This window comes from Pinus tabuliformis, chromosome 5_2 (genome assembly GCF_031772625.1).
Source record: "Pinus tabuliformis cultivar Carrire ecotype Pingquan chromosome 5_2, CPIR1, whole genome shotgun sequence".
In the NCBI taxonomy this organism is placed as follows: domain Eukaryota; kingdom Viridiplantae; phylum Streptophyta; class Pinopsida; order Pinales; family Pinaceae; genus Pinus; species Pinus tabuliformis.
The window spans coordinates 1143945328-1145098760 of NC_142306.1; the positions used below are offsets into that span (position 1 = coordinate 1143945328).

Here is a 1153433-nt window from a genome sequence, read left to right on the forward strand (position 1 = left end):
CACGTTCATTATAATGGTTCAACATAGATTCATGGCTTTCCTGTTCATTTACTAAAGTGGCTTCCTATTTTCTGTTCATTTTCTCAGTGGTTACGGTTTCATTATAGTAGTGCAGGGAGGATTGGTTGTGTTTCAGTTTGTTCCATTTATGCTTTCATTTAATCAGTAGGTTGGCAAAGAAAAGATCCATCAGGATGCTCATAGGTGTCTCGACCTCACCTCCTCCCTCTGGGACTATGATGTGAGGAAGAAACCCTGCAACAACCCAAAAAACACAGGGTTTTGGTTTTCACAGAGGGTTTGTCATTTAATCCAAGCACTGAAGTCATTTCATATTGCTCTATTCCTCTAATGGTCATCTTCTCATTCGCTCTCTTTCTGTCATCAGACCTCACTCGCATACCCCTTTCATTCTCCTATAGCATGAAAAGCTCAGTGGAATTTGTTCACCCACATTCAAAAGGTTTTTAACCGTCAATTTCCTTTCACACGCAAAACCCACCAATCACTGCCCAGTCCACTTTTCGTGTTTGACTTTCTGCCTTTTAAATCCCCATTGTCGATCTGCCTTGTCAGATCTTACGGTAATCATGCACCTGCTCGGTCACCTCTCCGCCGTAGATCTACTTCACTAGATTCGACGGCCTTTGTGCCATATCACGTGGATTTCTGTCCAAACATTATCGGGCTGAGAGCACGTGAGATGGGCAGTTTCCTCGTGCTATGTGTCTGTCCGGGAGGCTAGTCGAGTGAATTTTCAAAATACAACTTATGGTTTTGAGGGCATGCAAGATACAACTTACTGCCCTCCAAACCCACTCGTCATTTCCGCATGTTTCATTTCGCAATCCAACCTCCACTATCGATCTTCCCTGCTAGATCTGATGGCTGTCACATCACCCAATCACTTTATCGCCTTGAACTCTCCACCGTCAATCTGTCTCTTGATCCGACAGCTGTCACTTCACCTAATCACCAACTGGCTTGGCCAATCTCCATCCTTCATCTGCTAATCGCCTCCGTGATATGATCCCAGCCATCCATCCTGTTAGTCCACCATGTCCTCCCATTTGCCTACGTACCCTCCTACTGTCTGATCTCGATTGTTCATTTACCTTTCACCTGCCTAATCCAAAGGTCCTCATGCACTATTTCTCATTACATCCTCCTTTCACCATTTTTTACCTCTGACCACTTCTTTCGCTTATACATAGACTTAGCCTAATTCCATTTCTAACCCCTTTGTCTAGTTTTGCTACTTTACTCCTACAAATTAGATAGTTAGCATTAGATTAGTGTTGCTTAGCAATTCTGCTTAGTCTAGTTTTTTTCATGATTAATTAGGTTATGGTGATTTAGTTTTGCATGTTGTTTTCTTCATTTCTACAGTAGATTAGCTCTCCCCTAGACTAGGTTTTCTCTCCTTCCATCAAAATCAAGCTTCTTCTGACCCTATAGAAGTATGGCTTGGAACCCCTGGGGTCTCTTGCTAGATGAGCAGTGACAACAAGCAGTACCTTCACTCCTACTTGTGTATATAGCACAGTCACCTCCAAGTTTGTACAAACCCTAGGTTGATAAGTAAAGCTGGTAGCCCTGGGAGTTGCAGCATTCTTGCTGCAATACCTAGGCTCATCACTTTTTTGCACCATTCCCGGGGAGGTGTCAGAGTAGTAGTGATTACTATTCTTTTCTTCTATTTTCTAGTTTCCAACTTCCATTAGTTTATTTCTGCAAAAGTAATCTAGTTTCTTTCTTTCATTGTCATTTATCTACTTTCCTTTCCATTTTGCAAGTTAATCTAGTTTCATCCAACAATTTCAATTCAGCAAGTAGTTTCCTTTTGTTAGTAGTTTTCATTCCATCAACAATCTCATTCTGCAAGCAGTTTTCTTTCTGTCAGTAGTCTTCCATTCAACAATTTCAATTCAGCAAGTAGTTTCCATTCTGTTAGTTGTTTTTCATTTAATCAACAATTTCCTTTCTACAATTACTTTCCAGCTTTCAAGAAAAATCTCACAAAAACCCAAAAACATTTCCTTTCATGCCTCATAGGATTAGGGATACTTTAGGAAAATTCTTGCCAAACACCCCCACCTCATCCAACAGTCAACCTTCTTTCTTCTTCATTGACGGTGAATTGGAAGCCCCTTTGGTTGAGCAACTTGACATATTTGAAGAACCTATAGGGGAAGAAGAAGAGGAATAACGCATTCCTACTGAACCAATGGCTGAACACTTAAGTGACAAAGGAGATAGAGGGAGAAGTGTGGGTGTCGTCCCCATTAGGGAAACCAATGGGGACACTAAAATGAAGAACATAAGCCCCTCTGCTCTACCTCATTTCCATGGCTTGACCACAGAGGACCCTGACACTTTCCTATTTGAGTTTGTTGTTGTCTGCCAAACCTATGACTACACAGATGATGAGCAGAAGTTGAAATTGTTTCCATCTACCCTCAAGGAGGCAACATTGTGTTGGTTCATGGGTTTACCTGGAGATAGCATAACAACTTGGGCTCAGATGCAACAGGCCTTTAACAACAAATATAGGGATTACTGTAGGTCAAAGGACACTAAAGATGAAATTTTCAGGATGACCATAGGCCATGATGAATCCCTAGAAGACTACGAAGAGAGATTCCAGCTCAGTTACAAAAGGGCCAGGTGCACACTTGACCCTGAGTCACTGAAGCTGGTCTTGCTTAGAGGAGTGAGGGAGGATATCCTAAACACCTTACATATGTTATCAGGAGGAGATATTTACCAAATACTCTATGAGGACATCAATACTATCTTTAGAAACCATTCTAGGGCATCCAGAAACAAGGGTAGAAGTAGTCAACCTATGGCTAGTACATCATCCTCCAACTCATCCATCAAGGGTGAAATTGGAAATATGTTGGAGGACTTCAAAAGTGAGTTGTTGCAAACCCTTGCCTTACAATTGGATACCATGAATATAAGAAGAAAGCAAGAGGAAGCGAAGAGAGCCCTGGCCATCTTCTATCCTAGGTGCACTAGAAGGCATCCTAGGAATGAATGCCCATTAAACCCTGATGAGATTTTCTCAGTCTGTGAAGAAAACCGCTCCACATACAAGTGCCCTTCCTTGCCTGAACTCAAAGTTGTGTATCAGGGAGATGAAGGGATCACTGAGTAGCTTTGCTATATTAACCAAAGGAGACCTCCTATGCCTAGACCATACCAACAGGGTATGAAATTATCATCCCATGCATATCACAAACCCAACCAAAACAAAACTACACCTTCTTGGGGACACCCTACCAATCCTTCCTAGTCTACACCCCCTCCTTGGTTCTATGCATCTCAATATCATTCCCAGCCACCCAACTAGTCATTTCAACTTTACAATTAGCCACAACATTAGTGGAATACCCCACCCTAGGGGTGGAGGCCCCAATTCAACAATGTTCCAGCTCTATTGCATCCATCAACTACCCAACCGCAACTCTTGCACTCTGCTCCACCTAGGCAACCCCAAATACCTGCCCAGCCAAATCCAAACCCAAACAATAGGCAAGCCCCATAACACATACAGTGGAGAGACATCATACCTAGCTTATGTTATTGAAATTCAGGAGATCAACCTGAGATCTGGGAGAATTCTACCAGATTACCAACCTCCCTCTCCACATAAAGAGGTTGAGGAAAAAGGAGAGGAAATCAACCTTAAAGAAAATCCACCCTTTCCTGAAAGATTAGCCCAACCACACCAGCCTACCCCAGAAGAAACTGAACTTCTGGAAGAATTGGAGAACCTATGTGTAAAGATTCCCCTTCTCCAGGAAATCAAAGATGTGCCTATTTACAATAAACTGATTAAGGAGAAGTGCTTTAAGAATCCAGGAAGAAGAAAAAGGGATGCCCCTACCATTAATGTCATTGGGCAGTTATCTGACTTAATGTTGGGGTAGGCAATATGTCCAAAATACTTAGACCCTAGAAGCCCTATAGTTGATGTCCACATCAATGGCACCATTGTCCCACACACTCTGATTGATCTTGGGGCTATCATTAATGTGATGACCAAGGACACCATGCTCAAGCTTAACCTCCAAGGGTCATTAAGGAAGACCACAACAGTGCTGCAACTTGCAGACTGTTCCACAGTCACCCCTGAGGGAATTATGGAGGATATGATGGTCTCCATTCATTCCTGGGAGTACCCAGCAGATTTCCAAGTTCTTCAACCCAAGGCTAAGCTTACCAGTTACCCTCTCATCCTTAGGATTCCATGGTTGGGCATAGTTGATGCCTACATCAGCTGCAAATTTTGGAATATGACCATTAAGAATGGGCATATGTCCAAACAATTAGTCCTATACCCTCCTGCTCAACCCTCCCAATAACATGACTTACCTTTATGGTTGGAGGAGGTGGAAGAAGATGAGCTTTATTCTGCAAAACTTTATACTTTGGAAGCCATCATAGGAGGAGGACAGCAAGATGAGGATGATTTAATTGAACACCTGCTCCAAAGTCCAACTCCTAGTTCATTACCCCTAGAAGAAGAAGTAAAAGAAACATTGAACAGTCATCAAATTGACTTATGCTTGGCCGATTCCAACCCACTCCGAGTCAAAACCATAGAATTTGGGCCAGAGAAAACCTTGAAGATTAATCCATCTCTCTCTACTTCAGAGGAGGAACAACTATGCAACTTGTTGAGGGAGAACCTAGAAGCCTTTGCTTGGAACTACAAGGAAATGAAGGGAGTACACCCCTCGGTGTGTACTCACCACATATACATCAAGGAAGGTTGCAAGCCAGTCAGGCAACCACAAAGGAGAATGAATCTAGCCCTCAAAGACATAGTCAAAGAAGAACTATAGAAACTGTTAGATGCAGGGTTCATTTACCCTATCTCTGACAGTGAGTGGGTCTCTCCTTTAGTGTTAGTGCCCAAGAAAAATGGGAAGTGGAGGATTTGTGTCGATTATAGGGAATTGAACAAAGCCACCAAGAAGGATCATTTTCCCTTACCCTTCATTGACCAAGTGTTAGATGGCCTGGCAGGGAAGAAGTTCTTTTCCTTCTTAGATGGATTTAGTGGGTACAACCAGATCCAAATCTTCCTATAAGACCAAGATAATACCACTTTCACATGTCCTTGGGGTACTTTTGCCTATAGGGCCCTTCCTTTTGGCTTGTGTAATGCTCTTGCCACTTTCCAAAGAATAGTCCTAAGTATTTTTGTTGAATTAGTTCATGACGCTGTGGAGATCTACATGGATGATTTTACATCTTATGGTTGTGATTTCCAAGAGGCCCTGACTAACCTAGGCAAAGTATTCTGTAAATGCATTGAGATGAACATGTCCCTTAGTTCGAAAAAATGTGAATTCTTAATGACTGAAGGGACTGTGCTAGGTCACTCAATATCTTAGCAAGGACTGCAAATGGACCAAATAAAGTAGCAATCATTCAAAGGGTCCCTCCTCCACAAAAGCAAAAACATGTTAGGAGTTTCTTAGGGCTAGCTGGATATTACAGAAATTTCTTAAAAGACTTTAGAAAGCTAGCCTCTCCTTTGTTTGGTTTATTGGCCAAAGATTCTGAATTTATATGGTCAAATAGTTGTCAAGAGGCCTTGGACATTTTAAAGGATAAGATAACCACTGCACCAATCCTTAGAGCCTAAACTGGGCCCTCCCTTTTCACATTCATGTTGATGCCTCACATAGAGCCATAGGAGCAGCCTTATGATAGATAGAAGAGAAATTGCCTTATGCCATCTACTTTACCAATAAAAAATTGTTAAAGGCTAAACTAAACTATACTATGACAGAAAAAGAACTCCTGCCTGTTGTGCATTCATTGAACAATTTTAGGCATTACATTATAGGCTATCAGAAATTTGTGCATATTGATCATTCTACAATTAAATATTTAATGAAAAACCCAAATGTAAATGCTAGAATCATCAGATGGTTACTTTTATTGCAGCAGTTTGATTTAACTATTGTTGATAAGCCTGGTAAAGAAAATGTTGTTGCTGACTTTCTGTCTAGAATGAATATACCTGCAGGTGAAGAAGGAATGGTGGATGATTAGTTCCCAGATGAGCATTTGTTTGCTATTTTAGTGCTCTCCCCATGTTTTTTTTGTATAGCAAACTATCTGGTGTTAGCACAGTTCCCACCAAACCTGCCCTCCAAAGAAAAGAGCAAGATAATTAGGAAAAGTGCCCCCTTCCCCTAGATTGGGGGAAATCTATCCAAACTTCATCCAGATCAAATCTTGAGACGATGTGTAAGGGAAGAGGAAGTCTTTGACATCCTTTTGACCTGTCATGATGGACCTTGTGGAGGCCACTTTATAGAAAAAAGGAAAACATTCAAAGAGCTGCAAGCAGGTTATTATTGGCCTACTCTTCATCGGGATGTGAAGAAGTATGTTAGTCAGTGTGATCAGTGCCAAAGGGTGGGAAAGCCGACTCCAAGGGATGAAATTCCCCTACAGCCTCAAGTGACTTTCGAGCCATTTGACAAGTGGGGAATTGACTTCATTAGACCTATCAACCCTCCTTCCAAGAAAAAATAGCACATCATTGTGTACACCGATTACTTGACTAAGTGGGTAGAAACCAAAGCAATCAAGGAAACAACAGAAGAAAAGGTAGTTGAGTTCCTAAGGGAGAACATATTCTACAAATTTGGGTACCCTAGAGAACTAGTCACAGACCAAGGCAGCCAGTTCACCTCCAACATCATTGAAGAACTGCTCAAGCATGATCAAACGTAGGACCTCCACTCCTTATCATCCATAAGCTAATGGGAAAGTGGAGGTGACCAATAGAGCACTAGAGAACATCCTAACCAAGGTAGTGAATAGCAACAAAAAGTATTGGGCTGAGAGACTAGTTGAGGCCACCTGGGCTTATAATACAACATGGAAGACCACCACTGGGTTTACACCCTATGAGCTGGTCTATGGGAAAAAGGCTTTGTTGTCCATTGAATTTGAATATAAAACATTGAGGATGGCAACCCAACTAGATCTAGATCTCATTCATGCAGAAATAGAAAGGTTGTTCCATTTGAATGGAATAGATGAATTCAGAATGCAGGCCCTCCTTCATACAGAGATAACTCAACTTTAGAGGAAGATCTCGCATGACAAGAAAATTAAGGATAAATTGTTTCAAGAAGTAGATTGGGTTTGATTATATGATTCAAGGTACAAATACTTCAAGGGAAAGCTAAGAACAAGATGGCTCAGACCATATGTGGTGGAAAGATTCCATGACAATGGTTCAGTGTGAATCAGGACTATAGATGAAGAAGCCATTCCATTGCTAGTTAATGGACACAAATTGAAATTATACAAGAGGCCTTCATCTAAACAAGAGTTCATTGACAACATCAATAAGACAGTGATGATGGTGGAGCAAGTTTCAGCTCCTCCCTCATCAGGTCACTGAAAAAGAAAGAAAAAACAGAATAAGGATTCAGGTGAAAACCTCCATGAGGCACTTGAGTCCCATATTTGGGTTGAAAACCTCCATGAGGTGACCCAAGGATGAAAAAAAAAAGGAAAGAAAAAGAAGATCCCTGGGTGAAAACCTTCCTTGAGGTGCCCAGGGCAGATATCTAGGGTGAAAACCTCTCTGAGGCAGCCTACGTGTTTCTCAAAAAAATATAATAAAAAAAAAGAAAAAAAACATAACTGTTGTTTGCAGGAGGATGAGAAATACAATCAGGGAGCAAAGAGAATATCCAAATGGGGCCTTGCCTCACATATGTTCATCTCCCCCACTCCTTACCATGCATCCCTCCATAAATTCCATTGTTTTTTTCACTTCACTACTTCAATTCAAGAGAAGATTATGTTTTCCATAGCATCACCTCATCCATTACCATCATCCCTGCCTTCACACACACTCCTACTCCCTCTATACAATAGATAGTAGAAGAGGTAGAAAGATGACCACACAGTAGCAACAACAGCATCAGATCTGCGATCAAGAAACGATCAGCAGACAGCAGAGGAGGGAGAAGAATGACCATTAGCAACACCTCTGATCTTTGACACTTGTAGTGTGGCATTAAGGCCACAGGTAAGTATCCTACTCACTCACTCATATGCATAATTTTATCAAAAGTTGTAAAGGTTAAGAGGTAGTTGGTTTGTGAGTAAAAAGGTGACCAGTTTCCTCTAAAAAGGCTATGTCCTCCAAAACCTCAGGATCCCTATAACATGGATAGTATTTAATGACTTACTAGCAGAGGATGACAACAAAACCTTCATCTATGATGTTATTCCTTCTGTCAGTAAGGAGGAGACAAAACAAGAAAAGGCAAGTACAGAGCTAGGTGGGGAGGAGATGGATACAAAAGAAACTAATACAGAGGGACATGATGAAGGAGAAAACAAAGAAACATGATGCTGAAATAGAAGAGAAAGAAGGCATTGAACAAAAAAAAAAGTAAAAAAAAAAAAGGAGAAAGAGTAGTAAGAAACAAAAGAGCTAAGAGGCCTCAGGGACAGAGAAGCAACTGAACAATCAAACCCTATGGCCCTAATCAGCATCCAATGGCAAGAAATCCTCAGCTAACACTTAGATATCTTGTTGTCCAAGGGAAAGAAAGTACACATTATGAGGATATATTTAGGTTGCTTAAGAAATGATCATATAAATGCCTTCTAAAAAAGATAATACACTACCACATAGCTTGAAGATCAAAGAATATTAGTGGGGAGAAGGAGAAAGGAAAGAAGACTGCTATAAACAAGAAGAAAAGACCACAATAGAAGCATGAGATGTTAGAGAGGCTACCAGAGCCACTAAGTTGCTCAGAGGATGAGCAACACTTTTAGTAGGGGGTGATGATGAGTCTCATCATTGAGTAATTATATGAGCCTTAATTGGCCTTAATTCACCTCCTAGCTTAGTCAAACCAACCATTCTCACAACTTATTGCATACTTTTGATTATATTTTGCTTATGAGTTGAGTTAGAGTTGCATATTTTGCTTTGTGGTCTAATGTGCATGTAATGTAGGAATAAAGGATAAACGTAAGGGAAATGCAGGGATAAAAGGTAAAATCAAAGAACCATGGTAAAAGACCTTGGTAAAAACTCAGATGAGACAAGGGAGAGGAATTACAAGAGGTAAATCCTCTTCATTTACTACCCATCCATTCGAATATCCCTCCATCAGCTAAAAGTACACACAGCCAAATCAAGAGAAATGAAAGATAGCAAAGCAAGTGGAAGTACAAGTAGCCTCCCTACTAGAAGGTAGCTGAGCTAGTGAAAGTGAAAGGACAAGTTACCATTAAGTTCGGAGCTATACCTCCCAAATTTTGAGGGAAGTTTTTGAGACTTCAGATGTATAAATAAAGAGGCTTAGGACCTCAGTTTTTTTAGTTAGTCAACTATGCTGTCACTAGCCAGTCAGTTAGCAAGTATTCAGAATTTTTGTCCAGTTGTAGACTTGTAATAGTTCTGATGTAATACAGTTTTTGATTTATAATGAAGATGAGTTTTGATTTGAGCCAGCACTGAGTTAACTCAGAGGGATGAAACTCTTGGGTTAGGGCCCAACCCTAGTAACCAAAGCTCCTCTTTATTGTATTTCTAAGTAGCATAGATTCCTGCTTTCTATTCATTTTCTTAATCAAATGCATTCTCATTACAACAACAATATAGATTCATGCTTTCTGTTCATTCACTTAAGTAGTTCATTTCCATTACAACACTAGCATAGATGCATGGTTTGATTATTCATTTGGTTAAGTAGATGCATGTTCATTATAGTGGTTCAGCATAGATTCATGGCTTTCCTATTCATTTATTGAAGTGGCTTCCTATTTTCTGTTCATTTGTTGAGTGGTTGTAGTTTCATTACAGTAGTGCAGGGTAGATTGGTTGTGTTTCAGTTTGTTCCATTTATGCTTTCATTTAATCAGTAGGTTGGCAAAGAAAAGATCCACCAGGATTCTCACAGGTTTCTCAGCCTTACCTCCTCCCTCTAGGACCATGATGTGAGGAAGAAACCCTGCAGCAACCCCAAAAACATAGGGTTTTGGTTTTCACAAAGGGTTTGTCGTTTAATCTAGGCACTGAAGTCATTTCATATTGCTCTATTCCTCTAATGGTCATTTTCTCATTCACTCTCTTTCTGTCATTAGACCTCACTCGCATACCCCTTTCATTCTCCTGTAGCATGAAAAGCTCAGCAGAAGTTGTTCATCCACGTTCAAATGGTTTTTAACCGTTGATCGCCTTTCACACGAAAAGCCCACCAATCGCTACGCAATCCACTTTTCGCATTTGACTTTCTGCCTTTTAAATCCCCATCATCAATCTACCTTGTCAAATCCGATGGTTATCGCGCACCCACTCACCAACCTACTTGGTCACCTCTTTGCCATAGATCTGCTTTGCTAGATCCGATGGCCTTCGCGCCATATCGCGTGGATTTCTGTCCGAATGTTATCGGGCTGAGAGCACGCGAGATGGGTAGTTTCCCCATGCTATGTGTCGGCCGGGGAGGCTAATCGCGTGAATTTTCAAAATACAACTTATGGTTTTGAGGGTGTGTGAGATATAGCTTACTGCCCTCCAAACCCGCTCGTCATTTCCGCACATTTCGTTTCACGCTCCAACCTCCACCATCTATCTTCCCACCATATCTGATGGTTGTTGCATCACACGATCGCTTTATCACCTTGAACTCTTCACCGTCAATCTGTCTCTTGATCTAACAGTTGTTACTTCACCCGATCGCCAACTAGCTTGGCCAATCTTTGCCGTTCATTTGTTGATCACCTCCACGATATAATCTCAGTTATCCATCCTATTAGTCCAGCATATATGCCCATTTTCCTACATACCCTCCTACTATCCGATCTCGATCGTACATTTACCCTTCGCCCGCCTGATCCAATGGTCCTCATGCGATATTGCTTATTACGTCCTCCTTTCACCATTTTGACCTCTAACCGCTTCTTATGCTTATACATAGACTTAGCCTAGTTCCATTTCTAACCCCTTTGTCTAGTTTTGCTACTTTACTCCTGCAACTTAGATAGTTAGCATTAGATTAGTGTTGCTTAGCAATTCTGATTAGTCTAGCTATTTTCATGATTAATTAGGTTATGGTGATTTAGGTTTGCATGTTGTTTTCTTCATTTTTGCAGTAGATTAGCTCTCCCCTAAGCTAGGTTTGCTCTCCTTCCATCAAAATCAAGCTTCTTCTGACCTTATAGAAGTCTGGCTTGGAACCCTTGGGGTCTCTTTCTAGATGAGTAGTGACAACAAGCAGTACCTTCACTCCTACTTATGTATATAGCACAGTCACCTCCAAAGTAAATCTGGTAGCCCTAGGAGTTGTAGTATTCTTGTTGCAATACCTAGGATCATCATTAACCAAGGATCCAAGCGAAGTGAGAAAGAAAAGTGATTAACAATGATAAAGGAAAGATAATGCATGATTCTTTTAATTTTTTTATTATTATATTTTCTTTAACATGATTGATCCAAAATATAGGTTTAATATTTTACAACCAATTATGTTTTTTATTAATTTAGATACTTTCTTAAATACAATACAATGGGATCATATTTAAGAAAGAGAGTGAGATGGAAGGGGGAATAGAGTGTGGGAGAGAGACATAGAGGTGAGAGACACAATGAGAGAGAGAAAGGAAGAGAGAGAGGAGGGGGAGAGAGGGAGGGAGAGAGATGGATTTGGAGGGGGAAAGAGAGGGAGTGACAAGGGAGAGATGAATATGGAATGAGGGAGAGAGGAGATGAGGGATGACAAAGAAGAGGAGAGGATAAAGATATGTAAAGAAGGGGAAGAGAGAGACAGGGAGACATAGATATGGAGGAGGGAGAGAGGGGGAGAGAGAGAAGGAGATAGGGAGGGAGATTGTGACAGAGTTGGAGGGTGGAGAGAGAGTGTGTGTATGATGGGGGGAGAGATGGAGGGAGGTGGGAGAGAAGGGGAGAGAGAGGAAGGAAAAAGAGAGAGGACTTGAGAGAGAGGAGAGAGAGAGGGGGGAGAAAGAGATGGAGTTGGAAGGGGAAGAAAGACATAGAGAGAGAAAGGTGGAGAGGGAGTGGAAAGGGAGAGAGAGAGAGAGAGAGAGAGAGGGAGAGAGATATGGAGAGAGAGTGTGTATGTTTTGGGGGTGAGAAGGAGAGACAATGGGAGATAGAGATATAGATGGGGCGGAGGAAGGGGTAGAAGAGAGAGGCAAAGAGAGGGAGGGAGGAAGAGGGATAGATGGGGAATATATATATATATATATATATATATATATATATAGAGAGAGAGAGAGAGAGAGAGAGAGAGAGAGAGAGCATGACATATGTTTAGGGGGTTGAGATAGAGAGACAAATAAGGAGAGATGGAGGGAGGTATAAATATAGATGGCAAGGGAAGAGAGGAAAGAAGAGAAAGATAGATAAAGTTAGGGAGAGGCAAATAGAGTGAGACAGGGGAGAGAGGGAGGGGAAGAGAGAGAAGGAGAGGGGGAGGTAGATAGACACAGAATGGAAGGTAGAGAGAGAGGGAAGAAGAAAGAGTCTCACAGAGACAAATATAGACATAGAAGTTAGATCTAGAAAGTCATGAATATTTTAGATTTTCACTAAAATAGATGTATTGATTTCAATGTAGTTGTTGATTTCTAATCCTATTTGATCACATGCACTATATGCATTGATTTCAATGTAGATGTCGATTTATAATTCTATTTAATACCTTACACTAGATGCATTAATTTCAATGTCGATGTTGATTTCTACTCCTATTTGATTGCTTGCATAGGATGCATTGGTTTTAGTGTAGATATTGATTTCTAATCCTATTTGATCGCTTGCACTAGATGCATTAATTTCAGTGTAGATGTCGATTTCTAATCATATTTAATACCATATAATAGATACATTGATTTCAGCTTAGATTTTGATTTCTACTCATATTTGATTACTTACATTAGATGCATTGGTTTCAATGTAGATATTTATTTCTACTCCTATTTGATTGCTTGCACAGGATGCATTGGTTTCAATGTAGATATTGATTTCTAATCCTATTTAATCGCTTGCACTAGATGCATTGATTTAAGTGTAGATGTTGATTTCTAATCATATTTAATACCTTACACTAGATTCATTGATTTCAACGTAGATTTTGATTTCTACTCATATTTGATTGCTTGCATTAGATGCATTGGTTCCAGTGTAGATATTGATTTCTAATCCTATTTGTTTTCGTGCACTAGATGCATTGATTTCAGTATAGTTGTTGATTTCTAATCCTATTTTATTGTTTGCACTAGATGCAATGATTTTAGTGTAGATGTTGATTTCCGAATTGATGCAACAAGATGTATGATGTACATTAATTTCAAAGTAATTAGATTAATAGTGTGCATTGATTTTAGTGTAAGCACATCTCTACCTCCTCCATCTATATCTCTATCTCCCATTGTCTCTCCTTCTCTATCTCTCTATCACAGCGCCTAAACATACACACTCTCTCTATATATCTATCTACCTCTCTCTCCCTTCCTCCCTTTTCCCTCCCCATCTCTCTCTTCTCGTTCTCTCTCCATATCTATATATATATATATATATATATATATATATATATATATATATATATATATATATATATATATATATATATCTTCCTCCATCCCTATCTTTTCCTCTCTCATCTTCCCTCTCCCCCCCTACCCATCTATATCTATCTCCCCTTGTCTCTCCTTCTCACCCCCAAAACGCACACTCTCTCTCTCAATGTAAGCACACAATAATAATTCAACCATAAATACAATACTTGAATTTTTCATTCTAAATAAAATATTTGATTCTTGAAACTATAAACTATTTATAATTGCGTACATTCTTATTATTCCCATTTTCCATCATTCAACATTGTTAATTACTTTGCATTCAAATGCAATAATAGAAAATAACTACCATTGAGAATTATTTGGGGTTTAACACTTCATAAGCCACAATGATTGACTTTGGAGAAAACTACTATTAATATTGGAGAGCAACAAAGACATGGTATGTTGTTTACTACAGTAGCTCGAGTTAAATATTTTAATGGTCTATCATTCCAACTACTCTTTTCATATGATCGATATGAGAAAATGGAAAAAATAATAGGTGTGACAATAGGAACAGTAGAAGAAGATAGTTTTAGATTGATTGCAATGAAGATTGTTTGTAATTTGACTATGTTCTTAGTATGCACATTTTCTATCTATCAAAATTGTTACATTGACACTTTGCACTCAAAATTTGTATTTCATCATTTTTCGTCATTCAAGTTACTAAGAGTCTCTCTCATCTCAACAAACTGAGGTAACTAGGCAAATTTTAAATTAAATTGACCAAATTAATCTTAGACATATTTAACATATTTAAAATGATCAAAATAATTAGATGTTCACCAAATTTTGTATGACTACAAGCGACTGAAACCAGCCTAGATCCATCTTAACATCGGATCTATCAAGAGCAGAGAGGGATCAAATCTCTTGAAGTGCAAACCTTTCCTCAAGTTTTGCACTAAAAAAATAGGTTTGCACCTCGAGAGTTTTGATCCCTCTCGGCGCTTGATAGATCCGGTATTAAGATGGATCTAGGCCGGTATTAAAAAAACATTAAAAAAAAAAACATTAAAAAAAAAACATTCAAACAAGAAAGAAAAATAAAAATTATTACGATAGAAAATAAAATAAATTTTAAATTTTAAATAAAAATTATTAAAAAAAATAAAAATATATAATCATCATAAAAAATTTACAATTTCAACCAAATAAAAAATAAAACAATTATAATTAATTTTAAAAAATTAATAATATTTTATAATTAAAAATTATTTGAAAACAATATTAAAAATTAATTAAAAAACTAAAAAAACATATAATTTCCCAAAAAATTTAAAAAAGGAAAAATAAATAAATAAAACAAATAAATAAAAGTGAATTAAATAATTAAAAACTAAGCAAATAGAAGAAAATTAAATAAAAACCAAAAAACAGTGTTTATAAAATAAATAGATAAAAATTAAAAAAATATTTAAAAGTAAATAAATAACCATTAAAAAACAAAAATTTAAAAGAAAATAGTTAAGAAAAAAATTAAATAAAATAAATATGAAAAAATAAAAAAAATAAAACAATGTAATAAAATATAAAATATAAACATTATAAAAAATACCAGAATTAAAAATATATATAAAAAAAATATAAAATATAAATATTCTAGAGAAATTAAAAAATTAAAAAGATATGAATAAATTAAAAAAAAAGAATATTTAAATAAACTTAAACTAAAAAATATTTAAATTAATTTTTTAAATGAATTAAAGTAAATTAAAAGTTAATCAAAAAATTTATTGAAATTTTGTAATTAAAAATTATTTAAAAAATTGAATTTTTGAAAATATTAAATAAAATTAAATTTTAAAAAATAAAATTAATTTTTTTTAATAAATTATAATTTCAATTTATTTAAATGAAAAAATAAAAATAAAAAATTTAAATTTAAAAAAAGAAATAAAAAATTACTTTTTTTTATTAAAATGGAAAACAAAATGGACCTTAGCTAGGGAGGGTTATAAGGGCGTCCTAGGCCCGATCGAGAGGCCTCCACCAAGCGGCCTGGATGCCAGCTTAACCAGCCCTAGGGAGGCCCTCATGCCCCAACCTGGCTGAGGGTTGTTTTTTCTTTTTAGCTATGTTGAGGTTAAGATTTTTTGGTTCAATAAGATTTCCCACCCTTCAACAAAGGTCTTAGGCTGAAACCAAGAAGAGGAATAGGATAACTCGAACAATTTTTATAGAAAAAAAAAATGTGCATACTTAGGAAATCAAAAAATTTGAAGTGTAGAAAATATGCCTTAAAAAAATGATGATTTTCAAAATTCGCATGAAAATCACAAACATTTAAAAAAAATTATCCACACTCAATATATTAGAAAAATTGAAGTGTCAAAAATAAGCCCTCTAAAAGAAAGGGTTGATGTTGCATCAACACTTGTCAAAATCAATATGAAAATCCTTAACATTTAAAAAAATGTTCATATTTGATACATAAAAAAATTTCAAGTGTTAAAAATATGCTCTAGAAAAAAGGGGTTGATGCTGCATCAACACTTTTCAAAATCAACATGAAAATCACTAACATTTAAAAAAAATGTTCATAAGAAAATTTAAAGTGCCAAAAATATGCTAAAACAAAAGTGTATTCTGAATCACCACTTTTCAAAATCGGGTGATTTTTTACTACCTCAAAATCGGTAACTATGTTTTGCGTGAGTGTTGTTTTGCTTATTCTTCATTGTTGTTGCTGTTTCAAATTATTTTAGCTTGTAGAAGTGTTGTTCTAAGTTGTCGTTTTCCTTTCACAAGTGTCGCATCAGTTTTCTTGTTTTTGCACCGATGGTCGTCATCATGGCGACTCTCCTCACGTACTTGATTTTCCTTATGTTTGTTTAGTTTCTAAACTTGATCTATGTTGATTTAATCATACTTAGACATTTTTGCACTCAATCTCACATCATCACTCACTTCTACTCGGTTTTCACACTTCCACTAGGTAGATATGCACTTAGACAAATTTTTCGTTACCCCGTTGGGTACTACACAATCCTAAGGCTCAAGCCGAGAGCTTAGCCTCTAGAATTGCGGAGTGCACAGTATTAGTAGGCCCAACTGTGCATTGCGTAGTTCAGGGCTTAGCGTGCTACCTTAGCCACTAAGACCGTGCAATGCACAGTCTCTGCCTAGGCTGAACTACGCATTGCATAGTCTCAGGATTCAGGATGCGCCCTTGGCTAATGGGACTATGTAGTGTGTGGTTCCCACAACCAGTCTTATTTGCTTGTTGATGAAAACTCTGCAATCCATCTCATTAGTTGCCCAGTTTTTTGCTTGATCATGGTTTGAAGCTAGATTTGAAAAAGTTAATTTTTGCTTGCCATGAGTGTCCTTTTTGTCCCATAGGTACCACAGTTGTGAAGCACTTCTCTCCAACAGTCATTGTTACCATGACACCAAAGAGAATTGCTTCAAAAGAGACCACAGAAAGGAGTACTGGGAAAGCAGTTGAGTAAACACTAGTAGATTTCCTAGTGTGTGCGACCACTCAACTATTTATAGAAAAGGGGTCAATACTAACATGGCAGCAAGTTAATGAAGCTCTTTTAGCAAAGAGCCTTGAGGCAGATCTAGAGGATCGACATGTTTATCTCAGTCTCTGATAGTCAAGACTACACAAGGTTACATGAAAATATCTAACCTTCCCATGTGCAGATGTCATTAGATGGATTGTTTTGCACATCGATGAGAAGACAATGACATTGACCAGTGCTAGTGGACAGAAGCTAGCTACCTTTCTGGCAGAATATTATTAGCGAATGTATCACTTGCCCGAGTGAGTGAAGCTCATGAACTCATTTTTCTATGCCACCAACATCTATGTGAATACAAGAGATAATTTTAAGGGTTGGGTGAAATAGGCATCGAAGTTTCTAAAGGCACCCACCCATTCATACAAGACAAAGTCTCTCAGGAAGGCCTACCATCTCTTGATTATCTTAGCTTGTAGGATCCATGGTCAACATAGCGCAAAGACCTTTGTTGAAGGGTGGGAAGTCTTATTGAACCAAGTTGTGAATGAGGGGAAGTCATTCAATTAGTTATATTTTTTGGATTTATAGCTGAGAGCCCATGTAGCACATGCCCAGAGTCCTCCCACGGGTGAGTAAGCAAGGTTTTATATGTATGCATATTTACTGGATGAAATATGTGCATAACATCAGTTTCTTGGAATAAATTGGACATGGACACCATGAGAAATTGTCATGCATATTTATTGCAAGCTGCTATTAGATTGCATTCATTAAGGAGTAATGGAACAACTAACTGACCATTTCATCATCCTGCTCTACAAGCTCATATTTGAATAAGAACCACCTTGCATGTCACAAGGAGAAATGGAGGCAATATCAGAGATCGTAGATTGGCATGCCTCACTAGGTGGCACCTTCCTTTGAGTGTTCAATAGAGAGAAGCCACCACATGTTTTACCAAGGTATGCCATCGACAAGCTTGTTGTGCAAGAAGTGTCATATCGTCTCACCACAGGGTTGTCAACAACTTTTCACAAGAAGAAGAATTCACCATGGCCCACTCTTCATTTGCAAATTGATTATACGAGATAAATAACTTGAAAGTCGCGAACACCAAGGGAAAGGAGACAGCGAAGTTTGCATTTAGTAATCGAGACTTTAATCCATATGTGTTGGCTTAAGGGTGCCTGGCCTAGATTCAAAGTTGTTTGTGCCAACCAACAAAACCATAACTTCTGGCCCTTTCGAAAACAACCTATAGTGCAGGCTGCAGTCTCACCTGAAGCAGTATTGGGGGATGCTAGAACCAAGTTCCTGCATCTAGGGATGTGTTATAAGTGGTTTCCAAGCTCTGATAGTTCAGATATGCCTTCACGTTGATCTATATCCTTCTAGGGCTCGTTACTGTAACTAGGGTAAACTGGTTTCTAGACCTTCGCGAAGGTCTACGATCAGTCTTTGTGGACCTTAAACAGACAACTTATCTATTTTCACGCATCAATAAATAATCCTAGATCTGACTTCATGTAGATCTATCCAATTCATTAGAAACATAGCAGAATCAACCCTTGACTTCGCAAATACAGATAATTACTTAAAGCACTCATAAATGAGACAGATTCAGTAGTTTTGTGTAGCATTCATACATTATTTCATGAAAACATAGTATTGAGCGACAAAATATAACATAAACAGAATCAAGAGAAATGCATAGTAATTCTTCAAAATCAGTCTTTATTGATCTTCAATGTTCATATTACATACTCGTCTACCCTGCGCACTCAACTGCAGGGGTCCATGCACTCAGCTGCAGAGGTACTAAGGCCTCCTGCACACTCAGCTACAAGATCATTTCCCTTCTCACCTAAGTACAAGAAGCAGAGCCTTCTTGCCTTAGCACTTGCCCCAAAAAGTATTTGTCTTGACTCTTCACTATCTAGTCTCTAAGATAATTTATCCCTAAGACTCTCTATGACCCAACTATTTATAGCTTTCTTCGATAAAATACCATGGTTTGTGGACCATGGGTGAATCTTAAAACCAACCAAAACAAGGGGCTAACACCCCTTTGACTCCTATCTACCTGTGCACTCTGCATCAACATTTCATGGAGACTTTACATCTTTTACAAAAAAGTATACAACATTTTGGTTAACTAACCCCAAAACTGACCCTGGGGACCTTATCCCAATAGGGCCCCAACATAAATATCATGGCTTGCCCTCGAGTCACTCAACTGATGCCTCGATCTTGCTGTAAAGTCCACCCAGCTCAACCTGCAACAATGCAACTTCAGCAACACTCTTCACTACAGCTTGATGTACCTCTTCAACCAATTTCTCTATGGTCGACCCCTCCACTGCTAGGCGCATTGTCCTCTGTGTCTGCTAGAGCATCTTGAGCTTTTCCTAAAGTGATAGAATAAGTTAACAAGCTTCCTCTAGCCACGACTGTAATCTGACCTTTAGCAGGGCCTCTTTTCTCTACAGTTCTTCCACATGTGTTTGGAGCTGCTTTCCCTCCTGTAACTTCACGAGGCATTGATCTGGCAACAAAGTGCATGCAATCCCTCGGACCTCATTAGATTTCCATTGTGTCTCTCGGACATCATTATTCAACTTCTACAATTTCGAGTCCTCCTGCAGATTTTTTTGTAGTTCCATAGCCGCATCAAACATTGATGAGTAGTCAATGACTGTGGTATCCAATGTGTTCATAGCATCCTTGATCGTTGCTCTACTTTGCTCCCTAACCTCTGGCGGAATCATTGGCTACAAATTCAACTGCAGCTCTACTATCTTCATCAGGAAGTCGAAGGTAACCCTACCAACCTCATCCTTTGAGGCACTTACCACAGGAACCAATTTCCTTACTTTTGCCGAGGTTTTGACATCCTCTAGGATGTTCAATTCTAGTACTAATTTGCAAGCCTGTTCTATCGTTGTCTCTAGGTTCTAGCTTTGTTGTTGCATCTCCTCCTTGGCCTTTAGTGCCTGAGTCTTCTTCGAGAACATTTGTTTATTGCTAACCTTGAATTCACTAATGACTATGAGGGCATGCTGCTCTCTGACCCTCAGCTCCTATGAAACCCCCTGATGCAGTGCATGGAGGGTCTGGAGTGGTAGCGTGGCCAAATTCAGTCCCATGTCCTTCACTGTGCTGATCACAGTGTGATCCTCATCTGATTCTACACGAACGAATCTCTCTGGCAGTGGTATAACCCTAAGATCCGAAGTCCATTCCAGCTTCGTCGCTGTGCTACTTCCTTGTTTCAAGCTCACTTGCACCCTGCTCGCTTTCTTGACGCCCGCTTGAATCCTGTTAGCCTGGATCTGCAGCTCGCACAGATCCTTTTGGATTCTCCCCAATGTTTGCATATATTGCTACTCAAATTGTTATAACACCTCAATCGTTGTATCTCAAACTTTATCACCGATCTCATCGAGATTGCCTTCCGTCAGCACCATTGGATCGATATGCATCTACTTGTCAAACTTATGCTTCTTTCTCTATCCAACTATCTACTTCATACTACGCCTCTTCAAGGTGAAAGGAGTGTGTTGCTCCTCACCACTGCCTCCTTGTGGTTCTAACAACTCCTGCTTATCTATATGTTGTGAGGTCGATTCTTCACCTCCCTTTGTATCGTGACGTTCTTCTTCTACCTGCTCCTTTTCAACGCACTCTTTTTTCCATTTGTTCTGTCTCCACAGCTGCCTTAGAAGCTTCCTTCTTCTTCTACTTAGCCAAGGCACGCGCGACCTTCTGAGCTGCACCCTTTCGCTTCTGTGCAACAGATCTCTCGGCACCTTTGCTTGTTCCCACATCAAGCCCCATGGGCTCATGCCACTTTGCTGGCCAATACCCCATGACCTCCTTCACGTCCATCTCAAATACCAAATAGGGAAACTTGTGCCATATGTGTTTTGGGTCCTTCCACACTTTGATTGGCACACTATGTAAATCGGCCTTGAACTTTGCGTAGGCCGTTAATTGCTCGAACAAGCTTGGGGACAACCTTGGCCTTTGATTAATAACCATTTGAAGGTCCATCTCCATCGAGATCTAGAAAATTTGCGACTCCTTGACTCTTGCTAAATCCTTTGTAGATCATAGCAAGGCAAACTATGCTACCTCGGGTAAATCTTCCTTGTGTGGGGGAAACTGAGTGTCCTCCGGTAATCTCCAAGCGACTAACACAATAGACAGTAACAACCGAGCATAGTGGAATGGCTTGCTCTCTTCCTGGGCTTCTCAGTAGTTCGTGAGGAAATCCTTGCATATATATTTTACCCAATTGTATTGGACACCCTTCGTGAACTGTGCTGCAAGTGACACTACCAGCATTGGAACCTCGTCCATGCAGTACTTCCTCATTATTTTGCCCACAAGAATCCGGGCAGTGAATTTCACCGCCTGGTCCTGAATGTAGTGGATAGAGTATCCGCGCAACTTCTTAACAAGGCCATACTCTGCCTTCATCTTGTCTGCCAAGTCTTTTTCCCTGGTTTTCCCTCCAAACTCTTTGGCAAGGTCCACTCCTTTATAAGGAAACTTTGTTATGTGATGTATTAACATGTTAGTTATTGGGATGGGCTCCCTAAGCCAAAGACACCCATTATGCACCAGCGCAAGGAGATGATGCACACACACCATGTTGATAGTTGAGCGATGATAATGCAGCAAGTAGAGCATGTGTAATAGCCCCGCCTACTCAACACCTTTGACCCACTTCATGGGCTCCAACTACACACCCGTCCCTTCATAATATATCTTTGTCATATATTTGTGGGTCACCAAATGTGGGAACCTCTCATGATCCACGAGGTCCCAATCCTCCATTTTCAGTACTAGAATGTGCACTAATGTAGGACCTTCAAATTCCACCTATTCTAGTAGCATGGGTGTCGAAACAGTGAATTTCCAAGAGTTTGTATCCTGGTTAACTTTGGTTCATCCCTTCTGTGGAGGGATATACTTGGGAAGTCGTGAGATGGGCTTGACCTCCTTGGCATCCAATTCTACTATACTTTGGTACTCCTCTTCTAAAATAACCACTTTCTCCAACTGTTTGTCTTTTCTCTCCTTTTGTCGCACCTCTGGGTTCTTCCTAGGTGACATTCTCACCGGCAACTGCTTCTTCTACTTCTCTTTCGTGGCTGATTGCTTCTCTTTTGTGACTGATTTCTTCGACATAGGCGACCTTGGTGCAGTAGGCACAGGGGTTGTAGCTTCCATACTTGATGACTCTTGGCCCAACGCATCGGAAACAACAGCTTCAGAACTCACGGCTTCGGTGGGGTTGGTGGTAGTCATTCACTTAATGAATATCTCTCATGTTGCTGCAATGTAGTTTGCAAACGAGGGGTGTGTCACAAACTCTTCCCATAATTCATGATTCATAAATGTAGACAGAAAAATGCCCAAACAACTCTCAAAAGGCAAAGTGTTCTTCGTTGGACCAACATACGTAATTTATAGGAAGGTTTGAACTCAAATCCGACCATCCCCCCCAAATTCTGATAATAAATGCATATTTGGCAGCAGATCTCCAAAAATTTTCGCCATAAATAGCGCCTACCTGCTCCTCTTAACTGATTTTTGGTCATCAAATCATGAATAATAACCTCAATGGCTACTTGTGAATCCACCTATGTGGAACCATCCCCAATGTCGCAGCTCATCTAGTGCAGCTTCATCTATCACACCCCTATCATCCGTCGCGCAGTCTTTCTACCACATTCTTCATCACGTCAGGTAGCATAGTTTCTAGTCCTGCAATCCCCTACAACTTCTTGGATTATAGATACTATCCTATTGCCATATAGTCATCGCTCGTGCCCCTGCCACCTCCGAGTTGGCTGGGCCGCAGGGGTGGTCGGGGAAGGAGTTGCATGCAGCTCCCTCCCCACCCATTCTCGCAGCCCAGCCGACCCGAAGGTGGTAGGGGTCGATTCCTCGAAGCGGCCCCTGCCACCCTCGAGCCGACTGGGCTGCGGAGGTGGGCGGGGAGGGAGTTTCACGTAGCTCCCTCCACGCCCACACCTGCGGCCCAACAAGCCCTGGGGTGGCAGGGGCCAATTCCTGGAATTGACCCTTACCACCCCATGGCCTTTTTCTATTTTTTTTTTCTATTTTTTTTAAATGATTTATATTCTAATGTTTCTGTTTAATATTTAGTTTTAGTTTTAAAATATTTTTTATTTTAGTGTTTTTTTAATATTATTATTATTTTTTTAATTTTAATTTTTTTTAATTTTTTTAACTTCAAAAAAATTGTTTTTTTTTGTTAATTTTTTCATTTTTCTTAAATTGTGTTTTATTTTTTAAATATTTTCCATTTTTTTTTTTTTTTTTTTTAAATTTTACGACTAATTTTTTATTCTTTTTTACATTTTATAATTTTTTTTTTGTCTTTTTTATATATTTTTCATATTTAATTTTTTTTGTCATGTTTTTTATTTTTTATTTTATGTTTTATTACTTGTATAATTTTTTGTATTTATTTTTCATTGTTTTTATTTTTTTAATATTTGTTTTCTTTTGCATTATTTTTGTGTTTTTTTTATTATCTTTTTTTGAATATTTGAAGTTTTTGATATTTTTTATTGTTTGTTTTTTTAGTTTTTTTTTTACAAGTTAATTTGGTTTTTTTTAACTTTTTTTTAATTGTTTTTTTGTTTTGTTCTTCCTTTTTATATATTTGATTTTTTTTTTTTGTCATGCTTTTTATTTATTTTATTTTTTACGTTTTATTATCAACATGAAAATCACCAACATATATATATATATATATATATATATATATATATACACACATAGCACATTAGAAAATTTAAAGTGTAAAAATTAAGCCCTCTAAACAAAAAGGGTTGACATTCCATTAGCACTTTTCAAAATCAAGATGTAAATCACTAACAAAAAAAAAAATGTTCAGACTAGATACACAAAAAAAGTTAAAGTGTAAAAAATAAGCCCTCTAAAAAAATTGTGTTGATGTTGCATCAACACTTTTCAAAATCAGCGTGAAAATCGCTAACATTTAAAAGAAAATGTTCATACTTGATACATAAAAAAAATTAAGTGCCAAAAATATGCTCCAAAAAAAATGTTTATTCTGAATCACTACTTTTCAAAATCAATTGATTTTTTGCTACCTCAAAAAAACAGGTACTAGGTCATTTTTTCATTTGATTGGCAACTATATTAACCCTGAAATTGTAGCCAGGCACATCCAAAAATCAACTAAGAAACTATACTAGGGTTTGCAGCAAAAGTATACAATTATATTAGATGACACCTGTGAAAATATAGATACACACAGAAAAATTAATGGTAAACTAACATGGAACCCCAGCGAGGGTTTGCAATATAAATGCCTGTAGTATGAAACTCAACACATGAGGATATAACATCAAAACACAATAATTGAAAATACTTAAGCATAGAACCCGAACCTAGGTTTTTAACACAAAACATCACATAATTTAATTTATGTACATAGGGACAAAAGTACTTATCTGAGAAACAAAAGCTAACTCGCTAGGAGCTCTCCATGTTCCTCCCAGTCGTAGACTATGTGGCTCAAAAACTTAGCCATAGGTCACCCCTAATTTGAGGTGGAACTCCATAGGCATTCGTAACTGAAACATCCACACATCCATGGATAGGGTTCCAACCCAATAGACATGATGCTCCAGGGCTTCAGACACCTTCCAAGCTAATTGCCAAGGTGCAAACCCAACATTTGTGCTACTCCAGGGCTCCAAGTACCCTCTATGCCATCAATCAACACTGAGTTCTCCCCAAAACTCCTTAATCGCTAGGTCATAAACAAGGCCATCAAACCCTAGGAGCACCAAGCTCTCGAAGTCAGCATTGGGGCCCAAATTATAAATAGTGTTGGCTTAGTGGGGCTTGACCTAGGTTCAGAAGTGATTTAGCCAAGCAAATCCCAGTACCACTGGCCCTTTCGGCAACAATTCGTAGAGCGCGGACTGAGGTCTCACCTGAAGTAGTATGGGAGGGTGCTAGAACCAGGTTTCCACACCTTAGGGATGTCTAATATGAGGTGATTGGTACGTGGTCCAACCTTTGCACTTACTGCGCTATGCGCACCAGCGGGCACCCCGTGCCTTGTGATATTGTCTTCACGTAGTTCTAGCCACAGCGCAACCCATGTTATTTACCCAAGTCTTCCTTAATTAGGCTCTGTTAGCTGATTACTTAGATTATTTTCATATATAAGCATTCATACAAGTCTTTATCGATCGGCCGCAGTAAATAAACAAAGTAAAAGTAATGCATAACATCAAAATACATATTCAAGAATAGATGCACAAAGTAAACTTCTCTTTATTAACATTCAATCCCAAGTACAGACCCGACTCCACCCTGCAGGGGTCCACAAACTCAACTGCAGACTCTACTAGGCCTCTGTGCACTCAACTGCAGAGCCTCTTCCTACTACTATGACCCAATACACTTCAGATTCCTCTCTATGCCCTAACCATGCCTTCGCTACTCTATATATTCTTCCTTAGCTATCTTTACACTTAGAGCCTTGCTCAATTTACATTACATTAAATTACAATATTTTAGGGCAGACAACCCTATGACTCATCCTAGACTTCGCGCTCCGTGTCCGCAATTCGTAGAGTCTTACAATACAATTGACCAAAACTTGGGCTTTGAGCCCCAAAACATGCTATGGGGGATTGCATACCCAATAGGCCCCCAACACAATCATCGTGACTCATCCCAAGTCACTCTGCTGGTGCGGCAATATTGGCATGGATCCCCTCCAACTGTTCCTGTGTTGTACGAAGGTCCGCAACGCACTATTCTACTGTCTATTGAATCTTCTCTACTCTTCCAGCTGAATGCTCACTGTCAGGGGAAAATCCTTGTCTTAAGGAATGCATCACCTTCATCTATGCAAACTTTCCTTCGATATCGGCAGTGATGAGGAATGCCTCATCAATCAAAGGCTAGACGTGCACTTTAAGTACTTCCTCTTTCTGTCGCGCGGCATCCACTTGTTCCTTCAATGCCTTCCCCTGCTGCAGCTTCGCCAACCGCTGGGTCAGGACAATTGTTTCTGCCATTCTGCACACACTGTCATACTGCACTTGAAGCTCCCACGCCTCTATTTCCAAGTGCTATATGGTGGGGTCCTCTTGTAAGGAAGTGAGGACCGCGAAGGATTCTTCCAACATCATAGTACAGTTCTGCACTGCCTGTCCTATTTCCTCCAGCCCTTTTTGGATAGCGCAAGCGCGCTATTACCTAACTTCTAGGGGCATGGATGACTACGCCTTCAATTGCAGTTCGACAATCTGAAGGTTGAGGTCCAGCTGTATCCTTGTTGCTTCCTCCTTTGCCTTGCGAAATCCACTGTCCAATCTGTGAATTCGCTCTCCTACTAGTAGATCTGCCGGGACAACCACTTCCGAGACAGTTCTATAAGCATCGTCCACCACCTGTGCCAATCCTTGGGTCTACACAACGAGTTCATCACACTGCCCGATGAGTTGTTCCATATTGATCTTTTGTTCGCTCAATACCTGTAGCACATGACCTTCTCTGGCGCGAGCTCGGCTATGACCCCATCCTGTAACTGGTACAGGGTTTCTTGCAAAAGGGCAGCCAAGTTTACACTCAACCCTTTAATCCTACCCACTGCAGCTTGGTCAACTTCGTTTACTACCGCTAACGCACCCTTGGGGAACATGAAAGTGTTGGTCACATGGACATGCAACATTTGTTCTGTCTCTGATGTACCTGTTGCGACATATGGGGCCATCATTCCTGTGTGCAAGGGCTACACCTGTAGTCCCTGTAACTGTGTTCGTAGCACCCCCAACACAATGTTCTACCCCATCATCACTTCTTAGAGCGTGTCCTTAGTGACATCGAGAACCATCTCACCAATGTCAAACAAATCACCTTCTGTAAGCGTGATTGGGTCAATGGATGTCTTAGATGCCTTCGTCTTCTTTCAAGGGACCAATTTCTCAGGGACACATGGTCTTTTCAATTGTTGCGAGGTAGTTTCCAGATCCACGCACTCTCCGTCCAAGTTGATGCCCTCAGCCTCATGCCTTGTGGACATTTCATGGCCCGCCTCTGCCTCTTTTATTGGCGATGTTTCTGCTGTCTGCGTCGCTATTGCTGCATCGACTGTCTTCTGATGTGTGGTTGTTTCTTGTTCATGGCACCTCTTTTTGGCCAGCTGAGCAATGCATAGCTTGGTGTCCTTCTTCCTTTTTTAGGTTGCGGCCTTCTCCATTCCTGCCAAATCTGGGGCATGCCACTCCGGAGGCCATGTTTCCAATGCTGTGAATATGGCATCATTTGTAGCAATAAATGGAAGCTTTGTCCATTCCTTCGCTAGATCCTTCCATGCCCGGACATGAATGTTGTCCATTTCCGCTTTAAACTTTGCAAAGCTACGAAAATTGGCATACACTATGGGAGACAATCGTGGCCTTCTATTGTTCCATATCCGGATGCTCTCCTCCATCAGCACCCAAAACACCTTGACCCCGTGAATCTGCTTTGTGTCCTTCGTGACCCAGAGTGAAGCATTCTTCACGGCCTCAGGAAGGTCTTGGTCGATAAAAGGGAACTGGCTATCTGCCGGTAGTTCACCTACTACCAGCACAATAGATAAGAGCAACCACGCGTAGTGGAAGGTCTTACCCTGTTCTTGGGCCTCCTTGCAGTTTATCAAAAATTCCTCATAGAGGAACTCAACCCAGTTGAACTGGACCCCCTCCGTGCACTACTCACCCAACGAAACCACAAGCATTGGTACTTCATTGGCACGACACTTCCGCATTAATTTGCTGGCTAGGAGCTGGGTGGCTACGCGCACACCTTTTCCCTTGATACTCGTAATTGCATAACCATGCTTCTTCTTCTCCAACTTGTACTTAGTTTTCATGGCTTCGCGAGAGCCAAATTGCTGCTTTTACTAGCTATTTCCATGGGGTCCCTTCCCTTACAGGGAAGCCGAGAAATCCTGTGAATAAGTTCCACCGTGATGGGAATCAGCTCCTCCAACCATAGATACCCATCATGCACCAGGTACAGCAGCTGCCTGATGAAGAAAATGGTGATGGGCATGTGGTGAAAGTGGGGTATCCATCATAGATGAAGTAACCCGACCCTTTCCACACCACGCAACCATTTTTTCAGTTCCAACGTGATCACTGGCCCTTCCAAATTTTTTTTTCATCAAGCTTTTCGTCGTCAGGTGCGAGAACTTCTCGCTGTCTTTGAGGTCCCAATCGTCGAACTTTAGGGTAGGCATGTGGCTAAGGGGTGGACCTTCAAAAGTAATGCCATCGGGGAGGAGCAGGGTCTAGAGTGCACTCTTCATGGCCTCCAGGTCTTTAGCCGCCCTAATTTTCCCTTTCCATGGAGGCACGTATGTGGGTAACTTTGTTGCAGAAGGCATTGGTGGGACATCCTCCTGCACATCGTTTTGTGCCTCTATTTGATCAATTAGAGCCTATAAGTCTTCCTCCTCTTCATCTGATTCAATGCTGACAACTTTTCCTTTCTCTTCCATTGACAATTTGTCGAACTGTGGGTTTCTTGGGGATACATGGACTGGTCCCATATGTAGGTTTTAACCCTGTACAAAAATTACCTACATATGAATTCTAAAACACAGAAAATAAACAATGCGAGAGCATAACACATAAAACACATATACACAGCGATTTTCCCCTAGATCCCAAAACCGAGACTACCAGCTTGATTTTTCATTATGTTCTTGTCAATGTTACAATACATAGTTATAAATGCCGAAGCATCCAATACCATGGACCTAAAACCATCGCGTCCAATACCATGGACCGAAAACCATCGCGTCCAATACCATGGAACGAAAAACCATCGCGTCCAAAAAAACATGTGCAAAAAGCATGCACAAAACCATAGGTTGGTCCGCCCAACCTAACATAGGGTCCAAAACCAAAATTTTCTAGGGCGGTACCCCAGACCCCATAAAGTGGGGTTATGGGTGCCCTTCAAACCCTGTTAACTACGTGGAAAGAATATAACACAACCCAACATTCTCTCACTTGTTGTTTTCGTTCCACTGGGGGCCACAAGAGAGATTAGTAATTTTCCCTGCCCTAAAATGCCCATTGTCTCTCTACAACAAGAGAACTTCTCAGATCTCACAGATTTTGTTAATGCATCTGCAGTATTCTTCAAAGTGTCCACCTTTACCAGCAACACCATTTTGTCTTCTATCATATCCCTCACAAAGTGATACTGAACATCAATGTGCTTTGTCTTTGAATGATATGCAGGGTTCTTTGCCAAGAAAATTGCACTCTGGCTATCACAGTCTATCCTTATAGCTTCCTGTACTAACCCCATACTTGAACATAATCTCTGCAACCAAACTGCTTCCTTGCTTGCATGAGTAGCTGCCATGTATTTTGCCTCTATAGTTGATAGTGCCACTAGAGATTGTTTCTTACTCATCCAACTAACTGTACCTCCAAATAGGTTAAACACATACCCACTTGTAGATCTTCTCTGATCCAGATCTCCAGCCCAGTCTGCATCAACAAAGACATGAATGTCCAACACTTTGTCCAATCCTAGTCTTCCTTGGTAGCACAGACTTTAATCACTAGTGCCACGCAAATACCTAAAAACCTACTTCACTGTTGTCCAACTCTCCTTTCCTGGTTTTGACATAAACCTGCTCAATACTCCCACTGCATGTGCAATGTCTGGTCTAGTACAGACCATTTCATACATCAGGCTGCTGACTGCACTTGCATATGGAACACGGGACATGTACTCTTCCTCTTCTTATGTCCTGGGACACTATTCAACAGATAACCTCACACCTACAGGAATAGGAACCTTCACTGGTTTACTATCCTACATATTAAACCTTTGCAGTATTGTCTCGACATACTTCCTCTGGTTTAACCAGAGCTTCCTCTTTTCCCAATCTCTTTTAATTTCCATGCCCAAAGTATAGTTTGCAGCACCAAGATCTTTCATGTCGAATCTGGAGGACAATTGGGTCTTCAAATTCTAAATAACTTCTTTGTCATTTCCAACCAACAACATATCATCCACATACAAGACCAGATAAATAACATGGTCACAAATTAATTTAAAATACACACAGTGATCTGCTTTGCTTCTGGTGAAGCCAAGTCCCCATATAAATGTATCAAATTTCTGATACCACATCCTTGGTGACTGTTTTAACCCATACATAGACTTCTTTAACCTACATACCAGTTATTTCTTACCCTTCACCACAAAGTCTTCAGGTTGCTTCATGTATATCTCCTCTTCCACATCCCCGTGAAGAAATGTTGTCTTCACATCCATCTGTTCTACCTCAAAATCAAAAGCAGCAGCAACAGATAAAAGTAATATAATAGAAGTTACCTTGGCAACAGGAGAAAAAATATCACCAAAATCAATTCCCGGCACCTAGGAATAACCTTTTGCTACCAACCGAGCTTTGTATTTCTCCACTTTTCCTTCTGCATTTGTCTTCTTTTTGAACACCCATTTCCTGCCAATGGGTTTCCTTCCAGTCGGCAACTCCACTAGATCCCAAGCCTCATTTTTGTGCAAAGATGCCATTTCATCAACCATGGCCTCTTTCCAGAGTTTTCCATCCTCTGAATCTACTACTTCTTTCACAGTTCTCGGATCATCGTCACTAATAGATAAAGCAAAATTTGAATAGAAAGCAGATGGAATATACCTTTCTGGCTATCTTCTTTCTCGAACTAATCTTCTCACAGCCAGAGTTTGTGGCTCTTCATCTTCTAATTCCTCCTCTATTGTAGAGTCTAATTCTTCCTCCTTTAGCTCAAACTCTATTTTCTTTGGTTCCTTTGGTTGGACTTCATGTTCAATAACATCTTTCACCTCTCTGAACACCGCATCTTGGCTGTACACAAACTTCCTTGTTACTAGGTTCCAAAGCTTATAACCCTTTAAATCATCCTTATACCCAATAAAGATGCACTTTTCAAATTTACCATCCAACTTGGTTCGTTTCTCCTTTGGAACATGTACATATGCATCACATCCAAATACCCTTATATGCGAAAGAGAGGGTTTCTTACCAGTCCATACCTCTTGTGGAGTCTTATCCTCCAACGCTGATGAAGGTGACCTGTTGACCAGGTAACATGCAGTATCCACTGCCTCTGCCCAAAATTCTTGTCCTAACTGGGCACCACTGAGCATGCTTCTTGCCCTTTCCGTCAACGTCTTGTTCATTCTTTCTGCAACTCCATTTTGCTGAGGTGTATATGGAGTAGTCTTCTGCCGTGCTATACCACACTTCTTACAGAATTCTTCAAATTCCTTGCTGCAAAACTCTCCACCATTATCTATCCTTAGCACCTTTATCTTCTTCTCTGTCTGGTTTTCCACTAGAGCCTTAAATTCTTTAAACCTGTCAAAGACTTTAGATTTCTTCTTAAGGAAATATATCCATGTATTCCTTGAGAAGTCATCGATAAATGATACATAGTACACAGACTTACCTAGTGATGGAACCTTCATAGGTCCAAACACATCACTGTGTACAAGCTCTAATATTTGTTTCGCCCTCTTACCACTAAAGGGGAAACTCACCCGATTCTACTTCCCATATACACAATTTTCACAGAAATCAAAATCTAGAGAGCTATTACTCATACCTTCTACCATACCTTTACCATGAAGTATTCGAAGGCCCTTTTCTCTAATATGTCCAAGCCTTTGATGCCACAACATGGTATTCTCTCCAGAGACCACTAGATTTTCTGCTCCACTTTCAGGAACCACAGAACTATTGCACCCATCAATAACAATGCTACCTTGCAGCTTGTATAGAGTTCCAATCCAAACTCCCCACATCAATACTAGTGCTCCCTGAACCATTTTGTAGGTATCCTTCTCGAACAATGTTTTTACACCTGCATCATCCAGCTTGCTTACAGAAATCAGATTTCTGGCTAATGCAGGAATATGTAGAACACCTGGAAGCGTTCTAACCCTTCCACCTTGCAACTTCAACTTTACTTTTCCGCAACCAATGATTCTAGCCTTCCTATCATCCCTAAAGAAGACATTACCACCATCATATTTCTCATACTCGCCGAACCACTCTCTATGGGGAGTGAAGTGAAAGGATGCACCTGCTTCAATCAACCATGCCTCATGATCTACATGTGTACTTGAAGAAGCCAAATACACATCACCACCTTCATTTGAGGTGGCTTTCGCCTCTGCAGAAGGAGCCTCATCAAATCCCTTTCCTTTGTTAGGAGCTTTAGATTTACAGTACCTTTGAAAGTGGCCTTCCTTTCCGCATTTCCAGCACACCACCTTTACAGGTTTTCCTGGAGATTTATATCTCCCTCTAGATTTAGATCTCCCACTCAATGACTTATTTTTGTTTCTGTTCTGGGACTATCCTTGTATAGACAAGGCATCACCATTCTGGCTCTCCATGTTTTTCCATCTCATCTCCTCTGTCAGCAAGGCTGAGACTATTTCATCAAACTGCAAGGCAGTTGCATTGCTACCTATTGCAATAACCAGACTATCCCACGAATATGGTAGAGAACACAACAAACTGATGCACTTATCTTCATCTGAAATTTTAATATCAACAGATGCTAACTGACTTACCACAGCATTAAATGCGTTCAGATGCTCTGTCACCAAGACTCCATCTTTCATCCTCAGGTTATACAGCTTTTCTATAGGAACAATTTATTCACTAGAGACTTAGATTGGTACAAAGTCCCTAACTTGTCTCACAAAGCCTTCGCCGTAGCTTCCGCTGATACATTCAACAATACTAAATCTGAGACACACAATCGTATTGTGCTCTTTGCCTTCCAATCCAACTTCTTCCATTCTTCATCGAACACTCCCGTTGGTTTAGTACCCGAATCTACCGCGATCCATTGATATTTATCCACCAAAAGATCCTCCATCTTGAGTTTCCACAACTCAAAACTCTAACCATTAAATTTCTCGGTCTCTATCTTTCCACTACTCACCATCTTCTTTCACCACCAGAATCGATCTCGCAGATCTCCCACTAAACAGGGTCTACCACAGGCCCGAGCGAAACCCCTCAGCAACAAAGGCATCCCCTTGAAGCATCTGCTCTGACACCAAATGTTGGTTTTAACCCAGTATAGAAATTACCTGCATACGAATTCTAAAACACAGAAAATAAACAATGCGAGAGCATAACACATAAAACACATATACACAGAGATTTTCCCCTGGATCCCAAAACCGAGACACCAGATTGATTTTTCATTATGTTCCTGTCAATGTTACAATACATATTTATACATGCCAAAGCATCCAATACCATGGACCGAAAACCATCGCGTCCAATACCATGGACCAAAAAACCATCGCGTCCAAAAAAACATGTGCGAAAATCATGCACAAAACCATAAGTGGGTCCACCCACCCTAACATAGGGTCCAAAACCAAAATTTTCTGGGGCGCTGCACTAGACCCCATAAAGTGGGGTTATGAGTGCCCTTCAAACCCTATGTTAACTACGTGGAAAGAATATAACACAACCCAACACCATAGTCTGTTTATCTTTCTTCAGCTGCGACGTCTGTGGCAATTTTGGAACTTCTGACGCAATCGCCGCATCTCCAGGCTCCTCATGGACCATATGGGGCTACGCAACCTTACCAGCGGTATGTTCGATGAATTGCACTCCTGGTCTGGTAGTAGCCGTTGTGTTTTCACGGGATCTGTTTGGTCATGTACTCAAAGGTAGTAAGAGTGCTTGGCACTCAATGCTCTGTAACTGCTCAAATCTCAAACAACCAAGTGTTGTCTCGTGGCTAGCCCTAGGGGTTTTATAGCTTCTTTTGAATTTGAATTCGACCATTCCCCCCACTCCTGAGTCATTAATGCCTTCTTAGCAGCAGATTGTCCCAAATATAGCTCTTAATTCGTATCTTAATTGCCCGCCGCCCACTCCTCTTTGTCTTAAATTGGACATCTTATCATGAATAGTGACACCAACGGTCACTTCCCAGCCTACCCGCACAATAGCATAGCCCATCTGCACGGGCGCAACGCTTGTGACATGCTGATCCTATGTGCAACTTCCTTATCACACAGCTCCCTCACAGACTCTTTTATAGTCTCGCGCTCTCTTTCAACTGCTTGGAGTGCTGAGAGTGTGCTTCCTACGACTAGTCAGGTGGTTGCACCACCTGTGCAAGACTTCAATTCACCTTCCAGCCTAGTCCGTGGGCATTCCTCATTTATATTCACGACAGTAGCGCCGCGCGTTCTCCCTTATGTGGTTTTCTCCCCTGGTTACTTTGTTTGGTAAGGTACAGTCGCAGCCATGGTAGCAGAGTTACAAATTCTCGGTGACAACCTTCTAATGCCATAGTATGGTTGTCTGTATCTTTTCTTATCATTCCTAGTTTGTCAATGAGACATGCTTGCGTGATCTCGTTTTCTAGTTTTTTGATCTCCGCGTTCATTAACATGCTTTTCCTCCTTAGTTGTACCTAATCTTTTTCGAGTTCGCAAAGTTTAAGGTTCCCTTTCCGAATGGCTTCCTGAATTTGCATATGTTTGCCCTCGCGTATCTGCATAATTCCTTCGTCCTGGTCCTCACGTACTGTCACAAATGTGGGAGCTATTGCATGAGGATTCCTTTCCTCCAAAATTATGGTTTCGACTCTGCTCCTTAGCTTCAGAATCATCTTCGTGCTCAGGTTTTTGCACATGGCCCTATAGGCCCATCAAATTGTTGGCACGCGCAGGTCCCAATCAGTTTGTCTCACCTAGTGAACCCTGTTCAGGACTCTGCATATCTTATTGAGTGCTTCTACATGGTCGTTTGTGGTGTGCATCGCCTTTCCTGCTGCTGCGTCTAGTTCCAATTTTCGATCCTGACCTTGGGGTGTGCTTGTGTGGGATGTACAACACATGTCTGTACCCATCGAGACAGATGGGCATGCAAGTTGTTTCGTCCTTGCCGACGGGTTTCTATTCAAAGTTGGGGGCTTCCAAACTATAGGTGCATCATCCTTCTACATCCACGCCAATCCTCAAAGTTTCCTTGATGTGTACCCTACCATCGTGTGGGTGTTGTGCACAGTGCCCACTTCAACGCATTGAACCACTGTTGTTCCGGTACTATGCTTTCAAAGTTGCTCAGGAATTCATCCATCACTGTTAATCCATCATATGTTGGCAGCTCTCCTGCCTCTGTTGTCACGTAACGTAGTGATCTAACCATCATGTTGGAATTCAGTGTCATCACTTCGTGCAACTGATTCTGCCATCGCTCTACTTCTTCGTCTGAATCCGAAGTGCAGGAACTTTCACTCTCCGACGAGATCCTCCCATCTACAGTCAAATTCACCCAATCTTGGTCAAGTGCACTGATCTTGTAAATACAATTGAGATCATCATCGCTTTCATCATCATGCACTGGTTCAGTGTAGTACGCTCCTTCGGCTGGGTCCAGTGGGACTACTACGCGTAACGAATTTTTCTCAAAGATCATTTTGCGCTTCTTTATATTGATGACTCTGTTCATATCGATGGCCCAGTCTATTCCTAACAGCGCGGGATAGGGATTGTTGTCATCGACAATATCTATTACTTCAAAATCCGCCTACACACTCACGCCTTCAATATCAACTGCTACCCCTTGCAACCTTCCCATGGGAAAAATCTTTTGTTGGTTTGCCATTCATAATTGAATAGGGGACCATTGTAACGCGGGCCTACCCATGCGTTCCTATGTTTTCTTTGGTAATACATTAGCGTTCGAACCTAGAACTAGGATAACCTGATCCATTTCATACTCACCAATTTGTGCAGTCAACCTCATTTCCCTTCTAGTGCGCAGTGCATGCTTCCCCAATTTCCAGACTACGCGCGGTTCTCTTGATCCCGTGCCCCTGGTAATCAACTCCTGTAGTCCTTTAACTGCATTGATGTCACGCGGTAGTTTCATGCATGTCTCCAGAAAGGTAGTGACAATTTAAGGATCCATTCCTGGCTCTAGCTGATCCTTGCTACCTGAAGTGGAGGCCTCCGAGAAGCTCTTCTTAGCTTCCATGAATGTCTCCTTTGTGCGTTCTAAGTAGGAGCCTTGCGAACCCATCTACTTTCCTCTGGCTACTTCCCCGTATCTTCTCCTGTGGTCGTACCACTTCTGAGCATCATCTTTACATTCGGGTCCTCTTTGTGTAGCTCAAACCTCATCATTTGTATATTCTGAATCGGGGGAGGCTGGAATACCCCTTTTTCGTGCATCTTTGTGATCAACGTAGGACAATCTATTGTTTCATGATCAAACTAAGCACAATACGAATAGGATATCCTCGTCAGGTTGGTACAATTGTGGGCATAGTGCCCTGGTCCTCCACAAATGTAACAAATTAATTTTCCGCAGTCCCTTCCTGGTCCCATTCCACCTCATCCTCGACCTTGCCCCTGAAATCTAGCATGCGCCATCCCCGCATCTGGGTTGAGGGCTCGTGTTTCGGTCTGCATCCTATAGGTTGGGGTCCAATCCATCATTAGCTTGTAACTACGACAAGTGCACTCATCGTGGCCTACCGACCTGCAGAAATTACAAAACAATTGTTGGGGTGTCTATGTACACTTCTGCAACAAATGACAATTATCCATCATGTGTTTCCCTCCTATCTGATAGATTATGTACCATAAAGCAGGTGCCGCACTCATCCCTGCTTGTGCCTCTAGTATCAATGGCATTGGCCCTCCTCCTGCCAAGTAGTTCGCGAACACTGGACAGTGATCCTTGTCATGGCCCTGGCCTATGCATTTTTTGCACCATACTTCCCCACGCGTCTCTGGCCGTGATGCCCTATCCTACTTCAAACTTTTCATTTCCAAACATAGATTTTGTAGTTTCACGTGGATTTGTTGAACTCCCAACCCAGGGTCTTGTATCGGGGTCTCATGTAATCTCCGTTCCATTTCCAATGCTTCTACCTGGGTGGAAAGTTTCTATTGTGACAACGTCATCCTCAAGTGCGGTGCTAGAGATGCTACAAAATAAGCACGACATTGTCCATCTATAACGTCATATTGGCTTCATGGATTGTACTCTTCAGCCATCGATCTAGATCCCAGGGAGTCTCATCCAAGAGCATCGCGATTTCTTTAAACCCGATGATTGATTGTGTTTCTGACTTTGTCCTGCTAAATTCCCTATTCAGCGCGTTCTGGATCTCTGCTATCCCTACATTCGAGTGGTCGTTAGAGTGCTTGATATACAATTTTAAGGCAAGATCCTGCAACGCACTCACTAATGTAGCATTCTTATTATTGTCATTAGTGACACCTTGTGCTTCCCATACTGCTCTTACCACAAACCAGAATTGGTCCAGATCTTCATTCCCTACCCCTCTGAATACTGGTAGTTTGATCGCGCTCACCATAATGAACCATGGAGGTGGTGGAGGTGGAGTGGGTGGATATGGAGGTGAGGGAGGTGAAGTGGGTGGCGGTGTGGGTGGAGGTGGTAACCAAGGGATGCACTGCCTTATCAGACTGACCACGCTTCTCGGAGAGACCTTCGCAAACTATTCCTCGCTCTCTCGTGAGGGTGAAATTAAGGGACTGTTTTCTAATTCTTCACTATTTTTGTAGGCCTTTCTGCTTCGCGTAGTTCCAAACATTAATGTATTCACATGACCCTTTTTTCACGCAATAGAATCTTAATCCAAGTATGCAAATATTTAATATACTTACTTCACGGTCCTTTGAGAAAGCGTTGCTCTACCTCGTTGTAATTCACGGTCGTGTCTACTGCAAACTTAGTGATAAATTCCCCTATTATCCGGTCGAGCCAATGGTCCACAGCTCGCGCGATCTTATTTTCTGATGCTTCTAGTTTGCGCAATAATTTTGGAGTCCACACTATCAGTTTTTCAAGCCTACACCTTCCCTGATTTTCGGTTAACTTCGTGATCCACTCATACAGCTCAGAAGGAAAGGATGTAAAGAGAATCTAGTGGATTTCTGTATACACGTAACACTCCAAACACTTTTCTTCAGATACTTGCAGAGTTCTATTTTCCTGTGTCGTGAACTCATGAATCTTCTTGTCCAACCACTCTTCAATTTCCTTCTTTGTTGGGTTCCAGTGGCACAACATCAAACATCCCTTATGCAGATCTCGGTCCAAGTAACAGAACCATTTGTACTACTGGCCCTTTCGGCAACAGTCCACAGAGTGCGGACTGAGGTATCACCCGAAGTAGTATGGGAGGGTGATAGAACTAGGTTTCCGCACCCTAGGGATGTCTGATATGAGGTGATTGGTACATGGTCCAACCTTTGCACTTACTATGCTACGCGCACCAGTGAGCACCCCGCGCCCTGCAATACTGTCTTCATGCAGTTCTAGCTGTAGTGCGACCCGTGTTATTTACCCAAGTCTTCCTTAATTAGGCTCTGTTAGCTTATTACTTAGATTATTTTCATATATAAGCATTCATACAAGTATTTATCAATTGTGCGCAGTAAATAAACAGAGTAAAAGTAATGCATAACATCAAAATACAGATTCAAGAATAGATGCACAGAGTAAACTTCTCTTTATTAACTTTCAATCCCAAGTACAAACCTGACTCCACCCTGCACACTCAACTGCAGGGGTCCGCACACTCAGCTGCGGACTCTACTAGGCCTCTACACACTCAGCTGCAGAGCCTCTTCCTACTACTACGACCCAGTACACTTCAGATTCCACTCTATGCTCTAACCATGCCTTCGCTATTCTATCTATTCTTCCTTAGCTATCTTTACACTTAGAGCCTCGCTCTATTTATACAATCCCATGGTCTATGGACCATGGGTAGGCCAACACAACTTTACATTAAATTACAATATTTTAGGGCGGACAACCATATGACTCATCCTAGACTTCGCGCTCCACGCCTGCAATTCACAGAGTCTTATAATACAATTGACCAAAACTTGGGCTTTGAGCCCAAAAACATGTTGCAGAGGATCCCATGCCCAATAGACCCCCAACAAAATCATTCTGACTCATCCCAAGTCACTTTATTGGTGCGGTGATATTGGCATGGAGCCCCTCCAACTGTTCATGTGTTGCACAAAGGTCCGCAGCGCACTGTTTTGCCGTCTGCCAGATCTACTCTACTCTTCTGGCTGAATGCTCACTGTCAGGGGAAAGTCCTTGTCTTAAGGCATGCATCACCTTCATCTATGTGAGTTTTCCTTCGATATCGACAGTGATGAGGAAGGCCTCATCAATCCAAGGCTGGATGTGCACTTTAAGTACTTCCTCTTCTGTCGCGCGACATCCACCTGTTCCTTCGATGCCTTTGCCTGCTGTAGCTTCGCTAGCCATTGGGTCAGGACAACTGTTTGCACCATTCCACACACACTGTCACACTGCACTTGAAGCTCCCATGCCTCTGTTTCCAGGTGTTGTATGGTTGGGTCCTCCTATAAGGAAGTGAGGACCACGAAGGATTCTTCCAACATCATAGTACAGTTCTGCACTACATGTCCTATTTCCTCCAGCCATTTTGGATAGTGCCAATGCGTTGTTACCTAACTTCCGGGGGCATGGATGACTACACCTTCAATCGCAGTTTGACAATCTGAAGGTTGAGGTCCAGCTGATCCTCGTTGCTTCCTCCTTTGCCTCGTGGAATCCACTGTCCAATCTGTGAATTCACTCTCCTAGTGGTAGATCTGCTAGGACAACCACTTCTGGGATAGTCCTATAAGCATCATGAACGACCTATGCCAGTCCTTGGGTCTACACAATGAGTTCATCATGCTGCCGGCTGACCTGTTCCATATTGATCTTTTGTTCACTCAATACTTGTAGCACACGACCTCTCTGGCATGGAGCTCAGCTATGACCCCATCCTGTAATTGGTACAGGGTTTCTCATGGAAGGGCAGCCAAGTTTACGCTCAACCCTTTAATCCTACCCACTGTAGCTTGGTCAACTTTGTTTGCTGCCACTAACGCGCCCTTGGGGAACATGAAAGTGTTGGTCACACAAACGCACAACATTTGTTCTGTCTTTGATGTACCTTCTACGACATATGGGGCCATCATTCCTGTTTGTGGGGGCTACACCTGTATTTCCTGTAACTGTGTTCGTAGCACCCCCAACACAGTGTTCTACTCCATCATTACTTCTTGGAGTGTGTCCTTATTAAACTCCCGAAATGTCTCGCCAATGTCAAAAAAATCACCTTCTGTAAGTGTGAGTGGGTCAATGGATGTCTTAGATGCCTTCATCTTCTTTCTAGGGACCAGTTTCTCAGGGACACATGGTTGTTTCAATTGTTGCGAGGTAGTTTCCAGATCCACATACTCTCTGTCCAGGTCGATGTCCTCAGCCTCATGCCTTGTGGAAATTTCATGGCCCCCCTCTGCCTCTTTTATTGGCGTTGTTTCTGTTGTCTGCGTCACTGCTACTGCATCGACCGTCTTCTAATGTGTGGCTGCTTCTTGTTCCCGGTGCCTCTTTATGTCCAGCTGTGCGATGCGTAGCTTGGTGTCCTTCTACCTTTGTTGGGTTGCGGCCTTCTCCATTCCTACCAAGTCCAGGGCGTGCCACTCTGGAGGCCATGTTTCCAATGTTGTGAAGATGGCATCATCCGTAGCAATAAATGGAAGCTTTGTCCATTCATTGGATCCTTCCATGCTCGGACATGAATGTTGTGCATGTCCAATTTAAACTCTGCAAAGCTTTGCAGAGTGGCATACACTATGGGAGACAATCGTGGCCTTTTATTGTTCCATATCTGGATGCTCGCCTCCATCAACACCTAAAACACCTTGACCGTGTGAATCCGCATTGTGTCCTTCGTGACCTAGAGCGAAGAATACTTCGCGGCCTTAGGAAGGTCCTGGTCGATAAGTGGGAACTAGCTATCTGCCGGTAGTTTGCCTGCTACCAGCACAATGGATAAGAGCAACCAAACGTAGTGGAAGGCCTTACCCTGCTCTGGGGCCTCCTTGCAGTTTATCAAAAATTCCTCACAGAGGAACTCAGCCCAATTGAACTGGACCCCCTCCACAGACTGCTTGGCCAGCGCAACCACAGGCACTAGTACTTCATCGGCACGACACTTCCCCATTAATTTGCCGGCCAGGAGCTGGGTGGCTACGCGCACGCCTTTTCCCTTGATACTCCCAATTGCATAGCCGCGCTTCTTCTTCTCCAGCTTGTACTTGGTTTTCATGGATTCCGCGATAGCCAAATCAATGTTTTTACCAGCTTTTTCTACAGGGTCCCTTGCCTTACAGGGAAGCTGAGAAATCCTGTGAATAAGTTCTGCCATGATGGGAATCGGCTCCTGTATCCATAGATACCCATCATGCACCAGGCACAGCAACTGCCTGATGATGAAAATGGTGATGGGCATGCAGTGCAAGTGGGTTATCCATCGTAGATGAAGTAACATGGCCTTCTCCACACCACGTAGCCATTTTCGCAGTTCCAATGTGATCACTGTCCCTTCCAACTTTTTTTTCATCCAGCTTTCCGTCGTCAAGTATGGGAACTTCTCGCTGTCTAGGAGGTCCTAATATTTGAACTTCAGGGTAGGCACAGGGCCGAGGGGCGGACCTTCAAAAGTAATGCCATCAGGGAGGAGCGTGGTCTGGAGTGCACTCTTCGTGGCCTTCAGGTCTTTAGATGCCCTAACTTTCCCTTTCCATGGAGGGACATACGTGGGTAACTTTGTTGCGAAAGGCATTGGTGGGACATCCTCCTCCACATCGTCTTGTGCCTCTATTTGATCAGTTAGAGCCTGTAATTCTTCCTCCTCTTCATCTGATTCAATGGTGATGGCTTTGCCTATCTCTTCCATTGACAATTTGCCAAGGTTTCTTGGGATACGCAGACTGGTCCCATAGTCTGCTTATCTTTCTTTGACCACGGCGTCCGTGGCGATTTTGTAACTTCTGACGCAACCGCTGCATCTCCGATCTCCTCATGGACCATATGGGGCTCCGTGACCTTACCAGTGGTATCTTCAATGAATTACACTCCTGGTCTGGTAGTAGTCATCGTGTTTTCACGGGATCTGTTCGGTCACGTACTCAAAGGTGGTAAGAGTGCTCGATGCTCAATGCTCTGTAACTGCTCAAATCTCAAACAACCAAGTGTTGTCTCGTGGCTAGCCTTGGGGGTTTTATAACATCTTTTGAATTTGAATTCGACCATTGCCCCCACTTCTGAGTCATTAATGCCTTCTTGGTGGTAGATCGTCCCAAATATAGCTCTTAATTTGTATCTTAATTGCCCGCCGCCCACTCCTCTTTGTCTTAAATTGGATATCTTGTCATGAACAGTGACACCAATGGTCACTTCCCATCCTACCCGCATGGTAGCGTAGCCCCCTCTACGCGGGCGCGACCCTTGTGACATGCTAATCCTATACACAACTTCCTTATCACGCAGCTCCCTCATAGACTCTTATAGTCCGACGCTCTCTTTCAACTGCTTGGAGCGTTGAGACTGTGCTCCCTACAACTAGTCAGGTGGTTGCACCACCTATGCAAGACTTCAATTCACCTTCCAGCCTATTATGTGGGCATTCCTCAATTATCTTCGCAACAGTCAGTGCTGCGTGTTCTCCCTTATGCGGTGCGCTCCCCTGGTTACTGTGTTTGGTAAGGTGTGGTCACACCCATGGTAGCAGAGTTACAAATTCTCGGTGACAACCTTCTAATGCAGTAGTATGGTTGTCTGTATCTTGTCTTGTCATTCCTAGCTTGTCGACGAGACATGCTTGCACGATCTCGTTTTCTAGTTTTTTGATCTCTGCATCCATTAACATGCTTTTCCTCCTTAGTCGTACCCGATATTCTTCAAGTTCACCAAGTTTAAGGTTCCCTCACTAAATGGCTTCCTGAATCTGCATATGTTCGCCCTCACGTAGCTACATAATTCCTTCGTCCTGGTCCTTGTGTACTATCCCAACTGTGGGAGCTATTGTGTGAGGATTCCTTTCCTCCAAAATTATGGTCTTGACTCTACTCCTCAGCTTTGGAATCATATCCACACTCAAGTTTTTGCACATGGCCCTATAGGCCCATCGAACCATTGGCACACATAGGTCCCAATTAGTTCGTCTCACCTGGTGAACCCTATTCAAGACTCCACATACCTTATTGAGTGCTTCTACGTGGAGCGTTTGTGGTGCACATCGCCTTTCCTGATGCTACATCCAGTTCTGATTTTCGATCCTGAGATTGGGGTGTGCTTGTGTGGGCTGTACAACACATTTCTGTACACATCAAGATAGGTGGGTGCACAAGTTGTTCCGTCCTTGCTGACTGGCTCCTGTTTGAAGTCGAAGGCTTCCAAATTGTAGGCACATCATCCTTCTACACCCGCTCTAGTCCTCAAAGTTTCCTTCATGTGTACCCCACCATCGTGCGGGTGTTGTGCGCAGTGCCTGCTTCAATGCATCGAACCACTGCTGTTCTGGTACTGCGCTTTCAAATTTTCTCAGGAATTCATCCACCACCATTAATCCATCATATGTCGGCAGCTCTCTTGCCTCTGTTGTCACGCAACGCAGTGATCTAACCATCATGTTGCAATTCAGCATCGTCACTTTGTGCAACTGATTCTGCCATCGCTCTACTTCTTCGTCTGAATTTGAAGTGCAAGAGCTTTCGCGCTCCCACAAGATCCTCCCCTCTGTAGTCAAATTCACCCAATCCTTGTCTCGTGCACTGATCTTTTAAATACAATCGAGATCATCATCAATTTCATCGCCGCGCACTCGTTCAGTGTAGCACGCTCCTTCAGCTGGGTCTAGTGGGACTACTACGCATAACGAATTTTTCTCGAATATCATTTTGTGCTTCTTTAGATTGATGACTCTGTTCATATCGGTGGCCCAGTCTATTCCTAACAACATGGGATAGGGATTTCTGTCATCGACAATCTCTATTACTTCAAAATCCACATGTGTGCTTGCGCCTTCAATATCAACTATTACCCCTTGCAACCTTCCCATGGGCAAAATCTTATGTTGGTTCGCCATTCGTAATTGAATAGGGGACCACTGTAACGTGGGCCTACTCATGTATTCCCATGTTTGCTTCAGTAATACATTCGCGTTCAAACCCAGATCTAGGATAACCTGATCCATTTCATACTCACCAATCTATGCAGTCAACCTCATTTCCCTTCCAGTGCGTAGTGCATGCTTCCCCAATTTCCTGACTATGCGTAGTTCTCCTGACCCCGTGCACCTGGTAATCAGCTCCTGTAGTCCTTTAACTGCCTTGATGTCACACAACAGTTTCATGCATGTCTCCAGAAAGGTAGTGAGCATTGAAAGATCCATTCCTAGCTCTGGTTGATCCTTACTACCTGAAGTGGAGGCCTCCGCAAAGCTCTTCTTAACTTCCATGAATGTCTCCTTTGCATGTTCTAAGTCAAACTCGGGTTCCTTTGTAGGAGCCTTGCGAACCCATGTACTTTCCTCTTGCTGCGTCCCCGTATCTTTTCCCATGGTCGTACCGCTTCTGAGCATCATCTTTACATTCGCGTCCTCTTCACGCAGCTCAGACCTCATCATTTGTGTATTCTGAGTGGGGGGAGGCTGGAATACCCCTTTTTCGTGCATCTTTGTGATCAACATAGGACAGTCTATTGTTTCATGATCAAACTAAGAACAATATGAATAGGATATCCTCATCAGGTTGGTACAATTGTGGGCATAGTGCCCTGGTCCTCCAAAAATGTAACAGATTAATTGTCTGCAGCCCCTTCCTGGTCCCATTCCACCTCATCCTCAACCTTGCCCCTGAAATCTAACACGCGCCATCCCCACATCTGGGTTGAGGGATCGCATTTCGGTCTGCATCCTATAGGCTGGGTTCCAATCCATCGTTAGCTTGTAACCACGGCAAGTGCGCTCATCGTGGCCTACCGACCTACAGAAATTACAAAACAATTGCTAGGGTGTCTATGTATACTTCTGCAACATATGACAATTATCCATCATGTGTTTCCCTCCTATCTGACAGATTGTGCACCATAAAGCAAGTGCCGCACTCGGCCCTACTTGTGCCTCCGGTCTCAATGGCATTGGCCCTCCTCCTGCCAAGTAGTTCGCGAACACTGGACAATGATCCTTGTCATGGCCCTGGCCTTTTCATTTTATGCACCATACTTCCCCGTGCGTCCCTGGCCATCCCAGAATTCACTAACTAATTCCTTCTCCATCCATCCTCTCATTGAATAATCAATAATGAGTAATAATCCATTTTTATAACTTCATGGAATTAACTAGCTAACTGGAACTCACTAGAGCCACGTGGGCCCCAAGGTGCACCTTTTCACCGAAAGATCTCAATTGTTGCCTTTTTCTATGGATTTGTGCCCCCTACACTCTTTTTTTGGAGTAGGCTCTACATCCAACCTTATTATTATTATTATTATTATTACTATTATTATTATTATTATTATTATTATTATTACTACATTAATCACAACTCAGGCTATAAGGCTTGACAAACCTTATAGGCTTATAAATATCAAGGCATGTTGGCCCCACAATATCATTTTATCTCACGAACCTAAATAATAGTTAATTACATTATAAATGGTGGGGTATTACACAATTAATCCCCCATCTCAGTGGAAGACCTATATTTTAGTATGCATAGATTATTCACCAAATGGATGGAGGCTAGAGCTCTTACTAGGGAAACTAAACATGTTGTTACAAAATTTGTATTTAAGGAAATATTTGCTCAATATGTAGTGACAAAATAAATAGTTACAGATGGAGTAGCACAATTTTCTTCTTGACCTATATAGGACCTTTTTAAAAAGTACATAATTCATCACCGATTCAATTCACCTTACCACCCATAGGTGAATGGGAAAGTGGAAAATACTAATAAGGTACTTGCAACTATTCTCATGAAGACTATGGCAGACCATCAAAGAGATTGGGTTGAGTGACTTCTAGAGGTATTATGGGCTTATAGAACTACTTAGAGTAATACTAAATTATTCTCTCCTTATGAGTTGGTATTTGGTAAGAGTCTTATCTTTCCCATTGAGTTCGAAGTTAAGACACTCATAACTAATTTGGAGGTCAATTTATATTTAACTGCAGCTCAGAGACATCGATTGGAACAAATGAATGAACTAGATGAGAAGTGTTTGGATTTTGTGCAATGAACATATATTATCCAGCAATAGTGTTCCAAGTGGCATGATAGGTTTATTAAGAAGAAGGTGTTTTAGAAGGGTCATTGGACTTCATTGTATGACTCCATATTCAAGGATTTCAAAGGGACGTTGTGCACTAGATGGCTAGGTCCTTATGAGGTAGAAGTATTTTTTGACAATGGGACTGTGAAATTAACAACCATAAATGAGTCTCGGACATCTTTTCTCGTTAATGGACATCTCTTAAGGTTGTATCACAAACCTACTCCAAAGATTCATTTTTCAACATTAACTCATATGCAGAAGTAGACCTTGAAGTTGTTGGAGCAAGGAAAGTTGTTCATACGCTACTAGCCACTTAATTTTTTCATGAATTCTTTTAAATAAATAAAGGAAAAAAATAGGAAAAAAACAAAATAAAAAGTATAATGGTGAAAGCCCCTCTAGGGAGCCATTGGATGATAGTGATAACTGAAAAACAACTTGTTGGTAGTCAACACACCTTTTTTCCTCTTCTGTAATAGCATCCTATACCTCTTTTATCTATAAATGTTTCATTGTTTAACTCTTTTGTTGTTATAGACTGATTGATCATAAGTTGCTACACTAATCACAAACTTGCATGCAACATCTCTTACCACTACAGTTCTCCAAATATTTGTTGATACATTTGTGCATATTTTCCAGCCACATTCTAAAACTTCATATAGTTTTACTGATAGTGACCAAAGAGATATTTATTTGTTTACCATCACAAGTTATATATGTATCTTATTTCTATAGTTGTCAGCAATAATTCCATGTTGATACACTTGAGTTTTCTTACACATTAGCTTTTCTCTCACCACATCATTCTAATGAAGGATTTTACCAATAGACATATGCCATGAATGGAATGTTGTACTACATTGGTCACGTCATCGCATTTGTATAGTCTCCACATCAACATTATGGTAAGTTGACATCAGGTACATTTCTTGTCATTTGCTTGCATTTTTTATTTTAAGGATGATATGACTCTTGTCACACGTATCAAGGACGACCATTACCATTAAGTTAGGGGTAGTGGTGACCATATTTGTCGTACAATACACCTTATCACTATTGGAATTTAGTAATTATCCATTGTATGAGACATCATATCCTTACCCTAATTCAGAAATTACTAATTATACCTTGCATTTATAGTAATAAGTCATCGTTACTCTTTCATGTTGGGTGTGTGTTATATTCTTTCCATGACTACCCCACCATCGTGACTTTCATCAAATAGATGGTGGGAAACCTGTAACCTGTAAAACAATTCCTCATCCTACGTTTGTATCAGGCCTAATCATGCTCAATGTTGAAACTTGGATCTAATACTTCTTTGTAATGTCCCCAGCCGAGCAACACTATGCACTCAAAGTCAAATTTCCCCAAATAAAAGTTCTAATAATTCAGCAGAAGCACAAAACATTGTAATATACATAAATAAACCCCTACTTATTTAATCATCATGCACAATAATTAACTATTTTAAACACAAAACCCTAAAATTGTAGCTAGGCACATCCAATAATCAACTAAGAAACTACTAGGGTTTTTAGCAAAATTATACAATTATATTGGATGACACCTCTGAAAATATAGATACACATAGAAAAATTAATGGTAAACTAACATGGAACCCCAACTAGGGTTTGCAATATAAATGCTCGTAGTATGAAACTCATCACATGAGGATAGAACATAAAAATACACAATAATTGCAAATACTTAAGCATAGAACCTGAACCTAGGTTTTTAACACAACACATCCACACATCCATTGATAAGGTTCCAACCCAATAGACACGATGCTCTAGGGCTTCAGACACATTCTAGACTAATTTATAAGGTGCCAACTGTTATAGACATTTTTGTGCCTTACAGCTCTAAGGATGAAATGTCCATAATCCAAGGGATCCAAAGTCCCTAAAAGTGTTGTTCCTACCCCTAAAGGAACAAGGTCAACCAATGACAACTTCTCCCAGAAGTTCTCCACCAAAAACTACTCAGAATCAGTCAAATCAGGATCAATTCAGAAGCTCCACTAGCTGCCTGCGTTGCAAAGCACCCAAATACACTAGCTAGGTGCGTTGCAACGCACTTGAATGAACTACCCAGGTGCGTTGAGTGGGAAATGACAAGTGGCAGATTCATTCAATGAGGTGGAAAGACAATGGAAGCTTCCAGAATCTTCTCCAATGACACTTGCCTCACTGAATTCGACTAATGATGAGTAAGAGGCTCTCAGCCTCCAAGTGGAAGCAAGAACTGACAGAGAGAAGCCACAAGTCAAAACATAAGCTGACTCATCCTCTCTGCTTACATCTATATATGGATCCCTCATCCCAGAGATCCAGAGGCTGGAATTTTGTACTTTGCAGAGAATTGTTGTTGGTTTGAAATTGAGATTAGTGCACTGGGTGATTTATGCTTTGTTGGAGGAGAGGAAGGGATTCCTTTGCTGGGAGGTAGATGCTGGATCGGGACTCACTTGGTTGTATCTCCTCTTGGACTTTCTTATCATATCAATAAAACTATTTGAGTTTCTCCTATATGCTTGTATATCAATGATGTTTTGTTATATATGCATGTTTAGCTTAAATCTGATCCTGAGCTTTTTACGAATGTATATCTGTATCTTCGTGTAGTTTCTCTCTCTTGTGATCTTGCAAGAATTTGGTGAAACTAGGCCGGTAAGGAAGCAGGGAGCTGGGAGCTACTGAAGAGAGGAGCAATTGGATCAACAAACTAGCGAAAGACACAGGTTAGTTGCATCCTTCCTCTTCATTTACATTTCGTAAAGAAGAATACTCAAGTAGTTTTCCTTGTTTGTTGCTAAGGCACTATCACACCTTAGAGTGGGATAGGGGCGTTCTGAATAGATACTTTTCCCAACAACAAATTGGCGACTCCGCTGGGGACCGTATCTAGTTAGTTTATTTGTGTTTCTATTGTTGTTCTTCTCATAAACTTAGGAGTGGCGAATCAAACTGCATTTGCCATTTACAAATTCAAAGTAGAGATCTGCTACTCTAGTCCACTCACTGGGCCTATTTATGATCTGAACAAGCTGATCCACAAATGTTCTAACTGCCCTTTGTGATAGCTCTTAGTCCTCCTTTAAATCATCCTTCTAATTGTACCTTATTGATAGCTTTTATCCGGCCAAAAACTGTAGATTAAACTGCAAACCGTGACCTAGAACCCAGAGACAATTCTCATTTCTGCTTCAGCGCAGGCTCTGTGAAGAGACTCTGCATTTCAACGCAAGTCCCAAGAGGGCTACCTGCGCTGCAATTCAGTTTCTTTGTGCAACAGGTGCACTGATCAGCCTTTGCCCTGTGCAGTTGTGGTTCTTTGCATCCTTGTGTTCAGTTTTATCTCTGTTTTTGCAGCCTGTTATCAGTCTGTATACCTATCTGAAAACCCCTTTTCTCTACCTTAATTCCACCTCGGTTGTATAAAAGAAACTCTATTTGTTTTTGTGTATTTGTTACATCATTTGCAGTTTCCCATTACAAAAGTAAACTAGTCATACTGTCGCCCTTAGATCTAGACCTGTCGTAAGTGTCGTTTTGATCTTAGGAGTGAGTTTGTTTGCTGTTCACAGTTGATTACGCTTTTACTTTTGTCTTTTGGTTTGAATTTGTGAATTTCTAGTGTCGAAACAAGTGTTTACTTCAAAATCATAAAGTGTCGTAATCGTCTTTTTGATTTCAAAAAGAAACTTGTTTGTGTTTTCACTTGAAATCGAATTCAAATTTGTACAACAACTTTCTTTTTAGGCATCAATATTAAGAAAGTGAAAACAAATACATGCATTTGTGCATTTGCATATTGATAGTTTGTATGGTTTGATTTAGGAAAAGTGCATTTACAGTGTGTTCTATGCTCTTTGAGAAAAGATTGTGTCTTTCTTTTCCCCTTGTAGCTAGGATTTTCATTGTTGAAAAGAGATAAAAGCTTGCTTATCATCTTTAGATTGCATTTAGGAATTGTATCTACATCTCGTGGTGATCCAAAAAGGAAAACTTCTAAGAAAGATCAACCTAAAATAAATTGAATGAACTTAACAACGCTTTGTAACTTAATGCACAACATAGAGGTCTAGGCTAGAGACGTGTTCCGCCGTCGTAAAACCTGGTAACTGTTGCCTCACTGATGGTTGGGTGATTCCTCCTGAGAGACAACAAGTGCCAGTACGGATTGTGCTCCCACGTACCGTCGAGTATATATTGGGAGACCCCTATAGGCATAAAACCTTTATCCATAGGAAGCCGTGTCGGGCGCCCTACTGATCGTAATGCACTGAACACAGCATTCAGGAAGATTGACCGCCCGTACCTTAAAAAGTATTCTGCAGTTTTGCGATCGGTTTGGCACACCCTCTACCTAGAACTCCAGAGCACTCCCTTTCGTTCCTTTTCAGACTCCTTAACGGAAAAGGTCCATCTGAGCACTTGTCACTTCAGGCTCATTAAAAATCGAAGGAGACTAGAGTCATGTTTTTCTTTTTCTCGACTCTTTAAAATTGAAAAAGCAAGTTGTGTCCAAGCGTCGTTAAAATTTATTTTAAACGGAATATTCATACCCTTTTTCCTGCGTTGATCTTTAGGTTGAGAAAATGGAGCCTACCAACCAAGGAATTCCCCTTGGTGGAAATCCTAGTCCCTTCTCCTCTTGGGGAGATGTTGGTGCGCCCCATATGGCCACATTGTCGCTTCCAGGACTGACAATTGGCTTGCCGGTCTGGCTCTTCTCAACCAATGTCGTTCAGAACACCACTATTCCTGAACAATCGAATCAGTAGTTAGACTAGTCCAGAGTTACCCACCAACCTTCTACCTCCTCTAATTCTTCCTCTCCTCTTTCCTCTTTGCTTGATGGGGCTGGCAAAGCCAAAAGTCAAGTTCCTAAGGAGAAGAAGGAAAAGAAGAAGAAAGAGAAGAAGAAGAAGGAGCCAAAAGCGACTGGGGGCAAACGAGTGTTGTCTAACGAAAATCCACACACTGCACTGACCAGGCCTAAATCGCCATGTGTCATTTGCAAGGGAGACCACTTTCACAGAGATTGTCCTTGCATCCCTCGGATACTAAGGGACTTGTCTCCCCGTTTGCACAATCCGGTGGCGTCAACCTCTGATAGCCATGTTGAAAGCACACCGTCAACTAGCGAAAGTGAAGTCCCAGGACAAAAAGGGAGAGCTAGATCTCCCTGTAGACTGTGCAAAGGCAACCATGCCCTCCACCGTTGTCCCTTCTTAGACGAGGCTAAAAGAGTCTTGGAAGATCGTCCAGTTTCACCATTACGACTTCCTCCTGGATATAATAAAATCTTGCCGAGTCCTTCGTTAGTTGAGAATCCAGCTGGCCCGCTCAAGTGGTCAGCTGAAGTGCCAGTCATTGAAGATGAACCAGCTAAATCCATACCCGATGAAAGTCAAAAGGTCGAGGCGGCAGTTGACCCAGTCTTGCCTTCAGAGGTTTTATCTTCGAATGATACAGTCACTGAAGAGGATAAGGATGACACCGTCCAAATTCTCTTCATCAACACAGACTCCGACGAACACGGGGGCAATCCACCCATTCCTTTATCGCAAGAAGGAAGTTCGTCAGAGCCATACCCGACCGTCTACTCGGTCCCACCACCAAGCAACCTAGTTGTATCCTTCGACTGGAACCAACTAGGCAGACCCCGTTTGCCAGCAAGCATACCATTCCAAATTATCGTCCAAATATACAGAATGGTCATGGCTGGCACCATCATTGATGAAGGGGCATCTGTGAGTATCCTTTCCTCTATTGCTTGGAAAGCGCTTGGTTCGCCATCACTTTTGCCTGAGATGAGAAATATGGCAGGCTTTGATAAAGGAACCAGTCGACCTTTAGGGATCCTCCCCAATGTGCCCATAACATTGAAAGGGAAGACCATTCAAATGAACGTGATGGTCATTCAAGGACCCTTGGATTATAACCTACTCCTTGGATGAGACTATATTTATTGCATGGGAGCCATCGTCTCCTCACTCTTTAGAGTAATGTGTTTTCCGCACGAAGTAAGAGTGGTCAAGCTCGTCGACCAGCTTTCATTTCCCGGATCACGCATCGCAAATAGTCATATACCATCCCTAAATGGTCTCTTCACGCAAGAAATGTCTCAACCCATGGTCCGTCCTCCCGATGAGCTCGAGTAATTCGGAGGGATATGACTGGAACCCAGGGGGCATGCATCCTGGTCTGCTTCGGCAGGAAAACTTTGGGTATAGGGTAGGTTTCCGCGGGAGAATATGACTAGTCTGTACCCCGTCCGTGATTGAGATAGGGGTTATTCTAGAATAATATTCTCTTGTCAAAGTTATGTGAGTTGGCGGGCATCGTCGCTCACCTTTGTTTATCTTGGTAGACATTGCCGAAGAAGTGTTTTGTTTGCTGTGTGAATAAGACAATCTTTGGGTAACCTGAAAGAGGTAGGCCTCTCTCGGTAAAACAAATGTTTTGGCGGAAGTGAAGTAGGGGTAACCTTGAAATCGTACTTTATACCTGGGGGCATGCAAACCTTTTGGAGTGCAAGCAAGGGGCGGCTATTTATTTTTTAAATTTTTAGGACCTCTAACCCTTTAAACTCATAGGATTAGTCGTTTCCGAACTTGCATAAAGAAAGGATGCGGGGCAAAGCTTTGTAAGGTGCAAGCTCCATAAAAAATGGCATCTCCAATGAGACATTCTTATCATATGACTAGATTAATCGAGCAGTTTTAGCACATAGTTCATGCTCGTTAAAAAATAAACATAAGATCGAGCAAGTGTTTCAACCCACGTTTAAGCTCGTTAAAAAATGAACTATCCTCCGGTAAATAACCGCCGTGAATGTAACATTATCAGCCATTAAAGCCTTGGTCGTGTTTGCGCCGTCACCTCCACTTTTCCATTGGCCGATCATTCACCTCCATTTGATTGTTTACCCATTTTGAGGAACAGCTGCGAAGAGTGATTTCACTAGCCATCCTTGTGACACTGCTGTGCTTGGAAAATTCCAACCCTTACCTGGAATCAGCTTCTACCCATTTTATCACTCGTTCCTCAAAAGACGAGTCTTCTTTAAGCTCTTTTCATTTGACTCGTAAAATATGAAAAGATTGCTGAGTTTTGGCCTTCTAGCTCGTTAAAGCGACCGGAAGTGCTATCCCTCCTCTAGATTTTAATCTTTTTGGACCTGAGGGATTATTGCACAAAAAGATCGAGCGCTTGTTTTGTTCGGCTCGTTAAAACTATCGAAAATTCATCCCTTCTGTATTGTTTTATACTTTTTCAGACTTAAGGGATTAGATGATGAAAAATGAATTCCAAAGTTGACTTTACATACCTTTTCAGACTCTCTAAAAATGAAAAGGACCGAGTTATCTTTTTCTTTAGACTCGTTAAAAAGATTAATAGCGACAAACTTGTCTTTAGATGAGAACGAGTTTCACTATCGCTAGGCTTGTTAAAACATAGCGATGGGTTTGCCCGAAGGGCAAATTATAGAACAAGCATATGTTATCCTCCTCAAGCTTGACAAAAATAAAGAGGTACTGGTCAACAATGACTGGGGAAAAATTGGGAAGAAACTCAAAGAACCTTTATTGGTAGCAAGTCGCTCTTGAACATGACACTTCCACTCCGTGCCTGAGTCCGGTTGGGTTGTTTCATTCACCGGTCACATCACCATGGTCTCGCCATACCATCCACCTTTGGGGTAAATGCTACCAATCCATCACATAAGTGTCGCCGATATGTTCAAGAGAAGTCATCCAGAGAAGTCAACCGTGTCCCATCCACTACCATACATTATACTTCATTCTTTCATGACCGCCACCCTGAACCATATATCATCAGATCGTTTTCACCTCCATCAAAATCATTTGCTCCGTTCCATGTCATTGATGTGGGATTCATTAAGGCCCTCCTTTGACGGATCACTTCTTGTCGACATCAGCTCATTATCCAAGAAGTTGATCTAGGAACACCCCCTTTAGTACTTTGAAGCTTGCATGCCTCAATGGCAAGTTTCTCAATTCCGGCGACAGGTATACATCAATGACCTTCGACCGAAAGATTTTGCGTGGTGTTCGACGCCAAGTCCTTTATTCACACCATGTGAATTGTACTGCAGTACCTTGAGGGTCATCATCCTTATCGGTGATTCCTCTCGCGCTTGTTAACAGTTTACATCATTGACTGGTAATCAAGCGATGTCTTTCCATGTTCGACTTCAAAACATTTCTCACATGGATCGACTTGTACTTCGAGTGAAGATCGGATGAGATTGAAGACCTCGAATCTAATTTCATCCATCCGGGCTGCGATATATATTCAGGAAAAATAAAGACATTGACATGTACACCATTGCAGAACAGATGATCATCCTACCAAAAGGATGATGATTTCATCAGAATCATCGGTCTACCATCAGACGGTTGTCTGTCCTATGTACATAAAAATGAATTTATAAAGCTGAGCATGGGAATGCCCGCCTCAGCTAGATCATGAAAACAATATGAAAATAATGTATTGTATTGTATCTTATTACAGGTCTCCTCCCAGCATTGAATGAACTTCGGATCCTCCTAATAAAGCATTTCACCCGATAAACGGCCTCAAACTTTAGGGGGCAACTGTTATAGACATTTTTGTGCCTTACAGCTCTAAGGATGAAATGTCCATAATCCAAGGGATCCAAAGTCCCTAAAAGTGTTGTTCCTGCCCCTAAAGGAACAAGGTCAACCAATGACAGCTTCTCCCAGAAGTTCTCCACCAAAAACTACTCAGAATCAGTCAAATCAGGATCAATTCAGAAGCTCCACTAGTTGCCTGCGTTGCAAAGCACCCAAATACACTAGCTAGGTGCGTTGCAATGCACTTGAATGCACTACCCAGGTGCGTTGAGCGGGAGATGACAAGTGGCAAAGTCATTCAACGAGGTGGAAAGACAATGGAAGCTTCCAGAATCTTCTCCAATGACACTTGCCTCACTGAATTCGACTAATGATGAGTAAGAGGCTCTCAGCCTCCAAGTGGAAGCAAGAATTGATAGAGAGAAGCCACAAGTCAAAACATAAGCTGACTCATCCTCTCTGCTTACATCTATATATGGATCCCTCATCCCAGAGATCCAGAGGCTGGAATTTTGTACTTTGTAGAGAATTGTTGTTGGTTTGAGATTGAGATTAGTGCATTGGGTCATTTATGCTTTGTTGGAGGAGAGGAAGGGATTCCTTTGCTGGGAGGTAGATGCTGGATCGGGACTCACTTGGTTGTATCTCCTCTTGGACTTTCTTATCATATCAATAAAACTATTTGAGTTTCTCCTATATCCTTGTATATCAATGATGTTTTGTTATATATGCATGTTTAGCTTAAATCTGATCTTGAGCTTTTTATGAATGTATATCTGTATCTTCGTGTAGTTTCTCTCTCTTGTGATCTTGCAGGAATTCGGTGAAACTGGGCCGGTAAGGAAGCAGGGAGCTAGGAGCTACTGAAGAGAGGAGCGATTGGATCAACAAACTAGCGAAAGACACAGGTTAGTTGCATCCTTTCTCTTCATTTACATTTCGTAAAGAAGAATACTCAAGTAGTTTTCCTTGTTTGTTGCTAAGGCACTATCACACCTTAGAGTGGGATAGGGGCGTTCTGAATAGATACTTTTCCCAACAACACCAACCCAACAATTGTGCTACTCCAGGGCTCCAAGCACCCTCTAAGCCATAAATCAACACCGAGTTCTCCCCAAAACGCCTTAGTCACCAGGTCATAAACAAGGCCATCAAACCCTAGGAGCACCAAGCTCCCAAAGTCAGCATTGGGGCTCCAATCATAAATAGGATGCATCCATATGGAACAATTAACTTAATAACTACACCCTAGCCAGTCTAAAGTCCAACCCTAGGACTCACTAAGAATTAGTCAGTCTGAGAATTCATCCCAAAACTCACTAACTAATTCCCTCTCCATCCATCCTCTTGTTGAATAATCAATAATGAGTAATAATCCCTTTTTATAGCTTCATAGCATTAACTAGCTAAGTGGAACGCACTAGAGCCACGTGGGCCCCAAGGAGCACCTTTTCACCAAAAGATCTCAATTATTTCCTTTTTCTATAGAGTTGTGCCCCCTACACTCTTTTCGTGGAGTAAGCTCTGCAACCAACCTTATTTTGTTGTTGTTTTTATTATTATTATTTTATTACATTAATCACAACTCAAGCTCTAAGGCCTCACAAACCTTATAGGATTATAAATATCAGGGCATGCTAGCCCCACAATATCATTTTATCTCACGAACCTAAATAATAATATTTAATTACATTATAAATGGTGGGGTATTACACAATTAATCCCCCATCTCAGTGGAAGACCTACATTTTGGTATGCATAGACTATTCACCAAATGGGTGGAGGCTAGAGCCCTTACTAGGGAAACTGAACATGATGTTACAAAATTCATATTTGAGAAAATCTTTGCTCAATATGGAGTGACAAAATAAATAGTTACAAATGGAGTAGCACAATTTTCTTCTTGACCTATATAGGACCTTTTTAAAAAGTACATAATTCATCGCCGAGTCAATTCACCTTACCACCCATAGGCGAATGGGAAAGTGGAAAGTACTAATAAGGTACTTGAAGCTATTCTCATGAAGACTATGGCAAACCATCAAAGAGATTGGGTTGAGTGACTTCTAGAGGTATTATGGCCTTATAGAACTACTTAGAGGAACACTACAGGGTTCTCTCCTTATGAGTTAGTATTTGGTAAGAGTCTTATCTTTCCCATTGATTTTGAAGTTAAGACACTCAGAATTGGTTTGGAGATTGATTTAGATTTAACAGCTTCTCAGAGACATCGATTGGAACAACTGAATGAACTAGATGAGAAGTGCTTGGATGTTGTGGAATGAACATATATTATCCAAAAATAGTGTGGCAAGTGGCATGATATATTTATTAAGAAGAAGGTGTTTCATAAGTGTCATTGGACTTCATTGTATGACTCCATATTCAACAATTTCAAAGGGAAGTTGTGCACTAGGTGGCTAGTTCCTTATGAGGTAGAAGTAGTTTTGACAATGGGACTGTGAAATTGACAACCATAAATGAGTCTCATGAATTGTTTCTCATTAATGGACATCTTCTAAGTTTGTATCACAAACCTACTCCAAAAGATTCATTTTTCAACATTAACTCATATGGAAAAGTAGACCTTGAAGTTGTTGGGGCAAGGAAAGTTGTTCCTATGCTACCAACCACTTAATTTTTTCACTATTTCTTTTACATAAATAAAAGAAGAAGAAAAAAAAAGGGAAAAAAACAAAATAAAAAAGTATAATGGTGAAAACCCCTCTAGGGTGCCATTGGATCATAGCAATAACTGAAAACAACCTGTTGGTAGTCAACACATCTTTTTTCTTCTTCTATAATAGCGTCCTTGTTGGGTTCCTAATTTGTCATTATTATTATCACTTCGTAACATCCATTTCATCCATTTCTACTATTCTTTTATCACATTATTTACCATAATTTATTATATAATTCCATTTCATAATTATTTATGCTTTTGTGGATAAGTAATATTTGTTCTCCTTTATTTTTAATAATTGATGATTATTATGCATGATTTTTCCAATGTTGGTTTATTGTTGAATGTGTTATAACATCACTCATGATTTTAGCCTCTAAGATCTCTTGCAAATTGCAAATTTGATCTTCAGCTCATAATCAAGTATTCCAACTCAGAATTTTGCTGGAATAAAATGTGACAGTTTTACAAAGGACATTTCGGGCAAATGAAGAAGAATCTTAAAAATACGAGACATGGGTTTTGTGAAGAACAAACCAAATTAGTTTCCCAATTAGAAGTTTTCAGAAATTCAGTCTAGATTGGGAGAAAAGAAAGGTTCTTCGAAGGATATATTCACATATTTTCTGTTGTGGCCATTTTCCAAATTGCCCCAATTGCAATGACCAAATTCGACTTGTTCCAGCTGAATCATGATGGAAAGATCTCTCAGATCTCATCTTGCTTATTGATATTTTGTAATCAATCTAAATTGAATGAGGAAATCATTTTGTAATCAATTTTGTTGTAAATTTCCCTTTGTTGTTTGTATATTTAAAAGACACAAATCAGGGAGAACGCATGTAAGGGGAGCAAATCAGATATTGAAGGTTTTGCTTTGAGAATGTAACATCAGACTTCTATATTTTCCTTTTTATTAATGCAATATTGATCTTCTGATTATTATCTAGCCTTCGATCCTTTCTACCACAGCCTTGATCAAGGAGTTGGGCCCACTCTCCTGATCAGGTGTTGCTGAAGTAATGTGTGCTTAGTTTCTTTTTAATTAATGTATTTTCTTCTTTTTGTTGTAATGGTTTGATGTGAATGTTTTGAATCAACTTGTTGTTACATATTAATTATTGCTTTCATTTCCATTGCTGTTACAAATTAGTTATTGTTGTCATTTCCATTTGCTGTTACAGTTGTTTATTATTTTTTTATGAACTCTCGGTCAATTCTAGGTTGTACAATTGTTACCTACATATATTTTGCGTGTTAGCCTTGCAATAACTAGTAGATCTTGAATTGATAATTAATGTGGGAAAGGGTTGAATAGCTTTATTCACCCTTGGACACAAACAGTCCTTATACCTCTTTTGTCTGTAAATGTTTCATTGTTTAACTCTTTTGTTGTTACAAACTCACTGTTCATAAGTTTCTACACTAATCACAAACTTTCATGCAACATCTCTGATCACTACAGTTCTCCAAATATTTGTTGATACAGTTGTGCATATTTTTCTAGCCACATTCTACAACTTCATATTGTTTTACTAATAGCGACAAAAGAGATATTTATTTGTTTACTATCCCAAGTTGTATATGTGTATTTTATTTCTATAGTTGTCAGCTATAATTCCATGTTGATACACTTGATTTTGCTTACACATTAGTTTTTCTCTCACCACATCATTCTAATGAAGGATTTTACCAATAGACATGTGCCATGAATGGAATGTTGTACTACATTGATCAGTCCATCACATTTGTATAGTCTCCACATCAACATTATGGTAAGTTGACATCTGGTACATTTCTTGTCATTTACTTGCATTTTTTTGTTACGAAACCATCTCACAAAAAGATAGAAAAGATAGATGAACGCCTTAGAAATAAGCCTCTTCGAGGGGGCAACCTCCTTTACATTACACAAATGAACAATTCTTGGATGATTCAAATGACAAAACCTCCTTTCTATATATATGAGTCTAAGGGGTCACAATATAAACAAGCCGACCTAATAATAATAATATAAAGGCACAAAAATAACAATAGAGTGATTTTATGGGGCACAGTGATAACAATATGGGGACAACAGGGCACAACAATATTAATAAGGAATACAACTACAATAGTAATGGGGGAATCACTAGTATTATAGCGACCCAACATGCCCCTCTCCTTCAAAAAAGTGTTTTCCTCAATGCTTGAGTAGTTCTGGATGCTTCCGTATAAAATTCTCATCTTCCCATGTGGAATCTTTAGCAGATAAGTTCTTCCACTTGATAAGATACTCTGAAATTGATCGATTTCGTAGTTGTCAAGTTCTTGTTTTTGTGACTGCTTCTGGTTCCAATATAATTTTCCCTTCCTCATCAAGTTCTGGCAATATTGTTTGAACCGGGAGCTTGTCACCTATAACCTTTTTTAAACATGAAACATGGAAAACTGGGTGTACTCGAGAAGCTGCAGGAAGCTCCAATTTGTATGCCATAGTACCAATATTTTGCAACACCTTGTACATACCATAGTACTTCGGTGATAATTTATTATCCTTCTTAGCTTGCTTGAGGGACATTTGTTTATATGGTTGTATCCGTAGGAATACCCAGTCACCTAGATCAAAACTTCTTTTGCTGCGATGTTGATCGGCCTGTTGTTTCATTCTATTATGCACCAACACGGGGTTATCCTTTAAGAGTTGGAGAACTTGTTGTTGATGCTTGATGTGATGTTCCACTACTTGAACCTTAGAATTTTCTCTTAAATATGATGTGATGGATGGTGGCTGATATCCATAAAGTGCCATAAATGGGGTCATTTGTGCTGCAGTATGGAAGGAAGTGTTATACCACCATTCAACCAGAGGCAACCATTTGACCCATTGTGTCTATTTATCAGATACAGAGCAACGAAGATATCCTTCCAAACATTTGTTTACTATCTCAATTTGCCCATCAAATTGAGGATGATAAGATGAGCTATGAGCTAACTGAGTACCAAGACAAGAAAATGATTCTGTCCAAAAATTTCCAATGAAAATGGGATCTCTGTCACTTACAATAATCTTTGGGTTTCCATGTAGCTTTTGAATTGTTCCCATAAATGCAATAGAAACTGTATTGGCTTTAAATGGATGTGATAATTGACAAAAGTGTGCATACTTGGTAAGTCTGTCAACTACCACCATGATGACACTCTTTCCTTCAGACTTGGGTAACCTATGATAAAATCCATTGAAGCCTCCTCCCAACGTTGTCTTGGAATGGATAAAGGTTGTAATAGACTTGGGATCTTAATTGTTTCAACTTTATTTTGTTGGAAAACCAAACATTCTGCCACAAAATTTTGAATATCTGATTTAAGGCCATCCCAAAAAAATTCCTTCTTAACCCTGTGGTAAGTTTTTAAAAATCTTGAGTGCCCTCCTAAGGGAGAAGTGTGAAATTCCATAAGAATATTTTGTTTGAGTTGGGAATTCTTACAAAGGTATAAGTGATCTTTGTACCATAACAAATCATTTTTCCAGCTAAATGCATCAAATGTACTGGAATCTTGTTGTAACTTTTGAATAAGTGCCCACACTTCTTCGTCATTCTTCCATTCCTCCCTTGCTTCGTTTATCCAATCTGGTTGGATAATAGAAATGGCACACAACAATGCTTCCACATCCTCATCCTTTCATGAGAGTGCATCTGCCACAATATTTTTCTTCCCTTTTTTGTAGATGATTTCAAAGTCATAACCCAACATCTTTGTGACCCATTTTTGTTGCTCTTCAAAGGATAATCTTTGTTCTAAAAAGTATTTAAGGCTATCATGATCTGTTTTTACCTTGAAGTGTCTTCCCATTAGGTAGGGTCACCATTTCTTAAGTGCATGTAGTATTTCCAACATTTCCATCTCATAGATAGCATTGTGTAAATGCTTTCCCTTGATTGGACAACTTTCAAAAGCAATGGGTCTTTCATCTTGCATTAAAACAACACCAATTCCATTTCTTGAAGCATCACATTCCACAATAAAGGTTTTTTTGAAGTCTGGTGTAGCTAAGACCGGTGCTTGGCACATTGCCTCTTTAAGATGTTTGAAGGCATTTGTTACTTCTAGAGTCCATGAAAATGCATCTTTCTTCAATAATGTTGTTAGAGGTGCTACTATTCTCCCATAATCCTTAACAAACTTGCGATAATACCCTGTCAACGCGAGAAATCCTCACAGATGCTTTATGGATGTGGGGATTTTCCATTCCTTAATGGCTTTAATTTTGCTAGGGTCTACCTTAACACCTTCATGAGATACAATATGACCCATATATTCCACCTCTTGTACTCCAAAGAAACATTTGGAGTTTTTTGCATATAATTGTTTCTCCTCCAATAGTTGTAGCACCCTGTCAACATGTTCAACATGATCCTTCCAAGACTTGCTGTATATTAGTATATCATCAAAAAATACTAACACAAATTTTCTAAGGAAGGGTTTGAAAATGGAATTCATCAAACCTTGAAATGTAGAAGGTGCATTGGTAAGGCCAAAAGGCATGACCAAAATTCATAATGACCCTCATGAGTTCTAAATGCTATTTTTGGAATGTCTTCAGTCTTCATTCTAATTTGATGATATCCTGAATGAAGATCCAACTTGGTGAAGTAAATTGATCTATGCAATTCATCCAATAATTCATCAATGACAGGAATGGGAATTTATCTTTAATAGTGATCTTGTTGAGCTCCTTATAATCTAGACACATGCGCCATGATCCATCTTTCTTGTGCACCAATACTACTGGAGCAGAGAAATAACTTTGACTAGGTTGAATTATACCAAAATCTAGCATTTATGCAACCATATGTTCAATTTCACTCTTTTGGGCATAGGGATATCTGTATGGCCTAATGTTTGGTTAACCCTTCCTAGAATCAAATGAATAGCATGATCTTGATCAAAAATAGGTGGGAGACCTTTGGGAGTCTCAAATACCTTGGAATGATTGTCCAAGACTTTTTGGAGATCTGGAGAAATAGGTGATTTCGATCTGGAAACATCTAGCGAACATAATTGTGTAATTACACCTCGTTGTTACTTTTTTAGAAGCTTTTTCATACCGTTAGAGCTGATTATCTTTCATGGTTTCCGTAAAATACCTCTTAATTCAACTTCCTTTCCTTCCGTAGAAAATTTCATGAAAAGTTCTTGAAAATTAAAAGCTATTGTACCCAAGGATTGTAGCCATTGGACTCCTAGTACAACATCAGCACCTCCCATTGGAATGGAAAGCATTGGGCTATTCAATACATATTCTCCCATGGATAGCTTGATATTATGGCACTTTCTAGAGCAATTTATGGTTCCTCCACTTGAAACCATCACTTGACACTCTGGTGCTGGATATAGGAAGCAATTCAATTCTTTTGCTATCTTACAATGAATAAAATTGTGGGTACTTCCTGAATCAATCAACACTATTACCTTTTTCTTCTTGATATGTCCTTCTATCTTGATAGTTTGACGAGTAGTAATTCCAGCCAATGCATTATAAGATATGGTTGGATTCATTTCTTCTTTATCTAGGGTTTGTTTTTGGAGTATATCCTCTTCTTTTGACATTTCTTGTTCCTTTTCTTCCTCCTCTTCACAGTCTATGTAGAATAATTTCTTCTCAGCACACTTGTGACCTTTTTTCACTTTATAGGAGCTCGATATTGAATCTAATGTATCTCTGTAATTTTGGATCATCCAGTTCTGAAATTGTGACTTGCAGTAGCCCTCTGTGTCCTATTTCCAATGCCACCAGTCTAATCGAATTTAGATTCTCCAAGAAAGTTATACACAATCTCCCAAGATAACCTGATTATATACCTTTTCAGAAGAGTGAACTTGTATGAAGTGCCACGTGTCACTGTTTTGACCTTTGGGTCTAAAAAATATACACAGGAAACTAAAGTCCGTCATCTTTTTGTAACTTCTTATGAAATTTCAATCTGATGCTCAAAACAAAAGTTATGACGATTTTCCCCAGGTCACCTGTTTGGAATGTAATTCAGGAGTCTGCAAAAAGGCCAACTTCCTCAAATCATATCTCTGCAAATATAGTGCAAAAAGCTCTGAAATTTGGATCCGAGGTTCAAAACGATTTCAGCCCAAATGGGTTTTTTTTATCATCTGAAACGTCACAGAAAAAAGTTATAGCGCAAATGCCACAATGACCTGTTTGGAGCAGTGAAACCCTAGAATCCAAAGCTTTGATACCAAATGTTATGAAACCAGCTCACAAAAAGATAGAAAAGATAGATGAACGCCTTAGAAATAAGCCTCTTCGAGGGGGAAACCTCCTTTACATTACACAAATGAAAAATTCTTGGATGATTCAAATGACATGTTATGCTCTTAACCTGCAAAGCGATACCCAAACATAGAATTTGCGAAGAAAAGATACCGAGAACACAAAATATGCGAAGAAAATATACCCAGAGCACAGAATAGCAATGATTTTATTATCCAGAGAGAAATGTTCACAGGCCTCTTCGAGGGGGCAACCTCCAATAGAGCAGAGCTCGATTACAAAACAAGACACAATGCTCCTCGCAGGGAGTCTCTATCCTTTATATATGACTCATACATGCAATACCACGAGCCAATATCGTGGATTTTATTAATACCATCTATCTAATACTACCGCCCATTTACCATCTAACTAATACTACCGCCCATTTGCAACTAACTGTGGTCCCGTCATTAATTGCGGGTTAACCACTTACAATTATTAATATGGGCTTTATTGACTTTTGACTATGACGTGATCCCATGACGTAAATAAGGGGGTTAGGGTGGGACCCTAACATGCCCTCCCCCTTAAGACTAGCCTTGTCCTCAAGGCTGAAGCTGCGGAAACTGTTGAAGAATAGCGGTTGGTTCCCAAGTTGCATCTTCCGGCGAGGTGTCTTTCCATTTGACTAGGACCTCCTTAATCACGCGGCCACGCAGGTGCTTGTCTCGTGTGTCTAGAACCTGTTCAGGTTGAAGCCAGATTGATCCTTCTTCATCCAATTCAGGTAGCATGGTTTGAACTCGGCAATTGTTCCCAATCACTTTCTTGAGGCATGATACATGGAAAACTGGGTGGATTTTTGCTGTAGGTGGCAAAGCCAGCTTGTAAGCCACTTCTCCAATGCGCTGAAGTACTTGATATGGTCCATAGAATTTTGGAGAGAGCTTTTGACAGCCCTTGTCTTTGAGTGATGTTTGCTTATATGGTTGCAGCTTCAAAAAGACCTGATCCCCTTCTTGAAATTGGCGCTCTGAGCGATGTTGGTCAGCCTGTTGCTTCATACGGTTCTGAGCTTGATGAAGATTCTCGCGCAAGTGGGTCAGCATGGTTGCACGGTGTTTTAAGAGTTGATCCACTGCTTGTACTTTGGAGCACCCCGTGAGATAAGAAGTAGGGGACGGCGGAAGTTGTCCATAGACTGCTTCATAGGGAGTCATTTTGGTGGTGGCATGATAGTTGGTGTTATACCACCATTCCACCAGAGGTAACCACTGAGCCCAAAGGTGTTGTTTTTCTGAAGTGAAACACCTAAGGTAGGTTTCTAGACATTTGTTGACGGCTTCGGTTTGACCATCTGTTTGCGGATGATATGAAGTACTGAGTTTGAGTTGAGTGCCTTGTATTCTAAAGAGCTCCTGCCAAAAATTACTGGTGAAGATTGGGTCGCGGTCGGACACAATCGAAGTGGGCATGCCATGCAATTTGAAGAATTGATCCATGAAAGTTTGAGCAACCAAAGTAGGTGTGAATGGTTGGGGCAGAGCGCAGAAATTAGCATACTTCGATAGTCGGTCCACAACCACCATGATGACTGATTTGTTCCCAGACTTTGGAAGACCTGTAATGAAATCCATGGAGACCTCCATCCAAATTGACGCTGGAATGGGCAATGGTTGTAATGTGCCTGGTGTGTTGACGGTTTCCCCCTTGTGGCATTGACAGACATCACATTCTGCTACAAAAGTAAGGATGTCTTGTTTCATGCCAGTCCAAAAAAATGATCTTCTGGTGCGAGCGTATGTCTTCTGAAAGCCCGAATGTCCTGCAATGGGAGAGGAGTGCAATTCTGCCAAAATGCGACTTTTGAGGGTGGATGTTGGTGATATGACGACTCTGTCCTTGTAGCGAAGAATATCATTCTGCCACGAGTAGCCCTTGCTGGAATTAGGATCTGCCTGTAATTGAGAAATGAGTTGGGAGAGCTCAGGATGTGAAAACCATTCCCCGCAAGCCTCTTCAATCCAGTCTGGAATGGGGAGGGATATTGCGAGCAGAGTACTTTCCTCCTCAAATTGGCGTGACAATGCATCTGCTACCCTGTTGTCTTTCCCTTTCTTGTAAATGATCTCATAATCATAACCCAGCATTTTGGCTAACCATTTATTTTGTTGGGGGGAAGATAGGCGTTGCTCCAAAAAATATTTAAGACTGTGATGATCTGTGCGGATTTGGAAACGTCGCCCCAACAAGTAAGGTCGCCAGGTCTCAACTGCATGTAAGATGGCCATCATTTCCTTCTCATAGGTAGATTGGCCCAAGTTCTTCCCACTTAGTTGTTGGCTGGTGAAGGCCAATGGTCACCCTTCCTGCATTAAGACCGCTCCAATACCTGTTCCCGAAGCATCAGATTCAATGACAAATGTTTTGGTGAAGTCTGGTAGTGCTAAGACCGGAGTGGAGCACATGGCGGTTTTGAGAGCGGTAAATGCCTGTTGTGCTTCTTCGTTCCAGAAGAAGGAATTTTTCTTGAGAAGTTGCGTCAGGGGCTTCGCTATGCGGCCATAGTTGCGGACAAATTTACGATAATAGCCTGTGAGACCCAAAAATCCTCTCAAGCTTTTCAAGGTCTTAGGTTGAGGCCATTCTTGCATTGCCTGGATCTTTTTGGGATCAACCTTGACACCTTCACAGCCCACAATGTGGCCTAAATACTCAACTTCTTCCATGCCAAATGCACACTTAGACATTTTGACAAATAGTTTATGCTTGCGGAGCAGTTGCAAGAGGATATCTACATGCTTAAGATGTGCCGCCCAAGTGCCACTATAGATGAGGATGTCATCGAAGAAGACCAGGACAAATTTTCTGAGATATGGTCTGAGGAGGTGATTCATAAGGCTCTGAAAAGTAGAGGGGGCATTACAGAGACCAAATGGCATGACCAAGAACTCATAAGGGCCTTCATGAGTTCTGAAAGCTGTCTTGGGAATGTCAACTTCCTTCATGTGAATTTGGTGGTAGCCTGAGCGAAGATCCAATTTAGTGAATAATTGAGCCCCATTGAGTTCGTCCAGCAAATCATCAACCACTGGGATGGGAAATTTATCTTTGACTGTTAACTTATTGAGGGCCCTGAAGTCTGGACACATCCGCCACTCCCCATCTTTCTTGAGGACCATGACGACTGGAGATGAGTAAGGACTAATACTAGGACGAATGACACCTGTTTCCAACAATTCCTTGATGATTTTTTCTATTTCATTCTTTTGGGTGAACGGATGTCTGTATGGCCGCACATTTGGGGGTTGGGCCCCTGGGACCAATGTGATGCTATGATCATGTTCCCCTCGCGAGGGTGGAAGTTCATGAGGTTTGTCAAAGACCGTCCGATGTTTATTCAAAATCTGTTGCATCTCAGGATGAATTGGCGAAGACATGGTATCTACTACCTGGATGGCATTAAATTGAGCTACTACTCCATGATGGCCCTTTTTTAACAATTTTTCCATACGATGCAAGCTTATGATAGAAGGGGCTCCCGCTTGTAGCCCACGGAGGGTATGTGTGTAGTCGTTCTACTTAAAACTCATATATAACTCCTGGAAATCCATTGTGATTGGCCCAAGAGTGCGGAGCCATTCCGCACCTAGGACAATGTCGCAACCCCCCATGTGTATTGCAAACATGTGGGTTTTCAATTGATAATCCCCCATTTGAATTTTGACATTTTCACAGCGACCTTCACATTTCATTGTGCCTCCATCTGCAATCTGGACTTGGAAGTTAGAAACTGCTCGGACATAACAATGTGCTGCTTCAGCGATCTTTTGGTGGATGAAATTATGGGTACTTCCACTATCAATCAAAACTATTACTGACCGATGTTTAAGAAAACCCCTGATTTTGAGAGTTTGAGGTGAAGAAATTCCTGCCAATGCATGTAGCGAAATCATTGGTTCATCAGATACCATCTCCTGTTGGTTATCTTCTTCGGTCGCCTCTGGTTCCTCAAGTGGTGGATCTTCCTTGGTGGAGCTGTAGTCAGTGGCATCTATTTGAAAAAACTTGTGCTCTTTGCATTTATGACCCGGGGAATATTTTTCATCACAGTAGTAACATAGTCCTTGCTTCCTTCTTTCAGCCATTTCTGCAGGTGACACCTTTTGAATCTTAAGTGTTTGGGTCATATTGGGAGCCTGTGAGGGACGACCTTTAGCGGTAAAGTTGGGGCGGCTGGATTGAGCTGTTAATGCCCGTTCCACCTTACGGGCTACCTGGCAAGCCTCGTTCCATGTGGGGGGGTGGTGGAGTAGAACCTGAGCTTTGATGGCTTCTTTAAGACCGCTGATAAAGCATTCCATGTAGAATTCATCTGTGAGACCCTTAGTGCGGAAGGCTAATGCTTCAAAAGCGGTAATATATTCATCCACTATACCCGTCTGTCGGAGCTTAGTGAGACGCCCAAAAAAGAGTCTTCCTGTTCAAAGCGATTTCGAAGAGCTTTGGTAAATTGGCCCCAATTCTGAAATTGTCCATTGCAACGCTGATACCATTCCTTCCATTGCCATCGTTCACTGTCCAAGTACATGGTGCCCACCATAAGCTTAGTCCCCTCATCTATGATATGATTCAATTGAAAATACTGCTCCATTTGTGCTAGCCATGCGGACGTGTGAGAACCGTCAAATTTATGCATATCCAACTTGGGAGGTCTCTGATTGGGTGGTGGATGGGTGTGCCAGACGTGAGGAGAGTGGCTAGACTCCCCCTCATGGTATTCATGACCCTTATACGCCTCCTCGTGGGCTAGCTCCTTGCCCTTGTCCTGTAGTAGGCAATCTAATCCTTTAAGATGATTTTCGATCCTTTCCACCGCAGAGTGGAGGGAGTGCACATCTTCTTCTATTTTTTCTATCCTTTCATTGGCCATTGCTTGAGCGCGAGTTTCTACCATACACCCGTCTGACGAAAATTTGGGACCGCCGAAAAAAAAATTTCACTAAGAATTGAATGGTACCACCTTGCTCAGCTCGTCGTCCTGATTCTGATGGGCTAGGTCACCAATAAGCGCCCTGGATCTCAGACCTTTTTTTTTTTTTTTTTTTTTTTTTAGAAAACTCCTAACGGAGTTTTACTCCTTTCTGATCAATACTGCAGTCGCCAAATCCTCAAAATGTCAATGCCACCAAAAGTCCTGCGAAAATTATATCCAGGTACAGGAACCCTTTCCAACTACTCCGATCTGGCGAATCTAGGAGATCTAAATGGTGGAACAACTGCTGCTGCTGATCTGGAATATCCGATCTGGTGGATCTGAGAGATCTGAATGGTGGAACAACTGCTGCTGCTGATCTGGAATAGATGATGTGTGATCCCTCGAGAGAAAGGGAACTATGGTCTTGGGGAGTGTCAGGTGCTACAGATCGCAATATACATAAGGGTCTGACAGTAGTACTCGGCCCAATGTTTCAGGGCTCTAACTAAGGAGGATCGACCGTACCCTTAGCCGTACAACCCGACTACCCTATCGTACGGGCAAGTAATCTCTCCGAGTGCTGTTCTCGGTGTACTGTAGCCACAAGACGGCCGAAGTTTTATCTATGGCGAGGTTTCAAGGGAGCTAGTGGGCTTCCTATATACCCAGAGGGTACATGGAAGACAGTCCGTGCGCGGTTCTGTCTAATGCGCTACTACTCGAAGGGGTACCCACAGGGGTTACAAGGGAGTCCAACAGACATGACCACCTCTTGTATTTCCTGCGTGCATGCCTCCCCAAATCCGCAGGTTTATGCGCTTAACGATAGATCCCGTGGTTTAAAGATGCCGGAACACGTCTCTAGCCTAAAAAAAAATTTTGCTAAAATTTGGAGATCCCACCGAGCCCTGGAAAGTGCTCTGATACCACTTGTTATGCTCTTAACCTGCAAAGCGATAACCAAACATAGAATTTGCGAAGAAAAGATACCGAGAACACAAAATATGCGAAGAAAATATACCCAGAGCACAAAATAGCAATGATTTTATTATCCAGAGAGAAATGTTCACAGGCCTCTTCGAGGGGGCAACCTCCAATAGAGCAGAGCTCGATTACAAAACAAGACACAATGCTCCTCGCAGGGAGTCTCTATCCTTTATATATGACTCATACATGCAATACCACGAGCCAATATCGTGGATTTTATTAATACCATCTATCTAATACTACTGCCCATTTACCATCTAACTAATACTACCGCCCATTTGCAACTAACTGTGGTCCCGTCATTAATTGCAGGTTAACCACTTACAATTATTAATATGGGCTTTATTGACTCCTGACTATGACGTGATCCCATGACGTAAATAAGGGGGTTAGGGTGGGACCCTAACATGACAAAACCTCCTTTCTATATATAGGAGTCTAAGGGGTCACAATATAACCAAGCCGAACTAACAATAATAATATAAAGGCACAAAAATAACAATAGAGGGATTCTATGGGGCATAGTAATAACAATATGGTGACAATAGGGGCACAACAATATTAATAAGGGATACAACTACAATAGTAATGGGGGAATCACTAGTATTATAGGGACCCAACATTTTTATTTTAAGGATGATATGACTCCTATAACACCTATCAAGGAAGACCATTACCATTAAGTTAGAGGTAGTGGTGATCGTATTTGTCATACAATACACATTATCACTACTAGAATTTAGTAGTTACTGATTAGACCTTGCATTTATAGTAATAAGTCATCATTACTCTTTCCTATTGGGTGCCTGTTATATTCTTTCCATGACTACCCCATGCATGGGGGATGGGGGGTCACAGGGGGGTAGTAGCCCCCCCTGTACGTTGCGTCGAGTGTAGCAAGGGGGGTAGCTTCCCCCCTTGTCAGGGATATACAAGGGGGTGGTAGCCCCCCTTCATTGGGTACGGGGAAGCGCCCCGGTAAAAACATTTTGGACCCTATATTAGGTGGAAGGACCTACCTATGGTTTTGTACATGGATTTCTCACATGGTTTTGGACATGATGGTTTTATGTCCATGGTATTTTGTAGATCTGGTCAAGGGAACTACAATTATGTTCTAATCCAAGGTTAATGGATCGGGGTTTATGGATGCTTCAACATGTATATATATTTATTGTAACATTTAAAGGAATATAATAAAAAATCAATCTGGCAGTCCCGGTTTTGGGATCCAGGGGAAAATCTCTATGTATATTTTTTATGTTTTATGCTCTAGCCATTGTTTATTTTATTTTTTTGTCGATTTTGCATGCAGGTAATTTTTGTATGGGGTTAAAACCTACATTTGGTATCATAGTTGTTTTGGCTTCAAGGGGACGCCTTTGCTACTGTGGGGTTTTGCTCGAGCCTGTGGAAGATCCTGTTCAGTTGGAGATCTATGGGATTGATTCATGTGGTGAAAGAAGATGGCGAGAAGTCGAAAGATAGATATCGAGAAATTTAATGGTCAGAGTTTTGAGTTATGGAAACTCAAGATGGAGGATCTGCTAGTGGATAAAGATCAGTGGATCGCGGTAGATCCAGGTTCTAAACCATTGACAATGTTAGATGAAGATTGGGCAAATTTGGATGGGAAGGCAAAGAGCACAATACGGTTGTGTGTCTCAGATTCAGTATTGTTGAATGTATCAAGGGAAGCTTCAGTGAAGGCTTTGTGGGACAAGTTAGGGACTTTGTACCAATCTAAGTCTCTGGTGAATAAATTGTTCCTACAGAAAATGTTGTATAACCTGAGGATGAAAGATGGAGACTCGGTGATAGAGCACCTGAATGCCTTTAATACTGTGGTAAGCCAATTATTATTTGTTGATATTAAAATTTTATATGAAGATAAGTGCATCACTTTGTTGTGTTCTCTACCAAAATCGTGGGATAGTCTGGTTGTTGCAATAGGTAGCAATGCAATTGCCTTGCAGTTTGATGAAATAGTATTATCCTTGTTGTCGAAGGAGATGAGACAGAAAAAATATGGAGGGCCAGAATGGTGATGCCTTGTCTGTATGAGGACGATCCCAAAACAGAAATAAAAATAAGTCCTCAAGTGGGAGATATAAATCTCCAAGAAAACAAAGGGATCTGATGATGCTCCTTCTATAGAGGAGAAAACCACCTCATATGAAGGTGGGGATATGTACTTGGCTTCTTCTTAAAGTACACATGTAGATCATGAGGCATGGTTGATTGACTCAAGTGCATCCTTTCACTTCACTCCCCATAGAGAGTGGTTCTACAAGTATGAGAAATATGATGGTGGTGATGTCTTCTTAGGGGATGACAGGAAGGCTATAAGTGTTGGCCATGTAAAATTCAAGTTTAAGTTGTAAGGTGGAAGGATTAGAACACTTCTGAGTGTTCTACATATTCCCACATTAGCCAGAAATCTGATTTCTGTAAGCAAGCTGGATGATGTAGGTGTAAAAACAATGTTCGAGAAAGATACCTGCAAGATGGTTCAGGGAGCATTGGTATTGTTGTGGGGAGTTCAGATTGGAACTTTGTACAAGATTCAGGGTAGCACTATTATTGATGGGTGCAACAATTATGTGGTTCCTGAAAGTGGAGCAAAAGATCTAGTGGTCTTCGAAGAAAATACCATGCTATGGCATCAAAGGCTTGGACATATTGGAGAGAAAGGCCTTAGAATACTTCATGGTAATGGTATGGTAGAAGGTATGTCTAATTTCTCTCTATATTTTGATTTATGTGAAAATTGTATATATGGGAAGCAAAATCGGGTGAGTTTCACCTCTGGTGCTAAGAGGGCAAAACATATATTAGAGCTTGTGCACAATGATGTATTTTGACTTGTTTCGGTTCCATCTGTTGTCATTCTGTATTTTTGAGGTTGAGGGATTAAACAAATAGGACATCATCAAAACCACATTGGAGGCTGGGATCTAGCCCTACCAGCTTCAAAGGGGTATCTCTCTGCAAAACTTAGCTATGTTTGATGTGAATTTTAGGCTAGCTATTACTGTACTGATTGTCTTTTATTGGATTTCTTGGTTGATTAAATTGTTATAATTCCATTGGGCTATGGAGTCTAAAGATTAACTGGATCTATATCACATTTTGAAGGAGTCTCACAAGGCAAGCTAGGTTTCACTAGTTGTATCTTTCATAATTTTAAATGTATTATGAAACAGAAAAAATGTAAGATTTAGTAGAAACTAAGGAACAATGAAGAATTCCTTAATTTGAATTCAGTAGAAAACATATAAATTACTAACAACCAAAATTGGGTTTTCTGTATAACATATCCTATTCGTCACAGTTTTTGTTATGTAATTAATCTTTTCAAAAATGACAGAGAAAAGAGACAATGATTAAACACATGAACAGAAGAAAAACATCACCAATTCGTACACCACATGAATCCTATGAAGAATGTCCTTGTATTATTGATGCTTCCAACAATTGGAAAATTACAATTTGCAGAGGAAATTATATTCAACAATCAAACCTTAATACTTTAAACCGTGAAGTATTTATACAAATAATTAAAAAAAAATACAAAATCGTTGTCTCAACCGACAATGCATTATTAGCATAATCCCAAACAATAAAATCGATATTTTGCAGAATGATAGGCAAGGTGGATAGTTGTAGGAAGAGGTGGCTCTGTTTTGGTGGGTTCGGTTGCTGAATCAACCTAAAACTATGCTACGCTGATGTGCTAGCTGTTAGGCTGGCTGATGTGCTGGCTAATATTTTAACTGCGTCCGAATTACTTTTAATCCAGTAAATCACATAGTTCCTCCCACCTTTTTTCATCTTGTATGGTTAATTTAATTACCCTCCGGTAAATCTCATCAACCTCAGTATATTTTGCAAATGTTTGCTTTAATGTGAAGACATGTTTTACCTCATTCTGGATATAGAAATCATTTTCCATAGTCTCTAAGAATTCTCTTGCTATCATGCTACCTTTTATACCACTGAATTTGATGTTGCTTATGGCCACTTCCTTCATCTTCATAACATAATCTTCTTTAGTAATCAGCTTATCATTAATCACATATATGCTCAAAAATCCTTTCTGAATTAATGCTTCAATCCTATTGGAAAACATGTTTACTCCCAGCTCTAGTGTTTCACATCTCTCTTCTAATTGATCAATGAAATTTCTTTTAGTCAAAGCTTTCTTGACTTCCAAGATGGTGGTAGTCCCGTCACTAATTCCTAATTCTTCAAGTTCATATTTAGTATTTGAATTTAGTAATTTGATGATATTGGAGGCTTATGTAGGCATGTATCCCAGCTTTTCCCTTACTTGAACAATTGTTTCAGTGGCCTTTTGTATCAGTTCTTTCTATTCAAAAATGATTTGGATACATGGCCAAATCTCATTCATAAAGTCTAGAATACTCATCCAAACGGTTTTCTTGGCTTGGGCCAAGGTCTAATGAATTGATGTATCCTTTTCAACCTTTTGTAACCTTTCTAGTAGCCTTTGTGACTTCTATACTTCAACTAGACAAGAAGCTTCAATTCTAGTTTTCTTCTCTTGTAGAGCTTTGAGATTCTCTTGCAATGTCTTAATTTCTTCTGACTGGAATGACATATTCTCTAGTGTATTTGTGACCTGTTCAACACTTGTAGTTTGAGTTGAAAAAGTTGTTGCAACTATTGTTCCTGTAGCTGGGAGATGAGTGATGTGTATGACATCCAAGGGGACTAAGGCCATCCTTTGACTTTGTTCTTTCTCTTTGATCATTTTCTCCTTTTCTGCCTCCATTTGTATGATCTAAGTATTCTATTCTATGATTAGCTTCATCATCTCATCCTTTTGTGTTTCATTTTCTTCAATGTCTTTAGTCAAGGGGTCCTCTGTGGTTGGAAATTTTAGCTACTTTCTCAATGTTACAATGTCCATATTTTTCTTCTTGATGATCTCCTCTGCAGCATTTAAATCCTTAGGATCATCTTGACTACCAAATATTCCAAAGATTGCTCCTATTGTACTTTTCTAAAGACAACACCTTTTCCATTTTCAACTGAGACTCAATGTTTTCATAAGAAACCTCTAGCTTTGACAGTGACATGGCAGTATTAGTTAATGTAGAGGAAATCATCTCACTAGTTCGTTTATGCATCTCCATTTGATCAATGGGATGGATATCTTTGGAGCTAAATTCAAATGTTGTACTCTTGTAATCTGCTAGTGTTTTAGGATGTGGAATCTAAGCCTCAAGGAAGGCCATCTGCATCTTTCCCTACTCTATGTCAAAAACTGATAACAATTTGCTCTATGAGCTGGAAGTCTACTTCCAACACTAATTATAGGTGTTGATATTAAGAATTTCATTCTTAAGTTTGATCACTCGATACCTGTAAAAAACACTATTTTCCTTTTCTCCTTGGACATCTTGAGAAGATCCTCTGTTTCCTTTTAACCATGTGAAATCGAAGGTCCAGTAGGAAATACAAGAAACTTGTTGCTTGAAGGTGGTGAGTCTCCAATTATGATGGCAACTTGGTCTTCTATTTCCTTTTCAGCATATTTTCTTTCTCTCTTCCTATAACTGATCCTGAAATATTTGGCCTCGCTACCTATTGTTGATGATGATCCCCCCTGTGTTCTTTTACTTTTTTTCTCCTGAGAAGTGGGAGTCTATAAATTGGAAGTACAAAACAATTGTTCTTCAGCTTCTTGCTGATTTTCATACTTTTCTATCTCAAGCCTTGAGGTATGGATATATGGAGTAGTTTTGTTTTCTACTCTCAACTTAGAAATGGTACCCCAAGGGTCATAAGACCATGAAAAACTCAAGATAAATTTCATCTCTTTAAGAATTTTGTCTGCCTCTTCTCCTACTGACCTGGTATTGCATATGAATGGGCCCACCTATGTCTTTAGTCGAAACTAGGACTTCTTTTTTGCCACACAAAGTGAATATAATTTGAATTTAACATTTGTCTGATGTATTCTAGGGAAAAAAATCCTCATGGGGAGGTATTTTGGGAGCTTATATGGTGCTAATTCACATCCATAAACTTTGATTTCTGTATAATTTTGGTATAAATACCAATCTCTAGTCTTGGCCTGATCTGTCAAATGCAAAATCCTTTTGATGTCCTCACTGATTCTGGGTTGTGCTAAGCTATTTAAAACATTCATAGCTGGGTGAACAAACTCTTCAATGAACTGTTTGTATGAGAATTATTGTTGCTCTTTCATTACTAAAGAAGTCCAAAATATCACAGGTTGTTGATTTCCCTCTTCATCTAGCTTCTGCATAGCAAAACTGAACTTGTCTGCTTGATAATAAAGAAACATATAAATTAAAATTGAAGTGTAATTAAACACCTGTTCTGTTGGAAATTTCAGAAACTGTTCATGGATGTTATTAGCCAAGAATTGACTAAAATTAAACAAAATGGATGGTTTGCTATCTGTGGAAAAGATGGAAACGAAGCCTAGAATGGGTTCATCTACCCACTAATCATAATAATAACCCAAAATGTATGAAATAATGGTTATAATATGTTTAGCCTAATCAGGGAAGATTGAGTAAGGGTATGGAGGGTTCTTCTTTGGAAATTGAGCATTTTCTCGTAAGAAGATTTCAAACATCTTGGCTCTTGTATAAAACTAGAGCTTCTAATAGAGTTGGGTGATGGATTATAATGAAAATGGGGCACTAGTTTCCACAGGGGGATCTAGCATTGTCTAGTTTATAGATTGGACAGTAATTGTAAATAGAATCTCACCAGATGGGGTCATAATGGCTCTTTGGTTGGGAATATAGCAGGATTTTCATTTCCTGGTGAATTCAAGGGCATGGAAGTTTGGAGGGAAAATATAATGAGGAATATTGGACTCGCAGAGTCTAATTTCATTTGTTTTGTTAACATGTTTGTCCTCCAGCCAACAGTAGATCTCCAAAAATTCACAGTCACACTGTGTCTCACTGGTCTTATAATCCCTATCAACTAATGGAATAGTATCTAAGTCTATGGGTGGAGGGATTAGTGGATAAACTGGGCTCTCCTGGTTCTTGCTCTTTGAAGGCATATTTAGACTAGTGGACAATTAACGGTGATGGAAGGGAAACCTTACTAGGAACAATTTGAGGTTATGAGCCGTCAGGGGAAAAAGACAGAGCACTGACAATTTGGATTTGGTTCAGCGAATGTTTTGAAATGTCCACTTTTCAGAGAGAACTTGGGAATTATGGATGACAATTTCCGTTGGAGGTTGGCGTGGGACCGTTGGAGTCGAATGATTACCCGGGAAGGAAAATTGAATGCCCAATGGTAATTCTGTCGGGAAAGCATGTAATTGGGCAATGGTTATTCAACATGGCATGACATGAGTGGTGAAGGTGTTGAGGTAAGGACATGGTCGAACAGATGAGGGGAAGGAAGTTTTTGGAGGGGGTAGAAGGCAGTAAGTGGTATCGACAGGGGGGTGAAAAATGAGGGGAAGGCACCATGTATGGATGGGGCCTGGCAGGGAAAATTTCCTTTTCGGACCCCCCTGGTGGTAAGCGTAGGATGGAGAGGGGGGCTGAAAAAAGATAAGGGTCATAAAATCATGGAGATTGGTGAATCCCGAAGCTTTGAGTGAGGCCTCTTTTTAACCATAAATGACAAATCAAACTTTGTCGATATGCGCCTTTGATTTCTTGCTTTTGAATTTAGGATAAAGATTGGAATATAAAACATGTAAAAAACGCTTTATTCCCATTGTGCATTCCTTTATAATGTCATTGAGACTTAGGGTAAAGGGCACATAAATACATTTCTAAAACCAACTATTTCTACCTACCCTTTAACTAAGCTAACATTTTTATTTTTCTAAAGGGGGTGCATTTACACTAGCAAACCCACAATTATTTTCTTTTATGAAAAATGAAAAACTACTAAATCCTATCCCTTATTTCTCCTATTGATTTATATTAAACAGTTGAATCAATGTCATTTTCTACCTAACTACTGATTTACCAAGATTAAACTGTTTATCAAATATTTATTCTCTAATCTGGTTTACAAAAATTCACAACATGTTTAATCATGATTACAATGTATGATTAAACAAATAACTAGTCATTGTGGCATTTTTAAACAAGCTGCACACAACCTTTATTCATCAATCATGAAGAAAACTATCTATCAGTAGTGGCATTTAGATTTGCAACACTTTTAGTATTATTTCTTCTTGTTTTTATTTCTTTTGATGGGGTTCAATATTTTATTGTTTTTTTTCAATGTTTTTTTTTGTTTTCCTCTTTTTTCTCTATTTATACCCTCTTTTCATTTTTCTTCTATTTTTTATTTTATTTTGAAATCATTTGCAGATTCAAAATTATTTACAATAAGAGATTTTTGAGATAAAATACTCAATCACCTTGAGATCCTATAAATTATAGGACCCTAACACCATCACTAGGTAAGTCTGTGTACTATGTATAATTTATATATGACTTCTCAAGGAATACATGGATATATTTCCTCATGGAGAAATCTAAAGTATTTAACAGGATTAAAGAATTCAAGGCTCTGGTAGAAAACCAAACAGAGAAGAAGATAAACGTGCCGAGGACAGATAATGGTGGAGAATTTTGCAAGAAGGAATTTTAAGAGTTCTGTAAGAAGTCTGGTATAGCACGGCAGAAGACTACTGCATATACACCTCAACAAAATGGAGTTGCAAAAGGAATGAACAGGACGTTGACGGAAAAGGCAAGAAGCATGCTCAATGGTGCCAAGTTAGGACAGGAATTCTGAGCCAAGCAGATGGAGACTCCAAGTTACCTGATCAACAGATCACCTTCATCAGCATTAGAAGACAAGAATCCACAAGAGGTATGGACTGGTAATAAACCCTCTCTTTCACATCTGAGGGTATTTGGATGTGATGCATATGTGCATGTTTCAAAGGAGAAAAGAACCAAGTTGGATAGTAAATCTGAAAGGTGAATCTTTATTGGATATAAGGATGGTTTAAAAGGTTATAATATTTGGAACCCAGAAACAAGGAAGGTTGTGTATAGCCATGATGTGGTGTTTAAAGAGGTGAAATATGTTATTAAACATGAATTCCTACCAAAGGAACCTAAGAAGATATAGTTTGAGCTAAATGAGGAAGAATCAAACTCTACAACATAAGAGGAATCAGTAGATGAAGAGCCAAAAACTCCAGCTGTGAGAAGATCAGTTCGAGAAAGAAGGCAACTAGAAAGGTATAGTCCATATTCTTTCTATTAAAATTTTTCTTTATCTATTATTGACGATGATCCCAGAACTATGGGGGAAGTAGTAGATTCAGAGGATGAAAAACTCTGGAAAGAGGTCATGGTTGATGAAATGGTATCTTTGCACAAAAATGAGGCTTGGGATCTGGTGGAGTTATCAGCTTGAAGGAAACCCATTGGCAACAAATGTGTGTTTAAGAAGAAGATGAATGAAAAAGGTAAGGTGGAGAAATACAAAGCTTGGTTGGTAGCAAAAGGCTATTCCCAGGTGTTGGGAATTGATTTTGGTGATATTTTTTCTCTTGTTTCCAAGGTAGTTTCTATTAGATTACTTTTATCTGTTGTTGTTTCTTTTGATTTTGAGGTAGAACAGATGGATGTGAAGACATAATTTCTTCATGGGGATCCAGAAGAAGAGATATACATGAAGCAACCTGAAGGATTTGTGGTGAAGGGTAAGAAAGAAATGGTATGCAAGTTAAAAAATTTCTTTATATGGGTTAAAACAGTCACTAAGGATGTGGTATCTGACATTTGATACATTTATATAGAGACTTGGCTTCACCAAAATTAAAGTAGATCCCTATGTATATTTTAAATTAATTGGTGATCGTATCATTTATCTGGTCTTGTATGTGGATGATATGTTGCTGGTTGGAAATGACAAAGAAATTACCGAGGATTTGAAGACCCAATTGTCCTCCAAAATTGACATGAAATATCTTTTTGTTGCAAACTATATTTTGTGCATGGAGATTAAACAAGATCAGGAAAAGAGGAAACTCTGGTTAAACTAGAGGAAGTATGTCAAGATAATAATGCAGAGGTTTAATATGCAGGATAGTAAATCTATGAAGGTTCATATTCCTATAGGTGTAAATTTATCTACTGAAGAGTGTCCGAGTACACAAGAAGAGGAAGAGGACATGTCCCATGTTCCATATGCAAGTGCAGTCGATAACCTAAAGTATGCAATGGTATGTACTAGACCAGACATTGCACATGTCGTGGGAGTATTGAGTAGGTTTATGTCAAAACTAGGGAAGGAGCATTGGATAGTAGTGAAGCGGGTTTTCAGGTATTTGTGTGGCACTAATGATTATGGTTTGTGCTACCAAGGAAGATCAAGATTGGACATATTTTTAGACATCTGTTATCACTTAGAACTAAAATTGATACATGCAACTTTCCATCCTAGCCCGATGATGAAGGTCAGTGTTAGTTTAATTTGGTTTTAATTTTTTCCTTAGAATCTGGAGTTTTGATGAGTTTTTTGAGTCAAGTTATTCTCAGCTCCCATTGGTTCCCCTCCATCTACCATTGTTCTATAGCCATTGGTTATCTTATGTCAGTCACCGTGTCTTGTTGTAATTTCGCAGCGCAATGCCAATTAGGCAGTTTCGCAGCGCAATCATAGTTAGGCAGTTTCGCAGCGTATCATGATTAGGCAGTTTCGCAGCGCATCATTAAGATTTTAAACTGACAGCGCTGCGAAATCATGGATTCGTACTTCCGCAGCGAATCTTTCCCGAAATGTCAAGTCTGTTAGGTGAGTCATAGGCCATGTCTTCTCATGTCAGCTCATGTACCCCTCTTATCACGTTTCACCACTCATTGCCACTATCACCACCACTAGATCTGTTGATACGCACGAATTATCATTCCCAAGAAAGACAACCGTGCATAAACCTTAATGATGGTCGTAAGTCTTGCATGAGTGAAAAATCTGCAAGGTTACATCTTGAAAGGTTTTAAACGGAAAAATTCAAAATTCAAGCGAGGCTGATAATCAAGCGAGGCTGAATTCAAATAGAAGCCGAATCACAATTCCAACCGGAAGCTGGTAGTCATTGTTTGTGAAGATCTGAAAGAATCAATGGAGAAAAAAGAGCACAGATCCGGTAAACCTCTAAGGACTGAACCTGAAGGCCTGGATATAACGCTGAGAAATGAAGAGGTGAAGAAAGCATTTAAAAATGCCGGGTGCTGGAAGTTTTGCAAAAAGTTACAAGGAGGACACGCACAGGTAACTAAGGAATTTGCACTTAAATTCACAGGTTTGAATTCAAAGGTAGCCATGTTAGAATTGCAGGTTTCGCCAAAAGTGATATCTACTGTAACAGAGATCCCACGAGGAAAAGAGGAATGGTTTAAAAATTTCAAATTTGACATGAATCCTTGCAAGGAGTTTTTGAAGGATGATTATGTAAATGAGGATTTAAGTAAGGCAGTGCCCATGAATTATGTCAAAGAACATTATGCTTACTTACTCACCTGCATACAGAAATATCTGACTTGTGAAGGAAGGTATAACAAGGTTTATTCTTACCATTTCAAACTCCTTTTGCACTTCACCGGGAAGGTCTCCATAGACTTACCTTTTTATCTGTTCCGTAGTTTGAGCAAGATGTGTGATAAGGTACAGCTGAGGAAAGAGGATTGTGAAACCTCTTTGTTTCATCATGGTTTAATTAAACTACTGGTTTTAGATGGGCTCCAAAAGGTAGACAGAGATTGGAATTCATTTATTTTTATGGCTGGCTTCAAAAGCCAGACTGGCCTCACTCCTCAACCTGTTAGAGATGCTACAATCGCTGAGCTCCAAACAGAAGTAAGAGCTAAAAGAGTTCCAAGGTCACAAGTAAGAAAACAAGTGAAGCCACTCGTCATCCAAGATCAACCTCAGCAATCAACTAAGGAAAAAGCTCAAGGTAAAAAGACTGTACCTGAAACAAGCACATCTGAAGTAGTCTCAAGGGTAAGAACAAGAAGTCAGATAAATAAGGAAAAAGGTAAAGCTATAGCAGTTGAAGAAAGTCCAGTGTCCAAGGCAAGTTTAAATGATTTATTACAGGCTATTGAATTCGAGCAGTCTCTACCAGTTCAAATCGAATTGATGCAGTCAGAACAAGAAAGCACCAAGAAATCCAAGGCCTCAAAAAGGCTTAAATTTGATGTGCCAGCTGAAGAATTCGTTTTTAAACCTAGAAGACCTATGACAAGGAGATTCCAGCAAGTACAGGAAGCACTGCCAAGAACAGAGGAAACAGGGGAAGAGACACAGAAAAATGCAAACAAAACAGTCATCACATCTCAAGGAGATAATATAGCAGCCATAAAGAGCCAATTAGAATCAGCTAAATATGAGATTGCCAAATTGAAGAAAGCCGCTAGAAAACATGCAGTCATACATGCAAAGTATTATAAAGCTCTATGGAAAGGGAATGAAACCCTAGAAGCCCAGTTGAATTCAGTGGTTGATGGCCATTCACAATTTCACACATGGACAGTACCAGCAATCAAAGAAGCCAAGTACATCAGAAGGATCAATATGCAACTGAGAGCTGGGAATAAGGCTATGAAGAAACAAATTGAAGATCTGAAGGCACAGCTAAGTCAGCTACCTGCTAAATAAGTTTTCATGTCAAGTAAGATTTTGTTTTAAAATTTTGACAAATTCGCTTGATTTTATCTTCCTGAGGAAATATAAATCCCTATTCGACATGTGGAAAGTCTAAAGAAGTTTTTGGCAATCAAGTACTCGGCTAATAAAGGTCTCGGGTTAAAAGCAAGCTGTTTTAAATAACTCAGCAGTTTCGTAGCGCACTACGAAACTGCTGCAAGTGATGATTTTAACGCAAATCAAGCAGTTTTGAATTATAAGCGGGAATTTTGAAAGGGAAACATCTAAAAGGCATACAAGGCATCATCTGAAGCTATCCAACAGTTAACCAGGTCAAGACACGTGGAGATAATATGCATTCGAATCCAACTTTAGATTTTTGTCATAAAGGAAGCATATTTCATATTTATCACACTTTAGGATATGTGAAACAGTTACAGTTTGCAAAAATTTTGGCTTTCACGTATGCAAACGGTGGACAGCACATCAAAGACGTGGCAGTTTGCTCCATTTTGGGGTAATTAAAAGATAAAGGATATACTTCGTTGGATCCGGACATGTTAAGGCAGACTAAAGACCGATACACAGGGACAGTTTCATATGTTTCAGGGTATTGGAAAGGATGTGTCATTAAAGATCAAACATGTAGCTTTGAACATCCATTACAGCCAAACTAAAGGGGAGCAGATGTCAAAGAACGAGGATCATTGTAATTAAAGCCATCATGCATGTAATATGGAGTTAGAGTCATAGTTGATTCAGATCTCTAAAAAAAACTCCAGTCAGCACCTTGTTGTATTTATTAGTTAGTTAAAGGGTTAATAGGTGTCATTAGAAGTAGTTTTCGAATTTCCCTCATGCTGGAGGAGGAATCTCGATCAGTTAGAATAAGAGTTCTATATATAGTTGAAACAGCAATGTAATGAGGGTTGGAAAATTTTATGATACATCTTGTATTTGGCTTATGTAAAGACTCATTTCAGTAATATAATTTTGACTTTACTTCTTAGGATTCATGAGGGATTTCTATTGTTCAGAATATGTGATCTTGTTCTTTCCATAATTTTTATAGTGGTATAGATGTATAATCACTCAGAACTCACTGAATGTGCTCTAATTTCCTGTATGCATTTATAAACTGTGGTCCTATATGAGTTATGTTCTGAATGTCTAAATGTTGAGTGCCCTGAATTCTATGTAAGGTTGAGTTCACTGTTATATTGAGGTGTTGTTGACTCCATAAGCCCAATGGATAGATGCTTAATGTTTTTCCAGCATTCATATTTTTCACAGTTGTTCTATAAGAGTTAGCCATCTTAGCTTTAATCAAAATCATTAATCCTTTAAGAGAGAGCCCTCTCAGGTTGAGGAGGCTAAGCCTCAGCCTAAAGTAGGTTGAAATAGTTACTTGAAGTCTTCCTGGTCTGCAGCCTTCCAGGGCCTGATTTTGAGATAACAACATCCATGGCTTTGTTGATGCAGACTGGGTTGGAGATGTCGGTTAGAGAATATCTACAAGTGAGTATGTGTTTAACCTATTTGGAGGTGCAGTCAGTTGGATGAGTAAGATACATTTTATAGTGGCCATTTCAACTATGGAGGCAGAATACATGGAAGCCACTCATGCAAGCAAAGAACTAGTTTGGTTGTAGAGATTGTGTTCAAGTATGGGGTTATTACAGTGAGCTATAAGGATAGACTTTGACAACCAAAGTGCAATTTTCTTAGCAAAGAACCCTGCTTATCATTAAAAGACAAAGCACATTGATGTTCAGTATCAGTTTGTGAGGGATATGGTTGAGGACAAAAAGGTGTTGCTAGTAAAGGTGGACACTTTGAAGAATACTACAGATCCATTGACAAGGTCTATGAGTACTGAAAAGTTCTCTTGGTGTAGAGAAACAATAGGTGTTGCAGGGCTGGATCAATGACTAAGCTCTCATGTGGCCCCCTGTGGAAAGAAAACAACAAGTGGGAGAATGTTGGGTGTGTGTTATATTATTTCCACGACTACCCAACGTGCAGGGGGGTCACAGGGGGGCAGTAGCCCCCCATGAACATTGCGCTGGGTGCAGCAAGGGGGTCATAGCAGGGGTGGATGTCCCCCCTATCAGTGGGTGTGCAGGGGGTGGTAGCCCCCCTGCATGGGGTCCAGGGTAGTGCCCCAGGAATTTTTTTTGGACCCTATATTAGGTGGGTGGACCTACCTATGGTTTTGTGCATGGATTTCACACATGGTTTTGGGCATGATGGTTTTATGTCCATGGTATTTTGTAGATCTGATCAAGGGAACTATGGTTATGTTCTAATCCAGGGTTAATGGATTGGGGTTTATGGATGCTTTGGCATGTATATATATGTATTGTAACATTGAAAGGAATATAATGAAAAATCAATCTGGTAGTCCCGATTTTGGGATCCAGGGGAAAATCTCTATGTATATCTGTTTTATGTTTTATGCTCTTGCCATTGTTTATTTTCTTTCTTTTTTTTAGAATTTATATGCAGGTAATTTCTGTATGGGGTTAAAACCTACACTTCCATTATTTTTAAAACTTGATGTGGCTCTTAGAAATTATTCCGAATAACCACTGAATATGGCATAAAATCCCAAAATTGTTGAAAATCTAAGCCAATTCTAGTAGACTGATACTCTTTGTCTCAGCAAAAGTTTTGCATGAGTCGAGAGTAATCCTATAATAGTTTCTGAGTAACCATGGGAGGAGCAGTAGTTCATCATGAACCTAATTACACTAGTGATTTGTTACATCATATGAAATCCCTAGACATATTACAAAATGTGGGTTGGTTAGCCTATTTTGAGAAGTTGTAGGGGTTTAATGAATAAATTGCTTTGGAATTTTCACAAGCCTTGAATGATCAAGGCTCAATGGTTAGAGAAGTCATGATTTTTATTGTAGAAGAAATCATTGCTAGGGTGACAAGTTCGCTTTAAAGAGGAATACACTGATTTTGTGGATAATTGGCAATCCCAATAGCCAAGGCTACATTTTTACAACAAGATGAGGAGGTAAGTCTTCATTCAGAAATTTATTACTTGTGAGGGGTGTTTTTGGGTTGTATATCATTACCATTTTGAGTTGCTAGCTCATCCATGCAATGGAAAGTTAATTAATATGCCCTAATAATCGTTAAAATCATTACAACATATGGCAGAAGTTTTGTGAGTAGAAAAGCATCCTAAAACTTACTTAACTAACCATGGGCTGATTAAATTGATCATGATTGACACTTTCCATTAGCAAGGAAGCACATGGACTAGGTTTATAATAGGGTTTCATGCACCAACTCCTGAGGAGGAAGAGAGTGAAACCAAAGAATAAGAGGAAAATAGTGAAGTTTAAACAATGCCAAAAGAAAGGGTTGCAGAAAAATACTTAAGGAGGTTGATTTTCAGGAGTCAGACGTTATTCCAATTGGGATTCAAGTGGAAGAATAGGATTAGGAGTTCCAAACCATTATTCCACAAGAACATATTGATGATGTTGTTGTTACACAAGAAACCATAGTTGAAGAAAATTAGTACGTAGAAAATCATTTTTCTACTCCACCTAAACCTAATAACGATGTTGTTGTTACATAAGAACCAAGAGCTAAAATAGAGAAAACTAAAATAAATCAAGTTTTTGCTCAACAATAACCTATCAACAATGTTACTACTCCACAGGAACCAGCAGTTGAGATAGTGTAGCAATAGGAGAAAGGAGATGAAGAGATATTGCAGGAAGTTTTCGAGGTTGCCACTGTAATAGCAACAGATACAAATCAATTATAATCTAAGAAGTTGTTGAAATCAACACTTTTGCTGGAAGAATTAGAGAAGTGGAAGAGATTGGAAATCTCATTGAAAAGTGAAATTATCCCTTAGAAGAAACATAAGGAGATTATTGATAATCTTAAGAGAACTTGGGTTGAAAATGTGTTGGTCCAAGACTTGTTAAAAATTGAGGAAATGAAACAAGCAATAATAAGGGTAGGAGAACTACATAAACAAGTGAAGTTGTTACAAAGAGAACAGGAGCAAATGTATGAGCTTGCAGAGAACGAAATGAGTTGTAGGGTTCCTTCTCCTTCCTACCCCTTGTATCTGCAGAAAAAAACTCTTCCTTTTTCAATTAACAACAATTACAGAACAACGACCATACACAATAAGGGAAAATGAAGCCTTTCTGTGAACTTTCTAGAAGGCTATTTTTTCTTAGCAACATATGCTTTGTGAGTTGTATCTACATGATCGTGCTTGTTTTGGGGTAGTGACCTTTAACATCACACCTTACGTTGGAGATATTGAACTAAGATCTTTTACATCATTTATGCAAAATCAAGTTGGTTGGAAGGTCACCTTTGATACTATAAAAACAAACGAGGGAGTTGTGAAACTGCTTATTCGGAATGATCCAGGGGCCTACACAGACTATTTTTATGGCTTATAATAGGATGTGGTAATATAAGACCACTACAAAGATGATGATGTAAGACAGAAATATATTTCTAGAGCATTATGTCGGTGCACTAAGATGACTATTTAAATCAATCTTAATTCCTACATTACATTGTCAACCTGGGATTCATCTGTTTATTTCAAGGATGTTGTCACTATCTGTGCAATAGAGATCAGAGGTTGTTATGTAACTAAATGAGTCTAACACTTCATCAAATCATTGCAAGAATGTATTAACAAATCCTTAATTCTCGAAGTTCAATCAAAGACAATTCAAAGAATAAATCTCAAAACATACTCAAACCATAAATCTAGATCCAATCATAACTGATTTGCAAAGGAAATGAATTTCAAGCATGTGCACTAAAAGAAACCATATCTAATGGGCTACTGTCTGATCTAGTAGATGGAAAGAAATACTACAACAATAGAACAACAAGTAACTACTTCAATCTTTAGCATAAATTGGAAATAACATCAACCAATTGTAACACTCGGCTTAATCTATGCAATTCATTAAAAGAACAACATTAAGATGTGACGTAGTTTCACCTATTCAATATGTTAAAGTAACAGCGTTTAAGGATCTATTTCAAATGCAAATGTAAACTGTAAAGAATAACTTGATTTTGTAAAAGAACAGTAATAAAGATTTGTAGAAAATAAGGAAATAATTATGACACAAAAGAGAAGCGAATCTTCTAGCGACCAGGCCCAAAGCCTCCAGAAGTTACTGTTGATAAAGCTCAAAATGCGATTAAGAGAGAATCTATGTATTTCTCATTAATTGAAATAATAAAAGTACATAATTACTGTAATGTCAAAATATGCTCTGTTTAATGCAAAGATACAATAACGGGTAAAAGTCAATATCTCTCGATCCTTTTCACCCATTGGCATCATATAGTCTAATGGAAAACTAATGGATGAAAGTGAATCCTGAGGATCAAGAGATCCTCAGGATTTTGTGGCTAAACGATCAAATTTTTGTTTGCCGAATTAGCACTTTCTTTCCTATCTTTCACTAGCCCGCACAACCAAGGAACAATTTTCTCCTAGTTTTGAATTTTTGTTCTATCGACTGAACAACAGTTTTCCAATTCTAATTTCCTTCACATAAAAACAAGAAAAATTTAGTCTTCTCGTGCTAAAAACATGCAATATGCTAATGATGAATTTGACCTAACTTTCATAGTCTTTTCTTCTAAATCATTCCCAAGAATAAAGACAAATACATAGAAGTAAGTGATTTATCAAGTAATGTAAGGGTAAAAACATACCTTTTATGTGACCCAACATACTCCCTTGCTTACCTTTTTTCATGTCCTCATGCAAGAATATGGTTAACATGCAATTATGTTAAGGAGTAGGTAGGATAGGTCTATTCTTGATATAATCGAAAACCATTTTTCTTTTTAAGCATTGCAAATGCTCGACCCTCTTGGCATTATGGCAATTCATAGTCAAAATGATACCCATCAGGCGGATACCAAATAATGAGGCTTCTATAATGGCAGCCTATCCATGTAGGGCCCATGCATAAAATAAGATTGTTGTACTTAACCAAACGAGCAGCAACAACTTTGAAATTTTTGTAACTGAACGACTCTCTGTTTTTAATGTTGTTGGTGGAAGCTATCCACCTCTATTTTGCAGCAAGTAGGGCTTCTTCTTTAATATCCTGGAAATATTCCACTCCTGCTTTTATAGTGTCTTTATGGAGAGGACCTAAAGAGGCCACAACCTTTGGTTGCTCCATAAATCGTTTATGTTGTATAAAAAGGTGTAAGGGTTGTGTAGGTTCTCCCCTAACCCAAAGATCTAATTCATGCTCCCTTTTTTGGAAAATGTTATATGCCTTAGCCCACTTAATCTGATTATAGGCAAAAGAAATGAAGGCTTGAAATTGAACATCTCCAATGAAGGGGCTAGGATTAGCATCCCTTTCGTCTTCCAGGAAAAATTTGTGTAAGTATAATTCACAGAGGAGACGCCTCACCTTTTCATCCTACTCCTGGCAACATTGAATAAAGTCTGGGGTTGATTTAAATTCGACTGGTTTACCAGCCCTGATAGCCTTAACCTTTAACAGCAAATACCTCTCAAGAAAAAACAATGCATAATTGGTAGCAGGTGACCTACAAGACAAAGCATCTGAATAAATGGAGCAGACAATTTTAATTTGCTCCATAGCTTTCTGAAGTTGACTCTGTACTTATTTTACTTTTTTCTACTCAGCTCTGAGACTAGCATAAGTCTCATCCTCTATTGTAGTCATCTCATCAAACTTCTTCAATAAATCCTTATGTGTTTGCAGGGGTACCACTTCTCTTTGATACTGTGCTAGAGTATGCTATGATTTTGCTAGTTCTTTCTGCAACTTTTGGATAGTGGCATCCTTTACCAAAGAAGTATATAGGGGTGTGTCTTCAATCTGAGCAACATTATCATAGGTTACCACCGAGTCGGTCTGAACAATTGTTTCCGTTGTATCGACTGTTCCCTATGAAATTCAGCCGTTTATTTGAGAATTTTCTGGAAAATCTATTTGAATAACAACATCCATAAAATCCACAGAAAGAGAAAAATATGTCTGAGTCTCCATCAAACGGGTGCAAATGTCTTCAGTATGAGTTTCGACGATTTCAGTATGATGCATTTCAGTTTGAATTCCAATTGAATTTACAAGGGTGTCTTCTGTTTGCATTCCAGTGGTTTGAAGGAGGTTTTCACTTTGAGTACCAATAGTTTTCAATTCCACTTTGTTCCTACAAGCCTTGCTCGCTTCTTTCAACCATTTTCTCAACTGTTTGATCTTTTTCTTCAATTTCTTATTCTCTTTTCTCAATAGATTCATCCTCACACTATCTTCTTTCTTTGCCTTCTTAGTGAGGTGTTTGATTGGAGAAGAAACAACAGTATTTGTTTCAAGCAAAGAGGGGTTATATCGTTATTAGGATCATGTTCCAATAAAACAATATCTCTTGACTAAGTTTCTGATTCAGGTCTTCTTTCTACATAAGTTTCTAGCTCAGGACTTCCATTTATAGAGGAAATTTGTCCCCGTTGTTCCTGTGAACCCTTCATATCTCTGGAGGAGGGTAAAATTTCTATATGGATAGAACTACCGACAGAGACAGACTGGCTAGGGGCTTAGTCCTAATCTTTTGGGTGTCAAGATTGACTTTCTTCTTCGAAGAGTGTCCCCAACTTTTCCAAAACTCAGACAACTTCTTCTTCATCACCTTGTGTAAAAACATTTGTGTACTTGCAGGGGGTGTATGAGATGGTCTCGCTTCCTCTATCAATTCTGTAATGTTCTGTTGTGAACTTATCCTCCTAGAACATCTTTGTTTTGTAGGGTCAGAGGCTAAAGTAGAGGTTTTCCTTTTTCATGCCCTCCCTAAGATTGTTACCTCTAAATTTTGTTGTTCATTATCTGGTTCATCAACATTCTCTACAATTTGGTCAACAACTGCCCCTGCCTGTGCATTTCCTGGGTTTTCTTCTAATGAGGGTACAACAGGGTTTACAAAATTGTCCCAGGTTAATTACTGTTGGGCTAGTTCTCGAGTGATGATGAGCTTAATTAGACCATGATGGCTAATTGTAACATGTGGGTTCTTAGATTTCCTGACTCGACTAGCAACATCATGCAGTAAAGAGTTTAAAAAGAATGGCAAATTAACTACAATCTTCTGCCTAAGTATTGCTAACAGCTTAAGGTGTCTAGACTGTACCACATCCTGTCGGCCATCGCAAGTGATATATTTCTGAACAATTGTTTCCAGTTCTCGCCATGGTTCCCTCAAAGACGCAGGCTAAATTCCCTTGCCTTTGCATATTAATTATTCACCTAAACAACTTCATCCAATTGTACATGCTTCTCAATCCATTTTATGCATTTTGTTGAAATTCCTAAGACTTCAGCTATGACCACTTCAGAGACTGCTATGGCTCTTCCTTTTACGGTTGTGTGTCCATTCTGTAAGTTTTGCAAAAAATTTAGTGCAACATCACTATGAAATCCCTGCAACCTGACCAGGTACTGTATCCACCCAATGCATTTGAGAATTGCTCGAGCTTGTTCTGTTAATTGTAATAGTGTGGGCTCATTGTGAATGGTGTTGCCCCCCATGCTTGTTGTGCTCCTGTAACAATTTCACTACTCTGCATGCAATAACCTTACTTCTATGGTTTTAGTGTTGAACAACAATGAATAAGCTGCATGCAAGAGTTTTGATCAGAATTTTTTTTTTTTTTATAAATGCAATAATAATGATCAATCAATCTGAAAATATTTTTTTATAAATACAATACTAATTAATCAGTCAAATCAGCAATTCATGGTGGAGTTGGGTAATTATATCTTGTCAAATCATCATAGCGCATAACCTTCCCCCTCCAATAAGAAAAGGGTGTCCTCGTCCTTAGAGTATGGGAAAATGAGAAGTACACATGACATCATTAATATGGCATGAAGTTGTCAGAGGAGTCTGATAGGTGGAGTGGAGCGAAATAATTAACAGTCGTACGAGTGGTTAGAGATGATCATAAAAATAATAAAGCATGTAGATATTCATTATGAGAATTGATTTACCTTTTGTGATTGATAAAGCGAAATCTAACAAGGCATGAAAAAATAATGACAGCTGGCGTCAACTAATTGGCGTCAATGTATTTTCCACAGTTATGCTGCTTTTTAGAAGTATAAACACTATTCAATGATGGTTTCTCCTTTTGGATTAATTGAATAGGAAGTACTAGCATACTAAAGAATTGGAAATATAAAATATGACTCCAATACCACAGGTAGAGCTAATGCTGACAACAGGCATCTATAGCCTCGACAGGGTTGACACTTAAACCCAAAAATGAGCTAGTATCCTCAACTTATGACTTTAGTATTATTATTATTATTATTATTTACATATTTCTGCAAAGAGACCATTGTTTTGGCATCGTAACCAAATAACCACAATGCCATTCACCAGGGCAGAACAAAGTGAACAGGTCGGCTCTTCATGATACCTCCTATCCTTAGACATATATAATCTTTGAAAGACCATTACCCTGGTGTGGTAGCCAAAATGGAAATGCAACTTGTGTTAAGTCCTTATGATCATGGTAGGTCGGCTCATAATGTGATCTGGATTTAAACAGGAACGCAACAAATTACAGAGATAACCATATACACAAAGATGCAGCGGAAATAATACTTCATTTCATTAATGGAAAATACTGAAATATGCTTACAACCAGAAATAGAAATAAACCAGCTAGGGCGATGGTAGCTTATCTCTGAGAAGAGATGTGATGGCTACATGCCTCTGAACTGTGTTACAATGAGGCTCGAAGGCCTATTTATTGTTGAGAAACAATGGAAAACCCTTAACATTCCAAAACCTAACCCTAGGAGATGAAACGCCAAACTGTGGGCCCCGTTTGGGGTAAATTGGTACATCAACTTCCCGGGGTCGTAACTTTGGCATATGATCTCCGTTTGACACATACAATAGCGCGTTAGAAAGATCTATCCGAGCACTACCATTGTTGGAACGGGCAACATCGGTCCATTCCATGGACCCATGTTGCCCTCGGATTCCCCAAAAAACGTCATTTAGGGCCTCAAAACGGCTCCGGAAGTTCAGGACCCGAAAAACTACTAAAAATAGTAAGTTGTGCTACAATTAAGGAAACTGAAAATGCTGAGAAGGACAATGGTGGGGGTCCAGGTGGACTTGGCAGGTGGCCACCAATATCCACCTGGATCATTCCTCCCCCCTTAGGAAGCAATGGTCCCCATTGCGTTGAGCTCCTCCATGAGATGAGGAAACTTTTGCTGAACTTGTTCCCTGGTGAGCCACTTGCCCTGCTAAAGGAGTTGGCCTGCTTTGACAACTTGATACAGTTGGATATTCTGTTGGCGAGTGTTCTTGATCTCTGTGTCCATGATCCGATCAGTTGCAGCTTGTTCCATGCAATCTGGATTTAATTCTGTGGGTTTGAGCTGTTCTGCAATGTCGGATGTGTCTAGCAATGGTGGAAAGTATGGCCGAAGGCGGTCCACATTGAACACTGGGTGCAGGCCAAGGAATGGGGGAATGGGGGAATGCTGAGCTCAAATGCATTGTCTCCCATAGCCTTAGTAATGGTGTAAGGACCATATCGGAGTGGTCTCAATTTCCGATAGGCTCCAGTAAGGCGTTCCTTTTGCAAATGCAACCAGACTTTGTCGCCCACCTGAAACTTGTGTGGCACCCGATGTTGATCATGCCGCTGCTTGTACTTGGCATTTGATTTCTCAAGAATGTCATGGACCTACTGGCGAATATGTTGGATGCGCTCAATGAAGCTGGTGGCCTTATCTGTTTCGGACTGGACATGAGCTGAATTCATGTGAGTAGCTGCAAGTGGCATGGCCACATCAATGGGGCATAGTGGCTGGAATCCCAAACCCACCTGAAAAGGGCTATGGCCAGCGGAGCTGTGAAGAGCTCGGTTGTAGCTATGTTGAACATAGGGGAGGCTCTCGTCCCATGTGCGTGGATGCTTTGAGTTATACATGCACAGAATGTGCACGATCATCCTATTGACAACCTCTGTCTGGCCATTAGTTTGAGGATGGAAGGCTGTGGACTTCGTGAGTTTGGTGTCCAGCATTGACCAGAGAATGTGCTGAGAAACCGACTGTCCCGATCTTAGATGATAGACTGTGGGATCCCAAAGTGCACCCACACTCATTCAAAGAAGAGTTTAGCAGTGGCTTCTACTGTGATATTCTTCTTGCAGGCCACCATAATGGCCATCTTCGAGAACCTGTCGACGACCACAAAAACATAGTCATTTCCATGCTTAGTGGAAGGAAGGCCTGACATGTAATCCATGGAGATGGATTCCCAAGGTCGACTAGGGGTAGGCAATGGGGTATAGAGGCCGTGCTTCTTAATGGTCGGTTTGGCAATGGCACAGGTAGTACATGATCTGATGTACTTCCCAACATCCTGTCAAAGATTCGGCCAATAGAAATAATTTTGCAGTACTGCCACTGTTTTCTCGACCCCGAAATGCCCAGCAGCCCGACTGTAGTGTGCTTCCCAAATCATCTTGGCACGCTCGCTTGAAGGAACACAAAGGTGACCGAGGTTGCATAATAGGGCATCCTGGAGGTGAAAATCTGCAACACGCCGACCCTCCAAGAGTGTCTGGTATGTGTGGCCGAATTCTGGGTCGCTCTTGTAGAGAAGTGGCCAATCAGAAGTCTCGTGCCCACAAGAGTTGAGCACGGTGGTTAACGCCATGATCGGTGGTCGACTGAGGCAATCTGCAACATTATTGGTGCTGCCCTTCTTATACTTGATATTCAAGTGGAACTGTTGCAGGTATGTAGACCACTTCTGATGGCGATCATTCTGCAATTTCCCTTGGGTCTGTATGAACTGCAGGGGTCAGTGGTTTGTGTGGATGACCGTTTCCTTCCCCAAAATGTAATGCTTCCATTGTCGACAGGCCTGTACAATGGAATACATCTCTTTATCATAAGTCGGGTACTTCCGAACTGTGTCTGAAAGTGTTTCACTGTGATATGCCACTGGATGTCCATGTTGAGTAAGGACTCCCCTAATAGCATAGTCAGAGGCATCTGTCTCGACCTCAAATGGTTGTTGTAAATCTGGTAACGCGAGCACTGGTGCCATGCAGAGGCGATCCTTCAACTCCATGAATGCCTTCTGTTGAGATTCAGACCAAAATAATCTTGCTTTCGCCCCTCCCTTGGTGACCTGACTCAAGGGCTAAGAAATATGAGAAAACCCCAACACAAACCTGCGGTAGAAGTTGGCAAGACCTAGAAAGCTGCGGAGCTCTGTTAGAGTGGTTGGAGAGGGCCAATCCCGAATGACTTGGACCTTGGCTGGATCGACATGCACCCCCTGTTCATCAATGATGTATCCCAGATACTGAACCTGGGTCATGCCAAAAGTGCATTTCTTCAAATTGGCACATAGCTTGTGTTGCCGCAGTGTTTGGAGAACCTGTCGGATGTGGTGGAGGTGCTCTTCCCAACTCTGGCTGAAGATCAGAATGTCATCCAAGTATACTACTACAAAGGAGTTGGTGAATGGCCGCAAGATGTCATCCATTAGCCTCATAAAGGTTGCAGGAGCATTCGTCAATCCGAAAGGCATGACCAACCATTCGAAGAGGCCCTCCTTGGATTTGAAGGCAGTCTTCCACACATCAGAGGGTTCGATTGGTACCTGGTGATATCCTGACTTCAGATCGATCTTGCTGAAATATTTCGCCCCCTTTAGTTGGTCTAGGAGGTCATCAATCCGCGGGATCGGGTACCTATTACGGACAGTGATCTTGTTCAGCGCCCGATAGTCAATACAGAGTCTCCACGTCCCATCCTTCTTCTGTACCAACACGATCGGGCTCCCACAGGGCGATGAACTCGGACGGATGTGACCTTTCTGCAGGAGCTCCTGAATCTGCCTCTTGATTTCATTGTTCTCCAGAACGGAGCGCCGATAAATCGGTCCATTGGGCAATGGCGCACCTGGGGTCAGATCGATGGAGTGCTTGACTTGACAGTGCAGAGGAACTCCTGCCGGAGAGGTGAAGATGTCCTCGTACTCCTCCACAATCTTGTCCATCTGTAGTTGTCGTGCAGAGGGACCCCGTCTGGAGGCCGCGGCCACTGTCTTCTTCTTTCCTTGAGGGCGTATCATCAGGAAAACAAATTTCCTGGTTTTGGAAATGATCTTACTGCATTGTTTTGCAGTAATCAAAGAGATGGCAGCAGGTGGTGCTACCTCTGGTATCCTGAACAACTTATTTCCCAATGTAATAATAATAGCATGGGGTCTTGATTCATACACAGCATGTCGCTTCCACAAGTATAGTTGTCCTAGTAATACATCACAAACTTCAAGGGGAGCAATGTCACACAATACCTCATCCGTGAAGGGCTTGATGTTGTATGGAAGGCGACACTGCTGGCTCACGCGAAGATCTCGTCCTTGGTGCAGCCACCCAATGGTGTATGGTTGTGGATGTGCTGTGGTCGGTAAGCCCAACCGTTTCACGACCTCTGCCGAAATGAGGTTCTTTTGACTCCCGCTATCAACAATGAACTGTATCGGGGAGCCCTTTACCCACATCTGAGAGTGGAAGAGACGCTCCTCCTCCTTTGGATCTTCGGGTTCATTTTTCTGGATCTTTGCGGTAGCAACAGTGGCGCTGGGATCTGCATCATTGATCTGCTTCCCTTTTTCATACCCCTTATCGGGTTCTGACTCAGAGTCGGAACATGCATCTGATTCTGAAACCTTTAGCTTAGCCACCAGTGACTGCTTGGCCCGACACTCACTTGTGTTGTGAGTGGAGCTCTTATGGAACTCGCACCATTTTCCAGTGTCCTTTCTCGGCTTCGCGGCGCTGTTCTTTGCTTGCAGCTTCGGTTGGTTGTCTTGGGCTATCCCGCCTTGGCTTTGTCCTTTGTTCTGTGGTTTGGGGCACCTTTCCCCTGCTTTGGATTCGCAGATCCAAAATCTCGCTTCTTTTGTTTCAACTTCTGCTCGACCTTGACGGCATATCGGTATGCTGCGCCGAGCGAGGGGATGTTTAGGAATTGTATTTCTTCCTAGATGTACTTGTGCAGGCAGCCACGATATTTGAGTATCAAATGTTGCTCTGAATCCTTGATACCCAACTTTGTGCGAAGGGTATGGAAAAGATTGGTGAACTCCGGCACGTCTTGGTCCCTTCCCTGCCGCAGCGTGGTCCACTTTATGTATTCATCCTCATAGCTTCCAACAGGGTAGTACTGCTCCTTGACGGCCTCCCGGAATGAATCCCAGGTGGGTGCGGCTGAAAATAGTGAGCCAGTACTTTCATCCTTCTACTCGCAGTAGGTTTCCCACCAGTCCTTGACGTGGGGGGCTGCTTTGAGAAGAGCAAAAACAATCTTTTCCCGACTCGAAAAATCATGAACAGAAAAATAACCCTCTAGCAGATTTAACCATTTATCTACGGCATCTGCGTCTATCTGACCCTTGAATATGGGGATTTCAAAATTAACTTGTACCTTAAAGGGTGTGGCGTTTCCAGAGTAGCTGCTGGAAGCCGATGCGTTGCTTCTGGGTAGCCGCTGAAGGATCTGGGCAAAGCTGTCCATCATCGCGTTCCGTTGTCGCTCGAGGGCTTCTTCGAGCAAGATTTTGATGGGATCTCCTACCCCCTCGTCTTTCTTCTCGTCCACCATGGGAGGCCGTCGAGATTTACGAGGCTGGTCTTGCAAAGGTTCAACCAGTTCAAGCCCTAACTCCTTATATCCCGACCTTGTTGGGGACATGCAAAGAAAAACAGAGAAAAAGCAGACCGCTCTGATACCACTGATCCAGATTTAAACAGGAATGCAACAAATTACAGAGATAACCATATACACAAAGATGCAGCGGAAATAATACTTCATTTCATTAATGGAAAATACTGAAATATGCTTACAACCAGAAATAGAAATAAACCAGCTAGGGCGATGGTAGCTTATCTCTGAGAAGAGATGTGATGGCTACATGCCTCTGAATTGTGTTACAATGAGGCTCGAATGCCTATTTATTGTTGAGAAACAATGGAAAACCCTTAACATTCCAAAACCTAACACTAGGAGATGAAACGCCAAACTGTGGGCCCCGTTTGGGGTAAATTGGTACATCAACTTCCCGGGGTCGTAACTTTGGCATATGATCTCCGTTTGACGCATACAATAGCTCGTTAGAAAGATCTATCCGAGCACTACCATTGTTGGAACGGGCAACATCGGTCCATTTCATGGACCCATGTTGCCCCTGGATTCCCCAAAAAACGTCGTTTAGGGCCTCAAAACGGCTCCGGAAGTTCAGGACCCGAAAAACTGCTAAAAATAGTAAGTTGTGCTACAATTAAGGAAACTGAAAATGCTGAGAAGGACAATGGTGGGGATCCAGGTGGACTTGGCAGGTGGCCACCAATATCCACCTGGATCATAATGAGACTTCCTATCCTCTTTGAGAAAGATTTATCCTATTTCCAATTTTACATTATAAGTTGAGGGAGGCTCACTAACTCCTTAAGAGTCAAGGATGGTGTATGAAGTAAAACAATGCCTAGAAAAGATATGCTTGCTTTCCTTGCATTGTGTCAAAAGGAACTACCATTTGAAAGTGTAAAAGAGAGAACCAACAAGATGTTGATATTGGTGGTGAATCAAATTGAGAATATATCCAAAGGAAAGACATACAACAAGTCATTTAATAGATGAACCATGTCAGATTAAAATAAAGGTAATCAGAAAACGTTAAAAGAAATCATAATGTAACCAATATGAATGCTTTTTAAAAGAGATTTCGATGCAAATTTCTAGCCAAACGGATGACTGTATAGGCGGAATGACAAGCGGTTTATCGGAAAAGAACAACAAATGTTCAATCAGGAATGGATTAGAAAATGTTCAATCGGGAATGGAACAACAAATGTTCAGTCGGGAACAGAACAAAAAATGTTCAGTCAGGAATGGAACAACAAATTTTTAGTCAGGAACAAAACATCAAATGTTAATTCGGGAATGGAACAAGAAATGTTAAATCGAGAATGGAACGACAACTGTTATTTTAAAAAAATAGCAGCCGCATGTTTGAAAGTCGGTAAAAAGGAACATCAACCGTTATTTTTGGAAGAGAACAATAGTTATCTGAAAAATGAAATAGTAGTTGTTCGTCCCAAAAGGAACAAAAACTATAAAACACACAAACTATAAAAGAAACAACAACTGTTATTTTTGGAAAGGGAATGACAATTGTCCCAAAAACGAAACAACAACTATTCAGTCCAAAGAGAACAATGACAGCAAAATCATGATAAAAGAGATGAATAAATAGTTGTTGTTCTGATGGAAAGGAACAACAAATGTTTAAACAACATTGTTTCTTAAAAAGATTCAACTCATTCATACAACAATGTTTACTCTATTCAATCATGCAAGTAAAAAAAGAAGATGGACAAATTAATAAGCTATGTTTGCAGAAAATATATACATTATTTACAATTGAAAAGGAACAATTTTCATGAAAGTAAAGTTGTCGGGTCATCACTCCCTACAGCTAAAATTTTCATAGTGGGATCACTACGTACCTGTTGGCAAAAAGACTCTTTGGTGAGTGGCTTGTGATAAAGTTGCAACCAGTGTTCGTTCACCAGAAAAGGAGAGCCAAACCCATCAATGGTAATTAGAGTTATAGTTCCATTGTTGTGTACTTCATGAATCTCATATGGGCCAAGCCACCTTGTCTACAGTTTTCTTGGAAAGTCTTGAAACCTGGAATCATAGAGGAGTGCCCAGTCTCCTCTCTAAAATGTTTTCTTCTTAATAATATTATCATGCCACTTAGCCCTTTGTTGTTGAATAATCATTGTACGTTGTAGAGCAAGTAGCCGTATTTCGTCCAATTCATTTAATTATTGAAGTCATTTCATTTGGGCCTCCATTAGATCCAGTCCCACTTCCTGGGTTGTTTTGAGAGTCTTTATTTCAAATTCGATAGGAAAAATAGGTTCCTTACCAAACACAAGTTGGTACGAGGAATAACCAGTAGTGTTTCACCAAGTTGTGCGATAGGCCCACAAGGCCTCTGGCAGTTTAGTAGCCCAGTCCCGTGATGTGTTGAAATTGTTTTAGTCAAGGTCGCCTCAAGGGCCTTGTTGGTTCTTTCAACCTGCCCGTTTGCCTGTGGGTGATATGGAGAAGTGACTTTATGTGTAATATGATGGTTCCGTAGAGTGGTTGCAAGCATATGTCTTATAAATTGTGGCCCTCCATCTATTATCACCTCCCTGGTCAAGCCATACCACACAAATAACTCAAACAAAAAATTAATTACAGTTTCTTCTGTAGCCCTTGTCAAAGCTACTACTTCTACCCACTTTGTTACATAGTCTGTAGCAACGAGTATAGAGGCTTTTTGATTTGATGGCGGATTGAATTGGCCAACAAAATCCAATGTCCAACATTCGAAAGGCTCCATTACCAACTACGGCTACAACGACATTTCATCAACTTGACCAGGACGACCCATCCTCTGATAACTATCGCAAGCCTGGACATATTTTTTTGCATCTTTAATGATAGCGGGCCAGTAATAGCCCATCCAAATTATTTTATGTCTAGTCCTATGATATGCAAAATGTCCACCAGAAGGCTCGTCACGAAAAGCTTTCATAATTTCGTAGAACTCATCTTCTCGAATACATCGTCATATCTGCATATCAGACCCTGTGTGGAAAAGATATCCACTGATCCAATAAAATTGGGCACTACGTTGGACAATCAGATTCCTTTCTTTAGTTGACAAGTGCCTTGGTAGTTTTCCTACTGCCAGATAGTTTGCCACATCTGCATACCAAGGTGCCTTTATTGCCACAACAAACAAATGTTCATCTGGAAACTAGTCATCCATTGCTGACGGATTGTTCGATTTAGGTACCTGAGATAGAAAATCTGCAACTGGATTTTCCTTCCCTGGTTGGTCCTTAATAGTAATATCAAACTCCTGCAAAAGTAACAACCAACGAGTCACCCGCCCATTAGTAATAGGTTTATTGGCTAAATATCTAATAGCGGAATGATCAATATACAGAAATAATGAATAGCCTATTATATAATGTCTAAACTTGTTTATGGCATAAATAACAACTAAAAATTCCTTTTCTGTGACTGTGTAATTGAGTTCAGCAGAAGTGAAATTTTTGCTGATATAATAAATAGCATAGGGATTTTTGTCCTCCTCCTATCTGAGAATAACGCATATTCTTGTGTCAAGTACCTTTTCTAGATTTCGCAAGCCTTGCTCAAAATCACTTCCATATGGGGTAAAGTCATCCATATAAATTTCAAGTCCTTCATTGATAAGATAAAAAAAAAAAAAAATGCTCAATATCGCCCTCTAAAATGTGGCTGGGGCATTGCATAAACCAAAGGGTAAAACTCTGTATGCAAATGTACCCCACAAGCAGGTAAACATGGTTTTGTCCTAGTCTTCAGGGGTGATCTAGATCTGATTATAGCCGTTGAAGCCATCAAGGAAGGAAAAAAAATGTTTCCCTGCTAAGGTGTCGAGAACTTGATCAATGAACAGAAGAGGGAAATGGTCCTTCTAGGTGGCTTTATTCAGTTCCCTATAGTCCACACAGATTTTCCATTTCCCATTTTTCTTGGGAACGACTACCAATGGGGAGACCCACTGGCTATCCGAGATAGGATAAATAAAATTTACATCCAGCAACTTTTGCAGTTCCTCTTTCACAATATCCCTGAGGTGAGGATTCAACTTCTCTGGGGTTTCTGACTGGTGTGAGCATAGTTCTCGATGTAGATATGATGGGTACACATTTGGGGATCTATACCTTCCATGAATGAGTATTCCCAAGAAAAAGTTTTTTTTATATTTCTGAAGTACTTGAATAAGCCTTTGTTGTTGGTGGTTGTCCAGGTTATCGTTAATGTTAAGCATTTTACCTGGTTCAATCTCAATTGGCCTGCTATTATAAATAGTGGTCGTGGGTATATGTTGATCGTTTGCATCCTTGGAGGGATATCCCTGTGCTTCATTATCAAGAATGGCTTTTAATACTTGGCATGTCAGATTATTCATGAAAACTGGCCTATTAATGAAATTGTTAATCACATCGTCCTCCATATGATTCTTAAATTCAAGAGCTTCTTCTAGTGTGAGAGGAGAGCATATGTTTTCTTCCAAGTATCTAGGTGGGTGTAACTGAGTATTTATAATAGGTATACTTGGTTTAGCTGGAGGATACAAAACAATATTCTTCACAACATTTCCTTCTATAATAGTCATGCTTCTTGCATGACATCCTATATAAGCATCTGTTTTTGCTAACCAAGGTCGACCCAATATCAAAGGATGTCCATCTAGCCTACTCCTTGGGTTAATGACTAGGAAATCCACAAGATATTCCTAGGAATCAACAGAAATAGTTACATCCTGTAAGGTTCCCTCGGGTCTGACTACTAATTTGTTGGCAAGTTCTAATAAGGTTGAGGTGGGTTCCAAAGCTGTAATGCCCAAAACCTTGTAGGTTTCAGTAGTCAGAATATTAATGGATGCTCCAAGATCTACTAATGTGTTTGGAAAGGTGCAACCTTGTATTTGAACGGTTACTACAAGATTCCCTGGGTCTTCATATTTAATCGGTTCTTGTTTACCCAGAAGCAGGTTAGATAAAGTTCCTACCACGTGCATTGTTGGTGGAGTTTTCAATTTCCTCCCAGATAAAGTTCCTACCACATGCATTGTTCATGGATTTTTCAATTTCCTCCCAAGCTTCTTCCCACATAACTCCTTAATTGTTTTTGCATAGATTGGGATGTCTTGTATGGCCTATAGGAGCAAAATATTTATACACAAATCTTTAATTCCCCTAATATATCAAAATCAGGATAGACAGTGGGTTTATATATTGCTAGTCTCTTGGGGAATGGGGGAGAAGAAATTATAATTTTATCTGAATTCTGCTGCTTGACTGTGTCTTCTCCCTGTTTTATTTCCATAGCAATCACAGTCGAAGGATTTATTTCAGGTTGTTTTTTGTTTTTAGTTTCTTTATTTTCTTCTATGGAAATAATGCACCCTAACCTTAGCCAAAGCTCATTACATTCTATTGGTTTTGTATCATTATCCGAACTCTCAAGGATTTGTACATATTGGACTGGTCTATTGTTATTAGGATTCAGATTTGGTTGAGCTGGCAATTGGGGGCGTACTGAAGGCTGAGGGTTCTAAAATGGACTAGGCAATGTGGGTTGAGGTTGAGAACCTGCTCCCATGGGTAAATTGTTCATCCCCATAGGGTGCTGCCAGTTTTGAGGCCAATTCAGGTTCTGTGAAGTGGAAACAGCCCACTGTGAAGGGTAAGGATTACTAGATGAATTTTTCCAGAAGGGGGAAAAGCATTACGAATTTGGCCAGCCAACTCCTGTGAAGGGTTGGTTTGGCTAGGGTGACATGGAATATTGTTGGGATTTCCAGGAAAAGAAAGGTGGTTGAACTTGCATGTTGTTCCAGGATTTTTTTGTTGATGGTATTGCATAGGAAAGAACAAATATGGGTATTGTGGTATACCTAAGGGTCGTGGTTTCCATTACCAACGTTGTGTCATTAAGTATGTTGGCTTTGTTCCTTCTTTAGCTTCTTTGAATACTTCTTTTAACCCAGGAAGTGATGGACACTGATCCGTGGCATGGTCCTTCGTGCATATAGAGCACGTTTGAATCATGTCCAAAGGACATTCTCTTTGGTTGTGCTTCTTTCAGAATCATGGGAAGAAGATGGCTAGCGTTTGTTCTACCTCAGATTGTCTCTTGTTTGGTGTGTAAGACATCTAACTATGTAGTTAGCATTCCTAAGATATCTGTCTTGAAATCTTCTAGGAGGTTTCTGATCTCCATTCTCGTCACACCTCCGCTGGGAGGTTTTCTTCCTCTAGTCATGGACTCTCGGCTTCCTAGCCCGATGTGTGTGCTACCTCGCGAGCACCTAATACACAATCAAAAAATAAATAAATAAATAAAAATAAAAATCATGGTCTTCTTGAGAAATGTCACCTTTCCCCATCAGATTTAAAGTTTCTACCCATTCTTCTTTCATCCCTTTTATTAAAATGGCTTTCAGGACTATTTTTGGTAATGTGGAGTGAAGGGATCTCTGCAAATTGTACTGAAATCATTCGACATATTCCTCTAGAGTTTCATTATCCTTTGCATACATTTTAAAGATTTCATCTTTTAATTCCCTAGTCCTACAATAGTCCTGATATTTAGTGAGAAAAGAAGTTTTCATGTCATCCCAGGAGTTAATGGTGCTTCCACCTAAACCCATAAACCATCGCAAAGCTGCTCCTTTTAAGGTGGAGGGGAACAATTTTAATTTTTGAGGATCGGTAGTGTAATCATAACCTTTGCATAGGATGTCAAACTCAAATAAGAAAGCATCCAGATCCTCTAAAGTCATCCCATGAGAGGTTGGGATATTTTTCAAAGGAATATATTTTATCGGCGTGTTGGCTACTGGGTCGACGATGGCATATTCCAATGTTGAGGTATGACCTTGAGGTGGTTGATTCGCCATTTGGTCAAAGATATGCCAATATTCTTCAGGGATTTCCTGGTCAGGGGGTGTTATCTAAGTGGGTGGAGCACTAACAATTCGAAGGGTCTTGTTGCACTGCTTAGATCACGGATCACAGGAGATCCTAATTCATACGGTTGTGGCTCTGCCTTAGCATTTCCACTGGTTTCTCCTCCCCTTCTCTCAAATTACATGATTTTCCATCTTGTGAAGGACTAGAGTATTGGCAATTTGGACTTTGGAAACTTTGCTTAGATCCTTTAGTCTTGCTATGGATCTCGACGTAAGTTGCAGTTGGTGATTCTGTTGCTTGAGGGATCAAAGTAGATCCCTTTCCAGATACTTTCTGGGGTCCTACTGATGCCTGAGATTCATCTTTCCAAATGATTTCGTCTATGAAGGTTGGTCTCCCAAGGCTTGCCGATCCCTGGGCTTTGGTGGTTTTTGGTAGCGCTTTCTGATCTATTGGTATCTTTTTTCCCCTAGTCATTCATTCCTACACAACCTCTATGTATCTTCTGAGAGCGGGCACTAGGAGCAAGCTTTTTGCTTGCTGTGTACGCAGGTTCTTACCTCTCGTTTTCAATACCCAATTCTCTTCAGAGACACAAATTAACTATTATCTTTGACAACCTCCCTGACAACAGTGCCAAAATGTTGGTGCACTAAGATGACTATTTAAATCAATCTTAATTCCTACATTACATTGTCAACCTGGGATTCATCTATTTATTTCAAGGATGTCATCACTATCTGTGCAATAGAGATCAGAGGTTGTTACGTAACTAAATGAGTCTAACACTTCATCAAATCATTGCAAGAATGTATTAACAAATCCTTAATTCTCAAAGTTCAATCAAAGACAATTCAAAGAATAAATATCAAAACATACTCAAACCATAAATCTAGATCCAATCATAACTAATTTGTAAAGGAAATGAATTTCAAGCATGTGCACTAAAAGAAACCATATCTAATGGGCTATTATATGATCTAGTAGATGGAAAGAAATACTACAACAATAGAACATCAAGTAACTACTTCAATCTTTAGCATAAATCAGAAAGAACATCAACCAATTGTAACACTCAGCTTAATCTATGCAATTCATTAAAAGAACAACATTTAGATGTGACGCAGTTTCACCTATTCAATATGTTAAAGTAGCAATGTTTAAGGATCTATTCAAATGCAAATGTAAACTGTAAAGAATAACTCGATTCTATAAAAGAATAGTAATAAATATTTGCAGAAAATAAGGAAATAATTATGACACAAAAGAGCAACGAATATTCTAGCGACTGGGCCTAAAGCCTCCAGAAGTTACTGCTGATAAAGCTCAGAATAAGATTAAGAGAGAATCTCTATATTTATCATTAATTGAAATAATAAATTTAGATAATTACTATAATGTCAAAATATGATATGTTTAATGAAAAGATACAATAACGAGTAAGAGTCAATATCTCTCGATCCTTTTCACCCATAAAAATCATATAGTCTAATGGAAAACTAATGGATGAAAGTGAATCTTGAGGATCAAGAGATCCTCGAGATTTTGTGGCTAAATGATCAGATTCATGTTTTTCGAATTAGCACTTTCTTTCATATCTTTCGCTACCATGCACAACCAAGGAATGGTTTTCTCCTAGTTTGGTGTTGTCATTCTATCAACTGAACAATAATTGTCCAATTCTAATTTCCTGCACATAAAAACAATCAAAAGTTAGTCTTCTCGTGCTAAAAATATGCAATATGCTCATGATTGATTTTACCTAACTTTCACAATATTTTCTTCCAAATCCTTTCCAAGAATAAATAAAAATACATAGAAGTAAGCGATTTATCAAGTAATGTAAGGGTAAAAGCATACCTTGTCTATGATCCAACACATTGTCTTAAGAGTATCAAGGGGCTGAGACTGAATGATTGAGAAGGAAGTAAGGCAATATGGGAAGCCTGTAGGGAGTAACTGAGAAATGAGGACCCCTTTTGTTTTTAAAATTGTGTACATGCACTTTCCAGAATACAATATGTTGAATGCATCAAGATACATGGGCTTGGTCGGTACATGCTTAGATTCAGGTTCCCACTTATCTGACTTCCTTTCTATAAGTATCAACATCCATATGAGGTAAAGGATAAATTATGGGAAATGGATCTATTTATATCTTGAGGAAATAGACATCCTAGTGAAGACACAATAGGGGCTTATGATATTTCAAAGCTCCATTCACAGCATGTTGTAAACCTGTTACAGAAGTCTGCATGAGGACATGCAGATGTTTAAATTGGGGGGAGATGCTGGGATGTAGAATTTTCACCTTTTATATCTATTTTACTTACCTTTTCTTACCATTTTGACTCTCGTAGCCATACCTTATCACTATGATAGTCATCATTAACTAAAGTATGTTTCCTTTCTATATGTCATCCTTATTATCTAGTTTTGCTTGTAATTTGACATAGAAGCTAACTACTTTAGACAATTTTATTAATAAATTGACAAAGGGTTGTTATAGGGTGTGTGGCTTGTTGAGGTGTTGTTACATGATTATATCTCCCAGTTTTGCCTCACCAAGAATGGATCAAAGACCTTATTGACACTATTGATACGCATTGAACTCATCGTGGACACATTGTTCTCTTATGTTTAGTAATGAATACTAATTTGGGAAGACACTCGGTCAGAGCCAATTTAACCATCGAAGGAGACATTTATGGAAAACGCAACTGGCCTTGTTAAAATAGTTAGGATTCTTAATTGAAAATTTATCATAATATTAGACAAGTTGTTACAACTTGGTTTCAACTAGGTTTATTTGTTAAAAGACAGTTATTGTATATTCTTGATTTAGATCACATGAGAATTGAGAGATTCTCATGATGATCTTGTCTTTCGAAAATAGGAATGTATTTTGTAATTATAAAATAATGTACTCTCTGCCCATGAGGCACACATAGAAGAGAATAGAGGAGGGAGTACCAGCACAATAATTATATACTTCAACTTTTCATTAACGCAATTCTCTTACCATTTGTGGCTTCATAACTTTCTTTTGAGCAGCCTATGTGCTATGTAATTTACTATCCCCTACTAGGAAGGAAGGGCCCTCCTTCTTAGCAAAGATCGGGGATTAGAGAGGTATTGTAGCAGTTTGTTTATTTAATCTAAATTATGAGTCATGTGTGATTTATTGTTACTGTTACAGCCTTGTTCATGTATCAAATAGTTTCAAAATTCTATTATTTGTTATTTTGTAACAACATAGAAACTGTATTGATCCCTTCATTGGTGTGGTGTTTATTTGATTTCTATTACAACTCTTTTGTTTTTTTTATTTTCTTAAATGGGTGTTTAAGAAATTTCTTGAGTTTTGATGGTTTCTTGGAGTGTTATTTCTTTGAATTAGCGTGATTGTGTGATAGAGTTTTATTCTACAACGTGTTTTTTTATTATCAGAAAGTTTGAGTGAGAATTGGAGTGTAACTGCAAGTGTGTTCTAATCGCTAAGAGTGACATTACAATGATTGGATTGAGTGTTATTTTCCATCTATTACTGTATTTACTTTGCGTAATAGCCTTGGAACAAAAAACCTACCCGGATTGTTGTGAGATCTAGATCAATTGTTGTAAATTAAAAGGGAAATTGATCTTCCCAACACTAATTTGCGATTGGTATAACAATTTCCTACTTGTATATGTCTTAGTAAGTCTCAGCTATTTGCTTCTCTATTAAGGCATACTCTTCCTCATTATTATGTTGTTACTTTCTTGTATTATGTTATGCAAGTTATCAATGGAGGATTGATTGTTTCTTCATTCTTTAGAAATTTTACACGTGGTCTCACATTTATTTCTCTACATTTGAAATCTAAGAGTAACACACATACATCATGGCAGTCAGTCCCATAAATTGGATGGGCCTCCTATCCCAAACTGTGTGAGGCCTAATTGGGACTTCAAATGGGGGAGACCCCCTACTATTAGCAGAACATTCCAAAACCATCAACATGTTTGTTGGGCCTTAGTTTTGATCTTATTTTTGCTCTAAGAAACTTACTAATCCATCTATTTCCCGTCCATTTTCCCTTCATTTATCCCATTTTGATGTATATTTGATATCCATTCAGGTATTTAATTTTAATTTCTCAATTTCTAAAGTTTTTATGAAAGTTTGGTTTTTAGTGCAAAATTGGCAGATTCAGAAATTCCCGTAATAGCTCTATGGTTGATATGGTTGCAGGACACTTGGGCACTAATTGAATGCATGGATGGACAGCTTGGGAACTAGGACTAAGCCAGCTATGCTTAGCTCGAACAGAACAAGCTTTATTAGGCCCATTTGGTGCTAGTCAATCATGACTAGTCATTCAGAAATCCCATAGAAATAGGGCAGTTTTGAGATTCTATAGGATTGGTCATCTTTCTTGGGATGGGAGTAATGAATTCGACTTAGATAGGTGGATGAGAGTATATGGGTTTGTTTGAGTGAATATAGATCAGTTTGTTTCATGAGACTTCTTATTTAAAGCCAAAACTTTGATGGCTTATGTATTGACTTATTATACTTTTATGCTGTGACACCTTTGGGATTGAAGAGTTAATTTGAAGACTTGTGTTATTATTATTTTTCTGTTAAATGCTATGGATGTGTGAATGAATTTAAGCTTCTTATATCACCTCTCAAGTGTGCAAGGCAAGGGTGGAGGGCCCCCATTCCAAGCTAAGTACACTTCCTTGTTAACTAGTTTTATTTCCTTGTAATTTGGTTATTGTAGAACTGGTTTTTCAGAGCTTTATTTCAGATTGCTTTATGGTTCATGCATAGTGATTGATTTCATTAGTTCTTAGCTTATTCATCACTTTATCAAGTTGGAAAAACAAGTGTTCAAGTTGAGCATCCCTTCTACTAAAATGATGAATTAAAACTAGTTTCCTTTGTTTGCATGCAAGTAGTTTCTTATTGAGATTTTGATATTGAGATGAATGAATTATGATGGAATACCTTATGTTTCTCTTAATTTAAGAGCTTCTTTCATTAATAATTTATCCATCTTAAGTTCTTGATTTTAATCTTTGATTCATTAAGTGGTAATTGAGGCAAAAGTGGACTTCTTGAGTCAAGAACCATTTCAATGTTTTTCCTCTTTTTAAACTAATTGAATTAGAGTTATAGGATGTATTACTTTCAGCTTTTGAATAACTTATCTTTCAAGGTTTGATTACATCTGATCTTCACATATAGTGAACTTGCCTCAAAGCATAAACAACCTAGATTGATAAGAAATAATTGTGTTAATTTAGGTACACAAATTAGCTCAACATTTTGGCGCCGTTGTCGGGGAGGCAAATATCAGCATAGTCAATAGAAAGATAAATTTCAAAACAACAAAAACATTAGTTACATCCCTTTTTAGTTATTTTTCTTTATGCCTTGATATAGAGATCCTCAAGGTAGATTTATTAAAAACCCCCCACAAATAGAGATAGGATCATCAAACACCCCAGTTACTGGTAATCCAATAATTGAGGAATTGGCAGAAAAACAAAGAACTGGACAAAGATTAACTTTGATTGAGAGGCAAACTTTATTAGCTTGGGAAGCAAAGCAAAAACAATCTTCAATTTCTGGAAAACAAAAAGAAATTATCAAAGGAAAACAACCTGTCTTTCCATCCATAAATCCTCCTATCTTCCAACAACCTGAAACTCCACTCAAAATTGAAACAAATCAACCAATGGCAGAAGAGGGACATGGATTTGTTATTTTCACTCCTGAACAATGAGCTGAATATGAAAGACAACAAAGAGAATGGAGAAGAAAGAGAGACGAGGAGGCAAAACAAGAAAATGATAGAAAGATAGAAAACGATCGGAAAAGACAAGAAGATGGTAATGATCAAGAGGCTACCTTTGGCCTTCCAATAGTAGACACAAGTGCAATATTAGGAGAATAAGTGAAAATGAAAAATATTCCACCTTCTGTATTGCCAAATTTTTATGGAATGTCCACGGAAGATCCTGATGCATTTATGTTTGAATTTGATATTCTATGTAGAACATATGGATACACTGATGACATTCATAAACTTCATCTTTTCCCTGCAACATTAAAAGCAGCAGCTTTGAAATGGTTTATGGGTTTAGGAGAACAAACAATAGCTTCTTAGGATGATATGAGATCATTCTTCCTTAAAAAATATCAAGCTTATTGTAGATCTAGAGATTCAAAGGAAGATGTTTTCAGAATGACACAACAAGAAAATGAAAGTTTAGAAGAATAGTTGGAAAGATTTGCATATAATCTACAAAAATCTAAACAACACTCTCTAAATCAAGAAACCATTCGAACAATCTTTCTCAAGGGTGTAAGAGATGAATACCTTGACATTTTGAATGTGATGGGTAAAGGAGACATTTCAAACCTACCATTCGAAGAAATTGTTGAGTTATGTCAAAAATATTCTAGAGGAAGACCAAAAACAGGAAGAAGAGAAGCAAGTTCAAAAGCAGCAAAGTTAGCTGCAGGAGGGATAACAAGAGCTAAAATAGGAAGCTTATTGGAAAACTTCAAAACAGACCTCTTGAGTACATTAGGGACACAAGTAGATGTGCTAAAGGCAAACAAGAAGAAAGAAGAACAAGAACAAGCTCTAGCAATCTTTTGTTCCAAATGTAGAAAGAAACATCCATTGAGAGAATGTCCTTTGGATAGTGTTCAGGTTTGTGGTCTTTGTACAGAAAATCATTCCACAGAAAATTGTCTAAGATTGAAAGAATTAAAAATGAACTCAATGGAAGAAGTGCCAGGAATAGAAGGTTTCTATTATGTAGCACCACAAAGACCATGGCAACCTAGGATGCCTCAACAAAATCAGCAACAATTCCCTCAAAAAAATTACCTCTATCCACCTCAAAATCCTTGGACCCCTCCAATGCCATGGCAAGTTTGGCCTCCACAATAATATTCACAACAACCTGCACAAGGTTGGAGAGGATATGGTTATGGAAACCAGCCACCTCAACAGTATCAACAACAATACCAGCAACAATACCAACAACCATTTGCATATCCACAATATTCACAATCCATACCATTTCAACAACAACATTCTGCATATCCACAATCCATCCCATTTCCACAGCAGAATCCACCACCGTTGTTGACCCAACCACAAAAGTTACAGCTACCCACAAATCAACCTAGACCAACTCAATTACCAGCCCAACCAATGGCAAATCCGAATAATAAGGTGGACAAATCTGCATACGTTGTAGAGGAAGCATCATGTTTTCCCACATATTCGATTCTTCCTCTTAATGATGTCCATCTAAGGTCTGGAAAAGTGCTTAAAAAGGATTCTCCTCCAATCATAGAAGAACCAACTGAACAAGGAGAATCACCTGAAACATCACAAACTGAGATACAAATTCAGAAAGGAACAAACATTACAACACAAACACCACCTTATCCTGAAAGGTTAGTGGAACAACAAAAAGAAATAACCCTTCCTGAATTTGATATTTTAGATGAGTTAAAAAATGCTTATGTAAAAATTCCTTTGTTGAAGGAAATTAAAGAAATACCAATATATGCTAAAACAATAAAGGAATTGTGCATTAAGAAATCAGGGAAAAAGAAGAAGGATCCTACTGCAATCCAAGTCATTGGTAAACTAGCAAGCCTCATGTCTACACAAACCATAGTAGAGAAATATATTGATCCTGGTATCCCTATGGTTACTATATCAATAAAAATTTCTCAATACCAAACACATTAATAGACTTGGGAGCAGCTATAAATGTAATGACAATGGAGACAATGAAAACTTTGCATTTAAACAACATTAGATCAACCTCTACAATCTTAGAACTAGCAGATAGATCTAAAGTTGTTCCTGAAGGAATATTAGAAGATATCATAGTCTCTTTGGATTCATGGGAGTATCCTGTTGACTTCCTTATCTTGCAACCAAAAACAAATTTGGGAGGACATCCTCTAATCTTAGGCAGACCATGGTTAGCTACCGCTGATGCCTTCATAGGATGCAGATCAGGAAGCATGATTATTTCACATGGAGATGAAAGGAAACACATTGCTCTTTATTCACCTGCACAATCAACTTCTTTAGAATCAGTGCTTGAAAGTCAAGAAAAACAGCAAACTAAATCAGTTTTAAGTATAAATCAATTCTTTGATTTTAGAGAAGAAGAAGAGAATGAAGACTTAATGGATCTTTTCATTTCAGAACCAAGTATTTCAGAGCAGCTTAGAGAAGTCCAATATGAAGCTGCAAGTAACCTTTTGAATCAATGATTTCAGGAAACTTGTACTGTTCAAACTTTGCGAAAATCTTTTATAGACATCTTTCCTGTAAACACAATCTCCAATCCAACAATGAAAACAATTGAGGTATATCCTGGAAAACATTTAAACATTGGAAACGAGTTGCAATCAGCACAAGAGCAAGAGGTAATTGCATTATTACATAAATATCCAAAAGCTTTTGCCTGGGATTATACTGACATGCAAGGAATCCATCCTAGCACATGTATCCACCACATATATATTGATGATCAACTTAAACCTGTAAGACAACCTCAAAGACGAATGAATCCCATGATGAAAGAAATAGTAAAAGAGGAACTGCAAAAATTGTTAAATGTTGGATTCATCTATCCTATTTCAGATAATCAATGGGTTTCTCCACTGGTTATTGTACCAAAGAAAAATGGAAAGTGGAGGGTATGTGTGGACTATCAGGAACTATACAAAGCTACACTAAAAGATCATTTTCCTCTACCATTCATTGATCAAGTGTTAGACTCATTAGCTGGAAAGAAATTTTTCTCCTTCTTGGATGGGTTTAGCGGATACAACCAGATAAGAATAGCAATAGAAGACCAAGACAAGACAACATTCACTTGCCCATGGGGAACCTATGCATATAATGTTTTGCCATTTGGTTTATGCAATGCACCTGCAACTTTTCAACAAGCAGTGCTTGCAATATTTGCTGATCTAATTCATGAATGTGTAAAGGTTTATATGGATGACTTCACAGTTTATGGAAACACATATAATGATTGCCTAAATAACCTTGAGAAAGTTCTGAAATGATGCATTGAAACAAATTTGTCATTAAGCAATGAGAAATGCTATATGATGTTGACAGAAGGAATAGTTCTGGGACACCATATTTCTGCTTCAGGAATTAAGGTGGATCCAACAAAAATCCAAGTCCTAGTTAACTTAATGCCTCCTAAAACACAAAAAGAGGTAAGAAGTTTCTTAGGCTATGCAGGCTATTATATACTATTCATTGAAAACTTCAGTAAAATAGCCCAACCTCTGTTCAAACTATTAGCAAAAGATATTGAATTTCACTAGACAAATGACTGTCAAAATGCATTTCAAATTCTGAAAGAGAAATTATCAGTTGCACCCATTCTCCGTGGGCCAAACTGGTCTTTGCCATTTCATATATCAACTGATGCATCTGATACCACGATAGGTGCCTCTCTTGGGCAGAAAGAAAACTTGTTCAATTATGCCATATACTTTATAAGCAAGAATCTAACACCTGCAGAATTGAACTACACAGTCACAGAGAAAGAAATGTTAGTTGTTATACATGCAGTAAACAAATTCAGACACTATATAATAGGATATCAAGTTTTCATTCATACAGATCATTCAGCAATCAAATACTTGATGAATAAACCCATCACCAATGGAAGAATAACAAGATGGTTACTGTTATTGCAAGAATTTAATATCACAATACAAGACCGGCCAGGCAAGGAAAATCAAGTGGCTGACTTTCTGTCCCACATACATTCACCCAACGATCCAAATCCGGTTATAGATAACTTTCCAGATGAACACCTGTTTGCCATCACAGTAAAAACACCATGGTTTGCAGACATTGCAAACTATTTATCTTCTGGAAAGTTTCCAACTCAATTCTCTAAAAAGCAAAAACGAAAAATTGTTAGAGAAAGCTCTAGGTATAGTTGGGTAAATGGTGATTTATTTTATACTGGTTCAGATCTGATAATTAGAAAATGTGTGCGAGAAGATGAAATATTAGACATTCTAAGAGCATGTCATGATGAACCATGTGGTGGTCATTTTGCAGACAAACGAACAGCATATAAGGTGTTGCAACTGGGCTATTACTGGCCATCCATCTTCAGAGACTCTAAGGCATATGTCATGCAATGTGACAGTTGCTAGAGAACAGGGAGACCAATCACATCAGATGAGATGCCGCTAAAGCCACAGGTCCTCATAGAACCATTTGAGCAATGGGCACTTGACTTTGTTGGACCTATCAATCCACCATCAAATGGAAAGAGGTACATCCTAGTATGTACCGATTATGTAACCAAATGGGCAGAGGTTAAAGCAGTGAACAGAGCAACAGAAGATACAATGGTCACCTTTCTTTTTGAATAAATCTTTGTCAAATATGGAGTACCTAAACAAATTGTCACAGATCAAGGAACACAGTTTACATCAAAGCTGGTACAAGATCTAACAGAGAAGTACAAGATCAAACACAGGAAATCTACACCATATCATCCTCAAGCGAATGGGTAGTTTGAATCAACAAATGTCCTAGAAAATATCATGACAAAAATAGTACAACTAAATAGAAAAGATTGGTCTAAAAAATTAAAAGATGCACTATGGGCCTACAGAATCACATGGAAGAATACAACTGGTTTTATTCCATACCAGTTAGTATATGGAAAAGAGGCCTTATTGCCAATAGAGTTTCAGATACAAACATACAGACTAGCAGCTGAACTAGGACTAGACCTGACAGAAGCACAACAGCAGCGGATCATGGAACTGAATCAATTGGATGAGCATCGTCAACAAGCCATAGAGCATACTACATTGGTGCAACAACAAAGAATGAAGTGGCACGACAGATATATCAAAACAAAGACATTTCACAAGGGAGACTGGGCATTACTTTTTGACTCCAAATTCAAAGACTTCAAAGCAAAGTTCACAACACACTGGCTAGGCCCATATGAAATTGACGAAATCTTTGACAATGGAGCAGTCAAGATCAGGACAATCGACCAGGACTCCACCTCATTTATAGTGAATGGACATAGGCTCAAAGTTTATAATAGGCCTATCAGTAAAGAAGCATAACAACTGATAGACGATACAGAACTGGAAATCATGGCACACCAGGCTCAGCCATCTTCCAGTCTTGTAGTTGAATATATATATATATATATATATATATATATATATATAATAAAAAAAAAAAAAAACATAAAAAAACATATAAAAAAAAAAACAAATAATTTGTTTGCTAGTGAAAACCAGGCAACTGGCACTTAGCAAACACGAATTCATAGGGGAAAACTAGGGCAACTTGGACTCTATGAATTCCTTATTCTTGTTCTAGTGTTCTCACACAATTTCAATACAGGCACTCTCCACCAACAATTGACTTGAGGACAAGTCACATCTTAAACAAGGGGGAGACTTGCATCAGATCTTTAGCTAGAAAGCTGAAGTATAGAAGGAACTTGTATTGTCAACAGAGGGACCTGAAAGACCTGCCAATGTCAAAACAACATGTACATATTCTGTAAGCAGTGCAGAGGGACCTGAAACAAAGAATCATTACAGAGGGACCTGACCAACAATTCAAGAACCAGAGCATGAAGAACAAGGAGCAGCAATAAAGTTTACCTTTTGATCCATCTACAACATCTGATCAATTGATTTCAACCCACTTGTACAGACATCATCCAGGGGTGTATATGTATAGTCATTTTGTGCTTAAAAATTAAAATTTTTCTTAGAAATTTTTAGTTTTGTTAAGTTGAAATTAGTACCTGAGGATATTCATTATCATATCCTATATTCCCTATACATACCCTATAACCCTTATACATCATATTCCATTTCATTTCCATACATATTCCCTATTTATTTCATGATCATTAACCCCATTAACCCCTAAGTATTTTTCTTTAAGAGCTTAAAAAGACCAAACTGGGACAACTTTTCAACCTGCACATACAACTCAAGCATTAGTGATGGTGATAATTTTAAATATGACCCAAGATGGTCATTTTAAAATTATAAAGATGTGCTATATAATCAAAACAAACAAAACTCATGCGCTATATGGAAATCAAAGCAAATATATACCATATCAAACTATATGCCATAGTCCAAATGGTGTGCATGCGCTATAGTCATATATATATCATAACCCAAAGCGCATATGATATAAAGTTAAAGGATATGGTATATGATATAAAGCATATGGTATATGACATAAGTTAAGGCATATGGTATAAACTTAGGAAGGGCGCATATGATATAAGGAATGGTGGACGGCCGCGCGCAAACCATATGGCACGACTGTGCATATAAGTATTGCGGCGGGGTATTGTCAAATGGTAATTGCATACACACTCATTGCAATACAAACGATGCCTGAATATCATTGCACGCATGAGGAGCACACGACGGTGGCAATAATGTTAAACGCAGCCAAAGGGTAAGTAATGAATAAAATAACATAACTAAAACGACAAACGGCCAGCACACAGGTACGGGGTCAACACCATGGCATGGCAACTGGTTGTCATTGGGCAGTGCACTGTACAAGGGTTATGCACATGCCATTCAAAATAAAACGATGATTCGGCCATCCTCATGACACAGTCAGGCGATTGGTCAAACAGGACGGCCATACCAACCACGCACTATAACACCAATGAACGAGAGGTGCACAGTACACCCATGAAACGGTCATGAATCGACCGAGTTCTTGCATTGTTTAAACCTCATTCCTCATTGCCAAATAGCTCAGAAAGATGGTGCTTGGAGCTGCAAACTAGTGAAAAGGAGGGTGAAGCGAGCTTAGGTAGATTTAAGAAGGAAAATCATCCTGGTTCTTGTTATCACTCAAGAAAAAAATTTTAAATTGTTCACCTCATTTCAATTGTTTGTCAAAGGGTTGGTGTCAATTTTGGGTCTAGTCTTTGCATCTGGTTTTAGAGTCTAAATAGTTTGAATAGGAGTCTTGTTAAGAGTATTGTTGGTATGTGTAAAGGGGTCAATTCTCTGTCTTAGACTATCATTGGTCTCACATCTCACATGGATATCATATGTCCAAACTCGTTTCAAAGCTGAAATTGTCTAGGTGATTTTGTAGCGCATAATTCATATTTTGCACTGGCTGCGCTACGAAATTGAGGATTTGTTCGAATCCATAGCCAATATTTCACAGCTGTCTCCTATGGATTCTGTGGGAATATCTGACTCGACATATCACAGTGCTGGATCTTATCATCAATATACAAATAATACTGTTGTGTTTCATTCTCAAGGTTTTTCCTATAATCCCGCTACATTGGCCGAAGTTCTGGTATCCAGTGGAGGTCAATATCCTAGCATGTTTATTGTACAGAGTTCTGCTTCCCTCCAGAAATCTGCATCTAGTGAAAATCTCACAAGGGAACATACATCAGGTTACCTAAATTTTCCGTCATCAGATTGCCAAAGAGGAGCTATACATGGTAGTATCTTTGATGAAAATCCAGAATACATCAGGCAATGGCTGCAAGAGTTGGAGAGAGAACTTTTTAGTGATATTGATGAAGCAAGTATCATTAACCCCGCTCAAAGCACATATATTGAAAGGGAATGGGCAGACACAATAGAAAACCTCCTGTATGAGGATTCCCCTATGCATTCTCTGATGGAGAGCACAACCTTGAAGGATTATTCTAATGGAAGCATAGATTATCCCAGTGTTGCAAATATCTCTGATTCATGTTCTGTTTCACAAACTAATTCTTTGCAACAAGAAGCATATGCATCAACTGGTCACCGGCAAGATAATGTTCATACAGGGAGCTCTTCCAAACAGCTGTTAGTTCAATGTGAAATTGCAATATTTGAAGGTAAAGAAGGAATGGCATCACATATAATCACAAAATTGAGAGAGACAGTCTCAATTCAAGGAGACCCAAGGGAAAGACTTGCAGCTTACATGGTGGAGGGTCTTGCTGCACGAATAGAATCTTCAGGAAACGGAATATACAAAGCTTTGAATTGTAAAGAGCCACCAAGCACTGATACTTTATCTGCCATGCAAATGTTATTTGAAGTTTGCCCATATTTCAAATTTTGTTGCATGGTGGCCAATGGTGAAATTTGTGAAGCCTTCAAGGATGAGCAGAAGGTTCATATACTAGATATGAGGTTGCATAGAGTAATGCTGCATGGATTCTTGATAAGTTTGGGGAATATGATATATGCATAGGAAAGTTAGTTTTCTGCAGTGAGGTTGAACGACATCAACGTGCACACACCCTTTGGTGACATGCATCAGAGCAGGGTAATGAGCACGCAGCACTTTAAATTGGGGATGCCTATTATCATGGATGAGGTACATATGGTTCCAGCACATATGTTTCGTAAAGTCATTAGCATTACAAAGTCTCATTGTAAACTTGGGCTTACAGCTACACTTGTCCGAGAGGATGAGCGCATTACTGATTTGAACTTCTTGATTGGGCCTAAGTTATATGAAGCCAATTGGTTGGATTTGATGGAGGGAGGAGTTCCGATGTGTGTGTCTCAGGTTGTCATAGCAATAATATTAGGGATTAAATTCGGAGCAAATGGAAACAACTCACAGTTTGAGCATTTTTATAGAGGACAAATCAGGGCGGTGCCGACGTTACACAAACTCAGAAGCTGGTCCTATATGGGAGCACTGTGGAAACAAAAAAATATGAAGGAGTTGAAGAAAATTAATGAGGATCAGTAGATGCCAAGAAAACCCGCATGCATGTGGCATATATGTATGTTTGGTGTGGAACATCAAAACATGGAGAATCTTGGTCAAATCTCTTTCAGGATTTACTGTGGAAAAAATTCTAATTGGATGAAAAGCTATTTGCGTCTTTCCTTAATCATTTGTTTAACACCCTGAGTTCCACTATTATTGAGTTTTCTGTTTCACTTAGGGAGATGGGAGAACATTACCAGTTCCCAGAGTTGCAATTAAGGAAATGCATCAGCTCCTCAACCTTTTGACACTGGCGACAGAGGTTTTTCTTTTTGAAACTTCAAGTTCAGGGGAATTTAAAGTCGTTATAGAATGGATTCAAGTTGATGCTTCTCGTGGTAAAGAACGCATTTGGAGAAGGGGGCTTATGTATTATGCTGCTATAGCCATTTTTCTGCTAAGGTTATCACCGCTTGCAGTTTCTGTTATATCATTTGGCTCATGTGTACTGATGCATATAGAGTTTACTCCAGGCTGAGTTTTTACTGCAATTGCGACTTTTCGCATACTCCAAGAACCTCTAAGATCCTTTCCTCAAATAATCACTGCAGGAGAACAAGCTGTTTTAAATAACTCAGCAGTTTCGTAGCGCGCTACGAAACTGCTGTAGGTGATGATTTTAACGCAAATCAAGCAGTTTTGAATTATAAGCGGGAATTTTGAAAGGGAAACATCTAAAAGGTATGCAAGACATCATCTGGAGCTGTAAACAGGCAATCAGATCAAGACAGGTGGATGCTTAAAAGGGTTGAATATTCAAATCCAATTTTGAATTTTTGTCGTAAAGCCCCTTTATCACAGTTCAAGATATATCAAACGGTTTGCCTGCAATAAACTTTTGCCTGCACACATGTTCATAGGAAAAGCTTACAACGCACCAAGAACGTGGCAGTCCTCTACATTTTAGGTAATTAAAGGCTGAAGGACATGTTTATGTGCATTCGAATGTTTTGAGGAAAACTAAAGCCGAGAAGCAAGGATAGTCTCCTATATTTCTGGGCAGTTAAGAAGATTCAGCATCCAAGGTCAACATGGAGCATTAAACATCCATCACAGCCACCGCCAGAAGGGAAGCAGATGTCAAAGAACGAGGATCATTGTAATTAAAGCCATCATGCATATAATATGGAGTTAGAGTCATAGTAGATTTAGAACTCTTAAAAAACTCCAGTCAGCACTTTGTTGTATTTATTAGTTAGTTAAATGGTTGATAGGTGTCATTAGAAGTAGTTTTCGAGCTCCCCTCATGCTGGAGGAGGGAGCTCGAATTAGTTAAAATAAGCACTCTATATATAGCTGAAACAGCAATGTAATGAGGGTTGGAAATTTCATGATCAGAGCTTGTATTTGGCTTATGTAAAAACACAGTTTCAGTAATATAATTTGGCTTTACTTCTCAGGATTCATGAAGGATTGTTATGTTCAGAATGTGTGATCTTATCCTTTCTTTAATGTTTTTATAGTTGTATAGATGTATAATCACTCAGAACTCACTGATTATGCTCTGATTTCCTGTATGCATTTATAAACTAAGGTTCCCTATGAGTTATGTTCTGAATATTCAAATGCTGAATGCCCTGACTTCTATGTAAAGTCAAGATCATTGTTTATTAAGGTGTTGTTGACTCCATAGGCCCAATGGATGCTTGTTTAATGTATTTCCAGCAGTCATGTTTGTCATAGTTATTCTACAAGAGTTAGCCATCTTACTTTAAATCAAAATCATTAACCCATCTAGAGAGAGCCTTCTCAGGTTGAGGAGGCTAAGCCTCAACCTAAAGTAGGTCTGAAATAGTTACTTGAAGTCTTCCTGGTCAGCAGCCTTCTAGGGCCTGATTTTGAGATAACATTTTGGTGCGTCTGTCGGGAGTCGAACATTATTCATTCCCGAAATCAATGGTTGAACTTCTGAAGGTAGCAGAAGCTCAGACATCTTTTTGAGGCTGCAAAACTACCTTGGCGACTCCACACATCAAATAACAAATTAGAAGGTAACTCCACTGCTAGAAGATCAGTAGCTTGATGAAGTTTCAAAATGAGTTCCACTGCAAGAATGAATGCCAGGTATGCTCCTATGAATCGGTCTCATATCCCTGGTTTTCCAAATCCTATGCCAAAGGTTGATTGGTTAGAGGATCTTCCAATATTCAAAGATGAAAAGAAAGATGATGCTGCTCTTCATTTGGTTAGATTTCATATGCATGTACGCAGTCTTAACGTTCATTTCCCTGAAGATTGTCTCATGAAGATGTTTATGACCACTTTAGAAGGAAAAGCATGGTCTTGGTATAAAAGTTTGGAAAATAATTCAATATATTCGCTTGCTAGTTTTCATGATGAATTCTATGAGATGTATAAAGAATGTTATCCTTCCTTATTGCTGCTTAAAGATTGCTGTAGGCATTCTTTAAGTCTTATTCAGTACTTGGAGGATTGTTATGATGATGATGAATTTATGGATGAAGAAATTTTAGAGGCTCTTCATAACAATGCATTTCAGCACCAAGAAGAAAGTATAACATCTCATGAAACGCAACATGAAGATCAGCAGGGGTTTATTTGTGAAAACCATGTTTCATCCTTTGACATGAATGAAAAGATGCAGCAGATTTGTCAGTCTTTTGATCATAAAGAATATGAAATTGATTGCAAACAGCAAGAAGAAGTACTGGAAGATAGCTTTTACGACCCTCAGGCAGAGGAAAAGGTTGGTTTTTTATGTCAAACTTCTCAGCAGCTTACAACAATAAATGATCATAAGAAAGAGGAAAATTACATTGTTTGTAGGCAGCATTCAGAAAAGCAGTTCAATAGCATATCAAAAGAATCTTGTGTGGTTGAGAATCAGCTGTCTAAAGATGTAGAATGTTATGATGATCATCAACATAACCATGTATTCTTTGATCCTATAAGTGAATATATGGACAAGCTTTGCACTCCGGTCTTTCATTTTCATTTGCATTATGAAGATCAAGTATATTATGGGTTGATTTGGTCATCTCTCTACCATGGTTATTTTGAGGTTGAATGCAGTCAAGAGCCTCCAATATCAGAGAAGACAATTGATTGGCTTTATTGGAAATATCATGTTGCTTGAGCTACAAGTGGAGCTTGCAGCTGATAGGGTAGGTAGGTAGGAAAATGCAAATAAGCTCAGAGTAGGTTGACTGAGCATCTATTTCAGTAGGTGCAGTTTGAATTCTTCTTACAAAAAATTATTCAAGGCTTGAGGAGCAGATTGGGCAGAAGTTCAAAGTTTTCTTCTAGAGGATGGATAGCGGCACTGGAGCTACAGGTTCTTAATGTACCACAAGGGCACACTATCCCTAGTGGAGCCACTGTTATCACTCAAGAATTTTTTTTTAAATTGTTCACCCCATTTCGATTGTTTGTCAAAGGGTTGGTGTCAATTTTGGGTCTAGTCTTTGCATCTGGTTTTAGAGTCTAAATAGTTTGAATAGGAGTCTTGTTAAGAGTATTGTTGGTATGTGTAAAGGGGTCAATTCTCTGTCTTAGACTATCATTGGTCTCACATCTCACATGGATATCATATGTCCAAACTCGTTTCAAAGCTGAAATTGTCTAGGTGATTTCGTAGCGCATAATTCATATTTTGCACTGGCTGCGCTACGAAATTGAGGATTTGTTCGAATCCATAGTCAATATTTCACAGCTGTCTCCTATGGATTCTGTGGGAATATCTGACTCGACATATCACAGTGCTGGATCTTATCATCAATATACAAATAATACTGTTGTGTTTCATTCTCAAGGTTTTTCCTATAATCCCGCTACATTGGCCAAAGTTCTGGTATCCAGTGGAGGTCAATATCCTAGCATGTTTATTGTACAGAGTTCTGCTTCCCTCCAGAAATCTGCATCTAGTGAAAATCTCACAGGGGAACATACATCAGGTTACCTAAATTTTCCGTCATCAGATTGAGCTATACATGGTAGTATCTTTGATGAAAATCCAGAATACATCAAGCAATGGCTACAAGAGTTGGAGAGAGAACTTATTAGTGATATTGATGAAGCAAGTATCATTGGCCCCGCTCAAAGCACATATATTGACAGGGAATGGGCAGACAAAATAGAAAACCTCCTGTATGAGGATTCCCCTATGCATTCTCCGATGGAGAGCACAACCTTGAAGGATTATTCTAATGGACGCATAGATTATCCCAGTGTTGCAAATATCTCTGATTCATGTTCTGTTTCACAAACTAATTCTTTGCAACAAGAAGCATATGCATCAACTGGTCACCGGCAAGATAATGTTCATACAGGGAGCTCTTCCAAACAGCTGTTAGTTCAATGTGAAACTGCAATATCTGAAGGTAAAGAAGGAATGGCATCACATATAATCACAAAATTGAGAGAGACAGTCTCAATTCAAGGAGACCCAAGGGAAAGACTTGCAGCTTACATGGTGGAGGGTCTTGCTGCACGAATAGAATCTTTAGGAAACGGAATATACAAAGCTTTGAATTGTAAAGAGCCACCAAGCACTGATACTTTATCTGCCATGCAAATGTTATTTGAAGTTTTCCCATATTTCAAATTTGGTTGCATGGTGGCCAATGGTGAAATTTGTGAATCCTTCAAGGATGAGCAGAAGGTTCATATACTAGATATGAGGTTGCACAGAGTAATGCTGCATGGATTCTTGATAAGTTTGGGGAATATGATATATGCATAGGAAAGTCAGTTTTCTGCAGTGAGGTTGAACGACATCAACGTGCACACACCCTTTGGTGACATGCATCAGAGCAGGGTAATGAGCACGCGGCACTTTAAATTGGGGATGCCTATTATCATGGATGAGGTACATATGGTTCCAGCACATATGTTTCGTAAAGTCATTAGCATTACAAAGTCTCATTGTAAACTTGGGCTTACAGCTACACTTGTCCGAGAGGATGAGCGCATTACTGATTTGAACTTCTTGATTGGGCCCAAGTTATATGAAGCCAATTGGTTGGATTTGATGGAGGGAGGAGTTCAGATGTTTGTGTCTCAGGTTGTCATAGCAATAATATTAGGGATTAAATTCGGAGCAAATGGAAACAACTCGCAGTTTGAGCATTTTTATAGAGGACAATCAGGGCGGTGCCGACGTTACACAAATTCAGAAGCTTGTCCTATATGGGAGCACTGTGGAAACAAAAAATATGAAGGAGTTGAAGAAAATCAATGAGGATCAGTAGATGCCAAGAAAACCCGCATGCATGTGGCATATATGTATGTTTGGTGTGGAACATCAAAACATGGAGAATCTTGGTCAAATCTCTTTCAGGATTTACTGTGGAAAAAATTCTAATTGGATGAAAAGTTGTTTGCGTCTTTCCTTAATCGTTTGTTTAACACCCTGAGTTCCACTATTATTGAGTTTTCTATTTCACTTAGGGAGATGGGAGAACATTACCAATTCCCAGAGTTGCAATTAAGGAAATGCATCAGCTCCTCAACCTTTTGACACTGGCGACAGAGGTTTTTCTTTTTGAAACTTCAAGTTCAGGGGAATTTAAAGTGGTTATAGAATGGATTCAAGTTGATGCTGCTCGTGGTAAAGAACGCATTTGGAGAAGGGGGCTTATGTATTATGCTGCTATAGCCATTTTTCTGCTGAGGTTATCACCGCTTGCAGTTTCTGTTATATCATTTGGCTCATGTGTACTGATGCATATAGAGTTTACTCCAGGCCGAGTTTTTACTGCAATTGCAACTTTTCACATACTCCAAGAACCTCTGAGATCCTTTCCTCAAATAATCACTGTAGGAGAACAAGCTGTTTTAAATAACTCAGCAGTTTCGTAGCGTGCTACGAAACTGTTGTAGGTGATGATTTTAACGCAAATCAAGCAGTTTTGAATTATAAGCGGGAATTTTGAAAGGGAAACATCTAAAAGGCATGAAAGACATCATCTGGAGCTGTAAACAGGCAATTAGATCAAGACAGGTGGATGCTTAAAAAGGTTGAATATTCAAATCCAATTTTGAATTTTTTTCGTAAAGCCCCTTTATCACAGTTCAAGATATATCAAATGGTTTGCCTGCAATAAACTTTTGCCTGCACACATGTTCATAGGAAAAGCTTACAACGCCCCAAGAATGTGGCAGTCCTCTACATTTTAGGTAATTAAAGGCTGAAGGACATGTTTCTGTGCATTCGAATGTTTTGAGGAAAACTAAAGCCGAGAAGCAAAGATAGTCTCCTATATTTCTGGGCAGTTAAGAAGATTCAACATAAGGTCAACATGGAGCATTAAACATCCATCACAGCCACCGCCAGAAGGGAAGCAAATGTCAAAGAACGAGGATCATTGTAATTAAAGCCATCATGCATATAATATGGAGTTAGAGTCATAGTAGATTTAGAACTCTTAAAAAACTCCAGTCAGCACTTTGTTGTATTTATTAGTTAGTTAAATGGTTGATAGCTGTCATTAGAAGTAGTTTTCGAGCTCCCCTCATGCTGGAGGAGGAAGCTCGAATTAGTTAGAATAAGCACTCTATATATAGCTGAAACAGCAATGTAATGAGGGTTGGAAATTTCATGATCAGAGCTTGTATTTGGCTTATGTAAAAACACAGTTTCAGTAATATAATTTGGCTTTACTTCTCAGGATTCATGAAGGATTGTTATGTTCAGAATGTGTGATCTTATCCTTTCTTTAATGTTTTTATAGTTGTATAGATGTATAATCACTCAGAACTCACTGATTGTGCTCTGATTTCCTGTATGCATTTATAAACTAAGGTTCCCTATGAGTTATGTTCTGAATATTCAAATGTTGAATGCCCTGACTTCTATGTAAAGTCAAGATCATTGTTTATTAAGGTGTTGTTGACTCCATAGGCCCAATGGATGCTTGTTTAATGTATTTCCAGCAGTCATGTTTGTCATAGTTATTCTACAAGAGTTAGTCATCTTACTTTAAATCAAAATCATTAACCCATCTAGAGAGAGCCCTCTCAGGTTGAGGAGGCTAAGCCTCAACCTAAAGTAGGTCTGAAATAGTTACTTGAAGTCTTCCTGGTCAGCATCCTTCCAGGGCCTGATTTTGAGATAACAGTTCTAACGACAAGTGATCACCAATTTTCGGGATTCAATCACGTAATGGAATAATTGTTAAGCTCGGCAAACAGTGGAGTATAAGTTGTGAACTATCTGTTATTAATGGTTACGTTACTATGCCCTTGCCACCATTCAATTGAATGGTTGAATAGGGATTTGGAGCGTCAGATATTCCTCGGCGCTCGTTGACAACAGGTAACGCCGAAACCACAACAATAAATCAGTTGATTCACTGCGTAAATCATGGCATAAACTACTAGTGAATCGCGCAGCATTTAAATGTGAACTCATTGCATGGATAACACGTTAGGGTATGGCATCATATGTGGAGTTTTAACGGCGTGCCGTGTTCACAACGAAGTCTATGAACAGAGGAGGCACCGAAATATGATTGTTATGGCGTGTTTGTGTTGCATGGCAGTATTTGTTGATTGAATTGTGCGCGCTGTTGGTTGAAATGCGCACTGCGCCTTGTTTTGATTATACACTTTGTTTTATTGCGCGTTGTTCCATTAACACTTCAACAACAGTCAATCCCTAACATATCATATGCATGAAAACGCCATATGTCTCTGTTATGAACCCTTGTTGCTGCGCGTTTTTGTTTTTGTTTTAACCGAAACAGGGGATTGAAGTTTCTAAGGGCCGAACGAGCCATGTCATGTGCGATTTTTGGTTGCCAAAGGGAGTTCATTTTCCGAGCCATTTAAAACTCAATTTAAATGCGTTTTGTTTTTTATTATTTTGTTTTGAGGCCAAGAGCATTTTGTTAGAAAATTATATATTACGGAGCAATGGAACACATAAAATATTGCAGAAATATAAACACAGAAAACGCACAAAACAAGAGAGACACAGATATACGTGGTTCACCCAGTTTGGGCTACGTCCACCCCGAACAGCCAGTCCTTCCTTTCTATTATCCAGCAAAATGAAGAGACACAACCTACAGCAAATCCACTGTAATATCCTCTGTTTTCTCTCACAGTCTCACCTATCTGTTTCTCGCTCACAGAATACACATCTATATCTCAGCCTCCAATACAATGCCCTCATACAAAGAGAGGGGTTGCCTTCTAGGGAAAAAAACCCTAAACTAAACATAAGTTCTACCGTCAGATCATCTGCCTAATGAACGGCCCAGATTGACTAGAAATTACTATACTTTTGCAAGGCAATTTTACATCTGTTTTTAGCTTCGGGGGCGCTGCCCCCTAGCCCCTGCCGGGGAACCGCTGGCCCACGGACCCCCCAACTGGGGGGGATCGGCCCCCTGGACCCCCGCAGGGGGGACAAGTCCCCCCCCGCACCCCCCCTGCGTGGAGGGGTGTACAAACTTCCTGTGGTATACATCCGGCTGAAACAAAGACCTCTGAACAATCATGCTCCACACACAACAATCTCCCACTTGGAGAATGATTGTAGAAACTCCACCGCTGCTTCATTTGTTGGACAATGACTCCTCTTTGGACCTGGCTATTTCTCATCTTCATCGTCATCCTTGAAGACCAATTGAAACTGAGCATATTCTCAGTTTCTCCCTAGTTACAACTTTTGTTAGCATATCTGCAGGATTCTGGCTAGTGTGTATCTTTTCCAGCTTCAACTCTCCATCTTCCAACACTGATCGTATGAAATGGTACTTGAGTTGTATGTGTTTAGTCCTGGAATGAAATGCTGAGTTCTTTGCAAGATGAATGGCACTTTGGCTATCACTGTATAACATGCCCATATCATGCTCCTTACCCAATTCACCCATAAACCTTTGTAACCAAATCATTTCTTTACTAGCCTCTGTAGCAGCAACATACTCTGCTTCTGTTGTTGAAAGTGCAACAACACTTTGGATTTTTGAAATCTAACTGACAGTTGTTCCACCAACAATAAATACATATCCTGTAGTGCTCCTCTTGTTATCCCTGTCACCTGCCATATCTGCATCAACATATCCCTGTAGAGAAATGTTTGCACCACCAAAGCATAATGCTTGATTTGTGGTACCTTTCAAATATCTGAGAATCCATTTCACTGCCATCCAATGTTCCTTTCCTGGATTGTTCATGTACCTGCTTACAACTCCCACTGCATGTGCAATATCAGGCCTTGTGCAGACCATTGCATACATTAAGCTTCCAACTGCTGATGCATATGGAACTTTAGACATATAATCCATGTCTTCTTCGGTCTTTGGGCACATTTCCTTACTAAGTTTGAAATGGCTAGCAAAAGGTGTACTAACTGGTTTTGCATTGTGCATATTAAATCTTTTCAACACCTTTTGTATGTACTCATTCTGAGACAATGTTAATTTGCGATTTTTCCTGTCTTTAGTGATTCTCATACCAAGGATTTGTTTTGCAGCTCCCAAATCCTTCATTGCAAATGAATTTTCCAATTTTCTTTTGAGTACATTTATTTCCTGCATGTTATATCCTGCAACAAGCATGTCATCCACATACAATAACAATATAATATAGCTGCCATCATTTTGCTTTTTCAGATAAACACAATGATCAGAGTGACATCTAGTATAACCTTGTTCAAACATAAACTTGTCAAATTTTAGATACCACTTCCTTGGAGCCTGTTTTAAGCCATACAAGCTCTTCTTCAACCTGCACACTAGTTTCTCCTTCCCTTTCACCTCATATCCTTGTGGTTGCTGCATATATATATCTTCCTCCAAATCCCCATGGAGAAAGGTTGTCTTTACATCTAACTGCTCAAGATGCAAATCTTCAGCTGCTACAAGACTTAAAATAGCTCTTATTGAAGTCATTTTAACAACAGGAGAAAATATTTCATCAAAATCAATACCTTTCTTCTGTGCAAACCCCTTCACCACAAGTCTAGCTTTGTACCTCTGTTTTCCTCCATCTTCTTCCTTCAGCCTGTAAACCCATTTATTCTTCAATGTAGTTTTTCCTGTAGGCAACCTGACTAAATCCCAAGTCTGGTTATGCATTAAGGAGTCCATCTCTTCTTCCATGGCTACCTCCCACTTCTTCTTGCTTTTAACCTGCATTGCTTCTTCATAACATTCGGGTTCACCAAAATCAGTCAACAATAAATAATATAATGAAGGAGAGTATCGTTCAGGGGGTCTACTTATCCTGGTAGATCTTCTAAGACCACTTTCAGGTGTTTGGGGTGCCTGTTGCTGTTGTGGTGGTTGCTGTTGTTGATTATTATTATTTTCAGGCACCTTTATCTTTTTAGTGATTTCATCAAGAACTGTGTATTCCTTGTTTTCTTGTTCCTGTTTCTTTTCCTGCAACTGATTCTTATACAAGACCTTTTCATTGAATATTACATCTCTTCTCCTAATGATTTTGTGATTTTCGTAATCATATAAGCGATAACCAAAATCATTAACACCATATCCAATAAAGGTACATTTCTTTGACTTTGCCTCAAGCTTTGTTCTATTTTCTTTATCAATATGGACAAAGGCCTCACAACCAAAAGGCTTTAAAAAAGAGTAGTTTACCTTTTTACCTGTCCATGCTTCCTCCGTAACACCACCATCCAAGGAACTTGAAGGCCCTCTGTTTATTAGATAAACAACAGTATCTACAGCATCTGCCCAAAACTGTAAAGGAAATCCTGCATGCAATCTCATGCACCTTGCACACTCCATGACTGTTCTGTTCATCCTTTGTGACACACCATTTTCTTGTGGTGTTCTTGGAACTGTCTTCTCTCTGCGAATTCCATGTTCTGAACAGTACCTATCAAACTCTTTGCTGCAATATTCACCTCCATTGTCTGATCTAAGACACTTCAATTTCTTTCCTGTCTCAATCTCAACCAAAGCTTTCCATTTCTTGAAAGTATCAAATACATCAGATTTATTCTTAATACAATAAATCCAAGTTTTTCTAGTTGCATCATCAATAAAAGTAACATAATAATGAGAGCCACCGAGAGATGATACCTGAGCAGGTCCCCATACATCTGTATGCACAAGCTCTAATTTTTCATTCTTCTTTTCTTTCCCAACTCTGAGAAATCTGACTCTCTTCTGTTTTCCATAAATGCAATTCTCGCAGAAGTCGAAATCAACATTCTTCAAACCTGGAAACAAATTCCTTGAGTGAAGAATCTTCATCCCCTTTTCACTCATGTGTCTAAGCCTATGATGCCATAATGCTGCATCTTCTCCTTTGGAAGTTAAAGCATTAACAGAGTTAGAAATACCATTGCATAAATACAATGTACCAACCTTTTCACCTTTTGCTATTACCAGGGCTCCTTTGGTGACCTTCCAAGCTTTATCTGTGAAAGTTGTCACACAACCTTCACCGCCTAACTACCCTATTGAAATCAGATTTTTCTTTAGATCTGGAACATGCCTTACCTCCTTTAATAGCCATTAGTTTCCATTCTGCTATTTTACAAGAACCTTACCCATTCCAACGATTTTACAGGGTTTATCATCACCCAGATGAACTTGTCCAAAATCTCCTTGAACATAGTCATGAAAGTATTTCTTATCAGGTGTGGCATGGAATGAAGCCCCTGAATCTATCACCCAGGAATCAGTAATATTTTCGAAAGAAAGAATCAAAGCATCTTGTAACACCTCACCTGTCACATTTGCTTCATGATTGTTTTCTTACTGTGCATCTCCTTCTTTTCCCTTTCGAGATCTATAGTCTTTCTTTAGGTGTCCTTTCTTTCCACATTTCTAGCACACTATCCCCGATCTGGACTTGGATCTGCCTTTCCTTGATTTACTGCGATATCCTGAGCTCTTTCCTCTTTCCATTTTTCTTCCTCTAGACTCTGCACTCAAAGCATTTCCCGATGTCTCACCGGAGCTTTTTCATCGCATTTCCTCACTAAGGATAGCACCGACAACATCATCAAACTTTAAAGTACTAGATCTAGAAACGGAGTTACTAATGCCCATTACCAAACCATTCCAACTTTCTGGTAATGAGCACAAGAATAACAGAGCTCTAACTTCATCAACAAAGTTTACCCCTACAGAACTTAACTGACTTGTAACTGTATTAAAATCATTTAAATGGTTTCCAACAGATCCACCTTCCGACATATTCATATTAAATAACCGTTTCATAAGAAATACCTTGTTTGAGGCCGAGGGTTTTCATATAGTTTCGACAACGTCTGCATCAAACCCTCTGTCGTGGTTTCCTTCGAAATGTTGGAGGCGACTGACGCAGCAAGGCACAACCGTATTGTTCCGAGTGCCTTTCTATCGAGAAGGTTCCATTCTTCGTCTTTCATACCCATCGGCATCTTTGTTTTTCCACCCAATGGTAGGTATAGATCTTTCTGATACAGATAATCTTCCATCTGCATCTTCCACAGCGAGAAGTTTTGGCCGTTAAATTTCTCGTCCCTAAACTTACCATCTTCCGCCATTGCTCCCACTCGAACCAGGAACCCTTCTTTCCTACGAGTTTATCAGCCAAATAGACCTTCGGCTCTGATACCAGTTGTTAGAAAATTATATATTACGGAGCAATGGAACACATAAAATATTGCAGAAATATAAACACAGAAAACACACAAAACAAAAGAGACACAGATATACGTGGTTCACCCAATTTGGGCTACGTCCACCCCGAACAGCCAGTCCTTCCTTTCTATTATCCAGCAAAATGAAGAGACACAACCTACAGCAAATCCGCTGTAATATCCTCTGTTTTCTCTCACAGTCTCACCTATCTGTTTCTCGCTCACAGAATACACATCTATATCTCAGCCTCCAATACAATGCCCTCATACAAAGAGAGGGGTTGCCTTCTAGGGAAAAAAAACCCCAAACTAAACATAAGTTCTACCGTCAGATCATCTGCCTAATGAACGGCCCAGATTGACTAGAAATTACTATACTTTTACAAGGCAATTTTACATCTGTTTTTAGCTTCGGGGGCGCTTCCCCCGAACCCCCGCCGGGGGACCGCTGGCCCCCGGACCCCCCAGCCGGGGGGGATCGGCCCCCCGGACCCCTGCGGGGGGGACAAGTCCCCCCCGCACCCCCCCACGTGGAGGGGTGTACAAACTTCCTAGGGTATACATCCAGCTGAAACAAAGACCTCTGAACAATCATGCTCCACACACAACACATTTTTGCAAATTTTTTATGATACAGCCGAGAGCATTTTTGCAAATTTTTTATGATGAGGCTGAGAGAATTTTGGAAATTAAAAAAAAAACTTTTATGATGAGGCCGAGAGCCATATGCATGCGCTGTAGTCAAAACACTCCTTATTTTTCTTGATTGTACATACACAGTAAAACTATGGTTTGATTTTGGCAACAGTATCAGGCGATGAGCATACATGGAACATTGTTTGCATATGTATTTTGTTTTCAAGAACAAAGATTAGCATATTGACAAGGGTATACAGGTGTTTGCTTGCTTGAAAAAGGAACTAAAATAGTGTTGCTGCAGAGAAAGAGTAAACAGAGGTTAAGGGAATCAGAGTTAAATTGTTGAGAGGAGGAAGGTAAGCTTCTTTGCTTTCAAAATTTCATTTTGAAAACGAACAATAGTTATATTATTTTGTCAAGATGAAATTAGTAACAGCAGAGGCATTCATTCACTGGTTTTCAGAAACAATGTCAGTCAGAGTAGAGCCAAAATTTCAGATAGAGAGCTGGGGGAAGGAAACTATAGAAAAACTTTACCAAGCAGGGATGATAAGCTTTTTACAAAAATTTGATGGCCACTCTGAACAAATAACCAAGGACTTTATAAATAACTTCAGTCAGGACCAGACACGGGTAGGAGATGTTATTATTCCTGTAACCCAGGAATATCTTTCCCAAGCTTTAGATCTACCCATGATAGGTGAGAAGTATTACAAAGGCCTACACTTCAAGGAGAAAGCTTGGACTTTCTTTCTTGAGAAGAACCGGAAAGGGACTTTTGATAGAACAAAAGGGATACCCAGGGAATGGTTCAATGAACCATGGGGTGAGTTGGTTTTGGTCATCCAGAAGTTTTTGACTTGTGATAGAGGATATAGCGTTGCCCACTTGTATCATGTCAGACTTCTACAGCATATTAAGGGAGAGGATAGGATTAACTTGCCTTATTTCCTATATAGGAGCCTCTTGAGAATGATTGAAACAGTAAAACATGAACACAGGCCTAAAGCAGGACAGATTTACCACCAAGGATTGATCAAAATCCTAGTTGAGTATCAGGTGAGGTCACAAGGCATAGTATGGAGAGAGTTCATGTCTAAAAATCAGTTCATTGAACAGATTAATGAAGTACATGATAAAACAGAGCAGGAAAATAGAGGATTGATGAATTCACCCTTGTATCCCAGAACAAGAGCTAAACAGCAGAATAACATGGCCATGCAGGAAAATGAAACATCTGTTATGTCTATTCCTAGAAGATTTAGGAATAAAAGTCCCATTGACTTAGACAAGGAAGTAGAAACATATTCCCCAAGACAACAAGAAGAAAATGACATTGCACAAGAAGTATTTGAGAGGGATTCTTCATATGATGATGCAGCAGTAGCATCACTAATGAAAACAACACAAGATTTTGAAAAAGAAATCAATTTGGGAAGAATCAGGGACTTAACTGACCAATTGGAAATTAGCAAAATCTTGGAGAAACAATTAAAAGAGGAAAACAAGGCAAATAAGAAAGATAATGCTAAATTGGTTAAGGCAAATGAAAAATTAAATGAAGAATTGGGGAGACTGAAATGGAAAAATGATCTACTTTCTAAGCAAGCATTTAAATGGCTAAAGGAAAAGAATATGTGGCAGGCAAAGTATGAAAAACAGAAGGTCAAAGCAGCTTTGTTTAGGGAAAGACATGACACAGGTTTGGATTGTTTGGTCAGGGCAGCACAACAAGAAGCATCTATAGGTACAACATCTACTACAGAGAGAAGAAGGTCAAAGAGGAGTAAGCAAGCATGGGGACATGCTTGATGATAAGCAAGGGAGAGATGTTGGGCCTTAGTTTTGATCTTATTTTTGCTCTAAGAAACTTACTAATCCATCTATTTCCCATCCATTTTCCCTTCATTTATCCCATTTTGATGTATATTTGATATCCATTTAGGTATTTAATTTTAATTTCTCAATTTCTAAAGTTTTTATGAAAGTTTGGTTTTTAGTGCAAAATTGGCAAATTCAGAAATTCTCGTAATAGCTCTATGGTTGATATGGTTGCAGGACACTTGGGCACGAATTGAATGCATGGATGGATAGCTTGGGAACTAGGACTAAGCCAGCTATGCTTAGTTCAAACAGAACAAGCTTTATTAGGCCCATTTGGTGCTAGTCATTCAGAAATCCCATAGAAATAGGGCAGTTTTGAGATTCTATAGGATTGGTCGTCTTTCTTGGGATGGGAGTAATGAATTCGACTTAGATAGGTGGATGAGAGTAGATGGGTTTGTTTGAGTGAATATAGATCAGTTTGTTTCATGAGACTTCTTATTTAAAACCAAAACTTTGATGGCTTATGTATTGACTTATTATACTTTTATATTGTGACACCTTTGGGATTGAAGAGTTAATTTGAAGACTTGTGTTATTATTATTTTGCTGTTCAATGCTATGGATGTGTGACTGAATTTAAGCTTCTGATATCACCTCTCAAGTGTGCAAGGCAAGGGTGGAGGGCCCCCATTCCAAGCTAAGTACACTTCCTTGTTAACTAGTTTTATTTCCTTGTAATCTGGTTATTGTAAAACTGGTTTTTCAAAGCTTTATTTCAGATTGCTTTATGGTTCATGCATAGCGATTGATTTCATTAGTTCTTAGCTTATTCATCACTTTATCAAGTTGGAAAAACAAGTGTTCAAGTTGAGCATCCCTTCTACTAAAATGATGAATTAAAACTAGTTTCCTTTGTTTGCATGCAAGTAGTTTCTTATTGAGATTTTGATATTGAGATGAATGAATTAGGATGGAATACCTTATGTGTCTCTTAAGTTAAGAGCTTCTTTCATTAATATTTTATCCATCTTAAGTTCTTGGTTTTAATCTCTGATTCATTAAGTGGTAAGTGAGGCAAAAGTGGACTTCTTGAGTCAAGAACCATTTCAATGTTTTTCCTCTTTTTAAACTAATTGAATTAGAGTTATAGAATGTATTACTTTCAGCTTTTGAATAAATTATATTTCAAGGTTTGATTACATATGATCTTCACATATAGTGAACTTGCCTCAAAGCATAAACAACCCGGATTGATAAGAAATAATTGTGTTAATTTAGGTACACAAATTAGCTCAACAATTTTCCTCAAACCATTCAATATTTGTTTTGGTTAATGTGTCAGTGGTTGGTTGGAATTCTAAGTGTGGGTTGTTTAGGCGTATGTTTTGACAAATTTATAAGTTTGGTGCAGCCACCATATATGGTGGGCTTCGCGCCCCCATTTTTGCACACAAAACACATCACCATAAATAAAATATGTTGACTCTATTTTAACAAGAATCACCTTTGGCACGCTGGTAAAGTGGTGAGTTTTTGTTCAACATGTTTAAGGGTTGATCCTTGCTGGGACTTCCGCCCTTAATAATTTTTAATTCAATTCACCAAGCCATGTATCAGTATTTTATAGGGCCATGTGGCGCCCTATGATTGGTCCACATCACGCTCAGTCAACACCTAGTCAAGCTGCATCTAGTACATCACCCTCATATGGCCTAATGATTGGGATGCCTTCTGGTAGATTGTGGGCGTACCACATGGCACCCTATGGTCCCAAATGCACATAATTTCTACAATTTGTGCCAAACTTTAGACAAGCATGTCTTCCTCATACAGACTCATATTTGTGCTTGATCTGATCCTCAACTTGTCCTGATGATGAACCACAATGGTTGGTTCGAAACACGTCGACAAATGAAATACCATGTGATTTACACCGAAAAATATTTCGTAGACTCATATTTATGTGTCATTTGTGTTGTTGGAATCATCTCGACAAGATCTATGACTTTGTGTCAATTTTGTTGAGATTTGAGGACTTTGAATTCTGGGCCTTTTTGGATCCTCTTGGATCATCTATTCTAACAAGTATCAACCTATGTTTCTTGGTCATTTTTTATTTTGAGAAACTTTTGATCACCAAGCAAAACAATGCAAGGCATTAAGGGAAAATCACGAAAATAAGTCCATTGACATTAAGAGACAAGACCAAATCAGAACTTATAATTCCTTTACTCCTCTTTCAAAGTATAGTCTAGAATGTTACAAATGCAACAATCTAAGCCATGAAGCACAAAATTTCCCACTAAAGCCAAGAGAGAGAATCTGGAGAAAGAAGTCTAAAGAATATACCCTTGAGAAATTTAGTATGGTTACGTATGCTTAAAACAAGGAAAGTTAGTGGTTTGTAGATAGTGGATTTTCTGGTCACGTGATAGGCGACCAGAAAAAATTCATCTCATTAAGAAAAGAAAAGGGTGGAAATGTGACCTTTAGATATAACAGATCTGCTAAAAGTGTTGGAACATGCACATTAAGTCTCAATAATGGAAAGGCCAAAGCACAAAATTATCTATATGTTGAAGGAATCAGACATAATATTTTGAGTGCTAGCCAAATGTGTGATCAAGGACATGATCTCATTTTTCATTCCAAATACTATGAAATAACGAGATCATTTTCAGGAAAACTAATAGGAAAAGGAGTAAGAAAAGTGAATAATGTATACATTCTTAGTGAAATTCAAGAATAAAGGTGTTACATGAGTCAATCAAATGAAATTTGGAATTGACACAAATGTTTGGGGAATGTAAGATTTGATAACTTGGTGAAGATAAAAAAAAAAAAAACTAATGCAGTAAGACATATCCCCAAAATATTAAAACTAGCAAATTCCATTTGTGTACCATGTCCATAGGGAAACAAAACTAGGACCAATTTCAAGTCAAAGGAATATTCAACATCAATGTCTCTGGAAATCATGCACACATATATGTGTGGTCCAACTAGAACTCCAACACTACAAGGAGAAAGGTACATTATGCTATTTATAGATGGTTATACTAGAGTGATTTGGGTATCTTTCCTTAAGTATAAGTCAGAAGAACTAGATTCTTTTAAAAATTTCAAAGCAAGAATTGAAAATGAAAGTGAGTTGAAGATCAAATGCTTACGATTAGATAGATGTGGACAATTTACCTCAAGAGAATTCAATGAGTTCCGTGTAAAACATGGAACCAGGGGGAAAATTTATGTTTCTAGGACTCCACAACAAAATGGAGTGGTAGAAAGAAAGAATAAATATGTACATGATACTACAAGAATGATGTTATTGGAAGCTAACTTACTTATTGAATTCTGTAAGGAGGTATTTGGGGCAGCAGTATACATCCTAAACAGCATGAATCTAGGTAAATAGTGATAAAATTCTATACAGACGATGGAAAGGAAGACCTACTTCTATGAAACACTTCAGAATATTTGGAAGAAAATGCTTTATAAAGAAAAATGAAAATTCACTAGGCAAGTTTGATTCTCACATATACAAGGGACTTTTTCTTGGCTACTCATTAAGAAGCATGGCATACAAATTATATGATAATCATCTTCGGAAGGTGGTAGAAAGAATTAATGTAAAGATAGATGAGACTCTTTCCAGAAAACAAGAATATATAATAAATGAAGAAGACCATGTCCTTACAAATTTAGAAGGTGTATGAAAATAAGAGCAAGAGATGGAATATTAAAATGAGGAACAAATTCGAACAACATCAAAGATAACGGTTAAGTTTGTATATAACTATCAGCGAGAAGACTATATTATCAGAGTTATGGACATAGGAATATGAACAAGAAGAAGGATGAAAACCACACCAAAAAAGAGTGATGTCACCTTGATATCCCAAATAAAACCAAATAATTTGACTCAAGCAAGGATCCTCACTAGATAAAAGCAATGGAAGAAGAGATGAAACAAATTTAAAATAATGGAACATGGGAACTAGTACCTCGTCCAAAGGATAAGAATGTCATAGGAACCATGTGGGTTTTCAAGAACAAAATGAATGAATATGGAAAAGTCATCAAAAACATGGAAAGATTGGTGTGCAAGGGGTATATTCAAATTGAAGGAATTGACTTTGAAGAGGCTTTCACTCCAGTTTCCAGATTATAGGCCATAAGGATGTTTTTAGCATTTGCATGTTCAAAATGGTTCAAAGTATATAAGGTGGATGTAAAGTCATCCTTTCTAAATGGTTACTTAAAAAAATAAGTATGCATGAACAACCAAAAGGGTTTGACTTGCCAAAATATGAAGACTTCATATGCAAATTGAAGAAGGCCTTGTATGGATTAAAACAAGCTCCAAGAGCTTGGTATGCTAGACTCGATAATTATCTTCAACAACAAGGGTTCAAGAAATGAGTTGCAGGAAGTAAAGTTTACATGAAGATGGATTAATAAAATCTAATAAACGCACTGGTATACATTGATGATCAAATTTGTGGGAGCAACAATAATGAAATGAGTCACAAAATTTCCCAAGAAATGTCACAAGAATTTGAAATGTGAATTATTGGAGATTTTCCTTTATTTCTTGGAATTCAAGTAACTCAAACCAATGCTTAAATGTTCATAGAACAAAAAAAGTACCTCAAGGAAATTCTTAAGCGATTTGGGATGGAAGAATGTGTTGTTGTAAGCACACCTATGATTATAGATTGCATGCTTAGTAAGGATGATGAATCTCCTATAGTGGATGCAAGTCTCTATATATCAATGATTGGAGTCCTTTTATATATGACAACTTCATGACTAGACATAATGCAATAAATTGGTATGGTGGAAAGGTTCTAGTCAGTCCCTAAGGAATCTCACATAAAATTTGTAAAACGAATATCAAATATCTAAAAGGAACCCCTAATTTTGGGCTATGGTATCCTAAGAGAAAAAAATATTACCTTAAAAACATACACCAAAGAAGACTAGGCAGGAAGCATTGATGGTCAAAAGAACACCAGTGGGAACGCATTTTTCTTAGGAGATTGTCATGTATCTTGGTTAAGCAAGAAACAATCATATATATTTCTCTCCACAGTTGAGGCCGAGTATATAGCAAAAATAGACTATTGTACAAAAATCCTATGGATGAAAGAAGCCTTGAAGGATGTCAAAATGGAAATAAATCAACATATCACCATATTTTGTGACAATCCCAGCGTAATCAGTCTCTCAAAAAACCTAGTCATGCACTAAAAAAAACATATTCCAATCAAGTACCAATTTTTGCAAGAATAGGTTGCGGGTCAGAACATCAAAATGGAATATGTTAGCACTAAGGAACATATTGCAAACATCTTCACAAAACCACTTCCTCAATAACGATTTGAATATCTCTGTCAAAAGATGGGGTTCATCTCTCTTGCATCCTAGTAGAGCATCCCTTTTCTATTGATGTCAAAGGGGGAGAATGCAAAGTCAGGGGGAGTAGCACAAATTCAGGGGGAGCAACACGATGTTAGGGGGAGTAGCATTTAACCAAAATTATAGCTTTAAGAATATTCCCATCAATAACAAAGGGGGATATTGTTGAGAAAATAATTGTTATTGATGTAAAAGGATGTCAATTTAAAGAGAAGAATAACATAGGCTTAAATGTCACTTTAAGCCCTTTCAAATGAGGTATAGCATGCCCCTTAGCTCCTCTCCATTGAGGAGAAATGTTAGGTCCCTATACTACTAGTGTAAACCCTTATTGTTATTAGTGCAACCCCCTTATTGTATTATTGTGCCCATATAGTCCCCATGTTGTTATTATTGTACCCCATAGAAGCCCACTATTGTTATTGTTGTGCCCTTACAATATTAATAATTATAATAATAATAATATCTATTTTTAAGGTTACAGCCAATCCAGACACCAAATTGGTGTATGAGACCCCCTTGTTTGTGGGACAAGGGACCCACCTCCGCGCAGCGATTTGACTGCTAAGTCTACGAAGGCATACATACTCTACCCCCCTCTAGTTTTGAACTTGTGACCTCTTAGGAGGAAACACATGCTCTTAACCATTAGGCCCACTCAAGCTGTATATATTATTGTTATGAAGGCTCTGATTGTATTGGGACCGCTTAAACTCCTATATATTGAAAGGAGGTATTGTCATTTGTATCATCCAATAATTTTTCATTTATGTAATGTAAAGGAGGTTGAACCCTCTAAGAGGTTTATTTATAAGTCATTGATATATCTTTTCTATCTTTTTGTGAGTTGGTTTCATAACATTTGGTATCAGAGCTTTAGATTTATGGTTTCACTGCTCCAAAACACGTCATCGTGGCATTTTCACTATAAGTTGATTTCTGCGACATTTTAGAAGCTACAAAAAACCCATTTGAGCCGAAATCTCGGTGATCCTCGAGTCTAAATTTCAGATCTTGTCTTACTATATTTTTGCTGATATGATCTAAGGAAGTTAGGGTTTTTGCAAGCTCAAGAATTCCATCTCAAATAGGTCATCATGGAATTTTCGCTGTAAGTGTTTTTCTATGAAGGTTAAGACGAGGAAATTAAAAACCATTTTAGCTGAAATCGTAAATAATATTGGACCTAAATTCATATTTTGTTTCGCTATATGTTCAGAGATATGGTTCAAGACATTTATGGCTTTTGCAGGCTCCTGAATTACATCCCAAACAAGTGATCTTGGGAAAATTGTCATAACTTTCTCTCTGAGTATCAGATTGAAATTTAGTAAGAAGTTAAAAAAAGATGAAAGGATATAGTTTTTTGAGCATTGTTTTCAGGTCCAAAGGTTGAAACAGTGACATGTGGCACTTCGTACAAATTCACTCTACTAAAAAAGTGTATAATCAGGTCATCTTAGGAGATTGGGCATAACTCTTTCCTGGAGAATCCAATTTCGATCAAACTGGTGGCATGGAAATAGGACTCAGAGGGATACCATAGTTTGCAATTTTAGACCTTGGAGATCTGAAATTTCAAAGTTACATCAGATTCAATATCGAGCTCCTACAAAGTGAAAAAAGGTGTGTAGTTTTTTAAAATTTTGAATAATTCTGGTTTGAAAAATTAGTTTGAAGAAATTAAAAGGTCATAATTATCATTAATTTATTCCCCGAAGAAATAAAATGGAAGCAACTAGTAAGCAACTTGAAATCTCTAGCATGACTCATGAAGAAGAGGAAGAAATGCAACATGATATATAAAAATTACGAGACTAAGTGAAACAAATTTCACTCTCACAAAAAGTAACAGAAGTTAATATGGATGGTTTAAAGAAATACGTGGAAGATAAGATGGATGTTTAAAGAAAGGAATGGAAGCTAAGATGGATGTTATGAAAGAAAACATTGAAGATTGGAAGAAGGACATGGAAAGTTGGAAGGAAGGTTTGACAAAGTTTCTACAAGAAATGTTTCCTAATGGCGAAAAGGTAGTAGAGCAAACTCAGAATGAGAAAAAAATAATTTTTAATCATGATTCAAAGAATGACAACATTGAAGATTTGAAGGAATAAGTGGAAGGTTTGAAGCAAGGTTTGACAAAATTGCTACAAGAAAGACTTCCTAATGGCAAAAAGGTAGTAGAGAAAACTCATGATGAGAACAAAAGAAATGTTAATCATGATTTCATAGACTCTAACATTGGAATAAAGACCCACCACATTCCAAATATCGATATGAGGAAGTTTGATGGCAAGGATCCCGTAACATGGATACTACAGATGGAACAATATTTTGATCTACATAATGTGCAAAACACACAAAAGGTATGCATTGCAACTTTATATTTGGAACCCAATCGGTTTGTATGGTATTGATGGCTTTGCTCCCATAAACAAATTGTCACTTGGTCAATTTTTACGAATGAAATGATAGCACATTATGAGGATACAAAGAGAAACACCTTCTTTAGCCAATTGATAAATCTCAAACAAAAGGGTTCAATGGCAGAGCACATTGAGGACTTCCAAAGAAGCAGAGGATTGATGTCTTCATTGGGAATTTAAAGGATAACATTCAACATGAGGTTCATCTTTGGGAACCTTATTTATTGGAGAAGGCATTCAAGTTGGCAAGAAAAATGGAAAGAAAAATTATGGCAACAAGTATGTTAGAATTTTAAATATTACAGATAGATGAAACACATAAAATATATTGTAGAAACATAAACACAGAAAACACATAAAACAAGAGAGACACAGATATATGTGGTCCACCCAATTTACGCTACATCCACAAAGAAATAGCCAGTCCTTCCTTTTACATTATCCACCAAACTAAAGAGATACAACCTACAACAGATCCGATGCAATTCCCTCTTCGCTCTCACACAATCTCCCCTCTCTTTCTCACTCAGAATACAGATCTACATAGACGAAATACAATTCCCTCATATATAGCAAGGGGTTGCTTTCTAGGGGAAAAAACCATAAATTAGACATAACTTATACCGTTAGATCTCCGCCTAATGAATGACCCAGATTAACTATGAAATTACAACATTTTACAAGGCAATTTTACATCTACTTTTAGCTTCAGGGGCACTGCCCCCGATCCCCCGCTGGGGGGGGGGGGGCTCCTAAATATTGTTGTCACCCCCCCCCCCCTCCTGAACCCCCCTTGCAGTGCAAATATTAGGGTGGCATTGCTGCCACATTTCGAACTAGGATCCAATGCGGTGATACCTATAAATAAAGAAGATAATCAGGCTCCACACCCTAATTATGGAAAGAAAAATTAAGGCAAAAAGTAAGCCTACCACTCACAACTATAAAGATGGAAGTGGTGTTGCCCCTAGCCTTCCACAACCTACAAGGTCGACACCACAACAATTGGAAGAAAAAAATAGCAAAAGGGATTTGTTACATTTGTGATAGCAAATACGCTAAAGGTCATAAGTGTTGGGTTGTGTTATATTCTTTCCACAACTAGCCCACATAGTTAACCGAGGGGTTAAAAGGGATTTGAGGGGTGTAGGTAACCGGTTTTGGATGCGATGGTTTTCGGTCCATGGTATTAGATGCTTTGGCATGTATAAATATGTATTGTAACATTGAAAGGAACATAATGAAAAATAAAGCTAGTAGTCCCGATTTGGGGATCCAAGGAAAAATCTCTGTGTATATGTGTTTTATGTGTTATGCTCTCACATTGTTTATTTTCTATGTTTTATAAATCGTATGCAGGTAATTTCTATACAAGGTTAAAACCCACATTTGGTATCAAAGTTGTTTTGGGTTCAAGGGGACGCCTTCGTTGCTGATGGGTTTCACTCTGGCCTATGGTAGACCCTATTCAGTGAGAAACCTGTGGGATCGATTCTGGTAGTGAAAGAATATGGCAAGCAGTGGAAAGATAGAGATTGAGAAATTTAATGGTCAAAGTTTCGAGTTGTGGAAACTCAAGATGGAGGATCTGTTGGTGGATAAAGATCAGTGGATCATAGTAGATCCGGGTACTAAACCAATGGGAGTGACTGATGAAGAATGGAAGAAGTTGGACCGGAAGGAAAAAAGCACAATATGATTGTGTGTCTCAAATTCAGTATTGCTAAATGTATCAGGGGAAGCTACGGCGAAGGCTTTGTGGGACAAGTTAGGAACTTTATACCAATCTAAGTCTCTGGTGAATAAATGCTCCTACAAAAAAAGTTGTATAACATGAGGATGAAAGATGGAGGCTTGGTGAAAAAGCATCTGAATGCGTTTAACACTGTGGTAAGTCAGTTATCATCTGTTGGTATCAAAACTTCAGATGAAGATAAGTGAATTAGTTTGTTGTGTTCTCTACCAGATTCGTGGGATAGTTTGGTTATTGCAATAGGTAGCAATGCAACTACCTTGCAGTTTCATGAAATAGTCTCACCCTTGCTGACGGAGGAGATGAGATGGAAAAACATGGAGAGCCAGAATGGCAATGCCTTGTCTGTACGAGGACGATCCCAGAACAGAAACAAAAATAATTCATCGAGTGGGAGATCTAAATCTAGAGGGAGATCTAAATCTCCAGGAAAACCTGTAAAGGTGGTGTGCTAGAAATGCGGAAAGGAAGGGCACTACAAAAGGGACTGTAAATCTAAAGCTCTTGACAAAGGAAGGGGATCTGATGATGCTCCTTCTGCAGAGGCGACAACTACCTCAGATGAAGGTGGGGATGTGTACTTGGCTTCTTCAAGTACACATGTAGATCATGAGGCATGGTTGATTGACTCAGGTGCATCCTTTCACTTCACTCCCCATAGAGAATGGTTCTGCGAGTATGAGAAATACGATGGTGGTGATGTCTTCTTAGGGGATGATAGGAAGGCTAGAATTGTTGGTCGTGGAAAAGTAAAGTTGAAATTTCAAGGTGGAAGGGTTAGAACACTTCCGGGTGTTCTACATATTCCTACATTGGCCAGAAATCTGATTTCTATAAGCAAGTTGGATGATGCAGGTGTAAAAATAGTGTTCGAGAAGGATACCTGCAAGATGTTTTGGGGAGCACTGGTATTGATGTGGGGAGTTCGGATTGGAACTCTGTACAAGCTACAAGGTAGTACTGTTGTTGATGGGTGTAACAGTTCTATGGTTCTTGAAAGTGGAGCAGAAAAGCTAGTGGTATTTGGAGAGAAGACCATGTTGTGGCATCAAAGGCTTGGACATATTGGAGAGAAGGGCCTTCGAATACTCATGGTAAAGGTATGGTAGAAGGTATGAGTAATATCTCTCCGGATTTTGATTTCTGTGAAAATTGTGTATATGGGAAGAAGAATCGGGTGAGTTTCCCCTCTGGTGGTAAGAGGGTGAAACAAATATTAGAGCTTGTGCACAGTGATGTGTTTGGACCTATGAAGGTTCCATCACTGGGTAATTCTATGTACTATGTATCATTTATAGATGAATTCTCAAGGAATACATGGATATATTTCCTTAAGAAGAAATCTAAAGTCTTTGACAGGTTTAAATAATTTAAGGCTCTGGTGGAAAACCAAACAGAGAAGGAGATAAAGGTGCTGAGGACAGATAATAGTGGAGAGTTTTGCAGTAAGGAATTTGAAGAATTTTGTAAGAAGTGTGGTATAGCACGACAGAATACTACTCCATATACACCTCAGTGAAATGGAGTTGCGGAAAGAATGAACAAGACATTGATGGAAAGGGCAAGAAACATGCTCAGTGGTGCCGGGTTAGGACAGGAATTCTGGGCAGAGCCGATGGAGACAGCATGTTACCTAGTCAATAGATCACCTTCATTAGCATTGGAGGATAAGATTCCATAAGAGGTATGGACTGGTAAGAAACCCTCTCTTTCACATCTGAGGGTATTTGGATGTGATTCATATTTACATGTTCTAAAGGAGAAACGGACCAAGTTGGATAGTAAATGTGAAAAGTGCATCTTTATTGGGTATAAGGATGGTTTAAAGGGTTATAATCTTTGGAACCCAATAATAAGGAAGGTTGTGTATAGACAAGATGTGGTGTTCATAGAGGTGAAAGATGTTATTAAACATGAAGTCCAACCAAAGGAACCTGAGGAGATGGAGTTTGAGCTAAAGGAGGAAGAATAAGACTCTACAACAGAGGAGGATTCAGAAGATGAAGAGCCACAAACTCTGGGTGTGAGAAGATTAGTTTGAGAAAGAAGGCAGCCTGAAAGGTATGGTCCATCTACTTTCTATTCAAATTTTTCTTTATCTATTACTGATGATGATCCCAAAACTATGAAGGAAGCAGTAGATTCGGAGGATGGAAAACTTTGGAAAGAGGCCATGGTTGATGAAATGGGATCTTTGCATAAAAATGAGGCTTGGGATCTAGTGGAGTTGCAAGCTAGAAGGAAACCCATTGGAAGAAAATGGGTGTTCAAGAAGAAGACAAATGCATAAGGAAAGGCGGAGAAATACAAAGCTCAATTGGTAGCAAAAGGTTATTCCCAGATGTCAGGAATTGATTTTGGTGATATTTTTTCTCCTATTGCCAAGGTAACTTCTATTAGATTACTTTTATCTGTTGTTGTTGATTTTGATTTTGAGGTAAAATAGATGGATGTGAAGACAACATTTCTTCACGGGGATCTAGAAGAGGAGATCTACATGAAGCAACTTGAAGGCTTTGTGGTGAAGGGTAAGAAAGAATTGGTATGCAAGTTAAAGAAGTCATATTATGGGTTAAAACAGTCACCAAGGATGTGGTATCAGAGATTTGATACATCTATATGGGGACTTGGCTTCACCAGAAGCAAAGCAGATCACTGTGTGTATTTTAAATTAATTGGTGACCGTGTTATTTATCTAATCTTGTATGTGGATGATATGTCACTGGCTGGAAATGAAAAATAAATTATCCAGCATTTGAAGACCCATTTGTCCTCCAAATTTGACATGAAAGATCTTGGTGCTGCAAACTATATTTTGGGCATGGAAATTAAAAGAGATCGGACAAAGAGAAAGCTCTGGTTAAACCAGAGGAAGTATGTCGAGACAATATTGCAGAGGTTTAATATGCAAGATAGTAAACCAGTGAAAGTTCCTATTCCTGTAGGTGTAAAGTTATCTGTTGAATAGTGTCCCAAGACACAAGAAGAGGAAGAGGATATGTCTCGTGTTCCATATGCAAGTGCAGTCGGTAGCCTGATGTATGCGATGGTCTATACTAGACCAGACATTGCACATGCAATGGGAGTATTGAATAGGTTTATGTCAAAACCAAGGAAGGAGCACTGGACAACAGTGAATCAGATTTTCAAGTGTTTGCGTGGCACTAATGATTATGGTTTGTGCTACCAAGGAAGACTAGGATTGGACAGAGTGTTGGATATTTGTGGCTTTGTTGATGCAAATTGGGTTGGAGATCTAGATCAGATAATATCGACAAGTGGGTATGTGTTTAACTTATTTGGAGGTGCAGTCAATTGGATGAGTAAGACAAAATTTGTAGTGGCACTATCAACTACAGAGGCAGAATACATGGCAGCCACTCATGCAAGCAAGGAAGCAGTTTGGTTGCAGAGATTGTGTTCAAGTATGGGGTTAGTACAGGGAGCTATAAGGATAGATTGTGACAGCCAAAGTGCAATTTTCTTGGAAAAGAACCCTGCATATCATTCAAAGACAAAGCACATTGATGTTCAGTATCACTTTGTGAGGGATATGATAGAAGACAAAAAGGTGTTGCTAGTAAAGGTGGACACTTTGAAGAATACTACAGATGCATTGACAAAATCTGTGAGCTCTAAGAAGTTCATTGCAGGGCTGGATAAACGATTAAGCTCTCTTGTGGCCCACTCTGGAAAGAAAACAACAAGTGGGAGAATGTTGGGTTGTGTTATATTCTTTCCACAACTAGCCCATGTAGTTAACCAAGGGGGTAGAAGGGGGGTGGAGCCCCCCCCCTTCGTTGCGCCGATTGCGTAGCAGGGGGAGTCATAGGGGCTTTGAGGGGTGCAGGTAACCCCACTCTATGGGGTCTGGGGCAGTGCCCTGAAAAATTTTGTTTTTGGACCCTATATTAGGTTGGGCAGACCTACCTATGGTTTTGTGCATGATTTTTCACAGATGGTTTTGGACGCGATGGTTTTCGGTCCATGGTTTTGAATGCGATGGTTTTCGGTCCATGGTATTGGATGCTTCGGCATGTATAAATATGTATTTATAACATTGAAAGGAATATAATGAAAAATCAAGCTGGTAGTCCCAATTTTGGGATCCAAGGGAAAATCTCTATGTATATGTGTTTTATGTGTTATGCTCTCGCATTGTTTATTTTCTGTGTTTTAGAATTTGTATGTAGGTAATTTCTGTATGGGGTTAAAACCCACAATAAGTGTGTTGAGAAGAAATCATTTTACATAGATTGTGAAGAGGAAGAAAAGGAACAAGAAACATCAAAAGAAGAGGATATACACCAAAAAAAAACCCTAGAGAAATAAGAAATGGATCTAACCATATCGTGTAATGCATTGGATGGAATTGCCACTCCTCAAACTATCAAGATAGAAGGACATATCAAGAAGAAAAACGCAATAATGTTTAGTGATTCGGGCAATGCCCATAATTTTATTCATTGTAAGATAGCCAAGGAATTAAATTGCTTCCTATATCCAGCACCAGAGTGTCAAGTGATGGTTGGTGTGGGATAGACCTTAGCCCCTACAACTCGACCTAGTTTACCTCGGACCTTGGCCCCTGCAACTCAGCCTATTTACCTCAGACTCAACTTGAAACAAGGCCTATACACACCTAGGATTCTTAGCCCTATATCTCACTCTATTGAAAATATTTTTGAGGTATATTGGAGTTATTTTTAATCACTTTTTGAAGTGCCTTGAAGACCATTTTGGAGTCGATATTTAGATCATCCTTGGATATGAGTTTGAGAGTTTCCCTTGAATATTGTTGAAGCCATTTTGAAGCATCATCTTAGTCACTTTGAAGCAGCCCTTGGAGACATTTTGAAACAACTTCTTGAAGTCTTTGGAGCAGCCCTTGAAGAGATTTAGAGCAGCCTCTTGAAGCCATCTTGGAGCAGCCTTGAAGTAGTACTTTGGAACTCTATTGGTAGAGTATTAATAATGTTTTGAAGTATATTTAAATAATATGTAAAGGCTAGATCCAGAGTGGATTGATGTTTTCATATAGACCAGGTTGGTGCCCAAATTTTCTTAAGAGGATTGGTGTCCTCATTCAAGGTTGGTGCCTTGAATAATTTGAAGTTCCTATTGTACATGTTGGAGCCTGAATTTTGTAAAAGAGGATTGATGTCCTCATCTTTGAAAAAACATTATTTAAGTTATTTTTTATTTTATTTCATGTGCTTTGGAATAACTTGTGGTTCTAATTAAGAAAAATCCTAATTCGAAAATAAACAAATGAAAGAAATATTGAATCACCCACTCTCAATATTTCCAACAATTGGAAACATTGAAAGAATAGATATCACATATGAGCATTAAAATGGGCTAGCATAACATTATGGGTAAATGAAAAGGAATTAGAAATAAGGAAATGAACACATCAAAATATGGTAAATTTTAAGACTTTTCAATTGCTACAAAGGTCATTATACAAGAAGAGACAATTGCCACAAAAGCTTCTACAAAAAATTCTATGAGTGGAGACATTTCTTTTATAGAAGTAACAACATTAGATTAATAGATAACCACTTGTAGTTCTAAATGCAAAATTTATTACAACACAGTGGTCGTTAGAACTAGTCATCATGAAAACTAGATGAAACACTATACCAATTTCTACATAAGTAATGTGTGGCATTTGAATTTTGTGCCACCAATTAATGGAATCATTCTTGGATATGGAACCCAACCCAATGTTGTGGAACTAGAATGGGTTAAATTAGAGACAAATTTTTTGGTAAAGTAAGTGTGATGATTTACTTTAATGGAAAGGTTGATGGAAGAAGCTTATGGGAATATTTTTTAATTTCAGAGCATCAACCATTTTACAAGGTGATGAGATGAAGGGAATACTAAATAAAGGCAATGATTCATTAGGAAACCAGATCACTAACAATGGAAGTGGTTGGATCCATTTGATTTATGACCCTCGAGTATAAAATTAATTGTCTATAATTAGACTAGGTGCCTTTTTCCTTTGAGTAACATCCATTAAATGGTTATGGTGGTGAATAGAGGCATCAATCATTTATGTGTAGTAGGCCAAGCTTCAAACCTTCAAATGGTAGTTGATGATAAGTTTTTAGGTTCCATAGAAGAGAGATATATGGATGAGTGACAAGTTGATAACCTCTAGAGTGTAGCTTTACTAAATGTAATGGAGGCCCAAGATCAATCTAATTAATAAAATTTGTATATTTCTATTGTGGTTTAACTTTGTGTACTTAATTATTTGATAATTATGATGTATTATATGTATTAGATTAATGCTTAGTGGTTTATGAAATTAGAGTGATTTTATTTTTCTGTGTGTTAATCTAAATTATAGGGAGGTATAGGCCTTCTACATCAAGTGGTATCAAAGAAAATTGTGGCTATGGCGGAGAGGACTGAAGAGATTGTTGTCTTAGGTTGATTAATATGTGAATGTTGGTGAGGTGGGAACCTTTGAAGAAGAGATCCTAAATTATAGTGATGAAACATAGAGGAAGATGTCACTAAAGACCCAAAATACCAAAATATGCTTAATATGCAAATGATCTTGTAGTGATGGTGAGGACAATGATAAATATAATGGATTCAATGGAGGTAGCCCAGAGTAAAGGAATTACACATGCAGTGTGGGACATTAGTGATGATGAAGTGGAATTGGAGACCACAAGAGAAGAACCTAAAAAACATTAACCTATGAACAAACATGAATATTCCACTAGACAGTTTGTCACAACATATCTACTAAAATATATTTGAAAATCTTAAATCTACACTATGAGGGTTAATTTCTCCTTAAATTTCTAGATTCCTTAATTACTTTGTTATGCTTTTCAATGCAATATATGAAATTTTAAAAATATTGAACATACTTAAATACAAACAATCATAACCATAATAATGCAATATATCATTTAGGAAACCCTTCCAAAGAAAATTCTACTAGAAGGTGAGGTTGCTTTTCTCTCTCTTTCTCTAATTGGAATTGGATGCCAAGTACAAACAAGTGAGACTTGTGTCCCGTGGGATGATACAATTAAAAAACCCTCTCTATTTTCTTTCTTTCTATCCACTCATATACTTTTATTATCTATGGAACAAAATGCACTCAAATAGAATGAAACCTTTTTCCTCCTAATGGTTTGGTTATAACATAGCCTGATAGCATATTAGTGGTTAAGTTTGATGCTTTCAACTCTTAAATAGAGTTGCAATATTGAATCTTCTAGACTCTTATTCATCATGATCACATGAATAGCCCATTTTCCATGAATAATGGGGGCTAATGTGGCATCCTTTTGTAGCATGGTGGACAAAATAGAAAGGTCAACATTTGGGTGGCATAACTTTTGCATATTAACTCCGACTGAGGCGATTCTTGCATCGTTGGAAAGGTATTTGAATGTAGGATATAATTAGGGGGTTATATGATTAAGAAATATATTCTTACGCCCCAAAATATTTTTTGATGCCTTAAAATACTTAGGGAAGGTTTCAGACCCCAATTCGCCAAACTGGGACCCAAAATAGAGATATTTTGAGGTAAAAATTGGGCCTCAAAACAAAAATGTATATAAAATAAATAAATAAATAAAAAGTAAAAAATAAAAAAATAAAAAATAAAATAAAAATAAAAAATGTAAGAACCAATATGATTCAGTATGATGATTTCGACCATGGAGGAAGATTCACCATTTTTAGAGTTAGAAAATTAAAAAGATAAATAGATAAAATAATAAATAAAAAACTATTTTTTCAACTCATATTTTCAACTTATCTCCCTACGATTTTACTCAAATTTTGAGTGAGAGCATTTGTTGGATGCAAACTTTAATTTTGCGTCCAAGCAGTACCCATGTTGCAGACTTTCAATGGACCCTACTACATGAAAAATGTGAAATACATGCAAAAACGTGACTGCAATAACAATTTTTTCATGTATTTCACATTTTTTGTGTAGTAGGGTCCATCAAAAGTATGAAACATGGGTACTCCTTGGATGAAAAATTATATTTTGCATCCAAAGAGTGCTCCCACTCGAAATTTGGATAAAATTGTAGGGATATAAGTTGAAAATACGAGTTGAAAAAGTAGTTTTTTCTTTTTCCCTTCAAAACTTGATGAGGTAATCTAATATTATTTTATTATTTCCACTATTATTTTATAATATCCCTTATGAATCCCATTATATACCTCAAAATTTCTCTAATTCCAATATAAATGGTCTTATGAGATGATTCCTCCACTTTTTCCACTTTGAAAGCATCAAAATGGATGAAAAATAATATAATGATCCAATCTAGATCAAGCACATGACAAAGAGAAAAGGAATGATTATAGTAATCAACACTATTAGAGGTAAACCTAAACTTGGTACTCCTATCTAATTTAGAATTTTAAGTCCCAAGGAATTCGATATAATGGATAGGAGAAATAGAAAATATCTTTGAATTTGAGAAAATAGGATATCTTAGGAGGGTTATGTTTGTGAGTACAAAGTTAAAAAGTCATGTTTCTTTGTGTTGGAACAAATTTTAAATGAATATAAAAATATATAGTAGAGAGAAGATTAAAATATGTAATAGGATGTTGTCAAAGTTTAAGAACAAAGTTTTTCTTATGGATTACACATTAAATCTATTGAGAAGATTGTCAAATTTAGAGCAATTAAAGATGTCAATAACTACATGGAGGAGTTTCATATAATTTCTATAAGGGTTGGGAAAAGGAGGAGAGCATGAAATCCATTCCCATGTATATGTACAACCTAAGTTATGCCATTCAATATGATTTTCATGTTTTGAAATTAGTTCTATGGGAAAGAATTATCTAGAAACCATAAGGATTGAGGAAACATTAGCAAGGAAACAACATGCCATGAGAAAAGGTCTAGGATATGGAAGAGGACAACAAAAAGAAAACAAGTGGAAGATGGTGAAAGTATCTCTAACACTATGGATCATCTTGGTCAAATAAGAACTCATGTTGATATAGGAAGAGGCCAATTAGCAAGAAGCAGAGGTAGATAAGGAAAATTTGAATGTGTTTGCTTCATATTTTGAATGCAAGACTATATGACATTTGAATATTTGGAAATTTTGAAGGATTAAATAAGAATGAGGAGAGAATTGAAATTGATAAAGAAAACTCGAAGCAGGTTGAAGTGAGGTGGTAGAGTTAAGGGCAGAGTGGGGATTTATGTGGATCATGAGGAAAATGTTGGTGTGTCCTAAAAGAGGTTGAGAAGGAATCAGAACAATGCAAGATACTCTTCTTAAATAAATGTAAGATAGAAGGTAAGTGTTGTAATTTAATAATTACTCGTAAGTATTCAAAAAAATTGGTTTATGATGAAGTTGTTCACAAATTGAAGTTGAACTGTATACCTCATTTAGAAGCATATAAAATGTCATGGTTATAAAATGGGCATAAGGTCACTATACAAGAGTTTTGATTTATTGATTTCAATATTGGGGGTTATAGTGATACCATTCTATGTGATGCTTTGCCCATAATCTTTGTAACATTTGTTGGAGAGGCCATGGGAATTTTGGTCAAAGAGTTATGCATGACAGGAGAATAAATAACTATGAGATGAAATTTAATTTTCATGAACTAAATGAAGAAGTGGAGAAGGATATTAGCATGATGTTATGTTCAATGTTGATGTATGTGAAGGAAGTGAAGCAACAAGCCCCTATGGAGCAATGGGATGAAGAAAATAAAGAGCAAGCTACGGGTGTTATAATGACATTACTTTTGAAAGAGGAACAAATGGGAGTTTATCATTCTCATAATGTTTTATGTGGTAAGCTTATAGAAAATGACGTAGAGAAAGTGAAGGATGTGGATATGAGGGAGACATCTAAAAGACAATTTATCATTCCCATAATGCTTTTATGTGGTGGTATGCTTATAGAAAATGGCATAGACAAAGTGGGGGATGTGGTCACGAGCGAGACATCTAAAGGAAAAGTTGTCAGTGAGGAGAATGTATACTTGTGCAATCCATTGAATAAGTATTGAGAATAGTACCTACGGGGTAGGTTGGGGTGGTAGTAAGCACCATTATGTGGGAGTGATGTAAGGTGGTCAATACCAATGGCCCAAAAGAAAAGGAGGTATCAGAAATCATGTGGAATAGATTTTCAAGGAATGGAAGAAACATTAAAAATGGGGTAGATGCAAAACAATGTTTGGTCAAGACACTGAAAGGCAGGTTGTGTAGGATAGTTGAATTAGTGGGTAGAGGAGGATGTCTACTTCGTATCTTTTTTTAGCCTATCTTTTGAGCAATATGCTCAAAATTTCAACCACAGGGGTTTGATGTAGGAACATCCTTGGTGCAGAGAGCTATCCTACATAGGTCATTCACTTTCAATAGTTTAGAAAGAAGATTCATAATATCTTCATACTTGCTTTTATGTTGCCACAAAAGACATAACAACAATTATTACAAAAGAAGAGATCGTTTTTACTAAAGTTATTAGCATAATCGTTATAGGAGATAATTTCTATAGAAGCTATGCAACAATTGCTACAAGTGAAGTGATCATTTCTATGGAGATAGTTACAACAATTAAAGAGATAACCTCTCATAGTTCTTACTGTGAAATTTGTTGCAAAAGTAGTTGTTTCTACAACTCGTTGTTACAGAAACTAGATGACATGTTATAACAATTTCTACATCAGAAAGTTGTGGAATTGAAATCTTATGTTGCAAATCAATGAAACCATTCTTAGTTAAACAACTCAAATTATTGTTGCAGAAGTGGAAAGGGATAAATTAAATGTAACTATCCTAATCCCTTGATTGAAAATGTATATACCTGTATATGATGAAATGCTAATAGCCAAACAATATAATATATAAATAATGTACATTAAATAACCAACCTATATCCATATTAACTCCAGATCAAATCTCTTGAGAGGGAAACATCTTTTAAAGTGAAAAGAGATTTGATTCATCTGGACACTTGGTAGCTCCGGAATTAAGAAAAATCTAGGCTCGTTTAATTTCCCTATTTAAATAGGCTATATTCCACATGAATACCACGGGTTCTCATAAACATGGAGCTCAAAAACCAGTAGCTTAACCAAGTCAAATTTATTTTAACTACCCAACAAAAATTAATAATAATAATAATATAGATTTTATTTTTTTTGAAATTATTTTTATTTTAACATAAAATTATTTTTATTTTTATTTTATTTTAATCAAATCAAAATATTTAGAACACATAACAATATCTCTACTATACTAATTGAAAAACCTCTCTTAACATAATAATATAAATACAATAAATATAAATAATAAAAAATTATAATTACAGTCAAATTATGAAAAATAAATTATATATATATATATAAATTATAGTAAATCATCATTCGGTAAAATCAATAACTCTACTTATATAAAACATCACTAAATTAAAAAGATGAAAATTAAAGAAATATTTTTCCTTTTGGTTTTATATTTAAATATATCATCAAAGAAAACATATACGATTGTAATAATGTGAAATTTAGTTTTGTAATTTTAATATATAGATATGATATAAAGTATATAAATTTATTTACATATATAAATTTTCAAGGAAATATAAATTATTGCGCTGAGAGGCGCTTTACAGTCTAGTGTATGATTGTGTCGAGAGACACTCTACAGCCAGTTTATGAGGGAAATGTTGTCACGTTATGTAATGTTACATTAAAAAATATTAAAAATATACGAGGGAGATGTTGTCAGGTAACATAACATTACATTACAAAAAAAAATATATGAAGGAGATGTTGTCACGTAACGTAACATTACATTAGAAAAAAATATTAAAAATATATATGTGTCGGCTAATATATATATTGTATATGTTGAAGATATGTGTAATGTTACTATACATGTGTCGGCTAATATATATTGTATATGTTGAAGATATGTGTAACGTTACTATACACGTGTCGGCTAATATATATTGTATATGTTGAAGATATGTGTAACATTACTATAAATGTGTCAGCTAATATATATCGTATATGTTGAAGATATGTGTAACGTTAGTATACATGTGTCGGCTAATATATATTGTATATGCTGAAGATATGAAGATATGTGTAAAGTTACTTTAAAAAAAAAATTAAAATAAATTAATTAATATGAAAAAATGTGTCGGCTAATATTAACAAACTCAATTTTGAATATATATATATATATATATATATATATATATATATAGATATATATATATATATATATATATACAACCTAAAAAGAGATCAATTAGCTTATTCAATAACAAAGAAAATTAGGTAAAGGAAGTGAATGATTCAATTGGGCATATCATGTAATAATAACTAGGTAAATTTCGTGGCGTAGGTTTTCTGTTGTGTGATTTTTGTAACAATAATAACCAGGTAAATCTATATTTTGTGGTGTTCAAGTTTTTGGTTGTGTAATTTCTCTAATACTGTAAAAATATAATCAGGTAAATTTCAGGTTTTCAGTTGTAGGAAGGTAAACTCAACATAATGGAAGGTGCTTAATAATATTACATTTTAATTAGTATTTCTCCCCACCCCTCTCCACTATTTATTAGGTGGGGTGGTTATAAATATTGGGTAACATATAATATTGTAATATTATATTTTATGTAATCAATATATTTGTAACAATTAATATAGATGTGTTCCATCTATAAATTTAATTAATAAGCAAATAAAAACTTAATATTTACAATATGACAAGATTTTTAATCATGAATATTTACCATGGATATTATTAACTTCTAAGTAGGTTTTTTTACAATACCATGGGCCAATACCCACAAGAGAAAGATAGAGAGGGAGAGGAGGGAAGAAAATTATAATACCATGGGCTACTACCATGGTTTATCAATACCATGGGTCATCTAGACTTTTGATTATTATGTTATGGATCTAGGATTTTAATTGTTACAATACCATGGGTCAATACCATGTCTTATCAATACCACATGCCCAAAAACAATAACTTATTTAAAAATAAAAATATTTACAAATATTTTATTTTAATTTAATTTTATAACATTTTTTAATTAAATCTAAGAACAAAATGGTTATAATTACTTTTGAGGTATATCTAAACCCTCTACATTCATGACTACTAACAATATTTTCATAGAGATTAAATGAAGGTTTTAATAAATTAAAAAATGAGAATGCTTTTATATATAGATATGTGAAATTTATATAATATAAATAATATTATAATGAACTAGGATAGATGCATCTTAACCAAGGGAAGTGAGAAAGCAAAGTGATTAACAATGATAGAGGAAATATAGTGCATGATTCTTTTAATTTTTTATTATTGTATTTTCTTTAACATGATTGATCCAAAATATAGGTTTAATATTTTACAACCAATTATGTTTTTTTATTAATTTAGATACTTTCTTAAATACAATACAATGGGACGATATTTAGTAAAGAGAGTGAGATGGAAGCGGAAATAGAGTGTGGGAGAGATACATAGAGGTGAGAGACACAATGAGAGAGAGAAAGGAAGAGAGAGAGGAGGGGGAGAGAGGGAGGGAGAGAGATGGATTTGGAGGGGGAAAGAGAGGGAGTGACAAGGGAGAGATGAAGATGGAATGAGGGAGAGGGGAGATGAGGGAAGAGAGAGAAAAGGAGAGGATAAAGATAGGAAAAGAAGGGGAAGAGAGAGATAGGGAGACATAGATATGGAGGGGGGGGGGAGAGAGAGAAGGAAAAAGGGAGGGAGATTGTGATAGAGTTGGAGGGTGGAGAGAGAGTGTGTGTATGATGGGAGGAGAGATGGAGGGAGGTGGGAGAGAAGGGGAGAGAGAGGAAGGAAAAAGAGAGAGGACTTGAGAGAGAGGAGAGAGAGAGGGGGAGAAAGAGATGGAGTTGGAAGGGGAAGAAAGACATAGAGAGAGAAAGGTGGAGAGGGAGTGGCAAGGGAGAGATGGAGAGAGAGAGAGAGATAGATAGATATGGAGAGAGAGTGTGTATGTTTTTTGGGTGAGAAGGAGAGACAATGGGAGATAGAGATATAGATGGGGCAGGGGAGGGGGTATAAGACAGAGGCAAAGAGAGGGAGGGATGAAGAGGGATAGATGAGAGATATAGATATAGATGGAGTGGGTAGAGAGAGAGAGAGAGAGAGAGAAGGGGAAGAGATAGAGAGGGAAAGGAAGAGGGAGAGATAGATGGATAGATAGATAGATATGGGGGGAGAGAGAGAGTGTGTGACATATGTTTAGGGGGTTGAGATAGAGAGACAAATAAGGAGAGATGGAGGGAGGTATAAATATAGATGGCAGGGGGAGAGAGGAAAGAAGAGAAAGATATAGAAAGTTAGGGAGAGGCGGATAGAGTGAGACGGGGGAGAGAGGGAGGGGAAGAGAGAGAAGGAGAGGGGGAGGTAGATAGACACAGAATGAAAGGTAGAGAGAAATGGAAGAAGAAAGAGTCTCGCAGAGACAAATACAGACATAGAAGCTAGATCTAGAAAGTCATGAATATTTTAGATTTTCACTAAAATATATGTATTGATTTTAATGTAGTTCATTTCTAATCCTATTTGATCACATGCACTATATGCACCGATTTCAACATAGATTTCAATTTATAATTCTATTTAATAACTTACACTAGATGCATTTATTTCAATGTCGATGTTGATTTCTACTCTTATTTGATTGCTTGCACAGGATGCATTGGTTTCAGTGTAGATATTGATTTCTAATCCTATTTGATTGCTTGCACTAGATGCATTGATTTTAGTGTAGATGTCGATTTCTAATCATACTTAATACCTTACACTAGATGCATTGATTTTAGCGTAGATGTTGATTTCTACTCATATTTCATTGCTTGCACTAGATGCATTGGTTTCATGTAGATATTGATTTCTACTCCTCTTTGATTTCCTGCACAAGGTGCATTGGTTTCAGAGTAGATATTGATTTCTAATGCTATTTAATCGCTTGCACTAGATGCATTGATTTCAATGTAGATGTCGATTTCTGATCATATTTAATACCTTACACTAGATGCATTGATTTCAACATAGATGTTGATTTCTACTAATATTTGATTTCTTGCATTAGATGCATTGGTTTCAATGTAGATATTGATTTCTAATCCTATTTTATTTCTTGCACTACATGCATTGATTCAGTATAGATGTTTATTTCTAATCCTATTTGATTGTTCGCACTAGATGCATTGATTTTAGTGTAGATGTTGATTTATGATTTGATGCAACAAGACATACGATGTACTTTAATTTCAAAGTGATTAGATTAATAGTGTGCATTGATCTCAGTGTGAGCACATCTTTACCTCCTCCATCTATATCTCTATCTCCCATTGTCTCTTCTTCTCTATCTCTTTATCTCAGCCCCTAAACATACACACTCTCTCTCCCTCCCTTTCCCCTCCCTCTCTCTCTCTCTCTTCCCCTTCTCTCTCTTTAACATTTATCTCTCCATATATATATCTTGATGTAGGAGCATGAGATTTAAAGACAAAAGGCTTCATTTTATACCAAAAATCCAAAAATAGTTTACAAGCAAAGGAGTGGGATCCTTTAGCTATCAATTTACAAAGTTTTCTAGATAGGAATTAAGTTAGAATATAGTTATTGAGTGATTTTCTAATTAATCCAAGTAGTTCAAACTTAGTTGAGTTTCTAGAGAAGAATATCTTTGTGTATTCTTGCATAATTGGTCAATCCCGGAGGGTGGAGTTCCTTTTAAATATCTTTTTGTATTGTTAATTTTCAGTTGGTCAGTAGAATTAGAACTCTATATGAACTGGTGTTATTGTGTTTAAATCCCTCCCTCACTGTGTGTTAAGCTAAATTGAATAATTTCAAAGTACATTGTTTTAGATTATCTAAATTCTAAATTCCTTAGTGAAAATCTAAACTTGGAGAAAGCACTGAAGTCATAGAGAAAGGAGGAAAATGTTGGATAAACTGTGAATACATCGGAGAAGCCTAGAGCCGTCCTATCGACAAAACTGTTAGATCAACGATAGTCACGTGTAAGTCAGGGTCGAGGTTTAACCCAAAAGTGGATGTGGTATTTTATTAAACTGGGTTAATAGTACAGTTGATTTGGGCCGTCTGATTAAAGGAGGAGATCGAACAGATATCACATGCAAAAGTGAACGGGGGTTAATAAAATTTTCGAACCTAATGAGTAATTCAAGTTTGGCTTAATTCCATTAAAGTCTGGACAATTGTAGTTGTCCGATGGGGAGGTCGTGATCCAACGGTGGTCGCACAGTAAAGGTCTATGGGGTTTAATTCAGATTGTGGACCAGAGGAGTTTTATCAATGGAAACGTTATTTTTTTTCGGTTCCAGTAAGTGGAGTTTCTGCTAATTTTCAGGTAGTATTAGCATTTCAGTCGTTTTTAGAGAAATAGCTAAATTTGGAGGCGGATGACTGAAACTCCAAGGGAAATTGGAGAAGAACTTCCACCTGCACTTGAGGAGATCATTTCAGGATTTGAACGATTATCCATTACACCTACACCCAGGCCACCAGTTGTGGTATCAGAGGAGCTTACTGACACTGAACAGGATCTCAAGGATCAGAAAAAGAAATCCAATATGGCCTTCAGAGTTGGAGGAAGAGGTGGTGGTCAAAGAAGAGGAAGACCAGTTGCAAATGTTGAAGTGCTGGAAGCTATGCAATAGATGCAGGCTAGATTGGAAGCAATGGAAATGGGAAGAGATACAGATGCTGGAGATGTCAGTGAACATGAAGCTAAAGCTATAAAAGAAGAGGAACCTGCAGATGTAACTCCTGAGATGAGATTCTTTAAGTCAGTATTGAGGTCCACATCTAAGCCCAGACTGGAAGTTTCAATTTATATAGGAAGCTTAAGCCCTGAGGAATTGATAGATTGGATAAATGACATGGAGAAATTCTTCAATTATGAAGAAACAGAAGAGGGAAAGAAAGTGAAGTTTGTTGTCACCAAATTGAAAGGACATGCATCACTTTGGTGGGATGGAGTGCAGGCAGAAAGAAGAAGACTTGGCAAACAACCAATTAAGAATTGGAACAGGATGGTGGCAAAATTGAAAAGTAAGTTTTTGCCAAGTGATTATCAGCAGACATTGTTTAGACAGATGCAGAATCTTAGACAGAGGTCTATGACAGTAAAGGAATACACAAAGGAATTCTACAAAGTAAGCATAAGAGCAGGACAAATCCAAGATACAGATGAGAAGGTTGCAAGATATGTAAATGGACTCAAAATGGAGATCTAAGATGAGATAAGTGTATTGTCTCCCAAAACAGTATAAGAGGCTTATCAGATGGTATTGAAGGCCGAATAAAAACTCATGAGGAAGAAATCTGCCAGAAATAGAGGTACTTTCCGAGGAAGGGGAAGTCAAGGCCGTAGAGGGATATCTACAGCACCTAGAGATGGAGCTAGCAACAGTTCAAGTTAGCATGCGCCCATAGGACATGATGCAAGTGGCATAGGGATTTTTTCTAGAGGAAGAGGAGGTAGAGGCAGAGGAAGAGAAGTCAGATGTTACATATGTAACAAGCTGGGACACAGAGCTTAAGAGTGCCCAAAAAAAATAGGAATGAATCAGAGGAATACAATTGTTGCTAAGACTGAAGAGGAAACAACAAAGATAATAGAAGAATAAAATGTACCAGAGAAAGGAGAGTCTTTGGTAGTTAACAAATTTTTACTAAAGCCAGCTAAGGAAATTGTTGAACCAACACAAAGAAAAACCTTGTTTAGGATTGTGTGCAAGGTTCAAGGGAAGTGTTGTTAGATGATAATTGATAGTGGTAGTACAGATAATTTGGTTTCCACAGAAGTGGTGGAGAAGTTGAATTTGAAAACCAAGAAACACCCAACACCTTACAAGGTGTCATGGCTTCAAAAGGGATATCAGTTAATAGTGAATGAGCAATGTGAAGTAGAGTTGCAATTGGGAAAATATAGAGACAAAATTATGTGTGATGTGATGCATGTGGATGTGTGTCACATATTGTTGGGAAGACCTTGGTAGTATGACAAAGGAGCTATGCATGATGGAAAGAGGAACACATACAAATTTAGCAAAGATGGTGTTAATCATACATTGCTGCCTATGGAGGAAGAAGATGCATCAAGGAAACCTGATCCAAAGACCCTTTTGCTGAGTGGAAAGGAGTACTTGTAGCAGATGGAAGAGGATGAGGTAAATTTTCCATTGATTTGCAAGCCCAAGGTAATAATTACTTCCACAAAAGTTTCTGATTTACTAATTGAAATTCAAGAGATTGTGGACAGATATTGTGATATCATTGTAGATGATTTTCCTGATGAATTACCACCCATTAGAAAAATCAGTCATCACATAGATTTGATTCCAGGAAGAAATCCTGAAACAGGTTTAGGAACTGTTAGACAAGGGACTGGTTAGAGAGAGTTTGAGTCCTTGTGCAGTGCCAAAAATGTTGAGCCCAAAGAAAGATGGAGGTTGGGGAATGTGCACTGATTCAAGATCAATGAATAAGATAACAATCAAGTACAGATTTCCTTTACCTAGAATTGAAGATTTGATGGATTGTTTAAGTGGGGCCAGATATTTTACAAAGTTAGACTTAAAAAGTGGTTATCATCAAATCAGAATTAGAGAGGGAGATGAGTGGAAAACTTCTTTTAAGACCAATGAAGGATTGTATGAATGGATGGTAATGCCTTTTGGGTTGTCAAATGCTCCTAGTACATTTATGAGGCTCATGAATGAAGTTTTAAAATAATTTATTAGTACATTTTTAATAGTATATCTTGATGATATATTAGTTTACAGTAAATCAAAAGAGGAACATGTGAGACATCTAAATTATGTCTTATAGAGGCTACAACAAGAGAAGTTATTGTTAAATTTAAAGAAATGTTCATTCATAAAAGAAGAGTTGGTGTATTTGGGTTTTGTTGTTTCTGCTGATGGGTTAAAGATTGATCCAGAGAAGATCAAGGCTATCATGGAGTGGCCTTCACCAAAAAGTGTCTTTGAGGTAAGAAGTTTTCATGGTCTTACTAGCTTTTATAGGAAATTCATAAAGAATTTTAGTAAGATTGATGCAGACATCCAACCAATACAAATAGTGTGCACAAATCATACACAAATTCTATTGTCCCCAGGAAATTTAACTCTCTAGGGAGTCAAATCTTCATAAAAGAATGGTTTTAGATCCTTTCATAAATCCCTATGGGGAATGATTTATTAAACCCCAATTATACTCTAACCCTTCATTAAAGAATGTCCCACATATATCCAAATCCCACTTTATGACTTTAGTCGTAGTATAACTTAACCATAAACCTTCCATCAACGCTTAATCTATTATAGCCTTTTATAATAGATATGACATAAAACACCATAAACCATACCTTTTCTGCCCATCATACAGCCTCTGCACAATTATCGACGTATGCCTTTATCAGAATCGAGATATCCCTCTTCGTGGTGATAGTACGCATGAACCCTTCCTTCTCTGATTTGCGATAATGCCAGACTTGTAAACTGCTCCCATATAACACTATCGAAAACGTTGATTGAAGCCTTTCGCCTTAAAACCCGCAGACCATACAACTATCGAAATACACACGAATAAGGGAAATACACGGAAACCCACCTAAGGCCAGACTTCAAAATAATTACACCTGCATTCATAAACTCGTCGGGTCTGCTACGCTGCTCCTTTACACTCCCAATCTCTGATCAGGGCTCCATTGCTATCACATCATCGCTATCGGCAATCCTTCTCTACTGTCACTTGACGTCCTAATATGCGATCAGCAATTTGATATCCATCGTTGATCAAGTATATGATCCAACCACGCTTCATCACATTATTGCAATCGGCATTGGCAAAGGGTTAGGTCCCAGTCCATCCATATGATACATTGTGATGCAACCGTTCGGTAATCGCTCATCGCATAGTCTTAAGGTATGTGGTCCTTCTTTCTTATAATAATTCCGCTAATGAGATAAAGTGGCTCTGCTTTGCCCAATTAGATCTGGTCCATTGATCTTACAGATCCAATGGCCGTTGCTCCTTCTCGCATCTATTCCCTCTTGTCTTGATCTCACTTCTTTTTAATAGACTCTGCGTTAAAAAAAATATTCTCTGTGACATCTTTGGATCAATGACTGGGTTTAAAGCGGCTCAAACATTGCTCTTTACACTAAGGACCCCAATTATACTTTGAACACTACGATTTATAACATCAGGGCATAAAAACAGAGAAGAATGTTTAATTTGTTCCGCAAGCAAATGTATAGAGAAAAGCAAAGGATTTCAATACAAACGGCCCATTAACACACACCCCGAATCATTTATTCAATATAGTAATATTGATAGAGTCTCGGCCCTCTGGCTTGACTACAACAATAAAAGGACCCTGTTTTATCTTGAATCCTTGCTTTCTCTTACTCGACTCTAACTTAGCTAACCTCTCTATCCTCTCTCTCACTAGCTTCTAAATTATGAAAATAAATCATATTTTATACAAGAATGGATTCATGAACCAATTTTGGTTCAGATCCAGAAATCCCTCACTCTCCCCTAAAGAATATCTTCAACTCCACTCTTTTCTAAACAAACGCTAAATCAAGCTTTCAAATTCCTCATATCCTATTCAAACCAAATAAATCTAATTGTTTGGCCTGATCTCCACACAGGGAGGATCAATCAGCCACTATGCCCTTTTCTCATATTTGACAATAAATAAAGACTCTCACACATTTACATAAATAAAATTAACTAATATCTTATCTTCCAACCCCTTGTTAGTCACAACATGTGATCATTCCATCACATTGCTGACTAGGTCTAAATGATCCTGCATCAGACTCCCAAAGTTGAAAGTTTTCATGACCTCCTGGTTATGTGTTTCTTCTGTTGATCATCCAGTATCCCAAACTTTACTTTGTAACTGGTCATCACTTTCATCATGCTACTGATTCAATTCTTCTGCGACTATCACTTTTATTCCTCCAGGTTTCCAAATCTTATTTTGTTGTTGTCCTCTTTCCTTGCTGATACAAATTCCTTTTGTTAATTTCTCGCTGTCCCTCTTTTTAACTGTCTTCATCTTCCATAAATTCTCAACTTCCTCTTTACAATTTGTTCTTAACTAAACTCCACTGACATCTTCCTGTTGTACATTCTCCCTTACCATAGAAATTATGAAATTTCTGTCCAATTCTTCTTCACCTCTGCCATTTACAAACTGTTGTTTGTACTCTACAACTTCTCTTCCACCATCATTAAAGATAATCTTTTCCTCTATGTTATTAGGTTCATCTAATAATATTTCCAGAAAAATACAAATTCCTTCATATTCAATAAGCATGTCATTTTCATATGACTTCTCCTTCCTGTATAAAACAGAATTTCCATCACCATTGTTAGTTTCAAAATAACTATGGTTTTCAATCTTCATAGATAATTCTACCATCAAATCTTTATACTGTCCTTCTGCAAAAGTTATGAAATTGTCATCAATTCTCATTCCAATACTTTCCTCTGCATTACACAGTGTTCCTTGTTCTGACACAAGACTATCATTCAACAATTCAATAGCTAGAATTTCTTAGAGCATATCATTGTGAAGTATCTTTTCATCCTCTATACTTATACCATTGCAACAAAATGATGTTATTTTATCTTTTCCTACAACATAAATAGAATTTTGGTTTTCTAAAGCTTCTTCATGGTTTACAGATTCATAAAAATAATCCACTTTAAAATCACAAAATTCCTGAACTTCTGCATCTGTCAACATCATCATATATTCCTTCACAATTTCCATAATACTTTCATTTTGATTCTCTACTAAAGATATTTCATTTTGGTTATCATCATAAACTTTCATTTGCTTATCTTCAGCTTCTTTAATCATGACAATTTCACTGTCAATACCATTATTCTCAAACTTATTAAATACATGCTCAAAATATCTTTCTATTTCAACCATGTCTTCCAGTAATCTCACTTCTTCATCAACATGCATAAGCACATTGTCCAATTGTTGTTCATCACTTGTCAAACCTGAAAACATACACAACATGTCAGTTTCAAAATTGCAAGGCTCTTCATTTGAAGCCTCAGTGATCAATTCCTCATGTTTCTCTGAACTATTGTGATAGTTCACTAAGTTATTGAGAAATTCTTCCTCAACATCTATGATTTCTTCCTCATCAAAGAAAACTTCTGGGACTGTAGCTTCTTGACTATGCTTGGCAACTTCATCATAGGTTTGTAGAATATCTTTCTGTTCTACACAATTTTTCCCAACACTCAATTTATCCAAATAAGTCAAAAATGCCTCCTCCTTTTCTATGATAAGTCTTTGATCTTTCAAAGATTTCCTTGACTTAACTTCTTCAGCTAAGTTCTTTGTGTCAGCTTTCCTTCTCTTCACTTCACAAATCTGCAATGCATCTGTTTCCTTTCCTTTTTCCATTTCCCATTGGTCTTTTATCCATGCTAAAATTCCTTCAAATATGATCCAATAAGTTTTCACTAAGAGAAGACACAACCGTTTATCCATACCTTTTAATTTCTTCCACCAATTGAAGTCTTGTAAGTCTTTATGCATCTCCTTTTATGGTTTTCTTGCCTCTACCTCTTTCACCTTTTCATACACAGGGTCAGATTCATTAGGCTGCATACCTACAATTTTACATTCATGGAAATAATTAATCCCAAAAATATGATATCCTCTTGTTTGTGAGGATGCTACCAACACATTCCTCTCATTCTGATCTGCATAGATAAGTTCTTCATCGTTATCATCACTGTCTCCTTCCCCAAGGAGAGATCCTTTCTCTGGTTCACAAATGTATTCTACTCCTTCATCCTCAACTGTTCAGAGTATTAATTTCTCAGCAAACAATTATCTAACAAGCCATTTATCTCTTTTTCCCACATAAAATCCTTGTTTCCATTTTTCTCTAATTCCTTTCAATACCAGCTTCTTCAAACGACTGAGTTCTATCTTCATCTCAACCAACTCTATTTTCCTTTCTTCTTTACTCATTCCTTTGAGTCGAACTTCTTCAGCACTCTTTTTCCTCTTCTTCTGAATTTCCTCAGTACCCCTACCATGACTAACACTAGTCAGTTCCATTTCTTCCTTTGGTGAACTTTCCTTGTTCACTAGTGAGCTGCAACCAGCCTTTTTCATCTATAACAAGTCTCCTTCATGCCTCACCAAACTTTCCTGAGTTCAGCCTTTTGGCACCTATTGGTTCTTTCCTTGAACCTTTCACTGACTAATAACTCTACCCAACACTCCTCTTGTTGGAATTGTTATCTCCTATCCACAATCGCAATTGTGGAGTTGCCTTAACAACTTCTACCAACCACAATTGGAAGTTGTTCTCATCTCCTCTTGAACACTCCTTACTCTAGGCTCTGCATCTTAAATTGCTCACTTCCTTCTTTCATTCAGTAATTTCATTTACTGTCGGGTACTGTCACCTTTACTCATCTGAGAGTTCTTCTTGCTCTATCTTCTTTAACATAGCTCATATGATATGATGCTGGTACAACTCATTCTACCTTTCAGCAATTCCACTGCTTCCACTGACCTGCACAATCTTGTCTCAAGATACATCAAAGTACCTTTCAAACCTGCAATATTTCTTCAAAGATGTCTTAAAACTAATTCCCATTCCATCAGTTAAATCTTTGCCAAAGGATTCATCTGTTCACTATTTCATTTAAAATTTCCATTCAAAATCCTTCATATAGTCAACAACTATTTCCCATTTTACTTTTCATAATGGACTCTTTAGCTTTCAAGATCAATTAAGATTAGATCTGAATTTCAATTATATTTACCAATTCATGGCAGACACTACCAATTCCTTCTGATAACCTATTTGTAAGCAAATCTTGTCTTGCTTCTACAAATTCCAAAATTCATTCCTTGTAGTGGTTTTTCTTTCAGTCCTATTAAACCTAATCTCTGTTCTCTCAATCATCAATATCATTGTCTTCAACAATACTTTAAGCAATCTTCATTCACCCTTCAATTTAACTATAAATTCTAAACCTTCCACTCCAATTTACCTTTTAAATCAAATCAATCATGCAATCAACTTACACAGAAATTTCATTTTCCTGAAAGGAAAACATCTTCTCCTTTGAAATTTCAATCCCTTGTTGCTCTTTAGAAATTCAAAACAAATCTCTGCAAAACCATCAAAATAAACATTCTTACCAGACCTTCATCAGAGATTCACTGCTTCCCCCATTCTGATATCAGTGTCCTTTGTAGTCTGATCCCCATCTGTATCGATCCACTTCCGTGCAAAGTATACATATGCTGGAATTAAAATTCAGTCTCTCAACCAATCTCTACAGAGCATTGATCTAGCTCTGATACCACAAATGATGCAGGCATCCAGCCAATACAAACAATGTGCACAGATCATGCACAAATTCTATTGTCCCCAGGAAATTTAACTCTCTAAGGAGTCAAATCTTCATAAAAGAATGGTTTCAGACCCTTTCATAAATCCCTATGGGGAATGATTTATTAAACCCCAATTATAGTCTAACCCTTCATTAAAGAATGCCGCACATATATCCAAACCCCACTTTATGACTTTGGTCATAGTAGAACTTAACCATAAACCTTCCATCAACGCTTAATCTATTATAACCTTTTATAATAGATATTACATAAAACACCATAAACCATACCTTTTCCGCCCATCATACGGCCTCTGCACAGTTATCGACGTATGCCTTTATCGCAATCGGGATATCCCTCTTCGCAGTGATAGTACGCATGAACCCTTCCTTCTCTGATTTGCGATAATGCCAGACTTGTAAACTTCTCCCATATAACACTATCGAAAATGTTGATTGAAGCCTTTCACCTTAAAACCTGTGGACCATACAACTATCAGAATACACAGGAATAAGGGAAATACATAGAAACCCACCTAAGGCCAGACTTCAAAATAATTACACCCGCATTCATAACTCCTCGGGTCTGTTGTGTTGCTCCTTTACACTCCCGATCTCCGATCGGGGCTCCATCACTATCGCATCATCGCTATCGGCAATCCTTTTCTACTGTCACTTGACGTCCCGATATGCGATCAACGATTTGATCTCCACCGTTGATCAGGTATATGATCCAACAGTCCACGCTTCATCACATTATCGCAATCGACGTTGGCAAAGGGTTAGGCCCCAGTCCATCCATATGATACATTGCGATGCAATCAATCGGCAATCGCTCATTGCATAGTCTTAAGGTCTGTGGTCCTTCTTTCTTATAACAATTCCGCTGATGCGATAAAGTGGCTCTGCTTTGCCCAATTAGATCTGGTTGTTGATCTTACAGATCCAACGGCCACTGTTCCTTCTCACATCTATTCCCTCTTGTCTCGATCTCGCTTGTTTTTAATAGACTATGCATTAAAAAGACAATTCTCTGTGATATCTTTGGATCAATGACTGGGTTTAAAGCGGCTCAAACACTGCTCTTTACACTAAGGACCCCAATTATACTTTGAACACTATGATTTATAACTTCAGGGCAAAAAAACATTGAAGAATGTTTAATTTGTTCTGCAAGCAAATATACAAAGAAAAGAAAATGATTTCAATACAAATGGCCCATTAACGCACACACTGAATCATTTATTCAATATAGTAATATTTACAGAGTCTCGGCCCTCTGGCTTGACTACAGTAATAAAAGGACCTTGTTCTATCTTGAATCCTTGCTTTCTTTTACTCGACTCTAACTTAGCTTACCTCTCTATCCTCTATCTCTCTAGCTTCTGAATTATGAAAATAAATCATATTTTATACAAGAATGGATTCATGAACCAATTTTGGTTCAGATTCAGAAATCTCTCACTCTCTCCTAAAGAATCTTTTCAACTCCACTCTTTTCTAAACAAACGCTAAATCAAGCTTTAAAATTCCTCATATCCTATTCAAACCAAATAAATCTAACTGTTTGAGCTAATCTCCACATAGAGAGGATCAATTAGCCACTATGCCCTTTTCTCATATTTGACAATAAATAAACATTCTCACACATTTAAATAAATAAAATTAACTAATCTCTTATCTTCCAACCCCTTGTTAGTCACAACATGTGATCATTTCATCACATTGCTGACTAGGTCTAAATGATCCTACATCAAAGATCAATGCTTCAATTATTGACACTATAAAGAAGGACAGACAACCATTTACATGGACTGTTGAAGCAAAAAAGAACTTCTAGCTGTTGAAGAGGAAAATCACTGAGAAACATATTTTGATTTTGCCCGATTTTAATAAACCTTTTCAAGTGAAGTGTGATGCTAGTGGAGAAGCCATTAGAGCTGTTTTATGTCAGGAAGAGAGACTTGTAGCATATTTTAGTGAAAAGATGAATGAGTCAAAGAAGAAATATTCTTCTTATGACAAGGAGTTTTATGCAGTAGTGTAGTCTTTGAAGAAGTGGAGGCATTACTTGATGTCTAAAGAGTTCATACTGTATTCAGATAACCATGCCTTACAGTACATTATGCAACAGCCAAAGCTTAACCAGAAGCATGCAAAATGGGTAGAATACCTTCAAGGTTTTAATTTTGTGTTAAAACATATAACTGGTCAATCAAACAAAGTAGCAGATGCCTTAAGTAGGAAAAGTATTTTAGTGCAAGAAAGTCAAATTCAAGTGTTGGGTTTTGATTTTCTTAAAGAATTATATGAAGAAGATCTAGATTTTAAAGAGGCATTTGAAGCTTGTAGAAACCCTGTTTTGTTAGACAGAAGCAAGTGGATGGATTATTTCTTGCAAGAGGGGCTGTTATTTAAAAGAAATCAACTATGCATACCAAATTGTTCTATGAGAGAAAATTTGATCAAGGAGAAACATAGTGGTGGACTTGGAGGACATTTTGGTGCAGACAAGACTTATGAGCAGTTGAACCAGTTTTATTTTTGGCCAAAGATGAGAGCTGAAGTGGAAAAGTATGTGAAGAATTGTAAAGTCTATCAGTATGCAAAAGAAAGGAGTCAGAACATAGGTTTGTACGTTCTATTGCCTATTTCAGATAGGACTTGGGATATGGTAAGTATGGATTTTGTTTTGGGTTTACCAAAAACTCAAAGGGGACATGATTCAATTTATGTAGTAGTTGACAGATTTTCAAAAATGGCACATTTTATTCCATGTTATAAAACCAGTGATGTTATTCATGTTGCTAACTTGTTTTTTAAGGAGATTGTACGGTTGCATGGGTTACCAAAGAGAATTGTTTCAGACAGAGATACCAGATTTGTTGGACATTTCTGGAGGACCTTGTGGAGGAAAATTGGTACTAAACTGAGTTTCAATTCTGCATATCATCCTCAAACTGATGGACAGACTGAAGTTGTGAGCAAAAGCCTGGGTAATCTTCTGAGAAGTCTTGCAGGTGAACATCCAAAAAAGTGGGATCAATATGCTGAATATGCTTATAACGATTCTCATAACATGAGTACAGGGCAGAGTCCATTCCATATAGTTTATGGAATGCACCCAAGAGGAGTATCTAAATTGAGAGATTTGGGTAAAGTTGAAATGAGGAGTGCTCAAGGAGAAGAATTTGCTTCAGAGATTCAAGCAGTACATGAACAGGTAAAACAATAGCTACAGGACAACAACATAAAGTACAAGAATAGAGCAGACTTGAAGAAAAGGGAAATAAATTTTGAGGTTGGAGATTTGGTTTTGGCACATTTAAGGAAAGAAAGATTTCCAAAAAGGGAGTATAACAAATTAAAATTCAATATTGGACCATGTAGAGTTTTAAGGAAATTTTCAGCAAATGCATATGAAATTGAATTACCCCCTCGAATTGGAATATCCCCAATTTTCAATGTTGTTGATCTGTACAGGTATGAAAAGGGACAGGCAGACGACACAACAGAAGACAAGGAAGAACAAGAGGTGGATTGGGTAAAGCAATTACCTATAACAAAGGCATTGCAACCAGAGAAGATATTGGATAAGAGAGTGTTTAAGAAAACAAGGGGACATGATTATTTTTAGTACTTGGTCAAGTGGAAGGATCAACCAATTGTTGATGCTACCTCGGTAACAGAAACCATGTTACAGAAGTTGGGTTGTTCTGTAGAAGAGCTCATGGACAGGAGCCCATGAAGCATTTTGTCCTCAGGAGCCTAATGCAGGAGAATGAGGCTTAAAGACAAAAGGCTTCATTTCATTCCAAAAATCCAACAACAGTTTACAAGCAAAGGAGTGGGATCATTTAGTTATCAATTTACAAGTTTTCTAGATAGGAATTAAGTTATAATATAGTTATTGAGTGATTTTGTAATTAATCCAAGTAGTTCAGACTTAGTTGAGTTTCTTGAGGAGAATATCAAGCAATTTAGGTAATTATCTAGGATTAGATAGATTCGATCCATAGATTGAGGATCAGATTGTTGGATGTAAAGTATTTATGTAAGTTTTGAACAATTGTAAGAGGATTTTCGCTGGATTTGAATTAGACTGTAAAAGGATTGAAATACTTTTGTATCTTTGTGTATTCTTGCATAATTGGTCAATCCCGAAGGGTGGAGTTCCTTCGAAATATCTCTGTGTATTGTTAATTTTCAGTTGGTCAGTAGAATTAGAATTCTATATGAACTGGTGTTATTGCGTTTAAGTTCCTCACTCACTGTGTGTTAAGATAAATTGAATAATTTCGAAGTACAGTGTTTTAGGTTAGCTAAATTTTGAATTCCTTAGTGAAGAGCTAAACCTGGCGGAAGCGCTAAAGTCATAGTGGAAGGAGGAAAAGGTCAGATAAATTATGAATACACTAGAGAAGCCTAGAGCCATCTGATTGATAGAACCGTTAGATCAACGATAGTCGCGTGCAAGTCAGGGTCGAGGTTTAACCCAAAATCAGACGTGATATTTTATTAAATTGGGTTAATAGTACAATTGATTTGGGCCATCTGATTAAAGGAGCGAGATCCAATGGATATCGTGTGGAAAAGTGAACAAGGGTTAATAAAATTTTCAGACGCGATGAAGAATTCAAGTGTGTCTTAATTCTGTTGAAGTCCGGACAATTGTAGTCGTTTGATGGGGAGGTCGTGATCCAACGGCAGTCGCGTAGTAAAGGTCTACGGGGTTTAATTTGGATTACGGACCCGCGAGTTTTATCAACGAAAACGTTATTTTCTTTCGGTTCCAGTAAGTGGAGTTTCTGCTAATTTTCGGGTAATATTAGCATTTCGGCTGTTTTTAGAGAAATAGCTAAATTTGGAGGTGGATGACTGAAACTCCAAGGGAAATTGGAGAAGAACTTCCACCTGCACTTGAGGAGATCGTTTCAAGATTTGAACGATTATCCATTACACCTGCACCTAGGCCACCATATCTCTTCCTCCCTCCATGTATTTGCCTCTCTTCTTCCCTCTCCCTGCCCCATCTATATCTCTATCTCCCCTTGTCTCTTCTTCTCACCCCCAAAACACACACATACTCTCTCAATGTAAGCACATAAAAATGATTCAACTATAAATACAATACTTGGATTTTCATCCTAAATAAAATGTTTGCTTACCCCAAATGTTTGCTTCTTGAAACTATAAACTATTTATAATTTGGTACATTCTTGTTATTCCCATTTTCCATCATTCAACATTGTTAATTACTTTGCATTCAAACTTGGTACATTCTTGTTATTCCCATTTTCCATCATTCAACATTGTTAATTACTTTGCATTCAAACATAGTAATAGAAAATAACTACCATTCAAAATTATTTGGGGTTTAACACTTCATAAGTCACAATGATTGACTTTGGAGAAAACTACTATTAATATTGGAGAGCAACCGAGACAAGGTATGTTATTTACTACAGTAGCTCGAGTTAAATATTTGAATGGTCTATGATTCCAACTACTCTTTTCATATGATCGATATGAGAAAATGGAAGAAAATGGAAAAAATAATAGGTGTGACAATAGGAATAGTGAAAGAAAATAGTTTCAGGATGATTGCAATGAAGATTGTTTGTAATATTGACTATATTCTTAGTACCCACATTTTCTATCTATCAAAATTGTTACATTGACACGTTGCACTCAAAATTTGTATTTCATCATTTTTCATCATTCAAGTTACTAACAGTGTCTCTCATCTCAAAAACATTGAGGTAACTAAGCAAATTTTAAATTAAATTGACTAGATTAATCTTAGACATATTTAGCATATTTAAAATGATCAAAATAATTAGATATTCAGCAAATTTTGTTTGACCACACACCACTGAAACCAGCGTAGATCCATCTTAACACCGGATCTATCAAGCTAGGAGAGGGTTCAAATCTCTCGAGGTGCAAACCTATTTTTGAGTGCAAAACTTGAGAAAAGATTTACACCTCGAGAGATTTGATCCCTCTCGAGGCTTGATAGATCCAGTATTAAAATGGATCTAAACTGGTTATTAAAATTTGCAAAACTTAAAAAATATGACATTGTGAAACCATTACCGCTGTATGAACACAATTTGTTATTTACCCAGATTGTTATAGACCTTTTTTAAATGATTAAAAAAAATCGTAACAACGTCGACCGTTAACTACTTTTTCAAAATAATAGTGATGACGTTGCGAATCCATTAACTACTTTTCAAAAATAGTCACGTGGCTTCACTTGTTAGGGATTCTAGAGTTGAATTTAGGATCGAGAATCCATCAACTACCTTTCAAAAATAGGCATGTGCCTTTACAGGGTTAAGGATTCAGACTGTATAGAATAAATAACTTTTGACTTTTTATGAGCACCATGTCTAAACTATATTTTAAATGAATACTTTATTTTGCAGTTTTTTTAATCCCCATTAAATCGAATTAAATTAAATTGTCACGACTTTTGCAATTTTAGTGTGGAAATTTTAAATCTCATAAATTAATATTTTATTTTGCGGTTTCTTTAATCCCCACATTAAATCTAGTTAAATTAAATTACCCAATTTTAGTGTGGGAATTTTAATTCTCATACTCCCTGTAAAATCCCCACATTAAAATTGCAAAATTCTTATGTTATTATATAATAATAAGTGGCATGCCACTTTTAAAATTAAAATTGCAAAATTATTAATTGATAAAACTACCGAGTCCTCATATGAGGGGAGTGTTTAATAAAAGATTTAGAAGTTAAAAAGATTTTATATATTTTTGTTTTGTTTGGAGATGTGTTTGGGTTCGATATGACAGGATGTTGTAATGTCTTATTATGTTATGTAAATATTTTCAATCACACATATATGAAAGAAGTGTTTAATAAAAAATTTAGAATTTAAAAAGATTTTATATGCTTTTGTTATATTTAGAGGCACTTTCCATTTCAGTAAGGGAAAGATGTTGTAATGCCTTTTATGTTATCTAAACATTTTGAATCGGTAAAAATAAACTCGTTGACAGTTTTGGGCTCCATGTTTTGACAATCTATGGTTTTGTCAATGGTGTGTGTATATATGTGTGTGTGTGAAACTAGACTAGATCCATCTTAACTCTAGATCTATCAAGTGCCAAGAAGGATCAAATCTTTCAATGTAACTTATCCTCAAATTTTGCACTCCAAAAGATGTTTTCACCTTGAGAGATTTGATCCCTCTAAACACTTGATAGATCTAGAGTTAAGATAGATATAGGTTTGTATATTTTAAATCATTTTATATAATGTTGGATATTCTTGGTGAAGTATCGTCAACTAACATTTGTGTTATAATCGCCTTGAGAGGCGATCTCTAGCCCAGTATGGAAAAGATGTTGACCCATGGTATTCACGTGGAATATAGCTTATTTAATGGAGGAAAGACTAGCCTAGATCTATCTTAACTATTCTACACAACTCGGTATATCTGGAGTTAAATGGATGTAGGTTGGTTTTATACTAATCAAATATAACTAATAAGATTAGGGAAATAAAAATAAGAAAATATTTAAAATATTAGAAATTAAAATATAATTTGGGAAAAATAAAAAGATAAATTTATTAATTTTTAAATTGAAAATAAAATAAATTGTTTAATTTTTTTATAAAGTTTAATGTTAATTTTATTTATGTTAATTAATGGTTTTTTATAAATTTACCAACCTAGATCCATTTAACTTCGACTTATCAAGTTTGGAGAGAGATCAAATCTCTTTGCACTCTAAAAGAAGTTTGCAACTAGCTAGATTTAATCCCTCTTGGCACTTGGTAGATCCAAATTTAAAATAAATCTAAGCTAGTTTAATTATTAATTATTAATTATAATTATTAATTTTATTTTTTTCCTTAATTTTATTTTTATTTCTATATAATTGACCTAATTCAAAATGTTTTATTAATAATTATAATTATTTTAAAATTTAAATTAATTTTTATTTTTATTTTTATGTAACTTAACTTACTTAAAATATTTAATAGAAAAATAAGACAAAACATTACATCTCTTCTATACTATACCATACTAAACTAAAATGCCCCTTTTACCTCTCAACAGAATTATAATAAATCTATCTAATAATACAATAATAATAAAAAATATTCTTTAAATATAGTTCGTAGGTTAAAAAGATACAAATAACTAACTAAATGCTCACCTTACACTTAAAAAGTATAAATAACTAATTAGATACTCCCTAAATCTCTTGGATCAAAAAGAATTCTCTCCTAAGAACAAAAGTGATAAAAAAATATAAGATTGAACTTGGTAAGAGTAATAATTAAGCAATATTCCTTAATATGTAAGATTAAGGAAAAGTTTATAATATAATACATTAAATTTATACTTTAAGAAAATTTTGAATTGTTTTATTATATAAAATATGTGATGGAGATGTTTTTTAAAATCTTAATTTTTATTTTATTTATATTAATAATAAAATAATAAATTTTAAAAAATAATTAAATTTTAAAATACAAAATTATAATGATAATGATGATTATAATAAGGGGTTGTACTAATAACAATAAGGGGTTATGAAGAAAATACTGGGATTTTGCGAAGGAGGTTAACGACTAAGCGATGAGGGTTTTGAATAAGGGGCGACAGAAGCGAGTTGGTAACTATGGAGGGGCATGGAGGAGGGAGCTCCACTCCCTCCTACAGTAAGTTTCAAACAGAAGCAAAGAGATGAGTCTGAACAATTTCTGGAAACCAACGGAGGTAGAGACAAAGACAACCGGTACTCAAAAGCCGGAAAGCAACAAATCCCTAGAAAAGGAAGGGACCCACAAGGAGGTTAGGAGGGAAACGAAATCTGGAGACAACAGTCAGAGAATGGAGAATATATCTACGATGGGACCCTGCAAGCCCAAGTCTAACATCAAACCTCGGGTGGTCTTAAATGATCCTGCACTATAGGTGCACATAGATCACATGGCAACTTATGCGATCATATGCAAGTTTATGGGTATATGGCCCACAGAGAAAGCGATGTACACTTGGATAAGAAACAACTGGAAACCGAAGGGAGAAATAAATCTACATCTTGGGTCCAAGGGTTTCTTCACAGTGGTTTTCACTAACCTAGAGGACAAAGATAGAGTTTTCAAAGGAGGACCCTACTTCTATGATGTTGCTGGCCTTTGCATGCGACCTTGGATGATGAACTTTGTTCTGGAGCGATAAACGTTCACATCAATCCTAGTATGGATTAGATTATACTCCTTACCTTTAGAATATTGGCTATCAAAATCCTTAAAAGCTATACGTAATAAATTAAGGCCTTTTATAAAGATATCAGAGGCGACTCTGCGAGGTAAATATACCTCCTTCGCCTGCATATGTGTAGAAATGGACTTATCAGGAGCACTCCCGAATGAAGTCATACCAGAAGTTTATGATGAGGAATGGGTACAAGCAGTCGACTATGAACAAATCCCATTCAGATGTCGTAAATTTCATGAACATGGGAACCTCTTCAGAGACTGCCCACTCAAAAAAAGGGAGGACAACCTGAAAACCAACACAGGAAAAGACCCTGAAGGTTTCACCAAAGTGGGAGGTAGAGGGAAAGGAGGGGGGAAAAGTACCAAAAGAAACCTAGTGAGAACAAGCTACCAAGTCATAATAGTTTCAAGATTTTAGAAGAAGAGGGGGGAAAATGGAATGAATAAGGAACCGGAGGACATTCATATAGAGAAAGAAAAAGAGGATAGCATGGAAATCATACAGGAATACAATGAACAAAAGGAGGACCCACCAAGCACTATGGAACTTGGCAGGGACCATGAGATGACCCCAAGCGAAGGAGGTATGGAGGACCAAGACCTACAGGAGATTCTCGAGAGGGAGAACCTTGAACTAGAAAAGTTTCTAGAGCAGGGAACCAACAAAGGGATTGACTCTCTGCCACAAGAGGAGTTTGACAGAGTACAACAGCTATTCCTCCGAAGGTCTCAAACAAAGGCTGCAGGAGTCAAAAGGAACTACGACAGTCAGGAGAATATAGGGGTTAAATCAATGGAGATTACATCAGGACACTCCACCAAAAACCCAGGCAAGAAAAGAGGAAGAAAGAGACAGAATGAACTTCTATCAGAGTGTGGGAAACTCATGATTAATTCAGGTAAGATGAAAGATCTCACCAGTTACTCTTTCACAAACCCATCATTATGAAGCTTACAACCTGGAACATTAGAGGACTAGGAAGTAAAAGAAAACAAAGAAATCTCAGTAACAGAATAAAAGAAGAAAAACCAGACATGGTGTTTATACAAGAAACAAAATGCTCAGTAGACAAGATCAGAGAAATACATAGCAAATGGCTTATCAAATATGAGTACCTAGAAGTCAAAGCAAATAATACAGCGGGGGGAATTCTTACTCTATGGAATCCTCATAAATTTGAGATCCTAGATGCTGAGGCATCTAGAAACCGCCTTTCAATGGCTATACAACCTTTGGGGGACAAGGATTGTTACATGATCACAAATGTCTATGGTCCTCAACTTCTTGAAGACAAACTTAGGCTCCTCACCTCTCTAGAGGAGCTGAGAGAGAGACACCCAGTAATCCCCTGGATTCTGGGAGGGGATTTTAACATGATCAGATCGCTCACAGAGAAAAAAGGAGGGACCAGAACACTTGGACGAGACTCAATTGCCTTCCAGAACTTCTTAAAAAACATGAGACTGGTGGATATGGACACAATAAATGGTACCTTCACATGGAATAACAAGAGAGGAGGAACTTCCCAAGTTGCCTTGAAATTAGACAGATTCATAATCTCGAAAGATCTCCTTCTCTATGGTCATATCATGACAGATTTTATCCTTCATTTCGGAGGCTCGGACCACTGGCCCATCTAGTTGGAAGCTTCATTTATTGGCACCCCGAGGAACAGACCTTTCAGGTTCGAAAATGTCTGGCTCACTCACCCTAAATTCATCACTAATATTGGAAAATGGTGGGCAGAAGACATGCCCACCCAAGGCACAAAAATGTTCCTCCTGCAATAGAGACTCAAACACATCAAGCTAAGGCTCAAAGAATGGAACAAAAATGAGTTTGGCAATATTTTTGAAGCCAAAAGAGAAGTGGAGAAAAAATTACAGGAAACTAATCAAATTCTCATCACAGAAGGCTTCACAGAGGAAAGGAAAATGCAAGCGGACTCTCTTCAACAAGAATGGGACAATAGATGCCAGTAGGAGGAAATCTTCTGGAGACAGAAATCAAGAGTACAATGGATTAAAGAAGGGGAGAGAAATACTAGGTTCTTTCACAAGTCTACCATGAAACACAGGGCAAATAATCGGATCACAAAACTCATAGATCCTCAAGGGAAAGAGCTAAATACTCACAAGGAAATGGAATCTATTCTGGTACAACATTTTCAAAACATAGCAGAGGAGACCATTGTAGACAGATCTCAATTCACTAAGAGCTTCACTCAGCATATTCCAAAACTGGTAACTAGGGAAGATAATTATAATCTCAACAGGCCAGTAACGGAAGAAGAGGTCAAGGAAGTAATCAAAGAGATGCACAATGGGAAAGCTCCAGGCCCGGATGGTTTCAATGTAGACTTCTTCAAAACATGTTGGGAAACTATCAAACAAGACATTCTTGATGTGGTGGAGGACTCGAGAAAATCAAGAACAGTTCTAAGAGCACTTAATGAATCCTTCATAGCATTAATCCCTAAACAGGAAAAAGCCATGACACCAGATAGATTCAGACCCATAGCTTTATGCAATGTGGTGTACAAAATCATTTCCAAAGTTATTTCTAACAGACTCAAACCTCTTCTTCCAACGCTCGTGTCAGAGGAGCAGACTGGATATGTGGAAGGTAGACAAATTCTCAATAATATCATTCAAGCTCACAAAGTGGTTCATTCCCTCAAGACCAATAAGCAAGCAAGTATGATAATACAACTGGACATAGCGAAAGCTTATGATAAGCTAAGCTGGTCTTACATCAGGGAAGTTCTTAAAGCTTATGGCTTTGACCACAACTGGATAAAGTGGGTCATGGCCCTGGTTACCACAACTAGTTGTTCAATCCTTCTTAATGGATCTCCATCTAGAACCTTCAGGCCATCGAGAAGCCTCAGGCAAGGAGATCTTCTCTCCCCATTCCTCTTCATTATCATGATGGAAGGATTGGGCAAAGCAATCAATTCAGCCGAGGAAGGAAGAATCCAGGGATTCAAACTTACTCAGAATGGGGACACATTGACTCATCAACAATTTGTGGACGACACTATGCTGCAAGGCATACCCACAATCAAGGAAGCCAAAGCTTTCAAACAAATCCTGCATGATTTCGCAATGGCTGCTGGCACTGAGGTAAGCCTCACAAAATCGAAAGTTTTATTTTTCAATACTAATATTTCTATTCAAAGAAATCTCTCCAGAATTCTCGGCTTTCAAAGAGATCATCTTCCCTCCAAATATTTGGGAATGCCTCTCACTGATAAACCTCTGAGTAAGGAAGTTTGGGAGTCAGTTACAAATAAACTGAAGGAAAAAGTCAACAACTGGACTAGCAGATCCTTGAATTTAGCAGGAAGGCTAATTCTTACAAAGGTTGTACTACAAACCATTCCAATTTTCATGTTTTCATCCCTTCCTGTCCCAATAGGAGTTTTACAGCAAATCAGGAATATCCAAAGAAACTTTCTTTGGGGTAAAGGGGAAGAGAAAAAGAAATGGGCTCTGGTAGCGTGGGACAAGCTCTGCAAACCTAAAACCCATGGTGGTTTGGGTCTCCACGACCCAGACACTCTAAGCAAAGTTTTGGGGGAAAAAATTTGGTGGAGATGGCTAAAGGAAATGAGAAACCCTTGGGCTAAGCTTTGGAAACAAAAATATGCAATGGACTGGCAGGAAAGGGACCACATTTGAATGACAAGACACAACAGGGGTTCCCATATTTGGAACAATGCTTGGGAGAACAGAGCCTTAGTTCAGAAACATGGTTTCTGGGAGATCAGCAATGGGAATCTAGCCTGGTTCTGGGAGGACAACTAGCAGCAGGAACATAACCTCTATAGAGAAGGACTGGACATCATCAAAAATGATACCATTAATAAAGGACTGAAAAGGGTAAGTGACTTTTGGGATCAGTCAAGAGACACAGGTAAATGGAGAATTTGGAAGGTACTAGATTACAGTGAAGAGACCCCTTTGAAGGCCCAAGCTAAAGTTCTTGAAGCAATTCTGGAAAAGAGGCAAATTTTGACTTCAACCTCGAATGATCTACTAAGATGGGGGAGAAACAATGAGGGCATCTTCAACCTCAAAGAAGCCAAAATAATAGTCACTGGACTTAACTATCCAAGCCCTGACAAGACTTGGAAAGACCTTTGGAACAACCCACACTAGATGAAGATCAAACTGTTCATGTGGCTGGTACAGCATAAAAAGATTCTGACTTGGGAAAATCTCAGAAAGAGAGGTTTTGTTGGTCCATCAAGATGCCAGTTATGTGGTCTGTAAGAGGAAACTATGGATCACCTTCTCAACCTCTACTCTTTCACCTCCACCTTATGGAATTGGGTGGCTTCTATCTTCAACCAAACAGTGAGGAACGAAAATGACATTACTGAAACTTTAAAGAATTGGAGGAAAGACTTCTTGGATAATGAGACAGTCAATTTAGCCTGGACTCTGATTCTAGGATTTTTGATCTGGGATGTTTGGAAAGAACGCAACAACAGGATCTTCAAAGCTAAATCTAGTTCAACACAAAGAATCATGGCTCAGATCCTAAAACAGCTCAAAGAAATAGTTAATGCCCTTCTGAAACAACCTCCTGAGAAACCCCCTAGTCAACGGGATGCTCACATTCTCGAATTGTTGGGGCTCCAGTCACATGTCCCTCAGGGCATAAAAAAGAAAGCAAGGCACATATCAGAAGGAAAAGCTTTTTGGCAACCCCCTCCCCATGGCTTTTTGAAATTCAACATAGATGGAGCCTCAAAAGGAAACCCTGGGGATGCTGGTTACGGAGGAGTCATAAGAGATGAAGAGGGAAATATAAAAGTCATCTTTCATAGTCATTTGGGGAGGGCAACTAACAATATGGCAGAACTCATGGCCATTGAGAAAGGCTTAGAAATTTTGATTGATCACAATTTACATAATACAATCATAGAGGCAGACTCGGAATTAACAATTAATTCAGTCAAAAGGATAAGCACTGACACAACACCAGACAAAGTTTCGAACCACTGGAGACTTTTGCAGGTCTATCACTGAATTCAATCTCACCTAAGAATACTTAGAACTCTTAGCTTTGTTCATGTGCATAGAGATGCCAATAGAGTTGCGAACTGGCTAGCTAATGAAGGGGTGCTATGTACAAGAGACAACAAGTGTTGCTTGTGGGAGTTGGTTCCTGCAGGACAACTATGTGAGGATTGCTACACTCTGGATCACGCAAACAAGGAGCATTATCAGTACATGAAGGGGAAATAGCCAATTGAAAATTAAGAAGATGGATGTTAAGGGTTTAACAAACAGGCGACCCAAGAATTGGTATATTTGGGTCTCGCAGATGGATGGAAGGCAGAGGAGAAAGAGTGTGAAACCAAAAGGTGGCACCAACAGCTTTGCTACAGTACAAGGTGGTTTTGCTACAGTTACAGTGGTTATCAGGTGTCCGCATTAACATAAGCAATTTTACAGAAATTCTTATGATGCCACTAACCATTCAACATGTGGCTCAAGGAGGAGAGAGAATACCGCCTTCATCGGGCGGGTATTCCTCGCTCTTCTTTCCAGCCCAATATCCTTCACAGCCATAGGATCCAGTGGTAGTAGATCTACGGCTGAGGTTTGTTGTGCTTGTTGGTGGGACCGGGATATCTTCCTTGCACGTTCCTGCTTAGGAGCAGATTAGGGAAATTTCGAGCGGAACAACTACTCGATGGTTATCTACCTTGCAGAACCGAAATATTTTCACCGCGGTCTCTATTTCCTCATCGGGTTCGCTTAATGACTTCTTGATTTCACCTGGTTTGGTTTAGAAGGTTGTTCAGTTTTGTGGGCCCTTAGCCAAGTTCTTGAGCAGTTGGCTCAAATCCCAAAGCACAGGGCACTAGTTAACTCTTTGGCATTCTGCTCCTTTGGGGGTGTTGTATTTTATGTTACCAATTTTTTTAGCTTCATATGAATAGGTCTGATTCTTGTTTCAGCAAAAGATAATGATAATGATGATGATGGTTAACGTTTATTGAGACCAATGAGGTCTATCGAAGCTTAAGAAAGAAAGAGATTAATTGGAACTCTTTAATATTTTGTTTCTATGATCAAAGGGGAGGGAAAGAAGTGTTCTTAGATCACTATAGTTTTGTTGACTAAACAAGTCAAGAAGGTTGGTAGTGTGGCAAATGTTTTCGAAATGAGAACAGACGTGAGTAAGAGTTGAGCAATCCAAGAGAAAGTGTGTTTCATCTTCAACATTCTTAGTATTGCAAAGTTGATAGATTCTTTTATCCCAAGGTGTTTTGGGACTAGACCAATGCCCGGTTTCACTTCATAGTTCATGTGATTTAGTTCTTATCTTTGCAATGCTCATTTTCTTCTTAGCACTAGTCAAGATAGGGAGATAATTTTGGTTAGAGAGAGTGGGGTTGATTGCCTACTTATAATACCTTAGCTTCCTTTTCCCCTCTAGCTCCTTATCAAATGACAATTTTTCCTTAAATTTGGAAGTAGTAGAACTTTTAATATTACCTTTATGCTCCAAGATGATATCCTCCTTTAGCCCCAAGTAATGAAGCAAATACTAGGCATCCTCATGCCAACCATGCTTGAGTTGGAGGTGGGGATTTTGGCTAGAGTTAGAAGCAATTTTGGGGAACCTCTTGGTTTCCATGTTGTAAAGCTTCTTCTTATACATTAGATAGCGAAACATAGCCATGCTTTCAATGGGGTGTAGATTTTCCTGTAGATTCATGTAATGTACTAAAACACAAGACAAGAATCTACTCTACACTTTAAACAATGAAAACCAAGAATCGATGAAAGCAATAATTGATAAGAGGAAGATAATCAAAGACACATAACACAATTGTTTCTCTGTGGAAATCCACTGCTCAAAACCCTAAATATCTATTACATTAATCGGAAATCTGAGTGACAATACAAATCTTGTTCTCACAAGAACAATTCTGCACAAGTTTGATCAACTCTCTGCCTCACAAGCCTGCACTAACCAACACTTAGCCAATTTATGTTGCCTATTGAACCTCTATTTCCTTGTGCAATTCTTTTGAGAATCAACCCATATTTAATGTGGGAAATCCTTCCTCAAAACTGTGCAATCCAATTTAGGTCCTCTTCTTGATTGCATGCATGATCTGTACAACTTGGATCACTCTACAACTGATAGTACACTGTCCCTACACTCTAGTCTCAATTGTGTCTTTCTCTGAATCGACATGCATGAGTTTTTCATGAGGTAATCTTCAGTTAGCTAGAGTAGCACTTGAGGATGCACCAGTACACCAACTCACTACTCGACCTCTACTAGTTCCGCAAATAGTTAGAACTAGTTTAACTGTCTATAACTCAGTCAAACTGAGTTATCTAATTACAACTCAAATAAACTCATCCTGGACACCTAAAATTTAGGGAGAACATATACATGACTACAAAAAGACTTCCAACTCGAAATTCCTAAGCTAATTAATTTAATTAAACTTAATTAACTATTTACAAGTTGTTATAAGAATATAATTCAATTTTAGTTCACAATTTAATTCAAGGACAAATTAAACTAGAATTTCTTCTTGTCATTTCTCAACACTTCCTCTCAACAAGAAATGGATTATGAGCTACCCAATCTTGTCTCTGTGAAACTCGAATTTACATCTTGAAAATGCCTTTGTCAAAATGTCAGCGTCTTTCTCCTCCGTGGGAACATACTCCAACAACATAATCTACCTCAATACACAATCTCTAAGATGATGATATGGGATATCAATATTCTTGGACCGATCATGAAAAAATGGATTTTCAGAGAGTTTGATACAACTCTGATTATGGATCCATTTGCTAACCAAATAAACCAACCAGGATCTTCCTCATCCAAATGGCCTAACATCCTGCCTGACTTGCAACCATGTACTCTGCCTCTGCTGAACTAAGTGCAACCAATCTTTGTTTTTTGTTGTACCAAGAAACTGTTTCTGACCCATTAATGAAGATCCCTTCTGATGTGTTCTTCCAGTCGGATGGACTCCTTGCCCAATCTACATTGGTGAAGCCTTGAAGCTTCACTCCCTTTGTCCTTCTGTACCACAATCCATACTGAGTAGTGCCCTTGAAGTATCTCAACACATGCTTTTCTTCCTTCTAATACAGCTTGGTAGGCCTAACCATCACTTGACTAAGCTAGTAAAACTAACACATATTTGGTCGTGTGTTCACCAAAGACATGAGTGAACCCACAAGCTTCCTGTAAACAGTAGCTTCCACTACTTTCCCTGAAGTAGCATCCCCTTTCCTCTAGTTACCTGTTATAGGAGTCTCCATGGGTTTTCTTCTCTCCATGTGAAACCTCCTAAGTATCTCATTGGCATACTTTCCCTGAGACACAAACAGTTCCCCATCACCCTGCCATACTTCCATGCCTAGAAAGTAATGCATGAGCCCCATGTCCTTCATCTCAAACTATCTTTCAAGGTCCTCTTTGCAAAACTTGATCAATTGATCATCATCTGTCAGAATCAAATTGTCAACATACAAAATGTTGTAGATCTAACCAAAAATATATGATAATAGAAATAACCCAAGAATAACAAGATAGATATAGATAGAAATGATTCTTTATTAATCTCAAAACCCTTAAGGTAGGGCAACACCATACATTCACTCCTTAAGGAAGGAGAGCACTCCATAAGCCATATGCATGTTCATACAATAATCCTTGACAATTCTTGATGTGGAGTCTCTAGCCTCTATATAGGCCTCATACATACAATACCATGGATCATTACCATGGTTCCCTCATACCATCAAACTAATACCATGGGCCCATTACATTATTACTAGCTACTTGTGGTCCCTTACATGATATGGGTTAACCACCTTATTTATTACTATGGCCCATCCCATTATTACATTATTACCTTGGGTACCTCCCTTGGTACCCCATATTATCCCCCCAAGGTATATAACATTCCACCCCCCTTAGCATGTTTCGTCCTCGAAACATGGGAAGAACACAAATAATAAGATCTACTCAAAAGAGTAGTCCACTGGTACCATGCATGTGCATCTAGCCATCCAAGAGAAAGATGAACCCTTGTTCTCGCTGGTGCCTCGCTCGCTTGAGATGGAAGTTGACCGTGGCAGCTCTTCTGTGTTGATGTGTAGTAGGTGGATCTTGGCGCCTTGCTATCTGTCATACGGGGGTTGTTGTCCTTGTGGCTAATTGGTTGCCATCTTGTTGGTTGTTTTCTTGCGGGGTGATGTGGGTGATGATATGTTGAAGTTTTAACCCACGGTGTCTTTTTCTTTAATTCACCCTGTTGTGCTGTCTTCTTTTCCAATATGACTTCAACCACTGAGCCCTCATCTAATGTACCTGTAACCTTTTCTGCTTCAGCCTCTGTTTGTGTTTTATTGTCGATCATCAAAGGCTCATCATCTGATATGTCAGTCCCTGGAACATCTTCTGCTTCAGCCTCCATGTACTCTACCCGTTTATTGATGGAAATATCTTGTAATGTAATTTTATTCTTTTTATACTAGAGCTTTAGGAATTTCTTCTGCATGTTAATATTGATAGTACCCACAGATTCCATCCAAGGATATCCCAAAACAACATCCATATTATCCATCTCTGAAGTATAAAAATCACCATGCAACACATACTTATCCATAGAAATCTTCAAATCCTTGTACACTTGAACATCCTTATCATCCACTTGTGTGTTTGCAATGTGTTTTGCTGAAACTTGCAATTTTTTTTCCAAATTAACATTGATAAAATTATGCTTGCAACTAGGATTTATAGACACAATGATTTTCTCCTTCTGAATCAATCCATGAACCTGCAATAAGGAGATACCAGCAGAAAATAACCCTTTAGGTTCCTTAGTTGCCTTCTTTCCTGTAAAAATAAAATCTTTGCTATGTTGTGTGGCTGTCTATGTGAGCTTATCCACAAGATTAGATTTACGGTCAAAGCGCTCTATAAGAGCTTTTTTGAAGGCGTCCCAAGTCAAAAACCTTCCATTGGAACGTTGATGCTCTTGCCACCATTGTCGTCTTTCATTGTCCAAGTACATGCTTCCCACCATAAGCTGAGTCTCATTATCATAGACGTAATCCAAGTTGAAATATTTCTCCATTTTTTCTAGCCATCTAGCTAGATGAGAGCCATCAAATTTATACAAGTCCCTCAAATTCCGATCTAGGCCCGCCATCACAAAAAAAATTGACGAAAATTTGAAATGGTCACAATTTCGTCAATATTGCTCAGAATCCCTATTATGACCTGTTTTTGGAAATGGAACAACCATTTTGCCTCTACCCATGTGATAGAAATCCTGATCTTGGCACTAGAATTTCAGATCTGCGCTGCTACTCTCCCGCCGTCACCCAAAATTTCTGCAAAAAAGAGCTGATTTTAAATCAGCGATATCTCCCTCATCCGGACTCCAATTCAACTGATTTTTTTTTTTTAAATTGGGTATTTTTTCACAAAGAATCTAGATCTATAATTATATTTTTCATATCTTGCACCAAGACATCCATATCTGTGCCACAAATTCGCCGCCCCGAAAAATTGTCTGCAACCCCATTGATTTTTAAATCAACGATATCTCCTTCATCTGGACTCCGATTCAACCGATTTGTTTATTTGAAATCGGCTATTTTTTAACAAATAATCCAGATCTACAATTAGATTTAGTAGATCTTGCACCAAAATGTACAGAACTGATCTGCAAACTCGCCACCCCTGAAATCCTGCAAAAAAATAAAAAATAAAAAAAATTCTCCTCTTTTGCCCAAGAAAGTGCTCTGATACCACTTGTTGTAGATCTAACCCAAAAATATATGATAATAGAAATAACCCAAGAATAACAAGATAGAAATAGATAGAAATGCTTTTTTATTAATCTCAAAACCCTTAAGGTAGGGAAACACCATAGATTCACTCCTTAAGGAAGGAGAGCACTCCACAAGCCATATGCATATTCATACAATAATCCTTGACAATTCTTGATGTGGAGTCTCTAGCCTCTATATAGGCCTCATACATACAATACCATGGATCATTACCATGGTTCCCTCATACCATCGAACTGATACCATGGGCCCATTACATTATTACTAGCTACTTGTGTTCCCTTACATGATATGGGTTAACCAACTTATTTATTACTATGGCCCATCCCATTATTACATTATTACCTTGGGTACCTCCCTTGGTACCCCATATTATCCCCCCTAGGTATATAACACAAAACTATGATCAACAATTTACCTTCCACCACTATGTGGTACAGGTTCATATCTGTTTCACTCTTGGTGAAGCCCAGCCCGGTGAAGTAGCTATCGATCCTGGTGTACCAAGCATGAGGTGCTTGCTTCAACCCATACAATTCCCTCTTGAGCCAGCACACATGTGACTCATGGTCAAAGGTCTCAAAACCTTCAAGTTTCTCTATGTACACCTCTTCCTCAATCGTGCCATTAAAGAAGGTTATATTTACATCCATCTTATGTATCTTCCAACCCATATGGGCTGATAGTGCCAATATAGATCTGATCAATGAGTACCTTGCAATAGGAGCAAATGTATCATCATAGTCAATCCCCTCTACTTGTGAAAAGACACAGGCCACAAACTTGGCCTTATGCTTCTCCACAAATTACCATTTGTAGCTTGCTTTACCTTGTAAATCCATCGGGAGCTCACCATTGACTTGTCCTCCAGTCTCGGGACCACATCCCAAACACTAGTATGAATTATGGAGTCATACTCCTCCACCATGGCATCAACCCAAACTAGATATTGCACTGCTTACTCAAAGGAAGATGGCTCTGTCTCAACACATCCGATCATAAGATCCATGTATCCACTGTACCTCTTAGGTGACCTCCTTTGCCTGCACTGAGATGTGGGTACTCCCACATTCTCCCGTGCATCATGCAATAACCTATCAACCTCTTTGGTCTGCTTTCTCCCATCTATGGAAGACTTTGCTTGAGTGGATGTCTCCGCTCATAGATCCTCTACATGTGGTTGCTCCACATCAATATAAGGCTCCTCAACCTTAGGAGCTAGAAGTTACTCAACCACATGTAGTTCAAGCTCCCTCTCAAGGGAAACTCACATGGCCTTCTCCTCATCAAATCTAACATCCCTACGAACCACTGTCATCCTGCTAGTCGGAAAGTACACCCGATAGTTGTGAGGTGTATCAATGTACCCCACAAATATCCCCAACTCTGTTGTCAGCTCAAGATTCTTCTGTGCATCTTTGGTCACATGGAAATATACTGATGGCCCAAAAATCCTAAAGTGACAAACATCTGGTCTCTTATCAGAATAAGCCTCCTCTGGTGTCTTCATCACAAGTATCTGATGCAGGCTACAATTCTAAAAATAAACCTCTATGTTGCATGCCTCATCCCACAAGTGTAGTGGTAGGCCCTGATCATACAACATCACTTGTTTTCCCCTAAAAATGCTTATGTTCTTCCTCTCGGCCACCCCATTATGTTGTGCGTTATGAGGTGCCATCAACTCCCATTTAATCCCTTTTTCTACAAAAAAGTTCTTATACTCATTTGAGACATACTCACCACCATTATCACTCCTCAGAGCTTTAACGTTATTGCCAGACTCTTTCTCGACCAATGCTTTAAATTCAAAAAACCTTATGAAAGTTTGATCCTTTTTCTACATGAAAAATATCCATCATTTACGAGAAAAGTTGTCAACAAATATAATATAATACCTATGTTTGGCCATGGATGCTATCGAGAATGGTCCATAGACATCTGAATGGACTCACTCTAGAATCGCCTCTGCTCGACTATCTCTGCCATGAAAAGGAAGCCTTGGTGTATTTTCCAAAAGTACACCCCTTGCATGTATCAAATTACTCAAGCGTACCTTTGGGAAGACCAGTAGAGATTTGTTGCATGATTTTCAAAGCCCCATGATGCAAGTGACCCAATCACCTGTGCCACAAATCGCCAACGTCTTGGCTCTGCACCTTATGTACTTTCGTGCTCAAAGTAGCACAATCCTCTACATCCATCTTATAGAGATTTTTAACTCAAATCCCTATCCTCTTTACTTGACCCGTGTCTATGTGTCGAAGGAACACCTTCCCTTTTGAGAAAATCACATCATAGGCTTTATCCTCAAGCACGGCGACTGATACTAAGTTCTTCTTCAACTCGGGCATATACATAACATCCCTCAAGGTGAGAGGAGCACACTGCTCCCTCTGAAAAGTAATTGTGCCCAATCGAATAGCGTTATACCTCCCGTGGTCACCCATCTCGATATGCATATGGAGATCTTTCTCCTCCAGGTCACTGAACAAATCCTTGTCACTAGTCATGAGGAATGGAACTCCACTATCAAGGTACCATACACTACCCATAATTGATGACACCATGCATGCAATGAGAGTAAATTCCAATTCGAATTGAGAGGCCAAAGCCTCACCTGCTTCTCCTCCTAAGGACTTCTTCTTGGACTTCTTGAGTGGAAAATTTGTAGCAAAATGGTCCAACTCGTGACAATGAAAGAACTTAAATTTCTTCATGTCTTTCTTCTTACCTCCATGGAAAGAATCCAATTTGGAATGGGACGCCTTCCCTTTCCCTTTCCTTGCTTTACTCACTAAGGCACATTTTTCCTCATCATCAGTCTTTGATGAGGAACCATATCTGGTGTTCCTTCTGATCTCCTCCTACATCAAATCCAACCACATTCATTCCTAATCTAGCAGCTTATCCCTTCCATCACACAATCTTGATAATTATTCCAACTCTTAGGAATGCCTAAGAGAGTTAGTCTCACCATATCATCCTCGACAATGGTTATTCCAACACTTCCAAGCTCATCACGACAGTGAGTGAACTTGGTCAAGTATTTTGGAATGGTCTCGCCTTTCTCCATCTTTATTTTTTGAAGTTTGTCTTTCAGTGCCAAGTTCCTATGGTCACTTCTATTCTGGAATAGGTCCATCAATGTTTTCCATATAAAATACGAGGTTTCCTTCCCATGGAGACTCGAGACAATGTGGTCTCAAACTCCATAAAGGGTTATCCGCCTTGCCTTCGCCACACACTTCTTCCATTTAGCCAGATTTTGTGCAACTGATGTTGCTAGCTTAGGAATGTCTAGATCAAAGAATTCCTTCAAGCCATTATCCTCTAGCACAACCTCCATTCTGTCCTTCCAGGCTATATAATTCGAGCTACCTTCCAAGGCATACTCGAGCCGCAAACTGTAGAACGCCATCTGTCGATCCTGAAGTATGTATTGCAAATTCGAATTTCACCTGTAACCCAAAACTCAAAACTTCGAAATCTCCTCTCATATATTGCCTCTAGCTTTAATACCATGTATATTTTCTTGTATATTCACAACCCATGTAATGTACTAAAACACAAGACAAGAATCTACTCTACTATTTAAACAATGGAAACCAAGAATCAATGAAAGCAATAATCGATAAGAGGAAGATAATCAAAGACACATAACACAATTGTTTCTCTTGGGAAAGACACTGCTCAAAACCTTGACTATCTATTGCATTAATCACAAATCTGAGTGATAATACAAAGTTTTTTCTCACAAGAACAATTCCGCACAAGTATGATCAACTCTCTGCCTCACAATCCCACACTAACCAACACTTAGCCAATTTATGTTTCCTGATAAGCCCCTATTTCCTTATGCAATTCGTGTGAGAATCAACCCATATTTAGTGTGGGAATCCTTCCTCAAAACCGCGAAATCCAAACTAGGTCCTCTTCCTGATTACATGCACGATCTGTACAACTTGAATCATTCTAAAACTAATAGTACACTGTCCCTGCACTGTAGTCTCAAATGGGTCTTTCTCTGAATCGACATGCATGAGTTTCTCATGAGGATATCTTTAGTTAACTGGAGTAGCAACTGAGGATGCACCAGTGCACCAACTCACTACTTGACCTCTACTAGTTCCACAAACAATTAGAACTAGTTTAACTGTCTACAACTCAATCAAACTGAGTTATCCAATTACAACTCAAATAAACTCATCTTGGACCCCTAAAATTTAGGGAGAACATATACATGACTATAGAAAGATTTCCAACTCTAAATTCCTAAGCTAATTAAGTTAATTAACCTTAATTAACTATTTACAAGTTCCTATGAGAATAGAATTTGATTTTAATTCACAATTTAATTCAAGGACAAATTAAACAGGAATTTCTTGTTTCCATTTCTCAACATGGGGGAAATGTTAGCTTTAGTCAAAAGGGTGGGATAAGGAGTATTACCTTTAATCTTGAGGTTGTAGGTTATAAATTGATTTTGGATCAGATAGATCTTCCTCCATGATTCTCTAGATAGACTGCAACCCCAAACCTCACATCCATATAAAATAATAGGGGTGACTAGAGTCTCAAAGAGGAACATTTTTTTTACTCCAAACCCAAAGATAAGTCGTCTTGCAATTATTTTCAAGCTCATAATAATCTTTCTAGTCATCAATAAACCTTTTCTCAATGCTATAATTCCAGTTGAGCTAATGATGAATACTAAATTTACCTAAATATTTGTATGACGAAACCTTATCCAAGTAATTGTTATCATAGATGAAATTTTCTTGGTTGATACTTTTGGATTTAATTATCTTGACTTTAATCTTGTCAATATTAACAATCATACCCATCTTGGAGTAGAAAGCATGGAGGATTTTAAGTTGTTTGTCAATATCCACATGGCTTCTGGCAATCATAACAATATCGTTAGCATAAAGGAGAAGAGTAATGACCATGCTAGTGAGCTTGGGGCCAACACATCTACCGGCGTCCAAATATGCTTGTATATTATCAATGTAAATTCCAAAAAGGGTAAGGGATAGGGGACACCCTTGCTTAATGTTGATATTGCATTTAATTTCTTTAGACCAACCTTCGGTGGTATTAAGCTTGGGGAAAACGTTCTTGTATAGTCGAATCACAACAACCCTTAACTCAAGAGGAACCATTATCTCTTCAAGTATTTGCCATAACTTATCCCGAGGAACCATGTTGAATTATTTTCTAAAAAAAAAAAAAAAGCAAAACAAAACAAAAACAAAAAAACAAAACAAAACAAAAACAAAAACAAAAACAAAAACAAAAACAAACAAACAAACAAACAAACAAACAAACAAACAAACAAAAAAACAAACAAAACAAAACAAAACAAAACAAACAAAAAAAACAAAAAACAAAAAAAAAAACAAAACAAAGCAAAAGAGATCAATTATACTATTGCAACATTCCTCGAAAATGATTCTAAGAGTGATAAGATGGTCAATGGTTGAGTGATGCCTTCTAAAACCATCTTGCCCTTTAGCTCTTTTACCATGGCTTTTAAGCCATACACTAATATTTTTTTCCAAAATGAGCCCATAGAGTTTGGCTAAGCTATGGCTAATTATAACGGTCCTATAATTAGAGAAAACATTTTTATCCCCACTTTTAAAGATAGGCATGATCAGGATTTGTGTACAAGGCTTAGGGAAGCCATGCTTTATTTCCAAATTGAGAAGCTTGTGAATATGAGGAATGAGGAAAGGCCTTCCCATTTTGAAACTTTCAGCTTGGTGACCTTCAATATCCCTAAATTTCCCATTAGCGAGTTTCTTAATCCTGAACTCCACGTCTTCCAGAAAGAAAATGTCCTCCGTCATAGGATTGTTTAAGATGCTTCCCATGGTGTCTGGAGAGTCATTAATATTCTTAATATAAGTATCCCAACTCTTCACGGGGATTGAATTGTTTTCTTTTGTTTAATGAACAAGTATATTACTCCAAAATTTTCTAGGCTTAGCTTTAGAAAGGTGGAGAAGATGCTCTTGTATCTTATTAATATATGACATTTTCTTCTTTTTTATAAGAGTTTTGTACATATTTTTTCAAGGTTAGCAATTTAATTATGAGTATCTCTAATCACTTTTCTGGAAATTTTACATTCATTATCGCACCAAAGGTTGGAAGTTCTATTATTATTTTTATACAACACCTTGTTAGAGAATTTGTTAATGGTAGTGGAAAGGGTTGTAGTAAAATTGGTTTAAATAAGATTAGCATTATCATTATATGTTAAGGAACCTAGGTCCCTCTAAAAATTATGTAAGAAGAGATCTATTTTACTTATGTAAAAACAAATGTGCCTTTGACTATCACAATTCTTTTATGTGGTTGGGGTGTATGTTAATATTTAGGGTTAAGGATAAGGGTCTGTGGTCGGAATCAGGGTCGTGATCATTTAGGATTTCAAAATTTATCATACAATTGAGAACATGGGTGTCTGATATCACATAATCCACAACACTATTGCCCCGACCATGATTGCAGGTCATCTAACCAGAGGTAGGCCATTTATTAATTCCATTACAAATAATAAGGTCTTGGGAAATGCAAAGCTTGATAATATGAATACCAAATAGGTTCTCAGTTGTGTCTTCAAAGTTTCTTTTGAATCTATTAGCTAGGTTACAGTCCTCATCAAGTCATAGGGGGTCAAGGTTAGAGTTATTTCTTAGGAGAGTAACTTGGTTAGTAGTGGTTCTAGCATTGAAGTCCCCAAACAAAAGGATATCACCCTCACTCCTTAGATTAGGATATCTTTTTCTAAGGCGTTGAAGGGGCAATTCTTATCCATATTTTTTTTATTATAGGAAGTAGAGTTGATAGAGGTAAAATAAAAAATTGTGAGAAAAATAGTATTGATTTTAGAATCAAAAATTTCGATCCACATATACTAATTGAAAGAGTCAAAAATGTAAAAATGATATTATCTATATAAACTATTAATATTACATCTATGTAAAATTAATTAAATTAATTAATTAAATAAACAAAATATATTTAATATAAATTATTATAGTTTTAATAAATGATAATATTCTTATAAATTAATAAATTATAAATTTAAATAAATTTCTATATGATATTATTAAATATCAAAAGAAAAAAAAATTAAAAAGAATTTGTATTCATGTTCAACCTACTTTATATAAAATTTCTATATATTATTATTAAAGTTCGAGAAAATGAAAAAGAATTTGTATTCATATTCAATGTACTTAATATCATAAATTTTACAAAATCAAAGATATAGAAAAGTAAAAAGAATTTGTATTCATGTTCAACCTACTTTACATAAAATTTCTATCTATTATTATTAAAGGTGGAAAAAAATGAAAACGAATTTGTATTCATATTCAACGTACTTTATATCATAAATTTTACAAATTCATTTTTTTTAAATGTTTTAAGATTAAAATAGAATGACCTAATTTCATTACAAAAAATTCATATGTATTTTTTTATTTTGAAAACATTCAACTTTCTCTTTAAATTGATAATATTAAAGGAATAATTATAATAAATTAAAATATGATTTATATCAAACTACGATAATATTAAAAAAATAATTCAAATAAAGCAAATTATGGTTTATATCAAATTAAGATTTATAAAATATTTGTAATATTTCATTTTTTCATTAATGATTTAATTATTGTTATATATTTTATTTTTAAATATCAAAGAGTTATAAGATTTAATCATAATTTGTGGATATTATGGTTAGAAATGAAATAATATAGGAATGGAACACATAAAATATTGTATAAAATTAACACAGAAAAGTATAAATAAGAGAGACACAGATATATGTGATTCATGTAATTTGGGCAACGTCTATAGAGAAAGAACTAGTTCTTCTTTTTATATTATCCAACAAAATGAAGCGATATAACCTACAACAAATTCATTGTAACTTCCTCCTTGCTCTCACATAGTGTCCTTTCTTCTTGTCACACAGAATAATACACAGTCGTAATACAATTCCCTCATATAAACGGAGGGTTTCCTTCTAAGGAAAAAATCCCTAGATTAACATAACTTCTACTATCATATCATTTTCCTAATGAATGACCAAGATTGACCAGAAAATTATAATATTTTACAAGGTAATTTTTCTATATTTTTTCACTTGGGGGGGGGGGGGCTAGGTGGTTGTCACCACCACCCCAGACCCCCTCGACAACAATAGTGGGGGGCAAGCCCCCCCACACCCTCGTGTCAGTGATCCAACCACGACTGAAACGAAAGCCTCTGAACAATCAGGAAGATAATCAGGCTCCACACCCAACAATTATTAACATGATTAAAATTTTTTAATAAGTTAATAGTCAAACAAAATTTGATAATTCTTAGTTCAATCTCTTCTAAACTTATAATATAGGATATATATCTTCCTTTAATATGAACAATTTATATTTATAATTTAAATAACTGGTCATGGTTTTAGATTCTCATAAGTACATTGTATTTAATTTTAAAATTAAGAAGGGTTTTTATATGTACATGTTTTATTAAAGATGTTATAAACCCTAATTTATAAAAAATAAAAATAATAATTGACATAAATAAAATGTTAAAAAAATTAATACGATTATTATTAAATAAACTAAAAATTTTAAAAAATAAATTAAATATATATTTAGGATAGATATAATAAAATATATTTATAAATATTAATTATTATTGTTAATATACTAGGGTTTGACTCAATGAACCTCAAAGCTAATTTGAAATAGATGATGTAGTCTCGCAATTAATTGTGACAAGGAGGAGGATTAAAAGAGGATATGGATATGATAGGTTTGGCACTAGGATCACTTAGGAATATATAATGTGAGGAAGTCTTCGTTCCGCTCTGTAGAGGACATCGAGCAAGGAAGGGAACCAATCCAATATAATTTTGGTGTTAAGAGCTTGCAATTGTGGGGAAGTCACTACATTATGCAATCTCTCCATGGAGAATATAGGCTCTTCATCCCACAACAATGAGCATGTTGAAATGAGCTAGCTTATGGACTAGATCTTGGCAGCAATGGAAGATCTGTTATGCTCTTTTAATCAACAAAATGATGGCAGAGGAGAGAGCACATAAAATATTTTAGCTGCTAATAAATACCAAGCTCAAGTTTGTGATAGCCCAACTTGTATTTTTTTTATTCTTCCATGTAAACATTTTTCATTTATGTGTTTGAATTTTGAAAATGTAAATGGGTTCAGTAAGGGACACAAACTCCAAGGGACTAAGGGAGGTTAATTGCTTGGGAAATTTAGTTTACTTGTTGGAGGAAGAAATTGGACTATTGGGACAACCATTGAAAGTTAGTTGTTGAGTCTTAAATGCATTGGTATTGTGTTTTAATTGGATTGGTGTTGTAAATTAAAAAAAATAAACACTGCAAGTAAAGGGCTCAACCCATACTTTCTGAACTGCACAGGATAGAAAAACAAGGAAAAAATTCAATGCATGATTGCAGTTGTGTATGCAGGGGAGAGCAGCCTTCAAGGAAAATATCGCTTGGCTAGAGAAGCAAGGAGGGCGAAGTGTGGAAAAGAGGAGAAGCACATAGGAACTGAGCATAACGGAGAGGATATTTTACACATGAAAAAGAAGAGAACGCAAGGGTTGAAAGGAAGAGGGCATGGAGAGAACATGCATGCACAGGAGAGAGAGAACGCTTGGGGAAACAAAGATCGAACTCCTGGAAAAAGAGAACATAGAGGGAGCATGGAAAAAGAAGTGGACACAAAAGGAATACATGGGAGTTCTTAAACACTCCTAGTAGAACTGAGAAGGCATGAACACACACATAAATTTTGGTAGAGTTCTTGTCATAATGTTCTCGTCATCATGATCAAGAAATACATACAAGACATTTGAGCATAACAAAGAGGAGATTATGGACTTATATGCATAGGAGAACACGAGGGAGGCTCGTTGGTGAGGAATTGACACACCTACAACAATATACAGTAGTTTTATGAGCTACAGCAGTGCAAATAAGAACTATTACACCAAAAGGAAGGTAAAGAGGAGTGTGCCTGAGTTTAATAAGTAGGGAGTGACACCTATGGCAATGTGGAGGACATTTTCTTCTTTCACCACTTCAAAAAGAAATTCACTCTTTTAGTTGAAACATAAGATCTCGATAAATTTCCTTCAGGTGAGGCTAAGTCTCAGGGTACCCTAAGGGGTTGGAGGGTGGAGAGGGAGTTATCTAGATTCCCTTGACAGCCTGAGGTAGAGATTTAGGCCTTGGATTCATGATTAAGGAAGATTTGAATACTCCATTGCTTGTTTCTCTTTTTGGTTTTGACGATGAGTTTTAGACTCCCTTTGTTGGGTAGAACTACTGTGTGGCATGTTGCCAGGGTGGAGGTAAAGCCTTTGGATTCCCTGGAGTGTGTGTGTGGCTATTGGATAGCTAAAGGGTGGAGGCAACATGCTGATGGATTCCCTTTGCATTAGTTGATTGTTGATTATTTGGTGGGTGGAGGTAGGAGGACCTCTGAAGCCCATGTTTTAGTTGGCAGATGGTGTTTATTCCCTTGAGAAAGACCATCTAAATCCTTGGAATCTGGCTCAGCCGTGAAACTTACAATTAGCTTGCCTGCAACTTGTCTATGGTTGGGTGGAGAGTTGTAGTCCCGAACCCAATTTCCCATATCCAACAAAAACTTAAGATAAGTCTTTTATGTATAACCTAGTATGAATTCTAGTTTCATTTGTGAATGAATTATTTGTTGAATGGGTTCATGATAAAACTTGGATTGCTTTTGTTTATAAGTGTAAACTGTTGATTTCAATTCATATGAGGATGTGAATGATGTGAATGAAAGATTTCATAAGATGCATGGTTTCGCACCAATATCTTGTTGCAGGGATCTATTTAATTATAATAGTGTTGAATTTGCATTGGTCAAAGTGATTGCACAATAGAGTCAATGGTCACTGTGGGATGAATTTCCATCTTGTGGTGATAGAATGTTGAATGGCTAAACAAGTTTTAGTATGGTTGCTAGTGTTCTTATTTGTCTTTAAACACTAAAGGGAAGGAGTATTGTTTCCATCCCTTGTAGTTATATATGTTATTTGCATGAGTTGTAAGCATGGTTCATATGTTACTTGGCTGAGAGGTTTGATTGAGCCTGAGAGAGAAGGTTCCAATTTTGTTATTGAGTTGTTCTAGCTCTTTGCGAATTGAGAAATAATTTCTCATGAAAATTCCATTGTTTTGGCATCATTCTATTAGGTAATTATTTTCTAAATTATGCATGCATTTCCCTGAAACCCATTGTCAATTGAGTGCTAGAACCAATGCTCAAAAATCTTGAACAATCCTAGAAAAATTATGAAGAAATCATGTCTCTAAAATGATTTTAAAATGCTAAAAAAATGAATTAAATTTAAAGTTTTGACTTGTGGGTTGGAGGTCAAGAGGTTGATCAGGAGGGCTGGACCTCAGTGTGACTCTGTCCCGACCAATGGCGAGTTGACCAGACTGTGTGGTAATGGAGGTTGGGTGATCAATGGGTTGGGGGCTCAGGGAGGTCAACAAGGTTGGGAGTTAGTGGTCGGGCCCAGGCATGGAAAAGTTATGAGTTGTAGATCAGGGCCGACCTTTGACTAGCTTGATTAACCCGTCCACGACAGTGGCAACACTGTCATGTCACCTGCGACATGGGTCATTGTGTGGCTACCACGTGGATGCCAAGATGATGTGGCAAGGTGAAAAATGGCCTATATCTAAGAGGCCATAACTCTCAATTCATAAGTCAAATTGAGGCAAAATTTATATCATTGGAATCTTCTTGACGAGATAGAGACCACGATGTTTTTTATTTGATATTTTAGGTAAGTTGGGAACATGTTATCTCTTATAAATGTCCTCTTAGATGTAGGAGAGAAATTCCTAAGGTAACCATTCAAACCAATCTTACAGATTGAAGGCTAGCCCCTTCAATCCAAAGAGGGCTCTCTCTGACAGTCTAATCACTAAATTTAGCAATTGACTATACATTCACACAATGGCTAGATCTTCAATTGATTTGTGTTGATGTAGGGTTTGGTTGAGAATGAGGGAGATAGTCCATTAGGCAATGGAGCTAACAAGATATGGTTTATGGCAGCTTACCAAGATACTGATTATTTTATCAAGATTGACAAAGGCAAGATAATGGCACATCCTAGACATGTGTCATCATTATGGCTAAAAGAGGAAAATAGGAAAACAATCCACTACAATAGGGAATATGAAATGAATCCTAAAGTAGATTTAGAAGATATGAGTGAAAATATTTGAATCTATGAGACTAAGCATCAAAATCAAGGATGAATTTTGTAACATTTATTGTCATTCAAATATTGAAAGAAATTACATTCAAATGATATTATCAAGAAGGAAACACTGAAACCTGTAGAAAATAATAAAAATATACTAATCTTGGCAAACTATAGATCAATAAAGTCTTCAACGCACAGAAAATAAATATCCTCTCATCAAAAACCAACCCTTGATCCTTCTTTTACATTTAATTTATAGTAATACTACATAGGTTTCAGATCCACAATTTGTGGAAAGTATTAATTACAATAATCCTCAAAATCCAAAAGAAAAGGATTTGAAAAACTCTTTACCCATATTTAGTAAAATGTTTTTAATAATCAAGGAGATGGTTATATCTGATCCTCAAGTCGAATTGATGAGGTGGCTCATTAATAATTTTCTATGACTTTATTTTTAGAAAAATAACTTTGGCGAATTCCTGAAAAATAGGGTCCAAATATGCATTCGTATCTTCCAAACCATGATAGTTGTTTAACAATTAAAATAGGTTTTTTTAAATCACGTAGGTCACAACCAAAAACTATTTTGTGTTTTTAAATTCGTCACCATGTGTTTGTAAACGTCGTTTGAAAACAATGGCTAAAACGGGAAAAAACAGAATTACAAAATCTAGAATAATATCCCTCAAACATGTCTCTGTAGTTTCCAAACCATGACATATGGGTAAAATATGAAAGTGGTTTTTTTAAATCAACCCATTCTCAAAAAATATTTTTTTGGTTTTTTAAAATTCACCACCACGTGCTTGGAATATACGTTTGAACAGGGTGACTAAAATAGGAAAAAACAGAGCGTTATCATTTCTTCTTATATCACTTCTCTCCTTTAGTTGGTAAATTTGTCCCCTTTGCAACTTTAGTCACTTGAAATTGCATGTCCCTAACCCTAGTTTTTCTTCCAACAAGGGAGTTGATGAAATTTGTGACACGCTATAAAAAAAATGCTAAAAACTTCTTTGTCTGCTGCAAACTAGTTTCCTAAAGATATTGGAAATGACCTTTTTACAAGAAACTGTAAAACCTTCTATAATGCTTGGAAAGTCCACCACATGTCACATCAAACTTTAACATGAGTTAAATTACTTAAAAAATGGTTTGGGCGCTTGAAATACTTCAAAGGGTGGTTAGAAACCTTTTAACTTTATATTTCATGTAGGCGCTATGAAAATATTTCATAGTGCCACCTATTTTGGTAGCGCCACCTGTTTTCGATATACTTCATTTGATTTTCTGGAAAACTTAGGTAAAACATTAGGCATGGCATAATAAACCACTTTGACATGTTCCTAACCCTTATTCCATCCTTTCACATACAATTTTAATATAGTCCAACATTTAAGCCTTCACTCTTTGAAAATGAAGTTGTCAACTAATTCTCAAAACATTTGGACCCTTTGTGAAGATACAAACCTAGTGCTAACAACTAGATCCAATGAGGATACTGTGTACCTAGGAGGCAATAAAGAACACACTGACCATGTGGTTGATCCATTGGGCGGCTCCCAACTAGTAACCCTACAACTTGTAAACTGTACCACACTGAAGTTCATGCTAAAACTACAAACTGAAAATGTACTGCTGAAAACCAAAAACTAAAACTGGAAAACAATTGCATACTGCTGAGATTGAAATCTAAAACATGTTGAAAAATTTGTTGAAACTATTGAACTTATTCAAACTGTTACCTACACTAAACTAATATCCTCCATGTTCATTCAAGTGATACGAATTTCCAATGTATCCACGAAATGAGATGGCCATTCACTGGAATGTTGCTCACACTTTCTTCGAGCAGACAAAAAATGATATAATATGGCAACTCGAAATGAAAATTGAATCCAAAACCTGAGATTATGAAGAAAACAAACTCCACCTTCACTGATGACTACAATAAACAAGTGAAAGGATCATGGAAAACATGATAATTCACCTCTTTTTGGTGAGTAAACATAGGAAAAAAATTTCATTTACAACTACTGGTTGTTCTTGCTTTATACCTTGATTCTTGACAACATTCTCAAAAAACATGGCAGTAGAATGTTCAACATTCTCATAAGAAAAAGACTCTATACGACCTAGAACATGTTCAAATATGACAACCACATCATGTGCATTAAAAACACTCTCTTGCTCATCAAACAATTCTGATCTTGCCTCATTAACCTTCAATAACTTTGTTTGAAAACTGTCATATTGACTTTCATATTAATGAGGAGAAATAAGTTATTGTACATGATTCTCTTGCGAATGTGAGAAAACACCAATATGAGCACTTTCACAATTCTAATTTTTAGTGATTTTATCATGGGACAAAGACTCAGAAAATGATTGTTTTGAAAAGGCAATTGTTTGACTATCTGCATACTCTCTGTCACATAAAATTTTACAAACCTACTACATATCTTCATCAATTTTAGGGGATGAAACATGATTGTCTACACCAAGAAGGTGATCTATTTAATTTTTAGTCAAGGGAGAAACTCTAATATGCTGAAAATTGTCCTGATTATCACGCCAGCTAGTCTCTATTGTTTCTTGTTGAGAAGAATATTCAAAAAGGACTTCTTGATTTTCCTCATCCATTAACTCCTAATCACCATATAAAGTTTGAAGGTGTTGAATGAAACTTTCAACATGCTCACCATAGTTTTTGACCAACAACAAGGAAGGATATAATTCTTTATAATGCTCAAAAAATACTGTATGAAAGTCCTTTAAATATTATAGACAAGCAGATGGAAAATTCTCATACCATGACCTCACATCTTCTTCTAGGGTAGCCATAAACATCTTCATGAGGTAGTCTTCAGGCAAGTAAACTCCTAACTTATGAATATGCAAATGAAATTTGACCAAATGTAAACCAACATCATCCCTTCCCTGATCCTTAAACTTTGGAAGATAAGTTTTCTAATCCATGCAAGGAATACGATTTGGAAAACCTGGTATATGTGCACGATTCATGAGAGCATACCTTGTCATCTTGATTAATCAGGCAACTGGATCTGCAATTATGCTATGGATTCATCGGAAAGTGGAGTCACCATTCATGTTTTGAGCTCTGGATCATTTGAAAATAGAGTTTCCATCAAATCTAAAAACTCTAGATCCTTGAAAATGGATTTGCCACGGAAAATTAACAACCAATTGCATCTAAATTCTTGTATTTCCTTAGGAATCAGATCTCATCAATAAAAATAGATTTGGGGAAGATGTACTTTCGTATCCTCCATATGGTCGCCAATATGTTATCACTTAGAAATGTCCTCTTGGTTGTAGGCGATAAATTCCTAAGGTAACCATTCAAACCAATCTTATAGATTGAAGGCTAGCCCATTCAATCCAGATGGGCTCTCTCTAATAGTCTAATCATTAAATTTAGCAATTGACTGTACATTCACACAGTGGCTAGATCTTCAGTTGAGTTGTGTTGATGTAGGGTTTGGTTGGGCATGAGGGAGATAGTCCATTTGGCAATGGAGTTAACAAGATAGGGTTTATGACAACTTCCAAGATACCTATGTCTGGTCAGGATTGACAAAGTCAAGATAGATGACGCATCCTAGACATTTGTCATCATTATAGTTGAAAGAGGAAAATAGAAAAACAACCCACTACAGTAGGGCATATGAAATGAATCCTAAAGTAGCTTTAGAAGATAGGAGTGAAAATATTTGAATCTATGAGACAAAGCATCAAAAGAAATGATGAATTCTGTAACATTTATTCTCATTCAAACATCAAAAGACATTGCATTCAAATGATAGTACAAAGAAGGAAACATTGAAACCTGTAGAAAATACAGACTAAGAGATACCAACACATGAAACTTTGTGTCACTGATAAAAAGCTATTGATCTTGGAAAATTTTAGATTAATAAAGCCTTAAACACACAAATAATAGCTATCCTTTCATAAAAAACCAACCCTCGGTCCTCCTTTTATATTTAATTTATAGAAATACTACATAAGTTTCAAATCCACAATTTGTGGAAAGTATTAATTACAATAATCCTCAAAATCCAAAAGAAATGGATCTGAAAACCTCTTGATCTAACTTTAATAAACTATTTGAAATAATCAAGGGTATGGTTATATCTGATCCCCAAGTCGAAATGATGAGATGGCTCATCAATAGTTGTCTATGAGTTTATTTTTAGAAAAATAAATCTCGTGAATTCCTGAAAAATAGGGTCCAAATATGCATTCAGAGCTTCCAAACCATGACACCTGTTGCAAAACAGAAAGATGTTTTTGTAAATAATCCCATTAGCAACAATTTTATTTTTTTTCTAAAATTCATCACTCCCTTTTTAGAAACTTAGTTTGAAAACAATGACTAAAACAAGAAAAAATAGAATTACAAAATATGGAAAAATAGGCCTTAAACATTTCTTTGTATTTTCCAAACCAGGATGTCTGGGTAAAATTAGAAAGAGGTTTTTTGAAATAAACTGGTTCCCAACAAAAACCTTTTTTGGTCTTTAAAAATTCATCATCACCTTCTTCGAATATTTGTTTGAACAGGGTGGCTAAAACAAGAAAAAACAAATTGTTATAGTTTCTTCTTAAATCACTTCTCTCCTTTAGTTGGTAAACTTGTTCCCTTTGCAACTTCTGTCACTAGAAATTCCATGTCCCTAACCCTAACTGTGCTTCCATCAAGGAAGTTGATGAAATATGCCACACACTGTAAAAAATGCTAAAAACTTCTCTGTCTGTTGTAAACTAGTTTCCTGGGTGCGCTGGAAATGGCCTTTTTACAAAAAATTGCAGTTTTTAGTGTTTAACTTTAAAGCCTTCTCTAATGCTTAGAAGGTCCACCCAATGTCGCATTAGGCTTTAACATGAGATAAATTACTTAAAAATTGGTTTGGGTGATTGAAATGCTTCAAAGGCTAGTTATAAACCTTTTAATTTTATATTTCGTGTAGGCGCTATGAAGATATTTCATAGCACCACTTGTTTTTGAATATTGATATATTCATTTGGTTGGATGCAAAACTTAGGTAAAACATTAGGCATGACATAATAAACCACTTTGACATGTTCCTAACCCTTATGCCATCCTTTTATAGAAAATTTTAATATGGTCCAGCACTTAAGCCTTCACTCTTTCTAAATGAAGTTGTCAACTAATTCTCAAAACATTTGGACCCTTTGTGAAGATACAAACATAGTGCTAATAGAACAATAAAAAAATTTAGGCCCCATTCCCATAATTGTACCTCGGGAGTTGAATCTGCATAGTTACTACCTCCTTCTAACTCTTGTTGGGTCCTTGGTTAGGAGGAGGTGTTATAGAGTTGATGCAAAGAAAAATCGACATGTTACAAGGTCAAATTAGGACTGAACTCGTAGTCATGCAATACAAATTGGTGGAGATGGAAGAAATGTATGCCATCGGAGTTCAGCTTGCATTAGCACAAGCCGAAGTTAGTGAAGATGCAATAAGGAAAAAGGGGAAGAAAGTCGAAGGTCCAGAGGAGCATGTTTGACTAATGAACTCTTGTATGAAGAAGATCCTAGAGTGGCATGTCAGTGACTTGTCAATTTATCTTCCTTGTTCTAGTTTTTCAGATGTTATGTAGATTATGTTTATATCAAGAAAACTTTTACAGAGAATACAATAAACATCTTTTTAGAATTGTAGGAAAAAATACCACAAGTATAGACTCCTTATGTTTTGGACATCATAAAGCAAAATTATAGTAAAATTAGATGAAATATATAAGGGGTTTGGTTTGAAAAACCAACTTTCTTTTTAATAGAAAATTCTTAACCGTATGTTCAAAAAATAATTAGATTATTGAAAAATAATATCATAGATTAATATTCTTATTATTTCTAATATTCTAATATAATAAAACTATATTAAAATTAATAAAAAAATAATTTTATAATATTTTGTTTTATTAAAATGAATAAGAACATAATTTTTATAATATTGTATTTATGAAAATTGAATTGATTTTTTTAACCTTTTATTTTAAAGTTCAAAAATTATAATAGTTTTTTTTAATTAATATTATTATATATGAATAGATATTTTAATCCTTCACTTCAACATATATTTGCTTGCCAATATTTTCACTTTTTAATATAATATTATAAGTTTAATTATATTAATATTATCTTTTAAATTGTCATTTTCTCCATATATATAAATTAAATATATATATATATATATAATAGTTTTTTTTATTAATATTATTATATATATGAATTGATATTTTAATCCTTCACTTCAACATATATTTGTTTACCCATATTTTCATTTTTTAATATAATATTATAGGTTTAATAATATTAATATGATCTTTTAAATTATCAGTCTCTCCATATAAAAATTAATGCTATATAATTTTTGTTTTCCCAGTGTGTACATCCCAAATATTGCTGTCAAATCATCAACCTTGTTTTTCAAAACAATCCATTATAAACTGAATAACTAACTTTCCGTACCAACAACAATAAGTTTTATATTTTTTTAATCAAAAAATTAGAATGCGTTTCCGTACCATCACCTATATGTTTTATGTTTCTTTATTTATTTTTAATGTTTTGCCAAAATGGGCCATGCCGTTTCTTTATAGTGTCAAATACCCAATCAAGTTATATTCAAGAAGTCAATTTATTAGTAGGGAAAATTGTTGGTTTTCTTTAAAATAATCATTGGCATTTATTTTTATGTATCAATGAACTTAAATAAACATAATTATAAAATGTATAGAAACAACTTCAATTTTTTTTTTGTTTTATTTGGAGTTTTTTTAATAATTAAGTAAATTATTATATTTAATTTAAAATATTGTAAAACGATTTGTATTAAATTAAACATAAATATATTTTTGTTAATTTTTAAAATAAACTGTGTATGTATGTGAAATTTCTAAAATTTGGAATGAATTTTTTTGGAAGTTGTATGGAAATATTTATATTATGAGCAATTTTTTTTTATATATTGATATTGTTTGTCTTAAAACATTATGTGGGAACTCATAAATTGATAGACTAACTATAACTAGTTCCCGTAGTTCTAAAATTAGTTAAAAATGAATATAATATATATTTGGTAACATATTAATTAAGTAGCTCATTGAGAGTTCCATGCATTAGAGTTGTTGAGCTTGACAATAGAAAACCATGTGCACATAAAGTCTAATAAGTCATATTGCTCGCCATGACTACATAGTAAAGTTAAACAAAAATTGACTAAAAAGAAACCAAGTTTCATATAGAACTGCTAGTCTAAGACAATAACTGGAGAAACTGCATTAGATTTTCCTTGAGGTATTTCTTCTGTTGGTGCGTTGATGATAGTTGGAGTGCGAGGCTACGAATCAGAGCCAGAATCAGAGTCAGAAACCACGAAGCATTCCACCTGAGTTAGTCTAGAGACTATGTCGTCCAAATTGTACCTTATGTCCTAGAGGAGCCTTTTGATCTCCTCTTGTCCTACAAATAACTGATAATGATCGACTTGCTTGTCACAGATGACCATGTGAAGAAAAGTCTCTAATTGTCTGTGCAGAGCCACTAAGTGAAGAAAGTGTAGCCTCCTTTTGTGGAATTTACCCAGGTCCGGAGTCCATCTAAAGGTGGCGCCACTAATTTCAAAATCTGAGTAATAAGCCTAGTCACCAAATTCCTTGGCTTCTAGATGAAGAATCTCATTTCTAACTTCGGGAGGGACAATATTGAAATGATATGCCACAGAATGTCAACCAAAAAGATGTCAACATCAAGAAAAAGAAGCTCTTGCCACACCAACCCTACGATTAGGTTGGCAAAGTCGAGTTGCCATAAGAACAATTGTCTGAAGCAGACTTGGCAGGGCTAGAAAAACACAGTGAAACCGATCAAATGGCCAGATACAGGGAATGTAAGCACCAACCAACTGCAATTACGACAATGTTGGAAGGATATTAGCTCAGAGCTGTAGACACTAGCGATGCAATAACAACATTAACAAGACGTCGTCAAGGATGAACTGGACATCAAAAAGTATATACCATAAACCAACAACATTCCTTTGAAAATTTTTAGGCTTGACGCAATAGGTAAGAATATTGCAGAATGACTGTTGGAGAAGTTTTACTAGACAACTATAAAAACCAAAGTGAAAACGTTCCTAGGTACCTAACACTACATACAAGGACTAGGCAACTGAATGAGATGTCTGCAGAGTCAAGAATTTGAGTGGATGCGGAAGGAAATACAATGACCAAGCCGAAGGAAGGACCTGTCGCTGTATTATGGATAGATAAAACGGAAAACATGGGCACCTACAATGAGTATATATAGTGTCAAACCCAAACCAAACATGTTAGGAAATGCATTAACCAAAGAAAGGTAACTAGGAATAATGCAAATAGTTTGACAAACCTGTCTCTAATTCGCAGAGCAGCAGTGGACATAAGTTGTAGTTAGGAGCGACGAGAAGCTGGTGTGCTGCCACAGACACAGTCCGTAAAATCCACCACCCTGAGGAGATAGCCTTGCATTTATAAAGAACCCTCACTACTTGTGAGTATAGCAGACTAAAACCAGTGTTTGAGGGGATAATCACAAAGGAGAGACAAGTGGGTGTTATGGCACACATATTAATACCTACATTAAACATTCCAAACATGTGCGCAATGCCCTGAGATACCTCCATTATCAAACTCATCTACTGGAAACTATGAACCAAGGGAATTTCAGGCAAGAACTTGCCTCCTTCCACTTGCCTCTCTTTAAAGTGATTTGGAAATTTTTTTAGGGATTGATCATATACATGGTGGGGAGGCCATGTGTAAATCCACTCCAGATAGGTGGTGACGTTTTCTCAACTTCTGAAGCTTACCTCCCGCTCAACCGCTATAAACTTGTGCATGTCAATAATGCGAGTTGGCACCCTTCCCAGCCATAAATGCACCCCCATTGGGGAGGGGTCCCAATTCTTTCCCCCTCGAACTCCAATTATCATCAGAGTTGTGGCTAGTTGCATGCACCCGGTCATATTGAAGACACCTTTGGACTTCAAGGATTACATTGAAAGGTGCATCATCTGACCATGGTTTGTCATATTGAATCCCTTGTAAGTAGTTGCCCTAGTCATTTAATACATCTCCCACCCAATTTATTTCCAACTTTGTGTGATGTGGGATAATGTATTGGAATGAAAAAATAAAGTTTTTAATACTCTTGATTACCTCCTTTAGTCTCCATCTATGGCATACCCGTTCCTTCGATTTACCGTGCAATAGTTTTTAGACATTGTATGGCAATATTGGAATCGCCATGAACTTGTAATAACTTATATCCCTCACGAGCCACTATTTTCAACCCTTTCTCTAGGCCAATGAATTATTTTATGTTGTCTGTTGAGGTACCACAATAACAAGCATAAACATGCAAGGGCTAAGAGAACTCGTCTCGAAAGATGCCTCTATATCCCGTTGGTCCTAGATTCCCCTTCAATGCTCCATCGAAACTTAGTATTTTGAAATTTTCTGGAGGAGGGGTGAACATCTTGATATCATTATGCCTCAACCTAAGAAACTTGGTGGGAGTATGGTTAAACATTTTTGTTTGTAAATACAAATTTTTAAACATATACTCCCTTGTCCCTTTATTTGACCATTCTTCCTGTGCAAAGGAAGATTAAGCTAGTGTCTCACGTATATTCTTAATTATGATATCTTTTAAACTAGCAACATTCCTTTTTTTTGTCTAAAATACTCTAAAATTTTGTTATTTCCTGAGTTTCCATAGGGCGAAGCCACAGGACAGTCTCTAGACTTATGAGGCTATCATATTGTTAAAAATTTTGTCTAAAAATTGCATTACTAGTTCTTGGATTATGCATGGTTTGGGTGCGGGACATCAAAAGATCTTCAAAATAATATCCCAAACGTTTCGTGTGAAGGGGAAAATCAAGAAAATGTGTTGTGTTGTCTCTTCTTCTTGAAATCATAGTGGACATACAACAGTCCTTTGTAACCTTTTCTTCTTAAGCGGTCCCATGTGAGGGTTCTTCCATGTGCCAACAACCAAAGGAAGAGAACTAGTTTCGACCAACACTTATTATCCCACAGTTTCCTCCACAATTTTGTATTGTCATCTATGTGAAAATAGCTAGTATTTGATATTCTTCTTTAAATTAACATAAATGTACCTGATGATTGGTGACCCCATCTGAGAATATCTTGATGCTAGGAGACCCTAATTGGTCTATTATTTAATAATTTTTGAAACTCCTTCTATGGATAACTATCATTGTTTCTAGACCAGTCTTCTCTTTCCTTCCACACTCTCCATTCTTGATTCTCCATATAGGGTTTCAAGAAGTTAGCTAATGAGTGTACCCCAAGACTTTTGGAGAGGTTTTGTATTGGTTGGAATTGTTGAAACTTTCCTAAGTGTGGATACCATTGCCAAAGTCTTCCCAAAATGTCTTTGTTTTCCCATATTTGATATCCCAAAATGCATGGCAATGAATGAGGTATTTTCCTTTAATATCCCAGTTCCATATGGGTGATCCCTTAAAGGTGCCAATAAATCTGAGTCTCTCCTCTTGATTTCAAAGAGGCAGGTATTTTTTTGCCAGATTTGTTTCCAGAATTATGATCCTCCCTAAATCCAGAGCCACCATAATTTCATAGCATATGCCTAACTAATCAAATGGGGATCTCTGAGTCCCAAACCTCCCATGCACTTCATTACAACTAATATGTCCCAACCAACTAGGGCCCACTTGCATTCTTTGGTTGTACCTCTCCACAAGAAATCACCCCATAGAGATCTAAATCGAGAGGCTATTGCGACTAGGATTAGCATGACCCCTAGTTGATAATTTAGTATGGCTTGTAACTTGACATTCCAATTGGTTATTATATGTCGAGTCCTCTCTAATTGATCTTCTTAGGAAGCAACTCTATTTTCATGGTTGACCAATGGTACTCTCAAGTACTTGGAAGGAAGATGGCCCTTTTTAAAGCCCAACATTTGAATTAACTATGTATGTAGCAGATCGGGGCAATTAAAAAGATGATTTTGGTCTTCTCTTTGTTGATCACTGTACCAGATGATTCCATGAAAATTTGTAGTATTTTCATGATTTTGTATTCCTCTTTAATTGTGGGAAACCCATAGAGAACCACATCATCAACATATTGTTCATGCAATATCGGAAAATCTAATCCATATATTCTCAGCCCATGGAGATGCCCCAAAGAACATGATGTTTGAATAATTCTTCCGAGACTTCCATTGCTAAAATGAACAAGAAAGGAGATAAGGGATATCCTTGCCTTAGACCTCTAGAGGATGAAAAGGTGTTGGAGGGAGATCCATTGATAAGTATTGAGAAGAATGTTGTGGAGACTAAGGAGGATACCCACCATATCCATTGGTTAGAGAATCCATAAGCACTGAGTACCTGGAACAAAAAATTCCAACTGATGCAATCATATGCCTTAGACAAATAGATTTTAATAAGCATACCTGGCGTCTTTATTGTTTTGAGGGAGTGAATGATTTGTTATGTTGCAATGATATCATCAACAATCTAGCAATCGTTCACAAGTCTAGTCTGGGTGGTTGAAGTAAGGGTGGGGAGGATGGGTTTTATCCTATTGACTATCACAGATGAGATAATTTTGTAAATAAAATTACAAAGTGTGATTGGGTGGAAACCATTAGGACTCATTAAATGACTAGTTTTGGGGATCAGGGTAAAAAAAGTAGCATTGAGGGCATAGTGTAAAGTCATGGTTTCATGTGATTCTTAAACTAATTCATGGATTTCCTTGCTCAATAAAATCCAACAGCTTTGAAATAAATCTGGCGTATATCCATCAGGGCTTGGTGTCTTGTTTTTCAGCATGCTCATGACTACCATCTCCCCTTCTTGAAAGGATATTTTCCTCATCAAGGCCATGTACTGGTCATTAGTTACTAGCCTAGGGATATGTTGAATTACATCACTGATAGTTGGTTGCCATTGGTAAGAGTCCTCCATGAGAAAATCCTTATAGTAGGAAATCAATTCATGTTCAATGTCTTGGGGTTGATGCTTTCTATATCCACCCTAATATATAATAGAGTATTGACATGTCGATGATGAATCATAGAATTGTGAAAGAATTTTGTATTTCCTTCACCTACTTTTAGCCATTGAATCCTTGATTTTTGCCTCCAAAACTCCTCCCATTTGCGACATTGTTCTAATTTTATGAGTGTGGTCCCTTCTTATACCAATAGTTCCTGAGATCATCCCTCAAGAATTATTCTCTGTTGGATTTCTACCATTTTATACTCCAAAAGTATCCTATCTGCCAAGATGTTACCAAAGAATTTCTTATTCCATTATTTAATTCTAATATTTAATACCTTCAACTTAAGTTGGAAAATGTGCATTTTATATGTACCTTTATATGTAACTTTGTCCACCAATTGTTTAAAATATCTACAAACATGGGATCCTGAAACCATAACTGTTCAAAGCGGAAAGGCCGGTTAGAGGGACGTTCTTTTAGATCAATTTCTAACCTAAGTGGATAATGATATGACCTAATGCATGTTGAATAAAGTTGTCATTGATGGCATCATAGTTGAATTGTTGAAACAAACCCTAGATATTGTGCAAACCATAGGAGACCGAAACCATAACTACTTGACTAGACCCTAGGTGCATGTGAATATTAATGAAATTCTAGGTGCACTTGCCATAATGAAGTGCTAACAATGATGTCATTATGATATCAGTTTTCATTGTTGAATCTAGTCATGTTAGTCATTAATGATGCCAAGCCAATAACTTTCCCTTATATGCATTGTCCAAGATTTTTTGGAGATGCTCTAAGAAAGAAGTTGCCTTATTGAAGATGCCCATGAAGACATATTGAAAAGGTACCCTAGCCTTGTTGAATGATGCTCATAATTCCCATCTGATGAAGCCCTAATATAGTAACCCTAGATGTATGAATATGTCAAAGAAGCCCTAGTCCTTGTATGCAATCCTAATGCATGAATATCACATGCACTAGCATGTCAAAATAGTGAAAACATTCTAATCCACTTGATTTTCTAATTCCATAAAATAAATTATTTAATAGGGATGTTATGAAAAAATATGCATATGATGAAATAAAAATTAAATTTCCATCATTAGAGGTCATATCTTGAAGGGAATACTATATCAGCTTATAGAAGAGATCATAAGCTTTCCAATGAGTACTCACTTGCCTCTTAATTCCTTACCATTGAAGAGAAATCAATTTTTGAAATTAGCATATGTCAAAAATTGTCAAACTATCCAAGCCGACTTGAGTAGGCTCATAACCCTTGGCAAAGAGACGTGTCCCTTCATAATATGGAAAAACCGCTATAAATATAAACCTAAATTCATCCATTCAAGATCATATTTTTCGGTAGAGACAAGACAAGAGGTAGAGAAGCAGCCGCAGCCTAGAAAAGAAAGGAAAACAAGTTTGTGAAATTATTCTTGGGTTAAATAGTCTCCCACAGGTTCAAACTAGGAGTAGAGAAGCTTCCGTAGTTTCCGTGGTAAAAGTTTTCATAGTTTCCATGGTTGAAGTTTTTGTAGTTTCCATGGTTGAAGTTATCATAGTTGTCATGGTCGCAGCTGCAGTAGTTGAAGCTTCCGTAGTTGTCGTGGTTGAAGCTACCATCGTCGAAGCTGCCATAGTTTCCATGGTCAAAGTTGTCACAACTTCCGTAGTTGTTGTGCTTGAAGCTACTGTGGTCAAAGTTGTCATAGTTTCCGTGGTCGAAGTTGTCGTAGTTACTGTTGTTGAAGATGTCATAGTCGAAGTTGTCATAATTGTCATGGTTGAAGTGTTGATTTATTGGGATTGGACAAATAGAGCTTGTTGAAGTCTTCTCTTGAGAATAGAATAGGGCATAGTTGGAGAACTTTGTGAAACAACATATTGAAGATTTGTGGAGATCGTTGAAGTCCATGATGCATTCAAGCCGTCATGGGGTGACCTTGAAGAAGTTATGTTTGGGTAACATGAAGAGTTGTGGAGACACCTTCTGAGAAGACAAATTTATCATTGATAAGCTAAGTGCTTTGGAGATCAAGGGCATTGTTGAAGGTGAAGATTATTGTCAAGGTTGGTTACAGAATATATTGGGAGCCTTGAAGAACTATTAAAATTATCTTGATGAATTGAAGCCATGGGTTGGAGCCCTCAAGAAACTAGGTCGGATCGTGAACCAGATATAGGGTTGGAGCCCTTGAGGTTGGTGCCTCAAAATTGACAAGGTTGGAGCCTTGGAAGTCCAAGTCGGTGCTTGGAAAATACAGGTTGGATCTTGGGATATTGAATATTGGTGTATCCATCTAGGGTTTGAGCCCTACATATATTGTACTTGATTTATTATAAAGAAGAAATTAATAAAAGCGTTTATTTTCATTGTTCATTTTGTGTTCTAAATATAAGTGATCTAACTGGTAAAAATAACAATTGAAAAGAAATATTGATTCACTCCCCCTCTCAGTATTTCCAACAATTGGTATCAGAGTTAGTACCTTCACTCAAAGCCTAACATCTTGAAGGTTGATCCTTAGAACACAAATGGAAAAGCCAAGGAAGAAAGCCTCCAATCCTCCTAAAGATGTCTCTTCCTCAACCATGAAAACTGAAGACAATCAAATTGGGAAGGTTCCATTGTTCAATGGAAATTTTGATGTATGGAAGGTAAGAATGAGAAATTTCTTAATGGCTTAAGGCGTTGAAGTATGGGAATCCATGATTATTGATAACACGATGAACGGAGTATCCAAGGAGTACAATGCAAAAGCAATGAAGGCAATCTTGAATGGGCTACTAGATTATATAAAGGCCAAATTGGAAAAATGTTCATCAACAAAGGGTATATGGGGAAAACTCCATAACCTTCACTCAAAAGGAGCATTAAACATGACCACTAGTCAAGAAGATGATGGAAAACAAGAAGGAAATCCATAACCCATCAAGGAAGCTGAAATAAGAATAATGACATCAAAAATTGTCAAACTGTCCAAGTCAACTTGAGTAGGCTCATAACCCTTGGAAAAGACACATGTCCATTCAGAATACAGAAAAAATGCTATAAATATAAGCCTAAATTCGTCCATTCAAGCTCATATTTTTCAGTGGAGACAAGACAAGAGGTAGGGAAGCAACCACCACCTAGAAAAGCAAGGAAGACAATTTTGTGGAATTATTCTTGGGTTAAATAGTCTCCCACAAGTTTGAGCTAGGAGAAGAGAAGTTGTCGTGGTTGAAGTTTCCATGGTCGAAGATGTCATAGTTGTCATGGTTTAAGGTACCGTAGTTGCCATGATTCTAGCTGCCATAGTTTGTTACAAATCTAACCCAAAAATATCTGATAATAGAAATAAACCCAAGATATAACAGATAGAAATAGATAGAAATGATTCACTTTATTGATCAAACCCTTAATGTAGGGCAACACCATACATTCACTCCTTAAGGAAGGAGAAAACTGCACAAGCCATATGCCTGTTCATACAATAATCCTTGACATCCCTCAATGTGGAGTCTCTAGCCTCTATATAGGCCTCATACATACAATACCATGGGTCATTACCATGGTTCCCTCAATACCATCTATCTAATACCATGGGCCCATTACATTATTACTAACTACTTGTGGTCCCTTACATGATATGGGTTAACCACCTTATTTATTACTATGGCCCATCTCATTATTACATTATTCCCTTAGGTACCTCCCTTTGTACCCCATATTATCCCCCCTAGGTATATTACATAGTTGAAGCTGCCGTAGTTGTCATGGTTGAAACTACCATGGTCGAAGTCGTCACAGCTGTCGTAGTTGTCATGTTTAAAGCTATTGTGGTCGAAGCTGCCATAGTTTCTATGGTTGAAGCTGCCGTAGTTGCCACGGTTGAAGTTGTCATAGTTTCCATGGTCGAAGATTCCGTATTTACTGTTGTTGAAGCTGCCATGGTCGAAGTTGTCATAGTTGCCGTGGTTGAAGTGTTGATTTATTGGGATTGAACAAATAGAGCTTATTGAAGTCTTCTCTTGAGAACATGATAGGGAAGAGTTGGAGAACTTTGTGAAGCAACATATTGAAGATTTGTGGAGATCATTGAATACCATGATGCATTAAAGCCATCATGGGGTGACCTTGAAGAAGTTTTGTTTGGGTGACATGAAGAGTTGTGGAAACACCTTCTGATAAGATAAAGTTGTCATTACTGAGCTAAGTGCTTTGGAGATCAAGGGCATTTTTTAAGGTGAATATTATTGTCAGGGATGGTTGCAGAATATATTGGGAGCCTTTAAGAACTATTAAACTTATCTTGATGAATTGAAGCTGTGGGTTGGATTCCTCAAGAAACCAGGTCGGAGCTTGAACCAGTTATAGGGTTGGAGCCCTTGAGGTTGGTGCCTCAAAATTGATAAGGTTGGAGCCTTGGAAGTCCAAGTTGGTGCTTGGAAAATATAGGTTGGAGCCTAGGAGATTGAATATCGGTGTCTTCATCGAGGGTTGGATCCCTACATATATTTTACTTGAGTTATTATCAAGAAGAAATTAATAAAAGAATTTATTCTCATTATTCATTTTGTGTTCTAAATATAAGTGATCTAATTGGTAAAAATAACAATTGAAAAGAAATATTGATTCACCCCCCTCTCAGTATTTCCAACAATGAAACGTAAAATAGATACTTCAAAAATAATATCCTTTCCAAGGATCTGTTCAGACAGAAGAAATATGTCCATCCGTATTGCTATCTGATGAGGAACTCCTCATCTATTATTCCAAGTGCATAAATCATTATTTGTGGGTATATATATGAGATTCATATGTTGCATAAAATCACCAAATGTTATTGATTTTTGATCTAGTAATCACACACCTCATTTGTTCTCCTGTGGTGATCTCGTGAGATAAAATTCTCCTCCAAAAATCCACATGGAGTCTTCTCCTATATCTTTGATATTCACAAGTTGTTGTAAAAAGTTAAGTTTCTCCCCCATAGAGGATGGACCATAGAATGTTGTGAGAAATACATACTCCTTAGTGCATATATAACGCAATTGACCTATAAGAGTGTTAGAGGTGGCCAAAAAAATTTGGAGTTGGACTTCATAAAGGTTCCACCAGATTTCTAGACCCCCCATCTTTCCTTTTACTTCTATCACTGTGGATTCACACCCTATCCAACAATATGATGCAACTATTGTCAACCTATCATTCATCATTTTGGTTTCTTGCAGAATCACAATTGTTGGTTTCTCCTTATGGATTCTATCCCTAATATATATTTTCTTCCCCTTGCTATTCAACCCTCGAATGTTCCATGATAGAGCTTTCATTAGGAGAAGTTGGAAGGTTTGAGTAGAGCATCCGGAAGGTAGTTACCTGACCATGATGGGATAGGAATTGTTCAATGGGTAGCACTAAGTCCTTGTGATTCTTCTTACCTTTTTTTAATCTCCTTGGTTAGATATTTAAGAAGCACATCCTTCACCTTATCCTACAAAACTTGTCCCTAAGTAGAATGTTGAGCAGATCTAAGGGGTTGTGTTGTTTTAGTTTTCCAAGACAGATATGCATTCCCATGTTGTTCACATTATTCTTTATTCAGTTACATGAGGTCTTGCACTACCCAATAATTTACCAAACTCACCAAAGTTAATTCTTCTTTGGAGAGATCTTGATATTTTTGAGTGAATAAGTGAACAACTTCATTAAATCTTGACTAGTCAAGAAAAGGATAATATTCCTCTATTTTGCGTTTTTGGGCTTATTTTTCTATTGAAGCCTCACCTGAATTGTCTATCATGTTAATATCATCTATCTTATTTTCATCTTCTTCCATGGCTTCCAGGGTAGAGAATGATTTCTTATCTTCCACCGACATGGCATTTGGAGGGTTCTGGTTCTTCTGATTGTGTTTCCTCATAGAGACCTTTGTAAACTCATCATTCCCAAGAAGAGTGCCCGCTTCCTATTACTTTCTTCACTGGGGACACTCCCTAATGAGATGGCCATGCTGATGACATAACCAACATCGAAATGGAACATGTTCATAGTCCAGTGTTTGAGTCCATATTTCACCTTGGTAATCCAACTCTATGGATTCTGGTAATGGTTGGGATATGTTCATATAAACACATAAGCGCATGAAGGACATATTTATTCAATGCCGAGTCACCTCTAAAACTTTTACAAATTTTCCAAGTGCTTATCCGATGCCTTATAGTATTTCAGGTATCCAGAAATTTATGGGAAGGGAATATAGCCTTACCCAAACCAGGGCAGCAATGAATTCCTCCTTATCCAAGTTGAAGCATGCTTCCTAGTGATGAATATATAACCCAACATTATTGTAAAAATATGATCCAACTTCAAAGATATATTCTTTGTCCTCTAAATTAGAGAATATGATTATGAAGAAACCCTTTGGGCCCAGTCTCAAGTCTACCTCCCCTTTGGGCTTCCAGTGTTGTTGAATCCATCGTTCAAGATCCCTCTTAGTTGGCCAAATTCCAATGAACTTACATATGAAAGCATGATCTCTCATCCACTTTTGATGGTCCTCTAAACATTTTGAGGGTATGATAAATCTAGGGTTTGTGGCATCTTTTGGTATATAGTGTCCTCTCAAACCTCCTTTCCATTTATCACCCAGGATTGGCACATGTGACGAACTTGAAGTAACTGTGTTTGGGTCATGAAAGTCTACTAAATGAACGTCTTTTCCTGCTAGTACTTTTCGAAAGGAGGTAGATCACCCCCTACCCCAAGGGCCATCATGAAGCGAATACCCTCTGTAAGGATAAGAGAGGAGAATGTGTGGAATCAATATAGAAGGGAATGGTGTTAGATATGAATCTTAAGACAGATGATCAGGTTTCACAGTTGAGCCCTCCTGTGAGCTCCAGAGCAGCATCGCCTTCTAACGAGCACCAAACATATCATACCCAAACGTTACAATTTGAAACATACTTGGGTGAGAGTCATACCACTAAAATCTAGACACACGAGTGAATATTCAATTCATCATAAAGAATAAAGAAACTTTAAGAATGATCACTCAAACTTTGGCACATTTTACATTCTACAAATCACATAAACATTATAAATTTGGAAACATGCATTCTCAACATGAACATGCCATTGATATTTTTATATTTTTCTCTATCAAAACAAATAATAATCAATATTATGAAATTGATACAATTTAATATTAATCTTTTGAATTTTTTATATTAATAATCATTGTAAAGTTGATATATGCAGTGAATATTTTTGTAGATATATATATATATATATATATATATATATATATATATATATATATATATTTTTGTACTTTTATAGACACGTTATGTGATGAATTAAATTTATTTGCAATGAATAGTTATGAATATTTTTATGGGAATACATCTTGTAGCATATTGATGGGAATTAATTATTTGTAGTGAATATTTGTATTGATATTCCTAGCCTACATCTTGTAGGAAATTTCTACATGAATTAAATTTATCCATTGTGAATATTTGAGGCATTGTTAACATTTATCTAGTCAGATATATACTGTGTGGTATACAAAATTACACTGGTAAGAACTCTACAACAATATATTTGGTTGCTCATAATCTAGACGTATAAATTCCTTCTATTTATTTTATTTCTATTATGCATGAGACCAAATCAAAGTGAAAGTTGTTAGCACTTATGGTATTTGCAACCCATGGTATTGGGCCCAGTGTATTGTAATGAAATATTTTTCAATAGGGGTGTGAGTAAAAAGGAAGTGCGGGTGAAAAATAAATATGAAGTGAGTGAAATGTAATATGGTTTTCATTGTTGTAACAGAAATCTACTAAACCCTTTCCCCATGGTTTTTCCCCAAATGGGGTTTTCCATGTAAATCTTATGTCCACAGTCTGAGTTAAATTTTTTAGTAAAATCTTGTGCATTGCGCGAGTTAAATATTTTATTTTTTACTTTAACTTTTTATGTTGTATTTTGTTAATATATGGTATTAGGGATGCACGTTGTGTAAGCTAGGTAGTATGGAGAGTAATATATTAAGCAACATGGAAAAGTTGAAAGGGGCCAATTTTGCCCAATGGAAATCACATGTGGATGATATTATGATTCTGAAGGATCACTATTTTCCAATCGAAGGAGTGGCAAAGAAACCCTCAATAATGATATAAGAAGCTTGGATGTCTTTGGAGAGGAAGTCCCTTGCTACAATTCGACAGTTCCTAGAAAATAGTGTCTACTTTAATGTAGTAGGTGAGAAGACAATAGAAGGGCTATGGAAGAAGTTACATGATTTGTATGAAAATAATATAGCTTCAAATAAATTCTTCTTGATGACAAAGTTATATAACTTGGAAATGAAGGGCGCTTTAGTTGTAGAGAATTTAAACGAATTTAATATAATTACCAATTAGCTTGCCTCTATCAAAATTATTCTAGATGATGAAATAAAAGCTATCTTACTTATGTGTTCCATGCTAGACATATGGGAGAATATGTAGCTTCTATGAGCACTTCAACACATACTGGGATTGTGAATATGGATGATGTTAGTATTAGTTTAGTGAACGAGGAGTTGCAATGCAAATCAATTGCGGAAAACCAAGGAGGAGAAATTCTAGCCTTAGCTTATCGTCGAAGCAAAATTGAACGAAGAAGACATGGGCGTTCAAAATCAAGAGGCAAATCAAAATCAAGAATAGGAAGACTGACGTTTTTTTTTGGTCAAGTAAGAATGGAGCTTTCTATTAACCGAACAAGTACATTACATATGTTAGAGAGTAAACCAAAATTCCTTCTGTTTACCAAAAAATGGTCCATAAACCTATCAGAAGCATTATTGGCTTTAAACCTTTAAAACTCGGAACCATTCACTCTATCGGAAAATAAGGATTACACAGGAAATACACAAAACTTGACTCGTAACCCATAAGGTCGGACTTAAAAAATAATACATCCGCGACCATAAAAAATGTCAGGTCTGCACTTCCGGTGCAACGCCCTCCCACTGCACTCACCAAACACCGATCTCCGATCAGCCTGAAAACTGCTGTCCATCTCATTCAATGATCCAACAGTTAACGTCGAATCGCAAAATCGCATATCGGCAAATCGCAATTCCAACTCCACCTCCATCCTCCGATCACTGATCAACCACTTGCATGATCAAACCTCCACCGTTGATATACCCTTCGTGGAACCAACGGTCCATGCTAATTTCTAGTGGACAAGTAGCACGAGGATTAATCGCTTGAAAAGCAGTTTCCTCTCTCCGCCTCACTGCTACGTGTCACTTGAAGAGTGGAATTGGAGGCCATCCATGAAATACCAGTTACCACTTAGACCCTACTTGAAATACCACTTGTGGTTTGAAAAACCATTTCCGCGCGAATTAATTTGTGTGCTCTTCCGCCAAGTGAATACCGTCGATCTATCCCATCAGATGGTTCTCGCTTCTTCCTCCCTACGTTGTTGATCTTCTTCTTATCAATGGGTTTTATCTTAAAACCCAGTTTCTCTACCATACTCCATTTAACACATAGACACTCATAGATAACAATATTTCATTAATCAATGTGTTGCCATTGATCCATACAGTGCTCGATGGTTGATTAAACCTGCAGCACTTCCAGAATTGGTCCTCATGCCATTGCATCCTTGGTCTTCCTCCGATGATCTCAACCTTCTACTCAAATCCAATGGAATACCAATGCCAATACAATCTTCGAACTGCTTCAAAACAACAGGAAAACAGTTTAGGCTTCCCTATCCTCCTGCCTATCTCCTGATCCTCTTCGATCCATAATGTCAATCCATTGCTCCCTATCTTTGGCAGCCTGATAGAGACAGTCCTCTAATAGTTTACCTGGGGGTAACAACTCCCAAACGTGCAGAGTGTCCCTTTCCTTATTAGTCACTCCTTCATTCGCCAAACGATTAGCTAACATGTTAGCTTTTCTTTTCACATGGACAAAGCTTATAGTTTTTAAGGTTTGCAGGGGGGTGTAGATATGGTAAAAGACTTACGATAACCTCCAGTGTTTCGACACTTTATCCGGTGATGTAACATTACATATTTTCTTGGCCGCTCTAATAATCAATTCCAAATCTACTTCAATGATGACACTATGTGAATTTGAATCCACCAAGATTTCCAAGCATTGCTCTAGGGCCATGAGTTCTGCCATGTTATTAGTAGCCTTCCCCAAGTGGCCATGAAATATCTTCCTTATTTTACCCTGTTCATCTCTTATAACACCCCCAAAACCAGCTAACCCTGGGTTGCCCTTAGAAGCTCCATCTATATTGACCTTTAAGAAACCATGTGGATGAGGCTTCCAAATATTTATATTTGCACTTGTTTGGCTCACACCCCTGATCGTGCCCTGTGGGCTTATAGATTGGAGACCCAAATGTAGTAGAATACTCGCATCTTGGGGCAGAGGAGGGTCCTTAGGAAGTGTCCTCAACAAGCTACTGATTGTGTCTTCGAGCCGCCTTAAAAGCTGGTCAATTATGTGTTGGGCCTTGGTTGCTTTGTTCTTGAAGATCTGACTACTGCACTCTTTCCAAACATTCCAGATGACAAAGCCTAGAACTAGAGTCTAAGATTTATTAATGATTTCATTCCCTAAGCAATATTTCCTCCAATTCTTCAAAGTTTTGGAGATGCTGAGTCTGTCCCTATCAGTGTACTTAAAGATTGAGGCCACCCATTCCCACACGGTGGAGGTGAAAGGGCATAGGTTGAGAAGGTGATCCATCGTCTCCTCTTGTGAGCCAAGGAAGATTGACTTATTTTCATTATAGAAGAGCAAGATATAAGAAAATGGATTTTTGGTTTTGGAAGAAGGAACACAAATCAGTCAACAAAAATAATAAATCAAGCAACACAAATGAAGGTGGGACCATTGTTGTAGCTTCTAAAAGTGATGTCTTATTTACTGTTTCAGTAGAAGAAGCATGTTTGTATACTTCTAGCAGTAGCATTGATTAGGTACTTGATTCCAGTGCTTCTCACCATGTGACCCCATGCAAAAATAATTTTTTTTACATATGAAGATGTTGATCTGGTAGAGCAAATTTAGAAAATAATCATTTTCGTAATATTGCTTGAGTGGGAGATGTCCAAATTAAGACAAAGGATGGACAAGGTATCTTGTTGAAATAGGTTAGGCATATCTGATAGATGTACATGAGATTGATCTCTATGGGATGATTGGATTATAAAGGCTGCTCCACAAGCTTTGGGAAAGGTGGATAGAAAAACACTAAAGGGTCATTGGTGTTAGTTAAAGGATTTAAGACAAGAACCTTGTTTACAATAAGGGAAACAACAAAGATATCAGATGTAGCTACTATTAAAAAAGAGGGAAACTCATTGGAGTTATGCCATAAGAGTTTGGGCCACATGAGTGAAAAGGGCCTAAAAGTTTTTGTTTGTAAAAATCTACTTCTAGGTTTGAAATCCTATGAACTTGATCTTTGTGAGAATTGTATTTATAGTAGGCAATGAGGAGTTTCTTTGATGAGAGGTGGTCATGAAATAAAAAAAAATTTATTAGAATTGATACACTATGATGTGTTTGGGCTGTTGAATGTTAAGTCTTTAGGAGGATCCCATGAGGAGCCTCATATTTTATTACATTCATAAATGATACATCTAGGAAGGTTTGGGCCTACCCTATGAAAAGTAAACATGAGATTTTTGAGATATTTCTAAAATTTCATGTTTCTATTGAAAGGGAGAATAATAAATTGCTCAAATTTGAAGACACATAATGGTGGAGAGTATTGCTCCAATGCATTCAAGAATTATTGTAATAAGTTTTGCATTAAACATGAGAAGATTGTGCCTAGTACTCTCTAAAAGAATGGTACTTCAAAAAGGATGAATCACACTATTATGGAGAAGGTGAGGAGTATGTTCTCAAATCCCATATTTGGGAAGAAGTAATGAGGAAAACTTGTTATCTCATTAATTGCTCACCTTCTATGGTCTTAGATGGTGGTATTCCTAAATAAGTTTGGACCAGTCAAAAGGTTAATTATTCTCACCTACATATTTTTGGATGTGAAACACTTATGCATATTCCCAAAGAGCATAGAACTAAATTAGATGATAAATCAAGGAAATGGGTTTTCTGGGATATGTGAATGGTGAGTTTGGTTACCATCTATGGGACCCAGTTAATCACAAAATTGTTAGAAGCAAGGATGTAATATTTAATGAATTTGAGATGTATAAAATGCCCGCAGGTGAAATGGAGGTTAAGAAAAATGTTGAAAATTTTATAGAACAATATTAAAATATCCCACCATTGGAAGAATATGGGAAACAAATTCAAGAACACGATGGAAATCAAGTGGAAAATGATGGACAAGAAGAAGAAAACTTTCCATAACCATTACAATGGATTCAAGTGGAAAACATACCACTACAGTTTGTTTGTAGGTCTACTAGGCCTCATAAACACTCACAAAGGTATCCACCCTCAAATTATATTTTGTTAACTGATGAAGGTGAACATCATTGTTTTTAGGAAGCTTGTGAAGTGGAAACTAGGAAAAGTGGAAGAAATAAGTGGAGGAAGAAATGGACTCTTTTTTGGAAAATAAAACTTGGGAGTTAGTGAAGCTTCCAAAAATAATAAATTCCCCACAAAAAAGATTAGTATACAAAATTAAATATTAGGGTGAGGATAAGAAGGAAAGATAAAAATGAAGGATGGTGGTGAAGGGTTCCCAAAAGGAAGGTATTGACTTTAAAAAACAAAATTCACCTATTGTTAAAATGTCATCCATAAGAGTTCTCCTTGGTCTTGTTGCTACTGTAGACTTGGAATTTGAACAATTATATGTGAAGACAAATTTTCTTTATGGCAAATTGAAGGAGGAAATTTAAATGGAACAATCGGAAGGATTTAAGGTAAAAGGTAAAGATAAGCTTGTCTACATGTTGAACAAGAGCCTTTATGGGATGAAAAAGGAACCTCGTTAATGGTACAATAAATTTGATTCATAATGTTGGAGAATGGCTTAAAAATAATGGAGCTTGAACATTATGTATATATTATATTAATTTTGTATGTGGATGCTATGCTAATTTTTGGAAGTGATAAGAACATGATTAATAGGTTGAAGAAAGATTTGGGCAGTTAATTTGAAATGAAAGATTTAGGTTTTACTCAACAAATATTGGGCACGAGGATTCTATTGGGCACGAGGATTATACATGACAGAAAGAAAAAAAGTTGTGGTTGTCACAAGACAAATATATTGAAAAGGTGTTAGATAGATTCAATATGAAGGATGCCAAGCTAGTTCGTACACCCCTAGCATCAAACTTCAAACATTGTGTTGATTTGTACCCTTATGATGACAAGAAGAGGATTAAATGAGTAAAGTCCCTTATTCTTCAGTAGTTGGTAGCTTGATGTATGTCATGGTATGTACCCATCTAGATATTGCACATTCAGTGGGAGTAGTGAGTAGGTTCCCTGCAAATCCAAACAAACAACATTGGCAAGAAGTCACAATGGATTTGAGGTATATTAAGGGTACTAGTAATTATTGTTTATGTTTTGGTAGTATCAATTTTGTTATCAAAGGTTACAAAGATGCAAACATGGGCAGAGATGAGGATACTAGAAATTCCACCATTGGTTATCTATGTACTCTTGTAGGTGCAGTAGTACCTTTGGAGTCTAGATTAAAGAAAATAGTAGCCCTCTCCACAATAGAGTCATAATACGTAACTTCCACAAAATCTTGAAAAAATATGTTTTGGTTGCAATGATATTTAGGAAAGTTAGGAATAAAACAAGATAAATATGTGTTGCATTGTGATAGTTAGAGTGTTATTCCCTTAGCAAAAAATCCAACATATCATTCTAAGACAAAGCACATTGATGTTCGATATCATTGGATTCGTGAAGTGTTAAATGATGGGTTGCTACAATTGGAGAAAATACACACTGCATAAAATTGAGTTAATATGTTAACAAAGACTTTACCAAGGCATAAACAAGAACTTTGTAGAACCTTGTATTGATTAATGCAAACGTGATAAAAAGGAATCTTGGGAAAGGGTTAGTAGTGAGAAGAGAAAAGAATGTCAAAAACATTCACTCAAGCTTCTATTTGGTCTCAAGTGGGAGATTATTGGATGTGACATCAAATCAAATTCAAATGTGTTAGCACCCATTGTATTTGCAACCCATGATATTGTCCCATGGTATTGGGCCCATTGTACTATAATGAAATCTTTTTAATAGGGGAGTGAGTAAAAAGGAAGCATGGGTGAAAAATAAATATGAAGCGAGTGAAATGCAATATGATTTTCATTGTTGTAATTGAAATATACTAAACCATTTCCCTATGGTTTTTCCCCAATTGGGGTTTTCTAAGTAAATCTTGTTTCCAAATTCTGAGTTAAAATTTCAGCAAAATATTGTGCACTCTTTGAGTTAAATATTTTATATTTTGGTTTAAATTTTTCTGTTGTCTTTTATTAACACTTTAATCTTATTTTTTTAATTATGAGCACTTCACTACACATTCCAAAACCTCAATCTAGAAAGGGGAGGCCTACCAAAGTCACCCTTAATAGTATTTATAACCATATTGATTCATTAAAAGAAAGAAGAGAATAAAGATAAGCAAAACATAAAATAGAACTAGCTACAATGCTTGATAGAAAAGTCAATTTGTTAGAGAATAAAATATTATGCTTTAAATTCAAATGAAAAAGATGGAAGATAGGCTACAAAAAATGGAAAATAGGAGACAACCAATGGTTGAAGAAAGCTGCACATTGAGAGATGTTTCTTAAGGGTGGTTCAGGGACACTGGGTGGTTGTACATCCACGAGAAAATCCAGGAAAATCAACCGGAAGGGATCTACCTACTGGCCAAACAAGTAGGGCCTAACCCCAAGGGTTTCGAGGATATTTGACCCCATGACCTCCCAACAGGAGAGGTACTTAGCAACAAGAACTCGATCAAATGAGATAACCCTTGGGGCTGTATTGAGAGATAAGATTAAAGAGTTAAAAGAAAAACTAAATAACAATTTGGCCCTAAGTAGTATGGAAAATAAAATAGAGATCAAACCCATCAAAGAGGAAATGCACAAGCTAATTGAGTTGGATCATGAGTAAAATAAAAGAAACTTGAATCTAATAATTGTTGGTCTAAAATACAGAAATAGGAGGACAGGTTAACAATATTAAAAGAAGAATTTAAAATAAGTCATAAATTGAAACAACTTATCTCATAGAAACAAGAAGGTTAGGAAAGTTACTTGAGCATAAAAATAGATTGATCCATGGTAGGGTAAATTGTATTGACCATAGATTTGGAATACTTAGTAAATATCCAGGTTTAAAAGGGACAAGAATATTTATAAATGAGGACCTCATTCTAGTAGACTAGGTTGAATTAAGGAAAGAGTTTCAAAAGGTAAAGAAAGCCATAAAGAAAGGAAAATGGACAATAATTATAAATAGGACAACTATTAATAAGGATAGAGATCAAGACGAGAGTAATAAATATGAATTTGGAACAATTTGAATCCTTTTACGGAATTGAAATGAATTTCCATGGCATAAAGGTCCTATGTTAAGTTGGATCCCAAGTGAATTTGATATTATTTTTTTAGTCAAAAATTTGTAGGTTTTAACCCCGTATATAAATTACCTGCATACAAATTCTAAAACACAGAAAATAAACAATGCGAGAGCATAACACATAAAACACATATACACAGAGATTTTCCCCTGGATCCCAAAACCGCGACTACCAACTTGATTTTTCATTATATTCTTTTCAATGTTACAATACATATTTATACATGCCGAAGCATAAAATACCATGGACCGAAAACCATCGTGGCAAAAACCATGGACCGAACACCATTGAGTCCAAAACCATGTGCGAAAATCATGCACAAAACCATAGGTAGGTTCGCACAACCTAACATAGGGTCCAAAACCAAAATTTTCCAGGGCACTGCCCTGGACCCCATAGAGTGGGGTTACCTGCACCCCTCAAACCCCCTGTGACTCCCCCCTCTATGCAATTGGTGCAACGAAGGGGGGGCTTTTCCCCCCTGGTTAACTACTTGGGCTAGTCATGGAAAGAATATAACACAACCCAACATTCTCCCACTTGTTGTTTTCTTTCCACAGGGGCCCACAAGAGAGGTTAGTCATTTATCTAGCCCTGCAATGCCCATTGTTTCTCTACACCAAGAGAAATTCTCATAGCTCACAGATTTTGTCATTGCATCTGCAATATTCTTCAAAGTGTCCACCTTTACCAGCAACAACTTTTTTTCTTCTATCATATCCCTCACAAAGTGATACTGAACATCAATGTGCTTTGTCTTTGAATGGTAAGCAGGGTTCTTTGCCAAGAAAATTGCACTTTGGCTATCACAGTCTATCCTTATAGCTCCCTGTACTAACCCCATACTTGAACACAATCTCTGCAACCAAACTGCTTTCTTGCTTACATGAGTGGTTGCCATGTATTCTGCCTCTGTAGTTGATAGTGCCACTACAGATTGTTTCTTACTCATCCAACTAACTGCACCTCCAAATACGTTAAGCACATATCCACTTGTAGATCTTCTCTGATCCAGAACTCTAGCCCAGTCCGCATCAACAAAGCCACGGATATCCAAAACACTATCCAATCCTAGTCTTCCTTGGTAGCACAAACCATAATCTCTAGTGCCACACAAATACTTGAAAACCCGCTTCACAGCTATCCAATACTCGTTCCCTAGTTTTGACATAAACCTGCTCAATATTCCCACTGCATGTGCAATGTCTGGTCTAGCACAGGCCATCACATACATCAGGCTACCGACTGCACTTGCATATGGAACACAAGACATATCCTCTTCCTCTTCTTGTGTCTTGGGACACTGTTCAACAGATAACTTTACACCTACAATAATAGGAACCTTCACCGGTTTACTATCCTGCATATTAAACCCCTACAATATTGTCTCGACATACTTCCTCTAGTTTAACCAGAGCTTCCTCTTTGCCCGATCTCTTTTAATTTCCATGCCAAAAATATAGTTTGCAGCACTAAGATCTTTCATGTTGAATTTGGAGGACAATTGGGTCTTCAAATCCTGGATAACTTCTTTGTCATTTCCAACCAGCAACATATCATCCACATATAAGACCAGATAAATAACACAGTCACCAATTAATTTAAAATACACATAGTGATCTACTTTGCTTCTGGTGAAGCCAAGTCCGTGTATAAATGTATCAAATTTCTGATACCACATCCTTGGTGACTGTTTTAACCCATACAGAGACTTCTTTAGCTTGCATACCAGTTCTTTCTTACCCTTCACCACAAAGCCTTTAGGTTGCTTCATGTAGATCTCTTCTTCCAAATCGTCGTGAAGAAAAGATGTCTTCACATCCATTTGTTCTACCTCAAAATCAAAAGAAGAAGCAACAGATAAAAGTAATCTAATAGAAGTTACCTTGACAACAGGAGAAAAATATCATCAAAATCAATTCTCGGCACCTAGGAATAACCTTTTGCTACCAACCGAGCTTTGTATTTCTCCACCTTTCCTTCTACCTTTGTCTTCTTCTTGAACACCCATTTGCTACCAATGGGTTTCCTTCCAGCTGACATCTCCACCAGATCGCAAGCCTCATTTTTGTGCAAATATGCCATTTCATCAACCATGGCCTCTTTCCGGAGTTTTCCATCCTCTGAATCTACTACTTCCTTCACAGTTTTGGGATCATCATCAATAATAGATAAAGCAAAATTTGAATAGAAAGCAGATGGACTATACCTTTCTGGCTACCTTATTTCTCGAACTGATCTTCTCACACTCGACGTTTGTGGCTCTTCATCTTCTGATTCCTCCTCTGCTGTAGAGTTTGATTCGTCCTCCTTTAGCTCAAACTCTATCTTCTCAGGTTCCTTTGGTTGGACTTCATGTTTAATAACATCTTTCACCTCTCTGAACACCACTTCTTGGCTGTACACAACCTTCCTTGTTACTAGTTTCCAAAGCTTATAAACCTTTAAACCATTCTTATACCCAATAAAGATGCACTTTTCAAATTTACTATCCAACTTGGTTCGTTTCTCCTTTGGAACATGTACATATGCATCACATCCAAATACCCTTAGATGTGAAAGAGAGGGTTTCTTACCAGTCCATACCTCTTGTGGAGTCTTATCCTCCAACGTTGATGAAGGTGATCTATTGACCAAGTAATATGCCGTCTCCACCGCCTCTGCCTAGAATTCTTGTCCTAACCTGGCACCACTGAGCATGCTTTTTGCCCTTTCCATCAATGTCTTGTCTGCAACTCCATTTTGCTTAGGTGTATATGGAGTAGTATTCTGCCATGCTATACCACACTTCTTACAGAATTCTTCAAATTCCTTACTGCAAAACTCTCCACCATTATCTGTCCTCAATGCCTTTATCTTCTTTTCTGTCTTGTTTTCCACCAGAGCCTTAAATTCTTTAAACCTATCAAAGAATTTAGATTTCTTCTTAAGGAAATATATCCATGTATTCCTTGAGAAGTCATCTATAAATGATACATAGTACACAAACTTACCCAGTGATGGAACCTTCACAGGTCCAAACACATCACTGTGCACAAGCTCTGATATCTGTTTCGCCCTCTTACCACCAGAGGGGAAACTCACCCAATTCTATTTCGCATATACACAATTTTCACAGAAATCAAAATCCAGAGAGCTATTACTCATACCTTCTACCATACCTTTACCATGAAGTATTCAAATTCCCTTCTCTCCTATATGTCCAAGCCTTTGATGCCATAACATGATCTTCTCTCTAGATACCACTAGATTTTCTGCTCCACTTTCAGGAACCATAGAACTGTTGCACCCAACAACAACAGTGCTACCTTGCAACTTGTACAGAGTTCCAATCTGAACTCCCCACATCAATACTAGTGCTCCCTGAACCATCTTGCAGATATCCTTCTCAAACACTATTTTTACACCTGCATCATCTAGCTTGCTTACAGAAATCGGATTTCTGGCCAATGCAGGAATATGTAGAACACCTGGAAGTGTTCTAGCCCTTCCACCTTGCAACTTCAACTTTACTTTTCTGCGACCAATGATTCTAGCCTTCTTATCATCCCCTAAGAAGACATCACCACCATCGTATTTATCATACTCGCAGAACCACTTTCTATGGGGAGTGAAGTGAAAGGATGCGCCTAAGTCAATCAACCATGCCTCATGATCTACATGTGTACTTGAAGAATCCAAGTACACATCCCCACCTTCATCTGAGGTGGTTTTTGCCTCTGCAGAAGGAGCATCATCAGATTCCTTTCCTTTGTCAAGAGATTTAGATTTACAGTCCCCTTTGTAGTGCCCTTCCTTTCCACATTTCCAACAAACCATCTTTACAGGTTTTCCTGGAGATTTAGATCTCCCTCTATATTTATATCTCCCACTTGATGACTTATTTTTGTTTCTGTTTTGGGACCGTCCTTGTACAGACAAGGCATCACCATTCTGGCTCTCCATATTTTTCCATCTCATCTCCTCCATTAGCAAGGATGAGACTATTTCATCAAACTGAAAGGCACTTACATTGCTACCTATTGTAATAACCAGACTATCCCACGAATTTGGTAGAGAACACAACAAACTAATTCACTTATCTTCATCTAAAATTTTGATATCAACAGATGATAACTGACTTACCATAGTATGAAACGCAATCAGATGCTCTGTCACTGAGTCTCCATCTTTCATCCTCAGGTTATATAGCTTTTTCCATAGGAACAATTTATTCACTAGAGACTTAGATTGGTACAAAGTCCCTAACTTGTCCCACAAAGCCTTCGTCGTAGCTTCCCTTGATACATTTAGCAACACTGAATCTGAGACACACAATCGAAGCTAAGATGAAATATATTGTTGCAGCAATAGTGTTAGCTTCCTACTCAACCTCTTTCCATTTACCATTTGGCAAGATCCTGCAACTTGCATTTATTCCACAAAGAAATGCAAATAGATGCATCAAAGGACATGCAGTCTTAATTGGATAAGAATTCTAACCATTTCTTACCAATCCATTTCAAAGGTCCCTCCTTCGTTTGCACATCAGCATCAATATGTGAATCATCCTGAACCACATTGATCATGGAATCTTTATTTCCATCCCTGCCATTTTCTTTTTCCACCTTCTCCTTCAATTTTGGTAGAAGCAGTGCTGGATTCAAAGTCCAACACCTTTCAGTAAGATTCCCTTGCTTATGGCAGTAAGTGCAACACATGTGCATCCTTTTGACAGTGTGATTTTCCTTGTCTTGTGGACCTTTGGCTGCTTGCTTCTTTTCCTTTAAAAGTTTCCTATATGTGGCCATCCTCTTCCAACATCTAGAAACATAATGGTTATCGAAACCACAAAAGGAACATGCAATTATTTTTCCATGCTTTACAAAATCAAAAGGAATGTGTTTAGAACAAAATTTATACCTACCTCTTTCACCTTTATTGCCTTCATGAGGAGGTGAAGCAAATGAAGAAGTGGCTCCCTTTGGAACACCATCACCTTCTTCAAGGCTATTAGAGTTTCCACAACTCTCTGGTTCAAGTGGGTTCTTCTAAACACCTACATCCTGCAAATGATGTTTCGAGCTATTGCATTCCTCCTAAATACAATCCTCACACTTCTCAGGTAGAGGACCTGCAATCAAACTCCTTTTTGGAATTGTTTCAATGGACTTCATGGTAGCTTTGGAACTCTCTCCATAAGACTGTCCATAGCCAAGACCCAAATACTTAGGCCTTTCCTCAACCATTATTTTCTCAACAATACCTTGTGCATGTTTGCCCAATCCTTTTCCTTCATAGCCCATCTTGGACATTAGCTAAGAATATATGCCTCTTGTATGTTTTTCAAAAGAACTAATATAAGCATTCGTAGAAGAATTTGAAGACAAACAGGAATGGTTTACCTCTTCTTCAAGTTGATACTTGTCCAAGGCTTCTTTTGTAACAAGGAGTTGTGATTCCAACTCATGCATCCTTTTCAAGTTCATATTTTCAATATGAAGTTGCCTCTCCATTTCCTACAATTTTCCAGAAAGCATCTGCTTTTCTTCCTCCACATAATTCAACTGCTCTCTAAGTATGCTTCTCTTCCTTCCATCCTCATACATTTCTCTCACCATATCCATCATGGTGGACAAATCTTGCTTCATGTCTCCATTAAAGGAACTTCGGGAGCAAGAAGTATTTGAGAACTCTTTTGTAGAATTTTTCATTTTAAAAGAACTTCAAACAAGATTATTAAAGAGCTTATTCAATAACCTCTTGTAGCAACCTTTTGTGCTTCAAGGATTGCCCTGAGGTCCTTTGGGATAGAATAATGCCTTCAGCTCCTCTTCCTTCTTGTCCTTTCTGGACTGAGCTATCAATAGCTTTCCCTTCGCCTCTGCAAACTCAAAAAATAGTCAGTTTGCAACCAAGCATATAATCAATGAGGCAATCAACCTTGACTAACCAAACACCTTTCAGACAAGCAATCTTTGCCTTGTCAATCAAGCATTCTGATACAACCTTCTTTGAAGGTGGGGTTAATTAATCTTAAGCTCTGATACCACCTGATCTAAAAATGGGGCTCTTAGGCTTCTTGTCTAACTTAAAAGAACCTCTCCCACTTCCAAATATTTGAATTTTCCCAAGTCTTAATGATTAACCAGTGTGGAATTAAGAAATGCTCGAAAATATGGGTGTATGCTTGTATTTGTTTTCAGCTGATTATTTACATTAAAATCTATTGTTTGTGCTGATATGGGAAGGTACTTAAACTGATATATAAATGCATGTAACAGTAGTTAAAGCAGTAGTAGAAACAAACACATAAGAAAACAATATAATATGGAGTTCACCCTGATATCTTGGGCTACATCTCCTTGAGCTCTAATCAACTCGATTAGGCTCTCTAGGATTATGGCAATAGTTCTTTTACAAGTTCCACACTCAACTCCAATGTTTTACACAGGAACATTGGGCTCAAAACACCATCTTATCCCTTGGCTCTTGGAGCTCTTCGGCTTTCTAGCTCTGGCTCTAGCTCTTGCTCTCACTGTGGCTCTAACTCTAGCTCTGGCTCTGTGGCTTGGGCTCTGGTTCTAGCTCTCAGCTCTTGCTTCTGGCACTCGCTCTGGCTCTTGCTCTGGCAGTTTTCTCTACGGCTCCGCCTAAAACCTCTGGTGGCTCTACCTATTACCATGAGCTCGACTCTGGTTGCTCTGCTTCCTAGTCTACTCTCCCTTTCTCTCCCTTTTTCTGCCCCCTTTTTACTCTCTGTCTGTTCATGGCTTAGAACCATTCCATTCCCCGACTGTTTGTTTCAGCTTCCGTCTCTTCGAATTGCCTACTGCTGTCCGCTTGGGATCCCCTGTTCTACGTCATCATCACTGTAACACTTCATAGAGAGGTGGCCACTTGTCTCCTCACGAACTGTGCCAGCTCTTCCTCAATGATTCAGTTTTTTCAGTTACACTGTGGAATGACTCATCCGCCAACTTAGCGGTCAAATCAAACGTCAAACTTCTCTATGCCGCGGCTTAATCCCCTATCAAATCTGGTTCCTCCATTGGGTGCAATCTTCGTTGTCAGATTTGGAGCCCCAAGATCCTGTGACATTCACTCATTTCGTGTGATTAACTTTCTCGACCGTTAGCATGTGATGAGAGGCGGTTTTCTCTCTCATCCGTTGGACACGTTTCGTGCACTAAATGGAATCACTCATTTTCATCCAAATCTGCTTACTGCTCGAGGATGCCTTCAATATACTGCCAGTCTTGGAGTGCGGGTCCTGCCTTTTGCCTTAGCACCTTCCCCACAGTTTTCCCGGCTTCCCATGTGACCGAGCACTAGGGGCCTTTCCTTCTTGAGGGGTTTTGCCCATCGCGCATCAGAAATAGCCTCCATTTTCTGATTTGAGCCTCCTAACTGCCATCTTTGCATCATGCACAGTCCCCATGGGCCAACGGTCAATGCGATTTAACCAAAGGTCCTCATTTCTCTGTGCTGGCTGCAAATTGTCATTGTTCAGAGGTTATTTCTGATAGGCTGCAACATCCATAGGACTTTAAACTTCGGTATGAGTTTTTATAGAGTTCGAGTAGCTTTAAGAGAGTTTGAGGATCCAATTTCGGATCACTATTGGTGTGATTATGCACGATCTAAGTTCTCCAAGTACTATAGGGATTACCTCAGTTGCTTCATACTCCAGCCTTGGCGGTGCCTGCGCGGTCAGGGTTTTGAACACTATTCTATATGCCCAGAGAACTGCTGGTACATGCAGGTCCTAGTCAACCCGCTTCACCTGGTGGACTGTGTTCAGTGCTTCGTGTACTTTTTCAAAAGCTTCTACATGAATATGCTTCTGCATGCTTGGCCTTACCATACTTCCTGGTCCCAAACAGAGGATTCATTCATGCCATTGTCTTGCCCGCACCTACATTTCAATCATGTCTCCTACCACGAGTACTGTGTGTATCCTTGCAAGTTTCATACCATATGCTAGTACCCACCTGGAAAGGTGGGTGCACGGGCCATTTCCTCCATCATACTTGTCTTTTAACCACACTGGAGGCTTCCTAAATCGTAGGTGCATCATCCTTCGGTAGTCATGGTAGTACTCAAAACTCTTCTAGTGCGTACCCCACCACCTTGCGGGCGTAGCGCATAGTACCCATTTCAGAGCACCTAAATGTTGTTGTTCCAGAACTTATTTTTCAAATTTGTTCAGGAAATCATCCACCTCGCCCAACCCGTCATACGTAGGTAGGTCTCTTACCTCTATTGCTACGCAGCGTAGCGACCTTGTTATCATGTCACAGTTGAGCGTGGTTACCTCGTGTAACCAGTTCTGCCATTGTTCTATCTCCTCGTTAGAATCTGAGGTGCAGGAGCTTTCGCGTTCCCAAGAGACTCGGCCATCTGTGGTTGGATTTACCCAATCTTGCTCCCGCGCAGTTATCTTGTAGATGCAGTCCAGATCGACGTCACGCACTGGTTCTGTGTAGCGTGATCCTTCTGCAAGGTCTAAAGGTACCACTATGCGCAGTGACTTTTTCTCAAATATAATCTTGTGCTTCTTTATATTTATTACCCTAATCATGTCAGTGGCCCAATCTATTCCCAATAACGCGGGATAGGTATTGTTGTCATCCACAATCTCTATCACTTTGAAACCTGCTAGCGCGTTCGCTCCTTCGATGTCTACTATGATTCCCTACAATCTCCCCATAGGTAGGATCTTTTGTTGGTTCTCCATTCGCAATTGGATAGGAGACAATTGCAGCGCAGGCCTACCCATGCGCTCCCATGTCTGCTTTGGCAGGAAATTCGTGTCTGATCTTAGATCCAGAATCACTTGATCCATCTCATATTCCCCGATCTGCACGGTCAATCTCATCTCCCTTCCTGTTCATGTCGTGTGCTTCCCGAGCTTCACGCTCGGTTCTCCTGGCGTGGTCCCAGAACATCTAGTTATGAGTTCTTGCAGCCCTTTTATAGCCTTGCTGTCGCATAGTAGCTTCATGCATGTCTCCAAGAATGTAGTGAGCATCGATGGGTCCATTTCTGGCTCAAGTCTGTCTTTACTTCCTGAAGTGGAGGCATCTGCAAAGCTCCTCTTAGCTTCCATGAATGTCTCCTTAGCGCGCTCCAAGTCAAATTATGGTTCCTTTGTTGGAGCCTTGCGAACCCAGGTACTTTCTTTGAGTTGCTTGCCTTTGTCATCCCCTAGCGTAATACCAATTTGGAGCACAATATTTACATTGGGGTCTTCCTCGCATAGCTTAGACCTCATCATTTGTAGGTTCTGAGTCGGGGGAGGCTGGAGTTCTCCTTTAACACACAACCTCGCTATCAGTGTGGGACAGTCCTCCGTCTCATGATCAAACTACGTGCAATATAAGCATGATGGTCTTGTTGGATTTGTACAATCACGGGCATAATGCCCCGACCCTCCACAATTGTAACATATCAGTTGTTTGCGACTTCTTCCTGGTCCCATTCCACCTCAACCTCGTCCACACCCCTGAAATTTGGTTCACGCCATCCTTGCATTCTAGTCAAGTGGTCGTGTTTCAGCCTGAACTCTGTAGGTAGGAGTCTGATCCATCATCAGCTCATAACTTCTACGGGTGTGCTCATTGTGGCCTACTGATCTATAGAAATTATAGAACAAATGTTGTGAATTTTGCGTATACTTCTGTAATAAATGGTAGTTATCTGTAGCATGCTTTCCTCCTATCTAACTAATCGTGCACCATAATGCAGGCACCATGCTTGGTCCTACTTGTGCCTCTAGTCTCAATGGCATTAGTCCTCCTCCCACGAGGTAATTCGCGAACACTGGGCAGTGGTCCTTGTCGTGGCCCTGGCCCTTGTACTTTACTCACCATACCTCATCGCACACTTATTGATGAGCCGTCTTATCTTTTTTCAAACTCTGCATCTCAAGGATCAAGTTTTTCAACTGTGTGTGAATATGTTAGACTCCCAGGTTAGGATCTTGTATCGGAGTCTCGTGCAATCTCATCGTGACCTCTAAAGCCTCAGCTTGAGTGGTTAGCCTTTGTTGCAACAATGCGTTCCATAGATGCAGTGTTAATGAGGCTACAAACTATTCGTGGTGTTTCTCATCTATTAATGTCATGTTCACTTCGTGAATTGTGCACTTCAGTCTTTGGTCCAACTCCCACGGGGTTTCGCCTGGTAGCATTGATATTTTTTTAAATCCAATGATTGACTGTGCCTCCGACTTTGCCCTGCTAAATTCTTTGTGTAGTGCAGTCTGGATATCCGCTATCCCCACATTCTGATTTTCATTGGAATGCTTAATGTACCATGTCAGCGCACGATCCCGTAGAGTGCTAACCAAAGTTTCCTTCCTTATATTGTCATCCGTGACACCATGTGCTTCCCATAGCTTTTATCATGAACCAAAACTGGTCTGGATCTTCATTCCCTACTCCCTTAAACACTGGTAGCTTTATCACACTGGCCATACTGCTTCGCAGTGGTGGCAGAGGTGGTATGGGAGAAGTCAGGGGTGAAGATGGTGGAACTAGTGGTGGTGTAGGTGGGGGTGGTATGCACGGAATTATCTGCCTTATCAGGTTTATCGCACTTCTTGGCAAAACCTTCACGAGCTCTTCTTCTCCCCCTCGCAGAGGTGATATCAAGGGGCTAGTTTCTAGTTCTATGCTACCTTTCTTTCTGTAGATTTTTCCACTCCGCGTAGCCCCAAACATCAATTTATTCGCGTAACCCGCTTTTCACACAGTAGAATTTTAATCCAAGTGTTCAAATATTTAACGTACTTACCTCACAGTCCCTTGAGAAAGCGTCATTATGCCTCACTATAGCTGACTAAAGTATCTACCGTGAATTTAGTGATGAATCCTCCTATGATTCGATCCAGGTAGTGATTGATAGTGTGCGCGATCTTATCTTCTGATGCTTCCAGTCTACGCACCAATTCTGGAGTCCACACAATAGGTTTGTCAAGTTTACACCTTCGTTGGCTATCTGCTAGCTCCATGATCCACTCATACAACTCAGTAGGGAAGGATGCAAAGAAAATTTCATGTATTTCTGTATATACGTAGCAATCTAACCACTCTTCCTTCGATAATTGCAAATTCCTATATTCCTACACTGCGAACTCATGAATATTTCTGTCCAACAACTCTTCAATTCCTTTCTTTGTCAGATTCCAGTGATATGACATCAGACATCTCTATGTAGATCTCGGTCCTGGAAACAAAACCATTTGTTGGCTTGTTGGGGCCTGACCTAAGTTCAGAGTTAATTAACCAAACAAATCCCGGTACTACTGGCCCTTTCGGCAACAGTCTGCGGAGCGCGGACTAAGGTCTCGCCCAAATTAATATGGGAGGGTGCTAGAACCAGTTTTTCGCACCCTGGAGATGTCTGATGAGTTCGCCTAGTCCGTGGTTTGTCCCTACGTGCAAGTTTCTTCACGCACTTTCTCATTCCTTGCGGCCTAATATACTGCCTTTGTGCAGCCCTACCCAAGGGCTCTGCGCCGTGCTCTGCATTATTACCCAAAACCTTGCTTATATTCCAATATTAGTTAATTATCTTTGCCTACTTGAGTGCTTTAAGTTATACTTAACAACATAGGACCTTCATACAGGTGCATGCAGTAAATAAACAATATATTTGCAAATCATATCAATCATGCATTAACCCAAGAACCGATACACAAAATTAATGAAAAGCTTCTCTTTATTGATTCTTTCCCCAGTTATAGACTCAACTCGCCATGCGCACTCAGCTGCAAGGGCCCACGCACTCAGCTACGGACTACTAGGCCTCTACGCACTCAGCTCCAGAGCCTTCTCCTACTCTACGACCCACAGACACACTCTACACTTTGACTCCACCACTTAGACTTCTCATTCTTCCTTCATTATTCATTAGTTTCCTTTTACACTTAGAGCCTAGCTCTACAACTAACATTACATTACAAAACTATGGTGGACAACCCTGTGACTCTATCATACTTTCGCGCCCCGCGCCTGCAATTCGCGGAGCTTTACAACAAGATTCGGTCAAAACTTGGGTTTTAAGCCCCAAAACATGCCTTGGGGGGATTCCATGTCCAAAAAATTTGATCAACTAGATAGATTTGAATGACTCAACTATACCTCTTAGATCTAGTTTCACACAACCACAACCAACAAGAAGAAAAGGTACTAAAGAAAGGAAACAAAATGGAGTAAAACCACTTTGATGAAAACAACAAAATTGAAAATTTGATTAGATCTAAATGAAAAATAATTTTTCTTATGTAGATATAAGGTAGATCTTAGCTAACACACTTAGAATAAAATAGATCTAAAAAAATGAAAGAAAGAATTAAGGGAAATACCCATAAAAAACTCAAATTTTGAATATCATCATAGTTTAAAATGTCACAAAACAATGACAATTCTATAGATTAGAAAATGTGAAATTTGAAACATTCATGAATTTTACTTTGTAATTCATTGATAAGCCATGGTAGTTAACCAACACAAGTTTAAAAGTTAAATCAAATCCAAATCTAATCATATATGAAGCAAATAAGTGTAAACTGCACCTAGATTTGGTCAAAAAACAAAAAAGAAGACTCAGAGGCCAATATAAAACCAAAGCCATAAGTTAAAGAGGAGATTGACAACACTAGGGTAGATTCCCAAGAGGAGTCACCAATTTTGTTGTAACCAAAATTACTCAGTCACAAGGAGTTGTTTTCCTATGAGCCTTGCCCATGTAAAAGTGAAATTAGACTGATCCCTAACACATGCAAACAACAATAGAAATTGCAAAGGAAGGAGCATGGGTCATACCTCTTAATCAAAGAAGAAGATGGTTGGTGTAGCTAGATTGAGGGAATACACCAAAAAAAATTTCACTCCTAGCTCCCAAATTCCAAATACCTGCACACAATCAACCAACAAGACTACCAAACATATTTCTTGCAAGATATTTCAACATGATAACAATGGAAAAAAAATGAATAACATATGATAACCAAAGGAAATAAATATAATGGGAAGGGAATTGAATTTCATTACAATAAAAAATGATACAATGATATAATGATATACCATCTAAATGAGATTTCTCCTCTCCAATCGACAATCTTGGTCTTCCCCTCTAGAAAAGGTAGTGTCAACAAAATGGTAGAATTCTCGTGCTATTTCTAATTCTCTCTTCTCCCCTTGACCTGATCAGTTTATATAGGCCTTTTTCCCTCTCCAGGAGAATTTATCTGGACACCTAGGGGTTTACGAAGTTAGGAAACTTATACATAATTTTCTCCTATCCAAATCAGTCGAGCTGGTCTCCCTGAAAATAACAAAATCTAGAAGGCTCAACAATGTTGGAATTTATGAAAGGAAAACTTGTGTCCAAAAACTCTAGTTATACACTGTGAACGAGAGGAGTGTCGCAGAATGTAAGTGTCAAACCAACAACACTATTGTAAAAGAGGCAAAATCAAGGGAAAAAGTTATGCATCAAGGTCAAGAAGACAAAGGTTCCTACAACTAACTCAATGTGAGTAAAATATACTATAACAATGAGGATTAAAGCCATGGATAGTGGAACTCTACATTTTTGTCTTGGGCTTCCATGTAGTCCTCCATAAAATAGTTCAAGAGGAAGGTCACCCATTTCATTTGTATACCCTTAATGCACTTTTCTGTTGTAGCTATTTCTCCCATGGAACATTGATCTTTTCTACATTTAATGAGTAATTTACATGCCAATGGTTGTGCAGTGAACTGCACATGGTCATAGTTTACAGAGGATTTTAAAACTCTTCATTGTCTGTGACTAGTATCATACTTTTCTTCCATATCCTTGGCAAGTTCCTTTTCATTTTTCTTGTCAAAGAGACGCTTTAGATCCTCTCTAGCCATGGTTAGTCCTGTAATTTTGGATATAAGGTGAGAATTGATTTTGACGGGATCATCTAGCCATAGAAATCTAACATGTACGCAACTTAACAAAATTTTAAAAGACATATTTACTCTAGGATTTCGACAAAAGTGTGATATTTCTAGTAAGTTTCAAAGGCTTGATTTCTCCAAACAGATGGCCTATTGATGTCGTTCACAAACTTGTGGATGCTCTAGTTGTGATATAATGTTAAAGTATTTGTCTTATGAAAATTGATGGAACTCGGTGTAGTTTGTGATTATATTTTAATTTTTATATTATATCAAGCATATTGCCTTCCATGAGGACCCTTGGTGGAATTGGGGCTATTCACAACTTGGACTTCATCTCCTTTGCCATTTTAGTTGTAGGTCTTGCAACTAGTGTTGGGGGTGGCACAATGTCAATTCCCTTTGTCTTGGGCTTCTTTGGTGTTGAGGAAGAAGTCGTGGTGTATGTATATAGTAGCTTGATACACTCCTACAATTCCTAATCTTCTGGTCTCTTGTATCTCTAGTCTAATCTCAAACTCCAGCTCAACAATTATAATTACAACACAAATGATATTGAGTTGGACGAAGAAGTATTTATTTACATTCCTTACACATCTTTCCAAATTCAATAACTTTGGGGATTTTTTCATAATCTCTTAATAACTTTGTCGATCTTGGATGGGATGGTTTTCTTGGTGGGAACTCTTTTTTATGAACCTAGCCATGATAGAGGTCATGTCATCATGATTTTAGTAAGAGTTGTTAACCTAGAATAGATTTTTCCATTAATAGATTTAATGTTGTTTTCAATAAAGGTCAATAGTGTCCAGTCCACATGGATAACACATTCTTTTTCTGGTGCCTTTTTCTATATTGTTCTAGTTCCCATTGTCATTTTTTATTTCCTCCTCAATTTTTACCTAAAAACACAAACAATGTAGTTATTTTTTCAAAAACAAATTAGATTTGAGAGTTGGGTTAGTTGTCTCTATAACACTTCAATCAACTTCCATTGACAAGTCCCTTGAGGTTCCCCTCATTCACTCTCTCTAATTGGACATGCCTTTCATCTATGAAAAACTTAATAATATATGGTCCTAGCTAATGTATTTGGAATTAATCATAGTGCTTTAGAAACTTAATATCATAAAATATCATGACATTGCAAGTATGGAACTATTTCTGCTTAATATGACGATCATACCATGCCTTTTTCTTGGTTTTCTACTTGTTCTAGTGGAAAAACGCTATGATACTATCCTCTTCTAGCTATAATAATTATGTTAGTCTTTGTTCTAATATGTTTGAATCTATCAAATTTGTTTCAACAACAATAAAAAGACTACGGATTATGAATTACATGGGCATTACTACTTCTCGCCCATATATTAATTGAAATGGTGCATGTCTTGTAAGTTTCTTTGATGTCGTTTCGTATGCCTAGACTATTATGTGAATTATTAAGTCCTAGTCATCCCTATTCATATTACAAAAATCTTTCAATGTGTTCTCAATTTTTTTATTGAAGTCCTCTATTGTGCCATTTTCCTATGGATGGTATAGAGTGATTTTCTGATGTTGCACCCTAAACTCTTCCATAAGTGCTTCAATGGTTCTACTCAAAAAATAATTTCCTTGGTCACTCATCAAAAAATTAGGACATCCAAAATGGGTGACAACATTTTCAAATAAGAACTATGTTGCAATCTTTCCACTATAATCTTTGATATGTTTTTCCTCAATCCATCGAGTTAGATAATTTGTCGCAATTATAATGAAGTGTGCTCCTCTCCTTTTCACTGTAGGGATAGTTAATCCAATGAAATATACTTCCCACTTTTTAAATGTTTTTAGTGTTACTTGTGGATGTAGCAACATTTCATCCTGACGTGATGTTTTTCCCACTCTCTAACAAACATCACAACTCTGATAGAACTCCCTTGCATCACGGTGACCTGCAGACCACCAAAGACCTATGTAGGTGTTGCCTCAACCCATCAAGTTAGATAATCTATCACACTTATAATGAAGTGTTCTCCTCTCTTTTTCAATAGAGGGCTAGTTAATCAAATGAAATATACTTCCCACTTTTCAAATCTTTTTAGTGTTACTTGTGGATGTATCAACATTTCATCCTAACGTGATGGTTTTCCCACTCTCTAACAAACATCATAACTCCGATAGAACTCTCTCACGTCACGGTGAATTGTAGGCCACAAAAGACCTATGTGCAAGATACTTTTCATGGTAACTTTCTCTTCATATTGGCTTTTGTCCACCCTTTCATGTGTCTCCATCAATAGTGGTTATGATTTCATGTTCTAATACACAAAAACATAGTATACCATCCACTCCCAACTTATATAAACAACTTGCAATCAACTAAGAACTTGTTGCCTTAACTACTTGTTGTTTCTTCTGTGTGATTGTATAGCCTTATGGTGCTATTCCCTTGATAAGGAATTGAATTATATCTACAAAGTGATCATCTATCATCTTGATGTTAAATATTTGTGCATTAGGTAAGATATCACTCAGTTTCCGTAAATCTTCACTGGAAAGTATTTGAGATAAGTAGTATAGCCCTACATTCACCCTACTTCACTTCACTATTACCTCAAAGTCATATTCCTAGAACAAAAAAATCCATTGACATGTTCTCCCCCAAATACTGGCTTGTTGATGAGGTAGCACAATCCAAAATGATCAGTATATAACTTGACATGTGATCCTCATAGGTAGTGTCTAAAATTCTACAGTGCATACACCATTACTAGTCCTTTGTGCTCATTCGTTGTGTATTTCACTCCATTGAGGATAAATTCTTACTAGAAAGGGATATTGGATGATCCATCTCAGCCTCTCCTTGTGGTTCCAATATTTCTCCCAATGCAATCAACGATGAATCTACATGTACATGAAATTCTTTATTCCAGTCAAGGAATACTAGAATTGGTGCAGTTATCAGTTTCTCCTTTAATGTGTCTAGCACCTGCTAGCATTCCTCAATCCACGAGAACATTGCGTCCTTCTTTGGCAAATTTTCCAACAACATGTTAGTATGCACATAATCATGCATAAACCTCCTATAGTACCCAATGTATCCCAATGTACCTTGTAGTTATCGAACTAAAGTAGGAGGTCAAAGATTCAAAATCATTGTGATCTTCACTATATCTAGCAACAATCCATGCTTGCATAATATGTGCCCTAGAAAAATCCCTATTGGTGAACAAAAAATGCACTTCTTTAAATTCAAGGAAATATGGAGCAATTTGCACTTGTCAAACATAAATCACAACACCTTGATGTGTTTCCTTAGTAAAAAAAAAATGGTCTAATCATCTAAATAAACCTCCAAAAATTTGTGTATGAAATCCTTAAATGTTGTGACAACAACCCAAGAGAATATTGCCATACTGTTCTTCAACCCAAAAGGCATGCTAGTATATTGATGATCCCCACTCAGTGGAAAATGTTATCTTATGGTGGTCCTTCTTACCGATTGTAATGTAGTGATACCCTAAGAAACCATATATAAAGGAGTAAGCCACATGTGCCGACATTTTCCAAAACATCATTTGTGAAAAGTGTAGGAAAAGAGTCATTAACTTAAGCATCATTCAACTTTCTCAAATCCACACAGATCTGAAACTCTCCTTTTTTATTTTGTTGCATGGCCATTGGACTAATCCACTTAGAATCATCAATTGGTTCTATTATGCCAACCTCCAAAATTCTATTGAGATCCTCCTTGACCTTCTTCTTATATATAGTATTTAGTCGATATGGTCTCTGTTGCATCAATTTGGCATTCAATTTTAATGGAATATTCATTTCCCCTAGCTCGAAAAAAAATTCCTTTCATTTCCAATAAATTATTGGCTAACAAATCTTGATATTCTTGCAATAAGTCGCAAATCTGTCTGAAAATTTACTAATTCCTATAATCACCAATTACTGTGTACTTCAATTTATCCTCCATGTCAATGTTCACCTTGCATGCCCTAACTGGGTTAGTATAATATAGCTAAATGGAGTCCCATTGTGGTCAAACTATCTCAAATTATCCCTTGGAATATGGAATGTGTATATCCCTAACATCCTCATCGTCATCAAATTATTTTTCCATATCATAACACTTCTCCTATTTCTTTGGAGTTTGACAATGTCAGTGAACCATGCAAAGTGGTACCTCCATTTCCATAGTCCTTGGTTCATACACAAATAAATTTGATTTCATGTTGCACAATGATTTCTCCATTGATGGGTTGTAAAAATCAAACTAAACTATTAGTAGTAAGTTTTCTAAATTTGTTATCCAATCCAATGTGCCATGTCGTAGCACCAACTGTGTATACCCATTTCAGGGCACAATATCTAAAGAATGTACAAAATTATTCACCCACTTAATCTATGAAATATTCTCTTCTCTCCATACTGTAATGAAATTATCTAGGTGAGTGGTCAAAGATTCCTTACTAGCATATTATTCCTTGCAATATCTTAAATCCAATCGAAATCTAATTTGCAACAAGTGCCTGCATTGTTTCCCACCAACATTCTAGAGTGGATTTTAGGGTGATGTCTAGTGTTGGTAGCCTAATATGATATGGAACATTTGTCTAAAACTCTTTAAAAAAAATATACATTAGTGTGTCCATCAAACCTAAGAGGTTCCCAAACCTCCGGGACACTCCATTGCATTGCACAAGTTACATGCACACATATCTATTTGGAAACCTCATGAACGAATTTCTACCAATTCTCCAATGCCTCATATGATTCCAACGAACAAGAATAAATACTATGCCAACTTAGAGTGACATCCACTATAGGATTAACGTAATCATTATGGTGGGTTAATGCATTGTAGATATTGTTGGGGTCCCTTCTCACATGTTTGACATAGAGTTCCCCTTCTTTAGGATCCATGGGCATGACTACTTGCAAATCTCAATTTAGATATCATTTGTATTTTATTCAAATTGATAGAAACCTAATTAAAAAAGTCCCAATCGATTCCAAACAACATCAGATAAGTATATTTATCATGTTCAATCTCAATTACTTTTAAGTAATCTGAGCTCCTAACTTTATAAATGTTGACTTTGATGTCTACTAGTCTCTCAATAGGGAACATTTTGTACTGATTTACAAGTTATAGTTGACTTGGCGACCATATGAGTTTCAACTTACCCATAAATACTCATGTCTTCTTTGGAAATATATTCATGTTAGAGCTTATATAGAATATAATGTTATCCATGTCATAATTTGTAACCCACATTAAATCAAAATTCTTTGTTTGTGTACTTCCTATGTGACATTAGCTTCACCATTCTCTAGGGTACCTTCATGGGAGCTACTTCCTTTTCCTGCACATAGTGGTAAAACCATCCTTCCGTGCAATGGAATCCAATGCAGTTTCTCCACTGCACACTCATCTTTCATTAAATACAAACAACTCATAAAGAAAACTGAATGGGGCTTACCTCCTTTGGAGTAACTTATGGTGGAATCTCATCATAAATTGGTGCCCTCCATAGCTACATTGTTGAACTCGATGTACCCGTTCGATTTGCAAGTAAATATTTCCTTTCCTCCTAATATTTATGCTTCTCTCTGACAAGATCGAACCTTGGAGGAGGTTCCATAGCCTTCTAAACCCACTGATAAGGTTTGGTTCATTCGAAACATCCAGACCTATTCTTATCCCTCCTCTCATTACTATGCACACTTGTGGGAAATTGTGTCAAACTTCAATTGTGACCATGTGCACATTTTGCCCTCATTTCTCTTGCCACTTTGCTAAAATCTGTGGGAAATATTCTGTAGCATGGTATAGCTTTCTACATTATGTGTAATTATTAGAGGGGTTCAAACAATATTGGGCCATATGTACCAATTTTTCATAATTGTAACAAATAATAGGTCCTTCACTACACCCATTACACCTTGTCCTCTTCCAAGTGGATCTTGTCCTCAAGATAGTGTATTGTAGTCTCTAGTCTGATAATTTTTTATACCACCATCACCACCTTCTATTTATAGCATGTGATAAGTATGATACATTCTTTTGTCCAATGACTCCAATATGAAGCATGAGTGAATATCATGTCTGACATAATTAAAAAATTTGTAGAAGAATGTATGCGCCAAACTTTGATATTTCTTCATCACGAGGCATGTGGTAGGAATGTGACCCCATACTTGAAAATTTTCAAACCATAGTCCTCTCCCTTGGGCTAATGGATTTTTTGCTCTCGTAGCCATGTATTCTATGACTATCAGGCACTCATTCTGGTGGTAACCTTATTTTCTTCATATGGTGCACCACAACTCCTCAAGCTTCTATTTTCCCTTCACCAAATCTTGCAACTACAAGGCCATAGAAACTAGTTATGACTACACCTATGCCATACATGCACTAATTTCTCCACCTGTAGGAATAACTTCCAATATTATTTCTATTTCCAATGCTTTAGGTTAGAGATTACCTTTTATTGTGTTAGTGGAATTCTAATGTGTGGCAACATGTTAACGGTGTTGGACCCACCAACATGTCAGGGGATCTCCCTGGTAAGAAGTCCCAATTAGACCTCAGACCATTTGGTGTAGGAGTCCCAGCAGTGGGTCGTACAGTAATCCCTTGACCATGATTTCGCACAGAGGCAAGTAAGATTTCTTTGTTGGTAGCAAGGCTGTGACAGTTGTGACAAAACAAGGAAGGTGCATGAACGGTTCTAACACACGGAGAGTGGGGTGAGTGCACCCCTTGGAAACCTATGATAGCATGGGGCTTGGAAGGGAACACATGAGCGAAGATGCTTCAAAAACTAGAAATAAAGTTAGATAACAATCCAAAGTGATGGTTAAGCCAATCAACACGTTTCAGTAAGATTCATACATACTTATACAGAATAGTCCATACATAAACAAATACATATACCATTTAGAGTAAACAAGGTAGCTGGAATACAATATGACATATGCATGAAATGTGTTGGCTCTGTTATATTAAGAAGTGAAAGTTCCAGTCATACAAAAAATCCATGTCCAACAACTAGTTCCGACAACAGAACATTATAGCCACAACCTCCTGCTCCTCCAAAGAGATATACTATCCCTGCACAGTGGAGAAGCTAAGGCTCATTACAATACTGTCCAATCTTTCTCTAAGATACTCCTATCAGAATCTTGGCTCACCAAAAGCCCATACAATGAATTATGAGGGACTATTTATAGAAAAAGGTGGGGTGGCCCTTGACATTACCCTTTTTGATAGTTCATCTACCCTCATGACTCTTCAACTACTCTATGACTGTTACATCCAACTATTGACACTTGAACTTACACTTGATAAGACATTACATTACAATGCACATGTACCCATGTGAGAAAAAATGGCTTGCGAAAACTGTGCAAGAGATCACTATGACTTGGACAACTGTTGGAAGACCAGCTCTTCAACATCCTCACTGTGGTCGACAACGGTGAACTGATGCCAAGATTAGTAGTCCACGATGGTGTTCGTGTACTCTAAGGTGATATATTTCTGGAACCTGACTCTTGCCTCCATAAAATCCGGGTACACTGCACAGGCTTCTCTGTCCAACTCGTCTGATAGCATGCGCATCCTTGTCTTGAGGGTGGCCAGACCAACAACATACTTCTGCATGGTGTCTACACTGATGGACAAGTCTCGGTTGGTGGATATGTGCATCAACTCGTCAAAGTTCGAGTCAAGCTCTAGTTGGCCCTGTGCCTTTGTCTTTTCCCGGGTCAGTGTCCCAATATATGGGATCGCATGTGCATGCACAACAACATCCATACTCTTTAATGCACATGCATGGGAAGCTTGTAGACTAGTGACGAGCTGCAGGAGCTCTTAATAGTTCTAGATCTGACTCCAGATGCGTGCCTTCAGCTCGACTGCTCTAGGCTTCATCATCTTAGGCAAGTGAATTTGGGCTCCCTTGTATCTCATCGTCCATGTTTTCATGTAATCAACAACAACATGCATGTTCAAAAATATACGTGCCTTTTAGCACATCACTGCTACCATCAATTGAGATGAACGACTACCTTATGCATGGCACCAAACTTGGAATACAATGTCTGCATGACTGTGTCAAGGGACAATACTTCATCCAGTATTTCCTTCTTCACTTCTGCTCAGGCGGATGTTGTAACCAATTTTCCTCCCTTCTTGGCCGTCTATAACTCCTTCACCATTTGCTCTTTCTCAGCTATCAGGAAGCGAACACTCAAGCTAGTGGCTTTGACATATGATTTGGTAGCATCATCCAATGTTGTTGGATGTTTTCACACGTCAAAAACGATCACTCGTTCCTCGAACTACGCATGAGATGTAAGATCATCCAGAGTCAACACTTTGCGAGATTGCACAACTCTATGTTGAGACCTATCAAATGAGATGTTGTGCATCTCCTCCTCTGGATTGTCTCCAAGGATTTCTGTGTCTCCCTGGTCGCTTGGGACTTTCTCCTCTTCTATACATGGTGACGCTGGTGGATCGACCTCTTGGTGATGAGGCATGAGGTCGATGTCTTACTCTAACTCCTATTGCTCCATATCCATATCCATCTATTCAAGTGCTTGCTCTATCTCCTGAGCGAAGTCTTGTTCCTCTGATGGTTCACCCTGTCTTCCTGATGTCAACTATTCTGATGAGTCCACTACCTGTAGGGGCACAATTTCATCCATTTGTACAAGTTGCAACCCCTGTTGTACCTATTCCTGCTATGCTTCCTTCTCCTGTCTGTGTAGCTCTTGTTCCTTCCAAAGTTTCTCCTTCAACTCATGCAACTCCTTCTCTATTTCCTCCATTCTCCATTTCTCTCTCTGCCTTTGCACATTTCTCTTGTTGTGTTGTTGCCTCTTTGCCTCTATGGCCAAATCTACTTTTTGCACAAGTGGGTATGCTTGGAACTTGCATCTTTGCTCTTCCTCCATGTGGTCGACAATCTTCCTCTTGCCTTATCGCACACTGGTATGATCACCTTTGCTACTGCTGCTGCTTCTGGTGCTCTTTGAGATGCTTCTTCACATTGCTTCACTATCCATTGCAAAGTGAGGCCGACTAGTTCATTGAGTCTGGAGGAGTTGTAACAATATCTCCATGGGTCTTCCTCCACCTAATGACATGCCCCGTGGATCCAGTTGAATGGATATTATTCATCTGCTCTGCTTCAACATCCGCATGCTTGAAACTTTGTATCTCGTATAATCTGATACACAACAGAAGAGCGGGCCAAGGTGCTTTATTATTTCGATGCAACCTAGCTGTCAATCCTGTTGAGATGTGATATGATACTTCCTGCATGACGAGCTTGTCCAAAGAAAACTTTAATATAACATGAGGAGGATTCTTCAGATTATACATTCATATGAAGGTGACGGATGGTGAGGCATACCAAACAGATTTGTTAATTAGTGCCTCCATTGTTGCCTTTGACATGTAGGGTGGATCCTGTTCAAATATCATCTTGTAAACCAGGGTGAAAAAATGATTGGAAAACTATGTGATAACTCTTCTGAAGTTGTATTCAGACAACATCTTACAATAAGTGTTCACAGTAGTCTCTGCCGGTGTCCATGCCCACTTCAAGCTTAGGAACTCCTGACGGGCACAGATTGCATCTAAGATGTAGGTAGACATGTATATTTCTACTTGCATACTTGTTGGGCATGGAATCCCCCCAAGGCATGTTTTGGGGCTCAAAGCCTGAGTTTTGACCCAATCTTGTTGTAAGACTCCATGAATTGCGGGCGCAAAGCGCGAAATGTATTATAGAGTCACAAGGTTGTCTGCCCTAGTCTTGTAATGTAATGTCGGCCTACCCATGGTCCGTAGACCATGGGATTGTATAAATAAAGTGAGGCTCTAAGTGTAAAATATAGTGAAGCATGAGATAGCGAAGTAGAAGAAAAGAGAAAGAGTCTAAGTGTCTAAGTGTGTGTTGGGTCGTAGAGTAGGAGAAGGCTTTGCAGTTGAGTGCATAGAGGCCTAGTAGTCCGCAGCTGAGTGCACATACCCCTGTAGCTGAGTGCGCAGGGTAGAGTCAAGTCTGTAATCGAAGAAGGGATTAATAAAGAAAGGTTTTGCTACCAATTAGTGTATCTATTCTTGGATTAATGCATGGTTGATGTAAATTGAAAATATACTATTTAATTAATGCGCGCACTTGTATGAATGATTTATATTTCTAAGTATAACCTAATGCATACAAGTAGGCTAAGTTAATCAACTAACAGTGGAACACTAGTGATAACTTGGGTAATAACAGTGTTCAGCCCCTGAGTAGGGCTATGCAAAGGCAACATCTCAGGCTGCGAGGTATGGGGAAGTGCACGTAGCAATGCACGCGCAAGGTCAAACTGCGGACCACTTGAACTCATCAGACATCTCCAGGGTGTGGAAACCTGGTTCTAGCACCCTCCCATACTACTTCAGGTGAGACCTCAGTTCGAGCTCCACAGAATGTTGCCGAAAGGGCCAGTAGTACCGGGATTTGTTTGGCTAAATCACCTCTGAACCTGGGTTAGGCCCCAACAAGCCAACAAATGGTTCCATTTCTGGGATCGGGATCTGCATAAGAGATGTCTAAGGTCGTGTCACTGGAATCCGACAAAGAAAGAAGTTTAAGAGTGGTTGTACAGGAAAATTCAAGAGTTCGGGATGCAGGAAAATAGGAATCCACGAATATCGGAAGAATAGTGGTTAGAGTGCTACTTATATATGGAAATCCATGAAAATTTCTTTGCATCCTTCCCCTCTGAGTTGTATGAGTGGATCACGAAGCTAGTAGACACTCAAGGAAAGTATAGGCTCGACAAACCGATTGTGTGGATTCCAGAGTTGGTGCATAGACTAGAATCATTGGAAGATAAGATTGCATGCGTTGTGGACCATTGGCTTGATCGAATTATAGGAGGGTTTATCACTGAGTTCGCGGTAGATACTTTAGTCAACTACAGTGAGGCCGAACGACGCTTCCTCAAAGGGTCGCAAGGTAAGTACGTTAAATATTTGAACACTTGGATTAAAATGCTACTGTGTGAAAAGTGGGTTATGCAAATAAATTGATGCTTGGGGCTACGCAAAGTGGGAGGATCTATAGAAATGAAGGTAGCGCAGAGATAGAAACTAGCCCCTTGATTTCGCCATGGCGAGAAAGCGAGGAAGAGCTCACGAAAGTTTCAATAAGAAGTGCGGTCAATCTGATAAGGCAACGAATTCCACACATACCAGCCCCACCTACACCACCACCAGTTTCACCATCTTCACCCCCATCTCCACCCACACCACCTCCGCCACCACCGCAGTTCAATATGGAGAGCGCAATAAAGTTGCCAGTGTTCAAAGGAGTAGGGAACAAAGATCCGAACCAATTTTGGTTCGTGGTAAAAGCTGTATGGGAAGTGCAAGGAGTCACAGATGACAACATAAAGAAGGAAACGCTAGTAAGCACGTTGCAGGATCACGCACTGACATGGTACATTAAGCATTCTAATGACAACCCAAATGGGGGGATAGCGGATATCCAAGCTGCGCTAGACAAAGAATTTAGCAGGCCAAAATCAGAGACAGTCGATTATCGGGTTTAAGGAAATCATGATGCTCCCAGGTGAACCCCCTGGGAGCTGGATCAAAGATTGAAGGGTATGATTTGTGAAGCCAACATGACCTTGACGGATGGGAAGCACCGTGCATGGTTTGTAGTGTCACTAACACCGCATCTAAGGATGACACTATCACAACAAAAGTTATCCACATAGGCCAAAGCTTTGGAGATTGCAATGAGACTGCATGAGACCCCAATACAAGATCCTAGTCTGGGAGTCCAACAAATCCACGCACAGTTAAAAAACCTGTGTCTGGAGATGCAGAGTTTGAAACAGGAGAGGACAAATTTCCCAGAAGCGTGCGAGGAGGTATGGTGCATAAAGTGCAAAGGCCAAGGACATGACAAGGACCATTGTCCAGATTTTTTGAACTACCTGGTAGGTGGAGGGCCAATGCCATTGAGACCAGAGGCACAAGCAAGACTGGGCATGGCACCTGCATTATGGTGCGCAATTTGTCAGATAGGAGGAAAGCATGCTACATATAACTCCCATCTGTCATAGAAGTATACGCAGACATCCCAACAGTTGTTCTGTAATTTCTGTAGATCAGTAGGCCATGATGAGCGCACTTGTAGAAGTTATGAACTGATGATGGATCGAACCCCTACCTATAGAGTTCAGACCAAAACGTGAGCCCTCAATCAAAATTCAGCGATGGCACACACTGGATTTTAGGTGCGTGACCATAGTCAAGGTGGAATGGGACCTGGAAGGGGTCATAGACAACTGATTTGTTACAATTGCGGAGGGCCAGGGCATTATGCCCATGATTGTACAAATCTGACGAGAGCATCATGTTTATATTGTACCCAGTTTGATCATGAGACGAAGCACTGCCCCACACTGATAGCGAGGTTGCTAGGTAAAGGAACACTCCAACCTCTACCAACTCAAAATCTGCAAATGATGAGGTCTGAGCCGCGCGAAGAGGACCCGAATGTAAACATTGTGCTCCGAAGTGGTATCACAACAGGAGATGACAAGGGCAAGCAACCCGAAGAGAGTGCTTGGGTTCGCAAGGCTCCTACAAAGGAATGAGAGTTCAATTTGGAGCGTGCGAAGGAGACATTCATGGAAGCTAAGAAGATCTTCATGGAGGCCTCCACTTTAGGTAGTAAAGACAAAATAGAATCGAATATGGACCCATCAATGCTTACTACCTTTCTGGAGACATGCATGAAGTTGCTGCGCAACAACAAGGTGGTAAATGGACTACAAGAACTCATCACTAGGTGCGTTGGGTCAGGAGAACTGCGCATAGTCTGGAATCTCAGGAAGCATACAACACGAACAAGAAGGGAGATGAGATTGATTGCACAAATCGGGGAATATGAAATGGATCAAGTGATTCTGGATTTAGGATCGAATGCAAACGTACTGCCAAAGCAGACATGGGAGCGCATGGGTAGGCCCGCGTTACAATGGCCTCCTATTCAATTGTGAATGGTGAACCAACAAAATATCCTACCAATGGGAAGATTGCAGGCATTAACAGTAGATATCGAAGGTGCGAGCGCACTTGCAAATTTCGAAGTGATAGAGATTGTTGATGACAGAAATCCCTATCATGCGCTACTAGGAATAGATTGGGCCACTGATATGAATGGAGTAATAAATCTAAAGAAGCACAAGATGATTTTTGAGAAAAAGTCACTGCACGTAGTGGTACCTTTAGACCCTACGGAAGGATCCTGCTACACAGAGACAATACGCAACGACAAGAGCGACGACGACCTAGACTGTATCTACAAGATAACTGCTCGGGAGCAGGACTAGGTGAACCCAACAACGAATGTTAGGATTTCGTGGGAGCGCAAAAGCTCCTACACATCAGATTCGGATGAAGAAATAGAATGATGGTAGAACCAGTTACACGAGGTAACCACGCTCAATTGCAACATGATGTTAAGATCACTGCGCTGCGTGACAACATAGGTAAGGGATCTACCTATGTATGACGGGTTGACAATGGTGGATGAATTCCTAAACAAATTTTAAAGAGAGGTGCCAGAACAGTAGTTGTTTGATGCTCTGAAATGGGCACTACGTGCTACGCCCGCAAGGTGGTGGGGTACGCACCAACAGAATTTTAAGGACTTGCAGGGATGCAGAAGGATGATGCGCCTATGATTTGGGAAATCGCCTCAGCTGTAGATGGAAGCCAAGTATAATGGATGAAACAACCTGCACACCTACCTCTCTAAATGGGTACAAGCGTATGGTATGCAACCTGCACGAACGCACTCCATCCTCATGATAGGAAACAGGAACAAAAAGCAAGAGTGGGAAAAATGAGGGCGCGAACAACAAAGTATGATAAGACCAAGCATGCCAAAGATTATCTGTGGGGATGTTATAGACATTTTTGTGCCTTACAGCTCTAAGCATGAAATGTCCATAAACCAAGGGCTCCTAAGTCCTTAAAAGTGTTGTTCTAACTCCTAAAGGAACAAGGTCAACAAATTACAGCTTCTCCCAGAAGTTCTCCACCAGAAACTACTCAGAATCAGTCAAATCAGGATCATTTCAGCTGCTCCACTAGCTAGCTGCATTGCAAAGCACCCAAATAAACTAGCTAGGTGCGTTGCAATGCACTTAAATGCACTACCAGGGTGCGTTGAGCGGGAAATGACAAGTGGCAGAGTCATTCCGCGAGGTGGAGAGACAATGGAAGCTTCCAGAATCTTCTCCAATGACACTTGCCTCACTGAATTCGACCAAGGATGAGTAAGAGGCTCTCAGTCTCCAAGTGGAAGCAAGAACTGACAGAGAGAAGACACTAGTCAAATCATAAGCTGACTCATCCTCCTTGCATACATCTATATATGGATCCCTCATCCAAGAGATCCAAAGGCTGGAATATTGTACATTGCAAAGAATTGTTGTTGGTTTTGAGATTGATATCAGAGTATTGGGTGATTTATGCTTTGTTGGAGGTGAAGAGGGGCTTCTCTGCTGGGAGGTTGATGTTGGATCAGGAATCATCGGTTGTAACTCCTCCTGGATCTTCTTGTTATATCAATAAAACTATTTGAGTTTCTCCTACATGCTTGTGTATCATTGATGTTTGTTACATTTGTATGTTTAGCTTAAATCTGATCCTAAGCTTTTTATGAGTATGAACCCATGTCTTTGCATAGTTTCCTTCTTCTGTGATCTTGCAGGTACTTGGTGAAGCTGGGCAAGTAAGGGAGCAGGTAGCTGGAAGCTGTCAAAGAGGAGAGAGATTGGATCAAAGGACTAGCGCAAGACACCGATTGGTTCATCCTATTTCTCTTTGTTTATAGTTCATAAAGAAGAATACAAAAGTAGTTTTCTCTGTTTGTTTCTAAGGTCACTGTCACACCTTAGTGGGATAGGGTCGTTCTGAATAGACACTTTTCTCGTTAACAAAATGGCGACTCCATTGGGGACGATCGTCTAGTTGGTTTGTTTGTGTTTCTCTTGTTGTTTGTTTCATAAACTTAGAAGTAGCGAATCAAACTGCATTTGCCATTAACAAATGCAAAGTAGACATCTGCAGCTTCAATCCATTCACTGGATCTGTTTATGATTTGAACAGCTGATTCACAAATGATCTGATTGCCCTCTGTGATAGCTCTTAGACCTCCTTTAAATCTACCCTCTGATTGTGCATTACTGATTGCTTTTACTCGGCCAAAAACCATAGATTAAACTGCAAACCGTGACCCAAAACCCAGATAGAATTCTCGTTTCTGCCCCAGCGCAGGTACTGTGAAGAGTTCCTGCATTTCAGCGCAGTTCCCGAGAGGGCAACCTGCGTTGCAATCCAGTTTCTCTGTGTAGCAGGTGCGTTGATCAACCTAGCCTTGTGCAGCTGAGGTTCTTTGCTCAATTTTTTCAGTTTTGTCTCTGATTTTTACAGCCTGTGATCAGTGTGTGTGTGTCTATTTAAAAACCCCTTTTGTTTGCTGATACTTCGCCTCAGTTGTATAAAAGAAATTGTAGATGTTTTTGTGTGTTTGTTACGTCATTTACAGTTTTCCATTGCAAAAGTAGAATAGTCGTACTGTCGTCCTTTGATTTAGATCTGTCGCAAGTGTCGATTTTGATCATAGGAGAAAGTTTATTTGCTGTTGACAGTCGATTATGCTTTTATTTTTGCCTTTGGCTTGAATTTGTGACTTTCTAGTGTCGAAACAAGTGTTTATTTCAAAATCATAAAGTGTCATAATCGTCTCTACCTTTTGATTTCGAAAAGAAGCTTGTTTGTGTTTTTCACTTGAAAGCGAATTCAGATTTGTACAACAACTTTCTTCTTAGGCATCAATATTAAGAAAGTGAAAAACAAAACACATGCATGTGCATTTGCATATTGACAGTCTGTTTGGCTTGATTTAGGAAAAGTGCATTTACAGTGTGCTCTTTGCTCTTTGCGAAAAGATTGTGTCTTTCTTTTCCCTTGTAGCTAGGATTTTCATTGCTGAAAAGAGATAAAAGTTTGTTTATCATCTTTAGACTGCATTTTAGGAATTACATCTACATCTCGTGGTGATCCCAAAAGGCAAACTTCATAAGAAAGATCAACCTAAAATAAATTCAATGAACTTAACAACGCTTTGTAACTTAACGCACAACATTTAGAGGTCTAGGCTAGAGACGTATTCCGGCGTCGTAAAGCCTGGTAACTGTTGTCCTCACTGATGGTTGGGTGATTCCTCCACTTTGAGACGATAGGTGCCATTACGGACTTGTGCTCCCACGTACCGTCGAGTATATATTGGGAGACCCCTATAGGCTTAAAACCTTTTATCCATAGGAAGCCATGTCGGCCGCCCTACTAATCGCAATGCACCGAACACAGCATTCGGGAAGATTGACTGCCGTACCGTAAAAAGTATTCTGCAGTTTTGCAATTGGTTTGGTACTCCCTCTACCTAGACCTCCAGAGCAGTCCCTTTCGTTCCTTTTCAGACTCCTTAACGGAAAAGGTCCATCTGAGCACTTGTCACTTCAGGTTCATTAAAAATCGAAGGAGACTAGAGTCATCTTTTGTTTTTTCTCGACTCTTTAAAACTGAAAAAACAAGTTGTGTCAAAGCGTGTTAAAATTTATTTTAAACGGAATATTCATCCCCTTTTCCTACGTTGATCTTTGGGTTGAGAAAATGGAGCCTACCAACCAAGGAATTCCCCTTGGTGGAAATCCTAGTCCCTTCTCCTCTTGGGGAGATGTTGGTGCGCCCCATATGGCCACATTGTCGCTTCCAGGATTGACAATTGGCTTGCCAGTATGGCTCTTCTCAACCAATGTCGTTCAGAACACCACTATTCCTGAACAATCGAATCAGCAATTAGACGAGTCTAGAGTTACCCACCAGCCTTCTACTTCCTCTAATTCTTCCTCTCCTCCTTCCTCTTCGCTTGATGGAACTGGTAAAGCTAAAAGCCAAGTTCCTAAGGAGAAGAAGGGAAAGAAGAAGAAAGAGAAAAAGAAGAAGGAGCTAAAGGCGGATGGGGGAAAACGAGTGTCGTCTAACGAAAATCCACACACAGCACCGACCAGGCCTAAATCGCCATGTGCCATTTGCAAAGGAGACCACTTTCACAGAGATTGTCCTTGCATCCCTCGGATACTAAGGGACTGGTCTCCTCGTTTGCACAATCCGGTGTCATCAACCTCTGGAGATCATGTTGAAAGCACACCGTCGACTAGTGAAAGTGAAGCCCCAGGACAAAAAGGGAAAGCTAGATTTCCTTGTAAACTGTGTGAAGGCGACCATGCCCTCCACCGTTGTCCCTTCTTAGACAAAGCTAAAAGAGTTTTGGATGATCGTCCGGTTTCACCGTTACGACTTCCTCCTGGATATAAAAAACTCTTGCCGAGTCCATCACTAGTTGAGAATCTAGCTGGCCTGCTCAAGTGGTCAGCTGAAGCGTCTATCATTGAGGATAAACCAACTGAATCCATACCAGACGAAAGTCAAAAGGTTGAGGCGGCAGTTGACCCGGTTCTGCCTTCAGAGGTTTTATCTTCGGATGATACAGTCACTGAAGAGAATAAGGATGACACCGTCCAAATTCTCTTCATCAACACAGACTTCGACGAACATGGGGGCAATCTACCCATTCCTTTACCGCAGGAAGGAAGTTCGTCAGAGCCATACCCGGCCGTCTACTCGGTCCCACCTCCAAGCAACCTAGTTGTCTCCTTCGACTGGAATTAACTAGGCAGACCCCGTTTGCCAGCAAGCATACCATTCTGAATTATCGTTCAAATATATAGAATGGTCATGGCTGGTACCATCATAGATGAGGGGGCTTCTATGAGTATCCTTTCCTCTATTGCTTGGAAAGCGCTTGGTTTGCCATCACTGTTGCCTGAGATGAGAAATCTGACAGGCTTTGATAAAGGAACCAGTCGACCTTTAGGGATCCTTCTCGATGTGCCCATAACATTGAGAAGGAAGACAGTTCGCATGAACGTCATGGTAGTTCAAGGACCCTTGGATTATAACCTACTCCTTGGACAAGACTATATTTATTGCATGGGAGCCATTGTCTCCTCACTCTTTAGAGTAATGTGTTTTCCGCACGAAGGAAGAGTGGTCAAGCTCGTGGACCAGCTTTCATTTCCCGGATCACACATAGAAAATAGTCATATACCATCCCTAAATGGTCTCTTCACGCAAGAAATGTCTCAATCCCCGGTCCGTCCTCCCGATGAGCGCAAGTAATTCGGAGGGATATGACTGAAACCCAGGGGGCATGCGTCCTGGTCTGCTTCGGCAGGAAAACTTCGGGTATAGGGTAGGTTTCCGCGGGAGAATATGACTAGTCTGTACCTCGTCTGTCAGTGGAAGAGGGGTCATTCTAGAATAAGATTCTCTTGTCAAAGTTATGTGAGTTGGCGGACGTTGTCACTCACCCTTGTTTATCTCGGTAGACATCGCCAAAGAAGTGTTGTGTTTGCACCGCGAATAGAACAATCTTTGGGTAATCTGTAAGAGGTAGGCCTCTCCTGATAGAACAAATGTTTTGTCTGCAAATTGAGGGGTAACCTTGAAACCATATTTTATACCTGGGGGCATGCAAACCTTTTGGAGTGCAAGCAAAGAGTGATTATTTATCTATTTTTTGGATTAGTCGTTTCCTAACTTGCATAAAGAAAGGATGTGGGGCAAAAATCTAAAAGTTGTCGTTTTTATATGAAACATTCTTATCATATGACTGGATTATCGAGCAGTTTTAGCACATAGTTCAAGCTCGTTAAAAAATAAACATAAGATCTAAGCAAATGTTTCCATCCGTGTTTAAGCTCGTTAAAAAATGAACTATTCCCTAGTAAATAACCACCGTGAATGAACCATTTCAGCCATTAAAGCCTTGGTCGTGTTTGCACCGTCACCTCCACTTTTCCATTGGCCGATCATTCACCTCCATTTGATTGTTTACCCATTTTGAGGAACAGCTGCGAAGAGTGATTTCACTAGCCATCCTTGTGACACTACCGTGATTGGAAAATTCCAACCCTTACTTGGAATCAGCTGCTACCCATTTTATCACTCATTCCTCAAAAGATGAGTCTTCTTTAAGCTCTTTTCAACTGACTCGTAAAATATGAAAATATTGCCGAGTTTTGGCCTTCCAGCTCGTTAAAGCGACAGGAAGTCCTATCCCTCCTCTAGATTTTAATCTTTTTGGACCTGAGGGATTATTGCACAAAAAGATCGAGCGCTTGTTTTGTTCGGCTCGTTAAAACTATTGAAAATTCATCCCTTCTGTATTGTTTTATACTTTTTCGGACCTAAGGGATTAGATGACGAAAAAGGAATTCCGGAGTTACCTTTATGTACCTTTTCAGACTCTCTAAAAATGAAAAGGACCGAGTTATCTTTGTCGTTAGACTCGTTAAAAAGATTAAATAGCGACAAACTTGTCTTTAGGCGAGAACGAGTTTCACTATCGCTAGGCTCGTTAAAACATAGCGATGGGTTTGCCCGAAGGGAAAATTATAGAACAAGCATATGTTATCCTCCTCAAGCTTGACAAAAATAAAGAGGTACTGGTCAACAATGACTGGGGAAAAATTGGGAAGAAAACTCAAAGAAACTTTGTTGGTAGCAAGTCGCTCTTGAACATGACACTTCCACTCTGTGCCTGAGTCAGGTTGGGTTGTTTCATTCACCGGACACATCACCATGGTCACGCCATACCATCCAAATTTGGGGTAAATGCTACCAATCCATCACATAAGTGTCGCCGACATGTTCAAGAGAAGTCATTCAGAGAATTCACCTATGTCCCATCCACTACCATACATTATACTTCATTCCTTCATGACCGCCATCCTGAACCATATATCATCAGATCGTTTTCACCTCCATCAAAATCATTTTCTCCGTTCCATGTCATTGATGTGGGATTCATTAAGGCCCTCCTTTGACGGATCGCTTCTTGTTGACATCAGCTCATTATCCAAGAAGTTGATCTAGGAACACCCCATTCAGTACTTTGAAGCTTGCATGCCTCAATGGCAAGTTTCTCACTTCCGGCGACAGGTATACATCAATGACCTTCGACCGAAAGATTTTGCGTGGTGTTCGACACAAAGTCCTTTATTCACACCACGTGAATTGTACTGTAGTACCTTGAGGGTCATTATCATTATCGGTGATTCCTCTCGCGCTTGTTAACAGTTTACATCATTGACTGGTAATCAAGCGATGTCTTTCCATGTTCGACTTCAAAACATTTCTCACATGGATCGACTTGTACTTCGAGTGAAGATCGGACGAGATTGAAGACCCCAGATCTAGTTTCATCCATCCGGGCTGCGATATATATTCAGGAAAATAAAGACATTGAAATGTACAACATTGCAGCACAGATAATCATCCTACCAAAAGGATGATGACTCTATCAGAATCATCAGTCTACCATCAGACGATTGTCTATCCTATGTATATGAAAATGAATTTATAAAGGTGAGCATGGGAATGCCCGCCTCAGCTAGATCATGAAAACATTATGAAGATAATGTATTGTATTATATCTTATTACAGGTCTCCTCCCAGCATTGAAAGAACTTCAGATCCTCCTAATAAAGCATTTCACCTGATAAACGGCCTCATACTTTAGGGGGCAACTGTTATAGACATTTTTGTGCCTTACAACTCTAAGCATGAAATGTCCATAAACCAAGGGCTCCTAAGTCCTTAAAAGTGTTGTTCTAACTCCTAAAGGAACAAGGTCAACAAATTACAGCTTCTCCCAGAAGTTCTCCACCAGAAACTACTCAGAATCAGTCAAATCAGGATCATTTCAGCTGCTCCACTAGCTAGCTGCGTTGCAAAGCACCCAAATAAACTAGCTAGGTGCGTTGCAACGTACTTAAATGCACTACCAGGGTGCGTTGAGCGGGAAATGACAAGTGGCAGAGTCATTCCGCGAGGTGGAGAGACAATGGAAGCTTCCAGAATCTTCTCCAATGACACTTGCCTCACTGAATTCCACCAAGGATGAGTAAGAGGCTCTCAGTCTCCAAGTGGAAGCAAGAACTGACAGAGAGAAGACACTAGTCAAATCATAAGCTGACTCATCCTCCTTGCATACATCTATATATGGATCCCTCATCCAAGAGATACACAGGCTGGAATATTGTACATTGCAAAGAATTGCTGTTGGTTTTGAGATTGATATCAGAGTATTGGGTGATTTATGCTTTGTTGGAGGTGAAGAGGGGCTTCTCTGCTGGGAGGTTGATGCTGGATCAGGAATCATCGGTTGTAACTCCTCCTGGATCTTCTTGTTATATCAATAAAACTATTTGAGTTTCTCCTACATGCTTGTGTATCATTGATGTTTGTTACATTTGTATGTTTAGCTTAAATCTGATCCTAAGCTTTTTATGAGTATGAACCCATGTCTTTGTATAGTTTCCTTCTTCTGTGATCTTGCAGGTACTTGGTGAAGCTAGGAAAGTAAGGGAGCAGGTAGCTGGAAGCTGTCAAAGAGGAGAGAGATTGGATCAAAGGACTAGCACAAGACACCGGTTGGTTCATCCTATTTCTCTTTGTTTATAGTTCATAAAGAAGAATACAAAAGTAGTTTTCTCTGTTTGTTTCTAAGGTCACTGTCACACCTTAGTGGGATAGGGTCGTTCTGAATAGACACTTTTCCCGTTAACAGGGGAAGCCTTTGACAAGGTGTGCAAAGTACTGAACGTGGTCCACCATGTGAAACACACTGACTCGGACTTGCGCGTACCAGTGGTTCTATGGGCTTATAGGACCATGTGTAAAACCCTGACCGCACAAGCACTTCTGAAGCTGAAGTATGAAGCAGGGGCTGTAATCCCTAGGGAGCATGCGAAGCTTAGTCCACACATAGCAGCACCCGTAGACACAACGGTCCACGAAGCCTTGAACGAAAAATAACACAACCACAAGAAACAAAACACATAATACTTGAGGAAGAAATCCGACGGGGAAACTTTAGACTTCGCAAACTTGAAAAAGAAAGGGTACGATTAAGGAAGAAAAGCGCTATGATGGACGCGGAGGTCAAGAAGTTGGAGGACGAGATAAAGGAAGCATTTTTCATCGAAAAACCTAGGATGGTAAGGAAAGGTGCGTACGATCATACTAACAAGTTTGAGCACTGTCGCCATGAATTGGTTAGTCTGCTGCCTTGGCTTGGACCGCATATCACCAAACTTATTGACCAGGGTAGCACGTTGCACATAGTAAAGTGTGCGATGCCGACAACAACAATGGAAGGTGGGAATTCTTCATGAACCATGATGGAGGATGGGATGGAGCTCCACATGGGTGGTGCAACCACCTGACTAGCTGCGAGAAGGATAGTCTTAGTGCTCCAGGGAGTTGAAAGGAAGCGCGGGACTATAAACTATTCTGCCCGGGAGCTGCATGCGTAGAAGCAGAGCGTCACAGGGTCTGCATCCATGCATGGAGGGCTGCGCTACCACACGAATTGGCCAGAAAGTGACCATTGAGGTCACTATTCATGATGGGATGTGAGAATTGTGGCCAAATGGAGTGGGTGGCAGGCATTTAAGACGCGATTTATGGGCAAGATTTGGGAAAATATGCTGTCAAGAAAGCATTAATGGACCAGAATTGGGGGGAACAGTCGAATTCGAATTCAAAAGGTGCTATAAAACACAAAGGGCTACCCAACAAACAACACTTGGTCATTTGATAATTGAGCGATTAAGCAAAGTACTAAGCATTGAGATCCAAGTGATACTTGAGCCCTTGATTTCATGAGTGACAAAACACAACCTAGATACGATGACCGCAACTAAGGATGGTTTGGGAATTGAAGAGGTAACTACTGGTGAGGCTGCATAGACCCCGATGGTGTAGGATGTTCTAGAAGGTGTAGGGGTTGTGGCAGAGATCCCCAAATCACCACGTACGCCAAGACGTAAGAAGGATAAACAAGAAATGGCTCTAGTACGCCTATCCCCGAGGAACCCATTGCGCAAAAAACTATCGATGGAAGAAAGGGGGAAAGATGTCACAATAGAAACAGATGAGGAAGAAGAATATTTACAAGCCTTGATCATCACAATGGAAGAAGATGAATGCATGGAGGAGGATATTCAACCTACACACTCTGCAACAAAACTACCCGCATATGTCCCTTTGCGGAAAGGGAAGACCAAAGTGCCGAAGGACCTAGACGAAACCAAGAGTTCACTCTAGACCCCGCTCCTCCCGGATGGCATTGTGTTTGAAGGCACACACCTGGGCCACGTGCCAACCATGAATTTTGAAGATTGGGACCTCGCTGACCGCGAGAAGTTCCCTCACCTAGAGACCGGGAACCTCATGAAGCAGAACAATGAGAGGGCGGTGACAACGTTAGAGCCATGGAAGTGGCTACGTAGTGTGGAAAAGGTCGGGCTGCTAAACTTATTATGGGTGCCACATTTCCATCACGTGCCCATAACCATTTTCATCATTAGGTAGCTACTTTTCTTGGTGCATGATGGGTATCTATGGATGGAGGAGCCTATCCCCGTCATGATAGACCTCATTCACTGCATTTCTCGGCTCCCCTGCAAAGGAAAGGACCCCATGACCATAGCTGAAGGAAAGGGCAGTGATTTGGCCCTCGCAGAAGCCATGAAGATGAAATACAAGCTATAGAAGAAGAAGAGGAGTTACGCCATCTACAACATCAAGGACAAAGGGGTATGCGTAGCAACCCAAATCCTAGTCGGAAAAGTTATGAGGAAGTGTCGTGCCGATGAGGTACCCGCACCGGTGGTCGCACTAGCTGAGAAGTGTGCGGAGGGGGTCCAGTTCAACTGGTCTAAATTCCTCTTCAAGGAATTTTTGAAAAATTGTCGTGAAGCCCAAGAGTGGGGCAAAAACTTCCACTATGAATGGTTGTTGTTATCCATAATGCTCGTAGCGGGGGAACTGCCGGAGGATTGTCAATTCCCTAGCATTAACAAAGAATTACCGAAGGCCATGAAGTACGCTTAGCTCTAGGCCACAAAGGACATGAAACAGATACATGACACCAAAATCTTATGGGTGCTCATGGAGATGAGCATCCGGATGTGGATCAATCGAAGGTCGCGCCTGTCACCCATAGTGTACAACAGTCTGTAGAGTTTTGCAGACTTTAAATTTTATATGCACAACATTTTTATCAAGACGTGTAAGGATCCGGTGAAGCAATGGATGAAGCTACCTTTTATAGCCACTAACGACGCAATTTTTACTGTCTTGGAGACATGGCCTCTGGAATGGTGCGCCCTAGATCTTGCAGAACTTGAGAAGGCGGTAGCGCAGAAGAAGAAGGACAATGCCAAGCTACGCATCACACAATTGGAGGCGAAAAGGCGGAAGGAAATAGCAGTAGCAGAGGTAAGGGCACCGTGCGAAGCGGCACAGAAAGCCATCGAGTAGAAGAAGGCTGCAAAAGTTATAGCAGCAACACAGGCAGCAGAGGTAGCTACTGCGAAGGAGAACAAAGGCCAAGCAACGTCCTCACATGGGCAGGAGGCAGAGGAAATAGAAACAACAGAAGAGAGCATGGACCCAGAGACTGCATCCACATAGTTAAAGTTCCCACAAACGACAGAAAGACTAGGACTAAGGAAGAAGGTCAAGGCCTCAAATTTGGCCATTGACCCGATCACCTTAACTGAAGGTGATCTGCATGACATTGGTGAGATGGTTCGCGATGTCACAAATGAGGCCCTTCAAGATTTTATGCAGGAGCACCAGACTGTGTTGGGGGCCCTCAGGGCACAGCTACAGGAGTTACAGGTGCATCCCCTTAGGTGGGTACCCTTTCCACCCACCTCACAGCAGGATCCTCGGCAGCAGAACAGATGCTGCGCACACGAATGGAAAACACAATAGTGTTACCGAAAGGGGCCCTAGTAGCAGCGAATGAGATCGATAGATTTGCGGTTAACATGATCAAAGGCCTTGGCCTTAATTTGGCTGCCCATATGTGTGAGACACTATATCTACTATAGGATGGGATAATGGCAGAGCTGCACACTGGGGACAGCTGCGCAATCCAAGTTCTCAGTGAGCAAAAGGTAAACATGGAATAGCTCAACTTGCAATGTGACGAATTAGTGTCGCAGAATCAATAGTTGGTGCAGGTGGTAGACGACACTCGCCGACGCATCCTGGAGCTGGCCATCCCAATAGATCTACTAGTAGAGGTGTGGATCCATAGGTTGGCAATGAGAGTCCACGAGGCTAGAGAATAAATGACCAAGGATCATCTGAGCTAAGTCTTCAGATTGCCGAGCTATAGTTAAAGGAACAGCCTTCCACTCCCCGGGAGGTCCGAGAATAGCACACTAGCACTATCACAACAGGATTGGAAGAAATTGGAGGTGCAGTGCAAGGCTGTACCACTTTGATGGAGCAAGCACTTGAGGTCCTCACAAATCTGTAAGAGGACCCCAACATCCAGCGCCTGGAGACAAAGATGCGAGAAATCCAGTAGAAATATGACAGTGTCTGAGGAACTGTGCAAACAGTAGTCCTCACTTAGCGGCTTGCGAGGATGCAGCAAGCTAAGGCACTGAAGGAGTAGGTGGATGCAGCGCGACATAAGGAGGCACTTCTCAAAGCGTGCTTCTAGCCGTGGATCGATGAAGCTTTGACTATCACGACAAACATCAAAGGAAAGCTCGCGCACATATGGGGGATGCACATGTTAATGTAAAGAAGCACCCTAGAAATGGAGGTCTCAGAATAGAGGATGCAACATATTCAACAAGCAGGGGCTTAGTGCGCTGCCAACATCAGCATAGTTCAAGGAAAGTTGGGGGAACTCCGCGACAAGGTCACCACACCAACCGAGTGACTCAAGGGTGAGTCACGATGTTTGTGTTGGGGGCCTCTTGGGAATGGAATCACCCCAAGGCATGTTTTGGGGCTCAAAGCCCGAGTTTTGACCCAATCTTGTTGTAAAGACTTTGTGAATTGTGGGCACAAAGTGCGAAATGTATGATAGAGTCACATGGTTTTCTGCCCTAGTCTTGTAATGTAATGTCGGCCTACCCATGGTCTGTGGATCATGAGATTGTATAAATAGAGTGAGGCTCTAAGTGTAAAAGATAGCGAAGTAGAAGCGAAGAGCAAGAGTTTAAGTGTCTAAGTGTGTCTTGGGTCGTAGAGTAGGAGAAGGCTTTGTAGTTGAGTGCGCAGAGGCCTAGTAGTCCACAGCTGAGTGCACAGACCCCTGCAGCTAAGTGCGCAGGGTGGAGTCGAGTCTGTAACTGAAGAAGAGATTAATAAAGAAAGTTTTGGTTACCAATTCATGTATCTGTTCTTGGATTAAGGAATGGTAGATGTAAATTGTAAATATACTATTTAATTAATGCATCCACTTGTATGAATAATTTATATTGCTAAGTATAACCTAACACATACAAGTAGGCTAAGTTAATCAACTAACAGTGGAACACTAGTAAGAACTTGGGTAATAACAGTGTTCAACCCCCGAGTAGGGCTACACGAAGGCAACATCTCAAGCTGTATGGTATGGAAAAGTGTGCGTAACGACGTGTTTGCAGGGTCTAACCGTGAACCACTTGAACTCATTAGACATCTCCAGGGTGCGGAAACATAGTTCTAGCACCCTCCCATACTACTTCGGGTGAGACCTCAGTCCACGCTCCGCGGACTATTGCCGAAAGGGCCAGTAGTACCAGGATTTGTTTGGCTAAATCACCTCTGAACCTGGGTCAGGCCCCAACAAGTCAATAATACCTTTGGGTGGATGTCGAGCCCTTGCTACCTGTTCCTTCAGCTAATGAGCCAACATGTCGGACCAATTGCATGCTTTGCCTTCTCTAGCCAGTTGGTTCAACGTGATCACCCAACTCTGTGGGAAGGTTTCTGTGATTTCTTGGCCATACGTTCGACATGAAAATATGACCAAGTATTGATACCCCTTTTGCAATATCTTCATCTTGTAGACCTGGTTGGGTGTCATCCTGAATTTAGCCGACTCCTTTACCCAGTTCTTGAAAATGTCTCTGGAGTTGGCATTACCGTTGGGTATGTTGAAGGGAATCTCCATGATGATCAGGGGTTTCGACATCTAATACATCTCATCATAATCATGTGCCCCAAAGGTAGCAATATTCATCCCTCTAACACTGCTCAATGTCATTGTCTCAGGATCATAGTGCGAGACGATCCAATGTATCATGTCCGCACATGGGAGCATGGGAGATCTACATGCAATCTAGTTCAAGCCATACGTGTGGATGTTCAAATAGACTTGGTGATCTTCGAGGTCTTCCCCAAATGTGACTGTAATTGCATCATTGGTCTCTTGCCATTTGAGCTTGATGTCCTTGTCTACAATCATCTTGGTATCTTCATGGATCGGTATACTTGTGGACACTCGCTCAATTGTTGCTCCAGTTGCACTTCCATCAGTGTCCTTTGATCCTGCTCTCTTGGAGGTCATTGATCCTAAACTGAAAAGATGTGGATGAACACCTGCTAGATATAGAGACAAAGTGACATTCATGGCAAGAAATCTATCAGTGAAAACCAAAGAAAACTTGAGGAGTGGCATGCAACATAACTGGGGATTGGCTGGCAAGGATTACACAATTTCTTCTAGGAGGCTGGGAGACTGGCTACCAGAACTATGCAAAAGGAAGTCTGAGCTATATGGGGAGGCTGGCTAGCTGCTGGAATTTCATAATGCACAATCCAGGCTGGCCTGCTGGTTGTTGGAACTACGCAATGCGCAATTTTAGATGGCAGTGGTTGCAGGCCCAGTGATTGCATTGCGCAATTTTCTAGGCCAACAGTCACTGTCCCTCAGAATTGCGCAATGCAAGACTAGAGGACAATCACTGGGAAGAAATGCACATTTCCTGAGGGGAAGAAAAAGCCTTCCCTCTCAGCATTGTGCAATGTTGTCTTGGTGAGGCAGAGTCCGGGCCAAGGCTGCCCAGACCTGCTGACGGGCAACTGAAAGAAAATGTAAAAGTTAATGCATAGTGATACTGAGTGTAAGCAGGATTGAATAATTGTGCATGCAAATAGTGAATGAAAGATTCATAAAATGGAACAACATGCATGTAGGTGAAGTGAGTCACCGAATCAACGATCGTTCGTGCAAAACAATTTCATGCATGCGACAACAGTGAGATGCTAACGAAAACTGAAACGGTGCTAGTACAAGCTAGTATGAATGTAATGACAGCAGGCATTCACAGAAATAGAGCAAACAACACTCACACAAGCGAACACACAAAAAGAGATAGAAATGTTGCAAAAGACAAGTTAAGGTGACTTACTCATGAATAGCTGAGATGGATATGTCGAAGGCTCCCTGATGTTCTGTGGGATGTTAGATCTCCAAGATTGATGTGAATGAGTGAGCTCTGAAGCATTGAATAAATAATTTTGAGGCTCGTGACACGCATGCCACAAATCTAGGAAAAAACGACACTTGGAGGAAAGATTCTAAAACGATATTTGCATGTAACCTCTAGCTGCTAAAAATAGCTCCCTAAAATCTAAGGATTCTTTTTGCATGTTGCCTTTTCTTATTCAAGTCAAGTTTTCTTGGTCCCAAGTGGATCAGTGAACCCAAATGCACATGCAACAATCTGCTCAACTAGGAGGAAAAAATGTGCATTTTTTGGAGGGAGCTGGGCTGGGTTCCTAGAGGGATTGCACAATTTCTGGGCAGAGCAGCTAACTACTACCCAGAATTGCGCAATTTCTGGGTTGAGCAGCCCTGCTGGGAGAAATTTTCTCAATGAACAGTGACAGGGAGATTTGCGCAATTCTGGAGCCCAGCACGCTGCGAGACATAACTGTACCATTTTTGGAGGGAAGACTCGTTTCCCTACAGAATTGCACAATTTCCTGAGGGAGCTTCTTAGCCTGTAGCTGGACCAATTCTGGTGAAACAACCTATGAGGGGGATGTAACAAGTTCTGATGCACAGGCTGGCATTCTGCAAGAAAATCACTGAATCTTGTGTACTTAACAAGGCAAGACATGTTTCTGTGAAAGGTTGGTAGGGAGGCTCTAGAACGAAGCTAAGGAAAAAATTTGGAGGGTGCTTGTTGCTGCTACAACACTTGGCGACACACTGGTAGCACTCTAGCTCTTTGAAAGGACCTTGTTCGTGGAAAGCAAGTCTAGCACCTATGGAAGTGTTTTTCAATTCTTATTTCGTCTTGGTTTCCGCATTATCTTGATTGTAAGATGTATCATCTACCAAGATCTTGGTCTATTGACACACATTCCAAGCCAATTCAACAAAGTTGTTTTGGTTGGGGTTGAGGGGTATATTGGTGCATAAGCAGTATAGTCATCAGAGTCCTAGTTTCATCTTTGGTGTTGCTCTGCTGCCAGCAGGCCTGGATAGTACCTTGTCGGAGTCACGTAGGAACACAAGCATCACTCCACTTCCAGCAAGCCTGGTCAAAACCTCGACGAAGTTACTTGCATCACCTCTCTACTTAGGAAGCCTTTCTCTTCTTTCGCCTTACTCATTTTTAATTTTGAAATTTTTCACCTTTCGTTTTTTCGTTTTTCATAATTGTGCATAGCACTTGTTCATTTCAGCAACGGAAGAGGGATCCCGACTTATTGAGAGCAGAAGAGGTTGTTCCTACAGATAATTATTTTATTATATACCTCTAATGTGCTTGTTAAGGTTTTCCCCCTCACCTTACTCTACTTTACTGAGCTAACAAGGGTTAACCTAAAAGAAACCAACTAGAGTATGTGACACTAGTTAGTGTGCAAGCATTGTGTTTTCACCAAGGTTCACTTCGAACAGTACGTATTTTCCATTGACGTATCATGGACTAAAAGTATTAAGTTCTTCACACAGATGTAGGATGACAGATAGCCAAGTAGTGATATCTAGACAAGGCCTCTTGTACTTTACCAAGCTTGTTTTGAGAGTTGATCATGGTTTCGTGTGAAACTAACCTACGAAAAAAAACAAGCAAACAAACAAAACAAAGCAAAGCAAAAGCAGACATAAACGTGAATGAAAAGTGAGTAAGAAAACAAGAAAGTAGATAAACAAGAAAATCAAATAAGAAAATAGGCATGCAAGCAAACAAACAAAAGAAAACACTACTCCTACTCCTAAGCTAACAGTGCATGGGCCTGATCATGTGAAGTGATATTTCCAATGTAGCCATTGACGCATTGGTTGACCCATGTTGGTGAAGGCTTGGTCCGAAATTGAGTTATGCAAACCAGCAAACAAGAAAGATATAACAATGAAACCAAACACACTTCATGTTTAAAAGTGTCCACATGACATAAGTGAGTGCAAGTACATGACATGTGGTCCATGGACTTGGCATAGTGTTGTGCGACAATGCGTGCAACTTTGAAGCACACGCATACTCTTGACTGTGACATGCAAGAAAATGAAAGAAACAAATACAACTTGTGTCGTGCACGTGTGCTTGCAATTTAATATTCGTCCAATGCATGAGCGATGGGTTCATGCAATTCGAGTAGAGGAAGCACGATCTATGTTTTAGATTGATCTTCAATGCATACAAATGAGTGATGAGGAGCCATGAGTGATTGAAAAATTTCCTAATCAAAAGTGAAACCAACATCAAGACAATGAGGGCCTGACATAACCATCAACTCGAGTTGAACTTCCTCGACAGTCTTGGGTGTTTTGACTTCATCGTCAGATAGATCATCATAAACATGTGGCTTCTAAAAATCAATTGCAATAGAATCATCATTGTGATCGAATATAGGAGTAAATGGATTACGATAGCCACGATCAGAAAAATCCATGATTTCATCGACATCCTCATGATCTGATAAATCAAACAAAGGGGTAGATGAGAAGCAAAAATATTCATCCTCTGTGTTTCAGGAAAAGGAAGATGAAAGATCAAGTGGATTTTCCATGAATAACTTATCCTCTCCATTGTCAGATGATGGACTGACATACGATGTGTCCTGCGAGTGATAAACAATGGGTGCATTCGTAGATGAAGATACACATGCAAAATCATGGATGGAAGGTCCACCAAAAATGTTAAGAAAGAGCAGAGGGGGCTCGGATAGAAGGGAGTCATCCTTCACCAAGTGTTGATTCTCAAACTCCCAGTCATACTCTTCATGAATGAAAACACATGTTGTTTGTGAAACACCAACTCCGTCAGTGGCTTGATCCTCGTTCACAACAAGTGTAGAGTCTGGAATGGAAGAACACAAGACAGTATCATCCAGAGGAACAACCAAGTACAAAGATGAAGTTTGTGGTACAAAATGCATACGACAACTCGATGGAATCACAACCAAATCTTCATGAAAATTAATCGAAGTGATGTTGGGAGGATGTGACAACTGAACAGATGTGTGAGCATGATCTCCCACATCACTCTGCCATGGTGGATTTTTTCGATGAGGGGACGATGGACAGTCACTTGTGATAGTGAATCTATCCATATGTGATTGCACAGATCCATCAATGAAGAATTTTGAGTGAGGCTTGAGTTCAAAATTATACTTGGGATGGGCAGATTTCTTAAGACAAAACTTGAATTTATCCCAAATATAGAAAAATTTCATCTGGCTCTTCGAAGCTTGAAACTGCAAATCACGGAAGTGCTGCCAAAAATCCATAGGCGATTCATGCAGAGCCTTCCGTTGTTGTAACAGTTTTTGGTCAAGATATTATGGATCAAAATTATAGAAAGTGTCTTCAATGAGATCACAGAAGTGCTCAAGTGAGTGCATGCTATCAGCAGGTAGGCTGCATAGCCACCGATGCAGAGATTCATGAAGTGTGTATGCAAGTAGCAAACAGGCCTATTCGTAAGAACATCCATCATCCTCGTGAATCAAGGCAAGGAAGTCATGTAAGAACTCATGCCAGGCCACTTCGCCTTCACCATCATATGTGAATGTAGACAAGAGATCAAAGAACTCCCTCGTGATGGTAACAAATTTGGCATGCGAAAAACATCATGGAGGGAGGAGAGTGCAAGACTCCATGATAGATATGCAAAGGCTCAAAACAAGATGAGAGGACACAGCTCGTCATCTGGCCCTCCTTCTAGCACTATAAATGTTGACGGTGTTGGACCCACCAACATGTCAGGGGATCTCGCCGGTAAGAAGTCCCAATTAGACATCAGACCATTTGGTGTAGGAGTCCTAGCAGTGGGTCGTATGGTAATGCCTTGACCATGATTTTGCATAGAGGCAAGTAAGATGTCCATGTTGGTAGAAAGGGTGTGACAGCTATGGAAAAACAAGGAAGGTGCATGAACAGTTCTAACACACGGAGAGTGGGTTGAGTGCGTCCCTTAGAAACCTGTGATAGCATGCAGCTTGGAAGGGAACACATGAGCAAAGATGCATCAAAAACTGGAAAGAAAATTAGCTAACAATCCAAAGTGATGGTTGAACCAATCAACACATTTTAGTAAGATTCATAATACTTATACAAAATAGCCCATACATTCATGCGTAAAAAAACATATACAAATACCATTTAGAGTAAACAAGATAGTTGGATTACAATATGACATATGCATGAAACGTGTTGGATATGTTATATTAAGAAGTGTAAGTTCCAGTCATACAATACATCCATGTCCAACCACTAGTTCTGACAGCGGAACGTTACAACCACAACTGCTTGCTCCTCCAAAGAGATATACTAACTTTGCGCAGTGGAGAAGCCAAGGCTTGTTACAATATTGTCCAAGCTTTCTCTAAGATAATCCTATTGGAATCTTGGCTTACCAAAAGCCCATACAATGAATTATGCGAGACTATTTACGGCAAAGGGTGGGGTGGCCCTTGACATTCCTGTTTATGACAGTTCATCTACCCTCATGACTCTTGATCTACTCTATGACTGTTACATCCAACTATTGACACTTGAACTTACACTTGACAAGACATTACATTACAATGCACATGTACCTGTGTGAGACAAAATGGCTTGAGTAAGCCATGCAAGATATTGGTATGACTCAGACAACTGTTGGAAGACTAGCTCTTCGTCATCCTCATGGTGGTTGACAATAGCGAACTAATGCCAAGATCTGTAGTTCACGATGGTGTCCATGTACTCTAAGGTGACATCTTTCTAGAACCCGACTCTTGCCTCCATAGCATTTGGGTACACTGCTCGGGCTCCTTTGTCCAACTCGTTTGATAGCATGCACATCTTTGTCTTGAGTGCAGCCAGACCAGCAACATACTTGTGCATGGTGTCTGCACTGATGGACAAGTATGGGCTGGTGGCTATGCGCATCAACTCGTCAAAGTACGAGTCAAGCTCTAGTCGAACCTGTGCCTTTATCTTCGCCTGGGTGAGTGTCCCAATAGATGGGATCGCATGTGCATGCACAACAACATCCATACTCTTGAATACATGTGCATGGGAAGCCTATAGACTAGTGATGAGCTGTGGGAGCTCTTCATAGTTCCAGATCTGACTTCGGATGCATGCCTTCAGCTCGACTGCTTTGGGCTTCATCATCTTAGGCAAGTGAAGCGAGGTTCCCTTGTATCTCATCATCCATTTTTGCATGTAATCAACAACACCATGCACATCCAATAAGGTACGTGCTCTTCTAGCACATGGCTGCTGCCATCCGTTGAGATGGACGACCGCCTTATGCATGGTACCAAACTTGGAATACAATGCATGCATGACTATGTCAATTGACAATACTTCATCCAGTATTTCCTTCTTCAATTCTACTCGGGCAGATGCTGGAACCAATTCTCCTCCCTGCTTGGCCGTCTGTAGCTCCTTCGCCATTCGCTCATTCTCAGCTATCAGGAAGTGAACACTTGAGCTAGTGGCTTCAACATATTCTCTGGTAGCATCAGCCAATGCTGTTGGATTTTTTCACACATCAGACACAATCACTCGTTCCTCAAACTGCGCAGGAGATGTATGATCATCCAAAGTCAACACTCTGTGAGATTGCACAACTCTATGTTCAGACTCATCGAATGAGATGTTGTGCATCTACTCCTCTAAATTGTCTCCAAGGATTTCTGTGTCTCCCTGGTCACTTGGGACTTGCTCCTCTTCTGGACACAGTGAAGCTGGTGGATTGACCTCTTGGTGATGAGGCATGAGTTTGATGTCTTGCTCTAACTCTTGTTGCTCCATATCTGTATCCATCTATTCAAGTTCTTTCTCTATCTCCTGAGCGAAGTCCTGCTCCTGCGATGGTTCACCCTATCTGCCTAATGCCAGCTATTCTGATGAGTCCACTACCTCTTCGGGTGCAGTTTCATCTGTCTATACAAGTTGTGTCCCCTATTGTAGCTGTTCCTGCTGTGCTTCCTTCTCCTGTCTACGCAACTCTTGTTCCTTCCAGAGTTGCTCCTTCAACTAATGCAACTCCTTCTTAGTTTCCTCCATTCTTTGTTTCTCTCTCTGCCTTTGCACATTTCTCTTGTCGTGTTGTTGCCTCTTTGCCTCTATGGCCAAAGAATATTTATGCACAAGTGGTTATGCTCAAAACTTGCAGCTTTTCTCTTCCTCCATGCAGTCGACAATCTTCTTCTTTCCCTTGTCGCGCACTGATATGTTCACCTCTGCTTCTTCTGGTGCTCTCTAAAATGTTGTTTCATGTTGCTTCGCTATCCATTCCACATCGAAGCTGACTGGTTCATTGACTTTGGAGGAGTTGTAACAATTTCTCCATGGGTCTTCCTCTGCCCAATGACATGCCCCGTGGATCCAGTTGAACTGTACTCTTGTGCAGTGATCTTTCACAAGACAATGTGGGTCATATGGATTGTAACTTCGGAGGTCGAATGGATACTTCTTCATCCACTTTACTTCGAAATCCACATGCTTGAAACTATGTATCTCGTATAACCCAATCCACAATCGCAGAGTGGGCCAAGGTGCCTTCTTCTTCCGGTGCAACCTAGCTATCAATCCTGCCGAGATGTGATATGACACTTCCTCCATGACGAGCTTGTCCAAGGCAAACTTCAGTAGAACATGCAGAGGCTTCTCCGCACTATACATCTATATGAAGGTGCCAGACAATGAGGTATACCAATTAGCTATGTCAATCAATGCCTCCATTACTGCCATTGACATACAGGGTGGATCTTGTTTGAATATCATCTTGTAAACTGAGATGACATGACCGGACAGCTATCTGATAACTCCTCTAAAGCTACATTCAGACAACATCTTACAATAAGTGTTCACAGCAGTCTCCGCTTGTGTCCATGCCCACTTCAAGCCCAGAAACTCCTGACGAGCACAGATTGCATCCAAGATGTAGGCGGACATGTAGATTTCTACTTGCATACCTTTCAACGGTTATCGAGCCCTTGTTACCTGTTCCTTCAGCTCATGAGCCAACATGTCAGACCAGTTGCATGCTTTCCCTTCTTTGGCCAGTTGGTCCAACGTGATCACCCAACTCTGTGGGAAGTTTTCTGTGCTTTCTTGGCCATACATTCGACATGCAAATATGACCAAGTATTGATATGCCTTCTGCAATATCTTCATCTTGTATACCTAGTTGGGTGTCATCCTGAATTTAATCGGTTCCTTCACCCATTTCTTCAAAATTTCTATGGAGTTGGCATTAATGCTAGGTATGCTGAAGGGAGTCTCCATGATGATCACGGGCTTTGACATTTGATATATATTATCATAATATTGTGCCCTAAAGGTAGCAATCTCTATCCTGCTATCACTGCTCAATGTCATCATCTCAGGATCAGTGTGCGAGATGATCCAATGTATCATGTCCGCGCAGGGGAGCACGGGATATCTGCATGCAATCCAGTACAATCCGGACTTGTGGATGTTCACATAAACTTGGTGATCTTCGAGGCCTTCCAAAAATGTGCCTACAAATGCATCATTGACCTCTTGCCATTTGAGCTTGATGTCCTTGTCCGCAATCAACTTAATATCTTCATAGATCGGTAGACTTGCGAAAACTCGCTCAACTCCTGCTCCAGTTGCACTTCCATCAATGTCCTTTGATCCTACTCTGTTGGAGGCCATTGATCCTGAAATACTAAGATGTGAACGAACACCTGCTAGATCTAGAGACAAAGTGACATGCATGGCAAGAAATTTGTCAGCAAAAACCAAAGCAAACTTGAGGAGCGACATGCAAAATACATGGGGATTGACTGGCAAGGATTGCGTAATTTATTCTAGGAGGTTGGGAGACTGGATACCAAAAGTATGAAAAAGGTAGTTTGGGTTGTCTGGGTACATTAGATGGCTACTGGAATTACGCAATGTGTAATCCAGGCTGACCTGCTAGCTTCTAGAACTGCGCAATGCATAATTTTAGCTAGCAGTGGTTGCAGGCCCAGTGACTGCATTGTGCAATTTTCTAGGCCAGCAGTCACTGTCCCTTATAATTGTGCAATGCAAGACTGGAGGACAATCACTAGGCATAAATGCACATTTCCTCAGGGGAAGACAAAGCCTTCCCTCTCAGGATTGTGTAATGTTGACTTGGTGAGGCAGAGTCCAGGCCAAGGCTACCCAGACCTGCCGATGAGCAACTGAAAGAAAATTTGAAAGTGAATGTATAGCGATACTGAGTGTAAGCAGGAGTGAATGATCGTGCATGCAAACAGTGAATGAAATATTTAGAAAACAAAACAACATGCATGTGGGTGAAGTGGGTCACCAAATCGGCAACCATTCATGCAAAACAGTTTCATGCATGCGACAACAATGAGATGCTAAAAAAAACTAAAATGGAGCTAGTACGATATAGTATGCATGTAAACGACAGTAAGCATTCACATAAATCAAGCAAGCAAAACTCACACAAGCAAAAACGCAAAAAGCGACAGAAATTTTACAAAGGACAAGTTAAGGCGACTTACCCGTGAATAGCTGAGTTGGATGTGTCGAAGGCTCCTAGATGTGTTGTGGGATGTCAAAGCTCCAAGTTCAATGTGAATGAGTGAGCTCTGAAGTGTTGAATAAATAAGTTTGAGGCTCGTGACGCGCATGCCACAAATCTAGGAAAAAGCAACTCTTGGAGGAAATATTCTAAAATGATCTTTCCATGTAACCTCCAACTGCTAAAAATAGCTCCCTAAAATCTAGGGATGATTTTTGCATGTTTCCTTTTTCTATTCTGAGAAAAAGTAGGTCATGCATGCAAGTCAAGTTTTCTTGGTCCTGGATGGATCCGGTCAACCCAGCTGCACATGCAACAATTTGCTCAGCTAGGAGGAAAAAAAATGCAAATTTCTGGGAGGGCGCTACGATGGATAGCGAGATTGATTATGCAATTTCTGGGTAGAGCAGTTGACTATTGCCCAAAATTGCGCAATTTCTGGGATGAGGAGCCCTGCTGGGAAGAATTGTGCAATTTTCTTACTGAACAGTGATAGGCAGATTTGTGCAATTCTGGAGCCTAGCAGGCTGCCAAACATAATTGATCAATTTCTAGAGGGAAGGCTAGTTGCCCTCCAGAATTACACAATTTCTTGAAGGAGTTGGTCAGCTTGGAGCTGGATCAAGTCCGAAGAAACAACCTATGAGGGGGATGCAACAAGCTCTAATGCACAGGCTGGAATTTTGCAAGAAAATCACTGAAGCTTCTGTACTTGACAAGGCAAGACATACTGTTATGAAAGGTTGGTAGGGAGGCTCCAAAAAAAAGCTAAGGCAAAATTTTGGAGGGTGGTTGTAGTCGCTACAACACAACAATCCTTCTATAAACAATTCTTGTTTCTATGTATCGAGAATTTGTAATTTCAATCTATCCAACAATACCTTGAATCATTTGTCATAGTCTCAGATATATTCATTAACATTATTCTTTATCTCCTTAATCTTTGTTATGCATTGTGCTTCATATTTTGGCTTCTGGAACTCCTTCAGTAGTACCTAATTAATATATTCTAAAGTCCTCAATTATCCTAGTGCCATTGTAGCGTTATATTTCATATACCATATTAGTGAGTGGTCTTGAAATTTGTCTCTAATTTTGCAATCTTTGTATGATTGTCTAGAATCTGTTTAACTATCAAAATTTCCTTGCATACAAACCAGTTTTGCTTAGGATCCTATGTCCTGGTTTTATGGAAAATTGGTAACCTTAATGTAGTATCAACAAAAACCATTTTCCATCATCGGGTATTTTCTTGCTCACAATTCAAATTCATTGTTAAAGGTGGGGTAACTTTTGGTGCTTCTCCTAACAATACTCTATATTCTCCTCCTATAGTGTGTAGGTTTTAACCCTGTACAGAAATTACCTGCATATGAATTCTAAAACACAAAAAATAAACAATCTGAGAGCATAACACATAAAAAACATATACACAGAGATTTCCCCTGGATCCCAAAACCGAGACTACCAGCTTGATTTTCCATTATGTTCCTTTCAATGTTACAATACATATTTATACATGCTGAAGCATCCAATACCATGGACCGAAAACCATCACGTCCAAAACCATGGACTGAAAACCATCGCATCCAAAACCATGTGTGAAAATCATGCACAAAACCATAGGTAGGTCCGCGCAATGTAATATAGGGTCCAAAAAAAAATTTCCTAGGGCTCGACCTCGAACCCCGTAGACGGGGGCTACCCGCCCCCCCTCTAACCCCTCGGTTCATTATGTGGGCTAGTCATTGAAAGAATAACACAACCCAACATAGTGTGTTCTTCTTCTTCACTACTTTCACTCCCACTATATAACTACCTTTTTTGAACTGACTTTGGTGGATGAGAAAATCTGATAAACAACAAATAATTTACCTCTGACCATCCAAGGTATGGCCAAGGCTTGGAAAATGAGGTTTAATGGATATTTTGTGCTGAACTGGTACTCTTCCTCCTCTATCTCATATTTGTTGATACTTTTTTGTGTGCTTTCCTACTATCTCCTTCATCACAATAGCTCTCTCCTTTGTCTTGGGTGGAGGTCCCTCTCCACAGCATGATGCTTCAATCCTTGTGCAAGCACTCCTCTTCTCTCTCCTCTTCACCACTCTCTACTTTCTCTTCTTCTCAGTCTTGTAGTGATATGTCTATTCTCTATTATGCACACTTTGATCCCCATGTGACATACTTATTTATAGGTATTCTATAAAAAACATGCTTTGTTGTAGTTATTTTTCCTTTACATGAACTGCATATGCAACTCATCCCACTAGATAAGGCTCTAGGTGCACTGTTCACCTTGGTCCCTCTCAATGATGACATGTGTGTCTCCACCATTTCTACACTGCATACACCACTCACACCTCTATGTCTCTTATGAGTTCTTTGCCTCCTCTCTAGATCCCATTCTTTCACCAAATTGGTCACATCTCTCATCACCTGTCTTTTTCTTGACATATTTCCTTATCTTCTCCTTTGAAACTTTGACTCTTCCATAATGCATAACTCTCTTTTTTTGCCTCTCCTTACATCCATTTTCCTTTCTCTTACTTAGGTCATCCTCTGATCAGTTCCCTTGGTGGCACAAAAATTTAATCTCTCATCTCGTCAAACTCCAACAACATCACGTCTTTTTTGCAAAGAAACATATTGATCCACATATGTAATATTTTAAAATAATGACCATGTGGTCCCAAGAAGAAATATCTTTCAACTATAGTAAGAGATTGAGTAGATTCCTCTATAAACTCAACAATGTAACCTTCCAAAACACTAGCTAGCTAGAAATCAACAGCCTTAAAGATTTTATTACTCACCGTATTCACCCTTCGCTACAGATATGGTGTCCATTCGTATGGATTTGGTATAACATAGAGTCCTCATCCCTCTGCCTATCTCTTCAACCAGAATAAAATGAAATTCAACAAAGAAAATATCATGAAAGTTAGTAAAAATATACCTCTCTGGTCATTCCTCCAGACTAATAATCAAGATGCGGGTTCCTTGACTCGAATTCCACATACTTGTGTTTTTTATTTTCCAACCATTTTTCTATTTCTTCCTTCATTGGTCTCCACATCCCCTCATCGATACTAACCTCAAGGTATCAACAATATTTTGTTGGCGCACATTGGTGACTTAGGATTTAGAGATAAGAAAACAAAACCCCCTCGCACACATGAATTTTCAACAACTATGAATAGGTGAGGTCTAGTTTGAGGTATGTTGATGGGTTCACAAGAACCTTTGAAGGATTTGTAGGGGAAAGGGGAAGCAAATATGACCTTTGGTTCCAAAAAATCCACCTCAAACTATGGTATTTTCCATATGTCACAAATATAACCATTTAAAAGTAATTACGCTCAAAATACTACATAGTGTGTGTTCCAATATTCCCAACGAATTATGACACACATTAGTTAAGTGTAAAATCATTTCATAATCAACAAGGTATTTGTTCGACATGAGTTTAATATACAAGTACAAAAATAACTCTGACATAAAATAAGGGAACATAGTTTCATTCATACACCAATACTATCATTGGCATTATGCCTCAACTACAAAATATCAACCTGATTCATTCACTAAAATCTATATAATGACTCTATAATTCATTCATTTATTCAATTGTTTATACAAGATAAATATATAGTATAACCATGACAAATCATCACAAAATCCTCGAATACTTCATACTAGAAAAAAATCATTGATACATATTGCAAAGGATATCATATGTCGAGATGGAAAAAATCATACCATCATAACATGTCATGATAGTTCATTCCATAATATGCATCCAAACCAAAATACAATTAGCAAAATGAGAACCAAAAAAAGAAGTAGTCATAAAAGCATAAGCAAGAAAACCATCAAGAAGAACAAAATATAGGAATGTTGGCAATGTAGTCTTGGCATTGATGTCAACACGGGCTTAGTACTATTTGTTATTTCATTGATGTCAACTTGATGATGGTGGATCTCATGATTTGTGGTCAGCTAGTGATGGGTTATCATTGATCTGATGCAGAGGTGTTGATTTGATGCAAATATGTTGATCCATGCAGAGGCGTTTGGCCAAATAGTCCTCCATGTTCCTAGCTTGATACAGATGTGTTGGCATGCTAATCCTCTTATGATTATTTTCTTGTTGATGCAAAGGAGTTGGAGAAGGTATGAAAGGGTTTGTAGAAGGTGTAGGAGGTTTTACAAGCTTTGGAGACACTTGTAGATGAGTTTTTGAGCTGGAAGAGATCCTAACACAAGGTAACACAGGTAACATGAAGGAAACCTACATTAAGAGCTAGGGTAACATAGGTTGTGTATGAAGTATTAATGTTAGTAACTCAGTTCCTGAAGGGAGGACACATGTTACTATTTCTGAGTGGATTTTTCTAGATTCCTTGTGCACTCCAGTGATTTAAAGTGGTAGAAACTATGGGTTTTGCTCATGGTTTTTTGTTGAATGTTCAAATTGACTTAATATCGACCTGTAATAAGTGATTTAATTGTGAATACATTGATTCTTTGAGTATTCTAGAGAATGATTCAAATAGTTTAAATAGATGAGCAAATGGATCAATTTTGGGTTACACAGTTCACTTAATGTTGAGAATAATCCCATGCAGATATTAGAGGGTGAGCTATAGTAGCATGTGCACATCTATAGGTCAATGATAGAGTTCAGAAACTAGGAAGGTGCATGAAGAGGCTAGTATTAGTGATTGAAAAGGGAGATTTGAATTTGAAGGTTATGGCAGAGTTTGGAGAGGCTATCGTTTTTTTTTATTAGTGGTAGAAAGCTTTTGATCAGAGTTTGATGTTTGAGATATAGCGCATAAAGTAGCTTCTTGGTTATATAATTGATATATTTGTATTTGCAAGGGTAGAGACTTCATTTATATGGTTGTAGCTTTGTATCTATGGTTTCTTTGTTATTTTATGGTTGAGTTGTTATAATCATAATGGTTATGTTGTTGATGGTGTTGTGTTTAGTGTGTGTATGCAGGAGGATTGTTGCATGGTTTTTCATATCCATATAATGTTGTTATGTATTGTTTGTATTTTTCAGTTAGGATTTGATTTTCCAATATGGTCGTGTATGTGAGAGCCATAGCTTGTATGTTACAGTAGAATATTGTTTAGAGTTAGATTATTGTTACACTAAAAAATGTCACCTTGACTACTTACAGTTAGTATGGCTCAAATCAACAGTCATGCTACCCTCTTAGGCAAGTCTCATGCCTCTGTTATCCATCTCAAACTCAAAGAAGAGAGAAAGTCTTGTAAAAACTATGTTTATCTCTGGGGTCGCAGGTTCTCTCTAGCCTTACCTGCGGGGACGCGGACCTTGTTCACAAAATATGCGTCCATGGACGCTCTGTATGTTAAGGGACAGGTGCGTCCCTCTGTAAAAGGCAAAATGCGCGAGTTTTATCTTGAAAAAGTTACTTGTGGTTACTTCTAGAACATTCTAGAGGTCGGTTTGATGAAATGGATGCGCCTCCAGTTGGTTCATGTATCTCTATTAAGGGGGAACTTATCCCATCAATAAGGGAGCTATCCCACCCATAGAGGGGGATGATCCCATTGATAGTGGACCTGAATAACCTCTTTACAGCACTATAAATAAAGGCATTGAGCCAGAAGGAGAGGAGGTTGGAGCTATACATTTTCTTTGGGTAAATGCTGCAGGATTTAGGTCTTCCATTAGAGCCTTTGTGAGGAGAGATTGTCTTCACTTGATTCTACTTGGGAGAGGGTGAGCTTTGTCAAAGTAGAGGAAAACCCTTGATGGACCCTGGGAGGAACTTGCACAACACCAAGGGCAGGTTGTAAGAGTTTCTTTGTTTCGTTATTAATACAAACTGGTTTATTTTTCTCAATAGCTTGTGTTAATGAGTTATTTCATGTGTTCCTTGGTCTGCATGTTGAATATATGTTTTATTATATGAAATGCAAGTGCTTGGTAATTGTTTGATTGTTTGTGGTTGCAGGAATTGACTTGAAGGAGGAGCTCATCCGGATCGTCAAGAACGGACTTCAACAACAGCGTTTTGGAATAAGGTAAGCCTAAACACTTGTAGTTTTCATGTTGTAAAAGGTGTATTTAGAGAAAGATCACTCCATTTTGTCTTGTTTGTCATTAGAATGTCTTAGACTTCTAGGAAGGTCAGTCGTGTCCGCACCCTTGACAGATTCCGTGTGACAAATTGGCGACTCCGATGGGGAATCCATTAATGAGAGAGTCTTTTCCTTTATATGAACTTTGCTTTGAGAAAATCATTTTTATTTTCTGGTTTTTGACTGTGAGAATTAGTATTTGGGTGGCTTAGCTTTAGATTTAGTTAGATTTGGTTTTTCTTCATTTTTCCAGACGGACGCACCCTCTTAGTACTGCACAGTGCGTCTTTGGACGCGCTGTTGCCGTCTGCACAGAGCGGGGCCGCACCTGTGACAACGGGTTGCTTGCGTCTTCCTGTAAAACTTAAGAAAATTCCATTTTTGCTTTTAGATTTTGTTTTTCCTTAGTGTTTTCTGCCCAGATCCTTTAGTACCCTGTCAAGAATTTTCACCTGAACTAGTTTTGTGAGCTTTGAGTGTTTTAGTGGTTTTCAACGAAGTTTAGACCTAGGGTTTGATTTTTGGGAAGGCTTTGTAGTGACTTTGATAGTAGAAAGTTGTCCAGCCTTAGATATCTCTGGTTAGTCAACCTTCTTAGAAGTCGGGCCTGTCGTAAAGTCTCCTTTTGTGAGCAACTTGCCATTTGAGTTGTTTTGGGTCAAATTTCGAATTACTTGTTTATAAAGTATTGATTTCCATTTTACAAAAAGAACAAAAAGATTAGAGTTTTGTTTTGGCTAGTTTTTGATTCTGCAATAAGCTAGTCCTTGATTTGATTGTGATCAAGTAAAACACCTTAGAAATAATCATTGTTAGTTTTGGCCTCGTTAAGATTGCTTAGAGTAAATTTGCCTTTAGTTTGCTTATGAGTGCATTTTCATAGATTTTAAGAGTTGTTAAGATTGATTTTTTGGTTACATTAGATTTACTTGTTTTATTAAAAGAAAAATACAAAAACATCTTCTTAAAAAGTCTTGTTTCAAGTAGCTTTTTGTTTTCGAAAGAAGAAAAGAGTTTTTTCGTGCATGTAAAGAGAGGTTATGTTTTTATGATTGGAAAAGAAAAACGAATTGTTTCTTTGATTGTCTTCAATTAAGAAGTTGCTTTTATAAAGATTGCATTCTCTCAACTTTTTAGTTAAGCAATTCATCGAAAAAGTAAAGTAGTGGATAAATCATTCTAGGTGCATTTTGTAGTGGTTTCGAGTCGAGTCAACACACCACTAGTTTCACTTCCATCACCTTTTGACTTAAGAAACAACCTTAAAAGTAACGCTTAAATTAAAATCAATCTAGTAATCTTTATTTTTCTAGGGCTCTGAAGCACCAACATAGCTTAGGCTAGGGTCTTGGAGTAGGTGAGTACTTAACTCTCCAAGACTACAAAACCAAACAGATAGTCTATCTTGAGTAGAACAAATCCAATTGTTTCAGTTACATTCTGGGAAAGCTCCTCTTAAAGGAGAAACACGAGCTCGTGTCCGAACCAGTGAGGGGATCATTCCTCCCTCGTTGGGAACGACGCCAGGCAGTACGTATTACAAACGGTAAACCTCGGATTAACCATTGTCGAGGAGCCAGGGGTCACTTATCGGTAAACCTTGGATTGTTGTCAAGGAGCCGGTAAGGGGATTGGAGCTTGCTACTCTGCCCTTGCGTGCTGTCGGAGTTTAGACTGTTCCCCCAGGTGTAATTGTTGTGATTGGTAACCTTAGTGGCCATAATATCTAGGATTCTACCCAAGGTGACGGTGGAGGGAAGGTCCCACTGTACCTGGAGCAGACGTCGGTTATACTCACTTGGATTTTCTGGGGGGTTCGCTTCACTTCGAGACGGTTAAAGTGGAGGAACTTGGTCCAGTCTATTCATTAAGCAGGTTGCCGGGGTAACTGTTCCACCCACTATTTCTGTACTGAATCCTGCGAGGTTGGGCCTAATCACCAACTAGCGTTTTTGGTCCGGAAGACTACTGTTTGTGTGTGGTTTGACGCTCTAGATTATTTAGGCGTGTGCTTCAAATTTGATTGGTTCTTTAGAAGACTTTAGGTGGTTTGATTTGAAATTTTTTACTTTGTTTTCGTGTGTTGTAGTTAAAATCTTTAATTGTGGCGGAATTACCGAGAAGGTCCCGTCGAATTGCGGGCCAGTCTCCTGAAGTTGTTTCTGTGGCCGAATTGTTGAGAAGATCCCGTAGACTTAGGGGATCCCCTCCTCGAGACGACCCAGGTAATTTAGAAGGGTTAAAGGTCCTTGTAACTCCTCCTAGTGGCAGTAGAGTAGGATCACCTGAAGAAGGAGAATCTTCCTTGGTAGTCCATCCAGATTACCAAAGTTTAGAAACAGGTTACAATCCCGAAGCTGTTACAGTTTCCGAGCTTGCTGGTAGTTTTTCATCTGCCAGTGAAACAGGCGAAGAACCTGAAATTTCAGAACCTGTTACTCCAACTCCTAGTGTTCCTGATTCACCAAGAATAGAAAGAATTATCACCGAAAATCTTCCTGTTGGATTAATTGCTATAGAAGAACTTGTTCCAGAGGAAGAAATAGGCGTTTCTGATTCTGAAGATCTAATTACCCTTGATCTAAGGGAGCGTGAATCCATCTTTTACAGTCCTCCTAGAAGTGAATCTTGGTACCTTGCATTAACCAATTTTTTAGACAACTCAGTAGGTTTTTCTACACCTCGTACTCCGGTTCCACCTAGAGGAATTCATTCTCCTGTAAATATGTCTGGTCAGTCATCTGTGTTTTCACAAAGTCCTGAATCATTTTTACATGGCGGTCCTTCTGTTCCTACTGGGTATCAATCACTTTCTGGTACCTTTGCGGGAGCATCTCCTCAACCTGTTGATCATGGGTTATTAGTTGGAAACAGTGGTAATGTACCATTGAGTATAGGTGAAGTTTATATGATGTCAGGTTCAACTCCCATTAACCAACCTCAAGGTGGCCAATTACCGCCTGGGGGGCAACCTTCGTTAATGCCTGGGGGGCAACCTCAAGGTACTTCATTCGTGACTGGGGGGCAACCTCAAGGGTATCAACCCCAGCCTCAATATGTACCCCAAAGTCAACCTCAGTATCAGTATCAACCTCAAGGATGGCAACCTCAAGGATGGCAACCCCAAGGGTATCAACCCCAAGGGTATCAACCTCAAGGATACCAACCTCAAGGTCAAGGTCAACCCCAGTATTCGTATTTACCTCAAGGTTATCAACCTACGGGTCAATACCCTGGTCAAGGTTATCAACCACCTCAAGGGCAATCATATGGGACTGCACCTTACAGTTATCAACCCTATCCTCAATACGGCTATGGATCTCAGTATCCTCAACCTGTTACGAGTCAATACCCTGGAATGTTAACATGGGATCCGTCACAGGGTCAACAGATGTCGCAACCAAGTATACAGTCGGTACCTCAAGCAGGACAACCTGCAGTTCCTGGTCCACCCCAGCAACCGCAACCTGTCCAGTCAAGTGTTCAGACCCCTGTAACTTCTGTAGTTACTCAGCCGCCAATTGCACCTAGTACTCCACCTCACACGGCTGCAGCAACTACCGCTTCATCTACCATGCTTACTTCTGGAGTATCGGCAGCTCCGGTTTCTACTGTCCCTGTAACCACTCCTCAGACATCTGTACCGTTGTCTGGACCCACGGTTCAAACCACAGTCCAGATGCCTGCAGGCCAACCTGGTACAAGTACGGTTGTTACTACTCAACCTCAATTTGTTCAACCTCCGTACCAGGGACAGTATCAACCTGGGCAAGCTGCCCAACAACCGGTTTACCAGTATCAACCGTATCCTGGGTACACTTATCAACCACCTCAGCAACCCCAGTACGGTCCGGTTAATCCTGGTTTTCCAGGAGGATATAATATCCCCAATGCGACTCCTGTTCCTAGTTATCCTGGATATCCTCCTCCTGGGGCTGGTATTGTGACTCAGAGTTTTAGAGATCCTAACCGGCAGTTACCATTTATTGCAACTTTAGATTTACCCGACTTGACGCGCCTAACGAACGATCCAATTCAATATCTTCCGTTCTGGCCGCCAATGCCAAATAAGTTGCCCAGCGATATACCCAAGTTCGAAGGTAAGTCTGGAGAGGATCCGTCTAATCACGTGATGACTTACCACCTCTGGTGTGCATCAAATTCCATCTCAGATGATTCCATCCGCTTACGTCTTTTCCAGCGTACACTCATTGGTCTCGCAGCCAAGTGGTACATTGAGTTACCACGGGCCTCTTTTTACAACTTTAGCCAGTTAGCTACCTCGTTCTTAACTCATTTTCAGTTACCAGTCAGATACGATAATGGTACAGAATTATTAACTTCGCTAAAACAATCGACATCCACGTACATTTCTGATCACATCCATGAGTGGAGACGTCGAAGAAGATTAGTGAAAGTTTTTATCCCGGACCAAATCTTAGCTGAATGGTTTGTCAAATCATTATTACCAAGAATTACTGAAGATGTAGCTAAGGCCGGAGTAGTTACTGAGGAGCAAGTCATTGCTCAGGCACAATACCTTGACTTAGTTTACACTCAGTCGGGTACGTTACATGAGAAAATTCCGGATCTTCCAAAGTCAAACCAAATCGCTGCTGCTCCTTCGGGATCTCATGCCGCTGATGGTATGATCGGTATCGTGACTACGAAGAGTAAGAAGAAGTCTTCCAAGGCCTCCAATACTCCAATTATCACTTTGCCTGATTCTCCGACAGGAGAGTCTTCTCCTCCTGAACTTACCGCCGACATTCACGCTGTAGAGTCATCTACGGCCAAATCCAAAAACGGTGGAAAGAAGAAAGGAAAGAAGAAGGCTAAAGCAGACAAGGCTCCAAAGGAGAAAACGGAAAAGTCGGAAACCAATGACGAAAAGCGCAAACCTCGCTATCCTTGTCTTATTTGTGAAGAAGATCATTTTACGAGAGACTGCCCTCATCGGGCCGAGGTAGTGAAAATAGTCAAAGGTTCTCCCACTCCTGCTGTGTTAAAAAATCCATTTCCAGAGCAGGAGAATAAGATGATAGGTTCTTCTTCGAATGCCAGTGAAGAACCCATTTTGATGATGTCTCATGTCAGGATTGCGACTCGATCGCAAGATTATGGTAGTAAGGCTCCTGTTGATGGTAAGGAAGCAGAATCTTCTCACTCTAACCCATCAACCTCAGCTCCTGGTTCCGATCCACTACAGATCGAAAAACCTAACCCAGACTTAGTGATTAAGCCGCCCGCCAAGGGTGTACTTCGAAGGTCTGCTTTCAATCCACATGCGAGAGCAGCCCAGAATTACAACATTGTTGAAGACTTAGCTGTTTCACCTTCAGCAATGTCGGCACTCGAAGTGCTGCAATCATGTCCAGCGCAACGAAAATTGCTTTTGTCGGCTATTGGAGCTGTCGATGTTCAGGACCCGAACCTAATGATCTTTGATCTAGAAAGTAGTACACCACGTCTCCCCCATCAAATGGCTTTCCAAATTCCAGTGATAGTCAAAAACAGGCCTATTCATCGGACTGTGATTGATGAGGGAGCTTCTACGTGTATTATGTCGATTCAATGTTGGAGATCGCTTGGTTCTCCTTCGTTGAACCAATCCCCCACCATCCTTAAGGCCTTTGATGGCCGTGGGTTCCGTCCGTTTGGTATTCTACAAGAATTGCCTATAGGGGTCGAAGGTAAAACCGTTAGTCTGGATGTGGAAGTGGTTGATGCCCCTCTAGACTACAACCTTCTTTTGGGTCGAAGTTGGTCATATGCTATGACAGCGGTCGTTTCATCGGTCTTCAGAGTCATTAAGTTTCCACATAACGGTAAGATCGTGACTATTGATCAGCTGACATACTTTTCATCCGACCCAACCTCTTTAGAAACTATCCAGCATGTTGGTAAAACGACAATCCCTTATAGGGACATTGGTGTAGGTTTAGTTAAGGATTCCGGTTTACTGGGAACTTTTCCTCTCCCTCCACTCAATGCAGACCCTTCGTTCGCAACAATTCATATGATCACGTCAGAAAACATTATTTATGATGATCCTTGGTATGTTCCCTCTGACTCTGAGCTAGACTCACTCGGTGATGTTATGCCGTTGAGTCCGTATGAGATTGCTTATGAAGCTCTTATGTCTTTTACCGACTTTCATTCAACCGACCAAATGAATGTGGTCAGTGAAGAGTCACTTTTCACCTCACCCTTAGAACGGATAACGTTTCCCGAAGAAGTGTCATCTGACGAACAACTTCGCGAAATCCTAAGTGTAGATGATCTACCATGGGAAGATCTCCATCACAGATCTTCGTTTTTACCTAAGGATGATGCATTTGAAAATGATTTTTCATCTATCTTTACCGCTGAATATGTCAAAGACGCTCAGGATCCAACGAAACATTCTGATTCAGAGCTGAATTTAGGGAATATTTCTCGTACTATTCCCATTGATATTTCAGTGAAGCCCGGAATCGAGGAGAACATTCATATAGGTGCCGCATGTACTGAAGAAGAAATCCAAACTTACAAGGCCCTATTCCAAGAATTCCGCGACGTGTTTGCCTGGTCTTACGAGGAAATGCCGGGAATTGATCCTGCCATTGTTGTTCATGAAATCAAAACCTACCCGGATGCTAAACCCATTCGGCAACGGTTGCGTCAGATTCACCCTCGAAAAGCGGCTGCGATTAAAGCAGAAGTCGAAAAGCTGTTGAAAGCAGGTTTCATTTATCCGATCCCGTTAACGGATTGGGTATCGAATATTGTTCCCGTCAATAAAAAACAAGGAACAATAAGAATCTGTATCGACTATAGGGATATCAATCGAGCTTGTCCAAAAGACAACTATCCTACGCCTTATATCGATCAAATCATTGATGATTGTGCCGGAAGTGAGATGTTTTCCTTCATGGATGGTTTCTCAGGCTATAATCAAATCAATATTCTACCTGCCGATCAACCAAAAACGGCATTCATTTGTCCATGGGGGACATTTGCTTATTGCAAATTACCTTTTGGACTTAAGAATGCCGGGGCCACTTTTCAACGGGCGATGTCTTATGCATTTCATGACATCAAGCACATTGTGCAACCCTATCTCGATGATTTGCCTGCTCATTCTTTACAACGAGCTGATCACCTTGTCCACCTACGAGCAATCTTTATGAGGTGTAGGCATTATCGAATTCGGTTGAATCCCCACAAGTGTGTTTTCTGTATAGAAACAGGTCGATTGCTGGGATTTGTTGTTTCAAAAGCCGGCATTCGCGTCGATCCCTCGAAAGTCGAGGCTATCATCAAATTGCCTCCTCCTTCGAGTTTGCGCCAACTCCAAAGTTTGCAAGGGAAAGCGAACTTTTTACGCCGATTCATCCCAAACTACGCCGAGGTCACTAAAGGTTTTACACGGTTGTTGAAACAGAACGCACAATTCTTTTGGGACGAGATTGCCCAACAATCTTTTGATGCACTAAAACACGCGTTGACCCATGCACCGTTATTGCATCCTCCCAACTACAACCAGGACTACTTCTTATACCTCGCAGCTTCGCATTCCACCATTGGAATGGTGTTAGTTCAAGAAGATGAATTCAAAGCAGAGCATGTGATATATTATCTTAGTAGAACCTTAAATCCCACTGAGTTAAAATATTCGCATGTGGAGAAATTGGCCCTGGCAGCCGTTCAAGCTGTCCAGCGTTTTCGTCACTACATTCTTCTCCGCAAGACTACAGTTATTTCGGATTGCAACCCTATGATTTATATTTTGACAAAACAACTGCTAGGGGGCAAGTACTCTAAATGGATTGTTATCCTGCAAGAGTTCGACTTGGAGTTCGAGAAGTCCAAGTCTAAGAAATCTTTAGTTTTTGCGGAATTGATGTGTGATTTCCCGAGTGCTGACACAGAGACTGTGGCAGAGGAGTCCATTGTGGACGAATCTTTGTTTCTTATTAGCACTTTAGATCCGTGGTATGGGGATATAATCATCTATCTCCAAACCCAAACCTTTCGGCCTGAAGCTTCCAAGGAAGACCGTCGAAAAATTCGGTTTCGATCCCAGCAATACAGAATTATTGGAGATACACTTTATCGCCGGGGGGCAGACTTAGTTTTTCGACGTTGTTTAACTCACGAAGAGGCTGAGAGAGTTTTGAATGATTGTCACTCTGGAGCATGTGGCGGTCATATGTCTGGGTATGCCACAGCTCAGAAGGTGTTGCGCGCTGGCTATTTCTGGCCGTCTATGTTTAAAGATTGTATCCTTGCTGTCAGAACATGCCACAACTGTCAAGTGTTTGATCGAAAGATGCGCGCTCCACCTGCTCCTCTCCACCCTATAATTGCCGCTGGTCCATTCGCCAAATGGGGCATTGACTTTATTACTTGTAACCCTCACTCGGCCGGGGGGCATGCGTATATCATCCTCGCGGTTGATTATTTTACAAAATGGGCCGAGGCGATGCCTACATTCGACGCAAGCGGCAAGACAGCTGCAGTTTTCGTATTCAATCATATCATAACTAGGTTTGGTGTCCCACAAGCAATCATTACTGACCATGGGAGCCATTTTCGAAACGTCATGATGACTGAGCTTACAAGCCAGCTTGGTTTGCGCCACGATAGCTCTACTCCTTATTATCCGCAAGCCAACGGTTTGGTTGAGTCAATCAACAAAGTTCTAGTCATCATGATTCGACGGATCATTGGTATCCATCGAACGAATTGGCATAACATGTTATTTTCGGCGCTATGGGCATATCGAACTTCAGTGAAAAATTCAACAGGTTTCACCCCTTTCCAGCTAGTTTATGGCTTAGAAGCTGTGTTACCTATTGAATGCGAAATCCCATCACTTCAAATGGCTGTCGAATTACTTCCAGCTACTTCCGAAGAGGAGAAACGGTTATTATACTTGGCTAAATTAGATGAGACTCGACGTGACGCTACTTTAGCTATCGAGACTCACGCGAAACGAATGAAAGCTCAGTACGATAAAAATGTAACCCCTCGAAGTTTTTCGGAAGGAGACCTAGTACTATTATATGATCAAGCTAACGATAAGCTAGGTGCCGGAAAATTCGTTCCCATGTGGCATGGGCCCTACATTGTAAAGCGAAAGCTAGCAAAAGGGGCTTATGAGTTAGTTGATTTTGATGGGGACTCTTTGGGTAAACCCAGAAATGGACTTTACCTAAAGAGGTATTATGCTTAAAATGATGGGTATGGAGAAATTTTTAGATAGGTTAGATTTTCTTTCTAGCTAGCAAGTGTGTTAGTTTAGTCAGTGTGCTTAGCTTAGCAAGTGTGGTTTTTCGTCATTATTCTGGCTTATCTTGGTTTTACTCTTGATATTGTAGATGTCGACGCCTCTCCAAACATACATTGGATTTGCTGATGGTGCTTGTCGTAGTACACGGAATATCTCTTCCGCAGCTTGGGTTATCTATTCGCCCTCTGACGAGTTAGTTTCTATGCATGGGGTAAGCCTCGGTCAAACAACGAATAACATTGCAGAATACAGTGCAGTGGTTGAATTATTATCCGAATCTATTTCATTTGGAATTCGACGTTTGATAGTGAGGTTAGATTCTGAACTTGTTGTATTACAGCTTAATAGAGTTTATGCCATTAGAAATCCTGTGTTATTAAGGTTGTTTTTGAGAGTGCGTCTCTTGGAACGTGAATTTGATTACATTGAATATCAACATATTCCAAGGTCTTTGAATACATTAGCAGATGCAATTGCTTCTCGAATGTTGGACAGACATTTACGATAATCATGCAAGTAAATTTAAAAACATTTCATCACATATGTTAAACAAGATAAGCCGGTAATAGTGATATATATAGATAGAAGTGTGTCAAAAAATATATACATCGTCTTCGATCATAGGTTTAAAACACCTTATGATCGGCAAAATGATAGTACAAAAAGTCAAAAATGTCACATGTGACTACAAAAGTGACTAGTCAATCACTGGTGGTGCTCTCTGTACGACACCACTGCGCGGGCTACCTTACGCAAAAATCTCCTAAACGGTCCAGGGACCGCGACTACGAAGCGCTGAAGCCTGATAGGAATGTCGTCCATAGTAGTCTCAGGTATATCTGCCGTGAGACGCTCTAGATCATGCTCCAACTCAGCTAGTACTTCTGCTGTCGCATCCTGTGGGGCCGGTACCGGTGCAGCTGGATGTAGTCTATCATAAGGCCGGAGGTTGGCTGGACGCTGTGGACCAACATCTGCATTTTGAAAGATTTACTATTAGTTTTGAGACGATATATATAAAAAATACAAAAAAATACATAACTAGAAAACTTGTGAAAATAAAAAGTACCTCTGTCGTCCCATTGTTCTCCCTGTGGAAGAACCATGTCCGGATCACCTCTGAAATCCATTCCGGCATACGGAAAATCCTGTATCACAAAAAGCTGGCCCTCTAACCAGTCAAAATAACTATCTGAGAATCGAACTACTGTCGCGCCCTCGTCAGGATGCCGGGCCATCACCGCAACCCATCGTATCAGCTTTGGCTGCTGGGGACCCAAGATATCAACAGTGAGTTGCTGAGGGATCAGCATTGGAATTCTCTCCAAGGCAAAGCTCACGACTATAGGCCCATATCCAAAAGTCTTTAGTCGTCCGTTCTTTGCCTTGGTCAGTTGGCTCTTCATATGAGCCGACACAGCTTCACACCAGTTGAAAATGGTGCCTTGGTAACAGTCAATTGCCATCCGCATTTGGGATCCGGAAGCAATGTGTAAAGCGGCCGCGCCGCAAATTCTGGTAACCGTGAACGCTATGACTTTGAGTTCCGGCAGAGTGATGTGTTTTATCTCTATGCCTTTTGAATGGTGAGCCCCAGGTGTGCACCAATTCTCGCGGAGACTATCAAGGGATTGGCCACCCGGCCTAGTCCCCGCAAGACTGAGTTGCTCACCTCTGTTTGGCAAGCCAGTGAGAAAGTATACATCCGAGGGCTCTATCTCGAGCTGGTGCCCTCCTATGTAAAAGCATTGTTCTTGTACGTTCCATCGCTCAACCAGCCATTCCAAGAATCTTACCTGGCCCCTCATGCCCGGTATGGTCCAATATTTGTATAATTCGCATGCTCTTAGGGCATCCAGGGAAGGTTGATGATTTATTGCAGCTTCATCTTCCTCTACATGCTCTCTTTCTCTCCAGTCTAACATGATTAATGCCCTGCATATCAAAAATAGCATTAGAAATTAATTTGGGAATTTTTGGTGGTTTTTTGAGAGAGTTGGGGTTTTGAAATGCGCGTTTCTCGGAGGACGCACCCCGGCTTTGTAGCACAGGGCGCCCGGACGCAGCTGGCCTGAAGGCGGGCTGCGTCTTCCGACCGTTTTCCCGTATGAGAAAAAGTCGGGGGACGCAGGTCACCCGAAGGGCACCTGCGTCCGCCGAGAGGCGCATTCCAAAACCAAAACCCCCCCAAAAAATGAAACTAAAACCTAAAAATTGATTCTAAACGGATAGAAATGCAGAGTGGGATGTGTAAAATACCTGGATGAGACGGCGTTCGATTCCAACGGTCAGATTTTCCGCAGCGACCACAGGAAGTTTCTTGTCAAAAGCTCCTTTTTCAACCTCAACAGTGAAACGGTAAAAATGACATGGTAAAAGGTCTTTTTATAGGTTTTTTGGATGAATTAGTTCATTTTTTACCATGAAAAGATGTTTTTGAATGTATTTTTGCCTATTTTAAACAGGTATGAGTAATGTGTCGCTTTTGTGCAGGACAAAGGGATTTCGAGGGAAATTGTAATTTTTCACAAACAAAATTTCAGAGTCATCTTTTAAGCCCTTTTCTGACTCCTAAAACATGAAAAGATCGCCGAGTGTTTCTTTTTCACTCGTTAAAACGGAATTAAAAGACGGTCCCCTTTTAGCTCTTTTCTGACCGCAAAATCAGGAAAAGATTGCCGGGTTTTTGTCGTTTCGAACTCGATAAGGAAATAAAACGACGTGTCCTTGATCGCTTTTTACTTTTCAGGTTAACGACACTATTATGAAAGTACTCCTTGGTCGCAAGATCAAGCGGTTCCCCCAGGTATTATTTTATACTTTTTCGGGCTTGAGGGACACAAATATACGAAAAAGTTCAACGTGGAGTCTCCTTTAGTTTTTTCAGACTCTCTAAAAATGAAAAACGCCGAGTTTCTCCTATACTGGGCTCGTTAAATTTTTACAGTAGAGGACCTGTTCAATTACAAACAGGAACGAACCACTCCTTCCTAGGGTTCGAATTTAAACTAGGTTGGACTCGTCCGAAGGATGAGCTTATAATCAAGCATATGTTATCCTCCTCAAGCTTGTTAAAAATAAAGAGGTACTTGCCAGAAATGGTGGGGGAAAAAAGAGAAGAATGAACCTATTTGTCACCTTTTGTCTCAGAAGAAACTTTATTACCGCTCTTGAACACGACACTTTTCATTCACCTGGGTTGGGAAATCTTTTACCTCACAGTTGACCAAGTCACTTTGAAAGTCTTTAACCGGGTTCCAGGGGTTAACTTTGAGTTATACGTCACCAAGCCATCTGTTGTGTCGTTATGTGTTCAAGAGGTCTGCAAGCAAAAACTTTCATCTGCAAAATACTTGTCATCCATTTGACCATCCCTGAGTCAGTCCTTACAGCAACATTTCTTCAACTTGAACAATGATTTCGTGTTGCGGGCTTGCCTGCAACGGGTCGCTTTCTATCGACATCGACACATTATCTAGAAAGATGACTTAGGAATCGACAGTACCTTGAAGTCTGCATGCATCAATGGCAGGTTTCTCGCCTTTGACGTCAGTTTACATCATTGACTTTCGATCAGAGGATTCCGTGAAGTGTTCGACATCAAAACATCTATTCACATTTCACGGGTTGTGCTTGGTACTTTGAGAACCATTGACATTACTGGTGGTTTCTCTCACGCTTGTTAACAGTTTACATCATTGACTGGTAATCAAGTGGTTTCTACCATGTTCGACATCGAATCATTTAATCACATGGTTAGAATCGTACCAATTCGGGAAGTAGAAGTGAAGACCCTGGATCTAGTTTCTACCATCCAGGCTGCGAGGAGTTTTGTATTCATTATCTATGTAGACTAATCATAAACAGATGGCTGCGTCCATACTGTGTCTACAAAAGTCTATAAAAATGATGTACTGCAAGATCATTCCTGTATCAGAATAGTTAGTCCATTAGTTAAAGTTTTGAATCTGAGTATGGGAATGCCTACCTCAGTGATGATATAATCTTATCCATGTATTTTGTGTTGAAAATTGCAGGTTCCAACCAGGCCATCCACAAGGCAATCCTTGAAATGATAAAGCGCTTCACCCTTCCTAGAATAACAAAACCCTATTCTATTCCAGGCTTCGCACTTTAGGGGGCAATCTGTTACACTAAAAAATGTCACCTTGACTACTTACAGTTAGTATGGCTCAAATCAACAGTCATGCTACCCTCTTAGGCAAGTCTCATGCCTCTGTTATCCATCTCAAACTCAAAGAAGAGAGAAAGTCTTGTAAAAACTATGTTTATCTCTGGGGTCGCAGGTTCTCTCTAGCCTTACCTGCGGGGACGCGGACCTTGTTCACAAAATATGCGTCCATGGACGCTCTGTATGTTAAGGGACAGGTGCGTCCCTCTGTAAAAGGCAAAATGCGCGAGTTTTATCTTGAAAAAGTTACTTGTGGTTACTTCTAGAACATTTTAGAGGTCGGTTTGATGAAATGGATGCGCCTCCAGTTGGTTCATGTATCTCTATTAAGGGGGAACTTATCCCATCAATAAGGGAGCTATCCCACCCATAGAGGGGGATGATCCCATTGATAGTGGACCTGAATAACCTCTTTACAGCACTATAAATAAAGGCATTGAGCCAGAAGGAGAGGAGGTTGGAGCTATACATTTTCTTTGGGTAAATGCTGCAGGATTTAGGTCTTCCATTAGAGCCTTTGTGAGGAGAGATTGTCTTCACTTGATTCTACTTGGGAGAGGGTGAGCTTTGTCAAAGTAGAGGAAAACCCTTGATGGACCCTGGGAGGAACTTGCACAACACCAAGGGCAGGTTGTAAGAGTTTCTTTGTTTCGTTATTAATACAAACTGGTTTATTTTTCTCAATAGCTTGTGTTAATGAGTTATTTCATGTGTTCCTTGGTCTGCATGTTGAATATATGTTTTATTATATGAAATGCAAGTGCTTGGTAATTGTTTGATTGTTTGTGGTTGCAGGAATTGACTTGAAGGAGGAGCTCATCCGGATCGTCAAGAACGGACTTCAACAACAGCGTTTTGGAATAAGGTAAGCCTAAACACTTGTAGTTTTCATGTTGTAAAAGGTGTATTTAGAGAAAGATCACTCCATTTTGTCTTGTTTGTCATTAGAATGTCTTAGACTTCTAGGAAGGTCAGTCGTGTCCGCACCCTTGACAGATTCCGTGTGACAATTATGGTGTGTCAATACGATGTAGATGTATTGAGAGTGTGTATGTAGGATATTTGATGTGTGGATCATAATTGTTGTGGTGTTGCAAGCGTTTTATGTATGTTGTTGATTATTTGTGATTAGATTGCTTTTTCTAGAGAGATTGTGTTAGAGACACATTATTCAATTGATGTTCTTATTGTATGTTATGAGTCCAGTGTGAAAATAATAAGAAATGAGGTTCAGGGTTGTTTTTATTTGAGGATATGGGCCTGTTGATGGCCAAAAATTACCTCATCAACATCAGGGAAGGCCACCCGATCAGAGTCCAAAATTAGACTCTTATCCGTTTACATAATGGCTCTAATTGGTTCAATGGGGTCCAGTTACCCCTTTGTTTTCCCTTTTAGCTTATGATTTATCTACTACTCTCCAACATAAATAGAGCAATCAGATTTTCCCTCTTTCTATGCACATGCAAACAATAAAATCATTAAGTTGACTCAAGGGCTCAGTTAGGCCACATCTAAAGTCTACCCCTACATAAGGGCACTTATAGAATCCATAATCAAAACTAAATGCAGATTTACTCTAATATGCAAACAAAAACTAATCTTATCTCAAATTGGAAAAGGTTAGCCTTCTCTCAATTCAAGCGAAGATGAACTAACTATCCCAGGGAAGAGGAATATTTATATGATTGAATTCATTATATAATTTTCATCAATTAAAAAAGTAGTTCATTCAATTAATGAAAGAGAAAATAAAACATGAATGTATTTAAGCAACAAATAGTTACGGCTTAGTACATTCCTATTTCAATGAATTCATATTAATTCTAATTATGTTCTACTCATCAAATATAGCTCCTATAGAACTTCAATAGCATAAAACAATCAATACGACAATAGTGTTAAATATCATAATGCCATACACTATTTAGAACAAGAATTAAAATTAATTTGTAGAAATTCTGGTAAAAAGTGATTAGTTTACATCCGAGACAATAGTGCACATGAAATGAAAATTTATTAAGATCATACCAAAATCTCTTTACAAAAATATGAATTCCTTGAATAGTTTTTGGAGAATTTGCTTACATCAGTGCAAAACAATCTTCTTTTTCAGAACTCAAAATGCTCTGTCTCTCCATAATTCAACTCACAGTACATTAGAAAAGTGCAAATGCACACCAAGTAAAATCACAGAGTTTTCCCCTAACACATCGGATTTGAAGTTTTCCCCTTACCTATAACTATAATCTCCTATACAATAGTGCTTTCAGAGCCTCTAGTTGTAGAGAAGAGGAACCCTTTTCTCATTCTCAAAACTGATATTTAATAATTACAAAAATCACTAAAATGTAGAATTGTCAAGAGTGGTTTTCTATATCCTGAATTAGAGATGAAAATTCCCCATTTTTCTCTTTGTTGGTCTCTTTCCATTGCTCCAAAATTCCTTAGATCTTAACTTCTCCAACAGATCTCCTGCTATAAACCAATCAAAACCAAAAAAATAAATTAAATTGCAAATTAGAAATCAAAAAAACAAATTCATGAAATTGAAAAATTAAAATAAATAAAATCCAAAGAAATTTCATATTATGATTGCTTCAAATGGATATGTTTAGCCTTTGAGTATCGCTGGGGAATGAATTAGCTGTCGCAGTTTTCCCAAGCCAATGAAATTTGCCCAAATCAAATTAGGAAAAACAATTTATTGATGCAAATTCATCACTTTTTCTTCTACTAAATTGTTGGGTCCTTAAATAATATTTGCTAAAATTATCATTCCCATATTATTCTTCAGAGTCTTAGCCTTCCAATGAGCTATTGTAAGCTTCATTTGGCCAAGTAACTCTTGAGATTTGCCTTTTCAAAGATGAAGTTTTAAAATTACGAGAATTTTGGAAAAATTCATGCATAGGCCAAAATTAAGCAATTTTAATTAAAAATTCTAATCTTAATTAACTCTACAATTAAAGTTGAATAGCTATTAATTAATTATAGTTATTAAATTAATTATATATAAATTAATTTAAAATTATAAAAATAATTATAATTACAAAAATTGAATTAATTAAAATACAAATTAATTTAAATTAATATAAAATAATTTAATTTAATAAAAAATATAAAATAATAAAAATGTGTGCCAAGGTGGATTGGTGGAAACTTTGCCTCATTCGAATAGTGGAGGGAGGCATAAGGTTGTAAGAAAGGCAGGTATAAGGAGAAGGGAGTGCGAGATATAACGAGATTTCAGGATTTCAGAAGGAGGAGAATTTCAAAGGTGTTATGGAGAATTTCAGAGGTGTTTTAAAATTAAGTTACAAGAAGATAACGCGTCGCGGTAAGGGAAGAGGGGTATAAAGAGGTGGAGTAATTTTGGGTGGAGAATTTCAGAGCTTTAAGAAATAGGGAGGAGAGATAAGGAGGGAGGAGAGATAAGGAGGTGAGGAAAAAATTAAATGGTATTTGAAACTCCGAGGTCATCAGCAGTGAGGGAGGAGAGGAGGGCCCTCTAGAGTGGGATCCATCACCACAACCACCATATAGTAAATCTCGACCACATGGAAAACAACAGCTACTATATAGTAAGTCTTGACCACATGAAAAACTACAACAACTATATAGTAAAGTCCCCACCATAAGAAAAACTACAACCACTTTTGTTAACGAGTTTTGGGATTTCGGAAGTTTTTTAAAATTGGAATTTGAAATAAACTTTGAGATCTGAAAAATATAATTTTAATTGTTCTATAATCTTGGTTATGGTGGTTCTACAATTAATAAAAATAAAAATTAATATTTATATTTAAAAATAATGAATTTATAAAAATTAAAATAATATACATTTTGTACATTTTTAGTCAAGGTGGTAAAAATCACTGAAACTTCAGATAAGCACCATTTGCAAACTGTGAGTCCAAATGAGATGAAATGTGAACCGATGGGAGCTAGCAAAAAATCGAACGCAATGAAGCAATTAGAAGGGAAATCTGAAGAAAACGAAAATCTCGCAAAATTGTCACACACTTAACCAATAGAAAATATTAAAGAATGATTTAACAAAAATTCCTTTAAAGGGTCCCCATTGCTATTATGAAAATAATAAATGAAAAATTGGGGGTTTGTGATTTTAAACAATGGAGACACACGAGGAAGAACCAGTTACCTCTGGTTAAAATATGATGAACTTCACTTTACCCGAAAGTTAAAAGTGAGGAATTCTATTAAATCGTCAGACAATAAACATTTCCCATGGGTCCCACATTAGTGAATCAATCCATATAAGTTCAAAAAAAACAAGTACTCAAAGAAGACTGAGTCTAAAGTCATATATCCAAATTTTGGGGAATATTTAATATTTTAAGATTACCTTGTATGAGAAATAGAAGAAGGTACAGATTGGGAGTTTTTTTATAAAGCATATATCCATCGATTGAATGGTCTCTAAAATCACTTCACTGCTAGCGAGCCTGAATAGTACCATGGAAAAGGTTTCCTTATTTCCATACAAACATGGCCCGACTGCTAGCGAGCGTCTATATCCCCGACGGGTTTTCTTGGATTTTCCATGCTTCCCCTTTTGATCGCCCTTTTGATAAACACATTTGCAAGCTATGTTTATGATGTATCTAAGTGAAAGAGGTGGGATGGTAAAATAAAATTATACTAATGGATATAATACTTACATAATGTTGGCTCGATATCCTTCCCTGTGACTGTTCATTCATAGACTTTTATAAAGTGGAGGGATGGGAGGGAATCCATTAAGTTAAACTCAAGTCAGTGGTTTCCTTGAAAATATTGACTATATCACTTAGAAAGGATACATGTTCCTCCATGAAAAATATTTAAAGCAAGAGATCATTTAGGATTCCATAAAAATATCTCGTAAAGGTAAATCAAAACCCATTGAAATAGACAGAGTAAGAATTGCCCATGTCTGCCAACCAATGTTGGGTAAGAAAAAATTCTTTCCAAATAAATCTTGGTGGTATCAACTGAAACCATAACCAATAGAAAAAAGGAAAAAGAAATCCAAACTGAAACAAAAGAAGAAAACAACATACTCCAAAAATGTCAAATGAGGAAATGAAAAATTGAAAGAAAAGCCCAAATAAAAAGTCAACCTCAACAAGACTAACTATGAAAAATATCTCAAGAAAAGAGTAAATTAAGAAAAGCATGTGTGTTTTCATCTTATGTTGATATTTTAATAAATTTATCTTGCATAGTTATAAGTAATTACACTCTCAAGTCATAAAGTGAATAGCAGTGATGGGGTAAAATTAAGCCACGTGAGAAGTTTCTACTCTTTGCAAATATTTTGGTTTCATAGGGACATCTTAACAATTTTCTAATAAAATCAATTCTTATAAAAAAAAATTGAAGACTCGGGTACTCCCCAATTTAGTTGACTTGATAAACATCATTTCTTCTCTTCCAAAACTCAAAAGAAAAAAAGAAGGAAAATGATTGTCAAATTTGAGCTGGTAGGGGTGTGGAAAAGTTCGTGAAAACCTGGAAAACAGAGTTTAAGATAAGAAAAACTAAAAACAAATTTGAAACAAAAATGTAAAGAAATGGAAAAGGATGAAAGTGGGCATATGAAACATATCATTGAAGAATATGATTAAAATTTTACCTGAGATATATTGATTTTCTCCAACAAAAGATAACCTCTTCTTTTGATTGGAATTAGAGACATGAATAAGTTGTACTCTTTGAAGTTTTCATTGGCCTAAAATTATCACTTATTAAATCTAAACTAAAGTGAGTAGTAAATCTAGAAAAATAATGTTTCATGTTCAAGGAATTGGAAATAAATAAAATTCATCAGAAATGAAAATGAAGACATGCTTCTCTATGAATTGTAGTGGCAATTGTTCTCTTTGTTTCTTCAGATTTCATATCAACTCCAAGGTTTACATAAACTTTCAAAAATCAATACCAAGCCCCAACCTATGTAACACTTATGTGTATATGGAGAAGAATTAAATCTTTTATAGGATAAATATGAAGCAGCATTACAAAAATAAGAAAATCACCAAAGAATTCAAACATAAATTTACCATGATCAATTACCTTTGTGTATTCCTTATTTTATTTACCCATTGGATGCATTACCATAGTGGCTTCTCAAGAATGCCTTGAAAAGAAAATGAGGATGTATACTAAAATATGATCAGGGTGATGATATGAACATCCAATAATGAGACAAAGACCAAAAATGTAAGCGAGCCATAGGTGATGACCTTTTCATTAGCTAGAAAGATTACCATGAAGAGTAAAAATGGGCCCAACCATACATGTGAAGATTTATGTCCAATGAAGGCACAATGATAAGATCCATGTGCACACACCATGAAGAATGTATATCCCTGAAGTCACTTAGTCATCTCGAGAAATGAATGCTTGGAAGTTTGTTGAAATTATAATTAAAAAAATACATCCAAGATCTCGAATACCGCGACAATAGGGAAGTCAGAGTAAAGATATAGAGAGGTAATCATTGATCAAAGAGGTATCCGTGCGAGCATAGTGATAGGTCATACTATCTAGTAATGAATGATTTAACTAAAATCCTGTGAGATCACTTTAAAACCATGTGAAAGGTGCCATGTAATATCTTGGGATAAAGATCTTAGAGAGAATTTAAATTAACTTACGAGATTGCAACAATCTGATATGTCAAGGTTCCGAGATCGAAAGAGGAGGAAAATAAATCTTGAGAACAACTCTCTATCCTGAGGTTCCGAGGTAAGATGAGCCTTCAGAAAAGATTTCTCGTAAATTATTTAAATAAGTTATGATAAAAATGAAGCTCGAGATTACTAGTGGATAGAAACATAACATCAGAAACTTTGATACAATAATAATTTAATATAATTATACAAGATTATGAGATAGAGGAATACATGCGAAGAAATAAAATAGACCACGTGGATCTCAGGGAGGCAAATCTCGAAATGTGTTTTCAAAATATTTTCTGATATAATTTGTTTCCGAAGTTTCGAGGTATTGAGTTCTCGAATGATAAATTATGGAAAATATTTAAGTATTTAAGATACTTCCAATATAATACAAACCTGAGTTCGCTAAGCTTGAAGGTTCGAAGTATCGAGGAAAATATCTCAGAAAGGTTATTTTCTTAAAAATGAAATGTAAAGCTGAGGACCGAAATTCTGAGATTTACCAGTTAGAGGCTCTATATCATCTTGGGAGAAATAAATGTGACTACATTGGAAGCAAGATGAACAAGTGCAATGCAATGGTTCAACACAACTTGGAAAATGCAAGATGCATAATGGGTAGAGATCAAATCATGGGCGCGAGTAATTTTACAACTTGTTGTAAGATTTTGTGCAATTTCCTTTGCTTATGGAAAATATGAACAAGAAAGAGTCGAACATTCCATTTCAACTACAAAAGGGAGAAATAAAAATGATTATTGACATGAATTTATAAGGAAAAATAAATATGAAGAGAAGCACCAATATAGAGTACAAAAATTCAGATGAAAAAGAAAATACTTCCCTGAACATGTTTGTGACATGTTTGTAACTTGGAAAGGATTAACAACTCGCTTTATTCTAATTCTAATTTAATCAAGTGTCCAAATCAAGCCATTGAATACCTGCAAAAAGAAACATAAATGAGAAGTAAAAGGAAAACAAAACTAAAATGAAAACTAAAAACGAATGAGGATGAACATGTATATGCATACACAGAAGAATCTGATTGTAGGTTTACCTTATAGATCTCTACACTCTCTAGTGTATTTTATCAAAAATTGCTTATGTTCAAAATCATCTTCTTATTAAATTTAAATTAAAATGCTAAGTAATGAGCTTTCAATTTTCATCCACTTCATATTTACATCGAGGGATAAGAGTGGTGAAAGTGAACATCTCGAAATACTTGTGAATTGGAAAACTGGCATTCTAAAAAAGTGCCAAGTTGTAGCCATTCTTTGAAACTTCACCATATATGTTTTTTTTTTAATACAAAAATATTTCCAACAATGTGATGAATCTTTGCAAAGAAAGACAATCAAGCACATCACAAGGAAATTATCATACATGGTCGAAGCAACTTCATCATGATTAGCATGCACCTTCGTATCATAATTTTCAATCATGTTAATAGAAGCTGAAGAAGATTCGCCAAAGCTTGAAATTGTCTCATATGGATTAGGAATGCAAGGAAGGGAAATTAGTTTTCTAGACCATTCTGTTAATTGAAACTCAGGAATCAATTATTTAGACTAAAATTGAAAACAAATTAATTTGAATATAATGAGAAATTCATCTAAATACTCACCTTCAAATCGTTGGAGTGTTTCAAGTTGATTGCATACTTGTTTTTAGTCATAATCCTTAAAATCATGTAGGTAGGAAATTTTAACAAACTTGTCCCAAATTAAAATGGAGGCAAATGGTAGAGATCTACGCCACTTTTTTTCCATTCCTGTCAAAGTGAGGGTAAACATCCTACACATGACACCTCATCAATATCAAAACTATTACAATTTAAAACAAATTAAAGAACGTGTTCATAAGCATAGACATTTTTCTTACCATTGAAAATCGTCTTTGACAAAACTTTTACTACTTGAGTTGGAGATGAAGCAGATGGAAGTCCAATAAAGAAACTCCAAAGTGGTCACTTAAAAGGAGCCATTGAAATAAGATAAAACCTTATATGAAATACTATTCAAAGAAACAAAATAATTATATCCCTCCTTATAAGGCCAAAAATGTTATTGGGTGAAGCCCAACTTAGCCTAGTTTTTGGAAAAGACTTCGCATTTTCTGGAGCATTGCACGCAGTGCAGCAATTTTGAATATACCATGTGGTATAAGGGCTTCGGGATAGGGAGAATCCCCTTCCTTTTGTAATAATCAATGAGGTTTAGGACCATATCTGCTTGTTTTAGGGAGTATATGGTATTTGGACCATTGTAGTGTAACAATGAAACCCTCGATGTAATAGTATATATAGGGTCAAATAATAAGAAAAGAATCACTAGTTACGATCCAAATTTATGTTATGGTTGCATTTTTGTGATCTATTGTTTTGGAAAAGAAGGCGAGACACTGCAGCTAAGTATGTAGAGGCTTGAGTTTGCAGCTGAGTGCTCAGACGGCCTGCAGCTTAGTGCATAGGTCAACGATTATTTGTTGTACAAGATTCCTAATTAAAGCAATAGTTCTTGTGGACGTAGCCCCACATTGGGGTGAACCACAGTAAAATTGGTGTCTTCATGTGTACTTGTTTATTGTCTGTTGTAGCATAGCAGTTTATTACAGTTGCACTTTATTTTAGAATAGTGATGATTTATGGCTTTATATGATATGTTTAAATGATTAATGTAATGTGGCGAAGTGATGTATGAATCCTTCAAGGCTGCAAAAATCTATTTATGCATCCTCCCATAGTCACTTCAGGTGAGATTGCGATCTACTTGCAAGTCATTGCTGAAAGGGAAAATGATTGATGGTTTTGTTGGTGCACAGTATAGATCGAAACTAGGTCATCCCACTCAAACCAACAAATGGTTCTATTGCTAGGACCGAGATATGTTTGAGGGATATGTGGATGTGGCACCCGTCAAAGAAGGGAATTCAATATTGGCTAGAATTGAAAGACAAAGAATTTACAAATCAAGAGAACAGGAACCCTCATCTAACATCTGGAGCTTGGTTACATAAGTATATTTTCATAGATCAATACAAAATTTTCTTCACAACATTTTCTGTCGAACTGTACGAATGGATATCAAGGTTGACTGAAAGAAAGACCTATTTTAAAGGTGGAGAACCTTTGGTGTGGACTCCTAAACTAATATAGTGACTCAAGAGAACTGATAATAGTATTTCAAGGGTTGTTGATTTATGGATTGATAACATCTTGGTAGGATTTATTACTGAGTTCACAGTAGACTCGATTGTTAGGATATTCTAACACATATGAAATAATTAAGGATAACTTGGCCTAGTGTATAGTTAGGTAAAGTGTGTTTCCTTAGTATGTACTTTTTGTAACTTACAATATGACGGTCACGATATGTTCTAGATATGAAGTGATTTGACGATTCATTCTCTCCTCAGTATTACCGACACTTGATTTGTGCCTTAACACCCATTTGGTCCAAGATATCTATTTAAAGAGCATGGATAGTCATTTTTTAGGTGACTGTTCATGAGAGAAGCTTATGTAAATTTTCTCTCTTTTACATTAATAAATTGCCTGAAGTGGCCACATTGGCTCAAGTCGTGGATTATTTCCCTCTTTGAGGATTTTAACCACATCAAGAATACTAGTGTACTGATCTGTGATCTGTTTCTGAACTGTATCCTTTGGTGTTCTATCTAAGGAACTTATCCTGTAAATTCTTACATGGTATCAAATCTATTCGAGGGCTGCATCTGTTGGTGATCCAAATCCGAAGCCGGTACAACTACATCCAACTATCGTTTCCTAGATCTACTAGTTCCGACCACTTTTGGGCCGAGAGGGCTCCTCTACTATGTTAGAATCACCTGTTCTAGTGAGGAACCCCTTTCGTTTCATGCAAAAAGGTTTCTGGTAGCCCTGGCTATGTCATTTTTAAGATACAGAGGCATACAATCTTTATTTGCAATTATAGTTATTTATCTCTCTGTTTATTTTGGTTTACAATCCTCTTATAAAAAAAAAAATTATTATTGGATCTATACCTTTCATTTCTGCGTATGCTCTTTGCCTCGCTACTCTGTGCGATCTAGGCAAACCAGAAACATAAAGAAAGGATTTTTCTCATGTGTATGCTCTTTTCTGTTGTGCCTTAGGGTGATCTCGGAAAATCGGAAACATTGAGGAAAATATTTAGTTTCCAGCCAAATCTAAATTTAAGGCATAAGGTTTGGATTGTTTTTGCTTGTCTATTTTTGGTTTATGTGGTTTTTTTTTATTATCTAGGCAAAAAGAGGTTTTTCAAGTAAGCACGCACACCAAAGCTTCAGTGAGGGCAAAAAAAAAAAACCCTTTCCTCCTTTCCAAATATTACTAACATTTTAAACTAGCTCACTTGGTCCAAAGTTACTCTATGAGAATATAGGTCTTGGGTTCAAGTCTTTCTTTTTGTTGAGTCACTTTTTTAAAAAGCACATGTAACTTATATTTTAAAGTTAGTTTATGTAAAAGTGTTCTCACCCATTATAAAAAGTGAGTCACTTATAATTCTAAAGTCACTTTATCTTTTATTTAAGTTAAAATTTAGTGGATAGTTCATAAAGTACCGTTGTAAAAGTGACTTTCACTTATTTATAAAAGTGAGTCACATAAAATAATATTTTTTTAAAGTAAGCTAATTAGATTAAGTTTGGAAAGGGGGGGAGGCGGGGTTTAAATATAACATTATCATTCACTTCCCAACATTCACGTAGTTCGGCGGCATCTTCAACATTTTTTCTTCAAAAACTATAACTTCTTCATCCGGAAGTTGTTTTCATAGCCGTTTTTTTAATCGGCCTAATTTTTGAGATCTTTACATTGGAACACTTAGTTTCAACATATACAACTTCAATTTATTTTAAAATGTAAATTCCATGCTTAGTTATTCTTGACAGCACCAATTACTTCCAATGGCTATCCTACATTGTGGTTTTACTTAGAAGTAAAGGTCTTTATAGAATAACCTTAGGCCAAAAGTATAAACCTAAAGATGAAGATAAGAAAACCAAATTGGAAAATAAGCAAGATCAAGCACGTGGGTTGATAGGGATGTCTATTTCTCTGGAATTTAGATTCTATATCGCAGAAATTGATACTCCAATGAAGCAATGAAACAACTCAATAACGTTTATGGAATTAAAAATGAAATTAGAGCCCATCAACTCTAAATGAGTTGCTTACATTGGACCCCAATAATTTTTCTTCATTGAAGATTTTGTTTCCAAGTTCAAGACCCTTATACTTCTCTTGAAAGGTGTTAAGGTTAAGAAAGAAGATGGTAGCCTTATCTATTCCATTCTTACTAAGTTAAGACTAGCTTACTCTATGTTTGTTTCCACCTTCCATTCTACTAGAGAAGCCTTTATTGCTCAAGGACAAGACTACAAGTCCCCCTCTTTTGATGCCTTTTTTGATTCTTTAATAAGAGAACAAGAAAAATTCTTATATCTTGGTCTTCATAATACTGGAAACTCTTCTAAGAAAGCCTTAACATCCCAACAACAATCAAGTATAAAGAATCCTAAGAAGCAACATCCTAAAAAGAATGGTCCTAAACCAAACAAGGCTCCTAAGCCATTTGTTATAGCACCATTTATCACCCTTGGTATTTCTAATGCTTGGTCTATGGCCTAGGGCAACCCCTCCTTCCAGACTTGGTCCAAATATATTAAAAACAGTGTTTTATTCCATGTACACGACTTTTCCCTGAGATAAAAGCGTGTACACGTAGGTTAGTCAATACCCAACCTGCATATATGCGTTAAAACACTTTAAAGAATTAAATTTTCTTAATAATGGGCAGAGTTCATGGGTTTTACCTGTTGATTACCTCCTATTGCCCGTGGCCCAACTATTTCCCAACTAAAAAACTAATTGAGATAAGTATAAATAGACTTCTATGGGAAGGCCTACAGGAGGAGAAGAGATAGAGTTATTATATTGAGATTATCCCTAACTGAGTTTGATGAATCCTTGTGCCTCATGCACTTCCCCAAGTTTTAGGAAACCATTGTTTCCTTGATTATAGATATTCTCCCTCTTGCTTGAGATATCATGGTGTTGGTTATGGAAGAAGATTGTTGAAGGCTGGGATAGGACAAATCCGAAGGACGGTTCCGCTTGGAGCCAGAAGAAGAAGACTCATGTGAATTCTCTTCATGTTATTTATAACTTACTTTAATAAAATAAATGTTGTCTTGTTTCTGAAATTAACTTTTTTTATGCATCAAATTATGTTATAATTCATATATGTTGGCATTATATTGTATGTGTTGTACTTGATGGAAACCCACTTGTAGCAGAACAACTCACTTGTATATGGTAACTAGATGAATCTATAGAAGATATATTAGATGTGATAGAGTGCAGATGAAAGATCACAGTATAGCAGGTAAACATCAAAGAAGTACAAATTAGTCTTCACAAAATGAAGAAAGAGAGGTATACGCAGGTTCACCATTAACTAAGCTGCATATACACACAGTTTCACTGTATACAAGTCGCGTATACGTACACACGCACTTTCACAAAAGGAAAAGTGTGTATACCTTGGAAAACTAAGTTTTTGTTCTGAAGTATTTGGTCCATGGTATTTTGATCCATGATATTGGTCCAAGGTATCTGGTCCGAGGTATTGACCCTAGGTATTTGGTCCAAGGTATTGGTCCTAAGTGGTTTTGGTCCATGGTATTGAGAAAGGCCTAAAACTATAAAAGGAGGAGAAGATCAATAAGCCAAGGTGTGCAAGTATCGAATATCTGATGAAGTGTGTGATCTAGTATGTAGGCTATTGGGTTATGGTGCATTGTTGGATCTGATCCAAGGATGAACCTTAGCGGATGATGAGGAACCAGATCTAATGATGGATCGGGATCATAAGGCATAAAATGAACTATCATTATGTGTTTTTGTTCATGATTATTCTAGATCTGAATATTGACGCAGATATTAGTCTATAAATGATATGATCTAGGTATAACTGAAGTCTAGAATAGCTGCAGAATTATGAATTAATATTTGCAGATATATATGCTGGTTGGCTATGAGAAAAGTGCGTATACACGCAGGTTCGATACATGAAAGTAGCGTATACCTTATAAAATATGTTTTAGTTGCTACTATTTGCTATTGTAGAGTTCTGGGTTCTAGTTACTGTAGTCTAGTGATAGTATTCTGAATGATCAGATTGATGGGTTGTCAAAGTTATTGATTGATTCAGTTATGGTTGGTTCAAAATGTGATTGGTTGATGCAGATATATTTGATGATTGAATTACACTTATGATGTTGTTGATGGATCCAATTTGAAAATTTATGAAACGTGGTCCCTGGAAGAAGAAAGAAGGTCGTAGCCTTTTGTAGGTTGGCACCTACGTACTAGTAAACATATCGGCTAGTACAAGAGCTAGGGGGTTGTAGCTCCCTTCCAGTAGAAGCTGGAGAATGAGAAAAGGTTGTAGCCTTCTGCAGGTAGAAGCCTACATACTGGTATAAGTATGCACCAGTACAAAAATTGTAAACAGGTTTTCTTATTATTAAAAGAAGACAGAGACGACAACAGCAGGTGGTTTTCACCCACATTAGGTTTCCATCTTATATCTTGGTGTTCATGTGTGTTGCTTATGTGTGATGCTTTATTCTGCTTTTACTGCACTTTCTAATGAATTCCTGATATACTAGTTAAAGTTCAATGCATGATAATTTGGGTAAATAAAAAGATCTCTACATATACGTTGGTTGCCTTAAGTATAGTTGCATATACACACTAGTTCACTTAGTTGGAGTAGTGTATACAAATCAGTTTTTGAAAATTAAATTATTGATCTAAAAATACTAATTCATCCCCCCTATCAGTATTATTTCCAACAATTGGTATCAGAGTAGGTCCTTCAGAAGAAGCTTGATCGCTTGAAGGAAGATCCATCATCATGAGTAATCAAGAAAGCAGGGGATCCATCAGACTGCCAATCTTTTATGGGAGCAACTTTGTTTATTAGAAGACAAGAACTATAGCCTATATTCAATCACTTGGAACAGATGTATGGGAAATCATGGAACGAGGATATACATTTCCATCAGCAATTCCTACAGATATGGCAGGTAAAAAGTAATATGAAACCAATGCCAAGGCTATCAATACATTATTGGGAAGTCTATCACAATCAGAGTTTGTCAAAGTTATGCAGCTCAAATAAGCCAAAGAAATATGGGACAAAATCATTCTAAGCTACGAAGGAGACTCCCAGGTAAAACGTGCTAAACTGCAAACTCTCAGAATTCAATATGAAACTCTTAAGATGCACAATGATGAAAGTATAACTAGTTACTTCTTACGTATAGATGAGGTTGTTAATTGCATGAAGAATCTAGGTGAAGAGATAAAGGAAGTTACGTTAGTTAGAAAGTTTTAAGATCCTTGTCTACTAAATTTGAATCAAAATTATCTGCCATAGAAGAAAAATAGGATCTACAAACTATTACTATGACACAGCTTCACGGGATCTTAACTGCCTTTGAGATGAGAAAAGGAGGCCCATCAGATATGAGAGAAGTCACATTTAAAGCTTCAATAAAAGGAAAAAAAGAAATCAATGAATCAGGACATATTTCAGAAGAAGAAGATGAAGTAAACTTTGTCAAGAAGCTTCAACGGGGTTCTAGAAGATTCAGAGGTAAACTACCTTTCAAATGTTTTGCCTGTGGTAGATTTGGTCATTATGTTGCCAAATGTCCTCATAAAGATAAATATGATAAAGGGAAATAATCTGCAAAATGGAATAGAAAACAAAGTGTCAGTAAAAAGAGCTACTATACTCATGAAGATAGCGATGGTTTATCAAATAGTGATGAAGATGAAAATAATAATGACTATAGACTTCTGATGGCTTATGAAGATGATAGTTTTTGGGATGCTTTAGATGAAGATGACCATTATGAAGAAATATCTAAACTCAAAATCTGTTTAGAAGAAGAGAATATGATTATAGATACCTTGACATACCAACTTGCTGAAAGAGAAAACACAATGAAAAACTAGAATGTGAAATTGTGGGTCTAAGAAAGGATGTTGAGAAAACAAAAGCTCTCAATATTAGATTTTCTAAAGGATCAGAAACCTTAAATGAACTTATCAAAGTGCAGCATTCTCATCTGACAAAGACAAGTCTTGGATATACTGAAGAAACTTCTCAATCACAAAAGCCGTCAACCTCCACTAAAAGCTATCTTGATGCAGCAAAGAGCAGTGAACAGTTTGACAATCGTCAGCAAAGGCATAAAGCAGATCACCAGGTAAATCAGGCTCAATTTACTTCAAGGATGAACAAAAGCCACAAACAACCTCAGGTAAATCATACTCAATTTGCTTCAAAGATGAATATCAATAGAAACTACAATCACCAGGTCAGTAGATTTGATAATCGCAGGAACTTATTTAATGGTCAATGTTTTTCATGTCATAACTTTGGACACAAAGCTGCTCAATGTGTTGCTTACAAGACCATCATGACTAGAGAAGCATGAAATCAAAGGAATGTGACAGGGATCAAGAAAAGTTCATACAATAACTTTTCTCTTCTTGAAAATGAAATAGAATGCTCAATCTGTAACAACTTCGGCCATGAAGAATCTGAGTGAAGGAGTAAATTTCGGCAAATATCTCAAGAAGAGAAAACTCCATTAAAACCCAAAATATGGAGAAATAAATAACTGCAAATAGCAAGATGTGGTATAGCCTTTTATGAAGAAGGACAAGAAAATCAATGGTACATAGATAGTGAATGCTCAAAACACATGATAGGTGACAAAGAAAAACTTCACTCATATAATGCCTCAGAAAAGGAAAAGAATGTCTCATTTGGAAACGACACTCCTGCTGTTATAAAAGGTAAATGCTCATTTGGAAACGACACTCCTGTTGTTATAAAAGGTAAATGCTCATTTGGAAACGACACTCCTGCTGTTATAAAAGGTAAATGCTCTGTTTTCTTGAAAGAAAAGGTTAAAGCTGGGAATGTTATGTATGTTGATGGTCTAAAGCATAACTTGTTAAGTGTCAGTCAAACGTGTGACAAGGGAAATGAAGTGGTATTTCGATCAAACGGATGTGTTGTTCGTGAGCTTGATACAGGAGAAACCTTGATCAAAGGTACAAGAACTCCAAACAACTTATACATACTCAAGGGAGGACAACAATAGTGCTATCTAAGCAAAAATGATGAACACTGGCTATGGCAGAGAAGATTGGGGCACCTAAGCTTTTCTCAAATAAGAAAAGCATGCAGATTCCAGGCTGTTCGTGATCTTCCTGATATTAGCATTCTTGAAAATACAATATGCAAATCATGTCAATTCGGTAAGCAAACCAAATCTCACTTCATTGAAAAGGAAGGGTCAACTAGTAAGCCTCTTAAACTTGTTCATACTGATTTATGTGGACCATTAAGGAAAAAGTCACCCCGTGGAGAAGAATACTTTATATTGTTCATTGATGATTTTTCCAGAATGTGTTGGATAGGTCTTCTAAAGCATAAAGATGAAGCATTTGAAAAATTCAAAGCCTTCAAAGCTTTGGTTGAAAATGAATCAGATTGCAAAATAAAATGCCACAAATCTGATCGAGGGGAATTTACCTCAGATGAGTTCTTTGACTTTTTTTGGAATAAAAAGGCAGTTCTCCACCACAAGGACTCCTCAACAAAATGGAGTGGTAGAAAGAATGAACAGAACTATTCAACAAATGGCTCGAGCTGTGCTAGATGAATTTGGAACTCTTGCAACCTTATGGGGTGAAGTTGCATTCGTCATCGTCACTATTCTCAACCAAGAAAATGTTTGGGTAAACAACACTAAAACTCCACATGAACTTTGGTATGGTAAGGCTCCTATTGTAAAATACTTCAAAGTTTTTGGAAGCAAATGTTACATCAAAAGGACTAATGAAAGACTTGGTAAGTTTGAACCCAAAGCAGATGAAGGTATTCTACTTGGTTACTCTTCTTGAAGTAAAGGATATAAATGTTATAATAAAAAACTTGGGAAAATTATTGAAAGTATTGATGTTGTGGTTGATGAAGCATGCAAAAATCCAAAATAGATAAAAACCGAAGATTATGACAATGAAGAAGATGAGTATTATCTTCCCACATAAAATCACACTAATTCTGAAGAAGAAACCAATGAAGCACCAGAAGAAGAGATAACGGTAGAAGAAAAGACTACGTCTAGGTATGTTTAGAAAAAACATCCAAAAACTCAAATTTTAGGGGAGAAAGAGGCAGGAGTGCAGACAAGAAGAACTATTGTAGAACCTTCAAGCTATCTAGCATGACTATCTTCCACTGAACCTCAAAATGTAAATGAAGAATGCAAAGATGAATGTTGGGTCAAGGCCATGAATGAAGAACTTGAGCAAATTGAAAAGAATAATACTTGGGAATTAGTTCCTAGACCTCATGATAAGAATATCACAGGAACTAAATGGATATTCAAAAACAAGCTGAATGAAAATGGAGAAGTTATTAGAAACAAGGCCATAATTGTTTGTAAAGGATATGCTCAACAAGAAGGTATAGATTTTGAAGAAAATTTTGCACCTGTTGCTAAACTTGAAGCCATAAGGATGTTTCTTGCTCTTTCTAGTTTTCAGAAGTTCAAATTATACCAAATGGATGTAAAATATGCCTTCCTTAATGGAGACTTAGAAGAAGAAGTGTATATTAAACAACCAGAAGCATTCATTCTTGGAAATGATGCAAAACTTATATGCAGACTCAGAAAGGCTCTCTATGGTCTAAAACAGGCTCCAAGGGCCTAGTATTACCGCCTAGAAAAATATCTCCACCAACAGGGTTTTTCTAAGGGATCAGCAAATAGAAATTTATATACAAAGATTGACACTGATAAATTGCTAATAATTGTTGTCTATGTTGATGATATCATTTTTGGTAGCAATGAAGAATCCACGAGTCAGAATTTTACTTCAGTAATGCAGCAAGAATTCGAAATGTCCTTACTTGGTGAGCTTACCTATTTTCTTGGTCTACAAGTCCAACAAAATAAAGATGGTATTTTTCTTTCACAAACCAAATATCTCAAACAGATCTTGAAAAAGTACAACATGGAAGATTGTAAACCAGTATGTACCCCAATGGTAATAGGATGTATTCTCAGCTCAAATGTGAATCAGCAGCAGAACATCAACCAACGTACAGATCCATGATTGGCAGTTTGCTTTATCTAATAAGTACCCAACCTGACATTATGCATGCAGTAGGAATAGTTGGAAGATTTGAAGCAAATCCAAATGAATCACACCTTTAGGAAGTCAAAAGGATCTTCAAATATCTTCAAGGAACATAGAACTTTGGTTTATGGTATCCTAGAGATACAGATCTTACTCTTCATGCATATACAGATGCAGGTTGGGCAGGAAGTGTTGATGACAGAAAAATAACAAGTGGTGGTGCATTCTATATGGGTTCCAGGTTAGTGTCTTGGTTCAGCAAGAAACAAAGTTCAATTGCATTATCTATAGATAAAGCAGAATATGTGGCTGTTGCATCTTGCTGCATACAACTACTTTGGATGATGAAAACATTGCAAGGTTTTCAGGTCACATGTACTCCACCCATCTCCATTCTATGTGATAATAAAAGTTCCATCAATATTTCAAAGAATCCAGTCATGCACTCCAAGACCAAGCACATACCCATCAAATATAATTTTCTACGTGAACAAATGCTTGAACAAAAGGTCAAATTGGAGTATGTTCCCTCCAAAGAATAGCTTGCTAATATATTCACTAAACCACTGCCCAGAGAGACATTTGAATATCTCAGACAGAAGTTGGGAGTAGTTGCTGCATCATCCTTCTGTTAAAATCCATTTTTTGAGAAAGGTTGTTATACGCAAGTTTCATGAAGTATAGTCGCGTACATACGCTGGTTTCTATGGGCACAGTCGCATATATGTTGGTTTGAGGAAAAGCAGTGGGCCAGACTCAGGAGAAAGGGGTCTGATATGGTTCAGTGAATTATCTGCTCTGTTTGATGATGGTTACAATTTGCTAATGACATGTGGAAATATGTTGGTTCTCATAAGTTATTAACAACTTGATGTATATCTGATTAATGATGATGCCTTGATAATTCTTCTGATATATGCAATGATAAGATCTGACAGTGAACATTTGGAACAGGTTCAAGGGGAGCATATGCTTCTAATAATGCATTGTTGGCATTATCTTAGAAGATCTTGGTACAAATCTACCTAGTTGTTTTGATTCAGGTGATTCTTTTTGATGGACATATACAGGTTGATGGTCTAGATGCTGTTCACAGATACTTATGGAGCAGATCATACATGGTGTATGATAGTTGTTGATGACTATCATGGTCTTGTTTAGACTTTTGGTCTCTATTATAAATATCATTCACTATAAAGATCATATCAAGACCCATGATGTAATAATTTGTCTCTGTCTGTTGTAGTCTTTTGATGAGTCCCTTTTGGTCATATGATGTAATTTGTACCCCCACTATGCAAGGGAAGGATGATGTAATAATTGCTATATTTCAGTCATGTATAAACAATTGGTATATCCCCACTTGGTTGGGTGGATGATTCAAGTTTGGTATATCCCCACTTGGTTGGGAGAATGGATGTATGTATGAGTCTTTGGTGATAGGGAGGTCAAACTCACTCAGTTGAGTTATAGAAGTCATGTCATTTTTGCTTGAAAATATTTGCAGACTCTGCATGTGCTCAGGGGAGCAAGGATGATACAGTACATCTCAGCATGAACAAAGGGGGAGTTCAATCAGAGAATTCAGCATGTGCCTAGGGGGAGCATGATCAATATTCAGCTATTGAAAGTCATCTTGGTCAGCCCTTTGCCCTTGATGTCAAAGGGGGAGAGTGACTTGGTATTGTTGTTGCCATCAAGTCCAAAGGGGGAGATTGTTGGCATTATAAAGTATTGTTGGAAATAATACTGAGAGGGGGGGGGGTGAATCAGTATTATCACATCAATAAAACTTTTTCATTTCCATATTCAGATTCATATATGCTACTTCCACAACTTCTTATGATTCAGTTAGTTGATCCTTAATGAGTGCATTAGAACATTATCAACCATATTAACAGTAAACAGGTGCAGTAAAATAGAACAGATCATCACACATAAGCCACACACATGAACACCATGATATAAGGTGGAAACCCAATGTGGGAGAAAACCACATGCTGCAAGTCATCTCAATCTTCTTCTTAATAAGAAAATCCTTTTACAATATTTCTGTACTGGTGCAGTTTTATACAAGTACACAGGCTTCTACCTGCAGAGAGCTACAACCCTCTCTCGTTCTCCAGTCTTTCCTGGAAGGGAGCTACAACCCCCATAGTTCTTGTACTAGCCGATCCATTTACTAGTACGCAGGCTGCTACCTGCTACAATGCTCCAAAGTTTTCAACTGCTACTGGAAGGGAGCTGCCACCCCCTTAGCTCTTGTACTCGCTAAGATACTAGTACGTAGGCGCCGGCATACAATCTTCTCTCCTCCAGGTACCACGTTTCATACATTTTCATACTCGATACTCCTGAAGCACAACACATAATCTGAAAGGCCATGTTTCATCCAATTTTCATACTGGACCCATTAATATCATTGAAGCACATAATCAATCAATCTTCTGAATCCCCCAAACACCATATCAATACATATACAAGGATAATATATGTGTTAGCACCCAGATCTAGTCCATCAGATCACATAAATATGAGTCATTATGATCCTAATCCAATATTAGTTCTCATCCATCAATACTGAAGCTAAACACAATCAACCAAACAGGATATGCAGAATACTGACACCTTTAAACTGTCATCAGAACCCATAAACAACCAGAACCACCTGTGACTTCAAATATCATAGCTCAAATTGTATACACTACTACAATGAACCAAACCTGCATACATACACGCTTACACCAAAGCCAACCCGCGTACAGATCTATAAATATTCAAACATGACTTGCAGCGATTTCAAACTTAAGTTATACCCAGTTCAGATCATTACAAGCGTCAGTATACAGATCTACAATAAGCATAATCAAATATATAGAGATAGTTCATTTCAAACCATTTGATCTCGATCTTTCCTTAGATCTTGTTCTCCATCAACCGGTGAGATCCCTCTTTAGCTCAGATCTAGATCTGCACCATAACCCAATCACAGTATTCCAGATCTAGCACTTTATCAGATATTCAATAATTCAGAAGATGCTTTGCCAAATGATCTCCTTCCTCTTTTATAGCCTTAGTCCTTTCTCAATACCATGGTCCAAAACCATAGGATCAAAAAACTGTTGGACTAATACCATGAACCAACCATGAAAGTGCGTGAGATCAACACTTTTGGATGCAATACCACGGACCAAAACCATAGGATCAAGAACTGTCGGACTAATACCATGAACTAACCATGAAAGTGCGTGAGATCAACACTTTTGGATGCAATACCACGGGCCAAAACCATAGGATCAAAAACTGTCGAACTAATACCATGAACCAACCATGAAAGTGCGTGCACTTTTTTCTTGCATGAAGGGAACTTTTCTCTGCATGAAAGTGCATAAACTTTTCTCTACATGAAATAAACTTTTCTCTGCATAAAAGTGCGTGAACATTTCTCTACATGAAATAAACTCTTCTCTGCATAAAAGTGCGTGAACTTTTCTCTACATGAAATAAACTTTTCTCTGCATAAAAGTGCGTGAACTTTTCTCTACATGGAATAAACTTTTCTCTGCATAAAAGTGCGTGAACGTTTCTCTACACGGAATAAACTTTTCTCTGCATAAAAGTGCGTGAACTTTTCTCTACATGGAATAAACTTTTCTCTACATGAAGGAAACTTTGTTGCACTATAATTTATCAAATAAATTTGCTGCACTATAATTTATCATTTGTGTGATTTGCCGTCAAGGACAACACTTGTCTCATAATGCCAACAATCTCCCCCTTTGGACTTGTCATACTGAGAATTGTCATTTGATTCCTTGTCACGTCTGATATCTCTTCCATAGATTCATCTAGATATATATATAAGTGAGTTGATCTTCTACGAGTTGGTTGCCATCAAGTACAACACATGCATCATAATGCCAACAAGTATGTGTTTATGGTAACCTGCTTGTAGCATAACAACTCACTTGTATATGGTAACTAGATGAATATACAGAAGATATATCAGATGTCACAGAGTGCAGATGAAAGATCACAGTGTAGCAGGTAAACAGCAAAGAAGTACAGATCAGTCTTCACAGAATGAAAAAAGAGAGGTATACGTAGTTTTACCATTGACCAAGCCACGTATACACGTAGGTTCACTATATACAAGTCGCGTATACGTACACATGAACTTTCACAAAAGGAAAAGTGCATATACCTTGGAAAGCTAAGTTTTTGGTCCGAAGTATTTGGTCCATGGTATTTTGATCCATGGTATTGTTCCATGGTATCTGGTCTGAGGTATTGACCCTAGGTATTTGGTCCAAGGCATTGGTCCTAAGTAGTTTTGGTCCATGGTATTGAGAAAGGCCTAAAACTATGAAAGGAGGAGAAGTTCAATAGGCCAAGGTGTGCAAGTATCGAATATCTGATGAACTGTGAGATCTAGTATGCAGGCTATTGGGTTATGGTGCATTGCTGGATTAGATCCAAGGATGAACCTTAGTGGATGATGAGGAACCAGATCTAATGATGGATCTGGATCTTAAGGCGTAAAATGAACTATCATTATGTGTTTTTTCTCATGATTATTCTAGGTCTAAATACTGACGCATATATTAGTCTGTAAATGATATGATCTGGGTATAACTGAAGTCTAGAATAGCTACAGAATTATGAATTAATATTTGCAGATGTATACGCTGGTTGGCTTTGAGAAAAGCGCATATACACGCAGGTTCGACACATGAAAGTAGCGTATACCTTATAAAATATGTTTTAGTTGATGATGTTTGCTGTTGTAGAGTTATGGGTTCTCGTTACTGTAGTCTGGTGATAATATTCTGAATGATCAGATTGATGGGTTGTCAAAGTGATTGATTGATTTGGTTGTTGTTGGTTCAAAAGGTGATTGGTTGATGCAGATATATTTGATGATTGAATTACACTTATGATGTTGTTGACGAATCCAGTCCGAAAATTTATGAAACGTGGTCCCTGGAAGAAGAAAGAAGGTCGTAGCCTTTTGTAGGTTGGCATCTATGTACTAGTAAACATATTGGCTAGTACAAGAGCTAGGACGTTGTAGCTCCCTTCTAGTAGAAGCTGTAGAACGAGAGAAGGTTGTAGCATCCTGCAGGTAGAAGCCTACGTACTGGTATAAGTCTGCACCAGTACAAAAATTGTAAATAGATTTTCTTAATATTAAAAGAAGATAGAGACGATAGCAGCCGATGGTTTTCACCCACATTGGATTTCCACCTTATATCTTGGTGTTCATGTGTGTTTCTTATGTGTGATGCTTTATTCTACTTTTATTGCACTATCTAATGAATTCCTGATATACTGGTTAAAGTTCAATGCATGATAATTTGGGTAAATCAAAAGATCTCTGCATATACGCTAGTTGCCTTAAGTACAGTTGCGTATACACGCTAGTTCACTTAACTGAAGTAGCGTATACAAATCAGTTTTTGAAAATTAAATTATTGATTTGATAATACTGATTCACCCATCTTCTCAGTATTATTTCCAACAATATATGAATGTTTTTTTGGTGTATGATCAATCATTCGTTTATATCATATAAAGTCAAATTTCGTGAATATGCTTTACTTCTATACTGCTATGTATGTTCAAATTGAATGATTTCCAGGTTTGAAGAACATCAGGAGTTGTAGAGGGTCTGAACCTTGCGGGACCTACTCGAACGAAGGAACTCTGGGTATGGTCGCTCTTACATAGTTTGTTTATATAAGCATTTTTCCTAAGTTGTATGAGTGTTTCTTGTTGCAGTTTGCTTCTTCTTTGTTGGGGTTCTAACCCAAAGCCCTACGGTACTTATTCCCGTAACACCATTTCAATCTCAAAATGCAAAATCAACTCAACAAAATGATAAGGCAACTAAAAACAAAGGGAAGAAGGCAGATAGACATTGCAACTTTTGTAATCTTAATGGCCACTTAGAATCCAAATGCTTTAAGAAGATGGAATCCTTGAAAGCAGCAATGAAGAAGCATAACATCCATTTGGAGCACTCTTCAACTTCATCCTCAGGAATAACACTTTATGCATGTGGTTGTCAAGCATCTCAATCTGGTTATGCACTAAATGTATCTTCTTCTTCTTATTCTCATGAGTGGCTCATTGATTATGGAGCTTCTTATCACATGGCCAAAAAGAAATCCTATGGTATCTTGCAGAGATGGTGTTTGTTCCACATGTGTACTCGAAAAACATCGTCGGGATAGTTTTGAAAAATGTACCTCTTGGCATGCCTCAGCCCCTTTATATCTTGTGCATAGTGATTTATGTGGTCCACTTCTAGTTGTTTCATTCTATGGCTACAAGTATTTCTTAGCTTTCATTGATGATTTCTCCAGATGCACTTAGGTATACTTCTTAAAACTCAAGAGTGAAGTCTTTAACATGTTCTTGGCCTTTAAGGCCTTGTTGACAAAAAATATGGACATCAAATTCTTAAGCTAAGATCTGATAATGGCGGAGAATATTTTAACAAAAAATTCATCAACTTTTTCATTGAGCATGGAATTCAATTGCAACATATTGTTCCATATACTCCACAACAAATGGTGTAGATGAAAGGATGAATCATACCATAAAGGAAATGACTAATTGTATGCTTCAATCTAAAGGAATTAGTCATAATTTTTGGGCAGAAGAAATTAACTGTGGAAATTACATAGTAAATCGTACTCCTACTAAGGTTTTAAAGAATATCACTCTAGAAGAAGCATGGAGTTCAATTAATCCAGATGTAAGTCACTTTCGTGTTTTTGGAAAAGTGAAGCATGGGCCCATATTCGAGATGAGAAACATAAAGCCTTAGAACCTAAGAGTGAAAAATGTATTTTTGTTGGATATTATGAAGATGTCAAAGGATATAGACTTCTTCAACCTAAATCCAAAAATGTTATCATTATAAGAGATGTAAAGTTTGCTGAAAATATATTGGCCTATGAGCCTAGTTCGGTGGATGTGTCGTCTCTCTCTATCCCTTCTACTTCTAAAAATATTTCTTCTTCAGGTGATGACAGTGAGGATGAAAATCCTCCCCCACATTCTCTGGATCCTCCTTCATCTCCTCAGCTGCAAAAATGGGTTCGTGATACTCGGGATGCAGCAGGTGCTCTTGCAGGTTATCCTATTGATCAACGTCATACACTTTCTCAGTTCGATAGAGCCTCTTCTTTACTGGCTCAAGCTTCAACGAATTATGATTCTAACACCTTTGAAGAAGCTTCAGTCCATCCAGATTAGGACACTGCTATGAATGAAGAATATCATTCCTTATTGGCAAATGATACATGGGGCCTTGTTCCTCTTCCAAAGGGAAGAAAACTTGTTAGATTCAAATGGGTTTACATAACCAAGTTTGGACTAGATGGAAAAGTTGATAAACATAAAGATCGTCTTGTTGCTAAGGTTTTTTCACAAATTGAAGGCATTGACTATACTGAAACCTTCTCCCCAGTTTCAAAAATGAACTCTATCCGCCTTTTTCTTTCCCTTGCTACCTCCTTCAAATGGGATGTCCATCAAATGGATGTTAAATCGACCTTCTTGCATGGGGACTTGCATGAAGAAATCTATATGGAAAAACCCCCTAGCTTTATACAAATAGACTCTAGCATTGTATGTTAGCTTAAGAAACCCCTTTATGGTCTCAAGCAAGCCCCTCAGTCTTGGTATGCCAAAATGGATAACTTTATTTTATATATTGGATTTTTTAGGTGTCATTCTGATAATACTGTCTACACCAAGAAAGTGGGCAAGTCTCTTATCATTCTTTTTCTTTATGTTGATGATCTTATCCTTCTTGGTAGTGATCCCAACCTTATAAACCATGTGAAGTCCATCCTTAAAAAGAAATTTGAAATGACATACTTAGGACACTTGCATTATTTTATTGGTCTCCAAGTCTTATGATCCAAAGAAGGTATTTCCCTTTCCCAGTCCAAGTATGCATGTGATCTTCTACGCCACTTTCACATGGAAAATTGTAGGTGAGCCCCTTCTCCCTTTTAGGCTGGAGTAGAACTTTCAGTCACTTATACTTCCCCCAAAGTTGATGCAACCTTATACCGTCAGCTTGTTGGAAAACTTTTGTATCTGACCCATACCTGTCCTGACCTTTCCTTTGTCGTTGGCTGTGTTGCTCGGTTTATGCAAAACCCACATGAAAGTCCTTGGAAAGAAGCTAAAATAATACTTCAATATGTTCAAGGTATAGTTCTGTTTGGGATTCAGTACAACGCAGAAGCATCTCCTCTATTGGTTGGTTTCACTGATTATGATTGGGATGGTGACCCTGATGATCGGAAGTCTATTGTAGGTTATGTCTTTACTCTTGGTTCTGGACCTATTACATGGGCTTGCAAGAAACAATGTGTCATTTATGTTTCTTCAGCAAAAGAATAATATAATGGCATTGTTGAAGCTAGTAAGGAAGCCCCGTGGCTTCATTAGATCCTCTCAGAATTTGGTTTTTAGCAGCAACATCCGACTACACTTTGGTGTGATAATCAAAGTGCCATTCAACTATGAAAATATCCAATCCAACATTAGCGTAGAAAACACATTGAACTACACATGCACTTCATCATAAAGCTCATTCATGACCATGTTCTTGAAGTACAATATTTTTCAATCGATGATCAAGTTGCATACATCTTTCCAAAGGCTCTCACAGAGGTGAAGTTTACTAAACTTCGATTTATAGTTGGAGTTCAGGAAGTTGTCACTAAGGGGGGATAGGCTCTAATGCCTCCTTCCTTCTCCTATTGTGTCATATTTGTACATCATTCAATCCTATCCCAAGTTTTTCTTCAGGGGGCATGTTAGGATATTATGACACAGAGGAAATAATTAAGTATAACTTGGTCTAGTGTATAGTAAGGTAAATTGTGTTTATTTAGTATATAATTTTTGTAACTTACAATATGATGGTCACGATATGTTCTAGACATGAAGTGATCTGACAATTCATTCTCTCCTTGATATTATCGACACTTGATCTGTGGCTTAACACCTGATTGGTCCATGATCTCTATTTAAAGAGCATGGAAGTTCATTTGTTAGGTGACCATTCATGAGAGAAGCTTATGTAAATTTTCTTTCTTTTACATTAATAAATTGCCTCGAGTGGCCGCGTTGGCTCAGGTCGTGGATTATTTCCCTCTTTGAGGGTTTTAACCACGTCAAGGATACTGGTGTACTAATCTATAATCTATTTGTAAGTAGTGTCCTTTAGTGTTCTATCTAAGAAACTTACCCTGTAAATTCCTACAACGAAGCAGAAAGACGATTCTTCAAAGGACCGCAAGGTAAGTATTTAAAGTCTTTGAAATTTTGGATTAAGATGCTTGAATGTGAAAAGGGAGTTTTACGGATGCAGTCAGATTGTTAGTTTACTTATGTTTGGAAGAAAATAGAATAAATATGACCTAGAGATCACAGTAGCGTGAAGTGGTAAGAGATATATAATATATTCTAGAAAGAGAGTTTGTGGGCAAGACCTGAAGAGCTTTGTAGAGGTTGATTATATTCCTCTTTTGAGTGAATCTGAAAATGAAAAACAAGATAGCCACCATGATAAACCCCAGGTAACTTCTTAGTTCTCACCTTCCCAGCCTAAGAGTTCACAGAAGCCAGAATCCAGTAATAGCTAGGGTGTTTTTGTCTCTCCCCCTCCCTCTCCCACTCCCCATTCTAACTCTACTGCCACTACCCCCCATCCCCTTCCCCTTACTCATCCTCCTCCCCCTCCAAGATTAAATATGGATGATAATATTAAGCTACCTGTTTTCAAAGAAACTGGATCAGAAGATCCAAAACAGTGTTTGTTTTTATGTGAAACTGTATGGACTGCAAAGTAGATCAATGATGAAAATATAAAGAAACTGAAACTCATTACGATATTACAATATAGGGAATTGACATGGTATATGAAGTATTCAAATAATCAAATCAGGACATTTGCAGATATTAAAGAAACGTTGATCAGAGAATTTAAGAAGTCGAAATCTAAGTCGCAATGCATCACTGAGTTGAAAGAAATTAAATAGAAACCTATTGAGTTTTTTTGGGAATTTGATCAGAGATTTAAGGTATTGTTGGATCAAGTGAGCTTCGACATGGCTTTGCAGTAACATCAAGAATGATTTATAGTTGCATTGTTACAGCATATCAGATTACCATTGACGCAAGAAAAGATAACAAGTCAAGCTGAAGCTCTACAAATTGCGATGAAGTTGGAAACTTCGCCTATAAGAGATACTAATGCATGTATACAACAAACTCAGAGTCAGATGGTGAACCTAACCATGCAGATACAATATATCAAGAAAAGTAAAGAAGTCAGAGAAGAAGTATGGTATACGAAGTGTAGATCGGAGGGCCATTCTAAAGAATAATGTCCTATCTGTAGAGATTACATGGCTAGTGGGGAACTGAATCCCTTAAATACAGGATCCATCCTATGGTGTGAGATATGTAAGACCAAAGGCCAAAATCACTCAAAATACTATTACCTATTACAGAAATTTGTGCAGACTCTAAGGAACCTATATTGCAAATTTTGTAAATCAGTAGGACATGATGAGAATAATTGTCGAGCTTATGAACTAATGATGGAGTGTGGTGATGAAACTTATAGAATGAAAGCAAAAGAACATGGACATGAAGGAAGTGGACAAGTTAGTGGTCGAGGAGGCTACTAAGGAAGAGGTCAAGGTGTTAGATATTGTTGGGGACATGGACAGATCATTTGCTATAATTGCATTTGGGAAGGTCATTTTGCAAGAGTTTGTAAAAACCCTACAACGACATGTAAGTACTATAAATCCTTTGACCATGTAATTGAAGAATGCCTTGTACTTATGGAAAAAATGCAATAAAAAAGGAATCAAAAGCTGACACATAATATTAAAATGATGACTGCTAAAAGGAGGACCAACAAACCTCAAATTAGTATTGTCACTAGAAGTGGAGTTGTGACCAGAAGTGATAAAGCAGATGAGAAGAAAGAATCTGAAAGTACATGGGTTAGAAATTTTTTTGAGAAAGTTCTTGTTTTTATATTCAGAAGGAAAAATAAGTATTTATGGAAGCGAAGTGATTCTTTATGGATGATGGAGCTTTGACCTCTAGTGTGCAGCCAAAGCAGAGAACTAGCTACGATGTGTCATCATCTTTGATACAGAATCAAGCTTCAACGCAGAACCGAGATTTGACACGGGATCGAGCTCCGACACAAGACCAAGATTCAACAAATCATGTAGGTATTTTAAAGTATTTTCTGCAGACTTGTATGAAATTATTAAGAGATCAAAAGGCTGTAGAAGGGCTTCAGGAGTTTATAGATTCCTATGCATCCAATGAAACACTGCAAAGTGAGATGCGCGTAGCCAATAATTTGCATAAAAAAAAAAAAGAATCGAAAGAGAGATGAGGCTTAGAGTGAAGATAGTAGTATATGAGATGGATCAAGTTATCCTGGATCTGGGATCAGATGCTAATGTCTTAATGAAGCAGGCATGTAAATGGGTAAGACGAAGCTACAATGGTCACATATCCAATTAAGGATGGAAAATCAGTAAAATATATTCCCCTTAGGAAGACTACCAAGTGTAATAGTGGACATTGAAGGAGTTTGCACTACTGCTGATTTTGAAGTAATAGAGATCATTGATAATAGTAACCCTTATCTTGCATTTGTTGGACTTGATTGGTCATTTGACAATATGGCTATAATTAATCTGAAGAAGATATAGAGGATATTTGAAGGGAATAATATGAGAGTAATTGTTCCCTTGGATCCTTCAGAAGGGGTGAGATATACAGAACCAATTAGAGAAGAATATTGCACAGCTGATATAAATAATATCTATCAAATGACAACAAAGGAACAATATTGGGTTAACCCTACTATAGAAGGAAAGTTGACTTGGGAGCATGATAGTTCTTGTACCTCAGACTCAGAAGAAGAGTTGGAAAACTGGCAGAATAGGTTGCATGAAGTATCTACAAGGCATTGTGAAAGAATTACCAAATCAATTCATTGTATGATATATGAGGTATGTAATATTCCTTCTTATGATGGCTTGGGTGATGTAAATACTTTTATTGATGATTATGAAGAACAGGTTCCATAGAATCAAAGGTTGTTAGCCTTGGATATAGCCCTAAAATCTACCCCTGCTAGATGGTGGGGTGCACACAAGAATAATATAGAAGGCTGGCAGGAATGTCGAAGATTGATGTGGATAAGGTTTGGATAGATAGATATAAAAATAAAGATAAAATATGATGATGTAACTAATCCTAGGAAGCATATCTAGCTATGCACTACAACATGGAAGTATATTCCACATCAAGAATGGGTACATGGATTCATTCATACATTAGAGAAAATCTCTAAGAATCGGTACTTAGAAACCGAGCTTTGACATGGTACAGTAAATTGTGCAAACATGGTTGATGGCTTCATATTAACATTCAACTTTGAGGATGATTGTCCATACATAGATTTGGCTCTTCAAACAGTTAAGAAGAAGATCTTTGAGGATGCAACCCCATTAACATGGAAATAACCTGATTGGGTTGTGCAAGTAGAAAATGCACTAGAATTCTATAACCTTACTATAGAAAAAGAAGAAGATCCTCGTAACATTGACATAGCATAATCAAAAGGATATCGTGATGTAACTGGACCTTATTAGAGATACCAAATATAACAAAGCCACTGAAGACTAAGAAGGTGAAAATCAGATCAGATAAGGAACCTAAGTTTGTAACAATAAGAGACTATTGGGATGAAGAGACAATCAGTAAAGTTACATAGTTACTTCATGAATACTAAGAATTGTTTCCCATGAAGTTTTCAGAGGTGAAGGTTATAATAGGAGATCTAAGAGTCATGAATATGCCCCTTAAGCCTGATGCGAAGCCAGTCAAACAAATACCTTATAGGCTCAATCCGAAGTATAAGGAGAAAGTGAAAGCAGAGCTTGATAAGATGATAACAACAGGAATTATTGAACCAATAGAAGCATTAAAATGGGTGAGTCCTATGGTAGTGCAGGAAAATAAGATTCGAGGAGAGATTAGGATCTCCATGCATCTGAGAAAGTTAAAAGATGCATGTTTACATCATCCCTTCCCTACCCCTTTCATAGATGAAATGCTAGACAATGTAGGAGGTCAGGAAGCTTACCTATTTACAAGTGGATTTTCATGTTATCATCAGATCAGGATTGCACCTAAAGATCGACATAAGACCACATTTGCTACAAAGTGGGGCTCATATCAATACAAAGTAGTGCCTTTTTTATTAAAGAATTTCCTTGCTATATTTTATAGAGTGGTGATTGCATAGTTTAAGGAATACATCCACAAGTTTTTAGAGGTATATTTTGATTATTGGAAAATATTTGGATTGTTGAGAAAACATGTTGGAAGTTTAAGAATTATGCTTGACATGTGTAGATAGTATCATATCTCTTTGAACTTAAAGAAGTGCATATTTTTTGTACCCTTCGGCATATTGTGGGGACATATTGTTTGCAAGCAAGGACTAGTGGTGGACCCTGCTAAGATTGCTATCATTGTGAAGTTTCCTCCACCTAAGATAGTAAGAAAACTTTACACTACATTGGACATACTGGGTATTATAGGAAATTCATCAAGGGGTATGCGCAAATCACTGCGCCTATGGAGAAATTGTTAAAGAAGGATGTGACTTTTCAGTGGAATGAAGAATGTCAGAAGAGCCTCGAAATATTAAAAGAAAAAAATGGTAGTTACACTTATATTAGTGTTCCCTGATTGGAATAAGGAATTCCATGTCCATGTGGATGCCTATTTTATAGCTTTGGGAGTAGTATTAGCACAACCTTGCGTAGGAGAAATTGATCATCCTATAGCTTTTTCAAGTAGAAAGTTATCTAAAGCAGAAAATAATTAGACCACTACAGAAAGGGAAGAACTAGCCATGGTATATGGTTCGCAGATGTTTAGACACTATTTAATTGGATCACACTTTAAAATGTTTACAGATCATTCTGCACTGAATTATTTGGTTAATAAGCTTGTCTCAGGAGGAAAGATTTGCAAATGGTTACTGTTATTCCAAGAATATGACTTTCAAATCATTGTTAAACCAAGAAGCCTAAATGTTGGACCTGACCATCTACAAAGATTGGAAATAGGGGAAGAATCAACCAGCATAGAGGATAATATCCCTGATGTGCAGTTATTTGCAATCAAGGTTGCAGATGACCACTTTGTAGATATCATTCAGTTTTTGACCACAAGGATGGCTCCTTCAGAATATACTACACAGAAAAAGAAAGAATTGGTGGTTAAGGAAAATGACTTTTCATTAATAGCAGGATAGTCATATAACATGGCACCATATGAAATACTATGTAGATATGTTCCTGAACATGAAAGACAAATGATTGTAGCAGAAGCTCATGGTAGAAACTAGTGGATGCTATGCAAGAAAAGCTATTGTGCAGAAGATTTTGAGAGCATAAAGATGTGAAGGAGTACTACAGAGCATGTGATATGTGTCAAAGAATAGGAAAACCTTCAAGAAGAGTTGAGATGTCATTGTTACCATAAGTTACATTGCAAGCCTTTGATAAGTGGGCTATTTATTTTGTTGGACCCATCAACCCACCTGGAAAGAGGACTGGTGTGAGGTAAATAATTATAGAAACTGATTACTTCACAAGATGGACCAAAACACAACTAGTAAGGGACTACTGCACAAATATTGTTGTGAAGTTTATTTTTGAGTATATATTGACTAGATTTAGATGTCCAAAAATTTTGATGAGTGACCAAGGTTCACACTTCCTAAATAATACTATTGAAGCATTGACATAGGAGTTCCAATTTTATCATCAAAATAGTACCCCATATCACCCCCAGGAAAATGGAACAGTAGAAGAATTTAATAATATTTTGGAGAATGCACTTACTAAGGTATGCAATGTGAACAGAGATGACTAGGACCTTAGAATCCTAGTAGTTTTGATGGGCTTATAGGACCACATGTAAAAACCTGATAGGTCAAACACCCTTTAGGTTAGTTTATGGGAAAGATGCTATGATGCCCATGGAATACATTGTGCCTAGCTTGAGGATTGGGAATTTTACAGATATGGCAAACCTTAATATAATGGAGGAAAGAATGTCACAGTTAATTGCTTTAGAAGAGGACAAATTTATAGTAGGATTCCATCAGTAGGTACAAAAAGCAAGAGAAAAGGCTTGGCATGATAGACATATTAAGCAGAAAAAGTTCCAGGTAGGAGACCTTGTTCTCCTCTATGACAGTAAGTTTATGAAATTTTCAGGAAAATTCAAGATGCATTGGTTAGGTCCCTACATTATCAAGCATATTACTGATGGAGGTGCAATTCAATTAGTGAAGTTAAATGGATAATTGATCCAAGAAAGAGTAAATGGTAGTAGGTTGAAGTTGTACAGGGACAAATATATCCCTACATCCTCACTCTAAATAAGAAAGGAGAAAATTATTAGCACCACCTGCATTTGGAAGTGGGCACTGGACTATAAACTATGCTACAGAGAGATTCAACATAGGAAGTTACTTCGCGATAGTCTAGATTGTGTTGAAGCTCGTAGGATCCATGATGTGTCGAGGTTCATCGGAAAAACAAAACCATGACTATTAAAAGGGAAAATTAACGTAAAACATGTGGAAAGTTTCATTTATGAGGACAGATTGACAAGATCTAAAGATAGATATGCAATTAATGAACACAATCTAAATACAATCTAGATAAAATATAACCTAATGATGGGGTTAGATATTCAGAATTACTATAAAAAGTCACATCCCACCCATATTTGGAACTTTACTAAATTGAGAGCTTGGGTGGTGCTATTATGAAGAAATTACAGAGAATTTCCACATGAACATCCTGTCAGTTAAAGAATTCATTCATATATTCAACGAGAAGGGCTTAGCCAAATTTATGGAGGTAGCAGTTGAAGTAGTAGTTGGTACACCCGCAACATCTGTTGAGATGCCCACAACAACATGATCACAAAAACAATGGAGATCTCCATGGAAGAAACCAACCAACGAATAGAGAATAAAGAAGAAACAAGATAAGAAACCTGTTGAAGAACCCAAGCAAGTAAGAGACGGTGAGGAAGAAGTAGAGCACACAGAGCAGATGGAAATAGATGGTGAAACATTTCCATCGCCTCTACCACCATACATTCCACCAAGAAAACCAAATGCTAAACCAGTGAAAGACTCGAAGGATGCAAAGTTTGGCACCTTCACACCCTAATTTCCAGAGGAAGTACAATTTAAAGGAGAATTACTTGGAAAAATTACGCAACTCAAGTTCGTAGACTACGATTTCAACACTAGAAGGAAATACCCACTGTTCTCACCAGACTGATATTTGAAACAAGTAAGCTACTCAGAGAGTGGAGTGAGGAGGTTATAACCACATCAGTGGGAAAATGGATTAGCACAATCATGATTGATGAACATGTTGAATGTGCTACACTTCGTCCGAAGTCCAGGGAGAACGACTTATGTGTGACATTTGCTCATGCTGGTGCACGATGGATGCTTATGGTTGGGAAATGAGATCCATATATATCTAATTTTGATACGGAGAATCACGAGACTACCATGTCAAGGGAAGAACCCCGTGGAAGAATTTGTTGGAAAATATGAGGATCGTGCCATAGCCAACAACATGAAGAAGAAGTTCGGTCTGCCAAAAGGAAAGAAGGGATATGATATAAACTCAATCAGTGCCCAGGCAGTTTGCTTCACAACACTCATATTACCTGGAAAGATCATGAGAAAGTGTCGGGATAATTAATTCCATGCAATGATAGTTTCATTAGTTGCGCAGTGCGCCAATGGAGTTCAGTACAATTGGGCCGAATACCTTTGCAAATAATTTATGGATGACTGTTGTGAGGTCTAGTAAAAAGGTACAAAATTTCATTACACTTGCCTAATTTTGATCATTTAAATGTTGTCATGGAGAGAGCTGGAGGATTCACAGTTCCCTCTGGTAGCTTCAGATGTCTATGAAGCCATGTGGTATCCCTCACAGTGGTATACCACCCAACCATCATGAGCAATGGAGAACAAGATGTTTTTCGTGTTATACCACATGGATTTTAATATATTGGTGAACCATCACCCTCTCATGTCGCCGAGCCTATATGAATAGTATAGTGCTATTGCAAAGTTCAAAGTTGATTTTCGCAAAGACTATATACAGGCCCGCAGGAATACAAAGAAGAAGAGGCATCCCCTGCCATATTTGGTAACAGAAGATGATCTCCTTGCATTGGTACAACAGTGGCCCATAGAATGGATGACTGCGCTGGAGGCAAAGGCAAAAAATAGTGTGACAGAAGAGGACACCTTTTTGCATGATGAAGCGAGGGGAAAGGACAAATATAAGGATGAGCAGGAATCAGAGGAAGAGGAGAAACATGACGAGGGTCACTGGATCCTCATGAAGGATATGAGTAGAATAAGAAATCTTAAAAGAAAGAAATAGAACAAGTTATTGCAGAAAAGAGGAAGGCACAGGGCGAAGCTACCATGAAGATAAAGAAGAAGCAGAAGGTAGACTAGACGAAGGATATCACACCAATGGTCCTTTGTTATGAAACCAGCTCACAAAAAGATAGAAAAGAGAGATCCACGCCTTAGAATTCAGCCTCTTCGAGGGGGCAACCTCCTTTACATTACATAAATGAACAATTCTTGGATGATACAAATGAAAATACCTCCTTTCTATATATAGGAGTCTAAGTGGTCCCAATACAATCAAAGCCTACATAACAATAATATTGTAGGGCACAACAGTAACAATGGTGGGCTTCTATGTTGCATAATAGTAACAATATGGGCACTACATGGGTACATCAATATAATAAGTGGGTTATACTAATAACAATAAGGGGTTACACTAGTAGTATAGGGGCCTAACATGCCCCTCTCCTTCAAAAAGCGTTGTCCTCAATGCTTGAGTAGTTCTTGATGCTTCTATATAAAATTCTTGTCCTCCCATGTGGAATATTCAGCGGGTAAGTTCTTCCACTTGATGAGATACTCTGAAATTGATCGATTTCGTAGCTGTCGGGTTCTTGTTTCTATGACTGCTCCAGGTTCCAATATGATTTTTTCTTCCTCTTCAATTTCTGGCAATATTGCTTGAATTGGGATCTTTTGCAGCTTTTGAATAAGTCGCCATACTTCTTCGTTCTTCTTCCATTCATCCGTTGCTTCGTTTATCCAATTTGGTTGGATAATATAAATAGCACAAAACAATGCTTCCACATCCTCATCCTTGAAGCGTCTTCCCATTCGGTAAGGTCGCCATTTTTTAAGTGCATATAGTATTGCCAACATTTCCTTCTCATAAATAGCTTGCTTGAGATGTAGCAGTAAAAATACCCAATCACTCACATCAAAACATTTTTCACTACAATGTTGATCTACCTGTTGTTTCATTTGATTTTGCACCAAAGTGGCGTTATCCTTTAAATGTTGGAGAACTTGCTGTTGATGCTCGATATGATCTTTCTCTACTTGAACCTTTTTCTTCTTGATATGTCCTTCTATCTTTTGAGGAGTGGTAATTTCTTCCAGTCCTTTACAAGATATGGTCGGATTCATTTCTTGATGCTCAATGTGATCTTTCACTTCTTGAACATTTTTCTTCTTGATGTGTCCTTCTATCTTGATAGTTTGAGGAGTGGTAATTTCATCCATTGAATTACAAGATATTGTTAGATTCATTTCTTCTTTCTCGATGTGATCTTTCACTTCTTGCACCTTTTTCTTCTTGATATGTCCTTCTATATTGAGAGTTTGAGGAGTGGTAATTCTTGCCAAGGCTTTACAAGATATGGTTTGATTCATTTCTTCTTTCTCTGGGGTGGTGTCCTGACGTATATCCTCTTCTTTTGATGTTTCTTGATCCTTTTCTTCCTCCTCTTCATATTCTATGTAAAATAATTTCTTCTCAGCACACCTATGACCTTTAGTGCATTTGCTATCACAATTGTAACAAAGCCCTTTTTCTCTTTTTTCTTCCAATTGTTGTGGTGTAACCCTTGTAGGTTGTGGAAGGCTGGGAGAAACAACACTTCCATCTTTATAGTTGTGAGGGTTATGCTTCCTGGCTTCCATAATTTTTCTTTCCATTATGTCACAAAGCCCTTTTACTCTTTCCAATTGTTGTGTTGTTGCTCTAAAGAAGGTGTTGCTCTTTATATCCTCATAATGTGCTATCATTTCCTCCGTGAAAATTGACCACGTAACAAGTTTTTTATGAGAACAAAGCCCTTTGTACCATAAAAATTGATCTGGTTCTAAATATGAAGATGCAATACATACCTTTTGTAACAGTTGTACACCATGTATATCAAAATATTGCTCCATCTGAAGTATCCAATTTACCGGATCCTTGCCATCAAACTTCCTCATCTTGCTTTTTCTTGATTTTAGGAGCTCTACCTTGAAACGACTGTAACTCTGTAATTTCAGATCTTTAAGTTCTGAACTTGTGACCTGTAGTAACCCTCTATGTCCTCTTTCCAATGCAACAAGTCTGATCCAAATTGGATTCTCCAAGAAAACGTTATGCACAATCTCCCGCAGTGACCTGATTATAGACTGGTTCAGTAGAGCGAACTTGTATGAAGTGCCACGTGTCACTGTTTCAACTTTTGACTCTGAAAAATATATAAACCAAAACTACAGTCCGTTCTCTTTCTGTAACTTCTTACGAAATTTCAGTCCGATGCTCAGAAAGAAAGTTATGACGATTTTCCCCAGGTCACCTATTTTGAGAGTAATTCCAGAGTCTACAAAAAGACCAACTTCCGCAGATCATATCTCCGAAAATGTCACGTGAAAAGATCTGAAATTCGGACCCAAGGTTCAGCGCCAATTATTCTCAAATGGGTTGTTTTTGCGACTTCTGAAACGTCACAGAAAACAAGTTATAGCGAAAATGCCACGATGACCTGTTTGGAGCAGCAAAACCCTAGAATCCAAAGCTCTGATACCAAATGTTATGAAACCAGCTCACAAAAAGATAGAAAAGAGAGATCCACGCCTTAGAATTCAGCCTCTTCGAGGGGGCAACCTCCTTTACATTACATAAATGAACAATTCTTGGATGATACAAATGAAAATACCTCCTTTCTATATATAGGAGTCTAAGTGGTCCCAATACAATCAAAGCCTACATAATAATAATATTGTAGGGCACAACAATAACAATAGTGGGCTTCTATGGGGCACAATAGTAACAATATGGGCACTACATGGGTACGTCAATATAATAAGTGGGTTATACTAATAACAATAAGGGGTTACACTAGTAGTATAGGGGCCTAACATAAGGATATGAAGGATATGAGTAGAATAAGAAATCTTAAAAGAAAGAAATAGAACAAGTTATTGCAGAAAAGAGGAAGGCACAGGGCGAAGCTACCATGAAGATAAAGAAGAATCAGAAGGTAGACTAGATGAAGGATATCACACCAATGGTCCTTACTGATGAAGACCTAGAGAAGATTGGGGATAAAATTTAGGAGGCGGAAACAAAGTGGTGGAATAAGTGGGAAGATCACTACAACGCACTTCTCACAGGTGTGCAGGAGTAGATCATGGAACTTAAAATTTTGGTACAGAGAGTCAGACAAACCACGAACGTAGTGGAGAGGATTGGATAATAAAGAAAAATAGAGCCTACACTTGCAGCGAGGTTAGTGCCAATACCTGCTGGAGCCTACAATTTGACTCCATCGAGGTACAACAACATGAAAAAGGATGGAAGCATGTCAATATGTTCATCGTAGGAGTACCCTTGCAAAGAATACACAAGTTGTGTTATGCAACCAACTCACAAAATAGAAGAAAGAGATAGACCAACAACTTAAAATGTAGCCTCTTCAAGGGGGGAACCTCCTTTACATTACACAAATGAACAATTCATGGATGATACAATGACAAGGCATCCTTTTATACATAAGAGTATAATGGGTCACAATATAATCAGAGCCAACATAACAATAATAATGTAAGGGCACAACAATAACAATAGTGGGCTTCTATGGGGCCCAATAATAACAGTATGGGGACAACATGGGCACAACAATAATAATAAGGGGCTACAATAACAATAATAATAAGGGAATACAGTAGTATTATAGGGACCTAACATGCCCCTCTCCTTCAAAAAAGTGTTTTCCTCAATGCTTGAGTAGTTATGAATGCTTCTGTATAAAATTCTTATCCTCCCATGTGGAATCTTTAGCGGGTAAGTTCTTCCACTTGATGAGATACTCTGAAATTGATCAATTTCATAACTATCAAGTTCTTTTTTCTTTGACTACTTCAGGTTCCAATATGATTTTTCCTTCCTTGTCAAGTTCTGGAAATATTTTTTGAATTGGGATCTTGTCACCTATAACCTTCTTTAAGCATGAAACATGGAAAATTGGGTGCACTTGGGAAGATGCACTAAATTCCAATTTGTATGCCATAGTACCAATCTTTTGCAACACCTTGTATGAACCATAATACTTTGGTGATAATTCATTATCCTTCTTAGCTTGCTTGAGGTACATTTGTTTGTATGGTTGTAGTCGTAGAAATATGCAGTCACCTACATCAAAACTTATTTTGATGCGATGTTGATTTTCATGTTGTTTCATTCTATTCTGCGCCAAAGTGAGGTTATCCTTTAAGAGTTGGAGAACTTTTTGCTGATTCTTGATGTGATCTTCCACTACTTGAACCTTAGAATTTTCTCTTAAATACGATGTGAAGGATGGTGGATGATATCCATAAAGTTCCATAAATGGGGTCATTTTTGCTGTAGTATGGAAGGAAGTGTTATACCACCATTCAACTAGAGGTAACCATTTGACCCATTGTGTCTTTTTATCATATACACAACAATGAAGATATCCTTCCAAACATTTGTTCCCTATCTCAGTTTTCCCATCAGATTAAGGATGATAAGATGAGCTATGAGCTAACTGAGTACCCAGACAATAAAATAATTTTGTCAAAAAAGTTCTAGTGAAAATAGGATCTCTGTCGCTTACAATAATATTTGGGTTTCCATGTAGATTTTGGATTGTTTCCGTAAATGCAGTGGCAACTGTATTGGATTTCAATGGATGAGATAATGCACACAAGTGTGCATACCTGTTAAGTCTATCAACTACCACCATGATGAAACTCTTTCTTCTGGACTGGGTAAACATGTGATAAAATCCATTGAAACCTCCTCCCAATGTTGACTTGGACTGGATAAAGGTTGTAATAGACCTCGGGTCTTAATTGTCTCAAATTTAGTTTGTTGGCAAAACAAAAAATTCCACCACAAACTTTTGAATATTAGATTTAAGGCCATCCCAAAAAAGATCCTTCTTAACCCTGTGGTAAGTTTTTAAAAATCCTGAATGCCCTCCTAAGGGAGAGGTGTGCAATTCCAAAATAATCTTTTGTTTGATTTGGGAATTCTTATAGAGGTATAAGCGATCTTTGTACCATAACAAATCATTTTTCCAGCTAAATGTATCAGATGTACTATGATCTTGCTACAACTTTGGAATGAGTTCCCACACTTCTTCGTCATTCTTCCATTCATCCCTTGCTTCGTTTATTCTATCTAGTTGGATAATAGAAATGGAACAAAGCAATGCTTACACATCCTCATCCTTTCTTAAGAGTGCATCTACAACAAAAATTTTCTTCCCTTTCTTGTAGATGACTTCAAAGTCATAACCCAACATCTTTGTGACCCATTTTTGCTACTATTCTGAAGATAATCTTTGTTATAGAAAGTATTTAAGACTATCATGATCTGTTTTTTACCTTGAAGTGTCTTCCCATTAGGTAAGGTGACCATTTAAGTGCATGTAGTATTGCCAACATTTCCTTCTCATAAATAGCTTTGTTTAATACTTTCCTTTTATTGGATGACTTTTGAAAGTAACAGGTCTTTCTTCTTGCATTAAAACAACACCAATTCCATTTCTTGAGGTATCACATTCCACAATAAAGGTCTTTGTGAAGTCTGGCACAACTAAGATCGGTGCTTAGCACATTACCTCTTTAAGATGTTCAAAGGCCTTTGTTACTTCTGGATTCCAAGAAAATGCATCTTGATTGAGTAATGTTGTTAGAGGTGCTTCTATTCTCCCATAATTCTTAACAAACTTGTGATATTACCCCTTCAACCCGAGAAATCCTCATAGATGCTTTATGGATGTGGGGATTTTTAATTCTTTAATGGCTTTAATTTTTCTAGGGTCTACCTTAACACCTTCTTGAGATACAATATTACCCAAATATTCCACCTCTTGTACTCCAAAGAAACATTTGGAGGATTTTGCAAGTAATTGTTTCTCCTCCAATAGTTTGAGCACTCTGTCAACATGTTGAACCTGATCCTTCCAATGCTTATTGTAGATTAGTATATCATCAAAAAATACTAACAAAAAATTTCTAAGGAAGGGTCTGAAAATTGAATTCATCAAACCTTGAAATGTAGAAGGTGCATTGGTAAGGCCAAAAGGCATGACCAAAAAGTCATTATGACCCTCATGCGTTCTAAATGTTTTTTTCGGAATGTCTTTAGTCTTCATTCTGATTTGATGATATCTTGAACGAAGGTCTAACTTGGTGAAGTAAATTTCTCCATGAAATTCATCCAATAATTCATCAATGACAGGAATGGGAAATTTATCTTTAATAGTGAGCTTGTTGAGCTCCCTATAATCTGGACACATGCACCATGATCCATCCTTCTTGTGCACCAATACTACTGGAGCAGAGAAAGAACTTTGACTAGGTTGAATTATACCAACCTCTAGCATTTCTGCAACCATACATTAAATTTCACTCTTTTGGGCATATGGATATTTGTAAGGCCTGATGTTTGGAGGAACACTTCGTCAAATCAAATGAATAGCATGATCATGATCGCGAATAGGTGGATGGCCTTTGGAGTCTCAAATACGTTGGAATGATTGTCCAAGACTTTTTGGAGATCTGGAGAAATAGATGATTTCGATGTGGGAAGCTCTAGTGAACATAAATTTGAAATTACGCCTCATTGTTCTTTCTTTAGAAGCTTTGTCATGTCATTAGAGCTAATTATCTTTCCTGGTTTTCCTGTGATACCCCTTAATTCAACTTCCTTTCCTTCTGAATTTTTTTTCAAGAAAAGTTCTTGAAAATTAAAAGCTATTGTACCCAAAGATTGTAGCCATTGTACTCCTAGTACAACATCAACACCACCCATTGGAATGGAAAGCATTGGACTCTTCAACACATATTCTCCCATGGATAGCTTGATATTATGGCACTTTCCAAATCAATTTATGGTTCCTCAATTTGCAACCATCACTTGACACTCTGGTGCTAGATAGAGGAAGCAATTCAATTCCTTGGCTATCTTACAATGAATAAAAGTATGGGTATTACCCGAATCAATCAACACTATTACCTTTTTCTTCTTGATGTGTCCTTCTATCTTGATAGTTTAAGGAGTGGTAATTCCATCCAATGCATTACAAGATATGGTTGGGTTCATTTCTTCTTTCTCTAGGGTTTGCTCCTAGTGTGTATCCTCTTCATTTGATGTTTCTTGTTCCTTTTCTTCCTCCTCTTCACAATCTATGTAAAATAATGTCTTCTCAGCACACTTATGACCTTTAGTGTATTTCCTATCACAACTGTAACAAAGCCCTTTTGCTCTTTTTTCTTCCAATTTTTGTTGTGTCAACCTTGTAGGTTATGGAAGGCTAGCAGCAACAATACTTCCATCTTTATAGTTTTGAGTGGTAAGGTTCCTTGTTGCCATAATTTTTCTTTCAATTTTTCTTTCCAACCTGAATGCCTTCTCCAATGAACCAGGTTCCCAAAGGCAAACCTCATGTTGGATGCTATCCTTTAAATTCTCTATGAATACATCAATCCTATGCTCCTTTAGAATATATTTTACCCTTATATTCAATTTTTGCAAGTCCTCAATGTGCTCCACCATTGGACCCTTTTGTTTGAGATTTATCAATTGGCTAGAAAAAGTGTTGTTTTTTGTATCCTCAGAATGTACTATCATTTATTCCATAAAAATTGCCCAAGTGAAAATTTATTTATGAGAGAAAAGCCCTCGATACCATACAAACTAATTGGATTCCAAATATAAAGTTTCAATGCATACCTTTTGTGTTTTTTGCATATTATAGAGATCAAAATATTGCTCCATATGTAGTATCCATGTTACAGGATCCTTTCTATCAAACTTCCTCATATCGATCTTTGGAACATGGTGGGTCTTCAATCCAACATTAGATTCTATGAAATCATGACTGAAATTTCTTTTGTTCTCATCATGAGTTTCCTTTACTACCCTTTCGCCATTAGTAAGCATTTCTTGTAGCAACTTTGTCAAATCCATCTTCAAATCTTCGATGTTTCCTTTAAGCTTCTCTTCTATACCATCCATATTAGCTTCCATGCCATTCTTTAAACCATCCATCTTAGCTTCAGTTACTTTTGTGAGAGTGAAATTTGTTTCACGTGGTCTTGTAATTTTGATATATCATGTTGCATTTCTTCCTCTTCTTCATGAGTCATAGTAGAGATTTCAGGTTGCTTACTAGGTGTTTCCATTTTCTTTCTTCGGGTCATCAATGAATGATAATTATACTTCACAATTACCTTTGAATCACTTCAAACTACTTTCTCAAACAAAACTAATGCAAATTTAAAAAAACACTCCGAACTTCTTTTCTTCTTTTGCGCTTTGTATGCACTCGATCTTGAATCACTTGTAACTCTGTAATTTCGAATCTCCAAGTTCTAAAATTTTGGTCTGTGATAGCCCTCTGAGTCCTCTTTCCAACCTAATAAGTCGGATCATGATTAGATACTCTAGGAAACCGCTATGCCCAATCTTCCACGATCACCTAATTATAGACTGGTTCAGTAGAGCTAACTTGTATGACATGCCACATGCCACTGTTGCGACCTTCGGCTATATAAATGATACCCAAGGGAAGTTTTGGGGATCTTGCTCCCAACAGGCCCCTAGCACAAACATCATGACTCACCCTTGAGTCACTCGATAGGCATGGAGATCTTTGCACAAAGCCCATCCAGCTTGACCCTGATGACTGCAACTTCGGCTGTGCATTGAGCTGCTGCCTACTTTGAATCTTCAACTATTTTCTTAGTTACTGCCCCTGCGTTGTCAGCCTGAAGATGTTGTTGTGTCACTTGCAGAGTCGCAAGATTTCCTTCAATGTCTCCTTGGTTGGGGTTGGCTTCGGTCTCAGTGTTCTCAGGGATTTAGGGACCTCTGCCAATACTTCGGCCACTTCTAGTGTAGCTACTTCGGCCTTTCTCTCCATTTCCTATGCCGACTCCTCTACTACTTGTTGTGTATTGATAACTTATGGGGGCACTGACATGATCTTCCGCAAGAATTCTTATGTGTCTGCCGGAAAAGTTGCAAATACCCCATAAACTATTAGAATCTTGTATTTCTCACCATTCATAGGCGCTTGAGAGCTCAACCGCTGAATACTCAAAATGCCTAGTGTTTTTCACTGGGCAACCACTTGTAATTTATAGGGCATTCTGAATTCAAATCTGACCGTCCCCCCCCCAAAATTGGTTCATTAATGCCAGATTGGTGGCAAATTTTCAAGGATCTAAGCCATAAATTTCATCTTAAATGTTGGATTCCCACTCGATTTGGCCTCACTTCTGCTGTCTTTTCATGAATAGTGACTTTAGCAGTCACTTTTTGGCCAACCTGTGCAATTAATTCCTGGGTAGTGCAGCTCCCTCCGTGCTACTACAGACCCAGTGACACGTCCGTGCTTTGTACCATCTTCCAATCGCGCAGCTCCCCAACTCGGGCAGTGTATTTTATAGTCCCGCGCCTCCTTTCAGTTGCCTAGAGCGCTAAGACTGTGCTACCTTCGTTTAGTCACATGGTTGGATTGCCAGTGTATGGATTCAAGCGACTGCCATTCACCTTTCCTAGGAAGGGTTCTCCATTTAACTTGACCAGTTATACCACTCCTCCGTCGGTAATCTCCTTAATAACATAAGGCCCTAACAAGTGCATCCTGAATTTCCCTGGAAATTTATCAAACATACTATCATATAACAAAACCAAGTCATTTACCTTAAATGTTTGTAGCTTGATATGCAGATCATGCCATGCCTTTTCGTGTTGCTTTTTGACCTACTACTGAAATCCAGACAAAAATATTTCTTCTTCGAGCTCAACCAGCTGCGTGAGCCTCTCCTCCAGGGCTCTGCGATCCATCATACATGTGAGCACTGCTATGTGCAGACTAGGCACGATGTATTCCATAGGCATTACTTCTTCCACACCATAGACAAGCCTAAAGGGGTTTGTCCCGTCAACTTCTTGCATGTCGTTCGATAAGCCCATAGTAATGCAGGTATGCGTAGGTCCCAGTCACTTCATTGAGCATTGCAAACCTTGGTCAACATGTTTTCGAGCACTTTGTTGAACACCTCCACTGTCTCGTTAGCTTATGCGTGATAAGGTGTGCTCTTCTGGTGATATACCTGAAATTCCACCATCAATGCATTGATCGTCTCATTCAAGAAGTGCGTACCACGATCACTCATCAAGATCTTCAGACATCCAAATTGCATCAATACATGCTCAAATAGGAACTTCGCAGAAATCACACCCATGCAATCCTTCACCAGCTACGCTTCTGCCCAACAAGTCAAATACTCCGTCACAATGATAATGTACCTTGCTCCTGTATTTCCTTGTGGATGAATGGGTCCTACAAAATCTATTGCCCACTTCTCGAAGGGTTGCAACGTCATTTTTGAATTCAAAGGAATTTCATCCCTCCACGATGGCCTGCCCATTCTTTGACATACATCACACACCTTGCAATATGCTTTTGAATCCTGATGAAGGGTTGGGCACCACAACCTTGTGCATAGAACCTTCTACGCGGTTTCTCTCCCTGCATAATGTCCTCCCATGGTGCCCCCATGAGCATCCATGCGGATGCTGCTTCCTTCGAACTCAGGTACATACCATCACAATATCTCATCAATACCCATCTTGTATAGATACCCAACAATGACAGAGAAATCGGCTGCGTGCACCACTAATTCCTTCTTTTGTTGGACAGTGTATCCTTTCAGTGTAGTTCCTATTGTTAGGAAGTGTATTATATCCTCAAAATGACCATCCGTGACACGCACTGCAAATAACTGCACATCAGGGAATCCTTCTTCCAAGTTAGTAGGTTCCTCCCTTGTTTTGATGTGCGACAGATGGTTTGGTCCCGCATTCAATCATCCAGGCTTCACAACAACTTCAAAATTGTACTCTTGGAATAATAAGAGCCATCTACAGATTCTCCCCCCCAACACAGGATTATTGACCAGGTGCTTTAGCGTGGAGTGATACATATACATCTTAAAATGGCCTCCTAGCAAGTAGTGCCTATACCTCTGGAGCACATACACCATAGCTAGCCCCTCACGCTTAGTGGTGGAATAGTTCTTCTCTGCTTTCAATAATCTATGGCTTGCGAACACGATAGGATGGTCCAAGCCTTCTCCACCAACCTGTGTCAGCACTGCTCCCAATGCTATACATGACGCGTCGACATGTACATGTAACTCTTTCTTCCATTCCGGGAAGACTAAGTCAGTGCGGTAACCATCTTTTATTTCAATATATCCAAGCTCTTCTTATAGTCATCAATCTAGCAGAACGTGACATCCTTAAACAATTTCTCCATAGGCGCAATGATCTGGGCATAGATTTTGATAAACTTTTTGTAATATCCCGTATGTCCCAGAGTAGTGCGCAACTGTTTCACACTCCTTGGTGCTTCCAAGTTTAGTATCACCGTGATCTTCGTGGGGTCTACCATCAGTCCTTGTCTGCAAACCACATGCCCCAATAGGTTCCCAAAAGGAAAGCATAACAGAAACTTCTTGAGATTGAGTGTGATCTGGTATCTTCGACATGGTATCCAACATCAGGCACAAGCTTTCTACATTGCGCTTAACCAGCCCAAATACAGTCCAATCATTAAATATACCTCTAAAAACTTATGAATAAATTCCTTGAATGCCGCAACAACCATGTGAGAAAATGTTGCAGGCACATTCTTCAATCCAAATGGCATTATGATGTACTAAAAACAATCCCACTCAGTTGTGAAGGTTGTCTTTCTCCTATCCTCTGGGGGGATTTTGATTTGGTGGTACCCAGAGAACCCATTGGTGAAGGAATATGCTTCTTGACCACCTACATTGTCCAACACTTCATCAGTGAACGGAGTCAAGAAAGGATCATGCACAAAAGCATCATTCAGTTTTCTGAGATCCATGCATATCCTTATCTCATCCTTCTTCTTCTTCCATTGCACCACCACTGGGCTTACCCAATCATATTCTTCCACAAGCTCAATGATGCCCGCCACAAGCATCTTGTCTAGCTCTAAGTGGACCTTCTCCTTATATTTCTGATTCAGATGGTGTAGAGCCTCTACTTTACACTTGATTATCCACCATTACCTACAGTTTACCCTCATTCATCTCTCACTTTTGCCTCATTTTCCTTGCAAACCAACCCAGATCATTACATTATATGACTTTAAGCATGATTAAGGAATTTTGCTAATGTGTGACTGTTTTGTTTAGATTTTGACATATTTACAGGCATTCCGCAGCCATCTGATGATCCCGCAACCTTTTTGTTAATCTCAAGGTTCCACGTGTCATTTTGCCAAATGAGCCACATGGGCACTTAGGAATCAAGGTGCTCGAGGTTCCTGTGCTATTTGTTCAGCCATCCACGTCATCTGTACCTCCGGTCAACAAGGGTCAAGTTACGGTCAACAAAGGCAGCTTAACGGTGATGCGTAAGCTGTTGGGTCACGTTAGTTCAAACGGTGATTTGTCCATGTTACGCAAGTTGTGGGGGACATAATCCAACTCTGGATTCAATGGCCATAACGACCAGAACCTCCAGCTCATCCACGAGGCTCATGACGTGTTATTGAACCTTAATTACGCATGACAGTTAGTTTATTTTTCAGTTTTAGCTGTACGCATTAGGCCATCTTTCAGATGCCTATAAAAACTTGCGTCTGCGTACGCTTATGTTACTTTATAGTTGCTGTGTTTTATGAACTCATTATCATTTTAGTGCATTCCAAAACTCTGTTTTAATAGTGCTGTTCTAGCACTCTTGACTGTAATTTTCTGCACATGGAGTAATAGAAGCAGTGTTGTTCTGAAGTTTTCAATACCTTGAGTCTTCTTTGGGTTATATGAATGGAGGGCCCCTGTTCATGTTAGCCTTGTATAGTATTTTATGTTCAGCATTTCCTTATTTCCATTCAGCATTTCCTTTTCTTGACACATGTACAGCGTAATTTACTTTCATGTTATTTCATTTCTAGCCTTTATTTTAAACTGATCAGCATTGTTCTTTTGCAGGTTTTTAACCCGGGATTGCTTGTGTGTTTGTGTATTTGCTTTATATCTAGTGGTAGTTTCAGTTGACAGATTCAAAGTTGCTGCCTTTACTTTATTTTCATAGCTGATTTTTAGTTTTATTTCTCAGATCTGTCTGCTAACATATGAATGGTCTCTTTATTATAAATTGTCTATCTTTTAGAGATCAGAATACTAATAACTTGCAGCTGGCTTTGGGTACTTTTTAGACTAATTTTTAACTACTTTCTAATCGTGCTTTACACAGTACTATGTGTTAGAGGCAGAGAGTTAGAAAGAGCAAAACATTATAACTAGTCTTTAAAGTAGATTTTTCTCATTTTTATCATTTCTTAGACTTATCTTTAGCTACTTCCTAATCGTGTCTTACACAGTACTATGTGTTAGAGGCAGAGAGTTAGGAAGAGATAAACATTATCATTGGTCTTTTAAGTGATTTTCTTACCTTTTATTTGCAGCAGCATGAATGGTGTCTAATGCCATTAGAAAGTGGTTCTTTGCTTTCAGTTCATTTTAATTTATTTATTTCGTTCAAGCTTTTCCTTTTCAGCAAGTAGTTAGAAACCACTAATCACACACCTTCACTCATCTAGAATTCACCTTACACACACCATCACTCATCTGTTTATAAATACATCACTCCATCTTAGGAAGATAAATTAACCACAAACAACACCCCAAACGACAAAAAGCCCTAAGAGGTTGCTTAAGTACATATAGTACACCTTCACTTCATCAGCTTACGAGCCCCGGGTTGACAATTAATGACATCAATTTAGGAACACTAAATTGACTAAACATTTTGGCGCCGTTGCCGGGGAAGTGAAATTAAGTAGCCATATTCTTAGAAAAAAACATAAAAATTTCAAGGAAAGAAGTTGATAACCTATCAAAGTATGCTCTCCTCTTGCACTGCAAGGTGATCTGGAGGATCAGAAAAGAGAAAGTTATTGATTTGGTAGTTTCTTGAGTATGCTCTCTTCTTGCACCTAGAGTGAACTGGAAGATCAGAAAAAGAACTATTAACTTGACTTGAAGAAAATAATAAAAAATGACATGCATAGAGCTAGAGATTCTAGAGGAAGGTTTTTAGCTAGAGCTCGAAGTTCAATTTTTACAAGTCCATCTGCTTCAAGGGATAGACAAGAGACACCCCCCTTATCTCCAACCGAAACTCCTAGTCCTAGAATTCCTGGAATTCAAGAGCCAAGAGTTGACTCTCCTACACCTTCTATTGAATTTGAACCAGGAAGAGACTCTTCTCTTTCTCCTACAGAAAGACCAATTGTAATTGAGGAAGTGGAATCATCTGAAGAAGAAGGAGAAATCTCTTCTCATTCACCTTTTGTAGAGGAACCAGAAGATTTTGAAATCCCTAGGAGAATCATCATGGCAGAGGAAGAAGGAGGTGGTAGAGGTAGAGGTAGAGGAGGAGGAGGAAACAACAATAACAATAATGGAGCTAGAGGTCCCCTTGGAGGAGGAAATAGAGATGGGGATAATTCATTTGGGTTTCCCATTGTTAATGAGGATTCCCGAGCCACTATGAAAAACATATCACCATCTGTCCTCCCTAACTTCCATGGGTTAAGGACTGAGGACCCTGAAACATTCTTATTTGAGTTTGAAGTGGTGTGTCAAACTTATGACTACCTGGATGACTCTCAGAAACTCAAATTGTTCCCTTCAACACTGAAGGATCAAGACTTGAAATGGTTCATGGGGTTACTCACTCAATCCATTAGGACTTGGGATGAAATGAAACAAACATTTTTGGATAGGTATTTGGATTATTGTATGCCTACTAATCACAAGGACGAGGTTTTTAAAATGATACAAAGAGAAGATGAGAGCTTAGAAGATTTACTTGAAAGATTTCAATATAACTTGAAAAGAGCAAAAATGAGTACCTTGGATGAAGAGACCTTAAAAGCCCTCTTATTAAAAGCCATTAGGGATGAATGGATAGACATCTTAAACATGATGGGGAAAGGGGATATTTCTCAACTTTCACTCAATGATATAGCAGAACTTTGTATCCATCTCTCAAGGGGCAAATCAAAAACTCAAAAAGGTCCTAGAGATTCTTCTCTCCTTAGGGCAAATAAATCTGCAACAGGATCAGTAAGTAGGGCTGAAATCGGCAATATGCTTGATGAATTTAAAACTGACATCTTAGGGAGTCTTAGTGAACAACTTGATACCCTTAAGATTCACAATAAACAAAAAGCAGAAGCTGAGGCTTTGGCTATCTTTTGCCCGAAATGTAGAAAGAAACATGCTTTAAGGGAATGTCCCTTAGATGCACACGTTGTAGAAAGATGTGTAATTTTCTCAGAAACTCATGAGACCAAGGATTGTCCTTCAATTCCTGGCCTCAAAGCAGTCTTTCAAGAGGATCCAGATACACTTGAATCTCTCTGTTTTATTGCAAGGAGACCATGGCAAGGACAACAGAATCAAGGGTTTAATAACTCTATGAATTCTCAATCCCAACCAAATTGGAATCCTTGGCAACAACCTTGGCCTCAACCTCAAAATGTTTTTCAAGCATGGATGCAAAGCATGCAAAATCCTTATGGGAGATTTGCTCAATTCTATCTATATCCTCCATCATTTCAGAATCAGCAAGCCCCACAACTTCCAAATCAAGGTCAACAACTATCATTGCCATACCCTCAACAACAACAACCTCCTCCACAAAATCAAAATTCTCAACTATCACTTCAATCCCAACAGAAATCAAATCAGCTTCCCTCTCAGCCATTACCAAATCCAAATAATAGGAACCCTCAAAATGCTTACATGATGGAAGGTCAACCATTCCCTACCTATATGGTTGTTCCTCTCAATGAAGTACAACTCAGATCAGGTAGAATCTTAGATCAACCTTCCACAAGTGTTCAACAACCAAGCATTTCTGAGGAAGAATCTTTCAAAGTCAATAAAGGTTCTGAAGTATCACTTCAAAACCAAAATATCCAAAAAGAAAAAGAAAAAGAATCAACCTCTACAACTCCCATAGTTGAGCAACCTACACCTGTAGCTACACCTCCTTTTCCTGAAAGATTGCAAATTGACAAAGGGGTGGAAAAGCAGATATGGGTGCCTGACTATAGTTTCCTAGATGAATTGAAGAATGTCTGTATCAAAATCCCCTTGTTACAAGCCATTAAAGAAATTCCCATTCTAGCGAAGACAATAAAGGAGTTGAGTTTGAAGAAAACAGGAAAGAGAACCAGAGATACAAAAAGGATACATCTAGTTGGAAAAATTGCAGACATAATGATGGGTAAGATTACCATGCAAAAATATGTGGATCCTGGTAGCCCTATTGTCAAAACTCATATTAATGGGGTTGAAATCCCAAATACTTTGATTGACTTAGGAGCCGCTATCAACATCATGAGTAGACAGACCATGGATCAGTTAAAGCTTCCTAACCTTCTCTTTACACCTACTTTACTGCAACTTGCAGATAGATCAATCATTAAACCTGATGGTGTATTAGAAGATATTCCAGTCTCTCTAGATTCTTGGGAATATCCAGTTGATTTTATTATTTTAACTCCCAAGAACAATCTAGGAGGACATCCTCTTATTTTAGGAAGACCTTGGCTGGCCACATCTGATGCTTACATAAGTTGTAGGTCTGGGGACATGTATATATCAGATGGTAATTCCACCAAGAAATTCAACTTGTATCCTCCAGCAAAGGCAATAACAGAAATAGGAGAAGATGAGTGGGTTGATGATGAGGATACTATTCAACCTGTTCTAACCATCTCTGAAATCAGTGAGGATAGTCAAATTCTAAATACATTAGAAAATTTTGAAATACCTTTAGAATATGACTCTACACAGTTTCAGTTAGATGCAGACATTAAATATCTCTCCTCTAGACAGATGTCTCTCTTCTCAATGGAAGAGTTTGGTAGTTCTACAGTTGAAATCCTTCCAGGAAAAACATTGAACATTAACAAAAACTTGGGAAGACCACAACAAGAAGAATTAACCAAACTTTTGCAAAAAAATTCCACTGCCTTTACATGGGAATACACTGACATGAAAGGAATCGATCCTAAGACTTGTATTCATCACATCTATATTGAAGAAAATAGCAGACCTATTAGGCAACCACAAAGAAGGATGAATCCAAACCTTAGGGAAATCGTGAAAGAAGAACTCCAGAAATTGCTCAAGGTAAACTTCATTTACCCCATTTCAGATAGCCAATGGGTTTCTCCCTTGGTTATAGTGCCCAAAAAGAATGGTAAATGGAGAGTTTGCATTGATTATCAAGAATTGAACAAGGCAACCTTAAAGGATCATTTCCCTCTACCTTTTATTGATCAGGTACTAGACACTTTAGCAGGTAAAAAGTATTTCTCATTCTTGGATGGTTTTAGTGGGTATAATCAAATTCAGGTAGCACCTGAAGATCAAGACAAAACCACATTTACTTGTCCTTGGGGAACTTTTGCCTACCGAGTACTCCCTTTTGGATTATGCAATGCACCCGCTACATTTCAAAGGGCTGTACTAGGAATCTTTTCAGATCTGATTCATGATTGTGTAGAGGTATACATGGACGATTTCACAGTTTATGGTAATACATTTGAAGAAGCTTTGGAAATTTTGGAAAAAGTACTGGTAAGATGTAAGGAAACAAATCTTTCTTTAAGTCATGAAAAGTGTTTTATGATGTTTACTGAAGGGATTGTTTTAGGACATCATATTTCAGGAGATGGGATTAAGGTTGATAGATCCAAAGTTGAAGTCATCTCTAAGTTACCTGTTCCAAATTGCCAGAAGGATGTTAGGAGTTTTCTTGGGTTTACTGGGTATTACAGAAGATTTATTGAAAACTTCACTAAGATAGCATCCCCTCTTTTCAAATTGCTTACCAAGGACTGTGAGTTCAAATGGGATCCCGAGTGTCAATCTGCCTTTGAAGCTTTAAAGACTAGAATATCTGAAGCACCCATCTTAAGGGGGCCAAACTGGAAACTCCCTTTCCACATTTCTACTGATGCTTCAGATACAGCTCTAGGAGCTGTTTTGGGACAAAAGGATTTGATCCCTTATGCCATTTATTACACAAGTAAGAATTTGACTCCCACTGAGTTAAATTATACTGTTACAGAAAAAGAGTTCTTAGCTGTGGTACATGCAATCAACAAGTTTAGACACTACATAACCGGCTATGAAACCTTTGTCCATACTGATCACTCTGCCATAAGATATTTAATGAACAAACCTGCCACTAATGGTAGAGTTACAAGATGGCTTTTGCTTTTACAAGAATTCAACATTACTGTGTTAGATAGACCTGGAAAACAAAACACAGTAGCTGATTTCTTGTCTAGAATCCAAAACACTAATGAAGATTCTCCAGTAGAAGATAAGTTTCCAGATGAATACTTTTTTACAGTGACTACCAAGACTCCTTGGTATGCAGATATGGCTAATTATCTTGTTACAGGGAAGCTTCCTCTACACTTATTTCCTAATGAAAAAAGGAAAATCATTCAGGAGAGTGCACATTATTCTTGGATTTCTAATGAATTGTTCAAAACAGGGCCAGATTGTATAATCAGAAGGTGTGTTTGGGAAGATGAAATGCCTGACATCCTTAAGGCATGTCATGATGAACCATGCGGCGGGCACTTTGCTGACAAGAGGACAGCCTACAAAATCCTTTCTCTAGGATATTATTGGCCTTCTCTCTTTAAAGATGTAAAGCAGTATGTTAGAAGGTGTGACAACTACCAAAGAGTTGGGAAACCAACTCCTTCAAATGAAATGCCTCTACAGCCTCAGGTATGCATCGAACCCTTTGAGAAATGGGCTCTAGATTTCGTTGGACCAATTAATCCACCATCAAAGCAAAAGAAGTATATACTGGTTTGTACTGATTATGTTACTAAGTGGGTAGAAGCAAAAGCATTGCCTTTTGCCACTGAAAATTCAGTTGTTCAATTTCTTTTTGAGGATATTTTCACTCGTTTTGGTGTCCCAAGGGAAATTGTAACAGATCAAGGCAGCCAGTTTACATCTAAATTGATGGAGAAGCTGATGGAGGAATATAAGATCAAGCACAGAACATCTACTCCATACCATCCACAATCCAATGGCCAAGTGGAATCTACCAATAAAGTTCTTGAAGGCATTATCACCAAGACTGTTCATCTTCATAGAAGAGATTGGGCGGAAAGGCTCCCTGAAGCCTTATGGGCCTATAGGACTACATGGAAGAACACAACAGGACATTCTCCCTATGAACTTGTTTATGGGAAGGAAGTCCTGCTCCCCATTGAGTTCCAAATCAAGACCTTCAAGATGGCAGTCCAATTGGGAATGAGCCTCTCAGAAGCCTAAAGACACAGAATGGACCAGCTAAATGAGCTAGATGAAATAAGACAAGATGCAATTCTAAGGACCGATCTAGTTCAGCACCAAAGATCTAAATGGCATGATCGTCATATCAAAGAAAGAAAGTTTCAGAAAGGAGATTGGGCTCTATTGTTTGATTCAAAATTCAAAGACTTCAAAGGAAAGTTTCAAACTCATTGGCTTGGGCCATATGAGATTGATGAAGTTTTTAGCAATGGAGCAGTTCGAGTGAAAACTATTGATGAATTTCATACTCCTCTTATTGTGAATGGCCATCGCTTGAAAATCTACCAAAAGCCATTCTCAAAAGAAGAGTTTGTCAAGTTGTTTAAAGAAGATTCTGCAATCAGGTTGGTGGAGAAGGATTCTTCTCCTCCAGCCTAATCTTTGGTTTTTGAAAAAATAAATAAATAAATAAATAAATAAATAAATAGAAAGAAAGAATAAATGTATGAGCCTGAAAACCAATCTCTGATTGGCAGTCTCATGCAGAAAACCTAAGGTGAAAATTAGGGTCGCCTGACACCTCATGTTTTCCAAAAAAAATAAAAATCTCTCTCTCTCTTCCATCTCATTTCGCCATTTCATCCACCTCATTCACCATCTCATTCATTTAATCACTTTCACTTCACCTCATTTCTTTTCATCCATCCATCCATTCATTACATTTCATTCCATCAATAAAGTTATTTTTTTTAGACAACTAAAGTTATTTTGTGCAGCCGGAGGATACCACTGCAGATTCCGCAGCCATTTGGAGATTCTGCAGCCATCTAACGATTCCGCAGCTCTCTGCACCTGCATAAAAAAACACAGTCTGTTTGAAAAGAAATTTACAGTTCAGAAGTCATCAACAATAAATGGAAAAGAGTCATGCAACAGCAATAAAACAATGAACGGTTAGTGGAAAATGATCAAAGGCAATCCAAGCGCGAATCTGAGGTATGATCTAAATCTTAAACTTACGGTTATCTCATTTTGCAAAGTTTCCGGGGTTATGTTTTTGCCATTTAATGTAATGATTACCAGTTCTCCCCATCATACGACCAAAAATCCACGTATCCCCCACACTTATTGGTCATGATCCTCACGATTTTGAAACTCAACTGCGGCTGCTCCTCCATTAAGATTTTCGTACCTAAGTGACGTAGACTACTGTACTACGTCTCTCTCCCGCAGCCAAGTGTGAACCTATGACCGAAACCTAAGGACCTAACTGTTTCTACCCATCATTTCATAACCCTCACACTCTCGTATCATTCCATTCACGCTGTTTCATTTCCGCAGTTCCCTTATTCCGCTGTGCTCACTACGCTGCTACCTCAGCCATACTCTGTTTTACGTTTTCCTCTCTGCTAATTCTGATTATCAGTGTTACGACTGTTACATTAGAGCCGTAAATTTATGGTGTTAAGGCCACTGTTGAAGCCGTGTAACCTTTTGATTTAGAACAGAGCCGTAAATTTACTGTGTTAAGGCCACTGTTGAAGCCGTGTAACCTTCCTTTTCCAAAAGTTTTAAGAACAGAGCCGTAGAGCCAATGGGTAAACTCTTAAGAGCAGAACCCGAGGGTTCAAAATTTCTGGAGGGATATCCTCAAGTTAAAGAGGCTTTGCAGAAAGCAAACTGGCTCCCATGCATCCAGAAATTCAGAGGTTACCACAGAGAGGTTACGAAGGCCTTTGCACGTTCCTTCAGAGACAAAGATAATCAAGTGGAGATAGGGGACCTGAAGTTTACAGTCACTGAGAGCAGCATAGCACAGGCCACTTCACTCCCACAAACTGGAGAAAGATGGTTTAAAAACCGATCAGTACAAGACCAACAGTGGAAGCAAATCTTAAAGAACCCAGGTATGGATACCAGCATTTTTACAAAAGGGATTCCTGTTACTTATGTCAAGGAAGAATGGACAACTTTACTGTTATTAGTGCAAAAATTCTTTACTTGTGAGGGAAGGTTTGGAGTTTTATATGTTTACCATGCCAAAGTCATGATGCATTTCTTAGGAGATGATATTAGCCTTCCATATTTTCTACTCTCAAGTCTTAGAAAAATGTGTTCAATTGCCCAAAGGAACCCAAGAAACATTGAACCACATTTGTATCATCATGGTCTTGTTAAGATGCTAGTTGAGGAACAGTTGAAAGCAAAAAGAGATACCTGGGAGAAATTTCTTGTGAGAAACCATTTTGAAGAAGCAGGAGAAACCTCTGTGCCTAGAAAGAGTAGAAGAAAAAACTGTCCAAGAGGAAACTGTCCAAGAACAGATTGAAGAAGAAACTGATGTACATCATTCTGAACATGAAATTGATCCTGAGCCTGCTGTGGACACTGATCAAATAGCTCAAGGAATCATCATAGAAACCCTTTCATAACTTGCCCAAGAAGTTGCTCAAAAGAGAAAAGAGAGTAGGATGAAACAAAAAAAAGATAAAGGCAAAGCTGTAGCTCAAGAAACTTACGCTACTCCTGAGAACTCTAGTGAAGAAGATACTCAGCCCTTAGCACAAAGAATGACCAAACTCCATGAAACTGCCCTTTCCAAGAAGGTGGAAAAACAAAAACAAAAGGCACAAAAAGAAAAACAGAGTACCACCACCGTAAGAAGAAGCAGCAGGTTACAAAGAAAAGTAGGGGCCACAAAGGGTAAAAAGTCATTCTTTATTGACTTGAGCACACCTCAAAAAGGTGCTACAAGTCCTGACTTTGAGAAAAGCTCTCCACATGTTGAGCAGGTTGAGACTAGTCCTCCACATGAGGAAAGTCCTTTTGAGCATGAGCTTGAATTTGAACATGGATCCGAATTTCAGTATGAGCCTAGCCCAAAGCGGTCACCAGAGGTTGACCCTGATCAGCAGAAAGTTTATAATTACCTAGAGACGCTAGAACAAGCAGTTGCTGGGCCAAGTACTGCTCAACCTTTGGAGCAGCAAGTCTAATCACTGAAGCAGGAAATATTTGAGTTAGAGGTACTAAATCGCCACATCAAACAAGAAAATGAAAAACTGAAGATACAGAACAATGTGGACAAGATGGTTCATGATAACACCATGCTTCATATGGGCATGTGGCAGAAGGAAAACAAAAAGCTCAAGAAGAGATGCAGGAAATTAAACAAAGCTTTGATCAATCTAAAATTCAGGTGTTTGATGAAAAGACCAAGAGTCAATGTGGCCACACAGAGAAAGAAGAGAAGGCTGGATGTCTTAGCAGAGGCATCCCAGCAGGTGGACTGAACAATGTTTTTGATTGCATGAGGACATGCAATGCCCTCGTAGTGGGGGTATGTAGAGCCTCTACTTTACACTTGATTATCCACCATTACCTACAGTTTTCCCTCATTCATCTCTCACTTTTGCCTCATTTTCCTTGCAAACCAACCCAGATCATTACATTATATGACTTTAAGCATGATTAAGGAATTTTTCTAATGTGTGACTGTTTTGTTTAGATTTTGACATATTTACAGGCATTCCGCAGCCATCTGCTGATTCCGCAGCCATCTGATGATCCCGCAGCCTTTTTGTTAATCTCAAGGTTCCACGTGTCATTTTGCCAAATGAGCCACATGGGCACTTAGGAATCAAGGTGCTCGAGGTTCCTGTGCTATTTGTTCAGCCATCCACGCCATCTGTACCTCCGGTCAACGAGGGTCAAGTTACGGTCAACAAAGGCAGCTTAACGGTGATGCGTAAGATGTTGGGTCACGTCAGTTCAAACAGTGATTTGTCCATGTTACGCAGGTTGTGGGGGACATAATCCAACTCTGGATTCAATGCCCATAACGACCAGAACCTCCAGCTCATCCACGAGGCTCATGATGTGTTATTGAACCTTAATTACGCATGACAGTTAGTTTATTTTTCAGTTTTAGCTGTACGCATTAGGCCATCTTTCAGATGCCTATAAAAACTTGCGTCTGCGTACGCTTATGTTACTTTTTAGTTGCTGTGTTTTATGAACTCGTTATCATTTTAGTGCATTCCAAAACTCTGTTTTAATAGTGCTATTCTAGCACTCTTGACTGTAATTTTTTGCACATGGAGTAATAGAAGCAGTGCTGTTCTGAAGTTTTCAATACCTTGAGTCTTCTTTGGGTTATATGAATGGAGGGCCCCTGTTCATGTTAGCCTTGTATAGTATTTTATGTTCAGCATTTCCTTTTCTTGACACATGTACAGCGTAATTTACTTTCATGTTATTTCATTTCCAGCCTTTATTTTAAGTTGATCAGCATTGTTCTTTTGCAGGTTTTTAACCCAGGATTGCTTGTGTGTTTGTGTATTTTCTTTATATCTAGTGGTAGTTTCAGTTGACAGATTCAAAGTTGCTGCCTTTACTTTATTTTCATAGCTGATTTTTAGTTTTATTTCTCAGATCTGTCTGCTAACATATGAATGGTCTCTTTATTATAAATTGTCTATCTTTTAGAGATCAGAATACTAATAACTTGCAGCTGGCTTTGGGTACTTTTTAGACTAATTTTTAACTACTTTCTAATCGTGCTTTACACAGTACTATGTGTTAGAGGCAGAGAGTTAGAAAGAGCAAAACATTATAACTAGTCTTTAAAGTAGATTTTTCTCATTTTTATCATTTCTTAGACTTATCTTTAGCTACTTCCTAATCGTGTCTTACACAGTACTATGTGTTAGAGGCAGAGAGTTAGGAAGAGATAAACATTATCATTGGTCTTTTAAGGGATTTTCTTACCTTTTATTTGTAGCAGCATGAATGGTGTCTAATGCCATTAGAAAGTGGTTCTTTGCTTTCAGTTCATTTTAATTTATTTATTTCGTTCAAGCTTTTCCTTTTCAGCAAGTAGTTAGAAACCACTAATCACACACCTTCACTCATCTAGAATTCACCTTACACACACCATCACTCATCTGTTTATAAATACATCACTCCATCTTAGGAAGATAAATTAACCACAAACAACACCCCAAACGACAAAAAGCCCTAAGAGGTTGCTTAAGTACATATAGTACACCTTCACTTCATCAGCTTACGAGCCCCGGGTTGACAATTAATGACATCAATTTAGGAACACTAAATTGAATAAACAGATGGTAAGGCCTTTTCTTAACTAGCTTTTCGTCGAGATTTAACATGATCTTCATCATTCCTAGGTTCCCGATTATTCCTTTCAGATTTGTGAACTTGGTAGGGAAGAAGTCCTGGTATTCGCAGAGTAGTTCAACAACCTTATCCATCATCATGTTGTCCCAGTAGTCTCCAATCTTTACGAATTTGGGTTCTACCTTCATACCAATGTTCACTTGTTTCGTTTTCAACGACGCGGTTATATTAGGGTTCTCAATCTGTGGTCCTTGAACCTCGCGGTGAACTTCAGTTTCCAGAATTTTAATCTTTTGTGAATCCTCATCCTCTTCTTCAACAGTTACATTATAACATTCCAGCGTGCGACTTAGTTGAGTAGCCCATTCAGGCTGAGTCAGGTCTAAAGGATCTTGCGGTATCCTAAAGATTGGTTCTTTTACTTCTTGTAGCACTTCATCAATACTATTAAACCCATCCTCAAAACTGAATGTCATCATGAATCCTTCATGTAGGATATCCCATTCACCTATCCCATGATGGAGCTCTGTTTCTATATACCAATTCATTGGGATAACATCCAGGGTATGACAAAATAGGTGCACCCACTCAAGTTGGGGCTTTTCTCCATAAACCTAGGTCCATTTGGCCAAATGCACGCGTAGATCATTCTGCCCATCATACTTGTATGTTAGTCACATCTTAGGCTTGCCAAATCGTGTTCTCATCATCCTCCTACATTCGCACCAATCATCAAAGCTTCCCTTGTGCGTACCCCACCATCTTGCAGATGTAGCGTGCAGTGCCCAGTCCAAGGCCTGGAAGCGCTGCTTTTCTGGTACCTCCCTTTCAAATGCATCCAAAAAGATATCTACCTCATTCAAACCATCAAAAGTAGTTAAATTTCTTACCTCTATCAACACATAGCGCAATGACCGAGTCATCATGTTGCAATTCAACGTAGTTACTTCATGTAACTGATTCTGCTAGTGTTCTATTTCTTCAACGGAGTTTGAAGTGTAGGAACTCTCATGATCCCTTGTAATCCATCCATCCGCGGTGGGATTCACCCAATCTTGATCTCGCACTATTATCTTATAGATACAGTCCAGGTCATCATCACTCTCATAATCGTGGATAGGTCCAATATAGCGCGATCCTTCAACGGGATCGAGGGGTACTATTACGCGCAGTGATTTCTTCTCAAAGATCATCTTTCACTTGTTCAGATTGATTACCCCATTCATATCAATAGCCCAGTCAATTCCCAGGAGTGCAAGATAGGGATTGCTATCATCCACTATCTCTATCACTTCAAAATCAGCTAGCGCTCTTTCTCCCTCAATATCCACGGTCACCCCCTATAACCGCCCCATGGGGATGATCTTCTCCTGATTCACCATCCTTAGCTAAATCGAAGACCATTGCAGTGCAGGTCTCCCCATTCACTCCCATGTCTTATTTGGTAGGACATTTGCATTTGAACCTAGGTCCAAAATGACCTGATCCATTTCATACTCTCTTATCTGTGTGGTTAGTCTCATCTCCTGTCCTGTCCTTGTTTTATACTTGCCAATATTTTTTACTATGCGTGGCTCACCTGGCGCGGTTCCAGCACATCTATTGATGAGTTCTTGTAACCCTTTCATAGCCTTACTGTTGCACAATAACTTCATACAGGTTTCCAGGAAGGTTGTGAACATACAGGGGCCCATCTCTTGCTTAAGCTTATCCTTGCTTCTTAAGGTGGAGGCCTCAGTGAAGCTCTTCTTAGCTTCCATGAAGGTTTCACGTGTGCACTCCAAATTGAACTCAACCTCCTTTTTCGGGGCTTTGCAAACCCATGTATTGTCTTCTGGTTGTTTACCCTTGTCATCTCTTGTCGTGATTCCACTTCTAAGTAGTATATTTATGTTTGGATCTTCCTCACACGGCTCAGACCTCATCATCTGTAGGTTCTAAGTCGGCGGAGGTGGTAGCACCCCTTAGTTACATATCCTAGCTATTAGCATAGGACAATATTCCTTTTCATGATCAAACAGTGTTCAATACTTGCACGACGTACGCGTCATATTAGTGCAATCGTGGGCATAGTGTACTGGTCCTCCACAATTGTAGCAAATCAATTGTCCTTGACCTCTACTAGGTCCTCCTCTACCTCGGCCTCTTCCGCGCCCCTAAAATCCTGTTCGTGCCATCCCTATGCTCTGTTCAAGGGGCCATGTTTTGGCCTAAACCCTATAAGTGGGAATTTTATCCATCATCAGTTCATAGCTCCTGCAAGTACACTCATCGTGCCCTACTAACCTACAAAAGTTGAAGAACAGTTGTTGTGGCATCTGTACAAACTTCTGTAGTGAGTGACAGTTATCCATGGCATGTTTTCCGGCTACCTGACAGATAGTGCACCATAATGAAGGCCCTGTGTTTGGTCCTGCTTGAGCTTCTGGCCTTAAAGGCATTAGTCCTCCTCCCGCAATATAGTTTGCAAAGACCGGGAAATGGTCTTTGTCATGACCCTCACTCTTGCATTTCAAGCACCATACCTTCTCGCATACCTCTGGTCGAACCATTCTGTCTTGCTTCAGAATTTGCATCTCAAGGCACAGATTCTTCAACTACGCATGGATCTGCTGAACTCCTAGATTAGGATATTGCATCATAGTTTCATGTAGTCTCATGGAAATCTCCAAGGCCTCTGCCTGAGTTCTTATCCTCTGCTGCAACAACACACTCCTTAAGTGTGGTAGTAGTAAAGTCAAAAACAACTCGCGATGTTGTCCATCTATCAAATTCATGTTGGCTTCGTAGATTGTACATTTCAACCTCTAATCTAGTTCCCAAGGCATCTCATCTGGTTGCATCACAATCTATTTGAATCCCATAATCAACTGCGCCTGAGATTTATGCCTACTAAATTCCCTATTTAGTGTTTCCTGGATGTCTGTTATTCCAACATTCGGGTTATCATTAGAGTACTTAATATACCAGGTTAGTGTGTGATCTTTCAGAGCACTAACTAGTGTCACCTTCTTTATATGATCATCTGTAACACCTTGAGCTTCCCATACAACCCTCACAATGAACCAGAATTGGTCCGGGTCCTCATTTCCCAAGCCTTTGAACAAAGGCAACTTCACTGTATTTTCCATACTGAACCGCGGTGGAGGTGGAGGTGGTACGGGTGAAGTTGGAGGTGAGGGTGGTGAAGTTGGAGGTGGTGTGGGTGGAGGTGGTATTCGCGGGAATCCTTGTCTTATTAACTGAATAGCACTTCACAGAGAAACCTTCGCTATCCCTTCTTCGTCACCTCGCAGAGGTGAAATCAAGGGACTATACTCTAGACCCTTTTTTCCTTCGTTCCTATAAGTTTTTCTGCTTCACATAGTCCCGAACATCAAGGTAGTTGCATAACCCGTTTTTCACACAATAGCATTTTAATCCAAGTATTCAAAGATTTTATGTACTTACCTCGCGGTCCTTTGAAAAAGCATCGCTCCGCCTCGCTGTAGCTAACTGAGGTGTCAACCATGAATTCAGTCACAAATCCTCCTATGATGCGATCGAGCCAATGATCGACAACACGGGCAATCTTATCCTCTAATGCTTCCAACCTTTACACTAGCTCCGAGGTCCACACAATAGGACCGTCAAGTTTCCACCTTCCTTGGCTATCTGCTAGCTTCACGATCCACTCATATAGCTCAATAGGGAAGGATCAGAAAAAGATCTCGTGGATCTCTGTATACATCTATCTGTCCAACCACTATTCCTTTATCAATCACGGGTTTCTGTTCTCTTGTATAGCAAATTCATGGATCTTTCTATCCAACCAGTCTCCAATCTCCTTCTTAGTTTGATTCCAACGATACGACATCACACATCTCTTATGCAGATTCCGGTCCCAACAACGGAACCATTTGTTGGCTTGATGGGGCCTAATCCAGGTTCAGTGTTAATTAACCAAACAAATCCCTACACTACTGGCCCTTTCGACACCAGCCCGTGGAACACGGACTAGAGTCTCACTCAAAGCAGTATGGGGGGATGCTAGAACCAATTTTCCGCACCCTGAGATGGTTGTGATGTCATTTGATTTTTTCTATCCCTGCCTTCATGTAAGTGGCATCGCTCTAGAGCTTGTAAGACAACCCTCTATTCTATCCTTCAATACCTTTGCGAAACATACGATCGACCTTCACGCAGCCCTAATCTGTGGCTCAAGTACTTTCACATTGCTATGGCAGCATGCCATGTAGATTCCTCAATTATCCTAAGTGATTTTCTTATCTTGTCAAATACTTGAAGTTATTACCGCGTAAGAAGATATTCATAATTTCGTTCAATTATTCAATGTAATTGCATTCATTCATGCATCATCTAAGAATAATAAAGGAAATTCATACACAAATATCCAAACCCGTCAAAACAATAAATACACAGAAATTGAAGAATAACTCCTTCTATTAATATCTCCCACGTATTACATACTCTCTCCACCCTGTGCACACAACTGCAGGGGTCTGCGCACTTAGCTGCGGACTTCTACCCTAGGCCTCTGTGCACTCAGCTACAGAGCCTCTATCTACACAATGACCGAATACTTAGATTTCTTCTTCAGATCTATCACTCTATTCCATTATATTGATCCATTGATCCATTGATTCTAAACTACTTAGATCTTAGCTCTTTTTATACAATCCCATGGTCCACGGACCATGGGTAGGTCTCTTACAGCTGACTTTACTTTACAAAACTAAGGGCGGACTACCCTTTTTGACACATAACACCTTCGCACACCACAACCACAAAATTTGGAGTCTTTACAATTATATTACAAAAATTGACTTAACATGGGCTTTTAGCCCCAAAATTGCCCTTAGGGGATCCCGCTCCCAACACTCACAAAATAGAAGAAAGAGATAGATGAACAAATTAAAACATAGCCTCTTCAAGGGGGAAACCTCCTTTACATTACACAAATGAACAATTCTTGGATGATACAAATGACAAGACCTCCTTTCCATATATAGGAGTCTAAGGGGTCACAATATAATCAGAGCCGGCATAACAATAATAATGTAAGGGCACAACAATAAAAATAGTGGGCTTCTATGGGGCCCAATAATAATAGTATGGAGAAAACATGGGCACAAAAATAATAATAAGGGGATACAATGACAATAATAATAAGGGAATACACTAGTATTATAGGGACCTAACAAGGTGCACATGGAGATAATAGATGAGTTGAAGTTGCATGAACAACACACATTGCAGCTGAAAATTCAGGTAAAAAAAGAGTGGGCTTCACTATAGAAGAAGCTCGAATAAATGATCCAAGAGAGGGATCAAGCAATTCAGTAGCAACAAAATCTCAAGGAAGCAGTGGAAGCCACATGCAGAGAATTCTTGGACCTTGATGTCTGCGAAGAAGAACCAATAGAGGACAAGGTCGTGAAGCTTGACCTTGCAGTGAAAGGATATCAGGAAAATATCACTGCAGTACAATTTAAATATGAAATGCAGATCAGCGAGCTACAAATGAAACCACGCCGCAGGAAGTAAGAAAAGAGAGGGAGACCAACCTAAAAGCTGTAGTGGCCGGTATCTCTATAGCAGTGGCAGATTGTGCGAAACTTTTAGACAAGAGTTTTTAGATTTCCACTTCGTTGTAGGAAGATCCAAATGTGCATAAATTACAGGAAGACATTTAGTAGAAGCAACAACAATTAGAAAAAATTCATGCATATGTGAAGACCTTACCAATCTCACAGAATCTCGCCAAGATAAATGAGGGAAATTCCCTCCAGAAAACGATTGAGGAACTGTCGAAGGAATAACATGTTTTAATAGAGAGGACTCAGCCATGGCAGGATGAGGCTCTCCAACTATCATAGGAAGTAGATGAGAAGCTTCAAGATATTCAATAGAGGGAGACAACGATGGTGCAAAAAGCTATAGAACATGTGACAGAAGCACTATTGGAAGAGGTGCGCAACAAAGAAAAGAAGGTTGCATAAATTTTATAAGAGTTTAAAAATACTTACAATAGTATTGCAACAAAAATTAGAGGCAAAGTAGCTAAGTGACCTGGGACGAGTCACATGTGAGTGTTGGGGGCTTGTTGGGCACCACCCAGCTTGGCCTAGTTTTTTGCAAAGACTCCGCATTTTATGGAGCGGAGCGCGCAATGGAGCGTGTAGCGGAGTGCGCAGCAAAGTCCAAAGTGGAGTGCGCAGCGGAATAGTTTTTAATATACCGCGCAATATAAGGGCTTCGGTATAGGGCAAAGCCCATTCTTTTTGTAATAATGTAAAAGATAAATGATTTTTGGGACAATAGTTGCTTGTTTTAGGGAGTCCATGGTATTTGGACCATGGTATTGTAACGATGTAACCCTCGATGTAATAGTATATATAGGGTCAAATAATAAGAAAAGAGTCATCAGTTGTGATCTATATTTGTGTTATGGTTGAAATTTTGTGATATGTTGTTCGGGAAAAGAAGGCGAGGCTCTGCAGCGAAGTACATAGAGGCCTCAATCTACAACTGAGTGCACAGACGACCTACAGCTTAGTGCGTAGGTTAAGAACTATTTTTTGTACAAGATATCTTATTATAAGGAATAGTTCTTGTGGACGTAGCCCCACATTGGGGTGAACCATGGTAAAATTTGTGTCTTCATGTGTATATTTGCTTATTATTTATTGTAGCATAGCAGTTTATTACAGTTTCACTTTATTTCAGTACAGTGATGGTTTATGGATTTATATGATATGTTTAAATGATTAATGTAATGTGGCGAAGTGATGTATGAATGTTAAGTGTAAGAAAACATAATAATACCACATCTCCACATCCTTCAAGGCTACGAAAACCTGGTTTTGCATCCTAACATAGTCACTTCAGGTGAGATTTCCATCTACTTGTAGGTCATTGTGGAAAGGGCCAGTGATTGAGGGTTTTGTTGGTGCACAATATAGATTGAACCTGGGTCATCCCACTCAAACCAAAAAGAATTGATGGCCAAAAATAACCTCATCAACATCAGGGAAGGCCACCCAATCAGAATCCCAAATCAAACCCTTATCTATTATATAATGGCTCCAACTGGTTCAATTGGGTATAATTACCCCTTCTCTTTCCCTATTAACCTTTGATTTATCTACTACTCACCAACATAAAAAGAGTAATCAAATCTCCCCTCTTGTTATGCACATGCAAACAAAAAAATCGTTAAGTTGACTTAAGGGCTCAGCTAGGTCACATATAAAGTCTGCCCTTGCGTAAGGGGACTTCTAGGATGAAAAATCAAATCTAAATGGCTATTAACTCTAATATGCAAGCAAAAACTAATCCTATCTAAAATTGGAAAAGGTTAGCCTTCTCTTAATTCAAGAGAAGATGAAATAACTATCCAGGGGAAGAGGACTATTTATATGATGGAATTCGTAACTTATATAATTTTCATCAATTAAAGTAGTTCATTCAATTAATGAAAGAGAAAACAAAACAAGAATGTATTTAAGCAATAAATAGTCACTACTCAGTACATTCCTATTTCAATGAATTCATATTAATTCTAATTATGTTCTGCTATTCTGAGATAGATCCTACAGAACTTCAATAGAATAAAACAATCGATATGAAAATAGTGTTCAATATCATAATGCCATACACTATTTAGAATACAACAAAATTCAAATTGTAGAAACTATGGTAAAAATTGATTAATTTACATCCTAGATAATAATGCACATGAAATGAAAATTTATTAAGATCATACCAAAATATCTTTACAAAAATCTATAGTCCTTGAATAGCTTCATCTCCTTGGAGAAATTGCTTACAGTAGTGCAAAACAATATTCTCTTTCAGAAGTCAAAATGCTCTGTCTCTCCATAATTCAATTCACAATACATTACAAAAAGTCAAATGCACAACAAGAAAAATCACAGAGTTTTCCCCTAACACCTAAGGTCTAAATTTTTTCCCTCACCTACAGCTATAATCTCCTATACACTAATTCTTCCAGTGCCTCTAGTTGCAGATAAGAGGAACTCTTTTCTCATTCTCATAACTGATATTTGATAATTACAAGAATCTTCAAAATGGAGAACTGTTGAGAGTAGTTTTCTAGATCCTGAATTAGAGCTAAAAATTCCCCATTTTTCTCTTTTTTGGTCTCTTTCCATTTCTCCAAAATGTCTCAAATCTGAACTTCTACAACTGATCTCCTACCACAATGTTGTGGGGAAAAATGCCTATGTAGGACGATCCTATCCACCTAAGGTGTGACAGTGCCTTAGCAACAAACAGAGACAGCTATTCTGGTTTCTTCCTTTATGAAATGGGAAAGAAGAGAGATCAATGGACCTACCGGTGTCTTCCGTTTGTCCCTCGATCTAGATCCTCTTCTCCTCTGGATGTTCACAGCTACTTGCCTCCTCGCAAAACCACAAGAGAACAGCTACTTGCCTTCCTGTAAGATCACAAGAGAACAGCTACTTGCGACAAGAGAACAACTACTTGAGACAAGAGAAGAACATAACACAAAGGCAGATATTCATATTCATAAACGATTCAGGATTAGAAGTAAATCAAATACACTAATGCAATCATACATCAAAGATACATCAGTATATAGGAGAAAACCAAGATAGCTTTATTGATAAATAACAAGGTTCAGGAAGAGATACAACCCAGAGGGCTCCAATCCAGCATCTCCTTCCCAGCAGAATGGAATTCCTATCTTCACCTCCCTTCAAAGCATTAAGCACCCAATGATTCCAGTCTCAAACCAACAACAATTCTTTGCAATAACAAAATTCCAGCCTCCTCTTCCCATGGAGGAGAGATCTATATATAGATCTTTTGGAGAGAGGATGAGTCAGCTTGAGGCTGGTATGAAACTGACTAGTGTCCTCTCCCTCTCTCAGTTCTTGAGTCCACTTGGAGGTTCTTGCTTCCACTTGGAGATTTGGAACGTCTTACTCATCACCAGTCGAATTCCTTGATGCAAGTGTCATTTTGGAAGCTTCCTGAGCATTGACACATTGAGAAATGAGCCTGCCACTTGTCCAGTTACGCTCAGCGCAGGTAGCCTTTGTTGTAGTTGACATTCAACGCAGGTAGACAGTGGAGCAGTTGACATTCAGCGCAGATGCTCAGTGGAGCAGTTGACATGATCCAGAATTGGCTTGTTTTTTAGTGTTTTCAGGTGGAGAACTTCTGTGAATTGCTGTGGTTTGTTAGCCTTGTTCCTCTAGGGGTAGGAACAACATGTTTAGGGACTTTGGATCCCTTGATTATGGACATTTCATGCTCAATGCTGTAAGGCACAAAAATGTCTATAACAGTTGCCCCCTAAAGTATGAGGCCGTTTATCGGGTGAAATGCTTTATCCAGGAGGGTCCGAAGTTCATCCATTTGCTGGGAGGAGACCTGTAATAAGATACAATACAATACATTATGATTCATACTGCTTTCATGATCTAGCTGAGGCAGGCATTCCCATGCTCAGCTTTATAAATTTATTTTTGTACATATCACAGACAATCGTCTGATGGTAGACTGATAATTTTGGTGAAATTATCATCCTTTGAGTAGGATGATCATCTGCTGCAATGATGTACATGTCAAATGTCTTTATTTTTCCTGAATATATATCACAGCCCGGATTGATGAAGGTAGATCCGGGGTCTTCAAACTCGTTCGATCTTCACTCTAAGTACAAGTCGATCCATGTGAGAATTGCGCTGAAGTCGAACATGGAAAGACATCGCTTGATTACCGGTCAATGATGTAAACCGTTAACAAGCGCGAGAGGAATCACCGATAATGATAATGACCCTCAAGGTACTGCAGTACAATTCACGTGGTGTGAATACAGGACTTGGCATCGAACACCACGCAAAATCTTCTGGTCGAAGGTCATTGATGTATACCTGTCGCCGGAAGTGAGAAACCTGCCATTGAGGCATGCAAGCTTCAAAGTACTGAAGGGGTTGTTCCTAGATCAACTTCTTGGATAATAAGCTGATGTCGACAAGAAGTGATCCGTCAAAGGAGGGCCTTAATGAATCCCACATCAGTGACACGGAACGGAGCTAATGATTTTAATGGAGGTGAAAACAATCTGTGACATATGATTCAGGGTGGCGGTCATGAATGGATGAAGGATAATGTATGGCAGTGGATGGGACTTGGTTGACTCTTTCTGAACGACTTCTCTTGAACATATGGCGACACTGATGCGATGGATCGGTAGCATTACCCCAATTATGGATGGTATGGCGAGACCATGGTGATGTGACCGGTGAATGAAACAACCCAACCCGATTGTGGTATGGAGGAAAAGTGTCATGTTCAAGAGTGACTTGCTACCATCAAAGTTTTCTTTAGTTTTCTCCCAATTTTTCCCCAGTCATTGCTGACCAGTACCTCTTTATTTTTGTCAAGCTTGAGGAGGATAACATATGCTTGTTCTATAACCTGCCCTTCGGGCAAGCCCATTGCTATGTTTTAACGAGCCTAGCGATAGTGAAACTCGTTCTCATCTAAAGACAAGTTTGTTGCTACTTAATGATTTTAACGAGTCTAACGACAAAGACAACTCAGTCCCTTTTCATTTTTAGAGAGTCTGAAAAGGTACGTAAAGTTAACTCCAAAATTCCTTTTTCGTCATCTATTCCCTTAAGTCCGAAAAAGTATAAAACAATACAGAAGGGATGAGTTTTCGATCGTTTTAACGAGCCGAACAAAACAAGCGCTCGATCTTTTTGTGCAATAATCCCTCAGGTCCAAAAAGATTAAAATCTAGAGGAGGGATAGCACTTCCGGTCGCTTTAACGAGCTGGAAGGCCAAAACTCGGCAATCTTTTCATATTTTATGAGTCAGTTGAAAAGAGCTTAAAGAAGACTCGTCTTTTGAGGAACGAGTGATAAACAGGGTTAGCAGCTGATTCCAGGTACAGGTTGGAATTCTCCAATCACGGCAGTGTCACAAGGATGGCTAGGTGAAATCACTCTTCGCAGCTGTTCCTCAAAATGGGTAAACAATCAGATGGAGGTGAACGATCGGCCAAATGAAAAGTGGAGGTGATGGTGCACAAAACACGACCAAGGCTTTTATGGTTGATCAGGTTACATACTCAATGGTTATTTACCGGGATGGGTTCATTTTTTAACAAGCTTGAATGCGCCAAAACACTGCTCAATATCGCTTTTCTATTTTTTAACGAGCATAAATTCCGCGTTAAAACTGCTCGACATCGCTTTTCTATTTTTTAACAAGCATAAATTCCGCGTTAAAACTGCTCTATTATACCAGTCATATGATAAGAGTGTCTCATTGGAGATCGCTATTTTTTATGGAGCTTCATCTCACTACGCTTTGCTCTGCATCCTTTCTTTATGCAAGTTCGGAAACGACTAATCCTACGAGTTTAAAGGGCTAGACCTACAGGTTTAAAGGGAGGACCTAAAAATTTAAAAAATAAATAGTCGCCCCTTACTTACACTCCAAAAGGTTTGCATGCCCCCAGGTATAAAACAGAATTTCAAGGTTACCTCTACTTCTCTTCCGCCAAAACATTTGTTTTAATGAGAGAGGCTTACCTCTTTCAGGTTACCCAAAGATTGTCTCGTTAATATTTCAAACAAAACACTTCTTCGGCAATGTCTACCGAAATAGACAGAGGTGAGTGACGTAATCTCGCCACCTCACATAACTTTGACAAAAGAATCTTATTCTAGAACAACCCTCTTTCTTAGACGGATGGGGTACGGACTAGTCATATTCTCCCGCGGAAACCTACCTTATACCCAAAGTTTCCCTGCCGAAGCAGGCCAGGACGCATGCCCCCTGGGTTCCAGTCATATCTTCCCGGATTACTCGTGCTCATCAGGAGGACGAACCGTGGGTTGAGACACTTCTTGCATGAATGGACCATTTAGGGATGGTATATGACTACTTGCGATGCGTGATCCGGGGAATGAAAGTTGGTCCACGAGCTTGACCATTCTTCCTTCATGCGGAAAACACATTACTCTAAAGAGTGATGAGACGATGGCTCCCATGCAATATATATAGTCTCGTCCAAGGAGAAGGTTATAATCCAAGGGTCCTTGAACGACCATCACGTTCATTTGAACGGTCTTCCCTTTCAATGTTATGGGCACATTGGGGAGGATCCCTAAAGGGCGACTAGTTCCCTTATCAAAGCCTGATAGATTTCTTATTTCAGGCAAAAGCGCAGGCGAACCAAGCGCTTTCCAAGCAATAGAGGAAAGGATACTCACAGATGCCCCTTCATCAATAACTGTACCAGCCATTACCATTCTGTATATTTGGACGATAATTCTGAATGGTATGCCAGTTGGCAAGCGGGGTCTGCCTAGTTGGTTCTAGTCAAAGGACACAACCAGGTTGCTTGGTGGTGGGACCGAGTATACGGCCGGATAGCGCTCTGATGAACTTCCTTCCTGCGATAAAGGAATGGTGGCATTTCCCCCTTGATCATCAGAGTCAGTGCTGATGAAGAGAATTTGGACGGTGTCGTCTTTATTCTCCTCTGTGATGATGTCATTCGAAGATAGAGCCTTTGAAGGCAAAACCGGGTCAACTGCCGTTTCAACCTTTAGACTTTCGTCAGGTCTGGATTTAGACGGTTCATCTTCAATGACACATGTTTCGGCTGACCACCTGGGCAGGTCAGCCGGGTTCTCAACTAGCGAGGGACTTGGCAAGAGTTTTTGATATCCAGGAGGAAGGTGCGCTCGTAAAATCGGGCGATCTTCCAGAACTCTTTTTGCCTCGTCTAAGAAGGGACAATGGTGGATGGCGTGATCGCCTTCACACAGTCTGCAGGGAAATTTAGCTTTCCCATTCTGTCCTGGGGCTTCACTCCCACTAGTTGACGGTGAGCAGTCGACATGGTTATCAGAGGTCGATGCTACCGAATTGTGCAAACGGGGGGACCAGTCTCTTAGTATCCGAGGGATACAGGGACAATCTCGGTGCAAGTGGTCTCCCTTGCATATGACGCATGGCGATTTAGGCCTTACGAGTGCTTTGTGTGGATTCTTGTTAGATGACACTTGTTTGCCCCCAGTCGCCTTTGGCTCCTTCTTCTTCTTCTCTTTCTTCTTCTTCTCCTTCTTCTCCTTAGGAACTCGTTTTTTTGATTTACCAGTTCCGTCAAGCGAAGAGGAAGGAGGAGAGGAATATGAAGTAGAAGGCTGGGGGGTAACTCTTGTCTGGTCTAACTGTTGACTCGACTGTTCAGGAATTGTGGTATTCTGAACGACATTGGTTGAAAAGAGCCAGACTGGTAGGCCAATTGTCAATCCTGGAAGCGACAATGTGGCCATGTGGGGCGCACCAACATCTCCCCAAGAGGAGAAGGGACTAGGATTTCCACCAAGGGGAATTCCTTGGTTGGTGTGCTCCATCTTTTCAACCTAAAGATCAACGCGGGAATAATGGGTGATTGTTCCGTTTAAAATAAATTGTTAACGACGCTTTAGACACAACTTGCTTTTTCACTTTTAAAGAGTCGAGAAAAAGCTAAAGATGACTCTAGTCTCCTTCGATGTTTTTACGAGCCCGAAGTGACAAATGCTCGGATGGACTTTTTCTGTTATAGAGTATGAAAAAGGCCAAAAGAAACTGCTCTGGAGATCTAGGTAGAGGGTGTGCCAAACTTTTCGCAAAACCATAGAATACTTTTTACGGTACGGGTGGTCGATCTTCGTGAATGTTGTGTTCACTGCATTGCGATCAGTAGGGCGGCCGACACGGCTTCCTAAGGATAAAGGATATATGCCTATAGGGGTCTCCCAATATATACACGACGGTACGTGGGAGCACAATCCGTACTAGCGCTATCGTCCCTCAGGAGGAATCACCCACCTTCTACGAGATCGACAGTCACTAGGCTTAACGACGCCGGAACACGTCTCTAGCCTAGACCTCTATGTTGTGCGTTATGTTGCAAAGCGTTGTTAGGTTCATTCAATTTATTTTAAGTTGATCTTTTTAGAAGTTTGCCTTTCAAGGTTCACCACGAGATGTATGATACAAATTCCTAAATGCAGTCTAAAGATGATAAGTAAGCTTTATATCTTTTCAACTTTGAAAATCCTAGCTACTAAGCGAAACGAAAGACACCATCTTTTCTCAAAGAGCAATCAGCACACTCTAATGCACTCTTCCTAAATCAAGCATGCAAACTTATCAAAATGCAAATGCACAATGCAGGTGTTTGTTTTCCGCTTTCTTGGTATTGATGCCTACAAAGAAAGCTTTTTGTACAACTTTGAATTTGCTTTTAAATGACAGATACAAAGAAGTTTACTTTTTCGAAATCAACAAGGGTAGAAGAGATTACAATCACTTTGCGACTTTCGAAATGAATACTTGTTTCGACACTTAAAAGAGACAAACTCAAACCAATAAGCAAAAGCAAATGTATAATCAACTGTAAACAGCCAATGAACTCTCTCCTAAGATCACAGTCAATCAGATCTGAATCAAGGGCTACAGGATGATTATTTCACTCATGCAAAGGAAAACTGTAAATGATGTAAAGACACATAAAAACACTCACAGTATTTTGTACAAAAGGAGGCGGAATCTAAGCACAGAAAAGGAGTTATTAGACTGGTACCTATGCTGGTTAAAGGCTGCAAAAAACAGAGATCAAAACAGGGCAACAGACAGCAGAGAACCCCAGCTACACAAGGCTAAACTAGTTCAGTGCAAGTCCAGCACTGTGGGTTTGACATTCAACACAGGTAGCCTTCACAGGACTTGCGTTGAAATGCAGACTGCCTTCACAGCAGTTGCGCTGAAGGAGAAACTCTCGTTTCCCTTGGGTTCTGGGTCACAAAAAGCTCAAAAATCAACTATTTCAGGCCAAATCAGAAACACAAGCAAGGTATAATCAGAGGGATGTTTTGAGAGGGTACTAAGATCTATCACAAAGGATCATCAAGTCATTTGTGAGTCCATCGTTCAGATCATAGACAAAATCCAGTGAAGGATCAAGGCAGCAACAGTCTACTTTGCAGAAGCAGTTCGATGGTTGCTCTTAAGTCTATGAGGTAAACAATGATGTAAACACAAATAAAATGACTAAAACAAATTTCCCCAGTGGAGTTGCCAATTTGTTGTGGGGAAAAATGCCTATGCAGGACGATCCTATCCACCTAAGGTGTGACAGTGCCTTAGCAACAAACAGAGACAGCTATTATGGTTTCTTCCTTTATGAAATGGGAAAGAAGAGAGATCAATGGACCTACCGGTGTCTTTCGTTTGTCCCTCGATCTAGATCCTCTTCTCCTTTGGATGTTCACAGCTACTTGCCTCCTCGCAAAACCACAAGAGAACAGCTACTTGCCTTCCTGCAAGATCACAAGAGAACAGCTACTTGCGACAAGAGAACAGCTACTTGAGACAAGAGAAGAACATAACACAAAGGCAGATATTCATATTCATAAACGATTTAGGATTAGAAGTAAATCAAATACACTAATGCAATCATACATCAAAGATACATCAGTATATAGGAGAAAACCAAGATAGCTTTATTGATAAATAACAAGGTTCAGGAAGAGATACAACCCAGAGGGCTCCAATCCAACATCTCCTTCCCAGCAGAATGGAATTCCTATCTTCACCTCCCTTCAAAGCATTAAGCACCCAATGATTCCAGTCTCAAACCAACAGCAATTCTTTGCAATAACAAAATTCCAGCCTCCTCTTCCCATGGAGGAGAGATCTATATATAGATCTTTTGGAGAGAGGATGAGTCAGCTTGAGGCTGGTATGAAACTGACTAGTGTCCTCTCCCTCTCTCAGTTCTTGAGTCCACTTGGAGGTTCTTGCTTCCACTTGGAGATTTGGAACCTCTTACTCATCACCAGTCGAATTCCTTGATGCAAGTGTCATTTTGGAAGCTTCCTGAGCATTGAAACATTGAGAAATGAGCCTGCCACTTGTCCAGTTACGCTCAGCGCAGGTAGCCTTTGTTGCAGTTGACATTCAACACAGGTAGACAGTGGAGCAGTTGACATTCAGCATAGATGCTCAGTGGAGCAGTTGACATGATCCAGAATTGGCTTGTTTTTGAGTGTTTTCAGGTGGAGAACTTCTGTGAATTGTTGTGGTTTGTTGGCCTTGTTCCTCTAGGGGTAGGAACAACATGTTTAGGGACTTTGGATCCCTTGATTATGGACATTTCATGCTCAATGTTGTAAGGCACAAAAATGTCTATAACACACAAACCAATCGAAAACAAAATAAAAATAAATTAAATTTCAAATTAGAAATGAGAAAAACAAACTCTCATGAAATTGCTAAATTAAAATAAGTAAATTTCATGCTATGATCACTTCAAATGGACCTGATTAGCCTTTCAGTATTGTCAGGGAATGAATTAGTTGTAGCAATTTTCCCAAGCCAATGAAATTTGCCCAAATCAAATTATGAAAAATCAATTGTTGTTGCAAATTCGTCACTTTTCCTTCTGCTACATTTTTGGGTCATTAAATGATTAAATATGCTACACTTATCATCCTCATATTATTCTCCTTAGTCATAGCTTTCGAACAAGCTATTGTGAGCTTCATTTTGCTAAGTAAATCTTGAGATATGCCTTTCCAAAGACGAAGTGTTAAAATTAACAGAATTCTGGGAAAATGCATGCCTAGGCCAAAATTAGGCAATTTTAATTAAAAAATAATTATAACAAATTAATTTAAAATTATAAAAATTAAATTTTAATTACAAAAATTGAATTAATTAATTAAATACAAATTAATTTAAATTAATATTAAATAATTTATTTATTTAAAAATATAAAACAATATAAATGATCCACGGGGTCTTGGATAGATGGTGATCGGGTGCTCTGTTAAGGCACTCCTTGAAGTGAAGTCACTGGTTCAATTCCCCACCCCGATCAGGGTGATATATTGGACATGATGAAGATGTAGTCCCGCCAAGCTTACAATATATATATATATATATATGAATTTCAGAGGTGTTTTAAAATTATGTTACAAGAAGATAATATTTCAAGGTATCGAGGTAAGGGAAGAATTGAGGGAAGAGGGAGGTATAAGGAGGTGGAGTAATTTTAGGAGGAGAATTCCAGAGGTGGATATTTCGAGAGCTTTAAGAAATGGGTTATGAGAAGCATGAGCTTAGAAATGAGGTGGAACCGAGGTAAGGAGGAGGGAGGAGACATAAGGAGGTGAGGAAAAAATGAAGTGGGAATTATAAGGGATATTGGAATTGGGGAATCTCAGAAGTGTAAGGGATATCAAGAGATAAGGATTTCGGAAGGTGATTTAAAAAAGAAGTTATGATATTTGAAACTCCGAGGTTGCGAGGAGTGAGGGAGGAGAGGAGGGCCACGTGGAGTGGGAGCCTCCCTCCTAATAAAAACTAAAGCCACTATATATTAATTCCTGACCATATGGAAAACTATAGCCACTTTTGTTAACAAGTTTTGGGATTTCAGAAGTTTTTTAAAATTGGAATTTGAATAGACTTCCGAGATCCGAAAAATATAATTTTAATTGTTCTACAATCTCAATTGCAATGGTTCTGTAGAAAAATTAATAAAAATAATAATTAATTAAAACTTAATAAAAATCAATACTTACGTTTAAAACTAATTAATTTACAAAAATTAAAATAATATACAATTTGTACATTTTTAGCCTAGGGGGTGAAAATCACCGAAACTTCGAATAAGCGTCATTTGCAAACCGTGAGTCCAAATTAGATGAAGTGAAAGCTGATGGGAAGCTAGCAATAAATCAAATGAAATGAAGCAATCAGAAGTGAAATATAAAGAAGAAAAAAAATTGTGCGAAATTGTAGCATACTTAACCAAAAGAAAATATTAAAGAGAAATTTAGCAAAAATTCATTTAAAGGGTCCCCATTGTTATTATGAAAATAATAAATGAAAAATTGGGGGGTTGTGATTTTACCACAACAAGGCCATGCTTGAAAATAGATGAAATGAGCTCCATGAGATCTACTTGAAGGTTGGGGCCTTCAGTGCGGTGAGTGGTGGCTTGCACATTCAGGGTGTAGCGACATTATTGAGGTAGTAGCCTAAGAACTTGGGAGTGGTGGCTTCCATCCAATGGTGGATGGATAGTCTAGTGGTGGATGGGCGAGCATTATTGGGAGTGGTGGCTTCCAGTAGGTGATGGATTGTAAATTCGATGGAATGATGGCTTCCTATAGGTAGTGGCATGTGTTGAGTGTGGTTTTTTTTCCCTATTTTCTGCACATTCTTTCCCCAGTTTTGACCCTTCTGTCCTCCAGGCCTATGACTTTACATGACCAATTTCCCTGTTTTCTCACCTTTATAACCTATTCTACTGTTATGTTACTTTTCCATATTTTACTGAGTAATACGATGCTTTATTCCTTTTTGTGGCTAACTGGGAGAGTATTGAAGAAGTATTTTGGGAAGCTCTTCTTCTTTTCAGGTGATGGCTCGCGAGAACAAAGCTATGAAGCAGACAGGCAACATGGATTAACTACAGAGAAGGGTAGAATAGTTCACTGTTACACATTGGATGTTGTTACAGGTTGCTGTTACACATTGGATGTTGTTACAGTCTGTTGTTACATATTGGATGTTGTTACACTACGCGCTGATACAAGAATCCGTTGTTACGCCAAAAGTGTTGTCGCCAGCGATGCCATGACATCCCAAACCGTTATTCACTCGATGTTGTTGTGCCAAAGCTAGAAAATGTGGGTACTATTCCACATAACAACTGTCAGCAGTAGGGATTGTTTATTTTGGAAGCAATAGACCCAAGCAGTTGCAATCCTAACTACTGTATATTTGTATTTAGAAATAGGTTGTAACTACTTTTATTTTTTATCAGCATGAGAATCATGAGATTCTCATGACTGATATGTTTCTAATTTCGGGATGTAATAACTATAAAGGAACTCGATTTTTCATGTACAAGGACACGACATATAGAAAAGTATTGTTACTCTGCTTCTGTAATTCTGAGTTTATTTTTAATATTAATCAGCACAGTGATGCTGTTACTGCTCTTCACCTGATTCATTAATTACTTTTGCGTTGCTCTTGTGCACTGCTGAGGAGGATGGGCCCTCCTCTTTGGCAGGGATTGCAATGATAGAGGTAGTGTACATTCTAGTTTAGCTAATTGTTTATGGTTTCTCAATGTTACTTGTACAAATCGTGGATTACATTCGTTGTTGTTTCCATTTATATTATGATGTTACATTGAGTTAATCAACAGAATGGTACTAACCAGTTGGAGTAGATATTAGTTCCTGTGTGGTGCACCTTTACTTTGATAGTTGCGAAGTGTGATTAATTCTATAGATTGTTTTTATGTCTATATGAATGGTTTGATTCAACAATTTGGTTCAGCGATACCTTTTACTGTTTTCTGCATTTTCGTATTCTTGGTTGTGGTGTATCGACATAGACAGTGAAAACTCCATTGAAACAACAATACCTACCTTAGGTTGACAATTAAATTTTCAGTCTCGGTCAATTAGTATTGATTAAAACAGCACTACATTTTGGCATCGTTGCCGAGGATGGCAGTGGAAGCTACAGTCAACCAAGTTGTTTGTTTGATGTAGAGTGTTCCTAGCCCACACTTGTTGGGCGGTAAGACGAGAGGTAAGAACCTGCAAATCACTCTAACATACCTAGTCAGGCTCACCATTATGATCACTAGGGCACTTAGGGAATGTTGGTGTTTTGTTTAGCGTGCTTTCAACGCTTCAGTCGTTGGGTGGTAAAACGAGAGGTGAGAACCTGCGCATCGCTCTAACATACCTGGGAGGGCTCCCAACTGTTGAAGATTGAGGCACTTAGGGTGTGAGTTAATACACATAGGGTCCATGTGTGCCACTGTAGAAATTATAGAGATACCAAAACTACACCCACTCTAATTAGTCACAGGAAAAACGAGTCGTATAAAGGAAATGAAGAGTGTAGATTTCAGAAGGAAGACATTCATCCAGGAACTAATCTCTAAGGAAAAAAGAGAACATTCCAGCTCTCAAAGGGATGCAAGGAAAATAGGGCTACAGAAAGATGTCACTCCCACAGAAAAATCAGAAACCTCTGATTCCTCTATCTCGGGACCATATCATTCTAAAGCTAGCACCCATACCCCCAAGACCAAGAATCTGATTCAAGGGTAGGAGGGGGAAGCTAGTAGCCAGAATTTGAGGACTGAGGGGCAAGGGGAAACTGAGGGGGAACATCGAACACCTGGGACAGAAGAACACATGTTGGTTTATCAATACCCAGATACAAGTAGTGCGGTAAAACAACCAGCCCCAAGAACATCTGAGCCACTAATCACATCTATGAGACCATCACAAGAAAAATTTGAAGGATGTCTGCTATAGCAAGGGTTAGAAGGACTAGTCATGGGGGACAACAATGAAAATAATGCTAAAATAGATGCTACTATCACCACCTTTGCGTTCCCAATCAGGGATATTAGAGGTGAAGATCCTATGAAAAATACTCCTCTATCATCCTTACCATCCTTCCAGGGGATGACTTTGGAAGATCAAGACACCTTTTTATTTGAGTTCAATGTATTATGCAAAAGTTATGATTATACCTCAGATGCACAGAAATTAAAATGATTTCCTGCTACTTTAAAAGGGGAAGCCTTGAGATGGTTCATGGGATTGGGTTTCGCTTCTATTCGAACATGGAATGACATGAAGGAGACATTCTTATCAAAGTACCAAGACTATTGCAGAACCAAGGACTTAAGGGAGGAGATCTTTAGAATGACACAGAAGGAGGATGAAATCCTGGAAGATTATGTGGAGAGGTTCCACTATAATCTATGATGGTCTAAACATAGTTGTCTAAACCAGGAGATCTTGAAGACTATATTTATCATAGGAATGAGGGATGATTTCCTTGATACCTTGAACCTATTAGGGAAGGGGGATATATCACAAGAACCATTCGCTAAAATTGTAAAGCTTTGTCTAAGATGCTCTAGAGGATCGTCTAAGGGGAGGAGCGTAGTTCGAGATTCCTCCACCCAGATACAAAAATTTGTAGGAGGGGGAGTAACCAGAGTAGAAATCGGGAATTTGTTCAAAAATTTCAAGACCGATATCCTTAGTACTCTCTCTGCCCAGATAATGATAGTGCAGATCAAGAAGACACAAGAAGAATCTGACACACCTCTGGTTGTGTAATGTCCAAATTGCCAAAAGAAACATCCTTTAAGGGAATGCGAATTGAACAACATCAGCTTGTGCAATATTTGTGAGCTGGAACATTCGACAGGGAAATGTCCAGAGCTTCCTAGACTAAAGACAGTACTTAGAGAATCAAGCGAGGAAGTGCAGTCCTCTTATTTCATCATACCAAGGAGACTTTGGCAACCACGACCTCCAGGTATGTCTCAAGACTTTTCCTCTTTCAATTCGTGGAACAATTCATATAATACTCAGCAATATCTGTGGCAATATCCCACTCCTCCTTCAGTACATTTTTCTTCACCCTGGAACCAGTGGTCTCCATCTCCCTCTGTCCAATATCCTCAACCTCAACCATATCCTTGGAACCAGAATTGGAGAGGAAATGCCTAGAATTCAGCTCTGCCTAGATTACCCATGCAACAACAGTTGCAGTTACCACCTGTGTGACCCCAATTACTTGTGCAACCTAACCCAAACCCAAACAATAAAGCAACTCAGGACATAGAGACTCCAACTACCTTCCAGACCTACCTTATTACCCCCATGGGACTTAATGAAATGAAATTACAATCAAGAAAGGTAATTAAACCAAGTCACTCCCCTATCATTACAAAGGAGAAATGTGAACCATCCAGAAGAGATGCCAGAGGCTCTGAGGCAACTACTGCATCTACTAATATAGAGGAAACAATTACATCTATAACAATTGACCCACAAAGAACCGTTACTATTGTAACAACCAACTCAGGGAAGGTTGATACACCTATAACAGCCGATTTGAATGTCATAACACAGGAACCTCCATATCCTCAAAGATTGTCCGAACCTAGGATGACTTCATAGCCCAAATCTGATTTTCTTAGGGAGTTGCAAAATTTGCATGTACGAATTCCTCTGCTACAAGCCCTTAAAGAAGTACCTATTTATGCTAAAATAGTGAGATATTTGTGCATCAAGAAACCTGGGAGGGAGCCTAAAGACCCTGCCACCATACACGTGATGGGGAAATTATATGAATTAATGTCTTCTCAGCCTCTCCTAACTAAATACAATGATCCAGGAAATCCTACAGTCACTGTCTACGTTAACAATCAGCGCGTAGATAATGTGTTGATCGATCTTGGGGATGCCATTAATGTAATGACAAAGGACCTCTTTATCACTCTCAGGCTACAGGGACTTAGATATACTCCTATTGTACTTGAATTAGCAAACAGGTCTCATGTTAAACCCAAGGGGATGTTAGAGGATATAGTGATTACAATAGCTTCCTGGAGGTATCCGCCTGATTTTCTTATCTTACAACCAAAATCTAATTTGGGGGGACATCCTTTGATCCTAAGGAGACCTTAGTTGTTCACTGCAGATGCATTTATAGGCTGTAGATCGGGATCTATGGTGATCTCGGATGGTCAGGAAACAAAGAACCTTAGCCTTTACCCCCAAAACCAAATATGGATATATATAACCCTTGGTGGGATGAGTTTGAGCCTGATTCAAATATTTCCCTGCCACTCCTCACTCTTGGGAAAGCCCAATATTTCAAGGATGAGACAGAAGATGATGTCATCAATGGTTTTATTAGTAACTCACTTTATGTCGCTTCTACTAAGGATGTGAATGACAAAGAATAGGTGGAAGATATATATTTTGAACAAATGAGAACCGCTCTGAATATTAACAATGGTCCAATTGAGATAGAATCTGGAAATTTTTTGAATATTAACCCCAACGTGACTGCTAAACAAAACCAACTGTTGTTACAACTGTTACAAAAATACAAAAAGGCATTTGCATGGTACTATACGGATATGAAAGGGATCCACCCTAACCTATGCAATCACCGTATTTATTTGAAGGATGGCTACAAACTAGTCAAACACCCACAACACCGCATTAACCCTGCACTAAAGGAGGTGGTGAAGGAAGAATTACAAAAACTCCTGAGTTATAATTTTATTTACCGAATATCTAACAATTAGTGGGTGTCGCTGCTTTTCATCATTCCTAAAAAGAATGGCAAGTGGAGAGTCTTTGTAGATTACAGAGAACTCAATAAATCCACTGAAAAGGACCATTTTCCCTTACCATTTATAGATCAGGTCCTTGATTCCCTCTCTAGAAATAAATTATTTTCATTTTTGGATGGATTTAGTGGCTATAATCAGATACATATTGCCCCAGAGGATTTGGATAAAACTGCCTTTACTTGTCCTTAGGGAACCTACGCATACAGAGTACTTCCTTTTGGCCTCTGTAATGCGCCAGTAACCTTTCAAACGGAAATACTGGGGATTTTTTCTAACTTGTTGAATGATTGCAAAATCTTCATGGATGATTTTACACCTTATGGAGATTCTTTTGAAACAACATTAATCAATCTACAAAAAGTGTTGGAATGTTGTGTACAGACTAATGTTGCCTTGAGCATTGAAAAATGTCACATGATGATGACTAAAGGGATCGTGCTTGGACACTACATTTATACTAAAGGAATCAACGTAGACCCTACAAAAATAGAGGTAATCTTGAAAATCCCAACCCCCAAAATGCAAAAAGATGTACGAAGTTTTTTGGGGCATGCAGGGTATTACAGGAGATTTATAGAAAAAATTTCAAAAATTGCATCACCATTATTTTCCTTGCTCATAAAGAATGTTGATTTTTTGTGGACAGGGAAGTGTGAGCAGACCTTTTTAAAGCTGAAATGTTGTGTATTAGCAGCTCCGGTCTTGCGAGGACCTAATTAGGAATTGTCATTTCACATAGCTATAGATGCGTCTGATATTTCTGTAGATGTTGTTTTGGGCCAACTGGAGGATAAGAAACCTTATGCTATATACTACATAAGAAAAATCTAACCCCAGTTGAGCTCAACTACACAGTGACCGAGAAGGAGTTCTTAGTAGTCGTGTATGCAATCAATAAATTCTGACATTATATCACCAAGTATCAAGTATTTATGCACACTAACCGTTCTTCCATTCATTTTTTAATGAATAAGCCAATTACCAATGGTGGGATTACACGTTGGTTATTGTTGTTCTAGGAATTTGATATCACTATTGTCGATAAACCTGGAAAAGATAATGTAGTAGCTAACTTTCTTTCTAGGTTAGATATTGATGACAATTGCATTCCTACTGAGGATTCTTTCCCAGATGAGTATCTTTTTTCTATTTCTACTTACTCACCTTGGTATGCAGATATAGGCAATTATCTTGTTGCAGGGAAGTTTCCACAGTATTTGTCCTCCAAGGAGAAAATAAAGATCATACAAAAAAGTGTTGCATATACCTGGATAAATGGGAACCTCTATCACACTGGACTAGATTTCCAGATCAGACATTGCATTAGAGAATATGAGTTCTTTGATAAAGCCTTCCACGAAGAACCTTGTGGAGGGCACTTTGCAGACAAATGGATAGGAAACAAAGTCCTTGCAACAGGGTATTATTGGCCAACAATATTTCAAGATGCGAAGAAGTTTGTGAAGGGATGTCATAGTTTTCAAAGGATGGGCCAACCACTGCAATTAGATGAGATGTCGTTACAACCACAAATTGTCTTAGAACCTTTTGAGATGTGGGCTCTAGATTTTGTGGGACCAATTAGTCCCTCATCTAGACAAAAATCTTACATCTTGGTCTGCATTGACTATATCACAAAATGGGTTGAGGCAAAGGCACTAACCAGAGCCATGGAGTAGGCTATCTCAAACTTTTTGTTTGAAAACATCTTTGTCCAATTTGGCATACCCAGGGAGATATTCAAAAATGGAGGGCCCTAGTTCACATCTCATAAGATCTAGGAGTTGGTTGAAAAATATAAAATCCATCATAGAATCACAACACCTTATCATCCACAAGCAAATGGCCAAGTGGAGAGTAATAACAAAGTCATTGAGGGGATCCTTACTAAGATTGTGGCCAGTCACCATAGAAATTGGGCTAATAAACTTCCATAAGTGTTGTGGGCATACATGACTACATGGAGGAATACCATTGGATTCTCACATATGAACTCATGTACGGTAAAAACCATTTATTACCCATTGAATTTGAAATCAAGACACTAAGAATAGCATTGCCTGTCAATTTGGATTTGGCTATAGCACAAAAGAAGAGATTAAACCAACTCAATGAATTGGAGGAGAAACGGTTAGCTGCTATCCAACAAACAAATATTATCCAGCAGCAGAGAGCTAAGTGGCATGACAAATTCATCAAGAAAAGAAGGTTCAAAAAGGAGATTGGCCTCTCTTATATGGCTCAAGATTTAAAGACTTCAACAGTAAGCTCTGCACCATATGGCTAGGTCCCTATGAGTGTTATAGACATTTTTGGGCACTGCAACCCCAAGCATAAATGTCCATAAACCAAGGGCTCCTAAGTCCCTAAAGCTATTTTTCAAACCCCTAAAAGAACAAGGTCAATTGATTACAGCATCTCCCAGAAGTTCTCCATGAAAAACTACTCAGAACTGGTCAAAACTGAACCATTTCACCTGCTCCATAGGCAAAGTGTGTTGCATCCCACCTAAATACACTCAGTAGGTGCGATGCATGTCAAAAATCCCTTCTATGGGGTGCGATGGGCGAGAAAGGACAAATGGCAGGGTCAATCCGCAAGGTGGAGAAGCATGGAATCTTCCATAAACTTCTCCTGTGACACTTGCCTCTCTGAATTCGACCAGGGATGAGTAAGAGATCATCAATCTCCAAGTGGAATCAAGAACTATCAGAGGGAAGACACTAATCAAATCTCAAAAGCTGACTCACCTCCCTTGCAGACATCTATATATGGATCCCTCATCCCAGAGATCCAGAGGCTGGAATTTTGTATCTTGTAAGGAAGTGCTGCTGGTTTCTTGGTGCAATATCATAGTGTTGGGTGATCTAAGCTTTTCATGAGGTGAAGAAGGGCTTCTTGCTGAGAGGATGATGCTGGGTCAGAACAATTGGTTGTAATTCTCTTGGCTCTTTCTTGATTATCAATAAAGCTATTCAAGTTTTCCTCCACATGTTTGTATGATCAATTTTTTATGCATTTGTGTGGTCAATGTACACCTGATCCTATATTATTTATGATAATAGATCTATGTTCTTGGATAGTATTATGCTGCTTTGATTCTACAGGTACCCTGTGAAGCTGGGTGGACAAGGAAGCGAGTAGCAAAAGATCTATCAGAAGGGAGAGGAATGGAACAAGGAACCAAGCACAAGACAGAGGTTGGTCTCCTTTATTCTTCTCTCATCTATCTCTTGTAAAGGAAAAAGAAAGTAGTTTTAGTTTGTTTGTTTCTAAGGTAGCTACCAGCCTTAGTGGGATTAGCAACTCTGCATAGACACTATTCCCGGTAACAAAATGGTGACTCCGCTGGGGAACGAATAGATTGTTTGTTCATCTACATTTGTTTACTTTATAAACTTACAGACGGAGCCTGAAGTCAAGCCAGCTAGCCTTCGAACTGCATTTGCTATGCAAGTGCAAAGTATATCAACGCTGCTTCAGTCAATCTCTGGGTTTTGTTTACGAATTAAACAATTGATTTACAAGCTCTCTAATTGCCCTCGTGGTGGCTCTAGTAACCTCGTTAGATCTACCCTTGTGATTGATTTACTGATTACCACTTGCTTGGCCTAAATCCCTGAACTGAACTGCAAACTGTGACCCGGAACCCAATCAATGTCTCATCCCTGGTCCAGCGCACTGTCTGTTCTGTGAACTTCAAATGTAGTGCACTTCCTGAGTGTAGTAGGTGCGTTGCATTTCAGTTTCACTGTGTTACAGGTGCGCTGATCAGACAAGGCCTTGTTCCTAAATTTTGGTTTCTGTGCTCACTCTTTTCAGATATATTCAGGAGTTTTGCTGCCTGTAATCAGTACACCTCTGTTTGAAACCCCTTTCCTTGCTCTTATTCCACCTCCATTGTGCAAAGAACTTTAAATGTTTTTATGTATTTTTTGAGTCATTTTCAGTTCTCCTTTATAAAGAAGTAGCGTAATTGTATTATCGTTTCTTGATTTGAAAGTGTCGCAAGTGTCGTTTTCAGTCATAGAAGAGAATCTGATTGTTCTTGATAGTCAATTACCCTGTTACTCTTGTATTTGATCTGAATTAGTAGTTTTTTCTAGTGTCGAAAGCAAGTTTTCAATTCCAAATCACAAAGTGTTGTCATTGTCCTCATTTTGTTTTGAAAAGAAACTTGTTAATATTTGTCGCTTTGAAAAATAATTCAGATTTACACATTATCTTTCTTTTTATCATTTACACATTAAGAAGGCTGAAAACAAATACATGCATGTGCATTTGCATTTAGACTATTTGTCAGTTTGATTTAGGACAGTGCATATAGTGTGTGCTCTTTGCTCTTTGTTGAAAGAACGCCATCTCTCTTTCCTTAGTAGCTAGGATTTTCATTTGCAAAAAAGAAGACTAAACAACTATTTATCATCTTAGATTGCATTTTAGGAATTGTACATCTACATCACGCGGTGAACCTGAAAGGAAAATTTCTTAAGCAAGATCAACTATAAAATAAATTTAATGAATCTAAAAACGCTTTGGAACCTAACGCACAACATCTAGAAGTCTAGGCTAGAGACGTATTCCGGCGTCGTAAAGCCTGGTAACTGTTGTTTTCACTGTTGGTTGGGTGATTCCTCCACTTTGAGACGATAAGTGCCAGTACGGACTTGTGCTCCCACGTACCATCGAGTATATTTTGGGAGACCACAATAGGCTTAATCCTTTATCCATAGGAAGCCGTGTCTGCCGCCCTATCGATTGCAATGCACTGAACACAGCATTCGGGAAGATTGACTGCTGTACCGTAAAAAGTATTCTGCAGTTTTGCGATTGGTTTGGTAATCCCTCTGTCTAGATTTCCAGAGTAGTCCCTTTCGTTCCTTTTCAGACTCATTAATGGAAAAGGTCCATCTGAGCACTTGTCACTTCAGGCTCATTAAAAATTGAAGGCGACTAGAGTCATCTTTTGTTTTTTCTCGACTCTTAAAAATTGAAAAAGCAAGTTGTGTCAAAGCGTCTAAAATTTATTTTAAATGGAATAATTATCACCTTTCCTATGTTGGTCTTAGGTTGAGGAAAATGGAGTCCACCAACCAAGGAGTTCCCCTTGGAGGAAATCCTAGTCCCTTCTCCTCTTGGGGATATGTTGGTGCACCCCATATGGCAACATTGTCGCTTCCAGGATTGACAATTGGTTTGCCCGTATGGCTCTTCTCAACCTTCGTCATTCAGAACACTGCGATTCCTGAACAATCAAGTCAGCAACTAAACGATTCCAGAGTTACCCCCCAACCCTCTACTTCGTCCAATTCTTCCTCTCCTCCTTCCTCTTCACTTGATGAAGCTGGTAAAGCCAAAAATCAAGTACCTGAGAAGAAGAACGAAAAGAAAAAGAAAGAGAAGAAGAAGAAGGAGCCAAAGGTGAAAAGGGGCAACCAAGCATCGTCTAGCGAAAATCCACACACTGCACCGACCAGGCCTAAATCGCCATGTGTCATTTGCAAAGGAGACCACTATCATCGAGATTGTCCTTGCATCCCTCAGATCTTAAGGGACTGGTCTCCTCGTTTGCACAACCCGGTGTCATCAACCTCTGATGATCATGTTGAAAATACACCGTCAACTAGTGAAAGTGAAGCTCTTGGACAAAAATGAAAATGTAAATTTCCTTGTAAACTGTGTGAAAGCGATCACGCCGTACACCGTTGTCCCTTCTTAGATGAGGCTAAAAGAGTTTTGGACGACCGTCTGGTTTCACCATTACGACTTCCTCCTGGATATAAGAAACTCTTGCCGAGTCCGTCACTAGTTGAAAATCTGGCTGACACGCCCTTGTGGTCGGCCGAAGCGTCTATCATTGAAGATAAACCATCTAAATCCACACCAGACGAAAGTCAAAAGGTTGAGGCGGCAGTTGACCCGGTCTTGCCTTCAGAGGTTCCATCTTCAGATGATACAGTCACCGAAGAGAACAAGGATGACACTGTCCAAATTCTTTTCGTAAGCACAGACACCGATGAACATGGGGGCAATCTACCCATTCCTTTACCGCAGGAAGGAAGTTCATCAGAGTCATATCCGATCGTCTATTCGGTCCCACCTCCAAGCAACCTAGTTGTTTCCTTGGACTGGAATCTACTAGGCAGACCCCGTTTACCGGCTAGTGTACCATTCTGAATCATTGCTCAAGTATATAGAATGGTCATGGCCAGTACCATCATAGATGAAGGGGCTTCTGTGAGTATCCTTTCCTCAACTGCTTGGAAAGTGCTTGGTTCGCCATCGCTTTTGCCTGAGATGAGAAATCTAACAAGCTTTGACAAAGGAACCAGTTGACCGTTAGGGATCCTTCCCAATGTGCCCATAACATTGAGAGGGAAAACCGTTCACATGAATGTAATGGTAGTCCAAGGACCCCTGGATTATAATATACTCCTTGGACAAGACTATATATATTGCATGGGAGCCATTGTCTCATCACTCTTTAGAGTAATGTGTTTTCCGCACGAAGGAAGAGTGGTCAAGCTCGTAGACTAGCTTTCATTCCCCGGTTCACGCATAGCAAATAGTCATATACCATCACTGAATGGTCTTTTCATGCAAGGAATGTCTCATCAATCCCCAGTCCGTCCACCTGATGAGTGCGAGTGATTCGGGGGACATGACTGAAACCCAGGGGGCATGCACCCTGGTCTGCTTCAGCAAGAAAACTTCAGGTATAGGGTAGGTTTCCGCGAGGGATATATGACTAGTCTGACACACCCATCCGTTTAGGAAAATGGGGATTAGGCTAGAATAAGATTCCCTCGTCAAAGTTATGTGAGCGGAGGCGTCTGCGCCACTTGCCTTTGTCTATTTCGGTAGACATCGCCGAAGAAGTGTTTTGTTTGTAACACAGATAGAACAATCTTTGGTAACCTGAAAGAGGTAGGCCTTTCCTGATAAAACAAATGTTTTGTCTGCAAATTGAGGGGTAATCCTGAAACTCTATTTCACTATACCTGGGGGCATACAAACCTTTTGGTATGCAAGCGAAGAGCGACCATTTATTTTTTAAATTTGTAGGTCCTCTAACCCTTTAAACTCGTAGGATTGGTCGTTTCCTAACTTGCATAAAGAAAGGATGCGGGGCAAAGCTTTGAAAAAATGTTGTTTTTTAGATGAGACATTCTTATTATACGACTGGATCGAGTAGTTTTAACGCGAACTTCAAGCTCGTTAAAAAATAAACATAAGCAATGAGCAAGTGTTTCCCCCAGCGTTTAAGCTCATTTTAAAATAAAAAATGAACCAATTTCTGGTAAATAACCATCGTGAATGTAGTACTTCAGCCTTTGAAGCCTTGGTCATGTTCTCATCATCACCTCCACTCTGTATTGGCCAATCATTCACCTCCACTTGATTGTTTACCCCTTTTGAGGAACAGCTACGAAGAGTGATCCTGTTAGCCATCCTTGTAACACTGTCGTGATTGGAAAATTCCAAACCTTACCTGGAATCAACTGCTACATGAATTTATCGCTCGTTCCTCAAAGACGAGTCTCTTTTAAGCTCTTTTCAATTGACTCGTAAAATATGAAAATATTGCTGAGCCATTGGCCTCTCCAGCTCGTTAAAGTGACTGGAAGTGCTATCCCTCCTTTAGATTTTAATCTTTTTGGACCTGAGGGATTATTACATGAAAAGATCGAGTGCTTGTTTTGTTCGGCTCGTTAAAAGTACCGAAAATTCATCCCTTCTGTATTGTTTTATACTTTTTCAGACTTAAGGGATTAGATGATGAAAAAGGATTTTTTGGAGTTTCGTTTACATCCCTTTTCAGACTCTCTAAAATTGAAAAGGACCGAGTTATCTTTGTCGTTAAACTCGTTAAAACCTAATAGCGACAAACTTGTCCATAACAGAAAAGAATGAGTTTCACTATTGCTAGACTCGTTAAAACATAGCGATGGGTTTGCCCGAAGGGCGAATTATAGAACAAGCATATGTTATCCTCCTCAAGCTTGACAAAAATAAAGAGGTACTGGTCAGCAATGACTGGGGAAAAATTGGGAAGAAAACTTGAAGAAACTTTGTTGGTAGCAAGTCGCTCTTGAACATGACACTTTCACTCTGCATCCAAGTCAGGTTGGGTTGTTCCATTCACTGGTCACATCACCATGGTTCCATCACACCATCCACATTTGGGGTTAATGCTACCGATCCATCATGTCAGTGTCGCCAATATGTTCAAGAGAAGTCGCTCAGAGAATTCACCTGTGTCTCACCCACTGCAATACATTTACACTCCATTCTTTCATGACCGCCACCCTGAACCTTATATCACCAGATTGTTTTCACCTCCATTAAAATCATTTGCTCTGTTCCGTGTCATTGATGTGGGATTCACTAAGGCCCTCCTATGATAGATCGCTTCTTGTCGACATCAGCTCATTATCCAAGAACTCAATCTAGGAACAACCCTTTTAGTACTTTGAAGCTTGCATGCCTCAATGGCAAGTTTCTCACTTTCGGCGATGGGTTTACATCAATGGCCTTCGACCGAAAGATTTTGCGTGGTGTTCAACGCCAAGTCCCTTATTCACACCACGTGAATTGTACTGCAGTGCCTTGATGGTCATTATCATTATCGGTGATTCCTCTCGCGCCTGTTAACGGCTTACATCATTGGCTAGTAATCAGGCGATGTCTTTCCATGTTCGACTCCAGAACATCTCTCACATGGATAGACTTGTACTTTGAGTGAAGATCGAACGAGATTTAAGACCCCGGATCTAATTTCATCCATACGGGCTGCGATATATATCCAGGAAAATAAAGACATCAAATGTACATCATTGCTGCACAGATAATCATCCAATCTAAGGGATGATGGCTCTACCAGAATCATCAGTCTACACTTAGACGATTGTCTGTCCTATGTACATGAAAATGAATTTATAAAGCTGAGCATGGGAATGCCCGCCTCAGCTAGATCATGAAAATAAAATGAAGATAATGTATTGTATTGTATCTTATTACAGGTCGCCTCCCAACTCGAAAAAACTTCGGATCCTCATGATAAAGCATTTCACCCGACATCAAAAAGATTAATGACCTCATGCTTTAGGGGCAACTGTTATAGACATTTTTGGGCACTGCAATCCCAAGCATAAATGTCCATAAACCAAGGGCTCCTAAGCCCCTAAAGCTGTTGTTCCAACCCATAAAATAACAAGGTCAACTGATTACAACATCTCCCAGAAGTTCTCCATGAAAAACTACTCAGAACTGGTCAAAACTGGACCATTTCACCTGCTCCATAGGCAAAGTGCGTTGCATCCCACCTAAATACACTCAGTAGGTGCAATTCATGTCAAAAATCCCTTCTATGGGGTGCGATGGGTGAGAAAGGACAAATGGCAGGGTCAATCCACAAGGTGGAGAAGCATGGAATCTTCTAGAAACTTCTCCTGTGACACTTGCCTCTCTGAATTCGACCAGGGATGAGTAAGAGATCATCAATCTCCAAGTGGAATCAAGAACTATCAGAGGGAAGACACTAATCAAATCTCAAAAGCTGACTCACCTCCCTTGCAGACATCTATATATGGATCCCTCATCCCAGAGATCCAGAGGCTGGAATTTTGTATCTTGTAAGAAAGTGCTGCTTGTTTCTTGGTGCAATATCATAGTGTTGGGTGATCTAAGCTTTTCATGAGGTGAAGAAGGGCTTCTTGCTGAGAGGATGATGCTGGGTCAGAACAATTGGTTGTAATTCTCTTGGCTCTTTCTTGATTATCAATGAAGCTATTCAAGTTTTCCTCCACATGTTTGTTTGATCAATGTTTTATGCATTTGTGTGGTCAATGTACATCTGATCCTATATTGTTTATGATAATAGATCTATGTTCTTGGATAGTATTATGCTGCTTTGATTCTACAGGTACCCTGTGAAGCTGGGTGGACAAGGAATCAAGCAGCAAAAGATCTATGAGAAGGGAGAGGAATCGAACAAGGAACCATGCGCAAGACAGAGGTTGGTCTCCTTTATTCTTCTCTCATCTATCTCTCATAAAGGAAAATGAAAGTAGTTTTAGTTTGTTTGTTTCTAAGGTAGCCACAAGCCTTAGTGGGATTAGCAGCTCTGCATAGACACTATTCCCAGTAACAATGGGGTAGATGGAGTCTTTGACAATGGGACTATAAATTTGGTGACCATTGACAGTGTGAGGACACCATTGCTTGCAAATGGGCATTGTCTTTAGTTATATCACAAACCTACTTTAAGGGATTCATTTGTCAACATTGTCACAAATTCGGATCTACAGATTACAGGAACAGGGGAAAACCCCCTTGTGCTGCAAAAATTTTAATTTTTCCAATAAGTGTAACAGCTGAAAATCAACTACAGTTGGCAGTTGTTACACCTTCAAACTCTCATAGATATATATATATATATATATATATATATATATATATATATATAGATATATATATATAGATATATATATATATATATATATATATATATATATATATAGATATATATATATAGATAATAACAATCTTGTTGTGGCAACTTAACATGATTTTTTATGGTAGAGGACGGTTGTCACATTTAAGCCGGGGGGGAGAGAATCATATTGCGACATGATTGTCGCATGATTTGTGATTATTCAAAAAATACTACAATTAAGGCATGATGACCTAGTAGTTATTGTTACTTAATGTTGATTATACCAAAAAGGGGAAGTGTACCTTCGACGAGACCTCCCATGACTCACCATTAATAAGGAAAATTTACCGTGCAGTACAAATCATGAGTGCAAAATCCCAATTCAAAATCCTCACCTACGCCACCCTACCACCCTACCATTTACCCCTACTAGAAGTGTTGAATCCCCATTCAGAATTCTCGGAGAAGTGGAAGATAACAGTGCAAGCTGAAACAGCTAGGTTGTGTGTCAACGACCCCAGAGTGTCTAGAGGAAGGGAGAAGGAGGTGAAACAACACTGAATTTGCATAAGAAATGGGTGGAGCAGCAATACGGCATGAGCCAGGGTCCACAGAAGCCTTGGAGGATTTCCCCGAAGCATGCCATATTTTCAAGGACGTAGGCTAGTTTGAATTATTTCAGAGGTTGGAGGGATCAAACGACGGTGTTGCCATGGAATTTGCAAAGAATTTGGAAAGAAACCAGACAGAGGTCAGAGGGTTGAATTCAACTAGAGGTCATGGAAGAGGTGATTGCTAGAGTGATAGGATTACTAGTGGAAGGAAAGAGGTGGTTCAATAGGAAGGTTAATGACCCCTCCCTGAAAGGGGATTTCCTCCAAGAAGAAGAGTTGTTGGTAAAGAAAGGAAGGGGAATTGATAGAATGTCACACCCCATCCATGGGTTGATGTTTCCCTGTACCTCATCAAGTACATTACTTGCAAGGGAAGGGAAACATTTGTGTTTAATTACCACTTTCTAATGCTTAACCACCTTTGGCATTAGTAGCTGATCAATCTTCCTTACTTCTTGCTGGGAAACATTAAGCACATGGTTGCGGTTATGAAAACAGTTGCGCATCCAGAAACGTGTGTCACTAACCATGGCCTTATAAAACTCATTGTGTTGGATGCCTTCAGCCGCCAGGGCGGGAATTGGGAAGAATTCATGAGGAAGAATCCCAAGACCACCCACAGGAGGCAAATCAAGATTTCTGAGGAAGATCCAATGGTGACAAAGGATCAACCCTAGCCCTCGATAGTAAGGGTTGGTAAGAGGCCAGTTAACAAACCAATTGGTGACAGTTGGCCAAAGCAGAGGATAAGGGTTAGCGGGCACCCAGAGTCCCTATCCATGTCAAGGAAGAACAAAGAAGCAGCAGAGCAGAAGGACGAGGAGAAGGCTCAGCCAGAGAAACCTTCTTCAATTGGTAAGAGAAAAACCCAATCCTTGCTGTTAAGAAATGAAAATTTAGAAAAAGAAAATAAAGAGTTAAGGGAACAGTAGCATAGGGAAAGGTAGAGCCAAGAGCCCCAGGGCTAGACACTTTGGCTGAGGCCGTGGACAGCACCAGAAAGGGAGATGTTTTGGGCACTGTGTGTGTAGCCTGTGCTGAGAAGCTAGTGGCAACATGATTGAAAGTTTGTGTAACAGACACCACCTTGAGGGAGACCCAACTGAAATATGGGAAGATGATATAGAAGAACATGTTGAGGGCTTTTCTATTACAGAAGAACTAGCAACCAAGATGGCACAATCCACAAAAAGTGATCGGGTAATGGATACATAGGAGCCCTTGGCTGAAACTGTTGTTTCATGAGAACCAGTAGTGGAGGAAGTCAGCTAAGGGAAGGAAGGAGAAGCGAACATCCATGAGCCTGTGGTCGACACTGTTGTTAAACAAGAACCAATAGTGGAGATAGAAGCATGCTTGGGAGAAAATGATATACAAAAGTCTGTGGATAACATTGCTATTACACAAGAACCAGCAGTGGAAATGGAAGTTGACTAGGAAGATAAGGAAACTGTGACAAAATCCACTGACGAAGCTATTGTTACACAAGAACCAGCAGCCAAAGTGGAACAGTTTCACCCTCAGGAGGCTGTTACACCTTCAATTGATAGTGCATGTGGGAGAACACTGAGTCCTGATGAAGGATGGTGTTCTGAGAAGATGTTATTGTTACCAGAGCTGCAAAAATGGAAGCAGCAGGAACTCTCTCTACAAGAAGGGGTGATCTCGCCCCAAGCTCACAAGAAGATGATGGATTCCCTTAGAGAGAAATCGCTAAAGGAAGAATGGGAAAGAGAGTGGTAAGCACGAAGGCACAAGGAAGCTATAAAAAAGAAGGATGAACAACTGTATCAACTGAATCGATAGGTCTCGGACCTAATGAATGATAAGACTAAGCTCTGTGGGCTTGCACTAAACTTGCTAGAATGTAGGCAACCATCCCCGTCATATCTTGTGTTCCTCTGGGAACGTTATTATTTATTTCAATTAAAAGTGACTTTTGAGAATAGGTCTTATTTGGGTTCTTCAACCTATACTTTTCTGAAGATTTTTTGCTCCTGTGACCTTGATGACCAGAGCTTGTTGTGCAAGCTATTTTTACATAATATCATGTGTGAATATGTCAGCACAAATATGGTAGCGAGTGTCTTCTCCTATATGGGAGATTTGCAGTTGCAAGCCTTCCTTTCATTTATGAGGAATCAGATTGAGTGGCATCTGGCCATGAAATCAGCAGAAGCTAATGAGGAGAGAACAACATTGTGGGTCAGAGCCAAACCAGGGATGGTTTACAAACTCAGGCATGAGTTTAAGTTATTCCTGAGCACTCCAAGAATTAGAGAATAGTTGGCCACCTATAGGAAAAGGATCGTGAGGATCTGCCTCAACCTGTATGCAAATATGAAAAGCCAAGTGCTAGCAGGATGTCTCAAGCACACTGAGGCCTGTAGCATTGAGTTACAAGAAGGGGATCCTTTTGAGTATAGGAAATTTTTGGCTGTTGTTACACGGGTGCCTGAGTATGCTCAGATTGTGCAGACACTGGGGGTGTTTTGGATTGGCCTCATATTCAAATTTCCTTTTATTTGGTTGCCAACATAGGAGTATCAATCGTACTACCACCTATGTGACTACAAAGAGGAATCTTGGCCACAAACATTGGTGGCCATTCAAGGGTACAGAGCTCCGTGTAAAGACACTGCTGGTGCCTACAATTTCACAGACTTGCATCAGGGGTACAGTAGGAGGAGCTGAGATTCTGCATGGGGACATGCAGTTGCTTCAGTCGGGAGGAGATGTTGGATGTGGTTTTTTACCTAATTTATGCACATTCTTTTCCCAGTTTTGACCCTTCTGTCCTCTAGGCCTATGACTTTACATGACTAATTTCCCTATTTTCTCACCTCTATAACCTATTCTACTATTATGTTACTTTGCCATATTTACTGAGTAATACGATGCTTTATTCCTTTTTGTGGCTAATTGGGAGAGTATTGAAGAAGTATTTTGGGAAGCTCTTCTTCTTTTCAGGTGATGGTTTGCAAGAACAAAGCTATGAAGCAGACAGGCAGCGTGAATTAACTACAAAGAAGGGTAGAACAGTTCGTTGTTACACATTGGATGTTGTTACAGGTTGTTATTACACTTTGGATGTTGTTACAGTCTATTGTTAAATATTGGATGCTGTTACACTACGCGCTGATACAAGAATCTATTGTTACACCAAAAGTTTTGTCGCCAGCGATGCCATGACATCTCGAACCATTATTCACTTGATTCTGTTCTGCTGAAGCTAGAAAATGTGGGTACTATTCCACATAACAGATGTCGGCAGTAGGGATTTTTTATTTTGGAAGCAACAGACCCAAGCAGTTGCAATCCTAACTATTGTATATTTGTATTTAGAAATAGGTTGTAACTACTTTTATTTTTTATCAACATGAGAATCGTGAGATTCTCATCATTGATTTGTTTCTAATTTAGGGATGTAATAAGTATAAAGGAACTCAATTTTTCATGTACAAGGACACGACATATAGAAAATTATTGTTACTATGCTTCTGTAATTCTGAGTTTATTTTTAATATTAATCAGCACGGTGATGTTGTTACTGATCTTTAGTTGATTCGTTAATTACTTTTGTGTTACTCTTGTGCCCTGTTGAGGAGGAAGGGCCCTCCTCTTTGGCAGGGATTGTAGTGATAAAGGTAGTGTACATTGTACTTTAGCTAATTGATTTATGGTTTCTCGTTGCTGTTGTACAAATTTTGGATTACATTTGCTATTGATTTATATTATGTTGTTACACTAAGTTAATCAATGGAATGGTAGTAACCAGCTGGCGTAGATATTAGTTCCTATGTGGCGCGCCTTTACTTTGATAGTTGTGAAGTGTGATTAATTTTGTAGAGTGTTTTTATGTCTACATGAATGGTTTGATTTAGCAATTTGGTTCAGTGACACCTTTTACTGTTTTCTGCATTTTATTATTCTTGATTGTAGTGTATCGGCACAGATAGTGCAAACTCCATTGAAATAGTGAAGAAATATAATGAAGTAGATGAAGTTTATAGAAAGCTAATAAATCTTTCTATACCCAATGATGAAACGTGGGATCAGTTATGTGATACTATTGAGTAATTTTTTTTATCTCCAATAGTAGACAACAAGATAGCACATTTTGGGGCCAAGTCATCAACAATTTCCTTGAAGATAGTGCCAACAACATTAGCAGTTTAAGCACTCCTACATTTATGTACTATTTTTGTAATCAATTAGATGTTTCTAGAATCCAAATATTTTTGTATAAATAAGTAGCTGTTAAAATTTGCAACTAGGGCAAAACTTCATGTGGGTCATCTTATTCATGGCTGATAATATTTTTATTAGATTCCTCTAGTCGAGAGGTGTAGGATTGATATAAAGATGATCTGATTCCGATAAGTATTTATGGAGATATGAATTTATTTTGATTATGGAATTATTATCAAGTTGACCTACAACTCATGTAGGCTCAGAAGCCCAACAGTCGCATCTATTCAAACATCATCAGTTGTATATAAATACAAGAGGACTTTTTCTCTTTTTCACTCACTCAACTCATCACATCTCTCTCTCTCTTCTGCAGAGAAAATAGTCTCTTCTCTACTGCGCTAAAAAGGGTCTCTCCCTCACACATGTGAAGCCAGAAGCTATTGAAACTGAAGCTGCAACTGCAGAAGTGAAGTTTGACCTATGTGGACTAGAATATCTCCTCATCTAAACTGCATTGTAGGTTCATCTGAACCTCCTCTGGAAGCCACAACTTTTGGTGGTGGAATCAAGCTGATCTGATGATTGGTTTGTGAGATATCGTCTACCCTAGTTTGATGACGAAGCCGCTAATGCTGATGCTGCTAATCTAGGGTTTGCTACTGCTGATATAAATCAGGTTTATTGTACTATTTCTCTCTACTAAATTATTCAAGATAAAACAAGATTTGATTAAAGGGTTTCCCCACACATTGTGGGGTTTGTCCCTGGCTAGCCGCCACATCTTGTGTCTCTTGCCTTGGCTTGTTTTCTATCGATCATTTAATGTTCTATCTGCACTTTACTTTATGAACATGTGATTGCTAATCTATGGAATATAATTAGAAAAAGAAGTAAATTGTTATAAGAATATAACATACCATATCTTAATATAGTATCAGAGTTGAGGTGAAGACAAAGCCCAAGCAAGAGAAAGAGAAATCACCGAAGAGAAGATAGGCAAGGCTATCCTAAAAGAACTATGGGGTCCTCAACACTCTTTCTTGCCGAAGACAAGCTCTGTGAGAAAGCTGACTATCACAGATGGAAGATATCTATCAATCTAACCCTAGAAGTTCAAGGAGTGTTGGACTATGTAAGAGGAAATATTGTCGAGCCTCCATCAAATGAATCCAATTGTTGCCTGGAACAAATGGAAAAACGAAGAAATCAAAACAAAGAAGATCATCCGGGACTCTATCGGCAAGCACTTGGTGGCCTACATCTCTGACCTGAACACCTCCAAGGAAATCTATGATAGACTGATGAGTTTATTTAAAGACTATGATGTGATATTTGCACCTATTGCCAGATATACAACCATCCGCTTGATCATAGCCCTTGTGGCTTCACAAGGATGGAACCTACATCAGATGGATGTCAAGACCGTGTTCTTGCATAGTTTGATCAAAGAAGAGGTCTATGTGGAGAAACCCAAAGGATTTAAGATTTAGGATTGAAAATCTCATGTATGTAGGTTGAAGAAGGCTCTCTATGGGCTGAAGCAAGCACCCCGAGCATGGTATGAGAGGATCAATAGCTACTTGATGAAGGTGGGATTCACTAGGAGTGAAGTCGATCCTAACCTATACCTTAAGGTTAAAGATGACAAGCCTCTCATACTGGTGTTGTATGTGGATGACCTCTTTCTAACAGTTGCAGACCCTCTCATTCAGAAATGTAAGAGGGAGTTGGATTCTGAATTTGAAATGAAGGACCTAGGACCAATGCACTATTTCCTAGGACTTGAAGTGTGGCAGAATCCAAGGGAAATTTTCCTATCTCAAGGAAAATATGTGGTGTAGATTCTGAAAATATTTGGTATGATGGACTGCAAGCCTATGACTACCTTAAGAATATTAACTTTCAGAAGTTATATGGTAGTGATATCGGACCAGATTTGGGAAATGCCTATGAGTTTCAAAAACTCATTCACGTTGATGTTCTTGGTGAACCTTCATCCGAACATATGTTTTGCAGTTAGCATTGTGAGCTCATATTTGGTTGAGCCTCACTAGATTGGTGCCAAGAATCTTCTGAGATGTCTTCAGGACACAATCTCTCATGGATTGAGATACATTTCCGGAAATATGAAACTACATGATTATTCGAATGTTGATTAGGCAGGTAGTGTGGAGGATCACTGGAGCACTTTTTAGTGTTGTTTCTCTTTGGATTCTGCTTCGATATAATGGATGAGCAAGAAGCAGAAGTCGGTTTCCATAAGCACCACCGAGACCATATACATATCTATGAGTATGATCTCGTATGAAGCTGCCTGGTTGGGGAAGCTCTTCAGTGAGCTGTTTGAAAACATACCACTGTCATTCTCTATAACAACCAGAGGTGGGATTCGATTATTGAGGAATCTCGTATTCGTTGATTGCCCCAATAGATAGACATCATCTGGTATATGGTAAGTCGATGAGCAAGGAGGCTCCATCACATTAAGATGATGTACAGGTTGATACACCTTGTCAAAGCCCCAAGGAAAGATCTAATCTGTGATTTTCCCAAACGACTTGGAGTCATCAAGAAACCCTTGTAAAAGGGTCCTGCATGTTGCATACATTGAGCTCTGGGAGCTCTGAGGGCTTGCGGTTCTTACTGGAGCAACATACAACCACAGGGTGACTCACCCTCCCCTGGTGGTGTGCACTGGAATAAGATGATTCGCTCTCTTGTGGGACAAGATGATTCGCTCTCTTGTGGAACAGGATGATTTTCTCTCCTGTGTAGCAGGATGATTAGTTCTCCTGTGAGGCCTGGATTGATGTGTTCTCCATGGCAATTGTAGCAAGATTGATGTGTTCTCCTGTGAGGCCTCGATTGATGTGTTCTCCATGGCGATTGTAGTAGGATTGATGTGTTCTCCTGTGAGGCCTGAATTGATGTGTTCTCCATGGCGATTGTAGCAGGATTGATGTCTTCTCCTGTGAGGCCTGGATTGATGTTTTCTCCATGGCAATTGTAGCAGGATGGATGTGTTATCCTGTGAGGCCTGGATTGATGTGTTCTCCATGGCGATTGTAGCAGGATTGATGCTTTCTTCTGTGAGGTCTGGATTGATGTGTTCTCCATGGCGATTGTAGCAGGATTAATGTGTTCTCCTATGAGGACAGGATTGATTAATTCTCTTATCGAGGCATCCTACCCATGTAGTCTGGGACTCATGGGAAGTACCTCTCATCTAATCAATGAGTAGGGAAAAAGTTAGGGACCATAGTAGTACCGATGGACGCATCGTTGTATCTACCATACTCCCTATCCTAGGATGACCTCCATTGATCTGGGATCAATGATACTGGTCTGGGACTAGTGGTAGGAGTTGTACCATACTATGACACTAACTTCGTGTGGGTTGAGACTGGTTTGAGACCAGTGGTACATACTCTGAGACTGACTTCGTGTCAGTGGAGTACTGGTCTGGGACAAGTGAGAGTGGTACATACTATGACGTTGACTTCAGGTCAGTTGAGATTGGCCTGGGACCAGTGGTACACTCTCTGAGACTGCGATATTGGTCTGGGACCAATGGTAGGAGTGGTACTTACTATGAAGCTGACTTCGAGTCGATTGAGACTAGTCTGGGACCAGTGGTACACACTCTAAGACTAACTTTGAGTCAGTGGAGGATGATACTAGTCTGGGACCAGTGGAGTTGTACTCACTATGACACTGACTTCGGGTCAGTTGAGACTGGTCTGGGACAAGTGGTACGCACTCTGAGACTGACTTTGAGTCAGTGGAGGATGATATTGGTCTGGGACCAATGGAGTTGTACTCACTATGATGTTGACTTCAGGTTGGTTGAGACTGGTCTGCGACCAGTGGTACATACTTTAAGACTGACTTTGAGTTAGTATGATACATCCTCGATCATTTCTTCTTCTTCATAATTTGCACAAAAGTAGAGCAGAACAGAACAAAGTAGAGCAGCGCATAACAGAGCAGAACCATACAGATCAGTACAGGGCAGAAAAAGACAAAGCAGAACAAGCATAATAGAGTAGAGTAGGGCAAGGGTTAGGCTATATAGGGCAGCGCATTTGATGGATTAATAGTAATGACTGATAGACAGATTGCAGATGAATTTCTCCCTAGTTGAGAGGGAGTGTTAAAATTGGAAACTAGGGAAAACTTCATGTGGGTCATCTTATTCATGGCTGATAATATTTTTATTAGATTCCTCTTGCCGATAGGTGTAGGATTGATATAAAGATCATCCAATTCCGATAAGTATTTATGGAGTATGAATTTATTTTGATTATGGAATTATTATCAAGCTGACCTACAACTCATGTAGGCTCAGAAGCCCAACAGTTGCATCTATTCAAACATCATCAGGTGTGTATAAATACAAGAGGAATTTTCCTCATTTTCACTCACTCAACTCATCACATCTCTCTCTCTCTCTACTGCGCAAAAAAGAGTCTCTTCTCTATTGCATAGAAAAGGGTCTCTCCCTCACACATGTGGAGCTGGAAGCTGCTAAAACTGAAGCTGCAACTACAGAAGTGAAGTTTGACTTGCATGGACTAGATTATATCCTCATCTAAACTGCACTGTAGGTTCATCTGAACCTCCTCTAGAAGCCACAACTTTTGGTGGTGGAATCTAGCTGATCCGATGGTCGGTTTGTGAGATATCGTCTACCCTAGTTTGATGATGAAGCCGCTAATGCTGATGCTACTGATCTAGGGTTTGCTACTGCTGATATAAATCAGATTTATTGTACTATTTCTCTCTGCTAAATTATTGAAGATAAAAGAAGATTTGATCAAAGGGTTTCCCCACACATTGTGGCGTTTGTCCCTGGCTAGCCGCCACATCTTATGTCTCTTGTCTTGGCTTGTTTTTATGTCGATTGTTTAATGTTCTATCTACACTTTACTTTATGAACATGTGATTTCTAATCTGTGGAATATAATGAGAAAAAGAAGTAAACTATTATAAGCATAAAACATACCATATCTTAACAGTAACACTTCGATGTATTAAGGGTTGAACCCTTGGATGAGTTTTCTAAAGAAGAATTGTATCTAATTGAAATTGCTTCACATTAATGAAATGATTCTGGATTTGCTTCAAACAGGTTGTCACTTTGTGAGTTTTTATTATGTTTTCACTTCATTTCGTTATTTTGCATGTATTTAAGTTTTTATGAAGAAAATTGGGTAAGAGAAAACTAAATATCAGTCTATATTAAACCCCCTATGAAGTTATAATCTATTTTAGAGACTAGCTTATTGGACTGTTTTTATTTATAAGCTCATCTACATTTATAAATTTTCAACCATCTTCATAAGATTAAATATATATTTTTTGGTTGTAAACAATGTTTACTTGCATGATTTCTTATGGTTAACTAAAAATTCAGTTTGAATATTTAGGAAATCATAGCCTCTTACATTTCTTCCTTTCCACACGCATTAAATCAAATTATTGTTCAGAGGTAAAGAATCAACCCTTTCTTAATCTTTAGTATTAATAAGGTTTAAGCACCTTACTTAATCTCCTCATAACATTGGTCATCCAAAAAATTAAAAAAATTAAAAAAATTAAAAAAAAAAAAACATTTTAGATGCTCTGGAATAATTAATTAACCTAGAATTATCTCAAAGGACAACACCACTAAAGCAGAGTATTTTTACAAGGTATAGAGAGATCAAGTTGAAGAATGAAGTCCTAAAAGCTTCAACATATTCAGAGTTCTGGAAGGAGACTGCCACCACTCAACACATATTGTTGTCCTCCTTTGACTCAGAAAACGGGCATATGGCCTTTTTGGAACCTATAGTGTTAGCCCCCAGAAGTGGTGAAGATTATAAGACCTCCATATTTTCATTTCATACTAAGAAGGTTCATGCAATCAATCGGATAAATTTGCATAGGAAAGAAGGTGAGATGATTTAATCAACACTAACCAAATCATCCATGACTACTTCTAAATTGCATACCTCTTTAAATAATATGCACTAACAATTTAAGATTGAAAGAATGTCTTCTATGGCAAAAGATACCTGGATTAAGACTTTAGAATATTTAGTTATTAAACTAGGATATGATTCTATTCATGTCAAGGCCTCTGAGGAGATAATCAAGAACAAGAATGTAGATATTCAAGCCCTGAGGAAACAATTTAAGCTCCCAAGTACTGAAAACGCTTAGGCTAAGGAAGTGACTAGTCTTGAGATGGAGAAATAAAAGTTGTTCACAATAGCAATGGAATAGAATGTTCAAATCCCGAAAAGGGAACAAGACATGGAAGAACTACTAAAGGAAAATTAGCAATGGGAAACAACAAGAACATCAACAGTAGGCACATCAACACTAGGTATTTCAACACAACAAAAAACACAAGTATCAACTTTAGATTCCTAAGAATAACTAGCTCAAGCTTTAGAGGAGTTATCATTGACAAATCAGGAAATGGAGAAATTAACAGAAGCACCCACCAATATGGAGGAGAGAAAGATCAAAGAAGATAATGCATACTTGGCATAAGTACAAAATAATTTCAAATTAAGTTAGCAAATCTAAAAGTATGAGGATCAATCCCTCATAATTCAGATGTTAGCAGAAACCAAATGCAGCATTTGGCACAATATCAATGCAAATGTTATAGAATTGTGGCCATCCATTCAAATTATTTTTGAACAAGAAGAACTAGTACAGAGAGTTAAAGCATTAGTTGAAAAAACCAAAGTTGATATTGAACTCAAGCCAGAAGAAGAACAAAAAATATAAGAATGCTAAACTTGAAGACTAGAGATGATCTTGAAGAGCTAAATATTCAGGATAGGACAGAGAAGTAATGGAAGTCAAGAAAGTATTGACTAAGAAGAATCTTTTGGTGCATTTGGAGAATAAGTGAAAATAATTGAATCTACAGGTGATAAGATTTAACAAGAAGTTTTATTTGTTACAGGAGAAAGGACTTCCAACTCTCAGAAACTCTAATGGAAAATTGATTTCATTAGAAAATTACCAAGATCAATTATGCAACATAGATGCATATACATCTAAATTTGCAAAGGAAAAGGGAACTATCAGTGGAGAAGCTTTCATGGAAGGCCTACAATTTTATCTCAACATTCAGCATGAGATTCATCACTTGTTTCTGAACAAGCCAACTCTCCAAACCTACATAGAGGTAGATGAAAGATTTAGAAACATGGTAAATTTTTCTATCCCACGTGAAGAGCGATGAGACCAATTATTGGAATTGGTTGAATAAGCACAAATAGAAGACCTACAATTTTGGAAACAAGACAAATAGAAGGGGATGGAAAATAGCTATAGTCAGCAATAGATCTCCTTCAAAGATTCAACAGAACAGCCGAATTTGTCTAGAATTCTTATTTTCTAGTTTTGTTTCAGAAATATCTATATCTTTGTTAGATATTATTTTTTAATAAATTCATTTTTGGAATCTGAAGTTAGTTCAATAGAAAGTCTATAAATATTTTGTAATAAGACTTATTAGGGGTTGGAACATGTATGAAGAAAAGAGATCTATCTTGATGTAAGTCATTGATTGTACTCAAAGTAATCAATTTTCATAAATACAGAGGAATTTTTGTTTTATGATTCTTGTGTCAAACAAATGGTGATGTGTTCTCTTATGTTAAATTGTTCCTTTTTCTTAGTTTCCATATGAATTTCCCTTCCTGATTGTTGCAATAAGATTAAGATTTGAATTTACTTAAGTGTACTCTGCTCTAGCTTGTTATAAACAATCTTAATGTTTTCTTCATGATATTAAATATAAAATTCATTTCAATATGCTTTATATTTAATTGATCGTCTACCTTTTCATCTCATCCACACCATAAATGTATTAAAGGATCCAAGATTTTTCCTACCCTTCCCTATTACAACTACTCTGTCAATTTGTAATTAACTACCAAAACTTTTATGACTCCATGCCCAATGGAATTTTCTAGCATCTTTCAACCAACCTTTTAAAAACCCCACCTCAAATTTTAATAACTAGCCTAAGATCTTAAAAACATAAATCTACATCATACAAGGAGAGCCCTCTCTAAAGCTGGAAGGACTACATCTGAGCTTTAAAAGTGGTTTGTGGTTACCTTTGTAGTTTTTTTCCTCAACGTAGGAAAATTACATAGTGCTAACATTCTAGCGACCTTACTGGGGACAATAGAAAGAAAAACATTTCCCTCGTAAATATTGATTCAAAACTTAAAATTTATTTCCTCTGGGTGACAGTGGAGTAGAAGTTATTCAAGCTGATTTCCCACCCATAATTTGTATATATACCTAGTTGTAAATAATCTATTTGAATATCTGGCTCCCAGGAAAATCTACACCAGATCCCACACAAATCCTAACCCACCTAAAATTGTAAATAATCCTAAGAAGTTGATTAGGAAGAAGATTTTTACAGAAAGCCAATCAAGCTATAATCCTTTGCCAAGAGAGAAGTCACTTCCATAAAGTTTTATAACAATTGAGGATATTGAATTTGATTTACCCTTTCAGCGTAGTCTTTTCACAAACAAATCAGAAATATTTGTCCCTGAGACAGTATTTGATGAAACTATTTTGAAGCCTCACATTTAACACATAGGCTTGTCATTTTAGATTATGATAAAGATGTTATACAACAGTTTGAAAAAATTAAAGATTTAGTGACTAAATTGAATCAGGTTGCTCATAAACCATTTATAGGTCAACAAACTACCTTTTCTTATTCTGCCTCATCATCTAACCCTCCTATGGTTTCAATTTTTTCCATTGTTCCCATTTCATCTCTCATCCAAACTCCTTTTATACCAACTCAACAAGTCATTATTCCACCTCCTTTACCACCCCTAACATCAAGCACAACTACAATTTCATCCTCCTCTCATATTCCAATCATGGTAGCTCATTATGCCCCTATTGTTTTACAAGCGCCACTGAATTCCATGCCATAGAATTATGCAAAACGTATACCCCAATTTGAAGGCACTAGGCCTATCACAGCACAATAACACATAAACAAGATGAATGACTTCTCAAACTTAAAAGAAGTTGATGATGATGATGTGAAAATAAGGCTCTTTTCACAAAGTTTGGCAGAGGAAGGTAGAAAATGGTTCAAGGGATTACCAACGGGTAGTATTGCAGATCTACGACAATTTCATTGAATTTTCCTTTCAAGGTGGGAAGTAAAAAAGAATCCTCTTCAGATCCTTGCAAAATATGAAATTTTAAGGAGAGCTCCAAGTGAAACAGTTTAGGATTATTGCATTAGGTTTAACAATATTTACAATTATATTCCAACAACAATAAAACCTCCACCAAGACTAGCTTTAATTTGATTTCTAGATGGATTTGATGCTGATATGGCTTATCAATTGAGAGAGAGAAATCTAGCTACCTTAGAAGAAATACAAAGAAATTTTTTTAGTGTAGAAGCAAATGTGTTGTCCAAAAGAGAAAAAGTAAAAATTGAAAGAAGGGTGATCATTAAAGAAGGACCTTCTTCTTCTTCATCAGATGCAAAGCTAGACACCTTAGTTAAAACTTTGGAATGGATGATGGAAAGAATGAGTTTGAGCTCCACCAAGAGAACCACAAGGGGGTCCTTATATCAAAAATCCTAATTTGAGAAGGAACCAGCCCCAAATTAAACAAAGAGAGCAAAGAGCCCCAACAGATCAACAACAAATTATATTTCATTTTCAGGAGAGCTATGCAAATGAGGAAAATGAGATAGTTGATCAACCAAAAGAGAATTAGATTAATATTTTTTGGAAAGGAGAAATAGACACTATTTTCTTAACCAAGGAATAAAAATATTTCTCTTGTTATCACAACCAGAAGTCATCCCTGTAGAATCAGATGATTATAAAAAAGGATATCAAAATGCTATTATGGAAGTACACAAATAGTATAATCTGAGAAGTAAAAAGGCTGTAGAAAACCCTCCCAAGAAGATTCAAGTTGATACACCTTCTACAAGCCAAACAAAGGATGACACCCTAAAATAAGTTCCTCAAAAACAAGATGTAAGTATTAAAGAAGTAGAAAAGCCTCAACATTCTTTCAATATTTAAAATGAATTATCCAAGGTTAAATTTTTTGTTCCTCTGACTGAATTGATGAAAAAGGATGTGTATAGAACTCAAGTCATAAAAGCATTAAAGATAGAGGAGGGAACATATACGATTAACTTAAGTGATGACCAACCTAAATTATTATTTGGACCTGAAGTTGAAGGGAAGTCACAAGATGGTAATGTGCCACCATTCTATTTTAGTCTTGCAAAATGCCATGTTGGATTCTAGTGCTTAACATAATCTCATGCCTAGAGTCATTATGGAAAAGTTGGGATTAGATATAACCAGACCATATAAAGACCTTTATTATTTTGATTCTGGCAAAGTAAGATTCTTAGGTTGAATCAAGGATTTATGTGTAACTCTAGCCCAAATCCTAGCAAAGAGTGTGGTCATGGATATTGTTGTGGTTGATATACCTCCTAAATATGGAATGCTATTGTCAAGATCTTGGGGGGAAAAATTACATGGTACCTAGAAGATGGACATGGCATATGCAACTATTCTTGAATTTGGTCAACAAAGGAGGTTGTACAGGGAAACATTGACAAAATATATGGTAAGCAGCCAGGACAAACCCAATAATTACCCACTTTATTTTGTGCATTCAAACATAGATTATTTCATTCTATATAATGATATATACTTAGAAGAAAAAGTGCCAGATATAGAAAGTCAATCAAGAAAAACAAAGGATGTAAAATTAAAGACTAAGACAAAAGATGTAAAGGATGAAGGCTTTTGGAATATGGATTTTGATGGGGTAGTCAGAAAGGAAGGAGCAGGGTCTGGTGTATGGATCTTAAAATCAATAGCAGACATATTCATACAAGCTTATTCCAATGTACCAACAATATAGCTGAGTATGAGGCATTTATTTTAGGATTACAGGTATTAAACGGGTCACGAGATAAAAGGATTTCAATACATGGTGATTCATAACTCATCATAAATCAAATTAAAGGTGAATATTTAGCGAAACATCCTAGGTTAAGGGCCTACAGAAACGTTGTCTTAGATTTTTTGCACTATTTTCCAGAGTATCAGTTGTCTTTGATTCCTAGAAGTCAAAATGTCTTAGTTGATGCATTGGCTACCTTAGCAAGTACATGTAAGATTCCTTTCCACCCAAATAAAAAATATGAAATTGAAGTGAAACATAAACCTGTTGTCCTTGATAACATAAGGTATTGGCAAGTGTTTAGTAGTGACAAACAATTAGAAAATTGTTTGTAGTTAAAGGGAGAATTTTGAGAATTTACATATTGATACAGAAAATAGTGGAGATAAGGATAAAAATGAAACTGTGTTGAATCAAATCAGTGAGGACTAGTGAGGACCCAGATGAACTTGAAATATTACAGTTAAAATGTGATACCAAGGGGTTTGCTACCACTTGAAGAACTATTTTATTTTAATGATGTGGCTCAAAATCCCAAGATGCAACTTGTATGAGCTGAAGTTGAGGATTGTAACATAGGGGATTGAAGATAATCCAAAGATTGTAAAGCTTTCCAAGTCTATACATCCTAAAGAAAACAAGAAATATGTTAATCTAATGAAATCATACACTGATGTTTTTGCATGGAGATACAAAGATTTAAAGGCCTATGATACCCACATTATTCGGCATATTATTCCCATCAAAGAGGACCAAAAACCTTTCAAACAAAAACTGAGAAGGGTGAATCCTATTCTCTTACATATAATTGAAAAAGAGGTAAAAAAACTTTTCGATGCCAAAATTATTGTACCTTTGAGGTTTTCTAAATGGTTATCAAATCTGGTACCAATGAGGAAAAATACTGGAGAAATAAGATTATGTGTAGATTTTCGAAACCTAAATAAAGTTTCTCTAAAAGATAAATATCATTTACCAAGGATGGATCATGTTCTACAGAGGGGAGTGAGTTCTAGAATAATAACATTTCTTGATGTTTTATTAGGTTATAACCAAATTTTAGTGCATGCATATGATCAAGACAAAACAGCCTTCACAACACCATGGGGAACTTTCATGTATGTGAAAATGCCCTTTGGGCTTATGAACGCAAGAGAAACTTTCCAGAGAGAAATGGATATTGCTTTTACAGATGAGAAGGATAGATTTATTGTGATATATCTAGATGACATCACTATGTTTTCCAAAACTGATGAAGATCATTTGTTTCATTTAAAAATGGTTTTTGAGAAATGTAGGAAATTTGGTATTTCCTTGAACCCTAAGAAGTCTTTGTTTGGTTTATAATAAGGTAAACTACTAGGTCATTAATTTCAAAAGATGGTATCCGAATTGACCCAAATAGAATTGAAGCTATTATGAAAATTGATCCACCAAGAAACAAAAAAGAAGTGCAGTCTTTCATTGGCAGAATAAATTTTCAAAGGAGGTTTATTCCAAATTTAGCTGAAATCTTAAGAGCTATCACCAACATGTTGAAAAATGACAAAGAAATGAAATGGAATGTTGAAGCCAAAATATCATTCAATGAGGTAAGGCAACATTAACCTGTGCTCCTATTCTAATTAGCCCTGATTACACTAAATATTTCATTATTTCTTCCTTTGCTTCAGAGCATACTATTGCAGCAGTATTACTACAGAAAGTCAAGGAGGGACATGAGCAACCTATAGCATTTTTTAGTAGAGCATTAAGAGATGCTTCTTTGAAATATAAAATCATGGAAAATAAATATTTTTCTATAGTAAAGGCTTTGAAATATTTTAGAGTGTATATATTACATTCTCACATAATTTCTTTTATTCCAAGTCACAGTAGTAAAGGACATCCTTGCTCAAACTGATCTAGATGGAAAAGGAGGTAAATGAATAGCAGTAATTTTGGAGTATGACATTGAAATAAAGCCCACAAAACTTATCAAAGGTCAAGTATTAGCCAAATTAATGGCTGAATCAAATTTTCATGCATTAGACATCAATTTTGTAGCTTCTCTTGATGGACAGGAGGAGTTGGTGACTCCACAGGTATCAAAAAATCTTGTTACTTCTCCCTAGTATACAAATATTATTTATGTTCTGCAGAATTTACAAGCTTCCCCTGGTTTGGCAAGAACCAAGGCACGATCTCTTAACCTAAAAGTTGTAAAGTTTTTCATTTTAGATCAAGCTCTATATTGGAAGGATTTTGGAGGAATTTTACTAAATTGATTGTTGAAAGATGAAGCATATAAGATAATGGAAGAGTTTCATAAAGGTGACTATGGAGGACATCTTTACAGGAAAACCAAAACAAACAAAATCCTGAGAGCTAGTTTTACTGGCCTACTTTGTTTGTTGATATTCATAAAAATGTCTCAACTTGTCATCAGTGTCAAATTTTTGAGGGCAAGAGAAAACTCTTACCTTTGCCTTTGAAGCCTATTTTAGTGGAGTTTCCTTTCCAAAAGTGGGGTTTAGATTTTATAGGAGAAATTCATCGAAGTTCTTCAGCTCAACGCAAATTGATTTTGGCAGCTACAGATTAGTTCACCAAATGGATAGAAGCATTTCCAACTAGGCAGGTTATAGGTTTTGTAATCATCTAATTCATGGAAGGTAATATTCTTTCCAGGTTTGGTTGTCCTCAAAAAATCATCACAAATAATGTTGTTTATTTTAAATCTAAAAATATGATTTATTTCTGCAACAAATATCATATAGTATTATAACATTCTACTACCTATTATCCTCAAGGAAATGGGTTAGCAAAATCTTCTAATAAGAGCTTGATCAACATGATAAAGAAGTTGCTACAAGAAAAAAAGAAATAATGACACAAGAAATTGATAAATTCTCTATGGGTTGATAGGATAAGCATAAAGAAGTCAATTGGAATGCCACCTTTCCAATTGGTTTATTGAATAGATGCAATTTTCCCTACTTCCCTAGGAATCCCAGTACTAAGATTGTTGTAGGAAATAGAAGAAGAACCTAATTATGCACAAAGAATGATCAACCAAATGATACATTTGCAACAAACTAGAGAAGAATTCTACAACAATACACAGGTAACTCAAGATAAGATCAAAAGAATTCCTAATAGGAGAATCAAAGTAGATGATTTCCAGCTCAATGACCTTGTTTTAAAATGGGATGCCAGAAATGAGAAGGGAAAACATGGAAGGTTTGATAGTTTATGGAAAGGCCCTTACAATATTGGAGCTTTCCATGGACCCAATGCATTTCTATTATAATATTTGACTGGAGAAACAATGTCAGGAGGACCTATTAATGGTAGGTTGCTCAAACACTACTTCACCTAAGTTCAGTTGATCTCAAAAACACATAATTATATATATCATTTTATTTATTTACAGTACTGCAAGTGTGGGTGCCTATCATCAGAAATTGAATCCCGGAGTGAAGGCCCTAAGTTTCAGAGGAATTGCTACTATATCTATGATTTTTTCATTTTAAACAGGTTGGTCTCAGTTTTTATGATAAAATAATTGGCCAATGAAGAAGGCTACAGATCTACGGTGTTCTTGACACCTCACAGAGAGGATGTCATCCCCATTGGAGACACTATTAGGGTCCTATAAATATATTAGTCCATTTTGGTTATTTAGTCATTCATCCCACAGGGATATTGTAAAAACATTATTTTTCATTTTAAATTTTTTATCTCATAAAAGAAAAGAAAGAAAAATAGAAAAAGAAAAGAAAAGAAAAAATAAATAAAATGGGATTTTAAAAAACATATATATATATGAGAAAAATAAAAACAAATCCCAAAGTATAGACGTGCTTGCTTAAATGTCGTCGTAATTATTTTTGTGTTATTATTAATCCTCTTATTGTTAATTAATCATGGATTAATGGATATTGTAAATAAAGTGGTTTTATTTGACATGTTTGTTGGCTTGTGATAAATCCCAAGTTAGAACCAAAGGTGGAGATCATCCCCGCCTGGATCAACGACGGGGATGAACTTCAGAACCCCCCCTGTGTTATCGACGTTTAACCAAGGGGGGTGGGGGGACAAGGGGGTCTGAAAAAAAGTTTTTAAAAAAACCACCCACGGAGACTTGGCGTCCTTTTAGCCATTTCAGACCCCCTTCCCAAAAAACATAAACTACCTAACACACCCCCCCCCCCCCCCCCCCCCCCCCCCCGCGAAAATTGTCATCACACTCCTCCCTTCACCATCTCGTCCCCACACCATTCCCTCATGCCAACTTGTCCTCCATTCTACTATTCACGTACGCCCACCTGTCATCCATCCATGTCAGCCCCCTCCACGTCACTCGACCATTACCTTTCAAATCACCCGCCAAATTACAAATGAACGTTAGACATTAAATCCCTCCCGCCAACCGATCTGTTCCTAATTAATATCCCTCTCTCAAAATAGTAATAATTATGTTACAATGCCTATGAATCCTATTATAAAATCCCTTAGAAACATGCAAATTTTCCCCTTTGAACACTTATTTGAATTTTGCAAGTCAAGCTCGAAGAATTTTGAAGTTACCAACACCATTTGCAAGCCATCTCTCTCAAATTTAGTTAAACAAACAATCCGATAGCGTTGTTACTCCATTTTTCCTGGTAGCATTCTTCCTCCATTTTTCTTGGTAGTGTTGTTCCTCCATTTTTCCTATGTAGTTCCTTTTTCCTCTATTTCTCCTCTGTAATTCAAAATGTCGTCAGATAAGGGAAAAGGAGAGATGCCTGAGGAGGATCTCATGGTACCCTCTGTCCCTGATCTAGATAGAACTCCCTTGATTGATACCCAATATAAAATAGCTAAAACCCAGTGCACATTTGACCTATATGAGCTCCATAATTGGGCAAAACAAAAAATACTTAGATTAGAGTGATGATTTAAGTATATGGGAGTCTTTCCTTCCTTAGTTTACCATTCCTCAAACTCATTTTTTCCCTGAATTCTCTCCCTAGTGTCATTTCAGGACCTCCCCAACCAAAAAGAAGTAATTGCCCAAAACAATGAGATCCTCTTTTCCATTTCTCTTGAGAGCATTTTTCAAGCCTTATAGATAAATCTACGGGCCTCTCTACATCCATTTTCCACCGATGCACTAATAGAAATATATAAGAAACTTACTTTCCCCAGCGAGCCCACATTTTCGAATATTGTTTACCTGATAATGTTGATTTTTCTAGAACAAATACCCCATAGTTTGTTTCTATTTTCCTAGAAATGTCAAGGCAAGTGGTTTCTATGGTTACTCGGTTATTAGGATATCATACAGACCAGTGGGTTTATGATGTAGTTTTAAATTTTTTATTAGTGTTTGCAGTTGGTCAAAATCCTTCTTTTCTGTTTAATTACAGTCAATTTCTATCAGATATCATACATGAACAATTTTTTAAGTTTAAAGTTGAAGGTGTGTTCAAACATCAATCAGTTTTAGTTTATCTAATGCTATTTTACCAGGGAGATAGGTTTAAGTTTCAATTGCAGAAGATGGATGAGCAGGGTATCCCATTATCAGTTATTCATTAGACTTCTCTAGTTAGAAGAAACTCAGAAGAGTATACATATATTGATTTTGTAGATAATTTTCTTTGTACATCCTTATGTCTACTATGCAGTGATGTTATACCAATAATTTCACCAGAAATAAAGAAGGTTTTGCACCTTTCAGAGAAGTCAATGGTTGATATTTATACCAAAAATATACAGAAATCAGAATCTATGGGTGTGAACTTCCTCCCTACAGATTACCAATGTATGTGCCAGTGAGAACTATTTCCTCATAATATGCAAGAGAAACATTAAACATGGATGAATTACACGTATCAAATAATGAGAAGGCACAATTTAAACTAAAGGCATATTTATCTCCCTATATTGTGAATACGAGAGAAACAATACAGGAAGTGGAGGCAACTTTGAAACAGATGAAATTCAAACAAAGCTTCATGGTCTTATGATCCTTTAGGGATAAGTTTGAAGCTGAGGGTTGAACAAAAGAGAACTCCATATGTACATACACCTAGGCCAGAGATAGAGCAATATGCTAACGAAGAGAAGTGGATATAAAACACATTACAGGAGGCTGAAGAGAAGTTAGTCAATCAATCTTCTTTGCAAAATCTTATTACCAAAGACAAATAAATCAACAGGCCAAAGGAAATCATGTCCCCTACAGATTTAGAAGCCAAGGATGCATATTTCCTTATGTTCAAGAGAATAAAGAAGGATCTAGAGACCGCCACCGAGTCTGATAGTAAGCCTGATCCTCAAGTGATCACTATTCAAGAAGAACCTTCAGAAGAAAAGGATGCACATGAGAAAACCACTATGGTTTCACAGGCACTCCTACCACTTCTTCCCCATATGTAGAAGAGACAACTAAGTCTCTATTTATTCTACCTCTCAAGTTCTACCAAAGTAGAGTATTTTTACAAGGTATAGAGAGATCAAGTTGAAGAATGAATCTCTAAAAGCTTCAGAATATTCAGAGTTATAGAAGTAGACTGCCACCACTAAACAAAGATTATTGTCTACCTTTCACTCAGCAAATGGGTAGTTTCAGATGAACTTTTTGTAACCTATAGTACTAGCCCCTAGAAGTGCTGAAGATTAAAAGGCATCCATATTTTTAGTTGATACTAAGAATGTCCATGCAATCGATCAGATCAATTTTCATAAGAAAGCAGGTGAGATGATTTACTTGACACTAACCAACTCAGCCATGGTTGCTTCTAAATTTCATACCTCTTTAAATAATATGCACTCATAGTTGAAGATTGAAAGAATGTCTTCCCTAGCCAAAGACACGAGGATTAAGACTTTAGAAGATTTACTTATTAAACTAGGATATGATCCTAGTGATGTCAAGGTAACTGAGGATATAATCAAGAACAAGAATGCAAATATTCAAGCCCTCGGGAAACAACTTAAGCTCCCAACTATAGAACACCCTCAGGCTAAGGAAGTCACAAGTACGGAGATGGATAAAGAAAAGATTTTCACAATAGTAGTGGAACAAAATGTTCAAATCTAGAAATGGAAAAAGACATGGAAGCACTATTGAAGGAAAAAGAGCAATGGGAAACAACAGGAACATCAACAACAAGCACATTAGCAGTAGGTATTTCAACACAGCAAACAACACAAGCATCAATTTCAAATTCCCCAGAAAAGCTAGCTCAAGATTTAGGGGAATTATCATTTACAAATAAGGAAATGGAGAAATTAATAGAAGCACTCACCAAAATGGAGGAGAGTAAGATCAAAATAGACAATGCATACTTGGTAGAATTACAAAAGAATTTCAAATTAATTCACTAGATTCAAAAGTATGAGGATCAATCCCTCATAATTCAAATGTTAGCAAAAGACAAATGCAGCAGTTGGCACAATATCAATGCAAATGTTACAGAATTGTGGCCATCCATTCAAATTATTTTTGAATAAGAACAACTAGTACAAAGAGTTAAAGTGGTAGTTGAAAAAACCAAAGTTGATATTGAACACCAGCCAAAAGAAGCATAGAAAGTTATAAGAATGTTAAACTCCAAGACTATAGATGAGCTTGAAGAGATAAATATTCAAGACAGGACAGAGATAGTAATGGAAGTTGATAACGTATTGACTAAGAAGAATTTGATAGTGTAGTTGTAGAATAAGTGCAAAGAATTGGAGCTACAAGTTAGGAGATTATACAAGAAGTTTTATTTGTTATAGGAGAAAGGAATTCCAACTCTCAAAAATTATAATGGAAAATTGATTCCATTAGAAAATTACCAAGATCAATTATGCAACATAGCTGCAGATACATCTAAATTTAAAAAGGAAAAGTGAAGAGCGATGGGACCAATTACTTGAATTGGTCGAATAAGGACAAATAGAAGACCTACAATTTTGGAAACAAGACAAATAGAAGGGGCCAGAAAAAAGCTACAGTCAGGAATAGTTCTCCTTAAAATTTTCAAAAGAACAACCGAATTTTTCAAGAATTCCTATTTTCTTGTTTTGTTTTAGAAATATCTATATCTCTGTTAGATATTATTTTATAATAAATTCCTTTAGGTCAATAGAAAGTCTATAAATATTTTATAATAAGACGTAGTAGGGGTTGGAACATATATGAAGAAAAAATCTCTACCTTGACATAAGTCGTGGATTGTAATCAAAGTAATCAATTTACAAAAATGCAGAGGCAATTTTGTTCCAGGATTCTTGTACCAAACAAATTGTGATGTGTTCTCTTATGTTAAATTATTCCTTTTTCTCAGTTTCCATATGCATTTCCCTTCTTGATAGTTGAAAGAAGATTAAGAGTTGAATTTACTTAAGTGTACTCTACTATGGCTTGTTATAAACCATATTAATGTTTTCCTCATGAGATTAAATATAAAATTCATTTCAATATACTTTGTATTTAATTGATCTTCTACTTTTTAATCTCATCCACACCATAAATGTCTTAAAGGATCCAAGAGTTTTCCTACCCTACCATGTGACGGCTACTTTGTGAATTTGTAATTGATTACCAAAAGTTTATGACTCCATGCCCGATGGATTTTTCCAACATCTTTCAACCACAATTTTGAAAAACCCACCTAAAATTTTAATAACTAGCCTAATATCTTAAAAACATACATCTAAATCATATAGAGAGAGCCCTATTTAAAGCTGGAAGGGCTAGATCCCAGCTTTAAAGGTGGTTTGTGGTTACCTTTGTAGTTTTCTTCCTCAGCGTAGGAAAATTACAGAGTGCTAACAATTTCTCTTCTAATTATTTTATTTACTCTTTTTATCTATTATCTATTGTTGGGTTCCCCTCAATCCCTAACATGTTATAAGATAAAATGGTTTAGATCCATCCCTATTATCTGTTAATTGTGTTGCTTCATATCTTACATTGATTGACTATGCATTAATTGATTTTTCAAGGGGAACAAAGTTTGGGATAGATCATATCTACTATGAATTCAAAGATTGATTCCACAATTGATCTATTATTTTTAATGGACAAAATTATATTATTTTAGCTCTAGATATGAGAACCCTTCTAAAAATAAAAGGGCTATTGTAGCATATAAAGACTATTATTTCATATCCAAATGATTACCAGATCAAATTTAGCATCAATCGAAAAAAATGTGAGCTTTTTCAGGTCATTATAACCTATATTTGTTAGTAAATTAATTATCATATGAGTGGGATCAATTTTCCTCATGAAGTACATAATAAGTTCACATGAGTGTTTAGCAAAGTTGATGAAAGTGAGGCCATGAAAATAGAGAAAGATTTTGTGTCTCTTGATGCCCATTCATTTGAAAGGATTAAGGACTATCTAAATCATTTTAAAGAGATACAATTGAAGCTAGAAAATAATAAGAAGCATTATCTTGATAAATATGGACAACTCATTAAACTATTCCAAATTAATGCCTTATGATGTGTTTTGTTGGTTGTTTCACACTAACTAGAGATTGTGAAAGGAATATGGAAAGGATTACACTTTTGATACCTTATGTGATTTATTTATAAGGACCAATAGAGGTTGTTTGATGAAATAAATCTTGGTAGTAAACATCAAGCTAACTTGCTCAAAGGAAAGGGAAAGATAATGTAGAAGGAGAGTGGAATTGGGCAAGAATGTCTTGACCTGAAAGTTGAAGGAAAGCATCATTGATCTGAATCAACCAAGAAGAATCAAAATAAGAAGAAATGTCTCTATCATGGTGTTGTTTCCCAGCTTGAACACATTAAGGATCGATGCTATGGCACCCAATGGAGTTCGATAAGACCTCCCTTCTTTAGGTCCTAGGTTGGCCCTTTAGACTAGAGGTGATAACCTTCGACATGTTACAAATGATAATTTCCCCAAATTACTTTAGAAAAATTTTAAAGTGTTAGATGGTATGTAAGATAAAAAAATATTAGGATTTAATAATAGAATGGATACAATAATCACTCGAATTAAAACATTCTAATCTAAAACTATCCAATACGCACCATCATTCCCATAACATAGATTTCTCAAAGTTAAAAGGAAATAGGATAAGAAGAAGGATGTGCTCAATGGAATAGCATTGGTATCCACTAGTATAGAAGAAGACATATATATTAAATATAAATAATCATAACATTAGTATTCTCACATACATTTAATAGTAGATAGTATACTAAATTTATATGAAGAAATTCATTGTATGTGTGAAAACAATTAATCCTTCATGTAAATTTAATAACTTACAAAACAATTATAAACTCTTCAAGATTCAATTTTTGACAAATATATCTACCATTACTAATTAGTGATATTGTATATCAAACTAATCTGGAAGTTCCAAGAAGACACATAAATCAAACCCCAACTCAAACGCCTACCATTACTAATTAATAGTATTGTATATCAAACTAATCTGGAAGTTCCAGGAAGACACATAAATCAAACCCCAACTCAAACGCTAAAACATATCCAGGAAGTATTGTATATTTTTCCATAATAATTTAATCATCTGTTAAAGTTTTCAAGGAAACATTAATACAAGATCATAGTGTGTGAATAATTGTTTCATTGACAAAACTATGATCTTACGAAGTTGTATAATTTCATAGAAATAAAGAAAATATTTTGAAATCACAAAAGAATTTTTTTACATTCACAATAATAAGAGATGGACTAAATCTGAAATATGGGAGACAGATCTATTCAATGATCTTCGATTTATTTCATAAAAAATTTGGCCCATTGGGCTCTCCTGAGTGTAATATCCTGCCCCTGCATAAAAAACTATTCTTCTTTGATGATTTTGAGCCATTTTTATTTATTGAAAGTTGGCTTACCATTTTGATTTTAATAACTTCTCCCTTAATAACAAACTTAGGGTTAATGCTAATTTAGATTAATTGTCCTCATATTGAATTTGTGGTTATTTAGTCAAATAAATTATTTCTTTGTTGTAATTTATTCCAACCAAGTTAAAATATTTTTGCTCATAATATTTAAGCCATCTCCCATTAACCTTCCCGCATCACATAAAAATTAGAATTAGTTCCTTAGAAGTTACATAATGATTTAGAAATGAAATGAAGTAAATTTGTTTTCTTACCTCGTTTCATCAATATTGTTTAAAAACAATCTTGAAGTAAAAGAATTCCACATACAAAGACCCTAAGGAGTAGCTCAACTGAAATGGCCATGTAAATGAAGTATTATGTGGAAAGACCATTGTGTAAATGAAGTATTATGTGGAAGGAGGTCCATTGTTCAAATCCCCCTGATTCACCTATGTCTACAGAAGGGGAATATGTCTATTCAAAGTACAATATATACTTTGTGTGTCTCTCATAATATGCAAGATAATTGGGATACTTTTTTTTTATTCAAGAATAAATATTTGTAAACCCTAAAATATTGCAACATGTTTCATTTTAACTTTGATACAATTTGTTTTCCAAATTTCAATCAATACAAATAACAAAAAAAACCAATATTTAGGACGAGATAAATGGATGGTTAAATTTTGATATTGGTAGATAGTTATATAAAATTTAAATGTGATGTGTAAGCCCAATGTATCAAAGGGTTGAGAACTAACAAGATTAACAATGGTAAAACATATCAGGTAGAAAAATGTTTGAAACATAACCTTTCGAGTTTCATTCGATGAGATTTCATACATGTGCATGTAAAGTGGGTTTTTTTTTAATAATGATTCTCTATTCATTATTTCCACTTTTTATGGGAATTATTATTTATTGATACTTTCACACATATTATTTTTATATGATTATTTATGATCTTTGATGGTGGTAATCATTTGGAATAACACAACTATTGCTTAAATTAATGTGAAGCATATATATGTATTTACTAATACTTGATTGCTAATAATATTATATAATAAAATAATTACATAATAATATTGTATATTATATACATATCTATTAATATATGCAATTAATTAATATGGTTTATAAGGTCTTTTATAATATCAATATTGCCCATTATTGTTGAAATTTCTTAAGTTTACCCAATGATTAACCCTTAAAATAGTTCTTGTTATTTGAATGTGGTCAATCTTTACATCAATATTTTGTTCAAATGTTTCAAAGGGGGTGTGATTATGATTAGTGACTTTAAATACTCGAGGTAGAGGTTAAATTTAAAGGGAACATTAGTATAGCGAAGATGGATTTTAAGAGACAGAATAAGGCCAGTGATTATACGATGAGGGTCTAAGTGAAAAAGAATTTATAGAGCTAACCCAATTTAGAGAGGGTAAAATTGGGTAAAACATCTGGGAAGATGGTAAAGTTGGAGAAAACTAATCAAAAGAAGAGTAATGATTTGGAGTAGAAGGTTAATATGTTTGAAAAAATTGTGTCTGCTAAGAAATCAACCAACAAATCTACTTACAACTTCACTTTCTTAGTCATAATTCAGTAATTTCATGCTCATACTACACAGGATGAATGGGTTGTCAATTTTAGTTGCATTCATCACATGATGAGGATGTTTCTTCTTTTTTCTTCCTTTGAAAGGCTATTTAGAAAAATATTTATTTAGTAAATGATTTTGCTCTCAACATTACTAGTCATGGTGATGTACCTTGTAGACATGGAAAAATTTGGAATGTTTATCATGTGCTTAGTATGAGCATAAATATGTTAATAGTTTCTTAATTGATGCAAATTGGTAAAATTGTTGAAACTGGTTACTCTGGTTCATTGTTAATAAAGATATAAAGAGGTACAAGTCAATTTTCACAACAAGAATTATCAACTTGACTAATGGATAGTATAAGTTTCCTGAATTTTCCCAACTAGTATCGAACTAACTACTTGTGTGGAAAAAACCAATGATCATAGTCAAATTTGGCATGAACGAGTCATACATCTAAATTTTCAAAGTCTTCCCAACTAGTGTCGAACTAACTACTCATGTGGAAAAAACCAATGATCATAGTCAAATTTGGCATGAACAGTCATACATCTAAATTTTCAAAGTCTAAAGATGATGGCAACATAGAATATGGTTTCTATTCTTCCAAAGGTTCTTCCACTTGATGATGACTATAGGGGATGCGTGCTAGGAAAGCATCATCGTGAACAATTTGACTCAAAGCATGTCATGGGCATAACTAACTAGATCTTGTTCATAATGATGTTTGTTGCAGGATTAAGCCTTCATTGGTAGGTGCAAAGTACATTTTAACCCTTATTAATGAAGTTTCAAGATTTACTTGGCTCTATCTCATTAAGAATAAGAGTCATGTCTTTGAAAGATTAAGGACTTTAGGGCATTGGCTAAAAAGAAATATGATCAACATGTTAGTGTCTATGATCTAATAATGGAGGAGGATATGTGAATTGACATTTTAAGGAATGCCTCATTTACTTAGCTATCTCATGGCAAAGGTTGGTTCGCCATACTCCTCAACAATGTTTGGAAGAATGAAATAATCAAACCTTGGACAAGATGGATAAGTGCCTTTTACAAACCAAATATTTATAAATAAATATTTTGGTTCAAGCTATCTACTATGCCAATTATATTTTGAATCTTGCTCTCAATAGAGCTATTAGTTCTACGATTCCAATCAAATGTTGTTGTGGTAAAAAGCCCTCAGTCAGTCACCATAGAGTTTTCATGTCTATTCCTTAGGTGCATATTTCCAATAGTTGTAGAGAGAAATTAAATGCAAAGAGTCATGCCTACATCATGATGGGCTACTCTAAAGAGTCGAAATCCTATCAACTATTTGACACTATAAATAACAAATCATTATTAAGAGAAATGTAATCTTCAAGAAGATGTTTGTTGGACTTAAGTTGTTGAATTCTTTTGGAATTTTGAATAGTGTTCCTTTCAATAGTTGAAGATAATGGATCTTCTATCCCCTTTTTCAATATTTTTACTGCTCCATCGACTATTGTTTCAAAGTTGACCAAGTTGACTAACCAATGATCGTCTCTGAATAAAATTGTGGCCTCTCTTGATCGTATTATGAAGAAGATATATGTTTCGTGACATTGTTTTTATCTTAGTGGACTATTAAAACTATTTAAGTTGTTGAATCTTATGTTGGTGATGTTTCTTCACACCGAAAAACTTGAAGTTAGAAGCAGCATGCTCATATTTAATTAATGGCTCATGTTTATGAACTTGTGATTCATAATCCTATGCTCATGCAAAAGGAAAACTTGAATGGAAATCTGCTATGTAGGCTGAGATATATTCTCTTTTTGAAGAATCACACTGGGGACATAGTTTCCTGACCATAAGGGGAAAATGTAGTGAAGTTTTGAGGGATATATAAGAACAAATTCATTTTTGAATGTGTTGTTTAGCATCATAAGGCTCAACTAGTTGTGAAAGGCTTCTAATTTAGGTGGAAAGTAGTTAGGCTTCTAATTCAGGTGGAAAGTAGTTACCACAGTTAATAATTATTTTTCTATAAATGGTTGTTAAAACCATGGATAATGCATGATAATAAACAAAATAAATCATAATATTAAAGTGAGAATCTAATCGCACAATGATTTCAATTTTACCATTGTAATTATGATACTCACCCATGGTATTCACCCATGGATTTTGTAAACCATGGTATTTACCCATGGTATCATAATTTATTATATTTACCCATGGTGTCGTAGTTTATTATATTTTCTCATGATATTCACACATGGGTTTTGTAAACCATGGTATTTACCCATGGTATTTGAAATCTAATAGGAGGCATGATTCTCGGTCAAATATACCATTAAAATGTATAATACAGAACTTCACCAGGGGAGTAAACCATCATTTTTCTCATAATTTAGTCTCATGTTATATTATCCATTTCGATAAATATTTGAGTTCCTCTTGTGTTAGTTTTTTGCAATATTTATTTTATGAATTGAGTTATTATTATAATGTTTTTATACAATATCTCTTTTATGCATCATGCCATATTCTGAGTTCTTATTATACTATTGCTCTGCAATATTTCTCTTAAACATTGTGACATATTCCTTTGCCATTCGTGAAGTTTCCTTTGTTAAATAGCTTGGATCACAATGACATGAACACAATAGATCTCATGGGAACTTTTCAACTGAGCATGCCTCGACCAGAGTAGTATTGGGATGAGTACTTATTGGGAATTTTTAAATTTTTATTCTTGTGTTAATATCTAAGTCCCATTCCTCCAATGATATGGTTCAATCCTATCAGAGTGGGGTTTCTCTTGTCTATTTTTTTGTGCATGTCCCCAATGAGGTCAAGGTACAAGGAGCTCAAAATTGAACTATTGCAACCTTTGGAAGGTCGTCCTCACTGACACAGAAAACCTCACATGGTAGACAAAAAGAAAAATGGCAGAGAAGGAGATCCTGTCAAACTATTGCTCGAGGAAGAACTTACACGACAGAGGAATGAGATGATGGAAGCGTTTACAACATCTCATTGGAAGGTGAGAATTATAAAGACAAGCCACGAGATCTCTACTAGGTAGATCAAGAAGTGAATTATCTTAGCACAATTATGGGTCAACAAAAAAAAACCCTTACCACCGAAGTCCATTTTATAGGTTGCACATTGTCACATCATGGTTGGCCCACAAGAATTACAAGGTATCTCTATCCTCAGATCTTCATTCATCACAGTTATGGGTCAACCACATAAAATCCTTGCCACTGAAGTCCATTTTCTATGCCACACACTGCCAACATCATCGTTGTCCCACAAGCATTACAGAGTATCTCTATCCTCAAATCTTCATTCATCATGGTTAAGGGTCATCCACAAACCCACAGTTATGTTCCTATTCAAAAAAGGATTCCCCGGAGGGAAATTTACGCAATGGGGGACCATTGCTTCTTAAGGGGGGAGGATTGATCGAGGGGGAAAATAATTATCGTAGTTAATAATTATTTTTCTATAGATAGTTGTTAAAACCATGGATAATGCATGATAAAAATAAATTATAATATTAAAGCGAGATTCTAATCACACGATGATTTCAATTTTACCATCGCAATTATGATACTTACCCATGGTATTCACCCATGGATTTTGTAAACCATAGTATTTACCCATGGTATCATAATTTATTATATTTACCCATGGTTTCATAAATTATTATATTTTCCCATGGTGCTCACCCGTGTATTTTGTAAACCATGGTTTTTACCCATGGTATTTTAAATGTAACAGGAGGCAAACTCTCAGTGAAAGATACACGTAAAAATTATAATACATAACTTGATAGCAAGCAAGCCATCCTTTTTCTCATAATGCAATCTCATGGTATATTACCCATTTCAATAAATATTTGATTTCCTCTTTTGTTATTTTTTTGCAATATTTCTCTTACGCATTGGGTTCTTATTATAATGTTTTTATACAAAATCTCTTTTACGCATCATGCCATATTCTGGGTTCTTATTAGACTATTGTTCTGCAATATTTATCTTAAGCATTGTGACATATTCCTTTTCCATTCGTGAAGTTTATTTTGTTAAACACCTTGGATCACAAAGGCATTAATGCATTATATCTAATGGGAACTCTACAGCTAAGCGTGCCTAGGCAGAGTAGTATTGGGATGGGTGACTAGTTGGGAAGTTTTTAATTATTATTGTGTCAATATTTAAGTTTCATTCCTCCAACGATCCAGATCAACTTCTCATATCAAGAAGGTATTGACTATGCCAAAACCTTTTCTCTTGTTGCAATAATTAATTTTGTTCGACTAATCCTTTCCCTTGCTTCTCATTTAGGATGGAAAAATCATCAAATGGATGTTAAGAGTGCCTTCCGTCGTGGTGACATATTTGAAGAAATTTATATGGGGAAACCCCTTGATTTTATGATAGACTTTAGTCTTGTTTATGGATTGTAGAATTCATTGTATGGTTTTAAGTAGCCCCCTAAGCTTGGTATGATAAGTTGTATTAATTCTTTCTTAATCTTGTGTTGAAATGTTGTGCATCTAATCATAGTATTTGTGTATTATACATTAACGGTAATACTTTTATTTTTTTCTGTATATGTGGATGATTTAATGATAAATAAAACCAATACACATGCAATTATTAGATTGAATACTCGACTTGCTAACACCTTTGAGATGACTAATCTTGGTTTTTTACATTTCTTTCTTGGTCTTCAAGTCTTAGTTTTCATGATGATATTTTTATCTCTCAATATAAATAATTATTGGACTTTTTGAAAGTATTTAAGATGGATGATGCCAACCATGTGCTACAAGCTTTTATTCAGTATCAAGTTGAATAAAGAGTGTCCCTCTCTAAAATTTCATGCTACTCATTATAGATAATTGGTTAATAACCTTAGTTTTTTAACTCATAGTTGACCTGCTATTTCCTTTGTTTTTAGTGTGGTTTCCTAGTTTATGCAAGATCCATAAGAAATCCACTACAAATATGGAAATAAAATTGGTTGTTACATTAGAAATACCTCTAATTTTGGTATCAAATTGTATTGAAGTTCAAAGTTGTTATTCAACTTCACCGACTTCAACTGGGTACGTGACAGTGATGAAAATAAATCCACTTTTGGTTTTGTTTAACTTTAGTACTAGACCCATGATTTGGCCATGCAAGAAACAACATGTAGTCTCTTTATCAACTTAAAAAGAAGAATATTGTGGAGATGTTAATGCAAGGATGAAGGTAGTTTGGATTTCTCATCTCTTGGGAGAGATTGGTTTTCCTATTTATTCCTTAACTACTACTTATTGTGAAAATCAGAGTCTGATTCAAGTTTTTGAAGGTCCTATTGCACATAGGAATTTTTTTAATACCCCTTTATTGTGTTTGACTTTCCAACGTATTATTTGTTTTTTACTTGGAATTATTTGGAGCATCTCAACACTATTTGGTTTGTGTTAGATCTTGTCCTCTATCCATGTCCTCATTATGAACCGCAATTGGGGGTTCGAAACATTGATGCCAAAAAGAATATGTGATTAATCTGAAAAATAATTCCTCTAAAGATGAAGCATGCCAAACTTCATGCTCACTACTTACAACAACTAGTTCAAGAGAAGATTGTCACTTTTGTCTATTGCATAACCAATGATTATCTTGCTAATATCTTTATGAAAACATTTGTTGAATCCAATTTTTTTAATATCCACAGTATGCTTCAGCTTTAAGAAGCTACCATTATGGTGCAAGGGTTGTCCTACAGATGTTATTTCACCTCCTGAACCTTGTGAATTTCGTGTTGATAGGGGGTGTTGGAAGCTAAGATTATGTCGGCTCATCACACCTTTAAATATTCTAGAGATAAGAAATTGAATAATAAACTAACAACACATAGCAAGTTTAAGGAACAACTAACCACTGATAATTAGTCGAGCAGATGACTAGTGGAGCAATCACTTAAGTAGTCGATGGGTTGGTCAAGTAATCGACTAGCAAATAGTAGGTTGAGTGGTGAACTAGTGATACAACCCACTTAGTGGTTAGAGGAATTGATTGGATGATTAGATTGACTTACGAAGTTGACTAAATGACAAGAAATGAACTGAATAGAATAGTCAACTAGCCAATGAAACAATGCAAATTTCATGAAAATGGTTGGAATTGTCAATGTTGGCTTATGGACCGAATCATCCACAATTCAAGAAATCTAGTTAGATTTGGACATTGTAAATAAAGGACCATATGATTTGAATATAAACAATGAAAAGTAACATTGTGAATATCATGAATTATTGTTGCATTATCATGCATTTCATAGCCCCCGAGACCAAGACTGAGTCTTATATTAAAAAATGGATTTTATATTATGAATAGGCTTATTGATAAAATCAAATAAAGACCTATTGAAATGAATACATATATCAAATCAAATATCGGAGTTTTGATATCGAAGGAATTCATTTGAAATCCTCGCTATTCAAGTCCAATCTATAAAGTCGCTCTTTTCAATAATCAAATTAACTATATTAAGTGTCTCTTTTCAATAATCAAATGAACTATATTAAATGGTCATATAAATTTTGGAACTATATAATAAAGCGGTTTTCGGAGGACCCACATTCCATGCCATTGTTTCCGCTCCTGCATAACGGAGGTAGTACATATTGGAGATTTCATTTCGAAACACATTTTAAAAACTCCAATCGCTGATATTTTGATATGCCAATACTGCCGATATGCCGATACAACATATCTCTCTGATCTTCGATCTATGATACAACACTCCCTCTGATATCTGATAGCGATATAACCTCCCGCTCTAATCTCCGATAATCTCTCCATGTTAGGTCCCTATACTACTAGTGTAACCCCTCATTGTTATTAAAGAAACTCCCTTATTGTATTATTGTGCCCATATAGTCCCCATGTTGTTATTATTATGCTCCATAGAAGCCCACTATTTTTATTGTTGTGCCCCTACAATATTATTTTTATGTAGGCTTTGCTTGTATTGGGACCCTTTAGACTCCTATATATAGAAAGGAGGCCTTGTCATTTGTATCATCCAAGACTTATTCATTTGTATAATGTAAAGGAGTTTTCCCCCTCGAGGAGGCTGATTTTTAAGTCGTTGATCTATCTTTTCTATCTTTTTGTGAGCTAGTTTCATAACATTTGGTACGAGAGCTTTGGATTCTAGGGTTTCACAGCTCCAAATAGGTCATCATGGTATTTTCAATATAACTCTTTCTCTGCAAAGTTTCAAAAGCTAAAAAAACCCATTTGAGCCAAAATCATTTTGAACCTTGGGTCCAAATTTCAGATCTTGGCTCGCTATATGTGCGGAGATACGATCTGCGGCAGTTATGGTTTTTGCAAGCTCCAGAATTCCATCGAAAATAGGTCATCATGGAATTTTCACTATACTAGTTGTTCTACATAGGTTCAGATTTTGAAATTAAAACCCATTTGAGCCAAAATATTGATGAATCTCAGGCCCAAATTTTAGATCTTGTTTCACTATATTTTCATAGACATGGTCCAAGAAATTTAGGGATTTTGCAGGCTCCCAAATTACATCCCAAACAAGTGACCTAGGGAAAATCATCATAACTTTCTCTCTGAGAATTAGATTAAAATTTAATAAACAATTAAAGAAAGAGGACGACCTATATTTTAATGTTTATAGGATGCAGTTCCTAAGGTCGAAACAGTGACATTGTGGCACTTTTGACAAGTTCTCTCTACTAAACCAGTCTATAATCTAGTCATCGTGGGATATTTAGCATAACTCTTCCTTGGAGAATCCAAGCTTAATCATATTTGCAGGGTTGGAAAGAGGACTTAGGGCTACGGTAGGACACAATTTCAGACCTTGGATATCTGAAATTTTAAAGATACAATAGATTCAATATCGAGCTCCTACAAAGTGAAAAAGGTGTGTAGTTTTTTTAAAATTTTTGCATAATTTTGGTTGAAAAATTAGTTTGAAGGAATTCAAAAGGAATGGAAGCTAATATGGATTGTATAGAAGAAAAAATTAAAGGCAACATGGAAGATTTGAAGACAAATTTGACAAATTTACTACAGTAAATGCTTACTAATGGCGAAAGGGTAGTAAAGGAAACTCGTGATGAGAAAAAAAGAAATGTTAATCGTGGCTTCATAGACTTGAAAGTGGGATTGAAGACCCATCATGTTCCAAAGATTGATATGAGGAATTTTTATGGCATGGATCATGTAACACGGATGCTACAAATGGAGCAATATTTTGAACTCCATAATGTGCAAAACACACAAAAGGTACGCTCATGTGATCTCGTTGGTACCTGATTTAGGTCTTGGTGAGGTAACTTTCCTACATCGTGGAGGGATGGGGAAATCAAAAGGGGTTACTCTAATCCTTTCACTTTGCAATCTAGTTAATACACCAGTTTTTTGTAATAAGGAAGTAACACTTTCATCAGAAACTTCGGGCCTCTATGGCTTCTCAGTAGAAATGGATATCTGTTCCAATTTTTGTATCAAAGAATGAACTTTGGGAGACTCGGGAGTGTAATCTGGGGAAGGTGATTGTCTTACTACTTCAGGAGACGAGGGAGATGTTTCTATAACTTCATATTTCTGATCAGGAGATTCTGAATGAGATCTAGAAGGTGTAGAAGTTGTGGAGGGGTTTTGACTCTTATGAATGTTTTTTTATTGATATTTAGGTTTCTATTACATTCATAGTCAGATGGCCCTCCTTCTAACGCCAAAATGTTGAAGGGCCTCAGATTTCTGGTACCCCAACATGGGGGATAACCACCCGGTCTGGACCTTAAGACAGTTCCTTTTCCATTTAAAGTGGTGGCTCCGACTGGGGATAATGGGACCCGTTTCCCAGTGTGGGTTTTAAGATGAGAGTGGGTGGTTCATGAGCATTTGCAATAGAATAATGATAATCTAAATGACCTATTCTATCATGCAAATCTTCTAACTAACTTATTCTAATATAAACCTGGGTATTTATGTGTGGTATGCAATCTACATAGATATCTACTTAACATGTGATAATAAAGATTAATCATGCATAAACAGAGATGATAACGTATAAGATAATTTCTTTGACTAAATAGTTAGTCAAAGAAATTTATAAAATATATCGCATATATGATGAATTATATATATGAAAATTAACAATTTCAGCTAGGCATCATACAATAGTGCAATTAACGCTTAACAGAAAGAATAAATCTCACATACAATTCATGAAAGTAAAGTGTTGTCACTGATTAAAAGAAAACAGAATCAATCATACAAGATAATAGTACCATATGTGTGAAGTTCTGCTCATTTAACTAATGACATGGATCAACTCCTTTCTTCAAATCAAATTATCTCCCAAGAACACAATAGTGCATCAACAAAGGAAAGTAGTCTGATATCTAAAAGAAATGATCATGTTCCATAATTTCACCAAAGCATTCACAAACTTACAAAAGTGCATTCTTTGCAAATGTTTTTAATAAAATTCTAGACCCTTCTCTAAATGCATGATAAGGGTATAAATACTATTCTAACTAATGTGCAAAAATAGATTATACAAAAATTTGAGGAGGTTTCAAACAACCTTTGTCTTAACTAGTTAACTAACTCTAAAATTAAACAGTGGCCTGTGAGCAGAACTAAGATGATGATTCATTGTCTGCCTTCAAATCGCATATATCGGTCTTTGGTTTGAGTTGAGGAGGTGCCCTAAAATGTGTCATGAGTTGTCCTGCGAAAATCGCATCAATGAGAGGTGGCAAAATCTGCCAAGTCGAATGAAGTGAGCAGTTAAGGGTCATGATCTGGCTGTGTGATTTTACGAGGTATTGCCAATACGACTCCCAGTTGGTCTTGGTCAATTTTGTGATTTCCTCCCTTTGAGTCTCTGCCTTTTCCTACCAGCTTTTATGCAAAGCACCCAAATCGGGAATTTATTTTAGGCTGCCTTCCTTTAGCAGGTTGGTGACAAATAGAGTGTGGATCATCTCCTTGATTATATTCTTCTATACCCCAGCTGCCCTTGACACTGCTAGCTCAGCTTGCTTGATTCTCCCATCCTAATCTATGAAAAGAATGTCTTTGTGTGTCTCCTCGACTACAAGCAGATTGGCCTTCCTTCCATCTTTTGTTTCCTACCATTCGATGAACTCTGAGATTATGGTGTTGAGATCAGTAAACTCGATTCTCTGGTTGATCTGTTAGTTGGTCGCTAGCGATCAAATAAGGAGTAATGTGTGACACCTTTTGGCAGAAATGATCTTGTTGTTTCATTAGGAGGGAATTCAATTCCAGAGCCTCTTTAACGGACTCCTCAATAGTATGAACATCCTTATATCTTTCCATGGCTTGCTCAATTCTTGGAGTTGCATGCTTTTAGCGGATATATCGGCTTCATGGCTTATTTTTCAGGACCTCCACACTCTGTTGCAATTGGGAAAGCTGCTTGCTTGTTCACATTTGCTTTCTCTATTTCGAGTTGTTGCTCGAGCTGTGCAATCCTCTCCTCCTTTTCTCTCAACAAAGTAGAGACTTCAATGGCTTTGTCCATGGTGGTCGTTGCATATGCTCCCATGAACTGTGACAATCTAGTCAAGTTCTCAGCTGGGTTGAAAGGAATGTCCCTCCAAACTATGTCCATTGGCTCGTTTCCAGGTGGGAGCTCGGGTGTTTCTACCCTTTTCCTTTTTCTCTGTCTTCTTACTACCGCCTTGTGGAGTGGGCTGTAGAACACATCAAGTGGAGGGATTTCGGTCACTTTCAAGATGATCTCTGATGTGGGCAGAGCAGGGATAATCTCAGTCTACTGGGATGTTGTCGCCTACTCATCCATAGGCTTGGACTGCTCATCCATGGGTTTGGACTGCTCATCCATAGACTTGGACTATGTATTCTCCTGAATATGTAGAGGAGTTTGACACTCCATTGTCTCTTGGGTATTTGTCATTTTGGGAGTGTCTTGCAGTTTTTGATTAAACTGATCCCATTTCTGCTCCAAACTGCTGCCTTTGACCTCTAAACTAATTTCTTTAGGTGGGGTGCTCAGAACCTGTTTCTTAGTTGACTTCCTGCTGGACTCTGTTGTATTATCTATCTCTTGGGCCTTCCCCATATCTAGTGTTTTCTTAGTATTCACCTAAGACGTTGTGTGAGAACTAGGTCCTTCAATGTTAATAGTCACACTTGGTGTAGGCTTATCTTCGATCTTCAACAAGTGCAGTGGGATTACTTCGATCCTTTCATTTCTAAATTCTCGAAATATTTCAAAATTTTCAGGACTGAGGTTCACTTTAGCCCATTTGAACGCTTGTTCGAAGAACTTGGCTAACTGTAACAGGTCTTCAAAATCATTATCCTCATGGTTGTATGGCTTGAGATTTACCGTAGTAGTGATGTTATGTGCTACCTTGTCTGGATCGAATTTCCTTTTTGGCAATGTATGAAGCCTGAGGTCTTCCATGTTTGTTAACTCCTTAATGGCATGATTAAAATTTGCTAAAGCAAAAGAACAATATTTGATAGGAAAAGAGGGCCATAATAACTTCTTGTTTTCTTTGAGGACTTTAGTTAGGAATTTTCCTACGGTCTGGTGGGCGATTTCCCTTGCTAACAAATTATCAAAAACATATAAAGGAAGGGCATGTGGGTCGGTTGTGCTACCAAAAACCCTAATATACGTGAACCATTCTTCAGTAAAATATTTTCCGACAGCTAGAAGGTATGTTGCTGCTTCTTGGGAAAACCTAGGTGGTTTCTTATTGAAAATTATTTGATGCAAGGGAAAAACAACAGAATGACATATCTTATAGAAATGGGGTATATAATGGAATTCCCATATTTTCTTATGACTGATGTGGATAGGGCAAGGGTCCTGTAAGGTCCATTTCCAACCCATGGTTGGAAATGCAATGCATAAACAAATGGCATCCATAATGTAGGCACTAAAATAGAAGGGGGGAAGGTTCTCTGGAGAGGAGGCTCTCTTCTGTCGATATTCAATAATGATGGTGGCTAGGTTATCAAATAGGATGGTGGCCCAATTCATGATGTGGGAATTAACGCAAGAATCAATAAGAGGAATCCATTCTATGGAAAACTTAGAATTATTGGGAAACCCATATAGTCTACATAACATAGTAGCTGCATAGTTATAGGGGTTTTCCAAAGAGGCTATAGCATACATACCTGATTTTTCAAATTTGAATTTGTTGTCCAATACTCTCTAGCCCTGAATCAGCTTGAAGGGGTCTGGGTTCTTCTTTGCGAAGCTGGCCATGTATGTCTTATCATATATATCCTGAGGATCAGGTATATGATACATTTTCTTCATGTCCTCTGCTTTGAATGATCCCATGAGTTCGTTTCTTGAATTCCTAAATTCCCTATCTTTAATGGTTAGTTTCTAGACCACCCACCTGATCATATCCGTGTATGGGAGGACTTTAGCCCTAGATCCTATCCTATGTAGGAAAGAACATGCAACATCCTTGAATTGAAGCCCCGAAGGTCTTATTGAGTCAGTTGTTGCTCTTGTAATAGTAATCTTTGGACGCTCATCCTCAAGCCTATTGTAAATGACCTCCTAAGTTGTTGCTCCTTTGTCAGAGCTGCAGACTGTATCAGAGAATATGGGAGCCATCTCTATAAACTCGGATTCAACAATGCTCTGTTTTTTCTGTTTCTACATCACCTTCATCAATGACATGTCTTTTGAATCTTGCTTGAAATGGACAAGATATATGAGCACAGACAATATCAGGAAATTAAGATTGAAAGCATTTCTGAAATGACCTTGGATCGTGAGAAAGTTTTAATGAGATACTCAACGTTACCTACCCATAACTTGGAAAATTATTAGCTCTCCTCGGGCCACTAAATATTTATTAACCTGTCAATTTGTTCGTTTTTGTATTTAAACCGTAATTATTTCACACATTTACCGCTCTTATTCGCACATCGGAATTTTCAAATGGATACAATATACCGTTGTGCTTTCTATAAGGCAAAATGTGATTACGCTTGTTGCCGTATCGCATTTTGCAAATAATTAATGGGTGTTGTAGTGGCATAGCTTAATTACTTGTGAAGTTTGTGAAGTGTGATTTGAGAAATGACAAGGTGTTTATAATTGGGATATCACAGTAGGAGGTTTGATCACGCATCACCAATTTTTAAAGGTGTTTTATGATAGTCACATGGAAAAGTGCGATTTGCGATAAGGATCTCATCCTTGGATTGTTTTGAAATATTCTTCAAGGCAATTTTTTAGAGTTAGGTTTTATTATCCTAAGACTAAAAATTTAAAAAGGGTCCCCATTTATACCTCTAAGCTAGCTATTGTTATTCATAAATGGGGGTTTGTTACATAGTACAACATGAACATTGCTCTAAATTGATACCAATTATTAACAGAGGAAAATGGCAATGATTGACACCAATCTTTAGCTTGGCCTAATAGAGTAAGAGTAAAGATCCTACAAAACATAATTTCATCAATAACATAATCATTACAATTTAAAATAAATTGAATAATATGATCAAAAGAAGAAACCTTTCCCTTACCATTAAACTTTGCTTTCGATAAGTGTTTTACTACCTTTATTAGAGTGTTGGCAGGTGCATTTCTAGAGAAATAACTCCAAATAGGAAGCTTGGAAGGAGCCATTGCAAAAGAAATGATGGAAATAAACAATGGGAAGATCACCTAGTCAAGGCCCCAAACTAAGCCCTTATCCATTTGGAATGACGATTTTGACTGGTTCTAATGGGTCCATTTACCCCCTCACTCTCACTATTGACTTGTGATGTCTCTAATTACTGTCAATAAGAAGAGTTAATCATATTTACCCTCTTACAATTAGCTTGCAAGAAAGAAATTCTTAAGTTGATACAAGGGCTCAGCTAACCCACTAATGAGTTTGTTGCTACGTAAGGAGACTTCTAAATTGCAATTAATCTCTAAAAAAACAAACTGTTTTAACTTGATACCAAGGAGATAGCTCCTGAATACCAAGTGCAAAGATTAAATATAATGGGGATTTAATATGCTTTTAACGATGAATATCAAGTTGTCGGATTAGTTCAAACAACTGGTATTATAATTGCAATACATGTTCTGTTTAGATATTAAAATGATTAAATATGTGTCGCTGAAATTTGGAAAACGTTCGCTCAATTCTAATGAAAATTAAATTGATTTAAGATGAAAAATTTCTAAGTAAATAGTTGGAAAATTATTCAAATACAAGAGAAAATTGAAAACAGATCGCAGATCTATAAAACTGTTAGATTAGATAGTTAATATAGTAAACAAGTATTCACATATTAAACAAAAATTCAAAACATGAAATTATTGATACATATCTTCTATTAAAAGAATATGGTTTTATTAAAAAATAAAAATATTTCCAAGTACAATTATTAAACCTCGATCTCTCATTTTGTTTTACAATGGATCCCTTCAAAATTCCTAACAATACTTTCAACTCTGCCACTTGAGAAAAGAGTTGCAATAGTGCAAGATCTCTCTCTACAACAAAAATTATATCTTAAAAGGAAAACCCCCAAGAACTCAGATATGAGTATTCCTCTCAACCTATAGCAAAAATTCTCCTCACATAAGTGCTAAGAGTTTCCTACTTGTTGAAAAGAGGAACCTCTTCTCATTCTCCCAAAATCTTATTTATAATTTACAAATGAGTCTCTAGTAAGGGGAGTTGTTGAAAGACAATTTTAGATCTTTGGTTTTCATCTAATCAAAATTATTATTTCCTCTTTACTGGTGAATTTCTATTGCTCCAAGACTCCTGGTCTCATGCTCTCCAACAAGCTGCTTGCAAAACCAATTAAATAAAAAATAAAAGTAATTAAAACGGAGAAAACTCATATTTCTAAAATTGTGAAAAAACGATTAATGAATTCAAATCCCATTTGATAAATTATTAAAATCAAATTCAAGATTCTCATTGCTTCCCTATGGATTTATTCTCTAGAAAATTTGATATTCTCAAATGAATTTGCAACAACAAGTCTACTTTGAGAAAAAGGAAATCTCTCCAAAACAAACTTAGAAATTGATTTTTTGCTGGCAAATCCGTAACTTTAGCTCTTGATGAATTTTTGGCATGTTAAATGACCAAATATGGTTAAGAAATCATTCACATACTCTTATCACCTAAAGTAGCTTTCCAACAAGCTCTTATTTTCTCAATTTCATTGAGTAAAACTCAAGATATCAACCTCCAAAATTTGAGTTCCAAAATTAAATTAACTTTATTTTGCTCATAAAATATTGGGTAATTTTATATTTGAATATATTTAAAAATTAAAATAAAAATTACAAATAAAATAAAAAGAAAATAATATAATTAAAAAAAATTGAAAGGGTGGTGTGGTTTAATTCTTTAATGGTGTCATGGTGTTAAGGCATGTAAGTGTACATGAGGGTACATGATGTGGGAAAGGAGGGAGCCCACGTGGGTCCCTTTCTCCACCATGGTGTTTAAAATAGTGTATATTTTTATCCTTTCAACCCTGCCACTATGAAATACATCTGACCCTTCAACACATCCCACTACTCTATTTAATGCAATTCCATGTCACCGTGGGAGTTCATCCCTAAGTGATTTTGTTTGTGATTGAAATGAATTCTTTGGGGATGAACCTCCGAGGTGACATAAGCTTCTTGATTGCGTGGTTCCAGAATTTTATTTTTACTTTTAATTTTTGTTTTTATTTATATTATTTATATATCTTGTATATTATTTTTAAATATAAATTATTTTATTTTAATAATTAATATATTTACAATAGTTATATATTAACTATTTTAAAATGTTATTATTATTATCTATTTATATATAAAAGGTATTTAAATCTAGAGTATGCTCTAAAACTGCTTCTGCTTGGCTAAGAGCTCGTCTTCCTCGGACGTAAGGAAACAGGTTAACGGCCCAAGACCCAGAGGCATCTGGCAGGAGTGAAAGCCTGCTCCCTTACGGACCACCAACGGGTTATTTCAGGTGGCGTGGTTTTCCTTGATAACAGTGATGTGTCAACTGACATTCGCGGATAGCAGCCAGAGATGGCTGTCCTCACTGTTGGTTTGACAAACTGAGTTTGATAGGTTTTTCCACCTTTTGAAAAAAAAAAAAAAAAGTATTTAAATCTAGTTGTTTTATAATGGATATTAAATTTATAAATATTAAGATAATAACTAATTAAATAATTAAAAATAATATTTACAAATTAAATAAATTTAAAATTAGTCCAATTAGCTAAATTAAATAAATTAATGAATTTTATTAATTCAATAAAATAAAATTAACTTAACTAACTAAGCTACAATTAAATTAATTAACTAAAATAAATTAAACAAATTAACTAAATAAGCTATATTTACATAGTTTTAATTATACAAATTTATAAAACATGATAAAATATGAATTTACATATTATAATGCCTAAGCAGTGAAATTTGACGAAATTTTGGCCGAGGATACTTTTCAAACTATAAGACAGAATGAGATGAGACTTGAACCGTTGGAAAGTTTGCGTCAAAATGAAAGCAATGAAATCAGCATAATCAAAATCCAAGGAATGTGAAATCTTCCAAAAATAAAGCAAGCAAATAAATTCAAGATATGATATCAACAAAATTCACATGGAGGGACCCATAAATTTTTTAAAATTATGGTGGGTGTGTTGGGTTGTGTTATATTCTTTCCACGTAGTTAACAGGGGGTTTGAGGTGTACCCGTAACCCCACTTTATGGGGTCCGGGGCAGCGCCCCGAAAAATTTTGGTTTTGGACCCTATGTTAGGTTGGGTGGACCCACCTATGGTTTTGTGCATGATTTTCGCACATGTTTTTTGGACGCGATGGTTTTCGGTCCATGGTATTGGACGCGATGGTTTTTGGTCCATGGTATTGGATGCTTCGGCATGTATAAATATGTATTGTAACATTGAAAGGAACATAATGAAAAAATCAAGCTGGTAGTCCCGGTTTTGGGATCCAGGGGAAAATCTCTGTGTATATGTGTTTTATGTGTTATGCTCTCGCATTGTTTATTTTATGTGTTTTAGAATTCGTATGCAGGTAATTTCTGTATAGGGTTAAAATCTACATTTGGTATCAGAGCAGTTTTGGCTTCAAAGTGACGCCTTTGTTTCTTAGGGGTTTCGCTCAGGCCTGTGGTAGACCCTGTTCAGTGGGAGATCTGCGAGATCGATTCTAGCGGTGAAAGAAGATGGCGAGCAGTGGAAAGATAGAGATCGAGAAATTTAATGGTCAGAGTTTTGAGTTGTGGAAACTCAAGATGGAGGATCTGTTGGTGGATAAAGATCAGTGGATTGCGGTAGATCCAGGTACTAAACCAACGGGAGTGTCCAATGAAGAATGGAAAAAGTTGGATCAGAAGGCAAAGAGCACAATATGATTGTGTGTCTCAGATTCAGTATTGCTGAATGTATCCGGGGAAGCTACGGAGCAGGCTTTGTGGGACAAGTTAGGGACTTTGTACTAATCTAAGTCTCTAGTGAATAAACTGTTCCTGCGAAAAAAGTTGTATAACCTGAGGATGAAAGATGGAGACTCGGTGACAGAGCATCTGAACGCATTTAATACTGTGGTAATTCAGTTAGCATCTGTTGATATTAAAATTTCAGATGAAGATAAGTGCATCAGTTTGTTGTGTTCTCTACCAGATTCGTGGGATAGTCTGGTTATTACAATAGGTAGCAATGCAACTACCTTGCAATTTGATGGAATAGTCTCAGCCTTGCTGACAGAGGAGATGAGACGAAAAAAATATGGAGACCCAGAATGGCGATGCCTTATCTGTACGAGGACAGTCCCAGAACATAAACAAAAATAAGTCATCGAGTGGGAGATCTAAATCTAGAGGGACATCTAAATATCCAGGAAAACCTATAAAGGTGGTGTGCTGGAAATGCGGAAAGGAAGGGCACCTCAAAAGGGACTGTAAATCTAAAGCTCCTGACAAAGGAAATGGATCTAATGATGCTCCTTCTGCAGAGGCGAAAACCACCTCAAATGAAGGTGGGGACGTGTACTTGGCTTCTTCAAGTACACATGTAAATCATGAGGCATGGTTGATTGACTCAGGTGCATCCTTTCACTTCACTCCCCAAAGAGAGTGGTTCTGCGAGTATGAGAAATACGATGGTAGTGATGTATTCCAGGGGATGATAGGAAGGCTAGAATCGTTGGTCGCAGAAAAGTAAAGTCGAAATTGCAAGGTGGAAGAGTTAGAACACTTCCAGGTGTTCTGCATATTCTTGCATTGGTCAGAAATTTGATTTCTATAAGCAAGCTAGATGATGCAGGTGTAAAAACAGTGTTCGAGAAGGATACCTGCAAGATGGTTCGAGGAGCACTGGTATTGATGCAGGGAGTTCGGATTGGAACTCTGTACAATTTACAAGTGTTATCGGGAAAACTAGTGTCTATGCAGAGCTGCTAGTCCCACTAAGGCTGGTAGCTACCTTAGAAACAAACAAAATAAAACTACTTTCGTTTTCCTTTATGAGAAATAGATAAGAGGGGAATAAGGAGACCAACCTCTGTCTTGCGCTTAGTTCCTTGCTCGATTCCTCTCCCTTTTGATAGATCTTTGCTACTCGCTTCCTTGTCTACCCAACTTCACAGAGCACCTGTAGAATCAAAGCAGCATAACACTATCCAAGAACATAGATCTATTATCATAAACAATATAGGACCAGATATATATTGACCACACAAATGCACATAACATCAATCATACAAGAATGTGGAGGAAAACTCGAATAGCTTTATTGATAATCAAGAAAGAGAAAAGAGGATTACAACCAATTGTTCTGACCCAGCATCATCCTCTCAGCAAGAAATCCCTTCTTCACCTCATGAAAAGCTTAGATCACCCAACACTATGATATTGCACCAAGAAACCAGCAGCACTTCCTTACAAGATACAAAATTCCAGCCCCTGGATCTCTGGGATGAGGGATCCATATATAGATGTTTGCAAGGGGAGTGAGTCAGCTTTTGAGAGTTGATTAGTGTCCTCTCTCTGATAGTTCTTGATTCCACTTGGAGATTGATGATCTCTTACTCATCCCTGGGCGAATGCAGAGAGGCAAGTGTCACAGGAGAAGTTTCTAGAAGATTCCATGATCCTCCACCTTGCAGATTGACCCTGTCATTTGTCCACTCTCGCCCATCACACCCCATAGAAGGGCTTTTCAAGATGCATCGCACCTACTGTGTGTATTTAGGTGGGATGCAGCGCACTTTGACCATGGAGCAGGTGAGATGGTCCAGTTTTGACCAGTTCTGAGCAGTTTTTCATGGAGAACTTCTGGGAGAAGATGTAATCAGTTGACCTTGTTTTTTAAGAGGTTGGAACAACACTTTTAGGGACTTAAGAGCCCTTGGTTTATGGACATTTATGATTGGGGTTGCAGTTCCCAAAAATGTCTATAACAGTTGCCCCCTAAACCATGAGGTCGTTAATCTGTTGATGTCGGGTGAAATGCTTTATCATGAGGATCTAAAGTTCTTTCAAGCTAGAAGGCGACCTGTAATAATATATAATACAATACATTATCTTCATAATATTTTCATGATCTAGTTGAGGCGGGCATTCCCATGCTCAGCTTTATAAATTCATTTCCATGTACATAAGACAGACAATCGTCTGAGTGTAGACTGATGATTCTGGTAGAGCCATCATCCCTTAGATTGGATGATTATCTGTGCAGTAATGATGTACATTTGATGTCTTTATTTTCCTGAATATATATCGCAGCCCGGATGGATGAAACTAGATCCGGGGTCTTCAATCTCGTTCGATCTTCACTCAAAGTACAAGTCGATCCATGTGAGAGATGTTCTGGAGTCGAACATGGAAAGACATCCCCTGATTACCAGCCAATGATGTAAGCTGTTAACAGGCATGAGAGGAATCACCAATAATGATGATGACCCTCAAGGTACTGCAGTACAATTCACGTGGTGTGAATAAGGGACTTGGCGTCGAACACCACGAAAAATCTTTCGGTCGAAAGCCATTGATGTAAACCTATCATTGGAAGTGAGAAACTTTCCATTGAGGCATGCAAGCTTCAAAGTACTGAAAGGGTTGTTCCTAGATCGACTTCTTGGATAATGGGCTGATGTCGACAAGAATCGATCCGTCATAGGAGGGCCTTAATGAATCCCACATCAATGACACGGAACGGAGCAAATGATTTTAATGGAGGTGAAAACGATCTGGTGATATAAGGTTCAGGGTGGCGGTCATGAAAGAATGGAGCGTGAATGTATTGCAGTGGGTGAGACACAGGTGAATTCTCTGAGCGACTTCTCTTGAACATATCGGCGACACTGACATGATGGATCAGTAGCATTAACCCCAAATATGGATGGTGTGACGGAACCATGGTGATGTGACCAGTGAATGGAACAACCCAACTCGACTCGGATGCGGAGTGAAAGTGTCATGTTCAAGAGCGACTTGCTACCGATAAAGTTTCTTCAAGTTTTCTTCTCAATGCCCCAGTCATTGCTGACCAATACCTCTTTATTTCTGTCAAGCTTGAGGAGGATAACATATGCTTGTTCTATAATTTTCCCTTCGGGCAAACCCATCGCTATGTTTTAACGAGCCTAGCGATAGTGAAACTTGTTCTTGTCTGTACGGACAAGTTTGTCGCTATTCGGTTTTAACGAGTTTAACGACAAGGATAACTCGGTCCTTTTCAATTTTAGAGAGTCTGAAAAGGGATGTAAAGAAAACTCTAATAATATTTTTTCGTCATATAATCCCTTGAGTCCGAAAAAGTATAAAACAATACAAAAGGGATGGATTTTCTGTACTTTTAACGAGCCAAACAAAGCAAGCGCTCGATCTTTTTGTGTAATAATCCCTCAAGTCCAAAAAGATTAAAATCTAAAGGAGGGATAGCACTTCCGGTCCCTTTAACGAGCTGGAGAGGCCAATGGCTCAGCAATCTTTTCATATTTTACGAGTTAGTTGAAAAGAGCTTAAAGGAGACTTGTTTTTTGAGGAACGAGTGATAAATACGGGTAGTAGTTGATTCCAAGTAAGGTTTGGAATTTTCCAATCATGGCAGTGTCACAAGGGTGGATAACAGGATCACTCTTCGCAGCTGTTCCTCAAAAGGGTAAATAATCAAATGGAGGTGAATGATCAGCCAAAACAAAGTGGAGGTGATAATGAGAACATGAACAAGGCTTCAAAGGCTGATGTTAATACATTCACAATGGTTATTTACCGAAGAATGGTTCATTTTTAATGAGCTTAAACTCTGGGGGAACATTTGCTCATTGCTTATGTTTATTTTTTAACGAGCTTGAATTCCGCATTAAAACTGCTCGAAATAATGGTCATTGATTGTCTTGATTTTACCATTGACAACTTTTGTTCTTTCAAAGATTGTACTGCTTGCTCAATTTCTTCATCAAACTAGTTAGAAACGAACAATATATGTTTGAAAAATGAGTTAAAACACTAATATCTTACTTGAATTATGTGAAAAGTAATTTAAAAGTGCTTTTTACCTCTCATTTTACCATTTCATTTGAACTTTGGTTTGTTGGAGCTTTGGAGGTGCTTTCCCCCTTGATTTTCACTAGCTGATTTCGGGAGATTCTGTGGACAATTCTCGGCACTGTCTGGACCAGGTAGGAGCTAAACCTGAACTCTTTAATTTCATCCTTTCCATTTTGCATTCTGAGCATGTTTTCTAGTTTTTCTTAGCCTCTAGGGTTTGAAAAACTCGCCCTGGCTCCATCGCACCTCTTCTACATTGAAAGGTGTGATGCATGCTGGCTTGGCCATTGGCCAGTTAGCATGCATCCCACCTAGAACACTGCTGGGGGTGCGATGGGCACAAAGAGGGCCATTTATGCACAGTTTTTCATGGAAATTTTTGCCTGTTTCTCACCAAATCAGGACCTTGACTCTTCTCTTGTTTGTTTCAGAGATTAATTGGAGAAAAATGCCTGTTACATGGTGAGAACGTGAGCATGAAGAAGAAGACATGCTTGCTTTACATGATCCGGTTATGGTAAATTCACTACGGAACTGTGGCCTGTTCAAGTTTTTCCGCATCTCTTGCATGAGGCAACAAATCAACTTGTTGCAGTATTTCCTTGATGCATGGGATCCTACCACCCATATGTTCCAAATTAGGGGAAATTCCATGCCCTTGACTGTCATGGACATCTATTTTTTGATCGGCTTATCGAGGCAGGGTGCCCTTATCTCATTATCAGGTTCGGCCCGTGGGGGTGAATCTGTGAGAGATTACATTCGCAGGTATTGCAGAGAGGGATCTCACCCAAGTAAGGACGACAAGATCATTATCCGAGATGTCACTGACAGGTCCCTGAGGACCATTCTGTTCACTTTTGTTAGACTGGTTGGTAGTGCAGCACTTCACGTGGCCAACAGGTCTTATATGCAGTACACCTTGGAGTGCCTTGAACCAAAGGTGTTTAACTGGTGTGATGCAGTACTCTCTGTGATGAAAGAACAACTGACCAAGGTGAAAAATGAAATATTGAAGAACTTTGGATATGGTTCTATCTTGACAGATTTCGCCTTGGAAAAGATCCCGCTGATGCAGCCGCAATATGTTTCACTTGGTTTACCTCCACCGACTAAGCCACGGATGCAGAGATAGGTCGACCTTATGGCCAGACATGCTGGTTAGTCCCAGATTTCTTTCTCTGATACTTTTTTCGAGTGGTTCAACCGTCAAGAGATGGTTTTATCTAAGTATCCATATGCTGGTATGGACTTCCGGGGTGATCCGGATTTGGTACTGCCTGCTGGCGAGCAGTGGGGTGTCATCGGTAAATTCTCTGACCATATCTATGTTTATCGTTTCTCTTTATAATGTTCTTGTGCTTTCTTCTATCAGGACTAATCAAAACTCATGTGCTCATGCAGATGGTGGACCAGTTCGACCAGTAGTACGCCTAAGAGTGCCAGCTGCCACTCCAGCAGGAGAGGGTGCGGGAAGGGCTATCCTTCGTGACCTTGACGTGGTCGAGAATCTTTCAGCATTGCAGGATCAGGTCGAGGGCCTTAGTCTTGGTATTCCGGACATGAGGACCGACGAGCTGCCCTTGAGGTTGCAGCGACATACCATTGGTGTGCCAAGTCGGTGGACTAGGCTTTTACGCATGATTGCACAGGCGATGACTTGTTATCACCAGCATCATTAGACTAGGGTGCCCCCTAGCATTTTGAGTTTTGGGTCATTTGACCAATTTTGTCTTGGTTACAGAACATTACGTGTAAACCATAAACAGTTAAATATATATTTTTGATTTTTGGAGTTTTATTTTGGTTAAGTTACATGATCCTGATGCAAATACTAATGAAATGCTTCTTTTATAAATGTTGCAAATGTCTATCTAACACATAATTTGCCAATGAGTCTGTTAATGTGTTTAAGTTTCTGGAAATATGCTGATATTGAATGAAATCAAATTGTCTTTCCAAAATCTTGACCCTTAGGAACATACGATAGATAGCTGGATTTTGGATGGAGTAGATACCAGTGAGTTGTAGTATGACGAGCTGTGAGTCTAGCCTGACGACAAGTCGGCTTATGCCATGTGTGATGGCATCAGAGAGAAGTTCTATCAACGCGCTATATTCAGCGATGTTATTTGTTGACCGACCAATACATACCCCTCTGAAACTTACTAACTCACCGCTTGGATCAAAAATGGCCCAGGCCGCAGAAGATAGGTTCCGCGAACTACGACTCGCTCCGTCGGCATATCCAACGAAAGATTCCAATGGGTCTGACATCTGCGACAAATGTAAAAAGTGGATTACTTGACCAAAACAATTACTCTTAGCGAAAACAAAAATGTAACAAAAGCACATAGGTTACCACACTGAATCATGCATAGTAACGCTTAAGGTACAACCCGTTACGGGGTTGCACCAGTGGAATCCCATCATAATCCATTAACTCATAGGCTCCTTTTGCTAACACTTGCTTAACAATATAGGGGCCCATCCATAAAGACTTGAACTTACCTGCTCCCAATTTATCGGATTCCTGGTCATAAAGTAAGACCGAGTCACCTTTTGAGAAGACACAGGGTTTGACATTCTTGTCGAACTGCGCCTTGACTCATTTCTTATGGGCTTCGTTAGCCAAAGCGACATTACGAAGGGTTTCATCCAATTGGATTAGTTCCAAGAAACGAGCCTCCTCTTCTGAAGTTCCGGGCAGAAAGTCGACTGTGAGTTTGAGGGACGAGATTTCACACTGAACTGGTAAGATTGCTTCTAGGCCATACACCAGTTGAAAAGGTGTAAACCCAGTTGCATTTCTTACCGATGTTTGGTATGCCCACAAGGCTGAGTATAGGATTAGGTGCCAACTCCTTTTGTGGACTCCAATCATCCTTTGCAGCATCCGCTTCAAGACTTTGTTGATTGCTTCAACTTGTCCATTGGCCTGCGGGTAATATGGACTAGAGCTGTCGTGGGACAACCCTAATTTGGCAACCAATTCAACCATCATGTGATTGCGAAAATGCAATCCATGATCTGTGACTATAGCCTGTGGAATGCCGAATCTGGCGACTACATGATTAAAAAAGAAAAGGGTAGCTGTTTCACCAGTGTTATCTAATGTAGGCATCGCCTCAGCCCATTTGGTAAAATAGTCTACGGCGATTATGATATACCCATGCCCCCCGGTCGAGGTGGGGTTACATGTCATGAAATCAATGCCCCATTTGGCGAATGGCCCAACAGCAACTATCGGTTGCAGTGGAGCGGGTGGCTTTCTGGTTTTGCTATCGAAAATTTGACATGCATAGCAACTTCTGACTGCGGTTATGCAATCTTTGAACATTGTTGGCCAGAAGTATCCTAGTTGTAAAAAATTTTGTGTTGTAGTGTAACCAGACTGATGCCCCCCACACGCGCCTGAATGGCAATCATTCAGGACTTTTTCGGCCTCCTTGTGGGTGAGGCACCTTATCATAACTATATCGACACCACGACGGTAGAGTGTATCACCGACAATCATGTAGTCTTTTGATTGGTATCGAATACGTTTTTGTTCCAAGTGGGAGGTATTAGACCTATATTTTTGGGTTTGGATATAGATGATTATATCTCCATACCACGGATTGCTTGAAGATATCAGAAACAATGATTCATCCACGATGGTTTCTTCAGATGTTTCATCGTTGGACGACGATGGGAGATTGCATAGTAATTCCACGAAAACCAGGGATTTCTTTGATTTGGATTTTATGAATTCCAGATCAAACTCTTGGAGAATTGCTATACATTTTGAATATTTGCCCCCCAGCAACTGTCGCGACAAAATATAAGTCATGGGGTTTTAATCTAACAAAATGGTAGTTTTTCGAAAGAGGACATAGTGTCGAAATCTCTGTATCGCTTGAACAGCTACGAGAGCCAGCTTTTCAACATAGGAATACTTGCTTTCTGTATCATTTAAGTTCCTACTCAAATAATATATAGGATGTTCAATTCCGTTGTATTCTTGAACTAAAACCATTGCGATGGTTGTATCCGCTACAGCCAGATACAGGTTAAAGTCTTTTTGATAATCAGGAGCATACATTAATGATGCTTTCATTAGGGATTCTTTTAAAGCATCAAAGGAAGCTTGCACAACTTGATCCCAGACGAAGGGCACTTCCTTTTTCAATAGACGTGTATAACCTTTAGCAAGTTCGGCATAATTTGGAATGAACCTCCTCAGAAAGTTTGCTTTCCCTTGGAGTTTCTGAATCTAAAGCAAATTTGAAGGTGGAGGCAAATTTATGATTGCCTGAACCTTACATCGGTCGAGACGAATCCTGTCCTTTGAGACTACAAAGCCAAGTAAACGGCCAGAATTGACACAGAACACACATTTGTGTGGATTGAGTCGTATCTTGTAGTGTCGGCAACGTAGAAATATCGCTCTCAAATGCTGCGGATGATCAGTCCACTTTCACGAATAAGCCGAAAGGTCGTCGAGATATGGTTGAACGATGTTTCTGATGTCATGGAAGGCATAATTCATTTCCCTCTGAAATGTTTCCCCTGCGTTCTTTAGACCAAAGGGTAATTTACGATATGCAAATTGCCCCACGGACAAATAAATGCAGTCTTTGATTGGTCCTGTGGGCGGATATTTATTTGATTATACCCATAGAATCCATCCATAAATGAAAAGATTTCACATCCAGTGCATTCATCAATTATCTGGTCAATAAAGGGTGTAGGGTAGTTGTCTTTCAGACAAGCTTGATTTACATCCCTATAATCGACGCACACTCTAATCGTTCCTTGTTTTTTCATCACAGGAACAATGTTCGATACCCAATCGGTTAGAGGAACCAGGTATATAAAACCAGCATGGAGAAGTTTCTCAACTTCTGCCTTGATGGCAGCGGCTTTCTTGGGGTGCACCTGCCGTAGCCGTTGTCGTACCGGTTTGACATCTGGATACATCTTGATTTTGTGTTCAACTATACTCGAGTCAATGCCTGGAATTTCATCATATTACCAAGCAAAGACATCTCTGAATTCACAAAAAAGAGAGTTATATATTTCAAGTTCTAAAGGAGAACAACATTTTCCAACATAAATATTCTCTACAACATCCGTTTTGGTCGAGATATTTATGGCGATAGTCTCTTCAATATTGGAAAAGTTTCGGTTGGAATCCACCGTGTTTACAGTATTTGGTAGGAAATAAAAAACTAAAGGATGATGAAGGTTATCAGGAGTATCTTCTTGACAATGTGGAAGATGGGAATGATGGTGGTAATCTTCCCATGGCGACCCTTCAATTGTCATTGACTGAACAATTCCTTCGTCGGTGTAATGCACTTGCGACCAAGGATCTGAAGGGGTGCCATATTCCTTAGACCTATCTATCCAAATGCTCGATGAGCGTTGATTTGGGTCTGCCTCCCATGCCGAAAACATTGATTGCTACAATATTTCTATTGGGCTTGGAGGCATTACTTGCGGATGATACATGTTAATATCGTTTTCTGAGATCTTTTAAATCGAAGATATCATATTGCAGGTTCCTACCGTTGCCACTTCCTCCAGGTTGATTAGAGGCGGGAGGGCAAAAGTCCCCATTAATATAGGGTCTTTTAGTAGGCCTACTCCGGTATTTTGAAGCGAACGGGGGCTTGCATGGATCATCGGAATGCTTCCCGTAACTTGGGAACTATTGGGGAGAAAACTTTGTTGGTCGACGATTGTAATTCCTCCTTGAAAAGGAAATGCAATCTTCCTAAAATAGGTCGACACAACTACTGCCATAGCATATATCCATGGTCTTCCCAATAGGATGTTGTAATCGAGGTTTCCGTCGATTACTTCGACATCTATTTCTACTGTTTTCCCTTCTAGTTCAACTTGCAAGTTACTTAGAATACCATACGGGGTATATGTTCGTCCATCAAATGATTTTAATGTCGTCGAAGATCATGACAAGGTTGGAGATCCTAAAGTTTTCCAGCAACTCATCGACATAATACATGTAGATGCCCCCTCATCAATGATTGTTCGATGAACAGTTTTGTTGAGGGCTTTCACCTGAATGAGGAAAGCTAGTTGAGCTGGTAACTGAGGATCGTATCCTTTGTGATTAAAGGACACCAGATTAGAATCCTTTGGGTCTATCCCACCTATAGCTGATAATAAAGCCTGCTTTTGGGATGGGAAATTCTGTAGTACTTCAAGTGTCGACATAGCAGATGGCAATTGGGCCAAATCTTCCACTATGTTATAATGTTGTGCTGCTCTGGCACGAGGATTAAATGTCGATTTGTGTACTACTCCCTTTGGCGGTTTTATTGTTAGCTCTAGAATGATGGGTGGCGCAACTTTTGTCGAAGTTGTTGTCGAACTACTAGGTTGATCCTTATCCTTGTTGTTCGACAGCTATGGATTCCCGTAATCTTTATTCCTTGTCGATATCAAAGCATCATTTTGCTATTTCGAAACCGACAACATCAGTACTTGGGATGGGGAAGCGTTTTCACTAGCAACCAGATTTGTCCCTGGATTTGGAAATGGATCAGTTAATACCGCCGAGGCTTTTGAATTCTTGAAGAATCTTTTAAGCTCAGCTTTATGTGGACAATCTCTTGTCCAATGATCCTCATCACATATTGAGCATGGACTTTTTGGTTTCCTATCTCCAGGAGGGTTTGCAGAAGAATTTTTAGGTGATGATTCCTCATGTTTCTTCTTCTTTCCTTTGTTTTTCTTCTTGCCTCCTAGTTGCTTGGTTTCTTTGCCTTTATCAGTTGAGACGGCATTTACTTCCGAGGTGAGAAGTTCTTCTTTTTAATTTTGACTGGAAATATTACGGGCCTTTTTAGATGTAGCCTTTGTCGATTTCGTGTCTGTCATGCCAATCACACCATCGTCGGCATGAGAGTCATTGTTAGATTTAGGAGGAGGAGGGACGGACAATTCCAGTATGGGAGCGTCATGGATTTTATTGTAGAGCGTGCCAGATTGGGTATAAATAAAGTCTAAATATTGCGCACGAGAAATTTCTTGCTCTTTAGTGACGACTCCTCCTTTTGCCACATCTTCTGTAATGGAAGGTAATAATGACTTAATAAACCATTCAGCTAAAAGCTGATCAGAAACATACATTTTTACCATTCTACGACGACGCCGCCACTCATGCATATGATCGGATATGTGGGTGGCCGTTGTTTGCTTGAAATTAGTAAGAAGTTCTGTTCCCGTTTCATACCTTATCGGTAACTGAAAATGGGTTAAAAAGGTTGTGGCTAGGGCACTGAAGTTGTCAAACGAAGCTCTGGGTAACTCGATATACCACTTTGACCCCAAACCAGTTAACGTCCTCTAAAAAAGGCGAAGTCTAATTGAATCATCGTTTAGGGTGTTTGATGAACACCACACATGAAACGTCATCACATGATTCGACGGGTCTTCACCCAGATTTCCATTAAATTTAGGAATATCTGACAGGAGTTTATGTGGAATCGTTGGCCACCAAGGGGCGTAAGCAATTGGATTGTTTGTTATTCGATTTAGATCTGGTAACTCTAAAGTTGCCACGAAGGGTAACTGTTGATTCAGGTTTGGCGAAGCATACCCAGGATATGACGGAATTGCCTGAGCAATTGGTCTTTGCATACAAACATAATGCATTTGATGTTGGTAACTTTGCTAAAGTTGATGGGCATAACCATTATAGAATGGTTGATTTTGACCGTTTTGAATATACGGCTGCCCACTATTTGCAAAGATTTGTTGCTCAGATCCTTGGTATACTTGTTGGAATTGCGGTTGTTGGTATTGCACCAGCCATGGTTATGAAGCCATGTGCTGTTGTCCAATATTGACCGTTTGACCAAGATGAGGGGTAATTGTACCCGTTTGGGCCTGTGTCATTCCACTAGTTGGCGATTGTGGTTGAGTCGCAGGGACAAGAGGCTGTTGCATTACAACCTGAGAAACCTGAGGTTGGCATACAACAGGCAACGCTTGTACTTGCGACACCGTCACAATAGCCAGTGTAGTTGGTATATTTGACATAGGTAAACATTGTTGCATCGAATATACAACTCTTGGTTGTTGAGGCAGTATTGGCACCCAACCGCTAGATGTAATTCCAGCATAACCTGAATTTTGTTGTGAACTCATGTATGGTTGTCCTCCCGGAGGTGACAATGAAAGGGTATACTGCCCCCCATACGGCGATAATCTGGTACTCAAAGGAATTGTTTGTCCTTGAGAACCAGACTGCCCAAATTGACACCCTAGAGGATCAATTTGCTGAGACTCAAGATAAGAGTTCCCAGATACTATTCCGGATGAACAAACAGGAACGGACCATACTGTCGAAATAGCCCCTAAGTGGGCCCCTTCTAGCAATTGAGAGCTAGTTGGGACAGATGGTATGCCGGCAAACATTGTTGGAGTGACAGCAGGAAGTTCTGTCGTCGTTATGTCGGATGACACAGTCCTAGATGTCGACGGTTGTTCAGACATTTCTAGTCTATCCAAAAGATTGCCTAGCGATTCTACAGGAGATTCCAATAACGGTAGACTAATTTCTGATGAAGAAGGATATAGGGTGGTCCCGACTCCAAACTGCGATGGAGTATACTAGATGGAGGATCCTCCACAATCTCTTCTATAGCAATCAGACCAGGTGGAAGAGGTAGACTGTCAGGTCCATAGAATATTTTTGGTGCCGAAGAAGGTATAGAATCTGTAGCGACAAATGTTTGGGGAATAACACCTTCTGAATCAGCTGTAGATGGAGCTGGTTCAACAATACAAGTGTTTACCTTCACACTAGGATCAGTTCTACTGTCCTTTGGTGGCTGCTGAACTTCTTCTGTAAAGGCAGGGATACCAGAAATGTTTGGAGTAAGCGGAGTCTTCGATGGTGTTGGAACACTTGTTCTAACTTTACCAGGGGATTTGGAACCGGCTAAACGAGTTTGCTTTGTCCATAACAGTTTCGATTCTGGAGACAAAGACGGTTGACTCGTAAGCCTTCGCGAATGACGGGGTTTCAATTGACTTTCTTCCATGATTGCGGATTACTCGATCAACTAAAAAATCAAGGGGAAGTATGTTTCCGAATTAGATGAATTTTAGACGCTTTGACACAACTTGTTTTTTCAATTTTTAAGAGCCGAGAAAAAACAAAAGATGACTCTAGTCACCTTCTATTTTTAATGAGCCTGAAGTGACAAGTGCTCAGATGGACCTTTTCCTTTAAGGAGTCTGAAAAGGAATGAAAGGGACTGCTCTGGAAATCTAGACAGAGGGATTACCAAACCAATCGCAAAACTGCAGAATACTTTTTACGGTACGGCAGTCAATCTTCTTGAATGTTGTGTTCAGTGCATTGTGATCGATAGGGCGGTAGACATGGCTTCCTATGGATAAAGGATAAAGCCTATTGTGGTCTCCCAATATATACTCGATAGTACGTGGGAGCACAAGTCCGTACTAGCACTTATCGTCTCAAGGTGGAGGAATCATCCAACCAACAATGAGAACAACAGTTACCAGGCTTAACGACACCGGAATATGTCTCTAGCCTAGACTTCTAATTGTTGTGCGTTAGGTTCCAAAGCGTTTTTAGATTCATTAAATTTATTTTACAGCTGATCTTGCTTAAGAAATTTTCCTTTCAGGTTCACCGCGTGATGTAGATGTACAATTCCTAAAATGCAATCTAAGATGATAAACAGTCGTTTAATCTTCTTTTTGCAATGAAAATCCTAGCTACTAAGGAAAGAGAGATGGCGTTCTTTCAACATAGAGCAGAGAGCACACATTATATGCACTGTCCTAAATCAAACCAACAAATATTCTAAATGCAAATGCACGTGCATGTATTTTTTTAGCCTTCTTAATGTGTGAATGATAAAAATAAAGCTAAGCGCAAATCTGAATTATTTTTCAAAGCGACGTTACTAACAAGTTTCTTTTCAAGACAAAATGAGGACAATGACGACACTTTACAATTTGGAAATGAAAACTTGCTTTAGACACTTGAAAAACTACTAATTCAAATCAAATACAAGAGTAACAGTGTAATCGACTATCAAGAACAATCATATTCTCTTCTATGACTGAAAATGACACTTGCGACACTTTCAAATCAAGAGACGATAGTACGATTACGCTACTTCTTCGTAAAATAGAACTGAAAATGGCTCAAAATACATAAAAACATTTATAGTCCTTTGCACAATAGAGGTGGAATAATGGCAAGGAAGGGGGTTTCTCATCAGGTGCTCATGTCCTAAGTGTCGTAAAATGCTCAAAATTTAAAGTGCTTAGAACTAGTTCAAAGTTGAATGACTGGAAAGTGCTCGTCTTCCCGATTTCGTTGCCACAAACGGTTCGAAAAACGGTCGCCGTATGAGGAAGTTATGGCAAAAAGAAGAAATTGTCCATAACATTAGAAATTTTAATTTTTCAAAAAAAATTAAAAAAGGAATATTCCGCTTGGCACGAAATCCGAGGCAACCACCAAACATTAAATGTAACTGCAGTTAAGTTGGCGGAATTTTGGCAGGAGCGCCAAATTTGGCGGACCCGCCATAATTGGCGGAGCTATCTGGAGTTAACTAAAGTTAGCTGGAGTTTTTCTAGGGGCAAACTGGAGAAACTTTAAATGGCCATAACTTTGGCTAGGAAAGTGGGTTTTGGACGAATTTTTTTTTTTTATTTTGGGTATTTTCGACCTTCTGAAGCCATTAGTGCAGGTATTACAGCCATCTGAGGTCATTTGCAAAGGTTTTGGAGCCATGAAAGTTCTAGGAGCCACAAGGGCCCAGTTTTGTGAAGACTGTATAGGGTTGCAGGTATCCATTGGAGGTGATACAATAGTCAATCCTGAAGGATCCAAGTGTTCTGAATCCATTTTTTCCATCTATTTCACCTGTAGATGCTTCTATTCAGCTTTATTTTCAATTTGAGTATTTAATAAAAACAAGGACAAGCCCGGTTGGGAGCTTTGGACCCAGCAGACGTAGCCCTGGAGGGGGTGAACTACTTTATCAACTTCTTTTGCATTTGTGGTTGATTTATTTTGCAGATCAAATTCATTTTAATGTGTTAAACAGTAAAAGGAAATAACTCTGCTATGCTTAAATGGGTCATGAACAGCTGAAAATTTCATGTGTTTTCTTTCTGCAAGACATGGAAATCTTTTAAACATGTTTAATTCTGAATTGAATACCTTGCAAACAAATTTCAAGTAGTTTCAAATTCATATAAAGTGGTATCAGAGCCCAGGGTTTTTGTGCAAAGATATTCTAACTGTCTTGCAAAGTATTGATACTTACCAGGTTGAAACTTAAAAGAGGGGAAGGACAGTTGACTAGAGAACGAGAGAATCCTCAGTCAAGGAAGGCCAGAGAGCCATCACCTCCACCTTCAATTTCACCCTCAAGAGTCTCAGCAGAAGCTTCAAGGATGTCTGAACATGAAGGAGAAATTCCTACAGAGACAGATCCAAGAGAAGACGAAAGAGTCTTCAGAAAGGCTTTCTTGGACCTCACTGAAATGGTGAGGATATTGTACCAAGAAAGAAATGAGAAATTGACTGGAGAAGGGTCCAAACATCCACATGAAGGAGAGGGCTCTTCAGGAGGTAAGAAGGATGATGATCATTCCAAGAAAGGACATGGAGGAAATGGTGATCCACCATCCCCATCTTCACCTTCTTCCTCTTCATCTTCGTCTTCTTCTGTTCATAAGCATAGATCCTCTGGAGAAAGTCCTTTTTTGAAGATTGATGTAAAATTCGAATTACCTATGTTTAATGGTGAAGTGAATGTAGAAAAGCTTGACAACTGGACTAGGCAGTTGGAAATTTACTTGAGGATCCAGAATATGCATGATGATGCCACAAAGATTCAGTTGGCTTCTTTGAGAATGGATGGAGCAGCATTGGTCTGGTGGGAGGCCAAGACTAACGAGGAGATCAAGAAATTTGGTAAGGTCACCTTAACATGGCCTGAATTTCTGTTAGCCATTAAAAAACAATTTTATCCTCTTTCTCACATGCAGAAAGCCATTATGAATTGGCAAAATTTCAGACAACTTAAGGGTCAGAGTGTCCAAGACTACACCCAAGAATTCAGGAGAAGAGCTCTCTTGTTAGGGGTAGATTTGCAGACCCAGGAAACCTTGCTGAAATACATTGGTGGCTTTCATAGCTACCTTAGACACACCATCTTGATGTTTAACCCTACTAGCCTGGACGAGGTTTGTGTCCAAGCTACCCATTTAGAGGCAAGGGGAAAAAACACATTTGAAGAGGGTAGAAACAAGCCCCCCAAGGGGAAAAACAAAGAGAAAACCTCCAAGGGAAAGGGAAAAAAGAATGCATCTGTCAAACAGGAGAGTGAGAAAGTGACCTGTAAACACTGTTCTAAACCAGGCCATGAGGAGAAAAACTGTTGGAAATTATATCCTGAAAAAAGACCTCAATTTAACAAATCCAAAGGGAAACAGAAAACTGCTACTACTACATCTACACCACAAGATTTAGGGGAAGATTCAGGTGATGAAACCAAAATTGCAGCCATGGGTTTGAAAAACTTGAAGGGAAAAGAAATTGAAACTCAAGCCAGCACTAGTACCTCAAACTGCCATGTACAAGCTCCTAATGAGGAAGAAAGAATTGAACTGTTTCATGTAAGGGTGATTTCAAAACATACTAAAATTGACACACTTTTTGATAGTGGGTCACAAGCAAACCTTATATCAGAGGACTTGGTCAAGCAGCTTAAACTTGAGACCGTTCCACATGCGAAGCCATATCCACTTGGATGGATTTGCAAGGATGCAAATTTACAAGTTTCAAGAAAGTGCACATTGCGCTTTGCAATTACTGCACATTTTATTGACACAGTTGAACTTGATGTGGTACCTTTTGATATAGCAGGAATTGTTTTGGGAAGTCCTTACTTGTTTGACAGGAAAGCTATCTTTCATCGCCATGAAAACAAATATCATCTGTTCAAAGATGGCAAGGAGTTCATTGTTAGAGCTCATCGCAAGAAGACAAATATAGCGATGGTGAATGCAGGACAGGTAAAAAGGCTGGTCAATTCAAGTAAGAATTTTGTTCTTCTTATGATTAAGCCCAAGGTTGATGTGAATCATGAGTCATTTGACAATTGTGATCCAAAACTTAAATCAGATCTGTATGATGTAGTTGATGCATATCATGAGATGTTCCAGGAGCCTACAGGTTTGCCTCCTAAGAGGGAGATTCGGCATGAAATCCATTTACATCCAGATTGTCCTCTTCCAAACATAGGCATGTACCGCATGTCTATTATGGAGAATGCTAAAATAAAGAAGCAAATCAAAGACTTGTTGGACAAGGGTTTCATAAGGCCAAGTACTTCGCCATGTGGGTCACCGATTGTATTGATTCCAAAGAAAGATGGCACTTGGCGTATGTGTGTTGATTTCATGGCCTTGAACAAGATAACGGTAAATAATCGTTACCCACTCCCAAGGATAGATGATTTGCTAGACCAGCTGAAAGATGCTCGATATTTCACTAAGCTAGACTTGCGCAGTGGATATCATCAAGTAAGAATTGAAGAAAGTGACATTTGGAAGACAGCCTTTAAAACCAAACAAGGACTCTTTGAGTGGCTTGTGATGCCGTTTGGTTTGTGCAATGCACCTGCAACTTTCATGTGGGTAATGGATGATGTCTTGCGTCCTTTTCTTGATGATTTCGTTATTGTCTACTTAGATGACATCTTAATTTTCAGCAAGTCTAGAGAAGATCATGTCATGCATATTAGAAAAGTACTTGATGTTTTGAAGAAGAATCAGTTATTTCTTAAAATGTCAAAGTGTGAATTTGGAAAGACTTCTTTGGTTTATTTGGGACACATAGTAGGAGGAGGTGCTTTGAGAATTGATCCTGCTAAGATTGAGGCTATTGTGAAGTGGCCTGCTCCCAAATCCATAACAGAGGTAAGAAGTTTTTTGGGTGCAGCTCAATATTGGAGGAAGTTTATCTCTAACTTCTCTTCTATAGCAGCTCCTATGCATGCAGTGACAAGTGTGAAGCATGCTTTCCAATGGGGAGGCAAGCAGCAAAAAGCTTTCGAATCTTTGAAAGAGAAGATTAGTTCAGCTCCAGTCCTTGCATTACTGGATTTGAGACAGCCATTTGAGATACAAACTGATGCTAGTGATTATGCTATGGGTGCAGTTCTTCTACAGCATGGTAAGCCTATTACTTTTCATTCTGAAACTTTTAATGGTGCTGTTGTAAATTATCCTACATATGATAAGGAGTTGTATGCGTTGGTACAAAGCGTCAAAAAGTGGAAACACTAATTGATGGGCAAAGAAACTGTTATACATACCGACCATCAGCCCTTACAGTACTTGCAATCACAAAGCAAGTTACAACAATCACGACACTTCAGATGGATGGGCTTCTTGCAACAGTTCCATTTGGTAATAAGGTATAAGAAAGGTACTTTGAATAAGGTTGTTGATATGCTTTCAAGGCCTATTATTGGTGCTGTTACTTTACTTAAGAATGATTCCATTGTACATGATAGTTACATAGAACAATATGCATCTGATGATGACTTTAAAGATGTGTATGCTAACTTGAGTAAAGGAAATCATGTAGAGGAAAATGACTATCACATGCATAACAATTTGTTGTCTCATTTGGGCAAGTTGTGTATACCACAGGGGGAGAGGATAAATGTCATAAGAGAAGCTCATTCTTCTCTTATTGCTGGTCATTTTGGTGTGAGCAAAACAGTTGCACATCTACAGAGGTATTGCTATTGGCCTCGCATGGTAGATTCTGTTTCAAGGTTCATAAGAGGTTGTTCATTATGTGCTACAAGCAAGCCTAGCAACAGGAAGCTTGGTTTGTATACTCCTTTGCCGGTACCTTCTAGACCATGGGAGAGCATCTCTATGGATTTTGTAGGAGGTTTGCCAAAATCTCAAAAGCAGCATGATTATTTATATGTAGTAGTTGATCGTTTCAGCAAAATGTGTATACTTATGCCCCGGTAATACCTTTTTCCGTTAAGCCAGTCCATACTTGTTCTCAATGCCTCATGTTTTGGCCTCGTGAGTCATATGGTCTTCCTAGCTGATTCTCCTCGTACGGGTGAGCGAGTGAGATTGCAGTAACTAATCTCTATCAGTAAGCGGGGTCCCAATAACCCAGCCTTGATCTCAATGTTTACCCATAGTTTCAAAAAGGGTGGAGCCCATCCATTTGAGAGGAGCTGCCTACCGGTATGAGGAGCTCAAAAAAGTCCCATCCTTCACCCACAATGATAGGAATTCAATAAGATTCTCAAATGAGTCAACATATTAATTAGCTGCCTAAACGAAATAGAATTTCTAATCCTCAGCAGCTGTACGGGTGGCATCCAACTAGAGAAAATACTACCCGCCGCCGGATTAGAGTTCGGGTAGAGTGCGACCGTAACGAATGTCAGCTCAATCGGAAGGGCAATATGCGGAAGCTTTACAAAATTATTATGAAGTTATTTTACTTCCGGGGTCGAGGGTAAGTAAAATAGCTAGAATTTTGACTGACTCACCGGCCTACACGCGAGTTGTTGTAGGTGAGCCTCATATCATCGAATCAATCTCGCGACCGGTCTTAGCTGCCTGTGGTAATTCACAAAGTCAGTAATACTGTCAAAAACGAACATTCCTCGCGGGATTGAGGCTCGAGGATGCCCGGGGCCTTGATCGAATGAATTCTGGGTTCTTCGGCCTGCGGAGAATGTTTGGTCAGTACTTGAGTGACGCCGGGGTAGAGGGATGAAAACAAATCCAAATCATTTCTCAAGCCAGCGGTCACTATCTCGGGTATCCTGCCTAATACCGGAATGATCTAAATTACGATTTAGGGAATTCTGCCTTTCGATCCTGATTTGGTGAGTGTGGTCGTTTGAAAGGCCGAGGGCTGCGCTCCCCTCTCCCGGGAGTCAGCGGACTCAGTGGACGAGATGGGCACGTATATGGGCAGCCTATGTATAAGGTGAAAGGCGGGCTGAACGTATCCAAAAACCGAGATGCGCAATCGGTTACCCACTTGAGGGGCATCTAGATGATGTCGCTAGAGGGAAGGAGGGCTTTTTGGAGCGTAACGAGAAGGGGGGGAAGTTGGGAGTGAATTGTGTGGGAGAGAGAGTCATACTGGTGAAAGTTGGGTAAGCGTAGGACTAACTGAAGGTGGGTCTGGATACTGTTCATCATCATTTTATTGGTATACCACCTGATTCTGGTCTTGGTTTGTACCTGAGTCTTATTTGATGGAAGTTGGTATGATTTTTGTCTTAAGGGGTGGGTAAAATGCGCAAGCGTTCTCGACTAAACAAGAAGGAGAGGCAAGTTTGATCATGCTCGACTAAAAGAAAAGGCAAGCAGGCTCGACAATAAGGAGAGTTTGAACAGGTTAATTCAGAAAGGAGAGTAAGCATTTATCCACCACCATGTCTACGCTAGAGAGTGGTGAAGTTTCGGATCTTGAAGGGGAGGCGTAACTCCGAACAAGAAGGGGGGGTAGTAACGAGCACGAAGTTGATCTAGATAGACGCAAACCAACCGCTTGAAGGTCAGATTCAGCACTAGGACCCAAAGAACCCTGAGGCCCAAATTCTTTGGCAACCGAACACCCTTAAGAAGTCATCGAATAGAAATCAGGTACTTGAGGTCTTAACGGGGCATAAATCCAGAGGCCTCCTAAAAACATCCTATCCCTTAGGGTCGAGCATCCTAGGGAATACTAATGACTACACTGATCCACAGTTTAGCTCATTTTTGGCCACCCCGGTGCGCGAGGATTTCGCCCAACCTACAATTCAACGAAAGAAGAAAGGTACAGTTTGAACGCTTCATGACTCAAGGCGCCTACCCGATCGGATCGGTTCGGCGGCAGCCGATCACCTGACGGCACGGAGATCGGACTGCGAGGGATGCTGGTGACAAACCCTCCCGGGGGGGTTGCGAAGCGCGCATTGACAGAGAGAAAAAGTAAGGCTGCATGGACTAGAAAAAGTCCCTAGCCAATCTGGTACGAAAATGGTAGCCGTAGTAGAGGAACCTGCGGCTGGATCGAATCCCATTAGTGGCTGCTAACTAAAGCAGTATCGCAGACTTACCAAAGAAAGTCGTTGAACGGACCTTTGCAGTGATTTCCATATTTTGCATAGGTCAAATGGGAAGATGCTTTCTGATATTGGATTGGAAGATGCTTTCTCCACTGATTGATCGATATGGCTTTCTCGGACCATATTGATTTCACATCAGCTGGTTTTTGTTCGCGTAACGACAACGAAGTGAATAATCTACTCTCTGAATTTGGTCATAATATTCTCATGATGAAGCATAAAGTCACACCTCGATATTACGGGAATACAAATAAGGGCCTACATTTGAACCTATTAATCAAAAATAAGGAAGGCCGGTGGACCCGTATTTTATACACAATATTGCATATTGATAATTTAGTTAGCGCGTATGAGAATATCCAGGCGAACCCGGGGTTAATGACTCATGCCATCACCCGGGAAACCATTTCGGGTATCTCGAAAGAGCGCTTAGCACATATATCTTGTGCTTTATTGAAAGGCACGTTCGACTTTTCTCCCATGCGAAGGATATTTGTTCCGAAGCCCAAATCGAAGGATACAAGGCCAATAACGATCTCTTCCCCAATTGATCGGGTTGTGCACAGGTCCGTCGCCAATGCGTTGGAACAAATATTCGAACACCTTTTCCTGCCAGTTTCATATGGATTTCGCCCATCAGCGAGCACTCACTCCTTCTTCGCGGAAGTATGCAAATGGACGGGGATAAAACGAATCATCCACGCAGATGTCAAAAAGTGCTTCGATAACATTGAGCACTCGACATTAATTCACTTACTGGAGAAACACATAGCAAACCCCTTATTCCTAGAACTACTAATGAAATTTTTGTCTACTCCTATTTTGGATGATAAAGGCCAAAATGAGTCTTCTACGGGTAAGGGGATCCCGCAGGGAGCGGTATTTTCTCCGCTCCTTATGAATGTGGTTCTTCACGAACTAGACGGTGTTGCCTTGTCTATCTGTAAAGAGAAAGGACTCACATATGGGCGTTATGCCGATGACTGCACGATAGGAACGGGAGTCAATTCGGATAGCCTTGCGCGAGATACACTCAACCCACTTAGCCAGTTTATGAAAACTGAGCTAGGCAGACTGTATTTTAAGGTCAAAATGATCAAGAAAGCGGGGTGTATCTTAGGGGCCCACTTGGTATTACCTCGGGGGAACTGCTGAATAAAATGCTGAATTATTTTTTCATCATGTATGGATTCACTTTGGTTTGCCTACTTCCATTATTAGTGACAGGGATTCCAGATTTGTGGGAAATTTTTGGTCCAACCTATGGGAGATGATGGACACAAAGTTGAAGAAAAGTACTGCTTTCCATCCACAAACATATGGACAAACCGAAGTTGTGAATAGAAGCATTGTGCATCTCTTGAGAGGTTATTGCAGCAAGCATCCCAAGCTTTGGGATGAACATTTGCACTACATACAGCATGCTTACAATCGTGCCAAGCACTCTTCCACAAACACCTCACCGTTTGAAGCTTGTTTTGGTTACTTGCCAAAATCACCTCTTGATTTCATTCTTGAGAAAGATGTTGCCATTGAGGGACATAGTGACATTGACAAAGCTCGTTCATTCATTGAAAGAATTCAGCAAATACATCAGCAAATTCAAGAACAGCTTGAGAAGAGTCAAGGCAAGTACAAGGAAAGACACGACAAGCATAGAGTTGATCACAAGTTTCAAGAAGGAGATGAGGTATGGCTGTACATTAGTAAGGAAAGGATGCAAGGAGAAGGTAAAAAGCTGAAGCCTATTCATTATAGTCCATTCAAAATCCTCAAGAAGGTTGGAAATAATGCTTTTCAATTAGATTTGCCTTCCTACATGCAAATGTATTTTGTTGTCAATGTGGAGAACTTATGTTTGTATGAACCTCCTTTGATTGTTGATCATGAAAGTGCTATTCAGCTGTCATCTATAGAAGATTTCTCGCCAGAATTCTTAGATGAGCTGAAAGAAGATACAATCCTTGACAGAAGGACACGCACTTCAAGAAGGGGTAGTGTAGATTATGTTCGGGTTGGTTTCAAAGGCAGCAAACCGAACAAGGAAAATTGGATGGAGGTGGACAGTGTGAGGGAGTTGTACCCTCACCCCTTTAACAGGTAGTTGAAGGCTTTTGGGGTCCAAAAGCTTCCCAATGGGGAGGCGTGATCAAGTGCTCATGTCCTAAGTGTCGTAAAATGCTCAAAATTTAAAGTGATTAGAACTAGTTCAAAGTTGAATGACTGGAAAGTTCTCATCTTCCCAATTCCGGCGCCGCAAACGGTTCGAAAAACAGTCGCCGTATGAGGAAGTTATGGCAAAAAGAAGAATTTGTCCATAACATTAGAAATTTTAATTTTTCAAAAAAAATTAAAAAAGGAATATTCCGCCTGGCACGAAATCTGAGGCAACCACCAAACATTAAATGTAACTGCAGTTAAGTTGGCAGAATTTTGGCAGGAGCATCAAATTTGGCAGACCCGCCATAATTGGCGGAGCTATCTGGAGTTAACTAAAGTTAGCTGGAGTTTTTCTAGGGGCAAATTGGAGAAACTTTAAATGGCCATAACTTTGGCTAGGAAAGTGGGTTTTGGAGGATTTTTTTTTTGATTTTGGGTATTTTCGACCTTCTAAAGTCATTGGTGCAGGTCTTACAGCCATCTGAGGTCATTTACAGAGGTTTTGGAGCCGTGAAAGTTCTAGGAGCCACTAGGGCCCAGTTTTGTGAAGACTGTATAGGGTTGCAGGTATCCATTGGAGGTGATCCAATAGTCAATCCTGAAGGATCCAAGTGTTCTGAATCCATTTTTTCCATATATTTCACCTGTATATGCTTCTATTCAGCTGTATTTTCAATTTGAGTATTTAATAAAAACAAGGACAAGCCCGGTTGGGAGCTTTGGACCCAGCAGACGTAGCCTTGGAGGGGGTGAACTACTTTATCAACTTCTTTTGAATTTGTGGTTGATTTATTTTGCAGATCAAATTCATTTTAATGTGTTAAACAGTAAAAGGAAATAACTCTGCTATGCTTAAATGGGTCATGAACAGCTGAAAATTTCATGTGTTTTCTTTCTGCAAGACATGGAAATCTTTTAAACATGTTTAATTCTGAATTAAATACCTTGCAAACAAATTTCAAGTAGTTTCAAATTTAGATCAATTTCAACAGAGGTATACTGACTACAAGCAGCAAAACTCTTGAATAGAGCTGAAAAGAGTGAACATAGAAACCAAATCTAGGAGGAGGAAAGGCCTTGTCTGATCAACGCACCTGTAACACAGTGAACTGGAGATGCAGCGCACCTACTACACTCGGGAAGTGCGATGCATCTAGAATTCATAGAAGAGACAATGCACTGGACCAGGGACGAGACTTTAATTGGGTTCCGGGTCACAGTTTGCAGCTCAGTTTAGGGATTTAGGCCGAGCAAGTGGTAATCAGTAAATCAATCACAGGGGTAGATCTAAAGAGGTTACTAGGGCCACCACAAGGGCAATTAGAGAGCTTGTAAGTCAATTGTTCAGTTCATAAACAAAACCCGGAGATAGACTAAAGCAGCATTGATCTACTTTGTACTTGCATAGCAAATGCAGTTCGAAGGCTAGCTGGCTTAACTTCAGGCTCCACCTGTAAGTTTATAAAGTAAACAAATGCAGATAAACAAACAATCTATTCACTCCCCAATGGAGTCGCCATTTTGTTATCAGAAAAACTAGTGTCTATGCAGAGCTGCTAGTCCCACTAAGGTTGGTAGCTACCTTAGAAGCAAACAAACTAAAACTACTTTCGTTTTCCTTTATGAGAAATAGATAAGAGGGGAATAAGGAGACCAACCTCTGTCTTGCACTTGGTTCCTTGCTTGATTCCTCTCCCTTCTGATAGATCTTTGCTACTCGCTTCCTTGTATACCCAACTTCACAGAGCACCTGTAGAATCAAAGCAGCATAACACTATCTAAGAACATAGATCTATTATCATAAACAATATAGGACCAAATATATATTGACCACACAAATGCACATAACATCAATCATACAAGAATGTGGAGGAAAACTCGAATAGCTTTATTGATAATCAAGAAAGAGCAAAGAGGATTACAACCAATTGTTCTGACCCAACATCATCCTCTCAGCAAGAAAACCCTTCTTAACCTCATGAAAAGCTTAGATCACCCAACACTATGATATTGCACCAAGAAACCAGCAGCACTTCCTTACAAGATACAAAATTCCAGCCCCTAGATCTCTGGGATGAGGGGTCCATATATAGATGTTTGCAAGGGGGGTGAGTCAGCTTTTGAGAGTTGATTAGTGTCCTCTCTCTGATAGTTCTTGATTCGACTTGGAGATTGATGATCTCTTACTCATCCCTGGGCGAATGCAGAGAGGCAAGTGTCACAAGAGAAGTTTCTAGAGGATTCCATGATCCTCCACCTTGTAGATTGACCCTGCCATTTTTCCACTCTCACCCATCGCACCCCATAGAAGGGCTTTTCAATATGCATCGCACCTACTGTGTGTATTTAGGTGGGATGCAACGCACTTTGACCATGGAGCAGGTGAGATGGTCCAGTTTTGACCAGTTCTGAGCAGTTTTTCATGGAGAACTTCTAGGAGAAGATGTAATCAGTTGACCTTGTTTTTTAAGAGGTTGGAACAACACTTTTAGGGACTTAAGAGCCCTTGGTTTATGGACATTTATGATTGGGGTTGCAGTGCCCAAAAATTTCTATAATAGCAAGGTAGCACTGTTATTGATGGGTGCAATAGTTCTGTGGTTCCTGAAAGTGGAGCAGAAGATCTAGTGGTCTCTGGAGAGAAGACCATGTTGTGGAATCAAAGGCTTGGACATATTGGAGAGAAGGGCCTTCGAATACTTCATGGTAAAGGTATGGTAGAAGGTATGAGTAATAGCTCTCTGGATTTTGATTTCTATGAAAATTGTGTATATGGGAAGCAGAATCGGGTGAGTTTCCCCTCTAGTAGTAAGAGGGCGAAACAAATATTAGAACTTGTGCACAGTGATGTGTTTGGACCTGTGAAGGTTCCATCACTGGGTAAGTCTGTGTACTATGTATCATTTATAGATGACTTCTCAAGGAATACATGGATATATTTCCTTAAGAAGAAATCGAAAGCCTTTGATAGGTTTAAAGAATTTAAGGCTCTCGTGGAAAATCAGACAGAGAAGAAAATAAAGGTGCTGAGGACAGATAATGGTGGAGATTTTTGCAGCAAGGAATTTGAAGAATTCTGTAAGAAGTGTGGTATAGCATGACAGAAGACTACTCCATATACACCTCAGCAAAATGGAGTTGTATAAAGAATGAATAAGACGTTGATGGAAAGGGAAAGAAGTATGCTCAGTGGTGTCGGGTTAGAACAGGAATTCTGGGCAGAGGTGGTGGATACTGCATGTTACCTAATCAACAGGTCACCTTCATCAGCATTGGAGGATAAGACTCCACAAGAGGTATGGACTGGTAAGAAACCCTCTCTCTCACATCTGAGGGTATTTGGATGAGATGCATATGTACATGTTTCAAAGGAGAAACGAACCAAGTTGGATAGTAAATTTGAAAAGTGCATCTTTATTGGGTATAAGGATGGTTTAAAACATTATAAGCTTTGGAACCCAGTCACACGGAAGGTTGTGTATAGCCAAGATGTGGTGTTTAGAGAGGTAAAAGATGTTATTAAACATGAATTCCAACCAAAGGAACCTGAGAAGATAGAGTTTGAGCTAAAGAAGGAAGATTCAGACTTTATAGCAGAGGAGGAATCAGAAGATGAAGAGCCACAAACTCCGGCTATGAGAAGATCAATTTGAGAAAGAAGGCAGCTAGAAAGGTATAGTCCATTTGCTTTCTGTTCAAATTTTGCTTTGTCTGTTACTGATGATGATCCGAGAACTGTGAAGGAAGCAGTGGATTCAGAGGATGGAAAACTCTGGAAAGAGGCCATGGTTGAGGAAATGGCATCTTTGCACAAAAATGAGGCTTGGGATCTGGTGGAGTTGTCGGTTGGAAGGAAACCCATAGGCAGCAAATGGGTGTTCAAGAAGAAGACAAATGCATAAGGAAAGGTGGAGAAATACAAAGCTCGGTTGGTAGCAAAAGGTTATTCCCAGATGTCGGGAATTGATTTTGGTGATATTTTTTCTCCTGTTGCCAAGGTAACTTCTATTAGATTACTTTTATTTGTTGTTGCTGCTTTTGATTTTGAGGTAGAACAGATGGATGTGAAGACATCATTTCTTCATGGGGATCTGGAAGAGGAAATATACATGAAGCAACCTGAAGGCTTTGCGGTGAAGGGTAAGAAAGAACTGGTATGCAAATTAAAGAAGTCTCTATATGGATTAAAACAGTCACCAAGGATGTGGTATCAGAAATTTGATACATTTATATGGGGACTTGGCTTCACCAGAAGAAAATAAGATCACTGTGTGTATTTTAAATTAATTGGTGACCGTGATATTTATCTGGTCTTGTATGTGGATGATATGTTGCTGGTTGGAAATGACAAAGAAATTATCCAGGATTTGAAGACCCAATTGTCCTCCAAATTCAACATGAAAGATCTTGGTGCTACAAACTATATTTTTGGCATGGAAATTCAAAGAGATCGGGCAAAGAGGAAGCTCTGGTTAAACTAGAGGAAGTATGTCGAGACAATACTGCAAAGGTTTAATATGCATGATAGTAAACTGGTGAAGGTTCCTATTCCTATAGGTGTGAGGTTATCTGCTGAACAGTGTCCTAAGACACAAGAAGAGGAAGAGGACATGTCCCGTGTTCCATATGCAAGTGCAGTCGGTGGCCTGATGTATGCAATGGTCTATACTAGACCAGACATTGCACATGCAGCGGGAGTATTGAGCAGGTTTATGTCAAAACTAGGAAAGGAGCATTAGACAGCAGTAAAGCAGGTTTTCAGGTATTTGCGTGGCACCAGTGATTATGGTTTGTGCTACCAAGGAAAACCAGGATTGGATAGAGTGTTGGATATTCATGGCTTTGTTGTTGCAGATTGGGCTAGAGATCTGGATCAGAGAAGATCTACAAGTGGGTATGTGTTTAACCTGTTTGGAGGTGCATTCAGTTGGATGAGTAAGAAACAATCTGTAGTGGCACTATCAACTCCAGAGGCAGAATACATTGCAGCCACTCATGCAAGCAAGGAAGCAGTTTGGTTGCAGAGATTATGTTCAAGTATGGGGTTAGTACAGGAAGCTATAAGGATCGACTGTGACAGCCAAAGTGCAATTTTCTTGGCAAAGAACCCTGCATATCATTCAAATACAAAGCACATTGATGTTCAGTATCACTTTGTGAGGGATATGATAGAAGACAAAAAGGTGTCACTGGTAAAGGTGGACACTTTGAAGAATACTACAGATGCATTGACAAAATCTGTGAGCTCTGAGAAGTTCTCTTGGTGTAGAGAGACAATGTGCATTTCAGGGCTGGAAAAATGACTAAGCTCTCTTGTGGCTCCCTTGTGGAAAGAAAACAACAAGTGGGAGAATGCTGGGTTGTGTTATATTCTTTCCACGTAGTTAAAAGGGGGTTTGAGGTGTACCCGTAACCCCACTTTATGGGGTCTATGGCAGCGCCCCAGAAAATTTTGGTTTTCGACCATATGTTAGGTTGGGTGGACCCACCTATGGTTTTATGCATAATTTTCGCACAAGTTTTTTGGACGCGATGGTTTTTGGTCCATGGTATTGGATGCTTCGATATGTATAAATATGTATTGTAACATTGAAAGGAACATAATGAAAAAATTAAGCTGGTAGTTCTGGTTTTGGGATCCAGGGGAAAATCTTTGTGTATATGTGTTTTATGTGTTATGTTCTTGCATTGTTTATTTTATGTGTTTTAGAATTTGCATGCAGGTAATTTCTATACAGGGTTAAAACCTATAGGGTGTTGTGGCCATAACATCTTCCTATCATACCTTGGTGTCAATATTTGTTAGTTATCAAGAGATTTATACCTCTTGTTAGTATTTAGGGATCACTTTATTTCTTGTCTCCAACAATTCTCCTCTATCAACTTCTACACTTATATTCTAGGGGTTTGGCTTAGAGAATAGTGTACCTTTGGCCCATCTTCCTCACTGTTGGGTTACCTCAAAACAGGAAGGGATGAACCTCATTGCTCCTTGAATTAGTTTTTTCTCATGTGCTTGAATTTATAACATTATCATATTGTTGAGATTCATACACTTAATGGTTTAGTGGTTCAATTAATTGTACCATATTCCTAAACATGTGTGACTTGTATCAACCCTCAAGAGGGAGTTTCCCTTTAGGTTTCTCCCCATATTTTCTAGCCACAACATTCATATCCAAAGATATAGCTCTAGTTTTCACACCTTGGATGTTGATCCCTTTACATAGCTATTGTGGGGAAAAGTATCCGACTCGGAATGACCCTATCCCTACTCTAAGGGTGATAGTTCCTTAGCAACAACTGAAAGTAAAGCTTTGATATTTTTCCTTTATGAAAATACAGAGAAGGAAGAAAAGATTGACTAACCGATGTCTTTCGCTTTTGTCGATCCTGTCTTCTCTCTTTGCCTCTTGTTCCCAGCTCCTTGCTCCCTTTGCCGGCCCAGCTACACAAAGATCCTGCAAAAACAAGAGAGGGAAACTACAAGAAACATGTACTCATAACTGATGCATGGATTAGAATGGATCAAATATACAGATAAAAACAATACATCATTGCAATACAAGTATATAGGAGAACATCAAAGCTTTATTGATAGAAGAAAAAGGTTCTGAGAAGGTTACAACCATAAATGGCTCCAATCCAGCAGCACCTCCCCAGCAGCAAGAAATCTCCTCTTCTCCTCTATAAAAGCAATCACCCAATAGCTCTAACTGTAAACCAACAGCACTTCCTTGCTTTGCACAAAATTCCAGCCTCCCTAGACCTCATAGAAGAGCTCTATATATAGGAGATTTGGAGAAAGGATGAGTCAGCTTGAGGCTGGCATAAAGCTGACTAGTGTCCTCTCTCTCTTCAGTTAAACTTCAATTCTTGAGTCCACTTGGAGATCCTTGCTTCCACATGGAGATTAAGTACCTCTTACTCATCACAGGGCGAATTCCTCGAACCAAGTGTCAGTTTGGAAGCTTCCTGGGCAATTGACACCTTGCAGAATGACTGTGCCACTTGGCCAATCTCGCCCAGCGCAGGTAGCCTTCATTAGAGTTGACTTTTAGCGCAGGTACAAGGAGGAGCAGTTGACATTCAGCGCAGATGCTCAGTGGAGCAGCTGACATGATCCAAAAATAGCCTGTTTTTAAGTGTTTTCAGGTGGAGAACTGATAGGAAGTGCTGTGGTTTGCTGACCTTGTTCCTCTAGGGGTAAGAACAACCTGTTTAGGGACTGAGGATCCCTGTAATTATTGACATTTCATGCTCCATGCTGCGAGGCACAAAAATGTCTATAACAGTTGCCCCCTAAAGTATGAGGCCGTTTATCGGGTGAAATGCTTTATCCAGAGGGTCCGAAGTTCATTCAAGTGCTGAGAGGTGCCCTGTAATACAATACAATACAATACATTATTTTTCATTTTGTTTTCATGATCTAGCTGAGGCGGGCATTCCCATGCTCAGCTTTATAAATACATTTTAGTACATAGAACAGACGATCGTCTGATGGTAGACTAATAATTCTCTGCTGAAATTATCATCCTTTGAGTAGGATGATCATCTGCTGCAATGATGTACATGACAAATGCTTTTATATTTCCTGAATATGTATCGCAGCCCGGATGCATGAAACTAGATCCGGGGTCTTCAAACTCGTTCGATCTTCACTCTTAAGCACAAGTCGATCCATTCGCTGAAGTCGAACATGGAAAGACATCGCTTGATTACCGGTCAATGATGAAAACCGTTAACAAGCGCGAGAGGAATCACCGATAATGATAATGACCCTCAAGGTACTGCAGTACAATTCACGTGGCGTGAATAAAGGACTTGGCGTCGAACGCCACGCAAAATCTTCTGGTCGAAGGTCATTGATGTATACCTGTCGCCGGAAGTGAGAAACTTGCCATTGAGGCATGCAAGCTTCAAAGTACTGACGGGGTTGTTCCTAGATCAACTTCTTGGATAATGAGCTGAAGTCGACAAGAAGCGATCTGTCAAAGGAGGGCCTTAATGAATCCCACATCAATGACACGGAACGGAGCTAATGATTTTAGTGGAGGTGAAAACAAACTGTGACACATGATTCAGGGTGGCGATCATGAATGGATGAAGGATAATGTATGGCAGTGGATGGGACATGGTTGACACTTTCAGAATGACCTCTCTTGAACATATAACGACACTAATGCGATGGATCGATAGCATTACCCAAAAATGTGGATGGTTTGGCGAAGACCATGGTGAAGAGACCGGTGAATGAAACAACCCAACCCGATGTGGTACGGAAGAAAAGTGTCATGTTCAAGAGCGACTTGCTACCATTAAGCTTTGATGTTCTCCCAATTTTTCCCCAGTCATTTCTGACCAGTACCTCTTTATTTTTGTCAAGCTTGAGGAGGATAACATGTGCTTGTTCTATAACCTGCCCTTCGGGCAAGCCCATCGCTATGATTTAACGAGCTTAGCGATAGGGAAACTCGTTCTCGTCTAAAGACAAGTTTGTCACTATTTAATCATTTTAACGAGTCTAACGACAAGGAAAACTCGGTCCTTTTCATTTTTACAGAGTCTGAAAAGGTACAGAAAGTTAACTCCATAATTCCTTTTTCGTCATCTAATCCCTTAAGTCCGAAAAAGTATAAAACAATACAGAAGGGATGAATTTTCGATTGCTTTAACGAGCCGAACAAAACAAGGGCTCAATCTTTTTGTGCAATAATCCCTCAGGTCCAAAAAGATTAAAATCTAGAGGAGGGATAGCTCTTCCGGTCGCTTTAATGAGCTGGAAGGCTAAAACTCGGCAAACTTTTCATATTTTACGAGTCAGTGAAAAGAGCTCAAAGAAGACTCGTCTTTTGAGGAACGAGTGATAAACAGGGACAGCAGCAGATTCCAGGTACAAGTTGGAATATTCCAATCACGGCAGTGTCACAAGGATGGCTAAGTGAAATCACTCTTCGCAGCTGTTCCTCAAAATGGGTAAACAAACATATGGAGATGAACGTTTGGCCAAATGAACGGATGGAGGTGAGACTGCAAGAACACGACCAAGGGCTTTAATATGGCTGTCAAAGGTTACATTCACCAAGGTTATTTACCGGTTCATTTTTTCTAGGTGAGCTTGAACTCTAGGGGAAGATTGCTCACAACTTATGTTTATTTTTTAACGAGCCTGAACTATGCGCTAAAACTGCTCGGATCTTGCGTTTATTTTTTAACGAGCATGAACTATGTGCTAAAACTGCTCGAATCTTGCGTTTATTTTTTAACGAGCATGAACTATGTGCTAAAACTGCTCGAATCTTGCGTTTATTTTTTAACGAGCATGAACTATGTGCTAAAACTGCTCGAAATACCAGTCATAAAATAAGAATGCCTCCTCTAAGGTTCCATTTTTTATAGAGCTTGCGCCTTACCAAAGCTATGCTCCAACTCATCCTTCCTTTATGTAAGTTCGGAAAACAGTTAATCTTAAAACCAGATAAATAACCGCCCCTAGCTTACACTCCAAAAGGTTTGCATGCCCCCAGGTATAGGATAGAATTTCGAGGCTGCCCCTCTTCTCCCCCACTTCTGCTCTTCTTTGGGTGTTCCCAGCTACTTGTCACCTTGCTAATCTAATGTTTAACGATACTAGTCTTCTCGTTATTTTAAGGGGTCTTACGCGGTACTTGTCTTCCCGTCGGCCCAACTTTTAACGAACAGCTGTTTGTGACAAGAGAAGAACACTTCTCAAAGACAAAACATTGGTGTTATTGAAGGAGGCTTGCCTCTTTCTTATTATCCAAAGACGGTTCTATTCGCTGCCGCAAATCAATCTCTTTCTTTGGCGATGTCTATCATTAGGTTACTCAAAGATGGTTACCCTCTGTCACAACAATAGAATCTCTTTCTTTGGAGGCTGCCCCTACTTATCCTTCAAAACATTTGTTTTAATGGGTGAGGCTTGCTTTTCTCCAAAGATGGTTACTGCTTGTCGCAATAAGGGAATTCCTACTTGGGCATTGCCCACTTCTTTAGACAAAGGTGAATGATTCTTTTGCCAAACACATAACTTTAACAAAAGAATACTATTCCAGAACAACCCCTCTTCCATCCACGGACGGGGTACGGACTAGTCATATTCTTCTGCGGAAATTCTACCTTATACCCAGGGTTTCTTCTGCCCGAAGCAGACCAGGGTGCATGCCCCCTGGGTTCCAGTCTTTCTTTTCGAATCACTCGCACTCATCGGGAAGGAGGACTGGGGGTGGAGGCATATCTTGAGTGAACAGACCATTTAGGATTGGTATTTGACTATTTGCGATGCGAGATCCCGGAAATGAAAGTTGGTCTACAAGCTTGACCATCCTTCCTTCGTGTGGAAAACACATTACTCTAAAGACTGAGGAGACTATCGCTCCCATGCAATAAATATAGTCACGTCCAAGGAGTAGGTTATAATCCAAGGGTCCTTGGACGACCATCACGTTCAAATTAACGGTCTTCCCTTTCAATGTAACAGGCACATTGGGGAGGATTCCTAATGGTCGACTGGTTCCTTTATCAAAACCTGAGAGATTTCTTAACTCAGGTAAAAGCGCCGGGGAACCCAGTGCTTTCCAAGCAACAGAGGAAAGGATACTCATAGACGCCCCCTCATCAATGATAGTACCAGCCATCATCATTCTATAGATCTGGACAATGATTCTGAATGGTATACTGGCTGGTAACTGGGGTCTGCCTAGTTGATTCCAATCAAAGGATACAACCAGGTTGCTTGGTGGTGGGACCGAATATACGGCCGGGTATGACCCTGATGATGTTCCTTCCTGCGATAAAGGAATGGGCGCATTGCCCTGACGCTCATCAGAGTCGGTGTTGATGAAAAGAACCTGGATGGTGTCATCCTTATTCTCTTCAGTGAGGGTGTCGCATGAAGATGACTCTTCGGCGACGGTGTCATTTGAAGATGAAACTTCTAAAGGTAGAACCGGGTCAACTGCCGTATCGACCTTTGGACTTTCGTCCGGTCTGGATTCAGTAGGTTCATTTTCAGTGACTGACGCTTCAGCCGACCACTTGAGCGGGCCAACTGTATTTTCAACCAACGAAGGACTTGGCACGAGTTTTTTCTACCCAGGAGGAAGTTTTACCGGTGAAACCGGACGATCTTCCAAAACTCTCTTCGCTTCGTCTAAGAAGGGACAACGGTGGATGGCATGACTGCCTTCACACAACATACAAGGGAATCTTACTCCCCCTTTTTGTCTTGATCCTTCACTTTCGCTGGTTGACGGAAAACAATCAACTTGATTGTCAGAGGTTGATGCCCCCGAATTGTGCAAACGAGGGGACCAGTCCCTTAGTATCTGGGGAATACAGGGACAATCTCTGTGGAAATGGTCTCCTCTACATATGACACATGGCGATTTAGGCCCGGTCGGTGCAGTGTGTGAGTTTTTGTCAGCTGTCTTCTGCTTGCCCCCAGTCGCCTTCGCCATAGGCTCCTTCTGCTTCTTTTCTTTCTTCTTCTTTTCCTTCTTCTCCTTGGGAGGTTGACTTTTGCCAGCTCTACCTTGCGAAGATGAAGGATCAGAGGAAGTATTGTAAGAAGTGGAAGGCTGGTGGGTAGTTCTAGACTGTTCTGACTGTTGATTCGACTGTTCAGGATTAGTGGCGATCTGGACTACATTAGTTGAAAAGAGCCATACAGGTAGGCCAATTGTCAATCCTGGAAGTGACAATGTCGCCATATGAGGCGCACCAACATCTCCCCAAGAGGAGAAGGGATTTGGACTTCCACCAAGGTTGCATCCTTGGTTGGTGGGCTCCATACTTTTCAACTGAAAGATCAACGTGGGAATAACAGGTGATTTTGTTCCGCTTAAAATAAATTTTATTAACGACGCTTTTAGACACAAACTTGCTTTTTCATGTTTTAAGAGTCGAGAAAAAGCTAAAGATGACTCTAGTCGCCTTCGATGTATTAACGAGCCCGAAGTGACAAATGCTCGGTTGGACTTTTTCAGTTATAGAGTTTGAAAAAGGCCAAAAGAAACTGCTCTGGAGTTCTAGGCAGAGGGTGTGCCAAACTTTTCGCGAAACCACAGAATACGTTTTACGGTACGGGTGGTCGATCTTCGTGAATGCTGTGTTCACTGCATCGCGATCAGTAGGGCGGCCGACATGGCTTCCTATGGATAAAGGATAATTGCCTATAGGGGTCTCCCAATATATACGCGACGGTACGTGGGAGCACAAGTCCGTGTTAGTGCTACCGACTCTCAGGAGGAATCACCCACCTTCGTAGAGATCGACAGTCACTATGTTTAACGATGCCGGAACACGTCTCTACCTAGACCTCTAGATGTTTGCGTTATGTTACAAAGCGTTGTTATGTAAATTGGATTTATTTTAATGTTGATCTTGCTTAGCAGTTTGCCTTTGAGGATCACCACGAGATGTATGTATACAACTTCCTAAATGCAATCTAAGATGAGAAGCAAAACTTTTCAATCTTTCAACTTTGAAAACCTTAATCTACTGAGGGAAAAGAAAGACATCAACTTTTCTCACAGATCATAGAACACACACTAAATGCATTTTTTCCTAAATCACATGCAAACTGTCAATAATGCACATGCACAATGCAGATATTTCTTTTCTTTTTCCTTAATGTTGATGTAAGACAAAAAGGAAACTGTTGTATAACTTTGAATCTAATTTCAAGCGAAAGTAAACAAGCTTGTTCAAAATCAAAAGACACCTTAAGATCGACTTGTTTAGACACTGGAAATGTATATATTCAAACCACAAAATGAAAAACAAACAAACTCAAACGGCCATGAACAGTAACAAAACTAGCTCTTAAGATCACAAAGACACTTTTACAGTTCAGGATCTAAGAGGCCACAGCTATACTGGTTTGCTTTTCACAATGGGAAACTGTAACTGAAACAAGAAATACTGAAAGAACAATCACAGTTTCATCACACAACTGAGGCGGAATGATGTCAAGGAAAGTTGGTTTACAGCAAGTACTAATGACAAGCAATCAGCAGCAAATAACAGTGAAAACAGGGCCAAGACTCAGTGGGAAACCTCAGGAAGACATAGCCTAACTGGTCCAGCGCAGGCTCTGGTCTGTCAAACTGACTCTCAGCGCAGTTCCCGAAGGGAGTACCTGCACTGAAATGCAGACTGCCTTTGGACAGCCTGCACTAAGACACGAGAGTTGCGTTTACAAGGATTTCCGGGTCATAAAAAGCTCAAAAATTCACTGTTTTTGCTGAAATAAGAAGCTATAGGTCAAGTACAAGCTAAGGGATGATCAAGAGGATGAAAAGCTATCACAAAGAGCACAAGAGTCTTTCGTAGATCAGCTCTTCAAATCATGAATCTGCTCAGAAAATGAGCAAGAGTAGCAGCCCCTCTACTTCGCTTTTGATATAGTCAAAAGCTTTTCGATTTGGTACTCTTTTGTTCAGGAAATGAATAGCAAAGATACTACAAACACCAACAAGATACTAGGCTCCCCAGCGGAGTCACCAGTTTGTTGTGGGGAAAAGTATCCGACTCAGAATGACCCTATCCCTACTCTAAGGGTGATAGTTCCTTAGCAACAACTGAAAGTAAAGCTTTGATATTTTTCCTTTATGAAAATACAGAGAAGGAAGAAAAGATTGACTAACCGATGTCTTTCGCTTTTGTCGATCCTGTCTTCTCTCTTTGCCTCTTGTTCCCAGCTCCTTGCTCCCTTTGCCGGCCCAGCTACACAAAGATCCTGCAAAAACAAGAGAGGGAAACTACAAGAAACATGTACTCATAACTGATGCATGGATTAGAATGGATCAAATATACAGATAAAAACAATACATCATTGCAATACAAGTATATAAGAGAACATCAAAGCTTTATTGATAGAAGAAAAAGGTTCTGAGAAGGTTACAACCATAAATGGCTCCAATCCAGCAGCACCTCCCCAGCAGCAAGAAATCTCCTCTTCTCCTCTATAAAAGCAATCACCCAATAGCTCTAACTGTAAACCAACAGCACTTCCTTGCTTTGCACAAAATTCCAGCCTCCCTAGACCTCATAGAAGAGCTCTATATATAGGAGATTTGGAGAAAGGATGAGTCAGCTTGAGGCTGGCATAAAGCTGACTAGTGTCCTCTCTCTCTTCAGTTAAACTTCAGTTCTTGAGTCCACTTGGAGATCCTTGCTTCCACATGGAGATCAAGTACCTCTTACTCATCACAGGGCGAATTCCTCGAACCAAGTGTCAGTTTGGAAGCTTCCTGGGCAATTGACACCTTGCAGAATGACTGTGCCACTTGGCCAATCTCGCCCAGTGCAGGTAGCCTTCATTAGAGTTGACTTTTAGCGCAGGTACAAGGAGGAGCAGTTGACATTCAGCGCAGATGCTCAGTGGAGCAGCTGACATGATCCAAAAATAGCCTGTTTTTAAGTGTTTTCAGGTGGAGAACTGATAGGAAGTGCTGTGGTTTGCTGACCTTGTTCCTCTAGGGGTAAGAACAACCTGTTTAGGGACTGAGGATCCCTGTAATTATTGACATTTCATGCTCCATGCTGCGAGGCACAAAAATGTCTATAACAATAGCTCACTACATGTTTTGGCGACAACATTCATTTCCAAAGATATAGCTCCAGTTATCATACCTTGGATGCTAATCCTTGGGAGTTCCTATTATTTCTCAGTGCTAGCATACTTTCCCCTATTGGAAATAACGTAGTTATTATAAGGGTTAATCTTACTACATTATGTACCTTGGTCCCATGTTCCTCATTGATAGGTTATCTTGGACTAGGGTGATAGAGTCCTTATTTCTCTTATGCTTGGTAGGATATCATGTGCTTGATTCTAGTTCATTCTCGCACTATTTAGATTCATACATCTGTTTTAGTGATTCAACCTCCATTACATTTCCTTATATTTGATATGCTCTATTAAGTAGTTTCTGGAGCCATCAATACCATACCTCGTGCATTCATATCGGGGGATGTATACTGAGGGAAAAATAAAATAATATATTGAACATATAATAGGTGGCAAAGGGTTTTTATATGTTGTGTGCCTTAGACCATTAAATGCCACAAATCATAGAGATATGTGCTTGAGGGTGGATTGAGTAATTGCATTGTGGGAGAACTAATAAGCATCTACAGTGTATATCAAAAGAAGAAATTTGCATTGTAGAATGCATGTGATATCATAAGAGAGGCATCATGTCATTGTACTAGGATATAGATATAAAGGGGTATAAACATTAATGGAAAATGGATACCTACAATATCTAGTGAAAGTAGGGGTTTTTTTTTAATTGGGAAAGTGTATTGGGTTTGCATTGGTATGGGGTTAAATAAAGTGATTTTTAGAGGTATTTTCCAATATGTTGTCAAACTAAGGGTATTCTTTAATATGACATGAATGCACGTGCTATGTCAGAGGTTCATTGAGTGAATCCCTGATGTTAAAATATGAGGGAGGTCTTTCTATTTATCTAGGATCCTATAGTTTTTCTTTTACCCCACAAAGAGGAATTAGTTCCTTTATATTCAAATTAGTTGTAGTGTTCACTATACTTCTATATTTGTCCAAGCCTCTTGGTTATAGAACTATATATAACATTGTTGATATCATTGTGTTATGATATAGTGCTCTTTCACCCTGATCAAATCTTTTATTATGTTGTGAGATCATTTTATCTCAATGTACATATCTCACATATATTGAGGTATAATCATTGATGGAAAAAGGGACAACTCATGAATGTTGTTGAATAGTCAGTGATGTGATCATTATTATACTTTATTGAATGATCGCAACCCTTCTATTTGAGTTAATAATGATAGGCCATCCTTCATATGTAGAACTATCAAACAAATACCATGCCTCCAATTTGGAGGCTCACTTTATATATTGGATGCTACAAGAAGGATGTAGGTTGACTTTATGTATTGACTGTCTGGATCATGATAGTCTGCATATCACTTTAGTTGTGTAATCATGTTGTTTTTCCAACGATCACCACAAAAATATGATACAAGACGACTAATTGTAGCCCCTATGAAACACATGTATAGATATGCTTTGCATGACCTGGCATCACTACTTTAGATTAATTGCTCCTAATGTATACATGTTATTCCTCTTACATATCCTTTCATTCTACATAAACATATCCTAAGTTAATATATATTAGGTCGAATCTACTACCATATCTCTTCAAATAGTCACGTCGACTCTAGTATAGGGCCACCGCTCAACCATTATATATTGTTTGGTCATGGGTAGTTCTATGGAATTAATGTGAAATCCTAAACAGAAAAACGAAGCAAGAAGAAAGAACATCTCAAGTTTAAGGAAGAACAAAGAACCCTAGGACAAAGAAGAAGATATTTTGGTTGTTGGCTATAGTTTGGTTTATGGTTTTTTATGGTAACTCTGTGATTAGTTTTGGTGAAACATTAACAGAAAACTCAACACAACTCAATTATCACAAAATAGACTCTTTTTGTCCCTCTTAAAGACATTAAAACCTATTGAAGCACCAAGCCTATCTGGGATTTGTCTTTGTGGCATAGGACCAAAGATTTGAAACAAATTTCTATGTAAAGTGGTTGTGTAAATATGCTGAAGTTTCTCTGTGGATGTGAACATTCTAAGGTCATATTCTTTGTGAATATGAACCTTCTCAAGTTATATTTTCCATGGATACAAACCTAGTCTGAGGTTATATTCTTTATGGAAGGCGATTTGTCTAAGGCTCATATTCTTTATGGATCCTATGATAATCATCACTTGGAGCAAACCTACTTGGTAGACCTTGAAATCCTCTTGGAATAACTTTTCAAACATAAGTAGTAGATTTTTTAGCAGTAAAGGATCATGCCTTTTGGGCTTATTGGATTAGTCCCCTTGAGCAGACCTACTTGATATGGGATCAAAACTACTCATCGTCTATCTAAACATACCTATTCATCGTAGGATAAATCTACTATTTTTCATCTTGTTGAGTAGATTAGTGGCATTTTTGGAGAAATTTTTGAGGGTGTATTTGAAGAAATTTATAGTCTTGTTGAATACTTGAAGCCCTGTTGAAGTAGCTGTGAGTAGACTTGAAATACTTCAAAGAAACCACCTGGTATCTGAGCTTGATAACCATTTTGGAGTAGAAAATTGTATATGTGATAAACCCCTTGACGATGAATAAACAAATGGTGATTTCAAGAAGAACTTGTAATATGTTTTGTAGTAGACCATGTAGACTTTGGATACCTCCTAAACCCTTGATGTAGACTTGAAAACTAGTTTGTTTATTTGTTTTGGAATCATTCTTGAAACTTTTTTGGAACAAACTTGAGAAAATTTGAAGTGAACTTGGAGTCATCATTAAATCAATCTTGAGGGGAATCTTGAGATAAATAGTGGTGTAGTCTTTGAACCCTTGTTGAAGTAGTCCTTAAAGCATTATTGGAGCTTTGTTGAAGGCATCCTTCAATACTTGTTGAAGAAGATTTTGGAATTATTGAAGCAATAATGAAGCCACCTTGAAGAATTGAAGTGAATTGAGAGGGTTAGATCCCTAGAGGATTGGAGTCCTCATACAAGGTTTGAGCCTTATAAGAAACTAGGTTGGAGCTTGTATAGATTTTTAATGATTGGAGGCCTCAAAGAAGGTTGGAGCCTCATTGAGACCAAGTTGGAGCTTGGATTAATATTTGAGGATTGGAGTAATCATTCAAGGTTGAGCTTTGAAAGAGCTAAATTTTTATTTTATAGGTTGGAGCCTGATTGTTTGTAAAAGGATTGGAGTCCTCTTCATTTCCATTAATAAAATTATTTTTCTTGTTGTATATTTTGTGTTCTAGTTTATCTAATAATCTTAACTGGCATAATATAACAATTGTAAAGAAATATTGGTTCACCCCCACTCTCAGTATTTCCAACAACATCATTGGTTTATTATTGATGAGTGGTTCTCCTTTTCCATTATGTGGGTCATTCTCATTCCTTGGAAACTCCATTCACTCCTTCATCATTCCTATGCTTGAATAAAGAAGTTTTGTTTTATTCCAGCTATATAATTTTCTCCCAACCTCACACATCACGGGAAATATGTTATCAACTTAAAATTGCTCACTTACGACATTTTCAGTAGTTACGTATAAATGAATAATTTTATTGGCATGCATATCCCTCATCTGTAGCTCCATTAAATGAAGATATTACCTCAAACTTATTGGAGTAATCCTATTTAACATCTAAAGTTGACTAAATTTGATCAATGCAAATATTAATCCATTATGTGCATGCGGGCAATGCAAAGTAATTCCTAAAAAACACTTCCAAGCCTTTAAATAATTGGTTTTTATTATTTCAATCCCAAATCAATATACCCAAATTATTATGATGTGATGTTAGTTACATGTGGACCATATCAAACCTTACTCTATATTTTAAACTTTGATTCACTCATCTTCAACCACAATAAAGAAGACCTTGCAAAGTGGGTTATCCACTACACAACTATAAATGAAGCACTTAAGGTCATTCTCCATATCCATCTATAAAACTAAGGTTATGTTATTACAATGCCATCAAGATATTAAGGAACTCTTCCTCTTGGTTTCATATTCTAGCCTCTTAACCTTATTCATCAACCAAGGTTGGAGTTGTGAGTACATCAATAAAATAAATGCTTATTCCATGGAGGGGATTTGGATCCCATTTGACTTTAGGAAGCTCATCCACTAGTTGATGTTTCTCTGTTTTTTCATTGCAACAATGATAATCTCACATTCTTTCAATTCCTTTGTTAATATTAAGCATTTTTTTCTTCATGCTTTGCATTTTATCAAATATTTTATGGTCTAGTATTTGACGGATGTGAGTAGAGTTAGGGATTTATTTCTATGCACTACAACCATTTATGTATGGCCCAATTCACGATCAAGTTTAAAGTATTTTTTCTCACCCTTGTGACAAATACCCACTGATAGATTGAGTTTAATGTCTCATGTGTAAATAATGTATACTCATTGTAAATATTACTAGTATATAGCTCAAGGTCAAGGCCCAATAAATAAATGCATATATTTCACCATGGTGGGATAGGATTGTGGTGTAGTTGTTATGTTTTCCATGACATATTTTTATTGTGAAAAGTATGCATAAATGTAATATCCACTGAAAAGTTTTCTTAAAAAGAAACAAGATGAATACGCTACAACAAAAGGGGAAGAGGGAAGGGGGTGCATAGGTGATTTGACTTGACATTAGTTCTTTAAAGTACATCATTCCTTTCCCATGCTTTCTTACGAATCTTTTCCATCAATATTTGACTTGGGTGGTTGTTTAGTTGCTTCCCCGTTCCTCTTCGGAAGGCCATACTTTTCTTATCCAAATTCCTAAAGGAAAACCAATGTTCACCTAATTCAATGATCATTCTTACTCTCCTCCATTCCCTATTAAGCCATGAGGGCTTCACCTTGTTGACCAATATCTTACTACGATAATCCATAAAGGGGTTTTTTTTAATATGAAAAATAAATTCATTATATTGTAGGTATTTGGGGTGGATTAGGGGTACATAGAGATTTATAGGTATTCAAGGGTATAAAAAAGGGTATCTAGTAAAAATAAGGGCCTTTTTATTGGAAACATGTACTTGGAGGGGGGTTCAACAAATTTGTTTTTGGGAGATATTTAATAATATCTAATAAAATTAGGGGTATTTTTTAATATCTCATGAATGAATGTGCTATGTTGTAGGCTCACAAATTGAAAACCTTGTGCATTGATCATCCCTCTCCCATTTGAATTTCCTTTTGGTATGAAAAAAAACTTGGATGTATCCATGTTGTTCATGCATGGAAATGGCAAAAGTATTCCCACAATATTATTACTGGTAAGGGTTAGGTACATACTATAAGAGTTGAAAACGGAATGAGATGGTAAACTATGGTAGGTATGTCCATAATAGTTGAAGCAAAGAAACCTAAAACCTTGTTAGTGTTTCTTATCGACTTTTTTGTCCAAGTGTTTCTCCTCTAGGCCATTTGAAGTAGGAAATCAATGGTATTGGATTCTTTCTTCTTGCATTACAAGGGAGGGAGATCCTTAAGGTGTTGAAGAATGAAGAAATTGTTTGATTTTAAGCAAAATCATAGAATATAAGTGTGAAAAAATATTAGATTAGCTACTTGCAAAACAAGAAAGAAGACAAAATAAAACTACTAAGAAATTGACTAATGAACGAAGGAAACAATTTTAATTACACATAAAATATGATATATATTATTGTTGAACACGAACAGTACATATACTCTCCTGGAGGAAGAACCAACTTGAATTAGGTTGGAATTACATGTGCATGTACTCAATATAACTCAAAAGTACTTTCCCTAGTTGGTAAGTGAGTCAAAATTAGACTCAGAGACCCAAAATTACTAAAATATCCTAAACTAGAGTGAACTAGACGTAGGCAGATTTAGAAATCAATTAAAACTAATTAATAACTCTCGCAAGCAAAAATTTAACTTGCTGAACTTAGTTAGACTCCAAAATATGACTAAAAGTCAACTAAGGAGGAAAGAGAAAAATTGTAGCTCAATACTACAAAATGGGGAGGAAGTGCATACTTGGTATAGGATGACCTAGGAAAGTGATAATTCAAATTATTGGAGTGAATTTAGCCATGCTATCCTTTAAGATGTGTCTAACCAGCACCACATGCCATCGTAGGTGGCACCTCAACTAAACATAGATGTATTGAAAATAGAAAACCCTAAAAATTGAAAATGTGCCAAATGATAGGGAATGTCTAGTATTAATGAAATGTGGTCATATGTGCCCCTGATAATGTATGGAAGAGGCTCTATGATGGCCAGAGTGTAGTTTTAGACTAATGAGGTCCTGTTGAACTACTAAATTCAATGTACCCCAACACCTCGTTGAAGCCCAATTACGAAGTATGCCAGTGAATGAATCTTAGAAATTCTCAACCTTGTTAGGTACTCATGTACAACAACTATGAAAAAAAAATCACTCCTAGTACTTTTGAACCATGTTAGGTACTCATGAAACAACTTATGCAAGGCACAATATGAGAAGTTTGAGGTAAAGAGGGGAAACCCAGTGATAAGAAAAACCCCTCTCAAAATACAATGCATACCATGTCATATATGTAATTGCTATAAATAAGGATGGTGTTGTTGATCAACATCATCATGAATTTGTCCTTGGATCTATCATATACCGTCATACTAGAATTATTTTGTTGTTGGTTTAGCCTTGTACTTTCTAACAACAACAATGAGAGCTCGTGGAGTATCAAAAATTTGAAAACTAGTTCCCCATGACTTGGTAGTTTCACCCACTAGCTAACTAGTTGATTGTAGAGTATGACATGACCTTATAGCATGCAATCAAGATATATAATGGGTTGTTTATGGATTCTTAATCATATCCTAAAATATGATTAGAAACCTCATCTGAAGAGTTCATGCAAAATCATCTTGAAGTTCTCCCTCAAAAAGAGGTGTTGGAGAATCTATTGTAGTAGGACTAGTGTAAGGTATCAAAGAAGAATACTTTGATGCAACCATATGATTAGAGGAACTAAGCCTAAAATCCATTTACTATATGATAAAGAAATAGCATTAAAATCATAATCCATACGTTGATATTATTGTAAAAATTGTCACAATTTTATAGCAACTATATAAAATCATTAGAAAATTGAATTTTTTACAATATTATTACCAAACATTTTATAGTTTGCATGTTAGGGACTAGTAAGATTCCCCAAGATTTATAAACTTTAAGATAAATTTCCATCCTTAAAAGTTTCCCTGATGGAACCCCCGTGTTGTAATAGCTACACTTTTTACTCTCCTTAGATTTTTCTTCCTTTAGAATCTTAGTCTCCTTACTAAATTAATAACTTTCTCCATCTATATGATCAAGATCCCTTGTTTTTTGTGTATCTTACTTGTTATCGTCCTTCACTATAACTACATAGGGAGTGGAAGGATTAAGAGCTCCAATATGAATAAGTTTATCAAACTCGTATCATTGACTCAACGAAATCATCCAAATATGGCACCTTTATATTCTTACCCATGGAGAGTTTCACAATATGGAAAGACGAGAGAATGACATAATATTCAAGACCAAGTTTAAAAAGTATAGAAAGGATAAGTTTTTCCTCCTTCCTATCTATCTCACAAGCTTTTACTTATGTCATTAAAGCCTTGAACCTTGTTCAAGTCCTATAGGGTCTCAAAATGGTTGAGATCTAAATTAATTGGCTCATTCTGTAGATGAAGTCACTTTCAACTCATTTTACTTAAACAACTGCTCTCGTTTTGTCCAAACTTCCTTAGGCGTTGAGCATGACTCAACATGAAAAAGTAGACCAGGGGAGATAGAAAACAAAGTACTCCATATCCTTCATCCATCATGTTGAAGTATTTCTATTTCTCTATGGATGATAGGGGCTCAATTTTAGTACACATTGTAATACTATATAGTCCTTTACTATACAACGATAGAAAGATCTTTTGCTTCTAGTCAAAGTAACTGAAACGAGTGAGGATCATTGTGAGTTGGTTCATTCTTTGCGAGCTATTATAATCGTGTCAAATTTGCAATAAAAGGTCAGTACTCTTTACAAACTCACTTATGTTCTAATATCGTGTTGGATTTTAAGCACAATCACAAGATCTAAGCGTGAAAAAATACTAGATTAACTACTTGCAAAACAAGAAAGAAGAGAAAATAATATTCTTGAGTATAATAATGAACCGATTAGACAATTCAAATTATACATCAAATTCGATGATATAATGTTGTTCAACATCATTATGATATATATACTCTCTAGGAGGGAGAACCAATTCAAATTAGGTTGGAATTCCATGTGCAAGCATTTAATATAACTTAAAAGCACTTTTCCTCGTTGACAAGTAAGTCAAAATTAGACTATGTGACCCAAAATTAGTAAAAAGATCCTAAAATAGAGTGAACTGCAAGTAAGTGGAGTTAGAAATTAGTTAGAGTTGATTACTAACTCTCACATGCAAAAAACTAACTAGTTAAACTCAGTTAGAGTCCAAAATAGGACTAAAAGTCAACTAACGAAGGGTTGAGAGAGAAAAATGCCGTGCGACAAATAGAATAATTCAAATTAATGAACTGGAATTAGCCATGTTATCCTCTAACCAACGTCCACACAATACCACATGTCATCCTAGCTAGAACCTCTCGCTAAAAATAAACTTGTTAAAAATAGAAAACACTAAAAATTAAGAAATGTACCAAATGATAGGGAATGTCTAGTAGCCAATGAAAAGTAGTCTTATGTTGATCTAATAATTTATGGAAGAGGGTCTAATGATGTTCAAAGTCTAGGTCCTGATGAACTACTAAGTATAATGTACCCTAACAAAAAAGGATGATCTTCCTTGTTCTATGAAAAAGAGTGTGTCATAAACTCATGGTTGGATGAGTAAGAAAGTGTTCAAGAGTGAGGAAAATTAATTTGGTATTAGGGTGATGGGTTGGGCTAGCTAAGAATGGTATCATGGTTTAAGGTGAAATCCATAGGAGATTTTATCACCTAAAGGTGAATCATACTTTAGCAATTGATCAATGGATTCTCATTTGATTACAAAAAATGTCATATCTATCTTTTTGTGAGATGCTTATGTTTGTAATATATAGTATGATCACATAATTTAATTGGCTAATGAATGACTTTGATATGTGCATGTTATTTCCATAGCTATTTTTAAATGCACGAGTTTTGTTAATATCATTGGTAGAATTTGAATTTAATTTCATTATGGATTAATAAAATTTGTTTTTTGGCTTTTGGAGAGCCTCGGTCGCAAAGGGAGGCATCATGGTAAGTCACAACAAAATACAATATTGCACTGGGTAGCTTACTAACTCTTACATGCAAAAAACTGACTAGTTAAACTCAGTTAGAGTCCAAAATAGGACTAAAAGTCAACTAACGAAGGGTTGAGAGAGAAAAATGTCGTGCGACGAATAGAATAATTCAAATTAATGGACTGGAATTAGCCATTTTATCCTCCAACCAATGTCCATACAACACCAAATGTCATCCTAGCTAGAACCTCCCGCTAAAAATAAACATGTTAAAAATAGAAAACCCTAAAAATTAAAAAATGTACCAATGATAGGGAATGTCTAGTAGCTAATTAAAAGTAGTCTTATGTTGATCTAATAATGTATGGAAGAGGGTCTAATGATGGTCAAGGTCTAGGTCCTGATGAACTACTAAGTATAATGTACCCTAACAAAAAAGGATGATCTTCCTTGTGCTATGAAAAAAGAGAGTGTCATAAACTCATGGTTGGATGAGTAAAGAAAGTGTTCAAGAGTGAGGAAAATTAATTTGGTATTAGAGTGATGAGTTGGGCTAACTAAGAATGGTATCATGGTTTGAAGGTGAAATCCATAGGAGATTTTATTACTTTAGCAATTGATTAATGGATTCTCATTTGATTACAAAAAATATCATATCTATCTTTTTGTGAGATGCTTATGTTTGTAACATATAGTATGATCACATAATTTAATTGGCTAATGAATGACTTTGATATTTGCATGTTATTTCCATAGCTATTTTTAAATGCATGAGTTTTGTTAATATCATTGGTAGAATCTGAATTTACTTTCATTGTGGATTAATAAAATTTGTTTTTTGGCTTTTGGAGAGCCTCGCAAAGGGAGGCATCATGGTAAGTCACAACAAAATACAATATTGTACTTGCTAGCTTAGTAACTTTCACATGCAAAAAACTAACTAGAGTCCAAAATAGGACTAAAAGTCAACTAACAAAGGGTTGAGAGAGAAAAATGCGCGAACAAATAGAATAATTCAAATTAATGGACTAGAATTAGCCATGTTATCCTCCAACCAATGTCCATACAATACCACATGTCATCCTAGCTAGAACCTCATGCTAAAAATAAATTAAAAAAAAACAGAAAACCCTAAAAATTAAAAAATGTACCAAATGATAAAGAATGTCTAATAGCCAATGAAAAGTAGTCTTATGTTGATCTAATAATGTATGGAAGAGGGTTTAATGATGGTCAAAGTCTAGGTCTTGATGAACTACTAAGTATAATGTACCCTAACAGAAAAGGATGATCTTCCTTGTGCTATGAAAAAGAGAGTGTCATAAACTCATGGTTGGATGACTAAAGAAAGTGTTCAAGAGAGGAAAATTAATTTGGTATTAGAGTGATGGGTTGGGCTAACTAAGAATGCTATCATGGTTTGAAGGTGAAATCCATAGGAGATTTTATCACCTAAAGGTGAATCATACTTTAGCAATTGATCAATGGATTCTCATTTGATTGCAAAAAATGTCATATCTATCTTTTTGTGAGATGCTTATGTTTGTAATATATAGTATGATCACATAATTTAATTGGCTAATGAATGACTTTGATATTTGCATGTTATTTCCATAGCTATTTTTAAATGCATGAGTTTTGTTAATATCATTGGTAGAATCTGAATTTAATTTCATTGTGGATTAATAAAATTTGTGTTTTGGATTTTGTAGAGCCTCTCTGCCAAAGGGAGGCATCATGGTAAATCACAACAAAATACAATATTGTACCGGCTAGCTTAGCCTCCATCTTAGAGCTTACTCAATCCAATGGCTGGTTTAACCCTTACCTTGCAGCTTCCTCAATCTAAAACCAGAGGTAAAGGGATCATTAGAGTCTGTGGTTCTGATCAAGAAAATGTACCAATATTATTTCATAATCACCTGGATCTTGTATTTAGTAGCGACATTTCGCAGAAACAGCATAGAGAAAGCAGAGACTGGAAATTTATTCAAACAGCCATTCGCCATAGGCCACTGATAGCAAGATTTCCTGGTCTTCCCAAGACCTCTTAGTCTTACCAGCGAGTTTATATCCCATTTCTATTCTTTTCTAGTGTTTCCAATTTGTTGAATGGTAACAGACCAGCCCTTCTAATTAGTTTTCATTATGACGGCGACTTTTATTTCAGACCCTAATAACAATATTAATGCGGTTTGATATGGGCTGATATAACAAGATAGCTATTTTTTTTCTCTCTCATCACCGCAAGAATATTGTATCATGTTACAGCCCATATCAAACCGCATTAATATTACTATAGGGTCTGAAATAAGAGCCGCCAATTATGACCCCAAGTTCAGGCCACTTATAATAACCTCCTGTGTCTACTTCACTGTGCCATCACATGATACGTTCACGTCAAAGGTGCAGTGACATGACATAAAGCCGAGAAGTCTTGTGTCTGCTTCTCTGAGTCATCACATGTTACATTCATGTCAAAAGTGCAGTGACAGGACATAAAGCTGAGAACACAGCTGTTGGATGTGGCCACCAGTTTACTTTAATAATTTAAATGACACCAGCCATCAGATCCAAAGTAGATGGGCAAGCAATGAGACACCATCAGAACAGACAGCTGTAAAGCCAGCTTTAAATGTAATAGTACTGTCAATTTGAAATCTGCAATAGTTTGTTTAGATGATTTATTTGAGAAAAATAGTGAAAAGTTTACTTTCTTTTCTTTACAAGGCTTGTATTTGGGATCCTAGAAAGATTAGATTAAAAGACACCGTTCAAAGTTCTGAGAAAACATTAACTCTCTCTGCAAACTAATCCCAAATTCATACTTGTCCTCACTGTTTTTGCTTCGCCACAGTTTCAGTCTTCTTGTCAAAGCATACGGAATCCAGCAGCAGTTTGCAATGCCCAGTTTGCAGTTTCCTTACAAAACTGTAGCTGGTGCTAAAGCCTGACAGATCTTTTATGTATCCAAAGAAATCTGCTAGGAAAAATCTGGTGGTTGTAGTTGAAGTTTGAAATGAGCAATTTTGTACTTATTATTTTTATTCAAAATTAACCTTATTATATATTTATTGTAAATATTTCAAATTTTATATGGTAATAGGGTTAGAATTTCAAAACAAACTCAACAGTCAAATTCACTTGTCTTCACACCTGCCTTGTCTTCTTAATAGAATTCAATTAAAAAAAATAAAATTATATTAAATAAAAAATTAAAACTTAATTAAATAAATAAATAATATATTAAATAATTAAATGTTTATCAATTTGTTTAAAGCTATAGATATATAATTTTTTATTAAGGAAGAGAACTAAAGTTTATGCGCTTGAGATGTGATAATTGAGTTGGAAATAGAAAAACACATAAGTAAAAACGAAAATAAATGAAAATTGTTTCACCATAAAAGGCCCCCATTTAAGTAACCATCCAGCAACTAAATAAATGAATTTCAAAATAATAAAAAATAAACCAAATTAATTTGTCTATATAGCCGCAAAATATTTTGGTAAGACAAACCATTGTGAAGTAAAAGGTAAATGATTACTTCAACCGTATATAATAATGAAAGTATATTAGCTTTGAGAAACTCAAGTGAATAAATATTTTGGTAAGACAAACCATTGTGAACTAAAAGGCAAATGATTACTTCTACCATATATAATCAAGAAAGTATAAGTATATTAGAAACTCAAGTGAATATTTTAAATGCTAATTAGTTTTCTTGTTATAATTTTTAATACAAAAATAAAAGACTAAATTAGTGTTAGCATTTAAAAATAAGTTGAGCAATTTTTTAAGTTTATTTTATATATGATTTTATTGGTATTAAGCTTTGGAAAAATTAATTAATTAATTAATGTTGTTGGACATTTAACTAATTTTTAAGAGATGAGAGGTTTTGGTTTAATAGAAATGTATTTTTTTTAAGAATAAAATACATTTTAGAGATAAAATTAAAGTTAAATTTTTTATTTTTATCATTAAAATTTAAGTTTTTAGTCTAGATCAATTAAAGAGGATTAAGAAAACTTTAAACTCTTTCTGTGAATACTTGAAATCTCTATATAAACAAAAGGAACTTTATGCGAATACTTGGAATTTCTAGATAAACAAACCGAATACAAAGAATCTAAAATCAAGTCAAATATAAAAAAGACATGTTTAATACTAACTTTTAGCATTTGAAGATAAAATTTAAAAACAAATAGATAATAGAATAACAACATTAGGAAGTTAATGTGGTTACTAGAGAATCAACTACAAGAAATGGCAAACTAATAGCCCAAAGATTTGACTCAATCGATTGAACCATCTACCTAAGGCATGTGTTGATAACAAGTCATAGTTCATAGGTTTAAATCCATTCAAGTCTCACAAGGTTACTAGTTGGTAGTTGAGTAGCCCTCCATTTAGATATTTCGAGGAAGAGAGCACATCCCATGAAGCTTTCCTTGAAAAGAAAAGAAAAGAAAACGAAAAACAAATATGAGAAGCTAAAACAAATCTAAGAAGAGGAGATTAAGGACTTGGAAATTTCAAAATGATAAAAAAATATGAGAGCTAGTAGAGAAGCTAAATAATAATTTGGATTTGAACAACCTCAAGGTGAATTAGATATCAAACGCATCAAAAAGGAAATGAATGAATTAGTAGAAATGGTCCATGAATGCAATAAAATAGCCTAAAACCTCATTGATTTTGACATAAATGAAAAAGAAGAAGACATTAAGGTTACTCATTGATTTATTAGAAATGCAATTTTCTTTAGAATAAAATACATTCTAGAGATAAAATTAAAGTTAAATTTTTTTTTTATCATTAAAATTTAAGTTCCTAGCCTAGATCAACTAAGGAGGACTAAGAAAACTTTAAACTCTCTATGTGAACACTTGAAATCTCTATATAAACAAAAGGAACTCTATCTGAATACTTGGAATTTCTAGATAAACAAACAGAACACAAGGAATCTAAAATCAAGTCAAACATAAAAAGAAGTGTTTAATACTAACTTTTAGCATTTGAAGATATAATTTAAAAACAAATAGATAATAGAATAACAACATTAGGAAGTTAATTGTGGTTACTAGAGAATCAACTACAAGAAATGGAAAACTAGTAGCTCAAATATTTGACTCAATCGATTGAACCATGTACCTAAGGCATGTGTTGATAACAAGTCATAGTTCATAGGTTTAAATCCATTCAAGTCTCACGAGGTTATTAGTTGGTAGTTGAGTAGCCCTCCATTTAGATATTTTGAGGTAGAGAGAGCATCCCATGAAGCTTTCCTTGAAAAGAAAAAAAAAATAAAATAAAAACCAAATATGAGAAGCTAAAACAAATCTAAGAAGAGGAGATTAAGGACTTGGAAATTTCAAAATGATAAAAAACATCAGAGCTAGTAGAGAAGCTAAATAATAATTTGGATTTGAACAACCTCAAGGTGAATTAGATATCAAACGCATCAAAAAGGAAATGAATGAATTAGTAGAAATGGTCCATGAATGCAATAAAATAGCCTAAAACCTCATTGATTTTGACATAAATGAAAAAGAAGAAGACATTAAGGTTACTCATTGATTTATTAGAAATGTAATTTTCTTTAGAATGAAATACATTCTAGAGATAAAATTAAAGTTAAAATTTTTATTTTCATCATTAAAATTTAAGTTCCTAGCCTAGATCAACTAAGGAGGACTAAGAAAACTTTAAACTCTCTATGTGAACACTTGAAATCTCTATATAAACAAAAGGAACTCTACCTGAATACTTGGAATTTCTAGATAAACAAACGGAACACAAAGAATCTAAAATCAAGTCAAACATAAAAAGACGTGTTTAATACTAACTGTTAGCATTTGAAGATATAATTTAAAAACAAATAGATAATAGAATAACAACAATAGGAAGTTAATTGTGGTTACTAGAGAATCAACTACAAGAAATGGAAAACTAATAGCCCAAAGATTTGAATCAATCGATTGAACCATCTACCTAAGGCATGTGTTGATAACAAGTCATAGTTCATAGGTTTAAATCTATTCAAGTCTCACAAGGTTACTAGTTGGTAGTTGAGTAGCCCTCCATTTAGATATTTTGAGGAAGAGAGAGCATCCCATGAAGCTTTCCTTGAAAAGAAAAGAAAAGAAAATGAAAAACAAATATGAGAAGCTAAAACAAATCTAAGAAGAGGAGATTAAGGACTTGGAAATTTCAAAATGATAAAAAATATCAGAGCTAGTAGAGAAGCTAAATAATAATTTGGATTTGAACAACCTCAAGGTGAATTAGATATCAAACCCATCAAAAATGAAATGAATGAATTAGTAGAAATGGTCCATGAATGTAATAAAATAGCCTAAAACCTCATTGATCTTGACATAAATGAAAAAGAAGAAGACATTAAGGTTACTCATTGATTTATTAGAAATGTAATTTTCTTTAGAATAAAATACATTCTAGAGATAAAATTAAAATTAAAGTTAAAATTTTTATTTTTATCATTAAAATTTAAGTTCCTAGCCTAGATCAACTAAGGAGGACTAAGAAAACTTTAAACTCTCTATGTGAACACTTGAAATCTCTATATAAACAAAAGGAACTCTACCTGAATACTTGGAATTTCTAGATAAACAAACGGAACACAAAGAATCTAAAATCAAGTCACACATAAAAATATGTGTTTAATACTAACTTTTAGCATTTGAAGATATAATTTAAAAACAAATAGATAATAGAATAACAACATTAGGAAGTTAATTGTGGTTACTAGAGACTCAACTACAAGAAATGGAAAACTAGTAGCTCAAAGATTTGACTCAATCGATTGAACCATGTACCTAAGGCATGTGTTGATAACAAGTCATAGTTCATAGGTTTAAATCCATTCAAGTCTCATGCGGTTACTAGTTGGTAGTTGAGTAGCCCTCCATTTAGATATTTTGAGGAAGAGAGCACATCCCATGAAGCTTTCCTTGAAAAGAAAAGAAAAGAAAATGAAAAACAAATATGAGAAACTAAAACAAATCTAAGAAGAGGAGATTAAGGACATGGAAATTTCAAAATGATTAAAAATATCAGAGCTAGTAGAGAAGCTAAATAATAATTTGGCTTTGAACAACATCAAGGTGAATTAGATATCAAACCCTTCAAAAATGAAATGAATGAATTAATAGAAATGGTCCATGAATGCAATAAAGTAGCCTAAAACCTCATTGATTTTGACATAAATGAAAAAGAAGAAGACATTAAGGTTACTCAATCATAAACTACAAGAGAGAAAACAAATTGAAACAACCTACCTTATAAAAGATAAAAGTTCAGAAAGAATCATTGAACAAAAAAGTAAATTGTTCAAATTAAGATAATCTCTATTGAAAACAAATTTATCATATTGAAATAGTATCTATCCTTAATGCTTTAAAAGAATTATTGAAAATTAGTCGAGTAGCAAGTATATGAAACAAAAACTTCACATACAACTTGCTAGTAACTACCACTAACCACACCATGGGTAATGCAATGGAATTAAGAAAACAAAGTCATACAAATAGTTTTGTAATTAGATTTGATGATCCATATTTATGTAGGTACAAAATGAAATACAACTATAAACAGAAACATAGATCTATAGCGAAAATTGAACTTTAATTCATTGGTAACAAAATACTGAAAATTGTTTACATGCAGAATGGAAATAAACTAGCTCGGGTGATGGTAGCTTAGCTTTGAGAAGAGACGTGGTGGCTACATGCCTCTGAACTATGTTACAATGAGGCTCAAATGCATATTTATTATTGAGAAACAATGGAAAACCTTAAACATAAAAAATCTTAACCCTAGGAGATGAAGCGCCAAAAGTTTGTGGGCCCCATGGGGTAATTGGTACATCAACTTTGCAGGATCGTAGCTTTGGCATACGATCTATGTTTTACATTTACGATACCTCATTAGAAAGATTTATTTGAGCACTCCAAATTTCGATTGCAAACCCTTTCCCCAAGCTATTGGTTTTCCCTTTTTCCAAAAAAAAATTCTTTTAGGGTCTCAAAACAACTCTGGAAGTTGAGGACCAGAAAAAACAACCAAATATAATGAACTGTGCTACAATTAAGAAAATAGAAAGAAATAATGGTGGGGGTCCAAGTGGAATATGTGGGTGGCCACCAATATTGTCATTCCCCATTAGGAAGCAATGGTCCCCATTGCATTAGGTGCCTCCATGAGATGGGGAAACTTTTGCTGAACTTGTTCCTTGGTGAGCCATTTGCCTTGGTGAAGGAGTTGGCCAACTTTGACAACCCGATATAGTTGGATCTTTTGCTGGTGAGTGTTCCTGATCTACATGTCCATGATTCGATAAGTTATGGATTGTTTCATGCAGTCTAGGTTTAGGTCTATTGGTGTGATATGTTCTACAATGCCTGATGTGTCCATTAATGGTGGAAAGTATGGCCGAAGGTGGTCCACATTGAACACTGGGTGCAGGCCAAGTAATGGGGGAATTTTGAGCTCAAAATCATTGTCTCCCATAGCCTTGGTGATGGTGTAAGGCCCATATTAGAGTGGTTTGAGCTTCCGATGGGCTCCAGTAAGGCGTTCTTTCTGCAAATGCAACCAAAATTTGTCGCCCACCTAAAACTTGTGTGGAACCCGATGTTAATCATGTCGTTGCTTGTACTTAGCATTGGACTTCTCTAATATATTATGAACCTACTGGCAGATGTGCTGGATGCATTTAATAAACTTGGTTGCTTTATCAACCTCAGACTATAAATGTGTGGATTTTGTCTATGTAGTCTCTTAAGACATGTCAACATCAATCAGACACAATGGTTGAAATCCCAAACTCACTTAAAAGGGAATGCGACTAGTCGAGCTATGGAGAACTCTATTATAGTTGTGCTACCCATAGGGGAGATTATCATCCTAGGTTCGTGGATGTTTGGAGTTGTACATGCACAATATATGCACTACCATCCTGTTGATGACTTATGACTGGCCATCAGCTTGGGGATGGAATGCAGTTGACTTGGTGAGCTTGGTGTCCAATAGTGTCGAGAGGCTCAAACAAAATGTGATTAGGAGACTTCTATCCCGATATGATATAATGGTCTGCGGGATCCCAAAATGTACCCATAGTTGTTCAAAGAAGAGTTTGGTAGTGTCCTCTACTATGATACTCTTCTTACAGGCTGCTAATATAGCCATATTAGAAAAATTGTCCACGACCACAAATATATAGTCATTACCATGCTTGGTAGAAGGGAGGCTAGACATATAGTCCATGGAGATGGATTCTCAAGGCTGGTTGGGAGTAGGTAGAGGCGTTTATAGGCCTTGCTTCTTGATGGTTGGCTTGGAGATGGCACAAGCAGTGCATGATCTGATATATTTTCCAACATCTTGTTGGAGTTTTGGCCAATAAAAGTACTTTTCAAGTACAACTACATTTTTCTCCACACCAAAGTGTCATGCGAACTGATTTTAGTATGCCTCCCAAATTATCTTGGCACACTCACTTGAAGGAACGCAAATGTGGCCCAGGTAGCATAATAATGCGTCCCAGAGGTGGAAATTGGAACTTGCTTGCCATACACTAGCATATCATATGTGGTGGTGAACTCTAGATTATTTTTGTACAGTTATGGCCATCCATAGGTATCATGGCCACAAGAGTTGAGAACAGTAGTCAGTGCTGCAACTAGGGGTCGGCTAAGGCAATCTACAACATGATTGGTGCTACTATTTTTGTATTTAATGTTCAAGTGGAATTATTGTAGATACGTAGACCACTTTTAATGACGATGTTTTGCAACTTCCCTTGTGTTTGTATAAACTGAAGAGGTTGGTGATAAGTGTGGATGACCGTCTCCTTCCCTAGAATGTAATGTTTCCATTTCTGGTAAGCCTGCATGATAGAATACATCTCTTTACCATAACTGGGGTACTTCCAGAATTGTATCGAAGAGTGTCTCACTATGATAGGCCATTGGATGCCTGTGTTGGGTGAGGATTGCACCAATAGCATAGTCAGAGGCATTTATCTCAATTTCAAATGGCTGCTACAGGTCTATAAATGTGAGTACAGGCATAGAGTAGAGGCGGTGCTTTAGTTCAACGAATGCCTTCTGTTGGGACTCGGACTAGGAAAACTTTTCTTTCACTCCACCCTTTGGTAATCTGACTCAAAGGCCAAGTGATATGGGAGAATCCCAAAACGAACCTCTGATAAAAAATTGAAAGACCTAAAAAGTTGTGAAGCTCTATTAGAGTGGACGGGGTTAGCGAATCCTAAATGACTTGGATCTTAGCTAGATCCACATGCACACCTTTCTCATCTATGATGTAACCTAGGTACTGGACCTGACTCATGTCAAAGGTGTATTTCTCCAAGTTGGCACATAGTTTGTGCTGCTACAGGGTTTGAAGGACCTTTTGAATGTCTTGCAAGTGCTCCTCCCAACTCTTGTTGAAGATGAGGATGTTATCTAGATAAACAACCACGAATGAGTTGGTGAAGGGCCACAAGGTGTCATCCATCAACCTCATAAAATTAGCAAGGGCATTTGTCAACCCGAAGGGCATGAGCAACCATTCAAAAAGGCCTTCCTTGGATTTGAAGGCAGTCTTCCATACATCTGTGGGATCTATTGGAACCTGTTGATAGCTGGAATTCAGATTGATCTTGTAGAAATACTTGGCCCCCTTGAGCTGGTCCAGAAGGTCATGAATCTGTGGGATTCAATACCTGTTCCTAACAATGATTTTGTTTAGTACCCGATAATCAATGCAAAGCCTCCAGGTCCCATCCTTCTTTTGTACAAGTACAGTCGGGCTCCCATAGGGTGAGGAACTTGGTCGAATGTGCCCTTTTTGCAACAACTCTTGGATTTACTACTTCATCTCTTTGTTTTCCATAATGGAGCAAACGGTATATCAACCTATTGGGTAGAGGTGCTCTGGGAGTCAAATCGATCAAATCCTTAACTTGACAATGAAGGGTACCCCTATGGGTGAGGAGAATATGTCCATGTATTCTTCCATGACCTTATCCACCTACTTCTATTGCATGGAGGATCCCTTCCCGGGAACCATGGATGTGGCCACGATCTTCCCCTTACTTTAAGAGAAAATAAAAAAGAAAACAAATTTCCTAGTCTAGGAGATGATCTTACTGCATTTCTTAACAGAGATCAAAGAGATGATGGTAGGCGGGGCTACCTCCAATATCGTGTATAACTTATTGCCCAAAGTAATAATAATAATATGTGACCTAGACTCATACACAACATTATGCTTCACAAGTATGGTTGGCCTAATAATACATCACAAAATTCATGAGGAGCAACATTGCACAGTACATTGTCTGTGAAGGGCTTGATTTTGTAGGGAATGAAACACTATTGGCTGACATGAACTTCTCATCCTTGGTGATTTCACCCAATGGTGTATGGCTCTAGGTGTGGCGTGGTCGATAGGCCCAACCGCTTCATGAATTCTACTGAAATGAGGTTATTTTGGCTCCCACTGTTGAAAATTAACTGCAACAGAGAACCTTCACCCACATATGTGAGTGGAAGAGACGCTCCCCCTCCTATAGATCTTTGGGCTCAATATTCTGGACCTTAGTAGTGCAATGTTTGTGTTGGGTTCATAATCAATAATCTACTACCCTTTGTCATTACCCTTGTCGAGTTCTGACTCAGAGTCGGAACATGCATCTGACTCTAAAGCCTTCAGCTCAACCACCAGTGACTGCTTGGCTTGACACTCACTTGTGTTGTGAGTGGGGTTCTTATGGAACTTACACCACTTTCCTATGTCCTTCTTAGTCTTCATGGTGTTGTTCTTTGCTTGTAGCTTTAGCGGGTTGTACAGGGTCTCTCCACCTTAGCTTTGCCCTTTGTTTTGTGGTTTATGGGTGCCTTTCCCTTGCTTTGGATTTTCAGATCCAAAGTCTCACTTCTTCTATTTAAATTTATTCTCAATCTTGACAGTGTATCAATAGGTGGCGCCAAGTGAGGAGATCTACAAGAACTCCATCTCGTCTTGGATGTATTTATGTAGACAACTACGATACCTGAGTACCAGATGCCTCTTAGAATCCTTGATATCCGAATTTGTGGAAAGGATATGAAAAATATTTGTGAACTCTGGCACATATTAGTCCCTCCCCTGCCGCAGTGTGGTCACTTTATGTACTTATTTTCATAGATCCCAGAGGGTAATATTGTTCCTTGATGGTGTCTTAGAAAGAATTCCAACTAGGTGCAATTGAAAACAGTGAGGGTTCTCTCTCATCCCTTTGCTCACAGTAGGTTCCCACCTGTCCTTGACATGGGGGGCGGCTTTAAGGAGTGAAAAAAGTAATGTTTTCCCTATTGGAAAAATCATGAACTAAAAAATATCCTTCCAACAGATTTAACCATATATATACGACATCTGCATCTATCTGGCCTTCAAATATGGGAATGTTAAATTTTACTTGTACCTAGAAGGGAGTGGAACCTCTAGAGTGGTTGTCGGATGAAGATGCATCACCTATGGGCATCCGTTGAAGGATTTGGGAAAAATTGTGCATCATCACGTTCCTTTATTGCCTGAGGGCTTCTTCAAGCAATATTTTGAAAGGATCTCTTGCTCCCTCATATTTATTTTCTTCTGCCATGGGATACCGTTGGGGTCAGCGAGGACGGTCTTGCAAAGGTTCAACCAATTCGAGCCCTAACTCCTTATATCGTGACCTCATTGGGGACATGCACAAAAAACAGAGAAAGAGAAGACTGCTCTGATACCACTGATCCAAATTTATGCATGAACAAAATGAAATATAGATTTAAACAGAAATGTAGGGCTACAATGAAAATTAAGCTTCAATTCATTGATAACAAAATATTAAAAATTGCTTACATGCAAAATGGAAATAAACTAGCTCGGATAATGGTAGAATATCTCTGAGAAGAGATGTGGTAGTTACATACCTCCTAACTATTTTACAATGAGGCTTGAAGGCCTATTTATTATTGAGAAACAATGTAAAACCCTAAACATCCAAAAACCTAACCCTCAGAGATGAAGCGCCAAAAGTTTATGGGCCCTGTTGGAGTAAATTGGTACATACACTTCGTGAGGTTGTAACTTTGGCATACGATCTCCATTCGATGCATACGATACCTTGTTAGAAATATTTATCTAAGGACTACATTTTGTGGCTGTAAATCCCTACCACAATAATTTTATTTTCTCGTCTTCCAAAAAAATGTTGTTTAGGACCTCAAAACAGCTCCGGAAGTTCAGGACCATAAAAATTGCCAAAAATAGTAATTTGTGCTAGAATTAAGGAACTTGAAAGAAAAATGGTGGGGGTCCAAGTGGAATAGGCGGGTGGCCACCAATATTCACTTGGATCATTTGAGCACCACGAAAAAACACCATTATTATGTATTTCTTATTTAATATATTAGGGAATTGAAAATGTAATTTTATTTCAATATTATAGACTTAGAACTTGTCCTTTGTCACATCTACAATACAAGCTCAATGGCCTCTATTCCTTTGAATATAAATGATCTATATTGGACCATCATATAATTTTCTATCGATCTTGGTACTTTCAGGGTGGAAAAATTAGAGAAGTTGGCTTTCAAGATCCATTTTGATGGTAAGTACTAGTTTGGAAAATTGGGGTCCAAAACCTTTTGTATCCATTTTGAGGCATCAAATGACATTTTTGGGGGTGTTGTTGCTGCTACAACACCCTCCAATATTTTGGAGCCTACTTTGAACTTGCATGCTGTCATTTCTAGTAATAAGAGTAATTCCATGTATATTCTCTAAGTTTTCAAGTCCCTTTTGGAAGAAAACCAAAGTGTCGTCTTTTTGCATTGAAAGCATAACACATCACAAAAGCAATGATTTTGTCTATTTCAAGAGGTAATTTTCATGTTTATGGGTCCTATTTATCATATAGAAATGTATTAGACCCATTCCCAAAGTTTCATGCACTGGCACACAAGTGTCCTTACCATCGTTGCAAAGTGTATCTTAAGTGTCACACTTGGAGGAGATTGTTGTATTGTCATCACATTGTGGGGATCATGTTGTTCTTATGTGATGTGTGATTAATGTTGTGTCATCGATTGTTCTGAGTATGTGATCATGTTAATGTTTTATCATTGCTCACTTTTACCTCATTGATCCCACACTTATTCAAATTATGGAAAGTTCGTTCCAATCAAATTGATCTCACTCACCCTCCCTGGAACTTCTCATTGTGCAGTGTCAACCCTCAAGTTTATCCCTTGCCTCCTAGAACTATGCAATGCACAGTTTCTACCTCCAAGGACTCCACATTGTGCAATCTCAGTGCCAGACCCTAGCCCCTTGACCTCCACAACTGCGCAATTCCTCTTCATAGTTAGCTTCCTTCTACGCACTGTATAGTGTAAAGCCTCAAGCTGCCATCCTACCTCCCTGAAGTCTGGATCGACTGCTTCAATAGGGTATGTATCTACTAGCCCTACTTCTGGGTATCGATATGGATCTGATGCTGGTGGAACTACGTGAAGGAAATCTGCCTTTGTCTCTATCTATGATGCTTTCTTTGTTGCTGGCGTCCCGATATTTATATAGAGAAATAGGTGTTGCTGCCTCTGCTCCTTCTACCTTTGCTTCTCCTGCTTTTGGTGCTACTGCTAGGTATGGATCTTACTCTGATGCTAGTGCTGCTTATGCTACTGTCTTTGCTTATGCGACTGGGTTTGGGTAAACAACAATTAGCTTGACTACTGGCATTGGGTTTTAAGATGGTGCTGGTCAATATAGAAGGCGATGATGAAAACAGAAAGGTGGGTAAGTTGGCCCGTTGTCATAAACACGAGCTTATAGAAATAGGATGCACTCAGCATGAGTAGAGCACGTGTGATAATGATAGAAACAACAAATTGGGTTTCAACTCGAATGTTTGGACCGAGGTATGTGCTCCAATCGATTGAAATGCCCGATTATTATGATTATATTCAAACTGCCACAAAAATACCAACAATAACAATTTCTAAGCCACCCGAGCTAGATAAATAGAAGAACTTCACCATCAAGCCCTTAATTTTTTTATGAAAAATTATTTCATATAAAAATCCTACTTCACTTATAGTGAATTCTAGAGCATGCACAAACTAAAATTCTTCCATTCATACAAAGACAATTCCTGAGCATCACAAATATATGAAACTCTCTTTCATCAAGTCAAATATGTACATGCGCATACACTAAAAAAAATCTCCTTTCTCTCCATTCACTCTCTATGGCCTAATTCTACATATGTTTCGCCATTAACTTTGCCCTTAGAATTACATTGACTAAATACAACTTTTGAAGAAAAATAGATTTTCCTAGATTCCTAAATCACTCCCTGATTTATTCCCTAAATCTCTCATGATTTATTCCATAAATCTCTCATGCTTTTCAAGGAAACTTTTCTTTTTCCTTATGGAAAAATATATCTCCTATCCATAGCTTTTATAAAATTATTCTATAATAATTAAATGAAACTAAGAATATTTACAAATAAAGAATTATAATTCCTTTACAATATTGAAACCCCTTTTGGAACTTGTCTTCAAAAATCTTGATGGCTTGAAATTTCTAATGCTCTTGCATCAAACTCCCGAGGTAGAAAAAATTCATGACCTCCTAGTCGTGTGTCATTAATTCCTGAATACTCCTGGATCCCAAAATTTGTACCATAACTGATCACTTGTTTCTTCATGTTGATGCTCTATTTTTGTTCTCATTGTCTTCTTTAACCTTCCAAGTTTCCAAACTTTATGTTTTAGTTTTACACTCTCTTTTTTGATGCACTCTTGTATAGTCATTTTCCTCCTACAGTTGGCTGCTCTTCTTACATCAATGTGCAATTTCTCATGCACTTTCATCATTAGTATTCTCATCTTGTCAATTTCCATGTCCAAATTTTCCTCTTACTGGTACATGTTACTATCACCACTCACTTGTAACTGAATCTTTGAATTTAAAAATTTTATGACCTCAATGGTCATTTCATTGTTTTCATAACTTCTCTGCTCACACCCTTTATCTTCATGCATCTTTTCCAAGATGTTTAAGATACTTGAATGCCTTATCCCTTGTTGCTACACAACTAATAAACTATTGTCTTCTTCAAAATTATTAATTATGACTCATTTGTTATGCAGCCAAATCACAAAACAGAAGAAAATATAGATCAACGACTTAAAAATTATCCTCTTTGAGGGGGAAACCTCCTTTACATTACATAAATTAACAATTCTTGGATGATACAAATGACAAGACCCCCTTTCTATATATAGGAGTCTAAGGAGTCACAATATAATTAGAGCCTATATACCAATAATAATGTAAGGGCACAAAAATAATAACAGTGGGTTTCTATGGGGCACAAAAATAATAACATGGGGGCTACATTAACAATAACAATAAGGGGACTATATTATTATTATAGGGACCTATATGCCCCTCTCCTTCAAAAAAAGTGTTTTCCTCAATGCTTTAGTAGTTTTGGATGCTTCTGTATAAAGTTCTCATCCTCCCATGTGGAATATTCAGCAAGTAAATTCTTCCACTTAATGAGATGTTCTGAAAATGATCAATTCTGTAGTTGTCAGTTCTTGTTTATGTGACCACTTTAGGATCCATTATGCTTTTTCCTTCTTCATCAAGTTATGGAAATATTGTTTGAACTGAAAGCTTGTCACTGATAACCTTCTTTAAGCATGAAACATGGAAAACTACGTGTACTCGAGAATATGCAGGCAACTACAATCGGTATGCCATAGTATCAATGTTTTGCAACACCTTGCAAGGACCATAGTACTTGGGTGAAAATACCCAGTCGCCTACATCAAAACTTCTTTCACTACGATGTTGACCTTCTTGTTGTTTCATTTGATTATGTGTGAGAGTGAGGTTGCCCTTTAAGAGTTGGAGGACTTGTTTTTTATGCTCGATATGATATTCCATTGCTTGAACTTTAGAAGCTTCTCTTAAAGATGATGTGATGGACGGTGGGTGCTATCCATAAAGTTCCATAAATGGGGTCATTGTTGCTGTAGTATGGAAGGAAGTGTTATACCACCATTCAACCAAAGGTAAACACTTACCCATTGTGCTTGTTTATCAGATACAAAACAATGAATATATCCTTCCAAACATTTTTGTTCACTATCTCAATTTTCCCATTATATTGAGGATGATAAGATGAGCTATGAACTAATTGAGTACCAAGAAAAGAAAATAATTATGTCCAAAAATTTCCAGTGAAAATGGGATCTTTGTCAGTTACAATAATCTTTGGGTTTCCATGTAGCTTTTGAATTTCTTCCATAAATGTACTAAAAGGATGAGATAATGCACAAAAGTGTGCATACTTGGTAATTCTATCAACTACCACCATGATGACACCCTTTCCTTCAGATTTGGGTAAAACTGTGATAAAAATCCATTGATATCTCCTTTGAACATTGACTTGGAATCGCTAAAGGTTGTAATAGACGTGGGGTCTTAATCGTCTCAACTTTATTTTGTTGGAAAACCAAACACGCTGTCGCAAACTTCTGAATATCAGATTTAAGGCCCTCCCAAAAAAAATTGTTCTTGATCATGTGACAAGTTTTTAAAAATCCTTAGTGCCCTCCTAAGGGGGAGGTGTGCAATTCCAAAATAATCTTTTGTTTGAGTTGGGAATTTCTACAAAGATATAAGAAATATTTGTACCATAATGACTCATTTTTCCAGTTAAATGTATCAGATGTACTGGGGTCTTGCTGCAAATTTTGAATGAGTGTCCACACGTCTTCACCATTCTTCCATTCATCCCTTACTTCGATTATCCAATCAAGTTGGATAATAGCAGTGGCAGTAAGCAATGCTTCCACATCCTCATCCTTTCTTGAGAGTGCATCTGCAACAACATTTTTCCTCCCTTTTTCGTAGATGATTTCAAAGTCATAACCAAACATATTTGTGACCCATGTTTTCTGCTCTTTTGAAGATAATATTTGTTCCAAAAAGTATTTAAGGCTATCATGATCTGTTTTTACCTTGAAGTGTCTTCCCATTAGGTAAGGTCACCATTTCTTTAGTGCACATAGTATTTCCAACATTTCCTTCTCATAAATAGGTTTATATAAATACTTTCCTTTGATTGGACAACTTTCAAAAGCAATTGGTATTCCTTATTGCATTAAAACAACACTAATTTCATTTCTTGAGGCATCACATTCCACAATAAAGGTTTTTGTGAAGTTTGGCATAACTAAGACCAGTGCTTGGCACATTGCTTCTTTAAGATGTTCAAAGGCTTTAGTTGCTTCTGGAGTCCAAGAAAATGCATCTTTCTTCAATAAAGTTGTTATAGGTGTTACTATTCTCCCATAATTCTTAACAAACTTGCGATAATATCCTATCAACCCTAGAAATCCTTGAAGATGCTTTATGGTTGTGGGGATTTTCCATTCCTTAATGGATTTAATCTTTTTAGGGTCTATCTTAACACCCTCATGAGATACAATATGACCCAAATATTCCACCTCATGTACTCCAAAGAATCATTTAGAGGTTTTTGCATATAAGTGTTTCTCCTCCAATAGTTTGAGCACCCTGTCAACATGTTGAACATGATCCTTCAAAGACGTGTTGTAGATTGGTATATCATAAAAAAAAATACTAACACAAATTTTCTAAGGTAGGGTTTGAAAATAGAATTCATTAAACCTTGAAATGTGGAAGGTGCCTTAGTAAGGCCAAAAGGCATGACCAGAAATTCATAATGACCCTCATGAGTTCTGAATGTTGTTTTCAAAATGTCTTTGGTCTTTATTCTAATTTGATGATATCCTGAATGAAGATACAAGTTAGTGAAGTAATTTGCTCCATGTAATTCATCCAACAATTCGTCAATGATATGAATGGGAAATTTATCTTTAATAGTGAGCTTGTTGAGCTCCCTATAATCCATACACATGTGCCATGATCCATTTTTCTTGTGCACCAATACTACTAGAGCAGAGAAAGAACTTTGGCTAGGTTGAATTATACTGACCTCTAGCATTTCAGCAACCATACATTCAATTTCACTCTTTTGGGCATAAAGATACCTATAAGGTCTAATGTTTGGAGGAACACCTCCTGGAATCAAATGAATAACATGATTATGATCAGGAATATATGGGAGGCCTTTGGGAGTCTCAAATACCTTGGAGTGGTTGTCCCAATTTTTTTGGAGATCTGGAGAAATAGATGATTTCGATGTTTGAATCTCTAGTGAGCATAATTGTGCAATTACACCCCATGGTTATTTATTTAGAAATTTTTTCATGACATTAGAGATAATTATATTTCCTAGTTTCCTTGCGATACCCCTTAATTCAACTTCCCTTCCTTCCAAAAAAATTTCAAGAAAATTTCTTGAAAATTAAAAGCTATCGTCCCCAAAGATTGTAGCCATTGGACTCCTGGTACAATGTCAGCACCACCCATTGGAATAGAAAGCATTGGACTATTCAATACATATTCCCCATGGTTAGTTTGATATTATGGAACTTTTTAGGGAAATTTATAGTTCCTCCATTTGCAACCATCACTTGACACTCTGCTATTGGATATAAGAAGCAATTCAATTCCTTGGCTATCTTACAATGAATAAAATTATGGGTACTACCTGAATCAATCAACACTATTACCTTTTTATTCTTGATATATCCTTCTATCTTGAGAGTTTGAGGAATGGTAATTCCTTCCAATGCAATAAAATATATGGTCGGATTCATTTCTTCTTTCTCTGGGGTTGGTTCCTAGTGTATATTCTCCTCTTTCGATGTTTCTTGTTCTTTTTCTTGCCCCTTTTCACAATCTATGTAATCTATGTAAAATAATTTCTTCTGAGCACACTTATGACCTTTAATGTATTTTCCATCATAACTGTAATAAAGCCCTTTTGCTCCTTTTTCTTCCAATTGTTGTGGTGCTAACCTTGTAGGTTGTGGAATGCTAGGAGCATCAACACTTCCATCTTTATAGTTTTGAGTGGTAGCCTTCCTTGTTGCCATTATTTTGCTTTCAACTATTCTTTCCACCCTGAATGCCTTCTCTAATGAATCAGGTTCACAAAGGTGAACCCCATGTTGTATGTTGTCCTTTAAAGTCCTTAGGAAGATATCAATGCTATTCTCCTCTGGAATACTAGTTACCATGATATTCAATTTTTGGAAGTCCTTAATGTGTTCTGACGTTAAACCCTTTTGTTTGACATTTATCAATTGGCTAAATAAGGTGTTTCTCTTTGTATCCTCATAATGTGCTATCATTTCCTCTATAAACATTAACCAAGTGACAAGTGGTTTACAAAAACAAGGCCATTGACACCATACAATTTTATTGGGTTCTGTTATGCTCCTATACCAATAGGTGTCATATTTCATGATTGACTTGATTAGCTCTGCAATATGTACATACCTTTTCTTGCTGCAAAGGTTTTCCATATTCTTAAAGAATCAAAAAATTTAAAAAATGAAAAGAGGGTATACCCTAAAAGAAAAATCAAAGGGTAAAAAGAATAAGATGGTTAGGAAAAAGAAAAAGAAATGAACCCCAAATGAAAAGGACTAGGAAAGTGTGCAAGTCCAAATGCCACTACTACTTCACTTTTTGTAAATAAAGTATCATGTGCAGTTTGTTCAACTTTATGCTGTATTTGATGAATGGCCAAACAACTCAACCTTGGCTAGTTCATGTCTGAATTTTCTTGCTTTAGTGATAGAGAATAAAATCTGTCCAAACTGTTTAATCTTGGCAGATAAATAGTTAGATAGAGAAGCAAAGGAGCTCAACAGTTAAATCTGAGCCCTTGGATGTTACAAGTGTTGACTTAGGTAGGCCTACCATGAAAGGAAAGAAGATTGAAAAGGGTTTTCCAGTCCAAGTGCACCCAAAGAAAAAGAAGAAAAAATGTTAGGTACACTAGGCTGGGTAGGCAGTTTTGATGTTGCAGAAGAAAACTTGTGAGTGACTTTGTCTCTCAGGTATTATGGCAGAAGCATGACTAACTCCCCTCCATCCTTTCCCTAAATCACTTACTAATCTCCCCCAAAGGTACTAATATCTGCTTAATATCCTTACAAGCAATCACTCCATCTCATTTCATAAAAGGCCTAAGTAAAACCCTTGTTACTTAGGAGATTGTGCAAAATCACATATAAACTTTTTTTTCCTTAAGCCTAAGTTTTTAGATTTTATAACTTAGCGCTCTTTTTTAATATATCTCTCATATTAACTCTTAACATTACTTTGTAATTCCCTATATTCGTTCCCCTTCCCGTATTATATATATAATAAAAACCCCAAACTTTATTATCTCCCGCCTCGGCTAAACTATAGCCATATATCATTATTTTAATGGAATTATAGGTTTATTCGAAACCTTATAAGAACCATTCTCGTTGCGCAAGAAGGATTAATTAACACCTGGTTGATTAATAACTTAACCCAAGACCCCCTGAACCAATCAAACCAGCCCCGATATTATTAAAAATCATTATTTAAATGTATCGGGCCCGCGCCGTAACCCTCTGTCACTTCTGCTGAGCGTCAACCGTCAAATCTGGGCCCGCTCATCCAACGGTCCATGATCATATCTCACCCCAGTCTGCCACTGCACTTTAACGCCCAGGGGATTGGTGGTATTGCGCCTGTACCATGGACGCGTGTCACATTCGTGCGCTGCTCGTGGCCCCCCCGTCCGAAACCACTTGAGCCGATAAGCGGTGCAGGCCAAAACCGCTTACCGCCCTCCCACTGTCTCCTCGCTGACGTCATCTCCCCACGTCACCATCTGTACCCTTCGCTTCACAACAAAATGTCACATCGCCATGACATCAGTCGCGCAATAAACACCAAAAAGTCCCGCCAAAGCCAAAATTTTGTTAAAACCATAATAAAATGTCATTTTCGTCCATTTTGTTGCACACTGTTTTCATGCAAGATACGTTTGGTTGATTGCAAATCATGTCCAGTCCGCCACCCACCCAAAAACTCCAACATCCTTCTTTGCAGCTTGCCCTGCAACCTGCGAATTACACGGTTCACCTTTAAAAATAGGTATTTACACCAATTCACTTCTCGAATCGACAATTTCATTTTTTCTCTGTGAATTCTACCCAGAAGAGCCAAATTCAAGTAAATTCAGTCTGTAGCTGTCATACCAGGACACCCAAAACAACTGTTTTTCCCGTTCTTCCATAGAAGCCCGAAATTCCGGTTTGAAAACACAAGAACCAAACATGGAAGCTCCTGCAGCCACGCACCCCATAAGGACCTGAATTATTTGTCTTTAGCTGACAAAGATTTCCAAATAAAAGACCCATCTAGTGCCGGGAATCATCTTCAGACCTTCTGCCAGATAAGGGATATCTATTTAAGCAACTCTGACATTTTTGGATTGTGGGAATCAAACCTTCCCATGTATTTCCTACCCTCAGTCCATGTCTTCCTAGACATCATTCACCAGTGTTGTGCCAATTATGACCCTGTCCATAGAGCTGTTATGTCTCCTTCCAACAATGTCCTTTTTTACATCACTACTGAATCCATCAATGAGATGATACATTTCCATTCCACTGAACCCCTCGCTCATCTTTCCATGGGATTTTTGCTTGAAGAGGCCTCTCAATTGCCCAGCTCAGAAATAACTCGTATTGCCTAGATGTTCATGAAACCAAACTATCAACCCCAAGGCCCACCTCCCTATTTGCATGTCTGGTTCACTGAGACTGGAAAACTCATTCTTGACATGATATCCTTGATCTTGGGATTTAGGTCCAATGAATATGTGGATGATATCACCCTGGTTCTGTTATCTATCTTTACTCTAGGACAGCCCCCTGTTGTCAAGTATGACTATGCCACTTTCATTGCTGACAAAATCCATACTCAATTCATGAATTTGGAAAGGGAAGGAGTGTTTAAATATACATCTTTCATATACCATCTATTGTTATATTATCACCCAGACAGTTTCCCATTTCTCATCAGGAAGTTAGACTCAAAAGGGAATCGAAGGTCTATGATTTTTTGGAGCTCAGTCTTCCATAACTATGACTCCCCTTATACCTATAGTGAATTCATTGATTTGTTTGTACATCCAGCCTCCACTCTGTTGATAGGAGCTCCTCCTCCTAGAATTTCTGGTGATATGAGGAAAATTTTACAGCTGTCCAAACAGTACAGGATAGGTGACTGGTACCTCTACCAGAATCACACTGAAATCAGAATATATGGATGTGAATTATGCCCATTCAAGTTGCCTAGGTATGTGCCTATGAGGCTATTTGCATTAGAATATTTCAGGCAGCTCATCTGTTCAGACTTAACCCACTTTTGTAATGTAAAGAAGAAGGCACAGCTGAGAATCAAAAACCAGTTGGGCCCTTATGTCATCCATTCTAGGGATGCATGGAAAGATGCTGAGAACATATTAGAAAACCACCTTAAATTCAAGAAGAGTTTTGAGTGGGTACCATATGACCCAAATAGTTTTATAAGTGACAGAAGAGTAAGAAACAGGCTGTCAGTTTATGTTCATCATAGCATCCCAGAAATAGAACAGTATGCAAATCAGGATGAATGGATAGAAGGGACCTTAATTGAAGAAATTAGTGAGCAAGAAAAGATGGAAAAAGCTATGAAAAATCTTGAAAAAACCCTTGACCTGGACTCTTTTGGACAGGTATCTTTCAAGTGGCCTCAACAACCAGGAGTTGGGACATCCTCTGCTGGAACTTCTCAGCAGCCTGCACAGAGAACCAGCACATCGGTCACAGGGACCTCAAAGGGCAAAGAGGTAGAAATTGCAGAGCAGCCAATAATGACTGATCAGCCAGGGGGCTCCAAAGAGCAGGAACAAGTACAAATTCCTCCTGCCCAAACCATAGCACCAGAAATCCCTGTATTACAAACTCCTCTAAATGAGGAAAGAAGCAAGAAGAGAGACAGGGAAGACCCCACACCTATCAGTGGACCTGCAGAATAGCCAGGTGCAAAGAGGAAAAGATTGAATCCTCTGTCAGAGGATGAAATTATTGAGGAAACCACTGACAGTCTAAGAGGTGAGAGGGTAACTAGCCAGCAGACTTCCCCAGTGATAGAGACATCATCTAGCTCACATAGGCAGGAGCTAGAAAGGCAACAAAGTGTGGAAGTTTCATCCACTAGGCCGCAAAGCAAACAGGCTTCAGACATCAAAAGGACATTCACTGAGATAAAGGCCAGGAACAATCCACTAAGGCTTCAAATTTACAACCAATATCTTAAAATGGCCCCCACAAAATAGCAAAGATTAATGTCAGCATATGACATAAAAGAAGGAAAGATGATAATGAGTTACTTTAAGCCCAAGGTCCAACAACCACAATCAACAGTTGACTACATCAGGACAAATCTGGAGGTCTTAGCCAAAGATATTCATCCCTTGGACCAGATTGAGCTTCATAAGCAGACTGGAGAAATGGTATACTCCACACTGGCTGATAAAGCTATGTTAGCTCATAAATTACAAGACTCCTTGAATAATACCTCTGCTCAGTTAGATTTAGAGAAAGCTTCTTCTCTAGCAAAGGACAACAGGATCAAATCCTTGGAGGAAATTATCATTGAACTGGGACATGATCCCAAAGATGCCAAAGGCATAAAGGCACTGATGAAGAAAAAGGAAGAGGACATTGCTGCCCTAAGAAAACAATTGAAACTGCCTCCTTCCATGCACCCACAGACTGCAAAAGTTGTACAGCAGAAATCTGAAGAGGATATGATGGACCTACTTATGAAACTCAATGAAATATTAACCGATACTGAGCAGGCATTGGAAAAAGCGCTAAAGGAAAAGCAGGGAGAGTCGACCTCCCAGCCACCTGAAGAAATCCAAGCAGTCACTACTGCCCCCTCGACACTTATAACAACATTTTCTCCCACTGTCCCGGCATCAACAACAGAGGTCATCACAGGTACATCAGTAACAGCAGCAGCACCAGGCAGTAGTACCAATATGATTACAGAGGAACTGATAAGAGCTATGGAAGAATTAAAACTATAAGTGTTAGAATTGAAACTGGTGAAGGAACAATTGGCAAAGATGGAAAATAATTGGGATAAATCCAAGATGAATGTGGCAGAGAAAACAAGGGAGGTCAACGCATTAGATAACAAAGTGAGAGCATTAGAAAAGGATCTCTCTCTGGATAAACCTCTAGCAGAAATCAGAGGAATTTTGTGGACCAACATCAATCAATCCCTTAGTAATGTGTGGAGGTATATCCAGGTCATTTATGAGCAGATTGACTTGATAAAAGCGGCCCAAGTGGAGATTCAAAAGACAAGAGCTTTATTGGGTCAGCTGCCTGAACAAGCTAACCAGCTGATACATTTTTTGAACAACAAGACCAGCAAAGAACTAGAAGCACTAGAAATCAAAGACAGAATAGGCACCATTCTAGAAATCAAGAGAGTTCTAACCATGAGAACTCTAATGCAAAATTTGGAAAGGAGATGCCAGGACATGTAGGTAGAGATTAATTCTTTCACAGAAAAGTTTACAGTCTTGCATAAAAAAGGTTTGCCAAGTCCTTTGGGAAGTAATGATCGTCTGATGAAACACAAAGACTATGTACATAAATTGAATAAATATACTATTGATCAAATCACGTCATCAATGAGTACTTCAGGAGTAAAAGCACTTCCATCTGGCCAGGCCCTCTACGATAGCCTGGAAAATTTATTCTACATTGAGCACAAGGTGAAGCATCTGTTCACCATCCCACCTAACTTCTTCAGATACACAGAGACTGACGAAACTTTAAGGAAGCTTCAGAGACATAAATTACCAGGACCAGAGTGGTGGCAAAGTATGTTAGAAATTCTATAAACTTATCTTTGGTGCCTTGGTGAATTGAAAAATTTAGGCCATTTACCATAATGCAGAAGACAGAAATAAATGAGAGTCATACCGGTCAAGGTATATCAGATCAGGGCTAAGGAATATCCAGGCAATGACGGAGCAGCCAACGTGGAATATCAGTGGAGGACAGCTGCAAACTGACTTACAGAACCTACCTCTGGTACATTCAATAAAGAGGGAGCGGCCAACACAGCGTCAATTTATTGCTTCCCTGTTTCCGAGACTGTTTGTCTCTATCTTTTGTAAAAGAAGCATTAATCACCACTAGATATTATTTCTACCAGATATTTTGTAAGATATTTTGACATTTTTGTATAAATACCCCCCCAAACAAAGTATTTGGGGTTGGTGGATGTTCATAGTTTTGACTGTAATACTGAAATTTTTTGGAATAAAAGGCTGTTGGAACCATTTGTTGTCGAGCTCACTGGATGAGGAATTGATGCTAAGGACCTGTTACAGAATTCTTGAATCATTTTATGGATCAATAAGTCCCTTCTAACTTGTGTTTTACAGTTTCTACGTTTATTATTTCACCTATGTTTCATGATCTCAATAGTAGAGAAAATGAATAATTCAGAATTTGCTTAACTGCACTCTGTCTTCAATCTTTATTATTGTCTATGTTTTCTTCAGAATTAGTATAAACAGTGAATTCTTAATTGCTCCTGTTTCCCTTGATTCTTTCATCCTGACTATTGCTAAGGAATTCTTAATTGCTCCTTAGTAGTATTCAACCATTTTCCCTCTGTCAACCTGATGAAGGATTCTTAATTGCCCTTCACCCATTGACTCCATTCCATCTGATTCTAGCCTATGAATTGTTCCATGTTTGATTACCTTGCTTTGTGATACCATCCTTTGTTTAGAAACTGAATCCAGGAAGCTGTCCTTCTTTGACTCCATCATGCCCAATGGACTGAAACTTTTCAGGTCTACCTCACTATTCTATTGAATCCTTCCAACCAAACTCAAAACAAAACCCTTGTACTTCATAACTAGCCTAACACACTTCAAAACAATGCTAAATCATAAAGAGAGAGCCCTCTCTGGATGCAAATGGGCTAGAATCTGCATCTAAAAGATTGGTCTGTGGTTACCTCGGCCATATTCCCTTTCTTACAACTTTTGGGAACAACTTGAGTGATAACAGGTTCTAAATATAAAGATGTAATGCATACCTTTTATGTGTGTTTCACATCATGTAGATCAAAATATTGCTCCATCTGTAGTATCCATTGTTAGCTTCCCATATTGTCTATTTGTGACTGTATATTTTGCCATTATATTACCCTCTTTAACCCTTAGTTGAAAGCCTTTGCTAGTGTTTTGGCTTAATCACTCCAAAAGGTACAGAGTAACTTTCCTCATTGCTATATGTTTAATTATTCAACACGTAATCATGCTATCTTTATAATTGTTCCCTGAAGTTGATTAAAGTGCTGACCAATTGCTGAAACTGCCTAACTGGCAGGATCACATTTTGCAGTTGCTGAAACAGCGGAAACAACGCAAACCGTGAAACAACACGAACAACATGCGCACTTTGAGGAACAGTTGGGATTTGCGTAACAAATATGCATCGGCAAAGGAGTCTGACCGATTACTATATTGGTCGTAATAATCATGATCCTCATGACTGTAACAATATTTTGTTATCAAGAACTGACTTTCCTATTTTTGGTACAAAAGGGTTGAATCAGAATGTATGAAAATCTTTTGTAATAGATGTCTCCTCTATAAAGAGGAGACATCTACATTAGAGGGGGGGACAAAAAGGAGGGAAACAAACTGTAACATAGAAACTGTAGTGAAGGGATGAGACTGAATCTCTTTTTGTAATATGGTTTATTGGCAGATGAATACAATTTTGTTATGAGTATTTTCTCTTAATTCCTGTGTTCTGGGGAATCTTGTGAGAAGGACAGGGCCCACCTTCATCACAAGATTCACCCATCTTCTTTCTGTTGTGTGGTGTGTGTGATTTCTGTTTATATCACAAGTACTGCTTCTAATGATATTTACTTTTGCTGAAACTCTGTTTTCCTTTTTAACTGATTGATGTTGTACATGAGTGCCTCACCGATGATTAGGATTTACAGAGTGTATTGGTGAATTGGACAACAGAGGCAGGTGCTAAAAGTCCTTACTCTGAGGATAGGGTCCTGATCCTTTGTTGCAGGACAACCATCACTTCCTTTTGCAGATTTGTTTCCTTTAAGTTATTTGTTCTTACTTCATTTTCTGCAATAGGCTGTAACTACTGTAACTGCTGTAACACAGAGTAGGGATTTAATAGATAGTAGACTGTTTATACTACAACTTTTAATACCATTAAGATTGAGTACATACAGTACGTAGTCACCTTTGGAATAATCAGACTTTCCCAGGTTGATAATTTATGTGGCACTCGATTGTTTTATTAATAAACAATTAAAGTGACCAACATTTTGGCGCCGTTGCCGGGGAAGGCGACTGAAGATTTTAAGGGTATTAACATTTTTCTTTAGAAATGCAGGATGCATGAGAGGACACAAGAAGGTTAACCATTCAGGTGGCAAAGGCAAAGGAGGAGGAAGAAAAACTTTTATTGATGATATTATTTCAAAAGCTGAGACATCCCAGAGGTTAAGCTCTCGAAGGCCACAAACCCAACACTCTTCCCAGACAGACTATCAAACAGAGGAAGTAGTGGGGCCAGAAAGGGTTATAGAACCATCAGAATATACTGAGGAACTGGTGGAAGAAGACGAACGACCAGTAGAAGAACCAATAGAGGAAATTAAGGTGGAGGAACCAGTGCAGGACATTGAAATTCCAACAGAAAACTCCGAAGACCGGGCAAGCGCATCAGGAAAACAACCAATGGAGGATAACAATGAAGGACTTTTAGGTGGAGGTCACAGAATAGAGGGAAGGAGAGAAAATTCTCTCTCCACCCTGGAATTCCCCATTGGAGATCTTCCCAGAGGAGCAACACCTATGAATAATATCCCACTTTCAGCATTACCCAATTTCCATGGGTTATCCACAGAATATCCTGATGAATATATTTTTCAATTTGATATATTGTGTAGAAGTTATGACTATGTTAATGCTGCTCAGAAATTGAAGTTGTTTCCTGCTATATTAAAAGGGAACGCATTAAGATGGTTCATGAGCTTGGGAGCTCATGTGATTACAACATGGGACCAGATGAAGGAGAAATTTTTGGCTAAATACCAAGATTATTGTCGAACAAGATAAAGGAAGGAGGAATTATTCAAGATGACTCAGAAGGAGGATCAAAGTCTGGAGGACTTCATGGAAAGGCTACAGTATAACTTACAATGATCTGATCATCCTGATATGAGTAAGGATATTCTCAAATCAATATTGCTAAAAGGGGTACGAGATGATTGTTTAGATATGTTGAATATGCTTGGAAAAGGAGACATATCTAAGGAATCCTATGATGAGATTATCAATCTCTGTAAAAGATGTTCGAGAGGAGTAGCAAACAGACCAAAGAGCAAAGACAGTACATACTCAAGAGTCCAGAAATCAGCAAGTGGAGGAGGAACACGGGCTGAAATAGGTAACTTACTTGAAGAATTTAAAACTGAAATGTTAAGCTCTTTTGCTTCACAAATTGATACCTTGCAGGTTAAAAAAAAGCAGGCATAAGCAGAAGTTACTCTAGCCATTTTCTGCTCTAAATGCAAGGAAAAACACCCATTAAGGGAATGCCCCCTAGACAAGGTACCAATCTGTGCTATCTGTGAAAAGGACCATGAGACTCAACAATGCCCTTCTTTGCCAGGAATAAAAGCAGCACTGCAGCCAACTGAAGAAGAAGCTAAAGCAGTGTATCTCCTCACACAGAGAAGGAAATGGAAACCACGAGGAGAAGGTACGAATTCTAACATGTCATTTAATCGTTGGAATAATCATCCTCCTTTTCAAACAAATTACCCACCCTTCAATCAAATGCAGTACCCACACTTTAATCAAATGAATTTTCCACCCATGCAGCAACCGAATCCTCCTTTTGTTGATCCTACGATGTGGAATCCCTGGGCTCTACAACAAACCTATTATAATCAATGGAACCCGAATTGGACAGCTCCAAAGATCCCATTTCCAAACTAATTACCTCAGTATCAGCAATCTCTCTCCTTACCATCAAATGCCCCACCAAATAATCAGACAATGAGACCCCAGGTGCCTGTACAACCTAACCCCAACCCGAATAATAATAAAGCTCTGTAGGTAATTGATGTTCAAAACCAACTGGTTTCCCCTATGCAATGTAATGACATTCATTTACGCTCTGGAAGAATAGTTGAACCCATTATTGATGACATTACTTCCGACTCTGATAAAGAAGAAATCGGAAAAGAAAAATCATCTAATGCTGAAACAGTTGGATCATCCTCTAATAACAATGCTAAAACAGTTGAAACATCCTCTAAAAAGACTGTTGAAGCAACAGAGCCACCATTCCCTAAATGTTTGGCTCTTACCAAAACACTTGAGCCACCTGCTTTTAATCTGTTAGGAGAGCTGCAGAATTTATATGTTAAAATTCCGCTCTTACAAGAACTGAGAGATGTACCGATTTATGCTAGAACTGTTAAAGATATTTTTATTAAGAAACCTGGAAGAAAAGCTAAGGACCCCCTCACAGTTCATGTGATGGGTGATCTAGCTGCTCTAATGTCAGAAAAAAAACCCCCTGTGAAATATGGTGACCCTGGTCACCCTACAGTCACAGTTCAGGTTGGTAAAACCTTTGTTTCTAGAGTTCTAGTAGATCTGGGTGCTGCAATAAACATCATGACACTTGAAACAACACAGTTACTGCAGTAAAAAAATTTAATTAGGGAAACCCCAACCATTCTAGAGCTGGCTGACTGCTCCACAATCAAACCTGAAGGAGTCATTGAAGACCTGATAATTTCAGTCGAATCTTGGAACTACCTAGCTGATTTTGTGGAGTTACAGACCAAAACAAAGTTGGGGGGTCATCCATTGATTTTAGGGAGACCTTGGCTGGCCACAGCAGATGCATTCATCAACTGTAGGTCAGGTTCAATGACAATTTCTAATGGATGTGAGACCAAACAACTTACTCTGTACCCTCATGCTACACCTATGATTAATAATGACAACTCTGTGTGGTTAGATTATGAGGATGACGAGACTCAACCCATCTTGACTGTCGGACAAGCCCTAACTTTTAAAGATTCAACTGAAGATGAATTAATTAGTAGCTTTATTTCTGAACCTTCTTTGGTTAATTATGAAACTTATGATCTCTTGACTACAATCTTGGAATCTAAATCACAACAAAATCTTAGAACTGAAGACTCATCTCAGACATCAGCTGACACCTCCTCCAAAAGTATAACAGTCGAAATCGAGCCTGGAAAAACATTAAATATTAGCCCTAACCTAACAGATGCTGAAACACAACAGTTAATGAAGTTACTTCATGAGAATAAACAAGCATTCGCATGGGATTACATAGATATGAAGGGAATTTCTTCTGAATTATGTACTCATCGTATTTATATTAAAGAAGGATCCTGCCCAGTCTTCCAACCCCAACGATGAATGAATCCAAATTTAAGGGAAATTGTGAAGGAAGAACTTCAAAAACTGTTGAATGCAGGATTTATATATCCTATATCTGATAGTGAATGGGTTTCACCATTAGTAATAGTACCTAAGAAAAACGGGAAATGGAGAGTGTGTGTGGATTACAGAGCTCTAAATAAGGCTGCTCAGAAAGATCATTTTCCCTTACCATTTATTGATCAGGTACTAGATAATTTGGCAGGTAAGAGATTCTTTTCCTTTTTGGATGGATTTAGTGGATATAACCAAATCAAGATTGCACCCCAAGATCAGGACAAGACCACTTTTACTAGTCCATGGGGGACTTTTGCCTATAGAGTTCTTCCATTTGGACTATGTAATGCCCCAGCAACATTTCAAAGAGCGGTGATAGGAATTTTTTCTGATATGCTTAATGATTCCTTAGAAATATTTATGGATGACTTTACTCCTTATGGTGTGACATTTGAAGATGCATTACAGAACCTTGAAAAAGTACTTAAACGGTGTATAGAAGCACATCTTGCCTTAAGTACTGAAAAATGTCATATGATGATGAATCAAGGTATTGTTTTGGGACACTTCATTTCATTCCTAGGAATTCAAGTTGATCCAGCTAAAGTACAAGTAATTCAAACTCTGCCTATCCCTAAAACACAAACTGATGTAAGAAGTTTTTTAGGACACGCTAGATATTATAGAAGATTTATCAAGGATTTTTCTAAAATAGCTTCTCCTTTGTTTGTGTTACTTATGAAAAATGCTGAATTTAAGTGGACTGATGGTTGTCAAAAAGCATTTAATGAACTTAAACATCAATTGTCTACAACTCCCATTTTAAGAGGACCTGACTGGGCACTCTCCTTTCATATATCCTCTGATGCTTCAGATACTACAATTGGAGCTGTCTTGGGTCAAGAAGAAAACAATCTTCCCTATGCTATCTATTTCATTAGTAAAAATATGACCCATGCTGAACTTAATTATACAATCACCGAGAAAGAATTCTTAGGAGTTATTTATGCTATTAATAAGTTTCGACATTATATCACTGGTTACACTACTTTTGTGCATACTGATCACTCGACCATTAAATATTTAATGAACAAATCAGTTACAAATGCTCGAGTTACCAGATGGTTATTATTATTACAAGAATTTGATATCACAATTGTAGATCGACCAGGTAAAGAAAATGTAGTTGCTGATTTTCTTTCTCGGTTAAAAACTGATGAAAATATTCCAGTGGACGATTCTTTTCCTGATGAATATTTATTTGCAGTATCTGCTCACTCACCTTGGTATGTAGACATTACCAATTACTTAGTTGCAGGGAAACTACCATCACACCTATTGCACAGAGAGAAAAGAAAGATCATTCAGAAAAGTGTTAGGTACAGCTGGATAAGTGGGTGTCTCTTTCACACAGGACTCGATCAGGAAATTCGAAGATGCATCAGAGAAGATGAAGTTTATGATATATTGAAGGCTTGCCACGATGGCCCTTGTGGAGGGCATTTTGCGGACAAAAGAACAGCACACAAAGTTCTTAGAATGGGTTACTATTGGCCCTCACTTTTCAAGGACGCAAAGAAATATGTTAGGGCCTGCGATAGCTGTCAGAGAATGGGCCAGCCTAATCACAGGGATGAAATGCCACTTAACCCCCAGGTAATACTTGAACCTTTTGAAATATGGGCGCTAGATTTTATAGGTCCCATCAATCCTCCATCCAATCAAAGAGTTTATATACTGGTTTGCACAGATTATATGACTAAGTGGGTAGAAGCTAAGGCACTCATCAAAGCTAATGAAGAATCAATGTTAACTTTTCTATTTGAAGAAATCTTTGTTAGGTTTGGTTTGCCTAGAGAGCTAGTTATAGATGGAGGACCTCTTTTTAATTCTCATGGCTTCAAAGATACACTCCAGAAAATATCACATTAAGCATAAAATGACTACACCGTATCACCCCCAGGCAAATGGGCAAGTGGAAAGTACAAATAAAGTCATAGAAGCCATTTTAACAAAGACAGTCAAGGAGAATAGAAGGGACTGGTTTCAAAGGTTGCCTGAAGCATTATGGGCTTACAGAACTACTTGGAGGAACACTACGGGTTTTTCACCTTATGAATTAGTTTATGGTAAAAGTGATGTTTTTCCTGTGGAATTTGAAATCAAAACTTTAAGGACTGCTTTAGCTGTTAACCTTGATTTGACTGATGCACAGATAGCTAGGCTGCAGCAGCTTCAGGAATTGAATGAAAAGAGGTTGGATGCCATCCATCGAACAACCATGATACAACAGCAAAGAACCAGGTGGCATGACAAAACTATTAAGCATAAGAAGTTCCAAAAAGGTAATTGGGCCTTACTGTATGACTCCCATTTTGAAAATTTTCAGGGGAAATTAAGAACAAGGTGGCTAGGACCTTATGAAGTAGATGCTGTTTTTCCAAATGGAGCAGTCAGACTCCTAACAATTGATGATAGTAGAACACCATTATTAGTGAATGGGTATCGACTCCGTTTTTATCAACGGCCTGTTTCTAAAGAGGATTTCAAAGCTACTTGCATGACAGACATACACTATGTTTTTTTGGGGGAACCGACTATCCCTCAATGCACTTAATTTCCTGCTTATGTATTTATTTTTAGATTAGATTTCTTAAATAATAATCCTTGTCAAGGGTTGCCATGTTACAATTAATTATTTTGCAGATCTTAGCTTTGGATGGTGGCTAAAAAGAAAAATTCCAATATAGGAAGAATTAATCTGCAGATTGGAAAAGCATTGCCATGTCATTCCAGATCATAATTCATTCCCTCCACCATTTCCCGTTGCTGAAACACCATTTCCCGTTGCTGATACACCATTTCCCGTTGCTGATACACCATTTCCTGTTGCTGATACACCATTTCCCGTTGCCAATACACCACTTTCCATTGCCGATACACCATTTCCCGTTGCCGATACATTATTTTCCAGTGTCGAAACACCAAATCCCACTGCTTAAACACCAATCTTTTCTGTTTTTCTAAATATCCCCATTTTTACTCCCAAGAATGAACTATTATTTCAATAGAAACATATCATTCCTTATTCAAAGGAATCAACCATTTATCCTGTTAATAATACCCCTTCACTACTGCCTCTCGTGAATAATAAAAACCTCGTGTATAAAAACCCTCACACCTTACAAACCCTTTCTATAATGATCATTGACCTATTAAGGACGAGAAACCACTTTCCGGCGCAACAACCAAAGGTAATTATAAAGGTATGCATGTTATGTGTGAATATTAAATTGTAGTTAATGAGGATATAGTTGACATGACCGCTAAAAGTGTCGTACTGCCAACCATATCATTCAGCCGTAGTTGGGGGGGGATTACTGAAATATCGTAATCATTACATAACACACCCATCACCGCCATCCCTATTCCTCGCGGTTCTGTCTAATCCACCTCGTTTATGCCTTACCACGTCATAATTTCATTTTGTAATGTTCTGCTCTGTTTCGACCTCGGCAACTCGGCTCTGCACTTTGTATTCTGCCTAAAACAGTAACCATGGGAGGAGATGCTGTTAGACATGAACTGGGCTCGACGGCATTACTGGAACTTTACCCAGACGCATACCAAATCTTCCTACAAGCAGGATGGGTGGACTATTTCAGAAGACTTCCGAAATTTGATTTGCAACAGGTTCTCGAATTTGCATGCAATTTGAGGGAGGGGTACTCTACTGTCCAAGGGGTGAGAATCCCAGTAATAGAAGAAGACATCGCGCAAGTTTCTGGGCTTCCAACCAACGGTATTCGCTGGTTCGGCAGGAAGCATCTTATCCTCACTGCACAACAAGATTTCTTGTTACCTGGGGAGCAGGTGGAAGCCAAAGGCAGGGGTGTTGCACTTCGGTCACTACCACCACCTTGGCCAAAGGTTGCAGAATTCGTCAAGCACTACTTCACTTGCGAGGGACGCTATCAGGTAGTTTACCAACATGACTTTGTTTTATTAAATCATTTGCGGCATGGTCGTCTAGTAAATATGCCTTATTATCTCCTTGGATGTCTAAAAAATATGGCACACTATACTGTGAACGCAAGGCATCCACTCCTATGCCTCACGCACCATCGTTTGGTCCAACTCCTGATAAATAGAGGCTTCGCCCTGCATAATCCACCTCCCCTCATTAACCCTCCCCAGCAAGCTGAGGAAAATCCTCATCAAAATGAAGAAAATTCCCAGCAAGATGCTGAAACTCAGCAACCAGCTCTGCAACAGTCCTCACCCCCTGATGAAGCCGAACCATCCACCCCCATAGTTCATATCCCTACCGATGATTCAGACGAAGATACCCTCATCACTTTCCTTAAGAGGAAAAAGCAACAGCAAACTGCAACCCCACTAAAAAGAAGAACCAGGGCCTCAGTTAAGGCAGCTACTATTTCTGATGATTCCCTTACCCTGAGTAAAAGTCCTCGCAAGAGGAAAACTACTGTCTCTCCTGGTTCCCTACCTCGGCAACGAACAAGGTTGTTTGCAGCAACCGAGGCCATTATTCCAATTGTCCCTCCTATCATTTTAAATCCCCGTATCCCGCATAGCCCTGAACCTTCACCTCCTTCACCCTCAGATGCTGAAATTCAAAGTGTTCACGATTTTGTGACATCATTTTTCTCAACAGAGGCAGCTGTTACACAAGAACCAGCTGCCGACAAATTCAAAATAGACATCCAAGATGATATAGGACATGTGGCTGTTACACAAGAACCAGCCACTGACCCAATAGGTGCCACACAAGAACCACCTGTTGGGGAGCAAAAAGAAGACGACCTGCATGTGGCTGTTACACAAGAACCAGCCACTGACCCAATAGGTGCCACACAAGAACCACCTGTTGGGGAGCAAAAAGAAGACGACCTGCATGTGGCTGTTACACAAAAACCAACCACTGACCCAATAGGTGCCACACAAGAACCACCTGTTGGGGAGCAAGAAGAAGATGCCCTAGGTGAAACTGATACACAAACTGACCCAATAGGTGAAACAAAAGAACCACCTGTTGGGGACGCACATGATGAAGTTAATGCTGAACAACAATTCTCTTCTCCGTTGGAATCTGTAACTATAGAAGCCCCGGTTACTCTAGCCTCCCTACAAGAAGAAAATGAGTTCTTAAAATCAGAAATTAAGGTCTATCAGAAAGAGTTAGCAATGGCTAGGGAAGCCTATAAAAAAGAACTCAATTTGTACATGTTAGCTCAGGTAGCATCTCAAGCTGAAAAGAGTGTAGAGAAAGAGCAATACAGTGAATACATGTTCAGTGAATGTGGGGATATCTATACTCAAGCAGGATATAAGATAATTGTAGTCCCATTGACTGGAGCCAGCCCTGTTATATTCAAAAAGGAACACCCTCCTGTTACACAAGAACCAGTAGGGTCTTCAAGAATTTCAGAAGAAGAAGCAGAACCACCCCGGCCTACCTAAGTTATTGATGAGCAGAAACCAGAATAAAAATCATTTACAACTGTGCATACACAAACTGAACCTCCCTGTGTTAGCAATGCTCATGCACAGACTTCTAGTTTTCAAGAATTAAGCAACACATGGAAAGCAGAATACGAGCTCTCCCAAGGAAAGGCATTTCAACAATAGAAGTCATTATGGCTTAACTATGCCTATAGGAATTGGGAAGCAATGGAACAGTCTTGTGCACAACACAAAGAAAATAAGCAATTAAAAGCCAGACTGTCCCTTATCTTCGATTTGGTCCAGCACTTACTGGCTACAAGAAAGCCTTCTTTTAATTATTCTGTATTCTTGAGAGAATGCTTAGCATTCCTCCAATTAAAAACAATAAAGGATGGAAGACCACACCAGGTCTCTACACCACAGCAATTCATTGTAACTTTTGCAGAAGCACCAAAAAATGACCAGAATTTGCTGTGTGAACTCTATCTTCACAATGAGGCTATGCCTGAAGATAGAAAGATTAATTTACTTCCTATTTGTGGTGATATTCAAATAAGAGCTTTTATTTCCTTTTTGGCAAACCAGCTTACTTGGCAGAATGCTTTCATGTCTGCAAAACACAATGAGGAGAACTGTCTTCTTTGGATTCGTCCGGAACCGCAGAATGCAACCATCTTCCTTATGGAACATCAACAGAATTTACGAGAACCAGGGATGGCCGATCATATTAGGAATTTGCAAGCAGCAGTCTTGGAAGACTGCCAACATTATGTCAAAACTAAAGGACAAAAGCAAATGAATTATTCTGGGAACACTGTCCCAAAGAAAGACGGGAATATCATCCCTACAATCCCCTCAATCTTCAGGCGGTAGTCTCACGGATACCTGATTATGTAAAATGCATGAGACAATGTGCTGAACGGTGGATTGGTTACCGTTTTCATTTCCCTCTCTTATGGCTTCCTGGAGAACAATACAAGGCTCAATTTACATTGACTAAAAAGGAAGAATTGGCAGCATGGAAAAGACTTCAGAATGTCCAAGGGTTCAGAGACATGGTTGACAACACCTTTTACACTTACTGCATAAGCAATCTACACTGTTCAGCCCAGTATTCTGATTCCGATTCAGAGTAGACGTTGCATGCGGACATGCAACATTTTCAGTTGGGGGGGATGTTAGGTTCCCATATTGTCTATTTTTGACTGTATATTTTGCCATTATATTACCCTCTTCAACCCTTAGTTGAAAGCCTTTGCTAGTGTTTTGGCTTAATCACTCCAAAAGGTACATAGTAACTTTCCTCATTGCTATATGTTTAATTATTCAACACGTAATCATGCTATCTTTATAATTGTTCCCTGAAGTTGATTAAAGTGCTGACCAATTGCTGAAACTTCCTAACTGGCAGGATCACATTTTGCAGTTGCTGAAACAACGGAAATAGTGCAAACCGTGAAGCTGAAACAGCACGAACATCACGTGCACTTTGAGGAACAGTTGGGATTTTCGTAACAAATCTGCATCGGCAAAGGAGTCTAACCGATTACTATATTGGTCGTAATAATCATGATCCTCATGACTGTAACAATATTTTGTTATCAAGAACTGACTTTCCTATTTTTGGTACAAAAGGGTTGAATCAGAATGTATGAAAATATTTTGTAATAGATGTCTCCTCTATAAAGAGGAGACATCTACATTAGAGGGGGGGACAGAAAGGAGGGAAACAAACTATAACATAGAAACTATAGTGAAGGGATGAGACTGAATCTCTTTTTGTAATATGGTTTATTGGTAGATGAATACAATTCTGTTTTGAGTATTTTCTCTTAATTCTTGTGTTCTGGGGAATCTTGTGAGAAGGACAGGGCCCACCTTCATCACAAGATTCACCCATCTTCTTTCTGTTGTGTGGTGTGTGTGAGATTTCTGTTTATATCACAAGTACTGCTTCTAATGATATTTACTTTTGAAGAAACTCTGTTTTCCTTTTTAACTGATTGATGTTGTACATGAGTGCCTCACCAGTGATTAGGATTTAGAGAGTGTATTGGTGAACTGGACAATAGAGGCAGGTGCTGAAAGTCCTTACTCTGAGGATAGGGTCCTGATCCTTTGTTGCAGGACATCCATCACTTCCTTTTGCAGATTTGTTTCCTTTAAGTTATTTGTTCTTACTTCATTTTCTGCAATAGGCTGTAACTACTGTAACTGCTGTAACACAGAGTAGGGATTTAATATATAGTAGACTGTTTATACTACAACTTTTAATACCATTAAGATTGAGTACATACAGTATGTAGTCACCTTTGGAATAATCAGATTTTCTTGGGTTGATAATTTATGTGGCACTTGACTGTTTTATTAATAAACAATTAAAGTGACCAACATCCATGTTATTGGATCCTTGCCTTCAAACTTCCTCGTATCTATCTTTGGAATGTGGTGGTTCTTAAAACCCACATTGGAGTCTCTAAAATCATAATTTATATTCCTTTTTTCTTCATCATGATTTTCATGGAGTACCTTGTCACCATTAGGAAGCATTTCTTGTAACAACTTTGTCAAACCTTCCATGTCTGCTTTTAAACCATTCTTCAAACCATCCATCCTAGCTTCCATGTCTGCTTTTAAATCATCCTTCAAACCTTCCATGTTTCCTTTCATTTTTGTCTCTAAACCATCCATATTAGCTTCTAGTTCATTTTTGGTTACTCTTTGCGAGAAAGAAATTTGTTGGACTTGGTCTTGTAATTTTGATATATCATGTTGCAATTCTTCCTCTTCTTCATGGATCATAGTAGATCTTTCTGGTTTCTTAATAGATATATCCATTTTTTTGTTTCGAGTCATTTTTGAATCAAACAATGATATATATTCTTCACAATGCCCTTTGAATCACTTCAAACTGGTTTCTTAAACAAAAGTTATGCAATTTTTTTTAAAATACACACCTTTTTCCTTGTTTTTTGGAGCTAGATATTGAAACTGTTGTATCTCTGTAATTTTGGCTCTCTGAAACTTAGTCTTGTGGTAGTCATCTGAGTCTTCTTTCTAACGCCACAAGTCAGATCAAAATTGGATTCTTCAAGGTAAATCTAGGCCCAATCTCCCACAATGATATGATTATGGACTTATTCAGTAGAGAAAATTTGTACGGAGTTCCACGTGTCATTATTTTGACCTTCGGATCTAAACATTAGACATAACAAATTATAGTGCATGCACTTGTAGTCACTTTTTATGAAATTAAAATCCAATTCTTAGAGAGAAATTTATGACAATTTTCCTTGGTTCACTTGTTTGAGTTTGAATTCTGGAGCCTGCAAAAACTTGAGATTCTTTGGACCATATCTCAGAAAATATAGCAAAACAAGATCTGAAATTCATACATGAAATACATCAAGAGTTCATATCTATGTGGTCCTAATTTCAACTTCTGAAGCCTCGTATAAAAAACTTTATAGCGAAATTACCAATATGACCAATTTGAAACAACGAAACCCTAGAATCCAAAGCTCTGATACCAAATCTTATGCAACAAACTCACAAAATAGAAGAAATTGTAGATCAATGAATTAATTCTTCAAGGGGGAAACCTCCTTTAAATTACATATATGAACAATTCTTGGATGGTACAAATGACAGTACCTCCTTTCTATATATAGGTGTCTAGGGAGTCACAATATAATCAGAGCCTACATAATAATAATTATGTAAGGGAATAACAATAATAATAGTGGGCTTCTATGGGACATAATAATGAAAATATTGGGGCTACATTAACAATAAAAATAAGGGCACTACACTATTATTATAGGGACCTAGGTCATCTTTATTACCGTCTTCAAAGGAAATTCCCTGTTTTGTATCTTTTTGCTGAAAATGAAATAAAATTTCATTTTTATGAGACAAAATTGTCCCACCTTCCATCATCTTATATTATTTTGTCTACACCAATTGTTATTTTTCATTACCTCACTTTACATCTATGGCTGTAATCTCAGGTTCTTTCAACAATCTTTCCAACAATTTGATTTCCTCCTCAAATTTCATAAGCATTAAATCTGAATGTTACTCCTGGTGTTGGGTGTGGAGCTTGATTATCTTCTTTATTTAGAGGTATTGTCACATTGGAACCTATTTCGTAATGTGGCGTCAATTCCGCCCATAAAATATACGCTGTAGGGGGGTCCAAGGGGGGCAGCTACACCCCTGAAGCTAAAAATAGATGTAAAATTGCCTTGTAAAATGTTGTAATTTCATAGTCAATCTGGGCCGTTCATTAGGCAGAGATCTAACAGTAGAATTTATGTCTAATTTAGGGTTTTTTTCCCTAGAAGGCAACCCCTCACTATATATGAGGGAATTGTATTGCGTCTATGTAGATCTGTATTCTGAGTGAGGAAGAGAGAGGAGATTGAGAGTGAAGACGAAATTACAGTGGATCTACTGTAGGTTGTACCTCTTCAGTTTACTGGATAATATAAAAGGAAGGAATGGCTATTTCTCCATGGATGTAGCCCAAACTGGGTGAACCACGTATATCTGTGTCTCTCTTGTTTTATGCATTTTCTGTGTTTATATTTCTGCAATATTTTATGTGTTCCATTGCTCTAAAATATATACTTTTCTAACAACTGGTATCAAGGTCTATTTGGCTGATAAACTCGCAGGAGAGAAGGGTTCCTAGTTTGATGGGAGCAATGGTGGAAGATGGTAGGTTTAGGGTCAAAAAATTTAATGTCCAAAACTACCAGCTGTGGAAGATGTAGATGGAAGGTTATTTGTACCAGAGAGATCTATACCAACCATTGAGCAGAAAGGCAAAGAAGCCGACGAGTATGGCATACAAAGAATGGGATATTCTCGACAGAAATGCACTTGGAACAATACGGCTGTGCCTAACGACATCGGTAGCATTTAATATTTCAAAGGAAACGATAATAGAGGGTTTAATTTCAACATTGGCCAAACTATATGAAAAACCCTCAGCCTCAAATAAGGTATTTCTTATGAAGCATTTATTTAATATGAAAATGTCAGAAGGTGGATTTGTTGCTAATCATTTAAATGAATTTAATACAGTTACCAGTTAGTTGAGTTCTGTAGGGGTAACTTTTGATGATGAAGTTAGGGCTTTGTTATTTCTGTGCTCATTGCCAGAAAGTTGGAATGGTTTTGTTATGGCCATTAGTAACTCTATCTCTTGATCTAGTACTTTAAAGTTTGATGATGTTGTCGGTGTAATCCTTAGTGAGGAAATAAGACAGAAAAGCTCCGGTGACACATCACGTAATGCTTTGACTGCAGAGACTAGGGGAAGAAAAATGGAAAGAGGAAAGAGCCCAAGATATCGCAGTAAGTCAAGTATAGGTAGATCCAAATCCAGGTCTGGGATAGTGTGTTGGAAATGCGGGAAGAAAGGACACCTGAAGAAAGACTGCAAGTCTCAGAAGGGAAAAGAAGGAGACATGCAACAAGAAAACAATCATGAAGTGAATGTGACAGGTGATGTGTTGCAAGATGCTTTGATTATTTCTTTAGAAAATATTATTAATGCCTAGGTGGTAGATTCAGGGGCCTCATTCCATGCCACACCTGATAGGAAACATTTTCATGATTATGTTCAAGGAGATTTTGGACAGGTTCGATTAGGTGATGATAAACCCTGTAAAATCATTAGAATGGGTAAAGTTTTCATAAAATAGCAGAATGGAAATCAATGGCTATTGAAGGAGGTAAGGCATGTTCCAGTTTTGAAGAAATTTTTTATTTCAATAGGGTAGTTGGGAGGTGAAGGTTGTGTAACTACTTTTATAGATAAAACCTGGAAGGTCACTAAAGGATCCCTGGTAATAGCAAAAGGAGAAAAGGTTGGTATATTGTATTTATGCAATGATATTTCTAATTATGTTAATGCTTTAACCTCTACTGGAGAAGATAAAACATTGTGGCATCATAGGCTAGGGCACATGAGTGAAAAGGGGTGTAGATTCTTCACTCAAGAAATTTGTTGCCAGGTTTGAAGCATGTTGATTTAAAATTCAGTGAGAATTGTGTTTATGGAAAACATAAGAGAGCCAGATTCATCAGAATTGCGAAAGAAAAGAAGAGTGAAAAATTAGAGCTTGTGCATACAGATGTATGGGGACCTACTCAGGTATCATCTCTTGTATTCGAAATAAATTTGATGTATTTGATACTTTCAAGAAATGGAAAGCTTTGGTTGAAAATGAGATAGGAAAAAGGTTTAAGTGTCTCAGGTCAAACAATGGAGGTGAATATTGCAACAAAGAGTTTGATAGGTACTATTCAAAGAATGAAATTCATAGAGAGAAGACAGTTCTAGGAACACCACAAGAAAATTGTGTGTCAGAAAGGATGAACAAGACAATCATGGAGCGTGCAAGGTGCATGAGATTGCATGCAAGATTTCCTTTACAATTTTGGGCAGATGTTGTAGATACTGTTGTTTATCTAATAAATAGAGGGCCTTCAAGTTCCTTGGATGGTGGTATTCTAGAGGAGGCATGGACAGATAAAAAGGTAAACTACTCATTTTTAAAAACTTTTGGTTGTGAAGCCTTTGTCCACATTAATAAAGAAAATAGAACAAAGCTTGAGGCAAAATCAAAGAAATGTACTTTTATTGGATATGGTGTTAATGATTTTGGTTATCACTTTTATGACTATGAAAAACAAAAAATCATTAGGAGTAGAGATGTCATATTCAATGAAAATGTTTTGTATAAGGATTAGCTGTAGGAAAATAAACAAGACAAAGAAAACAGAGAATACACAATGCTTGACGAGATCACAGAAAAAGTGATGGTGCCTGAAAATCGTAATGATCAATGTCTAGAACAACAACCACACCAACAAGAAGCACCTCAAACACCTGACAGTGGTGTTAGAAGATCTACCCAGATAAGTAGACCCCTTGAATGATACTCTCCTTCATTATATTATGTACTGTTGACTGATTCTGGTGAACCAAAATGTTATGAAGAAGCAGTGCAGGCAGAAACCAGGATGAAGTGGGAGCAAGCCGTGAAAGAAGAGATGGACTCCTTAGCACATAACCAGACTTGGGACTTAGTCAGGTTGCCTACAGGTAAAAAAACATTGCAGAATAAATGGGTTTACAAGTTGAAGGAAGAAGATGGAGGTAGAAAAAGGTATAAAGCTAGGCTTGTGGTGAAAGGTTTTGCACAAAAAAAGGGTATAGGTTTTGATGAGATATTTTCTCTTGTTGTTATAATGACTTCAATCAGAACTATTTTAAGTCTAGTAGCAGCTAAAAATTTGCATCATGAGCAGTTAGATGTAAAGACAACCTTTCTCCATGGGGATTTGGAGGAAGAGATATATATGCAGTAGCCATAAGGATATGAGGTAAAAGGGAAGGAGAAACTAGTGTGCAGGTTGAGGAAGAGCTTGTATGGCTTAAAAAAGGCTCCAAGGCAGTGGTATCTAAAATTTGACAAGTTTATGTCTGAACAAGGTTATACTAGACGTCACTCTGATCATTCTGTTTATCTCAAAAGGCAAAATGATGGCAGTTATATTACATTGTTATTTTATGTAGATGACATAATTGTTGCAGGTTCTAACATGTAGGAAATAAATGTGCTCAAAAGAAAACTGGTGAACTCATTTGCAATAAAGGATATGGGTGCTACAAAACAAATCCTTAGTATGAGAATAACTAGAGACAGGAAGAATCACAAATCAACATTGTCTCAAAGCGAGTACATATAAAAGGTGTTGAAATGGTTTAATATGCATAATGCAAAACCAGTTAGTATACCTTTGGCTAGCCATTTCAAATTAAGTAAGGAGGAGTGTACCAAGACTTGGGAAGAAATGGCTCATATGTCTAAAGTTCCATATGCATCAGTAGTTGGAAGCTTAATGTATGCAATGGTCTGCACAAGGCTTGATATTGCACATGCAGTGGGATTTGTAAGCAAGTACATTAACAATCCAGGAAAAGAACATTGGATGGTAGTGAAGTGGATTCTCAGGTATTTGAGAGGTACCACAAATCAAGCATTATGCTTTGGTGGTTCAAACATTGCTCTATAGTGATATGTTGATGCAGATATGGTGGGTGATAGAGATAACAGGAGGAGCACAACAGGGTATGTGTTTACTGTAGGTGGAACAACTGTCAGTTGGGTCTCAAAACTGCAAAGTTTGGTTGCACTCTCAACAATGGAAGCAGAGTATGTTGCTGCTATAGAGGCTAGTAAAGAAATGATTTAGTTACAAAGGTTTCTAGATGAATTGGGTAAAAGCAGGAGTTTGGTAGGTTATATAGCGACAACCAAAGTGCCATACATCTTGCAAAGAACTCATCATTTCATTCCAAGACTAAACATACACAACTTAGGTACCATTTCATATGGTCAACGTTGGAATATGGACAATTGAAGCTGGAAAAGATACACACTAGCCAGAATCCTTCAGATATGTTAACAAAGGTTTTAACCAGGGAGAAACTGAGAATTTGCTCAGTTTCAATTGGTCTTCAAGTATGATGAAGAAGATGAGAAACAACTAGGTCCAAATTGGAGTCATTTTCTAGCAAATGAAGCAACGGTGGAGTTGCTATAATTAGTCTCCAAGTGGGAGATTGTTGGGTGTGGAGCCTGATTATATTATTTATTTAGAGGTTTCGCCACATTGGACCCCAGTTTGTAATGTGGCGGCAATGCCACCCATAAAATATATGCTGCAGGGGGGGTCTAGGGGGCGTTCTCGACCTTTGGGAGCCCCCCCCCCCCCTGGTGGGGGGATTGGGGGCAGCGCCCCTGAAGCTAAAAATAGATGTAAAATTTCCTTGTAAAATGTTGTAATTTCGTAGTCAATCTAGGCTGTTCATTAGGCGGAGATCTTACGGTAGAAGTTATGTTTAATTTAGGGTTTTTTTCCCTAGAAGGAAACCCCTCGCTATATCTAAGGGAATTGTATTGCGTCTATGTAGATCTGTATTCTAAGTGAGGAAGAGAGAGGAGATTGAGAGAAAATAGGCAATTACAGTGGATCTGTTGTAGATTGTATCTCTTCAGTTTGCTAGATAATATAAAAGGAAGGACTGGTTGTTTCTTAGTGGACATAGCCCAAACTGGGTGAACCATATATATCTGTGTCTCTCTTGTATTATGTGTTTTCTATGTTTATATTTATTTTTATGAAACCAGCTCACAAAACGATAGAAAAGATAGATCAACGCCTTAGAATTTAGACTCTTCGAGGGGGAAACCTCCTTTACATTACACAAATGAATGATTCTTTGATGATTCAAATGAAAAAACCTCCTTTCTATATATAGGAGTCTAAGGAGTCACAATATAACCTAGCTGACCTAACAATAATAATATAAAGGCACAAAAATAACAAGAGAGGGATTCTATGGGGCACAGTAATAACAATATGGGGACAATAGGGGCACAACAATATTAATAAGGGATACAACTACAATAGTAATGGGGTAATCACTAGTATTATAGGGACCTAACATGCCCCTCCCCCTAAAAAAAGTGTTGTCCTCAACGCTTGAGTAGTTCTGGATGCTTCTGCATAAAATTCTCATCCTCCCATGTGGAATCTTCAGCGGATAAGTTCTTCCACTTGATGAGATACTCTGAAATTGATCGATTTCGTAGCTGTCGAGTTCTTGTTTCTGTGACTGCTTCCGGTTCCAATATAATTTCTCCTTCCTCATCAAGTTCTGGCAATATTGCTTGAACTGGGAGCTTGTTGCCTATAACCTTCTTTAAACATGAAACATGGAAAACTAGGTGCACTTGAGAAGCTGCAGGAAGCTCCAATTTGTATGCCATAGTACCAATCTTTTGCAACACCTTGTACGGAGCATAATACTTGGTGATAATTTATTATCCTTATTAGCTTTCTTGAGGGACATTTGTTTATATGGTTGTAGCTGTAGGAATACCTAATCACCTACATCAAAACTTCTTTTGCTGCGATGTTGATCTGCTTGTTGTTTCATTCTATTCTATGCCAACACGAGGTTATCCTTTAAGAGTTGGAGGACTTGTTGTTGATGCTCGATGTGATGTTCCACTTCTTGAACATTAGAATTTTCTCTTAAATATGATGTGATGGATGGTGGCTGATATCCATAAAGTGCCATAAATGGGGTCATTTTTTTTGTTGTATGGAAGGAAGTGTTATACCACCATTCAGCCAAAGGCAACCATTGGACCCATTGTGTTTGTTTATCAGATGCAAAGCAACGAAGATATCCTTCCAAACATTTGTTTACTATCTTAGTTTGCCCATCAGATTGAGGATGATAAGATGAGCTATGAGCTAACTGAGTACCGAGACAAGAAAATAATTCTGTCCAAAATTTCCAGTGAAAATGGGATCCCTGTCACTTACAATAATCTTTGGGTTTCCATGTAGCTTTTGAATTGTTTCCATAAATGCAATAGAAACTGTACTGGCTTTAAATGGATGTGATAATGCACAAAAGTGTGCATACTTGGTAAGTCTGTCAATTACCACCATGATGACACTCTTTCCCTCAGACTTGGGTAAACTTGTGAGAAAATCCATTGAAACCTCCTCCCAACGTTGGTTTGGAATGGATAAAGGTTGTAATAGACCCAAGGTCTTAATTGTTTCAACTTTATTTCGTTGGCAAACCAAACATTCCGCCACAAACTTTTGAATATCCGATTTAAGGCCATCCCAAAAAAAATCCTTCTTAACCCCATGGTAAGTTTTTAAAAATCCTGAGTGCCCTCCTAAGGGAGAAGTGTGCAATTCCATAAGAATCTTTTGCTTGAGTTGGGAATTCTTACAGAGGTATAAGCGATCTTTGTACCATATTGAATCATTTTGCCAGCTAAATGTATCAGATGTACTGGAATCTTGTTGTAACTTTTGAATAAGTGCCCACACTTCTTCATCATTCTTTAATTCCTCCCTTGCTTCGTTTATCCAATCTGGTTGGATAATAGAAATGGCGCACAATAATGCCTCCACATCCTCATCCTTTCTTGAGAGTGCATCTACCACCACATTTTGCTTCCCTTTTTTGTAGATGATTTCAGAGTCATAACCCAACATCTTTGTGACCCACTTTTGTTGCTCTTCAGAGGATAATCTTTGTTCTAAAAGGTATTTAAGGCTATCATGATCCGTTTTTATCTTGAAGTGTCTTCCCATTAGGTAGGGTTGCCATTTCTTAAGTGCATGTAGTATTGCCAACATTTCCTTCTCATAAAGAGCTTTGTGTAAAAACTTTCCCTTGATTGGATGACTTTCAAAAGAAATGGGTCTTTCATCTTTCATTAAAACAACACCAATTCCATTTCTTGAAGCATCACATTCCACAATAAAGGTTTTTGTGAAGTCTGGTGTAGCTAAGACCGGTGCTTGGCACATTGCCTCTTTAAGATGTTCAAAGGCCTTTATTGCTTCTGGAGTCCATGAAAATGCATCTTTCTTCAATAATGTTGTTAGAGGTGCTGCTATTCTCCCATAATTCTTAACAAACTTGTGATAATACCCTGTCAACCCGAGAAATCCTCGCAGATACTTTATGGATGTGGTGATTTTCCATTCCTTAATGGCTTTAATTTTGCTAGGGTCTACCTTAACTCCTTCATGAGATACAATATGAACCAGATATTCCATCTCTTGTACTCCAAAGGAACATTTGGATCTTTTTGCATATAATTGTTTCTCCTCCAATAGTTGTAGCACCTTGTCAACATGTTGAACATGATCCTTCCAAGAGTTGTTGTAGATTAGTATATCATCAAAAAATACTAACACAAATTTTCTAAGGAAGGGTTTGAAAATGGAATTCATCAAACCTTGAAATGTAGAGGGTGCATTGGTAAGGCCAAAGGGCATGACCAAAAATTCATAATGACCCTCATGAGTTCTAAATGCTGTTTTCGGAATGTCTTCAATTTTCATTTTGATTTGATGATATTATGAACAAAGATCCAACTTGGTGAAGTAAATTGATCCATGCAAATCATCCAGTAATTCATCAATTACAGGAATGGGAAACTTATCTTTAATAGTGAGCTTGTTGAGTTCCCTATAATATGGACACATGCACCATGATCCATCCTTCTTGTGCACCAATACTACTGGAGCAGAGAAAGAACTTTGGCTAGGTTTAATTATACCAACCTCTAGCATTTCTGCAACCATACGTTCAATTTCACTCTTTTGGGCAAAGGGATATCTGTACGGCCTGATGTTTGGAGGAACACTTCCTAGAATCAGATGAATAGCATGATCATGATCACGAATAGGTGGGAGACCTTTCGGAGTCTCAAATACCTTGGAATGGTTGTCCAAGACTTTTTGGAGATCTAGAGAAATAGATGATTTCGATGTGGAAACATCCAACGAACATAATTGTGCAATTTCACCTCTTTGTTCCTTTTGTATAATCTTTGTCATACCGTTAGAGTTGATTATCTTTCCCAGTTTCCCTGCAATACCCCTTAATTCAACTTCCTTTCCTTCCACATAAAATTTCATGAAAATTTCTTGAAAATTAAAAGCTATTGTACCCAAGGATTGTAGCCATTGGACTCCTAGTACAACATCAGCGCCTCCCATTGGAATGGAAAGCATTGGGCTAGTCAATACATATTCTCCCATGGATAGCTTGATATTATGGCACTTTCCAGAGCAATTTATTGTTCCTCCATTTGCAACCATCACTTGACACTCTGGTGCTGGATATAGGAAGTAATTCAATTCTTTTGCTACCTTACAATGAATAAAATTGTGGGTACTTCCTGAATCAATCAACACTATTACCTTTTTCTTCTTGATTTGTCCTTCTATCTTGATGGTTTGAGGAGTGGTAATTCCGGCCAATGCATTACAAGATATGGTCGGATTCATTTCTTCTTTATCTAGGCTTTGTTTCTGGAGTATATCCTCTTCTTTTGACCTTTCTTGCTCCTTTTCTTCTTCCTCTTCACAATCTATGTAGAATAATTTCTTCTCAGCACACTTATGACCTTTAGTGCATTTGCTATCACAACTGTAACAAAGCCCTTTTGCTCTTTTTTCTTCCAATTGTTGTGGTGTCAACCTTATAGGTTGTGGAAGACTAGGGGCAACAATACTTCCATATTTATAGTTGTGAGTGGTATGCTTCCTGGTTGCCATAATTTTGCTTTCCATTTTTCTTGCTAACCTGAATGCCTTCTCTAATGAATCAGGTTGCCAAAGGCGAACATCATGTTGGATATTATCCTTTAAAGTCCCTATGAACACATCAATCCTATGCTCCTCTGGAATATTTTTAACCCTTATGTTCAATTTTTAGAACTCCTCAATGTGCTCCATTATTGAACCCTTTTGTTTGAGACTTATCAATTGGCTAAAAAAAGTGTTGCTTTTTGTATCCTCATAATGTGTTGTCAATTCTTCCGTAAAAATTGCCCAAGTGATAATTTGTTTATGAGAGCAAAGCCATTGATACCATACAAACTGATTTGGTTCCAAATATAAAGTTGCAATAAGTACCTTTTGTGTGTTTTGCACATTATTGAGATCGAAAAATTGCTCCATCTGGAATATCCATGTTGCGGGATCCTTGCCATCAAACTTCCTCATATCGATTTTTGGAATATGGTGGGTCTTCGATCCAACATTAGAGTCTATGAAATCATGATTGAAATTTCTTTTGTTCGCATCATGAGTTTCCTTTACTACCCTTTCACCATTAGTAAGTATTTCTTGTAGAAAATTTGTCAAATCTGTCTTCAAATCTATCTTCAAATCATCAATCTTAGCTTCCATGCCATTCATCTTAGCTTCCACGCCCTTTATCTTAGATTCCACGCCATCTATCTTAGCTTCTGTTAGCTTTTGTGACAGTGAGATTTGTTACACTTGGTTTTGTAACTTTGATATAACATGTAGCATTTCTTCCTCTTCTTCATGAGTCATGCTAGAGATTTCGGGTTGCTTACTAGGTGTTTGCGTTTTCTTTCCTCAGGGCATTAGTTACCGATAATAATTCTCTACTATTCCCTTTGAATTCCTTCAAAATGATTTTCAAACCAAACTTTAGCAAAAATTTAAAAAACTTCTACACACCATTTTTCACTTTGTAGGAGCTTGATATTGCCTCTGATATATCTTTGTAATTTTGGATCATCCAGTTTTGAAATTGCAATCTATAGTAGCCCTATGTGTCCTCTTTCCAATGCCACCAATCTGATCCCAATTGGATTCTCCAAGGAAGAGTTATGCCAAATCTCCCACAGTGACCTGATTATAGACTAGTTCCGTAGAGTGAACTTGTACGACGTGCCACGTGTCCCTGTTTCGACCTTTGGCTCTAAAAAATATAGACAAGAAGCTACAGTCCGTTATATTTCTGTACCTTCTTACAAAATTTCAATCCGATGCTCAGAGAGAAAGTTATGATGATTTTCCCCAGGTCACCTGTTTGGAATGTAATTTAGGAGTCTACAAAAAGACCAACTTCCGTAGATCATATCTCTGCAAATATAGCGCGCAAAGCTCTGAAATTCGGACCCAAGCTTCAGTGCAATTTTGTCTCAAATGGGTTTTTGTTTTAGCTTCTGAAACGTCACAGAAAAAAATTTGTAGCAAAAATTCTACAATGACCTATTTTGAGCAGCGAAACCCTAGAATCCAAAGCTCTGATACCAAATGTTATGAAACCAGCTCACAAAAAGATAGAAAAGATAGATCAACGCCTTAGAATTTAGCCTCTTCGAGGGGGAAACCTCATTTACATTACACAAATGAATGATTCTTTGATGATTTAAATGACAAAACCTCCTTTCTATATATAGGAGTCTAAGGAGTCATAATATAACCCAGTTGACCTAACAATAATAATATAAAGGCACAAAAATAACAATAGAGGGATTCTATGGGGCACAGTAATAACAATATGGGGACAATAGGGGCACAAAAATATTAATAAGGGATACAACTACAATAGTAATGGGGTAATCACTAGTATTATAGGGACCTAACATTTCTGCAATATTTTATGTGTTCCATTGCTCTGTAATATATAATTTTCTAACACCTGGTCATCTACTTGATCCTTCTTTTGTCTCTTGGCATAATACAACTTTCTCTTACTCACTACACTTACAGGTTCCTACAAGTGTGCACCATCAATTTCATTTATCCATTGTGTGTAATTTTCACTTTTATTACCTACATGAAAAAAAGTTGTCTTATCTTCTTTCATAACAAAATTTTCTTTTGTTCTTGTCTTATGCCTTTGGAAAGCATATCTCCACTTTGTATGATAGTTCTAAATGACTATCCATCTTCATGAGCACCTACAACCATTCAAAAATCATTATATTTAAAATCGTAAGACTCTATGGTCTCATTTGGTGACTTAGTGATCATATCCTCATATTTCTCTCAACTTTCTACATAGTTTAGAATCATTTGTAGATCTCTTCTCATCATTCTCATCACTATCCTCACTAAGTAATGGTCCTTGTTCTATTTCAAAAATGCCAACCTCCATATTTGCCACCTTGTGCTCTTCTTCCCTCATATGAATGCTCAACCTATGCTTCAGCTTCACCTACAACTTGTGCCATTTCATGTTCTTCCATAGCACCCATCCACATCTCCGATATTTAAATTCTTGTTGTAATAGTTCCATAAGCACATTCACCAGTGCCTTCATCTCTTTTTGAAATTCCTCATCCCTCATCTTGCTCATGCCAATTAATTTGGAATTTTCTTTCATTTGATTGTGGCTTCTCACTAAACCCTTGACATGACTATCAGTGGTCATTGTCACTTCCTTCTTTCATGAACTCTCCTTGTCCACTTGTGAGCTACAATCTATCCAACACCTCACCAAGCTATCTCCTCTACACTTGGTCAATGGTTCACTTCTCTTGAACCTTCTTTTTGAGAACTTTCTCTTTGGCTTGTTGCATACCTTATTCACTTAATGAGAACTTCCACTTGTCCTCTTCTTGTTGGGCATAGGATCCCCCAAGGAAAGTTTTGGGGCTTAGAGCCCAAGTTTTGACTAAGTCTAATGTAAAGACTCCGCGATGTGTGGGCGTGGAGTGCGAAGATTGTAAATGAGTCAGAGGGTTGTCCACCCTCATTTTTGTAATGTAATGTCAGCTTGAGAGATCTACCCATGGTCCGCGGACCATGGGATTGTATAAATAGAGCGAGGCTCTAAGTTGTAAAGAGACATCAATGGAATGGAATGAATAACAATGAATTGAGTTGGATCTAAGTATAGGGTGAGTCGTTGGGTCATAGAGTAGGAGAAGGCTCTGTAGTTGAGTGCACAGAGGCCTAGTAGTCTACAGTTGAGTGCGCAGACCCCTGCAGCTGAGTGCGCAGGGCGAGTCAAGTCTGTAACCATTGGGGAATTAATAAAGAGAAGTTTCTTATCATTTTGTGTATCTTTTTCCTGTTTGGTATATTGGGTATGAATTGCAAGTTTATTGTTTATATGCTGTGCGAACTTATATGAATGTGTTGAATAAGTGAACATAAGATAAGTATTTGTTTATGCGAAGTTAACTAACTCTTATAAGGAAGACAAGTAAGATCTGCAGTGTAACTTGGGGAATTAGCACAGATCATTGCCTTAGTAGCGTGAAAGCACCGTAGTCCCTAAGTAGGGTTGTGCAAAGATAATTATAACAAATCGTGAAAGCATCACAGGTCAAAAGAGTGTGCGAAGTGACCTACGCAAAGCTGGTTCATAGTTGGACTAAAGCGACACCTTAGACTTCTCAAGGGTGCAAAAATTTGATTCCAGCACCCCCCCCCCCCATACTGCTTTGAGTGAGACCTCAGTCCGCGCTTCGCGGGTTGTTTCCGAAAGGGCCAGTAGTAGAGGGATTTGTTTGGATAATTAACTCGAAACCTGGGTCAAGCCCCATCAAGACAACAAATGGTTTTGTTGCCGGGACCAGAATCTTCATAGAGATGTTTGATGTTGCATCACCGGAATCCAACTAAAAGGGAAATCGAAGGCTGGGTTAACAGGATAACATGAATCCGTGACTAACAAAAGAAGAGTGGTTAGACTGCTACTTGTACACAGAGACCCATGAAATTTTCTTCGCATCCTTCCCTATTGAGTTGTACGAGTGGATCGCAAAGTTAGCAAATAGCCAAGGAAGGTGCAAGCTTTACAGTCCTATTGTGTGGACCCCCGAACTAGTGTGCATATTGGAAGCATCGGTCAATAATATCATGTGAACTGTTGATAACTAGCTCGATCAGATTATAGGAGGATTCATTACTGAGTTCGTGGTAGACATTACGGTAAGCTTCAATGAGGCCGAGTGATTCTTTCTCAAAGGATCGTGAGGTAAGTACGTTAAGTCTTTAAACACTTGGATTAAAATTCTATTGTGTGAAAAGTGGATTATGCGAATACATTGATGTTTGAGGCTGCGGGAAGTGGGAAAATTTAAAAAAATGAAGGTAGTGCAGAACTAGAAACTAGCCCCTTGATTATACCTCCATGAGGTGTTGGCTTGTAGGGGCCTGACCCAGGTTCAGAGGTGATTTAGCCAAACAAATCTTGGTATTCTTGGCCCTTTTGGAAATAGTCCATAGAGCGTAGACTGAGGTCTCACTTGAAGTAGTATGGGAGGGTGCTAGAAGTAGGTTTCCGCACCCTGGGGATGTCTGATGAGCTCTGGCGATCCGTGGTTTGACCTTGCATGCATGTTGCTATGCGCATCTATTAGTCCCTTGCAACCTATGATGCTGCCTTTGCACAACCCTACTTAGGTTACGATCCATATTATTACCCAAGTTCCTTAATATTAACCTATTATTATCCGATTACTTAAGTTAGTAGTATATCTAGTATTCATATAAGTGCGCACGATAAAAAAAATAGTATAAATGTATAGAATGCAATATACAAGCAGATGCATAGAAATTGGAATCAACTTCTCTTTATTATTCTTCGTTCAAGGTTACAGACTCGACACCACCCTGCGCACTCAGTTGCGGACTCTACTAGGCCTCTATGCACTCAGCTGTAGAGCCTCTTCCTACTACTTCACCCTAATACACTTAGACTCTTATTCTATGCTTGAACCATTCGTATTTGTTTATCTACAGTTCTCTTCTTTGCTCTCTTTACAACTTAGAGCCTCGTTCTATTTATACAATCCCATGGTCCGGAAACCATGGGTAGGCCAACATGACATTACATTACATTACAACACTTAGGGCATACAACCATATGACTCAACCTATATTTCGCACTCTGTGCCTGCAATTCGCAGAGTCTTACAGTACATTTGACCAAAAATTGGGCTTTGAGCCCCAAAACATGCTGTGGGGGGATCCGATGCCCAACAGACCCCCAACACAAACATCGTGACTCACCCTCGAGTCACTTTGTAGGCTTGGCGATCTTGGCGTGAAGTCCCTCGAATTGGTCCCGAACTGCTCGGAGGTCCACAACGCACTGATTTGTCGTTTGTTGGACCTATTGCACGTGCTCTTCCGATGCTTCTTTATGAGGATAAAATCCCTGCCTTAGCGCATAAAGCCCCTACATCTGTGCGATCTTGCCCTCGATATCTGCCATAATGGTGAAGGCCTCGTCTATCCATGGCTGGATGCGTGTTTTGATAAGTGCCTATTTATGTCTTGTGGCATCCACCTGCTCCTTCAGTGCCCTTGCTTGTTGCATCTTTGTGAGCCATTGAGTGAGGAGGACTATCTGCGCAGTGCCTCAAACACTATCGTACTACTCCTGAAGCTCGCGCGCCTCTATTTCCAGCTACTGTATGTTGGGGTCCTCCTGTAAGGATGTGAGGATGCTAAGGGCTTTGTCCAACATACTAGTATAGTCTTGCATTGCCTGTCCAATTTCTTCTAACCCTGTTTGGATAGCGCTAATGTGATGCTCTCTAACTTCCGGGGGAGTGGAAGGCTGCACCTTCAGCCGTAGCTCAGCAATCTGGAGATTCAGCTCTAGCTACACTCGTGTTGTTTCCTTGTGCGCATTTCGGAGTCCACTTGCCAAACAGTGGATCCGCACTTCTGTTGGCAGGTCCACGACGATGGACAACTCTGGGACACACTGACATGCTTCATCCACTATCTATACTAACTGCTGGTTTTGTGACACCAGTTCATCATGCTGTAGGCTGAGCTATTCGATGTTGATCTTTTGCACACCCATCACCTGAATCACGCAACCCTCCCTGGCGTGGAGCTCTACTATTATTCCATCCTGTAATTGGTACAATGTGTCTCACGAAAGGGTAGCCAAATTAAGGCCATGTCCCTTGATCCTACCAACCATGGCTATGTCGATCTCATTCTCTACTGTTAGCACCCCTTCCAGTAGCACTATGGTATTGGCCATCCTTGCATGTAGCATCTGCTCTGTTACTAATGTGCCTACTGCGACGTAGGTGGCTATGGTTCCTTCCTGTGGGGGCCGCACCTGTAGTTCCTGCAGCTGCGCCCTTAGGGCCCCCAACACAATTTGTTGCTCCGACATGATTTCTTGGAGCACTTCCTTGGTGACATTGTGAATCGTCTCGTCGATGTCGTAGAGGTCACCTTCCATTAACGTGATCAGGTTGATGGCCAATTTGGATGCCTTGACCTTTTTCCGTGGACCCGATCTCTCTGTGACATGCGACCTTTTTAGTTGGGTGGAAGTTGTGCCTGGGTCTACACCCTCTTCTGCAAGGTCTGTGTCCTATGCCTCCTGTCTTGTAGACAATTCTTGGCCCTCCTTTGCCTGCGTTGTTGTGGCCCCTGCTGTCTGCATTGCTACTATTGCTTCGGTGGCCTTTGCCTGCTCTGCAACTGCCTGTGCTACCTCGCCGACTGCCCTTACTTTTGCTACCACTTTTTCATTGCACCTCTTCTCGGCCAGCTGCGTGATGCATAGCTTGGCCTCATCCTTTCTTTTATGTGCTGCTGTCCTATCCAACTCCGCCAAATTCGGGGCGCGCCACTCGGGAGGCCATGATTCTAACACTGTAAAAATTCCATCATCAATGGCGATGAAGGGGAGCTTGGTCCATTGCTGCATCGGATCCTTTCGTGCCTTGATGTAAATATTGTGCATGTCCACCTTGAAGTCTGCAGACTGTTGTGCACTGTGGGGGACAGGCGCAGCCTCCTATTAATCCACATCCGGATGCTCGCTTTTACATGAGCACCCATAAGATCTTTGTCTCACAAATCCGCTTTGCGTCCTTGGTAGCCCAAAGCAACACGTACTTCGCGGCCTCTGGTAAGTCACACTTAATGCTCGAGAATTGGCTATTCTCTGGTAGTTCTCCCGCTACCAGCAAAATGGACAAGAGCAACCATGCATAGTGGAAGGTCTTACCCTGCTCCTGGGATTCCTTGCAATTGATTAAGAATTCCTCACAGAGGAACTTAGCCCAGTTGAATTGGACCCCCTCTGCACATTGTTTGGCCAATGCAACTACCGGCACTAGTACTTCATCGCTGCGACATTTTCTCATTACCTTCCCAGCCAGGAGTTGGGTGGCTACGTGCACCCCTTTATCCTTGATACTGCTGATGGCGTAACCCCTCTTTTTATTCTCGAGCTTATATTTTTTCTTCATTGCCTCCACGAGAGCCAAATCGCCGCTCTTTCCTGCTATAGTTGCGGGGTCCTTTACCTTACAGGGAAGTTGAGAAATTCTATGGATGAGAGTCGCCATGATGGGAATAGGCTCCTTCAGCCATAAGTACCCATCATGCACTAGGCAAAGCAGCTGCCTGATGACGAAAAATGGTGATGGGTGTGTGGTGAAAGTGTGGTATCCACAACAGTTGAAGCAATCCAGCCTTCTCTATACCGCGCAACCATTTTTGCGGCTCTAATGTTATTACTGGCCCCTCCGTGCTCTGCTTCATGAGGCTCTTTGTCTCTAAGCATGGGAACTTCTCGCTGTCCGTGAGGTCCCAATTTTCGAACTTCATTATGGGCATGCGGCCCAGGTGTGAGCCCTCAAACACAATTCCATCAGGGAGGAGCGGGGTCTGGAGTGCGCTCTTTGTGGCATCTTGATCCTTTGGTATCTTAGTTTTCCCTTTTTGCGGAGGGACGTACTCAGGAAATTTTGCTTGAGAGCGCACTGGCTGGATATCCTATCCCATGTCCTCTGATTCCTCTACCTCAGCAATGAGAGCCTGTAGGTCCTCATACTTGTCATCTATCTCAATGGTGAAGCCTTGCCCTTTTCTTCCATTGAGATCTTATCGAACCGCGGATTCCTCGAGGACATGCAGACTAGTCCTGCTGCCTACTTATTTTTCTTTAGTCTCAGCATCCGAGGTGATTTCTGGATTTCTGGCGCGACCCTAGTATCTTTGGGAACATCATGTACTGTGGGGTTCTGCGCGGCCTCGTCAGTGGTTCCTTCTGCAAATCCTAAACCTCTCCTGGTAGCCACCATCTTGTTTGAACTGTATATGGTCTTTCGCGAACTTAGGGGCTCGAATATCGCTCGACGCTCAACACATGGTGCTCTAATCAACTACTCAAATCTCAAGTGAACAAGTGTTGTCTCATGGCTAGCCTCTAGAGTTTTATAACTCCTTTTGAATTAAAATTCGACCATTCCTCCCAATTCCAGGCCATCAATGCTTTCTTGATGGTGGATTGTCCCAAATATTGCCCATAATTCGCGTCTTAAATGCTTGCTGCTTGCTCCATTTGGCCTTAAATCAAACATCTCATAATGAACAATGACACCAACTGTCACTTCCTAGCTTATTCGCATGGTAGTGCTGTCCCTAGTGCATGGTCGTGAACCCTATGACATCTTGTTACTGCGCGCATTTCCTAGAGCGCACAGTCCCGTGGCAGAATATTTTATAGTCCCGAGCTTCCTTTCAATTTCTTGGAGTGCTGAGACTGTGTTTCCTACGGCTAGTCAGGTGGTCGCACCACCTGTGCGGGCCTTCATTTCGCCCTCCAGTGTAGTCTGCGGAAAATCCTCAATTACCCTCGTGACAGCTAGCGCCGCGCGCTCTGTTGTGTGTAGTGTGCTCCCCTGGTTATTGCATTTGGTGAGAAGCAGTCGTAGCCATGGTAGCAGAGTCATAAATTCTCGGAAATAGTCTTCTAATTTGGTGGTATGATCAACTGCACCTTGCCTTATCATCCTTGGTATGTTGACAAGAAATGCTCCCTTTATTTCGTTTTCCAGCCTCTTGACCTCTGTGTCCATTAAAATGCCTTTCTTCCTTAATCGTACCCGGTCCGATTCAAGCTTGCGAAGTCTATAGTTTCCCAGTCAAATTGCTTTCTGAAGCCTTATGTGTTCAACCTCGCGTAACTGTGTGATTTCTTTGTCCTGGGTTGCGCATACTGTCACATCTGCAGGTGCTATTACGTGTGGATTCCTCTTTGCATTCTCTTCAAAAATTACAGTCTCTACTTTGTTTCAAGCCTTTGGAATCGTTTCTGTGGTCAGGGTTTTGCACATGGTCCTATAGGCCCATTGAACCGCTAGTACGCATAGGTCCTAATCAGTGCGTCTCGCCTGGTGAACCCTATTCAGTACTTCGCACACCCTATTGAATGCTTCTTCGTGAATAATTGGTACAGTGCATCACCTTTCATGCTGCTACTTTTTGTTCCAATTCTCTATTCTGGCAGTGGTGTGCGCTTGTGTGGGCTGTACGGCATATGTATGTACCCATTGGGAAAGGTGGTGGTGCAAGTTGTTCCAACCCTAGTGTCTGGCTTTCATCCTGAGCTGGGGTTTTCCAAATCATAGGTGCATCATCCTTCTACATCCATGCTAGTCCTCAAAACTTCCTTGATGCATACCCCACCATATTGCGGGTGTTGCGCGAGTGCCCACTTCAGAGCATCGAATTGCTACTATTCTGGTACTGCACTTTCAAATTTGTTTAGGAATTCTTCCACCGCTGTCAACCCATCATATGTAGGCAGATCCATTCCCTTTGTTGTCACGCAATGCAGTGATCTAACCATCATGCTGCAATTAAGATTTGTTACTTCGTGCAGCCAATTCTGCCATTGCTCTATCTCTTCATCTGAATCCGAAGTGCAGGAGCTTTCGCACTCCCACGAAATCCTTCCATTTGAGGTTGGATTCACCCAATCCTATTCTCATGAGATTATCTTGTAAATACAATCAATATCGTCATAACTGTCATCGTTGTGTACCTGTTTAGTGTATCACACTCCTTTGGCTGGATCTAGCAGTACTACTACGTGTAGTGACTTTTTTTCAAAGATCGTTTTGTGCTTCTTCAGATTTATGACTCCGTTCATATCAGTGGCCCAATCTATTCCTAGTAGCATGGGATAGGGATTACTGTCATCGACAATCTCTATCACTTCAAAATCCGCTTGCACTCTCGCACCTTCAATATCTACTGTTACCCCTTTCAATCTTCCCATGGGTAAGATCTTCTATTGGTTCGCCATTCGTAACTGAATAGGAGACCACTATAGCGCGGGTCTGCCCATGCACTCCCATGTTTTTTTGGCAGTACATTCACATTCGATCTGAGATCCAGGATTACCTGATCCAATTCATATTCACTGATTTGTGCAGTCAACCTCATTTCCCTTCCTGTGCGCAATGCATGCCTTCCAAGTTTTTGGACCATGGGCGGTTCTCCTGACCCTGCACACCTAGTGATAAGTTCCTGTAGTCCTTTTACTGCCTTGCTGTCATGTATAAGTTTCATGCATGTCTCTAGAAAGGTAGTGAGCATTGAAGGCTCCATCCCTAGTTCTAGTTGATCCTTACTACCTGAAGTGGAGGCCTCCGTGAAGCTTTTCTTAGCTTCCATGAATGTCTCCTTCACGCGTTCTAAGTCAAATTCAGGTTCCTTTGTAGGAGCCTTACGAACCCACACACTTTCTTCTGACTTCTTACCTTTATCATCACCAATGGTCATACTGCTACTAAGCATTATGTTTACATTCGAGTCTTCTTCGCACGGCTCAGACCTCATCATCTGCAAATTCTGAGTCGGAGGGGGCTGAAGTACCCCTTTTTCACGCAGTCTCACTATCAATGTAGGATAGTCTTTTACCTTATGATCAAACTGAGTACGGTACAAACATGATGTCTTTGTCGAGTTTGTACAATCACAGGCATAGTGCCCTGGCCCTCCACAATTGTAACAAATTAACTATTCGTGACCCCTTCCTGGTCCCATTCCACCTCTACCTTGATCGTGCCCTGAAATCCAGCATGCGCCATTCTTGAATTTGGGTCGAGGGCTCGCGTTTCTATCTGCACCCTGTAGGCAAGAGTCTAATCCATCGTTAGTTCGTAGCTTTTGTAGGTGCATTCATCATGGCCTACCAACCTGCAGAAATTACAAAACAATTGTTGGGACGTCTACGTATACTTCTGCAATAGATGACAATTATCTGTAGTGTGTTTTCTTCCTATCTAACAGATCGCACACCATAATGGAAGCGCTGCGCTTGGTCCTACCTATGCCTTAGGTCTTGACGACATCGGCCCTCCTCCTGCCAAGTAATTTACGAACACTGGACAGTGGTCCTTGTCATGCCCCTGGCCTTTTCATTTTATGCACCATACCTCCTCGCACGCCTCTGGCCGAGGTGTCTTGTCCTATTTCAAACTTTGCATCTCCAGACACAAATTTTGTAGTTGTGTGTGGATTTGTTGGACTCCCATACTAGGGTATTGTATAAGGGTCTCATGCAATCTCATCCCCATCTCCAAAGCTTCAGCCTAGGTGGAAAGTTTTTGCTGTGACACCGCCATCCTTAAGTGCGGTGTTAGTGACGCTACAAACCATGCATAGTGCTATCCATTCGTCAACGTCATGTTGGCTTCACGAATTGTATCCTTCAGTCTTTGGTCCAAATCCTAGGGGGTCTCTCTCGGGAGCATCACAATCTGCTTAATTCCCTGTTCAGCGTGGTCTAGATTTCTAAGATTCCTATGTTTGGATGGTCATTAGAATGATTGATGTACCATGTTAATGCAAGATCCTACAACACACTCACCAGTGTAGCCTTCTTGATATTGTCATCCATGACGCCTCGTGCTTCCCATACCACCCATACCACGAACTAGAATTGGTCCGGATCTTCATTCCCTACTCCTCTAAATACCAGCAGTTTGATCGCTCTTACCATACTGAACTATGGTGGTGGTGGAGGTGGAGTGGGTGGAGATGGAGGTGAGGAGGGTGAGATGAGTGGCGGTGTAGGTGGAGATGGTAAGTGCGGAATTCGCTGCCTTATCAGACTGACCGCGCTTCTTGGAGAGACTTTCACAAGATCTTCCTCACTTTCTCGCGAGGGGGAAATTAAGGGACTAGTTTCTAATTCTTCACTACTTCTGCTCCTATATGTCTTCGCACTTCACATAGTCCAAAACATTAATTTATTCGCGTAACCCACTTTTCACACAATAGCATCTTAATCCAAGTGTTCAAAGATTTAATATACTTACCTTGCGGTCCCTTGAGGAAATGTTGCTCCACCTCACTGTAGCTGACGGTTGTATCTATCGTGAACTTAGTGATAAATCCTCCTATAATTCGGTCAAGTCAATGGTCCACAGCTCGCGTGATCTTATCTCCTGACGCTTCTAGTCTGCGCACTACTTTCGGAGTCCACATGATTGGTTTGTCGAGCTTACACCTTCCCTGACTGTCTGCTAGCTTCGCGATCCACTCATACAGCTCAGAAGGAAAGGATGCAAAGAAAATTTCATGGATTTACATATACAAGTAGCGCTCCAACCACTGTTCCTTAGGTACTCACGGATTTCTATTCTCCTCACCGTGAAATCGTGAATCTTCTTGTCCAACTACCCTTCAATTTATTTCTTTGTTGGATTCTAGTGACACGACATCAGACATCCCTTATGTAGATCCTGGTCCTGGCAATGGAACCATTTCTTGGCTTGTAGGGGCTTGACCCAAGTTCAAAGGTGATTTTGCTAAACAAATCCCGGTACTACTAGCCCTTTCGGCAGCAGTCCACGGAGCGCAGACTGAGGTCTCACCCGAAGTAGTATGGGAGGGTACTAGAACTAGGTTTCCGCACCCTGGGGATGTCTGATGAGCTCTGGCAGTCTGTGGTTTGACCTTGCACACACATTGCTATGCGCATCTATTAGTCCTTCTTAACTTGTGATGTTGCCTTTGCGCAGCCCTACTTAAGGCGCGATCCATATTATTACCCAAGTTCCTTAATATTAACCTATTATTATCTGATTACCTAACTTAGCAGTATATCCAATATTCATATAAGTGCGCACGATAAACAAAACAATATAAATGTATAGAAGGCAATATACACGCAGATGCACAGAAATTGGAATCAACTTCTCTTTATTGTTCTTCGTTCAAGGTAACAGACTCAAACCGCCCTGTGCACTCAGCTGCAAGGGTCTGCGCACTCAGCTACGGACTCTACTAGGCCTCTGCACACTCAGTTGCAAAGCCTCTTCCTACTACTCTGTCCTAATACACTTAGACTCTTACTCTATGTTCGAACCATTCGTATTCGTCTATCTACAATTCTCTTCTTTTCTCTCTTTACAACTTAGAGCCTTGTTCTATTTATATAATCCCATGGTCTGCGGACCATGGTTAGGTCGACATGACATTACATTACATTACAACACTTAGGGCGGACAACCCTATGACTCAACCTATACTTCACACTCCGCGCCTGCAATTCGTGGAGTCTTACAATACATTTGAACAAAACTTGGGCTTTGAGCCCCATAACATGCTATGGGGGAATCTGATGCCCAACACAAGGGGACAAGGAAGAGCTCATGAAGGTTTCTCCGCAAAGTGCGATCCATTTTATAAGACAGAGGATTCCGTACATACCACCTCCACCCATGCCACCATCCCTTTCATCGACATCACCTCCATATTCGCCCGTACCACCTCCGCCACCCCTGTGTTTTAATATGGCAAGCTCGATACAGTTGCATGTGTTCAAAGGAGTGGGAAATGAAGATCTAGACCAGTTTTGGTTCATGGTAAAAGCTGTATGGGAAGCATAGGGAGTGATGGATGATAATATCAAGAAAGAAACATTGGTTAGTGCTCTACAGTATCGCACGCTGACCTGGTACATTAAGCACTCCAGTGGTAACCTGAATGCGGGAATCGTGGATATCCAAGTTGCACTAACTAGGGAGTTTAGCAAACCGAATTCAGAAGTGTAGTCAATCATTGAGTTAAAAGAAATTACAATGCTACCAGGTGAGACTCCTTGGGAGTTGGATCAAAGGCTGAAGTGCATGATTTGTGAAGCTAATATGACCCTAACAAATGGACAACACCGTGAATGGTTTGTAGCATCACTATTGTCAAACTAGGCAGTAACTCCTCAACCAAAAATTGATTCGTGCTTATTTCTTTAGGTAGGTCTTCATTAAATACATGAGGGAGAGACTGTTCATTTCATCTCCTGATGACTGTTCATATTACTTATTTATCTATTTACATTATATTCACCCAATCATGAGGATTAGGTGTCAACATTCCCCCCCTTAATCTGAAGGGATGTTGGTGAGTCCAAGCATCATTCTGAATCGTTCAAGCTTTTCTCTTCCAAGCGCTTTGGTGAAGATGTCTGCAATTTGCTCATTTGTGGAACAATGATGGAGATGGATTGTTTTGGCCTCAACATGATGTTGAATCAGATGATATTTAGTATTAATGTGCTTCATTCGATCATGGAAGTTTGGGTTCTTGGCCAACTTTATTGCAGAGGTATTGTCAATCATGAGTGGAGTTGATTGTACTTGTTTTACTTGCAAATCTTCAAGAATTTTCCTGAGCCACACAATTTCTTTTGTTACTTCAGCTGCTGCCACGTATTCTACTTCTGTTGTGGAATCTGCTGGAACTGATTGTTTGTGTGATCTCCAGGAGACAACTCCTGATGCAAGACTCATAACATATCCTGAAGTAGATACCCTAGTTTCTTTGTCTCCATCAAAGTCTGAATCAGAGTATCCAATCAAGCTAAAGTCGTCTACCTGTGTATACTTGATTCCAAAGTCTTGAGTTCCCTTCAAGTACCTTAGAAATATTTTTGTAGCAGACCAATGTCCCTCACAAGGCTTTTGCATAAACCTAGAGAGGATTCCAACAGCAAACGAAATGTCTGGTCTGGTAGTAGTTAGGTAGTTGAGACTTCCTACAAGCTGTCTATACTTTGTTTCATCCTCAAATTATTTTCCTTCAATAGATGTGAGCTTTAAGTTTTGTTCCATTGGAGTAGTACGAGGATTGCATTTTGTCATGCCAAACCTGTTCAATAGATCTCTAATGTATTTCTTTTGAAAAAGAAATATGGGCTTCGGATGTTGGGTTACTTCAATGCCAAGATAGTAATGAACATAGCCCAAATCAGTCATTTCAAAACTTTTCCCCAATTCCTTCTTTATGGATGCAATGTAGCTTTCACTGTTCCCTGTCATCAAAAGATCATCTACAGATACCACAAGATATACAACTGTTTTGCCAAATTTATTGACAAATAAAGTTGCATCATCAAGATCATAATGTTTGAAATTGAGTTTCAGAAGATGCTCAGTTAGTTTTTCATAACGGGCTCGCGGTGCTTGTTTGAGGCCATACAAGGACTTCACAAGTTTGCATAATTTATGTTGATGTCCTTTCACAGCAAATCCTTCAGGCTGAGACATAAAAACATTCTCTTTTAGATCTCCATTTAAGAAAGCAGTTTTTACATCCATTTGATGGACTTTCCAACCGTTCTGAGCTGTTAGTGCAAAGAGTGTCCGGATGGTAGCCCATTTTGCTGTGGGGGAAAAAGTCTCCTCATAATCGACCCCTTCCTTCTATGCAAAACCTTTTTCCACAAGCCTAGCTTTGTTCTTTTCAAGTGAGCCATCAGCTTTATACTTGTTCTTGTAGACCCACTTGTAGCCAATTGGTTTGGTTCTTAATGGAGGATCAACCATCTTCCAAGTGCCATTCTTTATGAGGGCATCATACTCCTTTTGCATCGCTTCTTTCCATTCATCATGAGAAGCAGCTTCTTTGAAGGAAGTTGGTTCAAACTCTGTAGACAAGTTCAATTCACAATCATAATAAACGTCCATATCAACAGGTGAATTAGAGTCATCCACATCACCTCCATCTTGCTGGTTTGAATTTCTAGTTCCTGTCTTTCCAACCTCATCAGGATGAACACGTTCAAGTGTCATTGTCATCCACTTTGGGGGACCTTTCTCAGATGGTCCAGGCTGCTTCGTTGATTGAGTTGGGACTGAATCAAGATTGAGTCTCCCAATTCTATCAATCACATCACTTAAAGCATCATCTGTTGTTGGAGTTTCATGTGGGGGAGAGTGTTCTTCAGAAGGATATTCCACATTTTGATCTTGTATAGGAATCCCCCCTTCAAGATGTGGAATTTGATTATCAAATTCTTGAAATGATTTTGCTTTTGTGAATCTATCCAAGTGATCAAGTTGTCGCTCAACAACATTGTCAGTTTTGGATGATTCAAGAAAAATTACATCTCTAGATACAACAAAATTTTTATTTACTTCATCATAGAGACGGTATGCTTTGGAGGTGTTTGAATACCCCAGGAAGATACACTTACAACTTCTAGTACCAAGTTTGTTTCTATGTACCTTTGGTATCAAGGCATAGTAGGTGGAACCAAAGACCCTGAGATTCTTTACCGAAGGAACATGTCCATACCACATTTCGTAAGTGTTATGGACATTTTTGTGCCTTACAGCATTGAGCATGAAATGTCCATAATCAAGGGATCCAAAGTCCCTAAACATGTTGTTCCTACCCCTAGAGGAACAAGGCCAACAAACCACAGCAATTCACAGAAGTTCTCCACCTGAAAACACTAAAAAACAAGCCAATTCTGGATCATGTCAACTGCTCCACTGAGCATCTACGCTGAATGTCAACTGCTCCACTGTTTACCTACGTTGAATGTCAACTGCAACAAAGGCTACCTGCGCTGAGCGTAACTGGACAAGTGGCAGGCTCATTCCTCAAGGTGTCAATGCCCAGGAAGCTTCCAAAATGACACTTGTATCAGGGAATTCGACTGGTGATGAGTAAGAGGTTCCAAATCTCCAAGTGGAAGCAAGAACCTCCATGTGGACTCAAGAACTGAGAGAGGGAGAGGACACTAGTCAGTTTCATACCAGCCTCAAGCTGACTCATCCTCTCTCCAAAAGATCTATATATAGATCTCTCCTCCATGGGAAGAGGAGGCTGGAATTTTGTTATTGCAAAGAATTGTTGTTGGTTTGAGACTGGAATCATTGGGTGCTTAATGCTTTGAAGGGAGGTGAAGATAGGAATTCCATTCTGCTGGGAAGGAGATGTTGGATTGGAGCCCTCTGGGTTGTATCTCTTCCTGAACCTTGTTATTTATCAATAAAGCTATCTTGGTTTTCTCCTATATACTGATGTATCTTTGATGTATGATTGCATTAGTGTATTTGATTTATTTCTAATGCTGAATCTTTTATGAATATGAATATCTGCCTTTGTGTTGTGTTCTTCTCTTGTCTCAAGTAGCTGTTCTCTTGTCGCAAGTAGTTGTTCTCTTGTGATCTCGCAGGAATCAAGTAGCTGTTCTCTTGGACGAGCGAGGAGGCAAGTAGCTGTGAACGCCCGAAGGAGAAGAGGATCTAGATCGAGGGACAAACGGAAGACACCGGTAAGTCCATTGATCTCTCTTCTTTCCCATTTCATAAAGGAAGAAACCAGAATAGCTGTCTCTGTTTGTTGCTAAGGCACTGTCACACCTTAAGTGGATAGGATTGTCCTGCATAGTCATTTTTCCCCACAACAAATTGGCGACTCCACTGGGGAGATTTGTTTTAGTCATTTTATTTGTGTTTACATCATTGTTTACCTCTTAGACTTAACAACAACAATCAAACTGCTTCTGCAAAGTAGACTGTTGTTGCCTTGATCCTTCACTGGATTTTGTCTATGATCTGAACATTGGACTCACAAATGACTTGATGATCCTTTGTGATAGATCTTAGTACCCTCTCAAAGCATCCCTTTGATTATACCTTGCTTGTGTTTCTGATTTGGCCTGAAACAGTTGATTTTTGAGCGTTTTGTGACCCAGAACCCAAGGGAAACGAGAGTTTCTCCTTCAGCGCAACTGCTGTGAAGGTAGTCTGCATTTCAACACAGGTCCCGTGAAGGCTACTTGCGTTGAATGTCAAATCCACATTGTTGGACTTGCGCTGAACCAGTTTAGCCTTGTGCAGCTGGGGTTCTCTGCTGTCTGTTGCCCTGTTTTGATCTCTGTTTTTTGCAGCCTTTAACCAGCATAGGTACCAGTCTGATAACTCCTTTTCTTTGCCTAGATTCCGCCTCCTTTTGTACAAAAAGACTGTGAGTGTTTTTATGTGTTTTTACATCATTTACAGTTTTCCTTCGCATGAGTGAAATAATCATCCTGTAGCCCTTGATTCAGATCTGATTGACTGTGATCTTAGGAGAGAGTTCATTGGCTGTTTACAGTTGATTATACATTTGCTTTTGCTTATTGGTTTGAGTTTGTCTCTTTTAAGTGTCGAAACAAGTATTCATTTCGAAAGTCGCAAAGTGATTGTAATCTCTTCTACCCTTGTTGATTTCGAAAAAGTAAACTTGTTTGTATATGTCATTTAAAAGAAAATTCAAAGTTGTACAAAAAGCTTTCTTTGTAGGCATCAATACTAAGAAAGCGGAAAACAAACACCTGCAATGTGCATTTGCATTTTTGATAAGTTTGCATGCTTGATTTAGGAAGAGTGCATTAGAGTGTGCTGATTGCTCTTTGAGAAAAGATGGTGTCTTTCTTTTCCCTTAGTAGCTAGGATTTTCAAAGTTGAAAAGATATAAAGCTTGCTTATCATCTTTAGACTGCATTTAGGAATTTGTATCATACATCTCGTGGTGAACCTTGAAAGGCAAACTTCTAAAAAGATCAACTTAAAATAAACTGAATGAACCTAACAACGCTTTGCAACATAACACACAACATAGAGGTCTAGGCTAGAAACGTGTTCCGGCGTCGTTAAGCCTAGTGACTGTCGATCTCGTAGAAGGTGGGTGATTCCTCCTGAGGGACGATAGCGCTAGTACGGATTGTGCTCCCATGTACTGTCGCGTATATATTGGGAGACCCCTATAGGCATATATCCTTTATCCTTAGGAAGCCATGTCAGCCACCCTACTGATCACAATGCAGTGAACACAGCATTCACGAAGATCGACCGCCCGTACCCTAAAAAGTATTCTGCGGTTTTGCGAAAAGTTTGGCACACCCTCTGCCTAGATCTCCAGAGCAGTTTCTTTTGGCCTTTTTCAGACTCTATAACAGAAAAATTCCATCCGAGCATTTGTCACTTCGGGCTCATTAAAACATCGAAGGAGACTAGAGTCATCTTTAGCTTTTTCTCGACTCTTTAAAAGTGAAAAAGCAAGTTGTGTCTAAAGCGTCGTTAACAATTTATTTTAAACGGAACAATCACCCATTATTCCTGCGTTGATCTTTAGGTTGAAAAGATGGAGCACACCAACCAAGGAATTCCCCTTGGTGGAAATCCTAGTCCCTTCTCCTCTTGGGGAGATGTTGGTGCGCCCCACATGGCCACATTGTCGCTTCCAGGATTGACAATTGGCCTACCAGTCTGGCTCTTTTCAACCAATGTCGCTCAGAATACCACAATTCCTGAGCAGTCGAGTCAACTGTTAGATCAGACAAGAGTTGCCTCCCAGCCTTCTACTTCATCTTCCTCTCCTCCTTCCTCTTCGCTTGACGGAACTGGTAAATCAAAAAACCGAGTTCCTAAGGAGAAGAAGGAGAAGAAGAAGAAAGAGAAGAAGAAGAAGGAGCCAAAGGCGACTGGGGGCAAACAAGTGTCATCTGACAAAAATCCACACACAGCACTCGTAAGGCCTAAATCGCCATGCGTCATATGCAAGGGAGACCACTTCCATATAGATTGTCCTTGTATCCCCCGGATACTAAGGGACTGGTCCCCCCGTTTACACAATTCGGTAGCATCGACCTCTGATAACCATGTCGACTGTTCACCGTCAACTAGTGGGAGTGAAGCCCCAGGACAGAGTGGGAAAGCTAAATTTCCCTGCAGACTGTGTGAAGGCGATCACGCCATCCACCGTTGTCCCTTCTTAGACGAGGAAAAAAGAGTTCTGGAAGATCGCCCGATTTTATGAGCGCATCTTCCTCCTGGATATCAAAAACTCTTGCCAAGTCCCTCGCTAGTTGAAAACCCGGCTGACCCGCCCAGGTGGTCAGCCGAAGCACCTGTCATTGAAGATGAACCGTCTGAATCCATACCTGACGAAAGTCTAAAGGTTGAAACGGCAGTTGACCCGGTTTTGCCTTCAGAGGCTCTATCTTCGAATGACATCATCACAGAGGAGAATAAAGACGACACTGTCCAAATTCTCTTCATCAGCACTGACTCTGATGATCAAGGGGGCAATGCCACCATTCCTTTATCGCAGGAAGGAAGTTCATCAGAGCGCTATCCGGCCGTATACTCGGTCCCACCACCAAGCAACCTGGTTGTGTCCTTTGACTGGAACCAACTAGGCAGACCCCGCTTGCCAGCTAGCATACCATTCAGAATTATCGTCCAAATATACAGAATGGTAATGGCTGGTACAGTTATTGATGAAGGGGCATCTGTGAGTATCCTTTCCTCTATTGCTTGGAAAGCGCTTGGTTCGCCTGTGCTTTTGCCTGAAATGAGAAATCTATCAGGCTTTGATAAGGGAACCAGTCGCCCTTTAGGGATCCTCCCCAATGTGCCCATAACATTGAAAGGGAGGACCGTTCAAATGAACGTGATGGTCGTTCAAGGACCCTTGGATTATAACCTACTCCTTGGACGAGACTACATATATTGCATGGGAGCCATCGTCTCATCACTCTTTAGAGTAATGTGTTTTCCGCATGAAGGAAGAATGGTCAAGCTCGTGGACCAACTTTCATTCCCCGGATCACGCATCGCAAGTAGTCATGAACCATCCCTAAATGGTCTATTCACGCAAGAAGTGTCTCAACCCACGGTCCGTCCTCCTGATGAGCGCGAGTAATCCGGGAGGATATGACTGGAACCCAGGGGGCATGCGTCCTGGTCTGCTTCGGCAGAGAACTTTGGGTATAGGGTAGGTTTCCGCGGGAGAATATGACTAGTCCATACCCCGTCCGTCTAGGAAAGAGGGTTGTTCTAGAATAAGATTCTTTTGTCAAAGTTATGTGAGAGGATGGAACCCGTCGCTCACCTTTGTCTATTTCGGTAGACATTGCCGAGGAAGTGTTTTGTTTGAAAGATTAACGAGACAATCTTTGGGTAGCCTGGAAGAGGTAGACCTCGTGCGGTAAAACATTTGTTTTGGCGTAAAAGAAAGAGGTAATCTTGAAACTCTGTTTTATACCTGGGGGCATGCAAACCTTTTGGAGTGCAAGCAAGGGGCAACTATTTATTTTTTAAATTTTTAGGACCTCTAACCCTTTAAACTCGTAGGATTAGTCGTTTCCGAACTTGCATAAAGAAAGGATGCGGAGCAAAGCGTAGTGAGATGAAGCTCCATAAAAAATAGCGATCTCCAATGAGACACTCTTATCATATGACTGGTATATTCAAGCAGTTTTAACGCGGAATTTATGCTCGTTAAAAAATAGAAAAGCGATATCGAGCAGTTTTAACGCGGAATTTATGCTCGTTAAAAAATAGAAAAGCGATATCGAGCAGTTTTAACGCGGAATTTATGCTCGTTAAAAAATAGAAAAGCGATGTTGAGCAGTTTTAACGCGGAATTTATGCTCGTTAAAGCTCCTTAAAAAATGAACCCATCCCGGTAAATAACCATTGAGTATGTAACCTGATCAACCATAAAAGCCTTGGTCGTGTTTTGTGCACCGTCACCTCCACTGTTCATTTGGCCGATCGTTTACCTCCATTTGATTGTTTTCCCATTTTGAGGAACAGCTGCGAAGAGTGATTTCACCTAGCCATCCTTGTGACACTGCCGTGATTGGAGAATTCCAACCTGTACCTGGAATCAGCTGCTAACCCTGTTCATCACTCGTTCCTCAAAAGACGAGTCTTCTTTAAGCTCTTTTCAACTGACTCGTAAAATATGAAAAGATTGCCGAGTTTTGGCCTTCCAGCTCGTTAAAACGACCGGAAGTGCTATCCCTCCTCTAGATTTTAATCTTTTTGGACCTGAGGGATTATTGCACAAAAAGATCGAGCGCTTGTTTTGTTCGGCTCGTTAAAACGATCGAAAACTCATCCCTTCTGTATTGTTTTATACTTTTTCGGACTTAAGGGATTAGATGACGAAAAAGGAATTTTGGAGTTAAATTTACGTACCTTTTCAGACTCTAAAAATGAAAAGGGACCGAGTTGTCTTTGTCGTTAGACTCGTTAAAATCACTAAATAGCAACAAACTTGTCTTTAGACAAGAACGAGTTTCACTATCGCTAGGCTCGTTAAAACATAGCGATGGGCTTGCCTGAAGGGCAGGTTATAGAACAAGCATATGTTATCCTCCTCAAGCTTGACAAAAATAAAGAGGTACTGGTCAGCAATGACTGGGGAAAAATTGGGAGAAAACTAAAGAAAACTTTGATGGTAGCAAGTCGCTCTTGAACATGACACTTTTCCTCCGTACCACAATCGGGTTGGGTTGTTTCATTCACCGGTCACATCACCATGGTCTCGCCATACCATCCATAATTGGGGTAATGCTACCGATCCATCGCATCAGTGTCGCCATATGTTCAAGAGAAGTCGTTCAGAAAGAGTCAACCGGGTCCCATCCACTGCCATACATTATCCTTCATCCATTCATGACCGCCACCCTGAATCATATGTCATAGATCGTTTTCAACTCCATTAAAATCATTAGCTCCGTTCCGTGTCACTGATGTGGGATTCATTAAGGCCCTCCTTTGATGGATCGCTTCTTGTCGACATCAGCTCGTTATCCAAGAAGTTGATCTAGGAACAACCCCTTCAATACTTTGAAGCTTGCATGCCTCAATGGCAGGTTTCTCACTTCCGGCGACAGGTATACATCAATGACCTTTGACCAGAAGATTTTGCGTGGTGTTCGATGCCAAGTCCTGTATTCACACCACGTGAATTGTACTGTAGTACCTTGAGGGTCATTATCATTATCGGTGATTCCTCTCGTGCTTGTTAACGGTTTACATCATTGACCGGTAATCAAGCGATGTCTTTCCATGTTCGACTTCAGCGCAATTCTCACGTGGATCGACTTGTACTTAGAGTGAAGATCGAACGAGTTTGAAGACCCCAGATCTAGTTTCATCCATCCGGGCTGCGATATATATTCAGGAAAGATAAAGACATTTGCCATGTACATCATTGCAACAGATGATCATCCTACTCAAAGGATGATAATTTCGCCAAAATTATCAGTCTACCATCAGACGATCGTCTGTTCTATGTAAAAAAATGAATTTATAAAGCTGAGCATGGGAATGCCCGCCTCAGCTAGATCATGAAAGCAGTATGAATCATAATGGATTGTATTTTATTTTATTACAGGTCTCCTCCCAGCAAATGGATGAACTTCGGACCCTCCTGGATAAAGCATTTCACCCGATAAACGACCTCATACTTTAGGGGGAAACTATTATAGACATTTTTGTGCCTTACAGCATTGAGCATGAAATGTCCATAATCAAGGGATCCAAAGTCCCTAAACATGTTGTTCCTACCCCTAGAGGAACAAGGCCAACAAACCACAGCAATTCACAGAAGTTCTCCACTTGAAAACACTCAAAAACAAGCCAATTCTGGATCATGTCAACTGCTCCACTGAGCATCTGCGCTGAATGTCAACTGCTCCACTATCTACCTGCGTTGAATGTCAACTGCAACAAGGCTACCTGCGCTGAGCGTAACTGGACAAGTGGCAGGCTCATTCCTCAAGGTGTCAATGCCCAGGAAGCTTCCAAAATGACACTTGTATCAGGGAATTCGACTGGTGATGAGTAAGAGGTTCCAAATCTCCAAGTGGAAGAAAGAACCTCCAAGTGGACTCAAGAACTGAGAGAGGGAGAGGACACTAGTCAGTTTCATACCAGCCTCAAGCTGACTCATCCTCTCTCCAAAAGATCTATATATAAATCTCTCCTCCATGGGAAGAGGAGGCTGGAATTTTGTTATTGCAAAGAATTGTTGTTGGTTTGAGACTGGAATCATTGGGTGCTTAATGCTTTGAAGGGAGGTGAAGATAGGAATTCCATTCTGCTGGGAAGGAGATGTTGGATTGGAGCCCTCTGGGTTGTATCTCTTCCTGAACCTTGGTATTTATCAATAAAGCTATCTTGGTTTTCTCCTATATACTGATGTATCTTTGATGTATGATTGCATTAGTGTATTTGATTTATTTCTAATGCTGAATCTTTTATGAATATGAATATCTGCCTTTGTGTTGTGTTCTTCTCTTGTCTCAAGTAGCTGTTCTCTTGTCGCAAGTAGCTGTGCTCTTGTGATCTCGCAGGAATCAAGTAGCTGTTCTCTTGGACGAGCGAGGAGGCAAGTAGCTGTGAACGCCCGAAGGAGAAGAGGATCTAGATCGAGGGACAAACGGAAGACACCGGTAAGTCCATTGATCTCTCTTCTTTCCCATTTCATAAAGGAAGAAACCAGAATAGCTGTCTCTGTTTGTTGCTAAGGCACTGTCACACCTTAGGTGGATAGGATCGTCCTGCATAGGCATTTTTCCCCACAACAGTAAGGAGTCTTGTTTCTAATAGCAATAGATGGACATCTATTTTTTATATATGCAGCACATAGAATAACGTCAGCCCAAAACATTATCTTTACATTTTTGAAGAAGAGCATGGATCGTACCATATTTAAAATTGTCCTATTCATTCTTTCAGCTACACCATTCTGTTGGGGATTATAAGGCACAATTGTTTGATGTTTGATCCCATGTTGGTGAAGATAGTTTTCAAATTCATTTGATTTGTACTCTTTTCCATTATCAGTGCGAATAGACCCAATATGAGATTATGCATCATTTTCAATCCATTTATGAAAATTCTTGAATGTTTGAAAAGCATCAGATTTGTTCTTCAATAAATAAACCCAACACATTCTGGTGTAGTCATCAATAAATGTCATCATATATTTATTTCCATTTGCAGAAGGAACAGGCATTGGACCACATAAATTTGAATGAATGATTAGATATCATTTTGGGATTCAACTGCGTTAAGTAAGTCATTCACGTATGACCATTTCCATGAGAGGTAGTCGTAACTGACTAATTTCTCATGATTTTTGAATAGTTCACTTAGCACTCATTGCATCGGGTGATGCTCACAGGGGTGAAGAAGTGGGATTGAAACTAGTGAAATGAATCACATAGCATCAATCATCACTTCCGGGGCTTGCACCCGGTAACCAGGACTTCCCAGGAGGTCACCCATCCCAGAACTCCTCTGGCTCAAGCGCGCTTAACTGTGGAGTTTTCCCCACAATCAAGCCCACTTAGCTTGCTACCCCATTTGCAAAACCTTAGCAAGTATTGTGCCTCATGAACCATTCAAGTAGAGATCCCTTGACTCTTTTTGAATTTAAGTATAGGGGTTTACGCAGTGCATTATATTAGATATCATTTTGGGATTCAACTGCATTAAGTAAGTCATTCACGTATGACCATTTCCATGAGAGGTAGTCGTAACTGACTAATTTCTCATGAGGAGTGAACTATTCAAAAATCATGAGAAATTAGTCAGTTACGACTACCTCTCATGGAAATGGTCATACATGAATGACTTACTTAACGCAGTTGAATCCCAAAATGACATCTAATATAATGCACTGCGTAAACCCCCATACTTGAATGAATGAGTTCAATTTTTCTATGTGCTCTTGAATGTGAATCATGAAAATACTATTTGCTATGCTTTCCTAGAATACAAGCATCACATTGCATAAATTTCCTAGGAATTGTAGGAAAACTAGCAACACCATTTTTCTTCAACAAGCAGAGGTTATCATAGTTCAGATGTCCAAATCTAGCATGCCATAATAAACTTGATGGAAGTGTACCTTCTTCATGATGAGAATTGTATGAGAAATGTTGTGCACGGGCAAAGGTTCCTTGTAGCTTGAGAAGTCTTTCTTCTTCTATTCCCCTCATGACAAGTGAGTGGTCAGATGCCTTTCTTACCTCAAGCTTGCCATCAAACATATGAATGGAGTGACAAGACTGGCGGATGTGGACCAAGGATAGAAAGTTTCTCTTGAGCTGTGGGAGATATAGAACATAATGCAGAAGAAAGTTTGGAGGACCAGGTAGTTTAAGCCTGATTGTGCCAAGCCCCGATGGCTTGATTTTTGATTGGTCTTCAAAGTATACTGCTCCATCAACATTTTCAGTAAATGCTTCAAAAAAAATCTTTTCTATGAGTCATGTGGCAGGTTGCTCTTGAATCAAGCAACCAATAATTTTTCCAAGAAGCAAGTGAAGAATTAAATAAATCTTCATTTACTCCAATATTACATTGTGCCACAACATAGTGAGCAGATTCAGGTGCTTTACCTTTGCCTGTATCACCAGTTTTACCTTTCTGTTGGTTTCTTTTCTGCTCAATTTTGTCCCATGGTAGCTTGCATGTAGAGGCATCATGTGATCCATTTCTTTTGCAGCGAATGCAGTGCAAATATGCCTTGTCTCCTTGAGAATATCTGCCCCCTCTGCCTCTGAAATATCTTCCTCTTCCTCTTAGACCACCTCTTCCTCTTGAAGAATCTTGAGTAGGATTCTTTTCTTTATGATCAAGGCACACAACCTCTTCAGAAGATTTAGGGGCTGTCTTCTTTCCAAAAGCTTTCTCTCTTTCAACAAACTTTTTCACAAGAGAGTCAAAGGTGATATCTTTGAGATTTCCATTTGCTCGCAATGACTCAAGATAATTGGAGTAAGTAGGATAAAGTGCCTTGAGAAAAGCGATAAGAGGAATATCCAATTCAACTTTAGTGGATTTGATATCATGCATTATAGACTTTACTTCAGATGCAAGAGTAAGAGGATCATTATTTTGCAGTTCAAGAGTGAAGAGTTTAATCATGAGTTGAACAACTTCGAGTGCAAAATGTGAGTCATAGAGTTCTTTCAACTTTTGTAAGGTTTCAAAGGCAGTTGAATATGATGAAATATGGCAACTCACCTCTTCATTTACAGATGCTGCGATTAATGAATAAGCTTTGCTGTTCTTGTTTTCCCAAATGATGAGCTCTTTGTTTGAGGTAGGCTATACTGGTTCATTGTCTCCATCTCCGACACACACTCCTTTCCACAACTCATTGAAAATGAGGGTGTGTTTTATCATCTGGGACCATTCAGGATAGTTCTCCTTGCCAGTGAGAACTATTCCCACCATGGATATGATTGAATGCATTCTGTAAAAAATACTTCTGCTGATAGAAAAATACTTCTGCCAATATACAGTAAAATTGTACTTCTGGTGGTATTTTTTTTTCTTTTTTACAAAAAAAAAAATTACAATTTAAAAACTTTTGACTCTTAGTGCAGATTGTTAAACAATAATGCAAAGCCAATCAACACCCTGTTTTACATTCATCAGTGTCAAAACTTTGTTCTAAATCTCTATCCCACACCCTATTCTCCACTGTATAGGAAGCAAGAAAACACCAAATTTTGTTGTCTGCTTGCCCAGTATGGGCACTGACATTTCATCCTATAGCTCCTCACAGCAGTCGCTGCTGCAAAAACTACACTAACAAGCCAATGTAAATCAACTACATCGTGTTTATCTTTCACTCTGGCAAAAATATATTAGCGCACGCATTCATTATCGTACCTAACACATGTTTCATTCAGGTTGCAGCAGATTCTACGTTTTACAAAGACCTTCCTCCTCCCAACGGACTGATTACTTTATCTGGCTTTGAATAAAGTGTTTAAAGTCCCAAAACAGCCTGTGTACAGTGCTTATTCCAAGGAGCAGCATATACCATGTCAACAATGTATATATGGAGCAGACCAGCGTTAAAAAAAATACCATGAGCAACGTATACATTCAACAGCGTATATATGGAGCAGCGTATACATTCAACACAAAGAGATAGTGTTAACTAGCCCAACAGTTCACCATTTTTCTTCAAGACAGGTCGGACCAGCGCATCATAAGAAGAAATCCACACTTCATGAGAAGAATTCAGGGCAGAAATTATGAATCCAACATTAATTCATACCGTGGATGGAACACGCGACCTTCGGGTTGCCATCAAAGCGTATTCACCATAAAATTAGCCAGCAAGCAATATTCCAGTTACATGAAATTCGCCAGCAACTTAAATACAACAGACTAATATATATGGGCAGTGTTCAACATATGGTATTAATCATATCAGCGTTCCAAAACAACATTAATACAATCAGCGTATATATTAGCATTTACCAAGATTTTCATAAATGGATTGAACCTGGAGCGTTGTTATACTAGCGTGGAGGGAGGCCGGCTAGCATAAACAGTACCATACACTGCAGCACCTATGGCTTCAGTGCGTTTGATGCAATAATTAGCTCCAATGCAACGAATCGACTCCTTCAAGAGGTAATGCACTTCAACGAATACATTAAATAATGAATGAGATTTTGCAAGGAATTGACAGAGATGTTAGCCTACAGAACATGGGCAGAATATAAGCAAAATATGCAGGAGGGAGTTACAAAGTAGAGGGAAACTAAAAAGCGGTGTTGGCTCTGATACCATGTCAGACCAGGTAGTAACTCCTCAACCAAAAATTGATTCGTGCTTATTCCTTCAGGTAGGTATTCATTAAATACATGAGGGAGAGACTGTTCATTTCATCTACCGATGACTGTTCATATTACTTATTTATCTATTTACATTATATGCACCCAATCATGAGGATTAGGTGTTAACAACTATTGCCGCATTTGAGGAATGTACTGTTATCACTCAGGTTGTTCCCTTTGACTCCCAAGGGAATACGGCCGAGGTAACCACAAACCAATCTTTGGACTGCAGTTCCTAGCCTACCTGCAATCAGAGAGGGTTCTCTCTTTATAATTTAACTTTGTTAAGGATGGTTTTAGGCTATTTATTGAGTTCAAGGGGTTTTGTTTAAGTTTTGGTGGGAAGGATGATGCTTTCAAGTAGAGAGGCAGGGATAGCATGAAAGTTTTAGAACCATTGGGTGTGGAGTCAAGGAGTAGGACTGCTGGTGCGTTTTCTTGGTCAGAAGAAAGGAATATGGAGCAAGCTAGCTGCACATGAAACAATGATTCAAGCTTAAAAGGATGGAATGAGGGCTAAGGAATGAGAGGCAGTTAAGAATCTCTCGTTCAACTTAACAGAGGGAAGGTGAATGAGCTCTATCTAGGAGCAGTGAAGAATCCCTAGATAATTGTCGAACATGCATGAATTAGGGGAAATATGAGCCACGGGGAATTCATATTCATTACTAATCCAGATGAAAACATAAAGAAACAACAGAAATTGAGCATAGAGGGAAATTAAACCAAGTCTAAACTATTCATTCTTTCTGCTATTTTAGATGGTGTATCAATGGAAAACAAAGGTAGGAAACACTTATTGAGTGATGTTGCAGCACAAGAATTCCATATTCATTCTTCAAAACATTAGTAGCATCGTAGACAGTCCATCCTCCAAACTTTCAACAGTCTTTGATTAATGAAAACATCAAGTATACAAAGGGAGTCTCTCTTGGAGCTATATAACCAACCAACCCCTTAAACAGTGGATTAGGGTGGTTTTATAAGTAAAATATCTACAAAAATCAGATCTCAGACAGATCTGTTGTTATAAGTGCCTTTAACCTAACATATGTCTGAAATAAATGTGAGAAAATATCTTCGAGCTACGCTAGGGGCAGCTGTATCAAAAAGGAGTTAAGGTGTTGCCTTTATGGCTCTGTGTTGATCACTTAGCCATAACTGTGCTTTGGGTTTTGATCCATGCTCTTGAGTGGTTCTGAGGTGCATTAACTGTGATGGGAGAGCCTCGATATAGCTCCACCACTTTCTTTGACTTTGTTGGAGGCCATTCAATGTTCACCTGCATTGGGAATAAAGATTTCCATTAAAAACATTTAACTGATACTCTTTGTCGCTTCCTTGATATGTTTTGGCATTGAATGTGCGCCTTTTCTCACCTCAGATACTCTTTAAACTGTCCCATCGACCTCTTATGGCTGTTGTTCGGCCCTCCATTGCTTTAAAAACTATCTTTGCCCCTTTTCTGAATCCTGCGCGAAGAAATTCTTGTCATTTTGTGACTTTCGGGCCTGCTGGTGGCCGAGCCATGAAAGGGCTTTCCATTTTGGCCTATTTCCCTTATAAGCGCTAATCGCACATCAAAAACTGCCTCGGTTTTTCATTCCGGGCATCTGTTGTGCAGATTTCGCGCCCTTTTTGATGATGATGTCAGCATGACGTCAGCGGCAGGTTCCAGTACAGCGGTGACATGGTAGGGTGACGTCAGCAGTACGACGGGTGACGTGGTAGTATGGTGGGGGTGATGTGGCAGGAGGTGATGTCATGGGGGAGACGTGGCACCGACGTCACACAGGGGAGGGTGGTATCTGGTTTCATGTCGCACCGCTTTTGTGCAGAAGCAGTTTCGGAGGAGGGGGCTCCGCCACAGCCGGGAGGGCGATGTGTGTCGGGAGTACGACGGGAAAACTGCCCATCTCTATGACACTAACCCTCGGCATGTCGGGGAAAAAAAGGACCCGCCCACAGTAGATCTTGGGCGCGCCAAATATGACGGTCGGCGGCACGATCAAAACGGCGGAAGGATAGATACGGGGCCCGTGGCGCTTTTTATTAATTGTTTCAATCTGGCGGGGGGAAAACTTTAGGAAAGTGGGTTTTGGGTTATATACAAGCGAGGTGAAATATATTTATATGCATGACCTTAGTATAAGGGCGGGAAATGAGTATTGTAGGGTTAGGACTTAGGGGAAATGGTTATTAGTGTGACCAGATGTCAGACTAACTCCAGGTTAGGACACGGAAGGGTTAGTAGGAGCCCCAGATGGACTATTATTTCTCGGACTTGATAAATATGGCTATAATGCCAAGGGGAGGGGGATATATAATATTTTTGGGATTTTATATATTTTTTGTACAATAGGGGATAAGGAAATGATATAGGGAGCTAGATAATAGAGTTAGGAGTTAATATGAATTTGTGAGGTGAAGTGTAGGGGAGAGGCTAAGTTTGTGAACTGAAACTTAGACATAAGAAGTGCATGGACTGTGGAGACATGATTTTACACAAGAAATGTGGCTTCTTTTCATAGAAGAAAGTCAAAGCTTGACTTGGTGCTTTACAAAAAATGAAGTGATAACAGGACTGGTTGGGCAGATCCCAAGGTCCTCAAGGGGATGTTAGTGAGTGATTTGGGGAATGAGAAGAAGGGGGAGTTAGACATGCCTCGCTTGAGCTCCTCCAAAGGGGAATTGCCTTGCACTTGTGATCTGAATAGATATAACACTTGAAAACATGAAATGGATCACACAGCTTGATTCTGCAACCACAAAACTACTTACCCAGCCTACTTACCTAGCATTTTTTCTTCTTTTTTGCATGGGTGCACTTGGACTTGCAGACCCTGATTATCCTTTTTCTTTTTGCTATCCTCCTATCTAAATCTACACTTATTTCTTCCAAGGGCCCAGATTAAGCAGTTGGGCTCCTTTGTTTCTCTACCTATCTACAAATCTGCCAAGATTAAGCTGTTTGGACAGATAATGATTCTCTATATTCTAAACAAGAAATTGAAACCTAGGGAAGCCAAGATTAAGCTGTTTGGCCTTCCCTTAACAGAAAATTCTTCAAAAAGGAATAACTTACCAAAATTGGGATACAGTAGTGGCATTTAGATCAGCACACTTTCATGGCCTCTTCTTTGGCCTCTTTTGCAAATATGGAACATTGTAGCATGCAAAGTATGATAGATTTGGCATGTAAAAATGTCAATCATGAAAGATGAACACCTGTTGCAATAGGAGGCTAACAGTGGCTCCACTTGGGGATGGATTTTCCTTGTGAAAAGCCAAGAACAGCAGGTCAGAATGCCTTGATCTTCTATTGTTGCTGTGGACTTAAAAATTTCTTTGTGCTGGCTGCTAAAAGTGTGAAACTTTGAAATATGAGCAGCCCTCTCCTCAACTGAAATATTGTGAAATACATAGCACTGCTTGCTTTCTTCTGCGTGCTTGATATTATATACAATGTTGCTTGAGCATTGCCTTTGAAATAGATCCAAAACATGGATCAAAACTGATGTATTTCCCTTAGCCTCTGATCTTAGAAACAGTTGCTGATGTGAAACTAAAAAATGCTCCTCTCTTATTGATACTGTTTGACTGAAGACTGCAAGCTGCAAACAGTTTCTTTTTACCATGAATTGTTGTGATATGACAGCGCTACTCTTGCTGTTTTGCTGAGATTAATGCAGAGACAGAGCTTTAAAAATGGAGTACTTGCATTGGCTGTGTCTTCACAAACTTTGCTGCTGCTCCTCTAACAATCAGACTGCTTATACAAAAATAAAAACAAAGTGCTAATATATACAAATATCAATGTACAAAGAGATATATACAGAGCTGCATTGTATCCCTTAAAAGGGATCATGGTAATGTTTTAACATTCGGCCATTAACAGGGCCTTCTTCAGCAGTGTTGCCCTCTACAGATTTGAGGAAATATGTGTTATTTCCCTGAACAACAGAAATAATGAATGGCCCTTTCCATAAAAAATCAAATTTTGCATGTTTTCCCTTGTCTTCTCTTCGTGAATCCCACCTTAGAAATTTGTTGCCAACACAAAAATCTCCAGCCTTAACTCTCTTATCAAACGTCTTTTTGAGCTTCTCTTGCAAAATTTGAGCTCTGTTATAGACTTGTTCTCTTGTTTGCTAAAGATGAATGGTCTGGTTTATTCTTCTTTGAATATCATTTGGTTCTGCTTGGATATCTTGTAACAGTTTGATGATAGGAGTGCCCAAGGAAGATGGAAATCTAGCCTCCATGCCATACACCAGCTCATAAGGGCTCATCCCAATCAATTTCTTTGTTGAAAGTCTGTCTGCCCATAGGGCATTTGTGAGCTTTCTATGCCAGTTCTTTTTGTTTTCTTCTAAGGTCTTCTTGATAATATTAATCAGGCTCTTGTTAGATGACTCGGCCAAGCCATTATCTTGAGGGTAATAGGTTGTGGAGTGGCCCAAGGTAATGTGAAATTTATGGCAAAAATTGATCATCTTTTTGGATTTGAAAGCAGCGACGTTGTTAGTGATGATCTTCTCAGGGCAGCCAAATCTAGAAAGGATATTGCACTCAAGGAATTGGATAATAATGGAGTCATTGGCTTGTCTACAAGGGATGGCCTCAATCCACTTGGTGAAATAGTCGGTGGCTATTAAAATCCACTTGTGTTGGCCTGAGGAAGAGGGGTGGATTTTTCCAATGAAGTTAAGACCCCATTGTTGAAAGGGCTTCTCGGTTGAAATAGGCTTAAGAGGCAAGGGTAACAAGTTTCTTTTGCCTTCAAAGATTTGGCATTTATGACATGAGATAGCAAACGTTTTTACATTTGCAAACAAAGAGGGCCAATAGAAACCAGCCCTTAAAATTTTATCAACAGTGGACTTCCGGTATAGATGTCCTCCACAGTCCCCTGCATGGAATTCTTTCATGACATTGTTAGTTTCATTTATGGTTAAACAATTAAGCAATATGCCTTCATGATTTTTCCAAAATAAAGCACCATCTATGACACAAAACTTTGAAGCCTTCATTTTTTAAAATCTTTTCTTGGTTCTGGACAATCCTGGGGGAGAAAACAGGTTTAACAATACAAAACATATATCAACATACCATGGGGATTGCAAAAAGGTTTCACTGATCTGTGGAGTCACTAGCTCCTGTTCATTGTCCAGTTGGTTAATGTCTAAAGCTTGAAAGTTTGTTTCGGACATCAGTTTGGCTAAACCTTGTCCCTTTATGAGCTTGTTTGGTTTTATTTCTATGTCATACTCAAGGATGTTAGCAATCCACTTACCTCTTTTGCCTTCTAGCCCCTCTTGGGTTAATATGTCTTTTACAACAACATTTGGGACATAGGCAATCACATGTGAATATAAAATGTAAACTTGGAAATCTTTGATTGCTTTAACAAGGGCATAGGCCTGCTTCTCCATGATTTAGTACTTCAAAGGGGCATCTCTTAAGGCTCGGCTGAAAAAAGAAATTGGCTTTTCAGCTCCTTGATCATCCTTTTGCAAAAGGACAACAGCTACGGTGTGATCAGATGCAAATGAGAATATGATAAAGTCCCTATCAAATTGTGGACTTGTGAGGACTGGGGCTTGGGTTAAGGCAGATTTGATACTCTCAAATGCTTGTTTGGTCTCAAGAGACCATTTTACCTTGGCATCCTTTTTTAACATGTTGCTTAACAGTCTTATCAGCTCGGCTAGATTTGGGATAAATCTCCTTAGGAAATTGATCTTTCCAAGGAAAGCTTGCAACTCTTTTATGTTTCTTGGATATGGGATTTGGAGGATGGCTTGGATCCTTTCTGGATCTATTCTAATACCATCTTTTGAGATGATATGGCCAAGCAGTTTGCCTTCTTCAAGGCCAAAGAGAGACTTCTTGGGGTTCAAGGAAATGCCATATTTCCTACATGTCATGAATATTTGCCTCAAATGTTTTAGGTGTTCTTGATCAGATTTGGAGAAAGGGGTTAAGTCATCGAGGTAGACAACTAGGAAATCATGTATTTCCTTGGCAAATGCAATATCCATTGCCCTTTGAAAGGTAGCACCAGCATTTTTAAGTCCGAAAGGCATCTTCACATATTTAAATGTTCCCCACGGTGTGGTAAAGGTTGTCTTGTCTTGGTCATCCAGGTGAACCAGTATTTGATTGAAACCTAAAAAGCCATCTAGCAAAGATATTCTAGATGACCCCACTACTCTTTGTAGGATGTGGTCCATTTTTGGCAAGGGGTAGTGGTCTTTTAGGGAGACTTGGTTTAAATTTCTTAGGTCTACACATAGCCTAATCTCTCCTGTCTTTTTTCTTGTTGGAACAAGGTTGGATACCCATTCAGAAAATCTGATGGGTGCTATGATACCTGCTTCAAACATTCTTTTCACTTCCTTTTCAATCAAAGGGAGAAGCATAGGATTGATTCTCCTCAGTTTCTGTTTGAAGGGCTTTTGGTTTGGTTTTAAGGGAATGGTGTGTTAGATCACTGAGGTGTCATAGGACTTCAAGTCCTCATAACTCCAAGCAAATACATCTTGGAATTCTTTAAACAAATCAACATATTTGGGCTTTTGATCATGTGGCAAAGATTGAGATAGTTTGATCATTTTGGGCTTCTCTGCCGTCCCAATGTTGTGTTATTATATAGCAGCGTTTAAGGGTTGCATTTTTGGTTTTTTGGGCACATCATTTGCATCAAACATATCTTCTAACGGAGTGAGGCCAGCAGGGAGAAAGTTATCCTTTAGATCAACGATCTCGGCCTCTATTTCGGTTATTTCCTCCAAATGCATCTGTTTCAGCTCTTCCATGTTTGCATTGTCAAAAATAGTTGGGTTCATAATTTGTTTGGCTGTTACAGCGGTTACAACGTGCTGATTTTCATTTGTCTGCTGTCGTTCATCTGTCATAGCATCCATGTCAATGTTAATATTTGAAAACTCATGCTCAAGAGTGAGGAAACTGTTAATCTGGGCATCATTTTCGAACACTTGCCAATCTTTAACATTATTTGGGATAGCAAGCCTATGTTTTATCTCAGTAGTAAAATGGTGATTTGGCTCAAAGGGAAGCTTGCATGTACTAGCAAAAGTGGCTAGGCTGTGTGCATGAATGTTATGATCTCTTGAAATCTTGGCAAGCTTGGATTCAGTGAATGTATTGAGTATATTAGTGGCAACAGTCCTATAGGCCCTCATTATATTGTCATTGGTAACAAAGTTGCCTTTCATTTGTTGTATGATTAAATCAGAGTCACCTAGAATGGATACTTTTGCAGCTCCTAGAGCTTTGAGCAGTTTAAGGCCTAAAAGGAGAGCCTCATACTCTGCCATGTTATTGGTGCATTTGAAATTTAGTCTGTAGGCATGGCCTTCTGCATGATTGTTATGAGTATTGTGAATCCATACACCTGCCCCTAATCCTAACTTGTTGACAGAGCCATCAAACTATAAATACCATGTGATTTCTTGCTTGTGGTTAGTATCAAGAGTTTCAGTCATTCTTGCAGTGGGCAGATTTGAATTTTCTATTTGGGGAGGTTCTTCTTGCATGCTGGTTGCATCTGTTGTTTTGACAGTTTCATCAGTATGGGCAACCAATTCTTCATTGATGTGTGTGTCCAGTTCTAAAGCCAACGGCTTATCATCAATGGGAGGACTTGTTTCATCATTAAATAAAATAAAAGAATCCATATTAGAATGGATTGAGTGAATAGGAAAATTTTGGGGCTTGTCCTCACTAGTTACCACATACTTCATCAATGTTTTTATATATAGTCTCTTTGGTTGCCCAAAGACAGATATAGTGGCATAAGAGAGGTCTAATTGGAGGGATCCTTGGAGTTTTGCTCCCCAAGATCTTGATAATAGCATGCCATACTTTGGTGGAATGTCAGCAACCACCACATCCATGAGGATTGTCTTGTTGGGATATTGGACTAAGGAGACACACAAGTCTTTGATGAGGCCTAAACACTTGACTTGACTTGAGTCAAAGGAAAATAAGTCTTTGTAGGGTCTTGTAACATCAAGGCTTAGCTTCTCCATTACAGCTTTGGGCATAAGATTGTGTGAGGCACCTGAGTCAAACATAGCATTGTGCAAGACTTTGTCATGTATATGTAAACTGACATAAAAGGGTAAAACAGATCCATATGTTGATTTTCCATTAACTTCTGGACCGAACAACAGTTCAGGGGTATCATCTAGAACATTGACATCATCCTTGACCTCTGGCATTTGAAGTGATCTTTGAATTTGTTGCCTATACACATCATGTATGGCAAGTTCAGATAAAGGGATGGATATCTTCAGTTTACCGATTTTTGCCTCTAAATCGAATGATTTTTCAGATTGGGTTTTAGTATTGTGAGAGGCAGGCTTCCCTTTTTCCATTGGAGTATCAGCAATTTGGTCTTGTTTATCAGCGTTATGGGAAGTGATTGCTTGCGGTTTTTCAGTTTTAGGAAGGCTTTTTGGAATGTTGTTCAAATTCTCTTTCGTGGAAGAAGGTGGCAGAGGCTGATCATTAGAGGATTGCATGTCTGTGACATCCTCTATGATGACATCCTTTGGATTAGGGACTGTTTTATCAGCAGTTTCTATGAGGGCAACCTTTCTTTGATCTTCTTTGGCTGCTTGGTATCATTTGGTTTAACCTTTTCGGGCACATCTATGGTTCTTGTCCTCAGCTTATATTGTTTGTGGACCTCATACACAGTAGTATTATAGCCTTGTTTAAAATCAAAAGACTCACCAGATTTAGTTTGAAATCGATTAAAGTCATGCTCATCTTGCTCTTGTTGAGTTAGGAAAATTTGTTGCTCAGCCTTCAAATCCACCAAATTCATGTGAGTGTCCTCTGTGGGCTCACTAGATGTAGATGCTTCCGCATAATTTTCATGAAAAGGAGGCCTTACATCATGGTCTGGGCTAGACCTACCAACATTTGTGTTCTGATTTTTCCAGAAATTTGGGTTCCTTATGGTATTAGGTTGTTGTCCATCCCATGATGATTTCCTCTCAACACTCTCTACTCTGTCTCTGAGCCTGTGCATGCCGCTGATAATAGCATCCATATTTTGATCTAAGGCTGAGGGTTCCTCTTTAAAGGTGGTTCTTCTCTCAGTTCTAGCTCTGTTTCTTTTGGCAATTAGATTTGCCTCTACGCTAACAACAACATTTTGCATGTCTGCAAGGGTTTGAGGGGCTCTTACCCTTAACTGATAAGCCATGTCAGTATCAAAACCATCAGGGAATTTATACAAAGCAAGATCAGGTGGAGGCCTTAAGTTCTGTGGTATTGCATTATAAACATTATTAAATCTTTCACAATAATCCAGGACAGACTCTTGAGGGCCTCTTTTGATGGTGTCATATTTAGATAATATGTGCAAGGGGTCTTTCTTTTTCTCCCATCTGTTGATAAATGACTGATATAAGGCTTCTGGGTCTGCTATGGAATTGGCTGTGAGTGCTCTAAACCAAGTCTTGACATCACTTGTCAAGCTTTGGACAAGAAATTTCATTCTCACGCTATCATCATCTATCTCGTAATCCTCAAAATAGTCTTGCATCTTCTTGGTATGCTGAAGGGATGTGCAAGAACCAGTTCCATCAAAATATGTGATTTTAGTTTGATAATCCTGAGGCATAGCCCCAGGTTTTGCAGGTAATTACAGGGGTGCATATCTATTGGCCATGTTTGCAGGGATAAATGGAACAATAGGAACAGCCGGAACAGCTGTAACAACAGTGATAATGGGAGTATGTGCAATGAATGGAGGTGTGGAAGGAGTGCTTTGAGAGGTGGACGATGAACAAGGGGAAGTGGGGGTTGACCGAAATAAAACTTTGACAGGGGTTGGAACACATCTTGGCTGAATTATTTCAGGGCTAAAATCAACAAAATCTTCTCTTTGCTCTAGCTTCCTGAGGTTCCTGGGGATCAAATTCGGATTTTCAAAAGCAGCTGGGGGGTTTAAAATCAACAAAATCTTCTCTTTGCTCTAGCTTCCTGAGGTTCCTGGGGATCAAATTCAGATTTTCAAAAGCAGCTGGGGGGTTTGAGTCTGGATTTGACCTTGTATAACGTGAATTTCTTTTGGGAGCCAGATTCTGAATTTGTTTTGGTATTTTCTGTGAATGTTTTTAGAATTAGCAAGGAACTGATCAAATGTTGGAATAGCTATCTATAGCTTAAAACTAGCATGAAGATTGACTGAAGCAACTTTTATTTACTCCTGTAAATGCACAGCAAGAACAGTTTCAAAGGCTCCCTGGCTGACATTCAGGCTTCATATGTAGTTTTAAGGAATATACAGCAATTGGAAAATTCATTGGTCCCTAGTGGAGTCGCCATTATGTTATCACTCAAGTTGTTCCCTTTGACTCCCAAGGGAATACAGCCGAGGTAACCGCAAACCAATCTTTGGACTATAGGTCCTAGCCTACCTGCAATCAGAGAGGGCTCTCTCTTTATAATTTAAATTTGTTACGGATGGTTTTAGGCTAGTTATTGAGTTCAAGGGGTTTTGTTTAAGTTTTGGTGGGAAGGATGATGCTTTCAAGTAGAGAGGCAGGGATAGCATGAAAGTTTTAGAACCATTGGGTGTGGAGTCAAGGAGTAGGACTGCTGGTGCGTTTTCTTGGTCACAAGAAAGGAATATGGAGCAAGCTAGCTGTGCATGAAACAATGATTCAAGCTTAAAAGGATGGAATGAGGGCTAAGGAATGAGAGGCAGTTAAGAATCTCTTGTTCAGCTTAACAGAGGGAAGGTGAATGAGCTCTATCTAGGAGCAGTGAAGAATCCCTAGATAACTGTCGAACATGCGTGAATTAGGGGAAATATGAGCCATGAGGAATTCATATTCATTACTAATCCAGATGAAAACATAAAGAAACAACAGAAATTGAGCATAGAGGGCAATTAAACCAAGTCTAAACTATTCATTCTTTCTGCTATTTTAGATGGTGTATCAATGGAAAAAAAAGGTAGGAAACACTTATTGAGTCATGTTGCAGCACAAGAATTCCATATTCATTCTTCAAAACATTAGTAGCATAGTAGACAGTCCATCCTCCAAACTTTCAGCAGTCTTTGATTAATGAAAACATCAAGTATACAGAGCAAGTCTCTCTTGGAGCTATACAACCAACGAACCCCTTAAACAGTGAATTAGGGTGGTTTTATAAGTAAAATATCTACAAAAATCAGATCTCAGATAGATCTGTTGTAATAAGTGCCTTTAACCTAACATATGTCTGAAATAAATGTGAGAAAATATCTTTGCGCTGCGCTGGGGGCAGCTGTATCAAAAAGGAGTTAAGGTGTTGCCTTTATGGCTCTATGCTGATCACTTAGCCATAACTGTGCTTTGGGTTTTAATCCATGCTCTTGAGTGGTTCCGAGGTGCATTAACTGTGATGAGAGAGCCTCGATATAGCTCCACCGCATTCTTTGACTTTGTTGGAGGCCATTCAATATTCACCTGCATTGGGAATAAAGATTTCCATTAAAAACATTTAACTGATACTCTTTGCCGCTTCCTTGATATGTTTTGGCACTGAATGTGCGCCTTTTCTCACCTCTGATACTCTTTAAACTATCCCATCGACCTCTTATGGCTGCTGTTAAGCCCTCCGTTTCTTTAAAAACTGTATTTGCCCCTTTTCTGAATCCTGCACGAAGAAATTCTTGTCATTTTGCGACTTTCGGGCCTGCTAGTGGTCGAGCGATGAAAGGGCTTTCCATTTTGGCCTATTTCCCTTAGCTAAGCGCTAATCGCGCATCAAAAACTGCCTCGGTTTTCATTCCAGGCATCCGTTGTGCAGATTTCGCGCTTCGCGCCCTTTTTGATGATGACGTCAGCATGACGTCAGCGGCGGGTCGGTGACGTGGCACGGTGATGTCAGCAGGGTGACGTCAACAGTACAACGGGTGACGTGGCAGTACGGTGGGGGTGACGTGGTAGGAGGTGACGTCATGGGGGAGATGTGGCGTTGATGTCACACACGGGAGGGCAGTATCCGGTTTCATATCGCACCGCTTTTGCGCAGAAGTGGTTTTGGAGGAGGGGGCTCCGCTACAGGCGGGAGGGCGACGCGTGGCGGGAGTACGACGGGAAAACCGCCCATCTCCCGGACGCTAACCCTCGGCATGTCGGGGCAAAAAAAGACCCGCCCACAGTAGATCTTGGGCGTGCCAGATCTGACGATCGGTGGCATGATCAAAACGGCAGAAGGATAGATACGGGGCCCGCGGCGCTTTTTATTAATTGTTTCAATCTGGCGGGGGGAAAACTTTAGGAAAGTGCGTTTTGGGTTATATACAAGCAGGGTGAAATATATTTATATGCATGACCTTAGGATAAGGGCGGGAAATGAGTATTGTAGGGTTAGGACTTAGGGGAAATGGTTATTAGTGTGACCAGATGTCAGACTAACTCCAGGTTAGGACACGGAAGGGTTAGTAGGAGCCCCAGATGGACTACTATTTCCCGGACTTGATAAATATGGCTATAATGCCAAGGGGAGGGGGATATATAATATTTTTGGGATTTTATATATTTTTTGTACAATAGGGGATAAGGAAATGATATACGGAGCTAGATAATAGAGTTAGGAGTTAATATGAATTTGTGAGGTGAAGTGTAGGGGAGAGGATAAGTTTGTGAACTGAAACTTAGACATAAGAAGTGCATGGACTGTGGAGACATGATTTTACACAAGAAATGTGGCTTCTTTTCATAGAAGAAAGTCAAAGATTGACTTGATGCTTTACAAAAAATGAAGTGATAACAAGACTGGTTAGGCAGATCCCAAGGTCCTCAAGGGGATGTTAGTGAGTGATTTGGGGAATGAGAAGAAGGGGGAGTTAGACATGCCTCGCTTGAGCTCCTCCAAAGGGGAATTTCCTTGCACTTGTGATCTGAATAGATATAACACTTGAAAACATGAAATGGATCACACAGCTTGATTCTGCAACCACAAGACTACTTACCCAGCCTACTTACCTAGCATTTTTTCTTCTTTTTTGCATGGGTGCACTTGGACTTGCAGACCCTAATTATCCTTTTTCTTTTTGCTATCCTCCTATCTAAATCTACACTTATTTCTTCTAAGGGCCCAGATTAAGCAGTTGGGCTCCTTTGTTTCTCTACCTATCTACAAATCTGCCAAGATTAAGCTGTTTGGACAGATAATGATTCTCTATATTCTAAACAAGAAATTGAAACCTAGGGAAGCCAAGATTAAGCTGTTTGGCCTTCCCTTAATAGAAAATTCTTCAAAAAGGAATAACTTATCAAAAATGGGATACAGCAGTGGCATTTAGACCGGCACACTTTCATGGCCTCTTCTTTGGCCTCTTTTGCAAATATGGAACATTGCAGCATGAAAAGTATGACAGTGGCATGTAAAAATGTCAATCATGAAAGATGAACACTTGTTGCAATAGGAGGCTAACACGTACTATCGCAAAAAAGGTTGACAACTGAGGCCGAAGCCTTAAAGAACACGATGAGGCTGCCTGAGACCCCCATACAGGATCCTAACCTTGGAGTTTAGCAGATCCACGCGCAATTGAAGAACTTATGCCTTGAGATGTAGAGTCTGAAATAGGACAGGACAATTCGACCAAAAAATGTAAGGCTCAGGTACATGAAAAGGACCACTGCCTGGTATTCGAGAATTATCTTGGAGGAGGAGGACCAATGCTAGTAAGGCCAAAAGCGCAAGCAGGACTGAGCACGACGCCTGCTTTGTGGTGCACAATTTTTCAAATAGGAGGAAAGCATGTGATGGACAACTATCATCTGTTGTTGAAGTACAAATAGAAATCACAATAGTTGTTATGTAATTTCTATAGATCAGTAGACATGATGAGCACACTTGTAGAAGTTATGAGCTAATGATGGATATAACTCCTACCTACAGGGTTCAGGTCGAAATGTAGCCCCTAGACCAGGGCACAGGGATGGTGCGGGCTGAATTCCAGGGGCACGGATGAGGCTGAGGTGGAGGATGACCTGGGAGAGGTCATAGACAGCTGATATGCTATAATTGCGGAGGGATAGGGCATTATGCCCATGATTGTACGAATCCAAGGCATCCATCATGTTTGTACTGTACCTTGTTTGATCATGAGATAGAGGATTGTCCTACATTGATAGCTAGAATACGCGACAAAGTAGGGTTACAACCTCCCCCGACTCAGAACCTGCAAATGATGAGGCTTGAGGCACGTGAGGAAGAACCTAATGTAAATATAATGGTCAGAAGTGGAATTATGATGGGAGATGATAAAGGCAAACAATTAGGAGAAATCACTTAGGTTCGCAAAGCTCTAGCGAAGGAAGTAGAATTTTATTTGGAGCATGCCTGAGAAACTTTTATGGAAGCTAAGAAGTGCTTCGCTAATGCCTCCACTTTAGGAAGCAAAGATAGGCCAGAGCCAGAAATGGACCCATCGATGCTCACGATGTTCCTGGAAATGTGTATGAAGTTATTGCGCGATAGTAGGGTGGTAAAGGGACTATAGGAACTCATTAACAGATGCGCTGGGATTGCACCAGGAGAACCACGCATGTTCCGGAAAATTGGAAAACACAAGGCAAGAACAGGGAGAGAAATGAGGCTAACTGTGAAGACTGGTGAATATGAGATGGACCAAGAAATTCTGGATCTAGGATCGGACGCGAACGTTCTACCAAAGCAGACATGGGAGTGCATAGGGAGGCCTACGCTACAGTGGTCTCCTATTCAACTATGCATGGTGAACCAACAAACGATAATACCCCTGGGCAATTGCAGGGAATAATAGTGGATATTGAAGGAGCGAGCACGCTAGCCAAATCTGAGGTGATATAGATTGTCGATGAAAACAATCCCTACCTCGCGCTCTTAGGAATCGATTGGGCCACTAACATGAATGGGGTGATTAACCTAAAAAAGCACAAGATGATTTTTGAGAAGAAGTCTCTGCATGTAGTGATACCTTTGGACCTTGCTGAGGGATCACACTACACTGAGCCAGTGCACGACTATGAAAGCGATGACGAATTAGACTGCATCTACAAGATAACTACGTGAGAGAAAGACTGGGTAAATCCCACTGCAGACGAGAAAATTTCATGGGAGCGCAAAAGCTCTTGTACTTCAAACTCGGATGAGGAGATAGAGCAATGGCAGAATAGGTTACATGAGGTAACCACGTTGAACTATAACATAATGACAAGGTTGTTGCACTGCGTTTCAATGGAAATGAGAGATTTACCTACTTATGATGGATTAGGTGAGGTAGATGCTTTCTTGGACAGATTTGAGAGAGAGGTGCTGGAGAAACAACGTTTCGAAGCCTTGAATTGGGTACTACGCGCTATGCCCATGAGATGGTGGGGTACGCACAAAGGAAACTTTGATGACTGGTGCGCATGTAGAAAGATGATGCACACATGGTTTGGAAAGCCTCGAGTACAATTCCCAAATAAATACGATGGGCAGGACGATTCGTGCACGCATCTGGCTAAGTGGACACAAGCCTATGGGGAAAAGCCACAACCAGAGTGGGTGCACCTGTTCTATCACACTCTAGATGTTATACCGATGAACTGGTATATAGAAACAGAGCTTTGCCATGGGACGAATGAATGGGATGTTCTACGCGAAGGATTTGTGATGACCTTTAACTTTGATGATGGATGGGAGAGTATTAATGAAGTGCTACAAGAAGTAAAGGCAGCCATCTTTAGAATGCCACAGGAGCAGGTAGCATTGACTCAGCCTGACTGGGCTGCCCAGTTAACTTGTGCACTGGAGTGTTATAATGTAACTACTGAGGAAGAGGATGAAGATCCAAGGAACATTGATATTCTAGAGACAGAAGGCTAGCGTGAGGTTCAAGGACCACAAATCGAGAACCCTGACATAACTGCGCCAGTAAAGACTAAGTAGGTAAACATTGGTACAGAGGCGGAACCTAAATTTGTGAAGATTGGGGACTACTGGGATGCCGCGATGGTAGATAAGGTCGTTGAATTACTCTGCGAGTATTAGGACTTATTCCCGACCAAGTTCACGAACTTAAAGGGAATAATCAGAGACTTAGGAGTAATGAGGATCACATTAAAACCTGACGTGAAGCTAGTGAAGCAGAGACCGTATCGCTTAAACCCAAAGTACAAGGAGAAGGTTCGCATAGAGTTAGATAAGATGCTTGCAGCAAGCATTATTGAGCTTGTCAAAGAATCCGATTGGGTAAGTCCGATGGTGGTACAAGAAAAGAAACAGAAGGACGAAATAAGAATATGTGTAGATCTCAGAAAATTGAATGACGCATGCGTCCATGATCCATTCCCAACCCCGTTCATAGATGAAGTATTGGACAATGTAGGTGGTCAGGAGGCATACTCTTTCACCGATGGGTTCTCAGGATACCACCAGATCAGGATCACGCCGAAAGATAGGAGCAAGACAACCTTCGTGACAGAATGGGGTTGCTTTCAATACATTTTCATGCCATTTGGATTGAAGAACACACCAGCTATCTTCTCGCACGTAGTCATTGTAGCGTTCAGGGAGTATATTCATAAGTTCTTGGAGGTCTATTTTGATGATTGGACTGTCTTTGGGTTGGTTAGGAACCATGTAGCGAATCTATGCTTAATGCTGGATACATGCCAAAGATACCAAATCGTGCTTAACCTCAAGAAATGTATGTTTCTTGTTCTTTTTGGGAACCTATTGAGACATGTGGTTTGTAAATAGGGGTTGATGGTAGACCTCGCAAAAATTGCGGTAATTCTGAATTTGGAAGCGCCACACAGTGTGAAACAGTTGCGCGCTACTTTGGGACACACTGGGTACTATATAAAGTTTATCAAGAGTTATGCTCAGATCACCATGCTGATGGAAAAACTACTGAAGAAGGATGTCATGTTTTGCTGGGACGATGACTGTAAGAAAAGCCTAGATATATTGAAGCAGAAGATGGTTACTGCACCAATTCTTGTCTTCCTGAACTGGAAGAAAGAATTTCATGTTCATGTTGATGCGTCATGTATAGCACTGGGGGCCATACATAGACAAGAGGGTGGAGAAGGATTGGATCACCCTATCACGTTCGCAAGCTGTAGATGATCTAAAGCGGAAAAGAACTACTCCACCATTGAATGTGAGGGACTGGCTATGGTGTATGCACTCCTGAAATATTAGCACTATTTGCTAGGGGGACACTTCAAGATGTACACAAATCATTCCGTGATAAAATGCTTGGTCAATAAGTTGGGGGGTGCATATGCAGGTGGCTCTTATTGTTCCAAGAATATGGTTTCGAAGTTGTTGTGAAGCCTGAACGATTGAACGTAGGACCAGATCACTTGTCGCGCATTGAGACATGGGAGGAATCTATTAGTTTGGAGGAAGGACTACCGACACGCAGATTTTTGCTGTGCACATAGCGGATGGACACTTTGACGATATAATTCACTTTCTAACAAATGGAACTGCGCTATAAGGTTACTCTGTCCAGTAGAAAAATGAGCTAGTCGTGCACACGATAGACTTTTCTCTCATTGCAGGGCATCTGTATAAGATGGGGAATGATGAGATATTGTGAAGGTATGTACCAGAGTTTGAACGAAGCAGTATCCTCACGAACGCTCATGGGGGCCCCGCAGGAGGTCATTATGCAGGAAGAGCAACCGTGCAGAAGATTCTCCGCACAGGGTTGTGGTGGCCAACCCTTCATCAGGATTCAAAAGCACATTGCAAGGCATGTGATGTATGTCAAAGAACGGGCAAGCCATCGTGAAGGGACGAGATGCCTTTGAATCCGCAAATGAAATTGCAACCCTTTTAAAAGTGGGTGATTGACTTTGTAGGACCCATCAAACCATAAGACAGGTGTGAGATATATTATTACTGTGACTGAATACCTGACGAGTTGGGTAGAAGTGTAGCCAGTAAAATATTGCACAGCTACGATGGCCGCAAAGTTTCTATTTGAGCATGTATTGATCCAGGTGGCTCCAGAGACATACAGGACAAAGAGGGCTTATGAAAGCTCAAAAATCAAATTGATCAGAATGATTTCAAAATAGGACCAAAGCATAGATCTCATCGTCCTGATCGTGGTGGTGTGAACGGTTCGTCAATCCGAGTTTGAGTGAGGAAGTTAGAAGCAGTCAAAGTTCAGGTTAACTTTGGTGATTCGGCAAGCTTAAGGAGGCCGCAATTTGGACAAAATCCAGCCACTTGATTCTGGCCAACCTATGCCACATTCCAAGCGAATTTATGGCTTGGTTAGTTTGATTCCTTTAGTAAAATTTTGGAATTTCAAAATTGGCCTTATCATTGTTAAAAGTTAAAAGAAAATATAATATAAAGGAGGTGGTGGGCCACTACCTCCACCACCCCATGCATCTCCATTATAACCACTTACCATATTTAAGTGAGGTCAACGAGGATTGAACCTGCCCGACCCACGTGGGCCGGCCCCCACCGAGTGGCCCCATGATACATATCATACCAACCAAACATAACCAATGTCGCCCCCCCATTTAATAACAAACATTTAATATGCCAGTTTGAATTGCGGGAGGTGTGGGGGCGGGCCGCCCAATGCGGACCCAACCCCCCAAAAAAATATGTAGATTGGTTTTGTAAAAACAGTAATGTGTAAAAAAAAGGAGGGGCGGGGTTTGACCACCCGTCCCATCCTCAACTAATGCCTAACATTACCAATCCACCCAAACTACTTTCTTGTAAAGTCCGCCAACAAACTTATATAAACACTCATTTTCACCAGTGCGCCCAGAAGATGGAGGAACAAGGATCAAAAATGAATTTCGAGACAAAGGAGATAGAACCTTGACACACATTTCAAGGCAAAATATTCTTTGATGCCCAAAGATTCTCCAGGGAGGTAAAGATTATTTTTATCAGAATATAACCAAGTTTATAGTCAATTTTCTTAGATTTTCTTAGGGAACACTATGGTGAGGTTTGATTCACCTTTTGAGTAGAAAATTTGAAAATTCCCAACAGAGGAGAATCTTTGAGGAATCTTGAGGGAATCGTCTAGATTCCTTAGAGGTTGAAATTTGCCAAAGTCAGAATGTAGCCCGCTTCACACTCATTTTTCTTAGAATTCCGCAAGGAACTTGATGATGCAGTTGGAATTTTGATCTGAGCAGCAGGTTTCCAGAGGCCCCGGAGGAGGGAATCTTTGAGGAATCTAGGGGGAATCTAAAAGATTCCATAAGCCCCAGATTCTCAATTTCTCAGAATTCAGAAATTGGATAGTTGATTTTGCACTATTCGACGCCACAAATCTGATGGTGCATTCAAATTTTCCATTTTCTCATTCTATTTTTTGGCCACTTTTTTAATTGGAGTGCAGGTGTCAACATTCATGTGCAAGCAGTGATTTCCATGCGATTCGATGTCGTGAGATCGATGGTCTGAACAACTTCAGCAATTCAACATACACTTCTTCAGATGGGCCCTGGATGTGAGGTATATGTAGTGTTCATGTACTTCTTTTGCTATGCATTGTGATGCACAGATCCCTGTTTGATGTTTGATGTGGGATATTGTTTTCATATGTGTTTCATGATTCCTGCTTGATGTGATGCGGAATCATATGTGTTATGTACTTGTTGTCATGATTCGTCATGTTGTGTTTTGAGATCTCTTTGTTGTATGTTGATGCGATACTGATGTTGTTGTCATGCATGTTTGCATTGAGATCCCTTTTATGCCATGTTGGCGGGATGCTCATCATGCATGAGTTTGTGTCATATTGATAGGAGTCTTTTTGACTGAGGGTTCCTGTAACGGAACATCTCTTGGAGCCACTCCTGCATGAGGGAATTTTCCTTATATGATCACGACATCATCTCTTATGTACATCATCAATAATGCTGCGGCCTACACCATCTTGACACTGGTGCTGAAGATGTAGTATGTCCTAAACGAACTCTGTTATCAACGGCTTATGTTTTCATGTGTTGATGATTAACATGTTCATCTTCTTTACAACATGCAGATGTATTCACTTATGTTCTTTTAAAAATGCCATTTAACACATCACGAAAGTAAAAGGTCTTGGAAGGGTCCTTTGTCACACTAGGACCTGGATCAAGTGGTATCAGAGTGGTCTTTGTGTGGATGTGAATTGCAGCATGAACAATGGAATGTGCAGCGACAAATGATGAAAAAGTGATGTATGAGACCATTCTCAAAATTTCCAAAAGGGTGGAAATAATGTATGAAACTGTACAGAAAGAGACATAGGAAAGGGAGTGATCGCAACTTCAGTTGTAAGCCACAAAAGAGGCCCCAGAAGAACTGAAGCATAACAAGAAAATCTTCAAATGGAGAATGTTGAATTAAAGATGCATCTACCTTAAGAGGAGGAATAACATAGTTTTCTATGACAGCTGCAAGCTAAGGATGAGGACTTGGAAAAGTTGCAGCGTGACCCATGTGAGGTAAAAAGTAATTCTCTAAATTCATGTATATGTCCTGATGATGATTTCGTTTTTTTTGAAAATCATACCATAGAAATTGGCTCCAAACTGTTGAAGAAAATGGGGTATGAAGGAAAAGGCTTGGGAATTAATGGCCAAGGCATTGTCAACCCCATCAAAGTAGAAGAATTACCTCATCAGAAAGGACTTGGTATGTGAGAAAAGAAGTTGGGAAATGCGCTCAGACAAGAAGTGAACCACCAACAACAAATCATGAACAACCCTCATTAGTTCTTTCCAAATTGATAGAGGAGATAAAATATGTTGATTTCCTTTCAGTTTCGTCATCACATCATATGATATTTGTTGGAGATTTGGAGATCCCAATTACAGGGACAAACATGAGGCTTCTTACAAGGACGAGGCATGAGGAGGAAGAAAAACTTGGCCTTAATAACCAAGGCATAACTCAACCATTGGAGGTTGTGAAAAGAACTCAATTTGGAGGCTTGAGGTACACCGAGGGAGAATGCTCGAAGGTGTCAGATTCTTTCGAGACAACGTCGAAATCATCGAGGAAAGAGAATGATGGGAACACATCCCCATCATCCCATGTCAGTTTCCATTGCAAGGAAAGTGTTGAGGAAAGCTCTCATCGCCATAATTACACCAGAGACAGCAAGGAAAGGTATATATACTCTCGAAATTCGAATGTTCATTTCAATTATAATCATGTTGTTAATGATCAACATAAAACATGGCATCGAAAAACATGTACCTTTTGTGGATTACATAACCATACATTTTCTAAGTGTTGGAAAAGATTGGAAGCGCACAAAAGGATGAGGCATGAAGGACCCTCTCAATAACAGGTAAAGAAACATGTTAAATGGATCTAGAGGAAGAATACTTATTGTAGTCACTATGACAGGCGTGGCCATAAAAAAACCACTTGTTGGAGGCTCCATCTAGAGAAGCGCCTTAAAGACGAAGTGTCGGTGCATGAACTAGGTGAAACGATTGATCAACAAGCAAGACCATCACAGGGTGATGATCCATTCACCTTGATAAGTGAAAAATGGTTCCTAGATATGTTAGCATTTCATGGTCGTACTTTTGTAAATCATTTGTTGCATTTTAAAATGTAAAAGTGATGATGTGTTTTCCATCACTTGTTCAACAACAATGATGTATGGTCTTATTTTGAGTAGCATGATAAACTATGAAAGTGATGTCGTGTTTCCATCACTTGTCAAGACAATAGTGTTTGGCCTTATGATTGTAAATCATGTGTTGCAGTGATGATGTGTTTTCCATCACTTGTTGAAGCAACAATGATATGTTGGCCTTGTTTTCGTAGTTGGGGTATTGCGTCCATCTTGTTGTAAACTTGACCACCAAGTATGTGTTATAAACTTGTGGCAAGTGTGGGATGCTTGGATCATTAGTTGGTTATGAAAGTCAAGCATGTAATTTGAAAAACAATGTAATATAGGTTGCAGAGGTTGCAGGTGTCGACTCATCGCTTAAGGCTCCGAAGAAAAAAGGTGAAGGAGATGGAAGTGAGACCTTTCCGGACGCTTGTGATGCAGACAATGTACATAGAAGTTGTAGATTGTTTTTCGTGCTTTTGGAGTACCAAAAGCTCCTTAGTGTGGAGGATTGATCCAGGTGGCTCCAGAGACACACACAGGACAAAGAGGGCTTATGAAAGCTCAAAAATCAAAGTGATCAGAATGATTTCAAACTAGGACTAAAGCATAGATCTCATCGTCTTGATTGTGGTGGTGCGAACGGTTCATCAATCCGAGTCTGGGTGAGGAAGTTAGAAGCAGTCAAAGTTCAGGTTGACTTTGGTGACTAGGCAGGCTTAAGGAGGCTGCAATTTGGAAAAATTCTGGCCACTGGATTCTGGCCAACCTGGGCTAGATTCTGGGTGAATTTGTGGCTTGGTTTGTTTGACTCCTTCGGTCAAATTTTGGAATTTCGAAATTGGCCTTATAATTGTTAAAAGTTAAAAAAAAAGGTATAATATAAGGGAGGTGGTGGGCCACCACCCCCACCACCCCACTTATCTCCATTATAACCACATACCATATTTAAGTGAGACCAGCGGGGATTGAACCCGCCTGGCCCACGTGGGCTGGCCCCCACCGAGCAGTCCCATGATACATATCATACCATCCAAACATAACCAACGCCCTCTCCATTTAATAATAAACATTTAATATGCCAGTTTGAGTTGCGAGAGGTGTTGGGGCGGGCCGCCCAATGTCGATCCGACCCCCCAAAAGAATCTGTGGATTGGTTTTTTAAAACCAATAATGTGTAAAAAAAAGGAGGGGTGGGGTTTGACCACCCGACCCCTCCTCAACTAATGCCTAACATTACAAATCCACCCAAAATAATTTTTTGTAAAGTCCACCAACAAACTTATATAAACACTCATTTTCACTAGTGCGCCTAGCAGATGGAGGAACTAGGATCGGGGATGGATTTCAAGATAGAGGAGATAGAACATTGACACACATTTCGAGGTAGAATATTCTTTGATACCCAAAGATTCTCCGGGGAGGTAAAGATTATTTTTGTCAGAATATAACCATGTTTATAGTCAAGTTTCTCAAATTTTTGCAGGGAACACTATGGTGAGGTTGGATTCGCCCTTTGAGCAACAGATTTGTAGATTCCTAGTGGAGGAGAATCTTTGAGGAATCTTAAGGGAATCTTCTAGATTCCTTGGAGGCTAAAATTCGCCAAAATCGGAATGCAACCAACTTCACACTCATTTTTCTCAGAATTCCACAAGGAACCTAATGGTGTAGTCAGAATTTTGATCTGAGCAGCTGATTTCCAGTGGACTCAAAGGAGGGAATCTTTGAGGAATCTAGGGGGAATCTAAAAGATTCTGTGAGCCCCAGATTCTCACTTTCTCAGAATTCAGAAATTGGACAGTCGATTTTGCACTATTTGACACCACAAATCTGATGGTGCATTCAGATTTTCGATTTGTTCATTATATTTTTCGGCTACTCTTCTAAGTGGAGTGCAGGTGTCAACATTCATGTGCGAGCAGTCATTTCCATGTGATTCAATCTGTGAGATCGATGTTCCGAACAACTCCAGCAGTTCGACATATGCTTCTTCAGATGGCCCTTAGATGTGAGGTATATGCAGTGTTCATGTACTTATTCTGCTATGCATTGTGCTGCACAGATCCCTATTTGATGTTTGATGTGGGATCTTGATTTCTTACTTGTTTCATGATTCCTGCTTGATGTGATGCATAATCATATGTGTGATGTACTTGTTGTCATGATTCATCATGTTGTGTTTTGAGATTCCTTTGTTGTATGTTGATGGGATACTTATGTTGTCATCATGCATGTTTGCATTGAGATCCCTTTTATGCCATGTTGGCGGGATTCTCATCATGCATGAGTTTGTGTCATACTGATAGGAGTCTTTTTGACTGAGGGTTCATGTAGAGGAACATCTCTTAGAGCCACTCCTGTGTGAGGGCATTTTCCTTGTATGATTACGACATCATATCTTATGTACATCATCACTATTGCAACACTTAATGCAATGGCCTAGACCATCTTGACACGGGGGCTTGGAGACGTAGTCCCTCCTGGACGAACTTTGTTATCAAAGGATTATGCTTTCATGTGTTGATGATTGAAATGTTTATCTTCTTTACAACATGCAGATGTATTCACTTATGTTCTTTTAAAAATGTAATTTAACACATTATGAAAGTAAAAGGTCTTGGAAGGGTCCTTTGTCACACCCGGACCTGGAGCATGTACTGACACGATTCAGTTGTTGAAAGATCATGATGAGTGATCGTAGTACACATTTCCTAATGAAACAATCATCGCACTGATAGAAGAGTTTCAGGTGTATCATCAAAAAAGCACGCCGTATCACCCACAAGCTAACGGGACCATAGAAGCATTTAACAAAGTATTGGAGACCGCGCTGACAAAAGTATGCAATGCGTAGCGGAGTGATTGGGACCTGCGTGTCCCTGTAGTACAATGGGCTTACAAAAGAATATGCAAGAAACTCATGGGACAAACGCCCTTCAAGCTGGTCTATGGAGTGGAAGCCATAATGTTGATGGAATATACCATGCCTAGTCTATGCATAGCGGTGCTCATAGATATGACGAACCATGGAGCCCTGGAGGAGAGGCTTGCACAGTTGGAAGAACTTGAAGAAGAACAGTTTTTGGAAGGATTTCATCAGCAGGTACAAAAGCAGCGCAAAAAGGCATGACATGATCGACATATCAAGTTGCGAACATTTAAGGTGAATGATTTGGTGTTGTTATATGGCAACAAGTTCAATAAATTCCTAGGGAAACTCCAAATGCATTGGATGGGACTATATGTTATTAAGGAAGTCACAAAGGGTGGCATGGTGCAGCTGGTGAAACTAAATGGAAAAATATTCCCAAGAAAAGTAAATGGTATTCGATTGAAGCCTTACACAGGTGGCTCCACCATCTGACTAGCCGAAGGAGATACAACAAGCAACAGCTCAGTGCGTCACTGACCTTGCAGCGGTCCAAGCAGAGTTGGGAGGTCTTCGCATGGAGATCTCCGCACCAACAGAGTGACTCGAGGGCGAGTCATGATGTTTGTGTTGGGGTCCTGTTGGGCACGGGATCCCCCAAGGCAAGTTTTGGGGCTTAGAGCCCAAGTTTTGACTAAGTCTAATGTAAAGACTCCGCGATTTGTGGGCGCGGAGCGCGAAGATTGTAAATGAGTCAGAGGGTTGTCTGCCCTCATTTTTGTAATGTAATGTCGGCTTGAGAGATCTACCCATGGTCCGCGAACCATGGGATTGTATAAATAGAGTGAGGCTCTAAGTTGTAAAGAGACATCAATGGAATGGAATGAATAATAATGAATTGAGTCGGATCTAAGTATAGGGTGAGTCATTGGGTTGTAAAGTAGGAGAAGGCTCTATAGCTGAGTGCGCAGAGGCCTAGTAGTTCGCAGCTGAGTGCGTGGACCCCTGCAGCTAAGTGCACAGGGTGAGTCGAGTTTGTAACCATTGGGGAATTAATAAAGAGAAGTTTCTTATCATTTTGTGTATCTTTTTCCTATTTGGTATATTGGGTATGAATTGCAAGTTTACTATTTATATGCTGCGAGAACTTATATGAATGTGTTGAATAAGTGAACATAAGATAAGTATTTTTTTATGCGAATTTAAATAACTCTTATAAGTAAGACAAGTAAGATCTACGATGTAACTTGGGGAATTAGCATAGATCATTGCCTTAGCAGCGTGAAAGCACCACAATCCCTGAGTAGGGCTGCATGAAGATAATTATAACAAATCATGAAAGCATCACAGGTCAGAAGAGTGTGCGAAGTGACCTGCGTGAAGCTGGTTCACAGTTGGACTAAAGCGACACCTTAGACATCTCAAGGGTGCAGAAACTTGGTTCCAGCATCCCCGCATAATGCTTCGAGTGAGACCTCAGTCCGTGCTGCGCGGGCTGTTACTAAAAGGGCTAGTAGTATAGGGATTTGTTTGGCTAATTAACTCTAAACCTGGGTCAGGCCCCATCAAGCCAACACTTCCCCTTTAGAAATTCATTTTGTTGTTGGGTTTTGTCACAATTCCTTCTCTTGAGAGCTTTGCATGCTTCCTCTTCCTCCGCCACAACTATACTTGTTGTAATGGCTACTATTTTCACATTAATTAATTGTCAAACAAAACAAAAGACGAATAACATATTAGTTATCAATAGATTTTCTCTTCTATCCTTTGCATAAGCTCCTATGTTCTATGTTATTGCAAAAACACCTTCTCACTTAGACCTATATTTCCTAAAGATAATATCCTTACTCTGATACCACTTGATGTAGGAAAAATTGACTTTTCTTGGAAATTTACCTTCTCTAGATCACACAACAAATCACTTCATCATCAAGCCCCTAATTTGTTCTGCAAAATTATTTCATATAAAAATCTTACTTCACTTATAGTGATTTATGGAGCACGCACAAACTAAAATTCTTCCATTCATACAGAGACAATTCATCAGCACCAAAAACATATGAAACTATATTTGATTAAATCAAATATTCACATACACATACACTAATAAAACTCTCATTTCTCTCCATTCACTCTCTATGGCCCAATTCTATATACGTTTGGCAATTAGCTTTTCCCTTAGGCTTACATTGAATAAATACAACTTTTGAAGAAAAATAGATTTTCCTAAATCCCTAAATCACTCCCTGATTTATTCCCTAAAGCTCTCATGCTTTATTCCATAAATATCTAATGCTTTTCAAGGAAACTTTTCTTTTGCCTTATGGAAAAAATATCTCTCATCAATATCTTTTATAAAACTATTCTATAATAATGAAATGAAACTAATAATATTTACAATTAAGGAATTATAATTCCTTTACAATAGTGAAACCCCTTTGGATCCTTTTTTCAAAATCTTGACGACTTGGAAGCTCTAATGCTCCTACATCACTAGGCCTCTCTCTCTACTGTACTGTGCATTCAGAAACTTCATGGCTCAAAACTAAACCTCACTGAGGTCCTCATTTGTGCAGTCATCTTGTCTAGGCCTCTAGAGCTACGCATTGTGTAGCCTCAAGCTTCAATCCTCAACTCCTAACCTATAGAACTATGCACTATGCAATCCCTGAGTCTTCATGTTAGTACAACACTTAGTTTCAGCTCAATTGGTGATTTTCATGAAGCATGTTGGACAAGGAATTTTTTGGACTGATATCATCTTGTCATGAGTGTGCTCCGATTGCAAGTAATATATTTTCACATGATAGGATGATGATTGAAGAGAAGTAGAAATATACTATACTAGAAGACACTTATGAAGCTGCGAAGATAAGTTTATGATTGAATGAGAATATGAAGGGACACCAGATTGTAACAACAAATGAGGATCAAGATCATAGTGAAGACTCCCTACCTTCAAGCTTTATGAAGGAGGAAGAAGGAAAGCGTGTAAGATATTTCAAGAAGACACACAGATAACAATAGAGAGAGTGGCTTGAAATTGCCACAGCATCATTGAGTCCATGATATCAATGTCATGTCATGTCTTGTCAAAGTGTCATATCAAGGTGTCTTGAAGAAACATAGTTTATATATGCAGTAGACTACTTCAGAAAATATGAATTATATAAACATCCATGATAGGATAATAATATATTATAAAAGAATATCTGAATACAAGTCAGATGATTCAAATAAGAGTGAGGGCTTGCTTATATACACTAGGCAGGTACCCCTTCACAAACTGTCATGTCCTTAGAGACATACCTCTTCACTACTAATTATTAGTTAATTAATCATTAATCATTATTATTGTTATTTACATTATTTTCATTGTTTTATCTATATTTATTCATAACATTTCCTTCTTATTCAAAAATATTTGTCCTCAAATCTTACTGATGAAAATGCTTGATCTCTTTTTATGTTTTGAATGTATTCTCATCTCAGAACTATCATCTTCATTGATACACGATGATATGATCCTTGTAGTGATAAATACAATTTTCAAACTGAGAAGGGATTTGACCATCCTAAATCAATATTTTATAGGAACTTGTGATTACTGGAAACTTGTGATGAATTGTTTTCACAGGACTAGATGGTGCAAACTTTAGTATTCTTTGGAACATAAGTTTGTTTTTTATGTTTTGAGTGATATAGATTCGTAGATTGATTGATGTGTCTATTCTTGTGATTTGTATATAGATAATGAGTTATTCTTGTTTGACCTTCCTTTAACATGTGAGTTGTAATTTCTTGATTTACTTTAGGCATTGATGTAGTTATAGAATATTCACTTGAAATATTTGATGTTTGAATTGCAACTTTTGAGTACATATTCACTTCCATTTGTTTATCCTCTTCTTGAGTTGTGATATTGACTAGATCAATATTCATCCCCTTATCTTCAACTTGGACTGTTACAACCAAATACTTCGATGCTTCTTTTGTGTTAAGTTCTAATTTGTTTTTCAATGATTTTTTATCATCCTTAAGTTTCTTAATTTGAGTGAGTATACTTTGATTATGTTTTTTTAGACATAAGAGTTCTTTGGTTTCTGATTCATCAACATTATTTTCAATGTTTTGACTTTTAAGAATTTCTTCTCTTAGTCTCTGATTTGTTCTAATAACCTTTGGTTCATGTCTTTTAAGTGCAAATTTTCTTCTTCATTCTCTAATATAATTTCATTGAATTTCTTCTTGACACATTCTTTTTCTTCTTCTAAATTTTTCTTTATTTCCTTGGACTTCTTTACCTTTGCAAGTAATTTTTGGCTATGGTCCCTTAGACGCAAAGTTTTCTCATCCTTTTCTATTAATTTTTGTTCTAGCTTTGCAAGCTTTTCCCCTCGTTCTGTCATTTGCATCAATACATCTATTGGGATAGGAAAAAGGTATGATTTCTCTTCATTTAATTCTTCATTTATCATTCATCCTTATAATATTATCTCCATTTATAGAACAAAATGAGGAAAATATCAGTTAAAGTTGGAATAAACTATTTGGTGATAGAATAGGCAAATTTAGTACGAAAAACCGATTCTTTGCTATCTTTGTATGCGGAGATGTGATTGGGCAAAAGCTGTTCAGTTGGCAGGACAATAGAGGCCATAAAGGGGAAAAATCACGGCACCTGGGGTAAACAAGGAAGTGGAAGATCAGTTTGAATATTCTTGTTTTATCATATGATCAGATTTTATATTGCGAAATCCTCAGGATATCCTGATCCTAAGCATTCGCTTCTATCCAAGTTTCTCTTTTATGTTATATAAGGCCGAAAGGCAACTAGATACTAGTTTAAACTTTTAATGTGTAATTATTATTTTTGAAGCAAAAACACTATTAATTCAGTGACTCTGTCAGCTATTACTTTGAAGTTAATGAAAGAAGGTTGCGCTTGATACATCTCCATATTCTGAGTTTTTATTAAGCAGACACTTTTGGCGACTATGGGCCCAGTCATAAGAAGTTCCATTGCTCCTTTGTGTCATAGTTTATATTCAGTATTTGTAATTGATTTGATGTTTAGTTCATTTATTTATCTTAAACATTTGTGACATTGATTTATACTACTGTTCACTTAGATTTATATTGAAGCTGTGAGATAGACTTAAGTAAGTGCCTTGATTAGAATGAGTGAATGCATGTTTGATTGCTATTCAAATTGAATAGATGTTATCATAGATCTTGAGAGACAAGATTGAGTAACTTCTATGGATTGCAATATAGAATGTTTACCATTTAGGAATCTTTTATAGCTGTTTCTGTTCAGTTATTGGTTTCTATTCAATTACTAATTGTTGATTGTTGTTCATTTATTATTGTTGTTCAATTGAGTAATGCAGATTGATTTGGGTTGTTATAGATTGGTAGTGTTGTTCGATAATCATAGTTGCTTTACTTGATTAAGTGTGATTAGTTTCAAGCTTATTTGAATAATTCTCAATGTAATTCTCATTTGCATTCAGTTCCAATTGGTTTTGGAACAAGTTGTATAGAATTACACAGGGTGTTGCGAGCATTCCTTTCATAAATAGTTCTTTACAGAGTTGTGTGAATTGAATTGAAGAATTGGCCTTCAATGATTACAACGATTCATCATTAGATAACCTCTAGCTTCACTGCACATACTGTGTTGGCACTCTTGAAATAGAAAGACATACCTCGGGTTGACAATTAACATAAGGGATTAAGATCACCTATAAAAAGACATCTTAGTGAGCCAACATTTTGGCATCGTTGCCGGGGAGAGTGTTTAAAGTGATTGATTCTATTTCTTTGTTGTAGGAGAACTAGGTTTTAAAAATGGAAGGTAAGAACCTGTGTACCTAGCAAGTAAAGTGCTTGCTTACTTGCATGCTTTACAACAAAATATTAGAGGCTAAATAGGAATTTGTTTTATGAATGACTAGAAATAAAAAGTTAGAGAAAGAACAGAATCCTCTACAAAAACCCACAAAACCCAAAGGATCGATGAACCTTGGGAGAACGACATTTGGATATGAAATCATAAGAAGAGAAGAGTCTCAAGCGTCAATAGGATTCCAGGCTATACTTGGAAAAATTTCTACTGCTATCCCTCAAGCAGTAGGCTCACCATCTGCAGCTCATGCTGAGATTCAAATCCAATTAGGAGGATCAGAACAGAGTTTTCAAGCTACAATAAGCCTACCCTATGATCCCCTACAAGAGGGAAAATCCTGTAACTTACGAGAAGGAAAATAAGAAACTAGTGGGGTTGCTAAAGCAGAACCATAGCTATTTGAACAAGGATCTTATGAGATTCCAGACCTAGGGAGTGTTGTAAAGCTAGCTCGGGTTGCTAACTCTCTGTTTATTACGAAAGCACCCCTCGAAATCCCTGAAGATTATTGGCATATATTTGATCAAATGGTAGAATAGCTACTCCAAGGTCAAAATTCGACATTAGAATACCCCACAGTCAACCAAGTGGCCAATGCCCCTATGAAGGCTATTCCTTTGCAGAACATCCCAACCTTCCATGGGATGATCACAAAGGATCCTGATGCTTTCCTGTTTGAGTTTGATGTCCTCTATAGAGGGTACAACTATACCACTGACCCCCAAAAACTGAAATTATTCCCTTCCACTTTGAAAGGGGAAACTTTAAGATGGTTTATGGGTCTAGGTGGGCGAGAAATCAACTCTTGGGACAAAATGAAAACTTCCTTCCTTAAAAGATATCAAGACTTTTGTAAAACTAGGGAACTAAAAGATGAGATTTTCAAGATGACTACAAAAGATAATGAAACACTAGAAGAATATGTAGAATGATTTAATTATAATTTGCAGAGATCTCCACACACTACCCTACCAAAAGAAGTCCTAAGAGCTATATTGATTAAAGGAATGGAAGAGGAATGGGGAGAAACTATAAACTTAATGGAAAATGAGATATTTCTCAGGAAGAATATGATGAAATCATTTGTTTGTGTATCAGGTGTTCGCAAGGAAGCACACGTACAGGAGCGCTAGTCGAGATCCAATGAGCAGAGGAAGAAAACCACATAGTGGAGGTATAACACAGATGGAGATCGATAACCTCCAGGAAGATTTTAAGATGGATATCCTAGGCACTTTTACAACACAACTAGATGTTCTACAAGCCAAGCAAAAGCAAGCTTTAGCAGAACAAAATTTGGCCATCTTCTTCCCACATTGTTGAAAGAAGCAATGTTAATGGGAATGCCCATTAGACATGGTTCAGACGTGCGCCATTTGTACTAAAGATCACAACACTGAACAATGTCCATCATTACTTGAGCTGAAAGTAGTATTCAAAGAAGCAGAGGAGGAAACATAACCAGTATATTTGATGAACTAGCATCGACAATGTCAAGCTAAACCTACAGGTATGTCACAAGACACATCCAATTTGTTTCCTTCATCGCAGTTCAATCAACAGCAGAACCTTGGGGCAGCCTGGCAAGGCCAATCACCCTACGCAAACTGGCAAAGTCCACCATTCCCTATGACATCCTAGCCAACACAATCTTTTCCAGGAAATGGCTGGCCAAAATCTCCTTTTACTATTGTCTGGCAAGGAAATCCCTGTCAATCCCAGTGGCCTACCTCCACCTCTCAAAATCCGAATTGGTCTACAAATTGGCACCGACCTCTAGGGATATCCAATGTACCTACAGGGATAGGCCCCCAGTGTTGGCTTGTTGGTGCCTGACCCAGGTTCAGAGTTAATTAGCCAAACAAATCCTTGTACTACTATCCCTTTCCACAATAGTCCACGGAGTGCGGACTGAGGTCTCACCTGAAGTAGTATGGGAGGGTGCTATAACCAGGTTTCCACACCATTGAAATGTATGAGAGATACAATTGGTCCTCTATTTGTTCTACGCACAGGTCGCTTCACGCACGTTTCGTTCCTCGTGGTCTGATATGCTACCTTCGTGCAACCCAAACTAGGGGCTATGCCGCGCTCTGTGCTCTTACCTGAGATCTTACTTATCTTCCAGTACTAATTAATTACCTTCACCTACTTGAATGTCTTAAGTTATATTTAGCAATAAAAAATATTCATACAGGTTCACGCAGTAAATAAATAATATAGTTGTAAATTATATCCAATCATGCATTAAACCAGGAAAAGATACACAAAATTATAGCAACACTTCTCTTTATTGATTCTCCCAACATTACAGAGTCGACCTGCCTTGCGCACTCAGCTACAGGGGTCTGCGCACTCAGTTGTGGACTACTAGGCCTCTGCACACTCAGCTGCAGAGCCTTCTCCTACTCTACAACCCACAGACACACTTTACACTTTGACTCAATCACTTAGACTTCTCATGCTTTCCTTCTCTTAGTTATTTTCTTACACTTAGAGCCTCGCTCTATTTATACAATCCCATGGTCCGCAGACCATGGGTAGGTCTATCCAGCTGACATTACATTACAAAAACTAGGGTGGAAAACCCTGTGAATCTATTATACTTTCGCACCCCATGCCCACAATTCGCAGAGCTTTTACAAAAATATTCGGTCGGAACCTGGGCTTTAAGCCCCAAAACATGCCTTGGGGGGATTCCATGCCCAACAGGCCCCCAACACAAACATCGTGACTCACCCTCGAGTCACTCTGTCGGTGCGAAGATCTTTGCATGGAGTCCCTCCAACTGTTCTCGAACTACGGCAAGGTCAGCAGTGCACTGAGCTGCTGCTTGTTGGATCTGTTGCATATGTTGTTCCGAGACCTCTATGTCGGAAGTGATTCTCTGCATAAGTGCATGCATCCCTTGCATGTGTGCGAGCTTGCCTTCAATTTATGTTGTGATGGTGAAGGCCTCATAAATCCAAGGCTGAACGTGCGCCTTCAGGTTTTCTTCCTTATGTCGTGTCACGTCCACCTGCTCTTTCAGCGCTTTAGCCTGTTGCATCCACGCGAGCCTCTAAGTGAGGGCCACCATCTGCGCAGTTCCTTGGATGTCGTCCTACTACTATTGGAGTTCTTGCGTCTCTGTCTCTAAGCGTTGGATGTTGGGGATCTCCTGCAGATTTGTGAGGACCTCAAATGATTCTTCCAACATGCTGGTGCAGTCTAGCACTGCACTGCCAATTTCGTCCAGTCCTGCTGTGATAGCGCTAGTGCATTGTTTTCTGAATTTCAAAGGGGTGGATATCTACGCCTTTAACCGTATCTTGGTGATCTGAAGGTTCAACTCCAGTTGAGCCTTTTTCATTTCCACCCGTGCTTCATGCACCCTTGCTACTAACCTATGGATGCGTGCCTCTACTAGTTTGTCTGCTGGGATGGCCAGCTCCTGGATGCTTTGGAAAGCTTCGTCTATTACCTGTACCAGCTGTTGATTCTATGACACCACTTCATCGTGATGCAAGCTCAATTGTTCCATATTGATTTTATGCTCATTGAGGACTTGTAGTGTGCATCTCTCTCTAGCTCGCAGCTTTGAAATTATCCCATCCTGCAAAACATATAGGGTCTCTCGCAAGAGTGTAGCCATATTGATACCAAGACCCTTCAGTGTGCTAACTGTAGGCCTGTCAGCTTCATTTGTTGTCACTAGTGCCCTTTTGGCAACACTATGGTATTCGTCATCCACGCGTGCAAGATTTGTTCTACTGTGATTGTTCAAACTGCAAGGCTGGTTGAAAGGGTACCAGCCTGAGCAGGGTGCACCTGTAATTCCTGCAATTGCGCTCTGAGGGCCCCCAACACAATCTGGTTCTCTTGCATGAAATTTTGGAGGGCCTCAGAGGTGACATCGCGCACTGTCTCGCCGATGTCGTGCAAATCACCCTCGATTAGGGTGATTGGGTCAATAGACAACTTTGATGCCTTGACCTTCTTGCGCAACCCTATCCGCTCGGTTGGGTGCTAGTGCTTCAAATGTGTTGACACGGTTTATGGGTCGCACCTCCCTCTTCTTCCTTTGCTTCCTGTCCATGTAAAGGCAATGTTTGGCCCTTGCACACCTTCGCAGCTGCCTCCAGTGCTGCTGCTGTTGTTGCAGCCTTTTCTTGCTCAGTTGCTGTCTGTGCATCATCCCGCGCCACCCACACTTCTACTACCGCTGCTTCCTTCCTTCTATTTTCTGCCAACTATGCGATGCATAGCTTGGCCTCATCTTTCTTCCTCTGTGCCGCCAACTTCTCTATCTCTGCAATGTTTGGAGCGCACCTCTCTGGCAACCATGTCTCTAGGACGTTAAAGATGACATCATCTGTGGCTATAAAGGGTAGCTTCCTCCATTATTTGATCAGGTCCTTGCATGCTCTAATGTAAATGCTATGGATGTTTGCTTTAAAATTCGCAAAACTTTGAATATTGTTGTAGATAGTGGGCGACAATTGCGACTTGCGGTTGATCCCCATTCTGAGGTTCATCTCTATGAACACCTAGAATATTTTGCTGTCGCGGATCCTAGTGGCATCCTTTGTGGCCCAGAGTGAAGCATACTTCGCGGCCTCTGAAAAATCTCTATCAATTGTGGGGAATTGACTATCCTCCAGTAATTCCCCTGCCATGAGCACTATGTACAACAAAAGCCATGCATAGTGAAATGTTTTTCCTTATTCCTAAGCTTCGTGGAAATTCTCTAAAACTTCTTTGCAGAGGAACTCAGACCAGTTAAAATGGACCCCCTCCATGCACTACTCAGCTAGTGCTACCACCAGCACAGGTACCTCATCTGCGTGGCACTTGCGCATAACCTTACCGACCAGTATTTGGGTAGCCACTTTCACTACTTTGTCACTAATGCTGGATATGGCGTAGCCCCTTTTCTTCTTCGCTAGCTGGTCTTTTTTATTCATGGCCTCCACAATGGCCAAGTCATTGCTCTTCCCCTACGAGATGTCTGCGGGGTCCTCTCCTTTGCATGGAAGCCATGAAATGTGGTGAATCAAGTCTGCCGTGATGGGTATGGGCTCCTCCAGCCACAAACACGCATCATCCACCAGGTAGAGCAACTGCCTGATGATGAAAATGGTTATTGGGGCGTGGTGGAAATGTGCCACCCAGAGCAAGTTCAGTAGCCCAGCCTTTTCCACTCTGCACAACCACTTTCGCAGCTCTAATTCTATAACCCCTGCCATGGTGTTCTGCTTGGGCTTCATGAGGTGTGCAGTCTCAAGGTGAGGGAACTTCTTGTGGTCAACGATGTCCCAATCTTCGAATTTTAGGGTTAGCACCTGTACTAGGTGCGTTCCCTCAAAAATAATGTTGTTTGGGAGGAGCGAGGTCTGGAGCAAGCTCTTGGTCTCTTCAAGGTCCTTGGGTACTCTAGCCTTTCCTTTCTGTGGGGAGACATAGGCAAGTAGGTTTTTCGAGGGGTGCGCAAGCTCAGTTTCCTCCTCCATGCCTTCGTCCTCATCTTTTGCGATGATTAGGTCCTCCACGTCTTCCTCTTCTTCATCGGTCTCTATGGTGATGGTTTTCCCCTTCTCCACCATTGAGAGCTTGGTGTGCAGCAGGTTACATGGGGACACACGTATGGGAACCATCGCTTGTTTGTCCTTCTTGGGTCATGCGCGGTGACTTCGGGATTTCTGCCACAATCTTGACACCTTCCAGAGCATCCCCCATAGTCAGGGCCTGCGTGGCCTCTTCGACAGTCATTTATGTTATCTCAAAAACTTCCTTAGCTATTGCCATCATGTCCATCCAAAAATCTGGCACTCGCGAACTCGGGGGCTCAATCAATGCTCGGTACACAACAATCAGGGCTCTGTTCAATAGCTCAATTCATAAATGACCAAGTGTTGTTTGCTAGGCAGCCCTTTGTAATTTATATCGCTTTTTGAATTTGAATTCGACTATTCCCCCCAAATCCAGTTCATTAATGCTTCCTTAGGGGTAGATTTTCCCAAATCTTGCCCATAAATTGTGTCTTAAATGCCTGCTGCCCACTCCATTTGGTCTTAAGTCAAGCATACCATCATGAATAGTGACTTCAATAGTCACTTTTTTTCCAACCCATTGTTACCGAGAAAAGTGTCTATTTAGAACTGCTCTATCCCACTAAGGTGTGACAGCTTCCTTAGAAACAAACAGAGAAAACTACTTTTGTATCTCCTTTATGAACTATAAATAAAGAGGAATAGGAAGAACCAACCTGTGTCTTGCGCTAGTCTTTTGATCCAATCTCTCTCCTCTTTGACAGCTTCCAGCTACTTGCTCCCTTACTTGCCCAGCTTCACCAAGTACCTGTAAGATCACAGAAGAAGAAAACTATACAAAGACATGGATTTATATTCATAAATAACTTAGGATCAGATTTAAGTTAACCATACAAATGTAACAAGCATCAATGATACAAAAGCATGGAGGAGAAACTCAAATAGTTTTTATTGATATACAAGAAGATCCAGGAGGAGTTACAACCGATGATTCCTGACCCAGCATCAACCTCCCAGCAAAGAAGCCCCTCTTCACCTCCAACAAAGCATAGATCACCCAATTCTCTGATATGTGTCTCAAAACCAACATCAATTCCTTACAATGTGCAAAATTCCAGCCTCTGGATCTCTGGGATGAGGGATCCATATATAGATGTATGCAAGGAGGATGAGTCAGCTTGTGATTTGATTAGTGGCTTCTCTCTGTCAGTTCTTGCTTCCAATTGGAGACTGAAGGCCTCTTACTCATCCTTGGTCGAATTCAGTGAGGCAAGTGTCATAGGAGAAGATTCTGGAAGCTTCCATTGTCTCTCCACCTCCCGGAATGACACTGCCATTTGTCATTTCCCGCTCAACGCACCTTGGTAGTGCATTTAGGTGTGTTGCAACACACCTAGCTAGTGGATTTAGGTGCTATGCAACGCACTTAGCTAGTGGAGCAGCTGAAATGATCCTGTTTTGACTTATTCTGAGCAGTTTCTGGTGGAGAACTTATGGGAGAAGCTGTAGTTTGTTTACCTTGTTCCTTTAGGGGTTAGAACAACACTTTTAGGGACTTAGGAGCCCTTGGTTTATGGACATTTCATGCTTGGAGCTGCAAGGCACAAAAATGTCTATAACAGTTGCCCCCTAAAGTATGAGGCCGTTTATCGGGTGAAATGCTTTATTATGAGGATCCGAAGTTCTTTCAATGCTGGGAGGAGACCTGTAATAAGATACAATACAATACATTATCTTCATACTGTTTTCATGATCTAGCTGAGGCGGGCATTCCCATGCTCAGCTTTATAAATTCATTTTCATGTACATAGGACAGACAATTGTCTGATGGTAGACTGATGATTCTGATAGAGCCATCATCCTTTTGGTAGGATGATTATCTGTGCTGCAATGCTATACATTTCAATGTCTTTATTTCCCTGAATATATATCGCAGCCCGGATGGATGAAACTAGATCTGGGGTCTTCAATCTCGCCCGATCTTCACTCAAAGTACAAGTTGATCCATGTGAGAAATGTTTTGAAGTCGAACATGGAAAGACGTCGCTTGATTACTAGTCAATGATGTAAACTGTTAACAAGCGCAAGAGGAATCACCGATAATGATAATGATCCTCAAGGTACTGCAGTACAATTCACGTGGTGTGAATAAAGGACTTGGCGTTGAACACCACGCAAAATCTTTCGGTCGAAGGTCATTGATGTAAACCTGTCGCCGGAAGTGAGAAACTTGCCATTGAGGCATGCAAGCTTCAAAGTACTGAATGGGGTGTTCCTAGACCAACTTCTTGGATAATGAGCTGATGTCGACAAGAAGTGATCTATCATAGGAGGGCCTTAATGAATCCCACATCAATGACATGGAACGGAGCAAATGATTTTGATGGAGGTGAAAATGATCTGATGATATACGGTTCAGGGTGGTGGTCATGAAAGAATGGAGTATAATGTATGGTAGTGGGTGGGACACAGGTGGCCTTTCTGGATGACTTCTCTTGAACATGTCGGTGACACTGATGTGATGGATTGGTAGCATTAACCCCAAATGTGGATGGTATGATGTGACCATGGCGATGTGACCGGTGAATGAAACAACCCAACCCGACTCAGGCACGGAGTGGAAGTGTCGTGTTCAAGAGCAACTTGCTACCAATAAAGATTCTTTGAGTTTTCTTCCCAATTTTTCCCCAGTCATTGTTGACCAGTACCTCTTTATTTTTGTCAAGCTTGAGGAGGATAACATATGCTTGTTCTATAATTTGCCCTTCGGGCAAACCCATCGCTATGTTTTAACGAGCCTAGCGATAATGAAACTCGTTCTCGTCTAAAGACAAGTTTGTCGCTATTAATCTTTTTAACGAGTTTAATGACAAAGATAACTCGGTCCTTTTCATTTTTAGAGAGTCTGAAAAGGTACGTAAAGGTAACTCCAAAATTCATTTTTCGTCATCTAATCCCTTAAGTCTGAAAAAGTATAAAACAATACAGAAGGGATGAATTTTCGATAGCTTTAACGAGCCAAACAAAACAAGCGCTCGATCTTTTTGTGCAATAATCCCTCAGGTCCAAAAAGATTAAAATCTAGAGGAGGGATAGCACTTCCTGTCCCTTTAACGAGCTGGAGAGGCCAATGGCTCGGCAATATTTTCATATTTTATGAGTCAATTGAAAAGAGCTTAAAGAAGACTCGTCTTTTGAGGAACGAGTGATAAAATGGGTAGCAGCTGATTCCAGGTAAGGTTTGGAATTTTCCAATCACGACAGTGTCACAAGGATGGCTAGTGAAATCACTCTTCGCAGCTGTTCCTCAAAATGGGTAAACAATCAAATGGAGGTGAATGATCCGCCAATGAAAAAGTGGGGTGACAGTGCAAACACGACCAAGGCTTTAATGGCTAAAGTACTTCATTCACGGTGGTTATTTACCGGGGAATAGTTCATTTTTAAATGAGCTTAAACGCAGGTGGAAACATTTGCTCGATGCGGGTTTATTTTTTAACGAGCTTGAACCTTGCGGTAACACTGCTTGAGGCGGGTTTATTTTTTAACGAGCTTGAACCCTACAGTAACACTGCTCATGATAAGTTTGCATGCCCCCAGCATAATAACGCAAATCGAGGTGCATGCCCCCCAAGCTTCATTGCATTCAACTCGGTGGTTGGAATGAAGGTTTACCTTTGAGATTTGGAAAGGGGATTTGTTTCATTTTTTAATGAGGTTGATACAGTAAAAGAACTATCCTCATGACTCCTTGTTTCGTTTTTTAACGAGGTCGACACAAGATAAGAACTGTCCTCGGAATCCACCATATTTACAGTATTTGATAGAAAATAAAAAACTGAAGGATGATTAAGGTCACTGGAATAATATTTATTGTAATCAGGGAGATGGGAACGATGGTGGTAATCTTCCCATGGTGCCTCTCCTAACATCATTGATTGAATGATTCCTTTGTATGTAGAATGTACATGCGACCAAGGATCTGAAGAGGGACCATATTCCTTAGACCTATCTATCCAAACACTCGATGAGCATTGTAGAAAATTGATTGCTACAATATTTCTAAAATGGCGATGATCCATGCTGACAAGATGTTTAGGAACCTTCTGAATCCATTAGATATAGAAGATTTCATATTGCAGGTTTCCACTGTGGCCACTTCCGTCAGATTATTCGGAGGCGGTAGGGCAAAAGTACCCATTAAGGCAGGGTCTTTTAGGAGACCTACTCCAATATTTTGAAGCGAATGATTGCTTCCATGGATCATTGGAATGCTTCCCACAACTTGTGGACTGTTGGGGAGAAATGTTTGTTGGTCGACGATTGTAATTCCTCCTTGAAAGGGAAATGCAATCTTCCTAAAGTAGGTCGACACAACTGCGGCCATGGCATATATCCAGGGCCTTCCCAGTAGGATGTTGTAATCAAGGTTTCCGTCGATTACTTCAACATCAATTTCTACTATTTTTCCCCCCAGTTCAACTTGCAAGTTACTTAAAATCCCGTATGGAGTGTATGATCGTCCATCAAATGCTTTTAACATCGTTGACGATCTCGACAAGGGTGGTGAGCCCAAATTTTTCCAGCAACTCATCGACATAATACATGTAGATGCCCCCTCATCAACATAATACATGTAGATGCCCCCTCATCAATAATTGTTCGATGAACAGTTTTGTTGAGGGCTTTCACTTGAATAAGGAAAGCTAGTTGAGCTGGTAACTGAGGGTCATATCCTTTATGATCAAAGGCCACAAGATTGGAATCCATTGGGTCAATCCCACCTATTGCTGATAATAAAGTTTGCTTCTGGGAGGGGCAATTTTGCGGTACCTCAAGTGTCGACATAGCGGACGGCGATTGGGCCAGGTCCTCTACTATATTATAATTTTGTGCTACTTTGGCACAAGGATTAAATGTCGATTTGTGTACTTCTCCCTTTGGCGGATTTATCATTGGCTCAGGAATGATGGGTGGCACAACTTTGGTCAAATTCATTGTCGAACTACTAGGTTGTTCATTAGCCTTGTTATTTGACAGCTGTGGATTCCTGTAATCTTTATTCCTTGTCAAAGCATCATTTTGCTGTTTTGAGATAGACAACATAAGCACTTGGGATCGGGAAGAATTTTGATTAGCAACCAGTTTGGTTCCCGGGTTTGGAAACGGATCAGTCAATACCACTGAGGTTTTTGAACTCTTAAAGAGTTTCTTAACTTCAGCTATATGTGGACAATCTCTCGTCCAATGATCTTCATTGCATATATGACACCCCGCAGGGGGTTTCCTTTGCCCAAAAGGGTTTGTAGAAGGTTTTTCAGGAGATGACTCATCCTGCTTCTTTTTTCTCCCTTTCTTTTTCTTCTTGCCCCCTGGTTGCTTCAGTTGTTTGCCCTTGTCGGTCAACACGGCATTTACTTCCGAGGCAAGAAGTTCCTCATTTGCATTTTGACCAGAAATATTACGGGCCTTTTTAGATGTAGCCTTTGTCGATCTTGTGTCTGTTGCGCCAATCACACCATCGTCGACACGAGAGTCATTGTTTGATTTAGGAGGAGGAGGGACTGAGAATTCCGGTCTAGGAGCGTCAGGTATTTTATCGTAGAGTGTGCCAGACTGAGTGTAAATCAAGTCTAAATATTGTGCACGAGCGATAACTTGCTCTTCGGTGATGACTCCCCCTTTTGCCACATCTTCCGTAATGGAAGGCAATAATGACTTAATAAACCATTCAGCTAAAAGCTGATCAGGAACATACGTTTTTACCATTCTACGATGACATCGCTACTCATGTATATGATCCGATATGTGAGTGGTCGTCGTTTGTTTGAAGTTGGTAAGGAGTTCCGTTCCCATTTCGTACCTTATCGGTAATTGAAAATGGGTTAAAAAGGTTGTGGCTAGGGTACTGAAGTTGTCAAATGAAGCTCTAGGCAATTCGATGTATCATTTTGCCGCCGAACCAGTTAACGTCCTCTGGAAAAGGTGAAGCCTAATCGAATCATCGTTTAGGGTGTTTGATGAACACCACAGATGAAATGTCATCACATGATTCGATGGGTCTTCACCCGGATTTCCATTAAATTTAGGAATATCTGACGGAAGTTTATGTGGAATCGCTGGCCACCAAGTGGCATAAGCAATTGGATCATTCGTCAGCCGGTTTAGATCTGGTAATTCTAGAGTTGCTACAAAGGGCAACTGTTGATTCAGGTTAGGCGAAGCATACCCTAGATAAGATGGAATCACCTGAGCAGTGGGTCTTTGCATACCAGCATAATGTATTTGATGCTGGCAACTTTGACAAGGTTGATGGGAATAACCGTTATAATATGGTTGTTGATAACCGCTTTGGAAATGCGGTTGCCCATTACTTACAAAGACTTGTTGCTCAGGTCCTTGATATGATTGCTGGAATGGCGGTTGTTGAGATTGAATCAGCCATGGTTGTTGGACCATTTGCTGTTGCCCAATACTGGATGATTGACCAAGATGAGAAGTCATAGTACTTGTTTGAGCTTGAGTCGCTCCAGATAAGGAGGCACTACCCTGAGGTTGTGATTGAGTCGTTGAGACAAGAGGCTATTGTATTGCAACCTGAGAAACTTGGGGTCGACACACAACAGGTAGCGCTTGTACTTGCGACGCAATCACCATAGCAGGTATAGTGGGAATATTCGACACAGGGTGGACTGGTTGCATTGAATATACAACCCTTGGTTGCTGAGGCAGTATTGGTACCCAACCGCTGGATGTAATTCCAGTTTGACCTGAACTTTGTTGTAAACTCTCATATGGTTGTTCTCTGGGAGGGAACAATGAAAAGGCATATTGCCCTCCATATGGTGGAAATCCAGTACTTAAAGGGTAGATTGGCCTTTTAAGACACATTGGATCAATTTCAACATAAGAAATACCAGATGATAATCTGGATGAAGAAATAGGAACTGACCATGTCGTTGAAACAGTCTCTGATTGGGCTCCTTCTAGCGGTTGAGAGCTAGTCGGGACAGATGGTATACCAACGGACATTGTCAGAGTGATAGCAGGGAGTTCTGTCGTCGCTGTGTCAGATGACACAGTCCTAGATGTTGTCGGTTGTTCAGACATTTGTAGTCTATCTAAAAGATTACCTAGCGATTCTACAGGAGCTTCCGCTGGTGGTAGACTAACTTCTGATGAAGAAGGATATAGAGTGATCCTGACTCCAAAGTGCGTTGGAGTATTTGTTTGAGGATCTTCTACAATTTCTTCTATTACGATCAGACCAGGTGGAAGGGGCAGACCGTCAGGTCTGTAAAATATTTCTGGTGCCGAAGAAGGTGTGAAATCGGCAGCGACAGATGTTTGAAGAGTAAGACTCTCCGAACCGGTTGCAGATGGAACTGGTTCGGTAACACAAGTGTTTATTCTCAAACTAGGATCAGTATCACTGTCCTTCTGCGGCCGTTGAACTTCTTCTGTAGAGGCAGGGATTCCAGAAATGTTTGGAGTAACCGGAGTCTCTAATGTCGTTGGAACACTTGTTCTAACTTTGATAGGAGATTTGGAACCGGTTAGACGAGTTTGCTTTGTCCGTACTAGTTTCGATTCCGGAGACAAAGACGGTTGACTCGTAAGCCTCCACGAACGACGGGGTTTCAATTGAATTTCTTCCATGATTGCGGATTACTCGATCAACTAAAATAAAGGGAAGGTATGTTTCCGAATTAAATGAATTTTAGACGCTTTGACACAACTTGTTTTTTCAGTTTTTAAGAGTCGAGAAAAAACAAAAGATGACTCTAGTCTCCTTCGATTTTTAATGAGCCTGAAGTGACAAGTGCTCAGATGGACCTTTTCCGTTAAGGAGTCTGAAAAGGAATGAAAGGGACTGCTCTGGAGGTCTAGGTAGAGGGAGTACCAAACCAATCGCAAAACTGCAGAATACTTTTTACGGTACGGCAATCAATCTTCCCAAATGCTGTGTTCAGTGCATTGCGATCAGTAGGGCGGCCGACACGACTTCCTATGGATAAAGGATTTAAGCCTATAGGGGTCTCCCAAAATATACTCGACGGTACGTGGGAGCACAAGTCCGTACTGGCACTTATCATCTCAAAGTGGAGGAATCACCCAACCATCAGTGAGGACAACAGTTACCAAGCTTTACGACGCCAGAATACGTCTCTAGCCTAGACCTCTAAATGTTGTGCGTTAAGCTCCAAATCGTTGTTAGATTCATTGAATTTATTTTAAGTTGATCTTTCTTATGAAGTTTGCCTTTTGGGTTCACCACGAGATGTAGATGTAATTCCTAAAATGCAATCTAATGATGATAAACAAACTTTTATCTCTTTTCTGCAATGAAAATCCTAGCTACTAGGGGAAAAGAAAGACACAATATTTTCACAAAGAGCAAAGAGCACACTGTAAATGCACTTTCCTAAATCAAGCCAAACAGACTGTCTATATGCAAATGCACATGCATGTATTTTTTTCCACTTTCTTAATATTGATGCTAAAAAGAAAGTTGATGTACAAATCTGAATTTGCTTTCAAGCGACAAACATAAACAAGCTTCTTTTCGAAATCAAAAGATAGAGATGATTACGACACTCTACGATTTTGAAATGAATACTCGTTTTTACACTAGAAAATCACAAATTCAGACCAAAGGCAATAGTAAAAGTATAGTCGACCATCAACAGCAATTAAACTTTCTCCTATGATCGAAATCGACACTTGCGACAGATCTAAATCAAAGGACGACAGTACGACTATTCTACTTTTGCAATGGAAAACTGTAAACGACTCAACAAACACACAAAAACATCTACAGTTCTTTTGTACAAATGAGGTGGAATATCAGTAAGGAAAAGGGGTTTGAAACAGTCATATACTGATCACAGGTTGCAAAATTCAGAGACAAAACTGGAAAGAATGAAGCACAAGAACCTCAGCTGCACAGGGCTAGGCTGATCAGCGCACCTGTAACACAGAGAAACTGCATTGCAGCGTAGGTTGCCCTCTCGGGAAGTGCATTGAAATGCAGAACCTCTTCACAGTGCCTGTGCTGGGGCAAAAACGAGAATTCTATCCGGGTTCTGGGTCACGGTTTGCAGTTTAATCTTTGGTTTTTGGCCAAGTAAAAGCAATCAGTAATGCAAAATCAGGGGTAGATCTAAGGAGGGTCTAAGAGCTATCACAAGGGCAATCAGATAGTCTATGAATCAGCTGTTCAAATCATAAGCAGATCCAGTGAATGGATTGAAGTAGCAGATGTCTACTTTGCATTTGTTATGGCAAATGCAGTTCGATGGCTACTTATAAGTTTATGAAACAAACAATAAGAGAAACACAAACAAACTAATTAGACATTTTTCCCCAGCGGAGTCACCATTTTGTTACCAGGAAAAGTGTCTATTTAGAACTGCTCTATCCCACTAAGGTGTGATAGCTGTCTTAGAAACAAACAGAGAAACTACTTTTGTATCTCCTTTATGAACTATAAATAAAGAGGAATAGGAAGAACCAACCTGTGTCTTGCGCTAGTCTTTTGATCCAATCTCTCTCCTCTTTGACAGCTTCCAGCTACCTGCTCCCTTACTTGCCTAGCTTCACCAAGTACCTGTAAGATCACAGAAGAAGAAAACTATACAAAGACATGGATTTATATTCATAAATAACTTAGGATCAGATTTAAGTTAACCATACAAATGTAACAAGCATCAATGATACAAAAGCATGGAGGAGAAACTCAAATAGTTTTTATTGATATACAAGAAGATCCAGGAGGAGTTACAACCGATGATTCCTGACCCAGCATCAACCTCCGAGCAAAGAAGCCCCTCTTCACCTCCAACAAAGCATAGATCACCCAATTCTCTGATATGTGTCTCAAAACCAACAGCAATTCCTTACAATGTGCAAAATTCCAGCCTCTGGATCTCTGGGATGAGGGATCCATATATAGATGTATGCAAGGAGGATGAGTCAGCTTGTGATTTGATTAGTGGCTTCTCTCTGTCAGTTCTTGCTTCCACTTGGAGACTGAAGGCCTCTTACTCATCCTTGGTCGAATTCAGTGAGGCAAGTGTCATAGGAGAAGATTATGGAAGCTTCCATTGTCTCTCCACCTCGCGGAATGACACTGCCATTTGTCATTTCCCGCTCAACGCACCCTGGTAGTGCATTTAGGTGCATTGCAACACACCTAGCTAGTGGATTTAGGTGCTATGCAACGCACTTAGCTAGTGGAGCAGCTGAAATGATCCTGTTTTGACTTATTCTGAGAAGTTTCTGGTGGAGAACTTCTGGGAGAAGCTGTAGTTTGTTGACCTTGTTCCTTTAGGGGTTAGAAAAACACTTTTAGGGACTTAGGAGCCCTTGGTTTATGGACATTTCATGCTTGGAGCTGCAAGGCACAAAAATGTCTATAACACCCATGTGGCAGCATAGCCCCCCATGCACGGGCGCGGACCTTGTGACTCTTTGCTTCTGTGCGTAGCCCCCACATCGCGTAACGCTGGGCATAATAGTTTATAGTCCCGTACATCCTTTCAACTACCTGGAGTGCTAAGACTGTACTTCCTTCAGCTAGTCAGGCAGTCGCACCACCCATGTAAAGCTTCATCCTATCATCCAACGTGTTTTTTTGAAAATACCCACCTTTTATTGTTACGTTCGGCATCGCGTACTTTACCCTCTGCAACGCGCTGCCCTGGTCAATACGCTTACAATGTGTGGCCCAAGCCAAGGCATCAGATTGATCAATTCATGACGATAGGCCTTAAACCTGTCATTGCGACCGTACGCATCCTGCCTTATCACCCTAATCCTTTTGCCATGAAAATCTTCCTTTATCTCGTCCTCCAGCTTCTTGAATTTTGCATCCACTAGAGAACTTTTCTTCCTTAATCGTACGCTTTCTTCTTCAAGTTCTTGGAGTTTAAAATTTACCTGTTGGATTTTTGCTTCTAAGGTTCTGCGAACTGTCATATCTATCAGTGCTATCATGCGCGATCTAAGCTCTCCAAGTACTATAGGGCTTACTGCGGTTGCTTCATACTCTAGCCTTGGTGGTGCCTACACAGTTAGGTTTTTGCATGTGGTCCTATAAACCTAGAGAACTGCTGGCACGCGTAGGTCCCAATTAGTCTATTTCACATTGTGGACCTTGTTCAGTGCTTCACATACTTTGTTAAAAGCTTCTGCGTGGATATTCTTCTACGTACTTGGTTTTTCCGTACTTCGTGGTCCCAACCGGAGGGGTCATTCATGCCATTGCCTTACCCGCACCTACTTACTGATTGTGTCTCCTATTGTGAGGACAGTGTGCATTCATGCAATTTTTGCACCATATGCCTGTATTCACCTGGATAGGTGGGTGTGTGGGCTAGTTCATTCGACAATTTTGTCTGTTAATCGTATTAGAGGCTTCCTAAACTGTATGCACATCATCCTTTTGCATTCTCACCAATCCTCAAAAATTCGTTGATGCGTACCCCACCTTCTTGTGGGTGTAGCTTGTAGTACCTATTAGCCTTGGAGGAAAATGTCCCAAAAATGGATCCATATATGTCCTAAAAGTCTCCAAAACTTGCTTAAGAATTATCCCAATGGATCCAAGTGTTCTCCACAATTCTTCAAAATCCTCTTAAGGGTCATTCGAAATCAAAATGGTCGAAGGAGGAAAGCCCTTAAAGGGGAGGAAATACAGTATCTGGATGTAGGAAATACTTGAAAACCATTAAAATTCCAAAATCACAAGCTTAAAGTGAGAAGGCACAGCAGCCGTTAGATCTGGTCGATCAACGGCCCAGATCTAATCGACAGGTCGCATCAGCGGAGGCAAATCGGCATAGACCATGGGGCGATGGCGATGGCGATCGGTGATTAAACGAGGATCGTCAATTGCATACGTGGATCAATGGCTCAAATCACATTGACAGATCGCAGATTAGAAGACCAAAGGGGTGGGGCCTTTACATATTCTCGTGTGCGATGCGATAAGGCCTCACTCGACAACATTGTGAATGATATTCCATAATATTTCAAGTCTGTGCCCAAGCATTTTGTAATGCATTCTTCATATATTTCGTTATTTAATGAAATACACAGGAACCTTGGCAGTGATGATAGCGATGAAGTCCAGGCCCAATGTGTTTCAGAGGTGAAATATATATATGTTTCCAGGTCCACAAAGGCCAGTTTTTCATGTTTTTTAAGGTTTTCACCATATTGCAAAAATACGAAGAGAACAAAGGGACCAGGCCATCTGTGACAGGTGATAACGACCCAAAGGGTGGACCCAATGGGTAAATAAATCATTTTTGAGGACTTTTAAAGTCCGAAAGGAACAAACATTGGTGGGAGTTTACAACATTACAATAGTTTCTGTGTGAAACAGAAAACACTCATTATTAAACAATTTGAAGAAAAGCCGAGGCCAAGAGGAATCTACAACACAACACAGCATGCCCAACTAGCCCGAATCAGATACATCATGGAGCAGCATAGCGTGACACAACTGAAATCAACAGAAGAGATTGTGGGCATCTCTGTCAAGAGAGAGCTCCCTGCTAGCACACCCAAAATATCTGAATGTGGTTATTCCTCTGTCAGAAGGAGAAAAACCTACAAGCCATGCTTGCCTTCAGGGAATCAAATAGTTAAACAAGAGAGTGATCGGTTAAGACCTCTCAAGCCTCAAAAGGCTAATATCATTGTAAACAGGATATAAATAGTGGTTAGTAAGATGTAATAGGGGTTCAACTTTTGGAGATTATTCCTCCTCTATTCCTTCAAGCTTCTCATCTACATTCTTTAGTAATACAAGCTTCTTTTGCTGTCATATGTTCAATGTCCATTTCTATTCTATTCTATGCTTGCACCTGAACAATTTATTCAGGTTTTCTTTGTATTTAAGGCCAGATAACTGTCATCTTATCTCTGCTTTGATATATTAGATTTTCAAGTTTCTTTGCTTCCTGTAGCTAGCCATTTATATATGTTATTATATATGCATCTGCTAGTATAGTCAGTAAGTTCACTTGCTGCCTGTAGCTAGCCATTCATATATGTTCATGTATGCAATCTGCTGGTACTGTCAGTATTCTCCATCTATCCATTAAATCTATAAACTATGGAGAATTTGTGGTCTAAAGCCTTGTGTTGTTAAGGGTGTTCATGCATGTCTTGAGTGAGAATAGAGCTGAAATGGTTATCTAACTTGATCCAAACCATCATTTATTCCAATAGTTTAGAGAACAATATTGAAGATTATATGTTACCAGGCATCTCTGATCTACAACCCAGGAGAGTTTCCTGGAGTGATAACATAATTGGTGCCATTGCCGGGGAGAGGAAACTAAAGTTTAGCTTCCCTGGGAAACGACATAGATCCAAATTTGATTATAGACAAAGTCTGGGCACATTTTTGGTTGTAATCATCTATTTGGCAACTTTGCTGGAGGCTGAACCTCTTGGTGACTCCACATCATAGTTTTGGCTCAATTTGTGAGGCATATTCGGATAAATCCTCAGAAATCACAAGCTGACCCAATACCTGAACCTGAAAAGACCACCAAAGAAATAAAGGCATTGCAGAAAGGAGCATCAGGTTCAGGTAAACCTAAACAATATTCTATATCTCTTCAAGAAAATCCTACAATAGAACAAATACATGTTGAGTGTACAGATTCTAATACTAGCAGTGAAGAAAAACTCTTAGAAATTCATAAAGCTCCTTATTATTTAGGTTTTCCTTTTTCTTTAAGCCTAAAGGGAACCTCACCTCCTATCCATCATACTCCTTTGGTCTCACCAGTCACCCCTCATCCCTCTATCATTCAGACGACCAGTACTCTTTCAGCTACCACAGCTATGGTAGGTCCACAAGCACCTACCAAAATGGAAATAATCATAGCTGCCATGTATGGACCTCTAATACTCCCCACTCCTTTGAATGCCATGCCTACCGGAGAATATCAGAAATATAGGCCTAAGTTCACTGGGACTGAAGGTTTTACTACTGAAGAACATCTTGAGTCATTCTATAGCTATGTTGATAATCTAGACATTAGTGAAGATGATGTGTGGATGAAAGTCTTTGTCCAAAGCCTAGATAGAGAGGCTAGAAAATGGTTCAAAGAACTAACCCCCAGATCTATAGCAGATATTGAAGCTTTAGATGATGCATTCCTAAAGCATTGGGGGGATAAAAAGGACCTTCTCTACTACCACATTGAGTTTGGCAACTTAAAGAGAGAAAATGGTGAGCTGTTTTCTGATTTCAATAAAAGGTTTAACCGTATGTACAACAAGATTCCAACTGAAGTAAAACCTACTACTACCTCTGCCAAACTCACCTATGCCAGTGCTTTTGATTCTAACTTCTGCCTACTGTTGAGAGAGCGGTGATGTGCTACTTTGGTTGACATGTAGGATGCAGCCTCAGAAGTAGAATCAAACATAATGGTGGCAGAGAAGCTCAAGGGAAATGTTGATAGAAGAAGACAGATGGGTGAGTCTTCATCATCCTCCAATCCTAAGATAGAGAAAATGGCCAAAATGATCGAGTCATTAGCCTCTGAAATCTCTAAATTGAAGGTTGAGCAACAACCGAGGCAAGGAAGAATGCCTAATACCTTTGCCCCAAGAAACCCAAATCCAAATCCATATAGAAGAATGAATGAGCAGTTGTAGATTTTGCAAAGAAACAAAAATGCAAATGAAGACCAAAGGGTGAAGGATCCTTTTCAGAATGCAGTCATGGAAGAAGAGAAGTTCGAAGAAGATGATGAGATTCATTGTCTAGAAGACAAAGGCAATGCTTCCTTTTTGACCTCAGCTGCATATGAAAATTCATTATGCAATGACCAGATCAGCCAAGAATGGCATGGTGAAGCTATTCTCCAAGCTGTAGATCAAAAAAGATATAATTTAAGGTCAAAGATAAATAATGCCAAGGAAACTCTTGTTCAAAGAGCTGCTATCCCTACAGTACCACAAGCTAATAAGCAAAAACAACTGGCAGTTGATCCCATCATCCTCAAAGCTCCATCTCATGAGGTAAGAGGCCTCAACAAGTCCCCTTCTCCTTTCAGTTTTCAATCAGAAATTTAGAAGCTAAGAATACCTATGCCTCTAATTGAACTAGTGAAGAATGAGTCCTTCAAAAGATCCATCCTCGAGGTCCTTGAACCCAAAGCCATCCAAGCCGCTACTGACTATGTAAATCTGTAAGATGGCAAGCGAATTGTTATCCTCAGCCCAATGATTGAAAACTGGGAAGACAGCTCCCCATCATTCTATGTCTCTTTGACTATTCATGATAAAATCCTTCACAACTGCCTTTTGGACACTAGATCCAGCCATAATCTAATGCCCAAGGCTGTCATGGATGAGTTGGGTCTTGACATCACTAAGCTTTATCATGACCTATTTTCTTTTGACTCTAGAAAAGTGAATGTCTAGGGTTAATCAAGGACCTATCCATCACTTTGTCTCAGCTGCCTATGGAAAGCATAATGATGGAGATTGTGGTAGCAGATGTACCTCCCAAGTTTGGAATGTTACTTTCCAAAGGTTGGATCAAGAGACTAGGTGGATCATTACAAAATGATCTATCCTATGCTACTGTCCCAGTTTTCGAAGGTGAGAGCAAGAGATTATACAGAGAGGTGTAGTTGGCTTACATCATCAGCAATGAGAAGAATCCCATTAATCATCCCATCTATGCTGTTGATACTAATTTTGGAGCATGTATTATTCATATTGAAGAGTCTCAGTTGGCTTCCACACAACTCAAAAAGCTAGTTTTCCAGATCGCAGAGGAGGGAAATCCACAGATTTGGGGTATGTTCTCTGATGGTGCTTGCTCCAAAGAAGCTGCAGGGGCAGGTGTAGTACTTGTGTCCCCAACATAGGAATACATCCATCTGTCTTTTAAATTAACCTTTCAGGTCATAAACAACATAGCAGAGTATGAAGCTTTGATTCCGGGTTTAAGCGCTGCTAAAGAAATGGGTATTAAAGGTCTGCAAGTGTTTGGGGACGCAGACCTCATCATTCAGCAGGTAAATAAAATGTTCCAAGTAAAACATCTAAGGCTGAAGGCATACAGAGATGAGGTATGGAGGCTCAAAGATTCTTTCAGAGATTTCAACATTTCTTATATTCCAAGAATGAAAAACCAGCTTGCCGACTCCCTTGCTGTGTCTGCTAGCACATTTGTTCCTCCTTTGCCTCCTAAATTGACATATGAAGTTCAGATAAAATATAGACCATCCCTGCCAAAAAATGTCAAATATTGGAGAGTTTTTGAAGACAATGAGGAAATTAACAGGTTTTTACAAGTCTTTGAGGAATTTGCTAAAATGCACATCGATCAGGAAAACGAAACCATGGAAGAATGCGGCCAGCCCAAGCTAAAAAGCAAGATCGGCCAAAGAAGCATTGTCTAGCTACCCAACAACTACATACCAAAAGGATTGGTACCTCTAGAGAGGCTTTTCGATCATAATGATGTGCCCTATAATGCAGCCAAAACAAAGAATGAGTCTGTTATATGTAAACATAATATAGGCAGCCCAACCCATCCAAAAAAAGTAAATCTGTCCACGCATCTGTCCTCTACCTAGAATTCCGAGTATTGCACCCTCATGAAGCAATTCATTGACATTTTTACCTAGGAATACAATGATCTTAATACTTATTATGCAGACATCATTCAACATAAGATCCCATTGGAAAAGAACACCATACCTTTTAGGCAAAAATTAAGACCTATCAGCCCTCTCTTCTTGCCTTCGATTGAGAAAGAAATCAAGAAACTATTAGATGCCAAAATCATAGTCCCCCTAAGGTATTCAAAGTGGATAGCCAACCTTGTGGTGGTAAGAAAGAAAAATGGAGAAATCAGACTTTGTATTGACTTTAGAAATCTAAACAAGTGCTCTAAAAAAGATAACTATCCCCTGCCCAAGGTGGAACACTTGCTGTAAAGAGTTTCAGGAGCTAGAGTCATGTCTTTCTTAGATAGATTTTCAGGTTACAATCAGATTGCTATACACCCTGAAGATCAGGAAAATACTAACTTCACTACTCCTTGGGGCACTTTCATGTACTCAAAGATGCCTTTCAAACTGATGAATTCTGGGGCTACTTCCCAGAGGGCCATGGACATAGCCTTTGTGGGAGAGAAGGACAAGTTTGTCCTTATTTATCTTGATGACATAATAGTCTTCTCCAGTAGCCACAAAGACCATTTACAACATTTGAAGAAGGTCTTCCTAAAGTGCAGACAATTTGGAATTTCAGTCAACCCAAAGAAGTCACAGTTTGCTCTAGAAGAAGGCAAACTTCTGGGACATATTGTTTCTGCTGAAGGTGTGAAGATTGATCCAGCTAGGGTTCAAGCCATTTAGACATTGTCCATCCCAAGGTCAAAAAGGAACATTCAATCCTTCTTTGGTAAGATTAAATTCGTTAGGAGGTTCATTCCAAACTTTGCAGAGCTTGTAAAGCACATCACTTCCATGCTGAAGAAAGGAGCAGAAATAAAATGGACAGATGCTTCAAGAAGCTCTTTTGAGGCCATCAAGCAAGCTATCATGGAAGCTCCCACTCTAATCAGCCCAGATTACACTAAGGAGTTTTGTATCTTCTCTTTTTCCTCTTATGATACACTTGTAGCAGTTCTGTTGCAGAAAAATGATGAAGGCATAGAGCACCCTGTGGCCTTTTTCAGCAAAACTTTAAGGGATGCTGAACTAAGGTATGACCTTATCAAAAAACAAGCTTATGCTCTCATAAAATCTTTAAAGGCATTCAAAATTTATATTTTTCATTCCAAAGTAGTTGCATATGTACCTTCAGCCTTAGTAAAGGATGTCTTAACTCAGCTAGATATTGATGGGAAGAGAGCTAAATGGATTGCAAAATTCATAGAGTTTAACATAGAGGTGAAGCCCACTAAGCTCGTCAAAGACCACGGCTTGGCTAAACTTATGGCTGAGGATAATTGTAGCTTGTTAGATATAAATTCCATCGGTCTGAATTCAGATTATGAGCAGGCAGAGGAAGCAACAAAAGAGCAAAAGCAGGATCAGTCTTTGGCTGAAAATCTAGTCACATGTGAATGGTATTACAGCATAGTTCATTTTTTGCAAAAGCTAGAAGTCCCTCCAGGACTTAGCTCAAGTCAAGCTCGTGCCATTAAACTCAGGTTAGCTAAATTCTACATTAATAAAAATCCTCTTTATTGAAAGACCCATCAGGAATCCTCTTGACGTGTCTAGATGAAGAACAATCTCTGGAGGTCATACACCAGTTTCATTCTATCATCTGTGGAGGGCATCATTATTGGAAAACCACAGCTCACAAAATCTTAAGGGCTAGATATTATTGGCCTACTTTGTTCTCTGATGTGTTTTCTTTTGTAAAAGCTTGTGACAAATGTCAGAGGTTTGTAGGAAGACAACAACTAAAATCTTTGCCCTTAAAGCTAATACATGTCAATGGTCCCTTCTAGCAATGGGGCTTGGACTTTATAGGTGAGATCAACCCACATTCCAGTGGTCAACATAAATGGATCTTAGTAGCCACTGATTATTTTAACAAGTGGATTGAGGCTATACCCACTAAGAATGCTAATCATCAAGTTGTCATAAAGTTCTTGAATGAGAATATTTTCACTAGATTTGGTTGCCCAACCAAAGTAGTCACTAATAATGCAGCATCATTCAAGGCAAAGGAATTGATGGACATGATTGAATCCATGGGCATTCAAGTGGTGCATTCTACCTCATAGTATCCTCAAGGAAATGGTCTAGTGGAATCATCTAACAAGAGCCTGGTAAGGGTAATCAAAAATCTGTTAGAGGAAAACAAAAAGAGTTGGGATTCCAAGATGAAGTTTGCACTATGGGCTGACCAAGTTACCATCAAAAAGTCCATAGGTAATTCTCCATTCAAACTGGTTTATGGTGCTAATGCTATTTTCCCCATCCAGCTCATCCTCCCTATGGCTAAGTTCTTGCAAGAAGAATAAGATGAAGAGAATGATATGGTAAGAAGAATGAATAACTTGGTTGAACTACATTAGATAAGAGAGCAGCTGGTTGAGAAATCAAAGGCTCATTAGAAAGCAATCAAAGAAACTTTTGACAAGAAGGAAAAAGTGGACAAGTTCCAAGTTGGTGATTTGGTGCTTAAATGGGATGCATTTAAAGAAAAGAGATGTAATCATGGCAATTTGACTCCTTGTGGACAGGTCCTTTTTTCATTACTCAAGTTTGGCACAACAATACATTCATCCTGCACAATCTGGAAGGAGAAGATGAATTTGGTAGCCCAATAAATGTGTGGTTCTTGAAACTCTATTTCATTTAAGGCCTTAAAGCCTTGGTATTGTAAATATGTTTTTCTTTCAATTTTTTATTTTTTTTATGCTAAAAAAGACTCCATGCCCAATGGAACACTAGAAGGAAGATTTAAATTTTGTTTTTACAGAAAAGGCATTGGTCTGCAGTTCTTGAAACCTCATAGGGAGGCTTTCATCCCCAGAAGGAGCCAATGTTAGCCTTGGAGGCAAACGTCCCAAAAATGGATCCATATATGTCCTAAAAGTCTCAAAAACTTGCTTAAGAATTATCCCAAAGGATCCAAGTGTACTCCACAATTCTTCAAAATCCTCTTAAGGGTCGTTCGAAATCAAAATGGTCGAAGGAGGAAAGCACTTAAAGGAGAGGAAGTACACTATCGGGAGGTAGGAAACACTAAAAAACCATTAAAATTCCAAAATCACAGGCTTAAAGTGAGAAGGCAAAACAACCGTTAGATCTGGCCAATCAACGGCCCAGATCTAAGCAGTGGGTCGGATCGGTGAAGGCAAATCGGCGCAGACCATGGGGCGATGGCTATGGCGATCAGCGATTAAATGATGACCATCAATCGTATACGCAGATCAATGACCCAAATCACATCGATAGATCATAGATCGGAAGACCAAAGGGGCGGGGCCTTTACATATTCCTATGTGCGATGCAATAAGGCCGGACTTGATAGCAATGTGAATGATATTCCATAAGGAGAAAAACCTCCAAGCCATGCTTGCCTTCAGGGAATCAAACAGTTAAACAAGAGAGTGATCGATTAAGACCTCTCAAGCCTTATAAGGTTGATATCATTGTAAACAGGATATAAATAGTGGTTAGTAAGATGTAATAGGGGTTCAAATTTTGGAGGTTATTCCTCCTTTGTTCCTTCAAGCTTCTCATTTGCATTCTTTAGTAATACAAGCTTCTTTTGTTGTCATATGTTCAATGTCCATTTCTATTCTATTCTGTGCTTGCACCTAAACAATTTATTCAGGTTTTATTTGTGTTTAAGGCCAAATAACTTTCATCTTATCTCTGCTTTGATATAATATATTTGCAAGCTTCTTTGCTTCCTGTAACTAGCCATTTATATGTGTTATTATATGTGCATATGCCAGTATAGTTAGTAAGTTCACTTGCTACCTGTAGCTAGCCATTAATATATGTTCATGTATGAAATCTGCTGGTACTATCAGTATTATCCATCTATCCATTAAAACTATAAACTATTGAGCATTTGTGGCCTAAAGCCTTGTGTTGTTAAGGGTGTTCATGCACGTCTTGAGTGAGAATAGAGCTGAAATGGTTATCTAACTTGATCTAAACCATCATTTATTCCAATAGTTCAGAGAAAAATATTGAAGATTACATGTTACTAGGCATCTTCGATCTACAACTTAGGAGAGTTTCCTAGAGTGATAACAATACCCATTTTAGAGCGTCGAAATGCAGCTGTTCCGGTACTTCTCTTTCAAATTTTTTCAAGAAGTCATCCACCTCGCTTAACCCATCATATGTAGGTAGGTATCTTACTTTTGTTGCTATGCAGTGCAACGACCTCGTTATCATTTTATAGTTGAGCGTGGTTACCTCATGTAACCGGTTCTGCCATCATTCTATCTCCTTGTCAGAATCTGATGTGCAAGATCTTTCGCACTCCCAAGAGATTCGACCATCTACGGTTGGATTTACCCAGTCTTGCTTGCATGTGATTATCTTGTAGATGCAGTCTAGATCATCGTCATTTTGGTAGTTGTGCACTGGCTCTGTGTAGCGCGATCCTTCTGCAGGGTCTAAAGGTACCACTGCGCATAGTGACTTTTTCTCAAAGATCATCTTGTGCTTCTTTAGATTTATCACTCCATTCGTGTCAGTGGCCCAATATGTTCCCAATAGTGCAGGGTAGGGATTACTGTCATGAATGATCTCTATCACTTCGAAATCTGCTAGGGCTCTTGCTCATTCAATATCTATCATGATTCCCTATAATATCCCCATAGGTAGGATCTTTTGCTGGTTCGCCATTCGTAGTTGGATAGGAGATCGTTGCAATGCAGGGCTGACCATGCACTCCCATGTTTATTTTGGCAGGACATTCACGTCCGACCCTAGATCCAGAATCACTTGGTCCATCTCATATTCCCCAATCTACGTGGTCAATCTCATTTCCCTTTCGGTTCACGTCGTGTGATTCCCGAGCTTCCGAACTATGCGCGGTTCTCCTGGCGTGGTCCCAGCACATCTAGTTATGAGTTCTTGTAGCCCCTTTATAGCCTTGCTGTCGCACAGCAACTTCATGCATGTCTCCAAGAACATAGTGAGCATCGATGGGTCCATTTCTAGCTCTAGTCTGTCTTTACTTCCTGAAGTGGAGGCATCAACGAAGCTCCTCTTAGCTTCCATGAAGGTCTCCTTAGCGTGCTCCAAATCAAATTTTGGTTCCTTCATTGGAGCCTTGCGAACCCAAGTACTTTCTTCAGGTTGCTTGCCTTTGTCATCCCCTGTCATAATACCACTCCGGAGCACAATATTTACATTAGGGTCTTCCTCGCGTGGCTCAGACCTCATCATTTGTAGGTTCTAAGTTGGGGGAGGTTGGAGTGCTCCTTTATCGTGCAACCTCACTATCAGTGTGGGACAATCCTCCGTCTCATGGTCAAACAACATAAAATACAAGCATGATGGTCACATTGGATTCATACAATCGTGGGCATAATGCCCTGGCCCTCCGTAATTGTAACATATCAATTGTCCATGACCTCTTCCTAGCCCCCCTCCACTTCGTCCTTGTCTGCACCCATGAAATCCGGTGCGCACCATTCCTGTGTTTTGATCGAGAGCCCATTTTTTGGCCTGAACTTCTATAGGTGCGCTTATCATGTCTTACTAACCTATAGAAATTACATAACAACTGCTGTGAATTCTACATATACTTCTTTAATAGATGGTAGTTATCTGTAGCATGCTTTCCTCCTATCTGAAAAATCGCACACCATAGTGTAGCTGCTGCGCTTGGTCCTGCTTGTGTCCCTGGTCTTAGTGGCATTGGCCCTCCTCCCGCAAGGTAATTCATGAATATCGGGCAGTGGCCATTGTCGTGCCCCTGGCCCTTGCATTTTACACACCATACCTCATCGCGTATCTCTGGGTGGGTTGTCCTGTCTTGTTTCAAACTCTGCATCTCCAGGCACAAGTTTTTTAGCTGCGCATGAATCTACTGAACTCCCAGGTTAGGATCTTGTATCAAAGTCTGGTGCAATCTCATCGTGACCTCCAAAGCCTCAGCTTGAGTGATAAGCCTTTGTTGCGACAATGCGTTCCATAGATGTGGCTTTAACGATTCTATAAACCATTCGTGGTGTTTCCTGTCTGTTAATGTCATGTTCGCTTCGCGGATTGTGTACTTTAGTCTTTGATCTGACTCCCACGGGGTTTTACTTGGTAGCATTATGATTTCCTTGAATCTAATGATCGACTGTGCCTCTGACTTTGGCCTTCTAAATTCTTTGTTTAATGCAGCTTGGATATCCGCGATCCCCACATTCAGATTGTCATTGGAATGCTTAATGTACCAGGTCAATGCATGATCTTGCAGAGCGCTGATCAACTTTTCCTTCTTTATATTGTTATTTGTGACACCCTGTGCTTCCCATATAACTTTTATCATGAACTAAAACTGGTCTGAATTTCATTCCCTACTCCCTTGAACACTGGTAGCTTTATCGCGCTTGCCATACTACTTCGTGGTGGTGGCGGAGGTGGTATGGATGAAGATGGGGGTGAAGATGGTGAAACTGGTGGTGGTGTGGGTGGGGGTGGTATGCGTGGAATTCTCTACCTTATTAGATTGATCTCAATTCTTGGCGAGACCTTTGCCAGCTCTTCTTCATCCCCTCGCAGAGGTGAAATCAAGGGGCTTGTCTCTAGTTCTATGCTACCTTCATTTCTGTAGATTCTCCCACTTCACGTAGCCTGTAGTGTCCTATCTAGGGTGCTAGATTAAGCTATATTTATTATCGACCAGGATCAGTAAACTTCGAGGCATGCGTCTACAATCTATAGACATAAAGGATTCCTAACTAAGTGTTCATGATGGTAGGTTACAGAACTTCTTTACGGAAGGTTGAGGTATGCCCCCTATCACCTGGACACTCAGGTCACTCAATTCATCTACCTATTCTAAAAACACTGTGTATTACTTAAACCAAGATTTCAATCCCCTTACGAGGATGCTGTGCATAAAACCTCTGTTCAGTGAACACTCAGCATTCAATGTTTATCATTCATGAAAGATTAAAACATACTAAAATCATAAGCACACTTAAAATTCAAAGATATGAGAAACAAAGTTCATGAAGATGCTTTTAAAAATAACGAAAGATCAGATCCCTTACAGGATACAATTCAATAATCTCAGCGATGAATCCTTCAAGCTACCATCATAAACATTACTCATACAAATTTCTAATTAAATCAACGAAAGCATAAACTGAACTCTAATCACTGTGCATACTATTGAATATTCAGAAGTTGCAAATGGAATGAAATGACAGTATACCCGTTCCACGCAGGGCCCGTCTGCGTTTCAAAGGTATACTGGACCGTGCTCAAGCAACTATAGAATCAACGCAACAATGAAAATGTGACTGTAACTGTGTTTTTGGTATTAAGTTCAAAAGCTCTGTTTTCAAAACGATACAATGATAACAACTTCACTAACAACACATAACTATGTTTACATATGTTTTACAACGTTTACATTTCGGAATGAATGTACATTCGTGATGCGGCTGTTGCCGCTTTTGCTATGGCATAGTTTTTAAGTTGTTTCCATTCTGAACCGATTTCAAAAAGGAACAAAACTAAATCGATTTAGAACCCTATGCTGTTGCTGCTTTTGTCGCCAACATGCTGTGCTTTGACCATCATTGACCGCGCATTCAGGAGTGTTGGTTCTGCTGGAGGATAGGTGTTCGTCCATGCTTGTACATTCTATTTTTCATCCCTACCCTTTGCTCTCGCTTAGCTGTCATGCCATATGTCAAACAATAAACCAATTACAGGATGTTGCAACTTCCTGTGGTATTTTTATCAAAAATCCCTAATTCTTTAACATAAAACTCATAAATAAATTCTAATGTATTTAACAACTATAATACTGTTAACTAATCAATTTCAAGGGGTCTAAGAGATGTATGAAGGAAAAAGGGTAGGCAAACGATGTGTTTCAAGAGGAAAAAGGAGGTCAAGGAATGGTACCAACATCTCTCCCCGACTTAATGAATTAGAAAGACCTCATGCTAACCCCAATGTGCTTCCTCTGAACTCTGTCCCTGCCTGTACCTCTGCTGCCTTCAACAATGTATCCACATTCTTCTTCACCTGGGCATCTTTCTGACCATGGAGCTCATGCTTTAAACTTTTGTACTTTTCCTTGAGGACCTTCTTTTGGTTGTACCATTTAGTGGCCCACTTACAAATATCTGTTTGTTCAGCTTCAAGTTCCTTAATTTGTTCCCTTAACTTTTCATTTTTCTGTTGAGTATCTTTACTCTGTGCTCTGAGCATTTCATTTTCCTTCTTGATGACTTTTTCCAGCATATTAGCCTCCATTAGTTCTTCCTTTAACTTCTCAATTTTCTTCTCCAGTTTCTTCTGTTTCTTTATGGCAGGTGGTGAATCTTTTTCTTGCCTGTTATTGCTTTCAACCTCCATCTCAGCTCCTGGTCCAGGTTGTGAGTGGGCACTACTTTCAATATCCATCAGCATAGGTGCATTTGATTCAGGCTGGTCTTCTTGTAGCTGGGCCTTTGATGTTCTCCTGGTTCTTCTTGAATAGGTGGTAAAATTTTTATCTTGCTCTGCTTTCCGAGCATCCTCTTTTCTCATTTTCCTCATCCTTATACTGTTAACAGGTGGAGGTACCTTGCTTGCTTTATGTATAGGAATCTCTTCATCGATATCATTCATAAATCCTGAGTTTCCCTGTGGTTCTTCCTTGTCCTCTTCGTCTTTAATTTCGTTAGCAGCCAAGAACTCCTTCCACGTTTTCCCTCTTCTCTGTAATTCATACTCAATAAGAATTTTAATTAGCCCAAAGTGATATAAGCTCTTGTCTTCGTTACCTTTTTGCTTTTGGATGGTCTTCGACATTTTGGTTAGGCTTTGCAAGAGGAAGTATGGTAGACTGATAACACACTGCCCTTTCAAATGTAACAGTAACTTGATATGGTACAAGTAAACAATACTGTAGCGGCCTTCACAAGTCACAAACTTTTGGATGATATAGACCATCTCGTCCCAGGGATGCACCAGCCAACTCCTTGGGACACCTTTCTTCCAATTAACGGATGAAACCCTGGATCTGGACATAAATTGAGTCCATGATTTCTCTTTAAATTGCTTTGTCTTGAAGTAATTCTCCCCTTCTGGGCTGATCCCTAGGGCTTGAGTTATGGTGTCTTCCGAAACTCTGAATGAAAAATTACATATCAGAGCTTTCTCTTCGTTGAATGTAAAAGCGAACTGTTTGGTGACCTCTTCATTACTTCCACGAAATTTCTCTAAAAAGGGCAGCCACTGTATTTCTTTAAGAATTGAAATGCAATCTTCGTGATACTGGGAACTGTCGAATATGCTTGGTTCGACCCTATTGGTCATTTTGGCAGAGATTTTTTCTCTAACTCTTCTTTATTTATGTTTTGCAAATTCACAAAGAAGTTTTGATTTGTTACCTTTTATCTTCCACCTCAATACTGCTGACCTGGTGGCGTCCTCGGCTCTTTAACACTAGCTCCTTTAGTAACCCAAGCGATGCTCGATTGACTGTCTTGTAATGGAGGTTGAACCCAATTAACTACATTTTCCTTTCGTGGCGCTTGCTACTTTCAGTCTTTACTGTTGAAGTCACAGGAGTCAAATGCTAACATAGAACAACTGAAAATGATAATGAAATAACCGGCTTAACTCAATTCATAACATATTCATCTTTTGAAACAGAGGAATGGTTGTACTGGTCGTATGGATGCCATCATAGAAGTGCTAGAAGCATATATGAAGTACTGGGATATGATTTCAGGTAGTCGTTTGCATCATTTGGCTTCGTCGGGTGGTTAAATCATAATTCGGCCGTTTCAAACATAATGAACAAGCCCGCATGACATTTGGTTTCCAAATAATTCACCACGTGTCCTGCTTCTGTTGGTACCCAGCCAAATAGAAATGTTGGGATGGCTGTAGGGTCTAATTGGTTGGTAACAGAGATTGAAAAGGTGATATGAGAGGGGATTAACAAAATCATATAAGTATGAGATGGGTTGGAGTATTGGAAGATGATAGGGATTAACAATAGGATAAGGAGTGATAGGTATGGAGGTGTCTCTGAAATTGATCGTAGCAGTCACAGTTATTAAATTTAACATTAAAAAATAATCTAAGAATTTAAATGTTAAGAATAAGGAATACATTACACTTTTGTTGGTTGTTCAAGCGTTGCATTGGCATGCTAGGTAGGACTAGTCTCTTTTGACTATTCTTTGCTGTTCATAACAGGTCCCCTGAGATAGATTCGAATGCAACAGGTCCCTCTGAGATCTTGAAAATGTTCATGCAGCTTCTTTGAAATCCGGAAAAAGAATTATATGTATACAGGTGCCTTGATCTTTGGTATTTGATGAAGTCTTGGTGCCCAGCAACCTGTGGATCCTCATTGAAACTTGATGAAGCTTTGTTGAAGTAATCTTGAAGTAACAGTCTCTTAACAGGTCCCATTACTGCTGGTGTTGGTAACATGGTCTTCTGGACAGAACAGGTCCCCCTGCATAATGTTTTTAACCAGGTCCCTCTGAGATAAAACAATGACAAAACAACTTCTTTATTGAAATCTGGAGTGCTGAAACAAACTTCTTTGGAAATTTACAGTGAGGAGATGAGATAAGAAATCTTTAAGAATTTACAATGGAGAGATAAGAAAACAAAATGATGATGCCCCTCTCCCCCACTACAGTTTTGACTTGTCCTCAAGTCATTATTCAGTTGATAAAGAAAATAGGAAACAAAAGAAAAGGAATTCTTACCCGCCAGCGAATTGGTTTTCAAGTAAGAATTCGGGGTTAGAATGTGCCAGAGTCTGGTTTTCACATCTAACCCATTTTTATTATTTTTTGTTGTGTTTTTTTTTGTTGTTTTTTTTTTTTTTTTAATTTCTTTTGAATTTCTAAATTGAAATGAAATGAACTAAGGCAGAGATACTGCAGCTGAAGGCTGCAGTATCTCAACCTCTCTTTGTTGAGATACTGTTTGGAGAAAATTTTGTTTGCTGATGTGTTTAGTGTAAAGTTTCAGGCGATGACCGTTGATAGTAAAGGAATGACCTTCTCCATCAATAGTTTTGAGCTTGACTGAACCATTGTCGTAAGCCTGAACAATTTGGTATGGGCCCATCCAATGTGTGGTAAACTTGGCTTTATGATCTCTGAATTTAGAGTCAAAAAGTAAAGCCCAGTCTCCTTCCTTGAACTGCTTCTTCTTGATATGTGCATCATGCCACTGCTTCCTTTGTTTTTGCATGAGGATTGTGGTTTCCTCTGCTTGCTGCCTCATTTCATCCAGCTGGTTCAACTACTGAATTCTTTCTTGTTGTGCTTGGTCCAGGTCAATTTGAAAATCTGCAGCCAGTTTAAAAGTATGTATTTGAAACTCAATAAGAAGCATTACCTCTTTGCCATACACCAACTGATATGGTGTAAATCCTATAGTATCTTTCCACGTAATTCTGTAAGCCCAGAGTGCATCTTTGAGCTTCTCTTCCCAATTCTTTTTGTTCATCGCCACAATTTTAGTGATGATCCCTTCCAAAGTTTTGTTTGTGGATTCCACCTGCCCATTGGCCTGTGGATGGTAAGGTGTACTTCTTTTGTGCTTGATTTGGTATTTGTCTGTGATGTCCTTCACTAACTTTGAAGTAAATTGAGTACCTTGGTCAGTCACTATTTCCCTTGGTACTCCATACCATACAAAAATCTCTTCAAAAAGGAAGTTTACCACTGTTTGTTCGGTGGCTCTAACTAGTGCTTTTGCTTCAGCCCACTTTGTGATGTAATCAGTACATACTAAGATGTACTTCTTACCATTGGAGGTTGGGTTAATGGGTCCTATAAAGTCTAGAGCCCATTTTTCAAATGGCTCTAGGTGAACTTGGGGCTGAAGTGGCATCTCATCGGTAGCTGTTGGCCTGCCCATTCTTTGGCAGCTGTCACAACTCTTCACATACTTCTTGGAATCCTTAAAAATGGATGGCCAGTAGTATCCAAGACTAAGAACTTTGAATGCTGTTCGCTTAGCTGCAAAATGCCCACCACACGGTTCATCATGGCAAGATTTTAAAATATCAATTATCTCATCATTTCTTACACATCGTCTAATAATCATATCATAACCAGTGTAAAATAAATCGCCATTAATCCATGAGTATCGAGCACTTTGTTTGACTAGTCTCTTCTTTTCCTTTGGAGTAAAGTATGGAGGTGTCCTTCCTGTAGAAAAATAATTGGCCAAGTCAGCATACCAAGGATTCACTATGGAAATTGCAAATAAATTTTCATCTGGGAAAGAATCTTCAACTGGAACAACCTCACCTGGATTTTGCAATCTAGAAAGAAAATCTGCCACCTGATTCTCTTTACCTGGTCTATCTAACACTGTGATGTTAAATTCCTGTAACAATAATAACCATCTGGTAACTCTGCCACTAGTTATTGGTTTATTCATTAAATGTCTAATGGCAGAATGGTCAATATGTACAAAGACTTCATAACTAGTTATATAATGTCGGAATTTATTCACAGCATATATGATGGCAAGTGTTTCCTTTTCTGTGACTGTGTAGTTTGATTCTGCTGGTGTTAGATTTTTGCTAATGAAATAAATGGCATAATTACAAGATTCCTCTTTTTGGCCTAATGAGGCACCTACTGCAGTGTCAGATGCATCTGTAAAGATATGAAATGGTAGGCTCCAGTTAGGCCCTCTTAAGATTGGTGCGGTTGATAACTTCTTTTTGAGTGCTTCAAATGCTTGCTGGCAGTTCTCATTCCAGTTGAAAAGTACATCTTTTGTTAGAAGCTTAAACAAAGGTAAAGCTATTTTACTAAAATGTTCAATAAACCTTCTGTAATAGCTTGCATACCCAAGGAAACTTCTTACCTCTCTTTGATTCTTTGGAATTGGCAAATCAACAATGATCTGGATTTTTGTTGGGTCAACTTTGATGCCTTGAAAAGAAATATAGTGGCCTAATACTATCCCTTCGTTTAACATCATAAAGCACTTTTCATTGCTCAGGGACAGATTAGCTTCAATGCATCTTTTCAAAACTCTTTCAAGGTTCTCTAATGCATGTTCAAATGAATTGCCGTACACTGAAAAATCATCCATGTAAACTTCAACACAATCATGAACTAAATCAACGAAAATAGCTAATACAGCTCTCTGAAATGTAGCTGGAGCATTGCAAAGTCCAAATGGCAAAAAATTATAAGCATAAGTGCCCCAAGGACAGGTGAATGTGGTTTTGTCCTAGTCTTCTGAGGCTATCCTGATCTGGTTGTAGCCACTGAAACCATCAAGAAAAGAAAATGATGATTTCCCAGCTAATGTGTCTAACACTTGGTCAATAAATGGTAGTGGGAAGTAATCTTTGAGCGTTGCTTTGTTAAATTGTCTGTAATCAATACAAATGCGCCACTTACCATTTTTCTTGGGCACTATAACCAATGGGGATACCCACTAATTGTCAGAAAGAGGATATATAAAATTAACGTTCAACAGTTTTTGCAATTCTTCTCTGACAATATCCTGGAGCATGGGGTTCATTCTTCTCTGCGTTTGCCTCACTGGTTTGATAGTACTATCTGTATAAATATGGTGAGTGCATGATCCGGATTTAAACAGGAACGCAACAAATTACAGAGATAACCATATACACAAAGATGCAGCGGAAATAATACTTCATTTCATTAATGGAAAATACTGAAATATGCTTACAACCGGAAATGGAAATAAACCAGCTAGGGCGATGGTAGCTTATCTCTGAGAAGAGATGTGGTGGCTACATGCCTCTGAACTGTGTTACAATGAGGCTCGAAGGCCTATTTATTGTTGAGAAACAATGGAAAACCCTTAACATTCCAAAACCTAACCCTAGGAGATGAAACGCCAAACTGTGGGCCCCGTTTGGGGTAAATTGGTACATCAACTTCCCGGGGTCGTAACTTTGGCATACGATCTCCGTTTGACGCGTACAATAGCTCGTTAGAATGATCTATCCGAGCACTACCATTGTTGGAACAGGCAACATCGGTCCGGTCCATTCCATGGACCTATGTTGCCCGTGGATTCCCCAAAAAACGTCGTTTAGGGCCTCAAAATGGCTCCGGAAGTTTAGGACCCGAAAAACTGCTAAAAATAGTAAGTTGTGCTATAATTAAGGAAACTGAAAATGTTGAGAAAGACAATGGTGGGGGTCCAGGTGGACTTCGCAGGTGGCCACCAATATCCACCTGGATCATTCCTCCCCCCTTAGGAAGCAATGGTCCCCATTGCGTTGAGCTCCTCCATGAGATGAGGAAACTTTTGCTGAACTTGTTCCCTGGTGAGCCACTTGCCCTGCTGAAGGAGTTGGCCTGCTTTGACAACTCGATATAGTTGGATATTCTGTTGGTGAGTGTTCTTGATCTGTGTGTCCATGATCCGATCAGTTGCAGCTTGTTCCATGCAATCTGGATTTAATTCTGTGGGTTTGAGCTGTTCTGCAATGTCGGATGTGTCTAGCAATGGTGGAAAGTATGGCCGAAGGCGGTCCACATTGAACACTGGGTGCAGGCCAAGGAATGGAGGAATACTGAGCTCAAATGCATTGTCTCCCATAGCCTTAGTAATGGTGTAAGGACCATATCGGAGTGGTCTCAATTTCCGATAGGCTCCAGTAAGGCGTTCCTTTTGCAAATGCAACCAGACTTTGTCGCCCACCTGAAGCTTGTGTGGCACCCGATGTTGATCATGTCGCTGCTTGTACTTGGCATTTGATTTCTCAAGAATGTCATGGATCTGTTGGCGAATATGTTGGATGCGCTCAATGAAGCTGGTGGCCTTATCTGTTTCGGACTGGACATGAGCTGAATTTATGTGAGTAGCTGCAAGTGGCATGGCCACATCAATGGGGCATAGTGGCTGGAATCCCAAACCCACCTGAAAAGGACTATGGCCAGTGGATCTGTGAAGAGCTCGGTTGTAGCTGTGCTGAACATAGGGGAGGCTCTCGTCCCATGTGCATGGATGCTTCGAGTTAAACATGCGCAGAATGTGCACAATCATCCTATTGACAACCTCTGTCTGGCCATCAGTTTGAGGATGGAAGGCTGTGGACTTCGTGAGTTTGGTGTCCAGCATTGACCAGAGACTGGACCAAAATGTGCTGAGAAACCGACTGTCCCGATCTAAGATGATAGACTGTGGGATCCCAAAGTGTACCCACACTCGTTCAAAGAAGAGTTTAGCAGTGGCTTCTGCTGTGATATTCTTCTTGCAGGCCACCATAATGGCCATCTTCGAGAACCTGTCGACGACCACAAAAACGCAGTCATTTCCATGCGTAGTGGAAGGAAGGCCTGACATGTAATCCATGGAGATGGATTCCCAAGGTCGACTAGGGGTAGGCAACGGGGTATAGAGGTCGTGCTTCTTAATGGTCGGTTTGGCAATGGCACAGGCAGTACATGATCTGATGTACTTCCCAACATCCTTTCGAAGATTCGGCCAATAGAAATAATTTTGCAGTACTGCCACTGTTTTCTCAACCCCGAAATGCCCAGCAGCCCAACTGTAGTGTGCTTCCCAAATCATCTTGGCACGCTCGCTTGAAGGAACACAAAGGTGACCGAGGTGGCATAATAGGGCATCCTGGAGGTGAAAATCTGGAACCTGCCGACCCTCCAAGAGTGTCTGGTATGTGTGGCCGAATTCTGGGTCGCTTTTGTAGAGACGTGGCCAATCAGAAGTCTCGTGCCCACAAGAGTTGAGCACAGTGGTTAACGCCATGATCGGTGGTCGACTGAGGCAATCTGTAACATTATTGGTGCTGCCCTTCTTATACTTGATATTCAAGTGGAACTGTTGCAGGTATGTAGACCACTTCTGATGGCGATCATTCTGCAATTTCCCTTGGGTCTGTATGAACTGCAGGGGTCGGTGGTCTGTGTGGATGACCGTTTCCTTCCCCAAAATGTAATGCTTCCATTGTCGGCAGGCCTGTACAATGGAATACATCTCTTTATCATAATTGGGGTACTTCCGGACTGTGTCTGAAAGTGTTTCACTGTGATATGCCACTGGATGTCCATGTTGAGTAAGGACTTCCCCAATAGCATAGTCAGAGGCATCTGTCTCGACCTCAAATGGTTGTTGTAAATCTGGTAACGTGAGCACTGGTGCCGTGCAGAGGCGATCCTTCAACTCCATGAATGCCTTCTGTTGAGATTCAGACCAAAAGAATTTTGCTTTCACCCCTCCCTTGGTGACTCGACTCAAGGGCCAAGAAATATGAGAAAACCCCAACACAAACCTGTGGTAGAAGTTGGCAAGACCTAGAAAGCTGCGGAGCTCTGTTAGAGTGGTTGGAGAGGGCCAATCCCGAATGACTTGGATCTTGGCTGGATCAACATGCACCCCCTGTTCATCAATGATGTATCCTAGAGACTGAACCTGGGTCATGCCAAAAGTGCATTTCTCCAAATTGGCACATAGCTTGTGTTGCCGCAGTGTTTGGAGAACCTGTCGGATGTGGTGGAGGTGCTCTTCCCAACTCTGGTTGAAGATCAGAGTGTCATCCAAGTATACTACTACAAAGGAGTTGGTGAATGGCCGCAAGATGTCATCCATTAGCCTCATGAAGGTTGCAGGAGCATTCGTCAATCCGAAAGGCATAACCAACCATTCGAAAAGACCCTCCTTGGATTTGAAGGCAGTCTTCCACACATCAGAGGGTTCGATTGGTACCTGGTGATATCCTGACTTCAGATCGATCTTGCTGAAATATTTCGCCCCCTTTAGTTGGTTTAGGAGGTCATCAATCCGCGGGATCGGGTACCTATTACGGACAGTGATCTTGTTCAACACCCGATAGTCAATACAGAGTCTCCACGTCCCATCCTTCTTTTGTACCAACACGATCGGGCTCCCACAAGGTGATGAACTCGGACGGATGTGACCTTTCTGCAGGAGCTCCTAAATCTGCCTCTTGATTTCATTGTTCTCCAGAACGGAGCGCCGATAAATTGGTCCATTGGGTAGCGGCGCACCTGGGGTCAGATCGATGGAGTGCTTGACTTGACAGTGCAGAGGAACCCCTGCAGGGGAGGTGAAGATGTCCTCGTATTCCTCCACAACCTTTTCCATCTGTAGTTTTCATGCAGAGGGACCCCGTATGGATGCTGCGGCCACTGTCTTCTTCTTTCCTTGAGGGCGTATCATCAGGAAAACAAATTTCCTGGTTTTGGAAATGATCTTACTGCATTGTTTCGCAGTAATCAAAGAGATGGCGGTAGGTGGTGCTACCTCTGGTATCCTGTACAACTTATTTCCCAATGTAATAATAACAGCACGGGGCCTTGATTCATACACAACATGTCATTTCCACAAGTATGGTTGTCCTAGTAATACATCACAAACTTCAAGGGGAGCAATGTCACACAATACCTCATCCGTGAAGGGCTTGATGTTGTATGGAAGGCGACACTGCTGGCTCACGCGAAGATCTCGTCGTTGGTGAAGCCACCCAATGGTGTATGGTTGTGGATGTGCTGTGGTCGGTAAGCCCAACTGCTTCATGACCTCTACCGAAATGAGGTTCTTTTGACTCCCTCTATCAACAATGAACTGTATCGGGGAGCCCTTTACCCACATCTGGGAGTGGAAGAGACGCTCCTCCTCCTCTGGATCTTCGGGTTCATTTTTCTAGATCTTGGTGGTAGCAACAGTGGCGTTGGGATCTGCATCAATGATCTGCTTCCCTTTTTCATTCCCCTTATCGGGTTCTGACTCAGAGTTGGAACATGCATCTGATTCTGAAACCTTTAGCTCAGCCACCAGTGACTGCTTGGCCCGACACTCACTTGTGTTGTGAGTGGAGCTCTTATGGAACTCACACCATTTTCCAGTGTCCTTTCTCGGCTTCGCGGCGCTGTTCTTTACTTGCAGCTTCGGCTGGTTGTCTTGGGCTGTCCCGCCTTGGCTTTGTCCTTTGTTCTTTGGTTTAGGGGCACCTTTCCCCTGCTTTGGATTCGCAGATCCAAAGTCTCGCTTTTTTTGTTTAAACTTCTGCTCGACCTTGACGGCATATCGGTATGCTGCGTCGAGCGAGGAGATGTTCAGGAATTGTATTTCTTCCTGGATGTACTTGTGCAGGTAGCCACGGTATTTGAGTATCAAATGTTGCTTCGAATCCTTGATACCCAACTTTGTGCGAAGGGTATGGAAAAGATTGGTGAACTCCGGCACGTCTTGGTCCCTTCCCTGCCGCAGCGTGGTCCACTTTATGTATTCATCCTCATAGCTTCCAACAGGGTAGTACTGCTCCTTGATGGCATCCCGGAATGAATTCCAGGTGGGTGCGGCTAAAAATAGTGAGCTAGTACTTTCATCCTTCTACTCGAAGTAGGTTTCCCACCAGTCCTTGACGTGGGGGGCTACTTTGAGAAGAGCAAAAACAATCTTTTCCTGACTCGAAAATTCATGAACAGAAAAATAACCCTCTAGCAGATTTAACCATTTATCTACGGCTTCTGCGTCTATCTGACCCTCGAATATGGGGATTTCAAAATTAACTTGTACCTTAAAGGGTGTAGCGTTTCCAGAGTAGCTACTGGAAGCCGATGCGTCGCTTCTGGGTAGCCGCTGAAGGATCTGGGAAAAGCTGTCCATCATCGTGTTCCGTTGTCGCTCGAGGGCTTCTTCGAGCAAGATTTTGATGGGATCTCCTGCCCCCTCGTCTTTCTTCTCATCCGCCATGGGAGGCCGTCGGGATTTGCGAGGCTGGTCTTGCAAAGGTTCAACCAGTTCAAGCCCTAACTCCTTATATCCCGACCTTGTTGGGGACATGCAAAGAAAAACAGAGAAAAAGCAGACCGCTCTGATACCACTGATCCGGATTTAAACAGGAACGCAACAAATTATAGAGATAACCATATACACAAAGATGCAGTGGAAATAATACTTCATTTCATTAATGGAAAATACTGAAATATGCTTACAACCGGAAATGGAAATAAACCAGCTAGGGCGATGGTAGCTTATCTTTGAGAAGAGATGTGGTGGCTACATGCCTCTGAACTGTGTTACAATGAGGCTCGAAGGCCTATTTATTGTTGAGAAACAATGGAAAACCCTTAACATTCCAAAACCTAACCCTAGGAGATGAAACGCCAAACTGTGGGCCCCGTTTGGGGTAAATTGGTACATCAACTTCCCGGGGTCGTAACTTTGGCATACGATCTCCGTTTGACGCGTACAATAGCTCGTTAGAAAGATCTATCCGAGCACTACCATTGTTGGAACAGAAAACATTGGTCCATTCCACCCATGTTGCCCCTGGATTCCCCAAAAAACGTCGTTTAGGGCCTCAAAATGGCTCCGGAAGTTCAGGACTCGAAAAACTGCTAAAAATAGTAAGTTGTGCTATAATTAAGGAAACTGAAAATGCTGAGAAAGATAATGGTGGGGGTCCAGGTGGACTTGGCAGGTGGCCACCAATATCCACCTGGATTAGTGCATGTGTCGGGGTGAATCCCATGCATATCGGTGTAGTCCCAAGCAAATGCTTTCTGGTATTTTCTCAATAGTCGAATCAATTTCTCTTGCTGAGATGAGTCTAGGTGATTGCCTATGTTTAGAGTTTTCCCTGGACTAATCTCTATGATCTGACTCTGTGTGTTTGTGATGGATTGACCTGGAAAAATATCGTGAAATGTGGTTTGCAAAGATTGAATGGTGCATGTTTCTTGAAAATTTTGGGCTAAAAGTACATCTGCAGCATGATATTGGTTGTTTCTCAAATTTTCGGAAATATCAGGTTGAGAAAGGAACAATTCTACCAAATCATTATTATTTTGTTCTTGGAAATCATAGATTTGGTCAATGCTAAAAACAGATTGTACTTCTTCTTTATCATTGTATTTATCATCAAGCCATAAATTGTGTGTTACTGCTGGTGATTGTGCCGATGGATAAAGAGTGAGTTGTTTTCTTTCAGTCCCTCTTGAAATGATCATGTTGCCCGATCAACATCCTATGAATGCATCAGCAGTCGCTAACCATGGTCTACCAAGGATGATAGGGTGCCCTCCTAAATTGGATTTGGGTTGAAGAACTAAGAAGTCCACTGGATACTCCCAAGAGTCTAGTGAAACAATTATGTCCTCCAAAATCCCTTCAGGAATCACTTTAGACCTATCAGCTAGTTCTAGAACAATCGTTGTGTGTTGCAAATTTATGAGCTGGAGTGTTCTCATGGTTTCAAGAGTCATGACATTTATTGCGGCCCCAAGATCTATTAAAGTGTTTGGAATCTGTATGTTGTTAATGATTGTAGTAACTCTGGGGATACCAGGATCAACATACTTTTCCATCGAGATGGTATTTTTCATAAGGCCAGCTAAATGTCCTATAACATGAATGGTTTATGGATCAATCCTTTTCCTAGTGGGCTTCTTAAGACACATTTGTTTGATTTCTTTAGTGTATATGGGAATGTCTTTTATGGCTTGCAGTAACGGAATTTTTATATAGACATTCTTGAGCTCATCTAAAACATCAAACTGTGGTATAGATATTGGAAGTTTTATTTGGACCAATCGGTCTGGAAAAGGTGGATGCAATGGTTGCATTTGATAATCTTTGGTATCATCATTTGGTTTTCTTTGATTTGTCATTTCATTTTCATTTTCTGTGTTTTCTTCTTGTTTATCAGTTATTGGAGAATCTTTGTGGAGTACCTTACCAGACCTCAAGTTGATATTTTGCAAGGGTAGTGTGGGATATGAGGTTCCCTCTTCTACATTGTAGGCTGGCCTCTCTGCTCTGTTATTTGGATTTGGGACAGTTTGAGCAGGAATTTGAGTAGGTCTGGGAGGTTGTGAGTTAGATGGAAATTGCAGTTGTGGTGGATTTATTGGTGGAGGAGCAGGCAGTGCTTGTTGAGTAGGTTGAGGTTGGTAAACAACTTGCTGCTGAGGATACTGCTGATATGGTTGAGGATGTGATGTGTATGGCTGATGATATTATTGATATGGCTGCGAATATGGTTGGTATGATTGAGGATATGTATGATATGATTGAGAGTATTGTTGAGATGGTCTCCATTGTTGCTGTGGGTGATTTTGGTGCTGCCATGGCATGGGTACATTCCATGAATTCTGAGCATACATATGATCATTTACAGGAAATTGCAAAATTTGATTTGGAAACATACCTTGAGGTTCTGGTCTTGGCTGCCATGGTCTCTTTGTGCCCATGTAATATACATTTTCCATCTCTGCATTAGCTGCCATATTACAGTTCTGCAAAACCTTAACTTTAGGACAATTAAATATATCATGATGTTCAGTACAAAAGGCACAGACTTGGATGTTTTCTAATGGGCAGTCTTTTAAGGCATGTTTCTTCCGGCATTTTGGGTAGAAGATAGCCATTATCTGATCTTCATCTTCTTGTTTCTTCTTAGCTTTTAGAGTGTCAATCTGGTTCCCTAAGGTGCTTAACAGATCTGTTTTAAACTCTTCTAACAGATTCCCTATTTCAGCCCTTGTGACACTTGCTGAAGCAGATTTTGTGACTTTGGATGACAAGGTTCTTTTCCCAATTTTAGCTTTGCTCCTTGAATACTTTTCGCATAATTCAGCGATTTCTTCAAAAGGTAAGGTAGAAATGTCACCTTTGCCCATCAAATTAAGATCATCCATGTATTCCTCTCGGATGCCTTTCAAGAATATTGTGCGAATCAAATCAAGAGGCATAGTTCGGTGTTTGGATTTTTGTAAGTTGTAGACAAACCGTTCTAAGTATTCCTCTAAGGTTTCATCCTCTTGTTGGCTCATTCTAAAGATATCATCTTTGGAATCTTTGGATCTACAATAAGGTTGATATTTCCTTAGAAATATTCTTCTCATGCCATCCCAATCAATTATCGCATGCTCACCAAGCCTCATGAACCATCTTAAGGCTGATGCCTTTAATGTCGCTGGGAAGAGTCTAAGCCTATGGGTATCATTTGTGTAACCATATGTTCGACATACAATGTCAAATTCAAACAAGAATGAGTCTGGGTCTTCTAAAGCCATACCATAAAATTTTGGTAGCACGGATGGAGGTATGTTTTTCATTTTGATCTCATCATCTTCTTGTGGTTCATGAATAGGAAACTTAAAGGTTGATTCTTCTTCATCTCTTCGTCCTTGATTTGGTACTGATCCATCTCCTTCCTCAACCATTTTAATAGGTTCCTCTGTGTCAGTGTCACTTGTTTTAAAGAGAAGATTAAAGAAAGATTGTTCGGTCACTGTGCTACTTTCTCCTTGTGTAGAGGATCTAGGAAAGTGTTTCTTCTGCGATTTATGTGCTAATAAAGTTTGCCTTTCGATGAGAGTAAGTCTTTTCCCTGACTTTTGTTTATCCTCTAATGCTTGTATGGTGACTTCCTCAGCTGGTGTTGTATTTCCTAAAGAGTCTGCTCCTGATGATAGGTTAGTTTTTGGATGGGCGGTTTTTATGAATCTACCTTGATTATCTCTAAATCTAGGCATAAATGAACATGACTTCTAAATCTATGTTTTTGCTCATTTTTGTTTATTGAATTTTTTTTTCTTTTTAAATCCTTTAAGTACACCTCCCCGGCAATGGCGCCAAAATGTAGTGTCCTATCTAGGGTGCTAGATTAGGCTATATTTATTATCGACCAGGATCAGTAAACTTCGAGGCATGCGTCTACAATCTATAGACATAAAGGATTCCTAACTAAGTGTTCATGATGGTAGGTTACAGAACTTCTTTACGGAAGGTTGAGGTATGCTCCCTATCACCTGGACACTCAGGTCACTCAATTCATCTACCTATTCTAAAAACACTGTGTATTACTTAAACCAAGATTTCAATCCCCTTACGAGGATGCTGTGCATAAAACCCTTGTTCAGTGAACACTCAGCATTCAATGTTTATCATTCATGAAAGATTAAAACATACTAAAATCATAAGCACACTTAAAATTCAAAGATATGAGAAACAGAGTTCATGAAGATGCTTTTAAAAATAACGAAAGATCAGATCCCTTACAGGATACAATTCAATGATCTCAGCGATGAATCCTTCAAGCTACCATCATAAACATTACTCATACAAATTTCTAATTAAATCAACGAAAGCATAAACTGAACTCTAATCACTGTGCATACTATTGAATATTATGAAGTTGCAAATGGAATGAAATGACAGTATACCCGTTCCACGCAGGGCCCGTCCGCGTTTCAAAGGTATACTGGACTGTGCTCAAGCAACTATAGAATCAACGCAACAATGAAAACATGACTGCAACTGTGTTTTTGGTATTAAGTTCAAAAGCTCTATTTTCAAAACGATACAATGATAACAACTTCACTAACAACACATAACTGTGTTTACATATGTTTTACAACGTTTACATTTCAGAATGAATGTACATTCGTGATGCGGCTGTTGCCGCTTTTGCTATGGCATAGTTTTTAAGTTGTTTCCATTCTGAACCGATTTCAAAAAGGAACAAAACTAAATCTATTTAGAACCCTATGCTGTTGCTTCTTTTGTCGCCAACATGCTGTGCTTTGACCATCATTGAGCACGCATTCAGGAGTGTTGGTTCTGCTGGAGGATAGGTGTTCGTCCATGCTTGTACATTCTATTTTTCATCCCTACCCTTTGCTCTCGCTTAGCTGTCATGCCATATGTCAAACAATAAACCAATTACAGGATGTTGCAACTTCCTATAGTCTTTTTATCAAAAATCCCTAATTCTTTAACATAAAACTCATAAATCAATTCTAATGTATTTAACAACTATAATACTGTTAACTAATCAATTTCAAGGGGTCTAAGAGATGTATGAAGGAAAAAGGGTAGGCAAACGATGTGTTTCAAGAGGAAAAAGGAGGTCAAGGAATGGTACCAACATAGCCCCAAACATCAATTTATTCGCATAACCCGCTTTTCACACAGTAGCATTTTAATCCAAGTGTTCAAAGATTTAGCGTACTTACCTTGTGGTCCCTTGAGGAAGCATCGTTTTGTTTTGTTATAGCTGACTGAAGTATCTACCTTGAATTCAATGATAAATCCTCCTATGACTCGATCAAGCCAGTGATCGAAAGTGCACGCGATCTTATCTTCTGATGCTTCTAGTCCGCACACCAATTCCGGAGTCCACACAATAGGTTTGTTGAGTTTACACCTTCCTTAGCTATCTGTTAGCTTTACGATCCACTCATACAATTCAGTGGGGAAGGATGCAAATAAAATTTCATGGATCTCTGTATACAAGTAGAAGTCTAAACACTCTTCCTTTGATAGTCACAGATTCCTGTTTTCCAGCGCCGTGAACTCGTAAATATCTTTGTCCAACCAATCTTCAATTCCTTTCTTTGTTAGATTCCACTGATACAACATCAGACATCTCTATGAAGATCCTAGTCTTGGCAACAGAACCATTTGTTGGCTTGTTGGGGCCTGACCCAGGTTCAGAGTTAGTTAGCCAAAAAAACCCTGTACTACTGGCCCTTTCAGCAACAGTCTGTGCAGTGCGGACTGAGGTCTCACCCGAAGTAGTATGGGAGGGTGCTAGAACCAGGTTTCCACACCCTTGAGATGTCTGAGAGGTACAACTGGTCCTTTGTTTGTTGTTGTGCAGAGGCCGCTTTGCACACTTTCTATTCCTTGCGGCCTGATACACTACCTTCGCTCAACCCTAACTAGGGGTTGTGCCGCGCTCTGCACTATTACCTGAGATCTTACTTATCTTCCAGTACTAATTAATTACCTTCGCCTACTTGAATGTCTTAAGTTATAATTAGCAATACAAAATATTCATAGAGGTTTGCGCAGTAAATAAACAATATACTTGCAAATTATATCCAATCATGCATTAAACCAGGAAAAGATACACAAAATTATAGAAACACTTCTCTTTATTGATTCTCCCAATGGTTACAGACTCGATCTTCCCTGCGCACTCAGCTACAGAGCCTTCTCCTACTCTGCGGCCCATAGACACACTTTACACTTCGACTCAATCACTTAGACTTCTCATGCTTTCCTTCTCTTAGTTATTTTCTTACACTTAAGCCTTGCTCTATTTATACAATTCCATGGTCCACGGACCATGGGTAGGTCTATCCAACCGACATTACATTACAAAAACTAGGGTGGACAACCCTGTGACTCTATTATACTTTGGCGCCCCACGCCCACAATTCGCAGAGCTTTTACAAAAATATTCTATCAAAACTTGGGATTTAAACCCCAAAACATGCCTTGGGGGGATTCCATGCCCAACACCTAGCCTCAAACCGCACTCTCAGTTCCTTATACATTACAACAAAATTCTCAACCTCTTTTGCAGCCATAGTTACCAACTTAGTTGAACCCGAATCCTAATAATAGGCCAGTCCAGTTGGTATAGATTATTGAAAATCTAGAATATGAGATTGAGTAGAAAGAATGTAATGAGCTCAGATTGATGCCAGGTCATGTCATTACCCCTGAGGAAAATAGGGACCAGCCTTCAATTGAAAGTGTAACTCCACCTATACATATTCCATCATCTGTACATGTTCCACCACTTGTAAATAATACTGAATCAAAGCAAGGGGAAGAAACAGATCAACATGATGACCCTGAAAAAATTATAGTCACTTCTCCTCCATTCCTCGAAAGGCTAGTGATACCTAAACCGATCACTTATCCTAATTTCGATCTTGTAGGGGAACTAAAAAAATTGTGTATTAAGATTCCTCTCCTCTAGGCTATTCAAGACATCCCCATCTATGCCAAAACCATCAAAGAATTATGTGTAAAAAGGCCTGCAAGGAAGGTAAAAACCTCACCCACTATCCATGTTGTAGGAACCTTATCCGATCTACTCCTGGGAGAGGAAACTCCAATAAAGTACGAAGATCCTGGAAACCCCATAGTAACAGTTCAGATATATGGCTGCTCTTTTCCAAATACACTAGTTGATCTAGGAGCTGCCATTAACATATTAACAATAGAAACTTGTCAAGCACTTGGTATTACAGCCTTAGAACCAACCACCACTTTATTAGAACTTGCTGACCAGTTTATGGTAAGACCAGAAGGGACTTTACAAGATATTGCAGTCTACGTTGACTCATGGGAGTATCTAGTAGATTTCTTGGTTATAAACCCAAGGAGTAGGTTGGATGGGCATCCTTTGATTCTGGGTCGACCTTGGCTGGCAACAGCTGATGCATATATTGGCTGCCAAGAAGGTAGCATGACTATCACAAAGGGAGATGCTGTAAAAAATCTGGTGTTATACCATCCTGCCAGGTCAAGTTTGCCCATTGTAAAAGTATGTAAGTAGCCACCAACGTACCTGGAAGAGAGCATCTGTTCACCACTCACAGTAGTGGAAGAATTAGAATTTAAAAATCAAACTGAAGACGACGTTATCAACAATTTTATAAATCAACCAACCAATGTGAAGTGTTAGATGTTGAAAACAATTCTTGATATCAAAGCCATGGAAGATCCCATGAAGGATACAAACGGCCAACATATTCAAACAACTGCTGTTCATAACAACAAACTAGTTGAGATTGAACCAAGAAAATTTCTAAATATCAATGCTAATTTTGAGAGCGAACAATAGAAAAAGCTTATCCAGGTGTTGCAGAAAAATAAAGGGGCTTTTGCCTGGGATTATCCTGATATGAAAGGGATAGATCCACAACTATGTACACACCACCTTTATACAAAGAAGGATGTGTGACCCATCTGGAAGTCTCAACGGAGGTTGAATCCTCACCTCAAGGATATCATGAAAGAGGAATTACAAAAGCTACTGGATGTAAAATTTATCTATCCTATTTTAGACAGTAAATGGGTCTCCCCGTTGGTGGTCGTCCCTAAGAAAAATGAGAAGTGGCATCTTTGTGTAGTTTAGCAAGAGCTAAAGAAGGCAACACATAAAGATCACTTTCACCTCCCATTCATTGATCAGTTCCTCGATATGTTGGCAGGGAAGTAGTTCTTCTCCTTTCTAGACAGCTTCAGTGGGTACAATCAAATTTAGATTGCCCCTAAAGACCAGGACAAAATGACCTTCACCTGTCCCTGAGGAACATTCACATACATGGTATTACCATTTGGCTTGTGCAACACCCCAACCACGTTTCAGAGAGCTATACTAAGCATCTTTGCTGATCTAATAAATGAAGGACTGGAGGTATATATGGATGACTTTACTCCATATGGGGATGATTTTGATCAAGCATTACAAACACTAGAAAAGGTCTTAGAATGATGCATCGCTACCAGGTTATGTTTAAGCAATGTCAAGTGTCACATGATGATGACCGAGGGCGTGATCGTGGGAAAGTACATATTTGTAGCAAGAATATAGGTAGACCTAGAAAAAATACAGGTAATTCTTTTACTGCCTACCCCCTACACCCAAACAGAGGTACGTAGTTTCCTAGGATATGCAGGTTATTATCACAGATTTATCAAGAATTTTTCATAGATTGTGGCACCCTTATACGCTCTAATTGGAAATGTTGATTTCAGTTGGTCTGACAAGTGTGACATAGATTTTGCAGGATTAAAGAAACTAGTCTCAACAACACCATTAGTATGCGGGCCAAACTGGGAGCTGCCTTTCCATATTTCCACAGATGCATCAAATTTAGACATAGGCGCTGTCCTCGTCAAGGAGGAGGACAAGAAACCTTATGCTATATATTGCATTAGCAAAAATCTCATCCCTGCAGAACTCAATTACACAGTGATAAAAAAGGAATTCTTAGCAGTTATTTATGCAATAAACAAATATAGACACTGTATAACTGGCTACCAAGTCTTTGTGTACATTGATCACTCTACCTTTACATATCTAGCTAATAAACCAATCACAAATGGTTGAGTAACATGATGGTTATTGCTTTTGTAGGAGTTCGACATTACCATTAAAGATCATCCAGGAAAGGAGAATCTCATTGCTGATTTTTTATCTCGAATCCCGAAGGTTAATGATCCACTGGTGGTAGATGACCAATTCCTGGATCAACATCTATTTGTTGTGGTGGTTAAGATGCCATGGTACGCAGATGTGGAAAATTATTTGGCAGTAGGGAAGCTACCTAAACATTTAACAACAAGGGAAAGAAAATTTATTGTTCAATGCACCACCCAGTTCTCTTCGATAGGCAAATATCTTTTTCATACAGGGGCTGACATGTGTATACACAAATGTATCATGAGGATGAGATCCATGACATCTTGAAGGCTTTCTATGACAAACCCTATGGAGGAAATTTCGCAGATTGAAGGATAGGACATAAGGTATTACAAATGGGCAATTATTGGCCCAATATCTTTAAGGATGCTAAAAAATATGCCCAATCCTGTGACAGTTGCCAAAGGATGGGCCGACCTGGTCAATCTGATGAAATGCCTTTGCGGCCACAATTTGTCATAGAACCCTTCGAGTGTTTGGAATTAGACTTAGTAGATCCATTCCATCCACCTTCCAATCAAAAGGCCTACATACTGGTAGCCATAGATTATGTGACAAAATGCGTGGAAACAATAGATTTACCAAGAGCCACAGATGAAGCAATGATTAACTTCCTTTTTGGGCTATTTGTGCAGTATGGATTACCACTAGAAGTGATCACAGATGGGGGAAAGCAATTCATAGGGAACAAGATTACTGCCACCCTTAGAAACCATCATATCACACACAAGATCACTTCTCTGTATCACCCGCAGGCGAACGCGCAGGTAGAAAGCACCAACAAGGTTATAGAAGCAATTCTGACCAAGACAGTCTCAACACACTGACGAGATTGGACTGCTATACTGCCAGAGGCCTTGTGGGCCTATCGTACAACTTGGAGGAATACTACTGGATACTCTCCCTACCAGCTTGTGTTTGGTAAAGAACCAATTTTTCCAATCGAATTCAAAATAAAGACTCTAAGGACGGCCCATGAAGTGGGTATGGATTTAATAGAAGCTCAAACCAAGCGTCTTTAGCAGATTAATGAACTAGATGAAGCTCGATTGCTTGCTTTGCAACGAACTACAATAATAAAGTAACAAAGGGAAAAATGGCATGACAACCTTATCAAGAAGAAAACGTTTCAAAAAGGGGATTGGGAAATTCTATATGATTCCAGGTTTTATGAATTCCTAGGCAAGTTGCAAACAAGATGGTGAGATTCAAGAAGTGCATAACAATGGTACTCTTACCTTGACTACCATAGACGGATCTGGCCATTCCTTTAAGGTAAACGGGCATTGAGTGCACCTCTATCATCAAATTCTTACCAAAGAATATTTCTGCAAGCAGGTACGCGAGGACCCCTCCATGCAAATTATAGCTATAGGGAATGATAACCCAACAACTTTTTCTTTAAAATTTTGAAATTTCTTGAAAATTTTTAAATAATGTACATACCTTTGTAGGCATTAACATGTAAATATGGATTTTTTTAATTTTGTTTTTGTTGTTCAAACAATTGAACGCCTGCCATTCAATTAATTAAACAACATATCTATTTTTCTTATGTAACTCGCTGTTCAAACAATTGAACGATTATCATTCAATTGATTGAACAACACAATTTTACTTTGTTGTATTTTGTTGTTCGAACAACTGAACGTTTTGCCATTCAATTTCTTGAACATCACATTTTTCTTTGTTTTTTTCACTGTTCACACAATTGAACGTTTTCCGTTCAATTGATTGAAAATCACTTTTTTTCTTTTTCATTTTTTTTTGTTCGAACAACTGAACATTTTTCCATTCAATTGATTGAACAACACATTTTTCTTTGTTGTTTTCACTGTTCACACAATTGAACATTTGCCGTTCAATTGATTGAACAACACATTTTTTCTTTTTTGTTTTTTGCTGTTCAAACAAGCGAATGTTTTCCATTCAATTGATTGAACAACACATTTTTTCTTTTTCATTTTTCGCTGTTCAAACAAGCGAACATTTTCTGTTCAATTGATTGAACAACACATTTTTATTTGTTTTTTCGATGTTCACACAATTGAACGTTTGTCGTTCAATTGATTGAACAACACATTTTTTCTCTTTCGTTTTTCGCTGTTCAAACAAGTGAACGTTTGTCGTTCAATTGATTGAACAACACATTTTTCTTTGTTGTTTTCATTGTTCACACAATTGAACGTTTGCCATTCAATTGATTGAACATCACAATTTTCTTTTCATGTTTCGATGTTCAATTAATTGAACAACTACCATTCAATTGATTGAACATCACATTTTCCTTTGCATTCTCATGACTTTTGTTCTATTGATTGAACGACACATTTTTCCTTCATTGGTTTTCGTTGTTCAGGTTATTGAACAATTGTCATTCACTTGATTGAACAACACTATTTTTCTTATTTGTTTTTGTTGTTCAAACTATTGAACGACTGTCGTTCAATTGATTGTACAACATTTTTTTTCTCAATTGTTTTCGCTATTCAAACTATTGAACACTTGCCGTTCAATTGATTGAACAATGCATTTTTCCTTATTCGTTTTTAATGTTCAAACCATTGAACGACTACCATTCAATTGATTGAACAACACATTTCATTTTTATTTTGACTCCGCTGTTCAAACAACTGGATGACTGTTGTTCAATTGATTGAACAACAATTTCGTTTTTGGTTGATTTTTCTATGTAAATGATTTAATGACTATCATTCAATCAATTGAACAACACCTTGTTTTTTATTTTTATTTTTTGATTTTTCTGATTGAACTGCACCTTTATGAGCTAAATTTTGAATTTTTCTCATTTTTCTCTTGATCATTATACCATGAACTTCTTTTGTATTGCAAATAAGCACCATGTGCATTTGTGCCTCTTCTAAAGATAAATGGTAATAACAATGTCATTATAACTTCTAAAACCCTTTTGTTGGTTATCTTTATTCATCAACCTAATATGGTGCATCTTTATAATGGTTGTGTGAAGTAGGAAAGTGTTCCCTCTACGGATAAAGGAAACCCCTCTAGCCCTAGAGTGGGTCTAGTCATAGCAAAAACAGAACAACAATTTATTTCCTTAAATAGTCATCGTTGGAGGCCTACCTCAAAACCAATGTTCGATGAAGCTTTCATTGCACTACTCCAGCTTCCGTTTCCTTCTCCTTAATGAGCAATCAACCTAAAACAACACAAGAGAACAATAGAACATGTAACCGAGAAAAACGATGATTTATTTACTTATAAAGTCAAGAATTCATAAGCTATCAAGTAAATTGTGCACAAGATATAGGAAATCATCATTGATTGTATTAAAATGAATCAAGAGCAAAGCTTACAACCAAGTCTTGACGTTGCAAGCCTTCTCGGAGGGTCCAGCTGGTATGTTTCTTCAAGCATTCACTCTCAAGAATGGGTCTCCCAAATAGATGATATCTCTCTCTCACTCACAAGCTCTAATGCAAGGCTAAGGTACTCCACAACCTCTTACCAAACTATCAGCAATTCCACACTTGTCAAACTCAAACCAAAGTTATCTAATCTACTTCAATCCAACTAGCAACTAGTAACTAGCAACTCAAAGACGAGCTGATCATGGCAATGGTGAGTGCTTTTATAGGAGGAGGAGCCTCCATGAAATGAGGGATATGGAGTTTATCCTCAAGGGAGTTTCATAAAAGGCAGAACCACCATCCCAGAGGAGGAAAGGCGAACTAATCTGACCCAACAACCGCCTCTAGAATCACCCAAAAGGTTGATTGTTTGAACTAATTCGCCAAATCTGGATCATCGCAAGTCATGAACTAGGGCTCAGCAACGACATCGCAAGGAAGCAATGCGTTTGGACCACTCGTCGCAATAAACATCTAGAAGACTTGCGCCGAGCCCTAAAATTTGACTGTCGTAGGAAACACGTGTACACCTGCGATGGTGTTGCAACGATACAGTTCATGACAGAGAATCATCACATATTTTAAAGGTTTACTAGCGACGATGCAAAAACTTAGACAAATAGGGTCAATCTTCAGCGTTAGAGAGCACTTTCTTAATCTTCTTGCATGAGTGGGAAGATATGGACATGTTTATCTGATGTATGACACAATGAAGGGACTGAGATGAGGTCAGTGACAAATTACTGTGTAATAGATGCCCCCTAGAGCATGAAGCCCAAGAGAGTGGGAGGTGTGAAATGCTTTATGAAATCATAATTGAACTGGAACACCACCACGAAGAACCTGCAGGCGCAAGTAAAACTGATATCTCTGAAAGTGAAATACATGTAGTCTAGTCATGGGCACAGCCATCCAAAAGACATATGAAACATTGTCTGTGGTATGGACATAGCCACTCAGTCGATAAGACCATATATAATGATAAATGTATGGTCGCAACCATCCATAAGGACTCAGGTATGGTCACAACCATCTAATCAAAGAGTCATGCATGTAATCACGAACCATTCCATGTAGCCCGAACATATGTAATCTTAGTTTGGGGTCTTGAAACCCTAACCGATCATAGTACAAGTTCTAACATGCGAAAAGATGTGCTGAAGTTGAGCATGATAGAAAGTCACTTGATTATCGGTCAATGATGGAAACCGTTAACACGCGCGAGAGAGACCACCAATAATGCCATTGGTTCTCAAGGTACTTCCAGTACAATCCACTAAGTGTGAATAGTGATCTAAAGTTGAACACTCGTGGAGTCACCCAATTGAAGACCAATGATGAAAGTTCGTCATCAGGTGAAAAGAACTTGCCATTGAGGCATGCAAGCTCCAAGGTACCAAAGGGGATCTCTAGACCAACCTCGTGGATAATGAGATAATGTCGATAAGAGGTGATCTGTCACAGGAGGTCCATAACATTTACCCCATCAATGACGCGAGACAAGGAACAAGTGGTAGATGGTGAAACAGAGAATCAGAGGAGGAGGTAAGGGTGAAAACTGTAGAAGGATTATACTCTTGAACATATCGGTGACACGACTCCAGAATGCGGTAGCATTTTGGGACCAAAGGATCGGAAGTTTAGTGGAGACAACATGGATCAGATGGAATGAGGCAAAATGACAACCCAAAACCCCAGAAGGCCAATGACGATGTAAGGATATCCCAACCCGACGAGAAGCAAAAGTGTCGATGTTCAAGATTGACTAGCTGCCATAGGTAACCAACGACGACTTCCAAATTCCCCCCCACCATTGCTGGCGAGTACCCTAATTATTTTTGAAAAACAAGCTTGAAGGGGATAGCATATGCTTGGGATATAAGTTCAACCTTCGGACGAATCCAACCTAGTAAAATTTTAATGAGCCATAGGGAGGAGAAGCTTGGGTCTTGTCATGGCGATGAGTCCAATGTCATCAGGCTTTAACGAGTTTGACATAGGTAAAACTCGAAGTCTTTTTCATGTTTAGAGAGTTTGAAAAAGACACGGAAAAGAAAACTCCAAGGGGGTCCTTTTTCGTAAATTTGTGTCCCTCGAGGCTGAAAAAGTAGAAAACAATACTTGAGAGAATCGCTTGACCATTACAACCAAGGAGTACATTTCGTAATTAGTGTTCCTGACTCGAAAATGTAAAAAAGCAATCAGAGACATGATGTTTCGTAACCAAGAATGAGCTCGAAATGAAAATAGCGCAGCCATCTTTTCATTTTTAAACATTCAGAAAAGAGCTAAAAGCAGACCTCCATTTTTATTCTCTTTAACGAGTCAAAAAGGGAAAAATACTGGGTAATATTTTCAGCTTTTACGAGTCAAAAAAGAGCTTAAAGGTGACTCGTCCTAGAGGAACGAGTGGTGTAAAGGGTAGCAACTGGTTCCGGTGATGGTAGAACTACTTAAAAACATATAATGGTCAAGATGCCGTCTAATAAAACCACTCATCATTGCGGTCCCTCAGGAAAGGAAAAACAACCAAGTGAAAGCATATGATCGGCATGGTGGCGATGGAATGAAACAACCAAGGCTCATCTAACAAAATTTAGTGGATAAAAATAACAATCACAAGATGTAAATTAGGTATGGGTTCATTTTTACACAAGCTTGAACCATGGAGAACTATGCTTGGATTCGGTTTCATGTTTACACAAGCTTGAAATGAAAAACTATGCTTGTTATAAGTTTGCATGCCCCTAGCATAATGACGTAAATAGAGGTACATGCCATAAAGCTTCATTGCATTCAACGAGGTGGATGGAATGAAGGTTCACTTTCGAGATCTTGGAAAGAGTCGACTTGGATTTTACGAGATCTTAATCAAAGACTCGATTTGGAAAAGGGAGTTTTTTCATTTTTTAATGAGGTTGACGCAGTAAAAGAACTATCCTCATAACTCCTTGATTCATTTTTTAACGAGGTTGAGATAGGAAATGAACCGTCCTCTAGCCCTTGTTTCATTTTTTAACGAGGTCGACATAAGAAAAGAACTATCCTCGGGACTCCTTGTTTCATTTTTTAACGAGGTCGACACAAGAAAAGAACTATCCTCGAGACTCCTTGATTCATTTTTTAAGGAGCTTGACACAAGACAAGGAACTATGCTCCATGATCCTTGTTTCATTTTTTAACGAGGTTGACATAAGATCAAACTATCCTCACGATGTTTGTTCATTTTTTAACAAGGTCGATACAAGATCAGAACTATCCTCGACCTTGCTTCATTTTTTAATGATGTCGACACAAGATTAGAACTATCCTCGAAACTCCTGTTCATAGGCCGTACGAAAACATGGCTCCCAAGAAATCTTCACCGGACGGGAAAAGCACGTTATAGGAGGAACACATGTCATGAGACACCAATGATAGATCGGGTTCCAGTGCCCCTAGTACATGATGTACGAGACCATCTACATAATCATCAACAAATGTGGAGGTGGAACGGGTAGCCACATAATTTACCTGTGGCAAAGAAGGTACTACTTGCGGATAAGAACCGACGGAGGATGATGGTAGTACAGGAGGCACTGGGTGACTAAAGAATGACAATTGATCAATAGTCACCATTCTTCCATCATGCGGAAAACAAACCACACTAAAAAGTGAAGAAACAAGAGCTCCCATGGCATACATATAATCATGGCCAAGGAGAAGACTGAAATCTAAAGCACCTTGGACAACCATCTCATCTATATAGACGGTTTTTCCTCCCAAAGTAACAGGGAACTTCAGAAGGATCCCTAAAGGTTGTCTGGTTCCTCCATCAAATGCCAATAGATTTTGCATGACCGGCACAAGCTGTGGGGAGCTCAAGGCTTGCCAAGTAGTGAAAGGCATAAGGCTAACCAAAGCACCTTCATCTAAGAGAGTGTCGGGTACTGCCTTATCACAAGCATGTACCGTAATCTGGAAAGGCATATAGGACGAAAGGCGGAATGCAGTCAAGTGACTCTAGTTGAAGGAAACGACTGAACTACTTGGTGGGGGCACCTTGGGAGTGCCCCCCTGCTCTACAGGAACCAAAGAAGGACTCTCTGAATCAGCTGGGATAGGAGGGTCATTCTCAGACTGAGGAGGATCTGACGAGATGAAAAGAACATGAGCAGGGTGATCATGATGCTCTTCAGGAATAGAGTGGACCGCTGGTGGGGAATCCAAGTCGAAACTCTTTCCGACCAATGGTTGGTCAGGAATAGGCTAAGCACAACTAGGTTCTGGAAGAGAAGGGAAAACAAGAGAAGAATCTAAGTTAATCTCTTTGTCAACTGGGAGAGGGTCTGAAGGGAGCCGCTGATAACCAACAGGAAGTGGAGGCAAAGAAGCTATAAGACTTTCCAAAATAGCAGAAGCTTTATCCATGAGCAGACAAAGGTGAAGGGGATGGTTACCTTCATATATCCTATAGGGTAATCCAATCTTCCCTTTCTTCTCACCACTCCCAATTGAGGATTGAACATCAACATGAGCTTTAGAGGACGATGAGGGATGAGCTAGATCATGAGACCATACTTCTAAGATCCTAGGAATGTGAGGACAATCATGAAGAAGATGGTCACCCTTGCAGAATTTACAAGGAAACTTAACCTTCCGCGAAGGAGCATAAGGTGTTCTGACCTGAGATGTACTCGGAGAAATAGTTGCACGGGCAACCTCACGCTTATCAGACTTCTTCTTCTTCTTCTTCTTCTTAGTCTCCTAGTTACGAGATGTGGAACTTTCACCAGGTGAAGTAGGAGATGAAGAGGAAGAAATAGGGAAGAAGGCAGAGGCTCAAATTTGGAATTAGCGTGTCATGATTCAGACGAATTTGATGGTGGAATAAGGGTCATGACACTCGGGACCACCGAGGTTGAAAACAACCAAACGGACAAACCAATGGTTAACCCAGGCAAAGACAATGCTGCCATGTATGGAGCACCGACATTTCCAAAAGAAGGAAACAGACCAGGGTTCCCATCTGGGGGAAGACCTTGGCTGGTAGACTTGGGGAATGTTGCCATCGGGAACGAGCCTGAAAAACACTCGTACTGTAATCAAGAACTTGAACTGTTACCAGGAATATTTCGTGGGTAGTAAATTTTATGACACAGGAACAAAACTTGACCTTTTCATGTTTCAAGAGTCGAGAAAAGGATAAAAAGGTGACTCTATCACTTTCGATGTTTAATGAGCTTGAAAGGACAAGTGCTCAGATGATCCTTTTTTTTTAAGGAGTCGAAAAGGAACGAAAGTGACTACTCTGGAGAACTAGGAAAAAGGTTAACCAGACAAACCGTAAACTGCATATACACCTTGGTGATAAAATGAAAGAGAAATGAACAAGGAATTTCCGTACGGCAGTCAATCTTCCCAAATGTTGTGTTCGGTACGTTACGGTTCATAAGGCAGCAGACACAACTTCCTATGGATGTAGGATGATAACCTAGTGGGGTCTCCCAATATATACTCGACGGTACGAGGAGCACGAGTCCGTACTAGCAGCTATTGAGTCATAGAAGGAGGAATCACCCAACCTTAAGAGAAAACAATAGTGACTAGGTTTAACAACGCCGGAGCATGTCTCTAGCCTAGACCTCTAAATAATGTGCGTCAAGTTCCAATGCGTTGTTAAGTTCATTTAGCTGATTTTAGAGTTAATCTTGAATTAAGTTTTGGTTTTCAGGCCCTATCAAATGTAGCTCAATAATTCCTAGGATGCAGCTACAATGAGTGAAGCACCATTCGTTTTGATGAACAACTACCTAAAGGAGGGTAAGGAGTTCATTTCCAAGCAAATGCAAACCAAGACAAGCAAATGCAAGCACTAAGAAACACAATGCATCAATACACTAATCTCACGATGCATCGATACTACTAATGAAAGATTAAAGTTCGCTTTCCAATTTCTCAAACATGAAAATTTGAAATGCACATGTACTTTCACTTTCGTATACTAAATGAATGCAATCTCTTAATTTTTTTTTTGTTTAAATTTAAAGAGACAAACAAGAAAGTGTAAACCTGATCGATCCAAACAATTGTGATCTATGCTTGATAGTGAAGAAATTGAATCAATATGAAAAAACCAGTTCAATAATCAACACTAAAAGTCAATCAGCAAGAAAACAAGCAACAAAAAGCCTCAAGAAAATCAATAAGACAATTGTCGATGAACTTTGGATAGACACGTAACCCAAGCAAATGACTTCTCGACGAAACCCTTAACAGAGTTAGGTTACATAGTCTAAAACACAAGACTCACTCAATGAAATCAAAGAGAAGGTACCTTAACCAAAAGCAGTCAAAACAAGCTGATGAGAGACAAGAAATAGCAGGGGATAAACAAGACTTATGGATTCAGGAGGTAAAGTTGAAAAAACAACTTGCACAGGAATCATCATGAGCTTATAACAAGCAACTTGTGATGATAAGCCAATCATCGCAAGTGTAGAGACAGTAACTGAGTGACGTCGTCGCAAGGGTACACCTATATTCTGCGACGGTCCTATTTTAGGAATAGTTGTGACTATACGTCAGGTAATCAATGACGTACATATTTACTAAAGAGGACAGGGCAATGTCGTCATAGTTGTTAAGCTATTTTCAGCGACGAGTGTAAAAAGGGGAAAAGATAAGTGACAACACCTGAAAAAACACCAGGCTATCCTTCCAGACAGTAATGGAAATTTCCAGATTGACCCAACTAATCCAAAAACAAAAAATTGCAACTCCAAAGTTCAAGAGACACTAAATCAAAAGACAAATAAAAAGTAAACAAGAAGAAAACATACAAAGGATTCCCCAGTATGGTCGCCAACTTGTGAAGTAGGAAAGTGTTCCCTCTACGGACATAGGCAACCCCTCTAGCCCTAGAGTGGGTCTAGTCACAGCAAAAACAAAACAACAATATATTTCCTTAAATAGTCATCGTTGGAGGCCTACCTCAAAACTGGTGTTCAATGAAGCTTTCGTTTCACCGCTCCAGCTTCTGTTTCCTTCTCCTTAATGAGCAATAAACCTAAAACAACACAAGAGAACAACAGAACACATAACCAAGAACAACAATGATATATTTTGTTGGGTCCCTATAATACTAGTGATTACCCCATTACTATTGTAGTTATACCCCTTATTTATATTGTTGTGCCCCTATTACCCCCATATTGTTATTTCTGTGCCCCATAGAATCCCTCTATTGTTATTTTTGTGGCTTTATATTATTATTGTTAGGTCGGCTGGATTATATTGTGACTCCTTAGACTCCTATATATAGAAAGGAGGTTTTGTCATTTGTATCATCCAAGAATTGTTCATTTATGTAATGTAAAGGAGGTTTCCCCCTCGAAGAGGCTGAATTCTAAGGCGTTGATCTATCTTTTCTATCTTTTCTTGAGCTGGTTTCATAACATTTGGTATCAGAGCTTTGGATTCTAGGGTTTCGCTGCTCCAAACAGGTCATCGTGGAATTTTCGCTATAATTTTTTTCTGTGACGTTTCAGAAGTTGCAAAAAAAACCCATTTGAGAAAAATTGACGCTGAACCTTGGGTCCGAATTTCAGAGCTTTTCGCGCGATATTTTCGGAGATATGATCTGAGGAAGTTGGTCTTTTTGCAGACTCCTGAATTACATTCAAAACAGGTGACCTGGGGAAAATCGTCATAACTTTCTCTCTGAGGATCGGATTGAAATTTCATAAAAAGGTACAGAAAGAGGACGGACTGTAGTTTCTTGTGGGTGTTTTTTAGATCCAAAGGTCGAAACAGTGACTCGTGGCACGTCGTACAAGTTCGCTCTACTGAACTAGTCTATAATCAAGTCACTGTGGGAGATTTCACATAACTCTTCCTTGGAGAATCCAATTTGGATCAGACTTGTGGCATTGGAAAGAGGACATAGAGAGCTACTACAGGTCACAAGTTTAGAACTAGATGACTAGAAAGTACAGAGATACATCAGAGGCAATATCGAGCTCCTACAAAGTGAAAAAAGGTGTGTAGATTTTTTAAAATTTTTGCTTAAGCTTGGTTTGAAAATTTATTTTGAAGGAATTCAAAGGGCATAGTAGAGCATTATTATCGGTAACTGATGCCCCGAGGAAAGAAAATGCAAACACCTAGTAAGGAACCTGAAAGCTCTAGCATGACTCATGAAGAAGAGGAAGAAATGCTACATGATATATCAAAATTACAAGAACAAGTGCAACAAATGTCACGCTCACAAAAGTTAACAGATGCTAAGATAAATGGCGTGGAAGCTAAGATGAATGGCATGGAAGCTAAGATGGACAATTTTAAGATAAATTTGAACACAAATTTGAAGACAGGCATGGCAGATTTGAAGACAGATTTGACTAATTTTCTACAAGAAATACTTACTAATGGTGAAAAGGTAGTAAAGGAAACTCATGATGAGAACAAAAGAAATGTTAATCATGATTCCATAGACGCTAATGTTGGATCGAAGAATCACCATATTCCAAAAATCGATATGAGGAAGTTTGATGGCAAGGATCCCGCCACATGGATATTACAGATGGAGCAATTCTTCGATCTCAATAATGTGCAAAACACACAAAAGGTACGTATGGCAACTTTATATTTGGAACCAAATCAGTTTGTATGGTATCAATGGCTTTGTTCTCGTAAACAATTTATCACTTGGGCAATTTTTACGGAAGAATTGATAGCACATTATGAGGATACAAAAAGCAACACTTTTTTTAGCCAATTGATAAGTCTCAAACAAAAGGGTTCAATAATGGAGCACATTGAGGAGTTCCAAAAATTGAACATAAGGGTAAAAGATATTCCAGAGGAGCATAGGATTGATGTGTTCATAGGGTCTTTAAAGGATAATATCCAACATGATGTTGCCTTTGGGAACCTGATTCATTAGAGAAGGCATTCAGGTTAGCAAGAAAAATGGAAAGCAAAATTATGGCAACTAGGAAGCATACCATTCACAACTATAAAGACGGAAGTGTTGTTGCCCATAGTCTTCCACAACCTACAAGGTTGACACCACAACAATTGGAAGAAAAAAGAGCAAAAGGGCTTTGTTACAATTGTGATAGCAAATACACAAAAGGTCATAAGTGTGCTGAGAAGAAATTATTCTACATAGATTGTGAAGAGGAAGAAGAAAAGGAGCAAGAAAGGTCAAAAGAAGAGGATATATTCCAGGAACAAAGCCTAGATGAAGAACAAATAAATCCGACCATATCTTGTAATGCATTGGCGGGAATTACCACTCCTCAAACCATCAAGATAGAAGGACAAATCAAGAAGAAAAAGGTAATAGTGTTGATTGATTCAGGAAGCACCCACAATTTTATTCATTGTAGGGTAGCAAAAGAATTGAATTGCTTCCTATATCCAGCACCAGAGTGTCAAGTGATGATTGCAAATGGAGGAACAATAAATTGTTCTGGAAAGTGCCATAATATCAAGCTATCCATGGGAGAATATGTATTGACTAGCCCAATGCTTTCCATTCCAATGGGAGGTGCTGATGTTGTACTAGGAGTCCAATGGCTACAATCCTTGGGTACAATAGCTTTTAATTTTCAAGAACTTTTCATGAAATTTTCTGTGGAAGGAAAGGAAGTTGAATTAAGGGGTATTGCAGGGAAACCAGGAAAGATAATCAGCTCTAATGGCATGACAAAGCTTCTAAAAAAGGAGCAAAGAGGTGTAATTGCACAATTATGTTCGCTAGATGTTTCCACATTGGAATCATCTATTTCTCCAGATCTCCAAAAAGTCCTGGACAATCATTCCAAGGTATTTGAGACTCCCAAAGGTCTCCCACCTATGCGTGATCATGATCATGCTATTCATCTGATTCCAGGAAGTGTTCCTCCAAACATCAGGCCGTACAGATATCCCTATGTCCAAAAAAGTGAAATTGAACGTATGGTTGCAGAAATGCTAGAGGCTGGTATAATTCAACCGAGTCAAAGTTCTTTCTCAGCTCCAGTAGTATTGGTGCACAAGAAGGATGGATCATGGCGCATGTGTCCAGATTATAGGGAGCTCAACAAGCTCACTATTAAAGATAAGTTTCCCATTCCTGTCATTGATGAATTACTGGATGAATTGCATGGATCAATTTACTTCACCAAGTTGGATCTTCGTTCGGGATATCATCAAATCAGAATGAAGATTGAAGACATTCCGAAAACGACATTTAGAACTCATGAGGGTCATTATGAATTTTTGGTCATGCCTTTTGGCCTTACCAATGCACCTTCAACATTTCAAGGTTTGATGAATTCAATTTTCAAACCATTCCTTAGAAAATTTGTGTTAGTATTTTTTGATGATATACTAATCTACAGCAAGTCTTGGAAGGATCATGTTGAACATGTTGACAGGGTGCTACAACTATTGGAGGAGAAACAATTATATGCAAAAAGATCCAAATGTTTCTTTGGAGTCCAGGAGGTGGAATATTTGGGTCATATTGTATCTCATGAAGGAGTTAAGGTAGACCCTAGCAAAATTAAAGCCATTAAGGAATGGAAAATCCCCACATCCATAAAGCATCTGCGAGGATTTCTTGGGTTGACAGGGTATTATCGCAAGTTTGTTAAGAATTATGGGAGAATAGCAGCACCTCTAACAACATTATTGAAGAAAGATTCATTTTCATGGACTCCGGAAGCAACAAAGGCCTTTGAACATCTTAAAGAGGCAATGTGCCAAGCACCGGTCTTAGCTACACCGGACTTCACAAAAACCTTTATTGTGGAATGTGATGCTTCAGGAAATGGAATTGGTGTTGTTCTAATGCAAGATGAAAGACCCATTGCTTTTGAAAGTCGTCCAATCAAGGGAAAGTTTTTAAGCAAAGCTATTTATGAGAAGGAAATGTTGGCAATACTCCATGCACTTAAGAAATGGCGACCCTACCTAATGGGAAGACACTTCAAGGTAAAAACGGATCATGATAGCCTTAAATACTTTTTAGAACAAAGATTATCCTCTGAAGAGCAACAAAAGTGGGTCACAAAGATGTTGGGTTATGACTTTGAAATCATCTACAAAAAAGGGAAGCAAAATGTGGTGGCAGATGCACTCTCAAGAAAGGATGAGGATGTGGAAGCATTGTTGTGTGCCATTTCTATTATCCAACCAGATTGGATAAACGAAGCAAAGGAGGAATGGAAGAATGACGAAGAAGTGTGGGCACTTATTCGAAAGCTACAACAAGATTCCAGTACTTCTGATACATTTAGCTGGCAAAATGATTCGTTATGGTACAAAGATCGCTTATACCTCTGTAAGAATTCCCAGCTAAAACAAAAGATTCTTATGGAATTGCACACTTCTCCCTTAGGAGGGCACTCAGGATTTTTAAAAACTTACCACAGGGTTAAGAAGGAATTTTTTTGGGATGGCCTTAAATCAGATATTCAAAAGTTTGTGGCGGAATGTTTGGTTTGCCAACAAAATAAAGTTGAAACAATTAAGACACCGGGTCTATTACAACCTTTATCCATTCCAAGCCAACGTTGGGAGGAGGTTTCAATGGATTTTATCACAGGTTTACCCAAGTCTGAGGGAAAGAGTGTCATCATGGTGGTAGTTGACAGACTTACCAAGTATGCACACTTTTGTGCATTATCACATCCATTTAAAGCCAGTACAGTTTCTACTGCATTTATGGAAACAGTTCAAAAGCTACATGGAAACCCAAAGATTATTGTAAGTGACAGAGATCCCATTTTCACTGGAAATTTTTGGACAGAATTATTTTCTTGTCTTGGTACTCAGTTAGCTCATAGCTCATCTTATCATCCTCAATCTGATGGGCAAACTGAGATAGTAAACAAATGTTTGGAAGGATATCTTCGTTGCTTTGTATCTGATAAACAGACACAATGGGTCAAATGGTTGCCTCTGGCTGAATGGTGGTATAACACTTCCTTCCATACAGCAACAAAAATGACCCCATTTATGGCACTTTATGGGTATCAACCACCATCCATCACATCATATTTAAGAGAAAATTCTAAGGTTCAGGCAGTGGAACATCACATCGAACATCAACAACAAGTCCTCCAACTCTTAAAGGATAACCTCGTGTTGGCACAAAATAGAATGAAACAACAGGCAGATCAACATCGCAGTGAAAGAAGTTTTGATGTAGGTGATTGGGTATTCCTACGGCTACAACCATATAAGCAAATGTCCCTAAAGCAAGCTAAGAAGGATAATAAATTATCACCAAAGTATTATGGTCCGTACAAGGTGTTGCAAAAGATTGGTACTATGGCATACAAATTGGAGCTTCCTGCAGCTTCTCGATTGCACCCAGTTTTCCATGTTTCATGTTTAAAGAAGGTTATAGGCGACAAGCTCCCAGTTCAAACAATATTGCCAGAACTTGACGAGGAAGGAAAAATTATATTGGAACCGGAAGCAGTCACAGAAACAAGAACTCGACAGCTACGAAATCGATCAATTTCAGAGTATCTTATCAAGTGGAAGAACTTATCCGCTGAAGATTCCACATGGGAGGATGAGAATTTTATGCAGAAGTATCCAGAACTACTCAAGCGTTGAGGACAACACTTTTTTGAAGGAGAGGGGCATGTTGGGTCCCTATAATACTAGTGATTACCCCATTACTATTGTAGTTATACCCCTTATTTATATTGTTGTGCCCCTATTACCCCCATATTGTTATTTATGTGCCCCATAGAATCCCTCTATTGTTATTTTTGTGGCTTTATATTATTATTGTTAGGTCGGCTGGATTATATTGTGACTCCTTAGACTCCTATATATAGAAAGGAGGTTTTGTCATTTGTATCATCCAAGAATTGTTCATTTATGTAATGTAAAGGAGGTTGCCCCCTCGAAGAGGCTGAATTCTAAGGCGTTGATCTATCTTTTCTATCTTTTCTTGAGCTGGTTTCATAACATATTTACTTATAAAGTCAAGAAATCATAAGATATCAAGTAAATTATGCACAAGATATAGGAAATCATCATTGATTGTATTAAAATGAATCAAGAACAAAGCTTACAACCAAATCTTGACGTCGCAAGCCTTCTCGGAGGGTCTAGCTGGTATGTTTCTTCAAGCATTCACTCTCAAGAATGTGTCTCCCAAATAAATGATATATATCTCTCCATCACAAGCTCTAATGCAAGGCTAAGGCACTCCACAACCTCTTACCAAACTATCAGCAATTCCACACTTGTCAAACTCATACCAAAGTTATCTAATCTGCTTCAATCCAACTAGCAACTAGTAACTAGCAACTCAAAGACTAGCTGATCATGGCAATGGTGATTTCTTTTATAGGAGGAGGAGCCTCCATGAAATGAAGAAGAGGGAGTTTATCCTCAAGGGAGGTTTCATAAAAGGCGGAACTACCATCCCAGAGGAGGAAAGGCAAACTAATCTGACCCAACATCTAGCTCTAGAATCACCCAGAAGGCCGACTGTTTGAACTAATTCACCAAATCTGGATCGTCGCAGGTTATGAACCAGGGCTCAGCGAAAAAATTGCAAGGAAGCAATGCGTCTGGACCAATCTTCACAATAAACATTTGGAAGACTTGCGCCAAGCCCTAAAATTCGACTGTCACAGGAAACATGTGTACACCTACGACAACGTCGCAACAATACAGTTCATGACAGGGAATCGTCGCAGATTTTAAAGGTTTACTAGCGATGATGTAGAAACTTAGGCAAACGGGGTCAATCTTCAGCATTAGAAAGCACTTTCTTAATCTTCTTTCATGAGTGGGAAGATATGGACATGTTTATCTGATGTATGACACAGTGAAGGGAGTGAGATGAGGTTAGTGACAAATTACTGTGTAACAGGTTGTCTGAACATATTTTCTTTTGGACACATCATGAAATGATTCATTACCTTTAATCCATGTTGGCTTATGTTTATACTTCCAAATGGATAAAACTCATTGATATAATGTTAAGGGATAAGAGTATAATACTTCCATTGGCATCTTATTACTTCTTACACCATCCTTGACTCTTAAGGAGCAAATGAGCCTCCCTTTTTTTACAAGAAAAATTGCAAAAGAAAAATAAAATAGAAAAATGCTTAAAACATTGTCCAAAGAGGATAGGGGGTCTCATCATGAGCCAACCTACCATGATCATAAGAATGTAACAGGTGACATTCCAATTTGGCTACCAAACCAAGGTAATGATCTTCTTGATAATTAATTTGTCAGAAGAACAGGGGGTCTCATCATGAGCTAGCTTGATCATCTCTGTTACACCCTGGTGAGTGACAATATGGTTATATGGTCACCATGCCAGCATAATGGTCTCTTTGTGACAAAAGAAAGAAAAAATTTTAACTGTAAAAAGGACTCTGGCTCATTTGGAAGGGTTAAAAAGCAACCCTGATGAGGCTATGAATGCTTGTTGGCAATAGTGGCTCTGCTGTGGTATTGAAGTATTATATTGCCATATGACATCTAACTCTTATAACCTATGACTCTATTTCTAACGAAAATTTCCATTTGGTAGCACTTTTACAAGCTTCATAACATGGTAATTTTTATTTTTATTTATCATATTCCATATGTCCGCGTATTAAATGACAATCATTAAACATAAACTGCCGATTATGCTGATGTGATTAATTCCGCTCATGGTAAAATATTTGACATAATGACTTGATATTGTTGTTTTTATTTCTTGCTATGGCCAATTCACGTCTGACGATGCATGTCGCTTAAATTCTTTATTGATTTGCGTGCTGTGCTTTTTAGATTGGTTGCTGACATTTATTTCGCATTGGTTTATTTGCCTATTTTTCGCGTGCTGAAACGACATGGACGCCCTTTTCTTGTCAGGTGGGGGGGGGGATGGCCTACGTATGGATGGCACATATTCTAGTTATGGATAACTGTGTGACAATCATTCGGATTACCTTCAGAGTACAAATTGCATGATGTGCAAGAATGTGTAATAATTAGAAAAAAAAATTTATTGGTCAAATAATGGAAACCATTATGGTGGGCATGCGAACATACGATTTTGTGTTAAGTATGGCTGACGGGATGGATGACTTAACTAAAAATGTTAATACTTATCCAAGTAGCATCATTTCCTTTATAGTTTATGTGAATTAGATTGCTGCTGTGTTGCATTACAGGGGTAAAACATAGTTGTATACAGAAGAACGTGACTCAATTGCAGCAGCTATGGGCAGAAGAGAAATTCAGAGTGAGCCTCTAGTACTGATAGTGTCAGATCAAGCCCACGAAATCCTTGAAGTGATGGCTGGTTGCAGTACTTAAACAGATTGCAGGGATTCGATGAAGATTTAACACTGGAATTTTTGCAAAATCTTTAGAACGGTAGTACAGTGGTCAAAGGTATAAGCATGGTAGGTTCAGAAAAAGTCCTACCCGAAGTCACCTGACTTCTAGCAGAAGGGGTGAAATGGGCAGACAAATGCATCCTTTTATATAGTGCAATTGAAGCCTTCCAAGACCCAGGCGAGTGGCTGGTATGAACGGGGAAATGAATTCATCCTTAGGTGTTGCAGCAACAATGGCAAGAGATGGTGGTCATTGTCCAAAGATATATCACATAGGATGACTGACATGATGTGGTAAAGCCTCGACAATTGAAACTCCTAGCCATTTTAAAGCAAATAATTTCAGTTAATTTACCATTTTATTTAAATTCCCTGTTACATGATGTTGCCCTACAAGTAAGGATAGCCAAGGACCCACATAGTGTAGTCAGCCATCATGGGTTAATTAAGTTAATCATCACAAATAGATTGGCATAGCAACAATTAACATGGGACAATATCATAAATCCTACCTTGGCTCCACCCCTGGAAAATGAGGAAACAGAGCAGCAAGGGCCAAGAACCCCAGGCCCAAAGAAAATATTAAAACGAAAGAGCCCCACTGCACCCCTAGAATCAGCTAAGCGTAGATGCTCGGTGAGAGTAAAAGCCCAGTGGTGCATTCCAATCCAAGCAGAAGAAGCTGGACCATCCCGCACACCTCCTCTTAGTCCTCAAGACCCTCCTTTGCAAGACTATGAGGAGGAAGTGGCAAGGGTTTTGGGAAGCATGGGAATGTTTACCAAAGGCAGGGAACAACCAGGGAACACTGAAGAACAGAACTGTACCCCTGATTGGTCAGTCCCTGCTGACAATTCCGGTCATGAACAAACCCAGCCATGCACTGATGCCATGGAGGAGTAGAGAGAGTTAATTCCTGATATGGAAACACCCCTCGAAGCTGAGGAACATGAAGAAATGGCTAGCAGAAAGGAAACTCAAGCTGTAGGCACTAATCTAGTGGACCCCCCAGTAGAAAGAAACCCTAAAGGTGAAAACTTGAAGGATGCCAATCAACCAAGTGATATTCCCTTTTCAAAGTCCCCTGTGGACGAGGCCTACCAAGAAGAAGACCACGAGAATGATGACTATTCAGGAGATACCATTGCATTGGGATCTCCTGAACACGAAATGAATAATAATTATGAGTTGGAAGGAGAAATCCCACCAGAAAACACAGTTCCAATTGGGAACATTCCTGATGATAACATAATGCAGCCTGTACAAGTAGCAGAAGGTAACACAACCTCAGATGGAAGCCCTAGAGTAGAAGAGCCCTACAAATCTAAGCTTAAAAAGGTGCTCAAAAAATACAGAAAACATAAGCAGGTAAACAAGTAGTTGAAATACCAGCTAAAAGAAGCAACCAGAATGAGAAAATTGAAAGCAGAAATGGAGAATGCAGGGACATAAACAGAACGATGTTCTGCGGAGGATGTTGAGACTCAAACAGAGTTTATTAAGGGTTGCCCAAAAGAAACCCAGACTAAGCCAGCTATCAAAGAAGATACTGCCATACAAATCGAGGAGCCTTGTATATTTTCATAGGGAACTCAAATGGACAACCCCATTGTGGACATTACTGTCTAGACTGATATTAAAGAAAATGTTAAGTTGTAATTTTTGAAGTAGCTGAAGCTGCTATGTAGACTGACCCTAAGGAGACCCAAGATGAAGAAGTCCAAACAGATGAAACGCCTCTTTACACCCCCTTGGTTAGAGAAGTTGTTATTAGAAAATTAGAGAATGAGCTTTTAACAGTTCACCAAGAGCTAGCTCAGCACAAGGAAAAGGTGGTCCCTTTTCATGAACACCAAGGGCTAAAGAAGAAGTTCGAGGCACTTACCAAGACATAAGACGAGACTTTTTCTTAATACAAGGCTGAGCAAAAGAAGGTTGAAAATTTAGAGGGTCAATTACAGAAAGCCAGAGAACAAATGGACACTGTCTGTTCTCTCTATTTAGACACTCTATCTTGTTGAGCTCCCACCACTAATTATGATTTATTTCTTATGGAGAGATATCTCCTATTAAAATTTAAGGCCGTTAAGGCTGGTAAACTGGCAGAAATTAAAACCACTCCTGATTTTATTAAGTGTTTCAGAGAACACGATGAGAAGGTTCAACGCCTCCTTTGTGAGCTCTATATTCATAATTTTGTTTTAGAAGATGACAGGGATAGCCACCTTGCCCCTTTCATAGGGGACATTTAATTTCAATCATTCCTTTCCTTTGCTGCTAATCAACTAAAATAGTCCAAGGCTTACAGCACATTCAAAAGGCGTGAGTATGGCATTGACCTATGGGTCAGAGGAGAACCTACACAACCACTACTCCTATCTATCCGGCATAAGAAGTTTATGAAGAAAAACAATGTCATAGGCAAATTGGGGCCAATCCATACTGATATCATTCAGGCCGAAAAGGAATACTTCCAGGATATTAAAGAAGAAGCCTTGGTTGCATCAAAGCAAAGATGGGAAGTTTCTAGTAACACTGTGAGGGGCCGAGAGCTGTTCGGATACCGTAACTTCCAAGCTACCTCTTCCCATTTTTTCAAATATAGAAATATGATTTTAACAATGGGAATAGACTAGATAGGATGCCGCTATAGAACCTGTTATGAAACCAGCTCAAGAAAAGATAGAAAAGATAGATCAACGCCTTAGAATTCAGCCTCTTCGAGGGGGCAACCTCCTTTACATTACATAAATGAACAATTATTGGATGATACAAATGACAAAAACTCCTTTCTATATATAGGAGTCTAAGGAGTCACAATATAATCCAGCCGACGTAACAATAATAATATAAAGCCACAAAAATAACAATAGAGGGATTCTATGGGGCACAGAAATAACAATATGGGGGTAATAGGGGCACAACAATATAAATAAGGGGTATAACTACAATAGTAATGGGGTAATCACTAGTATTATAGGGACCCAACATGCCCCTCTCCTTCAAAAAAGTGTTGTCCTCAATGCTTGAGTAGTTCTGGATACTTCTGCATAAAATTCTCATCCTCCCATGTGGAATCTTCAGCGGATAAGTTCTTCCACTTGATAAGATACTCTGAAATTGATCGATTTTGTAGCTGTCGAGTTCTTGTTTCTATGACTGCTTCCAGTTCCAATATAATTTTTCCTTCCTCATCAAGTTCTAGCAATATTGTTTGAATTGGGAGCTTTTCACCTATAACCTTCTTTAAACATGAAACATGGAAAACTGGGTGCAATCGAGAAGCTGCAGGAAGCTCCAATTTGTATGCCATAGTACCAATCTTTTCCAACACCTTGTATGGACCATAATACTTTGGTGATAATTTATTATCCTTCTTAGCTTGCTTTAGGGACATTTGCTTATATGGTTGTAGCCGTAGGAATACCCAATCACCTACATCAAAACTTCTTTCACTGCGATGTTGATCTGCCTGTTGTTTCATTCTATTTTGTGCCAACACGAGGTTATCCTTTAAGAGTTGGAGGACTTGTTGTTGATGTTCGATGTGATGTTCCACTGCCTGAACCTTAGAATTTTCTCTTAAATATGATGTGATGGATGGTGGTTGATACCCATAAAGTGCCATAAATGGGGTCATTTTTGTTGTTGTATGGAAGGAAGTGTTATACCACCATTCAGCCAGAGGCAACCATTTGACCCATTGTGTCTGTTTATCAGATACAAAGCAACGAAGATATCCTTCCAAACATTTGTTTACTATCTCAGTTTGCCCATCAGATTGAGGATGATAAGATGAGCTATGAGCTAACTGAGTACCAAGACAAGAAAATAATTATGTCCAAAAATTTCCAGTGAAAATGGGATCTCTGTCACTTACAATAATCTTTGGGTTTCCATGTAGCTTTTGAACTGTTTCCATAAATGCAGTAGAAACTGTACTGGCTTTAAATGGATGTGATAATGCACAAAAGTGTGCATACTTGGTAAGTCTGTCAACTACCACCATGATGACACTCTTTCCCTCAGACTTGGGTAAACCTGTGATAAAATCCATTGAAACCTCCTCCCAACGTTGGCTTGGAATGGATAAAGGTTGTAATAGACCTGGTGTCTTAATTGTTTTAACTTTATTTTGCTGGCAAACCAAACATTCCGCCACAAACTTTTGAATATCTGATTTAAGGCCATCCCAAAAAAATTCCTTCTTAACCCTGTGGTAAGTTTTTAAAAATCCTGAGTGCCCTCCTAAGGGAGAAGTGTGCAATTCCATAAGAATCTTTTGTTTTAGCTGGGAATTCTTACAGAGGTATAAGCGATCTTTGTACCATAACGAATCATTTTGCCAGCTAAATGTATCAGAAGTACTGGAATCTTTTTGTAGCTTTCGAATAAGTGCCCACACTTCTTCGTCATTCTTCCATTCCTCCCTTGCTTCGTTTATCCAATCTGGTTGGATAATAGAAATGGCACACAACAATGCTTCCACATCCTCATCCTTTCTTGAGAGTGCATCTGCCACCACATTTTGCTTCCCTTTTTTGTAGATGATTTCAAAGTCATAACCCAACATCTTTGTGACCCACTTTTGTTGCTCTTCAGAGGATAATCTTTGTTCTAAAAAGTATTTAAGGCTATCATGATCCGTTTTTACCTTGAAGTGTCTTCCCATTAGGTAGGGTCGCCATTTCTTAAGTGCATGGAGTATTGCCAACATTTCCTTCTCATAAATAGCTTTGCTTAAAAACTTTCCCTTGATTGGACGACTTTCAAAAGCAATGGGTCTTTCATCTTGCATTAGAACAGCACCAATTCCATTTCCTGAAGCATCACATTCCACAATAAAGGTTTTTGTGAAGTCTGGTGTAGCTAAGACCGGTGCTTGGCACATTGCCTCTTTAAGATGTTCAAAGGCCTTTGTTGCTTCTGGAGTCCATGAAAATGAATCTTTCTTCAATAATGTTGTTAGAGGTGCTGCTATTCTCCCATAATTCTTAACAAACTTGCGATAATACCCTGTCAACCCAAGAAATCCTCGCAGATGCTTTATGGATGTGGGGATTTTCCATTCCTTAATGGCTTTAATTTTGCTAGGGTCTACCTTAACTCCTTCATGAGATACAATATGACCCAAATATTCCACCTCCTGGACTCCAAAGAAACATTTGGATCTTTTTGCATATAATTGTTTCTCCTCCAATAGTTGTAGCACCCTGTCAACATGTTCAACATGATCCTTCCAAGACTTGCTGTAGATTAGTATATCATCAAAAAATACTAACACAAATTTTCTAAGGAATGGTTTGAAAATTGAATTCATCAAACCTTGAAATGTTGAAGGTGCATTGGTAAGGCCAAAAGGCATGACCAAAAATTCATAATGACCCTCATGAGTTCTAAATTCCTTTTTCGGAATGTCTTCAATCTTCATTCTGATTTGATGATATCTCGAACGAAGATCCAACTTGGTGAAGTAAATTGATCCATGCAATTCATCCAGTAATTCATCAATAACAGGAATGGGGAACTTATCTTTAATAGTGAGCTTGTTGAGCTCCCTATAATCTGGACACATGCGCCATGATCCATCCTTCTTGTGCACCAATACTACTGGAGCTAAGAAAGAACTTTGACTTGGTTGAATTATACCAGCCTCTAGCATTTCTGCAACCATACGTTCAATTTCACTTTTTTGGGCATAGGGATATCTGTACGGCCTGATGTTTGGAGGAACACTTCCTGGAATCAGATGAATAGCATGATCATGATCACGCATAGGTGGGAGACCTTTGGGAGTCTCAAATACCTTGGAATGATTGTCCAGGACTTTTTGGAGATCTGGAGAAATAGATGATTCCAATGTGGAAACATCTAGTGAACATAATTGTGCAATTACACCTCTTTGCTCCTTTTTAAGAAGCTTAGTCATGCCATTAGAGCTGATTATCTTTCCTGGTTTCCCTGCAATACCCCTTAATTCAACTTCCTTTCCTTCCGTAGAAAATTTGATGAAAAGTTCTTGAAAATTAAAAGCTATTGTACCCAAGGATTGTAGCCATTGGACTCCTAGTACAACATCAGCACCTCCCATTGGAATGGAAAGCATTGGGCTAGTCAATACATATTCTCCCATGGATAGCTTGATATTATGGCACCTTCCAGAGCAATTTATTGTTCCTCCATTTGCAATCATCACTTGACACTCTGGTGCTGGATATAGGAAGCAATTCAATTCTTTTGCTACCCTACAATGAATAAAATTGTGGGTGCTTCCTGAATCAATCAACACTATTACCTTTTTCTTCTTGATTTTTCCTTCTATCTTGATGGTTTGAGGAGTGGTAATTACCGCCAATGCATTACAAGATATGGTCAGATTTATTTGTTCTTCATCTAGGCTTTGTTCCTGGAGTATATCTTCTTCTTTTGACCTTTCTTGCTCCTTTTCTTCTTCCTCTTCACAATCTATGTAGAATAATTTCTTCTCAGCACACTTATGACCTTTAGTGTATTTGCTATCACAACTGTAACAAAGCCCTTTTGCTCTTTTTTCTTCCAATTGTTGTGGTGTCAACCTTATAGGTTGTGGAAGACTAGGGGCAACAACACTTCCGTCTTTATAGTTGTGAGTGGTATGCTTCCTGGTTGCCATAATTTTGCTTTCCATTTTTCTTGCTAACCTGAATGCCTTCTCTAATGAATCAGGTTCCCAAAGGCGAACATCATGTTGGATATTATCCTTTAAAGACCCTATGAACACATCAATCCTATGCTCCTCTGGAATATCTTTTACCCTTATGTTCAATTTTTGGAACTCCTCAATGTGCTCCATTACTGAACCCTTTTGTTTGAGACTTATCAATTGGCTAAAAAAAGTGTTGCTTTTTGTATCTTCATAATGTGCTATCAATTCTTCCGTAAAAATTGCCCAAGTGATAAATTGTTTATGAAAGCAAAGCCATTGATACCATACAAACTAATTTGGTTCCAAATATACAGTTGCCATACTACCTTTTGTGCGTTTTGCACATTATTGAGATCGAAGAATTGCTCCATTTGTAATATCCATGTGGCGGGATCCTTGCCATCAAACTTCCTCATATCAATTTTTGGAATATGGTGATTCTTCAATCCAACATTAGTGTCTATGGAATCATGATTAACATTTCTTTTGTTCTCATCATGAGTTTCCTTTACTACCTTTTCACCATTAGTGACCCTTTCTTGTAGCAACTTCTTCAATTCTTCCATGTCCGTCTTCAAATCTATCTTCAAATTTGCCATCGAATCCTCCATCTTAGCTTCCATGCCCTTTATCTTAGATTCCACGCCATTTACCTTAGATTCCATGCCATTTATCTTAGGTTCCACGCCACTTATCTTAGCTTCTGTTAGCTTTTGTGAGTGTGACATTTGTTGCACTTATTCTTGTAATTTTGATATATCATGTAGCATTTCTTCCTCTTCTTCATGAGTCATGCTAGAGCTTTCAGGTTCCTTACTAGGTGTTTGCATTTTCTTTCCTTGAGGCATCAGTTACCGATAATAATGCTTTACTATGCCCTTTGAATTCCGTTAAACCAAGCTTACACAAAAATTTAAAAAAAAACTACACACCTTTTTTCACTTTATAGAAGCCTGATATTGAATCTGATGTATCTTTGTAATTTTGGATCATCTAGTTCTGAAATTGCTACCTGTAGTAGCCTTCTGCGTCCTCTTTCCAATGCCACAAGTCTGCGCCAAATTGGATTCTCCAAGGAAGAGTTATGTGAAATTTCCCACAGTGACTTGCGTTTAGACTGGTTCAGTAGAGTGAACTTGTATGACGTGCCACGAGTCACTGTTTCAACCTTTGAATCTGAAACACACACAAGAAAAACTAAAGTCCGTCCTCTTTCTGTACCTTCTGACGAAATTTCAATCTGATCCCCAGAGAGAAATTTATGATGATTTTCCCCAGGTCACCTGTTTTGAATGTAATTCAGGAGTCTGCAAAAAGACCAACTTCCTCAGATCATATCTCCGCAAATATCGTACAAAAAGCTTTGAAATTCGGACCCAAGGTTCAGCGCGATTTCTTCTCAAATGGGTTTTTCTTGCGACTTCTGAAACGTCATAGCAAAAACGTTATAGCGAAAATGCCACGATGACCTGTTTGGAGCAGCGAAACCCTAGAATCCAAAGCTTTGATACCAAATGTTATGAAACCAGCTCAAGAAAAGATAGAAAAGATAGATCAACGCCTTAGAATTCAGCCTTTTCGAGGGGGCAACCTCCTTTACATTACATAAATGAACAATTCTTGGATGATACAAATGACAAAACCTCCTTTCTATATATAGGAGTCTAAGGAGTCACAATATAATCCAGCCGACCTAACAATAATAATATAAAGCGACAAAAATAACAATAGAGGGATTCTATGGGGCACAGAAATAACAATATGGGGGTAATAGGGGCACAACAATATAAATAAGGGGTATAACTACAATAGTAATGGGGTAATCACTAGTATTATAGGGACCCAACAGAACCCCAATCATATGGTACCCTCCTGATCAATACCATAGTGATTATTACTTAAAATATCATGAAGTATCCTAGGCTTTCACTGTCCTCAAGCAAAATAATGGTTTTAAGAATTACAGGGAAGAAGTACACCCTTATTATTCTCTCACGCAGTTGCATCTGAACTATACTCTTGCACGAGGACGTGTAAAAAGGTAAGCTGGGGAGTATGTTGGGACAGGAAAAAGGTATGATTTCTCTTCATTTAATGCTTCATTTATCATTCATCCTCATAATATTATCTGTTGTTGAATTGAGGCTTTTGTGATCCATATCAGGTTTACGAGAGATTTTTTGGCGTAAATCACAAAATGAGGAAAATATCAGTCAAAGTTGGAAGAAACTATTTGGTGAGAGAATAGGCAAATTTAATATGAAAAACTTATTCTTTATTAGGCAAAAGTTGTTCAGTTGGTAGGAAAGCATGAGGCCATAAAGGGGAAAGACCATGGCGTTTGGGGTAGACAAGGAAGCAAAAGATTAGTTTGAATACCCCTGTTTTATCATATGATCAGATTTTATATTGCGAAATCCTCAGGATCTCCTGATCCTGAGGATTCACTTCTATCCAAGTTTCTCTTTTATGTTATATAAGGCCGAAAGGCAACTAGATACTAGTTCAGACTTTTAATGTGTAATTATTCTTTTTGAAGCAAAAACGTTGTTAATTCAGTGACTCTATTAGCTGTTACTTTGAAGTTAATGAAAGAAGGTTGCGCTTGATACATCTCCATATTCTGAGTTTTTATTAAGCAGAGGCTTTTGGCGACTCTAGGCCCAGTCACAAGAAGTTCCACTGCTCCTTTGTGTTATAGTTTATATTCAGTATTTGTAATTGATTTAATGTTTAGTTCTTTTATTTATCTTAAAGATTTGTGACATTGATTTATACCGTTGTTCACTTAGATTTATATTGAAGCTGTGAGATAGACTTAAGTAAGTGCCTTGATTAGAATGAGTGAATGCGTGTTTGATTGCTGTTCAAATTAAATAGATGTTATCATAGATCTTGAGAGACAGGACTGAGTAACTTCTACGGATTGCAACATAGAATGTTTACCATTTAGGAATCATTTATAGCTGTTGTTGTTCACTTACTGATTGTTGATTATTGTTCATTTATTATTGTTGTTCAATTGAGTAATGCAGATTGATTTGGGTTGTTATAGATTGGTAGTATTGTTCGATAATCATAGTTGCTTTACTTGATTAAGTGTGATTAGTCTCAATCTTACTTTAATAATTCTCAGTATAATTCTCATTCTCATTCAATTCCAATTGGCTTCGGAACATGTTGTATAGAATTACATAGGGTGTTGTGAGCATTCCTTTCATAAATAGTTCTTTGTAGAGTTGTGTGAATTGAATTGAATAATTGGCCTTTAATGATTGCAAAAATTCATGATTAGATAACCTCCAGCTTCACTGCACATACTCTGTTGGCACTCTTGAAATAGAAATACTTACCCGGGTTGACAACTAATGTAGGGATTAAGATCACCTATAAAAAGACATCTTAGTGAGCCAAAAACACCATCTCGTCCTTCTTCTGCATTAAATAATTTTCCACATGTTGGACAATATAATTTACAATTTTTATGAATCCATGGATATTCAATGTATGTTATACAAAATAGACATTTAGTCCAAAATAATGATTGTTGTGTGGAACTCATCTTCTATTCTTTTCTTGAATTCCTTTCTCAAATCACTTTTATAATAGTTCTAATAATTTTTTTTAATATAACCACTTTTTTTAATAATAAACTTATGTACTTTGGTATTTAATATTAACCTCCGAATTTAAAAAAAGTTCAAGTACTCCTCCCTTTAATATTCCTTCAATACTAATAAATACGTTCATTCCTCAATTTTATTTTAACTCCTTTATATGCCTTGGTAATATAATAATATATTTTGCTCGACAATCCTCATATTAAATATCCCCTTTTTTTATATATATATAATATATATTTCTTTTCCTTTCTTTTCTTTTGTTTGGTTAAATGCAAATATAAACTTTTATAAAGTTCTATATAATATGTATCACCTTTATATAATATTCCTCTCTTAAAAAAATGGCCCTGTATTAGTCTTTTGAACAAATTAACCCTCCAAAACAATGCACCCCTACCCTTGAATTAATTGGGTTTGCTAATGTTAGAAAGTCACAATTTTTTTTTATATGGGTCACAACTTTAGAAATACTGGTGGAAACCTTATATTTTCTTGTCCACGTTTTTTTTTAAAATGCAATGGGTGACTGCACAGAGACTATGGCCAATGGAATAGATTTGCAGGGGCATGATACAGAAGAGGCACATTGTAGCGACGGTTTTCCGTTGTTCGATCAAAGTGGTGGCAAAGACGATTTCTAGAGTGAAAATGATGATGATGGAGAAGGGTGTAGGGAACAGGAGACACAGGTCTAGTGGTAGATCGACTGGCAGTTGTGGTGGACTCCCTTGCGGCAACGTATGAGGAATAGTCATTAAGGTGGTTGTGGAATGTTGTTGGAGAGGGTCGGGTGGCTGCTGCAGAAGGTTTGGAGCACAGTGTGAAAGTGATGTTAGGAAGGATCAAAGGGGGGACATGAGCAATTTGGATGGGCTCGGTTAGGGGTGAGGAAGTTACAACAAGGTGTGTGCTCTTTCGGTAGTGGGGGTGAGGAAAGAAAACCAATGGTGTTACAATATAACAGGTCAAGGAGGAAATTTCTATACAACATTGTGGGGAGGAGAAAAGGATATCGGTGATTCAACTGGACAAGACATCTGCAAATGGTAGCTGACAGGGTGGCGAGAGATTTTCGTGGAGATGTTTATGCTCCAATCAGTAAACATGTGTCTATATAGTGCCCACTGAGAAATAGGATGAATTTTGTCATGGAGATGTTGGCAGCTTCGGGACGCATTGAAGGCAAATGGTTGACCGCAATGGTTGTTGGCAATGGTGGTTAGCCCAGGTAAGTAATATTTTTTTGTCGCTTTTTTTTTTCTATATTAATTTTTCATATAAATTTTTGTATTTTTTATATATATTTGTTTTTATTTTATTTTTCAATATGTTTTTCCACCTTTTTTTAGATATTTTTTTTAATCATATATATATATAATTTTTTCCTTTCTTATGATTTATTTTTTCCAAAATTTGTTGTTGAATTTGTTTTTTTTCTTAATATTTTTTTAACTCTTTTTCTTTTAAATATATCTTCATTGTTTTCCCTTAATGGCCAAAGACCTAAATGACAAAAATGGAGAACCTCCAAGATTTGTAGCTAAATGCTTCAAAGGCAACAAAGTTGATGAATTTTGATGACCAAAGACCTAGATCAGAGGACATGACTTAGTGCAGAAATTAAGCAACCAAAGAATTGAATGACTCTGATACCAAATGGAATGAATAGAGTTCATATGTGTAGTATACTACTTCATAAGATCTAATATATATAAACATCCATGACAGGAAAATAATATATTACAGAAGAACATTTTAATACAAGTCAGATGATTCAAACTAGAGTGAGGGCCCACTTATATACCCTAGGCAAGTACCTCTTCACAAATAGTCATGTCCTTAGAGACATACCTCTTCACTACTAATTATTAGTTAATTGATCATTAATCATGTTAGAAAATTATATATTACAGAGCAATGGAACACATAAAATATTGCAGAAATATAAACACAGAAAACACATAAAACAAGAGAGACATAGATATACATGGTTCACCCAGTTTGGGCTACGTCCACGGAGAAACAACCAGTCCTTCTTTTTATATTATCTAGCAAACTGAAGAGATACAACCTACAGCAGATCCGCTGTAACTCCCTCTTCGTCACTCAATCTCCTCTCTCTTCCTCACTCAAAATACAGATCTACATAGACGCAATACAATTCCCTCATATATAGCTAGGGGTTTCCTTCTAGGGCCAAAAAACCTAAATTAAACATAACTTCTACCATCATATCTCCACCTAATGAATGGCCCAGATTGACTACGAAGTTACAACATTTTACAAGGCAATTTTACATCTATTCTTAGCTTCGGAGGTGTTGCCCCTGATCCCCTCGCCGGGGGGGTCTCCCAAAAGGTCGCAACCGCTCCCCCCTGGAACCCCTTTGTAGTGAATATTTTACGGGGGGTCTAATGTGGTGATACCTTTGAATACATAAGATAATTAGGCTCCACACCCAACAATATCCCACTTGGAGAATGATTATAGCAACTCCACCGTTGCTTCATTTGCTGGACAATGACTCCACTTTGGACCTGGTTGTTTCTCATCTTCTTCATCATACTTGAAGACCAATTGAAACTAAGCAGATTCTCAGTTTCTCCCTAGTTATAACCTTTGTTAACATATCTGCAGGATTCTGGCTAGTATGTATCTTTTCCAACTTCAGCTATCCATCTTCCAATGCTGACTGTATGAATTGGTACTTGAGCTATATATGTTTAGTCTTGGAATGAAATGCAGAGTTCTTTGCAAGATGTATGGCACTCTAACTGTCACTGTATAACCTGCCCAACTCCTTCTTTCCCAATTCATCCAAAAACCTTTGTAACCAAATCATTTCTTTACTAACCTCTGTAGCAGCAACATACTTTGCTTCTGTTGTTGAGAGTGCAACAACACTTTGTAGTTTTGAGACCCAACTGACAACTGTTCCACCTACAGTAAACACATACCCTGTTGTGGTCCTCCTGTTATCTCTATCACCCGCCATATATGCATCAACATATCCCTGTAGAGCAATGTTTGAACCACCAAAGCATAATGCTTGATTTTTGGTATCTCTAAAATACTTGAGAATCCACTTCACCACCATCCAATGTTCTTTTCCTGGATTGTTCATGTACCTGCTTACAACTCCCACTGCATGTGCAATATCAGGCCTTGTGCAGACCATTGCATACATTAAGCTTCCAACTGTTGATTCATATGGAACTTTAGACATATGAGCCATTTCTTCTTGATCTTGGGACACTCCTCCTTACTTAATTTGAAATGGCTAGCCAAAGGCATACTAACTGGTTTTGCATTTTGCATATTAAACCTTTTCAACACCTTTTCTATGTACTCACTTTGAGACAATGTTAATTTGCGATTCTTCCTGTCTCTAGTTTTTCTCATACCAAGGATTTGTTTTGCAACACCCAAATCCTTCATTGCAAATGAGTTTGACAATTTTATTTTGAGCACATTTATTTCCTTCCTGTTAGAACCTGCAACAAGCATGTCATCTACATACAATAACAATATAATATAGTTGCCATCATTTTGTCTTTTGAGATAAACATAATGGTCAGAGTGACATATAGTATAACCTTGTTCACACATAAACCTATCAAATTTAGATACCATTGCCTTGGAGCCTGTTTTAAGACATACAAGCTCTTCTTCAACTTGCACACTAGTTTCTCCTTCCCTTTTTCCTCATATCCTTGTGGCTGCTGCATATATATCTCTTCCTCCAAATCCCCATGGAGAAAGGCTATCTTTACATCTAACTGCTCAAGATGCAAATCTTCAACTGCTACTAGACTTAAAATAGTTCTGATAGAAGTCATTTTAACAACAGGAAAAAATATTTCATTAAAATCAATACCTTTCTCCTGTGCAAACCCCTTCACCACAAGTCTAACTTTGTACCTTCTTCTACCTCTATCTTCTTCCTTCATCTTGTAAACCCATTTATTCTGTAATGTTGTTTTACCTGCAGGAAACCTGACTAAGTCCCAAGTCTGGTTATGTGTTAAGGAGTCCATCTCTTCTTTCATGGCTTGCTCCCACTTCTTCCTAGTTTCTACCTGCACTGCTTCTTCATAACATTCTGGTTCACCAGAATCACTCAACAATACATAATATAATGAAGGAGAGTATCATTTAGGGGGTCTACTTATCCTAGTAGATCTTCTAACACCACTCTCAGGTGTTTGAAGTGATTGTTGCTGTTGTGGTTGTTGTTCTTGCTGTTGATCATTATAATTTTTAGGTGCCATCACTTTTCCTGTGATATCGTCAAGCACTGCGTATTCTCTGTTTTCTTTTTCTTGTTTCTTTTCCTGTAGTTGTTCCTTATACAAAACCTTTTCATTGAATATGACATCTTTGCTCCTAAGGATTTTGTGCTTTTCATAATCATAAAAGTGATAACCAAAATCATTAACACCATATCCAATAAAGTACATTTATCTAATTTTTCCTCAAGCTTTGTTCTATTCTCTTTATTAATATGGACAAAGGCTTCACAACCAAAAGTCTTTAAAAAAGAGTAGTTTACCTTTTTACCTGTCCATGCCTCCTCTGGAATACCACCATCCAAGGAACTTGAAGGCCCTCTGTTTATTAGATAAACAACAGTATCTACAACATCTGCCCAAAATTGTAAAGGCAATCCTTCATGCAATGTCATGCACCTTGCACGCTCCATGATTGTTTTGTTCATCCTTTCTAACACACCATTTTCTTGTGGTGTTCTTGGAACTGTCTTCTCTCTACAAATTCCATTCTCTGAAAAATATCTATCAAACTCTTTGCTGCAATATTCATCTCTATTGTCTGATCTAAGACACTTCAACCTTTTCCCTATCTCATTTTCAACCAAAGCTTTCAATTTCTTGAAAGTATCAAATACATTAGATTTATTTCGAATACAATAAATCCAGGTTTTTCTAGTTGCATCATCAATAAATGTAACATAATAACGAGAGTGACCAAGAGATGATACCAGAGCAGGTCCCCATACATCTGTATGCACAAGCTCTAATTTTTCGCTCTTCTTTTCTTTCCCAACTCTAAGGAATCTGAGTCTCTTCTGTTTTCCATAAACACAATTCTCACAGAATTTTAAATCAACATGCTTCAAACCTGGCAACAAATTTCTTGAGTGAAGAATCTACATCCCCTTCTCACTCATGTGCCTAGGCCTATGATGCCACAATGTTGTATCGTCTCCTATAGAGGTTAAAGCATTAACAGAATTAGAAATACCATTGCATAAATACAATGTACCAACCTTTCCTCCTTTCGCTATTACCAGTGATCCTTTAGTGACCTTCCAGGTTTTATCTGTGAAAGTAGTTACACAACCTTCACCTCCCAAATGCCCTATTGAAATTAGTTTTTTCTTCAGATCTGGAAAATTCCTTACCTCCTTCAATAGCCAATGATTTCCATTTTGCTATTTTATAAAAACTATACCCATTCCAATGATTTTACAGGGTTTATAATCACCCAATCGAACTTGTCCAAAATCTCCTTGAACATAATCATAAAAATGTTTCCTATTAGGTGTGGCATGGAATGAGGCCCCTGAATCTAGCACCTAGGCATCAATAATATTTTCTAATGAAAGAATCAAAGTATCTTGCAACACATCACCTGTTACATGCGCTTCATGCTTAGTTTCTTGCTGCACGTCTCCTTATTTTCCCTTCCGAGACTTGCACTCTTTCTTCAGGTGTCCTTTCTTCCTGCATTTCCAGCACACTATCCCTGATCTAGATTTGGATTTGATTTTCTTGACTTACTGCGATATCTTGGGCTCTTTCCTCTTTCCATTTTTCTTCCCCTAGTCTCTGCAGTCAAAGCATTACCTGATGTATCACTAGATCTTTTCCATTGTATTTCCTTGCTAAGGATTGCACCGAAAACATCATCAAAATTTAAAGTACTAGATCTAGAGACAGAGTTACTAATGGCCATAACTAAACCATTCCAACTTTCTAGCAATGAGCACAGAAATAACAGAGCCCTAACTTCATCATCAAAAGTTACCCCTACAGAACTTAACTGACTTGTAACTGTATTAAAATCATTTAAATGGTCTGCAACAGATCCACCTTCTGACATCTTCATATTAAATAAATGCTTCATAATATATACCTTATTTGAGGCCGAGGTTTTCGAAATTAAACCCTCTATTGTCCTTTCCTTTGAAATTTTAAACACTACCGACGCCACTAGGCATAGCTGTATTGTTCCAACTGCCTTTCGATCGAGAATATTCCATTCTATGTTTGTCATACTCATCAGCTTCTTTGTCTTTCCGCTCAATGGTAGGTACAGATCTCTCTGATACAGATAATCTTCCATCTGCATCTTCCACAGCTGATAGTTTTGGCCATTGAATTTTTCTACCCTAAACCTATAATCTTCCGCCATTGCTCCCACTCAAACCAGGAACCCTTCTCTCCTACAAGTTTATCAGCCAAATAGACCTTCGGCTCCGATACTAGTTGTTAGAAAATTATATATTATAGAGCAATGGAACACATAAAATATTGTAGAAATATAAACACAGAAACCACATTAAACAAGAGAGACACAGATATACGTGGTTCACCCAGTTTGGGCTACGTCCACGGAGAAACAACTAATCATTCTTTTTATATTATCCAGGAAATTGAAGAGATACAACCCACAACAGATCTGCTGTAACTCCCTCTTCGTCACTTAATCTCCTCTCTCTCCCTCACTCAGAATATAAATCTACATAGATGTAATACAATTCCTTCATATATAGGGAGGGGTTGCCTTCTAGGGACAAAAACCCTAAATTAAACATAGCTTCTACCATCAGATCTCTGCCTAATGAACAACCCAGATTGACTATGAAATTACAGCATTTTACAAGGAAATTTTACATCTATTCTTAGCTTCGGGAGTGTTGCCCCCAATCCCCCCGCCAAGGGGGGGCTCCCAAAAGCTCGCAACCACTCCCCCCGCGGACCCCCCCTGCAGTGAATATTTTATGGGTGGCATTGTTGCCCCATTACAAATAGGGGTATAATGTGGTGATACCTTTGAATACAGAAGATAATCAGGCTCCACAGCTAATAATCTCCCACTTGGAGACTGATTATAGCAACTCCACCACTGCTTCATTTGCTGGACAATGACTCCACTTTGGACTTGGTTGTTTCTCATCTTCTTCATCATACTTGAAGACCAATTGAAACTGTGTAGATTCTTAGTTCCTCCCTGGTTACAACTTTTGTTAACATATCTGCAAGATTCTGGCTAGTGTGTATCTTTTCCAGCTTCAACTTTCCATCTTCCAATGCTGACCGTATGAAATGGTACTTGAGCTGTATATGTTTATTCTTTGAATGAAATGCAAAGTTATTTGCAAGATGTATGGCACTTTGGTTTTCACTGTATAACCTGCCCAACACTTGATTCTTTCCCAATTCATCCAGAAACCTTTGTAACCAAATCATTTCTTTACTAGCCTCTGTAGCAGCAACATACTCTGCTTCTATTGTTTAGAGTGCAACAATACATTGCAGTTTTGAGACCCAACTAACAGCTGTTCCACCTATAGTAAACACATACCCTGTTGTTCTCCTCCTGTTATCTCTATCACCCACCATATCTGCATCAACATATCCCTATAGAGCAATGTTTGAACCACTAAAGCATAATGCTTGATTTGTGGTACCTCTAAAATACTTGAGAATCCACTTCACTGCCATCCAATGTTCTTTTCCTGGATTGTTCATGTACCTGCTTACAACTCCCATTGCATGTGCAATATCAGGCTTTGTGCAGACCATTGCATACATTAGGCTTCCAATTGCTGATGCATATGGAACTTTAGACATATGAGCCATTTCTTCCTGAGTCTTGGGACACTCCTCCTGACTTAATTTGAAATGGCTAGCCAAAGGTATACTAACTTGTTGTTGGGAAAAGTATCTATTCAGAACACCCCTATCCCACTCTAAGGTGTGACAGTGCCTTAGCAACAAACAAGGAAAACTATTTTCGTATTCTTCTTTATGAAATGTAAACGAAGAGAAAGGATGAACTAACCTGTGTCTTGCGCTAGTTTGTTGATCCAATCGCTCTCCTCTTTATTTATTTCCCGCTACCTGCTCCCTTACTCGCCCAGCTTCACCAAGTTCCTGCAAGATCACAGAGGAGGAAAACTACACAAAGACATAGATTTACATTCATAAATAGCTTAGGATCAGATTTAAGCTAAACATGCAAATATAACAAAACATCATTGATACACAAGCATGTAGGAGAAACTCAAATAGTTTTATTGATATAATAAGAAAGCCCAAGAGGAGATACAACCAAGTGAGTCCTGATCCAGCATCTACCTCCCAGCAAAGGAATCCCTTCCTCACCTCCAACAAAGCATAAATCACCCAATGCACTAATCTCAATCTTAAAACCAACAACAATTCTCTGCAAAATACAAAATTCTAGCCTCGTATCTTTGGGATGAGGGATCCATATATAGATGTAAGCAGAGAAGATGAGTTAGCTTATGTTTTGACTTGTGGCTTCTCTCTGTCAGTTCTTGCTTCGACTTGGAGACTGAGAGCCTCTTACTCATCACTGGTTGAATTCAGTGAGGCAAGTGTCATTGGAGAAGATTCTGGAAGCTTCCATTGTCTTTCCACCTCGTTGAATGATTTTGCCATTTGTCATTTCCCGCTCAATGCACCTTGGTAGTGCATTCACCTATGTTGCAATGCACCTAGCCAGTGTATTTGGGTGCTTTGCAACGCAGGCAGCTAGTGGAGCATCTGAATTGATCCTCATTTGACTAGTTTTGAGCAGTTTCTGGTGGAGAACTTCTGGGAGAAGCTGTAATTTGTTGACCTTGTTTTTTTAGGAGCTGGAACAATATCTTTAGTGACTTAGGATCCCTTGGTTTATGGACATTTCATGCTTATAGCTGTAAGGCACAAAAATCTCTATAACAGTTGCCCCCTAAAGTATGAGGCCGTTTATCGGGTGAAATGCTTTATTAGGAGGATCCGTAGTTCTTCTAATGCTGGGGAGGAGACTTGTAATAAGATACAATACAATACATTATTTTCATACTGTTTTCATGATCTAGCTGAGGCGGGCATTCCCATGCTCAGCTTTATAAATTCATTTTCATGTACATAGGACAGAAAATCGTCTGATGGTAGACTGATGATTCTGATGAAGTCATCATCCTTTTGGTAGGATGATTATCTGTGCTGCAATGCTGTACATGTCAATGTCTTTATTTTTCCTAAATATATATCGCAGCCCGGATGGATGAAACTAGATCTAGGGTCTTCAATCTCGACCGATCTTCACTCAAAGTACAAGTCGATCCATGTGAGAAATGTTTTGAAGTCGAACATGGAAATACATCGCTTGATTACCAGTCAATGCAGTACAATTCACGTGGTGTGAATAAAGGACTTGGCGTCGAACACCACACAAAATCTTTCGGTCGAAGGTAATTGATGTATACCTGTCGCCGAAATTGAGAAACTTGCCTTTGAGGCATGCAAGCTTCAAAGTACTGAAGGGGTGTTCCTAGATCAACTTCTTGGATAATGAGCTGATGTCGACAAGAAGAGATCCGTCAAAGGAGGGCCTTGATGAATCCCACATCAGTGACACGGAACGGAGCAAATGATTTTGATGGAGGTGAAAACGATCTGATGATATATGGTTCAGGGTGGCGGTCATGAAAGAATGAAGTATAATGTATGGTAGTGGATGGGACACAGGTGACTTCTCTGGATGACTTCTCTTGAACATGTCGGCGGCACTTATGTGATGGATCGGTAGCATTTACCCCAAATGTGGATGGTATGGCATGACCATGGTGATGTGACCGGTGAATGAAACAACCCAACCCGACTCTGGCACGGAGTGGAAGTGTCATGTTCAAGAGCGACTTGCTACCAATAAAATTTCTTTGAGTTTTCTTCCCAATTTTTCCCCAGTCATTTCTGACCAGTACCTCTTTATTTTTGTCAAGCTTGAGGAGGATAACATATGCTTGTTCTATAATTTTCCCTTCGGGCAAACCCATCGCTATGTTTTAACGAGCCTAGCGATAGTGAAACTCGTTCTCGTCTAAAGACAAGTTTGTCGCTATTCATCTTTTTAACGAGTCTAACGACAAAGATAACTCGGTCCTTTTCCTTTTTAGGGAGTCTGAAAAGGTACGTAAAGTTAACTCTGGAATTCCTTTTTCATCATTTAATCCCTTAAGTCCGAAAAAGTATAAAATAATACAGAAAGGATGAATTTTCGATAATTTTAACGAGCCGAATAAAACAAGCGCTCGATCTTTTTGTGCAATAATCCCTCAGGTCCAAAAAGATTAAAATCTAGAGGAGGGATAGCGCTTTCGGTCGCTTTAACGAGCTGGAAGGCCAAAACTCGGCAATCTTTTCATATTTTACGAGTCAGATGAAAAGAGCTTAAAGAAGACTCGTCTTTTGAGGAACGAGTGATAAAATGGGTAGCAGCTGATTCCAAGTAAGATTTGGAATTTTCAAATCATGGCAGTGTCACAAGGATGGCTAGTGAAATCACTCTTCGCAGCTGTTCCTCAAAATGGGTAAACAATCAAATGGAGGTGAATGATCGGCCAATGGAAAAGTGGAGGTGACGGTGCAAACACGGCCAAGGCTTTAATGGCTGATAATGTTACATTCACGGTGGTTATTTACCGGAGGATAGTTCATTTTTTAACGAACTTAAACGTGGATTGAAACACTTGCTCGGTCTTATGTTTATTTTTTAACGAGCATGAACTATGTGCTAAAACTGCTCGATCTTATGTTTATTTTTTTAACGAGCTTGAACTATGCGCTAAAACTGCTCAATCTTATGTTTATTTTTTAACGAGCTTGAACTATGCGCTAAAACTGCTCGATAAGTTTGCATGCCCCCAGCATAATAACTCAAATCGAGGTGCATGCTCCCCAAGCTTCATTGCATTCAACTCGGTGGTTGGAATGAAGGTTTACCTTTGAGACTTGGAAAGGTTATTTGTTTCATTTTTTAATGAGGTTGACACAGTAAAAGAACTATCCTCATAATCCACTGCATTTACAGTATTTGATAGAAAATAAAAAACTGAAGGATGATAAAGGTCATCTTGAGTATCTTCTCCACAATCCGGGAGAAGGGAACGATGGTGGGAATCATTCCATGGTGCCCCGTCAATTACCATTGATTGGACAATTCCTTCGTCGGTGACATGCACTTGTGACCAAGGATCTAAAGGGGTACCATATTCTTTAGACCTATCTATCCAAACGCTTGATGTGCGTTGATTTGGGTTTGCCCCCCAGGCCAAGAAAATTGATTGCTACAATATTTCTATTTGGGCGATGATCCATGCTGACAAAATGTTTAGGAATCTTCCGAATCCATTAGATATAGAAGATTTCATATTGCAGGTTTCCACTGAGGCCACTTCCACCAGCTTACTCGGAGGCGGCAGGGCAAAAGTACCCATTAAGGTAGGGTCTTTTAGGAGGCCTACTCCAATATTTTGAAGTGAATGATTGCTTCCATGGATCATTGGAATGCTTCCCGTAACTTGTGTACTGTTGGGGAGAAATGTTTGTTGGTCGACTATTGTAATTCCTCCTTGGAAGGGAAATGCAATCTTCCTAAAATAGGTCAACACAACAACAGCCATAGCATATATCCATGGTCTTCCCAGTAGGATGTTGTAATCAAGGTTTCCGTCGATTACTTCAACATCAATTTCTACTGTTTTGCCCCCCAGTTCAACTTGCAAGTTACTTAAAATCCCGTATGGAGTGTATGATCGTCCATCAAATGCTTTTAATGTCATTGACGATCTTGACAAGGGTGGTGAGCCTAAATTTTTCCAGCAACTCATCGACATAATACATGTAGATGCCCCCTCATCAATAATTGTTCGATGAACAGTTTTGTTGAGGGCTTTCACTTGAATAAGGAAAGCTAGTTGAGCTGGTAACTGAGGGTCATATCCTTTATGATTAAAGGCCACAAGATTGGAATCCATTGGGTCAATCCCACCTATTGCTAATAATAAAGCTCGCTCTTGGGAGGGGCAATTTTGCGGTACCTCAAGTGTCGACATAGCGGACGGCGATTGGGCCAGGTCCTCTACTATATAATTCTATGCTACTTTGGCACGAGGATTAAATGTCGATTTGTGTACTAGTCCCTTTGGCGACTTTATCATTGGTTCAGGAATGATGGGTGACATAACTTCGGTCGAAGTCATTGTCAAACTACTAGGTTGTTCATTAGCCTTGTTATTTGACAGCTGTGGATTCCCGTAATCTTTATTCCTTGCCAAAGCATCTTTTTGCTGCTTTGAGATAGACAACATAAGCACTTGGGATCAGGAAGCATTTTGATTAGCAACCAGTTTGGTTCCCGAGCTTGGAAACGGATTAGTCAATACTGCTGAGGTTTTTGAACTCTTAAAGAGTTTCTTAACTTCAGCTTTATGTGGACAATCTCTCGTCCGATGATCCTCATCGCATATATGACACCCCACAGGGGGTTTCCTTTGCCCAGAAGGTTTTTCAGGAGATGACTCATCCTGCTTCCTTTTTCTCCCTTTCTTTTTCTTCTTGCCCCCTGGTTGCTTCAGTTGTTTTCCCTTGTCAGTCGACACGACATTTACTTCCGAGGCAAGAAGTTCCTCATTTGCATTTTGACTAGAAATCTTACAGGCCTTTTTAGATGTAGCCTTTGTCGATTTCGTGTCTGTCGCGCCAATCACGCCATCGATGGAATGAGAGTCATTGTTTGATTTAGGAGGAGGAGGAACTAAGAATTCCGGTCTAGGGGCGTCAGGTATTTTATCGTAGAGCGTGCCGGACTGAGTGTAAATCAAGTCCAAATATTGCGCACGAGCGATAACTTGCTCTTCTGTGACGACTCCCCCTTTTGCCACATCTTCCGTGATGGAAGGTAGTAATGAATTGATAAACCATTCAGCTAAAAGCTGATCAGGAACATACATTTTTACCATTCTACGATGACGTCGCCACTCATGTATATGATCAGATATGTGAGTGGTCGTCGTTTGTTTGAAGTTGGTAAGGAGTTCCGTTCCTGTTTCATACCTTATCGGTAATTGAAAATGGGTTAAAAAGATTGTGGCTAGGGTACTGAAGTTGTCGAATGAAGCTCTAGGAAATTCAATATACCATTTTTCTGCCGGACCAGTTAACATCCTCTGAAAGAGGCGAAGCCTAATCGAATCATCGTTTAGGGTGTTTGATGAACACCACAGATAAAAGGTCATCACATGATTCGATGGATATTCACCCGGATTTCCATTAAATTTAGGAATATTTGATGGAAGTTTATGCGGAATCGCTGGCCACCAAGCGGCATAAGCAATTGGATCATTCGTCATCCAGTTTAGATCTGGTAATTCTAGAGTTGCTACAAAGGGCAACTGTTGATTCAGGTTAGGCGAAGCATACCCAGGATAAGATGGAATCGCCTGAGCAGTGGGTCTTTGCATACCAGCAGAATGTATTTGATGCTGGCAACTTTGACAAGGTTGATGGGCATAACAATTATAGTATGGTTGTTGATAACCGCTTTGGAAATGCAGTTTCCCATTACTTACAAAGACTTGTTGCTCAGGTCCTTGATATGATTGTTGGAATTGCGGTTGTTGAGATTCAACCAGCCCTGGTTGTTGGACCATTTGCTGTTCTCCAATATTGGATGATTGACCAAGATGAGGAGTCATAGTACTTGTTTGAGCCTGAGTCACTCCAGATAAGGAGTCACTAACCTGAGGTTGTGATTGAGTCGTTGAGACAAGAGGCTGTTGTATTGCAACCTGAGAAACTTGGGGTTGATATACAACAGGTAGCGCTTGTACTTGCGATGCAGTCACCATAGCAGGTATAGTGGGAATATCCGACACAGGGTGGACTGGTTGCATTGAATATACAACCCTTGGTTGTTGAGGCAGTATTGGTACCCAACCACTGGATGTAATTCCAGTTTGACCTGAACTTTGTTGTAAACTCCCATATGGTTGTTCTCTGGGAGGGAACAATGAAAAGGCATACTGCCCTCCATATGGTGGCAATCCAGTACTTAAAGGGTAGATTGGCCTTTGAAGACACATTGGATCAATTTGTTGAGTTTCAACATAAGAAATACCAGATGATAATCTGGATGAAGAAATAGGAACTAACCATGTCATCGAAGCAGTCCCTGATTGGACTCCGGCTTGTTGTTGATAACTTGCCGGGACAGATGGTATACCGGCGAACATCGTTGGAGTAGCAGCAGGAGACTCAGCCGCTGCTATGTTAGACGACACAGTCCTGGATGTCGATGGCTATTCAGACATATTTAGTCTATCCAAAAGATTTCCTAGCGATTCTACAAGAACTTGCGATGAAGGGAGACTAACTTATAAGACCAACGAGGGAACAATGATGTTATTCCGATTAAAATAAATTTTAGACGCTTTGACACAACTTTTTTTTTTCAGTTTTAAAGAGTCGAGAAAAAACAAAAGATGACTCTAGTCTCCTTCGATTTTTAATGAGCCTGAAGTAACAAGTGCTCAGATGGACCTCTTCCGTTAAGGAGTCTGAAAAGGAACGAAAGGGACTGCTCTAGAGGTCTAGGTAGAGGGAGTGCCAATCCAATCGCAAAACCGCAGAATACGTTTTAGGGTACGGGCAGTCAATCTTCCCGAATGCTGTGTTCAGTGTATTGCGATCAGTAGGGCGGCCGACACGGCTTCCTATGGATAAAGGTTTTATGCCTATAGGGGTCTCCCAATATGTACTCGACGGTACGTGGGAGTGCAATCCGTACTGGCACTTATTGTTTCACAGTGGAGGAATCACCCAACCAACAGTGAGGATAACAGTTACCAGGCTTTACGACACCGGAACACTTCTCTAGCCTAGACCTCTATGTTGCGCGTTAAGTTACAAAGCGTTGTTAAGTTCATTCAATTTATTTTAGGTTGATCTTTCTTAGAAGTTTGCCTTTCTGGATCACCACGAGATGTAGATGTAATTCCTAAATGCAGTCTAAAGATGATAAGCAAGCTTTTATCTCTTTTCAACAATGAAAATCCTAGCTACAAGGGGAAAAGAAAGACACAATCTTTTCTCAAAGAGCAAAGAGCACACTGTAAATGCACTTTTCCTAAATCAAGCCATACAAACTGTCAAAATGCAAATGCACATATGCATGTATTTGTTTTTCACTTTCTTAATATTGATGCCTAAAAAGAAATTTGTTGTACAAATTTGAATTCGATTTCAAGTGAAAAACACAAACAAGCTTCTTTTTGAAATCAAAAAAGTAGAGACGATTACGACACTTTATGATTTTGAAGTAAACACTTGTTTCGACACTAGAAATTCACAAATTCAAACCAATAGGCAAAAGTAAAAACGCAATCAACTGTCGACAGCAAATAAAATTTCTCCTAAGATCAAAATGACACTTACGACAGATCTAGATCTAAGGGCAACAGTATGACCAGTTTACTTTTGCAATGGGAAACTGTAAATGACGTAAAAAATACACAAAAACAAATACAGTTTCTTTTATACAACTGACGCGGAATTAAGGCAAAGAAAAGGGGTTTTCAGATAGGTACACACACTGATAATAGGCTGCAAAAATCAGAGGCAAAACTGAAAAAGGTGAGCAAAGAACCTCAGCTAGGCAGGGCTAGGCTGATCAACGCACCTGCTACACAGAGAAACTGAATTGCAACGCAGGTAGCCCTCTCGGGAACTGCGCTGAAATGCAGAGTCTCTTCACAGAGCCTGCGCTGAAGCAGAAACGAGAATTTCTTCTGGGTTCTAGGTCACGGTTTGCAGTTTAATCTATGGTTTTTGGCCGGATAAAAGCAATCAAATGTGCACAATCAGAGGGATGATTTAAAGGAGGACTAAGAGCTATCACAAAGGGAAATTAGAGCATTTGTGGATCAATTGTTCAGATCATAAACAGGCCCAGTGAATGGACTAGAGTAGCAGATCTCTACTTTGCATTTGTAAATGGCAAATGCAGTTCGATTCGCCACTCCTGAGTTTATGAGATGAACAACAATAGAAACACAAATAAACTAACTAGACACGATCCCCAGCGGAGTCGCCATTTTGTTGTTGGGAAAAGTATCTATTCAGAATGCCCCTATCCCACTCTAAGGTGTGACAGTGCCTTAGCAACAAACAAGGAAAACTATTTTCGTATTCTTCTTTATGAAATGTAAACGAAGAGGAAGGATGAACTAACCTGTGTCTTGCGCTAGTTTGTTGATCCAATCGCTCTCCTCTTTGTTTGTTTCCCGCTACCTGCTCCCTTACTCGCCCAGCTTCACCAAGTTCCTGCAAGATCACAGAAGAGGAAAACTACACAAAGACATAGATTTACATTCATAAATAGCTTAGGATCAGATTTAAGCTAAACATGCAAATATAACAAAACATCATTGATACACAAGCATGTAGGAGAAACTCAAATAGTTTTATTGATATAATAAGAAAGCCTAAGAGGAGATACAACCAAGTGAGTCCCAATCCAGCATCTACCTCCCAGCAAAGGAATCCCTTCCTCACCTCCAACAAAGCATAAATCACCCAATGCACTAATCTCAATCTCAAAACCAACAGCAATTCTCTGCAAAATACAAAATTCCAGCCTCGGATCTCTGGGATGAGGGATCCATATATAGATGTAAGCAGAGAAGATGAGTCAGCTTATGTTTTGACTTGTGGCTTCTCTCTGTCAGTTCTTGCTTCCACTTGGAGACTGAGAGCCTCTTACTCATCACTGGTCGAATTTAGTGAGGCAAGTGTCATTGGAGAAGATTCTGGAAGCTTCCATTGTCTTTCCACCTCGTTGAATGACTTTTTCATTTGTCATTTCCCGCTCAACGCACCCTGGTAGTGCATTCACCTGCGTTGCAACACACCTAGCCAGTGTATTTGGGTGCTTTGCAACGCAGGCAGCTAGTGGAGCATCTGAATTGATCCTGATTTGACTAGTTTTGAGCAGTTTCTGGTGGAGAACTTCTGGGAGAAGCTGTAATTTGTTGACCTTGTTTCTTTAGGAGCTGGAACAACATCTTTAGGGACTTAGGATCCCTTGGTTTATGGACATTTCATGCTTATAGCTGTAAGGCACAAAAATGTCTATAACATAACTGGTTTTTCATTTTGCATATTAAACCTTTTGAACACCTTTTCTATGTACTCACTTTGAGACAATGTTAATTTGTGATTCTTCCTATCTCTAGTTATTCTCATACCAAGGATTCATTTTGTAGCACCCAAATCCTTCATTGCAAATGAGTTTGCCAATTTTCTTTTGAGCACATTTATTTCCTGCATGTTAGAACCTGCAACAAGCATGTCATCTACATATAATAACAATATAATATAGCTGCCATCATTTTGCCTTTTGAGATAAACACAATGGTCAGAGTGACATCTAGTATAACCTTGTTCAGACATAAACCTGTCAAATTTTAGATACCACTGCCTTGGAGCCTGCTTTAAACCATACAAGCTCTTCTTCAACCTCCACACTAGTTTCTCCTTCCCTTTTACCTCATATCCTTGTGGCTGCTGCATATATATCTCTTTCTCCAAATCCCCATGGAGAAAGGTTGTCATTACATCTAACTGCTCAAGATGCAAATCTTTAACTGCTACTAGACTTAAAATAGTTGTGATTGAAGTCATTTTAACAACAGGAGAAAATATTTCATCAAAATCAATACCTTTCCTCTGTGAAAACTCCTTCACCACAAGTCTAGCTTTGTACCTTTTTCTACCTCCATCTTCTTCCTTCAACTTGTAAACCCATTTATTTTATAATGTTGTTTTACATCCAGGAAAATTGACTAATCCCAAGTCTGGTTATGTGCTAAGGAGTCCATCTCTTCTTTCATGGCTTTCTCCCACTTCTTCTTGGTTTATACCTGCACTGCTTCTTCATAACATTCTGGTTCACCAGAATCACTCAACAATACATAATATAATGAAGGAGAGTATCGTTCATGGGGTCTACTTATCCTAGTAGATCTTCTAACACCACCCTCAGGTGTTTGAAGTGCTTTTTGCTGTTGTGGTTGTTGTTCTTGTTGTTGATCATTATAATTTTCAGGCGCCATCACTTTTCCTGTGATATCGTCAAGCACTGTGTATTCTCTGTTTTCTTTTTCCTGTTTCTTTTCCTGCAGCTGATCCTTATACAAAACCTTTTCATTGAATATGAAATCTCTACTCCTAAGGATTTTGTGTTTTTCATAATCATGAAAGCGATAACAAAAATCATTAACACCATATCCAATAAAGGTACATTTATCTGATTTTTCCTCAAGCTTTGTTCTATTTTCTTTATTAATATGGACAAAGGCTTCACAACCAAAAGTCTTTAAAAAAGAGTAGTTTACCTTTTTACCTGTCCATGCCTCCTCTGGAATACCACCATCCAAGGAACTTGAAGGACCTCTGTTTATTAGATAAACAACAATATCTACATCATCTGCCCAAAATTGTAAAGGCAATCCTGAATGCAATCTCATGCACCTTGCACACTCCATGATTGTTTTGTTCATCCTTTCTGACACACCATTTTCTTGTGGTGTTCCTAGAACTGTCTTCTCTCTATGAATTCCATTCTCTAAACAGTACCTATCAAGCTCTTTGCTGCAATATTCACCTCCATTGTTTGATCTCAGACACTTCAACCTTTTTCCTGTCTCATTTTCAACTAAAGCTTTCAATTTCTTGAAAGTATCAAATACATCAGATTTATTTCGAATACAATAAATCTAGGTTTTTCTAGTTGCATCATCAATAAATGTAACATAATAACGAGAGCCACCAAGAGATGATACCTAGGCAGGTCCCCATACATCTGTATTCACAAGCTCTAATTCTTCGCTCTTCTTTTCTTTCCCAACTCTAAGGAATCTGAGTCTCTTCTGTTTTCCATAAACACAATTCTCACAGAATTTTAAATCAACATGCTTCAAACCTGGCAACAAATTTCTTGAGTGAAGAATCTACATCCCCTTCTCACTCATGTGCCCGAGCCTATGACGCCACAATGCCGTATCTTCTCCTGTAGAGGTTAAAGCATTAACAGAATTAGAAATACCATTGCATAAATACAATGTACCAACCTTTCCTCCTCTCGCTATTACCAGGGATCCTTTAGTGACCTTCTAGGTTTTATCTATGAAAGTAGTTACGCAACCTTCACCTCCCAACTACCCTGTTGAAATCAAATTTTTCTTCAGATCTGGATCATGCCTTACCTCCTTCAATAGCCACTTATTTCCATTTTGTTGTTTTATGAAAACTGTACCCATTCTAATGATTTTACAGGGTTTATCATCACCCAATCGAACCTGTCTAAAATCTCCTTGAACATAATCATAAAAACGTTTCCTATCAGGTGTGGCATGGAATGAGGCCCTTGAATCTATCACCCAGGCATCAATAGTATTTTCTAATAAAAGAATCAAAGCATCTTGGAACACATCACCTATTACATTCGCTTCATTCTTAGTTTCTTGCTGTGTGTCTCCTTCTTTTCCCTTCCAAGACTTGCAGTATTTATTTAGGTGTCCTTTATTCCCTCATTTCCCACACACTATCCCCGATCTGGACTTGGATCTGCCTTTTCTTCGCTTACTGTGATATTCTGGGCTCTTTCCTCTTTCCATTTTTCTTCCCATAGTCTCTGCAATCAAAGCATTACCTGATGTCTCACCAGAGCTTTTTCGTCGCATTTCCTCGCTAAGGATTGCACTGACAACATCATCAAACTTTAAAGTACTAGATCTAGAGACAGAGTTACTAATGGCCATAACTAAACCATTCCAACTTTTTGGCAATGAGCATAGAAATAACAGAGCCCTAAATTCATCATCAAAAGTTACCCCTACAGAACTTAACTGACTTGTAACTATATTAAAATCATTTAAATGGTCTGCAACAGATCCACCTTCTGACATCTTCATATTAAATAAAAGCTTCATAAGAAATGCCTTATTTGAGACTGAGGGTTTTTCATATAGTTTGGCTAATGTCAACATCAAACCATCTGTTGTTGTTTCCTTTGAAATGTTATACGATACCAACACCACTAGGCATAGACATATTGTTCCAAGTGCCTTTCTGTTGAGAATATTCCATTCTCTGTCTGTCATGCTCATCGGCTTCTTTGTCTTTCCGCTCAATGGTAGGTACAGATCTCTCTAATACAGATAATCTTCCATCTGCATCTTCCACAGCTGGTAGTTTTGGTCGTTGAATTTTTCGTCCCTAAACCTACCATCTTCCACCATTGCTCCTACTTGAACTAAGAACCCTTCTCTCTTGCGAATTTATCAGCCAAAAAAACCTTCGGTTCCGATGCTAGTTGTTAAAGAATTATATATTACAGAGCAATGGAACACATAAAATATTGCAGAAATATAAACACAGAAAATGCATAAACCAAGAGAGACACAGATATATGTGGTTCACCCAGTTTGGGCTACATCCACAGAGAAACAGCCAGTCCTTCTTTTTATATTATCCAACAAACTGAATAGATACAACCTACAATGGATCTGCTGTATCTCCCTCTTCGTCACTCAATCTTCTCTCTCTTCCTCACTCAGAATACAGATCTACATAAACACAATACAATTCCCTCATATATAGCGAGGGGTTGCCTTCTAGGGCAAAAAACCCTAAATTAAACATAACTTCTACCGTCAGATCTCCACCTAATGAATGGCCCAGATTGACTACGAAATTACAACATTTTACAAGGAAATTTTACATATATTCTTAGCTTCCGGGGCGTTGCCCCCAATCTCCCAAAAGGTCACAGCCGCTCCCCCCTAGACCCCCCCTGCAGTGAATATTTTATGAGCGGTGTTGCTGCCCCATTACAAACTGGGGTCCAATGTGGTAATACCTTTGAATACAGAAGATAATCAAGTTCCACACCCAACAATCTCCCACTTGGAGACTGATTATAGCAACTCGACTGCTGCTTCATTTACTAGACAATGACTCCACTTTCGACCTGGCTGTTTCTCATCTTCTTCATCATACTTGAATACCAATTGAACTTGAGTAGATTCTTAGTTTCTCCCTAGTTACAACTTTTGTTAACATATCTGCAGGATTCTAGCTAGTGTGTATCTTTTCGAGCTTCAACTGTCCATCTTCCAACGTTGACCGTATGAAATGGTACTTGAGCTATATATGTTTAGTCTTGGAATGAAATGCAGAGTTCTTTGCAATATGTATGGCACTCTCGCTGTCATTGTATAACCTGCCCAACTCCTGCTTCTTACCCAATTCATCCAGAAACCTTTCTAACCAAATCATTTCTTTACTAGCCTCTATAGCAGCAGCATACTCTGCTTCTGTTGTTGAGAGTGAAACAACACTTTGCAGTTTTGAGACCAAATTGACAGATGTTCCACCTACAGTAAACACATACCCTGTTGTGCTCCTCCTGTTATCTCTATCAACTGCCATATCTGCATCAACGTATCTCTGTAGAGCAATATTTGAACCACCAAAGCATAATTCTTGATTTGTGGTACCTCTCAAATACCTGAGAATCCACTTCATCGCCATCCAATGTTCTTTTCCTGGATTGTTCATGTACCTGCTTACAACTCCCACTGCATGTGCAGTATCAGGCCTTGTGCAGACCATTGCATACATTAAGCTTCCAACTGCTGATGCATATGGAACTTTAAACATATGAGCCATTTCTTCTTGAGTCTTGGGACACTCCTCCTTCCTTAATTTGAAATTGTTAGCCAAAGGTATACTAACTAGTTTTTCATTTTGCATATTAAACCTTTTCAACACCTTTTCTATGTACTATCTTTGAGAAAATTTTAATTTGCGATTCTTCCTGTCTATAGTTATTCTCATACCAAGGATTTGTTTTGCAGCACCCAAATCCTTCATTGCAATTGATTTTTCTCATATCCTTGTGGCTGTTGGATATATATCCCTTCCTCCAAATCCCCATGGAGAAAGGATGTCTTTACATCTAACTACTGAAGATGAAAACCTTCAACTGCTACTAGACTTAAAATAGTTCTGATTGAAGTCATTTTAACAACAGGAGAAAATATTTCATCAAAATCAATACCTTTCTTTTGTGAAAACCCATTCACCACAAGTCTAGCTTTGTATCTTTTTCTACCTCCATCTTCTTCCTTCAACTTGTAAACCCGTTTATTCTGTAATGCTATTTTACCTACAGGCAACATGACTAAGTCCCAAGTCTAGTTATGTGCTAAGGAGTCCATCTCTTCTTTCATGGCTTGCTCCCACTTCTTCCTGGTTTCTACCTGCACTGCTTCTAAATAACATTTCAGTTCACCAGAATCAGTCAACAATACATAATATAATGAAGGAGAGTATCATTCAGGGGGTTTACTTAACCTGGTAGATCTTCTAACATCACTTTCAGGTGTTTGAAGTGCTTGTTTCTATTGTGGTTGTTGTTCTAGATGTTGATCGTTATGATTTTTGTTGGGTGTGGAGCCTGATTATCTTCTGTATTGAAAGGTATCGCCACATTGGACCCCAGTTCGAAATGGGGTAGCAATGCCAACCGTAAAATATTTGCTGCAAGGGGGGTCCAGGGGGGGTGGCTGTGACCTTTGGGGAGCCCCCCCCCTTGGCGGGGAGTTTCGGGGGCAGCGCCCCCGAAGCTAAAAACAAATGTAAAATTTCCTTGTAAAAGTATAGTAATTTCTAGTCAATCTGGGCCGTTCATTAGGCGGATGATCTGATGGTAGAACTTATGTTTAGTTTAGGGTTTTTTTCCCTAGAAGGAAACCCCTCTCTTTGTATGAGGGCATTGTATTGAGTCTATGTAATATATGTGTACTCTCCGAGAGAGAAGCAAAGAGGTGACACTGTGAGAGAAAACAGAGGATATTACAGCGAATCTACTGTAGGTTGTGTCTCTTCATTTTGCTAGATAATAGAAAGGAAGGACTGGCTATGCAGGGTGGACGTAGCCAAAACTTGGTGAACCACGTATATCTATGTCTCTCTTGTTTTATGCGTTTTCTATGTTTATATTTCTGCAATATTTTATGTGTTCCATTGCTTCGTAAAATATAATTTTCTAACAAATGGTATCAGAGCTGAAGGTCTATTTGGCTGATAAACTCGCAGGAAAGAAGGGTTCCTCGTTCGAGTGGGAGCAATGGCGGAAGATGGTAAGTTTAGGGTTGAGAAATTTAACGGCCAAAACTTCTCGCTGTGGAAGATGCAGATGGAAGATTATTTGTATCAGAAAGATCTGTACCTACCATTGGGCGGAAAAACAAATATGCCGACGGGAATGACAGATGAAGAATGGAACCTTCTCGATAGAAAGGCACTCGGAACAGTACGGTTGTGCCTCGCAGCGTCGGTCGCCTTCAACATTTCAAAGGAAACAACGATAGAGGGTTTGATTAAGGCATTGGAGAAACCATATGAAAAACCCTCGGCCTCAAGCAAGGCATTTCTTATGATACGGTTATTTAATATGAAGATGTCGGAAGGTGGATCTATTGCAGACCATTTAAATGATTTTAATATTGTTACAAGTCAGTTATGTTCTGTAGGGGTAAACTTTGATGATGATGTTAGACCTATGTTATTCTTATGCTCATTACCAAAAAGTTGGAATGGTTTATTAATGGCCATTAGAAGCTCTGTTTTTGGATCTAGTACTTTAAAGTTTGATGATGTTGTCGGTGCTATCCTTAGCGAGGAAATGCGATGGAAAAGCTTCGGTGAGACATCGGGTAATGCTTTGAGTGCAGAGTCTAGGGGAAGAAAAATGGAAAGATGAAAGAGCTCAGGATATCGTAGTAAATCGAGGAAAGGCAGATCCAAGTCTAGATCGGGGATAGTGTGTTGGAAATGTGGAATGAAAGGACACCTAAAGAAAGACTGTAGATCTCGGAAGGGAAAAGAAGGAGATGCACAGCAAGAAAACAATCATGAAGCAAATGTGACAGGTGAGGTGTTACAAGATGATTTGATTCTTTCTTTTGAAAATATTATTGATTCCTGGGTGGTAGATTTAGGGGCCTCATTCCACGCCACACCTGACAAGAAATACTTTCATGACTATGTTCAAAGAGATTTTGGACAAGTTCTTTTGGGTGATGATAAACCCTGTAAAATTGTTGGAATGGGTAACGTTCTTGTAAAATACCAGAATGGAAACCAATGGCTACTAAAGGAGGTAAGGCATGTTCCAAATCTAAAGAAAAATCTGATTTCAACAGGGTAGTTAGGCGGTGAAGGTTGTGTGACAACTTTCATAGATAAAGCTTGGAAGGTTACCAAAGGAGCCCTGGTAATAGTAAAAGGCAAAAAGGTTGGTACATTGTATTTATGCAATGGTATTTCTAACTATGTTAATGCTTTAACTTCCAAAGGAGTAGATGAAGCATTATGGCATCATAGGCTCGGACACATGAGTGAAAAGGGGATGAAGATTCTTCACTCAAGGAATTTGTTGCCAGGTTTGAAGAATGTTCATTTGGACTTCTGTGAGAATTGCATTTATGGAAAACAAAAGAAAGTCAGATTTCTTAGAGTTGGGAAAGAAAAGAAGAGCGAAAAATTAGAGCTTGTGCATACAGATGTATGGGGACCTGCTTAGGTATCATCTCTCGGTGGCTCTCGTTATTATGTTACTTTTATTGATGATTCAACTAGAAAAACTTGGATTTATTGTATTAAGAATAAATATGATGTATTTGATACTTTCAAGAAATGGAAAGTTTTGGTTGAGATTGAGACAGGAAAGAAATTAAAGTGTCTTAGATCAGACAATGGAGGTGAATATTGTAGCAAAGAGTTTGATAGGTACTGTTTAGAGCATGAAATTGCAGAGAGAAGACAGTTCCAAGAACACCACAAGAAAATGGTGTGTCAGAAAGGATGAACAGAACAATCATGGAGCGTGCAAGGTGCATGAGATTGCATGCAGGATTGCCTTTACAATTTTGGGTAGATGCTGCAGATACTGTTGTTTATCTAATAAACAGAGGGCCTTCAAGTTCCTTGGATGGTGGTGTTCCAGAGGAAGCACGGACAGGTAAAAAGGTAAACTACTCTTTTTTAAAGCCTTTTGGTTGTGAGGCCTTTGTTCATATTGATAAAGAAAATAGAACAAAGCTTGAGGCAAAGTCAAAGAAATGTACCTTTATTGGATATGGTATTAATGATTTTGGTTATCACTTATATGATTACGAAAATCAAAAAATCATTAGGAGCAGAGATGTAATATTCAATGAAAAGGTCTTGTATAAGAATCAGTTGTAGGAAAAGAAACAGGAAAAAGAAAACAAGGAATATGCAGTTCTTGATGAAATCAGTGAAAAAGTAAAGGTGCTTGAAAATAATAATAATCAACAACCACAACAATAACGACCACCACAAAAACAACAGGCACACCAAACACTTGAAAGTGGTGTTAGAAGATCTACTAGGATAAGTAGACCCCCTGAACTATACTCTCCTTCATTATATATTTTATTGATGACAGATTCTGGTGAACCCTAATGTTATGAAGAAGCAATGCAGGTTGATAGCTGGAAGAAGTGGGAGGTAGCCATGGAAGAAGAGATGGACTCCTTAATGCATAACTAGACTTGAGACTTAGTCAGGTTGCCTGGAGGAAAAACTACATTGAAGAATAAATGGGTTTACAGGCTGAAGGAAGAAGATGGAGGAAAATAGAGGTACAAAGCTAGACTTGTGGTGAAGGGGTTTGCACAAAAGAAAGGTATTGATTTTGATGAAATATTTTCCCCTGTTGTTAAAATGACTTCAATCAGAACTATTTTAAGTCTAGTAGAAGTTGAAGATTTGCATCTTGAGCAGTTAGATGTAAAGACAACCTTTCTCCATGGGGATTTGGAGGAAGAGATATATATGCAGCAACCACAAGGATATGAAGTGAAAGGGAAGGAGAAACTAGTGTGCAGGTTGAAGAAGAGCTTGTATTGCTTAAAACAGGCTCCAAGGTAGTGGTATCTAAAATTTGACAAGTTTATGTCTGAACAAGGTTATACTAGATGTCACTCTGATCATTATGCTTATCTGAAAAAGAAAAATGATGGCAGCTATATTATATTGTTATTGTATGTAGATGACATGCTTGTTGCAGGGTCTAACATGTAGGAAATAAATGTGCTCAAAAGAAAATTGGCAAATTAATTTGCAATGAAGAATTTGGGAGCTGCAAAACAAATCCTTGGTATGAGAATAACTAGAGACAAGAAAAATCGTAAATTAACATTGTCTCAAAATGAGTACATACAAAAGGTGTTGAAAAGATTTAATATGCACAATGAAAAACCAGTTAGTACACCTTTTGCTAGCCATTTCAAACTTAGTAAGGAAATGTGCCCAAAGACCCAAGAAGACATGAATTATATGTCTAAAGTTCCATATGCATCAGCAGTTGGAAGCTTAATGTATGCAATGGTCCGCACAAGGCCTAATATTGCACATGCAGTGGGAGTTGTAAGCAGGTACATGAAAAATCCAAGAAAGGAACAGTGGATGGGAGTGAAATGGATTCTCAGATATTTGAAAGGTACCACAAATCAAGTATTATGCTTTGGTGGTTCAAACATTTCTCTACAGGGATATGTTGATGCAGATATGGCAGGTGACAGAGATAACAGGAGGAGCACTACAGGATATGTATTTACTGTTGGTGGAACAACTGTCAGTTGGGTTTCAAAAATCCAAAGTGTTATTTCACTTTCAACAACAGAAGCAGAGTATGTTGTTGCTACAGAGGCTAGTAAAGAAATGATTTGGTTACAAAGGTTTATGGGTGAATTGGGTAAGGAGCATGATATGGGCACGTTATACAGTGATAGCCAAAGTGCCATTCATCTTGCAAAGAACTCATCATTTCATTCCAAGACTAAACACATACATCTCAAGTACCATTTCATACGATCAGTGTTGGAAGATGGAGAGTTGAAGCTAGAGAAACCAGGGAGACACTGAGAATATGGAAACCAGTTCTTAGAAAATTATATATTACGGAGCAATGGAACACATAAAATATTGGAGAAATATAAACAAAGAAAACACATAAAACAAGAGAGAAAGATATATGTGGTTCACCTAGTTTGGGCTATGTCCACCTTGAACAGCTAGTCCTTCCTTTCTATTATCCAGTAAAATGAGGAGACACAACCTACAGAAGATCTGCTGTAATATCCTCTGTTTTCTCTCACAGTCTCACCTCCCTACTTCTCTCTCAGAGAATACACATATATTACATAGACTCAATACAATGCCCTCATACAAAGAGAGGGGTTGCCTTCTAGGGCAAAAAACCCTAAACTAAACATAAGTTCTACTGTCAGATCATTCGCCTAATGAATGGCCTAGATTGAATAGAAATTACTATACTTTTACAAGGCAATTTTACATTTGTTTTTAGCTTCAGGGGCGCTGCCCCCGAAACCTCCTGCTAGGGGGGGGCTCCCCAAAGGTCGCAACTGCCCCCCCCTAGACCCCCCCTTGCAGTGAATAATTTACAGGCGGCGTTGTCGCCCCATTTTGAACTGGGGTCTAATGTGGCGATACCTTTGAATACAGAAGATAATCAAGCTCCACATCCAACAATTTTCAGGCGCCATCACTTTTCTTGTGATATCGTCGAGCACTGTGTATTCTCTGTTTTCTTTTTCCTGTTTCTTTTCCTGCAGCTGATCCTTATACAAAACCTTTTCATTGAATATGACATCTCTGCTCCTAATGATTTTGTGTTTTCCGTAATCATAAAAACGATAACCAAAATCATTAACACCATATACAATAAAGGTACATTTCTTTGATTTTGCCTCAAGCTTTGTTCTATTTTCTTTATTAATATGGACAAAGGCTCCACAACCAAAAGTCTTTAAAAAAGAGTAATTTACCTTTTTACCTGTCCATGCCTCCTCTAGAATACCACCATCCAAGGAACTTGAAGGCCCTCTTTTTATTGGATAAATAGCAATATCTACAACATCTACCCAAAATTGTAAAGGCAATCCTTCATGCAATCTCATGCACCTTGCACGCTCCATGATTGTTCTGTTCATCCTTTCTGAAACACCATTTTCTTGTGGTGTTCCTGGAACTGTCTTCTCTATGAATTCAATTCTGTAAACAATATCTATCAAACGCTTTGCTGCAATATTCACCTCCATTGTCTGATTTGAGACACATCAACCTTTTTCCTGTCTCATTTTCAACCAAAGCTTTCCATTTCTTGAAAGTATCAAATACATCAGATTTATTTCGAATACAATAAATCCAGGTTTTTCTGGTTGTGTCATCAATAAATGTAACATAATAACGAGAGCACCAAGAGATGATACCTAAGCAGGTCCCCTTACATCTGTATGCACAAGCTCTAATTTTTTTCTCTTCTTTTCTTTCCCAACTCTAAGGAATCTGAGTCTCTTCTGTTTTCCATAAACACAATTCTCACATAATTTTAAATCAACATGCTTCAAACCTGGCAACAAATTTATTGAGTGAAGAATCTGCATCCCCTTCTCACTCATGTGCCTGAGCCTATGATGCCACAATGTCGTATCTTCTCCTATAGAGGTTAAAGCATTAACAGAATTAGAAATACCATTGCATAAACACAATGTACCAACCTTTCCTCCTTTCGCTATTACCAGGGATCCTTTAGTGACCTTCCAGGTTTTATCTGTGAAAGTAGTTACGCAACCTTCACCTCCCAACTACCCTGTTGAAATCAAATTTCTCTTTAGATCTATGGCCATTGACTTCCAATTTGTTGTTTTATGAAAACTATACCCATTCCAATGATTTTACAGGGTTTATCATCACCCAATCATAAAAATGTTTCCTATTAAGTGTGGCATGGAATGAGGCCCCTGAATCTACCAGCCAGGCATCAATGATATTTTCTAATGAAATAATCAAAGCATCTTGCAACACATCACCTGTTACATTCGCTTCATGCTTAGTTTATTGCTATGTGTCTCCTTCTTTTCCCTTCCGAGACTTTCAGTCTTTCTTCAAGTGTCCATTCTTCCCGCATTTCCAGCACACTATCCCCAATCTGGACTTGGATCTACCTTTTCTTGACTTACTGCAATATCCTGGGCTCTTTCCTCTTTCCATTTTTCTTCCCCTAGTCTCTGCAGTCAAAGCATTACCCAATGTCTCACTAGAGCTTTTTCGTTGCATTTCCTCGCTAAGGATTGCACCGATAACATCATCAAACTTTAAAGTACTAGATCTAGAGACAGAGTTACTAATGGCCATAACTAAACCATTCCAACTTTCTGGCAATGAGCACAAAAATAACAGATCCCTAACTTCATCATCAAAAGTTACCCCTACAGAACTTAATTGACTTGTAACTGTATTAAAATCATTTAAATGTTCTGCAACATATCCACCTTCTGACATCATATTAAATAAACACTTCATAAGAAATACCTTATTTGAGGCCAAGGGTTTTTCATATAGTTTGGCCAATGTTGACATTAAACCCTCTGTTGTCGTTTCCTTTGAAATGTTAAATGCTATTGACACTGCTAGGCACATCCGTATTGTTCCAAGTGCCTTTCTGGCGAGAATATTCCATTCTGTGTCTGTCATGCTCGTCAGCTTCTTTGTCTTTCTGCTCAATGGTAGTACAAATCTCTCTGATACAAATAATCTTCCATCTATATCTTCCACAGCTGGTAGTTTTGGCCATTGAATTTTTCGACCCTAAACCTACCATCTTCTACCATTGCTCCCACTCGAACCAGGAACCCTTGTCTCCTACAAGTTTATCAGCCAAATAGACCTTCAGCTCAGATACCAGTTGTTAGAAAATTATATATTATAGAGCAATGGAACACATAAAATATTTCAGAAATATAAACGAAGAAAACGCATAAAACAAGAGAGACACAGATATACGTGGTTCACCCAGTTTGGGCTACATCCACAGAGAAACAGCGAGTCCTTATTTTTATGTTATCAAGCAAACTAAAGAGATACAACCTATAGCAGATCCGCTGTAACTCCCTCTTCATCACTCAATCTCGTCTCTCTTCCTCACTCATAATACAGATCTACATAGACATAATACAATTCCCTCATATATAGCAAGGGGTTGCCTTCTAGGGCAAAAAACCCTAAATTAAACATAACTTCTATCGTCATATCTCCACCTAATGAACGACCCAGATTGATTACGAAATTACAATATTTTACAAGGCAATTTTACATCTATTCTTAGCTTCAAGGGCATTGCCCTCAATTCCCCCGCTAGGGGGGGCTCTCAAAAGGTCGCAGCCCCCCCCCCCCCCCCCCCCCCCCCCGAGACCTTCCTTGCAGTGAATATTTTACGGGAAGCGTTGCTACCCCATTACAAACTAGGGTCTAATGCGGTGATATCTTTGAATTGGAAGATAATCAGCTCCATACCCAACAATTTTTTTTTATTTTTATTTACATTATTTGCATTATTTTATCTATATTTATTCATAACATTGTCATATGAGTCATCATTTTCCACGTCATTTGTGGATATGATTATGTAATTTTCATATATGAGAATGAATTGTAAATGGAGGTCTGAGAGTCAACTATAGAATGTGAAAATTCATGAAGAAATCAAAAGGTCATATGGAAGCCAGAGACTCACAAGGGATGTCTAAGAGTCACAAGGGAGGTGAAGAGTCACCCCATTTTTTACATACACCCTCATAGCTCAAGCAAAAGGCTTTTCACCTTGGTTCCTACCACTAGTCATTAGAGAGGAAGATGGTTGTTTGGGAGAAGAAATTGGTAGATCTAACGCTCCACTATTGGAGCTAGTGGGGTTCATTGTATCGATATATCTTAGAACTTTTGCTCAATACTTAAAGCTCATTGAGCCAACACACTTTCATGCGTGTGCCAAAAATATTGTAAGACTATACTTTGAATGTTTGTGATATATGTTGTTTTCATCTGTACTAAATATATTGAACTATTTTGATGGCTTTGGTGCTTATCTTGTTGAAGGTGTGTTATATTTTTTTTAATGATCATTGCTTCTACGTGAACTATTTCGCTAGTTAATAAAAAATTATTTCATATATATATGTTCACGTGTCTTTATTAGATTAGTACTATTACTTTTCTTTTAAAGGCTCACTTTTATTTCCCCTTTGGTAAAATAACCTTGATACATTTTGCAACTAAACATTTCACACGGCATACTCACTTGTTCATTCAAAAGTACATGTACATTACTCTCTTATGTTGACCATTGTAGCAAAGGAAAATCAATAAGAAATTTGGCATCCAGGCCTTATTTCTAGAAGGGTTTCTACACCAAACAGTGCAAAGTTTAGTTGGTAATTTTCATTAGGGAGGCCCCCTTGCATGTTGGTGGGATCCAACATTGTTAACATTCTGGCACTAGAATGAGGGTTTCTACCTTTTTATGGCTGTTAACTCACCATATCCTAACAACTAGACTTTCGCACAAGGTAGTAATGTTCCTATTTCCACTCCATATCATACTCCTTAGAAAGAAGAAACTTCTCATTCTATTCCGGGACAAGCATTTGAGGTTACTTATGATAAACTATGTACTATCTGGCCCATTACTTGTCAGTCTGTGAGAGCTATTGGCTTACTCCTTGTTGCTACTATTCTACCTCATAAGCATATAAATAAATAATCAACCCCCAATGGCATATAGGTTTCTTCGTTGGAAGATTTGGGTATCACTACCCTTGAGGATTTGGTTGATCCTACAAAAATTACAAACCATCAAGGGGAGCTTCCACCTATTGAGAAGTGTTTGGAAAGTGAAGGGGAATATTTTTAGTCTTATGATGAGGAACATCTTGATTATAACACATATTTTAACTATGAAGGAGAATCCTCATCAGATTCAAAAGAAAAGGAGGAAAGAGATGAAGAACTAACTGATGCAAACTTGGATTAGATGGCCCAATGGTTACTCACACTTCCAAATAATCATCACAATATGATAAAACATCTGGAAAAGATGTTTTCAAAATTTGATCCCAATAAGAAGACCAAAGTTGAAGACCATCTTGACAATTTCTACATCCAGTTACAGATGCTTGAGGTACGTTTTGATGATGTTTCTTATAGACTCTTTCCATACACTCTAGAAGGTAGAGCATTTGTATGATATCATATTCTTCTGACCAATTCAATCCATAGTTGGAGGGAGTTTAAGAAGCTATTTCTGGAAAAAATTACTGATGATAAAACTCCCACCATGTTATTAAAAGAACTTGGGAACCTGCAAATGGGGGACAAAGAAAGATTTAAAGATTTTAACCAAAGATTCACTCATTTGTTGAACAAGTTCCCCCCTTGATGTAAAACCTCACAATGATATTAGTAAGGATTATTATATAGCTACTTTTCCAACTAACATTTATGTGTTTGTCAAAAGAGTTACAAAGGATACTTTGGCCTTAAAGTTTGCAAAATGTATTGGTATTGAAAAATATTTTCGTTCTATTGGAGTCATTGAAGACATCGATGATCCCAAAGACTCCAATGAAACCGGTAAGAAAACCCAAGCCACTTCCAGCAAATCTAAGGAGAAAGACCCTTTTGATATGGAAAGCTTGACCACGTCTCTGAAGTTGCTCACAAACAAAGTATCAGAGTTGAAGAGAAGGTTGAGTGACACATCCACTACCAACAACAGGTCTTGTAGGTAACCTTTCTTCAAAAATAAAAATAACTCTCAACCAACCAAATATGCTCAGAGTTCTAATGAAATGTTCAATGTCAAAAGTTTGGGCATGGATAATTTCTACACTTTTCACCAAGAAAAATATTCAAAAAGATGTGCCCATAGTGGAATCACAATATCAACCCTATGATGGCTAATCTAGTTGATACTTTGTTAGCAAAAGAACAACCTGAGTAGTGTGAAGAAACAAACGAACCTACCGTGACCAAACAAAGTTCAGGTGCTGGATACTCAATGAACATGTTTAATGTTATATACAATGCTGATAAGAAAAGTGTTGATGAACCTTCAGTAAGTGAAGCTCCTCCCAAGAAGCCAACTGGTCATTACAATTTGATGAGAAAGGGACATATTTTTTAGTAGGAAATCCAATCCAGCTTAGAATGCATAGAATAAGTCTAGAAGTGCTCCTGCTTCCAAGAAAAATTCCACCAACCAAAAGAACAAGTCGACCATTGCTGAAGCATCAAATAAAGATACACCACCCGATCTGTTAGCACAACCCTTAAGATGGAAAGTATCTATTACAATGTTATTGACAATATGGAAAGAGCTTGGTCCAACATTTCAATCTTTGAGATCACAAAGATAATGGGTAAGTAAGAATGGATTACCCAGGCACTCTCATCGCACTCTTTAGCAGGTAAAGAAGTTTCTTCTTCTTAGGTAATGTTCGGTAACTCTCGCTATATTATTGAATATATATTTAATGCTGTCAATTTGAATTCTAACACTCTCCACCCTCTGTTTATTTTAAATTTTGAAATATTTAATTATAATGTCCATAATTTTTTGGTTGATTCTAATGCATCTGCGATGTTATTCCATTATATATTGCTAAGAAAATTAATGCCAAATGGGATAAAACTGATGCACAAATCATACATATAGATAGATCATTTGTCCAAGCCATTGGTGAACTCAACAATGTTATGATTCATTTGTCATATACCATAGAGTTCACTAGTGCATAAACATTGTAATTGTGGACATTCGTGAAGCATACGATCTATTTTTGAGCATAGATTGGTCCAACAAATTACAAGGGTAATTTTCAACTAACTGGACACATTTATGGCTTCCATAAAATGTAAGAAATAACTCAATTTGAGTATAAAGCGAGCCATACATGAAAAATACCGTGACACAACTTGAGGGAAAAAATGAACCAATGGGATTTGTAGATGTTATTTTTGAAAATTGTTTTCTGGAAGTAGACTATGGATGTTATATAGAATAACCTTCTCCGATCCCACCAGATACATAGTTGGAACTCCCTCAAAATCCAATGGGTGCAAAAGAAATTTGTACAGTAGATGTAAATAGTAGTAGTATAGGACATAGCCCTAGTATTATTAATATTTGCATATTTTACTTTTCGAAAATTGTTTTTTTTAAGCAGACCATGGATGTTATGTGGCACAATCTTCACCCATCCCACCAGATACACATTTGGAACCCCTTTCTCAAAATCCAACTCGTGAAAATTTATTTTCTACAGTAGATGCAAATAGTACTAGTATAGGACATATCCCTAATATTATTAATATTTGGATATTGTACTTTTCAAAAAAAAATTCTTGAAGTAGACCATGGATGTTATCTAGCACAATCTTCAGTCATCCCACCAGATACAGAGTTGGAACTGTAATGCCCCACTTAAATCTTATCCTGCAAATTTTATTAATGTTTACATTACCTTAAAATATTGAGAAAGATTAGTGAATACTTTCATTTGGGAAACTATAAATTTATTGTCTAATATAAAATTCATCATTTCTACTATTCAAATTCCCAACTTGTCTTCTCAAATTGAATCTTAGGTAGGATATGGTCTCTTTCCATTATTTCAAATAATATATATATATATATTCATCTCACATTCCCTAATGTACTCTCACATTTACTTGGGAGAAGACATGGTCCTCTCCAACTAATTATCAATATATATATATTCATCTCACATTCCCCAATGTACCCTCACATTTACTAGGGAGGAGACATGGTCTTCTCCATTTAATTACATCTTACATTCCCCAATGTACTCTAACATTTACTTGGGATAAGACATAGTCCTCTCCATTTATTTTATATATATATATATATATATATATATATATATATATATATATATATATATATATATATATATCTATATATATATATATATATATCTCACATTCTCAAATGCACTTTCAGATTTACTTGGGAGAAGACATGGTCCTCTCCCATTAATTTCCCAATTTTATATTCATATCACACTTCCAAATGTACTGCTAGATTTACCTGGGGGAAGATAAGTCAACTGTAAGGATGGATGAGAATTTAATGACAGTAATGAGAGGTGGTTGAGATGGAGAAGAGAGGAAGGGTATAAAAGTGAAGGGGGAAGGGAGAAAAGAGGATGTGGGGGCCTTGCTTGATTTTGGGATTGGCTATGATTTTAGGATTTGCTGTGATTTTTGGAGACCTTAGGAACCTGTGGAGGTTTCTTGGGTTGTTGAGAGGAGGGAAATATTGTTCATCTTGGTCTAGATCATTCATCTTGGACACACACACTACATCTGGTTGGACTTGGGCTCGAAGGGCTAGGAAACCTGTGGAGGTTTCCTGGGCTAGGAATTATTTCCTAGTTGGCTGGGAGGTAAATCCAGTTGGGTCAGTCAAGAGGAGCGTTCAGTAGGAGCAGCAGCTCAAAGGCATCTCCACCAGCCACTGGTATAGGTATTCCTCTATAGATTACTCATGTAAATTTATTAAAATGAAATGTTCACCATAAGTTATAAGGATTAGAATATAAATGGTAAAATTTTATTTGTTTAAAACTCTTGTAAGAAAGTAAATTATTGTCTCTTATTGCATTTAAATTCATCATAAATAGATCTATTAGAAGACCCTAGGATAGGGCTCTTACATGAACTCCTTCCTCAAAATACAACTGGTGCAAATGACTTTTGTAAAGTAGATGCAAATATTAGTAGTATAGGACATAACCCTAGTATTTTTAATATTTAGATATTGTACTTTTTATGGTTCAAAAACATAGGAGGGATATGGAGTTGGCTGCATTTTAATAGACCCACAATAGAGAAAACGTATGATATCTCGCCGCTTGGAATTTAAGTGCACCAACAACATTTCTGAATATGAGGCACTCATTATGGGTTTGAAGAAATCCATCAACATCAAATTTGAAATGCTCAAAGAAATAGGTGACTAAAAAATCGTCACACAATAAGTATGGAATACGATACATTTGTGTGTCACCTAATTTCATGATTTGAAATTATACAGGAACACAACAGAATGCAGAGATAAACATAAACACAGAGATGTAATAGCTATAAAACTCCATTTCATCAATATCAAAGAACTGAAATATGCTTACATACAGAATGGAAATAAACTATCTCGAGCAATGGTAGTTGTTGAAGTTTGAAAATGTTTTCTTTTTTACTATCCTTGTTCCCTCTCCTTTGCCTTTTTGTGACCACCTTGTTGCAGTTTCAGCTTAATCAAGGTTATCACAAACTTACTCAAACATAAATGGTATTTATCATCAATGTTGTAGAATCTATTGTTCCTTTGTGATATATAATTAAAACATTTCTACAACTACAAAATCTTTCTCATTCCGCAGCAATTATTGAATTCTGCAGCCATTTCCATGGTTAGAGAGGTTTCAATGCATCAATGAGGAAATTAAATGTAAATGTAGATGAAAAATGTTCCCCATATGGATGTCCACTATTGTCATGATTTGGCAGGAAACAAAGATCGAAAGGTCTAGAATTCAAATCAAAAGTCAAACTCTAGCTACAACATTTAAGCAATCAAGCAAAGTTCGTCAAAGGGATCAAGAGAGATCAAACTAGCATGGAGAATATTTGTTTGATATTGAAGACATGTTCAGGAAAAATCCCTCATCATTTTCTCTTCCAGTAGAAAAGCATGAGGAGATAGACTCTTAATTTAAGTTTACTTCTTAGATGGAAAATTAGTTTAATTTCTTATTGACATAGGACTCTTAAATTAGTTCGATGAAGAATTGTATAAAAGACGTGATGTAAGACCAAGACATAGTTAGTCATTGTTTATTTTAGTATTTGCAAGCTCTGTTTTAAGAAACTTCTGTGGATTAATATAATACTCTATTCCTCTTTTACAATATGTGGTTGAGTAATCCTTTGATTAGTGAAAATCTTACAATCACAGGAGAGCCCCTTTGAGAGTTGTAAGGGTAGTTAGTTTATATTTACATTGCGATTTCTCATAGATAGCTTGAATTCAATTCGAAATTTCATGTATTTATTCTCTTGTCAATAAGAATAGTTAAATTTCAATTATTTTTTAATCACCTGTTGTTTTATTTCCAGGGTGCTCATAAAAAGAAAATACCAAAAGAAATTACTTCCAGAATGCATTTCGTTTCAGTAATCTAGTCTTTTAATTCAATTAAATTTCTTGGATGATGAATAGATGGTTTTCAAATCTCATTAGAGCACATTAGTAATATATTGGAGCTACATTTTCATTCAATTTACTTTCCTCTTGCAAAAAATTAGAAATAGTATTTCTTTCTGCAATTTAGAGTTAGAATTTCCTTTTCTGCAATTTAGAGTTAAGTTTCCTTTTCTACAAATAGTGTTAAGATTTCCTTTTGCAAAGTAGTGTTAAAATTTCATTTATGCAATTAGTATTAAGATATATTTTCTGCAACATAGCATTAATATTTCCTTTTCTTTCAATTAGAGATAGACTTTCAAATTTTCAATTAAAATAAATTGATAATTCAAGTTTTAGGTTAATTTTCAATTCAGTTTGGCATTTGGTTTCGATGTAGCTTTAATGGAAAAAACATGTGTGAAAACTCTTTAATATCATTTAAAATTTATCCATACTTAGATCAATTTCATCCAATGATATAATTCCCACCATAGATGGTGAACATACACTTCATAAGTACATGAACCTTCATTGATAATTAATGAAGTATTTTGAGGTCAGTTAAATTACCCAACATTAGCTTATCTCTGAGAATAGATGTGGAGGATACATGTCTCTGAACTATGTTAAAATGCAGCTCAAGGGCCTTTTTATTATTGAAAAACAAAGGGAAACCCTAAACAACCAAAACCCTAACTCCAGGAGATGGAACGACAAGTGTTTGTGGGCCCCGTTAGGGTTAGTTGGGCAGCCAATGTTAACTTTTCTATGCAGTGCTGACTTGTTACTGATGGAGAGAAGCATGGTTTGTTGATCTGTGTCCAAAAGAAGGCTCACAATTGGTCATTCCTCCTTTTTTCTTTCACCCCACTTCATCTCTGCCACCTCCATTCCTCTCTTTTTCTTCTAAAACCCGACATATTAACCCCTTTGGCCTTAGCCCTGAGCGCAAAGCCCAAATCCTCCATAAAACCATCCCATATGTCTTCGTGCTTTCATAACTCATTGCACTTCATCCCTACCATTGATCACCCTGTCGATCCAATGGTCCCAATCACACTCGATAAAGGCGACCTGCTCCACAAATCCCCATCGTCAGATCATCTTCGCCGAGATCTGATGGTCTTCGCACTTATTGCGCCTACAACTCACCCGAACGTTAGCACGCGATGAGAGTGGTTTTTCTCTCTCATGCACTGCTACGTGTCAGCTGCTGAGTGAAATTGTGTGAATCTCGGCTTTTACCACTTAGGGCCCGAAAGCGGTGCGATAGAAACCATTACTGCCCATCCAAACCACACAACTCCACCGCCTGATCACTGTCTAATCTGACCACCAAAGATCTAATGGCCATAATTCATCACGCCCTCACATTGGCCTATAGCCTCTGTCGATCCATCTCCTCCATCCGTTTCCTCGATCCAACGACCATCCTTTCCGCTCATTCAACTTGTCCACTCGCCCATGCAGTCCACGTCCTCTAACCACTCCACTTGTCCGAGAAGGAAGATGACTAGCTTACCAGTACCAGTCACTAACAGACCCCAACAACCATGTTTAACAAAAAGCATGGCCAAGGGAGAAAAGTACAAAGGACGACCCAATGACTGCATTCATCAGTTATGGAACCTCACTGGTACGAGCACTCCAACTGCTTAAGAGGACAACATAGCACCTGAACAGATCAGATTCTTCCACTGAAGCAAGAAAGCACGTTCAGAGACTCCATCAGGTAGTTAAATGCAGTTGGTGGTCAATTATGACCCCTCCATACCTAGAATGGCCAAGTTCCCTTGTAATGTAAATCTATAAATACCTAGGAGAAGGATGTAATCAGGGTTGATGGTTGGCATTTTGATGTAAGGTTCAACTTCTGGAGACTGTAGATATTTTGTCACTTACCGTGTCTCGTCTTCATTTTTAGCTAATACAAGCTTCTTTGTTGTTAACGGCTCACTTTTCGTTTTCCTCTGTTCTAAGCTATGCCTGATATGTTGTGTTCTTGAGCTCTTGATGTTTAGCATTAGATAGTTGTCATCCTATCTCTGTGTTAAAATCTTGTATGCATCATTGAATAGGTGGTTCAGGTTTATTTCTATCTAATGCAGGAGAGCTGTCATCCTGTCTATGCATTAGTAGATTAGATTTGTATACTTTTTTACTGGTTGCATCCGGCCATCACATGGTCTTGTGCATCTACTAGTGTGGTCAGTGTTCTCCATATTCACCCAATCTCTAAACTGTGAGTAGTTGGTGGTCTAAAGCCTTGTAGTCTGGGGGTGTTCACACATTTCTGGAGTGAAACAAAGTAGAAGTGGTTATCTGGCTTGGACAAGAATCATTCCTTCCATTCATCCATTGCAACAACAATTGAATCTATATGTTACCAGGCATCTCCGAGCTACAACCGAGGAGAGTTTCTTGGAATCCTAACAGCCAACTTCCAGGGGTCGTAACTTGGTCATATGATCTCCATTTGTTGCGTATGATAACTTGTTCTAAATATCTCTCCAAGTATTATAGGATTTGTGGTAGGCCCCTACATGGCTTTGGGCCTACTTCGTACCTCAAACAAACGTCGTTTAGGGGGTCAAAACTGCTATGGAATTCCACGACTCGAAAAACTGTTAAAAATAGTAAATGCTACTATAAACAAGGAAATTGATGAAACTGATTGGAAGGCTAGGTTGAATAGGTGGGTGGCCACCAATATCCACCTGGATTAGTCCTCCCCACTTAGGAATCAATGGTCCCCATTGCATGCAGAGCCTCCATGAGGTGAGGATATTTCTGTTGAACTTGGTCCCTAGTGAACCACTTGCCCTGGTGAAGGAGTTGGCCTGCTTTGACAACTTGATATAGTTGGATCCTCTACTAGAGAGTGTTATTGATTTGTGTGTCCATGATCCTATTTATTGTGTCTTGTTCGATGCAACTTGGGTTGAGGTCTGTTCATAACATCTATTGTGCAACATCATATGTGTCCAAAAATTGGGGAAAGTATGATCGCAGCTTGTCCACATTGAATACTGGGTGCAGGCCAAGGAACAGTGGAATGTTGAGCTCGAAGCTGTTTTCCCCTACAGCCCTGGTGATGGTGTATGATCGATATCAGAGCAAGCAAAACTTGCAGTGGGGCCCAGTGAGGTGCTCCTTCTGCAAATGTAACCAAACTTTATCACCCACTTGGAACTTGTGTGGCACCTGAAGTTGATCATGACGTTTCTTGTACTTAGCATTGGATCTATTCGATATGCCATGGACCTACTAGCAGATGTGTTGAATGCACTCAATGAATCTATTAGCCTCTCAGCTTCGGATTGGACATGAGCTGAATATACCTGAGTAGCTGAAAATTGTATGGCCACATAAATGGGACATAGTGGCTAGAATCCCAACCCCACCTGAAAGGGGTTGTGGCCAATTGAGCTATGGGGAGATATGTTGTAGTTGTGCTAGACATAGGGGGGGCTTTCGTCCCATGTGCTTGGATGATTTGAGTTGTACATGGGCAGAGCGTTCATGATCATCCTGTTGATGACCTCTACCTGGCCATCAGTTTGGGGGTGGAATGTCATGGACTGAGTGAGCTTAGTATTTAACATCAACTAGAGGCCTGACCAAAAATGTACTCAAGAACCTGTTGTCCTGATCTGAGATAATGGATTGTGGGTGTTGGGTCCCTATAATACTACTGATTACCCCATTACTATTATAGTTATACCCCTTATTTATATTGTTGTGCCCCTATTACCCCCATGTTGTTATTTCTGTGCCCCATAGAATCCCTCTATTGTTATTTTTGTGGCTTTATATTATTATTGTTAGGTCGGCTGGATTATATTATGACTCCTTAGACTCCTATATATAGAAAGGAGGTATTGTCATTTGTATCATCGAAGAATTGTTCATTTATGTAATTTAAAGGAGGTTGCCCCCTCGAAGAGGCTGAATTATAAGGCGTTTATCTATCTTTTCTATCTTTTCTTGAGCTGGTTTCATAACATTTGGTATCAGAGCTTTGGATTCTAGGGTTTCGCTGCTCCAAACAGGTCATCGTGGCATTTTCATTATAACTTTTTTTCTGTGACGTTTCAGAAGTTGCAAAAAAAACCCATTTGCGAAGAAATCGCGCTGAACCTTGGATCCAAATTTCAGAGCTTTTTGCATGATATTTGCGAAGATATGATCTGAGGAAGTTGGTCTTTTTGCAGACTCCTGAATTACATTCAAAACAGGTGACCTGGGGAAAATAGTCATAACTGTCTCTCTGGGGATCGGATTGAAATTTCATAAGAAGGTACAAAAAGAGGACAAGCTGTAGTTTCTTGTTTGTGTGTTTCAGATTCAAAGGTTGAAACAGTGACTCGTGGCATGTCGTACAAGTTCGCTCTACTGAACTAGTCTAAAAGCAAGTCACTGTGGGAGATTTCACATAACTCTTCCTTAGAGAATCCAATTTGGGTCAGAATTGTGACATTGGAAAGAGGACACAGAAGGCTACTACAGGTCACAATTTTAGAACTAGATGATCCGAAATTACAGAGATACATCAGATTCAATATCAAGCTTCTATAAAGTGAAAAAAGGTGTGTAGTTTTTTTTTAAATTTTTGTGTAAGCTTGGTTTAACGGAATTCAAAGGGCATAGTAAAGCATTATTATAGGTAACTGATGCCCCGAGGAAAGAAAATGCAAACACCTAGTAAGGAACCTGAAAGCTCTAGCATGACTCATGAAGAAGAGGAAGAAATGCTACATGATATATCAAAATTACAAGAACAAGTGCAACAAATGTCACGCTCACAAAAGCTAACATAAGCTAAGATAAGTGGCGTGGAATCTAAGATAAATGGCGTGGAATCTAAGATAAAGGGCATGGAAGGTAAGATGGATGATTCGAAGACAGATTTGAAGAGAGACATGGCATATTTGAAGACAGATTTGAAGACAGACATGGCAGATTTGAAGACAGATTTGACAAATTTTCTACAAGAAATACTTACTAATGGTGAAAAGGTTGTAAAGGAAACTCATGATGTGAACAAAAGAAATGTTAATCATGATTCCATAGATGCTAATGTTGGATCGAAGACCCACCATATTCCAAAAATCGATATGAGGAAGTTTGATGGCAAGGATCCCGCCACATGGATATTACAGATGGAGCAGTTCTTTGATCTCAATAATGTGCAAAACACACAAAAGGTATGTATGGCAACTGTATATTTGGAACCAAATCAGTTTGTATGGTATCAATGGCTTTTCTCTCGTAAAAAATTTATCACTTGGGAAATTTTTACGGAAGAATTGATAGCACATTATGAAGATACAAAAAGCAACACTTTTTTTAGCCAATTGATAAGTCTCAAACAAAAGGGTTCAGTAATGGAGCACATTGAGGAGTTCCAAAAATTGAACATAAGGGTAAAAGATATTCTAGAGGAGCATAGGATTGATGTGTTCATAGGGTCTTTAAAGGATAATATCCAACATGATGTTCGCCTTTGGGAACCTGATTCATTAGAGAAGGCATTCAGGTTAGCAAGAAAAATGGAAAGCAAAATTATGGCAACCAGGAAGCATACCACTCACAACTATAAAGACGGAAGTGTTTTGCCCCTAGTCTTCCACAACCTATAAGGTTGACACCACAACAATTGGAAGAAAAAAGAGCAAAAGGGCTTTGTTACAGTTGTGATAGCAAATACACTAAAGGTCATAAGTGTGCTGAGAAGAAATTATTCTACATAGATTGTGAAGAGGAAGAAGAAAAGGAGCAAGAAAGGTCAAAAGAAGATATACTCCAGGAACAAAGCCTAGATGAAGAACAAATAAATCTGACCATATCTTGTAATGCATTGGCGGGAATTACCACTCCTCAAACCATCAAGATAGAAGGACAAATCAAGAAGAAAAAGGTAATAGTGTTGATTGATTCAGGAAGCACCCACAATTTTATTCATTGTAGGGTAGCAAAAGAATTGAATTGCTTCCTATATCCAGCACCAGAGTGTCAAGTGATGATTGCAAATGGAGGAACAATAAATTGCTCTGGAAGGTGCCATAATATCAAGCTATCCATGGGAGAATATGTATTGACTAGCCCAATGCTTTCCATTCCAATGGGAGGTGCTGATGTTGTACTAGGAGTCCAATGGCTACAATCCTTGGGTACAATAGCTTTTAATTTTCAAGAACTTTTCATCAAATTTTCTACAGAAGGAAAGGAAGTTGAATTAAGGGGTATTGCAGGGAAACCAGGAAAGATAATCAGCTCTAATGGTATGAAAAAGCTTCTAAAAAAGGAGCAAAGAGGTGTAATTGCACAATTATGTTCGCTAGATGTTTCCACATCGGAATCATCTATTTCTCCAGATCTCCAAAAAGTCCTGGACAATCATTCCAAGGTATTTGAGACTCCCAAAGGTCTCCCACCTATGCGTGATCATGATCATGCTATTCATCTGATTCCAGGAAGTGTTCCTCCAAACATCAGGCCGTACAGATATCCCTATGTCCAAAAAAGTGAAATTGAACGTATGGTTGCAGAAATGCTAGAGGCTGGTATAATTCAACCAAGTCAAAGTTCTTTCTCTGCTCCAGTAGTATTGGTGCACAAGAAGGATGGATCATGGCGCATGTGTCCGGATTATAGGGAGCTCAACAAGCTCACTATTAAAGATAAGTTCCCCATTCCTGTCATTGATGAATTACTGGATGAATTGCATGGATCAATTTACTTCACCAAGTTGGATCTTCGTTCGGGATATCATCAAATCAGAATGAAGATTGAAGACATTCTGAAAACGACATTTAGAACTCATGAGGGTCATTATGAATTTTTGGTCATGCCTTTTGGCCTTACCAATGCACCTTCAACATTTCAAGGTTTGATGAATTCAATTTTCAAACCATTCCTTAGAAAATTTGTGTTAGTATTTTTTGATGATATACTAATCTACAACAAGTCTTGGAAGGATCATGTTGAACATGTTGACAGGGTGCTACAACTATTGGAGGAGAAACAATTATATGCAAAAAGATCCAAATGTTTCTTTGGAGTCCAGGAGGTGGAATATTTGGGTCATATTGTATCTCATGAAGGAGTTAAGGTAGACCCTAGCAAAATTAAAGCCATTAAGGAATGGAAAATCCCCACATCCATAAAGCATCTGCGAGGATTTCTTGGGTTGACAGGGTATTATCGCAAGTTTGTTAAGAATTATGGGAGAATAGCAGCACCTCTAACAACATTATTGAAGAAAGATGCATTTTCATGGACTCCGGAAGCAACAAAGGCCTTTGAACATCTTAAAGAGGCAATGTGCCAAGCACCAGTGTTAGCTACACCGCACTTCACAAAAAACTTTATTGTGGAATGTGATGCTTCAGGAAATGGAATTGGTGCTGTTCTAATGCAAGATGAAAGACCCATTACTTTTGAAAGTCGTCCAATCAAGGGAAAGTTTTTAAGCAAAGCTATTTATGAGAAGGAAATGTTGGCAATACTCCATGCACTTAAGAAATGGCGACCCTACCTAATGGGAAGACACTTCAAGGTAAAAACGGATCATGATAGCCTTAAATACTTTTTAGAACAAAGATTATCCTCTGAAGAGCAACAAAAGTGGGTCACAAAGATGTTGGGTTATGACTTTGAAATCATCTACAAAAAAGGGAAGCAAAATGTGGTGGCAGATGCACTCTCAAGAAAGGATGAGGATGTGGAAGCATTGTTGTGTGCCATTTCTATTATCCAACCAGATTGGATAAATGAAGCAAGGGAGGAATGGAAGAATGATGAAGAATTGTGGGCACTTATTCGAAAGCTACAACAAGATTCCAGTACGTCTGATACATTTAGCTGGCAAAATGATTCATTATGGTACAAAGATCGCTTATACCTCTGTAAGAATTCCCAGCTAAAACAAAAGATTCTTATGGAATTGCACACTTCTCCCTTAGGAGGGCACTCAGGATTTTTAAAAACTTACCACAGGGTTAAGAAGGAATTTTTTTGGGATGGCCTTAAATCAGATATTCAAAAGTTTGTGGCAGAATGTTTTGTTTGCCAACAAAATAAAGTTGAAACAATTAAGACACCGGGTCTATTACAACCTTTATCCATTCCAAGCCAACATTGGGAGGAGGTTTCAATGGATTTTATCACAGGTTTACCCAAGTCTGAGGGAAAGAGTGTCATCATGGTGGTAGTTGACAGACTTACCAAGTATGCACACTTTTGTGCATTATCACATCCATTAAAGCCAGTACAGTTTCTACTGCATTTATGGAAACAATTCAAAAGCTACATGGAAACCCAAAGATTATTGTAAGTGACAGAGATCCCATTTTCACTGGAAATTTTTGGACAGAATTATTTTCTTGTCTTGGTACTCAGTTAGCTCATAGCTCATCTTATCATCCTCAATCTGATGGGCAAACTGAGATAGTAAACAAATGTTTGGAAGGATATCTTCGTTGCTTTGTATCTGATAAACAGACACAATGGGTCAAATGGTTGCCTCTGGCTGAATGGTGGTATAACACTTCCTTCCATACAGCAACAAAAATGACCCCATTTATGGCACTTTATGGGTATCAACCACCATCCATCACATCATATTTAAGAGAAAATTCTAAGGTTCAGGCAGTGGAACATCACATCGAACATCAACAACAAGTCCTCCAACTCTTAAAGGATAACCTCGTGTTGGCACAAAATAGAATGAAACAACAGGCAGATCAACATCGCAGTGAAAGAAGTTTTGATGTAGGTGATTGGGTATTCCTACGGCTACAACCATATAAGCAAATGTCCCTAAAGCAAGCTAAGAAGGATAATAAATTATCACCAAAGTATTATGGTCCATACAAGGTGTTGCAAAAGATTGGTACTATGGCATACAAATTGGAGCTTCCTGCAGCTTCTCGATTGCACCCAGTTTTCCATGTTTCATGTTTAAAGAAGGTTATAGGCGACAAGCTCCCAGTTCAAACAATATTGCCAGAACTTGATGAGGAAGGAAAAATTATATTGGAACCGGAAGCAGTCACAGAAACAAGAACTCGACAGCTACGAAATCGATCAATTTCAGAGTATCTTATCAAGTGGAAGAACTTATCCGCTGAAGATTCCACATGGGAGGATGAGAATTTTATGCAGAAGTATCCAGAACTACTCAAGCGTTGAGGACAACACTTTTTTGAAGGAGAGGGGCATGTTGGGTCCCTATAATACTAGTGATTACCCCATTACTATTGTAGTTATACCCCTTATTTATATTGTTGTGCCCCTATTACCCCCATGTTGTTATTTCTGTGCCCCATAGAATCCCTCTATTGTTATTTTTGTGGCTTTATATTATTATTGTTAGGTCGGCTGGATTATATTGTGACTCCTTAGACTCCTATATATAGAAAGGAGGTATTGTCATTTGTATCATCAAAGAATTGTTCATTTATGTAATGTAAAGGAGGTTTCCCCCTCGAAGAGGCTAAATTCTAAGGCATTGATCTATCTTTTCTATCTTTTCTTGAGCTGGTTTCATAACAGTGGGATACCAAAGTATACCCATGCATGTTCAAGGAAGACCTTAGTAGTGGCTTTTGTTGTGATACTCTTGTTGCAAGCTGCCAGAATGGCCATCTTAGAGAATCTATCGATGACCAAGAAAACGCAGTCGTTGCCATGCTTAGTATAAGGAAGGCTCGACATCTAATCCATGGAGATGGATTCCCAAGGCTGACTAGGAGTAGGCAGAGGAGTGTATAGGCCTTTCTTCTTGATGGTCAAATTGGTAATGATGCAGGCAGTGTAAGATCTAATGTACTTCCCAACCTATTGTTGAAGGCACGACCAATAAAAATACTTCTACAACACTGCCACTATTTTATTTACTCCAAAATGTCCAACAACCCAATTGTAATGTGCCTCCCAAATCATCTTGGCATGATCGCTTGAATTAACATAGAGGCGTCCCTGGTGGCATAAAAATGCACCCTGGAGGTGGAAATATGGAACTTTCTTGCCTTCTAGGAGCATCTGGTATATGTTACCAAACTCTAGATCGCTCTTATAAATATGTAGCCACCCCAAAGTCTTATGTCCATAAGAGTCGAGCACAATGGTCAACGCCATGACCAATGTTCGACTAAGGTAGTCTATACCATTATTGGTGTTGTCCTTCTTATACTTAATGTTCAAATGGAACTATTGTAGGTATGTGGACCATTTCTGATGGAAATCATTCTACAACTTTCCTTGTGTTTGTATGAAATGTAGGGATCAGTGGTCTATGTGGATGATCGTTTCCTTCCCCATAATGTAATGCTTCCATTTTCATCAAGGCGACACAATGGAATACATCTATTTTTCATAGATGGGATACTTTCATACAGTTTTTGAAACTGCCTCATTGTGATATGCCACTGGATGCCCCTGCTAAGTAATAACTGCACCAATAGCATATTCAGAGGCATTTGTCTCAATCTCAAATGGTTGTTGCCACTCTGGTAATGTGAGATATGGTGCATAGCAGAGGTGATGCTTCAACATGAAAAATTCCTTCTGTTGAGATTTAGACCAAAATAAATTTTCTTTCACTCTGCCCTTGGTGACTTGACTCAAAGGCCTAGTGATATGAGAGAATCCCAACATGATCCTGCAGTAGAAATTCGCAAGACCCAGAAAGCTACGGAGCTCCATTAGAGTGGTTGGGCCTAGCTAATCCAAAATAATGTGTATCTTAGTTGGGTCCACATGCACACCTCTCTCATAAATGATGTACCCCATGTATTGAACGTGGGTCATACCAAAAGTGCATTTTTCATAATTGGCACACAATTTGTGTTGTCACAGAGTTTGGAGGACCTATCTAATATGGTGGAGGCACTCTTACCAACTCTGGCTAAAGATCAGGATGTTGTCCAAATACACTACCAAAAACGAGTTAGTGGGGATGAAATATGTCATTCATCACCCTTATGAAGGTTGCAGGGGCATTCGTCAACTCGAAAGGCATGACCAACCATTCGAAAAGTCCCTCCTTGGATTTGAAAGAAATATTCCACACATAAGAGGGTTCGACTAGTACCTGGTTATAACTAGACTTAAAGTCAATGTTCCTAAAATATTTGGCCCCCTTAAGCTAGTCCAGAACATCATCGATCTATGGGATTGGATACCTATTACATACAATGATCTTATTCAACACCTGATAGTCAATACAGAGTCTCGAGGTCCCATCCTTCTTCTATACGAATACGATTAAGCTCCCACTGGGTACTGAACTTAACCTGATGTGCCATTTTTGTAACAAATCCTCAATCCACCTCTTGATTTCATCATTCTCCAGAACAAAGATTCGATAGATCTATCCATTGGGTAGTAGTGCACTCGTGGTCATATCGATGGCGTTGTTGACCTAACAGTGTACGGGTACCCATGTGGTTGAGGGGATGATTTTCCTGTACTCCTCCATAACCTTGTCCATTTGTTGCTGCCATGCAGAGGAGCCCTTTCTGGAGGCCTTGGATGTGGCCACAATCTTCTTCTTTCCCTATGGGTGAATCACAAGGAAGACAAATTTCCTGGTATGGGAAATGATCTTATTGCATTGCTTCACAAAGGTCAAAGAGATTGAGGTAGGCGTGTAGAAATTTTGAATAATTTAACACATATTCAATGGATATTATCCTGATCATGTACTATTGTGGAAAACATACACAATACATAAGCTTCTCTACGTTGATCATCAATATAGTAGCATCAATAACAATAAAACATCAAGAGCATTCACACATTAACACAGTATGTATCCCGGGGAAAGCATCTCGCTAAAAACCCCAACTATCTGTATATTAATGATTGAGTCATGTAACATTACACAACATAATACTTCTCACAAGTATCTCCACCTCTGTTACACACAATACAGCTCAGATCTGATCTCCAAATCTCTTCCACTACTTGCCTGCCTCCACTGCTCAATACCTGCTCAAGAACTGATGAGAATGGCTCACCAAACTCGTTTTTCACCTGCAAAATAGTCACTCACTCTTTGTTGGACGTGAGCACAAGCTATAATGTGGGCAAATACGTGAGCAAACTCATTGACATACTCAATCCCTTGATTGTGCAAGATCTGGTGCACAACTATAGTCACAACTGATAGCAATCTGATTCTCTACCACCTATCCCTGTTGAACTGAACATGCACTGACATGCAACTGAGTTAACTGATATATTCATTAGTTGTATTATGAGTTAATAACTTGTGAATTAATTAATAACTAATTCATCCAACTCATCTCTAGTCTATTTTCCAGTTAGACTAAATACAACCAGTTTAACAAAGCTAAACTGAACACAACTCCATCAACTCCACAATCAACTCCACCAAACTCAACTGATTGAGTTCTGACTGAAGTCATGCATGCAACAACTCAACTGACTCATAAGAAAAGCGTATTTCCTTCTGACAGCTGCATGTGCCACCTCTGTAGCTCAAACTGAAGTGCTCCAAGAGAATAAGATTAAGTTTATAGTCCAAATATTATTGTGAGATAATAATATTTGACTTTTCTATTTTTGACAGCCAGTCTAAAAATAGACTTTGATCACTCACACTTCCATCAAAAATAGAAGTCCATCTAATTTTTCCCAACTTGATCAATCATCCATAAACAGCAACCTGCAATCCATAGACATGATCCATATGTCTAAAAATAGACATAGTCTAAAAATAGACTTGTGCCAAAAATAGCCTGCGGGCCCACTTAGTGAAAGCGACTCTTTTCACTAAGCTCCATCATCTTGTTGCAATCTCAACAAGGCGTTGCTACCTCCAATATCCTGTATAACTTATTGTCCAAAGTAATAATAATAGTGCAAGGGCTAGAATCATACATAGCATGACACTTCCACAAGTATGGTTGGCCTAATAATACATCACAAACTTCAAGCAGAGTAATATCACACAATATCTCATCTATGAAGGGATTGATGTCGTAGGGAAGGCGACACTGTTGGTTGATGCAGAGATCTCATCCATGGTGAAGCCACCCAACGGTGTATGAATGTGGGTGTGTTGTGGTTGGTAGGCCTATCTACTTTATGACCTCTACTGAAATGAGGTTAATTTGGACATCACTTTCGACAATGAACTATAGCGGAGAACCTTTCACCCACATATGTGTGTGGAAGAGGTGCTCCCCCTCCTCTACATCTTCGGGCTCAATCTTCTAGATCTTGGTGGTGGAAATGGTGGCATTGGTCTCTGCACCAATAATATTCTTCCCCTTTTCATTCCCCTTGTCGGATTCTGACTCAGAGTCATAACATTCATCTAACTCAGAATCCTTCAGCTCAACCACCAGTGATTGTTTGGCCTGACACTCACTCGTGTTGTGAGTGGGGTTCTTATGGAACTCACATCATTTTCTTGTGTCCTTCTTTGTCTTCATGGTGTTGTTCTTTTCTTGTGGCTTCGGTGGGTTTTCCTAGGTCGCCCCACCTTGGCTTTGTCCTTTGTTCTACGGTTTGGGAGTGCCTTTCCCTTGCTTCAGATTCATAGATCCAAAGTCTCGCCTCTTCTGTTTAAATTTATGCTTGATCTTAGCAGTTTATCGATAGGCAAAGCCAAGCAAGGAGATGTCTAGAACCTCCATCTCATCCTAGATGTACTTGTGCATACAATCGCATTACTTGATTACTAGATTCTGCTCATAATCCTTGATACCCATCTTTTTGTGAAGGGTATGAAAAATATTTTTGAACTCTGGCACGTCTTGGTCCCTTCCTTGCCGCAACATGGTACACATTATGTATTTTTCTTCATAGCTCCCAACAGGGTAATATTGCTCCTTGATGGCATCTCAGAAATAATTCAAAGTGAGTGTGGCTAAAAATAGTGATCGTTCCCTCTTGTCCCTCTTCTCACAATAGGTTTCCCACTAGTCCTTGATGTGGCGGGCATCTTTGAGGAGTGAAAAAGTAACATTTTCCCAATTGGAAAAATCATGAACCAAAAAATATCCTTCTAATAGATTTAACCATTTATCTATGACATCCACATCTATTTGGCCTTCAAATATGGGTATTTCAAAGTTGACCTGCACCTTAAAGGGAATGGCGCCTCCAAAGTGGTTGATGTATGAAGATGTGTTGCCTCTAGTTGCCAAAGGATATGGGCAAAGTTGTCCATCATCGCATTCCTTTGTCACTCAAGGTCTTCTTCAAGAAATATTTTGAAAGGATGTCCTTCTCCCTTGTCTTTCTTTTCTTCCACCATGGGAGGTTGTAGGGGTTTGTGAGGCTGGTCTTGCAAAGGTTCAACCAATCCGAGTTGTAACTCCTTATACCCTAACCGCATTAGGGACATGCAAAGAAAAACATAGAAAGAGAATATCGCTCTAATACCACTAATATGAACTTATACATGGATGCACAAAATGTAGATATAAATATAAAAATAAAGATACAACAATAATAGAAATTCATTTAATTAATATCAAAGCACTGAAATATGCTTACATACATAATGGAAATAAACTAGCTCAGGTGATTGTAGCTTATCTCTAAGAAGAGATGTGGCGGCTACATGCCTCTGAATTGTGTTACAATTAGGCTCAAGAGCCTTTTTTATTATTGAACAACAAAGGGAAACCATAAATAACCAAAACCCTAAACCCTATGAGATGGAACACCAAGACTTGCTGGACCCTGTTGGGGTTAGTTGGGAAACCAATTTCAAGGGGTTGTAACTTGGTCATATGATCTTCATTTGGTGTGTATGCTTTCTCATTGGAAAGATCTCTCAAAATAATACATGATTTTATACAAGCATATGCCTATGGATATGGGATTGTTGCGGACCTCAAAAAAACATTGTTTAAGGGGTCAAACTTGCTCTCGAAGTTCAGGACCCGAAAAACTGTTAAAAATAGCAAATGCTACTATAAACAAGGAAACTGATGAAATTGATTGGAGTGCTAGGTGGAATAGGTGGGTGGCCACCAATATCCACCTGGATCATCACTAAAATTGCCAACAAGAGATATGACATTTGATTTCACAATTCCAAGCTTTTGATGTTATTTATGTTCCTTGAATTCACAATGATGTTGCTGATATGTTAGCAGATGTTCTTGTTGGGTTGTCACCATTAAGGGATGGATTTTCTGTTGAAATTATTTATAGGCCATTTTTTCTTGATAATATTACCAATTTTCATGTTTTTAATGGCGACGGATAAATACTGGACTTTATTGAAAACGTTGATGTATTGAAGGATGCACCTATTGACAAAGACGAGCACAAGAAATCTTTGCAATATTCAACTCAAGAAAGAAAAGTAAATCCCATGCTTAGGGGTTTGGTGTCACTAGAAAAGTTGTATGACCTACAAAATCGCTTCAAGGGACCAATCAACACAAAGAATCATAGCTCCACTTTTTAACACGAACAAGTAAATCTTGGCACAGAAGAAGATATGAAGTTTGTGAATCACGATACTTATTGTACACCTTAAGAGTGGAAAGCTTTTATCCACATCTTTAATAAGTACCGATATTTTTTTGCATGGATGTACGATGATCTTAAGACTTATGATACATGAATAATCCAGCATGTGATTCCTATTAAGGAGGGGGGCAAGAATTTTCAATGGAAACTGAGGAAAGTTCATCATACTCTTGAGCCCCTCATTCAGAAAGAGTTGAGAAAATTGTTGGATGCTTGTATCATATTTAAAGTTGATTATTCAACATGGTCTCCAATATGGATCTAGTAAGGAAGGTGTTCGGGGAGATACATTTGTGCGTTGATTTTCACAATCAGAATCATGCCTCAAACAAAAATAATTATCTAGTGACGTCAATGGAACATATTTTGCAAACACTATCGGGGTTTGAAACATTTTCATTGCTGGACGGTTTCTTGGGATACAACCAGGTTCTAGTGGCAGAACTCGACAAGTACAAAACTATCTTTAGAACCAAGTGGGATACGTTTTCCTTCAAAAGAATATCTTTTTCAATTATTAATGCATGTGCTACTTTTCAACGCGCTATGGACATCACATTTTGAAGTTTCATTAGACAAAGCATTGTGGTTTACTTAGATGATGTGACATTATTTTCGAAGAGGAGATCTGATCACTTGTGTCATCTAAAGAAAATTTTTGAGCGATGTCACAACTATAGGGTATCTCTTAATCCTAAGAAGATAATTTTCAAAGTTTCCAAGGGAAATATATTGGGCCATATTATTTCAAAGAGTGGGATTAAATTGGACCCTGAACGGGTCAAAACTATCACTTAGATTCCCTTCTTAGTAAACAAGAAAGTTATGCAGTCCTTCTTAGGGAAAATCAATTTCCTTCACAAGTTCATCTAAAACTATGCACAAATAGTAAAAGTGATGTAAGAGATGATAAATAAGTATGTGACCTATAAGTGGGATAAAAGGGAAAAGGATTCTTTCACCTGTATTAAGCAATAAATCACAGAGGCTCCAACACTATATAGTTCAAACTTTGGAAACGATTTCATGTTGTACACTTTCACTTCTGATACTTCTCTTGCTTCCATTCTTACGCAAAAGGATGATCAAGATAATGAATGACCTATATCATTCATGAGTTTCGAATTGCAAGGACCTAAACTAAATTACCCCGCCATTGATAAACAAGCTTACATGGTCTACAAGGCAGTAAAACACTTCAAGCCTTATCTTATGAAAAATCATGTCATTATCTTTGTGCCTCACCCAACTGTTAGATCGATGTTTGTTCAACAAGAGATGGGTAAAATAAGAGAGAATTAGATGACAAGCTTGAAATAATACGATCTTGAGTCCAATATAGTTCACATGATAAATGGCCATGGTCTATGCCATCGAGTAATAGAAGTGATAAGTTCACTAGAAGATGACTCTTCTAGATGGGAGTAGGAAATGGAAATGTATAACATCGAACAAGTTACCCCCACTGACACATCCACCTCTTGGTATGCAGATGTGCAATAGTATCTTGATCATGGTACCCTTCCCTCTCATTTATCAACAAGACAAAAGAGGGCTACTAGACTTAAAGCTCTATCATATCAGTTGGTACATGAAGTGCTTTTTAGGAAGCACCATAATGGGTCCTACTCAGATGTATAGAAGCACATGATTCAGAAAGGGTATTGTGTAACCTCCATGATGGACCAACCTGAGGGCATTTCGTGGGTGACAATACTGCACACAAAATTATGCGGGCCAATTACTATTGGCCCACACGCTTCAAGGATGCTCATGCCTATGCTAAAAAATGTCTAGTTTGTTAGAAATTCATTGGACAAGATACAAAGTTACCCACCCCATTGCATCCCATCACTGTAGAAGAATCTTTCCAACAATGGGGATTGAACGTTATCAGTGAAATTTTTCCACACTCATCAAGGCATCAATACTACATCCTCACTTCTACATGCTACTTTACACAGTGGGTATAAGTAGTTACTCTCAAATAAGTGAATGATTATGAAGTCATCAATTTCCTCACACATAATATCATTTTCAGGTATGGCGTTTTGACATCACTTGTTTTCGATAATGCAACGTATTTCTCATCACTTAAACTCTATGATTTTTCATTATAAAATGGCATTATATTGAAACATTTGACTAAGTATTATCCACAAGGTAATGGTCTCACTGAGTCAACCAATAGAAAACTCATCCACTTTATCAAAAATATTGTGTACTTTGAACAGAGGAACTGGCACAATGCTTTGGTGAATGCTCTATGGGATGATTGTGTTATGTGTAAACATTCTCTAAGAACCTCCCCTTACTTTTAGGTGTATGGAAAAGAAGCCATCCTACCTCTAAAAATTTATGTTCCTACCCTTTAAATTTCATAAGAGTCTTAGGGTAAGCCTTGTCTTTTGGTTCAGAGTAGGATAAACCCTCTCTTGAAGCTACAAGAAGAAAGGAGGAAAGAAAAAGAATAAAATTCCATTTCATCAAAACCGTATCAAGAGATGGTTTTACAAGAAGTCTCGAGGGAAGAAGGAATTCAGTATGGGAGACTTGGTATTGAAGTGGGAAAAATCCCATGAAGAGAAGGGGGAACACACTAAGTTCCAATCCCTATGGATTAGACCGTTTGTTGTTCGTGATAAGTTTGGCCACCACACTTATTGTCTCGAACCTTTGGATGGTAAGATGGAATCTCTTCCTATCAATGACCAAGATTTGAAACAATATTTTAAATAAAATTCTAGGGCTATGCCCTACCCTATGTATATAGTACATCCTCTCTTTTTTTTGTTTTTCATTTTTTGTCTTTTCCGTTGTCTTTTCATTCTTGTGAATAAGCAGTGTGTGAAAGTGTTTTGATTGGTTCCAATGTGTGTGGAAAAAATGGAAAAGGGCATTGTGACACTACACCATTTGGCTACCTTTAGTCCTTATTCTTTGTCTTGGCCCATATCTTTTGGTTGATGACATTATGGAAAAGAATATGATCCTTGTGTAAGGAGAGCTTTTGTAGAACCATGATACCTATACCTATTCTATGAACCTCATCCCTATGCTTGGTTCTTTGTGTTTCGGTGTTTTGCATGCTAATCCAATAAAGAGAGAAGAATAAGGGGATAATATTAAAGAGAGCACCAATATCATAGGTATGTATAAGCTTCTCTAAAGGAAAAACCTCTTTTTCCCTCAATAAGTTGGGATCTCTCTTCCACCCCATGAAATAAATAAGTTCCTTTACAGAGTTCTATAAAATAAAAATAAATAACGAGTGAAAGAAGAGAAAGGATTCTTGCGTAGAGAGATGAAGCAAGAAGCTTCGACGAGGTACTAACTAGGCTCACTGGCAGCAAAGAAAATCTTGTGTTCCTTAAGTGACTCTGCTAGGGTTCTGTCTAGGTCTGCTAGAAATAGGACAACACCAAAAATGAAAACTAAGACTATGAATATCTAAATCTTGCGAAATATATTACCCTTATCCTAAATCGAAACAATTGTGATATGGATGGCCTTATTAATGTGTCCAACCAAGAAAGGAATGAAGGGGATGATACCTATAACTTGTTTAATTGGGGAAGCCATAGTAATCCATACAATGAATCAATATTTATTGAAGAGCTAGACCCTACACAGAAGATTAGAACAAGGGAGAGAAGCTGGAGTTCTACCAATTTGTCACCAAGTGTTGTCGTTTCTACAACACCCTCCAAAATTTTTGCCTACATCCAAATTTCAGAGCCTATTTTGACCTTGCATGCTGTCGTTTCTAGTAGTAAGAGTCATTCCATGTATATTCTCTAACTTTTCAAGTCCATTTTGGAAGAAAACCAAAGTTTTGTCTTTTGGCATGGGGAGTGTCACACATCACAAAAAGAAGTGTTTTGGTCTATTAAAAGAGGAAACTTTGATGTCGAAGGGTCCTATTTATGATATAGACATGTATTAGACCCATTCTCAAAATTTCATGCATTGTCTCACAAGTGGAATCCCTATTGTCGCAAAGTGTATCTTAAGTGTTACACTTGGAGGAGGTTGTTAATGTGTTATATTGTCATCACAATGAGGGGATCATGTTGTTCTTGTGTATTGAGAGGTAAATGTTGTCATTAGGGGAATTTTGAGGTCTAAAATGGGCCTCCTAAGGAAATTATAAAATAATAGTGGAAATAATAAAATAATATTAGATTACATCATCAAATTTTAGAGGGAAAAAACGAAAAAACTATTTTTTCAATTCATATTTTTAACTTATATCCCTATGGGTTTACTCAAATTTCGAGCGAAAACACTCGTTGGATGAAGAATTTGATTCCTCATCCAAGGAGTACCCATGTTGCATACTTTCCATTGTCACTCACTGCAATGTGGATTTCAATTGGTCAAGATTGTCCAAGAGTAGTGAAGTTTGGAGCCACTGTCTGAGGCCACGAAAGATCTCAGAACTCGATCAACCCCCCTCTAATGCTTAGTGCTTAGAAAAATATTTCCAATGGTATATAGAAGTCCAAAAATGTACTCCTTCAGCAACAGTTAAAGAAATTTGAAGATTACCATGGAAAAACCCAACAAATGAAGAAAAATGGCTAAGTATGAGAAAAATTCCGCGAATCAGTTGTCACCGCAAGCCTGCAGTCACAACAAACCCCAAAGACCATGTGGGGGGCAATTTGAAACAAATTGCTACACCAACGGGAGAGGGATGAAAGAGTTCAACATAGGAAAAGTGGGAAAAACAAAGCTGGGTCACCTACCCTTCTCTCTCCTCCACGTGGCAGGTTCCCACATCCCACAATATCTATGGATCTGTGGGGTTCTGAATTAAAATACTGTGTGGGGGGGCGATTTGCGATATAATGAGAAATCATTGTGGAAGGGCCAAAAAAGTTTGACAAAGGAAAGCAAAACAAAACAGGAGTGGGTGGCCCCTCTTCTCTCTCCTCCACATGGTGCAATCCCGCCTGGCAGTAGTCCCGCAACTCGTCACATTGGTAGGTTCTAAAAACTTCAAAGACTTTGCGGGGTCCGATTTGGGATATAGTGTCATATCACCAAGGGAGGGCTAAAATAATTTAACAAAGGAAATTCCTTCAAAACCAAGGTGGATGGCCCCCTTTCTCTCTCCAACACGTGGCAGTGATGATGTCACCCCGCGAACCGACGATCACGGTTGTTAAGGGGAAAAAGGCTAAAGACAATTTGTTCAGAGTGATTGTGATATGCAAGACTCCCCCTTGGATACGATAAATTATTACAGTGTGGTTCGTAAGGATCTCACATCCAGACTGTCGGCCCACACTAAGGAAAAAGGGTAACATAGAGTTAAAGTATCTATATGTGGGATTTGTGATAAAAAAGGAAAATGCCTCTAGACACGGGTCCAAAGGTCTTAGGGCCTAAGGGCTCAACCCCTAGTTCTAGCTCTTGGTCATATGAGGAAATTCACATGAGGGGCTAAGGGGGAAATAAAAAATGCATGTTTCACCTGTTTGAGAAGAAAAACCCCGTGCCCGCGAGTCCTTGCTATTGCACTGGAATGCATATCACCTGCTACTTCAAGACCCTGATGATGCAATACATAGGTTTAATGGGTAGATGGCCTAAAAGCTAGAAGATTTTAATAGAGCATGGAGCAGCAATGGAGCAGTAAAAGGGACTCAAAAGGATTAATGGTTTAGTATGGAGCCTTATCCCTCTACACAACAAAGGACTGCAAATACCAGCACTAATAGGTGACCCAACCCCTACTCCACAGAGGAAGGCCTCAAGTAGTAAAAGCAAAAGTAATGGGATCCATCTAATCAACATGAAAGAGGCATACAACAAGCCAACTACAATCTATAATAGTGGTTATGATTGGGATGGGCACTAAGATAGTTAATGCTTCTCTTTGACTGATATTCATTTTTGATGTCTTGTAACATGCCTCCCTTCAATGAGGCATTTATTTCTATAATATCATTTTGGGCCATAGAGCCATTCCCAACTGATACAACTAGTTGAACTGACAACTGAATCTAGGAGATAGATATTTTTGTTTTAATGTAGCTTCTTGCTCCCCTTTCCAGATAAATAGAGGAAAGCAAGACTTAGAAATGGTTCAGAATTCTAGAGAAAGCACTCCATGTTATAATTTCAGAGTGTATTTCCTTTGTAATACATATGTTTTTAGAATATCAAGGAAACATTGGTGATTCCCTCTTCAAAGGATTACAATATGTGTTCCCCTTTGTCTAACTCATTTTATGTTCATGCTTCTTCCCCGAATTCATGTAATTATTGTTGCTAGATGTGTTTCAAACTCCCTCATAGATTCATTAGTATCTATATGTTAATGCAAATGCCTGTAGCTATTTCACAGATTCATTTGTTTGAACATTGTTTATGTATATGTCTGTGAGGACTATTGAGATTAGATCTTTAAATCTACAACACATGAATCATAGCTTTGAGTTCTTCATTCATTATTTCTGCTTGTATCCCAAATAAGCATATAAATCTTTACTGCTCCAAGATTTGTGTGTTGAATATAGAAGTATTGAAGCCTTATGCTCTATGTAATGGGATACTCTTCTTCCTTATCCTCTCTCACCCACTTTTCAAAAGATTATTAAGATGTAAGACCTTGAAGCTCTTGGCTTCCATTATTTTTATTGTTATTTTTGATATCTGAACTAGTGAAGAATTATCATAAATATATGTTTCATTTCTTTGGATTAGTGAACCAACCTATTTCCTCTGTACCTATGTATCTATAGATCATAAATGTTGTCTCTAGTCTCCTGTAAATCATTTGAGACACACCAATTTAGATGTGCCCAGACATTGGTCTTGAAGTAATCCAAGGTTGTCTCTAGGAGATACAACATCTTTTGGCGTTGTTGTTTGGGAGCTTATTGATGGATTCCTTCCCCTATGATATGATAAGTTGAAACACTATTTGAATAGGTGATCAAAGTTTGTTAGGATTGCAAACATATCACCTTGGCGACTCCACACCCCTCTCATTATCATTCATAACCCTGGATTTTAAAAGGCCTCATACTCGCTCAGATACATCCCACCAGAAAGCTCCATTTGTATCTAACCCTGAATAATTATTTTTTAAGAAAGTATGGAAAGAGAAAACTCCCCCAGACTATGTTACCATCTCACCAGCCTTCGAAGTTCGCTCTTCTAGTTCTCATTCTGCTACTGCTCAGTATTTAGGACTTACTCCTAAAGCCCTGACATACCCTCCTTCCCCTACAAACCCTGTGGTATTAACCCTAGTCCCTCAAGAAAATTTGAATATCCCTCCACTAGTCCAGATGGCTCTCCCAGGATTTTTTCTCAATATGTATGCACCTCTTAATCTACCCCAACCTTTGAGTGCAATGCCCCAAGACTACCAAAATAATATGCCTAGGTTTAGTGGGGAAGATGATAACATGACACAAAGTCACATGGAAACCTTTAGTTCTTTTGCTAAGAACATAAATGTGGCACAACTGCATGTGGTTATGAGACTGTTTGTATAATCCCTCGATGGAGAGGCAAGAAAATGGTTCAAATCCCTTCCTAATGCCTCCATCTCTACATGGGAGTAACTTGAAAACTCTCTCACCTAGAAATGGGGAGAAAAGAGGAGCCATGAGTACCTCCTGACTAATTTCAATGCAATAAGGAAAAAGATGAAGGAGGATACTACAAATTTTATCAAAAGATTCAGTAAGCAGTTCAATAACCTGCCAGCCGACATAAAGCCTCCCCTAGCTACAGCTCATGTGGTTTTCTTGGGAGCCTTTAACTCTGATGTTGGTTTTACCCTGAGAGAAAGGAAATCTACCAATCTGGACCAAATTTCGATCAATGGTCTTGAATTGGAAGCCAATCTGGCCTCGGCAAGGAAGTCGAGAGAAAAGCAAGAACCTGCTGAACCCAAAATAGGAAAAGGCGAGGCATCCTCCTTTGGTCGAGTAGGGGAATCATCAGACCCAAATTGTGAAGATATAGACAAACTCATCAAGAGTTTATCGCAAAAGTTTGGGAAGCTCGAAATTGAGAACAAGAACCTCTCCAGGAAGAATGCTCAAGTCAACAACTGGGGCTATAACCAACAATATAGAAGGCCTCCACTGAAAATACTTCCAAGAGAAAGAAAGGAGAATTTGGATCAGATTCCTCATCATTTATACTTGGAAGATAGTCCCAACAAACAATATTTTGATACTCAGGAGATGCAGGGAAATATATATGATGGTTTTGTTGAAGAGGAACATGAGAATATGGATCACCAGGAGGCCAGTCATCACAAAGAAGTAGCAGTAGATGAAGAAGATATGGATTATTATTGCAGAGAGTTTGCAGAGTTCATGTAAACATGGCTACAACATAAGTATAATATAAGATCTTTGAAGAAGAGGACGAGAGAACCATAACAACGAGGGGAAGCTTCTCCCCAAGTGGTTCCTCCAACCCAAGACAAAGGGAAGGGTAAGCTACATCCTGACCCACCAAAGACAGGAATATTTGCAAATAAACAGAGCAATGACCCTAAGGGACACATAGAACAAGAGGCATCTGGTCTACTAACAACTGCCAGCGGGAAGGGAGAAGGAATAGAGCACAAAGATGTAGAAAATGCCCAACATATGTTCAATATTTGTCTTATAATTTATAGGATCTCAAGGTAATTGAGTATTATATCTCAGGAATCCCATTTTGTACATACTTGTCAATCTGTCAATGATTTCCAACTAAAACGAAAAAAAATAGAATAAAAAATGAAAAGATGGTATAAAGAAGAAAAATAAAGAGAAAAACAAAAATATTGAAAAAGAAAAAAGATTGAACCCCACCAAAAGAAATAAAATCAAAAAATGATAATACTGAAAGTGTTGCAATTCTAAATGCCACTACTCATGTTGGCTACATGGGGCCTAACCCAAGTTTAGTAGTGAGATTAGTCAAGCAAATCCCGGTACTACTGGCCCTTTCGGCAACAGTCCGTGAAGTGCGGACTGAGGTCTCACCCAAAGTAGTATGGGAGGGTTCTGGAACCAGGTTTCTGCACCCTAGGGATGTCTTAATGAGGGTTCTAGAGGTTTGCGATCCTAATCTATGCGATGCACTACTCCGCATAGCTTTCTATTCTTCGCAACCCGCACGCACCTTTGTGAATATCGTGTTATTCCGATCTGATCCTTACTGTGCTATTATATTAGTGATTAACTTAGTTTTTGCAGGCCCAATATTCTTATTACTTGTTCAACTTTAAGATTAGTGCACATACTCGAAAACAATAGAAATGCATAAAGATAACTAGAACTTAGAAATACAAATCTACAAATAGACACACAATATTCTGAATCAATCTTATCTTTATTAATACTCAAGTTCATCTACATACTCGACTCCGCCTTGCGCACTTAGTTGCAGGGGTCTGCGCACTCAGCTGCATACTCTACTAGGCCTCTACGCACTTAGCTGCAGAGCCTCTACCTACGCTACGACCCAATACACTTCAGATTCACTTCTATCTTCTCAACATGCCTTCGCATCTATCTATTACTTGTCAAAAAATCAAACTGACTTTACACTTAGAGCCTCACTCTATTTATACAATCCCATGGTTCGTGGACCATGGGTAGGTTGACATACTTCACATTAAATTATATTATCTTAGGGCGGACAACCCTAGACTCTGGCACTCCACGTCCGCATTTCGCGGGGTCTTTACATTACACTTGACCAAAACTCAGGCTTCAAGCCCCAAAAACATGCTATGGGGGGATCCGTTGCCCAACAGGTCGCCAACATAATCATCGTGACTCGTCCCGAGTCACTCTGCTAGTGCGACGATCTTTGCGCGCAGTCCATCCAACTGTGCCTGTGTTGCACGAAGGTTCGCAGCATACCATTCTGCCGTTGGCTGGATCTGCTCTAGTTTTGCTTCTAAATCATCTATGTTTGACTTGATTCTCTACTTTGATGTCGGCTTCTAGTACCTGTGTTTATAGTTGCACACCTTTGTTCGGCTTTTCAGGTTGCGAATACTATGCTTTGGTCGGTTAGTTAAATAGATGGCCCACCTGTGTAGGGCTTTAGGCAACTGCCATTTACTCTTCCTGGGAAGGGTTCTCCATTAAGTTTGACTAGCTGGACCATGCCTCCATCTGTGACCTCTTTTACCACATATGGTCCCAACCAATGCATTCTGAATTTTCCAGGAAATTTTTCGAACTTGTTGTCATACAGCAACATTAATTTGTTTACCTTGAATGTGCACAACTTGATATGGCGATAGTGCTAGGCTTTCTCACACTGTTTCTGTACCTGTTGATGAAATCCATCTAGAAACCGTTCTTCCTTGAGATCTTCCAATTGCGCGAGCTTATCCTCCAAGGCTTCGCGGTTCGACATGCCTGTAAGTGTTGCTATCCGCAAATTGGGTACGATGTATTCCATTGGCATGACTACTTCCGTGCCATATACTAACTTGAAAGGTGTCTAACCCATCAATTTTTTGCATGTGGTTTTGTATGCCCATAATACAGTAGGTATGCACAGGTCCCAGTCGTTTTGCTGCGTTACATATTTTGGTCAGTACAGTCTCCAAAATTTTGTTGAATGCTTCTACTGTCCCATTAGCTTGCAGAATCTTGATCTGATGGTACGTTGAGAATCCATCCATGAATGAGTAAGCTTCCTGACCGCCAACATTCTCCAGTACTTCATCTGTGAACGGTGTCAGGAATGGATCGCGAACACAAGCGTCATTAAGCTTCCTAAGGTCCATGCATATTCTAATTTTGCCCTTCTATTTTTTCTCCTGTACTACCATAGGACTCACCCAGTTAGATTCTTCCACTGGTTCAATAATTCCAGTTGTGAGCATTTTGTCTAATTCGTCACGGACCTTTTATTTATACTTTGGATTCAATGGTAAGGTTATTGCTTAACTGGCTTCACGTCCAATTTCAAAGTGATCTTCATCATCCCTAAGTTGCCATTGATCCCCTTTAAGTCCATGATTTTGGTCGGGAACAAATCTTGATATTCACGAAGTAACTCGGTGACCTTATCTACCATAGCATCATCCCAATAGTCCCCAAGCATCATGTACTTCGGCGCCACGTCTATGCCAATGTTTACCTGCTTTGTTTTTAACGATGCAGTGATGTCGGGATCCTCAATTGATGGTCCTAAAACTTTGCGACAACTTTCAGATTTTGGAATATTAATATTTTGGGGGTCATCATCATCCTCCTCTACTTGCACATTATAACATTCTAGGGCACTGCTTAACTGGGTTTCCCATGCTGGTTGAAGTACTTGCAGTGGTTCCTATGGTATTTTGAAGATGGAAAATTTTACTGCTTGCAGCGCGTTGTCAACAGTATTCAACCATCGGTCTTCAAATGTGAATGTTAACAAAAATCAATTGCACAATACATCCCATTCGCCCATACCATGTTGGAGTTTCATCTTAGTATACCAATTCATGGGTATGACATACAGCGTATGGTAGAATAAATGTACCCATTTAGGCTGTGGTTCTTCCCCATAAGCCTTGGTCCATTTCGCAAGGTGCGTGTGCGGGTCATCTCGTCCATTATATTTATATTCTATCCGTAGTTGTGATTTCCAAAATTGTAGGTGCATCATCCTTCTACATCCGTGCCAGTTCTCAAAATTTCCTTGGTGTGTTCCCCACCAGCGCGCAGGTGTTGCACGTAGTGCCCACTTCAATGCATCGAACCATTGTTGTTCTGGTACTACGCTTTCAAACTTTCTCAAGAATTCATCCACTGCTATCAATCCATCATATGTTGGCAGATCTTGGGCCTGGGTTGTTACACAATGCAGTGATCTAATCATCATGTTGCAATTCAGCATTGTCACATCATTCAACCAATTGTGCCAGCATTCGTCTTCTTCATCTGAATCTGAGGGACATGAACTTGCGCGCTCCCATGAGATCCTTCCATCTGCAATCGGATTCACCCAATCTTGATCTCGCGCAGTTATCTTGTAAATACAATCCAACTCATCGTCGCTTCCATCATCGCGCACAGGTTCAGTGTAGGGCGCTCATTCGGCTGGGTCTAGAGGAACTACTATGCATAGGGACTTTTTCTCGAATATCATCTTCAAATTCTTCAGGTTGATGACTCCATTCATATCAGTGGCCCAGTCTATTCCTAGCAATGCAGGATAGGGATTTCTGTCATCAACAATCTCTATTACTTCAAAGTCCATCTGTGTGCTTGCGCCTTTGATATCAACTGTCACCCCCTGTAACCTCTCCATGGTTAAAATATTTTGTTGGTTTGCCATTCGTAATTGAATAGGGAACCATTGTAACGTGGGCATGCCCATGCATTCCCATGTTTTCCTTGATAACACATTCGCATCCGAACCCAGGTCTAGGATTACCTGATCCATCTAATACTCGCTAATTTGCACCGTTAATCTCATTTCCCTCCTAGTGCGTAATGGATGCTTTCCCAGTTTCTATACTACGCACGGTTCCCTTGACCCTATGCACCTGGTGATCAACTCTTGTAGTCCCTTAACTGCCTTATTGTCGCACAACAGTTTCATGCATGTCTCCAAAAAGGTAGTAAGCATAGAAGGATCCATCCCTGGCTCTGGTTGATCCTTACTACCTGAAGTGGAGGCCTCCACGAAGCTCTTCTTAGCTTCCATGAACGTCTCCTTTGCGTGTTCTAAGTCAAACTTAGGTTCCTTTGTAGGAGCCTTGTGAACCCATGTATCTTCCTCGGGCTGCTTCCCCTTATCCTCCCCTATGGTTGCATCGCTTTTGAGCACCATGTTCACATTTGGGTCTTCTTCACGCAGTTCAGACCTCATCATTTGGATATTTTGAGTCGAAGGGGGTTGGAGTACCCCTTTCTCGCGCATCTATGCGATCAGTGTAGGACAATCTACCATTTCATGATCAAACTAAGCATAGTATGAATAGGATATTCTCATTGGGTTGGTACAATCACGGGTGTAGTGCCCTGGTCCTCCACAATTGTAACAAATTAACTGTCTGCAGCCCCTTCCTGGTCCCATTCCTCCTTGTCCTCGATCTCGCCTTTGAAATCCATCGAGTGCCATCCCCGTAGCTGGGTCAAGGGATCGCGTTTCTGTTTGCATCCTATATGTCAGGGTCTAGTCCATCATTAACTCATAACTACGACAAGTGTTCTTGTTATGGCCTATCGACCTGCAGAAATTACAAAACAACTATTGAGGAGTCTGCGTTCACTTTGCAACAAATGACAATTATCCATCATGTGTTTTCCTCCTATCTAACAAATCGCGCACCATAACGTGGGTATCGCACTTGGCCCTACCTGTGCCTCTGGTCTCAATGGCATTGGTCCCCCTCCTGCCAAGTAGTTTTCAAATACTGCATAGTGGTCCTTGTCATGGCCTTGGCCTTTGCATTTTATGCACCATACTTCCTCATGCGCCTCTGGCTATGGTGCCCTATCCTACTTCAAGCTCTGCATTTCCAGGTAGATATTCTGTAGTTATGTTGGATTTGTTAAACTCCCAGCCTCAGATCCTGCATTAGTGTCTCATGCAACCTCATCGCCATTTCCAATGCTTCGGCCTGGGTAGAAAGTTTCTGTTGTGACAGCGCCGTCCTCAGGTGCGGTGTTAGAGATGCCACAAACCATGCATGATGTTGTGCATCCATGAGCATCATATTAGCCTCGCGGATCATACTTTTTAGTCACTGATCCAAATCCCAGGGGGTCTTGCCTGGAAGCATCGTGATCTCTTTAAACCCGATGATTAACTGTGTCTCTGATTTTGGCTGGCTAAATTCTCTATTCAATGCATTATGAATCTCTGTTATCCCTGCATTTGGGTGGTCATTAGAGTGCTTGATATACCATGTCAATGCACAATCTTGCAGCGCGTTCACCAATGTAGCCTTCTTAATGTTGTCGCCCGTGACCCCTTGTGCTTCCCACATTGCTCTGACCACGAACCAGAAGTGGTCTGGATCCTCATTCCCTACTCCTCTGAATACGGGTAGCTTGATCATGCTTTCCATGCTGAACTGTGGGGTTTGTGGAGGTGGAGTGGGTGGAGATGGTGGTGAAGGAGGTTAAGCGGGTGGTGGCATGGGTGGAGGTGGTAACTGCGAAATGTGCTACCTTATTAAACTGACCGTGCTTCTCGGAGAGACACGAGCGAGCTCTTCCTCGCTCTCTTGTGAAGGTGAAATTAAGGGAATGTCTCCTAATTCCCCGAATCCTTTGTAGATATTTCCACTCCATGTCGTTCCAAACGTTAATGTATTCGCATAACCTGCTTTTCACATAACAACATCTTAATCCAGGTATTTAGAGATTTAATGTACTTACCTCGCGGTCCCTTGAGAAAATATCATTCTGCTTCGCTGTAGCTCATGCTTGTGTCTACCACAAACTTAGTGATAAATCCCCCTATTATTCGGTTAAGCCAATGGTCCACAGCTTGTGCGATCTTATCTTCTGATGCCTCTAGTCTGCGCACTAATTTCGGTGTCCACACTATCGGTTGGTTGAGCTTACACCTTCCCTAGCTGTTGGCTAACCTTGCAATCCACTCATATAGTTCAGAAAGAAAGGATGCGAAGAAGATCTCGTGGATTTCTGTATACACGTAACAATCTAGCCACCTTTTCTCAGATACCTACGGAGTTCTATTTTCCTGTGTCGCAAACTCGTGAACCTTCTTGTCCAACCACTCTTCAATTCCCTTCTTTGTTGGGTTCCAGTGGCACGACATCAGACATCCCTTAGGAAGATCCTAGTCCTGGCAATGAAACAATTTATTGGCTACGTGGGGCCTGACCCAAGTTCAACAGTGAGTTTAGGCAAGCAAATCCTGGTACTACTAGCCCTTTCAACAATAGTGTAAAGCTGTAACTAGGGTCTCTCACACCACTAATTATCCCACATTAATAAGTCAATCCGGGAACGTTTTGTTATTGCAAGGAGTAGCTCAATCTGAGGCTATTTGTCCGAGTAATGCTCTGTAGTATAGTGTTCTAATGATTTGAAAGGAAACAGATGCTAAGCTGTAACTAAACTAACCCAAAAGATAGAATCACACAAGGCGGTTGATCAGTCAAGGGTACGGAAGCAATAACCCATCCCTTTAGAAACTGATAAAGAAAGGAAATCAGAGCATGGACTTATAGGTCTGGGGCTAAGCAGCGTCTTGCTGAGGCTCACTACAGCCTTAGGCCTGCTCTCACACTAAGAACAACAAAGGCAGGTAAATCAAACAGCGGAAAGTAAAATGGAACAACAGTCTGGAAATGGAACAGCAGTAATGAAATGGAACAGCAGTAATGAAATGGAACAACAATAATAAAATGGAACAACAATCCTCAACCGTATGTACACGTTCTATACTACTATAGCAATCTGAGAGTAATGGATGATATGACTATGTTTCTGAACGAAGTAATATTGCTTTCAAGTCTTACAAATACTATTTCACATGGATCTAATAACAATAACATTCATACCAACATTCCGCTACAGAAATAGCTGAGAGATGCAATTCGAATAGATCCACTTATACAATGCAGAGACATGAGATAAAGAACTCATTCAGATATCAATTATAATGAAGCATAGTATATCACATAAAAGATGTATCAGATTACTTAAATAATGGAAATAAACAAACCACACACAAATCACAGTATAATAATACAAAAGCAAGTGTCCTTCGGAGCTGGGCCCTTGGCTGCTAATGGAACACTGCCTTAAGTTACTCCAGATGCAGAGATGAAATGAACACCAAGTCTTCTATATTAATTGCATCAACAAAAGTATAACAAAGTCAGGTCTCAGCGAGACTCAATGATCACAGTTGGTTCTGAAACTTAGAATTACAAAAACAGTCGTCCCCCGCTCAATGGCGTGGTGCCTTTATATAACAGAAATGACGGAGGTATCTAGATAATCAAAAGATAAGTCAAAGCAGCGATCCCTCAGGATCAAAGATCCTGAGGGATTCGCTAATCGTTCGATTCTTCTCTTTCCCTTCTTGCGTTCTCCGACTCAGTATCCTGCATTCTTTCTCTGGGCTATTCGGCTCTAATTTTACTTGATCTTGTCCGCATCCGGTTCCCCGTTGGAGGGACAGTAGTTATTTTCCCTTTGCTTCTTGCTTTCAATCGCCGATCCTTTGTTCCCACGTCTTCCTGCATAGAAAACGTCAATTATTAGCACTTGAGCTTCCTTTATCTATTGTTGCACATTTTATCAAAACCCTTTATCTTCTTTGAACTCATAATGCAGAAAAGGTTAGAATTATTATTGAAAAACCACTAGATTGCTTGTCAAAAGCATACCTTCCAAGTGCTCCACACACCCCCCTGCTTACCCTGTTTCATGGCCTCATGAAAACGTTATAGTTGACATGCAAGGCGGTGAGAGAATAGGCTGGAGAAGGGATCTCGCGAAGAGGCCGGCAACCGTGATGAGCAACTAGATGGTCAAAGAACTGATCTATTTGATCTGCAGGCATCTCATATAAGGCCTGATATCTGGGTGCAGGGTGCCAAATAATTGGACTGCGAAATCGATATCCCAACCAGGATGGCCCTGCTCGAAGAATCCGTTCCCCGTAGAGACTCAATCGGTTGGCAACCAGCTCAAAATTCTCATATCTAAAGGGTTCCCTGAGCTGGATATTTGGGTTAGAGGTCCGATATCGAAATTTTGCAGCATAGAGGGCAAGATCTTTAATAGTCAGGAAATATTCCAGACTATTTCGGATCAAGTCTTCATGCATGTGACCTAATATCTCCTTGACACCTGGGATCCTCATCAGACTCCTATGCTCTCTCCATAGCGTCACTGGGTCTCTAGGTTCAGCTCGTACCCATAAATCTAAGCTATTCTCTTGCCTCTGGAAGGTGTTGTAAGCTTTGAGCCACTTCAGCTGATTAACCCCAAATGAGATAAAGGCTTGGAATTGTATATCGCCAACAAAAGGGCCAGGATTTAAATCAGTTTCCTGGTCTAGCACAAGATTGTGCAGGTAAAACTCGCATAATAACCTTTGAACTTTAACTCCATAGTGCTTGCAACAGTCTATAAAATTATTAACAGTGTTGATATGGATAGGTGCTCCTGCCCTAACGGCTTTTATTTTTAATCTCAGATATCGTTCAAGCAAAAATAAAGCATAATTTTTAGCAGGGGCCCTACAAGTCAAAACGTCATTATATAAGGAACACACAGTGTCCATCTGCTTAACAACACTATCTAATCGACGAGTTACCTTAGCAACCTTTTCCTGCTCCTTCTGCCATCCTTCAAAGGCCTGGCTCTCAGACTGACTGATGTCTCGAAGTTGCTGTTGGAGCTCTTCGTATCTTTCCTTGGGGACTGTTTGTTCTCGCAACTACTCGGCTTCCTGCTGGGCTTCCTTCATCATTTTATGCAAGGTTCTGGTTTTTGGGTCCTTCTTCCACATAGCCGTAGAGGCTGGAAGTTTAACCTGGACCTTCCTATTACGTTGCTTGGAGTTTAGGACCCGAATTATGCCCGAGGGTGGTGCTTCTGTTTGGACTTCTTTGCTTTCTGTTTCCTTCTTAATGCAAACGAAGGGTTGCTGTGGTCTTCCTGCCATCGGAGCCTCTTGCTGTTCCATTGGAATATCCATTCGTTCTTCAAGGCCAGATGGAACAGCAGTCTGTCCCTCCGCGCTATTTGAAACAGCAGTTTGTTCCTCCATGTCATTTGGAACAGCACCCTGTTCCTCATTATTATTTGGAACAGCAGACTGTTCCTCAGCAATAGGTCTCCCGATGGGGTTTCGACCATCAAAACGAATTCTTGTCCTCGGGGTTCTTGCTACCGTGGTCCTCCTCCTTTTCCCTGCAGTCTTTTGTATTCTCAGACTGGCTTTCAACATTCGAATTTGCTGGCGGAGTCTGGCTATAGTGCCCAGCAACCTCTGCTGCTTCTTTCTTAATTTCTCAATTTCCCTTGTCTCGGCAGAGGGTTTGGTTCTCAAGCTTGCTTCTTCTTTATCTGGGATATCTTCCAGCATCCTGGGGACATATTGTCCCAGATTGTTATCTTCCATTTCATTATCATAACCAGGCAGGTTTTCTTCCCCTGCCTCTTCTGCATGCATTTCCTCGGGTAATTCTTCTTCTGTGGGACCGTCAGGGACACCTCCTGTGCTGGAGGCCTGGCCATATTCTCCCATATTGGCCAGAACTGCTGCCAATTCCTCCTCACCTGGAGGGTCTTGCAACGGGCTACCCCCTGGCTATGTAATTTCTTCTTCCTGATTGCCCTGCTTGGTGGCCTCTTCTCCCTCAGAGTGTTCATCTCCTTGGTTGCTTTGTCCGGTGGCCATTTCTTCCTCAGAGTGCTCATGTCCTTTTTCAATTTCTCCTTCCGGCTGGTCAGTCTCGGCCTCCGATTGCTCAGCATCTCCTTCGGAGGGTCCTCCCTCTGATTCTGGAGGTTCATCCGCAATTTCAATTGGCTGGGCCGTTGTTCCTTGAATTCTTTCCAACCTTCCTCGTATCCGGGCCAGCCGAGCTGACTTCCTTGGCCTCTCAGGTTGGTCGGGTGTACCAGCAGGTTCTGTGGGTTCCTCTGGTTGTTCTGGTGTATCGGGAGGTTGTTTTCATTTTGAAGCGGCATGTCTCTCTGCTGCTGACTTCTTGCGTTTCTCTAATCGTTCCGGCGTGCTAGAGGACTGTTCAGGCTTTGGGGGTGGTGCAGCCGATCCTCCTTCGACTATTGCGACCAGTTCCTCCCAAGTGCTTTGCTGTTGAGTGAGACCATGGCTCACTATCAACCGAATCAGCCCATGGTGGCTAACGACTGTATCTATGTGCTGGGCCTTTTTCAAGCTTTGGGCCGCGTCATGTAGTAGCGAATTTAAAAGTGCAGGGAGATTTACAGAACATTTTCCTTTTAAAACTGCTAAAAGTTTCAGGTGACGAGGTCTTACCACGTCTTTTCTCCCTTCACAGGTGATATAGCTTTGTACTGTCTTCGCTAGCTCGGTCCAGGGTTCCCCTAGTGTTGCCGGCAGAACTCCTTTCCCTTTGACTGTTAAGCTTTGGCCTTCGTCCTGGAAAATTTCCATAGCTTTTTGTAATATTTCCTTCTTCGGCGTCCATATGGGTCCAGCAGCTGGTAATCCTGAGACTTCTGCGATGATATCCTCTGTAACCTCTATCCGCTTTCCTCCTACTACGAAGTAGTTTTCCTGCAAATTCTGTAGGAATTCCAATGCTACTACTTCGTTTGATTCTTGCAGGCGGTTGAAGTAATTCAACCATCCTGCGTTTTCCAGGATTTTGTGAGCAACAGCGGAAACTGTCAGCTTGTGAGGTTCGCTTCGGACCGTCTTTCCGCCCATGATTCAACTCAGAAATGGAACTCAGAAATGGAACAGCAACTGTTTGCGGTATTTGCGACGCAGAGAGGATGATCGATGCCAATTTTGGAAAGGATCACACAGAGCATGCAACAAAAAGAAAAGATCATGGACGGCAGTCTCCGTGGGATGGAATCATCATACCGTTAAACCATGCCATTCCTTCGTACATTATTTTTCCCGAATGGTATGCAGCCACGTAATCCATGGAGTAATGAGGTTACTTCCCCCCCCCCCGCGATCTGATAGGCTGCCCACAGCCGTCAAAGAGAGGAGCAGCAGCCAGTCGGGAGTGCAATCATCAAGTACAGCATATGAAATTATGCCATGTTGTAAAAAACAACGAAATGCCGAAACCGAGGCAAAAAGGTGGATCGCGTTTTATATAAGCCTGCGTGATATAATGAGGAACCGGGGGATTGGACGTCTGTCAACTGTACGAAGTCTCCAGTAGTCATTGTCAGTTCCGTTGCCATGATCGGTGGTAATATTCATGCGATAGATATATCGGGGTGTGACATATGATACATGCAAAGGATATAAGAGACAGAAAGATTTAATATCATACCTGTTGGTGTAAATATTATGACTTCTATGCATTAACAGAGCTCTGCTGCCAACAGGTGTTCATAACCTTGGCAGAGTTGTTTATTTCACCCTCCGGAACCATGATCCTTTGTGTATATTCGAAAGAGTTCTTTGTGAAAATGCAGGCCATTATGCTGGCTTGGTGACCAGATAGCCATAATGTCATTCACAAGGTAGGCGCAAAACATGGTCAGGCCGGCTCGCGATGAGACCCCCTGTTCCAAGGTTTGCTTGTTAATTTACCTTCGGACCATACCCCTGGTGTGGTGGCCGTTATGGGAATGCCACTTCGCTTCCATCCTTATGATCATGGTAGGTCGGCTCTTAATGAGACCCCCTATCCTGCATTTGACAATTTTCATATCTTGTTTTTGTTTTCTTTTGCAGAGCACCTCTCTTGTTTATTTTCACATAAGGGTGGTTCCGCACTCCTTAAGAGCGGGGAATGGTGGAAGAAGTCTTACGATCCCAACAGATAGATATAAATCATTCGTTCTTACTCCTAAGTAATGATCAAAAAAGATTTTTAGGGGAATCGTCATGATAAAGATCACCAATGACAATGGCACCTGTAAATGATAATGACAGCGAAGATGAAAAGTTCACGTCCCTCCTCTTGTCCTTTTATACATACTGGCTTCATAGTGATAGCGATTTATGATGTGCTGATTTCGGTATATCATGGTTTATGTTCACCGCATAAGTTCATTGCTGTATCTAAAAGATTGAGGAGACCATGGTCGCAAAGCATCCTCCATAAGGGCGAAAATATGTCAATGGCATTCCTGAGAGAAGAATTCATTCGTAGGATACCATTTCTTTGAGAGGAACAACGGAAAATTGCAAATGGTGTTCCTTTTGAGAAGGGAACAACAAAGACACTCAAATGCTGTTCCTTTTGAAAAGGAACAACAGACACACTCAAGTGTTGTTCCTTTTCGCAAAGGAACAGCAAAGACACACAAGTGTTGTTCCTTTTCGCAAAGGAACAGTAAAAACACACAAGTGCTGTTCCTTTTCGCAAAGGAACAGCAAAAACACACAAGTGATGTTCCTTTTCACAAAGGAACAGCAAAAACACACAAGTGCTGTTCCTTTTCGCAAAGGAACAACAAAAACACACAAGTGTTGTTCCTTTTCGCAAAGGAACAGCAAAAACACACAAGTGCTATTCCTTTTCGCAAAGGAACAGCAAAAACACACAAGTGCTGTTCCTTTTCGCAAAGGAACAGCAAAAACACACAAGTGCTGTTCCTTTTCGCAAAGGAACAGCAAAAACACACAAGTGCTGTTCCTTTTCGCAAAGGAACAGCAAAAACACACAAGTGTTGTTCCTTTTCGCAAAGGAACAGCAAAAAGCACAAGTGCTGTTCCTTTTCACAAAGGAACAGCAAAAACACCCAAGTGCTGTTCCTTTTCGCAAAGGAATAGCAAAAACACTCAAAGGCTGTTCCTTTTGAAAAGGAACAGCAAAATCACACAAGTGTTGTTCCTTTACGCAAAGGAACAGCAAAAAGCACAAGTGCAGCAAAAACACCCAAGTGTTGTTCCTTTTCACAAAGGAACAACAAAAACACTTGGAATACAAGTAAAAAAAATAAAAAATCAAGGAAACATATATACAAGATGTTATGTACAAATTATAAAAATGAATTTCTTAAATTATAGGTGAGGAAGATTTTGCTTCCTCTCCTAAGATTTCCATATCAGTATCTTGTCGCAGCTGCTGACAGAAGGATTCCCGAGTGAGTGGCTTTCGATAAAGGCGAACTCGGTGGCCATTTACTTTGAATGCATATCCAGAACCGTCAATTGTGATCAGGGTAAGGGTCCCATTATCATGTACCTTCTGGATTTCGTATGGTCCTAACCATCGAGTTTGGAGTTTCCCCGGGAAATCCTGAAACCGAGAGTCGTATAACAGAGCCCAGTCTCCTTCATGAAAGACTTTATTCTTGATAAGTGCATCGTGCCATTTAGCTCGCTGCTGTTGAATCAATGCTGTATTTTGTAATGCAGAGAGCCTGATTTCTTCCAATTCATTAATCTGCTGTAATCGATTGATTTGTGCCTCACTCAGGTCTAGGCCGACTTCCTGTGCAGTTCGTAGTGTTCGGATTTCGAATTCTATGGGGAAAATTGGCTGCTTTCCAAACACTAATTGATAAGGTGAATAGCCTGTAGTACTTCTCCATGTGGTTCTGTAGGCCCACAGTGCCTCGGGTAGTCGAGTAGCCCAATCACGCCTATGCGATGCAATGGTCTTTGTTAAAATTGATTCTATTACCTTATTACTACTTTCTACTTGCCCATTTGCCTGCGGATGGTATGGGGTAGTGATCTTATGTTGGACATGATAATTGTTAAGTGTTGTAGCTAATTTATTTCCAACAAATTGTGGTCCACCATCAGTGATTAATTCTCTCGGAAGTCCATAACGTACAAACAAATGGAACAAGAATTGTATCACAGAGTCTTCTGTAGCCCTAGGTAATGATTCGGCCTCGACCCATTTAGTAACATAGTCTGTCGCCACCAGAATGTATGTCCTCTGATTTGATGATGGATTGATGGGCCCAACGAAGTCCAGAGCCCATCGTTCAAATGGCTCAATGACCAATTGTGGTCTCAGAGGCATTTCATCGGCTTGGCCAGGTTTTCCTGCTCGCTGGCAGCTGTCACAGGCTTGTACAAATTTTTTCGCATCCTTGAAAATTGTAGGCCAATAGTATCCCGTCTGCAATACTTTATGTGCTATTCGTTTTTCAGCAAAATGTCCCCCGCATGGCCCGTCATGGCAAGTTTTTAGAATGTCGAAGATTTCGTCTTCTCGAATACACCTTCTGATTTGCATGTCTGCCCCTGTATGGAACAAATGGCCTCCAATCCAGGAAAACCGAGTGCTCTTCTGAACAATCTGCTTGCGCTCCTGAGGGGTTAAGTGTTTTGGTAGCTTACCGACTACGAGGTAATTGGCGACATCAGCATACCAGGGTGTTCGAATAGCAACAGCAAACAGGTGCTCGTCAGGAAATTGATCCTCCACTGCTATTGTTTCAATTGCTTTCGGTATTCGTGAGAGGAAATCAGCTACAGGGTTCTCCTTGCCAGGTCGATCCTTGATTGTGATGTCGAACTCCTGCAATAAGATCAACCACCTGGTTATTCTAGCATTCGTAACAGGTTTATTTGCCAAATATTTGATAGCAGAATGATCTGTATATAACACAACAGGATAGCTTGTAATATAATGTCTAAATTTGTTAACAGCATGTATTACAGCCAAGAATTCCTTTTCAGTAACAGTATAATTGAGTTCGGCAGAGGATAAATTTTTGCTGATATAGTAAATAGCATATGGCTTCTTATCCTCTTCTTGCCCCAGGACTGCACCAATTGCTGTATCCGAGGCATCAGATGAGATTTGAAATGGCAAATTCCAGTTTGGTCCTCGAAGGACTGGGGCTGTTGATACCAGCTTTTTCAATTCCTTAAAAGCCTGATCACATTGCTCTATCCACAAGAAATCAACATTACCAGTTAGAGCATATAGAGGTGCAGCAATGCGTGAATAATGTTCTATAAATCATCTGTAATATCCAGAAAATCCAAGGAAACTGTGTACCTCTGTTTGAGTAGTGGGAGTAGGGATGAGCAAAAGAATCTGAATTTTGGCAGGGTCTACCTGGATGCCAGCTGCTGAAATATAGTGCCCTAGAATGAGCCCTTCTGTCATCATCATGTAACATTTTTCGTGGCTCAGGCAAAGTCTGGTAGCGATACAACGTTGTAGAAATTTTTCTAGGGTATCCAGAGCTGGGTCAAAATCATCTCCATATGGTGTAAAGTCATCCATGTACACCTCAAGTCCGTCGTTTATTAGGTCTGCAAAGATGCTGAGAACAACCCTTTGGAATGTAGCAGGGGCATTGCATAGGCCGAAGGGTAGTACTCGATACGCAAACGTTCCCCAGGGGCAAGTAAAGGTAGTTTTATCCTGGTCTTCAGGGGCAATTTGGATTTGGTTATATCCGCTGAAGCCATCCAGGAAAGAAAAAAATTTCTTCCCTGCCAAAGTGTCCAATACTTGATCTATAAATGGGAGGGGAAAGTGATCCTTCTGTGTGGCCTTATTTAACTCCCTGTAATCCACGCAAATCCTCCATTTCCCATTTTTCTTGGGTACCACCACTAGGGGAGAGACCCATTTACTGTCAGAGATGGGGTAAATAAAATTAACATCTAAAAGTTTCTGAAGTTCGGCTTTTACTATTTCTTTTAGATGGGGGTTGAGTCTTCTTTGTGGCTGACGAACAGGTCTTGCATCCTTCTCTATATAAATGTGGTGGGTGCATAGTTGAGGATCAATCCCCTTCATGTCAGGGTAATCCCACGCAAATGCTCCCTTATATTTTTGTAACAGATTAACAAGCTTCATTTCTTGATCTGGTGTAAGGTTTCCATTAATATTTAGAGTCTTACCAGGTTCAATTTCCACTACTTTACTATTGGCAACAACAGTTACTGGTATTGTTTGGTCATGTGGATCTTTTAAAGGGTCTTCTTCTAGCTCGCTATCAAACACTGCTTCTATCATGAAACATTGCATATGCGTTCTAGATTTAGTTTGACTAATGAAGTTGTTGATGGCGTCATCTTCTGTTTGATCTTTAAAATCTAAAGCCTTCTGTACAGTCAATGGAGATCTGATATTGTTAGTAAGATATGACACGGGATAGTGACTAGTTTTAATCATCGGCAGGCTTGGCTGTGCTGGAGGATATAGAACTAGATTTTTAACGTCTGGTCCTTTAGTTATGGTCATGTTTCCCTGCCGGAAACCAATGTAGGCATTGGCAGTAGCAAGCCAAGGTCTTCCCAGTATTAGCGGATGTCCATCTAGTCGGGTTTTTGGATTAATTACCAGGAAATCAGTTGGATATTCCTAGGAATCTACGGAAACCATGACATCATATAGAGTACCTTCGGGTCGAACTACAGATCGATCTGCCAATTCTAACAAAGTAGAAGTAGGTTCTACTGATGTGATGCCAAGCTTTTGGCAGGTGGAAGTTGTCAAAATATTGATTGCAGCTCCCAAGTCGACTAAAGCGTTAGTCAGGGTTTGACCATAGATTTGGACAGTTACAATTGGGTTCCCGGGATCTTCGTATTTGATAGGTGTCTCTTTTCCTGATAACAGGTCGGATAAAGTACCAACTACTTGAACTCTAGGGTTAGTAGTTATATTCCTCCTTGATTTTTTTATGCACAGTTCTTTTATAGTTTTTGCGTATATAGGAATATCTTGAATGGCTTGGAGGAATGGAATCTTTATGTACAGATTTTGTAACTCTCCCAGAATGTCAAAGTCTGGAGTTTGTACTGGTCGTGGTATGACTAATCATTCTGGGAAAGCAGGATAGGATGTACTTGCTTGTTGATGGGTCTGCTCTTTATTTTCATCCTTTTGTTGTAGCGGTTGTTCTATTGGTAACTGATCTTCAATGTGAACTGTTTTGTCTCCCTCTGTTTCTATTATACGTCCAGATCGTAACTGAAGATCATTGCACTCCCTTAGGTCAGGTCCGATTTCTGATGTGTCTATGATTTAGATGGATTGGACTGGTCTATTATTAGGATTGGGATTGGGTTGGGCTGGGAGTTGCGGTCTCAGATTAGACTGGGGGTTTTGTTGTAAGGTTGGCAGAGTTGGTTGAGGGAGTGGAATAGTTCCTTTTGACTGATATGTCGATCTTGGCCAATTGGTCTGCCAGGGTGAACCTTGTGAAGTAGGGGGAATCCATTGCGGAGGATATGAATTATTCTGCCAATATGGTGGGGTATAAGGAAAATTTGGCCAACCGAATTGGCCTGTCTAATTCATCCATGGATTCGAAGAAGGAAACGACTGTGATGACCAATTCGGGACTGGGGGTGTAGATTGGTTTTGCCACATACCATATTGCTGAGCATTATACTGTGGAGGTTGAAAAGAAGAAGCTGGGTCCGAAAACATATCTGATTGCCTAGGTTGCCATTGGCGATGTTGGTTAACAAAGTATGCTGGTTCTGATTCTTCTTCTGCTTCCTTGTATACTGCCTTCAATCCAGGAAGTGAGGGGCAGCTCTCAGTAAGGTGGTCTTTCGTACAGATAACACATGCTTGAACTGTATCTAGCAGACATTCCTTGTGGCTGTGTTTTCTTCTACATCAGGGGCAGAAAATTGCCAGATTTTGCTCCGCCTCCATTTGCTTTTGTTTAGCCTGCACAATATCAAGCTGTGTAGTTAATGTCCCTAGAATATCAGTTTTAAAATTTTCTAATAAATTTCCAAGTTCTACACGTGTTACTCCTTCTATTGATATTTTCTTATCTCTAACAAACCTATCATATTCTGTTGGTTTTATCCTTGTGCTACCTCTTGAACTCCTAATGCATAAATTAATGATATCAGCAAAATTCTCTTGGTAAATATCCCCTTTTCCCATGATATTCAATGTTTCAATCCACTGTTCTTTCATACCTCTAATTAATGCAGTTTTCAACACATTATCAGGCAGAGGTAATGATGCATAGGGGGATCTCTGTAAATTATAGTGGAAGCGTTCTACATATTCCTCTAGAGTTTCATTTGGTCTAGCCGTCATTTGGAAAATTTCATCTTTTAGTTCTCTTGACCTACAGTAATCCTGATATTTCTTGAGAAAGGACTCTTTCATTTGCTCCCAATTGTTTATGACTCCACCACCTAGACCCATAAACCATCTCAGAGCTGCTCCCTTCAAAGTAGAGGGGAACAACTTTAATTTCTGGGGGTCAGTGGTGTAATCATACCCTCTACATAACACATCGAATTCAAATAAGAATGCATCAGGGTCTTCTGATGTGAGTCCGTGAAATGTTGGGATGTGTTGAAGAGGAATCGCCTTCATGGGGGCATTTGCAGCAGAATCTACTATAGGATATTGCAATGTAGAAGTTTGGGTATTTGGCTGATTCTGCGCCATAGGATCGAATATGTGCCAATAACCTTCCGGAATTTCTAGGAGGGTGTTCCTAGGTTGAGAAGGGGCGGCCTTGGCAGGGGTTGTTTTAATGACACTTCCCTTATCTAGGATTTCTATCTGAAGGAATTGGGTGCCTTTAGTATTAATTCTAGCCGCGCTCCCCTTATCTGGGCTGTTTAACAGCTGGATTATCCTAGAAGGAGATTTTGGTTCCTCTATTTCCCCTGTTTCCCCTTCTCCTTCACAAAGGTTGCTTAAGTTCCCTTCTTGCAGCCGTTCTGACACAGGATTTTCAATTTCTTGGAAGTCCTGTTCATCAGTCTGACTATGCACCTCAGCGTAGGCTCCAGATGGTGATGCTGTAGCCTGAAGGGAACTAGTAGGCTGCTTAGAATGAATCTTTCTGAGGCCTACTGACGGCTGAGATTCAGTTTTCTTATAGATTTCATCTATGAAGGTTGTTCGGCCAAGGGTCACCGATCCTTTGGATTTTTCAGGTTTGGCTGGGGGTTTGATATTCTTTTCTAGCTTTTTCTGCTTAGTCATGCACTCTAAAAACTACTAAATCCTATCAACCAGCAATTCTACTAAGAGAGCGGACGGTGGAGCAGGGCTTTTACATGCTCTGTACGCAGGTTCTTACCTTCCGTTTTTAAAATCCAACTCCCCCCTAGCAGATTTGCGCACTACTCTGTAAAGGGCAAATGGCTATTACTCCTCCCCGGCAACGGCGCCAAAATGTAGAGCTGTAACTAGGGTCTCTCACACCACTAATTATCCCACATTAATAAGTCAATCCGGGAACGTTTTGTTATTGCAAGGAGTAGCTCAATCCGAGGCTATTTGTCCGAGTAATGCTCGGTAGTATAGTGTTCTAATGATTTGAAAGGAAACAGATGCTAAGCTGTAACTAAACTAACCCAAAAGATAGAATCACACAAGGCGGTTGATCAGTCAAGGGTACGGAAGCAATAACCCATCCCTTTAGAAACTGATAAAGAAAGGAAATCAGAGCATGGACTTATAGGTCTGGGGCTAAGCAGCGTCTTGCTGAGGCTCACTACAACCTTAGGCTTGCTCTCACACTAAGAACAACAAAGGCAGGTAAATCAAACAGCGGAAAGTAAAATGGAACAACAGTCTAGAAATGGAACAGCAGTAATGAAATGGAACAGCAGTAATGAAATGGAACAACAATAATAAAATGGAATAGAAATCCTCAACCGTATGTACACGTTCTATACTACTATAGCAATCTGAGAGTAATGGATGATATGACTATGTTTCTGAACGAAGTAATATTGCTTTCAAGTCTTACAAATACTATTTCACATGGATCTAATAACAATAACATTCATACCAACATTCCGCTACAGAAATAGCTGAGAGATGCAATTCGAATAGATCCACTTATACAATGCAGAGACATGAGATAAAGAACTCATTCAGATATCAATTATAATGAAGCATAGTATATCACATAAAAGATGTATCAGATTACTTAAATAATGGAAATAAACAAACCACACACAAATCACAGTATAATAATACAAAATCAAGTGTCCTTTGGAGCTGGGCCCTTGGCTGCCAATGGAACACTGCCTTAAGTTACTCCAGATGCAGAGACGAAATGAACACCAAGTCTTCTATATTAATTACATCAACAAAAGTATAACAAAGTCAGGTCTCAGCGAGACTCAATGATCATAGTTGGTTCTGAAACTTAGAATTACAAAAACAGTCGTCCCCCGCTCAATGGCGTGGTGCCTTTATATAACAGAAATGACGGAGGTATCTAGATAATCAAAAGATAAGTCAAAGTAGCGATCCCTCAGGATCAAAGATCCTGAGGGATTCGCTAATCATTCGATTCTTCTCTTTCCCTTCTTGTGTTCTCCGACTCAGTATCCTGCATTCTTTCTCTGGGCTATTCGGCTCTAATTTTACTTGATCTTGTCCGCATCCGGTTCCCAGTTGGACGGACAGTAGTTATTTTCCCTTTGCTTCTTGCTTTCAATCGCCGATCCTTTGTTCCCACGTCTTCCTACATAGAAAACGTTAATTATTAGCACTTGAGCTTCCTTTATCTATTGTTGCACATTTTATCAAAACCCTTTATCTTCTTTGAACTCATAATGCAGAAAAGGTTAGAATTATTATTGAAAAACCACTAGATTGCTTGTCAAAAGCATACCTTCCAAGTGCTCCACAAATAGTCCATGGAGCACAAACTGAAGTCTCACCCGAAGTAGTATGGGAGGGTGTTGGAACCAAGTTTCCTCACCTTAGGGATGTCTTGATGAGGGTTCTGGAGGTTTGCAATCCTAATCTATGCGTTGCACTACTCCGTGCAACTTTCTATTCTTCACAACCCGTGTGCACATTTTGTGAATACCATGTTATTCCGATCCGATCCTTACTATGCTATTAGATTAGTGCTTAACTTAGCTTGTGCAGGCCCAATATTCTTATTACTCGTTCAACTTTTAGATTAGCGCGCGTACTCGAAAAGAATAGAAATGCATAAATATAACTAGAACATAGAAATACAGATCTACAAAGAGACACACAATATTCTGAATCAGTCTTGTCTTTATTAATACTAAAGTTCAGTGACAAACCCAACTCCGCCCTGCGCACTTAGCTGCAGGGGTCCGCAAACTCAACTACGGACTCTACTAGGCCTTTGTGCACTCAGCTGCAGAGCCTCTTCCTACCACTATGACCCAATACACTTCAAATTCACTTCTATCTTCTCACCATGCCTTCGCATCTATCTATTACTTGTCAAAAAATCAGACTGACTTTACACTTAGAGCCTCGCTCTATTTATACAATCCCATGGTCCGCAGACCATGGGTAGGCCGAGATACTTTACATTAAATTATATTATCTTAGGGCAGGCAACCCTAGACTCTCACACTCCACGCCCACATTTCCCGGGGTCTTTACATTACACTTGACCAAAACTCGGGCTTCAAGCCCCAAAAACATGCTATGGGGGGATCCGTTGCCCAACAACTCACATCTAGTTTTTGCTTCCTTTTTGAAAAATAAAGTTGTGTGCAGCTTGTTCAAAATGCCAAAATTAGTAGCTTTATTTTAATTATACTATTTAATCATGATTCTATTTCTTTAAATTTATGTAAATTAGATAGAGAATAAAGGTTTATCCAACAATTTAATCTGGGTAAATCATTAGTTAGGTAGGCAATGACATTGACCGAACTATTTAATTTGGTTCAATAGGAGAAATAAGGGATAGGTTAGAGAGTTTTTTGTTGGGATGGGGTCCCTTGGGTTAGTTTTTGGGCAAAATCCCAAGTTTTTATGTAAAAAGATGAAAAGTCTCCGCAAATTGTGGTCGTTGAGCGCGTAGCTAGTTAAGAGTCAAAAAGGGTTTTTAGCCTCCTTTATGTAAGCTTGAGACAGTTTTTGAAGATCTACCCATGGTCCGCGGACCATGGGATTGTATAAATACGTGTGTCTTAGAGAGTCTAAGGAAGAGATCTAAGTTTTTCTATGGGTACAAGTGAAGAAGTATAGCACAGAGAAGTAAGTCTTAGAGGGGAAAAGGGCTCTGCAGCTGAGTGTGCAGAGGTCTAGAGTAATGTTCACAGCTGAGTGCGTGGACCCTTGTAGCTGAGTGCGAAGGGAAGTATTGAGTTTGTCAATCTATCTCGAAGATCAATAAAGAAGACTGTTGCAGAAATTTCCATGTTTTATCTCTTTACTTCTGTTATGTATGATTGTGATATATGCTGTGATAAAATGATGTCTTTATAAAATAATGATGTATTGATGTGTGAATTTACTTGATCCATCTTATTATCTGAATGCAATTAATGTTAAGTGATTATGCGATGATCATAGCACTTTCTGTTAAAGTTATTGAACACTTAGGTAGATCTAAGTAGATACTGATCTGAGGATAATCTATGGTGCATTTAAGTAGCTAATTTTCCTATTCCGGGTCTGCAAAAGCTAGTTGTAGACCTTTGCAGAGGTCTAGAGGCTGATAGAGGGAAGATATAGTGTTAAGCCTTAAGGGCTCAAATATCTGTGCGAAGACATATCTAGGTCATAAAAAGACATCACACTGATATCTGGATGCGAAAACATGGTTCCAGCATCCCCCCATACTGCTTCGGGTGAGACTTTAGTCTGCACTATGTGGAATGATTTTGAAAGGGCCAATAGTGTAGCGATTTATTTGGTGCAACTAACTCTGAACCTAGGTCAGGACCCCCTAATCCAACAAATGGTTCCATTGCTAGGACCGGGATCTGCATAAAGGGATGTGTGATGTCACATCAATGGAATCTGACCAAGAAGGAAATTGAGAAGTGGTTGGATAGATATTTGTACACAAAAATACAGGAAATTTGCTTTTGCATCTTCCCAATTGAACTACATGAGTGGACAGCTAAATTGGTAGATGACCAAGGAAGGTGGAGGCGTGACGGTCCAATAGTGTGGACTCCTGACTAGTGTGGAGGTTGGAAGCCTCTAAAGATAATATCGCGCGCACTGTTGACCATTGGCTTGATCAAGTTATAGGAGGATTTGTTACATAATTCACGGTTGACACCTCAGTCAGTTATAGCGAAGCAGAGCAATGCTTCTTCAAGGGACCGCCAGTAAATATCTAAGATCTTTGAATACTTGGATTAAGATGTTGTTGTGTGAGAAACAAGTTATGCCACTGCTTTGATGTTTGGAGCTACATGAAGTCAGAAGCTCTTCAGAGATAGGGGAAGAAGAGGCCCTAAATATAACCCACTGATTGGACCTACTGTGAGTGATGACGAGAAGCAGCACAGGCTTCACCATAGAGTGTTGTCCAGTGTATAAGACAAGTTTTTCCATGGAGACCATCCATGCCACCTCCACCTTCACCCCCACAACATACACCTGCACCCACACCACCACCACCACCATCGCCATTCAACATGTTGAATATAATGAAGTTGCCAGTTTTCAAGGGCTTAGGAAGTGAGGATCCATATCAATTTTGGTTTGTTGCAAAGGTTGTGTGGACAACAGAACAAATTATGGATGATAATATAAAGAAGGCGTAGTTGGTTACCGCTCTGCAAGATCGCGCACTGACATGGTATGTTAAGTACTGCACTGATAATCCATTGGCGTCATTCGTAGATACTCAGACGAATTTGAATAAAGAATTCGGTAAGCCTAAATCTGCTTCGCAGTTGGTAATTGGATTTAAGGAAATCACGATTAGGCCTGGTGAAATGCCCTGGGAGCTAGATCAAATACTAATGTGTGGGATTCACGAAGCTAATACGAATCTCATAGATAGTCAACACTGTGATTGGTTTATAGTCAGGCTACTGCCCCACCTAAGGATTGATTTATGACAACACAAGATAGGAACTTGGGTGGAAGCTCTGGAGATTGTGATGTGATTACATGAAACACCTATTCAGGACGCATGTTTGGGAGTCCAAAAAATTCAGTCGTAGTTGCAGGACCTCTGTTTGGAATGGAAGAGCTCGAAAAAAGAGAAGGAGGCCAAGACAAAGGTGCATTAAGAAGTCTGGTGCCTCAAGTGTAAGAGCTAGGGGCATGATAAGGATCATTTCCCTGCCTTCGCGAATTATATCATAGGAGAGGGGTCAATGCCCCTAAGGCGGGAAGCTCTAGGAGGACCAAGTATGAGGCCCACACTATGGTGTGCTATTTTTCAGGTGGCTGGAAAACATGTCACATATAATTGTCATTTGTTGCAAAAGTTTGTACAGACACCACAACCATTATTTTGTGATTTCTACAAATCGGTGGGCCACGATGAGTGCCACTGCCGTAGCTATGAACTAATGATGGAAAGGATGCCTATGTATCGAATGCAAGTAGAAAATCTATCTCCGAATCAAGGAGTTAGGGGAGTGCGTGGATGATATTAGGGGTGAGGACGAGGTAGAGGAGGAGGAGGACCTAGTAGAGGTCAGGGATAAGTCATTTTCTATAATTACAGAACACCAGGGTACTACACTTAGGAGTGTACGAGTTAGACATGGCCATCATGTCAATACTGCACTCAGTTTGACCACACAATAGAAGAATGGCCTGTATTGATGGATAAGATGTAGGAGAAGAAGCCGCAACCTCAGCATCCTACCCAGAACTTGCAGATGATGAGGGATGAGCCCCGCGAGGAAGACCCAAATGTGAATATCATGCTGTGAAGCGGAATAAGGACTGGTGATGATAAAGGAAAACAACCTGAAGAAAGTGGGTGGGTCCAAAAGACCACAAAAAAGGAGGTTGGGTTTGATCTGGAGTGCATGAAGGAAAATTTTATCGAGGTTAAGATTAGCTTTGTTGAGGCCTCTACCTGAGGGAGTTAGGGAAAACTACCAACAATCGATGCACCTACAAAGGTTGACCCCTCTATGCTTACTACCTTCTTGGAGACTTGTATGAAACTACTGCGCGATCAGAAGTCTATGGAAGGACTACAAGAATTTATAAATAAGTGCATTGGGAAGGAAAATTCTCCTAAAGGACACCGCGTAGTCCAAAATATTGGAAAACATAAGACAAGGACAGGGTGCGAGATGAGGCTCATCACACAAATAGGAGACTATGAGAAGGATCAGGTTATTTTAGATTTGGGATATGATGTGAACGTTTTGCCTAAACGTACATGGGAGAGAATGGGGAGACCAATGCTATAGTGGTCTCTGATTCAGTTGAGGATGGTGAACCAGCAGAAGATTATCCCTATGGGACGATTGCAAGGAGTGACTGTAGATATAAAAGGTGTGAGTGTGCTGGATGATTTTGAAGTGATAGAGATTGTTGATGAAAACAATACATACCCCATGCTCCTTGGTATTGATTTGGCTACTGAAATGAATGGGGTCATCAATTTGAAGAAGCAGACAATGTCATTTGAAAGGAAATCGCTCCGCATTGTAGTGCCATTGGACCCTGTAGAAGGACCGCGCTACACTGAACTGGTCCATGACTATGAGGAAAGTGATGATGATTTGGATCAAATCTACAAAATTATGACGTGAGACCAAGATTGGGTTAATCCAATAGCTAATGGATGGATTTCATGGGACCGCGAAAGCTCCCATACCTCAGACGCAGATGAAGAATTGGAGCATTGGCAGAATAGGCTGCATGAAGTATCTATGCTGCACTGCAATATGATGACAAAATCACTGCGAAGTGTGTCATCAAAGGTAAGAAATTTACCTTATTACGATGGTTTAACCGATGTAGATATGATTTTGGATGCTTTTGAAAGAGAAGTCTTGGAGGATCATCGTTTTCAGGCTCTAGATTTGGCACTACGTGCTACGCTCGCTCGATGGTGGGGTACACACTAGGACATATTTGATGAATGGCATGATTATAGGAGGATGATGAGGATATGATTTGGTCATCCTCAATTGTGGTTAAATGAGAAGTATGATGGGAGGAATGATCCGAGTGATCATTTAGCAAAGTGGACTAAAGTCTATGGAACAAAGCCGCAACCAAAGTGGGTGCACTTATTCTGTCACAATTTGGATATATTCCCTATGAATTAGTACCTGGAAATAGAGATTTGCCACAACACCGTGGAATGGGATATCTTAAGGGAAGTATTTTTTATGACTTTCAGTTTTGAATACAGATTTGAAAGCATTGATGAGGTGATGTACGAGGTTAAAGCAATGATATTCATAATTCTGCAGGATCCTTCTGAATTGGTTCAACCAGATTTGAGCAACCAGCTGTGCCATGCGCTGAAATGTTATAATGTGACTACTGAAGGGGAGGATGAGGATCCAAGGAATATCAATATCCTAGAAATAGAAGGTCATCGTGAGGTTGAAGATCCACAGATAGAGAACCCTGATATCACTGCGCTGTTGAAGACTAAGCAAGTAAACATTGGTACTAAAGAGAAGCCAAAATTTGTGAATATTGGAGATTACTAGGATGATAACACAATGGATAAGGTTGTTGAGTTACTTCACGAGTTCCAGGATCTTTTTCCTACAAAATATTTGGACTTGAAAGGCATCATAGTCGATTTGGGTGTGATGAAAATAACTTTGAAACTAGACGCGAAGCCCGTTAAGCAGAGGCCATATCGCCTTAATCCCAAATATAAGGAAAAGGTCCGCTTTGAATTAGACAAGATGCTTGAAATGAGAATTATTGAGCCAATGGAGGAATCCGATTGGGTGAGCCCAATGGTAGTTCATGAAAAGAAGCAGAAGGGAGAGATAAGGATTTGCTTAGATCTAAGAAAGATTAATGATGTTTGCGTCCATGATCCTTTTCCGACACCATTCATTGATGAGGTATTGGACAATGTTGGAGGACAAGATGTCTATTCTTTCACTGATGAGTTCTCTGGATACCATTAGATTTAGATCATGCCAGAAGACAGGAGTAAAACAACCTTCACGATGGAATGGGGTTGTTTTCAGTACATAGTGATGCCATTCGGACTTAAGAATACGTTAGTGATATTCTCCTGCGTAGTCATTGCGATGTTCAAAGAGTTCATTCACAAAGTCTTGGAGGTATATTTTGATGACTGGACAGTGTTTGGGCTAGTAAAGCACCATGCAGCCAGTCTACGCTTAATGTTGGATACATGTCGAAGATATCAGATCACGCTGAACCTGAAGAAATGCTTATTCTGCATCCCCTTTGGAATTTTGTTGGGCCATGTGGTATGTAAGCAATGACTAATAGAGGATCCTACCAAGATCACAGTAATAGTCAATTTGGAGGCCCCAAGGAGTGTCAAACAACTACGTGAAATGTTGGGCCATACTAGTTATTATTGAAAGTTCATTAAGGCTTATGCTTAGATTACTGCGCCTATGGAGAAGCTACTAAAGAAGGACGCTACATTCTCTTGGGATGAAGAATGTCAGCGCAGTTTGGATGTATTGAAAAAAAAGATGGTCATCGTGTCAATCTTGGTCTTCCTGGATTGGAAGAAGAAATTCCATGTGCACGTTGATGCCTCGTGCATTGTGTTGGGATCAGTACTAACATAGGTTGGTGAAGGAGAGATGGATCACCCTATAGATTTTGTGAGCATGAAATTATCCAAGGTTGAGATGACCTACTCAACAATAGAGCACGAGGGATTGGTTATGGTATATGCGCTCCAAAAATGCAGACACTATCTGTTGGGTGGAAATTTCAAGATGTACATAGACTACTCTGCCTTGAAGTACCTAGTCAGTAAGCCTATGTTGGGGGGGGGGGGGGGGGGGGGGAGGGGGGCGACGGGGGGCGAAGATATGAAAATGGCTATTTCTATTTCAAGAATATGATTTTGAGGTAATTGTGCAGCCAGGAAGGTTAAATATAGGACCTGACCATTTGTCGCGAAATGAAATGGGGGAGGATCCTACTAATTTGGAGGAAGAGTTGCTCGACGCATATCTCTTCACGGTGATTATAGTGGATAACCACTTTCTCGATATTATCCACTTTTTGACCATAGGAATGGATCTAGAGGGATACACCAATCAACAAAAGAAAGAGTTGGTAGTACGTGCCACTGGTTTCTTGGTAATTACAGGATATTTTTATAAGATGGGTTTAGACAAGATACTTCGATGGTATGTGACCGATTTTGAAAGAAACAAAATTCTTGTAGAGGGTCATGGAGGGGCTGTAGGAGGGAATTATGCAGGAAAGGTAACGACGAAAAATATTATTGCGTGCCGGGTTGTGGTCACCTACATTACACAAGGATACCAATGCATATAGTAGGGCATGTGATGCATGTCAAAGAATGGGCAGGCCATCACGAAGGGATGAGTTGCCTCTAAAGCCTCAAGTGTTGCTACAACCATTTGAGAAATTGGCTATTGACTTTGTAGGACCAATTCAACCCCAGGTAAAAATACCTGGGCATGCTATATCATCACTGCGATAGAATACCTGACCCGATGGGTGGAGGCACATCGTGTGAAGGATTGTACAGGAGCCACAACAACTAAATTCTTATTTGAATATGTGTTAACCAGGTTTGGTTGCCTAAAATTGTTGATGAGTGATCACGGTACGCACTTCCTCAACGAAACGGTCAGCATGCCTACACAAGAGTTTCGGGTGTATCATCAGAAGAGTACACCTTATCATCCTTAGGCTAATGGAATAGTGGAGGCCTTCAATAAAATATTGGAGAATGCACTGAAAATGTTTGCAACACACAGTGGAATGATTGGGATGTGTGCGTACACATAGTGTTATCGGCATACAGGACTACTTGTAAAAAACTAACAGGTTAGACACCTTTCGAGTTGGTTTATGGTATAGAATCTGTGATACCTATGGAATATATCATGCCTATTCTATGCATTGTAGCCTTCACACAGATGATAGACTACTAAGCCTTGAAAGAATGACTCATGCAGTTGATGGAGCTTGAAGAGGACAGATTCTTGGCTAGATTTCATTAGCAAGTACAGAAGGCATGTCTAAAAGCATGGCATGATCAACACATAGTGATGCCATAGTGAATTGGTTTTATTATATGATAGTAAGTTCAATAAGTTTCCAAGAAAGTTTCAGATGCACTAGTTGGGGCCAAATGTCATCAAAGAAACCACAGATGGGGGCATGGTTCAGCTTGCAAAGCTGAATGGAGAACCTTTCCTGGTAAAGGTGAATGGAAGCCGATTGAAGCCCGATGCAAGAGATCTGGTTCAATGACTAAATGACGGTAGCACAGTATTAGTGCTCTAGGAAGTTGCAAGGGAGCACGAGGTTATAAACTACATTGCTTGTTTTTGGGGGCTATGCAATAGTGGAGCTGCATGGAAAAGGGTGATTTCACAGTGCCAAAAGCGACACGAAGGGAGCTGCGCTATGGAGGGAGTTACCACGTAGCACAACTAGAAAATGACTGTTAAAGTGATTTTACATGATTTGAAAGCTAGGAGACGATTAAGAGGAGTCGGGGGGGCAGCATTTAAGGCTAAAATATTTGGAGATCTTCCGCCAAATCGGCATTAATGGACATGTTTTGGGGGGAATGGTTGGATTTGAATTCAAATTCCCTTATAAATTACGCATGCCAGTCTAGCAGAGAACACTCTGCACCCTTAGAGTTTTTGAGTTGTGTTGTCCATCACATACGAATCGTCAGTTTTTTGAAGATTTCGTCACAAGCTCTATGTTTGATAATCTACCTGAGGAAACTCGGCGTTTCATTTATAACACGATGTCAGGACTAGGTGACACTACAAGCATCGAGGGAACTATTGCCTCTGAATGAGTGGCTCCGGAAGTTGTGAGCATGGAGGCTCCGGCACTTGTGCCTATGGCGTTGAGGTGGCCTAGGCTGAAGCCTACACTAGTGCATGAGACCCACAAGCTGAAGAAATACAAGCAAAAAAGGTCAGTTCTAGTGCGCGAGTCACCTAGAAAGCATTCTGCTACCTAGACACAAAAGAATGAAAAGCAGCTTGAGAAGGTTGTAGACTTGGAGAATGAAGAGGGTGTGAAAGACATAGATGCTGAGGGTGCGAAGCCCATCTCCAAGTTTCCAGAGTACATCCCTCTACGTAAAGGGAAGGTGAAGGTCACCAAGGAGCCCGACGCTGAGAAATTCGTCATTCAATGCCCCTGTTGCCGAAAAAGATACCCTTTGAAGGTCCGCTCCTGGTGTGGGTTCCCCTTTTAAATATGGAGGATTGGGTCCTAGCTAACCATGAGAGGTTCCCCCACCTTGCGACGAAGAATTACATGAAGTGATTATATTAAAAAGACTCCGGTGTCACTGCGTTGGAGTAGGTTTAGTGGATCCGCGGAGTAGAGCAGTCTGGGTTATTGAACCTATTGTGGGTGCCCCACTACCACCACCCTAACATAAATACTACTTGTATACGGCATCTACTGACTCTGGTGCATGATGGGTGATTATGGCTTGGTGTGCGTATCCCCATCATAGACATGCTCATCCACAGGATCACGCTCTTGCCGAATGAAGGCTTGAATCCGACCAAGGAGTTTGGCAGAAAAAAAAGTGAGCAGGACTTGGTAGATAAGATGAAGGTGAAATTTGAGATTCTCAAGAAGCCACATGGGTACTCCATAACATCCATCAACAACCCCGTGGTAAAATCTGCCACCTAGATACTAGCCAACAAGGTCATGAGGGAGTGTCACGCGGATGAGGTTTTGGCGCATGTGATCTCGTTAACTGCACAATGAGAAGAGGGAATGCAGTTTAACTTGTCGCGCTATTTATGTAGCCATTTCCTTTTGAACTTCTGCAAGGCTCAAGATGAGAGCAAGAACTTCCACTACGGGTAGTTGTTGCTCTCCATTGTGATGGTTTCTTGGGAGCTACCAGAGGACAATCAATTTTCTCCATTTGAGGCAGGGTTGCCGGAGACTACACAGTTTTCCTCCCTTTGGGCCATGAATAACCCTGCATGGATCACAAAAAAAATATTTTATGGGTTTTTATGGAAGAAAGCATCCACATGGCTATCAACCAGCGCCCACAGTTGTCCCCAACCATATATGAACAATTTTTAAAGTTTGCAGAATTCAAGGCAGACTTCCACTATGTTTATATCCGGGCGTGGAAGGATCCAGAGTAGAAGTGGTTTGATCTGCCATATCTCGCCATGGATGATGCGATTCAGGAAGTAATTAAGCGTTGGCCAGTAGATTGGAACTCTCCGTCCAACTTGGTCATGGTTACAAGCAAAGGCACAGGAGTTCAGTAGAGAAAAAGAGGAAGGATGTAGTGAAGCAGGCGACTCAAAAGTTGGCTGTGCAGCGAAGGAAAGAGGTCAAGGAGAAGGCCTGACTAGAAAAGGAACACACTGCAAAACAGTAGGCTGGACAGGAGTAGCGCGGCTCCAAGTGAAGTGGTAAATACCCTTCGCCCTAGACTGAGGATAAAGAGAAGTCAACGTAGGGTGGTGGCGAAAATGAGGGGAAGAGCACTCCATTCCAAGTAAAGGGGTATAGAGAACAGTAGAAGGAGGGGCCCCAGAATAAGTTAAAGGAAAATAATCCACCTTTGGATCCCATTATGCTGACAGAGGGCGATTTTGACAAGATCAGGGACAAGGTGTATGACACTATTGTCGAACTGTTATAGCAGTTTGAGAAACAACACTTGCAGTACTTAGGCAATATTCAAAAGGATCGGCGCAAATTGTAGATCCAGACCAACCAAATTCAAGTGGGCACATGACAAGGTAGCACCGTGCAGATGATCCTCACACTAGGGACAAGTCAGGTTATAGAGCTAGTCAGGACAATGGATCTCAAGACAGTTGCATTGCCGGAAGGATCCCTGAGCACGGAATCGGCCTATTGGCTTGTTGGGGCCTAACCCAAGTTCAAAGGTGATTTAGCCAAACAAATCTCGGTACTATTGGCCCTTTCGGTAATAGTTCGTGGAGCGCGGACTGAGATATCACCCAAAGTAGTATGGGAGGGTGCTAAAACCAGGTTTCCACACCTTGGAGATATCTGATGAGTTTAAGTGGTCCGCGGTTCGACCCTACATGCATGTCACTATGCACACTTACCCGTACCTCGCAGCTTGAGATGTTGTCTTCGCACAACCTTTCTTGGGAGCTGAACGCTGTTATTACCCAAATCCTTACTAGTATTCCACCATTAGCTGATTAACCTAGCTTACTTTCACGTCTAAAGTATACTTAGAAATATAAATCATTCATACAAGTGCGTGCAGTAAATAAATAGTATATTTGCAGTTGATATCAAACATGTAATAACTCAAGAACAAATACACAGAATTTGGATAAAAATTCTATTTATTATTCTCTTCTTCGGTTACAGACTCGACTCTGCCCTACACACTTAGCTGCAGGGGTTTGCGCACTCAACTGCGGATAACTAGGCCTCTGCGTTTTGGGTTGTGTTATATTCTTTCCATGACTAGCCCACGTAGTTAACTGGGGGTTAGAGGGGGGGAGGTCACAGGGGGTTTGAGGCATGCCTGTAACCCCACTTTATGGGGTCTGGGGAAGCACCCCATAAAATCTTGGTTTTGGATCCTATGTTAGGTTGGGCGGACCCACCTATTATAGACATATTTGGGCACATCAACCCCAAAATCATATGTCAATGATATTAGGGCTCATCAACCCCTAAAATGGTTGTCTTATAGCCTAGAGAAGCTTAGTCATCTGAATGCTTCATTCCACAAAAGTTTCATCTCAGAAATCATCCAGAAAAGTGCCAAAACTGAACCATATCAGAAAGCCTTGTGTTAGGGTGAGATGCACATTGACTGTTGCACTAGCTAAGTGCTATGCATCTCACTTAGGCCTTCTATAGGGTGTGATGGTCGAGGTAGGACAAAATTCCGGGAGAGTTTGAGAGTTGGTTGCTCATGGAAACTTCTAGAAACTTCTCCTGTGCCACCTGCCCCTTTGAGTTCACCCAAGGATGACCAAGGGAACTAGGAAACCATCTCCAATTCCCCTCTCTTGTGGAAATAATTTCTACACATGCAATGACACTCATCAACCCCAATGATGACTCACCCTCTTGCAATCATCTATAAAAGGATCTCCCATCCAAGAGATCTAGAGGCTGAATTGTTGTGAATTGTAAGGAAGTGTTGTTGCTTTCAGTATTGAGGAGAGAGTATTGTATGATTGTTGGTGTGTTCTTGCTAATTCATGAGGTGAAGAAGGATTTGAGTTGGGAGGATGGTGCTGGATCAGACAACTGGGTTGTAACCTTCCTTGTTATTAATAAAGTTCATTGATATTTTCCCCAATTGATTGTGTCAATTGTAAATGCTTTCAATTGTTCATTGTATTTCTGATTCTATAATGTTTACGCTGTAATAGATCACGATGCTTTGACAGGTCTTTGTTTCTATAATTGTGTAGGTACTCTCCAAGCGTGTTAAGTATGGGGAGGAGTTACGGGATCAGCCAAAGGAGAAGGAGATAAAGTGAGGGATCAAGCGGAAGATAGAGTTTGGTCCTCTATCATCTCATTCTTATCTATTAATCATAGGAAATCTTTCGAATTTCTTTAACTGTTGTTTCTAAGGTAGCAGCCAAACCTAGAGGGCTAGCATTCTTTAGGAATACTAGTTTTCCCAGAAACAAACTAGCGACTCTGCTGGGGAGACCAGATGTTTATTTGTTGTTTGTTGTTATATTATATAAACTATAGACAGAATTTGAAGCTAGCCAGGAAGCCTTCGAACCGCTCTTGTCATGCAATTGCGTAGTAGATGAATGCTACTTCAGTCAATCTCTGGTTTAGTTTATGTATTGAACATCTGATTTAAAAACACATGTATAAGCCCTTTTGGTAGCTCAGTAAACTCTCTAGACATTCCATCATACTTTGCTTACCTTTACTCCTAAAAACCAACCTTAATCCATTGAAAACTGTTGCAAATTTGAGCCAAAACACTTTCATAAATCACTCCCTGGACCATCGCACTGTCTTCCACTGTGACTTAGTATGCATCTCACTTCCTGAATGGGCAGGGTGAGGTGCATCTCACCCTCTTCAAAGGCCAGGTGCGATGATTGACTGAACTCAATTTCCCATCTAGGAGTTGAGGGTTTTTGACTAGTTTTCAGTTTTGTTTGGTTGTTTGCTGAATATGAACAATGCCTTTTCACTGAAGCTTACTTACATCACTCAGATTAGCCTCAATTAGATTAGGATTAGTAAATGTTTTTGTGTATTTGTTTCTCATTTACAGTCCATTTTTGAAAAGTGGTGTTAATAGATTTGTAATTTCGATAGAAAAAGTGTCGTAAAATCTTCCATTTTCGTCGAAAAAGTGAAGTGTCGCACAATCCTCCTTCATTTGATAATCGATTAATTTTTTATTTTTTTTGCATTTGATTTTATTTGTTTACATTCAAAGTGTCGAAATATATTTCTTCAAACTTGAAAGTGTCATTTTGTGTGAATCATTTTGAGTCATTACTACATTTAGTTTTTGTTCTTGAATCATTCACATTAACGAGAGCTGAAAACAAATACATGCATTTGCATTTTAGTATTTGGTTTGTGAATGCTTGATAGGAATAGCTAGGGAAATTTCATTAGATGTGCTCTTTGCTCTTTGTCAAAGATCTTATTGCTCTATCCTTTAGTAGCTAAGGTTTTCATCGTTCAAACTAAATCAAAAGTTTGTTTATCATGATAGTTGCATTTTAGGAATTGCGAACATACATCACACAGTGAACCATCAAAGGCAAACTTTTAAGAAATATCAACTTAAAATGAACCTCAATGAACTTAACAATGCTTTGGAATCTAACGCAACACATTTAGAGGTCTAGGCTAGAGACGTGTTTTGGCATTGTTAAACCTAGTGGCTATCATTTTCATTGAAGGTTGGGTGATTCCTCCTCTTTGATACAACAAGTGCTAGCACGAACTTGTGCTCCCTATACTGTCGCGTATATATTGGGAGACCCCAATAGGCTTAAATCCTTTATCCATAGGAAAATGAGTCTGTCGCCTTATCGATCACAATGCACTGAACACAGCATTCGGGAATATTGACTATCGTACGTAAATTCCTTGGTAATTTCTTTTTAATTTATCACCAAGGTGTATATTGTAGTTTTGCGATTGGTCTGGTAATCCTTTTTGTCTAGATTCTCCAGAGTAGTCACTTTCGTTCCTTTTCGACTCTTTAAAAGAAAAGGTCCATCTGAGAACTTTTCCTTTCAGTCTCATTAAAAATTGAAGGTGACCAAAGTCATCTTTAGCTTTTTCTTGACTCTTTAAAACTGAAAAAGCAAAGTTGTGTCTAAAGTATCGTTAAAATTAATTAACCGAAAATAACATCCCTATTCCTTAGTTTATCTTAGGTTGAAACATATGGCGAAAAATCTAGAATCCATCGATCAAGGAATTCCTTTTGATGGGAATCCTAGTGTTATAGACATTTTTGGGCACTGCAACCCCAATCATAAATGTCCATAAACCAAGGGCTCCTAAGTCCCTAAAAGTGTTGTTCCGACCCCTAAAAGAACAAGGTCAACTGATTACATCATCTCCCAGAGGTTCTCCATGAAAAACTACTCAGAACTGGTCAAAACTGGACCATCTCACTTGCTCCATGGTCAAAGTGCGCTGCATCCCACCTAAATGCACACGGGAGGTGCGATGCATTTTGAAAAGCCCTTCTATGTGGTGCGATGGGCGAGAGTGGGCAAATGGCAGAGTCAATTTGTGAGGTAGAAGATCATGGAATCTTCCAGAAACTTCTCTTGTGACACTTGCCTCTCTGCATTCGCCCAGGGATGAGTAAGAGATCATCAATCTCCAAGTGGAATCAAGAACTATCAGAGAGAGGACACTAATCAAATCTCAAAAGCTGATTCACCCCCCTTGTAAACATCTATATATGGATCCCTCATCCCAGAGATCCAGAGGCTGGAATTTTGTATCTTGTAAGGAAGTGTTGCTGGTTTCTTGGTGTAACATCATAGTGTTGGGCGATCTAAGCTTTTCATGAGGTGAAGAAGGGCTTTCTTGCTGAGAGGATGACGCTGGGTCAGAACAATTGGTTGTAATCCTCTTTGCTATTCTTGATTATTAATAAAGCTATTCAAGTTTTCCTCCACATTCTTGTATGATTGATGATATATGCATTTGTGTGGTCAATATATATCTGGTCCTATATTGTTTATGATTGTAGATCTCTGTTCTTGGATAGTGTTATGCTGCTTTGATTCCACAGGTGCTCTTTGAAGCTGGGTAGACGAGGAAGCGAGTGGCAAAGACCTATCAGAAGGGAGAGGGATCAAGCAAGGAACCAAGCGCAAGAGAGAGGTTGGTCTCCCTTTTTCCTCCTCTTATCTACTTCTCATAAAGGAAAACGAAAGTGGTTTTAGTTTGTTTGTTTCTAAGGTAGCTACCAGCCTTAGTGGGACTAGTAGCTCTGCATAGACACTAGATTTCTCGATAACAAAAGGGTGACTCTGCTGGGGAGCGAATAGATTGTTTGTTTTTCCATATTTGTTTGCTTTATAAACTTACAGACGGAGCCTAAAGTCAATCCAGCTAGCCTTCGAACTGCATTTGCTATGCAAGTGCAAAGTAGATCAATGCTGCTTCAGTCTATCTCCGGGTTTTGTTTATGAACTGAACAATCGATTTACAAACTCTCTAATTTCCCTTGTGGTGGCTCTAGTAACCTCCTTAGATCTACCCCTGTGATTTATTTACTGGTTATCACTTGCTCAGCCTAAATCCCTGAATTGTGCTGCAAACTGTGATCAAGACCTGGATCAAAAGTCTCGCACTGTACCATCGCACCCTCTCTTCAAGGATATCAGTATGCATCTCACTTCCCATGTGCTGTAGGTAGGATGCATATTGGAATCCCTATGTAACAGGTGCGCTGATCAGAAAGGGCTAATTTTGCCTCCAGACTTTGGATTTTTCACTCTTTTCAACTCTATTCAGGAGTTTTGCTGTCTGTAGTCAGTATACCTCTGTCGGAAACCCCCTTCCTTGCCATTATTTCACCTCCATTATGCAAAGAACTGTAAATGTTTTTATGTATTGTGAGCCATTTTCAGTTCTCTTTTACAAAGAAGTAGCGTAATTGAACTGTCGTTTCTTGATTTGGAAGTGTCGCAAGTGTCGTTTTCAGTCATAGAAGAGAATCCGATTGTTCTTGATAGTCAATTACACTGTTACTCTTGTATTTGATTTGAATTAGTATTTTTTCAAGTGTCAAAAGCAAGTTTTCAATTCCAAATCACAAAGTGTCGTCATTGTCTTCATTTTGTCTTGAAAAGAAGCTTGTTAGTAATGTCGCTTTGAAAAATAATTCAGATTTGCACTTAGCTTTATTTTTATCATTCACACATTAAGAAGGCTGAAAACAAATACATGCATGTGCATTTGCATTTAGACTGTTTGTTGGTTTGATTTAGGACAATGCATATAGTGTGTGCTCTCTGCTCTAGGTTGAAAGAATATCGTCTCTCTTTCCTTAGTAGCTAGGATTTTCATTGCAAAACGAAGATTAAACGATTGTTTATCATCTTAGATTGCATTTTAGGAATTGTATAAATACATCATGCGGTGAACCTGAAAGGCAAATTTCATCAAGTACACCTCCAACTGGTGAAAGTATAGGTACTAGTAACCAAGTGGCTAAGAAGAAGAAGAAGGAGTGTTGGGCTTCAAAATTGTCCTTATTTTCACTCCATTATTCACCAATATCTTCACATTTTACCTTCATGTCACCTCCATTCCACCTCCACATCATTACATTTACCTCATTATTGGGTTATAACTATGCTTTTCCAAAGTTTATTAATTCTTAACATTTTAAAGTGGATTTATGGTTAAACTTTGGAAAATAATATGCTTATACTTATACCTAACAATTAGAATGAGTTTGTTGACATGTGTAGGTACAAAGGAAGCTTCCAGGGCATCTTTATGTGGCCTTGAATGATCGAATTCGAATTTGATAAGATAAGCCTCATGGAAAAGATCATGATCTCATGGAGGATAGGGTTATGTGTCTAGATGGTTGAGAAATGTGTGGAACTAAAGAGAGATTAGTGGATCATCATTATGAGTTTGTTATCTCATCCCATTGTATAAATAGGAGTACCTCCTCCATTCCAAAGGGAGGACTCTTAGAGCATGTATCCAACTTATGATGGAATAGAATAAAGCTTCATTTTACATATATTTCCATTATGTAGTTTTAGATATAAGTTGCCTTAATGTAGTATATGGAATAATTTGTCACTTTGTTCTTAGGAGAATTGAGCTCACTCTAGAAGGATCAAAGGAACATGTTATTTCATATTAGATCTTATTTCATTTAATTGCTTAGATGTTTGAGGATTTGTTTGTGATTGATGAATGAGTTTTAAATCTTATCAGCATATGAGAGGACAACCAAGGGTCTAAGTTAGGCTCTTCCTCTATTTGATTTGCATGATAAATGAAACTCATTCTTTTTGCTTTTATGTTTCAAGTATCATATGAGGGGATAACCAAGGGTCTAAGTTAGGCTCTCTCTCTATTTGATTTGTATGATAATTGAAATTCATTCTTTTGCTTTTAAGTTTCAAGTTATTTCATTTCTTATGCTTATGAATGAATCTTAGTTTAGTTTGGATTAGTATATGAGGGGACAATCAAGAGACTAAGTTAGTCTTTCTCTCTCTTTTAATTTGAACAACAATTAAAGTTCATTCTCTTGTCTTCATTTCAAGTTTCTGGTTTTATGTAATCAATGATTTCTCTATGATACTATAGGGAAGGACAACCAGGACCTCCTTCATTAGGAGCCTCTTCCCTTGCATATTATATTGAATCGTAAATAATTTAGCTAGACATAGAGTTAGTTGCCTACTCCTGCATATATATTGCTGGCACCATCACAAGCTTACGAGTTTCCCTGGTTGATAATTTAATGAAAGCGATTTAAGTGATTAAATTGCCCAACATTTTGGCGCCGTTGCCGGGGATGGTGCTAAGGAATTAGGCATTAGGAATTTAATTCAGTACTAGTATTTTTCTCTAGAAAAACTAACTTGTGAGACCTGGTGACAGTAGGATCTTCATAAGGGAGTTCAAGTTTGAGTTTTCTGATGTTTTAGTGTTTAGCTAGTTTTAAATTTCGTCTTTTCAAAAAAAAACCCCCCTGCATAAATAAAAACAAATCAAGCGATTAGTATGCTCTCTTCCTGTGCTTCGTGCGATCAGGAAGATCAGAAAATCTATTGATTTTGTTCAAATAAAAATACTCTTGCTGGAGAACTAATTTGCAAAAAGACAATAAAGAATTTTGTGAATGAAAAAAAACATCTTTAAATTTTTAGATGATATTTAGTTTTTTTAATTTTAGAAATAAAAATTTCCACAAATAATAATAATATATGTATCATATATATACATATTATTATTAAAAAAATAAATAAAAAAACTAACCATTTCTTTTGTTTTTTTAGATATTAAAAAAAAACTAACCATTTTTTTTTTTTTTTTAGATATTTAAAAAAAAAAAAATGCAAAACATTAAATAAAAACAACATTTAAAAAAAACCAAAAAAAAACAAAAAAATCATCTTAAAAAGTTTAAATAAAATTTAGTTTTAATTTTGGTTTAAATGTTCCTTTCTATGCAGGCTTCGACATGTCGAGACACGTCAGGGATCGCAATTTGACGGCGAGGGACCGCACCGGGATCGAACTCGTGAAGTTTCTGAGGAGCAAACCACAATGGAAGAAAAGAGGGGGCAGAGATCATTTCATGGTTATTGGACGGATTGCTAGAGATTTCATGAGATTGCGAGATAGTCCTACGGCTTGGGGCAATAAGTTCCTTTTTCTCCCGGAGATGAAGAACATGTCGAGTCTTTTGATCGAGGCCCAGCCGAGGGACAAGAACCAGCATGGTATCCCGTATCCTTCTTATTTCCATCCCCGAAATCGGTCAGAGATAGATCGGTGGCAGAAGAGAATGAGATCCAAGAGGAGGCCGTTCCTTTTCTCCTTCGCCGGTGCCCCTCGGCTCAGACTCGATATAAGAGGCCAAATCTTGGAGCAATGTTCGTCGTCTCGGCGTTGTGAATTGTTGAGATGCTAGAAAGGGGAAAGCATCTGTAACGACTCGGCGTTCTATTTTCGACTCCATGCTTGGTGGTTCCGCAGCAAAAGAGTGGGAGGGGCAGACCTAGGAAGGTGCTGATTCCCACCACCACATCTGCATCTCCCGCGGGTCCGCAGCAGAATGTGGTTGTTCCCGGCAGCGCCAGTGGTGGTTCAGTAGGTGGTGACGCCGTGCAGGGGGATACAAACAAAGCTGAGGCAGAGATGGGGTTTCCGCAGGGATCGGTTGTCTCTGACTCTGCTATGGCAACATACAGTAGCCAATATGTTCCTGCAGTTTTGGCATCGGCCTTGCAGCATGATAATCCTATGCCCACCGTGCCCTGCAACCAGCGTTCCAGCATTCCAACGGTTTTTGCATCGGCCTTGCAGTATCCTATGACCACCGACCCCTCCAACAAATCTTAAAGAAATTCTCCCATGCGACAGTTGCTGATGAAGGTATCGTTAGATCTGGCATAGAAACTAATGAAAAGCCTTTTGGGAAAGGTTCTCCAGGGGTACGAACCCATGCAAAGAAGTCCATCAGGCGTGATACTTCTTCTGATAACATGCAGAAGAGTAATCAGAGTAGTTCACGGTTTGATGAGTCTTCTGACAATGTTAAAAACGTGGAGGAGGATTCCAGACATGTTACCTGGAGGCAATGCAGCTGCCCATGCACCTTGATGATTATCCTGGCAGGGAGGTGATCCGGCTATGGAGATTGCGAGCGGTGGGAGATTGCCCTCCATTTCTGGGCTGACGAGGAATACATCTCCATCATTACTGCCGGCGGTTGTGAAACATTTTTACTTACGGTTTGTTGTTTTTTTTTAATTAGTTTTTTTATTTTTTATTTTTTTTCTCGGCAAAGACTAAATCTATTAAGAGAAATCAATATGGTACAAACAGGAAAGGCAAAAGACCGTCAGACCGGAAATGATAGATACATCAACCTCGGTCCCGGAAGAGAGATACAAACACAGAGCTACAGGAAAGACAAAAAGACCGACAGACCGGAAATGATAAATTCATCAACCTCGGTCTCGGAAGGAAGAAACAAACTCTGCTACACCTGAAGATTTGATAGCAAATACTAACTGTCAGGCTGTTACCCCAGCGGGACAGTGATTACACCACACTGTTTTTTCCCTTTCTTTTTGTTAACTTTTGTCCAGCCCTCATGAGGAGGATGGGCAAGAACAACTTGGAGATTGGAGTTCTCTATCATTGGGGACTCCTTCTCTGAATCAGAGGAGGAAGTCTCATGGGGACGTTTCTGGGAACTTGCTGAGACATGGGTGTGCTCCATAATGTTCGTGGGCGGATCCATCGTCTGCGGCATCTGATCTGGTTCTGACTTTTTTTCCTCCTTTTCCATACTTGGAACCTTTTCCATACTAGGGGGGCTGGAGCTTCCGGTTGGCGGCGGTGGGCAGGGAGCCCAGCGCTTGGGCTTAGTATGAGCAAAGAGGCCCTTTTTTGCTTTTGCTGACAGCGATGGGCAAGAGATATGTAGGTGCCCTGTTTGGTGACAATGACGGCATCTGAAGGCAGTATTCTCGTACTCTAGAAACTGGGTCCAGATAGCGTCCTTGATCTTGAGGTTGATGAACTCTGGCAATCCCTTACTTAAATCAAGCTCCACACAAACTCTGGCGTATGTATAGAGACCCTGCCTCTGTCTCTGGTAGTCTCCCTTCCAAAAGCTACCCAGGGCATTGCCTATTTGCCTGTATACTTCTGTACGCCACAAGTGAACTGGGAGATTTGGAAGCCTGATCCATACCGGAGCCTTGGTGATGACTGCTGAAGCTGGGTCAAAGTCGGGAAACCATGGAGTTAGGAAGAGACCAGCTGAACCCATGAACCAAGGGCCTTCGTCTAGGGCATTGTAGCAATGCTCTAGGTCATCGAACAGCACTATGAAATATCCTTTTGCGCAGAAATAAACCTTACAACGATCAGTCCAGTTGTCTTTGATCCAATCATAAAGATCCTGTGAGCGCGGCCAGAGCCCATTGAATCTGCAAATGATGGCTCTTTCAGCAAATTTCTGGGTTTCGTCTTCAAGCTCAGGGTAGGAGATTTCAACTGATGGAATCTCCTCCACTTTGTCAACCAAAAAGGGCTTGGGTGAAGTCTGTATTGGTGGCTCTGTCTTTTCAGTCTGCTTGCCATGGACTGCATCTTTGTACGAAAAAGCCTTAGCTGAGGAAGGCTCTCCCCCAGCTCCTCCTCTAAGACGAAGGGAAAGGATAATAGATGCATCTTTCTCAATGCCATAAAAAGAAATAGGAAAGAGATCCTCAAGATGTTTACCTTGATAGAGAAGCCGTTGGTCTGCCAAAGGGATTCCCAATTTGATGTCCAATGCATGCTTGAGATTCCGCACTGGATCTGCCTGGCAAACCCATTGAAGCATAGTTTTTCCTGAAAGAAGCCTGATTTGAATCTGGAAGGCTGCGGATGATTCTGAAGGCCTTTTTCCCCAACCAATCTGAGGAGCGGGAAGGCAGATGCCTTGATAGAGTTTCGAATCCGGCCTTGGTCTAGTGTGCAGGGGCGGCATGCATCTGATTAGTGTCGTCCCTTCATTTCTGGAAGCGCTGGTCCGAGGATAGGCTAAGGGAGCCGCACGATTTTCCTTGTCCACTGCTTCAGCAGTCGAAAGGGAGCTGCTTCGTCGCGCCGTGGAAGCTGCGTGGGGAGCTGCTGGAACGCCTTTGGCTACTGCGCCTATTGTCTGAGGCTGGCTCCATGATTTCTTTGTAAAAGCGGGGAGCTTAGGCCGAACAACCCCAGGGCTTCCTGAAATGAGATCCGCGCGATCTTCCTTGTTTGCGGCAGCATCAATCCTGAAATGAGCCTCCTGATCTTCTGCGTTGAGGGCAAAATCCCTTGATCTGAGCCTGCGAGTCTCGATTCCATCCGCAGCAGGGGTGATCCGAGTGCTGAAGGCGGCCGAGGGCAAGGCGGCGGCGGCAGCAGAGCTAGGGTTCTCCATCTCGTCTTTTTTTTAGATTTCAATTCAGTTTTTTTATTTTTTTATTTACAACTAAAAAAATCTAAAAAAATGAACATAAATAATAAATTAAAAAAATGGTTTTTAATTTGTTATTTAAAAAAAAGTAAAAAAAAATAATGAATATTTTGTGTGTTGATAAAAAAAAAATAATAATAAATAAATAAATAAACTTTGCTTACGGATTGTGGATTTGTAATTAGTTTTCCTTTACAACAAAATATATATATAAATCAACATAAATTAAAAACAATTGTTTTTAATTTGTTATTTAAATAAAAATAAAAATATTTTGTGTGTTGATTAAAAAAAGAAAAAAAAGTAAACATTTCCTTTTTACTTATTTATTATTTTGGATAATAAAAAAATCAAAACAAAACAATTTTCTTGTGATTTTTGTATTTTTATTTTATTTTTAAGAAAAAAAAAAAAAAAAAAAAACAACTAACTTCATTTTAGTGATAGTTTATTTTTAGAATTTTTCTTTATTAGGTTTTAATAACTAAAATTTTGTTGATTTTACAATTTTAAAAATTTTCAACTTAAACAATAAATTAAAAAAATTATGTTTTTAATTTATTGTTTAAAAAAAAAAAAAATTTAAATAAATAAATAAAATCAACATAAAAAAAATAAAAATAAAAATATGTTTTCATTTATTTATTACTTTTGATAAAAAAAAAAAAAGAAAAAAAGAAAAAAAACCAAAAAAAAAAATTATTACTTTTGATAATTTAAAAAAATTCACAAAATTCACGCAGATTTGAAAATAAAAAATGGGATACTTGGAAACACATTTCGAAAATCGATTGGAGGATTCTAACGACGATAATTATTTCTGATAGCTTTAAGTTGGCATTAACTCTTCACATCTTTCTGTTGAACGCTTTTATGTGACATACTAATATGCAGAACACAACATATATTTCTAATGTCAATCTTTTTGAAACAGGGAGCACATTTCATGAGTTATCTGACACAAACAGGGAGCATTATTTTTCATAGTTGTTTTTAAGAATGGGTTGAAATTGATATCATGAATTGAGTTACTTTCAACACTTTGATTTTTCTTAAATCTATTTTATTTGGTATGAAATTTTTGCGTAAGAATCATGAAGGAAATGCACAATTCTTCTTGAACAAACTTATGTTTTCTTTCTGCCAAGTTTTTTTTACAGGTTACAGGATAACAAAGTGATTGTTAAGGAGATTTCATTGTGACGACAATTAGTCTTCCAGAGACTAAATTCATGAAAAATTCTGAAGACAAATCCATCTCCACAACCACTACCTTGCACTTCCCTTTCTTCAAAAAGATTTTGAATTCCACCAATTGTACATCCATAAAGCGTGACATTTCCATATCCATTTTTCACAGCAAGAGTTCTTATTCATACACCATGCATTTCCTTACATTCATTTCTTACAAGCTTATTGCCATTTTCCGTGTCATTACCATTCCCCTTCATTTCCGCCAATAAAACCCTGCTTGAGTCAAAGTCCTAGAGTCTAAGTATCATTGAAAAAACACCTAGAGGCTGGCATGCCTTAATGGCAAGTACTCTTGCCAATGAAGAATGGGAGTACATTAATATCCCTTGTTCGTTGGATCTTGTAGGTGACTCGAACATGACAAATTTATTCATACCTACAAAGATGTGTTAGGCATCTTGACTCCCATTGGAATCAATGGTGGGAGCTCTTGTGTTGGCTAGGGGCATTCATTAACAGCCACTAAGTCAACAACATCTTGCTATGTTCGACATCGACACATTTAATCACATAGTAAGATTTGTGCCATCGAGCGTTGAAGACTTGAAGACCCATATTTTGTAGCAGATGCAGCCAATTTCCTTTCATTGTTTTTCAGTTTGTCATCACTTGAGGACAAGTCAATAAATAAGACTGGGGGGGAAATGTAACTTCTATATTTTGTATACCTTCCAAGCCTTATACATTTTCAGCCGCATTTAGCAGCAGATTCCGAACATTCAACAGAAGATCCAACAACAGATTCAACAACAGATGCAGCAACAATAAAAGATTCACTTTTTCGATTTCATCCACCATTTTCACAACCAAGTAAAGAAGACTATGAACAACAGTTTTTGCAGCCACACGTACAAAACTCTCATCCATTTTTGGAAGGGTAAGTTAAGGTATGATATTTTCTAACTTTTAACCATTAAATTCCTTGAAAAGTTAGAATAATAATTTTTGGAAAAACTTCACTTCCTTTCCCCTTCCTTTCCCCATTTCACATAACTGCCCAAACCATCCGTTTAAGGGGAAGGATACATTTACATACATACTTTGTCACATTCATATAACATCCACATTCATATATCACATTTTAAAACCCACTTACCTTCAAAATATATTCACTATTACATGAGCATACAAATGGCTTTGTCTAAAGTATTTAAAAGTTAATTGGATGCCAACAGAATCATGGTTGTTACACAAGAACCAACCATGATGCATTCCAACAAAAATACTCTGCAATAAAAAGCACATTATCAATATGCAAAGATCATACATTGAATGCAACAAACAAAATATGGTTGAAACACAAGAACCAACCAAGTTGTAGTTCATCAAAAGCAAAAGCTAAGTAAATGATATCATGCAGAGTTTAAGCCAAAGCTCAAATATCAAAAAGTAATGTAATAGATTGCATGAGGACATGCAATACCTTCAGTTTGGGGGTATGTTGGGCTTCAAAATTGTCCTTATTTTCACTCCATTATTCACCAATATCTTCACATTTTACCTTCATGTCACCTCCATTCCACCTCCACATCATTACATTTACCTCATTATTGGGTTATAACTATGCTTTTCCAAAGTTTATTAATTCTTAACATTTTAAAGTGGATTTATGGTTAAACTTTAGAAAATAATATGCTTATACTTATACCTAACAATTAGAATGAGTTTGTTGACATGTGTAGGTACAAAGGAAGCTTCCAGGGCATCTTTATGTGGCCTTGAATGATCAAATTCGAATTTGATAAGATAAGCCTCATGGAAAAGATCATGATCTCATGGAGGAGATCATGGAGGATAGGGTTATGTGTCTAGATGGTTGAGAAATGTATGGAACTAAAGAGAGATTAGTGGATCATCATTATGAGTTTGTTATCTCATCCCATTGTATAAATAGGAGTACCTCCTCCATTCCAAAGGGAGGACTCTTAGAGCATGTATCCAACTTATGATGGAATAGAATAAAGCTTCATTTTACATATATTTCCATTATGTAGTTTTAGATATAAGTTGCCTTAATGTAGTATATGGAATAATTTGTCACTTTGTTCTTAGGAGAATTGAGCTCACTCTAGAAGGATCAAAGGAACATGTTATTTCATATTAGATCTTATTTCATTTAATTGCTTAGATGTTTGAGGATTTGTTTGTGATTGATGAATGAGTTTTAAATCTTATCAGCATATGAGAGGACAACCAAGGGTCTAAGTTAGGCTCTTCCTCTATTTGATTTGCATGATAAATGAAACTCATTCTTTTTGCTTTTATGTTTCAAGTATCATATGAGGGGATAACCAAGGGTCTAAGTTAGGCTCTCTCTCCATTTGATTTGTATGATAATTGAAATTCATTCTTTTGCTTTTAAGTTTCAAGTTATTTCATTTCTTATGCTTATGAATGAATCTTAGTTTAGTTTGGATTAGTATATGAGGGGACAATCAAGAGACTAAGTTAGTCTTTCTCTCTCTTTGAATCTGAACAACAATTAAAGTTCATTCTCTTGTCTTCATTTCAAGTTTCTGGTTTTATGTAATCAATGATTTCTCTATGATACTGTAGGGAAGGACAACGAAGATCTCATTCATTAGGAGCCTCTTCCCTTGCATATTATATTGAATCGTAAATAATTTAGCTAGACATAGAGTTAGTTGCCTACTCCTGCATATATAGTGCTGGCACCATCACAAGCTTACGAGTTTCCCTGGTTGATAATTTAATGAAAGCGATTTAAGTGATTAAATTGCCCAACAAGGAGCAAATTCAGCAGTGGGGCAACCAAGAAACCATTGTTTTGAATGCAACATATGATGATAAACCACCCATCAAGCCTCACAAGGTTTGATATCCATGCAAACTTTGTGTGGGAGACCATCTTCTTCAAAATTTTCCTGATATTCCTCAGATCTTAGAAGAATGGTCTTCCCGTTCACATCATCCTATGTCATCAACTTCTGGAGATCATGTTGGTGATACACCATCAACCAGTAATAGTAAAGTTCATTGAAAGAAGGGAAAAGTCAAGTTTCCCTGTAGGTTATGTGAGGGGAATCACCCCATTCACCTTTGTCCCTATCTGGATGAAGCCAGGAAAGTGTTGGATAACCGTCCTGCTTCACCGCAGTGACTTCCATCTGGTTATAGGAAACTCTCCCTAAATCCTTCACTAGTTGATGAACCAACTGACCAAAATAACCCGTCAATCGAACCCACTCTTTCTAAAATTGAATCCTATGAGTCTATACCCAACCAAAATCAACAGGTTGAGGTAATAGTTGACCCAATTTCACCTTCAGTAAATCGTACCTTTTTCAAAGAGAGTGAGCACCATACCACTCAAGTTCTTTTTGTTTCTTCAGATTCAAATGAGCTTGGGCGCAATCCTACTATTCCATCAAGACAGGAGGAAAATCCTCCCACTCTTGTAACTCAAGGGGTTAATTCTCCCGTTTCTATGGTACCCCCTCCAAGTAGTCTAGTCACTTCCTTTGATTGGAATCAACTGGCAGGATTCTGCCTTCCTTCTTATGTGCCTTTCCAGATCATAGTACATGTTTGTAATATGATTGCATCTAGCACTATTATAGACGAAGGTGCATCAGTGAGTATCCTTTCCTCAACTGCTTGGAAAGTGCTTGGTTCGCCACCACTTGTGCCTGTTACATAGAATTTGTTGGGCTTTAACAGAGGAACCAGTCTATCGTTAGGGATCCTTCCTCAGTTACCCATTACTTTGGGAGGAAAAACCATTTATCTGAACGTGATGGTATTCCTAAGACCTTTAGATTGCAATTTACTTCTTGGGCGCGACTATGTTTATAGCATGGGAGCTATTGTTTCAACACTCTTTTAAGTGATTTGTATCCCGCATGAAGGAAAAATTGTCACCGTTGACCAACTTTCATTTCCCAGTCCAAACATAGCTCCTAATCAACCATCATCCCTAAATGATCCATTTATAGCAATGGTATCATCCCTGCCACGGGTTAATTATGTGGCAACCTATTCCACACCTACATCAACTGACGATCAATTCAGTGATATCGTACATCATGTACTGGGGGCATTGGAACCCGATCTCTCCTTCATGACTTTTTATGAGTTGTGATAAAAGAGTAATCTAAGGATAGTTCTTTGTCTTGTGTCAACCTCATTAAAAATTGAAACAAGAGTCTTCGAGGATAGTTCCTAGTCTTGTGTCAACCTCGTTAAAAAATGAAACAAGGATTTCCGAGGATAGTTCTTTGTCTTGTGTCAACCTTGTTAAAAAATGAAACAAGAGTAACCGAGGATAGTTATTTGTCTTGTGTCAACCTCATTAAAAAATGAAACAAGGTACCCTAAACAAAACTTCCAAGTTGAGTCTTTGATTAGATCTTGTAAAATCCCAGTCGATTCCTTCACTTGATCTCATAAAAGAACCTTCATTCCACCCACCTGATAGCCATGAGTAGTCTACTTAGGTGAATGTAATGAAGCTTTGGGGGCATGCACCTAGTGGTAAAGTTAAATTTCCCTATAGGTTATGTGAAGGGAATCACCCCATTCACCTTTGTCTATCTGGACAAAGCCAAATAGGTGTTGGATAACCATCCTGCTTCACCGCAGTGACTTCCATCTAGTTACAGGAGACTCTCCCTTTCATCATGTTGGGGGCATGCAAACCATTTTCAAGCATAGTTTTTTCATTTCGAGCTTGTGTAAAAATGAAACTGAATCTAAGCATAGTTTTTTGTTTCAAGCTTGTGTAAAAATGAAACTGAATCCAAGCATAGTTCCCTATGGTTCAAGCTTGTGTAAAAATGAACCCATTTCCATTTTTCACCCTTGTGATTGCCATTCTATTAGCCTCTTTTGTCAGATGAGTCTTGGTTTTTTTCATCCCATCGCCACCATCCCTTTGGTCAATTATACACTTTCACTTGGTTGTTTTACCCTTTTTGAGGAATAGTTGCAATGAGTGGTCTTATTAGCCAACCTCTTCACATAAATCAACATGTTTTGAGAAGTTCCAACATCACCGGAATCAGCTGCTATCCTAGACACCACTCATTCCTCAAAGTAGAGTCCTCTTTAAACTCTTTTCAAACTCTTTAAACATGAAAAGATAGTCGAGCGCTTGTCTCTTCCATCTCATTAAAGTATTGGAAATGATATCCTTCTTATATTATTTTATCCTTTTTCAGACCTGAGGGATTATTTTACGAAAAAGAACTTATGGAGTTTTCTTTTTGTCTCTTTTCAAACTCTCTAAACATGAAAAGGACCGAGTTATCCTTGTCATTAAACTCGTTAAAATAATAGTGACAAACTTGTCCATCTAGACAAGACCGAGTTTCACTGTCGCTAGACTCATTAAAACATCAAATAGCGATGGGTTTGCCCAAAGGGAGAATTATAGAACAAGCATATGTTATCCTCCTCAAGCTTGATAAAAATAAAGAGGTACTAGTCAGCAATGACTAGGGAAAAAGGGGAAAAACCTTGAAGAGTTTATGGTAGCAAGTCGCTCTTGAACATGACACTTTCACTTCATCTCCATGATTGAGTTGGGTTGGGTTATTTTATTTGTTGTCATCATACCATTGGTCTATCATACTATCCATCTTTTGGGGTTTATGCTACCAATTCATCTCAGTGTCGCCGATATGTTCAAGAGAAGTCATCCAGTTTAAATCTCATACACTGCAATACTTCCAACCTTCATTTTTCATGACCGCCATTCCTGAACCATCTGTCCTCAGTTTGTTTTCACCTCAAAAAATCGTTTTCTTTGTTTCATTTCATAGATGTGGGATACATCAAGGCCCTCCTACGACGAGTCACTTCTTGTCGACAACAGCTCATTATCCAAGAAGTTGACTTAGAAACACCCTTCCATTGCTTTGGATCTTGCATACATCAATGGCAAGTTTCTCTCTTCTGGCGACAGGTTTACATCAACGACCTTTGACAATAAGATTTTGCGTGGTGTTCGACATAGGATCTTGTATTCACACCACGTGAAATGTACTGCAGTACCTTGAGGATAATCATCATTATCGGTGATCCCTCTCACATCTGTTAATAACTTACATCATTAGCTGGTAATCAGGTGATGTCTTTCCATGTTCGACCTCAGAACATCTCTTCACATGGTTTGACTTGTATGTTGAGCGAAGATTGAATGATTTGAAGACCCCGAATCTAGTTTCATCCATCTGGGCTGCGATATATTCAGGATATGAAAACATGAAATGTACAAAGGCTTTACACAGACGGTCATCCTAATCATGGATTATGACTCTATATCTGTAGAATCACAAGTCTGTATCTACAGACGACTATCTGATCAATGTACATGAAATGAAATTTATAAAGCTGAGCATGGGAATGCCTCCCTCAGCTATTTCATGAAAAATCATATTATGATAATGTATTGTATTGTAACTTATGCAGGTCACCTTCCAGTTCGAAACTTTGGATCCTCATGATAAAGCATTTCACCCAACATGAGTATTTACGACCTCATGCTTTAGGGGGGAACTGTTATAGACATATTTGCGAACAACAACCCAAAACTCATATGTCAATGATATTAGGGCTCATCAACCCCTAAAATGGTTGTCTTATACCCTAGAGAAGCTTAATCATATGAATGCTTCATTCCACAAAAGTTTCATCTCAGAATCATCCAAAAAGGTGCCAAAACTAAACCATATCAGAAATCCCTATGTTAGGGTGAGATGCATACTAACTGCTGCACTAGCTAAGTGCGATGCATCTCACTTAGGCCTTCTATAGGGTGCGATGGTCGAGGTAGGACAAAATTCTGGCAGATTTTGAGAGTTGGTTTCTCATGGAAACTTCTAGAAACTTCTCCTGTGCCACCTGCCACTCTGAGTTCGCCCAAGGATGACCAAGGGAACTAGGAAACCATCTCCAATTCCCCTCTCTTGTGGAACTAACTTCTATACATGGAATGACACTCATCAACCCCAATGATGACCACCCTCTTGCAATCATCTATAAAAGGATCTCCCATCCAAGAGATCTAGAGGCAGAATTGTTGTGAATTGTAAGGAAGTGTTGCTACTTTCAGTATTGAGGAGAGAGTATTGTATGATTGTTGGGGTGTTCTTGCTAATTCATAAGGTGAAGAAGGATTGAAGCTGGGAGGATGGCGCTGGATCAGACAATTGGGTTGTAACCTTCCTTGTTATTATTAAAGTTCTTTGAGATTTTTCCCAATTGATTGTGTCAATTGTAAATACTTTCAATTGTTCATTGTATTTCTGATTCTATAATGTTTATGATGTAATAGATCATGATTCTTTGATAGGTCCTTATTTCTGTAACTGTGCAGGTACTCTCCAAGTTTGTTAAGTATGGGGAGGAGTTATAGAATCAGCCAAAGGAGAAGGAGATCAAGCGAGGGATCAAGTGAAAGACAGAGGTTGGTCCTCTATCATCTCATTCTTATCTATTACTCATAGGAAATCTTTCGAATTGCTTTATTTGTTGTTTCTAGGGTAGCTGCCAAACCTAGAGGGCTAGCATTCTTTAGGAATACTACTTTTCCCATAAACACCACCTATGGTTTTGTGCATGATTTTCTCACATGTTTTTTGGACGTGATGGTTTTCAATCCATGGTTTTTGACACAATGAATTTTCAGTCCATGGTATTGGATGCTTCGGCATGTATAAATATGTATTGTAACATTAAAAGGAATATAATAATGAAAAATCAAGCTGGTAGTCCTAGTTTTGGGATCCAGGGGAAAATCTTTGTGTATATGTGTTTCATGTGTTATGCTCTTGCATTGTTTATTTTCTGTGTTTTAGAATTTGTATACAGGTATTTTTTGTATGGGGTTAAAACCTACATTTAGTATTAGAGTTGTTTTGGCTTCAAGGGGACACCTTTGTTGCTGAGGGGTTTTGCTCGGGCCTGTGGTAAACCCTGTTCTGTGGGAGATCTGCAAGATCGATTCTGTTAGTGAAAGAAGATGGCGAGCAGTGGAAAGATAGAGATCGAGAAATTTAATGGTCAGACTTTTGAGTTGTGGAAACTCAATATGGAGGATCTGTTGGTGGATAAAGATCAGTGGATCGTGGTAGATCTGGGTACTAAACCAACGGGAGTGTTCGACGAAGAATGGAAGAAGTTGGATGGGAAGGCAAAGAGCACAATACGATTGTGTGTCTCAGATTCAGTATTGTTGAATGTATCAGGGGAAGGTATGGCGAAGTCTTTGTGGGAAAAGTTAGGGACTTTGTACCAATCTAAGTCTCTAGTGAATAAACTATTCCCATAGAAAAAGCTGTATAACCTAAGGATGAAAGATGGAGACTCGGTGACAAAGCATATGAATGAATTTAATACTGTGGTAAGTCAGTTAGCATATATTGATATTAAAATTTCAGATGAAGATAAGTGCATCAGTTTGTTGTGTTCTCTACCAGATTTATGGGATAGTTTGGTTATTGTAATAGGTAGTAATGCAACTGCCTTGAAGTTTGATGAAATAGTCTCATCCTTGCTGACGGGAGAGATGAGACAAAAAAATACGGAGAGCCAGAATTGTGATTCCTTGTATGTATGAGGACAGTCCCAGAATAGAAACAAAAATAAGTCATCAAGTGGGAGATCTAAATCTAGAGGGAGATTTAAATCTCTAGGAAAACTTGTAAAGGTGGTGTGCTGGAAATGTAGAAAGGAAGCGCACTACAAAAGTGGCTGTAAATCTAAAGCTCCCGATAAAGGAAAGGGATCTAATGATGCTCCTTCTACAGAGGTGAAAACCACCTCAGATGAAGGTGGGGATGTGTACTTGGCTTCTTCAAGTACACATGTAGATCATGAGGCATGGTTGATTGACTTAGGTGCATCCTTTCTCTTCACTCCCCATAGAGTGTGGTTCTGCAAGTATGAGAAATACGATGCTGGTGATGTCTTCTTAGGGGATGATAGGAAGGCTAGAATCGTTGGTTGCAGAAAAGTAAAGTTGAAGTTGCAAGGTGGAAGGGTTAGAACACTTCCGGGTGTTCTACATATTCCTGCATTGGCCAGAAATCTAATTTTTGTAAGCAAGTTGGATGATGTAGGTGTAAAAACAATGTTTGAGAAGGATACCTAAAAGATGGTTCAGGGAGCACTGGTATTGATGTAGGGATTTCAGATTGGAACTCCGTACAAGCTGCAAGGTAGCACTATTATTGATGGGTGCAACAGTTCCGTGGTTCCTGAAAGTGGAGCAGAAAATCTAGTGGTCTCTAGAGAAAAGACCATGCTGTGGCATCAAAGGCTTGGACATATTGGAGAGAAGGGCCTTCGAATACTTCATGGTAAAGGTATGGTAGAAGGTATGAGTAATAGCTCTATGGATTTTTATTTCTGTGAAAATTGTTTAAATGAGAAGCAGAATCGGGTGAGTTCCCCCTCTGGTAGTAAGAGGGCGATATAGATATTAGAGATTGTGCACAATGATGTGTTTGGACCTGTGAAGGTTCCATCACTGGGTAAGTCTGTGTACTATGTATCATTTTTAGATGACTTCTCAAGGAATACATGGATATATTCCTTAATAAGAAATCTGAAGTCTTTGACAAGTTTAAAGAATTTAAGGTTCTCGTGGAAAATCAAACAGAGAAGAAGATAAAGGCCGAGGACAGATAATGGTGGATAGTTTTGCAACAAGGAATTTGAAGAATTCTGTAAGAAGTGTGGTATATCATGATAGAAGACTACTCCATATACACCTCAGCAAAATGGAGTTGTAGAAAGAATGAACAAGACGTTGATTGAAAGGGCAAGAAGCATGCTCAGTGGTGCCGGGATAGGACAGGAATTCTGGGTAGAGGCAGTGGATACTACATGTTACTTGGTCAACATGTCACCTTCATCAGTGTTGGAGGATAAGACTCCACAAAAGGTATGGACTGGTAAGAAACCCTCTCTTTCACATCCAAGGGTATTTGGATGTGATGAATATGTACATGTTCCAAAGGAGAAACGAACCAAGTTGGATAGTAAATCTAAAAAGTGCATCTTTATTGGATATAAGGATGGTTTAAAGGGTTATAAGCTTTGGAACCTAGTAACAAGGTTGTGTACAGCTGAGATGTGGTGTTCAGAGAGGTGAAAGATATTATTAAACATGAAGTCCAACCAAAAGAACCTAAGAAGATAGAGTTTGAGCTAAAGGAGGAAGAATCAGACTCTATAGCAGAGGAGGAATCAGAAGATGAAGAGCCACAAACTCCGGCTGTGAGAAGATCAGTTCGAGAAAGAAGGCAGCCAAAAAGGTATAGTCCATCTACTTTTTGTTCAAATTTTGCTTTGTCTGTTACTGATGATGATCCCAGAACTGTGCAAGAAGCAGTGGATTCAGAGGATGGAAAACTCTAGAAAGAGGCCATGGTTGATGAAATGGAATCTTTGCACAAAAATGAGGCTTGGGATCTGGTGGAGTTGTTGGCTAGAAGGAAACCCATTGGCAGAAAATGGGTGTTCAAAAAGAAGACAAATGCAGAAGGAAAAGTGGAGAAATACAAAGCTCAATTGGTAGCAAAAGGTTATTCCCAGGTGCCAGGAATTGATTTTGGTGATATTTTTTCTCCTATTGCCAAGGTAACTTCTATTAGATTACTTTTGCCTATTGCTAATGCTTTTGATTTTGAGGTATAACAGATGGATGTGAAGACAACATTTTTTTAGAAGGATCTAGAAGAGGAGATCTACATGAAGCAACCTAAAGGCTTTGCGGTGAAGGGTAAGAAAGAACTGGTATGCAAGTTAAAGAAGTCTCTGTATGGGTTAAAATAGTCACCAAGGATGTGGTATCAGAAAGTTGATACATTTATACGAGGACTTGGCTTCACCAGAAGCAAAGCAGATCACTGTGTGTATTTTAAATTAATTGGTGACCGTGTTATTTATCTGGTCTTATATGTGGATGACATGTTGTTGGTTGGAAATGACATAGAAATTATCCAAGATTTGAAGACCCAATTGTCATCAAATTCGACATGAAAGATCTTAGTGCTGCAAACTATATTTTGGGCATGGAAATTAAAAGATATTGGGCAAAGAGGAAGCTCTGGTTAAACCAGAGGAGGTATATCGAGACAATACTGCAGAGGTTTAATATGCGGGATAGTAAACTGGTGAAGGTTCCTATTCCTGTAGGTGTGAGGTTATCTGTTGAACAGTGTCCCAAGACACAAGAAGAGGAAGAGGACATGTCTCGTGTTCCATATGCAAGTGTAGTCAGTAGCTTGATGTATGCAATGGTCTATAATCGACCAGACATCGCACATGCAGTGGGAGTATTGAGCAATTTTATGTCAAAACCAGGGAAGGAGCACTAGACAATAGTGAAGCAGGTTTTCAAGTATTTGCGTGGCACTAGTGATTATGGTTTGTGCTACCAAGGAAGACCAGGATTAGACTGAATGTTGGATATTCATGGCTTTGTTGATGCAGACTAGGCTGGAGATCTGGATCAGAGAAGATCTACAAGTGGGTATGTGTTTAACCTATTTGGAGGTGTAGTCAGTTGGATGAGTAAGAAATAATCTGTAGTGGCACTATCAACTACAGATGCAGAATACATGGTAGCCACTCATGCAAGCAAGGAAGCAGTTTCGTTGTAGAGATTGTGTTCAAGTATGGGGTTAGTGTAGGGAGCTATAAGGATAGACTGTGATAGCCAAAGTGCAATTTTCTTGGCAAAGAACCTTGCATATCATTCAAAGACAAAGAAAATTGATGTTCAGTACCACTTTGTGAGGGATATGATAGAAGACAAAAAGGTGTTGCTGGTAAAGGTGGACACTTTGAAGAATACTACAAATGCATTGACAAAATCTCTGAGCTCTGAGAAGTTCTCTTGGTGTAGAGAAACAATGGGCATTACAGGGCTGGATAAATGACTAAGCTCTCTTGTGGCCCCCTGTGGAAAGAAAACAACAAGTGGGAGAATGTTGGGTTGTGTTATATTCTTTCCACAACTATCCCACGTAGTTAACCGGAGGTTAGAGGGGGGGAGGTCACAGGGGGTTTGAGGCATACCCGTAACCCCACTTTACGGGGTCCGGGGTAGCGCCACAGAAAATTTTGGTTTTAGACACTATGTTAGGTTGGGCGGACCCACCTATGGTTTTGTGCATGATTTTCGCACATGTTTTTTGGACGCGATGGTTTTCGGTCGGTTTTTGGACGCGATGATTTTTCGATCCATGGTATTGGATGCTTCAACATGTATAAATATCTATTGTAACATTCAAAGGAATATAATAATGAAAATTCAAGCTGGTAGTCCCAGTTTTGGGATCCAGGGGAAAATCTCTATGTATATGTGTTTTATGTGTTATGCTCTTGCATTGTTTATTTTCTGTGTTTTAGAATTCATATGTAGGTAATTTCTGTACAGGGTTAAAACCTACACTACGCACTCAACTGCAGAGCCTTCTCCTATGCTACGACCCAAAGAAACACTTAGACACTTATGACTCAATCCCTTAGACTTGTTTATACTCCATACTTTCTTTCTTCGCTACTTTTACACTTAGAGCCTCACTCTATTTATACAATCCCATGGTCTGCAAACCATGGGTAGGCCAACCTTACATTACAAACTAGGGTGGACAACCCTATGACTCTAACATACTTCCGCGCCCGAAATTCACGGGGCTTTACAACATTATTCAATCAAAACCTGGGCTTTGAGCCCCAAAAAATGCCTCGGGTGGGGATTCCATGCCCAACATGCCCCCAACACAAACATCGTGACTTGCCCTCGAGTCACTCTGTTGGTGCGACGATCTTGGCATGAAGTTCCTCCAACTGTCCTCGAACTGTGCTGATGTCATCTACGCATTGAGCCACTGCTTGCTGAATCTGTTGCATCCTTTGTTTTGAGACCTCCATGCCTGGGGCACTTCTCTACATTAATGTGTGCATCCCCGTATGTGTGCGAGCTTTCCTTCGATGTTTGTCATTGATCTAAATTGGATCCATAGAAGATTGTCAAAGAACCCTGATTGTATCAGGTCAGAACAAGTCTCTAAAGAATCCAAAATAGCGATCAAAAACATGTTGAACTAGTGGCAATGGCAGCTAGTGTGGAATGACGAGGACCTCGGTCAAGGCGTGCTGACCGAGGCCAATGGAGACTACGTAGGAGGTCAAAGTAGCCCCTGGGAGCCTCGAATCGAGGAAAGGAGGTGATTTTTATCGCTGGGTGAATAGGGCCAAAATGGAGGAAGCCCAAGCACTCGGTCGCATTGGGAGCCGAAGAACCACGAGCAGAAACTAGTGGTTTTGATCGGGGTGCCCTTAAATGGTAAGAGGTTTTGGACGAGAGCAGAGCGATTCCATTCATCGATCAATGCATTCCTGGCAGAGGTGAGAGAAAACCACCATTGATCACATATCAGTCGAGCAAGTTAACTGCATGAAACGTGCATATGGCGTTAGATCTGGAGGCCCCAGATCGGACAGTTGAGATTGTGCCCGATGGAAGAAGCAGAATCGACGAGGGAATATGGAATGATTTGTAAGTACTTGGAATCCGTTTTGACTGCCACGGTGGAGGAAAGACTCATCCACGACGTAATTGAAGAAATGAACTGATGAAGCAGGTTGGCACCATTTAGAGGAGGACACATGGCCACCTCCTTGAGCGCTAATGATGAAGCTAAACAGGGAAATCCAAGCACAGCTGCAGAAGGTGAATCGACAGAGATGGAAGAGGAACCAAGCAGGAATTGGAATGAATGGCTAAAAGCCATGAATAGAGACAAGATACACAGTTAATGAATCATCGAGAGGGATAGAGAACCCCAAAGAGACAGAGGAAGAGAATAGAATCCCAAGAGGAGGACGAAACACAGAGAAAGAAGGTAGTAAAGCAAAGAAAAAGAGAACAGAGGGACGAGCTGACCAGAGGCAGTATTGAGCACCAAAGGCTTGAGAGATCCAAGCCATCCCAGAGAGGATCTGTTCAGGCTGAGCACCGCATTGGGCTCTCCCTTGTAGACCAGAAGGTCACAAAGCTGGTAGGAAGAAGAAGTCTATGTACTCAAGTGGGTTGGGGAATCCAAGAACCACCCTGCCAAGCAAACCTGCTTTAGGAGAACTCACATTGAGTCCCTGCATTGTAATTCTCTGCTTCAAGACACAATAAAACAAGGCCACCACTGAAAGCTGGATCGAAGATGTAGCCCTGGAGAATAGTTTGAACTCCTTATTAAAATTTTTCATGTCTTTGTTGTTGCTTACTGTATTTCTCTGCTGTCTTTCCATTTTATTGTCTATGTATTGGAAATTTGATCGATCCGTTGCTTAAATAACATAGAATGCGCACCAGCACATGAGTCCGTAATACCTTTGTTTAATAAATATTTAACTGTTGTCACTCATAGGGTGAATATTAGATCAAGTGGTATCAGAGCTCAAGGTTGTAAGGTTAGACAAGCTTGTGTTGGTTTAGCTGTGAATTCTCACTAGATCAAAGCTCAAATTAGGAGAAGGAGAGTTGGTGGAAACTATTCCTGAAATTGGGAGAGTCTATCCTCGGAAGATAATGTCAGAAGAATTTTCTGTAGGGCTAGACCCTCAATTCATAGAAAGTTTCCTAGCTATAAAGTCTACGGTAGAAGAAATGTATAGAGACTTTAGAAAGCATAAGGTGGAATATTCATCATGTTCTAAACAAGATAAAGAAGAAGATGAGTCTGACTGCCATGACCACTCCAAAGGAAAGGGGAAAGAGGAAAGCTTTCTCACACCTCCTAATAGCCCTGTGCATAATAAGCAAGCATATTTGATTAAGCTAGATGTTAAATTTGATTTGCCTATATATGATGGAGAGCTAAATGCTGAAAAGTTGGACAATTGGATTAGACAAATTGATGTGTATTGCAGGGTACAGAACATAAGCTCAGACAAGAGTAAGATTTAGCTGGCAAGCCTATGCCTAGGAGGCACTACCTTGGTTTGGTGGGAAGGCAGAACCCAAGCTAATATGAAAAGACATGGTAAGACCATCTTTATCTGGAGTGACTTTGTCTCTGCAATCAAAAAGCAGTTCTATCCATTGGCCTACATGCAACAAGCCATGATGAGTTGGCAAACTCTTCAACAGTTGAAGGGGCAAAGTGTGCAAGGGTATACTCAAGAATTTAGAAAGAGAGCATTGATGTTGGGTATCTCATTAGACTCACCAGGGACTCTTTTGAAGTACATTGGTGGTCTACACAAATACATGAGGCATACCATCCTCATGTTTAATCCCACTAGTATAGATGAGGTATCTGTACAAGCTACTCATCTAGAAGCTAGAGGAAATAATGGAAATCTAGAAGTTGGGGGACCATCCCAACCCAATGTAAGCAAGAGCAAGGAGAAAAGAAAGTAGAAGTGGAAAGCAAGGAAGGCTAACACTGCATAGAAAGCTAAAGCTTCATGCACTCATTGTAAAAAGGAGGGGCATGATGATGAGCATCGCTGGATTCTGCATCTAGAGCTAAGATCTAAGAAGTCCAAGGGCAAGAAGAAGAAGACTGCTACAGCTATTCAGAAAGATTTGGGGTCAGACTCGGGAGATGAAACAACTATAGCAGCCATAAGTATCAAAGGTAAGAATTCTTAAGCATCTACTAGTAATTCTACTCAATCTGTTATTGATGAATAAAATGAGAGAAAAAGGCATGGGCTTTTCCATATTTGAGTTATTTCCAAAAATCAAAAGATTGATGCTTTGTTTGATAGTGGCTCACAAGTAAATTTGATTTATGAAGAAATTGTAAAGAAATTGGGAACTACACCTCACAAGAAACCATACCCATTAGGATGGTTGAATGATAAAGCACAAATACAAGTGACTAGACAGTGCAAACTCAAGTTTTCTTTTGGGTCAACATTTGTAAATGAGGTTGCGTTAGACATAATTCCTTTGGATATATGTGGAATTTTTTTAGGAAGCCCTTACTTGTATGATAGAAAGGCTATTTTCTATAGAGCTGAGAACAAGTATCTACTGGTTAAAGATGGAATCGAATACTTTGTAAGAGCTCATAAGCTCAAGAATAATTATACTCTCATAAACTCAGGATAGATGAAAAGAATGATAAATTCATGCAAAAAATTCTTACTAATGGTTGTAAAGGAAAAGAAACCTGATAAAACCAATGTATTTGAGGGTTGTAATGCGGAACAACAAGCTGATATAGAAAAGGTTGTTTCAGAGTATGGTGTCTTATTTCAAGAACCTAAAGGTCTACCACCCAAAAAGGGAATAGTACATGATATTATTTTGCAGCAAGATGTTCCATTTCCTAACATTGGGATGTACAAGTTGTCTCCTTTAGAGAATGCTGAAATCAAGAAGCAACTACAGGAGTTGCTCAAGAAAGGGTTCATCAGGCCTAGCACATCACCATGTGGGTCACCAATCATTTTGGTGAGCAATAAAGATGGCTCGTGGAGAATGTGCATTTATTATCGAGCACTGAATAAGATAAAAATCTAAAATTGTTATCCCCTTCCTCACATAGATTATCTTTTAGATCAATTAAAGGAAGCTGTTTATTTCACCAAGTTGGATTTGCACAAAGGATACCATCAGGTCAGAGTTGTAGAGAAAGATGCTTGGAAGGTTGCTTTCAAAACAAAGCAGGTATTGTATGAATGGATGGTTATGCCATTTGGCTTAACTAATGCTCCTGCTACTTTCATGAGATTAATGAATGATATACTCAGACCTTTTCTTGATGATTTTGTTATTGTGTATCTGGATGACATTCTGATTTTTAGAAAAACGTGGGAAGAACATTTAAAGCATGTTAAGCAGACATTAGATGTTTTCAAAAGAGAAAATCTATATGTTAAACTCTCAAAATGTGAATTTGGAAAAACGTCTCTAAACTACTTGGGTCATATAGTAGGGGGAGGTGAATTAAAAATAAATCCCTCTAAAGTGGTAGTCATTGTGAACTGGCCTAAACCCAGGTCTGCTACAAAAGTGAGAAGCTTCTTAAGAGTAGCACAATATTGGAGAAGTTCATTTCTAACTTCTCCTCAATTGTAGCTCCCTTACATGCTTTAACAGGATTGAATAAGGTGTTTCAGTGGAGAGGCAAACATCAGAAAGCCTTCAACACCTTGAAAGAGAGAATTAGTACAACACCTGTACTAGCACTGCCAGATTTACAAAGACCATTTGAGATCCAAACTGATGCCTGTGACTATGCCATGGGAGCAGTGTTGACACAGCACGGTAAACTCATATGTTATCATTCTGAGACTTTTAATCCTGTAGTAGTTAACTATCCTACATATGATAAAGAATTGTATGCATTAGTTCTGAGTGTGAAAAAGTGGAAACATTATTTAATGGGAAAAGAGACAGTAATACATACTGATCATCAACCACTTCAGTATCTACACTCCCAAACTAAGTTGCAACAATCAAGACATTATAGATGGATGGGTTTTCTACAACAGTTTCATTTAGTCATTAGATATAAAAAGGGCATACATAACAAGGTTACAGACATGTTATCTAGACCCATTATAAATGCATCTACCATACTTGAGCATAATTTTGTGCTACATGAGAGCTACATAGAACAATATGCTCAGGATATGGACTTTAAGGATGTATATGCAACTCTGAGTCAAGGAAAAAGAGTAGAAGAATTGGACTATCATGTGAATGACCCTCTTATATCATTGTGGGAAACTCTACATTCCACAAACTGAGGGAATAAAGATAACTAGGGAAGCACACACTTCTATAATATTAGGTCACTTTGGGGTAAGTAAAACAGTTTCACAGCTGCAAAGGTTCTGCTATTGGCCGAAAATGAATGAGACAGTTTCTAGATATGTAAGAGGGTGTGCTATGTGTGCTAAAAGAAAGCCCAACAATAGAAAACTAGGCTTGTACACTCCATTTCCAGTTCCTTCTCACCCTTGGGAAAGTGTTTCCATGGATTTTGTTGGAGGACTGCCTAAATCTAGGAAGGGTCATGATTATTTATATGTTGTTGTGGATAGGTTAAACAAAATGTGTATTTTGATACCTTGTAATAAACAAATTACAGCTGAACAGACTGCAAAATTGTTCTTTGAACATGTATGGGTTCATTTTGGACTACCCACTTCCATTATATCTGATCAAGACACCCGATTTGTGGGGAAGTTTTGGTTGAGTCTGTGGGAACTGATGGATACCAAAGTAAAGAAAAGCGCGGCTTTTCATCCACAAACAGATGGCCAGATAGAAGTAGTAAACAAGATAGTGATCCAGTTACTGAGAGGTTATTGCAGCAAACATCCTAAGCTTTGGGATGAACAATTGTGTTATGTGCAGCATGCTTACAACAGAGCCAAGCACTCTTCTACACAGAGATCTCCTTTTGAGACCTGTTTTGGTTTCACACCAAGGTCTCCTTTGGATGTTGTCTTTGGTAAGGATACCATGGTTGATAGACACAGTGATGTGGACAAGGCAACTAGGTTCATTGAACAGATCCAGGAGATCCACCAGGCAATACAGGAACAGCTGGAAAAGAGCCAGGCCAAGTACAAGGCTAGGCATGACAAGCATAGGATGGAGCATAGTTTTCAAGTTGGAGACCAAGTCTAGCTGTATATCAACAAGGATAGGATGCAAGGTGAAGGTAAAAAGCTAAAGCCTATCAGGTATGGACCCTTTAGGATACTTGAGAAGATTGGTGAAAATGCTTTTCGCCTTGATCTACCAGCTTACATGCACATCTACTTAGTCATAAATTTAGATTGCTTGAGATTGTTTGAACCTTTAATGATTGAGGACACTGAAGAGCAGAGTCAATTGCCTTCTATTGATGACTTTCTACCTGAATATATTAATGAATTGTAGGAAGACACAGTGTTGGACAGGAAGGTGAGGACAACGTGTAGGAGGGATGTTGAGTACCTCAGGATTGGACTCAAAGGTTCGAAGCCAAGCAGTGCAAAGTGGATTGAGATTGGACAAGTGAGAAAGCAATAAACTCACTTAGTCGATGCTTGAAAACCAACTTTTGGTGGTCCAAAATATTTTTCAGTGGGAAGGCCATGATCTGAATTGGATCCATAGAAGACTGTCAAAGAACCCTGACTATATCAGGTTGGAACAAATCTCTAAAGAATCCAAAATAGCGATCAAAAACACCTTGAACCAGTGGCAATGGAAGCCAGCATGAAACGATGAGGACCTCGGTCAAAGCGCACTAAATGAGGCCCATGGAGACTACGCAGGAGGTCAAAGTAGCCCCTGGGATCCCCGAATCAGGAAAAGGAGGTGATTTTTGATGCGCAATTCACTAGGTGAACAAGGCCAAAATGGAGGAAGCTCGAGCACTCAATTGCGTTGGGAGCCAGAGAACCACGAGTAGAAAAGACAAAAAGCGCTAAAAGTACAAAGGCAAGACCCGTACTGTAGAAACTAGCGGTTTTGATTAGGGTGCCCTTAAACGGTAAGAGGTTTTGGATGAGAGCGGAGCGATTCCATTCATCGATCGATGTGTGGCAGGCGAAGGTGAGAGAAAACTATTGTTGATCGTGTGCTATTGGTCGAGCAAGTCAACCACGTGAAATGTGCATATGGCATTGGATCTGGAGGCCCCAGATTGGATGGTTGAGATTGCGCTCAATGGAAGAAGTAGAATCGACGAGGGAATACACCATGATTTGTAAGGACTTGGAATCCATTTTGACCACCATGGTTGAGGAAAGACTCATCCACGACATAATTGAAGAAATGAACCGATGAAGCAGGCTGGCACCATTTAGAGGAGGACACTGGCCACCTCCCTAAGCTTTGATGATGACGCCGAACAGGGAACTCCAAGCGCAGCTGCAGAAGGTGAATCGATAGAGGTGGAAGAGAAACCAAGCAGGCATTGGAGCGAATGGCTAAAAGCCATGAAGAGAGATAGGATACATAGTTAATCAATCATCGAGAGGGATAGAGAACCCTAGAGAGATAGAGGAAGAGACCGGAATCCCAAGAGGAGGAAGAAACACAGAGAAAGAAGGCAATAAAGCAAAGTAGAAGAGGAAAGAGGGCCAAGCTGACCACAGGCAGCATTGAGCACCTAAGGCTTGAGAGATTCGAGCCATCCCAGAGAGGATCTGTCTGGGTTGAGCACTGCATTGGGCTCTCCCCTATAGACCAGAAGGTCACAGAGCTGGTAGGAAGAAGAATTCTATGTACTCAAGTGGCTTGAGGAATCCAAGAACCACCCTACCAAGCAAACCTACCTCAGGAGAACTAACATTGAGTCCCTGCATTGTAATTCTCTGCTTCAAGACACAATAAAACAAGGCCACCATTGAAAGCTAGACCGGAGATGTAGCCCTAGAGAATAGGGTGAACTCCTTATTAAAATTTCTTGTGTCATTTTGATTGCTTACTGTATTTCTCTACTGTCTTTCAATTTTATTGTCTGTGTATTGGAAATCTGATCGATTCGTTGCTTAAATAACACAGAACGCACACCAGCACATGAGTCTGTAATACCTTTGTTTAATAAATCTTTAACTGATGTCACTCATATGGTGAATATAAGATTAGTCATGATAGTGAAAGCCTGTCGATCCATGGCTAGACAAATGCTTTGAGAACTGTCTCCTTATGTCATGATGCGTCCACTTGTTCCTTCAGTGCCTTGGCTTGCTGCATCCTTGCAAGCTGCTGAGTGAGGACTACTATCTCGCACCTCTATCTCCACGCGCTGGATTTTGGGGTCCTCCTGCAAAGTTGTGAGGACCTCAAGTGCTTGCTTCAACAAATTGGTACAGTCTTGCACCACACTGTGAAGAGATAAAAAGGTGTCTTTTGAACTCCTAATTACCTTCACATTAATTATCAACCCAGGGACGACTTTTTATTTCAAGAGTGTACTCAGTCTGAGGTGGCTTTTTACTCAAGAGTAATGTTTTGTAGTATAGTGCTTAAAGTACGAAAGTAAATGAAAGCTGGAAACAAAATCTAATTGGAACAGCAAGAAACTGAAATGTTCTAAACTAAATCATTCATTCAAACAACCATCAATCGAGGATACAGTAGCAATAACTCATTCCTCTAGAAATTGATGGAAAGGAAATTAGAGCATGGACCAAAGATCTGGGAGCTAAGCAGCGACTTGCTGACTCACTACAGCTTTAGACCTTCTCTCACACTAAAGCAGCAATTACAAGTAAATGGAATGGCAGAAAGTAAAATGAAATAGCAAAAGGAAATAGAACAGCAGTAAATGAAACAGCAATTAAAAGAACTAAATCTCGCGAGTCAAAACCAACTTACTCACACTCTGCTATGAAATAACACTCTTCACTCCTCAAGCAAACTGGATGGAATGTACTTTATGGAACAGCAGGAATCAATCATATATACACGCAACACGCTAATATAGTAATCTGATCTTGGTAATCACTTGTCAGTCTTAGTTATAAGTAATACGATTGTCTTTTAGCATGTAACAGCAACGTTCATAGATTCAACAATCGCAAGGAAATATAATTTCTAAGATGAATTCAATAATACCAATGGTCAAATGTTACAACACAGTCATTCTATAATTGAATAGCAACGGTATCCTGTAAAAACCATTTATATCAGCACTTAAAGAAACAGCAATGCGTTGCAAAGTTAATATAACGGTTCTGTCTTCAGAAATGATATTACTCAGTAAATCAAATGTAACAGAGCTGTGATGTAAAATAACATAACATATCAGATTACCAAATAAAACTGATAAGCAAACCACACATAAAACAAAAGAATATAATATACAGGAACAGCAGCAGCGTATTCCACTAGAGGTTGGGCCCTTAGCCGCCAGCAGACGCTGCTGGGTTACTTCAGAAAGAAAAGAGTGAACAGCAACGCCCAAATTATGTATTAATCATTAAATAGTGAAATCATTACAATAGTTGAAGCTTTGAGACTTACAGCATAAAACAATCCTTCCTTCCTCATATCCTATCATGAATCCTTGCTTCTGAATCTCTAATTCAAATCATCAATTCGCCATCATTCGAATCCCCAACGTCATCCTGAAGTCTCCCCCTCTCTGATCTTTGTTTTCATTTAAATAGAGAAAGATCAGAGAGCAGTTATAACATAGATAATTACAACATGATTTCTTTTACAAATTTGGGTTGATTCTAACCAGATGATCAACAAGAAAATATATTTCCTTTCATCTCTCAACAAAAGGAAGACGAATTTGGCTTTGCAGCTGAGATTTGGAGGACGGCCGCAACAACAAATCTGAGAAAATCGTGCTCAAAGAACCCTACGTTTCTCTATGTACAAGCCGAATTTGGGCAAACCGTTCTTCATGAAAGTTAATTGGGCCCGTTCTGGACAAAACCCATGTTCCGGATTTCTCAAATTCGTCTTCATTTGCTCAGAATCTCAACCGCAAAACTGTCACTCCTTAAACCAGCGAATTTCTGAGTTGGCAGATTTAAAAATCAAATCTTCAATCTGGAAATTACCTTGGAGGCTAAAAATGGTGAATAATGTTATAACCAACTTATTAGAACTATCATTGATAAAATCATGCATAATCATCAATTTATTAGAAATAAAGGAGAATAGATAATATTCATTCATAAGAGCATAAATCATTTATAAAATGGATTTAAATGATAAATTATAACAAATGATATGATGAAGAATAGTGGAAATGGGTGGGATAAGTGTTGAAAAGTGATAATAATAATGGCATATTAACGACCCAACATACCCCCACACTCAATATGTTGCATGTCCTCATGCAACGAAAACTGAATATATTGCATGTCCTCATGCAACCCAAAGACAAAAACCCATGTGTTAACCAAGAAATAAAATAAATATGTTCATCTCAGCACATGAAATGGATAGAACAAATGAATTCTTCCTCAATTAATGAATATTCAATTTGAGGAATCTTGATGAAGGCATAACAATTAAGTTGCAGCAAAATATAATATAAATAACAACAACCTTTATTAACCATTTTCCCAAAAACTACAACCCAGCTTTTGTTGAAATTTGGCAAGTAAATTTATAATATATGAATGCCTTTATGATCCAAAAATCAGATTGTTTTGATACACAGATCATGAGATATAAACAAAATGGTTGTAAGTGAGAGTGCATGATTTTTGAAATTTTTATGAACCAATTTATCTTGAATTTATCTAGGTATGTGTATTTTAATAGTATGTCTGTGTTTCCTAGAGATCACAAGAATGGAGTTCATAGTTTTAAAAATATGTGGAAATCAATTTCTGCACTGTGTAAAAATGAAATTGTATGCCTTAAAGGAAGAAAGTAGAAAACATCCATCATGCATAGCAATTCCTCCCCCTCTTTGAAAAATTAGCATGCCCTCATGCGATGCTAGAAAACAAATAGAGGTGGTAGCTACTATCTGTGGAATTCTATGCTTGGTGTAAAACAACATGGCATAAGGGAGGTGTTGAGAATGAATAAGAAAATGGATGATAAATAATATGAATGATGTGGTTAGAAGAAAGAAATGAAGGAACACTCCCCCACACTCGGAAATGATATGCTGCTGAAAAAGGGAAAGTGGTAAAGATGTGAAATGAAGGATGATAAATAATGCTCAAAATGGATTTTCATTAAATTCTCCTAAATTCGTAATAAATTAGAAAATTATGCTATTTTACCTCAAGTTTTACCTCCAAAAGAAAAATGTGGAATGACATATATGTATTGACAGTTGTTGAAGCTGATGTAGGCAAAGTTGGTGCTGAAAGTGATGCAAAAGGTGGAATCCAAGTAAGCACATAATGTCTGAAGAGTTGTGCATGTTCGCAAGTTGCTCAAGCCGCGTCTGTTAGTTGCAATAATGTGGTCATGCTGCGAATAGAATTTCTCCTGCGTACTGGTTGTTTTCCTGTAAACAAATCATACTTGTGCATACAATGTTCTTGAAGCCATAGTGTTGGGTTTGAATAGCAACAGATAAAATGCATGCAAAAATTTCAATCAAATCAACAAGTTATGGCAGAGTGTAGTAATCATATCACATGCAATTCTATAATGCATACATTCCCCCCCTCCAATTGGAAAATGGGTTCCATAACCATAAAGCATATGAGAGGGGTGGTGCGGACGGCAAGGCAATGGAATGAACAATATATCAGTAAGTGAAGCAGAGTACACTTATCAATGATAGGATGGTGAAAATTATGGTTATATTGAGAGCAAAGTGTGTAAAGATAGTTATGAATAAGAGATAGGACGCTTTGGATTGATGATAGTTTATACAAAACGAAAAAGGACAACAATATGCTAAAAAGATGCTTTGCTGATGGTATTCTAGCTGAAAATGATGTGATTGATCATAAAACAATTTCTCATGCATAAAGGTTCAAAACAGGGAAAAGGTTAAGGAAATAACTTCTCTGATAAAAAGAAAAATAAGAAAAGGGTATTATAATAATAATTGACGATAAGATATAACTTCAATACCATAAGCAGAGCCTCTGCTGCCAGCAGGCGTCCATAGCCTCGACAGGGTTGCTTTTTTTAACCCATATGAGCCAGGATCCTCAATTTATAACTAGAGAGTTTCAGTGTTGTTCTACAGAAGAGATCAATGTGCTGGCATGGTAACCAGATAATCACATTGCCATTCACTGGGATGTAGCAAAAGTGATCAGGCCGGCTCGTGATGAGACCTCCTGTTCCAAGGATAATTTGGCTATCCAATGGATCATAACCCTGGTGTGGTGGCCATAATGGGAATGTCACTTTGTTACAACCTTATGAACATGGTAGGCTAGCTCGTAATGAGACCCCCTATCCTCAATCTGCGAACAAAATTTTGTTATTATTACACATTTTGATGATAAAAAGAGGGAGGCTCAGTACTCCTTAAGAGCAGGGATGGTGGAAGAAGTTGAACATGTCAATAGAAAAAAATATACCCATAATCTCATTTATTACAGATAGAGAAGATTATAACCAGGAAGGGTGGAACTAGCATGGTATTAAGATGATCAATCAATATCATGTTCAACAGAAAACAATGCAGTAAAGTGATATATAAATAATTGTGTCCCTTCTGAAAAGAATCTATCATCAAGGAGCTGTCCTGTTACAGATTATAACGTGAATGATATTAACTTTGCTTCAAAAGAATCCATAATTCTTGTCCTCATAAAAGTAGTGTACTTCATGCCATAAAAGGGAATCAGTAAAATGTGGTTGAGATGAATTAGGAATAATCTCACAAGAAGAAAGAAGGGTTGCTCTTGAAAATAATCCCAAAGTGTTGCTCTTTTGCATGAACAACAAAAACACTCAAAAAGTGGTGTTCCGTGTAGGAAACAACAAAGAAAATGCACACCAAAAAAACAAAAATACACACAAAAAAAAGCATGAAAATGGAAATGTCGTTCCTTTGGAAAAAGGAACAGCAAAAACACAAGTGTCGTTCCTTTGAAAAAGGAACAACAAATGCAAGTGTTGTTCCATTTCAAAAAGGAACAGCAAAAACATGAAAGTGCAGAAGTGTTGTTCCATTTCGAAAAGGAACAACAAAACATGAAAGTGCAAAAGTGCTGTTCCATTTCGAAAAGGAACAGCAGATGTTCCATTTCGAAAAGGAACAGCAAAATGTGAAAGTGCAAAAGTGTTGTTCCATTTCGAAAAGGAACAGTAGCTGTTCCATTTTGAAAAGGAACAACAAAACGTGAAAGTGCAAAAGTGTTGTTCCATTTCGAAAAGGAACAACAGTTGTTCCATTTCGAAAAGGAACAACAGTTGTTCCATTTCAAAAAGGAACAGCAAAATGTGAAAGTGCAAAAGTGCTGTTCTATTTCGAAAAGGAACTGCAAAACATGAAAGTGCAAAAGTGTTGTTCCATTTCGAAAAGGAACAACAGCTGTTCCATTTCGAAAAGGAACAGCAAAATGTGAAAGTGCAAAAGTGTTGTTCCATTTCGAAAAGGAACAGCAAAACGTGAAAGTGCAAAAGTGTTGTTCCATTTCGAAAAGGAACAGCAAAATGTGAAAGTGCAAAAGTGTTGTTCCATTTCGAAAAGGAACAGCAAAACGTGAAAGTGCAAAAGTGCTGTTCCATTTCGAAAAGGAACAACAACTGTTCCATTTCGAAAAGGAATAGCAAAACGTGAAAGTGCAAAAGTGTTGTTCCATTTCGAAAAGGAACATCAGCTGTTCCATTTCGAAAAGGAACAACAAAATGAACTGTGAAAAAGGAACAGCAAAATGAATGGCTGAACTAAAAAGTGCTATTCCTTTAGAAAATAAATAGCAAAACGAAAATGATGTCCCTTTGGAAAAGGAACAGTAGGAACGACAAAAATGCACACAAATGCTGTCCCTTCAGAAAAGGAACAACAAAATACACAACCATAAAATGCAAACACGCAAAGAATGAATTAGTTGTTCACTGCATTGATGCTGAGGATGAGTTGCACTTTGAATGAAGCAACATCTGAAACACAAAATATAAGAGAAATTAGAAAAAAAACAACAAAAAGCAGTATGTAAATAAATAAATTGAGTTACAACAGCTATGATGTTATGTCAAAAAAAATGATCTATTTGAAAAATGTTTTGGCAACAGTGACAAGACATGAATCTTCAAATGGAAATCAATTCTTCATTTCTTCTATTATGAATCCGTTGGGTAATGAGTTGGATGAAATTCCTTTGTTTCATTTAAAATTTCTTTCAAAAATCACTCGTCCATAAATTGACCTTCTTTATTTTCCCAAGACCTGCAAAAAACGAGTATCTACCTGCAATAAAACATTAAATCATGAAGAAAGAGAGGTGTACAGGCTCCCCTAATCCAAGAATTATGTAAAAAACTAACAAGTAGTTACTCTGTAGAACAAATCCACAGAGAAAATAACAAAGTAAAATTTATTTGTTACCTGCGGGAGAGCAGTGGCCAATCATACTGACCTGCAGTGTTTTAATCACAACTTCTTTGTTTTTCGTCGAAATTGAGTGATTCCAAAGTCAAATGAGAGCTCATTCAAAGGTTTATCTCCATTAGAAACAGGTTTTAAAGATTCAATGATATGATATGTCAATTTTAGTTAGAACAACCTGCATAATAGAGTCATTGTCGATTACCCGGCTTAGACCAACAGTTGATATTTCAAGCATAACTTTTTCGTTTGATGTCAAATTCGAATGATTCAAATTGGAAATGAAAATAGATTCATTTATTGATCTCCAATAGAAACAGGTTTTGAAGGCAAGAAGAATTGATAGGTCAAATATTGTAAGGAACAGCCAGAAAGACAGAGTTTTAAGAGTGCTGATTTACGATAGACAGTCAGTATTTTGATCATAACTTCCCCATACGATATCGAAAATGAGTGATTCAAATTGCATTGTAAACTAGATTCATAGGGGAATCTACCATAGAAACAGGTTTTAAAAATATGGTCATTTAGGCCTCCAAAAATTGACTGTCCCAACTCTGTTCCTGAGCTGCCCGCTAGATATCCGGTCAATGTTTTGGTTCTAACTTTTTCGTTTCAAATCCAAATTGAGTGGTTCAAATTGGGTTAGAAAGTAGACATCAAGGGCTACCTAGGGTAGAAACAGGTTTTAAAAATATTTACTTTTGGTCCCTCAAAACATGACTGTCCCGACTGTTTTTGCAGAAATTCCATCAAGCCCACAAGCCAAAAAAATATGATATTCAAGCATTTTTTCAAATTGGTGATAAAAGTTAATATGAGTGTTTGTAGAGCTATTATTTCCATTATAAGTCATCTACATACACAAAAGAATTAAAAAATTATCACCAATGTTGATTTGCATAGCATGTTGCAACAAAAACACTAGTTTTACATGGAAAAACAAAATGCATTTATTTATTCCCTTATTTATTTTATTTTCTACACCAACCTATTTTGATTTGAAAAATGAATATGACTACGTATATGAGTACTTCTAGTGAAGCCATTTTCGAAATAAGGCTTCATGTATACACATACCCAAATTTGAAAAATGCATATTAATGAAAATTAGGGTATGAGAAGCCAACTTCCCTTGAAAAAATGATATCAAAAATTGTTGAAGCATGGAGTGATGTTGCAAACAAATGATTGAGTGAAACCAATCTTCAATGTATCCATTACTTTCTTGATTTCTCATATCGATCAGATCATGAAGTTCTTGAGCTTTTAAAATAGCTTGTTGATACATACTATAAGAAACCTCATTTTCTTCCATAGCTTCTACAATTTTTGAATTTGAAACATTCTGAATCTCATTATAAGTTTTCTCTAATGGCACATGTGAGATAGAATGGGTGGGAAGGGTGGGTAAATTTGACAGTTCAACATTGTAAGCATGTTGTACTGGTTTATTGTGGTGAGGGTGTGGAATTAGTTGAGCAGGAAAATGTGTATGGAATGGAGCATTTTTATGATGTGGTTGATTGGGTTGTGTGAATGGTTTTGATGGGCAAGCAAGGTGTTGTGAAAGAGCTGGTGGAGAATATGGAGAATGTGCTTGTGCTACAAGATGAGGGAGAGTAGTCATGCCATCATAAGATGAACCATGCCCAACTTGTAAACAAGATTTGTGGTTATATTGAAATTGACATGGCTGCCCTAACACATTAGCATTCCATAATGGATTATGCAAGTAAGAAAATGAAGAGGAAGTGTTTTGAACCATACCTGTAGGCCATGATTTCCGTGGTTTTGACCTTGTTGTAGCTTCCTTACCTCTTTGATATGCTACTTCCATCCTAGATAAGGAAGAGTGAGTATCTATAAGATGCTCCTTTCGGTCTTGAGGGTAAAACACTTCATCCAATTCTTGATTTTTATGAACCTGCAAAACATCCAATTTTTCATTTAGAGAGCTAATAAAATCAACTTTAAAATTTTCAAATAAAACATTGATTTCAGCTCTTATGTCTCCTATTCTTGTAGTAGATTTGGAAAACAAAGAAAAAACATCTCTAGAATTCTTACCAGCCTTGGAGATTCCTCTTGAATACCTTATGCACAATTCACAAACATCATCATATGATAACTGAAAAAAATCACCTTTTCCTATCAGATTTAAGAGTTCTAAAAATTCATCTTTGATCCCTTTAAGAAGGAGTGTTTTTAAGGTCTCTTTCTCCAAATGCTTATATTTTGATTTTTGAAGGTTGTATTGAAATCGATCTACATAGTCCTCCAAACTTTCATCTTCCCCTTGTATCATACCAAAAATATCTTCATTGGATTTGCAATAGTCTTGATACTTCTTCAAGAATATGTTCTCCATGTCCTCCCATGATTGGATGCAATTCCCACCTAGGCTCATGAACCATCGGAGAGCTGCTCCTTTTAGAGTAAGAGGAAACACTTTCAATCTTTGATCATTAGTACAATAATCATATCCTCTACAAAGTATTTCAAACTCGAATAAAAATGTATCTGGATCTTCATTTGCTAAACCATGAAAATTTGGTAAAGATGGGGGAATTATGTGCATTTGTGTCACTCCTAGATCTTTGATAGGAAATTCAAACGTAGAAATGTGAGCCATTTCTTACCATAATATAAGATGTTCTTCATGTGTTTTCTTCGAGGCTCCTCCTTCAAATGTTCCTGTCAATCGGTTAGTGAAATGGGTGGTGCTTACATCACCACTTGCGTGAGATCATGTGATTCATTTTTTAAAAAAATTTCTATCTTTTTCCTAATCATTCAAAAATTCAAACATCTATTTCTACCCTAGGTTCTTTAACAGTCCTGCTGGAAAGCGGACGGGGGAGCAGGGCTTTTACATGCTCCGTACGCAGGTTCTTACCTTCCGTTTTTAAGATCCAACTCTTCCCTAGCAGGCACTCATCAGATTCACACTACTCTTTAGAAATGGCTACACTCTCCCCGGCAACGGCGCCAAAATGTGAAGCGATAAAAATGTGTCTTTTGAACTCCTAATTACCTTCACATTAATTATCAACCCAGGGACGACTTTTTATTTCAAGAGTGTACTAGTCTGAGGCGGCTATTTACTCAAGAGTAATGTTTTGTAGTATAGTGCTTAAAGTACGAAAGTAAATGAAAGCTGGAAACAAAATCTAATTGGAATAGCAAGAAATTGAAATGTTCTAAACTAAATCATTCATTCAAACAACCATCAATCGAGGATACAGTAGCAATAACTCATTCCTCTAGAAATTGATGGAAAGGAAATTAGAGCATGGACCAAAGATCTGGGAGCTAAGCAGCGACTTGCTGACTCACTACAGCTTTAGACCTTCTCTCACACCAAAGCAGCAATTGCAAGTAAATGGAATGGCAGAAAGTAAAATGAAATAGCAAAAGGAAATAGAACAGCAGTAAATGAAACAGCAATTAAAAGAACTAAATCTCACGAGTCAAAACCAACTTACTCACACTCTGCTATGAAATAACACTCTTCACTCCTCAAGCAAACTGGATGGAATGTACTTTATGGAACAGCAGGAATCAATCATATATACACGCAACATGCTAATATAGTAATCTGATCTTGGTAATCACTTGTCAGTCTTAGTTATAAATAATACGATTGTCTTTTAGCATGTAACAGCAACGTTCATAGATTCAACAATCGCAAGGAAATATAATTTCTAAGATGAATTCAATAATACCAATGGTCAAATGTTGCAACACAGTCATTCCATAATTGAATAGCAACGGTATCCTGTAAAAACCATTTATATCAGCACTTAAAGAAACAGCAATGCATTGCAAAGTTAATATAATGGTTCTATCTTCAGAAATGATATTACTCAGTAAATCAAATGTAACAGAGCTGTGATGTAAAATAACATAACATATCAGATTACCAAATAAAACTGATAAGCAAACCACGCATAAAACAAAAGAATATAATATACAGGAACAACAGCAGCGTATTCCACTAGAGGCTGGGCCCTTAGCCGCCAGCGGACGTTGCTGGGTTACTTCAGAAGGAAAAGAGTGAACAACAACGCCCAAATTATGTATTAATCATTAAATAGTGAAATCATTACAATAGTTGAAGCTTTGAGACTTACAACATAAAACAATCCTTCCTTCCTCCTATCCTATCATGAATCCTTGCTTCTGAATCTCTAATTCAAATCATCAATTCGCCATCATTCGAATCCCCAAAGTCATCCTGAAGTCTCCCCCTCTCTGATCTTTGTTTTCATTTAAATAGAGAAAGATCAGAGAGCAGTTATAACATAGATAATTACAACATGATTTCTTTTACAAATTTGGGTTGATTCTAACCAGATGATCAACAAGAAAATATATTTCCTTTCATCTCTCAACAAAAGCAAGACGAATTTGGGTTTGCAGCTGAGATTTGGAGGACGGCCACAACAGCAAATCTGAGAAAATCGTGCTCAAAGAACCCTATGTTTCTCTCTGTACAAGCCGAATTTGGGCAAACCGTTCTTTGTGAAAGTTAATTGGGCCCGTTCTGGACAAAACCCATGTTCCGGATTTCTCAAATTCGTCTTCATTTGTTCAGAATCTCAACCGCAAAACTGTCACTCCTTAAACCAGCGAATTTCTGAGTTGGCAGATTTAAAAATCAAATCTTCAATCTGGAAGTTACCTTGGAGGCTAAAAATGGTGAATAATGTTATAACCAACTTATTAGAACTATCATTGATAAAATCATGCATAATCATCAATTTATTAGAAATAAAGGAGAATAGATAATATTCATTCATAAGAGCATAAATCATTTATAAAATGGATTTAAATGATAAATTATAACAAATGATATGATGAAGAATAGTGGAAATGGGTGGGATAAGTGTTGAAAAGTGATAATAATAATGGCATATTAACGACCCAACACACACCTCCAATTTCTTCCAATCCCGTTGCAATAGCACTAGTGTGCTATTCTTGGACCTCTGGGGGAGTGGAAGTTTGTGCCTTTAACCACAGCTCGATGATATGAAGATTCAACTCCTACTGGACCTTGGTCATTTTTTCTCTAGCCTTGTGAACTCCGGTTGCCAACCTGTGAATCCGTACCTCTACTGGATCTGCTGAGATGGCTATCTCTGGGACACGTCGGCAACCGTTGTCTACCACTTGCACCAACTATTGGTTCTGTGACACCAATTCATCGTGTTGTAGACTAAGCTGTTCCATGACAATCTTTTGTTCACTGAGAACTTGGATCACAAGACACTCCCTAGTGTGCAGCTTTGTCGTTATCCCATCTTGGAGCAGATACAGTGTCTCTCATGGAAGGGAAGCCAAATTAAGGCCAAGGCCTTTGATCATGTTAATCACAAATCTGTTGGTCTCATTCGTTGCTACTAGGGCCCCTTCTAATAACACTATTGTGTTTTCCATTCATGCACGTAGTATCTACACTACTGCCGAGGATCCTGCTGCGAGGTGGGTCGAAAGGGTACCCACCTGAGGGGGCCACACCTGTAACTCATGTAGCTGCACCCTAACAGTCCCCAACACACTTTGGTGCTCGTGCATAAAGTCTTGAAGGGCCTCATTTGTGACATCGTGAACCATCTCGCCAATGTCATGGAGGTCACCTTTAGCTAAGGTGATCGGGTCAATGGCCAACTTCGAGGCCTTGACCTTCTTCCTCGGTCTTGCTCTCTCTATCGTGTGTGGGCACTTCAGTTATGTGGACACAGTCCCTGGGTTCGCATTCCCTTCTGCTGTTTCTGCTTCCTCTTCCTCCTACCCCTGTGAGGACGTTGCTTGGTCCTCATCCGCCTTCGTTGTTGCTTCTTCTACTGCCTATGTTGCTACTGCTACTTCTGTAGCCTTTTTCTATTCTGTGGCTTTCTATGTCGCTTACTGCACTGCTCTTTCCTTAATTGTTGTTGTTTCCTTCAGCCTTTTCTCGGCCAATTGTGTGACATGCAGCTTGGCATCGTCCTTCTTCTTCTACGCTGCCATCTTCTCAAGTTCTGCTAAATCTGGAGGGTTCCATTCTAGAGGCCATGTCTCCAAGACAGTAAAAATTACATCATCAGTGACTATAAAAGGTAGCTTCCTCCACTGCTTCGCTGATCCTTACGTGCCCTGATAAAAATGTTGTGCGTATCAGCTTTAAAGTTTGCAAAACTCTATAGACTGTTGTACACCGTGGGCCTCTGATTGATCCACATCAGGATGCTCATCTCCATGAGCACCAAGAAGATTTTGGTGTCGTGTATTCATTTCGTGTCCTTTGTGGCCTAGAGCGAAGCATACTTCGCGACCTCCAGTAATTCTCTGTCAATGTTGGGGAATTGACTATCCTCCGGCAATTCTCCCACTACGAGCATTATGGATAACAAAAGCCAGACGTAGTGGAAGGTTTTACCCTACTCCTGGGATTCGCGACAGTTCTTCAAAAATTCCTCATAGAGAAATTCGAACCAGTTGAACTGGACTGCCTCCACACACTGCTTAGCCAGTGCAACTACCAACGCCGATACGTCATCGGTGTGACACATCCTCATAAATTTTCCACCCAGGAGTTGGGTTGCTATGTGTACCTCGTTTTCTTTGATGCTAGAGATGGCATAGCCCCTCTTCTTCTTCTCCAGCTTGTATTTTGTCTTCATGGCTTCTGCAAGGGCCAAATCACTGCCCTTTCCTTCGGCTATAGTTGTGGGGTCCTTTCCTTTGTAGGGGAGCCAAGAAATGCGGTGGATTAGGTCTACCATGATGGGGATAGGCTCCTCCAGCCATAGATACCCATCATGCACTAGGAAAAGCAGTTGCCTGATGACAAAAATGGTGATGTACGTGCAGTGGAAATGTGGTATCCATAGTAAGTGTAGCAACCTGGCCTTTTCCACATCGCACAGCCACTTTCATGGCTCTAACATTATCACCATCCCCTCAGTGTTCTACTTCATGAGGTTCCTGGTCTCTAGGTGGGGGAACTTCTTGCATTCAGTGAGGTCCCAATCTTCAAACTTCATGGTTGGCACGAGGCCCATGTGCATGCCTTCAAACATTATGCCGTCTGGGAGGAGTGGGGTCTGGAGTGAACTCTTGGTTTCATCCAAGTCCTTCGGCACTTTGGTCTTCCCTTTCCACAGAGGGACATATGCAGGCAGTTTCGTTGCAGAGCGTGTAGGTTGAATATCTTCCTCCATATCTTCGTCTTCTTCTGCTGTGATGGTTAGGGTCTACAAAATTCTTCTTCCTCATCTGTTTCGATCATGACAGATTTCCCTTTTTCTGCCATTGATAACTTGTTGCACAATAGGTTCCTTGGGGACACACGTACTGGAGCCATTACTTGTTTATCCTTCTTGGGTCCTAGTATACGCAGTGATTGGGGATCTTTTCCATAACCCTGGATCCTTCTGGAACATCTTCCACCGTTGGGTTTATGCGGCCTCGCCGATGGTTACGTCTTCAATTCCCAAACCATCCTTAGTTGTTGTCATTGTATCTAGGTTCTATTCTATCACTCATGAACTGAGGGGCTCAATTATCGCTTGAATCTCAATGCTCGATGCTCTGCTCAATTGCTCAATTCTCAAATGGCCAAGTGTTGTTTGTTGGCCAACCCTTTTTGTTTTATAGTGCCTTTTGAATTCGAATTCAACCGTTCCCCCCAATTTTGGGCCATTAATGCTTTCTTGGTGGTAGACTTTCCCAAATCTTGCCCATAAATCACGTCTTAAATGCCCGTTGCTCGCTCCATTTGTTCTCAATTCGAGCATCCCATCGTGAATAGTGACTTCAATGGTCACTTTTCAGCCAACCCATGAGGTAGTGCAACCCTCCATGCATGGTTGCGGGCTCTGTGACGCTATGTGTCTGTGCGCATCCCCAATGTCGCGTAGCTCCCGGGTAGAATATTTTATAGTCCCACACTCCCTTTCAACTGCCTAGAGTGCTAAGGCTACTCTTCCTACGGCTAGTCAGGTGGCCGTACCACCCATGTGGGGCTCCATCCCGTCGTCCACCATGGTTCATGGAGAATCCCCACCTTCCATTGTTGTGGTCGGCATTGCACACTCTACTATTTGCAACGTGCTACCCTAGTCACTACGTTTGGCGATATGCGGTCTAAGCCAAGGTAGCAGACTAACCAGTTCACGATGATAGTTCTCCCACTTGTTAGTATGATCGTATGCACCTTGCCTTACCATATTGAGGTTTTCAATGAGAAATGCTTCCTTTATTTCATCTTCCAGCTTCTGGACCTCCGCATCCATCAAAGCGCTTTTCTTCCTTAATTGTACCCTTTCTTTTCCAAGTTCGAGGAGTCTAAAGTTTCCCCTTCAGATTTATTCCTCAAGTTTAATGTGTTGTGTTTCTCGCGGCTGTGTGATTGCTTTGTTCCGGGCTTCATGGACATTGTATCTACAGGTGCTGCTATGCGTGGACTAGGCTTTGCATGCTCCATAGGGATTACAACCCCTGCTTCATACTTCAGCTTCGGAAGTGCTCGCGCGGTCAGGGTTTTGCACATGGTCCTATAAGCCCATAGAACCACTAGTACCATAGGTCCCAATCAATGCATCTCACATGGTGGACTGTGGTAAACACTTCGCACACCTTGTCAAAGGCTTCCCCACATATAATCTTCAGCATGCTTAGTCGTATCATACTTCATCATTCGTGCCCTCGTCGTGCCCACTCCTTCTTGTTGTTCTTGTTTTCTATCGTGAGGGTAGTGTGTGTTCATGCAGGTTGCGTACCATATGTTTGTACCCATATGGAGAGGTGGGCGCGCAGGATGTTTCATCCATCATACCCAGCTTCCATCCACAACCGAGGCTTTCAAAACTGTATGAGCATCATCCTCTTGCAGGCGCGCCAGTCCTCAAAACTTCTTTGATGCATACCCCACCACCTTGTGGGCATAGCACGCAGTACCCATTTCAGAGCATCGAAACGCTGCTGTTCTGGCACCCCTCTTTCAAATTTGTTCATGAAGTCATCCACCATTGTCAACCCATCATATATAGGCAAATCCCTTACCTTTGTTGTCATGCAACACTGTGATCTTACCATCATGTTGCAATTGAGCGTGGTTACTATTGTAACCGATTCTGCCATCGTTCTATTTCCTCGCCCAAATCTAATGTGTAGGAGCTCTCGCACTCCCACAAAATCTTGCCATGCGCAATTAGATTCACCCAATCTTGTTCCCAAGTGGTTATCTTGTAGATACATTCTAGATCATCGTCACTCTCATCGTTGCACACTGGCTCTGTGTAGCACGATCCTTCTGCAGGGTCTAAAGGTACCACTACACGCAGTGACTTTTTCTCAAAAACCATTTTGCACTTCTTTAGATTTATCACTCCATTCATATCGGTGGCCAAATCTATTCCCAGTAGTGTGGGATAGGAATTTTTGTTATCGATAATCTCTATTACTTTGAAACCTGCAAGCGCGCTCACACCTTCGATATCTACTATTATTCCCCGCAACCTTCCCATCAGTAGGACCTTCTGCTGGTTGGCCATTTGTAATTGAATAGGAGACCATTGCAATGCAGGCCTACCCATGCGCTCCCATTTCTGCTTTGGTAGTACGTTCATGTCCGATCCTAGATCCAGAATCACTTGATCCATTTCATATTCCCTGATTTGTGCAGTCAACCTCATCTCCCTTCCTGTTCGCATTATGTGCTTCCCGAGCCTCCAGACTATGCATAGTTCTCCTAACTCAATGCACCTAGCGATGAGTTCCTGCAATCCCTTCATAGCATTGCTGTCATGCATCAGCTTCATGCATGTCTCCAAAAAGGTAGTAACCATTGATGGGTCCATCCTCGGTTCTAGTTTGTCTTTACTACCTGGAGTGGAGGCCTATGTGAAGCTCTTCTTAGCTTCCATGAATGTCTCCTTTGTGTGCTCCAAATCGAACTTTGGTTCCTTTGTTGGAGCCTTGCAAACCCAACCACTCTCTTCAGGTTGCTTGGCCTTGTCATCACCTGTCGTGATACCACTTCAAAGCATGATGTTTACATTCGGGTCCTCTTTGCGCGAATCAGACCTCATCATTTGCAGATTTTGAGTCGAGGGAGGCTGGAGTATTCCTTTATCGTGCAACCTCGCTATCAGTGTGGGGCAGTCCTCCATCTCATGATCAAACTGGGTATAATATAAACATGATGCTCTCGTCGGATTTGTATAATCGCGGGCATAATGCCCTAGCCCTCCGCAATTGTAACAAATCAGCTGTCCGCGACCCCTTCCTGGTCCCATTCCACCTTGACCTCATCCGTGCCCTTGAAATCCAGTGCGCGCCATCCCTGCATTTTGATCGAGGGCTCGCATTTTGGTCTGAACTCTGTAGGTAGGAGTCTAATCCATCATCAGTTCATAACTTCTACAGGTATGCTCATCATGGCCTATTGACCTGCAGAAATTATAGAACAACTGCTGGGACATTTGCGTATACTTTTGTAATAGGTGACAGTTATCTGTAGGGTGCTTCCCTCCTATCTGATAAATCATGCACCATAATGTAGGCGTCGTGCTTGGCCCCGCTTGTGCCTCTGGTCTCAATGGAATTGGCCCTCCTCCCACTAGGTAGTTCGCGAATACTGGACAATGGTCCTTGTCATGCCCCTGGCCCTTGCATTTTATGCACCATACCTCCTCGTGCACTTCTAGGCAAGTTTTCCTATCCTATTTCAAGCTCTGCATTTCCAAACACAATGTTTTCAGTTACGCATGTATTTGTTGGACTCCCAGGCTAGGATCTTGTATCGAGGTCTCACGTAGTCTCATTGCAATCTCCAAAGCTTTGGCCTGGTTGGATAACTTTTGCTGCGACAGTGTGGTCCTTAGATGCGGTGTTAGTGACACTACAAATCATGCACAGTGTTGTCCATCCATCAAGGTCATGTTGGCTTCACGAATCATACCCTTCAGTCTTTGAACCAGTTCCCAGGGGGTCGCGCCTGGAAGTATTGCAATTTCCTTAAACCTGATAATCGACCATGTCTCTGATTTTGGCCTACTATTTTCCCTGTTTAGTGAAACTTGGATATCCACAATCCCTACATTTGGATTGTCATTGGAATGCTTAATGTACCATGTCAGTGCGCGATCTTGCAACATGCTTACCAATGTTGCCTTCTTTATATTGTCATCCACAACTCCTTGTGCTTCCCATACAACCTTTGCTACAAACCAAAATTGGTCTGGATCTTCATTCCCTACTCCTTTGAACACCAGCAATTTTATCGTGCTCGCCATATTGAACTGTGGTGGTGGTAGAGGTGGTGTGGGCAGAGATGGGGTGAAGATGGTGAAACTGGTGGTGGTGTAGGTGGAGGTGGTATGCACGGAATTCATTGCCTTATTAGAATGATGCACTTCTTGGTGAAACTTTCGCGAGCTCTTCCTTACTTTCTCACCAAGGCAAAATAAAGGGGATAGTTATTATCTTTTCCCTACCTTTGTTTCTATAGATCCTCCCACTTCGCGTAGCCCCAAACATTAGTTGATTCTTATAACCCACTTTTCACAAAGTAGCATTTTAATCCAAGTGTTCAAAGATTTAATGTACTTACCTCATGGTCCTTTGAGGAAGTTTCACTCTGCCTCGCTGTAGTTGACTGATGTGTCTACCGTGAATTCGGTGATAAACCCTCCTATAATTCAATCGAGCCAATGGTCCACAATGCATGTGATCTTATCTTCTGATGCCTCTAGTCTGTGCACCAATTCTGGATTCCACACAATCGATTTGTTGAGCCTACACCTTCCTTGACAGTCTACTAGCTTTGCGATCCACTCATACAACTCAGAGGGGAAGGATGCAAAGAAAAATTTGTGGATTTTTGTATATAAATTGCACTCTAACCACTGCTCCTTCGATAGTTGTGGATTCCTATTTTCTTGCACTATGAACTCGTGAATCTTTCTATCCAACCACCCTTCAATTTCTTTCTTGGTCGGATTCTAGTGACCTGACATCAGACATCCCTTATGTAGATCCCGGTCCCGGCAAGGGGACCATTTGTTGGCTTATTAGGGCTTGACCCAGGTTCAGTGGTGATTTAGCTAAACAAATCCTGGTACTACTGGCCCTTTCGGCAACAGTCCATGGAGCACAGACTGACGTCTCACCCAAAGTAGTATGGGAGGGTGCTAGAACTAGGTTTCCACACCCTGGAGATGTCTAACGAGTTCAAGTGGTCCGCAGTTCGACCCTGCGGGCATGTCTGATATGAATTGGATCCTAAAACTCTCTAAGTTTTCATGACTATTTCAAATTATGCTAAAAGATTCAAGTCCTAGAAAAGATCAAAGCTATCAGAAGGGATCCTCATAAAAATTGCAGTTGTGGCTAGAGTGGAGGAACGAGGACCCTCGGTCAAGCGTGTAGATTTTTGGCCCATGGTAAAGCGTAATGGCACAAAACTGGCAAAACCAGAGGCTAATTCGGGAAACAAAGGTGGATTCTAATATGTAATTCGGGAAATAGAGGTGGATTCTAAGCGGTAATCACGTATCACAGGGTGTCCCCCTCAGTGCAGGAAAGCCCCGAAGCGCCTGGACCTGAAATTGCTATAAAATTCAGAAAAGTAATTGTTTCAGATCTGTAGCACGGGATTCCCCAAACTGGCAGGATATCGGAAGGCTTCAAGGTGATAAGCAGTTTTGACTGAGCCCTGCCCGATGCCACACATCGAGCAACACACGTCCGGCAGATGAGAGAGAAAACCGCACGCATCGGTTGGGTAAACACCGTGCGACTTGTCTGCCCAATATGAAGGATGACTGTAGGATCCAGGGAGCCCAGATCGATGGCAGAGATGCGTCCCAATGGCTAACCGGATTTGACAGGTCAAAAAATAAGATGAAAGGGGTTTGAAGTCTGACGTGCATAATGAGTTGGTAAACGATTTGTGTTCATGAGCGATCTTGAAGCAAATAGATTTAACGGCCATTCAAATATGATTAAGGGAATCTAACACCCATCTCATTAGCAAACAGGTGGCCACCTCCCTACAAGGCGTTACCCAGTGATGACAACGCAGAGCAGAGGAATTTGAATGGATAGAGGAAAGGAAACCAGAAGGTTGGGAAGCAAAAACGGACAGTCAAAGAGTAGCCTGGCTTTAAAACCATAAACTGACAGAAGTAGAAGGGGAGCATACAGAGAGGGAGCATACAGAGAGGCAACATAGAGACGCAAAAATCTAATAGCATAGAACAAAGAGTAGAAGCCGAGCTGACCTAAAGACAGCATCAAGCCAGATAGAGCCCGAGAGAGTCAGAGAGTTTGTGTACTCCACTGAAGGCTTGCGAGGTTCAAGCAAACTCCTCAGCATAGGCCTGTCATACTACTGTGACCCTCAAAGGTTGAGTTACAGTAAGGAGAGTCTGTGCACTCCATTCCTACTAACTCCATTCTGTTTAGTGAGTCTTGAGTCGAGCTCACTGTTGTAAAACTCTGCTTGAAAACATAATAGAGAGGCCACCACTAAAAGGCTGGACTAGGAGACGTAGCCCAGGAGCATTGGGTGAACTCCTTATTAAACTTGTTTTGTTTACATGTTTGACTGTTATGTTTTCACTGTTTGCCTCAGTGTCTATGTATTCTAGCAATCTTATCGATCCGTTGCATAAGTAACATAGGCACATCCATGCACATGAGTCTATAATACCTTTAATTCTTTGTCTTGGATAAATTCCAGATCAAGTGGTATCAGAGCTCTAGGTTACTAAGGTTAGACAAGCTTGTGTTGGATCTTGTTGTTGAATGCTAACTAGATCAAAGCTTAAATTAGGAGAAGGAGAATTGGTTGAAACTAACCCGGAAATTGGAAGAGTCTATTCTAAGAGGAAAATGTCAGGAGAAAATCCCTTGGAATCAGACCCCCGGTTCATGGATAGTTTTATGACCCTGAAATCCATGATGGAGAAAATGTATAGGGACTATAAGAAACATAGAGATGAAGATTCATAAAGCTCCAAACAAGACAAAGGTGTAGAAGAATCTCTCCTCCATGACCACTCCAAAGGCAAAGGGAAGGAAGAAAAATTCCTCACGCCTCCTAATAGCCCTGAAAATAAAAAGAAGACATCTTTGCTTAAATTAGATGTTAAATTTGATTTACCAATATATGATGGAGAGTTGAATGTAGAGAAGCTAGATAATTGGATCATACAGATTGATTTTTATTGCAGAGTGTAGATCACTGACTCAGACAAGAGTAAGATTCAGCTGACTAGCCTACGCTTTGGAGGCACTGCCTTGGTATGGTGGGGAGGTAGGACACAAGTCGACATGAAGAAACATGGTAAGATTCTTTATGTTTGGAGTGAATTGGTATCTGCAATTTAAAAGCAATTCTATCCACTAGCCTACATGCAACAAGCCATGATGAGCTGGCAAACTCTTCGACAACTAAAGGGGCAAAGTGTACAAGGTTACACCCAAGAATTTAGGAGAAGAGCTTTGATTCTAGGAATTTCTTTAGACTCACCTGAGACTCTACTGAAGTATATAGGTGGTCTACACAGCTGTTATAGACATTTTTGTGCCCTACAACCCCAAGCATGAAATGTCCATAAACCAAGGGCTCCTACGTCCCTAAAAGTGTTGTTCTAACCCCTAAAGGAACAAGGTCAACAGATTACAGCTTCTCCCAGAAGTTCTCCATGAAAAACTACTCAGAATTGGTCAAAACAGGATCATTGCAGCTGCTCCACTGGCTAGGTGCGTTGCATCTCACCCAAATGCACTATGAGGGTGCGTTGCATTTCAAAAATCCCTTCTATGGTGTGCGATGGGCGAGAAATGATAAATGGCAGTGTCATTCCGCGAGGTGGAGAGGCAATGGAAGCTTCCAGAATCTTCTCCTATGACACTTGCCTCATTGAATTCGACCAAGGATGAGTAAGAGGCCCTCAGTCTCCAAGTGGAAGCAAGAACTGTCAGAGAGAAGACACTAATCAAATCACAAGCTAACTCATCCCCCTTACAAATATCTATATATGGATCCCTCATCCCAGAGATCCAGAGGCTGGAATTTTGCATATTGTAAGGAATTGTTGTTGGTTTCTAGAGACAAACATCAGATTGTTGGGTGATCTAAGCTTTGTTTGAGGTGAAGAGGGACTTCTTTGCTGGGAGGTTGATGCTGGGTCGGAACAACTGGTTGTAACTCCTCCTGGATCTTTTCTTGTTTATCAATAAAAGCTATTTGAGTTTTCCTCCATGCTGTTGTATCATTGATGCTTGTTACATTTGTATGGTCAATTTACATCTGATCCTAGATTGTTTATGAATATAGATCCATGTCTTTGTATAGTACTATGCTTCTGTGATCTTACAGGTACTTCCTGAAGCTGGGCGTGCAAGGGAGAAGGTAGCTGGGGACTATCAAAGAAGAGAGGAATCGAATCGAGGGATTAGCGCAAGACAGGGGTTGGTCTTTCTATTCCTCTCTATCTATAATTCATAAAGGAAAAACATAAGTATCTTTTCTCTGTTTGTTTCTAAGGCAGCTGTCACACCTTAGTGGGATAGAGCAGTTCTATATAGACACTTTTCCCTTTGGTTTGAAGAAAGCAGGGGCGATGTTTCAGAGGGCAATGAATTATGCCTTCCATGACATCAAGAACATCGTTCAACCATACCTCGACGACCTTCCGACTCATTTGTGAAAGCGGACTGATCATCCGCAGCATTTAAGAGCGATATTTCTACGTTGCCGACACTACAAGATATGACTCAATCCACACAAATGTGTATTTTGCGTCAGTTCTGGTCGTTTACTTGGCTTTGTAGTCTCGAAGGATGGGATTCGTCTCAACCCATGTAAGGTCCAGGCAATCATAAATTTGCCTCCACCTTCGAATTTGCTTCAAATTCAGAAACTCCAAGGGAAAGCAAACTTTCTGAGGAGGTTCATTCCAAATTATGCCGAACTTGCTAAAGGTTATACACGTCTTTTAAAAAAAGGAAATGCCCTTTGTTTGGGATCAGGTTGCGCAAGATTTCTTTGATGCTTTAAAAGAATCACTAATGAAAGCATCATTAATATACACTCCTGATTATCAAAAATATTTTAACCTGTATCTGGCTGCAGCGGATACGACCATCGCAATGGTTTTAGTTCAAGAAACTGATGGAATAGAACATCCCATATATTATTTAAGTAAAAACTTAAATGATACAGAAAGCAAATATTCTTACGTTGAAAAGCTAGCACTCGCAGTTGTTCAAGCGATACAAAGATTTCGACACTATGTCCTCTTTCGGAAAACTACCATTCTGTCATATTGCAACCCCATGACTTATATATTGTCGCGACAGTTGCTGGGGGGAAAATATTCAAAATGGATAGCAATCCTACAAGAGTTTGATTTGAAATTTGTAAAATCCAAGTCAAAGAAAGCTCTAGTTTTCGCAGAATTATTGTGCGATCTCCCATCGTCGTCCAACGATGACACATCTGAAGAAACAAGCGTGGACGAAAATTTGTTTATGATATCTGCAAGCAATGAATGGTATGGAGATATAATCATTTATCTCCAAACCCAAAAATACAGGCCAAACACCTCCCACTCCGAACAAAAACATATTCGATACCAAGCAAAAGACTACATGATCGTCGGTGATACGCTTTACCGTCGTGGTATCGATACAGTTCTGAGAAGGTGCCTCACCCATGAGGAGGCCGAAAAAGTCCTGAATGATTGTCATTCATGCGTGTGTGGGGGGCCTCAGTCTGGATATGCTACAACGCAAAAAATCTTACGAGCAGGATACTTCTGGCCAACAATGTTCAAAGATTGCATAACCGCACTCAGAAGTTGCCATGCTTGTCAAATTTTCGATAGAAAAACCAGAAGACCACCCACACCTCTGCAACCAATAGTTGCTGTTGGGCCATTCGCCAAATGGGGCATCGATTTCATGACATGTAACCCCACCTCGACCAGGGGGCATGGGTATATCATAGTCGCAGTTGACTATTTTACCAAATGGGCCAAGGCGATGCCTACATTAGATAATAATGGTGAAACAGCTGCCCTTTTCTTTTTCAATCATGTAGTCGCCAGATTCGGCGTACCACAGGCTATAGTCACAGATCATGGATCGCATTTTCGCAATCACATGATGGTCAAATTAGCTGCCAAACTAGGGTTGTCTCACGACAGCTCCACTCCATATTATCCGCAAGCCAACGGACAAGTTGAAGCAATCAACAATGTCCTAAAGCGCATGCTGCAAAGGATGATTGGAGTTCACAAGAGAAAATGGCACCTAATCTTGTACTCAGCTTTGTGGGCTTACCGAACATCGGTAAGGAATGCAACCGGGTTTACACCTTTCCAACTGGTATATGGCCTGGAAGCAGTCTTACCAATCCAGTGTGAAATCTCGTCTCTCAAACTCGCAATTGATCTCCTCCCCGGAACTTCAGAAGAAGAAGCTCGTTTCTTGGAATTAATCCAATTGGATGAAACCCGTCGTGATGCCGCTTTGGTTAACGAAGCCCATAAGAAACGAGTCAAGGCGCAGTTCGACAAAAATGTCAAACCCTGTGTCTTCTCAGAAGGTGATTTGGTCTTGCTTTACGACTAAGAATCCAATAAATTGGGAGCAGGTAAATTTAAGTCTTTATGGATGGGCCCCTATATTGTTAAACGAGTGTTAGCAAAAGGAGCCTACGAGTTAATGGACTATGACGGAATCCCACTGGCGCAACCTCGTAATGGGTTGTACCTCAAGCGTTACTATGCGTAATAGTAACCTGTATGCTTTTGTTATGTTTTTGTTTTCGCTAAAGTGTTTATTTTGGTCAAGTAACCCACTTTTTACATTTATTGTAGATGTCAAACCTATTGGAGTCATGTGTTGGATATGCCGACGGAGCGAGTCGTAGTTCGCGGAACCTATCTTCCGCAGCCTAGGCTATTTTTTATCCAAGCGGCGAGTTAGTAAGTTTCAGAGGGGTATGTATTGGTCAATCAACAAATAACATCACTGAATATAGCGTGTTGATAGAACTTCTCTCTGATGCCATCACACATGGTATACGCCGACTAATTGTCAGGCTAGACTCACAGCTCGTAATACTACAACTCAATGGTATATATTCCGTCCGAAACCCAGCTATTTATCGCATGTTCCTAAGGGTTAAGATTTTGGAAAGACAATTTGATTTTATTCAATATCAACATATTTCCAAAAACTTAAACACATTAACTGACTCATTAGCAAATTGTGTTAGATAGACATTTGCAACATTTATAAAAAGAAACATACCATCAATGTTTGCATTTGGATCATGTAACTTAACTAAAGTAAAACTCCAAAAATAAAAAATATATATAACTGTTTATGGTTTACACATAATGTTCTGTAACCAAGACAAAATCGGTCAAACGACCCAAAAACTCAAAATGCTAGGGGGCACCCTAGTCTAATGTTGCTCGTGATAGCAAGTCACAGCCTGTGCAATCATGCGTAAGAGACGATTCCATCGTCTGGGCACACCAGTAGTATGCCGCTATAACCTCAAAGGTAGCTCGTCAGTCCTCACATCTAGAATACCAAGAGTGAGGCCCTCAACCTGCTCCTGTAATGCTGTGAGAGTCTCAGCCACGTTGAGGTCGCGAAGGATAGCCCTTCTGACGACCTCTCCTGCTGGGGCAGCAGCCGGTACTCTCAGGCGAACTACTGGACGAACAGGACCAACATCTGCATGTACACATGAGTTTGATTAAAGTCTTGATAGAATAAAGCACAAGGACATTATAAACAAAAAACGATAAACAGGGATATGGTCAAAGATTTTACCAATGGCGCCCCACTGCTCGCCATCCGACAGTACTAAATCTGGATCACCCCGGAAATCCATGCCAGCGTATGGATACTTGGAATAAACCATCCCCTGACGATCAAACCACTTGAAGAAGGTATCAGAAAATGAAATCTGAGACTGGCCAGCATGCCTAGACATATGGTCAACCCATCTCTGCATACGTGGTTCAGTAGGAGAAGGTAAATCGAGTGCAATGTACTGTGGCTGCATCAGTGGTATCTTCTCCAAGGCAAAGGCGGTCAAAATAGAACCATACCCAAAGTTCTTCAACCTCCCGCTCTTTATCTTGGTCAATTGTTCTTTCATCACAAGAAGTACTGCGTCGCACCAGTTGAACACCTTTGGTTGGAGGCATTCCAAGGCATGCTGCATGTAAGATCGGTTGGCTACATGAAGAGCCGCACCACCGGCCATCCTACCAAAAGTAAATAGAATAGTCCTAAGGGACCTGTCAGTGACATCACAGACGATGATCTTGCCGTCTTTACTCGTCTGAGATCCTTCTCTGCAATACCGGTAGACATAATCTCTCACAGAGTCGCCTCCTTGGGCCGAACCTGACAAAGAGATGGGGGCACCCCGCCTTGACAAGCCAGTCAAGAAATAGATGTCTACTACAATCAAGGGGATAGATTTGCCCCTGATTTGGAGAACCTGATTGGTAGGATCCCAAGCATCGATCAAATACTGCAGTAAGTTGATATGCTGTACTTCAACAAGCCACAATTCCGCAGTGCATTTACTGTAACCGGATCATGTAGGGCAAGCATGTCCTCTTCTTCATGCTCACGTTCTCGCCATGTAATGGTCATCTTACTCCAAAGATCTCTGAAAAACAAACAAGAGAAGAGTTAGATCCTGATTTTGGTAAGAAACAGGAAAAATTTCCATCAAAAAATTGTGCATTAAATTCCTTTTCTATGCCCAACGCACCTGCAACAGTGTTCTAGGTGCGTTGAATGTCAGATAGCCTTTAGATAGGTCAACATTCAACGCAGCTTTCGATACACAAAGGGTGCGCTGAAGGCAAAACGAGTTCTTCAAACCCCAGGGGCTTAGAAAAGCTAGGAATCAAGCTCAAAATGCAAAATGGAAACCATGAAATGAAAGAGCTCAGGTTTAGCTCCTACCTGGTCCAGACGGTGCCGAGAATCGTCCACTGAATCTCCCAAAATCAGCTGATGAAAATCAAGGGGGAAAAGCACCTCCAAAGCTCCAACAAACCAAGTTCAAATGAAATGGTAAAATGAGAGGTAAAAACACTTTTTCATTACTTTTTACGTAGTTCAAAGTAAAATATTTGTGTTCTAACTCATTTTCAAGCATATATTGTTCATTTCTGACTAGTTTGATGGAGCAGTTAAAGATATAGTACAATCTTTGAAAGAACAGAGCTATTTATGGTAAAATAATAAAGGGACCATCTAATCGAGCAGTTTTAGCACATAGTTCAAGCTCGTTAAAAAATAAACATAAGACATGAGAAAATGTTTCCACCCACGTTTAAGCTCGTTAAAAAATGAACTATTCCCCAGTAAATAACCATCGTGAATGTAGTACTTCAGCCATTAAAGCCTTGGTCGTGTTTTGCACCATCACCTCCACTTTTTCATTGGTCGATCATTCACCTCCATTTGATTGTTTACCCATTTTGAGGAACAGCTGCGAAGAGTGATTTCACTAGCCATCCTTGTGACACTGCCGTGATTGGAAAATTCCAAACCTTACCTGGAATCAGCTGCTACCCGTTTTATCACTCGTTCCTCAAAAGACGAGTCTCCTTTAAGCTCTTTTCAACTGACTCGTAAAATATGAAAAGATTGCCAAGCCATTGGCCTCTCCAGCTCGTTAAAGGGACAGGAAGTGCTATCCCTCCTCTAGATTTTAATCTTTTTGGACTTGAAGGATTATTACACAAAAAGCTCGAGCGCTTGTTTTGTTCGGCTCGTTAAAGTATCAAAAATCCATCCCTTCTATATTGTTTTATACTTTTTCAGACTTAAGGGATTAGATGATGAAAAAGGAATTTTGGAGTTACCTTTACGTTCCTTTTCAGACTCTCTAAAATTGAAAAGGACCGAGTTATCTTTGTCGTTAAACTCGTTAAAAAGATTAATAGCGACAAACTTGTCTATAGACGAGAACGAGTTTCACTATTGCTAGGCTCGTTAAAACATAGCGATGGGTTTGCCCGAAGGGAAAATTATAGAACAAGCATATGTTATCCTCCTCAAGCTTGACAAAAATAAAGAGGTACTGGTCAGCAATGACTGGGGAAAAATTGGGAAGAAAACTCAAAGAAACTTTGTTGGTAGCAAGTCGATCTTGAACATGACACTTCCGCTCCGTGTCCGAGTCAGGTTGGGTTGTTTCATTCACCGGTCACATCACCATGGTCACACCATACCATCCACATTTGGGGTTAATGCTCCCAATCCATCACATCAGTGTCGCCGATATGTTCAAGAGAAGTCATTCAGAGAATTCACCTGTGTCTCACCCACTACCATACATTATACTCCATTCTTTCATGACCGCCACCCTGAACCTTATATCACCAGATCATCCTCACCTCCATTAAAGTCATTTGCTCTGTTCCGTGTCATTGATGTGGGATTCATTAAGGCCCTCCTGTGATGGATCACTTCTTATCGACATCAGCTCATTATCCAAGAAGTTGATCTAGGAACACCCCATTCAGTACTTTGAAGCTTGCATGCCTCAATGGCAAGTTTCTCACTTCCGGCGACAGGTTTACATCGATGGCCTTCGACCGAAAGATTTTGCGTGGTGTTCGACACCAAGTCCTTTATTCACACCACGTGAATTGTACTGCAGTACCTTGAGGGTCATTATCATTATCGGTGATTCCTCTCACGCTTGTTAACAGTTTACATCATTGACTGGTAATCAAGTGATGTCTTTCCATGTTCGACTTCAAAACAATTCTCACATGGATCGACTTGTACTTCGAGTGAAGATCAGACGAGATTGAAGACCCCAGATCTAGTTTCATCCATCCGGGCTACGATATATATTCAGGGAAATAAAGACATTAAATGTACATCATTGCAGCACAGATAATCATCCTACCAAAAGGATGATGGCTCTACCAGAATCATCAATCTACACTCAAACGATTGTCTGTCCTATGTACATGAAAATGAATTTATAAATCTGAGCATGGGAATTCCTGCCTCAGCTAGACCATGAAAATATTATGAAGATAATGTATTGTATTGTATCTTATTACAGGTCTCCTCCCAGCATTGAAAGAACTTCGGATCCTCATAATAAAGCATTTCACCCGACACCAAAAGGTTAATGGCCTCATACTTTAGGGGGCAACTGTTATAGACATTTTTGTGCCCTACAACCCCAAGCATGAAATGTCCATAAACCAAGGGCTCCTAAGTCCCTAAAAGTGTTGTTCTAACCCCTAAAGGAACAAGGTCGACAGATTATAGCTTCTCCCAGAAGTTCTCCATGAAAAACTACTCAAAATTGGTCAAAACAGGATCATTGCAGCTGCTCCACTGGCTAGGTGCATTGCATCTCACCCAAATGCACTGTGAGGGTGCGTTGCATTTCAAAAATCCCTTCTGTGGGGTGCGATGGGTGAGAAATGACAAATGGCAGTGTCATTCCGCGAGGTGGAGAGGCAATGGAAGCTTCCAGAATCTTCTCCTATGACACTTGCCTCACTGAATTCGACCAAGGATGGGTAAGAGGCCCTCAGTCTCCAAGTGGAAGCAAGAACTGTCAGAGAGAATACACTAATCAAATCACAAGCTGACTCATCCCCCTTACAGATATCTATATATGGATCCCTCATCCCAGAGATCCAGAGGCTGGAATTTTGCATATTGTAAGGAATTGATGTTGGTTTCTAGAGAAAAACATCAGATTGTTGGGTGATCTAAGCTTTGTTTGAGGTGAAGAGGGGCTTCTTTGCTGGGAGGCTGATGCTGGGTCGGAACAACTAGTTGTAACTCCTCCTGGATCTTTTCTTGTTTATCAATAAAAGCTATTTGAGTTTTCCTCCATGCTGTTGTATCATTGATGCTTGTTACATTTGTATGGTCAATTTACATCTGATCATAGATTGTTTATGAATATAGATCCATGTCTTTGTATAGTGCTATGCTTCTGTGATCTTACAGGTACTTCCTGAAGCTGGGCATGCAAGGGAGTAGGTAGTTGGGGACTATCAAAGAAGAGAGGAATCGAATAGAGGGATTAGCGCAAGACAGAGGTTGGTCTTTCTATTCCTCTCTATCTATAATTCATAAAGGAAAAACATAAGTAGCTTTTCTCTGTTTGTTTCTAAGGCAGCTGTCACACCTTAGTGGGATAGAGCAGTTCTATATAGACACTTTTCCCTGTAACAACAGCTACATGAGGCACACTATCCTCATGTTTAATCCCACTAGTATAGATGAAGTATCCATTCAGGCTACGCATCTCAAAGCTAGAGGTAAGAATGGGAACCCAGAAGTTGGGGGATCATCCAAAGCCATTGCAAGAAAAAATAAGGAGAAAAGAAAATAGAAATGGAAAGAGAGGAAAACAAACACTGTACAGAAAAACAAGTCTTCATGCATTCACTGTAAGAAGGATGGGCATGATGATGAACACTCTTGGATTCTGCATCCGGTGCTGAAACCTAAGAAGTTTGAGGGCAAGAAGAAGAAGACTGCTACAGCTATTCAAAAGGATTTGGGGTTAGACTTAGGAGATGAAGCAACAATCGCAGCCACAGGTATAAAAGGTTGTCCGTTTTAGAGAATGCAGAAATCAAGAAGCAGGTATAGGTGCTACTCGAGAAAGGGTTCATCAGACCTTGAACATCACCATGTGGGTCTCCAATTGTTTTGGTGAAGAAGAAAGATGGCTCGTGGAGAATTTGCATTGATTACCAAGCACTAAATAAGATAACGATAAAAAATCGTTATCCCCTTCCTCGCATAAATGATCTATTAGATTAGTTGAAAGAGGCTATTTATTTTTCCAAGTTAGACTTGCATAGTGGCTATCATCAGGTCAGAGTTGCAGAGCAAGATGCATGGAAGACTACTTTCAAAACAAAGCAGGGATTGTATGAGTGGCTATTTATGCCTTATGGCTTAACCAGTGTTCCTGCTACTTTCATGAGAGTAATGAATGATGTACTTAGACCTTTTCTTGATGATTTTGTTATTGTATATCTGAATGACATTCTTATATTTAGCAAAATGTGGGAAGAACATTTAAAGCATGTTAAGCAGACACTGGATGTCTTGAAAAGAGAAAAACTTTATGTTAAACTCTCAAAATGTGAATTTGGCAAAACATCTTTGAATTATTTGGGACATATAGTAGGGGGTGGTGAATTGAAGATAGATCCCTCTAAGGTTGCAGTCATTGTAAATTGGCCTAAACCCAAATCTGCTATAGAAGTTAGAAGCTTCTTAGGAGTAACACAATATTGGAGAAATTTTATTTCTAACTTTTCCTTAATTGCAGCTCCTTTACATGCTTTAATAGGATTGAACAAGGTGTTTCAATGGGGAGGCAAACAGTAGAAAGCCTTCGACACCTTGAAAGAAAAGATTAGTACAACACTAGTACTAGCATTGCCTGATCTTCAAAGACCATTTGAGATTGAAACAGATGCCAGTGATTATGCCATGGGAGCAGTGTTGATGCAGCATGGTAAATCCATATGTTATCATTTTGATACATTTAATTTTGCAGTAGTTAACTATCCCACATATGATAAAGAATTGTATGCATTAGTATAGAGTGTGAAAAAGTAGAAACATTACTTAATGGGCAAAGAGACAGTTATACATACTGATCATCAACCACTTCAATATCTACACTCCCAAACTAAGTTGCAGCAATAAAGACACTATAGATGGATGGGTTTTCTACAACAGTTTCATTTATTCATCAGATATAAAAAGGGCATACACAATAAAGTTGCAGATATGTTATCTAGACCAATTATAAATGCATCTACTATACTTAAGCATAATTTAGTATTGCATGAAAGCTACATTGAACAATATGCTCAAGATATAGATTTTAAAGATGTATATGCAACTTTGAGTCAAGGCAAACGGGTAGAAGAATTGGATTATCGTATTAAGGACCAACTCTTGTATCATTGTGGGAAGCTATGCATTCCACAAACTAAAAGAGTTAAATTAATTCGAGAAGCACACACTTCTCTAATATCAGGTCACTTTGGTGTCAGTAAAACGGTTGCACAGCTGCAAAGATTTTGTTATTGGCCAAAAATGAATGAGACAATTTCTAGATATGTAAGAGGGTGTACCATGTGTGCTAAAAGCAAGCCCAGCAATAGAAAACTAGGCTTGTACACTCCACTACCAGTTCCTTCTCATCCTTGGGAAAGTGTTTCCATGGACTTCGTTGGAGGACTGCCTAAATCTAGGAAATGTCATGACTATTTATATTTTGTTGTGGATAGGTTCAACAAAGGGTGTATTTTAATACCTTGTAACAAACAGACTACAGCTGAACAAACTGAAAACTTGTTCTTTCAGTATGTATGGGTTCATTTTGGATTACCCACTTCCATTATATCTGATCGAGATACCCGATTTGTTGGGAAATTTTGGTCAAGTTTGTGGGAATTGATGGACACCAGGTTGAAGAAAAGCACAACTTTTCATCTGCAAACAAATGGTCAAACAGAAGTGGTCAACAGGATAGTGATCCAATTGCTCAGAGGCTATTGCAGCAAACATCCCAAACTTGGGGATGAAAATTTATGTTATGTGGAGCATGCTTACAACTGAGCTAAACATTCTTCTACACAGAGATCTCCTTTTGAGACCTGTTTTGGTTTCAAGCCAAGGTCTCCCTTGGATTTTGTCTTTGGTAAAGACATAACAGTTGATGGACATAGTAATGTGGACAAGGCAACCAAGTTCATTGAACAAATCCAAGAGATTCACTAGGCAGTACAGGAATAGCTAGAAAAGAGCCAAGCCAAGTACAAGGCAAGGCATGACAAGCATCGAATGGAGCATAGTTCCAAGTTAATGATCGATTCTGGCTTTATATCAGCAAAGACCGAATGCAAGGAGAAGGTAAGAAGCTAAAGCCAATAAGGTGTGGACCTTTCAAGATACTTGAGAAAATTGGTGAGAGTGCTTTTCACCTTGATCTACTAGCTTACATGCACATCTACTCAGTTGTTAATGCAGACAACTTGAGACTAATTGAACCTTCATTAATTGAAGATCCCAAAGAGTAGATTCAATTGCCTTCTATTGATGATCTGTTACCTGAATATCTTAATGAGTTGTAGGAAGATACAGTTCTGGACAGGAAGGTAAGAACTACACGTAGAGGGGATGTTGAGTACCTCAGGATCGGACTCAAAGGTTCAAATCCAAGAAGTGTGAAATGGATAGAAATTGAGCAAGCGAGGAAGAAATACCATCACTTGATTGATGCTTGAAAGAAAACCAACTTTTGGTGATCCAAAAGCTTTTTCAGTGGGAATGTCGTGATCTGAATTGGATCCTAAAACTCTTTAAGTTTTCATGATTGTTTCAAATTATGCTAAAAGATTCAAGTCCTAGAAAATATCGAAGCTATCAGAAGGAATCCTCATAACAATTGTAGTTGTGGCCATAGCGGAGCAATGAGGACCCTCGGTCAAGTGCGTAGACTGTTGGCCCATGGTAAAGTGCAATGGCACAAAACTGGCAAAACCGGAGGCTAATTTGGGAAACAGAGGTGGATTCTGATAAGCGTTAATTGTCTATCACAGGGAGTCCCACTTAATGAAGGAAAGCCTCGAAGCTCTTGGACCCAAAATCGCTATAAAATTCAGAAAAGTAACTATTTCAGTTTCGTAGTGCAGGATTCCCCAAACCGGTAGGATATTAGAAGGCTTTGAGGTGGTAAGAGCTTTTGACTGAATCTCGCCTGATGTCACACATTGAGCAACACACGTCTGACGGATGAGAGTGAAAACCTCCTGCATCGGATGGGTAAACAATGTGCGACTTGTTTGCCTGATATGAAGGATGACCATAGGATCTGGGGGCCCAAATCAACGGCAAAGATGCATCCCGATGGTTGACCGGATTTGATAGGTCAAAAAGCAAGATGACAAGGGTTTGAAGTCTGACGTGGATAATGAGTTGGTAAACAATTTGTCTTTGCAGGCGATCTTGAAGCAAATAGATTTAACGGCCATTCGAATATGATTCAGGGAATCTAACACCCAGTTCGTTAGTAAACAGGTGGCCACTTCCCTGTGAGGTGTTACCCGATGATGATGATGCATAGTAGAGGAATTCGAATGGACAGAGGAAAGGAAACTAGAAGGCTAGGAAGCAGAAATGAATAGTCAAAGAGTAGACTGGCTTTAAAGCCATGAACTGACAGAAGTAGAAGGGGAGCATACAGAGAGGCAACACAGAGACGCAAAAAGCTAATAGCAGAGAACAAAGAGTAGAAGCTGAGCTTACCTGAAGGTAGCATCGAGCCAGATAGAGCCCGAGAGAGTCAGAGAGTCTGTGTACTCCATTGAAGGCTTGAGAGGTTCAAGAAAACTCCTCGGCATAGGCCTATCATACTACTGTGACCCTCAAAGGTCGAGTTATAGTAAGGAGAGTCTGTGCACTCCATTCCTACTGACTCCATTCTATTTAGTGAGTCTCGAATCAAGCTCACTATTGTAAAACTATGCTTGAAAACATAATAGAGAGGCCACCACTGAAAGGCTAGACCAGGAGACGTAGCCCAAGAGCATTGGATGAACTCCTTATTAAACTTATTTTGTTTACATGTTTGACTGTTATGTTTTCCCTGTTTTCCTTAGTGTCTACGTATTCCAGCAATCTTATCGATCCATTGCATAAGTAACATAGGCACATCCATGCACATGAGTCTATAATACCTTTAATTCTTTTTCCTAGATAAATTCCAAATCAATGTCGCTACGCGCACTTACTCGTACCTCGCAGCCTGAGATGTTGCCTTCATGCAGCCTTTCTTGGTAGCCGAATGTTGTTATTACCCAATTGCTTACTAGTGTTCCATTATTAGTTGATTAACTTAGCTTACTTGCACATGTAAAGTATACTTAGCAATATAAATCATTCCTACAAGTGCGCGCATTAAATAAATAGTATATTTGCAATTGATATCAAACATGTAGTAACTCAAGAACAGATACACAGAATTTGGATAAAACTTTTCTCTATTATTCTCTTCTTTGGTTACAGACTCGACTCCACCTTGCACACTCAGCTGCAGACAACTAGTCCTCTGCACACTTAGCTGTAGAGCCTTCTCCTACTCTACGACCCAAAGATACATTTAGACACTTATGACTCAATCCCTTAGCCTTGTTTCTATTCCATGCTTACTCTCTTCGCTACTTTTACACTTAGAGCCTCGCTCTATTTATACAATCCCATGGTCTGCAGACCATGGGTAGGCCAACCTTACATTACAAACTAGGGTGGAAAAGCCTATGGCTCTAACATACTTCTGCACTCGCACCAGGGCTTTACAACATTATTTGGTCAAAACATGGGCTTTTAGCCCCAAAACATGCCTCGGGGGGGGGGGGATTCCATGCCCAACACGGCCAATGACAAGGTCATCATGAGCACTCTAAAGAACATCAGCCTCAACATTGCAACACTCCCCATTGAATATCTTCACACACTGTAGACATGTATGACAACAGAATTAGGAGCACGGGAGCGGCGCGCTCTTAGTTTAATCAACAAGTACATGGTGAACAATGAACAAATGTTCGCCAAGAAGATGAAGGCTTTGAAAGAAAGAGATACAATCAAGGATCAGAATGCCTAGTTGGTGGCAACAGTTGCAGAGGCATGTTGAACTATGTCGGAGTTGCACATCCCTAAGGAAGCACAACTAGAGGCCAAGATCCAGAAACTCGCTGCGGGAATCCATGAGGTGAAGGCAGAGGTGGAAAGAGTTCAACTTGAACTCTACATGAAAATCACAGAACTAGAGCTTAAGTCACAACCTTTGACCCTGCCCAAAGTCAGGGAACAACGTGAAGCTTCCATCAAGGAAGGAATAGGTACTGTGCATGATGCGGTTGTTAATTGCACAAATTTATTCAAACAGGCCATGGAAGTGGTGATGACCCTACAGGAATATCCCACTGTGCAGATATTGAATACATAGATCCATAACCTCTAGTAGTCATATGATGAGGTTAGGGCGATGACGCACTCCATTGCTACGGCCCAGTGCCTCGCCAAGTTATAGGAGGCAACACAACTTCTTGCACAAGTGGAAGCAGTGCATAAAAAGGAAGCAGTCCTTAAGGCATGGTTAGGTCATTGGTTGGACGAAGCCTACCTAATCTCAGCCAACGTACAGGAAACTTTCGTGAACTTGCAGCTTACACAACAGAATATCAAGCGAGCTGGTGAAGGACTAGCCATAGAGTAGCTGGTGGAACAAGTGAAGCAAGTAGCCACAGAGCAGCTGGTGGAACAAGCAAAGCAAGCAGCCACACAGAGCATGACTGAAGTACCAATTGTGCAGCTGGAGTTGGGGGATCTTCACAGCAAGATCACCACACCAGTTGAGTGACTTAAGGAGGAGTCATGACCTTTGTGTTGGGGGCCTGTTGGGATGGGGTCCCCTAGGTTAGTTTTGGGGAAAAGGCCCAAGGTTTGGGGCAAAAGATCAAGTTTTGATGTAAAAAGATGAAAAGTCTCTACAAATTGTGGTCGCGGAGCACATAGTTAGTTAAGAGTCAAAAAGGGTTTTTACCCTCCTTTATGTAAGCTTGAGTCAGTATTTGAAGATCTACACATGGCCTGTTGACCATGGGATTGTATAAATAGGTGTGTCTTAGATATTCTAAGGTAGAGATCTAAGTTTGTTTATGGGTATGAGTGAAGAAGTCCAACATGGAGAAGTAAGTCTTAGAGGGGGAAAAGGCTATGTAGCTGAGTGCGCAGAGGCCTAGAGTAGTGTCCACAGCTGAGTGCACGGACCCCTACAACTGAGTGCGCAGGGAAGTATTGAGTCTATGAATCTATATTGAAGATCAATAAAGAAGACTGATGCAGAAATTCTTGTGTTTTATCTATTACTTATGTTATGTATGATTGCGATATATGCTATGATAAAATGATGTCTTTATAAATAATGATGTATTGATGCGTGAATTTACTTGATCCATCTTATTATTTGAACGCAATTAATGTTAAGTGATTAAGCGAAGATCATAACACTTTCTGTTAAAGTTATTGAACACTTAGGGAGATCTGAGTAGATACTGATCTAGGGGTAATCTATTGTGCACATAAATAGATAATTTTCCTATTCAGGGTTTGCAAAGGCCAGTCATAGACCTTTGTGGAGGTCTAGACGCCGATTGAGGGAAGATACAACGCTAAGCCTTAAGGGCTTAGATATTTTCACAAAGGCATATCAAGGTCATAAAAGGATATCACACTGATCTCTGGATGTGGAAACTTGGTTCCATCATCCCTTCATCTGCCTCGGGTGAGACTTTAGTCCGCGCTGTGCGGATTGATGCCGAAAGGGCCAGTAGTGTGGGGAATTTTTTGGCACAATTAACTCTTAACTTGGGTCAGGACCCCCTAAGCCAACATTTTTATTTTTGCATAAAAGAAAATAAAAATGGGTTTTCTAGTCTAAGTGCACCCTAGAGATCAAAATAAGAAATGCTAGTTTAGCTAAGGGTAGGTAGATTAGGTACTTTTCTTAAATATTAGCATGCTTGAATTTTATCCAAAGTTTGAGGATATGGAAAAAAGGGTTGAAGTGCATGCTATGCATAATTTATTTCAAAATATTTTGTTGTTAATCCCTTATCCTAAGTTCAAAGAATAAATATGTTCATGGGGATAAAGTACTTCATACCTTATGTTTCCCCCTTATCCTAAGTTTGAAAAGGAAAAGGTGCAAGTGGAAAACTATTTTTGTCATTTGTGATTAAGCCTCAGTCGCGATCACTACCTTAGGATTTGATCCCCCACTCCATCCAAGACCCTCGTCCTTTTAAGGCCCCCTTTTCGCATTCTCCCTTTATTGTCCCGGGGGGGGTATACGGAAGGTGGTTTCTCCCACTGGGCCCCTGCCCCCTGCGTGGCACGTTGCGGTGTTTTCACACCCCCCCACCAACTGATACCACTTATTGTTATAACACCATTTACCACTGTTGGTAGATCTGATGCTCTAATTATGGCCTAAGGCAACCCTTCCTTCCAGACTTGGTCCAAAATCTAAAAAACAATGTTTTATTCCCTATACGCTACTTTTCCCTGTGATAAAAGCATATACATGTGGGTCAGCATATACCCAACCCACGTACATATGTTAAAACACTTCAAAAAATTAAATTTCCTTAATTTTGGGTAGAGTTCATGGGCTTTACCTGTTACTCACCTCCTATTTCCTGTGGCCCAACTGTTTCACAACTGAAAAACTAATTTGTAGAAGTATAAATAAACCTCCATGGGAAGCCCTTAAGAGAGAAGACATAAGATATTGATACTATAGTGAGATTATCCCTGATCGAGTCTGCGAAATCCCTATGCCTCCTACACTCCCCAAAGCTTCAGGAAACCCTTGTTTACTTGTTGGAGATATCCTTCATCTTTCTTGGAGATATCCTTGTATTGGTAATGGAGGAAGATTGCAGAGGCTAGGAAAGGATGGATCTGGAGGACGGTTCTGCTTGGAGCCAAAGAAGGACTCAGGTCATATTTCTCCACTTTAATTGTAGCTAACTTCAATACAGGAATGCTATTTTGTTTCTAATATTAAATGTTCTTATGCATATATTTTTATTGTAATTCATTTGAATCTTACATTGATGCGTACTTGTTCATTCATTTATACGATTTAAAGTTAATATCATGAACATGCTTTATATTTCTACTGCTGTATATGTTTCATTTGAATAACTTTTAGGTTTCGAAGATATCAACAGAATTTGAGGGTTTGCACCATGCGAGATCTACTCAAATGAAGGAATTTTGGGTAAGGACACTCTTACATAGTTCAGTAGAATAAGCGTTTAGGTTGATTGCTTGATCATTTCCTATTGTGGTTTGCCCTCTTATCTATTGGGGTTCAAACCCAAGACCCTAGGGTTGTCTCACCTGCAACACTTACTGCCCATCACCCCCTCCAGAAACTACCAATCCCTTATTCGTTCCTGCCACGCCCCAGCACTCTTCCTCCACCACTCTTTGCCTGCCACCTGTTAAGATCGTTGCGCCAATTAAATGCTTTCCCGCTTAATACCTGTTTCTCATTTAATTTTTCCCAGGTAACTGTTCAGTAATGGTCCCACACCATTTCCAATGGGACTCTGTCACAAATGTTTAAATAAATCCAAAGCCCATCATTCTCAATCTTTCACTGTTTCTGCTATTCATAATTTCTTGCAGCGATCTCCATCAGAGCTTCTTCGCCACCATCACTCCAACATTCACCAACTTGCCTTTTCCCTTTTCACTTAACAGATGGTTATCATTTCTGAGCCTGGTAAGCCTCCTCTGCATATTTATATTGTTTAGAAAGCTTCTACAGTCATACCTCCTAAAGTTAAGGCCTAGGAGAAGGCCATTAACCCTTTAATTCCACCTTCTATAAATTTGGATCATACACCATTAGAAGACAAGGATTATAGGTAACTAAAACTCTCTGTGACTGTAATTTCCTAGAATTTTATAGCTAGTTAGAGGATAAACACACTGATAAGACTGATGAGATAGGAATATGGGAGTCAAACCTCCCTCAATATATATTTCCTTTGACATTACAAGCCCCAAAATTTACCAGAATATGCCAAGCTTGTTATGTGCCTGCCCAAAGAGCCATAATTTCCCCTACAGGTGACATTCTTTTCACAATTTCAGCCAAATCTATTGACGAAATGATGTTGGTCCTTCTATCGAACATGATACCCCTTTCTCCTTAGAATCCCTCACCCAAATTTATCAGAAGATGGATTTTGCCACCAAAGCTAGAATTTTTGAGATTTTCTTGCTAGAGAATGCCCAGTTGCCCAAGAAGAATCCTCCTTATCCTTCTTCCATTTTCCCTGATCAGGCCAAACATATTAATTCCATCCTTTCTTACATTTTAGGCTATCATTATGATCAGTGGGTAGATCAACCCATTTTAGGATTCATCTCCACATTTTCCACAGACAACAAACCCTCTACAATTTTCAATTTCAGTCAATTCTTGGCTGACAATATCCATGAGCAGTTCATTAAGTTTCCTACAGAGCAGGTGTTCAGTTACACCTCTATTTTGATTTACATGTTCATCTACTATCAAGTAGAAAAGTTCAGTTTTTCATTGCAGAAATTGGATGATGCAGGGGACCAACAACTAGTGATCTTTTGGACCTCATTGGTCATGAAAGAACAACAAGAATTCACCTACAAGCAATTTATAGAAGACTTTGTTCATCCAGCTATGAACATTCTCTATAGTGCAGTGCAACCCAGAATCAATGAGGAGATCAAAATAATTTTTCATCTATCAGACCAAGCAAAGACCGAAGATTGGTACCTGTATCAAAACTACATAGAGATTAGAGTCTATGGATGTGAATTGGCCCCCTATAAACTCCCCAAGTACCTCCCAATGAGGATCTTTGCACTGGAGTATATCAGGCAGATGTTGAACTCAGATGACATCCACTTTGTAGTGGCCAAGAAGAAGGCACAATTTAGAATTAAAACACAGGTGGGCCCATTTGTGTGCAACACAAGGACAATAGGTGAGGAGGCAGATAAGATACTGAAGGAAATGAAGTTCAGCTTGAGCTTCACATGGTCTTATGACCCTTGTGGCATCATTTCAAAACTCAGAGTGGACAATAAAAACACTCCCTACATCCATACTTCTAGGCCAAACATAGAGCAATATGCCAACTAGTTGGAGTCAACAGAAAATACCCTGCAGGAAGCTGAAGAGCATCTTGTTTCCACTTCTAGTTTGCAGACTCCTACTCCTCAGGAAAAATCTAGCAAAAGGGAAAGTGAGGAAGGGTCATCATCTACCACTGGAAGTGAAGCTAAAGAATTTAGAATCAGTTATACAAAGAGAGCTAAGGTGACTCACAAACCAGAAGTAGACAAAGAGATTGAAGAAAATGCAACTATCATCATCACCGATTCACCAACTGCAACCACCAAGTTCACTACTTCTCCTTCTGAACCTTCATATTCACATGGTCATAAGGATACTGAGATATAATCACACACTGCCCAAATAGAAAAAGGGAAGACAATGTTTGATAGGTACAGAGAGATAAAGCTCTGGAATGAAACATTGAAGAACAACACTTACAACCAATTCTGGAAGCAGACTTCTAGCTCACAAAGTAGGCTTCTATTAGTATTTGATATTAAGCATGGTAAAATGCAGATGGCCTTTCTTGAGGCCCAGACTTCACAACCTAAATCAGCAATTGACTACAAGAGCACCACCTTTGAGTTCAGTGCAAAGGACATACATCCCATTGAACTAGTGAGATGATATCCTCCATGTTGAAAAATGTGCAAAAAGAAATGTTAAATTTAGAATGTGCTAAAAATAGCATGTCTAAAAATAGTAGTTTGGCCAGTGAGGTCATTGGCGATATTGGGTGAGAGGTTAAATTTTTAAAAATAGAAAGTTCTAAAAATAGAATTTATGGGTCCCTTCCTATTTATAGCAGTCCCTAGTCTATCTATAGGAAGTAAAATTAATTTTGGTCTTAACGGTAGTTGGAAATATTAATTAATTAATTCAGTTGAGTTAATTAGTTAAGGAAATTCGAATTTGAAGTCTTTGTGAGCATGCACATGAGTTGTCCCACTTATTGAGGAATTTATCCTTAATTTCCTCCACTGATTGAGGGGATAAGTATGAGTTCTATAATGAGAGAATCAGTTGACTTAGTTCTAACTAGTCAAGTCCAGTTAGATTATTTTAACAAGTTGTTAAAATAATAAAATATAGTTTGTTAATGCTTGCATGCATGTGACAACTATTATTTAGATAACTGAGGATCCACTCATGGATAACTGTTGCATGTCAGTTCTGTCAGAGACCTAGTTGAGATCAGATGTGGGAAAGTGTACTATCAGATGCTTGATTATTTCTAGTAAGTAGTTTTTGCATGGTTGAGGAACTAGTGTCCTCAAGGATTGCGTAGTTGGACCATTGGTTAACTTGGTATGTTTGGAATTAATTTCATATGCTTTTGCTATTATTTCCTAAGCAAACTTCACAAGGAAATAGGGATTGGACAATAGGTAAAGACTTTATATACAGGACTTGGTTGGTTCATGAGATATATCTTCATATCTTCATAGTTCATTGAGAACTGAATAGCTTGAGAGCTAATTCTTTTTGTATTGTGAAGAGGATTTCCACTTGATTGAATACATGGTTGGGGTTTTATGTTGGTGCTTTCCCTTGGATATATCTTGTGTTATGTGTGATTATTTCTCTTGATCAGTTATGCATGTTTCTACTTGATGTTGCTCATGAATTCGATTATGCTTCCACTTAATGTTTTGTAGAAGTAGAACAAGTATTATGCTTTAGGACATTCCATGTATCAGTTTGTTCTACAGGTGAAATTTCTACACTCCACTCTGACTAACACTGCCATGTCCTTATCCAAATTGCAGGTTTCTTTTGCAAACGTACAGTCATAGTTAAAGATGGAAAAGGTATCCTCCTTGACCAAGGATAATAGGATCAAGTCTTTAGAAGAATTGGTGATCAAGATAGGGTATGACCCTAAATATGTTAATGCTACCGAGGAGATTATTAGGAAAAATAACTTGGACATAAAAACATTGAGGAAATTGCTCAAACTGCCAACTACAGAAAATCCAATGACCAAGGAAATTGAAGAAGGTGAAGCTCAGAAAGTAGACTTAATGAAACTGATTATTGACCAAAACATACAGATCAGGCATATGGAAGCAGAGTTGGAAAAATCGATAAAGGAGAAGGAATATAGTTTGAAGATGGCAATTGTTCCCTTGGATGCTGTACCCATTTCTCAACTGCCATCAACAGGAGAAATCATTGCACCTACTACTTCAACTCAGACTCCCAATGTTTAACAGGTCACAAAGACACTTCAAAATATGTCATTATAGTCAAAGGAAATTGAGACTTTGTAGGGCCAACTCAAAGCTTTGGAAGTCCAGAAAGCCAAAGCGGAGGCTTCTCAGACTGCTAAATTGGAGAAATACTAGAGACTGTTGGAAACATTGTGCCAGGTAGAGAGAGACACTTCAATTGGCCAAACCTTGGCCCAAGCCAAGGAAACAATTTGGATGAACATACTTGACTCAATGAATGAGATTTGGCCTTCTATCCAAATCATATTTGAGCATAAAGAGTTAATAGCGAAGGCCACTGAAACTATTGTGCAAGGAAGGGAAAAACTGGAAGAAATGCTAACGGAAGCTACCAACATTATCAAGTTCTTAAACTCAAAGTCCAGATATGAGCTGGAGGAACTGGGAGTCAGTGACATAACTGCTACCATTGTTAAGTCAAGAAATTCTTGACAAGGAGGAATCTCATTTACTAGTTGGAGGAAAGTTGTGAAACCTTGGAGTTGTAGGTGAACAAATTTACATACAGGATTGTAGCTTTAATGCAAAAGGGACTGCCCAGTATCTATGTCATAAATGTCAAGTTGATTACTCATGAGGACTACATATTGAATATGAAAGAGGTAGCCAAAAGCAACATTTAAGTTTAGTGGAATCAAAGGGAGTATGACAACAAAGGCATTCTTAGAGACCATGTCAAACGACTTCCATGTGCAGAATAAGGTAAAACATATTTTTATTGTGAAACCAACTTTTTCTAAATATACAGAGGTAAATGAAATCTACTACAAGGTGAAAAAGTTAACAGTGCCAGATGAAAAGAGATGGGAAGAGTTACTTGATTTACTGGATTAAGGAATAACTCAGGACCAGTAAAAAGATTTTTCCAGTGCAACAGCAAGCTCAAAAGTCAGTTCAACATTGCATTCTATTTTGGGATGAATCAGCAATTGAAACCATCCAAACAGGGCCACCATTCTCCTCAACATCATATGTGGCCTATTCTTTTGCCAAGATTAGATGATATTAGTTTGTAATTAGGCTAATAATACACTGTCAGTTTGACAATGATTTTGTCAAGCATTATTGTAATTTTGTATTATAAATACTTCACTGTTTGAAGTATTAAGGGTTGATTTCTGAATGTAATTTATGTTGCATGTTGTAATTTGAAGTACTTGAGCATCAATAATATAGGGACCTCACGGGATTCATGTGGTGTGTTAAATGGTGATGTGTTTCTTCTCCCTATTTGTTTAAACGCTACTATTTCTTTCCTATGTTTTTCTAAATATCCGAATTAATCAATAGAAACTGTGATAAATAAGATTCATTATCTATAGTGCCCTATTTTGGCTATTGTTAATTTTAATGGTTTCTACTGAAGTAATATCAAGGAATTCTTAATTGATCCTTGGTTTCTACTGAACCTTACACTTATTATTTTTCACCATCCATTTAAATTTCTTAAAGATCTAGTTAGTGCAACCTAGCTTGCCTTGTGAGAAATCCTCCAAAAATTGATGCAAAAATCCAATTTAGTTTATAGACTCCATAGCCCAATGGAATTATAAAACTCAAATAAACCAAACCAGTCAATCGAAACAAACATGTATAGTCATAACTAGCCTAAAATTCACATAGGAAACAAAACTAAATTAAACAGAGAGATCCCTCTCTGAAGCTGGCAGGGCTAGATCCCAGCTTCCAAAGTGTTTTTGATGTTTTCTAATGCATTTACTCCCTCAACCTAAAATATAAAGAATGACAACATAGTGGTGACCATACTGGGGAAGAATACATTTTAATCCAAAACATTATTATTCCCTAATTTTAAATCAGTATAAGAAATTGGTGTATCATTATGAAACACATGATTTGAGGTTGTTATTTTGTATATATTCAGCGTGTCATGATTATGATTTTATTTGTGTGATGATTTTTCATAGCCCCGGCTCCCAAAATAATTTACACTAGATCTCACCCTGATCCCAACCTTGCTGAAATTGTAGATAACCCTTAGAAATTAGTGAGAAAGAAAAACTTTATTGAGAGTCAAGGTAGTAATAGTCCTCTGTCCAGATTCAATTCTCTCCCTGAGAATATTCCTTTGTCAATGTTTAATTCTCTCCTCGAGAAATTTGAAACTTTACAAGAAGGAATTTGATTTTCCTTTCTAGCAAAGTTTGTTTAGATCAAAGTCTGAGGTTTTTGTAGATCAAACTATCATAGATAAATCCATACTGAAACCATACATACCCCAAACCCAACTCCTTGAAACAGATCCTGATCTTGAGTATTTACAACAATTTGACAAATTACAAGGTCTAGTTTCAATGTTGGACCAAGCTATTGAAGAAGCCTTTATTCAATAGTCAGTTGAATTTTATTCTTTAATAGTTGCACCAGCCTCTTTGTTTAGTCAATCCTCCTAGTCAGTTCATCTACAACCTCCCAATCCTACTCATTCCATAGTATCAAGCTCCTCACCTTTGATTTCTCAAGCTATTATCCCTACTATCCCTATAGTGATCAAAACTACACCTACGTTAGGTATGTCTTCAAGTCAATCTTCCAGAATAGTTATGGCAGGAAGGTATGCACCTTTGGTGTTGTCGGGCTAGCTAAATGCTATTCCTAGAGATTATCAATCTAAAATTGTGACCTTTGATAACAATGGTGTTTATACTTCTTAGCAGCATGTGGATAGAATGAATGATGTGTCTGACCTCCAAGAAGTAGATGAAGCTGATGTTAAAATGAGATTGGTTGCCCAAAATTTAGGAGGTGATGTCAAAAAATGGTTTAGGTGTTTACCTGCATGAAGTATAGCCAACCTTGATGCTTTCCATCAAACTTTCTTATCTAGATGGGGGATCATGAATAATCCAATTCAACTCTTAAATGAATATAAAATACTAAAAATAAAACAAAATGAAAGTGTGGAAGAATATTGTGAATGGTTTAACACTGTTTACAACACCATTCCATAAGACATCAAGCCCTCCCTTGGCCTAGATCTAATTGATTTTCTATATGGTTTCAATGTAGATATGGAATATCAACTTAAAGATAGAGATTTGGAAAATTTGGAAGAAATTCAAGCAAATGGAATTAAAGTTTAAGCTAACATCCTAGACCAAAAAGCCAAATTGAAGTTTGAACACAAAGTTACTATAAAAGAAGAACCTTCTACTTTTGATGTTGATCATAAGATTGACAACTTAGTATGAGTAGTGAATCAAATGATGAAAAGAGTGAACATTAATGACCAAACTCAAGTAAGAGAAAACCAAAATCCCCCTCAAAATAGAAACCAAAACTTTAGAAGGAATGTCCCCCAAATTAAACAAAGAGAACAAAAGGGTCCAGACCAGCAAGTTCGACCTCCTTTTCAGGAAAATTACATTCATGATGAGGGGAATATTGTGGAAGATTTGGAGGATAATCAAATAAACTTGTTGGGGATAAGTGATGATGAAACAATTTTCCTCACTCAAGAGGAGCAAGAACTTTTTCTCATAGCTCAGACTGAATTGGATTCTGAAGAGTCAGATGAATACAAACAAGGGTTTGAAAATTTGATAATGGAATTCCATAGGTATTACAACCTTAGAAGCAAAAAGAATCTAGACACTCTAAATGCAAAAATCTCAGAAAAACCTGCTAAGAAGTCATCTGAAAATGAACTTAGAAAAACCATGGATAGTGTTCCTAAGAAAACCGTGGATAATTCTAGTAAGAAAAAGGTAGAAATCCTTGTCAAAAAGGTTGTTGACAGTGTTTCTAAATTTACTCAAACATATGTCCCAACCACCAATCAACAAAAAGAGCCTACGAGAAAACAAATCACAGAATAACCTAAACTACCCAATTCAATTAAGATTCAAACATATTTCAATATTGAGAATGAACTGGAAAAATTTAAAATCACTATTCCTCTCATGGAGTTAATGAACAAAAACATGTACAGACCCAAAGTAATGAAAGCCTTAAACATTGGGGAAAACACTGACTCTGTAAATCTGAATGATGACCACCTTGAACTCTTATTTGGACCAAAAGTTGAAGGCAAACCATAGGAAGGAGGATTCCCTCCATTCTATGTTAGCTTGAATATTCATGACAAGTTTCTCCATAATTCTATGTTAGGTTCAGGTGCATCCCACAATTTAATGCTTAAATTTATGATGGAAAAATTAGGACTTGACATTACTAGACCCTACAAAGACTTGTGTTCTTTTGATTCCAGCAAAGTTATATGCCTAGGTCTTATCAAAGACCTATGTGTTACTTTAGCCCAAATCCCTGCTAAAAGTCTAGTAATGGACACAATATTTGCAGATATTCCCCCTAAGTATGGCATGTTGTTGTCACACTCATGGGGAGAAAACTTACAAGGAACCCTACAAATGGATATGACCTTTGCCACCATACCAGTTTTTGGGCAGCAAAGGAGACTGTATAGGGAGACCTTAATGAAATTTATGGTGATTACTCAAGACATACCTCAAAATTATCCTCTTTATTCTGTTCATTCAGCTTTAGATTCATTTATTCTTTATAGTGATGGGGATAGCAACAATCAAGTAATCAATGCTGAAACGGAAATTTATAAATCAAACCTACCCCAAACACAAATAACAGAACTGAAAACTCCTCCTGAATCTCTTTGGAACATGAGTTTTGATGGCTCTTGTAGCAAATATGGTGCTGGAGTAGGAATTTGGGTGGTTAACATAGGAAATAATCATGCCGAGGGTCACTCATACAGGCTTAATTTTTAATGCACTAATAACATAGTAGAGTATGAAGCCCTCATTCCAGGTTTGCAGTTTCTAAAAAAGTTAGGTGCTAAAAGAATTTCTATTCAAGGGGATGATGAAATAATTATTAAACAAATTAAAGGAGAATATTCAGCCAAACACCCTAGGATGAGAGCATACAAAAATGTAGTGCTGGATTTCCTAGAAAGTTTCCTTGAATATGACCTTTCTGCAATTCCTAGAAAGAAAAACATCATTCCAAACAATTTGGCTTTTTCAACTATTTCTTGTAAAATTCCTTATCCTAATCAAGAATATGTACTGGAGGTGAAACACCGACCAACTGTACCTGATAACATGAGATATTGGCAGGTATTTGGAAATGATAAACAGATTGAGAGTTTCCTGTAATCCAAAGATGAATTTCAGGATGACAGTATTGATTTGGAATTGGAAGTAGATAATCAAATTGTTGAACATTCCGATCCAGAAAGGCAACTAGATAATTTAGATGTAAATACTCCCTTAGATAAAGTTGTAAATAGATCAAAATTGCTTGAAATAGACCCAGAAAAAAAAAAAAGAATATTTTGAAACACTCCAGCTTAAAGATAATATTTTTCCTAGGGGTGTAGCTTCATTAGAAGAACTATTTGATTTCAATGATGTGGCTAAAAAGCCTAAGATTGACCCCTCGGGAACAACAGCGGAAGATTGTAATTTAGGTACTGAAAAGAGACCCAAAGATCATAAAACTGTCTAAATCAATCCCAACAGCTGAATATATATATATATATATATATATATATATATATATATATATATATATATATATATATATATATATATATATATATATATATAATATATATATATATATATATATATATATATATATATATATATATATATATATATATATATATTGCTTTATTTAAATAATTTAGTGATGCTTTTGTCTTGAGCTATGAAGATCTTAAAACATATGACACTGAAATCATACAACATAAAATTCTAGTTAAGGAAGATCAAAAACCATTTAAACAAAAACTTTGTAGAATAAATCCGGTTCTGATGCCTTTAATTGAGAAAGAAATCAAAAGAATGTATGATTCCAAAATCATAGTTCCTCTTAGGTACTCTAAGTGGGTTTCCAACATTGTACCAACTAGGAAGAAAACAGGTGAAATCAGATTGTGTATATATTTCAAAAACCTAAACAAAGTTTCCCTAAAAGACAACTATCCCTTACCCAAAATGGATCATATTCTGCGAAAGGTAGTTGGATATTCTAGGATTTCCTTATTAGATTGATTTTCAGGTTATAATCAGGTCTTAGTTCATCCAGAGGATCGAGAAAAAACAACCTTTACTACTCCTTCGGGTGCCTTCATGTATGTAAATATGACTTTTGGATTAATGACTGCTAGAGCCACATTTCAGAGAGAAATGGATATTGCTTTTGCTGATGAAATTGGCAGATTTATTGTGATCTATCTGGATGACATAACTGTATATTCTAAATCTGATGAAGAGCATCTCATGCACCTAAGAAGAGTTTCTGAAAAGTGTAGGAAGTTTGGGATCTCATTAAATCCTAAGAAAACATTGTTTGGTCTTGAAGAATGAAAGCTTCTTGGTCACATTATATCTAATGAAGGTATCAGAACTGATCCTAAAAGGATAGAATCTACTCTAAAAATAAATCACCCAAGAAATATTAAAGAACTTCAGTCATTTATTGGGAGAATAAACTTCCTGGGAAGATTTATCCCTAACCTTGAAAAACTTCTCAGAAATATCACCAACATGTTAAAATGAGATTCTAAAATCAACTGGAACACCGAGGCCAGGCAATCATTTGACTAGGTTAAACGGGCATTAACAAAGGCACCAGTCCTTATTAGTCCTACTTTTACTAAATATTTTATAATTTTCCCTTTGCTTCTAAACATACTGTTGCAGCTGTCCTTTTGAAGAAAAATGTTGATGGATATGAACAACCTATTGCTTTCTTTAGCAAGGCTTTAAGGGATGTTGCACTCAAGTAAAACATAATGGAAAAGTAGGCTTTTTAATTGATAAAAGAAATTAAATATTTCAGAGTGTATATCCTTCATTCCTATATAATTGCTTATGTACCTAATGTTGCAGTTAAAGATATTTTGACACAAAATGGACCAGATGGCAAAAGAGGTAAATGGATTGCCATCATTTTGGAATATGACAGGATATGGATTAGCCAAATTGATGGATGAATCTAATTTCAATGCTTTAGATATTAACTTTGTAGTTGAATTAGATGATCAAGAGGAATAGGTGACTCCACAACTAGATGAGGATTTCATGACCTCACCCTGGTATGCAGACCTTATTTATGTTTTATTTAATTTAAATGCTCCTCTTGGTCTAACAAAAAAAAAGGCTATATTTCTAAAGCTGAAAGAAGTTAAATTTTGCATCTTAGAAAATGTTTTATATTGGAAATATGATGGTGGTCTTGTACTAAAATATGTATTGAGTGATGATGAAGAAAGAACAATGCAGGAATTCCATGAAGGTGATAGTGGTGGCCATCTCTATTAGAAAATGACTGCCAATAAGATCCTTAGAGATGGTTTTTACTGGCCTACACTTTTTCCAAATGTCCATAAAAAGGTAACCTCTTGTCACAAGTGTCAAATATTTGAGGGAAAAAGAAAACTTTTGCCTTTACCTTTGATGCCCATATTAGTTGGGAGCCCTTTCCAACAGTGGGGATTGGATTTCATTGGAGAAATCCATCCTCCATCCTCTACTCAACACAAATGGATCCTTACTGCTACTGACTACTTTACCAAATGGATTGAGGCCACTTCTTCTAGACTAGCTACAGATGCAGTGATCATCAAATTTGTAGAAACCAATATCCTTTCTAGATTTGGCTACCAAAACAAGCTTATTATAGACAATGTTGTAGCCTTTAGGTCTAAGAAAATGATAGACTTCTACAATAAATACCATATTACTTTGGGGCATTCAACTGCTTATTACCCACAAGGTAATGGGCCGGTTGAATCTTCAAATAAAAGTTTGGTAAATATTATCAACAAGTTGTTAGCAGACAACAAAAAGTCATGGCACAACAAGTTCATAAATGCACTTTGGGTTGATAGGCTCACCACAAAGAAATCAATTTCCATGTCTCCATACCAATTGGTTTATGGAATGGATGTTGTTTTTCCATCCTCTTTTGGAGTCCCAATCATGAAATTAATTCAAGAATTGCAGACTGAGCCAAATGACATTCAAAGGAGGATTGGTCTGACAATCTAGTTGTAGCAATCTAGGGAAGAAGTTTATAACAAGGCTCAAGTCATTCACGAGAATATTAAAAATGTTTTTGACAGGAGGACAAAGATAGATGATTTCACCATTAGGGATAAAATCTTGAAGTGGGATTCAAGAAGAGAGGATAAAGGGAAGCATGGAAAATTTGACAACCTATGGATGGGCCCTTATGCCATTTATGCTTTTAGAGGAAATAATGCATTCTTTATTAGAAATTTACATGGCACAGAATTACCTGATGGACTTGTCAATGGCATGATGCTCAAACATTATTTTTCTGAGTGGTAGAGATTTTCTTACCATTTATCATTGTATATATCATTGTCTTTATTATTTGGATTGGGTGACCTATCAACAGAATTTGAAGCCTGTAGATAAGGCCCTGAGATTCTATTGATGAGTTACCATAATTACTACAACAAAGAAATCAGAGGTGGAGGTTGCTGAAATAAAAACTCAAGGCTACTGATCACATGTTCTTAGCACCTCACAGGGAGAGTGCCATCCCTAGCTGGAGCCACTGTTAGGGTCCTATAATTTATAGGATCTCAAGGTAATTGAGTATTATATCTTAGGAATCCCATTTTGTAAATACTTGTCAATCTGCTAATGATTTCCAAATAAAAAGAAAAAAATAGAATAAAAATGAAAAGAGGGTATAAAGAAGAAAAATAAAGAGAAAAAGAAAAATATTGAAAAAGAAAAAATATTGAACCCCACCAAAAGAAAGAAAATAAAAAAAGAATAATACTGAAAGTGTTGCAAGTCTAAATGCCACTACTCACATCTAGTTTTTGCTTCCTTTCTGAAAAATAAAGTTGTGTGTAGCTTGTTCAAAATGCCACAATCAGTAGCTTTAGTTTAATTATACTATTTAATCATGATTATATTTATTTAAATTTATGTAAATTAGATAGAGAATAAAGGTTTAGCCAACAGTTTAATCTGGGTAAGTCATTAGTTAGGTAGGAAATGACATTCACCCAACTGTTTAATCTATATCAATAGGAGAAATAAGGGATAGGTTAGATAGTTTTTCTTTTTGCTTAAAAGAAAATAAAAATGGGTTTTCTAGTCTAAGTGCACCCTAGAGATCAAAATAAAAAATGCTAGTCTAAATAAGGGTAGGTAGATTAGGTGCTTTGCTTAAATATTAGCATGCATGAATTTTATCCTAAGTTTGAGGATATGGAAGAAAGGGCATAAGTGCATGCTATGCATAAAGTATTTCAAAATATTTTTTTGTTAATCCCTTATCCTAAGTTCAAAGGATAAATATGTGTGTGTGGATAAAGTAATTCATACCTTATATTCCCCCCTTATCCTAAGATTTAGAAGGAAATGATAAAGGTGTAAGTGGACAACTATTTGTGTCGTTTGTGAATAAACCTCAGTCGCGATCACTACCTCGAGATCTGATCCATTGCTCCATCCACAACCCTCACCCCTTTTTGGGCCCCCCTTTGCATTCTCCCTTTACCACCGAGGGAGGGGGGGTCTAGAAGGTGGTTTCCCCCGCTGGGCCCTACCCCTTACCTGGTGTGTCGCAGTGATTTTGCACTCGCCTCGACCGATACCACTTACTGCCTATCACCCGCTCCAGAAACCACCAATCCCTTATCCATTCCTACCGCACCCCACCACTCTTCCTCCACCACTCTCTGCCTGCCACCTGTCAAGACCGTTGCGCCAATTAAATGCTTTCTCGATTAGTACCCATTTCTCATTTAATTTTTCCCGGGTAACCATTCAGTAACGGTCCCGCACCATTTCCAACGGGACTCTCTCAAAAATGTTTAAATAAATCCAAAACCCATCATTCTCAATATTTCACTATTTCTGCTATTCATAATTTCTTGTAGCGACCTCCATCAAAGCTTCTTCGCCACCACCACTCCGACATTCACCAACCCGCCTTTTTTTTTTGCGTGATAAACAGTTATCTTTTCTGAGCTCGGTAAGCCTCCTCTGCGTATTTATATTGTTCAGAAAAATTTGACAGTCATGCCTCTTAAAGCTAAGACCCAGTACAAGGCCATTAGCCCTTTAATTCCACTTTCTATAGATTTGGATCATACACCATTAACAGACAGGGATTACAGGATAACTAAAACTCTTTGTGACTTTGATTTCCTGGAGTTGTATTGTTGGTTAGAGAATAAACATATTGATAAGACTGATAAGATAAGACTATGGGAGTCAAACCTCCCCCACTATATCTATCCTTTGGCATTCCAAGCCCCATAATTTACCAAAAGATGCCAAGCTTATTATGTCCTTGCCAAAAGAGCCATAATTGCCCCTACATGTGACATTCTTTTCACCATTATAGCCAAATGTATTGACCAAATAATGTTGGCCCCTTCTATGGAACATGCTGCCCCCGTCTACTTAGAAGCCCTCATCCAGCTTTATCAAAAGCTGGATTTTTCCACCATAGCTAGAATTTTTTAGATTTTCTTTCTAGGGAAGACTGGTTCCACTATGGTGATTCGATCCATTAGGTCTGGTTATTCCAGCGAGTCCAGTCATGAATGAGAGAGATGATATATGTCTGCTTGAGTGACTAAACCTTCAAGATGACTACATGAGTTTCACCCCAGCCTTGGGCAGACCAACAACGTCCACCGGGCGCCTAGAATAGCATTTGACTTCTTCCATAGAGCGGAGTTGGGGCGCCTATCCGATCCATTCCAATACAATTACAATAGGCATGAAACTTGCCGAACACTGAAGGCCCTCAACGGCTCCTCGAATAGTTGTGTTTGTTTTTTTCCCGCCCACCAGTAGGTATTGATTCGATATGCATACGGTCCGGGGACAGAGGTGAAAGATCATGGGGAGATACCGTTGGATCTCCGATCGGGCGTATCTAAGCTTGTTAGTGAGCGACACCAGTTGCCCAAGAATAAACCTCCTTATCCTTCTTCCATTTTCCCTGATAAGGCCAAACATATTATTTCCATCATTTCCTACATTCTAGGCTATCATTATGATCAGTGTGTAGATAAGCCCATTTTAGGATTCCTCTCCACATTTTCCACAGATAACAAACCCTTTACAATTTTTAATTTCAGTCAATTCTTGGCTGAAAATATCCATGAGCAATTCATTAAGTTTCCTACAGAGAAGGTGTTTAGTTACACCTCTATTTTGATTTACATGTTCATCTACTATCAAGCAGAAAAGTTCAGTTTTGCATTGCAGAAACTGGATGATGCAGGGGACCAAAAACCAATGATCTTTTGGACCTCATTGGTCATGAAAGAACAACAAGAATTCACCTACAAGAAATTTATAGAAGACTTTGTTCATCCAGCTATGAACATTCTCTATAGTGCAGTGTAGCCCAGAATCAGTGAGGAGATCAAAATAATTCTGCATCTATCAGACCAAGAAAAGACCGGAGATTGGTACCTATATCAAAACTACACAAAGATTAGAGTCTATGGATGTGAATTGGCCCCCTATAAACTCCCCAAGTACCTCCCAATGAGGATATTTGCACTAGGGTATATCAGGAAAATGTTGAACTCAAATGACATCCACTTTTTAGTGGCCAAGAAGAAGGCAAAATTCATAATTAAAACACAAGTGGGCCCATTTGTGTGCAACACAAGGACAACAGGTGAGGAGGTAGATAATATACTGAAGTAAATGAAGTTCATCTTGAGCTTCAGATGATCTTATGACCCGTGTAGCATCATTTAAAAACTCAAAGTGGACAATAAAAACACTCCCTACATCCATACTTCTAGGACAGACATAGAGAAATATGCCAACTAGTTGGAGTGGGCAGAAAATACCCTGTAGGAAGCTAAAGAAAAGCTTGTTTCCACTTCTAGTTTGCAGACTCGTATTCCTCAGGAAAAATATAGCAAAAGGAATAGGGAGGAAGGGTCCTCATTTACCACTGGGAGTGAAGCTAAAGAATTTAGAATCATTTATAGAAAGATACCTAAGGTGACTAACAAACTAGAAGTAGACAAAGAGATTGAAGAATAGGTAGCTATCATCATCATCAATTCACCACCTGCAACCACCAAGTTCACTACCTCTCCTTTTGAACCTTTATCTTCACAGGTTCATAAGGAGATTGAGCTAGAGTCACACAGTATCAAAATAGAGAAAGAGAAGACAATGTTTGATAGGTACAAAGAGATAAAGGTCAGGAACTAAATCTTGAAGAACAACACTTACAACCAATTTTGGAAGCATAATTCCATCTCACAAAGTAGACTTCTGTCAGCATTTGATACTGAGCATGGTAAAATGTAGATGGCCTTTCTTGAGGCCCAAACTCATAACCCAAATCAACAGTTGACTACAAGAGCACCACCTTTTAGTTCAGTATAAAGGACATACATCCCATTGATCAAATGGAGATGCACAAACATTCTAGTGAGATGATATCCTCCACTCTGACTAACACTACCATGTCCTTATCCAAATTGTAGGTTTCTTTTGCAAATGTACAATCATAGTTGAAGATGGAAAAGGTATCCTCCTTGGCCAAGGATAACTAAATCAAGTCTTTGGAATACTTGGTGATCAAGATACGGTATGACCCTAAATATGTTAATGCCGCTAAGGAGATTATTAGGAAGAATAACTTGGACATAACAACATTGAGGAAATAACTCAAATTGCCAGCTACAGAAGATCCAATGACCAAGGAAATTGAAGAAGGTGAAGCTCAGAAAGGATACTTTATGAAACTGATTATTAACCAAAACATACAGATCAGGTAGATGTAAGTAGAGTTGTAAAAATTGATAAAGGAGAACAAAGATAGTTTGAAGATGGCCATTGTTCCCTTGGGTGTTGTACCCCTTTCTCAACTTCCATCAACAGGAGCAACCACTACACCTACTACTTCAACTAAGACTCTCAATGTTGAAAAGGTCACATAGACACTTCAAAATATGTCATTATGGTCGAAGGAAATTGAGACTTTGCAGGGCCAACACAAATCTTTGAAAGTCCAGAAAGCCAAAGCTGAGGTTGCTCGGACTGCTGAATTGGAGAAATCCCAGAGACTGTTTGAAGAGCTGCGCCAGGTAGAGAGAGACACTTCAATTGGCTAGACCTTGGCCCAAGCCAAGGAAACAATTTGGATGAACATACCTGACTCAATGAATGAGATTTGGCCTTCTATCGAAATCGTATTTGAGCATAAAGAGTTAATAGAGAACGCCACTGAAACTATTGTGCAAGGAAGGGAAAAATTGAGAGAAATGCAAATAGAAGCTACCAATATTATCAGGTTCTTAAACTTAAAGTCCATATATGAGCTGGAGGAATTGGGAGTTAGTGACAGAACTGCTACCATTCTGGAAGTCAATAAAGTCTTGACAAAGAGGAATCTCATTTACCAGTTCGAGGAAAGGTGTGAAACCATGGAGCTGTAGGTGAATAGGTTTGCAAATAGGATTGAAGCTTTAATGCAGAAGGGATTACCCAGTATCTATGTCATAAATGACAAGTTGATTACTTAGGAGGACTACATCCTAAAGATGAAAGAGGTAGACAAAAGTAACATTAAGTTTAGTGGAATCAAAGGGAGTATGACAACAAAGGCATTCTTAGAGACCATGTCAAACAACTTCCATGTGCAGAATGAGGTAAAACATAATTTTACTATGAAACCAACTTTTTCTAAATATACAGAGGTAGATGAAATCTACTGTGGGGTGAGGAAGTTAATAGTGCCAGATGAAAAGAGATGGGAAGAGTTACTTGATTTACTGGATTAAGGAATAACTTAGGACCAGAAAAAATATTTTTCCCACGTATCAGCCAACTCAAGAGTCAGTTCAGCATCACATTATGTTTTGGGATGAATCAGTAATTGAAACCATCCAAATAGTGCCACCGTTCCCCTCAACAACATACATGGCCTATAATTTTGCCAAGAGTAGATGATATTAGTTTGTAATTAGGCTAATAATACACTGTCGGTTTGACAACGATTTTGTAAAGCATTATTGTAATTTTGTATTATAAATACTTCACTGTTTGAAGTATTAAGGATTGATTTTTGAATGTAATTTCTGTTGCATATTGTAATTTGAAGTACCGAAGCATCAATAATACAGGGACCTTTCACAGGATTCATGTGGTGTGTTAAATGGTGATGTGTTTCTTTTGTCTATTTGTTTAAACGTTGTTATTTCTTTCCTTTGTTTTTCTAAATATCCGAATTAATCAAAAGAAACTATGATAAATAGGATTTATTATCTAGAGCGCCCTATTTTGGCTGTTGTTAATTTTAATGTTTTCTACTGAACTCAGATCAAGGAATTCTTAATTGTTCATTGGTTTCTAGAAAACCTTACACTTCTTATTTTATAGCTTGCCTGTGAGAACTCCTCCAAAGATTGATGCAAAAATCCAGTTTAGTTTATAGGCTCCATAGCACAATGGACTTATAACACTCAAATCAACCAAACCAATCAATCAAAACAAACAAGTACAACCATAACTAGCCTAAAATTCAGATAAAAAACAAAGCTAAATTAAACAGAGAGATCCCTCTCTGAAGCTAGCAGGGCTAGATCCCAACTTCCAAAGTGATTTTGATGTTGTCCAATGTGTTTACTTCCTCAACCTTAAAAATATAGAACAACAACACAATCTCCTGAAGGAGCTGGAGAAGGTAAAAATTCTTATCCATTACTGAGATTTTAAAGAAGCCTCATTACAAAGCTCAAGTCTCTGAATTCATGCACCCAACTGGCTCAAATCCATCCCATGATAATTTGAACCTCCAAGAGGAGAGGCCAATGGTTGTTTTTGGGACGCATGTGGAAGAGTTGGATCCCTCTATTGCACCGTTTTATGTGACTTTGGTGATCCATGACCTTTTGCTGCATAATTACATGCTGGAGTTAGGAGCTTCACATAACCTCATGCCATTATCCATAATGGAAAAACCATGTTTGGAGATCACCAGACCATACAAAGACTTGTACTTCTTTGACTCCAAGAGAGTCAAGTGCTTAGACATGATAAAGGATCTGGTGGTAAACTTGGCTTAGATCCCAGTGAAAAGTTTGGTAATGGATATAGTGGTGTGTGATATACCTACTCATTTTGGAATTCTCTTATCTAGATCTTGGGGTTACAAAGTGGGTGGATTTATAAAGTTAGACCTTACTTATGCCACCATTCCCACTTTTGGAGGTGAGAAAAGAAGGCTATATAGAGAATCCCAGTTTGTGAAAACCATGACCTTAGCTAAAGGCTCAGAGAACTCCCAAGTGCATGGGAAAGATAGTGACATATCCTGCCTATTCTTAAAATAGGATGAGAACCTATTAGAAGAAGAATCAGTACACTTTACAAGGCAGTTGAAATACCAGCATTTAAATGAAAACGAGGTATGGAAGTTATACTTTGATGGAGCAAACTCAAAATATGGGAACAGAGTTGGAACATTGTTGGTATCTCCAGAAGGCAGCATGATACCCCTCTCTTTTAAGCTCAAATTTGAGGTGAACAATAATGTAGAGGAGTACAAATCATTTCTCCTGGGGTTGCAAATGACGAGAAATATGAACATTGAATGCCTGTCGATCTAAGGAGATTCTGAGCTAGTCGTGAAGTAGATCCGAGACTAATGCCAAGCCAAACACCCCAGGCTGAGGACGTACCAAAATGAAGTGTGGGACTTAATTGACAATTTCTTCCTGGCCTTTAACATCCAGTTTCTGCCCAGGGAAGAAAATGGGATGGCTGACTCTCTTATGGTAGCTGCAAGCACTTTCAAGCCCCCACAGAATCCACTCATCAGATATGAAGTAGAAGTCAGATACATGCCTTCAATACCTAATAACTTCAAACATTGGTAGGTATTCGAAGATGACAAGCAAGTAAAATGATTCATAGAAGTCGTTGGGGAATTTTCCCACTCCACCATTGATGAAGAAGAATATGAAGCAGAACAAGAAGCCACTCCATGGAAAGACACAGTGGCTGGGAAAAAAAATGTGCAACTAAAAGGGAACACCATCCCTCATGGACTTGTTCCACTAGAAATACTTTTCAATAAAGACGACATAACATCCAAACCAATGGCCCTAGAGAAGGATGAACAAGTCAAAGACTACAACATGTGATCAAAGGAGGAACCTGAGACAATCAGGATGTCCAAAGGAGTGCCCCCGAAATACAGACAAAGGTATTTAGATTTGTTCAAAACTTACAAAGATGTATTTTCTTGGTCTTATGATGATTTGAAATCATTTGCCACAAATATTATTCAACATAAGATTCCTCTGAAGAGTGGGATAAAGAAATGTAAACAAAAACTCAGAAAAATAAACCCACTCTTACTCCCTTCCATTTAAAAGGAGGTAAGGAAGTTGCTACAGGCCAAGATCATAGTCCCTCTAAGATACTCTGAGTAAGTGTTGGGAGTGGGATCCCCCAAGGGAAGTTTTGCTGGATTGTGTTATATTCTTTCCATGACTAGCCCACGTAGTTAACCGGGTGGTTAGAAGGGGGGCGAAGGACCCCCTTCGTTGCATCGATTGCATAGCTGGGGCAGTCACAGGGGGTTTGAGGGGTGTAGGTAACCCCACTCTAGGGTTTTTGACCCTATGTTAGGTTGGGCGGACCTACCTATGGTTTTGTGCATGATTTTTGCACATGGTTTTGGATGTGACGGTTTTCCGTCCATGGTTTTGGACGCGATGGTTTTTGGTCCATGGTATTGGATGCTTTGGAATGTATAAATATGTATTGTAACATTGAAAGGAAAATAATGAAACATCAAGCTGGTAGTCCCAGTTTTGGGATACAAGGTAAAATCTCTGTGTATATGTGTATTATGTGTTATGATCTCGCATTTTTTATTTTTTGTGTTTTAGAATTCATATGCAGGTAATTTTTGTATAGGGTTAAAACCAACATTTGGTATCAGAGTTGTTTTTTCTTCAAGGGGACGCCTTTGTTGCTGAGGGGTTTTGCTTGAGCCTGTGGTAGACCTTGTTCAGTGGGAGATCTACATAATCGATTCTAATGGTGACAGAAGATGGCGAGTGGTGGAAAGATAGAGATCGAGAAATTTAATGGTTAGAGTTTTGAGTTATGGAAACGCAAGATGGAGGATCTATTGGTGGATAAATATCAGTGGATCGTGGTAGATCTAGGTACTAAACCAACGAGAGTATCCGATGAGGAATGGAAGAAGCTGGATTGGAAGGAAAAGAGCACAATACAATTGTGTGTCTCAGATTCAGTATTGCTTAATGTATCAGGGGAAGCTATGGTGAAGGCTTTGTGGGACAAGTTAGGTACTTTGTACCAATCTAAGTCTCTGGTGAATAAATGTTCCTAAAGAAAAAGTTGTATAACTTGAGGATAAAACATGGAGACTCGGTGACAAAGCATTTGAACGCATTTAATATCGTGGTAAGTCAGTTATCGTCTGTTGATATTAAAGTTTCAAATGAAGATAAGTGCATCAGTTTGGTGTGTTCTCTACTAGATTCATGGGATAGTCTGGTTGCAATAGGTAGCAATGCAACTGCCTTGCAGTTTCATGAAATATCCTCATCCTTGCTGATGGAGGAAATGAGACGGAAAAATATGGAGAGCCAGAATGGTGATTCCTTGTCTATACGAGGACGGTCCCAGAACATAAACAAAAATAAGTCATCGAGTGGGGGATCTAAATCTAGAGGGAGATCTAAATCTCCAGGAAAACCTGTAAAGCTAGTGTGTTAGAAATGTGGAAAGGAAGGGCACTATAAAAGGGACTGTAACTCTAAAGCTCCTGATAAAGGAAACGGATCTAATTATGCTCTTTCTGCAAAGGCAAAAACCACCTCAGATGAAGGTGGGAATGTGTACTTGGCTTCTTCAAGTACACATGTATATCATGAGGCATGGTTGATTGACTCGGGTGCATCCATTAAATTAACTCCCCATAGAGAGTGGTTCTGCGAGTATGAGAAATATGATGGTGGTGATGTCTTCTTGGGGGATGATAGGAAAGCTAGAATTGTTGGTCGTGGAAAAGTAAAGTTGAAGTTGCAAGGTGGAAGGGTTAGAACACTTCCGAGTGTCCTACATATTCCTGCATTAGTGAGAAATCTGATTTCTGTAAGCAAGTTGGATGATGCAGATGTAAAAATAGTGTTTGAGAAGGACTACAAGATGGTTCGGGGGGCACTAGTATTGATGCGGGGAGTTCGAATTGGAACTCTGTACAATCTGCAAGCTAGCACTGTTGTTGATGGGTGCAACAGTTCTGTGGTTCCTGAAAGTGGAGTAGAAAATCTAGTGGTCATTGGAGAGAAGACCATACTGTGGCATCAAAGGTTTGTACATATTGGAGAGAAGGGCCTTCGAATACTTCATGGTAAAGGTATGGTAGAAGGTATGAGTAATAGCTCTTTGGATTTTTATTTTTGTGAAAATTGTGTATATGGGAAGCATAATCGGGTGAGTTTCCACTTTGGTGTTAAGAGGGCGAAACATATATTAGAACTTGTGCACAGTGATATGTTTGGACCTGTGAAGGTTCCATCACTAGGTAAGTCTGTGTACTGTGTGTTGGAAATAATACTGAGAGGGGGGGTGAATCAGTATTATCAGATCAGATAAAACTTTTCAATTTCATACTCAGAAACATATACGCGACTTCAGTTAAGTGAACCCGCGTGTACACGCGACTGTGTCTAATGCAACTAGCGTATATCCAGAGATCTTATAATTCAGTTAATCTTATCTTCAGTAAATGCATCAGAACATTATTAAGCATATTAACAGTAAACAGGTGCAGTATAACAGAACAGATCATCACACAAATGCCACACACATGAACACCATGATATAAGGTGGAAACCCAATGTGGGTGAAAACCACCTGCTGCAATTTGTCTCTTTCTTCTTTAATGAGAACTTCTTTTACAATGTACTGGTGCAGTCCTTTACCAGCACGCAGGCTACAACCTGCAGAGGGCTACAACCCTCTTAGCTCTTGTACTAGCCGATCCATTTACTAGTACGTAGGTACCAACCCTACAGAAGGCTACAACCTTCATAGCTCTTGTACTAGCCGATCCATTTACTAGTACGTAGGTGCCAACCCTACAGAAGGCTACAACCTTCACTCGTTTTCCAGCTGCTCCTGGAAGGGAGCTACAACCCCCTTGGCTCTTGTACTGGCTGATATGTTTACCAGTACGTAGGTGCCGGCCTATGATCTTCCCGGGACCACGTTTCATACATTTTCATACTGGATCCATAAGACAATCATCATTGTAGTACAACCTGCATCATCAATCACTGAAACACCCAATTCTGAATCACTGTAACCCTGTCAACAATAACCAGACAATCATAGCAACAACCAGATCCAGCTCCATATTCAAATATCATACTTCACATTGTATACGCTACTTGGATGACCCCAACCTGCGTGTATACGCTCTTTTACCAAAACCAACTCGCGTACAGATCTATAAATTCAACCTTAAAACTCTGCAGCTATATCAGACATCAAAGTATACCCAGATCATAATAATAAACATGCGTCAGTAGATCTAGTCTATCCAGAGTCAAATCATATGAAGATAATCATTCCAAGCCTTGAGATCTCGTTCCATCATTCATCATCCTCCACATGGGTGAAACCTTGGTTCAGATCACCAACCCATAACCAGCACTTGGATCACATACTTTCTCAGATCTTCATCACTCACACTTGCACACACTTGCTCTCTTTGGCCTAGTGATCTTCTCCTTATATAGCCTTAGGCCTTGCACAATACCAAGAGCCAAAACCATAGTAACACAATACCATCAACCTCAAAACTAGGGATCAACACATCCGTCGAGACGCCATGGTCCAAAACCATAGGCACAACTTCCAAGGACTAACTGCCACTGACCAAAGGTACGTTTTCACATGTACGCGCTTTTACTGAAGCCAACCTGCGTGTACACGCTGATTCTCCTTGCTGAACCTGCGTATATCTCTTTCTTGTCCTGCTGTACTGAGATTTGTCCACTAGATAAGTTGCCATCACCTGTACCAGTCTCTGAGCACCTGTACCAACCTCTGAGTGAGTTGCCATCAAGGACAACACTTGAATCATAATGCCAACAATCTCCCCCTTTGGACTTGATGGCAACCACCACACCAAGTCACTCTCCCCCTTTGACATCAAGGGCAAAGGGTGGACCAAGATATTCTCTTCCTTGGTATACCTTCTGCTGTCCATACTGCTGTCCATACTCCCCCTGAGTACATGCTGAAATCTCCAAATGTGCTCCCCCTTTGTGTATGCCAAAGTGTACCAATCTATCCATCCTGCTCTTGCTGAATTGTGCTGTTCATGCTCCCCTTGACTGTAGGCAAGATCTGCAAAAGATGTTCTTCAAGAAGAACAAAGACTTATACATCATAGAAGACCTTCCTATCACCAAAAGACTCAACATACATTCATCACCCAACCTAGTGGGGATATCCCAATATTGACTCATCCACCTAACCATGTGAAGATACATGATAATACATGAACATTTCATCATTCATCCCAGGCATAGTGGGGAAACCAACATAGGCCGTTACATGACCTTGACATCATAAAAGAGATACATGACATAGTGATGAAATATCTAGACCAAGACTTATGAAAGCCACCAACAGCATCATGATCTGTACCATAAGCATCAGCCTGCAATACCATTCCTAAACAGTAAGATGTATCATTTAGCTTCATAGACTTTATCAACACCTTCTAACCATAATGCCAACAATGCATTATTCGAAGAATATTCTCCCCCTGAGTGTAAGCCAACCATGTCTGAACCATTTCCTGAGTCTGTTTTGCTCCCCCTGAGCCTGAGCCAACCATGACTGAACCTGGGTCTGTTCTGTTGCCCTTTCTCCATATACGCGACTTTGCAGCCTGTAACTCGCGTATATACGCGACTTGTCTTCATGAAACTTGCGTATGAGAATCAGAACACTGAAGTTCTATACCTTCAGCTCCCCCTGAGTCTGTTATGTCTGTGCTGTGCTGAGTACCCTGTGCTGTGCCACATCTTTCTGACTGAACTTCCTTCTTCTTCCATATCTTCACGCATGTTGATGATTTCTTCTTATCATGAGCTTTGTTCCTGCAATCTCTTGCTTTATGTCCAAACTTGTTACATGCATAGCATCTTACATGTTTCATATTCCTCTTGTAGCAATCAGCAGCTTTGTGGCCAAACATATTGCAAGAAAAGCAATATCCATTAAAGTATCTTGAATGTGATGATCTTTCTGCATGATGGTCTTGAAACCGTCTTCTTCTACATATGGCTGCAACATGTCCAAGATTATGACACACATAACATTCAACATTATTCAGTGGAGGAAATAATCGTCTATCACGTCCATAGTTAGGAGTAGAGAATCTTCCTTGAGGAATTTCTTTCCTTGGTTGTTCCTTTTTGGGCATTTCAGATTTCTCATTAGAGTTTCTTGCCTCACCTTGTGAACTAGATTCACCTTCAACATATTCATGAAAACCAAGACCAGTCTTGATAGCAGGAGATCTTTGACTACTAAGAATATCATCCAAGACTTTAGAGCTATCTTGAAATCGTAAAAGCTTATCCTTTTCTTCTAATTTGCTTTTCAAGATATTTACCTCAACTTGATGTTGTTCTTCTTTTTCAAGACATTGCTTCTTCAAGGTCTCTTCAACTTTCCTTCCTTCATCCAACTGATGCCTTAGTTTGAGGATCTCGTTTTCTTGCTCTTTATTCAGTGCTAGCAGCATTTCTCGAACTCTGAAGGCACATTCCAACTGTTCTTCTAATCTGATGATTTCTTCTTTGAGGGCATTCTCCCTTTTGCTAGGTAGATCTTGTTGATCTATGATTTGATCTGACGCTTCATTTGCTTGTCCATCTTCAATCTGAGGTGCTTCAGGATCTGAATACTTGCTTCCACACAACGACAGGTTGTCATTGTTCTTTTGAGCTGTCTTCTTTTTTTGACGTGCTTTCTTCCCCATTGTTCTACGAATCTCCTTCAAGCGATCAAGCTTCTCTGAAGGACCTGCTCCGATACCAATTGTTGGAAATAATACTGAGAGGGGGGGTGAATCAGTATTATCAGATCAGATAAAACTTTTCAATTTCATACTCAGAAACATATACGCGACTTCAGTTAAGTGAACCCGCGTGTACACGCGACTGTGTCTAATGCAACTAGCGTATATCCAGAGATCTTATAATTCAGTTAATCTTATCTTCAGTAAATGCATCAGAACATTATTAAGCATATTAACAGTAAACAGGTGCAGTATAACAGAACAGATCATCACACAAATGCCACACACATGAACACCATGATATAAGGTGGAAACCCAATGTGGGTGAAAACCACCTGCTGCAATTTGTCTCTTTCTTCTTTAATGAGAACTTCTTTTACAATGTACTGGTGCAGTCCTTTACCAGCACGCAGGCTACAACCTGCAGAGGGCTACAACCCTCTTAGCTCTTGTACTAGCCGATCCATTTACTAGTACGTAGGTACCAACCCTACAGAAGGCTACAACCTTCATAGCTCTTGTACTAGCCGATCCATTTACTAGTACGTAGGTGCCAACCCTACAGAAGGCTACAACCTTCACTCGTTTTCCAACTGCTCCTGGAAGGGAGCTACAACCCCCTTGGCTCTTGTACTGGCTGATATGTTTACCAGTACGTAGGTGCCGGCCTACGATCTTCCCGGGACCACGTTTCATACATTTTCATACTGGATCCATAAGACAATCATCATTGTAGTACAACCTGCATCATCAATCACTGAAACACCCAATTCTGAATCACTGTAACCCTGTCAACAATAACCAGACAATCATAGCAACAACCAGATCCAGCTCCATATTCAAATATCATACTTCACATTGTATACGCTACTTGGATGACCCCAACCTGCGTGTATACGCTCTTTTACCAAAACCAACTCGCGTACAGATCTATAAATTCAACCTTAAAACTCTGCAGCTATATCAGACATCAAAGCATACCCAGATCATAATAATAAACATGCGTCAGTAGATCTAGTCTATCCAGAGTCAAACCATATGAAGATAATCATTCCAAGCCTTGAGATCTCGTTCCATCATTCATCATCCTCCACATGGGTGAAACCTTGGTTCAGATCACCAACCCATAACCAGCACTTGGATCACATACTTTCTCAGATATTCATCACTCACACTTGCACACACTTGCTCTCTTTGGCCTAGTGATCTTCTCCTTATATAGCCTTAGGCCTTGCACAATACCAAGAGCCAAAACCATAGTAACACAATACCATCAACCTCAAAACTAGGGATCAACACATCCGTCGAGACGCCATGGTCCAAAACCATAGGCACAACTTCCAAGGACTAACTGCCACTGACCAAAGGTACGTTTTCACATGTACGCGCTTTTACTGAAGCCAACCTGCGTGTACACGCTGATTCTCCTTGCTGAACCTGCGTATATCTCTTTCTTGTCCTGCTGTACTGAGATTTGTCCACTAGATAAGTTGCCATCACCTGTACCAGTCTCTGAGCACCTGTACCAACCTCTGAGTGAGTTGCCATCAAGGACAACACTTGAATCATAATGCCAACACTGTGTATCATTTATAGATGACTTATCAAGGAATACATGGATATATTTCCTTAAGAAGAAGTCTAAATTCTGACGAGTTTAAATAATTTAAGGCTCTGGTGGAAAACCAGATAAAGAAGAAGATAAAAGCATTGAGAATAGATAATGGTGGAGAGTTTTGCAGCAAGGAATTTGAAGAATTCTGTAAGAAGTCTGGTATAGCGCGGCAGAATACTACTCCATACACACCTGAGCAAAATGGAGTTGCAGAAAGAATGAACAAGACATTGATGGAAATGCAAGAAGAATGCTCAGTGGTGCCGGGTTAGGACAAGAATTCTAGGCAGAGGCGGTGGAGACAACATGTTACCTAGTCAACAGATCACCTTCATCAGCGTTGGAGAATAAGACTCCATAAGAGGTATGGACTGGTAAGAAACCCTCTCTTTCACATCTGAAGGTATTTGGATGTGATGCATATGTACATGTTCCAAAGGAGAAAAGAACCAAGTTGGATAGTAAATCTGAAAAGTGCATCTTTATTGGGTATAAGCATGGTTTAAAGGGTTATAAGCTTTGGAACCCAGTAACAAGGAAGGTTGTGTATAACCAAGATGTGGTGTTTAGAGAGGTGAAATATGTTATTAAACATGAAGTCCAACCAAAGGAACCTAAGAAGATAGATTTTGAGCTTAAGGAGGAAGAATCATACTCTATAGTAGAGGAGGAATCAAAAGATGAAGAGCCACAAACTTTGGGTGTGAGAAGATCAATTCGAGAAAGAAGGCAGCTAGAAAGGTAGAGTCCATCTAATTTCTTCTCAAATTTTTCTTTATCTATTACTAATGATGATCCTAGAACTGTGAAGGAAGCAATAGATTCAGAGAATGGAAAACTATGGAAAGAGGCCATGGTTGATGAAATGGCATCTTTGCACAAAAATGAGGCTTGGGATTTGGTGTAGTTGTCGGCTGGAAGGAAACTCATTGGTAGAAAATGGGTGTTCAAGAAGAAGACAAATGAAGAAGGAAAGGTGGAGAAATACAAAGCTCGGTTGGTAGCAAAAGGTTATTCCCGGGTGTCGGGAATTGATTTTGGTGATATTTTTTCTCCTGTTGCCAACGTAACTTCTATTAGATTACTTTTATCTATTGTTGTTGCTTTTGATTTTGAGGTAGAACAAATGGATGTGAAGACAGAATTTCTTCATGGGGATTTGGAAGAGGAGATCTACATGAAGAAACCTAAAAGCATTTTAGTGAAGGGTAAGAAAGAACTGGTATGCAAGTTAAAGAAGTATTTGTATGGGTTAAAACAGTCACCAAGGATGTGGTATCAGAAATTTGATACATTTACACAGGGACTTCGCTTCACCAGAAGCAAAGAAGATCACTGTGTGTATTTTAAATTAATTGGTGACCGTGTTATTTATCTGGTCATGTATGTGGATAATATGTTGCTGGTTGGAAATGACAAAGAAATTATGCAGGATTTGAAGACCTATTTGTCCTCCAAATTCGACATGAAAGATCTTGGTGCTGCAAACTATATTTTGGGCATGGAAATTAAAAGAGATCAAACAAAGAGGAATCTTTGGTTAAACTAGAGGAAGTATGTCAAGACACTATTGTAGAGGTTTAATATGCAGGAGAGTAAACCGGTGAAGGTTCTTATTCCTGTAGGTGTAAAGTTATCTGCTGAACAGTGTCCCAAGACACAAGAAGAGGAAGAGGACATGTCCCGTGTTCCATATGCAAGTGCAGTAGGTAGCTTGATGTATGCGATGGTCTATGTTGGGCATGGAATCCCCCCACAGCAGGTTTTGGGGCTCAAATCCCAAGTTTTGGTCAAAGGTTTTGAAGACTCCGTGAATTAGGAGCGCGGAGTGCGAAGTAGAGGTCATGTCATAGGGTTGTCCGCCCTAAAGTAATGTAATGTAATGTAAAGTCATGTCGGCCTTGTTGAGATTACAACAAGATGATGGAGCTTAGTGAAAAGAGTCGCCTTCACTAAGTGGGCCCACAGGAAAATTATGGCGCAAGTTCTATTTTTGATCCCAGTAGGGATGATCACAGTGTGGGTGACCACAGTTTGAGTCATCACAGTGTGGGTGACCACAGTGTGAGTGATCACAGTATGAGTGATCAAAGTCTATTTTTAGACTGGTTGTCAAAAATAGAAACGTCAAATATTATTGTCTCATAATAATATTTAGACTATAAACTTTGTCTTATTCTCTGAGAGCACTTCAGGATGAGCTACGGATGTGGTACATGCAGTTCCCAGAAGGAAATACGTGGTTACCTATGGGATGACTAATATTTGCATGCAGGACTTTAGTTAGAACTCAAGTGAGTTGAGTTTAGTGGACTGGAGGTGCAGTTGATGGAGTTGTGTTCAGTTTAGCTTTGTTAAACTGGTTGTATTTAGTCTAACTGGCAAATAGAATAGAGATGAGTTGGGTGAATTAGTTATTAATTAATTCACAAGTTATTAACTCATAATGCAACTATATAATACATCAGTTAACTCAGTTGCATGTTAGTGCATGTTCAGTTCAGCAGGGACAGGTGTTAGAGGATCAGATTGCTATCAGTTGTGACTATAGCTGTGCATGATGATTTTCACAATCAGAGGGATTGAGTATGCCAATGAATTGGCCAATACCAAGAATTGTAGCCTGTGCTCATGTCCAACATAGTGTGAGTGATTCTTTGCAGGTGAAATACGAGTTTGGTAAACCATTCTCATCAGTTCTTGAGCAAGTATTGAGCTGGAGAGGTAGGCAAGCAATGGAATAGATTTGGAGATCAGATGTGAGCTGTATTGTGTGTAACAGGTGGAGCTAGTACTAGATTTCTTGTGATAAGCATTGTACTTTGTAATGTTACATGTTCTCAATCATTAATATATAGATAGTGTGGGGTTTTTAGCGAGATGCTTTCCCCGGGTTACATACTGTGTTAATGTGTGAATGCTCTTGATGTTTTATTGTTATTGATGCTGCTATATTGATGATCAACGTAGAGGAGCTTATGTATTGTGTATGTATTCCGCAATAGTACATGATCAGGATAATCTCTGTTGAATATGTGTTAAATTATTCAAAATTTCTACAGGCCTACCCATAGTTTGTGGACCATGGGATTGTATAAATAGAGCGAGGCTCTAAGTTGTAAAGAGACTTGAAGATAGAGAAGGTAGTGAAGAAATGGTTTGGGCTTAGAATAGGATTCTAAGTGTATTAGGTCATAGTAGTAGGAAGAGGCACTGCAGCTGAGTGTGCAGAGGCCTATTAGAGTCCGCAACTGAGCGCGTGGACCCCTGTAGCTGAGTGCACAAGGCGGTGTCGAGTTTGTAAGCAAGATTGAAGATTAATAAAAGAGAAGTTGATTCCTAATTTTGTTTATTTTTTGTGCATTATCTTCTTTATGTTTGTATTGGTTTATGTATCGCGCGCCCTGATATAATTACTGAATATGTTGTAATAACCATAAATCTTACACACACAAGTTAAGTAATCGGTTAAGTAGCAAGAGGCTTGGGTATTATACGGGTCGCACCCGGGGTTGGGCTGCGCAAAGATAGCATCGCAGGCTGCGAGGTGACCACTGGTGTGCATAGCACAGTGAGTGAAAAGGTTGGACCGCGAACCAATCCCAACATATCAAACATCCCCAAGGTGTGTAAACTTGGTTCTAGTACCCTCCCATACTACTTCAGGTGAGACCTTAGTCTGCGCTCTGCGGACTGTTGCCGAAAGGGCCAGTAGTACCGGGATTTTCTTGGCTAAATCACCTCTGAACCTGGGTCAGGCTCCACTAAGCTAAAAAAAGGTTCCATTTCCAGGACCGAGATTTGCATAAGGGATGTCTAATGTTGTGCAACTAAAATCCTACAAAGAAATAAATTGAAGAGTGGTTAGACAAGAATATTCACGAGTTCACGGCGAAGGAAAATAGAAATCCGTGAGTATCTAAGGAACAATGGTTGGATCGCTACTTGTACACTGAAATCCATGAAATTTTCTTTGCATCTTTTCCGTCTGAGCTGTATGAGTGGATCGCGAAGTTAGCAGACAGCGAGGGAAGGTGTAGGCTTAACAAACCAATAATGTGGACTCCAGAACTAGTGCGCAGACTTGAAGCCTCAGAAGAGAAGATAGCGCGAGCTGTGGACCACTGGCTTGACTGAATAATAGGAGGATTTATCGCTGAGTTCATGGTAGACACGACCATCAAGTACAGTGAGGCAGAGCGATGTTTTCTCAAAGGACTGTGAGGTAAGTATATTATATCTTTGAACACTTGGATTAAGATGCTATTGTGTGAAAAGCGGGTTATGCGAATAAATTAATGTTTGGGACTACGTGAAGTAGAAAGATGTACAGAAGAGGAGGTAGTGAGGAGTTGGGAAACAGTTCCTTAAAAGCGAGTATGAGCTTGCGAAAGTCTCTCCGAGAAGTGTGGTCAGTTTGATAAGACATATAATTCCATGTTTACCACCTCCACCCACATCGCCAGCCATTTCACCCTCCTCACCTCCATCTCCACCCACTCCAACTCTGCCACCACCACAGTTCAGTATGGCGAGTGCGATCAAACTACTGGTGTTCAAAGGAGTAGGAAATGAAGATCCGGACCAATTCTGGTTCGTGGTAAGAGCAGTATGGGAAGCACAGGGCGTCATGGATAATAATATTAAAAAGGCTACGCTGGTGAGTGTGCTGCAAGACCGCGCATTGATGTGGTACATCACGCATTCTAATGACCACCTGAACACACGAATTGCAGAGATCTAGACCACGCTCAACAGGGAATTTATCAGGCCAAAATCAGAGACACAATCGATCATCGAGTTTAATGAGAATGCAATGCTCCCAGGCGAGACCCCCTAGGATCTAGACCAAAGGCTGAAGAGTACGATCCGCAAGGCCAATATGATGTTAACATATGCATAGTATCGCACATGGTTTGTGGCCTCACTTACTCCACACTTAAGGACGGCACTGTCATAACAAAAACTTTCCACCCAGGCCGAAGCATTGGAGATGGCAATGAGATTGCATAAGACCCCTATACAATACCCTATGTTCGGAGTCCAACAAATACATGCGTAGCTACATAATCTATGTCTGGAAATTTAGAGTTTGAAACAGGATAGAGCACCTCGGCCAGAGGCATGTGAGGAAGTACGGTGCATAAAATGTGAAGGCCAGGGCCATGACAAAGATCATTGTCCAGGGTTCATGAATTACTTGGAAGGGGGAGGGCCAATTCCATTAAGACCAAAGGCATAGGTGGGGCCAAATGTGGTGTCTGCATTATGGTGCGCAATCTTCTAGATAGGAGGAAAGCACACTACAAATATTTTTCATCTATTGCAGAAGTATACACAGACGTCCCAACAATTGTTTTGTAAGTTCTGCAGGTTAGTAGGCCATGACGAATGCACCTGCTAAAGCCATGAACTAATGATGGATCAAATTCCTACCTATAGGGTGCATACTGAAACGTGAGCCCTCAACCCAAATGCAGGGATGGTGCGTGCTGGGTTTCAGGGGCGCGATCGGGGTCGAGGTGGAATGGGACTAGGAAGGGGTCACAAATAGATAATTTGTTACAATTGTAGAGGGCCAAGGCATTATGCCGCTGATTGTATGAACCCAACTAGGATATCATGTTGGTACTATAATCCGTTTGATCATGTGGTAGAAGATTTCCCTTTGCTGATAGTGAAGATGTGGGAAAGGGGGTACTCTAGCCCTCTCCGACCCAGAATTTACAAATGATGAGGTTTGAACTGTGTAAAGAAGACCCAAATGTAAACATGATGCTTAGGAGTGGTATGGCCACGAGAGATGATAAAGGGAAGCAACCAGAAGACAGTGTGTGGGTTCGTAAGGCTCCTACAAAGGAACCTGAGTTTGACTTAGAACGCACAAAGGAGACATTCATGCAAGCTAAGAAGAGCTTCACGGAGGCCTCCACTTCAAGTAGTAAGGATCAACTAGAACTAGGGATGGATCCTTCAATGCTCACTACCTTTCCATAGACCTGCATGAAACTGCTACACGACAACAAAGCAGTTAAGGGACTTCGAGAACTGATCACCAGGTGCGTGGGGTCAGGAGAACCACACGTGGTTCAAAAACTTGGAGAGCATGCATTGCGCATAGGAAGCGTAGACCCGCATTACAATGGTCCCCTATTCAATTATGAATGGTGAACCAACAAAAGATTTTACCCATGGGAAGATTGCAAGGGGTGACAGTTGATATTGAAGGCGCGAGCGCGCAGGCAGATTTTGAAGTAATAGAGATTGTCAATGACAACAATCCCTATCCTGCGCTACTAGGAATAGACTGGGCTACTGATATGAATGGAGTCATAAACCTGAAAAAGTGCAAAATGAACTTTGAGAAAAAGTCACTATGCATAGTAGTACGACTAGACCCAGCTGAACGAGCGCGATACATTGAACCTGTGCACGACAACGATAGTGATGACGATCCTGATTGTATCTACAAGATAACTGCACCAAGAGAGGATTGGGTGAATCCGACTGTAGAGGGAAGGATTTCATAGGAGCACGAAATCTCCTGCACTTCAGATTCAGATGAAGAGATAGAGTGATGGTAGAATCGACTACACGAAGTAACAACACTGAACGGCAACATGATGATCAGGTCATTGCGTTGCGTAACAACATAGGCAAGGGAGCTGCCGACATATGATGGATTGTTAGCGGTGGATGAATTTATGAGAAATTCACAGACGGACACTTCAAATATATAATCCATTTTCTAACAATAGGGATTGCGCTGAAAGAGTACTCCATCCAACAGAAGAAGGAATTGGTGGTGCGCATGGCGGACTTTTCTATCATCACGGGGCACCTCTACAAGATGGGCAATGATGAGATATTGCGAAGATACATACTTGAATTTGAACGAGGTCAGATCCTCGCAGAAGCACATGGGGGCATTGTAGGAGGAAACTATGCAGGATGTGCGACTACACAAAATATTCTTCACGCAGGGTTATGGTGGCCGACCCTGCACCAGGATTCGAAAGTGCACTGTAAGGCCTGCGATATATGTCAAAGGATGGGAAAACCATCACGGAGGGATGAGATGCCACTAAATCCCCAAATGACATTGTAGTCGTTTGAGAAATGGGCGATCGACTTCGTGGGCCCGATCAAACCTCAGTGAAAGACGGCTGCACGCTACATCATCACCACAATGGAATACCTGAAACGATGGGTAGAATCACAGCCGGTCAAGGACTGCACGACCGCTATGGCTATAAAGTTTTTGTTCAAAAACGTGTTGACACGATTTGGCTATCTGAAAATCTTAATGAGCGACTGCGGAACACATTTCTTGAATGAAACCATTAGTGCGCTGACAGAAGAGTTCCAGGTGTATCATCAAAAAGGTACACAATACCACCCACAGGCCAATGGAACAATAGAAGCATTCAATAAAATACTAGAGACTATGCTAACCAAAGTATGTAACACACAGCGGAATGACTGGGACCTACACATACCTACTGTGTTATGGGCGTACAGGACAATGTGCAGGAAATTGACTGGACAGACACCATTCTGGTTGATCTATGGTATAGAAGCAGTCATTCCGATGGAATACATCGTACCTATTTTGCGAATATCAGGCATGACAGACCATGAAGCTCTAGAAGAAAGACTCGCACAATTCGAAGAACTCGAGGAAGAATGATTTCTAGCCAGATTTAACCAGCAGGTATAAAAGCAGTGTGAAAAAGCCTAGCATGACCTCCATATCAAGTTGCACACCTTCAAGGTAAACAACTTAGTGCTACTGTATGACATCAAGTTTGAAAAGTTTCCGAGAAAATTCAGAATGCACTGGCTAGGACCATATGTGGTAAAATAGGTCACAGACGGAGGCGCAGTCCAGCGAGTCAAACTCAATGGAGAACCCTTCCCCCGCAAAGTCAATGGTAACCACTTGAAACCCTACGCGGGTGGGCCAACTCTCTAACTAACCAGTCGAAGCACAGTCTTCATGGCCCGAGGAGCCGGACAAGGGCATGAGACTATAAACACAAGCACCAGAAGCCGGTACCAAAGGAAGGACACGAGTCAGACGTGGATGATTCAGAAGAGCGCAGGTAGCAGGTCAAACAAATAGTAGAACAATGTGGCGCGGAGCTCTGGCTAGTATGGGAACAGTTGGAGGGGCCCCGTGCCAAGATCATCGCACCAGTAGAGTGACTCAGGATGAGTCATGATGATTGTGATGGGGGCCTGCTGGGCATGGAATCCCCCACAGCAAGTTTTGGGGCTCAAAGCCCAAGTTTTGGTCAAAGGTTTTGAAAGACTGTGTGAATTTAGGGCACGAAGCATGAAGTAGAGGTCAAGTCATAGGGTTGTCCACCCTAAAGTAATGTAATGTGATGTAAAGTCATCTCTGCCTACCCATGGTACGCAGACCATGGGATTGTATAAATAGAGTGAGGCTCTAAGTTGTAAATATAGTTGAAGATAGAGAGGGTAGTGAAGAAATGGTTCGAGCTTAGAATATGATTCTAAGTATAATGGGTCGTAGTAGTAGGAAGAGGCTCTACAGCTAAGTGCGCAGAGGCCTAGTAGAGTCTGCAACTAAGTGCGCGGACCCCTGCAGCTGAGTGCACAGGGCGGTGTCGAGTTTGTAAGCGATATTGAAGATTAATAAAAAAGAAGTTAATTCCTAATTCTCTGTATTTGCTATGCATTATCTTATTTATGTTTGTATTGGTTTATGTATTGCGCACTCTGATATAATTACTAAATATGTTGTAATAACCATAAATCTTACACACACAAGTTAAGTAGCAAGTGGCTTGGGTATTATATGGGTCACGCCCGGAGGAGGGCTGCGCAAAGACAACATCGTAAGCTGAGAGGTGCCCACTGGTGCACGTAGCATAGTGAGCGCGAAGGTTGGACTGCGTACCAATCCCAACATATCAGACATCTCTAGGGTGTAGAAACCTAGTTCTAGCACCCTCCCATACTACTTCGGGTGATACCTCAGTCTGCACTCCGCGGACTGTTGCTGAAAGGGCTAGTAGTACTAGGATTTTCTTGGCTAAATCACCTCTGAACTTGGGTCAGGCCCCACTAAGCCAACAGTCTATACTAGACCAGGCATTACAACATGTAGTGGGAGTTTTGAGCAGGTTTATGTCAAAACCAGCGAAGGAGCACTGGACAACAATGAAGCGGGTTTTTAGGTATTTGCATGGCACTAGTGATTATGGTTTGTGCTACCAAAGAAGACCAGGATTAGATAGAGTGTTGGATATTCATGGCTTTGTTGATGTAAAATAGGTTGGAGATCTAGATAAGAGAAGATCTACAAGTGGGTATGTGTTTAACCTATTTGGAGGTGCAGTCAGTTGGATGAGTAAGAAACAATCTGTAGTGGCACTATCAACTACAGAGGCAGAATACATGGCAGCCACTCATGCAAGCAAGGAAGTAGTTTGGTTGCAAAGATTTTGTTCAAGTATGGGGTTAGTACAGGGAGCTATAAGGATAGACTGTGATAGCCAAGTGCAATTTTCTTGGCAAAGAACCCTGCATATCATTCAAAGACAAAGCACATTGATGTTCAGTATCACTTTGTGAGGGATATGATAGAAGACAAAAAGGTGCTGCTGGTAAAGGTGGACACTTTGAAGAATACTGCAAATGCATTGAAAAAATTTGTGAGCTTCGAGAACCTCTCTTGGTGTAGAGAAACAATGGGCGTTGCAAGGCTGGATAAATGACTAATCTCTCTTGTAGCCCGCTGTGGAAAGAAAACAACAAGTGGGCGAATGTTGGGTTGTGTTATCTTCTTTCCAAGACTAACCCACGTAGTTAACCAGGGGGTTAGAAGGGGGGTGGAGCCCCCCCTTCAATGCATCGATTGCGTAGTAGGGGGAGTCACATGGGTTTTGAGGGGTGCAGGTAACCCCACTCTATGGGATCCGGGGAAGCGCCCCAGAAAATTTGGTTTTGGACCCTATGTTAGGTTGGGCAGACCTACCTATGGTTTTTTGCATGCTTTTCGATCCATGGTATTGGATGCTTTGGCATGTATAAATATGTATTGTAACATTGAAAGGAAAATAATGAAAAATCAAGCTGGTAGTCTTGATTTTAGGATCTAGGGGAAAATCTCTATGTATATGTGTTTTATGTGTTATGCTCTCACATTGTTTATTTTTTGTGTTCTAGAATTCATATGCAGGTAATTTCTGTACGGGGTTAAAACCTACAAGTTTTGGGGCTAAAAGCCATTATTCGAGTAAAATTTTGTAATATAATTTTAAAGACTCCGTATTTTGTGGTCGCAGAGCGCGAAGGTGTCATGGGTAAAAAAGGGTAGTCCGTCCTTAGTTTTGTAATGTAAAGTTGGCTATAAGAGATCCACCCATGGTCCACAGACCATGGGATTGTATAAAAAGAGCTAAGCTCTAGGTAGTTGGATAGACAACATCATGAGAGACGATGTAATGGAGTCATAGCTTTGAAGCAAGAAGTCTATGTTTTGGGTTGTAGCATAGGTAGAGGCTCTACAGCTGAGTGCCAGAGGCCTAGGGTAGAAGTCCACAGTTGAGTGTGCGGACCACTGCAACTGTGTGCGTAGGGCGTATAGAGTTTGTAAACACTTGGAAGATATTAATAAAGAGAGATATTCTACAATTTCTGTGTCTTTGTTCTGGTGATACATCTAGATGTTTTATGTATGAATTTCCTTTATTATGCTTATATGATGTGTGAATGATTACAATCTCATTGAATAATTGAAAGCATTTACGAATATTTGGTTACGTGGTATTAACTTTAAAGATTTGATAAGATAAGAAAGTCACTTAGATTAATTGGGGAATCTGCATGGCACACTGCCATAGCAGCACGAAATTACCTTAGTAGCAGGTTAGGGTTGCGCGAAGGTCGATCGTATCCTTTCGCAGAGGTATTGAAGGATGGAATAGAGGGTTTGTCTTGCAAGCCCTAGAGAAAAGAAACCTGCACGAAGACAAGCATATAGAGAATTAAACACCATCGCAACCATCTCAGGGTGCAGAAACTTGGTTCCAACATCCCCCCATACTACTTCGGGTGAGACTTTAGTTCGCGCTCCGTGGGATGATGCCGAAAGGGCCAGTAGTGTAGGGATCTTTTTGGCTAATAAACGTTGAACCTGGGTCAAGCCCCATCAAGCCAAAAAATGGTTCCATTGTCAAGACCGGAATATGCATAAGAGATGTGTGATGTCGTATCATTGGAATCCAACTAAGAAAGAGATCAGAGACTAGTTGGATAGGAAGATCCAAAAATTCATGGCACAGGAGAACAGAAACCCGCGAATGACAAAGGAATAGTGGTTGGACAGATACCTGTATATAGAGATCCACGAGATCTTTTTCTTCTCCTTCCCAATTGAGCTATACGAGTGGATCATGAAGCTAGCATATAGCCAAGGAAGGTGGAAACTTGACGGTCCTATTGTTTGGACCCCGGAGCTAATACAGAAATTGGAAGCATTTGAGGACAATATTGCCCACACTATTGATCATTGGCTCGATCATGTCATAGGAGGATTTGTGACTGAATTCGTGGTCAACACCTTAGTCAGCTACAACAAGGTGGAGTGGCAGTTGTTCAAAGGACTGCGAGGTAAGTACATGAAATCTTTGAATATTTGGATTAAAATGCTATTGTGCGAAGAACGGGTTATACAACTACCTTGATTTTCGGAACTACGTGAAGCGGAAAAACTTACAGTAATAAAGGACAAAAGGGTCTAGAATATAGTCCATTGATTTCACCTCCGTGAGGTGACGAGGAAGGGAGAGTGAAGGTTTCCCCATGAAGTGCTATTCAGTTAAATAAGACAAGGATTCCCACAAATACCACCTCCACCCACACCACCTCCAACTTCACCACCATCACCTCCAACTTCACCCATACCACCTCCACCTCCACTGCAATTCAGTATGGCAAACGCAATAAAGTTTCCTTTGTTCAAACACTCGGGAAATGAGGATTCGGAGTAATTTTGGTTCGTTCTGAAAGTTGTATGGGAAGCTCGAGGTGTTATAGATTATCATATAAAGAAGGCGAAATTGGTTAATGCCTTGCAAGATCGTGCATTAACCTAGTATATCAAGTACTCGAATGATAACCTGAATGCTAGAGTGGCAGACATCCAGAAAACACTGAATAGATAGTTCAATAGGCCTAAATCTAAGGTGCAGTCAATTGTGGGATTCAAGGAGATCGCAATGCAACTAGGTGAGACACCTTGGGAACTAGATCATAGGTTGAAGTGTACAATCCGAGAAGCCAACATGAATTTAACAGATGGACAACATCGCGAGTGGTTTGTGGCTTTGCTACTGGCACACTTAAGGGCTACGTTGTTGTTGGGCACTAGAGAAGGTATGTTATTTTCATTTACTTTGTTATCTTTTCTTCAAAACTTGCAACCTTTTCACATCATGAGCTAGGCATATGACACAAAAATATGATAGAATCTAGAAGATTTATATGTAATATGAATAGCTAATAATTACCTTTTTCTATGCAGAAAAAGGAGAAAACGGAAGACTGTCATCCCAAAAGAAAGAAAAAGACCAAGTTAACTGTTGTCCCTTCGGTAGGGAACCACGTTCAAACAAGGCGATCCAAATTGGAGCGTAACAGCCAGAAAAAGGAAAAGGAAATCTCCAATCGGTGCAACAAAATAGAAGGATAACTGCAAATTAACAGCTTGGCGAATCCCTTAGGATCCTTCGATCCTGAGGGATCGATATCTTAACAATTCTCTGTATTGTTGGTATCATCGTTCGACTGTTATAAGAAGGGGCAACACTGCTAGCCCGAGGGGGACTGATTGTCATTTTATGTAACTTTTATTTGTATTTGAAACTTTGATCATCGATTCTCGTTGAGGATCGATTCACTGTAACTATGTTTGCCATTTTAATATAAATTTAGTTGTCATTCCATCTTTGATTCTGGAGTAATTTCAAGCGGTGTGTCCCTGGAGGCTAAGGGCCCGACCCTAGAGGATCACTCGCTCCTATATCATATTTTTGATTCATGTGTGGTTTGATTTATTTCATTTACTCTATTCAGTAATCTGATGTTCTTTATTGTTTTACATATCAGCTCCGTTATATATGTACTTGGTTAAATACTATTGTTATCTATAACAGGAATGCTATGTTGATGTTCTATCGTTGTATCGCATTGTTGTTCCTTTTGATAATTGATATAACATTGTTTTTCCTTATAGATTGTCGTTCAATTATAGTTCAACTGTGCTGTATGTTCCTAAATCAGTACTACCATAGGATTTATTCTTAAATTGTGACTGTTGTTCATTTGGAATTGTTGTTTCGTTACAACTGTTGTTCCGTTATAATTACTATTACTTTATAACTGTGATTCATGCATATCGTATCGAACCTCAGATTACTGTTCTCCTTGATGTTAAGTGTGTTGCGTGTTTGACTTGAGTTGTTGTACATTCAAATCTAAGTTGTTGTTCCATACTTTATTTCTAGCAATCTACTGTTCCATTTTTGTTTGTTGTTCAATTTGAAAGTTGTTACTTAATTTCTGTAGATTATAATTCTTGCTGCCTTCATTTCTGTAGATTAAGGGTTTGTTGTTCAATCTGGTTAAAGAGAGATAGTTGATGTTCTATTTGTTGTCAATTGAAGATTATCATTACTTTGGTGTGTAGAAGGTCTGATACTATAGTGATCATCGATATACATTGTCTAGTTCCCAGTTTGACGATCCTTCCTTTGGGTGCTTTTTGATTGTATCAGTTTACAAAGGGAAGATTTACTGTTACTGTACCCTTGATTGATGAATTTTCTAAATGCATGATTTGAATTCTAGGTTTCTTTTTGCAAATAAGTTTCATTCCAAGCATCCGTTTACTCTTGTACTAAGAACACTATACTACTAGCATTACTCTGACAAATGACTGCCTAAAACTGAATACACTCTTTGAAATAACAAATCATTCCTGGATTGACAATTAATGTGGGGTAAATAGAGGTAAAAACAACCCTTTTTACTACTTGAAATTTTGGCGTCGTTGCTGGGGAAGAGTGTAGCCATTTGTTCCTTTTCCAGAGTGATGTAAAAACCTGCTAGGAGAGAATTGGGTTTTAAAAACAGAAGGTAAGAACCTGCGTACAGAGCATGTAATAGCCCTACTCCCCTGCCCACTTTCTTGCGGATTTGTTGTTGTTTTCTTTGGGTAGAAATTAGCATTTGATTTGTGTGCATAACTAAGCAGAAAAAGCCTAAAAATAATCCTAAACCTCTACCCAAGCCTGATAAAGCTAAGGGGCTAGTGACCCATGGCTGATCAACCTTTATAGACAAAATCCTTAAGAAAGCAGAGTCTCAGTCTTCAGTAGGACCTAGAAAAGTCACTTCTAGACAACCTACTAGTTCCCTTCAAGTCACAGGATCACCATCTGTAGCCTTTGTTGAGGTGCATAGTCACACCGAAGAACAAGATTTTCAAGAAATTGAGAATTTTATCCCAAAATCATTGCAAGAATGGAAGCTTAGCAACCTTTGTGAAGGAAGAGGAGAAACAGAAGAAACTGAATAACCAAGATCTCCTCTTGGGACAATTCAACTACTAAGTAGCCCAGATAAGGGAAGTGCTGCAAAAATCGTTTATAGCGAAGTTGAAGAACCTCAAGAACCAGAATCTCCCTAGACATTAGGCACTCTCATCGTCCCAGATAAAGGAAGTGTTGTTAAGGCCATTCCTGTTAAAGACATTCCTTCTCAGCCTAGGAATACCCTCCTAGATATCCCAAAAGGTTATCGGCATATATTTTACCAAATGGCCCAAAACTAGCCAAACACCCAAACCTCTACACTACAATAGCCCATTGTGGATACTGCAGCTAATTCACCTATGAAAGCAATCCCTCTCCAGCATATCCCTACATTTTGTGGCCTTACATCAGAAGATCCAAATGCATTTCTATTTGAATTTGATGTGCTGTGTAGGGGATATGACTATACCACTGATCCCCAGAAACTGAAACTGTTCCCATCTACATTAAAAGGGGTTGCTTTAAGATGGTTTATGGGATTGGGTGGTGGTGTTATAAATAACTGGGATCAAATGAAGGAGTCTTTTCTAAAAAAATATCAGGATTATTGTAGGTCTAGAGAGTTAAAAGATAAAATATTTCAGATGGTAGCTAGACCAAATGAAACATTAGAAGAATATGTTGAGCGGTTTTAGTATAATCTTCAAAGATCTCTTTATGCATCATTACCCTTACCTGATAATGTATTAAAAACAAAATTAATTAGAGGAATGATGGAACAATGGATTGAAACACTAAATCTTATGGGAAAAGGAGATATTTATCAGGAAAATTTTGTTGACATTATTTATTTATGTATCAGGAGCTCGAGAGGCAGCACAAGACTAAAACTAGTGGAACATGACAGGTTTACAAGAGACAATAATATCTTTGCAGAGGGAGTAACTCATGTAGAAATTGGAAATTTATTAGAAAATTTTAAAACCGACATATTGGGGATGTTGACAACACAACTTGATATTATGCAGGCTAAACAAAAGCAAGCAGAGGCAGAATAAAATTTGGCAATCTTCTGTCCCAGATGCAGAAAGAAACACAGCCACAAGGAGTGTCCATTAGATGTATTCCAAGTTTGCGGCATTTGTACAAAAGACCATTCTACAGAGAGTTGTCCCTCACTTCCTAGATTGAAGGCAGTATATAAGGAAGTAGAAGAAGAACCAGAACCGGTGTAACCATTCAATCAGCGCCATCAATGGTAGCCGTGACAATCAAGTATGTTCCCAAACCTAGCTTCTTCTTTTTAGCCTCCACAATATCATGCTCAACAATATAATACAATGTGGCAAAATCAACCTCCATTCTCAAATTGGTCACAACAACCATTTCCTTCATCATCACCATGGCCGAATCAAGCAAGCCAACCCAATTGGCCAAATTTTCCCTATACCCCACCATATTGGCAAAACAATGTATATCCCGCACAATGGTCCCCTCCTACTTCACAGAGTCAAGTCTGGCAGACAAACTGGCAAAGACTGATGAATCAGCCAGTAGGAACCATTCTGCTCCCTCAACCTACACTGCCAGCATTACAACAAAACCCCCAGCCTAATTTAAGACTGCAACTCCCAGCCCAACCCAACCCTAATCCGAATAACAGATCGGTCCAATCTATTCAAATAATTGAAACACCAAAGATAGGAACCGATCTAAGGGAGTGTAATGATATCCAATTAAGATCTAGGTGCATCATTGAAACAGAGGGAGATAAAACCGTTCAAGTTGAAAATCAGTCACCTATAGAACAACCACTACAAGAAGAGGATGTGATCAGACAAAAAACTCATAATCAAGTAATCACATCTTCCCCTCCATTCCCAGAGCGATTAACTATACCTCGACCTCTACAACATCCTGATTTCGACATTCTGGGAGAACTTAAAAATCTGTACATAAAAATTCCACTCCTCCAAGCTATCCAAGACATCCTGATATATGCGAAGACCATTAAAGAACTATGTATAAAAAAGCCAAAGAGGAGACTAGCAAATAACCCAACAATCCAAGTAGTTGGTACTCTATCTAAACTATTATCAGGAAAAGAAACACTCGTTAAATATGAAGACCCAGGAAATCCAATAGTAACAGTACAAATCAATGGACAAACCTTCTCAAATGCCTTAGTTGATCTAGGAGCTGCAATCAATATCTTAACAACCACCACTTGTAAAAAACTGGGCATTACATCAATAGAACCGACTTCTACTTTATTAGAACTGGCTGACTGATTCGTGGTTAGGCCAAAGGGCACATTACATGATGTCATGCTATCTGTTGATTCCTGGGAGTATCCTGCTGACTTTCTGATAATAAACTCCAAAAACTGACTTGATGGACATCCATTGATTTTAGGCAAACCTTGGCTTGCAACCGCTGACACTTATATTAGCTGCCGACAAGGCAGTATGACCATAAATAGAGGAGCCAATATCAAAAATCTAGCTTTATATCCTCTAGCCTAGCCAAGTGTTACAATAGTGAAAACTAACAAGCATCATGTATCATACCTCACCGAAAACATTAGATCCCCATTAACCATAGAAGATGCCCTCGATTTCAAGGACCAAATAGAGGATGATGGCATTAACAACTCTCTTAGCCAGACTAAATCTAGATCCCACATACAATGTCACATGATAGAAGCAGCATTTGATAATGAATTAGAAGAAGATCCTCTTAAAGATACTCATGACCAAGAAATACCTACTACCTCTATCTCAAATAGCAAAATTATAGACATAGAGCCAGGAAAGACTTTAAACATCAATGCCAACCTGACTTCTGAAGAAGAATACAAGCTAATCCAGCTACTAAGGAAATACAAAGAAGCATTTGCATGGGACTACCCTAACATGAAATGAATTGATCCCCAGTTATGTACACACCACATCTACATAGAGAAGGATGCAAGACCAGTTCGCCAACCACAAAGGAGACTTAACCCTCATCTAAAAGACATTGTAAAAGATGAACTTCAAAAACTTTTAGATTTGAACTTCATCTACCCTATCTCCGATAGTAAATGGGTCTCTCCACTTGTTGTGGTGCCAAAGAAGAATGGAAAGTGGAGGATTTGTGTGGATTACAGAGAACTAAATAAAGCAACACAAAAATACCACTTTCCCTTTCCATTCATTGACCAAGTATTAGACACTTTGGCAGGAAAGAAATTCTTTTCTTTCTTAGACGGCTTTAGTGGATACAATCAAATTCAGATTGCCCCTGAAGACCAAGACAAAACCACTTTTACCTGTCCTTAGGGAACATTTGCCTATAGAGTTTTACCTTTTGGCCTATGCAATGCCCCTGCCACATTTCAAAGGGCTATCCTCAGCATCTTTTTAGATTTAATAAATGAAGGGCTCGAAGTATACATGGATGATTTTACACCATACGGGGATGATTTCGACCCAGCATTGGACACACTAGAAAAAGTGCTGCAGCGATGCATTGCCACCAGGCTCTGTCTGAGCCATGAAAAATTCTATATGATGATGACTGAAGGACTTATTCTAGGCCATTATATTTCAGCAGCTGGAATACAGGTAGATCCGGCCAAAATTCAAATAATTTTGTTAATACCTACTCCTACCACTCAAACAGAGGTACGCAGTTTTCTTGGATTCTCTGGTTATTATAGAAGATTTATAGAACATTTTTCTCATATTGCTGCACCTTTATATGCACTAACAGGGAATGTTGACTTTGTTTGGATAGAAAAATGCGACCAAGCTTTCGAGAATCTAAAAAAACTCGTGTCAATAGCCCCAGTACTCCGAGGACCAAATTGGGACCTGCCATTTCAAATTTCATCAGATGCTTCAGATACAGCTATTGGAGCAATCATTGGGCAGGAAGAAGATAAAAAACCATATGCAATTTATTATATCAACAAAAATTTGTCGCCTGTTGAATTAAACTATACTGTGAATGAAAAGGAATTTTTAGCTGTAATACATGCCATCAATAAATTTATGCATTATATCACTAGATATCCTATCATTTTATAGACATATCACTCTACCATAAAATATTTAGCAAATAAACCAATCACAAATGGTAGAGTAACCAGATGGCTGATTTTATTGCAGGAATTCGAAATCATAATAAAGGATCGACCGGGAAAAGAAAATCATGTAGCTAATTTTCTCTCGTGAATGCCAAAACCAGTGGATGCAACAGTGGTCGAGGATCAATTCCCAAGTGAACATTTGTTCACTATCACTGTTAAAACACCTTGGTACGGGGATGTTGCAAATTATTTAGCAATAGGAAAATTACCAAAACATATGACCCCCAATGAACGAAAGAAAATTGTTCAACGTAGTACTCGATTTTCTTGGATTGGGGGCTACTTGTTTCATACAGTGGAAGATATGCACATTAGAAGATGCGTCCGTGAAGACGAATTTTTTGACATTTTGAAAGCTTGTCACGACGGACCATGTGGCGAACATGTCGTTGATCGAAGAACTGGACACAAGGTCCTGCAAATAGGGTATTATTGGCCCACGATCATCAAAGATGCAAAAGAATTCGTTCAAGCTTGTGACAGCTGCCAAAGAGTAGGACGCCCTAGACAGGTTGATGAAATGCCCCTGAACCCAAAGCTAGTTATTGAACCATTTGAACATTGGGCGCTTGACTTTTTTGGTCCAATCAACCCATCGTCAAATCAGAAAACATACATTCTGGTAGCAACAGAATATGTCACCAAATGGGTTGAAGAAGAGGCATTACCGAGAGCTACAGAGGATTCTATTATTCAGCTCCTATTCCACATATTTGTGCGATATGGTCTCCAAAGAGATATAATTATAGATGGTGGACCACAATTTTCTGGAAACAAAATTGCTACAACACTGAAAAATTATCATATCCAGCATAAAATTACTACTCCATACCACCCACAGGCAAATGGTCAAGTAGAAAGCACAAACAAAATAATAGAAGCAATACTGACAAAAACCATTGCATCACACAAACGCGATTGGGCTGCAAGACTGCTAGAAGCATTGTGGGCATACAAAACAACATGGAGAAGTACTACTGGTTATTCACCATATCAGCTAGTCTTTGGAAAGGAACCCATCTTTCCGATAGAATTTGAAATACAAACATTACGAACAACACAAGAGGTTGGTCTAGATTTAGACGAGGCTCAGACTAATAGATTACAGCAAATCAATGAGCTAGATGAAATCAGGCTCTTTGCCCTTCAACATACTGCGTTAATACAACAAAAACGAGCCAAATGGCATGATTCCCTCATTAAAAAGAAAGTATTCCACGAAGGGGATTGGGCGCTCCTATATGACTCTAGGTTCCAGGATTTCCCTGAGAAACTTCAGACTCGCTGGCTGGGACCATATGAAATCTAGAAGGAATATGATAATGGCACCATTACTCTAACCACCATTGATTGATTTGGACATACCTTTAAGGTAAATGGCCACCAAGTTCGATTATACCACAAACCACTTACTCGGGAATCCTTCTACCAACAACTCCCCGAAGACTCTGACATGCAGATTCTGGTTGAGAAAGAGAAATCTTCCTCACCTTTGGTTAAGTAATTCGACTACTTGTACACACTGTACATAATTCCTTTTTGTATATATTTTCTTACAGTTGTATAAAATTTGCACTTTGCTATTCCTTTCAAAAGGAACAACATTTTCACCATTTTGTTGTTCCTTTTTGAAGGAAGGGCACTTCTGCACTTTGATGTTCCTTTCCCAAGGAACAACATTTTCACCATTCTGTTGTTACTTAAAAAAAAAAAAAAGGAATAGCACATTTGCACTACTGTTGTTCCTTTTAAAAGGATCAGCATTTCCGCCACTTTGATGTTCCTCTTCGGAAGGAACAACACTTGCATTTTTTTTCTGTTCCTTTTCTCGAACGAACAACATTTTCATTTTTTGTTGTTCCTTTTAAAAGGAACAACATTTCTGCCATTTTGCTATTCCTTTTTGGAAGGAACAACACTTGCATTTTTTTTGCTTTTCCTTTTTCCGAAGGAACAACATTTTCGTCTCTATTGTTCCTTTTCCCGAAGGAAAGACACATTTTTTTTGTCTCTGCTGTTCCTTTTCCTGAAGGAAAGACACATTTTTGTTTCTGTTGTTCCTTTTTCCAAAGGAACAACACATTTTTGTTTTCTGCTGTTCCTTTTTTCAAAGGAACAACATTTTCATCTCTGCTGTTCCTTTTCCTGAATGAAAGGCACATTCTTGTTTCTACTGTTCCTTTTTCCAAAGGAACAACATTTTCGTCTCTACTGTTCCTTTTCATGAAGGAATGACACATTTTTATTCTGCTGTTCCTTTTTCCGAATGAACAGAATTCTTATTTTCTGCTATTCCTTTTCCAGAAGGAACAACATTTTTGTTCTGAATGGCATGTTTTGTTTTCTGCTGTTCCTTTTTGCGAAGGAACGGCACTTGCAATTTCCGTTGTTCCTCTTTCGAAAAGCACAGAATTTTTACATTATTTCGCTTGTGCTTGTCTTCTTTGCTGATATTCTTCTTAGTGCACAATAGTTAAGTGTTTTTCTTCCTTTTTTCTTGCGATTTTGTACATAGCACTTGTTTTATTTTTTTTCTTTTTTTTGTGTGTGTGTGTGTTCTATCATTCAGATCACGTCTGAAACACAGATATACACTTATGCAATGAATATGATAACTAAAAGATACTGAAATCACCAAATTACATAAAAAAGTCACTATCTTTACAAGAATTTGCTCTAAATTGATAAGAGAAAAGAGGAAAGGACACAGCTATTGATTATCTCACTGTCACTATTCTACTAATACCGATATGGTTGGTTATCTTTATCATGATGGTTCCTTCTAAAATCTCATAATCCTATTTTATCACTATTACGAATAAGAATGAAGGGCATATTTTTCTATTGAGATGTTAAGACTTCTTCCACCATCCCTACTCTTAAGGAGTGCTGAACCACCCTTTGTGTATAAATAGAGAAAGTCCTCTATAAAAAGAAAAAGTAATGAAAAGAAAAATGTTTATATACTTTTCTAACATGGTTTTTCAATGAAGGATAGGGGGTCTAATTGGGAGCCAGCCTACCATGATCATAAGGAAGAAAGTGAAGTAGAATTCCCACTATGGCCACCAAACCAGGGATATGATCCAAGAGGCACATTAGAAAAATAAAAAAGTCCTTGGAACAGGAGGTCTCATCACGAGCCGGCCTGCCCAACTTTCACTTCTTCCAAGTGAATGGCATTATGATCTATCTGGTTACCAAGCCAACATAATGGCCTCCATTCTGACATTCCATAGCACTTTCCTATGCATACACAAAGGATCATGGTTCCATGGGTGAAATAAACAACTCTGTCAAGGTTATGGACACCTTTGGGAAACAGAGCTCTGTTGATGGTATTGAGGTCACATTCTTTATACACCAATAGCACTTATGAATCCCTTGTTTTACCTGTGTAATGGGTCAAAAGAGATTATGAGCATAATTCTTTCGAACTGCTAATACATGAAATCTATTATAATCAATCATGATGGAAAAAGTTGACTGTGACTGCATTGAAATTTTTGTGCACGTCAGCTGTCCTATCCTCCCAATCTCGCATTCTCTGATTTATTAAGCGATTCTATGATATACCTCGATTTTGGTAATCCCCTTGTTCTTGTAAACATGGCATCTCGGTATACATTGTTCCTTTCCGACTCTGTATTATGGCAGTCTAGCACATTGCTCCCTCATTTGACGGCCGAGGATGGCCTATCACATTGCGGGGGGGAGAAAGTGACCTCATAATTCATTGGCATACGTGTTAGTTTTTCATTTGGAAAACTTTTACTTGGGAATAGCAAGGCCTAACGGTATATCGTTTTCCAACATGCATGGCTTGCTATTTCAAAATTATTTATGTGTTATGCTCTGCAACAATTAGCAATAATTTGAACTCTAAATGAGCTTGCTATTCTGTCATTTTCTCTGTGGATGCTAACAGCTTGAACAACCTATTCTTCCATTGTAGTCTCTGTATTTTTACAGTTTTCTAAGAATGGGAGGAAGATCAATTCGTAGAGAACCACAAGTGTTGACAATCTCTGATGCCGCATGGGAAATTCTAACAAGGGTAGGATGGATAGCTTATCTCGATCATCTGCAACAATCCAATGAGACTGTGGCAATTGAATTTTTGCAGAACCTGCAAGAATATCACTCCATGGTAAGGGGGAGACAGATAGCAGTCATAGACAACATAATTGCAGAAGTTTCGGGACTACCAACCACTGGATCTGTGTGGACTCTGAACAAAGTAAGGCCGTGAGATGCCATCAAAATCTTCCAAGATGAAGGTTAGAACCTGATTCGAAGTGGAAAAGGAGTTCTACCAGCAACCTTGGGAGAACCGTGAGTAGAATTGGCAAGAGTCATCCAAAGCTACATCACATGTGAAGGCAGGAAAGACGTGGTAAGACCACAAAACCTTAAACTTTTAGCCATATTGAAACAAAAATGCTCTATGAATTTGCCTGCATTTTTAAATTCTCTACTACATGACATTGCCCGAAGCATGAAAAAATCACGACACATAGAATCGGTAGTAAGTCACCATGGGTTGATACGACTAATAGTTAGCCACAGTCTTGCTCAGCAACAGAGCAGCTGGGAAGAACTAATTTTTACAATAGACGGGGGACTGGCTTTACCAGCCCCCAAATGAAAGCAAATTGTAAGCACGTCAAATAGACCTTTGAAATGGAGGAAATCTGTCAGATTGGCATGGATCAGAGGGAGGCTGGAAAATTCCCAAGGGAACACCAGTCAACCGGTGGAAATAGTTGATTCAGGGGATGAGCAACCCCTACAATTGGAAGGAGAAGAGGAAGAAACAGAGCAACGTGAGGAGAGCCCATTGCAAGATCTGTTGTGAGAGGATGAATTGGCCCAAATTTTGGCCAACATGGGAGAATATACTCAACCTCTCAGCCCACTAAATCTCCACACGGGGGAAGAGCCATAAGAGCACTCTATTCATGATAAGAATGCATTCGAAGAGTTATGCGATGAAGAAGAAGAAGAAAATCACTCCAGCCATGATGAAAGTGCATCTAGAGAGGAAAATGATGAAGATGAGGAAAAGGAACAATTTGTTCCAAGTAAAAATACATCGGAAGAAGTCTATAAAGAAGAGAGGGGGGAAGAAGAGGTTACCCAGGAAACTGCAGAGCAAGCTAGCGTTTCTACCCCCGAACAACCCAATCAGTAGAATAATGAGGAAGTACTCGAAGAGAAAAATCAAGAAATTGGTCAAGAAGAAAGTCCAGGCCTGATTGCGCAAATGGCCGTTCCTTCTGATAAAATAGAAGAAATCAAAAAATTATAGAGCGAACAACAAATACTGCTTAATGTAATTTCATGACTTCGACAACAAATCAGGATTCTGAAAATGGGGAAGAGAGCACAGAGGACTTCGGTGGTAAGACATGCAGCCACCCCAGCAAAACCTCTCAAGAAAAATATCAGGAGGACTCAAGTCCAGCCTGCTACTCAAATCCAAAAGGAATAGCATTCGACTGTTGCCCATGTTGAAGTACAAACAGATGACATAACGGCCCATGACAAAGAAATTAAGACAGAGGCACAGTCCTCCGAGGAAATTCGAACCATAATTACGGGACGACGCAATAAGAAGATTCAGGTGAACCTCCCGCTTACAACTACTATGTGGGATAGTGATCCGAGGATAGTAACCCTACGAGAGGGTTTGATGCAAGCCCAGCAAGCAGTAGAAAAATTTACAGAACAAACTGTCTCTCACGAAAAATATTAATAATTAACAGTAGCTAAGGAATGTCAATTTATCTGAAAGCCAGGCTTTCGAAGGATGGCAAAGGGAAGAAGAAAGAGTCACAAAGGTAACTCATAAGCTAGATGTAGTTATCAAACAAATGGATACCTTATGCTCTTTATACACTGACGTCCTAGCAGGTAGAGCGCATGCTAAGAATTATGCCTTGTTTTTAATGGAACGATATTTGCAATTGAAAATTAAAGCTGTTAAAGCAGGAGCCCCGATAAAAATAAATATTGTTGACGAATTCATAAATTGTTGTAAGCACTATGGAGTAAAGGTTCAAAGATTATTATGTGAGTTCTATTTGCACAACCTTGTGTTAGACCAAGAAATAGAGCAGAACCCCGACCCTTTCATTGGGGATATCCAATTACAGGCATTCATTTCGTTTGGAGTTAATCAAATAAAATGGCTTGAGGCCTATAATGCCTTCTAAAGACAAGAAACCAGATTAGACTTATGGGTGAGAGCTAAGCCTAGAGATCCATTTCAGTTATGGAATAAACATAGGAACCTTATGAGGACTCCGTGCATGATTGAAGCATTAGGACCCATTCATACAACAATCAATTGGCAATGGATAGAATACTTTTTTACCATCAAAGAACTTGCCATTACAACTGCTAAATTTCGATATCAGACTTCTAATCCGAATATCCAACTTCGGGAACCATTTAATTATGAGAACTTTAAGTTAGCCGTTGATCGCTTGAGCCTCTATGGTGATCTTATTTTGAGGGAAGGGCCATCCTAGTTAGGCTATAGATTCCGTAGTCCGGTTATCTGGCACCCTACACCTGGATACCAAGCCTTGATGAAATGCCTGAGGGTCAGACAAGGCATTGTTTTGAACACCTAGCTAGACATCATGGCTATAGACCACCTCATGAGATCCTGACTTCGGCCTACTCTCTCACCGCCTTGCATGTCAACTACAATGTTTTCATGAGGGCATGAAAAAGGGTAAGCAGGGGGGTGTGTTGGGCACTGGAGAAGGTATGTTATTTTCATTTACTTTGTTATCTTTTCTTCAAAACTCGCAACCTTTTCACATCATGAGCTAGGCATATGACACAAAAATATGATAGAATCTAGAAGATTTATATGTAATATGAATAGCTAATAATTACCTTTTTCTATGCAGAAAAAGGAGAAAATGGAAGACTGTCATCCCAAAAGAAAGAACGAGACCAAGTTAACTATTGTCCCTTCGGTAGGGAATCATGTTCAAACAAGGCGATCCAAATTGGAGCGTAACAACCAGAAAAAGGAAAACGAAATCTCCAATCAGCGTAACAGAATAGAAGGATAACTGCAAATTAACAGCTTGGCGAATCCCTCAAGATCCTTTGATCCTGAGGGATCGCTATCTTAACAATTCTCTGTATTGTTGGTATCATCGTTCGACTGTTATAAGAAGGGGCAGCACTACTAGCCCGAGGGGGACTAATTGTCATTTTATGTAACTTTTATTTGCATTTGAAACTTTGATCATCGATTCTCGTTGAAGATCGATTCGCTGGAACTCTGTTTGATGTTTTAATATAAATCTGGTTGTCGTTCCATCTTTTATTCTAGAGTAATTTCAAGTGTTGTGTCCCTAGAGGCTAAGGGCCCAGCCCTAGAGGATCACTCGCTCCTGTATCATATTTCTGATTCATGTGTGGTTTGATTTCTTTCATTTACTCTATTCAGTAATCTGATGTGCTTTACTGTTTTACATATCAGCTCCGTTATATATGTACTTGGTTAAATACTATTGTTATCTGTAACAAGAATGCTATGTTGATGTTCTAACATTGTATCGCATTGTTGTTCCTTTTGACAATTGATATAACATTGTTGTTCCTTATAGATTGACATTCAATTATAGTTCAACTGCACTGTATGTTCCTAAATCGGTACTATCGTATGATTTATTCTTAAATTGTGACTGTTGTTCATTCAAAATTGTTGTTTCGTTACAACTGCTATTCCATTATAATTACTGTTACTTTATAACTGTGATTCATGCGTATCGTATCGAAGCTCAAATCACTGTTCTCCTTGATGTTAAGTGTGTTGCATGTTTAACTTGAGTTGTTGTACATTCAAATCCGAGTTGTTGTTCCATACTTTATTTCTAATAGACTGCTGTTCCATTTCTGTTTGTTGTTCAATTTGAAAGATGTTAATTTCTGTAGATTATAATTCTTGTTGCATTCATTTCTGTAGATTAAGGGTTTGTTGTTCAATCCGGTTAAATAGAGATAGTTGTTGTTCTATTTCCTGTCAATTGAAGATTGTCATTGCTTTGATGTGTAGAAGGTATAAGACTGTAGTAAACATCAACATATGTTGTCTAGTTCCCAGTTTGATGGTCCTTCCTTTGGGTGCTTTTTGATTGTATCAGTTTAGAAAGGGAAGAGTTACTGTTATTGTACCCTTGACTGATGAATTTTCTGAATGCATGATTTGAATTCTAGGTTTCTTTTTGCAAATAAGTTTCATTCCAACCATCCATTTACTCTTATACTGAGAGCACTATACTACTAGAATTACTCTCACAAATGACCACCTCAAACTAAGTACACTATTTCAAATAACAAATTGTTCCTGGATTGACAATTAATGTGGGGTAAATAGAGGTACAAACAACCCTTTTTACTACTCAATAGTTGTCGCAGTAGAAGATAACAACTAAGGCAAAGGGCTTAGAGATTTCAATGAGACTGCATGAAACTCTGATGCAAGATCCAAACATGGGGGTTCAACGAAGCCATGTGTAGTTGAAGAATCTGTACCTTGAGATGCGAAGTTTGAAGTAGGATAGAACGGTTCGACCTGAGGTGCGCGAAGAGGTATGGTGCTTGAAATGCAGGAGTCGAGGTCATGACAAGGACCATTTCCTAGTCTTTACAAACTATATTACAAGGGGAGGACCAATGCATTTGAGGCCAGAAGCTCAAGCAAGACCTAGCGTCGGGCCTGCATTATGGTGCGCTATCTGTCATGAAAACATGCCATGGATAACTGTCATATGCTACAGAAGTATGTACAGACACCGCAACAGTTGTTCTGCAAATTTTGTAGGTCGATAAGGCACGATGAGCGTAATTGCAGGAGGTATGAATTGATGATGGATAGAACTCCCACCTATAGGGTTTAGGCTAAAATGCGGGCCCCTGACAAAAGCGCAGGGATGGCGCGGACAGGATTTCAGGGACATGGACGAGGCCAAGGTGGAGGAGGACTTGGCAGAGGTTAAGGATAGTTGATTTGCTACAATTGCGGAGGACCAGGACACTACGCTTGCAATTGAACTAACCCAACATGTTCATCATGCAAGTATTTCACACTGTTTGATCATGAAACAGAATATTGTCCTACACTGATAGCAAGGATAAGTGACAAAGGGGCGCTACCACCTCCACTGAATCAAAACCTACAGATGATGAGCTCTGAGCTATGCGAGGAAGATCCAAACTTAATATAGTGCTCAGAAGTGGAATCTCAATGGGAGATGACAAAGGGAAACATCCAAAAGATAGTACGTAGATTCACAAAGCTCCGGTGAAGGAGGCTGAGTTTGATTTAGAGTGTGCACGTGAAACCTTCATGGGAGCCAAGGAAAGCTTTCCTGAGGCATCCACCTCAGGAGGCAAGGATAAGCCTGAGTAGGAGATGGACCCCTCTATGCTCACAACTTTCCTGGAGACCTGTATGAAATTACTACATGATAGTAAGGTTTCGAAAGGGTTACGAGAGCTCATCAATAGATGCACTGGAACTGCGTTGGGTGAGCCGCACGTAGTATGGAAGATTGGCAAACATAAAACAAGAACAGGATGGGAGATGAGAATGACAGCGCAGATAGGAGAGTATGAGATGGATCAGGTTATTTTGGACCTGGAGTTAGATGTGAATTTCCTACCAAAGTAGACTTGGGAATGAATGGGGAGACCCACACTGCAATGGTCTCTAATTCAGCTGAGGATGGAAAATCAGTAGAAGATCATCCTCATGGGGTGGCTGCAGGGGGTGACTGTGGATATTGAAGGTGCAAGCGTGTTGGCTTACTTTGAAGCAATAGAGATAGTGGATGACAACAATCCCTATCCTGCACTCCTAGGAATTGACTGGGCTACTGATTTGAACAGGGTAATCAACCTAAATAAGTAAAAGATGATATTTGAGAAGAAATCATTGTGGTAATAATACCTCTAGAACCAGCTAAAGGATCACACTATACTGAGCCAATCTGCAATTATGAGAGTGATGACAATCTAGACTATATCTATAAGATAATAGCGCAAGATCAAGATTGGGTGAATCCCACCATAGATGGACGAATTACGTGGGATCATGAGAGTTCCTGCACTTCGAACTCTGATGAAGAAATAGAACGCTGGCAGAATCAGTTACATGAAGTGACTACATTGAATTGCAATATGATGACCCAATTGCTACATTGTGTATCCTTGGAGGTAAGAAATCTGATTACTTATGATGCCCTGAATGAGGTAGATATCTTTTTGGACACATTTGAAAGAGAGGTACCAGAAAAGTAGCATTTTTAGGCATTGGACTGGGCACTATGCGCTACACCTACAAGATGGTGGGGTGTGCATAAAGGAAGCTTTGAGGATTGGCACGAATGTAGGAGGATGATGAGAATGTGATTTGGGAAACCTAATATGCGAATGACAGACAAGTATGATGGGCAAGATGATCCGCGCATGCATCTGGCCAAATGGACCCAGGCTTATGGATAAAAGCCCCAACCTGAGTGGGTGCACTTGTTCATTCATACCTTGGATGTTGTCCCAATGAATTCGTACGTAGAAACAAAGCTCTGCCATGGTACAAGTGAATGGGATGTTCTGCACGATGGATTTGTGATGACATTCAGTTATGAAGATAGATTTGACTACATTGATGAGGTGCTATAAGAAGTCAAAGCAGTTATATTTCGGATACCACAGGATCCTTTGGACCTAATTCAGCCTGAGTGTACTACTCAGCTAAGTCATGTGCTGGAAGGTTATAACCTGACCACTGAGGATGAAGATGAGGATCCGTGGAAGACTAACATTCTAGAAACAGAAGGTTAGAGCGAGGTTAAAGGTCCATAGATTGAGAACCCTAATATAACCGCACCGTTGAAAATGAAACAAGTGAACATTAGTATGGAGGCAGAACCTAAATTCACAAAGATTGGAGGCTACTAGGATGATGCGGTGGTGGATACAGTCATTGACTTGCTACGCAAATACCAGGATCTATTCCCTACCAATTTTACGGATCTGAAGGGGATAATTGGGGGCCTAGGTATGATGAAGATTACATTGAAACCCAATAGGAAGACAATTTAGCAAAGACCTTACTATCTCAATCTGAAATATAAGGAGAAGGCCAACTTAGAGCTAGATAAGATGCTCGTGGTAGGCATCATTGAGCCTGTGGAAGAATCTAATTAGGTAAGCCCAATGGTGTTGCAAGAGAAGAAGTAGAAGGATGAGATAAGCATATGCGTGGATCTCAGGAAACTGAATAACGCTTTTGTGCATGATCCTTTCCCGACTCCATTCACTGATGAAGTGTTGGACAATGTAGGTGGCCAAGAAGCATGTTCCTTCACTGATGGGTTCTATGGGTACAACCATATCAAGATCGCACCGGAGGATAGGAGAAAGACAACCTTTGCGACTGATTGGGGTTGTTTTCAGTACACTGTAATGCTGTTTAGATTAAAGAATGTGCATGCGATCTTCTCGCACGTAGTTGTTGCTACATTCAAGGAATTTATTCATAAGTTCCTCGAGGTATATTTTGATCATTGGATTGTGTTTGGGCTGGTTAGGCACCATGTATCGAGCTTGTGCCTAATGCTGGGTACCTATTGAAGATATCAGATCACGCTCAATCTCAAGAAGTGTCTGTTTTGTGTTCCTCTTGGGAACCTATTGGGGCATGTGGTTTGTAGACAAGGACTAATGGTAGATCCCGCAAAGATAGCCGTGATATTGAACTTGGAAGCACCAAGGAGTGTGAAGCAGCTACGCACTACCCTGGGACATACGGGATATTACAAAAAGTTTATCAAAGGCTATGCCCAGATCACCATGCCTATGGAGAAATTGTTGAAGAAGGATGCCACATTCTGCTGGAATGATGACTATAAGAAGATGCTGGATATATTGAAAGAAAATATGGTCACCACGTACATGCCGAAGCATCCAATATCATGGATCGAAAACCATCGCATCCAATACCATGGACTGAAAACCATCGCGTCCAAAAAACATATGCGAAAATCATGCACAAAACCATAGGTGGGTCCGCCCAACCTAACATAGGGTCCAAAACCAAAAATTTTCGGGGCACTGCCCCGAACCCCATAAAGTGGGGTTACAGGTGCCCCTCAAACCCCCTGTTAACTATGTGGAAAGAATATAACACAACCCAACATACATGTGAATAGTTTTCAATATTTTGCTATCAATGAATTGAAGTTCAATGTTCATTGTAGCTCTATGTTTCTCTTTAAATCTATATTTTATTTCGTTCCAGCATAAATTTGGATAAACAATGGAACACTATTTTATAGACTACCTTTTTTATACAATAATTTAAAATAAAACACAATTTTAACAACATAGTTTATAAAACGGCAGAGCCATACTCATTGATTATTCTTTGGTTTTCTACCCTTAAGAACATCCTTAGGGAGACATTGTTCTTCCCTTTTCTTTCACGTAGGAGTGCGTTTTAAGAAGGGGCAATTAATCAATAACTCATCCCCAATGGTAAGGTCCATAATAGCCTCAACCATTATCAATTTATCAACCTCTCTTTCCATATCTCCATCTTTATCATTTATAACCTCAACAAATTGACAATTTGGTCTTACAATAGGGTCCCTTCCCTTACTACTATTTATAAATCCTGTAATATTTTGTGTGTGTGTGTGCACGTCCATCTATATACATAAGATGACCTCTATTCATTTATTTTCCACTTTCCAATTGGAGATGATGTGTATACATATTTGAATTTAGACCATATACTAACATGCTATGCTTATATTCTGCTAGCCTTCTCCATTCACCACTGTAATATGACGAACCGTAATATGGCATTAATCTCCTATTGGTTTGTTGTGAATTATTTCTATGTTTAGGTACCACATGGACATTTTGGACAATAAAGACGCTTAGATTCTCTCCAAAAATATTGGAGGGTCGTATCAAGTAACTATATCTCCAAAATTGAAATACCTCATACACTCTAGGTAGTTCTTGATCACTGGGCCAAGTGTAGTATAGTCAACGATCAAATGTATCTTTGTAAATTGATCTCAAACTCGAGGGAAAGTCATCATTGCCATCACATTATTTCTCATAGGGTATGCAGTCCATCTTCCCCTTGTCTTTAAGCAAATTATGCATCTTTAAACTAGTTCTTGTTATGTTACTTGTTTTCATCAATTCATCATCTTCTGAGCTGGTATATGTGCACATATTTTTTTTAGATGTGTCATCAAATAAATGATCATCACCCTCTAGGATGGAAGTCAGTGCTCTAGGAAACTCTAAACTAGGAACATTATCATGCAATTAATCATTACGAAAAAAAATTATTTAAATAATATAAAACAATGTTTAAAAGAAGAACACATATTATTTATATCAAATTGGAAAATTCCTTACCATAATTCTTATTGGATTCAAATTGATTGTAGGAGGCATACTACCCACTAGAAGCTCATCATCTATGTAATGCCTTTGTATAATCACTCATTTGAATTGTTTGTATCCACAACATAAATAACATCCACAAACAACAAATTTGTCAAAGTATTCATCCCATGTACTATGGCCCTAGCCAAGCTCTTATTCAATGCAATCATTTGTTGTGTTTGTAGACTACATTATCATATCCTCTTCTAGCCACTGTCCCCTATGTGATTTAACAGTTTTATGTCCACATCCATGTACATATATTTTTCTTTTGCTAGTTGAAGGCTCAGGCTCTGCATTTGCTCCAATCTCCATCTAAAATAATCAACAACATGCATTAATTTATATTAAGATTGGATAATACACTATAAATTTTAATAATATCGTGAAAAAATATGGATGTATCACAAAATGCTATTATATCAATTTTTCCTAAGTTAAGTCAAAATTTGAGTACCTGATATCCTGCATCTGTTGAAAATGCAACAAGATGATGGAGCTTAGTGGAAAGGAGTCGCCTTCACTAAGTGGGCCCGCAGGCTATTTTTGGCACAAAGTCTATTTTTAGACATATGGATCATGGTCTATGAGTTTTAGGATGCTATTTGTGGATGATTGGTCATGTTGGTAAAAATAGATGGAATTCTATTTTTAGACATATGGGCGGAGTCTATTTTTAGACTGCCAGGCTAAAAATAGAACAGTCAAATATTATTAGCTCTTAATAATATTTGGACTATAAACATTATCTTATCCTCTTTGAGCACTTCAATTCGAGCTACGGATGTGGCACATGCAACTGCCATAAGGAAATACGCTTTTCTTATGGGTCAGTTGAGCTATTGCATGATGGACTTCAGTTAGAACTCAAGTGATTGAGTTTAGTGGAGTTGATTGAGGAGTTGATGGAGTTGTGTTCAGTTTGACTTAGTTGAACTAGTTGTATTTAGTCTAACTACAGAATACACTAGTGATGAGTAATCTGAATTAATTATTAATTAATTCACTAATTATTAACTCATAAAGCAACTAAAGAATACATCAGTTAACTCAGTGCATGGACAGTTCAGTGGAGACAAGTGTTAGAGGTGGGTGAAAGAGTGAGACTGCTATCAGTTGTGACTATAGCTGTGCATGAGATTTGCACATGCATTGATGGAGATTTCCAATGAGGATTACGCAGTACAAGCCAAGGAAAACGAGCTTGGATCATTCCCATTCTTGCTTTGGATTGCGTAGTAGAGCTAGGCAGATAGCGGAGGAGATTTGAACCTTGTCACACGGAAACTATCAAGGGTGCGGACACGACTGACCTTCCTAGAAGTCTAAGACATTCTAATGACAAACAAGACAAAAAGGAGTGATCTTTCTCTAAATACACCTTTTATAACATGAAAACTACAAGTGTTTAGGCTTACCTTATTCCAAAACGCTGTTGTTGAAGTCCGTTCTTGACGATCCGGATGAGCTCCTCCTTCAAGTCAATTCCTGCAACCACAAACAATCAAACAATTACCAAGCACTTGCATCTCATATAATAAAACATATATCCAACATGCAGACCAAGGAACACATGAAATAACTCATTAACATAAGCTATTGAGAAAAATAAACCAGTTTGTATTAATAACGAAACAAAGAAACTCTTACAACCTGGCCTTGGTGTTGTGCAAGTTCCTCCCAGGGTCCATCAAGGGTTTTCCTCTACTTTGACAAAGCTCACCCTCTCCCAAGTAGAATCAAGTGAAGACAATCTCTCCTCACAAAGGCTCTAATGGAAGACCTAAATCCTGCAGCATTTACCCAAAGAAAATGTATAGCTCCAACCTCCTTTCCTCCTGGCTCAATGCCTTTATTTATAGTGCTATAAAGAGGTTATTCTGGTCCACCATCAATGGGATCATCCCCCTCTTTGGGTGGGATAGCTCCCTTATTGATGGGATAAGACTCCCCTTAATAGAGATACATGAACCAACTGGAGGCGCATCCATTTCATCAAACCGACCTCTAGAATGTTCTAGAAGTAACCACAAGTAACTTTTTCAAGATAAAACTCGCGCATTTTGTCTTTTACAGAGGGACGCACCTGTCCCTTTACATACAGAGCGTCCATGGACGCAGTTTTTGTGAACAAGGTCCGCGTCCCCGCAGGTAAGACTAGAGAGAACCTGCGACCCCAGAGATAAACATGATTTTTACAAGACTTTCTCTCTATTTTGAGTTTGAGATGGATAACAGAGGCATAGACTTGCCTAAGAGGGTAGCATGACTGTTGATTTGAGCCATACTAACTGTAAGTAGTCAAGGTGACATTTTTTAGTGTAACAGATTGCCCCCTAAAGTGCGAAGCCTGAAATAGAATAGGGTTTTGTAATTCTAGGAAGGGTGAAGCGCTTTATCATTTCAAGGATTACCTTGTGGATGGCCTGGTTGGAACCTGCAATTTTCAACACAAAATACATGGATAAGAATATATCATCACTGAGGTAGGCATTCCCATACTCAGATTCAAAACTTTAACTAATGGACTAACTACTCTGATACAGGAATGATCTTGTAGTACATCATTTTATAGACTTTTGTAGACACAGTATGGACGCAGCCATCTGTTTATGATGAGCCTACATAGATAATGAATACAAAACTCCTCGCAGCCTGGATGGTAGAAACTAGATCCAGGGTCTTCACTTCTACTTCTCGAATTGGTACGATTCTAGTCATGTGATTAAATGATTCGATGTCGAACACGGTAGAATCCACTTGATTACCAGTGAATGATGTAAACTGTTAACAAGCGTGAGAGAAACCACCAGTAATGTCAATGGTCCTCAAAGTACCAAGCACAACCCGTGAAATGTGAATAGATGTTTTGATGTCTAACACTTCACGGAATCCTCTGATCGAAAGTCAATGATGTAAACTGACGTCAAAGGCGAGAAACCTGCCATTGATGCATGCAGACTTCAAGGTACTGTCGATTCCTAAGTCATCTTTCTAGATAATGTGTCGATGTCGATAGAAAGCGACCCGTTGCAGGCAAGCCCGCAACACGAAATCATTGTTCAAGTTGAAGAAATGTTGCTGTAAGGACTGACTCAGGGATGGTCAAATGGATGACAAGTATTTTGCAGATGAAAGTTTGTTGTTTGCAGACCTCTTGAACACATAACGACACAACAGATGGCTTGGTGACGAATAACTCAAAGTTAATCCCCGAAACCCCGTTAAAGACTTTCAAAGTGACGTGGTCAACTGTGAGGTGAAAGATTTCCCAACCCAGGTGAATAAAAAGTGTCGTGTTCAAGAGCGGTAATAAAGTTTCTTCGAGACAAAAGGTGACAAATAGGTTCATTCTTCTCTTTTTTCCCCCACCATTTCTGGCAAGTACCTCTTTATTTTTAACAAGCTTGAGGAGGATAACATATGCTTGATTGTAAGCTCATCCTTCGGACGAGTCCAACCTAGTTTAAATTCGAACCCTAGGAAGGAGTGGTTCGTTCCTGTTTGTAATTGAACAGGTCCTCTACTGTAAAAATTTAACGAGCCCAGTATAGGAGAAACTCGGCGTTTTTCATTTTTAGAGAGTCTGAAAAAACTAAAGGAGACTCCACGTTGAACTTTTTCGTATATTTGTGTCCCTCAAGCCCGAAAAAGTATAAAATAATACCTGGGGGAACCGCTTGATCTTGCGACCAAGGAGTACTTTCATATTAGTGTCGTTAATCTGAAAAGTAAAAAGCGATCAAGGACACGTCGTTTTATTTCCTTATCGAGTTCAAAACGACAAAAACCCGGCAATCTTTTCCTGATTTTGCGGTCAGAAAAGAGCTAAAAGGGGACCGTCTTTTAATTCCGTTTTAACGAGTGAAAAAGAAACACTCGGCGATCTTTTCATTTTTTAGGAGTCAGAAAAGGGCTTAAAAGATGACTCTGCAATTTTGTTTGTGAAAAATTTACAATTTCCCTCGAAATCCCTTCGTCCTGCACAAAAGCGACACATTACTCATACCTGTTTAAAATAGGCAAAAATACATTCAAAAATATCTTTTCATGGTAAAAAATGAACTAATTCATCCAAAAAACCTATAAAAAGACCTTTTACCATGTCATTTTTACCGTTTCACTGTTGAGGTTGAAAAAAGGGCTTTTGACAAGAAACTTCCCGTGGTTGCTGCGGAAAATCTGACCGCTGGAATCGAACGCCGTCTCATCCAGGTATTTTACACATCCTACTCTGCATTTCTATCCGTTTAGAATCAATTTTTAGGTTTTAGTTTTATTTTTTGGGGGGGTTTTGGTTTTGGAATGCGCCTCTCGGCGGACGCAGGTGCCCTTCGGGTGACCTGCGTCCCCCGACTTTTTCTCTTACGGGAAAACGGTCGGAAGACGCAGCCCGCCTTCAGGCCAGCTGCGTCCGGGCGCCCTGTGCAACAAAGCCGGGGTGCGTCCTCCGAGAAACGCGCATTTCAAAACCCCAACTCTCTCAAAAAACCACCAAAAATTCCCAAATTAATTTCTAATGCTATTTTTTGATATGCAGGCATTAATCATGTTAGACTGGAGAGAAAGAGAGCACGTAGAGGAAGATGAAGTTGCAATAAATCATCAACCTTCTCTGGATGCCCTAAGAGCATGCGGTTTGTACAAATATTGGACCATACCGGGCATGAGGGGCCAGGTAAGATTCTTGGAATGGCTGGTTGAGCGATGGAACGTACAGGAACAATGCTTTTACATAGGAGGGCACCAGCTCGAGATAGAGCCCTCGGATGTATACTTTCTCACTGGCTTGCCAAACAGAGGTGAGCAACTCAACCTTGCGGGGACTAGGCCGGGTGGCCAATCCCTTGATAGTCTCCGCGAGACTTGGTGCACACCGGGAGCTCACCATTCAAAAGGCATAGAGATAAAACACATCACTCTGCCGGAACTCAAAGTCATAGCGTTCACGGTTACCAGAATTTGCGGCGCGGCCGCTTTACACATTGCTTCCGGATCCCAAATGCGGATGGCAATTGACTGTTACCAAGGCACCATTTTCAACTGGTGCGAAGCTGTGTCGGCTCATATGAAGAGCCAACTGACCAAGGCAAGGAACGGACGACTAAAGACTTTTGGATATGGGCCTATAGTCGTGAGCTTTGCCTTGGAGAGAATTCCATTGCTGATCCCTCAGCAACTCACTGTTGATATCTTGGGTCCTCAGCAGCCAAAGCTGATACGATGGGTTGCGGTAATGGCCCGGCATCCTGACGAGGGCGCGACAGTAGTTCGATTCTCAGATAGTTATTTTGACTGGTTAGAGAGCCAGCTTTTTGTGATACAGGATTTCCCGTATGCCGGAACAGATTTCAGAGGTGATCCGGACATGGTTCTTCCACAGGGAGAACAATGGGATGACAGAGGTACTTTTTATTTTCACAAGTTTTCTAGTTATGTATTTTTTATTTTTTATATATATCGTCTCAAAACTAATAGTAAATTTCTCAAAATGCAGATGTTGGCCCACAGCGTCCAGCCAACCTCCGGCCTTATGATAGACTACATCCAGCTGCACCGGCACCGGCCCCACAGGATGCGACAGCAGAAGTACTAGCCGACTTGGAGCATGATCTAGAGCGTCTCACGGCAGATATACCTGAGACTACTATGGATGATATTCCAATGAGGCTTCAGCGCTTCGTGGTCGCGGTCCCTGGACCATTTAGGGGTTTTTTGCGTAAGGTAGCCCGCGCAGTGGTGTCGTACAGAGAGCACCACCAGTGATTGACTAGTCACTTTTGTAGTCACATGTGACATTTTGATTTTTTGTACTATCATTTTGCCGATCATAAGGTGTTTTAAACCTATGATCGAAGACGATGTATATATTTTTTGACACACTTCTATCTATATATATCACTATTTTACCGGCTTATCTTGTTTAACATATGTGATGAAATGTTTTTAAATTTACTTGCATGATTATCGTAAATGTCTGTCCAACATTCGAGAAGCAATTGCATCTGCTAATGTATTCAAAGACCTTGGAATATGTTGATATTCAATGTAATCAAATTCACGTTCCAAGAGACGCACTCTCAAAAACAACCTTAACAACACAGGATTTCTAATGGCATAAACTCTATTAAGCTGTAATACAACAAGTTCAGAATCTAACCTCACTATCAAACGTCGAATTCCAAATGAAATAGATTCGGATAATAATTCAACCACTGCACTGTATTCTGCAATGTTATTCGTTGTTTGACCGAGGCTTACCCCATGCATAGAAACTAACTCGTCAGAGGGCGAATAGATAACCCAAGCTGCGGAAGAGATATTCCGTGTACTACGACAAGCACCATCAGCAAATCCAATGTATGTTTGGAGAGGCGTCGACATCTACAATATCAAGAGTAAAACCAAGATGAGCCAAAATAATGACGAAAAACCACACTTAGCTAAGCTAAGCACACTGACTAAACTAACACACTTGCTAGCTAGAAAGAAAATCTAACCTATCTAAAAATTTCTCCATACCCATCATTTTAAGCATAATACCTCTTTAGGTAAAGTCCATTTCTGGGTTTACCCAAAGAGTCCCCATCAAAATCAACTAACTCATAAGCCCCTTTTGCTAGCTTGCGCTTTACAATGTAGGGCCCATGCCACATAGGAACGAACTTTCCGGCACCTAGCTTATCGTTAGCTTGATCATATAATAATACTAGGTCTCCTTCCGAAAAACTTCGAGGGGTTACATTTTTATCGTACTGAGCTTTCATTCGTTTCGCGTGAGTCTCGATAGCTAAAGTAGCGTCACGTCGAGTCTCATCTAATTTAGCTAAGTATAATAACCGTTTCTCCTCTGCGGAAGTAGCTGGAAGTAATTCGACAGCCATTTGAAGTGATGGGATTTCGCATTCAATAGGTAACACAGCTTCTAAGCCATAAACTAGCTGAAAAGGGGTGAAACCTGTTGAATTTTTCACTGAAGTTCGATATGCCCATAGCGCCGAAAATAACATGTTATGCCAATTCGTTCGATGGATACCAATGATCCGTCGAATCATGACGACTAGAACTTTGTTGATTGACTCAACCAAACCGTTGGCTTGCGGATAATAAGGAGTAGAGCTATCGTGGCGCAAACCAAGCTGGCTTGTAAGCTCAGTCATCATGACATTTCGAAAATGGCTCCCATGGTCAGTAATGATTGCTTGTGGGACACCAAACCTAGTTATGATATGATTGAATACGAAAACTGCAGCTGTCTTGCCGCTTGCGTCGAATGTAGGCATCGCCTCGGCCCATTTTGTAAAATAATCAACCGCGAGGATGATATACGCATGCCCCCCGGCCGAGTGAGGGTTACAAGTAATAAAGTCAATGCCCCATTTGGCGAATGGACCAGCGGCAATTATAGGGTGGAGAGGAGCAGGTGGAGCGCGCATCTTTCGATCAAAAACTTGACAGTTGTGGCACGTTCTGACAGCAAGGATACAATCTTTAAACATAGACGGCCAGAAATAGCCAGCGCGCAACACCTTCTGAGCTGTGGCATACCCAGACATATGACCGCCACATGCTCCAGAGTGACAGTCATTCAAAACTCTCTCAGCCTCTTCGTGAGTTAAACAACGTCGAAAAACTAAGTCTGCCCCCCGGCGATAAAGTGTATCTCCAATAATTCTGTATTGCTGGGATCGAAACCGAATTTTTCGACGGTCTTCCTTGGAAGCTTCAGGCCGAAAGGTTTGGGTTTGGAGATAGGTGATTATATCCCCATACCACGGATCTAAAGTGCTAATAAGAAACAAAGATTCGTCCACAATGGACTCCTCTGCCACAGTCTCTGTGTCAGCACTCGGGAAATCACACATTAATTCCGCAAAAACTAAAGATTTCTTAGACTTGGACTTCTCGAACTCCAAGTCGAACTCTTGCAGGATAACAATCCATTTAGAGTACTTGCCCCCTAGCAGTTGTTTTGTCAAAATATAAATCATAGGGTTGCAATCCGAAATAACGGTAGTCTTGCGGAGAAGAATGTAGTGACGAAAACGCTGGACAGCTTGAACGGCTGCCAGGGCCAATTTCTCCACATGTGAATATTTTAACTCAGTTGGGTTTAAGGTTCTGCTAAGATAATATATCACATGCTCTGCTTTGAATTCATCTTCTTGAACTAACACCATTCCAATGGTGGAATGCGAAGCTGCGAGGTATAAGAAGTAGTCCTGGTTGTAGTTGGGAGGATGCAATAACGGTGCATGGGTCAACGCGTGTTTCAGTGCATCAAAAGATTGTTGGGCAATCTCGTCCCAAAAGAACTGTGCGTTCTGTTTCAACAACCGTGTAAAACCTTTAGTGACCTCGGCGTAGTTCGGGATGAATCGTCGTAAAAAGTTCGCTTTCCCTTGCAAACTTTGGAGTTGGCGCAAACTCGAAGGAGGAGGCAATTTGATGATAGCCTCGACTTTCGAGGGATCGACGCGAATGCCGGTTTTTGAAACAACAAATCCCAGCAATCGACCTGTTTCTATACAGAAAACACATTTGTGGGGATTCAACCGAATCCGATAATGCCTACACCTCATAAAGATTGCTCGTAGGTGGACAAGGTGATCAGCTCGTTGCAAAGAATGAGCAGGCAAATCATCGAGATAGGGTTGCACAATGTGCTTGATGTCATGAAATGCATAAGACATCGCCCGTTGAAAAGTGGCCCCGGCATTCTTAAGTCCAAAAGGTAATTTGCAATAAGCAAATGTCCCCCATGGACAAATGAATGCCGTTTTTGGTTGATCGGCAGGTAGAATATTGATTTGATTATAGCCTGAGAAACCATCCATGAAGGAAAACATCTCACTTCCGGCACAATCATCAATGATTTGATCGATATAAGGCGTAGGATAGTTGTCTTTTGGACAAGCTCGATTGATATCCCTATAATCGATACAGATTCTTATTGTTCCTTGTTTTTTATTGACGGGAACAATATTCGATACCCAATCCGTTAACGGGATCGGATAAATGAAACCTGCTTTCAACAGCTTTTCGACTTCTGCTTTGATTGCAGCCGCTTTTCGAGGGTGAATCTGACGCAACCGTTGCCGAATGGGTTTAGCATCCGGGTAGGTTTTGATTTCATGAACAACAATGGCAGGATCAATTCCCGGCATTTCCTCGTAAGACCAGGCAAACACGTCGCGGAATTCTTGGAATAGGGCCTTGTAAGTTTGGATTTCCGTTTCAGTACAAGCGGCACCTATATGAATGTTCTCCTCGATTCCGGGCTTCACTGAAATGTCAATGGGAATTGTACGAGAAATATTCCCTAAATTCAGCTCTGAATCAGAATGTTTCGTTGGATCCTGAGCGTCTTTGACATATTCAGCGGTAAAGATAGATGAAAAATCATTTTCAAATGCATCATCCTTAGGTAAAAACGAAGATCTGTGATGGAGATCTTCCCATGGTAGATCATCTACACTTAGGATTTCGCGAAGTTGTTCGTCAGATGACACTTCTTCGGGAAACGTTATCCGTTCTAAGGGTGAGGTGAAACGTGACTCTTCACTGACCACATTCATTTGGTCGGTTGAATGAAAATCGGTAAAAGACATAAGAGCTTCATAAGCAATCTCATACGGACTCAACGGCATAACATCACCGAGTGAGTCTAGCTCAGAGTCAGAGGGAACATACCAAGGATCATCGTAAATAATGTTTTCTGACGTGATCATATGAATTGTTGCGAATGAAGGGTCTACATTGAGTGGAGGGAGAGGAAAAGTTCCCAGTAAACCGGAATCCTTAACTAAACCTACACCAATGTCCCTATAAGGGATTGTCGTTTTACCGACATGCTGGATAGTTTCTAAAGAGGTTGGGTCGGATGAAAAGTATGTCAGCTGATCAATAGTCACGATCTTACCGTTATGTGGAAATTTAATGACTCTGAAGACCGATGAAACGATCGCTGTCATAGCATATGACCAACTTCGACCCAAAAGAAGGTTGTAGTCTAGAGGGGCATCAACCACTTCCACATCCAGACTAACGGTTTTACCTTCGACCCCTATAGGTAATTCTTGTAGAATACCAAACGGACGGAACCCACGGCCATCAAAGGCCTTAAGGATGGTGGGGGATTGGTTCAATGTAGGAGAACCAAGCGATCTCCAACATTGAATCGACATAATACACGTAGAAGCTCCCTCATCAATCACAGTCCGATGAATAGGCCTGTTTTTGACTATCACTGGGATTTGGAAAGCCATTTGATGGGGGAGACGTGGTGTACTATTTTCTAGATCAAAGATCATTAGGTTCGGGTCCTGAACATCGACAGCTCCAATAGCCGACAAAAGCAATCTCCGTTGCGCTGGACATGATTGCAGCACTTCGAGTGCCGACATTGCTGAAGGTGAAACAGCTAAGTCTTCAACAATGTTGTAATTCTGGGCTGCTCTCGCATGTGGATTGAAAGCAGACCTTCGAAGTACACCCTTGGCGGGCGGCTTTATCACTAAGTCTGGGTTAGGTTTTTCGATCTGTAGTGGATCGGAACCAGGAGCTGAGGTTGATGGGTTAGAGTGAGAAGATTCTGCTTCCTTACCATCAACAGGAGCCTTACTACCATAATCTTGCGATCGAGTCGCAATCCTGACATGAGACATCATCAAAATGGGTTCTTCACTGGCATTCGAAGAAGAACCTATCATCTTATTTTCCTGCTCTGGAAATGGATTCTTTAACACAGCAGGAGTCGGAGAACCTTTGACTATTTTTACTACCTCGGCCCGATGAGGGCAGTCTCTTGTAAAATGATCTTCTTCACAAATAAGACAAGGATAGCGAGGTTTACGTTTCTCGTCATTGGCTTCCGACTTTTCCGTTTTCTCCTTTGGAGCCTTGTCTGCTTTAGCCTTCTTCTTTCCTTTCTTCTTTCCACCGTTTTTGGATTTGGCCGTAGATGACTCTACAGCGTGAATGTCGGCGGTAAGTTCAGGAGGAGAAGACTCTCCTGTCGGAGAATCAGGCAAAGTGATAATTGGAGTATTGGAGGCCTTGGAAGACTTCTTCTTACTCTTCGTAGTCACGATACCGATCATGCCATCAGCGGCATGAGATCCCGAAGGAGCAGCAGCGATTTGGTTTGACTTCGGAAGATCCGGAATTTTCTCATGTAACGTACCCGACTGAGTATAAACCAAGTCAAGGTACTGCGCCTGAGCAATGACTTGCTCCTCAGTAACTACTCCGGCCTTAGCGACATCTTCAGTAATTCTTGGTAATAACGATTTGACAAACCATTCAGCTAAGATTTGGTCTGGGATAAAAACTTTCACTAATCTCCTTCGACGTCTCCACTCATGGATGTGATCAGAAATGTACGTGGATGTCGATTGTTTTAGCGAAGTTAATAACTCAGTACCATTGTCGTATCTGACTGGTAACTGAAAATGAGTTAAGAACGAGGTAGCTAACTGACTAAAGTTGTAAAAAGAGGCCCGTGGTAACTCAATGTACCACTTGGCCGCGAGACCAATGAGTGTACGCTGGAAAAGACGTAAGCGGATAGAATCATCTATGATGGAATTTGATGCACACCAGAGGTGGTAAGTCATCACGTGATTAGACGGATCCTCTCCAGACTTCCCCTCGAACTTGGGTATATCGCTGGGCAACTTATTTGGCATTGGCGGCCAAAACGGAAGATATTGAATTGGATCGTTCGTTAGGCGCGTCAAGTCGGGTAAATCTAAAGTTGCAATAAATGGTAACTGCCGGTTAGGATCTCTGAAACTCTGAGTCACAATACCAGCCCCAGGAGGAGGATATCCCGGATAACTAGGAACAGGATTCGCATTGGGGATATTGTATCCTCCTGGAAAACCAGGATTAACCGGACCGTACTGGGGTTGTTGAGGTGGTTGATAATTGTACCCAGGATACGGTTGATACTGGTAAACCGGTTGTTGGGCAGCTTGCCCAGGTTGATACTGTCCCTGGTATGGAGGTTGAACAAATTGAGGTTGAGTAGTAACAACCGTACTAGTACCAGGTTGGCCTACAGGCATCTGGACTGTGGTTTGAACTGTGGGTCCAGACAACGGTACAGATATCTGAGGAGTGGTTACAGGGACAGTAGGAACTGGAGCTGCCGATACTCCGGAAGTAAACATGGTAGATGAAGCGGTAGTTGCTACAGCCGTGTGAGGTGGAGTACCTGGTGCAATTGGCGGCTGAGTAACTACAGAAGTTACAGGGGTCTGAACACTTGACTGGACAGGTTGCGGTTGCTGGGGTGGACCAGGAACTGCAGGTTGTCCTACTTGAGGTACCGACTGCATACTTGGTTGCAACATCTGTTGACCCTGTGACGGATCCCATGTTAACATTCCAGGGTATTGACTCGTAACAGGTTGAGGATACTGAGAGCCATAGCCGTATTGAGGATAGGGTTGATAACTGTAAGGTGTAGTCCCATATGATTGCCCTTGAGGTGGTTGATAACCTTGACTAGGGTATTGACCCGTAGGTTGATAACCTTGAGGTAAATACGAATACTGGGGTTGACCTTGACCTTGAGGTTGGTAACTTTGAGGTTGATACCCTTGGGGTTGATACCCTTGGGGTTGATACCCTTGGGGTTGCCATCCTTGAGGTTGCCATCCTTGAGGTGGATACTGATACTGAGGTTGACTTTGGGGTACAAATTGAGGCTGGGGTTGATACCCTTGGGGTTGATACCCTTGAGGTTGCCCCCCAGTCACGAATGAAGTACCTTGAGGTTGCCCCCCAGGTATAAACGAAGGTTGCCCCCCAGGCGGTAATTGGCCACCTTGAGGTTGGTTAATGGGAGTTGAACCTGACATCATATAAACATCACCTATACTCAATGGTACATTACCACTGTTTCCAAGTAATAACCCATGATCAACAGGTTTAGGAGATGCTCCCACAAAGGTACCAGAAAGTGATTGATACCCAGTAGGAACAGAAGGACCGCCATGTAAAAATGATTCAGGACTTTGTGAAAACACAGATGACTGACCAGACATATTTACAGGAGAATGAATTCCTCTAGGTGGAACCGGAGTACGAGGTGTAGAAAAACCTACTGAGTTGTCTAAAAAATTGGTTAATGCAAGGTACCAAGGTTCAGTTCTAGGAGGACTGTAAAATATGGATTCACGCTCCCTTAAATCAAGGGTAATTAGATCTTCAGAATTAGAAACGCCTATTTCTTCCTCTGGAACAAGTTCTTCTATGGCAATCAATCCAACAGGAAGATTTTCGGTGATAATTCTTTCTATTCTTGGTGAATCAGGAACACTAGGAGTTGGAGTAACAGGTTCTGAAATTTCAGGTTCTTCGCCTGTTTCACTGGCAGATGAAAAACTACCAGCAAGCTCGGAAACTACAACAGCTTCGGGATTGTAACCTGTTTCTAAACTTTGGTAATACGGATGGACTACCAAGGAAGATTCTCCTTCTTCAGGTGATCCTACTCTACTGCCACTAGGAGGAGTTACAAGGACCTTTAACCCTTCTAAATGACCTGGGTCGTCTCGAGGAGGGGATCCCCTAAGTCTACGGGATCTTCTCAACAATTCGGCCACAGACACAACTTCAGGAGACTGGCCCGCAATTCGACGGGACCTTCTCGGTGATTCCGCCACAATTAAAGATTTTAACTACAACACACGAAAACAAAATAAAAAAGTTCAAATCAAACCACCTAAAGTCTTCTAAAGAACCAATCAATTTTGAAGCATACGCCTAAATAATCTAGAGCGTCAAACCATACACAAACAGTAGTCTTCCGGACCAAAAACGCTAGTTGGTGATTAAGCCCAACATCGTAGGATTCAGTACAGAAATAGTGGGTGGAACAGTTACCCCGGCAACCTGCTTAATGAATAGACTGGACCAAGTTCCTCCACTTTAACCGTCTCGAAGTGAAGCGAACCCCCCAGAAAATCCAAGTGAGTATAACCGACGTCTGCTCCAGGTACAGTGGGACCTTCCCTCCACCGTCACCTTGGGTAGAATCCTAGATATTATAGCCACTAAGGTTACCAATCACAACAATTACACCTGGGGGAACAGTCTAGGCTCCAACAGCACGCAAGGGCAGAGTAGCAAGCTCCAATCCCCTTACCGGCTCCTTGATAACAATCCAAGGTTTACCGATAAGTGACCCCTGGCTCCTCGACAATGGTTAATCCGAGGTTTACCGTTTGTAATACGTACTGTCTGGCGTCGTTCCCAACGAGGGAGGAATGATCCCCTCACTGGTTCGGACACGAGCTCGTGCTTCTCCTTTAAGAGGAGCTTTCCCAGAATGTAACTGAAACAATTGGATTTGTTCTACTCAAGATAGACTATCTGTTTGGTTTTGTAGTCTTGGAGAGTTAAGTACTCACCTACTCCAAGACCCTAGCCTAAGCTATGTTGGTGCTTCAGAGCCCTAGAAAAATAAAGATTACTAGATTGATTTTAATTTAAGCGTTACTTTTAAGGTTGTTTCTTAAGTCAAAAGGTGATGGAAGTGAAACTAGTGGTGTGTTGACTCGACTCGAAACCACTACAAAATGCACCTAGAATGATTTATCCACTACTTTACTTTTCGATGAATTGCTTTAACTAAAAAGTTGAGAGAATGCAATCTTTATAAAAGCAACCTTTTAATTGAAAACAATCAAAGAAACAATTCGTTTGTCTTTTCCAAGCATAAAAACATAACTTCTCTTTACATGCACGAAAAAACTCTTTTCTTCTTTTGAAAACAAAAAGCTACTTGAAACAAGACTTTTAAGAAGATGTTTTTGTATTTTTCTTTTTAATAAAGCAAGTAAATCTAATTTAAACAAAAAATCAATCTTAACAACTCTTAAAATCTATGTAAATGCACTCATAAGCAAACTAAAAGTAAATTTACCCTAAGCAATCTTAACGAGGCCAAAACTAACAATGATTATTTCTAAGGTGTTTTACTTGATTACAATCAAATCAAGGGCTAGCTTATTGCAGAATCAACAACTAGCCAAAACAAAATTCTAATCTTTTTGTCCTTTTTTAAAATGGAAATCAATACTTTATAAACAAGTAATTCGAAATTTGACCCAACACAACTCAAATGGCAAGTTGCACACAAAAGGAGACTTTACGACAGGCCAGACTTCTAAGAAGGTTGACTAACCAGAGATATCTAAGGCTGGACAACTTTCTAATAGCAAAGTCACTACAAAGCCTTTCCAAAAATCAAACCCTAGGTCAAAACTTCGTTGAAAACCACTAAAACACTCAAAGCTCACAAAACTAGTTTAGGTGAAAATTCTTGACAGGGTACTAAAGGATCTGGGCGGAAAACACTAAGGAAAAACAAAATCTAAAAGCAATTTGAAGCAAAAAATGGAATTTTCTCAAGTTTTACAGGAAGACGCAGGAAACCTGTTGTCACAGGTGCGGCCCCGCTCTGTGCAGACGGCAACAGCGCGTCCAGAGACGCACTGTGCAGTACTAAGAGGGTGCGTCCGTCTGGAAAAATAAAGAAAAACCAAATCTAACTAAATCTAAAGCTAAGCCACCCAAATACTAATTCGCACAGTCAAAAACCAGAAAACAAAAATGATTTTCTCAAAGCAACGTTCATATAAAGGAAAAGACTCTCTCATTAATGGCTCCCCAGCGGAGTCGCCAATTTGTCACACGGAAACTGTCAAGGGTGCGGACACGACTGACCTTCCTAGAAGTCTAAGACATTCTAATGACAAACAAGACAAAAAGGAGTGATCTTTCTCTAAATACACCTTTTATAACATGAAAACTACAAGTGTTTAGGCTTACCTTATTCCAAAACGCTGTTGTTGAAGTCCGTTCTTGACGATCCGGATGAGCTCCTCCTTCAAGTCAATTCCTGCAACCACAAACAATCAAACAATTACCAAGCACTTGCATCTCATATAATAAAACATATATCCAACATGCAGACCAAGGAACACATGAAATAACTCATTAACATAAGCTATTGAGAAAAATAAACCAGTTTGTATTAATAACGAAACAAAGAAACTCTTACAACCTGGCCTTGGTGTTGTGCAAGTTCCTCCCAGGGTCCATCAAGGGTTTTCCTCTACTTTGACAAAGCTCACCCTCTCCCAAGTAGAATCAAGTGAAGACAATCTCTCCTCACAAAGGCTCTAATGGAAGACCTAAATCCTGCAGCATTTACCCAAAGAAAATGTATAGCTCCAACCTCCTTTCCTCCTGGCTCAATGCCTTTATTTATAGTGCTGTAAAGAGGTTATTCTGGTCCACCATCAATGGGATCATCCCCCTCTTTGGGTGGGATAGCTCCCTTATTGATGGGATAAGACTCCCCTTAATAGAGATACATGAACCAACTGGAGGCGCATCCATTTCATCAAACCGACCTCTATAATGTTCTAGAAGTAACCACAAGTAACTTTTTCAAGATAAAACTCGCGCATTTTGTCTTTTACAGAGGGACGCACCTGTCCCTTTACATACAGAGCGTCCATGGACGCAGTTTTTGTGAACAAGGTCCGCGTCCCCGCAGGTAAGACTAGAGAGAACCTGCGACCCCAGAGATAAACATGATTTTTACAAGACTTTCTCTCTATTTTGAGTTTGAGATGGATAACAGAGGCATAGACTTGCCTAAGAGGGTAGCATGACTGTTGATTTGAGCCATACTAACTGTAAGTAGTCAAGGTGACATTTTTTAGTGTAACAAACCTGTGACTTGATTCAGATCTGAGCTAGTTTGTGTGTAGCAGGTGGAGATAGTACTGAGTACTTGTGAGGAGTATTGTACTATGTATTGTTACATGTTCTCTATCATTATAATATACAGATAGTTGGGGGTTTTCAGCTGTATGCTTTCCCCGGTTACATACTGTGTTAATGTGCGCATGCGATTGATGTTTCATTGTTTGTAATTCCGCAAAATTGATGATCAACGTAGAGGAGGTTATGTATTATGAATTCATTCCACAATAGTGTATAATCAGGATAATCTTTGTGAATAAGTGTTATATTATTCAAAATTTCTACATGGTATCAGAGCAAAGTTGATCATCAGATCTATTATTCAAAAAGTGGTTACATTTTATTTCTTCAGGCAGAGTTTGTAATCGGGCCAGGTAGCCTCTGGATTCATCCTTCCTTTGGAAGGTGAGATATCCGATAAAATCCCATACAGTCAATCTCTGTATGAGAAATACTTTGTTCTCACAAATTTTAGATCAAAAGCGGTTGAGTTTTGAGCTGGTGGAATTCGAATTTGCAGTAGTGTTTTCTTGGTGTCAAAGTTGAAATGTCTTTCAACGGATTGCGATTGGAGTATGCTCTTGAGGGCAGCTCAAATTATATTGCATGGAAAGACAAGATGGAGGCAGTGTTAGATGACAATGGGCTGAAGGATTTCATAGAGGCTGAGGTCCCAAAGCCTACTGATGTTGCTCATGTTGAGGTTTGGCAAAAGAAGAAATCAAAGTGTCGAAGGATTCTATTGGAGGGCGTAAAGGATCACATTGTGTCCAGCCTGCATGGAAAGGCTTCTCTATACTTGATGTGGAAAGCATTGACAGATTTATTCCAAAGCAAGAGCGACTAGAGGAAGTTGGCGCTCAAGGATAAACTGAGAAACATTAAGTGTGAGAAAGGAGACAGTATGCCCAAGTATCTCACGAAGTTCACCCAGTGCAGGGATGAGCTGGGAAGTGTGGGGGTGATTGTCGATGATGAGGACTTGATGAGCTTGGCTCTCCTTGGTCTTCCGAAGAGTTGGCATTCCTATCAGGACTCTGTCAATGGTTGGGAGAAATTGCCAGGATGAGAGAGACTTTGGTCAGATCTTGTGCAAGAGGAGATCAGGCAAAATACCAGGGACGGATCTTCATCAAAGGCACCTAATGAAGAAAATTGCACTTTGGTTGCCAAAGCAAAGAAGGGGAAGAACAAGAAAGCTTCTCATTCCGGTGCGAAAGGCAAGAAGCAAGACATGTCCAAGGTGAAGTGCTTTCATTGTCACCAGCACAGACATTATGCCACAAATTGTCCGCAGAAGAAGAAAAATAAGCGAGCTGCTGGATCTGCAGCGGGAGAGGCGTTAGCCTCGCAGTTTGAGCTAGATTTTTCATTGAACGAATGCTTGGTATCAAGTGTGATGGGATCGGTATGGTTCTTGGACAGTGGTGCGTTTTTTCACATGACAGGAGATCGAGATTTTTTTTTTGATCTGGAGGAGAAAGATCTTGGAGTGCACATCGAGATGGGAGATGATGGTAGATATACTGCGACCGGTATCAGTACCATTTCCTTTGAGAGGGAGTCTGGTAAACCCTTCGTATTGAAGGAAGTGATGCATGTTCCAGGATTGAAGAATAATATTATCTCTGTGGCGATGTTAGAAGACAAGGGATATGATGTTGTTTTCAGCAAGGTAAAGGCTTTCCTACACAGTAAGACAACTGGAGAAACCCGGAAGATAGGGGTTCGAGTCAGGAGCCTTTATCAGTTGCATGTAGATGGCTGCGCAGCAAAGGCATGCCAGGCAGAAGGATTGGTGAGCCAGGATGATGGCGAGTTGTGGCACAGGAGATTGGGCCACCTTCACCATGGAGCTTTGAAGATACTGCAGCAGATTACTATTGGGCTTCCTAAAGGCACTCTTGCGCAGTCAGATCAGTGCAAGGGGTGTACTTTGGGAAAATTTGTGAAAGCCACCTTTCACGAGAAGGATAGTCATGCCACAATGATCCTTGAGAGAATTCACACAGACGTGTGTGGACCTTTCTCAGTAGCTTCGACATCAAAGCACAGGTACTATGTGATCTTTGTTGATGATTTCTCTCGAAAGTGTTGGATCTTCTTCATGCAGAAGAAGAGCGAGACATACTCAAAGTTCTGTGAGTTCAAAGCACTGGTCGAGAAGGAATCGGGGAAGAAGATGAAGGCTCTTAGGAGCGATAATGGTGGTGAATTCATCTCTGGCGAGTTCAAGGACTTCTGCAGCGTAGAAGGGATTCGAAGAGAGCTCATAGCTCCCCATAACCCACAACAGAACGGGGTTGCTGAGCAGAAGAATAGAACGATCGTGGGTGTTGCACGGGCGATGTTGCATGATCAGGGCCTACCCCTTCACTTGTGGGCAGAGGCATGCAATACTGCAGTATATGTGCAGAACCGTTGTCCTCATAGGATACTTGGCATGAGTACACCCAAGGAGGCTTATTCTGGTAAGAGGCCTGATATTTCCCATCTGAGGATTTTTGGTTCTAACGTTTACATGCATGTGACGAAGGATGCTAGGAAGAAGCTGGAGCCGACCGCAGAGGTTGGGATATTTTTGGGGTACACTGATATGCCCCAAAACTATCGTGTGTATTTTCTAGACAGTCGCAAGACTATTGTGCAACGGGATATCAAATTTTAGGAGGAGAAAGCCATGAAGTGTTCGCTTGAGAGGGAGCCACACTTGCATGCAGATAAGGAGCTATTAGTTCCTAAGGATGAGCTTCAGGACGTGGATCAGCCACAAGATGAAGTTCATGGAGTGGAAGAGACCACTCATGCAGCGCCAACCATCAGAGGGCGAAAGCACACTACAGAAGCTGAGCGACTGGCTCAAGATGCAGAGAAGGTTGTAGGACCACCTACAAGACAACACAGACAGAGACAGTCACCTGATCGGTACACTAGATACATGGCTCTTGTGAGCAAATGTGTTGTGACTGAGCCATCCTCTTTCGAGGAAGCTGTGGAGGATCCCGCATGGGTAGATGCCATGGTGGAAGAGTATGATTCGATTGTTAGAAACAGTGCATGGGAGATTGTCCCAAGACCGAAAGGGAAATCAGTGGTGGGTTCGAGATGGATCTACAAAGTGAAGCAGGCAGCTGACAGGAGTGTGGAGAAGTACAAGGCAAGATTTGTTGCCCGAGGCTTCTCACAGATAGAGGGGATCGATTATGAGGAGACCTTTGCACCTATCGCAAGGTATTCTTCCATACGGACGATTCTTTCTCTCTCAGCGCAGATGGGGTGGCACATTCATCAGATGGATGTGAAGACTGCGTTCCCCAATGGAGTCATTGAGGAGGAGGTGTACATAGAGTAGCCCGAAGGTTTCAAGATCTTTAGCAGCGAGTCACATGTGTGTAGGCTCAAGAGAGCGCTGTATGGGTTGAAACAAGCACCACATGCTTGGTACACACGGATAGACAGTTATTTCACCGGACTTGGATTCTCCAAGAGTGAGGCAAATCCTAACCTATACCAGATTGTGGTGGAGGGTAAGTTGCTTATTATTGTACTTTATGTAGATGATTTGATTTTGACAGGTGATGAGCTATTGATACTTTCATGCAAGGAGGATCTTGCTAGGGAGTTTGAGATGAAGGACTTGGGCCTCCTTCATTATTTCCTGGGATTGGAAATTTGGCAGCGTAGTGATGGACTATTTGTTTCTCAGGGTAAGTATGCTCGGGAGATACTGGAGAAGTTCAACATGCATGTTTGCAAGCCTATTGATACTCCTCTTCCTGGAGGTTGGAGGAAGGAGGATGCTACTTCAGTGGAGGTAGTGGGTGCCACTGTTTATCGACAGTTGGTGGGGTCGCTTACCAGCTTTCACAAGCTATGGTTAAGCCAACCAAGATCTTCTGGAAGGCAGGCAAGCATGTATTGCCTTATCTCAGAGGCACATTGGGATATGGATTGTGGTACAGACAGGAGGATGGCATGAAGCTATGTGGCTTCACGGATGCAGACTGGGTAGGGAGCCGAACGGACAGAAAGAGCACATCTGGAGGGATTTTTAGTATCGGGTCGACAACAGTTTCTTGGTACAGCAGGAAGCAGAGATCCGTGGCACTCATTTCAGCAGAGGCCGAGTATATGGCAGCAATTTTGGCTGCATGCAAGTCCATATGGATGAGGAAGATCCTGGTCGGGTTGTTCGGGTCACACTTGGAGCCTACAGTGATTTATTGTGATAACCAGAGTTGCATTGAACTATCGGCTAATCCAGTATTTCATGATAGATCCAAGCACATTGACATCAGGTACCATCATATCATAGATTGTGTGCAGCAGAGAGTCATGTTACTTTCATACATTCCAACGGAGGATCAAGATGCTGATATCTTGACGAAGGTGATCACCAGGAGCAAATTCGAATACCACCGAGGTAGGATAGTGGTTGCAGATAATCCACATCTTGTTGAGAGGGAGTGTTGAAAATGCAACAAGATGATGGAGCTTAGTGGAAAGGAGTTGCCTTCACTAAGTGGGCCCGCAGGCTATTTTTGGTGCAAAGTCTATTTTTAGACATATGGATCATGGTCTATGAGTTGCAGGATGCTATTTGTGGATGATTGGTCATGTTGATAAAAATAGATGGACTTCTATTTTTAGACATATGGGCGGAATCTATTTTTAGACTGCCAGGCTAAAAATAGAACAATCGAATATTATTAGCTCTTAATAATATTTGGACTATAAACATTATCTTATCCTCTTGGAGCACTTCAGTTCGAGCTACAGATGTGACACATGCAACTGCCATAAGGAAATACGCTTTTCTTATGGGTTAGTTGAGCTATTGCATGATGGACTTCAGTTAGAACTCAAGTGATTGAGTTTTGTGGAGTTGATTGAGGAGTTGATGGAGTTGTGTTCAGTTTGACTTAGTTGAACTAGTTGTATTTAGTCTAACTGCAGAATACACTAGTGATGAGTGATGTAAATTAATTATTAATTAATTCACTAATTATTAACTCATAAAGCAACTAAAGAATACATCAGTTAACTCAGTGCATGGACAGTTCAGTGGAGACAAGTGTTAGAGGTGGGTGAAAGAGTGAGACTGCTATCAGTTGTGACTATAGCTGTGCATGAGATTTGCACATGCATTGATGGAGATTGCCAATGAGGATTGCATAGTACAAGCCAAGGAAAACAAGCTTGGATCATTCCCATTCTTGCTTTGGATTGCGCAGTAGAGGCAGGCAGACAGTGGAGGAGATTTGAACCTGTGACTTGATTCAGATCTGAGCTAGTTTGTGTGTAGCAGGTGGAGATAGTACTGAGTACTTGTGAGGAGTATTGTACTATGTATTGTTACATGTTCTCTATCATTATAATATACAGATAGTTGGGGGTTTTCAGCTGTATGCTTTCCCTGGTTACATACTGTGTTAATGTGCACATGTGATTGATGTTTCATTGTTTTTAATTCCACAAAATTGATGATCAACGTAGAGGAGGTTATGTATTATGCATGCATTCCGCAATAGTGTATAATCAGGATAATCTCTGTGAATAAGTGTTATATTATTCAAAATTTCTACAGCATCATCCATTGTGTCATTTGATATGACAGGATCTATTTCCATGGCCTCATCTAGCTCCTTTAATACACAACATAGTCAATAATGTTTAGTACACCAATTATATAATTTCAATAAATATTTTATCCAACGCAAAACTTCACTTTAGTCATATATTTGACATATTGATATCATGTTAATTTGGAGTTGAAAAAAATAATTTTATGAACCTGGATATATACATCAAGCCAAAATTTCGGAAATAAAAGTATCCAACATCCCTATCCCATATGGCCATCCTAATTTTTGCACATTTCCCTTGATCATAGGTTTGGTTGTCTGAGGAAACTTACCAGTGATTAGGGAATGCATTTTATTAATGAAACTGTTGCTACACTGTTGCATGAATTTATGGTCCAGCATCACAAGAGTAGCCCATATCATCCACAAGCAAATGAAACTTTCAAATATTTTAACAAAATTATGGAGAAGGGACTAACCAAAATTTGTATCGAAAATAGGGATGACTGGGATGAACGAGTTCCATCCACTTTATGGGCCTATTACACCACTATAAAATAGATACATAAGTGTACTCATTCCAACTTATGTATGAATGAGAAGTCTTAGTTCAATTTGAGTTTATTGTTTCAAATATTTGTATTTCTTAGACCACTAGAATGTCAAATGATGAATCTATTGCAGAGAGGCTTCAAGAGTTGTGGGCGTTGGATGAGGAGTGGTTCCTTGCAGATTTCCATCAAAATGTAGAGAAGGAATGAAATAAGGCTTGGAACAATAGACACATTAAAAGGAATTCATTTTCAGTTGGAGAACAGGTATTTCTCTATGATAGTAAATATCTCAAACATCTAGGTAAACTACAGATGAATTGGCTTGGTCCATACTTTGTTGCAGAAATTTGATATTTGGGAGCTATTAAGCTTACTCATCTCAATGGAGTTCTCTTTCCTGATTGGGTCAATGGCACATGATTGAATCCCTACCATGGCTCGTAATAGTCATTTTGAGATCTTTTGGCTCTTCGAAAGGATGCATTAGTTAGGTTTATGATTGAGTAAGTTATGTTTGTCAGTTCAAAAGTCAATTGTGTTAGTCAGGTCAAATTTCAATTGTGTCAGTCTATCTAAAGTTTAGTTGCATTAGTTATTAGGCTGGTTTCTAGTTGCGACCCATCACAACTCATTGTGGTCAAGGAGAGCATAAGATGTCATTCCTGTCATTTCCGTAGTCATAAATAGAGGTATTTTCCATCATTAAATTAATTTTCTTCGTAACAATTGTTTTTCAATTTTATTACCATTATGATGACTCCACATACTGTTTTTAGTTATTATGGTTGTTGTGTCATCTCTTTTTTGAATTCTTTCGGTCATGTCATGGGGATTTGTGTCTTATCTCTTATTGATAACTAAATATAACCTGATTTGTTAAGTGTCATATTTATTGGTTAATGGCTCAGTCATGTCGCATTTCCACTGCTGGTTTTTCTATAAGTGTCATCGACTGTCATTTATTTCTACAATTTGTCTGTACTGTTTCTAGTGTCTTTCACCCTAGTTCCTGAATCTAGTGCTTCTGCGTCTCAAACTTGTTTTCTTCCCCATGTTAATTTTTTTACAACCATCAATTTTTTTCGATGGGTCATCTTGTTAAACCTATAGTCCTTCTAGGCCTCTCAGGTCCTCGTATCAAACCTACAGATGAAGTCCTAGGAAAATATGAGAAAGATATTTTAGTTAACAATAGATTGTCCAACTATGTTATTTTTATAGCTCTAAAATCAAATGTTTTCATGCATCCTATTACTAAGCCAATTGTCAACGCTATTTGAAAGATCAAACCAGAGTTTTGGCCTTTGCAGTGATCTACCTTGATGAAACTGGGAGATTTTCCTGTCTTCAGTACCACCAGACAAGTTATGTCGTGCATGAAATTCCTCATTAGCAGAATACATGGGGACTCACTATGGATCAATAAAGAATAAACTATCCATGTTTATGATATTAACAAACTTACATGGATATGGTCATATGGATCAGATGTTTCCAACATGTTCTGGAGTATCTCTAAGCGAGGTAAAAAGGATGACAATGATAATTTGTCCCAGAAATATGGCACTCAATGCAAGGGCCAAGGAGTTATCATTAACTTGATCAATTATGACCAAATTAAGTTTGCATACCATATAATTGCTAGGAAGATTATGTGGGACTACACCAAAGGTGAATTCACTTTAGATTCCATCTCTATCGCAAAATACTACAATCATGGTGAGAAACTGAATTGGTATAGCTTTCTTTTGAATGAGATTTTAGAGGCTTGTGAAGATGTTTTCAAGAGATCCACATATTTTATCTATGGGTACCTTGTTATTCCTCTTGCTATGATGAAATGGTGCCCTCCAGAAAGTAGAGATCTAGATGAAGTTGCAGATGATAAACCCTTTACCCTTGTATATTCTCTGTGGAGAATCGCAGTAGATGCTGCTAATAGAGAATTTAATGAATAGACATTTGAAAAGTGGCATACTAAGATGCTCAATATTACACATAACCTACGTAAGGTGCCAAAATAAATCTTAGACAAATATTCCTACTGAATGTGGTTTGGTATAATTCATAATCATACATTTTTTCGATCGTAGATTGTCAGCCTAGATTCTTTCACCGTGAAGAAGATGCCCTATTACATGTCTAAGGAATTTCATAATGAAGTGTTATCGTGGTCGGGAATTCAGTGCATAAAGAAATATGGTGAGTGATTTTAATCCCTTGACATGATGCAACCTCGGGATTCCTCAAGTGATGATCCTTCGTCCTCCAAGAAATGACAGATTGATCTTGTGCAAAACATTCAGCCAATGATGAAGAAATTACATGATTGTGTATCTTCGGTTCACAACACTATGGCTGAAATTGGGTCTATGGTAATTTTTACTGCTATTACTTTTGAGATTCTTAGTGTTGTTCCCCTCATTGGAGAATATTTTAAGCTTCCTACAGTACCATTTGTTTACATGGCTCCCATTTTTGTTTCCCCACCTCCCATTTTTGATATACCTCCATCAACCTTTGATGCTTTCACATTTTCTCAATTATATTCCCATAACCATATTGATTCCCATCTCTCTCAATTATTTAACCTCATTGAAGATGATACCATAGACCCTAGTATAGGCACTCAAATCACTAAAGAAAAACAACCTCCTTTTCCTATTCATTCTAATTAGTCCCTTCCATCGTCACCTCACACTGCTTCACCATCTAAAACTATTTCTGATAATCCCGATCATGAAATAACCATAAGAGATTCTATTGAAATGGAGATTGAATCAACCCATTTAGATATTGTAGTCATGCTGGAGATCATGGCTGAAATACAATCACATGTAGAATAAATTATGGTTCCACTTGTTCAATATTCAGTTGTGCCTCAGGCCGAGTCATTCCCAACACTCTCAGTGACCCAAGTTGATTTGTTTGCTCAAAGTTTGGATCATTGTTGAGAATTTTTATATTTGGTTTCAAAATCGCATGATATAGTTCCCCTATTGCCTATTGTTGTTCTTTCTCATATTCACAGTGCATTTTAGAAGGAACAAAGCCAAGAATGAGAGACTTCACCCTAGGGACATTAAAAAAAAAATTGTTGCTAGTGGTTAGCCTTTGCAAGCTTGGTTTCCTCTAACCGAAACTCTATATGCAAATGATCTTCAAAGATGGTATTATTTGCACTTATTTAAGTTCATCAAAGCCTATGCCACTTAATTGGAAGATTGATTGGCTCTTGTTGACTCCAGGTATATTGATCTCACCATTACCTATGAACAACAACAACAACTTATCATGGTCACTGGAGAATGAGATCAGTTCTGAGGGGCGAAAGAGAACCTAGAGGAAAAGATTGAAGATATGAGCTCCGAGTTTCAGAAGATGTGGCCTATTGTTACTGAATTCATTCCCAATTCACCTGAATGTTTCTCAATGTGTAAACCTACTGAATATTGTGAGTCCATTGAAGCTGCATACATAGAACTTGTTGCTTCCATCCAATAGTTGTGTGGTATTATTATGGAGTTGCGGAAGGAACTCCCAGATCCTAAGACTCAATATAGAGCACAAATTGATCAAAAGATGGCTGATGATTCTTCTTTCCGGGACACTCTCAAAAAAACCATTGATGATTCACATCAGATATTTCTGCAAGTCAAGGATTGGGTCAATTTACTTGCAAAGAAGAACCAACCTTTATAAGAGTTATGGAAGAAGACACAACAACTTTTTGATCAAGCGCTAACTATTATTGATCTAACCCAATATCAAGACTTATTTGCTCAAGATAACATGCTAGAAAAGCAAATTCACTAGTTAAAGGAAGACTCCCATGTAGCTAAAATTGTGTTGCAGGATATTCGACCACCTTCTCAGAAACATTTTGTATAATTGTGTCAACTTAAATCTAAATTAAATGCCCAGTAACAGGTTGTGGTAAGTGCTCGCCTTGAATAACCCAATGTTGGAAATACTGCTCAGTTTATCAACTAGGTCGTTTTCATTTTCAATACTTAGAAAATTGTTATGGATGATTATATTGCTTTTAAATTTGGTGTACTGCAAATAATACTAGATTTCGGTCCTTCCTTTGAAGGTGAACCAACAACACAGGAAAGAGAAGTATCAATAGAAGTAGCACAACCAAAAGCAGAGTCAGATGCACCAGTAGAAGATTGACTCAAGGGTGAATCAATGGATTGTGGTCAGGGCCTGTTGGGTCCTTTGGTTTTCAGTAATGGTTATGGAAAAATTTGACTAAGCTTTGGTTGGAAAGAAGTTGCAGAGAAGATTAGCGAAAGCAGAAAGACATATGATCAAACTAGTCGGACGCTAAGAACAAGAAAATGAAGTGGAAGAAAGAAGTTAAAGGCAATTTACCTTGGGATTTGTAGAAGTTGCAAAAGGAGGATATGTGCACCGGATCTTGAAAATATCAAAGATGATAAGGATCAAAACACTTAGATTTTGTCAAAGTAGACCGGATCAAGTGGACAAGATCAAAATAAAAAAAGTGGACCATATTAAGTGAGTAGGATCAAGAAGGAAAATCTATAAAAGGCTAAATAAAAGAAGTCTGAAGAGAGAATTCTAAGCCTATGCCGAGATGTTGTCAGATTGAAGTTTAAATCTATTAGTTTCCTTTACATTTTAATTTTGTTTTATGATTCAACCTTGATAAGTCATGAAGGATATCAGGTTATTGCACATATATATAATGTAATGATTCTATTTGATAATAAAATGAAGTGTTGTGGGGAATCATATTTTGTGTATATGTGTTACAATGAATGTTATTTAAGTGGCCTCTTAAAATATTTAAGATTATATTCTCACACATCTTTTCGCATTTGTTGTTGTAGAGTGTTTCTATTCTAATCATTGAATGAACTTTGAATGTCATTGTAATGATAAATATAGTATCCATACGATGAATAATTTGATTGTTACATCACTCCTCGACACTAAGTTCTATTCCTTTTATATTTGATTGTCTTGGCATACCTTGGGTGAGACGCTTCTCCCTTGCAGAGGAGTGAAAATGCCAGTGTTGCGGTAGACTATAACGAAGCTCTTTGTTGGCAACTAGAGGTTGAACCCTGGGTCCCCAAGTCTAAATTTAGTGCCAACATATAACCCATTTTCCATGAGTTATGGAGGTTATTGTGGAATCCTTTCAAATTATGGTGGTGAAAACATAAAGGTCAAATTTCGAGTGGCATAACTTTTGCATACAAACTTCGATTGAAGCGATCTTGCACTGTTGGATTTTTCTCTAAGTGTATAATATGAAGAAAAGGGGCAAATCTAAAAAATAATAAAATTACCTTGCAAAAAACATCATTTGATGCCTCAAGATGCTCCCACAAGGTTTCAGACCCAAGTTTGCCAAACTGGGTCCCACCAATAAAAGTGTTATTGTCAGTTGATTCCTCCACATTTTCCACTCTAAAAGCATCGAGATGGATGAAAAAAATATAATGATCCAATTTGGATCACACTTCCCCATTTTGGGAGGATTTTCTCTCAAAAAGCTTCTACTAAATGAGATGAGGAATTTTTTCCTCAACCTTCTCTTGGGTTTACCATTTAGCCTTTCCTAGAATTTTTCCTTTCAACCCAATCTACCAAACTCCATGTTTCCCATGTCTTATAGTTCTAGACCTCTTCTGCAAAATTGTATCTTCAGTCAACTCTCTCTGGGAATCTAGTGTCAAATCCTCCACAGAAGGTAGGACCTGTTCATGATCCTGATATAGCATGGAAAGTTGATAGAGTTTTAGATTCTCTAAATTCACAACTGAGTAAATGCACATGTATGGGGGTAGACTAAGTCTATAGGAATTTCCTCCCACCTTTTTCAATATATCAAAGGGACCATATCCCATGGCCTTGATTTTCTTACCAGGAACTTGTAACCTCTCCTTGTTCAATTGTAACCATACTCAACCTCCCACTTTGAATGAATTATCTATTTTCTATTGATCATGCCTGATCTTACAGAGGCAAACACCAAAGCTGATAACACTACGTGCACGAAATCAAGAAACATGAACTTGTAAGAAGATAGATGCACCAACTTATTGATCTCTAGGTTGATCATCCACAACCCACTTCTAGTGGTGATCCCATAGTATTAATCAATCACACAAGATTCTCTTTATTAGTTGAACCTAATGTATTCACACAGAAACTAAAGATGAGTATTGGAGTCACCTTTGAATACACACTTCTTAATGTAATATTCAACAGACGATGTTCATGAAAACAACAAAATTGTACTGATATGGAGCAAACAAAAGAAGAAAGAAATATCGTTGGAATGAAGGGATCAGGAAAAAGCATTAATCGAATCCCCCTTTCTATTCTCTTCAATGAAATGTTGATGTTCCTAGTTAAATTATGGCTTTTGTGCATGACATCCAACCCAACATATATTTGTAATCCACTCAAATGAATCCCTAGAATGACCTTGTAAGATCTCAAACGAAACTCCCCTCGCCACACTTGATTACCTTATTGGTTGAATAAACTTATTCACAAATTAAGTCACACAAACTAGGACAAGTTTAAGGGATACCTCTTTAAAAAAGCTTAATTTATTGAATGAGGGTGTTCCCCCAACAAAAGTGATTATAAATAGAGAACAAAGTAAGAAAACATAACCAAAATGGAGAAGGGAACATGCAAATCTAATACCTTATCCCTCATCATTGAATAATGGAGTTTTAGTGTAAGACAACTACATGAATCATTCATGGGTGTAGCTACCATCGTAACTAGAAACTTCATAGCAATTGTTGAGTGGGTCATGGCACTGAGGGATAGTCTGCGACTACAGATATATGAATGATTAAAAATTAAACACTTCACTAGTGTGGCTATGACTTCATGACCAACAACTAGGGGGGCCCGGGCCCATGTTGTCGTGGGAGATACTATAGTGAGAAGGGAAAGGAAGGGATTGTTTGGCAGATGGTGATTGGGACAAATCAATCCCAAATCTTCTGATAAAGTAGATGATGATGGTCATTGAGATTTTGTAAATTGATTAGGAAACGTATATTTTATTTTTCATAATAAATATTTTTCGTAAATCAACTAGGAAAATGTCTATTCTATTGTTCATAAATTAATTGGGAAAATGTATATTGCATTTTTCATAAATTGATTGGGAAAATGTATATTCTGTTTTTCTTAAACATATATTATATTCCATTTTGGTTCATCGTCGACTGTGTAGAATTCTATTGCACATGTAGAAGGTGTGAAAGTGTGGATGTCTCTTCTACATTCTTCCTTCTTCTGCATGCACTGCCACTTACGCACCTACACACACAATCCCCACTTTGCACCCTTCTTCTGCACACATCCCCACTTACACACCTCTGCACACAATCTCAACTTTGCACCCTCCTTCTACACACCTCTAACTTGGACAACACTTCTTCTGCATGAAAAGTTTAAATTAAGTGTGGAGTAAATGCACTAAGTCATATGGCAATCCTAAATTAAATTTTAAAAAATATAAAATATGTAAACAAAAACATCCTATATATGTATATTTTATAAGGATTTTAATATATCATATAAAATATTAGAATTTTGAGAAATTTAATCTTTAATGAATTTGTAATTAAATAAATTTATATTAGTTATATATTAAGCATTCTACATCAATGTTGGAAATTAACAGTAATGCGCCTATTTCCATCCACGTTCTATTTGTAGCTTGAGTATTTGTGATAACACATGAACTAGGATGAGAACACTTTATCTAGCCATGCACCTTGTTGAGCCAAGACCCAAGTATGATGTGTAACTTTGTCCTTCCGTCATCAAAGTTGAAATTTTGGTCATGTCGACCCAAATAAAAAAAAAAAAAATTAACTATACAAAATATTTAACTAATGTGGGTTCATAAAAAAATTTGCATGTGAAGAAATTGGATCCCTCTTGGCTCATGTTAGGTTTGAATTTAAGATGGATCTATGCTAGCCCTAGTCAAACTTTGTTGCATGGCCTTAATACTTAATCATTCCTCTAATATGAAGGTTATTCTTGGCAAGAAATACTATGAATGTGTTGTGCTTCACCAAGCTATCTTTTGGCTTATGCCTTCTATTATGAGAGGATGGTTGGAAGAACATTGTTTAGTGAGGATTGAGATTGTACTACTCTAATACCAAATGATAATGAACATTGCTCATGCCATGAAAGAAAGCATTCATATCATAAATAATGACTAATAAAGCCTTCATATTTGATATTAATAATAAGAAATAAGCTATAGAATAGATTGTTTGCTTATTCATTTCGTCAAATACATTCTTATAGTTTTAAGATTGGTCAACTTTAACTAACTACTTAACTGAAAAAATAATAAACTAAATACATGTAACTCAAAGACTATAACACATGCTAAACAATGTAGTACCAATCTCCCCTCAGCTTCTTTCGATCCTCCACAGTAAAGGAATTTTCTTCTGGGCTCAAGTTATCGAGGGATGGAAGAGCGCCATTCCGCAATGGAAGACTTGTAGAAATCTGGGCCTCGATGGAGCTATGGCTTCACAATGGAATAGAGTTATCTGTCATATGAGAAGTGCAGGTTTCCACAGATCCGAGGACAGAGACGACATAGAATGGCAGGCTAAGAAAGGCAGTCCCCTTGTATTGGTTAGAGACATTTATCTTTCTTTGATAGAACTGCAGAGAGGAACCTCCCGGATTATTTTTCCTCCCTCTCTCTGGAAGGTAAATTGCCCGCTTAAAATCATTTTGTTTTCTTGGCTAGTATTTCATAATAAGAACCTCACTTGGACAAACTTACAGAAAAGGAGCTGGCAGGGTCCAGCGATATGCATGATCTGTTTTGACAACTCTGATGATAACTTGCATACTTTTTTATACTGTCCTCAATCGCTGTCTTTGTGGGGGCAATTAGCCACATATATTGGCTTTCCTGCGATTTCACATCCTTCCATTATAGAAGCATATAGTTGGTGGGCAGCACAAAAAACTATCTGGCGCCCCATCCCATTAATTGTTTTTTGGTTCATCTGGAAGTGGAGGAACAACAGAATCTTCCAAAACTGCAAAGAACCTTTCAGTTGTATTTTGGATAAGGTTATTCCATACTACTCCATTTTACAGAACTTGCCCTTACAGAAAAATCACCGGCGGGCAGCCACTGAAGATCAACAACTCACATTTCCAAGGGCACATTTCGACGGGGCAGCAAAGAATGGCTATTGCGCTTGTGGAGTTTTCATTGCTATTTCAAATGACCTCCAATACTCCTTATATTGGAACGGTGGCAAAGGAACAAGTAACAAGGCAGAGGCAATGGCCCTTCATGGTCTACTTTTATTCTGCACTTTCATGGATATAGAGCCTATTAATGTATACGGGGACTCAAAAATTATCATAGAACATGTGAAAGGAAAACATGCAATACAGACCGATAGCCTCACTGGATGGTTAGCAAGGATAGCAGCTCTATGGAAGCTGGCGGCTTTCCCTATCACTCACATTAGGCGCAAATGTTGACACCTAATCCTCAGCGGTTGGGTAAACTGGAATGTGAACAGTCATCAAGAAGATGAACTGATCAGTCACATTCATGTATATAAACAATAGTTACCTAATGAAATAATCAATCAGTCTTTTCTGCCAAGTCTGGAGTTACCCTGGCCTGACATGGTATCAGAGCGCAGGTCCCAGATTCCTTGTAACGCCTCTGCCTGAACGTTTGTCTGGCCATAACACCTCTGCCTGAAACGTTTGTCTGGCCATAACACCTCTGCCTGAAACGTTTGTCTGGCCATAACACCTCTGCCTGAAACGTTTGTCTGGCCATAACGCCTCTGCCTGAACATTTGTCTGGCCATAATGCATCTGCCTGAACGTTTGACTCTATGCGCATCCGTTAAAAGTCATTGATTCTCTGCGCATTGATTGCCTCTGTCCACACCTGATGCACCGGCTCTGAAATCCTTCCGTTGAGGAGATTTCAAAGGAAACGGCGTATCAGATTCAAATCTTTTCGCAAGACGCTTTCTACCAAAGCAACTACACTCGGTGAGTAGAAACATTCATGGTTTCGAGGCCACAAAAATTACAATTGTTCTGCAGCGATTGAAAGCACCTTACTGGGGAATCTGAAACCACTGAATGGAAACCATTCTGTCGAGCCCGACATAGACAGGCGAGCAATTCCAAGTCCGGGTTCGAGGGCGACCTACACTTGGCATTCAGAGGTACCCAGATGAGCTCTCTCGTCTTGGCGAACTTCATTCTGGTCTATGGCTCGTCCTGTGTCTTTTTTTTTTTTTGTCTATACTGCTGTTGAATACAAAGAAAAAGGTTCGAAGCTCATCCACCTGAGATTTCTTGGATGAGGGTTGGTTCAATTTGGCTAGGGCCACTGTAACAAAAGTTTGGCAGTTAAATTTGTTTATTTACCACATACTACCCGCAACTGTTAATCTTTGTATTGGGGTTTCAATACCTTGGTCGGGGTGTTCCACGAATGATATATTGTTAATTTTTAATGTGTCTTCCTTTAAGACTAAGCAAGAACAACAGGTTACTGTTTTGGTTGAAGCAAATGCAATTACAATTTCTACAAAAAAATGGAGATACCTGTGCAAATCGACATTTGGTATTCGAAGGCCTGAAAGCTCCTGTCAGAGAACTATTAGCACCGTCCGAGTGGTATATGTTTCCATAAAGTTTGGTATTAAACCGCATGTATATGCCTTGTTGATGATTGACCAGCATATATATATTGACCAGCTGTTTGAATAAGTTTTGAATGCGCTGTAAGCTGTTTGAATAAGTTTTGGACGCTGTTTGAATATTTTGTGGAGGATATTTTATAAAATTTTGGAGACATTTGAAGAAAACTTAGTGCATAAAGAATTTGAAATCTGTTGCCCTTTTGAGTACAATTTCACTGTAATCAGCAGAAAGTTTTTATCAGCAGAAGTTCTTTTTATCAGCAAAAGTTTTTTTTTAGCAGAAGTATTTTTTACAGAATGCATTCAATCATCTCTATGGTAGGAATAGTTCTCACTGGCAAGGAGAACTATCCTGAATGGTCTCGGATGGTAAAACACACCCTCATCTACAATAAGTTGTGGAAAGGAGTGTGTGTCGGAGAAGAAGACAAAGACCCTATGCAACCTACATCAGACAAAGAACTCGCCATTTGGGAAAACAAGAACAGCAAAGCCTATGCATTAATCACAGCATCTGTAAATGAAGAAGTAAGTCGTCATATTTCATCTTATTCCACTACCTTTGAAGCTTACAAACGATGAAAGAACTCTATGACTCACATTCTGCACTTGAAGTTGTTCAGCTCATGATTAAACTCTTCACTCTTGAACTGAAAAATAATGATCCTCTTGCTCTTGCATCTGAAGTAAAGTCTATAATGCATGATATTAAATCCACTAAGGTTGAGCTGGATATCCCTCTTATTGCCTTTCTCAAAGCACTCTATCCTACCTACTCCAATTATCTTGAGTCATTACAAGCAAATGGAAATCTTAAAGATATAACCTTTGACTCTCTTGTGAAAAAGTTTGTTGAAAGAGAGAAAGCCTTTGGAAATAAGACAGTCCCTGAATCTTCTGAAGAGACTGTTTGCCTTGCTCATAAAGAAAAGCATCCTGCTCAAGATTCTACAAGAGGAAGAGGTGGACGAAGAGGAAGAGGAAGATACTTCAGAGGCAGGGGGGGCAGACATTCTCAAGGAGAAAAGGCAGATCTGCATTGCATTCGCTACAAACGAAATGGATCACATGATGCTTCTACATGCAAGCTACCATGGGACAAAATTGAGTAGAGAAGAAACCAGCAGAAAGGTAAAACTGATGATACAGACAAAGGTAAAGCACCTGAATCCGCTCACTATATTGAGGCACAATGTAACATTGGAGTAAATGAAGATTTGTTTAATGCTTCACTTGCTTCTTCTAAAAATGATTGGTTGCTTGATTCAGGAGCAACCTGTCATATGACTCATAGAAAAGCTTTTTTTGAAGATTTCACTGACAATGTTGATGGAGAAGTATACTTTGCAGATCAGTCAAAATCAAGCCATCAGGGCTTGGCACAATCAGGCTTAAACTGCCTGGTCTTCCAGACTTTCTTCTGGATCATGTTCTATATCTCCCACAGCTCAAAAGAAACTTGTTGTCCTTGGTCCACATCTGCCAGCAAGGTCACTCCATTCATATGTTTGATGGCAAGCTTCAGGTAAGAAAAGCATCTGACCACTCACTTGTCATGAGGGGAATAGAAGAAGAAAGACTTCTTAAACTGTAAGGAACCTCTGCTCATGCACAACATTTCTCATATATTTCTCATCATGAAGAAGGTACACTTTCGTCAAGTTTATTATGGCATGCTAGATTTGGACAATTAAACTATGATAGTCTCCACTTGTTGAAGAAAAATGGTGTTGCTGGTTTGCCTACAATTCCTAGAAAACATAAGCAATGTGATGCTTGCATTCTAGGAAAGCATAGCAAACAGTCTTTTCATGATTCAAATTCAAGAGCACATAGGAAGCTTGAACTCATTCATTCAGATTTATGTGGTCCAATGCCTGTTCCTTCTGCAAATGGAAATAAATATATCATGACATTTATTGATGATTACACCAGAATGTGTTGGGTTTATTTATTGAAGAACAAATCTGATGCTTTTCAAACATTCAAGAATTTTCATAAGTGGATTGAAAATGATGCACAATCTCATATTGGGTCTATTCGCACTGATAATGGAAAAGAATATACATCAAATGAATTTGAAAACTATCTTCGCCAACATGGTATCAAACATCAAACAACTGTACCTTATAATCCCCAACAGAATGGTGTAGCAGAAAGAATGAATAGAACAATCTTGAATATGGTACGATCCATGCTTTTCTTCAAAAATGTAAAGATAATGTTTTGGGCTGATGCTGTTCTATGTGCTGCATATATAAATAATAGATGTCCATCTAGTGCTATAAGAAACAAGACTCCTTATGAATTGTGGTATGGACATGTTCCTTCGGTAAAACATCTCAGGATTTTTGGTTCCACCTGTTATGCTTTAATACCAAAGGTACATAGAAACAAACTTGGTGCTAGAAGTCATAAGTGTATCTTCCTGGGGTATTCAAACACCTCTAAAGCATACCGTCTCTATGATGAAGTAAATAAAAAGTTTGTTGTATCTAGAGATGTCATTTTTCTTGAATCATCCAAATCTGACAGTGTTGTTGAGCGGCAACTTGATCGCTTGGATAGATTCACAAAAACGAAATCATTTCAAGAGTTTGATAATCAGATTCCACATCTTGAAGGGGGGATTCCTATATTAGATCAACATGTGGAATCTCCTTCTGAAGAACAATCTCCCTTGCATGAAACTTCAACATCGGATGATCCTTTAAGTGATGTAATTGATAGAATTGGGAGACTCAATCTTGATTCAGTCCCAACTCAATCAACAGAGCAGCCAGGACCATCTCAGAAAGGTCCCCCAAAGTGGCTGACAAAGACACTTGAAAGTGTTCATCCTGATGAAATTGGAAAAACAGGAACCAGAAATTCAAACCGACAAAATGGAGGTGATGTAGATGACTCTAATTCACCTGTTGATATGGATGTTACTTATGATTGTGAATTGAACTTGTCTACAGATTTTGAACCAACTTCCTTCAAAGAAGCTGCTTCTCATGATGAATGGAAAGAAGCGATGCAAAAGGAGTATGATGCTCTCATAAAGAATGGCACTTGGAAGCTGGTTGATCCTCCATGTGGAACCAAACCAATTGGCTGCAAGTGGGTCTACAAGAACAAGTACAAAGATGATGGCTCACTTGACAAGCACAAAGCTAGGCTTGTGGCAAAAGGTTTTGCACAAAAGGAAGGGGTCGATTATGAGGAAATTTTTGCCCCCACAGCAAAATGGGCCACCATCCAGACACTCTTTGCACTAGCTGCTCAGAACGGTTGGAAAGTCCATCAAATGGATGTAAAAACTGCATTCTTGAATGGAGATCTAAAAGAGAATGTTTTTATGTCCCAGCCTGAAGGATTTGTTGTGAAAGGACATGAACATAAAGTATGCAAACTTGTGAAGTCCTTGTATGGCCTCAAACAAGCACCACGAGCCTGGTATGAAAAACTAACTGAGCATCTTCTGAAACTCAACTTCAATCATTTTGATCTTGAAGATGCAACTTTATTTGTCAAGAAAGTTGGCAAAACAGTTGTATATCTTGTGGTATATGTAGATGATCTTTTAATGACAGGGAACAATGAAATCTATATTGCATCCATAAAGAAAGAATTAGGAAAAAGTTTTGAAATGACTGATTTGGGCTATGTTCATTACTATCTTGGCATTGAAGTAACCCAACATCCAAAATCCATATTTTTTTCTCAAAAGAAATACATTGGAGATTTGTTAAACAGATTTGGCATGACAGAGTGCAATCCTCTTTCTACTCCAATGGAACAAAATTTGAAGCTCACATCTATTGAAGGAAAGGAATTTGAGGATGCAACAAAGTATAGACAGCTTGTAGGAAGTCTCATCTACCTCAATACTACCAGACCAGACATTTCATTCGCTGTTGGAATCCTCTCCAGGTTTATGCAAAAGCCTTGTGAGGGACATTAGTCTGCTGCAAAAAGAGTTCTAAGGTACTTGAAGGGAACTCAAGACCTTGGAATCAAGTATACACAGGTGGACAACTTCAGCTTGATTGGATACTCTGATTCAGACTTCGATGGAGACAAAGAAACTGGGGTATCTACTTCAGGATATGCTATGAGTCTTGGATCAGGAGCTGTCTCCTGGAGATCACGCAAACAATCAGTTCCAGCAGATTCCACAACAGAAGCAGAATACGTGGCAGCAGCTGAAGCAACGAAAGAAATTGTGTGGCTCAGGAAAATTCTTGAAGATTTGCAGGTAAAACAAGTACAATCAACTCCACTCATGATTGATAACACCTATGCAATAAAGTTGGCCAAGAACCCAAAGTTCCATGATCGTACTAAGCACATCAATACTAAATATCATCTGATCCGACATCATGTTGAGGCCAAAACAATCCATCTCCGTCATTGTTCCACAAATGAACAAATTGCAGACATCTTCACCAAAGCGCTTGGAAGAGAAAAGCTTGAAAGATTCAGAACGATGCTTGGACTCACCAACATCCCTTCAGATTAAGGGGGGGAATGTTGACACCTAATCCTCAGCGGTTGGGTAAACTGGAATGTGAACAATCATCAAGAATATGAATTGATCAGTCACATTCATGTATATAAACAATAGTTACCTAATAAAATAATCAATCAGTCTTTTTTGCCAAGTCTGGAGTTACCCTGGCCTGACAAAACATAATGAACAAGCAGATGTTTTGTCAAAGAAAGGATTGCATTCGCCTCTCGGTAAGTGGCACCTGTTTATCACTTCTGTCCCCTGTACATATGACATACAACCTTTCACTATGCCAGGAATATGAAGTCAACAAGTACAGGTATGCAATAACAGCCAAATATCTGAAAATATCTCAATCTGCTGGCTTTTTCTACATATACTGGAAAGTTAAAGAATTTTGCTTTGATCATTCGATAACAAGATCCCCAAAAATTTTGTAATGTATAAGGAAAGATATCTCCAGATGCTCGCTGGAAATTTTGCCTTCTCCCGGGACAGATGCCCGCTCTTTTGTATACAAATCTGTTTATATTGAACATAATATAATCAATACTGCTTTTTCTTCTGAAAAAAAACAATGCAAATGTAAATATATTGAAAGCTTAAAAGAAGTGCATCAAACTAACTAATTAATTATAAACATATTAATAATAGTAAAAAACAATAAAGTTTCTTATGGGATTCCTTATCCAACCCCTAGATGATTAAAATAAGGTCATTTTCCAAAACATTCATAACACCAAAAGAAACATTTTCACAACTAAAATAAAAAAAACATTCCTAATACCACACAGAAATAAATAATTAAAAAATAATAATTTATTATAAAAAAAAATCATTAATCCAAATTAAAAATTAAAAATTAACATATAGCATTATTAACATAAAAACACTAATAACATACTTCTCTTTTTATTGCATGAACAAAAGCAATCTCAGGCCCATCTAAAGGAACAAATTTTCTCCCTTGGTTAAGTTGCTTTACGACTTCCTTATAACGTCTCTTTGCAAAAAGACGTATGTACCCGTAATGAAGGAACAACGACCAACATTATCTTGTCACTCCATTGTTCACTCATAGCCTTCATAATCATGAATTAACACATTTAATTCAATGCGCACTTGCAAAGTGCAAAAGAACAAAAATTAAGAAGTCTGAAACAAAATGCTTTCCGATTAATGCTTGGTTTGATGAGGAATGCAAAAAGGCAAGGAGAATGTGGAAAGAGTCAAACAAGGATAACATAAAGCTCAAATCTTACAAGCATTTATTAAGCAAGAAAAAAGCTGATTTCATGGTTTCAAGGAGGGAAGAACTAATCTTCCTTGGGAAAAATAATCCCAAATTATTTTGGAATGAGCTCCAACCGAAAAAGATACAAATTGGAAATAATATTACAGCTTCTAAATGGTTTGACTATGCAAGACAACTCTATGAGCAGGTTCCCAAGGTTGACCCTCCCCCCTTGGTCAACACTGATACTAAACTCTTCACGGTACAAGAGGTAGAGATGGGTATCAAGAAGTTGGGTGTTGGAAAAGCAAAAGACTTAGCTGAACTCCAAGCAGAATATCTAAAGTGGGGCTCAAAGATTCTTGCACCTCACATTAAAAAAATCTTCAACAACATCATACAACAAGGGCTCCCCACAGATTGGACAACTAGTCTGGCAATACCTCTTTTCAAGAGCGGCGACATCAATAATCCCTCCAATTATAGGACCATCATGATAAACCCTTTGTTTGCAAAGCTATTTGGAAGCATGCTAGAAAAAAAAATTAGCAAGTGGGCAGAAGAAAGAAATAAGCGTGCTAAAGGGCAAGCAGGTTTTAGACCTAAGCATTCCACAGTTGATCATTGCATAACTTTAAGGCACATCATTGAAAAGTTTGGGAGAAGAAGGAAGAAGTCTTTTGTTTCTTTGTTGATTTCAGAAAAGCATTTGACTCGGTTCCTAGGGATAAACTTTGGCAAAGAATGGAGGAACTTGGGGTTCCTAAACATTTGAGAGCAGCTGTGCATAGGCTATATGAAGAGGTGAAAGTCAAAATTAGAACTTCAGCAGGCATTTCTGAAAGTTTTAGAAGCGATATCGAGGTCAAGCAAGGTTGCCCACTGTCTCCTACCCTTTTTGGTTTATATATTGACAAGCTTGAGGAGTGGTTAAATTAGCAAGGGGGTGATGGTATCTATTTGTGCAAGTTTGTTATAAGGCTTCTTTTGTATGCAAATGATCTTATTCTGATTGCTAAATCGGCTCTTGGTTTGCAAGAGCACTTACTATCCCTTGATCATTTTTGTAGAAGTGTGGGGATGCAAGTCAATATCAGCAAAATGAAAGTAGTGGTCTTCTCTAAGAAAAGAAAACATAACCAACATAAGTTCTACTTTGAAAGCAACATTATGGAAGAAGTTGTGGATTACAAATACCTCGGAATTGACTTCAACAAAAATCTAAGCTCGAATGGTTGTAGAAAGAAAAGAACTTTGTGGGGTTGGAAAGCATTTTATGCTTTTCAAAATAGGTGTAGAGAGGCAGAGTTATGGGATTGGAAGACCACTCAAACTCTTTTTGGGCTTCTAGTGATTCCAGTGATTCTATATGGTTGTGAACTGTGGGCTAGCAGTACTTTCGACATGCAGTGGAGACAAATTGAGAAAATTCAGAAGCATTTGATTACAAACAAATTTAAGATTAAAAGTGCAGTTCCTTATGATATTTTGTTAAGTGAAACACAGACTGCTCCTATTGAAGCAATTGCTATGGTGCGAGTCATAAGGTATTTAAAAAAAATTGAGCAAATGGAAGAGGGTAGATGGCCTAAGGTTGTCTTTAATGATAGATTGTGCAAGAGCAAAAAAACTTGGATGCAGCAAAATAACAAATGGTTTAGTAAATGGGATATTTGCTTGAACGCGTGCCCCATAAACAGCAAAGAGATAAAAGCTTTTGTTATGGAAAAGTTCCACAAACGTACGTGGGAGAAGGAGCTAGGAAGAAAGAAAAATTACTATATTGAAGTGTTTAATCCCACTCATAATCATCAACCAAAAGCATACATAGAGGCCAATATTTCTTGGAGAGCCAAAATTCTTATTGCTCAGTTAAGGACTAATTCTCATCAACTCCGTTGTGAAATAGGGCGCTGGAAAAGGCCAAAGGAAGTGTGGGAGGAAAGGGTATGCATTTTTTGTTCTTCCAGAAAAGTGGAAACAGAAAAACATTTCATTTTAGAATGTGAGGCCTTCAAAGACAACAGGGAAAGTTATGCAGATACGCTGACAGCTAGCTCTTGGGATAATCTATTTAACGAGGGGTTTGTCGAGAAGATGGGAGCATTTATTGTGAAGCATCACAAAAAAAGGCCAAATACATCAAGCAGATGAAGAAGCAATCTATCCCATAGGATATCTTTAGCCTCGTGGACGTTAAAATAATTTCTATTCTATTCTTCTTCTCACTTTACAACGTCCCGTTTCTAGAAATTTATAATTCTCACAAATGTGAAAATAGAAAATATTTACTAATTTATATGTTTGTATGGATGTTAGATGTACAGATTTCAAAATCTAAAGTGTATATTTCACACATTCACATGAAAGTGTGGAGAAACACGTATCCTTGCGTCTCTGATATACGAACACGATGTCCATTAATGATAAGATGATAGAAGTCATGTAATTTTTATTTTTTATTAGATAATTATTGTACGAAGATGCTTGGAAATTGGAAGTTATTTTTAAAATAATAGGTTACATGTATATATTAAATAATTTGTGAGGATATTTGTTTGTGAGAGTTGTTGTTGTCACTTTTATTTTTAAAATGATTTTCAATTTTTAATTTTGATAAATTGATTTTAAAATTCATAAAATTAGTTTAATAAGTTATATTTATCAATCGAAAATTAAAAATTCAAAAATTAATTTTAAATTTAAAAAAAATATATATATTTATTTTTTCGAAAAAATTAATAAATTTTATTAATAGTTTTAAAAAATTTACAAATTAATTAAGAGTTAAAACATTTTTTGAACTTCAAACTGTGCATTTTACATATACTTAATATCATTATAATCGCCCATCAAATTATTCCTTGAAAGATTCCATATCTTTCTATATATTTATTATACACAGATTTTGCATTTATATCATTATTGTATTATTTGTGTGATATATAATGAGAATACATTTATTTAATTAATTTTTATTTTGTATTAAATAATTTATAATATGATAAAATATATCAAGTATAAAATATAGCACACAAAATTAAAGTGTATATTTAGTTTTGAAATTAAAATTATATTAATAATATACATTTAGTTTTTTATTTTTTTATAAAATAATTTTTGAATTTTTTTTCGTCTTTTTGTCAACTATGATGTTGAATTTGTTATCACTTAGAAAAAAACCATGGTTGTGGGAAAAACTCTAACATAACCTCAAACTACTTTGAGGTTGAAAGTTGACCCTTCAACTTGAAGAGAGATCTCTCCCTACACTCAACTACCCAAGGTCACAGTGGTAGAAGGTTATAAAATGTTCTTTGGCTAGTTTTAATTAACAAAGAAACTAAGGTTGGTTGGTTTGTAGGAAAACTTCACCATTGGGCATGGAGTCTAACCCAATCAGTTTTATATAAACCATAGGTTTAGTGAGCAAATATCACAAAAGCAAGATAGTAACAACTCCTTTGACGAGTTTGGAAATCAGAGAATAGTAAAAAAATTAGTGTGATTTTTTAGGTGAAAAAGAAGTAATAAATATTTGAATAAAATAATTTGGAGCACAGAGGTATGAGTTCCAATTCAACACCCTGGTATTCAAATATTGAAGAACATAGGAATGCACTTAATATTAACTTTTTATGTGAAGCATATCTTATTGCATGTTAAAGTTCTCAGTGCTTAGGCTAATCTGGGTAAACACGGGATTAGGAGTAATCATAGAGGTGTGTAAGTGGTTGATTCACCTATTTAGGGTCTGCGAAAGAGTCGTGAACATTCATGGAGGTATAGGAGCTGATTAAGGGTAGTTATATCGATAAGCCCTAAGGGCTTACTGATCTGTCTGAAGTTACGTTTAGGGCATAAAACGACATCACACTAATCTCTAGGTGTGGAAACTTGGTTCCAGCATCCCCCCATACTGATTTAGGTGAGACTTTAGTCCACACTCCGCGGATTGATGCCGAAAGGGCCAGTAGTGTAGGGATTTGTTTGGAAAAGCTAACTCTAAACCTAGGTCAGGACCCACTAAGCCAATAACTAGTGAAGTGGTTGGGTTTGTTGTACTGTACTTAATATACCATGACAACGGTCTGTCCTGCAGTGCTGTGACAAGATGAGATTTCTCCATATATTCATCATTGATTTGTTGTGCTTTCCATACAGCTTATGTGACAAACCAAAATTTCTCGGGATCCTCTGATCCCTGACCCTTAAAAATAGGCATATTTACTGTGTCAGGCATATTAAACAGGGAAAGGAGAGGTGGAGGTGGAGGTGGAGGTGTAGGTGTAGGTGTATGAGGTAGAGGTGAAGGTGGAGATGTAGTGGTCAGATGGGGAATCCTGGAAGTGCCTTGATTATCTGACCGTGGAACACCTCTAAGCGTGCTACGGTTACTTCTTTCTTCTTCACATTCTGATTCACCCAATAATGGATTGTAAATAGCTTCAGCGAAATTATCGTAGTCTATACTAAATCTTTTGCCACTCTGCATAGATCCAGTCTTGTTTCCTTTAAAAATCAATCTTCTTGCATGCACAATACACCATTTTCACATAACAACATCTTAATCTAGAGCTTTAAGGAATTCAAATACTTACCTCGTGGACCCGTGAAAAACCAGTGCTCAGCCTCACTGTAGGATACTAATGTGTCAATTGTGAATCAGTAATAAAGTCTTCGAGACCACTATTGATCCAGTAATCAACAACTCTTGTGATCTTATTTTCAGTCTCCTTGAGTTTCTTAATTAGATCTGGGGTCCACGCAGTAGGCTCATTGCGCTTCCAACAAGTCTTCTTTCTAGCTATGTTTGAAAGGCACTCGTGCAGCTTGTTAACGAATGATACAAAAAAATTCTTATGTTGTTCTTTATAGATATATCTCTGCAACCACCTTTCTCTTGACAGACACAAATTTCTATTCTCTTGTGTTGCAAATTCGCACAACTTCAGATCAACCCAATATTGAATCTCTTTTCTGGTCAGATGCCACATCACATATGCCTTAGACAGATCTTGGTCCCAACAACGAAACCATTTGTTAGTTTGAGGGATTCAGACCCAAGTTCAGAGTTGGATGCGCTAACTATCAAAACCCTATACCACCGACCCTTTCGGTAACGATTTCTCGCGTAGACCACAGTCTCACCCGAGGCGATATTGGGGGATGCTAGCACTAGGTTTTTGCATCTAGAAGGATATGGAGTGTGGATCTTGGCTTAGTCTTAGATCTATTTCTATGCTATGCGATCTTAGTATTATATTGAATTTGATCTATTCATACAAAAAGACTACTCGGAGATCTAAACTCTATCTAATGTGCATAAATCAATGGATCTTAACTGCAATTAATTAAAACAACATTCATACATCAATTCTGATCTTATCTTTTACTTGCACATCACAGAAGTAAACAACAAGTGCATAAAATAACCACAACATGTAAGTACACAGATCTGCCTTCAAAATCTTCTTTATTAACTTCAGATATTCACAATACCCTGCACACACAGTTGTAGGGGCTTGCGCACACAATTGCAGACTTACCAAGGTCTCTGCACACACAGCTGCAGGAGCCTTTCCCTTCACTTAAACAGAGAGATATGACAAATATAGACTCAAAATTGATTGATTACTTTCCTTTGACTTACTAAGACAAACCTTTATATATCATTTTTCCCTTGTAATACCATGGTCCGCAAACCACAGGCAAAACTCAAGAAATACAAATTAATCCCATCCTTTTATAAAATAATGGGCTTTTACCTGCCATAAAGCCCCTATGACTCCTAAAAATTCAGGTTCTTTAGAAAACTTTGACAAAAATTTTGACCTAGGCGGACCCTACGCAACAACTCCCTTGAATGTACAAAATTAACTTGTGGCTTTCACAAAACTTATCTTTGGCAATTTCTTCCTGGAAACCCAACTAGGGTTCTATCTTGTGCAACCATCTCCATGTTAGGTCCCTATAATACTAGTGTATTACCTCGTTGTTATTGTCAGTGTATCCCCCTTATTTTTATTGTTGTTCCCATGTAGTCCCCACATTTTTTTATTTATGGTGCCCCATATAATCCTAATTTGTTATTGTTGTTCCCTTACATTATTATTGTTATGTCGACTCTAATTATATTGTGACCCCTTAGATTCCTCTATATAGAAAATAGGTTTTGTCATTTGAATCATCCAAGAATTATTCATTTATATAATGTAAAGGAGTTTCTCCCCTCGAAGAGGATAATTTTGAAGTCATTGATCTATCTCTTCTTCTATTTTGTGAGATAATTGCATAACATTAATCAGAGCTTTGGATTCTAGGGTTTTGCTTCTTCAAATAGGTCATCTAGGAATTTTGGCTATAACGTTTTTTATACGAGGCTTCAGAAGAATAAGTTTTTACCACGTGGAGCCAAAACCTTAGAGAACTCTGTGTAAAAAATTTTAGATCTTGGTTCTCCATATTTTCAGAGATATGCTCGGAGGCAATTATGGTGTTTTTGTGCTCCAGAATTTTGTCTCAAACAGGTGACCTAGGGAAAATCATCATAACTTTGTTTCCAAGAGGCTTTAGAAGCTAACATTTTTACCACGTGGAGCTTAAATTTCATATAACTTCGTGTACAAATTTTAGTTCTTGGTTCGCTATATTTTCGGTAATATGCTTCAAGGAAGTTAGGGTTTTTGCGGGATCGAGAATTCTGTCTCAAATAGGTGACCTAGGGAAATCGTCATAACTTACGTTTCATGCATCATATTTTAATTTTGTAAAAATTGGCTGAAAGAGCATGGCCTTTAGTTTTGCGTGTAATGATTTTAGGGCCAAAGGTTGAAACAATGACATGTGGCATCCCGCACAACTTCTCTCTACTGAACCATACCATAATCAGGTCATCATGGGAGATTTGACATAACCTTATCTTGCAGAATCCAATCTTGGTCTAAATTGTGGGGTTGGAAAGAACATGCAGAGGGATACCATAGGATGACATTTCAAATCTTGGAGGTATGAAATTACAGAGATACAACAGATTCAATATCGATCTCCTACAAAGCAAAAACAAAAGGTGTGTATTTTTTTAAAATTTGCATAAGTTTTGTTTCAAAAATTAGTTTGAAGTGATTCAAAGTGCATAGTGAAGAATAATTATCATTATTTGATGCCCCAAAGAAAAAATGGAAACACCTAGTAAGAAACGCAAAATATCTACCATGACACATGAAGAAGAGGAAGTAATGCAACATGATATATCAAAATTATGAGACCAAGTGCAACAAATTTCGCTCTCACAAAAGGTAACAGAAGCTAAGATGGATGGTTTGAAGAATGGAATCAAATCTAAGATTAGTGGTTTGGAAAATGGAATGGAAGCTAAGATCGATGGTATAGAAGAAAAATTGAAAGGCAACATGGAATATTTGAAGAAAGACATGGAAGTTTTGAAGGAAGGTTTGACAAAGTTGCTACATGAAAGGCTTCATAATGGCGAAAAGGTAGTAGAGGAAACTCATGATGAGAAAAAGGGAAATGTTAATCATGATTTTATAGAATCTAACATTGGATTGAAGACCCACCATATTCCAGAGATCGATATGAGGAAGTTTGATGGCAAGGATCCTGTAACATGGATACTACAAATGGAGCAATATTTTGATTTCCATAATGTGGAAAACACACAAAAGGTAAGTATTACAACTTTATATTTAGAACCCAATCAGTTTGTATGGTATCGATGACTTTGCTCTCGTAAACAAATGTTCACTTAGTCAATTTTTACGGAGGAAATAATAGCCCATTATGAGGATACAAAGAGAAACACCTTCTTTAGCCAATTGATAAATCTCAAACAAAAGGGTTGAATGGCAGAGCACATTGAGGACTTCTAAAATGTGAATATAAGGGTAAATGATATTCCAAAGGAGCATATGATTGGTTTCTTCATAGGGACTTTAAAGGATAACATCCAACACAAGGTTTGACTTTGGGAACTTGATTCATTGGAGAAGGCATTCAGGTTGGTAAGAAAAATTGAAAGAAAAATTATGGCAACAAGGAAGCCTACCAATCATAACTATAAATATGGAAGTGTTCTTCCTCCTAGACTTCCACAACCTACAAGGTTGACACCACAACAATTGGAAGAAAAAACAACAAAAGGCTTTGTTATAGTTGTGATAGAAAATACACTAAAGGTCATAAATGTTCTAAGAAGAAATTAATTTAAATAGATTGGGAAGAGGAGGAAGAAAAAGAACAAGAAACATCAAAAGAAGAGGATATACACCAGGAACCAACCCCAGAAAAATAATAAATGAATATGACCATATCTTGTAATGCATTGACAGGAATTATCACTCCTCAAACTCTCACTATAGAAGGACATATCAAGAAGAAAAATGTAATAGTGTTGATTGATTCGGGTAGTACCCATTATTTTATTAATTGTAAGATAGCCAAGGAATTGAATTGCTTCCTATATTCAACACCAGAATGTCAAGTGATGGTTGCAAATGGAGGAACCATAAATTGTTATGGAAAGTGTCATAATATCAAGCTATCCATGGGAGAATATGTATTGAATAATCCAATTCTTTCCATTCCAATGGGTCATGCTAATGTTGTACTAGGAGTCCAATGGTTACAATCCTTAGGTATGATAGCTTTTAATTTTCAAGAACTTTTCTCTAATTTTTTTTGGGAAGGAAAGGAAGTTGAATTAAGGGGTATCACAGAAAAACTAGGAAAGATAATAAGCTCTAATGGCATGACAAAACTTCTAAAGAAAGAAAAACTTGGGCATAATTGGACAAGTATGTTCACTAGAGGTTCAAACATCGAAATCATCTATTTATCCAGATCTCCAAAAAGTCTTGGACAATCATTCTAAGGTTCAAACAGTGGAAGATCACATCAAGCATTAATAACAAGTTCTCCAACTCTTAAATAATAACCTCATTTTGGCACAAATAGAATGAAACAATAGGAAGATCAACATCGCAACGAAAGAATTTTTGATGTAGGTGACTGGGTAGTTTTATAGTTACAACCAGACAAACAAATGTCCCTTAAGCAAGCTAAGATGGATAGTAAACTATCACTAAATTATTATAGTCCTTACAAGGTGTTGAAAAATATTGGTACTATGGCATACAAATTGGAGCTTCTTGCATCTTCCCGAATGCACCCAATTTTCCATGTTTCATGCTTAAATAAAGTTATAGCTGACAAGCTCCCAGCTCAAACAATATTGCCAGAACTTGACGAGGAAGGAAAAATCATATTGGAACTTGAAGCAGTCACGAAAACAAGAACTTGACAGCTACAAAATAAATCAATTTTAGAGTTCTCATCAAGTGGAAGGACTTACCCATTTAAGATTCCACATGGGAGGATGTGAATTTTATACAGAAGCATCCAAAACTACTCAAGCGTTGAGGACAACACTTTTTTGAAGGAGAGGGGCATGTTAGGTCCTTATAATACTAGTGTATTCCCTCATTTTTATTGTCAATGTAGCCCCCTTATTATTGTTTTTGTACCCATGTAGTCCCCATATCGTTATTATTGTGCCCCATAGAAGCCCACTATTGTTATTGTTGTGCCCTTACACTATTATTGTTATGTCGGTTCTAATAATATTGTGACCCCTTAGACTCCTAGTATAGAAAGGATGTTTTTTCATTTGAATCATCAAATAATTGTTAGAAAATTATATATTACGGAGCAATGGAACACATAAAATATTGCAGAAATATAAACACAGAAAACGCACAAATCAAGAGAGACACAGATATACGTGGTTCACCCAGTTTGGGCTACGTCCACCCCGAACAACCCGTCCTTCCTTTCTATTATCCAGTAAAATGAAGAGACACAACCTACAACAAATCCGCTGTAATATCCTCTGTTTTCTCTCATAGTCTCACCTCTCTGTTTCTCGCTCACAGAATACACATCTATTCCACAGCCTCAAATACAATACCCTCATACAAAGAGAGGGGTTGTCTTCTAGGGAAAAAAACCCTAAACTAAACATAAGTTCTACCGTTAGATCATCTGCCTAATGAACGGCCCAGATTGACTAGAAATTACTATACTTTTACAAGGCAATTTTACATTTGTTTTTAGCTTCGGGGGTGCTGCCCCCGAGCCCCCGCTGGGGGACCGCTGGCCCCCGGACCCCCCAGCCGGGGGGGATCGACCCCCCCGGACCCCCGCGAGGGGGGACAAGTCCCCCCCGCACCCCCCCACGTGGAGGGGTGTACAAGACTTCCTGGGGTATACATCCGGCTGAAACAAAGACCTTTGAACAATCATGCTCCACACACAACAATCTCCCACTTGGAGAATGATTGTAGCAACTCCACTGCTGCTTCATTTGCTGGACAATGACTCCTCTTTGGACCTGGCTGTTTTTCATCTTCATCGTCATCCTTGAAGACCAATTCAAACTAAGCATGTTCTCAGTTTCTCCCTGGTTACAACTTTTGTTAGCATATTAGCAGGATTCTTGCTAGTGTGTATCTTTTCCAGCTTCAACTCTCCATCTTCCAACACTGATCGTATGAAATGGTACTTGAGCTATATGTGTTTAGTCCTGGAATGAAATGTTGAGTTCTTTGCAAGATGAATGGCACTTTGACTATCACTGTATAACGTGCCCATATCATGCTCCTTACCCAATTCACCCATAAACCTTTGTAACCAAATCATTTCTTTACTAGCCTCTGTAGCAGCAACATACTCTGCTTCTGTTGTTGAAAGTGCAACAACACTTTGGATTTTTGAAACCCAACTGACAGCTGTTCCTCCAACAGTAAATACATATCCTGTAGTGCTCCTCCTGTTATCTCTGTCACCTACCATATCTGCATCAACATATCCTTGTAGGGAGATGTTTGAACCACCAAAGCATAATGCTTTATTTGTGGTACCTTTCAAATATCTGAGAATCCATTTCACTGCCATCCAATGTTCCTTTCCTGGATTGTTCATGTACCTGCTTACAACTCCCACTGCATGTGCAATATCGGGCCTTGTGCAGACGATTGCATACATTAAGCTTCCAACTGCTGATGCATATGGAACTTTAGACATATAATCCATGTCTTCTTGGGTCTTTGGGCACATTTCCTTGCTAAGTTTGAAATGGCTAGCAAAAGGTGTACTAACTGGTTTTGCATTGTGCATGTTAAATCTTTTCAACACCTTTTGTATGTACTCATTCTGAGACAATGTTAATTTACGATTTTTCCTATCTCTAGTTATTCTCATACCAAGGATTTGTTTTGCAGCTCCCAAATCCTTCATTGCAAATGAATTTGCCAATTTTCTTTTGAGCACATTTATTTCCTGCATGTTAGATCCTGCAACAAGCATGTCATCTACATACAATAACAATATAATATAGCTGCCATCATTTTGCTTTTTCAAATAAACACAATGATCAGAGTGACATCTAGTATAACCTTGTTCAAACATAGACTTGTCAAATTTTAGATACCATTGCCTTGGAGCCTGTTTTAAGCCATACAAGCTCTTCTTCAACCTGCACACTAGTTTCTCCTTCCCTTTCACCTCATATCCTTGTGGCTGCTGCATATATATTTTTTCCTCCAAATCCCCATGGAGAAAGGTTGTCTTTACATCTAACTGCTCAAGATGCAAATCTTTAGCTGCTACAAGACTTAAAATGGTTCTGATTGAAGTCATTTTAACAACAAGAGAAAATATTTCATCAAAATCAATACCTTTCTTCTGTGCAAACCCCTTCACCACAAGTCTAGCTTTATACCTCTGTTTTCCTCCATCTTCTTCCTTCAGCCTGTAAACCCATTTATTCTTCAATGTAGTTTTTCCTACAGGCAACCTGACTAAATCCCAAGTTTGGTTATGCATTAAGGAGTCCATCTCTTCTTCCATGGCTACCTCCCACTTCTTCCTGCTTTCAACCTGCATTGCTTCTTCATAACATTCGGGTTCACCGGAATCAGTCAACAATAAATAATATAATGAAGGAGAGTATCGTTCAAGGGGTCTACTTATCCTGGTAGATCTTCTAACACCACTTTCAGGTGTTTGGGGTGCCTTTGGTTGTTGTGGTGGTTGCTGTTGTTGTGGTTGTTGATTATTATTATTTTCAGGCACCTTTCCTTTTTCAGTGATTTCATCAAGAACTGCGTATTCCTTGTTTTCCTTTTCCTGCAACTGATTCTTATACAAGACCTTTTCATTGAATATTACATCTTTGCTCCTAATGATTTTGTGATTTTCGTAATCATATAAGTGATAACCAAAATCATTAACACCATATCCAATAAAGGTACATTTCTTTGACTTTGCCTCAAGCTTTGTTCTATTTTCTTTATCAATATGGACAAAGGCCTCACAACCAAAAGGCTTTAAAATAGAGTAGTTTACCTTTTTACCTGTCCATGCTTCCTCTGGAACACCACCATCCAAGGAACTTGAAGGCCCTCTGTTTATTAGATAAACAGCAGTATCTACAGCATCTGCCCAAAACTGTAAAGGCAATCCTGCATGCAATCTCATGCACCTTGCATGCTCCATGATTGTTCTGTTCATCCTTTCTGACACACCATTTTCTTGTGGTGTTCTTGGAACTGTCTTCTCTCTGTGAATTCCATGCTCTGAACAGTACCTATCAAACTCTTTGCTGCAATATTCACCTCCATTTTCTGATCTAAGACACTTCAATTTCTTTCCTGTCTCAATCTCAACTAAAGCTTTCCATTTCTTGAAAGTATCAAATACATCATATTTATTCTTAATACAATAAATCCAAGTTTTTCTAGTTGCATCATCAATAAAAGTAACATAATAACGAGAGCCACCGAGAGATGATACCTGAGCAGGTCCCCATACATATGTATGCACAAGCCCTAATTTTTCATTCTTCTTTTCTTTCCCAACTCTGAGAAATCTGACTCTCTTCTGTTTTCCATAAATGCAATTCTCACAAAAGTCCAAATCAACATTCTTCAAACCCGGCAACAAATTCCTTGAGTGAAGAATCTTCATCCCCTTTTCACTCATGTGTCCGAGCCTATGATGCCATAATCCTGCATCTGCTCCTTTGGAAGTTAAAGCATTAACAGAGTTAGAAATACCATTGCATAAATACAATGTACCAACCTTTTCGCCTTTTGCTATTACCAGGGCTCCTTTGGTGACCTTCCAAGCTTTATCTGTGAAAGTTGTCACACAACCTTCACCGCCTAACTGCCTTGTTGAAATCAGATTTTTCTTTAGATCTGGAACATGCCTTACCTCCTTTAATAGCCATTGGTTTCCATTCTGCTGTTTTACAAGAACCTTACCCATTCCAATGATTTTACAGGGTTTATCATCACCCAGACGAACTTGTCCAAAATCTCCTTGAACATAGTCATGAAAGTATTTCTTATCAGGTGTGGCATGGAATGAAGCCCCTGAATCTACCAACCAGGAATCAGTAATATTTTCCAAAGAAAGAATCAAAGAATCTTGTAACACCTCACCTGTCACATTTTCTTCATGATTGTTTTCTTGCTGTGCATCTCCTTCTTTTCCCTTCCGAGATCTACAGTCTTTCTTTAGGTGTCCTTTCTTTCCACATTTCCAACACACTATCCCCGATCTGGACTTGGATCTGCCTTTCCTTGATTTACTGCGATATCCTGAGCTCTTTCCTCTTTCCATTTTTCTTCCTCTAGACTCTGCACTCAAAGCATTTCCCGATGTCTCACCAGATCTTTTCCGTCGCATTTCCTCGCTAAAGATAGCACCGACAACATCATCAAACTTTAAAGTACTAGATCCAGAAACGGAGTTACTAATGGCCATTACCAAACCATTCCAACTTTCTGGTAATGAGCACAAGAATAACAGAGCTCTAACTTCATCATCAAAGTTTACCCCTACAGAACTTAACTGACTTGTAACTGTATTAAAATCATTTAAATGGTTTGCAATAGATCCACTTTCCGACATATTCATATTAAATAACCGTTTCATAAGAAATACCTTGTTTGAGGCCGAGGGTTTTTCATATAGTTTTGACAACGTCTGCATCAAACCCTCTATTGTGGTTTCCTTCGAAATGTTGAAGGCGACTGACGCAACAAGGCACAACCGTATTGTTCCAAGTGCCTTTCTATCGAGAAGGTTCCATTCTTCGTCTTTCATACCCGTCGACATCTTTGTTTTTCCGCCCAATGGTAGGTATAGATCTTTCTGATACAGATAATCTTCCATCTGCATCTTCCACAGTGAGAAGTTTTGGCCGTTAAATTTCTCGACCCTAAAATTACCATCTTCTGCCATTGCTCCCACTTGAACCAGGAACCCTTCTTTCCTACGAGTTTATCAGCCAAATAGACCTTCGGCTCTGATACCAGTTGTTAGAAAATTATATATTACGGAGCAATGGAACACATAAAATATTGCAGAAATATAAACACAGAAAACGCACAAAACAAGAGAGACACAGATATACGTGGTTCACCCAGTTTGGGCTACGTCCACCCCGAACAGCCAGTCCTTCCTTTCTATTATCTAGCAAAATGAAGAGACACAACCTACAACAAATCCGCTGTAATATCCTCTGTTTTCTCTCACAGTCTCACCTCTCTGTTTCTTGCTCACAGAATACACATCTATTCCACAGCCTCAAATACAATACCCTCATACAAAGAGAGGGGTTGCCTTCTAGGGCAAAAAACCCTGAACTAAACATAAGTTCTACCGTTAGATCATCCGCCTAATGAACGGCCCAGATTGACTAGAAATTACTATACTTTTACAAGGAAATTTTACATTTGTTTTTAGCTTCGGGGGTGTTGCCCTCGAACCCCCGCCAGGGACCGCTGGCCCCCGGACCCCCCAACCGGGGGGGATCGACCCCCCCGGGCCCCTGCGAGGGGACAAGTCCCCCCCGCACCCCCCCGCGTGGAGGGGTGTACAAGACTTCCTGGGGTATACATCCGGCTGAAACAAAGACCTTTGAACAATCATGCTCCACACACAACAATAATTGTTCATTTATGTAATGTAAAGGAGGTGTCCCCCTCAAAGACGTTAATTTTGAAGTTGTTGATCTAGATCTTCTTCTATTTTGTGAGTTGGTTGCATAACAAAGTCCCACTAGATACATAGTTGGAGCTCCTTCCTAGTCCAACTGGTGAAAATGACATTTGTGTAGTTAGTTGTATTAATAATAGTACTAGTGTAGTTCCCAACCCTTATACATATGATATGTGGAATTTGTATTTTGATGGTTCCAAAATGCAAGAGGGCTCTAGGGCTAGTTTTTTTAGGAGACATGCTATAGGAAAACATCTGATCTCTAGCCGCTTGGAATTTGAGTGCACGAAAAACACTGTAGAATATAAGGCACTTATCTTGGGTTTGAAAAGAGTCATTGAACTTAAAGTTGCCATCCGAAAAGTAGCAGGTGAATCAGAAATTGTGGTGCGATAGGTACATGATACCATACATTGTGTGTCACCTCATCTTAAAATCTATCAACAAGGGTATGGCGTTTGATTTCGTAATTCCAAGCTTTTAATATTATTGTTGTTCCTATAATGCGTAATGCAGCTGTGAAAAATTATAAAATGTTATTGCTAGGTTGTTGCTACTAAGGGACATATTTTATGTTGAAATTCTTTATAAGCCATCTGTCCCTGATAATATCACTAATTTACGCATTTTCAGTGATGACCAGCAAATACTGTAATTCATGGAAAATGTTGATGTTTTCAAGGATGCAATAATTAATGAAGAGAAGCACAAAAGGAACTTGCAAGATGTAGCTAACACAAGGTGATCTCATTCTCAAAGGCATGGTATCACAAGAAAAGTTGTATGACCTGTAGAACCACTTCTGGGGACTTGTTAATGCTAAAACCCATAGTTCCACGACATCAAACGAGCAGATTAATTTGGGAGTAGAAAAAGGATCTAAAGTTTGTTAATATTGGTACTTATTGTATACTACAAGAGTGGAAAGCCTTTATCCACTTGTTCAGGAAGTATCGAGATGTATTTGTGTGGATGTATGATGAGGTGAAAACTTATGACACATGAAATATCCAACACGTCATTCCAATGAAAGAAGGGGCCAAGCCAGTTCAACAAAAGCTACAGAAGGTATGTTTGACACTTGAACCCCTAATTCAAAAGGAGTTAAGGAAATGTTAGGATGCTCAGATCATATACAAAGTGTGACACTCCACCTAGGTATCAATTTGGTCCTGGTAAGAAAGAAATCCAGGGAAATCCACTTGTGTGTTGATTTTCAAAATCTTAACCTCGCCTCAGACAAAGATAATTAAACTGTGTCATATATGTAGCAGATATTGAAAACAATATCAGGGTCATAAATGTTTTCTCTCTTAGATGGATATTCAGGATACAACCAGGTTCTGGTATCAGATCTTGACAGACTTAAAACAACCTTTCGCATGAAGTGGAGCACGTTCACATTCAAGAAAATTTTGTTTGGGTTGATTAACACTAGTGCTACATTTCAACGTGTCATGGAAATCGCATTCCGCGGATTTATTGGATAGAGCGTAGTGGTCTATCTTGATGATGTTATATTATTTTCCAAACTTAGATCATATCACATACACCACTCGAAGAAAATTTCTGAGCGATGTTACAAGCACAGGATATCGCTTAATCCCAAGGAGAGTATCTTTACAGTGTCTGAGGGTAACCTCTTGGGCCACATCATTGCTAAGAGTGGGATTGAATTGGAACCAAAGAGGGTCAAATCAATCATGAAGATTCCCTTCCCAATGAATAAAAGATTTATGCAGTCCTTTCTGGGGAAAATTAACTTCCTCCACAAGTTCATTTTTTATTACGCTCAGATTGTTAAACCAATACAGGAGACGATAAAGAAGGATGTAGTATACAGATTAGATAGAATGGAAAAGGGTTCATTTTCTCGTATCAAACCAGCTATCGTAGAAGCACCTGCATTATGCAACCCAAACTTCAAAAGAGATTATTTTCTCTACACCTTTTCTTCAAACACTTCTCTTGTCATTGTGCTCACACAAAAGGATGACCAAAATAATGAGCATCCTATATATTTCATGAGTGCTAGTCTTCAAGGACCTAAACTCAATCATCCTGTAATTGAAAAGCATGATTATGCAGTATACAAGGTGGTGAAGCACTTTTGGCCCTATCATCTAAAAAATCATTGTATTATCTTTGTTCCCCACCCAATAGTTAGATCATTATGTGTCCAACAAGAGATGGGTGAGAGGAGAGAGAACTAGATGACTGGTCTATAATAATAGAATTCAAACCAATTCACACAATCAAGGGCCACGTTCTATGTTGACTAGCATCAAAAGTAGTGGACATAAAGGAAGAAAAATATCCCTAAAGTTGAAAGCAAGAAATTGAGATGTATAATGTCGAGCGATCTTCCCCCACTACTGTCATGAACTATTGGTACACGGATGTACGCCAATACCATGAGCATGGCACCGTTCTCTCCCATCTATCCACATGAAAAAATAGGGCACTCAGACTCAAAAAATTATCTTACTAGCTAGTGCATGGGGTGCTTTTCAAAGAGCACCATAATGGAGTATTTCTCAAGTGTTTGGAAGCAAATGATTCAGAGAAAGTACTATGTGATCTCCACAATGGACCAGTCGGGGGACATTTTACGAGTAACACAACAACACATAAAGTCATGAAGACCATATTTTACTGGCCTAGATTATTAAAATATGCTCATACTTATTCCTACAAGTGTACGGTCTTTCATAGGTGTACCAGTAGAAACAAGACCATTCCCCTGCGGATAATAGTTAGCTTAATGTTTCAATATAATTCCATTTTCCAATAAAAAATCGTAAAGTATTAGTGATGAAAATCATGTTATGTTGTCTAAAACAAGTGAAGTAGGAATTCCAAACTTGGAAATGATGTTCTGCTAAAGGAAATTTATGACTTCCTAATCATTCACCTGTTTGAGTAGAACTGCTTTTGCCCATCGTGTGAAACAATCTGTATCAGTGAGAATATAGTGGTGCTGCTTTAATGAATGATGAAATATTTAACCAATGATATCCAAGCCCCACTATTGAAAATTTTCTTCCACTGCAATGGGATGCAACGGGGAATCCAAAAATAATAACCTAATCTATATCATCAAAAAGACCATATTCTCTGAGCAACGAAACTAGCACTCTGCTTTGGTAAATTCTTTATGGGTTGACAAAGTCATGCCAAAGCCCTCTATGAACACCTTGCCTTACTTCTTGGTATATGGGAAAGAAGTCATCCTCCTGACCAACATCTACTTTCTTGCGCTCCAACTTTTGCAAGAATCACAAGGCAAGCATGCTTATTAGTGCAGCATAGGATGGACACCCTACACAAATTACAGGAATAAAGGTGGAAAGAAAAACAATTTTTTTCAGTTCATCATAATCATATCAAGAGGTGGTTCGACAATAAGTTTGCAGGGAAGAGCAAATTTAGTTTGGGTGACTTAGTCTTGAAGTGGGATAAAATCCACGAGGAAAAAGGAAAACACACTAAGTTTTAGTCCCTATGGATTGGGCCATTCACTGTCCATGAAAATCTTGGCCAGCACACTTGTCGTCTATTAGAGTCAGTATTTGCATACTGCCATCAGTGATCAAAACTCCTCTTTTATATCATATTAGTGTCACATGTTGTAATTTTTTATCATTCCACCTAGGTCCTCATGCAAAAATTTACTCACTGATGGTAGCCCAAGTCAAAATCCCACTCTCCCTCAAAAAATCAATATCTGTTGGCCCACCTTCCTATGTCTTACTAAGCATACATTCATTTTAAAAGTTCATTTCATCATGTCTTATGTCATTCAAGTCTACATGAAGTCTGCTCACTCAAGGTTTTCATTAGGTCTTTAGGTTTCATTTTTCAAGGTCCAATAAAACACCATTTCACTGCATAAGGCCAGAAAAAGCATGAGAGTGAAGGAACTAATATCCCTTTTTCATTCATTAAAGATTTGAAAAACATGTAACTATGGTTGCCAATGCTCTAATTTTCATTCCAAAAGTAAAAGTTTTGTTTCAGATTGTAATTTTATTTCAAAAAGGGAGACGTAATAATTTTATTTATTTATGTAATTTTATGTTTATCATATGTGATAAGTCACTATTCCTAGCTGTTTACTCAAACTCTATTGCCAATGTTATCCAAGCAAAATTCAAAAGTAAAGATTGCCAAAACTTCAGCATCGTCCACCTGCAAAGGAAAAAGTCAGAAAGGAAATTAACAAATAGGTCAAAAAGGTGAAATGAAACATCAGACAGTGGGTTTTAAATTTAAAAGCTCAAATTCACTAAACTATAAAGGACTTCTTGGCTTCAAACTTAGCTTCATTTGCCTCTTACCACTAATTGAGCAAACCCCAAGAGACCCTTTTCATAGTTCAGGGCCAAAATCAATAGAATAGAGCAGGTGCTGCACATTCTCTTCTGGCGTTGTGTGTTTACCCGGTGTTGTGTGTTTCCTTAGGGAATTGCGCATTTCCTTAAGGTGTTGTGCACTTGCTTGAGGCACTGTGCACTCTGCGTTGGCACTACGTGTTTGTCCAGGAAGGCTATAGTCACCGCCTCAACTCCTCCAAAGTGCATTCAACCTCTAAACAAGTAGGTAGCAACTAAGGAATGTGTTTTTCTTCCTCCTCAAGTCACTCCAAAAGTGTTTGAAAGGTTTAATTGAACATTTGGTTTATTTTTATATATAAACCCTTTATCTCCCCCAAAAACTACCTTTCACTCTCAATCCCTTTTATACACTCCCCTACACCTTCCTTCCCTTTCCCTAAACCTTTTTATCCTAGATAACCCCTAACCCTTTGTCCCAAAACCCTAAGTCCTAGGTGATACAACTACCTAGGCTACCAAACCCCCTATATTGCAAACAACTTCCCCCATCCCCAAGTTATCATACTACTACCCTATATCCCCCTCCATTACAAATATCCCTTCACCCATCATCTTCATATTTACCCTTCCCCATTTCCTATTTCCAAAAAACTACATTCCCATTACCTTACACCTCCCTAGGGTTTGATATTAAACACCATGGCAGATGAGGAATACAAACCACACAATGAGGAAGAGGAAATAGATAGAAAAGAAAAAAAGGTCAGGAAAGCTCACAAAGGAGGCCAGATACATAGATTTGAGCCCATAGATCTCAGGGAACTCTTAGCATCCCCTATGACTGTGACATCCTTCAAATGGCTAGGTTGTTATGATTTCTGTGAGCAAGTTCAGGCAGTCAAACACCATCCTGAGTTGACTAGGCTCTTCATATCTAAACTCCAAGGCAACTAGGTCACTCTAGTAGGTATCACTTTTACTCTGTCTTCTGCCATTATATCAATCTCCAACGGGATCCCAGATGTTGGGGAGAAATGGTTTAAACAAGGTGATTTGGAGAGGCATTATTATGAGCCTTACATGAAACCAGGGCACCGAAATGAAAGAAGGGGCTATTTTCCTTTTTCACACCTCCTTGATAGATATGCCCCAATGATGAAGATTATTATGAAATATTTTTCATGTGAAGGTAGATTTTCTAGGCTCTATTCTTATCATATCTGGCTTTTAATGCATTTCACTAGGGTAAAAATGCTCAATATACCCTACTATCTTTTCTGGAGTGTTGATAAGATGGCCTACATTGCCAAAAAGAGGGAGTATAAAGATAAAATCAAGAGTCTCTTTCATCATTCCCTCATTAAAATTATAGTCCTTTATCATCTCAAGGAACTCAACATTGCTTGGAGCACCTTCATAGCTAATCCCATATTCACTCATTCATCTACTCGGAATGTTCAAAGCATCCCTTCATCATCTCATCCTTCCAACTCCATTCCTCCATCTCAGCCCATAAATCATTCATCCTTATCTGATGAGTCAGCCTCACCATCACCTCCATCATCCCCATTCCATGATCATATTCATTCACCTAACAGAGATGAATTTAGAGAGCAAGAGCACACTAAACAGTGTGAGTTCATCAAGCCTAAAAGGGCTGATTTGGGAATTTTGACACAAACTTATCAGAGAGAACATAGGCAAGTGTTTTCCCCATAGATTGTGGGAGGTTGCCTTCTTCATCAGCAAACCAGGTATAGAAGGGCAAGGAGAAGATGACAGATTCAAAGATCCAGCAGCAACAGGAGGACCTCCATGAGACAAAACAAGATTTTCACTTAGTTGACCTAAGTGAGCATGATGATAGTGAGAGCACAAGCATTGTCATCAAAGAAAAGGATGCACTCATAGGTGAGCTCCAGGTCAACTTGCAGAGGAAAAAATACATCATCTAATACTATGAGCAGGAAAACAAGCAGTTTGAGACCAAACATGAGCTCATGGAGATTCAACTCATCAAGGCAAAGAGGGAGGCTGAAAAGGCTAACTCTTTACTTGACGAGGCTTATGGAGAATATAGTGACCAGCTGGAGGAACAGGTGCCAAGAAGAAGGCCAAGGACCAGAGGCCTAAAAAGTGCATTGGAACTAGAAAAACAGAAAGAAGCTGAACTAGCTAATGAGATCACCCTAAATGAACAATTTGCCAAAATGATCAATGAGAACCGGGAGCATTGGCTTGAGAGGGTGAAAAACCATCTTGAAAACCTCCTTGACAAGGCCGAAAGGGACAATAACATTCAGATAAATATGGCAAAGAATTATTGCTAAAGAAACCAAATAGCAAGGTCAAAGCTCAAGGCTGATAATGCATGAATTGATGCCCTAATTCACCAAGGAGAAAAGAAGAAGCTTGATATACTTGTAGACGCTTCAAACCATGCCTAGCCACATCAAACATCAGCTCCTTGCTCAATTTTGAAGACTCTTGGCTCATTTTACAATAAAATTGTCTTTCCTGTCTTTTTTGAGGAAATTTCATATCAGTTGTTTGGTCAAATGCGCAACACCCTAGGCATTGTGCACTTTTTTTAGGCACTTTTTAGAGGAATGGAAGCCCCACGTGGATTCAGAAGGACCAAGACATCCAGGAAAACCATGTTTCCAGTCCTGGAAAGAAATATTAGCAGGTGAAAAAGGAAAAAAACTACCAAAAATCATGTTTCTGCCTCATTTCAGGACTAGGCACTGCACGTTTGAGTAGTCTTGGGAGAATGGTGTTTTGGAGGGTCAAATCAACCCCATTTTGAAACCCAAGAGAATTTTTGGAAAATAGACAGGATAATATTTCCAATGAGCTATCTTGGGCTAAATTTGGACATCAAGAAGGCAGGAAAACGTGGGTCTTAACATGGCGCTATGCGTTTGACACTAGCGCTGTGTGTTTGACACTCGCACTGCGCGTTTGACAATTGGCCCAATTTTTCACTCTTTCTCTCGAAATTTGATTTTTACCTATGGGAAATCTATGTTTTACTGAAGTAATTGATGTGTTTGATGTAATTATTATGTTTTTACTGTTACCTAGGGTAAGTAGATTAGGTAAAAGGCCTCCATGACTTGTAATGAATCAGTTTACTGAAGTTAGGGATGAGTCACTTTGACCACCCTACACTCTAGCTATCAGTTCAATTTTTGTTGTAACTACTCCTCCTCTCATGGATTCAACCCCTAAGGCTAGGATGAGTTGGTTTGAGGCCTATATCATGTAATCTTTCACTCATTCTATAGATTGGACTCTATTTGATGTTGTACTAGTGTTTCAGACTTTGGCATGAAATATATTTGATGAGTTGCAGCTATTTTGGTAGGATTCCTGTGGCATGGTATTTTGATATTGTTTCCTCTTCAGTTACATATGTATGAATGTTTTGTACCTTTCATGATCAATTTCACTTTAAATATGTTTGATTTTCAAGGTGTGATAAGTAGAATTCATCTTCTATGCTCTGTTTTGGGAAAATCATCATAAATTGTTTCATTTGTTCAGTTTAAAAATAATTCATGCTTCTCATGCTCCTTTTAGCACCTCACCAGTCTAAACCATCCCATCACTATACTACAAAGTGTTAAAGTAACTTGCCTACCTTGTCCCATTAGATGTATGCAATTATGCTTCTCTTTTGCCCCAACCTATTTCACTTTCTGACCTAATTCACTCATCCAGTGACTACCCCAATTAGATCAAATCAAACAAACCTTGAGCTACTATATCTAGACTAAAACCATAATCCATCCAACCCTCTTAGCTGTGATCCTTTGGAGAGACCCCTCTCCAGCTTGGTAGGGATAGCTACCAAGGTAAAAGATTGGATTGTGGTTACCTTAGTTGGACTCTTCCTCAGCCTTGGAGATCCAGAGGAGTGATAACATACTGGTGTCATTGCTGGGGAATGAAAGGTTCATTTTCCCTGGGTGTATGATTAGTCTCATTCGAGTTTGGTCCTCTCGATGATGTGACTAAGCTTCATCAAGGCTGATTCCATAATTGCAGTGTCACAATTGTAGAGCTGGCCTCGAGGAGACAAATAACGAAAAATTTCGCATCATGATCCAACTAATACAATTGAAGACAACATAGCTTGTTCAAAAGCCAAAGAAGGTTACAAATCACAAGTTCAATCAAACTTCATTCCATTGGTAAGCTCTCGATCATTACTGATTTAACATTTCTCTATTGAAAACTTTTCTTTGAAAAGATCTTTGTTCAGCTCAAAGTCTTAGGTCTTTTTCCTCATATAGTCTGTGACCCTGTTAAAATACTAGCTCCGAAAAGATATACCAAGTCAAACCCTAACCCAAATCCTCCTTCTCCGGTTGATGACCCTGAAAGATTGTTAAGAAAGCCTAAAGTCCTTTTCCCCAACACCAAAAGAGCAAAATTTGAAAGGACCACTTCCTTGCCAGATCAGATACTTAGTATTGAGGATATTCCATTTGACATTAAATTCGAGCTATCCCTATTTCGTTCGAAATCTGAGTCTTGTCTTACTAAAGAAGTTTTTGATCCCATAAAGTTTGACTCATACCTTCCCGCCTCAAAGTCTTTGTTTAATCAACCTTTTGCCACTTCTCAGTCTTCAAAACTTGAGCACGAGGTTTGGTCTAATTTTGAGAAACTTCAAAGCCTAGCTGATCAATTACAAATCACTGTGGAAAAGGCCTATATTTAGTATCAGCTTGAAAGCTTATCTTCTGCCATATCCCCTACCGCACCTCCAAAAACATCCATATCATCACCTTCATCTTCATCCCAACCAACACAACCCATTGCAATTCCCATTCACCATTCCCCAACAGTAATTGTTGGGCAGCGAAGCCCCCGCAAAATGTGGGCGTGGAGCGCAAGAGTCTAGGGTTGTATGCCCTAAAATATTGTAATTTAATATAGAAGGTGTCGGCCTACCCACGGTCCGCAGACCATGGGCATGTATAAATAGAGCGAGGCTCTAAGTGTAGAAGTCAGTTTTTTTGGTTATTGTTGATATTAAGTGATATGGGTTTTTTAATACAAGATTCACTCTGAGTCTGTAAGTTTGAGGCTTGGGTTGTAGTAGTAGGAAGAGGCTTTGTAGCTGAGAGCATAGAGGCCTAGTAGAGTCCACAACTATGTGCACAGACCCCTGCAGCTGAGTGCACAAGGCAGAGTTGGGATTGTAACGGAACAGAAGTTAATAAAAGATAAGTTGATTCGGGAATATTGTGCATCTACTTGTAGATCTATGTGTTTATGCTTCTGTTATATTCTTATGCATCTCTTTACAGTTTATGATTGCGCACACTTGTTATGAATGTCGAATGATTAATAAGAATATTGCGCCCACAAAATTAAGTCAGATATATAATAATAACACAATAAGGATAAAGGATCTAGACCGTGCCTCTTCACGCTCTCTACAGAGCTACACGAAGGCCAGACAATTGTGCGAAGCAGTGTGAGCACACAGGATCTGTTCGCAAACTTCCAAGACTTCATCAAGACATACCTAGTGTGCGAAAACTTGGTTCCAGCACCCTTCATTCTACCTTGGGTGAGACCTCAATCCATGCACCGCGGACTATTGTCAAAAGGGGCGTAATTTCGAGATTTGTTTGGCTAAATCACTTCTAAACCTGGGTCAGGCCCCAACTAGCCAACAAATGGTTCCGTTGCTGGGACCGAGATCTGCCTAAGGGATGTCTGATGTCGTGCCATTGGAACCCTACAAAGGAAGAAATTGAAGAGTGGTTGGATAAAAAGCTTCACGAGTTTGTGACACAGGAGAATAGAACTCCCTAGATATCTGAGAATAGGTGGCTGGATCGCTACGTATATATGGGAATCCACGAGATATTCTTTGCGTCCTTCTCTTTGGAACTATTCGAGTGGATCATGAGGCTAGCCGATAACTAGGGAAGGTACAAGCTCGATCAACCGATAATGTGGACTCTGGAGTTAGTGTGCAGGTTAGAAGCATCAGAAGATAAGATCGCGTGAGCCATGGACCATTGGCTTGACCGGATAATATGGAGCGTTATCACTTAGTTTGCGATAGACACAACTGTGAGCTATAGTGAAGTAGAACAACGTTTTCTCAAGGGACTGTGAGGTAGGTACATTAAATCCCTGAATATCTAGATTAAGATGTTCTTATGTGAAAAACGGGTTATGAGAATACATTAATGATTGGAACGATGTGGAGCGGAAAGGTCTACAAAGGTATCTAAGGATTAGGAAATAGTCACTTAATTTCACCTTCGCGAGAGAGCAAGGAAGAGCGTGCTCGGGTTTCTCCGAGAAGTGCGGTCAGTTTGATAAAGCAGTGCATTTTGAAATTATCACCTCCACTTATGCCATCACCCACTTCACCTACTTTGCCTCCATCTTCACCCAACCCACCCCCACTACCCCCATGGTTCAGCATGGCAAGCACGACCAAGCTACCCGTATTTAGAGGAGCAGGGAATGAGGATCTGGACCAGTTCTAGTTCTTGGTAAGAGCAATGTGGGAAGCACAAGGGGTCACGGATGACAACATTAAGAAGGCCACAATGGTGAGCATGCTACAGGATCATGCGCTAACATGGTATATCAAGCACTCGAATGATCACCCAAATGTAGGAATAGCGGGATCCAGATTGCGTTGAACAAAGAATTTAGCAGGCCGAAATTAGAGAAATAGTCAATCATCGGATTTAAAGAGATCACAATGCTTCCAAGTGAGACTCCCTGGGATATAGATCAGAGGTTGAAGAGTACAATCTGTGAGGCTAATATGACGATGATGGATGCGCAACACCGCGCATGGTTTGTGGCGTCTTTGACACCCCACCTGAGGACGACGCTGGCATAGCAGAAGCTTTCAACCCAGGCCGAAGCATTGGAAATGGCAATGAGGCTGCATGAAACATCGATACAGGATCCAAGGCTAGGAGTTCAATAGATTCACGCACAGCTATAGAATCTCTGCCTGGAAATGCAGAGCTCGAAACAAGATAGGGCACTGCGGCCGAAGGCACAAGGAAGTGTGGTGTATAAAATGCAAAGGTTAGGGCCACGATAAGGATCACTGTCCGGTATTTGCGAACTACTTGGCAGGAGGGGGGCCTATGCCATTGAGATTGGAGGCACAAGTAGTTCGCAGGAGGCCCCTCTCCTACGAACTACTTGGTAGGAGGGGGGCCTATGCCATTGAGATTGGAGGCGATACCCCCACTATGGTGTGTGATCTGTCAAATAGGAGGAAAACACATGACAGACAATTGTCATCTATTGCAGAAGTATACACAGACTCCGCAGTAGCTGTTTTGTAATTTTTGTAGGTCGGTGGGCCACGATGAGCGTAGTTGTCATAGCTACGAGTTGATGATGGAGCAAACCCTAGCCTATAGAATGTAGACAAAAATGTGAGGCCTCAACCCAGCAGTGGGGATGGTGCACGTTGGATTTTAGGGGCAAGGTTAAGGATGAGGAGGGATGGGCCCAGGAAGGGGTTGCGGACAATTAATTTGTTACAATTACGAAGGACTGGGGCGCTATGCCAGGGATTGTACCAACTTGACCAAACTATCTTGTTCATACTATGCTCAATTCGATCATGAAGCAGTAGATTGTCCTACGTTGATCGCGCAGATGCATGAGAAAGGGGTACTTCAGCCTACTCCGATGCAAAATATTCAAATGATTAGGTCTGAACTGCACGAAGAAGGCCCAAATGTGAATATGGTGCTTAGAAGTGGTACGAACATAGGGGAAGATAAGGGGAAGCAGCCCGAGGAAGATGCATGGGTTCGTAAGGCTCCTACAAAGGAACCTGAGTTTGACTTGGAATGCGCAAAGGAGACGTTTATGGAAGCTAAGAAGAAATTCACAGAGGTCGCTACTTCGGGTAGTAAGGATCAGCCAAAGCCAGGAATGGATCCTTCTATGCTTACCACCTTTTTAGAGACATGCATGAAACTGTTGCATGATAATAAGGAAGTTAAGGGAATACAAGAGATGATCACTAGGTGCATGGGATCAGGGGAACCGCGCGTAGTCCGAAAATTGGGAATGCATGCATTGCGCACCGGGAGGGCAATGAGATTGACAGTGCAGATTGGCGAATATGAAATGGACTAGGTAATCCTAGACCTAGGGTCCGACGTGAATGTGTTACCAAAATAGACATGGGAATGTATGGGCAAGCCCATGTTACAATGGTCCCCTATTCAATTACGGATGGTGAACCGACAAAAGATCTTGCCCAAGGGGAGGTTGCAAGGGGTAACAGTTGATATCAAGGCACAAGCATGCAGACGGACTTTGAGGTGATAGAGATTGTTGATGACAACAACTGTTACCCCGCGTTTCTTGGAATATACTAGGTCACTGATATGAATCAAGTCATCAACCTGAAGAAGTGGAAGATGATATTTGAGAAAAAGTCTATATGCATAGTAGTTCCACTAGATCTAGCCGAAGGAGTGTGCTACACTGAACGTGTGTGCGACAATGACAATGATGACGAGCTACATTGCATTTACCAGATAACGGCACAAGACCAGGATCGGGTCAACTCGACATCAGATGGGAGAATCTCATGGGAGTGTGACAGTTCCTGTACTTCGGATTCAGATGAAGAAATAGAACGCTGGCAGAACCGGTTGCACAAAGTAACAATGTTGAATTGCAACATGATGACTAGATCATTGTGGTGCATGATGACCGAAGCAAGGGAATTGCCAACATATGATGGGGTAACAAGAGTGGATGAATTCTTGGACAAATTTGAAGGTGTAGTATCGAAACAGTAGCGATACGGTGCGATGGAATGGGCGTTGCGCGTGACACCCACATGATGGTGGAATACACATCGAAATAATATTGGAAACTGGCATGAATGTAGAAGACAAATGCGCTTACGGTTTGGAAGTCCCCAGCATTGAACACGAACCGGGTAGCCAGGATGAAGCTGTTTGCATGCCCACCTGTGTCGATGGGTGCAGTTGTGTGTTGTGCAAGCACATCCTAGACTAAGGATTGAAAATCAGAACCCGACACAGCGGCAAGAAAAGCGACAAACATTCCATGTCAGAGCCTTCACAAAGCTATGCAAAATCATGAACAGATTCTACCAGACAGGACGAGCTGATTGGGACCTGTGTGTACCAGCAGTCTGATGGGCCTATAGGGCCATGTGAAAGAACCTGAGTGCAGAAATGGTTCCGAAGATGATGAGCAAAGTCAAGGCCATAGCTTTGGGAAAGAATCCTCATGCAATCACTCCCATAATTGCGAAAGCATAGTAGGACCAAAACGAAGAGAGTATGCAGCTGTGCGAGGATGAACATATGAAAATTCAAGAAGCCATTTAGCGAGGGAACCTTGAGCGTCGCGAACTCAAGGAAGATCGGGTACGACTGAAGCAGGAAAGCATATTAAGGGACGAGGATATCAGAAAGCTGGAAACCAAAATCTCGTAAACATTACACGTTGACAGAAGGACGAGGCCACATATGGGCAACCCTACCACCGCACTAGAAGATTGTCACCAAGAGTTTTTGGCTATATTACCATGGTTGTGACCGCACCTTATTAGAGAAAGTCACCAAGGAAGCACACCGTATAAGGAAGAACATGAGTTGTTGACAGGCGCGAGGGTAACTAAGGGAGGCCCGCGAACCAGATTGAAAGGTGATTTGAAATGTCACACCAATATTCCGACCGCCTGACTATTTGTAGGAAGCACAGTATCAGTATTCCAAGCAGTTGAAAGAGAGCGTGGGACTATAAACAAGTTTGTATGGGAGTTGCGCAACACGGAAGTTACACGTAGGATCAGTATGATGCACAGGTCGCGTTCACACACAAGGGACTGTGCTATTGCGCGGATAGGATGGAAAGTGACCATTGGTGTCACTGTTCATGAAAAGATGGCCAATTTAAGACAACGAGGAGCCAATGGCAGGCAATTAAGACACAAATTCAGAACTAGATTTGGGACTATCTGCCGCTAGTCTCGCATTAATGAGTCGAATCCGGGGGGAACGGTCGAATTTGAATTCAAAAGGGCCTATAAATCATAGGTGGCACTCCACTGAACAACCCTTGGAATTTTGCGAATTAAGTTGTTGTGTTATCAAGCGGGCATGAACCTGATGAATTTGGAGGTTGTAAGAGCAAGTCCGTGGTTTGAAGCATTGCCAAAGGATACACAGGATTCCCTGATCAGAATAATGTCAACAACCAAGGGAGCCACGTATAGTTCTACGCCACTGGTAGGGGATGCACTAGAAATCCATAAATTTCCTCGGACATCGAGGCCCTAAAAGGACCCACAGGCAGCAGGACCAGTCTGTAAGTCTCCGCGAAATTTGTAATTTGGCAAACTGTCAATGGAAGAAAAGGGAAAAATAGTTAATATTGAGAGTGATGATGATGAGGAGGATCCTTAGACCTTTGTAGAAGAGATGGAACCAGAGGAAGAGATGGAAGAAGACATCCAGCCAGTATGCGCCACTGCAAAGCTTCCCAAGTATGTCCCTCCGTGGAAAGGGAGGGTAAAGGTACCTAAATATTTGGATGTCATTAAAAGCACACTCAACACCCCGTTCCTCCCCAAGGGAGTTCTGTTTGAAGGTTCGGCTGCGGGCCATGTACCCATTATGAAATTTGAAGACTGGGACCTCACGGATAGCAAGAAGTTCCCTCATTTGGAAATTAGCTAGCTGATGGAAAAAAGCACGAAGGGGCAGTTACAACATTGCAGCCACGGACATGGCTGTGTGGGGTAGAGGAGGCTGGGCTACTCCACTTCCTATCGATTCCACACTTCCGTCGGACCCCAATCACGATATTTGTCATCAGGCAACTACTCTGCTGGTGCATGATGGGTACTTGTGGCTGGAGGAGATCATTCCCATCATAGCAGAGCTCATTCATAGGATTTCTTGGCTTCCGTGTATGGGAAGGGACCCCACAGAAATAGTTGGAATAAGTGGAGACTTGGCAATTGTGGAGGCCATGAAAAAGAAATAGAAGTTGGAGAAAAAGAAGAGGGGTTACGTTATTACTAGTATTAAGAACAAAGGGGTCTGCATCACTACCCAGTTGCTGGGAGGAAAGGTGATGAGAAAATGTTGTGGTAATGAGGTACTAGCAACGGTTATTGCGCTGGCCGAGCAATGCGCAAAAGGAGTACGGTTCAACTAAGCGCAGTTCCTCTGCGACGAGTTCCTAATGAATTACAGGGAGGCCCAAGAGCAGGGTAAGACCTTCCACTACGTGTGGTTTCTCTTATCCATCCTGTTCGTTACAGGTGAATTGCCTGAGGATAGTCAGTTTCCTCCTATTGACCAGGACTAGCCAGAGACAGCAAAATACACATCGCTATGGGCGACAAAGGATGCCATGCGAATCCGAGAAACCAAGATCTTCTGGGTACTGATGGAGGCAAGTGTACAACTGTGGATCAACAAACAGCTGTGCCTATCTGCCTCGGTATATGACAGTTTGAAGAGATTTGCAGACTTTAAAGCAGATATGCACAATGTGTATATCAGGGCGCGGAAGGATCTAGAGCAGAGGTGGACCACACTCCCCTTCATTGCAATAGATGATGTTGTTTTCACGGTGCTCGACACATGGCCACTAGAATGGCATGCACCAGATCTGGTGCTGCGCGATGAGACGAAGATTCAAAGACAAAAAGCTGCCACCAAGCTACTAGCACAACAAAAGCGGAATGAACAACTAGCTGAAGAAGTACAGGCGTCCCAAGAGGTAGTGAAGGCCGCTATGGAAAAGACATCAATAGTAGGGGCTGCTATGAAACATGAAGAAAGAGGCCCGAACTTGACCACAGGGCATGGGATAGATGATACGATGGAAGGCGCAGACCCAAGCACCACCTCTACCCAATTGAAATAGCCATGCACAACAAAACGAATTGGGCCACGGAAGAAGAACAAGGCTTCCAAGTTGGATGGGGAGCTTATTACACTGACCGAGGGTGACCTGTACAACATCGGAGACATAATTCATGAAGTCACCAGGGAGGCACTCCAGGAGGCAATGATGGAGCAGCAGAATGTGTTGGGGGCACTCAGGATGCAACTCTAGGAACTTCAGGTGCGGCCCCCACAGCAAGGAATGGTAGCCACCTACGGGGCTACGGGTACATTAGCAATCGAGCAGTTGCTGCGAGCCAAAATGGCTAATACCGTTGCGCTGCCGGAAGGAGCACTGACAGCGGACACCATGAAGGACAGAGCTACTGTAGGCCAACTCAAGGGACTTGAACTAAACTTGGCTGCCCTTCCGCGAGAGATATTATACCAACTGCAGGATGGAGCGACGACAGAGCTTCGTGTTAGGGAAGGACGCACAGTATCGATGCTCAATGAATAATGAATCAACATCGAGCAGCTGAGCCTCCAACGCAATGAAGCAGTAGCACAGACTTAGCAGTTGGAGCAAATCATTGAGGAAGCATGTCACCACGTCCTAGAGGTAGAGATTGCAGCAGACTTACTAGTAGGCATACAGATCCACAAATTGGCCAGTGGATTCGGTGAGGCGAAGGAGGAAGCAATGTGGATCCAATTGGACCTAAACTTGTAGATCGCGGAGCTGAGGCTGAAGGCGTAGCCCTCTACACTATTGGAGGTTAGAGAGTAGTGACACCATGCAATTAAATCAGGGTTGGAGGCAATAGAGCACGCCATACAAGATTGCATAAGCTTGTTAAATCAGTCACTCGTAACCCTCACTTCACTGCAGGAAGACCCAACACTACAACGGTTAGAGAGAGAAGCGTAGGAGTTGCAACAGGCCTATGATAATGTCAGGGGGACCACGCAAATGGTCACCCTTACTCAATGGTTGGCCAAGATGAGGGAGGCCCAGGCTCTAAAGGCACAGGTGAATGTTGTGCATAAGAAAGAAGCAGTGCTTAAAGAACACAACCAGCCTTAGCTCGAGGAAAAATTCACGATCGCTGCCAAGATCTAGGGAAAGATGGCACAAATGTAGGGCGTATATGCACTCAGGCAAGGAATTGCACCTGACAATGAAGCATCGTAGATACACACACAATGGGTATAGTAGACAGCGGAAGAATTTGATGCAGACGTAAGCGAAGCACAGAGGTTGCTAGATGAACTTCACGCGAAGATCACCGCACCAGCCGAGTGACTCAAGACGAGTCACGATGATTGTGTTGGGGGCCTGTTGAGCAGTGAATCCCCACATAGTGGGTTTTTGGGGTTTGTAGCCTGAATTTTGGTCAAAAGTAATGTAAGCCCCCGCGAAATGTGGGCGTGGAGCGCGAGAGTCTAGGGTTGTCTGCCCTAAAATAATGTAATTTAATATAGAAGGTGTTGGCCTACCCACAGTCCATGAAACATGGGAATGTATAAATAGAGCGAGGCTCTAAGTGTAGAAGTCAGTTTTTTTGGTTAGTGTTGATCTTAAGTGATATGGGTTTTTGAATGTGAGATTCACTCTAAGTTTGTAAGTCCGAGTCTTGGGTCGTAGTAGTAGGAAGAGGCTCTGCAACTGAGTGCACAGAGGGCTAGTAGAGTCCATAGCTATGTGCACAGACCCCTACAGCTGAGTGCGTAGAGCGGAGTTGGGATTGTAATGGAATAAAAGTTAATAAAAGATAAGTGTATTCGGGAATATTGTGCATATACTTGTAGATCTGTGTGTTTACGCTTCTGTTATATTCTTATGCATCTCTTTATAGTTTATGATTGTGCGCACTTGTTATGAATGTCAAATGATTAATAAGAATACTGTGCCCACAAAATTAAGTCAAATCTATAATAATAACAGAGTAAGGATAAAGGATCTAAACCGCGCCTCTTCGCACTCTCTACAAAGTTATGCAAAGGTTAGACAGCTGCGCGGAGTAGAGCGAGCACACAGGATCGGTTTGTGAACTTCCCAAACTTCATCAAGACATCCCTAAGGTGCGGAAACCTGGTTCCATCACCCTCCCATACTACCTCGGGTGAGACCTCAGTCTACGCACCGCGGACTGTTGCCGAAAGGGCCGGTAGTTTCGATATTTGTTTGGCTAAATCACTTCTGAACCTAGGTCAAGCCCAAATAGGCCAACAGTGATGGAAAGATTTTCACCCTTAGTATTACTTGGTCAGTTGGCAGCTTTACCTCTGACCTATGTCCAGCGACTTCCTCTTTTTGATGGAAGCCCGGGAGTCACTGCACAGTAGCATATTGATAAGATGGTTGATTTCATTGACTTAGATGATATTGATGAAGATGATGCTAAAATGATATTAATGGCCCAAATTTTTTCTGGATATGTGAAAAAATGGTTCTGCCGTTTGGCAGATTGGCTGCATTGATACTCCTCAGAGGTTAAATGAGTTGTTCTTAGCTAGGTGGTGGGAAAAGAAGAATCCATTGTAGATCTTGGCAGAATACAATACATTGAAAAGGAATCCTAACGAGACAGTTCAGGAGTTCACTATAAGGTTTAATCAAATCTACAATTCCATTCTAGATAACATGAAACCTCCACCTGATTTGGCACTTCAACATTACCCGGATGCTTTTGATCCAGAGATGGCTTATCAACTAAGGGAAAGAGATCCTCCAACTTTGGAAGAAATGCAGAATAATGCAATAAGTGTGGAAGTGAAATTGATGATTAAAAAGTCTCAGTTGAAACATGAGAAACTAGAAAAGGGAGTATCCATCAAAGAAGAAACTTCTTCTTCCACCAATATTAAACTAGATGCACTAATCAGAACCATGGAGAGAATGGCTGATTGGATGATAAATTCAGATAGACCTCAAGAGCCACAAGTTAGAAATCCGAACTTCAGAAACTAGCAACAACCTCAGTACAGGATAAAACAAAGAGAGCAGAAATCTTCTGAAGCATTGACATCTTAGCAGCCAATTCAGACACCCTTGTAGCAGAACTATGCTCAAGGAGAGTTTGATTATGAAATAGACCTGATTGTCGAGGAAAATCACTTCTTTAGAGAAGATTACCATCCCATTTTCTTGATTGAAGATGAGAAGTATGTTGAGGAGATGGAGGATCCTAAGGATGAAGACTACATACTGGAAAATGACAATGCATTGGAAACTCAATCCGGTGATTATCAAATAGGATAATTAAATGCACTTAGCTCTCAGCAGAAGCAATATTCCTTGAGAAATAGAGATGTCCCAATCACTCCCATTCAGAAAAGAACATCACAGCATAATGATACTCAACCAAAAATAAATCCTCAATGAAATCAAAACAAAGGAAAATAGCTAGCAGCAACTAACTAGAGAAAAGTAAATAAAGCATCTACAAGCAATCCAAAAAAAGACCCTGACAGTCAAAAGAAGGATCAGACATTAAGAGATCTGCCTGAGAAAAGAGACACCATCCAAAAACAGGTAGACAAATCCAGCTCATTCAATTTAGAAGATGAAATTTCAAAGTTGAAAGTGTTAATCCCTCTTACTGAACTTGTCAAAAATATCCATTACAAGTCTCATATAGTTAAAATGATAAAAGTTGATCCTATGTCTGATATAATTAATATTGAAGATGACCAACCTGAATTAATTTTTGGTCCAACCATAGATGGTCAGTCAAGAGAGAGTGATGTTCTTCCATTTTACCTAAGTTGAAGAATCCATCGATTCATTCTTCATAACTCCATGCTTGACTCTGGAGCTTCCCATAATCTAATGCCCAAAGCCATCATGGAATGGTTGGGTCTAGATATAACTCGTGAGTACCATGACTTGTACTCTTTTGATTCTAGTAAGGTCCGTTGTCTTGGCCTAATCAAAGATTTGGTTGTATCCTTGGACCAAATCCCAGTAAAGAATGTTTTAATGGATGTGGTGGTAGTTGACATACCACCACGGTTTGGGATGTTATTGTCAAGATCATGGGGAGCTAAACTAAGAGACACACTGCATTTAGACTTCTCTTATGCCACCATCCCAGTTTTCGAGTAATTGAGGAAGTTGTACTGAGAAACAAAAATGAAATTCATGATAACCAGTCAGGAGAAGCCCAATAATCACCCTATAAACATTGTACATATAGATTTAGAGTCATTTATTTTTATATAATGATAATGGACTGAATGATGTAGATAGTCAGCTTATGGAAATTAAAGATGTACTAGAAATTTTCAATTGTATAAGGACAGTTTCAAATCAAGAAAAATAAAAGCTGCCAAGTTCATCAGAACAACATCAGAGAAGGTAATGGAAAATTCAAAACACTCTGAAGACAAAGTTTAGAAAATTGACCCAAAATAGTACAACCCTTGGAAGAGGAACATGGCCTTTGGACCATGGACTTTGATGGTGCTCTTGGGAAAGATGGAGCAGGTATTGGAATTTGGATTCAAAGTCCACATCATCAGCAAGGTAAGCTCCCTCAAAATGTTAGATTATGCTCATACAAGTTAGCTTTTGATTGCACTAACAATGAGGCAGAGTATGAAGCGCTGATCACAAGTTTAAAGATCTTGAAAAGGTTAGGTGCACAAAAAATTTCAGTGTATGGTGATTCAGAACTTGTGATCAAGCAAGTCAAAGGTGAATATCAAGCTCATCATCCGCGAATGAAACAATATAGAAATTTAGTTTTAGATATTCTTAGGATGTTTCCTAAATATACACTTTTAGTTGTATGAAGGAGTCAGAATCTTATGGTGGATTCATTAGCTACAGCTGTAAGAAATTTCAAAATCCCCATTCTTTCAAACAAGAAATTTGAGATCCATGTGAAGCATCGGCCCTTTGTTCCTGACAGCTTGCGATATTGGCAAGTATTCTGGGATGACAAACAGGTGAATAACTTTCTTTAGAGTGAAGGAGAGTTTGATAATTGTTCCATGGATGAAGTTTACGATAAGGATGATCAAGTCATCGAGGCAACCCAAATTGATATATTACAGCTGAAGGACAACAATATTCTGAAATGTCTTGTACCTTTAGAAGACTTGTTTGCTCAAGATGATGTAGCAATGAAGCCTACATTAGTACCTATTGAGAAGGGTGTGGAAGATGTGAACATTGGAACAACAGACAAACCAAAATTGATCAAGCTGTCCAAATCATTATCTCTCGAGGTAAAAGAGAAATACATTCATTTAATGTCTGAATTTTCTGATGTTTTCGCTTGGGATTATGTAGACTTGAAGGAGTATGATAAGAAAATAATTCAGCACACCATCCCGATTAAGCCCAATCAAAATCCCTTTAGACAAAAGTTAAGAAGGATTAACCCAAGGTTGCTGCCATCCATAGATAAAGAAATTAACATACTTTTCAAGGCAAGCATCATCGTTCCCATCAGATTTTCTGATTAGATATCAAATCTAGTCTCGACGAGAAAAAAGACTAGAGAAATTAGGCTCTGCGTAAACTTTAGAAATTTAAACAAAGTATCTATGAAAGATAATTATCCGCTTCCAAAAATGGACCATATCCTTCAGAGAGTTGTGGGCGCTTCCCGACTGTCACTCTTGGATGGCTACTCCGGTTACAATCAAGTTTTAGTGCATGAAGATGATCAAGACAAGACAACATTCACCACACCTTGGGGCACATTCAAATATGCAAAAATGCCATTTGGTCTTAAAAATGCAGGGGCCACTTTTCAGCATGCCATGGACATAGCCTTTTCAGATGAAAAATATGTTTTCTTAGTTGTATACTTAGATGATGTAACCATATTTTCGCATTCAAATGATGAACATTTGCATCATTTAAGAGTCATTTTTCAGAAATGTAGAAAGTTTGGGATCTCTCTCAATCCAAAGAAAATTTTGTTTGCTATGGAGGAAGGCAAACTTCTCAGCCACATCATTTCGAAGGACGACATCTAGATTGACCCTTCACGAGTAGAATCCATTTAGCAAATTGACTTCCCTCGCAGCAAGAAAGAAATCCAAGCATTCAATGGTAAGATGAATTTCTTACGCAGATTTATTCCTAATTTGGCTGAACATCTTAGAGAAATGACCAATATGTTGAAAAAGGATAATGAGGTGAAGTGGTCCGAAGAAGCCCGCAAGTCCTTTCATGCAGTAAAGCTTGCCTTAACCACTACCCTTATTTTAATCAGTCTTGATTACTCCGATGATTTTATTATATTTTCATTTTCTTCTGAGCATACCATGGCAACAGTACTAATGCAAAAAAGGGATAAAACTGAGCTGCCAATAGCATTTTTCAGTCACAACATCAAGGATGCAGCCCTTAAGTACAACATCATTGAGAAACATGCCTTCATCTTGGTAAACGTGATCAAAGATTTCAAAGTTTACATTTTACATTTCCATACTCTTTCTTATGTGCCTAATGTAGTGGTAAAAGAAGTTCTGGTGCAAAATGACCCGAAAGGTAGAAGAGGTAGATGGATAGCAACATTATTAGAATATGATCTTGAGATCAAGCCTACCTAGCTAATCAAGGGTCAAGTCTTAGCCAAACACATGGATGAGTCAAACCTTCATGCTCTAGATATCAACCTTGTAGAAACATTGTCTAACAATTAAGAAGAAGTGGATCTCATTCAGGTATCAGAAATTTTTTGGTGACGGCGGGACAGTTGCAACGCAGATCTAAAATTACAGTGCCTAGATCGGGATTTCTACCACATGGGAAGATGCCGAATGGTTGTTCCATTTTCGAAAACAGGTCATAATAGAGATTCTGAGCAATATTGACAGAATTGTGGCCATTTCAAGTTTTCACCAAGTAAGTGATTTGTTTTACAAACCCTCTTCATGGCTTATAAAAGTAAGTTATTTAAAGGAAAAGATGATTGGACTGTGTTGATGCCTCAAAAATCGTTGCAAAAACATCGGGGAAAACCATCCGTCTGGACCTTAAAGGTAGCTCATTTTCCGTTTGGTGTGGTGGCTCTGATTGGAAATAATGGGACCAGTTTCCCAATGATTAATAAATAGGATGGATAAGTGGTTGATTCTCTAATATAATGATAATGGATGAATGATTTAATCTAAAAAGTAAAATTATAAACAACTAATCTATCCCGGGAAATTTCTGTTTTAGTGTAACTTTTGATGATCTTTATCTACGAACAGGCATATAGATGACTCTATTGGTAAACAAAGACATATATTCATATAATAATTACTTTGTTCAAGTAGTTGAACAAAGTAATCATGAAAACATTATTACACTATTCTTCATATATATCATTGACATAAATATGATTGAAAGGATAACACTCCTTAAACATTCAATAGTGATAAGCATAAGGACTGCTGTTAAAACACACACATATATATCCAATGATAGCAAGATTAAATAAATGCCAATTTACATGAAAGAATGAAGCAAGAGCATAGATAATAGTACCATATGTTATTTGGATCACTCCCGATATCAATCGCATTCAAATTCCTTCTTCTAACTTAGAAACACTTCCACAACAAGGCAATAGTGCACATCTCATCAAAGCTTTCTTCATTAAAATTCAGAATACTAGCCCAGTCTTCATAAAAAATATATCAGAAGCACAATAGTGTGACTTACTGATTTGAGTTTATACAAAAACTGAGGACCCTTTCTAAAGACAATGAAAGGGTCTATAAATACTATCTAGGCTAACTAATTATGAAATAAAAGTGCTATTTGCTGGTACAACTAAATCATGAGAATCTCCTTGAAATAGGCTTATTTGTAGTCGGCAGCATGATTCACTGTTTCAGATGATCCTCCTTTGGCTTGAGCTGGCAGATAGCAAGCATTCGTTGCAATCTTGGAGGGTGACTCAGACGAGAATGCAGTTGGGCTGAGTATGTGGCATCATGGATTTTGGGGATCATGTAACCGATTGCATCAGTTAAACATTTGAGCGCTGCCCTTTGACTGTATGGTTTAACTAAGAAAAACCAAAAGATATCCCAAGTTAAACTTTGGATGCTGGCGATTAATCTTCCATTTTTCTCCAATTCTTGATTGCATGTTTGTTCCAATGCTTTGGCTGATGGAAATTTACCTGGACTGCACTATGAAATCAAATTAGATAGATAAAGTGTATCATTGATTAACTCAATTAAATTACTGGTTGATAATCTGCATCTTGAGGTTTCACTTTTTTCTTTCATCAATTGTGACTGCCATTCTAGGAAAAGGATTTCTTTGTGTGACTCTAGAATTTTAGGCAGATTCGCGGCTTGCCCTTCACTGGTTTCTTGCCAAGCAAGAAAGTTGGTCAAAGTCTCATTGGCTGTTCCAAATCCTGCCTGGCGTCGACTAATTTGTCAATTATTGATGAAGTAATCTCACAAAGGGGCTCAACCAGGGAAATATTATGACATAGCAATTTTAGCTGTGTAATCATTGCTGTATTGATCTGGAGAGCTTCGGACTTGAAATTTGCTGGTTGAGGAAGACTTTTGAGTTTTTCTACTTGGTGTGACAGTTGAGTGATTTGCTCATGTTTCGTCTTACTCATTTGTTCATTCATTGTCTTCAACGTGGCCAATGCTTCGGATAATTCTTTTTGTTTATGTACTATGCTTAGGTCTATCCTCTACTTCTCCTTGAGCAATTGCTCATTTAATTGGTTGTTTATCTGTTGCTATGTTGATAGTTGCTGTTCTAACTGTTCTATTTTTTGTTGTCTTTCGGATACCTGTGACTACAATGAAACAATTGTTTGATCTCTTTCCTTAATTAGATTGCTTACTTCCGAGGCTTTATCCATAGTAGCTGCCGAATAGGCTCCGGCATACTGAGAAAGCTTTGTAAGGTCACCGCAAGAAATAAATTCTTCTTTCCACACCACATTAGCCATCTCTGTTTGTGTTGGTAAAAGGGAAGATTGATCAAGTCTTCTCCTTTTCCTTTGTCTTTTCACAACAGCCCTGTGTTTGGGACTGTAAAAGACATCTAATGGTGGTATGTCTTCTATCTACAAAACAATTTGATCGAATGGATCCTTAGGAATTATTTCTACATCTTTGTTGGTGGGTAGGCCGCTGGTTCCTTCAATTGGAACCGTAGTTGTCGATGTCTCTTGACCGACTGTTACTTGAGGTGTGCTGAAACCTTGTGAAGTCTCGGGATTTCTTATAATGGAGTCAAATTGTTGCCATTCTTTGAGGAGTTTTTTATCAATCTGAGTATCTATATCAATATGTTCACTGCCTTGTTTCTTTTCTTTATCCTGCTCTGTCTCCTGTTCTGGCTGCTTTTCTTTCTCGAGAATCTTCTCTATAGTAGGAGGTTTGTCAATAATTTGTTGTTTAGGCTCGCTTTACTTGGTTGTTGGGGTAGTAGCTAATAAGTCCAGAGGTAGAGTTTACAACCTCTGTTCTTTGAGCCTATTGAATTCTACCAGCCCTTCATCTTTATATTTCATTTTGGCCAATGTTTGTACCTGAAATAATGATTCTGCTAAAGAAAACAGGTCGTCAAATTCATCTTTTTCATGATCAAACTTTGTAAGTTTGGCTTGTTCAAGCACATTATAGGCAACTTTCCTTGGATCATATTGCCTATTAAGGATGGTTGCAAGATTGAGCATGTTTATTTTTCCTGCCTCCTTTTCCGCATGTTTGTAATCATGTAGGGTGTAAACACCGCATCTCAAAGGAAATGTAGGCCATGCCTGCTTTTTAGAATTCCTAAGAGTTTTGAATGTTCCTGCTATTGTTATTTGGTAGGCTAACTCTCGAGCTAACAACTTATCAGGTACATACAGAGGAAGGACATGGGGTCTTGCAAGGCTACCATAAACCCTTATATATGTGAACTTGTCTTCCCCAAACCAATTCCCTACAGCAGTCAAGTCAATCCCTGCTTCCTCGGAAATCCTTGGGGCATGCTTATCAAAAATGGCATAATAGATAGGTAACATGAAACCATTACAGAATTGGTACAAGTGGTCTTTATAGTGCGCCTTCCATAACATTTGATGATAAATGTGGATTGGCTTAGGGTCTTGTGAAGTCCATCTCCACTCGAGTACCGGGTATTCAGAATTAAACCAAAGAATATCCATAATATAAGCACTGTAATAAAAAGGGGGAATGGTCTTGGTGGTTTTACGTGAATTTGATCTAAAGTCAAGAATCGCAGTGGCGAATGTATTGGATAATATGTTTGCCCAATCCATCACATAAATATTAACCGCTGCTTCCATTCAAGGAACCATTTCAATAGTGAACTTTGCAGAGTCATGCATTCCCCACATTCTACAAATCATTGCCCCAGCATAACAGTAAGGAGATGATAATGAATCCACAGAGTACTTACCCAATGATTCATGTTTGTGCTTTGCGGGATTCTGTCTCCATTGCTTAATTGGGGCCGATTCAGTCTCGTTCTCCTCTACGAACTTTTCCAGAAAGGATTTGTTGTATTTCTTTTCAGGTTCGGGCAAGTGATACATCTTCCTTAAGTCATTAGGCTGAAATGAACCAAAAATACTTTTGTCAACTATGCAAAACATTCTATTTGAAACTGGAATTTCTTCTACCACCCATCTAACTACACAGTGTGTGGAAGAATTTTCTCCCGTGCTGCTATCCTGTGCAAATATGAATTAGCTAAATCTTTCAGGGAAGCTTCTGATTTATTAGTTGAGTCTACAGTAGCTTCTTCCGATACTTCCTCAGGCTCCTCTGCTTCAATTAAATTGTAGATACTTTGCCAACTTGTACTTCCAAGGCCGAGACACGTAGTGTCTGAGATTAAATCTTTTTTACTTGGTCCTGGATCATTAGTTGGCTGCACTGTTTCTGTAGGAGCTGCTGCTGCTACGGACCTCTTGGATTTCTTTCCCATTTGTTTCAAATTTGTTATTTCGGCGGAGTTCTGCGCAAGGAATGAAACCAACGTGATACAAAGAATAGATAATATGAGCCAATATGAAAGAATTATATCGATTAGTGGATAATAAAGGATTATAGTGAAACTACCACAGATACAATCTAAAGGAAAATCTCGACATAACTGCTTCATTAATTGGCCGTTTAACCTGTCAATCATGGTAAAGGAGTTTTTAAATACCCATCATATCGTTTATATGATGAATGATCCATTCAAGCGTGGCTTAGATTTTTTGGCGGATAATCAGAAGTAAATCGCAATTGGTGATTGGTAACGCGAACAAGAAGGCTTTGATAATAGTCCAAAATATCTTTCGATCACCAAAAGGTGATACAATGCATGTAAGCCTTTTAAATATGTTTTGAAACACACGCCTTGATTTAATGCATCGCAATCGGGGATGGGTTCAGGTCATATTACTTATGCCATTGCAAAATCACCAATCGCCGATGGTGATACGCCTTATCGCATCGGAGGATTTGAATGTGTCTTAAACATGCATTGGGTTGCTACCCCCGATTGCTGATAGCGATATCGCATCGGAGAAATAAGGGATGGTCTTTTATTATACTTGTGATTCTCCTTTCCTAATATCCGATAGTTATTTGCTTTTTGGATCGAAGTGAGTCAATGGGCGTTTTATATATGTTTTCCTTATTATTGCGATATGCGATCTTGCGATCGCTTTATCGCAATAATAAAGAACTTTATAATTATTTACAAGACCGACTTTATTTCTATTCAAAAAGGTTTATTTTTAAAATATATCATTTCCGTTGGACCTTTTTATGAGGGTTTTTCTAATGATGAGTTAATACCAATTTATTCACACATCTAAGTTTAAAAGGGACCCATTTCCTATTATGATTTTTTAAAGAAAAATTTTATGAAATCAGGGGTTGTTGTACAGCACAACAATTGGCAATTCACTGGGAGAAACAGTTATCTCTGAGAAATGTTAAAATACTTTAACTTTCTTAATCTGGAAATCTCATCTAATAGAAGAATTCTAATATAACTAGGTAATCATAACTCCTGAATATAATAATAACTATATCTGCTATTTTCTTCTCTTGTTAAAATTAAATACATTCTATGTTTTAAATTAGCCTTAATTGGTTGATAATAATAAAATAAAAGACTTTTCCAACTTAGCTTTATAATGACTCCTCTGTCATAGGTAGAGCCTCTGCTGCTAGCAAATGTCTATAGTCTCGACAGGGATACCTTTTAACCATTTGATCATTCATTATTCCATCCATTTCAGAGTATAATAAAAAAGAATGAATTCAAAAATATGTCTCCATATTTTGTATTACTTTTCTTTTTTCTTTATTTTGTAAGATAAAAAGCCATTGTCCTGGTTTGGTGGCCAGCTGTTTAGACAATGCCATTCACTGGTTGTAATTTAACTGAACAAGCTGGCTCGTGATGAGACCCCTTGTCTTATAATTATAAGCCATTACCCTGTTTGGTATGCAGTATTGGTAATGTCAGTTGAACTATTCCCCTAATGATCATGGTAAGCAGGCTTGTAATAAGACCTCTTATCTTTTATATCATACATATTTTAGAATTACACTCTGAGTAATTATAAACTTTGATGAATGGGATGAACAATTTTCTCCTTAAGAGAAGATGGATGACAGGGTAAGAGTTGAAGATGCTAAGATTGGATCAGTTTCTATTTTGTATTGATAACCGTTTTCAGGGTGCTTGAAAAAATTAAAATGATTTACAGTACTTATAAATCTTGAGAAGATTTCACAAAAATAAAATGAGGTTTTCAGGATCTAAACATACCTAATTCCATAGAAATTTTTCTTTCGTTTAAGGCTTCCATTTCTCAAAAGTAAATATCAAAACTATTTCTTTTGAGTAACTTTTCAATATAGTAAAAACCAATGGAAGGCTTCATACAACTTTATTTTCCTAAGATTCTAACAAATAAAATATGTATACAAATTTGCTGAAAATTGAATATTTACAAGGGAGAAGGGGTTACCTCCTTAATTGAAGAATTTTTTCAAGATAAGGCCGTTAACAGGAAGAAGATCTCTCTTTCCTGATAGTTCTTGCAATACGAATGTGGAAGGGCCTATCTTTTCGCTGATTTGAAATGGTCCAAGCCACATTTTCTGGAACTTAGTGTGTTTCCCTTTATCTTCATGGGCTTTGTCCCATTTCAAAACTAGATCACCGACTTGTAATTGTTTTGAATTGGTTGAAGTTGTGTCGAACGATGACTTGATAATTTGTTGATGTTTTGCATGTATGATTCTAGCTTTTTCCCTTTCTTCTTCTAATTTCAAGATTTGATCATGTCTTAGTTGAATAGAAGATGAGGGACTTTCTTCAATAAACTACACTAAGCTAGAGATGGAAGTAGTAAGTTTGCTAGTATGACAACTTCCTTTCCATATACTAGATTAAATGGAGAAGTTCCTATGGAGGCCTTCTATGTTATTCTGTAAGCCCATAGTGCAAATATCAAAAATTTATGCTAGTTTTTATGATTCTGCTTAATAGTCCTCTTAATAATTTTGATCAGGTTTTTATTGGTGGATTTAGCTAAACCATTACCCTGAGGGTAGTAATCTGCAGAATAATTTAATTTAAATCCCCTTTTAATAGAAAACTCAAACATAGAATTTCCAGAGAAATAGGATGCATTATAAAAAACAAGAGCATCTAGGACACCAAACCTGGTAATAATGAATTGATCTATGAATTCCATGATTGCCTCAGAGTTTGTTGTCTTCAAAGGAATTGCTTCAACCCACTTAGTAAATTAATCAGTGGTAGTAAGGATATACTTATGATGTTTAGATGAACGTGGAGTGATTTCCCCAATGATATCCAATCCCCATTGCTCAAAAGGTTGTTCAATGTTCATTGGTTGCGAAGGGAAAGCTGGATTTCTTTGTCTTCCACTAGTGGTTTGACAACTTTGGCATTTCCTTACATATTCATGAGTATCTCTAAACAAGGTGGGCCAATAATATCCAACATGAATGATTTTGTGAGCTGTTGTATCAGCTCCAAAATTTCCTCCTGCTGGTCCATCATGTAGTTCCTGCAAAACCTTTTGTGCTTCAGATTTTTCTAAACATCTTAATAAAATTGAATCATAATTTCGCCTAAACAATACATCATTCACAATTATGAAGTATTTTTCTTTCAATCTAATGGCACGTTTGTTTTTATAGGAAAGATTAGAAGGAGCGTACCCATTTTTTAAATAGAAAATCAGATCTGCATATTGTGATTCAGGGTCTGTGATACTTATCTGATTGATTTCTTCAGTATCTTCTGTACCTTTAGGTTCTTGAATATTGGATGCTCCTGCTAACAACCTACAAAAACCTTGGCCTTTGCCAATCTTTGCTGGCTTGATTTCTAAGTCATATTCTTGTAATGTTGTGACCCAATTTGCTATCTTTTCTCCTAATTCCCTTTGAACTAGTAATTGTCTTACTGCTGAAAAAGGAACTATAAATTTTGTGTGAGGTTTTAAGGGAAAGGGTCTATAGTGTTTAATGGCTTTGTACATAGCAAAATCTTATTTTTTAACTTCCGAGTAATTAAGTTCAGCACCTTGAAGATTTGAGCTGTAAAATGAGATTGGTGCTTCCAAGTTTTGATCATTAATCTGAGTCAGCATTGCTGCATAAGACGAGGCGGATGCGATGGTATATAGCATGAAATGACTTGAAAAATTGGGAGTGATTAAAGTAGGGGCATTAATGATTGATTGTTTGATAGAATCAAATGCCTCTTTTTCTACAGGTCCCCATTTAAACACATAATTTTTCTTAATCATCGTTTGTAATGGTAAAATAATCTAGGAAAAATCTAGAACAAATCTTTTGACAAAGTTAATTTGACCCAAAAATGACTGCATGGATTTTTTATTATGAGGGATTGGAATATCAGAAATCTCTTTAATTCTAACTTTGATCAATATAAATACCATCCTTTGAAACAATGAAGCCCAAAAGATTTCCTTGATTAAGAGCAAAAAATGTCTTCTTTGGATTAAGCGAGATACCATACCTTCTGCAGCGTTCAAAGATTTGTTTCAAATCATGTAAATGATTTGATCTTTTCTTGTAAAATATAGTAATATCATCTAAATAGACAACTACTGATTTATTGATCAATCCTTTGAATGCTATGTCCATTGCTCTCTGGAATGTAGCTCCTGCATTGATAAGTCCAAATGGAATTTTTTGGTAAGCATAAGTTCCCCACTTAGTTCTGAAGGTAGTTTTAAGCCTGTCATTAGGATGGACCAAAATTTGGTTATATCCTGAAAAACCATCTAAAAAGGACATTAACTCAGAACCAGCTACCGAATGGAGTGTCTGCTCCATGGTAGGTAAAGGGAAGTTATCCTTTTGGCTTGCCTTGTTAAGATTTCTAAAATCAATACAAATCCTAATGTTGCCATTTTTCTTTCTTACTGGCACCATATTGGACACCCAGTTTGAATGTCTAACAGGAAAAATTATCTTAGCCTTCAAGAGTTTATTTAGTTCAGCCTTTATTTGACTCTCTAGGTTATGATGAATCTTTCTTAACTTCTGTTGCACTGGCTTTTGTTTAGAAAGCATTGGAATAGTATGTTGAATGATTGGTGCATCGTATGTTTTCAAATCATCATATTTCCAAGCGAAGACATATTTGTTTTTCCGCAACAATTTAATGAACGCTGTTCTTTCTTCTGAAGAAAGTCCTAATCCCAAATTGATGTTTTGAGGGTTTTCCTCAGTACCTAGGTTTATCAATTCAAATCTTAAAGTGGAACTCTGGAGCTTTGAATTGGTCACCTATTTAAACCTGTCTTTAATGTCATAAAGACCTTCAAGCTTGACCACTGGTTTAGGTATTGAGTTTTCTTCTTGCTTTTCCTTCATTTGAAGGTCATGATCAGTTTCATCAATGATTTGATCATCATAGGACTTGTCAGAAGTCAAGAAATTTAAAATGTCTTCATCATGATTAAAAACTCGCCAATTGGTGACGTTATCGGGAATTGATGGTCTAAAAATTAATTCTACTGAAAATCTGTCTGGGCTGTAATCTTTAGATGGTAGGATTTTGGAAGCAACATTAGCTAGTAGGTTTGTTGCTGCATTCTGGGACCTAGGGATGGGGGAAATATTGAATGCTAAAAATTGATATATGAGTTCCTGCACCAAAGACTAATAGTGTTTGAGATGACTAGAAAGGCAATGAATTGCATTTCTAACTTGTTTTATAATGATTTCGGAATCACCGAACACTTTCAAATATTGAACTTTAAGGCCAATTGCTTTGTATAATCCTTGAACTAAGGCCTCATATTCAGCTGTATTGTTTGTGCATTCAAATTCCAATCTGCATGATAACATGGTATTTTCTCCCTCAGGACTAACTAAAATACATCCGGCTCCTGCACCTTCACTAGATTTAGAGCCATCAAAGTATAATGACCAAAATAAAGAATTATCAACAATTTTATTTACAGTTTCATCAGTAACATTAACACATCTTGATCTATATGTTTGTGAAATTTTTTTGATTTGAGATGTGAAATTATTAACTAAGAAAGGAGATGGTTGAGCAGTGAAATTTCCAAAGAATGATTCGAATGAGCAATTCCCCAAAATATTGTTATTGAACGCTATTGGTTGATTTTCTTGTTCGAATTCGGTAACAGTATGGGTGATGTGTTTCTCCCGATCGATCTTGATATGGTTTGGCTTTCCTTTATAAGGAAGCCATATATAGGAGCAATCGGTGGAAATATAACCATGGAGTTTCTCAGACCAGTCTCTACTCAGAATCAAACCATAGAATTCAGGTATATCAGCGATTAAAATATCAATTCTCTGAACCACTCTTGGATCAGTTGCTAACCTGATAGTCACTGAGTTGATTTCCCCTAACACCTGGACCTTAGTTCTATCCAACTGTACAATATGAATTGCAGACTTTTGGGGTTCAATGTTCAGTTTTGAACAAACTAAAGCTGGCATTATATTAGAGGAAGCCCCTAAGTCAATCAAACGGTTGTGTATATTTCTATTATAGATCTCATAGGTTAAGAGGAAAGGGGGAGTATGAGAATTTGATCTATCCCCAATTAAAATAGCATTAGTAGCTTCTACTCTACCAGGAGGTGGTTGGCCTGAATCATTAGTAGTTTTGGACAATACAGCATTAGGAAGAGGTGAAGAAGGTACAACATTTAGCTCCTTAAGAAGTAATTTCTGTTGATGTTTGAGTTTACTAAGCTCAAACATAGTAATATTTGCCTTAGTCTTCTTCATGTCTTCGATAATATTGTAGTCCATAGAATCTGTAACTACTAATGTCTTAGATGTTGAAGGTAGGTTTGAAGATGATGGTTGATTTTGGGATGGTATTGCTGCAGCTTTCTTTGTGGGAACCTTTTCTTTGGTAGTAGTGGTACCTGCATTTCTTTTCTTTGAAGTTGTCTGAACAGGTTCAGAAGTACCCTTACTTCTGGTAGTCACAGGAAAAGCTTCTTGTTCATTTTCTGTATCGGAGTTAGGTAAAATAAAGTCCCACATCCCATGGCATTCAACAGTCTCCTCTTCTTCTGGTTCCTCGGATGACAAAACTGTTTCATCCTCTTCTTCCTCTTCAGGATCTGAGTCTGCATTGGATATAGTATTTGGTGGTTTTGATTCAGGTTTTTTAAAATTTCTAAATGGCCTTTTCGTTGAAGTTTCAGCTACTTGCTTCTTGATTTCTACCATTTCATTTGACATAGTCTTGAGAACTTTTTGTAGACCCTCCATATCATATGGATCTTTAGGGGTTTTCTTCTTTGAATCATCCTTAAAAGAAACTTTTTTGGATTTTCTATCTTCAAGAGCAGCTTTCTTTTCTAAAGCAATAATGTGTTTCTCTACAGCAAGCGCCTCTTTCATGTTTTCAGCTAAAGTTGGTTTTGCAGCTCTATCTACAAAAATAGCTATATTTGAAGGTAGGGTTGTTATATACCATTCTCTTATGATTGCTCACTTGGTTTAGCGGCAGTTGGAATCTTTTTCAAGAGTTTATTAAATCGTGAGTTGAACTCCTTTATAGGTTCTTTAGATTCTATCCTAAGATTCGAGAGATCATTAATTAACGTTGCTAAAGATCTATCATCGCCATACTTAGTCAGAAACTGTTCTTGGAAAATGTTCCAACTAGTAATGGATCCAGAGGGCAGGGAGAAATACCAAGACCCAGCTGATCCTTGTAAGGTATAAGGGAAAATCCTAACAACAACGTCTTCCTCTGTCACTCCTTTTAAATTAACTGATAACATGAAATTGTTAATATGTTCGTCGGCTTGTATTCCTACATCTGGATTAAATTTTGGCAACCATTTTTTAGGATGTGCTGGCAATGGATGTAATGGTGGAGGCATAGTGACCGCACCAGGATTGTTCCATGGATTCTGAGCCATTGTAAGATTAATAGTAGATGATATTGCCGATGAAATTCCAGATGTTTGGGAAGGAGTTGATATTGAGGTTTGAGGTAGTGAAGTTCCTAATCCCTGTTGTACAACAATGTGTAATGGAGGAGTGGATGGTTGACTTCGCACTGGAGAAGATGAAATGGAGTATGATGATGAGAAATTCTCACTATCAGATCCTTCAATAGTCTTTTTTTCCCTTTTCCTTTTGGGTAAAGGAAACTCAGTAGGTTCAATACCAAGCTTTCCGCTTTGAAGTCTGGTGAGAGGGTGAGGTGGATTGAATTGCGAAGTCTCACTGCCTTGAGATACCTCATATTTCTGTGGTGATATCGAAAAGCCTTGAAGTTTATGGATAAGAGACTGAACTTCAGGGACTCAGGACCTAATCGTTCTAAAGTATGATGGGTTTGAGCAGTGGTAGTTGACTCCTCTTCTTCTCGTTTGAATACTGGTGTTCCAACATGCAAACGGGATGTCTAAGGTGAGGTGGAGGGAGATTTACTCTCAGAATGGGTTATAGGTTTGGGTTGGCTCACCATTCACAGTTCATGCCCTCCTTCTAGTGCCAAAAATGTTGATGCCTCGAAAATCACTGCAACAACATCGGGGAAAACCACCCGGTCTGGACCTTAAAGGCAGCTCCTTTTCTATTTGGTGTGGTGGATCTGACTGGAAATAATGGGACCAGTTTCCCAATGATTGATAAATAGGATGGATAAGTGGTTGATTCTCTAATATAATGATAATGGATGAATGATTTAATCTAAAAAGTAAAATTATAAACAACTAATCTATCCCGGGAAATTTCTGTTTTAGTGTAACTTTTGATGATCTTTATCTACGAACAGGCATATAGATGACTCTATTGGTAAACAAAGACATTTATTCATATGATAATTACTTTGTTCAAGTAGTTGAACAAAGTAATCATGAAAACATTATTACACTATTCTTCATATATATCATTGCCATAAATTTGATTGAAAGGATAACACTCCTTAAATATTCAATAGTGATAAGCATAAGGACTGTTGTTAAAACACACACACACACACACACACACACACACACACACATATATATATATATATATATATATATATATATATATATATATATATATATATATCCAATGATAGCAAGATTAAATAAATGCCGATTTACATGAAAGAATGAAGAAAGAGCATAGATAATAGTACCATATGTTATTTGGATCACTCCCGATATCAATCGCATTCAAATTCCTTCTTCTAACTTAGAAACACTTCCACAACAAGGCAATAGTGCACATCTCATCAAAGCTTTCTTCGTTAAAATTTAGAATACTAGCCCAATCTTCATAAAAAATATATCAGAAGCACAATAGTGTGACTTACTGATTTGAGTTTATACAAAAACTGAGGACCCTTTCTAAAGACAATGAAAGGGTCTATAAATACTATCTAGGCTAACTAATTACGAAATAAAAGTGCTATTAGGTGGTACAGCTAAATCATGAGAATCTCCTTGAAATAGGCCTGTTTCCAGTTGGCAACATGATTCACTGTTTCGGATGATACTCCTTTGGCTTGAGCTAGCAGATAGCAAGCATTGGTTGCAATTCTGGAGGGTGACTCAGACGAGAATGCAGTTGGGCTGAGTATGTGGCATCATGGCTTTCGGGGATCATGTAACTGATTGCATCGGTTAAACATTTGAGTGCTTCCCTTTGACTGTATGGTTTAACTAAGAAAAACCAAAAGGTATCCCAAGTTAAACTTTGGATGTCGGCGATTAATCTTCCATTTTTCTCCAATTCTTGATTGCATGTTTGTTCCAATGCTTTGGCTGACAGAAATTTACCTGGAGTGCACTGTGAAATCAAGTTAGACAGATAAAGAGTATCATTGATTAACTCAATTAAATTACTAGCTGATAATCTGCATGTTGAGGTTTCTCTTTCTGCTTTCATCAATTATGACTGCCATTCTAGGAAAAGGATTTCTTTGTGTGACTCTAGAATTTTAGGTAGATTCGCGGCTTGCCCTTCACTGGTTTCTTGCCAAGCAAGAAAGTTGGTCAAAGTCTCATCGGCCTGTTCCCATTCCTACCTAGCGTCAACTGATTTGTCAATTATTGATGAAGTAATCTCACAGAGGGGCTCAACTAGGAACATATTATGACATAGCAATTTTAGCTGTGTAATCAATGCTTTATTGATCTGGAGAGCTTCGGACCTGAAATCTTCTGGTTGAGGAAGACTCTTGAGTTTTTCTACTTGGTGTGACAGTTCAACGATTTTCTCATCTTTCATCTTACTCATTTTTTCATTCATTGTCTTCAACTTGGCTAATGTTTCGGATAATTCTTTTTGTTTCTGTACTGCGCTTAGGTCTATCCTCTGCTTCTCCTTGAGCAATTGCTCATTTAATTGGTTGTTTATTTGTTGCTGTGTTGATAGTTGTTGTTCTAACTGTTCTACTTTTTGTTGTCTTTCGGACACCTGTGACTGCAATGAAACAATTGTTTGATCTCTTTCCTTAAGTAGATTTCTTATTTCCGAATATTTATCCATAGTGGCTGCCGAATAGGCTCCGGCATACTGAGAAAGTTTTGTAAGGTCATCGGAAGGATTAAATTCTTCTTTCCACACCACATTAGCCATCTCTGTTTGTGCTAGTAAAATGGAAGATTGATCAAGTCTTCTCCTTTTCCTTTGTCTTTTCACCACAGCCCTGTGTTTGGGACTGTAAAAGACATCTAATGGTGGTATGTCTTCTATCTACAAAACAATTTGATCGGATGGATCCTTAGGAATTATTTCTACATCTTTGTTGGTGGGTAGGCCGCTGGTCCCTTCAATTGGAACCATAGTTGTCGATGTCTCTTGACTGACTGTTACTTGAGGTGTGCTGAAACCTTGTGAAGTCTCGGGATTTCTTATAATGGAGTCAAATTGTTGCCATTCTTTGAGGAGTTTGGGATCAATCTGAGTATCTATATCAATATGTTCACTACCCTGTTTCTTTTCTTTATCCTGCTCTGTCTCCTGTTCTGGCTGCTTTTCTTTCTCGAGAATATTCTCTATAGCAGGAGGTTTGTCAATAATTTGTTGTTTAGGCTCGCTTGACTGGGTTGTTGGGGTAGTAGCTAATAAGTCCAGAGGTAGAGTTTGCAACCTCTTTTCTCTGAGCCTATTCAATTCTACCAGCCCTTCATCTTTATATTTCATTTTGGCCAATGTTTGTACCTGAAATAATGATTCTGCTGAAGAAAACAGGTCGTCAAATTCGTCTTTTTCGTGATCAAACTTTGTAAGTTTGGATTCTTCAAGCACATTATAGGCAAATTTCCTTGGATCATATTGCCTGTTAGGGATGGTTGCAAGATTGAGCATGTTTATTTTTCTTGCGTCCTTTTCTGCATGTTTGTAATCATGTAGGGTGTAAACACTGCATCTCAAAGGAAATGTAGGCCATGCCTGCTTTTTAGAATTCCTAAGAGTTTTGGATGTTCCTGCTGTTGTTATTTGGTAGGCCAACTCTCGAGCTAACAGCTTATCAGGTACATACAAAGGAAGGACATGGGGTCTTGCAAGGCTACCATAAGCCCTTATATACGTGAACTTGTCTTCCCCAAACCAATTCCCTACAGCAGTCAAGTCAATCCCTGCTTCTTCGGAAATCCTTGGGGCAGGCTTATCAAAAATGGCATAATATATAGGTAACATGAAACCATTACAGATTTGGTACAGGTGGTCTTTATAGTGTGCCTTCCATAACATTTGATGATAAATGTGGATTGGCTTAGGGTCTTGTGAAGTCCATCTCCACCCGAGTACCGGGTATTCAGAATTAAAGCAAAGAATATACATAATATAAGCACTGTAATAAAAAGGGGGAATGGTCCTGATGGTTTTACGTGAATTTGATCTAAAGTCAAGAATTGCAGTGGCTAATTTATCGAACAATATGTTTTCCCAATCCATCACATAACTATTAACTGCCAGTTCCATTAAAGGAACCATTTCAATAGTGTAATTTGCAGAGTCATGCATTCCCCACATTCTACACATCATTGCCCCAGCATAACAGTAAGGAGATGATAATGAATCCATAGAGTACTTACCCGATGATTCATGTTTGTGCTTTGCGGGATAGTGTCTCCATTGCTTAATTGGGGCTGATTCAGTCTCGTTCTCCTCTGCGAACTTTTCCAGAAAGGCTTTGTTGTATTTCTTTTCAAGTTCGGGAAAGTGATACATCTTCCTTAAGTCATCAGGCTGAAATGAACCAAAAATCCTTCCGTCAACTGTGCAAAACATTCTATTTGAAACTGGAATTTCTTTTACCACCCATCTGACTACATCAGTGTATGGAAGAATTTTCTCCCATGCTACTATCCTGTGCAAATATGAATTGGCTAAATCTTTCAGGGAAGCTTCTGATTTATTAGTTGAGTCTGCAGTAGCTTCTTCTGATACTTCCTCAGGCTCCTTTGCTTCAATTAAATTGTAGATACTTTGCCAACTTGTATTTCCAAGGCCGAGACACGTAGTGTCTGAGATTAAACCTTTTTTACTTGGTCCTGGATCATTGGTTGGCTGCACTATTGCTGTAGGAGCCGCTGCTGCTATGGATCTCTTGGATTTCTTTCCCATTTGTTTCAAATTTGTTATTTCGGCGGAGTTCTGTGCAAGGAATGAAACCAACGTGATACAGAGAATAGCTAGTATGAGCCAATATGAAAGAATTATATTGATTAGTGGATAATAAAGGATTATAGTGAAACTGCCGCAGATACAATCTAAAGGAAAATATCGGCATAACTGCTTCATTAATTGGCCGTTTAACCTGTCAATCATGGTAAAGGAGTTTTTAAATACCCATCATATCATTTATATGATGAATGATCCATTCAAGTGTGGCTTAGATTTTTTGGCGGATAATCAGAAGTAAATCGCAATCGGTGATTGGTAATGTGAACGGGAAGGCTTTGATAATAGTCCAAAATATCTTTCGATCACCAAAAGGTGATACAATGCATGCAAGCCTTTTAAATATGTTTCGAAAAATGTGCCTTGATTTAATGCATCGCAATCGGGGATGGGTTCGGGTCATATTACTTATGCCATTGCAAAATCGCCCATTGCCGATGGTGATACGCCTTATCACATCGGAGGATTTGAATGTGTCTTAAACATGCGTTGGGTTGCTACCCCCGATTGCCAATAGTGATATCACATCGGAGAAATAAGGGATGGTCTTTTTTTATACTTGTGATTCTCCTTTCCTGATATCCGATAGTCATTTGCTTTTCGAATCAGAGTGAGTCAATGGGTGTTTTATATATGTTTTCCTTATTATTGCGATATGCGATCTTGCGATCGCTTTATCGCAATAATAAAGAACTCTATAATTATTTACAAGAACGACTTTATTTCTATTCAAAAAGGTTTATTTTTAAAATATATCATTTCCATTGGACCTTTTGATGAGGGTTTTTCTAATGATGAGTTAATACCAATTTATTCACACATCGAAGTTTAAAAGGCACCCATTTCCTATTATGATTTTTTAAAGAAATTTTTTATGAAATGGGGGGTTGTTGTACATCACAACAGACTTCTATTGAAAATTTTATAGCATATCATAAGTTGGACCATCCAGGGTGTTGGAAGGACAAAATAGGGTCTTATTTGAGAAATGACGTCGTTATATGGTGGGAATCACTTGATAGTGAGTTTCTGAGGTTATGTGGCTCTGATGTAATAGAAGAACTACTTTTAGACGAATGGTCTCATACTAGAAAGGAGAAAACCACAAAACCTAGCAAAGATTTTATTGGTACAGGAAAGAAGGAAACCAAGAAACCTAAAGGGTTATTTTCTGCTAGTATCTCCTTATTGCAGGTTCATGGATTGATTCAGAAGGAGAAGATCATTGTGTCTATAAATCCTAGTTGCAAGCATAATTTTATCAATGTAAATTTTGCAAAAAAATTGCAAGTTCCAGTAAAACACATTGAAAACATACAGGTTGATAATGAGGATGTTCAAGTCTATAAAGATTTGAAGCTTTTTATGGATAATTATGTGTTGCATTGTGAATTTTATACTTCAGATATGGATAACATGGATGTTGTTTTGGGATATCCTTGGATGGAATCTGTGGGTACTGTCAATATTAATGTGTAGAAGAAATTCCTGAAGCTCTAGTATAAAAAGAAGAAAATTACATTGCAGGATATTTCCATTAAAACCCAAGCAGAGACTATGGAGGCAGAAGCACAAAGCTCTAATGAAACTTACACATCAGATGATGATCCTTTGATGGTCGATAATCAAACACAAATAGACTTTGAAACAGAAAAGGTTACATGTACTGATACATCAGATGAGGACTCAGTGGTTGAAGTAATATTGGAAGATAAGAAACCACAGCAGGCACCACAACATGTACCAGATAACAATCAGGCTCCATTAGGTGGTAAATTAAAGAAAGATACACTGTTGGTTAAAACTTCAGCATATCACCACCCACATCACCCAGCAAGAAAACAACCAACAAGATGGCAACAAATTAGCTACAAGGACAACAGCCCCGGCATGGCATATAGAGAGGGGCGACAATCCACCTACTATACATCAACACAAACGAGCTACGAGGATCAACTTCCATCTCAAACGAGTGAGGCACCATCTAGATCGAGAGTTAACCTTTCTCTTGGATGGCTAGATGCACGTGCATGGTACCAGTGGACTACTCTTTTGAGTAGATCTTATTATTTGTGTTCTTCCCATGTTTTGGGGACGAAACATGTTAAGGGGGGTGGAATGTAGTATACCTAGGGGGGATAATATGGGGTACAAAGGGAGGTACCCAAGGGAATAATGTAATAATGGGATGGGCCATAGTAATAAATAAGGTGGTTAACCCATATCATGTAAGGGACCACAAGTAGCTAGCAATAATGTAATAAGCCCATGGTATTAGATAGATGGTATTGAGGGAACCATGGTAATGACCCATGGTATTGTATGTATGAGGCCTATATAGAGGCTAGAGACTCCCCATTGAGAGATGTCAAGGATTATTGTATGAATAGGCATATGGCTTGTGGAGTGTTTTCCTTCCTTAAGGAGGGAATGTATGGTGTTGCCCTACCTTAAGGGTTTGATCAATAAAGAAGCATTTATATCTATTTATATCTTATTATTTCTGGGTATATTTGCACTGTCTTATATTTTTAGATCAGATCTATAACAAGTGGCTTGTTATAGCTTTGATACCACTTGTTATAGCTCTTATACCACTTGTTATAGATCTGATATGAAAATATAAGACAATGCAAATAAACACATAAATAATAAGATAGAAATAGATAGAAATGCTTCTTTATTGATATCAAACCCTTAAGGTAGGGAAACACTATACATTCACTCCTTAAGGAAGGAGAGCACTCCACAAGCCATATGCCTGTTCATACAATATTCCTTGATATCTCTCAATGGGGAGTCTCTAGCCTCTATATAGGCCTCATACATACAATACCATGGGTCATTACCATGGTTCCCTCAATACCATCTGTCTAATACCATGGGCCCATTACATTATTACTAATACTTGTGGTCCCTTACATGATATGGGTTAACCACCTTATTTATTACTATGGCCCATCCCATTATTACATTATTCCCTTAGGTACCTCCCTTTGTACCCCATATTATCCCCCCTAGATATATTACAGATATTCTAATATTATTTATGTGCTTCAACATCTAAATACCCCTCTGGGCATGTCTAAGGCTAAGAGCAGGTCATTGAAGCTAAAGGCTTCCAAATATTGTATCAAGGACAACACACTTTATTGGAAAGATCTTGGAGGTGTGTTGCTGAACTGTTTGACTAAAGATGAGTCTAAAGAGGTAATAAATGACTTCCACAAAGGAGATTGTGGGGGCCACTTGTACGGGAAGAACACGACCAACAAAGTACTAAGAGCGGGTTACTATTGGCATACACTTTTTTGCATATATCTACAAGGTAGTGATGAGTTGTCACGAATGTCAAGTTTTCCAAGGTAAAAGAAAGCTTCTTCCTTCGCCTCTACAACCTATATCAGTTAGTGTAAATTTTCAGCATTGGGGCCTATATTTCATAGGTGGGATCAATCCATCATCATCCGCACAACACAAGTGGATATTGACAACTACATACTACTTTACTAAGTGGGTTGAAGCGATCCCAACCAGGCAAGCAATGAATTCAATTTTCACTCAGTTTTTAGAAACTAATATCTTGTCCCGTTTTGGTTGTCCTAATAAGATTATCACAGACAATGTGGCCGCATTCAAGTCCAAAAAGATGAGTGAGTTTTGTGACAAATATAGCATTAAGTTGGGACATTCTACAGCATATTATTCGCAAGGAAATGGTCTGGGAGAGTCCTCCAATAAATCCTTAATCAACATCATCAAGAAAATGTTGGAGGCCAACAAAAAGAATTGGCACAAAAATCTAATTAATGCATTATGGGTAGATCAAGTGAGTAGTAAGAAATGTCTTGGTATTTCTCCTTTTCAGATTGTGTATGGAGTAGACATTGTTTTTCCTTCATCATTAGCAGTAACTGTCATTAAATTTTTACAAGAAGCAGGAAGTGAAGAGTATTCAACATCGGATCAATCAAATGATTCACCTACAACAGAGATGGGATGAGGTATTGCATAACAACTCTAAGCTTCATGAGAGGATAAAGAGAATCTATGACCAGAAAACAAAGGAAGATGACTTCAAAATTGGAGATGTGGTGCTTCGTTGGGATGTCAAAAACAAACACAAGGGTAAGCATGGTAAATTTGAAAACATATGGAAAGGCCCTTATCAAATTTCAGCTTTCCGAGGAAAAAATTATTTCTTGTTGGATGAGATGAATTGAGAACCATGCTTAGGAGCACTAGTCAATGGTAGGCTCCTTAAGCACTATCTTTTCTTAATTGTCCCGGTTTCATTGAACACAAAGTTTAATTTTCTGCAAGTGTGAAGTCGAAGACCACTGGAGTTTTGAGCCCGAAGTGAAGGCCATGGAGCTTCCCTGATTTTCTTCCATTTTTAGTATTCAGTTGTCAGTTAAGTAAGTTAGCTTTGAGTCAGTTTGAGTTATTTGAGTTATCAACATTTACTCATGCTTTTCGGTTTAAGTTTTTGATCGTATTGGCCCATATGGTTAGGCAATTGGTTTGCGGTGTTCTTGACACATCCAAGGAGCTGCCTTCCACAAATAAGGCCGATGTTAGAGTTAGTATTTGCATACTACCATCAGTGATCAAAACTCCTCTTTTATATCATATTAGTGTCCCATATTGTAATTTTTTATCTTTCCACCTAGGTCCTCATGCAAAAATTTACTCACTAATGGTAACCCAAGTCAAAATCCCACTCCCTCAAAAAATCAATATTTGCTTGCCCACCTTCCTGTGTCTTACTGAGCATACATTCATTTTAAAATCTCATTTCATCATGTCTTATGTCAGTCAAGTCTACATGAAGTCTGCTCACTCAAGGTTTTCATTAGGTCTCTAGGTTTCATTTTTTCAAGGTCCAATAAAACACCATTTCATTGCATAAGGCCAACAAAAGCATGAGAGTGAAAGAAATAATATCCCTTTTTCATTCAAAAAGGATTTGCAAACATGTAACTATGGTTGCCAAAGCTCTAATTTTCATTCCAAAAGTAAAAGTTTTGTTTCAGATTGTAATTTTATTTCAAAAAGAGAGATGTAATAATTTTATTTATTTATGTAATTTTATGTTTATCATATGCAATAAGTCACTATTCTTAGCTGTTTACTCAAACCCTATTACCAATATCATCCAAGAAAAATTCAAAAGTAAAGATTTCAAAAACTTCAGCATAATCCACCTGCAAAGGAAAAAGTCAGAAAGGAAATTAGCAAAGAGGTAAAAAAGGTGAAATGAAACATTAGAAAGTGGGTTTTAAATTTAAAAGATCAATTCACTCAACAGAAAGAACTTCTTGGCTTCAAACTCAGCTTCATTTGCCTCTTACTATAGATTGAGCAAACCACAAGAGACGCTTTTCACAGTTCAAGGCAAAAATTAGTAGAACAGAGCAAGAGTTGCGCGTTCTCTTTTGGCACTGTGCGTTTTCTTTTGGCGCTGTGCGTTCTCTTCTGGTGCTATGTGTTTACCTGGCGCTACGTGTTTCCTTAAGGAGTTGCGCGCTTGCCTGAGGTGCTACGCACTTCGCATTGGCACTGTGCGTTTCCTTAAGGCATTGCGCGTTTCCTTCAGGCTATGCGCGCTTGACTGAGGCACTGCGCACTCTACATTGGTGCTGCGCGTTTGTCTAGGAAGGCTACAGTCACCTCCTCAGCTCCTCCAAAGTGCATTCAACCTCTAACAAGTAAGTAGCAACTAAGGAATGTGTTTTTCTTCCTCCTCAAGTCACTCCCAAAGTGTTTGAAAGGTTTAATTGAAGATTTGGTTTAATTCCATATCTAAACCCTAAATCTCCCCAAAAACTACCTTGCACTCTCAATCCCTTTTATACACTCCCCTACACCTTCCTTCCCTTTCCCTAAACCTTTTTATCCCAGATACCCCCTAACCCTTTGTCCTAAAACCCTAAGTCCTAGGTGATACAACTACCTAAGCTCCCAAACCCCCTATATTGCAAACAATTTCCCCCATCCCCAAGTTATCATACTACTACCCTATATCCCCCTCCATTACATATATTCCTTCACCCATCATTTTCATATTTACCCTTCCCCATTTCCTATTTCCAAAAAACTACATTCCCACTACCTCACACCTCCCTAGGGTTTGATATTAAACACCATGATAGATGAGGAATACAAACCACACAATGAGGAAGAGGAAACAGATAGAGAAGAAACAGAGGTCAAGAAAGCTCACAAAGGAGGCCAGATACACAGATTTGAGCCCACAGATCTTAGGGAACTCTCAGCATCCCCTCTGATTGTGACATCCTTCAAATGGCTAGGCTGTTATGATTTCTGTGAGCAAGTTCAGGTAGTGGAACACCATCTTGATTTGACTAGGCTCTTCATAAATAAACTCCAAGACAACCAGGTCACTCTAGCAGGGTATCAGTTTTACTCTATCTACTGCCATTATATTAGCTGCCACCGAGATCCCAGATTTTGGGTATAAATGGTTTAAACAAGGTGATTTAGAGAGGCATTATTAAGAGCCTTACATGAAACCAGGGAACCGAAATGAAAGAAGGGGCTATTTTCCTTTTTCACACCTCCTTGAGAGATATACCCCAATGATGAATATTATTATGAAATATCTTTCATGTGAAGGTAGAGTTTCTAGGCTCTATTCTTATCATATCAGGATTTTAATGCATTTCATTATGGTAAAAATGCGCAATATACCCTACTATATTTTCCAGAGTGTTGAGAAGATGGCCTACATTGCCCAAAAGAGGGGGTATAAAGATCAAATGAAGAGTCTCTTTCATCATTCCCTCATTAAAATTATAGTCCTTTCTCATCTCAAGGAACTCAACATTTCTTGGAGCACCTTCATAGCTAATCCCATATTCACTCATTCATATACTCAGAATGTTTAAAGTGCCCCTTCATCATCTCATCCTTCCACCTCCATTCCTCCATCTCAGCCCATAGATCATTCATCCTCATCTGATGATTCAGCCTCATCATCACCTCCATCATCACCATTCCATGAGCATATTCATTCACCTAGCAAAGATGAATTCAGAGAGCAAGAGCACATTGAACGGGGTGAGGTCATCAAGCCTAAAGGGGCTGTTTTGGGCATTTTGACACATACTTATTAGAGAGGACATAGGCAAGTGTTTTCCCCATAGATTGTGGGAGGGGCCTTGCCTTCTTCATCAGCAAAGCAGGTACAAAAGGGCAAGGAGAAAATGATAGAGACAAAGATCCAACAGCAGGAGGAGGACCTCCATGAGACAGAACAAGATTTTCACTTAGTTGACCTAAGTGAGCATGATGATAGTGAGAGCACAAGAATTGCCATCACAAAAGGATGCACTCATAGGGGAGCTCCAAGTCAACTTGCAGAGGGAAAAATACATCATCTCATACTATGAGCAGGAAAACAAGCAGTTTGAGACCAAACATGAGCTCATGGAGATTTAGCTCATCAAGGCAAAGAGGGAGGCTGAAAAGGCTAAGGATTTAATAGATGAAGCATATGGATAATATAGTGACCAGCTAGAGGAATAGTTGCCAAGAATAACGCCAAGGACTATAGGCCTAAAACAAGAATTGGAACTAGAAAAATAAGAAGAGGTTGAACTAGCTAATGAGATCACCCTAAATGAACAATTTTCTAAAATGATCAATGAGAACCGAGAGCATTGGCTTGAGAGGGTAAACAACCATGTTGGAAACCTCCTAGACAAAGCCAAAAGGGACACTAAAATTTAGAGAAATATGGCAAAGTATTATTGCCAAAGAAACCAAATAGCAAGGGAAAAGCTCAAGGCTGCCAATGCAAGAATTGAAGCCCTAATTCACCAAGGAGAGAAGAAGAAGATTGATATACTTGTAGAGGATTCACTTCATGCCTAGCCACATCAAATGTCAGCTCCTTGCCCAATTTTGAAGACTCTTGGTTCTTTTTTTGTAAAATTGTCTTTCCTATTTTTTTTTAGGCAATTTCATATCAGCTATTTGGTCAAATGTGCAGCGCCTAGTTTAGGGACTTTTTGGAGAAACGGAAGCCACCAGTGGATTCAGAAGGACCACAACATCTAGGAAAACCATGTTTCCAGCCCTAGAAAGCAAAACTGGCATGTGAAAAAGGAAAAAAACTACCAAAAATCATGTTTCTGCCTCATTTGAGGACCAAGTGCTGCATGTTTGAGTAGTCTTGGGAGAATGGAGTTTTGGAGGGTAAGATCAAGCCCATTTTGAAAACCAAGGGACGTTTTGGAAACTAGATAGGATAAGATTTCTAATGAGCTATCCTGGGCTAAATTTTTACATCAGGAAGGTAGGAAAAAGTGGGTCTGAACATGGCATTGCGTGTTTGACACTAACACTGGGCGTTTGACAATTGGCCCAGTTTTTCACTATTTCTCTCCAAATTTGATTTTTACCTATGGGAAATCAATATTTTACTGATGTAATTGATGTGGTTGATGTGATTATTATGTTTTACTATTACCTAGGGTAATTACATTAGGTAAAAGGCCTCCATGACTTATAATGAATCAGTCTACTAAAGTTAGGGATGAATCATTTGACCACCCTACACTCTAGCTATCTGTTTAGTTTTTGTTGTAACCTCTCCTCTCATGGATTTGACCCCTGAGGCTAGGATGAGTTGGTTTGAGGCCTATATCATGTAATCTTTCAGTCATTCTATAGGTTGGACTCTATTGGATGTTGTACTAGTGTTTCAGACTTTGGCATGAAATATATTGGATGAGTTGCAGCTATTTTGGTGGGATTCCTATGGCATGGTATTTTGATATTGTTTCCTCTTCAGTTACATATGTATGAATTTTTTGTACCTTTAATGATCCATTTCACTTTAAATATGTTTGATTTTCAAGGTGTGATAAGAAGAATTCATCTTCTATGCTCTGTTTTGGAAAAATCATCATAAATTGTTTCATTTCCTTAGTTTAAAAATAATTCATGGTTCTCTTGCTCTTTTTATCACCTCACCAGTCTAAACCATTTCATCACTATACTATAAAGTGTTAAAGTAACTTTCCTACCTTGCCCCATCAGATGTCTGCAATTATGATTCTCTTTTGCCTTGACCCATTTCACTCTCTGACCTAATTCACTCATCCAGCCACTACCCCAATCAAATCAAATCAAACAAACCCTGTGCTACTATATCTAGTCTAAAACCCTAATCCATCCAACCCTCTTGGTTGTGATCCATTGCAGTGAGCCCTCTCCAGCTTGGTAGGGATAGCTACCAAGTCAAAATATTGGTCTGTGGTTACCTCAACTGGACTCTTCCTCAGCCTTGGAGATCCAGAGGAGTGATAACATCGTCTTCGATCACTTGATCGAAAGATTGAATCTCTCCCTGTCAATGGCAAAGTCTTAAAACGCTACTTCCAATGAATATATGGGGTTATGCCCTACACTATGTACATAGGATTTTATTTCTTTTTGGTTTGAATTTTGTTTTGTTTATATCGTGTGAATAAGTGTTGTGCATGAACATGTTACAGTGGCTTCTTGGAATGTGTGTTGCGGAACTCTAACGTGTTTTGTGACACTTCAACATTTGGCTAACCTTCCATCCATATTCCTTCTGTTGGTTATATCTTTTGGATGATGAAGTTCCGATGGAAAATATGATCTGTCCATAAGGAGTGTTTTGGTCCAACCATGGACCTCTATCTATTCAGGAAACCTTATGCCCACAATCATTTTTGTGTTTTGGTGTTTTCATGCCTATACAATCAGTAGAAGAGGAGAAGGGGAAAAAAACCTAAACGATCAAACTGTTGGCATTATGATATAGGTGTTGTCCTTGATGGAAACTCACTCAGATGACAGTTCACCATACAATAGCAAAGGATTATAGATCAGACTCCAAAGAATGAAGAAAGAGAGGTATACGCAAGTTCACCTTGTCCAAGCAGCGTATACACGCAGGTTAATAGAAAAAAAGGAATGTATAATGTATACACACACTTTCACAAGAGGAAAAGAGCGTACATGTTGGAAAACTAAGTTTTTGGTCCGAGGTATTTGGTCCAAGGTATTTTGATCCAAGGTATTTGGTCCAAGGTATTGACCCTAGGTATTTGGTCCAAGGTATTGGTCCTAAGTGGTTTTGGTCCAAGGTATTGAGAAAGGCCTAAAACTATATAAGGAGGAGACGATCATTAGGCCAAGGAGTGCATGTATTGAATATCTAATGAAGTGTGAGATATAGTATGCAGGTTATCGAATTATGGTGCTTTGCTTGATCTGAACCAAGGATGAACCTTAGCGGTTGATGAGAGATAAGATCTAATGATGGATCGGGATCTTAAGGCTTGAAAAGAATTACCATTATGTGGTTTGATCATGTATAGTCTAGATCTGAATACTGACGCATGTGTTATTCTTTAAATGTTATGACCTAGGTATGACTGATGTCTAGAACAGCTGCAAAGTTATGAGTTAATATTTGCAGATTTGTACGCTGGTTTGCTTTGGTAAAAGCACGTATACACACTGGTTCGGATCATCAGAGTAGCGTATACATTATGAAATATGATATTTGAATTTGTAGTTGGTTCTAGTGGTTGTTGCAAAGTTCTCGGTTCTATGTTCTGGTGATTGTGTTTTGAATGTTCAGATTGTTTGATTGTGATTTGCTTCAATGATGATGGGACTTTAGCGATTCAGTTGTGGGTGATTCAGAGATTGATGATTGAGTTTCAATTATTGGTTAATGCAGATGTATTTGATGGTTGTATTGCAATGGTGATTGATTTTGAGCTTCAATGTTGTTGATAGGTCCAGTATGAAAATTGGATGAAACATGGCCTTCAGATTGTGGTGTTGTGTTCCAGGAGTATCCAATATGAAAATTTATGAAACGTAGTCCCTGGAGGAAGAAAGAAGGTCGTAGCCTTCTGTAGGCCAGCACCTATGTACAAGTAAACATATTGGCTAGTACAAGAGCTAGGGGTTTGTAGCTCCCTTCTAGTAGAAATTGGAGAATGAGAGAAGGTTGTAGCCTTCTGCAAGTGGTTGCCTGTGTACTGGTATGAGTCTGCACCAGTACAAGATTGTAAAAAGGTTTTTCTTATATTAAAAGAAGACACCAACAGATGGTTTTTGTCTCGCATTGGGTTTCCTCCTTAAATCTTGGTGTTCATGTGTGTTTATTATGTGTGATGGTTTGTTCTGTTATTACTGCACCTGGTTACTATTTATATGGTTAATTAAGTACTAATGCACTGATTAAAGATCAACATATGATGAATTAACTTAATCATAAGTTTGTTGGATATATGCTGGTTGCCTTAAATACAGTTGCGTGTACACGCAAGTTACCTTCATTGAAGTAGCATATATAAATCAGAACATGGAAAAGAAAAAGTTATAGATTGTAAATACTGATTCACCCCCCTCTCAATATTATTTCCAACAATTAGTATTAGAGCAGGTCTTTCAGAAGAAGCTTGATCACTTGAAGGAAGATCCATCAAGTTGAATAATCAAGAAAGCATGGGATCCATAAGACCGCTAATCTTTGATGGAAGCAACTTTATTTATTGGAAAATAAGAGCCACAACCTATCTACAATCTCTTGGAACAGATGTCTGGGAAATTGTGGAAGGAGGATAGAACTTTCCAACAACAATTCCTACAGACACGATAGGTAAAAAGCAATATGAAACCAATGCCAAATCTATCACTATTTTATTGGGAAGTTTGTCAAAATCAGAGTTCATCAAAATCATGTAGCTCAAATCAGCCAAAGAAATATGGGACAAAATCGTTCTAAGCTATGAAGGAGACTCTCAGGTAAAACGTGCTAAGCTTCAAACTCTCATAATTCAGTATGAAACTCTTAAGATGCATAGTGATGAAAGCATGGCTAGTTACTTCCTACGTATAGATGAGGTTGTCAATTGTATGAAGAATCTGGGTGAAGAAATTAAGGAAGTTACCTTAGTTGAGAAAGTTTTGAGATCCTTGTCTACTAAATTTGACTCCAAAGTGTCTACCATGGAAGAAAAACAAGATCTACAGAATATCACTATGACGTAGCTTCACGAAATCTTAACTGCCTTTGAGATGAGAAAAGGAGGACCATCATATATGAGAGAAGCCACATTTAAAGCATCAGCAAAGGGAAAATAAAAAGAAAAACACAATGAAACATGACACATTTCAGAAGAAGAAGATGAGGTAAATTTTGTCAAGAAGCTTCAATGAGGTTCTAGAATGTTCAAAGGTAAGCTACCTTTCAAATGTTTTTCTTGTGGTAGAGTTTGTCATTACACTGCTAGATTCCCTCATGTCAAAGGAAAGATGTCTAAAGAAAGTAATAGAAGTTATTATACTCATAATGATAGTGATGGCTTGTCCAATAGTGATGAATATGATCAAGAAATTAAACTACTCATGGCATATGAAAATAATGCCTTAGAAACGGAAGATTTCCTTAAAGAAATCAGTCAACTTAAAATCAGTTTGGTAGAAAAGGATACAATCATAAACACAATGACACATCAACTCACTGAAAAGGACAAACATAATGAAGTATTAGAATGTGAAGTTGTAAGTCTAAGAAAAGAACTTGAAAAGACAAAGACTCTGAATCCTAGATTTGCTAAAGGATCATAAACGTTAGATGAAATCATCAAAGTTCAGCGTTCGCCCATTATAAAGACTGGTCTTGTTTTCATGAAGGTGAATCTAGGTCACAAGATAAGGTAAGGAACTCCAATGAAAAATCTGAAATGCTCAACAAGGAGATAAAAAGTCAACCCCACCAACAACCAAGGAAATAAATTCTTCAAAGAAAATCATTTACTCCTAACTGTGGAATTGATAGTCGGTTATTTCCTTCGATGAATGATGTTGAATGTTTTATATGTCATAATTTTGGACATGTTGCAGCTAGATGCTGAAGTAGAATGGTTCAAGACCGTCACACAGAAAGATCATCACATTCCAGGTACTTTAAGGGATATTGTTTTGCTTGCAATATGTTTGGTCACAAAGCTATTGATTGCAATAAAAGGAATATGAAACATGTAAGATGCTATGTGTGTAACAAGTTTGGACATAAAGTAAAGGAATGCAGGAGAAAATTTCGGACACCAAACCAAAAGGAGCATACATCATCATAATTGAAGGTATTGAAGAAGATGGAATTATTGTCATAAATATGTGGCATAGCTCAGTATATAGACATAACAGACCCAGGGGAAGCTGAAAGTGTGAAACTTCAGTATTCCAATTTTCATACGCAGCTATTATGAAGAGAAGTCGTGTATATACGCAAGTTAGAAGCTGCACAGTCGCGTATATGGTGTTTTGAGGAAAAAGCAGTGGGACAGACTCAGGAAAAGGAGTCTGATATGGTTTAGTCACTTATCTGCTCTATTTAATGATGGTTACAATTTGTTGATGATATGTAGAAATGTGTTGGTGCTCATAAGGTGTTAAAAAGTTGATTAATGATGATACCTTGATGACTCTCACTGATATTTTCAATGATCAGATCTGAGAATGAACAGTTGGCATAGGTTCAGGGGGAACATATGCTTCTAATAATGCATTGTTAGCATTATGTTAGAAGATCTTGGTACTTGAAGATGCTTATATTGCTTGATCCACAGGTTTTTTGATGATGTACACATACATGTTGTTGATCTTGATGTTGCTGATAGATGCTGATAGTGCAGATCATATATGGTGTATGATAGTTGTTGATGACTATCATGGTCTTGTTTAGATTGTTGGTCCTTGTTATAGATATCATCAATCTATGTAAAGGTCATGAAAATACCTAATTTGTAACCCCACTATGCATGGGAAGGATGATGTAATAATTTCTATTTCAGTCATGTATAAACAATTGGTATATCCCCACTTGGTTGGGAGATGGATGTATGTATGAGTCATTGGTGATAGGAAGGTCATACTCACATAGTTGAGTTATAAGGTCATGTTATTCTTTTAGAGAATATTTTTGCAGACTCTGCATGTACTCAGGGGGAGCATGGATAGCATAATGTATATCAAAGGGGGAGGATATCTTGGTCCGCCCTTTGCCCTTGATGTCAAAGGGGGAGAGTGTCTTGGTGTTGTTGTTGCCATCAAGTCTAAAGGGGGAGATTGTTGGAATTATGATAAAAGTGTTTTCCTTGATGGCAACTCAGTTAGATGACAGTTCACAGTACAACAACAAAGGATTATAGATCAGACTCCAAAGAATGAAGAAAGAGAGGTATACACAGGTTCACTTTGTCCAAGCAACATATACACGCAGGTTAATAGAACAAAAGGAGCGTATAACGTATACACGCACTTTCACAAGAGGAAAAGCATGTACATGTTGGAAAACTAAGTTTTTGGTCCGAGGTATTTGGTCCAAGGTATTTTTATCCAATGTATTGGTCCAAGTTATTTGGTCCAAGGTATTAACCCTAGGTATTTGGTCCAAGGTATTGGTCCTAAGTGGTTTTGGTCCAAGGAATTGATAAAGGCCTAAAACTATATAAGGAGGAGAAGATCATTAGGCCAAGGAGTGCAAGTATTGAATATCTAATGAAGTGTGAGATCTAGTATGCAGGTTATCGGCTTATGGTGCTTTGCTTGAACTGAACCAAGGATGAACCTTAGCAATTGATGAGGGATAAGATCTAATGATGGATTGGGATCTTAAGGATTGAAATGAATTATGATTATGTGTTTTGATCATGTATAGTCTAGATCTGAATACTGACGCATGTGTTATTCTGTAAATGTTATGATCTGGGTATGACTGATGTCTGGAATAGCTGCAAAGTTATGAGTTAATATTTGTAGATCGGAACGCTGGTTTGCTTTGGTAAAAGCCCGTATACATGCTGGTTCGGCTCATCATAGTAGCGTATACATTATGAAATATGATATTTGGAGTTGGAGTTTGTTCTAGTGGTTGTTGCAAAGTTCTGGGTTTAGTGTTCTAGTGACTATGTTTTGATGACAGTATTCTGAATGTTTAGATTGGTTGATTGTGATTTGCTTCAGTGATGATGGGACTTCAATGATTCTGTTGTGGGTGATTCAGAGATTGATGATTGATTTTCAATGATTGGTTAATGCAAATGTATTTGATGGTTATATTGTAGTGGTGATTGATTTTGAGCTTCAATGTGTTATGAAACTAGCTCACAAAAAGATAGAAAAGAGAGATCAATGCCTTAGAATTCAGCCTCTTCGAGGGGGAAACCTCCTTTACATTACAAAAATGAACAATTCTTGGATGATTCAAATGACAAAACCTCCTTTCTATATATAGGAGTCGATGGAGTCACAATATAACCCAGCCGACCTAACAATAATAATATAAAGCCACAAAAATAACAATAGAGGGATTCTATGGGGCACAGTAATAAAAATATGGGGACAATAGGGGCTCAACAATATTAATAAGGGATACAACTACAATAGTAATGGGGTAATCACTAGTATTATAGGGACCTAACATGCCCCTCTAATTCAAAAAAAGTGTTTTCCTCAACGCTTGAGTAGTTCTGGATGCTTCTGTATAAAATTCTCATCCTCCAATGTGGAATCTTTAGTGGATAAGTTTTTCCACTTGATGAGATACTCGGAAATTGATCGATTTCGTAGCTATCGAGTTCTTGTTTCTGTGATTGCTTCTGGTTCCAATATAATTTTTCCTTCCTCGTCAAGTTCTGGCAATATTGTTTGAACTGGGAGCTTGTCACCTACAACCTTCTTTAAACATGAAACATGGAAAACTAGGTGCACTGGAGACACTGCAGGAAGCTCCAATTTGTATGCCATAGCACCAATCTTTTGCAACACCTTGTACGGACCATAATAATTTGGTGATAATTTATTATCCTTCTTAGCTTGCTTGAGGGACTTTTGTTTATATGGTTGTAGCCGTAGGAATACCCAATCACCTACATCAAAACTTCTTTCGCTACAATGTTGATCTGCCTATTGTTTCATTCTATTCTGTGCCAACACGAGGTTATCCTTTAAGAGTTGGAGGACTACTTGTTGATGTTTGATGTGATGTTCCACTGCTTGAACCTTAGAATTTTCTCTTAAATATGATGTGATGGATGGTGGTTGATATCCATAAAGTGCCATAAACGGGGTCATTTTTGTTGTTGTATGGAAGGAAGTGTTATACCACCATTCAGCTAGAGGCAACCATTTGACCCATTGTGTCTGTTTATCAGAGACAAAGCAATGAAGATATCCTTCTAGACATTTGTTTACTATCTCAGTTTTCCCATCAGAATGAGGATGATAAGATGAGCTATGAGCTAACTGAGTACCAAGACAAGAAAATAATTCAGTCCAAAAATTTCCAGTGAAAATGGGATCTCTGTCACTTACAATAATCTTTGGGTTTCCATGTAGCTTTTGAATTGTTTCCATGGATGCAGTAGAAACTTTACTGGCTTTAAATGGATGTGATAATGCACAAAAGTGTGCATACTTGGTAAGTCTGTCAACTACCACCATGATGACACTCTTTCCCTCAGACTTGGGGAATCCTGTGATAAAATCCATTGAAACCTCCTCCAAATGTTGGCTTGGAATGGATAAAGGTTGTAATAGACCCAGGGTCTTAATTGTTTCAACTTTATTTTGTTGGAAAACCAAACATTCCGCCACAAACTTTTGAATATCCGATTTAAGGCCATCCCAAAAAAATTCCTTCTTAACCCTGTGGTAAGTTTTGAAAAATCCTGAGTGCCCTCCTAAGGGAGAAGTGTGCAATTCCATAAGAATTTTTTGTTTGAGTTGTGAATTCTTACAGAGGTATAAGCGATCTTTGTACCATAATGAATCATTTTACCAGCTAAATGTATCAGATGTACTAGAATCTTGTTGTAACTTTCAAATAAGTTCCCATACTTCTTCATCATTCTTCCATTCCTCGCTTGCTTTGTTTATCCAATCTGGTTGGATAATAGAAATGGCGCACAACAATGCTTCCACATCCTCATCCTTTCTTGAGAGTGCATCTGCCACCACATTTTGCTTCCCTTTTTTGTAGATGATTTCAAAGTCATAACCCAACATCTTTGTGACCCACTTTTGTTGCTCTTTAGAGGATAATCTTTGTTCTAAAAATTATTTAAGGCTATCATGATCTGTTTTTACCTTGAAGTGTCTTCCCATTAGGTAGGGTTGCCATTTCTTAAGTGCATGTAGTATTGCCAACATTTCCTTCTCATAAATAGCTTTGTGTAAAAACTTTCCGTTGATTGGATGACTTTCAAAAGCAATGGGTCTTTCATATTGCATTAAAACAACACCAATTCCATTTCCTGAAGCATCACATTCCACAATGAAGGTTTTTGTGAATTCTGGTGTAGCTAAGATCAGTGCTTGGCACATTGCCTCTTTAAGATGTTCGAAGGCCTTTGTTGCTTTTGGAGTCCATGAAAATGCATCTTTCTTCAATAATGTTGTTAGAGGTGTTGCTATTCTCCCATAATTCTTAACAAACTTGCGACAATACCCTGTCAACCCGAGAAATCCTCGCAGATGCTTTATGGATGTTTGGATTTTCCATTCCTTAATGGCTTTAATTTTGCTAGGGTCTACCTTAACTCCTTCATGAGATAAATATGACCCAGATATTGCACCTCTTGTACTCCAAAGAAACATTTGGATCTTTTTTCATATAATTGTTTCTCCTCCAATAGTTGTAGCACCCTATCAACATGTTCAACATGATCCTTCCAAGAATTGTTGTAGATGAGTATATCATCAAAAAATACTAACACAAATTTTCTAAGGAAGGATTTGAAAATGGAATTCATCAAACCTTGAAATGCAGAAGGTCCATTGGTAAGGCCAAAAGGCATGACCAAAAATTCATAATGACCCTCATGAGTTCTAAATGTTGTTTTCAGAATGTCTTCAGTCTTCATTTTGATTTGATGATATCCTGAATGAAGATCCAACTTGGTGAAGTAAATTGATCCATGCAATTCATCCAGTAATTCATTAATGACAGGAATGGGAAACTTATCTTTAATAGTGAGCTTGTTGAGCTCCCTACAATCCAGACACATGCACCGTGATCCATCCTTCTTGTGCACCAATACTATTGGAGCAAAGAAAGAACTTTGACTAGGTTGAATTATACCAACCTCTAGCATTTCTGCAACCATACATTCAATTTCACTCTTTTGGGCATAGGGATATCTGTACGGCTTGATGTTTGGAGGAACACTTCCTGGAATCAGATGAATAGCATGATCATGATCACGAATAGGTGGGAGACCTTTGGGAGTCTCAAATACCTTGGAATGATTGTCCAAGACTTTTTGGAGATCTGGAGAAATAGATGATTCTGAAGTGGAAACATCTAGCGAACATAATTGAGCAATTACACATCTTTGTTCCTTTTTTAGAATCTTTGTCATACCGTTAGAGCTGATTATATTTCCCAGTTTCCCTACAATACCCCTTAATTCAACTTCCTTTCCTTTGGCAGAAAATTTGATGAAAATTTCTTGAAAATTATAAGCTATTGTACCCAAGGATTGTAACCATTGGACTCCTAGTACAACATCAGCACCTCCCATTGGAATGGAAAGCATTGGGCTAGTCAATACATATTCTCCCATGGATAGCTTGATGTTATGGCACTTTCCAGAGCAATTTATCGTTCCTCCATTTGCAATCATCACTTGACACTCTGGTGTTGGATATAGGAAGAAATTCAATTCTTTTGCTACCTTACAATGAATAAAATTATGGGTACTTCCTGAATCAATCAACACTATTACCTTTTTCTTCTTGATTTGTCCTTCTATCTTGATGGTTTGAGGAGTGGTAATTCCAGCCAATGCATTAAAAGGTATGGTCAGATTCATTTCTTCTTTATCTAGGCTTTGTTCCTGGAGTATATCCTCTTCCTTTGACCTTTCTTGCTCCTTTTCTTCTTCTTCTTCACAATCTATGTAGAATAATTTCTTCTCAGCACACTTATGACCTCTAGTGTATTTGCTATCACAACTGTAACAAAGCCCTTTTGCTATTTTTTCTTCCAATTGTTGTGGTGTCAACCTTATAGGTTGTGGAAGGCTAGGGGTATCAACACTTCCATCTTTATAGTTGTGACTGGTATGCTTCCTGGTTGCCATAATTTTTCTTTCCATTTTTTTTGCTAACCTGAATGCCTTCTCTAATGAATCAGGTTCCCAAAGGTGAACATCATGTTGGATATTATCCTTTAAGGTCCCTATGAACACATCAATCCTATGCTCCTCTAAAATATTTTTTACCCTTATGTTCAATTTTTGGAACTCCTCAATATGCTCCATTATTGAACCCTTTTGTTTGAGACTTATCAATTGGCTAAAAAAAGTGTTGCTTTTTGTATCCTCATAATGTGTTGTCAATTCTTCCATAAGAATTGCCCAAGTGATAATTTTTTTACGAGAGCAAAGCCATTGATACCATACAAATTGATTTGGTTCCAAATATAAAGTTGCAATACATATCTTTTGTGTGTTTTGCACATTATTGAGATTGAAAAATTGCTCCATCTGCAATATCCATGTTGTGGGATCCTTGCCATCAAACTTCCTCATATCGATTTTTGGAATATGGTGGGTCTTCAATCCAACATTAGAGTCTATGGAATCATGATTAACATTTTTTTTGTTCTCATTATGAGTTTCCTTTACTACCCTTTCACCATTAGTGACCATTTCTTGTAGCAACTTATTCATATTTATTTTCAATTCTTTCATCTTATCATCCATGCCATCCATTTTAGCGCCCAAGCCATTCATCTTAGCTTCTATGCCATCCATCTTAGCTTCTACACCTTTCTTTAAACAATCCATCTTAGCTTCTACACCTTTTTTTAAACCATCCATCTTAGCTTCTACATCTTTCATCTTAGATTTTGTTGTTTTTTGTGCAAGTGACACTTGTTGCACTTGGTCTCGTAATTTTGATATAGCATGTTGCATTTCTTCCTCTTCTTCATGAGTCATGCTAGAGCTTTCGGGTTGCTTACTAGGTGTTTGCATTTTCTTTCCTCAGGGCATCAATTACTTATAATAATGCTTTACTATTCCCTTTGAATTCCTTCAAACTAATTTTTCAAACCAAGCTTAAGCAAAAATTTTAAAAAAACTACACACCTTTTTTCACTTTGTAGGAGCCTAATATTGAATCTGATGTATCTCTGTAATTTTGAATCATCCAGTTCTGAAATTTCGATCTGTAGTAACCCTCTGAGTCCTCTTTCCAATGCCACCAGTCTGATCCAAATTGGATTCTCCAAGAAAGAGTTATGTACGATCTCCCAATATGACCTGATTATAGACCTTTCCAAAAGAGCGAACTTGTATGAAGTGCCACGTGTCACTGTTTCAACCTATGACACTAAAAAATATATACAAGAAACTACAGTTCGTCCTCTTTTTGTACCTTCTTACAAAATTTCAATCCGATGCTCAGAGAGAAAGTAATGACGATTTTCCCCAGGTCACCTATTTGGAATGTAATTCAGGAGTCTGCAAAAAGACCAACTTCCTCAGATCATATCTCTGCAAATATAGCGCGAAAATCTCTAAAATTAGGACCTGAGTTTCAGTGTGATTTCGTCTCAAAATGGGTTTTTTTTCGCTTCTAAAACGTCGCAGAAAAAAAGTTATAGCGAAAATGCCACGATGACCTATTTGGAGCAGCGAAACCCTAGAATCCAAACATCTGATACCAAATGTTATGAAACCAGCTCACAAAAAGATAGAAAAGAGAGATCAACGCCTTAGAATTCAGCCTCTTCGAGGGGGCAACCTCCTTTACAGTACACAAATGAACAATCCTTGGATGATTCAAATGACACAACCTCCTTTCTATATATAGGAGTCTATGGAGTCACAATATAACCCAGCCGACCTAACAACAATAATATAAAGCTACAAAAATAACAATAGAGGGATTCTATGGGGCACAGTAATAAAAATATTGGGACAATAGGGGCTCAACAATATTAATAAGGGATACAACTACAATAGTAATGGGGTAATCACTAGTATTATAGGGACCTAACACAATGTTGTTGATAGGTCCAGTATGAAAATTGGATGAAACGTGGCCTTCAGATTATGGTGTTGTGTTCCAAGAGTATCCAGTATGAAAATTTATGAAATGTGGCCTTCAGATTATGGTGTTGTGTTCCAGGAGTATCCAGTATGAAAATTTATGAAATGTGGTCCCTGGAGGAAGAAAGAAGGTCGTAGCCTTCTGTATGGCAGCACCTATGTACAAATAAACATATCAGCTAGTACAAGAGCTAGGGGGTTGTAGCTCCCTTCTAATAGAAGCTGGAGAATGAGAGAAGGTTGTAGCCTTCTGCAGGTGGGTGCCTACGTATTGGTATGAGTCTGCACCAGTACAAGATTGTAAAAAGGTTTTTCTTATATTAAAAGAAGACAACATCAACTGGTTTTTTTCCCGCATGGGATTTCCACCTTAAATCTTGGTGTTCATGTGTGTTTCTTATGTGTGATGGTTTGTTCTATTATTACTGCACCTAGTTACTATTTATATGGTTAATGAAGTACTAATGCACTGATTAAAGATCAACATATGATGAATTAACTGAATCATAAGTTTGTTGGATATTCGCTAGTTGCCTTAAATACAGTTGCGTGTACATGCAAGTTACCTTCATTGAAGTAGCGTATATAAATCAGAACATGGAAATGAAAAAGTTATAGATTGTAAATATTGATTCACCCCCCCTCTCAGTATTATTTCCAACAATTGGTATCAAAGCACGTCTTTCAGAAGAAGCTTGATCGCTTGAAGGAAGATCCATCAAGATGAATAATCAAGAAAGCATGGGATCCATCAGACTGCCAATCTTCGATGGAAGAAACTTTATTTATTGGAAAATAAGAACCACAACCTATCTACAATCTCTTGGAATAGATGTCTGGGAAATTGTGGAAGGAGGATATAACTTTCCAACAACAATTCCTACAGACACGATAGGTAAAAAGCAATATGAAACCAATGCCAAAGTTGTCACTATTTTATTGGGAAGTTTGTCAAAATCAGAGTTTGTCAAAGTCATGCAGCTCAAATCAGCCAAAGAAATATGGGACAAAATCGTTCTAAGCTACGAAGGAGACTCTCAGGTAAAATGTGCTAAGCTTCAAACTCTCAGAATTCAGTATGAAACTCTTAAGATGCATAGTGATGAAAGCATAGCTAGTTACTTCCTACGTATAGATGAGGTTGTCAATTGTATGAAGAATCTGGGTGAAGAAATTAAGGAAGTTACCTTAGTTGAGAAAGTTTTGAGATCCTTGTCTACTAAATTTGAATCCAAAGTGTCTACCATAGAAGAAAAATAGGATCTATAGAATATCACTATGACGCAGCTTCACGGAATCTTAACTGCCTTTAAGATGAGAAGAGGAGGACCATCAGATATGAGAGAAGCCGCATTTATAGCATCATCAAAGGGAAAATAAAAAGAAAAACACAATGAATCAGGACACATTTCAGAAGAAGAAGATGAGGTAAATTTTGTCTAGAAACTTCAATGTGGTTTTGGAAGGTTCAAAGGTAAGCTACCTTTCAAATGTTTTTCTTGGGGTAGAGTTGGTCTTACACTGCTAGATTACCTCATGTCAAAGGAAATATATCCGAAGAAGGTAATAAAAGTTATTATACTCATAATGATAGTGATGGCTTGTCCAATAGTGATGAAGATGATCAAGAAATTAAACTACTCACGGCATATGAAAATAATGCCTTAGAAAAGGAAGATTTCCTTAAAGTAATTAGTCAACTTAAAATCGGTTTGGCAGAGAAGGATATAGTCATAAACAGAGTGACACATCAACTCACTAAAAAGGGCAAACACAATGAAGTAATAGAATGTAAAGTAGTAAGTCTAAGAAAAGAACTTGAAAAGACAAAGACTCTGAATCTTAGATTTGCTAAAGGATCAACATATGATGAATTAACTGAATCATAAGTTTGCTGGATACACGTTGGTTTCCTGAAATACAGTTACATGTAAAGGCAAGTTACCTTCCTTGAAGTAGTGTATATAAATCAAAACATGGAAATGAAAAAGTTATAGATTGTAAATACTGATTCACCCCGCCCCCCCTCTCAGTGTTATTTCCAACACAAACCTAAATCATAAGTCTCTATATGCTTCTCTAAAGGAACAAAATCTTCTACTCTCAATAAGTCAAGATCCCTCTTTCACCCTATTGATTGGAAAAAATATTCTCCGTCAACATTAGGGGGGACCACCTGGTCGAGAACTTAAAGCAACTCTTTTTTCGTTGAAGACGGTGGTTCCGACTAGTTAGGGTACAGTTACCCTTAAACATAAAACTAATATAATCTAAAACTAATATAAACTAAACTAATAACTAATATATTTACACCTATATTACATCATGTTACATTTCCTTTGCATCGATCTTTAAGATGTGGGTTAAAGAAGTAAATCGACACAAAGGTTTGGTTGATTTAAAAACGCTAATCAAACCATGATTAAATGATTTATTTGCCTCTTTAAGAGAGTATATGATGTAGAGAAAAATATAAAAATGCAAGAATAATTTAAAACATGAAAACCCATCTTGAACTAGAATGGTATAGTTCTCTCCTAATCTGAGAGTAAATTAAATAAAACAACAGGAAGGACTGGTTTATGAATGAATTCATAATTAATATTCGATTATGAATTCCAAAATAGTTTGTAAACTCATAAAAGGTTAAAGAAACTATGTAAATGAATCTAATTTAATAAATAGTTATTAAGGTAAGTACATCTGCAAGCCTGAATTCATATTAAACATAATTCATTATAGAATTTGTATTAATCAAAAGAAATAGTTCATTTCAATTCATACAAATAAAAAGAAATACCTTTGTAAATGAATAATAAATATTTATCATTCACCACAAGTATAATTCAATGAATTAAGTATGATTTCAATCTCATTCTACCTCTTAGAGATATCTCCTGCAAGGCTTCACCAACCTATCACAATGTGACTCAACAATAATATTAGAGATCAAAGAAACATACTACTTAGAATGTAGATCAAAACCAATTGTAAAACTTTGGCAAAAATATAAATATGTAACATTATGGTAATAGTACATAAGAATGAAAATTCATTAAACAGTGCCAAAATTATATTACAAATGCGCAGTCTTGGAGCAGCTCAAACCCATAGTAAAAATTCCTGCAATAGTGAGAAGCAATTATAACTGAGCGAGAAACCCTTTGTTTTCTCTATAATCGACCTTTTTGTACATAACATTAGTTCTATTGCATAAATTGAACAACTACATAGAACCCCCCTTGAGTGTATCACGATCCCCCCCCAATCGAATTCAGGGGTATTTATACAAAATTTACAGAGCTAACATCCCCCCTTATATCTCTCAACAACCGAATCTAGAGGTTTTCTTTAGCAGGCCGAAAACATATTGTTTTAGTTGAATGCAGGCTGAATTTGGGAAATCGTTACACCAGTTGAACCAATTGACTCTGTTGCTGGTCAAAGGATCCATTAGTTGTTATTGGTCATGGCCTGTTATGGAGTTTGTTACAATAGTCGAGTTAATTTCGAACAATATTTTCCACATGGCAGGGGGTCTTTAGAAGCATGGACTGAGCACGACACTATGTCATGTTACACAAATCACAAATGAGATCAGATCTTTCATTAAACTAGCAAAAAAACAAAATGTAATCAAACTTAATAAAATAGAACTATAAAACCATTCAACATAGTGACTTTTTAATTATAATAATGGCCCCATAAAGAAGCAATAGGTGGCAAGATCCGGTCATATCGAAGGATCCAGCCATTGATAAATTTTAAGTGTGGCATAATATGATATCAAGAGGCTCCGATGAGGAGTAGACATGAAATATTCATGTAAGACCATTAATATGCATATTGGAGCCTGGCAGATATCAAAGGTCTTGTATAAGAGATTTGATATGGGGGTTTGAAAAGAGTGACAGACGATAGAAAGTTCTGATATGGAAGTTCCGATATGGATAGTAGGGGTCTATCTAAGAATCAGAGGATTAGGAATATCAGAGATCAATGATATGAGGATATCAGAGTATGAGTGATCATGCCCATCGAAATATTGAAGCGAGTATTATATCGGAGGTCAGAAGGATTGTCTATTAGGATATTGACGGAGTGTCATATCGGAATATCAATGATCAGAGGGATATGAATATCGGAAGTCGAAAAGCCAAGGTGTATCAGGATATAAGAGCGGGAGTCATATCGGACTATCGACGATGAACCATATCAAAGTATCGGTGAGGAACCATATTGGAGTTTTTTAAAGGTGTCTCAAAAGGAAATCTCCGATATGCATTACCTCCAATATGCGGGAGTGGAAACAATGACGTGGAATGTGGGTCCTTTACTTTGATAGTTGATTATCATATGTTTTATGGACCAGCGACTTTATGATATACATTTATTGAAAGGATCCACATTAATATGATGGATCGTACTTTGGGTATCGTTTTATTATGCCATATTAATATAGCTCAAATCTTGGGTTTATATGATTTAATATGCCTCTTTATATAGCTCGGAATTTGGGTATCAGATATTTCTAAAAGGATTCTTCTGATATCAAAGTCTCAATGCCCAAAAGATCTTGTATATATATTTAATCAATATGCCACGTTGTTTAATGATTAAGGCTTAAAGGCTATGTGCACATCTTAGTCTCGAGGGCTATTCATTAATCTAATTAATTAATATGTTTAAAACCAAAACTTGTTTACAAAACAAACTTAATCAAACTTAGGAAAACTATAAAAATAAAATAAGTTTAAATAAAAAGAAAATTAGACTCGAAATGAAGCAATCACACTCAAAATATACATGCAATGCAAAAAGGGTCCCCATGTCTATTATGATAGAATAAAATGGGCGTGTTGTGTTTTCACTACAACAATGACAACGTACTAGGGAGAAGTCATTGTCTCTATCATAAAGATATAGAATCTAGTTTAAAAATGAAGGAATTATAATTACACGATTTGAAATGCTCACATTCAAATATCCTAACCATTGTGTCCCTATTATATGCTATCAAATAAATAGATATACCACTATCATTCATGAACTCGTAAAAATTTACCCCATGAATTCAATGTTTGAGTAAATTTATATGTACAACAGTCAACTTAGTTGGACATCAGTTTTCAAGTAAACAAGCTAATCAAGAAACATAGTATTAATTTAACTTCCATACCATAGGCATGGCCACTGCTTCTAGTAGACGTTTATAGCTTTGACAGGGATGTCTTTTAACCCTTTTAGGTGTCAGTGTCCCATCTATTACGAATAAATGCATAGTTGCAAAAGATCATCTTAAACTTATTTGAATTCCAACTGAAGATCATTGTCCTGGCTTGGTAACCAGCTAACGATAATGCCATTCACGAGATCTAACATGGTGAACAAGTCAGCTCATGATGAGACCTCTTGTCTCTCAACCTTGTGGTCGAAAGCCATTACCTTGGCTTGGTGACCAATAATGGTAATGTCACAATGTTAGAACTTATGATCATGGTAGATTAGCTCATGATGAGACCTCATATCCTTCAGTTGACCATTTTTTATTTATTTATTTTTATTTATGTTTAACTATTGTTATTTTTAATCTCATAGAAATTACTTAGTAGATGGGGTGGCATACTTCTCCTTAAGAGCAAGGAATGGCGTAAAAATATTTAAGTTGACTACTATTCACTTGACTAAACTTGTTTACCAAAAGAACTCATGACCTTAAGTAATTGTTGTTAAATTTGTTTTATTTTCTTTAAAGATAGGGGTTAAAGATAGTTCATTAACAAATAAAGGAAAGATTTAAACTCAAAGAAAAAAAAATAGGGACTCTACTTGGTTAGGAAAGATGAAAACATCTTCATTGAAGTGATCCTTAGAGATTAGGTTCTGTTAATATAAACTAGAGCATAAAAATGGCATGCCCTATGGTTATCCTAAGCTAAATGAAATAAAAGTATTCCCTTATTTTATTGGAAAGTGAAAATCAAATCAAATCAAATATTTAAAACAAATGTTAGCAAACCAGAAAGAAAGCAATCAAGAGCATAAGCCATGAGAAAATTTTTACAAGATAAAACAAAAGATTAACATAAAAATGAATGAAATGATGATTATGTTAAAACAATAGATTTTATCTTGTAACATGATTTAGTAATAAAGTTTTTATTTCAAAAGCACATTTATGATTTTTATTTTACATTTGTATGATTTATTAGAAATTCTTTTTCTTTTTGCAAATCATTCTTAAAAACTAATTTGCAAGTCTTTTAAAGATCAACTTTTAAGAATATAACCCAAAATTGGTTTCAACATAATGTAAGCGAAGAGTGGAAAAGAAATTCCCTGAATGCATTATGATGTTCTTCCTAAACTTCCTTTGCTAGCAAAACCAAATCCTAAAATAAAATCTATTAAAAAAACTGCAAAAAGAAAAAGACAAAAATGAGAAAATATAACTAAACAAGAAACAAAAGCAAGGAACTAAGAAGACATGAAGATCAACATATACACATACCTGAGAGAAATACATACCAAATTACCTTGTGAATATTGACATCCTCATATGGAATAGGCAAGATAAGTTACATTTATCTCTAAGTTTGCATATTGTCGAAGATCATGGAATTTATTTAATCTAAATACCAAGCAATACTACATGGATTCTCAATGAGACATAATAAAGTTTGACACATGAATGAATGATAAGATAATGCATTCCAAAATTTAAAGTTTAGTCTCATGAGGTCCTTTTATTTAAAATATAAAGACTAATCCTATTGAAATTATGTGTGTAAGAATTAAGAATGAGCACTATGTTTAATTTAACATCTTAAAACATCAGAATTACCATTAATCAAATATAAAACTTATTTTACTAATGAAAAACCCAAAATGATCAAGATGTCAGTTGAATGAATGATAAGGTCTCATTCCTATTCATTAAAATACCATAATCACTTTATTTTAGAAGAAAAATAAAAAAAAGACTAAACAAAGCTAAAAAAATTTCCTACTCTAGTTCTTTTGAAGGAAAATGACTAAGTATAGTCATATTTCCAATGTAACCAAGCAAGTTCCTTACTACCTATAGAAATAAACACTGCATATGTTAGTAAAAGAGAATTTTTTTTTATTAAACTATGTAGAAAAATCCTAGAATTATTATGCATATTAATTCCTAAAAATGAAAATAGAAGAAATCTAAAATCAGAAAATTTCATACTAAAAGAATTTTCTAATTGAAAATAAAATCTTTCATAATATGTATAGTCTAAAGGGTTAGATATATTACCTTTAAGGATCCATCAAGGTCTTGTTTTCTTACAACTATACGTGATGAGAAATATTAATTTCAATTGTTTCTAAGATTTTACAAGATTAACTATCTTTTTCCCTTGTGAGACATTGATCATCATAATGAAGAGAAAAAGAAGGAAGATATTTAAAGGCGTCTATTATATGTACATCGGAATCAAGGAAACTGGCCAACCCATGGTTACCTTCAAAAGTAAGAGGGTCGTCAGATGATTGCAACAAGCCTTTAAAATAACAATTATCATACAAAATATTGTCATGATTGATATCAAAAACCTATAACGAGAGTTGGTGATCCAAAACATAAGGGAAGGAAACAAGTTTGTGCTTAGAAAATGAATCAAATGATCCATACTCATAAATATCATGATTGTTAAAGATCACATTCTTTTCCAATGATTTACAAGAATTTTGAATGTTGTGAAAAGGATGAGTAGAGGTGTGTGAGATGATATCAATAAGTAATTGATCATTTAAGGATACCCCTTGCATTTCTTGATATAATTCATTCTTAAGATTTGAACTAGTAAATATTCCAACAGGTTGACACATACAATAATTATGTTGCAAATAGTGATAACCAGAAAACAAATCATCATTTAGAATTTCACTTGATAATTCATTAGACGATTTCGGGTTTAATAACGTGTCATCTGTCATCAAAATAGGATCTAGATTATTTTCAAAAGAAGAATTATCGTTATGATTATTCATTAAATCTTGATGTTCCGTATAATTTAATTCTATTAAACATGACTCATTATCACAAACATTAGGAGGTACCATAGAAACACTTTCAGATGTAAGATTCTCTCCTGATGTTGATGGTTGAGGAGGATTAGAATTTTCATTTAAAGGTTCAATAGGATCAATTGTAGAATCAAGATTTACTGATGGTGATTCCTCTTTATGTTCACTATAAGTTCTTATATTATGTTCTTTAAGAACAGAGGTAAATTTCTCAGTTAAAACTTGCTTAGGGGTAAATCATCATGAAGAAATATGTAGCATAATAACATAAATCTATCAGAAAATTCGCTAACAGTTTCATCGTCAAATATTGTCAAGTTATCAAATTCTAGGCACAATTTCTCATAACTATAATTGTGTTGATCATAAAAGAATACCTGCATGAAATGTTTCCAAGAGTGAATGCACTTAGCTGGTAACATCTTGTACCATGCCCGAATCCTTCCTTGAAGCATGAGAATTAACAACCTACAAATTTCATTGTCTTTAGTGATGTTGAAACATTTGCATTTATGTATAAACTAATCAACATGATCTAAAGCAGAAATGGAACTCTCACCGTCATATTGTAATTCAGATATGAATTCAATTTGTCTCTTGGGTATACCTCTGGTAGGCTTGCGTGAGCTAAAAGTGTGACCCAAACTAGGAATGCATGTAGGAGCCATAGCTAGTTAAAAATGTTAAAAGAAGAATTCACATGGACTAACTATTTTAGGCCCTCCTTCTAGCACCAAAAATGTTGATCGACAAAAAATTCCTCCATCAACATTAGGGAACACTACGTGATCGAGAACTTAAAGAAGATCCTTTTATGTTTAAGATGGTGGTTCCAACTGGTTAGGGCAAGTTACCCTTAAACATAAATATAATTTAATCTAAAACTAATATAACCTAAACTAATAATTAATCTATTTACACATATATTACAACATATTACATTTCCTTTGCATTGATCTTTAAGATGTGGGTTAAAGAAGTAAATCGACACAAAGTTTTGATCGATTTAAAAAGGATGATCAAACCGCAATTAAATGTTTTATTAGCCTCTTTAAGAGAGGAATTGATGCAGATTTAAATATATAAATGCAAGACTAATTTAAAACATGAAAAACCTATATTGAACTAGAATGGGATATCCCTCTCCTAATCTGGGTGCAAATTAAATAAAACAGGGGGAAGGACTGGTTTATGAATGAATTCAGAATTAATATTTGATTATGAATTCCAAAATAGTTTGTAAACTCATAAAAGGTTAAAACAACTATGTAAATTAATCTACTTTAATAAATATTTATTAAGGTAAGTCCATCTACAAGCCTGAATTCATATTAAACATAATTCATTATAGAATTTGTATTAATCAAAAGAAATAGTTCATTTCAATTAATACGCATAAAAGAAAAATACCTCTGTAAATTAATAATAAATAGTTACCATTCACCACAAGTATAATGAATTAAGTATGATTTTGATCTCATTCTACCTCTTGGAGATAGCTCTTGCAAGACTTCAACAACATATCACAATATGACTCAACAATAGTGTTAGAGATCAAAGAAACATACTACTTAGAATGTAGATAAAAACCAATTATAAAACTTTGACAAAAATATAAAAATTTAACATTCTGGTAATAGTACACAAGAATGAAAATTCATTAAACAATGCCAAAATTACATTACAAATGTGTATTCTTGGAGCAGCTCAAACCCATAGTAAAACTGCTTGCAATAGTGCAAAGAAATTATAACAGAGCCAGAAACCCTTTGTTTTCTCTATAATAAGCCTTTATGTACATAACAGTACTGTTATTGCACAAATCAAACAACTACATAGGATCCCCCTTGAGTAGATCACGACCTCCCTGTATCGAATTCAGGGGTATTTATACAAATTTTACAGAGCTAACAACCCCCCATATATCTCTCAACAACCAAATCTAGAGGTTTTCTTCAATGGGCTAAATACATATTGTTTTAGTTGAATGCAAGCTGAATTTGGGAAATTGTTACACCAATCGAACCATTGACTCTGTTGTTTGCTGAAGGATCCATTAGTTTTTATTGGTCATGGCCTGTTATGGAGCTTGTTACAATAGTCGACTTAATTTTGAATAGTATTTTCCACATGAAAGGGGGGTCTTTAGAAGCATGGACTAAGCACAACATTATGTCATGTTACACAAATCACAGAGGAGATCAAAGCTTTTATTAATCTATCAGAAAAATAAAATATAATCAAACTTAATAAAATAAACCCACAAAACCATTCAACAAAGTGACTTTTTAATTATAATAGTCTCCCCATAAAGAAAAACTAGGTGGCAAGAGTCAGTAATATCGGAGGATCCAACCATCGAGAATTTTTAAGTGTGGCATCATATGATATCATGAGGCTCTGATGAGGAGAAGATGTGAAATATTCATGTAAAACTATTAATATGCATATCAGGTCTCATTTATCAGAACTTGGCAGATATCGAAGGTCTTGTGTCGGAGATTTGACATTGGGAGTTGAAAAGAGTGACATCTGATAGGAAGCTCTGATATGGAATTTTCGATATGGATAGGATGGGTTTATCGAAGAATCAGAGGATTGGGAATATCAGAGATTAGTGATATGAGGATAGCAGAGTATCGAGATCATGTGTTGGAATATAATCCTAACATCTACATTTATTTTTTAGCCTAAGTATCCATGACTTAGCCACATGCACTAAAAATCATGTTCACACTTGGTTTTTGGTAAACTAGCTCGATGGACCAACTTTCCTTTGTTTTTTGCCTTTAAAGGCTTTATATTATGGAAAAATTGGTCCAACCACTTTCCTAAACCATTTAGAAATCTAAGTGCATGTTCACACCTAACCACACCTCATCCACTTGAGTTATTTGAGGATTGGTGCCCCACATGAAGATTCCCCCTTAAATCAAGGGATTTGGTCCCCTGGACCATTTAGCATGTTTTAAAGTTGCCTTCCTTGGGAAATGCGCCCCTCCTCATGCTTTCCTCGTGGCTGATAGTTTGGATAGGTTGTCTTGATTCATTGTTGCTATTTTAGGCTTCCCTTTAGCTTTTCTTAGCCTTTTCTAGTTTTTTACTAGTTTTTTCCTAGTTTTCTAGATTCAGAAATTTCTATAAAACCACCTCCCTTTGGGATTAGAGGTTTGGTTGCTCATGTATTACTATTGTTCATTAATTTAATATATTGATTTTATGGAGCAAATTCTTTCTCTCCTCTCTTGAATATCAACAAATTACTTGTGTTTAATTTAACTAGAATTCTAGATCTATAAGAGTTTCTGTAGGAATTCTACATGGTATTAGAGCTAGTTTGAATCTAGTGGATTGTACACGGTTTATTTGTAGGTATAGATCATTAGGAGGTGCAACAAAAAGCAATGAATCATCTCTCCTAGCCCACAAAAATCATTCTAAATATTTTCAATTACTTCAAATGGAAGACAAAGATCACTTAGCTCCTCTGAAGAAAAGGGCTTTATAGGGTAACAATGGGAACGGAGACTGAACCTACTTCTACAGTGGAGAAGATAAAGTATCTCAATAAATTAGATGAAGCAATTGGGCTGATATGCCTATCAATTTCCATAGAACTCCTCTTTCATGTCAACGGAGCCACTACTCCTAATGCGGTTTGGACCACATTGGAAGGACTATTTGGCAAGCAGGATGACATGAGAGTGCATCAACTGGAGAATGAATTCATATCCCTCAGTCCAGCTCATTTCAACAACCTGCAAGAATACTTCACCAAGTTTAAATCCCTCTTCGTTGAACTTGATGCATGTGGAGTCAAGAAAGAGGAATATCAACTCATCCTTTCGATTCTCTCGAAATTAGGCCCTGAATATTCTGTATTTGTATTGTCTTTTCAAGCATCTAAATTGACTCAGGAAAAATGGAAAATGCCTCCATTGAATGAATTCATTGCAGCATTGACTCAAGAGAAAGCTAAGTTAGTCCAAATGGGTGCCATCAAGTGTTCAAAGAACCAAGCACTTGCGGCTACTGATGCTCCAAAGAGCAGTGGAAGAGACAAGCAAAAAGGGAAGGGTAAATTTAATGAATCGAAGAAGGAGAGACCCGTACAATCTTCAGAGAGCTCTTCTTTGCCTAAGGGTAAGAAGAAGAAGGAAAGAACACTTTGTAGCTACTGTTCCAAAGGTTTTCATCCCAAAGAAAATTTCATGAGGAAAACAATTGATGAGATGGCTAAGAAATTGCAGTAGCACAATCTCACCATGCCCGAGAATGCAAAGAAGAAGGATTATAACAGATGGGAGAAGGAGAGCACGAGATGGTCATGTTTTAATGGTTGTCACATCCACTCCATCATCTTGGATCCTTGATTTAGGTGCATTGAACCATATGGCTGCATCAAAAGATGAATTTTCCTCCATCGAAGAAAGCACCAGATCCCCAATTTACTTAGATCCCTAATTTACTTGGGAGATGCCACACCTGCAAAGGTGTGCGGAGAAGGAATTGTAGACCTTGAAGGGGGATGCTTCACAAATGTGCTTCATGTTCCCTCACTATCTGCAAATATTCTCTTGATATATCATATCACTCATTCCGGCTCTGGAATGAAGGTGGAGTTCACTCCGGACTCCACAGTGATTACTGACATTTCCACGGGCTCACAGCTTGCACATGGAATTGCAGATCACGGTTCTTGTTTGTATTTCTTCTCCCACTTTGTTCCTAAATATATTAGCACTATATTTCTATCACAATATAATGATATTAGAAGGTTATGGAATGAAATATTTGGCCATCTAAACTATAAGTACTTGCATCAACTCAACAAGGAAAACATGGTAGAAGGATTGCCCACTATTAAATTCACAAGCGGTGTATGTCAAGGATGCATTCTTGGCAAGCATCCGAAGAAAATTTTTGACAAAGGGAAGGAATAGAGAGATTATTCACCTCTTGGGCTGATTCATAGTGACATCATGGGCCCATTCCCGCAACATTTAATTAGTAAGGCTCGATATGTACTCACCTTCATAGATGATTTCTCTTGCTTTACTTGGGTACTTTTTCTGAAATTAAAATCGTAAGTATTTGAATGCCTTATAGAATTTAAAGTACTTGCTGAGAATGAGTTTGGGTGTAAGATTAAGATAATCTGTACTAATAATGGGGGGGAGTATGTCAACAAAGATGTGCAACAACTTTGTATTGATGCAGGTATACAGCTACAACACACAGTTCCATATACACCACAGCAGAATGGTGTCGCAGAGAGGAAAAATTGGTCGTTACAAGAGATGGCCAATTGTATGCTACAGTACAAATCATTAACTCCTAATCTGTGGGCTGAAGCTATCAATTGTGCATCATACATTCAGAATTGCATTCCTCACAAAGCACTCAAAGGCACCACTCCATTTGAATGTTGGACCGGTAAGAAACCGAAAGTGTCACACTTTCGCATTTTTGGTTCACGAGCATGGGCTCACATTTCGACAGATAAGAGGAAGGCTTTGGAGCCTCAAAGTGTTGAATGTATATTTTTTTTTTGGACTCTCACACTGAAAAGTTCCTTGTAGCTCGAAGTGTGAAGTTTGAAGAAGAATCACTGCATGATTTTTCAGCAGACCCTGCCGAGGAACCGCTTGTTGCCACTGATGAGGAGGAGTTTGAAACTTCTTCGAGCACTTCAGAGTAGCCATCAGAGAAGCCTCTTGGGTCTGATTTAGAGGATGAGGAGCAGGTCATGGCTGCTCCAACTCAGCTACCAACTTAGATAAAACCCTGCAAGATGTGGGTGAACTAGCCGGTGATCGTGCAGATGCGAGAAAGACTAGATTACAGTTTTTTGGGGCTCCTCAAGCCCTGGTTGCCATCGAACCATTGCTTCTCCTAAATTTCTATATGAAACTTGGTTCAGATCCATAGTCACACTCTGAGGCTACTAGAAACCCGCTTTGGAAGGCTGCCATGGATGAAGAGTACTCTGCTCTCATGGAAAACAACACATGGGACTTGGTTCCACTTCTGAAAGGAAGAAAGCTTGTTCGATGCCGATGGATCTATCAAACAAAGATTGCTATAGATGGTGAGATCAGCAAAAATATTGACTTGTTGAAAAAGGATACTCACAAGTACATGGCATATACTACACAGAGACATTTGCACCTATTGCAAAAATGGACTCCATTCAACTAGTTTTAGCCATTGCTGCTTCTCGCAGATGGGAAGTTCATCACATGGATGTGAAGAGTGCATTACTTCATGGAGATCTCAAGGAGGAGATATATATGGAGTAGTAATATGGATATATTCAGAACTCTTCCCTCGTTTTCAGATTAAAGAAATCTTTGTATGGCCTAAAACAGGCTCCCAGAGCCTGGTATGAAAAGATGGATTCTTTCCTGCTTTCCATTGGATTCATTTCATGCAAATCTGATATGAATGTTTATTTGCTGCAACATGATGATTCCCATTTGCTGATAGTACTTTATGTAGATGATTTACTAATGATAGGGAACCTTACCTTAGCTATTGATTTGGCAAAATCAGCACTGCACGATCGATTTTCCATGACAGATTTGGGATGTTGCACTACTTTCTTGGTCTTCAAGTTTCTCAGTCTACTTCAGGGATCAAGATGGCATAGTCTAAGTATGCATCAGATCTACTTGTCCACTTTCAGATGACAGAATTCAAGCCAGAAACATCTCCCTTTCTTTCGGGGATCAAATTTGAGGATGCGGGTACTACACCTTTGGTGGACAGTACACTATATCGATAATTGGTTGGGAGTTTGTTGTATCTTACTCACACCTGACCTGATATATCTTTTGTAGTATGAGTTTGTTCCAGATATATGTAGGAGCCCCATGATCTTCACTTGAAAGATGCAAATTAATCCTTAGATATGTGAAAGATACTTGCAATTTTGGTATCTTTTATGTTGCAGATTACCCACTTTCACTAATTGGGTACACAGATTTGGATTGGGATGGCGATGGTACAGACCGCAAGTCCACCTCTGGTTATGTTTTCATCTTTGGTTCAGGGCCTTTTTGTTGGTCTACCAAGAAGCAATCCATGATTTCTTTATATACAGCCGAGGCAGAGTATAGAGGTGCAGTGAATGCAACTACATAGGCTGTTTGGTTGCAGGGGCTTCTCTCCAAGTTTGGTATTCAGTATCCACCTCCGAATATCATATTTTGTGAAAATTAGGGGTCCATTCAGATATCGATTGATCTAGTTCAGAGGCAAAGGACCAAGCACATCGAGATTCACATGCATTACATCCGCGAGCTAATCCGTGACCTAGTCATATCACTACAGTACTGCCCCACTGAGCAGCAGGTTGCAGACATCTTGACCAAGTCTTTCACTGAAAATAAATTTTTAAAATTGAGAGCTATTCTTGGAGTGGTGGAGATAGCTGAGTAGGCCCTTCTAGCCACTTAGCCCTTTTTCCTCTTTTGGTGCCAGGGGTTTCCCACGAGGTTTTCCCTCTTTCTTCATTTTATAAGGATCTTTTATTTATTGTACCTGAGTACCTAACATGGAATCTTGGTTGGGACTCAGTTTAGATAAGTGAGTTAGGATGAAGGGGGAGCGTTGGAATATAATCCTAACATCTACATTTAGTTTTTAGCCTAAGTATCCTTGACTTAGCCACATGCACTAAAAATCCTGTTCACACTTGGTTTTTGGTAAACTAGCTCGGTGGACCAACTTTCCCTTATTTTTTGCCTTTAAAGGCTTAATATTATGGAAATATTGGTCCAACCACTTTCTTAAACCATTTATACATCTAAGTGCATGTTCACACCTAACTACACCTCATTCACTTGAGTTATTTGAGGATTGGCACCCCACGTGAAGATTCCCCCTTAAATCAAGGGATTTGGTCCCCCAGACCATTTTAGCATGTTTTAAAGTTGCCTTCCTTGGGAAATGTGCCCCTCCTCATGCTTTCCTCATGGCTGATAGTTGGCATAGGTTGTCTTGAGTCATTTTTGCTATTTTAGGCCTCCCTTTAGCTTTTCTTAGCCTTTTCTAGTTTTTTACTAGTTTTTTCCTAGTTTTCTAGATTCGGCAATTTCTATATAACCACCTCCCTTTGGGATTAGAGGTTTGGTTGCTTATGTATTACTATTTTTCATTAATTTAATAAATTTATTTTATGGAGCAAATTCTTTCTCTCCTCTCTTGAATATCAGCAAATTACTTGTGTTTAATTTAACTAGAATTCTAGATCTATCGGAGTTTCTGCATGTTATGAAACCAGCTCACAAAAAGATAGATCAACGCCTTAGAATTCAGCCTCTTTGAGGGGGAAACCTCCTTTAAGTTACACAAATGAGAAATTCTTGGATGATACAAATGAAAATATCACCTTTCTATATATAGGTGTATAAGGTGTCACAATATAATCAGAGCCGACATAACAATAATAATGTAAGGGCACGATAATACAATAGTGGGCTTCTATGGGGCACAATAATAACAATATGGGGACTACATGGGTACAAAAATATAATAAGGGGGCTGTACTAATAGCAATAAGGGGTTGCACTAGTAGTATAGGGACCTAACATGCCCCTCTCCTTCAAAAAGAGTTGTCCTCAACGCTTGAGTAGTTCTTGATGCTTCTGTATAAATTCTTGTCCTCTCATGTGGAATATTTAGCAGGTAAGTTCTTCCACTTGATGAGATACTTTGAAACTGATCTATTTCATAATTTTCGATTTCTCAGTTATGTGATTGCTTCAGGTTCCAATATGATTTTTCCTTCCTTGTCAAGTTATCGCAATACTGCTTGAACTGGGATCTTCTGCAACTTTTGAATGATTTCCCACTCCTTTGGGCATATGGATATATGTAAGGCCTGATGTTTGGAGCAACACTTCTTGGAATCAAATGAATAGCATGATCATCATCACGAATAGGTGGGAGGCCTTTGGGAGTCTCAAATACCTTGGAATGATTGTCCAAAACGTTTTGGAGATCTGGAGAAATACATGATTTTGATGTGGGATCCTCTAGTGAACATAATTGTGCAATTACGCCCTGTTGTTCTTTATTTAGAAGCTTTGTCATGTTGTTAGAGTTGATTATATTTCTAGGTTTCCCTTTGATACCCCTCAATTCAACTTCCTTTCCTTCCCAAAAAAATTTCAAGAAAATTTCTTGAAAATTAAAAGCTATCGTACCCAAAGATTGTAGCCATTGGACTCCTAGTAAAACATCAGCACCATCCATTGGAATGGAAAGCATTGGGCTATTCAATACATATTCTCCCATGGACAACTTGATATTATGGCACTTTCCAGAGCAATTTATGGTTCCTCCACTTGCAACCATCACTTGACACTCCGGTGCTAGATATAGGAAGAAATTCAATTCCTTGGCTATCCTACAATGAATAAAATTATGGGTACTACCCGAATCAATCAACACTATTACCCTTTTCTTCTTGATATGTTCTTCTATCTTGATAGTTTGAGGAGTGGTAATTTCTTCCAATGCATTATAGGATATGGTCGAATTCATTCTTGATGCTCGATGTGATCTTTCAATTCTTGAACATTTTTCTTCTTGATATGTTCTTCTATATTGATAGTTTGAGGAGTGGTAATTCCGGCCAATGCATTACAAGATATGGTCGGATTCATTTCTTCTTTCTCTGGGGTGGGTTCCTGGTGTATATCCTCTTCTTTTGATGTTTCTTGAACCTTTTCTTCCTCCTCTTCATAATCTATGTAAAATAATTTCTTCTCAGCACACTTATAACCTTTAGTGCATTTTCTATCACAATTGTAACAAAGCCCTTTTTCTATTTTTTCTTCCAATTGTTGTGGTGTAAACCTTGTAGGTTATGGAAGGCTAGGAGAAGAAACACTTCCATAATTATAGTCATAAGTGCTGGGATTCCTTGTTTCCATAATTTCGCTTTCAATTTTTCTTGCCCACCTAAATGCCTTCTCCAATGAATCAGGTTCCCAAAGACGAACCTCATGTTGAATGTTATCCTTTAAAGTGCCTATGAAGACATCAATCCTTTGCTTCTCTAGAATATCATTTACCCTTATATTCAATTTTTGAAAGTCCTCAATGTGCTCTGTCATTGAACACTTTTGTTTGAGCTTTATCAATTGGCTAAAGAAGGTGTTTCTGTTTGTATCCTCATAATGTGCTATCATTTCCTCTATGAAAATTGACCACGTAACAAGTGGTTTACAAGAACAAAGCCCTTTATACCATAAAAATTGATTCGGTTCTAAATATGAAGGTGCAATACATACCTTTTGTAACAGTTGCACCTCATGTAGATCAAAATACTGCTCCATCTATAGTATCCAATTTACCGGATCCTTGCCATCAAACTTCCTCATATTGCCTTTTCTTGATTTTAGGAGCTCGATCTTGAAATGACTATAACTCTGTAATCCAGTTCTGAAATTACGACTTGCAGTAGCCCTCTATGTCCACTTTCTAATGCCACAAGTCTAATCAAAATTGGATTCTCCAAGAAAGCGTTATGCAAAATCTCCCATGATAACCTGATTATATCCCTTTTCAAAAGAGCGAACTTGTATGAAGTGCCACATGTCACTATTTTGACCTTTTGATTTGAAAATATACACAAGAAACTACAGTCCATCCTCGTTTTGTAACTTCTTATGAAATTGCAATCTTATGCTCAAAGAGACAGTTATGATGATTTTCCCAAGGTGACCTATTTGGAATGTAATTAGAGGGTCTACAAAAACCCTAACTTGCTCAAACTATATATCCAAAAATGTAGCGACAAAAGATCTGAAATTTGGAGCCAAGGTTCAGACCTATTTCTTCTCAAATGGGTTTTTATTTTAGCTTCTGAAACTTCGTAGCGAAATAATTATAGTGAAAATCCCACGATGGCCTGTTTTAGTTGAAATTATGGAGCTTGCAAAAACCCTAACTTCCTCAAATCATATCTCCAAAAATATAGTGATACAAGCTCTGAAATTTGGACCCAAGGTTTAGCGTGAGTTTGAATCAAATGGGAATTTTTTTTTTCACTTCTGAAACATCGCAGAAAAAAGTTATAGCGAAAATGCCATGATGACCTATTTGGAGCAGGGAAACCCTAGAATCCAAAGCTCCGATGCCAAATGTTATGAAACTAGCTCACAAAAGGATAGAAAAGATAGATCAACACCTTAGAATTTAGCCTCTTAGAGGGGCAAACCTCCTTTACATTACACAAATGAACAATTCTTGGATGATACAAATGACAAGGCCTCCTTTCTATATATAGGAGTCTAAGGGGTCATAATATAATCAGAGCCGACATAAAAATAATAATGTAAGGGCACAATAATAACAATAGTGGGCTTCCATGGGGCACAATAATAACAATATGGGACTACATGGGTACAACAATATAATAAGGGGGTTGTACTAATAACAATAAGGGGTTACACTATTAATAAAGGGCCCTAACACTGCAGGAATTCTACATCATGACCATCAGAATATTAGAGTGAATATTATATTGGAGGTTGAAAGGATTGGTTATTGGGATATCGGTAGAGTACCATATCGGAATATTGACCATCAGAGGGATATGAATATAGAAAGTCAGAGAGGAAAGGTGTATCAACATATTAGAGTGAGATTCATATCCGAGAATCAACGAGGAACCATATTGGAGTAAGAGCGAGGAACCCTATCTGAGTTTTTAAAATGTGTCTCGAAATGAAATATGTGATATGCATTACCTCCGATATGCAGGAGCAGAAAAAATGACATGGAATGTGGGTCCTTTACCTCAACAGTTGATTTTCATATGTTTTATGGCCTATCCACTTTATAATATACATTTCTTGAAAAGATCCACATTAATATGATGGATCAGATCTCAGGTATCGGTTTATTATGTGATATTAATATAACTTGAACCTTGGGTTTATATGATTTAATATGCCTCTTTATATAGCTTGAACTATGGGTATTGGATATTTCCAAAAGGATTCTTCTAATATCAAAGTATCAATGCCCAAAATCTCCGATATATATTTAATCAATATGCCACATTGTTTAATGATTAAGGCTTAAAGCCTATGCAGACATCTTGATCTCAGGGGCTATTTACTCATTAATCTAATTAATAAAGATGTTTAAAACCAAAACTTATTTACAAAACAAACGTATTCAAACTTAGGAAAACTATAAAAATAAAACAAGTGTAAATAAAAAGAAAATTAGACTCAAAATGAAGTAATCACACTCAAAGTCTACATGTAATGAAAAAAGGGTCCCCATGTCTATTATGATAGAATAAAATGGGGGTGTTGTGTTTTCACTACAACATGCCCCAAAATAAATAAATTTTGATGCACAGTCCTATTTAAAATAAATAAATAAAGGTGAAAGAAGAGAAAGTATTCCTGTGTAGGGAGGTGATGCAAGTAAATACGTCGGGGTACTGTCTAGGCTCACCAGTAGCGGAGAAATATTTGTGTTCCTGTGTGACTTCACCAGGGTACTGTCCAATCCTGCTGGCAGTGGAGCAACACCAGAGATGAAAAAATTATACTATGAAAATATTAAGGTCGTGAGCTACACTACCCTTCCCAACTCGAAACATTTTGATATCGCTAAATTTTATGTGGTGTTCAACCGAGAAGGCATAAAGGGGAACTTGTCTATTCGTGGGGTAAATGGGAAGAGCAAAGAAATCTACACGATGAATCAATACTCCCTAATGAACTAAGACCCTGCAAAGAAGAAATTAACCAAGATAGAGAAGTTGGAATTCTACCAGTTTTTCGTCATGTGTTGTAGTTCCTGCAACACCCTCCAAAATTTTGGCTTATACTCAATTTCATAACCTTCCTTTGTCTTGCATATTGTTGTCCCAAACACCAAAAATCATTTCATGAGATTTCTTGAAGTATTTTTCTCCCTTTTGGAAGTTGGGTTAACTGTCATCTTTCGGTATGAATTGATATTGCACAATGTGTAGAATCTTGTTTTGATGGTTTCAAGGGTCTAGTTATGTATATGAATCATTCTAACTATGTAAAAATATGTCACACTCATACACAAAGTTTTGAGCATTGTCGCACAAGTGTATTCTTGTTCATCCCAAAGTCTATCTTAATTTCCACGCTTGTCGTAAATGGTCATAAAGTGGTCACACAGAGGGAAATACATTGTTCTTGTGTCTTGGGTGATCTATGTTGTTTTGTCATCAAGTATTCTAGGTATGAGAACACAGTGGAAGTATTATCATCGTTCACATCAGCCTAACTGGTCTTACACTTAGCCATTTATGAGAAGGCTTCTAGATTAAGAAACTTAGCATCACCCGCCCTCCCTGAACTGCACACTGCATAGTTCCAACCCTCTAGTTGAGACCTTTTTCCTTGCTACTATGCAATGCATAGTTCCTGTCTTCCAAGACTATTGCACTACGCAGTTCCTGTGTTCAAGCTTCAGCCTTGGCCTCCAAAATTATGTAATCATTCCTCCCAACCTAGATTTCACTACGCATTGCGCAATCAAAACCCTCAATTTCATCCCCTGAGCCTCTAAACTATGTAATTACATAGTAGCCCTGCCTCCCTTGCCTCCAAAAGTTGTGTAGTGTGTCCTCTCAATCTCATCCCCTCAGCCTATCACACTGGCTCTCAAAATTGTGCAGTTTTGTCCTTCAGTCCTGCCTGAACTACACACTGCATAGTCAGAGAGCTCAAGCCTCACCCCTGGCTACTGTAACTGTGCACTACATAGTCACTGAGCCCTATTCCCCGGCTTGTCACCTAGTTCTGTCTCAGATAATGGATCAAAATGCACTATCTTATACTAATTTCACCTTGTCATGAGTGAATTGCAGATACAGGTACTCTATCACACCATGACAAGATGATGAAGAAGGATATGAAGGAGAGAATATTGCTGAAAGATACACTTGTAGCTAAGCACACAAGTTGTTCAATCAAAAAAAGCAAAAGGGACACTTGTTTGTGGTTACAACTCAAGACTTAAGATCATTGAAGATTCATTATCATCAAGTCATATGGAGGTGAAAAGAAGAAATAGACACTCAACACTTAGCAGCAAGGGTGGCTTGGCATTTCCACATTATCATGCAGTCCATGTCAGTAGTGTCATTCCATTTCATGTCATGAGTAATCACATGCCACACCTTGTGGCCAATGATGTATCTTATGTTTCAGAAATGTATTGTAAAGTGAAAGACCAAAGGACATGTGTCGAATATGAAGAGTCATGTAAAGTTGAAAATCATAGGAAGTCAAACAATCATGAGGGTAGTCAAAGAGTCACAAGGAAGGGGAAACATCACCCCTTGGTTATATATACTCGCTCATTGTATGAGAAAAGGACTTTTCACCTTGGCTCCTCCCACAAAGCATTAGAGAGATAAGCTAGTTCTTTGGGGAGCAAGGAGTGGCTTTAATTCTCACTATTGGAGCTAGTGATGTACATTGTAAACATGTGTCTTGGAACTTTTACTTAATAATGAAGCCTTCAAGGCCAACATGTTCTTCATGCATGGATTATGAATGTTTGTAATATTATTCTGTGGATGTTTGTACTTCATGTTTGCTTTCACATGTGCTAAGATAGTTGAAATATTTTGGTTGTTTTAGTACTTATCTTATTGAGAATGTGATGTAATGGTTGTTATTGTTATCCCATCCTTATGGACTATTCTGCAGGATATTAGACAAACCTTTCTTCATTTATTGATTGTAATGACCGTTGTATCCTCTATGGACTATCCTGCTGGATGTTAGATGGATCCTTCCGGTTCATGTGTGTCTCTTCTTGGGTGGTACTACTACCTCTCTCTTAGGGGCTCACTTTCCTTCCCTCTCCATTGTAGAAGAACCTTGACACATTTATAATTGAAAACTCACCACGCACACCTTCTTGCTTTTCAAAGGCACCATTGAATCCCTCTCTCTTGTTGACAGTTAGAGCCAAGGAAAATCTTTAAGGATTTAACAACTAGGCCTTTATACTATATGATACTCCTACACCAAAAGGTGTGAGGTCTAATTGGGACTTCATATTGGGGAGATCCCGTGAATGTTGGTGGGTCAAGCACCATCAACATGGATATAATATCTAAACATCCACAAACACTAAAATCCAATTCCCATTAATAGTGTTACATTGATGATGTCTTCAACAATCTACTTTAATATATCCCTTTTCATATTTAATATTGTTAAAATTGTATAGCACAACATCCAACCAGTAGGCAATTTTTTTGTTTGTTTGTAAATAAGGCATGGCAGGATGCTAGAAGATTTATGCCATCTCGTATTTGTAAATAAATGTTTCTCCTATAATAAAAACAAAAATAAGCATCTCCTAATTCTAATCCAATTCCATACTATCTGTGCATAATGTGGTTGAATTTTTTTAACTTTTAAAAATATAAGAATGTTTTTTTTCAAACAATTGTGCATTTAACATTCTAGTGAATGTTTACCAACTACCACTAATGGTAGCTCTTGTTATACTATAGATATATATTAATATGTATACCATCCAAATTATTAGCTTGTGCTTGGTATTTTGTTCTATGATATAAAATATTCTTTGTGAGTAAGCTACATGTATACTTTGTAGATGAGTAGTGACAGCTAAAGTTTAGACACTGCCCTTGAGCTTGGTAGAGTTAATCATTATTTATTGTATGACCCAAACACTTTTATAAATTTGGCAATTGTCTTGGTCTTAAAGATGTCTTAGCTGTGGACTCAAAACATTTGCATAATCATGGATAGTTTTGAGTATTAATCAAAAAGAAAAATTTAGATAATCGAATTATTGATTGCCATAAATTCTTAGCTCATAGTATTAGGAAAATTTGTAACCATTATAGTTAAGGAGTTATCTTTCCTAAGAATTATTTAGAAACTAGCTACAAACAAAGATGGGTGAGCCTAGTATATGGGGGTTTATCAAAAGGATTTTTTTGCAAGCTTTGCAACCCTAACAAAACCGTGACATCCATGAAATAAGCACAACCGTGACCTAACCCTCTAACGGCTACTGCAAGCTTCATACCAGGGGGCTGCTTATTAGGTCGAGATGACAAAGGAAGTTGGGGGGAGAGATCCCCTCCTACCAGGATGCAGACGCAAGGGATTCCCACCAGAACACCAGCAATCAGAAGCAAACACAAGAGACAAACAAAATGATAGGACCTATCCTTGGGGCGCGATGGAAGGTAGGCAGTAGAGGAAAATGTTTGCCATGTGCAGCAGAGGAAACAAGATTCATCATTCCAATGAATAAATTGGAGAGATACAGAAGTTACATGAAGGACCATGCATTGATATGCAAGTTCATAGGAGTATGGACGACGAAGAAAGACCTTACCAAGTGGATAAAAAAAAATGGAAACTGAAAGGCCATATCAATCTCAAGCTGGGAGCTAGAGGCTTCTTCACGGTAATATTCTCAAACCTGCAAGATAAAGAAAGAATATTTGAAAATGGCCCTTATTTCCATTATAATGCAGGTTTGTTTATGAGATATTGGGAAGGATGTTATGACCCAGAAAAGGAAAAGTTTCTCGACCTCGGTATGGGTAACATTATTCGGCCTCCCAATGGACTTATAGGACCCAGAAATGCTAGAGGGTATTGGGAATACGATAGGTAAATTTGTCAAAATAGCAGAAATGACAAAGAGAGGTAGATACACATATTACACGAGAATCTGTGTGTACATGAACATAGCTGAACCCATACTTGAATCAATGGAGTTGGAATACCATGAAGAGGTTTGGAAACAAACCTTATACTACGAACACATTCTGTTCAAATGGCGAAGGTGCCATGAATATGGCCACCTATTTAAGGATTGTCCACTAAACATGGAGGAGGGTCAGAATACGCTCAAGCAACTGAGGAAACCTTAAGAAGATAAGGAAGGGCTCCAAGAAGTGAAAAAAAAAGGAGGCAACCATAGGAAACCCACAACACAGGGGAAATATTGGGTTGTGTTATATTGTTTCCAGGACTAACCTACATAGTTTACAGGGGTTAGAGGGGGGGCAGAGGGGAAAAATCCCCCCCTGTATGGGGGTGATCCAAATGGATCCTAGAACACTCTCTAAGTCTTCGAAATCTTCTTAAAATCGTTCGAAAGATCAAAATTATCGCATAAGAAAACCTTCACAAAACAGTGGAAAATGCTATCGAGAGCCAAAAACACAAAGAAAACGTTGAAAAACAGAGTAGCGGAGGCTCGAACAGTGAATGCACAGTAGGCGTCAGATCTAGCTGATCAACGGTCCAGATCTGATTGGCAAATCGCAATCGGCGGTGGCAGACGAAGGATATAGGTGCATGTCAGATATGTGTTGCAATAGCGATCAACGGAGTCAACGAGGATCGTTGATCAAGGGCACAGATCGATGGCCCACGTTGCATCGCAACATCACATCGGCAAACAACAATAGAGTGCTCACCAAATAGCCCGTGGCTATCATGATATGGGATTGCGATCAATCGCATCACGATATCACATCAGGGCAACCCAATGGAGCAGGACTTATATGTGTGTGTGTGTGTGTGATGCGATTAATCGGACCCATTGGGAAAATAAACGCAATCACATAAGATTTGAGATCCGTAGATTGGCATTTTCAATGTAATTCTGTGTATTTCGTTTATTAAATGAAATACAAAGAAACAGTGCCGATGCAATAAAACCCAGACCTGAAGGAGCTTGGCAATGAAAATGTATATTATTTCAAATCCGATGTAAAGCCTTGTTATCGAATTTTGCTATATTTCAATGTATTTCTAAAAACAAAGGGACAGGCCATTTGCGTTATGCGATGGCGACTTACAGGGGGACCCGATAGGAGAATAGAGCGAATCTGGGGACTTTTGAAGTCCAATAAATAGTGGTTTTGGCGGAATTTCACAGTTTTGAATGCATTTCTCTATGTTAACAGTAAGCGGCCGTTTTGGGGATTTCAAAGGGTCGATGCACTCATCTATTGTAGATTAGGTGGCCACCTCCCCTGAATGCCTTATGCAATGATTGTTTAACACTAGAAGAGGGATTCGAGTGGACAGATGCCGAGAGACAGAAAGCCGAGAAGCAGAAATGAATAGGCAAAGAAGATTGGCTTTAAAGCCATAGACAGAGAGCAAACAGAAGCAAGCTGTATTGAAGGCAGTGCTGAGGCAGAGCAAAGATAGAGACAAAGAGTGATTGAGAGAGTATGTGTACTTAGAGAGGCTTGAGAGGTTCAAGAAAAACTCTTGATGTTGTATTTGTTGCATGTTGAGTCTCAAATTGAGCTCATATTGTTGTTAAACTCTGTTCTGAAGACTTAATAGATAGGTCACCACTGAAGGTTGGACCAGGAGATGTAGCCCAGGAGTATTGGGTGAACTCCTTATTAAACTTGTTGTGTTTATATGTTTTTTTCTATTATAGTCTTTTACTGCTTCATAGCCTATGTATTTCACAATCTAATCGATCCATTGCATAAAGTAACATAGGCATATTCATGCACATGAGTCTGCAATGCCTTAATAATTGTCTTAGATGTAATTTTCAGATCAAGTGGTATCAGAGCTTTAGGTTACTAAGGTTAGACAAGCTTGTGATGGATTGTTGAATGCTAACAAGGTCAAAGCTCAAATTAGGAGAAGGAGAACTAGTTGAGGCTAACCCAGAAATTGGTAGAGTCTATCCTAGGGGGGAAATGGAAGAAGAAATTCCCTTGGAATCAGACTCTCAGTTCATGACAATTTCATGACCATGAGATCCATGGTAGAAGAGATGTACCGAGAATTTAAGAAAGGTAGAGGTGAAGATACTTCAACCTCCAAACAAGACAAAGGAATAGAATAACCTCTTCTAGATGGCCATTCTGAAGGCAAAGGGAAAGGAAAGGAACCTCCTCTATCAACACCTCCTGATAGCCCTGAAAATAAAAAGAAGAAAACATCTTTGATTAAGTTAGATGTAAAATTTGATTTGCCAATATATGATGGAAAATTAAATGTAGAAAAGTTAGATAACTGGATTAGACAGATTGATGTGTATTGCAAGGTGCAAAACATTGATTTAAACAGGAGTAAAATTCAGCTAGCCAGCCTACGCCTTGGAGGAACTACCTTGGTATGGTGGGAAGGCAGGACAAAAGCTGATTTGAAGAAGCATGGTGTTGGGTCGTTAATATGCCATTATTATTGTCACTTGTGAATGTTTATTCCACCCATTTCTACCATTCTTCATCATGTCATTTATTATAATTTATTATATAAATCCATTTTATGATGATTTATGCTCTTACATTATTTATTCTCCTTTATTTCTAATAAATTGATGATTATGCATTATTTACCAATGATAGTTCTAATAAGTTGGTTATAACATTATTCGCCATTTTTAGCCTCCAAAGTAACTTCCAGATTGAAGATTTGATTTTTAAATCTGCCAACTCAGAAATTCGCTGGTTTAAGGAGTGATAGTTTTGCGGTTAATATTCTGAGCAAATGAAGACGAATTTGGACAATCCGGAACATGGGTTTTGTCCAGAACGGGCCCAATTAACTTCATAAAGAACAGTTTGCCAAAATTCGGCTTGTACAGGGAGAAACGCAGGGTTCTTTGAACACGATTTTCTCAGATTTGCAGTTGCGGCCGTCCTCCAAATCTTAGCTACAAACCCAAATTCGTCTTGCTTTTGTTGAAGAGGTGAAGGGAAATATATTTTCTTGTTGATCATCTGGTTAGAATCAACCTAAATTTATAAAAGAATCATGTTGTAATTATCTATGCTCTGATCCTTCTCTATTTAAATGAAACCAAAGATCAGAGGAGGGAGGACTGTTTTTGTAATTCTGAATTTCAGAACCAACTGTGATCATTGAGTCTCACTGAGACCTGACTTTGTTATACTTTTGTTGATGCGATTAATATAGAAGACTTTGTGTTCATTTCGTCTCTGCATCTGGAGTAACTTAAGGCAGTGTTCCATTGGCAGCCAAGGGCCCAGCTCCGAAGGACACTTGCCTTTGTATTATTATACGGTGATTTGCGTGTGGGTTGTTTATTTCCATTATTAAGTAATCTGATACATCTTTTATGTGATATACTATGCCTCATTATAACTGATATCTGAATGAGTTCTTTATCTCGTGTCTCTGCATTGTCTAAGTGGATCTATTCGAATTGCATCTCTCAGCTATTTCTGTAGCGGAGTGTTGGTATGAATGTTATTGTTATTAGATCCATGTGAAATAGTATTTGTAAGACTTGAAAGCAATATTACTTCGTTCAGAAACATAGTTATATCATCCAATATTCTCAGATTGCTGTATTAGTGTGTTTTGTATATATGATAACTGTTGTTCCATAATTCATTTGTAAATATCTTCTCGTAAAGTAAAGATCATTGGAGTTGCTTTTGCCGATTGTTATTTGATTGCGGAATGAGAGTTCAGTTCTAACTCGCGAGATTTAGTTCTTTTAATTGCTGTTTCATTTACTGCTGTCCATTTCGTTTCATGCTGCTTTTTGCCATTCCTTTTACTTGCATTTATTGCTTTGATGTGAGAGAAGGTCCAAGGCTGTCGTGAGCCTCAGCAAATGCTACCATGCTCCCTAATCCATGGTCCATGCTCTAATTCCTTTTGCATCAATTTCTAGAGGACTGAGTTATTGCTACTATATCCTCGATTGATGGTTGTTTGAATGAATGATTTAGTTTAGAACATTTCAGTTTCTTGCTGTTCCAATTAGATTCTTTTTCAAGCATTCATTTACTTTTGGGTTTTAAGCACTATACTGCAAAACATTACTCTTAAGTAAATAGCCGCCTCAGACAGAGTACACTCTTGAAATAAGAAGTCGTCCCTGGGTTGATAATTAATGTGAGGTAATTAGGAGTTCACAGGACACCTTTTTATCGCTCCACATTTTGGCGCCGTTGCCGGGGAGAGTGTAGCCATTTCTAAAGAGTAATGTGAATCTGATGAGTGCCTGCTAGGGAAGAGTTGGATCTTAAAAACGAAAGGTAAGAACCTACGTACGGAGCATGTAAAAGCCCTGCTCCCTCGTCCGCTTTCCAGCAGGACTGTTAAAGAACCTAGAGTAGAAATAGATGTTTGAATTTTTGTGTGAATAATTAGGAAAAAGATAGAAATTTTTAAAAAAATGAATCACATGATCTCACGTAAGTGGTGATGTAAGCACCACCCATTTCACTAATCGATTGACAGGAACATTTGAAGAAGGAGCCTTGAAGAAACACATGAAGAACATCTTAAACTATGGTAAGAAATGGCTCACGTTTCTACTTTTGAATTTCCTATCAAAGATCTAGGAGGAGTGACACAAATGCACATAATTCCCCCATCTTTACCAAATTTTCATGGTTTAGCAAATGAAGATCCAGATACATTCTTATTTGAGTTTGAAATACTTTGTAGAGGATATGATTATTGTACTAATGATCAAAGATTGAAAGTGTTTCCTCTTACTCTAAAAGGAGCAGCTCTCCGATGGTTCATGAGCCTAGGTGGGAATTGCATCCAATCATGGGAGGACATGAAGAACATATTCTTGAAGAAGTACCAAGACTATTGCAAAGCCAATGAAGATATTTTCTATATGATACAAGGGGAAGATGAAAGTTTGGAGGACTATGTAGATCGATTTCATTATAACCTTCAAAAATCAAAGTATAAGCATTTGGAAAAAGAGATCTTAAAAACACTCCTTCTTAAAGGAATCAAAGATAAATTTTCAGAATTCTTAAATCTGATAGGAAAAGGTGATGTTTTTCAATTATCATATGATGATGTTTGTGAATTATGCATAAGGTATTCAAGAGGAATCTCCAAGGCTGGTAAGAATTCTAGAGATGTTTGTTCTTTCTTTTCCAAATCTGCTACAAGAATAGGAGACATAAGAGCTGAAATCAATGTGTTATTTGAAAATTTTAAAGTTGATTTTATTAGCTCTCTAAATGAAAATTTGGATGTTTTGCAGGTTCATAAAAATCAAGAATTGAATGAAGTGTTTTATTCTCATGACCGAAAGGAGCATCTCATAGATATTCACTCTTCCTTATCTAGGATGGAAGTAGCATATCAAAGAGGTAAGAAAGCTGCAACAAGGCCTATAGGTATGGTTCAAAACACTTTTTCTCCATTGTCATACTTGCATAATCCATTATGGAATGCTAATGTGTTAGGGCAGCCATGTCAATTTCAATATAACCACCTATCTTGTTTACAAGTTGGGCATGGTTCATCTTATGATGGCATGACTACTCTCCCTCATCTTGTAGCACAAGCACATTCTCCATATTCTCCACCAGCTCTTTCACAACACCTTGCTTGCCCATCAAAACCATTCACACAACCCAATCAGCCACATCATCAAAATGCTCCATTCCATACACATTTTCCTGCTCAACTAATTCCACACCCTCACCATAATAAACCAGTACAACATGCTTACAATGTTGAGCTGGCAAATTTACCCACCCTTCCCACCCATTCTATCTCACATGTGTTATTAGAGAAAACCTACAATGAGATTCAGAATGTTTCAAATGCAAAAATTGTAGAAGCTATGGAAGAAAATGAGGTTTCTTTTACTATGCATCAACAAGCTATTTTAAAAGCTCAAGAACTTCATGATACGATGGCTATGCGAAATAAAGAAAATAAATGATACATTGAAGATTGGTTTCACTCCATCATTTGTTTGCAACATCATTCTATGCTTCAACAATTTTTGAAACCATCTTTTCAAGGGAAGTTGGCTTCTCATACCCTAATTTTTATCAACATGCATTTTTCGAATTTGGGTATGTGCATACATGAGGCCTTATTTCTAACATGGTTCCACTGGAAATACTCTTATACATAAACATAATCGATTCTCAAAGAAGAGTAGGATAGTGGAGAAAATAAAATAAATAAAGAAATAAAACAAACACATGTTTTTTATTTTTGTAAAACTAGTTGTTTCTTTTGTTGCAACACGCTATCGAAATCAATATCGGTGATAAATATTTCAATCTATTTGTGTATGTAGATGGATCATAATATAAATAATAAGTTCTACAAACACTCATTTTCATTTTTATCACCAATTTGAAAAAATGCTTGAATTTCATTTTTTGGCTTGCGGGCTTGATAAACTTTCTGGAAAAACAGTCGGGACAGTCATGTTTTGAGGGACCAAAAGTGAATATTTTTAAAACCTATTTCTACCCTAGGTAGCCCTTGATGTCTACTTTCTAACCCAATTTGAATCACTCAATTTGGATTTGAAACGAAAAAGTTAGAACCAAAACATTGACAGGGTGTCTACCGGGCAGCTCAGGAACAGAGTTGGGACAGTCAGTTTTTGGAGGCCTAAATTACCATATTTTTAAAACCTGTTTCTACCCCAAGTAGCCCTTGATGTCTACTTTATAACCCAATTTGAATCACTCAATTTGGATTTGAAACGAAACAGTTAGAGCCAAAACATTGACCGGATGTCTAGCGGGCAGCTCAGGAACAGAGTTGGGACAGTCAGTTTTTGGAGGCCTAAATGAATGAATTTTTAAAACCTGTTTCTATGGTAGATTCCCCTATGAATCTAGTTTACAATGCAATTGGAATCACTCATTTTTGATATTTTATGGGGAAGTTATGATCAAAATACTGACTATCTATCGTAAATCAGCACTCTTAAAACTATGTCTTTCTCGCTGTTCCTTACAGTATTTGACCTATCAATTCTTCTTTTCTTCAAAACATGTTTCTATTGGAGATAAATAAATGAATCTACTTTCATTTCCAATTTGAATCATTCGAATCCGACATCAAACGAAAAAGTTATGCTTGAAACATCAACTGTTGGTCTAAGCCGGGTAATCGACAATGACTCTATTATGCAGGTTGTTCTAAACAAATTTGACATATCATATCATTGAGTTTTTAAAACATGTTTCTAGTGGAGATACATCTTTGAATTAGCTCTCATTTGGCTTTGGAATCACTCAATTAGGATGAAAAACAAAGAAGTTGTGATTAAAATACTGCTGGTTAGTATGGTCGACCACTCCTCTTCCGCAGGTAACAAATAAATTTTACTTTGTTATTTTCTCTATGGATTTGTTATACAGAATAACTACTTGTTGTTTTTTGCATAATTCTTGCATTAGGGGAGCCCGATCACCTCTCTTTATCTATGATTTAATATTTTATTGCAGGTAGATACTCGTTTTTTTGCAGGTCCTGGGAAAATAAAGAAGGTCAATTTATGGACGAGTGATTTTTCAAAGAAGTTTTTATAAAACAAAGGAATTTTATCCAAATCATTACCCAACGGATTCATAATAGAACAAATGAAGAATTGACTTCAATTTCAAGATTCATGTCTTGTCACTACTGCCAAAACATTTTTCAAAAAGATCATTTTTTTACATAATATCATAGTTATTGTAACTTAATTTACATATTGTTTTTTAAATAAAATGTTGTTTCATTTTTAATTTCTTTTATATTTTGTGTTTCAGGTGTTGCTTCATTCAAAAGCATCAATGCAGTGAACAGCTAATTCATTCTTTGCGTGTTTGCATTTTATGGTTGTGTGTGTGTTTTTGCTGTTCCTTTTTTCAAAAGGAACAGCAGTGCGTGTTTTTGTTGTTCCTTTTTCAAAAAGAACAACAATTTGAGTTTTTGCTGTTCCTTTTTTTTCAAAAAAACAGCAGTGCGTGTTTTTGCTGTTCCTTTTTCAAAAGGAACAGTAGTTTGAGTTTTTGCTGTTCCTTTTTCAAAAGGAACAACAGTTTGAGTTTTTGCTGTTCCTTTTTTTCAAAAGGAACAGCAGTGCGTGTTTTTGCTGTTCCTTTTTCAAAAGGAACAGCAGTTTGAGTTTTTGCTGTTCCTTTTTGTTCCTTTTTTCAAAAGGAACAGCAGTGCGTGTTTTTGCTGTTCCTTTCGAAAAATGAACAGCAGTTTGAGTTTTTGCTGTTCCTTTTTCAAAAGGAACAGCAGTTTGAGTTTTTGTTATTCCTTTTTTTCAAAAGGAACAGCAGTGCATGTTTTTGCTGTTCATTTTTCAAAAGGAACAGCAGTTTGAGTTTTTGCTGTTCCTTTTTTTCAAAAGGAACAGCAGTGCGTGTTTTTGCTGTTTCTTTTTCAAAAGGAACAGCAGTTTGAGTTTTTTCTGTTCCTTTTTCAAAAGGAACAGCAGTTTGAGTTTTTGCTGTTCCTTTTTTTCAAAAGGAACAGTAGTGCGTGTTTTTGCTATTCCTTTTTCAAAAGGAACAGCAGTTTGAGTTTTTGCTGTTCCTTTTTTCAAAAGGAACAACAGTGCGTGTTTTTGTTGTTCCTTTTTCAAAAGGAACAGCAGTTTGAGTTTTTGCTGTTTCAAAAGGAACAGCAGTGCGTGTTTTTGCTGTTCCTTTTTCAAAAGGAACAACAGTTTGAGTTTTTGTGGTTCCTTTTTCAAAAGGAACAACAGTTTGAGTTTTTGCTGTTCCTTTTTTTCAAAAGGAACAGCAGTGCGTGTTTTTGCTATTCCTTTTGAAAAAGAAAGGAACAACAGTTTGAGTTTTTGCTGTTCTTTTTTGAAAAGGAACAGCAGTTTGAGTTTTTGCTGTTCCTTTTTTCAAAAGGAACAGCAGTGCGTGTTTTTGCTGTTCCCTTTTCAAAAGGAACAGCAGTTTGAGTTTTTGCTATTCCTTTTTTCAAAAAGAACAGCAGTGCGTGTTTTTGCTGTTCCTTTTTCAAAAGGAACAGCAGTTTGAGTTTTTGTTGTTCCTTTTTCAAAAGGAACAGCAGTTTGAGTTTTTGCTGTTCCTTTTTTTCAAAAGGAACAACAGTGCGTGTTTTTGCTGTTCCTTTTTCAAAAAGAACAACAGTTTGATTTTTTGCTGTTCTTTTTTTCAAAAGGAACAGCAGTGCGTGTTTTTGCGTTTTTGCTGTTCCTTTTTTTCCAAAGGAACAACAGTGCGTGTTTTTGCTGTTCCTTTTGAAAAAGGAACAGCAGTTTGAGTTTTCATTGTTCCTTTTTCAAAAAGAATAGCAGTTTGAGTTTTTGCTGTTCCTTTTTTCAAAAGGAATAGCAGTGCGTGTTTTTGCTGTTCCTTTTTCAAAAGGAACAGCAGTTTGAGTTTTTGCTGTTCCTTTTTTTCAAAAGGAACAACAATGCGTGTTTTTGTTCCTTTTTCAAAAGGAACAACAGTTTGAGTTTTTGCTGTTCCTTTTTTCAAAAGGAATAGCAGTGCGTGTTTTTGCTGTTCCTTTTTCAAAAGGAACAGCAGTTTGAGTTTTTGCTATTCCTTTTTTTCAAAAGGAACAACAGTGCGTGTTTTTGCTGTTCCTTTTGAAAAAGGAACAACAGTTTGAGTTTTTGCTGTTCCTTTTTTTCAAAAGGAACAGCAGTGCGTGTTTTTGCTGTTCCTTTTTCAAAAGGAACAGCAGTTTGAGTTTTGCTGTTCCTTTTTTCAAAAGGAACAGCAGTGCGTGTTTTTGTTGTTCCTTTTTCAAAAGGAACAACAGTTTGAGTTTTTGCTGTTCCTTTTTTTTCAAAAGAAACAACAGTGCGTATTTTTGCTGTTCCTTTTTCAAAAAGGAACAGCAGATCGCGTTTTTGTGTGTATTTTTGTTTTTTTTGTATGCATTTTTTTTGTTGTTCCCTACACAGAACACCACTTTCTTTTTGAGTGTTTTTGCTGTTCCTTCAAAAAAAAGCAACACTTTGAGAATATTTTTGAGAGCAACCCTTCCTTTCTCTTGTGGGATTATTCATAGTTCATCTCAACCACATTTTCCTGATTCTCTTTCATGGCATGAAGTACACTACTTTTATGAGGACAAGAATTATGGATTCTATTAAAGCAAGTTAATATCATTCACGTTATGATCTTTAACAGGACAGCTCCTTGATGATAGATTCTTTTCAGAAGGGACACAATTACTTATATACTACTTTACTGCATTGTTTTCTGTTGAACATGATATTGATTGATCATCTTAATACCATGCTGGTTCCACCCTTCCTGGTTATAATCTTCTCTGCCTGTAATAAATGAGATTATGGGTATATTTGTTTTCTATTGACATGTTCAACTTCTTCCGCCATCCCATCTCTTAAGGAGTATTGAGCCTCCCTCATTTTATCATAAAAATATGTAATAACAACAAAATTTTGTTCGCAGATGGAGGATAGGGGGTCTCATTACGAGCCAGCCTACCATGTTCATAAGGTTGTAAGAAAGTGACATTCCCATTATGGCCACCACACCAGGGTTATGATCCATTGGATAGCCAAATTATCCATGGAACATGAGGTCTCATCACGAGCCGGCCTGATCACTTTTGCTACATCCTAGTGAATGGCAGTGTGGTTATCTGGTTACCATGCCAGCACATTGATCTCTTCTGTAGAACAACACTGAAACTCTCTAGTTATAAATTGAGGATTCTGGCTCATATGGGTTAAAAAGCAACCATGCCAAGGCTATGGACGCCTGCTGGCAGCAGCGGCTCTGCTTATGGTATTGAAGCTATATCTTATCGTCAATTATTATTATAATACCCTTTTCTTATTTTTTCTTTTTATCAGAGAAGTTATTTCCTTAACTTTTTCCCTGTTTTGAACCTTTATGCATGAGAAATTGTTTTATGATCAATCGCATCATTTTCAGCTAGAATACTATCAGCAAAGCATCTTTTTAGCACATTGTTGTCCTTTTTCGTTTTGTATAAACTATCATCAATTCAAAGCGTCCTATCTCTTATTCATAACTATCTTTACACACTTTGCTCTCAATATAACCATAACTTTCACCGTCCTATCATTCATAAGTGTACTCTGTCTCCCTTACTGATATATTGTTCATTCCATTGCCTTGCCGTCAGCACCACCCCTTTCATATGCTTTATGGTTATGGAACCCATTTTCCAATTGGATGGGGGAATGTATGCATTATGGGATTGCATGCGATATGATTACTACACTTTGCCATACCTTGTTGATTTCACAACATATTAGTATTGCATGTATACATAAGTTTTTCTCATTGAAATTTTGCATGCATTTTATCTGTTGCTGTTCAAAGCTAACACTATGGATTCAAGAACATTGTATGCAAAATAGTGCTTTGTTTACAGGAGAACAACAAGTATGGGCAGAATTCTATTCACAGCATGACCACACTATTGCAACTAACAGACGCGGCTCGAGCAACTTGCGAACGTGAACAATTCTTCAGACATGATGTGCTTCCCTGGATTTTTTTGCATCACTTTTAGCACCAACTCTGCCTACATCAGCTTCAACAACTGCCAGTATTTATATGTCATTCCACATTTTTGGAGGTAAAACTTGAGGTAAAATTGCATAGTTTTCTAATTTATTATAAATTTAGGAGAATCTAATGAAAATCCATTTTGAGCATTATTTGTCATCCTTCATTCCACATCTTTACCACTTTCCCTTTTTCAGTAGCATGTCATTTTCGAGTGTGGGGGAGTGTTCCTCTCATTCATTTCCTTTTTATGACAATGTCATTCATATTCTTCATCATCTATTGCTATTCTCAGTCATTCTCAAAGCCTCCCTTATTCCATGTTGTTTTACACCAAGCATGGACTTCAACAGATAGTAGCAACCACCTCAATTTGTTTTCTGGCATCGCATGAAGGCATGCTAATTTTTCAAAGAGGGGGAGGAATTGCTATACATGATGGATATTTTCTACTTTCTTCCTTATTTAAGGCATACAATTTCATTTTTTTGATTTCCACATATTTTTAAAACTATGAACCTAATTCTTGTAATTTTTAGAGAACACATACCTATCATTAATACAAACCCACACAATTTCAAGAAATAGTGGTTCATAAAATTTCGGAAATCATGCACTCTCACCTACAACCATTTTGTTTATATCTCATGATCCATGCATCAAAACAATCTGATTTTTGGATCATAAAGGCATTCATATATTCTAAATTTACTTGCCAAATTTCGACAAAAGCTGGTTTGTAGTTTTTGGGGAAAATGGTTAATGAAGTTTGTTGTTATCTATGTCATATTTTGCTGCAACTTCATACATATAGTTGAATGTCAATATAAAAATTGTTATGCCTTCATCAAGATTGCTAAAATTGAATATTCATTAATTAAGGAAGCATTCATTTATTCTCAAATTTTTATTGATTGGTTAACACATGGTTTTTGTCTTTGGGTTGCATGAGGACATGCAATATATTTAGTTTTCGTTGCATGAGGACATGCAACATATTGAGTGTGGGGGTATGTTGGGTCGTTAATATGCCATTATTATTGTCACTTGTGAATGTTTATTCCACCCATTTCTACCATTCTTCATCATGTCATTTATTATAATTTATTATATAAATCCATTTTATGATGATTTATGCTCTTACATTATTTATTCTCCTTTATTTCTAATAAATTGATGATTATGCATTATTTTACCAATGATAGTTCTAATAAGTTGGTTATAACATTATTCGCCATTTTTAGCCTCCAAAGTAACTTCCAGATTGAAGATTTGATTTTTAAATCTGCCAACTCAGAAATTCGCTGGTTTAAGGAGTGATAGTTTTGCGGTTAAAATTCTGAGCAAATGAAGACGAATTTGGAAAATCTGGAACATGGGTTTTGTCCAGAACGGGCCCAATTAACTTCTTTAAGAACAGTTTGCCCAAATTCGGCTTGTACAGGGAGAAACGCAGGGTTCTTTGCGCACGATTTTCTCAGATTTGCAGTTGCGGCCGTCCTCCAAATCTTAGCTGCAAACCCAAATTCGTCTTGCTTTTGTTGAAGAGATGAAGGGAAATATATTTTCTTGTTGATCATCTGGTTAGAATCAACCTAAATTTATAAAAGAATCATGTTGTAATTATCTATGCTCTGATCCTTCTCTATTTAAATGAAACCAAAGATCAGAGGAGGGAGGACTGTTTTTGTAATTCTGAATTTCAGAACCGTGATCATTGAGTCTCGCTGAGACCTGACTTTGTTATACTTTTGTTGATGCGATTAATATAGAAGACTTGGTGTTCATTTCGTCTCTGCATCTGGAGTAACTTAAGGCAGTGTTCCATTGGCAGCCAAGGGCCCGGCTCCGAAGGACACTTGCCTTTGTATTATTATACGGTGATTTGCGTGTGGTTTGTTTATTTCTATTATTAAGTAATCTGATACATCTTTTATGTGATATACTATGCCTCATTATAACTGATATCTGAATGAGTTCTTTATCTCGTGTCTCTGCATTGTCTAAGTGGATCTATTCGAATTGCATCTCTCAGCTATTTCTGTAGCGGAGTGTTGGTATGAATGTTATTGTTATTAGATCCATGTGAAATAGTATTTGTAAGACTTGAAAGCAATATTACTTCGTTCAGAAACATAGTTATATCATCCAATATTCTCAGATTGCTATATTAGTGTGTTTTGTATATATGATAACTGCTGTTCCATAATTCATTTGTAAATATCTTCTCGTAAAGTAAAGATCATTGGAATTGCTTTTGCCGATTGTTATTTGATTGCGGAATGAGAGTTCAGTTCTAACTCGCGAGATTTAGTTCTTTTAATTGTTGTTTCATTTACTGCTGTCCATTTCGTTTCATGCTGCTTTTTGCCATTCCTTTTACTTGCATTTATTGCTTTGATGTGAGAGAAGGTCCAAGGTTGTCGTGAGCCTCAGCAAATGCTACCATGCTCCCTGATCCATGGTCCATGCTCTAATTCCTTTTGCATCAATTTCTAGAGGACTGAGTTATTGCTACTATATCCTCGATTGATGGTTGTTTGAATGAATGATTTAGTTTAGAACATTTCAGTTTCTTGCTGTTCCAATTAGATTCTTTTTCAAGCATTCATTTACTTTTGGGTTTTAAACACTATACTGCAAAACATTACTCTTAAGTAAATAGCCGCCTCAGACAGAGTATACTCTTGAAATAAGAAGTCGTCCCTGGGTTGATAATTAATGTGAGGTAATTAGGAGTTCATAGGACACTTTTTTATCGCTCCACACATGGTAAAATTCTTTCTGCCTGGAGTGAATTTGTTTCTGCCATTAAAAAACAGTTCTATCCACTAGCTTATATGCAACAATCTATGATGAGTTGGCAAACTCTTCACCAATTAAAATGGCAAAGTGTACAAAGCTATACCCAAGAATTTAGAAAAAGAGCTTTAATTCTAGGCATTTCTCTAGACTCACCTAAAACTTTGTTGAAGTATATAGGTGGTCTACATAACTATTTGAGGCACACCATTCTCATGTTTAACCCCACTAGCATAGATGAGGTATCCATTCAGGCTACACATCTAGAGGCTAGAGGCAAGAATGTGAACCCAAAGATTGGGGGATCATCAAAACCCACTACAAGCAAAAACAAGGAAAAGAGGAAGCAGAAATGGAAAGAGAGGAAGGAAAATGTTGTACAAAAAGCCAAACCTTCATGCACTCATTGCAAGAAGGATGGACATGATGATGAACATTTCTGGTCTTTGCATCTGGAGTTGAAACCCAAGAAGCTCAATGGCAAGAACAAGAAGACTGTTGCTGCTATACAGAAGGATTTGGGGTCAGACTCAGGTGATGAAACTGTTATACTCCTATAGTAATAGGTGTCATATTTCATGATTTACTGGTTGAGCTCTGTAATATGTTCATCCTTTCCTTGCTGTAAAGGTTTCCATATTATCAAAAAATCAAAAAAATTAAAAAATGTAAAGAGGGTATACCCTAAAAGAAAAATCAAAGGGTGAAAAAAAAAATTTGGTCAAAAGAAAAAATGAAAAGAAATGAACCCCAAATAAAAAAAACCAGGAAAGTGTGCAAGTCCAAATGCCACTACTATTTCATTTTTTGTAAATAAAGCATCATGTACAACTTGTTGAAACTTTTTGCCACAATTGATGAATGGCCAAACAGATTAATCTTGGCTAGTTCATGTTTAAATTTCCTGTTTTAGAGATAGAGAATAAAATCTATCCAAACTGTTTAAACCTGGTAGATAAGTAGATAGATAGAGAAGCAAAGGAGCTCAACTGTTTAATCTGAGCCCTTGGAAGAAATAAGCGTAGACTTAGATATGCTTACCATGAAAAGAAAATAAAAGGTGAAAAGGGTTTGCCAATCCAAGTGCACCCAAAGAAAGAGAAGAAAAAATGTTAGGTAAAAGACGCTGGGTAGGTAGATGAAGTTGCAAAATGAGACTTGTGATTGATTTTGTCTCTCAAAGTGTTAATTTTACCTCTATCACAAGTGCCATGGCAAATATTTCTCTTGGAGCAGCTCAAGTGAGGCATGACTAATCTCCCCTTCATACTGTTTCCCCAATCATTTACTAATTTCCCCTTATGATATTGAGATCTGCTTAATATCACTAAAGCCACTCCATCTCATTTCATAAGCATTGTCTAAGTAAAACCCTATTTTGCTTAGGAAAATGGCAGTATTCTCCATAAAAAACCCTCTTCCGGCTTTAGCCCAAGTTTTAATATATGTGAAGTGTTTTAGAACTTGGCGCATTCATTTATATTTCTTTCATATTAACAAACTAACTTTATATTGTATAACTCCCTTTTAAATGTTGCCCTACCCATGTTATGTATATATGACATAAAAAACCCAAAATGTTAATATTCCCGCCCCCTGGTCGAATACGACCATAGTCACTTTTCAAAAGGAATTAATAGACTTGTTTGAAGTCTATTAAGAACCGTGAACCATTCCCCGCGCACAACCTTGGGATAATTAACCACTCAGGTTAATCATAACCAAACCCCGAACCAATAACATTACACCTGATACATTAAAACCGTGGTTTATTTGTTTTGGGCCCGTGCATTAAAATCTGCCATCTCCACTAAGCGCCCACCATCCGATCGACACCCTCATCATCCGATGGCTGAGATCTATTTCGCGACCCCCCCGACTGCCGACTTTTACCTCCCAGGGAACTGGCGGTATTGAGCCTGTACCAGGGACACGTGTCGACCGCCCGCACCCGCGTTGTTCGCTGCCCCTCTGCCTGAAACCACCCTAGCCCGAAAGCGGTGCGAGAAAAATAGCTTACCGCCCTCCCGCTGACCCTTCGCTGATGTCATCCTACCACATCACCCCTCGCTAATGTCACCCGCTATGTCACCATCCATACTGCCATGTCACCTGCCATGTCATCCATACCGTACCCCCGCTAACATCATGTTGATGTCATCCATCATTTGAATTAAAATTTCCCGCCAAAAATTCTTTTTGTCGAAATAAAGGGACAAAAAGGTCATTTTGCTATGTTTTTGTTTGCGAATAGCACTCCGGGTTTGATGTCTGCCAAGGTCACATTTCCACTGTTTTTACCGCCTCCGACCAGAAAATCTATATCAACGAGCTCTGCAGCCTGCCACTCAACCTACGCAGTGCAGTCTTTCTCTTTAAAATAGTTGAAATCAAACAGAGCGATTCTCAAGCTCGCAGAAGAGAGAAACGAGGATAAACAGGAATATTTTGTTACTCCGGCCAGTGTAAAAGCAGTGAGTAGGGGTCAGATCAGCAATAAAGAGTATCAGTTCAAGCATTAAAGTGTATCAGATCACAAGTCAAAGTGTATCAGTGCAGAATTAAAAGCAAATCAAATCAAAATTAATGAATATCATAGCTGAAGAGAAGCAGATCAGAAGTTAAAGAACAGTTAATACAAACAGTCGGCACAGAGCTACAAATGACACCTACAAAGTTGAACCCTAAAGAGCCAGCCTCCAGCACAGCATAAGTTAGTTGTTTCTACTTTGCTTGTAAATTACTTTAGGTTAAAATCAGATATTATCTCAGAGCTTTTATGAGATATCTGTTGTACATATTTTTGTTGTATAAATACCCCCTTCATCAGAGTTTGGAAGAGGTTGGGTCTGTGTAAATTTCCTTAGACTTTGCTGTAACTCTGAAACTTTTGGAATAAAAAGCTGTTGGGATCAAATTGTTGTCTGGCCTATTGGATGAAGAATTGATGCAGAGGACTTGTCATAGAATTCTTGAATCAACCCATGGATCAATGAGTACTTTCTACCTTGTGTTTTACAATTTATTGTCTGTTATATCATCTATGTTTCATAAATCTGAATGGTAAAGAAAAAGATTAATTTCAGAATTCACTTGACTGCACTCTGTTTTCAGTCTTTATTATTCTTTTTGTTTTCTTCAGAATTAGTATAACAGTGAATTCTTAATTGCTCCTGTTTCCTGATTCTCTCATCTTGATTATTTGCTAAGGAATCCTTTGCTGCTCCTTAACAGTAAGCATCCATTTTCCCTCTGTCAATATGTTGAAGGATTCTTAACTGCCATTCATCCATTTGAGTCCATTCCATCTGATTCCAGCCTTTAAAGTATTCCATGTTTGACTACTTTGCTTTGTGATGCCATCCTCTATTCGAAACCGAATCCAAGAAGCCTATTTCTTTGACTCCATCATGCCCAATGGACTGAACTCTTCAGTTTTACATCTCTTTTCTATTGAATCTCATCACCCAAACTCAAAACAAAACCATTGTACTTCATAACTAGCCTAAAAACCTTCAAAAAAAAGCTAAATCATTAAGAGAGAGCTCTCTCTAGATGCAGATTGGCTAGAATATGTATCTAAAAGATTGGTTTGTGGTTACCTCGGCTGTATTCCCTTTCTTACAACTTTTGGGAACAACCTGAGTGATAACATCATTGGCGACTCCACTGGGGACCTAAATAATTGTTTGTTACTACTGTTTATTTCATAAACTACAGATGGAGCCTGAAGTTAGCCAGGTAGCCTTTGAAATTGCTTTTGCTTTGAAATTGCAAAAGTAAATAAATGTTGCTTCAGTCTATCTTCGGTCTAGTTTATGTTTTGAACAATTGGTTTCAAATCCTTGATCAGTTCCTCATTTCAAATAAATCTTTAGGAAAGTTCAAAACCCCCACATCCAAAACCTCCTAGAAGAGACTGTTAAAGTTGTATTGTCAAAACTATTTCAAGAAAAAACCAAAAATATACCTAGAAACTAGCTCCAAAAAAGATTCATTACACCAGATCAAATCCTGATCCAAATCCTCCACCTGTGTTCCAAAATCCTAAATTGATTCCCAGGATTCTTAGAAGACAAGAGAGCCAAGAAAATTCTGCTAGTTCACACCTTGATAAACATTTGCAGAACCCCATTCAATCTGAGCTTACCTCTGAAAAAACACCAATCCTTTCTGTGATTACTACAGCTTCTCCAAGTTCACCATCAGCACCTCCAGCCACCCTTTCCACTCCTCCATCTGCAACTCACATTCCCATTGTTATCCCTACTTTTCCAGCTGTCACATTTATCTCTACAAACATGGCAAACCGATATACTCCCCTAAACTTACCTGCAAATCCAGGGGCTATGCCTCAATACTATCAAAGCAAAATCACTTATTTTGACTGTACTGGCACTTACACAGCTCAACAACATACCAAGAAAATGACCGACTATTTTGAGAACTATGAGATTAATGATGATGATGTCAGAATTAAAGTATTTGTGCAAAGCCTAACTGGAGATGTTAGAACCTGGTTTAGAGCCCTCCCTGCAAACAGTATCAATGACCCACAAGATCTTTACTAGACCTTCTTGAACAGATGGGAAAAGAAAAAATATCCTTTGCACATTCGTTCAGACTATGACAACCTAAGAAGAGGCACACAAGAAACTGCCCAAGATTACTGTACCAGATTCAATAATATCTACAGTGCTATTCCTCATAATCTCAGACCTCCTCCAAATTTGGCCTTGATCAAATTCCCTGATGCATTTGATTTTGACATGGCATACCAACTTAGGGAAAGAGCTCCTCGAAACTTAGAAGAAATGCAGAGCATAGCTGTCAGTGTTGAAGCCAATCTGATATCTAAACGGTCTAGAGCCAGAGCTGAAAGAAGAATACCTTTCAAAGAAGAACCTTCTGCTATTGAGAAAAAATTAGATGCAATCATTAATGAAATGCATAGACTTAGAGATAGAGTGGAAACAATTGAGAGAAAATCCCCTTTGGATGGTCAACCAAGCAATACTGGGAGAAATCCAAATTTTATGAAGAATCAAAATCTTATCACTGGAAAGACAGGGCCTGACCAAAATATCAGGCCCCCATTTCAAGAAAATTATGTTGAAGCCTCAACCTCTGATGAACCAACAGAAGACACTCAAATTAATCTGATGGACTCAACAATGAACAACAAGTTTTCTTGACCCAAGAGGATCAAGAAGCTAACATTCTTGAACAATTCCAAACTCAATCAGGTGAATCATTTGACTTTAGGGAGGGATATGACACAACCATTTATGAAGTCCACAAAAAATACAATCTGAGGAGCAGAAGAGTAGATGTCCCTAAAATCAGCAAACAGAAAGATACCAAACAACCTAACAAAGGTAAGATCAATAACATCCCTGTACATATTCTTTCTAAAATAGATCCTAACCCTAATAGTCCAATTATTGAAGATATATGAGACAATTAGCCACTTAATAGACAACCTTACACTACAATTCCTTCTAAAGAAAAAGAAGAAGAGCCTCCAGAACTTGATTTGGAAAAAACTGCAACCCATAATTCCATGCCTGAAGAGGAGAAAAATGCAGAAAATTCAGTTGTTCGAAATACAAGAAGTCAGACCGAAAAACCTTTTAATTTTGAGACAGAAGTAGGCAAACTAAAGATAGTTGTTCCATTATCAGAATTAGCTAAACATGATGTCTACAGAAGTCAAATCAGCAGATCACTCAAAATTTCTGTCAACGAAGATTCAGTAAATGTTTTTGATGACCAGCCGGAATCGATATTTGGCCCTGAAGTAAATGGAAAAACATCAGAGGGACAAATTCCTCCTTTCTATGTGGCTTTAAACATTCATGATAAAATTCTTCATAACTCCATGTTTGATTCTGGTGCTTCCCATAACTTAATGCCTAAATCTGTAATGGAAAGACTTGACCTTGACATCACTAGGCCATACAAAAACCTTTTCTCTTTTGATTCAAGTCAGGTCAAATGTTTGGGTTTAATCAAAGATTTGCGTGTGTCACTAGTCCAATATCCTGCCAAAACCATTTTGATGGACATAGTAGTAGCAAATATTCCTCCAAAGTATGGTATGTTATTGTCTAGATCTTGGGGTGCAAAGCTTCAAGGATCCCTATAGTTAGACATGTATTATTTTAGTGTTTGGTTAACCCAAGAGACTATACAGAGAAACTTTAATGAAGTATGTAGTAAGTAGTCAAGAGAAACCTCAAAATTTCCCTATCTACTCAGTACATTCAGACATGGATTCTTTTATCCTTTACAATGCTGAAATTTGTCCCCCGCATGCAATAAAGGTTCTAACAGATGAAACACAAGAAACAACAAATGAAAATTCTAGTGCCCGAATCCAAGAGATCTCTGAAAACTATGAAAAGTTGGATAAACCAAAACAATCTGAAAAACTAAATCTCCCTGCTAAACAGATCCATGAAACTTTAGATACAAATCATGAACATGAAATCCTATGGTACTTGGAATTTGATGGTTCTATGAATAAATTAGGAGCTGGAGCAGGGCTCTGGGTGCACAATCTTCAAAACAATCATGCTGAAGGCCATGCCTACAGGTTAAACTTTAGGTGCACTAATAATATCGCTGAATATGAAGCTTTGTTGCTAGGTCTTAAACTGATGAAGAAATTGGGAGCAACTAGAGTACCAGTCCTGGGAGATTCTGATTTAATCATTCAATAGATAAAAGGCAAGTTTTTGACAAATGATCCCAGATTGAGAGAATACAGAGGAACAGCCATAGAGATCCTCAGCACGTTTTTGGAAACTCAACTTGCCAAAATTCCGAGAAAACATAACTTGCAAGCTCACAGTTTAGCAATTTTCGCCAGCACCTGTAGATTACCATTCGAACCAAATCATCAATTCACAGCAGAAATTAGACACAGGCCAACCATACCTGATAATTTAAAGAACTGGCAAGTGTTTGAAAGTGAGAAACAGATCAATAGTTTTTTGACCCTAGAAGAGGAATTTTCCAGCACTAACGCAGATGAAGACACAGTTAGTGAGTTTGATCCAGCCAATCATATACAAATAGACATTTCAGTAGAAAACGCAAATCAAATACTTCATCCAACAAAATTTACCAAAAAAGAAATACAAGAGCTCAAACAAACAGATGTTGATAAGATTATTGAAGGAGAATCTGAAATTATTAATTTAAAAGACAATCATTTACCCAGAGGATTAACTCCTTTGGAAGATCTCTTTGATTTTAACGATATTCCAAAAAAACCTCAGATGGAACCTCCAAAAGCAGACATTGAAGACTACAACATAGGAACTGAACAGAACCCAAAAATGATAAAATTGTCCAAATCTTTGCCCCCTGATCAAAAGCTGAAGTATGTTGAACTGATCAAAGAATTCCAGGATGTTTTTGCCTGGAGCTATGAAGACCTGAAATCTTATGATACCTCTGTGATTCAGCATACAATACCCCTCAAGGAAAATCAAAAACCATTCAAACAGAAACTCAGAAGAATCAACCCTGTATTGCTTCCTTTAATTGAAAAAGAAATCAGACGAATGCATGATGTAGGGATAATTGCCCCAATAAGATTTTCAGAATGGGTATCTAATTTAGTGCCTACCAGGAATAAAATAGGAGAAATCAAGTTATGTATTGACTTAAGAAATTTAAACAAGGTTTCTTTGAAAGACAACTACCCCTTACCCAAAATGGATCATATTTTACAAAGGGTAGTAGGTGCTTCTAGGATCTCACTTTTGGATGGGTTTTCGGGTTTCAATCAGATTCTAGTTCATCCTGATGACCAAGACAAAACTGCATTTACAACACCATGGGGTACATTAAAATATGTTAAAATGCCATTCAGACTTAAGAACGTAGGGGCAACCTTTCAACGAGCAATGGACATAGCTTTTGCAAAAGAGATACATGATTTTCTGGTTGTATATATAGATGACCTCACTATGTTTTCTAAATTAGATCAGCAACATTTAGATCATTTGAGACAAGTGTTTTTAAAATGCAGAAAATATGGTATTTCACTGAATCCTAAAAAATCCTTGTTTGGTCTCGAAGAAGGAAAAATCTTAGGCCATATCATCTCTAAAGATGGCATCAAAATTGACCCTGCTAGAATTGAAGCCATTTTGCAAATACCTCACCCCAGAAATGTTAAAGAACTTCAAGCTTTCTTAGGGAAGATTAATTTTTTGAGAAGATTTATATCCAATTTGGCTGAATTAATCAGATTACTGAACAACATGTTGAGAAAGGATTTAAAGGTCAAATGGACAGTAGAAGCCAAACAAGCATTTGAAGAAATTAAATTGGCTTTAATTAGAACACCAGTCCTCACCAAAATTTGACAGAGACTTCATAATTTTCTCATTCGCATCAGAACACACCATAACAGTTGTTTTACTTCAAAAAGATGATCAAGAACGTGAAAAACCCATAGCCTTTTTCAGTAAAGCACTCAGAGATGCAACCCTGAATTACAAAATCATGGAAAATAGGCCTATGCACTTCTGAAAGCCATTCAAGACTTCAGAATCTACATATTGTACTCACATGTAGTAGCTTATGTGCCAAATGCTGTTGTAAAAGACATCTTGACACAGGATGGAATTGAAGGCAAACGAGATAAATGGATTGCAAAAATATTGGAGTATGACATTGAAATAAAACCTACAAAGCTAATAAAAGGACAGGGATTAGCTAAACTCTTAACTAAAACAAATTTTCAAGCCCTGGTCATTAATGAACTAGATAATGAACAGGAGATGGCGACTCCACAAATCAGCCAGGCCTTCTTAGAATCACCTTGGTATGCTGTTATAATTCATGTATTATTAAACCTGCAGGCTCCTACAGGGTTATCCAGAACAAGGAAAAGGTTTTTAAAGATGAAAGCTTCAAAATTCTGTATTTTAGATGGTGCTCTTTTTTGGAAGAATCATGAATGTATTTTATTGAATTGTTTGATAAAGGAAGAAGCTGACAAAGTTCTCAAAGAATTTCATGCAGGGGACTGTGTTGGACACCTCTACTGGAAATCAACCACAGACAAACTCCTAAGGGCTGGATTTTACTGGCCATCATTGTTCGCTGATGTAAAGAAGTTTGTCACTGCTTGCCACAAATGCCAAATTTTTGAACTGTTACCCTTGCCCTTAAAACCAATTTCCACTGAAAAACAATTTCAACAATGGGGTTTAGACTTCATTGGAGAAATACATCCTCCCTCATCTGGCCAGCATAAATGGATCCTTACTGCCACAGACTATTTCACCAAGTGGATAGAAGCCATTCCTTCTAGACAAGCCAATGACACAATGATTATAGGATTCTCAGAGACCAACATCTTGTCTAGATTTGGCTGTCTTGAAAAGATCATAACCGACAATGCTGTTGCCTTCAAATCCAAGAAACTGATAAATTTTTGCAGCAAATACCACATCACTTTAGGCCATTCCATAGCCTATTACCCTCAAGGTAATGGTCTAGCTGAGTCTTCCAATAAAAGCCTGATCAATATCATTAAGAAACTGCTAGAAGAGAACAAGAAAAACTGGCACAAGAAGCTTACAAATGCACTATGGGTAGATAGAATTACTACAAAATGATCAATTGGAACTAGCCCTTATGGGCTAGTTTATGGCATGGAGGCCGTATTTCCTTCATCTTTAGAAGTTCATGTAATAAAATTGCTACAAGAAGCTCAGGTGGAACCCAATGCCATTCAAAGAAGAATAAATCAGACCATCCATTTGCAGCAGACCAGAGAAGAAGTGCACCGAAGATCCCAAGTGTTACAAGAAAAACTTAAGAAGATATTTGATAAAAGGACCAAAGCAGAAGATTTCTACATTGGAGACAAAGTTCTAAAGTGGGATTCCAAGAGAGAAGACAAAGGAAAACGTGGGAAGTTTGACTTCTTGTAAAGGGCCATATATCATCCATGCATTGCAAGGCAACAATACTTAGTTTCTGAAGAGCCTGGATGGTACAGAAACAGAAGATGGACCAGTCAATGGTCGAATGCTGAAACACTACTTTGATCCAATTTTTGATATATTCTAACTCTAACATGTACATAAGGAAATTCAGGATCAACAGCTTGAAAGAAGTAATCAGCTTGTTTATTATTGCAATAAGAATGAGGAGGAAAGTGCAGTAAATGTTGAAATCAATGAAGGAACTTTACCATTTTGTTTTGCCTCATTTCAGTTTATCAAAGCCCCAAAATGCCAGAGAATATCAGATTGCAAAAGAAGACTTGGGAGTAGGAACAAAATAATCCAAGTGAAAGCTATCCAAAACAGATATACAGTTGTTTCAATCAGCTCAGGAGTAGTGTATATACTTTACAACATCCTTTTGTATAGTTTCTACATTTAGCAAAGGAAGATTTCAAAGCACAGTAAAAGGTATTCATAAGGCCATCTGACCTGTTGTTCTTGACTTTCTGCCAGGGAAAGCCATCCCCAAGTGGAGCCAGTATTATAATCCTATAGTAATAGGTGTCATATTTCATGATTGACTGGTTGAGCTCTGTAATACATTCATCCTTTCCTTGCTGTAAAGGTTTCCATATTATCAAAAAATCAAAAAAATTAAAAAATGTAAAGAGGGTATACCCTAAAAGAAAAATCAAAGGGTGAAAAAAAAATAATTGGTCAAAAGAAAAAATGAAAAGAAATGAACCCCAAATAAAAAAGACCAGAAAAGTGTGCAAGTCCAAATGCCACTACTATTTCATTTTCTGTAAATAAAGCATCATGTATAGCTTGTTGAAACTTTTTGCCACAATTGATGAATGGCCAAACAGCTTAATCTTGGCCAGTTCATGTTTAAATTTTCTGTTTTAGAGATAGAGAATAAAATCTATCCAAACTGTTTAAACTTGGCAGATAAGTAGATAGGTAGAGAAGCAAAGGAGCTCAATTGTTTAATCTGAGACCTTGGAAGAAATAAGTGCAAACTTAGATAGGCTTACCATGAAAAGAAAAGAAAAGGTGAAAAGGGTTTGCCAGTCCAAGTGTACCCAAAGAAAGAGAAGAAAAAATGTTAGGTAAAATAGGCTGGGTAGGTAGATGAAGTTGCAGAATGAGACTTGTGATTGATTTTGTCTCTCAAAGTGTTAATTTTACCTCTATCACAAGTGCCATGGCAAATATTCCTCTTGGAGCAGCTCAAGCGAGGCATGACTAATCTCCCCTTCATACTGTTTCCCCAATCATTTACTAATTTCCCCCAATGATATTGAGACCTGCTTAATATCACTAAAGCCACTCCATCTCATTTCATAAGCATTGTCTAAGTAAAACCCTGTTTTGCTTAGGAAAATGGCAGTGTTCTCCATAAAAAAACCCTCTTCCGGCTTTAGCCCAAGTTTTAATATATGTGAAATGTTTTAGAACTTGGCACATTCATTTATATTTCTTTCATATTAACAAACTAACTTTATATTGTATAACTCCCATGTAAATTTTTCCCTACCCATATTATGTATATATAACATAAAAAACCCAAAATGTTAATATTCCTACCCCCTGGTCGAATACGACCATAGTCACTTTTCAAAAGGAACTAATAGACTTATTTGAAGTCTATTAAGAACCATGAACCATTCCCCGCGCGCAACCTTGGGATAATTAACCACTTGGGTTAATTACAACCAAACCCTGAACTAATAACATTACGCCTGATACCATTAAAATCGTGGTTTATTTGTTTTGGGCCCATGCATTAAAATCCGCCATCTCCACTAAGCGCCCACCGTCCGATCGACGCCCTCACCATCTGACGGTTCAAATCTATTTCGCGACCCCCCCCCCCCCCGACTGCCGACTTTTACTTCCTAGGGAACCGGCAGTATTGTGCTCATACCAGGGACACATGTCGACCGCCCTCATTGTTCGCTGCCCCTCTGCCCAAAACCGCCCTATCCCAAAAGCGGTGCGGGAAAAACAGCTTACTGCCCTCCTGCTGACCCTTTTCTGACGTCATCCTACCACATCACCCCTCACTGACGTCACTCGCTATGTCACCATCCGTACTACCATGTCACCTGCCACGTCATCCATACCATACCCCGCTGACGTCATGTTGACATCATCCGTCCTTTGAATTAAAATTTCCCGCCAAAAATTCTTTTTGTCGAAATAAAGGGAAAAAAGGTCATTTTGCTATGTTTGTTTGCGAACAACATTCTGGGTTTGATGTCTGCCAAGGTCGCATTTCCACTGTTTCGATCGCCTCCGACCAGAAAAGCTATATCAGCGAGCTCCGCAGCCTGCCACTCAACCTACGCAGTGCAGTCTTTCTCTTTAAAACAGTTGAAATCAAACAGAGTGATTCTCAAGCTCGCAGAAGAGAGAAAAGAGGATAAACAAGGATATTTTGTTACTCCAGCCAGTGAATCTTCAGAAACATGAATGGCCAGAGTAAAAGCAGTGAGCAGGGGTTAGCTCAGCGATAAAGAGTATCAGTTCAAGCATTAAAGTGAATCAGATCACAAGTCAAAGTGTATCAGTGCAGAATTAAAAGCAAATCAAATCAGAATTAATGAATATCAGAGTCGACTAAGAGAAGCAGATCAAAATTTAAAGAACAGTTAATACAAACAGTAGGCACAAAGCTACAAAGGACACCTACAAAGCCGAAACCTAAAGAGCTAACCTCCAGCACAGCATAAGTTCGTTGTTTCTACTTTGCTTGTAAATTACTTTAGGTTAAACTTAGATATTATCTCAGAGCTTTTATGAGATATCTGTTGTACATATTTTTGTTCTATAAATACCCCCTTCATCAGAGTTTGGAAGATGTTGGGTCTGTGTAAATTTCCTTAGACTTTGTTGTAACTTTGAAACTTTTGGAATAAAAAGCTTTTGGGATCAAACTGTTGTTTGGCCTACTGGATGAAGAATTGATGCAGAGGACTTGTCACAGAATTTTTGAATTAACCCATGGATCAATGAGTACTTTCTACCTTGTGTTTTACAGTTTCTTGTCTGTTATATCATCTATGTTTCATAAATTTGAAAGATAAAGCAAAAGATTAATTTCAGAATTCGCTTGACTGCACTCTATTTTCAGTCTTTATTATTCTCTTTGTTTTATTTAGAATTAGTATAACAGTGAATTCTTAATTGCTAATGTTTCCTGATTCTCTCATCTTGATTAAGGAAGCCTTTGCTGCTCCGTAACAGTAAGCATCCATTTTCCCTTTGTCAATATGTTGAAGGATTCTTAATTTCCCTTCATCCATTTGAGTCCATTCCATTTGATTCCAGCCTTTAAATTATTCCATGTTTGACTACTTTGCTCTGTGATGCCATCCTTTGTTAGAAACTGAATCCAGGAAGCATGTTTCTTTGACTCCATCATGCCCAATGGACTGAACTCTTCAGTTTTACATCTCTGTTCTATTGAATCTCATCACCCAAACTCTTAACAAAACCCTTGTACTTCATAACTAGCTTAAAAACCTTCAAAAACAAAGCTAAATCATTAAGAGAGAGCCCTCTCTGGATGCAGATTGGCTAGAATCTGTATCTAAAAGATTGGTCTGTGATTACCTCAGCCGTATTCCCTTTCTTACAACTTTTGGGAATAACCTGAGTGATAACAGAAACAACAATCACAGCTACAGGTATAAAAGGTAAAAATTTTGAAGCATCTACTATTAATTTTGCACAAACTATTGATAATGAAGAAAATGAGAAGAAAAGACATGAGCTTTTTCATATTAGAGTTATTTCCAAGCATCAAAATATTGATACTTTGTTTGATAGTGGCTCACAAGTAAACTAGATTTCTAAAGCAATTGTAAAGAAGCTGGGATTACTAACCACACCTCACAAGAAGCCATATCCATTAGGTTGGGTATGTGATAAATAAAAGCTACAAGTGACTAGACAATGTAAACTTAGGTTTTCTTTTGGGTCAACATTTGTAGATGAGGTTGAGTTAGATATCGTTCCCTTGGATATATGTGGAATTATTTTAGGAAGTCCTTACTTGTATGATAGTAAAGCCATTTTCTATAGAGCTGAAAATAAGTATCAACTCGTTAAAGATGGAATAGAATATATTGTAAGAGCTCATAAACTCAAGAATAATTATAGTCTCATAAACTCAGGGCAAATGAAAAGAATTGTAAATTCATGCAAGAAATTTTTACTGATGGTTGTACAGGAAAAGAAACCTGATAAAACCAATGTATTTGAGGGTTGTGATGCTAAACAGAAATTTGATTTAGAAAGAGTTGTTTCATAATATGATATCCTATTTCAAGAACCTAAAGGTCTGCCACCCAAAAGGTAAATTGTACATGATATTCATTTGCAGCAATATGCTCCATTACCTAACATCAGAATGTACAGGTTATCCGCTTTAGAGAATGCAGAGATAAAGAAGCAAGTATAGGAGCTGCTCGAGAAAGGGTTGATAATACCAAGCACATCACCATGTGGATCTCCAATCATGTTGCTGAGGAAGAAAGATGGTTCATGGAGGATGTGCATTGATTACAGAGCACTGAATAAATTAACGATCAAGAATTGTTATCCCCTTCCTCGCATTGATGATCTATTGGATCAGCGGAAAGAAGCTGTTTACTTTTCCAAGTTAAACTTGCGATTGGTTACCATCAGGTTAGAGTAGCAGAGCAAGATGCATGGAAGACTACTTTCAAAACAAAGAAAGGGCTGCATGAATGGCTAATTATGCCTTTTGTCTTAACTAATGCTCCTGCCACTTTCATGATAGTTATGAATGATGTACTCAGGCCTTTTATTGATGATTTTTTAATTGTATATTTAGATGACATTCTTGTTTTCAGTAAAAATGGGAAGAACATTTGAAGCATGTAAAGCAGACTTTGGATGTTTTGAAAAAAGAAAATCTCTATGTTAAATTATCAAAATGTGAATTTGGAAAAACATCCTTGAATTATTTGGGTCATATTGTAGGGGGTGTTGAATTGAAGATAGATCCCTCTAAGGTTGAAGTCATTGTAAACTGGCCTAAACCCAAATATGCTACAGAAGTTAGGAGCTTCCTAGGGGCAGCACAATATTGGAGAAAGTTCATTGCTAATTTTTCCTTGATTGCAGCTCCCTTACATGCTTTGACAGGATTGAACAAGGTGTTTCAGTGGGGAGGCAAACAGCAGAAAGCCTTCGACACCTTGAAAGAAAAAATTAGTACAGCACTAGTACTAGCATTGCCAGATCTTCAAAAACCATTTGAGATCGAAACAAGTGCCAGTGACTATGCCATGGGAGTAGTGTTGATGCAACATGGTAAACCCATATGCTACCATTCCGAGACATTTAATTCTGCAGAAGTTAATTATCTCGCATATGATAAAGAATTGTATGCATTAGTACAGAGTGTGAAAAAGTGGAAACATTACTTAATGGGCAAAGAAACATATATACATATTGATCATCAACCACTTAAATATTTACACTCACAAACTAAATTGCAGCAATCAAGACACTATAAGTGGATGGGTTTTCTACAACAATTTCATCTATTCATTAGATATAAGAAAGGCATACACAATAAAGTTGCAGATATGTTTTCCAGACCAATCATAAATGCATCTACTATACTTAAGCATAATTCAGTATGCATGAAATCTACATTGAACAATATGCTCAAGATGTAGATTTTAAAGATGTATATGCAACTTTATGTCATGGAAAAAAAGTAGAAGAATTCGATTATTATTTTAAGGACCAACTCTTGTATCATTTGGGAAAGTTATGCATTCCTCAAAATGAAAGAGTTAATATAATCCGAGAAGCACACACTTCTCTAATATCAGGTCATTTTGGTGTAAGTAAAACAGTTTCACAACTGCAAAGGTTTTGCTATTAGCCAAAAATGCATGAAACGGTTTCTAGATATGTAAAAGGGTGTAGCATGTGTGCTAAAAGCAAGCCCAATAATAGAAAACTAGGCTTGTACACTCCACTTCCAGTTCCTTCTCGTCCTTGGGAAAGTGTTTCAGTGGACTTTGTTGGGGGATTGCCAAAATCTAGAAAAGGTCATGACTATTTATATGTTATTGTGGACAGGTTCAGCAAAATGTGTATTTTAATACCTTGTAACAAGTAGATTACAGTTGAACAAACATCGAAGTTGTTCTTAAGCATGTCTGGGTGCATTTTGGGTTACCCACTTCCATTGTATCTAATCGAGATTCCCGATTTGTTGGGAATTTTTGGTCAAGTCTGTGGGAATTGATGGACACTAGACTGAAGAAGAGCACAAGATTTCATCCACAAATAGATGGCCAAACAGAGGTGGTCAACAAGACAATGATCTAGTTGCTCAGGGGTTATTGCAGCAAGCATCCCAAGCTTTGGGATGAACATTTTTGTTATGTGCAACATGCTTACAACCATGATAAACATTCTTCTACACAAAGATCTCCTTTTGAGACTTGTTTTGGTTTTATACCAAGGTCTCCCTTCGATTTTGTCTTTGAAAAAGACATAGCGGTTGATGGACAGAGCGATGTGGACAAAGCAACCAGGTTCATTGAAGAGATCCAAGAAATTCACCAGGAAGTGCAGGAACAGCTGGAAAAGAGTCAAGCCAAGTACAAGGCAAGGCATGATAAGCATCGGATGGAGCATAGCTTCCAAGTTGCTGATCAAATCTGGCTGTATATCAGCAAAGACATAATGCAAGGTGAAGGAAAGAAGTTGAAGCCAATAAGGTATGGGCCTTTCAACATACTTGAGAAAATTGGTGAGAACGCTTTCCGCCTTGACTTGCCAACATACATGCACATCTATTCAATGGTAAATACAGAAAATTTAAGACTGTTTGAACCTTCATTAATTGAAGATCCCAAAGAGCAAAGTCAATTGCCTTCTATTGATGATCTGTTGCCTGAATATCTCAATGAGTTGCAGGAAGATACAGTTCTGGACAGGAAGGTGAGAACCACGCGCAGAGGGGATGTTGAGTACCTAAGAATTGGACTCAAAGGTTAAAAACCTAGCAGTGCAAAATGGATAGAGATTGGGAAACTGAGGGAGCTGTATCCTCACTTGATTGATGCTTGAAAACCAACTTTTGGTGGTCCAAAAGCCTTTTCAGTGGGAAGGCGTGATCCAAATGGATCCTAAAACACTCTCTAAGTCTTCAAAATCTTCTTAAAATCGTTCAAAAGATCAAAATTATCGCATAAGAAAACCTTCACAAAATAGTGAAAATGCTAGCGGGAGCCAAAAACACAAAGAAAACGTTGAAAAACAGAGTAGCGGAGGCTTGAACAGTGAATGCATAGTAGCCGTCAAATCTGGCCGATTAACGGTCCAGATATGATTAGAAAATTGCAATCGGTGGTGGAAAATGGAGGATATCAGCGCATGTCATATATGTATTGCAATAGCGATTAGCGGAGTCAACGAGGACCGTCGATCAAGCACGCAGATCAATAGCCCACGTTGGATTGCAACATCGCATCGGAAAACAACAATAGAGCACTCACCAAATGGCCCAGGGCTATCGGGTTATGTGATTGTGATCAATCGCATCGCGATATCGCATTGGGGCAACCCAATGGAGCGAGACCGATACATATATATATATATATATATATATATATATATATATATATATATATATATATATGCAATGCGATTAACCAGGCCCGATGGGAAAATAAATGCAATCACATAAGATTTGAGATCCGTAGATTGGCATTTTCAATGTAATTCCGTGTATTTCATTTATTAAATGAAATACAAAGAAACGACGCCAGTGCGAGAAAACCCGAACCCGAAGGGGTTTGGCAATGAAAATGTATATTATTTCAAATTTGATGTAAAGCCTTTTTACGAGATTTTGCGATATTTTAATGTATTTCCAAAAACAAAGGGACAGGCCATTTGCGATATGCGATGGCGACTTATAGGTGGACCTGATAGGAGAATAGAGTGAATATGGGGACTTTTGAAGTCTGATAAACAGTGGTTTTGGCGGAATTTCATAGTTTTCAACGCATTTCTCTCTGTTAACAGTAAGCGGCCATTTCAGGGATTTCAAAGGGTCAATGCACTCATCCATTGCAGATTAGGTGGCCACCTCCCCTGAATGCATTATGCAATGATTGTTTAATGCTAGAAGAAGGATTCGAGCGAACAGAGGCCAAGAGACAAAAAGCCGAGAAGTGGAAATGAACAGGCAAAGTAGATCGGTTTAAAGCCACAGACAAAGAACAAACAGACACAAGCAGTATTAAAGGCAGTGTCGAGACAGAGCATAGACAAAGACAGAGAGTGATTGAGAGAGTCTGTGTACTCAGAGAGGCTTGAGAGGTTCAAGAAAAACTCTTGATGTTGTATCTGTTGTGTGTTGAGTCTCAAATTGAGCTCATACTATTGTAAAACTCTGTTCTGAAGACTTAATAGAGAGGTCACCACTGAACGTTGGACCAGGAGATGTAGTCCAGGAGTATTGGGTGAACTCCTTATTAAACTTGGTGTGTGTATATGTGTTTTTCTATTATAGTCTTTTACTGCTTCGTCGCCTATGTATTTTGCAATCTGATCGATCCATTGCATAAAGTAACATAGGCATATCCATGCACATGAGTCTGAAATACCTTAATAATTGTCTTAGATCTCATTTTCAGATCAAGTTAGCCCCGCTCAATGGGGTCCGGGGTAGAGCCTTCGGGAAATTTGTTTTGGACCCTATATTAGGTTGGGCGGACCTACCTTTGGTTTTGTGAATGGTTTTCACACATGGTTTTGGATGCGATGGTTTTCGGTCCATGGTTTTAGATGCGATGGTTTTTAGTCCATGGTATTTGATGCTTGCATGTATAAATATGTATTGTAACTTTAAAAGGAACACAATGAAAAATCAAGCTGGTAGTCCCGGTTTTGGGATCCAAGGGAAAATCTCTGTGTATATTTGTTTTATCTGTTATGCTCTCACTTTTGTTTATTTTCTATTTTATAGAATTCGTATGAAGGTAATTTCTATACAGGGTTAAAACCTATAGAAAAAAGAATACCAAACTCAGGTGATTGGTAAGAATAGCTTTGAAGCATTATGGGTAGAAGAAGAAGAAGAAAGCGAGATCCAACTCATGGATTATCAGGATAAAGGAAAGGAGAGTAGTTCGAGTCAAGGAAAACCAACACCCAAGAGGAAAGCTCAAAGAGATTTGGCAAATAAAGAGGATAAGGAAGAAAGGGAGGGGATGGAAACCACTACAATGGAAATCAACCCAAGCAAGGGAGAGGAACTTAGCATGGAAGAAGAAGTTTTGAAGAAACTGCTGAAAGAATGGAGACATTTAGATGAAAGATTTATTCCGGAAGACCAAAAAAGATTGTACAGAGAGACTTTCCAACAGTATCAAGCCAAGCAGGGACAGGGACAGGTTGAGATTGCAGAGCAACTGGGGATGCATCAGGAAAACCCCCATGAGTATTCAAACAAAACAAAAGGAGGGAAGAAAAGGGGTCAGAGAAACTTACAGGAATCTATACAGATCATGGGAGAAATGTTGGTGAACACAGGCAGGGTGGTACCGCTATCAGTGGTATACCAACAAATAAACAAAGTGTCCCAATGATAGTAACATCCTGGAACATAAGAGGCCTAAACAGCCGAGGAAAATAGAGATACTTAGCAGAGAGACTGAGAAAAGAGAAACCCCAATTAATGCTGCTACAAGAAACTAAGATTACAGGAGGGAAACTGGATGAAATCCTAAGCAAGATGAAACCGAGGTATGAAGGTATGTCTATAGATGCACGAGGAAGCGCAGGCGGGATCACAATTCTGTGGAACCCAGCAGAGGTGACAGTTGATTACTAGATAAGCATGAAGCACATCCTCACTGAGCAGTTTCACGCTTGATAGGAAATAAAGACTATTTCTTAATCTCTTCAGTCTACGGCCCTCACATCCCAGTCGAAAAGGAAAACTTCCTCTAGAGGATAAAGATGTTAAACCAAATGCATGAGGAAAAGCTTTGGTTACTAGCAGGCGACTTCAACTTCATAACAATGCTGGAGGAGAAAAAAGGGGGAATCTGACGGGAAGAGACAGAAATGGAGAAATTCAGGGATATACAAGAAGAACTTCACCTGGTGGATATCCCAACAATTAATGGAAAATATACGTGGAATAATAGAAGGGGAGGGAACAGGCAAATAACTTCTCATCTGGACAGATTCTTGGCAATAGAAAATCTCATTAGTAAAGATGTTTACTACGAGGCTTCTATTCTACCGTGCCTAGGGTTAGATCACTGGCCTATTAAATTAGAAGTGGAAATGAAACAAGGAAATCTAAATAGACCCTTTAGGTTTGAAGCCTTTTGGCTAAGAGAACCGACCTTCATTGAAAAATTGGAGTGGTGGAACGGGAGTGAGAAAGAAGGGAGAAATCTGATGCATACCTTCCAACTCAGACTCAAAGAATTAAAAGGAAAAATAAAAAAATAGAACAAGAATGAGTTCAGCAACATACAACAGGAACAAGAATTGATCCAAGCCAATATGAGGAAAGTACAACAACAAATCATCAATGAGGGTAGAAATGAGTTGCTAGTGGAGGAGGAAGGGAAGCTGATAAATAAATTGGAGGAAAGGAGACAACAAGAAGAAATATTGTGGAAATAGAAATCAAGAATCCAATGGTTAAAGGAAGGGGAAAGAAATACGAGGTTTTTTCATAAAGCTATGATCCAACATAGGTAACAGAATAGGATATTCTCCCTAGTCGATCAGCAAGGCAACCAAATTACCCAAAATGAAGATATGGAGAACCTGTTAGTTCAACATTTTCAAAGGATACTAACAGAACCCAATCTTAACAGGGAGGAGAATACAAAAAAAGTCACTCAGCACATTCCCAATCTAGTGAGCAGGGATCAGAACATGGCCTTGCTAAGGGAAATATCTAAAGCAAAGGTAGAAGAAGTCATCAAAATCCTGGCAAAGAACAAAGCACTAGGCCCAAATGGGTACACAACAGAATTATATCAGGTAACGTGGCCATTCATGGGGGAAGATATTGTGAAAATCGTCGAGGAAGTCCGATGCACCAAAAGAATGCATTTGGCCCTGAACTCCACTTTTTTGGCCCTTATTCCTAAAATGGATCATTCAGAAGAATCACAAGGTTTTAGACCAATAACGCTTTGTAATGTAATTTACAAAATCATGGCTACAATTATGGTAAACCGCCTAAAACCTATCTTACCTAGTCTAATCTCTCAAGAATAGATAAGTTTTGTTAAAGGAAGACAAATAATCGATGGCATTGTGATGGCACAAGAGGCAATACATTCACTAAAGACAAAAAAAAACCAAAGGCATGCTGGTAAAACTAGACTTATCAAAATCCTATGATCATCTGAACTAGAAGTACCTACAGGGAATTTTGAAGGCATTCGACTTTGATGGAAGATGGATAAGTTGGATAATGTCAATGATATCAACTTCAGTCTTGTCAATTTTACTTAATGGATCGCCCATAGAGGCATTCAATACAACTCGAGGGCTCAGGCAAGGCGACCCAATATCCCTGTTCCTGTTCATACTGGCCGCGAAAGCACTCAAAAGGTATATAAAAGAGAAAGTACAAAGAGAACAATACACAAGTCTTAGATTGTGGGGGAATGATTTATCGTTAACTCACCAACAATTTGTAGATGACATAATGATGTATGGGCAAGCATCTCTCAAGGAAGCCAAAGGGTTAATGGAGATTCTAACTGATTTCACAAGTGCTTCAGGGATGGAGATAAATAAGGAAAAGTCTGATATCTTTTTCTTCAATACAACAACCCCATCACAAGCTTTCTTAGCAAGAATAATGGGATTCTGAATTGGTAATCTCCCCTCGAAATACCTAGGAATTCAGCTAAGTGACCAACAAACTCGAGTGGCAAACTGGAAACCCCTGTTGGCAAAAATCCAAGGGAGAATGTAGAATTGGACATTCAAATCATTGAATATGCTGAGTCGGGTAATACTACTGAGATCAGTGCTACAATCGATCTCGATTTACCAATTAACCAGTCAAGCGACACAAAAAACAGTTTTCCAAAAGATGATAGACATCTTCAAAAAGTTCTTGTGGCAAGGGCCCAAAACAGAAAAAAAAAAAATGGGCTCTGCTATCATGGAACTGGCTCAAAAAACCTCTAAAAGATGGGGGGTTGGGACTCAGAGACCCATACATTCTCAATCAGGTCATGGGGGCAAAGCTCTGGTGGAGATGGATCCAAGGAGGAGCAGACCTATGGAAGGAAATATGGGGGAGGAAGTATGGCATGCCGAGCTCAATTGAAGGAAAGCTGAGAGTCCAGGAAAATAATAAGGGATCAACCATCTGGAACTTAGCCTCAGATAATAGAAATCTGATCAGAACCCATAGTTTATGGGAAATAAGGGGAGGAGACAAAGAAAAATTTTGGGAAGAAGCATGGCAACATAGAGAAAAACTAAACAACAAACCTGAGCTAGAAATAGTATGTCAATATACTAATAACCCTAAAGAACAGACAGTAAAAAACTTCTGGAGCATGGAACCCGGAGAGTACTGGAGAAAATGGAAACAGAAACAGGATTGGCCAGATGCCCCAGAAACCCCCCAATGGAAGGTATATGAGAAAGAGATGGAAACTCGGAAAATTGCAAAAACGGAGGGGTTGGACATTCTAAGATGGGGGTATAGGATTAAAGGGATGTTCACAATTAAAGAGGGCTATCAACTGCAAGTAGCACACCACTTGCAATAGGGGACACAGATATGGGACAGAATATGGCAAGAAAAGTCATGGTCGAAAATCACCTTTTTCATGTGGATCTTCCAACATGGGCGAGCACTTACTTGGGACCAACTGCAGAAAAAAGGCCTGCAGGGACCCTCGATTTGCAGCATATGTAATGAACAAGCAGAAACAATGGAACATATGACCAATTCCTATAGATATAGTGAAAACTTGTGGAGAAACCATGATCAACTCTTCAGAGTAAATGATAGTAATCAAACTAGTATGAAAGCAACAACGGATAATTGGCGGAAAAAGCCTTACCAAAAACCCATCCTAAATCGAGCCTGGAGACTATATTTAGGTTTATTTCTATGGGAAATATGGAAGGAAAGAAATAAATGGATCTTCAAAGATGAAAAAATAACAGAAGAAGAAAGATGGAAAATGATACTCCAGAACATACGAGAAACGATCCTGGCTGAGAAATGGTATGCGAAGGATTGGAAAACAAATCCTCAAGAAGAAAGAATAATGATGGGGCTAAAATTGAAGCCAAGTATGCTAAACTCCACCTAATGGAAATACCCCCCACACCCCCCCCCCGCAACAATGGTGAGACTCTGAACTGCTTCACATAGCCTCAGAAAGAATTTATCAAACTTAACTTCGATGGAGCTGCAAAAGGGAACCCTGGGGCGGTGGGGATGGAAGGAGTATTCAGATATGAAAAAGGTAATACGATTCAAATATTTTCCATGGACTATGGCACTATGAGAAACAATGAATCAGAGCTCCATGCATTGAAGCGGGGACTAGAAATTGCAGTAAGGGAAAGGTTTTAGAGACTGAAGGTGGAAGGGGACTCGAAAATGGTAATAGACATGATGAAAAAACTCCAGCAAGGGACTCCTTGGGAGAAAATCATCCAAATTTGGAGGACGACAAGGCTTGTCCAAGAGATTAGCAAGCTAATTCAACAGATCGGGTACATTATCCCAACACATGTCCACAGGATGGGCAATGTGGCAGCGGAAAAATCTTACTAACTGGGGATGTGGACAGGTAGGTAGAAACTTGGATATAAGAGGAGAAGAGTTAATACAAATGGAGGGGATGAGGAAACTAGAGGAGATCCTAGAAAAAGACAAGGAGAAAGAAGAAAACCCCTGATCGAGGTGTGATAGGGAAGTCGAGGTGGGCCAGAGGGGATGGGAGGTGGAGGCGTCAGAAACCAACCACTTGGGCCCAAGGATAGAGGGGACATCGGGATGTGGGAGGACGAGACAACAGGAAGGGAAGCAAGTAGGACAGGGTAGGGAAGAGGAAGGCACAGAGCGAGGACAGGTGTGGCTGAGAACAGAAGGGAGTGAGGAAGGCTTGGGGGCAAGCAAGAGGGCAGGCAAAACAGAGTCGGCAAGTGGCATGAGAGCAGAGAGAAACCCACGGCAGGAGCAACCAAAGGCATGAGGGAATTAATGAGAGACAAGGATGGAAGCGTCAGAGGTTCATCATTCTGAGGAAAAGGAATGAAAGAATGGGCAGTGGGAGGAAGAAGAGGGCACATGGGAGGCTGGACGGAAGAAAGTTAGGACAGAAGGACAAAACAAAAAGAGGCGAAGGTAGTTGAGAGAGGAGATAGCTGCATGCAAAGGAAGAAGGTGAAGGAACGAGAAGAGAAAGGTGGTGGACGCAGGCTGGTCGACGAAAATCAATGGTATGTCACCTTGAATGCCTTACCTGATAGAATTGAAGTAATGATTAATTCAAAGGAATTTGGGGAGGGGGCTTGGGAAAGCCATGACTCAGAACGAGTCGCGACCTGGGGTTCCTGGGACTCTAACCTAGTCTGGAATGTTAATGAAGTGAAGAGATATGGTAAAGTTAAAGGGTCTCCTTGGGAAGATGAGCAGAGAGGGAATGAGGTAGGACGGGGAGACAATGGGGATTCCATTAAGGGAGAGCGCAGGAAGATTAAAGTCCCGGCCAGGTGGTACCTGAGGCATGGAAAGGAAAAAACATGTAGCAGAGACAGAGCGGTGGGTATTACGATGGCCAATGAAGCAAGGCTATGGCTAGCCTAGCTTGAGACAAACCCAAACTGGAATTTCCAGAGTGGGACCCAGGGGATAACCGAGGGGAAAATTCGAGCAGGGATACCTGAGAGGAGAGAGGCTAGGATAGGAAACCCAATTGAACTCCAAAACAGGGATAAGGGAACCCAAATCAGGGACTCCTGTAGGACCATAAAGGATGACCCACATGTTATGGGTTTCCGGGGAGGGATGGAACAGAGAGGTGAAGAACTGAGAGGCTGAAGCTTGTTAAGTCAAGTGCAGTCAGAGGGGGAATCTGAGGGAGAAGGAGGGAGAAGGAGGGAAAACCCAAGTTTCCAGGACTAGGGCAAGAGGAGAAGTCTGGAGCAACTAAAAGTATGATAGTTTTGTGTGTATGCATTCAGACTGATGACATTTCTTGTGTTATTGTTTTAGGTATTATAATAACCAAGGTGCAGCATAGCCTGGAGGTCCGGATCACGCATTGTGCTGTAGAGAGAATACCTATAGGGGAGAATGATTCGGGCGAATAAAAACATATTCGGGACAAAGAAAACATGGTTAGAGAAGGAAAAGAGGTGGTTAAACAAGGCAACATAGGAACTGGGAAGGCAGGGAAAAGGACCTCTAGGGGGATGCAACCTCCAACAGAGGCCAAAGCAAACGAGGTAGGAAGTCTGGAAAGGAGCATATGCAGACTCTCATCAACACTTACATGGCTAGCAACCCGCCAGAGGTAAGAGCACAAATAGCCAGGTGGGAGAGGGAACTCAATGACAGCATCACCAACCAAGACATAGAGACAGAAGAGTGGGAAGCCATGGTGCAAGACCCGGGGAACACCTGAGGCCGACATACTCTCTTCTGGCAAACAATCCAGCAATATTGGGTTATGAAGAACATAGTAGCCCGAGCTATGGCACTAAACAAGGAACATGAATTAAACAAGGAACAAGAGGTACAGGAGGAAGCCAAAACAAAGGAGCCCAGCAGGAAGGATCTCCACAGGGAGATAGCAGCAGTTCAGATTCAAGTTTACTGAAACAATTTAGCTCTGAGCAAGATAGCGCAAAGTCTACAAGACATGAGGAGAAGCGAGATGTCAGGGTCCAGTGCAAAAGCCTCAACCCCGATGGAGTCCTCGGACGAGTGAAATAGGTTTCTAGTCATAATTTTGTTATATGTCGATTAGCCTTTACTTTCCTAAGTTGATGTTTATTATAGATAGAACAACAAATGTTGCATGGATGGTGGAAAAAGACTTATTTAAATTTTGGACATCTTTTAACGCTGACAGGTGGCCAACCTGGTTTCCTACGGGCAGGTTGAGGCCACTTGTTACTACTGTGAAAAACATGTTAGTGGTTGGATAATATTAATAAAGAAAGTACTACCAAACATACAAAATAAAAATAAAAAATGGGTGAGCCCAATTATAGGGACTCTATTATAGGGGTCAATCCCACCCCAAGGCTATGAATCCATAATTGTAAATTAATTGCATGTCTCTAATGTCTCACACTCAACCAAATTCCTATATTTCATAGATAAGTAGGCAACAATATAGACTTGTCCAACCACAATAGTCCTACTCAACTAACATCTCTTCCCCCTTAGCCTGCACAACAACATGAATGGAACACTCTTATCTACCAAATAGTCCGTCATGTTATCCCTCTTCCCTCTAGTGATCTAGTGTAGATTATCCAGGATATATCCAACGTTAGAAACTAAAGAATTCCAACTACCACTAGGGTTTATTTTACTGTCAAAAAATACAATAAACCAAACCATGATTTCTATATACTTTCTTGAAAACAAATATATAAGTATTGATTTAGCAACAAAGCATGACAACTCATACGAAATAACATAATGAATTTAGTAGAATTATGATTAGGAAAACGACCCATATAGTACAAATGTGAACAACCAACTATCAAGTAACAACAACTACTACATTGACTTACACAAATCCTTAAATTATACAATGCATGACAAAATGAGACTTGGTACCTTACAATAAATCTGTTTATTCATTAATAAAAACATCTAACCCTAAAGTAAATTAATAATAACAAACATAAATACATGATTTAAATGATAATCCGCTTAGTCTCTTAAATCCCCTTTCTTGTAAATTCGTAATCTTCTTTTCTCCTAATCTTCTTCATTTGCAAATTATTAATAATATTTATATTATTTTATAATTATATCTCGTCATTCCAAACTTACAATCAATCAACTTTAGAGGTATTTACCATCCAAATTTATACTTAAAATGTTACATCTTTGAACTGCATACTATGTTTGTCCATCTCAGATTAGAATAAAATTAGTTCATATAACTAAAACCTTCTTACTTACCACTGAACTATACTTTAAAAGCCAATACAACAATTCTGTAATTCAAAGTAATATTTTTCAATATGAAACAATCCTATAATTCAAATCGAACAAGAATTTAATCCCACTTCTTCACCCCTGTGAGCATCACCCGATGCAATGAGTGCTAAGTGAACAATTCAAAAATCATGAGAAATTAGTAAGTTACGACTACCTCTCATGGAAATGGTCATACGTTAATGACTTACTTAATGCAGTTGAATCCAAAAAAAAAAAACGATATCTAATATAATACACTGCGTAAACCCCTAATACTTAAATTCAAAAAGAGTGAAGGGATCTCTACTTGAATGGTTCATGAGGCACAATACTTGCTAAGGTTTTGCAAATGGGGTAGCAAGCTAAGTGGGCTTGATTGTGGGGAAAACTCCACAGTTAAGTGCGCTTGAGCCAGAGGAGTCCTGGTTACCGGGTGCAAGCCCCGGAAGTGACGATTGATGCTATGTGATTGATTTCACTATTTTTAATCCCACTTCTTCACCCCTGTGAGCATCACCCGATGCAATGAGTGCTAAGTGAACAATTCAAAAATCATGAGAAATTAGTCAGTTACGACTACCTCTCATGGAAATGGTCATACGTTAATGACTTACTTAACGCAGTTGAATCCCAAAAAAAAAAACGATATCTAATATAATGCACTGCGTAAACCCCTAATACTTAAAAACAATTGAGTAATTCAAAGTAATATTATTCGATGTTAAAACCTAACATAAATCATTTGAATTGTAAAGGTCCACTTAAAAAAAAAGGGATGAATTTAGTTTTGTTTTATATATACCTAAACCATAAATGAGGTCATGAATGTTTCCATCATGATAAGATTTATGAGATACATATAATTTAATTTTATTATACTATTAATTTTGTTTTGATTAAAAAATTTAAAAAAAATTAAAATCTATCTAAAATTTAACATTATGAAATTAAATTTGTTATTTTTAAATAAAATTTATTTCTATTTATCTCAAATATGATTGGTTGAAATGTCTTCCATCTTATTGTGTAATGATCCAAGAATTCACTTTTGTATACTTTATTATTAATTACTATGTACTATATCATCGATTATTATGTACAATAAATATAAATAATTTATAAAATAACATTATATATTAATTCCTATGTACTATAAACACAAATGGTTAGTAATTAAATTCAAAAAATTCCATTTTTTCATCGGTGGAAAGTATTGAATAGACCATTTTTATGGGTTTTATTTTTTAATTTATTCAAAAATAATTTGAAAAATATAAATTTGAAAAAATATGTAAAAATAACATGTGTACAATTATTGAATTGAGGCCCCTGTGATCCATATCAGGGTTGAGAGAATTTTTGGGCGTAAATCACATGATATTTCTTTTGTCAACGCGTTTCCAACCAATCAGTGTGGTTCATCATCAGGACAAGTTGAAAAATCAGATCTAGCTTTGCATCTTAAATAGTGAGAGCAGAACCTCCAACGGCTATAATTCTAGATCAGCTAAAATAGACTGGGAAACGGTTAGATGGACATGACCAGAGGCATAAATATTAAAATATTAATTAATCAAATGGATATATTACCCAAAGGTTCTACCCATTGTAAAAATTATATATATATATATATATATATATATATATATATATATATATATATATATATATATATAATTAAATTAATAGTTAGCTAGAAAGGTCATAATTAAAATGGACAAGATAAAAATATACAAAGCCCTAACTAAAAGGAAAAAGAGGCAGTACATTCGTCAAAGATAGGAGAATCTCTTACACCTCTCTAAGGTAGCTCCGAAGAAATTTTGGAGGCAGATTCTAACTAGGAAGACTAAGGATAATAATAAAATTTCTCTTCACGATTAGAATTCCTATCTTAAAAAGCTTTATGAATCTCCAAATGTCATGGATAATTTGGAAACCCTTGTCACAACGAAAGAAGTTTTCTCTTTAGAAGACATTAAGTTTGGGGTTAATCGCCTCACTAATGGGAAAGCTAAGGACATTGAAGGTTACTAAGCGGAAATCTTAAAAATTGGAGGTCCTGTCCTCATCCCCCACATCCACAAGCTTTTCAATCAAGTAGTCAAGCAATGGTTCCCTAAACCTTGGACTGAGAGCCTCATTATCCCTATTTTTAAAAGTGGGGATACAAATAACCCCTCTAATTATCGAACAATAATGATCAGCCCTCTCTTAGCCAAGTTATATGGTAGTATTTTGGAAAAGAAGTTAAGCATATGGCTTGAAAGTGAAGGTAAGCGGGCTAAAGGCCAAGCAGGTTTCATAAGGCATCACTCAACAATAGACCACCTTGTTACGCTTAGGATCATTGTGGAGGAATGTCGTAATGATAAATCCAATTTATTTTGTTGCATTGTGGACTTTAGAAAGGCTTTTGATACGGTTCATAGAAACAACGTTTGGAATAGATTAGAAGAGCTAAAGGTTCCTCTCGAGTTGAGAGCTGCCGCTATAAGGTTATTTGAGAATGTAATTGCCAAGCTAAAGAGCAATGAGGGGTGGTCGAAAGATATTAAGTGTAACATCGAAGTTAAACAAGGTTGCCCCCTCTCCCCTACCCTATTTGGCATTTACATCGATAAGCTCAAAGGCTATTTAGAGGAAGCAGGATGTGATGGCACAATCTTAGCTGGGATAGTCGTCATCCTTCTTCTTTATGCTGACGATATTGTTCTTTTGGCAAGGTGCCCATCTGATCTTGATAAGCAACTCAGGCTTCTTAAGGATTTTTGCTCTACCATGGGTATGACTGTTAACACTGACAAAACAAAAGTTATGATTATCAAATCCAAGAAGGACACTTATGCTAATTTTATGTATGACAATAATAACTTGGAGGAAGTGTATTCTTACAAGTACCTAGGAATTGATATTCATCACAAGCTCAACTGGAACCATAGCATTGAGAAAAGGATTAATGGGGGGTGGAAAGCTTATTTTGGTCTTGAAAATAATTGTAAAATTGCAAACCTCGTAATGTGGGATAAAAAGAAGTTCCTCTTTGAAACTTTAGTCACTCCTGTTATCTTATATGGCTGTGAGGTTTGGGGTTGCAGCATCTCCAAAGAATCATGGAGAAAGATTGAGCAAATCCAGAAGCGTTTTATAACTTATAACTTGAAAATTAAAAGTAATACACCCTATCCTATTCTCCTTATAGAAGCAGGTCTTTCCCCTATTGAGAGCCTAGCTATGCTTAGGTTTCTGTTGTACAAGCACAAAATCAGTAACATAGACGATTATAGACTTCCTAAGCTAGCTTTAAATTCTAGCCAAAACCACCTAAGGCTCAATCGAGGGTGGCATAAAGACACAAGGGCCTGGTTAAACTATTGGGAGATCAACGAAAATGATGCATTGCAAAACATAAATAACATTAAAGATATTGTTACTTCTAAGTTCAAAGAAAAAATGTGGTGTGAGAAAGATTTAGCATCTAAAAGAAACTTAAGTTATTATAAGAAGATCATCAACCCCACCCTAGAAGATCAAAAGTATCTCTCTATTTTAACTAGCTCAAAGAAGAAAATTAATATAGCAAAGATTAGAACGAATTCTCATGAGCTCCATAGTGAAACAGGTCATTGGGCAGTTCCTAAAATGCCATGGATGGAAAGGATCTGCCATATATGTGAGAATAGGAACATCGAGGATGAAAACCACTTCCTCTTAGAGTGCCCCGCCTACAACCACATTAGATCTCAGTTTCACAATCTTTGTAACAATACTAACCTTCCTAGCCTTTTACAATGTCAAAATTATAGTGAGCTCGGGAGGCTTCTCTCCAAGCTTTTTGAGCATAGGAATAAAATCTTAAATCAAAATAAATAAATAAATAATAAAAATGAGTATATAAATATATATTAGAAACTATTTATATGAGGATACATGAAATTACATAGAGGTTAAAAATAAAAAAATAAATTTTTTAAATAAATATATCAATATATAAATAAATTTATTTAGTAGTTAGTTAAAGAAGGTCTCAACTATTTAATGAAAATAAATAAATACATAAATATTAAAATAAATATATATACATAAATAATATATATATAAATAATTAAATTAATAGTTAGCTAAAAGGGTCATAATTATTTAATGAATATATATATTAGAAACTATTTATATGGGGATATATGAAATTACATTGAGGTTAAAATTTTTTAATAAATATATCAATATATAAATAAATTTATTTAATAATTGGTTAAAGAAGGTCTTAACTATTTAATGAAAATATATAGATATTATAAATTATAATAATTTAAATATTTATATTTAATTAAATGTTAATTTCAATTGTTAAATCCTAAAATTAATTTTCAATATTCAAGTAATTATTATTTTTCTTAAAAAAAAAACCCTTATTCAGAGAGCAAAGACCAAATGTTACAAGAATAGGCTAACAAAGAGGGAAGGGAGGAAAGGAAGAAAACGACTAGGAAGAGAGTGCTGGGACCCAACAACCACTGATCTTCCAGCCATCTTCTCTATTAAGATTGCTCGGCCTTTTCTCAATCTCCCTCTCTTCCTAGTCGTTTTATTTTCATTAAATAGTTAAGAACTTCTCTAACTAACTACTAAATAAATTTATTTATATATTGATATATTTATTTAAAAATTTTATTTTTTTATTTTTAACCTCTATGTAATTTCATGTATCCCCATATAAATAGTTTCTAATATATATTTATATACTCATTTTTATATATATTCATTAAATAATTATGACCTTTTTAGTTAACTATTAATTTATATATATATATATATATATATATATATGATGATGATGATGGTGGTTAACGTCCGCTAATACCAAACATTGGTCTATCGGACCTAAAGAAACAAATTATTTATTTTGATTTAAGATTTTATTCCTATGCTCAAAAAGCTTGGAGAGAAGCCTCCCCAGCTCACTATAATTTTTACATTGTAAAAGGCTAGGAAGGTTAGTATTGTAACAAAGATTGTCAAACTAAGATTAATGTGGTTGTACGCGAGACAATCTAAGAGGAAGTGGTTTTCATCCTCGATGTTCTCATTCTCACATAGATGGCAAATTCTTTCCATCCATGGTATTTTAGGAACTGACCAACGACCTGTTTCACTATGGAGCTCATGAGAATTCGTTCTAATCTTTGCTATATTAATTTTCCTCTTTGAGCTAGTTAAAATAGAGAGATACTTTTGATCTTCTAGGGCGGGGTTGATGACCTTCTTATAATAACTTAATTTTCTTTTAGATGACCTCTATATATATATAAATATATAATTAATTAAATTAATAGTTAACTCAAAAGGTCATAATTATTTAATGAATATATATAAAAATGAATATATATATATTAGAAACTATTTATATGGGGATATATGAAATTACATATATGGGGATATATGAAGTTACATGGAGGTTAAATTTTTTTAATAAACATATCAATATATAAATAAATTTATTTAATAATTGGTTAAAGAAGGTCTTAACTATTTAATGAAAATATATAAATATTATAAATTATAATAATTTAAATATTTATATTTAATTAAATGTTAATTTCAATTGTTGAATCCTAAAATTAATTTTCAATATTCAAGTAATTATTATTTTTCTTAAAAAACAAAAACCTTATTCAGAGAGCAAAGACCAAAGGTTACAAGAACAAGCTAACAAAGAGGGAGGGGAGGAAAGGAAGAAAACGACTAGGAAGAGAGTGCTGGGACCCAGCAACTACTGATCTTCCAGCCATCTTCTCTATTAAGATTGCTCGACCTTTTCTCAATCTCTCGGAAATTTAGGGAAGCCCTAGAGATTGAGAAAAGGCCGAGCAATATTAATAGAGAAGATGGTTGGAAGATCAGTAGTTGCTGGGTCCCAGCGCTCTCTTCCTAGTCGTTTTCTTCCTTTCCTCCCCTCCCTCTTTGTTAGCTTGTTCTTGTAACCTTTGGCCTTTGCTCTCTGAATAAGGGTTTTTTTTTAGAAAAATAATAATTACTTGAATATTGAAAATTGATTTTAGGATTTAACAATTGAAATAAACATTTAATTAAATATAAATATTTAAATTATTATAATTTATAATATTTATATATTTTCAAATTAAGACCTTCTTTAACCAACTTTGAAATAAATTTATTTATATATTGATATATTTATTAAAAAAATTTAACCTCTATGTAATTTCATATATCCCCATAAAGTAGTTTCATATATATATATATATATATATATATTCATTAAATAATTATGACCTTTTTAGCTAACTATTAATTTAATTAATTTAAAGAGGAACTTCTTTTTATCCCAAATTACAAGGTTTGCTGTTTTACAATTATTTTCAAGACCAAAATAAGCTTTCCACCCCCCATTAATCCTTTTCTGAATGCTATGGTTCCAGTTGAGCTTGTGATGAATATCGATTCCTAGGTACTTGTAAGAATACACTTCCTCCAAGTTATTATTGTCATACATAAAATTAGCGTAAGTGTCCTTCTTGGATTTGATAATCATAACTTTTGTTTTGTCAGTGTTAACAGTCATACCCATGGTAGAGCAGAAATCCTTAAGAAGCATGAGTTGCTTATCAAGATCAGATCGGCACCTTGCCAAAAGAACAATATCGTGCCATCACATCCTGCTTCTTCTAAATAGCCTTCGAGCTTATCGATGTAAATGCCAAATAGGGTAGGGGAGAGGGTGGAACCTTGTTTAACTCCGATGTTACACTTAATATCTTTCGACCACCCCTCATTGCTCTTTAGCTTGGCAATTACATTCTCGTATAACCTTATAGCGGCAGCTCTCAACTCAAGAGGAACCTTTAGCTCTTCTAATCTATTCATTGCTCTTTAGCTTGGCAATTACATTCTCGTATAACCTTATAGCGGCAGCTCTCAACTCAAGAGGAACCTTTAGCTCTTCTAATCTATTCCAAAGGTTGTATCTAGGAACCGTATAGAAAGCCTTTCTAAAGTCCACAAAGCAACAAAAATAAATTGGATTTATCATTACGACATTCCTCCGTAATGATCCTAAGCATAACGAGGTGGTCTGTTGTTGAGTGATGCCTTCTGAAACCTGCTTGGCCTTTAGCCAGCTTACCTTCACTTTCAAGCCATATGCTTAACTTCTTTTCCAAAATACTACCATATAACTTGGCTAAGAGAGGGCTGATCATAATTGTCCGATAATTAGAGGGGTTATTTGTATCCCCACTTTTGAAAATAGGGATAATGAGTCTCTCAGTCCAAGGTTTAGGGAACCCTTGCTTGACTGCTTGATTGAAAAGCTTGTGGATGTGGGGGATGAGGACAGGACCTCCAATTTTTAAGATTTCGGCCTGGTAACCTTCAATGTCCTTAGCTTTCCCATTAGCGAGGTGATTAACCCCAAAATTAATGTCTTCAAAAGAGAAAACTTCTTTCATTGTGAGCAGGGTTTCCAAATTATCCATGACATTTGGAGATTCATAAAGCTTTTTAAGATAGGAATTCCAACCGTGAAGAGCAATTTTATTATTATATTTAGTCTTCCTAGTCAGAATTTGCCTCCAAAATTTCTTAGGAGCTACCTTAGAGAGGTGTAAGAGATTCTACTGTATTTGACGAATGTACTGCCTCTTTTTCCTTTTAGTTAGGGATTTATATATTTTTATCTTGTCCATTTTACGAGATTCATCAACAGCTTCCTTAATTGCTCTCCTCGCACTTTTACAATCTTTGTCATACCATGGATTGGTTTTGCTATTTCTTTTATTATTTGAAACTTCAATTGAGAACTTGTTAATAGAATATGAGAGGGTTGTAGTAAAATTATTATAGAGGTCTTCTATGTTGTCTATACTAGATAAAGGAAGCAAATTAGTTTTTAATTCATTTAGAAAGAGATCATTTTCATTTCTATCAAATATTAAGTTCTTTTGGACGTAAGTATTATTTTCTGTGGGAACTCTATGCATGACAAAATTGAGAGTTATAAGTAAAGGTCTATGATCAGAGTCAGGTTCGTGGTCGTTGAAGATGTCAAAATTTATTATTTCGTTGTATAATGGGAGATCAGAAATAATGTAGTCTACCACGCTGCTACCAAGTCCATGGATGCAGGTCATCTTGTTGGAATTGGGCCACTTCTTTAGACTGTTGCAAATTATGAGATCCCGAGCACTACAGAGCTTGACTAGCTCCGACCTAAACAAATTTTCCCTGAGGTCTTCAGAGCTCCTTTTGTACCTACTAGCCAGAGTAGGGTCTTCGTCTAACCAAAGAGGATTAGGGTTGGAATGATTGCTTAGAATAATAGCTTGTTTGTTTGAAGTTCGAGCATTAAAACCTATTAAAAGGATATTACCGTCATTCCTTAGGCTAGAAATATCATTCTCTAAACCATTGTAAGGGTTAGTTTTATCTAGATTCTTCTTCTTATAGAAGTTAGAATTGATGGGGGGAAAATAACATATTGCTATGTAGGACTTTTTATTATTAATGTCTCTGATCTCTATCCAACTATATTGGTTGTGTGGATCGTTTTTATAAATCCTAGCATGGGGGGAGATGTTCTTCTTAATGTAACAAGCTATTCCCCCAATGCCTCTACGAGAGGATCACTTGTTCCAGGTAGACCATAGCGTAAAGCCATCTATGTTAGGGACCTTAGATTCTTCGTGCTCCCAAGTTTCAACAAGCAAAATAATATCAACATCATTTGAAATCCAACTTAGCTTGGCGCCTTTGTTCCATGGGAAGCCCCAACAATTCCAAGAAAGGATCCAGAGCATGTTTAATTGCTATTGATTACTATATTTTTGGTTTCTATCTCGAATAAAGGCTTTTCTATTTCTGATTATTGCCCATTTTCCTTCTTTTCTAGCTTCTTTTACCTTTTGAACCTCCTTTCTTAATTCTTCTTGATCTTCTGGAATGAGATCTTCATTTATGAATATTCCCGTTCCTTTTAGACTTGAGGTTTTACTAAGTATGTTGTACTTATGATCAGTGGAGCTCACCTTTATGCAGATTAGTCTTCCTTTATTCTCGGTTAATTTCCCCAACCTTGTTGCTTCTGTGAGACACATTGTTTCAATTTGTAATCTATTATGTAATTCTGTCTAGGCTAAGGCTAAAGTATCCTCATCTACTTCCTCTTTTAAACCGAAGATTATAAGGTTCAAGGCCCTTTTGTTACGTTCGTGGTCTAATTCTATTAATTTTTTCATTTCATCTTTAATTGGTTTGATATATAACTTATTTACCGCATTATTTAAGGTGAAGCGGCTATTAACTTTTTCTTCTAGTTCTTTAATCATGTCTTTCATTTTAAGACTTTCTAAAGTATCAACATCTCCTTGCTGGGATGGTTGGTTAGTATCTTGGTTTTGTTTTTCTATAACCTGCAATCTAGTCTACATTGCCTCCATTTTATTCTCCAATAGTTCTTTTTTATTTTCTATTTGTTTTTGGATTGTGTCTTCAAGAGATGAAAATTTATTTTCCAGCATGGCTTCTAACTCTTTTTGTAGCTTGGCTTCTCTTTCTTCTCTACGTTTCTCTAAAGATTATATATACTCATAAAGGCCTTGTAGAGTAACTGTGCTAGGTCTACCCTTGGTAATCTCTGGTAAGTGTGGTGAAATATTCATACTTGAAATTATATGAGCTAATATGTATTAGAAAAAGAAAAAGATAAGGAATATGTGCACCCGATATCAGCAAACCTGACTGCAGATCGCTCGTGCCCACCCTAGCTTGCAGACCAAAGAATATATGCGAAGAATATACAGAGTACGTTTTTAACTCTTTCACCGAGCCTCATAACTCTTTCACCAAAGAATGTATGCGAAGAATATATAAAGTACGTGTTTAACTTTTTCACCGAGCCTCAGAGTTCTTTCACTGAAGTATATATAGAGTACGTGTTTAACTCTTTCATCGAGCCTCAGAACTCTTTCACCGAAGAATATATGCGAAGAATATATAGAGTATGTTTTTAACTCTTTCACCGAGCCTCAGAACTCTTTCACCAAAGAATATATGCAAAGAATATATAAAGTATGTTTTTAACTAACTATTAAATAAATCTATTTATATATTGATGTATTTATTTAAAAATTTTATTTTATTATTTTTAATGTCTGTGTAATTTCATGTATGCCCATATAAATAGTTTCTAATATATATTTATATATACTCATTTTTATATATATTCATTAACTAATTATGACCCTTTTAGTTAGCTATATATATCTATATATATATATATATATATATATATATATATATATATAATATAATTTTTATAATGAGTAAAACCTCTGGGTAATATATCCATTTGATTAATTAATATTTTAATATTTAGTTCTTTACTAAGTATGGTTATGCCCCTGGTCATGTCCATCTAACCGTTTCCCAATCTATTTTAGCTGTTAGTCATTTTAACCGTTACCTGATCTAGAATTATAGCCGTTGGAGGTTCCACTCTCACTATTTAACATGCAAAGCTGGATCCGATTCTTCAACTTGTCCTGATGATGAACCACACTAGTTGGTTCCAAATGCATTGACAAAAGAAATATCATGTGATTTACGTCGAAACATTCTCTCAAACATGTGTACAATTTGTACAATTCTCATTATATCAATCTATACTCTAATGACATGACATGTGTACTATAATATGAACATTATATAAAAAAAGCCATCATTCAATATTAAATAAATAATTATTAACTTGTTATCATTCTCTTCAATGTCAATTATATATAACCTTTATTTACTAAATAAATATTTAATTATATTAAAAAAATTAATTAAAAAATAAAAAAATATTCATATAACTCATTTTACAATTTTATTATTATTTAAAAGACATACAATACATTATAACATTAAAATATTTTATTATACTACTTTATTTATAACATTAAAATATTTTATTATACTACTTTATTTATAACAAAATGCTTTGAACAAATGTGAGATTCATTGAAACCCAAAATATATTGGTAATATGTTGGTGTTTAAAACGCATAATGTGCTGGTGTTTGCCACGTGAAAACGCTTTTTAAAACATATTCTACACAATCACAAAATATTGGTCAATAATTATGATAACATTAACATTTATATGTCATGTCTTTTGAAGTAGAAATTGATACGTGGTTAATTTTTTTTTGCGGAGAAATATATAAATTAATTGGCAGTAACTTTGTCTGTTTACAATTAAATTAATTTATTTGGTGATAATTGTTTCCTCTGGTTTTAAATTTATATGAGAAAAATGTTTGATAATTTTTAAAAATAAAATATAAGAATTTATTTATTTGGTAACTTTCATATATGAGTTATAATGAAAATCTAAAAAAATAAAGTTAAATATAGAAACAAAAATTATTTTTTTTTATTTAAATTTAAATGAAATTTTTATTTTTATTAAATTAAATAAATAATCATATATAAATATAGTGACGGTTAAGTTAGACATTAAATTGGTGTTTGAGATTTTCTTGTTTATAGAACAAGGGACTCACTTCCACACAACGATTTAATATTAAATCTATAAAAACATATCTATTCTACTCTTTTGATTTTAAAACATCTTAAAAATAAATACATACTCTTAACCATTAACTTACTCCAATCATATAATCATTTAATCAAAATCATCTCATATCAATATCATTGATATTGATGGTCTATCGTCTTCCTCTTTGAATTGCAATGTGAAGAAGACATTTTACACAAAATCCACAAGATTTGTGTTCAATATCTTTCAGATTGATAATCCCATTGGGGAATTAGTATTGTGGTAACTATTGGAAAGCGTTGCCATAAAATGTTATGGATATCATGTGGGTGAAGTTTACGGGTAAAGCTGAAAGACAACATTGAGAACGACAAGGAAATCACGATGTTACGGCTAAAAACAGGAGTGGACCATGACTCTTTCAAGATGATGAATTATTTTTAATGGACACTTTGTCTTTTACTTAATATGACCATGACCTTTTGTAAAGCATAAGAGGCATGACTTTTAGTACAACATGAGTTCTCTTTATAGACATGACTTGGTCGTGTGGGTTTGATCAAATAAAGGGTGTTTTTTCGTTTGTATTAAAATTTTGTTGAAGTGATAAATGTTGCGTTGAGGTTATAAAAAGAAGTGTTTTTTTATTATATCTATATATAATTTAAAATAGATATCGATTGATTTAATGTCTTAGAAGTTGAAAGTAATGGTAAAGTAGTGTGATTGTGTTTATTTTTTTTTAATGGCGTTGGTTTAAGTTCAATTTAAATAAAAGAAGATTGGAGGTAGAATTGATTGAGAAGATCAACTAAACTTAGTTGATTAATAAAAGAAAATTGTTTCATAGAAGATTGATAAGAAATCATATTAAGTATTTGTATCAATTAGACTACAGTCAATTAATACTCATATGTTGATGATTTGAATGGAATGGAGGATGTTCATTGAAGGATTGGTGGAAACCCTTGTTAGTGGTTTTGTGTTAGTTTGGATAGGTGTTAGCATGGAGGAATCTCTATGTGGTATTCGTGCATAAAGAACTTGTTAACTAGACAACTAGGTTCAATTACTAAAAAGGGAGTCAAGCCACCATGTAACTCAGAGGATGAAAAGAAGTGAATGATTTTAAATAAATCTTTAGAGATGACCATTGAATCAAAAGGTGGATTTTAGGATAGGGGTTAACAAGGTTGGATATTGAACAATTGACTGGGAAAATTTATTTAGGGAGTGCCATTCACAAGTGTGGAAAAACATCCTATGAGGTTTTTCTTCCATCTAGACATAGATAAAAATATGTATTGGTTATGATTATGATGATGATGGTGTTGATGAAGTTAATTTATTTATTTAACATTTTGTTTCTATGATGAAAAAGATTGGATAAATCCTTTCCTGCTTTTTTTTGGCTTTCAAGAGGTAACTGTTGAAGAATCTTAGGGCATGCATGTTAAGGTGATTCTTCTTTGACATGATAACAATTTGTGAAACATTTATACATTTTTATCTTAGCTTGATATTACTTCATTATTAACATATGTGAGTTAGCTTCATCAAACTGCTATCAAAACAAAAGAGACAAGAACACAAATAGTTGGCTATCTTCTAGGGCCAAAACCTCTCCCTCTTGGAGAGGAAAACCCATGCGTAAATTATTCTTATAGAGATTCCATTGATGAATACCAAGACCAGGACCCTTGACACACTTCGCCTCTTCAAGACCAAGATATCAATCCTCCTTTTCGCTGCTGCTGAGATCCTCCTCATTGCTACACCATTGAATCCATCAATACTGAGATCTTCACTATTGCTTCATATCAACATGATCCATTCACTGTGATCTCTATGCTTTCCTTGATGCATTGAGACAGTCATTACATTATGTCAATGAGCTCTTCATTGAAGTCATCATCATGATGACTGTTGCAATATATCTTTTTCATCACTGTATATTTGCTGAGATAGTGATTCTCATTACTACTTCATGATGCCCAGACTATATTATTTCTTTATTATCAGTTTGTTGAAGCATTAGAACTGCTTCTCCTTATAGACTGTAACTCTGCTCCGTATGTCAAGGCATATAGATCCAAGTCATACTACTCACTATGAAGTATTCTTGTTCCCTCTACACTACATTGATCATTACCGAGACTATGGGATATCTACTACAGGAGTATCAACATGATCTCTGCTTCCTCATCCGAAGTATGTCATCTATCCGAGATAGATATATTGAGATGCTCATGCTTCATAATTTCTTTGCTGCTCTCTCCGTACAAGGATACCTTCAATATACAGGTATGCCGAGAGGGTGAGAAGCCTTGGTCCTACTACTCCTTAACCCATCCGAGGAGGCAGCTTGAACCCTTAGACATACCTCACCTCAATGTGGATCTGATTGTGGCTTCCTTCTTAATGACTGTGGCTTCCTATGTTGACTGTGGCTACACATCCTCAAGACTGTGGCTCCTCTTCTTCGTGACTGCAGCTCCATGCTTTGATTGCAGCTTCACCTCCTCGTGACTGCGACTCCTTACTGTGGCTTCATTACCCGAAATTTGAGAGAGGTATAAGTGCGAAGTTCTATGTTTTTGAGTTGACCCTTCGTGGGTATTTATAGTGGTGAGCACTCCATATATGAGCCGACTTGATCCCATGAACCGACGTGACTCTTTTTTCAAGTCGACATTAAATATATTTATATATTTAATTTACTTTTGAGCCGACATGAAGATCCTTAGATGTTTTTCTTGTAGACTTCGGTAGGCTTGCTTTTGAGGCATTAATCTTGGTCTTAGAGGGCTATTAGACAACTTGGAAGACTTGTACATATTTACATGAACTCATAAAGAGTTTTTATACACGTGACATGACTCTTTGATATTTAAATAAATCCTAAAGACATCAAGAAGAAGTCTTTCACCTAATGACACCTCTTTTCTCATGAAACCCATGCAGCAAGATTACAAAGATAATTTATTCTCTTTTATTACATCAAATACAAATATCATGTCATTATGAAGATTGAACCTAGTTACACTTTCTTCAACACTTCCTCTTAACTAGGGAGGTATTCATAATGCTACTTGGTCATTCTCAATCTGACAAATTTATCATACGAAGAATCTTGTTTTCAATCCATTTGTTATAGCATCATTTCAACCAACATTATTTCCATTTAGCAAGGCCTTGACTAACAGCTCTATCTCTCACTTATATCAGAGCAAACAATGTTGGAGAGATCAATGACTGATAAACATGCATCATCATTGTCTCTCTTAGGTTCATACCCACCCGGGTGTTCTCGAAGTATGCCCTACTAGGACTATTCTCATCTTGGGTTCCCAGCCCTCAAGAATATCGATCCTCTTGCCCACTCTTGTCTTGGATTTCCTACCACATCCTCAAAGAGTGTTGGATGCCAGATGATTACAAAATCCTCCATTCTTTCTTCCAAAGTAAAGACAAGAATGTCGTGTCTAACTCTCCCTCTTAATAAGGGACAAGTTCCAAGTTTCTCTTTTCTAAAAAATTGATCGAGTTCCTTTGCTCATAGGAGCTTCCCAGAGCTCCCTCTTACCCAAGGACTCTATCATCAGTGCTTTATAGGGTCTTCTAGTTGACTGATGATCCAAGACTTCGATGTCATCAATTTCTTCACATGTAGGGTTCAACCATCCATCACTTTCCTTCGTCATGTCATTCTTTCGTTCTCGAAAAGTATCCTCATTGGCTTTACATCTGGGGCTTCCTTCATAAGCTCATATGTATTCACTTTTCTTCAATAGTGATTGCTCTAGATCACAAGGTACATAATTGTGACATCTTTCACAACTCTCATTTTCTTGATCCTGCACACATACCCAGACATTTCCAAGAGGCTAGACACCAAAAACAAATTACATATTACCTTTTGGTGATGGCATTCTTCTAGTGACATCTTCTTGTAGGCATCAATCATCCTGCATACATGTTGACACATGTCCCAATCATATCTATTGTTAAGGGTCCTCATTGTTTTAGACTTCCATCAGAGTCTTCACATCATTCGGGGAGGTTTCCTGGTCAAGTCTTCCTCATCCTCTGTATGTTGACTGCCTTCATCATGGTTGCATGTTTCACGATCTCTCCCATCCTCATGTCTTCCATTCCCAGGAATTCTCATAGTTCTTCAATGGTCATCAACTACCTCATACCATATTATGAGGACATATTATGTTGATTTCATCTAGTTTGACTTATGTCTTTCTGCATCCTTTCATAGGAGGAGATCTTTTTCTTCTTGATCACACTTGATCTATTTTATCTGCAACCACGGAACATGACATCAAAATATCAATTAAAAATATAATTATAATCATACATACCTAATTTTCCTTTAGGTATATTTCAGCAGCTTCCTTGACTGAACGATTCTTCAATCCCTTGATCTGCCTCATTCTTCATGTCATTGAACCACCATCTCATGAGATCCAGGAGTTGGAATTTCTACTAAAACATTTGCTTCCTTCCCAGATTCGGAGATCCTTCGCGGAAATCTCTATCGGAGATCCTTCAGGATCTAGAATGTCCCCATCTGGTAAATGTTTCCTTTGACTTGGATGAACTCTTTCTTTCCTTCAATGTACAACGAGATTCCCAAGAGCTATGTTCTTCATGATTTCATATGAGCTCTTGCTTCCATGATGCCATAATGCATTTTACTATGATCATATCTGCAATGACTTCTAATAGGATCCTTTTGAGAGGGACACCATCTCATTCATAATGGAGATCTGTTACTCCCTCTTTCCCTGATCCTTTCTTTAGTTTCCACCATCTTTCCAGTGATACGAGTTCCTCTTCTGTAGTATTTTTTTGTCTTATCAACTTTCCCTTTACTTATCTGCACTTATATGTGACTCATCACTTTTTCCTTTCTCTATCTGACATAAAGACCATAGACTGCTGATCAAGGTAACCTTCTTTTTCATGGTCATCTGTTACCCTACTTATCAATATCAATATCAATGATGATTATTTTCTCATCATTTTTCCCAGATCTCATACCTGAGATCTTATGAAGATATTTCTTCATTCTTTGGCACCTTCTGTATTTCAGATAGTATGTCCTCTAGTATTTTGTGCATTCTTCCTATGTCTCCTTTCTTTCTTTATATAACCCTACGAGTTCTTATGGCTTCAAAGGAGACCTTGATGTACTGATTTCTCTAAGGATAATAATAATCCTGCTCATTCCATGCAAGACCCTTGATGACCCATTCAGTATGTGGGTCTTCTTGCAATTAAGAAGTCATAAAAAAAAACTTGATTATAAAAAATAAAAAAGGATACTTACTTGATTGTGAAGATGAAGTCTTCACCTTGATCAAGTTAGCAGGAGTAGGCACATAAGTGCTTCCTTCGACTGATATATTTTCCTTCGAGCTATCTTGATTTATGTACGAGGAATCTATGCAACACTGTTGTGATATAGAGACCCATCAAATAGTGTTATCAATGAAAACCTTTATTTTATATCGAGTGTTGTCCATACAAATTTGAACACTATGTTGTAGATAATCTGATTCTGTTCCTTGGTGAGAGGTATAACCTAGATCAAAACTGTGAAGGTGTTTCCATGAATCTTAAGATCTGGCAGCTTCATCTTTTGACTGTTATCCTTAAAAATCCTTGTTGTAGCAGACTATTGTTGGAGACTATCTCTTAGATCTAGGCTTTGCATATCTTGGTCTCTTCAATTAATTTGATGTCTTGTCCTCTGAATGTCTCTTTTCTGCCCCTTTCCTTGACTGTTGAACCACTCGCTCTGCTACCATGTTGAAGAATCTTAGGGCATGCATGTTAAGGTGATTCTTATTTGACGTGATAACAATTTGTGAAACATTTATACATTTTTATCTTAGCTTGATATTACTTCATCATTAACATATATGAGTTAGCTTCATCAAACTGTTATCAAAACAAAAGAGACAAGAACACAAATAGTTGGCTATCTACCAAGGCCAAAACCTCTCCCTCTTGGAGAGGAAAAGCCATGTGTAAATTCTTCTTATAGAGATTCCTTTGATGAATACCAAGACCAAGACCCTTGGCATACTTTGCCTCTCCAAGACCAAGATATCAATCCTCCTTTCCATTTCTACTGAGATCCTCCTCATTGTTGCACCATTGAAGCCATCAATACTGAGATATTCACTATTGCTTCATATCAACGTGATCCATTCACTGTGATCTTTATGCTTTCCTTGATGCACTGAGATAGTCATTACATTATGTCAATGAGATCTTCTTTGAAGTCATCATCATGATGACTATTGCAATATATCTTTGTCATCATTGTATATTTGCTGAGACAGTGATTCTCATTACTGCTTCATGATGCCCAGGCTATATTATTTCTTTATTATCAGTTTGTTGAAGAATTAGAATTGCTTCTCCTTATAGACTATAACTTTGTTCTGTATGTTGAGACATATAGATCCAAGTCATACTGCTCACTGTGAAGTATTCTTGTTACCTCTATACCATAGTGATCATCACCGAGACTACGGGCTATCCTCTATAGGAGTATCAATGTGATCTCTACTTCCTCATCCGAAGTATGTCATCTATCCGAGATAGAAATACCGATATGCTTAGACTTCATACTTTCTTTGCTACTCTCTCCATACGAGGATACCTTCAATCTATAGGTATGTCGAGAGGGTGACAAGCCTTGGTCATACTGCTCCTTAACCCATCTGAGGAGGCAACGTGAACCCTTAGACGTACCTCACCTCAATGCGGATCTAATTGTGGCTTCCTGCGTTGAATGTGGCTCCTCTTCTTTGTGACTACAGCTCCATGCTTTGACTGCAGCTTCACCTCCTCATGATCGTGACTCCTTACTGTGGCTTCATTACCCAAAATTTCATAGAGGTAGAAGTTCAAAGTTCTATGTTTCTGAGCTGACCTTTCGTGGGTATTTATAGTGGTGAGCACTCCATGTATGAGATGACATGATCCCATGAACCGACATGACTCTTGTTTCAAACCGACATTAAATATATTTATATATTTAATTTACTTTTGAGCCGACATGAAGATCCTTAGATGTTTTTCTTGTAGACTTCGGTAGGCTTGCTTTTGAGGCATTGATCTTGGTCTTGGAGGACTATTAGACAACTTGGAAGACCTGTACATATTTACATGAACTCATAAAGAGTTTTTATACACATGACATGACTCTTTGATATTTAAATAAATCTTAAAGACATCAAGAAGAAGTATTTCACCCAATGACACCTCTTGCTCATGAAACCGATGCAGCAAGATTACAAAGATAATTTATTCTCTTTTGTGACATCAAATACAAAGATCATGTCATTATGAAGATCGAACCTAGTTACATTTTCTTCAACAATAGCAAGTTACAAATATCAATAATTTTGCAGATATTGTAAAATTGAGATTTAATGTGGGTATATGGAGTGCATTTTATTCTCCATGCATATTTATGTGTGTGTGGTTTTTATATAATTTGTGTTATGTAATGAATTTTATAATGGAAACTGCCTAATGAATGGAAAAATTAGGAATAAACCCATGTTACTTCAGTTATTTCAGCCCAAAAACTCATTCGAACATCCCTAAAGGCTGGGCATAAAGTCCATCTTCAATGAGACTTGAATACTAATGGAAGCTATATTAACACCTCACTCTTACTAATTGAGAAGGCCACCATTAACATGTTTTATATGTTGGGTAGTTGGCATTGCCTAAATGGTTGGTGACATCTTGTGTGTTGGCATTGATGTTAACCACACTAGCATTGGTCTTAGGGGGAGACCCATGGTTATTGTTGTCTCTTGTAAAGAATCATCATAGTATCAGACTTATTAGAGAAGCCATAATATGATGACTATGATGGATGGGAGTCCCAATATTTGGAGGAGATTCAACCTCAAGAGATAAGCTCAAATACTCATGGAAGTGGCATAGATGGTTAGTGCTTGGAAAGGGATTTCCAATAGTATGTGGAAGTCTACAAATGGCCTCCTAGATCAAAAGATAGAGCCAATCAAAGTTATGGACCTCAAAAGTCAAAATGTGCAGAGATAAAAGGCTTGGAGACCATTTTGGAGTAAAGACAAGTTTGGCACAGTCGCCAAACCCGGTGGAAAATTTAGCAGAGTAGCCAAAGGAGGATCAGGATAAAGTGGTCGACAACGCAGTAGTGAGAGCATTTTTTATTGGCTTAGGTGGAGCCCACTTGGCGGAGTTACCCTGATAGTTGTACCTTGGTAGTTTGTAAACGGCACACAAGTTAAAGCACCAGGATCAATCAAGCGGCCTGACTTGGAGTGCCAATAGTGCAGTAGAGAGCCTTCTTATTGGTGCAAGTGGAGCCCACCTATCAGAAGCAAGCCCATTGGTATCAGCCCAACGTAACTTTTTTGTGCACAAAAGGAATGAACTGGGAGATAGTCGTCGGGACGTGGCAACAAAGCACGGACCAATGAAAGTGAGCAGGAGGTCCCCATGCCAATAGCTCAACCCACTGAGGGCTAGCTTGAAGAGGCAATTCTGTAGGAATAAGAAAGCAAGCTCACAAGAGAGCACCAGCCCAGAGGAATATTTAAAGCAATACAAAGAAAATAGTGAGGACCATTAAAATATCTATAAAGGAAATCTGATGCAAAACAAGCCTCCAAGACACCCTTCTCTTTCCTGTGACAGAGGATAGGTGGCAACTTATTAATGGTTGAATGTGACATCAACATGGCATCGAATTGACGGGATGACCCCGCAAGTTTTAAAAGGTGCACACTAAGGAAAGCATCATGAGAATATTGTCGGGCCACATTGGAGCTGACATTGCAATATGGAAATCATGATGTCACAACTAAAAATAGAAAATATTAGAAATATTAATAATAAGTTAGTCAATAGTAGGACTTTATGTTCGAATAATAATATTTGTTCTAATTCTCTTTCCCCCTTTAGTAATAGTGTTGTCAATCTCTCTAGATTTTATTTTGACCCTCCGGTCTTTAGTCTATTGGAGAAAGGTTTAAATTTTTCCCTTGCTCCTAGAAAGATCTCGGTCGATGATATCATTTATGACATTGAATATGGTATTAAAGACTTACTGGACGTCACTAAATATATCATCATACATGATTTTGTTTTTGTCTTTAGAAAGGAAAATCATCCCAAGAACAACATTAGCAAACTTGAGTTTGACGCTCTCAAGGCATTAAACAATAACAAGGATGTTCTTGTTCTCAAATCCGATAAGGGTGGTGCTATGGTTATTCTTGATAAAAAGGATTACCGAAGAAAGATGTTGGACTAACTTTTCAATAGCAAGAGCTATAGGAAAGTTAATAAGGATCATTTGAAGAAGATTTCCAAAATTGTGGCTCTTGCTATAAAATACAGTAGCTCGATCAACTTGTTCAGTCATAAGCTTATTGAAAGTAGCCCTCTTAACCCCAGAATATATGACCTTCTAAAGATTCATAAGGAAGGGGCTCCTCTGAGACCCATTGTCAACATGATAGGAGGGTCGGCCTATCTTCTTTCTAAATATCTAGCCCTGAAGCTTAAACCCCTTGTTGGCCGTACAGAATCCTTTGTTAAGGACTCTGCATCGTTTTTCAATGGGTTAAGGAGTATTAAACTTGATCTCATGACAAGCTTGTAAGTTTTGGTGTGGTCTCCCTCTACACTAATATCCCTATCAATGAGGCCATTGAAGTCATCAAGTGTATTATGGATCCTGATACAGCTAGATTAGTTGATATTTGTCTCACCTCTACTTTCTTCTCTTTTGATGGGGAATTCTATGAGCAAACTTGTGGTGTCACCATGAGTTCCCCCCTCTCCCCTGTGGTGGCTAATCTATTCATGGAGGATTTTGAATCCAAGGCTTTAGCATGTTCTCGTCTTCTACCTAAGATGTGGAAGAGGTTTGTGGATGACATTTGTGTCATCTGGTCCCATGGTAAGGAAGAGTTGAACCTTTTTTTCCTTCATCTTAAAAATCAGTCTAGTTCCATAAAGTTCACCATGGAATATGAAAGCAATGGTAGTCTTCCCTTCCTTGATGTCCTCCTTTCATGGAATGATGATGGTTCTTGTTCTCATCAAATCTTTTGGAATTAAACTCACTTAGAGCAATATCATCATGCTAAATCTCATCACTTCCTAGCTCAAAAGCTTGGTGTTCTCAACACTTTAGCAACTAGAGCTTTAAGAGTTTCTAATGAGAACCATAGTAATGATGAGAAAGTGCATCTCCTAAGTGTTTCATTAATAATGGGTACAATAGACACCAATGTACTAAGGCTTTCCTCAAATCCAGAAAAGGTCCCAATGCTAAGAAAGAACCCAAGGATCAATTTTATGGTGTACATCTCCCTTTTATCCAAGGGACAATTGCGAAGATCTTAAGGAAGCATAAGGTTCCTTCAACCTTTAGGCCTATAAATACCATATAGAGTTCCCTAAGATCTGTAAAATACCCGGTGGACCCCCAAAATATGAAAGGTGTTTACGTTATCCCTTTCTCTTGTGGGGCTCCTTACATTGGTGAGACTAGTCACTCAATTAATCAAAGGATTCGTGAGCACACCACTGACATAAAAAATGGCAGGACCCACTCCTCTACTTCGCTAGAACATGTGGAAAAATATAAGCATCAAATATGCATTGAGGAGGCCCAAGTCATTTCCAGGATTAGTCATTTCCATCATCGAAAATTAAGGCCCTAGAAATTGAAGAAAATCCCAATAATTTGAATAGAAACGACGGTTGGAATATTAGTAGAAGTTGGGTCCCTCTCCTGTCTTCCTAATTTTTTAGTTTCTTTTTGGGATTTTTATTTAATTTTATTTATCTATGTAGGTATCTACATCTTCTTTATATCGCTTTTTTCTTACTTGTTTTTCAAAGGTTTTGGGTTAATAATTTTTTGATTGGTTTTTTCATCATTATGTTTTTATCATCTTGATCATTCTTAGCTCCTTTAAGTATTTATTTTATGAATAATAGAAACTTTTTTGGAAAAAATCACATCAGAAGAATTAGGTCAATCAGAATATGGATCACAGAAGCTTAAATTCAAATATTTATTTTATGTTAGAATTTTTTTATTTTATTGATTTTTCTTGGCTCCTTGAATTATTTGTAGGGCCTTATCCCCTTATTTTATGGTTGACCTTGATTCATTAGTCTTTCTTATTTTGATTATTTTTAGTTTGGATTTTATTTATTTACATTATGTGAATATTTTTTATTATGTCATTGTTTTTCAATAAATTATTTTTATTTATTAATAGGGTCTTGACTCCATTATTTATTAATAGGGTCTTGAATCATTTTGTTATTTTTTGACTTCACTCCTTGTTTGAGGTTTGAATTTGAATGTTTGATTCTTTATATTCTATATATATCAAACCATAACCTATTACTAGATTTTATTTAATATAATTGCATCCTAAAATTAATGTTATAAATTAAAAAATATTATTCATAAACTAGTCGTTTATTATAGCTGTTAATTGAACTAAGGGTCTCTACATTTCTCTCTATTTAAGCTAGTGCCATGATCTGACCCTTCATATTGTCCCGATGATGAACCACACTGGATGGTTTGAAACGCGTCGGCAAAAATTCTCCTATGTGATTTCTACCTAAAGTTTTTTCTTAATTTGAGCCAAATTTTTGTTGCCCTAAAAATGGAGAACCTCACTAAAAATTTTGAGGAATATCCATGACTCTAATAGATTCAAGATGATGAATTCCTTTTAAAAAAACAAGTTAGAGCATAAATTTGTGAATAATGGAAACTTTGTCTTTAGTGAATAAGACCATGACCTTTTGTAAAGCATGAGAGATTGTTATCATGAGTTCTGTTTATATGCGTGACTTGGTCATGTGTTGAGTTAGTTTGATATCGTGTGAGTTAGCTTGATCTCGTGTGGGTTTGATCAAATAAAGGGTGTTTTTCTGTTTGCATTAATTTTTTTTTGAAGTGATAAATATTGCGTTGAGGTTATAAAAATGTTGTGTGAGTGTGTTTTGATTATATGTGTGTGTGTGTGTGGATTGATTTAAAGTCTTAGAAGTTGAAAGTAATGATGAGGCATTGTGGTTGTGGTTATTTTTTCTCTTGTAAGTGTTGGTTCAAATTTAATTTAAATAAAATAAGATTAGAGGTAGAATTGATTGAGAAGAACAAATAAACTGAGTTGATTAATAAAATAAAAACTTTCTAGAGAAGATTGGCAATAAATGATATCAAGTATTTGTGTCAACTAGACAACAATCAATCAGTACACATTCATTGATGACTTGAATGGAATGGAGGATGTTAATTGAAGGATTTGTGGGAAGCCTTGTTAGCGGTTTTGTGTTAGTTTGGTTAGGTGTTAGCATGGAGGAAAGTCTATGTGGTATTCATTGTTAGAGAACTTGTTGACTAGATAACTGGGTTAAACTACTAAAAAGGGAGTCAAGCCATCATGTAATTCAAAGGATGAAAGGAAGTGAATGATTTTAACTAAATCTTTAGACATGATCAATAATCAGAACGCGGATTTTAGGATAAAGTGGGGGTTAAAAATGATGGATATTAAACAATTGTCTAAGAAAATTGATTGAGGGAGTGCCATTTACAAATGTTGAAAAACATCCGATAGGTTTCCCATGAGGTTTTCCTTCCATGTAGACATAGATATGTATTGATTACTATTATGATGATGATGGTGTTGATGAATTTAATTGCTTTATTTAACATTTTTTTATTGTTGTCACTCACTGCATTGTGGGTTTCAATTGGTCAAAGTTCCCCAAGAGAAGTGAAGTTTGGAGCCACTTTCCTAGGCCACAGAAGATCTTAGAGCTGAATTAGACCCTCCCCATTGCATAGTTCTCCGAAAGGGCTTTCCAATGGTATATGGAAGTCCAAAAATGGACACCTAGATAAGAAGATAAAACATTTGGAAGGTCTACCTTGGAAAAGCCTAGCAAACCAAGGAAATGGCTAAGGATGAAGACAAATTGCAATCAGAGGTCTGAGGCAAATCGCAATCACAAATCACAATTGAAGGTTTGAGACAAAACACAATCACAAATCGGCAGAGCCTAGCATGCAAGGAACACTAGTAGAATGGAAAAGAAGTGATCCATCGATTGCCGATATTTCATATCAGCATTCGGCGGGTCCCGGGGCACATGCTTATGTTTATCTACAGGTTTTAATGTTGAGCGTCTATATTCCATATCGGCGATCACAGATGCCAATGGGTGCACACTGGTGTAGGGCCAAAACTATCACTGAATGTCGATATCACGGGAATCGCTGAAGAATTGGGCTTTAGTGTTAAAAGTGCCGAGAGGGCTGAAAAACCAAATACAAAGAAAATGCTCGACAAAACAAAGGTCGGGCCACCCCTTCTCTCTCCTCTAGGTGGCAGTACAGAGGTACGAAGATCGATGATCGGTGGCTTTGGGTTATCAGTTATCGGCAATCGACAGGGGTCACATCTCCGAAACAATGTAAAACCGTTGATTTGTGATGCCTATGTTAAAGTCCTAGGGAGAGCTGATTTCTCAAATACAAAGGAATTCCCTGTAAAACCAAGGCCTGACCAACCTTTTGATCTCTCCTCCAAGAGGCCTCTGATTGGTCCACTAAGTTGACATGGCAGCTGACATCAACAATGATGTGGCATGTACGAATGTTGACATGGCAGGTGGACACGTGTCACTCGCTTTTAGCATTTTCAGGGGTCTAATGGGGCTATTTTTGGGTGCCACATGTCACCACTCACAGGGTGACATGTGGAAGTGATGATGTCAACGGTGATGTGGCAGTGATGATGTCAGCAGGTTTATCGATGATCGACTATCGACGGTTCTTGGTTTTAGGCTTATCGGCGATTGCGGTTGCGATAAGGAAAGGCCCCGGATGTGATATATATTGAGCTGTGATTTATAAATATTTCAAGTCTGGGAAATCGACCGATGAGGGACTTCTACGATATAAAGAAAAAGGCCCCTCATGTAGTTATTGAGAGCTTTAGCACCAAACACATGGGCCTTTGGTTCCAACCCTCGGTCGTATAAGGAAATTCATAAAAGGGGTTGTAATAAGTGGGATAAGGGTGGAAATAAAAAGTGCCACTTGTTTGCCTGTTTTAGAGGTACAAAAGCTCGTGGCTAAGAGATTTGGTTGTTACACTGCATCGATGCACCGATAGAGTAGGACAGAGAGAAAAAGGGCGTGATGGGTTGGTAGTTAAGGCAGAAAGTGACCAAGAACCAGTCGAGAAATGATTAACCATGACTTGACATAAACACACTCGGACCAGAGGCCAGCAAAGAAGAGTGGGATGAATATATTTCTAGAGCCCCTCATTTCAGGTTTGATGGATTAATTTTATTTTGTTGTTTTGATCACGGTATTGTTATTTTGTTTTTCTTTCAAGAAAGGAATCTCCCAGTTGTAATAGTTAGATTATTCACATTGAGACAACCATTCATACAGACAGTTGTAAACTTCAGCCTGAAGATATTTCTGTAACTGATTTTCTTGCCCTCCCTCTCCTTATAAAAGGGAGGAAGAAACATTGAACAAAGGTTCTGAATTCTAGGAAAAAACTGCATGTGCTTCTGAATTTGTATGGATTCCAGATCTACATCTTTCTGAATATGAATGAAACAATGGTGATTCCCATGTTCGAGTATTACAATATGTTGCTTCTTTATTAAACTCCCATTATGTTTTCACTTCCTCTCTGATTTCAAGCAATTGTAGTTGCCAAAAATATCTCTTATATTCTTACAGATTCATTGGTGTTAACTAGTTAATACATATGCCTGTATGCAAGTATGAGATTATATATTTAAATGTGTGCTTCCTGAAATCATAGCATTCACTCTTCTTACATAGACCTGTCTATCTTTAGCTCAGATAAGTATATAACTCTTGATGTTTCAAGCTCTATGTGATGAGCTAGTATTCTCCTTCTCTTCTTTTATTATTCTGCAGAATCTGATTAAATTGTAAGTCCTTGATTACTCAGGCTCCATTAGATTTTACCTTATTCTTGTGACTTGTATATGTGAAAGGATACCAGAAATACATGCCTTATGTCCTTGGATGAAGGAACCAACCCATGATGTTATATGTATAGTTTTATATTTGTAATTACCATGTGCAGAAGATGCTTATGATGCCTCCGGTTTCTTGAGGATCATATAAGACACATTGAATTTAGATGTGCCCAGGCACTAGTCTTGTAAGCAATCCAAGGTTGTCTTTGGGAGAGACAAGATCTTTTGGCACTATTTCCGGGGAGCTTATTTAAGGATTTTTCCCCCTGGATACCACAAATTGAACACCCTTCATGTAGGTGAGCAAAGCCTATTCTGATTGCATTCACATCACCTTAGTGACTCCACACCCCCCTCATTATCATTCATAACCTTGGCTTTTAAAAGGCCTCATACTTGCTCAGATATATCCCAAAAGAAATCCCCATTTGTATCTGAACTAGAAAAGTTAATTTCCAAGAAAGTCAAGAAAGAGAAAACTCCCCTTGCTTGTGCTACCATCTCATCAGCCTTTGCCACCTCTACCTCCAATTCTCAGCCCACTATTGCTCACTACTCAGGACTTACTCCTAAGGCCCTGACATACCATGCTTCTCCAACCACTATGGTCTTGAGCCCAGTTCCTCAAGAAAATTTTAATCCCCCTCCACTAATCCATATGGCTCTTCCGGGATTTTTGCTAAATAAGTATGCACCTCTTAATTTACCTCAGCCTCTGAGTGCAATGCCCCAAAAATCCCTAAAGCAGCTGCCTAGGTTCAATGGGGAAGATGATAACACAACATAGGGTCACATTGGAGCCTTTATCTCTTTTGCTAACATCCTAAATGTGGATCATCTGGATGTGGTCACAAGACGTTTTGTACAAAGTCTTGAGGGAGAAGCAAGAAGGTGGTTCAAAGACCTACCCAATGCCTCCATCACTACCTGGGAGGAGTTGGAAAATGCTTTCACCCAGAAATAGGGGGAAAGGAGGAATCATGAGTACCTCCTCACTAATTTTAATTCCCTAATAAAAAAGACAAAGGAGGATACTTTAGAATTTATCAAAAGATTCAATAAGTAGTACAATAGCCTACCTGCTGACATAAAGCCTCCTCCAACCACGGCTCATGTGGCTTTACTCAGGGCTTTTGAGTTCGACATTGGTTTTTCCTAGAGAGAAAGGAGGTCTCTCACTTTAGACCAACTTTAGATCAATGCTCTTGAAGTGGAAGAAAATATGGCCTCGGTAGGAAAGTCAATAGTAAAGTAAGAACCTACTGAACCCAAAAGAGAGAAAGAGGAGGCATCCTCTTCTCGCCAATATAGAGAATCATCAGACTCGAAGTGGGATGAGATGAACAAACTCATCAGGAGTTTAACACAAAAGGTTGGAATGCTTGAAATTGAGAACAAGAACCCTCCCATACAGAATGCTCAAGTCAACAATCAGGGCTATAACCCTCAGTATAGAAGGCCTCCACTGTGACTACTTCTAAGGGAAAGAAAGGAACAACTTGATTAGATCCCTCATCCTTTATACTTGGAATATGGTCCCGATGAAAAATCATTGGATACACAGGAGATGCAGGGAAATATTTATTCTACTTTTGCCGAAGAAGAACATGAGAATATGGCTCACTAGGAGGCCAATCATGAGAGAGAAGAAACAACAAATGAGGAAGATATGGCTTATTATAGAAAACAATTTGTAGAGTTCATGCAATCACAACTACATCATAAGTATGATATAAGATCTTCAAAGAAGAGGACGAGAGAACCAGAACAACAAGGGAAAGTTGCTCCCCAAGTTGTTCCCCCAGTAAAGAATAAAGGGAAGGGTAAGTTGAATCCCAACCCTTCCAAGATAAAAGTCTCCTCTAATGAGGAAAAAACTAGTTCAGAGGGACACATAGAAAAAGAGGCACCTATTTCGCTGAAAATTGTCAGTGGCAAGGAAGAAGGAACAGAGCCAGGAGGTATAGAAAAGGTCCAATCCACATTGAATCTCCAGAAGGAGCTTGAAAAGGTAAAAATTCTTGTTCCCTTGACCGAGCTTCTAAAGAATCCTACTTATAAAGCTTAGATCTCTCAATTTATGTATCCCTCTATCTCAACAGTAGCCCATGATAGTTTAAACCTCCAGGAGGAGAGGCCAATGTTCATTTTCGGGTCGCATGTGGAAGAGTTGGATCCTTCTACCGCACCTTTTATGTGACTTTAGTGATCCATGAACTTTTGTTACATAATTGCATGCTGGATTCAGGAGCCTCACACAACCTCATGCCATTATCAGTAATGGAACAGTTGGGCCTGGAAATCACCAGACCATACAAATATATGTACTCCTTTAACACCAAGAGATTCAAGTGCTTAGGCATGTTAAAAGATCTGGTGGTGAACCTAGATCATATCTTGGTGAAGAGTGTGGTAATGGACATATTGATGCCTGATATACCTCCTCATTTTGGCATGCTCTTATCCAGATATTAGGGTTCCAAGATGGGTGGATCTATCAAGCTAGATTTGACTTATGCCATCATTCCCACCTTTGGAGGTGAGCAAAGGAAGTTGTACAGAGAATTCAGGTTTGTGAAAATTGTGACTCTAGCTAAAGGCTCAAAAAACTCCCTAGTGCATGGGAAGGAAAGTGACCTCTCCTTCCTATTTCTAGAAGAAGATGAGGACATATTAGAGGAAGCATAAGTACACCTAACAAGGCAGTTAGACCACTAGAATACAAATGAAAATCAAGTGGATAAATTATACTTTGACGGATCATCCAAGCCAGACCTCAAAGAAACCAACAACATGGCAGGACATGACGCAATGCTCCTTGGGTTACAGACAAAAAAGAATGAGAATGCTTGGTTGTGCTTGGAGGCTCCAAGCTTTTTATTGATAAGATCAGACAATGTATAGAAGAAGGTAAGGAGCTTAGTAACTCAATTATAAGGTTCATGGAGGATATCAAAAGAGTTGAGTATCAATTACCAAGTGGGGAACACATATTAAAGTTTTTGTTCGAAGATTTTACGAGGTACATGCTAGTTTTAATTGCTAAATTTCTAGAGAACAATGGAATGAGGTCTAGTCCCCTGATATGGAGATGGTATAATTGGAAGGTTGGTTTTCAAAATCAGTTGAATCTTGAGTTGCCACTCCCTTTCTTCTGTTGCCTGATCATAAGAGGTATGAGCAAAACTCAGTCAAGTAGCCAGTTTCTTAACTGGATACATTGGAGAGAAGAGATCACCTAGTAATTATGTTTTCAGTAGGTATGGACAACTGTCATTCAAGTTTGAAGCCTGAGGAGAAGGCCCTAAGACTTTGGTGATATGTTGTCTAAAAATTTTAATTTTTCTTAAAATTTTTCGGCTATGTAAGTCAATCAGTTAGTAAATATTACAATCATGCAGTTAGTTTGCAGTCATTCAGTTAATTTTTTAGTTTTTAGAAATGAATTCATGCCTAATGGAAGGAAAGGCTATTGTTATTCAGGTCCTCAACACCTTTCCAACAAGGCACTGTCCCCAATTGGAGCGAATGTTGTCACTCATTGCATTGTGGGTTTCAATTGGTCAAAGTTTCCCAAGGGTAGTGAAGTTTGGAGCCACTTTCCCAGGCCACAGAAGATGTTAGAGCTGAACTAGATCCTCCCCATTACATTATGCTCAGAAAGAGCTTTCCAACGGTATATGGAAGTCCAACGATGGACCCCTGGAGCAGAAGATAAAGAATTTTGAAGATCTACCTTGGAAAAGCACAACAAACCAAGAAAATGGCTAAGGATGAAGAAAAATCATAATCAGAGGTTTGAGACAAATCACAATCATAAATCAGCAGAGCCCAGTAGGAAAGGAACTCTAGTGGAATGGAAAAGCAGAGATCTGTCGATTACCGATATCGTATATCGGCAGTCGGCGGGTCCCGGGGCACATACTTATGTTTATCGGCGAGTTTCAAGGTCGAGCGTTGATATCACATATCGTCGATCATAGGCAACAAGGAATGCACACCTGCATAAGGCCAGAACTATCGTTGAATGCCGATATCAAGGGAATCGCTGAAGAAATGGAATTTAGTGTTGAAGCACCGAGAGGACCGAAAAACCAAATACAAAGAAAATTCTTGACAAAACAAAGGTCAGGCCGCCCCCTTCTCTCTCCTCCAGGTGGCAGTACGATAGTATGATGATCGACGATTGGTGGCTTTGGGTTATCGGCTATCGGTGATCGGCAAGGGTCGTAGCTCCAAAAAAATGAAAAATTATCGATTTGCGATGCCTGTGTTAAAGTCCTGGGGAGAGCCAATTTCTCACATACAAAGAAATTCCTTGTAAAACCAAGGCCTGACCGACCTTTTTCTCTCTCCTCTAGGAGGCCATGTGGCGGCCTCTTGGTCCACTGAGATGACATGGAAGTTGACGTCAGCAATGACGTCGCACGTATGGATGCTGATGTGGCAGGTGGACACATGTCACTCATTTTTGGAGTTTTCAGGGGTCCTATGGGGTTGTTTCTGGGTGCCACATGTCACCACTCATAGGGTGACATGTGGCAGTGATGATGTGAGTGGTGACGTGGAAATGATGACATCAGCAGGTTTATCGGTGATGGCTATCGGTGGTTCCTGGTTTTAGGCTTATCGACGATTGCAATTGCAATAAGGAAAGGCCCCAGATGTGATGTATAATGAGCTATTATTTATAAATATTTCGGGTCCTGGAAATCTGCTAATGAGGGACTTCTGCAATATAAAGAAAAAGGACCCCCACACAGGCATTAAGAGCTTTAACACCAAACACATGGGCCTTTGGTTCCAGCCCCTGGTCATATAAGGAAATTCATAAAAGGGGTTGTAATAAGGGGGTAAGGGTGGAAATCAAAGGTGCTACTTGTTCTCCTGTTTTAGAGGTACAAAGGCCTGCGGCTAAGAGATTTGGTTGTTACACTGCTGCGAGGCACCGATAGTGCAGGACAGAGAGAAAAAGGGCGTGATGAGTTTGTAGTTAAGGCAGAAAGTGACCAGGAACCAGCCGAGAGAGGATTAAACATGACTTGATAAAAACATGCCCCGACCAGAGGCCAGAAAATAAGTGTGGCATGAAGATATTTATAGAGCCCATCATTTCAGTTTCGATGGATTAATTCTATTTTGTTGATTTGATCACGATATTGTTATTCTGTTTTTATTTTGGGAAAGGAATATCCCAGTTGTAATAGTTAGAGGATTAATGCTTAGACAACCATTCATACACACAGATGTGAACTTCAGCCTAAAGATATTTCTGTAACTGATTTTCTTGCCCTCCCTCTCCTTATAAAAGGGAGGAAGAAACATTGAAAAGAGGTTCTGAATTCTAGGAAAAAATTGCATCTGCTTCTGAAGTTGTATGGATTCCAGATCTACACCTTTCTGAATATGAATGAAACGGTGGTGATTCCCATGTTCGAGTATTACAATATGCTTTTTATTTGTTAAACTTCCATTATGTTTGCACTTCCTCTATGATTTCAAGCAATTGTAGCTACCATAAATATCTCTTATATTCTTATAGATTCATTGGTGTTAGCTAGTTAATACATATGCCTGTATCCAAGTCTGAGATTATACCTTTAAATGTGTGCTTCCTGAAATCATAGCATTCACTCTTCTTACATCCACCTGTCTATCTTTAGCTAAGATAAGTATAGAACTCTTGATGTTTCAAGCTCTATGTGATGAGATAGTATCCTCCTTCTCTTCTTTCATTATTCTGCAAAATCTGATTAAACTATAAGTCCTTGATTACTCTACCTCCACTAGTTTTTACCTTATTCTTGTGAGTTTTATATGTGAAAGGATACTAGAAATACATGGCTTATGTCCTTGGATGAAGGAACCAACCCATGTTGTTATATGTATAGTTGTGTATTTGTAATTACTATGTGTAGAAGATGCATATGATGCCTCCGGTTTCTTGAGGATCATATAAGACACACTGAATTTAGATGTGCCCAGGCACTGGTCTTGTAAGAAATCCAAGGTTGTCTCTAGGAGAGACAACATTTATGATGATAAAGATTGGATAAAACCTTTCCTACTTTTCTTTGGCTTTCAAGAGGTAACAAGCTACAAATATCAATAATGTTGCAGATATTGTAAAATTGAGATTTAATGTGGCCATACGGAGTGCATTCTATTCTCCATGCATATCTATGTGTGTGTTTTTTTATATAATTTGTGTTAGGTAATTACTTTTATAATGGAAACCACCCAATAAATGGAAAAACTAGGAATAAGCTCATGCTATTTCAGTTACTTCAGCCAACGGTTCATTCCATCGTGCCTAAAGGCTACATAATTTGTCTCAAGGCATAAATTCCATCATCAGTGAGACTTGAACACTAGTGGAGGCTATATTAGCACCTCACTTTTACTAACTAAAAAAGCCACCATTAACAGGTTATACCAATTTATATATATACAGGTTATGTATGTATATATACCATTTTACTACTAGAATTAGTTTCTTTTTATTAAATGGTATCACCTAAAAATCACTCGAGTGTTATAAAGGTGATCACTAGATGCATCTTCAACACAACACAGAATTACTACTTCATGGAATTAATTCAATGCCTCAAAACTATTTAAAGTGGACTTTTATTCACTTGTGTAGTATTCCCATTTAAGTATTGTGCAATTTACATGGATTTTTTGTCTATATTTGTGAGTCTGCAACAGATAACATCTCAACTAACTTTGGCACATTAAAAGAAAACAAGCCATATGAAGTACTCCTAGATCGATATACAACCAAACTATTAGAAAATTATATATTACAGAGCAATAGAACATATGAAATATATTGCAGAAATATAAACACACAAAAACACATAAAACAAGAGAGACATAGATATACGTGGTTCACCCAATTCAGGCTACGTCCATGGAGAAACATCCAGTCCTTCCTTTTATATTATCCAACAAACTGAAGAGAGACAACCTACAACAGATCCACTGTAATTCCCTCTTCCCTCTCACACAAGCTCTTCTCTCTTCTCACTCAGAAAACAGATCTGCATAGACGCAATACAATTCCCTCATATATAGTGAGGGGTTGCCTTCTAGGGAAAAAAAGCCATAAATTAAACATAACGTCTACTGTCAGATCTCCGCCTAATGAACGACCCAAATTGGCTACGAAATTACAACATTCTACAAGGAAATTTTACATCTATTTTTAGCTTTGGGGGCGCTACCCCCGATCCCCCACCAGGGGAGGGGGGGCGCTCCAAATAATCACCATCGCACCCCCTAGACCCCCCTGGTGGCACACATTTTACGGGTGGTGTTTCCGCCACATTATGAAATTGGGGTCCAAAGCGGCGATACTTCTGAATAAAGAAGATAATCAGGCTCCACACCCAACACAAACCTCAAGATCCATTACCATTTATGATCAATACTCGGGTTGTTTCTAGTATCCACATGCTTGGGGAATTACATTTCAAACAAATTTCTTTTGCACTTGGAACTAGTTTTAATGAACCTAGAAGAGATCCTATAAATGGATGCCATGGAGCAGCAATTCAAGCAAGAATATTTTAGCACAACTATTTTCTTGGGATGAACACCAAGATCTCTTGGCTTGTGCATTCATCTTGACAATCTATATGTGCATGCTTACTTTTGAGCTTTCTTTTCAAGAGACTACGACATTTATTCATTTGAGAGAGAGAGAGAGAGAGAGAGAGAGAGAGAGAGAGAGAGAGAACTTTACTTGGAGAGAAAGAGAACCATCCCAAGGAGAGAAATCACCAACTCAATCATTCTCTCTAAGTGTATGTCTTGATGCCCAAGCCTTTTCATTAGTAATATAAAGAGTACCATTGCTGCTCTTTCTTTTGTTTGTTAAGTTTGTAGTTATAGAATGTTTCTTTCTTTGTTTTTTACATGAAATCGTGCTCTTTTAATGGGCTCATTCTACTAACAATTTTCTATCTGTAGTGCAACAACGTACCTATACCAAAATGGAAAATTTTCTCAATATTGAGATAAATATCCCCAAATAGATTGGAAATCCCCACTTGGGTTCCAACCCAAAATTCATTCTCTTTAGGCTCTTAAGAAGTTTTCTCTAACTCTAGTTATGTTGTAGGTGTTAGTCCTTACAATCTCCTAGGCTGAAAAGGAAATTGAGAAGGGTAACCTCAAACCAATTCAGCTCAGTAGCTAGCCGTACTGAGCATGGGAGGGATCTCTTTAAGCCTCTTATCAATGATATGACTTTAAAGAAAATTATTTTTAGGCTAGATATGTGTATTTGTTTATTTGTTTGTGAAAATTTGAGTTTTAGGGTTTGCTGAACTTAGGGTTTGGAGCCACAAATAGGTCTAGGTTGTAGGAGTGCAGGAGCAAATATGAGAAGGAGCTAGATATCAGAAGCCATGGTTTATTTTGAATAATTGTCAGTGTATTATAGAGGAGAAAATGAAGAAGAAACTAATGAGCATAAGTAGACATGATTTCATTAGCTTAGAAAGACATAAATATAACTATGAAAACCAGATAACAGAGCTTGAAAAACAAGAATTCTTGATACTTCACTGTAAGGCATCCATAGAAAGAAGAGATATAATGTAGATAAAGATGTTTATACTATTAGAAAACAAATAGAATGAAGTACAAGCACCATGTACTCACTGGGCTAGAGTTCCTTGAAAATAGTGCAACCTTTCTCTGTATTAGCTGAAAAGATGATTACATGCAAGATTCATTCACAAAAATTTCAACCTTCTTCTCCTGAAGAGAAATGATACATATATACTCTCCTAGACCACTTTTCCACCTTTAGGAGTCGAACTCCTTGGTGGAGGAACTGACTCCAAGATTCTCTCAACTAATAGGTGAGAGTGAGAAGGTGAAACTCAAACACTTCATGGAGAGTTTGTTTAGCAGTTTGCTTCTTTTATGAGGCCTAATAAACATCAAAAACAACCTATTATGTACATTTATTCATGAATACATCACCTAGCCTCGAAAATAGTGCCATTACATAGATAATCTTGACTTTGACTAGGTTAAACTAGAAACTAGAAATTTTACACAGTGAAATTTACAAGTTAAAACACAGAAAAGTGTAGAAGCGCAGCGTAAACTTTGAGATGATTTTCAGGTGCCTTCTAGGGGTCAAAATGAGCACCTGAGAGAACGGTCAACTAGACCTTCAAGTCTAGTTTCCAGAACAGTTTGAATATCTGAAGACCTTCAAAACTCCATTCTCCCAAGGTCACTCTAGAAGCGCAGTGCCTGTTAAAAAATGGTCCAGAATGCTAGTTTTTTGCCACTTGTTTGCCTTTTCTCCAAAACTGAGCCACCTATGAAAAATATGTTTTTATAGGATGGAAATATATTTCCAAAAATGTATACCTTTCCTCAAATGGAGGCCCAAGGAAAAAGCGTAGCTGCTGCAATTGACTTTCTGAATTTTGGCCCAAAAATTCTCAAAAAACTTAAAGTGCTCAGAATTTTCTAAAAATTGGATGGAAGGTGTAAAAATATGTTTTTTAAAGCTTCATAGATGCTTTAGAAAGAATCTCCAAGTTTCCCTCATCCTTTTGGTCTTTTTTGGCTTCCTTGAGCTTGTTTTCAAGTTGCTTTACTTTGACATTGGCGATCATGTTTTGAGCTTGGTAGTGGTGCACCATATGTTTGAGCAACTGATTATCTATGTTTGCATTCTCAGGGATCTTCTCCAAGTGTTCATTCACCTTGTTGAGCCAATATTCTTTTTCTTGATTGACCTCAAGGGCAATCCTATCCTCTAGGTCTAGGTCTTCATTCAACAGAATGTGCTCGTGCTCTTCTTGCAATGCCTTCTTTAGGCCCTTTTTTCTTGGCCTTTTCCTCTTCCCTTTCCTTTTTGATCCTTCAGGCTCACTTGATTCCATGATCTCTTTGTCTCTGATTGCCTTTCGCATGCTTGAAGTCTGATCCTCGGCCTCTGAATCAACTAGCTCAAACTCATGCTCAACCGTGTCTTTATCTTTCGCTGTCGGTCCCTGCTTTGTTGATGAAGAAGGCTTGGTCCCTTTCTCTCCATGAGAAGAAAACGCAAGCCTCTGTCCTCTCTTGTACACTTTAGTCACCTTAGGCTTAGGTACTTGAGTTTTCTCCACTGATTTGGTAGAGGACCCCACGACCATTTGAATGAAAAATAAAGTGTGAGGTATGAATGGAAATGAAGTGATGTGAAGGTGGATTTTGACAAAATGATAGAGGAGGTTTGAAAAAAGTGGATATGAACTTTGGAGGCTGATGAAAATGAGTGAAGAATCAGTGGAAGAGTGATCTTCTTGCAAGGATGAAAAACAGGGTTTGTAATGAAAAATGCCCAAAAACCTCTAGGAATGAGCTAGGGTTTTAATTTTTGAGGGGTAAAAATTTGTTTTGAGGTGGATTGAATGGTTAAAATGGTTTATTAAACATGTATGCAGGTGTAGGAAAAAATTTTAGCTGTTTTATAAACCAAAAATAAAAATGGCCATTATCACCCTAGCGTTTCCCATGAAACATTTCACTACAAACCCTAATTTGAAGTATCATTGGCATGAGATGATTTTGAAAGAAAATGAGGGATAATAATGGTGTACTTACTTGTCTCTTGTCTTAGAAGTCAATGAAATTAAGCTTTCAAGCCAAAAAATGAAATTTGGGAGAGTTTTGGGTGAATTCTAGGCACTCTGTCTTGAGCGTAGCGCTTTGTTCCTGAGCGCAGCACCTGTGCGCAGCACAGTTCTTATGAGCACAACACCTCTACTTTGAGCACAATGCTTTGTTCCTCAGCATAGCACCAATCTTCCAAACCACTATTGAAGGCCTTAAACTACTCCACATTGAGAGCTTGATAGCTCGTTGGAAAGCTCTTGAAGTCTGTTATAATATGGACTCCTCAAGCATGTAATTTGGACACTCCATCAGGGAGAAAAAATTATTTTCCCAAGGTCGCTCCACAAACTCAAGGTCTCTTTGAAAAAAGTGCAATGCCAACTTGCAGAGAAATTTTGGACTCCTTCCACTAATCCAAATCATAAGCTAAAGGTACCATGGGAAATCTTAGTATGTCTACTACATAATAGAGTCCTTAAGCACTAGCAAAACCTGCTCCAAACCCCTGAAAAACTGTATTGAAGTCAAGTTGTCTAGAAGTGCAGCAACTCTCCCGTAGCAAGGGTTTTGTTCTGTGGACTATAATGGACAAAAACCTCTTTCAATTTTATAAAATTCTTCTCCATTTTGGCATAAACATATTTTGAAGAAAACATGTCCCTATGAGGAATGATGAGGCGAGGTAGTGTACTACAACATTGTCTTATTTAAAATTAAACATTACCTTTACCTTTATTTTGATTTCCCTAAGCTGCTAACTCCCTTTACCCACTGAATTAACTGATGGACATGTTTTTGGCAACATATGGTATCATGATGACACATGGACGGAAACCCTAGACCATGACCTAAAATGAGGAATTTAACCATTTCATGACCCAAGACACTTAAATGAAGATATGATACCTTAAAGAAGACAATTACCATGATGAGTAATGAATACCATGAGTAAGTGAAGGGAGCAGCAGTGACCTAGACATAACAACCAGTGACCAAATTTTTATTTGAAGACTCACTGAAATGACAAAAATTTGACTTGACATCCTAACAACACCTTGTAAGAGCATATTTGATCACTGGTGACAGGCTAACAAGACTGACACTAATAGTAGGGAATCAAACCAACCTACTCATATGTTATAATCTCATTTCTAGTAATTATTTACCTCAGAATTGTTCTTTCCACATTAAAAATACTTGATCATCTGTTTCGTAAAAATTGACATAAGTCCCATAGAAAATTCATCCTTCTATCATGTAGCCTATGCATATATACTCCTACAAAACCATGCAGGATCGTTATTTCTCCTTTATAGTAGGAATTTTAGATAAAAGTTAGGACTATGTGTTAGGCTTCAATTTTTTGTAAAGTGTAGGCTCAAAAGTTTTAGACGTAAGTCCATTATTCATGAATAATTAACTAACTTAGTTGGTATGGGGAAAGAAAACTCAAGTTTTATTGTTTCCTTGTCATGTGGATGGAAAATTTCAATTATGTTGCACATGGACATATAGATTAAAATTGTAACCATTAATTCCTTGCTCTTTTTTGGGACTAGAAACAATCTCTTTGTCATAGCATGTTCTTTGCACTCTTAAGTGACCTTGGTGGATTAGAAAAGGATTATTGATTAATTCACCTCCCTTGCAAATTTACAAGTCGCCGAAAGATTAATTATGAGGGATAAGCACCTCATATATGCATATCTCTATATATTTAAAGTCTTTTCAATACATCAAATAGGATGGTTGAAAGGTAAGGACCACAAGCTACACATATTTTTATACAATCCAATGATAGTTTCATTTTCTTCAACAATTCATTTTTTCAAGGTTGCAACATTACACTTGGAACTTAATTAGAAAAAAAATAAGGACCCCATGAAATCCACATGCTATGTTGGTAATATTTTATTCAGATGTTTAAAAACTTGCCACTCTCACACATTTCCCCTCCCTTGAGTATGCTCTTCTCCCTACACCTAAATGTGATCTAAGAGAATAAAAAAATTTGAGTTCTAAAAATATCCTTCATCACACCTAAAACCAAACATAAACTAAACCATGACCCAAGTTTGATCCTTTAAATTCAATTCTAATTGACACATAAAAATTAAAATCCTCCTTCAAGAGGTCACAAAATAATATTTATGTGTTGGCTAGATTTTGAGGGTAGGAATCCAAAAAAATCCCTATTATCACTAATTACATGTAGTATTTGCCAAAGGTTTCTTAAAAATACTACATCTCTAATGTGCACAAAGCTAAGGTAGGGGGATACTTGTGAAGGGGAAAAGGATTAGGTATGTGTTGGCTTGAGGGGGCCTGACCCAGGTTCAACATTAGTTAGCCAAACAAATCCCTACACTACTGGCCCTTTCGGCATTAGCCCACGAAGCGCTGACTGAAGTCTCGCCCGAAGTAGTATGGGGGGATGCTGGAATCAAGTTTCCGCACCCTTGAGATGGTTGTGATGTCAGTTTATTCCAGTTATACTTGCCTTCGCACAGGTTTCTTAGCCCTCTATTCCACCCTTCAGTACCTTCGTGAAAGAGTACAATTGGATTTTGCGAATCCCTCACCTACAGCTCAAGGACTTTCGCGCTGCAAGGGTAGCAAACTGTGATATCTCCCAAACTAGGCTAAGTGTTTTACTTATCTTATTAACTGATCTTAGTTAGCTTCACGTAAGAAGATGTTCTTAATTGGGTTCAATTAACCAACACATTTACATACGTTCACACATCATATAAGCATTATAGGTGAAATTCATACCCAACATAACAAGATGCATAAACAGGAAGGAAAGACCTAGAAAATGTAGAATACTTCTCTTTATTGATAATTCTAGACAATTACATACTCGACTCACCCTGCGCACTAAGCTGTAGGGGTCCACGCACTTAGTTGTGGACTTCTAGGCCTCTGCGCACTTAGCTGCAGAGCCTCTACCTACGTTACAACCCGAACTTAGATTTCTACCTCAGAGCTATCTCTCATACATCATATCTTGATTCCTTATTCTAACTACTTAGAGCTTAGCTCTGTTTATACAATCCGATGGTACGCGGACCATGGGTAGATCGTTTACAACTGACATTACATTTCCACAATAAGGGCAGACAACCCTATGACTCTTTAACATCTACGCGTTCCGCGACCACAAAATGCAGAGTCTTTACTCTTGGATTACAAAATTTGACCAAAATATGGGATTTTAGCCCCAAAACTATCCTTAGGGGATCCCGCACCCAACAGGACCCCAACACAAACATCATGACTCGCCCTCGAGTCACTCTGTAGGTATGGAGATCTTAGCATGAAAACCTCCCAGCTCCGTTTGGATAACCGTAACCTCGGCAGCGCACTGAGCGGCTGCCTGTTGGACTTCTTCCACTCTCTGCTCGGTGACTACCGTTGAACTGCTACCCTGAATCTTCTGTTGAGTTTCCTACAGTGTCACGAGCTTTCCTTCAATGGAAGTTGTGATCGTATATGCCTCATCTATCCATGGTTGTAGGCGTGCTTTTAAGACCACTTCTTTGTGCTGAGCGACATCCACCTGCTCCTTAAGCACCTTTGCCTCCTACATCCATGCGAGCCTCTGTGTAAGGGCGACCGTCTGTGCGGTCCCTTTGACCTCGTCATATATTTTTTGTAGCTCACGTGCCTCTGCCTCCAGGCACTCTACATTTAGGTCCTCCTGCAGTGTGGTCAGGACCTTGAATGATTGTTCAAAAAGTCACATGTAATCTGCTACTGCACTGTCAACCGCCACTATTCCTGTTGTAACAGTGGTGGTACGCTGTTCCTTGACTTCCGGTGGAGTTGAAGGCTAAGATCTCAACTGCAATTTTCTGATCTGCAAGTTTAGCTCCAGCTGAATCCTAGCCATCTCTATCCGAGCGTCGTGCACCCCTGTAGCCAACTTGCGGACACACACCTCAACTAGTTCTTCTACCCGAATGCCCAACTCCAAGACCATCCGACAGGCTTCCTCCGCAACCTACATGATTTGCTTGTTATTTTCTACTGCCTCATTGCATTACAGGCCCAACTGCTCAATATTGATGCGCTGCTCACTCATCACCTGCAGAGCATGACTCTCTAGATCCCTAAGTCCCGTGGTGACTCCATCCTGCAAGAGGTAGAGCATCTCTCGAGGGAGCGTGACCATGTTCAATCCCACCCCTTTCAAACTACTGACCATGGGCCTGTCAGCATCATTCTCTGTAGTGAGTGTGCCACCTAGTAGCAATGTCACGTTGGTCACCCTTGTGCACAACATCTCCTCGGCAGCTGAAGTGCCGATCACGAGGCTGGTGGACACTGTGCCAGCCTATGGAGTGCGAGCTTGCAACTCCTATAGCTCTGTCCGGAGAGCCCCCAATACCAACTGTTGCTGTTCTTTGAACTATTTGAGGGCCTTCGAGTGACATCCCTCACCATTTCTCCGATATCATGCAAATCCCCCTCAGTGAGGGTGATTGGGTCCAAGGATGTCTTTGAAGCCTTGGTTTTCTTTTGCAACAATGCCTTCTCTTGAGGGCACTAACGCTTGAGTTGGGTGGATGTCGTCTGTGGGTCCATGCCACCTTTTTCTATAGAATCCTCTGTTTTTTCTTCAGTCCCAAGTGAAGGTGACTTCTGTCCTTCGCGGGCTTCTCCTCCTGTCTTCTATTGTTCTGCCAAGTTCGTGGCGTCACGTGCTACCTGGGCCTTAGCCTCCACTTCCTCCTTTCTGTGCTTCTCAGCCAGTTGCACCATTCAGAGCTTTGTTTCTTCCTTCTTATGCTGCACGGTGGACTTGTCTGTTTCCACCACGGAGCCTGCTGGAGACTGCCACTCCGGTGACCAAGACTCGAGGACTATGAAGATAACATCATCTGTTGCCAAATAAGGTGAGTTATGCCATGTCTTTGTGGGGTACTTCCGTGCCCTCATAAAAGCATGGTGGAAATTCGCTTTGAACTCTGCAAATCTCTGCAAACTAGCATATACTGTGGGCGACAACCACGGCTTGTGATTGATCCCCATCTAGATACTCATCTCCATCAAGATCCAAAATATATTGCTTTATTTTATGTGTTGCGCATCCTTGGTCACCCACAATGAAGCATACTTCGTTGCCTCTGGAAGGTCTGGTGCAAACGAAGGGAATTGGCTGTCTTCTGGTAGCTCCCATGCCACCAGTATGATCGATAGTAGGAGCCACATAGTGACATGTCTTGCCCTGCTCCTGTGCCTCGCGACAGTTCGCAAGGAACTCGCCTCATAGATAATTCACCCAGTTGAACTGGAATCGTTAGGCACATTGGGCCGCAAGTGCAATCACAGGCGTAGGCACCTCATCCGTGTGGCACTTTGGAATCACCTTCCCTGCTAAAATTTGTGTTTCTATCTTGACTGTAGGGTTGTTAATCCTGGAGATGGCATATCCCCACTTCTTCTTCTCCAACTTGAATTTCTTCTTCATAGATTCCGCGAGTGCCAACTCACCACCTTTTCGTTTTGATATATTGGCTAGATCCTCCCCTGAGTAAGGAAGCTGTGTGATCTGATGGATCAAGTGGTCTATGATGGGAATGGGCTCCTCCAGCCACAAACATCCATCATGCACCAAGCAGAGCAGCTGCCTGATGACGAAGACGATCACTGGGGCGTGGTGGTAATGCGGCACCTAGAGCAAGTTGAGCAACCCAGCTTTCTCTACACCCTTGAGCCATGTCCGCAGCTCCAATTCAATCATTCCAGCAGTCACGTCAATCCATCGGCGCATTAGCTTCTTAGTCACTAAATGCGGGAATTTCTCGTGATCTGCAAGGTCCCAATCTTCGAACTTTAGTACAGGAACCCACCCTAAGTGTGGCCCCTCAAAAACAATGTCATCCAAGAGCAACGGAGTTTGCAGGGAGCTCTTGCTCTCATCTATGTCCTTCAGCACCTTGGATTTACCCTGCTGTACCTCTGAGATAGTAGTAGGTCAGGATACCAATGCCAGAGCATCTAAAATAATTGTTTTGGGGGTTTTTGGTTTAAGTTTATGGAAGACCAATGAATGAAGACAGATGTAGAATTGAAGTAATTAATCCTTTGGGGTATATTAACACTTCAACAAAGGGCTGCTATAAAGCATTACATAGTGATATAGATCAAAATAGTGGTGAGTAGAAGACAACAAAAATATGATTATCACAGTTTCCAGACTGTAAAACAGAACAATCACAAGTTGGAAAACCTTCTAAACTACGTTCCAAAGGTTCAAGGCAGTATACTTAATGCTTACACAAGATGCTGATGATTTATTGATTAGAGGGGATTAGCTACACAAACAGTTGCATTAATCCAATCTCTTAATAGATGATCACTTCAAGAGCTTATAGGAATCAATTGAAACTCTAATTGTTCCTACCTAGATATCTCTGCAAGTCACAAGCATATGAAGAAATACAAAATGATTGAAAAACTGGAAAAACTTACAGGATAACACAAACTGTGCAAGACCATATTCAGAATCCTTTGCTTTGTATTAAGGTTCCAGAAAGACCGATTACATCAAGAGTCTACAAAAGCTTCTTTCAAAGGTGGCTTCCAGGTTCAAAGTAGTACAAACAGTTACAACTTTACAAGCAATAGACTATGAATCTTGAACTACGAACCATTTACAACTCAGAAAAGGAGTTATTTATACAACAATAAAACTACAAATATCTTAAAACTGTTTAAGATTTATTAAAGAAAAGATCTTCATGGCAAGAAGATAGGGGCAACTATTGAACTGCTTCTTGTTGTCCCCTTTATTCAGGCTGTGCTGGCTTCAGTTTTATGATATTTTGCCCCTTTAGCTAAGCAATTGTTTGAATCCTTCACGCTGGCCGATTGCTTCCTTTAACCTTTAATCTGATATATTTTTAACTCTGTTTAAAATGCTTTTACTTTGGCTGAATTACCTTTACTGTGATCGCTTTTACCCTTACTGTGCAATTCAGTTTTTAACTGTGTTTTTCAACAGTAAATCGCCTTGGATTTTATGCTACAGGGTCAAGCGATTTGACATGGTCATGGTATTTGTCTTCAAATGGTTATTTGGCCTTTTATTTATAAGCCCAAAACAATAATCTTCCACCCTGCAAAAAAATAAAATTGTTAATAAAAGTATGGCGATAGAGGAGGTTGTAATGGCTCTGCTGAGGCTTGAAAGGTTATCAGAAGAAGTATGGGGCATATCAGAGGTTAAATGATGGCTTAAATGGGCTGCAGAGGCATTATTGGGCTGCTCTGTGTTAAAACAGGCAAACAGAGAAAATGGTGTAAAAATGCATTTAATGGAGAAAAAGTCTTGCTTTTAACTATCGGGCGAAAAAAATGAACAGTGGCGGAAAAGTATGGAGGATTAATTGAGGCAGGAATGGCTTAATCTTGTTTAAAATGGTGATTAGTGGTGAAATGGAGCTTTTGGGTCATTTCCATGTTTAAATCGAAAAATCGATTTTACACAGAAAACATTACAAAATCGCATATGGCAGACTTGAAAAATTATGGACCCGAGTGGATAATGATATCGGGTCCTGGTAAGGTTTTATCACTGTGTTCAAGCCACCATCCTTGGTAATAGAAAGACATTTTGGAACATTTTTAAATGCATGAATGGAGCTTATTGATATGAAATTTCTAAGCCAGGGTTAGGGTTCATGCTGAACAGCGTTTGATTCAGAGCTGGAACAACACAGATCCAGATTGACTGCACTGTTTCGAAAGGGGCAAGCGCTGTCGGACTGGATGGGAGCAGAGGGGTCCAGTGGGACCCCAACTTTCAAGCAGATTATCATGCAGAAGCAGCGACAGAACCTGAAAGAGGGAGTCAGAATAGGTGGAATGGACAGCAAGATGCAGAATAGCAGAAAAAACAAGGAGAAAAAACCAATGGTACCGGACAAGACAGACAACACCTCAGAAGTCAGAAATAAAGAGGAGCAGAACAGAGCAAATACTAAAGACAAAATAGCCGCAAAGCTGAAACCCTCAGGGAACGAGGAAGAACAACCAGCAGAAGACAAAGAGCCAAAAAGCAATGACGAGGGTCAACCGGAGAAGGAGGGGGAGACCAGCGCGAACCCCAACAAGACCTCAACAAATAATAATGCCTGCAAGCCCAAAAAAACAGACAACCTTAGGGTAATAATCAATGACCCTGAAATCCAGGCTTACAGAGAGCATATGGCGGAACATGCCATCATTTGTAAATTCATGGGAGTCTGGCCATCTGAAAGGACTCTGTGCCAATGGATAAGACAGCAGTGGAAGCCGAAAGGGGATGTTCAGCTTCATCTGGGTGCTAAAGGATTTTTCACGGTAGTCTTTTCTAATCTAGAAGATAAAGACAGAGTATTCGAAGGTGGTCCTTACTTTCTAGCATCAGCGGGCTTGTACATGAGACCTTGGAAGCCAAACTTTGCCCCAGAAAAGGAATCTTTCACTCAAGTCCCAGTATGGATCAGACTGTTCTCTCTCCCAATAGACTATTGGGGCTTGAACGCTTTAAAACAAATTGGTGATAAGCTGGGTACCTTCGTTAAAGCTTTGGAGGCTACTATGCAGAAAAGATACACATCATACGCTAGAATTTGTGTGGAACTGGATGTCTCTGGCGCATTGCACGAAGGCTTATGGCTCGAGTACAGGGATGAGGAATACTTTCAGGCCTTAGACTATGAGCAAATACCCTTTCGGTGTCGTAAATGCCATGAGCATGGGCATCTGATAAGGGACTGTCCATTGAATAGAAAGGAGGTAGAAGCTGAAACAATGCAGAACAACAAAGACAAGAATACTTTCATAAAACCAAAGAACAGGCAGAGAGCCAACAGAAGAAGAGCTAACAAAGGCAATACAGAAAGAAATTACTTCAGCAACCCCTTCGAGATCCTAGACCTTGAGACTGACTCGGAGGATAAGCAGAATATACCAACTGTGGATGCAGGGCAAGAAGGACAGGAAGAACCAACCAGAAAAGGGACTGAGGAAGGAGACTTTAATAATGAAGTCCAAATGCAGGAAAGAACAGTAGAGACGGAAGAAGAAACAAAAATGCTAACCAGTGAAGGGGGGAGTGAGGATCTGGAGCTGGAAGAGACCCTAGCTATGGAAGGAATAGACCTACCAGCAATTGTTGAAAGCTGGAGAACCAGAGGAATCGAGGCAGCACCGGAGGAAGAAATCAAGAAGGTTAATGAGTTATTCATAGCACGGCAGAAAGCCGAACTAGAAAAACAAAACAGGAAGTTAGGTATAGTCAAAGGCAGCAGCCTACATTATAAAGAACTTCTGGGAAAAACTTCCGGCTCGAAGCAGAAACGACGCAGAGGCCGCAGAACAAGCGGAGAAGTTCTGCAGGAGCTAGGTGAGATGCTGCGCAACTCAGGAAAGATAAAGCTGCTAAGTGCTTTCCCGTCCTTCCAATCAATTGTTTAATTATGAAGATTGTCTCATGGAACGCAAGGGGGCTTAACAGCCAGGCTAAGCAGAGAGTTCTGAAGCGGCAGATGCAGAAATACAACCCGGAAATATTGTTCCTACAAGAGACCAAATGTAACAAAGTCAGCATTGATCGCCTACGCAACAAGTTGGGGAGAAACTTTGAAGTCCTGGAGATCGAGAGCCAAGGGCGAGAAGGAGGCCTAGCTACGTTTTGGGACACAAGGGAAATCCAGATTCTATCAGCTGAGGCAAGCAAACACTTCATAGCATTGGAAGCTCAACCTACAGGTAACTCCAGATCTTTCTTATGCATTAATATATACAGCCCTCAGAAGTTAGAAGATAAAATAAGTTTCCTAGCTTCGCTATCAAAACTCATAGAAAGGCACCCAGACTCTAATTATATATTGGGGGGGGATTTTAACATGATCACCTCCCTCCTGGAAAAGAAAGGAGGCCTTAGAAAACTAAATAGGGATGCGGAGGCATTCATAAGTTTCATTGAAAGTGCCAGAATGGTAGATGTATTCCCTAAGAGTGGTAAATTTACCTGGAACAACAAAAGGGGGGGCAAGAGATTAATAGCCTCCAGACTGGATCGATTTTTAATTTCGGAAAGCATAATTATGGATGGAACAATAGTTGAATCGGACATCCTCCCAAGTGGCGGGGCGGATCACTGGCCGATTTCACTCATTGTTGAGCTTCAGGGCACCCCCAGGAACAAACCCTTTAGATTCGAAAAGTTTTGGTTAGAACACCCTAACTTTCTCTCGATGGTTGAAAAGTGGTGGTCGGAACCTTTGGATGAAACGGGCTCCAAAATGTTCAATCTTCAAAAGAAACTAAAAAACATCAAAAAAAGGATAAAAGAGTGGAATAAAACAGTGTTTGGAAACATCTTTCAGGAGAAAATCCTCCTAGAAAACAAGCTGGAACAAATTCAAAAGGATGGTGCGGCAGGAAGTAGAAGTGAGGAGACCTCTGAGCAAGAAAAAGAGCTTACTCAACAATGGCATAACAGATGCAAGCAGGAAGAGTCCTTATGGAGGCAGAAGTCGAGAATTCAATGGTTGAAGGAAGGGGAGCAAAATACTAAGTTCTTCCATAGGTCAGCCATGGATTATAGAAGTGCCAACAAGATCTTAGAATTAAAAAACAGTGAAGGAGAAATCCTTAAGAATCATAACGAAATATCTGCTTTATTATCGGATCACTTTAGCTTTATAGCACAAGAACCGGGGATCAACAGAGAGGAAGCCATCAAGGAAATCACTAATGCCATCCCTAAATCTATTACTGAGGATCAGAATTGGGCCCTAAGGAGAGAAATTGCTCTGGAAGAAGTGGAGGAGGCAGTAAGGAGCATGCCCAGCGACAAAGCACCAGGACCGGATGGATTCACCATCAACTTCTACAAGGCCTGCTGGCATATTGTCAAGCAAGAAATATGGGAAGTAGTGGAAGATTCAAGACGCTCCAAAACCATCCTGAAATCTTTGAATTCAACTTTCATTGCTCTCATACCCAAGGTTGAAGAAGCAAATAAACCAGAAAAATTTAGGCCCATAGCTTTATACAATTTCATCTACAAAATCATCTCCAAGGTCATTGCCAACAGGCTAAAGTCGATCCTACCGGGCATAATATCGCAGGAGCAATCTGGTTACGTTGAAGGCAGGCAAATTTTAGATAACATTCTGCTGGCACAGGAGATGATTCATTCACTTCAATCGAGGAAAGAAGCAGGAATGCTTATGCAATTAGATCTATCTAAAGCTTATGACAAAGTAAGCTGGACCTACCTGGAAGCAGTTTTAGAAGCATTTGGATTCAGTAGGCAATGGATAAAATGGGTATTAGCCCTCATTAAATCTCCTAGACTCTCTATCCTTGTGAATGGCGCCCCCTCAGCCCCCTTTAGTCCCTCAAGAGGCATTAGACAGGGTGACCCCCTTTCCCCTTTCTTATTTGTTATTCTCATGGAAGGCCTAAGCAGAATCATAGCCAAGAAAAAAGCAGAGGGTCAAATTAAAGGTCTACAACCTATAAGGTCAATTCCAGCCACAACTCATCAACAGTTTGTGGATGATACCATGTTACATGGTGTTCCCACAGTGAAAGAAGCATTAGCTTACAGGGACATTCTCAACTTGTTCAGCAGAGCCTCGGGTATGGAGATCAATTTCTCCAAGTCTACAATTTTCTTTTTCAACACGCATCAGGCTATCCAGTCACACCTGTCTCGGCTTCTGGGATTTAAAATTGGATCCCTGCCATCGAAATATCTTGGAGCCCCTCTCACACTCAAACCATGGCAAAAGGTTCATTGGGAGAAAGTTCTGGCCAGTATGGAGAGGAAATGCAAGCACTGGACAAACAGAGCTCTAAATTTCGCAGGCAGACTCATATTAACCAAAGCTGTCCTGCAGGCCATTCCGCAATATCTCTTATCAATTCTTCCAGTTCCAAAAGGAATCATGAATCAAATGAGAACTATCCAACGATCCTTTTTATGGAGTGGAAACGGCGACAAGAAAAAATGGTCTCTGGTTGCTTGGCAGAAATTATGCAAACCAAAGGATAGGGGGGGATTAAATCTGGTTGATCCCTCAGTGATCAATAGAATATGCGGAGCCAAAATCTGGTGGAAATGGATCACTGATACAAGCCTACCTTGGGCCAATCATTGGAAGGAAAAGTATATGCCGAATTGTAATAATCTAGACCTTATAAGAATACAGGACGCTCCTGATGGCTCGCCAATATGGAATCATGCCAAAAACAACAGAAGCATAGTTCAGGAACACAGTTTCTGGGAGATACGAAATGGAACTCAAGCTCTTTTCTGGGAGGATGCATGGCAGCAATCCCCTAGATTGGAATCCCCAGAGCTTTTACCCCTGAAGCAAATGAATCAAAATGAGGGCAAATACAGAGTCAATCAATACTGGAACCCAATCAGCAAAGATCCGGAATGGAGGGAGTGGTTGGTTTTCAATTCAAGCAATAACGAAAATATTCAGGAAAATATTCAGATTCTAAATCATAAAATTCTCAAAAGGAAAATTCGGAGAGCCGAAGAGAATGATAAGCTGAGATGGGGTCTGAATAGCAACGGAGATTTCTCCCTGAAAGAGGCTAGGAGTATTATAGAAAAGGAAGAGCAGCCTGAAGTTGTGCCCTGGTCCGACAAGGTATGGGATAGCCTCTCCTGGCCGAAGATCAGAACCTTCTTATGGCTTCTTATGCGAAAGAAAACACTAACCTGGGAAAACCTGCTTAAAAAAGGTTTCAGGGGACCCTCAAGGTGCCCAATGTGCACGGAGGCAGCGGAAACCATGAATCACCTTTTCAATTCTTGTGAGTGGGCTAACCAGCTATGGAACTGGATGGAAGGACTGCTAGGCGCCTCTGACCGTGACAGAGAATCCATTCATGAAACTATCATTAATTGGAGGAAAAACTTTTCTCACATTCGAAGAGTCGACAGCATATGGAAATGTGTCCCAGGGTTCATATTATGGACAATATGGAAGGAGCGTAACCGCAGGATATTTCAAGAGGAACTCAGAAATATAGAATTTGCCAAAGAATCAATTTTAATTAACATCCAACAGCTCATTCAGACAAAATGCAAAGAAGAACCGAATGAAAAACCGTCGGCTCAGGACTTACGTATCCTGAAGAGCTTTCATTTGGAGGCATCCAGCAATCAACCGAATTCGGGAAACAGGTCACAACCTTCCTCGCAAATTATCAGATGGCAATGTCCGCCGGAGGGAGGCCTAAAACTGAATTTTGACGGGGCCTCGAGGGGCAACCCCGGCACAGCAGGCATCGGAGGCGTAATTCGTAATCAGGCCGGAGAAATTTTACATATCTACTGTAGGGCGCTTGGTGAAAGCACAAACAATGAAATGGAGTTTGCTGCGCTCGAACAAGGTCTGAGAATCCTAAGGACAATTCGAAGAGGTAATGTAATTGTAGAAGGGGATTCTTCACTGGTCATCACGACGGCTAAACGCATTCAAGCAGGTACCAGGGCCAGCAAAGCCACTAAACACTGGAGGTTGGCTAAGGTCACTGAGAACATCGCGGAGCTGATGGCAGGAATGAGAGGTTTAGTCTTCCAAACAGTCAGAAGGAAAGCGAATGGGCTGGCAGACCACTTGGAAAACTATAGCGTGGACAACCAGGACAAAGTCTGGGACAGGTGTTGGCAGGAGGTGGATTGCCCAATTCTCAAAGTGACATGCGCACAGCTGGCAAAGAAGGACTTAACCGAAGCCGATCGAGCCTAGCCGATAACGGTTTCGGGTCACGGCACCGGAGGTTTGGAGAAACTGGCTATGATAGCAGTATTATCCACAGAGGATGGATGAGAGGACAAAATTGGCGGTGGAATTCTCGGCGGCGGCAGGCCAGCCAAAAGAATAATCATAACAGATCACGCCACAAAGTCTACCGCATCAGCAGTATAGGAGATGAGACACCTGGGACGGTTCCGTATGGGAAAGCATCAGCAACATTTATGATGATTTCGAGAGGAGCGGATTGGCCTGAGTCATGGCACAAGGAGGCCAGCTTTGCTGGTAATCAGGAAAGATCAAACCACATAAATTACCATAACAACAGCTCAGAAGTACGGGACACCTGGCACAACTTAGTATGGATTAAGATCAGCTACAATCATGTTCAATCGGCTTGGAGCGGCTCGGCCTGTGCGAACTTCAACCGAATTTATTACAACAGTACACCAACCACTCGCTGGATTGAGACAGGCTTCATGAGAAACTACAAGGGAATGCACTATATATCAGAGAGCAGATACCCTGTTTTTTCCATAGTTGTTCAAAATAGAGCTGAGCACGTCTCCTTCATCGGCAACTGCATCAGCTGGGACGAGCACAGAGCGCTAGCTATGGACGCGGGGAGTTGTCGCTGCTCAGCTGCAAATCAGGATCTGCAAGCTGCGAAGAGAAGGTATGAGACCAGAACGGCAAGCAAGAACAAACGCAAAGTTGCCGAGCTGGAGGACAAGGTTAAACAGGAGGAAGCTGGGCGAACTGAGGAGGATATAGCGGAAGAGGTTGACTGGCTGCAGGACCCTGGCACTCCTTCGAAGAGAGCCACGCAATTTGTCAGAACGAAAGCAGAGAGTTGGCGCATCAAGACTCTCATTGCTAAAGCCCTGGAGTCTATCGAGAAAGAAAAACAGCAAGTGGTGAATGAGGTGAACCTGACGGAGGCCCAAATGGCCAAAATCATCGATTACAACAGTTCGTTGGACCGCAGAATTACAACTGTGCACGAGGCTGTTGAAACAGTCAACAAAAAGCTCACTTTGCTCATCAGGATCCTGAGGAATACCGTGAACCCAGACCCCATGAATCAGCAGCAGACCACGACAGAAGTGCAGGAGAACGAGCCAATCGAAGCCCTGCAAGCCAAAGTGGATAAACATGTTCGGGAGGTTGGTCTGGATACAATCAGTCGCATGGGCAAGTTCATCTAGTGTCGTCCCCTTTTCTGTTCTCCTCTTCTCTTTCCATGCTTCGGCCTTTGTTTTTCAATGTTGTTGTTATGTACTGTCAAGTTTTGATAGTGTCGGGTAAACAGGCATCAGCTCCTAGTTCGGGCCACCCTGCGCGGTGTGCGCTGTGCCTTTTCTTTTTTGAACTTTCTGAGCAGTTGATGCGTTTTGGTTTCTAGTCTGTCAGTGCTCTTCGATCTGCCTTAGCAGATTTTTTGTACCATATTTTGTGCTATAATATAAACTTCTGATTTACACAAAAAAGATATCGGGTCCTGGTGATATCGGCTATTGCAATTAGAGTTGGCAGGTGGGAGGCCTATTACAAAGGATCACGATAAGGGCCGAACGCGATATAGTATTGAACTGCAATATATATGCATCGGGTTCGGGCTTCTTATCGCATATCGGCGATCGCAAGAGGCAGAGGGTTGGTGCTTTAATGGGGAAATACGATGAGGCAGATGTGATATGGTATAAATTGGAATGTATGGAACGTCGGGTCCGTGGCTTATTGCGCATCGCTATCAGAGTTGGTGGGAGTCATGTCTTTGGTCAGGACTCGCGACGAGAGGTAGACGTGATATGGGAATATACTGTGATATATATCTATATATATAGATCTATATATATAGATCTATATATATGTGTGTGTGTGTGTGTGTGTGTGTGTGTGTTGGGTCAGGGCCTCTTATCGCATATCGACAATCGCAAGAGGTGGAGGGTTGGTGCTTTAATGGGGAAACACAATAAGGCGGATGCGATATGGTATAAACTGGAATGTATGCAGCGTCTGCAGCATCGGGTCCATGGCTTATCGCGCATATCACACTGCGAGGGGTGTATGCATGTTAAAAGGGTTTTGGATCCCACCGATGCGATATATGTTATATCATTGCTTTATTACAAAACTATAATATATATGCATATTTTTAAAGTCCTGCAACTCCGTTGATTTGTGATATTTTATATAAATACATAGTTTTTTAAACAAAAACTAAGGTATTTCGGATTATTATATTTAAGGAGCTATTATATAAGGGAAAGGGGAATTATTAAGGATTTAATACATAAGTCAATGTTAATATGAGATATAGCGGAAAAGAGGAATAACACTTAAATATAATGTTTTTTATGAATGTTTTGACTTTTCATATAACATTTATACTTAGGGTAAGGAATGTTTTGTGAAAAGGGGAATTATATGGTAAGAAGGGATTTTACATGGGGTTTTCACTTTTCCTGGGTAAAAAGGATTTTTTTACCATAGGAAAAGGAGATTTTATGAAAATGAATGATTATGAATGTAATAAGGGGAAATTAGTCAATAGATGAATGAATGGAGATGAGGGACGTTAAATAATTGATCTTTGTAGACCTCCATCTGCTTTGTGAAATTGCCTCATGGACTTAGAAACATGATAAATGTGCATTTTGTCCAATCAACCATTAAACTTCTGCAACCTTTCTCTACTTACCCTTTGCCTACCCTATCATTTTTTCTTCACTTAACAGGTGCATTTAAGCTAGCAAACCCTTGTCCTTTCTTCTTATTTAACAAAAACAAACTATCTAAATCTACCCTTATAACTTCCAAGGGCTCAGATTAAACTAATGAGCACCTTATTATTCTCTACCTAACTACTGATCTGCCAAGGTTAAACAGTTTGGACAGATCTTTATTCTCTAACTATAACATCAAATTCAAAGCATGAAACAGTCAAGATTAAACAGTTTGACTGTCATGGGTTTGTGGCATTTTAAACAAGCTACACACAACCATTATTTGCAGAAACAGAGTAGTGGCATTTAGAGTTGCTCACTTTCAGAGTTTATTTATTTTCTTTCTACCTAACATTTTCTTTTTGCCTTTATTTTTTAGAGCAGCTACCCTAACATTTTCTTTGATATGGACATCGTCATCAAAAATATTTTTTAACTAACATTTTATTCACTATTGTTATGTCCATATCCTAACTTAACATTTTTTGAAAATTCTATCTAATCAAAACCAAAAAATGCTACAACATACCCTTGCGCGGAGGAACATATTTTGGTAACCTGGTAATAGGGTTTGCATCCTGGGTTTCAACTTCCATTTCCACATCCTCCTCATCCACCAGGATTTCTTCAGATTCTTCCTCGTTGGCCTCTAGGTTAATGGCCTTCCCCTTTTCCTACAAAGTGAGCTTGGTCCTCTATGGGTTTCTTGGTGAGACACGCACCAGGATCATAGTCTTCTTATCCTTCTTTGGTCTTGGTGTTCTTGGTGATTTAGGGACTTCAACTATCACTCTGGTACTCTCTGGGGCTTCTACTACCTCAATTTCTTGCGCGACTTCCTCGGGTGTCGACATCATTCTATTCAGGAGGTCCTGCATTTCTTTCGGTAATCTCTCAAATGTTGAACTTGCTCTCAAAGCCTCAAAATTTGTAAGGTCCATACACACCTGATAGTGCAACAAATAAATTTTCAAAATGGCAAGTGTTTTTCGTTGGATAGCCACCTGTGATTTATAGGGCCTTGTGAATTCAAATCCGACTGTTCCCCCCACATTCGACCCATTAATGCTAGATTGGTGGCAGATTTTTAAGAATCTAATCCATAAAGTTCACCTTAAATTCCTACCGCCCACTCCATTTGGCCATAATCCAACCATCAAATCATGAACAATGACTTTAACGATCACTTTCCGGTAGACCTGCACGCTATTTCCACGAGTAGTGCAGTTGCCTTCGTGTTGTCGCGGACCCTGTGACACTTCGCTGCTTCACGTAGTCCTGAAATCGCGCAGCTCCCCAACTCGGGTAGTGTAGTTTATAGTCTCACACCTCCTTTCAGTTGCCTGGAGTGCTAAGACTATGCTACTTTCATTTAGTCACATGGCTGGACCGCCGGTCTATGGCTTCAAGCGACTACCATTCACCTTTACTAGGAAGGGGTCTCCATTTAACTTAACCAACTAGACCATGCCACCATCGGTAATCTCCTTAATAACATAGGGCCCCAGCCAATGCATTTTGAATTTCCCAAGAAATTTATCAAACTTACTTCCATACAACAACACCAAGTCATTCACTTTAAAGGTGTGCAACTTAATATGTCGGTCATGCCACGCTTTTTCACGCTGCTTTTGGACCTGTTGGTGAAATCCAGCCAAAAATATCTCTTCTTCAAGCTCATCCAACTGCGTGAGCCCCTCTTCTAGGGCTCCGCGATCCGTCATACCTATGAGCATTGCTATGTGTAGACTAAGCATGATTTATTCGATAGGCATTACGGCTTCCACACCATAGACAAGCCTAAAAGGGGTTTGTCCCGTTAGGTTTTTTCATGTTGTCCGATAAGCACAGAATACTATAGGTATGCATAGGTCCCAATCACTTCGTTGGGCATTGCAAACCTTGTTCAACACATTTTCAAGCACTTTTTTGAACTCCTCCACTGTCCTGTTAGCCTGTGGGTGATAAGGTGTGCTCTTCTAGTGATATACCTGAAATTCCTCCGTTAGTGCGCTGATCATCTGATTCAGGAAGTGCGTACCACAATCACTCATTAAGATTCTTGAACATCCAAATCACATCAGTACATGTTCAAATAGGAACTTCACAGCAGTCGCGCCCATGCAATCCTTCACCGGCTGTGCTTCTGCCCAACGAGTCAAGTACTCTGTCACAGTGATAATGTACCTCGCTCCTGTCTTCCCTTGTGGCTGAATGGGTCCTACAAAATCTATTTCCCACTTTTCGAAGGGTTGCAACGTCATTTGTGGATTCAAAGGCATTTCATCCCTCCACGATGGCCTACCTATTCTTTGACATACATCACACGCCTTGCAATATACTTTTGAATCCTGATGAAGGGTTGGCCACCACAACCCGACATGTAGAATCTTCTGTGCGGTTGCTCTCCCTGCATAATGTCCTCTTGCGGCACCCCCATGAGCATCCGCAAGGATGCTGCTTCATTCGAACTCAGGTACATACCTTCACAGTATCTCATCAGTCCCCATCTTTTATAGATGCCCAACAATGACAGAGAAATCTACTGTGCGCACCACTAATTCCTTCTTTTGCTAGATAGAGTATCCTTCCGGTGCAGTTCCTATTGTTAGGAAGTGTATGATATCTTCAAAATGACCATCTACGACACGCACTGCAAATAGACACACGTCAAGCAATCCTTCTTCCAAGTTAGTAGATTCCTCCCCTGTTTCGAGGCGCGACAGATGATCTGGTCCCGCGTTTAATCGTCTAGGCTTCACAACAACTTCAAAATTGTACTCTTGGAACAATAAGAGCCATCTACAGATTTGTCCCCCCAACACAGGCTTATTGATCAGGTACTTCAGTGCGGAGTGATTCGTGTACATCTTTAAGTGGCCTCCTAGCAAGTAGTGTCGGTACTACTAGAGCGCATACACCTTAGCTAGCCCCTCGCACTCAGTGGTAGAATGGTTCTTCTCTGCTTTGGCCAACTGCACACGTGGATCATTCTTCCCATCATACTTGTCTGTCAGTCACATCTTAGGCTTCCCAAATCATGCTCTCATCATCCTTCTACATTCGCGCCAATCATCAAAGCTTCCCTTGTATGTACCCCACCATCTTGCGGGTGTAGCACGCAGTGCCCAATGCAAGGCCTGGATGTGTTGCTTTTCTAGCACCTCCCTTTCAAATGCATCCAAAAAGGTATCTACCTCATTTAGACCATCATAATTAGGCAGATTTCTTTCCTCTAAAGACACATAGCGCAGCAACCGGGTCATCATGTTGTAATTCAACATAGTTACTTCATGTAACCAATTATGCTAGCATTATATTTCTTCGTTGGAGTCCGAAGTGTAAGAACTCTTGCAATCCCATGTAATCCATCCATCCGCGGTTGGATTCATCCAGTATTGGTCTCACGCTATTATCTTATAGATGCAGTCCAGATCATCTCACTCTCATAATCGCAGGCTGGTTTTGTATAGCCCGATCCCTCAGCAGGATTGAGGGGTATTATTACCCACAGTGACTTCTTCTCAAAGATCATCTTTCGTTTCTTCAAATTGATTACTCCATTCATATCAATAGCCTAGTCAATTCCCAAGAGCACAGGGTATGGATTTTTTTCATCTACTATCTCTATTACTTCAAAATCTGCCAGTGTGCTCGCTCCCTCAATATCCACGGTCACCCTCTGCAGCCACCCCATGGGGATGATTTTCTACTGATTCGCCATCCTTAGCTGAATCGGAGACCATTGTAGCACAAGTCTCCCCATTCACTCCCAAGTCTACTTTGGTAGGACATTAGCATCTGACCCTAGGTCCAAAATGACGTTGATCTGAAAATGAGATCTTATACATTTATTAAGGTATTACAGACTCATGTGCATGGATTTTCCTATGTTACTTTGTGCAATGGATCGATAAGATTGTGAAATACATAGACAATGAAGCAGATAAAGAAACATAATAGACAACACACATAAACACAACAAGTTTAATATGGAGTTCACCCAACACTCCTGGGCTACGTCTCCTGGTCCAGCCTTCAGTGGTGACCTCTCTATTATGTCTTTGAAAACAAAGTTTTACAGAAGTGAGCTCAATTTGAGTCTCACACAACAGATACAAAAAACAAGGCTTTACTTGGATTCCCCAAGTCTTTCTGAGTACACAGACTCTCCTCATTGACTCTTTGTCTCTGTTTGCTCTCTATCTCTACATTGCTTTATGTCTTCTGTCACTATAAAGTCAATCTGTACTGTTTGTTCATTTCCTCTTCTTTGGGCCTTCTGGCTCCCAGCCTCTGTTCGCTCGAATCCCCCTTCTGGGCATTAAATAATCATTGCTAACACTCTTATGGGAGGTGGCCACCTGTTCTGCAATGGAAGAGTGCATCGGGCCTTTGAAATCCCTGAAATAGCCATTCTTTGTTTACACAGAGAAATGCATTCAAACATGGGAAAATCTACCACAACACAGTTTTTTGGACTTCACATATTCATAAATGTGCCCTATTCTCCTATCGGGTTTGCCTGTAAGTCGCTATTGCATGTCGCAAATGTCATTCTATGATTTCCCCTTTGCATCTAAAAATACATTAAAACATTGGAAAATCCCGCAAAAAATGGCTTTATGCAGATGTGAAATATTATATATTTTCATTCGCAAATCATTTCGGGTCTGCGATTCATTGCATCGATGATTCCCTTCGTATTTTGTTTATTAAGCAAAATATGTGACAATACACACAAACTGTTGGTGGGTGGATCTCAAAACATATGGAATATCATTTATAATATTATCAGGTTTGGCTATTGCGTCACGTATATATATATATATATATATATATATAGATATATATATATATATATATATATATATATATATATATATATATATATATATATATAGGTTCGCTCCTCTGTGTAGCTCCGATGTGACTTTGTGATGCGACTTGTCGCAATCACATGTTGCAGGAGCCCCGGGTCATCGGTAAGTGCTCCCATGGGTTTCTCCGACGCGATATCGCGAGTCAACTTAAGCCGTCGATCTGTGCGCTTGATCGACAGTCCCTGTTGACTGTGCTAATCGATGTCACGTTGTTTTAAGTGGTGGTCTCCGATAGCCTCCCAATGGCCTCTGCCGATCATATCTGGACCATTGATTGACCAGATCCAACGGCCCCTGTGCATCACTCCTTTGACCATCGATAGGCCTGTTTTTGATCCTTTCTTCATGTTTTTGGCTGCCGATAGTGTTTTTCTGCCTATTCTAAGGGTTTTTCCTCATGTGATAGTTTTGCTCTTTTAAACGATTTCGAAGACTTAGAGAGTTCTTGGATCCATTTTGGATCATGCCTTCCCACTAAAAAAGCTTTTGGACCACCAAAAGTTGGTTTTCAAGCATCGATCAAGTGATGATACAACTTCCTCACTTGTCCAATCTCTATCCATGTTGCACTACCTGGTTTTGAACCTTTGAGTCCGATTTTGAGGTATTCAACATCCCCTCTGCTCGTAGTTCTCACCTTCCTGTCCAGAACTGTATCTTCCTGCAACTCATTGAGATATTCAGGCAACAGATCATTAATAGAAGGCAACTGACTTTTCTCTTCGGAATCTTCCATCAATGAAGGTTCAAATAGTCTCAAGTTCTCTACATTAACTACTAAATAGATGTGCATGTAAGCTGGCAAATCAAGGCGAAAAGCATTCTCACCAATTTTCTCAAGTATCTTGAAAGGCCCATACCTTATTGGTTTCAATTTCTTCCCTTCACCTTGCATTCTGTCTTTGCTGATGTATAGCCATACTTGATCACCAACTTGGAAGCTATGCTCAATTCGATGCTTATCATGCCTTGAATGTAGTTGGCTTAGCTTTGTTCCAGTTGTTCCTGCACTGCCTGGTGAATTCCTTGGATCTGTTCAATGAATTTGGTTGCTTTGTCCACATCACTGTGTCCATCAACCGCTATGTCTTTCCCAAAGACAAAATCCAAGGGAGACTTTGGTGTAAAACCAAAACAAGTCTCAAAAGGAGATCTTTGTGTAGAAGAATGTTTAGCACGGTTGTAAGCATGTTGCACATAACACAAATGTTCATCCCAAAGCCTGGGATGTTTGCTGCAATAACTCCTGAGCAACTGGATCATTGTCTTGTTGACTACTTCTATTTGGCAATCTGTTTGTGGATGAAAGGCTGTGCTCTTCTTCAGTCTGGTGTCCATTAATTCCCATAGACTTGACCAAAACTTCCAAACAAATTGGGAATATCGATCAGATACAATGGAAGTGGGTAACCCAAAATGAACCCATACATGTTGAAAGAGCAACTTTGCTATTTGTTCAGCAGTAATTTGCTTGTTACAAGGTATTAAAATACACATTTTGTTGAACTTGTACACAATAACATATAAATAGTCATGACCTTTCCTAGATTTTGGCAATCCCCCAACAAAGTCCATGGAAACACTTTCCCAAGGATGAGAAGGGACTGGAAGTGGAGTGTACAAGCCTAATTTTCTATTGCTGGGCTTGCTTTTAGCACACATGGTACACCTTTTAATAGATCTAGAAACTGTTTCATGCATTCTTGTCTAATAACAGAATCTTTGCAGTTGTGCAATTGTTTTACTTACACCAAAATGACCTGATATTAGAGAAGTATGTGCTTCTCGGATTATGTTAACTCTTTCAGTTTGAGGAATGCATAACTTTCCCAAATGATACAAGAGTTTGTCCTTGACATGATAATCCAATTCTTCTACTTGTTTGCCATGACTTAAAGTTGCATATACATCTTTAAAATCTACATCTTGAGCATATTGTTCAATGTAGCTTTCATGCAATACTAAATTATGCTTAAGTATAGTAGATGCATTTATGATTGGTCTAGGCAACATATCTAAAACTTTATTGTGTATGCCTTTCTTATATCCGATGACAAGATGAAACTGCCGTAGAAAACCCATCCACCTATAGTGTCTTGATTGCTGCAATTTAGTTTGTGAGTGCAAATATTGAAGTGGTTGATGATCAGTATGTATAACTGTTTCTTTGCCCATTAAGTAATGTTTCCACTTTTTCACACTCTGTATTAATGCATATAATTCTTTATCATATGTGGGATAATTAACTACTGCAGAATTAAATGTCTAATAATGATAACATATGGGTTTACCATGTTGCATCAACACTGCTCCCATGGCATAGTCACTAGCATCTGTTTCAATCTCAAATGGTCTTTGAAGATCTGGCAATGCTAGTACTAGTGTTGTACTAATTTTTTATTTCAAGGTGTCGAAGGCTTTCTGCTACTTGCCTCCCCACTGAAACACCTTTTTCAATCCTGTTAAAGCATTTAAGGGAGCTGCAATCAAGGAAAAGTTAGCAATAAACTTTATCCAATATTGTGCTGCTCCTAGGAAGCTCCTAACTTCTATAGCAGATTTGGGTTTAGGCCAGTTCACAATGACTTCAACCTTAGAGGAATATATCTTCAATTCACCATCCCCTACAATATGACCCAAATAATTTAAATATGTTTTGCCGAATTCACATTTTGATAATTTCACATAGAGATTTTCTCTTTTCAAAACATCTAGAGTCTGCTTTACATGCTTCAAATGTTCTTCCCATGTTTTACTAAAAACAAGAATGTCATCTAAATATACAATTACAAAATCATCAATAAAAGGCCTGAGTACATCATTCATAAATCTGATGAAAGTGGAAGGAGCATTAGTTAAGCCAAAAGGCATAACCAGCCATTCATACAGCCCTTGCTTTGTTTTGAAAGCAATCTTCCATGCATCTTGTTCTGCTACTCTGACCTGATGGTAACCACTACGCAAGTCCAACTTGGAAAAGTAAACAAATTCTTTCTGCATGGTGATGTGCTTAGTCTTATGAACCCTTTCTCGAGTAGCTCCTATACTTGGTTCTTGATCTCTACATTCTCTAAAGCGGATAACCTGTACATTCCGATGTTAGGCAATGGAGCATCTCGCTGCAAATGAATATCATGTACAATTTCCCTTTTGGGTGGCAGACCTTTAGGTTCTTAAAATAGGATATCACATTCTGAAACAACTTTTCTAAATCAGCTTTCTATTTGGCATCACAGCCTTCAAATATATTGGTTTTATCAGGGTTCTTTTCCTTTACAACCATCAGTAAAAATTGCTTGCATGAATTTACAATTCTTTTCATCTGCCCTGAGTTTATGAGAGTGTAATTATTTTTGAGTTTATGAGCTCTTACAATATATTCTATTCCATCTTTGGTGAGTTGATACTTATTTTCAGCGCTATAGAAAATGGCTTTTCTATCATACAAGTAAGGGCTTCCTAAAACAATTCCACATATATCCAAGGGAATGATATCTAACTCAACCTCATCTACAAATGCTGACCCAAAAGAAAACCTAAGTTTACGTTGTCTAGTCACTTGTAGCTTTGCTTTATCACATACCCAACCTAATGGATATGGCTTCTTATTAGGTGTGGTTAGTAATCCCAATTTCTTTACAATTGTATCAGAAATCAAGTTTACTTGTGAGCCACTATCAAATAAAGTATCAATCTTTTGATGCTTGGAAATAACTCTAATATGAAAAAGCTCATATCTTTTCCTCTCATTTTCTTATTATCAATAGTTTGTGTAGAATTACTAGTAGATGCTTCAGAATTTTTACCTTTTATACCTGTGGCTGTGATTGTTGTTTCATCACCTGAGTCCGACCCCAAATCCTTTTGAATAGAAGCAACCGTCTTTTTCTTCTTGCCATTGAACTTCTTGGGTTTCAGCTCCCGATGCAAAGACCAACAATGTTCATCATTGTGTCCATCCTTCTTGCAATGAGTGCATGAAGGTTTGCTTTTCTGTACAGTGTTTGCCTTCCTCTCTTTCCATTTTTGCTTCTTCTTTTCCTTGTTCTTGCTTGCAGTGGGTTTTGATGATCCCCCAATCTCTGGGTTCACATTCTTGCCTCTAGCCTCTAAATGTGTAGCCTGAACGAATACCTCATCTATGCTAGTGGGGTTAAACATGAGAATGGTGTGCCTCAAATAGCTATGCAGACCACCTATATACTTCAACAAAGTTTCAGGTGAGTCTAGAGAAATGCCTAGAATTAAAGCTCTTTTCCTAAATTCCTGGGTATAGCTTTGTACACTTTGCCCCTTTAATTGGCAAAGATTTTGCCAACTCATCATGGCTTGCTGCATATAAGCTAGTGGATAGAATTGTTTTTTAATGGAAGAAACAAATTCGCTCCGAGTAGAAAGAATTTTACCATGCTTCTTCAGATCAGCTTGTGTCCTGCCTTCCCACCACACTAGGGCAGTTCCTCCAAGGCAAAGGCTAGCGAGTTGAATCTTTCTCCTTTCTGAATCGATGTTCTACACCCTGCAATGTGCATCAATCTATCTAATCCAGTTATCTAACTTTTCTGCATTTAATTCTCCATCATATATTGGCAAATCAAATTTTACATCTAATCTAATCACAGAAGTCTTCTTCTTTTTATTTTCAGTGCTAGAAGGAGGTGTTGATGGAGGAGGTTCTTCCCCTTTCCCTTTGCCTTCTGAATGGGCAACTAGAAGAGGTTCTTCTACTCCTTTTCCTATTTGAGATGCTAAAGGGCTTTCCCCTTGTCCTTTCTTAAATTCACGATACATCTCTTCTACCATGGTTCTCATGGTCATGAAACTATCCATGAACTGAGAGTTTGATTCTAAGGGAATTTCTTCTGTCATTTTCCTCCTAGGATAGACTCTTCCAATTTCTGGGTTAGCCTCAACCAGTTCTCCTTCTCCTAATTTGAGCTTTGACCTAGGTAGCATTCAACAATCCAGCACAAGCTTGTCTAACCTTAGCAAACCTAAATCTCTGATGCCACTTGATCTGAAAATGAGATCTTAGACATTTATTAAGGTATTATAGACTCATGTGCATGGATTTGCCTATGTTACTTTATGCAATGGATCGATAATATTGCGAAATACATAGACAATGAAGCAGGTAAAGAAACATAATAGACTACACACATAAACACAACAAGTTTAATATGGGGTTCATCCAACACTCCTGGGCTACGTCTCCTGGTCTAGCCTTCAGTGGTGACCTCTCTATTATGTCTTTGAAAACAGAGTTTTACAGAAGTGAGCTCAATTTGAGTCTCACACAACAGATACAAAAAACAAGGCTTTACTTGGATTCCCCAAGTCTTTCTGAGTACATAGACTCTCCTCACTGACTCTCTGTCTTTGTTTTCTCTCTGTCTCTGCACTGCTTTCTGTCTTCTATGGCTTTAAAGCCAATCTGCGTTGTCTGTTCATTTCCTCTTCTTCGGGCTTTCTAGCTCCCAGCCTCTGTCCACTTGAATCCCCTTTTGGGCATTAAATAATCATTGCTAACGCTTTTAGGGGAGGTGGCCACCTGTTCTACAATGGAAGAGTGCATCAGGCCTTTGAAATCCCTGAAATAGCCATTCTCTGTTTACACAGAGAAATGCATTCAAACACGGGAAAATCCACCACAACACAATTTTTTGGACTTCACATATTCATAAATGCGCCCTATTATCCTATTGGGTCCACCTATAAGTCGCTATCGCATGTCACAAATGCCATTCCATGGTTTCCCCATTGCATTAAAAATACATTAAAACATTGGAAAATCCCGCAAAAAATGGCTTTATGCGGATGTGAAATATTATATATTTTCATTCACAAACCCTTTCAGGTCCAGGATTCATCGCATCGACACTTCCCTTTGTATTTCGTTTATTAAAAAAAATACGCGACAATACACACAAACTGTTGGTGGGACGATCTCAAAACATATGGAATATCGTTTATAATATTATCAGGTCCAGCTATCGCGTTGTGTATCTATATATATATATATATATATATATATATATATATATATATATATATATATATATATATATATATATATCTATATATATATAGATATAGATATATGTCCGCTCCTCTGTGTAGCTCCGATGTGACTTTGTGATGCGACTTGTCACAATCACATGTCACAGGAGCCCCGAGTTGTCGATAAGTGCTCCCCTGGGATTCCCCGATGTGATATCATGAGTCAACCCGGGCCGTCGATCTGCGTGCTTGATCGATGGTCCCTATTGACCGTGTTAATCGCTGTCATGTTGTTTTAAGTGGCAGTCTCCGATAGCCTCCCGATGGCCTCCGCTGATTTGCAATATGCCGATCGGATCTGGACCATTGATTGGCTAGATTTGACGAATCCTGTGCATCATTCCTTTGACCACAGATAGGCCTGTTTTTGATCCTTGCTTCATGTTTTTGGCTACCGATAGTGTTTTTCCACCTATTCTAAGGGTTTTTCCTCATGCGATAGTTTTGCTCTTTTAAATGATTTCGAAGGCTTAGAGAGTTCTTGGACCCATTTTAGATCAGACGTGATCCATTTCATATTCTCCGATTTGTGCAGTGAGTCTCATTTTATGCCCCGTCCTTGTCTTATGCTTGCCAATCTTTTGTACTATGCGTGGTTCACCTGGCGCAGTCCCAACACATATATTGATGAGTTCTTGTAACCCTTTCATAGCCTTACTGTTGCGCAATAACTTCATACAGGTTTCCAGGAAATTTGTGACCATAGAGGGGTCCATCTCTGGCTTAAGCTTATCCTTGCTTCCTAAGGTAGAGGCCTCAGCGAAGCTCTTCTTAGCTTCCATGAATGCTTCACGAGCGCGCTCCAAATCGAACTCAACCTCTTTTGTCGGGGCTTTGCGAACCTAGGTATTGCATCTGGTTGTTTTCCCTTATCATCTCTCGTTGAGATTCCACTCCAGAGCACTATATTTACATTTAGATCTTCCTTACACGGCTCAAACCTCATCATCTACATGTTCTTATTCAGGGGAGGTGGTAGCGCTCCTTTGTCACATATCCTATCTATCAGCGTAGGAAAATCTTTTGTTTCATGACCAAATAGCATGCAATACTTGCACGAAGGATGTGTTGGATTAGTGAAATCACGAGCATAGTCTCCTAGCCCTCCGTAATTTGTAGCAAATATACTGTCCTCGACCTCTTCCAGGTCCTCCTCTACCTCGGCCTAATCCATGCCCTTGAAACCCTGTTTGCGCCATCCCTGCATTCTGGTCAAGGGGCCACGTGCTTGAACCATGTAGGTGGGAGTTCTATCCATGATCAATTCGTAGCTCCTGCAAGTACGCTCATCATGTCCTACCAACCTAGAAAAGTTGCAGAACAACTGTTGTGGTGTTTGTACATACTTCTGTAACAAGTGGCAGTCATCCGTGGCATGTTTTCTGGCTACCTGATAGATAGCACACCATAAGGTAGGCACCGCGCTAGGTCCTGCTTGAGCTTCCAACTTTAAAGGCATTGGTCCTCCTCCTACAGGGTAGTTTGTGAAGACCGGGCAATGGTCTTTGTCATGACCCTGATTCTTGCATTTCAAGCACCATACCTCCTCGCGTACCTCTAGCTGAACCGTACTGTCCTACCACAGACTTTGCATCTCAAGGCATAGATTCTTCAGTTGTGCATGGATCTGCTGGACTCCTATATTAGGATCTTGCATCACAGTCTCATGTAGTCTCATGGAAATCTCTAAGGCCTCTTCCTGAGTTGTTATCTTTTGCTGTGACAATGCACTCCTTAAGTGTGGTAGTAGTGAAGCCACAAACCACTTGCGATGCTGTCCATCTGTCAAATTCATGTTGGCTTCATGGATTGTACATTTTAGCCTCTGATCCAATTCCCAAGGCATCTCACCTGGCTGCATCGCGATCTCTTTGAATCCCACAATCGAATGCGCTTTAGATTTAGGCCTGCTAAATTCCCTATTTAGTGCTACTTGGATGTCCACTACTCTAGAATTCATGTTATCGTTGGAGTACTTAATGTAGCAGGTTAACACGCAATCTTGTAGAGCAGTAACCAGTGTCGCCTTCTTTATGTGATCATATGTAACACCTTGAGCTTCCCATACAACCCTCACAATGAACCAGAATTGGTTCGGGTCCTCATTTCCCAAGCCTTTGAACAAAGGCAAACTTCACTGTATTCACCATACTGAATCGCAGTGGAGGTGGAGGTGGTACGGGTAAAGTTGGAGGTGATGGCGGTGGTATTTGCGGGAATCCCTGTCTTATTAACTGAATAGCATTTCCCAGAGAAACCTTTGCTATTCCTTCTTCATTCCTTCGTGGAGGTGAAATCAAGGGGCTATGCTCTAGACCCTTATTTCCTTCATTTTTGTAAAATTTTCCACTTCACGTAATCCTGAACATCAAGGTAGCTGCATAACCTATTTTTCGCACAACAACATTTTAATCCAAGTATTCAGAGATTTTATGTACTTACCTTGCAGTTCTTTGAAAAAGTGTCGCTCTGCCTCGCTATGGCTGACTGAGGTGTCGAACGCAAACTCAGTAACAAATCTTCCTATGATGTGATCGAGCCAATGATTGATAGCATGGGTGATCTTATCCTTTGATGCTTCCAACCTTCACACTAGCTTTGGGGTCCACACAATAGGACCATCAAGTTTCCACCTTCCTTGGCTATCTGCTAGCTTCGCGATCCACTCATATAGCTTAGTAGGAAAGAAGCCAAAAAATATTTCATGGATCTCCATATACAGGTATTGGTCCAACTAGTGTTCTTTTGAAAATCGCGGGTTTTTGTTCTCTTGTGCCACGAACTCGTGGATCCTTCTGTCCAACTAGCCTTCGATTTGTTTCTTAGTTGGATTCCAGTGATACGACATCACACATCTCTTATGCAAATTATGGTCCCGCCAATGTAACCATTTGTTGGTTTGAGGGGGCTTGACCCAGGTTTAGTGTTAGTTAGACAAACAAATCCCTACACTACTGGCCCTTTCAGTATCAGCTCGTGGAGCGCAGACTGAAGTCTCACTCGAAGTCGTATGGGGGGATAATGGAACCAAGTTTCCACACCCTTGAGATGGTTGTGATTTCAGTTTATTCCGGCTATACCTACCTTCGCACAGGTTGCTTAGCCCTCTATTCCACCCTTCAATACCTTGGAAAAAGGGTACAATTGGCTTTCGCATAGCCCTAACCTACGACTCAGGGACTTTCGCGCTGCTAGGGCAGCGAACTGCGATATCTCCCAAACTAGGCTAAGTGTTTTACTTATCTTATTAACCGATCTTAGTTAGCTTCGCATAAGAAGATTTTCTTACTTGCGTTCACTTAACCAACACGTTTACATACATTCGCGCATCATATAAGCATGTTGGCTTGTTGGGGCCTGACCCAGGTTCATAAGTGATTTAGACAAACAAATTCCGAAACTACTGGCCCTTTTGGCAACAATCTGTGGAGCACGGACTGAGGTCTCACCCGAGGTGTTGGAACCAGGTTTCCACACCCTAGGGATGTCTTAATGAAGTCTGGGAAGTTCACAAACTAATCCTATGTGTTTGCTCTGCTCCACACAGTTGTCTAACCTTCGCATAGCTCTGTAACGAGCGCGAAGAGGTGTTGTCTAGATCCTTTATCCTTACTATGTTATTATTATAGATCTTAACTTAATTTTGTGGGCCCAATATTCTTCAACAATTATTCAACATTCATAACAAGTGCACAAAATCATAAACTGTAAAAAGATGCATAAGAATATAACATAAGCATAAACACACAGATCTATGAGTAGATGCACAATATTTCAGAATCAACTTATCTTTTATTAAACTTATTTCCCGTTACAATCCCAACTCCACCCTGTGCACTCAGCTATAGGGGTCCGCACACACAGCTGTGGACTCTACCAGGCCTCTGCGCACTCAGCTGCAGAGCCTCTTCCTACTACTATGACCCAAGGCTCGGACTTACGGACTCAGAGCGAATTTCTCATTCAAAACCCATATCACTTAAGATCAGGACTAAAAGCTCACTTCTACACTTAGATCCTTGCTCTATTATACAATCCCATGGTTCACAGACCATGGGTAGGCCGACATTTTCTATATTAAATTACATTATTTTAGGGCGGACAACCCTAGACTCTCGTGCTCTGTGCCCACATTTCGCGGGGTATTTCATTACTTTTGACCAAAATTCGGGCTACAAGCCCCAAAAATTTGCTATGGGGGGATCCGCTGCCCAATAGGCCCCCAACACAATCATCGTGACTCATCTCGAGTCACTCGGCTGGTGCGGTGATCTTCGTGTGAAGTTCATCCAGCAACCTCTGCACTTCACTTACGTCCGCAGCACATTCTTCCACTGTCCGCTGTACCCATTGTGCGCGTATCTCCGATGCTTCATTGTCAGGTGCAATTCCTTGCCTAAGTGCATATACACCCTGCATCTATGCCAGCTTTCCCTCGATCTTGGCAGTGACCATGAATGCTTCCTCGAGCCAAGGCTGGATGCATTCTTTAAGCACTGCTTCTTTCTGATGCGCGGCATCCACCTGTTCCTTTAGAGCCTGGGCCTCCCTCATCTTGGCCAGTCGCTGAGTAAGGGCGACCATCTACGTGGTCCCCCGGACATTGTCATAGGCCTACTGCAACTCCCGCACTTCTGTCTCTAACCGCTGTAGCATTGGGTCTTCCTGCAGTGAAGTGAGGGTGAAAAGTGACTGATCTAACAAGCCTGTGCAATCCTGTATGACGTGCTCTATTGCTTCCAACCCTGATTGAATGTCGCGGTGCCGATGCTCTCTGACTTCCGGTGGTGTAGAGGGCTGCGCCTTCAGCCTCAGCTCCGTGATCTGTAGGTTGAGGTCCAGTTGGGTCTTTGTTGCTTCCTCCTTTGCCTCGCGGAATCCACTTGCAAGTTTGTGGATCCGTATACCTACTGGTAAGTCTGTTGCAATTTCCAGCTCAGGGACACGGCGACATGCTTCCTCGACGATTTTCTCTAACTGCTGAGTCTGTGCTATCGCTTCATCGCGTTGGAAGCTCAACTGCTCGATGTTGATTCGCTGTTCACTGAGCATCTGTACTGTGCGTCCTTCCCTAGCGCGGAGCTCTATCATCACTCCATCCTATAGCTAGTATAATATCTCTCGCGGAAGGGTAACCAAGTTTAGGCCAAGTCCCTTGAGCTAGCCTACCACAACTCTGTCCTCCATATTGTCCGCTGTCAGAGCTCCTTTCGGCAACGCAACGGTATTTGCCATTTTGGCCCGCAACAATTGCTCGGTTGTTGATGTACCCATAGCCCCGTGGATGGCTACCGTTCCTTGCTATGGGGCTCGCACCTAAAGTTCCTAGAGTTGCACCCTGAGTGCCCCCAACACATTCTGTTGCTCCGTCATTGCCTCTTGGAGCGCCTCCCTGGTGACTTCGTGAACTGTGTCGCCGATGTCGTATAGGTCACCCTCGGTCAGTGTAATAGGCTCCCCATCCAACTTGGAAGCCTTGGTCTTCTTTCATGGCCCTGTTCGTTTTGTCCCGCGCGGCCATTTCAATTGTGTAGAGGTGGTGCTTGGGTCTGCGCCTTCCGTCGTATCATTTGTCCCATGCCCTGTGGTCAAGTTCGGGCCTCTTTCTTCCTGTGTCATAGCGGCCCCTACTGCTATTGCCTTTTCCATAGCGACCTTTGCTGCCTCCCGGGACGCCTGTACTTCTTCAGCTAGCTGTTCGTTCTGCTTCTGTTGTGCTAGCAGCTTGGCAACAACCTTCTGTCTTTGAATCTCTGTCTCATCGCGCACCACCAAATCTGGTGCATGCCATTTCGGTGGCCATGTGTCAAGCACCACGAAAACAACGTCATCTATTGCGATGAAGGGGAGTGTGGTCCACTTCTGCTCCAGATCCTTCCGCGCCCTGATATACACATTGTGCATATCTACTTTAAAGTCTGCAAAGCTCCTCAGACTGTCATATACCGAGGCGGATAGGCGCGGCCATTTGTTGATCCACAGTCGTACGCTCACCTCCATCAGTACCCAGAAGATCTTGGTTTCTCGGATTTGCATGGCATCCTTCATCGCCCATAGTGACACGTATTTTGCTACCTCTGGCCAGTCCTAGTCAAGGGGAGGAAACTAACTATCCTCAGGTAATTCTCCTGTAACCAACAGGATGGATAAGAGCAACCACGCATAGTGGAAGGCCTTACCCTACTCTTAAGCCTCCCTGCAGCTCGTCAGGAACTCCTTGCAGAGGAACTTCGCCCAGTTGAACTGTACCCATTTTGTGCATTGCTCAACCATCACGATGACTGTTGCTGGTACCTCATTGCCACGACATTTTATCATCACCTTTCCTGCCAACAACTGGGTAGTGACGCAGACCCCTTTGTCCTAAATACTAGTAATAATGTAACCCCTCTTCTTTTTCTCCAACTTATATTTCTTTTTCATGGCCTCCACAATCGCCAAGTCTCCACTTGTGCCAGCTATTTCTGTGGGGTCCCTTCCCGTATGGGGAAGCCAAGAAATCCTATGAATGACCTCCGCCGTGATGTGAATGGGCTCCTCCGGCCACATTTATCCATCGTGCACTAGGCAAAGCAGTTACCTGATGGCAAATATCATGATTGGGGCCCAATGAAAGTGTGGAATCGATAGGAGGTGGAGTACCCCAGCCTCCTCCATCCCGCACAACCATTTCCATGGCTGCAGTGTTGTAACTGCCCCCTCTGTGCTTTGTTCCATCAACTTGCTAGTTTCCAAATGAGGGAACTTCTCGCTATTCGCGAGGTCCCAGTCTTCAAACTTCATAGTGGGTACGCAGCTCACAGCCTAACCTTC

General features: G+C 38.9%; 1 protein-coding gene across 1 annotated transcript; it reads left to right on the forward strand.

The window, feature by feature from the left end:
• The first annotated feature begins 117580 nt into the window (after positions 1-117580).
• LOC149163224 (scarecrow-like protein 1) lies at positions 117581-118609 on the forward strand. Its single transcript, XM_089435379.1, has one exon. It carries the CDS (start codon positions 117581-117583, stop codon positions 118607-118609), a length of 1029 nt encoding a protein of 342 aa, XP_089291505.1.
• The last annotated feature ends 1034824 nt before the right edge of the window (positions 118610-1153433 follow it).

Coding starts and splice junctions, on each gene's coding strand:
- LOC149163224 (XM_089435379.1), top strand. CDS start 117,581: ATGGATTCTGTGGGAATATCTGACTCGACATATCACAGTGCTGGATCT.